Source organism: Lepidochelys olivacea, assembly GCF_965140295.1.
Source record: "Lepidochelys olivacea isolate rLepOli2 genome assembly, chromosome: 1".
Classification (NCBI taxonomy): Eukaryota; Metazoa; Chordata; order Testudines; family Cheloniidae; genus Lepidochelys; species Lepidochelys olivacea.
In genome coordinates, this window is record NC_140411.1 from 152,393,519 (window position 1) to 153,443,092 (window position 1,049,574).

At 41.9% G+C, this 1,049,574-nt stretch overlaps 7 protein-coding genes and 1 long non-coding RNA gene across 18 annotated transcripts; 5 read left to right on the plus strand and 3 right to left on the minus strand.

The window, feature by feature from the left end:
* Nucleotides 1-21,769: 21,769 nt before the first annotated feature.
* Nucleotides 21,770-670,843, minus strand: CFAP47 (cilia and flagella associated protein 47). The gene is made up of 64 exons (XM_084621504.1): nucleotides 670,665-670,843; nucleotides 658,987-659,138; nucleotides 643,808-643,923; nucleotides 638,809-638,947; nucleotides 636,667-636,895; nucleotides 636,074-636,234; nucleotides 634,721-634,854; nucleotides 633,894-634,129; nucleotides 632,960-633,152; nucleotides 628,625-628,838; nucleotides 628,072-628,224; nucleotides 624,219-624,408; nucleotides 624,038-624,134; nucleotides 619,938-620,154; nucleotides 618,145-618,389; nucleotides 616,756-616,886; nucleotides 615,026-615,148; nucleotides 614,055-614,186; nucleotides 608,638-608,715; nucleotides 607,959-608,103; nucleotides 595,001-595,095; nucleotides 586,588-586,756; nucleotides 580,349-580,443; nucleotides 576,926-577,085; nucleotides 567,145-567,340; nucleotides 564,992-565,201; nucleotides 549,744-549,844; nucleotides 537,837-537,971; nucleotides 533,156-533,372; nucleotides 532,065-532,271; nucleotides 519,691-519,784; nucleotides 516,847-516,987; nucleotides 510,857-511,052; nucleotides 477,664-477,761; nucleotides 477,207-477,323; nucleotides 453,917-454,051; nucleotides 453,144-453,256; nucleotides 439,246-439,396; nucleotides 432,523-432,611; nucleotides 423,572-423,658; nucleotides 411,377-411,459; nucleotides 408,567-408,712; nucleotides 397,892-398,000; nucleotides 394,251-394,477; nucleotides 382,213-382,396; nucleotides 338,714-338,910; nucleotides 334,156-334,299; nucleotides 330,876-331,049; nucleotides 287,815-287,926; nucleotides 273,432-273,569; nucleotides 212,682-212,779; nucleotides 187,303-187,478; nucleotides 184,997-185,104; nucleotides 176,320-176,431; nucleotides 158,162-158,266; nucleotides 151,408-151,564; nucleotides 126,813-126,908; nucleotides 94,185-94,344; nucleotides 93,118-93,212; nucleotides 89,245-89,406; nucleotides 52,087-52,258; nucleotides 49,601-49,762; nucleotides 39,989-40,157; nucleotides 21,770-22,364 (listed from the first exon to the last, which is right to left on the minus strand). Exons 1-64 carry the CDS (start codon nucleotides 670,821-670,823, stop codon nucleotides 22,155-22,157), a joined length of 9,546 nt encoding a protein of 3,181 aa, XP_084477630.1. The 5' UTR covers nucleotides 670,824-670,843; the 3' UTR covers nucleotides 21,770-22,154.
* Nucleotides 670,844-737,506: 66,663 nt separating this feature from the next.
* PRRG1 (proline rich and Gla domain 1) lies at nucleotides 737,507-781,932 on the plus strand. 9 transcript variants are annotated; one of them, XM_084620402.1, is made up of 6 exons: nucleotides 737,521-737,730; nucleotides 738,282-738,362; nucleotides 755,148-755,197; nucleotides 762,801-762,960; nucleotides 766,503-766,663; nucleotides 778,786-781,932. In XM_084620402.1, coding segments are annotated over exons 4-6 (684 nt in total). In that variant the 5' UTR covers nucleotides 737,521-737,730; nucleotides 738,282-738,362; nucleotides 755,148-755,197; nucleotides 762,801-762,959; the 3' UTR covers nucleotides 779,308-781,932. The 9 variants fall into 9 exon arrangements, with proteins under 9 accessions (XP_084476525.1, XP_084476520.1, XP_084476528.1 ...); XM_084620400.1 differs by lacking the exon at nucleotides 738,282-738,362 and adding an exon at nucleotides 752,782-752,909; XM_084620397.1 differs by lacking the exon at nucleotides 762,801-762,960 and adding an exon at nucleotides 752,782-752,909 and having other exon boundaries at nucleotides 737,524-737,730.
* Nucleotides 781,933-809,486: 27,554 nt separating this feature from the next.
* On the minus strand, nucleotides 809,487-817,663 carry LOC311516379 (zona pellucida sperm-binding protein 4-like; the record flags this gene model as incomplete). Its single annotated transcript, XM_084620369.1, has 12 exons — nucleotides 817,446-817,663; nucleotides 816,928-817,049; nucleotides 816,743-816,845; nucleotides 815,323-815,478; nucleotides 814,668-814,855; nucleotides 812,977-813,074; nucleotides 812,450-812,580; nucleotides 811,721-811,910; nucleotides 811,490-811,637; nucleotides 810,518-810,596; nucleotides 810,009-810,125; nucleotides 809,487-809,629 (listed from the first exon to the last, which is right to left on the minus strand). Exons 1-12 carry the CDS (start codon nucleotides 817,636-817,638, stop codon nucleotides 809,487-809,489), a joined length of 1,668 nt encoding a protein of 555 aa, XP_084476495.1. The 5' UTR covers nucleotides 817,639-817,663.
* Nucleotides 817,664-854,737: 37,074 nt separating this feature from the next.
* Nucleotides 854,738-896,500, plus strand: LANCL3 (LanC like family member 3). Its single transcript, XM_084620381.1, has 5 exons — nucleotides 854,738-855,485; nucleotides 886,731-886,854; nucleotides 887,500-887,697; nucleotides 890,491-890,698; nucleotides 892,690-896,500. The coding sequence occupies exons 1-5, from the start codon at nucleotides 854,937-854,939 to the stop codon at nucleotides 892,847-892,849; spliced, it is 1,239 nt and encodes a 412-aa protein (XP_084476507.1). The 5' UTR covers nucleotides 854,738-854,936; the 3' UTR covers nucleotides 892,850-896,500.
* A 9,311-nt stretch (nucleotides 896,501-905,811) lies between these two features.
* XK (X-linked Kx blood group antigen, Kell and VPS13A binding protein) lies at nucleotides 905,812-929,518 on the plus strand. Its single transcript, XM_084616952.1, has 3 exons — nucleotides 905,812-906,122; nucleotides 915,125-915,387; nucleotides 927,091-929,518. Exons 1-3 carry the CDS (start codon nucleotides 905,839-905,841, stop codon nucleotides 927,918-927,920), a joined length of 1,377 nt encoding a protein of 458 aa, XP_084473078.1. The 5' UTR covers nucleotides 905,812-905,838; the 3' UTR covers nucleotides 927,921-929,518.
* A 23,128-nt stretch (nucleotides 929,519-952,646) lies between these two features.
* CYBB (cytochrome b-245 beta chain) lies at nucleotides 952,647-986,143 on the plus strand. Its single transcript, XM_084617609.1, has 13 exons — nucleotides 952,647-952,780; nucleotides 955,831-955,926; nucleotides 957,758-957,868; nucleotides 969,058-969,142; nucleotides 970,157-970,302; nucleotides 971,651-971,841; nucleotides 975,136-975,265; nucleotides 977,681-977,773; nucleotides 978,870-979,123; nucleotides 979,811-979,973; nucleotides 981,979-982,125; nucleotides 983,916-984,040; nucleotides 984,822-986,143. Exons 1-13 carry the CDS (start codon nucleotides 952,736-952,738, stop codon nucleotides 984,946-984,948), a joined length of 1,713 nt encoding a protein of 570 aa, XP_084473735.1. The 5' UTR covers nucleotides 952,647-952,735; the 3' UTR covers nucleotides 984,949-986,143.
* A 32,919-nt stretch (nucleotides 986,144-1,019,062) lies between these two features.
* Nucleotides 1,019,063-1,035,107, minus strand: DYNLT3 (dynein light chain Tctex-type 3). Of its 3 annotated transcripts, none has more exons than XM_084614766.1 (5): nucleotides 1,034,956-1,035,107; nucleotides 1,030,158-1,030,199; nucleotides 1,024,859-1,024,982; nucleotides 1,023,218-1,023,295; nucleotides 1,019,063-1,021,605 (listed from the first exon to the last, which is right to left on the minus strand). In XM_084614766.1, the coding sequence occupies exons 1-5, from the start codon at nucleotides 1,034,983-1,034,985 to the stop codon at nucleotides 1,021,529-1,021,531; spliced, it is 351 nt and encodes a 116-aa protein (XP_084470892.1). In that variant the 5' UTR covers nucleotides 1,034,986-1,035,107; the 3' UTR covers nucleotides 1,019,063-1,021,528. The 3 variants fall into 3 exon arrangements, with proteins under 3 accessions (XP_084470892.1, XP_084470894.1, XP_084470893.1); XM_084614768.1 differs by lacking the exon at nucleotides 1,034,956-1,035,107 and adding an exon at nucleotides 1,034,230-1,034,526; XM_084614767.1 differs by lacking the exon at nucleotides 1,034,956-1,035,107 and adding an exon at nucleotides 1,034,289-1,034,505.
* A 103-nt stretch (nucleotides 1,035,108-1,035,210) lies between these two features.
* LOC311513143 lies at nucleotides 1,035,211-1,041,452 on the plus strand. The gene is made up of 3 exons (XR_014709681.1): nucleotides 1,035,211-1,037,170; nucleotides 1,037,745-1,037,825; nucleotides 1,040,746-1,041,452. It is a non-coding gene; the product is annotated as an uncharacterized lncRNA (long non-coding RNA).
* Nucleotides 1,041,453-1,049,574: the final 8,122 nt, after the last annotated feature.

The following is a 1,049,574-nucleotide window of genomic DNA, read 5'->3' on the forward strand; positions in this document are numbered from 1 at the left end:
TCCTGGAACCAGTTATTTAGAATGTCAAGAAATTGCCTCTCTGAATATAGTCCTGATGTGGCATTACTTAGATTATAAACTCCTCGGGGCAAGGATTTGCTTTTTAATACAGGGTATGTGTGTGCGTGTGTATATGTATATATAATATACACACCCAGCATAATGGAATCTTGATTATTGGGGCCTCTGGGTACTACCAGAAGTTTGAAAAAAGACTGATTAGTTTGTATGTGGCTAGTTGAAGTTACTCATTATTACTGCTTTATTAGACTTAGTTGCCTCTTGATGTTCCTCAACACTATGCACTCAATATCCTTTTCCTGATCCAGCAGCTGGTAGTATACCTTATTAATATGCTTGTATTCTTGGGAATTGGATTTACGTCCATAGAAATTGGACTCTTGTGGTCCTCTCCACTCAGAATGTTACCTTGCTAGAGAATATGGAATCATTTTAGGACACATTGCTATTCCATTATTTCTAAGGCCTATTCTCTCTTTTTACTGAGTAGTTTCCAGCCAGGTATTACTGTATTCCGGTCTCAAGGTACTATTTGCTTTTGCTAGGCATTCTGGTGCACCTTTTTTTGATCTTAATCTTTTTGCATTGGCATATGAAGATTTTTATACTTTCTAGTTCAGGGTCTGTGGCTATTATTATTTTACCTTTTTGGCTGACACTGTTACTTTCCCTGAATGTACCTCTGTGATCTCCATCTGTCCCTCCTCCAGTTCCACTTTAATTTCTGTCTCATCCTTTACTATCAGATACTATTATTACTTGCATCCCTAGTAGAGGTCTGTGTCTGACCTGAGTGTTCCTTAGCACCTGCCAGCTTTCCTTCTACTCCTAGTTTAAATAATCCCCTATCACCTTGTTGGTTTTTAGTTCAGGTGTAGCCCGTCCCTTCCGTACAGGCTCTCTTCCTTAACCTCAAAAATCCCCAGTACTTTTAAAATTTAAATCTCACATCTTCATGCCTTCTTTTCATTCATGTATTGAAACCCTGAGCCTCCCCCTGTCAAGCTGACCCTGGGAGTAAGCCCCTTTCAAGGGTGCTTAAAGTGTATGGATAGGTGCCCTTCTTGGGATTTCTTTATCTACTAAATATATGGCATCTATCCATATACTGTATGCACCCTTATTACTTAAATACATCCTAAGGGCAGCAGAATAATTTACACTAACCTGCTACCAGTAGGCCTAGCAACTGAAACTCAACTATCCCCGTTACAATTTGCCCCCTATTTACAAATGCCGAGGGGGGAGAAGACAACCTTTGCAATGTGGTCTGAAGGCCATCAGAGTCTGGCTATTTTGGACCCAGGAGGATCAAATTCCACAGTCGTGGGACCCTAGTGGAAAAGGTCTACCAGCAGCCCTCACCACCCCAACAGGTCTGTGGCTTGAATGGCCCTGTTGATCTCAGCGATGGCAATAGGGCATGTGGAGAAAGTAGATTACATTTAGTTTCCAGGACCTCTCTTACACCTGCCTACGTCATTGGCACACGTAAGTACCTCAGCCGCCACTGACTCCTCTATGGCACTTCGTGGGTTTGTCTTGTGAGTTCTGCCACCTTCACACCCAAGTCACCAAACAATTTTGAGTCACCGCACCCCAGATTATTGATATTTTTAATTATTTAGTGCTCGGTTAACCTGTATATGTCTCTATGGTAACCCTGTGACATGGAGTGACCTCCTCAATGTAGAAGGAATCATTAGTCTCGTCTATTGAATTACGGTTTCTCTTGGGGCTATTTGCCCTTCCATTCCAACTTGAACGCCTCTCATCATAAGACCAGCTTCCTCAACTGCGTGATCAGCTTTCCAGTTCTGAAGTTAGCCCACTCCAGTGTCCTAATACTTGGTCTCTATAAATAATTTTCTCTCTCTGTGGCCCACTGGCACTACCAGCTTCAAGATAATGGGTAATTAGGCAGTTGAGTTTAAGAAGGGTATAGGTTTCATTGTTTTTTTAAAGGACAAGCATTTTAGCATTAAGCAAGAAAATAATGCAGTACATAGATTGAATCTGCAAGTATCCGTGAACATAAAATTGACATCTAGCTCAATGACTCAGAGAATCCTCATACAATTAGAAGTTTGGCATTTTAACAGAACTAATAGTTTTTGCCATGAGCAGTGTAAGAATGCTGAGTCAGTGTGCTTCCATATGCATTACAAAATTCACATATTAATAATTAATATGTCTATATATTCTTCTTGCCACCCACAGAGTCGCTTTGAATTTCTAAGAACCGATCTGACCACCCACACATTCATCTTGAATTTTCAAGTGCACAGCTCAGCAACTATGTATTTATTTTACATTTGACGGTTCCACAAATCAGTTCTTTCCTTCGTCTCTGCTGCAGGTCTGTGCATATCAATCCCAGCTATGTGTGCAGGATACAGGCAGACGTACGAGTTATTACGGCCACAGTTTTCAAAAGTGGCTACTAATTTTGGGTGCTCAAAAATGTACACCTCATGGTCTTGTTTTCCAAAGGTGTTATGCAGCCAAAACTCCTTTTGATTCCAGTTGAAGTTATAAGTGCTCAGTATCTCTGAAAATCAGGCCCCAGTTGTCTCAAGTTATGTAGCCAAACAACCGAGGCACCTAAAATGAGTTGACACTTGAAAAAATTGGCCTATATATACCAGAGCACTTGTATGTAACATTTATTCTCTTAAAGCCTATGTACTGACAGTAATTTTTCTTCACATGGAACATTCTCCAGAATTAAAAAGCCCATTTGAAATGTACATCCAGTGTGCCCCTCAGAAGATTTTCTGTTTCTTCTATGGGAACTACCAAGTGCAGTGGTCAATCTTCTGTTTTAGTACCACATGTGGTACCTGGGCACTATTAAGATTGAGTACAAGTGGAGTTGAGAAACTGGCATATTTACTTTTATTCAGGATTTAAAATGGTCATGGCTATTGTTTGCTGGGTATGCCTGCTTCATAACAAAGTAAGTACACTATATATGCACAGCTCACAGCAATGTCATTCCCTAAACCAGAATCCTATTTAATTGAAAGATTGAACAGTTTGATTCTTGTACAGAATCTCCTAATGCAGGTGGCAACACTGATTTGAAGAATGGCAGAATTTCACTTCATGGTGCCTGATTCTCCTTGACTACATTGTAGTCACACTTGTGCCATTCTGGTAGCATTTTAGCACTCATTGCGTTAAAATAACTACCACAGGGTAAGGCAGCAGTGGCGAACTGTGCTCTATGGGCTGGATTCACAAAAGGCACCTAACTACCTATTTTGGCATCTAAATCCTAGAATCAGTCTACTGCTAGTCACAAAACTATGCTCAGCAGCTGTCAAACCCTGTAAGCACCTAAACTCACTCGGCACCCTCAATTTTTGCAATACAAGTTTCCCTCAGCACCGATATTTTTGCAATACAAGTTCATCAGATGCTTACGTTTCTGACTCTGCATAAGCCCCACACCAGGCATCCAAGTGCCTATGCCTTGGAACAATTCACGAACATGGAGGAATAGATACTCCTTCACCTAACTTGCCTGTGGGACCCGATCCAGTAAGGGTGGAGTTAGAGCTGGTCTACCGGACCGGGTTCCTATAGAGAAGCTTACTCTAAGGGGAGTGGGAGAGGAGGAGTTTGACCACCTTTCTCATAACTTTTAGCCTAGTAGGGAGAGTACTTATCTGGGATGTGGGAGACCCCTTATTCAAGTCCCCCCCTTCCACATCAGGGGAGGAAAGGATTTGAACAGTGATCTGTGACCTCTCAGGTATGGGCCCTGGCCACATCTTCTGATGTGCGGGCTCTCTTGGTCTCTCCTGTTGAAGCTGTTTTACTGTAGATAATTTTTTTTAAGTTATTTGGAGCAGGGGGACTGGATCCTGGGTCTCCTGTGTGAGTGTTCTAACTCCCATGCTACAGAGTCATTCTCTCTGTCTGTCTGTGATTCTTAAAAAACACCACCAACAAAACCCCACCAAACAGCATAGATACCTAACACCGAGAGAGGGTTTGCATCTGAGCACCCCAAGTTGGAGGGAGGTATGTCCCTGCAGCCTGGGCTGAGGCACCCATCTTTGAGAGAGGGGCCAGGCTTTACCACACGCCTCTCAGTTTGGCATCTCCCATGGCTATCTTAGGGAAGGTGGCTCCATATCTTAGGCAAGCATGCCATTTTTTGTGAATTCCATTCTGAGGCACCTGTCACACGCATTGTATACTATAGGGTACCTAACCCAGGCTTTGTGAATCCCAGTGATTTTTCCAGGCACCTAAACATTAGATGTGGCAATGCTCATCATTCCCATGCCTATGTATCTGTGTGAGCCTAGCCTTATCTGTATATTCTGGACAACAGAGGAGGACATGCACTCAGAAATATTGCCTTTTTTGTTGACCTTACTGTTTCATTTCTCTCTCCATCTTTCTTTTCTGATCCCCGGAGTCTGGATGCTTTGCAGGATGCAGAGAAATCTTGCACCAGAGCATGTGCTTGAAAGATTGTCCCCTACCTGTCCTCCTCTCTTTCTGGATAGCCTCTGCCTTTCACACTGTGACCTTGCTGAGTTATTAATGTGCCATGGTCTCCCAATTAAAATATCCTGTTACAAGCCAGGTGTCCCATCAGGGGTACAATGACTGAAAGAAGGTAAAATATGGAAGAATGTGTTTCACGTCAGTGGAAGCGGCAGAGGAAGGAGATGAATTGGATTCCTTTTAGATGAATCTTTTATGGATCAGCAGATTTATTCAAAGTTATTTAAAAAGCAGTTAACATTCCATTAGCAACAAACTGTGATCTGTGTCAGCAGTAAGACATTGTTCAGTCATTTATTTTAGGGGTGAGATGTCTCTGCAGGGAGAAATGCAAGTATTAAATCTCTCTTGCAGGCAGATAAACTCCCTGGTTTTACCTTCGTATTTATCTTTTTGACTCTAAATGTTAGGCCTGCCTGTTAAGGTCTTATTTACATATGTGGGTTTTTTTTTTAGTTGCTTAGTCTATGCAAGTGAAAAAGCAAAGTTACCATTTTAAAGATAGTTCAGGTTTGTGATCAAAGGTTTTTTTTAAAATGTACAGATTTGGCTGCTGCAGTGTCATTTCACTCAAGCTGGAACATTGTTGGCTCAGCATTATATCCTCTGCAAACCCGCCTTGGATCCCAAAGACTTTCTCAGAATAATACCTTCCCTGGCTGCCTTGAAAGAGAGCACTTTGTGGGCCCGTGCACTGATGTGCTCTTTCCCTGATCTCTACCCCATTCGGCAGGCTTTATCTCTTCAAATCTCCTTACTTAGGCAAAATCTGCACTGAAATGGGTGGCAGTTTTGTCTCAGTAAGGGTTGCTGAATTTGGATCTGAATGTTCTTCTTCGAGGAGTGTCCCTGTGGGTGCTCCACTTTAGGTATCTTGGCGCCCTCAGCTTGTAATTGAGCATTTGTAATTGAGCGGCTACTTAGGGACAGTTGGTTGTGCATCTCCGTTCCTTCTCTACCGCCTTTGGCTTGAGTCAGAGCAACAGCAGTGCCCCTGTCTATTTCGTAAATTGCTTATATTCCCACTTTTATTTATACCTTTCATTGGTTTTCCTCCATTCCTTGTCCTGATTTACCCACTTAAAAAATTATTTTGTTCGCTTCCCCATGCCACCAGCAAGTCTCTGCCGATGGTGACTGACTACGACTGTTTCTCTATAGCCCTGAACCTCCTCAGGCATGCGTGGCTCCCCCAGCCTTAAACGCTGCCTGACCTACAGGCTATCAATTCCTGTATTGGTTGGTCATGCTCAGTGCGTCCGCTGTCTCAGGGAAACCCACATACCACAGAAGTGTCCACACTGCAAGAAATTATCTGCCAGGACACTGAAAGCCAGGGACCTTCAACTAAAATTATTAATGATGGAGAAATCCCTCCGTCCAGCCTCCGAACTAGAGTTCAGGACTCCTCCTGGCCAATGGTCTCCAGCAGCAGCCTCAGACAAGGGCTCCACCCAAACCATGGCTAAGGACCCTGCACCTAGGAAAGTGACCAAACATCAATCGCAGTCATCACCACAGAGAGATCCCCCTAAAAAGGCGCGGTCTCCTGGCCAAAAATCTGCCTTGGTATCGATGGCACCGAGAACCTCGGTCAGAGAGGCACCAGGAATGTCTGGTACTGAGACGTCCCGAGGCGCCAAGGCACCAACACGGCCAGGCTCTCAGACAGCTGCATGAGCTAAAGCTAAGCTCCCTAGCTCGGCACTGACAGTGCCGAAGAAGTCCTGGGCACCAGCTACTATAATGGCACCACCTGCTGATTATACACAGCCTAACAAGACCTTGGCACCATCAGTGCATACTACGCTGCCATCCACGGCACCGAGCTTCCTGGTACCGCAACCCTTCACCATACAGGTGGACTTGGCAATCTCCTCCACGCCGGAAACCCCTCTGTTTGGCACTGACGGCACCCCAGTCAGGCCAGGACCGAGCCAACTAGACACTCCTGTTAGATCTGCACCCCCACTATCCAGTGATGAGGATGACTCAAGCCTTTACACCCCTTATCATTCCTCCCCGGGACCCTTTCACCAACAACTGCCTTAGCAAGAGCAAAGCTGGCAGGCACAGCTGTGGATGCCACCACCCATTGTCATGCCACTCAATTGGCCATACTGGGACCATGGGCAATCTACAGAGCCCAGAACCTTAAACCCCCCAACCCACTGGCAACAAGGGCCACCGGGTCCCCTTCACCACGAACCTACCACCATCGGAGGCCCAGAAGGAAGAGGGGGAGGTGCTAGAAGAGGCTCCTGAAGGTGATACACTGACATCCACCCATATTTTGTCCTCATCCTCGGATGAAACAATTATGCCACTACCTCCGACCACAGGAGATGACTTCACGTCCTTCCAGGACTTATTCAGAAGAGTTGTAGAATCCCTGGACATCTCTTTAGCGGAGCTGCCAGAGACCTAGCACAAACTTACTGACATTTTGCAGGCATCCCCATCAGCAAAGATAGCTCTGCCTATTAACTCAGCAATAATAGACTCTACAAAGACAATATGGGAGAAACCTGCCACTGTCCCACCGTCTTGTAAACACTTAGACAGAAAATACTATGTACCAGTGAAAGGCACTGAGTTCCTATTCACTCATCCAGCTCCTAATTCACTGGCCGTAGAGGCAGTGCACCAAAGGGGGAAAACAACCCCAGTCAAAAACTACACCTTATGACAAGGACTGGAAAAGGCTTGCCCTCTTTGGATGCAAATCTTACTCCTCTGCCTCCATTGCAATTCAGTATAGCAAATTATTCATCTCTCTTAGCAAAGTACACCTACAACCTGTTCAACAAATTGAAATCCTTTACTGATCAACTGCCAGAGGAAGCAAAGGAACAATACAAAGCCAACATTGCAGAGGGCTCCTTAATTACCAAAACAGCCCTGCAGGCCTCCCTCGACTCTGCCGACACGGCAGCCTGATCCATAGCCACATCAGTTGTCATGCATCAAGCATCATGGCTCCACCTCTCCAGATTCCCTAGGGAAGTACAAGCCACAGTTGAGAACTTTCTCTTTGATGGCCAAAAACCATTTGCTGAGAGCACAGATACATCTCTTCATACCATACAGGACCTTGAAGACCTTGGGTATTTACATTCCCCCAAACAAGAAAAATCAGGGCAGATTCTGTATCCAAAGATTCCGTCCTGCCCAGTACTCCCAACTCCAGAGACAATTCGATCAGTGCCGCAAGCAGAAACAAGTGAGACACAGGCAGAACCAGGATCAACCTGTCACATCTCAATCTTCAACATCCTGTCAATTGTTTTGAAGTATTGGTTGAGGGCTTGAGACCTCTACCTTCTCCCATGCTGGATTATAAAATGACCTCCACACAAGCATTCCCTCCACAAACAGCTCACTATGCCCCACAGAGTGAAGGACTCCCTCAAATGGTGGATGCAACCTCAAAACATCTGCTCGGGAATCCCATTTCAACAAAAAGTTCCCAGTATAACAATCACCACAGATGCCTCCCTCGTGGGATGGAGAGCGCATCTGGACAGCAACACTGTCCAGGGATGCTGTTCCCCAGCGGAGACCAACGTACATATAAACATACTAGAACTCCAAGCAGTCAGGAAAGCATGCAAGCATTTTCTTCTGCTCATCTGCAACAATACCATCAAAGTCCTCACGGACAACACAGCCTGCATGTTTTATATAAACTGACAGGGCGGAGCTTGTTCATACCCTCTCTGCATCGAGGCACTACACCTATGGCAATGGTGCATATCCAACAAGACAGACATTTCTGCAGCTTACCTGCCAGGACTTCAGAATACCATGGCAGACCAGCTGAGCAGATGCTTCTCACAAACCCATGAGAGAGAGATGCACTACCTACCCTCGTGACCATATTCAACCAGTAGTGGTTCCCTACTATAGAATTATTTGCAACAGCTCATAATACGAAATGCCCTCAATATTGCTTTCGAGCATAGGGCTTGGGCACCACTAACTGGGCAATGCTTTCCTCAGAAAATGGGAAGCATCACTAATGTACGCGTTGCCCCCAATTCTTCTACTGAGCCGGGTGTTGCACAAAATCAGATAGGACAAGGCCACGGTCATACTCATTGCACCCACATGGCCTAGACAGACGTGGTTCCCATACCTGAGACAGATGGCAGTGAAACTGTCTCTAACTCTTCCACTACTTCCTCACATCCTGACACAGGATGACAGCTAAGTGACTCACCCCAACCTAGCGGTTCTCCTCAGGGCCTGGTTACTCCATGGCTAAAGGGGCTGGATAATGACTATTCCAAAGAAGTTAAAGACATCCTTGTGAATAGCTGTAGGCTGACCACACGGAAAACATACACTCAAAAGTGGGTACAATTCTGCACCTGCTGTGAGGTTAACCATGTCTGCTTATTCCGCTCCTCTACCTAGGGTCCTAAGCCTTAAAAAATCGGGCGTCTCCAACAGTTCCATAAAGGTGCACTTAGCCACAATCACCTCACTACATGATAAGGTAGATAGAACCAGGATCTTTTCTCATCCAACAACTAAATGATTCTTAAAGGGCATGACCAACATCTACCCTCCCTAAAACACCCTACTCCTATATGGGACCTTAACCTCCTGCTACGCACCCTCATGGGGAAACCATTTGAACCCCTTGTGACTTGCTCTTTGCTACATCTATTGATGAAGGTTTCCTTCTTTATTGTGATCACTTCAGGAAAAAGAGTAGGGAAGAGCTAGGGGCATTAATGGCACACCCGCCCTATACCACATTCCAGAAAGACACAGTGATCCTAAGAGCCCAACCTACATCTCTACCTAAAGTAGCCTCCTCATTTCATTTAAACCAACCCATTTACTTACCTGTATTTTTTATGAAACCCCACGCTGATGCCAGGGAGGCATTCCTTCACACTCTCGACATCCGTAGAGCTCTGGCCTTCTACCTAGAAAGAACAAAGACATTTTGGAAAATTGTCATGTCTCTTTCTGTCAGTCACTGAGCGATCGAAGGGTGAGGCCAACTCTAAACAAAGACTCTAAATGGATTTCTGGCTGTATCCACCTGTGCTATCATCAGAGCAACATCCCGGCATCCCGGTCCCAAAACTGATCCCTGAGGAACTCCACTAGTAACCTCCTTCCAGTCTGAAAGTTCACCCTCAGAGTGACCTGCTGTAGTCTCCCCTTTTTAACCAGTTCCTTATCCACCTTTCAATTTTCATATTGACCACCATCTTTTCCAATTTAGCTAATAATTCTCCATGTGGAACCGTATCAAATGCCTTACTGAAATAGAGGTAAATTAGATCTACTGCATTCCCTTTGTTTAAAAAATCTGTTACCATCTCAAAGGAGGAGATCAGGTTGGTTTGACACGACCTACTTTTTGTAAAGCCATGTTGTATTTTGTCCCATTTACCATTGACCTCAATGTCCTTAACTACTTTCTCCTTCAACATTTTTTCTAAGACCTTGCATACTACAGGTGTCAAACTAACAGACCTGTAGTTCCTATTTTTAAGAAAGGTTTAAAAAAAAGTGATCCGGGTAACTATGTTAGCAATTCTCCTCTCATATGGTACAACCCCTGAGTTTACAGATTCATTAAAAATTCTTGCTAACAGGCTTCCAATTTCATCTGCTAGTTCCTTTAATATTCTTGGATGAAGATTATCCGGGGCCCCCGATTTAGTCCCATTAAGCTGTTCAAGTTTGGCTTCTACCTTGGATATGGTAATATCTACCTCCATATCCTCATTCCCTTTTGTTGTCCTGCCATTATCCCTAAGCTCCTCATTAGCCTCGTTAAAGACTGAGGCAAAGTATTTGTTTAGAGATTGGGCCATACCTAGATTATCCTTTATCTCCACTCCATCCTCAGTGTTAAGCAGTCCCATTTCTTCTTTCTTCGTTTTCTTCTTATTTATATGGCTATAGAACCTTTTACTATTGCTTTTAATTCCCATTGCAAGGTCCAACTCTACATGGCTTTTGGCCTTTCTCACTTTATCCCTACATGTTTTGACCTTAGTAAGGTAGCTTTCCTTGCTAATCTCTCCCATCTTCCACTCCTTGTAACTCCTTGTAAAAGCTTTCTGCTTTTTCTTAATCACCTCTCTGAGATGCTTGCTCATCCAGCTAGGTCTACAACTCCTGCCTATGAATTTTTCCCCCTTTCTTGGGATGCAGGCTTCTGATAGTTTCTGCAACTTTGACTTGAAGTAATTCTAGGACTCCTCTGCCTTTAGATTCACAAGTTTTTCAATCCAATCCATTTCCCTAACTAATTTCCTTAATTTTTTTAAAGTTAGCCTTTTTGAAATCAAAAACCCTAGTCACAGATCTATTTTTGTTTATCCTTCCATTTAGTTTGAACTGAATTAGCTCATGATTGCCCAAACCAAGGTTGTCCCCTACAACCATTTCTTCTCTGAGGTCCTCACTGCTCACCAAAACCAAATCTAAAATGGCATCTTCTCTTGTCGGTTCAGCAACTACTTGGTGAAGGAATCCATCAGCTATCGTATCCCAGGAAAATCTGAGCCCTATTATTATTACTAGCACTTGTTCTCCAGTTTATATCTGGGAAGTTAAAGTCTCCCATGATCACACAATTCCCATTAGTATTTACTTCTTTAAAAACATTAAAGAGGTCTCTATCCATTCCACATCGGATCCCAGCCATCTATAGCACACCCCAAGCACTATCCCAGGGCACGCTCTAGTAGCTTTCTTCCCCAATGTGATTTTTGCCCAGACAGACTCTGTCTTATCCGTTCTATCATTTCTTATTTTTTTACAGTCTACCTCATTATTGATATACAATGCTACTCCACCACCTTTGCCTTTATTTCTGTCTTTCCTAAACAGCACATACCCTTCAATACCTGTACTCCAGTCATGACTACTATTCCACCATATTTCTGTTATCCCTGTAATACCTGGTTTCACTTCCTGCACCAGGAGCTCCAGCTCCTTCATTTTATTATCTAGGCTCCTCGCATTAGTGTACAAACATCTTAATTTTTGCCATTTGGCTTCGCTCACATTCTTTACCCAATTGGGCACGGACATTCTACCGCCAATATTACCTATTAGATTGGTATGTACACTGCCCTTCTGCCTTATGTCCATTCTCCTACCCATGGCTGTATCCGTTCTTACTTCGTTTTCTTCCCTCTCAAAGAGAATAACTGGCGTGGAGATTACCTGGGACATCTTCCAACCATCTCCCCCAAATGCCTAGTTTAAAGCTCTCTTAATCAGTTCTGCCAGCCTCCATCCTAGAAGTCTATTTCCTTCCCTACTTAGGTGAAGTCCATCCCGAGAGAACAGTCCTCTGTCCGTGAATGCTTCCCAGTGGCCATACATCCCAAAGCCCTCCTTATAGCACCACTGCCTGAGCCATCTGTTGAGCATCATAATCTTGTCACACCTTTGTTGCCCTTCTCTAGGAACAGGCAGAATCCCATTGAAGATCACCTGAGTCTCGATTTCCTTTAGCATCTTTCCCCAGCCTGGCATAGTCTCCCTTGATTCATTCCAGTGAGAATCTAGCTGTATCATTTGTTCCCAGATGAAGGATAATCAGTGGATTCTTTCCCGCTCCCGTTAGGATCCTCTTCAGCCTCAGGTCCACATCTTGTATCTGAGCACCCGGCAGACAGCACACTCTTCTGTTCTCTGGATCAGGTCTTGTTAAAGGCCTGTCTATTCTTCTCAGTAATGAGTCCCCAATCACGTAGACCTGCCTTTTCCTGTGATTGTGTGATTCTCCAGTCTATCCCCTATCATCTGGCCGCAAGTTCTCTCGATTCCTGTTGTCCCTTGCAATCCTCTGAAACACAATCTATTTTAGGATCTATCCATATCCTTCCGGGGCTCATATTTGGTGTTATCTCCATTGACTCTTACCCTCTTCCAATAGGACTATCTGCTTTTCTCTTTTTCCTTGCCCTCTCATGTTCAGTGACCACCTTCTGTGCCCCTTCTTTATTTTCCAACTCTGCAAACCTGTTCCTAAGCTCTGTTTCTGCTTCACTGCCCCGTCTTTTCCTCTGCCTGGTTCTCCTAGTCACATGCTTCCACTGTCCACTTTCCTCACCCAGCAGTATCCCCTCAGAGTTCTTCGGTCCTGCTTCCGTCTGCAAATCTGAGCTTTTCCCTTCAGCCTCCTCCTGTCTTTGCTCCATCATCAGAGTCTCCATCTGCATCTCCAATCCTAGGATCTTCTCTTCCATCAGCTCTATCAGGCGGAACTTCATGCAGACGAAAGTCTTTACAGGTACCCACTCCAGGATCATGTACATAGCACAGCTTCTACATCCAGTCATCTTCATTATGTCTTCCACCACTTGGGTCACTACCACTGCTGCCTCTGTGTCTGTCATAGCCTTCCCACCTAAGTCCTGTTAGTCTGGGAAACACAAATCAAACCAAAACACCCACCCACAGCAAAATGAACCCTCAACGAGCACGAAAACACAACCAGAACACCACACACTTCCTTTGCCTGGCTCTTAGTCTTCCCCCCAAACTCCCCTTTCAAACTCCCTTGTTTGCTGGCTCCTGTGCCGCTGCAGCTGTCTGTGCCGCTGCCTGACTGGCTGGCTACCTTTATAGGACCCCTAGTCAGAGAAGCCCCGTCCCCTAATCAGGGCTCAGCTTCTCTCCCAGCACACTGCCCCTACAAGCCTCTATAAATACCAATACAAATACCTTCTCTTCCAACAGAACTCCCACTCTTAAGTGTATAGATATACTGTATCTATACACTTAAGAAATTTAGCTTAACATACATTTATTCAGTCTTAATTTATAATTATTCACCATTTTATTATGTAAAAACTGTATTTCTCTTTGACTAGATTATTATTTTACTCATGATATGGGTCAAGCTGTATTTGGATAGAAAATGGAATTCAGTTAAAATAAACAAAATTATGTGTTAGTTAAATAAAATTACCTTAAATGTGCTAGATTCATATTTTTTTCTTATCACATTTTTTCATTACAATCAGTTGACTTATTAAACAAAGGAAATATTACCTGTAGTAAGTGAACTGAATTGATTGTTTTTGGTCATCATGTCCTTCCAGATTTCAGAACTAGTAGATCTCATCATCACACTTCATCTTTATTTATAGAGTGATAGAGGAAAACAGGCTCTCCTACTTTTTCAACTCCCAATCAGTTTCTTAATTTTCAGTGAGCTACTCATTATATTGAACTAATTGAATAAACTGAAATGAAGAAGAAATTCACTCTACCTTTGCAGAAGAGGGTATTGCTGTCAAAAGCTGGTTTAGCACTTCACCAAACTCTGTTTCCCGGTACTTAGCCAGTGACTTCCCCCTGTTCAGTGGTTTGATTTATTTTAAATCTTTGTCCTGCATACTAATTTTTATTTAAATGATTTTAAAAATTACAGTAAGTTTAGGCCTTAATATAGATGTTGTAACTTCAAATTTAATTTGAAATATATTTTTCTTTTAAAAATGAAACCTATTTCAAATTAAATCTTAAAAATCCAATTAAAATAAATGTTTTTATTTTTATTTTAAAATTGATTTTCTATCTACACTGATTTCCAAGCAGCTGCTGTTACATTTTTAAATAACTGGGATTATAAAATGCTTTAAAGGGAGTAGAGTGAGAGGTATTTCCCAGAATCCAACAGATTAGATTTTTATAAAACAGTATTTTGCAGACTATTGGATATGTGTGGCCAGACATGTTAAATACCAGGCCAGTTGTGGAAAATTGGGTGAGTATGTGAGAGAGAGCCCACTGCAGCAAAAAGCAGGGATGCTTGGATTAATTTTGTTAATGATAACTAGGCCGTAGAAGAGAGATGGGATTTATTTGCCACTGGAATTTTCTCCCAGAAAGTAGTATGCCTGTGAGCCATTCAGAAGGTGTGGCATCTAAGTGTTGCATAGGTGCCATTCCAGGGCTGGAGCACCCACGGAAAAAATTTAGTGGGTGCTGAGCACCAATCGGCAGCCAGCTTCTCCTCCCCCCCCAGGACCTCCTGTCTGCTGGTGGCCCTGCTGATCAACTCCTCCCTCTCCCTCCCACCTACTGCAATCAGCTGTTGTGCTGCATGTAGGAGGCACGGGAAAGGGGTGCACTCGGGGGAGGGGCAGAACTGGGTGGAAGGAGGCAGGGTGGGGATTTGGGAGAAGGAGTGGGCAGGGTTGGGGGGGGTGGAGTGGGGATGGGACGAGACAGGGCAGGGTGAGGGCTGGGAGGAAGGGAACAGGTGGGGACAGGGCCTGGGGTGGAGTAGGGGATTGAGCCCCCCTGGGACCAGTAAGAAGCCGGTGGATATGAAGTGTCATCTTTATTGTGATTTTTGACATTCTAATCCTCTCTCTTATGCAGTGATTGGTCTGTTGCTGCATCTTGCAGGGCCACAGATAGTTATGAAAATACAACCTCTCTAGTTTGTACAGTTGGGTCGTCTGTTCAAGTGGTTTTTAGATCTGTAATCTCAAAGAATTTGTGTAAGTGAATTGATATTTTCTGTTGCTATCTATTTGTTGTGTCCTGAAATGGCCAGATGTTGAGCATGGGGTATCACACATATGTATTAGTCGGGGGGGGGGCGGAAATGTGGTGCCAATTCCTTTATCTGGACACATTGAAAGGGATTTTTTAGTGTCTTAAAAAGGGCTAACTGCTGCATGCACAGAAACGCTTTGTGGGTGGTGGTCCAAAGCTATTTGAGTCAATATTTTATTTGCCCTGATAAGGGCTGTAAACCCTAATACGTCAGGGCATAAGCCAACCACTAAATGATGGGGGTTAGGAAGCAAGTTGTTTTAAGAAGTTTTTTCCATAATTGTCCACTATGAAGCTTCTTGCATCTTGCTCACAAGGCCCTGGTGCTGCCCATTGACAAGCTACTGGATTGGGGACCAGTGGTCCAATCTGGTATGGCAATTCTTATGTTTTCTAAGGTGATTCCTGTACAGTTACCTCGGACACTTCTCAGTTACTCTTAATTTGTGTAATACATACGTTATGTCTTCCTATGAACTGTTTTATGCAGTGTTGTGATAGCTGGGTTGGTTCCAGGTTATTAGAGAGAGAGAAGGTGGGTGAGGCAGTATTGGACCAGCTCTCACCAACAGAAATTGCTCCAATAAACTATTACCTCACCCACCCTGACTAAATTGTTTGTCAGCCAGAAGTTGTCATTGTTTGGTGTAAGACCTAGGATTTGCTTGTGGAAAGGTGCACAAATACCACATGATGGGGGCTATATTTATGTACTTAGAATGATTTGAGAGAAAATAAGGGAGAATCTTACAGTCTAGGCTTTACAGTATGTCTGCTTGAGGAACAAGAACTATTTCAGACAATATTTTGTGCTGAAGAAAGAAGTGTATGCTTTGATTTTGGGGATGATGATTTCTCCAGGCATCTGTTAATCCAAGTGGCTTCACTGAGTCAGTGAATATTTCAGAAGCCTTATCTTGTGAAAGAGTGTGAAATGACTGGCGTGTAGTAGAATTTAGTGTACCATTTAAATCTTCTTATGTTTGATGGCATATTGAGTTGTGACACAAATTAGGTATTTCCTTTACAATATTTGAAGACTCTGCATTTGAGGAGTAAATATTTAGTAGTGAGACTTTTCTTTTGATTTCCCCTGATAGTATTCTGCTATCTGAATTGTTCATTTAAGTTATGGGTGATTCAAGGGATGGGGCTTTTGTTAATGATAATTACACTGCCTGCCTTTTAATTATTAGATTTTGAATGCAAAGAGTTGGAAACTTGACGTGTCAAATACCCCTTGGAGTTTTTAATGGTCTTAAGTGATCAAATATTTCTTACAATTGCCAACAGACACACATCTCCCCCTGTGTATAGACTGAATCTTTACATATATTAAGATGGGTTTGTGAGCGATTAGTCCTTCTTTCACTCTCTTGTCCTTCTAAAGGGGAGCTGAAGATGAGAAAAGAGTAACAGCCAAAGTAAAGCACTTTGTCCTGTCCTTTCTCTTCTGCAGGTCCTTGGCAATACTTGCTTGTAATGGGTAGAGGGAGTATTGAAGAGTTTGGAGTTGTCACTCTTATCCTATTGTTGTAACAGTATCCATGAGCCATGAGACAGTGAGTTGTCTTCCTCTGCCTTAGAAAGAATTCTTTGGAAAGACTTTTCTATTGTAAGTCTCCTTTCAAGACAAATCATCATCAGTTTCTAACACTACCCTATAACAGAGGTTGTTCTTGAGGACTTCTTTTCTTAGCCCTTAGCCCCAACAGCAGTTGCGCTTTGGGGCCATCTAGCTCCGCATTTTTTGCTTGTTTTGCTACAGTGGTAGGTCTAATGGCTTTGGGTCAGGCTCTCCAAGCTGAAGCAGCAAAAGCAGCATTTTGTGTGTCATTTCAGGTGCCCGCTTCCTTTTAATAACCTTTATCATGAAGAAGCCAAGTTGGCCTAGTGAAATTCTTTACAGAGAGCTTCTAACAAGTAATACTGATTGACTCAGAAAACCTTCTGGCACCCTTTCTGGGGATGTCAGTGTACAATACTAAGACACTTGTAAACTAGGGCTGTCAATTAATTGCAGTTAACTCATGTGATTAACTAAAAAAAATTAACTGTGCTTAAAAAAAGTTAATTGTGATTAATTGCACTGTTAAACAGTAATAGAATACCAATTTAAATTTATTAAATATTTTGGATGTTTTTCTACATTTTAAAATATATTGATTTATATTACAACACAGAATACAAAGTGTCCAGTGCTCGCTTTATATTTTTATTACAAATATTTGTACTTGAAAAATGATAAACAAAAGAAATAGTATTTTTCAATTCACCTCGTACAAGTACTGTAGTGCAATCTTTATTGCAAAAGTGTAACTTACAAATGTAGATTTTTGTTTTTGTTACACAACTGCACTCAAAAACAAAACAATCTAAAACTTTAGAGCCTACAAGTCCCCTCAGTCTTACTTTTTGTTCAGCCAACCACTAAGATAAACAAGTTTGTTTACTTTTACGGGAAATAATGCTGCCTGCCTTTTATTTATAATGTCACCTGAAAGCGAGAATAGGCGTTCGCATGGCACTTTTGTAGCTGGCATTGCAAGGTATTTATGTGACAGATATGCTAAATATTCATATGCCCCTTCATGCTTCAGCCACCATTCCAGAGGACATGCTTCCATGCTGATGATGATCATTAAAAAATAAATAGTGCGTTAAGTAAATTTATCACTGAATTCTTTGGGGGGGAAACTGTATGTCCCCTGCTCTGTTTCACCTGCATTCTGCCATATATTTCATGTTATAGCAGCCTCGGATGATGACCCAGCACATGTTGTTTGATTTATGAACCCTGTCACTGCAGATTTGACAGAATGCAAAGAAGGTACCAATGTGAGATGTCTAAAAATAGCTACAGCACTTGACCCAAGGTTTAAGAATCTGAAGTGCCGTCCAAAATCTGAGAGGGACAAGGTGTGGAGCATGCTTTCAGAAGCCTTAAAAGAGCAGCACTCCGATGCAGAAACTTCAGAACCCAAATCACCAAAAAAAAAAAATCAACCTTCTGCTGGTGGCATCTGACTCGGATGATGAAAATGAACATGCGTCAGTCCGCACTGCTTTGGATTGTTATTGAGCAGAACCCGTCATCAGCATGGACGCATGTCCTCTGGAATGGTGATTAAAGCATGAAGGGACATATGTATCTTTAGCACACCTGGCATGTGACACCGGTTACAAGAGTGCCATGCGAACACCTGTTTTCACTTTCAGGTGATGTAAACAAGAAATGGGTACCATTATCTCCTGCAAATGTAAACAAACTTGTTTGTGTAAGCGATTGGGTGAAGTTGGACAAAGGGACTTGTAAGCTCTAAAGCAGGGATCGGCTACCTTTGGCACACGGTCCTTCAGGGAAATCAGGTGGGCCGAGCCAGTTTGTTTACCTGCAGCATCCACAGTTTCGGCCGTTCGCAGCTCCCACTGGCCGCGGTTCGCCGTAGCAAGCCAATGGAAGCTGTGGGAAGCAGCAGCCAGCACATCCCTTGGCCTGCGCTGCTTCCCACAGCCCCCATTGGCCTGCAGCGTCGAACCGCGCCAGTGGGAGCTGCGATCGGCCGAACCTGCGGATGCTGCAGGTAAACAAACTGTCTTGGCCCGCCAGCGGATTTCCCTGAGGCCACATGCCAAAGGTTGCTGATCCCTTCTCTAAAGTTTTACATTGTTTTATTTTTGAATGCAGTAATTTTTTTGTACATAGTTTGATATTTGTAAGTTCAACTTTCATGATAAAGAGATTGCACTACAGTACTTGTATTAGGTGAATTGAAATATACTATTTCTTTTGTTTTTTAGAGTGCAAATATTTGAATTCAAAAATAAATAGAGAGCACTGTACACTTTATATTCTGTGTTGTAACTGAAATCCAATCTATTTGAAAAATGTAGAAAACATTCAAAACTATTTAAATAAATGGTATTCTGTTATTGTTTTAACAGTGCGATTAATCGTGACTAATTTTTTTAATCACTTGACAGCCCTATTGTAAACACTATTGGCTTCACGCTTCTTGATTATATACAGCGGGAAGTAGTCCCTTTTTATTACTAAGAGCTAATTTTTATCACACCACCCTGATATAGAAAACATTAAGCCGGGAAGTGTAAGGAAACTCATTATTAATATAGCAACAGTCTACCTAATCTATCTATCATATTGTGGATGCTACCACAATACAAATGTTCTATCTGTTGCAAAAAAGTTGGCCTCAACTCTTTCACTCTGTTAGATACTATGACAAGTAACATCAAACAAGGCAAATGGCTGATTGTGTGTAACCCATGAGTGAATCTGAATATGTGGAAAATCTATAAACGAGTTCAGGATTCCCAGGAAGGAAATTTTAATGTTAGTACAAAATGTATTAAACTGAAACACTGTATAGAACATAGTTGTGAGGTCATCTTTATGGTATGTGTGTGTGTATGATGGTGCTTATGCCATATGTACAGGTTAGACCTGTTAGATAAACTCCACATGTTTACAAAATAATCATGGAATAAATTCCTTTATTTCTGTAATCCTGGAGTGAACTGCATTTATTTTCACCTTTGATTACCTCCTCTGCACTTTGCCCACTAATCCATCTCTGCCAGAACTACATTTTCACACACTTTGAATATCTTGCAAACAGCTGTCATTTAAAAAAAAATAATGTTTTGTTCAGGTAAAAGCAGGCCTTGAAAACGACCAATAATCATTCCTGAATCAATGGCAAATTTAAATTACAATCTCTCCCTTCCCAACACACAGTTGTTTCGTTTTACTACAGAGACAGAGCTTTCCAAATGAGATAGAGGGCAGGTCTACACAACGGGGTGAAGTCAACCTAAGGTACACAACTCCAGCTACGTGAATAATGTAGCTGGTATCGACGTACCTTCGGTCGACTTATTGCGGTGTCTAAACGTGCTGAGTCAACAGGAGAAACTCTCCCGTCGACTTACCTTATGCTTCTCATTCCGGTGGAGTACCGGAGACGATGGGAGAGTGATCGGCGGTCGATTTAGCGGGTCTTCACTAGACCCGCTAAATCGACCCTTCCCCCGTGGTGGATTGATCGCTGCAGCGTGGATCCACTGGTAAGTGGAGACAAGCCCATAGCAGCATCTCTAGGCCTGGGAGCCCATGAGATATTGTACCTCACAACTGCAACATCTTTTATAAATGGAAAAACTAATTTAAATACATTTTAGCAGCACTAATTTATCTTCTTCTACCTCTACATTTGAATTCACAGGGCCAGATTCTAGTCTGTGTATGTACATTCCTGGTCTTCAGTGGAGTTACTCTTGATTTTATACTGGTATCGTGTCAGAATCAGGCCCATTGTATTTAAGACTGAGGGATTAAAAAGTAGTAATAACTATTATATAACAGTCTAAAACTTTTTCATAATCGCATTTCTGTAAAATATGTGGCATAAACAAAACACATTTAGCACATTGTGGTAAAAGGATTTTATTGGTGCTTTTTTGCACTGACCTACGTAAGTCATTCATAGTTTCACCAGTCCTGAGTAATGATGGTCATTCCATACATGTGCCGGTAAAACACTTACAATTGCCACATCGTTTTTTATTCTGTATCTAAATCATTGACAACAAGAGAATAGTTACAATTAGCAGTCTATTAAGAATAAAAAGTCTTGATTGTGCACATGAATAAAGAAAGCCCTTGAAGAATCGAGGTCACTTGCCAAATTGTTCCTTTCAAACAAAGATTACATGGACATCATCTCCCACATTACATCCAGGCGCAAAGGCAATCTACACACTGCAACACCAAACTCTCTCTTTAACTAATCATTCTTGACTAAACATGGAAGTACAGCGTGACTGATTGTTCTAGTTTAATACTTACTGTTTTATAAAGGAAATAAAATCTGAACAGCCATCCTCAATAATTTTTCATGTAGTTTTGATTTTGGAATTAGTACAGTATATTTTGAATGAACGTGTAGAAAGTTTGCTTAACACCATGAGGTAACTTTTACTTCCCTGTTTACCACTCTTCCCCTTTTTTCCTCTCTTCCTCCCCCTCCCCACCCTTGTTTTTGTGTATAGTAATCTAAGTTTTTGAAATGTTTCAGAATGGATGACAATCAGGATTCTCAGCTTGTATAGTGCAGGGAGATTTAAATTCAGTGAAATACTCCACATTTTCCAAAGCATTGGAATTGGAAAACTATTCAGGCTATGATCATATGCTGTGTGAACCACTTTAACTTTATCAGAGTGCTGCAAACTCTGTGTAAGTGCTTTACCTTGAAAGAAATCAGAGGCTGACTTGTTTACTTTTGCGTGGATATAGTGCTGAGTGAGTGACCCAGCAGGATGTGCAAAAATGTAGTGTCTTTTTACTAAAACTGTGAAGTGCTTTAGTAAGCCCAGCATTAGCCGAAAGCCCCGAAACCTTAACTTTTTTTTTTCCAAATCTGTTTTGCCCAAATTAAAGGAACTCACTGCTATGCTATAAAGCAATGTGTATGATACATTTATATTTAAGAACCTCCTGGTACAAATCTAAAATGCTTTTGTATTTTCCACTGAAAAAATATAATATGCATCTATTTTAACATTCATAAAAACCCAAAACTTCAGGTAAACTTAAGATAAATTCTTATAATAGAAAAACCCTTAAAACCTAACCCAAGACCTATTAATTTTATTAGTAAAAGTAAGAAACTTCAAATCCTATATCTGTTTGAGAAAGGAACATTTAAAGCTCCAGAAATGTGAGAGCGTTTTCACCAGAAACGCTCTAATTTTTTTACTATATTGGTTTTACTATTTGTTTGCTACCAAACAAATAATATTGAACTAACCTTGAGGTTCAGGGGCCCTTTTTCACCAGACAGAGCTTTCTTCAAGACAGAAAAATAAATTTAGTTCCCCACTGCCACCATCAAAGCAGGATTTGTTTTAAAATATCAAGACATTATGTATAATTTTACAAGAAGTCCTCCTTCAGTCTTTATCATTTATTTCACAAAAGATTACTTTTCCACAGATGGTAAATTAAGACAAATATATTTTTATTTTGTTCTTAAGACCAGCGGTGCACCTTTGACAGGGGAGGATACGCCAGTGGTAATTAGCTTCAGATTTTCACGTAAAAAGTTGCGTTGTCGAACTGTGGCTGACCTCAGGTAACCACTAGTAGAAACTACTTTTGCTGACGCAGTAGGCGGTGTGGTCTGTGGAGGCAGTCCATTGATCTCATATGTCCATTGCATTGATGCTGTCTGAAAACCAAAGAGGAGAGATCTGATATAAAGCAATCATGGCCTAATAACTTGAAATATGTAATAGCTATTTAACACAATGCTTTTAATTACAGGTTTCAGAGTAGCAGCCATGTTAGTCAGTATCCGTAAAAAGAAAAGGAGGGCTTGTGGCACCTTAGAGACTAACAAATTTATTAGACCATGAGCTTTCCTGAGCTACAGCATCCGATGAAGTGAGCTGTAGCTCACGAAAGCTCATGCTCTAATAAATTTGTTAGTCTCTAAGGTCCCACAAGTACTCCTTTTCTTTTTCCTTTGAATTAGAAAGCCATTTGTTGTTCTCCATGTAGGGTGCCTGGAAGTCACAAAACCAGAACTGCACCCACAGAGAAAAAACATGATCATGCAAAACTAGGAAGAGCATTTTATTTTATGAGCTAAGGGCAGTGCACTAAAAAAGACACAGAGCCTACCCCTCTAGGTGACCTACACATTTCTTTTTATAGTGAATAACAGTCATGTATGTTGTTCTGAAAGAGTTATTTCACAGCATGATGGGAATGAATGGGTTGCTAGTTTTATTTATACACTAGAATTTAATTGTGGCTCTTGTAATAAATGGTATTCTAAGTTTTGGTGACTTTAGTTGGGTCAAAATAGTTAATACCTTGAGTCCTACTTTTGTAGTTGTGTTATGGAAAGTGGAACTATGGACTCGCATTGCAAACTCTAGTTTAGGAATCTTTACATGAACTGAAGATGACATTCTTTACCTCCTTTATGGATATTTGTATGTATGCAAGAGTGACCCAGCTGGGCATCATCTAGTTGTGCAGTATATATTTTGGTGTCCAATCAGCAATCATCTCCTGTATTGCTTCTGTGTGTTAAGACAGCATGGTTCTCGCTGTCACCCCATATATGTATGCTCAAACAGCATTGATCATGTAGTCAATTACTTCTTATAGACACTGATCATGTAGTTATTTAATTCTTATGTGCATGTCAAAGCTTCAGTGCTCTCTTATTTCCTATACCTGTCTGTGATTGTCAAGGCAGAATTATGATTGCAGTCATTTCCTGTATATATGTGGGGGGGAGGGGGGCTAGGCAGGATCTTGCAGTCAATTCTTCAATATCTGCGCCTAAAGTGCCTTAATTTTTAGAGGCATTTCCTCTCTCTGAGTCACTTTAGTACTATCCTTCCTGTCATTATGTACGTGTGTGTGTGTGTCCATGCAGTAAGTATCTTTCAGTTATTTTCTCTGCAACTAATTGTCAATTCATTGATCTATAGGTTTCTTTTGTCTTTTGCCCTTAAACTCGGGCCTGGATTACTACAAAATGTGCTAATTGTGAGGTCTTCTAATGGGGTTGGAATAGCATGACCAGGCTCTGGACCAGGCTAAAAGAATGGCCCGGTGCAGATGATAGTCCCCCTTTCTCTCTGCTTTGTGATCTATGGCTGCAGTAACATCTACATAGCTGCTTTGGGGTAAGGGGAAAAAGGGGGAAGAGGGGCAATAACCAGAGATCCTAAGATGTCTCCCTCTCCCCTACACCCCAAAAAAGAAAAAAACAAGATATAGACTCCTCTCCTCTCTCCCACTTCCAGTAACAAGGGTTTTATTACTAAAGGTAATTAGCATTTATATAGTACTTTATGCATTTACTGTGCTGAACAAGCATTAAATGATCCTCACCACCCCATTTAGATGTTATAAATAGGCTTGAAAGGATTAGATTTTTATCTGTAAACGTTGATTTCACCCAACGAACACAAACCAACGAAAAAAGAAATGTCCATTGATAACAAACAAAAATTACAGAGTGGCAAGGTAAGAAAAATACTGCTTGAGAACTTACTAGACTTTGATTTAAGGATAACGTGGGGGAGGGAATATCTTTTATGATCTTTTGATTTAAGAATATGTATTTTGTGTATTTAGAGGTGATGCTGACAATTTGTGTTTTAAAGTTTTAACTTTTTTGAATCTGTCTGCTGTCTTTAATTGTCTGACACCTCGCATAATTTCCCACAACTGAACATTCAAATAATAAAAAAAATGCTTAAAACTTGAAATTTCATGGAACTGTGAACATTAAAAATGGGGGGGGTGTAATCTTTAAAAATAAATATCAATATCCTCCACTGAAATTATTAAAAAAAATTGAATTCTGTCAAGATAAATATAAATAGTCTTATCCCTCTGTTGCAGATGGGCAAATTGAGGATTAGGTAGACTGAATTCCCTAAGGAACTCAGTGTCAGAATCTGACTTAGAACTCAAGTGTTACTCCCAATTTTATGCAGATTCCACTACACTATGCTGCTTGTAGGACAGCCTGCTTCATCAGCTGTGTAGCCTAGTCAGTCTTCCTATCATGGGCGTTGTTGGAGGTCTTTGGACAGCTGTATAATGTCTGTGCTCCAGGATTGGGCATGCTTTCTCGCCTTAGATCCAAGTAGGATTCCCCAGCCTCAATGTTGACCCAAAATATAAATAAAACCCTCAGACCAAACATAGATTATCCAATACATATGTGATCAAACATTCCCAGAGTATGCAATGTTAATTTCTATAATTATTGAATGAATATGGCCTGGATAAAGCACTACAAAATAAACTAAAAGGACTAGTGGGTCTTCTCCATCTCTAATTTCCACTACAAGCGTCGATACATGTGAAGACAATACACATGAAGACAATTAGAGGGATGTGAGAGGTGGGTCACCCAAAAAGATACTTATCTATTTCTAGTTTATCATCAGTCTGATGGCTTGCTGTTCATAACAGATTTCAAACATCAATAATTTTTAGCTCTAGAGTCCATGCAATAATGCTTCTCCATGACATTAACTGCTATCCTGCCACTGCTAAAGTATATATTAGATGTGACTTGCAATCGTTTGCTTGTGTTCATATCACAGACAACTAGTGTGCACAGGTTCCCGGGCATTCGATTGTATGCTTTTTGGGGCAGGAGCTGTCATTTATAATATGGTTGTACACCTCAACCCGGTTGTGACTTCTAGATGCTACTACAATATAAAATATTTAATGTTAATGCTCCTTTTTATGAAACTAATCTCCAAAATTAAACAAGGTTAAAATGTGAATGTGTTTTATCTATGCTCAAAAGCATGTCTTTCTCACCAACAGAAGTTGTTCCTCTCCTGCTGAGTCTTTAATATCAGAACACCTTTCCATTTACAGGGAATATTTTTTGAAAACGGTTGACTTTAAAATTAGCACTCTTGACTTTACATGACATGTTAAATTAATTACCTATGCCAAACAGAATTACTCTGCAAAAGCCATGATATTTCTGAGATATACAAACACCAAATAAAGCATAAGATCTTATTAGATCTTTCATCATGCACGTATAATTTTTTTAAAAAACGCTCATTACCATTCCTCTAAAATCTGAATCAAAATCTAATTTCATATTGTGGTGTTATGTATAACAAACTGATTACTTAATCCTTATCCTAATCTCTATTTAATACTCTACATTGATGGACCTGCCTTCATTTTCTGAGAAGACGAATGCAGTCAAGAGCAGTTGCTGACAAAGCCAGCACCAAGACTTTATGTCCAAAGATAACTGTCATTTTAAACATAAATTTTCCTCTGTGGTTAGCTAATTGCCTTATTAACTCTGGCAGAAGGTGAAATGGTTTATCTTTCTTCATTATGTCAGATTAACAGTTTAGTTTGAAGAAAGTTTAACCTCAGGATCATACTCATTGTGTGCATGATTCATTGAACACTTCAAGGCCAGAGAAAAGATCGGATAGGCTGGAGCAACTAAAATTTACACTGAGGTATAGGTTTGCTAAGAAATCATTCCTGCTCATAAAACCCATATGTGATGTAATTTTACAATCTGTATTATTCTTATATTGTTTTGGGCAGGGATTTAAGTCAAGCTGGCAGGTTCTGTCAGCAATCAGTTTTATTACCCAGCAGGTTTTAAACATAAACTCTATTGCCTTGTGTTTTTTGATATTTGATCACTACATATGCATGTTTATGTTCATTTCTGCTGTATTTGTAATGAAGGGCATCATCCATTGTGCTGCCTTTTCACCAGTGCTCTCTACTAATGTGCATTGTTAACAAAATGGCAGTTACTTAGCTATAGTAGACTTGAAGTCAATAAAATACCATTGAATCATGTTCGTTCTGAGTTTCCTCCTCTTATTTAAGATGGGAAGAAATTTATGATCTGAAGAGGGATTTGGGATGGATCTACTGTAATGTACTGAGGCTAAGTATTCTTTAAAGATTGCTGTAGTCCATCATGAATTTAAAAAATTATGATTTAGAATTATGAATTATAAGGTGACCAAACCCAATTCCTTTCTTAATGGACTGTCATGATGTACTGTCCCTTTGGTTGTAGCTAATTTATAATCTGCAACAATGGTAGTTCACCTGGTGTAAAATTCCTGCCATTAGCCAAGGATTGAAGTAAATATTTCGTACCGTGAAATGATGTGCTTAAAAGGGAGGCCCCTTCCTTTGATGCAGAATTTGCTGAAGGGGCAACTGCTGTTACTTCTAAAACTGCAAATTATACAGTGTAACTACCATCATCATTTATTTAGCATTGTACAGCAAACACACTATTTACTACAGTTTTACTCATTATGAATATTTTGATCATCATGACCCCTGCAGATTGGCCCACGCTGCCAAATTCCGATCCAAATCTGAATGGTTAAACACGTTGAAGCTCTGGATCCTTGATCAGACTCGTTTCAGTGAGAGAGACTTGAGCGTGGAATGTTTGGGGAGTGAGGTTCAGATAAAGCATTTTTTTTATTAAGTCTCAATTTATCTTACAGCATTCAATGTATTCTTTGTTAGTGAAGGAATATCTGAAATTTGTTAGGTTCTTCAACCAGGAAAATATGTAAAGGCGTTGATATTGTGGTGTGGAAGAGAGACACTGCTTCTTTGACCTTGAAAGGTTTGCGCCATATAATCCTACATCCCTTACTTGCACACATAGTTCCATTGACTCAGGTGTAAGAGTTACTGTGTCAGGTCCGTACTTCCAAACACAGAAACTTGCACCTTCTCTCTTTACTTAGTATTATGATGAACAGACTGTATAGAAAATAGAATACTGACATTGAGAGTCACTAATGGAATTCTTAAGAAAGCACATGGATTAGACTAGGGTATTGTATTATAGATACAAAGGAACGTGTTCCTGAAAATAATAATTGTCTAGTAATGAGAAGGGTATCTTTTTAAAAAGCCTGTGGTCAATGCAATGTTTGTATCGTCTGCTCCATATTATCTTTATTATGTTTGATTACATGGTTTGAAGCATTATGACCTTTTACTGCTTGCCGTTTTCATGGGACACCGTGCAAATCAATATGTCAGTTTTGACTACAGCACCACCTGAAGTTTGGAACTGTTTACTGGAGTAGCTGAACTATTTTGATTGGCTGCGTGTTTTTCTGTTATCAGACACTCAGCCTTTTGTGGGGGTGGGATGGAGGTTGATAGTGGGAACTCTTTAGGTAGCAATGAGGAGAAAGGTCAGCAGGAAAGAAGGAGTGGAGGAGAGGTGTATCTTATTTTAAAAAACACAAGAAAAACATATTCTAGAACTACCGCACACGAGCCTAATGTCACTTTGCTCATATATTGCCGCCCTTTTCCCCAATTTTTTTCTTTGACTGCTGAAATTGTAAGTTCATCATGGCTGAGAATGTTTCTTGGGTTCTGTGAGGTTCTTACCAGACTTTGGATTTATTAAATAACAGGCCTATAAATAGACTTATTCCATACTGTAGATCCATACAGCTACTAAGCTATCAAATAGATTTTATGAGCTTTGCAAATTTATGATAAGAGTTGAAAGATGGGATGTTTTTAATCAACAAACACTTGCAGGAGCAATTTATTGTCCTATCAAGAGCAATTTGATGATGTAGCTTTCCTGTACTTCCAGAATTATTTTTAGCCCTGTTCATAGAGTAGAAAGCAACTGGGCTTAAGTAAACTCTCACCTGAGGGTCCTGTAGTATAATGTCTACTTTGGATGTTCATGCTGTGCTATGATGTGGGTAAAATGCAGTAAGTCAGAATCCAGCAGTAGATTTTTCAAGATCTGTGACAGCACAAGCCACAAACCTGAGAACAGGAATAAGCTCAAACACACTTAGTACCTTGCCGTATGACTCAAATCAGGTGGATTAAAAACTTGATGTTTTTATTTTGATCTTACCAGGACTAAGGGCAAATCAACATTTTCGCCCAATATTAACATTACTGAAAGGTAAACTTCAAACAAACTGGATAAGTAGCACAAACAGTTATAGCCTGAAATGAAGGAGGGGAAAGTTCAGTCTAGAAATTTGGAAGAATACTAATTACTTAATGGAAAAGCTCAGCCAGGCAGTTGAAAGTGCTGCAAACATGGCCACACTGCAATTTAAGTATTTCCCCCTTCCCTCAGATCCTGTGAAAAGCATGAGGAAAAGTGACAGTTTTAAACATAGGCAGACAACAGGAATGACAAATTTACAAATCCTATTAATGACTCCAATTTTCTTTTTATAGAAAGTTAACATCTGAACTCCCCACAACAGCACATAACCTGTCCCATTCTGTTTTTTAAATATGAGGGTATATATGTGTGAGGTGGGGATGAGAACTTTTGAGGAGGAGATTCATACACACACAGTGTATTTAAAATCTGGTGTTACTATGAAGTGCGAAATTAGATTAATGAAAATGGACTAGATGCTGGCCCTTACTATGACATGGTGCTTACTCTGATACAGGTAGAAATCTCTCGGTGAGGTAGAATTGGCAGAGTGACTCCATTAAAAGTCAGAGGAATTACTCTGGATTTACACCATTGCAATGGAGAGCTGACTTTTGTCCTAAAAACAGAATTAATTGTTACAGTAGATATACCATATAATGTCCTTTACTAATGTACAATACTGTATGTGTATGACTTGCAGTTAAAAACCTGTCACAAACTACTAAACTGTGGTGGAAAATGTCAGTACATGAAGAAAAGTATCTAAGTGTGGGAATGGGTACCTTTTTGCGCATACAAACATCCCAGCTGGTATGCACAAAGGAAGGAAGAAAGGTCTTGGGATAAGCCACTGATCAAAATAGACACTGATTTTGTTTTTATACTATTCTAAATTAATATGAAATCTGCTAAATTATGGTAACTGACCAATGTGGAAGGAAAAGCACCTAGGTACTCGCAAAAAGAAAAGGAGGACTTGTGGCACCTTAGAGACTAACCAATTTATTTGAGCATGAGCTTTCGTGAGCTACAGCTCACTTCATCGGATGCATACCGTGGAAACTGTAGAAGACATTATATACACACAGAGACCATGAAACAATACCTCCTCCCACCCCACTGTCCTGCTGGTAATAGCTTATCTAAAGTGATCATCAAGTTGGGCCCAGACTAACACGAATACAGACTAACACGGCTGTTGCTCTGAAACCTGTCACCTAGGTACTGAGAACAATGCATATATATATATATATATGTTTTTGAGCAGCTAGCTAACATGAAACTGTGATTTTTCTCTTTCAAAATGCACGTCTGTGCACACAAACTAGGAATTTTTTAAAATCAGTAAAACTGATGTGGAAAATATGGGCTTTTATACAAGTCAATGGGAATACGTGTTAAGGAAAAGTTAGCACATGTGACTCCATTTTGGTTTGGGGCCCTCCATTGTTTAAATGCCAGCACATCATACACCAGGAGGAGTGATCCTTAGATACTGAATCCCTGTGAAAATCCTCCTCCTTGTCTCCAACCTGCCTTGACTCCCAGTATCTGTTTTTTTGTTAGTCTCTAACTCCCTGTTTCTTGGCCTTGATGTGAGGCCTCCCATCCTGATAATAAAAGTTACTGATGCATGGCTTTAGGACCATGCTGTGTAATTAACATACTGGTAGAGCACGAGGAATGCACCAAGCAGGGATAGGTGGTAGATAAGACAAGGGTTTGTTTATTGGCTAAGGTTTCCGATGCACGAGGGCAACATGCTTTGCTAAAAAGTATATAACCTTTGTATAATCTGTATTCAGGGTCCCCTCCTGGCTAGCAGGGGGGCACCACGCTCGAGTGTAATAAACTTAGTGTCTTTTGGGAACTCTGCAGTTGTGGACTTTGTTTCTGTGCCTCAGCCTAGATTCGAACTGTGCGTGTCCTATCAGGTATAATTCGCAGCACTGGTCTGCGTGTTCTACCAGGTGTAATTCGCAGCATTTGTGTGCGTGTCCTCTCAGGTGTAATTCGTAACATATGTGTGCAAGTAAGGGATGTAGGATTATATGGCGCAAACCTTTCAAAGTCAAAGAAGCAGTGTCTCTCTTCCACACCACAATATCAACGCCTTTACATATTTTCCTGGTTGAAGAACCTAACAAATTTCAGATATTCCTTCACTAACAAAGAATAAATCGAATGCTGTAAGATAAATTGAGACTTAATAAAAAAAAATGCTTTGTCTGAACCTCACTCCCCAAACATTCCACACTCAAGTCTCTCTCACTGAAACGAGTCTGATCAAGGATCCAGAGCTTCAATGTGTTTAACCATTCAGATTTGGATCGGAATTTGGCAGCGTGGGCCAATCTGCAGGGGTCATGATGATCATAATGAGTATTCATAATGAGTAAAACTGTAGTAAATAGTGTGTTGTTTGCTGTACAATACTAAACAAATGATGGTAGTTACACTGTATAATTAACCGTCTTAGAAGTAACAGCAGCTGCCCCTTCAGCAAATTCTGCATCAAAGGAAGGGGCCTCCCCTTTAAACACATCATTTCACAGTACGAAATATTAACCAAGGATTGAAGTAAATGGCAGGAATTTTACACCAGGTGAACTACCATTGTTGCAGAGCCCCACCTGGTCACCATGACTTCCACGTTGCATCATCCATTTCCAGCATGGCATGACTAATGGCTTTGATGTGCTATCTTTCACAGGCTAAGCTAGTGATTATGCAGGAATAACAGTACAGAAGCCTGAATTCTTGAGAGCTTGATAACAGTACCTGCAATCTGGTTTACTCTGACATACATTTTATCATCCAAGGTTTATTTCATTTGGCCTCTATTTTAGAATATTTCTGACGTACTCATCCATGAATTCCAAAACAAGCCTTTGGATCTCTAGCTAAGCTTGGCACAGAGCAGGGCTTGGCTGAGAGAGAGGAGAGCAAAAGTAGCTGTATGCCAGCTTTACACACCTCGTGGCTGCCTTAACTTGTGCTAGGCAGCAACTGCCCTCCAGGGGTATGTCTGCACTGCACACTAAGCCCAGGATCTGACTCAGCTTTAAGTCCAAGCCCCCCTTCTGTGCATGCACAAATCAACCTGATTAGTGGCAGCAAGCACCTCAGCACCTGGGTTGAAGGACCATACTAGAGGGGATGGGTCAGAGGCCAAGTTCTGCTGTGAGTTGGGTCCAAGCCCTGTCACTTTACAGTGTGCAAACAGCTCAAGCCGCAGACCTGAATCAGAAGGTCTGAGTAGTACCGTATGGACGCATTCACATGGCTGTGCGACCTGGGTCCAGCAATTGTAAACCCAGGTGTACAATGCAGTGTGGTCCCTCAAGCACAGGCTTCGAAATACTGATCCCACATGCTTGGGTCCCACAGACACAGGTTTACAGCGCAATGTAGAAATACCTCACAAAGCCATTCTGGCAGCCAAGGACTGCCAGCGTACAAGGACGCTCCAGCCATGTTGCCTACATAAGCTATGATTTCCCTACACTGAGGGCATCCGCTTGGTACAATGCTAAGATGGCTTTGCAGCTGACACAGAGCAGCCACAGTGTGGCCAGAATCTGGCTCTGAACTGTTTAAACCTAACAAATCGAGAACTGTCAAATTATCCGACATTTCTGCTGATACTCATGGGAAAAACCCAATTCTCTTTGGTAAATTTCCATTAGGGCAGGTCCACCAAGGTTTCTAATAAGAACTGTCTTGTTTATAAAAGCTCCTAGATGTACTGAAGATTCACAGTGGAGCAATTATTTAAAATATTCTTTATGGACTATGTCAGTGTATTTCTCATTTCTAGCTGAATTTGATTAAAAAGTTCTCTTTCAGGGCTACTGAAGCGACCATGACTGGTTTCTTCACTGGGCATGTTGTTATCTGTCTTTTTTTCCCTCTTCATTCTTTGATCTACAGAACAGTATAAAAGCCCATATTTTCCACATCAGTTTTACTGATTTTTTAAAAAAATTCCTAGTCGCTCTTAAAGCACTGTTTCAATATATCTTACTCCAAACAGCACTTCAGATTAACAATGTGGAAATGAAAGTTAAAGACTTTTTCAGTGCTTCAGCAAGCAGTTAGTATCTTGCTACAAGTAAATGAAACAAATAACCAGTAATTTTCTTTAGATTTTTTGCATCCTTGAAGACTAAGGACCTGATTTGCACAAAAAGTCAATGAAGTTTCATTATTTCAGTATATTATTGTTAATACAATGTATGTGCTGAACTCTAGTAAAGACAAGCCTGAATCTCTTACACTGGATTGAGTTTCTCAGCAGGACAGCTAAAACAACACATTTGTGTGTAGAAAAGCTTGGCTTTAATGTCTTCAGCAAATGAGAAAAAGATGACTATAGGATTTCTCTCTCTCCCCTTCAACCTTCCATTTCATTTTGCAATACAGTTGTAATGGCCACCATAAAATAAAGCATGAGCTTATACTGTCATCTCTGCTGCTTTACAGCCTAATTATCACAGCTCATTGAAGCGCGCAAAATATAGCAGTCTTGCTAGTCAACTAGTTATAGAATTTAATAAAAAAAAAAGTTAGGGTTAAGAGTCTGACTATACACCCACAAAAACAGGGGAGTTTTACAGTGAAGATGCAGTAATCCTCGACTACAGTAGCATCACAATGGAGGTGATACTGAAAAAGAATGAAAGTAGAAGGCATTTCCTCACTCTTTCTAAAAATAGTCCAAAACCACACCGAAAGTCAATATATCAGACTAGAAAAAAATCTATGCAAGAGAGGTTTATGTAACTAGATATGACACAAATATTATTTCACTACACTCATAGCTATTTCCCCAAAGGGGTGTGTGTACGTACACAAACACACACTAAGGGTCTGTCAAAACTGCACTTGGGAAGTGCACTGCAGCATATGTAGGCGAACCCAAGCTAGCGTGCTAAAAGTAGTAGTGTAGCCATGGTGGGACCTGAAAGAAACAGTACTGGAGACACTGGGGAGGCTAGCCTGTGTTACCGTTGCAAAACGGCTACTTTTAGCAAGCTAGCTTGATCAAAGCTAGCAGGGGTAGGTCTACACATGCTGCCGTCACACCTCATGACTGCAGAATCGACATACCCCTTGCTGCTTAACCCTGTCCAGAGTACATCTAGGTAGCACAGGTATATACATCTAACGCTGCAATTAGACACTGGTGGCTGGCCTTTTTCCAGCTGGCTCGGACTCATGGGACTGCAGGCTGTTTAACTGCAGTTTAGACTTCTGGGCTGAGGCTGGAGCCTGGGCTCTAGGACTTTGCTTGCAGCCCAAGCCCAGAAGTCTACACTGTAGTTAAACTGTCCTGCAGCCTGAGTCCTGCAAGCCCGAGGCAGCTGGCATGTGCCAGCTTCAGATTTTTAATTGCACTGTAGACATACCCAAAGTGGCAAAACCAGCCACACGTGAACATGAGAGCTGCTGCCTTGAGCTTGTTAAGAATTTTTCAACAAACCTTTTTTTTTTTTTTAAATGTGAATGTATCAAAACCAAAACTTTGTTTACAGGAAAGTTTCTCAGGTCCTGTGGGTGTCCTTGACTAGCCAATATGCTGTGGTTAGGGCACTCACCAGAGATGCTGGAGGCTCAGCTTCAAGTCTCCTATCTGCCTCATTCAGTCCAGGGACTTGAATCTGGGTAACCTACATCTATTGGGCTAGAGAGTCAGTTTTCTCTCTCTCTCTGTCCCAGTGAATATTTAATTATTTATACACAATGCAACAGCTCCAACCAAGGAGCTTGAGAGAGACACTGACCCCAGAATAGCCAGTAGCCTGGGGGTTAGAGCTGTTTATTAGAGCCAAGATGAAGAGGATTTACAGGATACCAGAATAACCATAATCCATTAACAACCTCTCTGATTCTGAATGTACCAGATACATCCAGATAAAATTAATGGCAACTCCGGCAAATATACTTTGTCTATGCTAGCCTTTCATCAATTCGAAGATCATAGTTTATTTTAAATTACTACATGGCCGGGACCATTTTTGTCCAGGGGTGAAGAGTTCAAGGCCAGGTTCACGTATAAAGGAAATAATTTTGGAGAAATGAAGTGGGACAATGTTGAGGCAGTCACTGCTCAAATTCTTGAAATTCTCTGTGTGTATATTGCGGTAAAAAGTTTGATGCTACTTTGTTGAAGTGCAGCTTGATTAATAGTGGAAATAGGGATCACAGAAATATGCTTTATTTTGGAATTATTTTCAATGGCAAAGGAACTTGTCATGTAGATGCTGAACTTGCTCCCGTTGAAGTCAGTGTCAAAGATCTCGCTATTATTAATTAATCCCAGACACAAAAAAAAGTTAACATGGATTTAAGTCTGAAAGTACATATAAAATAAATAAATAAAAATACAAGGATGTTGCAATTATCCCCAAACCAAGTATTATAAATCCAAGAAATTTAGAGTTAAGGGTACACTTGAAAAACATTTTAAGTTTAAAAAAAAAAAAAAAGTACCCAGTTCAGGCACGCAAACAACCTTAACGCTGCTCTGTCACAGTACCCTGCAATAAGCGGATGATTGCAATTATGGCATTGGTCCCAAATTAGATTAAACTGACTTTTAAAAACACCTTTCTTCATATTTTATTTCTCCTCATGGTGTCACGACAGGTCACTATATGGACTGTACATCTGAATGTAGATTTTCATCACGGAATTTCCTTCATTTTAATAAATTATTTAAAACATCAACACTAATTCTAAACAAGAAACCCTACATGGCTCCGCGTGTCCCTGCAGCTCCTAGGTGACAGAGAGGCCAGGGGGCTCCGCACGTTGTTCCTGCCACAAGTGCTGGCTGCGCAGCTCCCATTGGCCGGGAGCTGCAGCCAATGGGACCTGCGGGGGCACGACCTGCACGCACATGCAGTGCGTGGAGCCCTCTGGCTCGTCCGCCTAGGAAGAGCTGCAGGCCCATGCCAGTGAGAGCTGTGGAGCCCCCCACCCCAAAGTAAGCACCCCTGCACCCTCAACCCCCTGCCCCGAGCCCCATCCCACACACCCAAACTGCTGCTGCTGGCCTAGGAACTGCCCGGCTCAGGCAGCCCCTGAGCCAGCACCAGCCATTGCAGAAGTCACGGAAAGTCATGGTAACTCCGTGACAGACTCGCAGCCTTAACTTTAACTGTATGGGAAATTTGAGTCTGTGTTAAGATGGTTTGGGACAAAGAAGAGCCTGAGGCAGATGATAAATTTTGTGAAGGACCCAGTTGTTAATTAATTTTAACTTCATGAACTAATTCAGAGATTTACTTGTAAAATCTCAAAAAAAATATTTCTGTACTCAAAGAGTAAGTGCTGTAGGTTTGAGAACAATACACTGTATTTTTCCTATAAATCAAAATGACTGAATCCCATCTTCAGGTGCAAAATGGAATTTAACCTTATCTACAGGGTTGCCGCCAGCACCTCCATATTTTAACATCTATATCCTGATGCCTAAAGGCCAAATTAGGCAGGGGTCCTGTCAAGGTTCCTCCCCCACTCTGAACTCTAGGGTACAGATGTGGGGACCTGCATGAAAAAACCTCCTAAGCTTATCTTTACCAGCTTAGGTCAAAACTTCCCCAAGGTACAAAATATTCCCCCCGTTGTCCTTGGACTGGCCGCTACCACCACCAAACTAATACTGGTTACTGGGGAAGAGCTGTTTGGACGCGTCTTTCCCCCCAAAATACTTCCCAAAACCCTGCACCCCACTTCCTGGACAAGGTTTGGTAAAAAGCCTCACCAATTTGCCTAGGTGACTACAGACCCAGACCCTTGGATCTTAAGAACAATGAACAATCCTCCCAACACTTGCACCCCCCCTTTCCTGGGAAACGTTGGATAAAAAGCCTCACCAATTTGCATAGGTGACCACAGACCCAAAATCTTGGATCTGAGAACAATGAAAAAGCATTCAGTTTTTTACAAGAAGACTTTTAATAAAAAATAGAAGTAAATAGAAATAAAGAAATCCCCCCTGTAAAATCAGGATGGTAGATATCTTACAGGGTAATTAGATTCAAAAACATAGAGAACCCCTCTAGGCAAAACCTTAAGTTACAAAAAAGATACACAGACAGAAATAGTTATTCTATTCAGCACAATTCTTTTCTCAGCCATTTAAAGAAATCATAATCTAACACATACCTAGCTAGATTACTTACTAAAAGTTCTAAGACTCCATTCCTGTTCTGTCCCTGGCAAGAGCAGCATACAGACAGACACAGACCCTTTGTTTCTCTCCCTCCTCCCAGCTTTTGAAAGTATCTTGTCTCCTCATTGGTCATTTTGGTCAGGTGCCAGCGAGGTTACCTTTAGCTTCTTAACCCTTTACAGGTGAGAGGAGCTTTCCCCTGGCCAGGAGGGATTTCAAAGGGGTTTACCCTTCCCTTTATATTTATGACAGGTCCATTGTACTAGACGCTGTACAGACAGATCATAAAAGTCAGAGAGCTCATTGATTTCAGTGGTGCAAAACTAGGCCCGAAAATGCTTGAGCCTGTAAGCATTAATAGCCCTCAACACACTTGTTGAGCTCACCAAGCTGGGTGGACCTTTAGGTCCTGATCCTGTAACCTGACCTGTGTGAGCAGACCCCTACACCAGGCTCCAAGAGTTCAAGGGTTACAGTCCACCTGTGTGGATCGTAGTACAAAAGAGTGGGACCTTAATGAGCTATATAAAGATGTTAGAGGGTTTGCTTTGGTAATTTAGAGGTTATTAAAATTGTCAGTGGATCACTGTGGAATTTTATTTAAAGTAGTTATCACTTTTTACTTCAAAAATATGAGTAAGAGATACATTTTTAACTCTCCTGAATGCACTTAAAAAAAAAGTAATTAGCCAAAGTATAGTAGTAATTAGCCATTCATGCATGCCCTCCACAGTTGGTTACAAAGTAGACTGATCATGTGGAGATCATGTATAAAATCAGGGTTCCAAATAAGGAACTTTTGGAAAGGAGACTGGTGGGTTAGGAAGCTAATATTAAGAGCCAAATTCATCCCTGGTGTAACTCCACTGCAGTGAAAGAAGTTAAACCAAAGATGGATTTGGCCTGGCGCTTTTAAATGCAAAAATGACTAAAAATGTGAGTTAAGCATTGAGTTCTGACATTATATTTGAATTTTCTGACCTCTGTCACTTTGTATCACATAACATTAACATTATTTAAACCTTATTAAATATAAAAGAATCTAGAATTCAGTCAAAATTCTTTTCTCTTTACAAAAGAGCAAGAGAGAAATCTCACCACTCTGTTTACGTGAAAGGAATGAGTGAATCAAACCTCTAATCAGGTAAAAGGAAACTAGGATAATGGATTTAGGACCTTTCCTGGATTTCATATTTTTATTCAACATTTTCCAAGTTGTCTCAGAAAGAAAGATCAAATTAAGGTGAACTGTAGTAATTATCTTAGCCAATATATCATACATTTTTTATCCAGCAATTTGCCTCTCAGTTTGTTTTGTTTTAAGCATCTTATTTTCTAGCTATAGAACTGTTTAATTAGTTTGTGATTTAGTAGCCTAGTAGTGCCAGCATTTGGTAAGGAGTTTCAAAACACCATTTTTCAAAACACCATCTCCTGAACACCAGGAGAAACCTTCAGATGCTTGCTCCTATATATGAATACATAAACTTGGGCCCTTTTTCTCCCTTGCTCACACACCCTCTATCTATATAATAAAATACCAAGATTGTCACCTCTGTCTGAGTCATTGTGAAGTAATGGAAACAGCGAGAAGCTCTTTTTGTTTAGAATATCACCAGGTTCAATCATCCAATTTTCAAGTTCTCAACCATTTTCAGTTTTTTACAATTTACATGTTACACTTGTATGACAGCACATACTTTCACCTAGTTTAAAAATTAACTTGATCATTTGCTTTCTTTCTGATGACTCTTCCTTTTGATGTGCTGTTAGACTGCATGAGCAAAGAAATGTGTCACCTGAGTGAGGTTGGGGTAGATGGATCTAGATCAGAATGGACTTCTAGGAATGTTACTACAAAGACAGCACAAATACAAAGCAGCTAAAATTGAAACCACTTTATAAAGCTTCCACAAGTTAATTTTCTAGATTTATGTTTGTCATTTCTCTAACAGTGGTAACTATAGGGTTCCCAGGTGCCTGGTTTTTGGCCAGAACGCCCAGTGGAAAAGGGACCCTGGTGGCGCCAGTCAGCACTGTTGACCGGGCCATTAAAAGTCCAGTCGGCAGTGCAGTGGGGTAAGGCAGACTCTCTGCCTGCCCTGGCTCTGTGCGGCTCCTGCAAGCAGCTGGCATGTCTGGCCCCTAGGCAGAGGGGCGGCCAGAGAGGCTTCGTGCACTGACCCTGCCTTGCACACCAGCTCCATAGCTTACACTGGCCGGGTGAGGCATGTGGGCACGGGCAGTGTGTAGAGCCGCCCGGCCCAGCCTCTGCCTAGGGAGCGCAGGGACATGCTGGCTGCTTCCAGGAGCCGCCTAAGATAAGTGCCGCTCAGAGCCTGCACCCTGAACCTCTTGCTGCACCTCAACCCCCTGCTCCATCCCAGAGTCCCCTGCTGCACCCCTCATCCCTGGCCCCACTCCAGAGCCCGTACCCTCAGCCAGAACTCTCATCCCCTTCCACACCCCATCCCTGAGCCCCCTCCCGCACCCAAATTCCCTTCCAGAGCCTGCTCTCTGCAACCCCTCCTGCACCCCAACCCGCTGCCCCAGCCCGGAGCCCCCTCCTGTACCCCAAACCCCTCAACCGTGGCCTAGAGCCCCCTCGTGAACCACAAACCCCTGGTCCCATCCCAGAGCACACAACCCCAGCCGGAGCCCTCACCTCTCTCCCATGCCCCAGCCCTGAGTCCCCTCCCACACTCTGAACCCTTCATATCTGGCCCCACCCTGGAGCCTGTACCCCCAGCCAGAGCCCTCACCCCCTGCCCCAGCCTAAAGCCCCCTCCCACACTCCAAACCCTTCGGCCCCAGCCTGGAGCCCCCTCCTCACTCCACACCCTTCATCCCTGGCCCCACCCAAAGCCCGACCCCCAGCCAGAGCCCTCATCTCCTTCCGCACCCCAACACCTTGCCCCAGCGCAGTGAAAATGAGGGAGGGAGGGAGGGAGGATGGAATGGGTGGGGGCAGGGCCTTGGAGAAGGGGTGGGGCCAAGGATGTTTGGTTTTCTGCAGTCAGAAATTTGGCGACCCTAGTAGTAACTTTAGTAACAGAGCCAGACTTGTTTTAAAACAACTTCTTCTCAAAGAAACTTCTTTGGTCCATTAATATAATGCAGCAAGCCCACTGTTAACACACACTCTTAGAGGACTCACCTGAATTACTAAAGTTGCTTTATGCTTCTTGCTGTACATACTTGGCTTGAATCCAACAGTTATACGGGTTCCAACAGTGTCAACTGGAAGAAGTTCCCCAGCTTGAGGCAATACAACAAACTCTGGGTCGCTTCCTGGCAGGAAGTATGCAGTGAATGGTTCTGGATACCTAAAGAAGAGTGTAAAGTTATATTGTGCCTCTTACATATGATCATTATGCAATTCTGTTTTAAAAATAGCAGGTATCCTGTTGCAGTAGACATGGAAATATACATGAATGCTACACCATGCAGCTGTGAGTCATGATACTTGATAGCTTATGGGATGCATAATGAATAATAATGGGACTGTTGCCCCTTTAATGAAAAAGGAAACACAACTGATATGTAAAGACAGCTCAACCTAGTAATAAGAAAATAACCCATTTTACCAGGTACCAGTAACAATAGTTTACCACGTTGGAGCAAAAGCTGCTTGGCTGACTTATGTAAAACTCCCACTGATTTCAGTTGGAGTTGCGTGAATGGCAAGCAGGATTTCAATCAACCCATTTTATCAAAAGCAATGCCCTATGAAGACCACAAGATTACCTTGTTTAATAAGTAAAATTTAGTGTGTACACTTGTTATTCTTATAAGAAGCACATGGGATCTTTATAGGGGAGAAGGCAGCACGCCGCATTTATTGAGAATACAACAGTGAGCATATGCTTTTCAATCACACACACACACACACACACACACCAGTTGATGTTTATAGTTACCAGGGCAGAGTCTGGATCAATCTAGTGGCCAGCCAGATTGGTCACAGAGGGAAGCAGGGCTCTGTTGGTCGCGATCTGATGGTCCTGGAGTGTGACAAGATGAACCCAAAGTCCCATGGCCAAGCACCCTGTTCTTGTAGTCTTTTTTCTCTGTTGAAGTCTATGGATTTTGCTGTGTCAGTTTGTGACCGGTTACTCCTTAATTGGTGTATCTTTTGATGTTAACATTCCAAAACACCTCTGAGAGGGTCATCCTGTCCTGGTTTTGATTTAATCAATTGTCTTGTCTTTCAGGGTGCCAGCCTCCACCTCAGGGTCATCAATCTGCCCTTCCTTCATTATGGATGCACGTTGATGGTTCTCTGATGTTGTTAAGTCTCCTCACTCCTTCCTTGATCATCTGGCTATAACAATGGCCTTCATACCTTATCTTTTCCAGATGCATACATTCCTCATTCACACAAACAGTCTTTCACAGAGACCTTTAAGAATACAAACAGCAGTATTTTATATCAAGGGAAATGATGCTGTAAATTAAAGCTTACTACATCTTACAACCAAAACACTTCACATTGGGGCCCAGGCCTTCAACATTCCTCTAGTCTGCTTAACACAGACACGATATAAGATCCTATCTCTTACTAACTAAACCTTAAAACAAAAACTAAAAGGGCCTAATTTGTGATGCATGAGAAACAGAATCTCTCATAGTTCCAGAGGGTCATTCCTTTCTGCTATTCAAAATGGGGTGGCTGGTAGAATGAAATCAAGACATACATTGATACCTTCATTCTTATAGTACAATTATACAATTCTGTTCCTACAAACTGGAGGGTAGGGATCAAGTCTTTCTGTGTTTTCTGTGAAGCAATTACCCACCTGTTCAGATATTGTTAAAGAGGGAAGGGATCCTAAGTGCTTTGAAAGAAGACAGAGAAAAATTGCTCCTTCCTATCTGCCCTTCCCAAATTACTTCCATACTTTTGTACACAAATGTTTTATATGTTAAATCCAGCATTTTAAAAGCTTTGTTAAATAAACAATGCCTGGATAGAGTGAGTCTTATTCCACTGACACTATGGCGATGGGGCTTTATATGAGATATTTTTTCTATTACAGCTATTGTTGGATTTGGTGTCTAACAAGTTTCAGGATAGTACAGACACTCTTGTGGAAATCCTGTCTGATTTTCAACAAGGATAATCAGTTGGGCAGTACAAAAGATAAGTAATAGTTTCCCTCTCTCCAGTTCCAAATTGCAGACTCTCTCTCACATCTCTTTAGGGACATCTCATCATTAACTTGGTGTTAACATAGTAGAAATTTGATTCCTTTTTCCCACCCAAAAATTCTCCTTCCTTCCTTTTTGTTACTGATGACAACTCCACTATCCTCCGTGTCATCTAGGCTCATAACCTGGGGGGTCATCATCTGCTCCTCCTTCTCTTCTTCCATCCTGTTTGTGTCCAAATCTTGCAGTTTCTTCTTCCACAATGCTTAAAAGATCTGACCCTTCCTCTGTCATGACAGCCACAGCTTTCTTCTGTACTTTGATTACTGCTATCTACTCCTCCTCCAGATATAGGTTTCGATGACAACCTCATCGCCTCCTCCAGTCCATCCCAACTGTGGCTGTAAACATTTTGGTGTCCTTCAGTCTCATAGCATCTTCCACCTTTGCTGGCTCCCTCTTGATGATTGCCTGGTCTGTTCATTCCCTCTGAAGCATCTGTCATTGGCAACTGTTGGAAGACAGGATGCTGAGCTAGATGGACCATTGGTCTGACCCAGTGTGGCTGTTCTCATGTTGTTTTCCATCAGGAAATTTAAATTTGTTGTCCTTGCCTTTAAGGTGCTGCATAAACATTCCCCACCCTACCTGAACTAGCCTTTAAGGTGCTGCATAAACATTCCCCACCCTTACCTGAACTAGTCTCTTATCACACTGGCTGCCCCTGCCCTGTCCATTCTTCCAAATATGCCAGTCTTGATGTCCCATATTCCATTTCTCCCACAACTATCTCTGGGAAAGTGAGAGCATTAAGATGGGATTTAAGTGAAGTGATGGTGGTGTCTGGCAGATCACAAAGGGAATGCATTCTATGCCTAGGGGCAAACGTGAAAAAAATAACATGTGAAGAGAGGGGAGAAAGGGGGATAAAACATAAAATAGCTTTTGGCTTTTTTCTAAATAAAAATTGGCTTACCTATGAATAGCTAAAGAAGGAAGAGGAAACAATTAAACAACTGGAGAATGGGAATATCATTATTGTCTCCTCTTCCTTCTATCCCCCATAGTACAGTACTATAAGTGCCATGATTAAGGAGACTACATCTTAGTTTGTGAAACTGAAGAAACAGTCGATGAACAATTCTTCTTTGAGATGTTGTCAACATCGGTGTACTCATGGGTTCTCATTCCCAGGAACAACTTTGACTTGCATAACTAGCTTTTAAAAAGAAAATCTCTCATTCATAATTCAGCTACTTAATATTTTATGGTGGATCCTTCCTCTGTGGAAATGTTCCACATTTGCTGGCATGCTCCACGTTAAGGAATCCATGTAGAATTTACGTTGGGCTATATTATGCTGCTGTTGAAGAATAGTTCTCCTTTCATGAGAAAGTTTGTGAATGATTTTCTTGGTAATGAACATAGTATTTTTCTTCTAATAAGTTATAAAGAAGCAAATAGTTGTTGATTTTATAGTACCCAAAACTGTGCCAGGCAACTAACTTAGGACATGAAAAGACACAATCCTTTCCCTCAAAGGCCTACAATATAACTAATAATCAACTTTAACATAGCTACTATGTTAAATATTTTAAGATGGACTTGCCCAGCAGCTCTGTTATTAGTGAAACATGTTACCATAGAAGAGCCCCAGGTTCAGTACCATCCTCCCACTTCCCAGGCCAGCGGAGACCAAGGGCTGGTCTACACTACACAGTTAGGTCGACATAAGACAGCTTGTAGATTTCTGTGCAAGGTCAGAGCCTGTTATGAACAAAGAGATGTAAATGTATCTTCCAGCCTTTGAGTTTTATAATTACTGTCACAGGCTACAGTAATCAAGGTTGGATATTAATGACCAAGTCAATGTTAACACCCTTCTTAACAAATACGGAATAGCAACTAGAAAATAAATCCATGGTACCAGCAAGAGTGAGATCCAGTTTTTATTGTGTATTTTCACCTTTTGGTTTACTCCTTAGATTATTCTGTAAGTAGCAGTTTATGCTAATTTGTATTCAAATCATTCTTGATGTTGGATATTGCTAAACCTAGATGTTTTAATGAATTCTAGAAATCTATGTTCTAGATACAAAAAAACAAAAGATTCTTCTGCAATGTCTATAAAAATCTTTTTTAGGCCCACCATATCTGTTTTACAGCCCTGAATGTATAACATAGTCTTCATTATATTATGGCCTTTGCAAAATATCAATGAAATTCACACTAGTCTTCCTTAAACCTGTCAGTAAGGTAACACTTTCTCACTTCAGTTTAGGAGACGCATTCCATATTGATTGCTGCCCTTTGATTTACAGCAGGTTTCTCCTCATAATTTACAGGGCTGAAAGCTGTGTTTGAAAACCCAAGTCTTCAGGGAAAGTCATAGGAGTTATGCTCCAAATATTCTTTTTTTTCTAATAAGAGAAGAGTAACCTACATTACTTATTTAAAGACATTTAACTCCACGGGAAAATAGTGCTTGCAATTTGTGAATGCTACGGTGTAGTTTCAACAATAGTTGAATTATTATTGCAAGTAAAGCTCATAATGACATTGTGGCTGATGGGTACTCTGAACAGAGGTCTAATAGACTACCAAATTCACATTTCTAAGAAGCCTTATTAGCTATTATAAAATTCTACAAAGCTAAGTTTTATTTGAAAAGCACAAGTTAGATGATGGGCACTTTTCAACAAAATGATGACATTAGAGAATAATAACGTCTCCATCATTTATCATCGATTACATTTTGTACCTGTCTGAAAGCAACTTAGGTTTAATCAATCACTCTATAGCATGTGCCTTAGACACCAAAAGAGATTTTCACTTCACTGATGACCCTGCACCCTTGGAAATATAGAATCTTTAAAACTCTAAAAGCAGAGTGACAAAAGCCTGGTTACATGGTGAAGTACCTGAGTCAGGGGAGGAAAGGACTTTGGTGCCTCCATGTTATGAAAATAGAAGCAGATCTGCGATTTTTCACACCTTCTTTGCTAAAGTAAGATTTCCTTTTTATTTTTCTTTGTAAGGATAGCTAGATATACAAACTGGTGAGTTACTTCCCCCTATTCCAACTCCTTTACGAACTGACATTTTAAATATGCTAAACACCACATTACTAAAAAATATATGATTATAAACTTTTTTTGTAAAAGCGGCAAAGAGTCCTGTGGCACCTTATAGAGTAATAGACGTATTGGAACATGAGATTTAGTGGGTGAATACCCACTTCGTCGAATGCATGTGGATGTCACATGCATCCAACGAAGTGGGTATTCACCACGAAAGCTCATGCTCCAGTACGTCTGTTAGTCTATAAGGTGCCGCAGGACTCTTTGCTGCTTTTACAGATCCAGACTAACACAGCTTGAAGCTTGAAACTTTTTTTGGTGACCCTGCTTTTAATGTTCCAGTATCAATATTTACACTGTGTCAACTACAGCCTCAAGAAAAATTAAGAGCTCAGTCACTATTTGTCCTTTTTAACTACACTACATGAGAGATACCAAGTTAAAATATTCTAATTACATCTCTGGATTCTTGGGAGAATTTCATAGAATTGTCATGAGGGGGAAAGGAGTCCAGGAGAGCTGGCTGTATTTTAAAGAATCCTGCACTTAGAACGGAAGAATCCCATGCACCGCTACAGACTAGGGACCAAATGGCTCGGCAGCAGTTCTGCAGAAAAGGACCTAGGGGTTACAGTGGACGAGAAGCTGGATATGAGTCAACAGTGTGCCCTTGTTGCCAAGAAGACTAATGGCATTTTGGACAGTATAAATAGGGGCATTGCCAGCAGATCGAGGGGCGTGATCGTTCCCCTCTATTCAACATTGGTGAGACCTCATCTGGAGTACTGTGTTCAGTTTTGGGCCCCACACTACAAGAAGGATGTGAAAAAATTGGAAAGCATCCAGCAGAAGGCAACAAATGATTAGGGGACAGGAACACATGACTTATGAGGAGAGGCTGAGGCAACTGGGATTGTTTAGTCGGCAGAAGAGAAGAATGAGGGGGGATTTGATAGCTGCTTTGAACTACCTGAAAGGGGGTTCCAAAGAGGATGGATCTAGACTGTTCTCAGTGGTAGCAGATGTCAGAACGAGGAGTAATGGTCTCAAGTTGCAGTGGGGGAGGTTTAGGTTGGATATTAGGAAAAACTTTTTCACTAGGAGGGTGGTGAAGCACTGGAATGTGTTCCCTTGGGAGGTGGTGGAATCTCCTTCCTTAGCTGTTTTTAAGGTCAGGCTTGAGAAAGCCCTGGCTGGGATGATTTAGTTGGGGATTGGTCCTGCTTTGAGCAGGGAGTTCGACTAGATGACCTCCTGAGGTCCCATCCAGCCCTGATATTCTATGATTAGATTGAATGACATCAAAATCCAGAACTCATTTTTGTGTTTATATATATACACAGAGAGAGAGAGAGAACACTTAATAAATGAATTTGCTTGCAGCATACATAATTAAATAATTCTGGGATGCTGCTAATTCTACTAAAATACAGCAGTAGAGTCAGAATTATTTTTTCAAAGGTGGCAATGTAAAACAGGCTTCATTTTTTCCTTCAGAGGTGTGAAAAGCATTGACAAATGTATAGTTTTTAAAATTAGAAACAAATTACAGACACAAACATAAAGACAAAATGTCCTGTGTACCATTCTTTAGGCAGAATTGAAATTAACCTTTGTGACCAAGAAACTCCTTTATAACAAATTAACGCTGCATAACAGGGGTGGGTGGGTGAACTGATAGGTAAAGTGAGAAGCAGCTTGAACCTATAATCATGCAAAGCTCTAAGAATTAGATTCATATAGCTAACTCTGCCACATCCAGTCCTGTCCTACTTTCCTGCTCATTAAGGAATCCTTTCCCAGGAGAGCTCGTAGAACATTTTTTTGCTGAAATGATATTCTGTCCAAAAATGCTCTTTTTATAAAACCAAGATTTTCTCTGAGAAAATTTCAGTATTGCTGAAAAATTTGGATTTTCCATCAGGAAAACTGGAATGATGCTTCCTGGGCTGCTTGAAAGTGACAGAAGCTTTCCTGAAGTGCTACTGAAGCAGAAAGCCCTGGCACTCTGCCTCCCTACCTCTCCTGAAGCTCCAGGAGTCACTGAGGTGGAGTGTAATGCCATTTGGACTGCTCTGAGGCCAGGGACAGCAGGGCAAAGCCCACAATGTCAGGAGTTCTGGTTTCCTTGCTGTGGAACCAGGGTCTGTTGTGCCAGGGCAGCCCTACTATGTGCACTGCCCCTGGGTGGGATCCCCGGGTTTCCAGACTCCCAGGCCAGCTGGCTCCTCCGGCTGCCCACTCAGCAGTCATGAAATTTTGAAAAAAAATCAGCATGTTGTGATTCAAAACAAAATGAACCAGAAATCTGACATTTCAGCCAGCTCTATCTCCCAGTTTTACCCTAAATTCAACTCTACCTCTTTTCCACAGTTGGAAAATCACTTACACACTTCAATTCTAACTGAACATATTATACACACTTATCTTTGGGGGATATTGCGTGGGATTTTCATCTTTTAAGAAATGTATATATTTGAGCCCAAACAAGTTGAACAGATCCACTTAAATTCTGAATTTATTGCCTTGTGGTTGCCAGATTTATCCTCCCTTCCTCATACTGAGTAGTGCCTTACTCCATCAGAAGCCCTATTTTCTTTGACGTACAACGTGATTCCCTTACTCATGATGAGTAGTATTTTACTACATGAGTAATTCCACTGAACACTGTGGTACTACTTATGTAGTAAGGTACTAGTCAATGTTAGTAAGGGTGGCAAAATCTGGTCCTAAGAGAAGCTTTTTGATTTTAAAAAGATACTAAAAATATTTACTTCATGGGCTGGGGCTAGCAAATCCTAATCCAGGCAAAACTCTAATTAAGTCACTGGGTGATTTCCTCTGTTAAGGTCTGAAAGATTTTCAAACAAAATTTTTAATTCCTTTTCTTATATTTTATGTTTTTTAAACCTAAGTCATTTGAGTTATACAAGCATTAAATTACATCTGTAGCATATAAGTTTCTTGAGTGTTTTTTAATTTTATATTGAATAAGAAACTTGCTATATTCTAAATTTTAGTTGGACACTTTTTTTTTTAATTCCTAAATTATAAACTCCTCTTTTTCTTTTGTGGGTAGGTATTGGGAAAAAACCCCCAAAGCTGGAGGTTTGCAAAACAATTTCTGACATAGCTTGCAGTACAGTACTGGGAACATTCACTGAACATGGGGGTGTGGAGGTGGGTATCCTTTTCCATTTTAAACACGATTATAGTTTCTCTGACAGGGAAAGAGTCTGTATTGCATCATGGCACCTTCATTTATATAACTGTAATGATTCAGACTTTATTATACCTTTTTCAAGAACATTAGGTCTCTTCACTACTATCATACACCTACCAGCAGATTATAACATTGCCAGAGCAATTGCTTCACTTTTGTTCCCAAAACAACCTATTCTCCTGCAGCTGATAACTTGAGCTTTGTGATAGAAGGCTTTTGCAGTGTCTTGAGGAATCATCACCACTGACAGCCATCTAAAAGCTGGAACAACTGTCCATCTCAGATGTACTGCTCTTGGAAATAAGCTCTTTAAAAAAAAATCAATAAGGGCCAAGGACATCTTTTTCTGTTGGGGATCTTACAATGACAAATTTGTTATATATGTTAACTATGGGCTTATCTGCCAGTGTACTGAGTACACTTACTAGAGATGCAATAAAAAAGCAAATTAAAAAGGGAAAAAAGCAACCTCGAAAACATTCACATATTGATTTAAATGGTAAGCCTCATACTTTTGCTTCAAGCTCATTTTTTCCCAGTAGTTTTAAATTATTCATAGGGGAGCCATATAGTTGAACATCACCTTCTTGCTGTATTAGGAACTAATATGTGTTTTAATACTATACTGTTATACAATTGTAATAAACACACAGAAATTAATTACTTTAAAATCAGATGACTACTGATAATTTTCTGCAGGACTAATAAGGAGACATTACTATATGTGTACCATTATGAAAAATGTTGCTGTAGATGAGAAAAATCATTGTCAAAGTTCATTTCCTTTATCAGATTAAAAAGTATATTAGAATTGGGCTATTGACTGTTTACATAACAAAACCAAAAGGAATGCAAACAGTGCAAATTGAGGGAAATAATACAGCTTTTTAAAACAGCTGCATCTTAGTAAAGATATTTGGTCACAGTTCATCTTTATTCTGTAAATGCCTTAGTGGTGTATCGTGCAAATTTTACCCCTATACGTTCTAATGCACATAAGCATTTTAGGGCCAAACCCTGGAGAAATCCTAACTCATGGAACAAGCCCACACATGATTATCTTTCAGAGTCAGCAACCTACCCCAGGGTTGTAGAATGCCTCAACTTCCACTATCACACCTTCAGGACAGCACTTGTGTACTGCATCACTTGCATACAGGGGCACTGGAGGTAATGGATGGTGATTGATGTCACAAGATTCACCCCTTTCACTCTGCTCCTCTTGCCCAAACCCATCCTGTTTGATGTTTTTCTCTTCTGAGCATGAATCCCATCCTCAAAACCTGGATATATGCTTTATCTTTGAGAGCATTACCTTGTCTGACTTGTAAGCCGAAAGCCAATCACTGATTCTTTGTTTAAGCCAGCTGCTTCAATATTGATGACATCGTCTACTTCTGGCTCAGTGGCAAGTAACAGTATTGGAAACTTCCAGACACCACCTGTAGTGCACCGTATCACCAATGTTGCTGAATTCCTTCAAAATTAAGTTAAAAATATCATTACAAGGAAGGCATAATGAAATATAAGGTCAATAAATCAATGTCCAAAGTGCAAAGTAAGCCTGTGTTTCTGCAAAACTGCAGTGTATCATAATGAAAATTCAGTTGGCTCTAAATTGGAATGTAATTTTTTTATGCTGTATACCATATTATCAGTCTTACTTTGGAATGGAATGTCAGCTAAACAGCCCATCTTGTTTGCTGTATGTTAGTTTTACGAGGAAATGACCTAATGCAGAGGCAAAACCATTGGTACGGCTGTGAGGCGTGATTCCTTTACTTACATGGTGTGACTCCATATATTGCAATGGAGTTACCCCAGATTTACACTCGTGTGACAAGAATATGGGTCCCAATCCACAGAGGACTTTAAATGCAGAGTCACAACACTGAGTGTCACAATGCTTAACTTTTGGGTGCCTAGCCAGCCAGTGGAATTCACAAATCCTTGAGCTAGGCACCTAGGCTCCCTACAGTGGCTAGCTACAACAATGAAAATGGTTCAGTCCCATCATGGCCTACGAGATTATGGGTACCCAACCAGCTGGAGCACGGCATTTCACTTGGAGCACAGGGTCACAATGGCATTCACTCACATTTGGCCTTTGTGCCCCTCCGTCAGATGGAAGGGTAACTGGGGTAAATTTGAGTGAGTGACATTGCAAGTTGGCACACGGGGTTGCAGCATGACTCAGGTTTGGCCTGGCCACCCTGCCTTCGTGATAGGCACCAGGTTGCAACGCCACTCATTGCTCTAATTTGGTCTGTGCCGTGTGAATGTGGGAAAATGTGAAAGGAGCAAATGGAGCTGCTGGACGGCTGGGATCGAGAGGAAGCACCCTAATCCAGGAGCAAAACACTGAGCTGGGGTAGAGGGGTGTTGATAAGTGGCCAGAAAGGTCCTGGGTCAGGGAGTGAGGGGCTGGGTGTGAGTTGTTGGTGGGCTATGGGGTGAGCAGGGTATGTTGAGGGCTATGGACTCTGAGGGGTTGGGGCAAGTGGGGCATGTTGAGGAGTGGAGGGGTGAGTTGTGGGGACTGTGGATGGAATAGGATATGTTAGCAAGTGTTGGGGTCAGGATTCCGGGGTGAGCGGGTACTGCAGAGTACTGCACCCTACACTAGGTATGGCCACCAAGGAACGGGTAGATACAAATGGTTTCTTGGATTTCCCTTTGTCACAGGGCTCCAGATTCACCCCAATTAAAACAAATAAGGGCTGTCAATTAATCACAGTTAACTAACACGATTAACTCAAATTTTTTTAAAAAATTAATTGTGATTAATCGCAGTTTTAATCACATGGTTAAACAATAAAAGAATACCAATTAAAATTTATTAAATATTTGTGGATGTTTTTCTACGTTTTCATATATATTGATTTCAGTTACAACACAGAATACAAAGTACACAGTGTCACTTTCAGATGACACTGTAAACAAGAAGCATGCAGCATTATCTCTCCTAAATGTAAACAAACTTGTTTGTCTGAATGATTGGCTGAACAAGAAGTACGACTGAGTGGACATATAGGCGCTAAAGCTTTACATTATTTTATTTTTGAATGCAGTTATTTTTTGTACATAATTCTACATTTGTAAGTTCAACTTTCACGATAAAGAGATTGCACTACAGTACTTGTATTAGGTGAATTGAAATACTATTTCTTTTGTTTTTTACAGTGCAAATACTTGTAATCAGAAATAAATATAAAGTGAGCACTGTGCACTGTATTGTAATTGAAATCAATATATATGAAAATGTAGAAAAACATCCAAAAATATTTAAATAAATGGTATTCTATAATTAACAGTGTGATTAATTGTGATTAATTTTTTTAGTCACTTGACAGTCCTAAAACAAATGTTAAAAAATAATACACAAACACATAGGGACACTTTTCCAAGAGAGGTGGTCTCTCCTGGCTCCTCTGGATGCCATGAGACTTGGATTTTGATATTGGTGTAAGTTCTTAGTTGATGTTGCTGATTGCCAATGCTCCACTCTACTTAGTACAATGATACACACATAACCAGAGTAACAACTTCACAGAACCTTCCCAAACCACATCTAAGATGAACCACTGGCAGCTTTAATATCAAAGCATCACAATGGAAAAGAGCAAGTATACCCCAAATATTTGTTGTTAGAGGAAAGACAGAGAGAGGCAGAGCAGAGAGAGAGACATATGGGCAGGAGTGGAAAGACAAAGGAATATATTGCGCCCACTACTGCCAGTAAGTCTCATAGCAGTTGGGGTCTTTTAGAGGTTTTTTAGAGGTTCAGGAACAGAGACTTACCTCATTGGTTTGTTAGGTGCAAATACTATATTGAAGGTCAGTGTTATAATCCCAGACTCTGCATCCCGATCTTTTTTTATCAGATTTATAGCAACTGACGTCTCTAGCTGAGATTTAACTTTATTAGATTCATATTGAATTTCATACAGAAATTCATCTGTTGTAGAAAAACCTAAATGAAACAAGCACAGAAAATCAATTTGTGAATGTTCTAAATGCAAGCATTCTTTTTAACAGGATTATAATTGTAAAGATGTGTTTTGGTACTGGGTATGACATATACCAATTAAGAAACAGGTAGGTATGTAAAAGTGGAGACATCTGCCTTCTGGTTGAACAGGGAATTTCACTACTTTCCATTGTGGGGTGGAGAATCTCAGACAAAAAGAGAGAGGAAAAAAAGGAAAAATCACTCAGGAGAAGCTTAATGCTTATACTTCTGCTCTGATGATCAATACGCTGGTTACCGCTTTCACAGACAAGAGGGGTATTTCTAATTCATGAGACAAAAGTAAGTTAGAAGAGCATGATGCCGTTTGCTGCTAATGCCACTAGGGTACTATCCAAAACTCCCTCATTTGGAACATCATTGTTAGTGCTGGCTGCCAACCAGAGAAACAGTTGCTGTACTGAAAAAGTAAAGATGTCACTCGCAGCCTGTTTTCTCTCAACCACTGTAGAATCTATTAAAAGAGCCATGAAGCAATGTTGTAAGATTAACCATCTGAACATCCTGAAGCAAGTATTAGAGCCAGTAAAAACAGCAGCCTGTCTTTGTGAGAATTCACTGTGTACCCTGGGCTCTATTGAGTGGGAAAATAATTGAATAATGGGGAAGTATGTTGCTGATCCACTTAAATTAGAAGTATTAAGGGCCATGTTTCTGGGCTATCCTAGTAAAAAAGATGTGAATTATATTGGGAGTGGATTTTTATTTGGCTTTCAGATCCTAAATGAAGGAAAGAGACGTGTAAGCAAAGAAAAATTCAGGAGGAAGTAGCAGCCAAAAAAGGCACCTGGTCTCTCCAGGAGTTCACCAATGCTGGACCTGTGACTTTTGCCTCTGGCTTTGATTCTGAAAAAAACGAACAGCGAGTACAGAGAGTAGTACACCATGTGCCTTACTCCTGCTGCTCCTCTATTAATAACAAAATTGATCTTAATCTATGTTCAGTTTGATATTCCTCACTTGATACAGCAGTAGCCATGATAAAGAGATGTGGCCAAGGCGCACAGTTAGAAAAGTGTGACATTAAGTCTGCATTTCATAGAATCATAGAATATCAGGGTTGGAAGGGACCTCAGGAGGACATCTAGTCCAACCCCCTGCTCAAAAGCAGGACCCATACCCAATTAAATCATCCCAGCCAGGGCTTTGTCAAGCCTGACCTTAAAAAGTTCTAAGGAAGGAGATTCCACCACCTCCCTAGGCAACGCATTCCAGTGTTTCACCACCCTCCTAGTGAAAAAGTTTTTCCTAATATCCAACCTAAACCTCCCCCACTGCAACTTGAGACCATTACTCCTTGTCCTGTCCTCTTCCACCACTGAGAATTGTCTAGAACCATACTCTCTGGAACTACCTCTCAGGTAGTTGAAAGCAGCTATCAAATCCCCCCTCATTCTTCTCTTCTGCAGACTAAACAATCCCAGTTCCCTCAGCCTCTCCTCATAAGTCATGTGTTCCAGACCCCTAATCATTTTTGTTGCCCTTCGCTGGACTCTCTCCAATTTATCCACATCCTTCTTGTAGTGTGGGGCCCAAAACTGGACACAGTACTCCAGATGAGGCCTCACCAATGTCGAATAGAGGGGGATGATCACGTCCCTCGATCTGCTCGCTATGCCCCTACTTATACATCCCAAAATACCATTGGCCTTCTTGGCAACAAGGGCACACTGCTGGCTCATATCCAGCTTCTCATCCACTGTCACCCCTAGGTCCTTTTCCGCAGAACTGCTGCCTAGCCATTCGGTCCCTAGTCTGTAGCTGTGCATTGGGTTCTTCTGTCCTAAGTGCAGGACCCTGCACTTATCCTTATTGAACCTCATCAGATTTCTTTTGGCCCAATCCTCCAATTTGTCTAGGTCCCTCTGTATCTTATCCCTGCCCTCCAGCGTATCTACCACTCCTCCCAGTTTAGTATCATCCGCAAATTTTCTGAGAGTGCAATCCACACCATCCTCCAGATCATTTATGAAGGTATTGAACAAAACTGGCCCCAGGACCGACCCCTGGGGCACTCCACTTGACACCGGCTGCCAACTAGACATGGAGCCATTGATCACTACCCGTTGAGCCCGACAATCTAGCCAACTTTCTACCCACCTTATAGTGCATTCATCCAGCCCATACTTCCTTAACTTGCTGACAAGAATACTGTGGGAGACCGTGTCAAAAGCTTTGCTAAAGTCAAGATACAATACATCCACTGCTTTTCCCTCATCCACAGAACCAGTAATCTCATCATAGAAGGCGATTAGATTAGTCAGGCATGACCTTCCCTTGGTGAATCCATGCTGACTGTTTCTGATCACTTTCCTCTCATGCAAGTGCTTCAGGATTGATTCTTTGAGGACCTGCTCCATGATTTTTCCGGGGACTGAAGTGAGGCTTACTGGCCTGTAGTTCCCAGGATCCTCCTTCTTCCCTTTTTTAAAGATTGGCACTACATTAGCCTTTTTCCAGTCATCCAGGACTTCCCCCGTTTGCCACGAGTTTTCAAAGGTAATGGCCAATGGCTCTGCAATCACAGCCGCCAGTTCCTTTAGCACTCTCGGATGCAACTCATCCGGCCCCATGGACTTGTGCATGTCCAGTTTTTCTAAATAGTCCCTAACCACCTCTTTCTCCACAGAGGGCTGGCCATCTATTCCCCATGTTGTGATGCCCAGCACAGCAGTCTGGGAGCTGACCTTGTTCGTGAAGACAGAGGCAAAAAAAGCATTGAGTACATTAGCTTTTTCCACATCCTCCGTCACTAGGTTGCCTCCCTCATTCATTAAGGGGCCCACACTTTCCTTGGCTTTCTTCTTGTTGCCAACATACCTGAAGAAACCCTTCTTGTTACTCTTGACATCTCTCGCTAGCTGCAGCTCCAGGTGCGATTTGGCCCTCCTAATTTCATTCCTACATGCCCGAGCAATATTTTTATACTCTTCCCTGGTCATATGTCCAACCTTCCACTTCTTGTAAGCTTCTTTTTTATGCTTAAGATCTGCTAGGATTTCACCGTTAAGCCAAGCTGATCGCCTGCCATACTTACTATTCTTTCGACACATCGGGATGGTTTGTCCCTGTAACCTCAACAGGGATTCCTTGAAATACAGCCAGCTCTCCTGGACTCCTTTCCCCTTCATGTTAGTCCCCCAGGGGATCCTACCCATCCATTCCCTGAGGGAGTCGAAGTCTGCTTTCCTGAAGTCCAGGGTCCGTATCCTGCTGCTTACCTTTCTTCCCTGTGTCAGGATCCTGAACTCAACCAACTCATGGTCACTGCCTCCCAGATTCCCATCCACTTTTGCTTCCCCTACTAATTCTTCCCGGTTTGTGAGCAGCAGGTCAAGAAAAGCTCCCCCCCTAGTTGGCTCCTCTAGCACTTGCACCAGGAAATTGTCCCCTACGCTTTCCAAAAACTTCCTGGATTGTCTATGCACCGCTGTACTGCTCTCCCAGCAGATATCAGGAAAATTAAAGTCACCCATGAGAACCAGGGCATGCGATCTAGTAGCTTCTGTGAGCTGCCGGAAGAAAGCCTCATCCACCTCATCCCCCTGGTCCGGTGGTCTATAGCAGACTCCCACCACTACATCACTCCTGTTGCTCACACTTCTAAACTTAATCCAGAGACATTCAGGTTTTTCTGCAGTATCGTACCGGAGCTCTGAGCAGTCATACTGCTCCCGTACATACAGTGCTACTCCCCCACCTTTTCTGCCCTGCCTGTCCTTCCTGAACAGTTTATAACCATCCATGACAGTACTCCTGTCATGTGAGTTATCCCACCAAGTCTCTGTTATTCCAATCACGTCATAATTCCTTGACGTCACCAGGACCTCCAGTTCTCCCTGCTTGTTTCCAAGGCTTTGTGCATTCGTATATAAGCACTTGAGATAACCTGCTGATCGCCCCTCATTCCCAGTATGAGGCAGGAGCCCTCCCCTCACAGACATTCCTGCCTGTGCTTCCTCCCGGTATCCCGCTTTCCCACTTACCTCAGGGCTTTGGTCTCCTTCCCCCGGTGAACCTAGTTTAAAGCCCTCCTCACTAGGTTAGCCAGCCTGCTCGCAAAGATGCTCTTCCCTCTCTTCGTAAGGTGGAGCCCGTCTCTGCCCAGCACTCCTCCTTCATGGAACACCATCCCATGGTCAAAGAATCCAAAGCCTTCTCTCCGACATCACCTGCGTAGCCATTCGTTGACTTCCACTATTCGACGGTCCCTACCCAGGCCTTTTCCTTCCACGGGGAGGATGGACGAGAACACCACCTGCGCCTCAAACTCCTTTATCCTTCTTCCCAGAGCCACGTAGTCCACAGTGATCCACTCAAGGTCATTCTTGGCAGTATCATTGGTGCCCACGTGGAGAAGCAGGAAGGGGTAGCGATCCGAGGGCTTGATGAGTCTCGGCAGTCTCTCCGTCACATCGCGAATCTTAGCCCCCGGCAAGCAGCAGACTTCTCGGTTTTCCTAGTCAGGGCGGCAGATAGATGACTCAGTCCCCTGGAGGAGAGAGTCCCCGACCACCACCACCCGCCTCCTTCTCTTGGGAGTGGTGGTCGTGGAACCCCCCATCTCAGGACAGCGCATCTCATGCCTTCCAACCTGTGGAGTCTCCTTCTGCTTTCTCCCCCCAGACATATCATCTGGTCCACTCTCCGCAACGGTACCTGTGGAGAGAACATGAAAGTGGTTAGTTACCTGTGTCCGTGTTGCTGGAACCCGGACATTCCCCCTTCTTCTTCTGGAGGTCACATGTTGCCAAGCTTCTTCACTGGCCTCTTGGCTCCGCTGTGCAACCTGCTCTAAATCTTTAGAGCTTTGTGCCCGTAGAAGCATATCCTGACTTTTGTCCAGAAAATCCTCCGTTTCTCATATGCAACGCAGGGTCGTTATCTGTTGCTCCAGACCTTCAATCTTCTCTTCCAGTATGGAGACCAGCTTGCACTTTGTACACAGTTGCTCTCAGTTGCTCTCCATCCCAAGGATTTTGTTTCCAGTTTGAAGGTTACTACTATTTGGATTGATGTTTGCCAATGGGCTGTTCCAGCTCTTGTTCAGATTTCAAGAAGTTTGCACAGACCTTGTTGTTTACGATTGTAGGAGACATTGGGAAGAAGGTTGGGGTCTGGATCCACGGACATTCTATTATGCTTTGGGTCCACATGAGGGCAGCCATGGGTATGCGCTGGAATCAGCACACGCCCCTGCTATGCTCTGAGGACTGAGCTATAGCCACATGTCCTGATTACTCACCTGGAAAAAATGGTCTTGCAAGTTGCACTAGCTTAAATTTAAGGATTAGAGGGATGTGAGCTGACTATGCATTTATGGCCTCACACTCGATTGGTTTAGTTGGAGATGCTTGAAAGACGAGTTTTGTGGGTGGCCATTGAACCAGCCTGCATTGACAGTATATGGAAAAATATGAACCGTGAGGTAGCCAGGATAATTTTGGGAGGGGCAGGGGTGGTGATAACACACGGGGATATCAGATACAATGGCCCTGAACTCTTTGGGAAGTCAGAGTGCATCAGTCAGATGCTGGAGCTGACATTTGGTTCTGTGATATTGGGGATTGGGTCAGGCAGGAGATAGGTATCAGGCGCATTAGGTGTGGGGTGTGTCCATGCTAATCACTGCCGAGCCTAGTGACCGGTGTGAGTAAAAGCTAAAAGGGCCAGCTTCCAGAGCTAAATGAGACCCAAGATTGTGCAGTTGGACTTTGTGCTCATGAGAAAAAAAGAGCTTGAAGTCTTTGAGAAGTGGGGTTCCCCGCATTCATCCTTGTGGCCTCTGTCATTCCACATCCCTTATGCGGGTGGCAAAAAAGTTTCACAACTGAACTGAGTCCATAGGGTACACTGGGAAGGGTCTACCCTAAGTTGTTCTTTGGTTGGTGGTAAAAGCACTGTAACCCACCCTGTAACCAATTATATGCCTGGTTCATGAGAGCTGGGGTGGACAAAGTGCCCCTCCTCAAAGTGTAATTAATAAAGTTGCAGCCTGTTGTTTAAACCCACCATACATTTCTGTCAATCAGTCACCTGCGTGTCCTGCTCAATATCTCTGCTGTTTTATTTAATCACAAATACAAAAGACAGAATAGTGTGCTGAAACTTCTTAAGGGTAGTCACGTCAATAAAAATTTATTCTTTAAGTAAGCATTTTTAATTCCACAATTCCCCTATGCCTGCAAAATAAATCAGTTTGTTATTTGATTATCATATATATGCTTAACTGATTTTATGTTGCTAAGCAATGCATCCGTTACCAGCAACTTTCATATGCTAAATACAGAATGCTTGTACAGGATTATAATACAGTAGTTCCAAACTCTATACTTCAATTATAAACATGCTGTCATATAAATATATGGTCTCCCAAGTAACACATATATAGATTTTGCTATAGATGAGAAAATTCTTGGCATCATTTTTTCCTTCTCCCCATGTAATTCACACTTGGACATTAAAGTATGCATATAATTTCCTGTTCCTTTTCAAACTGATCCCTTGATAAGTATGGTGTCGAGGTGATGCACTCAGATTGAGAGACAGTGCAAGGCTTGTTGTCATTCCTCTACACAAATGCCAAAACATGGAGATTCAGACACAAAAATTAACTTAGGAGGGGAGAGAAACCAGGATATCATTTGGAGCCTACCATAGAGGCAAAATTGCAACTGTGAACAGATGTTTCTTTCGGCAGTCAAATCACACAATACTGCACAAAGGATGCCTGTTTTATAGTTCAAACAGTTCAGATGCTAGGAAGAAAATGCTGTGTCTGGTAAATTTATTATTACGTTCTGCTTTCAGTTTCTGAAAACATTTTTATTTGTTTTCCTTTCCACATTTGTAGATGATGTTTGTCTTTTTATTCACAAGTGATAAATAAATATTTATCTGCTCAGGGATAACTGTTTTATAACCTGTTCTATGTTCATATTAGGTATTCTGTTAAAATATTTTAATATTTACAACACTAGAGGAAAAACACTGTATTTATATGTGCCAAATTAAAGTATTTGAAAGCATCTTTATGCCAGTCCCCTAGCTGGTTGTGAATCTGCACTGCAAATCTAATTTACCGCTGTTCAAAACAGAAAATGTAATTAGATTTTCATCAGAGGTGCAAACCCTAAAGACCATATTATCATACTATGGAAACCCTCCGTGACTATGTTAATATTTGTTTCTAGACCATTCCGTGACACACATGCTGCCTAAATGAAGTGACAGCTGCTAGAGGCAAAAAAGGTTGTATAGCATCACCCGAAGAGTGTCCACGTTGTGTGACTAAATCACATGATCCAAGTTCTTTGCGCTCTTAAAGGTTCCAGTTTTGAGTAAAATGGTAAAAGAATAAAGCATCAGGAGAGAGAACTGCCATGTCAAACACATGCGGGCAATCCTACAGCTTTTACCTGTCAAAATTTTACACCTGGTGTAGAAAGATCATATTAACTATAATCATTCACAATTATTTTTCCTTTGAAAACCACTATTCTCTATTTACTGCCTAATACAACTGCCCCTTTAGCTGGTTCAAATTGTAACACAGTGCAGCTGACATGAAATGCAGCTTAAGTAATCCATCCCTGTTTTGAAAGGCAGCCTGGTGGACAGAGCCCTGGCCTGTTTTCTATCCCTAGCTCGGGCACTGGTCCACTGTATCACCTTGGAAAGGCCAGTTCACCTCTCTGTGCCTCAGTTTCTTCCTCTAAAAAACGGAGGTATTGCAAGGTGCTCAGCTCTCCATATGGCCCTGCTTCTGTTGCTTCTTCCTTGGCTCTGAGTAAGAAGCATGGTATTGGACAATAAAGTTCTTTGAATATTTAATAGGCCTGCCTCTTGGACTTGGCCAGTGTGGCACTCCTGTTGGATCCAAATCCTACAGATTCACACTGCTGCATTTTGGGTAATGCAGCCAAGAGGATGAAGAGCTCCTTGAGCATGGCTTGTTCTATCTTTTGTGTCAGAGCCCACAGGACAGCACAGTGTACCTGGGAAGCTCAGGAGCTTCAACGTTCTCAGCACATTTGAAAATCACTTTTAAAATGACTAAATATGGATTTTCTGTCTTCCCCTTCCTTCTTCCTCCCTTTCTGTTTCTCGAGTTCCCCATGCATTGTTTTCAATTTTGCTCTCCGTTTTTCAGATTATTCTTCTCCCCATGATCCTTCCCTCAATTCACTCCCAGCTCTACCACTTTTTCTAGCCGTCGCTGATCTTTTGGAAAACTTTCAGCTATCAGCCTCTTGTTTAGAGTTCTCCTCTCTTCCCCCCAGTCCCCTCCTTCAGTAGCTTCCCCCACATTCTCTCCCTCACCCTCTCTCCACATCCCCTTTCTCTCTCTGCTCCCCTCCTTTCTTTTCTGTCACACAATTTCATATAGTATTTTGAAATAGAAAGCTCTGATAAGGGAATTGGATTCTCATAAGCACTAAATGTCTTTGTCTGAGCCAATTAAATTGGTCTTTTTGTTATGTTAAGATTTATATAATCTAAAAAATAACATTTTTCAGTAACTATTAACAAGTTTTTAATAATTGCAATTCTTTCAAAACATATCCCACTGATAATTCAACAACATCCTTTTTGTTTACCTCTAATATTCTTAAAATAGCTAGGAATTTAATAGAATGAAGTAGTCTCTTTCTATTTATTTTGTGACTTTTGACTTTATTAATAAAATACCTACCTATAATCTTTTCTCTTATTTGATAAACACAAATCACTGCCCAGAGTACTGCTTTTGTATTGAATGGACAAGGATTTTTAAGGCTTCTGAGTCTGGTGACAATTTAGAAAAAAATAGAATTGCTGTTGAAACATTATTCGTAAATATAGTTTACAGTTCATCTTAATTGATTTTGTTCTATGTAGGTTTTGAAATCTTTGTTTTTTAAAAGAAAGTTCCTTTCTTATGTTGGTTTTACTTGCAATCCTGCACACAGAATTATCTGTGTATAAGTAGGGGCATAGCGAGCATATCGAGGGACGTGATCGTCCCCCTCTATTCGACACTGGTGAGGCCTCATCTGGAGTACTGTGTCCAGTTTTGGGCCCCACACTACAAGAAGGATGTGGATAAATTGGAGAGAGTCCAGCGAAGGGCAACAAAAATGATTAGGGGTCTGGAACACATGACTTATGAGGAGAGGCTGAGGGAACTGGGATTGTTTAGTCTGCGGAAGAGAAGAATGAGGGGGGATTTGATAGCTGCTTTCAACTACCTGAGAGGTGGTTCCAGAGAGGATGTTCTAGACTATTCTCAGTGGTGGAAGAGGACAGGACAAGGAGTAATGGTCTCAAGTTGCAGTGGGGGAGGTTTAGGTTGGATATTAGGGAAAACTTTTTCACTAGGAGGGTGGTGAAACACTGGAATGCGTTACCTAGGGAGGTGGTGGAATCTCCTTCCTTGGAACTTTTTAAGGTCAGGCTTGACAAAGCCCTGGCTGGGATGATTTAATTGGGGATGGGTCCTGCTTTTGAGCAGGGGGTTGGACTAGATGACCTCCTGAGGTCTCTTCCAACCCTGATATTCTATGATTCTATGATTCTATGATTTGTGATATTAAAAAGTTGTATTTTCTGAAACGGATCACAAAACCTGGATTCTGAAGAGATGAAAGTTACGTAATGCATTGCTTGTTCCGCTTAGTATCTTGCATTTGTTTTGATTAGAATGTCATTTTAAAAAGGATAAAGTTGAATTCTCTTGGATCTGTCAGAAGCTACTTCATCTATTAATATTTCAGCAAAAACCCTGGGAGCTGAAGAGATGCCAAATGGATGAGTTCTGTATGGGAGTGACTTCTCAAACCTTACAATTTTTGTGAGAATGTCTGATTGAAATGTGCACTTTTGTAACTGTTACATCTGTCAATATGAGACACTATCTTGAACTAACAACTCAAATGATTAAAAGGCCAGATCTGGCCCAAGATATCTGAACCAGTACTTTTTATTTAATTTATAAGAGCTGTAGATCAATATAGGGTAAAGGAACTCTCCTCTATCTAGAGTTCTCAGGGTATACTCCCTCAATAGAGCCACACTCTTAAGAGAATATATTGTCATCAGACATTCTGAACTCTCTGGCAGAAAAGTAATTGTTGGGCCTTTCTATCAATTCAGAATGCCTTTGGAGGACTCGGACAAAACAGAAGAGGAGGTGTGAGAAGCAATGTACTCAGAAAACTTTCCTTTCCTTTTGGAATTATCTTAGTAGATCCTCATTCTTGGTAGAGTGACCCAAAGGTACACGTCCCAGGAAGTAGGCTGAGCAGTCCTTCGTAAATTAGAGAATTGCTGATTTCTCTCTTAAGATAAGAAATGACTGTTGGTTAGAAGTGTGAATGGAACTCCATGCAGCAGTTTAACAGGTTTCTGAGTTAGACACATTCCTCCAGTATGCTGGAGATGTTACCTTAGCCCTAATTTATTGAGTCCACAGGACATCTGGTACTGCTCAGTCATAATATTACAGGGGCTGATCTATTTAGAATATCTCTAAAAAGAGATTGATTTCCACTTGGACTAGCTCCCAAATACCACAAATAACCCTGGAGGCTTGCAACAGCTTTTCTCTTCTAGTTATAACTCAGTGCCTTCTTACACAGTTCAGCTTTCCTGAACAATTTGTGGGATGTGGAGCAAAAGAATGGGAGACAGTTGTACTGATCATGATGGAATTCAGAAACCACCTTGGGGAGAAGTTTCAAGTGTGGATTCAGTACCACTTTATGAAGCACTTTGAGATCAGGCTCAGCCTCAAGTACCTGAATCTTATTCAGTCTCACACAGATCCAAAGGAATTCAACTTTAACGCCTAGCTGATATAATCTAATGGATATGTAGGTTGTAATGGGAGCATTACACTAAAGGCTTCTAAAAACAGTCCATGTCCCAGGGTAAAATTTTGAAAATCTGGCCCAGAGGCACTTAAGATATTCAAGCACGTGGAAGATGAAGAGAAGTGCCTAGTAGGATTTTTAAAGACACCTAGGCACCTAGCTCCCATTGATTTCAAATGTTAATATTCCTATATCTGGTCCTAAATGAGTTAAATTGCATTTGCAAAAGCATTTAGGAACCTAAGTCCCATTCGAAGTCAACCTCTTCACAATGGAAAGGACTAGTGCTGCTGGTTTTATTTATTTATTTATTACACCAGTGACTGAGGCAGCTGTGGGCTGCAGGACTCCATTGTTTATAGGAAGGATAACCTTCCCATTTTTCAGAGTTTGAGAAATTTTTGTCCTTGAGTATGCACACTAGAATGTTATGTTTCCATCATATGAGCCTCAATTCCTTATCTTCTGGAGACCTGGTGATTTAAGGTTACAGATTAATCTGGCAAGCCAGTAAAAGGAAAGCTGGGTTTCTTTCGTATAGTTTGGATGTGCATACATATGAAAATATGCACAGACAACTTTGATCAGCCCCTTGTACATATGGTCTTTAATTACATGATCACATACTATTTTTTCATAGGACACCCAGCTTCATTCAGTACCCAGGCTGGATGGTGCAGAAAGGGGAACTATTCAGTATTTTGTTTTATCCTCATCATTCAATGTGTGGGCCAGACACACCATCCAAACCCCGCACTGAATACAGAATTATTAATTTCTTCATGGGCTTTTCTGTGACACCCATCACAGTGTTTCACAAATATTAATGCATTTACTAGCTAGATTACTGACAAAGAGTTCTGGTGGTCATGCTTTGGCTGATCCAGCTTTGTCTCAGACGAAGGCTTTTTCAGCTTCCTTTATGGCTGCACTATGTTTGCAGGTAGGCCATGTGCTGTTAGCAGATTATGACAAAAATACTTAGATTGGCTGTCTTTGGCAAGAAGTGTTCCAGTTTTCATGCTTTATTTTCTGAAGTTCAGTGGAGAACCATGGTATCTGGTAGGGGTATGGGTAATTTCAGGGCTTACTTGATGATTTTGTGATTTTATAAAACTTCTGTTTTTTTTAATGGAATATATAGTGTTCCATAAAAAAAAAAGCTACATTAAAAGAACCTTAAGGATGCAATGTCAAGCCCTGAAAATGCTAAGAAATTTCAGAATTAAGGTTGCCTGTGTAACCTTAATGCATATACACAAAGAAGCTGAATTATCGTACATCCTTTAATTACATTATCAGATAAGATATTTGCCAAACTCTAACAAATCTCTACTGAGAATATCTTTGGCAGCGTAGCACATGTGATATTCCATTTTGGGAGTCACTGTCCTGTAATAGGTTTTCCTCTCAGATGTTCTACATAGGAAACAAAGAGTTGAATATAAACCGAATAAGGCTTTGTCCCCAGACAGGTAAAAAGGCCAAAGTTCAGTGCACATCCAGAATGTGCCTGGTTTGTTTCCTTGTGTGAGCTTGTTGGTTTTGGAAGAAAAGTAAGTATACAGACTGATTCAGGTGAAAATCAGGTTCCACCTATGAGAGGAAATTAGGGTGTGGCCTTTGTCTTTGTAGAAAATGATGTGTGATGGTTCAGTGACAAGTGCATTTAACTCTCCAACTCAGCCACTAAGAAAGCTTCCTTTGCCATATTCTTTTAAAGTTTCAGCTAAAACAGTTCAAGACATTTCAAAGGATGAGATTAGGAAAAACAATGTTATGCCAATGTTAAAAATATTCTTTCAACCACTGCTTCTTTAGAGCAAAGACTTTAAATTTGGTAGGGGAGTGAATTTAAATTTGGTCGAAGTGAGCAGGAGGCTAAAGGCTTGAATGGAAGGTCTATAAGGGCAGATGACACTAAATTCAAATTTCAAGGCAGTGTTGGATCCCAAATAGGTGGTGTCAGGGTTCCTTCCCCACTCGGAACTCTAGGGTACAGATGAGGGGACCTGCATGAAAAACTCCCTAAGCTTATTCTTACCAGCTTAGGTTAAAACTTCCCCAAGGTACAAACTATTTTTATTTATTTATTGCTTTATTGCTGCCACCACCAAGCATCTAACAAATACAACCGGGAAAGAGCCCACTTGGAAACGTCTTTCCCCCCAAAATCCCCCCAAGCCCTACACCCCCTTTCCTGGGGAAGGCTTGATAAAAATCCTTACTAATTTGCATAGGTGAACACAGACCCAAACCCTTGGATCTTAAGAACAATGAAAAAGCAATCAGGTTCTTAAAAGAAGAATTTTAATTGAAGAAAAAGTAAAAGAATCACCTCTGTAAAATTAGGATGGTAAATACCTTATAGCGTAATCAGATTCAAAACATAGAGAACCCCTCTAGGCAAAACCTTAAGTTACAAAAAGACACAAAAACAGGAATATACATTCCGTTCAGCACAACTTATTTTATCAGCCATTTAAACAAAACAGAATCTAACGCATACCTAATTAGATTGCTTATTAACCCTTTACAGGAATTCTGACCTGCATTCCTGCTCTGGTCCCGGCAAAAGACACACACAGACAGAGAGAACCCTTTGTTCTCCCTCACCCCCTGCAGCTTTGAAAGTATCTTGTCTCCTCATTGGTCATTTTGGTCAGGTGCCAGTAAGGTTATCTTTAGCTTCTTAACCCTTTACAAGTGAAAGGGTTTTTCCTCTGGCCAGGAGGGATTTAAAGGTGGTTAGCCTTCCCTTTATATTTATGACAGGTGGGAACAGTCTTTCTAGACCTTTGAGGAACCTGGCAGATTTCCAAAATAGTTCTACCATAGATTTGAGAGTAAAACACTGAGATCGCAAACCCAGATGCAACACATTATGGAACACCCTCCAGGTGGAGAAGGACTTCCACTTACTCAGGTAAGCAGCTCTTGTGGAATGCTATCTGCTATTGAGGAGGACATTCTGAAGTGCCACGGAAAAGTGAGCATCCTTTGCATTTAACCACTGATGGCCCATGCTGTGAGGTGCAGAATTTGTGTGCAGAACCCACAGATTACGAGTTACGAGACTTCTGGCTGGCAGCAACAGCAAGGGTTCTCCAGTAGGTAGCTTGTGTAGGTTGGAATACCACAGCTGCCTTGGCCAGGCTGGTGCTATAAGGAACATTTTGCCTCAATCCTGTTTCAGCTTGAGAATAACCTTGGGAATCATGGAAACAGGGCTGTGACTTGCCTTGGAACAGAACTGGGGGCACTTTCTGTTTTGCCAAGTTGCAAAAAGATCCACCATCCCAAAACCCCGTATATGAAACACCGAAGCAAGAATGGCTGTGTTGTGAAACCGTTTGTGGTCTAAGGTGAAGAATCTGCTCAGGCAATCTACCAGCACATTTTGAACACCCAGTGAGTGAGATGTCCAGAAAGTAACTGAGCTCCGTATGCATAGATTCCACAGCTTGACTGCCTCCTGGCAGAGGCTGCCTGACCTGTTCACATAAAGTACCACTGTGGTGTTGTCAGTGGGCACCTGAACAGTTTTGGCCTGAATATGAGGCAGGAACTATTGACATGCACAGTATATCGCGCACAACTCAAGGACACTGATGAGTAACCTGGCCTTCTGGGCAATCCACAAACCCTGAACCTGATGATTGCCCAGATGTTCTCCCCACGCCATGGCTGAAGTCTGTTACTGAAATCACAGAAAGGATAAGGGGAGAGAAGGGAACACCCCGCACACATCTTTTGTCTTCCACCAGCTCCAAGATGACAACACCCTATCGAGGATGCTTACCCAAGTGGTGATTTTGAGGGAAACATGCTGACTTGATCCATGCCTGCAGTGCTTTGAGGAGAAGCCTGGCATGAGGGGTCATGCGTGTATATGCAGCCATGTGAACTAGGAACCTAAGGCAATTCCTTACTTTGGTTCATGGGTGATCCTTGAGTGACACACGCAAGTCGTATATTGTCTGGAATCTGGAAACAGGCAGAAAAGACCTGTCAGAGGTCGAGTCCGGGAGTGCTCCAATAAACTCTATTCTTTGTTAGAGGCAATAATGCCCACTTTTCTTGGTTCATTTTCAAGCTCAGAATGCTGAACAGATGGAGCATGTGATGGATAGCGGTCTCTACTAGGTGTCTGAAGTGACCCTGAAATAACCAATCATCCAGGTAAGACACGTGAGACATGTGGATATCAGAATTGGGGGCACTTTCTGTTTTGCCAAGTTGCAAAAAGATCCACCATCCCAAAACCCCGTATATGAAACACCGAAGCAAGAATGGCTGTGTTGTGAAACCGTTTGTGGTCATGTGGACATCTCTTTGGCAGAGGCAAGCCGCTAGGAATCCCCACAGACTACATCCAAGAATAACAGCCTGTAGTTACTCCCCTAGCTATGGCCCTGACTGCAGCAATACCATGTCCAAGGAAGAATGAAGAGTTGATTGAGAGACCAAATGACATTTTGCAACAAGGGACTGAAACTGCTCCCTAGAACTTTCTGGCAGTTTATTCATGAACTGAGAGATTGCCTCCCAATTAAAATAGTCATATCTGGGCATTAAGACTGGTTATTGGCCATGTGGAGCTATAAACTTAAAGTACATCTTTCTCCTAAAGAGATCAAGCTTTTTTGCATCTTTTCCTGGGGGTTAGCTTTAGCCCAGCATTGATGACTCCTCTCATTCACCGCAACCAATACTAATGAGCCTGGCATAGGGTGTAAGAGAACTGCTTAAACCCTGGGGTGGAACATGGGATTCATTTTCTGTTCATTGGGCCACAGGTGGAAAGGAAGAAGTGGTTTGTCACAGAGTCTTGGTAGGCTGCATGGTGGCCTTGGGTATTCTCCTCCACTAGCTCCACTTGTGTAACAAGAAAAGCAGCCATTCTTTTGAGGAGCTCCTGGTATACCTTAAAGTCATTCAGTGCCAAGGAGGATGCCAATACAAGAGCATCATCCATTAATAAGGATGATACATTAAGGGGAGGCAAGGGAGAAACCTCCTGAGGTTTGGTGCCATGATACTGGCATAGGCTGCTGCTCCAAAGGAGGTTGAGGTAAGTCCAGTATACTGAGATCATAGGTTGATCAGTACCCACCATCACAGGTCTCTTGGTACTGGCAGGTGAAGACTCTGTCCGCAGTATGACTAATGAGGAGACTGGAACAGTAGCGGGCCCCAGTTATGCTGCCCACATGTTCCAATCCCAGGTTCCACTCTTCTGAAATCTCCATCCATGTGTATGAGAATGTGACCTGGAGGAAGCCCTGGACTCTTGGTAGCATGAGATTTGAGAATACACCTCTGATTCCAACAAAGAATAGGAATATTCTGACAGCCAAGGTGGTGTATTAACAGGGTTTGTGTCTGTTTCTGAGAGACTGTGACCAGAATCTATTCCAGAAACACAGCACCGGCAGAAGTACGGATGCCTTCCTAGCTGGTGGTACCATGCAACAAGGTGGAGTCGGCACCAAAGTGTAGGATGACAAAGAAAGGGCTACCAGGTCCCTATGGTTGGTGGGCTCACAGCAGAGTGTACCAAAGCTGAGGAGTATGGTACCTGCACTCACGCCGACCAAGGGTCTTCGCCCTGGATCAATGGAGACTGTGGCATCGAAAAGCATAATAAGTCTCTGTCCATTGCATCAGCCTCTGGCATTATTGGTACCTGTACTAGTGGCTGTCCTACTGTGATCAGATATGTCTCATCTGTCACAGATGGTGAAGTAGCAGTTGTCATGGCCCCTGGGAGAATACCAGAGTCAACGACTCAGGTCTATCCATATGAGTCACTACAAGGCAGTGGTGAGCTGAAGGGCATGCTCTATCATGGATACCAGCATGACCATCTGTGGAGGAAACCCACATTCTGGTCTTCAAAGAGCCTGACATTGACTTCTTATATTTGTGAGAACATGATTACTCCAAAGTCTTTGACCTTGAAGGAGACAGTCCCGGTGACAAGAATCTCCTGCGACCCCATCCGCCAGTAAAGCTGGCTCTGGGAAGGAGTCACGGAAGGGCTTCCCTTGGACAACTGAGGAGTTCTGATGCTAGTGTAAGGGTTGCCTTTATAAGAATGTGTTGAAGGTGTTCTCCTCACAGCTTTTTTGTCCTGGTCTTGAAGCCTGGCAAATAGAGCTTGTGCATCAAGCTGTTTTTTATGTGGCATAGGCTCCCCTGATACTGGGCAAGGCAGGGAGTCCTGCCTGAGTGAAAAAAAGAACCAAACTAGAAAAATTATAATAAAAATAAGAAAATAACATCAAAAATAACAAAAGAAAAACAGTACCACTAGGTAAAATGAGTAGCAAGAACTTTGTTCTCAAGGAACACAGAATACTTCAACCACCAGTGGAAAGAAGGAACTGAAGGAGGGGCAGAGTGGGGCATCTCTGCCCTTTATATGCTGCATTTGGAGCACTAGGAGCCAAGACGTGGTTGGGGTTGCCTCTATGGGTACTGCTAGAAAACTCTCTGGCACTGGTCCACGAGACACTCACACACCTCTAGTGTAATGGACATATGCAAGCACCTGAACATTAAAGAGACATTAAAACCTTAAATTTAAAACAGATCTATCAGAATTTGTCATATAAATGTTATAATATTAAAAAGACATTGTTAAGATTGATCGGCATAAACTGAAACATCCTTTAAAAAGAAGGAGCAGATTCCTGAGTATGAAAATTCTATCAGCCTCCTCAAAATCAAGCTTGAAATTCTATTAAATTTTACCTTCTCTGCCATGTGATCCACTGGTGAGAGAACCAGGGTGCTGGCTTTCTTCACGTTGGCTCAAGTGTACACCTTGCATGACTACTTAAATACTATGGTGATGAATACATCAGAAGATAGAAGGTGAAATCCTGGCCCCACTGAACATAATGGCAAAACTCCCATTGATTTCAACAGGCCCAGGCTTTCACTCAGAGTGCAGGGTAGACATGTTGTGTTCTTCTTCCACTCTGCCTGTCTGCTCTGTTGTCATGTAACAGCGTGGTAAAATTCCCAGGAACACAGTCAGAGTCAAGGAATCATACAATATGTATACACATGCTTGAAAATTACAACAAAGGTGATGGAGGTCTGATTTTCATAGACTCATAGAATCACAGAACTGGAAGGGATTTCGAGAGGTTATTTAGTTCAGTCCCCTGCACTCGTGGCAGGACCAAGTATCATCTAGACCATTCTTGACAAGTATTTGTCTAACCTGCTTTTAAAAATCTCCCATGATGGAGATTCTACAACCTCCCTAGGCAATTTATTCCAGTACTTTTAGGATCATCAAGACTTGAGAGTATTTATTTAGTGCCACATATGTTTTTTTAAAACAGAAACATAGACTAGAAAGCACATTCAAACTTCAAAGTGCAGTTTGACTCTAAAAATGGTATTGTGCGGTTTCAGGTTAGTCTCTCAAATCTTCTCACTTTAGAAGTAAATGTACAAGTGTCAGGCCTATAAACTCACCTTGACATCTGAAAATCAGCCTGTTTCGTTCCTAGCTTACATATCACCATGTGACTGGAACTCAGTAACAATTCTGTTTATGATCTGAGAGTCAGAAAATACATCCAATGAAGTGAGCTGTAGCTCACGAAAGCTTATGCTCAAATAAATTTGTTAGTCTTTAAGGTGCTACAAGTACTCCTTTTCTTTTTGCGAATACAGACTAACACGGCTGCTACTCTAAAACCAGAAAATAATCCCACTCACTCACCCATAACTGTATTAGCGCTGGTCGAAAAGAAGTAAAATGACTCTGAATACACACAGGAAGCATATCTTTCAAGTAAGGTGAGCCATTTTTACATAAAATCTTTTCAGAGTTGAGCTGCACTTTAAGGGTTGTTATATTGTTTTTGTTTTTTGTGATGCATTCTTGATTTGGGTATTGCCAGTAATTGGAAAATAATTCACTAAGCTAGACTGATAATTCACAAGTTTACAAAGAAGGCCAAAGATAGAAACTGAAAAAAGCCTGATTAATCTTTTAAGTGTGTAGTTACTTGTTGTGGGAAAACAATTATACTTTTAAGAACAAGAAAGGCAATTCACTTGTGTTATTTTTGCCACAAATAAAGCTCTTAATATAAATGATTTGGATTAATAGAACTTTGCTAAATACAAGTCATTGATCCACTGTTTTTTTCCAAATTATCTTAAGCAAGAGCAATGCTGCAGCATAGCAATTTCATCCAATGCCTTATGGTGATTCTATTAAACTATTATACCCAGCTGCTTATCTGAAACATTTTAATTATTAGCCACATGTGGAAAGCTTCACATCAGCTTATGTTTGCACAATGCAACTTTGTTTGCATTTTTCATAAAACACATTAGTCTTAGTGGTTGGTTTTTTTGTTTTGCCATTTTTACTTGGATTGGAATTGTGGAAAAATTAAATTAATTAGAGGTAGGCAACTTCATTTTATCTAACTGCAAAACCAGCTGAACAATGCAGGTTCAAAAAGTTTAACATGACTGTTACGGGGAGCATATTTTGCTACCGAGAAATGGCGGGGGAAGGGCACAGAATTAAAATTGTAAATGAAAGAAGGGAGTATAGATCCAGTGAGTCTGTCTTCAAGCACAGTTGCAGAAGAGATGACAAGGTGGACTGACCTGAAGATAGGGCAAACATTAGGAAAATGTACTTAACTTCAAGAGCAATTGGAGTGTGTAATAAACTGTCAGGGGAGGTGGTTTAGGACAGTGGACATTCAAGAACCAGATATCATAAAAGAAAGGATGATAGGAAGAGTTCTGCAAAATAAAATGCGAATGGATTTTGGTCTTGCTGGTTCTAAGTATACATTTATGTTTATTAACAGTATCAGTGTGAGGTGGCTCTCCCAAAATCTAGGCAGATATCTGAAGAAATATGGATTTTTTTTTTTGGCAGGGCAGGGGGAGAGGCTGAATCTCTTACTACTTCCATTCAGATGAAAAACCTCATTCTCCTGAGCAAAAGATATTGGAGGAAACTCTACCAGTGAGGACTTGGGAGTTTCCCAAACCCTATTTGGCAATGGTATTAAGCTGTAGGAAAATACCATACCCCCCAAGTAAATGATATCTACTAGTTCTTCTTTATCCATTAGTGTTTATTTTCAGAGTTAACAGTTTAGAGTGACATTATCTTATATTATAGATGCCATGTTTATTAACAAGTTTATTACTTGGTCCTTGTTTTATATTCTTGACTACTTTCCCTACCTGATGCTCGTTAGTTTTATCAATTCTAGCACCACCCGTTTCCTTTTTTGAAAAGCTTTGAACCACATTGGAAGGTAACTCAGAAACCATTCCTGGCTTCAGAGGTAAATTATATGTTTGTGTTAGTTACTCAGCTACTTTTTATTTTACTTTCTAAAAAGTAATTGCACGAAGGATTGATACAATTTCTGATTGTGTATCTGAGTTGACTTCTTATACTTATGTGAAGTTGAATCAATCACTTCAGATGAATATAGATGAGTAATTTGTTTCCTGAAAGTTTAAAATATATTATCTGAGTATGAATTCACTTGGGTGCTAGAAAGTAGTTCTAATTTGCATAACTGTGACTAATTTTTAAGAATGACAAAAGTCTGATTCTTCATAAGAGCAAGGAAACAGCAGAAACATAGAGTGATGTGTAAAATCATATGGAAGCATGCTTGTTATTTAAAATCTGTATCTCCCCATAATTCATCAGTTCTCTCCTGGGATTTGCCATTCTTTTGAAAAAGAAAAGTAGTAGTTTCTTTTTCAAGTAGTACCTGTAGTTTTGCTTTAGGAACCCAAGATACAGCACGTGCTATCCAGGTACACGCTACCAACAGTGATGACCTTGGTCAGGTCTGAAGCTTTTTTTCCACAGTGCAACCACATATTCCCGTTCAAAGAATTTAATGTTATCCCAGTCTTCTATAAACTGTGTTGCTAACAGAGAACAATATTTGCTCTTCAAAAAATGAAACATTTTTGTGAAGAACAAATTAAAGTTCTCAGATTTAAACTCTGCCAGTTTAACACGCTGAAATTCAGTTAATCATTAAGGCCAATTAAAGGTACAGTTTGGTCAACATGAAATTATCGAATCCCATTAGGACTCTGATGCAATTATCTACTGTTGGTTGCTTATTGTAAAGATTTTTCAATATACCAATTCCTGTTATTCCTTGACAATCAAGATCCATTAAACCAACTGTTCTTTTCCTTGCTTTATACCTAATTTAGAGTTAAATGGAGAAATAAATGGCACTCTACTCTTTGTTTCATTAAATCCTTGCAATTTTTTTCTAGTTACAGGGGGTCCAAATAATTTCTTATTCTTTGTGCGTATTAAAGAAAATGTGGCACCTGTATCTATCAACATATTTTGTGTGAATGCTCCCTTATTAAATTCACATATACAGTGGGTCATCTGTTTGTAAATGTGCCACTAAATCAGCATGATCTTCTGCTAATATCAGGGGGATAGGGGGCACTTGGCCTCCCTAGACCTGAATTTTGGGACTAGATGGAGCTGTAGGCATATTCCTCTCATGATTAGCTCATCTCTGGAGGAATTCATCAGTAGGCAAACCATCAATTCGGTCTTTAGGTTCAAACTGTAATAATTTTTTCCATGGCCAATTCCTTCCTGGATCACCTGCCCTTTGTTCATACAGGACCATTCTCCTATTATTTTCTCCTCTATTTAATTCTCCTTTTTTTCTGTCTATTTTGCTGGTTTCCCTGTCCCCTTGGACAATTACTGGAAAAAAGTTATTACTGACACCCTTTTAGGTGTTGCTTTTGGGGGTGGCATCGTTTCCCTTGGTATGTCACAGAATCTTTTTGTTTTTCTGAAAACATCCCATTCACCCGTGAAATATGTATTAACAGGGAAAATTAATGATGGACATGTTTCTAGTCCTAGATTAGCAAAATGGATGTTAGCCTTGCTGAATAAAAATATAACAGTGGAAAAGGTCCTGAGTTTATCACCAGTTCTTTATGGTCTTGTAATTGAAGGGGAACAGCATGAATGTCCCCACCAGAAATTTCTCCTGAAGGACCTACATTATTCCAAGGCGGAGCAATCTTAAGCGAGATTATAGACACAACTGATGTAATTTGGTTTGTGGATGGTTCTAGCTTTTATGAGCCTTAGCTGTGGCACATATGGGATATGCAGCCGTGAGAATATCCAATGAAAATGTTTTTAGGGGACAGTGCTTACCTTATTAAGCACAAGCTGCTGAAATTGTGGCTGTAGCAGAAGCATTTGAAAATACGTGAATGTATAAAACTGTGGCTATTTTCACAGATTCTGAATCGGTGCTGAGAGCTACAGTGGATTGGATGCCTCTGTGGCAAAAGCAGGGCACGAAATCAGCAGATGGTAAATACGCTGTTCATGCTGAAAAGTTAATGTATTTGTGGGAGTTAGCACAATGAAGGACACAACCAGTATTAATGGGAAAAGTAAAAGCCCATAAGAAAAATGTTGAAAGAGCTCAGTAGAATAAGAAGGCAGATGAACAAGCTAAAGAAGAAGCCAAGGAGGGAACAGTATGGCAGCCACAATTTCAACTGATCCCAATAGCTAAACTAGAAAAAGAAAGAATAGAACAGATTGATTTAGTAGGTTTTAAAAAAAAAAAAATCCTGAAATAAAAAAATTGGTGTTGAAAGAAAAAGGAATGGAAAATTTGGCAGCATGAAACAGGATTGGTACTAACTACTAAAACAGAGGATAATATGTCTGTGTGTGTGGTTCCAATGGAAATTAGATCTGAAATTATCTCTCTAGTTCACGATAATAGGCATTTAGGAATAGATAAGACTCTCAGTAGGTTACAAATCGTGGATGGTGGCCAAACACGAGAGCAGATATAGAGCAATCTGTGAACAATTGTTTACCCTGTGCAACAAATAATGCAGATACTAAAATAATAAAAGGATCATTAGGACACCAGAAAATGGGGTCCGTCGGCTAGGTTGCAAATAGATTTTATTGGCCCATTGGCAAAAACTGCAAAAGGAAATCAATAATGTTTGGTGATAGTGGATCCTTTTACTAAGTGGGTAGAAGCAATTCCTACAAGAAATAATACTGCATTAACCACAGCTCAGGTTTTGGTGGATCAATTTATTACAAGGTGGGGTATCCCCAAAGAAACAGATTCAGATCAGGGACCTCACTTTATAGGAGAAATTACAAAAGGATTGTGTCAAGCTTTTGGCATTAAGCAAAGACTGCAAATAGCTGACATCCTCAAAGTTCAGGGCAAGCGTAAAGAACTAATAGAACAATAAAAACTGCCCTGAGGAATGTAGTAAATCAACAGGGTAAAGACTGGAATCAGAAACTACCTCTAACATTAATGACTATCAGGGGAACGGTAGCATCACATGGCGTAACTCTGTTTAAAGCCATGACAGGGAGAGATAGGAAAAATGCAGAGAGGAGTGTTGAATGAGATATGGGATGAGAAAGATTGGTATTTACCTTCCGTTCCCTCTACCTGGCCAGAGCAAGATTTAGAGGAGTTCCTGGAAAGTTTACCTGTTCTGGAACCGACTAGTCAGAGGGTGGACCAATCATCCCAAATGGAAGCTGTAGTTTACCAAATGGAAGAACAACCCCTTCAAGTCATAACTCCCTTATGGGGGGATCAATGTGGAAGACTAGTAGGTACAATTAACATAAATGGGGGGAAAATATGTCAATCAGGTTATCTAGACACGGGATCTCCATATTCTGTGTTAAACAGCATATATAAACCCTCAGATTTTTTTTACCCTATATCTCCTCAGATATAGCTGAAGTACGAGGAGTATTAGGGATAAAAAGTGAGATTCCTGTAACAATCCCATTGACAGTTAACATAGGGAATAAGGAAATATGTAATGTACATACTCAGAGTATGAGTAAAGTAGTGACTTGTCTTTATTTTATTTTTATTTTGATAGAGAAAGAAAAGGGAAAAGTAGAATAGATAAATAAAATGGCAGCATGGTTTGAGGAAATTCCAAATATGGAGGAGGAGGAAATGGGAGATTTAATGGATGATGAAGAATTAAGAGATTTATTAAATATAGATATGCTAATAGATGAACTTATAAGACTAAATGCAGTAAAGGATGAAAGAGATACGGATGAAGAAAGTGGGATTAAAGAAGAAGAGGAGGGAACTCGCCCACTAATTGTGTCCCAGATATATTTAGCTCAGTATATGAGACTGATGGTTCCAATCCAAATTATTGCAGCAGAAATTGAAACAGTCTGCTATATTGATACTGGATCATTGATGCAGTAGATGGGGATATTATGCAATATATGTCATGAGACATGTATATGCTTACGGGACTATCTGGAGAACAGATATCTATTTCCTTAAGTGTTCCTCTATCCATCAACATAGGTATAAGATTAATAGATAACATGATAATTCGGTTTAGCAAATATGGGAGTCGGTAGTAGAGGACTCATTATTATAGATATTGTGAAAAGATTGAATTATAGGATGGATATAAAAGCAAAGGTACTGTGGAATGCTGAATACAACAATAAGAAGCAAGAGAAATGAAGTATACGATACAGAAGGTTTAATTAGGTAGTCCCTAAAGCAAGTAATGGTAGATTTAGATCCTATGGATGTTTTGAGGCAAAACCCACTAAAGGTCTAATATACTTTTTACATTGTGGAAGGATGGAAGAAATTGATGGAAAAACTTTTAATAAAAGTTCCTACTGATAGAAAGAAAAGAAGTTTGATGGATACTGTACTAGGAGGAACAAGGAATACTGAACAGTGTAGATGAAGAGGTATTGGCTAATGAGTTAAATTCAGTAGGACAACATTTGGAATCTGTGACTAAACTCTAAATAACCTCTTTAAAAGACATAAGTGCTAGCCATCACCGTAGCAACTTTTAAAAAAAACTTTTAATAAAAGTTCCTACTGATAGAAAGAAAAGAAGTTTGATGGATACAGTACTAGGAGCAACAGGTATCGGGCTTGGAATACTGAACAGTATAGATAACGAGGTATTGGCTAATAAGTTAAATTCAGTAGGACAACATTTGGAAGCTGTGTCTAAACTCTAAATAACCTCTTTAAAAGATATAAGTGGTAGCCATCACCGTAGCAACTTTACTTTTGGGTTGGGAAAAGTTACAAAGAGCCGATCATTTCGCCATCTTAAATACAGGAGAGGTGTTGCAAAGCAATGTATCGCTACCAACAGCATGTATACAAGCACAGACTTGGATTTATGATGTGGTGAAAGATATATGAGATGGAATGAGTGAAATTTTGCCTCTAGAAATAAGAAGCATAATGTGGAAATATGCCACTCAGTCTGAAAAAAGACTCTATTCTTGGTGGAAAATGGTAAACTTCACATACAATCCTCAATTGAACCAAGCTACTACATATATAATTATAATCCTAATGCCAAAACTGAATGGATATCTCCTATTATAGCACTTGGGTTAAATGTTAACCCTAGTGTGATGCAACCAATAGAACACAAACTCTGGGTAATAAAACAGAATCAGACATGGAAAACTGTGGAACTTGAGGCTTGTATAGAAGAATGTGGAATTGGATATATTTGTAATAATGGTGCAATTCAACCGTATGATATATATTTAAATGAAGAAAGAGGAAAATGCCATTATCAGTAAGATCCTTTTCCATTTAATGGATCCATTGTTGTATATGTTGGAAGAAAATGTGTATGTATTAGAAGTTGGTGTATGCTGTTTAAAGCAAATCACATATACTATGTAACTAATAACCCTTATAAAAACAAATGCTTGTGCAATATTACTTCGGTGATTGATTGCGTTTTCAAGTGTACACTACCCAAAATTGAGAATGAAGAAATTAAAGATCAATACCATATATATAAAAGAATTAACCCAATACCTTTAGGATTAAACATAAATTTAGTTAAGCAATTGAGTGATCATCCTGAATTACAAAGACAATTACAAAAGGCTCAGAAAAATGCACAAAGGCTTATGATTACTGTGCACCATTCTACTAAGAAAATTGAACTAGTAATAGAATGTATAAAAAGTGATACCAAACATAGATGGTGGGAAGTGTTTTAGGGATGGTCACCCATAGCAACAGGATTCTTTAATGTAATTTTGCATCCGAGTGGTAGTCTTGATGTTTCAAATTGTAATGGCAATTATGTTTATTATTTTGGTGTACTGAATCAAAAGAAAAACAAAACTACTATGGTACACAGGCAAGTGTGACCAAGGTGGGAATCAAGAGTGGTGAGGAATTGTGCCAGTATGAGGACATGTCTGCTCAGTCTCACAACTATGAGAGCCTTGAACCAACAATGGACAAGACCACACACTCATTGAACTCACAAAACAACTAAATGCTGGATAGATAAATGAATTTATCATACTAGTAGTGAGGGGAATTGATACAAAAGGTTTTTTTAAACTGTTCTAATCCTATGTCATAACTAGCAACACCAAGGACAGAGCCTTATGACTGCATCTACCTACAAAGAAAAGCCTTGAGATGGGTTTTAAATTGCCATAAAATTCACTTCCTTCGAACAGCTTAACAAAAATGGTGGCAGTATCATGATACTACCATTAGCATAATTTAGTAGTTAGTTTTAGGCTAGATCAGTGATGAGCTGCCAAAATCTTAACAACTGGTTCCCTCCTCACCCCACGAGGGAGTCGTAGTCCGCGCCCGCACCTGCCCCCTAGGACTCCTGCCCCATCCAACCTCCTACGTTCCTTGACGCGCCCCCACCCCCGGGACCCTTGCCCCATCCACCTTCCTCCCCTGTCCTCTGCCTCCGGAACCGGGCAGAATGGTCTCATGGGCCACCGTAGTGGGTGCCCACCGCGCCCTGCCCCTAAGAGCAAGAGGAACCTGCCGGGGGGTGAGGTGGGGAGTCCCGGCGGTGCTTACCTGGGGCGGCTCCCGGAAAGCATCCGGCAGGTCCCTCTGGCTCCTGGAGGTGGGGTAGCAAAGCTACGGGTGGAGCAGGGGGAGCGGATGCTCCCTCCACTGATCACATCAAAAGTGGTGCCTTAGGCGCTAACTCTGTGGGTGCTCCAGGGCTGGAGCACCCACGGTGAAAATTTGGTGGGTGCAGAGCACCATGGGCAGCTCACCACCCCACGCCTGGCCCCAGCTCACCTCCTCTCCACCTCCGCCTCCTCCCCTGCATGCGCTGCCCCGCTCTGCTTCTCCGCTCCCCCCACAGCATCCCATGAATCAGCTGTTCGCGTGGGAAGCCAGGGGAAGGGCTGAGAAGCAAGCGACAGCTTCGCGCTTAGGCCCAGGGAGGCGGAGGTGAGCTGGGGTGGAGAGCGGTTCCCCTGTGCGCCCCCCGGTTACCTGCTGCAGTGCGGACGGCCCTCCTTGCACCCCCCCCACCCCAGCTTCCCTCTGCTCCGCCTCCCTGGGCCTGAGCGCGAAGCTGCCGCTTGCATCTCAGCCCTCCCAGGCTTCCCGTACGAACAGCTGATTCGCGGGAAGCCGGGGGAGGGAGCGGAGAAGCAGAGTGGGACGGAGCTTAACTCAGGGGCAGAAGCAGAGTGGAGGTGAGCTGGGGTGGGTGGTCTGCACCCACCAAATTTTCCCCATGGGTGCTCCAGCCCCAGAGCACCCACAGAGTCAGCACCTAAGGCGACACTTTTGGCCGGTTCCAGTGAATCGGTATGAACTGGCTCCAGCTCACCACTGGGCTAGATGCTTTAGATAAATTATAAATAATGATAGTTTGGACCTATAAATACAAAATGGTGGACACACTGATTTTCTATTAGAAATTCTCAAAATGGAGGACACAGACTAAATCGACCAATAACAAGTAAGAAACAAAGGTCAAACAAAGTTCAGAAAACGTGACTCAGCTCACTCCAAAACACCTGCAGGGGAGGGGTCAGGAGGAGGATTAGCTAGGATGTCAGGGCAGAGCTGATTGGCTGAATAGTTGCCACCCACGCAGGGAGCACTCAGCTTGAAAGGTCAACCAATCAGAGAAGACCAGAAACAGAATATAAGGCTGGCCAGACAGAGGCTTGGTATGTGTGTCTGTTTTATATAGCGAGAGGAAGGAGAAGAACAGTAAGTGAAGATGGAGAACAGCAGAGAAGGCAACCAGGCAGCAATGATAGAAGGGAAAGATCAGAGCAGAAGGACCTGAGATGAAACAGAGGAATTGGTGAAGGAGTGCAAGTCTTGTCTGTTTTAAAGGACTGTTTGTGTGTCTGTCTGTAAAGCTGGATGTCTGCTTCTGAGTATGATCTAACCCACCCTATCCTGTGAGTGCCCCGCTACCTCTCACAGAATGGTAATTTTTAATTGCTTTCAGTGTTTCTTTAATGCTATATTATAGTGCTGTTTTATACATCTGCACTGGGTATTTGTATATTACATTGTAATAAGTCTAATGTTATTATATAGGAGGCCTTATGCATATGTATGAAAAGTGTGTACTAATACTGCAACACTGTATTTGTCTTATAGTCTGTGTAGTTTTGTGTCAATTGAATGTATAATCTCGAAGTATAATGTAATTGTGCTTTACTGCCTGTTATATACTGTACTGCTTTCCTTCTTGCTTTACTGAATATACAGTAATCACCTAATTTTCTCTCAATAAATAAGACTTTGTTTTTGAAGAACTACTACTTGTATGACAATCCTTTGAGCGGAGCGCTGTATCCGTGTCCTTTCAAGGTTTAGCAGGATTAGCCTGCTCTGGAGACTCCTTTGCGGGTCGGAGTCAAACCTGCTGGTAATACCCTGGCAATTCCTTTAGAGTGGGTCACCAACTTTCTGCCCAAATGGGCACAATAAATTAACAATCAATTTATAATTATAGGAGACCAGTATTGGAGTGCCTTGGGGCCACATTTTGGGGTAACACTGACATATTTTTTTTTTTACTCCCCAATGTAACTGTGTCTTGTATACCATGAAAAGACCAACAAGATGATTGGTTAGAATATACAGTCTTAGTGAATGGTTTCAGAGTAACAGCCGTGTTAGTCTGTATTCGCAAAAAGAAAAGGAGGACTTGTGGCACCCTAGAGACTAACCAATTTATTTGAGCATGAGCTTTCGTGAGCTACAGCTCCTCACTTCATTGAATGCATACTGTGGAAAGTACAAAAGATCTTTTTATACACACAAACCATGAAAAAACCTACCACTACAAAAGGTTTTCTCTCCTCTCCCCCCCCACCCCACTCTCCTGCTGGTAATAGCTTATCTAAAGTGATCACTCTCCTTACAATGTGTATGATAATCAAGTTGGGCCATTTCCAGCACAAGAGATCCAGTTCCTGGACACTACAGTGCTAATAAACAATGGTCACATAAACACCACCCTATACTGGAAACCTACTGACCGCTATTCCTACCTATATGCCTCCAGTTTTCACCCTGACCACACCACACGATCCATTGTCTACAGCTAAGCTCTGCGATACAACCGCATTTGCTCCAACCCCTCAAACAGAGACAAACACTTACAAGATCTCTATCAAGCATTCTTACAACTACAATACCCACCTGCGGAAGTGAAGAAACAGATTGATAGAACCAGAATAGTTCCCAGAAATCACCTTCTACAGGACAGGCCTAACAAAGAAAATAACAGAACGCCACTAGCTGTCATCTTCAGCCCCCAGCTAAAACCCCTCCAACGCATTATTAAGGATCTACAACCTATCCTGAAGGATGACCCAACACTCTCACAAATCTTGGGAGACAGGCCAGTCCTTGCCTACAGACAGCCCCCCAACCTGAAGCAAATACTCACCTGCAACCACATACCACACAACAGAACCACTAACCCAGGAACCTATCCTTGCAACAAAGCCCGTTGCCAACTGTGCCCACATATCTATTCAGGGGACACCATCACAGGGCCTAATCACATCAGCCACACTATCAGAGGCTCGTTCACCTGCACATCCACCAATGTGATATGTGCCAGCAATGCCTCTCTGCCGTGTACATTGGTCAAACTGGACAGTCTCTACGTAAAAGAATAAATGGACACAAATCAGATGTCAAGAATTATAACACTCATAAACCAGTCGGAGAACACTTCAATCTCTCTGGTCACGCGATTACAGACATGAAAGTTGCAATATTACAACAGAAAAACTTCAAAACCAGACTCCAGTGAGAAACTGTTGAATTGGAATTCATTTGCAAATTGGATACAATTAACTTAGGCTTGAATAGAGACTGGGAGTGGTTAAGTCATTATGCAAGGTAACCTATTTCCCCTTGTTTTTTCCTCCCCCCTCCTCCCCCCCAGAAGTTCTTGTTAAACCCTGGATTTGTGCTGGAGATGGCCCACCTTGATCATCATACACATTGTAAGGAGAGTGATCACTTTAGATAAGCTATTACCAACAGGAGAGTGGGTTTGTGGGGGTGGGGAGGGGGAGAAAACCTGGATTTGTGCTGGAAATGGCCCAACTTGATTATCATACACATTGTAAGGAGAGTGATCACTTTACATAAGCTATTACCAGCAGGAGAGTGGGGTGGGGGGAGAGAAAACCTTTTGTAGTGGTAAACACCCATTTTTTTCATGGTTTGTGTGTATAAAAAGATCTTTTGTACTTTCCACAGTATGCATTCGATGAAGTGAGGAGCTGTAGCTCACGAAAGCTTATGCTCAAATAAATTGGTTAGTCTCTAAGGTGCCACAAGTACTCCTACTCTTAGTGAAGTAATTTTATTTTTTTAATGGTGTGTGTTTGTGGGTGGGGATCTTCATGATCCCACCAGTCTCCTGTGTGAGAAGCAAAGGACCCAGTTGTTTTTGGTAGAGTCAGTGCATAGTTGCCAACATGTAAGTTCTTTGGGGCAAGGACTGTCCTTTACTCTATGTTTTAGAGTGCCCAGCACATGTGGGACCCTAATGCTCATTTGTACCTGTACTTTATTACTATTTTTATTGATGGCATTGGCAATTGTCTAAACTGGTGGACTGATTACTATCATGCTCCCTCAGTCACTGGAGCATCCTAGTGAATTTTAGTATTTAGTTCTTTTCAAACATTAACTAGTTGCCATAATACCTCTTTATAAAATGTAAGTACCTTTATGCCTGTTTTATAAACAGAAAAACACAGAGTAAGTGCCTTGATGAAGGCCACAGAGTGAGTCAGCGATATAACCTGGATTAAGACGACCAGAAAAATCATATTTAATTAACTAGATGCTATTAGTGTCTCTCCATTTACCCAGAGGTCACCTGGTTGCTCAGCAAAGTAGGCAGCTCTGATGCAGTGAAGACGGGACCTTCTTATCTGTGCCATCAGCAGCAATCTGAACAGCACTGCTCCCCATGGCTATAGAAGTCACTGGGGGTCCTTCCCAAAAGTGAGGGGCGTGTGGCCCTGGTTTGCAAGAGACACAAAGGCCAGTTCTTGGCAGTTATAGGGGGAGTTATGAATAACCCATGATGTTTAGCAAAGTCAGTTACAAACTTGCAACCCCCATGACAAGTTATCCTATAATTCCAAGACTGTGTTTGCAAGCAGAGGGAGGCACAAGAAGTTTTCCAGGCAACTAGGGCATTCCCACTTGCTGCTACATTGGACTCTGATTTTGCCTGCATTCTGTACCCTGCACCCAACTCTGTTCCTTTTTCCTGCTCCACTCCTAGCTTCTTCCTCAATCTTGCCTATGCTCCTGATTCCCCCTGTACTCCTGCTCTGTGCCTCACGTCCAACCATCAGTTACTAGCGCTGGCTATAAACCCTGGCTCTGACTTCTGACTGACTCTGTCTTGACCCTCAGCTCTGGTATTTCATAGAATCATAGAATATCAGGGTTGGAAGGGACTCAGGAGGTCATCTAGTCCAACCCCCTGCTCAACGCAGGACCGATCCCCAATGAAATCATCCCAGCCAGGGCTTTGTCAAGCCTGACCTTAAAAACTTCTAAAGAAGGAGATTCCACCACCTCCCGAGGTAACGCATTCCAGTGTTTCATCACCCTCATAGTGAAAAAGTTTTTCCTGATATCCAACCTAAATCTGCCCCACTGCAACTTGAGACCATTACTCCTTGTCCTGTCCTCTTCTACCACTGAGAATAGTCTAGATCCATCCTCTTTGGAACCCCCTTTCAGGTAGTTGAAAGCAGCTGTCAAATCCCCCCTCATTCTTCTCTTCTGTAGACTAAATAATCCCAGTTCCCTCAGCCTCTCCTCATAAGTCATGTGTTCCAGTCCCCTAATCATTTTTGTTGCCCTCCGCTGGACTCTCTCCAATTTTTCCACATCCTTCTTGTAGTGTGGGGCTCAAAACTGGACACAGTACTCCAGATGAGGCCTCACCAATCTCGAATAGAGGGGAACAATCACGTCCCTCGATCTGATGGCAATGCCCCTACTTATACATCCCAAAATGCCATTGGCCTTCTTGGCAACAAGGGCACACTGTTGACTCATATCTAGCTTCTCATCCACTGTAACCCCTAGGTCCTTTTCTGCAGAACTGCTGCCTAGCCATTCAGTCCCTAGTCTGTAGCGGTGCATGGGATTCTTCCGTCCTAAGTGCAGAACCCTGCACTTGTCCTTGTTGAACCTCATCAGATTTCTTTTGGCCCAATCCTCCAATTTGTCTAGGTCCCCCTGTATCCTATCCCTACCCTCCAGCGTATCTACCACTCCTCCCAGTTTAGTGTCATCTGCAAACTTGCTGAGGGTGCAATCCACACCATCCTCCAGATCATTTATGAAGATATTGAACAAAACCGGCCCCGAGACCTACCCCTGGGGCACTCCGCTTGATACTGGCTGCCAACTAAACATGGAGCCATTTTTGAGAGTAACAGCCGTGTTAGTCTGTATTCGCAAAAAGAAAAGGAGTACTTGTGGCACCTTAGAGACAATGGTGAGACCCCTAGAGACCTTAGAGACTTATTTCCCCAAGCTGGACACCTGCTGTACCCACTAGACCTGACTCCTGCTCTGACCACTAGGCAAGACCACCTAAGGCTGGGTCCCTAACAATACCTAGTGGAGAAGAGTGTGTTTCACAGAAAATAATACCCAAAGTTGACAGACTTAGTAGAAAGGTCAAGGACCGATCACTATAAAACTTGCACTGACGTTGTTTGTGCTCTCCCACCCCACCACCCCCGAAGATTAACAAGAGTCTGCAACTCCTTCCAGTACTGTCAGTCCAAGATCTATCAGCTGCAGCAAATTTATTTTTGGGGGGCAGAAAATGAGGAGCACAACAACTAAGCAAAAATAGTGTTGATTTAATTTTATAATTGTCATGAAGACAATTATGAAGCACCCAGGAAAAATGAAAGGCCATGCCAAATTACAACCTATATTTCTGATTTGTTCCCAGATCCTGCACCTCAATTAAAATAATGTGAACTGAAACATCTTTGTGGGTATTTGGGTGCCAATGACCACACCAAGCACACTGCTTTGCTTCAAAGTTCCCACATATGATATTCCACAATCCATGACTTCCTAAATTGGAGCAGGGTTAGCTAAGATGATACTCCTAAGGAACTTTAGAAGATCTTATAGTATAGGATACTTAGCTTCAGTAGCAGGTTTTTGTTTTTTTTAGTATAACACAATATTATGGGAAGTCTATATACTGTAGGAGTTAGGCTGTTAACACCACATCAGATCACTGATCTGTCATGGGTGTCTCATTCATTGCAACAATTACACTATCTTAACATTCATTGCATAGGCAAAAACATTGAAGAGAAGTAGCTACTGGGCACATACCATCTCTGCTTTTCAGAATTAAACTATTTTGATGATTACTTATTAAAATAACAAAGCACATTATAAAACAATCCCCATAAAGGACTAAGAGCTCGGCTTTTAAAGGCATCTATAATTCTTTAAAAATCTGGCCCTAAGGGCCTATACAGTAGTGGTTCCTTAAAATAAGCTGTATTTTATTTACAGTGGATTTAAAAACATCTGACAACACCAACTATCTGTATTTTAGTTGTCAATATATTCAACAAGGCTTATCAGACTGAAATCCTATATCTGATACTGTACTGTAAATAGTAACCTTTTAACTGTAGGATCATTATGGCATTGAATCTGTGGGACTTTTAAATGCTGTGTAATGTCATTACAACTATATAGTGTTAAGATATCCCCTCTTTTTAAAATGAATTAAAATCATTTTCTATTTAAATCAAAATCATGCTGAATGGGCTAGACTGATAATTCTTTGAAGGTCTGTGAGCTGCTTGAAATTTTCACATCTCAAGGGTTTATTCTTGTTCAAATTATTTAAATACTGAAACACAGTAGTAGCTGTTCAAATCTGCTCTGCCTGTAATTATCATCATCTATCTTTGGATATAAAAATTGCTTACTACACATCACATACATACTCTGATGGATCACTGTTTCAGAAGGGAAAATAATGAAAAACAGCTTGCCAAGCTGTTATCTTAGAGCTTTACATTTTTATTTATGCTATTACTGGTAGTCTGCAGAACATATAATAGTACTATTAAATTTGATTCCTCGACAGGTATCAAATTCATCTAGGAATAATGACATTATAATGTCATTGACAGCATTCTGGAAACTGCCAGAGCCATAAATGATCTTCGTACCTTTGTTGCCAGAGCATTTCATCACCATACTCCTTGTCTGAAAAGATGTAATGTCCCAAATCAATGTCTTGCAATACATGCAGAAGCTAGTGTTAAATATGAAATATTATTGCCATGCAAAAAACATGCACATCAGGCATCTGCTAGTGTTTCAGAATGTTGTCTCTTATTTGCTGAAGTCACATTATTCATTTCAATTTAAATGCCATAGTATTGGGGAATTAGATATAGTAATGTTTAAAATGACTACAGTTCATATATGATACAATTATAAAGACTACGGCCATGTTATTCTATTTTTAAGAAATATACCTTTATACTTGGATATACAACAGCTCTTTCAGGGCCAAATAAGGTCATGTGATAATATTTACAACTAAAAAGAGACAAGATTATATGCTGGGAATTACAGAGCATATTTTTCTAGACTTAATTCTATTGTTTTGTAAAATGTGAATACAAGGAAGCTAATCTGCAGAGCCTACTGTCCACACAGTGTTGATTATCCTGAATTGTGCAGTACTAGATTAAGTTTCTGTTATTCACCCTCCACTCCCCTCCTGGTTTCATAGACATTACACAAAAGACAGACTATTAAAAAGTCTGGAGTCAGTGACCTCAGATATTCAGTTCTGCTGTCCAATATTCGCACAATAAACCAACCCAGAAAGAAGAAATTAGACAAGTTTAGGGCAAACTCTTGCAGATTTCACAATGAATTGTAATAAAGTTACCTAGCACAGGACTTTCTGCAAAACAGTGTTAATGTACAACAGAAAAATTCACAGGACAAGGTCTGGGCCTGGCTCAAGTGGTACAAATCAACCACAAAACTAACTTAACTGGCCCTTAGAGTGGATCCTGGGGTGGTGTAAAACTGCAATGGCAACTCTCACACTGCCACCCATCTTGGCTTCCCCAGTGCAGGGGCTGTGGAGGGCAGGGTTTTGTGTGTGGGGTGGGTGGCGGTTGGGTTGTCCCTCCTCCCAGTGTAAAGGTAGATTAAAGCCACTTTACAACCTGAGCAGACCTTGTTTACTTATTCATAGAACATTTTTAGGATGAATTTTTCATAAAAGGCCTCTATAATTTTGTATCCACAATCGAGTCTAGATGCAATTTTCAGGGCACACTCATTTGTGGATTCAAAGATAACACCTCCTGATTTGTGGTGCTACATGCTTTTACATCTGTAACGTTGGGGAGATGTCTAAATTCTAACATTTGCATCTTCAACTGATTGCAAGTATAACACTGTCGGTGCAAACTCAGAAGTCAGATTGAGCTCCCATAGAAAATTCAGCTCCTTAAGATCAAATTCTGATCCCACACTCTCACTCTAACTTTCATGGGAGTAGTGTGAGTTTATCTAAAAGCAGAATTTCTGTCTGATGTGTAAGGGATATACTACTATTGTAAAAAGATAAAGAACTGGGTAAAAACATACAATTTCATCCACTGTGACTACAATTTGGGAATTGCTAAAGGTGATATTTGAAGAGCTGAGCATCAACGCAGTGGGTCAAATTCAGCCCTGGCACAAGCAAGCACAACTCCCATTTATTTATTTCAGTTGAAATTGCATCCACTTGTAGAGAGGTTGGATTTGGCCCTGTTTGTCAGGCTATTCACACAGAGCTTAAGGATTTAGGAAATATTGTTAAGTGTAAGGGAAATTTGCTCTGTCGCAGGGTCTCACTAGGTGCAGAAAACAAGTACTGTAGCCTGTGCAGACTCTCTCTCTCTCTCTCTCTCTCTCTGTCTCTCCAGGTACTTACAACATCCTCCCCGCCCCTTCTCTCTCTGAAATTGTTACTATGAGAGGAGTACAAAAAGATCCCAGAGGAAAATAACTTATATCATATCCTGGGCTGATGAAACAAGTGAGCAGCAGTGATCTTTTGTTTAACTTTACTGCCCCTACTCAGCTCACATTATTGCAGGTAACAGGCCCAGTGGTGGGGAATGTGGCATATAAACAGGACAACCCACTCACAGATGTCTCCCTTCATACCCAGCATATATGCATTTACTACTCATCTCAGGGTTTATGCAAGCCACACCTTTTTAATCAGGTAATGCTGTACTGCACATGCTCATGAATACAAACACAGCCTAAGTTAGGTAATTATTCACTGGATAGTAAATGGGAAGCCAGCCTCAGACCTGAGACTGGTGATTGGTGCAAAAAGAATAAGCATCTCCGCCTGGTTTACAAGTCCACCAATATGCACCCCCAGACATATGCTTACTGTTATATGCCTATTGGGGTATTTGTTAGGTCCAGTATGTAGTAGGGATTTTCTCGCTTTTGGAAGCAAGTCCCCATCTCTTTTCAAAGACAGGACCAGGCTCTAGATAGTGTATTATTTGCAGGGTGCACTATAACTTGAAGTATCTGCTGTACTGTGCTTTCTTACCAGCAGTAACCTGAACTTCATCCTGGACACTGGGTGTCTTAGTTTTAGTGGTGATCGCAACATTTCTTTCTACTGGCATAGCAGTTGTTCCAGAAACCACACCAGTTAACAGAACTTCCACTCGCTCCTCCACTCTGTTTCTGGCTTGACAGCATACAACAGCTACAGGAAAGAAGGGATCGATTTTTGTAAAATGTTACTTTCCTGAAAAATTAGTTTTTTGATTTTAACAAAATAACTAAAAATATAAGGGTGGGATATCTTTAGAAAGATGCTAATACCAGGTATTCAATTACCCCAATTGGGACTGAAATTGTGAAGAAGAGCCAGTCTTACTGTTCCCTTCATATTCTGTCTGATAAAAACGCATGGTAAGATGTTGCTCAATTTATTGAAAAAACATTCTGGACTAAGTAATTAATTTCCACAGCTGCTTCTCAAATAACACTTGAAAAGAAATCTCTGCAATTTTTTTGCAATTATGAAATTTAGAAATTTAATTTAAATTCATTTGAAAATAAAACGGTACAGTATCCTTTAAAATATTTTAATTGGAAGTAAAAATAGGTGCTACAGAAAAAAAGAAATTCAAAAGAAAGTTAATAGTTGTGGAAACTGAAAATGAATTTTTTTATATCTTAATTTAAGATAACATGCTGTTGCTCAGAGTTGAAGTTTTAGAAAACATTTAAAACAGTTTTAAAGAAACATACTAAGATTTAAAATTTTGCAACTTTAGTTTCCCTTAAATATCTGAAGTAAAGGAATTTTAATATTCAATATGACTTCCTTGAATTCTGTAAATTATTATAATCCTCCCCTGAAAAATGTTTCAATTTTCAATACAAGGGTGTTTTATCCAGTGTATTATAGTCTGTAAAACCTTCTTGAATATAATTCTCTCAACACCATGAAAGATTAGTAAATTAGATCTAGAAATTGAAGGGCAGTATTATGTTCCCAGATAAAATGATTCAGAAATTTCCAGATGTCTCAAAATCCACACAGACTGGGACAAAGAGCTGATTATCTGTTTCTCAATTTTAAAATATCAATGTTCTTTCCTTCAAAATTATGCCCAAGTGAATATCAAAAGAATTATTTATTCTGTGATTATGAAAAAGGTAAAGATTTTTTTTATCCACACAGATGATTAGCAGTGACTTATATAGTCACAGATTTTTAGGTTAGAAGGAACAATTATGATCATCTAGTTTAACTTCCAGCATAATACAGTCCATAGAATTTTACCTAGTAATGCCTGCACCAAGACCATAACTTCTGTTTGGGCTACAGTGTATCTTTTAGAAAGACATCCAAACTGGATTTAAAGTCTTCAAGTGATGGAGAATCCACCACATCCCTTGATAAGTTATTTCAATGGCTAATTACCTTCACTGTTTAAAATGTAGACCTTAATTCTAGCCTGAATTTACCTAGCTTCAGCTTCCAGCCATTGGATCTTGTTATTCCTTTGTTTGATAGATTAAAAATCCCTCTACTATATTCTTCCCACATAGGTACCTGTAGAGCATGATCAAGTCACCTCTTAACCTTCTCTTTGATAAGCTAAATAGACTTAGATTTCCACATTTCTCACGAAAAGGCAGGATTTCCAGAACTTATATCATTCTTGTAACTCCTTTCTGACCACTTTCCAATTTTTCAACATACAGTACTTTATGAAGTCTGGAAATCAGAACGGGGCAGTGTTCCCATAATGGTTTCATCAATACTGTAGACACAGGTAATATCACTTCCCTATTCCTACTTCGTATTTCCCTGTTTACATATTCAAGAATCACACCCGTCCTTTTTGCCACAGCATTGCACTAGAAGCTTCTGATCAGTTGGTTATTTACCAGAACTCTAAATCCTTTTCAGAGTCACTGCTTTCCAGGATACAGTCCCTGTATATGGTTCAATCACTGCTTTCGTGCCTCCAGGTGTCAGGTCACAGAGTTTCAGGGGATCTTTTACTCTAGTGCGCCCTCTAGTCAGTTGATCTGGTTCTACCATGATCTTTTCTTGGTGAATTACCCCTCTGGCCAGGGAACACTTACATTCAACCCCCTTCCAGGGTTACAAAAGTCCAACTAAAAATTCAGAGATCCCAGTGCATAATCCTGACCCTGTTGGGTTTATCCACAGCCTGTCCCCTGGACTTAGTCTCTGCACACTGCCTTTGGATAATGATTCCCCATTTACAGTTACCATTGGAGAGCTATCTATTAGCTACTTTTTAATCTAATATGTACTACATTAATTTTATACAATGCAACTTTTTATAGTCATATTGTGTGGTACTAAGTCAAACATTTTACAGAACTCTCTTGGGATGCAAAGACGGACGAGGCTCTCTCTAATCAACCAGAACCACAGTCTGAAGTTTTGACATCACAGCCTGTAGCTTGCAGGCAATTTTAATCATACTATTTCCAAAGAAAAAACAAGATAATCCTTCTATTTAGGATAACAAGTTAATGAAAAAAATGGATTTCTAGAAGATTACTTGCTATGGGCCACGATCCTACAATTGGTCAATGGCACATCTATAATGGGACGTAAGTACATATGTAAAGTGCTTAAGTGCTTTCCTGAATTGGAGCCTATATTTAGAAGGATAAAGTACAGTCCATTTATAACTCTGGATTGTGCGATGGAAAGAGAACTCACAGTATATAAATAATTGTTACTAAATTGCCATTAAAGGCTATTGATATTCAGAATAAATGAAAAGATGTTGGTGTGAAGTACACATATGTATTGTGCATAATTTACATGGCAACAGAACCAGTTGTAAATATTCTGAGTTTTCATAACAGCTTTTAGAAATTTAAGATGTGACAGCTTCCAATTATATACAGTAGTATGTCACTTAAGCAATTTATTAATGCTAACGTTTTTAATGTATAGTTACCATACCTAGTGAAAACAATGGCCTAAAGAAAAGAGATATTGATCTCAATACTTGCTGGTTTCACAGTACACTAAAGTTTTAAAATAAGAACAAAAGCATTCACCTTTTGTACACATAGTTTTCATGCTAATGAGAAAAGTTATAATGGTGTCACACTGGGCACAAGTGGAATATTTGATAATATTCTGCTTCCCTCCTTTAATGAATAAAGAGGAAATTAGTGAGATGAAAGCTCTAATTAATATCACATTGGCATCTGCCTGCAAGTTAAAGGTCCTTAAACAAATTAGAACAATGACAGTACAAATAATATCTATTCCTATTAAATTCAATAATTTTAATCCTCAAGACATCTCTCATTATCTTCCCATACTAACATAGGTTGTTGTTATTTGCCAAAGGGAGATTCAGTATAAAGTTGACCAGAAAATTTTCAAGAGCCTTTATCTACTCACAGGCAGTGCTTTTATGAAGGCTATTAGTGTCTAAACCAGTTCACAATGTCCATGTTATTTAACAGAATTTAAAGTAAACCAATTCTGAAGTTATACTGTGATTAAGAAATAGATGTATTTTAATTTAGTAGCGAATGATGCCCTATTTATTTCCAAAGTGAGCTAAAACAAAAATCCCATAAATATTAGTCTATATCATTTAGTGCAAATTAGTTTTCCCAGGAGTGTTATGGAAAAATTAAAATGATTTGCAGTCTTCCTTCAGAGTTTGCTTTAGGATAAGTAGCAAAATTCTTCTGTCAGATTTACTCAGTGGATGCTGATTCAATATTCTGCTCTCCACACATATTTGCAAAGGTGTTCTGCACATACAAGCTGAAATCTACCCGTGTCAGCCTTCTGTATGATGCAAGTTCCAAGTGTTAGATGTCAAAAGGCAAGCAACTGTTTTGATTTTATTACAGTTCTTATGTTTGTGGCTTTTCAGCTATTACATACCTGGTGTTGATTTATACGGTTGTGCTTCAGGGATTCCATGAATTGGGTAAATCCAGCATATTCCATTGATTTCCCCATTCTCTGACATGGTGATGCTGTTTGAAAATTCAAGTAAAATATGTAATTAACTTAGAATAGCTGAGAAACTGATGTTATTGATGCTAACTTAAAACTGTGGCCAAGACTAGGAACTTTGGGTGCCCAACTTGAGACACTATGAAAGCCTTATTTAGTCTAAAGGCGGAAAAAACATGGAAATAATTCTTTCAGATATGTTTGTTATTTTGTGGTCATATTTCTTGAGTTCTTTCATGGGGCTCACTCCCTTTTCTACTTAAATTATCCTGGACTCCAAAGTTCTCAATGTGCCTGATTATTTTCCATTCCCTTGCATCTTATGCAATCATTAACAGCTATGCACAGCAACTGCAAAATGGATGTAAAATGGAACCAAATCAGAATGGTAGTGTTTTACACCCACTTTGCAAAGATGTGAATTTATCACACAAGAGAATTGAGCTGTGTATTCAGGATATGAGAACACTTGGTCTGATCTGCTCTCACTTATGTCAGTGCAAATATGGAGCAAATTCACTGAATTTGATAGTTATATTAGTGGAAAATCAACAAAAATGGAATCAGAATAAAGCCAAATATATCTCTGATAATTGCTTACACAAATATATCAAAAGGATATTTACTGATTTATTATTAGTTCAAATTTGGAACTAATTCAAATTAGTTCAAAGAATAACGGAAGAATCCAACTGTTGTTCATCTAACCTACCTAAAAGCAGTGACAAGGAATTCTCTTGAGTTTCCAAATTTAAGAAAATGAAAGGCGGGTATTCAAGCTGACGGAGTGCTAGCTACCATTGCAGTTCTTTGTTTGGATATTTAAACACTTACATAGAAACATCTCACAGACTGGACAAATTTCTGCCCTTAAAAAATACACATGCAATTTCATCTGAAGGCAATAGGAGTTGTATGCATATGTCTGAGGGAGAAAGTTGACCATTGGCTGAGTATGTTCAACAGTGATTTTTTCCTATCACCATAATTACCTTTTCAGTTCTTTGTTTAATTCAGCAGGATCATCATAGGGCCAGTTTTCACCATTTTCTTTCACTACATGAACAATCACCACAGCTTCATACAATTTCATCGTGTCAGGCACAAACAATACCGGGATGTCCAGTTTACCTTTTGGAGGTAGTGGGATTGCTGTAAAATAATACAACAGTTTGTCACTAAGGTGGTAAAGGCATATTTTGAAAGCTTTGAGTCATTTAGTCACTTTCTATTTATACATTTATCTTTGTCTATCCCACAGAATATTTAGTTTGGTCTTTATCATAAAGGACTATTTTCTCAATTGGAACAAAATTACTTTAACCTTTTATTGCAAGTAGTCAAATAATATATTGTTGCTCACAATGAGATGTACAAATGCATGCTTTACTTAAAACCCCAGCTCCTGGAGACAAGTGCTTACTTGAAAATCCAAGCTCTCATTTAAAAAAAAAGGTTCTAACCTTAATAGTCGTGGAGAAAAGCTTGCAAATGTGACCAGAAGGCACCTTGCAGGCTCAAAAACCTAGAGGTGAATTAAATATGCAAAATATGTATTTTAAGTCATAATTTTAAGGTGATCCCATGATCTTTTGGGGTCTGACTCATGAATTGTGAATGTTTGGATTTAATACTATCAAAAACAATCCTTTATAACTGTCACATCTACACATGGCTAAACTGTTTTTTCTGATTTGCCTTTATTTAATTATAAATATTTTGTATGAGAGGAAATAATGAGTACCTTTGGGCAGGTAACTGCAACCTCAAGTGGAACATTCAAATTCTGTAGTGGGTGCTTTAAACCACTATTTTGAATGATCTTTTGATTTCACAGAAATGTTTACCTACCAAAGTTTTATTTGAAATATATAAACTGTAAAACCTGGTATAAGTTTCCAGCTTTCCCAAAAGAAAATCTTCTAAAGAGGGTCCTCTGAGCATGACCTTCATTTTAGTAATGGTATTATTTTATCCTGGGAGATTCATGTTTAATCACTTCAGTGGTAGTACATTTCTTCATGCAGCTTGATTTTTGGTCTGTAGCAAAGCTAGTAGTTAGCAGTGAAATAAGTACTTGGAAATGAAGTAGCGATATACGTTCTCTTTCCTAGTACTCAATTAAATACTAGGTTTGAACCTCTGCTAACTCGTTTTCTGATTACTGTATTTTGTGTCAGATTTTCTGTTTTATAAAGATCAAGTCATCAAGATCTTAATTTCTGTTAAACAAGTTAAAATATAAATTTGTACAGTGCTCAGACTATTACTGCAGAAATGAATGGATATACTATTCTGGAGGGTAGCCAGATTTCACAGAGTGAAGTCAGGGACATGTGTGTGTACATGACTGCACACATATCGCCCACCTTTGCTCGCTCCTGCTGCAGCTCTGTGCATGCTGGAACCCCTGCACTATGTTGAAAGCAGACTAAGACCTGCTCTAACTTGATCAGGCTGCAATAGTCACTGCATTGTAACACAAAGCACTAAATACTACAGTGCAGGGGTGGCCAAACTTACTGACCCTCTGAGCTGCAAACGACAATCTTCAGAAGTCTGAGAGACGGGACGCGCCTGCCAGGGTTCAGGGCTTCTGTCCCTCTCCTGCTGAAGCCCTGAACCCTGGCAGGTGAGCCCCATGGGGCTGATGCCCTGAAATCCCCCTCCCTGTGGGGCAGAAGTCCTTAGCCCCACCAACCTGCCGCAGGGAAGAAGCCCCAAGCTACCCCCCAGCCCCCGTCTGGTAGGTGGAGAATGAGGGGAAATGGGGGGCTCCATGAGCTACATTTTAACTGTAAAAGAGCCGCATGTAGCTCATGAGCCGCATTTTGGCCATCCCTGCTCAATATATGGTCAGCCCCTAAGGCACTCAAATGCTGTATGCGATACGAAGTGTTGTTTTGGTTGACATCATAGACAAAAGTCTACATTACAGAAATCGTCATCACAAATGGCACCCTAGCCAGCAGTTTCAACAGAGGCTAAATGGGCCTGGAGATTGAACTATTTTACAGTACACCAGGGTTGAAACATATTGGTAGCTGTGACCATTCTGTACCATCTTTCTGTCACTTTTCAATCGCACTTAGCGCTTTTAAAAAACAGATTTGATTTTATCTGTAATAGCTAGGCTTGGAAGGATTAGATTTTTATTGTAAAAGTAGATTTCATTGTACATGCTGAAACTGAGAAAATATTTCCATTGATAACTGAAATTTGTAGATAGACAAAGTAAAAATGCTGCTTGAGAAGTTATTAGTTTGATTTAAGGATATTTATTTTGTATATTTTGACATATGATGTTGTGTTTTAAAGATTATAAAGCTTTAACTTTTGAAACTCAATATCTGCTGTCATTAAATAATTATTGTCTGATACCTCCCCCCCATTATTTTGTTCAACTGTGGAAATGTGCCCTGGGCACCCCCTGCTCCCACCGAAGGAGTTATCTGGCTGAGTGCCTAGTCAAGGTGCAGCTTGGGCCCACGCTCTCCAGTGCTGCCTGTCTCTTCCCTGGCTGGCTGGCTGGCTGCCTCTGTAAGCCCAACTGGCTCTCAACTGGCAGGTAAGGTCACATGGGAGGTTTCAAACCATGACCCCTTTAGCTCGTCACCCTGTGCTTTCGCTCCAATTGCCCAGGTCAAAGGTGGCCCTAGTCAACTCTTCCGGTTGAGATAGAGGGAGTGGAGGCTGGAGTGAATGTGCTTGATTTTGCTCCCTACTGGAGTGACTAGAAGATCTCATGAACTGGTGATGACACAGGACACAAGGGGTCCCAATCAGGCCACCGGGGGGCTCACAGGACATACGAGGAGGCATCCACTATTGATCTTACCAGGTTTATTGGGGTTGAAGTCTTCTGTCCTCTGTCCATGTCAGTGTGGGTAGTACAATGATGTCAAACATAATAAATAGGAGAACTCTGTACAGAAATCTGAGAGTCAGAAGAGTCGTCCTCAACATAATCCAAAGGGGATGGCAACTGCTCATCCTGGATATAGGAAGTCCTGAGTAAGGCGGTATAAATGAAAGATGCAGAGTCGGTGACCCAGCAAATCTCGATTCGAGTAGTTGTCCAGTACTGGTAAGTAATGGTAAGTCCAGCTCATTGGAGACAAGGAGGTCCTTCGAGAATCTCAGCTGCTGTGGTACTGTTGGTATATAAGTGGAAGATAGATAAGATCCTGTGGAGGTTGGCTTCAGTATCGATGATACGGATGCCAAACCCTTGGTGTAAAAATGTCGCAGGTCAGACTCCACTGATACCAATGCAGAGGTACTTAATGATGTATAGGTACTAGGGGTACATCAAGATCTGGCGGTGCAGATCTCTTTGAGGAAGAATCTGTATCAGCCCTGGTACAGTGGTCCACAATTGAAGAGTGCCAAGTGCCAAGTCCTGTTTCGTAGTATGACACTTTAGATGCCCTCACCGTACTGAAGCCAATCGGAGCCTTTATGGGATTTCATCTGGAACCTGAGGTCTCTGGAGCTTTCTTGTGCGTTGATGACCCAGAGAGTTAGAATGTAAAGTTCTCTGTACTGTCAACACCAATGCAGATGCTACGTGGCCTGAGGCATTTGATGACGGAGACCATGAGGTGGACATAGCAGCAGTGCTTGTATCCCTCAAGGCTCTCAGTGACTGGGATCCTGAGGTAGATGGGGCACTAACTACTTGAAAACTTGGGTATGGGTGGTTGTCAGAACCGAGGCCAGAAGCTGATCTTAAGGCTTTCTTTGTCATCAGTAATTTAAACTTGATCTCCCTGTTTTTCTGAGATCTCATTTTGAAGGTGTAGATTTTGAAGGTGTAGACTTACTGGGGATATGATGGACTCCCAAACAGCAAAGACACTGAGCATGCCCATAACTGACCGAGATAGATTCCAGGCAGGAAAGAGTTTTTGTAAAATCCACAGATCCTAGCATACCCCAGAACAAAAGTTCAGAATAACCCCCTTAATGAAGAAAAAATGAAAGGAAAAAGGAGGGGACTGTAGTCCCAACAACTACTACCAAACTAAACTAATTAATGCTACGCTACTAAACTGAGGAGAGCAGGAGCAGCTCTACACTGTCTCAGGTCAAAGGTGGCTGACAAGGAACTGCGGGCGGTTCTCCCATGCAGACCTATATGTCCTTGGAAGGGGCACAAGGACATGTAGGGTGCATGTGTGGGCCAAACAGGCTCTGCTAACAAACATCTCCAAGCAAAGGCACAGGAGTGTAAGCACACCTGAACGGGATCACCCATATGGACTCTCCTTGAACAAGAAACCAGGATTTCTGAGCTTCAGTATTCTTCTGTGGGCAGCAAATGGCTGTGAAACCCAATGATAAATGTGTTCCTTAAGTCCTAGTGGCTTACCCAGAGATGATCACAGCCTACTACTGCTATCTGTTTCTCTTTGGCTCAAGTGGCAGAGGTCTGTGCAGTGGCTTACAAGTTCCAACCCTGCCGGTGAACCATGTGGGAACCAATGTAGTTCCACATGATAGAATTTGTTTTTTCAGATTTCATTTTTTAAAAACTTAGGAAGCTACAACAAAAAACCACTATCCTCTCATTTTGACTCATTTTCCCTCCTCTCTCTTCAGGGTTAACTGCTCAGCAAAGGGATTTGGAGAGAAGGATAAGAGTGGTAAAGCCCTGTCCCCCAGTTTCCTCTTGTTGGAAAACAGCTCTAGACACCAATTTAGCTCTCCCTGGTTTTTAAAGCCACTACTTTCCACTTCGGATTGGATCGTTAGAAAAGCAGCTAGCTAGTCAGCTGCTGCAAGCACCAAAACTACATCTCAGCATATAGTGGGGGGCGATTTCAGTACGCCTCAGCATCACAGACCCCATTGCAACTGACTGCCTGTGGTCTCATTTGTCTGTACTGGTAGTTCGGGATAGCTGGAGTGCAGTGGTGCTCTGGTGATATTTCCTTCCCCTGGCTATGGCATCTAGGCTGACGGCTACAAGGATAGTATGGCATACTGTTGCTACACCAGACTATACTACCTGGAAAATCTCCAGCTAGCCAGTCAAGCTATCTTTATGGCCCCTTTGCATTGTCAGAGCAGCACTGGAGTAGCAGCTGGGCTGAAGATCTGGTCCTCTAGCTCTCTGATAAAACAACATTAATAAAGTAAGTTGTGGTTTTTTTCAAAAGCTACAAATTAGACGAGTTTATTTTTATTTTCAGTTATTGTAATGTATGAAAAAATCTGAGAGTTTGGAGAATTATTCTGTGTCCAACTGTGTATACAGTAGCTAATTCTGCTTGTTAAAGAACACAGGTGCTTCTCAAAATAAATATTGTAATGATGAATCTATCCTGATCTCCGGTCAGTGGAAAACTGATCATTAAACACCACACTAATTTTATAATACCACTGCTAACTCATGATACAGCTCAATAAACAGCTTATTATTATAAACTATTTATAATGACAGTAATTCTTACATTATTAGGCTTGCTTATGATTGTCAAGTAACCAACTGGTCATTACCTGCTAGTAAAGATTGATTTCCTTATGATTTTCCCTAATTAATAAAATAGATATGAAATAGGTATAATGGCAAAAACCATACACTGCTTTATGTTTCTCTTCTGTCATTTTTACTTGGTATGTATCTGCCAGCAAACACTGCATATTAAGGACTTGTTTCTACTTCTCTCTAAGTATTTATATTGTAGTAATCCCTGTAGCATATAGACACGAAATATCCATAACTCTCTCTCCAGAGAGTTCAGAGGCAGTACATCTTTAATTAAAAATGCATTGTCACAATTTCTAATGACCTTTGATCTAGGTAATGACAGTTACATGCTATTTTTTTATTAGTGAGGAAACAGATGGTCTTTTGTAAGCAGACTGTAGTCCATTGAGGGCTTTGAAAATTGGGAACATAACCTTGAATTGGATTAGATATTGAATAAAAAGCTAGTGTCACATGTTCTAATTTACCTGTTCTACTTAGAAGTTGGGTTGCTGCATTCTGAGCCATTTGTAATGTTTGTGTCTACCGTGTCAGCCCTAGGTAGGGTGCACTTCAAGAAATAGCCTTTATTGAAGAAATGAAGGTGTGGATAACTATGCCCAAGTTTTCATCTGTGTGAGGACTGGATCCATTTTTCTTTCCAGGTGGAGTGGAAAAAGATATTTATAGCCATTCCTGCAGCTTGGAAATTCAGATATACGAGGTAAGACTATGCAAAACTCTGCTAATTTAGGGATGAACACCCTCAGTGGAGTGGGCCATGGATTCCTCAAGATCTCTGAAAGGCTTCCTCTTGCTTACTGACTGCACCTTTGTCTTTCCCAAGATGAGTTTCAGCCAGCTGTTAATCACCTGGACATACGTTTCTTCACAGCACTGATGTAGGCAGGTTATGGTGTGGTCAGCTTTAGAAAGGACTATATCATTGATTTATTACTGGCAATTGAGCTGGCAGCATTTCAGGTCGTCTTCCAGTGCTTTATCATAGATGATGAACTGGAGCCCTGTGGGATTCCACAGGTGAACACTCTGGGTGGGGAGGAGCAGCTGCCCATCACAACCCTCTGAGAACTAAGTGAAATAAGCAGAACCATCTGGCAGCAAGTCTCTCTCTTCTTGCTAGGTTCCCCAAAAAGGCTATAATGACCTCAGGATCATCTGTGCTGAAAGCAGTAGATAGGTCTGCTAAAATCAGTCATGATTGTCTTGTCACTGTCCATCGCTAGGAAGTCAATATGATTGGCACTCTCTTTGTGTCACAGTCAGAATCCGCATGGGAAGAGGATAGATGCTGCTGGAGATGATTTGCTAATACCTCCTCAGTGAATTCACTCAGAAGGGGAGGGTTTAAGATCAGGTAGTTAGCGAGATATTGCCAGGGCTCTGGTAGGTTACTGTCCCTGAGGGATGCATTGATCACACTAGTGTGCAGAAGGCCCAGGTGATCTTTGCTTGCCTTCACCAGCTAGAAGAGGCAAAATTCTGGCTCACGTGTGGAGAGTAAGACTTCTCTGGGCACTTCCACTGGGAGTGAATATATATCAGTGCTTTAGGCTGATTTTTACTGACTCTGTTACTCTGGTGAGGTTGCTTCAGACCCTCCCCTCCACTTGGCAGTGAGCTTTGCCTGGGGACATGGATGGGTAAGTATAGCAGTGTGACTTGCCTGTTTTACACTGGTCTTGCACAGCTGGGTAGTTTGTGTAAATGGAAAGAACACTTCCCTGGATCCATCAATGAGGATTCAAGGTGGGTCATTATGGCTGGCCCTGTGTCTTGCTTGGAGATTGCTTGGGGAAATCCCTTTGTCGTCATGACACTTTTTCATTCCTGGGTCAGTGGGTCACAGGTGACATCTGCTTGTATGCAGATGTCTCCCATGATAAGACTAGGTGCCTGCAGGGTTAGGCATGAAACAAGATTTGTCTGCTCTGAAATGAATTTTTGGATGGTCTGTATATAATTAGAATTTCAGCGCTGAACATGTGTCTGACTCACATGTCAGTCAGGTGCATTTCAGCAGTTAGGCTTTCAGGAGCCTCGGTACACCTCAGGATAGCTGGGAAGATGATGGTCACTTTACCTCACTTGTCACCAATGTATTCATGGAACCAACTTCAGAGAGGAGTCTCCAGAGGGTATTTAAGTTGGTGTAATTTACACTATCTTCATACCCCTTCCACAGACATTATAGTCTGGCTCACTGAATCTGAGTGCAAAGAAGTCTATGTTGGTGCAAATCATACGTAACAAAGAAAGGAAAATAGCTAATCCCAGGAGGGTGTAAAAGGCTGAAAGCTAAATTAGCCCTCATCCTACATTAACTTAAAGATTTTTATATTATCTCCTGGCTCCTCAGCATGTAACCAAAGCATTTTATATTCCCTTAAACATTGTGTGTATAAGTAGGCATAACGGTGTTTAATTGTGCATAAAGGAATCTAATGTACACAACCTTGCATGTCAACCTTCTTGAGTTTGGGCCAGAGTGTCTCCTCCCCCTGCCCCATCCCACCCACACTTAGTGGCTGTTTGCTTCCTGAATTATGAGAGCTTAGATCAGTCCATTCCCACTGTGGATGCCTGCTGATGGGGCTCTGATGTCAGTGTTTCAATCTAGAATTAGAGGCCATATTTACCTGATTGCTTTTGAGGATGTTCCTTCCCTTATTAGGAAACCAGACCTTATTATATGGAAATTAGACCTTAACCAGGGATACACAAATGTCTATTTCAAACTTGCAAAATATTTGAAATTGATTTGAGAAGTGTTGGGGTTTGTTTAAAAAAAAGTGAGTGGCATGAGAGGAAGAATAGCTGTGTCAAGTTTTTACCCTTTATTTGAATGGTTTCACACCATCACTATTAGAAGCACACAAAGGACAATGTAGCAGAGACAGAGTGTTTGTTTGCCATTTCATGACTCTTGCATTTTATAAAATTTTGTATAACTCTGACAGATACTTTGTGACTTTTTTTGTTTAGAGCTTTAAATTAGAAGGATTTCTTTGTGGTACTAAAGTTAAACAACTGCTATTTAGATTAAAACAAATGGATCAAGAACAGAGCTCAGTAATTAAATATGTACTTTTCTTTAATGCGATTTATTTGGTTTTTAAATGAAGCCTGTCTAAAAGGCCAGGCATGAACTTTCCTGTTCATTTATAAAATTATCCTTCTCTAACTAATAGCCTACAGTACAGTTGCTGCTGAAATAAAAAACTACTTAACATATGACAGCAATATCTATAGCCTTTATTTATCATAAAAGTGTAGTAATAACTAATGCTACAATACATAAGATTGAAACTCATTTTAAAACATATTGCCAAATACAGTAGTTCATTGCTCTGGTAATAACCATAACAAGAAAAATTACATTTTTAATAGTTTAACTTTTAGATTAAATATACCAGTAATAGAAGTTAAATAATGAGGAGCATACTCTTGTTTAGGATACATGCATAGTATCATAGTGATGGTATTTTTCATTCCTAACACAAGGTTTCTGCCTGATACATTTTAGGAGAAAATCCCCACCATCACCACCACACTCCCATGCCATATTGAGTAGCCAAGTTTGGTGCAGGAATGTTCGGTGGTGGTGAGGGGAAGGCTGTACAACCTCAGTTGAACCACTCTGTGGCAGCCCCTTGTAGCCACTGTCTTCCCTTGCTGGTATGGCATCCATGCTCTGTGTGGGTGTCACAGGGTTGCCAAGCATCAAGACACTCATGGCCTTGCTTCAAGGCCGCCCTCATCCCAACTGCTATTGCATATGTATAACTAGGCTGCTGACAGACTACAGAGATTCCCTGCAGTTTCTCCTCAAACCTGCTATGGTTGATTTTACAGGATTTCAGTCTGAGGACTTGGAGCTAAAAGCTGAGAAGGGAAGAGGTGGAAGATGACTTGTCCAGATGGTGGGGTAGAGAAAAGGGGTCAGAGTACAATGCAGCAGCTGTACATAGGGCACAGGTTAGGATGGAAAAATGGAATGGGAGCACAGAGAACAATGGGCAGCAGGACTTAAGAAGCAGAGGAAAAAATGGGGGAAGGATGGGAGGCAAAGACAATAAAATGGAGGAAGGTGTGGGAGGGGAGTCAAAGGAAAAGATGGGTGGACACAGGATTGCGGATGGTACTTAGACAGCAAAGTGTGAGAGATACTTACAGTGGGGATACATTTTCTATCTATGATTTAACAGTAGGTTGAGTATTTTTCACTTTTTTTTTTTTCAATTCCAATTTTCCCCAAGCATCTGGATGCGGTGTAGACAAAACTTTGGAACACTGTATAAAACCTTCATTTACCTACTGACAACTATGTTGGCTGACTTCAAAGGGTCCATCTTCCTCCTGTGTGTACCCAAGTGTGGGCCTGAGTCATAAGCCACTGAACTCTATGGAAGAACTGCCCATTGACTTCAACAAGCTTTGGCTTGATGCCTAAGAGCACTGGGAAATGAGGGAGCTCTCTCTCTCTGGAGCACATGCAAAAAATAACTTGCTTTACTCACAGCTGTGAGTAAAATCACTTGGCATACACCTGAAAACTAGGCAACTATGGATCCACATAACACTGGAGTCTCTTGCCCAGCCCTGCTATTTCCCTGGCCTGCTCTTGCTCCCAAGCGTCACTGTGTAAGAAACTTCAAGACAGTAAGATAATGCCTGGCAAGCTGGCACACTGCAGATTAACACCTTGGCTTGCTACACACTTATTGCACACTTAGTTACCATGTGGACAAGCCCTATGAGAACAACACTGGAAGCATCACATTCATTATGTAGGAAAGATGGCATGTCCCTTTTGGCAGACAACTATAAAAAGACTTCAGTCCTACCCAATTTGTCAATGAAGGTTAAAAGTTCACCTTCCCCTGCGAGATGACACTAGCAGGAAGTTCCGCTTTTCCATCTCTCCTATACAGTAAAACCATGACTAGTTTTATCCATTTAATCTCATTTTTAAACCAAAATACACACTGAAATATCTTGAATTTGTGGTTTAAAAAAAACTATAACTTTCAGTTCAGGTGTAATTGAATTGTGGACATATGTCATATATCTTTGCTTATTTTTGATAGATATTTTTATTTTCATTTTAAACTTTTCGTAACCATCGGTAACTGTTCTTATCACTAAGTACACAGTGAAATTCTGAAGTTATAGAAGATTTTAATCAAAATATAAGTATGACAAAATCAGAAATGAAATTGGTACAGCTGCATCTTTTTACGTTTTGTATTCAGCCAAACATTACACAATTTACGACAAGTAGCCAGAAATTGTATTACATGTTAATTTTCAAAGAAATCAACTGTATAAAAGCAAATCTTCTCTGATTTATTCTTGGCATGTGAATGGTGAGGGATGCAAAGATTACTCAGCACTTTTATCCTTTCCAAAGTTTATTCCTTGACATAGTTCATAACCTCTTGATAGAGTCAAGAAAAAAAAAAGTATAGCTTTTAGTCTCTTCTGTGAATCTCCTGTACTATTTCCCTGAGTTTCATCATTGCTCATTGTTGACAAGTCAGTTCCCACAGTTGGGCAAACATGCTTCTGCAGTAAGGTTGGTTTGCATATCATATTCCATGGTGTCTCAGTACTCCACAGAAACCAAAATCTAAGGCTAATGTACGTGTCTTAATGATGACAGTAAACTTTTTTGCTACCTTTCTGACTAAATAATTGAAGATAAAAAAAAAGAAACCCCTCTCTCCTGCAAGGGATTTTTTGACTCTTGATTTTTATTTACCCCACAGAACTATCTCTGACCACGATGTTGTATGGTTTTTTTTCTCTGAAAGCAGGAATTCAATAATCTATTTCTGAAAATGTGTGTTTTGAAAGGATTCCCTGAGATGACCTTCAAAGATGCTATCACAGCTTCTTCTCGACTAACTTTGCATGTGGATCATTTGATCAACTCCTTTGGTCTACTAGAAGTTTTTCAGAAATTACAGTATTGCATGATCCCCAATGATCTGGATGGCGAATGGAGTAGAATCAGCAGATATCTGTGTGACCTGTCATAATTTTCAGCAGGAATACTAGAAATGGAAATTGGAAACAGGTTCATAAACTCTGCACCTGTGCAGAGGACTGGGATTGAGTCTCTCTCCAACGTGTTATTGGTGTCAGGATTCCAACACACTCAGTCAGGACCCTAGGTCAGAGCAGGGGCAAACCTGAGCTAGGGAGTAGAGGAGGAGTGTATAGCCAGATTCCAAGCCAAGGTTGATACTCAGAATCAGTGTCTGAATCAGGTTTCAGGGTCCAAGTCAGGAGGCGAAGTCCAAATCAAGCCAAGGTCAAAGCCAGAAGTTCAGGAGCAAGGAGTGGTCATGGCAGCTACAGGACATCTGCACTGTTGCCTGGACACCTCCTGGAATACCCCTTTGGCTTCCTGCCCTCTATAAACCTATTGAGAGCCATGGGTTTGCTGCCTCTCAGACCCCTTGAGGCAAGGACTTCCCGGGGTCTGTCTTCACAGCAGGTCTTGGACAGTGGCACTATCTGGTTATAGCAGCTGCTATGTGGCAGTGTAGAGATGCTGGCAGCTCCGCAGGACTGGGTTCTAGACCCTCAGGGCCTTACGTTTGCATGGCAATCTGAAAAATAAATCTGATGATCTGTGATTGTGACAGGTGGTACTGATAACCTACTGTGGATTTCCTTAACAGTAACACAACTGAAGGAACAGAAGTTTGCTCCAAGACAAGACATTGGCAAAAACATTCTGCATCAAGAAATTATGGTGGGGTGGCAAGCTCTATTTCTTCCTCAGAAAAATCTTTGGTTTCAAACTTGTCTTTCACTCTGACATGCTCCCTGTTAGTTCTGTCAAGAGAGAAAAAAGATGTTTTCCGAGAGTACCTGTACGTGGTGGGTGTGTCTTGTATCCACAGCTCTCCAGGTTGCAAGATGTTCTGTTCTGAATACACTCTGACAGAGTCCCACACCACATCTACTTTCGTTGAGGAAAGGCTCAATCTGATTTTGAACCAACTGCTCTGGCTATTTATTCATGCCACTGCTGCCCAGTTGTCGTAGCAGGCAAAGATATATCAATATAGATTGTGAATCGCAGGTCAGAAAAGGCTAATTCAACAGCCAAAATTTGGAGAATGTTGGAGCAACTGATATTCATGTGTTCAAGATCATGTCCAGATGTGGGAGCTCCGGGATGGGAATCCAGTAGGAACAAATGAAATCCACTTGTACAAGAGATAAAATGACTTTACCATTTTCAGATTAAATTCAAATCTGGGAGACCTGGAGAAATTTATGAGTGGGATTGTATGATGGGATTGCTTGTTAGGGTGGGAGGTTTTGGCAGCCCTGATGGTCCCTTCCAGTTTATGTCTTATGCTCCTAAATCTCATGCTTCAGGGTTTAAGACTGCCACCCACATAGGTCAGGAAGGGATTTTTACTCCACAGTGTATTCTGGGGTTTTTTGGTCTCCTTCCTCTGAAGCATCAGAGATGGCTGTGGCTGAACATGGGACACTGGACTGAGTGGGCCAGTGCTCTCAGGTGGCATCAAGCAGTCTTTCTGTCATGTGCTCCACTGGCTGGCCCCTGCTTGGGATCTAACTGATCACTGTGTGGGGTCTGAAAGGAATTTTCCCCAAGGTTAGATTGGCAGTGACCTTGGGGACTTTTCACCTTCCCGTGCAGCATGGAAGGCAGGTAACTTTCCAGAATTATCTGCCTATAGCTTACTTAGGTACTTAATGGAAATCTCTTCACCAGTCCTCACTTGGTGTTATTTGAAAGGCAGGGTGAACAAGTGCAGAATTAAATTGCCTTTTTCTTTAATATATAGGAGATGGTGTATGAAGGCAGGATTAGGAAAGACAAGAGTGATTCCAAATATAGGGATAGAGTTAAATGAGTAAATCTGCAGTGAGCAGCCCTTCTTACTGCATTCCATTAATTCCTAGATTTTGAGGCCATTCTGATCATCTAGTCTCACCTCCTGCATAACAAAGGCGAAGGGTTTTCCCTGAATAAATTTCTGCTTCATGTCCAGTAGCTGTAGACCCTAATCTAGAGCACATCTTTTTGAAAAACATGTAATCTTGGTGCCCAAATTTTCCGTGATTTAAAATCCACCATATCTCTTGGTAAGTTTTTCAAATAGTTCATTGCCTTTACTGTTATGTCTACACATTACTTCTAGTCTGCATTTGCTGAGCTTCAGCTTCTAGCCACTGGATCTTATTATACTTTGGCCTAATGGATTGAAGAACCCTCTATTAAATTTTCTTTTCCTACGTTGGTACTTGTAGATTGTGATAAAGTCATCCCTTCTGGTTGTTAAACTGTACCAACTGAGGTCTTTGAGTCTCTCACTGTAAGGTGTGTTTTCCGATCCTTTAATCATTCTTTTGGCAATTCTCTGAAACCTCTTCACTTTTTCAGTATCCTAGTTAGACACCAGGACTGCACACAGAATTCAAGTAGCAACCACATCAATTCCAAATACAGAGATAATACATCCTCCCTACTTCTAATTGATAGCCTTCATGTCCAACAATTGCATAAGCCCTTTTACCACAGTGTTGCCCTGGGAGCTCATGTTCAGCTGATTATCTACCATTATCTCCATGACTGATCAGATGGGTCTGCACTGTATTGTGGGAGATACAGTCCTCCAGGAAGGCAGGCTCATAGGAGACAATGGGCCCAAATTATAACTCCCATAAGGCAATGCATTAGAGAAACACAGTTTAATGTTGTTCTGACTTGGAAGGAAATCTTTTGGGTCAATTCAACAAAACTAAATGAAATTAAACATTTTGATTTCAGGAATGTAAAAATGTATTGTTTCAACTGAAAATGTCTAACAGTAGTGTTTTGACATTTCCAAATAGAATTTTTCTGAATTAACAATCTGAAAATTTCAAAATTCACCTTTTCCTTCTGTTTCAAGACAAAACAAATGTTGAAATGCTGGAATTCCCTGTGGGATGGAAATTCTAAATTTCACTCAGCTCATAGCAACAAGCATATATGTTGTTGGTTGAGGCTTTATTCTATTTACATCTAAGAAATATAATCAAGCCATGATCACTGGCACCTAAGCAACCAGTAATTTTTATTTTTGTGATTAATTCTTTGTGTGTCAAGATTAGGTGTAATATAAAATTCAGCTCTAGAGGTCTAATACACAATTCTAATAGACTTCCCTCAAAAAGTGTACTGATTACAAGCAGTATTAAAAGAACACAGTCATCTTAATTCCTACAGACACTATCAGTCTTAGCTCCTAGCATAGGGACAAAAAGGCCCTATTAGAAGACACAAATCTCAGTGTATCATTGTTTATAATAGCTGTTAGTTACTTTCCAAGTGAACAGTGAGTGTACTTTGTCCCACTACAGAAAAAAGGGGAGGTAAATACTTAACTACCCAAAATCGGTTGTGCCTTGAAGTGAAGTCAGTACTGTAATAGCCTACAGTAGTATACTGACTGTAGGACCTTCTCCTCCATTCCTTTCTCTAAAAACATTTAATATGAGGTATTTTTAAAAGAGAAAAATACAGTACAAAACTTGAGAAGGGATAGTAAACAGAAGTTATATGGGATATTTTCTACAACTGCAATTACTTTAAAAGAAAATTCAAAGAACTGTAGTAAAATAAACAAAAAAAAGCAATTTAATTGCTTATATTTTATAGCTTACATTTTACTATAAATGGAGCAGCAACTATGTTGTTGAAAAGTAACATCTTTTGTGATACTAGCAACGTGGTTTCTACTATCAGGTAGTTAAAAAATGCTGAATTGGAGTTTACATTTGATAATTAGTTTATAGAGAGTGAGTGGTTCTGCTCAATTTGCTAATGCTCTGAATGCTGGGCTGGGAGCAAAATGGTTAAATGCAGGATTTCTTTTTTTTGGTCAATGATAGTAAATCTATTCCTCTTCTGCTTAAATACTGGTTTGAGAAATCAGAACTATTTTATTTTATAAATATGTAACATTAAAAAAATTAAACTGTTGAGTTCTTTTTCTGATTATTAAACTAGTATTGTATCTGGCTTAAAAATGGGTCTCTTAGCACTGGGGTTTCATACTGCCAATATGACTTTTCATCAACATGACTACGTCCTTCAGAAGGTTCAGAAATGTCAAACGCAAATAACACCCCCTAATTTCAATTAGAATTTGCAGCTTATTAAATGCTGGGAATTGCTTTTCGGGATGTTGGCTGATTAAACGAGACTGTAGCCTTCTTTTAGAAATACAGCTCTTCCAAATAATTCATTTACAAGCAGCAAGGTTTCTGAGGGAAAACCAAGCAGCTTTAGAAAGCATACCTATTCACCCAACTATGTCTGTTCTATACATTCTAGTCAACTCTGTGAAAGCAATGGTTTGAGGCATACCCATTACTCTTTAGGAAAAAAAAGTATTGTCTATAAAAACTATCAGTGCCCCCTTTTTCCCCCTTTCAACTTGAGGATGTAGGAGAATGCAAAACTACGTAACTTCAGTAAGGTCAGCCCTGCTTTGTACTATGCAGCAGAGCAGAAAATAATTGTTTCCAAAATGGGCTTATTTGAAAAAATAAAAATACTATACTGTAACTGATTCACCAAATCCAACAATGAAACCAATGTGTTTTTTTCAGCCTGAACCTTTACACAACCTCAACTCTCTTTTATGGTTAGATAGGCCCTTCCCCTTGAAAATGACACCTATCTCCTCTTATTACAGATACAGGTTCTTCAGTTTTAAGATGTAGAACTTGTGCTTTAAGTTTGATGCTGTTCTTGGAATTCACCCTGCATCGCATCTCAGAGGAGCCACCGCATCACTGAGCTTACAACATCCCTTCTTCCTTGTGAAGTCTCAAACGAAGGGAGAAGTCCTTTGGATAAGTTCCCTGGGCTTCACAATAGCAATTTTAGTCTCAATCATATTCTTGGTACCAACACTTAGTTTACCATGAATGAACAGACACACAAAAAATCTTACAATGCATTATTTTAAATTCTATGTACATGTTATAATGGGGGATACACAAATCATGATACATAAATGCAGGTATTCTGACAGTGCCAGTTAAGTTTGGAAAGCCTTTAAAGAGTTTCACTTCCTTTTAACAAGGAACTAAAAGGAAGTGAGACTCTTTAAAGGCTTTACAAATGTAACTGGAATGAGCTTCATTCATTGAAATACAGCATTACACTAATTAGTACTTCATACCTGCTCTGTGATGTCATCTAATAGCATGAAACCAGCTCTACAAATAAATAGCCACCAATTCAACCAGCAAAATGTTGCTGAGGAAAAACTTTAGATATAAAAGATAGAATGAAAACATGGCCCCAACAGCAGTCAATGAGGTCCGCAGATTGAGTGTAGCTGAGGTAATATAAATAGCAGGAAAACACATGGATTGCATTAGGATTCAATGTGGAACAGGCACTGATACTTATAATTAATAGAACTAAATTTTATAGGCTATTACCCTTTGTTTTATCTTAAAATCTATTATGCAGGGGAATAAGATTTAAAGTATATAGGATTTTAGTGCTTGTAAAACAAGCAGAGAAAGGTTATAGTAGTCAATGTAAAAAAAAAGTCAGTGCAATCCATGTTCATTTAAACTTAAAAAAGCAAAGACATTTAGCATTAAGATTCTCAAAAGAACATGAAATTCCCCACGTCACAATCATGAAACACTGCACAGTGCACCATACTATTAAGCAAATTTTATGTATTTAATAAATATACTTAAATTATGGGAACTGCTCATATCTCAATTAAATCAGAGCTTGAATCTGTTAGGTCTCTGAATATTAATTCTCACAATACCTTTGTGAGGGAAGTAATATTAACAATTACATATGAACAAAAGAAACTGAGCCACAGCAGAGAAGTTAAAGTGATTTGCCCAAGGTCACATAGTGAGTCATCAGCATAGTTGGTCCCCAGACTCTTAAACCTGTGCTCTGACCTCTAAATTACAATTGTTTTCTAAGTAGAACTTGCCAAGCCTTGTGATTTCTGGTTCATAAGAAATATCAGTTTTTTATATTTTGGGTTCATTTTGACTCAGGCAGAAACCAATTTTTTTTTTTTTTAAATTTTCACAAACTGGCAATTCTGAAATTTTGGTTTCAGAAGCACCAACACATGATGTTTCTGAAACAAAATATGCTTCCCAGGACGAAGATGCTGCGTGAAACTTAGAAGTCTTGCAGCAATCTGGGCTGCATGGTTGCCTGCAGCAGACTCAGGAGCTGAATCCCAGCTCAAACTGGAGTTCTCAGTACTACCAGTGGGGGGCATGGATCCGTGTTCACATCGCACTCCCCATCAGCACCCGGCCCAGGACAGGGAAGCTAAGGATCCAACCAGCGGAACAAATTCGGTGATGAATCCTGGTCACATGCCATCTGAGGCACGTTGCACATACACTAGGAAGAAGTACTACCAGTTTCCTTGATGTGGATGTGGGAGCCTAGACCTAAAAGCACCAGCTGCAGCTCAGTCTTTGAGAACTTCCAGACTCCTTGTGATAAGCTGGTGGAAACTAAGCTTCTATTAGAACTGAAGCTCCCAATCCACATGGTGTGGCTGCTAAGGAGCTGCAGACCATGGAAACGCTATGTGGACTGCCCAGGACCAAGAACCTCAGGTTTTCAGGGTCTGTGGCTCCATAGCTGTCCTGCCATGCCAGGGCTTCCTGCTGTGAAACCAAGAGTCTGCAAACCCTGAGAGCTTCCAGGCTCCTGGCCACAGAGTGGAAAGCCAGGAAACCCTGCCTCAGGCCAGGGGTCTTAGAGACTAGGATAGGCTAGTGGCTCTATGGAAGCCTGGGGTCCATAGCAGCACACCAGATGAGCTGACCAGAAACTACACAGGTTTCTGACAGAACAATGGATTTGCTTGCAGTCATGGACCTCTCAATTTTATTACCAGTTTTGCAACTGACTTACTGTGAAATCTTAGTGCAGTCACAGTCTCAGTTTCCCTACTTGTAAAATTAGTATAATAGTAAATCCTCCTCAACTGGATAATGTTACATAAGTCTAAAGTACTACCATTAATTCATTTCCATTACCTAGAATTATTTTCTGAGAGTTACAATAGGTTGTGCAAATCAAGGTTCCACCCATGGAGAGCAGGCATCATCTTCTAAATTCATCAAAATTGTTTTAATAATAAACTAAGCAGTGTTAGATGCTTACGCCTAGACCACTACAGAGCAAATTTGCTTCCTCATTCCAGAAATTAGAATTTGGCAGAGTTCTAGAAAGTTGAACCTATCTCCAACATTTGCAGTCATGATACTCTAAATGGGTTAGTGCTCTGTAGAAGAAATACCTTCAGTTTCTCCCCTTTCCCACAAGACAGTAATATAACAAGTGACCACAACTGTATTAGAGGATTTTATAAATGTTGCTAACATAAACCTCTGTGTCCAATTAATGATATTCTGTTGCAGGAGTTGATGACCTTTTAATATTAACATATTGATTCGAATGTTTCTGATCTAATTGTAACGCTAAATCTCTCCTCCATATTTCTCTAAGGCTATCCTAATTCTAGCCTATACATGAGGTTAAAATCCTATCTACTATATACCATAATTTCCAAGCCATATATATACTATACATTTTAATAGTGACAATGCCTTAGTTATACTTGTCATTAAAGCATCTTTTTCTATTTGAAGCACCACACATTCACCATTATTGCCTAAACTGATTTTTTCCTCAGACTGATAATGATGTGACTCTTCAAAGGAAGGAAAATATTGCTTAAACCTATATTTATTTTTTCAAATCCAACCAGGCCAAAATGCCATCATCAATTATTTCTAATGATGGAGGATTTCAGATTGGTCTCTTTTTAAGTGTATAAGGTTTTAGCATAAATATTTTAAACACTGAGAACCATATATCATGGGCATGAGTTACCGTGGATAGAATGGAAAAATTATTATTCTAGCAGTCCTAAAACCTAAAGGCATGGTGAGAGGTAGCAGCAGAAGCAGCCTCTTCCCTAAATGCATCCGGACAGGTTCAACACCAGAAATTTCATCAAACCAAAATAGGACTTGTCTAATCATAAAGGCTTTATGACAGAAAAGTAAATTGGGGAATCTAAATTCTCTTTTGTAACTAAAAGATACAAATTTTTAATGAGAATTTGAATAATTTATCTCCCCCATAAAAATGTTTTGAATAGTTGGTTAATTCTATTAGAAGTATGATTGAATATCCAGGGAAGAGAATTAAAGTGGTAGAATAATGTGGATATGATGTTCATTTTAATTAAATTAATCCTTCCCTACAGTGAACGATTTAAATGACTCCATTTGTTAAAAGCTAGAGTTATGGTATTATTGGGTTTAGGATAAGTTTAATATCTTGTGGGCATAGTGAAATTATATTATATATAATATAAATAAATGTTTTGGTGAATATTTAGGCCCTGATTCACTGAAGCAATTAAGTACATTCTTAACTTTAAGCATGTGATTAATCCCATTCCTATTCAGCAGAGCACTGAAAGCATATATGTAATCTACATCATAAGATCCCAGCACAGTCACTCTGAAGCCTAGAATGTCTGTTGAGTCAATGTGAAGCAGTGGAAACATCTACAACAGTGGTTCTCAACCTGCAGTCCATGGGCCACTTGCAGCCCAATCAGCTAATTTGCATCCAACAATTACATTAGTTGTCTGAAGGAGACTGAACAGATAATGGATTATTTGGCCCATCTGTCACAGTTCTTTAAAATTACCCATACAACACTACGACCAGCACCAACAATAACCCCAAACACACACAGCCCCTCACTGTAGCATACTTCCTCATTTGCACCTGCACCAATCAGCATTAATCTTCCAGGATTGCCATTCTGTGTGTGACTCTGAAGTCTACAATGTCTCTGACTCAGTGTCAAGCAATGGAAACAGCTACAAGTACAGCTGAGAGCTCTTTTTGTTTAAAATAACACCAGGTTCAATCACTGGGCCCTGTGAGAGCCAGATGGAACGTTAGAGGCCAAAGGTTCTGTGGCGGTTGGAATGCGACAGTTGATCAGAGGAGGTGGGAGTAACAGCTATGTGGGGGTGTCAGAGCTGGTTGTTCCTCCAGCCAGGGGGCAGCTCTGTGCACAGGCTTTGGGGACCATGTACAAACAGCAACATGGCTCACTACAAGTATGCAAACAACAGCCCACATACAGAGGCGATGCTAGGGAGGGGCAGGAATGGTCATATGCCCCTCCCCAGACACCTGGGGGGGCACATTCCAGAGGGGGTAGGGAGATACAGCTGTGCTTAGGTACCTGCCTCAGGTCAGAAGGAGAGTATCTTGTCTGTGCTCTGTGGCTGCTTGCCCTGCCCTGCCTCAGGGTAAGAGGCTCAGGGGAGGGAGGGAGGGAGGAAGGGGGAGCTGCTGGGAATGATTGTGGGGATCGTGGGGGAAAACAGGGACAGCATAGGCCAAGGCTGGGAGTCAGGTGGGGCGGGGTGGCTGCAGCAAGGCAACAGCCATGTGGCCTGAATGGATGGGCATCTGGGAGGGTAGCAGGGCCGGGGCTAGCAGTGTGTGTGTATGTGGGGGGGGTATTTGGGGGAGAAATAAATCCATGGGGGATGGGAGGGAGGAACGGGGGGGGGCGCTGTGGACACTGGGAATGATCGTGGGGGGAGGACGGGGGACAGCATAGACCATGGCTGGGAGTCTGGTGGGTGGAGGGTGGCTGTAGTAAGGAAACAGCCATGTGGCCTGGATGGATGGGCATCTGTTTTTTGTTTTTGTTTTTAAAGATTGAAACAAAGAGAAGCACTGAGCACCTCTCTGGCTTGTAAGAAAAGAGTGGGGTAGAGTCTGTGTATGTAGTGGTAGCCCAGGGGTGAATGCTTGCTCACTCCATTACCCTCTCAGAACCCCAGGTCAGAATTAAAATACCCTGGATTTCCTCCCTTGCATGATGAATTCCTTAGGATTAATTATGATAGGACCACAATTCCCACAGATTTTCTGTTCATGCCATCGTGTCTGCAGACAAGTGAACTTCACCTTGCTAAGGCCACTATTGGGGTTGAAAAGAGCAGCTCAAGGCCATGGGCCAGCTGAATCTTTAGGCTGGAATATAACGGCTTGAGCGCTCTGGTTGGATGCTCAAATGGTTTGAACTGGGACTGTCTAACATGCCCAGTGCCCCTTCCTTGTTTCCTTGCCCCTCTTCTGAATGGGCAGGTCTAAACTGGGACAATAGGCAGTGTTTAAAAACATGTTTGCTAACATGCTTAAACTATCACGTTTTTCAATACAATCTATTTCCTAGTCTAGACAGGGTGGGTCAATGCCATATCCCCACACTCCATACTTCCCTCAGGTATAGGCTTTAAAGAGGGAAATTGCTCTATCGTGTAGTAAGCAGGGCTGTGGGTGTGTTTTCCAGCAACATGTCTTTTGGTTTTCATTATTCACCCTCTCTTGTAGTCTTGTGACAGAAGCAGTTGCTGACTGTAGGCTCCTCTGAGAGCCACAAACCTCTCTCCTGTTTTTGCTGGGAGTGTGATTTGTATCTAATGCTGGAAAAGCTGTAAAGCATGTTTAGCCGATGGACTCCTTTCACGCTATTCCCTTAGCAGCACATTCTGAGATGGCACCTCATTTCATATGTAAAGTCTTTTGATTGAAGAAGTTTGGACAGGTCAGGTGGTTTGTTTGCATTAGCACTCTGGTTTCTGTAGGTCTACAGCATATGCGCCCTATTCCCATAGTAGCTATAGGTCTTGCTATGTAACAAGAGAGCCACTTCCAGCTCACATTGGAAATACAGAAAGTAGCATTCATGGCAATGTTTTCTCTGCAAAGAGTTTACCAAGAAAGGATAAGGACAAAGTGTTGTCAGCTGCTCTCTCCCACAAGGTGCAAAGTACACAACAGGTGTGCACCAATCCTGAGTATCACCTTACTGCACCCATCCCTGCAGTTGCTGAGTGTTACATGGATACATACTTCAATATTATTTCTATTACAATACATCAATACCTAATAGGGGCTTACAAATTACAAGCTCTGAAAATACTGTATACAGATTTCAGAGTAGCAGCCGTGTTAGTCTGTATTCGCAAAAAGAAAAGGAGTATTTGTGGCACTTAGAGACTAACCAATTTATTTGAGCATAAGCTTTCGTGAGCTACAGCTCACTTCATCCACTGTATACATAATGGGTATTAGAAGGTATGCTGTATTGTACACAGTGGTGGGTTGGAAGGTATGGCATATTGTGTACAGTGGGATATTGGAAGGTACACTACTGTATTGTATACTTTGATGTACTGAAAAATATCGCATACTGTTGCACTTTGAAAGCTAGGGGTATAATTAATCTGTTGTTGTCATAAATATAAAGGGAAGGGTAATCACCTTTAAAATCCCTCCTGGCCAGAGGAAAAATCCTTTCACCTGTAAAGGGTTAAGAAGCTAAAGGTAACCTAGCTGGCACCTGAAGAAAATAACCAATGAGGAGACAAGATACTTTCAAAAGCTGGGAAGAGGGAGAAAAACAAAGGGTCTGGGTCTGTCTGTGTGATGCTTTTGCTGGGGACAGAACAGGAATGGAGTCTTAGAACTTAGTAAGTAATCTAGCTAGGTATGTGTTAGATTATGATTGCTTTAAATGGCTGAGAAAATATTCAGCTGTGCTGAATAGAATGAATATTCCTGTCTGTGTTTCTTTTTTGTAACTTAAGGTTTTGCCTAAAGGGATTCTCTATGTTTTGAATCTAATTACCCTGTAAGGTATTTACCATCATGATTCTACAGAGGTGATTCTTTTCTACTTCTATTAAAAGTCTTCTTGTAAGGAAACTGAATGCTTTTTCATTGCCCTAAGATCCAAGGGGTTGGGTCTGTGGTCACCTATGCAAATTGGTGAGGATTTTTACCAAACCTTCCACAGGAAGTGGGGTGCAAGGGTTGGGAGGATTTTTGGGGGGAAAGACGTTTCCAAACAATGTTTTCTCAGGAACCCAGATAAAGTTTGGTGGTGGCAGTGGAAGTCCAAGGGCAAAGGGTAAAATAGTTTGTACCTTGGGGAAGTTTTAACCTAAGCTGGTAAAAGTAAACTTAGGAGGTTTTCATGCAGGTCCCGACATCTGTACCCTAGAGTTCAGAGTGGGGAAGGAACCTTGACAGTTGTAATTTCACTGGTGTCAGTGAAATTACATCAGGGTCAAACTGGCCTAGTAGATTGAATTCTTTTTCTGTACTGCTGCAAAAATACCTTATGGCTTACATTGTTCCAGAAATCCTCAGCAAACATACAGTTATTGTTTGTTCCCTGCACTTTAGTGTAACAGAAACTAAAATGAAAAGAGGAATTTAAGGCTTAAGCCATAAAGCAAGCAGGTCAAATGTATAATTGAAGTGACTGAGCAACGCAATAGGTGTCCAAAAACTGGGATGCTAAGGAAAACCTGGTGTCTTGGTGGAGAGATGCAATAGATCTCCTCTGCTCCCAAAGCCAAACAGAAAGTAGCAGGTCAGTGGTGACAGAGGAGGTAAACCTGGCCTAAGATGATCACACCATTATCCGTCCTGAGTACTACTGACCTAAGGGACAGCTCTCTGCTTATGCAGCACGGAGTGAACTTGAAACAGCCAAAGGACTCTCCCCAGTGGCAGTGATGGTTCTGCTGCCTTCTGCATCTGCCACCTACTGTGCCGGAACCCACTGTGTAGCATAAGGGAAAGCAAAGGCTTCTCGGAGGCAAGGAGGAGACAGAGCATGTGAGGGAAGGGGAGGAGGCAGAGCTAGGCTCTGATATACCCAGTTCTCAACTGGCTTAAGGTCCTTGGGGGATCTTTCCACTTGGGCACAGTGGAGAATGAAGCCCAAATCTATGAAATAGACCAGAGTTCTGGATCACTGAAATAAGCGTCTTGGCCTGGTATCCCCATTTATATAGCTGTTGTTACAGGAAAACAGTCTCTTACATTTTTAGCCCCTGGCTGGTCTTTTTAAATAAGTAATATATAAGTAAAGATGGATCAGCTGTCTCATTGGTTTGATGGAGATATAGCAGCTCAAGGGCATAAAATTATCATTCACTTTAGCAGGGTTCAAAGCCAGCTAGATAGCAAATAAATGACACATTTTTGTGCACTGTCTGAGCAAGACCTTGCTAATTTGCTTCTAAGTCCCCATTCTATTGTCCAATCTGCTGGGCACTCTCCCCACACAAATTCTACCTAGCAGTGTACTTCACTGCCTGCTTGCACGCTGCGAGACAGTGTATGTCTCTTGGCAGCCATCTTCCATTGAATTTCTCTAAACCACAAAGTGCAGGTAAAACGATTGTCTCTCTAAACAGCTGCAGAAACTTTTCTGGGAAATGCAAACTTGTTGGAGGGCTAAGCTGCCACTATTATTCAGAGCTTTCACCCCAGTGGCAACGCTTGCATTCTGTGCTGTTTACCGGTTTAACGTGCTTGCATCTTTGCCACTAGAATCAGGATAATTCCTTGACACTGCCTATGAGATTAATATGCACCTAGTGTGCTAATATAAATAATTTGTTATCTTAGTGCTTGGGAATGTGAACAAGGGATGGGACTTCACTCCAAACAGTATTTTTTACTAAAATAAAGATGGATTATTTTTCTATCAAAACCTCACTTGCTTTGTCTGTAATTATAAAGCTGTATGCAGTTGTGCTGGCGTTATGTTGGGGATATATTTATTCATAAGATTGATTCTTGCCATTTATTCTAAGGTAACAGTGAGCATACCAAAGAAGCAAATGACAGAATGCATAAGCAGTTCTGTAAGTGCTCTTTTTTTAAGAATCTGAAGTGTCAGAGCCAGCAATGTACAAATCAGCCTAAATGCTAGGCCTATGTTAGGACACCTTTCTTAAGATTTTTAATCCACGTAGGAAACATGCAATCACAGTTTTCTTCATGTGTAGCTCTTTTTTAGAACAGTCTCCATCTGCTATTACATAGCATCGTAAAACATGACATCAAAAGTAGCGCTAGAAAACAAAACTCCTTTGTCTCATGAGTTCCTGCCTTGAACCCTGCTGCATACCACCAAAACCTTTAAATTGTGCCCCCTTAATATCAGTAGTTACTAGTCGCCTATGCCCATATGTGCATGTTTAAAAAAAAAAACCAAAATGGGGGAGGAGACAGCATGGTGTCTGTCCCAGCAGGTAAGGGAAGCTTTTATTTATCAAAGCGTTTATTTTCCACAGAATATGTTGCAAAAGTTTACTGGTCTATAAAGACAAGAGGGGCTGAACCTCAAGTGATAAACAATTGAATCAACTGAGTGTATGTCAATATTACTGTATTACAAAAGTGTATAGAGTGAAGTCTTTTCAGAAAGCTAATGCCACACTGATGATTAACACCATTGTGAAGTTTATGTATTAACACAATATGAGGAAATATGGATACTTCATGATACTATGCTTTAAAGTCTGGCCAATCAGGGAGAAACAGGTTTCCTCCTAGACAGGAGAAAAGGCAGGTATTTATTTACCTGTCTCATATGTAAGTTAAGCATTATGGAATCAAAAGGATGGAAGCCCCATTTATATACAGAGGGAAGGGAAGGCCACAGGAAGAGAAAAACAGGTTGAGGTCATCCTGCCTCTTGAAACAAAGTAGTTGAACTGGACATAAGCAGAGACAGAAGCCATCTGTGGCATCCATCACTAGACAGACACAAGGGAACAGAGCTTTTACAAGCTGAGAAAGATGGGTCCTTCTACCAAGGGGGAAGTTGAAGTCTCTGGAAAATGAATATAGGTGAGAAACCCACTTACACAAAGATTTTTCACCCAAGCAGATAAGAGAAGCCAGCATCTTGTACTTCTGTGGAAGATCCTGACCAAGGGAAAATCGCTGGGAAGAAAAATGACTGGTGAAAGAACCCAACTTGAACAAAACCTATACCTTACTAGATTTATTTTAGACCTTTTACATATGTGTTTTCACTTTTATTTGTTGTAACCATTTCTAACTTTTTTTTCTTTTATTTGGCATCACTTCAAATGTGGCCTCAATATTTTTTTTATTTTTACTATAAACCAAATCAGAGCTCTGTTTGCAGGGAAGGGTAGATTTACCCAGTTAAATTAATAAGCACTAATGTACTTTTGTCTCTTTACAGGAACAAACGGATCTTATTATTTCTCTGAACTGTCCAGAAGAGGGCTAGACATTGCAGAACACATGGTATTGGGAAAATCTGGGACTTGGAATGTGTCGGGGTCACCTTGCTGGTTGTTACCGAGGCTGGTGGAAACCAGAGTGGGGCTGTGAACAGGCTGCTGGGCCAAAGGTGCTGAACCAGGGCTGTCTAGCACACAGACACGTAGGGTGTGACCTGCATGCTGTAATACTGACTATGAGCATCCCAGGCAGAGAGCTCCAGTAGCAAAGCATTGTAAGGCCACCAGGGTTACAGGGTAAGAGGTGACACAACACCTCTCTGGTCTGGCTTTCACCCCAGAGCCTGTGACAAATCGCTTCAAGCTACTTGTGTGCCCTTCCTATCCTGGGCTGCTCCAAGGGCAGTAGAGGCCCCAAGCATATATTTAGCCTTGGGGGCCTGTCTAATTTACAGCAGCCTCATGGGCTGCGCTGAGACCATGGCACTGCCCAGAATCTCCTTAGCACTGTATGCTCCAGCTCTGCTCCCTCATGTCAAGGCTTGTCAAAGCTCAGAGGATAGTCTTATGGTTGTCCCCTGGAATGCCTGCGCTAGGGGAATCCTCTCCGAGCTGGGATAAGGGCTTTTAGGGCTCTTTTATACCACTCAGGCCCTTTTACCCAGCGTAAAAGGTCTGGATCAGGGGAGAAGACCTCACCCTTCACTAATAAAAAAAATCAAAGCTTAAATTCAGGAACACAAAGTGGCAGCATGAGTGGACGTCAGAGTATGCTGTATTCTTGTATGCCATTTAGGGCTCAAAGTGATATGATTAGGAGACCCTCTGGGGGCCCATTTAAGACAAACCTTCAAGTTTTTCTTGTTTAATTTAATATTTGAGCCACTCTATTGTACAAAAATGTTTGTTCTGGACAAGAATCTTTAAATTAGTTACTGTATGCCTACTGTATAGAGATTTGACCTTTGCTTAACTTCTGTGCTTGTATTTGCTACAGCATTCTTAATCTCATTGTAATAGGTTACACTTTCTTTGCTTATTTAAAAAAAAAAGTCAATACAATGTTTTATGTAAAAAAAGCTTCAGAACAACTCAATGCAAAAAAACTGAACATTAATTCAAAACAATAGTTGAGAAATCAAGCCCTCAGAAGTCATTTAGTGCAACGTTAAAGTAGAAAGCTCAGTTTCAATACTGCCTCTGGTGCCTGTGCCTTAAGATATGGTATGTGTGTGTGTGTGTGTGTCTCTCCCCTCCCCCATTAGCAATATAATCACATAATTTAATCTTATAACAGCTACTGCTCAGCTAAAACCAGAAAATAAACCAGAGATTAAATAAAAATCTAATATATAGCCACACTTAAAACAAGTGCTGGATCTTATTGTGGCCCTCTGTCTCCAAAGTCTTGCAAAGAAGTTCCATCTTCTTTTCTATTTTTGTAGTGCTAGGGTAATTTTCAAATATAGCTAAGTGACTTTGGTGTTTAAGTACCATATTCAAAAGGGAAAATTGACTTTCAGTAAGATTTAGCAGCCTAGGTACATAAGTCATATTTGAAAATGGGATCTTGGTTTCAAAGTTATTGGGGTGCTTTTGAAAATTGTATCTTTGGACTCCGTAAATAAAGTTTGTCTTTGTATTTCTTTCCCCCTAAATCATGCGGATTGTTATTTTAAACAGCTATAGTAAAATATTAAAGTAGATGGAAGTGTCCAAAATTGCTTCCTGCAAACTGTTCTACTCAAAACTCAATGAGGGATCTAGACAGAAAACTTTTAAGCCTGGAGGATTTAAAATACATAAAATGAGACTCCATGAAAGAAATGCAACAATGTAGATACAGCTTTGGAGAATGCATGTAAATTCTGTGCCAATTGTCCTTCCACCTAAAAATATTTTATAAAAATTTGATTTTTTGATATTGGGGATAGTTTCTGAATTTTTTGGCTATATCCAAAGAATGAGTGTGCAGATAACTTGCCATGGCTAATTTAGGTCTAGATATAGAGCTTTGATTCATTATAGGGCAAAAGCACCCTATTTCAACTGAGTTTTGGTTATTAAAATATCACTAAATAAGGAACAGGGTTTTTCTACCTATGCAAGGACATGCTCTGAGTCAGTCTATCCACCCACAGCAGTTAATACATGGATCACCATCAGCAGGTTATTCTAATTTATGATTAATGGTCTTTTCAGTTTCTATCCCTATTGAAATCAGGAAATCTAATTTTTTATCAAGAGCCAAAACATACTGAAATAACTGAATACTTGGTTTCTCTGTGTTAGAAACTAGAGAAAGGAGACTAAGTTATATGAAATAATAGCCTCCCCTGAGGAGGATTTGTATAGTTTAATTGCTCTGAAGTACTGTACCTGGGGTGGTTAGTTAGAAATCATGAGACAGTGATGAAACCTACTGTATGGCCTAACTTCAATCTGTGAGGCAATTATATCTTGAATATCTATTTCCCATGATAAATTCACATGAGAAGTTTTATATGGCTTTGCATGGGACTGCAAGAAGGGTGACTTTTCTGATCTCAAGCCAGTCCATATCTGGTACAGAAGTATATGACAGAGACCTCCAAGCAGAGAAAAATAAATAAAATAAGAGAACAGCAACTTGCAACCTCCTTCCCAATAGCTGTTAGCTAGAAGGGGAAGCAAAATACATGTCAAGAAATACCCAAACTGTGACAAAATTTGGAGGAAACTGAGTGGTTAATCTCACATTTCCTTTTTCCATAGGACCCACTATGGCTATTTCCAGGAGAAGCTGATACAGGCTTTAGTTTGTATTTCTCCAAAGGCTAAATTATTTGGTTTAATTCCATATAGAGCAGGGGAGGGCAAACTACGGCCCGCGGGCTGGATCTGGCCAATCAGGGCTTTCAATGTGGCCCGCAGGATTGCCAGCCCCATGGTGCAGTGGGGGCTAAGGCAGGCTCCCTGCCTGCCCTGGCTCCGCGCCACTCCCGGAAGCAGCCAGCATTACATCCCTGCAACCCCTGGGTGGGAGGGGAGGGCAGAGGGCTCCATGCACTGCCCTAGCCTGCGGGTATCACCCCCCCCACCACAGCTCCCATTGGCCGGGAATGGGGAACTGCAGCCAATAGGAGCTTTGGGGGTGGTACCCACAGGCGAGGGCCACGCGCAGCGGAGCCACCTGCCCCATCCCACACCCAGAAGCCACTGCCGGACATGCTGGCCTCCTCCGGGAGCGGCGTGGGGCCAGGGCAGGCAGCGAGCTTGCCTTAGCCCCGCTGAGTGCCACTGCCACCCCGGACCTGCTCAAGGTAAGCGGCATCAGGCCGGAGCCCGCAACCCGAACGCCTCCTGCACCCCAACTCCCTGCCCTGGAGCCCCCTAACCCCCTGCCCTGGGCCCCCTCCTACACCCCAACCCCTTGTCCCAGCCCTACATTCATGGCCCTGCATACAATTTCCCCACCCAGATGTGGTCCTTGGGCCAAAAGGTTTGGCCACCCCTGATATACAGCATTTATGTGAATGTGTATGGTTACATAATGATAGAGATAGACACACACACATATACAACTGTATGAAACACGAGTCAGAGAAAAAAGTTTAAGGTTCATAATCTAATAAAATGCCTTGTACAATTTGAAATTGAAAAGCATAATTTACAACGTGACCTACCCAAAGACCCTGTTTTGAAAAAGCATTTAAATGGCTTGAATAAATACAGAAATCTTTCCATCATTTCTGGGATGTGGGATAGACCATTGTTTTTATATTAACATTAGAGCAAAAGATGACACTATCACATTATGAAAGACCTGCAATTATTACTGAAATCCCTTAAATTATGAATTCATCCTGAACTAACCACAAGATTGCTCCATATTGCAGAATAACTTCAGGAAACAAGTTGCTATTAATGTACAACTCGTATATAAATGTTTGTAAAATTTACAAAAGTAAAGGTAATAAATTACTTTCAGATCCTATATCAGTTAGAAGGCATAAGTAAAAATTAAAACATTGCACATAAAGACATAACTGAAAGATTTACTTTTAATTCCTGGCAAGTCTAAGTTCTAGTTTCCAGATTTCTCTGAAATAGTTGAAAATATCAAACAGTGTAGGAAAATACAGAAAATAATAGCTTTCAATGGACAAAGTGCCTTGGGAAAAAAGAAGGGATGAAGGAATATACATGCTTAAATACAGCTGAGTGATTCTAAAGGCTATTTCTTGCTTTCTTTAGTGTTATATGAACTAATATAAGGGGAACTTTCAATTGTTAAATTATTTTACTTCAGGAAATTCTTTTCTCCTGCTTTCTCCTTAACTGATCCCTTTAAATGGATGATTTATCAAAAACAAAGCCAGTCTTAAGGGAAAAAGGCACCCTGGGCAAACTTGTATTTTGGCACCCCAGCCCCCATGGGTGCCCCCCATTGCCCTGTGAGCTCCCCACCTCCGCTTTGCCCCAACCCCTACACTGTGCCTCCTTCAGCTCAACCCCTGCACCCCATCTCCTGCACCCATGTGGGTTAAACTGACCTTGATGCAGAGCAGCTGGCATTGCTGCTCTCTCCCTCCCTTGAACACTTCTCCTCTGTGCACCCCTAGGCGGCTGTGAGGGGTGGGGGGAGCAAGGAGTCATGTCAGGGCTGCCTGAATCCAGGTCACTTTCCCCACCTGGCTGCATAAGGGGAGGACAGGTGAGCATCAGCCCTGGTGTGGAAAGTCACCTGGATGAACAGAGCTCTTATTATTTCTCCTCACTTCCACCCTCACAGCCCTTAGGGAGGCGTGGAGGAACATCAGTGGGGGGGCAGCAGTATCTGTGAGTCACTGTTCCCCCTCCCCTTTTTCCTCCGCCAGGAGGAAGCAGGGAGAAATCTGGGTACCCCGCAACGTGGCGCTCCCCTGCCAGCCAGGAGAAGCTTCTGACTATACCAGCAGTGTGCACCTCTGCACTGCCACATGGTGCCCACTTGATCATGGCACCCTTGGGCAGTTGCCTGGGTAGCCTACCGCTAATGCCGGCCCTGTCTAAAAAGTGCCTTTTTTCATTAAAATGTCTTCTTCTCCATTACGCTGTGTTAGGGAAACCATGTGTTGTTGCAAGAGAAATACATTAAACTAATAACTTTTCATGCACATGAAGAGTGCTTTTCAGATATACAGATCTGTATTTATTCCACACACATATTATGTTACTAATTTGGGAATCTAAACAGGTTGTTTGGGTTCAGTTTTTTTTTGTTTTTGTTGGTTTTTTTATACCTTCAGTTTACATTTTAATAGGAGATCTACCAGCTAGATGCTTTTTCCACCTACTAGGTCACGTATCTTTGTATAATGCTATTACTAATCTTCACAGACTTAAAATGTAACCTTGCCCATTTGGCTCAAACATAGGATAGCTTGGTTTACCTTAAATGAATTTATCCTCCTCCATTAAAAGCACTTGCTTCATGTAAACAATATGACACTATTTTTCAAGGGGTCTTACACTCATTGTTTTGGTTAGTTAGCCACATTCTAGAAAAAAATGCAGGGACCTCTTGTTTCTTTTACATATCAACAACAACATTTGTAGCCTTCCTTCCTAAAATGGGATAATCAAATGTCATGCTTCGTGGTGTAATATGATTATTAAAGGGTAAGGAAGGAATGTCTGTTTCTGCCACATACAGCACTGCACAACTGGCAAGCCACAGTTTCAGGGATAGGTGTAATTCTTTCCTATGAAATATAAGGTGTTGGCCACTGGCTCACTGATTTAGGATGAATTCCTAGTCCCAGTGAAGTCCAACTCAATATATCGTAGTGCAAACTTCTCAAACTTTTAAAATTTTGTTTATATACACAATGTAACTTCCTATATATTTCAAGGTCTGTAAAAGATGACACCTTGTAGAACCACAATAGCATATAAACAGGAAGCCACATACCTTGTGTCTGCTTCAGTGGAAGATAGAAAGCAAACTCCTTACTGCTGGAGCGATGCAGGACAGATTCACAGAGAGGACGTATGGTTTGTTCCTGATCTAATGGGGAAAAAGGGAGAAAAAAATTCTTACACTTCAATGTCACATTCAAGGAGTGAAATTCACTGGAATTGAAATGTGATCAAATGAGTTCTCTAATGAAAGAGCTTCACAAATGAATGTTCTTCAAAGTGTACTTTGAAACAGGAGGTGACATTTTTGAAGGGTATCCCAGTGTTTTAATCACTTTCCTTAATATGCTGAATGTAATTGTAGATTTAAACATGGAAAGCCTGTTAAATATCTTTACAATAAGAGAGACAAGATGGATGAGGTAATATTTTTATTGGGCCAATTACAGAAGTTGGTCCAATAGAAGATAAGATATTACCTCACCCATCTTGTGTCTCCAATATCCTGTGACCAATATGGCTACAACAATGCTGCATTTACAATAAGATACATATTTCCATTTTTTTTAAAATCAAAGGTTAAAAGTGAAAATCTTCTCAGTTAGAAAGGTACTCAATGCACAAAAGAAATTGCCTATGATCCAAACATTAATCTACTATTCATATGACTCACAATATCACACTCCTTATTGCATGCTACCATATCCTGGATATAAATATTTGAAGACCAAGGCAAGTAGGTGGATAAAGAAACAAAACAGGTAATAGTGTAAAACATGTGAGCCCTGACAACAGCAAGTGAGTTGGAGCTAGCAAAACTGCAACATGAGGAAGAGATGCTGTAGAGGTTAGACAATGAGAAGATGCTGTTGCTGTAACAAGTAGTAACTGGATCAATTGTACAGGCTCTCATCAGTTACTAGTTCATAAAGATCCTGCATATTTAAATCAGTGTTACTATTTTCAGATGCAGTGACAGATTTCTATTTACATTTAATCCTGAAAACATTTATACCCAGGCAGGGTAGCTGGACAATTTACGGGCATGTAACCAATAGAATCAACCTACCGGACCAGGAAGGCCTGTGGTGCATTTACAGGCCTGGACATGGTGCAGAGTCATGATCTGATTTAGGTAGCTAAATTACTGAGAGAGAGGGTATTTTGGATAAATGAACAATCATATTGTGGGCAGTGCAGTCTAGTGGCTAGAGCACTGGACTGCAACTCAGGGGACCTGTGTTCTCATCCCAGCTCTGCTACCGGCCTGCTGAGTGGCTTCAGGCAAATCACTTCCCCACTCTGTACCTTAGTTTCCTAACATGGATAATGATGCTTACCTCCTTTGTAATGTACTTTGGGAGCTACAGATGAAGAGTGCTATATAAGAGCTAGGTATTATTATTGTTAAAACTATTTCTGAGGCATGCACTGAAGACTTGTAAGTCTAATCATGTGCCTGGGATCTGAGTCTCTGCAAGAAGACACAGCATCAGCAGATTGCTACCCAGTTAACAGAGGTGATACTTAAAAGGAAGTAGCAGGAAAACCTGGGGGTAGGGAGATAATTCTAAGAACCTGAGCCAAATGGATTATTGTGCTAAGTGAATGTGACGTGTGCGGACACTCACATTGAGAAGGATGAAATGACTTGCCAAGGACAAGACAATGTTATACAGCCACTGTCTTAAGTTACCTTGAAGGTTACTCTGGAGTGTGATGTGGTCACTGTGGAATCAGAAGCCAAGCCTGAGCACTATTACTTAATAAAAAACTGAAAAGCTATGTGACTTACTCTACATTCTGAATTAATTTTATTTATTGTTTATATTACCATAAGACCCAAAATGTCCTAGGCACTGTGCAAACACAGAGGAAGAAGCACCTCAAAGACCTAAGTTTGCAGACACAAAATAGACAAAGGGTGGGGGCAGGGAAACATGATACAAACAAAGAGATGTGGGGGAGAACAGGAATACATTTTATTAGCTACTGAATTTTTCTTGTTTTTTTTAAGTGTAAATATACTATTTTTGTGGACAATACTATATTACTGAGTTTTCAAAACTAATTCTAAGTACTCAGATTAAGAGAGGGAGAGAGAAACTGACAACCATTCAGGAAGACATCTAGGAAAAACTGACATGAAGGAAGGTCACTGCAGTGTGTCGCAATGAGGGCTGTGCAAAGATGTCCAATTTCACTAATTTAAATAAGACTGACTGACTGTAGTGAGGATTACTTGAGGGAAGGAAACCTAGCTTTTGAGAGTGTGTCCATGCATTTGCATGTGGATGGATTGATTTTCCAAACTTGTAGGAAGGAAACAGAGTTTAAATCAGGCAAATACATTTTATAGTACCTCTATTGTACTGAGAAGTGAGACTATTAACTACAGATATATGGATGAATGCTCTCTCTAAACAACAAAATTAACAGGAATGTGCCTTCATTATCCAGTCATTAAAGGACACTGATTTCACCTCAGAACTGGAGAAAACAAAACATGCAAACAACAAAAGATAGTTAGTATATCTACAACTCTTCTGTGAAACAGGGTATTTTAAAACATCCCACTGAGCTTCAGCCTGTTTTACCTGATAGGGGGCCATACAGGTAAAAACTTTCTGACTGCACATAGAATGGGTGACTGTGAGGCTATTTTACAGAAATCCAAAGCAGGATGGATGGGAAAAATTTACATGCTTTTCTTAAATACAATGTCAAGTTAATGGTATGACAAGCCATTTTTATTATATCCATATACTGCAGCGGAAGGAGCTAAATGTTTTGTAAACTTACTCTGTAAAACTGAAGGAACCTCCTAATTATTTCCCCAAGTCTGTAATGCGCTAAATTCATTACAGCAAGTTTCCCTCATTTGAAGCCTTCTTGCTGTGATCAGGATTTTGCAATGATCACAATAACTTTCACATAATATTTATTCAACACTGAAGTTATTTTTCACAAAACTGTTCAACTAACCTCCGGGGATATGGTTATTGTAAACTAATTACACCATGTGAAATTAAAAGCACTGGGTGATACCTCATGATGTCCTAGAAATGTGCATATGTTATCATAACCATACTTATTAGTGGTTAACATGATGGTCGCAATTATGCCAAAAACAACACAACTAATCTCAGCACTTTCATTTTAAATTAATTAATCACTCTCTAAGTTGACCTGGAAAAAAAAAAGTGAATTTCTTTATATCTGTGTTAATTTAGGCCAACGCTGGTATACAAATATGCTGTGATATTTATTTCCAATATATTTTTACTGTAAGACATATAATAGTGATAAGTTGGAATGTGCACATTTGAGGTAGGCTGGACACGTGATAAAAATCGGAGAAAACAACCAGCAAAGAAAGCCTGGGAAGAAGAGGACGTCAAGAAAAGATGTGCAAAACCACAGTTTCAATGGACAGACTCTGTCAAGAGAAGTTTTAAGAGAAAAGGACTGGACCTCAAAGACCTGTCTGATGAACCAGAAAAGAGACGCAAAGAATCATCGTCACCTCCACCCCTATGTAAACAGGAAAAGGAGTGAAGAGGTGAAGTGATATTTTTACCATAAACAAACAATTCTTTAGGTCAGATTTCCTCTGAGTTCAGCATTTCATTCAGTTAAATGAATTAATAAAGGGGGCACGTAAGTAATAAGCGAGCAGTCTGAAAACCTGTCTAAAACAAGTGGCAATTTCTGCATGGAAATGAATTGATTGAGCTAGTCTGTGTACAATTCTATCTTGAAAATACTATTAGCTTTAGTAATGCACAGCATGAGCCAACTATTTTAATGTCACCCTGAGCAAGCCCTAGCTAAATGCCATCTCAAATATTGGCACAGGAGATCAGTTTTGCTTAAGATAAATATACAAGTAGATAATGCTAGATCCCAAAGGTGAACCAATTACCATCCTCTGATGATTATTAACTAGCACAGAGACTTGAATCTTATTTGAGCACAGATCTTTAGTCATTTGGGTAGATTGCTTGAAAACACTACAGTAGAACCTCAGAGTTACAAACACTTTGGGAATAGAGGTTGTTTGTAACTCTGAAATGTTTGTAACTCCGAACAAAAGGTTATGATCGTTTTTTCAAAAGTTTACAACTTAATACATCTTTAAAACTTTACTATGCAGAAGAAAAATACTGCTTTCCCTTTATTTTTTAGTAGTTTACATTTAACACTTTACTGTACTGTATTTGTTTGGTTTTTTTTTCCCCTCTGCTGCTGCCTGATTGTGTACTTCCAGTTCCAAATGAGTTGTGTGGTTGGCTGGTCAGTTCATAACTCTGCTGTTCATAACTCTGAAGTTCTACTGTAGTTCATTTTTTCCTGAAACTTGGAAATATTTTACCCATGAAGCTGCATTCATTCATATTATCTGTTTTGGTTACAATAAAAATATTGGTGTCAATTGCCCATATTTGGGGGTAGATTATACAACCCTTACACTGATGAGCACTTAGGCCTTGTTTACACTGGAGATTTCAGTCACTGGCGGTCTGGTACTGGTATTACTATTTGCACTGGTGCAGTTTACCCAGCGTGAAACAGCTGAATCAGTGCAAATGGCAGATAAGTCTGTTTATGCTAGTGGTTTTCCACTGATCTGTAGCTACAACAGCGACCAGCCACCAATGACTCATATCACCTGGTACATTAATGGGAGCATTTATGTGATTAAAAATTGTACAATCAGGCCCTTGTTACGTATAAACAATTGAGGTGGAATGTTGGGCCCACTGAATTCAACACAAAGTTCCCATTAACTTCAGTGGAGCCAGGATTTCATCCCTGATACATATAGAAGTTTTATGGTTTCACTTTCTGTACAGATATAAAAAATAGAGAAGTGCTAGAGTGGTGGTGTCATTTAAAATTCACAAGTACATAAATAGTGCTTACGTGTATTCTTGGTTTGGTAAAACTTGAGAATGAAAATGATCAGTCTTCTATCCCTTGTCAATCTGATCTATATAAACTAGGGCTATAGATTGAACCAGAAGAAATGCAGCACTGAATCATCTATGATGTTTGTCAACCAATGCATATTGTAATTTGCCATTTACAGACTTTTTAGACAGTTTTTTCATACATCTAGGGCAGAACTCCTCATACAATAATTATTGCTACACAGTTTTTTTCATGTTTTGAAAATCATGATAAAGCCACCTTATTATGAAAACAAATTCCTCTAACATGCTATCTAAAACAGTTACACAAATAAATTCTGTAAGTTTTGATGTTTAAGGCCCATACGTCTCTAACTTAGATCCTCTATTTCCTCTGTTGCCATGTTTAATTCTCTTAAGAAGTGTTACATGGTCTGAAACACAATTTGTGAAGATCACAATCAAACAATTCATTCTGCCGGCCGACTTGCTACTTTCTGTCAGTTTCCCATGTAGTTGAGTTCTGCCCCCATATTGCTCTCATAATAACCTTGACAAAGAGTATGGTGAGGCCAATGCAGGAGTATATCCACTAAATAAAGGTATGAATTCCAATAAGATACTTTAAAGCTAACATATTACCTGAAAGACTTCAGGGTGTTAAAAATGTGTGCTCCTACATGACTAAGCCTACTACTGTAAACTGTAGGATTCATGCACTTGGCAACATTCAGGGCACACCCTGAGTGTTGTGTAGGAGCAGTGCACACACAGCTCCTCTCAAGGGCATGAACCTTGGAATCTCACCCAGATGACATGAACCATGGGAAGCCTCCCAGGACTGGGCTCAAGGCCCGAGAGCAAGGAATGCGGTAGATAGAAATTGGTAAATAAGAATGTTAAACAAAGCCGGTGTATTCCTTTTATCTGTTGGAGAATGTAATGCGCGGGGGGAGAGAAAGAATAAAGGAGAGGGTGGAAAGCTGACAGGCAGAAGTCCGTTGGCAGACCAGCCTGTTTGCTTGCTAAAAGCTTTGTGCTGTCTTGTCATTGAACCGCCACAACTGGCGCCCAAACGTGGGGCCCTCAGCACTCACCTTGCCCGGCAAGGGTTTCAGACGCATCACTCATCCGCTTCGTGGATCCCGGTGAGTATTTTTCATTGTGGTAAGTATGGGAAGCTCCCTCTCTGCTTTGCAAGTGCAACACCGCAATGAGCTACAGTATTTGCTGCGTAAGGCTCAGCATGACTGCCCCACTCGAGAACTCACTCTCCTGCTACAGGAGGTGAGTGCCCAATGCCCGTGGTACCCTGAAGCTGGAACCCTTAAGCTAGCGGACTGGGAGCGGTTGGGCCAGACATTGCATAAAGAGCCTCGGGCGCCTGTGCAGGCTTTACATGCCTGGCACCTCTGCCGCGACGCGATACAGCGTGTCGCCTCGGACAGGCCCTCCCTCGCCAGGCTGGTGATCTCGCCACTCCTGTCCGCTCCTGCAGCCATCTCCCGGCGATGCGACACAGTGTGTCGCCTCAGAAAGGCCTTCTCCCGCGCCAACAGAGGGGCTGCCGATCCCGCCACCCCCGTCCGCTCCTGCAACCATCCCTCCCCCTGCTTCGCCCCCCAGCGCCTCAATTACCACCGCCTCCCCTCTTACCTCCTCTTCCCCACCGGAGCCAGTGTGTGATCACCATCCCCCCGTGGGGCCCCATGCTCCGGGGCCCCCTGGGGGGTCGTCCGCGTCTGCTCAGGGGCTTTCACTGGTGCAACAAATGGTTCACGCAGCGAAGACTCGCTCAGATATTACAGCAGAGGAGCTGGCTGATCTGGTCTCAGTTTGTCCAGTGACCTGGCAGGATGATGGCCAGGGCAACCAGGTTGCAAACTGGGTCAGTTTGCCTTACTCGGTGATCAGAGAGGTAAAGAAAGCGATTCGCGAGTTCAGCCTCACTAGCACGTATGTACGTGGTCTCATTGAAGGCCTACGTACTGGGTACACCCTGATCCCTGAAGATTGGAAGGTGCTGTTGCGCATGATGCTGACGCCCAGTCAGTATGTTATTTGGCTTAGTGAGTATCGGCAGATGGCGGAACGCCAAGCCCAGGTATATAGAGAGCAAGGTATCATTTATGAGCACTTGGCAGGGGAGGGCCAGTTTGCTACTGTTCAGATGCAGTCTCAACTCCCTCAGGCCGTCTTCCCCATTATTTCCACCTGCGCCCAGCATGCCTTCTGGAAGGTCCCGGATTCAGGCAAGCCTACTAAAAGTTTTGCCAGTATCCGTCAGGGTGCATCAGAGTCCTTTATGGATTTTACCAACAGACTGCAGGAGGCTATCCTCCGACAGGTGGATAGCCCTGCAGCAGCTCAGGAGATCCTGTTAAAAATGGCAGTTGAAAATGCGAACGAGGATTGCCGCCATGCTCTCCAGGCGGCGCAAGCCACTGGCGTTCTAGAGCTGTCGGACATGCTGCGGGCGTGCCAAAACATTGGCACACAAGCACATAAAGCTGGGGTTCTGGCCGCCGCCCTGCGGAAAAGCGGGAAGGAGGGGAAGCGTTGTTATCGCTGTGGTAAGGAGGGTCACTTTCAGCGGGAGTGCCGCTCATCGACGGCGCCCGCCCGCCCCTCAAAGAAGTGTGCCAAGTGTCGGAAGGGCTATCACTGGGCTAATCAGTGTCGTAGCGGGTCAGGAAACCGCACGACGGGTCCCCCCTGAACCTAGGGCCAAACGGGGGTGTTTCCCACTCAGACAACTGTTCCTCTGCCTTAAAATCCATTGATTCCATGAGGGCGGCGACTGCCAGAAGTGCAGGGCTTGATTTGATTACGCAGGAGGACGCTGATTTTCAGTTGCTGGGGGAGGTTTGCGCCATACCTACACAGGTGATGGGACCTCTCCCTGCCGGATTTGTGGGTCTGGTTCTCCCTCGCTCACACGCTGGGAAACAGAGGTTTTTTTGTCATCCCAGGGGTCATTGACGCCGATTACAACGGCGTTATTAAGGTTCAGGTATGGACCCATCTTCCGCAGTCGCTCCCGCGTGGACGGTCAATTGCGCAATTGATTTTAGTCCCCTATCAGGTGCCAGCCGCAGAGGATCGAGCCCGGGGTGAGAACGGCTTTGGATCGACGCTGTCTCAGTTGCCGTCTCACAACATGTCCTCTCCACTTGTTGCTCTAACAATGTCGGTCCGCCCCTCGAAACCTCAGTTAACACTTCTCTTAAATAATGTTCCTTTTACAGGACTGGTGGACACTGGAGCTGACGTTACGGTGATTCGTGATCCGGAGTGGCCGGTCGGTTGGCCAACAGTTCCTTCTAAAGAGTTGTGCGGGATCGGGGGTAGCAAACCCGGGCGCCAAAGTTTGTCTTGGGTCACGGTCTCTAAACCAGGAGGCCATGCCCTTGCTACAATCCGCCCTTTTGTACTCCCTGTCCACCTAAATATTTGGGGCCGTGACTTACTTGTAAAGCTGGACACCACCCTCGATATTAATATATAATGGCCCAAAATCCTCCCTCACCCACCTTGCCATCCGCATTACCATTGGTATGGCAATCCTTAGAGCCCGTATGGATTGACCAGTGGCCCCTCCCCCTAGAAAAGCTGAAAGCGCTTCATTCACTTGTACAACAATATTTGCATGCACAGCGCTTGGAGAGCTTCACTAGTCCTTGGAATGAGCTGCTGTTATTTTGGCCTTTCAACTTTTTGCTGATTGTCCCTTTAATTTGATCGTGGACACGCATTATGTTTATCAGGTAATTGATTATTTACCCCTTGTCCTCATCACCCCTCAGGTCGATGCGGACCTTCTTCGCCTGTTTTTGTCCTTACAGTATCTCATCACCACTCGTAATTTCCCTTATTTTGTCGCTCATATTCGCAGTCATACCCCTCTGCCTGGGCTACTCACTGAAGGCAATGCGCACGCTGATCGCGCGTTACGTGGTCAGGTAAATTCCCTTTTTTCTGACCCCATTGAAAGCCATTCCTTTTTTCATCAGTCTGCCTCTGCTTTGGCCTGACAGTTTCACATTCCTGCTGATCATGCACGTTCTATTGTTCGTTCCTGCCCCCACTGTGCCGCTGCTGCCCCTACCTTTTCTTATTCCATTAACCCCAGAGGTACCGCAGCGAATCAGCTATGGCAAATGGATGTCACTCACGTGCCACAATTCCGCCCCTATTCGTTTTTACATGTTTCCATTGATACCTATTCGGGATTCCTCTGGGCGACCCCACAGCGTGGGGAAGCCATGCCCAAAGTTATTCACCACTTGCTAGTCTGTTTTGCTGTTATGGGTCGCTCGAGCCAGATAAAAACAGATAATGCCCCAGCCTATTGCTCCACGGCCCTCTCCACCTTTTGTGCCCAATGGGACGTCTGTCTCAAACACGGGATCCCTTATAATTCCACGGGCCAAGCCATTGTTGAACGTGCAAATCGCATGCTAAAAACCTTGCTCGACAAACAATTAAAACAAGGGGAGCTGCGTCTCCGAACCTTAGGAGACATTCAGCAACAATTGCATATCCTTTTGTTTACTTTAAATAATTTAACGCTGAACGCAGATCAGCAGACCCCCGCGGATCGGCAATTTCACAAATCCGAGGTACTGGAAAGACCACGTGTCTATTACTGTCAGCTGCCCGATCCGCAATGGTTGGGCCCGGTACCTTTAATCACTTGGGGTCGGGGATATGCTGCTGTGTCTCTCCCTGCAGGACCGTTGTGGGTTCCGGCTCGGTGTATGCAACCGGCACTGAAACAGCATGGCGTGGCACCAGGGGCTGTCAAACCCCATACCGGAGTTTCAGCTGACCTTGGAGGAGAACACGGTGCCTCCTGGGTCGACAATGGCGGGACGGAAACGGAGGAGGTGTAGCGTCCCAAGCCAGCCCGTAACATGGGGAGCAGTAAAAGCATTGATCGCCGCAGCTCAACGAAGACTGGCAGCAAACCAACAGCCAGAGACTCCTGAGACGCTGTTTGTGGCAATTCTCACCCAAATTACTGCTAATTCTGTATTGATTGTATCCCTTTTGTGCCTGCTATTTCCTGTAGGGGTTGGTTCGGGGGCGCTTCCTCTGTTACGGGCCCGAATGACATATAACCTATGGGAAAGATTGGCTTCAATAGCAAATGTTACCCACTTTTGTTTATCTGATTTTGTAGCAGCTGAAGAATTGTTAGGTACATGCCTTATTTCAGTATGTCATCACCCTGAGGAAACTGGGAATAAGATGATGCTCGCTGCTTACGTGAACCTCTCTTCCCAGTACTCTAGCATGGCTAATTGGGGCCCGGCCAATTACACTTTACCTTCTTAAGCTTATTTTTTGCTGTTGCCGTGTGCAATGTACTTCCTTTTTGTTAAGGCTTTGTCGAGACCTACCCTGGCAGGCTCCATGAGTTATGACCTCGTCTGTCCGGGAGTTAATTGGCTTGCAAAAGCAAATTGATGGCTACCATGAGATGGCCGAGCACAAATAAACAAAAAAGGAGGGGATGTAGGATTCATACAGGGTTCATGAGCTTGGCAACATTCAGGGCATACCCGGAGTGTTGTATAGGAGCTGTGCACACACAGCTCCTCTCAAGGGCATGTACCTTGGAATCTCGCCCAGATGACATGAACCGTGAGAAGTCTCCCAGGACTGGGCTCAAGGCCCGAGAGCAAGGAATGCGGTAGATAGAAATTGGTAAATAAGAATGTTAAACAAAGCCAGTGTATTCCCTTTATCTGTTGGAGAATGTAATACGCGGGGGGAGAGAAAGAATAAAGGAGAGGGTGGAAAGCTGACAGGCAGAAGCCCGTTAGCAGACCAGCCTGTTTGCTTGCTAAAAGCTTTGTGCTGTCTTGTCATTGAACCGCCACAGTAAACTACAATTTACTCCTGTTCAATAAGACAGATTTGTTTACAGACCTGGGTAGATCTATTTGTTTTTGGTTGTCAGATAGCACAGTCATTTCTTAGGATTAATATTTTTCAAGAAAATAAAAGGTTTCAAGAATCACTTGGAATTAGTGGCCAATTAATTGTAGCCTCTCAGGGCTACAATAATAAGGGCTTAAGTCTCAGTGATCATTCAGGTGGTTTTATTACTTGATATGATACTAAAAGCCAATGAGACCATTCATTTTAATGCATAAATTTGTTTATGTACCAAAAAAACCCCAACCCCAAACAATGCTCCCTCTCAAACCCAGACTTTGTAGCTAAAATATTTGTATTTAACTAACCCCAGAGGCAGGATTATTATTAATGGTGAATACTATGGCAGTTTTGTATGGACATTTCTGATTCATTTCTATTTTTCTGATTGTATATAGTCATTGTTGTAGGAGCTCCAACAGCCAGGACAGGCACTTCAGTTTAAATCCAGTTAAAATAAAATGTAGACCCATCACATCATGGGATAGGGAAGTCAATGACTATATCGGAAAAGTGCTCAGTTCTGGGCACCTTATCAGAACAATACAGACAAGATGGCATTCATACAAGAGCAATAAAAATGGTTGGGGGGACTTCCTGACTTGAACTGCAATGAAAAAATAATTGTATGGGGTAGTTTTGCTACATGTTGATTATGGGCACATGCATGCAAACACTTATTAGGGTGTATGCACATATCCTTACTCACACACTAAGTTCCAGTAAATCCTACCCTTGAATGAGAGAACACCACTACATCAGCTCATGTGTCACCTATCCTCCCTCCAGCTAGTGTAGGGGACATAGCCAAGGGAGGGAGGTTTGGCTACACTATCTCTATGGCCTGGCAACACCCATTAGCACTTGGGTGTTGGGGTCATAGGCAGCCAGCACAACGTAAGCACTTAAATTGCACCACGAGATTAGATGGGCACAGAATTATGTGCTTCCTCTTTTCCTTAGCTGTGAAGAGTACTGCTCCGCTACTGCTCAGAAACTGGACCTTTGTGTGCAGGAACTCACCTATGATGGCAACATCTACTTTTTTAAGGTTAGTGTGCCTGCAGTTAGTGGAGCGGTACTGGCATGCCATTCCTTGACCAGTTGACTGCCTAAAAGGATGTCTCAATACACTCAGAGCTCAGAAGAGATTTCAGGGGCCTCCAAAACCAGAAGACAGTACAGGCTCTGATTAGTGACTTATTATTTTATTCTTGCCTGGGCCCATCAAAGCTTTTGTGACAAGTAAAGGAGCAGCTTATTCACCGTGAAGCACTGTATTCTGTGTTAGTAAAAATATTGAGTGTGAATTTGCATTTTTGTATTATGTCTGTGGTCAATTTTCTTTTATAGTTCTAAGACTGCTGTATGTATCACCACAATCAATGACATGATCATCATCAACAACCTAGTTACAGCACTGCACAGTCTCTAAATCTTTTATGAGAGGTTTGAAGAAATATATTTGAGAATAAAAACTATTTAAAGAGAAATTTAGAAAATCTGTTATGAGACTAAAGCCTCTACTTTCTGTTTAAGGACAATGCTTTTGTTACAAGTGCACACACTACCTGAAATTAGCAACTCAAAGATACCTGATTCTGTATTAAGATTTGGATCTCAGAGCCTCTGATCATGCTTCAAATAGTTTTGAAGTACAATTCTCTCCGCACTTACATATATTGCATCTGCACCAAGTGACCCTAATGTTCAGTATATCATTGACTGAGTTCTATCTTCAGTTATGCATGAACAGCTCCCACTGAAATCAAAAGTTAGTTGCACGTGCACTTCTGAGTGCTGAACTTGGTACCACACTTCACATTCAGTATATAACAATATTGGTCTCAGTCTTGAAAACACTTACATGTGTGTAAATACACTCACATAAGTAGACACAATGAGGTCAATGGGACTACTCCCCTGAGTAAAATTAAACATACTTAAGTGTTTGCAGGTTCAGGGCCATTATGAGTAAAGAAATATTTTGAATTAGAAGATAAATATCTTTCTATTTTAATGCTTTAATTTTCATTATCCTAAAGTAATTCTGAATAATAAAACAAAACAATTCAGCCTCATAAGGAGTATAATACTTAAATGAAGGGAAAAGGTTAACATTACAGTATTTGGGGGATTCAGGGGGTAGGGGGAATTGTGACAAGGTGATCTATCTCTATAAATGAGATAGATTAACAGACTCCATGCACAGGTGCAGCAAATCACTAAATGTCACCTGAGACTCAAGAAGACAGATAAAAAACAGGAATCTCAGAAGAGTCAAGCTAGCCAGGGAACAAAAAGCTGACTAGCAAGCCTAATGTCATTTCAGAATAAGATCTTTATGGGAACTTTTGTTGCTATGGCAATGGTATTTATACTAAATAGTAAGATAGATGAACTAGAGTGCCTAGCATTAAATGAGGATATTGATATAATAGGCATCACAGAAACTTGATGGAATGAGGATAATCAATGGGACACAGTAATACCTGGGTATAAAATATATAGTAATGAAAGTAAGTTATGCTGGCAGGGGAGTGGCATTATATGTTAAAGGAAGCATAGAGTCAAATAAGGTAAAAAACTCAAATGAAACAAACTGCACCATAGAATCTTTATGGACATGATTTCCATGCTTGAATACAAAGAGTAGAGCAGTAGGAATATCCTACTGACCACTTGAACCAGGATGGTGACAGTGATTGTGAAACACTAAGGGAGGTTGGAGAGGCTACAAAAGCAGAAAGTGCAATAAAAATGGGTGATTTCCACTATCCTCATATTAACTGGGTAAATGTCAGCTTAGGGCATGATGCAGAGATAAAATTTCTAGACACCATAAGATGGCTGCTTCCTGGAACAGCAAGGATAACATTTAACTTCTAAAAGGGGAACTACACAAAAATGAGGATGCTCATTAGATGGAAATTAAAAGGCGCTGTCACAAATTAAAATTAAAAGGAGCAAGCAGCACTGGGACTATTTAAAAACACCTTGTAGCGAGGCGGTCTGGTTCCCCGCCACCCCGGAGCCTCTCTGGACACCAAAGTAGGCGGAGCCAGCAAACCCTGAGCCTGCCCCTCAGAGGTCAAGGCGCAGGACAGGAAGTATAAAAGCCCAATCCCGGAGCTCAGTTGAAAGACCGCCACCAGAGAGGCCAGACACATGTGGCAGAACTCCCAGCTGGGAGACCACAGCGATCGGCGGCCGATCCAAGGACTGGCCAGGCCAGCCAATGCCTGATGCTAGCCCGAGCCCAGAGACGCTGCCAAGCTTGCCGTTCGCCAGTTACCCTGAGGAGCTGCCAAGCCAACCGTGCACCAGTTACCCCGAGGAGCTCATGGTGTGTGATCCCTTGGAGGATGTTGGCTGGATCCTGGTACCTCTAGAGAGGAAGGTAGGAAGTAGCCCGGGGGCAGCCGACCCTAGTCTGGCTGTAGCGCTGCCAGAGCCAATGTCAGCGTATTGCGGCCAGGATCCCCACTGACATAGCAGCGGGTCTTCTGCCACTGCTAGGGCACCGGGCTGAGACGCAGTTGAGTGGGTGGGCCTGAGTCCCCCATGCCACCCATCTCGCAGGTGGCAGTCTCCCCCTCTCCCAGGCCGCTCGGAGCCAGGAGCCTGGGTTTGCTAGTGAACTGTTTGCTCAGCCCCTGCCTGAGGGCCTGAGCTACTGACTGTTTGTTGCCCCGCCCTGACCCAAGGCCTGGGCCTTGTTATTGAACTCTTTGCTTGGGCAGGCTAATTCCCCGACACACCTGACAGAAGTAGCGAGGTGGTTTGGTTCCTCGCCGCTCCAGAGAGTGATAAGCCCTGGCCGAACTCGCTTACACACCCTAATAGAGGCTCAGACTAAATGTATACCTCATATCAGAAAAGACAATAAGAGGACCAAGAGAACCACAAAAAGAAAAGGAGGACTTGTGGCACCTTCGAGACTAACCAATTTATTTGAGCATAAGCTTTCGTGAGCTACAGCTCACTTCATCGGATGCAAGAGAACCACAGTGGCTAAACAGCAGAATAACGGAGGCTGGTAGAAGCAAAAAGGCATCCGTTAAAACTTGGAAGTCAAATCATAGTAAGAATAATAGGAAAGAGCACAAGCTCTAGGATATTAAGTGTAAAAGTATAATAAGGCAGGTCAAGAAAGAATTTGAGAAACAACTTGCTAAAGACACAAAAACGAAAAGAATGAACATTTTTAAGTACATCAGATGCAGGAAGCCAGTCAAACAGGCAGTAGGGCCACTAGATGACAAAGGAGCACTCAAGGAAGACAAGGCCATTGCAGAGAAGCTAAATTTATTCTTTTGCATTGGTCTTCATTGCAGAGGATGTGGGGGTACTTTGCCCCTTCACCCCCCCTCCCCCAACCTCGCTGCTCCTCCATATCCCCTCTGGTGAGGCGAGTCCCCCTCCTTACGCTGTGCGGAGAACCAGCCCCCAGTCGGAGTGCTCAGCTCACCAGCAGCCTGGCCAGCAGGCTCCTTCCTTCCCCCACTGTTTCGGCTATTATAGTACGCCAGAAAAGCCCAAGACCCTCCGGCTGAGGGCATTGGCCAGAAAGAGCCTAGCCCTGCATGTGCCAAAGTCCCGCACTGGCACAGGGAAGCCTGTCCACCCCTCAGCTAAGCTCTGGAGTGGCGTGTGGGGGGGGGAAGCAATTTCCAGCCTGTACAAGCCCCGACCCCAGGGAGTGAGAGGATTCTTCCTTCCCCTGGGAACCCTCCCCTGCTGAGCCACCTCTCTGTCTGGGTGCACTGAAGCCCCTGTAGTCAGATTCCCTGGGCCCTGGTGCACAATGCATCCTTAGGGCTTAACCCCTTCTTGCACGCGCTATAACCAGGGGACAGGAGGCAACTGAGTTATGTCAGTGGCCAGCAGCAGCCTGGAGGTGTTAGCTGCCTTTAGACACTGTGCAGGTAGGAAGGGACAAGCTGCTTCCAGCCACAGGGGTGTGGGGTGGGGGGGAAGGGGTGAAGAGATGAGCTCTGCAAAGACACGGGCCAGGTCATCCCCGCCCCGCCTCCTCTGCGACTGGAAGCAGCTCCTGTCCCTTCCCTCCCACACAGTACCAAAAGGCTGCTGCTGGCCACATTCTGGTGTGAACCCTGGCAGAAATCTGGAGAGGGGAGCATGTGACCCTGTGTGGCCCCTCCCACATGTTGCCTCAGGAAGACATGGCGCCAGCTACCAGGAGAGGCGGGTCTGTCCTGCGGGCCAGGTCAGGAATGGAGGGTGGAGAGCACCGGGCAGGGAGGATCGGATCGGTCAATCACGCCCCTGTGTGAGAGAGGTGTGTGTGTGTGTGTGTGACCTCTCCTGTGTGAATCCTAAAGCCTTAAAGATAAGAAGGTAAATTAAAAGAAGTCAACTATGCAGTATTTCTTCTTAACAGGGGCTCAGTCAACTTGATGTTAATTTAAACGTTTGTACTGCATAGTTCTGATTGATTGCTGTTGAACTCGCTTGAAGATGAATAATTTTACCAGGTGTCCCATAGTCAGCATAGGGAAATATGTTCACCCAAATTCAAACAGCCTTCAAAGTCCCAAAATACAGTCCATCCACACAAACCATATTCACCTCTGGTCTCAGTCCTGGGGCCTTTCTTCTGTCCTAGCTTTCTTTTTCCCAAGTAGTCACTGCAGTCCTTTCTAGCTGGAGTGATTCCTGGTCTTTCAGCAGGAACTCCCCAGTCTTTCTATATGGAGTCCTTTTCTCCCTAGAAGAGGATCCCCAAAATTCTCCTGGGGCCATCTATTCTCTGGTCAGGATAGGTCAGAAGGCAAACCCCTCTTCTGCTCCCTGGTCCTTCAGCCTTCTCCAGCCCCGGTCTTTGGCTCTCTTTCTTGGACCTCAATTTAGAACTCTCTCAGATGCTGCCCTGCTCTACTAATCCGGTCTAGCTGTTCTGTCAGAGGAGAACTGGACCCACTATCCTTAAAGGGACCTGCCATCCTGTGACAAATACATTTTAGCAATATTACAGTTCACGAACATTTATACACCATACTGGAATTTATATTTTACTGAACATGTATGCCCAACTCCTCAAAGATCTTTAGGCACCTAGCTTCCATTGATTTCAATTGAAGGAGGCACCTAGTTACTTTTGAGGATCTGGGCCATAATTACTAAATTATTAAAAACTGAAGTTTTATAGTCATGACTCTGCTTATGCAGCTAGAAATTACTTCCTTTGAAAATATATTAGAAGTAGGCTTGCATACAGAAGAAAGAATGCCACTTTTTACCAAAAAGAACAAAAGGAATTGTTACTGTTTCTGCAAAAAGGAAGCCAAAGCCTGCACAATGCTGTTCTGAAGGAGGCTTGGATACATAGCTCAGTTATCCTACTGTGACTTTTTTAAAATTATTATTTATTATTATTATTTCCAGGTCATCAGTGGTAATACATTGAGGAAATTAACCAGGTCTTACAAATTCAAGACAGATTTTAGAGTTGTTTATATTGTTTTATTTTGTATGATGGGCTCTACAGTGTTAATCCCCTCAAAGAAAAGGCCTTACAGTTTTACTGTAAAATACTACAGGAATATTAGTTCATTATTTCAGGTCCACAAATGTGTAATTAATCCAAGGCAAAATGGAGAGCAAAAACTGAATCTAAGGTGCAAAAGTAAAGATTAGAGTTTTTCCTAGGACAGTTTACTTCTACACCAGTAAAAGAACCTCTTTGGAGAGCCTCTTTGGAATAAGTTAATGCTCTATAATTGCATCCTATTTAAACAAGGAAGGTTTTTGTGAACTCAAGGCACAACTCAAGTATATCAGAATGTCACAGTTCAGTAGTCTTTAGTATCCATTTTAAGCTATGTAAATGATTTCTGATGGGACTCTATTGTGGAGACGAATGCTTGTTCTCATATTAGTTTTGTGAAGAGTGTAACAGATTAGCATTTTACAAATAATAGCTTGGTGCTCTAGTAGTATTAAATATGCCATTTGGCACTATATGCTTAACAAGACTTGCAGCTTGCTTCTTATAATTGTTCTGTTGCTGTGCAAATCAGAAGAAATAGTGACCTGCATTTTACAGTAGTGTAAAACATGCTCTATTCTATGAAGTGAAATAGAAACACATAGTATCATGGTTGCCACACACATCCTCTAACTCAAGAAGTAGGATTTGGCCAGCTTACTGCCTGTAATTCACAAATCATTGGTTGATCATGTACATTGGCTGTGCTCCTCTTTTACAGGTGCTTCTTCAGGCACCCCGGGGTCAATGAAGAGCCTGAATGCCTGAGGGAGACAGCTATAAAGGAGAAGGAGTAAGCCTTGGGCCATTGCAACTATAAGAGAAGGAAGAGTGTGTGGCACTGCACCCCATATTCTTCATAGTGATATTATTATCATATGATTAGGACATAATTATGATGTATTTTATGCAAGATAAGTCATGTGAGGGGTCATTGGAAAAGTTATTTGCTGAATGATTATCCTATTTGTATGCATATATTATTTTTGTATCTGAAGTTATGAATATTGACTGTGCATCTGTATTCCAAATGTAGTTAAACCTAGGTAATGCCCACAAGACAAGATGCTTTCAGTCTAGATGGTGGGTGGGGAAGAGCCTATCCAGGGCAATGGGCCATTAGGAAAAAACAATAGGCCTTAAGAGAAGCTTATCTCCTACTTGGTGATGAGACTTCCTAAGAACACGCCAAACATCCTGTGAGTAATGGCTGCTATGACTCTACAAGGACATGTGATCAGACCACATGATTCTGGACTCCATCTTGGGATGTCAGTATTTTTTCCACAAACAGGTCTGAAAACCAAAGCTTTGAAACAAAGGGTTTTCGCTATATAAGGCAGGTAGTGACATCATCTGGTGTTCTTCACTCCCCACACAAGACGACTCCTGGAAACACCTGAGGAACAAAGACTGAACTGGGGGAAGTGCTGGACCAAGGCTAAAGGGATTTCTAGCCTGTAAATGAAACACGTGGGGATTCCAAGCCATAAAGTGAGTGCAGCTTGCCCCTTAAGAATATGCAGCCTGCTTATATTATCTCTTAGTGTGAGAATCTGCTAATTCATATCCAATCTATTTCATGTATCAAGCTTAGTTGGCATTTTTTTTTATTTGCTAGGTAACCTGCTTTGATCTGTTCGCTATCACTTAAAATCTATCTTTTGTAGTTAATAAACTTGGTTTTGCTTTATCTAAACCAGTGAGTTGGAGTGAAGTATGTGGGAATCATAGCTCAGGGGCAAAGGCTGTTGCATATTCCTCTCCACAATGAGGGATGGGGGCAAACTTTATGAGCTTATGCTGCACAGTTCCCTGTGCAGCATAAAATGGTATAATTTTGGGTTTATACTCCAGAGGGGGTGTGCGCCTGGGGAGCTGGGAGTTGCCTTAGCTGTAGCCTTCCTATGCAGGGGCTGGTCAGAGAGCCTGCATGTAACTGCAGTTGGGTGTGTCCCTACCTGTATGTATGCTGTTGAAAGTATAGGCTGGACGGCTTTGCAGCTTGTCACAGCAGCACAGTGTGAGAGGCAGCCGGGGCTGGTGGGTCAGTGTACCCCAGTTCCAGGTGGCACCCCGGGGGGAACCTGTTACAAAGTGGATGCTTGTATCTCCAAGAGGAAAAGATTTGCAAGTGGTACCAAAACTTGGGGACAGAACTAGGTGCTTCCTCAATGAGATAGTGAAGAGGTGTTTGGGAGCAGGGCAGATAATGTAAAAGCAGGCGACCCAGAAGACAAGTGACACCAGGGTGGAAAAAGGGAGCTGGAGACTAGTAGGAAAAGAGGGATTGGACAGGTTAAGGAAGCATGAGACTAGGCACAGGATAGGTGTTGATGAGATTGAAACAAACATATGTAATGTGGCAAGGGAATGAAGAGAAAAAGGAGACAAAGGGATTGGTTAACTATTGGGAAAGGAATTTACAATAGAACCTCAGAGTTATGAACTGACCAGTCAAACAGACCTTGTTTGGAACCAGAAGTATGTAATCAGACAGCAGCAAAGACCAAAAAAAAAAAAAAAAAAGCAAATACAGTACAATGCTGTGTTAAATGTAAGCTACTAAATAAAAGGAAAGTTTAAAAAAATTGTCAAGGTAAGGAAAGTGTTTCTGTGCTTGTTTCATTTAAATTGAGATGGCTAAAAGCATCATTTTTCTTCTTCTTAGTACAGTTCCAAAGTTGTATTAAATTAATGTTCAGTTGTAAACCTCTGAAAGAACAACCATAACATTTTGTTCAGAGTTAACATGTCAGAGTTACGAACTACCTACACTCCCGAGGTGTTCATAATTCTGAGGTTCTACGGTAATTTGATTTAATGTTAAATGTATACACATTTAATGTTAAATGTACACACAGAGTTCACCAAGTACTACAGTTACACCAAAGATGGTAGGTTCATGAATGAGACTGATTGGAAAGGGAGATGTTCCACAAAAAACTAAGAAAACACCATGATAAAGTTTTAAAACCTTTTCTCTAGGAAATGGGGTCAGTGTACATAATGCTTCTAAGCAGTTTGGAGCATACAAGTGAAATGAAGCCCCATGGTTTCATCTGGTTTCATCATAAGTTGATGACCTAGTCCTCAGGGTTTCACTTCCAGGTTAAAAGTGGGGGTGGTGGGGGGAAGCAAAGAAAGGAAGTAGTCAGATGGTGTGCTGTCCTAAATTCCCTGTAAGCCACATGGCCATGCAGCAGCCTATTTAGTGCCACTCAGGCACTTAGGGAACCTACTCAGGGACCGGCCGGGGGAGGGGCTCCCTTCTCCCAGCCCCCAACCTGCCATGGCTGGAGAGCTCATCCTACGGCTCGGTCCTGCCCGCTGACAGGGCGCCCCTACGCGGCCTGAACCCAGCCACAGCTGGGGCAGCACGGCCCAAACCTAAGCAGCCTGGCTGGAACCCAGCCGAAGTTGGCATGGCCCAGACCCGACCCAAGTGGTCCGGCCTGGTCCCAGCCACAGCTGGCGTGGCCCTGACCCAGCTGGGGTGACCCAGCCCAAACCTTCCACAGCGCCCCTCCCCCAGCTCAAACCCAGTCCTGGCTGGATCTGCCAGGGCTGGAGAAGGGGTGCCTATCCTGCAGCCCCAGCCCCGGAGGTGCTGCAGTGGGGACAGGCGCCTTTCCCCTCAGCCAAGGTGCTCCCGGGGTGCGGGTGAGGGTGGGGGGAAAGAGTCCTCTCTCCCCCCCGGAGCACCCTACTGCACCTCAAACCCCTCATTCCTGGCTCTACCTCAGAGCCCCCACCTCCAGCCTGAGCCCCCACCCCCACCCCATGAATTTTGTTATGTGCACCAATATGAAGGTCATGTGTCACACATTGCCTCCATATTGGTGCACATAACAAAATTCATTCTACACATGGGTGGGAAAAATTAGAGGGAACACTGGTGCTGTCTCAAAAATGGAGCTGCATTTCACCTCAGTAGTGAATGAATACACTTCAGTGATTGGAAACTTTGTTCAACTGAGTCCAAGTGCTTTGAGGTCCAGAATGAAAAACATTCAATCAAGACAAAATTGTTCTTTTTACCAGACACTGCACAATTTTTACCAGACGGAAGGTGCTAACAGAATTGAAGAGCCCTGTTATAAAATGGCAAGATCTCAGCTAGATCATGGGGTGGGAAGGATTGAAGACAAAATTCTGAAGAGTAGGAATGGGATAGAACAAGTTTGATTGGAAGCTCCCTGTGGGGAAAGTAGGTGGAGGTAGGGTGTGTGTGTGTTGGTGTGTGAGGGGCGAAATCAAGAGACTGAGGGCGAATCTGAGCCTGAGATGGGGTGGAAGTTGGACAGTGGGTTGTGGGGGGGAGGTTAGTAGGAATGTAGAGGGGAGATTTGCAGATTAGAGAAGGGGGAAATTACCCCTCTATTATAGTTTGGTCCTGGACCTTAGTCCCTAATGGTTGAGGACCTTTTTGGAGCAAGGTCTGGTTAGAGTTCATTTCTTCTAGGAATCAAGGCCTGAATCCACAAAGGCATTTAGGCACTGTAATTGCTGAACGTTATGGCACCTAACTTTTAGGTACCTAGAAAAAACAACAGGAACTACGCTGCAATCCACAAAACCTGAGTTAAACACATAGACTCCTATGCAATGAATAGGGTGAGACAAGCACCTAAGAATGGGATCACAACAGCCAGAAATGCTAGGTGGGGAGCTACTTAAAATAGCCAGTGGGAGCTGTCAACCGTGTGTCCTAAACCCTGCCACTCTAATGGAGAGTAATGCCTATGTCCAGGCTGGAAGGAAGCATCTCTCTGTTAGCTATCCACGAATGGAACCTCATCTCCTGAAGTCAAGCAGCTTAGATGCCTAAGTAGCTTCTTGCGGGAATGACTTAGACACCTGCCTCGTTCTGCACAAAACAGCTGAAGCAGGAAGCGCTGAGCTTCTAACTTTAAGCCCAGTACTTAGAGTGCTCACCTGGGATGTGGGCCTGAGAAGGACAAATGATTTGAACAGAGTTCTCCCTCCTCTTGGGAGCGTACTCTAACCACTGGGCTCTGGGCTTTTCTGATGTGGGGCTCCCTCAATCTGTCCTGTTTAAGCTGTTCCACTGCAGATAAATAATGAGTGATTGGAGCAAACGGACTGGACTCAGGGGAGAGACACAGAATACCACTCTGTTAGACTGGTGGTTAGAGCCCCCATCTGGGTCCAATGAGGACCTAATGAGGTCCAGCTGTCAGCTGCTCCCGCCAGGACACACAGCTCATAGGGTAGGCCAGGTTTTTTCCTTCCTTCCAGGGAGGCTAATGCCATCCTCCCCTTGCAAATTACTATTACAACATTATTGCTGGGTGGGGTACCTACACCCTGTCACACATGTATTGCTTGCATATACCTCAACTGTTATTTAATCCAATGGAGTTTGAGTTCGTTGTTCAGCACCAGAAGACTTAGTTTTGTATACCATTTCTCAGCTTCTTAAATTAACACAGAAGAATTCAGCTTTAGCCAAAATAAAGATTTCAAATCTAGCAGTGGTATGCAAATTATGGGGTTTTCCAAGGTCTCTATTTGTCCCATCCCAATTTGCTTTTCAGTGCTGATATGTTGAGACGTTCCACTGTGGGATGTATTAAAAAATGGCTATCTTGTTTTCTCTGATAGCTAAATGATTTATTTGTAGCTGATTGAGCTGAATTTCACATCTGAAACTGAAAGGGTCAGATGTCTGCTATCATTATGACAAGAAACCAGCCATTACAGAGATTTAGTTTGGATTACTCCCCTATTTACTGAGTTAGCTACAACCTGTCTTTAAAATTTCCATTTGCTAAATGACTTAAGCCATCAAATATGTTAAAATGTCATTTATGTGAACAATAAATTTCAAGATGAGATAGTTAATGACTAATCTCAATAAATCTCCACCAACGTTTTTGCCTGGACAGTATTATGGCTGAATTCATAGATTCCAAGGCCAAAAGGGGCCATCGTGATCATCTAGTCTGACCTCCAGTATAACACAGGCCATAAACATGCCCAAAATAATTCCTAGAGCATGTCTTTTAGAAAAACATCCGATCTTGATCTAAAAATTGTGATTGATGGAGAATCTTCAAAAAAGAACTAGATAAGTTCATGAAGGATAGGTCCATCAGTGGCGATTAGTCAAGATGAGCAGGGATGGTGTCCCTAAGCTCTGTTTGTCAGAAGTTGGGAATGGGCGACTGGGCATGGATCATTTGATGATTACCTATTCTGTCCATTCCCTATGGGGCACCTGGCATTGGTTACTGTTGGAAGACAGGATACTGGGCTAGACAGACCTTTGATCTTACTCAGTATGGCTGTTCTTATGTTCTTAATCCACCACGACCCTCGGTAAACTTTTTCAATGGTTTATTACCCTCACTGTTAAAAATGTACATCTTATTTACAGTCTGAATTGTCTAGCTTCATCTTCCAGCCATTGGATCATGTTATACCTTTCTCTGTGAGACTGAAGAGTCCCCGATTAAATATTTGTTCCGCATGTATATACTTCCAGTCTGTGGAAGTCATCCCTTAACCTTCTATTTGCTAATCTAAACAAACTGAGCTGTTTGAGTCTATCGCTCTAATCCTTTAACCATTCTCTTGGCTCCTCTCTGAGCCCGCTCCAATTTATCAGCATCCTTCTTGAATTGTGGGCACCAGAACTGGACACAGTATTTCAGCAGTGGTCACACCACTGTCAAATAGAGAAATAAAATAACCTTTCTACACCTACTCAAGATTCCCCTGTTTATGCATTCCAGAATCATATTAGCCACAACTTCACACTGGGAGCTAACGTTCAGCTGATTATCCATCACAACCCCCAAATCTTTTTCAGAGTCACTGTTTCCCAGGATACAGGTCCCCATTCTGTAAGTATGGCCTACATTCTTTGTTCCTACATCTATACATTTACATTTAGCCATATTAAAATGAAATTCAGGCTGCATAGACATCTTGCTTGGAGCCTTCAGTATTACAAAATCTGTACACACCTGATTTACCCTGAGATAAAGATTTGTGTGTGTGAACACGCGCATGCACGCACACCCTGGGCCTGTATCTATATCTGATGAGAAAACCTTTAAGAAGAATATTAAGACAGACTATAACCAAGCCATATTACCAAAGCACAGGCATGGAGGTACCAAGGAACCGTTCCTCACCATGTATATCTCTATTGTATCATATGCAATTTCCAGACTAGTAACCATTTCTCTATACCACAGATATTTTTAATGCAATCAAACAGAAATTATTAAAGCAAGAATCTGTACCTGCTAACAGCACATCTACCAGTATATCTTCAGTGGTAGGATTTTTGAAGGATATGATGATGGAAGAATGACGACCAATACAAGTACTTATGCTAGCTGGTTCCATTGGCTGAGGGATAAGGCCAACCCCAGACAGATGAAATATCCACTCATTAAGCTGTAGGGGAAAGAAAAACATTGATATTAGAAAAAAGCAGCCTCCACATTGCACATCTTACTGAAGCTCACTGAAGATCATTTTCTGTTGTTCTGGTTGTATACTTGTGGAAGAAATGTTGTCCAACTTTTTCTTTATTTTTATTTTATTATTTTATTATTATTATTTATTATTTTATTTTTTCTCCCTTTACGCTTAGATTTTATCTATTCTAATCATTGATCTCTTCGAAGAAATAGATCCAATGGTCTAAAAGCTTAATATAAAGAAGGACACATTGTGAATATAGTCGCAAGAAGTCCAGAGGAAGAATACAGATCACTGATATATAAGGGATAACAGAAGAACCACATAAAAAAAACTAACACCGTGACAGTAAACGCCAGAAAGGATATTAAAGAACAAAGAGATACATGTATTTAACACATTTTATATTTCTGTTTATACATCAACAGCATGGAGACTAAGAGAACAGGGAGTCAAAGGAGCAATTAAGGAGGATAAAGACATTGCAGATAAATGATTTATTTGCATCAGTCTTCATTACATAGGATGTTATGGGAGATACCTGTCCCAGACCTATTCTTTGCAAGTAATAAGATTGAGCACTGATAATGATCAAGGTGTACAAAAAGAAGACCCTCAGACAAAATGAGAAATTAAAGAGAAAAAGGACTGGATAGTCCAAGAGTTCTGAAGGAACTTAAGAATGAAGTGGCTGAGTTAACAAAATTATACACTATTTCATGTAAATGGGACTTGAGGGCAATAGTTGTACTTAACTTTTCTTCTTCTTCTTCTTCTTCTTTTTTTTTTTTTAAAGGTACTGGGTGAAAATGGGAGTTACAGACCACAATACTTCAGCAACGTGTAAATGGTTAAAAATAATTTAAAACAGAATTATAAAATGCCTAGATTAATATGAGATGAGAGAGAGAAACAAACCACCATTGCTTCTGTAAAGGAAAATTCTTTAAGTATGTGAACAAAATAAGCAGATAAAAAAAAAGAAGCAGATGAAATAATGTATCTGTATTTTTTAAAAGCCTTTGCAAAGTCCCTCACCTGAGCCTATTAATGCAACTCAGTAGTTATGAGATAAAAAAAGAAAGAGTAGGAGTAAATGATCAACTTTCCACAGGAAAAAATGCTAACATCAGGATGCTTTCTATTTTTGTATTAGAAACTGTACTGTTTCATATATTTATTAGTGAGCTAGAAAAGGGGATGAATAACAAGATGGCAACATTTGCAGCTGACAAAAAAAATATTTACATTAGTCAAGACTGTAGAAGACATTCATGAACTTCTTAAGTACCTAACCAAGCTAGATGAATGGGTAAGCATGATGACAGATGAAATTCACTGTTGACAAATGCAATAATTCTCATAATTATTGCAAAGAATTGTTTGAGTTATTTGTACATATACCTTATGGGGTTTAAAATACACAATAACCACTCAGGAAAAACACATGGACAGCTCAATGAGAACTGCTTAATGTGAAGTGGTGGACAAAAACAACATATTGTAAAGGATGTACAAGATATGGAATAGAAAATAAAGAATGAAAATATCACACTAATATAAACCACTGGTACACCATGATCTGTAGTACTGTGGTTAGTTCTGGACACTATCAGAATAAAGATATAACAGAAAGAGTGGGGAATAGGGTAACAAATACATGGAAATATTTTATATAAAGTGGAATTGAAAAGATTGGGTCTGTTTAGAGAGAAGATGAATAAAAGGGGTCATAGGAGTTACACACAATATAGAGAGAAGGCACATTGGGTGCCCTTACTTATGTTTTATAAGCAATGGGATATTCAATTAAATTGAAAAGAAAAAGAAAATTAAAGCTTATTAAAGGAAAGGTTTTTTTGTACAAGACATAATTAACCTGTGGAACCCAATGTCACAGATAATCATTGGGGCCAAGAATTTAGTAGGATTCAAAAAAGGATTAGATCTTTATATAGATGTGAAGAACATCCATAGTTACATAAGTCAAAATATAAAAAATTGATTTTTGTTTTCACTTTAGTAAGGGATATAAATCCCTTTTCCAGTCTAAGGCATAATTTCCATTATTCTAACAAAAGTTAGGGAGAAAATCCCCTATATGGTCAGGTTATTTCACAATTGTGCACCTCATACAGATGGCTCTCAGAGACAGCACAATGGATTAGATGGACCACTGGTCTAATCCAGTACAGAAGTTCCTGTATTCCTACTCCTAAAAGATAAATACACATCGGGTCAAGTTCACCCCTGGTGTAATTCCACTACCAAGAATGAATATAGTTTATTTCCTTTGAATTTAGTAAACTACTTCCCTTTATCCCCACATCATAAGCCAAAATATCCACATGAGGGTGGAGGAAATGGCAAATAAAAATATTCCTTCCTGCCAAGTTTAGAATAAATTATAAGGTAGAAAAACTTTTAATATCTTGGGTAACTCAGGTGTGGAATCAGATTGGACTGTCTGGAAGTGATGATTATGAAATCAAAATTTATTTAGATATTGCTGACTTAAATATAATGTAGCTGTGTTTCAGTTATACATCTGTGGACACCATTCTCAGCCTCTGACAAGAAGGCAGGGGTTATCATTAAAAATATTTTGTTGCAATTTGGGAGAGTACCCAGAGCAGCTCTTTGGGAAGCTTCTTTGCAATCACAGAAGAAACTGACTGGAAGGTTCCAAAGGCAGCAGTTATAATGAACATGTGACATGCAACATCCTTTAGGGGGTCATGCTCCATCACTGCCTCAAGGAGCCAAAAATCTTCAATAGCTTGAAGGAGTATTGCCAGCCGCACACTAAGGAGCTGAGACACAACAGCCTGAATTTTGGCAGATGACATATTTAGAGAAGCATATGTGCTATACATTGTTAAGATGGTTCTGTAACTACTTGTTATGATTGGTACAAATGCATGACCCTTACTGGAGTCTTGTGCCAGTCCACAGCTAACAGCAAAACAAAACATAAAACCCAGAATTTGAGTCCAATTAAACCTTAAGTTTGCTCATCCTCATTTATATGGCAAGAATATAAGAACAGCCATACTGGGTCAGACCAAAGGTCCATCTAGCCCAGTAACCTGTCTTCCGACAGTGGCCAATGCCAGGTGCCCCAGAGGAAATGAACACAACAGGTAATCATCAAGTGATCCATCCCCTGTTGCCCATTCCTAGCTTCCAGCAAACAGAGAGTAGGGACACCATCCCTGCTCAAGGCAAGAAGAAATCTTAAACTAAACTTCTTCCATACCTCTGTTTAGGCAGACTGTCTTTGCTAGGAGCAATGCAGTGAAGGAAGGGAACTGCTCAGCATGGTCATAACCCTGATGAGAAGGAAGTGAGACACAGGGGTCTTCACCCAAGAGAAGCAACAGCCGGGGAGCTGGAAGCTTGAGAGTGGGTGCCCTTGCCAGATCACTGAGGAGAAATACAGGTGCAGTTACCCTGAACTGTGACTAAAAGTACCTTTCCAGGGAGGAAAAACCAAGCAAAGTACTAAAGGGCACTTTAATCTAGTGGAGAAAGGCATAACAAAAACCAATGGCTAGAAGTTAGAAGCACACGAATTCAAACTAAAAATAAGGCACAGATCTTTAACAGTGAGGATGATTAACCACTGGAACAAACTACTAAGGGAAAGAGTGGATTCTTCATAAACCTGACATCTTCAGATCAGGACCAGATGCCTTTCTAGAAGGTATGCTTTAGTCAAACAACTTACTGGGCTCAATACTGGGGAACGGGAAGAAATTCTATGGCCTATATTCTGGAGGAGGTCAGACTATCTAATGGTACCTTTTGGCCTTAAAATCTATTAATTTAACTGTTTCAGTCCAGCTCTAATGTGAACCCATGCCTGGTAACCTAGATATTGTAATTGATGCCCTGATCTACTGTGAATACAGACCTGGTAAACTAGCTATCATGGGTGTGTGTGTGTGTGTGAGAGAGATATATATATATACATACATACATACATACACACACAAGTTTACTTAAACTATCAGTAAAGGAGAAGGTACACTTTTCATTCAGCTGCATAGAGGGTGTAGCCTATAAAGTTAGCTGTTAATAAAGATTTACCTGATAGAAAATAAATCAGTTTCTTGTGTTAGTCCTATTTCTGCTCACTGAAATTGAAATGTTTAAAGATAAACCATGCTGTCTTAGAAGGAAAGGGGCTAAATTTTCCCAGATTTTTGATTGCCTCTATTTTTGTGTTTCCAGCTGGGGACACTTTGGATGTTCTGAACCTGGTGCTCTGAAGTGCTGAGCACTCTCGGAAAAAAACATCCTCAAGGTGTCTCAAGTTGGGCAGCCAAAAAAAATGAGGCATCCAAAATTAAAGGCCAAATTTTGTAAAAAAAAAAAAAATAGACACCCCCCGCCCCCAATCTACAGTTAAAAGAAAAGGTTTAGCTTGCATCTGAAATGGAAACCTAACAGGATGCAGAGGAAGAATATGCACTGCCCACTGCAACATATCAGGAGGAAAGAACTAAAAAAAAATAACCCTAAGCAAAGAATATTTGACAAGATCTATTGCAAAGCTCCACTTCTCTCCTATGCTGCTTAGTACTATTAGCCTCGCTCCATTACATATGGATGTTGTTGGTGTGCTAGGAGAACAAGATGATAGAAATATATTAACACTCTGGGCATGCATTATATTCAAGCTGGCAGTTCAGTTGTGCTATCCCAACAAAGCTAATTTTAGGTTTCAAAAACCTATAGTAAAGTGATTAGAACCTAAACTTGGATTTTTATTCTGAAGAGCTCTTCACACAGCTCTAAACCAGAAACAAATGAAGATGATAACATCCCTTAGCAGCTTCTCTCAATTCAGCAAAGAGGCAGAATCAAAAAAGTTAAGGTTTATCCTATAAGTACTGTCATTAGCTGATTTTAGATTAGTCAGTTACACAGCTATGACATGGTTTACAGGGTCAGTTCAGATGCATTTAATCAGTGAATTCAAGAAAGGAAAATCAATGCACATTTTTTTAGGTTAAAAAGTTGTTCTAGGATTCAGATATTAGAAAACAACCACCTTAGATTTGTGCAAATACATTATATCTTTTAAAATGTAATAAATAATTAGCACCCTGGAATCATCTGGCATCAATTTGGTAAGGACTTAGGCAGTGAAAGTGAACAGAATAAAAAAAGAAAGATCCATATGGTTCACAGATGAAAAGGACATTGAAAAAAATTACAAAGGTAAGAGCAACAGATTGAAAAGGTTGAGAGGGCATGGACAAAGCAACTGAAAGGATGAGATATTGATTAAAGTTCAGCCGCAGATCAAAACTTGGAGATTTGCCATTATTTGAAAGGAAGTGCACTGGATGAGAAAAATCAAGTGTCAGGGCTCAATTTGTTCCTGAAAGGTTTAAGTGAATTATTTACTTGCTTTATTGCTTCTGTATCTGATGAAGAATTAAACTTTTAATGTATAGACCAGAGTTCTGAGAGCTATTAGGATTCAGAAAAGATAATGGCATTTTGTCCTCTTGAACTGCCCTTGCTTATATACCACTTATACCAGAAATGCTGGCTCCTTGCTTTTATTCTTAATAAATATTAAAGAGGAGATGGACTCTAAAAATGCATGCTTTGCAACCACCACCTACAGATAATCCGTCTGTTAGGCATTCTGATATCGGAGGGGGTGGGGTCAGGGGGAAGGGCTATATCACTTTCTTACTCCTTTTTTTCTTGTAGAAGAGACAAGTTCTGCTTTTGCAGTATTACCGAGAATCTTACTAGAGCCATTTCCCTAACATTCAACTGAGGTAATTTTCAAGTCAACAGCCCATTAGGATATTTGACAGCCCAACAAGAACAAAGAGGAAATTACATACATTTGGAAAGCAAACATTTCACTCAAGCACAACTCATGTGCTGACATTATGGCACTCGTGTCATAATATCAGTTCTGCTCTTTGTCTCCAGCTGCAATTTTTAGTAAGCTAGTAGGTCAAGGAGATGACTCATGCTTCTCCATTTAGTTGCTTCTCTTTAAAGATTCAGGAAACACACAGGAAAAATGCTAAAAAAATTAACACATTAAATGTAAAGAAGATTAGTTTCAAGTTAAATCAAAGGATGATAATTCTTTCGAGTCCAAGAGTATTTCTAAAGAAGATAAACATTAATAAGTGGGGCTTATTTATGATAATACTTTACAAAAGGAACTATTAAATTAATTTCAGAGCAGGAAGACTATTTCAGTAATGAATAATTTGGGATAACCTTGTAATTACTAAGCAAATTAGAAATACTAATGCATATTCTAGTTCTCTGCACATCAACCAACAGCATTAATTCTATCTAAGATTGTAGATATGCTGAAAGCTGAGCAAAGTTAAGGCTAAGGCTAAAGCAAATTGTTCATCATGTGCATCTAAGTCAATTATTTTTGCACTGGCTGTATGATTGAGGATCAAAAAATCTGATTTTAAATTGTCCTTTTGACTGAAACTTTTATTTATAACTATATTTGAAAATATTGTATTATCTGATTTCATAGTGCTTTGGACACTAAACATAGCATCATACCTGTGGGCATGTGAAGGTGATTGATGCCGTGTGATTGGCTCTTCCCAGGGCAGAAGGACAGAACTGAACAGGTACTTCAGTAGTGGAATGAGGAGCCACCATCAGCTGTGCAAACACACAAAGCAAGCAAAAGAGAGAGGAAAAAAATCAATACTTTTTTTGAGTTAGTTCCTTTGTTGTGCTTTTTATCGACACTGTTGATGTTTATTTGATTAATGTGTTCCACTGTACACATTCTCGACTCAGCACACATGGTCTGGTAAGACTGATAAAATGTACTGCAGTAAACAGTATTTAGTGGCAGTCACAGCACGTTTATTCCACAAATACTAACAATGTGGTATTACTGACTGCTCAAAAGGAAGCTAAGTTTGGTTTCTTAAAATACCAATGGAAGGAAAATGATTTTTATTTCTGATCACTTTGCTACTCTTTATTTTATTTTTTTCACATCCATGTGATACTAAAAATGCTAGTACACTGAAATCAAAAGAAACAAACAGACTTTAAGAGGAATATATAGTATGCTTATATGTGCCTCTCCTCTTCTGCTCACATACACTCACACAGTAAATGAGGTTGCTATGGTTCATCTGCTTCTGAACTACATTAGTGTGATTCACAATTGCACAGGGAAAAGCCAGGTGCCCAGCTACATTGTGATCATACAAGTGTTCTGAAGCTCAAGGCAAATCAGTGCTTTTGCCAATATAAATCAGTTGGGCAAAATCACTGATTTCACAAATGCTACATTTTATTTCATTTTAAAAAAATGATGATATTTGTAGTTTGTTCATATCTAAACAGTTTTAATGCATTTTACTCTGTGGTCATACAGAACAAAATTGATAGATCCCATGCAAGTTAGTATTACATTTTATTCAGTGATGCTATTTAAAACTAACAGAGATCAAAACATTACATTACAACAGCTGGCACCGACAAACCCCTGTGCCAAAGTAGCTGTCAACCCTGCAAGATTATAACAGGGAGTAAACAAGAATTACTACACCATCAGTTTTTGTGCACTATAGTTAATGGTCTTGTCACCGTGTCCATGGCAGACCCCAATTTTTGGAAGTTTATAACCAAATAGGGCTTGGGGTTCTGTATTCCTTGCACGTCCAAATCTCCAAATGATGTCAGTGGGAGCTTGATTTAAGTGAGCAATGAAGGATTGGGCCCAGATGTAATTGACAAAGGGTTGAAACTTGACATGCTGTGTTTGATAACTTTTTTTTCTTTTTACAAGTAACAAAAGAAGTTTATTGTTCTGGATACATTAATTCTAATCCTATATTTTTTTGGAGGAAATATTTTATTTTTAAGTGTTATTTTGCCATCTCTATTATATTAAAAAAAATTGTTGAAAACTAAGTTGGTGTATAGACCAGAATGTGCAATGGAGTCAGTAACATGTAAATAGATACTTACAGAATTGGATTAATAAAAGGGAATGTTCTGCAATTACAGTTCTCTAAGGCAGTGCTACTCAAACTGGTGGTCCGCGGACTGGTGCCGGTCCGCCAGCCATTGGCTGCCGGTCTGCGCGCACATTGGAAAAAAAAATTGCCGGTCCCGCACATCAGATAGCTGGAGAAGCACTGCTCTAAACTATTGCAGAGATCCACAGTTTTGGGTCTTCTGACTTCAAGAATTAACTGGCAAATATTTGCATTATATTTCCAAAACTAGAAACTGCAAAGGTCACACTAGAATACAATCCCGTTTTCAGTCACTAAAAGCATTCTGAAATTTTCACATATTAGGTTGAAATTTTCCAGGACTAGTCTCTACTCAAAGACAAAATTATCTGGACAATTTGAGTAAAAATGCTTCAGCCATTTCTGAATGAGAGGAAAGTGAAAAACACCTTCTTCCATTATGAAAAAAAAAAATCTTGGAACCATTTCTGAAAAGAACAAACAACAAAATGGCTGGTGGTAAAAAAGTGGAACCTGGCCTGGAAAGAGTTGTTAGTGATGGTGTCAAACAGTTTTTTAAAACAAATTAGGACAGTCCATTTAAAAAGAAAAAATCTAGCTTATCAGACCACTGAAGTTGAAGAATTAATCATTTAAAAAAACCAGTCAAGTCCCAAACTAATGAGAACTTGTATGTACAACTTTTCCTTTTGTATGTATTATCCAGTGTTGTCTGGTGGACAGAGCACTGGACTGGGACTCAGGAGACTATGATTCTATTTCCAGCTCAACTGCTGGTTGCCATTGGGCAAATCGCTTTATCTCTGCACCTCAGTTTCCCCCTTTGTAAAAGAGGGATAATGATACTGACCTCCTTTGCAAAGCACTTTGAGATTTACTGATGAAAAGTGCTATATAAAAGCTTGGTATTATTATTAATTATGTGGTCATATTATTTCCCAAAAATATAGCACACTATTTTTTTCTGCAGCCCTTTAAGATGCAGCAAGATGTAAGTTACTCAGTGAGAAAGCCAGGGCCTCGAGGCCAAAAGAGAGGGTTGCAGAAGAGAAAAATAAATAACAGGAGGGCATAAGGTGTAGACATGAAGGCTAGAACTTCAGCCTGAAGAGCCTGAGACAGGTGGTATCCCCCACAGTGCAACCAGGAGGCCATGCAGAGACACAGCAAGGGACTACTATGGAAAGTAGTTGCCACAGGAAGTGCTTTAAAAAGGACTAAATTTTGCACACTTCAGATAGTAAGATGTGCTGAAGATACGCTTTCATTTCATTCACATAAAAGCTACAGCGATAACAAGTGGCTTCTGGAGGTCTTCACAAGAGAAACTAGTGGGAAAGAGCCTCAAAAAATCTGAAGACTGCTTCTATGAAAACACAAAACTTTATTATGAAGCAGTTAGAATTGCTACATACACTGCATATGAGAGATATATCCAGAAAAAAGAAAAGGAGTACTTGTGGCACCTTAGAGACTAACAAATGTATTTGAGCATAAGCTTTCGTGAGCTACAGCTCACTTCATCGGAAGCATTCAATGGAAAATACAGTGGGGAGATTTATATACATAGAGAACATGATACACACTGTAACCAGAGTGATCACTTAAGGTGAGCTATTACCAGCAGGAGAGCCGGGGGGTGGGGGGGTGGGAACCTTTTGTAGCGATAATCAAGGTGGGCCATTTCCAGCAGTTGACAAGAACGTGTGAGGAACAGTGGCGGGGGGGGGGGGGAATAAACATGGGGGAAATAAGTTTTACTTTGTGTAATGACCCATCCACTCCCAGTCTCTATTCAAGCCTAGGTTAATTGTATCCAGTTTGCAAATTAATTCCAATTCAGCAGTCTCTCGTTGGAGTCTGTTTTTGAAGTTTTTTTATTGAAGAATTGCCACTTTTAGGTCTGTAATCGAGTGACCAGAGAGATTGAAGTGTTTTCCGACTGGTTTTTGAATGTTATAATTCTTGACGTCTGATTTGTGTCCATTTATTCTTTTATGTAGAGACTGTCCAGTTTGACCAATGTACATGGCAGAGGGGCCATCACCTTCAGCTCCCAACTAAAACCTCTCCAATGCACCATCAAGGATCTACAATCTATCCTGAAGGACGACCCATCACTCTCACAGATCTTGGGAGACAGGCCAGTCCTTGCTTACAGACAGCCCCCCAACCTGAAGCAAATACTCACTAGCAACCACACACCACACAACAGAACCACTAACCCAGGATCCTATCCTTGCAACAAAGCCCATTGCCAATTGTGTCCACATATCTATTCAGGGGACACCATCATAGGACCTAATCACATCAGCCACACTATCAGAGGCTCGTTCACCTGCACATCTACCAATGTGATATATGTCATTATGTGCCAGCAATGCCCCTCTGCCATGTAGCTCATGAAAGCTCATGCTCAAATAAATCTGTTAGTCTCTAAGGTGCCACAAGTACTCCTTTTCTTTTTGCGAATACAGACTAACACGGCTGTTACTCTGAAACATATCCAGAAAAGCAAAGGAATTAAAAGTTAAGCCACCTAGCAGTACATACTCACTACTCCTCTACCCACAAGCACACACCATACCATTACCATAACTACAGTACACCATAGTCTACACCATGGGTCTCAAACACGTGGCCAGCAGGGTTATTTTCTGTGGCCCGCCAGGTCCCTGCGGCCCCCCTAGCATTTACCTAGAGCGGCTCCGGTCCGGCACACACCATGGGCAGGGCAGGCTCCCTCCCTCCCTGCCTGCCCGCCCACCTGCCCTGTCCTGCCCCTGTGCTGCTTCAGGAAGCGGCCGGGACCTGGGTGGGGGAAACCACGGCCAATGGGAGCTTCGGGGGAGGTACCTGGAGGAGCGGCCAGGGTAACACACAGACCCCTGTGCCCCCCACCCAGGTCCCGGCCCCCTCCAGGAGCGACATGGGGGGCAGGGGGCGGGGAGGGAGCCTGCCCTGCCCCCGGTGTGCACCGGGCCAGACCCACCCTCTGAACCCCTCCTGCAGCCGAACCCCCTGCCCTGAGCCCCCTGCTGCATCCCGCACCCCTCCTGCACCCCGACCCCCTGCCCTAAGCCCCCTGTCGCACCCCTCCTGCGCCCTGAGCCCCCTGCCGCACCCTGCACCCCAACTCCCTGCCCTGAGCCCCCTGCTGCACCCCGCATCCTGACCCCCTGCCCTGAGCCCCCTGATGCACCCCGTGCCCCTCCTGCACCCCCTGGGGGCAGGGAGCGGGTTGAGTTGGGGTGGAGATTTCAGGGAAGGGGTGAGAAGAGGCGGGGAGGCAAGGGCAGGGCCTCACGGAAGGGCTGAAGTGGGGGCAGGGCCGGGGCAGCAGGGGGTAAGGGGGCAGTGGTGCGGCCCTCGAGCCAATGTACTGGTCCTCATGTGGCCCTTGTCGTCATTTGAGTTTGAGACCCCGGTCTACACCTTTAACTCTACCTCCCTTTTCTGAACACACCACTTATCCAATAATTTTTTTCTCTTTACTAGCAAATGAGAATGTTTGAGGTAGTAATTGGTTGTAACTGGGCGGCTGCGCAGCCGGCCGGAGAGAAGCGCCGCTTTGAAGGGGAAACCGCCGCTTCTCTCCAGCTGCATAGCTGCCCCTGCCTCCTCCTGAGTCCTCCGCCCATATTCACATTCTGAAAGTGCCTTTAGGGGGGTTGGATGGGGGTGGGGTCCTGGGGTGCCTGTCAGGGGGCGGGGGGTGTGAATAGGGGTCAGGGCAGTCAGGGAGCAGGGGGACTTGGATAGGGGGTGGGATCCCGGGGGGGTGGTGGTCAGGGGACAAGGAGTAGGTGGGGTCGGAGGTTCTGAGGGGGCCAGTCAGGGGGCGGGAAGTGGGATGGGGATGATAGGGTTTGGGGAGGCACAACCTTCCCTACCTGGCCCTCCATAGAGTTTTGGAAACCGAATGTGGCCCTCAGGCCAAAAAGTTTGCCCACTCCTGATCTAGTCTGACCCCCTGTATAACACAGGCCATCAAACATCCCAAAATAATTCCTAGAGCAGATCTTTTAGAAAAACATCCAATCTTGATTTTAAAATGATCAGTGATGGGGAATCCACCACGACCTTTGGTGAATTGTTTTAACAGTTAATTACCCTCATTCTTAAAAATGCACACCTTATTTCCAGCCTAAATTTGTCTAACTTCAACTTCCAGCCACTGGATCGTGTTATACTTTTCTCTGCCAGAATAAAGGGCCCATTATTAAACATTCCTTCCCCATGTCTATACTTAGAGGCTGTAATCAAGTTACCCCAAAACTATATGGAGGGCTGGGGAGGGAGGACTGTGCCTCCTCAAACCCTAACCCTATCGGCCCCGTCCCACTTCCCGCCCCGACTGCCCCCCTCAGAACACCCGACCCATCCAACCCCCCATGCCCAACTCCTTGTCCCCTGACCACCCCTTCCTGGGACTTCCTGCCTCCTGGGACTCCATCCCCATCCAACTCCCCCTGCTCCCTGACTGCCCTGACCCCTATCCACACCCCCGCCCCCTCACAGGCACCCCGGGAACCCACCCCTATCCAATCCCCCCCCCCAAAGCTCCTTTCCAAATACGGCCCTGCGAATATGGTCGGAGGACTCAGGAGGAAGCGGGGCAGCTGTGCAGCCGGAGAGAAGCGGCGGTTTCCCCTTCAAAGCACCGCTTGTCTCTGGCCAGCTGTGCGTCCGCCCAGCGCTCCTCCTGAGTCCTCCGCCCATGTTCGCCACGCTCCCGCCATGCGCACCTCCCGCCTGCTCCCCTGAGGCTACAGGTGAGCCTCCCCATCTGCTCTCCCCTGCCCGCGCAGTGCAGCCCCCTCCCGCGCTGGCAGCACAGCGAGCTGGGGCTGTGGGGGAGAGGGGACAGCAGGGGAGGGGCCGGGGGCTAGCCTCCCCGGCCAGGAGCTCAAGGGCCGGGCAGGAGGGTCCCTCAGGCCGGATGTGGCCTGTAGTTTGCCCAACTCTGTTCTAGCGCAAGGATTTAAAAGAAGCATGATGCACCACTGCCTTGATTCTTTCCCCCATGATCCAAGCCCTTTGGTAGATAGGACTCCATGGTAGACGGGAAAGATGGATAGGGAGTAGGAATATGCAGAATACATCTCAAAGAACCTCAGTTACAAGCAAGAAACTCATTTCTTCCTTCAGGTGTCCTCTACATATACCCACACATGGGGTAGATTAATAGGCAGTCTCTGACCCAGGATGGTGGGACCTGGTGTTCTAGTTAAACAAGGAATGCAGGACTCTTCTGCCAATCTATGCCTCTGGTCTAGATGCCAAGTCTAAAGAATAATGTTTAGTAAAAGTGTGAACAGAATACCAGGTTGCTGCTCTACATATCTCTATCAGAGGAATATGACTACAGAAAGCCATGCAAGCTGACTTGGATCTAGCTGCATAAGTTTTGATGCCTCAAGGAATGGATTTATGAGCTTCAAAAATATATAGCCTTGAAGACTGTCTAAATTGGTTAGTTATGTCTAAATAAAAAGATAAATGTTCTCCTCAGATCTAATGGGTATAATTTAGCTTCCCCATCATGAGTACAGGGTTTGGAGAAAAAAACATGGTAAAATTACAGATTGATTTATGGGAAAATCAGAGACTATTTTTGGTAACAACTTGGGATGAGTGCAAAAAACCTCTTTATCCTTATGAAACACAGTCAGTGATGAATCAGTCATTAATGCAGGCAATTCACTTTTGTGTCTGATGGAAGTGATTGCCACCAAAATCAATGTTTTTACAGATAGATGAAATAAAGAACCGCTCCCCATTGCTGTTAAAAGGGAAGTCTCATTATTTGTGCTAGTACTACATTCAGATCACAGGAGGGCATAGGAGTTCTTATTGGAGGATACAAATTAAGGCCTTTTAAAAACCTCTTAATTGTACCATCAGTAAAAATTGATTTTCCTTCTGCAGGTACATGATATGCTGATATAGCTGAGAGATGAACCTTAACTGAAGATAATGAAAGGAGGTGTCTTCTTAAGGTACAATAAATACTCTAATATATAATTAATTGGTGTCATATAAGGATCCACATTATATTTGGAAATCCACAATAATTTTTTTTTCCATTTAAGACTATAGCACACTTTCATGTGTATTATTTTCTAGAATTGGACAGTACATTTTGTACTTCTAATGAAAGACTTTATTCTAGCCCATCTAAAGGTTTAATCCCCGTGCAATCAAGTGAAGGACTGAAGGTTCAGATGGTAGACTTTCCCTGTTTGTTGTGTCAACAAGTCCAGTGTCAGCAGTAAAGGTTCCACTAATGCTTGACAGATGTATCAAATCCAGATACCACTGGTGTCTGGGCCAGCTGGTGCTATTAAAATCATCCTGACTTTGTCCTGTCTTATCTTATCATTCTCTGAATAAGTGGAAATGCGGAGGAAGCATATATTAAACACTGACCCAAGTGTATTAGAAAAGCATCAGATATTGATTCTTTGTCTCTACCTGCCCTGGAACAATCTCTCACATTTCCTGTTTTTGCTGGATGCAAGCACGTCTATTATTGGGTTCCACTATAAACTGAAGAAGTGATTCACTACTTCATCCTTCAAGGACTATTAGTGCATCTGACCTGATGACCTACTTATATGACCTGCAAGGGTGTTCTATTCCCCTGCTATGCGAATGGTTACTGATTAAATATTGTGTACTACCCAGTACTCCTAAAAACTCTTGACCTCCCTACATAATTTCACAGAGTGAGTCCTCCTTTGCTTGTTTAGATAATATAACCTGGCCTTATTGTCTGTTACTACCTGAACTAGTTTGTTTTTGAATTGAGGTAGAAAAGACCTTAGAGCTAGTCTGATTTCTCTCAGTACTAAAATATTGATGTGTATATTCCTTTCCTTTGATAAGCAATGATCTCTGACCAACAATTCATTGTTCATATGGGCTCCCCATCCTAGGGTTCATGTATCCATGGTCAGCATTACTGATGTTCTAGGAGGACTGGAAAAAAAAAGTGTACCCGCTAACCGGTCCCCAAATAAACAATGTCTAAGTGAACTAGCTTAAACTCCGTGTCCTCATGTCCAATCTAATGTCTTGGAGGAACTGTAGAGAACGAAGAAGATAAAACTTTCCATTTATTATTATGAGTTTTAAATTTCTTCTCTATTATAGCTGGCGTTGTGAGTTATAATTATGCTGAGGCTGAAAATGATATGCCCGTCTGGTAATCATAATGAAGTAAAAGAGATGAAGGAGGGTAATGCCTCTGATACTTGTGTAATGGAATTGAATATGGCCTCTTCCTTGTATTAAAGAAACCTAAAATCTAGCACTAGATCTTACGTTTTTCATCTTCTCTAGTACTTCATAAGTCTGAATACTAAAACAGAGACTTTCTCCTTCATATGGAAGGTCCTCAAGCCTCATGTTTGTCTCATGACAGAGTCACATTGATCTTAACCATGCATGTCTCCTTACTGAGACAACCAAAGTGATTTGCTGAAGTATCCGAGAAGTTAAAAGTCATTAGCAACTGTTTCTCGGCAACATTCAATCCTTCAGTCAAAATAGCACTTGATAATTTTGTGTTCCTCTGAAAGTGCATTAAGGAGAAAGGACATTTTGCTCTAAAGATGGTATTGGTACCTAGCCATGATAGCTTCATAGTTGGATTTGCACATGTTTAAAAATGTAGCTTAAGAAAATAATTTTTCTTCCTAACACTTCTAGCCTCTTTCCTTCCTGAGATGATGGAGTAGAGTGAGTTTGGGCACTTTTTGAGCTGTGAAGTGCTGCTTTGACCACCAATGACTTAGGAGGCAGATGGGTATGAAACACAGCAAGTCCTCATATATTTTATATAATTTGTCTTCCTTCTTACATAGAGGCTGACTGGTTGAGGGAGTTTTTCAGGCTGACTTTGCTGGCTGAAACCATCCCTCTAACCAGGGAAGAATGACTTGTTGACTAGCTGCTGCCATGAAAATATCAAAGCTAGGCTGTGATGATTTCTCCACAAAAACAGAAGGAATATTTAACACCTTCCACATTTGAGATAGTAACTAATGAAAGGCTAATGCCTCTTCGGATGATGATGATGATACAGAGACATTCCCCTCATTTTCATCTGGAGAAGGCACATGTCTTAATTCTCAATTGGACTCTGCCACCTTTAGTTCCTCCTTGTTGGATAATATTTCATTTATTTCCATAGGTGACTTGTTCTGAGTAAGTGTCATTGGCTGGTCCTTATCCATTGGATCTGACAATTGAATGTCCTCCTGATACTGTCTTGCTGAAGGTCTGTCCCCACAGATTGAGCCTTCTTGGTAAGGTGCCAGAAATGGCCACTTGGACCTCCTTACCCCAGGAGCGACATGCTACTCAGGCAAAAACCCTACTGATGGATCTGGCTGGAAATATCTCTGTGCCTGCGGATCCAGCAGGGCTTCTTTGAACTGATTATAATACATTTTCCCTGGTTCTCATCTGTAATCCACATCCCTCTTCTAGTCCCAATCCATTTGCAGCTCAGATGGGACTAGAGACAATAACCTTCTTGCAAAGGAGAAAGGAGAGAAGCTTTTCTCTGGGGACCCCAAAGGGGTCTTTGGAAGAGGCAGCAGCAGAGAGCCCCTGACCCTTTCCTGTTCTTTGCTGACTCTTGGAGAAGCAGTCAGCCTGACTGGTTGTAATAACACACCTGACATGTTCCGAGATGTAGTACCTGGCTCAGCTGTCTACAGAGCCATGGACGGATTCACGGACGGATCCACCTGATGAACTATTGCTTTAACAGTAACACTATTTGAAGCCATATTAGTGGTTGAACCCTCATCTTTTCTCTTAATTGGGTGCTTAGATCTCACCCTCTGGACAGGCACCTCCAGATCCGATATTGTTGAATCCACAGAGGAATGACTCCTACCTATGCTGAGAATCAGAGACTGACTCTATAATGAGATTCTGTCCCTGTAGGTCCTTCTCTCTCGGACTGGCTCTAGGTAATGAGGCCAACACTGAGGATGGCTGCAAATTTTTCCTTGGTACTGCAACTAAGTTTTTCTGAAATGAGACAGCTCTGGAAACAGAGTCTGTCACTTACAGATCATGATCTTTTCTTCTTTTTCAGATCCTGCGCTCTCTTGTATCCTGCACCTGACATAGGAGCTGAATCTCACTTCTTGCCTGATAAAGAGTCTGGAGATAGGGGCATTGACAAAGTTGGTCTCTGAGAATGGACCGCTGCTGTCAGGGCATCCTGAAATAAAATTGCCTGGAGCCTGTTTTGTCTCACTGTTTTTCCCCTTGTGGCAAACACTGAGCAGATCGGTTAGTTAGAGGGAGAATGCCCTTCCCTCAAACATGCCAAGCATCTAGCATGTGCATCTGATGCTGGGAATATCACTGGACATGAGAATTCAGGCTCTTAGTCTTCTGATCCATCATGTTATCCCTTTAACTGTCTCTAAATAAAGCTATGTAACCCTATGTATTTATGTAACTGATACAAGCTATCTACTGCTGATCCAAAAGGCTCATACAGCAACAGTGTAACTGTCCAGCAGGTCCTGACTGAAGTAACTAAGGCAGTGGAGGACCAAGCTACTTTTAAACCCTAGCCCTATGTCTGGAGTTTGGCAGGGTGGAGTGGGTAAGGGAGGCACATGGATGCTCCAACAGCCACTAATATATTTTACTATTCAGGCTGTAATCATAGAATCATAGAATATTAGGGTTGGAAGGGACCTCAGGAGGTCATCTAGTCCAACCCCCTGCTCAAAGCAGGACCAATCCCCAATTTTTGCCCCAGATCCCAAAATGGCCCCCTCAAGGTTTGAACTCACAACCCTGGGTTTAGCAGGCCAATGCTCAAACCACTGAGCTATCCCTCGCCCCCTTCCTAATGGTCAGAGCATCCCATGCATGGGAATATACAGAGAACACTCAAAGGAAGAATACTGGGAGTATTTTAAAAGAGGCCTGTCTCTACCTCTATGATGTTTATCTTCTCTGTCCATAATACAACTATGCAGATCTGTTTCTCTAAACTATCAGCACTAGCAAATAAGGCCGATTAGTCCAAAATATACTAAAACATTCAGTATGAGTGCTAAATTCTGTCGACAGAGGAAATTGTCCTCTAACACACCAGTTGTCTATGTGGGGAACTACACGAGTTCCTACAGCTGTGCTGCAGGGGACATTAAGGCTGTAAAAAGCTGTGAGGAACAGATGTTTCTTCCAATTTTGTTCATATGAGATGATCCAATGACTGGAGAGATCCAAATTAAGGTGGTCCAAAGGTTGAGACAGCCCAATATTCTCAGCCAGACCAGATGTGAACTGATGTAACAAAGCTATAGAGAATATCTAAACTTCCTGACTGTAAATATTTATAATTTTAAAATTACTAGTAGTTTTGTTCAAACTTTGCTCATCCTTAACTGGACAACACCATCTCTGAGTTGTTGTTTAAATAAAAAATAATATTTTATATTTAACAGTGCCTTTCATCTGAGACTATCTCAAAATACTTTACAAAATCATGTAGCCTCAGAACTGCCATGTTGGCTGGTAAGCACTATTATCCCTTTTTTAAAGGTAGAGAAACACAGGAACATTTACGTTAATTAATTAGCTGAAGATTTCACAGAAAGTCTAAGGCTGGGCCAGAAATAGGCAGTACTGACCACTGTCATGCCATGATGCATAATTCTAAACTGTTGCCTGAAGTATCAGGTTATAGTTCACAAAACCAGGCAAAGGGGTCATAACAGTGGTCTACTGCCAGTACAATGTGCTCCCTTGTACAATGTGTAGAACTTGAAATTCTAAGGGAGCAATGTCCCCATACTCTAAGGAGAAGAGGAAATCTAACACTGCTTTCCAACAACCACCCTTTGCCATTAAAAAATTATATTATTTATAAACTCTAGGGGGGGGTCTCAGCTATCTGTGCTAAAGAGAGGGCTGCTGTGAGGAAGGTTGAGTACAAAAGGGGAAAATGGGACAAAGTGGAATATTCATGGCTCTGAAGATTCCCCAGGTGAAAAAATAGCAGCAAGATGATTATAGCAAATGCTCTAAAACTGTACTTGAAAGAAAGAAAGAAAAAAGAAAAGGTAGATATTGTAACTCAAAATCCACTTCAAAGTTCAGCGCTTATACTATATTTGGGACTGAATGCTCTTAAAGTTATATAACTTAATTTTGAATGGATCTTTCCTAAACAATGTACTAGGGCTACTGGTGACCCTTAAGCAGAGGTGAAAGTAAGCCAGTAAGCCCTGGTATGGCGTACCGGCAAGAGCCTGTGAGCCGTGCCAGGGCAGATCAGCTTCCCCAGGTGGCAAAACTGCTGCCAGAGCCCTGGGGAAGCAGTGGGGGGGGGGCTCAGATGGCGTTTTAAAGGGCCCAGGGCTCCTGTCACAACTACCAACCTGGGCCCTTTAAATAGCTGCCGGAGCGGCAGCAGGGCTCCGGGGACGATTTAGGGTCCAGGGCTCCGGTAGCCGCTACCGCCTCAGGTCCTTTAAATCATACCCGGAGCCTGCCGGAGCCCTGGGGTAGCAGTGGTGGGGCTCTGACGGCTACTGAAAGGGTCTGGGGCTCCGGCCACCATTACCGCCCCTGGCCCTTTATATCGCTGCTGGAGCCCCACCGTCGCCTCCCCAGGGCTCTGGCAACAGGGCTCTGGGGATGATTTAAAGGACCCGGGTCGGTAGCGGCAAACGGAGCCCCGGACTCTTTAAATCACCGCCTGAGCCCTGCTGCTGGAGCCCCGGGGTTCGGGTGGCGATTTAAAGGACCCGGGGCTCCAGCAGCAGGGCTCAGGCGGTGATTTAAAGAGTTCCTACCCTCCAGAGCCCTTTAAATCGCCATGCAAGCCTGCTGCTGGAGCCCTGCGGTAGTGGGGCTCCGGTGGTGATTTAAAGGGCCAGGGCTGGCTCCCGGCTGCTGCTACTGCAGCGGAGCGCTGGGCCCTTTAAAGCTCCGCCAGAGCCCGGGGCAGCAGTGGGAGCCGGGAGCCCCCGGGGCTCCGATGGTTATTTAAAGGGCCCAGGGCTCTGCTGCGGTAGCGGCAGTTGGAGCTCTGGGCCCTTTAAATCACCCCCGAGCCCCAGGACTCCCAGCTGACTCTGCAGCTGGTAGCTCCAGGGTGATTTAAAGAGTCCGGGGCTCCCAGCTGCTGCTACCACAGTCCCAGCCCGGGGACCTTTAAATCTTGATTTAAAGGGCCCGGGGATGTAAAGGTCCCGGCTCTTCCAGTAGAGGCCACACCTCTTCCAGTTGAGGCCCCTCGCCCTCCCAAGGACTATGGAGTACTGGTAAATCCTTTAAATTACTTTCACCCCTGCCCTTAAGCCTCAGGTAACGAATTAGGCTGCAAGCACAAAGGATATTTTTAAACTGCCTGGACTGATCACATGCAATCTGGAATCAGAAGTCAAGATAATTAATTCTAATCCATTTCTGTGCTAATGATCTGAACATAATACATATGAAACTTCCAGAGTTCTTCCAAAATCTAATATAATGAATCAAGATTATGCTACTTGACTACAAGTTCAAATACTGATTTGTGAAATGATTAACCAGAAGCTGGTTGTGTTCTGCTATTATTTTATGATGAAGTGTTAATACACTCCAGATAATAAAGTGACTAAACTACAATACCCACCTGGTGAAGTTAAGAAACAGATTGACAGAGCCAGAAGGGTACCCAGAAGTCACCTACTACAAGACAGGCCCAACAAAGAAAGTAACAGAATGCCACTAACCGTCACCTACAGCCCCCAACTAAAAACTCTCCAGTGCATCAGGGATCTACAACCTATCCTGAAGGATGATCCCTTACTGTCACAGACCTTGGGAGACAGGCCAGTCCTCGCTTACAGGCAGCCTCCCAACCTGGGGCAAATACTCACCAGCAACTACACACATCACAATAAAAACACTAACCCAGGAATCAAACCCTGCAACAAACCCTGGTGCCAACTCTGTCTGTGTATCTGTTCAAGGGACACCATCATAGGACCTAACCACATCAGCCACACTATCAGGGGCTTGTTCGCCTGCACATCTATCAATGTGATATATGCCATCATGTGCCAGCAATGCCCCTGTGCCATGTACATTGGCCAAACCGAACAGTCTCTACACAAAAGAATAAATGGACATAAATCTGACATCAGGAATTACAGCATTCAAAACCCAGTAGGAGAATACTTCAACCTCCCTGGCCACTCAATATCAGACTTAAAAGTGGCAATTCTTCAATAAAAAAATTCTTCAAAAAACAGGCTCCAACATGAAACTGCAGAACCGGAATTAATTTGCAGACTGGACACCATCAAATTAGGCCTGAAGAAAAACTGGAAGTGGATGAGTCACTCCAAAACCTAATTTTACCATACTAATTTCCCCCTACTATTTCTCACACCTTCTTGTCAACTGTCTGAAATGAGCCACCCTCATTACCACTACAGAAGTGATTTTTCCTCCCTTGATATTCTACTGTTAATTGAATGGTCTTGTTAGCACTGACCCCCAATTTGGGAAGGCAACACACATCTTTTCACATACTATGTATAAATTTTATGTATAAACTACTGTATTTTCCACTCCATGCATCTGATGAAGTGGGTTTAGCCCACAAAAGTTTATGCCCAAATAAATTTGTTAGTCTCTAAGGTGCCACAAGGATTCCTCATTGTTTTTGCTGATACAGAGTGGTAGCCGTGTTAGTCTGTAACTCTTCATCTTATTTGCTCAGCTTGAAGTAATATGATACCTAAAATATGGAGCAAGTCAAGAAGTAATGCTGATTTTTTTTAAACTTGAATTTACAGTGTTTTGATCCTAAGTGGGTTTTTTACTGTAATACATTAATAAAACAAAACCCACATTAAAATAATGTTAAAGGTTTTTTTTGGCAGTAGGCAGCAACATCAAGAAAAGTCACAGTTATGTTTGAATTTTTACTCTCAGCCTAATTTCTCAAGTCTGGTTTTCCTGTAAATCAGGGTAGCTTAGTGCTACTCTGATGATGCACGCAGCCCCAAAAGCCACTTTAAATGGTCACCTGTTGATTCCCTGATGAATGGGAAATTCTAGGGTGGCACAGAAATGCCACAGCAGCTCTCACACCCTCCTCTGAGTGGGAGGATGGGTGGTGTGGCCCAGGCTCTACTGCCAAATTGATCCTCAACTACTGGAAGATAGTATAAAATTAAGATAGCTATCAGGCTGCTCCAATTTACTTTGGAGATCAGAATGGCATCAGAATCAGAGAAGTGCAACACTGTCTTTAAACGATTTTGAAGGCCCATTCCTGAGCTGCACAGAGAGTTTCTTGGCCACAGCACTATTTCAGGGTCTTTAAATCATTTAACACTGTTTGTAGCAATGTTGAATGATAAGGGGAATCATGTTTATATTAGAATTTTAGTCTTAACTGTGAATTTCATTGTTTTATGTATTCTTTATGTAATGCTTCTACCATAAGCACTCCACCCATTGTCCCTGGGCATGTACATTATCTTCTGGGAAGCAGTGCTCAGACTATAGGCAAGAGATAATAGACTACTGAAATCCTGTAGGATTGTCCCAGAGGAAAAGTTTCCTACTAGATTTAAGAACACAGTGTGCCTTCACTTGGCGGAAGAGAATTCACACTTTGAATGCAAGGTTTTAGCTCTTTCATGACACTTAACAGGGAAACCAGGAATTATCCAATTACAGTAATGGAAACTATGCTTGCAGTCTAAAGTATGAGAAAATACACAAAATTGGATGGTGAAAACAAAGCAGATGCATAGTAACTCTGAATGGTTTAAATGAGGGATAAGAAAACTAAAAACAAAAAGCTGGATAAACAAATTTAATGCAAGGTATGCTATAAAACTCACAATCTCACCTTCCTCAGAATACCCACTCATTCTTAGCCCCTTTACACAAACACTAACTCCCAATACACAATAAACACTATGGGCTAGCTACAATGTTTATTTGGAGTCATAAATTTCTAAAAATAATGCCTTAATTTTCATGAAGGATGACTACCTGTAGCGCCAAATCATTTCAGTGGGAGCAGAAGGTGCTCAGCAGATCCATAAATCAATCAATCAGTTCTTAAAAGTACACAAAAGTTGGCCAGCTTATAGATTGTGGGGCCACAGGTAAATGACTCCAGTGATGGGGAAGGAAAGAGAATGTATATAATAGTAACAGGCTAAAGACTTTATGGGGAAGAAAACGTTCTCCAGGTGAACATCAATTTGTGGAATTAACTGATCCACGGTTTCTCTCTTGCTGACTGGGGTAAGAGGAATTCTGTTCCTTCTGAGGACTGACTGATTTCCCAGTTTCCCCAAAATCCCTTGACTGAATGACTGTTCTAAAATTTCAGTGCAACCCCAGTCATCATTTCAACCAACCTCTTTACCCCAGGGAAAATGTAGCAGGCATCCAAACCAGATTTCAGGCAGATGGTGGTTTTGGAGGCACTGTATTTACCTGATCTCTTTATGTTCACACTGGAAATCTGTCTGTTCTGATGAATCTGTGCATGTATACTGTGTACATATGTGCTACTGTTCAGAGAGGAACACTCTGAATACTATCATGTATGGATTTACCAGACTTTTAAATTTTCCAATGAATCCTGAGCTCATCACTAACTGCCTGATGGAGCAAGACTTTAAAGCTCTCAGAACTCATTAGGTTTTCAATTAGGTCTCCAGTTCTCCACTGTATTTTTTTTCTATTTGTATTGCTACCTTTTATTTTTGAGACTAGACACTTTCAGTTTAGCTATAGAAAATTCCCTCTCCCCTTCCCCATATCCAAACTCTTACCAGCTCTTGTCACTACTTTCTCTAAAGTATCTCTAACAGTGCATCCTTTTTTCTCCATCCCTGCTGTTAGCATCTTGGTTGATGCTTTGGTAATCTTTTATCTCCACTACAGTAACTCTCTGCTCTCTGGCTTCCCTGCGCCTCACCTCTCTCTCTACTCTATTCAATACAATACACTGCTACCAAGATAGTCTCACATCTCTGCTCTTCTCAGATCCCCTCCACTAACTTCTTTCTTTCCACATTGAGTTCACTCCCAGGTCTCAACTCCCTGCACAAATCTGCCCTAACCTACATCTCTTCTCATCATTTTCTTTCCCCATTCTCACTCCTATGATCTTCTCAAGCTTCTGTCTTGATTGCATAGGTGCTGCAACTAGGGGTGCTGGAGGTGCAGCAGCACCCCCTGACTTGAAGTGGTTTCCATCATATACAGGGTTTAAAGTTTGGTTCAATGGCTCTCAGTACCCCCACTATACAAACTGTTCCAGCACCACTGCTTGACTGTTCCATTTGCCTCCCACACCACCTGACTTCATGCCCTCCCAAATCAATGTTTGCCAAGCACACTCTCTCTGCTCCTTCACAAAACTACTCCACAAAGTGCTCCAGAAATGTCCACACTGTGCTCATTTTCTGATCATATTGCATTGTTTTACGTCTCCTCTTGCCTTTAGGCTGTAAACCTCTGTAGGACAGACGCATGTATTTATAAGGCACATTTAACCCTTTGTACAATGCTGTATATTCTTAATGCACTACATAATTAACTCGTTTCATCAATAAAATTTGAAGGGACAGCTCTACTATGTCCCTATTGCATGAAGGCAAAAGAATCTTTTCAGGTGTTTTTTTAAGTACTTACAGGTTTCCTTGGGTCAGTCTCTATTGAAAAATTTTCAGGATTGCTGTTGACCATTTCCAGGTCTAGGGTTTCATACGTAGGATTAAGCAGAGGGATATACATACGGACCCATCTTAAAGAAAAATAAAATCTGAGTAAGGTATTACAAATTACTAAACTTGTTCCATTATTGCCTAATGTTAAACTTTTATGGCTTTTGCTGACTTGAAAAACAAGAATTAAGTTTCAATGTGTTCAATAGCAGTAACAAGTACTTAATAGTATTAAGAATAGTGATAAAATATATTAACTTTATGCCCTACAATACCTGCTTGTGATTACATTAAGTGACCACCACTTCAGTTTTACTTCTGCACTCTATTCTCTTTGATTTATGAACTCACTCTCTAGGACTAGGACTAATTTTAGTGTCACTCATTTTAGCTATGTGGCTATTTCACAACTTTCAAAGCCACCAGAAGGATTTGATAACAGAAAGTAAAATGATTACATTTATACCATACCACACATTTGTAGTCCATAACTAGACTGCAGTGTCTGCCCTCAGAGAAAATAACTGCATAGAAATTAATGATAATCAGATGATAAATGAGGATACCTACATTTCCTTTTCCTCTCAGTAATGGTCAAAATAAGCTAGTAATTAAATGATATCTCCAATAGCTTTAGATTTACTGCCACTAAGCAGTAATTCTTCTTGATCACTTCGTATCTTTCAACATTCGAACAAGACTTCTGTACTATGTCTGCCCATTTAAAAGCAGGTTCTCCCACTCCCACCTATTCACTCCCCTCACTGCTCCCACATGAACTGAAAGACCATTTTAACTATTCATGGTAAATAGGCCCAATGGCCTCTGATGGGATGTTAGATGGGGTGAGATATGAGTTACTACAGAGAATTCTTTCCTGGGTATCTGGCTGGTGAATCTTGCCTACATGCTCAGGGTTCAGCTGATCGCCATATTTGGGGTCAGGAAGAAATTTTCCTCCAAAGCAGATTGGAAAAGGCCCTGGGGTTTTTTTGCCTTCCTCTGTAGCACAGGGTATGGGTCACTGGCTGGAGGTATCGCTGCACCTTGAAGTCTTTAAACATGATTTAAGGACTTCAATAGCTCAGACATAGCTAGAGGTTTATTGCAGGAGTGGGTGGGTGAGATTCTGTAGCCTGCATTATGCAGGAGGTCAGACTAGATGATCATAATGGTCCCTTCTGACCTTAATATCTATCAATCTATGAAACCATTTCACTTTACACAACAGTGACATTGCTCATTACAATATAATGACTAATTATATTTAAAATGTAGAGTATGGATTTTAATGAGTACAGTGACAGTCAGAGCAAAACTTGCATTACAGGGGTTATGGAAGATGTGTGCTTTAAATCAGCCAGCACTATACCTTGCAATCTGCATTTTTTTCTTATCCTCTTATAAGCAAATACATGGAGATAGGATGTGTTCTGTAGGATATGTTATTTTCAAAGGAAGAGATCACTAGCTATTCTAAAATTCCTTTTATTTTGCCCATACTACTATAATACAATAATCCCCATTTATGGGGATGTTGACCATAAATCACATGCTGGTTATAACAACAAGGGACATATAAAATAGATTCAAGGTGGATCAGTGGAAATGGTAATTAAGGAAAAGTGAAAAATGTGATGCACACTTCGGTTTTGCATTCATTCAGGTATCTATCCAAAGCTATGACAGGTCAACTGCCTGATTGCTCCATATATTTTTCCCTTGGTAGAGCAAGTTAACCACATCCAAACTACACAACTTTTTTGTAAAAAGCAATAGTTCATAAAAGGAAAGACATTTCAATCAAATTTTAGGATTGTGACCTGAGGTCCCAATCCTGCATCTTTCTCAGTGCTGTAGATGCCCCCCCCCCTGTATGTTAATAATATGTTGATTTCGGTGGGTTTCCACACAGGTCTAGCACTCTACCTGGGTACAGCAGGTTACATTGTTAGGGCCTAAACCCCCAACAGTCGAGAAGCAATTCTCTCATGCCTAACACTTACCAAGAACTCTACTAGTGGATTTCTCAGTCTCAGGGATAATCAAGAATACATGAGAGACTTAGATATTCCCTCAGACTACTGCTTTTCAGTAGAGTAGTGTTACCATGAGACAGAAGACCCACATTCTTTGATTTCCTCAAAATGAAAATGGAGATATATCATACAATTTAATTATATTGATAAGGAACAGACTCAGAAGGGGAACAAAATTTTATGAGAGACAACTAAAAACATTCCAAAGAAGCCAATTTGAAGAAGAAAACAAAACAAAAAACACAAACAACCAATAGTTTTACGAAAGAAAAAAAAAGTGTTATTTTCCAAACTAGCCGCAGAATTTCAAAAAGGATGCAACACTGATCTCTGCTTTTTGCTTTTTGTAACAAAGAAACTATTTGGGGGACAGACAAAGGGAGCACTCCTATTATACAGTACAGTGTACCAAAATACCCTTTGCAAATATTACAAAGCAGGTGTATATTTAAAATAGCATGGTACATCAATTCATAATAAATCAGCTTCATTTACAACTTCATAATGTTGAGTTTAAAATATAAGGGCAACTGCTATTTGAAATATTTCAACAACATTTATTAGAATGTATTTTACTTTATAAATAAAACTACTTCAAATTTCAGTGGCAAAACAAAATATGCATGATTTTCATTTACATTTAAACAATACAATAGTTCATTAAATGAAGAGTGTCTGGAATATTGTTTCACATTAATGGCTGTAACTTGCACAAGTGCTCTGACAGTTTTATATATAGCTTCAAGATGTGTGTGTATGCAGTTGTAAAGGGGCTCAATGTAAAAAGGCATTTTATAATTGCTATTTAAAATAAAAAAAATATTATGTCCATTTAACTAATGGAGATAATTAAATTTTAACAGTTAATTGCTTTAGCTTTTGATCTATTTTTAATGACCAATATTATTTTAAATTTATATCATTTTTCTTCTATAGCCATTATAAAATAATTTATTATGCATGCTGGATCTTTTAAAATATTATAGTATCTTTTTTCCTGCATAAAAAAGAATTCCTTCCTAGTAGATCAATGAGAAAAATTATGCATTTTAATTAGGCCTGCCAAATTATTTTAAAAAGTAATCACAATTAATCAGGGGACTTAAAAATATAGTCATGATTAATCGCAGTTTTATTTGCACTGTTAAATAATAATAGAAAAACAATTTAAATTTATTGTAAATATTTTGGATGTTTTTCTACATTTTCAAATAGCTTGATTTCAATTATAGCACAGAATACCAAGTGTACAGTGCTCACTTTATATTATTTTTATTACAAATATTTGCACTGTAAAAAAGATAAAAATCTACAAGTTGAAGCATGAAGGGGCATACGAATACTTTGCATATCTGGCACGTATATACCTACAACAGTGCTATGCAAATGCCTATTCTCACTTTCAGGTGACACTGTAAATAAGAAGCAGGCAGCATTTTCTCCTGTTAAGGTAAACAAACTTATTTGTCTTAGCAATTGGCTGAACAAGAACTAGGACTGAATGGACTTGTGGGCTCTAAAATTTTAGAGTGCTTTGTTTTTGAGTGCAGTTATGAGAAAAAAAAATCCACAGTTGTAAGTTGCTCTCTCTCTAAAGAGATTGCACTACAGCAGGGGTTCTCAAACTTCATTGCACTGTGATCCCCTTCTGACAACAAAAATTACTAGATGACCCCAGAAGGGGAGAGCCCATCCAAGCCCCGCTGCCCTGTGTGGGGGGGCAGAAGCTGAAGCCCAAGCCTCCATGCACCAGGCAGGGGGGCCCTGAGGGTTCAGCTCCAGGTAGGGGGCCTGTAACCTGAACCCCACTGCCCAGGGCGGAACTTGAGCCCCGCTGCTCACAGCTGAAACTGAAGCCTGAGCCCTGTCGCCCAGGGCCAAAGCCCTTGGACTTCTACCCCAGGCAGTGGGGCTTGGTCTTGGACCCTGGGCCCCAGCAAGTCTAATGCCAGTCTTGGCGACCCCATTAAAATGGGGTCCCAACCCATAGTTTGAGAACCGCTGCACTACAGTACTTGTATGAGGTAAATTGAAAAATATTATTTTTTTATCTTTTTATAGTGCAAATATTTGTAATAAAAATAATATAAAGTGGGCACTGTACACTTTGTATTATGTGTTGTCATTGAAATCAATATATTTGAAAATGTAGAAAAACTTCCCAAAATATTTATAAGAAATTTAAATTGGTATTCTATTACTGTTTAACAGTGTGATTAAATCTGTAATTAATCACTTTAATCTAATTAATTTGCTTTGCATTAATTGCTTGAGTTAACTGCAGTTGACAGCCCTAATTTTAATGCACCATTTGTGAACTGTAGTTAATACATCTCACAGTAATTGTTAGAACTGTTTAGAGTTTATTTGAACGTCCTTCTTTATTTAAGTATTTCCTTTTAAAGCATCTCCATGTTCTGCTCCTCTGTCACAGAGTTTTTGCTACTTTTAAGAATATCATATTAAAACAAGTTATAACATTAATATTCCCTTAAAGTGAATGTTAGGCATATTAAATTGTATTAACTGCATGTATATAGAATATCAGGGTTGGAAGGGACCTCAGGAGATCATCTTGTCCAACCCCCTGCTCAAAGCAGGACCAATCCTCAATTTTTGCCCCAGATCCCTAAATGGCCCCCTCAAGGATTGAGCTCACAACCCTAGGTTTAGCAGGCCAATGCTCAAACCAGTGAGCTATCCCTCCCCCCATTTATGTATGCATAAATCATGTTCAAGTTGCTCATTTTGTTCGTAAGGCCCTAAATTATCTCAAAGATTAATACAAGGTTGTACAAAATGTCACCCAAACTCTGAGGATGTGGTTTAACACTTTCTCCAAAAAGTGGCAATGACAAATAAACTTTTTTAAAATTTAATTACTGTTGAAGATCATTTATCATATGCAGATCCATAAAAAACTAAATATGTTCTTTTATTATTAAATTTACATGGAACTTTACAAACAGATATGCTGCCTAATTTAAAGGCCTTGATTCAGCTAAGCGTTTAAGCTACTCATCTGGCTCCTTACTAATATAAGGAATTCTATTACGGTTAAAGTGGCTATTCCCATGAATATAGCTTTGCAGGGTATGGGACAAAACACGGGATAGCAGTTTAGGAAGTGGAGAGTATGGACAGATATTCATGAAGAGAAGATAGGACAGGATTTCTGGAATAAGTAAATTTGAGGAGAGAACTGAGGAGGGCCTTTGCTGGACAGAAAGTAGGGGTCAGCATGAAGCCATGAGTATGAAAAAGAGAAAAAGGTTAAAGCAAGGAAAGAGGGTTAAGAAGTGTACTGCAAGCTATTTTAATCCATTTTGTAAGAGTTTCTCTCACATATAATGTCTACTACTGTTTATTTGTTTGCTTTTACTTTATTTAAAAAAAAAATCTGCTCCTTCACCATTCCTCTTACGTTTTTCTTCTATGATGCATGGGTGTCCTATGCAGATGTATTCATCTATCAGTGTGAAGGAACTAGAATCACATACACTTACTTGTGAAGTAACACAAAATTTCGTTTGAAAGTAGAATCTTAAAAGTCAATGAATGTCAAATAATATTTCTGACGGGCAAGTGTTGTATTTAACAGCGCTAATCCTCTCCAATGCATACTTTCATTATGCATACTAAAGTAGGAATTGCCATAGTGGAGCAGACCAATTGTCCATGTAGGTTTGTGTGAAACAGTTGTCAATGCCAGATGCTTCATGTGAAAGAGCATAAACTCCTTATCATATACCTAATCGTGCAAGTCTATACCAAGAGAGAAGATTTATATTTGATCACAACTGGTGGTAAGCTTTAGATCTGAAACCCAAGGATACACAGCATTTGCAATTTTATCCTGTCAAAGCACAACTGCAAAGGCTATTCTCAGTCATATTAATCCCACCTGTCACAGGTCATACACAGTTTGTTACCTGAAAGGTTTTTAAAGCTACTGTTTTAAACATTATGCAAAAACATTAAAAACATTTATGTATTAAAAGATACGGAAAGGAGCAGCTATGGTATTTTACACATATTTCCTTTCAGTTCATCTATCCATTTACCAATAATTTAGACAGACAAAATGTCACTTTATCCTTAAGTTATTATAAACTCTTTCAACACACACACATCACTAATCATATACACAGGTGTGGAAACTAGGAGTGCGGGGGCGCTGCAGCACCCCCAGGTTTCACTGTGAGAAGTTGCCTGGTGCTGCCAGAAGCATATACTTGCTTTATAGCAGAGGTCCCCAATCTGTGCGGCATGCCCCCCTCCAAGGGATTGCTGAGGAACGTTTCGGGGGGCGTGGCTGAGGTTTGGGTCAGCCCCCGGGGGGAGCACCACCCAGCTCTGCTACTGGCTCCAGCCTGGCTACTGGCCGCAGGTGCCAGGCCAGGGCCTCTGCTCCTGGCCCCGCTACTGAGTATCGGCTGCATGACCCACACCCAGGGCTCTGATCCAAGCCCCACACCTGGAGTCCCAGCTGCCACTGGCCCCACGCTCAGGGATCCAGTCCTGGTCCCAGCACCCAGGGTCCTGGCTGCAGCCAGCCCCGCGCCCAGGGCTCCGCACCTACCCCAGCTATGGTCTAAGCCAGTCCCCCCTTACTCCTGTCCATGCTCTCCACCCCTCCCGGAGCCACAGCCCCACTCCTGGCCTCAACTCGGGGGCAGGGGGAGCACGAGGTAATTGGGGAATACTGGCTTTCACCACCCCCACCGTAAAAAAAGAAGTGTCTCAGTGCCACTGATCACATAGCTGACATAGCTAAAGATAACACCAAAACATGAGTCCAGGTTTTCAAAAAAGTGTACAACATCTAGCAGCTCCCATTGTTGGAGAGCTTCTAGTTGCTGAGCACTTTTGAAAACTTGGCCCCAGTTGTGGATGCTGAAAGCTTTTGAAAACCTGACCCTAAAAGCTGCAAGTATGTTTTGAGAGTCAAATTATGTTGTGGGAATGTAAGGTGAAATTTTATAGGAGGAAAAAGACAAGAGGATCACTACTACATACAGCCTCTGGAGATGCACCTCCTGAACAGAAGCAGAGTTCATGTACACCTGTAAGGTCTGCAGGAAAGAAACTTCAGTACTTCACATCTCTGGAGGGTGAGAAGGTGGTAAGCAGTGTTCACAATTTATAAAATAGGCCACTGGGGAAGGTCCATGATTAGGAAAGGAAAGTCCTATACAACTTAATAGAGAATGGTACCTTTTCATATAGAGTGTTTAAGACAACCTGCAGAATTCTATAGTATTGTAGCCAATTAGTTCATTTTATTATCCATTTATCATTGCATTATTCAGTGTTATGGTCAGCTCATATGCTAGGTCGTACGCTAGGTCAATGTATGCTAAATAGATTTAAATTGTAGGATTATAGGAGTATAAGATTGACAGGTGTTTAGGAGTGATGTGTGTATTAGGTTTGTAAGTAAAGCATGGCTGGAATGCAAGGCCTACAGGCTGAGGCTTCAAAGATTTTAACTTAACCATACTAGGCTGTAGCTTAATAATGCTTGACATGAGAGGGTGACCTAGAAATAACCCTATGACAGTAAGGCTGCAAGATTACTGTAAAAGATGATTTTGTGGGAAGAAAAGACTGCAGCATACCACAAAGTAATGTGCAAGACCACAAGACACCTAACTGTAACATTATGGAATGCCCTGCTTTGACCGCAGGTTACCATGGATGCATGTTGTGAGTAGATGCTAATGAGGATAAAGGGAACTAAGAAACAAGCTATGAAAAATAGGGCAATATTTATGGGATGTGGAAGTACACATAAGGAGAAGAGTTGAAACACTCATGCATATGCATAAGGTGTGTGGTATGGTCAGAATAACAATGTAAAAGAAGTACCCTGGTTGGGCAAAAGTGGGAAGACCCCAAGGGAAACCCGAGGGGGAACCGTCCCTCTATCGATCATCTGTTGAGATATCCATCAGACCCTAGAATCTCTTTGAGGATGCGAATATGACTAATCTTAGGCATTGCATGGGTTTTTGTATGATTTATATATGCATGGGTAATTTTAACTTTACTTGTTACTTCAATAAAACTTGTAGTACAGATAAGACTTTTTACTTGTGGTTGTGTCTGCGGTCACTATCCTTGGTCTTTGTGTGTTCCTGGAGTCTGCAAAATTGAGAAAATTCACCAGAGGTGATATTCACTCTCTTGAGCTTGAAACTGCAGCAACAGGAGCTGAACACAAAGTAATTTAATTCAAAATTACTAAATTCAAATTAAGTAAGAAAAAGGCTACCATATGGATAATTTGCTACTAAATTCTGCAGCTGTTTAAGAGAAATTTATAGAGAGTCGTATAATTAGTTTAATTCCAATTAAATTACCCTTCCACAAGCAGAATTCAATACGTATCATAATATATTAAAGACACAATCTGTGAGGATCCTGACTGTACAAGCTTGACCCTTATTACTAGGGAAGCTAGGTGCTATGGTAACACAAATAATAATATGGTACATCTAGATGTAATCTGCTATAGTTCCAGAATGCGTACTTGTTTGTATGTTTTATATTAGATATTCATACCAAGGAACAAATTAAATTGAAGTATGATGCTGTACTTACTTTCCAAGCTCACATTCTATTTCAGGTAATGTAGTGGGCAATGGTTTCTCTGAAGTCAGCTTCAGTGCATACCAAAACTCCCCAACCATCTCCGACAGGAATATGACACTGAAGACAGAGATATAAACAAAGTTCTGTCTGGGATGTCTTTTTGTATAACGTCCAGATAGATAAAAGCACAAATTAGAATTTCATAAAAAAATAATGGAGTTCAACACAATGACCCCTTTGTTAGCTTGTAGAATTTTCTACTAAGAGTTCTATACGGCTCCACAGAATATCTGCATACACCCATCACAAATGAACAGTGATCTTTATGGAGATCCATGGGCAATCAACAGGCTTCATCTTTCTTAACTTTTCAGTTGAAAATGGCAGTTTTTATATTAAAAGCAGAAAAACTAGAATACATCTCCAACTTTAACTTATAGGAGCAAATTTTAATTTAATTCAAATATCACAGCAGTTTGCTACTTGACGTTTGGAGACCTGCTACATTATCTAAAAATAAAATAGGGAGACATCATTAGTCCATTCTAAAAGGAAAATACTTTTAAAAACCTAAGAGATCAAAACTGAAATATATATAAGAACATGACAAAAGGATATGTTTCAATAGCATATTCATTATTCTACAATCAAATCTTGTCAGGATTGAAAGTTTTCTGTTGCTATGTGATTACTCAGAGTAGTGTATTTTTGTGGCAGGCATTTTAACACATTCCATTCTTGTTACAGTTTTGTTTTTCTCGCTCTCTCATTTTGTGGCCAGGAGAATCACAAAAATAAGTGAAATAAAATTACAGTGAACACGTTAAACCATTCTAGCATCTAAAAATACAATGTGCAAACCTGAGCTGCATGACGGATCAGCTCCTGTTTTAAACCAAGAGACATGAGTTCTGAAAACTATTCACTGTGACCACTTTACACTGCACCCCTAGCATAAACTGGCTTTGAAGTCAGCATTATGCTACCCAGGGAAGATCGCTCAAGTGTAAAGATGATAGCAGAGCAACCATAAGGGATTTTTCAGCACTCTTCCTCCCAGTTGCTGGCATAAACACGGTAAAGAGGTAGTAGCCTGGCTGCACTTGCCATGCCAATTCTTGACTGCATTTTCAGACCCTCAGAATTGTTTGTCCATGATTTAATTTCGAGCAGACCTCAGGTTGCTCTAGCATGACACAGGGAGACCAGCTTTGCACAGAACTATAACAGGATCAGGGTAGTGCAAAATTTACACCACCTTTGCACATGCCCCCTTGACCTGCATGCTTCAGATCAGCTGAAACCGAGAACTGCCCCATAGATCTATCAAGTTAAAAGCACATATCTTGTTATCTGAAAATTATGAACTTGAAAAAAATACTCCACCAGAGTATTCTGACACAGCAAAATAAAATATATTTTCATTCTCAGCTTTCAGAAATGATCAGTTCTGTATCTTGTCTCTGAAAATTTTACTAGAATGTTAACAGTGGTCATTTCTATAAAACTATAGCCTCTGAAAGCTGTAGTGCAATAATACTTGGCAGTATTCTTTTTCTTGAGAAAAATCAATAAGAACAATTTGAACAATTGCTTTCGGGACTGCTTATTTTGGTGAACTTCAGCCAACTAATGTTTAATTAACAATGCCCTCAGAAAAACTCTTACAATTCTGCAGTGTTCAGCAGCCTGCCGTTACTAGTTCAGCTGAGAACTATGATCAGTGGCAGCAACTCTGAAACCAAGACCAAAAGGTCATCAGTCTCATCACTGGTAATTATCATACTGCACAGACTGAGTTTCCAATGTGGTGAAACATCTTTAATTTAAATCTTCTCCATATTCATTAAGAAGATCATTTCTAATTAATGGGGAATTCTCAAGCTAAATAGATTTCCATGCAGACTGATAAAGGGTTCTTCACCTGTTTTTAGTGAAGTCATTTTAGTTCAGTTCCCTTTCTGCAGAAAGATGGCTCCAGGTCACTCCCTTTATGGCAAGTGACAAAATTAACAATTAATTTGAAGTCCATAATTTGGAATAGATATTACTTTAATATCAGAAAATCTAAGAAAATGTACACACAGCTCAAGTGAGATCCATCAAAGAATTGTCATCTGCCTATCAGCCATCAGATTTATTCAAAAAAAGTGGCAGGTTTGTGTTGATATAGCTAATGTTAAAAAAGTAATACAGAGAACACAATATATTTCTAAGTAACATTCTTGGGTCAAGGAGTTATCGTAGGGTCTGGAGACAATATTTTTACTTAATATCATAAAGCACATACAACGTGTTTACACTCTGAATCTTACCTTCCTTCTGAAGTGCCAGTACCAGCTGGGGAATACTTTACTTCATATGAAAGAGTTTCTTTTGGCTGAAGAACAAGAATTGTTTCTCCACTAAGTGCAGCACCCATTAACAAGACATCTAACCGTAGAGTTTCATGTGTAGGATTAGTGACGGGAATTTCAATGCCAATGGTGTCCTAGGAACACAAAATGAATGAATTATAGGACTTTCACTGTCAAAGAAGTTTGTCAAAGATGATGTAAGGAAGATGCTCCTACATTAATTGAATTTAATAGCACATAGGCCATATTTAATTTGATAACAAATTAACATAAAGTAAATGCACCAAGAGGCAGCAGCAGCCAATCGCCCAATCATAAGTCACTTCTTGTTCCAACTGGTAATCAGGTGTTTATCAAGCTCTCCAGCCAACCCTCCCCACCAATATGCCATGCAGACTACCAAAGCCCCGGCTTACATCATAAAGCTAGCCAGCATCCTATCATTGCAGAGAGAGCTAGTGCAGCCCCAAGTGACCTCTCAAGGTCACTGGCAAGTTTTCTGAAAGGCTCCCCCCTCTTCATTTTTAAATCCCATCATAATGCTTTACATGGTAAAAAACTAAAAGTCCAACCCCATTTTGCTATCTCTCTTTTTTAACCCCTATTTTCTTGTCTGTTTTTCAACTGTGAACTCTTTGGGCAAAAAGCATCCTTTCTCAAATGTCCAGAAAGCACATAGCATATCATGGGAACTACCAAAACTAAATAATACATAATGGTATCAAAAACAAGATGGAGACAAAACTGTGGCCTGGATAGATACACATTTACACCCCTTTATTGGATACCTACAACATGTCTAGAAGTCCGGGAGAGGAAGCAGATTCCACAGAACTGTTATGTTTCCCTCTTGGGCTACTTTTGGAGCACTGCAACAATGCACTTTGTCTTATTTCAGGGGTCATGGTTAAGCCACAAATGAGCGTATAGTAAGTTTGGCCCTATGTACTTTATACCCAAGCTTTATTCCACATCAGAGATGAAATATTTCATCCAGGTAGGGATGGAGTATTTTACTGAAGGAGGCCCACCCTTTGCTGGTTTTCACATGTACCGCACACACTTTCTCCAAACCATGTTCCTTTTTCTAGCACTGCACTCACTCACGAAAAACATGTTAACGTGCATTCCTATTTTCTGCCATTCTCCAACCAAAGGCTGTCAACGTGCAGCACATTCTCTTTTTTGTGCATAAGACAATGTGATTCTCAGAACTAGGGTGACCAGATATCCCATTTTTATAGTGACAGTTCTGTTTTTGGGACTTTTTCTTATATAAGCACCTATTACCCCTGTCCCATTTTTTCCACAGTTGCTGTCTAGTCAGCCTACTCAGAACCGAATATGGCCCACAGCTTGAAGTACAAAAATTGGAATCCTACCTTAATATGAAATAAGACAAAAACAGAACAAAATATCTGAGAAAATGAAAAGATAGTAAAATTTTAGCATGAAATATTTTACATCCCACTCTCAGCTGCTTAGCCCTACATTGCACTCGCCTACAATTTAATGCATTCCTTTACATTTACAGAAAATGGCTGCTGGAGTTGAACACACATAAAATGAATTTAAATGTTCTACAGATGGTAGTATTACACCAACAGTTTAAATCATTCAAGTGCCTTGCATCAGGAAGATGCAAATTAAATTTGCAATAAAATATTTTAAAGCTCAGATTAATAGTTTTTACTGGTTTAAACAAATTTCTAAATGTATTTACTATTTTATTGCTAAGAGCTTCAAAATGAAGAACTATAAAGGCATGTGTATGATTGTGTTTAAGAAATATCTTTATAGCAAAAGGGAAATACTTGAATGTCTGTCTAAAAAGAAACTGTCAATTTTTTAAAAATCATTTTATTCAAAATAAAGGACAGTTAACTGTTCCATAACTGGCATTCTTCGAGATGTGTTGCTCAGGTGTATTCCACAGTAGGTGTGCGTGCTTGCCAGGTGCACCGGTACTGGAAGTTTTTCCCTTAGCAGTACCCGTACGGGGGGAGCACCACTGCGACCTCTGGAGTGGCGCTTCTATATCGCGCTATAAGGAGAGCTGCACACTCCCCCCAACCTCAGTTCCTTTTTGCCGGACAACTCCGACAGAGGGGAAGGAGGGCGGGATGTGGAATACACCTGAGCAACACATCTTGAAGAATGCCAGTTACGGAACAGGTAACTGTCCTTTCTTCTTCGAGTGATTGCTTGTGTATTCCACAGTAGGTGACTCCAAGCTATATCTGTTGGAGGTGGGTATGAGTTTATGAGTTTCCGGGACGCAATACCGCCCTGCTCAACCCAGCATCATCTCTAGTTTGGGAGACGATTGCATAATGCGAAGTAAACGTGCGGACTGAGGACCAAGTGGCAGCCCTACATAGGTCTTGGACAGGGACATGAGCTACATAGGCCGCCGATGAGGCCTGAGCCCTCATAGAGTGCGCCCTGACGATCGGTGGCGGGGGAACCCCTGCCAGATCGTAACACGTGCGTATGCACGAGGTGATCCAGCGAGAAAGGCACTGGGTGGAAGTGGGTTGCCCCTTCATATGCTTGGCCAAGGCAATGAACAGTTGTGAGGATTTGCGGAAGGGCTTGGTCCGATACAGATAAAAGGCCAGCGCCCTATGCACATGGAGCGCGTGATGGCAGCGCTCCTTGTTGGAGGAATGGGGCTTAGGACAGAGCACTGGAAGAAAAGCATCCTGCTCCATATGGAAGGCAGAGACCACCTTTGGGAGGAATCTGGGCGAAGCTGGACTTTATCCCTGTGGAAGACCATATGCAACTTTCCATGAGAGGTAAGACCAGGAACATGTGGCCAGGGGTTCAAAGAGGGGCCCTGTGAGACGGGACAACACCAGGTTTAGGTCCCATTGTGGTACGGGGGATCTAGCATACTGGAATGAACGGTCTAGGCCTCTCAGAAAACGAGAGGTCATAGAGTGGGAAAAGACCAAGCGGCCTTGCACCGGTGGGTGGAAGGCCGATATAGCCGCCAAGTGTACCCTGACATAGGCGGGTGCCAGCCCTTGGGTCCTAAGGGACAGGAGGTACTCAAGGATAAGCTGGAGTGATGAGGATGATGGGGAGGCTCCCCACTCTCCTGCCCATCTGGAAAATCTGGACCACTTCACCAGGTATGCCCGGCGTGCGGATGGCTTCCTGCTTTCTAGGAGGACTAGCCTGACTTCCTCTGAGCACCTCCTCTCCTCTTCACCTAGCCACTGAGCAGCCACCCTTTCAAGTGGAGCGTGGCTAGATTGGGATGGAGGAGACGGCCTCTGTCCTGTGAGAGGAGGTCCGGGCAAAGTGGCAACTTCCTCGGGGGGGAGGGGGGCTGCTAGGAGGTGTAGGAGGGTCCCGTACCAGTGCTGGTAGGCTCACGCTGGTGGCTATGAGGTTGACATGCGTCCTGTCTTTTTTTACCTTTTGCAGGACTTTGCCGATGAGGGGAAATGGTAGGAAGGCATACAACAGCTGGCCTGACCACTGTAGGAGGAAGGCGTCCGAGATCGCCCCCCTCCCCACTCCTCCCCTGGAGCAACGCTGCTTCTGGCGGGTCCCAAAGGAACTCCCCACTCTCGGAAGAGCAGATGATTGACCTCCGAGTGGAGCGACCACTCGTACTGATAGGAGAAAATCAGCTCGTGCATTGCGGATGCCGGGCAGGTGAAAAGCTCGCAGGGAGATATCGTGGCCTATACAGAACTCCCATAAGCGCAGGGCTTCCAGACAGAGGGCCAAGGAACGAGTCCCGCCCTGTTGATGTAGTACACTGCAGCAGTGTTGTCCGTAAGGACCCTGACCATCTTGCCACGACGGTGAGTGCTGAAAGCTACACATGCCAAATGAATTGCCCTGAGTTCCTTGACATTTATGTGGAGGGACAATTCCAAGGCCGACCACCTCCCTTGGGTTTGTATACTCCCTGTGTGAGCTCCCCAGCACAAGTCCGATGTATTGGACACCAGGTCTAATGATGGGGTCACCTCCCGAAAGGGAACCCCTTGCAGCATATTGTTTGGGTAAGACCACCATTGCAGGGAGGTAAGTATCGGGGACGGGACCATGAGAACCTTGTACAGCCCATCCCGGGCCTGGCAGAACTGAGAGGCTAGCCACAGCTGGAGGGGCCTCATAAGTAGCCTGGCGTGGCAGACCACATACGTGCATGCCGCCATGTGTTCAGGATCTGAAGGCACACACTTGCCGTTGTCACCGGAAACCCCGTGACCGAGGCAATGAGATCTCATAGGGCCTCAAACCTGCCCAGTGGGAGCAATGCTGCAGCCCTGGAGGAGTCCAGCAGTGCCCCGATGAACTCTATGTGCTGTACCGGAACTAACGTTGATTTGCTCTCGTTTACCACTGGACCAAGAGCTTCACATGTGGACCTGAGCAGCTCCACATGGACCTTTACCTGGGCCCGAGAGTTGCCCTTGAGAAGCCAATCGTTCAGGTATGGGAAGATCTGTACCCCTTGCCGTCTGAGGCAGGCCACCACCACGGACATGCACTTTGTGAAAACCCTAGGTGCTGTGGATAGGCCAAACAGAAGGACTGTAAACTGGTAGTGGTCTAATCCAACTAGGAAGCGGAGGAAGTACCTGTTCCCCTCAAAAATGTGAATGTGAAAATACGCGTCCTGAAAGTCCAGGGCCACGTACCAGTCCCCCAGGTCCAGGGAGGGGATAATAGAGGTCAGGGACACGATGCGGAACTTGGAATGGACCAGGAAGAGGTTGAGATCCTGCAGGTTCAGGATGGGCCTGAGACCCCCTTTTGCCTTGGGGATCAGGAAATACCAGGAGTAAAAACCCTTTCCCTGGGCCTCCGCCGACAGCCCGGACAGGAGCAGCCATGATGCCCTGAGCATGGATATGGCGGAAGCCATCGAACGGGCTGCCGTATCAGCCACTGCTTGGAGGGATGCTTTGGCCACCGCCACCCCTTTCTCCACCAGACCCTTGAAGTCCTTCCTCTGCTGCTCTGGGAGGAGTGGTTCAAACTTTGGCAGAGACCCTCATAAGTTAAAGTCATATCAGCTCAGTAGGGCCTGATGATTGGCCACCCTGAGCTGGAAACTTGCAGACGAATAAACCTTTCTACCAAAGGAGTCCAGTCTCCTGGAGTCTTTGTTTTTGGGGGTGGGCGCGGGCTGGCTCTGTCGTTCCAGGTGGTTAACCGATTCCAATACCAGAGAATTAGGTGCTGGGTGGGAATGGAGGTACTCGTGATCCTTAGCCAGCACAAAGTACTTCCTCTCAGCCTTCTTGGAAATGGGGGCCAAGGAAGAGGGAGTTTGACACAAGGTGTTGGAAATGTTTGCTATTCCCTGGTGGAGGGGTAGGGCCACACGGCCCAGTGCCGAGGACAACAGCGCATTAAAGTGTGTGTCAGATGGGCCCTCTGTCTCCTCAGCCTGCAGCAGGAGGTTGGACGCCACCCCCTTTAACAGGTCTTGATGCACCTTGAAATCCTCCTGTGGCATAATGGGCAGCGGTGCTGCTATGGCGTCATCCAGTGCCGGAGAGAGGGCTGGCCTGGAAACATGGGCCTCTGGCAGTACTGAGGAATCAACCCCCAGGTCGGAGTCTGGGCGAGGGGCCGCCGACTTGTGACTTGTTGACTTGTCCCTCGGCCGAGATGGAGAGGCCAATGGGGCCTGGGATGCCCCAGCCACCTAACAGGTTCCCATCTGGGTGAGCATCTGTGGCCACAGTGCCCATTGGCACCACTGCCCCTGCCACGGGGCCCCTTGCCACTGTCCAAGTTGGGGCCCTGGCGGTGCCAGCTGGTCCGACTGAGCCCCACGACCCGGTGATGGGCGGTTGGGTGCTGAGGCTGAGGTCACCGTCGAACACACGGTCCCATAGGAGTGGCGGGAGTGATGGTGCCTGCGATGTCATCTTCCGCGGAACTGGGACCTCGACGTCCAGGATTGGTACCCATTGAAAGTGCTGCTCCGGTACTCGCCCCGGAGCCTGGGGCTGCGATGCTCTGGTGCCGGTGAATCGCAAGGAGAGTCCCGACTGTGATGTCTGGCAGAGCAGGAACTCAAAAGGAAGCGTCAACGTCGATGGTGTCGGGACTGGATGCGATAGCTGCGACGCGAGGAGAAGCGTCTACAGCGCCTGTGTCCACTACTCCGCAGTGTGGAGGGACCTCGAGACTCCTGTCCAGGCGGTGAACCGGTTAGCCTGACTGGTGTCAAGGGCGGGCGTGGGCTGTGAGATGACTGGCCACTGTGCGTCGAACAAGGCAAGGAGCGGTCCTCAGAGTGGGAGCTGTGCCGCACCGGGGAGGTCTGGTGAGCACCCAGCGGCGGCTTGCTGAGGGACCGAGGGCCCGTCATCAGTGGTGCCCCTGGTACCAGCAAACTCAAAATGTCTCGCTGTAGCCAGACAGCCAGCCCCCCCCCCCCAGATCAGCATTGCTGGAAACACAGGAGGAAGCCGGAACAGGGCACTTAACATATATTCCAGCACAGCCTTTGAAGCTGTGAAAGCACAGGTGTGCTGCTACAATGTGCCTCTGGGAACAGATACAACGATTAAGCTCACAGCAGGCAGAGGCCCTGTGACAGACATGGCTCTTAGCCCCTACTAAATAGCGTGATGCACACACACCAACATCCTAGGTGGGAAAATATTTACCCTGATAAAAGAAATGTCCAGTAGTCGAAATTTATTGTTTCTCTCCCTTGCAAGTGTAAACTACTCTTGCGAAAGCTGGCGTCACCCCGACAGACCAGCCTCAATTTGGCATAAGAAAGGAGAAAGAGAATAAAGGAGTACAGAGGTATAAGTAGGGGACCTACAGCACCATGATTTTTGAGTGCTTTTCACTATCTATCTGCTGGTCAGATAAGTGACAGCCTCCCAAAGCTTCTGCAGCTAAGAGGGTCCCTAAGCCTTGTCCCTTATTCATCTTTCCGCGGAATTGAGTGACCGATCCTGGCTTGGCACCGCTGGAATCGAGAGATGCAAGGAGGGTAAGAAGCACCCACACCTGATCTCCTATCTTTAGTGTACACATATTTTGAAATAGAGCTCTATACTTTGTTTTCTTTCTTTGGGATTGTGGCTTCAGTTTTGTAACTTGTTTGTGTGTGTAACATCTCTACATTTAAATAAGTAGGCACTAGCAATTTTGTAACCACATGATTAGAATCTAGCTTAATAAATTTTGGTAACCATTTGTGCATAAGCCTGACTTGTTTTCTCTGGTTTACTGTAAAGCAGCCGACACAATTAAAGAACCTCAGCCATTTTGGCTCTAAAGCCTGGCCATTAGGTGAGAGTACTAAGAGCCTAGCGTTGAGTTGTGCCGCCTCCACGGGGCAAACTCTTGGGGCACCTGTCAGTCAATCCTGGCTGCCTGCTGCGAAGGAGCTCTGAGCTCTAGCAGTTAAAGTCACGGGTGTGGAGAGGCTCTTAGTGCTGCCATTGGGGCACCTGTCAGTCAGTATTGACTGCCCGCTGCGAAGGAGCTCTGAGCTCTAGCAGTTAAAGTCACGGGTGGTTAGGACCTTGGGGCATCCGTCAGCCTAGCCCGGGCTGCCCGCCGCGAAGGGACAGTGCGTCCTAGCGGTTAAAGTCACGGATGGTATAAACGGGCATAGCTGGCACCTCACCAAACATCCTTGGCCGTCGGCTAACACTCGCGCAGCCTGGAAAACCTCTGGTGTCGATGGCATCCTGACTGCTGGAGACGCATGCGCAAACGGTGCTGGGCTGCTCCACTCATCACAAGTTGGAGGCTTCGGGCCTGGGGGGCGGGGTGGGGAAATCAAGGGCTGCCCGACATGGGAGCAGCCTCTTCCCTTTCCTTCCCTCGGTGCCACTGCAAGGCGGAGCTCTTCCCCTGCTTCTTGGCGGGGGAGCGGTGCCGGCTGGAGGAGGGGACTTCACCGCGCACCTAAAACGCGATGCCGGGCGCCGAGTCCACTCGGCGTGCCGGAGTTAGGGCCAGTGCCAATTCCATAAGGAGAGTGCGGAGCCTGATGTCCCACTCCTTCTTAGTCCGCGGCTTGAATGACCTGCAGATCTTGCAGCGTTCTCTCAAGTGAGTTTCACCCAAGCAGCGAAGACACTCAGCTCCTTGGCATGGAACGGTGACAGGAGCCACCCGATTTGAAGCCAGGGGCACGGGACTTACCCCGAGCCCACTCTAACAACTAAAACTACTAACTACTAACTGCTAACACTAACTAGAGGTACTACTAAGAACATTGGAAAAGGCTGCAGCAGAACTGGAGCAAGAAGTTCCGACTACCTTGATTGGTGGCCAGAAGGACCTGAGGGTGGGGGGAGTGCACAGCTCCCCTTTTAGTGCATTATAGAGGTGCCACTCCAGGGGTCACAGCGGTGCTCCCCCCCCCATACAGGTACTGCTAAGGGAAAAACTTCTGGCACCGGTGCACGTGGCGAGCACCTGCTGTGGAATACACCTGAGCAATCACTAGAAGAAGAATTTATAGTATCTCCTTAGAAACTTACAAAAGAAACCTGTTCCATACCAAACACCTTTCCCTCCATTGTGTTCATGGACAACTCACACACTCACAGGCTTGTTATTGCAGGGATGATCATGAGAGCAGTTCCACTGGCATCTTTAGTTGGTGTGTATGTTATAAATGTCTCGAGTGATTCTTGAAATGCATTACTTTTGCACCTAGCCCTTTATGTGGAGGCACAGTACCAGGAAGAACTACAAGATTTCCATCTACACTTTGAAACAGGTGTTTCTCAAACAGGCCCAGGGCAATACCTACTGGAGCAGAAACAAAAGAGCTAAAGCAGCAGCAGTTCCCAGCCAGATTTACAATACTTTAGACAGACTTACAGGTGGTTGTTCAATTTGTTTTTATGTTTTGAGGGAACATTTTTATCAGCGACCTAGAAGAAAACATAAAATCATCACTGATGAAGTCTACAGATGATGCAAAATTGGAGATGTGGTAAATAATGAAGAGGACAGGTCACAGCTTCAGAGCGATCTAGATCACTTGGGAAACTGGGCTCAGGCAAACAATATGCTTCTTAATATATTTAAATGTAAATATGTACATCTAGGAATAAAGATTGTAGTCCATACTTCAGAATGGGGGACTCTCTTGGAAAGCAGTGACTCTAAAATGATTTGGGGGTCCTGGTGGATAATCAGCTCAACATAAACTGCCACATTATTAGCCAAAAAGGCTAATATGATCCTGGAATGCATAAACAGGGGAATCTTGAGTCGGAGTAGAGAGGTTAATTTATCTCTGTATTTGGCACTCATGTGACCGCTGCTGGAATACTGTGTCCACTTCTAGTGCCCACAATTCAAGAAGAATGTTGATATATTGGAGAAGGTTCAGAGAACATCCACAAGAATGAATAGAGCATTAGGAAATATACCTTGTAGTGATAGTCAGCTTAGCAAAGAGAAGGATGAGGGGCAACTCAGTTGCAGTCTATAAGTGTCTACATGGGGAACAAATATTTAATAATGGGCTCTTCAATCTGGCAGAGAAAGATATAACACAATCCAAAGGCTGGAAGTTGAAGCTAGACTAACTCATATTGGCAGTAAGGTGTACGTAAGCCATTGGAACAATTTACCAATAAACATGTTGGATTTTCCTTCACTGACAATTTTAAAATCAAGATTGGATATTTTTTCTAAAAGATATGCTTTAGGAATTATTTTGGGGAAGTTCTATGGCCTTTCTTACACAGGAGGTCAGTCTAGATGATCACAATAGTCCCTTCTGGCCTTGGAATCTATCAACATGAATCTATGAGAAAGGGAATGGCTGTTACTTTGCCCATTGTGATTACTCCCAAGACAAGTTAGCTTTAGGCGACCACTTGGCCAAAAATCAAATGATAATGTGCATACTTAGTGGCTCCTCCCATATATGCAAAGGCCTCTTGTTTTTACTCTGTTATAAACTCCTACTTCTCTTCCAGGTAGCTATGGGTGAACTGAAAATGTTCCTTTACCTTTGAAAATGATCTTCCAATTCTAATAAAAAATTCAATTTTTGCTTTGTTTTTATGAACTTATTGATGAAATACTTACATGGATATTAATCTTAGTGGTAGTCCACCCAGCACTGAGGTACTCAAAACAGTGGAGCTTAAATATTAATTAATTTGGTTGAGTGTGATCTTGTAGCTAACTCAGATTCCACAACTTTGTAGCTCCATAAATAAAACTTAAAATCATTATGCTAGCATGCCTCTTTGCAACTATCACAGGTTAGAAGAACCACTATACAGTCATTACTGGCATTGATATGTATAGATATACAATCAGAAATCATCTAGGACTAAAACTAAAATTGTGGGATTTTTTAATTTATAAAACTCACCACAAATTACACCTCAAGACTATTGCATTCCTTTGACTTTATCCAAACCTCTTTGCCCATCCCTAATATTAAAGAACTTCCTCTTCCAAATTTTGGAATCAACTAAACTCAAATGTTTTGTGAATTTCAAAATTTTCCATTTTTGCCCACTGATGCAGTTCTCAGATTCAGGAAGTATAAAATGCAAAAGCAGTTCTTGAGATCTTTGTAGCCTAACTGGAAGCAGGAAAAGTGAGAAATATCAAGAAACAAATTCTGCTTTTAAATTTTTTCAGCCTATTTCTACAAGCCCAACAATGTTGAAAAGTTTAGGTAAAATTTTTTAAAAAAAAACATGTTACCTGATAACTTTGGGTTGGACAACAGCTAACTGCTGAACTTTTGAGGTTTGCCTCTCACTTCTTAAAGTTTCATATACAGAAAAATAAATTGTATCATTAACTTTAGGTTTCAGCCATAGTATACTAGAGATTCACAGAAACAAACTTAACAAACTTGTCCCATGTGTTCATCCACCAAAAAAACTTCTCTAGAATAACTGTCAAGAACATCCATGCAATTCACTGATTCAGAAGTCATAAATAATAAATTAATACTAACACGATTATCAATGCCTTTGGTTCTGAAAGATCTCTGATTAAAGATAGGAGTAATCTCAGGGTGCAGACCCAGAGGAAAGTTATTTCTCTGGGTCTCTCCATGCACCCAGCTAGTTCTGCTCTCTCTCATCTTCCCTCTCCCTGTTAGGGTTGACGCATGAATCCTTCCTCTCTATAGAGCTACTCCCATCTCTTGTATATCTAGGTTAATAAACCCTCTGATCACTTAAGCTTTTCCCCATGAAATAATGAAACGCTGCTTCAGGAAGCCGCATACACTCTCCTACATATAGGCAGAGTGTGCAAGTAAAGCAGCTTCTCCAGTCCATATGGTAGAGACTGGAGTGTAAAGGTATTTTAATTTTATTCTCATGTCGTTAAATTGTATTTTGGGACTGGACAGCCCTGTAATATCATTTTGGGAGACATGGGGGTGTACCCATCCCATTTGGCAGAGTAGGTGCCCTTTCTGCAATGACATTATTTGGGGAAAAGATATGTCCTCTCTTGAACTATTGCTTTGAGAAGTGGGACCTCCACTCCTAAAGACTATTTTGGCAGATAAAGCCTCTCCCCAACAGCTTTAATAATAATCAAAACAGCTTTTCTTTCTCTTCTTCCCCAGCCCCACCCCACAAAAGAGGTGGCTCTTGGTTCCCCTACTTTCCCTTCCCGCAGCAGGAGATACTTTAGGCCTGAAGATCTCATTGTTCATGCCTTCCCCAGGAGCAGCTCCCCTTTTGTTTCCGGGAACCCACGCAGATGGCATCAGCCAAGGCTTCAAGACTACACTCCATGTGCATGTTCTCAGGCTGTCCCCTACTCTGCTCACTCCAGCATTGCTAAAAATAGCAGTGTAGCTGCAACAGCACGGACTGTACATACTATGACAAAGCTACCAAGCCTGTATTGGTGGATCCCACACTTCCAGGTGGATTCAGTGGCCTCAGAAGCTTGCTAAGGCCCTCAATATGACCTCCCTTTTTCAGTATAGCAGCAAAGGTCACAGCTTATTGAGCTTCTTTCATCACAGGCCAGTATGGGAGGTGGGAAGGTGGAATACTCAGTCTCTGTTGCTCCTTAGAGCTCAGTAGGTGCAGTTTGGCCTCCTGTTTGGAGGAAAGTCTGCTTCCCCTCTCAAGGGGATCTCTGTAAAGCATAGCAGGGAGGGGGGAACCTGGGCCCACCCCCTATGCTGGGTTCCAGCCCAGGGATCCTAATGGTAGCAGCTGTTGGCGGTTTTCCCCTCACCACTGACGCTGCTTTGATTCCCTGGGCCACTTCCCTGTGGTCCCCTTTTCCTAGATTCACCCTTCCCTCAGGATTCAGCAATACTTCCTCTCCTCCAGCTCCTTTTACCTGGGCTTCCTATCAAGGGGGCTGGAAAGGAAAGCTTTTAAGCAGTATGAGTGACACCTTGATTGGTTCCAGCTGTCTCCATTAGCCTAACAGCCTTAACTCACCCTTTGCCAGTTAATTGTGGCCAGGTGCCGGCATTAGCACGACCTTAACTGGTTAATTGGCATCAGGTGTCTTGATTAGCCTGGAGTAGCCTTTGTTTGGCTATCCAGGGAACAGGGACCTGCTCATTCTGAAGCTGATATACCTGCCTTTTACTACTGTCTTATATCCTTCTGGTCTGAGTCTGTCACAATACTTAGCCGGGGACCCTGGGTATGTACTCAAGTTGTGAGTCTATGCTGAATGTATGCTGGCGCATCTTATCTACTATTTTTAGCAAAGCTAGTGTGGGTAAAACTAGCGTGAGTATGTCTACCCAAGCTGCAATAACACCTTAGATTTCAGGGTATATAAACCCATACTAGGGTCTTCAGAACACCAGTCTGAGATACTTACTTGTCATAACCACAGATTTTGGAACAAAATTCTATGAGAAATTAATAATATAGACAGACTGCTCATGGCACAGGAATTTTTAACACATTATTTTAAAAAGTAAATATAAATTGACAGTCCCTTTAAAATTGTGGCCACTGATGCACCCCTAGAATATAGGGCATCCCCTCAGCTGCATGAACTTCTGGAATGGTGCCTGATCTTACTCGCCAGTGTAACCTGTCACTCTGCATAGTGGACACCATTCTGCTGAGTGCCCTGTCCCACCCCTGCCGGCAACCTCACCTGCATGGTATGTGTGGGTCTCTCCCGTGAGGGCAGAGCAACACACTGAAAAATGGCATCCTCCAGGCAACCATGAGGATACCAGACAAAACCCTCTCTGTGGTTTTATACCGGTACTGGAGAGGTACAAACCTTACAAAAACAGAACTGTCTGGCTAAAAACCAGATGAATAACCTGCTTTAAAATGATCCATTGTCGAGTTTTTAAACTTAGCCAGCAGAGATAGTTGGAGAATTTTGATGAAAAACAGACACATTTTTGGTGCCAATATTTGCAGATTTTGGTGTGGTTTATGACTAACTCTGTTATTCAATTCTTTCCCTATTGCCACTGTCTTGCCCATCCAAATACCCAGTCATCGCCCACACTCTTCCCCCTCAGTGAAAACTGGAAATGCACTACATGTGAATGGTTTGCAATTAATATCAGATATATTTTAATTTTCACACTTCATTCTACTGGACAAAGCATGAAATAAAGTAAGAGCTCTTGGTGCCTAAACTGGACTACATTCTATACATTATACACATGCATTTGATTTCCATGTCAAAGTCTGAGACCACAAGTCCACTGCATTCCTCATGTAATTTAGTTTACAGAATTACATTCGTGTCGGTCTTGAAAAATATTGCTGTAATTGTAAAAAATTAGTAAAACAAAATAAAGCATTTTGACCTGGACAATTATACTGAGTCACTACACTTAAATTTTACTTCATTTACATGTGCTGTAGAGACTTGATCCTGCAAGCTACTGAGCATTGTGGCCCAGAGCACAAGAGTAGTCCACTGACTTTGAAAATGTGCTTACATACATAACTGGGTGAGACCACAGAACACACCAATTTGCAGGATCAAGTCCTATGATACAGTCTTAAAATGTAAGTACTTCAGTGTAACTCCCGCCCCCCGCCCCAAAAAAAACCCCATCCTAACCAGAACTATCACAACATACCACTGTACATATATTCTGAGTAACTTATATAGTATAGTAATTTATTTTACACTTACTGTGAAGAATAGAAAAATAAAATAAAACAAAGCACAACTGACTTTTTGTAAGACAGTATATAAAATCTGGCTCTCTATCCACAATTTTGCTGAATATCAAATTTTCAAAACTGCTTGCTCAGCATAGTTATTAAGATGAAGAGAAATAGTAACAGGGAGACTATGAAGAAAAAATAAATTAACCTCATTCTCATTACATTAAATATAATAATGTATACTACATCCAAATTTGCTCTCAAACAGACAGACATATCCAGAGTAACTCTACTAATTAAAATTGAATTACTCTGGATTTACATCAGTGTAATTGATATGAGAATTTAGCCCTTCATTTCAACAGTTGTTTTTACACTTAATTCTAAATTCCATATAACTAATTAGCAGATGTGAGAAAACCTTATAAAATTTTCATTCTCTTTCTCCTCACATTTAAATTTTTGGCTTTGGACTCAAATGTAGAGGCTTAGCAATAATACTGTTGCTCTGATGCTTTGAACTTACTAAAAGCAGAGATCTAGGAATACCAGCTACAGATTAAGTGACAAACTAGTATAGTAATATATTTGCTCTCTTTCTCCACACATCTGACAACCATTTTTCACAAATATGACCACTCATGTAGCAAAATATGAAACCACCTTCTGATTATTGTTTAACAGTCTGTTGCCAAATTCGGCTGTCGTCTCACTGGCATAACATGATCTACATTAGCCCCCTTTGTGTTGAACCACATAATTGATTAATATGGGTTGTTGGGGTTTTTTGTTTTTTTGCAGCTTGTATGTATTTAACAACAAATTTAATTCAAACTCTAGTCATTTATCCTCCTTTTTGATAACTACCATTTTATGAGATCTGTAAAGATGTTCTGGTTTGATTTATTTGCCAAACTGCTTTTAGTTCAAGTGATTAATAATTATAGTCTTCCCAAATTTTATTTTCTTCCAGGAAGAATGCCGCCATAGTTCTTTCACAGAACATTACTTTTTATGCTACCAATTGTTATGAAAGCATACTTTTAAAAATCAAGCTTAGGATATGGTTCATAACTTCAAGTTACTCAGTTTTCAAGAACAGCTTTCACTTTCTCATTTACTTTAGGATTTATGGGAAAATAATATGACACAGGTATGAAGTTATGTTTCTGATTTACAAAGTATATAATAAGCATTAGTATAAAATACATCCATAATTATATGCATTATACCTATAATCAGAGAACAACAATAATATAATTATCTGAAGGAAAGTTATTCAAAAACAATGTCAAGAGTTCAAACTGATATTTGATCTGCTTTAAAATTGCTATGATTATAGAAAGCCTCCAAATTCTCCATATCTAGTGGTATAGTTCAGTTCCAGGTTATGCAAGCTTTTCCTGAAGCGAAGAGGCTAACCGTCCTCTTGGGCTGTGATTGTGATGGCACATGGTGCCACAAATGGTCCACAGCCAGAGCACACACCCAGCAGTGAGCCGTGTTGGTGAGAAAAGGGGAGCATTGTCTGAGTACCTCAATGAGCCAATTAAGTGCATCTCTTTGGCAACCTCTGCTGGTGAAGCTGTTATAGAAACCTGGCTTGTAAATTAAAGCCTCTTTCCATTACAAGTATCCCCAGTGGAGGATTGTGATGAAAACAACAGAGCTGCCCTTCTGGGAGGATGACTCCCACCCCCTACATGCTCTCTAAGGCCAACAGTGTCAGCTGTTTGTTCCCAAGCCAGATTGTGATGGATCCAGATGACTGACAAAAGACTCCTGGAACTTGAATCTACTGCCTTCATGATGATCATGGCCAAAAATGAAGCTGCAGACAGATAAATAAATTTACAGCTACAGGCTGCAACTTTACTAATTTTAAGATTAGTGAGGCAGAGGAGGAGGTGAGTTGACTTACCCTCTCACAAACCACCAGACACTAACTGGGTCCTTAGTTAGCTAAAATGGCCTCATGCTATACAACCAAGGAATGAGAGCTGGCTTCCTTAGCCAACATCCCCACTACTCAATTCATGATTCAACACACTACTGAATCCCAGCACCCTTCCCTGATGAGGAGGAATGAGGGTACAGACAAGGAAAAGCTCTATCTGCAAAGACTTGAGACCTCTAATGCCACAGAGACTAATGGGGTTTACCACTCCTTCCTAGATCCCACACTAAGGTCAAGCAGCTGGCCCCTTGAAGCCTCTTACCTATGCTGGACATTGGCTGCAAGCTGCAACAGTATTTACTGACATTTGTTACCTTCTTCATCCCCATTTTTGAGGGGTGAATACTATCTTCACCCACTCTGATTCCAGCCTGGTGTGAAGAAAGTGAAAAAACTCAGACATGCTGCCTATCTTGGAAAAAGAAAAAAATTCCTTTCTGGCCCCACATAGCGATCAGGTTAGAGGAAACCCAGCTCTTTATAACTACACCAGGGCTGGGCTGGCAAGGCAGCAGTCACTAGCAAGAGAGGCTGCTGTGTACCCAGAAATGCTTATGCACGTGAGGAGGGAAATAACTGGAGCCTACCAGTTCCCTCACACTCCCTGAATTGGCCAGTGGTTGACACACACAGGTAGAGATTCAAATCTGCTCTCCCCAGCACCAGCCTCTGCCTCTACATAATCCCCATGCACGTTCCAAGCAGGAGAAGAGGAAAGGTAGTGGGCAGCCCTGGTGCCAGAATACACAACCTCATCTTCAACCAGGACCCAAGGAGTAGCCATTCCTCTGCCAGACTGATCAAACACCCCATGCCTTCCCTGATAAAATGGAAAGGGGCAATCTCCTCTCTTAACCGTAGCTTTTACAATCACAAATTACACATTGTCTAGCAATTCAATATACATTTCCACAATTTGTAATAGGAATTATAGTATTTCATGGTATGAATGAGAAATCTTGTTTCATTTCTGAAAGGGGAACAAAAAACAATGAAGGTTCCTTAATGCACTTCCTAGATTGGGTCAGTGAAATGGGTTGGTCTGGCCAGGCATTAGCCTCAAGGAGACATGCTATATCATAGTTTTTGATATAGGAGTCTGTTGTGCTGTGAATCACTTTGAAAAGTTAATGGGATTCACCAACTCTTGTTAATAAGTCACCTAACATTTTTAAATGTCAGACAGAAAACTAATTTTTTGAATGTCATATGGGAATTTTTAATTAAATTAAATTTCTAATCGTCCGAAGACTGCTCAATTATTTCATCGCCATTTTGACTTTTTTATGACATCTGTTAAGGAACAGGAAAAGTAGAACAATGCTTGTAGAACAATGCTTTTGATACCTATATTTCAAAGCTCAATCTTGAGAAAAATAGATTCAGAATAAGAAGTGCGTAATGCCTGGTGGCCAACGTGAGCTAAAAGGTAAGCTAGAGCAGTAGTCAAGTGTGAACAGATGGTCAGGTACCTGGGATGTCAATCAGTATAAGAGGCAGGCTGGAGCAATAGTTGGAGTTCTTTCAGGGATCAGTAACTGGAAGATCCAAACCCAGGGACTAGGTCAGCAGGTTAGGAGGCTAGGTTGGGTAAGATGGCAAGGCAGGGCTGGGCAAGGCATCGGGGCGGCAAAGTAGGGTTGGGCGAGGCGGCATGGCAAGGCAATGGTCTGTTGCTCAGACAGTTTCGTCTTCCTGTTGGGGTCTTTATATAGTGCTGGTACTCAATGAGAATGTTGTCTACCCAGCCAATAAGGGGCCTGGGGCATGGCTGCTGTGGGTCTGTAGACTGTAGCACTAAATCTGTTGGTCGGGGTGGTGGTTTAGTGCACTGTGATGGCAAAGCAGCTAAGGATCTGACTGATCTGCTACAGTTTGCTAAAACCCAAACATCAAAAGCTACTCAATCTATCCATGGTTACTTGATCAACATCTCCCAAACACTTTTGGATAAATATAGAGGTATGAATGCTTTGAGAGATGGTGATAGATAAGATTAACTATACTATTACAATCAAGGTATCTTAACCAGGTTGAACTCCACATATACATACTATGATTGGGATTTTCAAAGAAGCCTACAGGAGTTAGGTCTCTAAATCACACTGAAATTTAATGGGACTGGGTGCCTAATTCCCCAAGGCTATTATGAAAATCCTAGCTTATGTGCTGTAAATCCTGAAGGAAAACAAATGTCTGATTCTTTTGTGCTCACAGGAAGCAAAAGATGAGGCAGAGCCCATGCAAAATTTTAAACCCTTTGAGGTATTAGCTGATGATGAGAGCTCAGAAGAGTAGTTGTCATGTGAACTGTTGTCAGTCCTTTGAATGAAGTATTATCCTCTATAGGAAGACTATGGTGTGGCTTTTGTACCAAATCCTGCATCATGATATCCCCCATCCAACTTAGAATCTCACCAGGACAATTCTGAAACCACCTGCCACACATATTCTAGGTTAACTGAGGAATACCTGAACAAAATAAAACCTACATTGAAGAAGACAAAATAAATATTGAGGAAAGATACTCTGATCCAATCCCTCATAAAGAATACCTACTTGGAAACTTCAGGGATGTGGAGCTACTGAGAAAACATTTAAAATCAACCTTAAATGCTATTACCTACAAAACAGTGGCACTATACTTCAACATACCTGAGACTTCACCAAGTGATGGAAATATGATGCTACTAGATTTCTACATATTATACGTGTAGCTAAGTCATTCATTGAAAGTTCATCCACCACTATACATTATCTGTCATGTTCTTTGTCTGTTCTTGTGATGTCTGACAATACAAGTCACTGGGGAGACAAGGTGAGTGAGGTAGCATCTTTTATTGGACCAACTTAGTGAGAGAGACACACTTTTGAAGCCACACAGAGCTCTTCTTCAGGTCTGGGAAAAGTACTTGCAGCACCCCAGCAAAATGCCAGGTCCTTGCATTATGACCTGACCTAGCATTTTGCTGTGGTGCTCGAAATACCTGTCCCAGACCTGAAGAACTCTGTGTGGCTCAAAAGCTTGTCTCTCTCACCAACAGGAGTCAGTTCAATAAAAGATATTACCTCACCGGCCTTGCTTCTCTAATGTCATGGGACCAACATGGCTACAACTAGACTGCATAATACATGTCACTGGCTACTGAAGATGTCAGGTTTCTGTTTCTGTAACATATGTTCTCAGTTGATTTCAGATACTACCAATGGTTTTATTTTCTAGTACTTATTTTCAACTGGTAAAACAATTTCTAAAGTAGCTTTAAATAAACCTTTAAGAAATGCATATACATATGTGTATTTAGTAGTGAAAAATATCTATTAAGCAATTACCATACATACTAATTTGGATTTTGTAATTTTTGCAAATTTTCATTATATTAAATATACTGCACTGGTCTAAAATTATTACTAGGGAAAATTATGAGAATAATTTCTTGAAATAGGTAATTAACTTTTTCCATATAAAATGTGTCTTAACAACACATATATCATATCTAGTATTTAAAAAATTGTTCCTAACTATTTATTGTCAGACAGTTCCCTCTGTGGTGGGGCAGATTCTAACCCCAGTCTGGAAGAGGTTAAAGAGATCCTCTGGGCACAATAAGCCTCAACCTGGTGCACCTGTGAGGCTTGTCAAGCCTGAAGATGGGCAGATCTTTAAAAGGGAGGGTCTCTCTCAGTGCAGGGCAGCACTCTGAAGGACTCCCCAGCCTCTGGCTGTCATCCAGGGTGTCAAGGTTCCTCCCCCACTCTGAACTCTAGGGTACAGATGTGGGGACCTGCATGAAAACCTCCTAAGCTTACTTTTACCATCTTAGGTTAAAACTTCCCCAAGGTACAAATTAATTTAATCCTTTGTCCTTGGCATATCCGCTGCCACCACCAAACTCTAACTGGGTTTACTGGGAAACATAGTTTGGACACGTCTTTCCCCCCAAAATCCTCCCAACCCTTGCACCCCACTTCCTGGGGAAGGTTTGGTAAAAATCCTCACCAATTTGCATAGGTGACCACTGACCTAAACTCTTGGATCTGAGAACAATGAAAAAGCTTTCAGTTTTCTTACAAGAAGACTTTTAATAGAAATAGAAGTAAATAGAAGGAAAGGAATCACCTCTGTAAAATCAGGATGGTAGATACCTTACAGGGTAATTAGATTCAAAACATAGAGAATCCCTCTAGGCAAAACCTTAAGTTACAAAAAAGACACACAGACAGAAATAATCATTCTATTCAGCACAGTTCTTTTCTCAGCCATTTAAAGAAATCATAATCTAACACATACCTAGCTAGATTACTTACTAAAAGTTCTAAGACTCCATTCCTGGTCTATCCCCGGCAAAAGCAGCATATAGACAGACACAGACCCTTTGTTTCTCTCCCTCCTCCCAGCTTTTGAAAGTATCTTGTCTCCTCATTGGTCATTTTGGTCAGGTGCCAGCGAGGTTACCTTTAGCTTCTTAACCCTTTACAGGTGAGAGGATTTTTCCTCTGGCCAGGAGGGATTTTAAAGGGGTTTACCCTTCCCTTTATATTTATGACACAGGGAAAAGACTTGAGAGCTTTGGCTGCCCAGGCCCTCTCAGAATGGAGAAAGATCAGTACATTTCCATTTTCTTTTTCCTCTCTTTGGGTTCCTGAAGGCTGAAGGAGCATACTGACTTTGTTTGGACTGCTTTAATTCTCTGCCTGCCCACCTGCCCTAACAGGCGACACCTTGAGCAGCACTAAGGGCCGTGCTCTGCACTCAAACAGGAAGCATTGCCCACCCTTCTCCCTAAAGGGATGCTAGAGAGGAGTAGCATACTATACCTCCCACAAAAATTGGACTTGATTTTTTGTTGGTAATAATGAAAGATGATTACAGGTAAATGTTGTATTAATCAGACAGTTATTTACCTTGTAAGTAATTCCGTATACTATGTAAGCTGAGGTCTTATGGTTGTCATATAGATAACATCAGCCACTTATTTCTAGAGTGACCAGACATTCCTTTTTTAAAGGGACGGTCCCCTATTTAAGCCCTCCTGTTGGTGTCCTGACTTTTTCTTTAAAAATAGCAAATTGTTCCATATTTTCTGTCCCCCCACATCAGTACCGGCGGCTGCACACCCACCAGCGGTGAGTCGGGGGTTATCCAGTGTCCGAAGATGGGGGTGGGTGTGCAAGTCTGGTGGCGGAACAAAGCTACGGTGTGTGGGGCCAGCCGTTCCCCCTGCTGGTTCATTAGCGCAGTCCCTGCTGTGTGCTGGCTCCCAGCTAGCAGGGCCCCATTCCCCCTACTGTTTCCAGCTGGCACTGGCTGTGAGCTAGCACTGGCGGTGGCTGGTGAGTGCAGGCAGGTGCCAGATTGTGTCGCCTCTGCTGCCCACCCATTGGCCCTTTACATGCATCCCTTCTAGCTGTCCTCTCCCTGTTTTGCCCCTTCTTTTTAATATGCTGCTCCTTCATAGCCCCTCCAGTGGGGCGAGTCCCCCTCCTTGCGCTGTGTGGAGAACCAGTCCTCAGTCAGAGTGCTCAGCTCGCCAGCAGGCTCCTTCCTTCCCAGCTGGGCTGGCATCCCAGAAAAGTCCAAGACCCTCCGGGCCCAGGGCACTGGCCAGGACGAGCTGAGCCCTGCATGCGCCAAAGCCCCGCATAGCACTGGCATGGGAAAGCCTCTTCACCCCTCAGCTAAGCTCTGGAGTGGCGTGGGGGTGGGAGGAAAGTGGGCTCCAGAGCAGCCCCCTGGGGCGGAGACTTAGCACCCTCTTCAGACACACCCCTGCCCCCAGGGAGCGAGGGGGTTCTTCCTTCCCCTGCTGAGCCACCTCTCTGGCTCAGTGTGCTGGAGCCCCTGAAGTCAGGTTCCCTGGGATCTGGTGCACAACGCATCCTTAGGGCTTAACCCCTTCCTGCTTGTGCTGTAACTGGGAGACAGGAGGCGCCTGGGTTATGGAGGTGTTAGCTGCCTTTCAACACTGTGCAGGCAGGAAGGAACAAGCTGCCAGCCACAAGGGAGCAGGGATTGGGAGAGGAAGGGGTGAAGAGATGAGCTCTGCAAAGACATGGGTCAGGTCATCCCTGCTCCCCCTCCTCTGCGACCGGAAGCAGCTCCTGTCCCTTCCCTCCTGCACAGTACCGAAAGGCTGCTGCTGGCCGCATTCTGGTGTGAACCCTGGCAGAAATCTGGGGAGGGAGAACATGTGACCTGCATACCCCCGCCGCTCACATGTTGCCTCAGGAAGACATGGCGCCAGGTACCAGGAGAGGCAGGTCTGTCCCAGGGGCCCAGCCAGAAATAGAGGGTGGAGAGCACCAGGCAGGAAGGGTTGGGTCAGTCAGTCACCCCCCATGTGTAAGAGAGGTATATGGGGGTTTGTGTGTGTGTGTGACCTCTCCCCTTTAAAGCCTTAAAGATAAGAAAGTAAATAAAAAAGAATCGAACTATGCAGTGTTTCTTTTTAACAGGGGCTCAGTCAACTTGATGTTAGTTTGAACATTTGTACTGCATAGTTCTAATTGATTGCTGTTGAACCCTCTTGAATATGAGTAATTTTACCAGGTGTCCCATATTCAGCACAGGGAAATATGGTCACCCTACTTATTTCTACTTAAGTAGTGGGGATGGACTAGGATGAATTAAGGGGAGGGCACTGTATGTAAACGTTAGGATACAAAGAGAGCAAGCTTTCACTTCACAATTTCTTTCATTGACTTTGAGCCAAATTCTGAGGTGTTTATTTAGGTTTTACTGAATCCTTATTCAGGCAAACTCCCACTTAAGTAAAGGAGAATTTTACTGAAAAAATACTAAGTAGCAACTTCAGGATTTGGCAGCAGGGTGTTTTTTTTTTTTCTTTTTTTAATAAAAACTACATTTAGTACAGAGTGGAAGCCAGATTTATTTTCTGCAGTTGGACAACTTCGGCTGAAAGACAGCCTCTCCTCTTATTCTATAGTGAAGCTGCTGGTTGCAAGTTTGTATTGTTTTTACAAAATAATGAAGAATTAAGAGAAAGGCAGCTTCTTTTATTTAGAACTATTATCCTGCTGCTGCATTGTTAAATGTATCGTGTAGCTTTTAAACTCCCTCAACATAGTCAAAGTTTTCTTTTTTCCCTTATAGCAGCTCACTGGCTTTTAATATTTTAACAGAACATTTTCAAAACTTCATAAGAAATGCACATGGAAATCACATCTAAAGAAAATGGATTTTTTGCCCACTTCTCCCTAAACAGTTTTTTTTCCTAGCTGCCAACGGAGTGCAAAGTTTTGCATATTAAAACAATAACTTTTTCTCCCAGCTGCAGAATATCTGTTAAGCATCCTATTTAAATAAAGAATGACTAAACCCACTGAAGTGGGATTATGGTTGGAAAAATAACTGTAAAAATGGCAGGTTGTTATTGAGTTTGTCTGCTTCCATTAAGTTATCCAAGTTACCCCTGGTTTATTGACAAAACCAGGATTTTACTATTGTCAGCAGTGACAAGCCAATAGAACTGAAAAAGAACAACACTTTAGAACTGTATGAAACTCACTGGCTTCACTTTGCAGGGATTCACTGGTTTTGATCCATATGGCTACACAAACCTTGAGTTACACTTGGAATTTTGGGTTCAGATGAATCTTAAATCTGAAAGTGACATTCAGCCAAAAGATGTCTGTTTTACTGTATCAACAGTGTGAAACTGCAAATGTCACATGATTTGATCCAAAATCTTAAATCTGCCTGAAAGGTCTGTAAACATTTTAAATAAACAGGTCTGAATTTAAAAGGTGAGAGGCTCAGACGTCACAACTCAGTCACTCGCAACCCTTAGTAAAACCCTCCTCCCTCTTCTCCAAGATTTTGTGAAAATCATTTTCTGCCACTGAACAATATACAAGTTCACATTGATAATGGAGTGTTTCAGAGGGAGAATGACAAACACTAAAAGTGATAAATGATTAAAGCCATTTTAAATATTTTACAAAATATACATAGGCAAGACACATGTAGCCCTATTTTTCAACTCCTTCATTAAAGCATATGGTTGACTTCATTGTCACTATAAAACTCTTGTTTTAAGTTGCAACCTGCACAGACCTACACAGTCTGTATCACTAAGTCCACCCAGCAATAGTACAGTTTCTAGTCTCATCCAATATTCATTTCATTTTTCAGGCTATTTTGTGTATCTCTGCATTGCCTATAATCACGATGCATTCAAGACTGTCTTAGGCAATGATATGAAACTGTTCTTTTTGCTTATTTTTAAAGTGCTGAACTCATGATGCAAGTCACCATATACCCAGAAATGAAATTACTAAATACTAATTATTTAACGAACAAGTCAGGAGAAGGGAGTATGGCTGGGAGGGAGGGGGGACCTGAATTCTAATTGTATGAAGCCAAACCACAGTATCAGTTCTATATTTTTCTAGGGAAAGCTTCCTGCAGCAAAGCAGTGCAACTGTTATTCTATTCATAGAACTCATCAGCATCCATTACAAAAGCCAATTTTTCTCATTTGCTTACAAACCATACAGAAAGTAGCTCTTCTAGATGATAAAATGAATATTCTTCTAAAGAAGTTGAGAAAAACATTAGCCACGGAAAAACAAAAGCACATCACTAAAATATTTAATTCAAAGACAAAAAATGCAGACAAAAATAAATCTATGCAGGCTAATCTCAGTATCATTATATCAGAAATGCTAAATAATGAACTATTCAAGCTTTACATATTTAAATGGTTTATAAAATACAAGCCATTTTATTCAATGAAACAGTGTAATAATTATTCCAAGCTGATTAATAACATATTATGTTTTTGATGGTTAAAGGAAATATTTACCTAATAATCCAAAAATTTATTAAGCAATTTAAAAAAAAATCATGAAAGCCTAAGCTTACTAATAATGTGCATTCTGCAAGGGTGGAAGGCACTGAAAATAGATTTGTCCTGTTCTGCATAGCTCTAGTACAAAAGCTGGTTGAAGTTTTGTATTGAATCCAGCTCTATCTGAGTGCCAATGTGGGAAACAGATTACAGCAGAATAAAAACCACATGAGAGAGAGTGTGAAAGATGGTAGTTAATGAATGGTTATAAATAAATGTTTAAAGTTAGCAAACGAGGGCTTATTTTTAGTTTACATTACTGAATTTAAATGAAGCCCCAGAATATTGGGTATTTTTAGCCCAAAAGGTGAACTTGTGTGGTCTCTTTATAAATTTGTACAATATTCCATACAGTGGAAGTTATATATATTGTTAATGCAATGCCACAAAACTAAACCTTGAAAACTATCTTACCAGAGCTGCACACTTCACATCCAGGGTTCTTTCAGGTGCACAAGGTACACTATTAATCTCCAAGGAAAACCACACTTTGCAACATGAAGCATTTCCTCCTGCGTCAAACAAAATAGAAAAGAGTGTTTTTTACACATCTGTTCTGGAGACAATGTGTGAAATCTTAGCCCCATTCAACTCAATGGAAGTTTTGAATTAAGTGTGGCCAGGATTTCACCTATTAATATTTGTAATTAAACTGAGGCATCATTCCAAGAAAATCACAAACCAGTATAAGTATTGCCAATCCATTGCATTCCTTGTTACTGTATCTTGATTCAATTTGGTAATATGATTAACAGATGTAATCTGAACTGAAATATCACTTTTAAAAATTAACTTATGCAGAAAAAGGCTAAAAAGTGTCAGACTATGTGCATTGCTTAAACACAATCCAAGAATAATTAGAATAGTCTTTGCATTAAAAGGCTGTTCTACTGTATTAAACAAAAGTATTAAAGAACAAAAAACACCTAGAATAAAATTTTTACTTTAGCAGGGACAGTCCTCCCTTGCAAAGTCTACACAGCATATTTTGTTTCACAGTTGCATCAAATTTTGCCTCAAGTTTTCAAACAAGGTGACCCTAGTTTTAAGTGTTGTGACAATGTTTAAATCAGAGACATTAGCACCTGTCAAATGTATGCATCAAAACATTCCACTATAGGAATTGCCATATTGGGTCAGACCAATCATCTAGACAGTTTTCTTTCTCTGACATTGGCCAGTACCACGTTTTGCAGAGAAAGATGCACGGAACTCTGCAGTAGGCAGTTATGGAATAAAATGGCCACAGGAAAATATTTTTCCAAAACCCCGTTAAATAGAGTTTGGCCTATTTTCTGAAATATGATGGTTTATATCACATCTAAATCTTTTGTATCTCTCCACCTACATGGTCCAGAAGGGAGCAAAGAGAGAGAATTAGGCATTCTGCTGCTATCTAGAAGAGAAACAAACAGTACCAGAGTCTTGGAAGCTGTCTTCCTGCACAATCAGGAGCGGGAAAAAAACTATTGATTATCTCTTGGTTCACATATTAGAGATCACTTAGCAACTATAAATATTAGAAACTTGATTTAAAAATTGGAACAAATTCTGCAGAAATTGATGGGTTAAAAGGACAACACATTTACAAGGAAAGCTTGATGCTCACCACTGTTAAGTGGACAAGTGATTTGTTAAATCCTGCTTGGAGTGTACTATGCTGCTAGGGCCAGCAACAGGAGAGTGGATCCTTCCATTAACTATTGCAAGCAAGGTCAAGCACTGCCCCAACTCTGCATCTGAAGTGACTGGCAGTAGAAAGGCCCACACTCCCCACTGAAGATGTTTTTTTATAAATGCATGGAGTTTAAGGCCAGAAGTGACCCATAGATAAGCTAACCTGATCTGTATATCTCAGGCCATTAAATTTCACCTAATCATCCCTATATTGAGCTCATTAACTTGTGTTTGTCTATAGGATATCTTCTAGAAAGGCATCCAGTCTCAATCTGAAGCCATCAAGAGATGGAGAATCCACCACTTATCTTGGTAATTTGTCCCAATGGTTAATCACATTGACTGTTAACAATTTGTGCCACATTTCTAAATAGAAATGTCTCTTCCTTCAGATTCCAGACATTGGATCTTGTTATGCCTTTCTCTGCGAGCTTAAAGTGCTCTCTAATAACTGGAATTTTCATCCTGTGAAGGTACTTATACACTGTAATTAAGTCATCACCCAATCTTCTTTTTTATAAATGAAACATATTGAGCTCTTTAAATCTCTCACTATCAGGCATTTTCTTCAGCACTTGCATCATTTTCATGGCCTTTTCCTGCACTCTCCAAGTTTTTGATAGCCTTTTTAAAATGTTGATACCAGAACAGTATGCAGCAATCCAGTATCAGTCTCACCAATGCTATATGCGTAGGCAAAATCAATCAATCTAATCCTACTCACTACTCCTCTGTATATACATCAAACGATCACATTAGCCTTTTTTGCCAGAGCATTGCAGTAGGAGCTCATGTTGAGTTGCCTGTCCACTCCAACCCCTAGATCCCTTTCAGAGTCATTGCTTTCTAAAATACTGTTCCCCATTCTGTAGGTATGTCTTGTTCCTTGATATATAAGTTTGCATTTGGATGTACTAATACATGTTTTGTTTGAAGGGACCCAGCTTCCAAGTGATCCAGATAGCTCTGTATGTCTCCTTGTTCGCATGATGTTGTAGCAACCAGGCAAGGTACTAACAAACTTCAACAGGACTTTATTTTTAAAGTGGAAACCTCTTTACCAAGCTGCTGCTGCACCCTCGGTACCTCTCACTCTGCCTTCTCAACTCCCCCCCACCTTCCTGTTTCCTGTCCTTTCAGACTCCCAACAGCCAGTGCTCCCAGTTCTAATAATTACAAGCAGCATCTAAACACCACACATGATTAATTTGGGATAGGGACTCCATCTATCTTCATGTCAATCACAAATTTAATCAGCAGTGACTTTATATTTATGCTGAGATTACTGAGAAAATGTGGAATGATGCTGGGTCTAGAACTGATCCCTGTGGAACTCCATTAGAAACGTCCCTATTCTATTATGATTCCCCTCTGACTACTTTTTGAGATATTTCAGTTAGCAAGTTCTTCATACATTTAACATGTGCTCTATTAATACTGCATAGGGATATTTTTTAAAAATCAGAATAACAGTCAAACACCTCCTAAAAGTGTAAATATATTAAATGTATGTAGTTACTTTTACCAACCAAACTTGTCATCTCAATGAATAAAATAAGGTTTGACAAGACCTATTTTTTTATAAACTCTTGCTGTCATTAATTATTTTTCTATCCTTTACAGTTGAATCCTGTTTAGCTTTTCCATTATTTTGCCTGGGATTGGCTAACTGGCCTATATTTACCCAGGTCATCCCACCTGCCTTTCTGAATATTTGTATAACATTAACACTTTTCCAGTCTTCTGGAATTTCCGTGGTATTCCAATATATATTACAAATTAACATCAGTGGGACAGAAATCTTCTCAGCCAAATGCTTTAGGACTCTTTGGTGCAAGTTACCTTAGCCTGCTGATTTAAAAATGTTGCCTAGTAGATTAGATTTAATACCCTCTTTGGTTATTAATGTACTGCAAAGTATTTAAGCATCCTTCTTCTTTCCAAATGCATAACAAGAACATTGAGTGAACAATTGTGGCTTTTCTGCTTTATTATTAACAATTTTATCACCTCCATGTAGGAATGGTCTCATACCATTGCTAGGAATTCTTTAGGTCCTAATATATTTAAGATCCTTCTTATTTTTCTTAGGCCTGAAGTCACAGATTTTTTCCAGTCTTTAGCTTCCCTTATCAATTATCTGCATTTCACAACACTGGTGACCCTGACATGATTGTGGTGTGATTACTGCTGTCTGTTGCTAGTGCTTCTGTTCTTGGAGCTCTGATGTTAGGTGCATTAGAAGAGAGTGTAGTGTGTTGATTCCCCAGACCTCGATGCTGTTCACAAAGAAAACCATAGGCTTGGTTCAGTGGTGAAGGTTTATTGTTGATGAAGCGTGGTACTAGCATCACAGCTCAATCATTACAGGTACACTAATACATGTATGCTCACAACAATGGTACCAGCTCAATCAGCAAAACATTAAGTTGTCCCCTAGGCTAGCATAAAGATGCCCCTCCTATGACTTCTCCTTTTATACATTGATAGAAACAAGTTACATATTACATTCCATATGTTGCTAGTTACTACCCTTGTACCTACTAGTTTGAACAAAACATCCTCATCCATTATCCGGTCATCCCATTCCTATCTTACAAGTGGTCAGTGTGCTCTTGTACCATCTCTTGGGAATTTGTTGACGTAGTTACTTGATAACTCTCGGTGTTCTAGAACCATCCTCTCCGGTCATGAATGTGCTTACTTGGTTAGCTAATACCTAGTATTTGGTTATTTTGCCAAGGCCAGGCCTACTATGGTTCACAGCCTTTGGTTCATACTGTTTATGCCAAGGGCTTAACACTAAACTTCTTCTCATCAGTGAGAATATCCACTTCCTCTTGCTTGTTACCCAGATTCCCAGCACTGATATTTAAGCAACTGAAAATTTTCTTCTCTTCACTTTATTTGTCCCATCTGTCCAATTTGTCGGTGACACAATGAATTTAAGTTTGTAATGCAATTACCTCCTTATCACCCCACCTTTACATTATTAGTTTAATGCCATCCTGGCTGCTCCAACAAGTCTCCAACAAAGATTAGTCTCCCTGTCTATGAAATGTGGGACATCCCATTCATACAGCTCTGTCCCCCATTGGAAAGTGGACAATGCACCAAAAAATTCAGACCTTTAGCTTTACACCATTCACAAAGCCAAAAGTTCACCTCCACTATTTTCTGCCTTCTCCATTCTCTCACCCGTGTGTTGCAAACCATCTACATTAGTGCCCCCAACCCATCTTTCCCACTGAATGGAGTCTATAAAATGTAGATATAACAGCCCTATGAATGTACTAACTCCCAGTGCCTACACTGGCACTACACACTCCAGCTGGGTGGGTGTGAAAGCACAAGACCCAGCATGGGGAATTACACTGTGTGGGAAGTGGAGAGTTTTAACTACATTTCACACGAGCAATTCAGTAACTTCCTGTTAAAAAGGTATTTTTTGTTGTGTTTTTTGCAGGCTGGCCTGTACTCAGGGAGAACAAAGTTGAGTAGCCTTTTCCTGCAAGAATAACTTCTTAAGATTTTCTGTGTCTTCTGCACAGCCATTTGTAAAATTTTAAACATAATTGTAAACACATAATTACATAGTCACATAATTACAAAGTAATGATATTATAGATATATAACTGCATCCTAAGAAAAATGAATTGCAGGAGTTACTAAACTGTCACTTACAATTTAAGGAGCAGCAACTGGATGCTGAAAAGATGATTTTCGTGTCACTAGACCTCATCTTTTCTAATTTTCTACAGAACACAGGTTTAGCTTTGGTTAGCACTTGCCTTGAATTCTAAGTTTTTCTTTCTTTGTTTTTGTTTTGTTTTTTTGTTTGTTTTTTGTTTTAGTTTTTTTTATTGGTAACAGAAATATCTACACTTAATGATTTCATTCCATAGAAAAAATACATTAATTGAATATTAAATTTCATGGTTAAGTATTCAAAAGTCAGGAAATTCCAAAATTAAGGTTGGGTGTGCAACTATCATTTGAATTCAATGGTTGGAGGACACAAAAAATGAAGCGTGAATCAAACAACTTCTATCCTTACCCCTCCATAAGCAGTAAAATTGAGTGAAGATTAAATTCACCGCCTCTTTCCGTTCATCTAATACCACCTATGACTAGGATGAAATCAATAAAAAATATGTTGTAACTTTTATGTTCATGACTTTTTTGAAGAAAAGTGTTTATTAAAATGTAACTCAAATTCTATATTCTGTCTATCACGAAACTGTGTCACATACCAATCCTAACTGAGAACAACCAACTATGTGATTTGTATGACACATCAGACACTTTTCCTTTCCTGTCAAGCAGATTCCCTGTCCTGGGATAACCATGTTCTTTTGAACAATATGGGCAATATATTCAGCCTCAGAAAGAATAAGGTGCAGTGGCCAGGTAGAAAGGAATAGCATGGGAAGAAAAGAGTTTTTAGAAGTGCTCAATTCTAAATCTCTGCAGTCCATCTTTCTAGAACTATACACTCTAAGAAGTAGTGATTTTTTTTTACTGTGAATTTGTACATATTCATACCCTTTTTGACTTCTATAATTTTTAAATACACTTTGCAAATACTATGACAACTCAGCAAGAACTACTTACACACCAAGTTTTACAGTTTGTCTGATTTTGTGATGTAGGTGTTTTTACATATATTTCTTTCATATAGATATAGATATAGATATAGATAGCGTTAGCAGTTCCCCCCACTGCTAAAGACATTTTTTTATTCACCATCCTTAGTACAAAAAAATTATCAAAACATTCACCTTTTCCCAGACATGGAAAGTTTCAGTCCAAAAGGTGACATTTTCAGACATCTATGAGCAAATCAAAACAGGGGTTCATAATAGAAAGCATTCTGCAATAATACAGACATACATCTGTGTGTGTGTGCTCATTTATAAACTTTTGACATTTTAAATATATTTGATATCTTTCCTCATGTACTTTGAAGTATTATGAGATAAACCTGTGTTTGATTTTAGTCTCATTCTCTGTTGTCTCACTCTCTGGGGCTTCAAAAAATCCCTAACTTGCCTGCATACAACCACAGGGCTATGATCTTGTCAGATCTCATAACATAAGCAAGATTAAGCTTGGTCAATACTTGGATGGGAGACTGCAAAGGGTAAGAAAACAAATGCACATCTTTTGAGCATAGGTGTGCATCAGTGCTAGTATTTAATCTCCTACATACCTTCTTTCTGTCCCGGTTACAACTTTTCATTCTTCATAATCAATAGGGTTTGGCACTTGTTCATGGAGTCAGGGATTTGACATTAATATTAGGTGTTCAAGGCAACTGGTGCACATGCCAGCTCAGCTTCATTTATTCACCAACAGTGGCAAATGTAACTCCATCACTTCAAGAGATCTTACTTTCTGTAAAGCTAAGGGTTATTTTCAGAATACAAAAAGCTGTATGCTTTTCTACAACAAACTCACATCCCATGTGTGGCAGAAATCACCTGGCAAGTTTCGTATTATATTTCCACAAGAGGTCTGTAATACTAACTGTGACATACACCCCACATGCCAGGAAAGGGTTAATCCCACACTATGGGCGAAGAAAGTTCTGCCCCTCAGACTGTGCTGGGCATGCTCCAACTGCTGAGCTAGTATAAAGGATAGCAGCCCAGCTCAGTCTGGGCTGACCACCAAGGAGGAAGGACGTTTGGTGGAGGCTCCAGCCCAGGAGCGGTTACAGCCCTTGCCTGTGAGAGCCGGAGATCCCGAGACCCAGACTGGAGACCTGTTGCCATCGGAGTCACCTGCGCTAAGGAGTCTGGAGACCCAGATGCCCTGTGGACTGCAGCATCAGGAAGCCTTAGAATCATAGAATCATAGAATATCAGGGTTGGAAGGGACCCCTGAAGGTCATCTAGTCCAACCCCCTGCTCGAAGCAGGACCAATTCCCAGTTAAATCATCCCAGCCAGGGCTTTGTCAAGCCTGACCTTAAAAACCTCTAAGGAAGGAGATTCTACCACCTCCCTAGGTAACGCATTCCAGTGTTTCACCACCGTCTTAGTGAAAAAGTTTTTCCTAATATCCAATCTAAACCTTCCCCACTGCAACTTGATTTAAAAATTTCAAAAAGAGGAACTACACAAAAATGAGACAACTAGTTAGGTGGACATTACAACGAACGGTTACAAGAGTGAAATGCTTGCAAGCTGCATAGAAGCTTTTTAAAAACACCTTAATAGTCTCCAAATATATGTATACCCCAAATTAAAAAAACAAACAAACATAAGAGGACCAAAAAATGCCACCATGGCTAAACAACATAGCAAAAGAGGTGGTCAGAGACAAAAAAAAAGACATCTTTTAAAAATTTGGAAGTCAAATTCTACTGAGGAAAATAGAAAGGAACAAACTCTGGCAAGTCAAGTGGAAAAGTATAAGTAGGCAGGCCAAAAGAATTTGAAGATCAACTAGCAAAAGGCATAAAAAGCAAAGCAGTTTTTTTAAGGACATCAGAAACAGGAAGCATGCCACACAATCAGCGGGACCACTGGATGATAGAGATTCTAAAGGAGTACACTAAGAAGACAAGGCTGTTGCAGACAAGCTAAATGAATTCTTTGCATTGGTCTTCACTGCAGAGGATAGGACGAGATTCCAACACCTGAGCCATTCTTTTAATGTCAAATCTGAGGAACTGTCCCAGATTGAAGTATCAATAGAGGAGGTTTGGGAACAAATTGATAAATTAAACAGTAACAAGAAGTCACCAGGACCAGATGATATTCACCCAAGGGTTCTGCAGGAACTCAAATATGAAATTGCAGAATCACTAACCATGGTATTTAACCTGTCACTTAAATCAGCCTCTGTACCGCATGACTGGAGGATAGCTAATGTAACACCAATTTATAAAAAAGGTACCAGAGGCTATCCTGGCAATTACAGGCTGCTGAAGACTAACCTCGGTACCAGGCAAACTGGTTGAAACTATAATAAGGAACAGAACTAACAGACACATATGTGGACATCATATGTTGGTGAAGAGACAACACAGCTTCTGTAAAGGGAAATCATGTCTCACCAATTTATTAGAATTGAGAGGTCCAACAAACATGTGGACAAGGGTGATTCAGTGGATATAGTGTACTTGGACCTTCAGAAAGCCTTTGACAAGGTCCCTCATCAAAGGCTCTTAAGCAAACTCAGCTGTTTTGGGATAAGAGGATAAGAGGTTTCCTATCTTTTAACCAGAGAAGAGGTCCTCTCTTAACTGGTTAAAAGATAGGAAATGAAGGATAGGAATAAATATTCAGTTTTCACTGTGGAGAAAGGTAAATAGCAGGGTCCCCCAAGGATCTATAGTGGGACCAGTGCTGTTCAACATATTCATAAATGATCTGAAAGAAGGAGTAAACAGTGAGGTGCCAAAGTTTGCAGACCAAAGTCCAAAGCTGACTGAACAGTTACAAAGGGATCTCATGAACCTGGGTGACTAAGCGACAAAATGGCAAATGAAATTCAACGTTAGTATATACTAAGTAATGTACATTGGAAAACGTAATGCCAACTATAAATACAAAGTGATGGGCTCAAAATTTGCTGTTACCACTCAAGAAAGAGATTTTGATGTCATTGGGGACAGGTCTTTGAAAATATCTGCTCAGTGTGCAGTGGCAATCCAAAAAAAGCCTAACTGAATGTTAGGGAACCATTAGAAAAGGGATAGATAATAGGAAAGAAAATAATAATGCCTCTATTTAAACCCATGCTATGCCCACACCTTGAATACTGCATGCAGTTTCAGTTGCTGCATCTCAAAAAAGATATATTAGATATATTGCTTTGCCAAAAGTACAGAGAAGGGCAACAAAAATGGTTAGGGGTATGGAACAGCTTCCATATCAGATTTAAAAGACTGGGGGTGTTCAACTTCTAAAGAAGACAACTAAGGAGGGATATGATAGAGGTCTATAAAATCATGACTGGTATGGAGAAAGTAAATAAGGAAGTGTTATTTATCCGTCACCCAATGAAATTAATAGGCAGCAGATTTAAAAATAAACAAAAGGAAGTATTTCTTCGCACGATGCACAGTCTTCCTGTGAAACTCATTGCTAGGTGATGGTTATACTTTTGGCCTTCACAACATGTTAAAAAATTAGTAAGCTCATGGAGGATAGGTCCAACGGTGATTAGCTAAGATGGTCAGGGACGCAACCCCCTACTCTAAGTGTCCCTAAACTTCTAACTGCCAGAAGATGGGACTGGACCAAAGGAGAAGGACCACTCGATAAATTGCCCAGTCCTGTACATTCCCTCTGAAACATCTGGCACTGGCCACTGTTGGAATACAAATACTAGGGTAGAAAGACCAGTGGTCTGACCCAGTACCGCCCTTTTTGTGTTCTTAGGAAGATAAATTTTAATTAGAAATGAGACACACATTTTTAACAGTGATGGTGATTACCCATGGGAAACAAACTATGAAGGGAAGTAGTGGATTCTCCCTCTCTTGATGTCATGAAACCAAGACTGGATGCCTGTCTAGAAGATATAGTTTAGTCAAACATAAGTTAGTGAGCTCAATACAGGGGTAACTGGATGAAATTTAATTGCCTGTGATATACAGGAGATCAGATTACATGATCTAATGATTCCTTCTGGCCTTACAATCTATGAAACACACAGAACTCTGAACAGAATTATTAAAATAGATGCCCATTTGTAACAGGTCACAAGTCTCTAAAGATATATGCACAGCACATGAAAAGTCCTAATACAATTTTGGAGTCTCAAAACTCCTTATGTCAAAAACCAGACTATAAATGGTGTATTTTTGAGCACTGAAAGTTCTTACGAGTCTGAATATCTCCCTCACAAACTTGATAATTGACTTCCCTCTCACAAATGTTTTTCAGTGCTTTTTAATTTTAAAGCCCTACCAAAACTAAACCTGTATAGAAATAAATTAAAAATCTCAACTGCTATGTGTTTAAATACAATAGACAACTGTAAAACTACAAAAGGTCATAAACCATATAATGCATTTTCCAATGAAATTCTGGGTCAGATTCAATTCAATGACACCAGAATTTTGAAGAAGAAGAAAAAAAAAGGGAAGTCTACTGAAGACAATGAAGTACTCTCACAATTCATGCTACTGTAAATGAGAACACAGGCTCTTTAGGTGTATTCTATTTCCTTCAAATTTTAAATAAAATGTAAACATTTTATATGTAACCTAGAAGAATCAAATAGCATGGCCCAACAGAAAACATTATACTGTACTAGATTTTCCCAGAAGTCTTTTCTCCAAAGGCTGTATTTTCCATATTTCAAAGTTCAAAGGCTTTTCAAAAATAACGAACAGGTATAATGTAGGCACCACTTCATTTAATGCACTACTGTATCAGTTCAGAGGCTTCACTCTGTCCAACTACCAGTTTTTATAGCATTCCCTGATGTACTCCTGAACTTCTAATCAGGCCTTTAGCCACCAGCCTTCTCTTATAATCCCACTCTCTAGGCTGCGGGAGGCAAGAGTAGGGAGTTGACACCTTAAGTGTGCTCTAGTACAGACTGTAAACCTTGTAACAAAGCTCTAGCAATGCAATACTATCCAGTTTCTTTTAGAGAGGCTTGAATCCATATATATTACCTTCTTTATTAATTGCAAACAAGCCAGAACTATAAATATCAAACTGGCATATTCCACAGGAAAAAAAAAAACTTTGCCATCTATTGACCAGCTACAGTTTAAGAGAAAAATGCCTAAACTCTGCTTACAAAAACAGACCACAATATGGGTCGATCATTCAGCAGCACAACAGAAGTTACAGAAAATGTAAAATTAACATTACCAAGCAGGATTAGAAGCATCCATATTATTAACCTGTATATTCTTACTATAATATTTCAAAGAAAAATAACAAAACAAATGAAAATCTGTTTTTGAATAATCACTTTTCCTTCAAAGGGAACCTTTCTTTTGATTTCAGTGGGATTTGGATCAGGACATTCAAGTTCTACTATTCTCAATTCTACCACTGACCAACCGTGTGACCCTGCGCAATTTGCTAAAGCTCTACCTGAATTTTCCCCTTTGTGAAACTCTGATAATACTATTTATCACACAGCAATATTAAGGCTTAATTATTATTTTAATTATTTTCAGAGCCTCAGATGAAATGTGCTACAGTATGTAATAGTGAAATATTACTACTGTACATTTCTTTTTCTGCCCTAATCTCTATTCTATAGCACTAAAAATGGCAAAAATGTGATTAACTGAATCCTGTATCCAAGGCATTACAGAAGGATTGCTGAGGATCATCCAGCTCTCTGATTACTACCCCATGCTGCTCCATTGATATGGGCACTAATGATACTGCAAGGTCTGACCCTGAGCCAATCAGAAGTGATTAAAGGGCTCTGGGAGTGAGGGTGAAGGAGTTGGGGGCACAAGTGGTTGTTCTCATTGATCCCTCTACTCAAGAGTTGGGATCTGGGAAGAGCTAGACAAATCCTGGAGGAAAATACATGACTGCACAAATGGTGTCACCCAGAGGGCTTCAGCTTCTTTGACCATGGGATCCTGTTCCGAGAAGAAGGGTTGCTGGGCAGAGATGAGATCCACCTGTCAAAGAAGGGGAAGAGTATCTTTGGACACAGATTAGCTAACCTAGTGAAATGGACTTTAAACTAGGTTTATTGCAGGGGGTGGGGGTGGGAGGAGAAGACAAAAGACCATAGGTAAATCCAAAATATGGAGATATGGGCAAGGGATTGGAATCTTGGGGGGACGTAGTTGTGACACTGAGCCAGAAAAGGTTAAGCAACTTGCAGGCTAAATTACCCAAATTCTACATTTAAAGACATATTAGGGCTATTTCTTGTAAATGGTTAATGAAGCCATGTTAGATAGACTAGAAAAATGTAGACTTGTATTGCTAGAGTATTAGAAGAAGATAGGGATTGTAATTGCTAATAAGACTGGACTTTTCATCTTGGAAAAGAGATGACTAAGGAGGGATATGATTGAGGTCTATAAAATCATGACAGGTGTGGAGAAAGTAAATAAGGAAGTGCTATTTGCTCCTTCTCATAACAGAAGAACTAGGGGTCACCAAATGAAATTAAAAGGCAACAGGTTTAAAACAAACAAAAGGAAGTATTTCTTCACACAACACACCGTCAGCCTGTGGAACTCTTTGCCAGAGGATGTTGTGAAGGCCAAGACTATAACAGGGTTCAAAAAAGAACTAGACAAGTTCATGGAGGATAGGTCCATCAATGGCTATTAGCCAGGATGGGCGGGGATGGTATCCCTAGCCTCTGTTTGCCAGAAGCTGGGAATGAGTGACAGGGAATGGATCACTTGTTGATTACCTGTTCATTCCCTCTAGGGTACTTGGCTTTGGCGACTGTCGGAAGACAGGATACTGGGCTAGATGGACCTTTGGTCTGACCCAGTATGGCCATTCTTATGTTGTATTTATCTGTGGAACCTTTTGGGGAAGGGGGAACCTGTACAGGAAGGATGGCCTCCACTTAAACCAAAATGGAATCAGATTGCTGGTACTTAACATTAAAAAGGTCCTAGAGCAGTTTTTAAACTAAGGGCTGGGGGAAAGCTGATAGGTGTGGAGGAGCAGATAGTTCAGACAGAGACATCCCTTAAGGGGGATCTATTAATGGAGATTCTCCATGTCATAGTAAGGAGGAGAGGATGGAAGACAAAATATGGGTAAGAGCTGATGAGAGAGAGTCAAATGAAAAACAGTCCCATTCAATTACATTATGCAATAGCAGACAGCTAAAAAGCGACAATTGTTTTAAAGTGCTTATATACAAATCCTAGAAGTCTAAATAATAAGATGGGTGAAATAAAGTGCTTCGTATTAAATGAGGGTACTGATATAATAGGCATCACAGAAATGTGGTGGAATGAGGATAATCAATGGGACACAGTAATATCAGGGTACAAAATATATCGGAAGGACAGAACAGGTCATGCTGGTAGGAGAGTGGCACTATATGTGAAAGACAATGTAGAGTCAAATGAAGTAAAAATCTTAAATGAACCAAACTGTACCACAGAATCTCTATGGATAGTAATTCTATGCTCGAATAATAAGAATATAGCAGTAGGGATATACTACAGATCACTTGACCAGGATGGTGATAGTCACGGTGAAATACTCAGGGAGATTAGAGAATATAAAATAAAAAACACTATAATAATGGGGGATTTCACCCCCTGTTGGATCATATTAAAGGAGTTCTGTATTAAAATCACAAATGAGTTTGATTCCCCATAGTTTAAATTCCAGGGTATTACTAATTAAGAGGTCTCTTGGTTTTTGGTACTGTTTCTCTCCCTCTATGTGTGAAACTTGCAAGCTGCTAATTGTGTTAGTACATTCTAAGACAGAGTCTTAGACAGAATTACAAAGCAATTCTTTGTAACAACAACTACTCACACAGAGAGAGAGTCAAAGCAATACTCTAACAGAAACAGCACCCGGAGACTCCCCGCCCTTTTGTTGTATTCATCTCGCTTTGTTAACAATTGTGATTAAAATAGAGATAGAGGATGTATGTGGATGAATGCTTGGTGTGGATAATAACTGAATGATCAGGGAGGTGCCAGCCTAAGAATCCAGTGTCCATCGACTGAAGAAGGCGTCAAGTGGAAATAACCAGAGGACTCCCGGAGGGCAGACTGGAATCCACCCAACAGCCTCAAGAATGGGAGAGCCAAAGAACAATATAACATCTGGCAGCACGGAGCCATCAGAAATGTGCTATCTGCTGCTTGATTCAGCAACAGCATGATGAAGCAATTCCCATAGACTGGCATAGGAAGAAATTCCTATAAAAATGGACTCTAGAAAGTGAGAACTTTGGGGTCTGATTCTGCAAACCAACTTCCAGGAGCATCAGATGAGCATCTGACAAGGCCCTGCTCCCTCCTCATGTCCAGGCCACCTGGCCAGTGGCTTGGCATGAGCAACTCTAAGGCTGGTAACTATGATAACAACCTTGCAGAACCTGTGTGTGTGTGTGTGTGTGTGTGTGTGTGTGTGTGTGTGTATGAATGAATGTATGAATAAATATGAGATTGAATGGAATGTTATAGCTATAACTAACTGCTTACTATGATTCTTGCTGTATTCACAGTAAATGTGGTATTCTGCCTTTTCCCCTTTAATAAGATCCTGCTGGTTTTTATTTTATTAGTATAACACCCCCAATCCTCCCAATCCTCATATTGACTGGGTACATGGCACGTCAGGACACGATGCAGAGATAAAGTTTTTTGACATCTTATATGACTGCTTCTTGGAGCAGCTAGTCCTAGAACCCACAGGAGGAGAGGCAAAGGGGATGGATCATGTAACCAGAATGTTCCTATTACTATATTCTATTGATTCAGAGATCAAAAGGGAATATTAACATTTAGATTAAACTTGGGTGTAATAACATCATTGTCTATATTTCTCTTTGAAGTTTAGTAAACTCTATGAACTGATTAATGGATAGCACTTTATGCTGATGAATGCAACCAAGTACCTGTGTATACATATAAAATAGATTTTACTTCAAAGCCACTATTCTTCACCCAGGGTATACCTGCTGTCAAGACGTTATCGATAGTCTGCCAGAGATCTATAAAAGAACTCTAGGGCCACAATTCTGTATCTCAGATCTGCTTAAGCTTGGTCAGGGGAAGCTTGAGTCGCAAGACTGAGGTCTCCAGCTCCAGTCTGGATTACCCTGCTACTTCTCATGGAAGAATTAGAAGAAACTCTATACATGGACGGCATATTTGGAATAGAACCTCATGAACTGATTCTGGAAAGAACTATTGCAACTCAGAAGTTCACCATCTCTACTATGAAACTCACCTAAGAGCTTATTCATATCTATATGTATAATGATCTTTTATCCACAATCCTTTCTCTTTTCTTTTTAAATAACTCTTAGTTTAATTAATAAGAATTAGCTGGAAGTTTGTATTTGGATAAGCTCTGAAATACCCATTGACCTGGTGGGTAATGTGTCCGATCTCCTGGGGTTGGTAGAACTTTATATATGATGAACAAGATTTTCCGTCATCCTCATCATACTTGACTTAGCTGTCTGGGTGGGAGCCCAAGGCTCGGTTGCTTTAAGGGAGCTGTGTTTCTGGCTTTGAGGTAATCAGTAAGGAATTGTAGAAGCTGTTTTGTTGCTGGCTTGTTGAATCTAATTATTAGAATAACCACCAGTTTTGGGGATCATCTGCCCCATTCTTTGTGGTTTGCCCTGACTGAGGCAACAACAGTCACAATGGGAAATTACAGCATGGACAAAGGAGAGACAAGAGGGAACATAGAAAGGAAATCTAACAAACATCTTAGATGTCTGTATACTAATGCAAGAAACATGCGGAATAAACAGGAAGAACTAGAAATACTATTGAATAATCACATATATGACAGCTGACGTCACAGAAACTTGGTGGAATAATTCACATGACAGGAATATTGGTACAGAAGGGTACAGCTTGTACAGGAAGGACAGACAGGGAAAAAAGGGAAGAAGGATTGCCTTATATATCAGAAGGACAGAACAGTAAAAGGACCCCGTTCATGCTGGGCTGTTTGTGCTTGGCTAAAAGGGATCATCCCGGAGAATAGCTGCACGGTGGGGGGAGGTGTATGCTGCACATCCACCTGAAAACTGCAGCCCCTCCTTTTAAATGTGAAACCCAACCCATTGCTTGCTATGGAAAAGGATGGCGCTGCAGTTTGAAACCATTCCCACATGTTATGCGTAAGAAGCCAACCCCGCATACCCTTTGCCTTACCATGGCTGCATGGAAACCGAATTCTGTTGCCCAGCCTTGTGTGATGTGCCCCCCATACCAGCAGGCGCTCAATATAAAAGGCAAAATGCGACCTTGTACCTAAAGCACATGTGCTGTCTGCTGTGAATTGCTTGATTCACTGTGAAAGAGTCTTCCTTTTGTTCTCAGAAATGTATCATCTTAAATTTTACTCTTCCTTTTTATCTCCCCCCAGGTGCAAATGTTTCTAGCATCCCCCTATCATCTCTGTCCCTGAGGTTATTGCAGATTAGAAGGCAAAAAAAACGCACTCACAATTACATGTTTTCTGAGCTCATGCAGTCCTCCTGCACTGATAGGGCACAGCTGAATGCATGAAGGCATTCAGTGTTAGAAGCTAGAAAAACATTAAGTGAGCGCAAAGAGCAGAGGCAAGAGTGTGAAGAGTGGAGGCAGGAGGCGATACTAAGGCTAATGGAGGATCAAACGGACATGATGAAGCATCTGGTACAGCTGCAGGAAAGCCAACAAGAGCACAGACCCCCGCTGCATCCATTGTACAACCGCCTGACCTCCTCTCCAAGTTCCATATCCTCCTCACCCAGATACCCAAGAACACGGGGGGGGGGGAGGCTCCGGGCACCCAGCCACTCCCCTCCAGAGGATGGCCCAAGCAACAGAAAGCTGTCGTTGAAACTGTTTGATTTGTAGTGTGGCTACAACAAGCAATGTGGCCTTGTCCTTCCCTCCTCCCCCACCACACCTCATCCCACCCGGGCTACCTTAACAGTTATCTCCCTCTTTTTTTTAATTAATAAAGAAATAATGCATGGTTTCAAAACAATACTTACTTAATTTCAAAGTGGGGCGGGTGGTTGGCTTACAGAGAATTAAAATCAACAAAGGGGGCAGGTTTGCATCAAGGAGAAATACACACAGCTGTCACACCAAAGCCTGGCCAGTCATGAAACTGGTTTTCAAAGCTCTCTGATGTGTTGCACGTCTTGCTGTGCTCTTCTAATCGCCCTGGTGTCTGGCTGCTCAAAATCAGATGCCAGGCAATTTGCCTCACCTCCCACCCCGCCATAAACATCTCCCCCTTACTCTCACAGATATTATGGAGCACACAGCAAGCAGCAATAACAATAACAATGGGAATGATGGTTGTGCTGAGGTCTGACCTAGTCAGCAAACAGCACCAACAAGCTTTTAAACATCCAAAGGCACATTCTACCACCATTCTGCACTTGCTTAGCCTATAGTTGAACTGCTCCTTACTACTGTCCAGGCTGCCTGGGTATGGCTTCATGAGCCCTGGGAACAAGGGGTAGGCTGGGTCCCCAAGGATAATTATTGGCATTTCAACATCCCCAATGGTAATTTTATGGTCTGGGAATTTAGTCCCTTCTTTCAGCTGCTCGAACAGCCCGGAGTTCCTAAAGATGCGAGTGTCATGCACCTTTCCTGACCATCCCACACTGATGTCGGTGAAACGTCCCTTGTGATCCACCAGTGCTTGCAGCACCATTGAGAAGTACCCCTTGCAGTTTACATACTGGTTGGCAAGGTGGTCCGGTGCCAAGATAGGGATATGCGTTCCGTCTATCGCCCCACCACAGTTAGGGAAACCCATTGCAGCAAAGCCATCCACTATGACCTGCACATTTCCCAGAGTCACTACCCTTGATAACAAAATGTCAATGATTGCATTGGCTACTTGGATCACAGCAACCCCCACAGTAGATTTGCCCACTCCAAGTTGTTTCCCGACTGACCAGTAGCAGTCAGGCATAGCAAGCTTCCACAGGGCTATCGCCTCTCACTTCTCAACTGTTAGGGTGGCTCTCATCTTGGTATTCCTGCGCTTCAGCGTGGCGGAAGCAACTCACAGAGTTCCAGGAATGTGGCCTTACGCATGCGAAAGTTTTACAGCCACTGTGAATCATCCCATACCTGCAACACTATGCAGTCCCACCAGTCTGTGCTTGTTTGCAGGGCCCAGAATCGGCGTTCCACTGTATCAACCAGCCCCACTGCCACCATGATGTCCCAATTGCCACAGTCCGTGCTTTCAGGAAGGTCTGTGTCTATGTCCTCGTGCTGTCATCTCTTAGCTCGGTTCTGAATATACTCCAGGATAATGCGTGAGGTGTTTACAATGCTCACAACAGCAGCAGTGAGCTGAGCGGGCTCCATGCTTGCCATGGTATTGTGTCTGCAGAAGACCAGAGTTGCAGCGAAAGCGGTGGATGAGGACGGATGCCGTGAGAATAGATATTTATAAAAAATGACAAGAGGACCTGTGAGGTCGATTCATGGCACCAGGAAAGCAGGAGAGCAGAGTTGCAGCGGAAGCGGTGGATGATAACAACATGGAGAAATTTGCTATTGAGACTGAGCTCATTTACAAGAGCAGGAGAGCAGAGTTGCAGTGGAAGCGGTGGCTGATGACTATTAACAGTCGTACTGCACCGTTTGCTGACTGCAGCACCCAGGACACAACAGCAGCGGTGACGGTGAGCTGAGCGGGCTCCATGCTTGCTGTGGTATGGTGTCTGCACAGAAAAAAGGTGCAAAACGATTGTCTGCCATTGCCTTTCACAGAGGGAGGGGCAACTGACGACATGTACCCAAAACCACCCGCAACAATGTTTTTGCCCCATCAGGCATTCGGAGCTTAACCCAGAATTCCAATGGGCGGCGGAGACTGTAAGAACTGTGGGATAGCTACCCACAGTGCACCACTCCGTAACTCGATGCTAGCCATGGTAGTGAGGACACACTCAGCCAACTTAAAGCGCTTAGTGTGAACATACGCAATCAACTGTATAAAATCGATTTCTAAACATCGACTTCTATAAAATCGATCTAATGTCGTAGTGTAGACATACCCTAAAAGTGCATAACCAAGAGATCTTCAATGACCTGAAACTCAAAAAAGATTCCTACAAGTGGAAACAATATTTCTAGGGATATAAAGGGTAACAAGAAAGAATTTTACAAATACATGGGAAGCAAGGGACAGGGTAGGCCCACTAAACGAGGAGAGATAGAGAAGAACAGAAAACACAGCAATGGCTAAAGTGTTAAATGCCCTTTTTGTTCCAGTTTTCACCAAAAATTTAGCAGTGATTGGATGACTAACAGAGAACATCAGTGTAAACGGGGTAGGATCTAAGACTAAAATACAAAAAGAACAAGTTAAGAATTACTTTAAAAAGTTAGATGTCTTCAAGTCATCAAGGTTTGGTGAAATATATTCTAGAATACTTAAGGAACTGGGTGAAGAGATCTCTGAGCCATTAGAAATTATCTTTGAGAACTCATGAACGAGAGATACCTGAGGACTAGAAAAGTGCAAATATCTCTATCTATAAAATATCTATATCTATCTCTAAGGAGAGTAAGGACAACCCAGAGCCTTATAGACCAGTCATCTTAACTTCGGTACCCAGAAAGATAACAGAGCAAATAATCAAACAATTTGTAAGTATGTAGAAGAAAATTAGGTAATAAGTAACAGTCAACATGGTTTTGTCAAGAACAAATCACGTGAAACCAACCAAATAGCCTTCTTTGACAGGGTAACAAGCCTTGTGGATGTGGGAAGCAGTAGATGTGATATTTCTCAACTTTAGTAAGGCTTTTGATACTGGCTTACATAAACAAACTAGAGAAACATAGCCTAGATGAACCCACTGTAAGGTGCTGCACAAATGGCTGGAAAACCATACTCAGAGAGTAGTTTCCAATGGCTCACACTTATACCAGAAGGGCATATTGAATGGGTTCCCACAGGGATCTGTCCTGGGTTTGGTTCTATTCAATATCTTCATAAATGATTTATATAATGGAATAGAGAATACACTTATAAGTTTGCGGATGATACTCAGCTGAGAGGGGGTTGTAAGTGCTTTGGAGGACAATATTAAAATTCAAAATGATCTTGACAAACTGGAGAAACAATCTGAAGCAAATAGGATGAAATTCAGTAAGGACATATGCAAAGGACTTCACTTAGGAAGTAACAATCAATTGCACAAATACAAAATGGGAAATGACCGCCTAGGAAAGAGTACTGCTGAAAAGGATCTGGGGGTTATAGCGGATCACAAACTAAATATAGGTCAACAATGTAATACTGTTGCAACAAAAGTGAACTTCATTCTGGGATGTATTAGCAGGAGTGTTGTAAGTAACATACAAGTAGTAATTTTTCCACTCTTCTCAGCACTGATAAAGCCTCAGTTGGAATATTGTGTTCAGTTCTGGGCACCTCACTTCAAAAAAGTTGTGGACAAACTGGAGAAATTCTGGAGGAGAGCAACAAAAATTATTAAAGCTCTAGAAAACATGACCCATCAGGAAAGATTGAAAAAACTGTGTTTGTTTAGTCTGGAGAAGAAAAGACTGAGGGGGGAAATAACAGTTTTCAAGTACATAAAAGATAGTTCTAAAGAGGAGGGTGATATATTGTTCTGTTTAGCCATGGAGGACAGGACAAAAAGTAATGAGATTTAATTACAGAAAGGGAGATTTAGATTAGACATTAGGAAAATCTTCCTAACTATCAGGGTAGTTAAGCACTGGAACAAATTACCTAGGGAGGTTGTGGAATCTCTGCCCTTGAAGGTTTTTAAGAACAGTTTAGACAAACACCTGTGACAGTTGATCTAGATCAGTGGTTCTCAACCAGGGATCTGGGGGGCCGTGAGCAGATTTCGGGGGGTCAGACAAGCAGGGCCAGTGTTAGATGCGCTGGGGCCCAAAGAAGAAAGCCAAAGGCCCACCACATGGGGCTGGACTCTGAGGTCCTGAGCCCTGCCACCCAGGGCTGAAGCTGAACTTAGCTTCGCGGGGGCTTCTGTGGCATGTGGCCCCAGGGAACTGCTCTGCTTGCTATCCCCTAACATGTACCTGGCTTTTATATGCAGAAAACTAGTTGTGATGGCACAGGTAGGCTGTGGAGTTTATATAGCATGCTGAGAGGGCCTCAGAAAGAAAAAGGTTGAGAACCCCTGGTCTAGATAATATTTAGTCCTGCCTCAGTGTTGGGGACTGGACTAGATGACCTATATCGATGTCTCTTCCAGTCCTCCATTTCTATGATTCTATGTGGGAGTTAGAGTTGAGAAATGGTGAGGCGCTCCACTGTACACAATTTCTGGAAATGTCCAAATTTAGGAAACTACTAGGGAAAGATGATAGACGATTACAAGAAAAAAATTATTGCTACAGAGCTAGTGCAATAATGGCAATAAATACATTTCCAGCCCAAGAGAAACAGCTAATCACAGCTGTCATAGAAGAGAAAAAGATAAAGTTACAAAAAACTAAACATCAAAACATGGTATCAATTTATTATAGGATGGCCAAGATCCTCTGAAGTGACTTGTGATTTTCATTGTCTAATTGGAGGCAGTCTGAAGGGGCCCATTTTCAGAGGATAAGTGCGCTCAACATTTTCTGACATTCAGACCCCTTTATGATATTCCCAGTCTGGCACACAAAATCACTAGCCACTTTTGAAAAACTATTCCCATTCCTATATATCTGGGAATGGGAATAGTTTTATATATATTCACACAAATAGAAAACACTGAAAAGGAATCCTGAATCAAAGAAATAAAGTATTTAGAAATTTTTACTAGATTTTAGTAACAACTATTACAGAACTGTTGAAGAATCTGTTTTTGAAATCATGCAAATAATTTATTTTACGCCGCATGAATCTGGAATTTTTCCTTCGTTATTGAGCTGCAGCAAGTATGTGCGAGAAGTTTTTTCAGCCATGTTAATGAAATATAAAACCTGCACTGCCTGTCACACAGTTTACGAAGATTGCACTTGCTGTGTGAGGAACAAGAACACAGTATCATAAATCTTTAAATGTGCAAACAAAACTTCAAATCAAGGGAATACTGGTAATTGCTGTATCAGAGAACAAATAATACCAATTTGATTGCAATGTCATGACCACCTTCAATGAGCGGTTCAGTATATACATGTTTTCCAGGAAAGATACTGTAAATAACCTTTTCCTAAAGGGAGAGATATCTTTCTGTTGAAAACCCGAAGTATCTCTTCCTGAAAAAGAAAATAAATCCTATGCAGAATTCCCAGAGGATACAAAATGAAAACCACAAGGCATTTTTTAAATTATAAAGAATATGGATACACTAGCTCTCCATAGTTTAGTTTCAAGCTAGTTTCCCATTATAAACTGAATGCTGACACCATCTTTCCTTTAACATTGCCAAAATTACACTATCCATATTAACATTTCACATCCAAAAGCTCACACTAGGATAGAATTTTAATTTTCAAAGTCTGAGGGAATTCATGTATAGTGTTTCCGACATATATAGAAAAGAGAGGGAAAATAACTCTTTTAAAAAATGAAAAACAAAATGTAAGGAAAAAAATACCATCTCAGAAAATGTAACCTTCTAAACCTAGGGCAAGATGAGGTGAGCTGGATGGGTGGAGTGACGCCTCTGTAAGAATTATAAAGTAAATAATTTTCCCTTCCCTACAGATAATCATTAGGATCTTCCCTTGCAGACAGTAAAAAGCATAAATGACATCCACCCCTCCCCTGCCAAAAAAATTGTTCACAGGAAAAAAAGGATTTCCTCAAATAAATAAAAACATATTTGGAGAGGGGAAGGATGTGATACCAACCTTTGAAACCAGCTCTACACCATGGAGAGTCCCTATTCAAAAATAGCACCTCCGTATAATATATAGGTCTGGCTTCAGCTCTGGCTTCCCTTGTTCTGGAACAGCCTTCCAAGGAAAGCAGTGGGGGCAAAAGACCTATCTGGCTTCAAGATTAAACTCTATAGGTTTATGGATGAGATAGTATGATGGGATAACATGATTGTGGCAATTAACTGATCTTTAACTATTCATGGTAAATAGGCCCGATGGGATGTTAGATGGGGTGGGATCTGAGTTACTACAGAGAATTGTTTCCTGGGTGTCTAGCTGGTGAATCTTGCCCACATGCTCAGGGTTCAGCTGATTGCCATATTTGGGGTCGGGAAGGAATTTTCCTCCAGGGCAGATTGGAAGAGGCTCTGGGGTTTTTTTGTCTTCCTCTGTAGCACAGGGCACGGGTCACTTGCTGGAGGATTCTCTGCACCTTGAAGTCTTTAAACCATGATTTGAGGACTTCAATAGCTCAGACATAGGTAGAGGTTTATTGCAGGAGTGGGTGGGTGAGATTGTGTGGCCTGCATTGTGGAGGAGGTCAGACTAGATGATCATAATGGTCCCTTCTGACCTTAATATCTATGAGCCTTGCACAAAAGGCTCTGGTCCAGACAGTGTTGGGGCTTCCTGGAAAACTTAGAACTTTCTATCCTTTCAGCTGGTGTTCCTGGAGAGACCAAGTTACCTGGGTGTGGAGCTGTTCTGTATGGGCTCTCTATCCCAGGAGTGCATAACTGTCATCACTAAAATTTGGACAGAAGGTATTTTTGAAGTCCATTTCTAATTGTAGATTGTCCCTAGACTACTACCAGCCTGGAGAGGCAGGAAGTTGTCTGTTACATTGATATGATGCAAGAATCCCTTTAATATTTGCTTCCCATTTGCCTGTGCCCCTCCTCTTCAGTCTGATTAGAGAAAGCTGGGACTTCTTTCCTATCCAGTTGGAAGGTCCTTGTGATCACACCTACAGTGTGGGACCAAAACAATCAGGCATTAAAGAAAACCCCTTTGTGCTGTACCAATAGATGATGGGCAATGGCAAATGGCAGGCCAGTTAAAACTTTTGTAGGAGATCCAGATCCCTTATAGTCTTTTTGGAGGTAGATTATGGGGCAAAATGTAGGCAAAAAGTTCAAAGGAGCATAATAAATAGTTTATTCCAAAGCTGAGAAATAGACCTTTATGTATAAACAAATACATATAGAACCTTGTCCAAAGATGCTTAAAGTCAAAGGACATATTCAGACACCAAAATGCAACTCCGGAAATTATGTTTAAGTCAAAAACACTTCCCTGGGAAAAACCAGTAGTCATCTGTATAGATTTCGCTAGACACTTGTGTCCCGGAGGGCCATGCATGTTGAGCAGGGCTGCCCCTGTTGGCCCAGTGTAGGATTGGTACACCCCATCACACAAGTGTTGGGTCTCCCTGTGAGATCAGACAATTGCAATAAGGAAGGCTCAGGACCCCTGGCAAGGCCGAGCAAACAATCATTCCGCAGCCCCTGGGCAGGGCAGAGCAAAACAAACTGTCTATTGCCCCTGAGCCTCCTGGCTGGGGCAGGCAATAGCAGTTGGGGTTCTGACCCCCGGGGTAGGGCAGAACAAACAATCAGTCTGTAGCCCCTGGGTGGGGCAGAGCAAGCAAACAGTAGCTACCTCTAGTGGCAAGTGGGGGTGGGAGTGGTAGGGGAACCCAGGCCCACCCTACTCCACCAGGTTCTAACCCAGGGCCCTATGAAGCTGGGAAATTCCCAGTTAAGGGTTTAAGTATTGGCTTCTAATACATTCCCTGCGTCATTTCCTCCACAAGGTGCATCTTGAGCATCTCCTCAACTGGCAGCAGCTTGGCATCCCAGTCAGTCTCCGTGGTCGTCTGGTCATCTGCAGCGTAGTCCAGGTCCAGAGTTCCTACTGCTTGGAAAGTCACAGGCACCTCTGCAGGAGCCTGTAGCACATGTCCTTCCTCCTCCACAGCCAGCCCAGACTGAGCTGGGCTGCTTCCTTTTATCTGTCCCTTCCACCTGGTGCATGAGTAGCAGGGATGAGGGGGCATGGTCTTCTGGGCCCACAGTGATTGATCAAGCCCCATTGACCAAGTGTGGGGTTGGTACACCCCATCACAACTAATGTTTTGCAAACATTATATGAAGCCTGACAGATACTTCAAGGTAGAGAAAAAAAAAGATCTGCCAGAACTTTCACTGTAAATCAGTACAAATGTTGGATGTGAACTGAAGTGTGATATTTAACAGACAGATAATGTCACTGCAGTATAATATCCAAAGCATGTACCCAGCTAACATGAAGGCAAACTGACTGCTAGCTGAGTACACTCGAGGAGCCAACATTTCATTAATCTATTGACTGCTCTAGTGCATAATCTGCACACAGTCTACATAAAGGTTACATATCTTCCTAAATCTGTAATTTAATCCTTTTTCTGATACATGTAGTCTATGATTCTGTCATTTAGTTAACACTGTTTGCACTCATGATAGGTAATGGGTTAACAGAGTTCTAAACTGGAATCATTTATTCATCCACAGTAAAGGTACAGTCCTGGATAGAGGCAGTGCAAAATTCCCACTTCGTCACATGCTAAGATTGCTAACAAGATTGTCAATTGTGGTTATGGTTCTGTGATTTCGTTAATGTATATTAAACTAATATCAGCACATTTCACATTGCAACAATTTTTCATATGACATGCACATTTTGAATTACATTATGAGACCATCCTTCTTTGACTGTTATTTATTATTTGTATTCCAGCAGAAGGCATTGTTCCAAAAAGACTAAAAAGGAACAGTTCTTGCAAGTGTAGTTTAAAAATCTAAGATGACAAGCAACATACAAATTTTGGAAGAGAGTGATAAAAACTGTACACAAGTTGATTCTTTCTATCTACATCAGCACCACCTCTACTGAGAGTTGCCCTGCCCTTTCCATTGTAAGACTGTGCTGTTAGTTGCTTATAATTTAGGTAAACAAACTGTATGGACTGAAACTCTCCATGCCCGGGGTCTGCCTCAAGTGGTTTTTTGTTTTGTTTTTATTAATTATTTCCTTTTTGAAAGTTTCAACAAAACAGTGAGTCATTTCCAAAAATGAAGTTAGGAAAAATTAGATGGTTTTGCCCGTGTTAAAAATTTCTTACAATCATTTTGTTAAGAAGCTCTTGCACCTTCATATTTTGGTACAGAGCTTTGAAAGTTGGCATCTATAACTACTAGAGCACAGTCAGCTCCAGAACTTGGAATTAAAACCAGAATTCCTGAGTGTCAGCAAATAGCTGGGGCAAAATATGTCTCTTCTGCAGTCAACCTTAATTATGGCATTTCCTAACTTTTGAGTGCTTTGACTTTCCAACTTCAATATACTTGTAATTTTTTTATCTAATAAACTATATATATATTTACAAAGATTAAATTAAGATGAATCAACTATATCTGACAGCTGCTCGACCTATTCATTATTACCTGGGCAATTTCTTGTAGGCATAAAAAAAAAGTAGGCTTTGGAAAGGAATTTGAATGAATAGCATAGGGACCATATGGATCAGGTCAGGAAGAATATCCTATGCATAGGGACAGCGTTGCAGAGGTACAGAGACAGTTGTGGGGGAAGCACTGCAAACGAGAATGACATGAACAAGAAACAAGAGCAAATATTCAGGGAGTGGAAATGCTTTGAAGGGTGTCATAAAAAGAAAGGGAAGGGTAACCACCTTTCTGTATACAGTGCTATAAAATCCCTCCTGACCAGAGGCAAAACCCTGTCACCTGTAAAGGGTTAAGAAGCTAAGGTAACCTCACTGGCACCTGACCAAAATGACCAATGAGGAGACAAGATACTTTCAAATCGGGAGGGCGGGGAACAAAGGGTCTGTCTGTCTGTGTGATGCTTTTGCCGGGAACAGATCAGGAATGCAGGTCAGAACTCCTGTAAAAAGTTAGTAAGTAATCTAGCTAGAAATGCGTTAGATTCTGTTTTGTTTAAATGACTGATAAAATAAGTTGTGCTGAATGGAATGTATATGCCTGTTTTTGTGTCTTTTTGTAACTTAAGGTTTTGCCTAGAGGGATTCTCTAGGTTTTGTATCTGATTACCCTGTAAGGTATTTACCATCCTGATGTTATAGAGGTGATTCTTTTACCTTTTCTTTAATTAATTTTTTCTTTTAAGAACCTGATTGATTTTTCATTGTTTTTAAGATCCAAGGGTTTGGGTCTGTGTTCACCTGTACAAATTGGTGAGGATTTTTATCAAGCATTCTCCAAGAAAGGGGGTGTAGAGATTGGGGAAAGACATCTCCAAATGGGCTCTTTCCCTGTTTTGTTTAACAACCTTAGTGGTGGCAGCATAGGGTTCAAGGACAAGGCAAAGTTTGTACCTTGGGGAATTTTTTAACCTAAGCTAGTAAGAATAAGCTTGGGGGTCTTTCATGCAGGTCCCCACATCTGTACCCTAGAGTTCAGAGTGGGGAAGGAACCTTGACAAAGGTCTAGGAGGTAAGGAGAGTAAGCTTAAACTTGATTCAGTAAAGAATGAAAAGCTAGGGTCAGGCTTAAAAGAGGGCATATCATGGTCAGGGTGACAGACAAAGAAGATAATCTCAACCTCTGCATTTTAAATTACATGAAGTAGGGAGAGGGGGTGGAAGTGTGGGTGTTGGGCAGCCTAGAAAGAAGTAAGGTAGGAAATGAGAAGGGCATGGATTAAGAATTTTGCCTTCTGTGGCTAGAAAGGAAATTAGAAAGGCAACCAGAGTACGACTGACTGTATAACAGAATATTCTTAGAGCAGTTCAGATGCTTCAGCTCAAACCACCAAAGTTTTTATTCTTGGCTTTGCTTCATACTTGAACTATGTAGGTGAACCAGCAGTGGTTTGTGTGTGTGTCTGTAGAAACATTTTGTGAATTATTTTACCACTTCTGGTTTGTAATATTAATAAATCTTTCCAATGTTTAGAGTTATAAGAAAGCCTTTAGAGCTCAAGCCTGGTTTGTACTTTACAGGTCACCTGGGGCTAGTCACATAGTATTCTCTTGTTTCCATGATGGTCTGCACCTACTTCACATGATCAGAAAGATCATTCAACTTTGGGATATCCTCAATGCACCTATTATTGCAGGTAGCAGCTGTGGCCCTTAGTGGCTTTTATGATCTAGAACTTGCCTGGAGGGCATGACCATTCCCCACTAATTTGGACCTTGGTTGGTCATGCATGCCTCTGTCTCCTCCAGTGTAGGATATTATGCTTTACTCACCTTTAAAGTTCAATAGTTCATTTACTACCACTAGAGGTAGTGCACATTAGGCCAAGATGTACACACAGTGAGAGAGGGGCATATGAAGCTGCTGCCTGCTATACTGTGATATATCTAGGCAGCAATAGGGAATGCCAGAGATTTCTTTGCCTACAGCACCAGATAGACATGCTGTGGCTTGATTTTCATGTGAAACATGACATACACCACTAAAAGATATTGCTGAATCACCAGTTGCAACCTTTAGGACCAACTTAGACACTCTTGAGTACATACTGTGTTATGTGAATGTATCTTGCTTATCCAAAATACAGAAGCATTGTGACAGTGTACTTTCAACTGGTAAGTGATTTTCAACTGCTGTTTCAAAAGAAAGAAGGAAATAAAGGAAGAAAAACCCTGAAGTTTTTCATAACTAAAAGTGAGATATACAATACAAACAGAAATCAAATTTTATATTAGTGGTTTTGCACTGGTGTGAGTATATTACAATAAACTCAATCACACCAAAGCAATGCAAAGAACTGTACTTTTGATCAGATCACAAGAAATTTTCCAATATTCCATGCCAATGGTAGCTGCTCATATAGTCACACTGGTCTCCTATTTTGAAGTGAGAGATTGCTTTTCAGTTTAATGAGACTCTGTGAGCTTAAAAAAAAAATCAAAACTTCTGGCTGAAAATATTTACCTAATGTTGTTACAAACACCTAAATGTAGGATAACTAAAAGATTAGAAAAGTATATTATTCTCTCAGTTTATTTACTTTGCATATTTGGTAGTCCTTTGTCTATAGTAAGTTTCAGTGTTTTCCTAAAATAATTGGTCAATTTGAATGCATCTTTCTGTTGTTTGAATGAGTCTTTCACGTGGCAACAGGGAAAAAAATATATAAAACAGAAAAATGTGATAGCAAAGCCATACAACTTGCAAAGAATTCAGAAGCAGGTATAGATCCAAAAACTGAGTAAGTTTTACTGACAAAATTTCATGCTGATCCCATTTAATGCTGTCATTTAAGAATTTGAGTTTCAAGAAATGTTCATATTGACTGAATAGAATATATTTTAGAAAAACTACTGGTTATTTTTACCTACGTCTAGCCAGATGTATATTACTGTGACAAACTGGGAAATATCTGTATTATGGGGGTGAGGGCGGGGGGGGGGGGTTGACTGCTGTGCATACCTGTATATGTTTATGATAGCTTACTTGCTAGGCGTGGGATCAAAGAGGGGCTGTTAGAAGAACCAAGCAGGAATGAGAAAATTTTTACCTGATCATTTTCTGTTAACAGCTTCTGACCAAATTCATTATTAATGGGCTGATGCCCTTTACCTGTGGAATTCAGAGGCAATGCAGTGTTTTTGCTGGAGGCTCCAGGACTAAGGTCCATCCTTAAACTCAGGCCACCAGAACAGTTCTTCCACAGCTGTAGAAACACTCCAGCAACCAATTATTAGCATTAAGACACCTGATATAATGTATTAAATTATCCTGAAGATAATATATTAGGCCTCCCTTTAGAGAAAAAAATTCAATGTATGTTCTGGTCATTTACCAGATTATCAAGGTGGGTTCAACTGGGAGAGGAGGTGCTAACAGACAGAAAATTATCAGGAAAGAAATTTTTCATTCTGTTGCACAGCTTCTCTTCTCATGTATTACTCATGGGAAGTAGGAAGCAGTGTATCCCAGCAGTAGGAAGAGAAGATGATGAACAGAGTTTAATTATTATAGAAGAATAATAGGCAGGAATGGAAGTTCCTCCCATAGAAAGCAAGAGTTGTCTAAACTAAAGAGTTATGTGGGAGCCAACCCAGTAGGACTTTCCTACCAAAGGATGCTTCTGAAAAAGAATGGAAACATACTTTGCAACACTTCCCCAGATGAGGTTCACACTTTTCCACCATACCTCTAGAGGCTTCTGTGAATAGTTTCTCAGATGCCTAGCAGGCCACAATTTGCAGGACTTTTACATCTTGCCTGCAACAACTTTGAGGCCTTAAGGCTTTGGCATTTGGGATACAATGAGATGAACAAGGTAAAAATGGCATATGTACTTTGTGACTGGTTGGACCCCCTTTTGGGATGCCACCTGATGTACTGGGATTTCACTGAGCCTCTCCTGCACAACCAAGCTGGGTTCCCTCTCCCTGTTTTGCTGAATTAGGCTCTCCGGCCTCTTGCAGCATGGACAAATAGGAAGGGCCACACTCCGCTGCAGACACAGACTGAAGTCAGCTCTGGGTGAGAGGACTCCCCCAGAACTCACGTGCACACCCCTTTTGGGAGATAAACCCAAAATAATTCTGTCTTGCGCTGTATAGAAAAATCTGCACAGTGCAAGATCATAACAATCCACACTCTTCCTCAGTGTGAAGAGAGATGTGCACAACTTCTCCACCCCCAGTTAGAAATTACATAAACTGGGTTATATTATAAATAAATAAGTTTATTAACTACAAAAGGTGGATTTTAAGTGGTTAAAGAGATAGCAAACAGAACAAAGCGGAGTACTAAGAAAATAAAATCAAACATGCAAACTAAGCTTGTTTCACTAAAGAAATTGGTTACAAATAGTAATGTTTCACCCTAGATATTCTTGCAGGAAGATTACAGAAAGTCTTGAAAAGGCAGTTGCACTAGTCTCCAGCTTGAGACCTCAAGGTATTATTACTCACAAGCTAGATGCCCTTCCAGCTTGGGCTCAACCCTTCTCCACCCAGTTCAGTTCTTGCTTCCAGGTATTTCTCAGTGTCTCTTTGGGTGTGGAGGCAGAGGAGAGAACCCTGATGATGCCATTCCCCTGCATTATAAAGCTCTCGTGTAAGGCAGGAACCCTTTGTCTCACAGTGGAAGAACACTAGCATTCCAAGGGGTGGGTCCAGGATCAGGTGACTCAGAGTCATGTCTCTGCAGGGCTGTGGCAGCCACTACTCAGAGTCTGTCTGGAGCATCCACTGGAAGACTAAGCTATTTCACAGTCCATTGTCTCTGCTAATGGCCCATTAGCCCTGTCTGGCTTTTCCATTGTTGTAACTGAAGGGCTGGTTGGGGGTGATACCCAAAGTAACACATTTGAAATACAGATACATAGTTAATATTCCTAACTTCAGATACATACATGATTCAGGCATACAAATCACATTCAGTATATCATAACCTTTCCAATGGTATCTGACATGAGCCATCTTGCATAAAGTATATCTCAGTTATGTTAGATCCATATTATGGACATATTTTCATAAAGGATATGGAGTGAAATGCCACATACTCCATGTTCTTGAGATATCTCTTTAGAGCTCAAGGAATGCCCACTTATGTCACAACCCTCCAAGGATTACAATCAAATGATGAGAAAACTATTTTTCAGGACCTGTGGAAAGAGGAACTTTCCTTGAACAGAAAGTTTTCTGGAGCTATAAGCATAACCTTTCCCCAAAAGGCAGTTGGTCCTTGTATGGATATGAGAACTAATTCCAAAAGTCAACTTTTGGAGGTAATGGCAACTAAAAGGCTAGCCACAGGCTTTTCTAATTTGTCATTGTGGTTCAGCTTGGCCCCTGGAACTCAAATGGAGGATCCAATGTGCTTAACTACAAAATGTTGCTATGGCTGGTACCCATGTTTCTATGGTGCTTGATTGTAGGTCTCCATCCAAACCTCCTGGAGGAGCTGTGTAAATGAATCTCTGAGATTACCAGAATTTTGGGATTATAACAATATTTGTACCACAGTAGGGCCCTTTACAAGTCAGGGCCCCTTTGTCCTGGGCACTGCATAAACAAAGAGGCAACCTCTGCCACAAAGAGATCTTTTTCCCTTTGCACCAGAAATGCAAATTTAGTAAGATCAGGGAATGAAATACCCTGGTTGAGTTCTGTTTGGATACCAAACTGTATCAGAAGCTGTTAGGATATAGATATTCAGGCCTGTCTGTAAAGGCGTATACTCTAAGAATTTAGGTGTATTATCATCACTTGGCTAGTTAAAGGTATAAAAGAAAGAATCAAAATCACTGTCTGCCAGTGTACGGTCCTTTTCTTACTGTGACAGTCTGAGGCCCTGTTCTTAGGCTAAGGCCTTTGACTAAGCAACAGAGGCAGCCATAAGCTGGGAAGCGACCGGTCACATCCTCACATTCCAAACTAGTCACATTGAAAGAAGGTGCTATTGGGCTGCTAGGAATACACTCTTGTCCTGATAGTGCCTATCACCTCTAGAGAAAGGGAAGTGCCTAGAAGATGTAAAAGGAAACTTAGTTTGATAGCATCCTGCCTGGCAAGAACTCACTTATCAATAGCTGGGATGTGAAATCCTCACTTCTGTACTGTTTTGTCATTATAGTTCCCACTTTGCTATTGTTTGTTTGTATAATTGTGATTGTTTCTGTCTGCTGTATAATTAATTTTGCTGGGTGTAAATTAAGGTGGTGGGATATAATTGGTTACATAATCATGTTACAATATGTTAGGATTGGTTAGTTAAATTTCAGGAAAATGATTGGGTAAGGTATAGCTAAGCAGAACTCAAGTTTTACTATATAGTTTGCAGTCAATCAGGAAGTGGGTGGGTGTGGGAAATGGGAACAGGGACACAGGTGTAAGGCTCTGTGGTGTCAGAGCTGGGAAGGGGGACACTAAGGAAGGAAACTGGAGTCATGCTTGCTGGAAGTTCACCCCAATAAACATGGAATTGTTTGCACCTTTGGACTTCGGGTATTGTTGCTCTCTGTTCATGCGAGAAGGACCAGGGAAGTAAGCGGGTGAAGGAATAAGCCCCCTAACAGAAGCTAATGGAGAATCCATGCTGAATCACACTTCTCTTCCAATGCCCGGGCTGTTAACTGTAGTTGTTGCTGGTCTGAATGAAGGAGTCCCTAATTCAAGCTGTTTGGTGTCTTCTGGTGGTACAATATAGAGTCCTTGTCCTTCTAGCAAGTCCCAAGTGTCTCCTGGGCCAGTGAAGCACTAGGAGGAAAACCACAACTCTCCCTTTTCCTCTTTTATGTATCCTTTATGTGAACTGTCTTGAAAGGTAGCAGATTCTTCTTTACTTAGGACATTATTTCCATTGCCACAGATAAATTTTGACCTCTTATTAGTCCCTGGTTTTGGAAGGGAAATACTTATGTCTCAATCATAAGCCAATCTTCAGTGGGAGTTAGGAGGAGACTTCCTCTGAAAGTACCAAAGTTCTCCCTGTGCAGTTTCTTGCACTTTCTGCTGGTACTGGTCATTCTCATAGTTGGGATGCACAAGATATTGATTAACAATGAGCATAGGCTATTCATGGGTGTAACATGGCTTCCTTGTAGCCACCAAGTTAAAATCCATTGCTTGTCACAAATCACATCAAGGGTTTGACCAAGACAGGACCCAAGAGGTCTCATTTCAAGCAAAGATGATACCTAAAGATGATGAGCCACTTGTTTGCCATGAAGCAACCTTTCCTTTCTAAACAACATATGAAAAACCTCTGGTCTGAATGGCTATAGCTCAGAGACTGAAATTGCTGTGCAGTGTCTCATCGCTGTTAGGGTCTTGGGGGTCTTTTGGAAGGAATCCCCTTTTTGAAAGTGTGACTATGCCTTTCACTGATGGCGTTAGGTTGCCAAAGATCATTAAATCTCTTTGTTTATATATAAACATATATTTTAGTTTAACATTTGGTCTAATCAGACATCCTCATTTAGATCTAATGATGCCCTCAAAGAAAACACTGACAGGAAAACATACATCTAATAATGCTTGAAAGGGAAGTTATGTTTATTAATATTTATGAGTTTCTTGCAGGCCACTGACAAAACATCTTATCCTGGAAAGGTCCTGTAAGCTTGTTAAGGGAGGGGTTAAAGATTTTTTAAATTATTCTTTTATTTATGCATGTGAGGTACTTCTTTCTCTGACTGTTTACAGCAGGGAGCTAGCACAATATTCATCCTGTCATGGGGACCACACAACAAAGGATGGATACTGGCGCACACAGTTTAATTGTGGAAGTAGCTTGCTAGATGTCCCTGGGAGCCTGAAAGGCTGCCTGACTGCTCCTCCAGACTGTCTAGCTCCCAAATAAGTACTGTACCAGTCTTACTTAGTACTTAGTAAATCAGGATCATTTTGAACATAGGAAGGGATTTCTCACTTATCCTTCTGTCATCTCAGGAAGGTGCAGTTTCCTGGGGAGTGGAAACCACATGGGCCTCTGCTTTGGGCACAGGCTACCTAATGCTCCTAAGACTTTAATCTGGAGCCAGCCTGTGGAACAAGAGATGGGGAGCAGGGGAAAGAGAGAGAGATCCTTTCCCACCTTTCAGAGTCTGAGGCCCATTCCCTGGCAGAGCAAGGGCTGATGATCAGAAGGCACAATTCCCATTCCACTGCTGTCTGAAATCTGAGCTCCTTTCCCTGGCACAGTGAAGGTCCTTGGGCTAAAAGCCAGATAGACTCAATTTCCATTAGGGTGCAGCCTGACGCAGGGCTGCACAGGAGGCACAGGCTTTTCTGTATGCCCAGACTGCTACAAGGTGGGTGAGGGGCAGTAAGCATGGTATAGACTAGAGCACTGTGAGAGAGACTCTGTGAAGGAGAATAACTCAGCAGCAAACACTCCCTCAAAGGGAGAAAGGAGAGGAGTTTTTTTTACCCCTGATTTTCACCCTACTTGCTCATTAACAATCCTAATTGCTGCCTGACAAAGGACACACTTGATTTTGCCTTTTTGGGACCCCGTGTCCCTGGGGTTTGCAGAACTTGCCCTTGAGTATCGTGAGAATCCCCCAATTCAGAGCAGGAAAAAGGGAGCTGTGTAGGAGCCTTGCTTCTTTCCCGAGACAGCTGAGGACCCACTTCAGTATCTGGCAGAAGATGCTGCCTTTCAGGAGTTTTTCTCCACTCCAGCTCAGTTCTGTTGCAGGACTTACGCCCTGAGCTAGTGGATAGCTTCCTCCTTGTCCTTAGACGGTCTCCCTGAAAACACAGATGCTCCTAATTGGGCTTTTCTGGGTTGGAGTCATAGCTACTCAGGGCAGGGTGGGGAGCCAAAATACCAATCCAAATTTGAGCCCTGTACAAGGTTTTCTAGCTGGCAACAGGCAGGGCATAATTCACCCTCTATAAATGCTGCCTTATTTAGGGAACACTGCTTAGTTAGACTGAAGCTGGGTATTTGCAGGACAGTTCTGCCATGCCTGAGTGGGGGCAGAGGAGTCTGCAGCAGCAAATACAGAAACCAGCATGCTGCTACTTTTCCAGTCCAGGAGAGGAGGAGGAGGAAGGTTAAAAGCCACAACTGCACAAAAACAAATAAAAAAAAAGGTTTTGAAACAAAATGGTCAGGAGAAACCAAACCATCAACTTGTCCCACTGCTGGAAGCAGAAAATCTAGTGGCTTCAGCTGAAGGGCGGAACTTAGTCCTGAAGCCTCCAGCAACAGCACTGGACTATTCAGAATTCCAGGTGGGGAGATTAGCCCATTGGTAATGAATGAACAGAGAAGCTGTTTAAGAGAAAGGGAAAAAATTGACATAGATAAGGAACATCCCAGCAAACAACTCAAACACAAGAGCCAGGTTTTTATCTGCGAAGAAGCTATCTGCTTGGTGCCAGCAAAGTTACACAGCTGTTTTGCCAAGGATGAGGAGAGAGAGATCAAAAGACACTGACCAGTTAAAGGATTTGCCCTGCAGAAATGGAGGGGAAGAAAAGGACATACACTGCCTGAGGCTGACACACAGCTTGACAGAGATACAAAGAGACGGTCTGAAGATGCAAACTAACCCTTAGAGTCAAAAGAAGGGGGCTGGAATAAGTTGGACCTACCTATGCTATGGATAGAGGGGTTAAGCTTACGTAAGACAAATGGAATACAGGATTCTATGGTTTTAACTCACTTTCCTCAATGCAGTGTTCCCCATTGGCAAATAAATACTACTTTGTTTTGAAAAAGCTGTTTCTGTGTCACAGCAAATTCAATCCATTACAGGTTCCTAGAGGAAAAGGGCTTATAGGTGCCCAACCCAGTTGGGTCTGTCATACTAACACGGTAGGTAACCAGAGGAGCTGCAGCCCAGAAATGCAGTCCAAGAGTGGAAGGTGCACACAACAAGGCCTGTCACCTGAAAGTGCAGCTCACCCCCTAACAACTACAAATTAAGGTTGCTTGAAAAAAGAAAAAAAGGGTTTGCATATTCCCTTGTTAAACTGGCTACGAATCAGTTCAGTGTCAAATACAAAGAATTTTCACACACACGCAAATATTTGAGATCTATGGGACTTGATAGGATGACTGTGTTTCACAAGAGTTTGGCTTATATAGTTTATTTGTTGTTTCAGCTACAGGCCACCTGAGCAAGCAAAATGCATATCCCAGGCATTTTAATCAGATAAGAAAATTCCCTAATGTATTTATATGCAAATGAAATCCTATATGGTATGACTGCCAAAAGCATGCAGATATACAGGTTTACAAATGGAGTGACTGATTTATGGTTATGGCAGACATAACATTACCAATTTCAAGAGCATACCAATACATAAACACCTGCTGCAGAAAAGATTCAACCTAGAGCTTAGAAGCAGCACATGGGAGGTTTACATTGCTAACAGTTACAGTCTTTTTAATTAATAATTTAACATGGACAATTACACTCAGTTTCAATAGATTCTCACTGCACACAGTCTATGCCCAACAAAATTCTACATGGATTGCAGGTCCATAAAACATCACTGGGTCTGAATTGCTTCTGTACATTATGTTGGTTTAATACCAGAATAAAACTGTTCAAATGAATTATATAATGAATCACAAAAGGCATAAGAAAATTCAAAACACTTTAAAAAGAATTTGAATGCTGTACTGAAGCACACAGTAATTGAACACTATTTTCAACACAAAGGAATCATTTTCAATCATTTATGTTATACATCTGAACCACCCCAAAACCATATCTGCACTGAGTATCTTGTATTAGAAGCCATAAACATAGTTACAAAATGCTAACAAATGGAAACCAGTTGGCTGGTTACGTTATTCAAAAATGTATGCAGAGTTTACACAAAGATTACTTGTAATTGCTTACCCAGGCTACATCTTCCTCTAAACAATCTGGCGGGTGTGGGAGGGAAGAGAGACAGTGAAAACAAATTAATTGTGCTTATGGACTTAGAACACAATATTTCTGAAAATTCGGTGTGTAGGTTAGACTCACATACATGTAATCTTGACTACACAATCTAAATTTATGATGCAGATAAATCAAGATGATGATCTTGACAGTATCAGTGGTTAATGTATTTGCTTATATCAATTAGTTTTAAAGACTGACAACTAATAAACTCATGAATGCTTTCTTTCAATATTAGAAGGCAAGTTAATAATCATACATCTGCAGCCAATGCGTACATTTTAGTCTCCACTTGTGTATAAGTTTCTGTATGATTCATTTAGAATATAATGAATTCTAGAATTTCAGTGTAGAATTTCATTCTAAATCATCTCTGTGCTTAAAAATTGTCATTGTATCCTCATCACAGTCACACCCTAAAGTTGAGGAAAAATTAAAGGTATTTTACCTGTGTCAAGGTTCCTCCCCCACTCTGAACTCTAGGGTACAGATGTGGGGACCTGCATGAAAAACCTCCTAAGCTTATCTTTACCAGCTTAGGTCAAAACTTCCCCAAGGTACAAAATATTCCACCCGTTGTCCTTGGACTGGCCGCTACCACCACCAAACTAATACTGGTTACTGGGGAAGAGCTGTTTGGACACGTCCTTCCCCCCAAAATACTTCCCAAAACCTTGCACCCCACTTCCTGGACAAGGTTTGGTAAAAAGCCTCACCAATTTGCCTAGGTGACTACAGACCCAGACCCTTGGATCTTAAGAACAATGAACAATCCTCCCAATACTTGCACCCCTCCTTTCCTGGGAAATGTTGGATAAAAAGCCTCACCAATTTGCATAGGTGACCACAGACCCAAACCCTTGGATCTGAGAACAATGAAAAAGCATTCAGTTTTCTTACAAGAAGACTTTTAATAAAAATAGAAGTAAATAGAAATAAAGAAATCCCCCCTGTAAAATCAGGATGGTAGATATCTTACAGGGTAATTAGATTCAAAAACATAGAGAACCCCTCTAGGCAAAACCTTAAGTTACAAAAAAGATACACAGACAGAAATAGTTATTCTATTCAGCACAATTCTTTTCTCAGCCATTTAAAGAAATCATAATCTAACACATACCTAGCTAGATTACTTACTAAAAGTTCTAAGACTCCATTCCTGATCTATCCCCGACAAAGACCAGCATATAGACAGACACACAGACCCTTTGTTTCTCTCCCTCCTCCCAGCTTTTGAAAGTATCTTGTCTCCTCATTGGTCATTTTGGTCAGGTGCCAGCGAGGTTACCTTTAGCTTCTTAACCCTTTACAGGTGAGAGGAGCTTTCCCCTGGCCAGGAGGGATTTCAAAGGGGTTTACCCTTCCCTTTATATTTATGACAACCTGAAATTAGAATTCTTAGAAATTTTCCACCCCAAATATACGGTGTTTAGATATAAGAACCTGGAAGCCTCTAGTCTAAGGTCTGAAAAGAAGGGGTGTGTTGATACATAAATTCTGGCAGGAAACCATCTTTAAATATGTAACATTTCCAAACAACACTTCAATTCCTTAATCCACCAATCCAGAAACCTGCTTTTTCTAAAGACAGTGCGGAAAAGGGTGTATGAATCTGTGAAGAACATAAATTGCAAGAATTCCAATTTCAGGTAATAAACGTATTTTTATCCTACTGGGACTAAAGAGTAGTACCTGCCATTGAAGGAGAGCTGGCTGAGAGAAACATTAAATTTTAAAAAAGAGTGAAGAAAAGCTTTGCCAAAGTGTATGTCTGGCCTAATTGCTGAGTCAAGACAATATTGTTTATAATAAGTGTAGGCAAGCTCCAATGGGGTCTGTCTTTTTGAGGGTACACCTTACAAGCTCTCAGAAGTTAAACACTTGGCAAAATGATAAGAGAATATAATGCATTCTAAATAATGACTGTAGCTGGACAGAAGATATTTTGAAACAGACTACTCCTTGATGTACGTCAAAATGAGCCAAGAATATGTGCAAAATTATTCTGTCCTATCAAAATAAACATTTTGAATCTGATTCCTTCCAAGATGTCAAATTCTACCTTGGGCATGAACATTAGGCCCTCTTTTAACATACCAGCTCTCCAGATTCTGTGCTATGGCTGGCTTGTGGAGAGAGGGGCTCCAAGGAGAGAGGCAGGCTTGCAATAGCACACAACTTTTGCTCAGTATGGCAGGAACAACTTGACCCCATCTTCTGTCCTCTCCCCCTCTGATGCCAGATAGCTTCAAAAGGTCAAGGTGGGTTGCAAGGACTAAACTAGGCATTTCCTCCATCTACACCTAGAGGTATTGGATGCAAGATTGGAGTCCCCCTTGAAACAGCTGCTGAGGTTGCCGTGGTAATGGCCACATTTAAAGAGGCCTGGAAGTACTAGCAATTTTTGGCCAGCTTATGAAGCTAATGTTTACTGCCTAGAGCAAGTCATCTCCCTTCACTGTGCCTCAGTATCTCCATTGATAAAATGGGATAATGATATTTACCTACTTTGCAAAGCACTTCTGAGATCTACTGATGAAAAGCACTATGTAAGAGTTATGTATTAGGTATTATTATGATACCACAGTGTACAGGGTCAGCCTCAAAGCCTTAAAGATTGTTGGGCAGACTAGTGAAATGATTCTTTGGGTTACTCCCAAAGAGTCACTGATTCACTTTATATTGAAAAAGTGTCTGTGTATGTTTGCAAGTGACATCTTGAAGTCCTCCCAGTCTCCTGTTAAAGAAGGGAAGCCCAGCTGCATGTTGCTTTCAGTCTTAGTAATCATTCTGCATTGGTTCACATTTTCCAGGCTCTCACACAGAGAAAAGAGCTAGAGACTAATTTTTAAAAATAACGAAAGTTGAGATTTTTTTTTTTTTAAAACAGATCAAAAGCTGGCTGTCTTAACAAGGAGCCTGCACCAACCCACACCTGCACATCAGTGGTGCAGAAATAGATCCATCTTGCTTTGGTCTAAATCAGAGAAGAGAGGATCTGGCTTAAGGGTTCTAGTAACTGGCTTTTTCTGCAGAGGTGACAGTTGTTAAAACTGCTTTTTGAACAAATGGATGAAGGAGAAAAATAATGACAAGGTTAAAGAGAAAGATCAATCAGCTTGTTCTAGACTAGAATGGATGCTGAATGGTAGTTGGTAGGTTGACCCAGCATAAATATGAAGCAAATCTTTATTTCTGAAACTGTTTCTCTTTGTCCTGTCGTGATAGCTATGATGTAATTTATAGAATGTGACCAGGTAGATACATATATAAAGTATCCCTTCTGTCAGGATAAATGTAAGCAGTTAAACACATTTTTAGAGTGAGATAGCAGACTTCAATCACCCTGACATCTGCTGGGAGAACGATACAGCAGTGCACAGACAGACAATCTACAAAGTTTTTGGAGAGTGTTGGGGATAACTTCCTGGTGCAAGTGCTGGAGGAACCAACTGGGGCCGTGCTCCTCTTGACCTGCTGCTCACAAACAGGGCAGATTTGGTAGGGGAAGTAGAAATGGGTGGCAACCTGGGCAGCAGTGACCATGAGATGGTCGAGTTCAGAATCCTGACAAATGGAAGAAAGGAGAGCAACACAATATGGACTTTGGACTTCAGAAAAGCAGACTGACTCCCGCAGGGAACTGATAGGCAGGATCCCCTGGGAGGCTAATATGAGGGGGAAAGGAGTCCAGGAGAGCTTGCTGTATTTTAAAGAAGAGTTATTGAGGGTGCAGGAACAAACCATCCTGATGTCCACAAACAATAGTAAATATGGCAGGTGACCAGCTTGGTTTAACAGAGAAATCTTCGGTGAGCTTAAACTCAAAAAGGAAGCTTACAAGAAGGGGAAACCTGGACAGATGACTAGGTAGGAGTATAAAAATATTGCTCAAGCATGCAGAGGTGTAATCAGGAAGGGCAAAGCACAATTGGAGTTGCAGGTAGCAAGGGATGTGAAGGGTAACAAGAAGGGTTTCTACAGGTAAAGAAGGTGGTCAGGGAAAGTGTGGGACCCTTACTGAATGGGGGAGGCAACCTAGTGATAGATGATGTGAAAAAAGCTGAAGTACTCACTGCTTTTTTTGCCTCGTCTTCACAGACAAGGTCAGCTCCCAGACTGCTGCACTGGGCAACACAGTATGGGGAGGAGGTAAGCAACCCTCAGTGGTGAAAGAACAGGTTAAGAACAGGTTAAGAAGTTTAGAACTGCTCATGCGCAAGTACATGTGGCCAGATCTAATACATCCGAGGGTGCTGACGGAGTTGGCTGATGTGATTGCAGAACCACTGGCCATTATCTTTGAAAACTTGTGGTGATCGGGGGAGGTCCCAGACGATTGGAAAAAGGCAAATATAGTGCCCATATTTTAAAAAGGAAAGAAGGAGAATCTGGGGAACTACAGCTGGTCAGCCTCACCTCAGTCCCTGGGAAAATCATGGAGCAGGTCTTCAAGGAATCCATTTTGAAGCACTTGGAGGAGAGGAAGGTGATCAGGAACAGTCAACATGGATTCTCCAAGGGCAAGTCATGCCTGGCCAACCTGATTGCCTTCTAAGTTGAGATAACTGGCTCCATGGATATGGGGAAAGTGGTGGACATGATATATTTTGACTTTAGCAAAGCTTTTGATATGGTCTCCCTCAGTATGATTGCCAGCAAGATAAAAAGTATGTATTGGATGAATAGACTATAAGGTGGATAGAATGCTGGCTGGATCATCGGACTCAATGGGTAGTGATCAACAGCTCGATATCTAGTTGGCAGCCAGTATCAAGTGGAGTGCCCCAGGGGTCAGTCCTGCGGCTGGTTTTGTTCAACATCTTCATTAATGATCTGGAGGATGGTGTGGATTGCACCCTCAGCAAGTTGGCGAATGACACTAAGCTGGGGGGAGAGGTAGATACGCTGGAGGGTAGGGATAGGGTTCAGAGTGACCTAGACAAATTGGAGGATTGGGCCAAAAGAAATCTGATGAGGTTCAACAAGGACAAGTGCAGAGTCCTGCACTTAGGATGGAAGAATCCCATGCACTGCTACAGCCTGGGGACCGATTGGCTAAGCGGCAGTTCTGCAGAAAAGGACCTGGGGATTACAGTGGATGAGAAGCTGAATATGAGTCAGTGTGCCCTTGTTGCCAAGAAGGCTAACGGCATATTGGGCTGCATTAGTAGAAGCATTGCAGCAGATCGAGGGAAGTGATTACCACCCTCTATTCAGCACTGGTGAGGCCACATCTGAAGTACTGCATCCAATTTTGGGCCCCCCACTACAGAAAGCATGTGGACAAATTGGAGAGAGTCCAGCGGAGGGCAACGAAAATGATTAGGGGGCTGGGGCACATGGTTTACGAGAAAAGGCTGAGGGAACTGGTCTTATTTAGTCTGCGGAAGAGAACCGTGAGTGGGGATTTGATAGCAGCCTTCAACTACCTGAAGTGGGGTTCCAAAGAGGATGGAGATAAGCTGTTGTCAGTGGTGGCAGATGACAGAACAAGGACAATGGTCTCAAGTTGCAGTGGAGGAGGTCTAGGTTGGATATTAGGAAACACTTTTAGTAGGAGGGTGGTGAAACACTGGAATGGGTTACCTAGGGAGGTGGTGGAATCTCCATCCTTAGAGGGTTTCAAGGCCCGAGTTTGACAAAGCCCTGGCTGGGATGATTTAATTGGAGTTGGTCCTGCTTTGAGCAGGGGGTTGGACTAGATGACCTCCTGAGGTCTCTTCAAACCCTAATCTTCTATGATTCTAATCATTACAAGCCTCCTCCATCCAAAACATGAACCACATGCAAGATCAGCTGGAAACTGAGCTATGTGGGTGGAGGGTTTTTTCTGCAGACTAAATGCAAACGCAAGAGGCTGGATACTGCTTCCCATGGGAAGTGTGTCTGTCAGCAGAAGTACCCAGAGGCAGACAGAAGAAAGCCAAGCAGACAGCAAACATGGCCATGACAGAAAGCAAACAGATGGACTTTTTTGGGAAGCATGCTGAATGGAAAGAGGTTTGGAACTGTGAGATATGAAACTGCCTACTGTTGGACTCCTATTGATTCAAGGAAGCAGGATTTTGCCTATTGTCTTTGTAAATAAAACACAATTGCTGCTAAGAAATACCTGGCTCCATCATCAATTTCTCTTCCTAAAGGAAACAACCCACAAGACCCTGACTATTGACTCACCAATCACATCAAAAGGAGTAACAATTATATTTTGGCCTATTAACCCCTAATAGATTTGGACTCTGGCTATCAGCAAGTGCACCCCTCTTCCTACGTGAAATCGCAGCAGATCAGTGCAGCAGAGGTGCTTTAACCATGAGGGAACAACTGGCAAGGAGTCCATAGTGAAACACCTTCAACTCTGGAACTTGATTCCAGTCTTGTCCAACAAAAAACAAGTCTAGTCATCTTTAGCATGTTGCAAAGTCCATATGTTTTCTCAGGCTTTTTAAGAAGAGAGTTAGAAAGAGATATGTGGGTCGATAAGGGATTGTCATAGGCTGGTCCTGCCTGCAGCACTCCTGAGGCATGCTGCAACAGAACAGGCACACCTGCATCAGTTTCCCTCCTTCAGGACCCATAGTAAATCCTTTTCAGATCCTCTTGCTTCAGGAATGCCCTCCTGTCATAAATATAAAGGGAAGGGTAAACCCCTTTGAAATCCCTCCTGGCCAGGGGAAAGCTCCTCTCACCTGTAAAGGGTTAAGAAGCTAAAGGTAACCTCGCTGGCACCTGACCAAAATGACCAATGAGGAGACAAGATACTTTCAAAAGCTGGGAGGAGGGAGAGAAACAAAGGGTTTGTGTGTCTGTCTGTAGTCGTCTTGGCCGGGGACAGACCAGGAATGGAGTCTTAGAACTTTTAGTAAGTAATCTAGCTAGGTATGTGTTAGATTATGATTTCTTTAAATGGCTGAGAAAAGAATTGTGCTGAATAGAATAACTATTTCTGACTGTGTATCTTTTTTGTAACTTAAGGTTTTGCCTAGAGGGGTTCTCTATGTTTTTGAATCTAATTACCCTGTAAGATATCTACCATCCTGATTTTACAGGGGGGATTTCTTTATTTCTATTTACTTCTATTTTTTATTAAAAGTCTTCTTGTAAAACACTGAATGCTTTTTCATTGTTCTCAGATCCAAGGGTTTGGGTCTGTGGTCACCTATGCAAATTGGTGAGGCTTTTTATCCAACATTTCCCAGGAAAGGGGGGGTGCAAGTGTTGGGAGGATTGTTCATTGTTCTTAAGATCCAAGGGTCTGGGTCTGTAGTCACCTAGGCAAATTGGTGAGGCTTTTTACCAAACCTTGTCCAGGAAGTGGGGTGCAAGGTTTTGGGAAGTATTTTGGGGGGAAGGACGCGTCCAAACAGCTCTTCCCCAGTAACCAGTATTAGTTTGGTGGTGGTAGCGGCCATTCCAAGGATAACGGGGGTAATATTTTGTACCTTGGGGAAGTTTTGACCTAAGCTGGTAAAGATAAGCTTAGGAGGTTTTTCATGCAGGTCCCCACATCTGTACCCTAGAGTTCAGAGTGGGGGAGGAACCTTGACATGGTGGCACAGTGGTGGGATTAACCTGAAATCATTTTGAGATCCAGTTGAGATTTTTTGAACTAGAAATACAGATTTTAAAAAAGGAATTTTTAGGAAGTCCAGAAGGCAGCTTTGAAACTGAAAGCAGCTTGGTTTCTCTCTGCTTTGTGGCCAAGCAGAGACAAAAGGGGATTATCTTGTGAATTGCAGGTTTTCTTGCCTGGAGGCAGGGTACTTAACTCCTGCAGGGAAATTCACAGTCTTCCAACCCAGAGGTTTTTTTTTTTCTTTTCTTCCTAAAAGTAAATAGGGGGTGTGTGCTCTACCCAATTGCCTGGAGACAAAAGTGGCAGGGTTTTTTTTTAGGATTTTGATTTTTTTTTTGTTTTACAAGGAGCACAGGTTTGAAAAGAAATTTTTTTTTTCTTTGGGCTGGGTAAGCAGTTTTCCAAGTAGTTGGAGGTTTTTTGCTTTAATTTGGGCCCAGAGCAGAGACAAGGGAATTGTCTTTTTCTGTAGGCTGACAATCACTATCAGAGAATAGGTATTCTATTCCAGCACAGCAAAATTTTACAGCCAAGTTTTGTTTGTTTATTTCTGAACCTCGGGTGTAAAGTTAGTTAAAAACAGAGAGGTTAGAATGGGCAAATCCTCAGCTCGACTACAGCTGGAATTAGCCAAATTTCAGGCTGAGGAAAAACAAAGGGAACATGAAAGACAGATAGAACTCATGCGGCTGGAGAAGGAGGAGAAGGAAAAAGAGAGGAAGCATGTGGAGGAGATGGAGAGGATAAAGGCCCAGCAGAATATACCAACAAACCCTAGCAATCCTTCTCCAGGTACCACTTCCCATCCCAGAAAGTTCCCCACCTACAAGGCAGGTGATGATACTGAGGCCTTCTTAGAAAACTTCGAAAGGGCCTGCCTTGGGTACAACATCTCTACTGACCAATACATGGTAGAGCTGAGGCCGCAGCTCAGTGGACCCTTAGCTGAGGTGGCAGCTGAAATGCCTAAAGAACACATGAACAAGTATGAACTGTTTAAATCCAAGGCGAGAGTCAGAATGGGGATAACACCCGAGCAGTCTCGTCGGAGGTTCAGAGCCCTAAGGTGGAAACCAGACATGTCATTTACCCGACATGCCTACCACATTGTAAAACATTGGGATGCCTGGATATCAGGAGCAAGTGTTGAATCTCCAGTAAATTTGCCCTTCCTAATGCAAATGGAACAATTCTTAGAGGGTGTTCCTGAGGAAATAGAAAGATACATCCTAGATGGGAAACCCAAAACTGTAATTGAGGCAGGAGAGATTGGAGCCAGATGGGTGGAGGTGGCAGAGAAGAAGAAAACTGGTCGCAGTTGGAGCGGAGACCAGAAGGGACCACCCCAGACCACACCCTATTACCGGGGGCCGCCCAAAGCCCCACCTACCTCCCAAAGAACCCTCCAGACCCCTTATCGTCCCACCACCCCGTTCTCCAGCAACCCTCCTCGCCCCAGTGACCCGTCAGCTGGACGATGTTTTAAGTGTAACGAGCTGGGGCATGTAAAGGCCAACTGCCCCAAGAACCCCAACAGATTACAGTTCATTGCACCGGAATCACACCAGAGGTCCACAGGCCCAGATACCTCCCAGATACCCTTGGAGCGGAGGGAAACTGTGAGTGTGGGTGGGAAGAAGGTCACCGCGTGGAGGGACACCGGAGCTCAAGTGTCAGCTATCCATGCTTCCTTAGTGGACCCCAATTTAATCAACCCAGAGATCCAAGTGACGATTCAACCCTTCAAGTCCAACTCTTTCAATTTGCCTACAGCCAAGTTGCCTGTCCAGTACAAGGGCTGGTCAGGAATGTGGACTTTTGCAGTCTATGATGATTATCCCATCCCCATGCTGTTGGGGGAAGACTTGGCCAATCATGTGAAGCAGGCCAAGAGGGTGGGAATGGTCACCCGCAACCAGGCTAAACAAGCCGTGAGGCCTAGCTCTGTTCCGGAAACTTCTATCAGGACCCAGTCAGAGGTGATGGACCTGGACCCCAGGCCAATGTCTGCAACAGCAGTAGTGGATCCAGTCCCAGAGACCCAGACGGAACCAGTCCCAGAACCGGAACCAGCCAAACAACCAACACCAGACCCCGTGTCAGCACTGAATCCAGTACTTGCAACCTCAACACCAGAGGGCCCCACCGAACCTGAACTGGCAGCAGCCGATAACCCTACACAAGAGGCTCAGCCGGAGCCTGAATCCCAACATAGTGCACCAGCGGAGAGCGGTTCACAGTCAACAGAAACAGCTCCATCCCCTATATCGCTTCCAGAGGGACCAAGCCTAGGTCCACAATCCCATGAGGAACTGATGTCTCCAGCATCAAGGGAACAGTTCCAGACCGAACAGGAAGCAGATGAAAGCCTCCAGAGAGCTTGGACGGCGGCACGGAGCAACCCACCGCCTCTCAGCTCTTCTAATCGATCCAGGTTTGTTGTAGAAAGAGGACTTTTATACAAGGAAACTCTTTCTGGTGGACACCAGGAAGACTGGCATCCTCAGAGACAGTTGGTAGTTCCAACTAAATACCGGGCCAAGCTCTTGAGCTTAGCCCATGATCACCCTAGTGGCCATGCTGGGGTGAACAGGACCAAAGACCGTTTGGGGGGGTCATTCCACTGGGAGGGAATGGGCAAGGATGTTTCTACCTATGTCCAGTCTTGTGAGGTGTGCCAAAGAGTGGGAAAACCCCAAGACCAGGTCAAAGCTCCTCTCCAGCCACTCCCCATCATTGAAGTTCCATTTCAGCGAGTAGCTGTGGATATTCTGGGTCCTTTTCCGAAAAAGACACCCAGAGGAAAGCAGTACATACTGACTTTCATGGATTTTGCCACCCGATGGCCGGAAGCAGTAGCTCTAAGCAACACCAGGGCTAAAAGTGTGTGCCAGGCACTAGCAGACATTTTTGCCAGGGTAGGTTGGCCCTCCGACATCCTCACAGATGCAGGGACTAATTTCCTGGCAGGAACTATGAAAAACCTTTGGGAAGCTCATGGGGTAAATCACTTGGTTGCCACTCCTTACCATCATCAAACAAATGGCATGGTGGAGAAGTTTAATGGAACTTTGGGGGCCATGATACGTAAATTCGTAAATGAGCACTCCAATGATTGGGACCTAATATTGCAGCAGTTGCTCTTTGCCTACAGAGCTGTACCACATCCCAGTTTAGGGTTTTCCCCATTTGAACTTGTATATGGCCGTGAGGTTAAGGGGCCATTGCAGTTGGTGAAGCAGCAATGGGAGGGATTTACACCTTCTCCAGGAACTAACATTCTGGACTTTATAACCAACCTACAAAACTTCTTCGGTGGAGTTTAGCTCTCCAAGATTTTGATTTCGACATCCAACACATCTCAGGAGCTTCTAACAAAGTGGCTGATGCACTCTCCCGTGAAAGTTTCCCAGAATCAACTGGTTAAAATCGTCCTTGAGATGTGGAAAATATTGTTAGTCTTTATGTACTTGGTAGTATATTTAGAGATGCATGTGTCTTATTAACTCTGTTTTCCTAGAGCTCCAGGAAGAAATCCCAGCCAGTGTTTCACCCTAGCTGAGATTTGGGGGGCGTGTCATAAATATAAAGGGAAGGGTAAACCCCTTTGAAATCCCTCCTGGCCAGGGGAAAGCTCCTCTCACCTGTAAAGGGTTAAGAAGCTAAAGGTAACCTCGCTGGCACCTGACCAAAATGACCAATGAGGAGACAAGATACTTTCAAAAGCTGGGAGGAGGGAGAGAAACAAAGGGTTTGTGTGTCTGTCTGTAGTCGTCTTGGCCGGGGACAGACCAGGAATGGAGTCTTAGAACTTTTAGTAAGTAATCTAGCTAGGTATGTGTTAGATTATGATTTCTTTAAATGGCTGAGAAAAGAATTGTGCTGAATAGAATAACTATTTCTGACTGTGTATCTTTTTTGTAACTTAAGGTTTTGCCTAGAGGGGTTCTCTATGTTTTTGAATCTAATTACCCTGTAAGATATCTACCATCCTGATTTTACAGGGGGGATTTCTTTATTTCTATTTACTTCTATTTTTTATTAAAAGTCTTCTTGTAAAACACTGAATGCTTTTTCATTGTTCTCAGATCCAAGGGTTTGGGTCTGTGGTCACCTATGCAAATTGGTGAGGCTTTTTATCCAACATTTCCCAGGAAAGGGGGGGTGCAAGTGTTGGGAGGATTGTTCATTGTTCTTAAGATCCAAGGGTCTGGGTCTGTAGTCACCTAGGCAAATTGGTGAGGCTTTTTACCAAACCTTGTCCAGGAAGTGGGGTGCAAGGTTTTGGGAAGTATTTTGGGGGGAAGGACGCGTCCAAACAGCTCTTCCCCAGTAACCAGTATTAGTTTGGTGGTGGTAGCGGCCATTCCAAGGATAACGGGGGTAATATTTTGTACCTTGGGGAAGTTTTGACCTAAGCTGGTAAAGATAAGCTTAGGAGGTTTTTCATGCAGGTCCCCACATCTGTACCCTAGAGTTCAGAGTGGGGGAGGAACCTTGACACCTCCTTGGGGCTATTTTGTTACAGAAATATAGTGTAAATATCCCGTTGCAAAACATAGTCCATTTTTCATGCCCAGTGTATCTAGTCCATAAAAAAAAAACCCCACCAAATCCTCCTGTCCATCTACATAGCATATACCACATTCCAGTATTGCCACAACCTAGGCTCTTCTTTGGTCCTGTCCTGTCTTTTTACCAGGGCAGGCAGCACAGCTCTTCCTGCTGGAGTGCAACTCGCTTCTTCCCATTGGAATCCCTGCCCCCATCCCTGCACTGGGAGTTCATCACCACCAGGGGATCATCCCTTAGCCCCTCAGCTCTCTCCAGCCATCTGGCTCCAACTCTCCAGAATAAAGATGTCAGTGGGTAAACACTCCATCGCCTTCAGACTTCTCTGGCCCTCAGGTTCGGCCCTCCAGCTTAGATGTCAGAAGGCAACTCTCTCTGCAGGGCTCTGGACTTTAGCTCTCTCTAGCCCTCTGGATTTGGCTCTTTGGCTTAGTAGGCCAACCAACTAACTCCTCTTGCTTCTCTGCTCTTTAACCTTTCTCTAGGAACCACCAACAGTTTCCTTCAGGGACATCCTGCCCTCTCCTGGTCTCTGGCAGCTCTCACCTGCCATTCTCTCACTCCCAGGCTACTCTTATCTTATCTTGAGGACTCTCCACTGTCTCTATCTCTCCCCATTTATATGGCCCAGATGTCTTCTTTTAACCCCACTTGGAAGCCAACTGATGAGTCACCAGTGCACTGGATCCTGCGCTGTCCTAAAGGGATCAGTCAACCTGTGACAGGGTTGCTGATAATTCTTATGAGTCCTTCCCTGCCCCGTATAAAAGTCCCTTAGGCAAAAAAGAGAAGACATTTCAGAGAAACAGGAGAAGCTAAAAGGACAGGAAAACAGCTAAGGTAACTAGATAGAGCAGAAATCCCAGAACAAGTTGTACTGTAAAAGGCAATTAATTAAATTAACATTATTACTGGAAAATCAAAAGAAAAACAGATTTTTAATTATTAGCTAATAAAGGACAAAAAAGAGGAGAAACAAAGTGTGTGATAAGGGTGCGGTAAACAGAGTACATTCTTCCTGACCCCAACGAGTGATCAAGGGAGCATGGCATTAAACATTGATCTCTTATGGATCTTCTTAAGTAAGTGTTATAAGGTGTCCAGAATCATGGTGACCACATCACATAAATGTTTAAAATAAATCAAAATAATAAAAAAGTCATTACAAAATGGTTAGAGTTGCTACACACAGAACTTTTCAGAGCCAAAGTCATAAAAGCAAGGAAATGAAAAGTTAAGCCACTTAATAGTATGTACCATACCCTCTACTCCTCCATCTACCTTACCATTATCACAAACACTATACACCTGAGACCAGGCACCACAATCTTCACTCTGCAGATATCTCTTTAACAAATATTTTCCCAAGTACTAGAAGTTGTAGATGTGTAGCGCAGTAGCTGGTTGTGTTGGAAGAGGGCATTTGGTAAAGGGTTCTGTGCAGAAGGGTAGTTAAACGATGTAATGGAAAGCTAGGATAGGTTTAAGATTGTGGTTGTGGAACCCTTAGTGAAATTTCACAATAATTGGTCACCCCCTTTTACAGAAAAAAATAAAATAAAAAGAATCTGTGCCCTTTTTTGGCCCATGTTAGAAAGCAGTCCTAACTATAAAGTCCCTATTAAGCATCACCATAATAATAATTAAAGACATGAAGATTTTATTTTGAACTGTATCTACAACATCAATTTTTTTATTGTCTTTCTGAACTTTTTGTCACAGGCACAGACAGGAAAGGGATAGTCATCTAACTAACATTTCCCTCTTAAAAAGAAAAGGAGTACTTGTGGCACCTTAGAGACTAACCAATTTATTTGAGCATAAGCTTTCGTGAACTACAGCTCACTTCATCGGATGCCTATGCTCAAATAAATTGGTTAGTCTCTAAGGTGCCACAAGTACTCCTTCTCTTTTTGCGAATACAGACTAACACAGCTGCTACTCTGAACCTGATTTCCCTCTTAAGTTACCTTTTATGTTAGCTACCATTGTCATGGTAATGACTTTCAACTGCAGTTTACAACACCTGTGAGGACTTCTCCCTGTCAACTTTGAACAAGTAAATCTATGATCATTCCTTCAATTTCTCTTTTCAGCAGCAACTTTGAATTTGTATCCATTATTCTCCAAAAATTTGGATTCAACCCAGAAGGGTTTTTTACCATCCCATTCCAATGTTGACAAATTTGCCTGTTGTCACCAACACAACATTGCCTCTGTATACAACTAACTTAACTCTCCCTCTGCTAAAATTCTCCATCTATTCCTTCTGTTACCTCATTGTGTGAAAGCACTTCACTTTGTGTTTCTGCTTCTCCATCTGAAAAATAGGGTTAATATTTACTGTCCTCACAGGAGTTTTGTGAGGATAAATGATGTTTTTAAAAGTCTTTGAACATGCAAAACTGCTTTTTAAATCCTAAATATAATTACAATCTTCTCTTGGAACCCCCTTATTTTGCGCTTTCCCAAGTTCCAGTTCTCCAGAGACCAGCATGTGAAGTACACTACTGCTTGCTCCGTCACTTGTACAAAGAAATAGGACCACATCTTCACTATCCTCAAACAGATCATTCATTTTTGGATCCAGTTCAAAACCATTCTCTTTGCCTTTGTCCATGGATCTGTTCTAGCCTACCTCTCTATTCATTTAATCTATCTACTCCTCTGCCTCTTCTCATCAAGCAATGACTTCCTCTCAGTTCCTTCATATAATCTCATCATTAATCCTGAGTCTTATCTACATCACTTGCATTCTTGAACAACTTTCTTTTATCAGTTTTACAGTCTCTCCATATATTTTCAAATCCCATCTGAACATATCTTTTCTGCCTTGCGTGAAACTCTTATTTTTGCTTTTCCTCCACTATTATTTTTTTCATTTTAACTTTGTAATTGTATTATTTAATTCTAGAACATGCATTTTCCATTCATTTGCATGAACTACACCATTATAAAAGTTAATTTTGTAGTACTGTGTACAGTCCATGTAAATGTAGACTGTTTTAATTTATACTTAGCTCACTTTTTCTTGCTTTAAATAATACCATTAACAAAGAAAAGTATTACAATAGGCAAAGTTAAGTAAAGTAGCAGACCAAGTTGTATAAACAAAGGTTTTTAAAAGTGTATTTAAAACAACCACTTGACCTCTAGTTTTTCCTTGCTCTGAAGCCCGCTGTTAGAGAGGCACTGTGGTCTGGTCAATAGAGTACTGGACTGGGAGAAAGGAAACCTGGGTTTTGTTCCCAGCTCTGACTTACTGTATGAAGACTTGGGCACGTCACTTCACTTCTCTGAGTCTGTTTCCCTTCCCATTCTTTGTCTGTCCTGTTAGTTTAGTTTGTAAACTCTTTGGGACAGGGACTGTCTCTCACTTATGTGTATGTATAGAGCCTAGCCTACCAGAACGGGCCCTGATCTCTGCTGAGGCATGTAGGTGCTACAGAAGTATAAATAATAGTAATAGGCTGCCAACATACTTTCAGTGATTTATCTGAGGTCAATCCAGACCTTTAATTTACTTATTTTTAATAGCTGAATAGATCTAAAATGAAAAAAGTATAAAAAAAGCAAATAAATCTTCTCAGACTGCAGAATCTTCCAATCATCCTGTAAACTAAACTTTATTCTAGCTAACCTTAACTAAAACATAACTGCTACCAGTGATAAAGTATCTGTCACTTTCCAAGTAATTTCCCCCCAGAAACAGACTAAAATTATCTAAGATCAATTATTTTATTTTAAGCAAATCTTAATTTATGTTTATTAAAATCTAAAACACCATAAGAAACAAAATCTTAAGTACAAAGCTATCCTTGCAATTATAGAGAACAAAGAACTTCAATTAGAAGTAAAAACTTATCTTAATTTTTACACCTACTGTTGGCATTTGTAATGGTAACTGATTTTCAATAGACTATTCTTCTAGGATTTCACAATCTCAAAAGATTTTCCAGAAACTACTGATAATGAACTAAGGTAGCAGGTAAAATCACCTGAAAGTACCCTAATATTGTAAACAAACTTATGTGGATTATTATTGTAATGTTTCTTGTTATATGACCACCAGCAGCAACAGAAAAAACCTGCAGTTTGACAGCAATAGGAGACATTAGTGGAAAGTTTAATGCATACAATTTTCTTCAAACTCTTTGCAACAAAGCTTGAAATCAACACTTCAAAGACTCACATCTACAAAACCAACTAGATAAGAGCATTAGTAGAATTTCCTGAAAAAGCTATTTTCATTTCTTCTTTAAACTAGAGAGGCTTGCAGCATGGATATATGATAAATGAAGATAAAAATGAACCATACTTTTATATCAGTAACAAATGCTGGCATCTCTTTTCAAATTATTTTTAAAAATGTTTACTTTAAGAGCTCATTCCTGTGCCTTATGCACCAGGGACCCAATCCTGCAAATGCTTGTGCCCTAACTTAACTTTAAGCATGTGAGTAGTCTCATTCACTTTAGTGGTACTACTCAAGTGCTCAAGTTATACAAGTGCTTAAGTGTTTGCAGGATCAAGGCCTAAGTCCTATATTTGGTGCTGAGTAGTAAGATGTTTGGAGAGGATTCTGTAGAATTGCTACTACTCCACTGATGAATGCCTGTAGTCCTTACAAGCCAATCTCTGCTTACTGGCAAACCAATCTGCAGCTTGTCCACACCCAGACACTTTCATTGTTCAGTCCATATGTAACACACTTCTGGGGATACCCAGAGCTGTGGCCCACTGTGTTACCTCTCTGCCTCAGCGAAAGTGAGTTTTGCTGGAGATTAGACTGCCACATCAGTCTGCCTTCCTCATCTGCAAACTCCCCAAGGCTCTCAGTCTCACTGAGAAGGCATCAGTGAACTCCAGCCCCTAAGCTCCTCAGAGATGTTTCTCTGCAATAAGCAGCTTTTACCACTGTGCATTCACAAAAGATATTAACTTTTCTGCTCTCTTCAAGACATCACAACTTATTAACTTAATGGGGGTAAATACACCCTTCCCTTCAAGCACAACACTGAATTGGTTTACAGTAAAAGTAAAACAATTTTATTAACAAAAGAGTATGGATTAAGTGATACCAAGTCAAAGAAATAAAGGTAGAGACAGTTACAAGCAAATAAAATGTATAAACCTCTCTAAAAGTCTACAACTTGATCTATCAAGATAGTCTTTGTTCAAGATGACTTCTCTCGCCTACAGTCTCCTTTCCAGCTTTACACAGGCCAGTCTGGCCAGGACCAATCACAGATCAAATTGCTTGGTTTCTTTGTCTCCTTAAGGATAAAAATGGAGTCTTCCTCTGTTCCTTATATCCCCAAAAGGATTTCTTTGTCTTACAAGTCAGGAAGACCTTCTGGAGACTCAGCATCCTGGGTCTCTGGTGTGCAGGAGCCATGTTAATTTTCTTTCTCTTGAATTCAGGAACAGAATAACCCCCACTGGTTTAGCTTGATAGCTTTGTTTACTGCTAATATGTAAACTGGGGTAAACTAATATTCCTTTGTCTAGGACAAACCTGTTTATCACCTTTACCAAGGCTAGGCTGTCTGGTCTTAAACATGTTCTAGTAACATCATACAGAAGGAATTTGTAACTTCACATATCATGTTAATACATGCATTTTAGAATAATATTAATAAACAGTGTCTTATTAGCTTTCATATGATACCTCACAAGGCACATTCTGTAAACATATTATTGCACTAATACATAGGGTGTGGATTAGGGCTAGTAATTACTATTCTGAGCTATGATTATTTTCCCCCACTAAGAAGAAGAAAAAAAGCCAACCATGTTTTTAAAATGTAAAATCAAACCCTAAATGCTTAGCAGCAGAAAAATGAGGGGGGGAATATTTGCAATATATCCAGAGACGATAGGACCGCTTCTCTATTTTTAACTGATATTTGAAGAGTCTTCTAGTCAAGAAGTCTAAGAAGAGTGCATTTTACATCCAAAGCTCTACAAAGGCAGGGGTTATCGGACTGCACAACTGCTTCCTCATCGTGTTTGAAGTTTGGGTCTGCAAGTATATGAAGGACTGCAGCTCTGTCTCTCAACTTCTTTCTGCTTATGCACAATTTCCAAAAAAAAGCCTCTAAAAAGTGATGGGTATGAAAGGCAGGGAGCACGGATCTGTATTTCTGATGTATTCAAAGAACTACATTCACTGCTAAGCAACCTTTTTTAGAGAAAGACACCACTTTTGAGGCAAAATGATATTATTAACAGAAATATAACAGTTCATTATTATAATTTAGGTTAATAAAAAGTTGCCTTTTTCTTTTCTGAATGTAAGGAGATATTTACAACAGTGTTCATGTATATGACGCTTAGAGAGTATGGTAGCTTACATGCTTCTATTTTTGCATGCAGACATTAAATAAGCATATAAACTAGACAAAGAAATTCATAGGAAAACTCTGCTTTCTGTCAACAGTTGACAGTCACCAAGATTCTCAGAGAAGATGACACCTACTTAACTATAAAATCATATTTATTTCCTACATTGTCTGTTTGCACAGATCCTGGAATGCAGCTTTATAAACTTTTATTTTGCTTCTAAAAATTTCATATTATTTCCCTTTATATACTGTTAGAAATATTTAAATAAATGCTATAGTGATTTCTGCCTTGCATAGTGTATTTGGTAGGACTCTTTCATAGCAAGTCGTAAACATGATTACTGTAGTGGGTTGTAAACGAAAGAACTATTTTGTCAGAAGACAAACAACAGTAGCCGTCTCCAAGTATACGAGGTACATCTTCTTTGTTTCAAGGCACCCAGTGTGGCATTAATATAGTCCTTATCTTATTACATTTGGGAAATATTTTATGGAAGTTTTCTTAAAACACAGTTCCACTTAAAGTAAAGTTATTTATGTATTCCTCAACTGCTTAACATTGTTTTAGCCTTGTATGAGTTGTTTATTTGCACTGTTTTGTATCTAAATGCAAGCATTTCATACAATGACTCTGACAACATTGCTATAAGAATATATGAATATTTTATGTATAAATATAGAATCAAAAAACTTTACCTTAACTGGTAACTAAAATAAGAATCCATTTGAATATAGTTATATTTATATTAATTGGGGAATAAATTTGTTGTCTTGCATGCTTGAGCAAACCATCTGACAAACTTCAAGACAAGGAGAAGCTCTCCAAAGACTGTTAAAACAAAATAATAACTCTGACTAAGTTTCAATTATTGTTTCAGAGGCTAAAAGATTTTTATATAGAAAATAGGAGTGTTTAGATAAAATTCTATTTCAGATTAAAGTCCTATTAAACAAATATGGAACTAAAGGGATATCTCAGAAATGAACTGAATAAAAGAAAGTTAGAATTTTAATTGTAGAGATCTTTTGAGAATTTCCTGCTACACAGGCAAAACAATAAAGTTATGAAATATTTACAACCTTGTTACATTTCAATTAGCAGATTGAATGTAAACTAAACTAAAGAGATTACCAAGGCCATCTCATGAAGATGTTGAGTCAATAAAAGATGACAGTGGCTGATACCGATATGGAAAATCCTGAAAGTGATGTGTCTTCCACAGTCATTGAAGCTATGTAAATGGAAGAAATAAAAGCTTTGGACGCTGGTGATCTTCTCAGTTCCCATCTCTAAACTTCCACACACTCAGGTTGCCTCATTTCACACCTTCAAATCAGCATACACAAGCAACCAAATGCAGCAGCAATAAAACAGACAACAAAGGAAGCTACAACATCAAGATGAAGCAGCCTTCCAGCCCAACACTTCTTCTGCCATATGTCTTCACCAAAACGTCAACGTGAGATCATGTTTCCCAAAATATTGTCAAGGAGTTAGATAAAAATTGTTCTTGAAATGGCATTCTAGATTTAAGATATCAACAACTTTTGTTAAATACCAGAAAGGTTAGACCGAACATGCACTCCTGAGGTGAAATGGCCAGGGCCCCACTGAAGTCAATAGCAGTTGTGAAGAGACATACTCTAACATTGGTACAAGAGAGAGGAATAGTGGAATTAGGTTTAAAAATTAAGCATCTTCATTAAATTGATTGTCTCAAGGCCACTCCTTAAAAAATGAGCCGATGGGCCTATAAGAAACATTGCTATTTTAAATGAATAATTTATTGATTGGCTTCTATTAAGAAACTGAATTAAATAGTTTTTGTTCAGATTCTTTGGACTTAGTTTATAAATGGGAATGAAATAAGTGATCTTAACAGTTTAGATTACTTTGATATAGCCAACACAATTCACTGACTTTTCCTTTGTCCATTATAAAATATTTTTGTTGTCCGGTATACTAAGGCGGGATTCGCTACTGATTTGGGGTAATAGTTTATTTCAGCCTTCATTTACCTGGGAAATGTGTTCTCCTAACCCCCCATAGCACAGCAGACACTTAAAATTGTAATCTTTGCTGGAAGCTCTCCAAAAGAGAGACATAAAAAGGAGTACTTGTGGCACCTTAGAGACTAACCAATTTATTTGAGCATGAGCTTTCGTGAGCTACAGCTCACTTCATCGGATGCATACCGTGGAAACTGCAGCAGACTTTATATACATACAGAGACCATAAAACAATACCTCCTCCCACCCCACTGTCCTGCTGGTAATAGCTTATCTAAAGTGATCATCAAGTTGGGCCATTTCCAGCACAAATCCAGGTTTTCTCACCCTCCACCCCCCACACACAAACTCACTCTCCTGCTGGTAATAGCCCATCCAAAGTGACAACTCTCTACACAATGTGCATGATAATCAAGGTGGGCCATTTCCTGCACAAATCCAGGTTCTCTCACCCCCCTCCAAAAAACACACACACAAACTCACTATCCTGCTGGTAATAGCTCATCCAAAGTGACCACTCTCCAAGTTTAAATCCAAGTTTAACCAGAACGTCTGGGGGCGGGGGGGGGTAGGAAAAAACAAGGGGAAATAGGCTACCTTGCATAATGACTTAGCCACTCCCAGTCTCTATTTAAGCCTAAATTAATAGTATCCAATTTGCAAATGAATTCCAATTCAGCAGTTTCTCGCTGGAGTCTGGATTGGAAGTTTTTTTGTTTTAAGATAGCGACCTTCATGTCTGTGATTGCGTGACCAGAGAGATTGAAGTGTTCTCCGACTGGTTTATGAATGTTATAATTCTTGACATCTGATTTGTGTCCATTTATTCTTTTACGTAGAGACTGTCCAGTTTGACCAATGTAAATGGCAGAGGGGCATTGCTGGCACATGATGGCATATATCACATTGGTGGATGTGCAGGTGAACGAGCCTCTGATAGTGTGGCTGATGTTATTAGGCCCTCTGATGGTGTCCCCTGAATAGATATGTGGGCACAGTTGGCAACGGGCTTTGTTGCAAGGATAAGTTCCTGGGTTAGTGGTTCTGTTGTGTGGTATCTGAAATAACCATTGGTAATTGCTTGTTTATGTTTCTTTTACTTTTTCTCTTTCATTTTCTCCTTTATTAGGCATAATTTGCTTGACTTTAGCTCTGGTGTCCCTAACACATAAAAAGGCCACATTCAAATAATGGAGTTCATATCCTTGACGCAGTATTGAGAGAACTCATTTCTACGATATGGCCTACCATTACTTGTTTCTCTACATTATAACATTTTAGTAATTTGCAGAATATAATTAGTTGGTGCTTAACACCTTAAAACACTCCTTTTTTTGCAACACGATTTCCCGTTTGTCAATACAGACCCTCAGTTTTGGGAGGTTAACTAGCAGTAATGGAGAGGTGGGTCTGCTCTCCCAAATTAGGCATTAGATCTGACTGCCAAGTCAAGAGAAAAATGCTGCATAAACATATTAATTTAATTATAGTTTGTAGAAATGCTTATCTTGTTGACAGACATTTCTGAAATACGCAAAAGAGGATGCTTTAGATGTGGCAAAATATATTTTTAAAACATCAGGTACTGCTACGTGTTCTGATATTGATTCTCCTTTTTAACTTATCTCCATATGATTTACCTGAAATATAAGATCTGAAAATTCCACTTCTAGAACCAGGAAATCTGAGAACCAAGAGGAGCTAGTAAACACTGGGTCAGCTGGGGCTGGAGAAGGGGTCTGTAACAGAGCGCCAACTCACCAGCACGCATCTTCTGCTGGTTGTCCAGGAATTAGCTTGATTCCAGTCTTGGAGTGCCCCCTGCTGGCCGGTGTCTCCCTACCGGTACCTGCTTCCTGTGAATCCCCACTACCTGTAGCACTTCAGGCGCCACGTTCCTTCCCGACCCCGGTGCCCCTTATCTTGGGGTGCTGCCCCACAGCAGTGCCCCCACTTCCTTGTTCTCCCCTCCCATGGGAACCCCAACCCCATATACCCACCTTGCCTCAGTGGCTACTGCCATTCGTCTCTAGCCCCTTCTCTCAGGGGTAAACTGCAGTCTGTAATGAACACTCATCACTGGCAAGGGGGTCAGACATGCTGCCTTTCTAACCCCAGCTGCTTCCCTAAAGCCCTAATACCTCCCCTGGCCTTGGGAGGACCTCAGCCTGGGGACTCACCAGGCCAGAGTTCCGTTCCGTTCCGTTCCCCAGCCCAGCCCAGCCCAGCCCAGCCAGGCAGCCTGCTCCTCTCTGCTTCCCAGCTGGAGCAAGAGTCCCTTCTCCCACTCTCTTAGCCTGTCCTTTTATCAGGGCCAGCTGTGCCCTAAATGGGCACAACCTCACCTGTGGCTAACTACCCAAGCAGCCTCCCTTGGCTGCTTTTAACCCCTTTCTAACCGAAGCAGGTGACCACCCCGCTACAGGGTCCCATAAATAATATCAGCCCCAAATATATGGTACCAGAAGCGAGTGTGCTCACAACTCCTACAAAATCTGTTTTCTCTGATTTGATACCAACGGCACTTACAGATCCCAAGAATGGGATTTATACTGACAATATTCAAAGAATAGTCTGTGATTTCCTATGAAACAGGTTGGTTTGATATTCTGAGACAGTATTCTCAGCAACTTTCAGGGATCCCCTTCTTTCCTGTTCTGAAACAATGTAATCACATCAATACTATTTGGTCTGCCATCAAAGAAGAATAACTTTAAAAATAAGGCAAAATGTGTTAAATAATTTTTTCTATGTTTAAGCTATCAATGTTATTTTTGGTTTTGAAAAATAGGAGACACTTGACTGCTAACAATGTTGCAAAAAGAGAGAAAAACAACAATCAAACAAAGCTTGAAGCTACATAAAAATCTTTTGAGAATCAACCAAAGGACAAGCTCTTGTACACGTATACAATAAACATTTGGCTATGCATTATTCACAGGCACGTGGCTTGGCACATCAAATATGCATTTCATTTAAAAATGAATGATGATAGAGGTTTATACAGATTGATAATGAAATTATCCATAATAATAAACATACCGGTGTTTGCTGCATCAACAGTTTGTGATGTCTCTGTTGACAATTTCTGAAGGGCCTGTTCACCATCTGTCTCCTCCGGTGAGCTGTTATGTTGAGACTGCTGTTGTTCTTCAACTTCGACAATAAATGAAATTATACCTAAAACAAATAGGTACCAGATGTTATATTAACCAGGACATTAGTTTTATAAGATTGTCTGCCAGACTTATATTAATGTTGCTGCAGCGCTGAACTAATAAAATATGAGGCAAAACCTAAATTCCAGGAGTCAGCTATCCAATTGTAATTGATTGTGATAAAGAATACATCTTTGACGAGTTCAAGTAAATGAACTCTGCTTCCAAATTCTTTTTTTTTTCTTTCTTCAAAAGGATAATTATTTTAGCAGCTTACACAAAATAATTAAAGGCCATTTGTGGCAGTTCAATACAAGACAGGACACGGCTTTAGGCAAGCAAGCAGGCTGGTCTGCTGATGGGATTGCCCCTGTCAGCTTTTCCACCTCTCTTTTATTTCTCTCCCCCCTGCGCATTACATACTCCGACCGCAAAAGGCATCAACAAAGGAAATAATATGACTTTGATTAATATTCTTATTTACCAGCCTCTATCTACTACAATCTTTGTTCTCAGGCCTTGAGCCTAGGCCAAGGAAGCTTCCCACGGTTGATGTCCTTATTTTGACTTCCCAATGGTCCATGTTCCCATGGTCTATGTCCTTGGACAGAGCAATGTGTGCATCGCTCCTATACAACAGTCAGGGTGTGCCCTGACTGTTTCCAGGTGCATGAACGTTACATGAACTCTTCAGCCAGTAATAAGGAATGTAGGTAAGTTATCAAATATGGATAAGAGCTTTTAATAACTTTCTTTCCAATTTCATTTTTATGTATAGCTTAGAGCAGTGGTGGGCAACCTGCAGCCTACTGGGAACGGCCCACGGGAACGGCGAACCATGGCCACTAGGAGCTCTAGGCAGCCGTGCCTGCAGAGAGTCAGAGTGAACAAACTGTCTCGCGGCCTGCCAGTGGATTACCCTGACAGGCCGCATGCAGCCCATGGGCCGCAGGTTGCCCACCACTAGCTTAGATGGACTCTGATTTTTTTTTTAAATCACTGATCACAGTAATCTGGTTTTGCTGTTGCCATCCAATACACATAATTGCTTTGATTTTCCTGAGCAATTTTGTATGACTATCATACATTTTGGGGATTTAACTTGTTTTGTAATAGACTATTTAGTGACCATTAAATATCCAGAGACTGCAAAATTAGGCTTTGTTTTCTGCACTGGCAAATGACCCATTCAGTTAAAAATAAAGAATTTTATTTAATCTTAAAGAAAGTACAAGCTCCAATACGTACATGGCTGCCTAAACATTTGAAAGAGCAGTTTGGAAAGACATAGGCTTTGTCACTTGCATTATATGCCTCTAAATATGCACTTTAATCAACACATCTTCTTGAAAGGACTATATATTCCTTACTAATTGACTTTTGTCACATGCAGTATTTTATTAGATTCTAGAGACACTTAAAGGTGAAACAGGTCTACCAGTTGCACTTTTAGGTTCTGCACCAATTTTTCAACTTTTAACTTGGTATATCAATCAGCATATGGCATAAGGTTTTAAAATAGATTTAATGTTTGCCTCTTGTACTTTCCATAAAAACTGTTTATTTTGTTGCATTTAGGCTTATTTTACCATACTCTATAATGAGACATTATACTCTTTAATATTCTTAGTGTTCATTTGAAATATGTTCCACAGGGAGCTTTTTTAATTGTATCTTATTAAGTGTCTGGTGCATTACATAGCTGGGCAAAATATTCATAGTAAAATTTATTTTTATTGAGTTCTTTTAGAGTTCATGAAACATTTGGGAAATTGGGGCAGCTTTATAAAATTTCTAAAGAAATTTCATGAAAAAGATTGTTGACTATTCTGATGCCTAACACTATTCTGTGGCACAATTCTGCATTTTACACTTTTCTTTTTTTCCCCTCAAATTTTGAGCTGAGTTGGTTGGTTGTAATGGATCACATCAGCCAGGTGATATTGGTCTGGTTCCCTGATTGAGTGAGCTAAACACTGGAGACTGATATTAGGTCTCCAGAGGTCAAAATGCCAGTGTAGGTTAAATCTGAGGAGGCATCATGTTACAGAGAACAAACAGTGAAAGACAGACCATCCTACTGTAAGTACAAATGTGGAAGTCTCTATTCCTGAAAGATGTCAAGAACTCTGAACAAAATTCAGTGGGAGAAAAACGTAAACATAATGTAAATGATAACTGGGTGTTGTTTAGGATTCTTTATTGTAATTTATTTATGATTTATTAGATGCCAAATACAGTGACAGTTCCTAAGTCACCAAAGCAATTCTTCATAAACAATCATCCTGGTTAACAAGGGATGTGCAAGTAGCTATTACATAATAAAATAAATAAATATCTATAACAAATGGAAAAATGGGAGATTGACAGCAATGAGTACAAACTAGCAGCTAGTTAAAAAGCTATAGCCAGTAAGATTAATGACAAGAAGAAGAAGATCTTGAAATATAATAAGGAACAAATGAAATCTTAACAATGGGATAGGTCCAATACTAGATAAAGATGGTACAATTGACAATCATGATGTAGAAAAGGCAGAAGTATTCAATAAATATTTCTGTTCTGTATTTGGAAAGTAGCAGGATCATTTTCCATGTGTTGCAAAGATAGTAAAATACTTTCTGTTCCATCAGCAACTAGATAGGATGTTAAACAGCAACTATTAAACATTTTAAAATGAGGAATGGATAACTTGCACCTAAAAGTATTAAAATAATTGGCAGAGGAGCTCTCTGAATCATTAGTGTTAATTTTTAACAAATCTTGGAACACTTAGAAAGTTCCTGAGCATTGAAATGACACTAATGTGCAATATTTAAAAAGTAAATGGGATTAGCACAGTAACTACAGGCCCATTAGACTTGACTCTGACATCAGGCAAAATCATGGAAAGATTGATATAGTTACTCTATCAGTAAGGAATTAAACAATGGAGGCATAACTAATGGCACAACACTATTTTATGGAAAGTAAGTCTCAGACTCAAAGAATATTAGGGTTGGAAAAGACCTCAGGAGGTCATTTAGTCCAATCCCCTGCTCAAAGCAGGACCAACACCAACTAAATCATCCCATCCAAGGCTTTGTCAACCCAGTCATAGAATCATAGAATCATAGAATATCAGGGTTGGAAGGGACCCCTGAAGGTCATCTAGTCCAACCCCCTGCTCGAAGCAGGACCAATTCCCAGTTAAATCATCCCAGCCAGGGCTTTGTCAAACCTGACCTTAAAAACCTCTAAGGAAGGAGATTCTACCACCTCCCTAGGTAACGCATTCCAGTGTTTCACCACCCTCTTAGTGAAAAAGTTTTTCCTAATATCCAATCTAAACCTCCCCCACTGCAACTTGAGACCGTTACTCCTCGTTCTGTCATCTGCTACCATTGAGAACAGTCTAGAGCCATCCTCTTTGGAACCCCCTTTCAGGTAGTTGAAAGCAGCTATCAAATCCCCCCTCATTCTTCTCTTCTGCAGGCTAAACAATCCCAGCTCCCTCAGCCTCTCCTCATAACTCATGTGTTCTAGACCCCTAATCATTTTTGTTGCCCTTCGCTGGACTCTCTCCAATTTATCCACATCCTTCTTGTAGTGTGGGGCCCAAAACTGGACACAGTACTCCAGATGAGGCCTCACCAATGTCGAATAGAGGGGAACGATCACATCCCTCGATCTGCTCGCTATGCCCCTACTTATACATCCCAAAATGCCATTGGCCTTCTTGGCAACAAGGGCACACTGCTGACTCATATCCAGCTTCTCGTCCACTGTCACCCCTAGGTCCTTTTCCACAGAACTGCTGCCTAGCCATTCGGTCCCTAGTCTGTAGCGGTGCATTGGATTCTTCCATCCTAAGTGCAGGACCCTGCACTTATCCTTATTGAACCTCATCAGATTTCTTTTGGCCGAATCCTCCAATTTGTCTAGGTCCTTCTGTATCCTATCCCTCCCCTCCAGCGTATCTACCACTCCTCCCAGTTTAGTATCATCCGCAAATTTTCTGAGAGTGCAATCCACACCCTCCTCCAGATCATTTATGAAGATATTGAACAAAACCGGCCCCAGGACCGACCCTTGGGGCATTCCACTTGACACCGGCTGCCAACTAGACATGGAGCCATTGATCACTACCCGTTGAGCCCAACAATCTAGCCAGCTTTCTATCCACCTTATAGTGCACTCATCCAGCCCATACTTCCTTAACTTGCTGACAAGAATACTGTGGGAGACCGTGTCAAAAGCTTTGCTAAAGTCAAGAAACAATACATCCACTGCTTTCCCTTCATCCACAGAACCAGTAATCTCATCACAAAAGGCGATTAGATTAGTCAGGCATGACCTTCCCTTGGTGAATCCATGCTGGCTGTTCCTGATCACCTTCCTCTCATGCAAGTGCTTCAGGATTGATTCTTTGAGGACCTGCTCCATGATTTTTCCGGGGACTGAGGTGAGGCTGACTGGCCTGTAGTTCCCAGGATCCTCCTTCTTCCCTTTTTTAAAGATTGGCACTACATTAGCCTTTTTCCAGTCATCCGGGACTTCCCCTTCAGTCCTTAAAAACCTCCAACAATGGAGATTCCACCACCTTCCTAGGTAACCCATTCCAGTGTTCCACCACACTCCTAGTGAAATATAATGTTTCCTAATATCCAACCTAGACCTCCCCTGCTGCAACTTGAGACCATTGCTTCTTATTCTGTTATCTGCCACCACTGAGAACAGCCTGGCTCCATCCTCTTTGAAACCCCTCTTCAGGTAGTTGAAAGCTGCTATCAAATCCCCCCTCACTCTTCTCTTCTGCAGACTAAATAACCCCAATTCCCTCAGCCTTTCCTCGTAAGCCATGTGCCCCAGCCCCCTAAACATTTTTGTTGCCCTCCGCTGGACTCCCTCCAATCTGCCAACATCCCTTCTGCAGTGGGGGGAATAAAACTGGATGGAATACTACAGGTGTGGCCTCACCAGTGCCGAATAGAGGGGAAGAATCACTTCCCTCGATATGCTGGCAATGCTCCTACTAATACAGCCCAATATGCCGTTGGCCTTCTTGGCAATGAGGACACACTGCTGACTCATATTCAGCTTCTCGTCCACTGTAATCCCGAGGTCCCTTTCTGCAGAACTGCCGCTTAAGAACATAAGAATGGCCATGTTGGGTCAGACCAAAGGTCCAACCGGCCCAGTATCCTGTCTACCGACAGTGGCCAATGCCAGGTGCCCCAGAGGGAGTGAACCTAACAGGTAATGATCAAGTGATCTCTCTCCTACCATCCATCTCCACCCTCTGAAAAACAGAAGCTAGGGACACCATTTCTCACCTATCCTGGCTAGTAGCCATTAATGGACTTAACCTCCATGAATTTATCCAGTTCTTAGCCAGTAGGTCTCCAAACTGTTGTGGTGCATGGGATTCTTCCTTCCTAAGTGCAGGACTCTGTACTTGTTCTTGTTTATTTCTTTTGGCCCAATCCTCCAATTTGTCGAGGTCACTCTGAACCCCATCCCTACCCTTCAGTGTATCGACCTCTCCCCCCAGTTTAGTGTCATCTGCAAACTTGCTGAGGGTGCAATTAATCCCCTCATCCAGATCATTGCTAAAGATGTTGAACCAAACCGGCCCCAGGACCAACCCTTGAAGCACTCCGCTTGATACTGGCTGCCAACTATATATCGAGCCGTTGATCACTACCCACTGAGCCCGACGATCTAGCCAGCTTTCTATCCACCATATAGTCCATTCATCCAGCCCATACTTCTTTAACTTGCTGGCAAGAATACTGTAGGAGACCATATCAAAAGCTTTGCTAAAGTCAAGATATATCACATCCAGATCCACAGAGCCAGTTATCTCATCATAGAAGGCAATCAGGTTGGCCAGAAATGACTTGCCCTTGGTGAATCCATATTGACTGTTCCTGGTCACCTTCCTCTCCTCCAAGTGTTTCAAAATGGATTCCTTGAGGACCTGCTCCATGATTTTGCCGAGGACTGAAGTGAGGCTGACCAGTCTATAGTTCCCTGGGTTCTCTTTCTTCCCTTTTTAAAATATGGGTAATATATTTGCCTTTCTCCAATTGTCCGGGACCTCCCCCAATCGCCATGAGTTTTGAAAGATAATGGCCAGTGGCTCTGCAATCACATCAGCCAACTCCTGCAGCACCCTTGAATGCATTAGATCTGGACCCATGGACTTGTGCACGTCCAGCTTTTCTAAATAGTCTTTAATCTGTTCTTTCACCACTGAGGGTTGCTCACCTCCTCCCCATACTGTGTTGCCCAGTGCAGCAGTCTGGGAGCTGACCTTGTCTGTGAAGACGAGGCAAAAAAAGCAGTGAGTACTTCAGCTTTTTCCATATCATCTGTCACTAGGTTGCCTCGCCCATTCAGTAAGGGTCCCACACTTTCCCTGATCTTCTTCTTGTGCTAACATACCTGTTGAAACCCTTCTTATTACCTTCACATCCCTTGCTAGCTGCAACTCCAATTGTGCCTTGGCCTTCTTGATTACACCTTTGCATGCTTGAGCAATATTTTTATACTCCTTCCTAGTCATCTGTCCAAATTTCCACTTCTTGTAAGCTTCCATTTTGAGTTTAAGCTCATTGAAGATTTCACTGTTAAGCCAAGCTGGTCACCTGCTTGTCGTCTTGTCAAACAAGCTTGATATTTTCTTTGATGAGACTAACAGTTTGGTTGATAAAGGTAACTGTGTTGATACAATATATGTAACCTCCTCTCAAACATTTGCTTCAGTCCCATGTGACATTTTGACAAAAAATAGCACTAAACAAATCAATGCATCCCATATTAAATTAGTTAAAACTGGTTATCTGATCAATCTAATAATAATTTTACATGGGAAAAATCACCATCCTGTGAAGGTGTTTCTAGTTGGGTCCCACAGAGATCTAATGCCATTCAGTATCTTTATCAGTGATCTGGAAGTAAACATAAAATCATTGCTGTAAAATTGCAGATGATACTATAATTGGTGGAGTGTTAAATGATGATCAGAACAGGTCAATTACACAAACTGATCTGGATTGCCTGTTAAGGTAGAGTGATTTGAAAAACATGTGTTTAATACAGCCAAATGCAAACTCATACATCTAAGGACAAAGATTTTAGGTCAGGCTTACAGGATGGGGACAGGGACCTGGAATGGGTGACACTGAAAAGGCAATTGGGGCAAGGTAGATAACCAAGTTAATGGGAGCTATCAGCAAGATGCTGTAGCTAAGATGGTCAATGCAAACCTTGGAGGCACAATCAGAGCAATATGGAGCAGGAACAGACAGGTAGTATCACTTCTATATACCGCATTAATAGAACCATTACTGGAATACAGCATATTGTTCTGGTGAACATAAATCAAAAAGAATGTTGACAAACTGAAAGGGTTCAGAAAAGAGCTACAAGAATGATTCAAGGACTCGAAAACATGCCTTATCATGAAAGACTTAAAAAGATCAGTGTATTTAGCTTATTGAAGAAAAGGTTGAGTTGATCATGATCTAAAAGTACCTATATGTGGAAGAGATTTCTGAGAATAGACAGCTCTTTAATCTAGCAGACAAAGACACAATGAGATCCAGTGGTTGGAAGCTGAAGCTAGAGAAATACAGACAGGAGTGGAGATAAAATGTGCTTTTTTAAACAGTGAGCGTAATTAACTATTGGACAACTTTCACAGGCATGTGGTTGATTCTCCAGCACGCGCAGTATTTAAATCAAGACTGGATGTCTTTCTAAAAAAAGATATCTCTATTTCAAAACAGAAGTTACATGTTTGATTCAGAAATTATTGGGTGAGCTTCTATGCTCTGTGTTATGCAGGAGGTCAGACTAACTGATCATAATGGTCCTTTCTGGCCTTAAAAATCTATGAATCTATGAAAGCTGCTGGGAATTAAGAGAAATATAACAAAATATTAAAGGACAGGAGGAACAGTGTCATTGTATGAAAACATATTTTAAAACACTACATAATATCTGTATAGTTAGAACATAAGACCATACGAATGGCCATATTGGGTCAGACCAAAGGTCCATTTAGCCCAGTATCCTGTCTTCCGACAGCAGCCAATGCCAGGTACCCCAGAGGGAATGAACAGAACAGGCAATCATCAAGTGATCCATCCCCTGTCGCCCATTCCCAGCTTCTTGCAGAAGCTTATTTACTTTATCCACACCAGTCATAATTTTATAGACCTCTATCATATTCCCCCTTAGTCATCTCTTTTCTAAGCTGAAAAGTTCCAGTTTTATTAATCTGTCCTCATATCGAAGTCATTCCATACCCCTAATCATTTTTGTTGCCCTTGTCTGAACCTTTTACAATTCCAATATATCTTTTTCGATATGGGGCGCCCTGATCTGCACACAGTATTCAAGATGTGAGCGTACCATGGATTTATATAGAGGCAGCATGATATTTTCTGTCTTATTATCTATCCCTTTCTTAATGATTCCCAACATTCTGTTTGCTTTTTTGACTGCTGCTGCACACTGAGTGGATGTTTTCAAAGAACTATCCACAATGACTCCGAACAAAATAACAACAAAAAAGAGTAGGAAAAGCTATAGAAAAAGTGTACAAATGCTATACTGAAAAAGCTCAGTGTCTCAGTTTTTATTTATTATCCAAACTCACCTTCAGGTGTAACCATGTTTTCATTTTACTCATAAGGATTTGTTAACCTTGGACCCTTTATCCCTGTTTTCTAAGTATTTTTCTTGACTTTTATGCCATATATCTATTAAGATATGAACTGGGTTTTCAAAATATAATGGCTGGGATTTTCAAGAGCTTTCATTGCTGGATTAACTCTGCACCCATGAAAGGCAACAGTAAGACTCCTATTGAGTAGGTGCAGAGTTAGGCCAATACTGAGTGTTTTTGAAAATACCACTATTTCTCAGCTGTCCTTCAGCGAATGTGCATTTCAAAACAAAAATACTAAATACTGCACTACGAGTAGCAACTGGAAAAAACAGTTCTTAAATACACATTAAAATGGAAGGAAAGAGCATAATGAGATGGTTCTTTTCCTTGTCAGATCATTCTTTAAGATGGTCTCTGGGTAAAAATATCATTGCTATTTTTTTAGTTTTAGGATGCAATATAAACCTTTTGTTCAACCGCAGCCCACATACTGATGCAGCAATTTAGTTTTATATTATTGCAAAAGAAGCAATCTCTCTTTAAACAGACAAAGACGGTTTTATTTCCCATTAAAACCGCATTGGCAGCATCATATCTCACAATATGAGATTCATTGGCCATATACAGTAATACCGTACACTTTAGTGAAGTGGAAAATATTCAACTTTTTTCCTTTTCTATAAAATGGACTACACTAGCTGAAGGATTTATGGGCAAAAAAGAAATTCTCTGAGCATGATTATTTTCTAGTTTTAAACAGATAGTAAAATCCATTACTCTGCTCACAATGTTCCAAGATATTGTCTGAAGACAACGAAAGAAAGCTATTTTCTGCTGGAATTTATCACATTAATCTGAAAATATGTGGAATTTTTAGCTAGTGGTTTAAATACTACAGACATGTTCTTAATGAGTGACTGTCTTCTTAAAGATATAGTACAATAGCCTTGAAACAAATATTCAATGTGCATTAGAGCACTCTTTCAGTAAATTAGCTGTTCCCACTCAAGAAAGAGATCTTGGAGTCATTGTGGATAGTTCTTTGAGAACATCTGCTCAATGTGCAGCAGCAGTCAAAAAAGCGAACAGACTGTTAGGAACCCTTTGTAAAGGGATAGATAAGAAGACAGAAAATATCATAATGCCACTATATAAATCCATGATATGCCCACACCTTAAATACTGTGTGCAGTTCCGGTCATCCCATCTCAAAAAAGATATATTAGAATTAGAAAATGTACAGAGAAGGGCAACAAAGTGATCAGGGGTATGGAAGAGCTTCCATAGCAGGAAATAATAAAAAGACAGACTTTTCAGATCGGAAAAGAGATCACTAAGGGGGGATGGAGGGGGGGATATAATAGAGGTCTATAAAATCATGTGGAGAAAGTGAATAGGGAGGTGTTATTCACAGAAGCTCTAAGTCTTCCAACACAGGCAAACAAGGAAATTGAGAGTGTATTGATACCTGTTGCCAGGCTAATGTGTACAGCCCTACCAAATTCATGGTCCATTCTGGTCAATTTCTTGGCCAGAGGATTTTAAAATTGATAAATTTCATGATTTCAGATGTTTACCTCTGAAATTTCATTGTGTTGTAACCATGGGGATCCCAACCCAAAATAGGATTGATGGTGGAAGGGTTTGCAAAGTTGTTGTGCGGGGGTGGGGGGTGGGGGGTCCCAAGATTGCCACCCTTACTTCTGTGCTGTCTTCAGAGCTGGGCTCTGAAGGCAGCAGCCTCTGAGCTTCCTGCAGTTACAGGAGGTTTCTGGAGGTGAATAAGATCTCCTCTATGCTGCTGGGAGCACCCAAACCGGGGGCTCCTAGCTACTAGTCCAGACCACTGGCAGATTAAGGCAGGAGCCCCAGCAAATTTACCTTCCCTCCCCCACCCCCCCACCCCCCAGCAAAAAATGGATGCCCCAGCCCTGGAAGAAGCCCCAGGGATGAAAGCCCTAACCTGGTCACCCAAAGCCCCACCAGAAGCTGTGCAGGAAGAAGCCCCAAGCCTGGGTTATTAAGCCTGTCTGCAGCCACAGAAGCTGAAGCCCTGAACCTCAATCTCTGGCTGCAGCTGTGGAGTAGAAGCCCTGAGCCCAGGCTGAGGGTTTCGGGCAGAAGCTCGAAGGGTGGAGCTGCGGGGGGGTGGAAGCCCTGAGCTCAGCACCCAGAGCTACGGCAGGAGCCACAGCGGCCTGCACCACTTCCTGCTCCCATTGGCCTGCAGAGGTGAACCGCGGCCAGTGGGAGCTGCGATCAGCCGAACCTGCGGACACGGCAGGTAAACAAACCGGCCCAACCCGCCAGGGGCTTTCCCTGAACAAGCAGCGGAACAAGTCTGGGAATCACTGCTTTAGGGTGTGATGAACTACAATCTATACTGCTTGGCACAGCCATTCCAGTGAGGAAAAAATGTTAGTCCGCAGCCACTCTGGAGTAGCAATAGCCGCTCTCTGTTTCTGGAAGGCCTAATCCTGAGAAAAGATGAGCAGATCAAATGCCAGCATCTTTGCACAAGGAATCTTCAAACATTAGGGCTGGGTGTGTTCCTAATAGTATTCTTGGCTCTTCTGGGCCCTTTTTTTTTTTGGACACACTTTAAAGGGGAACTTCAACAAAAACACCATTACTCATTCTGTGCAACCCAAGTATAACTATTTAATACTTTAGAAAAGAATATTTGGAAATCACTTTATAAAATCTAAATGAAATTGATCTATTACTTAGGAATGGATCACAGGGGACTTCTCTCTGGAGCCAGAACATTGTACGAACTGGTTATTAAGTCTTATTTCTACATTAAGGCAAGTCTATGACTACAATTAATTAGAGTATATAATCTTAGCTCAATCTTAGAATATTTCCAAAGAGATCTTTTAAGAATGAGCAAAGCCTGAAAGGACTGACTTTAAAACTGTGTCCCTTTTCAGCACAATAATATTAAAATAGGAACCTGGAAAACACAAGAAATGTAATTTTACCATTGCAATTTCATGTGTAACACAATACACCCAGAAAAAAGGATGTTTAAATGTAAAAAAAAACTGAACTGCTTTTGCTCAGAACAGCAGTTTATATCATAAGCAGCACTTCATATCAAGTATAAACTGCAAAATGTATTTTAAAAGTACATAAAAAAACTACACTAAAAGAATACTGAGGTTGCAAAGTCAGGCACCTTTAGGTTATAAAATACTAGAATTAAGGTTGCTTGTGCAGCTGCATTATGATACAACTTTTAATTACACAGTATTTTTTTCCAGAGGATCAACAGTGCCACTCAATGAGTAGCTGTTCAATATTTATTTTTTTCCTCATCATTCAATGTGTGGCCCCACGCATTATTTTCAACACATTATCCAAACGCTGCACTGCACCCAGAATTATTAATTTCCTGGTAGACTTTTTAATGGTGCTTTCATTGTAGTATCTTAGTTCTTTACAGAAGTTAATGAATTTATCTTCATAACACCCCTGTGAGTAGTATTATGTCCATTTTACACATAAAGAACTGAGACACAGAGATTAAAGCCAAAACTGTCATAAGTGTCAAATAATTCTGGGTGCCCAATTTGAGATGCCTAGTTCCTGATTTTTGGAGTACTTAGTATTTTATAGCACTTTATATGTTCAGAGCAGATCTCCCATTGACCTTGGTTGCAGTTACCAGCAGTCAGCCCCTCTGCAAAGTGTTTCAAGTTCGGTACTCAGAAAATAAGGAGCATACTGTGGCTACCTGTGAAAATTTTCGTTTGCATGACTTGCCACCATCACATAGGAACTCTGCGCTGAGGGAGGGATAGAATCCAGTTCTCCAGGGAAGTATTCTACTGCCTTAACCAAAATACCATCCTTTCTCATGCCCATCTAAATAGGCAGACTTTTAAAATAAAATTAAATAAATTTTAAAAAATAAACACTACTAAACACCTCTTTCTCCTCTACACAAAGCAGAGAGAAAGAACTCATAGCTCTGTACTCACTGCTGAGATAGTCATAAAAGAACTTAGGTGGAGTTGGGTCCACAGCTCATTAAGTAACTCATATCAAACATTCAGATCTGCTAGGATCATGCATAAAGCTACAAAAGTCATTACTTCACAATGGGTTGTGAAATGGCGCCATAGGGGTACGCACAGCCTGAGGGAGGAGTGACTCTGTGTTGCCAATACTGGAAAGACAAATTTCTATTTACAGTCTCACTTCTGTTACTACGCATTTCAGACTGTATTCAGTAGAGAACTGATCATTACTATGGCATTCTAATATTATCTACAATTGCTGCTACGAAGGTGGTTAACACTGAAGTGAGATCCATGTTTTTTTAAAATTGTCATGTATTCTTCTAAAGAAAAATTCCCTGCCCAAAGGAAAAAATGGGAATTTTCCCTTCTGTTCTCCTGCAGTTAAAGTAAACAATAGTCAGTATTGATGTCTTATAATAAAATACTAGTATTCAGTACATACTGATGCTAAATCATTTGATAGTCAAATTAATTATAATATTAATAATATTAAAATGACCAATCCCAAAAAATCAATTATAGCTGAAGAACTAGCAACAATTACAGTTAAAGTTGCACAAAAGCAATTCCATTGCAATCCCTTGATTTCAGTCACCATTTGCTTTCTGAAAATGCCAAATATTGGACTTAAATTTTCTAGATATGGTTCCTGCCTGAAGTGAGTATTTCTGGAAAATGAGAGCAAAAAAAGGTTCAGCCATTTTCCAACTTTTATTGAACAGTACTCACATTGACACAGATGGGAGCAATGAGTTTAAATTTAGCAGGCAAATAGTTCTCTTAAAAATTACAAGAAACTTAACCACATATTAACATATTTGATTAATAAAACATGCTAACTTGGAGCCTGACTAGCCAGACAAGCAGCTGAAGTTCCTTCACTTGTAACTGTAGAGAAGAAGAAATAGAGGTGGTCAAGCCCCTCTTCCCTTATGTAACTTGCGGTGCTGAACATTTAGCGCCACAAGATGGCTCTTGTACAATCCTCAATGGAAAATGTTTTAACAGAAGTTGGCAAAAGTAGGGCCCTTCTCAATGGCAGGAATATCTCCACACCTCCTTAAAGGTTTCTTTAATATGGCCAAGTAATAGGCCTTTCAAACCACACATTACATATGCACAAGAGTTGAATAACATCATTATTTTTAATAATTACAGCTGAACATTCAGAAGGACTATGCCACTGGAACGCAAAGTGACTAGTTTAGCCCAAAAATGCAATACTAAGGAAGGAATTAGCTTTACATTGTGAAATATCAGGCTCCTGAGGCAAAAACTTTTCTATTACATTGAAAACCTGCACATAAAATATTCAGTGGCATATATACAATGAGACAGGGCTCTGTAGAAATCCTTGTCTCATTCAGCAAGGTACACAAGCTGAGGAAAGTGTATTCTCTTGCTCAGAACACAATAAAGCAGGAAAGACACAGGATATAGACGTATTTAGAGTCTACTATTCAAACTAACCTAAGTGGGGTTTATGAAGAGAGGAATGGTTTATAGATTTGTACTTGTTTATTATTATTATTATTAATAATAAAAACTACAGTATAAAAACTGAACTTTTTTTTAACCTTTAAATATTCCTCGTTTCCATGCATATACATTCAGAGTGTAAGCGGCTGTGTCATCAGCTTCTACAGCGAGGTTTGGAGTACCAGCCACCATTGGAAGATCTGAAGTAACCTAGGAAGACAGATTGCACACAAAAAAATCAAATACATCCTTTCAAACAGCTTTGAAAAGTAACATGAGGTACAAACAATACTGTAAGTAATAATAATAATAATAATAATATCTGTTCTTATATAGCACTTTTAATTATTAGATCTCAAAGTGCTTTACAAAGGAGGTATAAATCCTAGTCCTTCCACACAGTCTTTGGTTGACTGTAAAGTGGAAGGAATATGCACAATACAAGAACTAGCATCACATACAGAAAGCATCAGGTATAAATTCTGGAGCCACCACTCAAGTTATATAGCATGAAATCATTAAGTCAGTCAATGGGACTACTTAAGTGTAAGGAAGGAATCAGACTTTCAGTCAAAACAAAAATAGGTGTAAATAACATCAAATACTAAATTTACTAAGGAATATTTAAAATAGTGTTTGTTAATATTCATTCTGGAAACTTATGCATTATGTAAAAAATAACCAGTAGTATGTTTTTGATGTTATATGTCTATAACTTAGGTGGAAAGGCAATTAATTGAATAAGAACGGAAATAGCAAAAGATTACTTTAGATAGATATTAACTTTGCAGACCATAATTATTTTTACAAAAGTACCAGTTCACAGAGACCATACTGCAGTCTGCTCACAGCCAAGAGTCACTGAAAAATTAAGTCTAGTGTTCATAGTGGATTTGGAAATACAAACTTTTATTTGAATTTTCCAAAACTCCTTGATCTTCCCTCTAACTTTTCTAAAATCTGCCCCTTGCTTTCCATGGCATGTTTGCTGGAAGCCAGATTGCCAATGTAATCATAGGCACCGAGACACCTTGGTGGTTAGAATGTTAGAAATACCTAGATATGGTAGACAGACTGCATAAAGTGTGGTGCCACATGCCATGGTTTCTCTTACCTTAACTTTTGTAAATTTTCTCTCTAGGCTCCCTGACTCTTCCCTCTCCAATCCAATCACCATTTCATAAGTAAGGATCCAATTCTGTCATGGAGGTCACAGACTCCGTGACGCCAATAGACATCCATGACTTTGGCTTCAGCCTGTGGCAGCAGTGGAGCTGAAGTAGCTGTCAGCCCCTGCCCAGGAGCAGCAGCCAGCGGTCAGCCCTCAGGACTGGAACAGTGGCCCGGGGTCACTGGAGGAGCAGCTGCCACTGCTGGCGCAGTGGCCAGGGCCAGGTCAGCTCCTGGAGCAGCCCCTGGGGTTGCTGGAGCAGTGACTAGTGCCACCAGACCAGCAGACTGGGGCCAAATCAGCCCCCAGAACCAGAACAATGAGGTGGGCACACCATGAATTTATATGGTGGCATTATGATATTTTCTATCTTCTTATCTATCCATTTCCTAATGGTGCCTAACATTGTTAGCTTTTTTTTGACTGCTGCTGTGCATTGACCGGATGTTTTCACAGAACTATCCACAATGACTTCAAGATCTCTTTCTTGAGTGGTAACTGCTAATTTAGACCTCATCGCCTATATGTATATTTGGTATTATGTTTTCCAATGTACTCTACCTTAGGTTGATCAACATTGAATTTCAGCTGCCATTTTGTTGCACAGTCTCCCAGCTTTGTGCGATATTTTGCAACTCCTCACAGTCAGCTTTGGACTTAACTATCTTGAGTGATTTTGTACCATCTGCAAATTTTGACACTATTAACTCCTTTTTCCAGATTATTTATTGCATATATTTAACAGCACCGGTATCAGTACAGGTCCTTGGGAGACCCCGCTATTTACCTCTCTGCACCGTAAAAACTGACCATTTATTTCTGCCCCTTGTTTCCTATCTTTTAACCAGTTACTGATCCACGGGAGGACCTTCCCTCTTATCCCATGACTGCCTACTTTGCTTAAAGCCTTTGGCGAGGGACCTTGTCAAAGGCTTTCTGAAAGCCCAAATGCACTATATCAACTGAATAGTCCTTGTCCATCTGTCTGTTGACCAGTGGTGCAAGAAGATTTTAACTCTTACTGGTATGGTACCAACCCCTCGACCCCACCCCCGCTCACAAAAAATGTTCGCTCTGTGACTAGAACCCTGTGCAGATCCAAATTTATACCCACGGATGCGGATATCCATGGATAGAAATTGGTATCCGCTCTCACGGGAACCTCAGTGGCAAAAGGAGCAGAACGTAGGGTACCACTCCCATGGGCCAATGCCCTGCCCCGGCAGCTCCTCTGGCGCAGCTGTACTGCCTCCAGCCCCGCCCCCAGCCCTTCCACGCAGCTGCGTCTCCTGTCTGGGTTCTGTATAGCCCCACTGGAGGACAGCAGTGGGGTGGAGCTGGGGGCAGTACAGTCATGGTGGAAGAGCTGCCGGCGCGGGGCACTGGCCCCTAGAAGTGGCAGCCCCACATTCTGCTCCTTTCGCCACTGCAGTTCCCGGGGGAACCCTGCGGTTCAGCGCACAGGGCCGGCTCTAGGTTTTTTGCCACCCCAAGCGGAATGCCACTGAAGCAAAAAAAGGGCCAGAGTGCCACTGAAGCAAAAAAAGGGGGGGGGGCGGAATGCCGCCCCTTGAAAAGTGCCTCCCCAAGCATGTGCTTGGTTTGCTGGTGCCTAGAGCCGGCCCTGTCAGCGGATACCGATATATGGTATGGCATACCTGCCCATACAGTCTTACTTGCACCACTGCTGTTGACCCACTCAAAGAATACTAATTGATTTGCAAATTGATTTCTTAATTATTTGCTCCATTATCTTTCCAGGTACTGAAGTTAAGCTGTCTGGTCTGTAATTCTCTGGGTTGTCCTTATTTAACCTTTTTATAGATGGGCACTATATTTGCCCTTTTCCAGACCTCTGGAATCTCTCCCATCTTCCATGACTTTTCAAAGATAATCGCTAATGGATCAAATATCTCCTCAGTCAGCTCCTTGAGTATTGTAGGATGTATTTCATCAGGCTCTGGTAACTTGAAGGCATCTAACTTGTCTATGTAATTTTTAACTTGTTCTTTCCCTATTTTAGCATCTGATCCAACCTCATTTTCACTGGCATTCACTATGTTAGACGTCCAATCATTACTAACCTTTTCAGTGAAAACTGAAACAACAATTATGTCAGAATCTGAGGTTCCACGTTAAAAAAACAAAAGTTTTTTGCCCTCAAAGCTGAAGATAAAAAGCTTGACAATGTGAACTCAAAGGCAAATAAAAAAGATCCCCAATTTATTATTTTAATATGTTATGATTTTAAGCCAATCTCATTATTTTTGGAGGCCTGACTCATAATTCTGAATGCTTCGATACTGTAGCACCTCATTCTCGACTTTAAAAATATCAAAAAATATTAAAACTTATAAGAGGAATATAAGTAGCTCACATTGGGTCAAATCATGGCTGCATTTAAATCAATGGGAGTTTTGATGTTGACTTCAATGGGGCCCCGATTTTTACCCTTGAGCTTGAATTATTTTTACCCCTCATCCTTTCCTCTATCCGTTTTTTTATGTTTGTTTGATGTAGACTAAGATTTTGAAGGGGGCGGCAGAGCCTATTTTAAAATCTCTGTAAAAGGTCCTGCAGAATTATGACACTGTATAAATACTTAATACATTAAATAGTAAAATGATAATATAATTGAGTTTTGAGCTAAATCATTATTCCAGTCAGAAAGGCTCGACAGTACTTTTTCCAGCTCTGTTAATTATTTCAGTGCTGACTGTACCCAGCTTGTCAAGCACTCAGGTGGAAGACTTTCCAAATTCAGCAAAGATTATTGTTTCAATAGTAAACGCATTAGCTGCTTGGATCCATTTTTTCTTCCCAATTGTTAGCATCTTCTTTCTAGTCAATAAGCTTTATTTATATTTTCTGAAGAAAACAACAAGCCTAGGGTTATCTTGCTTTTGGCACTAGAGCCATTGATTGGTCTTACCATTATTCTTCTGTATATCATTTGTGTTAATATAATCCTGGTCAGATCACTGTAAGAATGTGATACTATTGACAATAAGGACAGATAGAAAAGCAAGCGACATAATTCAGGTGATCAGTAGTTATTAAAATTTGAAAAGCCACTGAGAATAAAAGTTTGAAAGCCATGAAAATATGAATTATGTGTTTTTCCTCTGAGATGTTTTACCTTTTTACTCTATCAACATACACATTATTTAAATAATGTTTAGGTTGTGCGACAAAGTGACAAATGCAAAGAAACGGAAGGCTAACTTTTCCTCTTGTATTGTGTAAATATTGAATTGGACATTGCAAACATTATTTATGTATTCAGCGTACCTGGCGCTATCCCACTGAAGCCATAGGACAAGCAGATATTCAGCACCTTGAAAAGTAAGGCTACTTTATTTAGATTTCTAAACAATGGATTTAGGAGCCTAATTTTAGACACCAGATTTTGAAAACTGAGGCTTATACATTTAAATAATTTTTTTGTTAAGGAACTATGTATGATTTCCAATACTCTATTATTGATTATTTTCAATAATATACTTCAATAGACACAATTCCTTCCCAAGTCCCACAGGGCACAAGGCAAGTATGCACACTGCACTATCATTTAGGATGGTGCAGCCTGCTCCTCTGGCATTCTTGGCCAATGAGGAGGGGTTTATGGGTAGCCCTACATTCTTTTCCTGCCCCATTACTTTCAGAGTAACTTTTACTCCCAAGGGGCACTAGAACTGTGCAACCCTTGTGCAGGACTGTCAGGGTTCCCTCCCCACTCTGAACTTTAGGGTACAGATGTGGGGACCCACATGAAAGACCCCCTATGCTTATTTCTACCAGCTTAGGTTAAAACTTCCCCAAGGCACAAATTCTCCCTTGTACCTTGGATTAGGTAAATGCTGCCATCACCAAGTGATTTAACAAAGAATCAGGGAAAGGACCACTTGGAGTCCTATTCCCCCAAAATATCCTCCCAAGCCCTACACCCCCCTTTCCTGGGGAAGCTTGAGAACAAACAAGATGAGCACAGACAAGCCTTGATTTTTTTAGGACACTAAAAAACCAATCAGATTCTTAAAAAAAAACAGGTTTCAGAGTAGCAACCGTGTTAGTGTGTATTCGCAAAAAGAAAAGGAGTACGAGTGGCACCTTAGAGACTAACCAATTTATTTGAGCATAAGCTTTCATGAGCTACAGTTCACTTCATCGGATGCTTTCTTTTAGAGATTAACCAATTTATTTGAGCATAAGCTTTCGTGAGCCACTAGTACTCCTTTTTTTAAAAAAAACAGAACTTTATTAGAAAGAAAAATGGTAAAAGAAGCACCTCTGTGAAATTAGAATGGGAGATAATCTCAGAGGGCAATTAGGTTCAAAACACAGAGAATTTCCCTGTAGGCAAAACCTTAAAGTTACAAAAAGAAAAACCAGGAATATACCTTCCTCTCAGCACAGAGAAAATCACAAGCCAAAAGAAAAAATAATCTAACACATTTCCTTGCTGCATACTTACTAAGGAGTTGGAGTGCTTGCTTTCTTGTTCTGTCTCTGGCAAAAGCCACACAGAACAGACAAAGCCTTTCTCCCCCCCACCCCAGATTTGAAAGTATCTTGTCCCCTTATTGGTCCTTTGGGTCAGGTGCCAGCCAAGTTACTTGAGCTTCTTAACTCTTTACAGGTAAGAGGTTTTTGTGCCTCTGGCCAGGAGGGATTTTATAGTACTGTATACAGACAGGTGGTTACCCTTCCTTTTATTTTTATGACAAGGACAATTAACATCCTCTTCTTACACAAGGAAAAAGGAACCACTTTGGTTCCTTCCCACTGTTACCTGTGCTAGGTCCATGGACAACATGGCTCTTGCTGATTTAGAAATTTAGGCAGGGGTTTGTTTCTTTATAAATATGTAGATAGTAATATACAATAAAATGTGCATATATATATATATATATATATATATATATATATAAAATACATGTGTATATACATACATATACACTTTTAAAAACACATCAGTTTACCTTTAAAGTCTTCCCTGCTTGAATCTGTGCTTAATTGAATTATCCTTTTTCAGGGACTTGTAGGTCATATCAATTAAGACAGGTTCAATAACTTTCCCCACAATTTATATTAAAATAATTTATCTATAGTTTTCTGATTTTTCTTCTGAGTCTCTTAAAATAATTGAAATATATTTTCTCCTGTTCAAAGTTTATGAATTTCTCCTGAATCTAAAGAGCCATTTAAAACATCAGTGAAAAGCTCATTCATTTTCATTAAAATTTACAGAAGTACTGGCACCTGGGCCGTTACTTTCTTTAAGGGCATCTTATAAATAATTGTACATCTTATGAACAATTCTTATAAACAACTGTGTTATTTGTACATTACATAATGTTGCTCCTTTACTACTGGTAAACTGAGTAATCTTCAACTTGGAGATTACCATGTGATGTCTCTGTAGAAAGGGTGGCAAAATAAGAATCACCCTGAAATTTCATTATCTCTAAATAGAAGCTCTTCACAGGCATTTCGAAGTAGTCATTGGTTTATTTTATCTATTGAATACTGTAGCTTCCTTATCTTTGTAAATCCCTTTATTGTTTTGCAAGATATTCTACAATTTGTCATTTCTATTTATGCTCATCTAATTGTTCTTTCTGTTGCATTTTCTGTTTCTTCTGTATGTTCTTACCAGTTGCTTGACTTACAAAACAAAAACAAACCACCACACTCATGTCTCTGATATTCTTCTTTATTCTCCCTCCCTCTACAATATAATTGTCCCTTTAATGCTCTGGTTTAACCAACTTCCTGCTAATTCAATTATAATCACACTTCTCCTTGGACATACATACATCTAATTTGTTACACAAAATATACTCCTGAAATGTTAAAATCCACATAACATTTCATTTTCAATTTTCTTCTTTGTCTGCCTTTTCTTGATCCTCTTTCCCACATTTTCCCCAAAGGTCTCTTGTTGTCTCTTACTACTTCTAGATGTGAATCAAGTAACTTACAAGGTGACTGGGTTTTTTGGTTTTTTTTTTAAGTTCTGCAAGTCAAATAATTTGAGCTTTTTCTATCCATTAAAACAAAACAAAATAGGAAATTAAATACAAAAGAATTGCACAGTTAAAATGGAAAACAAACTGTAAAACATGCAAAAGTAAAGGTTCTAAAAGGAGTGTAGTAGTTTCTATTCTTGTTTTCTGATTAAAGGTGTAGTTTCATTTAGTACTATTTATGTTGTAAAATACATACTATAAAACCCAATGGATGTGAAGCATGGGCAGGCTCTAAGGGGCCACAAGGACTCCTCGTTGTTTTTGCTGATACAGACTAACATGTCTACCACTCTGATTACTAACTGAATCTTTTTAGATTTCCTTATTGATTTGTGGTTTCAACTGTATAACCTCAACGTTGAATAAATTCTTTTTTTTTTTTTTGTATTTTACATAAATATTGGTTCATCTTCTATATCTTTGCACCAGGTAATGAACCTTCTTCATCTTAGTATCCAAATCTTTTGTACCACAGAGGTAAAAATAAAAAAACTCTACTGGCTTCATATTCTTGCCAAAATGGACTGTTCATAAACCCATTCAGTGAATCATGTACTCCCTTTCGTTTTTCTCATATCACATGCTCCCTTTTTGCCTTTAGCCTATTGCAACCCTTTTTAATACTACATAGTTACATCAGAGTCCTTCACAAATGTGCCTCCCTGTCTTGAGGGGTAAGGATGGGAATCTGGTTGGACCCGAAGAAAAATGGCCAGCTCCTGGGAGGAGAGATGAACAGGAAAAGCTCACACTCAGACATGCTAGAACTGTGCCCCAATTTGTGCTTCAGAGTGCACATAGGAGCATAGCTTGGATAGCTGGAGAGGACCTGATTGGCTCTCACAATACCCCTCAAATTAAAGTCTTTGCTGATGTCTGGGGGCCAATCTTGCCATTACTGATGTCCTGCTCTCCCTCTCTGTATTTGAGGTATATTGACCTGTTTTTTCAGGATGCCAGGGGTCTGACCAATTGCCTGTTTTGGTATTAGGAAGGATTTTTTTCCCATTGAGCCAAATTGGCAGGGATCCAGAGGATTTTTTACATACTGTGCAGCATCGTGTATGCACAATTTAGGTTAAAACTGTGAAAATAGGAATTTTACAGTTAGGAGGCAGTATAGGAATGTTTAATGGCCGGTGTCCAGTATGAATAAAGCTAAAGGGCCAGCTCCCAGAGATAAATGAGACCTAGGGTGTGGCTGGTAGACTGATTAACTGTAAGGAGAAAGGGAAAACTTAAGTCTTGCAGTCTGAGGTCCACTATGGTACACTCCACACCTCTCAGAGAGGATAAGGGAAGAAGTTCAGAAGTATGCTGAGTCCTAAGGGCCTGGCTGAAGAGGGCTCACCTCGAGTTATTGGTTACATGGTGTAAGTCCTGTATCCCTGCACAGAACCCAATTAAATGCTAGTATGTGAGAGAGGGTGAGCAGATAAAATGGAGTGGCAGCACTAAATAAATACAGTTGTGTCCTACTGCTTAACTCCATTCCTGTGTCTGTCTTTCATTCACCTGAGTATCCAGATAAACCACTTAGTATTTGCCACTGGCTTCAGAGGCCAAATGCCATCTGAAATTGGTATTTCCTCAATCTTCCATCAGCCTCATCTATAACACCCTGTAACAGTGCAGCTGACCCCTTAAATAAAACTGAGCTCAGCTGTCTCATTCCAGTTCAGGTGCACCCCAATTTGGTGTAATGAGGAAGCTGGGGCTGCCCATGAGATATAAAGGAGAATTCAGAAGTCTGAGAGGAGAGTTCAGAACCCAGAGTCCAGCATCCTGAGAGAGGGCTTAGAGTGAGAGGTTAAGGCCCAGAGTTTAGAAAGGAAGAGAACCCAAACACCTGAGAGTAAAGAGAGCTCAGAGGAAGAGCAGAGTTCAGCTGAGAGCTTCAGGGATGGGGTACCCCAGAAGACAGGAGTAGTGAAAATTCCTTGTTTGAACAGTGGGAGCCAGGTCAGACTGGTGAAAGCAGAAGGCAGTCTCTAGGCAAGAGCTGGAACCATTCCTGTGAATGAAACAGGGCAGAGTAACACCCCAGCTAGATGGGCTGAACTGAAGCATGGTGAGAGACACCAGAGCCGTACCTGAGAGCTGAGCAGACACATAGCGAGAGACACCAGAGCCATACTTGGTGTTGGACTGTTGAGACAAATGTACTGTTTGGATTGTGCTGGGGGGATTCTGGTTTATGGTAGTGAGGCCTTTGATAATAAATTAACCCTGCAAAAAGGGCAATGTATATGCTTGAAAGGCTGTTCTGAGTTTATGTGATGAATCAAAAGGGAAACTGAGGCAAGGGGCCACTTTCAGGGCTGCCCAGAAGCCACACGTTTACATGTCCCAATACAATTACGACTGAACTCACTAATATGCTCATCAACTTCTGCTATATCTCCTACAGATTCAAATACCAGCCATCTATCATCAATGAACCACTCCTGCTCATTTATCGTTGTAAGCACGTCTATCTCTTTCAGCTATTCACTCCTTCAGAGGCCTAATTTCCAAACAATGCTCACAACCAAATTATCTCCTTTATCAGAAACCTTGACAACCATAAACATACTGCAGCCATCACTTACACAATTATTTTTTTTTTTGCTCTATTCAGTAAATTGTTTGTGCTGCTCAGATGCCCCACTGACTCAGCTACTACAATCATGACACACATTCAGAATAAAGTTTTTAAAGCACTTGATTCATTTAGTATCTTACTCTCTGCTGGACTTTCACAGCTTCAGTTAGCATTTAAAAAAAAAATCTTGTTTTCTTGTATCCAAGAGCAATCAGGATGTGAACAGAATTATAGTGTTAGTCTAGAACAAAATTCAGTTATATAAGATTTTGATAAGAATAATTTCTTGCTATTACTTTGGACAGTAACTTGATGAGAAAGTTAAAATTTGTAACTGTACATGTTAGGTACCCCAGTTGGGAATGCTTTGGGCCAGTTGCTTTCATCACTGTCAGGTAGAAACATCAGTTGTCTTGTACCCAAAGTTTCAGCCTAATAATATTTTTTCCCTATATGAGGATTTTTATCCAAAGATGTCTTAAATTATTGATATTGAAGTAGCACCTAGAAGCCATCAATCAAGGATCAGGGCCTCATTCTGCTAGGCACTCGTATACACACACACACACACACACAAGAATGGTCCCTGTGCCCCCAAAGAGTTTACAAAGATGCCAGTGTTTTAGAAAGGTAGATATTATTACACCCATTTTACATATAAGGAAAATAAGGATTGTACACATTAAGATGTTTGTTCAGGCTCACAAAGCAAGCATGTAGCAGAAATGAGTATAAAACCCAAGCGTCCCAACTCCTAGTTCCATCTATTGCTACACCACAAAGCCTCTTTTAGTTTGGTGTCCCATCCTGTCTCTATCAAATTCCTCAGCTGAAGCTTGCATATTGTTCAAAACCAGAAAGGACTGAGTGCAATAAAAATAAACATATCCAAAATACTATTAATATCAGGAAGGGTCATTATAATGGCCTGAAATTTCTGAAATATTTGGTCTATCAATCTGAAATGCTTGGTATCTATGTAGCAACATTTCATACAGGGAGAATAAGTTAGGAAATTACTCAAAGACAATGACTCTGCATCTTGTGGGAAAAAGATGCATCATCTGATACGTCAGTCCAGGGTTGTCTTAACCATTAATGGAAGGAGAACTAAACTGCAGATTTTCAAGTCTCTCTCACATTCCAGGCCATAACCTTGAGAGAGGATAATAGGTAGCCTAGTAGGTAAGACCCTTTTTGAACTATGCAGTCATTTGGGGATTAGAAGCAGAAAATTGTCACTTTCATTTTAGTCACTCTCTGTTAGTCAGTCGACCCACATTTAAATAATACCACATTCACTTTTCCTAGATTCTTTTTATATATGAATTTTATTTTAGGAGATTGTCAAGAGCACACAGAGCATTTAATAGGTGCTTTTATTTAATTAATTATCACGGGGTAGCTGTGTTAGTCTGTATCCACAAAAACAACAAGGAGTCTGCTGGTACTTTAAAGACTAACAGATTTATTTGAGCATAAGCTTTCATAGACAAAAACCTCACTTCTTTAGATACATGGAGTGAAAGTTACAGATGCAGACAAATATACTGACACATGAAGAGAAGGGAGTTACCTCACAAGTGGAGAATCAGTGTTGACAGGGCCAATTTGATCAGGGTGGATGTAGTCCACTCCCAACAATAGATGAGGAAGTGTCAATTCCAGGAGAGGCAAAGTTGCTTCTGTAATGAGCCAGCCACTCCCAGTCCCTATTCAAGCCCAAATTAATGGTGTTAAATTTGACAATGAATTTTAGCTTTGCTGTTTCTCTTTGAAGTCTGTTTCTGAAGTTTTTTTGTCAAGTATAGCTACTTTGAAATCTGTTACAGAATGTCCAGGAAGATTGAAGTGTTCTCCCACTGGCTTTTGTGTGTTACCATTCCTGATGTCCGATTTGTGTCCATTTATTCTTTTACGTAGGGAACTGTCCGGTTTGGCCAATGTACATGGCAGAGGGACATTGCTGGCACATGATGGCATATATAACATTAGTAGACAAAAATCAGTAAAATGGGAGTTGATGGTACTTCGGGCTAATCATAGAATATCAGGGTTGGAAGGGACCTCAGGAGGTCATCTAGTCCAACCCCCTGCTCAAAGCAGGACCAATCCCCAACTAAATCATGGAGTTGCCTTTTACTTTTCAGTATTAGTGTTCAAATTCTAACTTATGTTTTAAATGAAAATAAGATGAATTCTTATTTTGTTGCATGAAGCACACATGGTCATTGCACAAAATACAATCTGAAGTAGTTTAGTAAGATTGGGGTTTTTTCCTCAAGAAAGGCCCACAAATGAACAGGGTGTGGGACTATGGTGCAATGGTAGAGCTGTGTAGAAAAGCTTCAAGAACGCTTCTTTTATTATAGCCTGACTACATACAGTGTTACTAGCCCTTCACGTTCATTAACATAACTACATGCTTTACTTACATAAGTTGTTTTAGAAAGACCGTCTATCCTATAATTAAGAAACAGCAAGGCTGTTCATGTTGCCCTAATATTTAGCGTGTAATCATTACAATTAGATCAATGAAACAGTGCTGTCTTACAGTATCTGCAAAAATACTGTATCCCTGTTTTTTTCCTTGCCCACAAAATTTATGTTCAATATCCTCATGATTGTTCATAAAATAAGAACTATGAAATACCAGAGTTAAACAAAAATTGAAAGACTATTCTAACACAGTTATCCTGATATCCCTGTGGAAGACTTTTGACAGTCCAGAGTAATATATAATTAAGGATTTTTTTAAATGAGAGGGAAAAGGGGCCTGATTTTCCAAGTGCCTGGCACCTTGATTCATCATTTTACCTACTTGTACAAACTGAGTACAAAGTAGATATAAAATACTACAATATCCAAATTTTCCATTCACTTTTAGCAGTAGCAACATTTTACACTCCCTTTCCAAAGGTGCAGATGACCACTCAGGGTGAAAAGCAGTAGAGAGCCAGGCCCCAAAATAGTATGAAGAAATTAAATTATTTACAGAGCTGAGTCACCCTCAAATAAGTGACTTATTTAAAATGTGATATCTGAAAGTTATTAAAGCCAGACAGGTAAATGAATGCATATAATGGCATTTATATGAACACTGTTAAACCAAATATCCTAACCCCAATGGTCCAAAATGCTATTTTATTTAATTTCAGGTATATCTAAACCATTTAAGTAATAGTAGGTACTTGCAGTTACCTTTATTGTAAAATTGTTATTTACAAATATTCAATCCTAATTTTTGTGAAATATTACCACATAACAGCTGTCATTCTCTTAGCAAGTTTTTCCTTAAACATCAGAGATAGATTACAGCCACTTATCTCACTCAGTATTTAATAAAATAAGAGAACACATTAACTGTTCTTTTGGAAAAGAAAACAATTCCAATTTATAGTGAATAAGGGCTAAATATCTAACTAATTTATTGGTTAAAGCTAAGGTATATTTTAATAAAAAGAACATGAAATAAATCAATCATTTCAATTGTTCATTAGCAATTTTAAAAAAGTCTACAGTTTATATGATCATTCATCAAAGTTCCATTTACTCAAAACTGCAGTCCTTTTTCTCACATTAAAAGTGGATTCCAGTGTATAGTTTAATGCTCACATAGGGATACTAAATTAAATATAAATGCATCCATAAATTGGCTGTTCCAAATGGCTTTTGGGATTATTTATGTTCATTTCACCAGAATTCAAGATAGCTGAAAGTAAAATGTCTGTTTATATTTGTATTATAAACTGTGGTTTTCTGTTTTAGAAAAAGTATCAGTTTTTTGTGACACCCTTCTTTTGAAAAGGTCCTTTTATTGCAACTTAGTTTGAGATTCTGAAGCAACAAGTAAAATAGCACATTTTATGTGGTTTATACATGCCATTTTATTGTTCAATTTTATGCAGATAATATTCAAGATTTATTAATATTCCAGATCTTCCCTTCCCTCACCATTTAGATTTTTAATATTTGGAGTATTCAGTACTAATGGCTACATATAACACTTCCAAATCAACACTTGCTGCAGATTCCAACTCATTTTTTGATGTCGGCATGCCTAGCTGAGGAGAGAACGCTGCATGAACTAGCTGAATATGGGGAGGAGAAAGGAGAAGGAAACAGGATAGTCACACTGATAAACTCAGGCAAGGCCACTGTTAACAGAGCTGATTTTGGGTCTCATGAAGGTGACTTAACTTTTGTTAAAAAAGGCCTCCCGCCCTTTCCCTTGCAGAGAGAGCCTTAAAAAACCAAACTAGTGCAAATCAGTTGGAACAAGCAGCTGGATTCCACTTGTGCAGCTGGAGGGGACCCTGACTCCATCCCACACAGACACTTATCTATGCACTAGCAGCTGCAAGGTAATTCGTAAAGTCATGTCTGTAAAAAAGCCAAAAATGGAGTTTCTTCTTTCCGTGCAGTGCACTGTAGTGAGCAATGCTGCTGTTTGTACATGGTCCCCAAAGCCTGGGCACAGAGCTGCCCCCTGGCTGGAGGAACAACCAGCTCTGTCGCCCCCACATAGCTGTTACTCCCACCTCCTCTGATCAACTGTCACATTCCAACCGCCACAGAACCTTTGGCCTCTAACGTTCCATCTGGCTCTCACAGGGCCCAGTGATTGAACCTGGTGCTATTCTCAGTCATACTCACAGGTAGTTCCATCACCTCACACTGACTCACAGACATTCTAGGCTTCAGAGTCACACGTGGACAAGTGACAATCATAGGTGCTGACTTCTGGTTTTGCCGGTGGGTGCCTTCCCGAGGCCCCACCCCTGCTCCGCCCCCTCTCTAGGCCACCCCCCACTCTGCCCCTTCTCCTGCCTGCCCGCTGCTCACTCCTCTCCGCCCTCTCCTCCGAGCACCTCTGCCAGTTTTGGAGGGAGGCTATTCACATTAGAGAAAAAAGGTGGGTGAGATAATATCTTTTATTGGACCAGCTTCTGTTGGTGAGAGACAAGCTTTTGAGCTTTCATAGACCTCTTCTTCAGGAAAAAGAACTCTGAAAGTTCCAAAGCTTGTCTCTCTTTCACCAACAAAAGTTGCTCCAATAAAAGATATTACCTGACTCACCTTCTCTCTCTAATTTCCTGGGAACAACAGAGCTACAACAACATACAGCATACAAAAATGCAGGATTCACTTGAACAGAACAGAGTGACCATCATACCAGGGCACTATTTTCAGGATTCATCTTAGCATAATGTCATCATTACACCAAGGAAGTAGCACTGCCAGCACAATGAGATAAATATAGCCAAGTGTGCATGCCAAAAATTTACCATACAAGCACAATGGGATCCACACAGCAGGATAGCAGTGTCAGTCTAGCTCTCAGTTTAGTGGGGATACACTCAGGAACTGAGTCCAAGGGTTCAGCTAAACACAAGGGCACCTGCAAATAGCTGTACTAACAGCAGGATCTACACTGGCCCAATAGGAGGAGTTGCATGTCACGGCACTAATTCCCAATCCCAGTGCAAGGCAATATGGGATCCGGGCACCAGGTCTTTAGTACCAGAATTTGTACTCCCAGGAGAGTGGGACAGAATTATAGAAGTTACAGAGGAAAAAGCTCTCTGTGATCATCCTGGCTCAGTCCATCTCCCTGTCAATGCAGGACTGATCCTTACAGCAAGTTTTGTCCAGTCTCCTTTTAAAAGTCCCAAGCCTTGGGGTTTCTAGCTGTGACATTCTATACCAGGGGTTCTCAAACTTGGGGTTGGGACCCCTCAGGGAGTCACGAGGTTATTACATGGGGGGTTGCGAGCTGTCAACCTCCACCCAAAGCCCCGCTTTGCCTCCAGGATTTATAATGGTGTTAAATATATAAAAACTGTTTTTAATTTATAGGGGGGAGTGTCGCAGTCAGAGGCTTGCTATGTGAAAAGGGTCACCAGTAAAAAAGTTTGAGAGCCACTGCTCTACACCTCGGGGGAGTGACGTGCTGTGCTCTTTAAGCCCCGTATTCATCATTTGTATATATTCTTTATATTTCATCTAAAGCATGCCATGTAAGGTATCATGGGAAAGGTTATGATTTGCTGAAACCCACTATTCTGTTAAAATATGTACATCAATAAAGTGTATAAAATTATGAGATTGTGCTGTATGGTGTTAATGAAATATACTGCAAATTTGGGAGTAGCCCAGAAGGCAACTCCCCAGAAACAACAAGGCACTTCACCAAATGGCTGAGTGCATGTTATACAACCATCACCAGCCATTGTGCAGCAAGTGAATGACAATTAGCAATTCAATGACCATCACCAGAGAATTACTCAACCCTGGACACAGCAATGTCCCCCTCCCTCCAACATGATGCTTGGACTTGCATTTGCCAGAGCACATGGACTAAACAGGAGATAGTTCCAGTCCAGGTTGTACCGCAGGGGTCACACACTAGCCCTTCCTTTGGGAGACTATTCCATCCACACCCCAAGGCAGAGATTGCACTGCTAGGAAGGTTTCCCCTGATAGCCTGAGTTTCCCTCTCCCCTGCTCCATCCCTTCCCCCTTCCCCACTGCTTCTTCCCTTCCGCCTCCCTACCCCCATAAGATGCAGTCACCCAGATGCCAGGGAGGGGGACCAAGCGCACTGCTTGGACTTGGCCACTGTCCCCGAGAGGCAGGCGTCTCTGCCTGGGCAGGGAGGGCAAGCAGGGGGCACCGCACCCTGCAGCAGCCCAGGAGACTTCCTCCCCTCTCTCCCATGCCCATCCTGGTCCAGCTGCCCAGCGGGGGCTGGTACTCTCAGTCTCTCTGTGCTGCAGGGGTCCAGGGGATGTTTTTGGAGATGCCTCTGACTGAGTCCCCTGCCAGATGCAGAGAGCTGGGCAGCAGCCGGTGCCCCCACATGCAGATGGCCACCCCGCCAGCAGCCAGGTGCTGGCTCTCAGCACAGCCACCTGGGAAGGGGTTTCAGTTCTCCCCCCAGCCACCCTCACCCCAAGAACCCCTTTAAAATACACTTAGCAGCAGCTGCTAAGAGTTGGCTAAGAGGTTGAAGGGAGGCTGGGAGCTGCTCAGCTGCAGAGCCACAGAAAGAAGCCTGCTGCCCACAAGAAGCAGGTAGGAGAAGGAGGCGGGGCGGTGGGATCACTCAGCCACTGCCCCAGGAGCAGAGTCCCCATCACTGATTGGCTGGTGGCCAAAAAAAAGCTAAACAGCCCTGCTGGGAAGAGCTGTTTTGGCCACACTGATCAGTGCAGCAGCTTAGAGCCAGAAACAGCTGATCGGCGGGGGCTCCTGGCTCTGCAAAACACTGCTGATTGGCCCCCTGACAGCCCCGCTGAACAGCTGATGGGGCCCGCAGGCCCCGTAAACAGTTGACTGATGCCCCGGAGCACCCATGGAGTCAGCGCCTATGGTGACAATACTAGATTGTGTTGATTTATGCGGGTGGTGAATGCGGGGCTGGGTGTTTGGGGTTATTGTGGGCACTGATTGTGCTATGTGGGTAGTTCTGAAGAACTGTGGCAGTTGAGACAAGTTATCCACCATCTGTGCAACCTCCCACATACAACCAATAAAAAAAATTGGATGGTAACAGACAGCAAATCCCTGTGATGGAGAACTTAACTCTGCTTGTAGCAGTCTCAATCACTTCACAATGACTCAACAGACATTCTAGGCTTCAGAGTGACAATCCTGGAATTTTCTTATAAAGACAGAAATGTGATCAAAGCTGAGGATCACCTCTTTCCCAGCTGATGCCCACCTGTCCAGCTGCAGCCCAGAGTTTAAAGATCTAGATATGGGAGGAGAGTTTGGAGCAATATCCCTCTGTCCTTCCATACTTCCCCCTCTTGGGGAGACCTGATTACCTACCCCTACCTCAGCTAGGAGAAACCAGCATCCAGACAGACTAATGCACCTCAGGAATCAAATCGGACCCTCATTGCCCGAACAATCCATGCAGTTCATGCACAAAACTGATTCACTCCCCACTTTGCCAACCACTCCACAGCCAGAGGACACAGGAGAAACTACCTGCCACAACAGCTGCCAGCAGAGACTGCAGAACACCCATCTTCCACCATCACTACTGTTGTGAAGAACAGCTGTGTGATAAAGAGCCTACTAGAGAAGTTCCATTAAGTGATGGGGAAGCTGAGGGTACTGCGGCTTGAATGAGTTAGGAAGGACTAATGGATGGGGAAGAATACAAGGGGAGAGTATTGAGCAGATGGATTTTTGGGCACAATGTTTGAAGAACATGAAATTGATAGGGTTTGGGATTTCAGGGGTTGGGGAAAGGGCATGGAATTTATACCCAAGGAATGTCTCACATACTTTCTGCTAAAACAAATTGTTTAAGGGAGTCCCTTATTAAACTTCTGATTGCACATAATCGGATTACCATGACACATCTGTTAGGGTACCCAACAGCAGTGTCATTCTTTCACTGGTACTGGAGGGTCCATTGTGATAAAACAGACAGACAGGAAGAAGGGGCTATATAGTTTGGATGGCCTCCACCTCAGTAGAAGGGGAACCCATTTCCTTGGGGACAGGCTGAATAGAGTAGTCAGGAAAGGGTTAAATTAATAGTGAAAGGGGAGGGTAAAAAGAAAAAGATGAGCACTCAGCACAAAATCAAGATGTTGAGAACAAAATTAATGAAGAAACCAAAGGACATGAAAAGAAGAAATTCCTTAATTGCCATTACACTAATGCTAGGAGCCTGGGTAACAAACAAGAGGAACTGTAATTGCTAATTTATGAGCATAAATTAAATCTAGCTAATATTATTGAAATCTGGTGGGATGATTTGCATGATTGAAATATTAAAAATTAATGGTTATAAACTATTTAGGAAGGATCAAGTGGGCAAAAGGGGAGGAGGAGTGGCACTATGTAAAAAAAAATGGCATTACCTGTTCCCAAGTCACTGATAACTCAAAAGAATATGATCTTGAGTGTTTATGGATAAATGTCGTAACAGATAAATCTTAAGGTGGTACTAGCTGATGTCTGCTACAGAACAACAAATCACACTAGGGAACAGGATGACTGCCTCCTTACACACCTATCTACATAAAATTTAGGGAAAAACCTGTGAGATCATGGGGGGCTTCAATTTGAGTGACACATATTGGCGGTCTCATGCTACCAGCAGTAAAAGAGACTTGAAATTTTTAAACATTACAGATGACAATTTCCTAACTCAAAAAGTGTTGCATTCAACACAGGGGAATTCTGTATTAGACCTTGTCTTAATAGATAAAGAGGAACTGATCAGAGAACAAATGTGAATGATAATTGGGAATCATTTAAGAACACCTTATTTGATGCCCAAAAAGTCATGATCCCACCATTGAGGAAGAAGGCCATGCTGGTTAAAAAAAAACAACCTGGCTTAGAGGGGAACTGAAGGTAGTTGTAAAAAACAAAATACAAGAAATGGAAGAAAGGGGAAGTTGACAGTAATGAGTTAAGTATTGTAGAAAATTGATAAGGGAATCCAAGGGACATACGACCCACTCTATGGCCAGCAGAGTTATGGACAATAAGTAGTTTAAAAATATATATATATTAGAAACAAAAAGAATCCTTACAATGGTATTGATCCACTATGAGATGGAAATTATGAAATTATCAATAACTATTCAGATAAAGCAAAAGTTAGCCATAAATATTTCTCTTCTATATTTGGGGGAAAACAGAGGATATAATCGCATCATATGGTGATGATGATACTCTTTCCATTCCAGTAGTATCTCTGGAGGATGTTGTGACAGGTTAGGTCACAGAAACCCCGTTGGGACTGCCACCTGATATGCCTAGACTACCTCTGAGCCCGTTTTCCCTGCCAGCTTGGGACTTCAGTACCTTGCCTTGTTTGAGCCAGACACGCTTGCCTGCTGCAAACACAGATGCAAGTCTGAACCACATCCCCCACAAACTGCAGGCTTAACTGAAAACACCTGAAGTGCTCCTGTCTACAGCACTCAGATACCCAGCTCCCAATGAGGTCCAAACCCCAAATTAATCCATTTTACCCTGTATAAAACGTATACAGGGTATACATTTTCAGCCCTCTATAACACTGATAGAGAGATATGCATAGCTGTTTGCCCCCCACAGGTATTAATACATACTCTGGGTTAATAATTAAGTAAAAAAAGTGATTTTATTAAATATAAAAAGTAGGATTTAAGTGGTTCCAAGTAATAACAGACAGAACAAAGTAAATTACCAAACAAAATAAAATAAAACACGCAAGTCTAAGACTAATATAGTAGAAAACTAAATGCAGGCAAATCTCACCCTCAAAGATGTTCCAATAAGCTTCTTTGACAGACTAGCCTCCTTCCAGTCTGGGTCCAGCAAACATTCACACCCCTGTAGTTACTAGTCTTTGTTCCAGTTTCTTTCAGGCATCTCCTGGGGTGGAGAAGTTATCTCTTGAGCCAGCTGAAGACAAAATGGAGGGGTTTCCCAGGGGCTTATATAGTCTCTCTTTTGTGGGTGGAAACCCCTCTCTCCCCCTGTGTAGAATTACAGCTACAAGAGGGAGTTTTGGAGTCACATGGGCAAGTCACATGTCCATGCATGACTCAGTTCTTTACAGGCCGACGCCATTGTCCACATGATAGTTTGAATGTTCCCAGGAAAGCTCAGATGTAATGGCGTCTATCAAGGTCCATTGTTAGCCAACTACTTCCAATTACTTGAATAACCCCTTCACACTGTGTTGACCAGATTTGCCTTAGGTACTTCCTACAGCAAACACTTTAAATACAAGCATAGAGCCAACGCTTATAACTTCAGATATAAAAATGATACATGCATTCGAATAGGATGAATACATTCAGTAGAACATAACCTTTGCAAAGATAGGTTACATGGCATATGTAGCATAAAACATATTCCATGTATGTCATATTTACATTCATAAGCATATTTCTATAAAGCATTATGGGGTGCAACGTCACAGATGTTAAATAGAATCTACTATAGTTAAACATTTTTAAATCAGCAGGTCCAGATAGCTTGCATCCAAGAATTTTAAAAGAGCTGGCAGAGGAACTCATTAGACCATTAAACTGATTTTCCAGTAAGTCTTGAAACAGTGGGGAAGTTCCAGTAGACTGTAAGAGAGCTCATATTGTGCCAATTTTTTAAAAGAGTAAGTGGGATGACCTGGGGAATTATATGCCTGACATTGATTCTGAGCAAGATAATAGAGTGGCTGATAATGAACTAAAGAAAGGTAATATAATTAATGCAAATCAAAATTGATTTATGGAAAATAGATCCTGTCAAGTTACCTTGATATTTTTTAATGAAATTACAAGGTTGGCTTATAAATGTAATAGGGTTGATGTAATATACTTAGAATTCTATAAGGCATTTGACTTGATATCATATGACAATTTGACTAAAAAACTAGACTATCCAATTAACCAATATTTAATCTATTTAATGTAGGCCTTGTTAACTAATAGGTCTCAAAATGTAACTGTAAGCAACAAATCATCACATGGATATTTCCAGTGGGGTCCTGCACAGATAAGTTCTTGGGTCTACTCTATTTAAAATGTTTATCAATTACCTGTAAGAAAACATAAAATCACTGATAAAGTTTGCAGATGAGAAAAAAATCGGGACAGTGGTAAATAATGGAGATGACAGGTCACTGACTTAAGAGTGATCTAGATCCTTTGGTAAACTGGGTGAAAGCAAACAGGACAAGTTTTAATATGGGTAAATGTAAATGTATAAATCTAGGAACAAAGAACACAGGCCATACTTATAGAATGGGGGACTCTATTCTGGGAAGCAGTGACTCTGAAAAATATTTTGGGGTCAGCTGATATTCAGCTGAATATGAGCTCCCAATGTGATGTTGTGGCCAAAAAAAGATACTGTAATCCTGGGATGAATAAACAGGAGACTCTCATGTAGGAGTAGAGAAGTTATCTGTATTTGGCACTGGTGTGACTGCTGCTGGAATACTGGGTCCAGTTCTGGTGCCCACAATTTAAGAAGGATATTGATAAATTGGAGGGGGTTCATAGAAGAGCATGAGATTGATTAAAGGATTTGAAAACATGCCTTATAGTGAGACTCCAGAAGCTCAATCTAGCTTAACAAAGAGAAGGTTAAGGTGTGACTTGATTACAGTCTCTAAGTACCTACATGAGGAACAAATATTTAATAATGGGCTCTTCAAACTAGTAGAGAAAAGAGTAACACGATCCAAAGGCTGAAAGTTGAAGCTAGACAAATTCAGACTGAAAATAAAGCATACATGAGAGTGAGAGTAATTGACCATTGGCGCATTTACCATGGGTTGTGGTGGATTCTCCATCGCTAACAATTTTTAAATCAAGATTGGATGTTTTTCTAAAAGATATGTTCCAAGAATTATTTTCAGAGTAGCAGCCATGTTAGTCTGTATTCGCAAAAAGAAAAAAGGAGTACTTGTGGCACCTTAGAGACTAACCAATTTATTTGAGCATAAGCTTTCGTGAGCTACAGCTCACTTCATCCGATGCATAGAGTGGAAAATGCAGTGAGGATGTTTTATACACACAGACCATGAAAAAATGGGTGTTTATCACTATAAAAGGTTTTCTTTCCCCCCATCCCACTCTCCTGCTGGTAATAGCTTATCTAAAGTGATCACTCTCCTTACAATGTGTATGATAATCAAGATGGGCCATTTCCAGCACAAATCCAGGGTTTAACAAGAACGCCTGAGGAACAGTGAGGGGGGGGGGTAGGAAAAAACAAGGGGAAATAGGTTACCTTGCATAATGACTTAGGCTTGAATAGAGACTGGAAGTGGCTAAGTTAATTGTATCCAATTTGCAAATGAATTCCAATTCAGCAGTCTCTCTCTGGAGTCTGATTTTGAAGTTTTTCTGTTGTAATATCGCAACTTTCATGTCTGTAATCGTGTGACCAGAGAGATTGAAGTGTTCTCCGACTGGTTTATGAAGGTTATAATTCTTGACATTTGATTTGTGTCCATTTATTCTTGTGTGGAGACTGTCCAGTTTGACCAATGTACATGGCAGAGGGGCATTGCTTGCACATGATGGCATATATCACATTGGTAGATGTGCAGGTGAACGAGCCTCTGATAGTGTGGCTGATGTTATTAGGCCCTGTGATGGTGTCCCCTGAATAGATATGTAGGCACAGTTGGCAACGGGCGTTGTTGCAAGGATAGGTTCCTGGGTTAGTGGTTCTGTTGTGTGATATGTAGTTGCTGGTGAGTATTTGCTTCAGGTTGGGGGGCTGTCTGTAGGCAAGGACTGGCCTGTCTCCCAAGATTTGTGAGAGTGATGGGTCATCCTGCAGGATAGGTTGTAGATCCTTGATAATGTGTTGGAGAGGTTTTAGTTGGGGGCTGAAGGTGACGGTTAGTGGCGTTCTGTTATTTTCTTTGTTAGGCCTGTCCTGTAGTAGGTGACTTCTGGGTACTCTTCTGGCTCTGTCAATCTGTTTCTTCACTTCAGCAGGTGAGTATTGTAGTTGTAAGAATGCTTGATAGAGATCTTGCATGTGTGATCTGATAACTGACTACTTATCTGTACTAATTTACATGTTCCTTTATCTTCCTTCCGAGTGTTTATTTTAATGACATCTGATCTGAATGGTACTGAAAAATTAGTTTAGCATCTTATTTTTACTACAAGAGCAAGCCAGAAAATTGAAGCTAAATTTACTATTAAAGGTGCCTTTCGAAACAACTATTCGCACATTAGTGTATTTTTACCGTACAGACATGGTTTTATGTAAACATTTAAAAAATGGTAGAGATTGTTGTCATGAGACAATGAGAAAAATTATTTAATACTACTTTACACTTCTATTACCATCTGATTATATGAATCTAATTTTACAGCCACTACAATCTACCTATGTTGAAGTCTCTAACCTTGTATTAATTCAGTATCAGATAAGAAACTGCTCTGTGCCCAGCACTACACGTGCACACAATGCTTTATGAATGTTGTTGTGGAGAAGTGTTATATATGGGGTGATAACAGGAAATCCTTTTATTGCAGTATTTCCTAGTAAAGGCTTCAGAGAGATTCCCTTAGCAGAATTTCCCTGCAGAGGTTCACTTTCAGACACACACTCTCTCTCCACCCCTTGTCATCCCCACCCCCCAAACCAGAAAACTTTGAGTTTTTGATGAAGTGACAAATCTCATCTTGCTGTTATTAATTCAGGTTCAGCAAAGAACCAGCTAGTTCTCCTCAAGTCTTGTCTACACTACAGTTGTCTGGACAAAAGTAGTTTTTGTTGACAAAAACGTGGAGGTATACACGTTAAAATGCTCCTGCCAATGTAACACCCCTGCTACGCCGACATAATAAAACTCTCAACAAGAGGAGCAGGGCTTATCCTGGTGTTGCTAGGGTAACGTAGTGTCTGTGTAGACAAATTAGTGTCTGTCGGAAGACAGGATACTGGGCTAGATGAACCTTTGGTCTGACCCAGTATGGCCATTCTTATGTTAAGGCTGTACGGTTCCCAGCAGGGAGCGGGCGGGACCAAAAAGCTAGGGCAGCTGAACCCTGCTCCCTGGGGTGAGAAACCCGGGCGGCTTCCCCCCTTTCCCAGCAGGGAATGAGGAGACAAGAAGCCCCGGGCACCTTCCACCCTACTCCCAGTGGGGAATGGGGAGGTGAAAAGCCCTAGGTGGCTTCGTTCCTGCTCCTGATGGGCAACAGGGAGCCGGTGGCAGCCCAGCAGGAGCCCGGGAGCCTGTGGGGCAGGTGGGCTCCTGGTAGGGAACTGTCAGCAAAGCTCAGAGACCAGGCTCTCAGCTCTCCACGCTGCCCCTCTTAGTCGGTGGAAGCACTACTGATGAGAACATACGCCATCAACCCAAGCAGGGTAGTGTGGACACCAGCCACCACAGTAATTAATGCAGCGTCTGGAAGTCGATCTAACATAGGTTGGTTTATCTTATAGATTCATAGATACTAAGATCAGAAGGGACCATTATGATCATCCAGTCTGACCTCCTGCACAACGCAGGCCACAGAATTTCACCCACCCACTCCTGCGAAAAACCTCACCTATGTCTGAGCTACTGAAGTCCTCAAATCATGGTTTAAAGACTTCAAGGAGCAGAGAATCCTCCAGCAAGTGACCATGCTACAGAGGAAGGCGAAAAACTTCCAGGGCCTCTTCCAATCTGCCCTGGAGGAAAATTCCTTCCCGACCCCAAATATGGCGATCAGCTAAACCCTGAGCATATGGGCAAGATTCACCTGCCAGATACGACACAAAATTCTTTCCTGGGTAACTCAGATCCCACCCCATCTAACATCCCATCACAGGCCATTAAGCCTATTTACCATGAATATTTAATTACCAAAATCATGTTATCCCATCATACCATCTCCTCCATAAACTTATCGAGTTTAATCTTAAAGCCAGATAGATCTTTTGCCCCCACTTTGTAGTGTAGACATAGTCTCAGCTTTACATAGATGAAGGGGTGACTCCTGTTCACGCACACTTTAGGAGCTTTCATCCCTGAGACTAGTCAAATCCAACAAGGTGGACAGGGCTTATCTCTAGTGATAAAACTGGGATAGGAACTACCACCTTCACAGAAGGATACCCTGGAATCTCAAAGGACCTGCACATTCTATTACAGAGTAATACATTCAATCTTCGGTTTGGACTGAGGTAAGAAACTGAGGTCTGTGAAGCCTACACCTTTGAAGAGGAGACCACTTCTCACTGTAAACTATTTTCTTGTTCAGCCATCCAGCAGTCCAGTCTAGGAGTGGCTGAATTGTGGGTTCCGCCTTTAAGCAGGATAATCCTGGCAGGTGACCTGCACACACAACGCTGCAAAGGAAGGCAACTTCTGCCCTCCCAATCCCAAAGGTCACTGCCATTCTGACCTGGGGGAAATTTCCATTTCAACCCCACATATGGTGATCAGTTAGACCCTGATCATGTGAGCAAGAACCAGACAACCAAGCACCTCAGAGAGAGACTGCTTGGTGCCAACTCAAGAGCCCTGGCTCTTCCCATCTAATGCCTCATCTCTAGCCATGGCCATCCCTGATGCTTCAGAGGAAGGGGATAAAAAAAAAAAAACAGTCTCAGAATACACTGGGGGGAAAAATCCCTTCCTGACCCCTGCAGGTGGCCAGCTGAAACCCTGATCCATGAGCTTTGGGAGCATAAGACAAACTGGAAGTGAGCCCCACAGCTGTTCAGCCCTACCCCCTACCATCATAAATTATTCCATGACACTCTTGCACTCATAATTTTGTCTCTCTTCAAATTAATTAAGTTTTTTGCCCTTGTGACAGGTTTCAGTTGGTCCACCGAGCCGCTGGGGGGCGGTGGGGAGCTACTGCCTCACTGGCAGGCCTTGGTCACACCTTTCTGTCACTTGGGAATTAGCAGAGGGAGGTATGCTGGCCAGAGTCAGTGGCGCGCCCCTCAGGCAGGGAGAGCACAGGCAAGAGTCAGTGGCGTGCCCCTCCGGCAGCGGAGCCCAGGCAAGAGTCAGTGGCATTGTTGGGATTCTGCTACCCAAGGCGGGTTGGCTGGGGTAGGGTAACGCAGGCCCACCCAACTCCATTGCGTTCCAGCCCAGGGCCCTGACAGTGACGGGAGGAGCTGCTCCCGCCACTGGGTCAGCGGGGAGCCATCCACAACATGCTGACCAAATAGACCCACTGCACTGTGCAGTTCTGCCCCTGGGCTACTTCCTACCCGGTCTCTCGAGCGGGTCCCTCTGGTCCCTCCAGCTCGTCAGGGTATTCTGCTGCTGGCAGCTCCAGCTCCAGATCCCACTCCGTGTCAGGCTCACGCTGGCCCGCGTTACTACCTGGTTCCTCCAGTTCCTCCGGGTACTCGGCGTCTGGCAGTCCTAGTAGCCCCAGTCCTTCCTCCAGGTCAGGTTTCTCCTGGCCCAGGGGGTCCCCGGCTCGGCAGCAGGATCTGGAGGGAACAGCCAGCAGCCTGTGTCTGTCTCCCTCCCTGGTGCTGCCCACACTGGGCAAAGGGCCCCGCCCTTTGTACTTCCAGTTCCACCCCTCCCCTTCCGGGGGTTGGAGTAAGCTTGGTCTGGCCCCACCCATTCAGGCTGAGAGAGTGGCTCTTTACCCTCTGGTTCAGAGGAAAACCACCCTGGCTCCCTACATACGCCATCCCTCAAATCCAGCTCCTGACCATCGGAGCTGGCGTCCTCACCCTCCCTGAGGTAGGACAGAAAGTCCGCATTAGCGTTGTCCCTTCCCGTCTGATGGTGAATCGAGAAGGCGTAGGGCTGCAGAGCTACATACCACCGCATAAGCCTAGCATTAGTGTTCTTCATCTTATTCAGCCACTTCATGGGTGCATGGTCCGTAACCAGTATAAAGGGGGCCCCGAGGAGGTAGTAGTGCAGGTTGTCAACCGCCCATTTAACTGGTAGGGCCTCTTTCTCCATGACGGAGTAGTTCTGTTCTCTGGGGAACAGCTTCCGACTGAGGTAAACAATAGGGTGTTCCTCCCCGTCCACCTCCTGTGAGAGGACTGCCACAAGCCCTATCCCTGAGGCATTGGTCTGAACAATGAAGTCATAGAATCATAGAATATCAGGGCTGGATGGGACCTCAGGAGGTCATCTAGTCGAACTCCCTGCTCAAAGCAGGACCGATCCCCAATTAAATCATCCCAGTCAGGGCTTTGTCAAGCCTGACCTTAAAAACTTCTAAGGAAGGAGATTCCACCACCTCCCTAGGTAACGCATTCCAGTGTTTCACCACCCTCTTAGTGAAAAAGTTTTTCCTAATATCCAATCTAAGCCTCCCCCACTGCAACTTGAGACCATTACTCCTTGTTCTGTCATCTGCGAACAGTCTAGAGCCATCCTCTTTGGAACCCCCTTTCAGGTAGTTGAAAGCAGCTATCAAATCCCCCCTCATTCTTCTCTTCTGCAGGCTAAACAATCCCAGCTCCCTCAGCCTCTCCTCATAACTCATGTGTTCTAGACCCCTAATCATTTTTGTTGCCCTTCGCTGGACTCTCTCCAATTTATCCACATCCTTCTTGAAGTGTGGGGCCCAAAACTGGACACAGTACTCCAGATGAGGCCTCACCAATGTCGAATAGAGGGGAACGATCACGTCCCTCGATCTGCTCGCTATGCCCCTACTTATACATCCCAAAATGCCATTGGCCTTCTTGGCAACAAGGGCACACTGCTGACTCATATCCAGCTTCTCGTCCACTGTCACCCCTAGGTCCTTTTCCGCAGAACTGCTGCCTAGCCATTCGGTCCCTAGTCTGTAGTTGTGCATTGGGTTCTTCCGTCCTAAGTGCAGGACCCTGCACTTATCCTTATTGAACCTCATCAGATTTCTTTTGGCCCAATCCTCCAATTTGTCTAGGTCTTTCTGTATCCTATCCCTCCCCTCCAGCGTATCTACCACTCCTCCCAGTTTAGTATCATCCGCAAATTTGCTGAGAGTGCAATCCACACCCTCCTCCAGATCATTTATGAAGATATTGAACAAAACCGGCCCCAGGACCGACCCTTGGGGCACTCCACTTGATACCGGCTGCCAACTAGACATGGAGCCATTGATCACTACCCGTTGAGCCCGACAATCTAGCCAGCTTTCTACCCACCTTATAGTGCATTCATCCAGCCCATACTTCCTTAACTTGCTGACAAAAATACTGTGGGAGACCGTGTCAAAAGCTTTGCTAAAGTCTAGAAACAATACATCCACTGCTTTCCCTTCATCCACAGAACCAGTAATCTCATCATAAAAGGCGATTAGATTAGTCAGGCATGACCTTCCCTTGGTGAATCCATGCTGGCTGTTCCTGATCACTTTCCTCTCATGCAAGTGCTTCAGGATTGATTCTTTGAGGACCTGCTCCATGATTTTTTCAGGGACTGAGGTGAGGCTGACTGGCCTGTAGTTCCCAGGATCCTCCTTTTTCCCTTTTTTAAAGATTGGCACTACATTAGCCTTTTTCCAGTCATCCGGGACTTCCCCGGTTCGCCACGAGTTTTCAAAGATAATGGCCAGTGGCTCTGCAATCACAGCCGCCAATTCCTTCAGCACTCTCGGATGCAACTCGTCCGGCCCCATGGACTTGTGCATGTCCAGCTTTTCTAAATAGTCCCTAATCACCTCTTTCTCCACAGAGGGCTGGCCATCTACTCCCCAGTCACGACGAAAGTCAGGGCTGAAGAGTACTGGTTCACTACACAGCCATTTTTTGATAGTTCAAAAGGCCTTCTCGCATTCATCGGACCAACACACTCGGCGGGGGCTGTCTTTGGCCAAGAGCTGCGTCAGAGGGGCAGTAATGCTTGCAAAGTAGAGTACAAACCACTGGTAATAACCAGCTAAGCCCAAGAATTGACGCATCTGCCTCTTCGTGGTCGGTGCCTGATATTCCTGAAGTGCTTGGACTTTCCCGACGAGGGGGCACACCGGTCCCCGGCCCAAGGTGTACCCCAGGTAAGTGGTTTCCTCCCACCCGATTCGGCATTTTTTTGGATTGGCCGTAAGCCCGGCTGCGTGGAGGTCCCAGAGGACAGCTGCTACTTGGTTGAGATGTTCTTCCCAGTTGCTGCCATAGATGACCACATTGTCCAAGTAGGCCGCAGTGTACTTGGTGTGTGGTTGCAAAATCCGATCCAGTACCCCTTTGTGAGATCTAACGTGGTGATATAACAGGCCTCTCCGAGCCGGTCGAGGAGCTCATCAACGCGGGGCATCGGATAGGCGTCAAATTTTGAAATGGCGTTTACCCTCTGGAAGTCAATGCAAAAACCGCCAGCTCCCATCCAGCCTTGGTACGAGGACGACAGGGCTTCGCCATTCGCTCTGGGAGCGCTCAATAACACCGAGCTCCAACATCGTCTGGAATTCCTCCTCTACGGCCTCCCGCATTCGCCTAGGCAATGGCTGGGTTGCCTCTCGGACCACCACCCCTGGTTCAGCCTGGATCACATGGTAGGCGAGCGTAGTCCACCGGGTTTCATGGTGAAGGTCTTGGGGAACGCCTTCGCTAAGCAGATGGCCTGTTTTTGCTGCTCGACTGTGAGCATCTCTGCTAGCTGGGGCTCACCATTATCTGACTCCTCTGGAGGTTGTGGCCCTAGGTCCGGTTCAGGAGGGTAGGGGGCAACTAGTAGTCCTTCCCATTCCCGCCAGGGTTTTAAGAGGTTTACATGATAAATCTGTTTTTCCTTACGGCACCCAGGTTGCTGGATTTCATAGGTGACAGACTCCACTTTGCGGAGGACCTCATACGGACCCTGCCAGCGGGCAAAACGTTTTGATTCCTCCGAGGGGAGCAGGAGGAGTACTCGGTCCCCTGGCACAAATGATTGGGCCTGGGCGCCCCAATTATAGTGCTGCTCCTGGGCTCTTTGGGCTGTGTTTAAATTCTCCTTCGTGAGCTCACCCGCCCGTGCCAGCCTTCCCTGCAGCTGTAAGATGTATTGTAAGAGACTTTGCGTTGCGGACAGGTTGTGTTTCCAAGTCTCTCTCAAGAGGTCCAACACCCCGCGGGGCTGCTGCCCATAGAGGAGCTCAAATGGGGAGAACTTCGTGGATGCCTGTGGGACTTCTCAAATTGCCAGTAGTAAAGGAGGGAGCAGTTGGTCCCACTGGTGGAGGTCCTGGGTGGGGAAACTTTGCAACATTCCCTTCAGGGTCCAGTTAAAACGTTTGACCAACCCATCAGTTTGGGGATGGTAGACCGAGGTCTGCAGTTTCTTAATCCCTAACAAAGCACATACCTGACAGAACAGCTTAGAGGTGAAGTTGGTCCCTTGATCAGTGAGTATCCCCCATGGGAGGCCCACCCTGGCGAAGGTCTTCATGAGTTCCGTAGCAATAGTGCGGGCGGTGATACTTCTTAAGGGGACGGCCTCGGGGAAGTGGGTGGTGTAGTCCATCAGGACAAGGATGTATTGATGGCCCGCCTTACTTTTTGGAAAAGGCCCCACCAGGTCCATCGCTACCCGCACAAATGGTACACCTACGACTGGTGAAGGGACCAGGGGCACCTTCCGTACCCCCACCGGTGCTACGTGTTGGCAGTCTGGGCATGACACACAGTAATCCTTCACCTCCTGGTGGACACCAGGGCAGAAGAACCTGTCCTGGACCCTAGCTGCAGTTTTTTCCTGCCCTAAATGGCCTGCAGCCAGGATGTCATGTGCAAGCTTCAGGACAGCCCGACGACGAATGCGGGGAACCACGAGTTGGGTCCGGACCTCTTGGGTCTGGGGGTCTCGATCAAAGTGGTAGAGCCGCTCATGATTGAATTCAAACCTAGGCCATTGGGTGGTGTGCTGGGCCTCCACGACCTCAGCATCCAGCCGGACCAACTGCTCATAGGCAAACCAGAGCATAGGGTCCTTCCCCTGATCTCGGCTAAAGTCCACAAGGTCAAGAGGGGGGCAGCTGTGTGGGAACTGGGGCAACTCCGGGGTCAGACCTCGCGTCGGGGCCTGACTCTGTCTCAGGTGGATCGCCCTCGAATGCCTCTTTGGTGGGTAGGGATCAAAGCACCTCAACCAAGTCTGGCCAGTTGCAGCCCAGAATAACCGGGTAGGCAAGGATGACGCCACTGCTACGTTCATTAACGGAGTTGCTCCATTCACCGTGATAGGGACCTGAACCGTGGGGTACGATTTCACATCTCCATGTATGCACTGAATCTGTATATCCCCAATGGCCCGCCCAGTGTCCAGGAGGAGAGCCTGGTGGACAAAGGTCTGCCCACAGCCCGAATCAACTAGACCAATAATGTGGGTCCCTGCGACTTCCATGGGGGCTGTCAATTTGGCTGCAGAGGGCGGATGGGCCCGTCGCTCCCCGGTGTACACCAGGCCAAAGTCGCAGTCCATTACAGTACAGTCCCATTGCAGATGACTGTACTCGCCACACCAAAAGCAAGGTCCTATCTCTGCGCGCCCCGGCTGCATGGGTGCACTGGTGGGACTGCGGGGTTGGCTGGGGCCCGGTGGTCGGAGTAGGCATCTGGAGGCAGTGCCCGGTGTGGACTCTGGGCATCGGGGCAAATCAGTCCTGCCGCCATCTGGTCGTTGGGTACCGGGTGGTGCGTCAGCTTTGGAGGTGGGCCCCCTTTCAACCTTCTGTGTGCTGGGTCCAGAGTTTGGGGGGGCGGCTCCTGGTCCTATTGGGGCCTCTGCCTCCAGAAAGTCCTCCATAAGCATGACGGCCGCACTCGGAGTTTGTGGCCGGTACCGCAACACCCACGCCCTCCCCTGGGTCGGGAGGATGTGCATGAATTGTTCGAGGGTAACCTGTTCAGTCACCTCAGCCACTGTTCGACGTTCGGGTTGTAGCCACTGGCCACCTGCGTCCTTTAATTCCTGGGCCACGGCCTGGGGTTGGGTGCCTGGTGGGTAGACCTTTCCCTGAAACTGTTGCCGAAATGTCTCTGGGATGATGTCAAAGGCATCCGAGATAGCTGTTTTTACTCTAGCATAAACACGGGCCTCATCATCTGGGAGTCCCCGGTAAGACTTCTGAGCAGGCCCCGTCAGATAGAGGGCGAGGAGGGTCGCCCATTGGTCAGGTGCCCAACCAGCCACTGAGGCAACCTGCTCAAAGGTCACCAAATAGGCCTCCGGGTCATCCTCAGGACCCATCTTGGCCAGATGGGGTCGGGGTGGCTGCCCCCTCCGGTTGAGCCCCGCCTAGGGCCGGCCACAGGGTTGCAAGTTGCTGGAAGCATTGGGTTTGTCGTTCGTGGTGCTGGACCCCCAAGGTTTGAAGCAACTGCTGCTGGTGGGCACCCAGCTACTGTACGAGTTGCTGCTGCTGCTGTTGCTGGCTCTCGGCCAGGAACTTGATAAGCCTCTCCGTCTCCATATTTCAATTAGGGGAGCTTCAGAGGCCTCCTCGCTCTAATCCCTTCCTGCAGGGATAGGGATCAGTGCCCGCATTCTCCACCACTTGTTACCGTTTTCAGTTGCTCCACTGAGCCGCTGGGGGGCGGTGGGGAGCTACTGCCTCACTGGCAGGCCTTGGTCACACCTTTCTGTCACTAGGGAATTAGCGGAGGGAGGTGTACTGGCCAGAGTCAGTGGCGCGCCCCTCAGGCAGGGAGAGCACAGGCAAGAATCTGTAGCATTGTTGGGATTCTGCTACCCGAGGTGTGTTGGCTGGGGTAGGGTAATGCAGGCCCACCCAACTCCATTGCGTTCCAGCCCAGGGCCCTGACAGTGACGGGAGGAGTGGCTCCCGCCACTGGGTCAGCGGGGAGCCATCCACAACACGCTGACCAAATAGACCCACTGCACTGTGCAGTTCTGCCCCTGGGCTACTTCCTACCCGGTCTCTCGAGCGGGTCCCTCTGGTCCCTCCAGCTCGTCAGGGTATTCCGCTGCTGGCAGCTCCAGATCCCACCCCGTGTCAGGCTCATGCTGGCCCAGGTTACTGCCTGGCTCCTCCAGTTCCTCCAGATACTCAGCAGCTGGCAGTCCTGGTAGCCCCAGTCCTTCCTCCAGGTCAGGTTTCTCCTGGCCCAAGGGCTCCCCGGCTTGGCAGCAGGGTCTGGAGGGAACAGCCAGCAGCCTGTGTCTGTCACCCTCCCTGGTGCTGCCCACACTGGGGTAAGGGCCCCGCCCTTTGTACTTCCAGTTCCACCCCTCCCCTTCCGGGGGTTGGAGTAAGCTTGGTCTGGCCCCACCCATTCAGGCTGAGAGAGTGGCTCTTTACTCTCTGGTTCGGAGGGAAACCACCCTGGCTCCCTACAGCCCTCTTCACTGTGGACTTTTAAAGCTACAATCTAGTGCTTAGTGTCCTTCAAAGTCAATATAAATATGTTAATTGGATGTTAAACCCTATGGTCTGGGCTCTGTGCAGATTTATTAAATATATATAATACAGTAGCACCAGGGGCCATGAACAGGATAAAGGTATTAACTTTGCAAATCAGTTAAGGGAGGGCATTCTATTCATAAGGGGTAATGAAGAAGATGGGGATCAATAGGAAAATTGAAAGGTGGATAAGGAATTGGTTAAAGGGGAGACTACAACGGGTCCTACTGAAAGGTGAACTGTCAGGCTGGAGGGAGGTTATCAGTGGAGTTCCTCAAGGATCAGTTTTGGGACCAATTTTATTTAATCTTTTTATTACTGACCTTGGCACAAAAAGTGGGAGTGTGCTAATAAAGTTTGCAGATGATACAAAGCTGGGAGGTATTGCCAATTTAGAGAAGGACAGGGATATCCTACAGGAGGATCTGGATGACCTTGTAAACTGGAGTAATAGTAATAGGATGAAATTTAATAGTGAGAAGTGTAAGGTCATGCATTTAGGGATTAATAACAAGAATTTTAGTTATAAGCTGCGGATGCATCAATTAGAAGTAACGGAGGAGGAGAAGGACCTTGGAGTATTGGTTGATCATAGGAGGACTATGAGCCGCCAATGTGATAGGGCCGTGAAAAAAGCTAATGCGGTCTTGGGATGCATCAGGAGAGGTATTTCCAGTAGGGATAAGGAGGTTTTAGTACCGTTATATAAGGCACTGGTGAGACCTCACCTGGAATACTGTGTGCAGTTCTGGTTTCCCATGTTTAAGAAGGATGAATTCATACTGGAACAGGTACAGAGAAGGGCTACTAGGATGATTCGAGGAATGGAAAACCTGTCTTATAAAAGGAGACTCAAGGAGCTTGGCTTGTTTAGCCTAACTAAAAGAAGGTTGAGGGGAGATATGATTGCTCTCTATAAATATATCAGAGGGATAAATACCGGAGAGGGACAGGAATTATTTAAGCTCAGTACCAATGTGGACACAAGAACAAATGGATATAAACTGGCCACCAGGAAGTTTAGACTTGAAATTAGACGAAGGTTTCTAACCATCAGAGGAGTGAAGTTTTGGAATAGCCTTCCAAGGGAAGCAGTGGGGGCAAAAGATCTATCTGGCTTTAAGATTAAGTTTATGGAGGAGATGGTATGATGGAATAACATGGTTTTGGTAATTAAATATTCATGGTAAATAAGCCCAATGGCCTGTGATGGGATATTAGATGGGGTGGGATCTGAGTTACCCAGGAAAGAATTTTGTGTAGTATCTGGCTGGTGAATCTTGCCCATATGCTCAGGGTTTAGCTGATCGCCATATTTGGGGTCGGGAAGGAATTTCCCTCCAGGGCAGATTGTAAGAGGCCCTGGAGGTTTTTCGCCTTCCTCTGTAGCATGGTCACTTGCTGGAGGATTCTCTTCTCCTTGAAGTCTTTAAACCACGATTTGAGGACTTCAATAGCTCAGACATAGGTGTCCAGCGGAGGGCAACAAAAATGATTAGGGGACTGGAACACATGACTTACGAGGAGAGGCTGAGGGAACTGGGATTGTTTAGTCTGTGGAAGAGAAGAATGAGGGGGGATTTGATAGCTGCTTTCAACTACCTGAAAGGGGGTTCCAAAGAGGATGGCTCTAGACTGTTCTCAGTGGTAGCAGATGACAGAACAAGGAGTAATCGTCTCAAGTTGCAGTGGTGGAGATTTAGGTTAGATATTAGGAAAAACTTTTTCACTAGGAGGGTGGTGAAACACTGGAATGCGTTACCTAGGGAGGTGGTGGAATCTCCTTCCTTAGAAGTTTTTAAGGTCAGGCTTGACAAAGCCCTGACTGGGATGATTTAATTGGGGATCGGTCCTGCGTTGAGCAGGGGGTTGGACTAGATGACCTCCTGAGGTCCCTTTGAACCCTGATATTCTAAGAGAGGTTTTTTGCAGGAGTGGTGGGTGAAATTCTGTGGCCTGTGTTGTGCAGGAGGTCAGACTAGATGATCATAATGGTCCCTTCTGACCTAAATATCTATGAATCTATGAAAAACATAAAAAGAGCTCTGTAGGAGGGGCAAGCAAGAAGTAGTAGTAGTAGATTGTCAACCCTGACAGAGTAGAAGGGATAAAAGAGAATAGTTTGGATAAATACAAAAGAACAGAATTGTGAAGGTCCTTGATGTGCTGTGAAGAGCTAGTGGGTAGGGAATGAGGAATTCAAACTTCCCTTCTCCAAATCTGAAGTGACTTCTGCCCCTGCCCAAGTTAGCAAAAGGTTAAATAGGAGCTCAGAACCAAAAGCCTTAATCTCCTTCAAGATACTAAATACCAGGCCTTCTTGAATGCCTAAAGCCCCAAATGACTCCTACCCAGATGCCAAAATCATTGTCCTGGCAACTTCTACAATGTAGTTACTCACCAATACAAAAATCCACATCATGCTGAAAGTATAAAATATGGAGCAGGATCAAGCAAACTGAATATCAAAGTAAATAAACGATGGAAAGACCACTATACTGATTAGAGTGGCAGATAGAAGTTTGTGTGGAAGCGAGGGGGGCAGGGGGTCATCACATACTTCTGGACTCCCTGCTGCATAATTTTGATCTAATGGGCTGCATAAGACAAAGCCCTGCCTAAGATACAGCAGTACTTTTGGCAGTGGAAAATACTTCACACACTGTATTCAAGCTTAAAATAACTTTAAATAAGAGTTTTTGCATTGTCTCCTTTGTCATTGAAAGCTTTGTAGGTAGGTATTGTGACAAAGTTCCTCCTCTGCCTTGGTGGGTCCTGCACTTATTGGTGGATTTGCTTGCCTCAGAGATTCACGGCAGCCCTCAGTTTGGCCACTTTCGTGGCTCAAATCTACCGTTCACTCAGTTAGCCTCACAACTGGCCAGAATGGGGAAAAGGAAGAAGAACAATCCCTGCAGTCTCTGCTGATCCACCTAGTGGATCGGGGAACAGGCCAGAGACCTTTCCCTTTGGTGGAACCAACAGTCCAGATCAACTCCTCCGGTATCAAGTAGTGAGTTGGGGGGATGGAGGGAACCCGGGCCCGCCCTCTACTCTGGGTTCCAGCCCAGGGCCCTGTGGATTGCAGCTGTCTACAGTGGCTCCTGTAACAGGAGACAGTGGGTGCTCCACTCCAGCTGTGTGACACCTACAATTCCCTGGGCTACTTCCCCATGGCCTCCTCCCAACACCTTCTTTATTCTCACCACAGGACCTTCCTCCTGATGTCTGATAATGCTTGCACTTCTCAGTCTTCCAGTAGTACGCCTTCTCACTCTCAGGTTCTTGCGCCTCTTGCTCCCAGCTCCTTGCACACTCTCACTAACTGGAGTGAGAGCCTTTTTAAACCAGGTGTCCTGATTAGCCTTAATTAATTCTAGCAGCTTCCCAATTGGCTACAGATGTCCTAATTAGCCTGCTTGCCTTAATTAGTTCTAGGAAGTTCCTGAGTGTTCTGGAATAGTCCCTGTTATTTTACCCAGGCAAAAGGGACCTTCTTAACCTGGAACTAATATATCTACCTTCAACCACTCTTTTGTAGCCATCTGGCCTGACCCTGTCAGAGTATGCAGTTAAAATACACACCTTTACTTAAGGTGGGATTTTCAAAGGTGCTTGAGTGAGTCAGGCACGCAACTCTCAATGAATTTCAATAGGATCTGGGCACCTAATTCAGTTAGGTGGCTTTGAAAATCACAGCCTTGATTTGGAATGGTGCGTACATAGGCATTTATATCATAGATGTAGACTAAAACATGTATTCCTAATCCAGATATGAATAATATTCTCACCTGTCAAGTGAAGGAAAAGCACTCTGTCATTCAAGTTTCAGAAGGAAGAGGATTTGTTTGCTTGACTTAGGGGGGAAAAAGGAACTTTTATTGATCTCATTCTCTTTAACCCTTATTCTATCACCTATGTTTGGGCTGCACAACTCAGAGATACACAGTGATTATTCAGAAGCTGCGGAACATATGAACAATGTAATTAACTTTTTAATTAAATTACATTTTTATTAAATTAATGATTTAATATATCTAATTATGAAAAATGGAACACTGATGCTGATTTACACTCCACAAGATAAAATTATCTAATTTCTAAGTGCTAATTGGGCAGTAAAACCTTTATGAACATAGCTGTAAATTATTATGGCTTCCCAATTACTGGTACATTTCAGTATTAAGAATCTCACACCTAACTTGCACTTCATAATTTTGGAGAATTAACTATATATTTTTTTACAAATATCATGTGCACCTCAGTTTCCCTATGTGATATTATCTTGCCTAGCTACACAGAGTTAAATCAAAGGTGGAAACCAACAGGAAATGAAACCATGGCAAAGATAAAGTACTATCAGAGAATATCAAGGTTCTTTGGGGAAAATGGGGAAGCCATTAACTGGGTAATACCTCTGGCCTGGCTCCAACTAGACTTGCAAAGTTTACCCTTCCCCATCCTGGGCCTAGGAATAAAGGGGATATTACAGTCTTAAAGATGCTGGTCTATGTAAGAAGGGGTGGGATGTGGATGAGGGCTGAATGGGCTGTCAGCAGCTGCCCAAGAGGAGATACACAGAGTCACAGATAACATGCTACAGACCAGGGCAGGCTGCTTCTCCAAACACAGAGACAGAGGAAATTGGGCCAAGAGGTGTCCCAGTTCAGAGCAACTGCACCAGTATTCCTTCTACAGTAGAACCTCACTGTTACAAATACTTCGGGAATGGCGGTTGTTCGTAACTCTGAACAAAACTTTATGGTTGTTCTTTCAAAAGTTTACAAGAGAAGGTTACTCACCTTGTGCAGTAGCTGAGGCTCTTCAAGATGAGTGTCCTCCATTGATGCCCTCTCCAGATCTAGATGCACCACTGTGCCTCTGCTTAGAGAATCCTACATCAGTGCTCGTATGGCTCACGCACGCGTGATGCCTGCCTCATGCACCGTTGCCTGTTGAAGTGTCGCGTGAGTGACTCGGACTCCTCAGTTCCTTCTTTACCTCAGAGCCTGTATCTAGCTCCGAAGTGGAGGGGAGGAGGGTGGGTAGTGGAGCACCCACAGGGACATTCATCTCGAAGAACCTCAGTTACTGCACAAGGTGAGTAACCTTCTCTTCTTCTTTGAGAGGTGTCCCTGTGGGTGCTCCACTCCAGGTGACTGTAAAGGATGGTTGGGGTTTGGAGTAGGAAATAAAGCAGCAGAAAGTACCGCTCAGCCAAGCTGAGTATCTGGTTTTAGGACCTTGCATGATAGCGTAATGTTTGGCAAAAGTATGTTCGGATGCCCAGGTGGCAGCCTTGCAAACGTCTAATTGGATATTGTTTAGAAATGCCATGGAAGTCAAGATGGACCTCGTGGAATGTGCCCTGATGGTTGTTGGAGGCTGAATGCCCTTTAGCTGGTAGCATAGTCAAATACAGTCATATATCCATTTAGAGAGCCTCTGTGTGGATATGGGTGGTCTCTTGGACCATTATGCTATGGATACAAAGAATTTAGGAGTAGCCCAAAATGATTTCGTTCTGTCCAGATAAAAAGCCAAAGCCGTTCTAATGTTCAGCGTGTGCCTGGTCGCCTTGAAACATGTGGCTTGGGGAAGAAAGTGGGGAGATGCAGTGGTTCGTTAATGTGGAAGGACGAGTGCACCTTGGGCAAGAATTTGGGATGGGTGCGTAATGTAACTTTCTCCTTAAGAAAGATAGCATAAGGGGGAGTCAGCCATAAGTGCCCCATCTACCGCACATCTCATGGATGTGATGGCACCCAGAAAGGATACTTTCATGGGCAGGTGTAACAAGGAGCAAGATGCCAAGAGTTCAAACAGTTGACGAGTTAGGACTGTTAGCAGGAGATTTTAAATCCGTGGTCCCGTTGATTTTGGGGACCTAGGTGGCAAAGAAGCCGGTGACCCAGGGGGCTGCTGTCCTGAGTCAAAGACTGGTCTCAGGGACTTCTCCATGAGTTTGAGTTTCAGCCTCAAGTCCCTGTCTCTTCGTGCCCTAGCTTTAAGTTTGCTGCAATGGGCACACTTCTGGGGAACATGGGATTCACCCAGACAGTGGACACATTGTGAGTGTCCGTCTGACACTGGCATTGCCTCTCTACATGAGGTGCATCATTTGAAACCCGGTGAGCCCGGCATAACAGGGGTTAGTATCTAACTACAAGTTGAAAGAATATTTTTTTAAATAAAGAAAGAAATGAAACTTAGTACTAAAATACTAATGGTATAAACTGGCTAACACTAAATAACTATTTATTAATCTGACTGAAAACTAGGTCTGAATGGGACTGCAGAGCTCCATCTCAGGCCGGGGACCAATGAAAAGGAACTGAAGAGTCCAGGTTGCGCACATGACACTTCAACAGACAATGGCCTGCGGGCATTGCTGTAGGACTCTCTGAGCGGAGGCACAGGTGCACACCTACACCTGGGCTGGAGCACCCACCTGGAGCAGAGCACCCATCGGGACACCTCTCAAAGAAGAACTGAACATTGGCTTAATACAGCTTTGAAACTTTACTATGCAAAAGAAAAATGCTGCTTTCCGTTTATTTTTTAGTAGTTGACATTTAAGAAGTACTGTATTTGCCTTTTTTTTTTTTTTTTGGCTCGGCTGCTGCCTCATTGTATACTTCCAGTTCCAAATGAGGTGTGTGGTTAACTGGTCAGTCCGTAACTCTGGTGTTTGTAACTCTGAGGTTCTTCTGTATGTGGTCCCCCAAGAGCACTCACTCTAGGTTCCTGGCTTCTCAGCCATCACCTCTTTTGGGCAGAGACCCATGTCTCTCTCCCTCTGGACTGTCATTTTTCCAGACTGCACAGTTCTACACTGTGATATCCCCAATAAGGCAGACTGCCTAAATAGGCCAACATCTGTGGTTAGCTTTCTTTCCAAAGGTTATGAACAGCTGTAATTGCCAGCAGTTACAATTTACCACACAGCCCTTTATAAAGAAGCACATTTATTCTTAAGGTGAATGAATTGCAGAGAAAATATATTAAAAACAATAGAAGAACCTATGTGCATGCTAAAACCTACCAAAGATCACCCCAGCTCCAACCTCGGGCTCTAGTAGGTGTCAGCCCTTCAAAACCCACAATGGGTTTTTCCCCAGGCTATAAATTCATAGCTGTCCCAGATTCAGAACAACATTGAATAGTTCATTCTTTCTTTTATACAGCTTTGCCTTTGATCATGGTTTCATGTAACAGGTGATGCAACAGACAAAGGCCCACTCCTCAGGAAGCAGCTTTAAAGGACTGGGGTGTTGCATGATCGTAGGTGGGGGATTTGCATTCACCTCCCCTTAGATATTACCCAGGATTCCACTTCATATGTGTTGTCCCAAAAGTTCATTCTTGACTAACGAATTGTTCAATATAGTACTTACATCACATCTCCGCCCTAAAGAAGTTACATACAATATCTGTCCACAATTATACAATGGACCCCCAAAATATTTAAATTTAATTTAGTAAGTTTTTTCAAGAATATTGTAGGAAAATGCTATATCTGTTACAAAAGCTTGTGTGTAGGTAAGACCTTTGTGTGAAGAGGCTGAAAAGAAAAATGTGGAAGCTCCTAAAGCCCAAAGATTTTATTTCTTACATTGTATTGTGTCTTGAACAGTGAGTCAAATGAAACCTGAGTATAAGGCAAATCCCATTTTAATGTATATTATATTTAATAAATGCAAATATTCCTTTAATAATTAAAAAATACACCGATAAAACATGGACTTAAGAAAAATAAATGTACCCTACTACTTAGAAGTAGTGTCATGCTGATGTAGAGTAGCTACCCAAAATGATACAGGACACTTCTTCCAGGGATGTATAATTTTTGGAGCATGATCCCATAATGCTATTAACATAATTCTACCCCAGCAATGGTAAAACATTTTCACCTGCATTACAAGCTTTGGTTTGTTCTGCTCCATTGTGTTTAATGGTTTCAACCTGAAGAAATCCCACCAACAGTGGATGTCAAAGCAGAAGTGGAAGAGTAAATAACTAGTGCTGAAGTATTTCTCCTGCACTGTAGAATGAAATAAACTTGCTCATCCATTGGTCCAGGTATTATCTTTGTTGATTATGACAGTATAAATGTACAATCTAGAGTGGGAAACAGATTCTGTCTGTACAGAAATGAAATCCTCTTTCATGTATGCAGTATAGCAAGATCCACCTACACAATGGTAACACTACCGTATACTTATGGTCCAATTCCAGCTACCTTACACCACAACAGTGGAAGAGAGTTCAAGGAGCTTTTTCTCCCTCTTGCACATATGCACATAGGGCAGACAGAATCTCAGTGCTTCAGCAACTGTTGACCACAACAGCAATGACAACACAGCCCATGATGATATGTACATCAAGGCAGAGGGAAAGGGTTAATGAGGCAGGGGACTATTTGGGGTCTCACTCAACTGTATACGAGCAGTTGCCTGAGGCCAGCACTAGTGAAGCACAGGCTAGATTTCCAAAAAACTGTAATAGAAGCTCCCAGGTGAAGTATCCTATTCATTCTGAGAGTCCATTTTCCTGCCTCAACATTCCACATGGCGAGTGTTGCACAGGTGCTGCGCTACAATACCCTCCCCACATCTCTGCTCCCTCCATCCCCAGTTCCACAACCCTTTCTGCTCAGCTTTAAAAGCCACAAAAGATCTCTTGGTGGTTTTTATTCACTAAGTCCAAATCTTCCCTGAATAGTATTAGAAAACCTTCTCTGTGACTGGAAAGGAAAGAGGTGGTCCTCTGGTCCTGCCCCAATCCTCAGCCATCTCCTGCCTATTGGCATGCAGGAAGCCACTGGTTCTGCTACCTGGGAGTCCTACGTATCCACAAAGGGTACAGGACTTGCCTCTAATAGAGTACAGACAATTTACCATTCTAGACACATTATATGGGGAGAACAGGCAACTGTAAATCTGGCATTTCCTTACTTACAAGCACTTGATGATGCAACCTAAATAGCTTTCTTTTAACAAATACAATATTTGTATATTAATAGAAAATTTATATTAAATAATACATATACACCTAATTAAAGCCAGGGTTAAAATGTCATTTTGGCTAAAACCTAACTTTCTTTGAGTATTCACATGTTTGGAATACTGAGATTTCTAAGCTCCAGACACAGAACTCCTTTACAAGATACTCATGTTAGCAAGATTTACAAAAATTGCAATAATTAATTTTACATACAGAAACAGGCCTATCTCAATCCACTTGTAAAATATACTGAGTGAAAAGAGTGAAAAACAAAAGTATTAAATTATTTAATAGTAAGAAATAATTAAATCTTTCTTCATGAAATGTATAATAAATCATGCACTAAACTAAAAAGAATTCCTTCCTATGGAAACGTCAACTATAGTAATAACAAGCTAAATCCTATTAGATATAGAAGCAATTTCTTACTGCCAAATGAAAGTTAATAAGTAGGAACTATGACAATATTCTTACTATGTTATTTTCACACCATCATTTGCATCCTCTTTGACAAAGATACATGTATCCTAACATTCCACAACTTTACCTTGTATGTCAACTTGTTCTTGGTATAATTGGGCACCATTAGGACCTTCTGAGTAATTTGTCTCACTTGACAGTCTATCACGATATGATCCAGTGCAAGAGGTTTCCTCCCTATTCCCTTAAGGCCAAAGATGTGTTCAGTGCCATCTGTTTCATTTTGCAGAATAAGCTTGCCCTGTGACAAAGAAAAAAACGAGGACATTTCAGCACTGCGTGAGTCTTGCATGGCTGCCAGAAAAACTCCCTTAACCTAATTAATCTTGAGTCCAGGTAGTAAAACAAGCTTTCAGGGAGGTGTTGTCTGTTTACTCTCCAGCATATATGTAAACACTTCTGCTGAATTAATGAAGACAAACTTCAGGAAGAATGACTTTTATTTCTAATTTTCCTATATTACAGAGTTAGCAGTATAGTGCCTCGCGTATATTGATTATACACTTGTTTACTTCTACTCATCAAACAAATATACCTTCCAAGAAAATATTTTCTGAACCATCACTATTCCTAATTAACATGAAAAACTGGAAGAGAAAGGTACTTCTTTGTTCCAGCAGTACCCATCCAACAGAATCAGGTGCAGGAGGTAGCTCTTGGCACTAAACTTTTCTGAATCAATTTTATTTACTATACACAAGAAAGAGACAAAAGTAACTCTTTCTTTCATCTGTTATATGAATCCTCATACACAATAAATTACAAATAAAATTTGCCTATGTCATTTTTGTATCTTGGACTTCAACATTATTGCTGGTTTTCACAGAATAACTTTGCCTAGTAGCTTTGCCCACTGCATTGATCAGAATAATAGAATTCTATTAACATTTTGAGAAACTACAAAATGAGAACTCAGATCATTAATATCCACCCTCAAAACCTATGAATTTTATTCCGTCTTTGAATGATAACTGCAGCAACACATTTATGGATGAAACTAAAACAGTGAAATCTTAAAACCATTAAGTAACAAGGCTGAAGCTGACCTGTTTGCAACTCATTATTGTTTGGCTATTTAAATTCTGATCAGATTTAAATCAATGGCCTAGGAGGAAGAAACTTTGCATCTTGCTAAAATTGACTGTTGGTGGAATTTGGCCCCAAAGGGAATGATTTTGTCAGACTGTTTAAAAAAAAATGAAGATTCTTCTGAAAACCATCAACTTATTTAATGATACAGTCTGGAAGGTTTGGGAAGAATTCCTGTGGATTATAATTTTAAAAGAAAGACCAAGAAAATGCAATCAGCATCTGAACTATCTACTGAACTCCAGCATCCACAGCTTTCTTTCATAAGCTAACTCCATTTTGGGGATCCTCATTCTGGTAGGAAAGATAAAGAGCAGATGCATCAATACTACACTAACAGAGAATGAGAATTTTAAGAGTATTGAGAGAACAGGGACCTGCTGGGGAAGTCTCCATAATAATGAGGACCTGGGGAGAAATCCTGGCCCCATTCAAATCAATGACAAAGTTCCCATTGACTTCAGTGGAGCCAGGATTTCACCACTAGAGTACAGACAAGGCTATTAAACTAGTCCAGGATGGAGAGAAAGGACCGCGCTAAAAACTGACAAAATCTGCCCTCTGGGTGGGAGTACATAGGTTTTGTGTGGGTGACCTACCTCTTGATATTTTGCTGTGAGACTGAGATTCCAAAGAACTGGTGTTTCATGCCTGACCAGTTGTGTGTAGGGATCTACATGTGATACACATCTGCTGAGTATGTGCAAACACACTAAATGCTTTATACCTACATAAATAGAATTTGGATATGTGATGATATTATATATGTATATATATGTGATGCAATATCACATATCCAAATTCTATTCTTATGTACACTGAAGTAACTCCTCTGAAGCTAGTGAAGTTGCAACAGTGTAACAGAGTGAGCTATGGCTATCCACACACATAGATTATATACTCCAAACAAAAATATTGTGCAGTATCTGTGCCTAACAAATAAATAATAAATGATTACTAATATTAGTGTAACATTAAGAATGAGAAACCAAACACTCAGAAGTTAGAAAATATAGAGTTAAACACGAATACTCAACCCGTAAATCTAACCCTTCATGCATATCCTTTAAAATGTGGCTTCTCCTTACATCCTATATTATTTTTCAAATATAATATATAATTCAAACATACAAAAAGCTTATTGAAAATAATTAATAATTGCTAAGAATAAAATATATCCAACTCCAACTCTCATGAAGCAGGAAATATAGAGTACAACCACACAATGATCTTAACTCTGTTGTCTGTGTAATGACAAAAAGAAAAGGAGTACTTGTGGCACCTTAGAGACTAACAAATTTATTTGAGCATGAGCTTTCGTGAGCTGTAGCCACAAGTACTCCTTTTCTTTTTGCGAATACAGACTAACACGCCTGCAACTCTGAAACCTGTGTAATGACAGTGTTCCCAGGGAATGATTCCATATTCCCTAGCTTGGGTTGTTTTAGTTTAGATGAGGTTTGTCTTTAGGACTGTTAACTCTTTTAGGAGGGTTTGTATTTTTGTTACTGGATTTGTGAACTACATTATACTGATGTTAGTAAGGAATCTGAATAGGTTATTGTAGTTTGTAGAAAGTAATTATTTTGTGTTAGGCAAAAGAGTGGTACTGTAAATTTGTGTTTTTGTATGGCATGCCAAACACCAGAGTAGCTCAGTACAAACTACTTCCTGTTAAAAGCTGAAACAGCCCTTGCCCTGGTATGTACCTCATAATATCCAGAATGGCAACTACCATTGGCACAGAGTGCCTGGGAATCCACCCCAATGTGAGCAATGACATACCTATCAATGGAAATTAATGAATGAACTAATATAACATCCATTCCTATAGAATCCCCATGACATATATGTGCAATGAGGGATACTCAGTGTTATTAAAGAACCTTAAAATTGGCATTTCCTGAATTTACTGATTAAATAAAGGCTGGAATGCACTGTACATATTTGTAATTAGAGTGTTTGCAATTTGTATAGAATACCTAATAATTTTAATAAAATTGGGTGGGCAGAGAGAGAGGGTAAGACCACGAGAAAAGAAAAATTGACCATACAAATATTAGCCTAAGCTCCCCTGAAGGCAGCTTATTTCATGTACATCCTCAGGAAAAAGTCTTGCCCTGAATAACCCTGATTCAGAAAACCTTGTAAGCAGATGCTTAATATTAAACACCTGCTTAAGGGGTTTCCTGGAGTGTAGGCACAGTTTTATGCGTAGCAGCACTTCGTATAAAGGCTGAAAGTCTCTTTTCTCTTACCAGAGTTACACACTCAGCAATGGGCTTAAACATGAGAGGATACTGTGTTGTTTCACCTGGACCCACATATATGAGAGGAGGGCCATAAAAACAATGTCCCTCTAGGATTGCTTGAAGTTTCCAGTCCTGATTAGACATATTACTCTGGGGGGAAAAAACAGATGTCATCCAAATGGTACTTTTAAAGTTACAACATACATTTACCTGCAATTGCAGCTACATTTAACTTTCTTGCCATTAATTCTTAGAATGGACACCAAATCAGATCACAATCTTTATTTTTTCAAAAGTGCCAACTCAGAGCAGATTTTAGGAAAATAAAGATTATATTTTTAAAATTTTAAATGTATTCAACCATAAGTTCAATAATGCTGGCACTATAGGTACTAGTAGGAATGCTCTAAAAATTCATGTATTACGTACTCGTACTATAAAATAAGTTTGATTGTACTTATAATTATGGGCTCAATCTAACCATATGCACTCAGATACTGACTCTGCTAAACACTAAACTGTTTAGCAGACAGACTGTCCTGTGGCAGAACCCAAAGCATGAAAGAAAAACCAACAGTTATGTGTTGACAAGTTGGAGGCTTAATGGGAGATGAAGAGTTCATGCAAATATGTTTTTCTCTCATGCTCCACAACATCAGAATCTCATCCTCTTTAAAACCAGCACACCCTTTATCCAGCAACACACAAAAGAAACTCCAGTTCTAGGGGCAGGCCGCATAGACAGGCTGAGCAGATCAATATCCATTATCTTACTTATTACTTAAAAAGGAAAATAAAATTAGGAGAAATAAATATCCCATCATTTTGATTGGTTATTGGCATGGTAAAAAGGAGCAAAGTTGAAATTTTGATGCAGAATATGGCTCCTTTGTTATTTTTTTCCCTATGGCTGACAGATCTACTCATGATGTTAGCCAGGAAATATGGCTTAAAATAGCCATAGGCCTTTGATTCCCCTATCAGTACAGAGACAGAGACCAATACATGATGTAAACTGCTCTCTCTGGCCTCAAACAGGAAAAGATCTGTCAGCCAGAGAAAAGCAACTGTATCACCTTCGAAATTCTTCCATGGCTGAATGCTGTTCATTAGTTGAAGAAGGACCTGCCCACACATGGAAGTACAGTGTCACAGTATTAATCTGTAGTAATCACCGTGTTATGCCCGAGATACTGCAGAATTTCCTTATACATAGAACAGAAAAAACTGTATCAGTACATAGCTTCAAATAATAGAGTTTAATTTTACTTTTAAAAAACAACTTGAAAATTGCATAAAACAACAACACTATCAAAGTTAAACACTAAAATGTTAGGAAATGCCAAAATTTAGGTTGCCTGGGCAATCTTAATTCTAATCCCTTGGACATATGCATTGTCATACATTTTTAAATTTTCTGACCCCTGCTTTGTTCAGGGCTTGATCCAAAGCCCACAGAAGTAATTGGGAGTCTTTCCATTGATTTCCTTTGGCTTTGGATCAGCTTGTGAGTATACAGGACGATCAGTGCCCAGGAAATCATGCAAGATTATGGAACAGATGAGGCTGTTGACTGTAGAACCTCTGCCTCATTCCTTCAAGAAACTGCAAGATGGTGGTGAATGAGAAAAGGAAGTTCAGGAAGTAAAAGGAGTGTGATGTGATTAAAGAAGTTGAATATCACACAGGAGAGGTGGGTTCTAGCCCTACATCTGCCATGGAGTTCCGATGTGATGCTAGGCAAGCCAGGTAAACCAAAGTTTTCAGAGGTGGCCACTAACTGTGGATGCCTCATTTTCTGGTTGTCCAACAGAAAACACCTGGGGTCTGATTTGTAGGAGTTCTGAGCATTCACAACAGCAGCTGAAGTCAGTGTGTGCTGTAGAAGCTGAGCTCCGCACCCATTAAGGCAGTATGCTCTGAAGAAATGAGCACAGGATTGGGATTCAAAAGACTCTGACATCTTATCCTCACTCTGCCACTAGCTCACTGTGTAGCCTGGGCAAGTCACCTTGCCTTTCAGTTTCCATTCCCCCACTTGTAAAACTGGGAATAATAATTTGCCCACCTGCCACACCAGAGTGTTGTGAGGATTAATTTGTTAATGTCTCTACCGTACTTTGAACAGAAAGTGCTATAAAATGCTAAACACCATCCAAAATCATCAGGCCTCAAGTGCCAAGTTGGGGAAATTTCATCTTAATACACCAATTTCATCATCTGTTAAAACACTCCCTTCCATACAGGGGTGTTGCAAAGATAAACTCATTAATGTCAAGCATGACTCCTGTGATGAGTGCCACAGAAAAGCCCATGAAGAAATTATTCCTTCTCTATTCAGAGCAGGGTATAGTGGCCTGCAGTAAATAAGACCTACGGCACACATAAAATGAGGAGGACAAAAATATTGAACCACCACTTCATTCCTTGCACACCATCTATCCTGCGCACTGAAGGTAACGGGGTTCTGTGGAAAATGTAAATAAAGTATGCAGTCCTTCAATTAAAGACTGTGTCATTATGCATATACACAAGAGAGTAGAAACTAATGTTGCCCAGATAACCTTAATTTGGACATTTCCCAACTTTTTAGTGCTTTACTTGCAAATTTAATAACATTTTAAAATAGGCTGGGATCTGTGTGTGTGTGTGTGTATGCACGTGTATGTGTGTTTTCTAAATGTACATTTAATACAACCCCATGATTTTTCCCTACTTTTCTTTTGTCTTAATAATAAAAAGATATTGCAAGGAAAAGAGAGTGAAAAGATTGCATTAGGAAATGTTTCACTTTCAGTGTTTCTTTGTTAACTACTTTCAGAACAACCTCCTTCGTTATTTTCAGTGTTTCACTGTGCTTTCACAATACTGTCCTTCTCCAGACAAGCTACTGATCTCATGTCTGATCATGGATCCCTCCCCTCTTCTTGTCCCATCAGATCTCAGTGTGACTTTCTCAGTGTGACTATATCTCTCTCTTCTTCCTGACCACCTCACTCAAAATATTGTATGTGCAGCACTCTCAACTCCTGGTGCAAACCTTAGGTAACATTTTCACTTCTAACAGAACCTTTAAGTCTTCCTCTTGTTGTTTTATGCCACATCGTTTTCTCTCTTTATCTTTTAATTTGAGACAGTCTGCTGATGGCCTCAAAAGTTTGAAAATGTCTTCTCTGAAGAAGATACCCAACCCTACAGCTCAAAATTCACACTTTGACTCTTTCTCTTTCTAATCTATCTTTTTGGTCTGTTGGCTTACACCATAATTGTGCACTATGGGATTTCGTGCATCAGTTTCTGGAGCATCACGTCCTGGTCATTGCCGGAGATAAATTATTAAAGTAGATCAGAATAGTCATTAATCTAATATGTTAATTACTGAACCCCTCTCTTAAACCATAGCTTCTTAGTATTGAATGCTTCAAATATTTAACTTTTGAATACACTTTTCTAATGTATCTATATTACATATTATTAGGGCTCTGTGTCTGTCGCGGAGGTTGCGGAAGTCACGGATTCTGTGACTTTCTGCGACCTCCATGATTTCTGCAGTGGCAAGTGGGGCTAACACTGGGGTCACCCAAGCAGATGGCTCTGAGGCCAGCTGTCCAGTGACCCAAGGGCCAGCCACAATGGCCACTGCTGGAGCAGTTCTGCAGCCAGCCACTCAGGCAGCCTCGCAGCCAGCCTCACTGGCCGATGCTCAGGTGGCCCCGGGCAGCTGGCCCCGGGAAGCGCCTGAGCAGCAGCCGGTGTGTCTGGCCCCAGGGACTTCCTGAGCAGCAGTCCCTGGGGTGGCAGAGCAGCTGCTGCTCGGCAGCCCAGGCAGCAGTCCCAGGGCAGCAGAAGCAGCCGCTGCTCCGGCAGCTCCCTGCAGCTGGTGCCACTGGCCATGGCCGCCCTCCCAGCAGTGGCCCCCCGGGATGCCCACACCAGTAGCGCCACCCCCTACCCCCCAAAATTTAGTCAGGGGTATTTATAGTATAAGTCATGGACAGGTCATGGGCTGTGAATTTTTGTTTATTTCCCATGACCTGTCCATAACTTTTACTGAAAATACCCATGACTAAATCGTAGCCTTACATATTATTTACAACCTCACATTTCTCTTAAATAATTATTTTTAAAAACAATTTCTTTTTTGTGGGGAAAAATACATTACTACGATCTGTACAATATTTAATTCTGCTATCATGCTCCTTAATTCAGATTTCTGCTTTCCTTCCATTGCCAGAAATCTTACATGTAGTATTCATACTACTCATACCAATCTTTTCTCCACTACTTGCAATATCCTATATATTAATAAGTGTCAGTCACAGAAGAAAAATCATTAGGAATAACAGACTCAGTAGTTATTTAGGTGGATCGAAAACAATCAGTAACTCTTTTCCCTAAACAAGTTTTATGTTTACATACCATTTAGACTTTGGGTAACAAGATAAAGTCAGTATTTCAGTACTTTTGTGGGTTCTATGATACATAGATGTTCATTTTAATTTAAAAGGCTGAATCCAATAATCCTGAATCTTGATTTAACCTTCTAATTATAAAATGGACTTACTATCGGTAGGTCCTGAATCACGGCCTGATAGGCTGGTGTTACAAATTCAAGCTCAGCCTCAGTACTGTCTGTATTCACCACACACTCAATCAAGTAGACCCGGATATCATAGGAAGATTGCAGCAGAATCTGGCAGGGATAGCGACCAGGATATTGTGGAGTAAATTTTATAGGAAGTTCAACTGCTGTATCTTTATCTTAAAAAAATAAAAAAAGTATAATTATGTAAAGCGTTCCAAAAATATTTCACACACAAACATCTGGAGAGACATATGCAGTTTGTATAAGGAGATTCTTTCTACAGTACACACATCACACAAGTAACTCTGGAATCACAGAAGTCTTTTCACTTATACATAGTCAAAATTAATTTTTCTAGAGAGAAACTTTTGAATATATTTAAGCTTCCAAATAACATTATTTTGTATAATTTCTTGTTCTGTGTAGAGAAAATATATTAAAAGATCTATTTACTTATTATATTTAGAAAAGTTTATTGCGTATGCATCTTTTTCCAGATACCATATACATAGTGACTACCACTTAAAAACATTTGTCAACAATTATTATGCAGTGGTATCTGACACAGACTCAGACTTTAAACCCATAAGTGACCATCATGATAATCTAATCTGACACTGCAAGCCACAGAACCTCACCCACCCACTCCTGTAATAGACCCATCACCTCTGTCTAAGTTACTGAAGTCCTCAAATCATGTTTAAAGACTTTGAGTTACAGAGAATCCACCATTTACACTAGTTTAAACCTTCAAGTGACCCGTGCCCCATGCTGCAGAGGAAGGCAAAAAAATCCTACAGTCTCTACCAATCTGAACCAGGGGAAAATTCCTTCCCGATCCCAAATATGGTGATCAGTTAGACCGTGAGCATGTGGGCAAGACCCTCCAGCCAGACACCTGGGAAAGAATTCTCTGGAGTAACTCAGAGCTCTCCCCATCTAGTGTCCCATCAGCGGCTCTTGGAGATATTTACTACCAGCAGTCGCAGGTGGCTACATGCCATTGTAAGCAGTTTCATCATATCATTCTCTCCATAAACTTATTAAGACCATTTTTAAAGCCAGTCAGGACATAACTCAGTATAGAAAATAACTATAATATTGCAGATACCATTGACCATAACACTCCCCCTGTGATCTACACATCTCTCTTTCTGTGATCCAGGGCAAAGGGTCAGCCTCCCCGTGAACTCTGCAGAGGGCCCAGTGCAGAAGAGGAGGGGAAGACATGTGAGGCAAGATAGTGGCTGTGAGCAGAAAGAGGTACTGTTATTCCCAGGAGCATCCCCCCACAAGCCCTTCAGGGAATTCGCAAAAAGTGAATGCAGCTTGCAGCGACAATAGCTTCTCTGTGGTTCCCTTTATGCTGAAGAACCCACCTTCATGAGGACTTCCAAGAGTAGCTACCAATGCAGAAAGACCTACATGGAATATAGAGCAGTGCAGAGGCACAGAACTTTAATACAGCTGGAACTGAGATCCACAGGGTTTGAAGACACCATCATCCAGTTTGTTCCACAAGGGAGGACATATCCCACCTACCTCAGCTAAGAGCTTGGAAAAGAACTCATACAATGTTTTCCTCCTCCACTCTCCCCTCCACTGGGTTATTTTGTAGAAAGGAGGCAATCAGGCTTAATGTGTGACGTTATTTGCAAATGATATTTTAATGGCAACTATTGTGTTTTAAAAATGCAATCAATCTTCATTTACAATGCTGCTCTATTTCACAAATGATATTGCCCACTTATTCAATTCTCACCTCTCTGAAAATTGTACAGCAAACCAATACTTCCCTGTTGCTTTACTGTGTTCCAAAAAGTTGATATTTCTCTTGTCTGTTCCCTCCATTATTTCATAAAAATAGCTCAAGTTCAAAGGATGAATAATATAGCATTACATTATGAGCCTTTCAACATTACTTGGCTATCAAAAAGATTATAAATTGTACCTCAGGTTCAATCTTCTCTGAAATAAATTAGCTTGTTCTCTCATAAAGACAAGATTAATGACCTACTAATTTATGAATTATTACCCTTTTTCTGTTTTGTCACTAAGTTATTATTCCCAACGGCTATCTTCCACAAAAATGTCCCAGGTTTATCAGTCATGCAAGTAATAAAACTCCCTTTCTTATACCTGATTCATAAATATATTTCCTGCAAATTTTACTGTAACCCTATCTGATCAGTCAATTTGTAGGAGTACATAGAGGATATCCAAACCAATATACATATCTAAATCATTAGTGATATATTTTAAGTACTTGCAGTACTTCAAGGTAAGATGGAATTGTGACATTGCACTCCAAATGTTTTATGAAAATATGCTTTGGATGTGAATATAATGTAACTGAAATATGCTTTATGCAAAAGGTCTCTTGTAAGGTATCATCACAAAGCTTATAATCTACTGAGTGTGTTCATCCTATTTGTATGCATACGGCATTCTTGTAACTGAAGCTAGAAATATAAAGTATAACTCTGAGGTCCTATTGTAATTATGCAAAGTGTGGGCCATTAATGGTGGTTTAGAATCTTGATGGCTCCCATTAACCAGAACAATTAACTGTAGATGGCTTTGTTTACTTGCAAGCCTTCCTGTGAGTCAGGCCCAGAAGAATGGAGGCTGGGGTCTCACAGGACATGTGACTATATCACATGATACTGGAATCCATCTTAAATCTGGTACTTTCCCATCCATTTAGAAGGAGGAGTGGGGACCCAGAGAGACAAAAGATTCCCACCTGGTGCCAAAACTATAAAAGGGGGTGGAATAGAACAAAGAGGGGTGCCAGTCATGAGAAAACCCCCAGTTTCCACCTAAGATGTCTGCTGGAACTAACAAGGACTGTACCAGAGGAAAGGATTTGGAGTCTAGTCTGTGAAAGAAGCTTATTGGAACATCTCCGAGGGTAAGATTTTACCTGTAATTAGTTTCTTAATGTATTAGGCTTAGACTTGCGTGTTTTTGCTTTATTTTGCTTGATGACTTACTTTTTTCTGTCTGTTATTACTTGAAACCACTTGTATCCTACTTTTTATACTTAATAAAATCACTTGGGTTTATTAATTAACCCAGAGTAAGTGATTAATACCTGGGGGAGCAAACAGCTGTGCATATCTCTCTATCAGTGTTATAGAGGGTGGACAATGCATGAGTTTACCCTGTATAAGCTTTATATAGAGTAAAGCAGATTTATTTGGGGTTTGGATCCCATTGGGAACTGGGTGTCTGGGTGCTGGGGATAGGTGACCTGCTGAGTAGTTTTTGGTTAAAATCTGCAGCTTTGGGGGCACAGACCAGACCTGGGTCTGTGTTGTATCAGGCTTGCATGTCTGGCTCAACAAGGCAGGGCTCTAGAGTCCCAAGCTTTGGCAGGGAAAACAGGCTCAGAGGTAATCTCAGCATGACAGGTGACAGTCCCAAGCAGGTCTCTGTGACCGAACTCGTCACAGGAATGTCTGTCCTCATATAGTCCAGTTATTGTCAATATACTGTAGTATATTTTGCATGATGTGGAAGCTCCAAAATGTTTTGTAGTAATAAGAGGAATTTTAAAATGTTATGTACTATAGAAGCTTATTATTGGGGTAAATACTGCTCCCCCTATTGTACCCCTATGATCATTTAGAGTCCACTCCTGACTAACCAGAACAGATTCAGTTCTATTACAGTGGGGAGGACAGTTTATCACATCCTCCATAAGGTTCTATAGCCCCCATGTGCCACTTATATGTGCTGCAACTGGGGATAAATTCCTCCCTTCATAAGCCCTATGGAAATGCATTCTGCTAACACAGGCTGTGAGCTGGGAAGATTATTTCCTATATTATTTTTAGTCAGGACATTCAAGTGTTTCACAAGACACTCAAGCTCAATAATATTAGGATAAAATCTAGTAAATTAACAACTAAAATTCTTCATTTTAAATGTTAATTTAATATAGAGGTGCATGAGTAGCCAATCACTAAACCAATCGTCCCCCAAAATTTTTGTCCACATCCCTCCCTTACCTGGTCTGCTCCCCTCCAGGAGCCACAGTTGGGAGCCGGGGCTGGGAGCAGGGCCAGCGCTGCCACTGGGGCCTCAGCCAGGAGCGAGGCTGCGGTCAGGGCCAGGGGCTGTGGCAAGGTGTGGGCCTACAATCAGGGCCAGGAGCCACGTTTGGGAGCAGAGCTGTGTCTGGGAGTGGGGATGGGAGCCGGTGGCCGAGGCTGGGGCCAGGGCTAGGGCTGAGGTCAGAGTGGAGATGGGGGCAGAGCAGGGTTGGGTGGTGTTCCCTCTGTCCCCCATGGGGGCTGGCCTGCCCCCCCTCGAATGTTCCTCCGCACCCTCCTGGGAGGGGCGTGCCCCATAGTTTGGGGACCACTGCACTAGACCCATCTATGGTTGTTGCATTTTGTATACCCTAAAGGTGAAATGCATGCCTTATGGATATTACATTTATTTTTTATAAAAAAGAATCTCTTCCCAATATTTACAATATTTGGTTTGGGCAGTGCTTTTATAAAATATTCATTTCACATGCATAAAGCAAATATTTAAGTTCAGGAATAGGTAATCTGAATAACTATGATCAATGAAACGAAAGCAAGGAAATGTGTAATGTTTATTTCATATGGTCAAGTACTTTACTCCCTAGAAAATGATTTAAGTGAGACTGAATCGTCAAGTTAAATCAATTACAACAAATACTTTCTAAAAATCTTCCGAGATAAATGAAGGTTGTTCCCTTCTTCAGAATGCCACTTTTAATGCATGCAGTAAGGTAATCAGGACTTAAGATTTTCTCAAACCAAAATGTTTTTCTTCTTTTTCTGTCTCTCGCACTACAGTAAGCACAAAGGCTTTTGCAAAGATTAGATTAGGAATGAATTCACCGACTTGCTGAAAATCATCGACAGGGTCGCAACAGTGGCAACCAGGGCAGCAGTTGAGAGCACATGTAGGAAAGTGGGGATGGTGGACAACAGCCAGGCCAACTCCTCACATCAGGACCTGCGCCATGATTCCCTGGAGGTGAATGATGGCCCCAAGCTTCTCCCTGGACCCAATGAGAAGCAGAAAATACCAGCAATAGTGGGTGTGATTTCTCCAGAGGAGGATTTTTCCTTTGCAGGGATTGTGTGCATGGGTTGTGGAGGACAGGATAGCAGGATGCTCTGAGGGCTCCCCAATCCCTGATGGCTGTGAGAAGACAGAAGAGAACAGGGTAGAGGAGATGGGGATTTTTCCCTGTAGTTTGGGGGCCCAAATGGAAAACCCTGACTAAATTTGAGGCACTCCCACCACACAGAAAAGGTTTAACATATTTTTATGAAGGGACTGACTGCCCAGAGTGATTTTATGGGGGAGGAGGGTGTGTGGTATTCTGCACTAGTAACTTCGAGAATTATAGATGCTTTTGTAAATTAAGTCAAATTGCCTTCACCAATTTCTTGAAAAAGTCAAAGTAAGGACTCTCCTTTAACATGTGTATAATTACACATGGATTTCATCATATATTGATTTCATTATGGCAAATTAACTTTAAATATGTTCTCTGCTTGCCATTCTGTGTGTGTGTATATAGTAATTTCTAAAAAAAATAAAATAGCTTATTTCAACATCATGTTTTATAGCCATAAAACATGGACAAAGGGCATTTTCATTTTATCTAGATATAATTTTACAAGACGCATAATGGATAGTTCTCTGAAAACATCCACTCAATGTTCAGCACTAATCAAAAAAGCTAACAGAACGTTGGGAATCGTTTGGAAAGGGATAGGATATTTTCTGTCTTATTAGCTATTGCCTCTATATAAATCCATGGTATACCCACATCTTGAAAACGGCACGCAGATCTGGTCACTCCATTTCAAATAAAAGATATAATGGAATTGGAAAAGTTACAGAAAAGGGTAACAAAAATTATTAGGGGTATGGAACAGTTTCCATATGAGGAGAGGTTAATAAGACTGGGACTTTTCAGCTTGGAAAAGAGACGACTAAGTGGGGATATGATTGAAGTCTGTAAAATCATGACTGGTGTAGAGAAAGTAAATAAGGAAGTGTTATTTACTCCTTCTCATAACACAAGAACTAGGGGTCATCCAATGAAATGAATAGGCAGCAGGTTTAAAACAAACAAAAGGAAGTATTTCGTCACACAATGCACAGTCAAGCTGTGGAACTCTTTGCCAGAGGATGTTGTGAAGGCCAAGACTATAACAGGGTTCAAAAAAGAACTAGACAAGTTCATGGAGGATAGGTCCATCAATGGCTATTGGCGGGGATGGTATCCCTAGCCTCTGTTTGCCAGAAGCTGGGAATGGGTGACAGGGAATAGACCACTTGATAATTACTTGTTCTGTTTATTCCCTCTGATGCACCTGGCATTTGCCACTGTTGGAAGACCCCTGTGGTCTGACCCAGTATGGTCATTCTGATGTTTTTAAAAGTGTTTAAATTTAGTACTTATGAAACGTTGCTGGAATAATCTCTGCTTAGTCCCATGACAAGGATAGACAAACAGGAGCAATAACAGCTTCTCTTCGCTGCTGCACTTATGCCACACTGTGATCTAGTGGGATCACCTCTAAAGGTAGCAGTCTCCAGGTTCAGTCATTCCCTTCTGTACTACGAACAACGATATCAATGTGATGTGGTTCTCTTTCCACTAGGAATTAGAAGACCATCAATTCATTTAATAAGAGAGACCAAATAGAAATCAGATTGGGGGTCGAGGGGAGAGAGAAGAATGGGAGAGGTTTCAGTCCTGGATTCTGCAAACTCTTACATAGTGCAAACTGTGGTGCAAATGGTTGTTGTGCTCGAGTATAGTAATGGACTTCCTCGTGTGGGCTTAAATAAGCTTAAGAACATAAGTGCCCATAGTTTCAAGAGCTCAACACCCAACAGCTTACACTTATAAACCTACAAAAGCAGTCAGATTTTCAGAAGTTCTCATTTCAATTGGAGTTGCTGAGCGCTGAGAGCTTTTGAAAAGCTGGCCACTTCATTTAGGTGCTTAAATGGGAGCTGAGTCCTTTTGAAACTCTGGCCACAACTGTACTCAGCTCTGTTGAAAATCTAATGCTAGGTATAGTCCTTTTGGCACTAAGCAGAATTAAGTCTCAAGTCTCTTGCACTTTTGATCTCTTATTTTCAAGTGAGAAGGGTAAAAATGAGATGGGGCAGTGGGTCAAGATGGGTATTTCTAAGGAGATGAGCTTAAGAGCAATCCTTATCACATACATGAGGATTTTAGCCATGTTTTTTCTTCTTACACCTGCTACTGGTCAGAGACCAACAGTAACCAATGAGTAGCCTTCTGTCTTTCATGGCATTACCTCTGCCAAACCCTATGGCAGAAGACTAGCAAGCATGGCTTCATCACGCAGAAACTTCTTTTTGGAACAATCTCTCAAAAACCAGGGGGAAGTGGGTATGAGCTTTAGCATGGTTTCAATCTGTAAGACAACTTCCATTCTACAATTTCTAGGACAAGAGAAAGAAAAAGAGAAGGCAGCATATAAAACTGCTTTGAGGTCCTCTCATTTTCCTTCAAAGGTTATGGGAAGCAGAGTCTTTTACAATTATTTCCAGAATGTTGGGACTAAAGAAAATCAACTCTCATCCCTAATTGCTATATATTGCTTTAATTGGTTCTGAGGTCTGTGCAGCAAGTCAGGCATCAAGCCCAGATGTCTACATTGGAATTTTATAGGTTCAAAACCCAAGCCTCAGCTCTCTCCCGTTAGCATACAATGGCTACACAGGAGCCTTACAATGCTGCAGTTACGGTACAGTAGGTGTAGACATAGCTTTAGTTGTAAGCTCCAGACTGTCCATTAGAGGGGCAATACACCCCATTATACTGGTACTACAATAAAAATATTACATTATATATCAAAAATATTCTGAGAATTTTGCAAATTTTCCACCCAGCATGAGTTTTACCCAATCTAATTACACTAGTAGCAGGGTACACTCTTTGTTTCTCAAACTGAATATTGACAGAACCTTAATAATAAAGATTAATTAGTGAGCAACACAATCCATTAGTTCTATATCCTTCTTAATCCTTTGAAACTGACAGTATAAAAGAACATTCTGAACACTTCTTTATATGTACAGCCAGTGTCATGATATGCTGAATCTGGTGCACCATAGAACTAATTGCATGGAAATCAGCATTATTATCTAAGTAAACTGTCAGCTTTGTTAATATCAGAGCAAAAAAACCAAAACTATAGTTTTCCTTAGTGGCCAGCTTTAAAAATCACTGTTCAGTAATTTAGGTCCAAAGTTTGATTTATTTTTCTTCAAATTATAATTCAAAATGATCTTACATTGTTTTATGACTGACCGTATAAATGTTTGCCCTAATGCAGCAGAATCAACCATCAGGTATGAATTAATTAACAAACCATTTTCAAAGTTCCACTGACAGCACTGATGCTGGTGGTATACAAATAAAGAATTGAACAAAGTAGAATTATGATGATTAGTGCTCACGTAGTTAAAAAAATTGCTAAATGAAAAAGGGCAAACACCATGAATAATGCTTTAAGCTTTTCTGAGGTTATACCCAATGGAAAGTATCTCTTTAAAAAAACAAACAAAAAAAAAACCCAACCTTTTAAAAAAAGCACTTATGCACACAGAAACCAGGTACTAAATTAAACAGTTTAGCATTAAAACACTCAAGATCTGCATGGACTCTTACGGAAATCCTGCTGAGCTGGGCTGAGAACAGCAATTATATATCCATCTAATCAAAATATTATCTTTATCTTGCTCAAGTGCAAATCTAATTTTAGAACAAAGTAGTGGGAAAGTCTTCAGAAAACCTATGCTGTTTGCAAATGATTTTCCTTTCTTAAATAAAATGTATTTGTTACTGTATTTATCTTATAAAATCCATTGATAAAATGTAATTGTTTAATCAGAACCAAGAGATCACTTGACAAAAGTTTTGGAAAGAAAGTACTTTTTTTTTCTAAACTGATTTAAAATTCTAAGTGGTACTGAAACTGTTCAGATGATAACTATGTTACTAACTTGTAATTGGAGCTTTTCAAATTAGCCTTTTCCACAATGTCCCTATTTGTGGTATGTGAGCACCATACCTCAGAAACTCTGGAGCCACTGAGGTATTATAAATTCAAATGGAAGCCAGGAGCTACAGCACTAAGATAGTACAGCACAATGGTTCTCCCTAAAATTACATTTCTATTCAGTATTTGTAATTCTGCCTACAAAGAAATTTGAAAATAAGAGGGTAACATTCTCAATATATCCAAGACACTAACTGGGATTTCTCCACTTACATGTGAATAAATGGATTTTCTCCTTCATAAGTCATTCAACACAGATTTCCACTTTTAGGAAATGGGAAAAACATTAATCTGCAAAGGAAAGAGCTGTGGACTGGAGAAAGTGATATTGGAGTGGCAATCTCACAAACTATGTATTTTACATCGGTGGGTAGAAGTTAATAATACTTCGAAAATATGTGCACAAAATTAGAACATCACAACAAAGTGAAAAAGTGGGTTCTTGAGTTATTGGTCCTAATAGAGTGACAAGAGGAACCAGGGAGTTGACACAAGGCCCCTGAAATATAAGAAGGAAGAGTAGAGAATTAATACAGAAAATAGTCCTCCAAATGTGTCACTGATGTTCTTAATAGAGGCTCTTCGAGTAATCAGGTCAAGGAAAAGAGTTCAGAACCAATACTAAAGAATGCAGTAAACACTTGAGTAGATATCAGTACTGACGGAACCAAATAAGAGTGTTCAGTCTATCATTTTTTTGCATTGAAACAAATGAATGTAATGTTACTGATGATAGCTTAAAAGCAGACAGTGCCAAAAGACTAGACAAATGCCAGCTAGTAATTTCGGTAGTAAACAAGGTCACAGCTTTCTTCAGCTTCCACAGCTTTGGAAATTATGACTGAGGGACTGAAGTGCTCTCTCAACACACACACAAAAAACCCCCTAACACTGTTTTATCATCAGTTTAAGATTTTTACACAAAGACAGAGAAAACTGAGTATATTAACTGTAAAAAAACATTTATCAGAAGAGAGGTGATAACTTCAAATACTTTTCACAGTATTTCTACAGAAAACTTTTTAATCCATTCACTGGAAAAATAAAATCAAACCTCTTTTATTGGACATTCTTTAAAAATATAACAGCAGGCATCCTATATTGTCAAATCTTGTCAGGAGAAGCTATAGAACTCTTTTATTAGTTTTTGATACAGAACCTAAATTAGGTATCAAGATGTAATACAATGCCTTTCATTTTAAGAACACTTTTTCAGTGCACTATATTTCAGTGCACAGATGCACTTCCATCTCCTTCTGGACAATTTTAATGCTGAAATAGTTCACACGAACATTTTTTTATATATCTCTGTAGTTCAAAATGTAAAATGCTTTTTCTTCCATTTGCCTAGTTGGGTTTTTATTTCCAATTTTACAAAAGACTCTAGACAAAGATACAAAACATTCAATCAGACGCGTGAGTAGAAGTGCAGAGGACTTGGAGCACATCTGACTTAGGTAAGCAAGGCGGTGAATGAGAGGTGTGTGCTGTGGTGTGAGGCTATTGTGTTTTGGGGGTTATTCTGCATGCCGATTGTGTTGTGTGTGGTGGTTGTGTTGATTTGGATGTAGGGGTTGTAGGCGGATGGATCTAATCACCAGCCTGGGACAAAAATCCATGTCTGGTTCCATTTGTATTCTTTTCCCCAGAGCTCAGTTTATTCTTTAAAACACACACAAAGGGAAATATGAAACAACCACCACCAAAGCTCAGTTCTTAACTGAAACTGTGGGGCCCTCTGGCAGATATGGGGGCTGGACCTTCCTCAGCCTAGTGGCGTCTGTGGGGCCTGCTTGCCCTCTCACAGCCTTCTGCTGCAGCCACAGGAGAGTGTATTCCTCATGGAACTGGTGTGCTCATTTATATACTCCAGCTGAGAGTCAGACCCAGTCAATATCAGCTGTTGAGCAGGGTCAGCTGATTCCCAGTACCTGCCTGCTGGGCTTCCCTCCAGCACAGGACCAGCGGCTCTCTGGCCCACCTAGCTCTTAAAGAGACAGACTGCCCTATTACACGGAGCTGCAGTCAGAGATTTGCGTTGATTTATGATGAACAAGGGCAGCTATGAGGGTGAGAGGCTATGGGTGTTTGCAGTTACTGTGTGTGCTGGTCACAGGCCACAGAGCCAAGAGGGACACCTGGACCATAGCCTCACCGCTTTTTGGCCAGGCCAAACCTAAGTGGCACTGCAAACCCATGTGTCAGGTTTCAATGTCACACACTCAGATTTGGCCTGGCTGCATGGAGAGGTGACAGGGCCAAATCTGAGTGAGTGACATGAAACCCTAGTGCACCAGATCCCAATGCCACTCAGGTTCCCAGCCAAAAGGTTATCCAGCCATGGCCTGGGTGCCCCTCCAGTTCTACAGACTATGTGACCAATGCACACGATAACCCCAAACACTCAAATTTGGAGGGAGGGGGTTTAGGGAATCATGGGCCAGGGGTCAGGCTGTTCGGGGCATGGGGGGGCCCTAGAGGAAAAGTCGAAGGTCAGGCAGAAAAAGGAGAGCAAATCTATGATCCATCCACTTTAAGTGGCACTCCCCACTCCTGGCTGGTTATGTTGTGGGGATAGTTGTATAGATTAGCGTCAGGGGGGTTGTGCTGGGAGAATTGTGCTGATTTGTGTAGGTGGCAACTGGGCCAAGTAATCCACCATCTGTCCTGTCTCTTCAGGGCCGGCTCCAGGCATCAGCGTTCCAAGCAGGTGCTTGGGGCGGCAGTTACAAAGGGGCGGCAGCGTTTCCGCAGCGGTGGCAATTCAGCAGCAGCTCCTCCGTCCTGTGGGCCGTGGCGGCAGTTTCTCCCTTTTGCTGTCCACAGCAGCAGTTTTTCTAACTGCTTGAGGCGGCAAAAACTGTAGAGCTGGCCCTATGTCTCTCCCATACACTCAGTGAAATGGCTGCATCCCCGTTATCTGTAGTGTAAGGGTGATCATTGGCTGAGTTACCTCTGATGTCACAATGGTCTTGGACTCTTGGCGTGACACAGACAGACATGTAACTGTAGTTGTATACCGCAAGCTGTAATTGGTAAAGTCAAAATGGTTGAGAACTTAAAAACTGGATGGTAACAGACTACAAATCCCGATGATGACTCAACCTGGTGATATTCTGAACAAAAAGAGCTCTCAATCATGCTTGCAGCTGTTTCCATCACTTCATACTGACTCATACTGACACTCATACTGACTTAGGCTTCAGCGTGACATACTAAATGATATTCTCCGAGTTTTATATAGATACTACCAAACAGTATCTAACCTTACCCCGTTGCTATCCTTTGCTTATTTCACGCGACCCTGTACTTTAAATGTGGCACCTATTCCATGGAATGCAAAAGGATCTTGTCTGTGCTAGGATTGCACCTTCAAGTTCTTTGAAGGTAAGTGACTGTGTTCAAGAAAGTTTGGACCAAAATGGATCAAAAACATGCTCTGTGCAGCATTTGTTTAGTATGCTAAAGTACCTGTGATCCATTAAATATCAAAATATATCCATCTCTACCTATCAAGCTTTTGTGCACATTTCTACTTCAATTGCTTGAAGCCACTGCCAGTATTATGTTCCAGTACCTACGGACCCTGTCCCTTCCACTTGAAGGAGTACCTTGGTGAATTGCCCAGATGCTATTAGTTCCGCATTCTGAGGACTCATTTAGTATTCAGGTTTCAGACAGCACTAGCATAGGTTCTGTAGCATCTAGGCTACCGCACAAATTAGTCTCTGGACTAACGATGCTCCTCTCAGAAACACGCAGATTTTATTTTATTTGGGGAAAAGTGGGTGTCAGATTTCCCTAGTGAACTGGAATAGCAGCTTTGAGTTTTTGGTAATCCTGGGCAAGATCATGAGCTGTATAGGCTGCCCCATCAGATGTAGGGACACCAATTTCCATCGAACAGACGAGCTACGTTCCTTTTTCTACCCATGCACATTATTCATTCTAGTCTTTCTTTGTAAATTCTGCATTGACTTCACCTCAACTGCACTGTATTTTTTTTTAAATTCTCTTATAATAAATCTCTGCACAGGATTACAGAGTTTCTACTTATTTCCATGTTCTCTCCTTCTTTAGTCTCTCACTGTAAGGCAGGTTTGTCAGACGTCAAATCATTCTTATAACTCTTTTCATCAACCTTTTTGAAGTGTGGACAACAGAGCTGAACACAGTGTTCTAGTAATGGTTTCAGTAATGACAAACAGTGGTAATATCACCATCCTATTTCTACTCAATATTCCCATTTATACATCCAAGGATTGCATTTTCTTTCTTAGCTACCACATCGTACTTCAAGCTATAGCAGTTGATTATCCACCATGACCATTAAGTTCCTTTCAGAGATATTGCTTTACAAAATACAGACCCCTCCAGTAAGTATGATCTATATTCTTTGTTCCTAGAGACATGACCTTGCACTAGCTATATTAAAATGCATATTGTTCAAGGGATCCCAACTGACCAATCAATTCAAGTTACTCTGTCGAACTGACCCATCCTTATTACTTCATTAATTTTTGTCAACTTCAAAATTCACCAGCAATGTTTTTATATTTTCTTTTAGACCACTGGTGAAGATATTGAATAACACTGGGCCAAAAATAGATTACTGGGGGATGCCACTAGAAACATCTTCATTGGATGAAGATACCTCATGATTGTGGGTGCCCATCTTTTGCTTTGCAGAGGTGCTGAGCAAAAATAGTTCCCACTAACTTACACTGAAGTTGTTGGTGTGCTACACCTCTGAAAATTATGCCCAAACTGAGTCTAAAGCTAGGCATCCAAAAAAGAAGGTACCTCAAAATCAGATTATTTCAGCCACTATTTATTCTCTGACCCACCCCCACTTGAGTCTCATTTACATAGTGTAGGAGTTTGGGGAAAGAAGTGAGATAAGGTCACACAATAAATCTTGGGCTCTTCAGACTTGGTCCTAAACCGCTGACTGCAGGAAACCCAGATTCTCAGAGATGTCCCTACCTAGATTCTCCTTACCTCCTCCTATTCCTCTTAGTTGAAGTTCTGTTATGTGACTTTTACTTAGAAATGCCTCAATAATTTGTTGGGGTTGTTGTTTTTTTTGCCTAATAGATAGATCTGCAAGACCTAATCTGGTATTTGGATCTAACTTGTTTTCAAAAGAAATTCTAAAAAATAGGGCAGAGAGGATGAAGAGGAAGGCTTTGGTTAAATATTTTTGGTTAACTGTAGGATGTTGCTCACTGTAAGGGGTTGCACTCACCTCTGGCGCGCACCCCCAGCCAAGTGTGTGTGCCTGCACTCTCTATCTGTTTGTGGTGGTCTTCGCTGACTCAGCCGTCTGGCCAAGTCACACACCATCTGTCTCTGTGTTAAAAGCAAAGCAAACCCCTTCTGGGGTGCAAGTCCAACAGGGGCCACTTTCAGTTTGTTCCTGCCCCAGAATAGGGCAGTGCTCCTTCCCTAGAGTCAGTGTCTTCGCCCTCTCAGGGCCTTTCTGGTCCCAGCTCTTCAGCTGGGCCCCTACAGTTCAGCCCCCTGCTGGGATGCCTCAAAGTCCAGGCCACTTCCCCCAGCAACTAACGTGGGGGTTGGAGGGGACCCTGGCCAGCCCACTACTCCAGATCCCAGCCCAGGGACCCAGTAGATAGCAGCTGTTGCTGTGTCCCTTTATCTAAGTTGTGCTGCTACTCTAATTCCCTGGGCCACTTCCCCGTGGTTCCCGCACATTCTTCACCCTTAGCTCAGGGCCTTGTCCTTGTGGAGTACCAGCAGCCAGCCTGGAGCACCGTCCACTCCTCCCAGCTCTAGCAAGGAACTAAACTCGCTCTGGCCCTGCAGCTCTTCTTATATTGACCTGCTGGGCCCTGATTGACTACTTCCCACACAACTGCTCTAGGCAGCTTGGAGGACCTCTTTACTGTCCTTTTCTGGGCCAGGGTGTGGCAGGGCCATAAGGCCTCAAGCAGGGGACTCAGAGCCTAGTCCACCCATCAGACTCACCCATACCAGAGTTTAGTTTGGCACAATTTTCTTTAAAGCACAGTTTTAAGTAAAAGCTTAAAAATTGCAAAAAATGTTCTGTAATCTCACAAAAATATAAAAATTGAAGTTTTAACAAATATGTGAACCCTAAAACCTTGCAGCTCTTCTGCAACAATTCTGCTTTGCATAATGGATCTAGAAATCCTCCATTTGATATTTATTGATCGTATCTATAATACCCAGTGAGCCCTTCATTGCCTCAAAGATAGATAACAGGTTTTAAATTGTTTTAAAATGCCAGATAGTAATTCTATCCGCCCCGCTCCATAATTAACATTGTATTGCTGGAGATGAACAGCAAGTATACTGAAGTTAAACTATAGCTTACAGGCCCACTATTAAAATCAGCTAAAATCATTAATTCAGTCTTGGCCCTTTAAAAATCCTACTGACCTGTACAAAAAGAATGTCCTTTTTATAGGAACTCTGTGCTAGAGAATAGAATTTATCCCGCAGAGCAGGAAATCTTCTTCTGGATAAGAGATATTTGAAAGAATCAGGACTGCACACATAAAAATGTATCACAAATATGCTCTGAAAAATTATATTTCCAATTAAAAGCAATATTCTGATAATTATATTAAAAAGATACAAAAATATTATGTCTATACAATGTGGCTAATAGTTCAAGTTTTAAATGGTGATACTACCCTGAAAAGTAACTATAAAAATAGTAACTTTGCACTCCGTGGATCTATTTATGACATGTAGAGTCGCATCTATTTACGATAGCAGCCAAGATAAGTTTTTACTGCTTTTTGCATCTGCCCTGCAAGACCAACACTGCTGGGAATATACGTCAAACTCAATTCCTTCTTGTGTGTATCATCAACAGAATTGTTTACTAAATTCCAGTTAGTTACATCTGTCTACCTTATTGCCCAGGTGACACTGTCAGCTTCAAGACAAGGCAGTGGGGATACACTGGTGTCAACAATGCCATATTTGGTTTAAAAAAAAACCCAAAAAACCCCTAAAGGTTCCTTAATGGTAACTGCTGGCCATTGAGAGTTGGCCTCTGTGCATTCACCCATGAAGGACTAGCATTCCCTGGAACTGAAGTCACAAAACAGTGGGATAAGAACACCGAGGTAGAGGGAAGGGTGGGCAGGAAGTGTGACTGCACAAAGGTGACTTTCAAATTAGAACAGTCACCAGTAATTGTCCTTTTGTTCTTCTTCAAGGATCTCTGTGCTTTGCTATTTGTGAGAGAGAAGTGAGTAGTACCACCTTGATTATACAGTGTCCATTGAGACCACAGAATGCAAAATGTCCTTGACAGCATTACAAGCCTGAACCAAAGGAAGCTGAAGGCTCAGAGCACATGGTGCCAAAGGTGATCTATAACAAGGAGTGGACATCACCAGTACCAACTGAGTCACCAGCATCAAAGTCCTGGTGTCTGAGTCTCTCCCACAGGATGGTGCCAATGGCAGGGCCAAAGCAAAAGACAGAGTTAAAGGTTTCACTCATTTAGTGGCTGATAATTTGAGTGCCAAAGTAGGTCAACAATCTGAGCCACCCATGCTAAGGCCCGTGCCTTGAAGTCCTTACTGGTGAAGCAGGCCTGAAACCTTAACTGTCTATCCTGATGTGTTCTGGTGCGAATGCCTAAAAAGCAGCATACTGTCAAGGTGTGTGAGCTTCTCCTAGATACACTGAACTGCAGACCTGTACACTGGTTTCTGAATAAAGGGCCGAACAAGTGTTGTTTTCTTGATAAGAACATAAAAACAGCCATATTGGGTCAGACCAGAGGTCCAACTAGCCCATTATCCTGTCTACTGACAGTGGACAATGCCAGGTGCTTCAGAGGGAATGAACAAGTAATCATCAAGTGATCCATCCCGTCAGCCATTCCCAGATTCTGGCAAACAAAGGCTAGGGATGGCATCCTTGCCCATCTTGGCTAATAGCCATTGATGGACCTATCATCCTTGAACTTATCTAGTTCTTTTCTGAACCCTGTTATACTCTTGGTTTTCACAACGTCCTCTGGCAAAGAGTTTCACAGGTTGACTATGTGTTCTGTGAAGAAATACTTCCTTTTGTTTGTTTTAAACCTGCTGCCTTTTAATTTCATTGGGTGACCCCTAGTTCTTGTGTCATGAAGAGTAAATGACACTGATGCCATTCTTATTGATGTTAATACAAAAGAAGGAAAGAACCAACCTTGAATTTAACATTCTGTTGACTTTGCAAGGCTGGCAGTTAATATCTTTTTACTTATTAACTGAACACATTTGACGTACAAATTAAGACCTAAAGACAGAGACCTAAAATACTTCCATACAGTCACTTTTCAAAGTAGACTCACGCTTTCAATAAAGCTTTATTTGACAGGAGAAATGTGAAAGAGCCCTAACCAAGTACTTCTTAATTACCTCTGTTGTCCAATATTCTGGATAAGTAAGGCAGTAAAATGTAGCTCAATTACGAGTATAGTAATGGAAATTAAGTAATCATAAAGCTCACTTGTGATGGGTTCCTAATATGATAAGGAGACATGAGAATTAATTTGCAATTTAAGAATGTATATAGTAAGTGGAGCTCTTAAGAGTAAGTAAAAGGTGATAAACATGGGGAGGCTGCTGGTTAATCTTACACAAGGAAGTTTTTCTTTTTTTAATGTAAAACAACAAAATGCTAGAGCACATATACAGCCCATAGACCATGGAACATTACCAGGAAACCAACAGGATCACTGATATCAGTGTACTGAAAAATAGATTTAAAGCCCCAGGAAATTACTTTGAAATAAAAGATTGCTCTGATTAAACCCAACAGCGAGCAACAATCTGAGACAACATTTAGAAGGCATACCGAGAAAAAGATAAGGCTGAGCCCAGTTCTTGAAAAAGTATGAATGCATATTTTAAAACATATACATATTTATTCAAAATATAATTACTTGAAAGTGTTACTAAAATATGTAAAACCTGTGTAACAGAATGCTGTAGATAAAAATAGTTTCTCCTTAGCATAACTGATTGATGTGGTGACGGTAAAAGAATTTTTAAAAATTATGAAGTATTTTCTACCCTCAGTGATAAATGTATGGCATGATGTAGCATCCTTTTTAATACTGCCAAATAATGATTTAAAATGCAATTCTCGTTTGGCTGGTTGTTCTGCACTTTATTGCAAACTATGGCAATGAAACAATAAAAATATCTTGTATTTCTAACTAAAATTTTAGTCTATTACAGTACATGAAAATATTCTGATATGACTGATATTTTAGACTTGGCAATTCAGTAGGTAACTGTGACAGGGTGGACAAGACCCAAAGACCCACTACTGGAGGCCTCAGGGTCCAGCCACACCCATCCCAGAAAAGGAGCAGTAGACAGCTCCTCCAAGCTGCCTAGAACCGGCTGCAGGGAGCAGCCAAACAGAGCCCAGCAGGCTCATATAACAGGAGCTGCAGGTCCAACTTGAGTTCAGTCTGCTTGCAGGGACCAGAGGAGCAAGAGGTGCTCCTGGCTGGCTACAAGAGCTAAGGCAGGTAGTTGCTGGCAGGGACCAGAGAAGTGAGGGAATAGCTTCTGGCTGGCTGCCAGGACTCAATTAAGACAGGCTACGGGGAAGTGGCTCAGGGAAATGCAGTTAGTTAAGGGACATGGCACGTGGCTGCTACTTAGAGGGTGTCCCTGGGTTGGGACCCAGAATAGCGGGTGGGCCTGGGTCCCCTCCCCAACAGCCACTGGGGAAGTGAGTGTGCCCTGAGAGAAGGGAGTGTAGACAGGCCATGGGAAGAGACTGTACACAGAACTGTTACCCCTGAGACTGACCCAGCTGGACAGCCAGGCTCAGAGGTCTAAAGGACAGGAGAAGAGCCTCCAGGGAGGAACCCCTGGGGATGCTGCTCCACACCAGAGCAAGAACCTCTGCACGTAAGCTAGCCAACTAGGGTATTGAGATACACCCTGTTGGTCAGACTGAGGACTGGAGCCCAGGGAGGGTTAGAGAGATGTTGCCAATGGAGGAATGCTGTGGCAGACACTGTTGGACTGAGAAGGGACTGAGCCCGGGGAGGGCTACAGGACATTACTGAGGGCTTTGAGATAGGTCTAGTTGAACAGCATACCTCAGAAGGGGTTTATTTTGTTTAGTTTCCACACATGGACAGAGTGTGACTCAGCGGGAGAGCTGAGTCACTAAAGACTTGCCAGACAAGCGCAGCAGCTGATGGGGGACAACAAGAGCCAAGAAATCAAGGAAAAATTGCAGGCATGCACACACTTGACCCAAGGGGGTACTCACAAGAGGTAAGTGCCACCCCATTACAGTAACACGTTTCTTTAAGTTAACACAGAACCAGCATCCCAGTACGATGTCGAGGGCATTTTGTTGCTGTTGAAGATATTACTTTTTGGATCACTTGTAAAACTGAGTCCTGCTTTTTGGATTCAATGTAAAACTGTGATCCCGTGTACTTTTGGGGTATTAAAGATACCACCATATTTTTTGAAACAATGGGGGGTGTAAACTTGGTGCTTTTGACAAATTTCAGTGTGAATACATTTGGGGGCCTCTGGAAGCTACCATAATACAAACATTCAGTGACCACATGGCCAGTTTAGATTACAAAGAAGCCCAAAGACAATGTCCTCCTCTATCTATTACCTTATTTATTATTAGGGGCAGCATTAGGGTACCTCCCAAGTCAGGATCAGGATCTTATTAGGCTAGGTGCTGTACAAACACAGTAAGAGACTGTCCCTTCCAGAAGACCTTAAAATACAAAAGGGCAAAAACCAGTGAAGAGTAGAGAAATGATATAAACACACAAGCATTGTGATTACAATGGAAATATGAACACATTTTGTTATTTCCATGTTTACTTCTCCCCCTCCCCTTTCCTTCCCTCCCCACCGTCCTTAAAGACAGGCAACACACAATAGGTGAGGGAGAAGGATATAGACAAATATCACAAAAGTTGCTAAAATAACCTTTCGCTGTCTCCGCTGGGACAAAAAGATGATTTCATATCAGGCAAGAGCTCTATTTATGATGACAATTATTCTACTAACTGTGACAGTGGTACGCCAAGTGACAGTTCTGGCCAAGGTCGAAGGCATTAGCTAGAACTGACAAACTCATAGCTGGAAACCAAGCCAGCTCACCAATATGTTAGATTTATTCAAAACAGGTATTAGTCTTATAAGAATGTATTTAGTGTTTAGACTCTGTGAAATACTTGTTAAATTGGAGCATTCATTAATCTCACTTATAATGCCTGTATTCCATGCTATAAGGAATATGTAAGTTTTGCTTTGTAACTTTAAAAATGTTTGCTCTGAACTTGTGAACACAGGCATGGGAATCACTGGCAGGAGAATCATCTTCCCACTCCCCCCCCCCCCCCACCTCAACCTGACATTAAAGAGGTCTATCAAGATTAAACAGGCCATTGGGGAACTCACAATACAAAGGATTAGTGAATGGCCTTATCACATCTTGGAAATGCTATGTGTAAAGGAGCCCCTCTCATAGACTGGAAAGCCAAATGTAGAAGGTAAAACAGGTCACAAGAAAATTTTTCATCTCTTTGCTGTTTGAATTCTCACAGGGCCAGAGACACTAAACTAAGGCAGCGATTCCGAGGGGATATCCCGGGATCCGCCCTGAAAGACATTTTAGATTGACAGATTACTACATCTCTGTCTTTAGGAATCGTCGGTGGTAACTCATTTGTGTGTATATGCTTGTTTGCTTGAACCTGTAAATAACTTGTATTTCTTTTTCCTAAGGATGGTGCCTCTAGCCTCTGTTTGCCAGAAGCTGGGAATGGTACTTGTGTTGTCAGAGAACTACTTCCTCTATTTCTCTTTCTTCAAGTACATACTAAAACCCACTTTTCCAGATGTCCAAAAGATGGTCTTCTCTACAAATACTTTTTGGGGTTTTTGGGGTACTAACTGATCCTTTTGGGAACTCCTTGCCCCATACATCTCCCCAAGGCAGGTTCTTGTCCCTCCCTTTTCTCAGCAACAAATAAAAAACAGAAAAATAACATATTTCTTGACTTGCTATAGTTTCTCCAAAGCAGTTTAACACAGGTTAGTAATTTCACATAATTAACATTTTAAAACTTTGATGTATGTGTATCCACAGGTGGTTAAACTGTAGAAGTCATGTCTGAGATGTTGCTAAGCAACAGTGACCTGCACTCAGGATCACTGGCCAGATAATGACATTTTGTTATGTGGATAAAATGCTGGTAATATTGTGTCTTTGTTAGAGTTGTGGAGATGGATTTCTGAAGTCATCTCTCCTAGACTATTTCTTTGCATATCACCTACATTAATCTCTCTGAACAGTCATTTGTAACTTTTCTAATTCACCTCCAGACGTTTCTCATTACTGCAAACACAAACACTTATCTTTAACTTGACAACAAATAGTATGTAAACACAGAGAGATCTTATGCTTAAATAGAGGCTTCTGTCAGGAAATCTTTCAACCTTTATACCTCCTGGTTGCGTGAGCCATCTGGCTGCTCACCATGCTGGTTTCTCTTCTCCTAGGTGACAGATGAATGCAGTAACTTCTCCCAGCTTCCTGAAAGAGGGATCTGATCTGATGTACCCTGAAATACCTTCCGTGTGGCTAATCACAACAATACATATTTCATATTTATTTATTTCAGATGCTTCGTCTTCACATTTTCTTTTCTTTCTACTTGAAGCTGGACCAAATGATCCATGTTAGTGCAGTTCCCAGACCTCTTTCAACTTCCAGTCTCTCCTGCCACTGAACTGTCTCCAGACTCTTTGCCTTTGGAACTGTGCATTTGTACAACTATTTTTCTTTTTAGCTCTTTCCTGGCAGTAGTCTCAGAGTCAGGAGGGTCCATCATTCTCTGGCTATTCTTCAAATGGATGTATAAGGACATATGACAGCCAATTTCCAAAGTAGGCTTCTGGCAGGTAAATTACATTGACGCTATTGCTCCAGCTGAAATGCTCGACACCCCTGCTCTATCTGGACCAGACTTGTATGTAAGAACCTGCAGGGCTAGAACTGGGATCATCAGAGTTCTGGGCCACCAACGCCTCCATATTATCATAGGAAGCTTAGGCTGGGCTCCCACGGGGGGACCCTGTGAGGCTGGGACCAGCAGGAAGTACTGCCCAGCAGGAGCAGCTCCTCACAGCATACTGATTGACTAGCACTGGTATGTAATCCAGGAAGCCATGACAGGAAGTGGGCTGAGCAACAATACAGACTGCTTGCCTGTCTTGCTTCAGATGCTGTGTGCATGAGAGACCCCAGACTCTGGCTTCTGACCCTGTTTGTCTCCTGACACCTGGCCCCTGGTTTACCCTCTGGCCTGTCTCGGACTCTGACTCTCTGGTACCTGACGAGGCCTGACACCTGACTCCCACTCTGACTACTAGGTTTGACTGCCCACGACCTAGTAATGACATTGTATCTATCTGGCAAAATAGTTTCAACAGTGGAATTCATATTTTCTAAGCTCTCTACCTTCTTCACACACATTGTGAATTTACCTGAAATCCTCTCCATACATAGGAAGACTGCTGCAAGCAGAAGGCCAGATGGAAGCTTTGGGTCACTGTCATGATTTTTTTTTTTTGGTCCAAAGTTTCAGCTACCACTTCAAGTGTCTGCTTCACAAAGGCCTCTCCTCCAGACCCTCCCTCACTCTCAGCCTAACTAATCTGGGTGGGTGGGCAACACAATGGCTAATGAAATTATATGTTGATAATTGCCAAGTAGTGCACATTGGAAAGCATTATTTGAACTATCCATAAACATTACTGGGTTCTAAATTAACTGTATCAATTTAGGAAAAATAAAACAACAAAAACAATAGGCGCAGCCCAGTGTACATATCGGCTCAATGTGAGGTAGCGATCAAAACAAATAACTAAATATTAAAATGCATATGGAATGGGACGGAAAATGTAGAAAATATTATAATGCTATTATGTGACTCTAGGGTACAGCTTCATATGGAATACTGTGTGCAGTTCTGGTCACCCTGTCTCAAAATTAGTATTACAGAACTAGAAGGTTGTCAGAGGCAATGATGAGAATGACTAGCGGGATGGAAAACTTCTCAAAGTGAGATTGAAAGGATTGGAATTATTTACCGGAGAGAGAACCTTAATAAATGGAGATATGACATAAGTACAGAAAATAACGAATGGCAGAGACAAGGCCCATTGGTAAATTCTATTCACCTGTCTTGATACAAGTGCAAGGGAACATTCAATGAAATTGAAAGGTGGCAAGCTCAAAACTGACTAAAAGGAATACTTGTTCCTTTGTTATGACACCAGTGTCATTCCTCTGCCACACGGTAGCAGATGTCTGGCTGCTTGCAGGTGGGTTTCCAATGGATATACTCTAAGTCAAGGGTGGGCAAACTACGGCCCACGAGCTCCTGCTGGGGAGTGGGGTCTGGGGCTTGCCCCGCTCTGGCGTTCCAGCCAGGGCACTGCATTGGGGGCCGCACCACACAGCTCCTGGAAGCTGTGGCATGGCCCATTCTGGCTCCTACGCACTCCACTGGCCCCCTCCGGTGCTCCAATGGGAGCTGCAGGGGCAGTGCCTGTGGATAGGGCAGCGTGCAGAGCTGTCTGACCATGCCTCTGCGTAGGAGCCAGAGAAGAGACATGCCACTGCTTCTGGGAGCCACTTGAGGTAAGCGCCGCTCGGAGTCTGCACCCCTGAGCCTCTCTCCACGCCCCAGCCCTGATCCCCATCCCGCTCTCCAAACCCCTTGATCCCAGCCCGAAGCACCCTCCTGCACCCCAAACCTCCTAGCTCCACTCCAGAGCCCGCACCCCCAGCCTGAATCTGTACCCCTTCCCGCACCCCAATCCTCTGCCCCAGCCCTGATCCCCCTTCTACCCTCCAAATCCCTCGGTCCCAGCACAGAGCACCCTCCTACACCCCAAACTCCTCATCCCCAACCCCACTCCACAGCCCACACTCCCAACCAGAGCCCTCTCCCCCTCCCGCACCCCAATCCCAATTTTGTGAGCGTTCATGGCCCGCCATACAATTTGTATTCCAAGATGTGGCCCTCAGGCCAAAAAGTTTGCCCACCCCTGCTCTAAGTGTAACTTACTTTTATTTAATTGTACATGCATACACCACTTCTGAATCATGATAGTCAAACAGCACATGCAGGACAACCCCTTCTTCCAGCAGTCTCAGCCCAAAACCAATGCTCAGATCCCAGGAAGCAACTGCCTCTTGACTACTTCTCTCTAATCAGAGACCAAAAGCAGAAAGCAAATTCTCCTCTGCTTGCACAGCTCCCTCCCCTCTGAAACTTCCATATCAAAAACTACCTACAAAGAATGTCTTCCCAAGACCAAGCATCATGAACTTGGGGAATTATATGTTACAGTGCCACCTGGTGACGTGCCATAATATACTTTTCACACAATGCACAATTAGACTGTGTAACTCATAGCCACAAGACATAATTGAGATGAAGAATTTAGCAGGATTGAAAAAATGAATGAGCATTTATACAGATAAGAATGTCCAAATTTATAATAGTAAACATTAAAAAATAATCATTTTTGAAGGATTATTAATTATCAGGGCACGAATCAATGTCTAATGACTGGAAGTTAAGAGGAACCTTTCTCTGGGTGCAGTTTATCCCACAAAGATCTATTATAAGGCTGGTTCTGGCCTCTCAGAGATAAGATGCTGCACTAGATGAACCACTGGCCTGATCAAATACTGGAAATTATTATGTTCTCCACTAAGATGAGCACACTGGCCCTTCAGCACGTAGGAAGCATGAACCCAAATCCTGCACTTCCTCCACAATGCAGCAGAAACACACGGATTCCGCTGCATCTGGGTTCTGCTATGAACGGCACAGGAGGAAGCCAGATTTACCTCCTGCTGATAACTTGAACACCACTAATGAAAGCCTGTACATAAAAAAAATTGCATTGTGTTTCAATTGCTTTGTACAGTTCATTAGTCTTTCTCCTTTAAAAAAAAACCCTATATTTCATGGTCAGTAGCTAATGCTGTAGTGGGCAGGACTCCAGACCAAGAAGCAGAAAACATAGAAGCCTTAGCGTTGTACTTTGCAGCCTTGACTCACCATCTCCATCCCCACCTTTCCGACATCCTGCCCCCTACTTCATGCAAAGGTCACATACTTCCAAACAGGAAGACATTCTTCACTCTCAGTAGGGGAAATTAATTGCTGCTATAGCACTGAACTGCTATCTCTCCTGGGCTCCCAGGATACTTCTTAAGTGATAGGGCAGCATGGTTCTGAACAGGTTTTCTGGAAAAACATTCTGCTTTGTGCTTTAAAAATGGAGACAGTATTTTGTGTTTCTTTTGTCTTTTTGTCTTTTTGAATGTGACAATGGATTCCTTCACACAAGGAGCTGAGTGTATCGGATTGGCTTCTCACAAAAATATAATGGGCAGTGGCCATGTTGCTGGAATGTGACACTGGATTTACATCACTGTGGACTGAGATTTACATCACTGTGGACTGAGAGCTGAATCTGGCCCACTGTATCCACTATTTTTAAGTATTTCTAAGGCTATGTCTACACTACAAGCCAGGGGTGTTATTCCCGTGCTGAAGTACACATACTCACAATAGCTCAATGAGAGCTCCCAAAAGTATACATAATAGGATAGCTATGGTAGCATGGGGAGCAGCGAGTACATACTCACTGGTTTCAGGTAGATTTGTATGCGGCACGGCTAAGCCATGCTGCTGCTGCCCGCATTATTGCAGCTATATACACTCATGCTTGCTCTCATCAGACTACTGCAAGTATGTGAACACAAACTGGGGAATCACACCCTTCGCTTGGAGTGTAGATGTAGCCTGACACTTATCACAGTATGTACCTCTCAGTGGGTTTATGCCGTCTAATTAATTCAGACTACAGCTGAGTGTATTTCCCAGAAATTGAGTCCTGGACAAGAATAAGTTGCCTACATTTTACTATTAGGAAGACTGACTGGGGAAAAAGCTGAGGTTGTCTGACGCCCTCTGACTGAGGGTGTATATCTGACATTTGTGACTGAGATCTGCAACTCAAGGGTCCCTGGAGACTCCAAGCTACTTTTGGATCATCAAATAGTGGCAGTGTCGGAGGGAGGGACCAAGACATAGCATGCAAGATCTGCAACTGTGGCCAGCCCCAGAACAATGGAGGAGGCTTCCTGCGACTTTATGAACATTTACAGGCATCGGCCACAACTGGCCATTAAGATGAAAAAATGAACATTTCAACTCAAGCTCTGGCTCCTGTTGACACATGCAGTACGTACAACAAAGAGTAACAGTGGCCAGCATGGGAATTCCAGAGCACAACTGTTGCAAACTGACTTTAGCTTCCATAAAACCCACACCGTTCTTACTCTGCAGGATCTCTGAACAGCTGGCTGTGTAAGGAGCATTCCCAGATGGAGCTCAGGTGTCACGGTAAGCATTTTTTAGTGGATACGTCCCTGATTTGCACATAGCCCTTACACATCTTCCTCTGCTCAGATTACTCCTGCTCTTTGAACAGGTCAGTTATGGCCTCTAGGAGTTACTGTAATACAAATAATTAATAATAAATCAGAATATGGGTGCAAAATAATGCTGATTTTGTAGCATTATATTTTGCATATTTACAAGGCAAAAGCAAAGAGGGCAATAATTTGGCACCTAGATATTATGGAAATTGGTGCCTTACAAATATATATTATCATAACATTATTTTGTATAATATAGAGCTTTTCTTTTAATTGCTCCATAGCATGCTGTACTTTCCTGGAAATAGTCTGTAATTAGGAATATAAGGGGTGTGTGTGTGTGTATATATATATGGTCTCTCAAGGGCTTCATTATAATAACTATATATAAATATACATACATACACATACCTACACCTTATATCCTAATTACAGAATATTTCCGAGAAATATATATTCCTGACTTATTCCAGAGTGAGCTGTAGCTCACGAAAGCTTATGCTCAAATAAAGTGGTTAGTCTCTAAGGTGCCACAAGTACTCCTTTTCTTTTTGCGAATACAGACTAACACGGCTGTTACTCTGAAACCTGTCAGCAAGGCCACAGTTCTCCCTAGTTTGTGGAGACTTTGAAATGTAAAGGAGATTGTCCAGCTTTCATTTCAATAAAGAAAGTATGTGTCTAGCCACTTTTTTTTGTGAAGACAGTCTAGAAAACAGGAACACATGTGAACTGATTGCTAGCATTAAAAGGAACAAACAGATCTTCTGAACTGCTCCATAAGGAGTTTGCAGCAAAGAAGGGATGGGCTAAAGATTTCTCCCCTCTCCCTCCTGTTACATTTGGGATGTGTACTAATCTTGTCCTAAGTCCTCAGGCTAGCTCTGGGCATAGTGGTTGGAAAGACTGTATCAATTCAGTTTGCAGTAGGGATGACAAAAATAAATGTTTTGTAGGCCCACTCAAGACCAATGAGCCCATTTGTGGGCTTTAGTCATTTATAAAACTGACTGACTACTTCATACTGATAACAGCTCATGAATGCCCAATCCTGCTATGTTTCAGAGTGGTAGCCATGTTAGTCTGTATCAGCAAAAAAAAAAAAATGAGGAGTACTTGTGGCACCTTAGAGACTAACAAATTTACTTGGGCATAAGCTTTCATGGGCTAAAACCCACTTCATCGGATGCATACAGTGGAAAATACAGTAGAAAGATATATATTGTGGTAAACCCAGGACAAACAGCTATAAAAGGGGGGTAGTAATTAGTCCCAGGGGATTAAAAGGCCCCTCCCTATCCACTGAGGAGAGAGAACCACCAGGTAATGAGGTTCAGCTGGAAAATGGGTTGCTAGGGAAACAATTAGGTTCAGCTGACTCCAACTACTTGGGACCTTTTTATACCCTCCCATGTGCCCTAGGAGGGGAAGAGTGAGGGAGGGAGAGGAGCAGGGAAGTTGCCAGTAGGCTGTTTGCAGCAAGACACCAGACTTCCCAGTAAGGAGGCTGCATTCGCTCCCCAGAAGGGAAGGAAAACCAGCACAAGGGACTGACTGAGAAGAGGAGTAACAGGACTCTGTGCTACCTATAAGGATTCGCCTTGCCCCAAACCTGAGTCTCCAAGGCCTACTTCCGGGTGAGGTGGATTGAGCCTACTGTGGCGAACAAGGTATTTTGCCACACGTGGTGGGATGTGGTGAGTGAGTAAGGCTCTGTGGCAAGCCATCTCATGGCAGGGTGAATCACCAAAAAAAAAAAAAAAAAAAGAGGATGTAGTGAAGGCATTGGTACAGGCCACTGTAGCCCAACAAGAGGCTACCAGGGTGCAGATGGCTGCCCAGCAAGAGTCAGTACGCATCCAACAGGAGACGAACCAATTACTGATGAACCAGGCAGCCCAAGATCGAGCCACCCTGAATGAAGTAGTGAACCAGTTAAAAGCCCTGACCACGCTGATGCACAGGCCCCAGGGGATCCAGCCGCTGTGGGCAAGCAACTATTTACAGAAGATGACTACGGATGATGATATAGAGGCATATTTCCTCGCCTTCGAGAGGATGGCACTGCGGGAGGCCTGGCCCCAAGACCAGTGGGCAGGTATCCTGGCTCCATTTCTGTGTGGGGAGCCCCAGAAGGCTTATTTCAATATGACCACAGAGACAGCTATGGATTACCCCCAGCTGAAGGCTGAAATCCTGGCAAGGTCAGGTGTGATGTCAGCCATACGGGCCCAGCGCTTCCATGAGTGGAAATACCGGGACAGCAAACCGCTGAGGCCCCAGCTATTTGATTTAATCCACCTCGCCCGGAAGTGGCTCCGCCCCGAGACCCATGGGCCGGAGAAGATAGTGGAAATCCTCGTGTTGGACAGGTACATGAGGGGGTTGCTGCCAGACATACGGGGGTGGGTCCACCAAAATGATCCCTCCTCCTATGATGGACTAGTTGCCCTCATAGAGAGACACCTAGCAGCCCAAGAACTTTTGCGGAACACGGAGAAGGAAGGCGCCAGAATTGGAGACAAGTCTCTGCGCTGAGGCCCTGGTTTGACCTAGCACCAGGCCGGACTATGGAGGGGAGGAAGGAGGCTGAAGAGCAGCCAGAGGCCCCAGAGAGACTTGAGGACTGGGGGAGAAAGGCTCAGGGGATAAAGCCCAGTAGCCAAAAAATGGGGGGCTGCCCCAAGCAGGGTACTGATGTTATGCATGTGGCGAATTGGGGCATATCACTGCTCAATTCCCAAATCTAGAAGAGCCCATGCAATGCGAACTGGGAGATATAGGGGGACCATGTAATCTAATAAGTCTAGCAGGGGTTGCGATGGTCCCTCATAGATACACTAGACCCGTTAAGATGAATGGTATAGAGACCACCGCGTTAGTAGACTTGGGAAGTGCAATCACGCTGGTCTCGGGAAAGCTGGTCGGGCAGGACCAACTATCCCGGGCCAAACGCTCAGGAATATACTATGTGCACGGGGATGTCAGTTACTACCCGACCATCCCTGTAAAAATAGAAGTTCTCAGAAACCCCACTAAGGTGACCGTGGGAGTAGTTCCGAAACTCCCTTACCCAGTCCTTACCGGATGAGACTTCCTGGGGTTTGATATCCTACTCCCTGGGGAGAAGGTGGAAGAAAATAATGAACCCGGGACCCAGGGGATGGCCCAGATAGATAACGCCCCCCGGCCTTCCACAAATTTGGCCAGGATTTGTTCTCCCCACCGGGAAAGCCCCGGAAGACTCGGAGGGCGGATAAAAGGAGGGGAACGAGGATCTTGACCCAGTACCAGAAATCTATGCTTGTAGGGGAAAGAGGTGGCTCAACAGACAGCGGAGCGGGGCAGGAGATCAACAACCCAATAGCCGGACCTTGTTTCCCGAGGGAGAGACAGAGGTAGATCCCCCTGAGTTTGGACAAATGGGGACCTCACTTGGGAATTTTGGTCAGTATTAGGCCAGTGATTCAATATACAGCAATATTCGTAAAGTAGTAGTCAAGGTAAATGGGGTCCCCATGAAGGGGAGAGTCAAGGGCCCAGGGCCATAGGTAGAAACATCCTTGCCCATTCCCTCCCAGTGGAATGACCCCCCCCCCCCAAACGGTCTTTGGTCCTGTTCACCCCAGCATGGCCACTAGGGTGATCGTGGGCTAAGCTCAAGAGCTTGGCCCGGTATTTAGTTGGAACTACCAACTGTCTCTGAGGATGCCAGTCTTCCTGGTGTCCACCAGAGTTTTCTTGTATAAAAGTCCTCTTTCTACAACAAACCTGGATCGATTAGAAGAGCTGAGAGGCGGTGGATTGCTCCATGCTGCCGTCCAAGCTCTCTGGAGCCTTTCATCTGCTTCCTGTTCGGTCTGGAACTGTTCCCTTCATGCTGGAGACATCAGTTCCTTATTGGATTGTGGACCTATGCTTGGTCCCTCTGGAAGCGATGTAGGGGATGGGGCTGTTTCCGTTGACTGTGAACCGCTCTCCGCTGGGACACTATGTTGGGGTTCAGGCTCCGGCTGAGCCTCTTCTGTAGGGTTATGGGCTACTGCCGGTTCAGGTTCAGTGGGGCCCTCTGGTGTTGAGGTTGCAAGTACTGGATTCAGTGCTGGCAATGGGTCTGGTGTTGGTTATTCCACTGGTTCCAGTTCTGGGACAGGTTCCATCTGGGTCTCTGGGACGGGATCCACTACTGCTGTTGCAGACATTGGCCTGGGGTCCGGGTCCATCACCTCTGACCGGGTCCTGATAGAAGTTTCCGGAACAGAGCTAGGCCTCACGGCTTGTTTAGCCTGACTGCGGGTGACCATTCCCACCCTCTTGGCCCGCTTCACATGATTGGACAAGTCTTCCCCCAACAGCATGGGGATGGGATAATCATCATAGACTGCAAAAGTCCACGTTCCTGACCAGCCCTGATACTGGACAGGCAACTTGACTGTAGGCAAATCGAAAGAGTTGGACTTGAAGGGTTGAATCATCACTTGGATCTCTGGGTTGATTAAACTGGGGTCCACTAAGGAAGCATGGATAGCTGACACTTGTGCTCCCATGTCCCTCCACGCAGTGACCTTCTTCCCACCCACACTCACAGTTTCCCTCCGCTCCAAGGGTACCTGGGAGGTATCTGGGCCTGCGGACCTCTGGTGTGATTCCGATGAAATGAACTGTAATCTGTTGGGGTTCTTGGGGCAGTTGGCCTTTACATGCCCCAGCTTATTACATTTAAAACATCGTCCAGCTGACGGGTCACTGGGGCGAGGTGGGTTGCTGGAGAACGGGGTAGTGGGACGATAAGGGGTCTGGAGGGTTCTTTGGGAGGTAGGTGAGGCTTTGGGCGGCCCCGGTAATAGGGTGTGGTCCGGGGTTGTCCCTTCTGGTCTCCGCTCCAACTGCGACCAGTTTTCTTCTTCTCTGCCACCTCTACCCATCTGGTTCCAATCTCTCCTGCCTCGATTACAGTTTTGGGCTTCCATCTAGGATGTATCTTTCTATTTCCGCAGGAACACCCTCTAAGAATTGTTCCATTTGCATTAGGAAGGGCAAATTTACTGGAGATTCAACACTTGCTCCTGATATCCAGGCATCCCAATGTTTCACAATGTGGTAGGCATGTCGGGTAAATGACACGTCTGGTTTCCACCTTAGGGCTCTGAACCTGCGACGAGAATGCTCGGCTGTAATCCCCATTCTGACTCTCGCCTTGGATTTAAACAGTTCATACTTGTTCATGTGTTCTTTAGGCATTTCAGCTGCCACCTCAGCTAAGGGTCCACTGAGCTGCGGCCTCAGCTCTACCATGTATTGGTCGGTAGAGATGCTGTACCCAAGGCAGGCCCTTTCAAAGTTTTCTAAGAAGGCCTCAGTATCATCGCCTGCTTTGTAGGTGGGGAACTTTTAGGGATGGGGAGTGGTATCTGGAGAAGGATTGCTAGGGTTTGTTGGTATATTCTGCTGAGCCTTTACCTTCTCCATCTCCAGTGTATGCTTCCTCTCTTTTTCCTTCTCCTCCTCATGCTTCCTCTCTTTTTCCTTCCCCTCCTCTGCATGCTTCCTTGCCTCCATTTCCCTCCTGTGGGCAGCCTCCTGTACCACCTCCTTCAGCCGCATGAGTTCTATCTGTCTTTCATGTTCCTTTTGTTTTTCCTCAGCCTGAAATCTGGCTAATTCCATCTTTTGTTGTGCCACGGATTCTGTCATCCTAACCTCTCTGTTTTTTAACTAACTTTACACCTGAGGTTTAGAAATAAACAAACAAAACTTGGCTGTAAAATTTTGCTGTGCTGGAATAGGATACCTATTCTCTGATAGTAATTGTCAGCCTACAGAAAAAGACAATTCCCTTTGTCTTTGCTCTGGCCCCAAATCAAAGCAAAAAACCTCCAACTACTTGGAAATCTGCTTACCAGCAGCCCAAAGGAAAAAAATTCCTTTTCAAACCTGTGCTCCTTGTAAAACAAAAAAAAAAATCAAAATCCTAAAAAAAAAACCTCTTGCCACTTTTGTCTCCAGGCAAATGGGTAGAACCCCCCTCCTCCCCCCCGTTTACTTTTAGGGGAAAAAAAAACTCTGGTTTGGAAGACTGTCAATTTCCCTGCAGGAGTTAAGTACCCTGCCTCCAGGCAAAGAAAAACTGCAATTCACAAAGATAATCCCCTTTTGTCTCTGCTCTGGCCCCAAAGCAGAGAAAAAACTAGCTGCTTTCAGTTGGACTTCCTTTCCAGCAGCCCCAAAAGGAAAAAAAAAATTTTCCTTTTTAAAATCTGTATTTCTAGTTCAAAAAATCTCAAATTGATCTCAAAAGGACTTCAGGTTAATCCCACCACTCTGCCACCATGTCAAGGTTCCTCCCCCACTCTGAATTCTAGGGTACAGATGTGGGGACCTGCATGAAAACCTCCTAAGCTTACTTTCACCAGCTTAGGTTAAAACTTCCCCAAGGTGCAAATTAATTTTATCCTTTGTCCCTGGATCTCCACTGCCACCACCAAACTCTAACTGGGTTTACTGGGAAACGTAGTTTGGACACGTCTTTCCCCCCAAAATCCTCCCAACCTTTGCACCCCACTTCCTGGGGAAGGTTTTGTAAAAATCCTCAACAATTTGCATAGTTGACCACAGACCCAAACCCTTGGATCTGAGAACAATGAAAAAGCATTCAGTTTTCTTACAAGAAGACTTTTAATAGAAGTAAAGAAATCACCTCTGTAAAATCCAGATGGTAGATACCTTACAGGGTAATTAGATTCAAAACATAGAGAATCCCTCTAGGCAAAACCTTAAGTTACAAAAAAGACACACAGACAGGAACAGTCATTCTATTCAGCGCAGTTCTTTTCTCAGCCATTTAAAGAAATCATAATCTAAGACATACCTAGCTAGATTACTTACTAAAGTTCTAAGACTCCATTCCTGGTCTATCCCCAGCAAAAGCAGCATACAGACAGACACAGACCCTTTGTTTCTCTCCCTCCTCCCAGCTTTTGAAAGTATCTTGTCTCCTCGTTGGTCATTTTGGTCATGTGCCAGCGAGGTTACCTTTAGCTTCTTAACCCTTTACAGGTGAGAGGCTTTTTCCTCTGGCCAGGAGGGATTTTCAAGGAGTTTACCCTTCCCTTTATATTTATGACACAAACAGTTGACAAGAAGTTGTGAGTTACAGAAGGGGAAAAATTAGCATGGGGAAATAGTTTTTACTTTGTGTAATGACCCATCCACTCCCAGTCTTTATTCAAGCCTAATGTAATGGTGTCCAGTTTGCAAATTAATTCCAATTCTGCAGTTTCTCATTGGAGTCTGTTTTTGAAGTTTTTTTGTTGGAGAATTGTGACTTTTAGGTCAGAAATCGAGTGACCAGGGAGGTTGAAGTATTCTCCAACTAGTTTTTGAGTGTTATAATTCTTGACATCTGATTTGTGTCCCTTTATTCTTTTGCATAGATACTGTCCGGTTTGGCCAAAGTACATGGCAGAGGGGCATTACTGACACATGATGGCATACATCATATTGGTAGATGTGCTGGTGAACAAGCCTCTGATGGTGTGGCTGATATGATTAGGTCCTATGATGGTGTCCCTTGAATATATATGTGGACAGAGTTGGCAACGGGCTTTGTTGCAAGGATAGGTTCCTGGGTTAGTGTTTTTGTTGTGGTGTGTGGTTGCTGGTGAGTATTTGCTTCAGGCTGGGGGGCTGTCTCCAAAGATCTGTGAGAATGAGGAATCATCTTTCAGGATAGGTTGTAGATCCTTGATGATGCGTTGGAGAGCTTTTAGTTGGGGGCTGAAGGTGCCAGCTAGTGGCGTTTTGTTACTTTCTTTGTTGGGTCTGTCCTGGAGTAGGTAGGTGACTTCTGGGTATTCTTCTGCTATCTATCTGTACTCAAAACTTCTGTTGACTTGGAGTTCTTTGTGCAAAACAGCAGGATCAAGCCCTAGCTAGTTTATTATGTATTTATTTATTTATGATAGATTCAAAGTGTGTCTAGGAAGACAGATTTTTAAAAAGCAAACTACTGTCTTCATATTTTTTCTAAAATCCAGAACTATCGAAACGATCTTCCAACTAAAAAACTGACACTACAAATTAACAAAAATAGCAAAAACCTAAAGAAATAAAGAACACAATTTAACCTGCAGTTAAAACCTGACCTTGTTCTCATTCCACAGTACTGAACTACTATTGATTTAATATCAAACACAAAGAAAAAATAATTATAAAGATTCATGAAGTTATTCATGAACAAGCTTATTTAAAAAATAAAATCTTTAACACCACAAAAGAGCAAAAGCATTCATAAGCACTAACTAAAAACAAACTGACAGGTTTCAGAGTAGCAGCTGTGTTAGTCTGTATCCGCAAAAAGAAAAGGAGGACTTGTGGCACCTTCGAGACAAACAAATTTATTTGAGCATAAGCTTTCATGAGCTACAGCTCACTTCATCAGATGCATTCAGTGGAACTCTGAAGTACAGATGTGGGGACCTGTATAAAAAAACCTGAAGCTTATATTTACCAGCTTAGGTTAAAACTTCCCCAAGGTACAAACTATTTTACCTTTTGTCCCTGGACTTTATTGCTGCCACCACCAAGTGTCTAACAAAATATAACCGGGAAAAAGCCTGCTTGGAAACGTCTTTCCCTCCAAAATCCCCCCTAGCCCTACACCCCCTTTCCTGGGGAAGGCTTGATAAAAATCCTCACCAATTTGCATAGGTGAACACAGACCCAAACCCTTGAATCTTAAGAACAAGGAAAAAGCAATGAGGTTCTTAAAAAGAATTTTAATTGAAGAAAAAGTAAAAGAATTACCTCTGTAAAATCAGGATGGTAAATACCTTACAGGGTAATCAGATTCAAAACATAGAGAATCCCTCTAGGCAAAATCTTAAGTTACAAAAAGACACAAAAAACAGAATATACATTCCATTCAGCACAACTTATTTTATCAGCCATTTAAACAAAACAGAATCTTACGCATATCTAACCAGATTGCTTATTAACCCTTTACAGGAGTTCTGACCTGCATTCCTGCTCTGGTCCCGGCAAAAGCAACACAAAGACAGAGAGAACCCTTTATTCCCCCCCCACACACACCTCCAGCTTTGAAAGTATCTTGTCTCCTCATTAGTCATTTTGGTCAGGTGCCTGCGAGGTTATCTTTAGCTTCTTAACCCTTTACAGGTGAAAGGGTTTTTTCGTCTGGACAGGAGGGATTTAAAGGTGGTTAGCCTTCCCTTTATATTTTTGACACGCCCCCCAAATCACAGATAGGTTGAAATGCTGGCTGTGATTTTCTCCTGGAGCTCTAGGAGAAAACAGAGTTAATAAGACACATGCACCTCTAAATATACTACCAAGTATATAAAGACTAACAATATTTTCCACATCTCAAGGACGATTTTAACCAGTTGATTCTGGGAAACTTTTATGGGAGAGTGCATCAGCCACTTTTCCACTGAATGCATCTGATGAAGTGAGCTGTAGCTCACGAAAGCTTATGCTCAGATAAATTTGTTAGTCCTCAAGGTGCCACAAGTCCTTCTTTTTTAAAAACGAACCGTTTATCTGTTATTGGAATATTTTTAAGGCGTACACCATACATACATAATTGTAGCTTTTCGGTCCACAAGCACACAGCTTTAGAAATGAGCTAGCTAAATCTAGAAGTTTTACACACTCACTGCATGAACAGAATATGTCCATACCCAGCTAAGGTTGAAGGTGGTTTATAAACTTGATTTCTGCCCTGCTTCTCTTCCTCAGAAAAAGTAACAAATCCACCTGAAGTTTCACACATTATATCTCATCCCAGGATAGAATTTCCTTGAAAATCTACAGAAATTCACATTTTCAAAGAAAAGGGGTCTTAAATAGTCATTTTTCAGAAATCTGCCTAATGCTTTTGGCGGTCACCATACCCCTGAAACAGATTCATATAAAAACTTCAAACTTTTCCAAAAGTACTCATCAAAAGTGAATTTCATAGATTGGAGGGGGGAGGGGCACGCAGAAATTATGGAGATATCGTAAGGTGTTTGAAGAACATTTAACAGATACTTAAAACTGTTATTAAGAGAATACATAAATATTGGTATAAATTCACTTAACATTTGTAATATATAAAGTATATCATATATAAAGTATCTTTTTAGGTGTGTACAAATATATTTAAGTATATACACATTTTACATGCATTTAACATTAAATATTTATATTTCTAAAACACCCAGATGCCCCAATCAGAATTTTGGTCCTATTGTGGCAGGTGCTATGAAGTCACACAAAGATATGGTACATCCCTAATGAGCATACAAATTTAAGGTCATTATCCTACAATCATTTATGCATAGGAGTTGTTCCACTGAATTAAATTAAAGTTACTCATGAGCATAAGGGTCTACAAGATTCGGCCTAATATACATGTACAAGACTGATCATACATGCATCAGCTGGATGACTGCATTATCAAAACTTGTTGACGTGAGCATTGCCTTATGGGCAGTAATGTGCATGGTTGTCAGATGCCGACAATCACAATGGGAGGGACTGTGTGAGAAGAAATACTTGGGATGTACGTGCAGTAGTCTGGAAAACAGAATACTGGACTAGATGGCAGGGGAAAGGAAGAAGCCATATTTGGAAGCCAGGAAGATAGCTGAAAAAGAAGTCTAGGAGTCTGCTCCTGTTCTCTTGGAGACCATGAATGTCCTGCATTTTTGTGGTCATTAGTAAGAAGAACATGTGTAATGGAGAGACACTGTTTTCTCAATTTCTGGTTTCTCTCAAGATCCCATAAATGGGGTAGAGTTAAGGTTGTTTGGGTGACTTTTTATACATTGGAGTTGTCAAGGTTCCTTCCCCACTCTGAACTCTAGGGTACAGATGTGGGGACCTGCATGAAACACCACCTAAGCTTATTCTTACCAGTTTAGGTTAAAAACTTACCCAAGGTATAAAATTCTTTCTTCCCTTGGGTTAAAAACCCGATACGCTGCCACCACCAAGCGTGTTAAACAAAGAACAGGGAAAGAGACCATTTGGAGATGTCTTCCCTCCAAATTCCCCCAAGCCCTACACCCCCTTTCCTGGGGAAGGCTTGATAACAATATCCTCACCAATTGGTACAGGTGATCACAGACCCAAACCCTTGGATCTTGAACAATGAAAAATCAATCAGGTTCTTAAAAGAAGAATTTTATTTAAAGAAAAGTAAAAGAATCACCTCTGTAAAATCAGGATGGTAAATACTTTACAGGGTAATCAGATTCAAAACATAGAGAATCCCTCTAGGCAAAACCTTAAGTTACAAAAAGACACAAAAACAGGAATACACATTCCCTCCAGCACAGCAAATTTACATACCAAAAGAAAGAGAACCTAATGCATTTTCTAGCTAGATTACTTACTAACTTTACAGGAGTTGGAGGGCTTGCATCCTTGATCGTTCCCGGCAAAGGTATCAGACAGACAGACAAACAAAACCCCTTTTTTTCCCCCCGTCCAGATTTGAAAGTATCTTGTCCCCTCACTGGTCATTTTGGGTCAGGTGCCAGCGAGGCTACATTAGCTTCTTAATCCTTTACAGGTAAAAGGATTTTGCCTCTGGCCAGGAGGGATTTTATAGCACTGTATACAGAAAGGTGGTTACCCTTCCCTTTATATTTATGACGAGTATTTTTGGTATTTTTGCAAATACCAAACTTAACTTAGAATTTTCAGATTAACATTTGTGTTTTCTAAGAAAAGTATAACCTCCTCTTCAGTGTTTTTTCTCGGTGAAGTAAATCTAGATTATTTCAGTGTTACTCAATATTAACTATTTTTTCCTGGAAATTTTTTGATATTTTTATTGCATGATAGTCCCTAACTTTAGTGTATTTTAACTAAAAAATTAGAAAATGACTCCAGAAGAGTTGTAATATGTGTTTATAGTAACTACTTATACAAACTATTTTTTAATATTCTGTAAGTAATTGCATTTGTCATTCAGCAAAGTTGACCATTTTCTATAGACACTTCTATATAGACAGATACTTCTACCAGACAAAACAACCAGATAATTTAGGATACCTCAAAATATGTCATCAAATAAATTATCAATTGTCACATAATCAGGTAGCAGCTTAATTACAAAAAATCAAATAAATAATTAAACAACTTTTCTTTTTTAAGAATAAATACCAGTAGCACAGATACAAATATGTAAGCAATTAATACTACTTATTAAATTAACTAATATATACTTACACATAAAAACACATTTAACACAAAGGAGATAGAAAATTCTCAGAAAAGATAAAAGAAAGAAGGGTTTTCATGCAATATAGTAAAGCCAGTTTTGTATTCCCTACATGCCACAGTGCTGGAACAGCAATATTCTATAATACAATGCAATGAATTCCAAGTGGGTGCTTTGAAAATTCAAGAGGCTGAATGGACTTGGAGTTTACTCTTGTCATTGCCACAGCTCTGGTTCAATGATTTTTCATTTCACCCTCAAGTAACAATGATACCAATGAATGAATAACAATGTGAAATACATGAAGAAAAGTATGTAAAAATATTTACACATAAAAGTATGTAAAAAACATGGAGAGTCAAACTGATGTCAAGATGAATTGGTTTATATAAAAGGTGTTGTCTGCTTCACATAAAAGCTACGGGCTCTTTTCAGATGCAGTGAATATTATATAATATTTTGTCAAGAGGCTTGCAAGGGATTCCCTAAGACATTTGATTTCCATTTTGTTATCTTTCAAGATTTTCTGCACCCATCACAAAGATTTTCAGTAATCATATTGACAATTCATAACTTTTTGGGTAAAGAAATTGGCCATGTGTCCCATGTAAGACATTCCGCCATATATACCGTATCCATAAGTTTAAACAAAATAAGACTAAACCCAGTACATTTTCATTAATCTCTATTCAAGGTAAAATTCTAAGAAATAACTTTGAGTATTCAACACTATCTTAACTTTATGCAGTCAGTTGTCCCTCCACCCCGGCTTAGCTTAGTGCCAGTACTGGAAACCAACATTTTAAATATCTGAATAGATTCCAACCTCTTAATAATGACTGTCAAAAGCATAATATGTACAGTACCAAGTTTCTAGCCTACAATACAAGTGGCTTTTAATTTATGGTTATTTTTGAACTGCCAAAGATCAATCAGAATCTGTTTTCATTTTTGGAGTAACAGCCGTGTTAGTCTATATTCGCAAAAAGAAAAGGAGTACTTGTGGCACCTTCTCTAAGGTGCCACAAATACTCCTTTTCTTTTTTCATTTTTGCTAATTCAGGAAAAAATAACCTTCACCAGTACTGAAAAAAATGGAAGTCAACCAAGTAAATGCAGAGGTATTTAAATAGCAGTTGTATGAGAAATAAACATAGACTAGCTATTTACTTTCACTTTAGTCAGGTATTTGTTGTGACATTTAGGCCATTTTCCTTGTCTGATAGCTTGATGGTGTACTCTTGCAGGTATTATGGATCATGTTACTACCTCATTTCTTAGGACTTGTCTATATGAGGAAATTGACTGGAACAGCTATTTTGGAATGGCTACCCACGTAGACACTCTATTCCAGAATAAAATCACATTTATTTTGGAATAATTAGTGAACTTCCAAAGCACAATAATTATTCTGGAATGAAGTGACTTTTATTTTGGCATAGAATGTCCACACAGGCAAATATTCTGGAATAGCTGTTGTGTAATAACTTATTCCTCAGTAGCTATTCCATTCAGTTTCCTCATATAGACAAACAATTGTTGATTACTTCCCATTTAAAACATAACACGAGCAGCTGACAAAAGAGACAGAACACATACAGATCATACCAATTATATGACAATTGTTCACCCTTTGCACTTATCTTCATAAATTACAAAGTTATGTGAACTTCCACAAGAATTATTATGCCTGGATAATTATTTCACATCACATTTATACAGGGTGAATTTAGGCCCTGGTCTACACTGGGGGGGGGGTCAATCTAAGTTATGCAACTTCAGCTACGTGAGTAACATAGCTGAAGTTGACATACTTAGATCGACTTACCGTGGTGTCTTCACCGCGGTGAGCCGACTGCTGCCACTCCCCCGTAGACTCTGCCCGCGCCTCTCGCGGTGCTGGAGTACAGGAGTGAATGGGAGAACGCTCGGGGGTCCATTTATCGCATCTAGACTAGACATGATAAATCGATTCCCGCTGGATCTATCGCTGCCTGCCAATCCGGTGGGTAGTGAAGACATACCCTAGGTTTCAGATTAATGCTTATGAAAGGAAAAACAATAACAATGAGATTGACCAGTTCAAAAACAGCTGTAAAATCACTATAGGTAAATACATATGACCTGGACAAAAGGCTACTTTGTTTTTATAGGTTTCAGAGTAACAGCCGTGTTAGTCTGTATTCGCAAAAAGAAAAGGAGGACTTGTGGCACCTTAGAGACTAACCAATTTATTAGAGTAACCAATAAGGTGCCACAAGTCCTCCTTTTCTTTTTGTTTTTATAAAAATTCAAGAAGAGAAGATAGGACATACTCTTGCTTACTGTTCCAGAAACCAAAAGAAATAACAAAAAGGCCACCTTGGCACAGGAAATATAAAGTTCCCCATTCCAGAGGATACAAGAGAAGTATAAACCAGTCTATTCAGTACAAGATTATAACTGCAGTGGCAGAATGGAAGTTTTATTATTGTTATTATTATTTGTATTATTGTAGCTTGAGATACAGATGAAGATTGTTGATAGTATTTGTGTTTTAGCACTACCCTCAAGGAACTCTAAAAAGAATGAAATTTTAAAGGCCAAGTTCAACATTTCAAAGCTACTGAAGAATGAAAGGTTTGGCAGGGGGAACGACTATGCATATACTTTGGATGGGATATGAACTCCCCTGCTTTAGGACATAAGCCAACTTCTAAGCAAAGGGTTAGGAGGAAATTTTCCCTATAGGAAGGTTGCTCTTAAATTAATCACCCTGGAGTTTCTTGCACCTTCTTGTGAATCATCTGGTAATGGACACTCTCAGAAACATGACCCTGGACTTGGTGGACCACTGGCCTGATCCAGAATGGCAATTACTATGTTCCTAATATAACATCTGAAGACTTTCTTTGCTGATCAATAATTTGAAAATGGCTGAGCAAATAAGTCTTCAAATTTTGCATGTAAACAGTCTTTATTGAGTGCTAAGGTCCTTCACTAGGTTTGGTGTAAAAATTAAAAATAGAAGAAATAAGCTATCAGAAATAATTTATCAGCATATTTATCAGGTGACTAGGTGTTCATCATGCCTAAGGGTTTTTCCTGTAAACAGACCAACATTCACCACTCATTACTCATGCATAGAGTCTCAATGATTTCAAGGGTCTGTTCACCAGATCAGGCCCTTAGATTTTAGCAGAGACTTGCAAGGACCCTCCTCTTTTGTAACCTCACAATACACAGCCTGGCCTGTCTCTGGCTGGCCTATCTGGTCCAGGAATTACTGCTGGGATAAATCTGGGTAGGAGAGGGTATAAATCTCTCATTGAAACACACAGAACACAGTCATACAGGAGATTAAAAATTAACTTTCCATGGGTTTTTTTCCCCTGTTCCTGCTATCCTCAGCTGTTGTTTTTTGTATGCGTTGCAATCCGGGTAACACAGCCTTGGAGAAAAATGACAGTAGCAATAATGCCACTCACTCCTTTCCCATCCTTTTCACTTTGTCAGTGAGTGAACTATACTTGCAAAACTCGCTAAATCTCAATGAAGCATGAAATTCAAACCCTAGTTGGGACCATATTGTAAATATTAATGTGAATGGGTAGTTGTTGTTTTATGCTTTTTGTTTTCTTAAGAAAAGAAAGACAAAAGGGAAATTTAATTGTCAGACCTATGCTGCACATATGTAATATCTTAATGACTAGTCAGGCCAGCAGTTCTCAATCAATGGTTTGTAGACAATATTCACTTCTCACAGAACAGAGAGAGTTTTAAGGTTCCAGGACAATGCGAACGTAACCCTTCGAAGGCTCCCAACTGCCTTTCACTAGCACGAGCTGATGACAAGAAATATACTGCAACTTGAATCAAAAAGCTACATCAGCACTGGTTTCCTGTTATTATTACACATGACTATACCTACGCCTAGATATCATGACACATAAATTACAGCAAACTGAAAAATAAGATTTCTATACCAACTGCTCAAAATGTTTTATAAAAGTAATTAACACATTTTCAAAGTTGTAAAAAATTAATAGCAGAGGGAGACTGAAATTCAAAAGGTTCTGCGCAATAGAGAAAATATTTAAAATCTCAGTGGAAAAGGTAAGAGTTAGAAAGCAATAAGGCAGAGACTGTGAGGCTGGCAGGCCAGATGCCAGTTCTTGCCCAGGCTGCAGGCATTAGCTAAGAACTAACAAACTCAAAGCTGGAGACCAAACCTGTTCACCTGTATGTTAGTTTTGCTCAAAATAGGTATTAGTCTTCTGAGAAAATATTTAGTGTTTAGACTTTCTGAAATATTTGTAAGTTGCTGAATATGCGCTAATCTCACTTGAAAATGTCCATATTCCACGCTATAAGAAAATAAGTAAGCTTTGCTTTATGACTTTGAAATGTTTGTTCTGAACTTATGAACCCCCACCCATCCAAAAAAACTATTAAAATCAGATGGGCCATTGTGGAACACCTGGGTTGAGAGGCTTGCTGCTACTCGCTCCAAAATGCTGTGTAGATATAACTTTTGTGGATATAGTGGGAAAGAATTGGGAGAGGGAGACAATTTAAGGATGCAAAGTTATCAGTTGCAGTTCAAATAATAAATTGCTTATTACCTGTTGCTTTCACAGCCTGATGGTCTTCCTCTGAAAAGGCTTTAAAATTAACTCTGCTTGTTGCTGACATGGGAATAGAGAGTTTCTCAGGGATTTCAAAATATTCTGGCATGCTCACTTCAATACTGTAGTCCACAGATTTTAACTTTGGGGGGTATTTAGTAGGCCTATACAGTGCATCTCTCTGCAAATAAAGGAACAATATATAAGTCTGAATAAGTGCAACCATAATAAAGACTTTAAAAGTAAATACATTCTGTTTTAGAGACTCAGACTGAAACAAAGTAAGGGTGTATAATTAAACAGGTAGAATAGCTGATTATTAACTTTTGCAAATATTACTACAGATGGGTTCCCCATACAATTAATTCTAAGTTGCAAAATAGTGAATCAAATGGATAAAATGAATCTGGAAACTCTTTCTCTTACAGATGTGAACAAATTTTGTGATCTACAAGCCTCCTTACATGTGCCTGAAAGTGTTCTCACATTGCTCAGAAACAAACTGTAACTCTTTAAAGCTTTTCAAGGAAGATAAGAAAGGAAAAAGAAAATATACTAAAACAATAATGAATTTTTTTAACTTGCTACTCTGAACTGGAAACTTATGGAATTTTTTCACCAAGTCTTCAGAATTGCTGAACAACGATAAGAACAAGGGAAGTCCAATAAAGTGACAAACATTTCTTGTGGGGAGTGGAGGAGTTTGCATACTGCTTTATAAGTAATCAATTAAAACTGAGATAAAGTGATATTTCCAAGATACTTTACTGAGGTTTATGAATCAGAGGGAGTACAAGGAATTTTCAGGACAAAAACAAACATTCTTACTTTTGGTAAAAGGCATTTTTGGATTTCTGATCAACACAATATTAATGGGTGACTAGCTTGAATTCAGTGTATGCATTCAACCATCATACCAAAAAACTAAACTTGACTTAAACTATGGCGGCATCACAGTATTACTTTAATGATTTAATACATTAAATTACTCAAAAGTAGCATGTCCTATCAAATATTACGGTATCTCTACCATACTGCCATGGTCAGCAGTTACCAGCTAGTTCAGCAAATAATGTCAGAAAGTAACCATACTTCAAAAATAGTCCTTGTTATAGATAGACTTATAGATATTAAAAGGTCAGAAGGGACCATTATGATCATCTAGTCTGACCTCCTGCATAATGCAGGCCACAGAATCTCACCCACCCACTCCTGCAATAAACCTCTCACCTATGTCTGAGCTACTGAAGTCCTCAAATTATGGTTTAAAAACTTCAAGGTGCAGAGAATCCTCCAGCAAGTGACCTGTGCCCCATGCTACAGAGGATGACGAAAAACTCCCAGGGCCTCTTCCAATCTGCCCTGGAGGAAAATTCCTTCCTGACCCCAAATATATGGCGATCAGCTGAACCCTGAGCATCTGGGCAAGATTCACCAACCAGATACCCAGGAATGAATTCTCTGTAGTAACTCAGATCTCACCCCATCTAACATCCCATCACAGGCCATTGGGCCTATTTACCATGAATAGTTAAAGATCAATTAATTGCCAAAATCATGTTATCCCATCAGACCATCTCCTCCATAAACTTACCGAGTTTAATCTTGAAGCCAGATAGATCTTTTGCCCCCATTGCTTCCCTTGAAAGGCTATTCCAGAACTTCACTCCTCTGACAGTTAGAAACCTTGGTCTAATTTCAAGTCAACTTCCCGATGGCCAGTTTATATCCATTTGTTCTTGTGTCCACATTGGTACTGAGCTTAAATAATTCCTCTCCCTCTCCGGTATTTATTTATAGAGAGCAATCATATCTCCCCTCAGCCTTCTTTTGGTTAGGCTAAACAAGCCAAGCTCCTTGAGCCTCCTTTCATAAGACAGGTTTTCCTTTCCTCAGATCATCCTAGTAGCCCTTCTCTGTACCTGTTCCAGTTTGAATTCATCCTTCTTAAACATGGGAGACCAGAACTGCACACAGCACTCCAGGTGAGGTCTCACCAGTGCCTTGTATAATGGTGCTAACAGTTCCTTATCCCTACTGGAAATACCTCGTCTGATGCATCCCAAGACTGCATTAGCTTTCTTCTTGACCATATCACATTGGCGGCTCATAGTCATCCCAAGGTCCTTCTCCTCCTCCATTACGTCTAATTGATGCGTCCCCAGCTTATAACTAAAATTCTTGTTATTAATCCCTAAATGCATGACCTTACACTTCTCACTATTCAATTTCATCCTATTACTATTACTCCAGTTTACAAGGTCATCCAGATCCTCCTGTATGATATCCCGATCCTTCTCTCAATTGGCAATATCTCCCAGCTTTGTATCATTCACAAACTTTATTAGCATACTCCACTTTCTCATTTCTCTGGGTTCACAATCAGGGATGCAATAATTTCTGAACATTAAGTTCAAATCATGTGAGTAATCAGAAATGAAGCATCTCAATGTTGTACCCTTTCTGCAGGTTTGAGCTGTGCTCATCTTACCAAGTTCTCTCAAGCAGCAGCTTATGAAACAGACGTGAGGCCACAAATATTGCACTGAAAACTGTAAGGTCCTTTTAAAGTGACATTTCAGTAATGTTGTAGATTTCATCTACTTTTATGTAGGGATATTAAGCAGGTATCTATATCATGGTCTGAGTACATAACAACTTGAAATAGTTTTAGAATTCAACTCCACAACAGTGAGAAACCATGGCAACTCAAGAGTCAAGGTTTTCATGTAAACTCTGCCCCATAAAGATGCCATCATCCAACCGCTCCTTCTTTCAACAAAGGGTATTGAAGAGGAGCATGAAACATTGGTTTTCCCAATTTTCCTCATACATCACCAGCACATACCTAAGCTTAAAAATTTGTTCATCATCATTGGTCATTTTTGCCAGTTTTCTCAATACAGCTTTTACAGCTCCCTCTCCATTCCCTAAATTATACAAGTTTATGGTATAGGGAAACCGTTGTTAAGCTATATGTGGTGAGAGGCATCCAACCTGTTTTTTCTACTGCTTCAAATACTCAGCTGGGTGGGAAGGACATGTGTCTATCCGCAATTGCTACTGCTTTTAAATAATGCTATGTCCCATTGTGCCAAGGCACATCCTTCCCAACAGTGGGACATTGTAGAGGGAATTCATAAAAGTGAATCTGAATTTAAAATTGATCCTTTTATTAGTGAAGTCAGACACAATATTATTCATACTTTAAGATCTATCTTCTCCCTGTGCTAATGTTACAACTCTTACTAAAGATAGTAGAAAATGTGCACAATTGTTGACGGAAGAAATGCATTGCATTGCATTTTTTAATTATGGAATGGATTTGTGAAGGAGAAAAATCCAAAAAGTTAGATGCTAAATAGGATTATCATTATTAAAAGGGATACTGTCAAGTACTGTTTGAATCAATAATTCAAGCAGGACAAGGCAGAACACAGCCTATATGCTTTATTCTGCATTTTTTCGAGGGAGAGATTAAACTTCTATGAAACCTTAAAGCAGATGTGGGGCCCTTTGTTAAACTTCAATTGCTAATATACGATTACTCAAACAACAATATATAAAAATGTATGAGTATGTTCAAAATCCCTTCTCCATGAAACATAACTGGATAGTCATGTATGACTAAGGCATTACTTACTTAAACAGAAAATTCAATATTTTTTGGTACTATGTATTTTTTCAGGACATATTTACAAATGGGACAAGCAGAGTTGCTTCTTGAGGTAACAAATTGGATGACTTCATTATCTACTTTCTTTTATTTGAGGCTGGAAATACACTGACAATACCCGCAAAATTCAACAGTTGAAACAAATCATTTATCTGACAGTAGCAATAACCTATTCCAACTAGCCTGTCCCAGGGCAGAAGTGGTATTATTTTTAAATCAGTGAGGCAGCTTGGAATAAGAGTGCTCATCTTTATTGTTTACGATAGGAGTCACAGAACTGAACGAATAAATCCCTCTGTTTATTCAGTCTCCAAATCTATGGGGTATTTGGATAACAAATTGGCAGCCATAGCTTGGATGCTAGTGGTATCAGATGATTGTCCAACATTTTACTGAAGTCAGAAATTCAATATAATTGGAGAAACCCAGATAAATTTAGTAATAATGTAATTATTTGGTAGCAATTTTTTCAGTGGAAACACTGAACATATAGAGATAAATTGTGCTGATCTTGAAGAAATTATGATTTTCATATGCATTTAAGTATTTTGGGGGGTCCATGCTCACATTTCTCCCCTATTTTTAAAATATGAGAAAAACATCTCTGACATGAGATATGAAATTATCAAACTTTATTAAAGGTGGTAAACATTTTGACTGTCATACCTAGATCAATATCATCATTTTTTTAAGGCTAATACTTGTTGATTCAAAGTACAGTCATATTCAGAAAAAAAAAACTATGTAAAAGGTGGGACAGATATTGCAAGAGCATGCAATGTCTTTGTGTGAACATATTGTATTAAGTTTGTGAATGGTTTACGTACCATTGTTAGCCAAGGACTATATGCAACTGCAGGAGAAGAAAGCTTACCACAACTCCTCCAGGAACTAAAAACTGTGGGGGCTGATTAAGGCTAGTTGCTGAAACTGTAAACAACTCCAGAAAGGTATCAGAGACCAAGGGACAAAGAAGATGCTTTTAATATAAAAGACTGAGTTTAAGCAAACATAAGGCTTTCTTTTGATTGAGCAAACAGACAGGACCTTCTGCCTGCCCAAGGGGGGCCCCAATCCTTGTGGTAGGGTTGAAAAGACCTTGACTTACTTGGACCCCATAAGACCGACAGGTGATCTCTGATAAGCTTTTAGGATACACACAGGAACATTATTTTTTATATGTTTACTATGTAATGTTTTTATCCTAAGTATAAATATATTTTGCTAGGGCCTTTGTGATGGCTTGTTGGTAACTGGGTGTAGCCCCTGGAGAAAGGTTAGCCACAGATGTTGGACCCAGTCAGACCTGTTGGGGAAATCACAGTGAAGCACAGATGGACTGCAAGCCTAAGCCCCCAGTCTCGAGAAACAGACTGATGCAAATCTCTGCCCAAGAGAGGTGACAGCTAGGAAGCCTGAAACTTTTATGTAAGGAGGAGTGGGGGGAGATAAGGAGTAGTTAACACTGAAAGGGTGACAAAATGTACCTTGTTATTCAACGGATCTGTTCCCCTTATATGTATTCCAAATCATATCTGCTTATTTAGCGATAAACACAAACGTTTACTAATTTTTACTCCAGTTATCACTGTACAGCCAATACAACTGTAAGAGAGCAAGGCACATTTTATTCTGGCACATGCATCAAAGTAACTGCTAATGATGTTCCAAAATGTGAAATGTTTATTACTGGTGAAGAACATAATTGACTTTCAGTTCCCGGGTGAGTTTGCAGTATGAGCAGATAGAAAAATAGGCTTTGTTACAAGCATCAGACTTCATTAACTTATTAATATTCTCTGAAGAGTAGCCACTCTTGTCTTTCTGACTTTTTCTGTTTTGCAGCCCATCCTGTTTGCTCCCCAAGTATCCCATCCCCCTTTTCTGTGCATTGTAGATTCTTCTGCTACAGGTGACTGAGGCAGTGTGGGAGCTTCCCTGGACCTAATGGTCTCTCTGACGATTTTCAAATCTCATTTTAACTCTCTTTGTTCCTTCTGGCCTATGACTTCTAACCCCTCTCTAATAAAACGACTTTATACTCTGACTCTCAGTTTTTTTGTGCTCAAAGGTTCTCCGAAATGAGGACATTGTACCCTCTTTCACTGTACATCAACAGATGCTGCCTGAATGATGGAGTAAAATCTATATAGTTTATTTGTGGTTTTGTGTATAGCCTGCAATTAACTATGAAAAATTCTAGGATCCTTTTCTATAAAAGACTGTGTGTGTGTATATATGTGTGTATACATACACACACACACCCATCCTTTCACTTTGATAGAAGACAAACACTGAGCAGTGGGACAAAAAAGATTATGGGCCTGATTATGATCTCATTTCTAAAAAGGCAACTGAGACCAGAATTTGAGAACCAAGATCTCTTTTGTTATTGTTGTTTAAAATGTACTGTTTAAAATGCCCTCTTAGAGTCACATGACTGAGGGGGAAGGTGAGAGAAGAGCCATGGTCAGAGCCAAGCATCTGTAACAGAGGACTCCTACAATCGTCTGAGTCAGGGTAGCAGAGCAGTGGTGAGGCTGGATAAAGACCAAGATAGAACCCCTTGATCACCTCCCCTCGACCAGAACTCCAGCAGAGTGTAAATGCTTACTCGCACCATCCCAAGGCACCAGGTCACAAAAATCCAGCATCCCCAAGAGAAAGAGCTGAAAGCTCCCAGGAACAGAGACTCCAGCACAAAAGCTGGAGGATGGGAGAGCCTCAGCTGGATCCCTAACATTACTTCACTCAGCTAGGACTTAATCAGGCATTGGGTCCCAAGAACCCTTTCCACACAGCTATATGGGGTAAGAGGAGGACAAGCAGGTGCTTCTTAAGGCTGAGCCAATCACTGGGGACAGAGAGCAGCAATGCAGATCCAAAACAGGGAAGGGACCGTGTTGGGGCCCCACCTACATTTCCAGACCTACACGGCTCTCAGAACTAGTGATGACAGCAGAGTACATTTTACACTATGGATTCTGGATATTTCTTAGTGTTTGTTGATTTTCTGACCCTCCCCCGCCCTCTTGCTTCCTCCACTCATCGCACTCCCTTCTCTAGCAGCCCTCCCAGCCTGCCCTGCTCCATTCCATTCTTTCCTCTCTTCAGTGTTCACCTTCCCTTTCCTCCTATTATCTTTGTTTATATAAACTCCCCCCTACAATTTTCCATCACTCGCCATTAATAAAAACATTCACATAATGATCATCACCTCGATCATTTATCTGTATGTTATATCCCTTTCCTCTCGCCCATTTTTTTGTTTCTGTGTTCATTAGATCCCAAGCTCTCAAGGGTTAGGGACTGTCTCTTCCTATACTTTGTTTGTGCACTGCCTGTACAATGTTGTGCCAATCCTGATTTAGAGCTTTTGGCCAAGAGCACAATAGCGTAAGAAAATAATCAGGGTTTCACTGGAGAGAGGAAAAGATGCATTATTCCTCTAATAAACACAATTGCCAGGGACTCAGCATAAACTGCTCTTTGTATGATAAGAAGAAATAATTACAAGGAAAATTTTTAGCAAAGTGGTCCAAAAATAGAGAGGACATTCAGCCATCTATGTGTAAGGGTGAAGGTCACATACTGTACAGACATGAACCTGCATTTTTACTTTGACTTCCAAGGACAAGTTCTTCAGTTACAACTGTGCTCCTTAACGGAAATACAAAATAAAAGGCAAACACAACCATTACTAAGAATAAAGATCTACATCATTTCGGTTTTAGAGGTACCAGAGTAGGGATGGCAAGCAATAATAATGTAGATAGCACTCGCCTTCTGTTCATACATGTAATTGGATCTGTAGCAAAAGCTTCTTTACTTATGTACTAATCTATAAAATCCTTTCTAAATGACTTCACAAATCTATATAAATTTTGCCAAACTACAGATTTTTTAGGTAATTCAGACATCAAACCAGAATGTAGCCCTTGAGCTTCAGACTAAATTGTAAAACATAACTCTACTCACAAGCTTCTTCAATAAACTCTTTCATAATTTCTACACTATAAACTGTTTTTATGTGACCAATAAATGTGAATTTATGACAGAATTTATTATGATCGCTTTTCGGAGTTTAAACCTTACAGTGGTTTACCAAATAGATTAAAACCAATATATTTCTCCATTAAATAAATCTCTTCTGCATCAAAACTAAGCTCCATGATATTTCTCTTGGAGTAATATTTGCCAAAAGAATATTTCCGGCGCAAGGAAAAGGGCTCTCTCTGCATATTATATTCACCTCATACTTTTTTATTATTGATTCTCAAATGTGACATTTCAAATATTTTGACATCTTACCTAATCTTGATTCTCATCAACCACCCTAAGCTTCAAATCATATTAGGACTCTCACTAGGTTTTAGCATGACTACTGGTACAAGACACTAAAATTACTCCCACTTTCTTCCCAGGCCTGACTAAATCCAGAGCTAATGCTCCAGTAGAGCAGATTCTTTGTGCAGTATGAATTAAAAGGTACAGAAGCATTATGTGTGAAGCACTCAAAAAACGAGTGAAACAGCAAGTGATTAGCTAGCATCCTAGAGGAAGAAATTTAAGGCTAGATACCATGGATATATATCATGCCCCCCTAACATAAATCGGAGTCCTATGGAGTCAGGATTTCACCCCATGGTGAGGAACACACTGTAAATGGATGGATAAAGTGTAGATTATTCTTATTTTATACATATTAATTTGCAATATTAGTGTTTAAAAGAAAACTTCATAAAGTGAAAGACACAGAGATTGGGTAATTTCCTTGGGGACCTAGGAGTGGGAGTTGTCTTTGTACCCCTCTCCTCACCACAATCCATATATTCACACACACATAACAGCTTAACAGCTTCATTTGCTTTACTATTATATGGTATTTTTCTCGCTTCTTTTTCTTTCAGTAACCACAGTTACTATTCATAAGACTATTTGCACTAATGTATACTGTACCTTAATGCTCTCGAACACAGGGGAGAAGACCACAATTCCCATACCAATATTTAACCTATTGAATTAGATATTATGTAAAAGGCAGGCTCTTCGGCCCATTAAGACTGCCTTGTATAGCTCTGGCAGCACAAAGGAATGTTACAGCCAATTTAACTGCTAAGTAAAGGATTTCCCTTGTATAGGGGAATCCTCTAGTGGCAGAAGGCTGCTTTAGCAATATCTGTGCTACCCTCCACTGCAGAGCACTGGGGACACATCCAGAGAAAACAGGGTATGGCTACAAGGCTGGCATAACAGAGAGCTGTCCAGGGATCTACCTGATGGTCAGATGGCTCCAAGATCCAGAGGGAGCTAAATTATACAGCCCAGGACCTGGATCATCATTGATACACAGTTACATTTTATTTTCATAATGGAACTGTGCTTGTATGTTCAGTGACATTGCAGATATTCTGGATTTACTCAGATACTAAAATTTGACTTTTAAAAAAATTAACATATCATTCTCCAGGTCTTTACAAGTTCAGTAACACTACTACAAGAGAAATGATCCAATTCCTGATGGAATGTCTCTCAACAATAGATTGATAGATTCCAAGGCCAGAGGGGACCATTGTGATCATCTAGTTTAACCTCCTGTATAACAAACGCCACGGAGCTTCCGTGAAATAATTCCTAGAGCAAACCTTTTAGAAAAACATCTAGTCTTGACAGCCCTTGGTAAATTGTTCCAATGATTAATTGTTCTCACTGTTACAAATTTATGACCGGTTTCAGAGTAACAGCCGTGTTAGTCTGTATTCGCAAAAAGAAAAGGAGTACTTGTGGCACCTTAGAGACTAACCAATTTATTTGAGCATAAGCTTTCGTGAGCTACAGCTCACTTCATCCGATGCATAGAGAGGAAAATGCAGTGAGGATGTTTTATACACACAGACCATGAAAAAATGGGTGTTTATCACTACAAAACGTTTTCTCTCCCCCCATCCCACTCTCCTGCTGGTAATAGCTTATCTAAAGTGATCACTCTCCTTACAATGTGTATGATAATCAAGGTGGGCCATTTCCAGCACAAATCCAGGGTTTAACAAGAACGCCTGAGGAACAGTGGGGGGGGGGGGTGTAGGAAAAAACAAGGGGAAATAGGTTACCTTGCATAATGACTTAGCCACTCCCAGTCTCTATTCAAGCCTAAGTTAATTGTATCCAATTTGCAAATGAATTCCAATTCAGCAGTCTCTGGCTAGAGTTTGGATTTGAAGTTTTTCTGTTGTAATATCGCAACTTTCATGTCTGTAATCGTGTGACCAGAGAGATTGAAGTGTTCTCCAACTGGTTTATGAATGTTATAATTCTTGACATCTGATTTGTGTCCATTTATTCTTTTACGTAGAGACTGTCCAGTTTGACCAATGTACATGACAGAGGGGCATTGCTGGCACATGATGGCATATATCACATTGGTAGATGTGCAGGTGAACGAGCCTCTGATAGTGTGGCTGATGTTATTAGGCCCTGTGATGGTGTCCCCTGAATAGATATGTGGGCACAGTTGGCAACGGGCTTTGTTGCAAGGATAGGTTCCTGGGTTATTGGTTCTGTTGTGTGGTATGTGGTTGCTGGTGAGTATTCGCTTCAGGTTGGGGGGCTGTCTGTAGGCAAGGACTGGCCTGTCTCCCAAGATTTGTGAGAGTGTTGGGTCATCCTTCAGGATAGGTTGTAGATCCTTGATAATGCGTTGGAGGGGTTTTAGTTGGGAGCTGAAGGTGACGGCTAGTGGCGTTCTGTTATTTTCTTTGTTAGGCCTGTCCTGTAGTAGGTGACTTCTGGAAACTCTTCTGGCTCTATCAATCTGCTTCTTCACTTCCGCAGGTGGGTATTGTAGTTGTAAGAATGCTTGATAGAGATCTTGTGCCAGCAATGCCCCTCTGCCATGTACATTGGTCAAACAGGACAGTCTCTACGTAAAAGAATAAATGGACACAAATCAGATGTCAAGAATTATAACATTCATAAACCAGTTGGAGAACACTTCAGTCTCTCTGGTCACGCGATTACAGACATGAAAGTTGCGATATTACAACAGAAAAACTTCAAAACCAGACTCCAGAGAGAGACTGCTGAATTGTATCCAATTTGCAAATGAATTCCAATTAACTTAGGCTTGAATAGAGACTGGGAGTGGCTAAGTCATTATGCAAGGTAACCTATTTCCCCTTGTTTTCCTACCCTCCACCCCCGGTTCCTCAGACGTTCTTGTTAAACCCTGGATTTGTGCTGGAAATGGCCCACCTTGATTATCATACACATTGTAAGGAGAGTGATCACTTTACATAAGCTATTACCAGCAGGAGAGTGGGGTGGGGGGAGAGAAAACCTTTGTAGTGATAAACACCCATTTTTTTATGATTTGTGTGTATAAAAACATTTTCTGTATTTTCCACAGTATGCATCCGATGAAGTGAGCTGTAGCTCACGAAAGCTTATGCTCAAATAAATTGGTTAGTCTCTAAGGTGCCACAAGTACTCCTTTTCTTTTTGCGAAATTTATGACCAAGTTCCAGTATTAATTTGTTTAGCTTCAGCTTCCAGCCATTGGATCCTGTTATACCTTTTTCTGTTAAAATTAAGAGCCTATTATAAATATTAGTTCCCTGTGTAGGTACTTACAGACTGTAATCAAGTCATCAAGTCATCCAGCCTTCTCTTTGTTAAACTAAGTAGGATTGAAGTCCTTAAGTCTACCACAATAAAGCTAGAAGATCTAAACTACACTTCACTGCTTATAAGATTTTACTTTTTCAAAAATGCTATGATGTTCTTGCTAAGATATCAGTTCACAAATGTGACAAACACACTGTGCATGTCTAAGTTATCAATGGATAAATGCAATTTAGTAACATTTAGGGTACAAGGAGGTCACAGAGTCTCTTGACAGCATATCTATACTACCTGCTTAGCATATGTTCCTTGTTTCTTATGAATCCTGTTTGAATACGCTTATGGTTAAACAGTAGCTCATGGTAATGGAATAAAGAAAAGGAAACCATTACAAATTCACAGAAAAGAGGATACCAATAATTAGATCTGTTACATGGAGTTTGGAAACTTTTACAGTCACGTTTTCAGAGAAGAATCACACAGCACAGACTAACTGAACTGATGTCACTTGTTTTTGAGGAGTTTGGGTTTTTGTTTTTTCAAAAAAATTCGAAAACAGTACTGTGATGTCCTTGAGAACAAACAAAATAATATCTGTGTGCGCGTGCGCGCGTGAGTGTGAGAGAGAGAGCCATAACTTCTTTACGTATTTGATGGTACTTTCTGAAATTTAACAAACCCAGTCTCACAAATAAAGAGAAGCTATGCAATATTCTGCTAGATTTACTGTGTTTTTTACCTCAATTTTGGACAGCCCTAAGGCTGCAACTGCAACTCGAACACTGCTGCTCTCCAGTGTTCCTGTGACCTTTCTTCGCTCGTGTTCGAGAGTTGACATCTGCTGCTGTGCTGCAATGGCCAGAGCCTTCTCCCTAGCTTCATTAATCAATGGGATCTTCAGCTTTTCTTCAAGAATATCAGTGAGACTGCATTTCAAGCACAGAACTGGCTGTACTGCATTGCGACCTGCAATAAAAAAAGCCATTTGTCAGCTGCTATTACAACTGTATGCCTTTTTTATTCAGTAGCCCAGAACACAAGCAAAAATATTAAATTCAATTCCTTTATAGTTTAATGTAACAATGTAAGCTTTGCTATATTATTTTGAGTTTTAGACTAATTATAACTTTCAACCAGGAAAAAGGACTGAAAACACAGATTGAAATCAAAATGGAAAGGTCCTATTCATAATCAACAAAAAGGTATATTTTTACTAATTTTCTTTTCATCTAATGAAATTTATGGGAGGAATAATTATCAACAATCTACTGAAGCTTTCATACTGCCTCATCACTGGGGTGTCAGAGGTCCTTACAAATTATAAAGTAAAGCACAGTGAATATATATATCTTTCTAATTATCCTCCCCAATCAATATTGTTCCTACCACCCTCCTCCCATTTGTTCGTAAGTGTTGTTCGGTTGGGAAGGCTAGGTCAAAGTGATAGGATTCTGATAAGAAGGGAGTAAAATTTGTGGTGGTTTCAGTATCTTCTGAAGGTGAATTCCACAGCTGTCTGTTAGTTATTGAGATCTCTCTCTCTCTCTCTCACACACACACACTCTCACACACACACACACAGACCCCTACCTCCCTCACTACCTACTGTGGAACATATCTCCAAAATGTCTTCCCATTATAGAGTGAGGCAATACATCTATTTATACTACCTTGGAACCTAAAGCCCCCAGCTAAAATTGGGGCCTTTCTGTGGTAGCACAGTACAAACACATAATAAGGGACAATCCCCTTACCCCAAAGGGTTTACAATCTAAATAGGTAAGACAACCGGAAAGGGAGTTTTATCCTCATACAACAGAGGAAGTGAGACACAACAAGATTAAATAACTTGTCCAAGGTCACAGAGGAAATCTGTGCTAGAGATGGGAATGGAACCCAGATTTCTAGCAACCCATTCCAGGTTTTAAACACACGATCACTCATGGGCTGTGCTGGTTGGCTCCAGGCCCCATAGTAAAGTGGGTTTTATGGTTGACATGTGCCTCTTCACTGCTGTTCCAGGCTTCACCTAAGTTCCATCACCACAATGAACAGCCGAGGCAGGAACAGCTCCTGATGGAATACTTAACCCAGACAGCAGGGTTTCGATAATGCATGTTCAATAACCGTATTGAGAGGAATGAGAGACAAGCTACTGGGAAGAAGAATGAAGGAAAGTCTTGTAGTCTCACAAAAAAGCATATCAGAGAGTCATGCATTAGAGTGCGCAGATTAAAGTGTTTTAGCATTTACATGCCACCTGTGAATCTGTACTTCAAGTTTCAGCCTGATGTGGTTTAAAATGGCTGAGGCATGAACTATTCAATTCAGAATGATGCATTTGAAGAACTCACAGGTTATTAACATGGCAGGAACTGGCACTGGGCAGAAAATACCAGTAAAAGCCTAGAGCTCACTATAAATGTTGTACTTTACTGCTATCATAATGACAACATTATTCTGAAACTCAGCACTCCCTGGCTACAGATGGCTCAGTCTGAGGGGCTACAATGTGCTAAATCTTTTAAAAGGTACCTAATAGGAACACAGTCATTGGTACTGTAACACATGACATGACTTTCCCCTTATTTTTCCCCTTTGGTTTCAATTTTTATATATTATAGTAATGAATCTAACTGGCATTTATTTAGAGACAGTGAGTTAAAGAGCAAATTCTTTAGATAACTTGCCCAGAGGAAAGAAGGTCTCTGTATAGCTCATGTAAGCCATCAAGTTCATATAGTGTAAAGAGGTCTTGAATTACCTACGGCTGTATGTGTTGTAGAACAAGAAGTGGGCGATGATTAACACACTTCCAAAAGCAGCAGATAAATATACTCCTTGCTATAATTAGAGGGCATCATCTCAGGAGTTTACAGTCCAAGCTGCTGATTTTTCCTCACAAAAAATTGAGTATGTTTAAAAAATTATGTATTTTAAAGAGAGACGGGCCCAAAGCAATCGTTTAGAGATGGTTAAATACAGATGGTTACATTTCATCTTTCTTAAACTGGTGTAATAAATGCTGTATTTCTCTTTGATTGTATTGCATTTAAAGGTGTCCCTGTCTCCCAGAGTCTCTTGGTGGCACATTATCCACATGAGAAATAGTCCCATACTGACAGAGCTGGTCAGACCTCATTAAATGGCCATGCAAGAGTGTGTCTGAATCACAATCCATGAAAGAAAGGTCACTTCCCAAGTAACTGTCACTTTTCAGATAATTTGCTGTGTGGATCTATATTCAGTGAACAAAGAGCTAGAGAGACAATTACTCAAAGAATTACAGATTCTAAGTAAATAACCTTTCCCTCTGACTTTTGCCTCCATAGATTCCCAGCCCATTAACAAACAGAAACAACTCCTGAAGGAGGTGGATTTGGACAATACTAATTGAACAAAGTTTCAGGATTGTTCTCCAGAACTCACCTTGAGATCCAGAAGCTAAATTAAGGGTGTAATGAAATCTCAAGGATGTAATGCTGTATAAATGTAAGTAAAGACTTGTCTAGATGGTGCACAAGTGCGCAACAGCTGGAGTGTAAATTCCAATGTACATCAGCATGTCATTAAACTAACTGTCCACGAAGACCCTGCTGGTGCTCACTAAAGTTCCTTAGTGCTAGATGACATAGTATTGTTTGAAACAGGACGATGTTAACATGCACTAGGGAACTTTTAGTGCACACCAACAGGGTCCTCAGAGGTCAGTTAGTGAGTAACTCACTGGTGCACAATAGAATTTGCATTGCAGCTGATACACAACACCACACCATGTAGACAAGCCATAAGGAACTCAAAGTAGGAGCCTTACATATTTCTTTGATTGAGATACTTCTGAGACATGCTGAGACATTTGGGCTCTAGTTCATTGTGCTCCAAGAAATACAGGTGTCAGATTACATATCAGGACATAACAAATGTGTATACAGAGTGTCAGTATTTCATATCTAGGAAAGTTCTAAGACAAGCAAGAGATGCTTGTACTGGTTCAAGTAGTGTCAAATTACTGCTGCAGTACTACAAGATTGAAGCATCTCAGAAAGTAGCTATAGAAAAATATTGATATGGCCAAGCTGAAAACTTACTCTAGTTTACTTGCAGAGACATACCAGGTCAGCAGGCTCACAAGCAGCCTCTAATTTGAAAAAGGTCGGGCAGCAAAAAAAAAAAAAAAAAAAAAAAATCTAAACCATCTGACTAAAGGAACAATTTTAGATCATGTTTGTTTTGCAATGTCTTTCTAAGGTTCCTTCCATTGTAAAATGGCTCATCTTTCCTACTGTATTTATTTTCCTTCCCCTACGTGCCAGAGAGCTCAACGCATTATAAAGGATGATGTTTTCCCTGTTTCATTTTTCCCCCTTTCATTTACTTTACCTTTTAAAGTACTGCTAATGCGCAGAACATTTGGACTATCCATAGGAAGCAAGCCTGAAGGCAAAGGTATGCCACATGTTCCTTCCACCACGTAAACAAATTCTCCAACCTGAAACACAGGAGCATATGCATTTCAATTCAGGGAGCAATTCATGCAGAACAAATTATAAACCATTAAAACAAACAAAAGAAACAAACTATTCTAGTAATACAGAAGATCTGACTTATAAGAGTGGTTCATATATTTTGAAGAGCCTTTATTTTAAGACTGCTTTTAAATAAAGAAGAAAATGACCATATTACAAAAAAAAAACCTATGATAAGTAAGTGTAATGGTGAAAATTAAAATTGTGAAATCAAATAATTTTAGAATTAAAGTTTTTATAGTGCTAGGGGACTGGAGAGCCCCCATACGGGCCACACCCTTAGACGCTCCTGTGTTCCCAGGCGAGGCACCTTTACGCTTCTTGTTTTTAATGTTTATCTTTTTAGTACATGTTTTGCGTTTTCCAGCAAAGGGAGCCATGGTTGGGCATGTCTGGACATTCTGTACAAGTCCATGTCACAGGGTGCATGTGCAGCCTAGAGCAGAAGTATCAATTATTTTTTGTCAAGGTCCAAATTTCTTAGTCAAGGACTAGTCAAGGTCCAGACTCAGGAGAAAATAATAAAAAACAACAACAACGATAATAATATGTAAATAAAAAGGTTTCAGTGTCCGTTCAAAGTGTCTGGTGATCTGGATTTGGCCTGCGGTCTGCCTATTAACTACTGCTAGCCTAGAGTATATATGTGTGTGTTAACAGCTTCTCTGTGTGGTGGAGTGGTGACAGACTCTAGACAGGAAAAGGTTCAATCTCTCTGCAGCCAGTATACCTTACGGGACCACCCAGCAAGGAGTGAGATTTTACTTACTTGCTGTAATTCTAGCCTAGGATCACATATTTAGATGCTGTTGTAGCTTTCAATAAATTGTTAAAACCACCTGGTTTCTCTCAAATTTGACTGCATTGCTCTAGGAGATGGGCAATTCATAACAATAGTTCAGTTCTTTTTAACTCATCCCACTACAGTTAAACGCCTGAGCTAGGATATCATGAGCCACAAATGAGATAATAGACAAAAAAGGATATACTGATCATATGCAGTAGCCATTTTTAAAACCTCTCTAATCAGTTGTTTTAAACAATAGAATAACAGCCTGCATAGTTCACATTTAAGGATGAAACAGTTTAAATTATTTCAAACTACATAATTTTTAATATTTTGAAGTTTTGTAAAGTTTAAAGCAGCTCAGCTATTTGGTAAAAAAAAAATTTGAACCCGTAATATTTTGTTAACCAATTCATAAGTCTCTAGTGAAAAATGAGTGGGGATGAGAGTGAGCTAGTTACATGTTCTGACTGTCCTTTAATGTTACTGAACCTTTTCCACTTACTGTCTTTTAAATTCAAACTGTCACTAATTGAGGGAGTTAAGTTAACGAACTAATCTGATTTCTAGAGTTATGCCAAAATCACTGATGACAACACTGCACAACCAAGAAAATAAACAGAAGTGTTACCTAGGGGAAAACAAAGGGACAATACAAGTTTTACCAAAATGGAAAGGACAAATCCACTGATGAACAAATGGCATTTCAAACTGTTGAGAAGGCATAATACACAAAGAACAAATATAATAAAAATGCATGTTAAACAACTTGTGTGCAGTATCCTAGTCTACAGAAACTAGATACCAAAAAAAAAAAAAAAGGTTCAAGGTGGTGTACATTATACCTCCAAGCAACAATAAGTTCCATGTTGCTGAGGGGAATTCACATCAGCAGAGAGCAGGCAATGTTATCCTCAGGGTTTCTGCTTTGGGGGTAGCTTGGTTCCCCCAAAGTTCCATACAGCAGGAATCTATAAACCCATTCCCACTGCTTTAGTGACCTCCCCTTACTCCTACCCCACCCCTTAAGCTAACACCACCCACTTTTTTGGACTGCCCTGACCTTTAGTGGCCCTGCATGCCAGCAAAAGAAATATGTAATCATCTCATATGGCTGCAGCTTTAACCGCTAACAAACTATTTGCCACTACAGGCCTCCACCAAGGTTTATACAAGCAAAATCTGTGTGAACCTTCTTAGGAATGGTATGGTTCAGGCAGCAATGAAAAAAAGACTTATTTAGGTCATTTAGTCCATCCCTCTGCTGCCAGTGCTCCCTGTAGAATGGGCTAAGTGACCTAAAATAAGTCTGTTTTTCATTTTACCTTTACTCACCACTTTGTAAAGATTTTTTCCACACTAGAGCTAAAAACACAGTGTTTATAAGTTTTCTAACTTAGTAAAAAGATAATTATTCAAATTCCATGGCATTTATCTCCCTTTCCTTGGTTTAAGAGCTCAAACACATCTTTCTTGAGGAGACTAAAACCCATGACAAAACTTGTGTACCACCCACAAACTAATTACCACCCTGGGGAACCAATTTAAATGGAAATTATTCCCTTTTGAGACAATGTTATGGCTCCATAAGGCCCCTGTAAAAGCTCTTGGCATATACAACTACGTTTATAAAAGTACCAGTTGCTAACACTCCATTCTACTAGCATTATTTTTTCTCTGTCATTAATTATACCAACATACTTATGTGTAAAAAGAAGCTCTCTCAATTCAAAACTTGGTTTGACAAGATCTGAATGTGTTGATTTCCAAGGGCCGTAAGGCCAATTTTCTTTTTGCTCAGACTCTTCCTAACATTGCAGAATGGGAAGGAGGAATCGTGTTTATGGTGTTTCGGGAGGTTTAGTGAATATTCTTAATGTTTGAGTGCTTAATTTTGCAGCCTTAATATTTTTTAAAAGTGTGGAACAATATTGACAGCTGGAAATCAAGAATACTGATGTCTTTTCCTGATTCTGGACAGGAATGTGATCTAACGATCACAGTCAGCCTTGCCCTGCATATAGATTTGGCATATTTAATCCTCTCATCAAATCTCAAGTCCTTGCTCCGAAGCACAGAGATGCTAAAGTTCTTTAAAAAAATGGTTGGGAAAAAATAATTCTCAAAAAACTGTTTCTCTCTAGCTCCATACTCAGAAATGGTTGCATGTATTTTGCTCAAACTTTACCAGAAAATAGCACAAGATAGAGAGAAAGCATGAAAACTTAAACCCAAATGGTTAAAATGTGGCAGTTATAAAGCAACTGGGAACATGGGTTTATAATGGTACATTTGGTAGCACAACCCGCTGTGTCTTTAAGTGCTACAGCTTCTCAAAGAAAAATAGTAGATGGAATGTGACTGATGGAGGAAACAATGGATATCACTGAGTTCCTATTCATTTCCTGTGGCAGCTAGAAGGAAATGAGTGGCAGTTGGGACTGAGATTCATATATACTTGGCCCTGAGACGCAAGATGTAGGCAGGTTCTACACACAACCCCAATGAACATTACTATTCCTAAATTCTGAGCCTGCATACCTGAAGTGAGCACATCACCTACAGTGGGGACCCCTGAAAGAACTCTAAAGGGAGTACAGTTAAAGAAAATTTTCTGTGTTTCATCAAGACAATCTAATTCCATTCACAACCTTTTGGAAATACCATTTGATGATTTCCAAGAAAATTTAAAGCTCCACATAAAAGAAGTCTTTAAATTGCACAGGAAGGGGAAAAGATAGTGAACCTTCTCCCTCCACAAGATATTTAGGTGGAGAAGGCCTGGACTTTCTAAATCACTACACTTTTAAAACTATAACTTTATAATGCTTATTAGTCACTTAAATAAAGAGTTGGCATGTGAACCAACCCCCAGAAATGAAGATCTAGTACTAAAGGCCGCCTCATTAATTCACTGTGTCAGGCAATACATATTTTTTCCAAAACGCCTCATGTGAAAAAAAATCTACATTAATATCTGAAGGACATGTCAGAGCCTCAATTTTTCTTCTAAATAGCAAGAGGATTATTAAAAATTAATCACTTAAGTTTTTAAAAAGTGTTGTTATAAGTAAGTTAAACTTCCATTGTCATTTCACAAGACCACTACAGTGCCAATAGAGAGGTAAACAAGGAGGTAGTTTCACAGTTTAAAAAGCAGCATGCCTGGCAGTGGTTGTGCTAGCATATGAGAGGAAAGAATGATTCTGAAACAAGACAGACACTTCCTACTGGGTCTTGTTCAACATGAAAGCATCAAAGATGTGATGACAGACAGCAACTGCAGGCAGAATTTGGTGAGAATGGGGTCCTCACACCATTCTGCAATCTAACTGATGTTAACTGACTGTCATTCTTGCTCTAGAGCAGGGACTGGCAACCTTTGGCACATCCCTCAGCCCGCCCAGCCCACCCGGGGGCTTACCCTGGCAGGCCGCATGCCAAAGGTTGCCGATCCCTGCTCTAGAGAATAGTCACCACTGTAATAGCTGATGCCTGTTATGGAGATGAGTATAAGGTAAGTAATAGAATGGCCGTGAATGAGGTGACTGAGTAAGACTAGGTGCAGCAGAGTTCATATTGTATACCTAGATATACATCACCTAAATGAAGAGACTTGAGCTTTACATGACTTCTCTTTAAATTTTCTGTGGCCTGCATTGTGCAGGAGGTCAGACTAGATGATCATAATGGTCCCTTCTGACCTAAATATCTATGAATATCTATGAAATTATGGTTTATTAATGATGAAATGACAATTATAATATTGCAAGCCTGTGTCAATAAGCACCCCTGTGTTCACACCCTGCAAGCTGCTGTAATAATCTTTGTACAAAATATGCCTTTTAAAGTATCATTTGAAAACTAATAATTCATTGATCATTAATATTCTAGTGTCATGTATGTACGTGGGGTGTATTAAGAGTTATGAATATATGCTGGAATTATGATCGTCTATGTAAACCAGGTATGTTGGGGGAGTTGTTAAACAAGTCTACCTTAGACAAAGAAAAGTGTATTTGATTCTCTGACCAGCCCAATATTCAGGCAAAGACAATAAAGGTGCATATTTACATATAAGTAGAAACAGGACTAACAATACAGCAGGGGGATGCAATGGCAAACACAAGTGGGGGAAGAAAGAGCATGCAGCTTCCTTCACCAACGGACTCCATGTTGAGTCTCCTCGCAGCTTGAATAAACTTTGCTTTGAGGGGTAAAGCACTTTATTGGTCTATAAAGACAGAGGATCTGAACCTGGAGTGATAAGCAATTGAATCAACTGATTGTATACAATATTACTGTATTATAAGAGTGTACACAGTGAGGCCTTTTCTGAAAGCTAGTGACACACTGGATACTAATAGCATTGTGAAATGTATGTATTAACAATAAGTGAGGAATTATGGATACTCATTGATATTAGGTAGATATTAGAGGGAGATGGAGACAATTTTAGCAGCTGCATTTTGGATGGATTGAAGGAAAATAAAGAGGTGGGTACCCGGAAGGGCAGAGAAAAGGAAAAGTAATAAAACTGAGAAATGACCATGTAGTGGACAAGACCGTTAGCTATTAGAACAGAAATGTTTGGATTTTACAAATGTAGAGAAAAAAAAGTGACAAGGGTTGTAAACAGTCTGGGTATGTGGGGAGAAGGGACAGACACTGAAAACAATCTCCACGGTACAGCTCGAGCAATGGGGAAGACTGTGGTGTTATTTACAGCAATGGAGTAGGGGGAAGTGGAGAAGATATGGGATGAAAAGTACCTTGGTTTCAGCAATGTTGACTTTGAGCTAGTCATAGTTCAAAAGCATGTGCTGGAGAAACTATTAGGTATGCATGACTGGACTGAGTGAGCCAGGTCAAATGTGGAGAGATTTGTGAGTGTCATGAGCACAGAGCTGGATGCTGAATCTATGTGAGCAACTGAAGTCATCCAGGGACATAGGGTGTGAAGGGAGAAGAGGGGAGAAACAAAGACGGAGTGCGGATGGACACTGACAGACAGGGAGTGAAATTCGGCAAAGAAGATGCTGAAAAAGTGGTTGGAAGGTAGGAGAAAAAACAGAGGACAAGACCACAAATCCCAAGGGAGGACATGGTATCAAGGCGAAGGAAGTGACCAATGACATAAAAAGCTGCAGGGAGATCAAGGAAGATGGAACACAGAGGAAAAGCCATGAAAGTTGTCTGTTAAGAATTGGTTGGGTATTTTGGTTAAAGCAGATTCAGTAAAGTGCTGAAGGCAAAAACCAGATTAGGCAAATCAAGAGAAAGTAACAGCAAAGGAAGTAAAAGCAGCTTTTATAAACCACCCATTCAATGATCTTAGATACGTATGTTAGAAGGATGACTGAGCAAAAGTTGGACAGAAACATAAGGTCAAGAATCTGTTATCTGATGATGGGGGTTGTGACGCTTGTAGAACAGGTGCTAGCTCATGCCAAAGGCCCAGGGCCTCACTGAACACCGACAGATGCATAGCTGGAAACCAGTCTGGCTTCCCTATGGGTTAGCATAGTTAAAATAGATATTAGTGCCATAAGAGTATGTTTAGTATTTAGACTTAAAGGAATGCTTGTAGGATGCTGCATGTATTAATCTACTTCTAATACCTCCATGTCATGGTATAAACTTATACTGAGTGTTGCACTGTAAACCTTTGTAATTGTAAAAAGAAAAGGAGTACTTGTGGCATCTTAGAGACTAACAAATTTATCTGAGCATAAGGTTTTGTGAGCTACAGCTCACTTCATCGGATGCTGTAGCTCACGAAAGCTTATGCTCAAATAAATGTGTTAGTCTCTAAGGTGCCACAAGTCCTCCTTTTCTTTTTGCAGATACAGACTAACATGGCTGCTACTCTGAAACCTTTGTAATTGTGTAACTCACCAAACAGGAAAAGAAGCAATAATTAAGGTAAAGTGCTCATCCTTCAATACAAGACAGCCCATTGAAGGCAACTGAGGCGTTGTGTAGCACCAAAGTACAGAGACCTTGTTGACTGCATTCCTTGCTGCCTCCAGGAAGGAGAGGCCTACTTATGAACTCATCCCATCATCTTTTATTCTGGGGTGAAGGGTGATAAAAATCCCTGACAAGGAGGAACTTGGTCTCTTTATGCTGTCTGGACTCTGAGGGGCAAAGATTCCTAAACATAAGCAAGAGATCCTCATTCTGCTTGTCATGGGTCAGCCCTAAAGGACATATAGAGCTGCTTATTATAGAAGTGTACATTACCTTTTTAAATCTAAGACTGCCATTCATTTTTGTGTGTATGTTTCCGGTTTTAACCTTGTAAATGTCTCTCTCATTTCATTTCTTAGTTAATAAATGTTTAGTTACTTTATTTCAGGACTGGCTATTAGGTCTTGTCTTTGGTTTGAGATCTGAGTACAACTGACGAGGGGTAAGTGATAGATCCTTTGAGACTGAGAAGAACCTGAACATTGTTGTGATTTTTGATGTAAAGTGACCATCTATCTCATAGTTCAGCCTGCCTGGGTGGCAAGATACACTGGAATGCCCAAAGGGACTATCTGTGACTCCACGGTAAGACTGTTGTAGTGCTTTAGGAGTTCACACTTGTTACTGGGTTGGTGAAATATAATTACAGAACATACAACCAGTTTAGAGTTCCTGCCCCGCTTTTCGACAATCTGCAGTCTGCCCTGAAGTTGGCACTCTGGGTCGTGAGCCACTCCAGACAGCGTGACGGGGTAACAGTACATGTTCAACATAGAATTTCAGGACAGTTAAGCTTCCATCTACTACCCCACCAATGTCTCACACGCTTAATGTAAAGGAATGCCCCCCATAGGGGAGGAGACTAGTTTAGTTTCCATGGTCATTCAAAATTTGACTGATCTGATAAGGCTGCCAAGCAGTGTCAGCTGTGGTACTGATTGTTAATGGTTTAAATAATAAGAAGGGCTATCAATTAATTGCAGTTAACTCACGCAATTAACGCAAAAAAATGAATCACGATTTAAAAAATTAATAGTGATTAATCACAGTTTTAATCGCACTGTTAAGCAATAGAATAGCAATTGAAATTTATTAACTATTTTTGGATTTTTTTCTACATTTTCAAATATATTGATATAAACTACAACACAGAATACAAAGTGTACAGTGCTCACTTTATATTATTATTTTATTACAAATATTTGCACTGTAAAAATAAGAGTATTTTTCAATTCACCTCATACAAGTACTGTAGTGCAATCTCTTTATCATGAAAGTGCAACTTACAAATGTAGATTTTTTTTTGTTACATAACTGCATTCAAAAACAAAACAATGTAAAACTTTAGAGCCTACAAGTCCACTCAGTCCTACTTCTTATTCAGCCAATCGCTAAGACAAACAAGTTTGTTTATATTTATGGGAGATAATGCTGCCGGCTTCTTATTTACAATGTCAACTGAAAGTAAGAACAGGTGTTCGCATGGCACTTACGTGCCAAACATCCGTATGCCCTTTCATGCTTTTGGCTACCATTCCAGAGAACATGCTTCCATGCTGATGAAGCTCGTTAAAGAAATAACGTGTCAATTAAATTTTTACTGAACTCCTTGTGGGAGAACAGTATGTCTCCTTCTCTGTTTTACCTGCATTCTGCCATGTATTTCATATTATAGCAGTCTCGAATGATGACTCAGCACATGTTGTTCATTTTAAGAACACTCTCACTGCAGATTTGACAGAACACAAAGAAGGTACCAATGTGAGATTTCTATAGCACTCAATCCAAGGTTTAAGAATCTGAAATGACTTCCAAAATCTGAGAGGGCCAAGGTGTGGAGCATGCTTTCAGAAGTTTTAAAAAAGCAACACTCCGATGCAGGAACTACAGAATCTGAACCATCAAAAAATAAAATCAGCCTTCTGTATGGTGACCATATTTCCCCACGCTGAATACAGGACACATGATAAAATTACTCGTATTCAAGCGAGTTCAATGGCAATCAGTCAGAACTATGCAGTACAAATATTCAAATTAATATCAAGTTGACTGAGCCCCTGTTAAAAAGAAATACTGCATAGTTGGTTTCTTTTTATTTTTCTTCTTATCTTTTAGGCTTTAGGGTTCACCTAGAGAGAGATCTCACACACACACACACTCCCGTACACCTCTCTCACACAGAGGGGGTGGCCAACTGACCCAACTGGCGCACACTGTTCCTGGCTGGGCCCCGATGACAGACCCACCTCTCCTGCAACCTGGCACTGCGTCTTCCTGAGGCAACATGTGGCAGGGCCACACAGGGTATGGGGCACAGGCACGAAGGGGTTAAGCCCTAAGGATGACATTGTGCACCAGGAACCAGGAAACCTGACTGCAGGGGCTTCAGCTGCCTCAGACCCTGGCCAGAGAGGTGGTTCAGCAGGGGAGAGTGCCTAGGAACAGAGCAGCCCGCGCTCCTGGGGGTAGGACCCAGGACAGTGAGGGAGGGAGGCAAAGAGGGTGCTAAGCCCCTGTCCTGGGGGCTGCTGTGCAGTCTGCAGGTTTGGAGCAGGAACATGATGGAAATTGTCCCTCCCCCCACCACCCTGCTCTGAGTTTAGCTGAGGGGCGGACAGGCTCCCTCGTGCCAGCACGATGTGGGGCTTTGGCACATGCAGGGCTCGGCTCCTGGCCAGTGCCCTGGGCCAGAGGGTCTTGGGCTTTCCCGGGGAACCAGCCCAGCCACAGGCAGTGGGGGAAGGAAGGAGCCTGCTGGCCAGGCTGTTCTCTGCACAGCACCCTGCCAGTGGGGAGGATATGGAAGGGCAGCGGGGCTGGAGGGGGTGAAGGAGCAAAGCAGGGAGAGGAGAGCGAGAGAAGGAGCACGTAAAGGGCCAGTGGGTGGGCAGCACAGGCGACGCGTAACTGGCCGCTGCCTGGCACCTTCCCGCACTCACCAGCCACCGCAGCTCACAGCATGCAGCCAGTGCCGTCAGGAAACGGAACGGGGGGCCGGGGCCCTGCTGGCCAAGAGCCGGCATGCAGCGAGGGCTGCAATGACGGAGCAGCAGGGGGAACGGCTGTGCTGCAGCTTTGGCCCACCACCAGCCTTGAACACCCATCCCCATCATCGGTCACTGGACCCCCTACTCACCATTGGTGGGTGGGCGGCTGGCGAGCAGGGTTCTGACCACCAGTACTGATGGGGGGGGGGGTGTAGACAGATAATATGGGACAATTTGCCTGTTTTTCAAGAAAAAGTCAGGACACCTGCATGAGGGCTTAAAAAAGGGACGTCTGGTCACCCTACTTATCATAAGCCAAACAGACATCAGCTGGTAATAAATTTTGTGTTGCTACTCATCTAACAAACTTAAACCAATGATCTACAGGTGACATGAGGCATATCCTGTCAATGTCCAACTCCCATAGCTATCCACTCCACTCAGAAATAAAATGTTAATATATTGAAAAAAATGCTACCATTAATGTCAAAATAAATAGCTAAATATTCAAATCTCAATGCCTAAACTGCAGCAGCAAAGTATTATGTACACAAGCAAACTCATATTCATGGATATAACTTGTAATTATTACCCACAACAGCATATGTACAACTCCCAATTTTGTACATGTAGTTACCCATTTTGCACAAACAAACTGAGGCATGCACTTGGCAGGCACAGCTTAGCGGCAAAGTTTTACAAATGTTGTCATACCTGTTGTATATATCATTAACAACAGGAACATGCTCCAGACACTGACCGCGCACACTTCCTGTTCTTACCAGGTCACTGACCAGAATGATGGTGCAGTAGCGCTTTCCCAGATTAAAAGGAAGGAAGTAAAGATCCAGGTTTGCAGAATTTCTCTCTTCCAAGTACAGTGTGCACACTGGACTGAAGAACTCTCGTAGGTGATTGAATCGATTAACTGCCAAAATATGATTTAAGGGTTGTTTATACCTAGTAACAAAGCTGGTAAAGGCTAAGGTAGCTGTTCCAATATAAAAACCTAGCAAGCTACAATAGCATGCCCTAGGAACTAGTATTTAAGGCGCTCTCAAATCACAAAAACAGTAAAACTGCATGCTATACAAAAGGCATAAACAAATTATGCTAATTCATTCCTTTCATACTTGCCAAGCCTATGCATACAAATGCATACACAGCTTTTAGCTGCACAGCTCAGAAAGAGCAAGACTATGTTGGATAAACTACCAGTCTATAGTCACAAAAAATAAAATCTTCAGAGAAGTACAGTAGATATGTAAATTACTCCTGCTAGAGGCAAAAGTACTGCTTTATACTTTTTTAAACTAATAAGATTGCTCCCTCACCGAGATTAGCTGCATGAGAATATTAAACTGGGAAATCCTCAAGCACGCACAAAAATAAAAATTTGCATGTTTGCTTTTGATGGACAGCATTTTAAGTACGTTGAAGACTATGATGACAACATATTACACATTACATTGTGTATTGTAATTTTTGCATTTTCAAAAATAACACAAATGATTAGATGGTCTTTCAATACTTGACACAAATGAAGTTTTTTACCCAGCTAGCAGTGATTTCATTAATCAGGTCTATAACACTCAATTAATGCTCCATTCTGAGTGTTTTCCTTATTCCTGTTTCATAATGGCAATATTTATCGTATATTCAGTGCTCTTCAGGTGGTTCAAGTGTTTTAAAAGACTACCTGAAAAGAATGTTGAACAATTCAGGCAAGGATGTCAACAAGACTGCTTTGGATACCTGTCATATTTCAGACTCGGTGGCATCTCAGCCTCAACAACTACAAAAGACTGAACTTAATCATCTCCTCCATGAGACACTCCCTTATATGTTGGATGTGAGGGGTGAATCGGACCCAGCCAAGTACCCTTAAAGTCTCTTTAGCCCAGAAAATTTAAACATTTAACATGCTGATCTGATGCACACATTCTGGACATAAAGAATGCTGTAAAGTCCAATTTTCATTCAAGCTTAGCCACCTCAACCCTCCAGGGCAATGAACTGATTAGAGGCCAGATGTGAAAATGGAGCTAAAACAAATGGCTCAGAGATAGCATTGATACACGTGGTGACAGCTCATTTAGAAACAAATCAGTATTGAAAGCTGACCTCTAGAAAAAAGTGGCTGATACAAGAAACCAAAATCAAAACAGAAACCACACATGCATCACTTTTTTCCCATAATAACAATGCAAATAAAACAATCTCACTATTCTAAAGTTAGGCCCAATAACCAATGTAGTGCTGCAAATGAAGACCTGTCACTTCCAAAGTCCTTTTTTGCACTTATACCAAACACTCCAATAGTTGAGTGGGCACTTTACAGTCCTAATAGCTACCGCTTTTTAGATGACTCTGAGATAGCAGTGCATCTTGAAAGGCGAATGCTCAGTGATGTGCTGGAGGGAGCTCTCAAGGATTATACTGAGAGGAAGGTTAGGCTGATTTCCCAGATTCTGATAGCGCCCTCTTTCTGTCAGGATACTGCAAAATTATCCTTGATATAAATTACTTAATCTTGGGGGCTCATATAATATTTCTGAAGAGCAATTACACACATGCACGCACAAAACATATTTTGCATCAATTAGCAGGTATTTTCAGAAAATTCTGCAGAGGATACACCTAGCTACTCAATACAAGGTCTTTACCCTTTAACCCATGGGTTTTCAATCTGGAGGTTGCAATCAGGCATAAGGAGATTGCAACTCCCTCTTCCTTACCATATTCCTAAATGGATAGGGAGTCTGAGATGAGAGAGACAATATCAAATCGTAAGGGGCAGAAAAATGTTAAGAACCATTGCTGTAATCCCTTCCTTCCAATTATACGAACTGACCACAGTGCTATATTATCAATATACTCAGTATAGCTTTCAAAGACCAAATATAAACATTTCCATGTAATACAGAGAACATTACTATACAGAAGCCATATCCCAAAATGTAGTGTAACATACAGTGGCTATAAAGACAACCTAGGTATTTCAGAATTATTCTGGTACTAGTAGTACTGATATAGCAAGTCTCAGTTTTCCATAGGGCCATGTGTAAATGCAATACTATTTTGCTCAAGTATGCAGCAAACTTCAAGGAACTGCCCTGCAGATTTTGTGCAACTGAACTTTCTTGAAGGTATCTACCTATGCCAGCGCCATAACTCCCAATGAATAAATCTTGACATAACTCTTGACTGAAAACTATTAGGGAATGAAAGTGAAAAATCTATGGACAATCATTCTTAAATAATTCTTTCACATCCAACACTGATAAACTGGAGGGGTCTCAGAGGAGCCCCTGGTTAGAAGAGCCAGTCTTTGAGCCCTGTAAAGGAGAATCCCAGCTTTCTTTCTTTTTTTAATAAATTCTTTAGTCGTAAAATGTACTAATAAACCTGCACTATCTAAATGTAAAACATCTGCAGACAATAAATCTGTAATATGAATATCTATTATTGTATATATTTTAACATTTAAAGATTCTGTTAAATCACATTTGTTCCCCATGTACTCCAAAAGTCATTAGTTAAAACAAACTGTTGCAGAAAAATGAAAGGCGTCCATTTTAGAAGTACTTACAGCCATTTGAGTTGTTCTCTTTGTGATACAGTACATCTTCACTTACCACATCAGTTGTACTATTCAGTACATTACTTTCAGAACTAGTGAAAGAGAGAAAAAGCAATATGCTAACTGAGCTGTAATTTATAATATTAAATAAAATGGTCTCTTCACATTCCAGACATATAGGAATGCAAATGACTGCCAAAATCCGACAAATATGGTTTTAAAAAAAAGTTATTTGGCATAATCTACCCGTAGAAGATACTGAATTTTATTTTGTTCTAAATTTATTGTTACTTCTACCTCCAAAAACAGTTACATTCCTTCTTCAATTCATCTGCATGTTGTTCTTTTTCAAACTAAACAGATAAGCAAACTCCACATATAAAAGAAGCAGGTTACAAGTGATTGGCAAATCAGCCCTGAGAGTGTATGCCCAGTAACAATTTTGAGATCATATGAATAAATGTAGTCCCAGTTCTCTTTTCCCCCCAATCTTCATATTAGTACAAACCTATACGAATTCATTTAATTATAAATTCACCATGGACTTTCTTCCGGGGGGATTAAACAACATTTAATCCAAAAGTACCTTAATGTAACATTAAGACTGATATTTTGAAACTACAAAAGACCAGGACATTCAGGGTTACAGTTTCCACTTTCACAATAATTTTATATTTTGTGCATATACATTATGGCATGATAGTATGCGTAATGAAAATAATTTATTAGGCAAACATTTCACAAATATTGGGTTAACTATAGTATATAAAGGGATCAGACACATATGGGAGAGATATTTCAGGCACTAGCCTCAGACTCAGGAGAGGTGGGTTCAGTTTCCTGTTCAGATTTCAGAGTAGCAGCTGTGTTAGTCTGTATTCGCAAAAAGAAAAGGAATACTTGTGGCACCTTAGAGACTAACACATTTATTTGAGCATAAGCTTTCGTGAGCTACAGCTCACTTCATCAGCATCCGATGAAGTGAGCTATAGCTCACAAAAGCTTATGCTCAAATAAATTGGTTAGTCTCTAAGGTGCCACAAGTACTCCTTTCCTTTTTTGTTCTGACAGACTTACTGCTGTGTGACCTTTGGTAAGCTAGTTACCTTCCCTACCTCACAGCAGTAATCAGAGGATAAATACATTAAATGAAAGTGAAGCTCTCAAATACTACAGGTATGGAAACCATATAACTACCAAAGACAGAACATTCCCTGAAAAGTTTACTTCCATGCATCTAGGGTGACCAGACAGCAAGTGTGAATAATCTGGACAGAGGGTGGGGGATTATAAGCGCCTATATAAGACAAAGCCCCAAATATCTGGACTGTCCCTATGAAATCGGGACATCTGGTCACCGTGCATGCATCTGCAAGCATACCAACAGAAGCATGACTTGTAACAATGCAGACTGCACAATTTGAGATTATGATCTGGATCTTTCTTTAATCAAATGGACTTTTCAGTTTGTTTACCAACCAATATAAGTGCTTCACTAGTCAAATGGAGGTGTATTGACATGAACCATGTTTTGGGGAATTTTATGTTTGAGGGAGAAGGAAGAAAATTGAAAAATCTTTTAAGGCATTTTTGAGATTCTTCATCAAATTGTTTTTATTTTCACTAGAGAACTTAAAAATGTTATTAATGTTGAGCATTGCTGAAACCCCTACCCAATCATAATAAATCCTGCTTTTTTGTGTTTTTACTTGAGCACTTGGGTTGAAGACGGTAAAGGTAATAAACTACACCAAATTATACAGTAGATATATAAGATTTTTTATGTTTATGATCATTGGTAAGGATTTGGTTTCGATAGTTGTCAGGATGCTTATAACCTGGGATTGGTACTATTTAGAGTGTTAAATCGAAGTGAATAGAAATGAGTGAATTTGAGGCCAAATCCTGCCATTCTTGGGCACCCAAATCTCCCCTGAGTAAGGACTGAAGGATTTGACCTGAAATCCACTTTTTTTCAAATTTACTTTAACATACAGTACTAAGCAATACCAATCCCGGGTTTTGGGTGACCTGACTTCAGTCAATGGGAGACATGTCTGAATAACGACTCCCGGAATGACCCTATGGGATAAATAATTTCCAATAGCAGGGCTTGTGGTAATTCACAACTGAAGGATAAAATTAACTCTTCTTTATAACGTCCAAAACTGTAAGAGATGTTGGGATTATATGACTGGAGAGTCTCCTTTAGTTCAACATGTGGAACTAAAGTTTTAAATTTCAAAGGTTCCTGGTATCAGAGACAGCACTCATAGAATATCAGGGTTGGAAGGGACCTCAGGAGGTCATCTAGTCCAACCCCCTGCTCAAAGCAGGACCAATCCCCAATTAAATCATCCCAGCCAGGGCTTTGTCAAGCCTGACCTTAAAAACTTCAAAGGAAGGAGATTCCACCACGTCCCTAGGTAACGCATTCCAGTGTTTCATCACCCTCCTAGTGAAAAAGTTTTTCCTAATATCCAACCTAAACCTCCCCCGCTGCAACTTGAGACCATTACTCCTTGTCCTGAACTCTTCTACCACTGAGAATAGTCTAGAACCATCCTCTCTGGAACCACCTCTCAGGTAGCTGAAAGCAGCTATCAAATCCCCCCTCATTCTTCTCTTCTGCAGACTAAACAATCCCAGTTCCCTCAGCCTCTCCTCATAACTCATGTGTTCTAGACCCCTAATCATTTTTGTTGCCCTTCGCTGGACTCTCTCCAATTTATCCACATCCTTCTTGTAGTGTGGGGCCCAAAACTGGACACAGTACTCCAGATGAGGCCTCACCAATGTCGAATAGAGGGGGACGATCACGTCCCTCAATCTGCTCGCTATGCCCCTACTTATACATCCCAAAATGCCATTGGCCTTCTTGGCAACAAGGGCACACTGCTGACTCATATCCAGCTTCTCGTCCACTGTCACCCGTAGGTCCTTTTCCGCAGAAATGCTGCCTAGCCATTTGGTCCCTAGTCTGTAGCTGTGCATTGGGTTCTTCCGTCCTAAGTGCAGGACCCTGCACTTATCCTTATTGAACCTCATCAGATTTCTTTTGGCCCAATCCTCCAATTTGTCCTTGCAGTTGAAGAAATTTCAAATACAATTAATGCGTCATTTGGATTTTTACTTATTTAGGCCCAGATTCTGCACGGTATCTTCTACCGTAGAATGTACCACCTGTGCAAAGTTCCATTGATTTCAGTGGGAGTCTGCATATGTGCAGGAGTCTATGCTAGTGGATACCAATGATTGGGGCCTTAGTTACTTCTCACATTTTAAACTTCAATACACCTGAAATTTTATCTTGTCTCATTTATTCTTGTTAGGCTCCCTCCTCTCCACAGTGTCTATTGTTTTTAATGCTTGTTATTTAATTATAGAATTAGACATCACAAGTTGAACTGCACGCATTTTGTCATTTTCTCATGGATTTTTCTAATCCATGTTGAACAATAAATATATCACAATTCATAGGAAGTATGGAGGTAAAATATGTTTCTTGCCAATTTTGTTGTTTCAGGAAGAAAAAGAGGTTACTTACGAGTAACTGTAGTTTTTTTAGTAGATTGTAGATACAGATTCACACCCTTGGGTGTGCCCTGTGCCCTGTGCACCAGACACGGCCCTCTGTATTGCAGTGCCACCACTCACTATGCAAGCTCCTTCAAAGGAATGAGCGTTTAGACCCAAGTTTTTATAAGATGTCATACCCCAGAGTCCCTTCAGTGCCTTTCAACCAGCAAAACAATACACATTATTCATCTAAATGAAAACCAACCCAAAACCTGTTTATTGGCAACTTTATGTTCCAGGGAAAAGATGTGACCTTTTTCTAAACCCAATACATCATGGATTCAGTCTTGGCCTCATTGATGTCAATGGCATTTTTGTCACTGAATTCAATGGAGCCAGGATTTCACACCCTGGTTTTCACCCTTTGTCTCTAACTTGCTTTGGAATGTACAGATGACAAGTGCTACATAGTATTATTAATAACCTTTTCTTCTACATCCTAGAGAACTAGGAAATTTTACCAATGGGAAACATTATTCTACGACAACAAAATCCGTTCTTCATCTTTTCCGTGTGCAACATTTATAAAATTGTATTACTAATGTTAAGCCAAATTAAACATTAGAGGCCATTACAGTGGATGCACAAGTAGCTAAGGAGCACATATTCAGCAGTTTGTCCTCTTATTTGCTGCACTGGTTGTTATGGAAAGATCAGCATCCAATAATAATGCTTTATGTTTTAAACTTCATAGTCAGTCAGTCAACAGGGTGTGACCCAGGCAGAATTTGACCATGATATTTAAGTGTCAATTGTATAACGCCATTATTGAATAAGGAGTTTTTGGTGGCTGCATCACACATTATGAAAATTGCAATCTGCATGATGTGTAATGTGCTATTCAATCATTTGAATAATTGCTATTTAATCTGACATACTAGTACCTTAGAAATTATCTCAGAATCTTTCACTTGAACATAAACTAGTCAAAAACCATGTTTCCTGTCAATATTAATTAATGTGAACAATAAAAGACTTGCGCTGCTCTACCCACAAATTAGATAAATTCATCAATACAGAATAAATGGCATCTTCTAATCTGAAGTATTTGAAGCACATTCATGCATACTTCAAGATTTTTTTTTACATCGAACATGCATGCATTGTAATACATTTTCAATATGCTTAGATATGCTCACTGTGTCTGGGCTTAAAATCTGTCCCTCAAATTGGTGATGCATAAAATAGAACATACAATGGACTGGCTTTGCACACTTTTTCTCATTCATTATCGATGAACCGTCATCACTCATAAGTGGCAGATAAAATGTTTTCATCAATTATTTGCGTCAAACAATGAATGCAAAGATAACTTACTGCATATCCTTTCTTTCTCTCTTTCTCTAGTTACACAATTCTCAGTTTCCAAATTTGAATTTAAAAGATATTATATGCTTATATACCCCTTATATGCACCTGTATTATAAAGTAATGTTGTAGGGTATTACATTTAGTTATATACATTATATATTACATAGGAAATACAGACATTACTGTTGTAAAATGGATCTAACTTTATACAATTCCACTAACCAAGCCACAAGAGAAATGGGAAGGCTGCAATGCATGTATTGCTTAACAATATTAAGACTGACATTTTGAAACTACAAAAGACAGGACATTCCTTGGTCTGGGTTGTAATTTAGCCAGCTAACTCCTTACCTAGCTTTTCCTTCAGCTAGCCCCTTATTTTCTCAATTAATCCTCAAGCTAGGAGGATACAGCAAACAGTTTTCTCCTGGTAGTGTCTGTCTTATTATGAGGGAGGAAGCAGCATTTATGCTGGTCCCTTTCTCTCAGTTAATCCCAAATTGGTTTGGAAAGAGGGGAGTAATACCCTGCCCTTTCTTTAATGCTCCTGGCCCCAACCCTTAAAGATACAGGATCTTCTCCTAAGCATGTATGTGTGTGTATATACATAACCTTAAAGGGCTAAGCCATGATAGGATGGGCTGAACACTAGGCATCACAACCCTTAAGAGGGCAGACCATCCCATCACACTGGCCCCACGAGTTCTTGCCACTGAAGGAGCTCTTCCAACTACAACATCTGAATTCTCAGGTCTCTTTTACACTAAACCATTATTCAGTGGTTCAGGATTAGATTGTCTGAATATATCTCCTCTCCATTTATTCTCTGCCATCCTGTCCCACTCTGGCTGTTATCTGCCATAACTACTCTGGTACTCCTTATTACAATTACAGTGTTTTCTTTGTGGGACACATTTCCCTTACAATCTTAGGGTCACAAAATGAGTCAGCACTCTTGTGCTAGTTTTTGTTCCCAGTTCTGATTTCTGTCCATTTTTTTCCCCGCATGAAAACTGTCCATGCAGATAGAGACAATGGTTTCCATGGAAAACTAATAATAATTTGTTTTTTGCACCAGAATATTTTCGCCTTTAATATACATTGGATAGGGATTCCCTTAGCACTCTAGGTTCTGCCTACTTAGTTTCTTCTTCTGACAACTACCATCTAGAATATTCCCATTAGGAATCAACTTTACGATGCATGATTGTGAGTATGAGCCATAAGCCCCAACACACACACACACACACAAACACACGCGTTTTCAAATTTAAAAGGATTACTTTAGGTCCCTTACAAGGGTAGTTGGAAAATATGACTAGAATGGATCTTATATATGTTTTTGATTTCTGTACCTGACCTACTACAAAAGTGTACACAAATGTACTATACCAATTAACTGAAAAAAGCTGACCTGTGCACTTGTAGTCTGCAATTAAATGGGCAAAAAGATACATTTCTCAATGTTCACACTTTACTAGACAAGCATCTGCAATTCCATATAACCACTAATGTTATACCCGGTTCTATAGTGCTCTCAACATAGGTGTTCTTAACAGTGCAAATTCTATCTATAATAGAGGCACAGGTGACTATAAGGAAGTATTCTGCATGTTACTCAGCCAAAACATCTGTTAGGAGAATGCTTTTTAATTGGATGGTTGCAACTTTAATAATGTTTAATGGGGGCAGCGGTGTTAATCCACCCTGACCTCTCTCCCCCCACAAACACACCAAAAAAAACCCTAGATATTTACTTGGATCCAGTATAGTATTAAATGGCTTCCTTAACAAATAATCAATAATCAGGAGACCTAGCAGTTTCTCAAGAAGACAATATTAAAGTCACAACTATAAACTAACCCAAGGCAAAGTAAAGATAGAACAGTAAGAGGCCAATATGACATCAGGAGCTCTTTAATGACCTGAAAATGAAAAATGAATCCCACAAAAGGTAGAAATATGGACAAATTCCTAGGGAGATGTACAAAACAACAGCATAAGCATGTAAGGACAAAATCAGAAAGGCTAAGGCACAAAATAAGTTACTCCTAACAAGATAATAAGACGAGGTTCTTTAAATATATTAGGCACAAGACAAAAATGAAGGAAAAGATGTAGGTCTTCAACCTAGTGAAGAAGGAGAGCTAATCACGCAATCATAGAAATGCAAGGCTGGAAAGGACCTCAAGAAGTCATCAAGTCCAGTTCCCTGCACCAAAGCAAAACCAAATAAACTTAGACTATCCCTGACAGTTGTTTGTCTAACCTGTTCTTAAAACCTCCAATTCCACAATCTCCCTTGGAAGCATATTCCAGAGTTTAACTATGCTTATAGTTGGACAGCTTTTCCAAATATCTAACCTAAATCTCCCTTGCTGCAGATTAAGCCCATTAATTCTTTTCCGACCTTCAGTGGACATGGAGAATAATTGATCTTGGTCCTCTTTATAACAGCCCTTAACATATCTGAAGACTTATCAGGTCCCCTCTCAGTCTTCTTTTCTCAAGACTAAATATGCCCAGGTTTTTTTTTAACATTTCCTCATAGGTCAGGTTTTCTAAACCTTTGATCATTTTTGTTGCTCTCCTCTGGACTCTCCCCAATTTGTCTACATCTTTCTTAAAGTGTGGTGCCCAGAACTGGACACAGTATTCCAGTTTAGACCTCACCAGTGCCTAGTACACAAGGACAATCACCTCCCATGTCTTACACGCAACACCCCTGTTAATATACCCCATAATGATATTGGCCTTTTTTGCAACTACATCACACTGTTGACTCATATTCAATTTTTGATCCACTATAACTTCCAGATCCTTCTCAGCAGTACTGCCATCTAGCAAATTATTCCCCATCTTGGAGTTGTGCATTTGATTTTTTCCTTCCTTAGTGAAGTACTTTGTACTTGTCTTTATTGAATTTCATCTTGTTGATTTCAGACCAAGTCTCTAATTTGTCAAGGTTATTTTGAATTCTAATCCTGTCCTCCAAAGTGTGTGCTCCTAACAATGATGTCATCTGTAAACTTTGTAAGCATACTCTCCACTCCATTATACAAGTCATTAATGAAAATATTGCTTAGTACCAGATCAAGGACTAACCCCTGAGCAAACCCCACTAAATACATACTCCCAGTTTGACAGCGAACCATTGATAACTACTCTTTTAATATGGTCTTTCAACGAGTTGTGCACCCACCTTATGGTAATTTCATCTAAGCCACATTTCTCCAGTTTGCTTATGAGAATATTATGTAGAACTGTGTCAAAAGCCTTACTAAAAACCAAGATATATCACATCTATGGCATCCCCCCCATCCACTAGGCAAGTAACTCTGTTAAAGAAGGAAATTAAGTTGTTTTGACATTTGTTCTTGACAAATCCACGCTGGCTATTCCTTACAGCCCTATCATACTCCAGGTGCCTACAAACTGATTGTTTAATAATCTGTTCCAATATCCTCCCAGGTATCAAAGTTAGACTGATTGGTCTATAATTCCCAGGGTCCTCTTTGTTTTCCTTTTTAAAGATAGGTACTATGCTTGCCCTTCTCCAGTTCTCTGGGATAGCAACCATCCTCCATTAGTTCTTGAAGATAATCGCTAATGGTTCTGAGATTGCTTAAGCTAGTTCCTTAAGTCTCACAGGATGAATTTCATCAGGCCCCGCCAACTTGATTACATATAATTTATCTAAGTATTCTTTAATCTGTTCTTTCCCTATTTTGGCTTGCATTCCTTCCTTCTTGTTGTTAATATTAATTATATTGAGTATCTGGGCACCAGTAACTTTTCTAGTGAAGACTGAAGCAGAATAGGCATTTTTGATGTCATCACTTATTAGCTCTCCTTCCCCACAAGGTAAAGGACCTACACTTTTCTTCATCTTTCTCTTGCTCCTAAAGTATTTATAGAACTTCTTCTTCTTGTCTTATAAATCCCTTGTAAGGTACAACTCATTTTGTGGTTTAACCTTTCTGATTCCACTTCCATATGCTCATGCTATTCTTTTGCAGTCCTTCTTAGCAATCTGTGTTTCCACTTTCTGTAGGATTCCTTTTTGGTTTAAGTCCTATTTTGATCTTAGGTATATGAGAGGAAATTTGGCCCCAGTGATGTCAATGCCAAAACTCCCACTGACTTTAACAGAACCAAGATTTCACCCACAGTCATTAATCACAGCTTATTTGGTAAAATTAGATGTTGTGCACACATGTCTACATTTACTGACATATTTTATAAAGACAACCTTTCTAGCAAATTCTATATATTCTTCCTGTAACCCCGAGAAACAATTACATTTCTTGTCATTTTATCTGCTTTGTACTACTTTATCCTCTCCTTCTGTTGTTCACAAATAATACCCATTGTTTTTAAGGGGAGTTAAACTTGCACAGTTAAGTTTATTGAATGGACTTTCTTTTATTTTATAGCAAGCCCAAGTAAGAGTGTATTGATACTGGAAAAGGATGTGGTAATGTATCTCAAGGAATTACTGTGAATACATTTTTAGCTCTAGTCTCAAATTTAATAGTATCCAAATACAAAATCTTTCTCTCCTAGCAATAAATTTTGAAGAGCGAGCTCATACCATACAATTATTACATACTGAATTTGGTAGTTATAGGCTCTGGCTTAAAATAAGTTGTTAGTCTTGCTTGGTTAAAAAAGCATCCCAAACTTGTATCAAAATAGGCATGTAAAATCCTCTCAGTGTATTGCCCTTGAGATCCATTTTAACAGCTGTACTTGCAAGCAATTAAAAAATAAAAGGAAACTACCCTGTGGACTACCTGAAAATAAAATACTTTTTATTCTATACTTATGAATACAGATTTTCTTTTATATAAAAATACAGAAACCTATGTTTTTGATATACAGAATTTCACATCTTTCAGCATCACATCTTTGATACAGAAAGCAGAACTTATAATTTCCTAAACCATGGCAAAACTGCAGCAGAATCACTGTAAAGACAATAAGCTGCCTAAATGTTATGTGAGGAAATGACTGTTAAAATGGGGATATTAAAAGGAAACACTATGAAAACTTAAACCATACAATGTCTTTTTTCACTAGTAAGAGCAAATTACAAATTGTTACTCAATAGGATTTATTCAACTTTCCTAAGATACAAATACCACAGATATTCATTGCACTGATTTGAAGGGCTACAAAATTCTTTCTTTACGAGTATGATGTGACATGGTTGAGCAAAGGAGTTGCCAAAAAGTGATAGGTTCTTGACCCTTCTTGCCTGCAAATGCAAGGATGGGGCAAGTAAGATGTGTGCACAGTGCCTTACTGCTGCTCCAAAACAAAGAATTGTACACTCCCACCTACTGCCCACTGTCAACAACATGTGTATGTGTGGGAGGAGGTTAAGGGCCTAACTATACACCCATGCTAGCTGACCATATTCCTTTAGGGCCACAGAGAACCAACAGACATGATAGCTAGTTTCCAAGATCATGTCTGAACCCTGTTTTAGTTGGACAGAGGTGTGTTGGCAGGAGGAAGAAAAGTTGAAAAAAACATTCTGACTCCACTTTCTTTCACGTACACCCACACACGAAGCCAGAATTATTTTGCTCTTTATATGCATCACTGTGGTATACTGTAAAGTTGAAGAGTGGCCGGTAACATAGGCATATCTAAATCTACATAGCAGCTACTTCATCAGTAAACTTAGGAAGACAGAAGCAAGGGAATGTATTATTAATCAGAGAGATAGGGAATCCAAGGGAACAGTTTACTAACATACTTAGAAATACTGAACCATGTACTGGCAAAGAGCTCAGTACAAAATATTCACTAAAATCCCATGTCCTTGCAGGATATAGTCTATGATGCTCCCACAAAACTGTGGAACTTGTTATTGCCTTGGTTCACCAAAGCCCATTGTTTGTAGTTTACATTTTATTATCATAGAGAAACCTAGAATCATGAATATGTCTTATGAATAAATTAAATGAACCATGTACTGACAGGAAGTTAAATAATGATAGGCCTTCTGTATAGCTAGCTTCCATTATGTGTGAATGGGACATCTTACTGCTACGAATACTTAGAAAGCAAACTGAATAATTCAAAATATATTTCATTCTATGATTTTAAAAGTAATGTTCTTCAATTCAAGTGATTATTAAACCATAAATAATTCTAAATCTCTTGGCAAGCTAAGGGTATTGCTTCATAGGTATGTGGTCACTCCTCTGTTGGGCTAAGACAGTTATTTGTACAGAGTCCAAAAGTTTCAGTTCTCAAACCTCTTTTCTATCTTCTCCTTACTTGTATTCGTAATTATCAATCTTGGTGATACTCATCAGTCTCCCTCACACATACAATAACTTCTTCCTGTTCCACCTCTTTTGTCTTAACAAATAAACTTGTGGATATTTGTTTCACCTCCTGTCAGCTACAGATGGTGAAGACAGAAGTACTTCTTTTGGGCATGATCAGTATCCTTAAACATAGCACTTTCTTTCTTCAACATTCCTCCTTTACTCAGATTGTAACTTGTCTCTACCATCTACTCTAGGCCATTTTTACCACCATTGTCAACGTGACTTTGAACTCTGCTCCTCCTTCCATACCTTGTACATCAGAAAATCTGTCTACAGTCGCATAAGTAACAATGGCTGTGCACATAACTGCCTCACCTTAGATCTCTGCATTTGCATTCATCTTTTTTCATCTTCATTTTTGAAAATCCACAGACTATGGCCTCCTAAAGCTATAGGATTTAGAACTCTAGCATGTGCAGAATTTTGTCACCTGCCTCCCCACATGCTAAAAAAAATGTGAAGATCTCACCCCCTCCTGAAACATCTCCAGCCTATTCGGTTCAGGACCCAGTTCAATCCAAAAGAACTTTTCCTTGTTTTTAAGCCTCCAAATGAACTTAAAGAGTCACTAAGGCAGACTGGTTCCTCTCTCCACTTCCTCCACTCATTTAGCACCATTGTGCTCTCTGTCTTTTCACACATCACCACATTAGCTCTAATATTTACCTGCTCTGCTGTTTCTTCCTACCACTGAAGTCCACCTTTTCCCTCATCTCCCATACTCAACAAATTTTCATCTCTTCAGATCTTAACTTAAAATATATATATCTTTTTCCAATGCTTATGATGATATTCTTTCATTTATAAAATATCTTTTCATAAATGTTATATAATTTCTATCTTATGCCAAAATCACATTTTGCAATTCTTGAAAGTTTAGGGATACAGATTTATACAAGATGTTATGCCAATAAAGTTGTATTACACCACAATACACAATCAGTAACTGAATTTTAAAACCTACCTGTGTTTTTTACCCTGCTTTACCTGGCTGGCTTGATGCAATTGCTCAGGCATAGTTAAGTAAGTTGTAGATTCCACTAAAATGACTCTGAAAAAAAGCAAACATGCATTCTTACTGTACATATTATTTACAAAATGGAAGTTTATTACTTTATCTAAAAATCTGAAACAAAGTCCTGGTAAAGAAAATTATTACGGTCCCCACATTGGAAAACTTAAAAAGTACACTAAAATGTGCAAAAATGTAAGGGACAAGAAGTTTAGTTTTTTTCAAAATTATGACTCAAGTTTCAAATTCACAAGAATTCCAAGACACTTCTCAAAACATAAGCCACAATTAACTTCTTTGTAATTTAATAATAGGAAACCAATGGTTACTAACCTTTCTGTAACTAGAAAAGGAGGACTTGTGGCACCTTAGAGACTAACCAATTTATTAGAGCATAAGCTTTCGCTCTAATAAATTGGTTAGTCTCTAAGGTGCCACAAGTCCTCCTTTTCTTTTTGCGAATACAGACTAACACGGCTGTTACTCTGAAACCTTTCTGTAACTGTTATTCTTCAAGAGGTGTTGTGCATTTCCATTCCACTGTAGGTGCGTGCACTGGACACACACACACTCACCTAGAGTGGAATGGACAAGTGCAGTCACTCAGACAAGAACCTACTTGGAGCCACCTATTCAAGGAGCAAGTATATTATGAAAAACCAAAACTATTACTTTAGCAAGATCATAGGTCAATTTGGAGTCCTTACTGCAAATCGATGAAGAAATACTTTTCAAATGACATATGGCATAACCTTCAACACATCCTTAGTCATAGTAAAGAACATAAAAATCTGAACATTCAACAACGTCCCACAGCTTAATAGAACTCGGGTATTAACATTAAAATAGGAACTATTTTTTCCAAAAAATGTACATATCCAGAGACTAATTCCATACTGAACGAAATGAAACATCCAACTGTCTCTGCTCATCAATGTAACTTTCCAGTAACTATGAGTAAGGCGGTGAGTTGGTCACGGATTCCGTGACTTTCTGTGACTTCTGCAGCGGCTGGTGCTGGCTCAGGGGCTGTCCAAACCGGGCAGCCCCCTGGGCCAGCAGCAGCAGTTTGGTGTGTGGGAGGGGGTTCATGCCTAGAGGCAGGAGGCTCTTACCTCGCGGTGTGGGGGCTCCCACTGGCATAGTCCTACAGCTCCTAGGCTGCGGAAGGGCCTAAGTAGGTTCTTGTTTGAGTGACTTCACATGTCCCACTGGCTGTGGTTCCACCCCCAGTCTCTCCAGTACCTTAAGTAAACCCTTTCCCAGAGATCCAACCTTGTGGGTACTCTTTACTTTAGCGAGACAAGAATTATGCAGACCTAGACAAAACTAAAAATACCTATTTGCATTTCCCTGCTTCAATTTCCTCACTACTCAGACGTTATGTGGGCTTTCTGGGGTGTTCAGGATCCCCCTTACTGAACATGACTTCTCTGAATCATGAATCTGTCTCTTTCCTCTGCAGCCAGTTTCCTATCTGCTCTCCCTATAAAATGGCCAGCAAAAGAACCTCTCTTTTACAACTTCCTCTTTGGTGAGGTGACCCTCTGATCAGTTTAGTTAAGAGACTGAAGTCCCTTACCAGGTAATCGGTTGCTTAGTTACTTTTTCCCTGGAGTTCAAATTGAAAAATTGGTATGCCCTGGGTAGAGAAGCTCTTTGTTCAAAGGTCCACCATTTGAATGGATGATTATCGAAGTTTAATGACCCTCTATTGTTAGCCCTGTGCCAGGTACAAGAATTTCTCTTGTCACTTCCAGTGGGTTTTAGCTCTCAATATGGAGGCAACAGACAGCAGAGGAGGCAAACAAGCTCCACATTCAAACTAGGATTTGGAATCTGACACAGATACACAGAGCCTCCAATACCAACCAGAATTCCCCTAAGTAGTCACACTGACCATGACACATAATACTCCAAGTGAGTAAGGGTAGCAGAACCTGGATATATATTGATGCAGCTCCAGCTCTCCCTAAGGCTATGTCTACAGAGCCCTGCGGTTCAGTCTAGAGGGATGTGAATTGCAGCACACACTTAACTCCCCCATGTGGACCATGTGGGTGTGAACTAAAAGGTACATAGTTTACATTTATGTAGTTCTCCTTAAACAGAAATTCACACCATCACAGTCCAAACTGCGGGGCGATGTAGATAAGCCCTCAGCACAGGCACTTATAGAACTTGAGCCAACTTAAACAATACTCCACGTTGTAGTCTCAAATCATCATTTCACTGGCCTTCGGGAGTTTTGTCCTGATCAAACTTTCACTGTTCGTCTTTGATGAGCTAATATGACCCCTATCCATGCAAAGCATGTTTGACAATGTTTTAAACTTGGATGTGTAAAATTAGAGATGGAGTTAGGTACCCAAGTAAAAGAGGCCTGATGTGTTCATGGCTCTCAGTGAAGCCAAAGACAGTGGTGAACGATCAGCCCCTCTGAAAACCAGGCCATGTTTATCTACATGCCTAAAAAGGATTTAGACACCTAATTTTAGGCACCCTACCTTTGGGTGAGGTGCTTAAACTGTTCTTGCTTGTTTAAGAAGCTAATGCACCCTGCATTTGCTCATGATGCAAAGTTCAAATGCCCTTGCTGGAAAAACAATGAGGAGTCCTTGTGGCACCTTAGAGACTAAGATTTATTTGGGCATAAGCTTTCATGGGCTAAAACCCACTTCATCAGATGCATGGAATGGAAAATACAGTAGAGAGGTATAAATACAAAGCATATGAAAAGATGGGCGTTGCCTTACCAAGTAGGGGGTCAGTGCTAACGAGCCAATTCAATTAAGGTGGAAGTGGACTATTCTCAACAGTTCACAAGAAGGGGTGGAAATCACTTTTGTAGTGCTAATGAGGCCAATGTAAACAAAGTGGCCCATTTCAAACAGTTGACAAGAAGGTGTGAGTATCAGCAGCGGAATATTAGTTTTTGTAGTGACCCATCCTCTCCCAGTCTTTATTCAGGTCTAATTTGACGGTGTCCAGTTTGCAAATTAATTCCAGTTCTGCAATTTCTCATTGGAGTCTATGTTTGAAGTTTTGTTGTTGGAGAATTGCGACTTTTAAGTCTGTTACTGAGTGTCTAGGGAGATTGAAGTGTTCTCCTACTGGTTTTTGAATGTTATAATTCTTGATGTCAGATTTGTGCCCATTTATTCTTTTGCTTAGAGATTGCCCAGTTTGGCCAAAGTACATGGCAGAGGGGCACTGCTGGCACATGATGGCATATATCACATTGGTAGATGTGCAGGTGAACAAGCCTCTTGATGGTGTGGCTGATGTGGTTAGGCCCTATGATAGTGTCCCTTGAATAGATATGCGGACAGAGTTGGCACCGGGGTTTGTTGCAAGGTTTGGCCACAAAACTCCTCATTGTTTTTGCTGATACAGACTAACACGGCTACCACTCTGAAACCTGTTGGAAAAAGACAGTCTGACCAAATCTCTGGGAGTAGGTACTGATATTCTGTCTTCTTGAGGCATCACAGCACACTCTCAAGACAATGTCATGAAAGGAGGAGGATTGACATGACAGTCAACTCAGGTTTCCCCTCACCAAGTATATGGCCATCTCCAGGGTAGAAGAGAGATCTACAGCTCTCCTGGATGGTCAACTCAATTGGGAAGGTACTGGGTACACTGCTATTTGAACTTTAATACCTCCCTGAGAGAAGGCAGAGAGACATTGTTTTACATTGTTTTATTTTTTGAGTGCAGTTATGTAACCAAAAAGAAGTCTACATCTGTAAGTTTCATTTTCATGATAAAGAGATTGCACGACAGTACTTTCATGCGGTGAATTGAAAAATACTATTTCTTTAGGTTTTTACAGTGCAAATATTTGTAATCAAAAATAAATATAACGTGAGCACTGTACACTTTGTGTTCTGTTTTGTAATTTAAATCAGTATATTTGAAAATGTAGAAAACATCAAAAATATTTAAATAAATGGTATTCTACTATTCTTTAACTGGGCAATTAAATCGCGATCAATTTTTTAATTGCCCGAATAATCGTGATGAATTTTTTTTAAATGCTTGACAGCCCTAGTACAAATCAGATTAAATAATATCCATTTCCACAATATATTCATCTGGTGCATTAAACTTCTGGTTTTCCTGTTGTGATAAATCCCTTTCCCATTTTTGTCAAATGAAAAATAAAAATACCAGAATAAGCTCAGATAGCCAAATGGGGCGATGATTTTAGTGTATCACTCAATTTTTATGCTTTTATACCCTTTTTCTCCCTTATTTGTTTCGTTTTTCTCTGAAATATTGGAGAGTCTCTCTAATTTACTAATTAATTAATTCATGTATGAATCTATGAAAATATAGGAAAATATCTGTGACTTCACCCCTAAAAAACTTTTAGCAGCTTCTCTTCTTTTTTTCCCTAGAAGACTCTTGTCTACTCATTCTGACACTGAGTGGTTTTCCACATTTGTATCCTATCTACTTCCGTTTTGATTTGTGCAACATTAAGAATAATTTAGCTAATCAAAAACAGAAAGCGGGGAGGGAGAGAAAACAGTAAGTCATTGGCCAAGCACTACACTTTTGATAATGCTGTTGTAGAATGTCTATTTTACCATACTTGCTACGGAACAATCAAGTATAAACTGATCTCAACAACCAGTAGACAGAACTCACTCAGCCTGGTCAAACCAAAATGTCTATATTTTTTCTGAACCATACTAAGAAAGCAGTAGCAGAAGGAAGATAATATCTGTACAGTATAAAAATAGAGCGACCTGATTCTCAGCTGATGTAAACTGGCATAGCTCCAGCTGAGGATCTGTGCTCTTAGCTTTCAATGGTGCTATGCCAATTTACATCATCTGAGGTTCTGGCTCACAGTTTCTACAATTAAAACGTCAAAACTAACCAGCAGTTACCATTCTATGATATTTAATATATGGAAATATTTCCCCATATTAGAAGATGAAACAGTTACAGTACTTTAGAGAGAAATGTTTTGAAACTGTTAAGAGCATTTACTTTTTAAAAATTAAATACAAATATTCAATAAGAGTTTAACGAACATATAACAAGTGTAAGTACAGAACATATTTGTTTTTTCAAAAAAAAGGAAAAAGAAACAATGCTACATCTAATAAAACAGAGAACTACCAGTGGAGTTATTTAGCAAAAAAAATTTTCTGCTACGTAAATATCAGGTGTTTTCCCTATATTTAACAAAGAGTTGAAATACCTCCGCTTTTCAATAAAAAGAAAAGGAGAACTTGTGGCACCTTAGAGACTAACAAATTTATTTGAGCATAAGCTTTCGTGAGCTACAGCTCACTTCATCGGATGCATGCAGTGGAAAATACAGTGGGGAGATTTTATATACACAGACAACATGAAACAATGAGTGTTACCATACACACTATAATGAGAGTGACCAGGTAAGGTGAGCTATTACCAGCAGGAGAGAAAAAAAACCTTCGTAGTGATAATCAAGGTGGGCCATTTCCAGCAGTTGACAAGAACATGTGAGGAACTGCATGGGGGGAAAACAAACATGGGGAAATAGTTTTACTTTGTGTAATGACACATCCATTCCCAGTCTTTATTCAAGACTACTGTAATGGTGTCCAGTTTGCAAATTAATTCCAATTCAGCAGTCTCTCGTTGGAGTCTGTTTTTGAAGTTTTGAAGTGACCAGAGAGATTGAAGTGTTCTCTGACTGGTTTTGAATGTTATAATTCTTGACGTCTGATTTGTGTCCATTTATTCTTTTACGTAGAGTCCTTGCTTACAGACAGCCCTCCAACCTGAAGCAAATACTCACCAGCAACCACACACCACACAACAGAACCACTAACCCAGGAACCTATCCTTGCAACAAAGCCCGTTGCCAACTGTGTCCACATACCTATTCAGGGGACACCATCATAAGGCCTAATCACATCAGCCACACTATCAGAGGCTCATTCACCTGCACATCTACCAATGTGATATATGCCATCATGTGCCAGCAATGCCCCTCTGCCACGTACATTGGCCAAACTGGACAGTCTCTACGTAAAAGAATAAATGAACACAAATCAGACGTCAAGAATTATAACATTTAAAAACCATTCAGATAACACTTCAATCTCTCTGGTCACTTGATTTCAGACCTAAAAGTCCCAATTCTTCAACAAAAAAACTTCAAAAACAGACTCCAATGAGAGACTTCTGAATTGGAATTAATTTGCAAACTGGACACCATTACATTAGGCTTGAATAAAGACTGGGAGTGGATGTGTCATTACAAAAAGTAAAACTATTTCCCTATGTTTATTCCCCCCCACACCGTCCTTCACACCTTCTTGTCAACTGCTGGAAATGGTCCACCTTGATCATCACTACAAAAGGTTTTTTTTCTCTCCTGCTGGTAATAGCTCACCTTACCTGATCACTCTTGTTACAGTGTATACGGTAACACCCATTGTTTCATGTTCTCTGTGTATATAAAATCTCCCCACTGTATTTTCCACTGCATGCATCCAATGAAGTGAGCTGTAGCTCACGAAAGCTTATGCTCAAATAAATTTGTTAGTCTCTAAGGTGCCACAAGTACTCCTTTTCTTTTTGCGGATTCAGACTAACATGGCTGCTACTCTGAAACCTGTCACTCCACTTTTCAATGTATCCTTTTCAAGTATCCACTCTGTACAGTGTATTTAAAATGTTTCAAAATGTATTATTGGAGTCCTTCAGACTTCTTTCTAGTACTGTACATAGGGCCCTACCAAATTCACAGTCCATTTTGATCAATTTCATGGCTGGGGGGGACAGGGTTTAAAATTAGTCAATTTCACGTTTTCATGTGTTTACAACTGAAATTTCAGTGTCCTGACAGTGAGTGTCTCAACCCACAAGGTACCCGGAGGTGGGTCTGATCCTACACATTCCTCTGCCAGCAGCCCTGGAGGGGAAAGAGAAATCCTGTCCCTCCCCATCCTGGTGTGGACTCATAGCTAGGAGCCCCCTGGCTGGGGCGCTCCCAGAAGCAGGGGAGATTGAACCCACCTCCACAAGCCTCCAGCTGCAGGAACCTCCAGGGCTGTTGTCCAGCATGGGAGCTTCCTTCAGCAGGGGGAGGCCCTCGGAGGGGAGTCTGATCTCCCCCTGAGGGCACCCGTGCAGGGACTTGCAGCTAGCGGTTCCTGGCTGGGGTGCTCCCAGCAGCAAAGGGGAGATCAGATTTCATGGGGAAAGGCTAATTTTATGGCCTGTGACACATTTTTCATTGCTGTGAAATTGGTAGGGCCCTATACATAGTTAAGCAAATGAATTCCCAGGGAAGGCCTGAATGGTTCAGAAGACTGGCAATGTCATATGGAACCTTTCACCTGTAGCTTGCAGTTATTTAAAATAGTTGTGATCCAATAGCTGCAGAGTCATCCAGATGAAATTAGTTTACTTGGTGGCCCTAATCTACTTTCTGGTGGACAGGTATCCACATCATAAAAACCACAAGAGGTACCCATGCTGATTGTCTTAAGGAATGAACAAACATGGAAACTAAACTAATTCATCTGACCCCCACCCCTTAGGTAGTTCAGGTCAAAGCACAATGGTGGGGCAGTGAAAGCAACTTCACTAGCTGCTGCCCATGCTGAACCTATTTTTCAAGTATGTAGAAGTTTGTTACAAGGAGAAGGAAGAAAAATTATTTTTCTTAACCTCTGAGGATAAGACAAGAAGCAATGGGCTTAATTTGCAGCAAGGGAGGTTTAGGCTGGACATTAGGAAAAACTTCGTAACTGTCAGGGTGGTTAAGCGCTGGAATAAATTGCCTAGGGAGGTTGTGGAATCTCCGTCATTGGAGATTTTTAAGAGCAGGTTAGACAAACACCTGTCAGAAATGGTCCAGATAATACTTAGTCCTGTCATGAGTGCTGGGTACTGGACTAGATGACCTCTCCAGGTCCCTTCCAGTCCTATGATTCTATGATTCTATTTTGTAGATAAACAGAGGACTTCCATCCTCAGGACTGTCAAACTAGCAAACATTAAACAAACATTAAATTCACTTCACAAAAAAACCGAAAATAAAACTGTGATGAATTAACATGAATGAATACCAGTCACGTAACAAAAAAGCACACTGACAAATTTCCATCAATCTTTCATGTTTCGTCATGAGAGTACTTTGTAATTCCTGAGATTTTTTTGGCATATCCCATTTTATCCTATCATATATGAAACTACAAGGAGGTAATGTGCGTATTAAACAGGGTATCATTAAGAGAAGCTAGAAATAATACAGAAAACTGTTTTGTGTTCAGTGCTCTTAAATACAAATTAATTTTATGGTCCTGTATTTGGGTCTGCAGATTAAAGACAAAATCTGGAGCCAGATCACACAGCACTGAGATATTACAGGAACATAACTTTCTACTTCTTACATAGTAGAAAAAAAATGTTTGCATCTCTGGCGATGTTCCATATATTGTGAATACAAAAGAAAAAATAGATTAATTGATGGTGATGTGAGTCCCTTGGCAAATGCGTATATTCTCTTTTGCATGAATATTTCAGTTTAGTAATTTAACCAGCAGGACAAAGTAGATTGGGGCGGGGGGGAACCCTATTAATTAACATGGTTTGTTTCTCTTTGGAATTCTGCTGGATCTCAGCCATACACAAAAAAACAAGCAAGGTTAATGAACTCCATTTGATAAAAGCTGTAGTTTCATTGCTTACACCAAGATGGATTCCAATTAAGGTTTATTTATCTACTTTATTCATTATCATAGTGCTTGTAACAATTTTGGAAATGCAAATTCCTATAATTTAACTTCAATTTTTCCTACATTTTTAAAGAGGAGAAAATTATGAAAAAGACTAGATATACATATTATTATAGTTATGATTTTTGTCTTTACAACATTGCCTACCTGAATGTTCCATCAGTTCTGAAGGGACTAGTAACATTCAGACTAACTTTCTTCAGTTCATAACATGGGGATTTGCATTTTAATACATCCTAAAAGAGAATAAAAAGTTATATCAGTGTGGGAAAATAAAAAAAACACTCCATACTTAATCAAAAATAAACTAGTAACTAGGCAAATATTCCAAATACATGGTATAGTTAATTCCCTGTACACTGATATTAATATCACTAGTATAATTAACATGTATGGTTTTGTTCCCAACATATAAAAGATGATTTAGGGCCCAATTCCTTTTAATCATACATGCTCAATCCCCACCCTCCTCCAACCCCGCTTTTCAGAATTCTCATATACAATACGACTAAAGATTGAGGGGAGGAAAAGCTATTTTTCTTCTTTTTTTCATATCACGTCTATCCTTCTCCCTATCACAACCCTCTCCTCCACCAAATTCTTCTTACCCACTAGCTCTTGTGTATAAATGCTCTCCCCAAACCTCTCCACATTGCTCCTCCTCAAGGCTTACTGCTTCCCTGATGCCTACAAAAAAGTCAGCCAATTCATGAAGGTAAGTTTGAGGAGTAGCTGGATATATATATATATTTGTATATTTTATTTAAAATTAAGCAAGTGGATGTCATCATCATCATCATCATGATGTTCCTATTACGCCTCTGGCATTCAAGGCCATGGTGAAGCTCCTCCACTCCTGTCTGTTTCTGGCAAGTCTTTCAACGGCTCCCCAGCTGTGCCCCAGGTTTTTCAGCTCAGCTTCCACAGCTCTTCGCCATGTTGTTTTTGGGCAGCCTCATTTTTGCTTGCCTTTGGGTGTCCATCTTATTGCTACTCTGGTGATGGAATCAGTTTCCATCTGAAGCACATGACCGATCCACCTCCAATGATGGCAATGATGGTGCTCAGATACTCTTGGCTGAACTGCGTCAATAGATCTTGGTTTGAGATTGTTCTGGGCCAAAAGATACAGAGAATTTTTCTGAGGCAGGCTGTATGGAATGAAGACAGTTTGGACAGGTCATACTTTCTCATTCCCCAGCATTCTGCACTATAAAGTAGTGTTGAAAATACGCAGCTCTGATAAATCTTGAGTTTAGTTTTGGTGTTGTATTTTGATGATTTCCAGACTGTATTTAAGCTCCTGAAGGTGTTCCTGGCTTTATTGATTCTGTTCCGGATATCCTGGCTTGTTCCACCATCCTGGCTGCCCAAGTATATGAATGGTGTTACCCAAGTATGTGAATGTTTCTATACTGGTGAGAACATAATCCTCTATCCATACTGGTGATGGTGAGGCAACATTAAAGCTCATGATATCTGTCTTATTGCGGTTGATTTTCAGTCCAATTTGCTGGCTGAATGCATTGAGTTGAGTTGTTTTTTCTTGTATATGGTGTTGAGTATGAGATAGGAGAGCAAGATTATTTGCAAAATCCAGGTCTTCAGGGGATGAGAAGAGTGTCTATTTAATGCCTCTTGGCATGTCTTCTGTTGTATGCTGCATTACCCAGTCAATGGCAATGCTGAAGAGGATTGCAGACATGACACACCCTTGACATACTCCTGTTTTGACTTCAGAACAGCTCACTGTGATCAACACTACTTGTAAACTTGAAATAGAAGCTTTTGATGACACTGATTATATGGAAAGGAATTCCATATGCCTGTGGAATGCGCCACAGGCTGGACCTGTGAATGTTATCAAAAGCCTTCTCAAAGCTTATGAAATTTATGTAGAGTTGCCATTCCCATTCTAAGCACTGTTCTATTATGTTTCGTAGAGCGAAGATCTAGTCTGTGCATCCACGCCCTTTCCGAAAACCAACTTGCTCTTTTCTGAGAACGCTATCAACTGCCTCTGATATACATTGGACTATGGTCTTACACAATACTTTGCTTGGCACAGATAAAAGTGTGATACCATGTCAGTTATTACAATCACAGAGTTCCTTTCTTTGGTATCTTCACTATAACCCCATTGGTCCACTCATCTGGCACTTTTTCCCTTTCCCGAACTGATGTAAATAGAGGGGCCAGGATAGATGCTGCTGATTTAGGATTTACCTTGAACAATTCTGCTCAAGTTATCCTTGCCAGGAGCTTTTCCCATTTTTTAAAGATTTGATGGCTTGAACAATCTTTTCCTTAGTTGGGGTGTCTGTGCTGATACCAAGATCTTCTTCTGCTGCCTGGATGTTTGCTTCCCCTTTAGGTGGCTCCCTGTTCAGCAAGTCTTTGAAATGCACCGTCCAGCGCATTTCTTGTTCTTTTTAGGTTAGTAGGTGTCCTTGTTTGTTCCTGATGAGAGTGTTGGTTAAAGAACAGGTTTCAAGCACTTGCAGACCTTGATGAAGAGGATAGGAATGCAGATGAGGAGATCAACAAGAGATGGAATAAAGTAACAGCAATTTATAAACAGAGCAGTGAAGCCTGTCTAGGCTACAGGCAGAAGAGAAGGAAGGAGTGGATTACACCCAGCACATGGAACGCCATAGAAACCAGACGAGCCCCGAAGAAAAGAGTTTTAGACACAAAATCCCAGAAGCTAAAGATAAATACCAAGAGCAGTACAGAACGGCATACTGGGAGGTCAAACGCCTTGTGAGATCGGACAAATGGCATTATATTGATAATCTGGCAACACAAGCAGAGGATGCAGCTGCTCGTGGTGAACAAGGAACCATCTACAAAATTATAGATGCCAGCTAGTGTGCAAGAGGACAAGGTTGTAACCAGTCCCTGCCATGCCATCTTAAGGACAGTAAGTGCTCCCAGTAGTATTAGCTGCCTCTGTATCCTTGTGCTCTTGACAGCTTGAAGTCTTTATGGCTACTCCATGCCCACTAGCACTGAGGATGGGAAGCTTCCTTATCCTTCTGTTATTGGTACAGCTGTAATTTGTAATTTCCATATGATGATATAGCCTGAATTACATCTCTTAAGGAAACAAATGGGTCCAACAAAGTCAGCGTGCATCCTTTGCAGTGATTGGTGGAATGTGTTTTAGTGTGTTTTACACTAGTACAGAATGACTTTTGGCCAATAAAACTGTTAAGTTCCTGAAAAGTCCAATCATTCCTCTGTGAAGTAATCAATTTCATGTGACAGCAATAATGGTGGATTAACCTATCACTAGTGGTGATAAATGGGAAATTATTTCACTTTTTTCAGATGAATATTTCTAAGGTCTGGATGGCCATTAGCATATAGTAAAAAATGAATAACCATGTTAAACACACTGACAACATGTACAAACAACTGGACTTGTAATTCAGAAGCATGATGTTACTCCAGTGAATAAGGAGACTCTGAGGATGCTTATGTTGAAATGAAAGCTGTTCTGTGGTATGTAAAAGGAAAGCTGCAAAGATGTAAATAGAAAAAGAATGTAGACCATACTTACAGGCTAGGGGACTCAACCCTGGGAAGCAGTTATTCTGAAAAAAGATTTGTGGGTGGTGGTAGATAATCAGCTACCAGTGTGACACTGTGGCCAAAACAGCTAATGTGATCCTGGGATGCATAAACAGGGGAATCTCAAGTAAAAGTAGAGAGGTTATTGTACCTCTGTATTTGGCACTGGTGTGACTGCTGCTGAAATACGACATCCAGTTCTGGTGGCCACAAATCAAGAAGGATGTTGATACATTGGAGAGGGGTCAGAAAAGAGCCATAAGAATGATTAAAGGATTAAAAAAGCATGCCTTATAGTGATAGACTCAAGGAGCTCAAATTACTTAGCTTTACAAAGAGAAAGTTAAGGGGTGACTTGATTATAATCTTTAAAGCATCTATACATGGAACAAATACTTTATAATTGCAGGTTTCAGAGTTACAGCCGTGTTAGTCTGTATTCGCAAAAAGAAAAGGAGTACTTGTGGCACCTTAGAGACTAACCAATTTATTTGACCATAAGCTTTCGTGAGCTACAGCTCACTTCATCGGATGCATACTGTGGAAAGTTTAGAAGATCTTATATACACACAAAGCATGAAAAAAATACCTCCTCCCACCGCACTCTCCTGCTGGTAATAGCTTATCTAAAGTGATCACTCTCCTTACAATGTGTATGATAATCAAGTTGGGCCATTTCCAACACAAATCCAGGTTTTCTCACCCCCCCCCCCCCACACACACAAATTCACTCTCCTGCTGGTAATAGCTTATCTAAAGTGACCACTCTCCTTACAATGTGTATGATAATCAAGGTTGGCCATTGTGGGGGTTGGGGTGTGTGAGAAAACCTGGATTTGTGTTGGAAATGGCCCAACTTGATTATCATACACATTGTAAGGAGAGTGATCACTTTAGATAAGCTATTACCAGCAGGAGAGTGCGGTGGGAGGAGGTATTTTTTTCATGCTTTGTGTGTATATAAGATCTTCTAAACTTTCCACAATATGCATCCGATGAAGTGAGCTGTAGCTCACAAAAGCTTATGCTCAAATAAATTGGTTAGTCTCTAAGGTGCCACAAGTACTCCTTTTCATTTTATAATTGGTTCTTCAATCTAGCAGAGAAAGGTATAAAATGATCCAATGGCTGGAAGCAAGACAAATTAAGACTGGAAACAAGGCATACATTTTTAATGATGAGAGTAATTAACCACTGGAACAATTTACCAAGGGTCCTGGGGGATTCTCCATCACTGACAATTTTTAAATTAACATTGAATGTCTTTCTAAAAGATCTACTGAAAGAATTTTGGGGGGGAAGTTCTATGGCCTGTGTTACACAGGAGCTTAGAGTAGGTGATCACAATGATCCCTTCAGGCCTTGGAATCTATGTATCTATGAGATATTTTCAAAAGGAGCTGTTCTCTCAGCACATAGAGGAAGAGTTGCTGTGGCACATTTAAATATATATTTAAAGCTGCTTTACAATGAAGATCTGCATATTAAATTCAAAACATAAAATGATTCTACCCATGGTGCAGTGGGACATTGCATGGTCCCTTGCAGCACTCGAGCCCCAAGTAGGGATTGTGCAGTGTCTGCAGGCGCAGTGTCCACACAACATGCCTGCACAAATCCTTCAAACCTAGGCTACAAATGGGGTGATCTGAGGGTAGGCTAAAAGAAGAGCTATAGATCAGCTGCACACCAGGCCTGCCCCTTGCTCTGGGTTGCGGAAAGTGGATGTCACCTGCCACGCCTCCTTTATCCTCCGCTCCCCACACAGAGTCCTAATACCGAAATTCCATGCAAGTAGCCAGCAAACATTAAGGGTCCGCAGCTGAGCATTCAGTCAGAAAAAGCCAAATTAAGGCTTCGACAACCTAACTCTGACCTGCTTACATGCCTTTAATTACATGATCATTACTATTTCTCATACAATTTTACCATAACCATTAGATACATGTGTTCTGTCTTGGAATGGGTCTCATTTTTTCTTAATTACAGTACTTTTCATTTCACTGTGCTAATGGGCCAAGTTTTCTTTACTGTTTGACTTTAGATATAATTTATTCTCTCTCTAAGGTATGCATTACAATAATCTTGTCAACAGCCATATACAACATATCTCCTTATCAACCAGCAGCACAACCTTCCTTAGGCCCAAGGCAGGGAACGAGGCAGTAAACTAAGGAGCTAATTTCATGTGCACATTTGTGGAGCAGACATCCTGTGGCGCAAGTCAGTGGGAAAAGTTGTGAGAATCTATGCAAACTGTTAGCGCATGGCAAGCTGTGGTGTAAATCTACCTTGCACTAGCCAGTTGTGCATAAATAGTTTGTATGGACCCTGCTGCTGTGCACTAAAACTTTCGCAGTGTTCTTTGAGCTACTCCCATTTCCAAGCAGGATAGATCAAAGCGCACTAGGCAACTTTTAATGCACATTAGTAGGGTCCATATGGACTTAGTGCATGCCAGGCTAGAGCAAGGTAGATTTATACCCCCGTTTGCTGCACACTAACTATTCACAGAGACAAGATCTAAGTACAATCTGTATCATAATGCATACAAACAAGGCAGCAACATTAACTCTGGCATTTCCTGGCCTTTGAATACATATCTTAACATAGTCTATTGTCTGGAATTTCCTAATTTCCCCTCCCCCAGCAAAAAAAAAAAAAAGTGATGCTTGCTTTCCTAAAAACAGACAATAGCCCACCTATATTTTATAATCTGGATCTATTCGCAGGAGGAAGTCTCTTTCCTGTGATCCTGGAATCCCTTATTCTCAGCCGATGGGCACCTTCAGTACATTTTTCTCTGTGCAACCAAGCCATGCAGGGACATGCAGTGCACACATCTTTAAGTTCAACTGTCTCCATACTCCAGGGTGGAATATGGTGCAGGGGAGAGAAAAAGGCAAACAGAAAGACTCCCCAGAATAGCCGTTAGCCCAGTGGTCACTCACCTGAAATGTGGTGACCTGGGTTCAAGTCCCCTATCAGCCTGATTTGGCATGGGAACTTCATTCTGAGTCTCCTATATCCCAAGTGAGTGCCCTAACCATTGAGTTTTTGGCTATTCTGCAGTGGGGATATGGTGGTATCTATTGGTTTGTCTCTCATTCTTATTTCAAAAGGTCTAGTTTTCATTTTGATAAGGAACTAAAATAAATGCTGAAACAATGAAATTTTTCACAAAATTAGATTTTGGTTTTACTGCCAACCCTACATATCATTTAAGTCCAAGAATTTTTGAGAGTGACTTACAAGACCATTCACATTTTTTCAAATGACATACACAGTACTTACAGCAGGGTCAATATGGTTGACTTTAGATTTCAGAGAGAAAGTCATTGTTGTACCTCTTACTTCACTTACAGTCTTCGAAACCAACAATAACATTGCTTCAGCAGGATGTAGAAAGCGACTAGTGAATTCCACATTTATATTTATTTGGCTCCTAGTTAAAAAAAAAAAGGAATCACTTTCTTTAGAATTAACCAAATTAAACTCACAAATTAATACCAAAGAAACCTGGAGGGTCATTTCAGTACCAGAACATTTTAAAAATATTTCTGAAGAGAGGGTGGAGAAAAGGAGAATTACTTTTGAATTTGCCAATATGCAATGCTGTGTACAAAAGCTGTTTTTTGTTTGTTAAAAAAGGGGGGGGAGCGAGAAATAATAACAATATAGAAAAATGTGTTTGTTTACTTGTACTATCAGTGTAAAGTTTAAAAACAATAACATTTAATATTTATACTCTTGTGGTGAAAAAAGTGCCACCCTTTCCTTGTATTTTTTGTTCTAGGATAACAATTAAGTTTATTTTGTGTTCCCTTTCATCCAAGAGAAGTTTAGAAGTTAAACAATAAGATACTTTACTACAAATATTGTGGGTCAAATCCAGAAGTCCCTACGCAAACTCTCAGCAAGTCCTATTGGGTGAGGGCTGAGTAAAAACAAATAAGGGTTTCAGGATTTAGCATATAATTAGAGATGAAGGAAAAAGTGCTTTTGTGTAAATGAAGACTGTGTAGCTGATAAAGCCACAAAACCAGAAAGCAAATTTTAAAAAGGGGGCCCTAAAAACAAGGGGACCTTAATGAGATTCTAAAGAGGTGGGAAAGAAGTATGATTTGCCCTAGCCCTGGGACAATGAGAGATTAATTATTGTTATATAATTATAGAAGAATAAGCTTGGGTTCTTAGGACTGTGTGCCAACAAACATCTTAAAATGGTACTGAGGTCAGAAAAATAACAGTGCATGGGTGAAAAACAGAAGGCTGTTTTAAAGCAAGGGAATTACAGAAACTAAAAAGACACAGTATTTCAGAAAAAAAAGCCATTCTCTATAAGGTCTGAAATATGGTAATAATATAGCTACTCAGAAAGGAGAGGCTCCCAGATTTTGTGGGCTGTTTGAATTGGAATCACTTACAATGTAAGTAGAAGGAAGTGAAAACTTAAACTATGAGGTCATCTGGTTAATACTTTTGGTTAATCCGGTTAATACTAATACCATGCAGATTCATAGAAGAAGCCCTAGAAAACAGCAGACTGAATGCAACAGATGGTAGAAGACTACTGTACAACAGTGTTCTTGAAGTTTATCTTAGCTCAAGATTACTAGAAAGTTATTAATTATGGAAGACAATTTTAAAGTTACACATGTGATAATGTTATTTCTGGAGCAGAAATATATCTGGTATTAAAATCAAGAAAAAACAACAGAGGAATGCAATGACGGCCAAAGAAAGATGGGATGCATGTTAATACAATTACCAATGAAAAACCAACCAGTTACCTACTTTTAATAATTGTGATTTTACACCTTCAAATAATGTATTGTATCTAAATTAAGTGAATACAGAGGACAACTAATCTTTAGAGAATCAAAACCACAAAGTATCATTCTGGCAAATTCTCATTCCTCGATCTGGAGCTCTCTAGTAAACAACAAGCGGAATTCCACATGCTTTAAAGTTTTTGGCCATTGGTGGCGGCAGTTGTGGGTTGGCGCACAAAATTTCCCCCCTTTCCCACTGATAGTTGTACGCCATCTGCGATTTGAACTGTCACCATTGGAACATTCTGGTCAGTTCCTAATTAAGCAGAAAATGAAGGCTCCCCAACATGGTAAATCATTCATAAAATAGTGATTGAAGGAGTGCCTTAAAAACATAGAGCAATAGAAATACGAGAAAAAACAGCATCTCAAAAACAATTTCCCCTTTACACTCTCAGAGGTGAGTGAGAATCCTGCCAGAATGATATTTTTCACTGAAGTAGAATTACAGGATAAGTAATTCCCTTTTCTTCTTAAACAGCCGTCTAACTAGTAAAATGCATCGAGTCCCAGCCTACCCAGTACCTACAAATACTGCTAAGCATTTTGTTAAAACATGTAGCAGCCACTCTCTCCCAAAAGGCAAAAGACTACAAATCTGAGATGCTTTTAGTATTTGAGAACTATATGTATTATAAAAGTCCACAAAGTCAAGAGCACAGTAAAGCTGATCAAAATAGAAGATATACATTCAGGTCATCCTGATGTAAGGTTGCTCAAAGTCAGAAAAGATTCAGAGGCAATTGATGTAAGGTTGTCCTAATCACAGCAGTTTAGAGGCAATATGTGTAATGCTGTGGTCAGTCCAAAATGTGGGGGAAGCTTGTACTGGTAGCTCTGAACCAGGGTGACATACATATACAAATTTTAACTTATTAAGTGGAGGGTTGAGGAATATATGAAGCTAATGAACTATTAATATTAACTACTACTAAGTGTAAAATAAACTTTAATCATTCAATATTTGTATATGATAATCAGTTTGCATAATGCTTTACAGAGACTGAAGGGAGGCATGGCCCTTGTCCCAGACAGCCTGCAATCTAAATGTGACAAACAGAGAGAGCAAAGAAAACGGACAGATGAAAGTGGTAGGTAAAGGAGAGTTAAAACAAAATGGAAACAATGGATCAGGAATGGAAACAATGTAAAGAAAGAGTTAATAGTACAGGTGTGTAAGTCAGTGGCAGCATGGAAAGCAAAAATTGTGGTTTTTAAAGGGGGAGAGAAAGCATGTTAGGTGCAGGAAGAGGGATGTTGTGTCAGGCCTGGAGAGCACCACAAAAAAAAGATACAGAATTGAGAAAAGGAGAAAACGAAGGGAGCAACAAGAGAAGAGTGGTCAGAACACAAGATATGATTAAGTGAGTGATAGCAGATCTATATGGGGCAGAGCTGTGCAGAACCATAAGAGCAAGGCTGAGAAATATGAAAGACAGAAAAGCAAATCTAGGAGTTAAAAGAAATTCTCTAGCCTTCATCAATTGAAAACTCCACTCCAGTGGTGCTCAGAAAAGTTGAGTTTATGAGAAACGTGCTTAATTGCTTTCAGATAAGGAGGTCAGGTTTTTAGCTGGTATAAATCAGCGTAGCTTGACTTCAGTGGAGCAGGATGTTTAATAAGTGAGAAGAATGAAGAAAAAAGCCACAAAAATGATGTAAAGGCTGAAGAAAATGTCTTTTACTTGGAACTTGACTTGGAGCTCCAATTTATTTATCACCAATTTATGCTGTGATCTGTTTCATCATCAGACCAACACAGGATCAAGGGAGCACAAAGGAGGTTTAAAGTCACATCTTCTCCCATGCTCAGTGTCAAATGTAAACTCAGACAAAACTAGCCTTTTGTCTTCTCATTGAACAACTTCAGATAACCCTATTTATTCTCTCACTACTGAAGTAATGAACTCCATTCCAAACTCACTGCTGTGGGCATGTTTGTTATAAAGTGTTCATAGAGGTCTGAAAATCATTATTAGCTTAATCTTGTACAGTCCACCATCATAAACCAATCAAACAACCCAGCTTTAAACCTCTGTATTTTTAATTTAATTAAGCAGATTTAGTTTTCTGCATAGGAAAAGTCAGAAAAAGTTGTTTTTATTGGGAGTGACATAGGTTCATAGAATTTCAAATCTGAAAGGACCCTTAAATGATCTAGTCTGACTTCCTGGATATCATGCCATTACATTTAACTCATATCCCTGTACTGAGTCCAGTAACTTGGTTTAGCTAAAGCATATCTTCCAGAAAGACATCTAATCTTGATTTGAAGACATGTGTTCCAGTGGTTAATTACCCTCACTGTTAAAAATTTGTGCCTAATTTCTAGTTTGAATTAATCTAGCTTCAGCTTCTTGCCATGGGTTCTAGGTCAGGCCTTTTTCTGTTAAAGACCCCTTTAGTACTCACTATTTTCTCGCCTGAGTATTTGTACATTGTAAACAAGCCACCTGTTCTTTCTGATAAACTAAACCGATTGAGCTCCAAGTCAAGTTCCAAGTAAAAGACATTTTCTTCAGCCTTTACATCATTTTTGTGGCTTTTTTCTTCATTCTTCTCACTTATTAAACATCCCTTTTTAAAACGTGGACACCAAAACTGTATGCAGTATTCCAGCATTGGTCTTATCAGTGCTTTACACAAAAGAAATAAATCACCTTCCTATTCCTACTCACTACTCCATCATTCATAACTTTTAGAAATTCTAATGATTTTTTACTATTGGCTGCATGTCTCTCTCAAACTGAAGTCCCCCATAACAACACAATTCTTCTTTCCACACATTACAGACAGGTAACTAAGGAGTAACAGATCCTGAGGTCTGTAGCAGAGTCCTGCCAGTACCCTTTCCTGGGCTTTAATAGTTAGCACACTGATTCATATATAGTCAAGATCCTGTGGTTTTGAGTTACCAATAACCCTGAAGCAGGTAATGGTGTCTTTAATATAGAATGCCATTCCCCACCTCTTTTATGCCCTCTATCCTTCCTGAATAGGTTATTACCAGTGATTTTAACATTCCAGTCATGGAAATAATCCCACCAGGTTTCAGTAATGCAAATTATATAATTTTTGTTCTCATCAGAGGCATTGGAAATTCTCATTTGCTTCTAACCCAGACACTTTGCATTGGTCTTCCTATGTAGAACTCAGTTAGAAGCCACTCGCTCTCCTTCACTTCCTTACAGACCCTAAGTCTTTCTACAGTAGACATCAGAAAGTTATCTTTGAGTAACACTCCTGCAGTGATACCTTGAAGAAAAGCACAGAGCCCAGACATAATCAATTAAATAGAGATCGTAGCTTATTCATCACTTTACTAATATTTCTCTAGAAATTAAAAACCAAGTTAAGAGTTTGTATTCTAATATAAAGAATCTACCTCATCTGTATTTCCCTGCTTTAGGTTATTACAATTTATATCCCAACCCATATTAACAAAGCTATTAATTATATCTTACAAAATGTTTAGCTTAGGGGCCCGTGAGTATAAACAAGGTTATGTTACCATAAACTATGTTCAGGGCTGTACATAGGAGTCACCAATGGATGATTAACTTTTGAGTCAGCTTTCATTTCCATGCATTTATCCAAGATGTCTGCTACAGTATTTAATGCCAATCTTCAAGAAAAACTTGTATATATTTAGTTGTGTCTTTTTATGTACTTCAAAAGGTGAAGTGAAAAACAACCACAGTATTGAATTTTAATAAAAAATACATTCTATTTTCAAAGATTGCCTTTTTAATTTTTATCTAAAGCAATTGTAAGGAAAACAATCAAATTAGCCACAAAGATCAATGATAACGTAGCATTACCCATTTATACTTTCTGTATATATTTATAATAGGGGTGTTATTTAATACACTTTTTGATCATCTTAATAGAACACTGTATTTATGCTGACCCTTCTTTGAATTTTTAAAAGGAAACTGTCTTCATTGACAATATTTTTTATATTTACTCCTTCTACCAGCTTGAATAGTTTATTTTCCTACAAACTGTGACCTTTGCTTTCCATACATGGATTCATTTCATTTGCACTTCAATTGTCCAGAGGATCCAGCATCACTTACTTCTAGTGGGACTACTCATCACATCACTACCTAGGGAGGTGGTAGAATCTCCTTCCTTAGAGGTTTTTAAGGTCAGGCTTGACAAAGCCCTGGCTGGGATGATTTAACTGGGAATTGGTCCTGCTTTGAGCAGGAGGTTGGACTAGATGACGTTCTGGGGTCCCTTCCAACCCTGATATTCTATGATTCTATGATTCTATGATCTGGTATTTTGCAGTTAAACTACATATACTGAAAGACCTGTACCCAGAAATATGACCAATCACAAACAAAGTGCAGAATAGTCAACAATCAAACACAGAGGAAGCAGGATACATACTAGATATAGAAATTGGGTCTTCAGCTAGTAAATATCCATTGCAACAACAGTTTCTAAACATTTTACATCCCTTTGTAATCCTTACGTCAGTTAAGTTTCAGAAATTTAAGGTATAAAAAGAATGACATATTGTAGCTTTACAATTTTCATCTTGTGGAACTGGGAAGAGGTTAGTTAACAACACTATTAAAGCCTTGACATGCCCTCTTAACCTTTCAATCCTGCTAGAGTATAACAGTGAGAAATCAAAACAAAACAGCCTATGAGAAATTATTCTTAGCTGCTGTCAAGGTTCCTCCCCCACTCTGAACTCTAGGGTACAGATGTGGGGACCTGCATGAAAAACCTCCTAAGCTTATCTTTACCAGCTTAGGTCAAAACTTCCCCAAGGTACAAAATATTACCCCCGTTATCCTTGGAATGGCCGCTACCACCACCAAACTAATACTGGTTACTGGGGAAGAGCTGTTTGGACGCGTCCTTCCCCCCAAAATACTTCCCAAAACCTTGCACCCCACTTCCTGGACAAGGTTTGGTAAAAAGCCTCACCAATTTGTCTAGGTGACTACAGACCCAGACCCTTGGATCTTAAGAACAATGAACAATCCTCCCAACACTTGCACCCCCCCTTTCCTGGGAAATGTTGGATAAAAAGCCTCACCAATTTGCATAGGTGACCACAAACCCAAACCCTTGGATCTGAGAACAATGAAAAAGCATTCAGTGTTTTACAAGAAGACTTTTAATAAAAAATAGAAGTAAATAGAAATAAAGAAATCCCCCCTGTAAAATCAGGATGGTATATATCTTACAGGGTAATTAGATTCAAAAACATAGAGAACCCCTCTAGGCAAAACCTTAAGTTACAAAAAAGATACACAGACAGAAATAGTTATTCTATTCAGCACAATTCTTTTCTCAGCCATTTAAAGAAATCATAATCTAACACATACCTAGCTAGATTACTTACTAAAAGTTCTAAGACTCCATTCCTGTTCTGTCCCCGGCCAAGACGACTACAGACAGACACCCAAACCCTTTGTTTCTCTCCCTCCTCCCAGCTTTTGAAAGTATCTTGTCTCCTCATTGGTCATTTTGGTCAGGTGCCAGCGAGGTTACCTTTAGCTTCTTAACCCTTTACAGGTGAGAGGAGCTTTCCCCTGGCCAGGAGGGATTTCAAAGGGGTTTACCCTTCCCTTTATATTTATGACACGCCCCCCAAATCTCAGCTAGGGTGAAACACTGGCTGGGATTTCTTCCTGGAGCTCTAGGAAAACAGAGTTAATAAGACACATGCATCTCTAAATATACTACCAAGTACATAAAGACTAACAATATTTTCCACATCTCAAGGACGATTTTAACCAGTTGATTCTGGGAAACTTTCACGGGAGAGTGCATCAGCCACTTTGTTAGAAGCTCCTGAGATGTGTTGGATGTCGAAATCAAAATCTTGGAGAGCTAAACTCCACCGAAGAAGTTTTCTGTTAGTTTCTTTGACGGTGTGAAGCCACTTTAGTGCAGCATGGTCGGTTTGCAGGTGGAAACGCCGTCCCCAAACATATGGGCGTAGCTTTTCCAGAGCGTAGACAATGGCATAACATTCTTTTTCAGTGACTGACCAGTTGCTTTCCCTCTCAGACAGTTTTTTGCTGAGAAACACTACAGGGTGGAATTCTTGATCAGGTCCTTTCTGCATTAAAACTGCTCCCACACCACGCTCGGATGCATCTGTGGTTACTAGGAACGGTTTGTCAAAGTCTGGGGCCCTTAGTACAGGGTCAGACATGAGTGTCGCTTTAAGCTTGTTAAAGGCCTTCTGACACTTTCCGGTCCACTGAACAGCATTTGGCTGTTTCTTTTTGGTTAGGTCTGTCAGTGGGGCAGCGATTTGGCTGTAGTGTGGTACAAATCGTCTGTAATAACCGGCCAAGCCTAAGAAGGATTGAACCTGTTTCTTTGACTTTGGGACAGGCCACTTTTGGATAGCATCCACTTTGGCCTGTAGGGGGCTGATAGTTCCTTGACCCACCTGGTGTCCAAGGTAAGTCACTCTGTTTAGGCCTATTTGACACTTCTTAGCCTTAACAGTTAGTCCTGCCTCCCTTATGCGCTCAAGGACTTTTTGTAGATGTTCCAGGTGGTCTGCCCAGGAATCCGAAAATATGGCCACATCGTCAAGGTAGGCGACTGCATATTCTCCTAATCCCGCTAGGAGACCATCTACAAGTCTTTGGAAAGTGGCGGGTGCATTTCGCAGCCCGAAAGGGAGTACATTAAATTCATACAGCCCGAGATGTGTGATGAAGGCTGACCTTTCCTTGGCAGATTCATCTAGCGGTACCTGCCAGTACCCCTTGGTTAAGTCCAAGGTAGAGATGAACTGGGCCCGTCCCAGTTTCTCTAATAGTTCATCTGTGCGTGGCATGGGATAGTTGTCTGGGCGAGTTACAGCATTTAGCTTACCGTAGTCCACGCAAAAACGTATTTCCCCATCTGGTTTGGGAACTAGAACCACTGGAGATGCCCATGCACTTTCAGAGGGGCGGATTACACCCATCTGTAACATATCCTGGATCTCCCGTTCTATAGCAGTTTTAGCTTGAGGAGACACCCGGTAAGGTTGGACCCTAATTGGGTGAGCATTACCTGTGTCAATGGAGTGGTATGCCCGTTCAGTCAGTCCTGGGGTGGCTGAGAACGTTGGCGCGTAGCTAGTGCACAGCTCCTGGATCTGCTGTCGCTGCATACGCCCAAGGGTCATGGAAAGGTTCACCTCTTCCACACCACCAGCACATTTCCCTTCATAGTAAACACCTTCAGGCCACTCAGCGTCGTCTCCTCCCTGGGCTGTAAACTGACAAACCTTTAATTCTCTGGAATAAAAGGGCTTTAGAGAATTAATATGGTACACCTTAGGCTTTCGGTTGGAGGTGGGGAATGCTATGAGATAATTAACAGCTCCCAGGCGCTCCTGGACCGTGAATGGCCCTTCCCACGATGCTTCCATTTTATGGGCCTGGAGCGCCTTTAAGACCATGACCTGGTCTCCTACTTTGAAGGAACGCTCTCTGGCATGTTTATCATACCAGGCTTTTTGCTCTTTTTGAGCATCCTGTAAGTTTTCTCTAGCAAGGGCTAAAGAGGTTCGGAGGGTGTTTTGTAGGTTGGTTACAAAGTCCAGAATGTTAGTTCCTGGAGAAGGTGTAAATCCCTCCCATTGCTGCTTCACCAACTGCAATGGCCCCTTAACCTCACGGCCATATACAAGTTCAAATGGGGAAAACCCTAAACTGGGATGTGGTACAGCTCTGTAGGCAAAGAGCAACTGCTGCAATACTAGGTCCCAATCATTGGAGTGCTCATTTACGAATTTACGTATCATGGCCCCCAAAGTTCCATTAAACTTCTCCACCATGCCATTTGTTTGATGGTGGTAAGGAGTGGCAACCAATTGATTTACCCCATGAGCTTCCCAAAGGTTTTTCATAGTTCCTGCCAGGAAATTAGTCCCTGCATCTGTGAGGATGTCGGAGGGCCAACCTACCCTGGCAAAAATGTCTGCTAGTGCCTGACACACACTTTTAGCCCTGGTGTTGCTTAGAGCTACTGCTTCCGGCCATCGGGTGGCAAAATCCATGAAAGTCAGTATGTACTGCTTTCCTCTGGGTGTCTTTTTCGGAAAAGGACCCAGAATATCCACAGCTACTCGCTGAAATGGAACTTCAATGATGGGGAGTGGCTGAAGAGGGGCTTTGACCTGGTCTTGGGGTTTTCCCACTCTTTGGCACACCTCACAAGACTGGACATAGGTAGAAACATCCTTGCCCATTCCCTCCCAGTGGAATGATCCCCCCAAACGGTCTTTGGTCCTGTTCACCCCAGCATGGCCACTAGGGTGATCATGGGCTAAGCTCAAGAGCTTGGCCCGGTATTTAGTTGGAACTACCAACTGTCTCTGAGGATGCCAGTCTTCCTGGTGTCCACCAGAAAGAGTTTCCTTGTATAAAAGTCCTCTTTCTACAACAAACCTGGATCGATTAGAAGAGCTGAGAGGCGGTGGGTTGCTCCGTGCCGCCGTCCAAGCTCTCTGGAGGCTTTCATCTGCTTCCTGTTCGGTCTGTAACTGTTCCCTTGATGCTGGAGACATCAGTTCCTCATGGGATTGTGGACCTAGGCTTGGTCCCTCTGGAAGCGATATAGGGGATGGAGCTGTTTCTGTTGACTGTGAACCGCTCTCCGCTGGTGCACTATGTTGGGATTCAGGCTCCGGCTGAGCCTCTTGTGTAGGGTTATCGGCTGCTGCCAGTTCAGGTTCGGTGGGGCCCTCTGGTGTTGAGGTTGCAAGTACTGGATTCAGTGCTGACACGGGGTCTGGTGTTGGTTGTTCGGCTGGTTCCGGTTCTGGGACTGGTTCCGTCTGGGTCTCTGGGACTGGATCCACTACTGCTGTTGCAGACATTGGCCTGGGGTCCAGGTCCATCACCTCTGACTGGGTCCTGATAGAAGTTTCCGGAACAGAGCTAGGCCTCACGGCTTGTTTAGCCTGGCTGCGGGTGACCATTCCCACCCTCTTGGCCTGCTTCACATGATTGGCCAAGTCTTCCCCCAACAGCATGGGGATGGGATAATCATCATAGACTGCAAAAGTCCACATTCCTGACCAGCCCTTGTACTGGACAGGCAACTTGGCTGTAGGCAAATTGAAAGAGTTGGACTTGAAGGGTTGAATCGTCACGTGGATCTCTGGGTTGATTAAATTGGGGTCCACTAAGGAAGCATGGATAGCTGACACTTGTGCTCCGGTGTCCCTCCACGCGGTGACCTTCTTCCCGCCCACACTCACAGTTTCCCTCCGCTCCAAGGGTATCTGGGAGGTATCTGGGCCTGTGGACCTCTGGTGTGATTCCGGTGCAATGAACTGTAATCTGTTGGGGTTCTTGGGGCAGTTGGCCTTTACATGCCCCAGCTCGTTACACTTAAAACATCGTCCAGCTGACGGGTCACTGGGGCGAGGAGGGTTGCTGGAGAACGGGGTGGTGGGACGATAAGGGGTCTGGAGGGTTCTTTGGGAGGTAGGTGGGGCTTTGGGCGGCCCCCGGTAATAGGGTGTGGTCTGGGGTGGTCCCTTCTGGTCTCCGCTCCAACTGCGACCAGTTTTCTTCTTCTCTGCCACCTCCACCCATCTGGCTCCAATCTCTCCTGCCTCAATTACAGTTTTGGGTTTCCCATCTAGGATGTATCTTTCTATTTCCTCAGGAACACCCTCTAAGAATTGTTCCATTTGCATTAGGAAGGGCAAATTTACTGGAGATTCAACACTTGCTCCTGATATCCAGGCATCCCAATGTTTTACAATGTGGTAGGCATGTCGGGTAAATGACATGTCTGGTTTCCACCTTAGGGCTCTGAACCTCCGACGAGACTGCTCGGGTGTTATCCCCATTCTGACTCTCGCCTTGGATTTAAACAGTTCATACTTGTTCATGTGTTCTTTAGGCATTTCAGCTGCCACCTCAGCTAAGGGTCCACTGAGCTGCGGCCTCAGCTCTACCATGTATTGGTCAGTAGAGATGTTGTACCCAAGGCAGGCCCTTTCGAAGTTTTCTAAGAAGGCCTCAGTATCATCACCTGCCTTGTAGGTGGGGAACTTTCTGGGATGGGAAGTGGTACCTGGAGAAGGATTGCTAGGGTTTGTTGGTATATTCTGCTGGGCCTTTATCCTCTCCATCTCCTCCACATGCTTCCTCTCTTTTTCCTTCTCCTCCTCCACATGCTTCCTCTCTTTTTCCCTCTCCTCCTCCACATGCTTCCTTGCCTCCATTTCCCTCTTGTGGGCAGCCTCTTGGTGTTGTTCTGCCTCCCTTTCTTGTTCCTTCTTCAGCTGCATGAGTTCTATCTGTCTTTCATGTTCCCTTTGTTTTTCCTCAGCCTGAAATTTGGCTAATTCCAGCTGTAGTCGAGCTGAGGATTTGGCCATTCTAACCTCTCTGTTTTTAACTAACTTTGCACCCGAGGTTTAGAAATAAACAAACAAAACTTGGCTGTAAAATTTTGCTGTGCTGGAATAGAATACCTATTCTCTGATAGTGATTGTCAGCCTACAGAAAAAGACAATTCCCTTGTCTCTGCTCTGGGCCCAAATTAAAGCAAAAAACCTCCAACTACTTGGAAACCTGCTTACCCAGCCCAAAGAAGAAAAAAATTTCTTTTCAAACCTGTGCTCCTTGTAAAACAAACAAACAAAAAAAAAAATCAAAATCCTAAAAAAAAACCCTGCCACTTTTGTCTCCAGGCAAATGGGTAGAGCACACACCCCCTATTTACTTTTAGGAAGAAAAGAAAAAAAAAAAAACCTCTGGGTTGGAAGACTGTGAATTTCCCTGCAGGAGTTAAGTACCCTGCCTCCAGGCAAAGAAAATCTGCAATTCACAAGATAATCCCCTTTTGTCTCTGCTTGGCCACAAAGCAGAGAGAAACCAAGCTGCTTTCAGTTTCAAAGCTGCCTTCTGGACTTCCTAAAAATTCCTTTTTAAAATCTGTATTTCTAGTTCAAAAAATCTCAACTGGATCTCAAAATGATTTCAGGTTAATCCCACCACTGTGCCACCATGTCAAGGTTCCTCCCCCACTCTGAACTCTAGGGTACAGATGTGGGGACCTGCATGAAAAACCTCCTAAGCTTATCTTTACCAGCTTAGGTCAAAACTTCCCCAAGGTACAAAATATTACCCCCGTTATCCTTGGACTGGCCGCTACCACCACCAAACTAATACTGGTTACTGGGGAAGAGCTGTTTGGACGCGTCCTTCCCCCCAAAATACTTCCCAAAACCTTGCACCCCACTTCCTGGACAAGGTTTGGTAAAAAGCCTCACCAATTTGTCTAGGTGACTACAGACCCAGACCCTTGGATCTTAAGAACAATGAACAATCCTCCCAACACTTGCACCCCCCCTTTCCTGGGAAATGTTGGATAAAAAGCCTCACCAATTTGCATAGGTGACCACAAACCCAAACCCTTGGATCTGAGAACAATGAAAAAGCATTCAGTGTTTTACAAGAAGACTTTTAATAAAAAATAGAAGTAAATAGAAATAAAGAAATCCCCCCTGTAAAATCAGGATGGTATATATCTTACAGGGTAATTAGATTCAAAAACATAGAGAACCCCTCTAGGCAAAACCTTAAGTTACAAAAAAGATACACAGACAGAAATAGTTATTCTATTCAGCACAATTCTTTTCTCAGCCATTTAAAGAAATCATAATCTAACACATACCTAGCTAGATTACTTACTAAAAGTTCTAAGACTCCATTCCTGTTCTGTCCCCGGCCAAGACGACTACAGACAGACACCCAAACCCTTTGTTTCCCTCCCTCCTCCCAGCTTTTGAAAGTATCTTGTCTCCTCATTGGTCATTTTGGTCAGGTGCCAGCGAGGTTACCTTTAGCTTCTTAACCCTTTACAGGTGAGAGGAGCTTTCCCCTGGCCAGGAGGGATTTCAAAGGGGTTTACCCTTCCCTTTATATTTATGACAGCTGCACAATCTCACTTAATGTGTTAATGTCAAAAAGTTGGATGGACTTGCTAAGGGACATGGTTAGCTCTAATTGAAAAAAAAAAAAAGCTTTAGAACAGTAGATCCAGCTCAAGCTTAAAGCTTTCATCATGATGGGCACCCAGGAGAGAGGACCTCCCTGCTATGACTGAAGATATGTACTCTGAGTTCTGTCAAGCTAATCTGCAAATGTGCCATTGATGAGTTACTCTGGATTCACACCAATTTCACAAGGAACAGAATTTGATCCTTATACTGTTTATTCTTTGTCTGTGTTTATAAGTGAACACATTCTATTGCTCCTCTATAAACCAAGCTTACAGATTTCTTTTATACTTACACGTTGCTAAATCTATCAGGACGTCACATTCAATAAAACTAGACAGATGGCTACTTACTTTGGGGCAATGATGACAGTGTTTCCTTTAGGCAATAAGAAATCAGCAGACTCCCTTCCTACAATTATAGCATTGTACACCAAAGGTTTAAGGCTTGGGTTTTTCAGACGCACCTATCACAACAATTGATAAAAAAGTTATTCTATTTTTACTTATGTACTTTTAGAATTGAAACATGCATCCATTGCTCAGTCTTTGGGGGCACACATGTTAAGTATAACAGAATATACCATTTAGCTACAAATAAAGTAATCAGACTCTCACCATGGAATAAAACCTTTAAACATATATCAATATAGTGCAGTGTTTTGTGCCATTCTTGTGGATCTGCTAGGAAATCCATATAGAACTATGCAGATCACATATTTCCACCGGGAGAGCAGACTCTCTTCCCTCAGATCTTTCAACCGCTGTTTCTCCTCGCAGTATCACTCCCATTGGATCCTGCAAGCATTTTAACCCCACTTCAGCAGTTACTCTCTAGTTCCTCTCTCTCTGATCCCAGAAAGCCACAATTAGAATTGTGGAGAAGCTCCTGCACTGATTGAAAGCATTGGTGGAAACAGCTGTGGAAGTCAGGACCTCAAATCTGAAGAAAAGAAAAGAGGAGCCATTCTTCCTCATTCTGTAATCTCTGTATTGAGTAGCACAGCAGAACATGTGATCCATTAATACAAAAATGTGTGCTTTATGTATGTGTAATATATATTCCCCATAAATGGTAAATTTTAGTGCTGGGAGTGATTCAGATCGAAATCCAGATATATCAATACCTGTCTAACAACAGTAGCATGGAGAGCTCCAGTAAACTCAACAGTCTTCGTGGGTAAATATTGAGGGAGTCTTTCATATAAATAGACGCAGAGCATAAGCATCATGACTGGGTTTGGATCACAGATGTCGGTGGCCTAATTTTAAAAAGGAAAAAAGAACAATGACCACCGGATATTTAGTCTAATCTCATGTGTATAATTGATAGTGATTTATTAAGATACAGAATTCAAAATGTAAAATACCTCATTAATATGCACACTTGTTTTCAAATTGTTCTTTTTTAAAAAAAAAAGTTTTGAGTTCATTGCATAACTGATATGAACAATTGTATTACCATCTTGACTATGAATATTTTCTCAGCATATGAAAATGTCAAGAGGATCAATGACATAGTCTAGTAAGAAAACTCATGAACTATACAATGAAATGAAGCAAGTTACTGTGCACCTTTCTTCCATAGTTTGGGGGGAAACAAGCATTATTTGACTAGAAAGGGAATATACCAGAAAAAGTAAATAAAACTCAGTGATTGGAGAAATGCATTTCTTAAGCAGTTTTCTAATAAATCAACTTTTATTTAACATTTACCTTCTAAAATTTCCTAACCAAACTCATACTTATTATTTCTACATAAACATTTTAAAAGTTACGATTTTCTGTAAAATTAAAGTTACTACATGACAATACAATAACACCTCTCTCTTACAGAGCCCTTTACAAATGGAAGTTGGTATCATTACCCCCTCAATATATTTGTTTTGAGAAAAATATCAATTCAGATGACAAGAAATGCATACCCTGAATGTCACTAACTTGGTATATTTCAGAGTAAGAACAGGGGACAGATTCCTAAACTGAAGGTCCCTCACAGAAAAGTTCCTCGTAGATTAAGGGGACCCTAACTCTAGTCCCCTTGCTGATCCTACTTGCGGTAATATTAGGTGGGTGAGGTAATATCTTTTACTGGATCAACTTCAGTTGGTGACTGAGACAAGCTTTTGAGTTTGCACAGAGTTCTTCCTCAGGACTGGGAAAGGCTAAATACAAGATGGACCAGATTGTTTAGCAAAACTAGTTAGCACATATTCTAAAGGACCATTCAAGGTAGAGTGGCCTATTACACCTCTGCAGTCATAAAACAAAAAGAGAGGGTTAGTGAGTTACAGATTGTTGCAATAAACCATAAGTCCACTGTATCTGTTCAGTCCATGATTTCTGATGTCTAGTTGAGTAATGAATTTAACCTCCCAGGCACTTTTGAATGTGTTGTGCAGATTTCCTTTAAGGATCAGGATTGATAGGTCACCCCTAAAGGTTGTGAGAAGTGTTCACCCACGAGTGATACAGGGTTTTTGTCTTTTATCGGTTTCCTGTGTGAGTTCATTCGAAAGCGTAGTAATTGTCTGGTTTCACCCAGAATAATGCATACAATTATGGTATTAGAGCATGGAGACAGTCATTCACAAAGTGAGATTTAGTTATCTTTTCTGAATACAACAAGAACACAATAAGCAGTGGCCATATTTGTTTTGGGGAAGACTGCATTTTAAAAATGCATCTAGTTACTCTAGCTAGATGCTAACTTGGCTCCCAAGTATTTAAAAATAGAAATAATCAACACTCCACATAGGTCTTAAAAATGAATATGAAATAGGAGACTCCTTTCATTTGTTTATCAGAAGGGCTTATTTTGTTTTGTTTTTTGTCACCATGATGCTCATATATTTTACTAGTTAGCTACAAGAGTACAAAGATCCTTAAGTTGGATCTAGTTTTTGCAATGGAACTAAATTTTCATCACTTAGGAACACCCCTGGGCCTTGGTCAGTACAGTGAAATTTGTAATCAGGAGGACCCATATAGCGTGGTTGCTTAATATACAGTCACAAGTATTTGAATTGATCCTTAAAAGAGCCAAGTATATTTCAGGAGACTGAAAATGAACACTGTTGAACAGCTGTACTCCAGAAAATGAAAAAGCAGAGAAGAATGGAGCACAGATGGATATATTTTGAGAAACATTTGGGCAAACCACCACATTATAGTGCAAAGATACGTTTTTCTTGTCAATAGCCAAACTGATTGCTTCAAGTTAGCAATGTGTTTGGTTCATACTAAACTGTCTTCTGATTCACATCCACCATATGATTGATTTTCATTTCCAGTAGTACTCAAACTCCATTAAAGTAAATATCAAAATGCATTACTCTGTACCCGCATTGATTTTGACAGCTTGTGCACAGTTTTACACACTGAGTTTTATTCCACATTGCTTTATAAATAAAGCATTGATGTTGAATTTCATCCAAAGTGCCAGCCCAACTCTAAAATAAAATTTGGGACTCATTACAATCAAATCACTAGCTGAACAGGGAAACCAAGGTTTTTAGCAGTGCTTAGTAGTAACTTTTCATATCTGTGAAATATTTACAAGTTTTGATCCTTTTTCACCACAGACTGATATCAGTGAGGTGATTCACACCATCTTGATGGGTAGGCTTGAGGACCTCATGATGTAGCAATGCCTATCAAGGAAAATAAGTTTTCTCAACCACTTTTGTACCATGATTGGAGTTGGTGTAAAGACACAATAAAGAAATCTAAAAACATGCCAGACATTGTGTTTACCAGACATCATCCCATCTCTAACATGAGCTCTCACAGGAGCAGTCCTTCAACACCTAACCTAAGACTTTCCCTTGTGGTCACAAGTTCATCACAGTTTCAACTCAGAACTAGCACGCAGTCTTATGGGGCCGTAGTTGACCCATTCCTTCCAACCCTACCCTAAGGCCTGGTGCCCTCCATCCATCAAAGGTCCTGTCCCATTTGCTGAGACAGAAAGAAGGCCCTCAGCCAGTTTAAAACCAAGCTATTTATACAATGTCTGTTGGTCCCTGGAGAATCCAGTCAGAACTAGTACATAGGTATCTCTTTGGCATGGGGGGGGCTCAAAGGGCTGATAACACAGAAAGTATATTAGCACATCTCTCCTACAAGAGAAGGTATCTCTAATTCCACAACAACACATATACTAGTACATTTTTAACACAATGGGCCCCTAAGGTATTAACCCTAATTTAATAGGATTTAACCTAATACAATAAGGTTTCTTCAGGATATTGTCAGTCTGTTACAGGTTCTTTTACTCAAGTTCATACATCATCAGCATATATGAGAAGTTGGGATCATTTTCTCCAGTGTTCAACAATCCAAGTTGAGAAGGGACATACCTTACACAAAACACACTCCTGAATGATAGTTTTTAGCTATGAACGTTCCAAGTAACAACTAGGATTACTATAACTAGAAAAAGTTAGAGGAAAAATATTTCTATTTTTCTCTACTTGATTCATTAGCACAGCATGTACAGTCATGGTTTCATGGCCTCCACTGCATACTCAGTTTTCCCTTTGGTTTGTGTGGCTCTTTCATACAGCAACAGGGCAGAGAAAAATATTAAAATATAGGAAAATGCGATTGCAAATCCTCCAAAATTTGCAGGGGGATTCAGAAACCAGAAGGTATTTTCATCTCCTATTTTAAATTGTCTAGTTTCTAAGTTAACAATTTTCTTTTAATTTGCTTAGATGCATCTGCAGAGTCTTTCAGAGCTCTGGTTTACTAACCTAAACAGTTTCGTGTCATCAGAAAATTGAAATAACTCAATGTATAGATTCCAAGGCCAGAAGGAACCATTAGGTATATCTACATGGCAAAAATAAATAAATAAATAAAAAAGTGGGGAGGGAGCGCGCCAGGCAGCGAGTCTCAGATCTCAGGGCAACTGACTCGGGCTCATGCTGCAGTGCAGTTGTAAACACTGTGATCATCTAGTCGAACTCCTCTGTAACACACACCATAGAGCTTCCCCAAAATAATTCCTAGAGCATATCTTTTAGAAAAACATTCAATCTTAACTTTAAAATTGTCAGTGATGGAGAATCCATCACAACCCATAGTAAATTGTTCCAATGGTTAATTATTCTGTTTAAAATGTGCACCTTATTTCCAGTCTGAATTTGTCTAGCTTCAACTTCTAGCCAATGGATCTGTTATAACTTTCTCTGCTACACTGAAGAGGCTACTATTACATATTTGCTCCCCATTTAAATATGTACAGACTGTAATCGAGTCACCCTTTAACCTTTTCTTTGTTAAGCTAAACGGATTGACCTGCTTGAGTCTATATAAGGCCTGTTGTATAATCCTTTAATCATTTTTGTGGCTCTTTTCCCAACCCAATTTATCAACATCCTTCTTGAATTGTGGGCACCAGACCTTGAATTGTGGGCACAGTAGTCCAATAGTGGTTACATCTATGCCAAATACAGAGGTGAAACAACCTCTTTAATCTTGCTGCAGATTCCCCTGTTTATGCATACAGAGATTGCTTTAGCTATTTTGGCCAAAATGTTGCACTGGCAGATCATGTTTACCTGATTATCCACCATGACCCCAAAATCTTTTTCAGAGGCACTGCTTCCCAGGATAGAGTCTGCCATTCTGTTAAGTATGGCCTACATTCTTTGTTGCTAGATACATAAATTTACATTGAACCTTACTAAAATACATACTGTCTGCTAATGTCTAGCTTACCAAGCAATCCAGACTCCCCTGAATCAGTGGCCTGTCCTCTTATTTACCACCCCCTTCATTTTCCTGTCATCTACATACTTTATCAGTGATGATTTTATGTTTCCTTCCAGGTCATTAATAAAAAATGTTAAACAACATAGGGTCAAAAAACAATCACTGCAGAAACCCACTATAAGCACACCTGTTCAATGATGATTCCTCTTTTACAACTACATTTTGAGACCTATCAGTTAGCCACTTTTAATCCATTTAATATGTACTCTGTTAATTTTAAATCTTTCTAGGTTTTTTTTATCAAAATGTCATGTGTACCAAATCAAAGACCTTGTAGAAGTTTAACACTATAGTACATTTATCAACCAAACTTGTAATCTCAGCTAACTTAATATATATATTTTAATAGTATCTATTTTTCATAAACCCATGCTTGATAGATGTGGCAATTTTCTCCAATATCCTGGATTAACTTTATTAAATTAAGTATCAGCGGGTAGCCGTGTTAGTCTGTATCCACAAAGTGGGTTTTTTAACCCATGAAAGCTTATGCCCAAATAAATCTGTTAGTCTTTAAGGTGCCACCGGACTCCTTGTTGTTTTTATTAAGTGTATGTATCTTAGGAGTTCATTGCATTAAAAATGCTTATGTTTATATATTATTGAGAGATTGTGTGTAATGTCCCTAGGAGGGAGACCTGACTAAAGTAAACCCTGGGAAGTGTTATGAGCGTCTAAGGACTATTCGAAATAATGTGAACTTTTAAAGTAGGTTTCCTAGGAAATCTCTAGGGCAGGGTATATCCCAGTGTAGCTCCTCCATTTATGCAAAAACCCAGCCTTTTTTGAAGCTATAGCCTGAGAAGAAACCCGTTGTCTCTGAATTACCTATTCCCAGATCAAAGACTCTGGCTATATAAAGGAGGGACCAAAACTTTTCATGGGTGTGCTTGTTCTGAGCCAAGGAGGTTATGAATTGGTAACCACAGAACAAACCCTTGCTAGGGTCTGAAGAACTGTTCACCTGCCAGAGCACTTCTTAGAGTTGGGATGATCTCTGGTAAGCTTATTAGCATGCATGTAGGTTCTTTTCTTTTTAATATGTTTTCTCTATAATGCTTTTACCTTAAGAATAAATGTGCTTGCTTAGAAGGAGCAGTGTGGTAACTTAACTGTGGGCAATTACGTGGTTGATAGCTTCTGAGAATGCAGAGCAGACCCGCTTAGGCAATACGTCTTGCTTGGGAATTCATATGGAAAGAGTGCTGTCATACGACATGACTACATAATCTGTTTTTTCCACAACACAGAACAGAAATATTTACTGAACACGTCTGCCTTTTCTGTATTATTATTCCTAGTATCATTTTTAAACACCTTATTGTTCTTAACACTTCTGGCTACAGATTTTTTCTTGTGTTCTTTTGCTTCCCTTATCAATTTTCTAACTTCTGATTTATAGTCATTACTATCAACTTTGCCATTTGTTGTATATTTTTATAGCTGCCTCCACTTCCCCACTAACCCAGGTCTTTTTTTAACCCATGTGGCCTACTTTCTCGATTGTAGTTTCTGGGCATCTAGTAAAGTGGTCAAACAATTCTCAATTATCACTTTTTTCTTATTAAATTCTTTCTCACAGTTGATCTGGTTCATCATAGTTTTCAGCTTTCCCTGAAACTAGCCCGTTTAAACATCAAGTATATATATATATCATCCCTCTGGGCTTTAGTTTGTTAGCACACTATAAATGTGATCAAGTCATGATCACCAGTGCCAAAGTTACCATTAATTTTCAGTTCTGTGATCAATTCTTCTTTATGTGTTAGAACAATATCTAATATGGAATTCCCCATGTTGATGCAACACTTTTTGAGTTAGGAAATTGTTATCTGTTACATTTAGAAATGCCAATTAATATTTACTTTTTGCCCAGGATAGGTTTCTCACATGTATATATTTATTACAATTCCAAATAAACAAAGATCAACAGTGGAATCTGTCACCATCTGAATGACTCACTACCCCAAAGGAACAATTGCTGCTCTCACTCTAAGTTATATATTACATTATCTCATCAGCATATCTGCTATTTCAGTTAATTTCCTCCAAAACTATTGAATGAAGAGCTTCAGCCATTTTATATCTTAACTTTTAAACATATTTTTAAAAAACCAGCCAAGTAATCATCAAAAAATTCTGAATCCAAGCAGGTAAAAAATGATAATGAAGACTTCTTGAAGCTGATTCCTTGTCTACACAAGTAATAGTAGGTAAAAAGAGACTTGTAGCCTACATACTACATGCCTCCACTTCAAACTCTGAGTGAGGTTCTTTGCAAGAACAATTAAAAGCTAACTCTGAGCAAAAAATTCCAGTTCCTGTTTGACATGTGGGCTGTTTCTGCTGTGAATCAACATGTTCCCAAAAGGGAAATGACAAATTTTCACAGTAGCTACCCACCAAAAACTAATACATGGAAATACTTTCAAGTAGCATGACACCAAAATACGATTTTCAGTAGACAGACTATTGGTGTTTATCATGTGCCCTTCAGAGCAACTTCACTCAGGTACTGAAAATTATTTCATATTCTAATTATTAATGATTCTGTACATTCTCCAATTTAACACAGCATGGGATTTCCTTGGGGTATGGAAAAAAACTAAGGCAACAGTAAAAAAAAAAAATTTAGAACCTACATTATTTTAAGCCTACTTTTAAAAATATATGTTGCCCAACTTCAGCTTAAGAGTTTAGATATTTTTCCTAGTAAGAAATTACTCATTCAAAGAAAGTACTCACTTGGTGATGGGTACTAACCAAATCTATTTTACAATAAATCTCATCTTTGCTTTGAGGTTACTAGTTAACCAGTATTCTTATAGGTTTCAGAGTAGCAGCCGTGTTAGTCTGTATCCGCAAAAAGAAAAGGAGTACTTGTGGCACCTTAGAGACTAACAAATTTATTTGAGCATAAGCTTTCGTGAGCTACATCCGATGAAGTGAGCTGTAGCTCACAAAACCTTATGCTCAAATAAATTTGTTAGTCTCTAAGGTGCCACAAATACTCCTTTTCTTTTTGCAGTATTTTTATGTTACAAATGCTACTTAATATCCTCAAAGCCCCTCACCCCACAGCTTCAGGGGTGGGGAGACTTTGTCCGGGGCAACAGGGGAAGAGAACTCTTGGGCCCCTATGAGGATTGCCTCTCCTTTCCCCCCATCACCACTTTTTCTCTTTTCCCTCCTTGTGGGCTTGAGGAAGGGAGTGGGAATGGCTCTGCGGATGATTGGCTGAACAGAAGAGCACAGTGGAAGCCTACTGGCTCCCACACACTGAACGGGAGGGCTAATACACATTCCCTCTGCCTGGGGCACCATTTGGCACCTTATAGGGCCTTGGGAAGGAACGGTTTCCTCGAAGATTTTTTGCCTTCACCTCAGCAGCCCAGGAACCCAGTGAGTAGATTAGGATAGGTTGTGAAACTCATATTGTCCCAACTTGACAGGTGCCCAGTGTATGTAACTGATTAACAGAGGCTCTGGCTTCCTAATAAATTGGAAGCAGATTAGGAGACAGCAACTCCTGAGAAGGTGAGCATGGGGCTCCTAATGTTTGGTACACCAGAGAGATAACCTCTTCTTCCAAATACTCTCAACCCTTGTATGGGTGGTGGGGTGCTGGGACCAGTTTAAAGGTATGGAGTGGTGGTGTGCTGTCAGCGCCCTTCCCTAGGTGGTACAAATTGCAGAAGGAAGACCAGCACTGGATAACTTATTTCCTAAATATTTCTTCTCTCTCTTACTGTGGTGTCTGGGTGAAAACATTAACATAATTCTGTTTAGTGTGTTCCTCAGAACCATATAAGTTAAAATGGCAGATCAACTGCACACACAGAGATGAAGAGAAGAAGGTGGAAATGTAAAAGACTTCCTAAAAAGGACTCAGAGCAATTTTTGTCTGTACACACACTAGGCTATGTAAATTATTCTACTACATCACACTGAGTGAGCTTCAATTTTTATCTATTTCTTCCAGGTTGGGCACATGTGTGATAGACTCCTTAGTGAAGATACAATTGGCATACACTGAGCAAGAAATCTATAGGATCAACTGGTGACAATACCACAAAGAGCAGCTGTTGACCTACCCTGAGATGCCTCAAAAAAAATCATGGTTTCCCACCATTCTGCAGCTCTGGCATAGAATCTTCTATGGAGACCCAAGACAGAAGACGTGGTTCATAGTCACTGGTTTGAAGCTTCTTTGTTATTCTCAATCATTTCCTATCATTTCAATATTTTAATTGTACTTCTAGTTCTTATTGATAATTGTACACATTCCCCGTATTTGTGTACAGACATTTTAGCGTATTTGTAATCTTTTGTTTCAGGCCAATTCCATTATCTGCCTTACTTATACGCTGGAAGTTCACACTGCAATATTTAAGCAAGTTGAAAGGTTTCTTTTCCCTCCCCTTTAATAGCCATTTTGAAGTCTGACGGCACTCTATTTGCTGGCCTCCACTCAAACAGATAGAGTGGCAATGTCAAACAGGTTTGCATCACTGAAGTCATTCCAATGTCTTATGATTCCACACATCTATCCTTCCTTCATTTGCATTTAATACAGGAAAGATCTCTGAGGAGATTACTTGTGGCAACCTTATTGTCTTTTGTCTTCCCAAGTGATCAAGATGGGCTACAAGCTAATTCTAGTTCTTTTACTTGGATACAAACTTGTTCCTTTGGAGATTAAGTTTTTCTTTGTTTCTTGCATTAAAATGAGACACTTAAGTTTGTAATATCAATAAGTGTTGCTAAGGGAATTAATATAAATCAAATTTATCATTATGACTTCACTACAGCATCCAGCAGAAAAATAAGATCAACTGTACATGAGCAAACCCTTACTTAAAAAAAAAATCTCTTCAGTAATTAGCAAATATCACAATAATTATTATGAAAGTCAAATGGATTTATATTTTAAATTGTATACTTTGCAAAGTTTCTTTAAATATGAGGAAAATCTCCTTTAGAGGTTTTTGATTTATTCTGACAGAGCTCCTGGTAAAAGCAAGAGGACTTGACATAAATTGACAAATTAATATCCTCCTAATTTTAAATAGTTTTAGTGAAGAAAATATCAAAACTAGATAGGAAAGCAAGCAGCACTAACTACTTGGTGATCTAAGAAAAACAAATTGAGAATTTATTTTTATTCATTTATAAATATTAATTTCCCAGATGGTCTAATGACTGCTTTCTTCAGCACCCTCTCATTTTCATCAGCCTTTTCCTCATTTTCTCCTCTGTTCTAATCTAATCACAACTCTGCCCATTTTACATCTCCTGAATATTACTAAAATAGGCCAACTAGCACAATACTTCATCTCACCATAGTTATCCAGCATGGATTTTGTGAATATCGGATTAGAAATTAAATAACATGAGGAGTTAAATAGCATTAACTTCCACTGGGTAATTTTGGGATACTTCAGAAAAAAATGGCAACTATGATTAATTAGGCATATCAGAAAGTTGGAACAATTTTCATTCCTAATGTTGATATACATAATCATTAATCTATATAGGTGAGCTAGAAAGGGAAAATGTGGAGGGGGAAGATAAGTGATTACCAATTCCTCAAGAACTACAATGAAAAATGAGGTGGAGAAAAATTTTAGGAAAGGATCTAAGGAATCAAAAACAGAGCAGAGATGGCAGGTTGGTAACCTTTACAAACTACAGGCCTGAAAGTCAATTGAGAATGGGAAGTTCTTGTACCACTTCTGATGGTATTTGAAACCACAGTAATCCATACTTATTGGAATGTTTAGTTACGAGTTAAATAACAAAATTAAGTCAAGCGTACACCAAATTGCTTCATAAATTACACAGAAGACAACTATGATTCTCCCCAAAAATAGACACACCAAGTAGAATAGCCATCTTGGAACTACAACATTCTAAAAAGAGGAAAACTATTAGAGAGTAAGCAGGAAACTTGGAACCAGGAGCTAGAAATTAGCTTAATTAGGGCCAAATAAAGAGGTACTCAAGCATTGGATAAAAGCATATGTAATATCAATTTTCAGAAAAAAAGGAAGAACAGTTAAGATAGCATTTTCAAAGCTTACTAAGAATTTCCTTACTTTTGGGTGCTTAAGCACGCAGCCTTCAGGGAAAATAAAATGTGACTGACCAAGTACACTTTTGTAAAATATAAATGATCAAGATTTAAAAATACGGCACTCAAAAATAGGCTCCTAAATTCATATTTATGTGCAAAAATAAATGGCCTTATTTTAATAAGTCATAAGTCATTGGAACAGTTGCTAGGTGCTCAGTACTCTTGAAAATCAGGCAGGCCACTTAATATTTTTTTTGCTGGAGAATGCCATTTTGTCAGAATCTAAACTTTTCATGGAAATGTATCAGTTTGTACAAAACTTTTGTAAGAACATCTCTCAGGTCCAGGATAGAATCTCACATCCCAGGCAAGGGCCCTAGCCAGCAGACTGTGGGGTCAGTGTCTCTCTGGCCCAATGGATATTTAATTATTTATACAAAGCGATACAGTTACAACAGGAGAGATTGAGAGAAAGACTGACGGTCATAAACTGAGCCCCACCTTGTGCACCTTCATGCAGCGGGCCATGGCATAACAAGTGTCTCTGCCTCAGTTTCCCCTTTTATGGACCACACAAAGTGACATGGGGCTTGTCTACACAAACATTTAGTTCAGGGGATGCTGGGATGTGAGTCGACCCCCACACTGCTGCAGACTGTCTATGTGGACCCTGCTCACGTGCATTAACAGCTAGTTAACCTAGTCCTTAAATGGGACTAGATCAAAGCACTTTAAGAAACTGTTAATGCAAGTCAGCAGGGTCCACATGGACAGTGAGTCTGTGGCAGGCTAGTGAGGGAGGGGTAGATTCAAACCTCAGTCTCCTGCCAAACTGAATGTTTGTTGAGACAAGCCTATAGCGTCTCAGTGACTGATACAAAACCCGCATCTAGCCATATTTTATTCACATATAGCAGTGTTATAGTTAGTGATATGTGCAGAAGATTGAGACACCCTGTAAACCAACTCTGTACAGTTGCAACATAGTTTTGTGTAGGTGGGGCTTAGCAGAACATTGATCAGACTGAGGCTATAATAACTGAGGGAGGAGCATCCAGACTAAAAAAATATCACAACAGAGAGTTTAGAAGAGCGAAAGAATTTATATACCTAGGATCAATGGTGCCCTCCTGCATGGTGAAAATGGTCAGAGATTACCCTAGTTCTCCGTGACAAAAAGATGCCCATCAAGTTAAACAGTAGAGTTTAACTGTAATTGGACCCATCTTAATGGTCAGAACTGAGACTTGGCCAGCCACACGAAAGAAAATCAGTATGCTCTCCACCACAGGAATGAAGACATTGAGATGGTCAAACGGTTGAATAAGCCATGATAGGAAACAAAATGAGGTGGTAAAGGGCCTCTGGTGTATGATCATGAGGTTTGGAAGATGGCCATAAAAGATGCCAATCCTGAACAGGGAAGTGGCAAGAACAAAGACTACGATGCTGACCACCAGTACACAGCCTTGTAATAAAATCATTTTCTAATATCCATAATAAACAAACATAGTTAGTTTTTCCGATTCCCCTCTCCTGGGACACCACCACCAAGTCACACTCCCCAGGGTCAACATCAACACTGTGTTCTCAGTTCCTTTGGCTCCTAATCCAGGGCCCCACTCTCCAGGCCTCTCTGCCTGACCATGACAATTCTTCCCACAGCCCTTCACTCATGACTTTGTCCCGAAGGTTTCCCCTTCTTTCAGTATCTACTCCTCCACGTTTCCCTGCCTGAGAGTCCTATCCCTGCTCAAAGGATCCACCCTTGTGCCACAACCCTCTTGCTTTGGGGCTCAGCTGCCCCTGACCAAGATGGATCTTTTCCTTTTCCTAAGGGGCCACTGCCAAAGCCTTCCACTCATCAGGGGTCCCCAGCTTTGGTCAGCATCACCAACAGCTTTCCTCCAAGCTCCTCAGCAGATCATAGTTGCTGCTCTTCTTCCAAACTCAGCTCTCTGCCAAGCAACTCCTGCTTGAATTTAGGTATCTCGCATCCAAGGTAAGTGCCCTAATCGGTGGGCTATCCGTTATGCTGGGATGGATGTCTTTTTGCAAAATATTTTTGAAAGGTGTTAGTGGAATGAAAACAAATGACAAAACCTTTTTTTGCAAAATACAATTCTTGTTTTCCAGCCAACCTAATCTTTAGGTATCCCATATTTTAGACTCTTGACCATTTTTTCCTAGTCTCCTTATTTATGAAAATCCCCATTGAACAGACCTACATATTTTACTTGCAAATATTGTCTCTCTCTTTAGTTCTTTAGAAACCTTTCTGGAGAAAGTATTATCTGTCTTTGGCAAAAAAAAAAAATATTTGGTTGCTTTTCTGTTCCCGTGGGAGTAAAAAGTACCAGTTTTTTCTTAGAGATATGAAGTTCCTTTGTTATACTCAAAGTCAGTCACTCTCTTTCACAATATTCCGTAGGCCACCAAAGGATAATTCTAGCTGAGTTTAAAACTAAAGATGACTAGATAGAGGAAGGGGCTGTGGGGAACATTGTGTTTCAATAGGCCTCAGCATTTCAGTGAACATCACTGAAGACAAACTCCTGGCTAATGTCCTTTTATCTGAGGTTCTGATTTATCAAGATCATAGATCAAAGGGAATAGTTGTTGCATCCACTTTGAGAAGGATGCCTTGGAACACTGAACTTTTCAAAACCAAGCACAAAGAAGTTACTTGAAAATGCTCCAGTTTAGTATGGACAGTAGTATACAGAAAGACATCTTCCGGTCTAGCAAAAAGAAAGCAAGGTGCTCTTTTGTACTCTTCTATATTTTGCTTATATATATCAGATATGACATGAATGCAAACTATGTTAGATATCTGTTTCAGCCAAAACTGAAAAGGATTTTAATTTGAATTTCTTTTAATTGGCAGACGAAATTTTCAATTTGCATATTTAGAATATTCCTTAGATATTAATAATCTATCCAAGGATTTTGAAAGAACTCCTTAAAGTTGGTTTTGTCAAGAAGTGCGGTTAAGAGTGCTTTCCCAGAGGGAAATATTGGGAAAATGAAGACCAAGCAGCATAGATAATCAGCAGAGATGACTAGGATAAAAGAATAGATGGCATATTAAATGAGGTCCCAGGAAAAGAATCAGATATCCTATAATTACTTAGAAATTCATATGAGTACTTTCAGTTATTCCTCTGGTGACCAATAAATTAAGCTGTAGACTGTTTCGATAAACCCTCAGATATTCTGAAGACTTAAACAATTTGACTGTACCATGGTCCATTTCTGCCTTTCTCCATTGTTACTGACATGATCTTCAACCTTCCCTAATTCAGGCTCATCTTTGTCTCCTCCCTTTTTTTCTTCTTTCCTTATGCAGCCAGGTAATCACCAAGTCATATTGCATCTTACTCCACAACAAAAGAAAACTCTATTCCTTCCTTCCTTTAAGGATGGGCAAAGTCCTTGTCCATAGTTATCACTGGCATTGCTTACTAGAATATCTTCTATGGTTTCTCTGATACCCACGTCACTCCAGTCTACTTGGTTTAAAGCAGAAGTGGCAACACTATTATCCTCACGCAGTCAGACAGACCAGAGCACTTCGGAGTTCCTCGAGTGGATTCCTCTTGCCCACTGTTCCTTCTACCCTAGCTATTTGGAAAGGGGAAACTAAATCTGACAAGCCCAAGCCCTTACCATCCTCCTCCATTTTAATATCATCCTCTGGGTCTCCAATCTTGTGCTGTCCATGTTTGTTTTTATAGTAATAAAATACAGGAAAACAAAACAAATCTAAAAAAAAACAAGTCTTCCACTAACACTCCAGGGTGTTACTGTCACTTATGATTAGGCAAGTGAAACACAGAAGGATTTTCTTCCTCCACAAATAATCCATCTTGAATGAACAAGTCTCAATCACAGCCAAAAAAGGGATTTTTTAAAGGCCTTGAACTCTCCAACAAATGAATCATTTAAACTTACAGTTGGAGGCTGTATGCCTTCAGTCAGTTGAACTTCTTAGTAATTACAGAATCTTAGATACTCTCCCCGGAAACTGATTGAAAATGTCATCCATTCCAGATCTAATAAATGTTACAGCTTGCATGGTCACCACCATCCTCATCAAATAATACAAGACTGCCATTAAAGTTCATAAGAGGTAATAGCTTGATATAGTGAAGCAGCCTTTTGATACTGCTGGAATGCCTTAACCTATAGAATTTATGAGACAAGAGTATTCCAGTAATAGTCCAAGTTAGGATAGTTCAGCAAGATCATTCATGTATTTCACTGTAAACTCCTATTACCAAAGGACAAGGATCCATGGAAAATATTTACAGTATTATTAGAGAAAAACATATGATGAATCCCAATCAATCGCTTTAAAATATGTACTCCCTAAATCCTGTCAATTTTCCTAAGTGTATTTATTTTTAGGAGCCTAGGTTAGTGGTTAAAGCACAGGACTTGGAGACCTGGGTTCTGTTCTCAGCTCTGCCACTGTCTGGTCGTGTAACCTTGAGCAAGTTATTTAACCTCGGTGCATTAGTTTTTCTATCTGTACTATGAAACTAACGCTAAACACCTCCCATGTTGTAAACTTTAATTTCACTCTGGACTAGAACCTTTGGGGTTTCTGAAGAATTTGATGTAGTTTTCACATCAAGGAAGAATTTGATTTTTAGTGACAAACAAAATTTCCAATTTCATCACCAAAACATGTGACATATCTGCCTTGTTCCTGCCCGACTTGACCTAGTAAAATAGCCTCTGTGTCAGGCTCTGAATTCTCAACTACAGCTGTGTTTCTTACCTCCAATTTAATCACATCTGCTCTTGGAACCTCACTTTGTTATACACACTGTTTACAGACTCCAGGAATCCATCCACACGTCAATACATATTTACAACAGAAAAACACATTTCTCAGAATATGTCTTCAAATATACTAAAAATATACAAATACTCAAATTTTTGACCTTGACATTTTAGGGGGGGTTGTGCAATAAAAATTATGCCTGTTGCTGTTAGTCTGGGACTCATATACAACTGTTTACGACCATACTTGAAACACTACCTTCCTCTCCCGTTCTTCAATTTCAGCTCATAGTGATCTGACTAAAAGCAATTCAGTACTGCTCCAGAGTGAGGAACTTTATCTGCTCAGTCACTACTACTCATCCATATCCCAAACAAAAATACAAACTGACTCTTAACTCCCATTCCTTGGAAAGTTAAGTAAATTGAATTGCCTTCAGCAGCTCCACAACCACATCATACTAAGTGGTGCTGTAGAAGTGCTTAGTATCATTATTACATTTTACTGAAAAGGAATTATCACAACTAATACCAGGCACAATGCAAGGATGCAATGCAACTCATCACCCAAAAATACAGACACATTCCTTTTTGGGAAAGTTGGCAAGAGCACTCGTGCGCAACCAGTGGGGGCTCCATATTGGGGAACTAGCAGTAGCCAAATGGATGCTGATCTCTATAGTGAGGTAAAGGTTACAAATCAGGGAGTTGTAAGCATGAGGTGAATCTTTCTCAGGCTTGGAATATATGGGTGGGAGCCACAGAGAAGAATGCGTTGGGGGTCAGATGGAATGGATAGTGCCATTAATGCTGGCAGTTAGTCTCCTTCAGGTGGAGAAGGACAGGCTCATACAATGGCATCTTTCCTACTGGCGTGCATCTTCTCAAAGCCACTAAAGGGAAAATATTGGTAGAATATATAGAAAAATTCTCAAAATTGCAGAGGGAGGCTCTGATGGAAGGTAGGGCAAAGAGAAAAGAGATGGACACTGTGAATTCCAAGGGTCCTAGGATTACTTGGACCTGGGAAAACTGGCAAGCTGATTTTTTGACAGATGCATGTGTGCTGTCTGCCAAATACCCAGAGAGAAGTTCAGCCTTGCTCCAGTGCAAGGACATAATTTGGCAGGCATAGAACATTTGGTGCATGGCATGGACCTATTATGATAAGGAATTTAGATTACAGGTGGCAGCATGTCCAGGAATGAGGTGGCATCAGGCAAATAATGACTTCTGGTGAGTGGCAAAGGACCTCCAGATTGGGTATTGCCATGCTTACAGAAGGATAGCAGTGTATTGGTTCTGTGGCAACTTGACCAGAGGCCCAATGCTTGCAGTAAGGTATGCTTGGCCTTCAATGGAGAGAGACATTTCTGAAACTTCTACAAATATAAATATGCACATGAGAAGTGCATTGGCATCCACAGGGCACACAATTATCTTGCCCCATCAGGGAAAGTCCCAATCCAGTGTGAAAAAAGGTTATTCACTGTGCTCCCCCATCATTAGACAGTGGACCAACTAGCATGGGCATGGGACAGATTTATCCCTCGCTAAATTCAAGATACTTCAGATACTCCTTTGGGGTTACCCTAATCAGATAGAGGGGGCATATTTAGGGGAAGTGTTTATATTAGGATTCAGGCTACCATATGAAGGAATTCGAATTCTCATTAAGTCTCTTAATAAAAGTCTATTGAAGGTTTGAGTCGCACAGCAAGGAGACAAATTGCACAACAAATAAATCATTAACAAAATTACAGGACCATTCACATGCTTGACTAGGTCTGACCTGTGAGTCTCTCTTTTGTGGTTGGTCCCCCAAAAGACACGTAGAGAATATTGTTCAATCCACCAACTGTTTACGATAGAGAAGCTCAGCAAGTGACGTGACAGGCCCAGAACTTTGTTTGGTACACTACTCTCCTTTTGACGTTGCTGTGAACACTGTGAGGGCTTGTGGCTCCAGAGCAACATTAGTGAAATGACTCTAAGTAGGAATTTTGGCTGCTACCACTATATCCTCAGGGATTTTTTCCTTCTTAAAGTCAATTTCATTTTGACAAGGCCATGCCAATGGGACACTCAATGTCATGCTCAGCATTTAAAAAGTTCAGCATGGTGATGGACTGGGCTTTGGTACAGGAGTCAGGCTTGCAATAGGTGGTACACATTACCTTGACCTGGGATTACTCGCGACAGAAGAAAAACAGAGGGTCCTACAGCAAGCTGACCTGTTTAGGAATAGAGTTAGACACAGAGAGTGGTATCTCCAGACTCCATGTGAATAAACTTGGTTATCTTAATTTTGCACACTGAGTCATGGCAAAATTAAGATGAACAATAATAGCCTGCAGTTTGTGCAAAGTAACCTTCTTGGCTATGCTGGCCCTCTCGATCAATCACATAAGTTCTGCATGCTTAGAGATAACAAGGCCGAATCATTTTATAAGAGTGACCAAAGAAATACAGGAGGATTCCTGGGCATGGCATTGTTTTCTAACTCACTTTAATGGAGCTTTTTTTTGAAAACAGGATTCATTGCTAAAGGCAGTCCTCGAAGTTCAGTCAGATGCAACAGGGGCACTGGATTTGAGGATTTCCACCATCACAGGTGGTGTGCTCAGGGATATGGTCCACTGACTGGATACAAAGTGGGATAGTTAATGAAATCACATTCTTGGATTTTTTCCCCCTATTTTCATAGCAGTGACAATTTGGGGGATGGAGTTTATGAACTGAAAAAAAGAGTGAGATCTAGAGTGACAACCTGGCAATGATACATGTTAATAGCCAGCCCTGCAAATCACTCAGGGTTATGAGGTTGGTTAGGACATTTTCACTGCAGTGTTTTAATTTATATATCTATATTGTTGCTAAAAGTGTCCCTGGGATTAATAACGACATAGTGGATGCTTTGTCTCTATTACACGTGGAGAGATTTCAAAACTTGGCACCAGGTGCCAACAAGGAACCCAAACAAATACTGCAGGCTCTTTGGAACTTGCCTCATGACTTCTCTTGGATTAGTGCAGTGATTTAGTAGCACCATGAACATTCAGGGCTAATGCTGCATGTTTTATAGAATTTACTTAAATTCAGGCTAGAGTGGGCCTGTGTAAGATTTAGCCAATTCCTGAAGACCACATCAGCGTGTCGTGTCACTGGTACACTACCGGTTGGCATCATCAGGCACCACATTTTGTAGCAAACTGTCATGTTATCCAGATCTTTGTGGTGGGTTTTTAATTAGGAGGCTATTGAATGAGTGGTCATATTCCCCAAACCCCAGGGAAGATCCCCAATGATGCATCACTATTGAGATTCTTCAGAAACTGGAGGGAGTTCTTCACTGCGTACGTTGATGCGGCCAGGAGACATCTTTGTTCAAGGCAGTTTTCCCACTTGCATTTTCGGAGCATTCAAAGTCAGCAATTTGGTGCCTGGGTCAGCAATGGATACCTCAAACAGATATTTGGAGTTTAGGGATTTACAGCTTGGGTGAGCAAACAGTCATCTTGACCCTGAGAACGCCAAAGACAGACCAGGGATGGCATGGTGAGTCCATAGTACTGCATGAGGGTGGGGAGGCAGGGACATGCTCATTTGTACCTTTAAGAACTTATATAGGGCTGAGGCTGGCTGGTGATGGCCACTCTTTCTTCATGTTGATAGGAACTACCTCAAAAATTCAAGTTTGTGGCAGTCTTTTAAAAGGGCTTATACTGCCAGGCTTCCCTTCTAGCAAAATTGGATCCCATTCTTTCAAAACATTCCTTTCAGGATTTAGGTGGTGACATCTGCAGCACAACTAGGAATGGGGGCTCAAGGGACACAGACAATTGTTCGATGGCATTTGAATGAATACAGGACATATGTGAGACCCCCTGGTTGAAACTAGAGACCAACGGTGTGAATGTGCCAATTTTTTTTTGTTTTTGACATTTTTCAGGAGCAAGGCAACAGGGCATAAGAGAAGTATTTGGATGAATGGGCACAGTATTATGTATTGGCCCCATAGGCAGGCAACCAGTTCCGCTGGTAGTTCACAGCAAGGCTTCAGTGGTGAGGTGATTCTGAGTTGACCAGGAAAGGGGCATGCTAGGGGAACAGCTGATGTCCCTCTTACACTCTTTGGCAGCCAGGAAGCAGCCATCTGAAATTATTAATATACACCTGGGTGAGAATAATTTGAAATTTCGTAAAATGATTGATTTAATCATGACAGCATGGAGATTTAAAGCAGATCTCAGGGGTAATGGAAATTGGTCTGAAATGTTGCAGTGAGGAGCCACTGGGCCTCCAAGGGTTGACAAGGTCAGAAGGTGCATGATTCAGGAGGTGGTTAAATTTGCGTGCTAGCAGGGTGGATTGGTGATTACCCACATGAGGGAGCATATATATTTTTGTCTGATGTGAGGAAGGGAAATGTTAACCATCTGGGAACCCAGCTGGGCAGCCAAGACAGCCAAGTTAATGGCTGGCACCTCTTGCTGGCAGGTGTCCAGTGCAGGTATTCATTTGATAGAGTTCTGGTTTCCTGATAAATTGTAACTGGCAGTGGATTTAGGGAAAGGCATCCCCTAAGAACCTGGGAATGGGGCTGGGGCTCCTGCTATCAGGTACAGCTCGAAGACAACCCCCTTTCTGCAACCCCTTAACCTTGATATGAGAAGAGGGCAGTGGGGTCCCAGCAACGGGGTGTGACCAGCTGTGCAAAGGTGGGGGCTGACAGCAGCCCTCCACAAGGTTGACCAGATTACAGAAGGAAAGATGATCTGCACTATACCAATTATTGCCAGATAGTTTCCAGATGAGTTAATAAAGTTGTAACCTAGTTAAAACACATCCCTGGTATCTTGTCTTTCTTCCCATGTGTTCAGGACAATGAACTTGAATGCTTAGTAGGGAGGAGAAAGGAAATGCAAACTTCACTCAGTAAAGCAAGAATTAAGAACTTTTTCAAAAATGGAATCAGAACAGGTCCACCTCCCCACTGTCCCCAAATCCAAAATATCTTTTAAATTGTACATGGGGTGGCAATATTTTAAATATGAAAAGAGCAAATGTTACTGTGGTGAATTTCACATTTCACACCAGAGATATGCTGTATGAGATCAGTTATAAAACTAATACCCCACCACCAAAAGGTACAAGTACAGTATTTTCCCCAAATTTTAGCTAGCTGCAGCCCATGATTATGGACATCTTCAGGCTGTTTTTTTTTTTAAAAGCTGATGATGGGAAGTTAATGGTGGTAAAGTCGCTTGTTTTACAAGATGTATGCAGTCTCAAACCATAGGATGGTGAAGACTTAGGAATAATTCCTGAATCCAAAAGTATAGTCCAAAGTTGTACGTGTGGATGCAAACGTGCGTACACACACACACACACGTCACACTTCAATTTTTTCCAGATTGAAAATTTTACCACTCCCAGCAGTAACAAAAAATCACCCTAAAAACCCCTAAAATCTTTCAGACGGAAAGAAGTTTGCACACACCAACCCAAGCACAGAATAGATTCCCAGTTTTTGAAGCTGGAAGGGACCATTACAATCATAGTTTGCCCTCCTGTTTAATGTCAACCTTAGAATTTCATCCCATAAATCCTACCCCTACTTGATACGCCTTTATTTATACACCTAATAACCACAGTACCCCTTTCAACTAGAGAAGCGTTACATAAACTTTTCAGGTCAATGGCCTCTTATACAAAGTCAATAATTTTCATTATCCTTTTCTATTTACTGTAAAAGTAAAAATGTATCCAGGATAACAACGATAAATCTGTGTGTTATTCATGCATGTTTTTTGAAAGACTAACAAAGAATAAGGACGTGTGGGGAGTAAGGGAGCAAGATTTTAATTGCTTTAGATTTTTAAAAAATGTCCAGTGCCACGGACGCCCCCCTGCTTGCCTTGTGTGACCCCCAAAGGGCTGTGTATCCCACCAGATGAGAAACAAGCAGCTAGAGAATTGAAATGGGAGCTCATATTCAGCTAGCTATTTATAATGACTTCTAAATCCATTTCAGAGTCATTGCTTTACAGGATACAGTCCCCCAACCTGTAAATATGGTCTACATGCAACGTTTTCAAAAGTTCCTAAGTGATTTAGAAGTCAAAGCCCCATTGAAAAAGTAAATTTCAGCATGTCTGAAAATTTTACAGTATAAAAAGCAGGAATGTGCTAATAAAGTTTTCAGATGACACAAAGCTGGGAGGTATTGCCAATACAGAGAAGGACCAGAATATCATACAGGAAGATGTGGATGACCTTGTAAACTGGAGTAATAGTAATAGGATGAAATTTAATAGTGAAAAGTGCAAGGCCATGCATTTAGGGATTAATAACAAGAATTTCTGTTATAAACTGGGGACACCTTACTTGGAAGTAACAGAGGAGGAGAAGGACCTCGGAGTATTGGTTGATCACAGGATGACTATGAGCCGCCAACATGATATGGCTGTGAAAAAAGTTAATGCAGTCTTGGGATGCATCAGGAGAGGTATTTCAAGTAGAGATAAGAAGGTGTTAGTACCATTACACAAGGCACTGGTGAGACCTCATCTGGAATATTGTGTGCAGTTCTGGTCTCCCACATTTAAGAAGGATGAATCCAAACTGGAACAGATACAGAGAAGGGCTACTAGGATGATCTGAGGAATGGAAAACCTGTCTTATGAAAGGAGACTCAATGAGCTTGGCTTGTTTAGCCTAACTAAAAGAAGGCTGAGAGGAGATATGATTGCTCTCTATAAATATATTAGAGGGATAAATACCACGGAAGGAGAAGAATTATTTAAGCTCAGTACCAATGTGGACACAAGAACAAATGGATATAAACTGGCCATCGGGAAGTTTAGACTTGAAATTAGACGAAGGTTTCCAAACCATCAGAGAAGTGAAGTTCTGGAACAGCCTTCCACGGGAAGCAGTGGGGGCAAAAGACATATCTGGCTTCAAGACAAAGCTTGATAAGTTTATGGAGGAGATGATATGATGGGATAGCATAATTTTAGCAATTAATTGATCTTCGACTACTAGCGGTAGATATGCCCAATGGCCTGTGATGGGATGTTAGATGGGGTGGGATCTGAGTTACTACAGAGAATTCTTTCCTGGGTGTCTGACTGATGAATCTTGCCCACATGCTCAGGATTTAGCTGACCGCCATATTTGGGGTCGGGAAGGAATTTTCCCCCAGGGCAGATTGGTAGAGGCCCTGGGGGGTTTTCGCCTTCCTCTGCAGTGTGGGGCACGGGTCACTTTCTGGAGGATTCTCTGCACCTTGAAGTCTTTAAACCACGATTTGAGGACTTCATAGCTCAGACATAAGTAGGGGTTTTACAGGAGTTGGTGGCCTGTGTTGTGCAGGAGGTCAGACTAGACGATCATAATGGTCCCTTCTGACCTTAAAGTCTATGATTCTGTGACCAATGTTCCTGGATGCAAACAATTTTTTCTATAATTTATTCTTGGAACTTCAATAATATTAATAAACCACTCAAGCTTCAAAATTTTGTGGTTTATGAGGTCAGCTCCCTCAGTGGAATTATAGTCTAAGTGTGTGTGTGTGTGTGTGTGTGTGTGTGTGTGTAAAATGCAGTCGTTTTATATGAAGTAATATTTCAGTTTCTACATTTTAACAGTGCATCACAAAAAGTTCACTTCATCTCATTCTCACCCAAATGATATGCAAGATATTATTAATAGTAAAATAACAAAAAGTATTCAAAATGTGAATGGGATAGAAAACCATTTACCTGTACACCTATATCAAGGCTGACAGCATGAAAAGCATTCACGAGTATCAAGCAATTGTGCAAACATTGTTCAGGAGTTCCCGGATTAGTATACATATTCACAAAGTGAGTTGAAATCTGTATGGACGATAAAATCAAAATCATTGTATTGTACTGGAGAAAACTAAGTATATATATATTTTTTCATCTTCTCATTATTACATGAATGTTCATATACACCCTGAACTAAATATTCTATCTTAAGTGCATACTCAAGAAAAGAGTATCACTGAAATAATAATTCAAGACTTGCTATATATATATATGGCTTCATCTTTTAAAGTTCCTGAAATCTGAAAGTTCTAAAGTGAAAGTGGATAACCACAGTAGTAATAAATACTTAGATTAAGTACTGCTCGTCCAGTTATAAAACTGACAACGTTTTTTTAAAATAAAAAGATATGAAAAACGTTCTTACCAAATATGGGCAATAAGCTGCCACCTGTGCTGCCAATACCAGACCATCTAGAAGATCTCTGTCAAAATTTACTATCCATCTCATAGGTGGTACTTCACCTGTTTGAAACAATATAGCACAGGTTAGAATTATCTTCTCCCTTGACAGGTTTCAGAGTAGCAGGCGTGTTAGTCTGTATCTGCAAAAAGAAAAGGAGTAAGCAAGTGCCACAAGTACTTCTTTTCTTCTCCCTTGAGAGGTTTACCTTAACTTTTCACAGAAAGGATGACTTATGAAATAACTACTGAAGAGAAGTTACTCATCTGTACTAAAGTGCTCCAAGTATATTCTCTTCTGTAAATTAATGTTGTTGGGAACATATTGGGTGTGTGCCAGAACCATCCAGAGTACAGAAATGACGACTTGCATACTATGATGCAGCTGAATATTCACCACAAAGGGATTTCCAGTGTAACCATCCCCAGTTCTTTTCAGCCACTTGAAATACAATTAAAAGGACTCAAAAAACAGGAAGAAAGGCAGGTGGGTTGGTATCTTGTTCATTATGTGGGATGTTTAAGATTTATGAAGTCCTTAACTCTATTTGTTTAAGTGCTTGGGTTATAGATGTTTGCGTGCGTGCACACACACACACACACACACACACACACCACTTTCCTTCCATTCACAGGGGCACTGATATTTATACAAAGCCCCTGAAATGCAAGAAAACACTTGAATACTTTAAAGATAAACCATGTAGACCATGCCAGTGCAACTTGTTTTGTTTTTTTGTTATTTTGTTTAAACCATTAAATTATTTGGCACTAATTAATCAACAAGCGTTATGTAAATGAAACTGAACAGTTTCCATTTACGGATGCACAATTAAGCAGACAACTAGTTCTACCTTTGCTTCACATATGCACTCTGATTCCTCACATAATTGAATCATCTTTGTTTTCCTGGTACTTTTGTGAAAAGTAATCACTCAGTTAAGTTGCCCATATTTCATAATTGGCAATTATGTTTTCCAGCTTTAATAGTTAACACATCAGTGCTTAAAATATTTATCCCCCACTCTTAAAAAGCAAAACTTTAACAAACTAAGGGAACAGTTTAATGATGTAAAATCTTAACCTGACATACTCTTTAAAACCTTTAAAGTAATTATTAACTTATACTTAAACAAAAGGATTTTGGTCAGTGTCTATATATATATCATTAATTTAAAACAGAGAGCCTTTCAAGTGTTTAGAAAACCACTTGTATTTTGTTAAATTACTGCTACTTTGCTATCCAATTTTCATAATTTATGAAGTACAGTACATGTTCCAGCTTACATTCATTTTAATTGTGTCATTTTTTCATCAGCTACAGTGGGCTCAGAATCCTGCCTCCTCATCACAAAAGCCTTTGTTTTGCTTCCCTAACACAAATCCTTTGAACAAGTCTGGTTCTAGGTTCCTAAATCTAGAGAGCACTGTGGGTATGGCCCCTGGCTTGGCTATCACAGATTGGGCTCATCCCATCTTCCACTGGGCACAATATCTCTGGCTGTCACTTCACTCCCACCTACTGAGGCCTGTCAGGTTGTAACATGCCTTTTCCAGGCTGTTATATGACCAAATATTCAGAAACAACATATAATAAACAGACCCTGTTCAAATGTTTTAGAAATAAGAGGCAATAGAGAGATTACAGTGACTTTTTGAAGAAAGGCATGCTATGAAATAAATAAGAAGTTTATAAAAGCAAATTGCTGAGAACAGCAAAGTGATCTCTAGGGAGCTCCACTACCACCAGCAGGAAGAGAAGAACTCGTAGAAACAGGCAGTAGTGATGGAAATGGTTTCACACAAGGGAAGCGCACTATCCTTCCTGCTGAAGTCAAATACTTTAGAACTTTTGCTATAGGACTGCCCTTCCAAGAAGCTTCCTACTAGAAGCACAGACCCAAGAGAGGAGGATATCTGTTATAAATGGTACATGCTCCAAAAAGTAAGCATCAGAGCAGGAAAAAAAATACTTTGTGCATCTCAGGAATTCAGGCTACATAAGAGGCTTAATATTGCCTGTCTGAAACATCTAGTTATCCAGTGACTCAGAATGAGGAATATATCATGAAAGAATTCCTATATGTCCTTACTCACTAAAATAGTCAGACTGCAACCTTCAGCAGAAGATGATTGAAATTCATCATCATGTTCCTATTACGCCTCTGGTGTTCAGGGCAGTGACGGAGTTCCTCTACTCCTGTCTGTTTCTGGCAAGTCTTTCAATGGTTTCTCAGGGTGCCCCAGATTTTTTAGCTCAGCTTCCACAACTCTTCGCTATGTTGTTTTCGGGTGGCCTCGTTTTCACTTGCTTTCGAGTGTCCATCTTATTGCTACTCTGGTGATGGAATCAGTTTCCATCCGAAGCACATGACCAATCCATCTCCAACACCTCCTGGGCAATGATGGTGCTCATATCCTCTTGGCTGCACTGTGTCAATAGATCTTGGTTTGAGATTGTTCTGGGCCAAAAGATACGGAGGATTTTTCTCAGGCAGGTTGTATGTAATGAACACAGTTTGGACATGTCATACTTTCTTTTTGAAATTACAGTACTAAAAAAAAAATGAGCAGTGAATGTTAGGATTTCTACCTTCTTATCTATCAGGCCCTGCAGATCTCAAATCCAAGTCCGTGGGGGGCCTGGGAGCCACCAATACTCCACCTGGAAGCTCATAAACAGCAGCTGGGACAAGGGTCAATGAAGCCCAACTGAGGCACAAGCCCCGCCCCTGATTGGGAGAGCTCCAAGGCTCCTGACTGGCCTGCAGACCCTAGAGGAGGAAGCCAGAGGAGGGAATAAGAAGTTGTCCATACAGCTAGGCTTTACCCTGCCCTGGACTGCTGGTATGGTGTTTTCCTGCCTGCTAATCCTGATCTCCTGATATCCTCACTCAGCCTCACCTGCTGCTTCCCAGTTCTGTTGCCTGATCCTGCTGTCTGGTTTTGTTGCCTGAATCTGACCTCCTAGTATCCTGACTCAGCCAGACTCTTGGTAATTGACTCAATCTCTGCCTTCCATTTTTTTCTCTCAATTCTGATCTCCTGGTGTTCCAACCCAGCCTGATTCATGGTAAGTGGCTCCTGGCCTCTGGACCCATAGCCCATACCCAACACTAAGCCCTATGCCAGGTTGCCCACGCCCCAGCCCTGACAGCTTGTATAGACCACTGTAACCCAAAGGAGTGGGCTGAGCAGGAGGGGAACGGATCCAGCAGTCCAGCCACTACCTCTGGAAGCACCAGACTCACCCGCCTGGGCCACCCACTTTCAGGCAGCTAATCAAGCCTTGTAGGATCAGATTGTGCAACCGCCCACGGTGAACCACCTATTCCAGAAAAAAGTAGATGAGCTGTGGACAGAAAACACCAAACTTTGGGCATGACTTGAAGCATCCTGCCCTGAACAAGATCATAAGGTTCCCCTGCCAGAATGTTTTGATGGGCCCCACCAGTGGTTCCAGGATTTCATTAACCAATGTCAATTCCTGTTCCCAATATAACCCCAGGCCTATGCCTTTGATCAGTCCATAAGCCTGGTAGTTAGCCTGCTAAGTCACTGTACTGGGCCTCCTCACTTCTGGAAAATGACAGTCCAGTACTGTTGAATTGGAATGCTTTCTTTCAATCCATGTTGGTAATATTTAATGATCTGCACTGAGCTCGAACAGCCAAGGCTGCTCTGAGGAAACTCCAGCAGGGGCAGGATATAGTGGCTATCTACACGGTACCCTTCTGCCATATAACAGCAGAAACTGAATGGAATGAGGTGGCACAACTGTATAGTTTCAGTGGAATCTGTGGGAAGAAATAAAAGATGGCCCATGTAGAGATGCCACAACAGCTTGGGCTCTGTGAATCCCTTTGCAACACAGGGTTGCTCCAGACTTGAGAGACACTGTTGATGGGTCCCCTCTTTCTTCAGGCCCCCTGACTGAAGAAACCACCCCTCCGGAAGCGGTCATCCCAGGGCACTGTAAGACAATATAATTCAGTGTGATTAATTCCCAGCACTTCCCTCTGATCATTTGAATTCCCTGGCTGACCCATCATGATCCTTTCATCACTAGAAAGTATAAGAAATCAGCTTCCCTTCTGCATTTTGTCTACAGCACTGTCAGAGGCTCTGGCACAGGATGGGCACTCCCTGAAGCTACATCGGAACTTCTCCCAAAATACCAGAATTGTGCCGATGTGTTTGAAAAAAAGAATGCAGAAAGTCTCCTAACACATTAGGCCTACGACTGTCCCACAGAACTACAGCTGGGGGCAAAAGTGCCGTTTGAGCAGATTTACACCATGTCCAAACCTGAACTGGCTGTGCTCTGTCAATACCTTCAGGAGAATCTGGTCCAAGGATTTATCCACAAATCAACATCACTGGCCAGTGCTCCATTCCTCTTTGTTAGGAAAGGAGACAGTCATCTCCGACTCTGTTAACTACCGTGCCCTGAATCAAGGGTAAGGAATCAGTACTCTCTGCCCCAGATTCCTTAGTTACTGGATCACATGGGGACTCCCCATATATTTACTAAAGTGGCCCTCCCAGGAGACTATAACCTCATGCGCATTAGGGAAGATGATGAATGGAAGACCACCTTCTGAATGCACTGTGGTCATTTTGAACACTTGGTGTTGCAGTTCCGTCTGACCAAAGCCCCCACTACCTTCCAGCAGTTTATAAACAAAGTGTTCCAGGACATTCTGGACCAATATATAGTATTTTATCTAGACAACATACTGGTCTTCTCAGACAATCCTACAAACTACAAACACTGGTCGTGCTTGAGCGGTTCTTGAGAGTTTACGGCCGCATGGACTCTATGCTAAGCTTGAGAAGTGTGCATTTGATCCTTTATACTCTGCTCTGGAAAAATGGCCTGTGCCAGTGGTCCCCCACACCTAACATGGATTTGATCAGCTGAATCGCGCCTTTACCACTGCACCCATACTGGCCATCCTGATGCCTCCTGAACCTTTCTAGAAGAAGCTGATGCCTCTAGTCTGACAATCAGGGTCAGACTCTCCCAACAATACGGATCCGAACAAAACACTACACCCACATGCCTATTATTCGTGGAAGCTTACTCCCAAACAGAACTAGGAAATCATGGATAAGGAGCTCCAAGCAACTAGGATGGCCTTTGAGGAATGGCAACATTATTTTGAAGTGACTCACCATCCAGTCCAAATATACACTGACACAAACAATTGGAGTATCTGCACAATGCAAAGGTATTAAACCAATGGCACCTCTAGTGGGATCAATTTTTTTTTTTATGGTTCAACTTCACCATCACATATCACTCTAGAACCAATAACAGCACGGCCAACGCCTTGTCCTGAGCTTTGCAACTGAACCACATGGACCTAGCCGGGAACTGGCTCACATCCTCAAGCTCCTCAACTTCCTGAATAGTGCTCTGTGCCAGGACCTAGTCACACTGATTCGTTCTGCCTCTGCCTCAGAAATTCTGCCAGACAAAAAAGCTGCCATTGACAGGGAAGCAGACAACACTTGGAAGGGGGTTACATTAGAGAATAACCGCATTAACATTCCCTCAAGTCAGGCAAGAGTGGTGGCCTTACAGCTGTGACATAACTTACCTCTGAGCCATTTTGGTGAAGTGGTCTACCACCGTCAAGACTGTTGTGAGTCCACAGGACTCTGACAGCTTCACAATAAAATTCAATGCTTTAATGACCCAGGATCAGGTTGGAGTGTCTTCAGAATGGAGTATATCACAGGGTTTGTGGTATAGCATCTTAGCTTGAGCACACACATTGCAGGATTGCATGAAGGCCTGTATTATGTGACACGTTCAGGGCCATGAGAAAAGATATCACTGCTGATTGTGGATGATACTTTACAGCCTAATTCTGGTGTGAGGCCCTTCTGAAGTTCTAGCCGCACCTCTCCACCTTCTAGTACCCTCTGTCCAATGGCCAGATGGAAAGGATCCATCAAATTTTAGAGCAATACCTATAACGTTATATTAACATTCATCAAGATGATTGTTCCTCACTATTACCCGATGTGGAGTTTGCATACAACAATGCAGATCACACAAAGAAGGGGAAATCCCCTTCTTTGACAGCTATGGGTATCACCCCGGATTCCACTCACATCTATCTATGACCTCTCCTAACCCAAACACCTCAGACTTGGTGCAGAGGATTCATCATATTCAGGAGGAAACAAAGGGCCACTTGGAAAAAGCAAAAAAGTCAACTACAAACGACATGCAGACCCAACATCTTCATTCAGACTCCCCCTATCCAGTGGGACAAACAGTGTGGCTCTCAAAAGAGCACCTCTACACAAAAAGACTGTCACGTAACTTGGACTTCCAGTTCCTTGGCCCTTTTCAAATTTGTCGCCAAGTTATTCTGGTCATTGTTGAACTACACCTACCACGATCTTTCAAGATCCACCTGATATTCCACAAATCCCTCCTGAAACCCTATGCCAAGGATTAATTTCCACACAGGACCCAACCACCTCCCCCATCAGCGTGCATACAAGGCCACAAGAAACGTGTCATGCGTGAGATCTTGGATTCTAAACACCAGCAGGATAAACTTTTATATTTGGTCGACTGGGAAGGCTGTGGCCCTGAGGAATGTACATGGGAGACGGTGGAAAACATTCACACACTCACTCTAATACAAGCTTTCCATGAGAACCAACCTCAGAAGCCTGGACCCACAGAGCCTGGAAGGCACCCGGAAGAGTGAGGTCAGGTCCCATGAGTCTTGAACCCAGGTCAGAGGGGGTTTTGGGAGTCATCACACTCCAATCCTCCATCTAGAAGCTCATAGACAGCAGCAGGGACCAGGCTCCATGAAGCCCAACTGGGGCACAAGTCCCACCCTAATGCTCTGATTGGGCTGCAGCCCTTATTTAAGACAGAAGAGGAAACAGGAAGCTGTCCATACAACTGGGGCTTCACCCTGCCACAGACTGCTGGTCTGGTGATTACTTGTTCCTGCCTTCTAGTGCTGACCTCCCGGTATCCTCAACTCGGCCTGATCCTTGCTAACTGCCTCCTGATTCCTGCCCTTCTGTTCCATCACCTGATCCTGACTTCCCAGGAAGTTTATGGGTATCTATAGACTGAGCCTGACTCTTGGTACTGCCTCCTGGTTCCTGTCCTCTGGTTCTGTCACCCGAACGTGATCTCCTGACCATATGGTATCATGACTTGACCTAACTCTTGGTAACTGCCTTCTGGTCCTGTCACCTGAACCTGACCTCCTGATATCCTGACTCAGCATGACTCTCGATCCCTGCCCTCTGGTTTGTCTCTCAAGCCTGATTTCCTGGCATTCCAACCCGGCCTGCTTCCTAGTAATTGACTCCTAGCCCCTAGACCCTCAGCCTGTTCCCAACGCTAACCCCCAGACCAGGCTGCCCATGCCCCAGCTCTCACATTATCGAGCACATATATTGCCATGGTCTTCAGCCAGTAGTCAAGAAAGGTTGGTCTTCTGCTCTCACAAGTTTGATGTTACTGTGGAACACAACTATCAAGGGAATTCAGTCTTCCCCAGAAAAATGCATTCCATTTGGTAGCTTGGCTCAGTGACACTAAGCATTTTAAAGATGAAAAACAGTATCTTGAAATATATCTGATAATCTATGAACAGCCATAGTAATGAGCAGAGCACCAGAGTGAGATGAAAGTCGCTGTGTTTTGAATATGCTGTGTTTATGCACTCATTTCCCAGTACAGCCAGTTTCAGTAATATAGCCTGGAAGTCAGCAGGCACAGATCATTTTCGTCAAGTCATTGCCCAAAAGCAAAGGGCATAAGAGTCCAGAAGCAGTAGAACTGAGAAGAACACTTCACTGTAATATTACTATTTAAGGGTGGAACACTTCCCCAGTACCATGAGAAGCTCTGAATCTTCAAAATGTTTTCCTTTCATCAACATCTGCCTTGCTTGACTTTAGATTCAATCAGATGCTTCATCCACTCGCTTATCTCAGGCAGCCACAGGGACAGTCAGTTACAGAACCATCAGCACTGAGGATGAGCACATTATGGAGCTGATAATATGTGAACCAGGATAGGTCATGATTTTCCCCAGTGGCTTCACTAGGAGAAGATCTGGGGATTATTTTTCCAGGAAGGATAGCATACATCATTATCACATTTGCAAAGAAACCCCTTCCAAAAAATTTAGACAAAATTTAATTGAGAATCATCACATTTACACTGAATGGATGTACTGACTCCCAATCAAAAGCTCAGATGGAACAGTAATTCTGCAGATATTACAATTACTGTATTATGTTTCAGATTCAAGAAACAAAGAAGATTTCACCAAGAGCTAATTATTTAGATGTTAAAAGTCCACATCAAGTCTTGTAGTAACACAAAGTAAATATATTAACAAGCCATCTCAAATAAAAAGCAATGACCTGGGGACAGTTATTTAAAATATTTTGCTCTCATAAAGCAATCTACAAAACACACTGATAAAATTATCTCAAACTAAATGTGTGTGTGTCAAGGAAGAATTTTGCAGTTACTTCAAACATTATTAATACACATCCAGAATTAGACTCTTCATGTTAAATTATAATAGCCTGCATGCATTTATAATATTTGGAAATTGCTTCCATCAAAACAGTTAAGTAACTTGATTGTAAACTATACAGTTTTATTTCTGGAGAACAGGTGCCCTTTCCAGACAGATTTACATAAAAACATTTTACCTATACATTTTCACCACAGTGAAAGAAACACTTTATTCATTACAGAAATGTCAGTTAGAATTTCAAGATTATGTTTTGCTAACTTCAGAAGTACAAGATTACCAGGGAACAATCTAGCCTTCCATTAATGATCCAAAACTGCTTTTGAAGCACAGGTCAAAAATAATTATTTAGAAGACAATTTTGTACAGACATTCTTATCTGCTGGATAAGTGTCATGTCTTAAGAGGTTGTCATTGTGTAGAGAAAAAGTGCTCTGTAGAAAAAAGTACTTACTTAATGTTCATGCAGCAAGAAAAAGCCTAAGGATATGATTCAGGGTGCTATAAAGGACAGAAATACTGTACATGTAAGATCAAACTTATGACCTGCCACTTTGGCATGCTTCTCAGCGACAGTCAGTTCAAAAGCTTCCCTTTTAATTTTATGATCACGTTCAGCAATGTGAGAATAAAGATGCAGTTTAGTCTAATTTATTTGATACTAAAGTCGTTGCACTACTATGCGCAGCATAAGACACAGATTGTCCTGTGATTTTTTTTTAAATCGCTACAACAGTCTGCTGTATAGAAAAACAAAAACCCAAAATCCATGGAAAAGGGAAAAAAGGACAGTAGGAAAGTAATTAGCCTATTAATAATTAACCACATTATAAAAAAATTCAAAATATGACAAACTACCCTACTACACACTAGACCAAAAAATGTTTACATTTCATATATCTTTTGTACATATATAAAACAGGAACACTTCAGTGGCTGGAATATTTATTTTGTTTATCACTGTATACAAGTTATTTACATATATTTCAGTACATATGCACAGAGAATGCGAGTGGATGCTGTGCAAGCTTACCCATAGCGCTATGAAAATGTACCTAAGTCCTAATCTGTAACACCAACAGCTACTCTAGCACGGGCCTTCTCCAGTATTATGGTTTTGTTTCAGTGTGGACATCTAGCAAGTTGAGGTTAACAGAAGATCCAAAAATATTTTTTAGGTGATTTAAGCTATAACTAAGACCCAGGTTTCAAGAACTGAAAGGCCATTGGAGTAAGCTGTAAAACCTACTGCCATCACCACCGACTACTGTATTTGATCAGAGCATGCTGTCTCTGTCCTTCATATATTTTAATTGTTTATGTCTGCAACTGAATTCATTTACATGTCCAGCTTCCCAACATTCAGATCTAATCAGATAGTTAGGGATCGAAATAAGTGCAACTGTGGGCACAAACAGTATCCACAACATTGAATTTGAGATCAAAGCCTGGCTAAAAGTCAGGACCAAAAGTTAAATCTTACTCTTGCATCCCATGCTTCTATTTTTTCCCCTCAAAGAATGACTATAGTTCAAGCATGGGATGAAACTTTTGTTGTTTTGGTTTTGTCTCACTTCCATGTTTGAACAGTCAACTCCCAACAGTTTACAGTTAGAACTAGAGCTGGTCAAAAAACAAAAATTTCTCCCACAAGAACTTGCAAATGAAAAATCTTTGCTTGAAATTTTTATTCAAAATTATCTTTTTCTTAAGAAAAAATCAAACCCATTCAAAATTAAAAAATTAGTTTCATTTTGACTTAAAAGGGAATTTTGAGTTTTTTCCTTAATTTAAAAAACAATGAAAATAATATTAAGTTGTAACTAAATGAAAATTGTCATTCTGAGTAGACATGAAGTGTAGTTTCAGCTTTTATTCATTTTGAATGGTTGATTCCAAATTAAAGCTTTCTTTTAGACCCTTTTTATTGGAAAAAATTAAATTTTATCAGGGTTAACTTTTTCCTACCAAAAAGAGAAAAGATTGATTAGACTGCATTTTTCAGCAGGAAAACCTTCCACTCAAAAAAATTGAACCAGTTCTACTCACAACATTTAAGAAGTCTGTCCAATCTGGTCATGAGAAGGCACCAACTGTCAGGTTGTTTACAGCAACTGCATCACATGGTTTTTAATAAATGTAATGTTTCCATGATCAAGTAATTTTGATATAGTGTTCCCGTCAATCCACTTTATTCCAGATTATCTCTCTGATTTCTACAATTAATTTTTTCTCTTTTTGTCAAATTTTATATCACTAACAGGCCTAGAAGACAGCTAACAATTCTGCTTCTACTTGTAGCCCAGCCTGTGCTTCCTCCCCTGCATCCATGTTTTTTAATCAATTCTGCAAGTTATACCTTCTAGTGTTTTTAGTTATCCCCACATGTGTTTTTAGTTATCCCCACATCCCCTTGGCTTTCTTATACCTACAACATCTTCACATATATGGCTAGGCTAAGGAAATCCATGAACATGAATGCTTTGGTTAAAAGTTACACTATATTTTAATCTTATTTAAATTTTATAAATATATTTTAAGATTAACAGTATGTCTCACTTACTTTCATGGAATCCACTCTAAAATTAGAATATTATAAAGTAAGATAAAACATTTGATCATGTTTTCCCATTTAAAAACGTTTACAAGTACACTTTTTGTATTGGAAACAGTTAATAGTTCTAATATCAAGCAATTTACTTACTCTAAAATACTTGGGAATAAACGAATTAGCCACAGAACAAAATGTAAAAGTAGTTATCTTTTCTAATTGTAATTACAGCTCTGGCATTAAAGCCTCATGCTAGCTGCTCTGATATAATTAAACTTTCTAAACATAATTACTCAGTTTCAGTGCTGATAAACAATGGAAATCAGAAGTCACGAACAGGACATTTATTTTTTTGATCAAGCATACATTTTAGCTTTTCAAACATTGATTACATCGAGGGGGGTCTTTCAATTAAAATACTAATGAGTATTTAAGCAGAGATTCTCAACCTTTCATGTACCAGAGGTCATTCTGGAAACTCCACAAAAGCCCAGTAACTACACCCACTTTTCACACAAATATGTATCAGATCTGATCATAGATAAGGCTAAGCTTTTGTCACGGATATTTTTAGTTAAAGTAATGGACCAGTCATGGGCAATAAACAGGGCTGGCTTTACCATGAGGCAAACTGAGGCGTCCGCCTCAGGTGTCAGACTGTAGGGGAGCGCCACTAGGACCCAGTGTGGTAGAAAATTGTGTCTGCTGCTGTTGCATATGCATGCACAGAGATGGTGGAGTGCTGTGCTGGAGGAAGGAGGGCACAAAAGACATGACATAGGCAGGCAGGAGAAAAGGTGAGAGGGAATAAGAGAAAGCAGCAGGAGCTGCAGGGAGAGAGAGAGGAGGAGGAGCCTCTTATGTACCTCTCTAGCACCCCCAGGAGCCTGGACTGATTAACACCACCTTCTCAGGGAGCTTCCTGTTTCCTGCTGCTTCCCTGAACCCACTTGAGAACAGGCGGCCAACTGACATAGTAGTAGGAGCCAGTTAGGCACTTAAGACGCTGATATCTTCCCTCACTCAGGCCCTGCTACAAGCCTGCTTATTTGTCCCCTTCAATTGAGTGTTGAGAGCCACTGTAGCTGGCACAGAACAGCAGTCACGAGTGAAAGAAGAAAACACCCCTCTGGGGCACCATTCAGAAAAAGAAAGAAAGCAAAGGAAGCTTTTCTATCTAAGCAGGATACATAGACACAAATGTTCACAGTGAGCCTTCGGACCCGAGTGAGGATGTGAGTGGTGAGGAGATGCCTGATCTTCCAGTTAGTCAGAGTGCAGGTGACCTGGCAGCCACTGCAGCATCCATATCTCCATCTCAAATGGATGTAACCATGCACATTCCTGAAGAAAAGCATAGATCAGAGAAGAATGTGGTGGAGGCGCAAGAAACAGCTGCTGCTGAGTTTAGTTCCCTAAGTCTAGATGATCCAGGACTGTGAACCCACTTGAGCAGTAGCCCAAGGGACTTCCTTGTACCGCATGAGCCACAGCAAGTGAAAAACTTCATGTTCCCCAAAGACAAAGAAAACAGAAGTTTCCATCCAACACATTACTGGCGTGAAATCCCCAATGGTGACAAAGTGGAGAGGCCATGGCGATGTACTCAAAAACCCAGAATGCTGCATACTGTTTTTGTTGCAAACTCTTCCAGTCTAATGTTCCAGCCACATTGGGTTCTACAGGAACAAAGGACTGGAAAAATCTGGCTAGAAATCTAGCATGCCACGAGAAGGCAGCAAATCACCAGAGAGCACTCCATAGGTGGAAAGAGCTTGAGATGAGACTAAGGTTAAAAGCCACCATAGATGATCAGCAACAAGAGAAGATTGTATCAGTCTCTCTTTACTGGCAAAATGTTCTGAAAAGGCTCGTTGCCATTGTGAGAATGCTTGATACCCAAAACCTAGCACTGTGTGGCACTTCAGATCAGCTGTATGTGCCAAACAATGGAAACTTCCTTAACACTGTGGAGCTGATGGCCAAGTTTGATGCTGTACTCCAGGAGCATCTAAGAAGAGTCACCACCCGAGAAATGTACACACACCACTACCTTGGAAAAACAATTCAAAATGAGATCATACAGTTACTGGCAACAAAATCAAACAGAAGATTGTGGCAGATCTGAAGGCAGCAAGATATTACTCCGTTATTCTGGACTGCACACCTGACATCAGCCATACAGAAAAAATGACTTTAATGGTGCGTTTTGTAACAACAACAGAACCTAGTAAAAATGTCCCTGCAATGGTGACTGTCAGAGAGCATTTTCTAGAATTTATTGATGATAGTACAGGAGCTGGTATGACAAATGTGCTTCTTAAAAAGCTGGAAGATATGGGAATTGCGATAGTTGACATGAGAGGGTAGGGCTACGATAATGGTGCCAGCATGAGAGGAAAAAACAGAGGAGTGCAGACACAGATCCGAGAGTTAAACCCTGGAGCTTTTTTTGTTTCATGCAGTTCTCATTCATTGAACTTGGTGGTCAGTGATGCAGCATCAGCTTCTAGTCAGGCTGCTGGATTTTTTAATGTAATTCAAAGCATCTATGTATTTTTCTCTGCATCAACTCATCGATGGCCAATTTTGAAGCAACATCTGGGAACATCTTCTCTGACACTGAAATCACCGAGTGCCACACGATGGGAAAGTCGAGTGGAGGCGATAAAGCCGATCGAACACCAAATTGGGAAGATAAATGATATTATAGTTGCCATTATGGAGGATAATGCTATGACAGGAACTGTTCATGGGAGAACAGTGGCACAGGGAAATGGAATCACCAGAAAAAAACATAACTTCAAATTTCTGTGTGGCTTAGTGTTGTGGCATGACATACTGTTTGAAATAAATGTTGTAAGCAAGAGACTCCAAGGTGTTGACCTTGATATATCTGGAGCAATGGAACAACTGGACAAAGCAAAGTCATACCTACAGCCTTACTGGTCAGATGAGGAATTTCAAAACATTCTGAAGAGTGCACAGAAGTTGGCAGAGGACCTTCACACTGAAGCTATCTTCCCACCCATTCAAGAATACAAGAGTCACCAAAGAAGACGACATTTTGATTACAAGGCATGGGACAATCCCATAAGAGACCCCAAACAACAATTCAAAGTTGAATTCTTTAACCAGGTGCTAGATCGTGCAATACAGTCAGCTGAAGAACATTTCATGCAGCTCAAGGAACACAGCAGTATATTTGGGATGTTGTATGATATTCCAAAACTCCGCACTATACCTGAAGAAGACTTACACCAGCAATGCAGGGCACTAGAGACAGTGTTGACACATGATGACATGCGCGATATTGATGCGAGTGATTTAGGTGATGAACTGAAAGTTCTTTCGAGATACATTTCAGCTGGATCAACTCCAAAGGCTGTTCTGGAATATATGTGCACAAATAAGATGACCACCCTCTTTCCAAATCCTTTTGTTGCTCTGCACATACCTCCAACACTTCCTGTAACAGTTACCAGTGGAGAATGCAGCTTCACCAAGCTGAAGTTAATAAAAACACATCTATGCTCCACAATGACGCAGGAGAGGCTGGTTGGCCTTGCAACCATCTCAACAGAGCAGAGGTGGGCAAACTACGGCCTGCAGGACTGTCTTACCCGGCCCCTGAGCTCCGGCAAGGGATGCTAGCCCCCGACCCCTCCCGTGCTGTCTCCCTCCTGCACAGCGGCCTGCCACTCCTGCTGGACAGCATGGCAGCATCGCTGGCTCCGGCATGGTAAGGGGGCGGGGGGCAGGGAGCGTCAGGGGGCAGTCAAGGGACAGTCAAGGGACAGGGGTGGTTGGATGGGGCTGAGATTCTGAGGGGGTGGTCAGGGAATGGGAAGCAGGGGAGGTTGGATAGGGGTGAGGTCCCAGGGCGCGGTTAGGGGGCAGGGGTGTGGATAGGGGTTGGGACAGTCAGGGGACAGGGAGAAGGGGCAGTTGGATACGGGGTAGGGTCCTGGGAGGGGGTGGTCAGGGGACAAGGAGCAGGGGTGGGGTTGGATGGGTCAGGGGTTCTGAGGGGGGCAGTCAGGGGACGGGAAGTGGAAGGGGGCGGAGGGGGGTAAGGGCCAAGCTTTTTGGGGAGACACAGCCTTCCCTACCCGGCCCTCCATACCGTTTCACAACCCCGATGTGGCCCTCGGGCCAAAAAATTTGCCCACCCCTGCAATAGAACATGAGCTGGCCCAGACTGTGGACCTTCAGGAAGCAGTTCAAATCTTTGCAACCAAGAAGGCACGGAAAGCACCACTTTGATTATTCAAATAGATAAAAATGCCAGTGTTTACTATGCAGACAAGAAAAGTTACATTTGCTGTTCAGATGTCTGAAAGTTAAGTGTTACTTAACATTTTTGAACAAGGCATTTTAAGTGGTTAGTTCTCCTTTATTGGGGTCGGTAGCAGAGCAGTACCATGAGAGGAGCAGAACAGAAAGATGGCAGAATTGACACCTTTCAAAGTTTTGGGCCAAATGAGGGGACATGGGGGTGTCATTTGAGCTCCCCACCTCAGGTGCCAAAATGCTATGGGCCGGCCCTGGCAATAAACAAAAAATTCATGTAATCCCGTGACCTGTCCTTGACTTGCACTAAAAATACCCTTGACAAATGGGGAGGTGGGCTCAGCAGCCACTCCTACTGGGGCCCTGTCAAGGTTCCTCCCCCACTCTGAACTCTAGGGTACAGATGTGGGGACCTGCATGAAAAACCTCCTAAGCTTATCTTTACCAGCTTAGGTCAAAACTTCCCCAAGGTACAAAATATTCCACCCGTTGTCCTTGGACTGGCCGCTACCACCACCAAACTAATACTGGTTACTGGGGAAGAGCTGTTTGGACGCGTCCTTCCCCCCAAAATACTTCCCAAAACCTTGCACCCCACTTCCTGGACAAGGTTTGGTAAAAAGCCTCACCAATTTGCCTAGGTGACTACAGACCCAGACCCTTGGATCTTAAGAACAATGAACAATCCTCCCAACACTTGCACCCCCCCCCTTTCCTGGGAAATGTTGGATAAAAAGCCTCACCAATTTGCATAGGTGACCACAGACCCAAACCCTTGGATCTGAGAACAATGAAAAAGCATTCATTCAGTTTTTTACAAGAAGACTTTTAATAAAAAATAGAAGTAAATAGAAATAAAGAAATCCCCCCTGTAAAATCAGGATGGTAGATATCCTACAGGGTAATTAGATTCAAAAACACAGAGAACCCCTCTAGGCAAAACCTTAAGTTACAAAAAAGATACACAGACAGAAATAGTTATTCTATTCAGCACAATTCTTTTCTCAGCCATTTAAAGAAACCATAATCTAACACATACCTAGCTAGATTACTTACTAAAAGTTCTAAGACTCCATTCCTGGTCTATCCCCGGCAAAGACCCAGCATACAAACAGACACAGACCCTTTGTTTCTCTCCCTCCTCCCAGCTTTTGAAAGTATCTTGTCTCCTCATTGGTCATTTTGGTCAGGAGCCAGCGAGGTTACCTTTAGCTTCTTAACCCTTTACAGGTGAGAGGAGCTTTCCCCTGGCCAGGAGGGATTTCAAAGGGGTTTACCCTTCCCTTTATATTTATGACAGGCCCCCAGGTCCCTCACCACTGCGGTCAATGGGAGCTCCAGGGTCGCCCGCTGCAGTGGGGAGTGGGAGCTACAGAGTCCTCCTGCCCATAGGGTTGGGCAGATGTGGGGTGGTCCCCACCCTGGCTAGGTAGCTGCAGGGTCCACCGGCCACCCGCCACGGCTGGCTGCGAGCTCCAACCCGGGGCAGAAAATGTCACAGAGGTCAATGGAAGTCACGGATTTGTAGCCTTAATCATAGATAAGCACACAGTCACAATTCTTTACCATAAACATGGAATATCAAAATATATTCAGAGTTGTGTGGAAGGAATATTAAGAGAAACACTGCTATTACTTGCGTCAATACGAACATTCGTGCTACTTCTCTTAAAGCAGAGTGACTTTATCTTTGAAGTTATCATGTTATATGGAAATCAGATTTGAGTCTGTTCAGATTCATAATTAAAAATTCCACTCACAAATAATTACTTCCAAAATGGCTTGCAAAAATAGTACCCCTCTTATGCAATTCTGGGTCTTTGTCATTTGGCAAGCATCACTCAGTCAAAATCACTAGTATGCTATGGCTGCTTTGCCCCTTTATCCAGTTAAGCTAGATTTACAGCTATTTTGCAACACAAAACAGTGAAGACCTTTCCTCCCGATTCCTCCTGCCTTTTGCACCTCACTAAATTCCCCCTCTTTCCTGTCCTCTACATTCCCATGCACCCACAGCCCTTTCTCCCTCCTGCATCCCCCAGCATGCATACAAATGCATACACACCAGTTTTCTCTTCCCTCCTGCCCCCATCAAGAGAAGACCCAGTGTAACAGATTTTGAGAAGAAATATTTAGATTTATTGTCTTTGCCATTTTTTTTACAATGAGAGTTTATCTATTGCATAATAATATCATCTCCTTCAGAGAAACTTACAAGCAAATTTTCCTCTTCCAAACTGGACACCATCTCCCACTGACTTCAGTGGCACTGAGGTCATAATTTGATGCCCTCTTTCAAAAAAGCCTGTACTTCCAATTGTTCCCAATAAAAATGAAGTCCAGGAAGACGTTGGCCCCCTATTCTGTCAGAAAACAGAGAGGACACTCAATCCCAGTGAGAACTAGGCGGGATGGATTCCCTGTTCGGAATGGCCTATGGTTTCAGTCCCAGTGAGAACAGTATGCGCTATTTTGAAAGAGAGCAGGCCTGCAAGAAATTCTCTGTGGAATAATATTATTCTTTAGTCTCTGCTGGAGAAACTTTCATTCATGAAAAACAATTGGGAACATGACCATTAATCTTACATTTTAAAATAGTTCAAATTTAGGCTAGGTACATATTTCAGTGATTCAACTATATGACAAGTTTGACACCTCAATGTTATCCTGTTAAAACCAGAGAAAAGAAAAGAAAGTCTGGCAGCAGGCACTAAATTTCTTATAAGACTCATTTTTATTTAATTTGAAATCCTAAACTAGTTAATGAATGTACTTGTAAATTCTCAGAAAAAAACGTTCTGCACTCAAAGAGTAGTGCTGTAATTTTGGGGCGGATATACTATACAGGTTTGAATCCTTGCTTTCAATGCAAAACAACTCAACTTTAACTATGGAGCCACAACCAGATACTTCATATACTAGTCTTTTACTACATAATCACGTACTGTTTTTCCCACAGTTCAAGAGCAATAGGTTTACTACTCATTTTTCTTTCATTAATAAAACCAAAACTTAATCTGCATTGGCAAGCATTTGGACCACAGAGCACGCATCGTTTATATCTGTTTCTCAAGCTTAATAACTTAAAAAAAACAATTAAAAGCTTATTTTGGATTAGACCAATATTATACAGGACGTTTAAATAAATATATGCCAATACATAAAGACCTTGAAGTTATTTAAATACCATGTGCCATTTCAGCATTCAAATAAGACAAGACAGTTGATTTCTAGAGATTATTACATACCTCTCACCTTTCACTATGCTGTTTCATACCACCACAGAGTATGAAATAATGAAAATGCACTGCTTCTCCCATATCATTACTGAAAATAGCAATGGTTATATGAACTGCTTTGGACACACATAGCCAACAGTGCTCCCCCTGCATCCCCCACGTTAAATGTCTAAACAGCTAATTCACGAACATAACTAGAACAAACTAAACCTATTTGCCTACCAATGTGCCTTTTGGATTCCACATCTAAAAGATCTTTCAGAAGCAGCTGGAGCATGCAAGAGTCAAAAGGTTTACCAAATGCAACTAGGTTTACATAATATAAGCACCTTGTTTTGATGTGAATACAGAACCAGTGTAAACATCTGAAAATGTGTCATTTAAGCCAGAAAACCAGATTGGTCTCTGAATATCTCTCAGTGATCTGTGTTTAGGTAGCCTTCACAAAATACATACATGAAATAAAATTAAATTGTAAATTAAAAGAAAATTGGTCTGAATAGTTCATTTCTTTCCTTAAACTCCTTTTGCCAATCCTCCAGATTTTCCATATTTTGGATGACATGTGGACAGCTGGAATCTTTTCATGTACGCGGGTCTCCTCAAGTACCACCCTTTTCATACCAACTCTTTCTTTAAAGCTATATAACACCAACTTGCACAAACTACTAATGACTAGAAGAAAAAGGATTTTTAAAAAATATTTCTCCAAATGTACTAAAAAGCTGTATTTAAAGTAGAATTCTGCTTAATTATCAATGCCACAATATGCCCCTTAAACTCAATAACATGTAGACTTTTTCACTTTTCTATTAAGGACTAAGTGCTCAGAACTTATCATTGTTACATGTGAACTCCCTGTCTGTTGAGAATCAAGTGTGCTGGAACTCTCTCCAATTTGGACAGATTATCTGGATTCCTAAAAAAATAAAAAAAATTTTAAAAAAAGCATCCCTTTCTTGCATCTAATCCTTCTTTGCATTGCTCTGTTTTGTACACGAGTAAATATTCTAATTTAATGAAGTTTGTTGATTTGATGACTCAGAGTGCAATTAAAATCCAAGTAAAAACAGTTCAATAAATTTCTTTATTGTACTCAAAGGACTCTAGTCTCTTCTCAGTACTCAGAGGCTCATTACAACATATCTTGAAACATCAATTACTGGCTTTGCATGCAAAAACAAGTAGACAGTTTCTACAATACATAAGGAAAGGCATATCTGTTTGTGAGGACAATGAAACCCTAAACAGAGTAACACCAGCCTATTTGCATGTTTAAGCACCAACATATTTCTTCTTAGGTATTAAAATACATAACATTTTTCAATCCTGGAAAAATTAGGTATACAGACATAGTAAATAGTGAGGGTTCATTCTCTTCATAACCTCATTTCAGTGCCCACTGTGAGATTTTTACTTTGGTTGGAGAAACATCAGAATAATCCAAGCTATGGTTTGCCACACCAGTCTGCTGCCCATCAATGTCATATAACCATAAAATCTTTACATGGGACAAAAATTCTAGCCATTGTGTCTGGCACAACTAGACTCTCAGAACTGTGGCACAGTCAGAAGCATTGCTCAACTTAATAACTGTATTCCAATATATGGATGCAATCACATTTGCAAAGCTGGATGCTTTGGTGGTTGAGGCCTGCTCCTAGGGGCCAATCCTCATAACACTGAACCAGTAACAGCAATACAGTTGTTCATATGAAAGTGAAGGGCAGCATATGAAAAAAAATCAATGTCATTCAAGCTTCATCTGTTCCAATACACAGTGACTGTAATCACATTAAATATGAATATACTTGATGGCCAAAGTATATTTACTAAGTGCCACAGAGAAATACCAAGAGACACTGCTGTAGACTTATGCTGAGTCTTATAGAATGAACATGTGACAGTTAAACATCTGAATGATCACATTCTTTTAATCTTTTTGTAGGTTTGGTATGGGCTAGATGAATTTTTACTCTAATCTCTAACGCAATTTTCTGCCTTACACCTCCCCAAAGTGTTCCTAGGATGATTCTATGTAAACTTTTCATTCTAAAGATGGCGTTTCATTGTAAAGGTGGTGTTACTGGAAATACTGAGCCATCTTCCCGTAATGATTCCATTTGTTCATTATTATTAACCTTTGTAAGGCCAAAGAACCAACATTCAGCATAATTGTGGCTTTTACATTGCTAAGATTATTTTGTTGAGTTCGTCATCTGGTATATGTTCAAAGGAAGAACTTGTTATATGATTGAAGAAGGTTTAGTTAACCAAGTTTTTGAGAAGGATTAGACCCCACCCCACTAAGGTAAGACTCCATTCTCTAGAGGTTGCTTTGGTAAATAATTTACCACATATATTTTGTGCCAAATACAGTCTTCTAAGGGTAGAAATGTCATCAAAAGTTTATAAACTAATTAAGCAGCTAAAGGGACTCTTATCTTTAAATGACGCTGAGGATGGTTTGTGGCCAAGGCTACTGTTCCCTGCTTGGACTAAGAAAAGCAGCTAAGACTGGGACAAGGGATGAAGAGAACACAAAGGAGAAAGGACTGGGAGAATTGTAAGGGAAATAGTGATATGTAGGGGGAAGGTTATGTAGGGGCTTGAAGGTGAGGACAAGGAAGCTAAATATCTGCTGCAAAGATTCAATATCAAAGAGGTTAATAAAAATTGACATTTCAAAAAATTATTTTACTGGCAGCCATTATATTGCAGAAAATTCATACATTTATAACACCAGCAATAGGGGAACATAATGTCTGAGATAAGAAAGCTATTTCTGTCCTACTTCTAATACTAGCTGGATATGGAGAAGAACATTTACATGTCTTGCTTAAATGTTAATGTTCTTCTAACACAGGTTACTGTAATCTTATTGCTAAGAAACAAAGATTCAACATCACAGTTACAATGAAGCCCTTATGAAGTTCTGTGCCAGTATTCCAAGATTTTATCATTTCATTGGTGTACTTGGTAACTTCTAAAATGTGGAAGAATGCAAACCTAACACTGGGGTAAAAAAGTCATACAATGAGTTACTTCAAAAACTTCCCATTTCAGTGGTTGTCTAGATTCTGAAAGTATTAAGAAAAATCTATTTTGGCAAAGACTAAGCCTGCTTTTGGAAGAAAAAGATCAAAATCCAATGGTATGCATATGGCCTTAACTATACTCTTGTGAGGGGAGCTATGGCAGTTTGAGAAAATTGAAGTTTGATAAATTGATTCATATTTTGATACTTAAGCAAACTAAAACTCATTTAATGGTGTTCTGAACTGGCCTTAAGATATAAGAAATATTACAGTAGAAAATTGAAGTCCAAACGGCAATTTCCTGCTCATGGAAAGTAACTCTGGTTTGGAAATTTCTGTGATAAGATCTTACTTGATTTGATCTGTGTGAAACATGACTTGAAACTTCATTTAGAGGACTACAATATAGAGCAATTGATTTGATATCCCAGTGCTCCTTCTAGCAGCTGAAGAGTTTTTCTTTCAGAATGTGAAAAACTACACTTGAACAATTATCCTTCTAAATTTACAAGATTTTCACAAAATTTGTTAACCTAATTTGTTCTGGTGATAGCACATCACCATAAACTTAGGGAAAAGATAGGACAAATAGCTCTCGGGACATAGACAGTTTTGCTATATTTCTAACAGAAGCAAATCCTGGACGCAATGGCCTGCTACTAAGTAAATCACAGAATGCCTTAAACGTTGCACAAGAGTGGAGGTTTAGCACCAAAAAAGAGAAAGAAAAATTATCTTAGAGGTAGTTGAGCTGTAAGCCATTAGGGCTTCGTAGACCCCCAAGATTTTTACCTGAATCTGAATATATTTCAAGATTTTGCTGAAGCCAATGCTGGGCACAAGATGTTCCTGATGACTTGCTTAACACATCAGCTAGTGAAAAATGTTGCTTCTCAGCTTAAGTTTCTGGATGGTCTACGTCAGGGTTCCCTCCCCACTCTGAACTCTGGGGTACAGATGTGGGGACCCGCATTAAAGATCCCCAAAGCTTATTTCTACCAGCTTAGGTTAAAACTTCCCCAAGACACAAATCCTTTCTTTGTCCTTGGACGGTATTGCTGCCACCACCAAGTGATTTAGACAAACATCCAGGGAAAAGGGCCACTTGGAGTCCCTGTTTCCCCAAAATATTCCCCCAAAACCCTTCACCCCCTTTCCTGGGGAGGCTTGAAAATAATATACTAACCAATTGCCTTTAATAAAAGTACAGGCCAGACCCTTTATTTTTAGGACACTAAAAACAATCAGGTTCTTAAAAGAAGAACTTTATTATAGAGAACAAGGTAAAAGAAGCACCTCTGTAAAATCAGGATGGAAGGTAATTTTACAGGGTAATAAAAAGATTTAAAAACACAGAGGAGTCCCCTCTAGGCTCAACTTCAAAGTTCCAAAAACAGGAATAAACCTCCCTGTTGTCATAGTGAAAATTCACAAGCTAAAACAAAAGATAATCTAACGCATTTCCTTGCTTTACTTACAATTTTTGTAATCTTAGATGCTTATTTCAGGTAGGGTTTTAGGAGAGGTTTTTTTCCTGCCTGGTCCCTCTCTCTGTCTCGAGAGAGCACAACAAAGAGAGCCAAACAAAACCTCCCCCCGGCACAGATTTGAAAGTATCTTCTTTTTTTTAATTGGTCCTTTTGGTCAGGTGCCAACTGGGTTATTTGAGCTTCTTAATCCCTTACAGGCAAAGGAGGGATTTTATGCTACCCTTAGCTGTATGTTTATAACAGCCTACATAGCTACTTCTAAGAAGAAAGTCCAGTGCAGTGCAGTAGTTTAAACTAGAGGGAACAGATGTGGATGAACAAGGTGAAGTCTTGTGAGAAGGGCTGGCCAAAATATGCCACCTAAGAGTTTTCAAAGATTACATGTATATTTCTTTAAACTAAACAACAAGTAATGCCCATTCAAGGGCTCTAGGTATCCCAACACATAGAACAATAAGACTACCTACCAGTATAATAATAATCATATGTTAAAAAGAAATAACTCAGTCAAAGCATCAGAAAAGCCCTCCCTGGAACACAACCCCAACCTACTTTGAAATGCCTGTCAAAGAAATGGACTGCCAGCATGACTGAAAGATATCAAGTTCAGATTTAGGAGCAAGGATCTGTTTTTCTTTAGATTTGGTATATCTGTTCTAACAGTCCACCCAAACATTCCTGAGGTTTTTAACTGTAGATAATTTTACATAATTGCTAACATATTTTTATAATAGGTGTTTCCATACATTAATGTGTGTCTTCACTTTTACTGATCTAGCTAGCTTACATAAAAGCAAGTGTTTGACCCTTACTACATTAAAGACAGTTTATGCATCAGAACATAAACTGGCATGAGTAAAATATTAGGATTTTCACGCAATGGTTCCTCAGATGATCACTTTTTCCTCTATTATATATTTCAAGTTCCCCCTACAGATAGGGCACACTTATTTTTTACAGTATAAAACATCTGACATTTCAGGTTTCCCTCTACAATAAGGCCATGGGAACAAAGGTGAGTAAGCACTCCTTCTTTATAGGACAGAACATTATCTGCATGACTTCTCCAGTAGTCACAGACAACAGAAGTGAGCAATCAGCTTTTGTCTGCTGCTTGATAAAGTGTAGAACTGTTTCCAGAACAATCAGGATGAAGATAAGGAGTATTTTACACTAAGATACAGAAACTAACATTTCTGCTTCATCAGAATTAAAACAAAAACTAACAAATTACATATAAACACGGATCTCAAGTCAAGTACAGGTCTCCAAATATTTAAATACTGTAAGTTTAGCATAAGTACAAGCAAGGCTAACTTAAACCTTACCCTGATTCCAGACTTTGTGATTATATAATCATTCTCTCTGAACAATGACTGCCAAAATATCATAAATCTCTCACATAACTGGAGAGTGAATCTACCAGTTTTACTGAATAAACTCAGATTTTTGAAGAAAATAAGCACATAATTATTCAAACAGAAAAACTGAGCCAACATCTTAGTACAGTATAAATTACAGTTATCCAAATTCCCTTTATCTGAAAATCCTGGTTATCCGAATCCACAGCGAGTCCCCTGGTACATCAATGTTAGTTAATAGCACTTCCATTTATCGGAACAACCAGTTATCCAAAACATTGGGATGTCCCCCAGGCCATTCAGATAAATGGGAGTATACTGTATACCCAATAGATTCTTAGGTCTGATCATCTTGAACACTTAATCAAAACTTTAATTACAGATAGGGATAATAGCACTGCCTATTATTAAGAGTGTCTATCACTTCCCATTATACAAGTCTTTTTTTCCAGTTGCTTATAAACTTCACAAAACTTTATCAGTTTGAGCTGACATTTTCCATGCCCAGTATCTGCCACAAACTGTACTTTTTGGAAAAAAGATTTTTGTTTGTTTTTTTGAAACAGGGCGGAAACAGTTACTTAATTACCTACAGTAACTGTTGTTCTTTGAGATGTGTTGTGCACATATATAGTCCACTGTAGGTGTATATGCACCCAATGCACTCAGGTGTCAGAGACTTATGCTCATGCTCTGTATGCGTTGAGCCAAAGCCATAAAAGTGGTTGTTATCACATCCTTCTCGCCACTTGTAAAATTACTGACTCAAGCAGAGGGGAAGGTGAGAGGACAATGGAATGTATATGTGCACAACACATCTCAAAGAACAAGTTACTGTAGGTAAGTAACCATTTTTTGCTCCTTTAAGACACTGTACACACATACATTCCACCACTGGTGATTCTGTAGCAGTTCCCTCTCAGGTGGTGGGACGTTAGATTTTCTGAACAGAGACTGCAATACCAACTTCCCCAAGTTGGCATTGTCCCAAGAGGCCTAAATGATGGTACAGTGCCTGGAGAAGCATGTACAGATGGCCACATTGCTGCTTTGCAGGCATCTGTTATGGGAACATTGCTCAGAAAGGCTGAGGAAGTGGACAGAGCCCTGGTGGAGTGAGCCTTTATTTTCAGTGGAGGAGAGACTTCTGCAAGATCATAATAAATGTTAATACAGTCAGAGAACCAGTGTGAGAGACGCTGAACCGTCACTGGGTGAGAATCATTTGACTCTCTCAGATTAGGCTACAAAGAGCCTGGGAGAGTCTCTGAACAACTTAAGGTGAACAGGATAGAATGCCAATGTTCTGCAGACATCCAACGTGAGAAGGCTTTCTTCAGCTTTGGAGAATGAGATTTCGGAAAAAATACTAGAAGCTAAATAGATTGATTCAGGTGAAAAGCTGGTAAAATCATAGATTCATGGGAATGGAAGGGAGTATGGACAAGCTAACATTGTTTCTGCAAGTTTCTTACTGCCTGTCTATGTAAGTTACTTGTTAGAAGTGGCTTTTGCTGATAAATAGACATTACAATATTTTGCTGTTGCTAGGGAAATTGTTTTAGCCCATTAGGGATTATTTTGAGAAATTAGTTAGTGTGTACTTTGGAGGAGCAGGGAGTCATGTTCTACTGATGATTAAGCATTTCTACCCTGAGAGTATATCCCACCAACAAGTCATAAAGATAAGCAGACTTTGAGATGTTTTAACAAACTTTGAAAAACACAATCACAGTAGCGGAGTACCATGCTGGAACTCGCCACTCCCCATGGATGGTCAGGGAGTCCCATGATAGCCTAAGGCAGAGAGCAAGGACTGCCCCCCACCACTTTCTAGATAGGTGTTTGGGGTGGGGAAGGCATTCCCGTACCTTGAGACTTATGACTAAACCACTGGGTGTTGTCTGGAAGGACCACTGGCTCCTAATGGTAGATATAAATGACTCACAGGCCCAATGAATAACACAGAGCTCCCGCACATTTACATGCAGAGAGACCTCCTGGGGTGACCACAGTGCTTGCACACAAAGTTGAGCAAGGTAGGCCCCGAAGCCTTTGGTAGATGCATCCGTAACCAGAGAGTCATAGTTGGTTCTGGAAGGGCTAAGTCCAGGGACTGAAGCATTCTTGCAGGTATGCAAACCAGCATGTCCAGAAGAGGCCTGGATGGACGATATACTGAATGGAGCCAGGCCTGAAGACAGCAAAGGTGACGTCTGGCATGTGGAGTTACGTATGTGCATGAGGCCAGGTGGCCCAGTTGTTGTAGGCAGGAAGGCACTGTTATCAAGCTTTCGGACAGATTATTAAGGACTGAAACCTGTCCAAAGGATGACAGGACATCACAATTACAGTGTCGAGGTCTGCTCCTGTGAATATTATATGTTGCATCAACTGTAACTTTGTTTTGCCTAACTTCAGTTTCAGGGCCAGATGAAAGAACAGCTGTCTGATTACGAGGATGATGATGTGGATTTGGATGCTTGAGGCTCTGCACAACAGCCAATCATCAAGGCAAGGGAAAATTTGGACACCTAGGTGGCACTAGGTCCACTACCACTCCTGCTATGAAGTGAAGGTACTTCCTGTGGCATGGAAGTACGGCCACACGGATCTATGAGTTCTACAAATCAAGGGCAGCATACCAATCTCCAGGAAAGAGATACTGGAAGCAATGGTAACTATTTTGAACTTGATTTTCTTGATAAAGCGGTACAACTTGGTCAAAAATGGGACAAACTATCTGACTTTTGGGGGATTAGGAAGTAACAGGAATAGAATCCTTTCCCTCTGTGATGACAAGCCACTTCTTCTATTGCTCCCAATTTCAGAAGAGACTACTTACGGTTCCCTGAAAAAAGATGGGGAAGGTGGGCTGGAGAAAGGGAGGGAGGTGAACTTGATAACATATCCCTCCTTCATAGTGCTGAGCATCCCTTATTCAATGTTGTCATTCCAAGCGCTATAAAAGAGCAATAGGTGTCTTCCAAAAGGTGGGACAGGTACAGTGTCCTCAAAGAGGCAGTCAAAATACCTGTTTAGAAGTTGTTGAGACCTGGTGACAATCAAGATTGTAGTTTGAGTCAGAACAGTCTTGTTCAAAAAATGGAGCTATCGCCTCATCTTCTTCAGACAGAGTATCAGGTATCACAGTCTGAGATACAGATCTATCTGGTGAAACCCAATCAGAGGATTCTGCCGTCAGATCATAAAATCATAAAAATGTAGGACTGGAAGGGACCTCAATAGGTCATCTAGTTCAGTCCCTTGCACTAAGTGTTATCTCGACTATCCCTGACAGCTGTTTGTCTAACTAAGCTATTACCAGCAGGAGAGTGAGTTTGTGTGTGTGGTTTTTGGAAAAAAGGGGAGGAGGTGAGAAAACCTGGATTTGTGCTGGAAATGGCCCACCTTGATTATCATACACATTGTAAAGAGAGTGGTCACTTTGGATGGGCTATTACCAGCAGGAGAGTGAGTTTGGGGGGGGGGGGGGCGGAGGGTGAGAAAACCTGGATTTGTGCTGGAAATGGCCCAACTTGATTATCATACACATTGTAAGGAGAGTGATCACTTTAGATAAGCTATTACCAGCAGGAGAGTGGGGTGGGAGGAGGTATTGTTTCATGGTCTCTGTGTATATAATGTCTTCTGCACTTTCCACAGTATGCATCCGATGAAGTGAGCTGTAGCTCACGAAAGCTTATGCTCAAATAAATTGGTTAGTCTCTAAGGTGCCACAAGTACTGCTTTTCTTTCTGTTCTTTAAAACCTCCAATGATGGAGAGTCCACAACCTCCTTAGATAATTCATTCCAGTGTTTAACTACCCCCACAGTCAGGATAGTTTTCCTAATGTCTAACCTAAATTTCCCTTACTTCATTTGAAGCCCATTATTTCTTATCTTGTCCTCAGTGGTTAAGGAGAACAATTTATCACCCTACTCTTTATAAACCTTTTGAGGAAGAGTATCTTTGGGTACAGACTGGCTAGCCTGGTGAGGTGGGCTTTAAACTAGGTTTAAGGGGGGCAGGAAACAAAAGCCCCTAGGTAAGACCAAAACATGAACACCCAGGTGAATGGCTGGAATCTTGGGGGTACATGGGATATTGCAACATGGACAAAGGAGAGACAAGAGGGAATACAGAGGGGAAATCTGATAAACATCTTAGATGTCTGTGTACTAATGCAGGAAGTATGGGGAATAAACAAGAAGAACAAGAAATACTAGTGAATAAATCACAGATATGACATATGGCATCACAGAAACTTAGTGGGATAATTCACGACTGGAATATTGGTAGAGAAGGGTACAGCTTGTACCGGAAGGACAGGCAGGGAAAAAAGGAGGTGTTGCCATGGATATCAAAGATGTATACCACTGCACTCAGGTTGAGACAGAAGTGGGAGACAGACCTGTTGAAAGTCTCTGGTAAGGATAATAGCGGTAGAAAAAACAAAGGTGATATCGTGGTAAGGATCTAATATAGACCACCGGCTCACAAAAGAGAGGTGGCTGAGACTTCTTTTTTTTAAACACAATTAACACAATTATCCAAAACGCAGGACTTGGTAGGGCTACTGTAATACTGATTACTCTGAAAAATCAGGCCCAAGGCATCTCAAACTGGGCACCCAAAATTAGTGGATACTTTTGAGCTTAATCTCTCTCTGTCAGTTCCCCATATGTAAAATTAGAATACCACTGCCACTTCATCTTAGAGGTGTTGTGGAAATTAATTAATTAATATTTGTGAAGCACTCCGATACTGCAATGATGAGCACTACAGAAAAGCCCACTTCTGTCTTCAGAGTAGGGTGTGAATAATAATGCAGTAAGTAAGGCCTAGAGCCACACACTGAATAAAATAAGCTGAAAACAAAATATTTTAAAAGCGCCTCATGAAATGAGCACCTTCCATCCCATGCACTGAATAATGCAGCTGTCCTGTGTAAAGAACAGTATGTGATCATATAATTAAAGATTGTATCATATTGCATACAAATAAGGGGCCAAATTAAGGTTGCACAGGTAACACATTATATTAACCAATTTTATGATATTGTTGAGAGGATGCATAAAAACCATGAACTGAAAAAACTGGCTAGAAGCAGGTATAGTCCAAGCAGTCACTGTGTAAACTTCCACACAGAGAATACACACACACACACACACACACAAATCACTCCTGCTATTCCAGTCTGAGACTTCTCTGAAAGCAGAAAAATACTAATTATGTTAAATTGTGAGGGGATTTTGTGGTATACAAGTGTCTATAAGGAACCAGACAGTGACCATGAAACTCATTGTCACTTGTTATCTCTGGCCAAATCTGAAACCAAATCTTCACAAATGAGCACATTAACCTACTGAGCCATCTGCCCCATTTTGATGATTTAATACAAACATTTTATTTCTGAGTATCCAATTACATAATTAAACTTGCCATCATTTTTAGTGCCAACTCCAAACCTATTGTAGAAAGCTTTTAAAACTAAATAATTGTTTAACCCTGCTTTAGAATTGAAAATAAACTGTACTAATTCATTTTTACAACAATTTATTATACTAAGCTACAAAGTATTGCCAGGAGGCAAAAAGAATAGTTACTTACCCTACTGCAACTGTGGTTCTTTGATATGTGCTGTTCACAAGGATTCCGCTTCGGGTTTGCAGGCACCCCATGCGCTGGAGATCAGAATCTTTTGGCCAGCAGTGTCCACCGTGGTGGATTCTGTGCCCTCACACCCCCCACAACTGAGGGCATAAAGAGCAAAATAGGGACCAACTGCCCCTCAGTTCCTTCACCAATAAGAAATCTAGGTGTTAATTAGATTCTGTAGAAGCAAGAAAGGAGGGTTGATTGAGGATTATATATGGAGACCACATCTCAAAGAACTACAGTTACTGTAGGGTAAGTAACTGTTCTCTCGTCTTCAAGTGCTTGTCCACATGTATTTTACTTCTAGTGACTCTCAAGCAGTCCTGGAGGTGGATGCTCAGGCAAGGATGCCAGAACCTTTGTAGAAGTGTGGGGGAGGGGGAGGGCAAAGTGCCCCCTCCCTCTTCAAGGCTGGCTGCTCCAGCAGTGAGTCAGCTGCCCTCTCCTGGTGCCACAGCAGCCTCTGGTGGGTGAAAGGTGTAATTGCAGCATCTCCCCAGCAGAATCTATTATTTGGAGGGAGGACAGGGTGGAACCTGCAGGGGATATGAATTCTGCACTTACATTTCTTTTGTTAAAAAGTGAGGGCGTCCCGGATTCCAGCACCAGGGCTCAGAGTTTACTTTAAGACAGCTCTGCCAAAGTGGGCATCTGACTTAGATGCCTCGACAAGGGAATAATGCCTTTCAAATGTATATAATGAATCCCAAGTAGCGGCCCTACAAATTCCAGAGATCAGTACATTTGAATAAGCCACAGAGGCTCAAATAGGGGTTCCATGAGCCACAGAAGGATGATGTTGAGATCCCAAGAAGAAGCTGGGTCTCTGACATTGAGTCATGAGTGCAAAAGTCCTTGAAAAATTTTGTCACTGTGGAGTATGAGAAAACTGATTGTGAAAATCAGAGCATGATATGCAGTGATTGCAGCTAAATGGACTTTCAGGAAACTAAATGCTAGGCCTTTTTCCTTCAGAGATAATATATAGTCTAGAACCTTTGGTACTGGACCCTCGACTGGGTCTACATTGTCCTGGGTGGCCCACACGGAAAATTATTTCAGTTTTGCAGCACACGTTTTTACGGTGGAGGCCTTCCTAAACACTGTTGTTATTGATCATCCAGACTGCATTCAGGCCATCAGAGGTAGCGAGTGGGGTTCTAGAGGCAGTATCTGGCCTTGGTTCTGAAACACTATGACCATACAGACAGGGAGATAGATGGGAGGTTCACGGGACAATTGGAGAAGGTCCAAGAGACAGAACTGTCTCAGCTAATATGGGGTTATCAAGATCACTGTGTCTGTGTCCCATCTGATCTTTATTATCCTGGGGATCAGCAGAACCAGAGGGAATGCACAGAGGAAGCTTTTAGACCACAGGAGGAGGAATGCATCATTCAGGATTTCATGTTCATGCCTCCCCTGGAACAGAACATCTTGAATTTGGCAGTCTCTGCTAATGCAGATTGTCTATAGCCAGGATCCCCCACATCTGGAAGATAGGGTGCAACATGGTGTCTCATAATGACCATGTAAGGTTAGATACCAGGTTCTTGCTTAGTAAGTCTGACATACTCTTTTTTATTCCTGGGAGGTGAAGGGCCAGCAGGGTTACCGAATACAGTTGGCACCATTCGCAGAGTTTGATGGCTGCCTGACATAACTGGGATGAGCATAAGCCACCCTGTTTGTTCATGTAATGCATTTCTGACATGTTGTCTGTCATGATCTGCAGTACTGAATTCCACCATGGTGTACAAGGGGATCTGTATTGGGGAAGGGTGGGCACATGGGTACAGGGGGTCTTTTGATGTATTTCAGTCCAGTTTGAGGATTTGGGGTGCAAGTTAAGCATGGAAAGAAATTTTAAAGACTTTCAGAGGGGCTTTTTTTGAGAAAAAAGCTTGCTAGGTTTCTAGCCACTGGTAGTACTCGGCTAGATTATGACTTGCTGCCATTGGCAGTAAGAAGACACAAAAGGAGGGTCACTCCACCCTTTATGCCCTTATATAGGAGCACGAGGAGACACAGAGTGCAAGCAACGTTCCACAGACACCGCTAACTTTAAAAAAACAAACAAAAGAAAACCTGGCCTCATATGCATTGAATGCATGCACACCTAGAGTGGAATCCACATTGACACACACTGAAAGAAATTATGTCTGGAAACAGAGGTAATGTTACCAGTGGTTGAACTGACAATTTCATCCAGGGCTTTGGAGTGGAGCCCGGAGCTGGAGCGCGGAGCAGCTTCGAAACAGTGGAGCTGCAGGTTTTTGCCTGGAGCCAGAGCACAGCTCCAAAACCCTGATTTCATCAGATCAGAGGAATAGAATTGCCTAGGCCAAACTGGTGCTACCATGATCACCACTTCCACATCTTGTCTGAGCTTTAACACCCACGGTATAAGAAGTATTGGCAAGTAGGTACACATCCCCAGAGTCCACAAGATGAGGCAAGTTTCTCATTGAGAACTGGGACTTACGCCCCTCAGGAGCAGAAACTGTGACATCTTGTGTTTGTCTCTCTGGCAAATAGATTTATGATTTTGTGATCACACTTGGGAAAGTAGGTCTGAATGATGGAATCTTTATCAATCATTCCTGATCGCATAAGAACTGTCTGCTCTGGTGATCTGCTAGGCAATCCACGCAGGTGCAGAGCTGCTAGGATGATCTGAATACAGATACACCAGTTCCAAAGGCAAACGGTTTCCCCACTCTGCCCTTTTTTGCCCTAGGTTGAGGAGCACGACGGCACAAATGGCACAGGAGTGGTTCCAATGAGTACTGCTGGCCAAAGATTCCATTCAAGCAAATGGAATGTTTGTGCATAATAAGTGAAATATTTATGAACACATATTCAAAGTACGGTACTTTCAGTGACAAACTGTCACAATATCCTTAAGGTATACAGAAACTGGGGCAAAAGTACTAAGGGGGTAAGGGGGGAAAGAATAGTCAAAGCATTGCTTCACCTTTTTGACAGTCTTTCCACACAATTTTTCTGGTTTTCTCATAATGTGTATTCAGCCAGGTAAGGAGGAGTCTTTCAGATGGAGAATATATATTACTGGATAAAGGCTCAGCATTTATTCTCGGCATGCTTTGCACGCTTTCTGAGCTCAACAGATTACTGGTAGTAAGTGACAATACACGTGCAAGGACCAACACCTGAAATCAGAAAAAATATTTCATCTTTTTACTAAAAAGTATAATTACAATTCCAAGTAGAAAGAACAAAACACAAAAATACAATTATTTTTCAAACACAGAAAAACTTTCAGATTTGAAGCTATTTGGTAGATTCTAAACTATCATAAAGGCACGTTGCATTAATGGGGCAGGGCTTCCAGTCTCCACCTTTTCAAAAAAATATTTCTTTATTTTTTTTCCTTTCAAGATTATTATTTACAAACAGTGAACAGCATGAAATTTAACCATCTCTTCAAACACCAACAAAAAAATCATGCTGTATAAAAGCCTGTGTATGAATTCAACCCTATGTGCTCCTAAAATTATGCAAATATAAGATTAAATCTTCCCTTCCATCCTCAAATACACAGCAAATACATGACATATTCACATGCATTTTCTTTGTACATTTGCAATTTACATTCAGCAGTGAAAAAACTATTTTTCCTAAAATCTACAGTATTTTCCTTATGACACTTAGAAATGGATTCAGAATCTTGTCAACATTATCCAATTTATCCTCTATCCAAAAAACATTATTTTATGAGATCAATGTTTATATAAATAAACCTTCTCTACTCTTTCTGTTCTGTACAGTTATCCTATGTTATTAACATAGCAGAGATTGGTTTGGATTATGATTTAGGGACTCCTTTAATTCCTGAATCAAATAAAATGCAAATGGGAGGTTCTAAACGTATTTTGTTTCCAATTATTTTTCAATTATTTTTGATGACTTCATCAAAAATAATTTGACCTTTTTGCATTCCCAGAATGAGTCTGTAGACTCCAACAGAATCCAACAGCAGCTAAATTACCAATAAATATTGGAATTATTTTTTAATCCAAGTTTATAAATGCAAAGCCAATTTAATCTAGTGTTTGCAACATCTCCTTCATAGATCACTTCATTTTTTTGGAGCCAAATTCACCTCCCAGTTTTTCTTTACAATTCTCCTATTGATATTATTAAATATTTATATTATGGTAGTACCCAAAAGTCCTTGTTAGGGCCCATATGCACACAGAGATTGACGAGTTTGTAATCTAAAGCAAGCATCCTATAGACAGAGGAAGAGGCAATCAATTTTTTTCATAAACACACACTATTTTTTGTTTTGTGTTAATTATCTCCTTTTCCCAACTGTCTCTCAGCCTTGCAATCAGACACTGGTTACAGAGCATCTGGGGAGAGAGGGTGCTTTCCAAGCATAAGTGGCAACTTTGAGAGGAGCACAGAAGTTGGTTGCTGAGGTTGGTACCATTGACAGAGTGAACAGGATGAGGGAGAATGTAGAAAGAGACCAGAATAAATAAGTAGCAAGTGTCAGAGCCGGGAAGAACATTGAAGGTTAAGAGAAGAAGTTTGAATCTGATATGATGGAAGAGGAGTAGCAATGGGTTAAAATAGAGGATTCATGTGTTCAGATCCATGGGCAAAGAAGATGCTCTTGGGTGAGTTATGTATGAATGAGACTGGGACAATACAGATGCCCTGAAGTCTAATAAGGAGGAAGTTACAGCATTGAAGAAGGGAGATGAGGACCTGGAAGGGACAGCTTTAGCTGTCTAGATGGAAAGAAAAAGCTCAGATTTTAGAAATGTCATAGATGAAGAAGTGGCAAGATTTGGACAGAGATAAAATGTTGACAGAGAGACTATATATGTGGGGAAAGAAAGAGGGATGACTCCCAGGTTATGAGCCTGACTGAAAAGACAAACAATAGTACAATCAATACTGAAAGCAAATGTAGGGGAGGGAAAATGGTGCAAAGGAAAAGATCAGGAATTCAGTTTTGGCCCTGTTAAGTTTGAGGTAATAGTAAAAGGCATCCAGAGGGAAATGCTAGCAAAACAGGTTGAGATGTGAGACTGCAGAGTTTGCAGAGATTGCATTGCAGGGTTTGCACATTCCCACAAAATACACAAGAGACCAGGACTTCAACCCCCTAAATTCTGAACCACCTCCACATTCCCATCAGCCTTCAGACTGCACATGGAGGAGCTATGCTGAAACAGATTCCTTCAACTATGTCTTCCTCTGATATCCCTGTTCAGGGCATGTTTGATAGTGAGGAAAGGTCAGTAGCAAGGAAAGGTCAGTAGCATAGATTTCTTCACAGAAAAGGTTTAATTCACCCTCATGGTCCACCAACCCAAGCCAGAGGAAATCAGGTTACATGCCCTTGGTGGTAGCAAATTCATCTTTATATTCTACTATGGAAAGCAAATCCACTCTCAAACAATGATTGGGTTATATAAAAATAGAAGTAGGAAATTATAAGGACTAAAAGTAGTTCCTGGGATTGTGTAATATTGCTTGCAGCGTAAGTACTAATGAGCAATCAAAGGAATTATTCTGACCTTCAAGCAATCATTTCCATAAATTGCTATTTCACTTCAGCACTCAAGATCTGTTTCATTAATCCTCTTGTATGTCAAAAATATCCAGGTTGTTTGAGGTGGTGTCTTATGCATCTATGTGAAATACATGTTGTACAGTAACTGAAAAAGCAGAATGGGTGGTGCCTCATTGTGGGAATTTAACTGTTTTTTTTCCTATATATTAGTTAGGTCTTACCCAGTCAGTCTGGCTTTCAAACTATAATGTAATTGAAGGTGCTTGAGATGAGAAATATATCTCTAGAATCTAAAGACTTTCTTTGAATGCAAAGATCTTCTTTTGCTATGGAATAATCAAAAATATTTATGGGCCTGTGATGGGGCCAATTAACTCCCCAGGCTGCACCTGGAGGAGGAGCCAGGGAACATGGATTAATTAGACAAAGCTCAGCTGGATGGGAACAGGAAAGGACTGTATAAAGCTCAGAAGCTGAGAGCAGCAGGGGCTGCGGAGTAGTTGTCTGCAGTTATACACCCTGGGAGAAGGGAGGTGTGTTTGGAGCTACAGAGGTAGGTAGCCTACAGCTACTCTCTGAGACGAGGAAACTTGGGCTCGCAAACCAGAGAAGGGGGAGAGCCAGAGAGGTAGGAAAGGCTTATGCGAAGAGCAGCAAGGCATAGGATAGTGCAGGCCTTGCCTGCTGAAGAGAGGGCCGCTGAGCTAGAACCCCGAGTAGAGGGTGGGCCTGGGTTCTCCTACCAGCCACTGGAGAAGTGACACAGACCATGCAGTGGAGAGCAGAGTGCCCGGGACAGTTTTCCCCAATAGACTTTGATATCCGAGAAGGGGGAAACATGCATAGTTTTATATAAATAGGGGGCCAAGTCATGAAGAGGAAGCTGTAACTCATGGTGCAAGAGGGGCTGCAGGGTGAGAGAAGACGACAGAAGAGGGCACAAGCACCTGGAAGGAGTAAATCCCCAGAGCAGCCAGGAGGTGGTGCCTATCAGCAAGTAGACCCTGTGACAGGCCTTTTTCCTGCACTTAGTTATAAGGTACTTATATGGCACCCACTCCACAGTATCTCAGAGCCCCACAATCTTTAAAGTATTATTTCAAAACACCCCTGTACGGTAGAAAAGCACTGGTGTTCCCCTTTTACAGTTGGGGAACAGAGAGACAAAGATGCCTACATGGGATGGAAAGCCAGGGTCTGAATCTACAGTGCACTAGCTTGCCACGCGGTAACAACATCCTGTGTGGACATGCTACAGTGCATTAAAAGTTCCATAGGGATCTTTTACATTGGCAGACAGTCAGGATCTTCACAGTCTGTAGGAGGGGTCTTGTCATATAACTTATAAAAAGATCTGTGGTTTAAATTTTATATCCCTGGTCTCATGCCAGGTTCCTGAAGTATAGAGGCTGCAGCATACACACAAGAAAGACACTCTTGGCTGCCTAACCGTGATAGAAAGCATGACAAGCATAGGGGACAGCCATGATGGACTGGACCTAAGTGAAACAAACATCACAGAAGCAACCAAAGGCCACACAAGGTCTTGAAAGAGAAAATAGGGTATATAACTGTTTTAGCTGCCAATTTTGATGAGAGGAACCCATAATGGGAATAAGAATGGGGATGACGCTGGGCAGAGCATACTTGCTCAGATGAGGAAAAATTTAGTCAGCAATGAACCTGGAGCTGAGAGAAGAGTTGGCAATAATCATGACACATAAGAGCATTAAATAAATGTGAAGAGATATCCATGTCAAAGCACATGTTAATTTTATCACTGATTATCCTAAGGATGTGAGTACAGCTCAAATAAATTCGTTAGTCTCTAAGGTGCCACAAGGACTCCTCATTGTTGTTTTTTTGAGTACTTGATGTTTCAGAGTAGTGTTTACATGGCATCACACACTCAGAACCCTTCAAGACTGAAAACTGAAGTGCTTCTGGATATGCAGTGTGTTTTCTTCTTTCTTTAGGCTCCTTGATAGAGAGTAAATGGGCTGACAGGAACACAATCCATTCATTTGTAGATGTAGCATTGAGGGAGGAATGCTTGACCCCAAAGTGCTCTCCAGGAAAAGCAGCTTCATTTGATCAGAATGGAAATAACTCTGCCTTTCAGGGGCTGTTTATGCCCCAGATATAGTAGGCACAAGTAATTGCTGGTTTTTGACAGACATTTCAGATAAACATTTCTTCAAAAACCTGAATCATAATCCAAGATGGAGAATTTTCTAGAGTAGTAAGTCAACCCACCCCAACCACTCTACCTTTTTTTAAAATCAACAAAGCATTTTACAATTACTAATGTATAGGGCTCTACCAAATTCACAGTCCATTTTGGACAATTTCACGTCCAGGGTTTTTAAGATTAGTAAATTTCACATTTTCAGATGTTTACATCTGAAATTTCATAGTGTTGTAACGGTGGGGATCCCAACCCAAAAGGCCGTCAGGATTGGAAGGTCACAAGACTATTGTAGGGAGATTGGGGAATTGCCACACTTACTTCTGCCCTGCTGCTGGCAGGGGTGCTGCCTTCAGAGCTGGGCAGCTAGAGAGGAAGGCTGCTGGCCCAGGGCCTAGCTCTAAAGCCAGCACCACCATCAGACGCAGTGCAAAAGTGAGGGTTGCAGGCTTGGGGTGCGGTTACATTATGTCCAGTTTTCCTGTGAGTCTCCCACCCGAATTGCGGGCTCACAGCCACAGCCTTCCCACGGGGTGGAGGGGGAGAGAGGAGGGTTAACAGCTCCAGCTACCAAGCTTCCTGAAGCCCGGGGAAATCCTGGAGGTGGGTCTGACCCATGCCAGGAGCAGCCCCTGCAGGGGAAGGGGAAGTCTTGTCCTTCCTCATCCCCAGACAGGACTAGCAGCTGGAGCCCTACATAGGGTAGGAGCCCCTGGCTGCATGCCAGATTTCACAGGGGAGATGACATTTCACGATCCATGACGCATTTTTCACAGCTGTGAATTTGGTAGGGCCCTACTAATGTGCAAAAAAATTAACTATATAATCTGTTGACGCATACACTACTTTTAATTAAAGCCCACATTATAAACAGACTCCTATTTTGCAAGCAGAGAGGTTAACATTTACATGTTTAAGTTCCCCCACTGTACTGAAGTCTGTTATCACCCCCATTTAATTCCATTAACAATTAACTGTACTCCAAAAATTGAAGCAACTAAGGGTCCTTTAAACCACTGACCCTAAGGGTATGTCAATACAGCGCAAAAAAAAAGTGTGTTTTTAGCTAAGTAGATTAATTCTTTTGCCATTTGTTAAAACATTTGGGGTATCTGAAGTAAAGAATTATTCTATTCAATCTCACCTTGTTTGAAATCTTCCTGTAATATTTGCAAAGATCATTTAAAAGCTTAGTACTATAAGATATTACATGTCTGCAATGTACCTTGTATACCTGGAGTAGCACATCAGTCCATACACGTTTGCTCATGGTCTCGAATACATTGTCATCCAAAACAAATAGACTCTTATTGTTAAAAATGTCAGAGTTCTTCATGTTAGCTTTTTGTAGCTCAGTCATCTGAACCTTAAGATAAAGGACAATGAGATTTATATTTTATCTGAAACTATGACATCTATAGGGTACGATAATCATAAGCAACAGCCACTACTGGCTTTTAAAAGTTTGTCAGGTAAACAACTGCTTTTTCTAATATAATTACATACTTAGTGGATAAAGAAAAAGCAGTCCATATAGTATATTAGAAATTTGCCAAAGTATATAATGCTGTTTGTCACAGAATCTTAGTCACAAAATTAATTTTAGCTGCCTGGGATGAGAACACTATGGAGTGAAAACTCACTGGAGAACTATAAGCAAAGCGTAATGATAAATGGCAACACACATCTAGTGTGCTTCCACAGTGATAAGTGTTAGGACCATTAAACATCTTTATTAAAGTTCTTAAAGGGGGAGTAAACAGCACAGATCATACTAAATTGATAGGAGTGGCAAATACTAGTGAGTAAAGGGAAGTAATACAAAGGTACCTGAAGGGATTAAAAACATGGATAGAAATGAACGTATGATTTAACCTGAAAAAAATCAAAAACTAACAGATTTTGGAAAAATAATCACACATACAGATAAAAAATGGGAAGGAGAAACCTGAAAAGCAGCAATGCTGATAGAGACTTAGAAGTATAGTTATTGCCTGTTTAATTTTGAATATAGCAGCAAAAAAAGTGACTACAAGTTTGGACTGAAAATGCCCAGGCATTACACCATAAATTGGGATGGATGGGTGTATAAATGGGCTCTGCTTGCATGTTTCTTGTGTGGCTCTCCTTGGAATACCAAATTCATTCCTAGGCATCAGAAAGAGAATGAGTGATAACACTGGACCTAGTCTGGAAAAAAATTACAAAAGTATTGGGGAATGAGAGTGTGATTTATGGGGAAAGAACAGAAACATGTAATATGTATATTATTTGGCTAAGATACAGAGATGCTAGTCTGCTATAACATATTTGAAGCAAGGGTCACATTGGGGAAAAAAACATGATGGTTCTCTTCCAAACTCTGCCTACAAAATAGGCTCCATCAATATATGGATCGCCAAAACAAGATACTGCTCCCTTTAGATTGTGCAGATGTTCAAAAATATTGTATTGTCACTTGGCTCCCTAGCCTACTTAAGCTTGACACCCCCTCAATGAGGTTTAAATATGGCCATGAGCTCTGCTGGGTTCCTTGGATTTATTTCCTTTTGGACTGGGGTCGGGTGGGAGGAAGGAGACAGCTATATCCCATAATCTGGTATTTGAGGTGCTAAAATGAAACATCACTCTCAATAAATTGTGCAGATCTGTGATCTTTTTTCTCCTTTCTACATAATGGATCAAATAGCTAACAATGCTGACATTTAAGTCATCGTAACTGGATATCTGAGTAATCACCTCACTGAGATGAATGGGGTATGTCACACCTCTCAGGGCCATTGTTCCAAGCTCTCAGCAGATTCATCACTGCATCATTAAACTTTGTTCATATTTTTGAAATTTCCTTTGTAACAATAATATCTAGAGACTTATTGTTTTTAAATTAATGCTAAGATTGGGAGAGCAAGACAACGGTTTCAGAGAGGTGTCTGAATTGCATATGGTTATGTAGTGACTGTTTCTAAACCCTGCATAGAAAGGTGTAAAGATGAAGTCAGGAAGCAAATTAGCTAGTGTGAATGAGAGTAAATTTAACTAGGAGCAATGGAATAAAATTGAGAAAAAGAAAATTTAGACTAAATACTAGAAAACACTTCCTAACACAGATTTTTTTCGGCTGTTGAGGTTCTCAAAGGAAGTGGAAGAAGCATTGCTAGGGATATTTAAATCTTTCTTCTGCTCAGTAAATTTTCCTCACTTTGTTCTACTGCTCTTCCCTACCACACACAACTCTACTTTTGACTGTCAACCTCTACTGAAGTCTCCAGTTTTAAGGGTTTTCATGGCTATGTTCTTTACAAAAATATTAGGATGATGGCATCATGAGGTTGGCACAATTTTCCAGATCAATCAGGTCTTCCAACCCATGGATTGGCACGGGTTATATATGAAACTAAGGTGGCAAATTAAAACTTAATAAAAGGAAATACTTTTTCACACAATTGCAACAATTAGCCTGTGGAACTCATTGGAACACAGAGGTGAAGAGCTTAGGAGGATCCAAAAGGAGGTTAGATTAATTAACAAGAATATCCAGAATTATAACTGTAAATTTTGAAAAACATAAGTTTTGGAAGAGATATAAACCATTGTGTTTCATGTCTTAAGTTCACCTTTAATTATTGGGAACTAGAAGGAAACTTTTCCTAAGGGAAGATCATCATCCTATAACTGTCTTTGCATGGTTTCTTGCAAATTCCTCTCAAACACTGGGAACTGGTCACTATGAGTAACAGGATATTAGACTAGAAGGACCACTGGTCTGATCCAATATGAGAATTACTGTGTTCCTATTTTTTACGAAGGAGATGTTTAAAAAAAATCTACTGTTAAATAGTTTTTAGAAAAACACATAGCTCCACTTCCTGTGTGTGTGTGTGGGACTGATTGCACCAAATACCAAACTACAGCTCTGATCCTACTAAGGCTTATGCACATGCTTAATTTTACACACTGCAAATAAACTCATTCATTTCAGTGGGACTGCTCACAGTGCAAAAAGTTAAGCACGTACATAAGTCTTTGCAGGATAAAGGAACACGTATGTAGGCTATTTTAGAACAATTACCTTCAATGCGATTTGCAATCCAATCCATTTCTTATACTCATCAGGTTCAAGCAGAAATTCAGGCATAACGTGTGGAAGGCATGCTCCTTGGCTTCTTAAATAATACAAAAACAAAAATAAGTAGACAGGAAACACTTTTAAATACAGCCCCTAATTTCATACCCACCGTTTTGTACAGGCTATCTAACTGTAGGTGAAAACCAATAGCTACAATCAACTTAGGGCACAAACAACAGAATGCAGACAACTGACCAAGTATGCGACTGAACACACAAATCAGAGATTCAGATTTTGAACTATCATTTGCTACTACAATTGAGTGAGAGTACTAAATCAGAGGTGGGGTTGAGACCCAAAAAGCATTGCTAGATTTGAAAAAGCCTGTTTCTGGAAAAACGGCAAACAAGCCTTAGAAGTCTTTTTGTCAATAGGCTTTGCATAACAGTTTTTTAGTTCCTATGAAAGGAGGTTACTTTTACAGATGTTCTTCAAAATGTGTAGTCCATATACATATTCCACAGTTGGTGAGTGCACATCCAGTGTGCACACGTCAGACAACTTTCTGGTCAGCAATATCCACTAGGGCAGTGTATGTGCATTCCAGTGAGAATATAAACAGTGGAGCATCCTTGTCACACCTTCACCACTATGGGAGCCTGTGATGTCAAGACTCAAAAAATAGTGGGGATGAAGGGTGGGTTGTGGAATATGTATAAGGCCTACACATCTCAAAGACCATCAGTTACTGTAAAGGTAAGTAACCTCTATTTCTTCTCCCAGTACTACTCTGCACACATATTCCAAAGTTGCAAAAAGAAAAGGAGTACTTGTGGCACCTTAGAGACTAACCAATTTATTTGAGCATGAGCTTTCGTGAGCTACAGCTCCCTTCATCGGATGCATACCGTGGAAACTGCAGCAGACTTTAAGGTGCCACAAGTACTCCTTTTCTTTTTGCGAATACAGACTAACATGGCTGTTACTCTGAAACATTCCAAAGTTGGTGACTCCCGAGCCCTAACTGGAGGTGGATATGAGGAGTGTCTGAGTACAGACTGCAGCATAGACCTTCCAAATCCAGCATCATCCCTAGTTGCTTACACCAATGCATAGTGCTTCATAAACATCTGTATGAACGACCAAATTCCTGCGCTGCAAATGTCCTGGATAAGCAGTTTTGCTAGCAAGGCTACTGGTGTAAATTGAGCCCTGGTGGAGTGGGTCATCAGCCTGCATGACACCTGCCTCCCCTAGCCAACAGCAAGTCTTGACCTATTGGACAATCCAGTTCTATAGCATTTGTGTAGACACAGCCTACCCTACGATTGTCTCTGTGTAAGATAGGAACAGCCCGGTAGACTTCCTGAAGGATTTAATCCTGTCAAAGCAGAACAATCTAGCTCTGCACATCTCCAACATGTTCAACTTTTGCTTCACTCTCCCAGCATGAGACATTAAGAAGAATACAGGTATGTAGATGACCTCAATGACACGGAATTCGGACACCATCTTAGAAAGAAATCTGGCAGGTGTCCTCATGGATACACTGTCCTTATAGATGACTGTATAGGGTGGCTCTGCCTTTAATACTTACAGCTCCCCAATTCTCCTGGTCAATGTGAATGACAAGAGACAGGACAGGGAGCATATAGCCACATGCTCAAAAGGAGTCTCCATCAGTTTTGAGAGGACCAAGTTAAGGTCTCATGATAGGGCTGGATCCCTGACTGGCAGACAGAGTCTCAAGAGGACTTGCAGGAACCTCTTTGCCATAGGTGTGAGAAAATTGAAGATGGTCTAGTTGGTGGATGGACAGCTGAAAAAGCCACCATATGAACCCATAATGAGCCCAACGAAAGAGTGGAGTGCTTCAGTTGCAACAAGTAATCAAAAATCTCTTGGTCCCCAGAATTCATGGGGGACAGGTGGTGTTGTCATGCTCAATTTGCAAACCTTGTCCATTCAGAGAGAGAGTTATATCTACTGGAATCTTCCCTACTACTAAAGGGCACCTTCTGGAGGTCTCACAAACAGAATCTCTCCACCAGTGTTAACGAGGGAGCATCCACACCATCCGGTGGACTGAACTCATGCTCAGATGCAAGGTCAAGCCCCTGGTTCCAAGCCCGGGGTTCAGTAACAAGGGATAAAGTGATCAGCTGCACTATAGAGAGGGCATGCAGGTTCCTGAACCACATCTGTCTTGACCAGAGTGGGGCTACGAAGATTACTCTGGCCTTCTCCCACCAAACTTCCAAAATACCTTAGGGAAGAGCAGGACGGGAGGGAATACATACAATAGTTCCTCTGTCTGTGGGAGGAGAAAGGCAGCAGAAAGAGATGCTAGACTGCACCACCTTCCCTGAGCAGAAGTGGTGACCTTTGTTGTTCTCCACTGTCATGAAAAGGTCCATGTGCTGGGCTCTCCCGTTGTTGGAAGATATCACTGAAGGCCCTCTGGTACATCAACCACTCGTGATTGTTACAGAAGTACCTGCTGAAGCCAGCTGCTGTCATGTCATCCATCCTGAGGAGATGGACCATTGACAATGCAATTCCATGACCTATGGCAAAGTCCCATATTAGGATGGTCTCCTGACATAGTGCCAGCACCTGTCCCTCACCACCTCGCCTATATAGACAGAAGACTGCCACCATATTGCCCATGATCAAGATTGTCTGGTAGGAAGGCCACACATATCTTGTATACAGCTCTGAACTCTAGAACACTAACATGCAAGATACTCTCTGTAAGAGACTATATACCTTGTGCTATGAGATTGCCCATGTGAGTCCCCCACCTGAATGTGGTCCTTCAGGGCAAACTGGGACTGTACAGAACCCATTTGTGTATGTTGCCTGGGTCGTTCTACCAGTCCAGCGACTGGAGGACTGCTGGAGAGAGACATACCACCTTGCACAGGTAGCGTCTTCTTGGACGGTATAACCAAGCCTGAAGCCACTGGAACTGGAGCCTCATATGTGGAGTGATGAACGTATAATCTGACACAAGACCCAGTAGCATGAGGCAGGATCCTACTTGTGTTTCAGGGTAGGACTGCAGGTGGGAGCAGAGATTGTGCAACTAGAACTTGTCAAGTGGTAGGTAGGCTTTCGTTGCCTCTACTTTGAACATGACCCTGGCAACTCTATCTTCTACATGGGGGCTAACATGGATTTCTTCTCATTTGCTAGCAGGCCCAGGCATGCAAACAGCTTGGGAAAGATCCTAATGTTGGTTTGGACCTGAGGTTCCAAACAACTCATAACCAGTCAAGTTCAGGAACACCTGGATGCCCATCCTCCTGATTAAAGCAGACCACTGCGTGGAACCCAAAGGGACAATCCAGTATAGGTAGTGATTGTTGCCCAACACGAACCTTAGGGAGTGCTTGTACACCAGGTGTATCCCAATGTGAAAGTATGCATCTTGGAAGTCGAGGGAAGCACACCAATCTTTCTGATCTAGGGAGGGAATAACTGAAGTCCAATATCAGCTGATGCCCCTGTCTTCTTGGGGATGAGAAAGTACTTTGAAAAGAATACCCTTCCACTCTGCGGATGGAGAACCTCCTCTATCGCACCCAGAAAAGGATGAATTGAATCCCCTGTCGAAACAGCTCTCATGGGAGGGGTCCCTGAAGATGGACTGAAAAGGAAGGTGTATGGGAGGGAGGGGAAGGAAGAGGGACTCTGGACTACCTCCAATACTTAAGTCTGAGATAATGCTGGATTAGCGTGTTAGAGAAGAGACAGATAATTGCCAAAGGGAGGGGAAGGCAAAGATTGTGGAACACATTGTTCTTGGGCTCTAAGTAAAATTTGCTGCCTGCCCAATTCCTAAACAGTATGGTACAACTGAGAATTTCTACAGCCCCAGCACTCAGGCAGCTTATGTTGGTAGGGCACCTGTAGCTAATAAGGTTGGGACCTAAAGTGCCTCCTCCTAGATGCTGGATATAGACACCCAGAGATCTGAGGGTAGACCTAGTGACATTGAGGGATCTCATTGCCTCATCCTTCTTGTCATGGAACAGTGAGCAGACCATAAACAGCAGATCCTCTATAGTTGTGTAATTCCTTAGATACACATGCCAAGGCCAGCTACAAGAAACAGCACATCCTGATCTCTGCCGCCATTACCTTGTGTTTGCTGCATCCAAGGCCACCTGCAACACAGTTCTGGCCACCAAACATCCCTCAGCCAGGACAGTCTGGAAATCAACGCTCTATTCTTACAGCAACTTGTCAATAAGCCATTGTAAGGCTCACCAGTTGATGTGGCCATATTTTGCCAGGACAGCCTGGTAGTTCAAGATCCTCTTTTAGAGGCTCAAGATGGAGTAAGATTTCTGACCCATCAGGGAGAGGATCTTCACTTCCTTATCCTTGGACATTGAATTCTGGTGTCTTTGGACGGTTCTTTCATTGGCCACTATTACTACGAGGGACCTTGGTATCAGGTATTAATAGAACTTTTCATATCCAGTAACCAGGACCTAATACCATCCCTCCGCTCACTTTGACGCTGGCATTTGCCATAAGGCTTTTGCAGGCTCGAACAGTCCTTTATTGATTGTGTTGATAATTAAGAATTAATTACCAATAATTTCTTAATAATCAATAGCCAATAATCAACAAGAATTTTAATTGCTATTATATATTTAATGAGTTATGGCCTCCTGATTTGCTCTTTTGTTTAATACCACCAGACCCCCAACAACTCAGGGTTGATTGCATTTATTAAATCAAACAAACAGCACATACACAGAAGCCTAAAAATACCAACAGCTGTGAAAGACCTTCCCTGTAGTTTCTGACAGCCTGTGTGCATTCTGCTAATGGTCTCACTTCCCCTATGATTTAGGGGCAACTATACCCTTGGTGCCCTTATCGTGTCTCATTCTGGTCCTTATCTATTTCCTCTTCCTGGTATATATTTCTCCTCATCTTAAGTTATTTCCAAGGCTCCTTGTTCCATTGCAACTTTCCAACTCTCTAAACACCTGGTTAGTCAGTAATTTATGCCCTTTTGGGAATAATTTCATCAGTTATACATTTTGCAGTTAGTGCACTGTAAAAATATATCTTACAAACAGCCTTCTAAAGAGTTTAATGGCACCGTAAAATTGCATTCTTCATTAGATCTATTTATGCTTAAATGCTCCCAGGCCAAACTTGAAATCTTTCTTGGCTTATCTTAAGTGTCAATAATTTGGAATGCTATACATTCCAGGACTGACAGATGTAAGTGGAGGAGTTTGTGTGACACATCCTGGGCCTACTCAGTGTGTATTTTCAAGACTGCCATCTCCTGTCTCATGAGATCTTGGAGTATCTTGTAGTCCTTGGAAGTAGTGGCCGACTGACCTGTTGCCAGGGCACCATCAAGGGATGGTGGGGTTGTGGTGGCTGGTACCCTCCTGCCTTTCACCATGAATCTGCTGCACTGGCCCTGGTTCTGGGGGCACAGCAGGGACAGATCCAATCTCAGGTGCAACAGTGACAGTCTGTGCCTTAAGCGTGCTGAGGAGGCCACCTCAGGTTAATATTGAAGTCCCCAAGAGGCCCACATGCCATAGTCTTAAGGTGCAGGGGCCCAAACTCTCTGAAACCACTGATACATGTGCTGGGCCAGGTTGATACCCCACTCTACCCTCAGCGACATGTATACACCTCATCCCCCTCGTCAAGATCAAAACTGCCAAGTCACGGGACCATGGTAGGGGTGGCTGTTGGCTTTCCCAGGAGTTGGAAGATGAAAAAAAAAGTCATCTGGGAATGGTGGCGCCCACCCCTTGGGTGAAAGGGGAACCTGACAGGGTGACAGCAACATTGATGTCACCAGGTCCAGGAATCTGGACAGCTCAGGGCAAACGCAGCTCCAATAGCTAGGGGGCATCCACCCTAGAGATACAGACCATGATCTGGGGTGACAGAGCCTGTGTGGGTAGGTGTGACAGTAAACGTGCAAGTATTGGTGCTGAAGATCCCAGGATGGTGAGTACCAGAGTCAGTCTTCTACCAGGTCCTGTAGCAGCTGGTGATCATTCCAACTGCCTTGGTACCAAAGAGGTGAACACAGACATGACAACTTCGGGTAAGGCCTCTATCACAGCTGGGTCCACTCAGTTGGTACCAGCTCCAGTGCTCAAGGAACATTTCATAAGTTTTGAAGCACCCTTAATGTCCAGCAGCCTGGTAGTCTTATTCAGCCTCAGAGTGAGGACAGGAGAGGGCAGTCACCACCTCTTCTTCTTGGAAGACTTCCACTCTGAGTCCAACCTATCCCTATGCTTTCCTTGACAGAGACGCCACGGGCTTGAGCAATCCCTCAGCCAGTTTCAAAGTCAATGCAGGGGCAGATTTTGACAACCGCTGGGCACCTGGAACCCAGGGTCAGACTCTGGCTCCAGTCAACTGCTCCATTAGGAAAGCCCACAGGCAAGTCTCCCTCCTGGGTCCACTTCAAAGAGGACCTGCAGATTTCACAGCACTCTGGGGCTTTCCCCTCATCAAGGCAGAACAGATGGCTCATGTGTCCATTGTTCACAGTCAGATGTGCCATGCTTAGCCATGGCAGCCCGCACCACTAGTGACCACTGGGGAAGAGAGCCACTTCTCCCCACAATGTCCCCTAAAGCTGCCCTACTTTAACTAAACCAACCCTGCTAACTAATTACAAATGCTTAAGTGGAGGTTAATCCAAAGAGAGTTGCTCTGACACATACCACAGGTGGTAAAAAAGGAACTGGGGTATGACAACGCAGCTCCACCCTTTAAACCCTCATTAGTATGCACAAGGATTCAGTGGATGTAGTCCTAGTGTATACTGCTGACTACAAAATTCTCTGATGTGTGGATATGCACTTACATGTTCCACAGTTGGCATACAGATTAGCACTCAAAGAACTAAACTTGCTGCAACTTGTTGACTAGTACAAAAATTTCCTATTTAATTTCAATACAAAAGATGCAAATTGAAATGAGAGAAAGAAAGAGTCGTGAACATAAAAAATATGCTTTTAAATCAGATAGTTACAATTTCAACAGATACAGAACCACCATATTAGCAGAAAAATGCACCTTATCCCATTGTTTGACATGAGATTTAAGGGAGGGGGAAAAGGAAAAGAAAGTGGAGGGGGACTGAAAGCATAATCACAGATGTTGAAGTATATAGTGGAGGGGACAAGGACAGCAGTAATTATCATCAAAAAGTTGTAGCTATGTTTAAGTAGTGATCTTTAATTGGGCTTCCTGAAGTAAGAATGCCTTGCAGCATCTCCCAACATTTGGAGGTCTAGATTGTTTCAACTTGATAGTAGTCTGTTTGCAAGTTTACAAAACTCGCTGTTTAGCCTGCATGAAAACATTTTGGTTAAAGAAGAACTTCCAAAACAAACCAGAAATCCCAAAAGGGAGGCAGGTGGCTTGTGCAGAACCTGAGCTTCCTATGCACCTCCTCTCCAGCTACTCAAGCTCTAGCCTTGCCACAGGATGATTCTCCTATATAAGGCAAAGGCTGTGAACACATTTTGAGACGCATTATGTGATTTTGCTTGGTAAGCAAAAAACTGTAAAAAGGGTGATAATGTGTTTTTGTGCTTCTGCAACATGAGATATTCCATTCAGATAGGTGATATTTTCTTGCCAAGACTAAATAGATAATAGTAGTGAGGGAGGCAACCAGCTGCATCTTCTTCTCTCAAACCAATGTTATCTGGGCTCTAGCAATCACCCGTATTGTCTGTTTCCTAGTGAAGACAAGTTTCCAACAACAAAATGCCAAACAGATGAAACACTTTGTTTTGTAAACCCAAATGGGAGAAATGGGTGGTGGGCCTATCCAAGTGGCAGACTGAGTTCTCTGGGTGGTATGATTACTTAACTCAATAGGTAGATTAAGAATTAAAGGAAGGTAATGTAATTAATGCAAATCAACATAGGTTTATGGAAAATAGATCCTGTCTAACTTTATTTTTGTTTAAATTAAATTACAACTTTGGTTGATAAAGGGAATAGCAATAATATACTTAGGCTTTTCTAAAGCGCTTGACCTAGTACAACACAACATTTTGATTAAAAAACTAAAACTATATAAAATCAACATGCAACATACTAAATGCATTAGAAACTGGCTAACTAATAAGTCTCAAAATGTAATTTTAAATGGGGAATGGTAATCAAGAGGATGTGTTTCCAGTGGGTTCCCACAGGGATTGGTTCCTAGCCCTACACTAGTTAAAATTTTTATCAATAACCGGGAAGAAAACATAAAATCATCACTGATCAAGTTTGCAGATGACAAAAAACTGAGCAAGTGGTAAATAATGAAGACAACAGGTCACTGATTTAGAATGCTCTAAATTGCTCGGTTAACTGAGCCCAAGTAAACAGAATGTGTTTTAATATGGCTAAATATAAATGTATACATCTAGTAATAAAAACACAGGCCATACTTACAGGATGGAGGATTCTATCCTACAAAGCAGTGACTGAAAAAGAGTTGAGGGTCATGGGGGATAATTAGCTGAACATGAGCTCCGCGTGTGATACTATGGTCAAAAGGACTAGTGGGATCCCTGGATGCATAAACAAGACAATTTCAAATAGGAGGAGGGAGGTTATTTTACCTCTCTCTATTCGACACTGGCATGACACTTGCTGGAATACTGTGTCCAGTTCTAGTGTCCACAATTCAAGAAGGATGTTGATAAACTGAAAAAAGTTCAGAGAAGAGCCAGGAGAATAATTAAAGGATTTTAAAATATGCTGTACAGTGATAGATTAAGCTCATCCAGTCTATTTAGCTTAACAAAGAGAAGGTTAAGGGGTGACTTGAATGCAATCCATAAGAACCTACATAGAGAACATATATTAAATAATGGGCTCTTCAATCTAGCAGAGAAGAGTATAACACAATCCAATGGCTGGAAGTTGAAGCTAGACAAATTCAGACCGGAAACAAGGTGTAAATGTTTAATGGTGAGAGTAATTAACCATTGCAATAATTTACCAAGGATCATGGAGGATTCTCCAGCACTGGCAATTTTAAAATCAAGATTGGATGGTTTTCTAAAAGATATGCTCTAGGAATTAGTTTGGGAATTCTATGGCCTGTATTATACCGGGGGTCAGACTAGAGGATCACAATGGTCCCTTTAAGCCTTTGAATCTATCACACTAGTGACTGCAGGGTAACTATTTCTCTGTTTTTCCCTCCCCTCTCTGTGTTAGCTTTCTGGCAGCTTTGCACTTGCATTGTAAAACTGGATTCTTCTAAACAAGCTGAGGCCAAATCCCAACAATACTGACATTATACCAGTTGAGAATGGGAGGAAGTATAAAGAGAAGAACATTGGCTTAGTTCTCCTGAACTTAGTTGAGGAGTCACTTCAGAGTACTACTGTACAGTTCAGAATCTTGGTATAACATTAGAAGACTAAATATCAGCAGGATCAAAGATGGTTTTTACGGCCTGTGATGAAATTTTCCAGCAGGGGAAAAAAAACCCAATTAGAGACATGATCACACCTGTGCTATAACTCATGGATTACCTCCTGGCCAGAGAGGTCTGAGCTACATGATGGTCCATTAGATACCCTGGCCTTACAAGCAGGCTGAGGGAGCAACTGCAGAGAAGGCAAGACTCTCCTGCAGGGGAAAGCCCAGAAGTTTAGGGCTTTCTGTGGCTTGAGAGCAGAGTCACAGGAGTACATCTAACTCCTGTGGTGGACTCCTGGAACAAGGGTCCAGTATTCCAGAAGAGGAACAGGGAAAAGAAGGGACCCATAGGGAACAAGGTGTGTCCTATACCAGATTGGAATTTTTTACAATTCAGTATAACAGTGAGATAAATGTTACTGTAGAAGCAGATTTTTTTCCACGCTACTGATCCCAAGAATATTGACACTTTTACAAGGAAGCCACATCTCACCTCAGAAATTCCAGTTTTACATTATCAGCCTAGGGCTCAAGGATACTTCAGTTTGTCCACAGTGAAGCGTTTCTCATTTTGGTTTCCAAACTGCTTTGCTTAAAAACAAAACCCCACACTTTTCCTTTTAAAAGGAAGAATTGTTTAAAGTCCTTTCCTTCCATCTAAAACAGAAGGCTATCACATTTGGAATTGAACAGCTTTATCAAAACTTCTAATCAGGGTAACTTTATAATCTAGTTTTATGGCTGATTCAAGGTTTTTATATATATTATATATATATACACACAAACACACACAGTGGCCAATTGCCGGCACTACTATGATGGGTCTCGTGCTTTCTCTTCTTGGTGGGGGGGGGGTTCAGGGCACCATTTCTTGCCCCTGAACTGGGGTATTAACTGCCCCATTAGTGTCCTAGAGGAGGGGAGTGGAGTGGGAGGGACTGAGGCCCGCCCTCTACTCCAGGTCCCAGCCCAGGGGCCCTAGGGATAACAGTAAACCACTAGAACTAGCGGTTCCTTCCCCTGGGCTACTTCCCTCTCCTGCCCTTCAGCTTGTGAGGCTTCCTGCACAAATCAGGTGCCCCCTTACCTAGGGACTTGGTCTTCTTAGCCCACCACAGCACTTCTCCAAATTCTCCTCTGCTTCCCTCCAAACTGCTCTCTGCTCCAACACCAATCCACTCAGCTTCAACTCCTCCTCTTGTCTGATTGAAGCAGGGAGTTTTTATCATGTGACTGGCTTCAGGTGCTTTAATTAATGTATAGCAAACTTTCTTCCCTCTATAGGGAATAAGGCTCCCTTCTAACACTCTCCTGCTGCCCTCTGGCCATGCTGTATCACAAAATATTTTATATATATATTTTGTGATATATAGAGGGAAGAAAGTTTGCTATAAATTAATTAAAGCACCTGAAGCTACACACACACACACACACACACACACACACACACCCCTTGGGGCAATGAGCCAATTCTATTAATTTATATTGGGCAATTTCTATGTGAGAGGAACTTCCATTTCAACCAATATGGCCTAAAAATCCTATGTATAAATCTGGGCAGGTTGCCTTCAGTGCAAGAATTGTTCTTTAACTTGAAGCATCGAAACACAAACCATCCATGTCAGTGTCAGAGCCAGAAGAATCCAAGCCCAAAATAATGCTGTAACGATCACAAGAATCGATAGTACTAAAATTTAATGATGTTACTGTCTGCCAACAGTTACAGTACTGGAAATCTCACTTACGGGTGCAGGCCTGGATACTTTGCAACCACTTAGACAACTGTGCAGCTTAGCTCTCATCAGCTCTCATGAGCCAAGAGATTAAGAAGACAGGAAAGGTAAGTAAATATAGTAGCTCTATGCTAATAAACAGCTGATTGCTGGTTTTAAAATAAAATCTGTGCTTTAGCTCAAAGGCTAGAATATAAAGAAGCTTTACTGGGAAGAGGATGAAAAACTCTAAGTCTAGTTTACTAAAGCCTCCTGACTCCTTGTTCAGAGAGATTTTCACAGGGCTTTTCATTTTAAATTCCTTTCAGTGTGTTTCAACATCTCTAATATTGTGAATAGTAATCAGCTGAGGTTATCTTATTATGTAACCTGCTTCTCATTGCAAAGTAAAGCACTATACATTTTCATTAATGTGCTGTATAACTTTAATTCACTTTATAGGAGTAAATTGATAGGTCTTAGTTTAGGATCAGGGATGAACTTGCCTATTTTTCTTGCAGCAGAGTTGTGCTCTGTTAACAATCAAGAGGAAACACAAAGCATTCATAGAATGTTTTGCATTCATTGTGTCCAAACTCTACATAGTGGTATATGTGTCTCAGATCATCCTGACGTCAAAATTTGATACGACCTCAAATTCTCTTAACAAAAATGTTTTAATCTAAGGCATCAAACAACAACATAATGAAGTAGTAGCACTGGTTCTGCGATTCATGAGATTGAGAGTCAAGTTATCCATAAAGTCGCAGGATCTGTGCTCTCTCGAATATAAGAAGAAAGCTTCATAAAGTTCCTCTCTTCAAGTTCTCAGTCCTCTTTCCATTGATTTTTCAATTGGGTGATATGATGTGGCCTACATCCTAGGAGAAATAACCTGACAATGTTCTAAAGATGGATCAGGTTTTTTAAAAATGACAGATATCACCGTCATGTCAGAAACAAAATTAGTTCCTCATCTTTAGAGTGGTTATTTAACATTTCATAACATGCCATCACCAAGCTTCAGAGATTACATCACTACCAAGTTCATTGTAATTTATCATAAATATCACACTTTTAATCACATGAACCAAAAAACAGTGTAAAAATACAACTAAGAAAAAGCATATTATTCCTTGGGAAAGGTATTTAAACTACTTAAACACAACCAGGGAAACATAAGCAAAAAAAACAAAACAAAAACCCTTATCTTACTTGAGGAAAGTAAGCATTGTAGAATGCTGCCAGTGGAGCTGGACTACTCGTTCAATAGGATCAGAGGGCAATGACTGGCTCGAAGTAATTCCAGGTAGCAACTGTCCGCTCAGATGGAGTAGCATGTCATAAACAGTCTTCGTATCTTTGCCAAGGTTTTGTTTAAAAACTTTATCAGATGAAGTCATCTGGATTTTACACACATCACTAAATGCAGGGGGGGAGAGGGGGGAGAGAAAAACTTCTCTTTATTGTTTTAAATATATTAAAACAGACGAGTTAAAAATAACTATTGTACTATTAACTGTGGTGAATTAATTAATAAACTATTATGGAAAGGTCTGAGGAATGGATTGTGAAAAATACAGTACTTCTTGATTTCTGTACAGATGTTATGACAACGTAAGATTTTTGATTTGGTTAGACTATTTAATAAAACTGAGTCTGTGCTAGTCACCATTACCATTCAAGTACAATTCAAATACAATTTCATTTTCACCCTGTATAAAAACCTACACATTTGGGAACCAACCAAATGAGAGAATGCCTTTTTCTTTCAGTACTATCAAACAGCTAGGACTAACTCAGGTAATTCATATAACTGCTGATAGACATCAGGTTCAAGGGACTGGTGACAAGACTCTACATACTGGAATTTGCTTCCCCTGTTGCTCATCAATCAATTTGTTGACCTTGTGGGCAGGAGGAAAGGCACAAAACTATTCATTTACATGGCTTTGCCTTGAGATAGTGGTGACTGTCAGAAACTGGGTTCATTTTGGGATCAGACTCAATTTCAGCTGTAATAAGCACTGTATATGGTTTTAATGTTGTACTTGCTCTCAGAGCCTCTTGTTTGGGAACATTTTATAAATGGAAAAAACAAAAAACAGACCTTTATGTTTTACAATGTATAAAAAGTTTGACTAATTAAAAATATCTTTGGATTTCTCCATTTAATTAGTCAGTTGCATATTAAAAGTAACTTGGTCATAAACATGGGTCATCCAAGAATGTTTCTAGTGATGGAACACACATTGGTATGATGCAGCATTTTCCTAGGAAACATCTAAGAAAAAAATTACAATTACCGTCTTAGTGAGTGGGGAATAGAAATAGGATTAGGTCCCTTAGACCAACCAAAGAGAGTGAACCAGTTCTGAACCGCAGTTATCACTTTCTGAAAGAAGATGTATTCCTCTCGGTCTTCGTCAGGAAAAAGCGATAGTTGAAATTTATTCTCTCTCTCCTGACTTTGGCTGTCAGCTTCATCCTTCACCCTTTCATTTTCAAGCATATTTTCCAACTCTGAATAATACAAAAAGTATTCCAAATTTCCTTATCCATTTTCCAGTACAAAAACAGCACTTTTTAAAACACTAATCTTATTGAGACAGCAAAGAAATAAAATACAGGGATCATATGAACAGTTACTTATATTAATTATTCCTGACAAGTGACAAGATATAATTTTTGGAAACAGCAAACCTTGCATTTCTGGGTCCTATTTTTATTTAGAAAACGAGAAATAGTTATTTCAATCAGAAAAAGATAAATACAGATCATTCAAACTTGGCATATGAAATCATGGGCAGTAATCCTGCCAAAATATTATTAGAAGTGGTTCCAATAAGGATTGATTACAAACCTTGTTCAGGCAAGTTCCATACCCCAGTGATATAGAAATGCACAACTGGCTAAGTTACCTTTGTCCAAATTATCAGGTACTGTATAAGCCTCTGATATTGGAAGAGGCTTGTTTGTACTATCAGTTTATTGTGTATTATCATTGCCCCCACCTCCCAAAAAAACCTGATATGGTTGAATACTATATTGCATATTATCACTATATGTCTAAACTATAACAAATTAGGAAATACAAAGTTAAGGATTAGAAGTTTGTCAAATCAAGCACTCTGATGTTAGAAAATGCATTGCTCATGCAACCTTAATTTGGCCCCCTTGTGCATATGTATTGTGATACAGCCTTCAACTTACATGCAGAAGTGATTACCTGTGAAACATCTGGAGCAAGTGACTTGCTCAGCATCACATAGGAACTCTGATTCTACCACTGACTGTACCACAAAGTCTCCAATACCTTAACCATGAGACCATTCTTTCTTTTCCTGCAAACCCCCACCTCATTCACTACATAGCTTCCAACTTCTGCAACAATGAGGCAGAGGTCCTACTTAACACAGATTCCTTCACTACTGTGACTGAGGAACCTCTTTGTGCCCACTGGCAGAGGGCACAGAGTTTTACAGCAATCCTCTTGGTCAATTATATGCACAATAATTCACCAAATGGGGGCATGTAAGTTCTCTACTGAGAGCCAATAGCCCACTGGTCATCATAATCATTGTGTAATGTATGTACAGATAATATTTAAGAAGTTATGTACCTAAAATGAAAATTAAGTTCTTGACATTAAAGCAGGTTATCAGGAAGTGACATACCTTGTACAGATTCTGTTCAGGGAGAGGGTGTTAGACACTAATCTCTCTGTCTGCTCATTGTGCATCTCATGATATATCAGGGCTTGCAAAGAATCACACAGTATCCTTTAAGTAGGGGATAAGCTGGCAGCATGTTTTGTCTCATGAAAAATGGATTTCAGCCAGGTCTGGCTGAAAAATGCTAGTAGGACTTTGGGGAGAGCTTTAGTTACAAACATCTAGGTTTTAAAATGAGTGTATGATTTTATTGTATATGTAAATATTTGTTTCCAATATATAGATCCATAGATATTTAGGTCAGAACTGACCATTATGATCATCTAGTCTGACCTCCTGCACAACGCAGGCCACAGAATTTCACCCACCCACTCCTGCGAAAAACCTCTCACCTATGTCTGAGCTATTGAAGTCCTCAAATTGTGGTTTAAAGACTTCAAGGAGCAGAGAATCCTCCAGCAAGTGACCTGTGCCCCATGCTACAGAGGAAGGCGAAAAACCTCCAGGGCCTCTTCCAATCTGCCCTGGAGGGAAATTCCTTCCCGACCCCAAATATGGCAATCAGCTAAACCCTGAGCATATGGGCAAGATTCACCAGCCAGATACTACAGAAAATTCTTTCCTGGGTAACTCGGATCCCACCCCATCTAACATCCCATCACAGGCCATTGGGCCTATTTACCATGAATATTTAATTACCAAAACCGTGTTATCCCATCATACCATCTCCTCCATAAACGTATCAAGTTGAATCTTAAAGCCAGATAGATCTTTTGCCCAATATTCTCTCTCTCTACCTACTTGCTATGATTTGAATCTCTTCTCTTTGTTAAATAGAGTTTTGTTTGTTTTCACTATAAACACATCTAATTGCTGTGTGTTAAATAGAGCAGTGGCCTGAGGTGAAGCTAGTAAGCTGAAGTGCGCTGCTTCTCTGAGAGCAGCAAATCTGTAAATACTGTGCGTGTACAGCGGAACAGAGGCAGGACACTCCAGGGCAGGACGCTCATAGTGCTCAAGTGCTGAAGCATATCTAGCACTAATCTGCACAGCGGAGTGCTTGTGTTGCCTGTAGGACCAGGGAGCTGTCCCCCAGCAGGCACAGACAAGGCTTCCCCACGTTAAGGGTAGGTGGTAACAAAGTGTCTCACACCCGTAGGCACCCCCAGAAAGCATCATGACTACACAGCCTAATTCATCCCCAGAGTACCACCCATCCTGTGCTCTGTGTAAAAAATAGTATGGGATCACATAATTAAAGACCATATCTTAAAGCATACATATGAAGGGACCAAAGTAAGATTGCATGGACAATGTTCATTCTGGCATTTCCTAACTTGAGACTGCTTGATTTGTCTACATTTTAATCCTTAACATTGTATTTCCTGCTCTTTTATGGTTTAGTTTATGGATGAGAGCAATCTTAACTAACATTAAATGAAGTTGTTTATGTATTTCCTCTGCTTTTTTAATAGAAAGAATATTTTATATATGTACTTTTAAATAATAAAGCCTTTACACATTTTGTTGCCTCCTATGTATATTTTGTTGTCATTGTAGTCTTTGTGAAACTCCATACTACACCACTCCCTGTTAACTGAAAAGTAATTAAACTATTCAAACAAAACATTTTACTGGAACTTCAGTGTCTTTTTTTTTTTAAATTGTGTAACACAAGACTATGACTCAGAGATCTAGAATTTCCTATTTCTTTTAAAAGGTGAATATTCAGAAAGTACCAGATCCAAATTTGGAAGGATCAGATAAACAAACAAACAATCTAAAGGAACAGAGCTGGAATTTTGTAGCTTATTTTCAGGTTATCCTTTTTGAGGAAAGTAAACAATAACCTTCTGAAAAGAACCAGTGTGCCCTTATCCCAGTACAAACCCAAAGGAGCACAGGAGGAGCTGAACCAAACCCTGTCTGCTTTCCTTACAGCTCCTCCTGGGACCCTTCTTTGTAACAATGTGATGGGAGTCTAAGAGAAATCAATTATTAAAGGCAGGTGTTGCCATGACAACAGTGACCCTTCCCAAGTACATAAATGAACCGGAGGGAGTGATGAGTGGCTAAAGATCTCTGACGTTTCAATGTTTCAGGCAGCAGCAGGGGAAGGAACCATGCATTGTGGGGGTGAAGGGAAGGGGAAACCAGGCTTTTCCCATGTTTTAAGTCTTTCCAAATTTCCTAAGAAACCAACAGCATACCAACCCAAAATACATACTGGAGATCATTCCACACACATTTATTTGTGTCTGACACCTGGTTCAAAATTTCCCATGGCATGTTTACAAAAAAGAGTTCCAAAAAAAGGTGAGACCCTGAGGTACAGGCCTTGCAAAAAAGAAAATTTTGATGCAACTTTAATTGCTGTGAGACTACAGTAGATACTGTCTTTGCTACACTAATTACTACAGTGTTTACGTTTCTTAAAAAGCATTTTATCATCATCATAATTTTGGTCTTCACATTTTTACGAATAACCCATTTAGACTTTCACTGTGCAGGATATTAATATTCATTGTGTGTGGTTTTTGTTTTGATTTTTCAATCTAAACTGGTTTTATAATTGCTTACAGTTTAAAAAGGGAAATAGTCATGTCAGCTGATTCCTCTTTTTAAAACCTTGTGTTAGCTATGTGATGAGGATCTACTGTATTGCAAATTCCCTTTCCATTGGGGAGTTCTATCAGAATTTCTCTTCCTTAGACAATGGTAGCATGGTCACCTTAAAAAGGACCAGATTCCACCACTCTTATGCATACTGAGTATTAATTTGTTCCTGGAATAGTCTCACTCATTTTAGTGGGATGGGTCCAGTCATATGATATTACCCTACATGAGTAAGAATAGCATAATCTTGCCCAGAGTTTGTGACCAGTTATTGGCACAGTAGAATCCAACCACAGGTTGGGTCCACCCACCACAAGGTTAAAACTCAGTGACTATGGCAGCTAATTTTTGCCCCCCTCAGCAATCTAGTCGGGCACAAGGCTGTTATCCTGTAATCAGTTCAGTACAGGAGGAAAGGGGGTTTGCTGCATGAATGAGACTCCTAGACACGCTGTGTAACCAGTTTGTAACCAGTAACCAATTCCAATATGTATTTCCCCTCTGTGTTCATGTCCTCCAGACATTCTATCCTCTGCTCAGATGGGATGGGATAGTTTCCCAGACATTCACAGGCTACACTCATTGTCAGGCAGCATAGCAGATAAGACATTTTTCTTTAAAAAATTTAAACACGGCAATAGTAAGCAGAAATACTGTTACAGAGATCTATATTTTTAAATATTAATTGCTGTTTTACCTGAAGAAGAGCCTTCATAGGCTGAGTTAGTGACTGCACAGAGGGAACTGGAGGAAGTACTATGGGACAGTGATCCTGGAGTGTAACAGGGATGCAAAACAGCTTCTCCATTGTTGCAGATTATCCCATTATGGTCTATAAAATACAGATTTTGAGCTGAAGTTTGATTAAAATGCACAGTAAAAGACATTATCTTACTGGCTGTGTATTAATGGTTCACATACACAGTTATCTGCTATTAAATCTTGGTTTCTTTTGCAGCTCAGTTTATCGGGTAACACTTACAGTTTGGCTGATGATAACATGGCACTTCTCTAAACAGTAACTGAAGAAAGAAATATGTGCAATTTTCCCCCCAGCTATAATCTGTACTTCTCAGGTCTGGGCACCTGCTGAAGAAACCCCAGAGGAGCATTCCCAAATCTAAAGCTCTTAGCCAGGAACCAAGTCCCCTTTTAAGGCATGTCTGACTCCAGCTCCTCATTCAGTAGGTCTCAGTGTTTCATAGTCAGCCTTTTCAAAGCACTACCAATCCCACACATTTCACAAAACAAATTAAAAAGCAGCATCTACAGACCCCTCAAATCTGTTGAGATGAGCACAGGAGTAACAACACTGCAATGTAATCCATGTTCTCTGAAAATACTCAGTATTTTTTTAAAATCCAAAGATACCATTTCTCAGTACAGTCTTACTCTCCACTGCTGCAGGGGGAAAAGAGGCTACTAGCAGGGATATAGGCAATTGGGAAGTAGTGAAAGATTACCAGCAGGTGAGGTTGAGATAACGTATGAAGTGTTAGGATATAGATATTCAGGCCTGTCTGTAAAGGCCTATACTCTAAGAATTTAGGTGTATTCTAATCACTTGGCTAGTTAGAGGTAGAAAAGAAAGAATCAAAATCACTGTCTGCTGGTGTAAGGGCCTTCTCTTACTGTGACAGTCTGAGGCCCTGTTCTTAGGCTAAGGCCTTTGGCTAAGCAGCAGAGGCAGCCATAAGCTAGGAAGCGATCGGTCACCTCCTCACATTCCAAACTAGTCACATTGAAATAAGGTGCTATTGGGCTGTTAGGAATACAATCCTGTCCTGATAGTGCCTATCACCTCCAGAGAAAGGGAAGTGCTTAAAAGATGTAAAAGGAAACTTAGTTTGATAGCATCCTGTCTGGCAAGAACTCACTTATCAATAGCTGGGATGTGAAATCCTCACTTCTGTACTGTTTTGTCATTATAGTTCCCACTTTGCTATTGTTTGTCTGTATAATCTCTGTCTGGTTCTGTGATTGTTCCTGTCTGCTGTATAATTAATTTTGCTGGGTGTAAACTAATTAAGGTGGTGGGATATAATTGGTTATGTAATCATGTTACAATATGTTAGGATTGGTTAGTTAAATTTCAGGAAAATGATTGGGTAAGGTATAGCTAAGCAGAACTCAAGTTTTACTATATAGTTTGCAGTCAATCAGGAAGTGAGTGGGTGTGGGAAATGGGAACAAGGAATGGGGATGGGGAAATTGGAATCATGTTTGGCTAAGGGCAGGAATGGGAACAGGGACACAGGTGTAAGGCTCTGTGGTATCAGAGCTAGAAAGGGGGACACAAAGGAAGGAAACTGGAATCATGCTTGCTGGAAGTTTACCCCAATAAACATTGAATTGTTTGCACCTTTGGACTTCGGGTATTGTTGTTCTCTGTTTATGAGAGAAGGACCAGGGAAGTAAGTGCGTGAAGGAATAAGCCCCCTAACATCTTGGTACCGGTGACTTGGATGCATTGCATCGGATACGTGAGTGGCAGCCTGTAAGTCCCCCGCCCCAACAGTCCGCGCAGCTACTTGGAGGGGGTATAGCGAACTCTCATGATGGTAGTTGCGGGTTCTGGCAAGCCAGGGTAAAGGATTTTTTGGATAAATGGATAAGGAAGAACCAGGGCCCATACCAGGTGCAGGGGTCACCCTGGGATGAGATTAAGAAGGAAATGGAGGAAGTGTTAGGGGACCCAGAGGGATGGGGGGTGGCTGAGGAGCCCACCCTCCTTGGTATATGGGTTGTGGAAGAAGGTCCCTGCCCATGGGGACTGAATGCCTTCCAAGGAAAGGAGGCACTTCAGTCTGCTTGTGAGAGGTTTGAAGTAAGGGCAGCATTATGGGAAGCTGCCAGTAATCTTTCAAGTTTGGTGCTGCTTCAGCAAGGGCTGCTGAAGGGTTGTAAATTAGTTAGGGATAGTGAAAGATGATTTAGCACAACAGGGTTTCAAGTCAAAAGCAGAGTTAACAGACTACCTTTAGAGACTGGAGCTGGGACTTGGTCCTGAGGGAGTGGAGAAAAAGAAGGGGAAGAAAAAAAAGTTTCAGAGTGCAAAATGGCAGGGTTTGCAGGAGCAGGTAACAACCCCCACTCTTCTCCCAGAGCCAGAATGAGAACCTGGGGTAAGGGTTCCCAATTGTTTCAACCCAGGGAGCCTACTCTTGGCTCAGAACGAACTATATCCTTTTCTTCTTTTCCGTCTTCTTTTCCTCGGTTTACTTCATTTGCTGCTGGTAGCCTATACTTTAAACTGACCTGACAGGCTTAATTGGTTTCTTTCCACCTCTCCCCCTGCCTTTCCACACTTTTGTTTTTCTGAAGTTTAAATGGAGGGTACTTTGGATACTTATGTGAGATGTTTTTGGTTATTTTGGACAAAGTATGACGGAGGTCTGCTGCATTCCACTGGAATTTTTGGAGTAAAAGATCCATAGGCATCCATGGAGACAAATGTTTTACTGCCTCTTTGAACAGTCTCAAGGTAAATACTTTACTAAAGCTTTTGATGCTGTCTCACATGACCTTCTCATAAACAAACTAGGGAAATGCAACCTAGATATAGCTACTATAAGGTGGGTGCAGAACTGGTTGGAAAACCATTCCCAGAGGGTAGTTATCTGTGGTTCACAGTCATGCTGGAAGGGCATAACAAGTGGGGTCCTGCAGGGATCAGTTCTGGGTCTGGTTCTGGTCAATATCTTCATCAATGATTTTGATAATGGCATAGAGAGCACACTTACAAAGTATGCAGACGATACCAAGCTGGGAGGGGTTGCAAGTGCTTTGGAGGATAGGATTAAAATTCAAAATGATCTGGACAAACTGGAGGAACAGTCTGAAGTAAATAGGATAAAATTCAATAAGGACAAATGCAAAGTATTCCATTTAGGAAAGAACAATCAGTTGCACACATACAAAATGGGAAATGACTGCCTAGGAAGGAGTACCGCAAAAAGGAATCTGGGGGTCATAGTGGATCACAAGCTAAATGAGTCAACAGTGTAAGGCTGTTGCAAAAAAAGCAAACATCCTTCTGGGATGTATTAGTAGGAGTGTTGTAAACAAGACATGATAAGTAATTCTTCCGCTCTACTCTGCGCTGATTAGGTCTCAACTGGGGTATTGTGTCTAGTTCAGGGCGCCACATTTCAGGATGGATGGGGACAAATTCGAGAGCGTCCAGAGAAGAGTGATAAAAATTATTAAAGGTCTGAAAAACATGACCTATGAGGGGAGATTGAAAAAAATGGGTTTGTTTAGTCTGGAAAAGAGAAGACAGAGAGGACATGACAACAATTTTCAAGTATGTAAAAGACCGTTACAAGGAGGAGGAAGAAAAAAAATTCTTAACCTCTGAGGATAGGACAAGAAGCAAGGGCTTAAACTGCAGCAAAGGAGGTTCAGATTGGACATTAGAAAAAACTTCCTAACTGGAAGTTAGGAATAAATTGCTTAGGGAGGTTGTGAATCTCCATCATTGGAGATTCTTAAGAGCAGGTTAGACAAAAACTTGTCAGGGATGGTCTAGATCGGGGCGGGGATTTTTTTTGGCCCAAGGGCCACATCGGGTTTCCAAAATTGTATGGAGGGCCAGTTAGGGGAGGCTGTGCCTCCCCTAACAGCCAGGCATGGGCCGGCCCCTGACCCCTATCCAACCCCCACTGCTTCTCGCCTGCTGACAGCCCCCCCGGGAATCCTGCCCCATCAACCATCCCCTTCTCCTGTCATTCCTGACTCCCCCCCCCACCCCATCCAATCCCTCCTGTCATTCCTGACTCCCCCCCCACCCCACGGAACCCTTACCCCCATTCAACCCCCCTGTTCCCTGCCCTCTGACCGCCCTGACCCCTATCCACAGCCCCACCCCCTGACTACCCCCTTGAACTCCCCTGCCCTCTATCCAACCCCCCCGCTCCCTGCCCCCTTACCGCGCTGCCTGGAGCACCGCTGGATGGCGGCACTACAGCCACGCCCCCCAGAGCACTGGGTCAGGCCACGGCTCTGCAGCTGTGCTGCCCGGCCACCCAGAGCATTGCACCAGCAGCATGGTAAGCTGAGGCTGCGGGGGAGGGGGAACAGCAAGGGAGGGGCCAGGGGCTAGCCTCCCAGGCAAGGAGCTCAGGGGCCGGGCAGGAGGGTCCCAAGGGCTGGATATGGTCCGCGGGCCGTAGTTTGCCCACCTCTGATCTAGATAATACTTAGTCCTGCAACTAGTGCAGGGGACTGGACTAGATGACCTCTCAAGGTTCCTTCCAGTTCTATGATTCTATGAAGTAGAACTGCAGAGGGAGTTGGTTGACTTGTCAGGCCTGGAAATTTAGGGCATGTAGCTTCAGTCTTGCACAGCAATTCCTGCTTTAGGCCCCAATCCACCAAAGGACATTGTTCACATTCTTAAAGTGAAACATCTCATTCTTTATATTTTGTACAGTTAAAGTCTTAGGGGCAACTAGTATCTGTTCTGAATGTCTTGAAAATTTTTATAAAAAACTTTCTTTGAGACTTAAAGGGAGCTAAAAAATGGGACTTCTCACATGCTTAACATTAAGCAAGTGCTGAAGTCCTTTGCTGGTTTGGGGCTATTAATGTTGGGTCATTATCAGTTACATTCCCCATAAGTGTCCTCTGTGTTCAGTCAGGGACCAGATGGAAAATCATACCCAGTTTAACAATTTTAATTTCTTTGGCTCCTACATTTATAATAGTTAATGTCCAAATCTAACCTTGTGTGAAATTCTGTGCTTGGGAAAAACTGGAGTCATTTAAGTCTTTAGTCAGAAACAGTGATTATTAAAGTTGTTCAAGACTTTCAGAACAGATAATAGTGGGCCTTTGAGACTTTAGCTGAAAAAAAAATTAAAGCCATGAGGATTTGTTGTTTTGGACTTGTAAAGGGGTTTGCATCAAAAATAAGCCTTGCCAAGAGACACTAGTGCTACCTCAACTATGAAGGACTGCAGTTCTCAATCAGAAGAACCATGAGGTGATCACAAAAGAATTTGAACCTGAGAGCTCAATTTAGCTACCATTAAAGTCAATGAAAATACCCATATTAGCTTCGTTACATTGTTGATAGTTACCTCGTTCTGAAAAGGCCTAAAGATTAGACTAGCATTCTTTTAAAGTTATTTTCCTTTAACATATTAAAAATTCCATAAAAAATGTAAATGACCCCAGTAAGTCAAATTAGTAGTTTGCCAAAAAAGATAAAAATAAAACAAGCTAAGCTGAACTAAAAGGTTTTACATCAAGTAAGGAAAGCAGAAGACATATGTAGGACTCAAGAATGACTGACTGTTCTATACACCTTTGAAGAAAAAAAATGAACAGATTTCAAATTACATTAAATACTCAATGGATAAGAGCAGGAGTACAGTCATATCCACTGGAAGGCAAAATACACTATGCTGGGCAGGGCAAAGTGGCTCAACATACTAGTTTCTCTTTGGTTTAATGCCTGTAACAGTTTTATCACTCTTGAAGTGACTGCCATCTGAGTCAGCACCAGTTTAATCAATTAATCCTGCAGCCCTTTGAAAAACATAAATAGGTATTTTTACCCCATTGGAATTGCACATACTATATATGTCACACAATTGCAATTTATGAGAAAAACATTTTACAATCTTAAACATCAGAACAAGTTAAGGGAGATATACAGAGTCAAATATACAGTGTGAACAGTATAGTACAACAATGCATTTATCTAGTAATAGGGTAGATAGTCTTTCCAAGCATGCTCTATTACAGAACAAAATACAGGTTTCAAATAGAAGACTCCATTTAAAAAAAAAATCACAGCATCAATCCTGCAACTGACTACAATGAAATTGTAAAAGAGGACCACCAATCTCTCCCTGTAGCACAGTAAAACAAAATTTCTTTAAGGTACTGTTTCAATGGTACCTCGCACCAGTCAGGTTAAAAACATATAGAGATTGTATAGGAATAAATGTTGGAGAAATTGTGGTGAAAGAGGAGATTTTATGTATGTATGGTGAACGTGTCCAGTGAGAGAGTATTGGAATGCAGTCGGTAGGGCTTCCTAGTGGAAATAGTCACACAAGTGAGCATACTTTAAAAAAGCAGACTTTAACAAACGCAGAGAACTGGTAGGTTAGGACTCAGGGAAAGAAAATCTAAGGGATAAAGGAATGGCAGCTTCTCAAAGACAAAACATTAAAGGCAAAAGACAGCTCTGCAATGACCTGAAAGTCAAAAAGGAATTCGACAAGAAATGGAAACCTGGACGAATTGCTGAGAATGAATATAAAAGTATAGCACAAGCATGTAGTAACAAAATCAGAAAGGCTAAGGCACAAAATGGAGTTACACTCAGCAAGGCACATAAAAGGCAATAAGAGGAGGCTGTACAAATACATTAGGAGCAACAGAAAGCCAAAGGAAAGTGTACATCCTCTACTTATCCAGAAGAAGAGCTAATAATTGATGGCATCAAAAAGACTGAGGTGTTTAAGGTCTATTTTGCTTCAGTCTTCACTAAAAAGATTAATGGTGAGTAGATACAGTATTAATATAAATACTAACAACAAAGGGGAAGGAACACAAGCCAAAATATGGAAAAAACAGGTTAAAGAATATTTAGATAAATTAGATGTATTCTGGTTGGCAGGGCTTGATGAAATTCATCCCACAGTATATAAGGAACTAATTGAAGCAATCTTGGAATCATTAGCAATTATCTTTGAGAACTCAGAGGATGGGTGAGGTCTCAGACAACAAGAGTACGGCAAACATAATGGCTATCTTTAAAAAGGACCCTGGGAATTATCGACCCATCAGCCTAACTTCAATACCTGGAAAGATACTGGAACAAATTATTAAACAATCAATTTGTAAGGATCTAGAGGATAATAGGGTTATAAGGAACAGTCAGCCTAGATTTTTCAGGAACATATCATGCCAAACCTTCTTTGACAAAGTTACCAGCCTAGTGGATGGAGGGGGGAAGCAATAGACACTATATATATTGATTTTAGTAAGGTTTTTGACACAGTCCCACATTATATTTTCATAAGCAAATTAGTGAAATGTTCTCTAGATAAAATTATTATGAAATGGGTGTACAACTGGTTGAAAGACCATACTCAAAGAGTAGTTATCAATGGTTTCTGTCAGACTCGGTGAGAGTATGTAGTGGGGTCCCGCAGGGGTCTGTCCTGGGTCCAGTACTATGCAATGTTTTCATAATGACTTGGATAATGGAGTGGAGACCAGGCTTAAAAGATTTGAGGATCTGGGAGGGGTTGTGAGGACTTCAGAGGACAGGATTAGAATTCAAAATGGCCTTAACAGACTGAAGTATTGGTCTGAAATCAACAAGATGAAATTCAACAAAGGCAAGTGAAAAGTACTTTACTTCGGAAGATAAAATCAAATGCAGAACTATAAAATGGGAAATAACTGGTTAGCTGGTAGTGCTGCTGCTAAGAGTCTGGGGTTATAGTGGATCACTGACTGAGTATGAGTCATCTATGTGATGCAGATGGATGCATCATTCTGGGGTGCACTAACAGCAGTGGTATGTGTAAAACATGGGAGGTAATTGTCCTGCTCTATTTGGCATTAGTGAGGCCTCAGCTGGAGTACTGTGTCCACTTCTGGGTTCCACATTTTAAGAAAGATGTAGGCAAACTGGAGAGAGCCCAGATAACAGCAATAAAAATGATGAAATGTTTAGAAAACCTGACATATGAGGAAAGGTTGAAAAATGGGTATGTTATTCTTGAGAAAAGAAGATTGAAGTGGGGGACCCGAGAACAGTCTTCTGATATGGCAAGGGCTGTTATAAACAGGACCACGATCATCAGTGGTCTCATATCCACTAAAGGTAGGACAAGAAGTAATGGGCTTCATCTACAGCAAGGGAGATTTAGGTTAGATAATAGGAAAAACTTTTTAACAATAAGGGTAGTTAAGCACTGGAATAGGCTTCCAAGGGAGGCTGTGAAATTCCCATCATTGAAATTTTTTAAGAATGGGTTGGACAAACATCTGTCAAGGATGGTCTAGGTTCACTCAATCCTGCCTCAGAACCATGGACTGGACTTGATGACCTCCCAAGGACCCTTCTAGCCCTCCATTTCTCTGATTCTATGAAAAGAAAATGAATTAATCTGTCATCTGTTAGTAACTGCTTGGCTATTGATAGCATTTCATTGGAAAAAGAAAATATAGTCCAACTGTAGAAGAATGGCTAAAAAAACCATGGGTAGTTATGGTAAAATGCACACCCCATTTACATGCCCAGAAAAATAAACAGAGGCCAAAAAGATACTTAGATATTTGGCTAACCTTTACTCAGTACTCAAACAAAGCACATTCACCTGCAAAAACACGAGCACACGTGTCCAATTTTTTTTAATAGTAACATTTGATAGACATGCCAGATCTGTTAAATATGTGTAATCAGAAATTTCATTCCATTTAACAAAAATCAAAAGAAGATAAATGCCATAGAAGTATGCTCACTGTGTAATATGCTAATACCTTGTCAAATAGAGAGATCTGATGACCATATTTATGTATAATGTCTCTTTAAACACAAGCTCACTGCTGTAATTATTGTTTAGTTTCTTGTATTTACATGACAAGGCTTTGTAAACCTGTTAAAAAACCTGTACATAAATAAATAGTTTTAAAATGCTACTGAATGCATTCATTTTAATATATTGTATAATTTCATTGTAATGACATCTTTATCGCATATAACTTGTTTATAAGCAATATTTTGTGCATTTTTTTTACTCCAAGTGTAAATAAGTATGAAAGAAGAGTTTCGTACTAATTATGTAAAAACTTTATACTGAAGAGCTATTATAAAGTGGTTGTCACATGGGACCTCCAGGATATAACATTGCCAGTAGTGAAATTCTGCAACATTAGAACACAGCTCTTCGAAATCCTGCACCTTGTTTCCTCTTATCAAAGAAAAATGCTGAGGACTCCTGTGCAATGATTGTCTAACAGACAGGATAACCGTATGGAAACCAGTGTACAATGTCCAGTGAAAAGGCATTCAGTACTGTCTGTCCAGGGGATCAACTGGCAGAGTAACACATGGCAATTATCACTGTGGATTAAAAATGTCACTAGCCTGTGGTTGCAGGTGTTTATTAGGCCTTCAAATAATGTCATATTACACATTCTCACAGGGACACATTTTGCTGTGTCCCTGACTGGATTGCCCGATCATGTGGGACCAGATTTAGGCACACACAATTTGCCTGGTTGAAATAGGCAGCTTTGAAGGATGGCTGTTGTGGAGTGATAGTGCTGGGCTCTGGTGAGCCGCTGCAAGTGATCTCTTTTGACAGAGCTATGCCTTGGGGCTTACGCATTAGCAGTCATCACTGGGAAAGATAAGCAGCAGCCCATAAACGGGTTTAAGGACCTGGCAAAGGGCCTCATCTCTCTTCCCATTAAGCTAGTCACCTTTCTAAAGGTTCTACAGGCCACCGATACTTAGGTGGGAACAAAGTGGCTACAAGGAATGAATACAGCAGCCCGAGTTCAACCCCCCTCAAGCCCAGGGGAAACCAGCTTTTCAGATCTAACAGAGCTCCCTTCTAGTCTCATGAAGGAAAACAAAATCTGCAGTCACTGAAGACTCTGCAGGGTCCATGCAGCTACTTATTCCGGATTCTTGCAGGATTCCAAGGCATGTGAATAAATTCTGATCATCAGTTGAGTCCTATGGGCAACTGAGTATCCTCCTTACTGGGATCATTTTTGAGGTTTTACTCAATTCTATCTGATTCAGCTTCAAACCTCCATCAGGATAAGAAAAACTACAGATACAAATTAGGGTTGTCAATTAATCGCAGTTAACGCACGCAATTAACTCAAGAAAATTAATCGTGATTAATCGCAGTTTTAATTCACTGTTAAACAATGGAATACCAATTGAAATGTATTAAATATTTTTGAATGTTTTCTACATTTTCAAATATATTGATTTCAATTACAACACAGAATACAAAGTGTACAGTGCTCACTTTATACTATGATTTTGATTACAAATATTTACATTGTAAAATTGATAAAAGAAATAGTATTTTTCAGTTCATCTCATACAAGTACTGTAGTGCAATCTCTACCATGAAAGTGCAATTTATTTATCTTTTTGTAAAATAACTGCACTCAAAAACAAAATAATGTAAAACTTCAGAGCAGTGGTGGGTGACCTGCAGCCTGTCAGGATAATCCACTGGCCTCCAGACCATTTATTTATATTTGCACGGCCGCACACCGCTCCCACTGGCCACGGTTCGCCATTCCCAGCCAATATATTCTGTGTTGTAATTGAAAATCAACATATTTGAAAATGTAGAAAACATCCAAAAATATTTAAATAAATGGTATTCTATTGTTGTTTAACAGCACAACTAATTGTGCAATTAATCCCAATTAATTTTTTTAATTGCATAACTAATCATGATTAATTTTTTTAATCACTTGACAGCCCTAACACAAATGAATAGCGCTGAATGGTCCCAAAAAAATCACAGACACAGATCATGTTATTTTGTTTTTCCTAGAATTAGCAACCTGCTCTTGTTAATCTGAGGAATGTAAGGACCCCAATCCTGCAAATTACAACATGCGGCCCTGGCCTCTGTACATTCACAGACAGCCCCACTGATATCCAATGGGGTTCTCACAGGTAGAGCACTCTGCTTCCCCATTGTTATTTACAGGATTGGACCCAAGTAATAAACTGAACAATAGAGTCACACTGTGGTCACAGTAGAATTTATCTTAGCTTAATTTTTATCATGTTACAAACATAAACCTGCTGATGAATTGTTTGGAGCAGGTTCTGAAGGTAATTTTGCCACTGCACACATTCTAGTTGCCTGCCTTATCTTGACCCTTCTGCAAAGATAATTTCAATGGTTGTAACCGGATTCTAAAGCATAGACATCCCCTTTAAGTAAGAAAGATCCATCCATGTAAGTTTGGCTTATTTTACACTAATCAATCTGATGTCTTCCAGTATTTTCACAGTATTCCAGATACATTTGAACAAAACGCTACAAAAAAAATCTCATGCCTTTTCCAGAATCTCAAAAATACTGACCACCCTTCCAACTGTTATATAATTACTCTGTAATAACTTTACCATTCAATCATGCTGCTTTCTTCTGTGCTGTTTTTTCGTAACTAGTCCAATTGTAGGTGGCACAGAAACTGCCTATCAACCATAGCTCTCTGTCAGCCTAATTTAAATTAATTTATTTTCCTCCATGTAGTTATGTTATCTTTTCTACTCTTACTCCACTATTAGCACAATTATTCTAAAAGTTGTAGGCTTGTCATACATTTTTCAATAAATATCCAACTTATTTTGTCCCCCTACTTTCAGTAAGAACAAGCCTGAATCTGTATGAATCCCAACACATTATAAAAATCTCATTATGAGTTATGTTACTTCTAAGTACCAAGTAAAAATACTTCCTTAATTAAATAAGTAGCTCTGATCATGATAAAAAATATAGACAGACTATTGTAGTTAATATAATTACAATGTAATAACATAATTAAAAAGATTAAGTGAGGAAATGTTCACTACCCTTACCACTTCTCAAGATAATTTGCTGGTCTGTGCAGTGGAATGCCAGGTATGGATATACAGTAAGAAGGCAGTTCTCTGCTGTGGCAGCAACCTGAAGCGAGAACCTGGGGAGATCAGAAGGGAGGAGAGAAGTATGTCTTTTAATATATAAAAAATAATCTTTCAATATTTTCTATTAATATGGCTGTTCTTCTGTTAAATTTCTCAAATATTTCACAGTCAAGCTTTTTTTATGGTCACCTGAATTTTTAAGATTGCCTCTGATTTAGCTGTTGTATGGTGAACAATAAAGTAAACGCAGATATTAAGGTAACAGTAACCAACACTAAAAAGAAGATATGCAGCCAATTTCCGCTCTCTTGTACAGTGGTGCAGTCAGTAGGGTTGCACTGCTGTGAGAGCACAATTTGGAAAGTTTGTGTATATCAATAACCCACAAACAGTGAAGACTGATACAATAGTGGTTCTCTCTTATCTGGCACATTCCACTCTGAACATGAATGTGTCATGAAAGTCTAAGGGGTAGAAAGGATTTATTGAAATAAGTGAACTGCGTCCATCTGAAAACAAAAATAATTAAAATTAGAGTTGATATTTATGAGCATACTAAAGGAGGTTGCTGTCTTGCAAAATAGATTATGCAATTTTTGACACTGGAGAGAGTTTATCACACCTCAAAGAACTCAGTAAAAACAAAATAAATAAACAAAAGAAAAAAAATGGGAGAAAAGTGTCAAATACTCAGCTGTCATCTACTCGACTGTCTTGAATCCATGAAGCCAGAGGGCTAGAGAAAGTTGCATATGAAGGCCTATAGTTTCACTTCCCTTTTCCTGCACTATTACATGCACTTTTTCTACTTTATGTAAAATTGATAATAATTTCATCCGATAACACTTTTACAGTATGTTAACACACAGGGAACATATACTACACAAACAGATCTTATACTGTCAAAAAGTAAAAGTTTTTAGAAAGTGATCAAGTTATAGGTCTGAAGCTATAAACACTTGGTACCACTGATCATGTAAATTTGTGACTTTTTTCCCATGAAGGTACGTTATAAATAGTAGGTGAACATAACTAATTTATTGTTTGTGTTTGTAATGGAGCATAATCAAATCATATTAAAAAGTCTAGGTGTTTTATTTGAAAATAAGGTAAACATCCTCCTAGCAAGTGTGGAATTACTATATATGGTATATCACTCACTCAGTGGAATCAGTTTTTAAACGCTTAATAAAACAAAATCAAAACGTATGTGTTATCTGAATGAACCATTAGTGGTTCACTCATTTTCATTAAACCAATCCTGAGATTCTGTAATACTTTATTTAGGGAAACAGAACACCAACTGAAAAAATATCTATGCTTTTTTATTTTGTCCTAAAGACTTTCAGGCAATTTGTTTCAGTGAATACAAATACATGAGTGACATATTTTGCATTAAAGTAGCTGAATTGTGACTGACAGGGACATTGGAGATGTCATAGTAGATCATCAATCAAGCATCCTGTCTCCAACAGCATTCAGTGGCAGATGCAGACTGTCTGTCAGCCATGAAAGGTTTCTAAAAGGACAGATAGCCCAAAGACATCAGGATCTTCCTGACGGAAAGCTTTTTATCATCATCGTCTGGGGTGGATTTTACAGAATACAGGAAGAAATGGCATCACCTGTTCAGGGCAATGAGAACAAGACTGTTTCAAAATCAATAAGGGCAAGGAACATAAAGGTTCAGACGCTTTAAAAGATCCTGAAGGGCCAAAGGGATCCTAGAGTGCAGCAAACAGAACAACTCTGATTAGATGCAGAGCCTGTGTAATTGGCGTGGAGAGGGGGGGAAATAAGATGTTCCATGTAAGCTCTGTGGGATAACAATTGTCCTTTCAATTCATTTGCACACAGTGCCAAGTAAAGTGAGGCCCTTATTGGACTTGGTCATTTTACTACTACTGCAACACAATAATAATGTCCAATGACAGACATCATGTTTTCACATGATGTGCAAGATTTAATGCTTGTGCTGTATATGCACTTAAAAGTCAATGGATATTTACCAGGGATATATCTACACAGCCCATGGCGGCAAGTCACAGAGCCCGGGTCAAACATCTCAGGCTCCACCTGCGGTTCTAAGAACTGTCGTGTAGATGTTGTGGCTCTGGCTAAAGCTCAGGCTCTGATGCCCACCCCCTTCCGTAGGCTATAGGGCTCTAGCCTCTTGACCCAGGCTCTGAGACTCATTGCTCCCTGCTGTGGATATGTATCCTAGAAGGTTCCAGGGCTCATTCATACTTCCCAAGAGTAAGGATCCATGCAGGCAAAATGTCAAAAATAGGATTGGTCCATAACCCACAGAGACTCCAAAGGCCCTGCTGTGGAAACAGGTAGGACATGACAGATGGAAGGAGAAAGAATTGGAAGTTGAGGACATGAAGGCAGGGACCTAACTACTGTGATCTTCCTTCTCATTAAACTTATTCAGCTACCCATCATGCAGGCTTTTGTTAGATACTTTTGCTATCCTAGAGCAGACCACTCACTCATTCACCTAATCTAGCATGTAAGATATTATGCAGTACACACAGCTGGAAAGCCATAGATAATGTGGGATAAACAGCATTCTGTAAAGTAAACAGAGTAGAAAATATGTACCCTTAGATAATAAAACAAGAACAAGGGCATCACAGTTGCTGATAATTCCATCATTAAAATGCAAGTTTTAAAGCTAGACAATATAGGTCAAATCCTATTAACTACACCAAGCCGAACACTATGGGTTTGGTACAAGAAAGGACTACTCACACCAACCTCTGTAATCTGCTCCCCAGAGACTAGCCGTGGAGTCAATCTGCAACCACTACTGCAACACAAGGTCTACAGTAAACCCTGGCAGCTCCTGTGTTCCACCTCTGTAAAAGTAAGGCAGGTGGATCTGTCAGGTGCCCGCACCCAGAGCAGTGAATGAACACCAGCAGAGCACAGCAGCACTGCACCTACAGATGTCAGGCTACAGCTGGGCAAATAACTGATATTTTCTGTTTGGTGGCCAAACTGAAAAAGTCGGGAAGAAAGAATTATTTTGGTTCGACCTGAAATGAAAATTTGTTGGTATCTCACCAAACAGAATAACTGGAAAAAAGTTGTTTAGGCTCAAATGAAATATTTTATTTGACCAAAAATGAAATGTTGCATTTCACTTTGGGGTGTTTTGGGGCCTCCTCCTCTTTTATGGAGTGTGTAGTTAAATCTAACTACATTTCAAAATGAAACATTGTAAAATGAAAAGTCAAGAAGTGTTTCATATCAAAAATGTGAAAACAAAATAAACTTTTTCTGAATTTCACACACACACACACACACACACCCAATTTTTATTCAATCAAAACTATTTGCCAAATTTGACCAAATTCACAAACAGTTTCAGCTAACCCAAAACTGCACTTTTTGATGAACGAACTACTGGCTGAAGAAATTTTGCCCAGCTCTACTTCAGACCCTTTATGTGAGATCCTGGCATTTATTTCTCCCCTCCCACTATATATAGCAGAACTGCATTGGGTTCTATCTTCTGGCTCTTCCATGGTGAGGGAGGCCAAATTTACTGTTACGTTAGTCCTACTAAAGCATTTGTGTAGTCAAATAAATAAAATTTTAAAAAAGTGTAATGTGTATTAAAATTGGAGAGCCAGACCATCAACATGCAACATTCTTATTGATTTGTTTTTCAAGTATTGTAGTGATTTTTCCACAGTGAAGGATCTAGATTTGCAGCTAAGTGTGACACCCCTTCTATTTTCTAAATGCTTGGGCAAGATATTCTCATCTTTTCTACCTGCTTTTACTTGCATCAGCCCTGCAGAATAAGAAGTCTGTCAATCTGGTTAAGGGCAGTTAAAGAAGCAAATATTCAGATTATCAGTAAAAAAGAAAACTACAAATTAACTGGAAAGATGGGCTGTAAATTAAGGTAATCTTAGATAAATATTATTAGTGTAACTTCTCATGGTTCATTTAATTTAATCTACACAAATAGCAAATTGCCTTCTTAAAATACAACCATATTCCTTTACTTTAGAATTCAGGTTTATAGTCAGGGATAGTCTGATTTTACTACAAAACCTGCTTGCCATTGTGTGCCAAATCCACGCTGTGAAGCAGCTAGGTCCAAGAATGCCCAGCCACCATGACCTACTCTTATTTATGGCGCAAAAATTTATTATTTATTAAATCAGATTTCAGTCTTATACAAACTCGATATCAAAAGACACCGATCCAAACCTTAACATGAGTGTCCTTGACATGCACTTAGAAACACAACTACATAGGAGATGCAAAGTAAAAATTAACCAAAGCAGCAGCACTTCATCTCACCTTTCCACACGCCATTTCATCCACAGTCATGTAACCCTTATAGCCTAAAACTTCCCATTGTACTTTCACCACTAGACAAAAATCCCATCCTCAACTGCCTCAGCATTTCACCAATGGTCACCCCAATAGACTGGCTTTGCCGTGTACCCAGAAGATACAATTAACCTAACACTGACAAACCATCAAAACAGGTCCCTTGCCCCAACAGGGAAATGCACAAAAAGAATCGAATTTCCAGCTGCTTATCTTCTAATCACATTCCAAACACTAGATCAAGAGCTGGAGTTCAAGATCTTCGTGATTCAAACCTTTACAACAAATACTGTCTCTTTGGAGGTGGAAAAACAGAGAGGCTTTTTAATTCTGGTGGTACAATTCAAACAAATTAACACCTTTACAACAGCAATCGTTACAAATATTCACAATACACAATATTCCTTATGTGGTGTATAAGAGGTTACATACCAAATAATTATTCTCCAAATGTATTGCCTCCATTGACCCAAGCTGTGGGAATGCAATGGAACCCATTTCACAGCAGTGAGCTGCTGGGGGAGCAGGTCCCTCTGTTTCAGCATTCTAGACCTAAAGACTCAAGAGACAACCCAACACCTCACATGTACCTCAGTTCCTTTCTAAGATCACATTCCAGCAAAGCAATTTAGAGTTCACAAGTAGTCCCACCACTTCAGTGGAACTGTTCACATGCTTCACTACTTTGCTGGATCAAGGTTGAACCTCTGGGCACATCCTCTAAATCTCCCAAGCAGAGGCTGGATCAGAGTGAATGTGCAGAAGAGATACATTCGAACAGAAAGAGGTTATTTAACAAAACTCTTCATGACATTGCTTCTATTCATCCTCACTGTGAGAGCCTAACTAGCAATGACTGTGCTAAGTAGGTTAAGAGGTGACTTGATTATAGTCTATAAGTACCTACATGGGGAATACATATTTACTCTTCTATCTAGCAGAGAAACGTATAACACAATCCAATGGCTGCAAGGTGAAGCTATACAAATTCAGACCGGAAATAAGGCGCACATTTTTAACCATAAGACAAATTAACTGTTGGACTTGCTGGACAGCCACCAAACATTGCTCTTCCTCCTCATTCAGGCATTCAGCAGTCATGCTATGAGATACAGGGAGCTGAGTGCAGGTGCAAAGTGAGACCTTGGTTCTGACTGAGTAAATTGGGAATGGGGAGAAAGGGGTATGGGAGGCTGAATAGACAGTGTGAGAACATCGGAGAACCAGCACTGCCTTGGCCATGCTGGGGAAATGAGAATGAGCTTAGCCTGATCCGCCTTGAGCTGGAGGATGACCTGAGGGATGATCAGGATCTGGGAAAAGGTGTTGAGGACAGCTGACTGCCAGCTGAGGTGGAAACTGTCGGACAGGGAGCCTGGACTGAGGCCCTCCTCGAGAGCAGAACAGATGACATTGCCTGTTGTCCCTTGTAGCAAATAGGTCAATCATCGGGATGACCCAAGCTGTGAAGATGACCGGTAGGACATTTGTCTTCAGAGACCACTCGTGACTCATGGAAATGCCTGCTGATGATTCTGAACCCTGGGTAAGTGAACAGCTATCAGAGTAATGCTCTCCTTGATGCAGAGCTGCCACAGCCTGATCACCTCTAGGCAGAGCAACCTGGAGTGTGTGCCCCCTAGTTTGGTCACACAATACACCACAGTTGTATTGTCAGTAAATACGTGAACCAATGAGTCTTTGATACGGTACCGAAAAGTGCGACATGCATTGTAGATGGCCCAAAGCTCCAGCATGTTGATATGGAGCAAGACCTCATGCGCCAACCACAGTCCCTGCACTTTCAGTGACCCCAGATATGCCTCTCTACCCATCATGGAGGGTAACAACTGATCTGGTTGGCAAAGGCTGCCAAAGGCAATGCCTTATTAAACAATCTCTGGATGCTTCCATCACAGCAAGGAGTCCAGGACCAGTGGAAGAAGATGAACCAGTCTGTCTAGAGATTGAAGGGTAGGATGGTAAATCATCTAGAGCCACATTCTAGAGGGGACGTAGGCGCAACCTTTCTAACTGGACCATCTGCATGCAAGAGTTTCAGACAACTCCAAACAGTTGTGGAAGGCTCAGTCTGCAGACTGAGGTGGCAAATTATCTTAAAATGGTTGGTCGGCAAAAATAGTTTCAACATCACAGAATCTAATGAGGCCCCAATGAACTCTATTTTTCAGTGGGAGCCAAAGTTGACTTCCTAGTGTTTAGAATGAGAGCTAGACAGTCAAGCAAGTGCAGCATGTTTGCTGATGTGGGCAAGAACTTGCTCTCTAGCGCTGCCCCTCAGAAACCAGTCATCCAGATATGGAAAGATGTGAATTTCCTTCTTCCTAACATACACCATAACAATGACCACACATCTGGTAAAAACCCAGGGGGCAGAAGAGGGGCTGAATGGAAGCACTACATACTAAAAGTGGCACTCTGACATGATGAATTGAAGGAACTTTCTGTGGCTTGACAAAACCACCACATTAAAATAGGCATCCTTAAGATCCAGAGCAGCAAACCAGTTGTTCCGAGAAAACATAGGGAGAATAGTCAACAGTGACCGTTCAGAACCTCATATATCTGATATGTTTGTTGAGACTGCAAAGATTGAGATGCTTCTTACCCCTCCCTTGGATTTGGGTACCAAGAAGTACCAGGAATAGAAGCTGTGACCCCGACGTTACAGTGGAACCTCTTCCATCACTCCCAAAGCCAATAGAAAGTGGACCTGCTTGAGCAGTATCTCATGACGGGGTCCCTGAAGAGGCGTGGGGAGGATATGTGGAGAGGAACTGCATGGCATAACCCAGTCTGACGGTGCCTAGGTCCCAGCTGTCAGTCGCGATAGCCCTGAGCATTATGAAAGCGGGACAGTCTGTCCCAAAAGGGGAGACATGAGGATAAAGGAGCAATGACTAGAACAGTGCTCTGGTCCAAGGAGTCAAAATGGGCTCTTGGATGATGCAGGGGAGCATGTGTGGACTGGTCAAACCCCGAGCTTTCTCCTATGGTATCTATCCCTCTTTCTGGGGTAGCCCTGTTGCATCGAAAGAGGGAAAGGCTGGCCAGAGATGCACTATGGACAATACTACTGCTGCTGTTAAATGCTGTAGTGGCGCCTCTGCACCACCAGCGTGTACAGCCCCAAGGACTGCAAGGTAGCCCTAGAGTCCTTGAAGGAGCACAGCATTTCATCAGTTTTGTCCAAAAACAGCATTTGGCCATTAAAGGACAAATCTTCAATGGCTTGCTGGACATAGGAAGCAATGCCCAATATCTGCGGCCAGGAAGTCCGCCTCATGGTGACCGGAGAGGCCATCACTCTGGCCGAGGTGTCTGTGCCATTAAGTGCGGACTGCAAGGACATCTTAGCCACCAAGCAGCCCTCAGTGACAAATGCCCAAAATTCTTTTCATGAGGCCTCAGGCAGCTGGTCTGCAAACTCTGACATAGTGGTAGAATTAAATTGTATTTGGACAGGAAGGCTTGCTGATCAGTAATTCACATGTGTAAGGTAGAAGAGGTGTAAATCTTCCTGCCCATGAGCTCCAATTATTTAAAGTCCCTATTCTTGGGTGTGGACTTAAACCTGCCCTGCCAGGCTCTGTCATTCGTCGCAGTTACAACTACAGAATTTAGGCCTGGATGGGAGTAAAACCCCTCAAATCTCTGCACAGGAACAAAAGAACATTTTTCCATGTGCTTAGCTGCAGGCAGTAACAAGACAACTGTGCTCCAGAGAGCCTTAACTGATTCAAGGAGCACACCGCTAGTAGGGAGGGCGACTCTCCCAGGGAAGATGGCTGCAGGATATCCACTAATTTGTAGGTGTTCTCTTGCAAGAACTTCGCTTGGATATCAAGAGATTCAGCTACACACTGCAAAAGGTCTCGTTATGCCTAGTTGGCAGCCAGTATCAAATGGAGTGCCCTTAGGGTCAGTTCTTGGGCCGGTTTTGTTCAATATCTTCATAAATGATCTGGAGGATGGTGTGGATTGCACCCTCAGCAAGTTCCCAGATGACACTCAACTGGGAGGAGAGGTAGATACGCTGGAGGGTAGGGACAGGATACAGAGGGACCTAGACAAATTAGAGGATTGGGCCAAAAGAAATCTGATGAGGTTCAACAAGGACAAGTGCAGAGCCCTGCACTTAGGAAGGAAGAATCCCATGCGCTGCTACAGACTAGGGACTGAATGGCTAGGCAGCAGTTCTGCAGAAAAGGACCTAGGGGTTACAGTGGATGAGAAGCTGGATATGAGTCAACAGTGTGCCCTTGTTGCCAAGAAGGCCAATGGCATTTTGGGATGTATAAGTAGGGGCATTGCCAGCAGGTCGAGGGACGTGATCGTTCCCCTCTATTCGACATTGGTGAGGCCTCATCTGGAGTACTGTGTCCAGTTTTGGGCCCCACACTACAAGAAGGATGTGGAAAAATTGGAAAACGTCCAGCGGAGGGCAACAAAAATGACTAGGGGACTGGAACATATGACTTATGAGGAGAGGCTGAGGGAACTGGCATTGTTTAGCCTGCAGAAGAGAAGAATGAGGGGGGATTTAATAGCTGCTTTCAACTACCTGAAAGGGGGTTCCAAAGAGGATGGATTTAGACTGTTCTCAGTGGTAGCAGATGACAGAACGAGGAGTAATGGTCTCAAGTTGCAGTGGGGGAGGTTTAGGTTGGATATTAGGAAAAACTTTTTCACTAAGAGGGTGGTGAAACACTGGAATGGGTTACCTAGGGAGGTGGTGGAATCTCCTTCCTTAGAAGTTTTTAAGGTCAGGCTTGACAAAGCCCTGGCTGAGATGATTTAGTTGGGGATTGGTCCTGCTTTGAGCAGGGGGTTGGACTAGATGACCTCCTGAGGTCCCTTCCAACCCTGATATTCTATGATTCTATGCCTTAAAATCCTCTGGTATTGAAGGGATGATCCAAGCATCACAGAATTATCCAGAGAGGACGATGAGGACCTTAACTAAGCTGAAGCCAGATCCAGTTGCAGGGCTGATGGACCCAGATGGGACTCTGAAGACTCTGCCTGGAGGCTTGGGGAGGATCGACGGTCACCACTGCAGACCTGGCCAGTGATCTCGCCTTCAAGCAAGATGAAGAGGAGGACCTCCACAACTGAGGAGCATCCCACAGATTCCCTGGAGGCCAATGACCTGGATAAGGCATTGGTGGCCAGTAGGCACTGGGTCCAGAGTCTCCATCCCAACCAGAAGACGAGTATCAATCCAGGTATCCGTAATGGTCCATCAGCAACCCTCGATCCAGGTTGGGCGATGAAGAGTGGAAGGATGATGACCCCAATTCTGACATTGATGTAGCCAATTACTTCATTTTATCATTCATTTATTGTGTGATGTTATGATTAACATGCTATCTCATATATAATCATTGTATGCTAAATAGATTTAAGTTGTAGAATTTTAAAAGTATCAGAGGGGATAAGTATACATTAGATATCTAAGTAAGTAGGGCTGAAACACAAGACCTACAGGCTGAGGCCTCTAAAATGTCAGCTTAGCCATACTAGGCCATAGATGTAAGAAATACTTGACATATGTAAGTAACCAAAGAATGTCCCTATCCCACAGGATCATAGGAAAAAATGTGCCAATGGGTGGTTTTGCAAAAAAATAACTAAGAGTTATTTTTTGCTTACAAGATACCCAGTAGTCACATGTTTCTAACACATGCCATAACTGCAGAGTGCACCATGTGCATAAATGCTAATGAGGTATAGTCAGAATCACATTATAAAAAGAGGGTGCCCAGATTGGGAAAGTTTAGCTCCCTATTGGAAGCTCCAGCAGGAACCACCCCTCTACTGATGATCAATTGGCAAGGCAGCCATCAGACCTTAAGAATATCATTAAGGATGTGAGTATAACTACATTTGTAACTTGTGCATTAGTCTTTATAAAAATTCTATAGGCATAGGAAATCTTAACTTTAATTGTAACTTTAATAAAACTTGTAAAACACATTAGACATTGTATTTGTAAATGTATGAGTCATCACTATCCTTGGTCTTTGTGTTCCCAGAAACAAGTAGCAGGGGTGATTTTCACTCTGTTGAGCTTGAAACTGTAGTCACCAGAGCTGAACCCACGGTGGCATAACACCACATTACAAAATTCACGTTAAATAAAATAAAAGGCTGTACCAAGGAGCCTCAGGATCCCAGAGATAAGGGTGGAATGAGACCAGAGAGAGAAAGTAACCAGTCTGGCTCGTCCATCAACCAGAATGAGGCAGGAGGCAGCATTGCCAATGGAAGTGGTACCATCAGTATTGAGCACGCCCATTCCGGTGTTGGATGGTGTTGGCCGTGAAGTCAGCAGCAGTACCAGAGTGTCTGAGGGTACTGATATCAAGGGCAGCAAAAGTTGCCACAGAAGCATTTATGGTGCCTACTGTAGCAGTGCCAAGGAGATTCCCGGTGCGGGGGTTCCCCATATGGATCCCAGTACCAGCCCTGCTTTCACAACCTGTGGAAGGGCAATATTGGGGTGTGGTGCCAAGAGACCCGAGGATTCAGCATCTTGTTCAATTGATAGAGCTATAGATGATGCAGCCCTGGCAAAGTCCTGAACCAAAGGAGAGGTTGGGACCAAGAGGCAAAGGAGATCTGTACCTGCCTGATACACTGCTGAGGTGGAAACAATCGGTACTGGCATCTCCCTCATTGGTGCCACACTCAACAGATGCCCAGAGGCTGCAACTAGAGTCAACGGTACAGGATTTTGAACCTCCCTACTCAGTACCAAGGAAGGGTTAGAGGTACCCATGCCATCCTGCGCACCGCTACCAACTCCATGCCAGTTCATGCTTTTCCTCAAGGAAGCATAAGAGTCACCCCAAGACCAAGAGCAGTCTCAATTGAGCCTATGCAATCTCTTCTTCAGCACAGTTGACAGGGAATGGCTCCTCCATTTCTTCAGAGAGGCACCTGCTCTGATATGTGCAGCAGCAGCACTCCCGGAACCCGAAGCACTGTGTGTGGGGTCACCGTGGGGGATTGCTCTGCCACACGAAGGACAACGTTTAAATCCCCGTGAGGGCATCACTGAGAAAACAAACTACTACAACTAACACCAATGGTACTACTAACTATATACAACAAGGGGAAAAAACTAAACTAGTTGAGAGGTTATGAGATTAAGACCACGCAGAGCTCCGACTCAGCCATAGACAGTACGAAGGAACTGAAGGAAGGCCGGGGTTGTGCCGCCACGTACAGCTAGGAGAGGGGCTATGGCCACGAGGTGCGAGCGTCACCCCCTAGAAGTACTGCTAGGCAAATTTCTCCAGCTCCAGTGCACTGGGTGTGCAAATACCTAAGTGCAATACGCGTCTGCACCTACTCAAAGAAGATTACTTTAATGCCAGCTTTTTATTGAATTTGTTTTTTTAATTAAATTCCTCTTCAAGTGAATGGTGGTATTCCCTCTTTCATTTTAATGGCAGTACAGATAAAAGTTTATTGCGCACTAAAATGGTTTATCCCTCCATAACAAGGTTTGATAAGCTGCTATTGTATCATATAAAGAGAGTTATTGAAACTAACTACTGTGCCTGCCGAGCGGCTAGTTTTCAAGCCTCAAAATTCTATTGTTTTGTATTACCCTTTCCTACTAATTACTGAAAGGTTTACAAAGAAACCACATCCCAAATCACAGTTTATCTTAGAAGTAAATAAAATGGGTCTACAAAAAAAAGGGAAGAGACATAGTGGAGTTACACTGATATAGTTCAAGAAACAGAATTTAAAAATTCCAACCACTACCTCTCTAATTACTTAAGTATTCATACAATTCTTGCATAAAAATATTATAAATATTTAGTTTTATATTTAGGGCAACCTAATTCCATGTTGTAGCCTCATAAGATTTGAAAAGACAAAATGTTTAACCCTGAAAATTGAGATCACAGTAGAAATAGTGACAGGCAAAGAATTAAGGTAGTGCTTATCTGCTTTTTGCACCATTCTAATTCTAAGATATATTCAGTCTTTTGTGCAACATATTATACTGCAATACAAAGTATCAGACACTTCTGGTAGAAGTGATGGCTGTTAGAAAAACCACCTTCCAGAAGCACATTGCTAAAGGCTCAAATGGTAGTCCCATAAATTTAGACGAGATCAGGTTCAAGTCCCAAGGGCAGACAGGTTCTCTTAATTGAGAGTACAACATTTCCAAGTCTTTAAGTAATCTGATTGTCATGTCACTTGAAAAAACAGACTGTTATCCACGAGGGTGTCAAGCTAGTATTGCTGCCAGGTGAACCTTGATAGAGGAAACTGCTATGCTTTGCTGTTTCAGGTACAGCAAATAGTCGCGCATATGTCAGATGGATGAATGAATGCATAGGAGAAACCCCTGTTTGCCAAGCCCAGACCGAAAACCATTTACATCTTGACAGGTAGGCGGCCCTGGTGGAGGGCTTTCTACTGTTGAGTAAGACCTGGAAAACTTGCTCCAAACAAGCCTCTTTTCTGGGATTTAGCCATTAAGCTTCCGGGCTGTTAAATGAAGGGAATGCAGGTTTGGATGGAGCAGCTGACTATGGTCTTGAGTGATCAAATTCAGATGCAACCGAAGTGAGACGGAGTCACCACTGAGAGGTCCAGTAGAGTAGAGAACCAGTGTTGGTGGGGCCATGCTGGGCTATTATAGGCCAGGCGTGATCCCACTTAGAATCATAGAATCTCAGGGTTGGAAGGGACCCCTGAAGGTCATCTAGTCCAACCCCCTGCTCGAAGCAGGACCAATTCCCAGTTAAATCATCCCAGCCAGGGCTTTGTCAAGCCTGACTTTAAAAACTTCTAAGGAAGGAGATTCCACCACCTCCCTAGGTAACCCATTCCAGTGTTTCACCACCCTCTTAGTGAAAAAGTTTTTCCTAATATCCAATCTAAACCTCCCCCACTGCAACTTGAGACCATTACTCCTCGTTCTGTCATCTGCTACCACTGAGAACAGTCTAGAGCCATCCTCTTTGGAACCCCCTTTCAGGTAGTTGAAAGCAGCTATCAAATCCCCCTTCATTCTTCTCTTCTGCAGGCTAAACAATCCCAGCTCCCTCAGCCTCTCCTCATAAGTCATGTGTTCTAGACCCCTAATCATTTTTGTTGCCCTTCGCTGGACTCTCTCCAATTTATCCACATCCTTCTTGTAGAGTGGGGCCCAAAACTGGACACAGTACTCCAGATGAGGCCTCACCAATGTCGAATAGAGGGGAACGATCACGTCCCTCGACCTGCTGGCAATGCCCCTACTTATACATCCCAAAATGCCATTGGCCTTCTTGGCAACAAGGGCACACTGCTGACTCATATCCAGCTTCTCGTCCACTGTCACCCCTAGGTCCTTTTCCGCAGAACTGCTGCCTAGCCATTCGGTCCCTAGTCTGTAGCTGTGCATTGGATTCTTCCATCCTAAGTGCAGGACCCTGCACTTATCCTTATTGAACCTCATCAAATTTCTTGATCTTGATCTTTAGAAGCACTCTGTGTAGGAGTGGGATTGGGGGAAAAACATAATAAAGCTTCCTGTTCAGGGGAGCAGGAAGGTGTCTGTGATGGAACCTGGATGTAGGGAGTATTTAACAAAAATTGGCAAGTTATACTGCAAGAAATTTAAAACAAAAAGCAATGCTAACATTTGGGGGTGGGGGAGAAGGGCAAGGGGAAGGGAAGAATTATCACATTGGCTTCCTGATCCTGAACCTTAACTGTGATCTGACTGATTTCACATCCTACACTGTAAAGTTAGCATAGGACTACTAGGAACCCTAGTGAACTAGCTTTATGCAAAAGATGTGAATAGAAACTTCAGACAGATTCTGTCTCCTACTTCCTTTTCTGTGTGCATGGAGGAGGGGTGGGAGCAGCATCTAGAAACTCAGCAGGATTGGTGAATGTGGTAGTCCTTTCCTGAAAGCCTCCTAAAGAACTGCAGAGCAGAAAGAAGGATCACCAGCTCTCTCTGATGCCAGGAGGAGCCATGGAATGGGAGGAGGGACTTCCTAGCACCAGGACAGAAAGACAGGTCCTGCCCCACACCCAGGAACATTATATAGTAGAGATGGGGTTCAAAAGAAAGATGATTTCATGGAGGTTTAGGTTCAAGACAAACTCAAGCCACCTTAAAATCCAACCAGGATTGGGTTGTTGCCAACTGCTGCAGACCATTAGCCACACAAAACAAGCGCTGCAAGGTTCATGCAGCTCTACAGTCAGAAACATTTCGTTCTTTAAATAGACCTCTAAAGGTTTATTCCATTGTATTGTATGAATTATGCATTAAAATGATGATATACTAGGTTAATAAGGAACTTGCATTCTGGAAGACTGCAAAGCACTTTACAAACCTGAATTGATAGGAGCACCATATTTCATGCTGATACTTCCTCCTATTCAACTGCACTATCATTTAAAATACAACACCAAAAAAATCTAATGGAGATGTTTTTAAAACAACAAAACAATTCGGACCAAAAATAGTAGGATTTGTTTACTCATTAGAACATGTCTCAAAGTGAATATGAGGGAGTAGAACAGAGAAAAACTGAGCAAAGTACAAGATTTTGAAATGATTTAAATCTTAAGGACAAAGCTGAAAAGCATGGTTTGGAACTGGAATCCAGCTCAAAACAGAATGTATGTCTTCAGTTTACTTTCAGATGTGTTGGTTTATATTAGGGATTCCTTGTAATTTTTTTCCAGCTAGTTTATGTCATGAGGTTTGTGTCTTACACACTTCTCCCCAACATGGAGCGTACCCTTCCTTCCCCCAAATGAACTTAATTTAAATGCATTACCTGTTTTTTTCATCATCGATGAAGAATATGTTCCTTAAAAATGACACTGGCCTAGATGACCTGAAGCTGATATGACAAGCAAGTCCTACATTTGTCCCCTCTGGTGAGACTGCAATAACTTGGCCACTTGGAAACTGCACAGAAAGGGGATTAATCCTGTCACCATCTTCAAGTTCAAGCTCTGGAATTTCAACTTGTAGTGCTGATGGCCTGTGTTAAAAATCAATAATAATGATGTTTGTTCCCAAAGGGCAACAGTAACAAACTTGATTCACACATCTATCAAACTGCTTTTCGCAGTGCGATATATGAACCATGATCATAACAGATTTGTTTTTTAAATTATTGGTCAACTGAAACTAAATGAAAAATTATAAGTCCTTTAACATTTAACATGCCATTTTGTCTTTTACAAATGTACTGCAATTCGTTTTCTGTAGTGACCCATTGTAACTCAGCATTCTATGGAAGAACAGTTTTTACAGACCATTGTTATAACTAAGGCCTAAGTATTACTTTTATTTGTTTCCTTAAAAATCACCTATTGTTAAAGCTTTCCTCGATATTGATTAAATTGTATTAATGCTTACCAAATTGTTCTACTGTTCAAAACAGCTTTTACTTTATATCTATTTACACAAAATGGAACCTCCTGGATAGAGACATTTTGAAATACTTTCCCTGGTCACACTAATTTAGGCCCCATCCTGCAATCACATCTATGTGAGTGGATCCGCAGACCCATATGGAGTCCTGCTGGATCCAGTTGTGGTATTATTGACAACAGTCATCCAATAAATTACTATTTCTCAACAGAAATCCTAGGAAATTCACCCCACCTACATCAGCTGTAGGAAAATGGATGTAAGGTATTCATTCGGGTCTCTGATACTGCAATACTTAGTCTTATAAATGTGCCGCTAACTGCACTAGAAAATGAAATTTACCATTTAACTACAGAAAAAAATGTATTACAGGCAGAGGAAGTACAAGCTTCCTAACACTTCTCATACCGGTGCACCTCAACTCTTGCCTGCAGAGCCTACTACTAGGGAAGGGAGCAATTCAAGTTGTGCCTAACATGCTAACAATGTCACCAACTCGCATTAGTTTTTGATATGTTAGCATCTATCCACTGGAAACTATGGTGAGACATACAATCATTTAACACAGGTAACAAAAACCTATCAGATGGTAACTTTAACCACGATTGCTTTGAGCTGTATTTGAACTAGTGCCTAAAATTTAAAAGCTCTGGATCATAGAATCATAGAATATCAGCGTTGGAAGGGACCTCAGGAGGTCATCTAGTCCATCCCCCATTACCAACCCCCAGGATACCATTACCAAGCCCTATTATTCAAAAATACTAAGCTGTACAACGCTATATGGTACAAAACCCATGATAAAGGACTCAGGGGGGCGTCTGTTAACCAAATATTGCACCAACTCTGGACTAATACATTTTGCTATAAAGTATAGAGATTAAAGAAAGATTTTGTTTGTTTTCAAATCTTCAATTTAACAGAGTGATATTTGGAGATCTAAAAAAAATGAATAAAAAGGCACAATTATTAATAAATCTAACTTATAGACACTTTTAGATTAATGAATTATCAAGTTTGTTTTGTTGAAATATAATACAGCTATGCATAGATATTTAAATCATAGTACATCCAGTGTAACTCAACGATGTGTATAACAAAATCATAACCGTTTATGAGGATTTCCAATTAATTTGCCAGAGAAAAACAACAGCGACAATGTTTTCATCTAATCTTGACACCAAAAAAAATAACAAGCTTATGATCTGAATCTCAGGCTGAAGTCACTGAGAAGCTCTCATAGCTGCTGCTTTTTTTGTCGTTCTGCTGTGCTTTTCAAAACAGTACAAAGAAAGTGTGACAATCTGACCTGCAATGAGGATGGACACATTCCTGGAGCAAAGAGCTAGTAGAGAAATGATACATCATGAGGATAGTTAACTATCACTATTTTCTGCTAAGTATGGCATTTTCCTCCATTGAGCAGACAGTGATATTAACACCAACCCACCCAGCAATTATCAAGTACCTCCTGCCGCGGAAAACAGAGGAAGCATGATAATTATGGTGTTTATGGAAAATTAATCTGGAATTTAAGTGAAGATTTACCTTGAGTAGTCTTTTGGAATAATATTGACATACGTCTCAGTTTTCATATCCAGAGGAACAGGCATCAATATCAAAAATGGGGGATCAAAGTTTATCTTAGGTGACTTGACAGTACCAGACAGAGTTAATAGTTTGCACTGAGATGGCTTATCATTCAGAAACACTGGCACTTCAGCTCCATATGTCCCAGGATGAGCTAGTGAAAAATGGAACAATCAAACAAATATACGAACATAATTAAAATAAATCATTTGAAGTAACAAACCTGACAAGAACTTTCTAATCAAGCATATTGCTTTTGTTTTCAAAATACAGTCTAACATGAAAACAAGCTGCTGTACTACATATACTGTCTACTAGATAAGTTAGGAAGAAAAAAATAGTTACAAGTGACTTGTCCTGGAAACTTGGAACCCATTTTTAATATTGTTTATTAGCAGGAAACTTTTTGAAATTCTGGCATTTCTTCAAAATTATTGAAAAATGAAATACTTGTTGCAGTTGATGAAACACCACAAAATGTGAAACCACGCATCTCTACCTGTACTGTCATGCAGTCAAAGTCCTATGTGACCTCTACGTCAACATAATAATGGGCTCCAATATCTTAAAATATAAATTCAACCTACCAGATTCCAAAGCCCTGTACTGTTTCCAACATAAAAATGCCTCTCACATCTCATCTTCAAATACACAAAAAAAACTTCGAGGGTGAAATTCCAAACCCAACAGAAATAAATGCCAAAACTTACATTAACGTCAATGAGGCCAGGATTTCATCCTATATATCTATTACATCCAAAATAATTAAATTTAAAAACCCCATTAAGTTCACAAAGTCAAACACTCATTTAGGAAATGTTAGATTTATGGTTGCCTTAACTTGGCCTCATTACCTGATCAGATACAAATTTTCCACGACCCCTGCGTCAATCAGTGCACAGGTTGGACAGCGCTCACTGAATAAACACTATTCAGTGTTTTTCTTTATCTTAATTACCCAGTGTGTCCCCCCATGCATTATTCACGTCATCCAAACCTTGTACTTAACACAGTTATTAATTTCCTCATAGCCTTTTCTATGATGCTCTCATTATAGTATCTTAGTTCTTTAATGAATTTATTTTACAACACCCCAGAGAGGTAAGGACAATGAAAACCAAAATTGTCAAGTCTCCATTAATTTTGGGTGACAATTTGAGAAGCTTAGGGTTTAATTTTTCAGAGCACTCAGCATTATATAGCACTTTATATGTTCCAAGCACAGCTATGGAACATATAAAGCTATGTGTGCTATGGAACATATACAGCTATGAGTGCTCAGTATTAGAGCTGGGTGAAATTTTGTTGGCAAATACTAAATTTACCAAAATATGCATTTTTCAGGACACCAAAACTATTTGCAAATTCAAGTCTAATTTGGCAACTAGTTTTGACCAAACAAAATGAAAACAAGATTTTTGAAAATGTGGATTTGATCAACATTGAAAACAATTTGACCTGAACAAAATTTTTCCATTGTTTGTTTGTTTTTTTGTTTGTTTCATCAAGAAGAACTTGGGGGCGGGGGAAAATCAGTTTCTGTTTGAAACTAAGCAATTTGGAAGGGGATTTTTCCATCTGGCTTCCAACCCAATAAATCAATTATTTACTCAATCCTACTCAGCACTTCTGCAAATCAGACCCCAGGTGACTCCAGTTGGGTACCACGAAAATGAGGAACACATAATGGCCAGCTGTGAAACTTATGGCTTATATGACATGCTCAGCACCATATAGCAACTCTGTGGCAAAGGCAGTGATAGAAGACAGTTCTCTAGGGCAGCATTAAACTGGCTTTTCACTGCACAGCCCTGATTCATTCCCAGAGCAGCTCCATCCTGTGTACTAAATGAGGCAGGAGTCCTGTGGGAAAAAATAGCAATAGTTTGCCAAGTGCACTTGATTTCCATTCTGTTTAAAGATATCTTAATTACATGATCACATACTAACAATAACTTAAACTTTCCTGTCCAGCATTGTCATCTCAATCATTCAAACCAACATTTTAGAGTTTGCACAGATTTTGTATTCTCACAATTTTTCCTCCTTTAAATAGGACATTGCTTTCTCAAAAACTGAACAAAAACTGGCCACGCCCATTGACCCTCATCCGGGCACAATCATCTCATCCAGATTCTGCTTCTTTCTTAAAAGCACAACTGACCAGGATTCCAAAAAATGCTACCACTGCACAACAGCACTAACCCACGCAAACTGGATGAGGGGAGGGATAAGACAATCATACTAAGCCAGAATGCCACTCTGATTCCAGACAATTCTTCAAATCAGTTAGCCAGAGAAAACTACATATCTAACATACTATGGGAAATATCTGTTTTGTTAACTATACCTCTAGTGACCACAGCCAAAGCTTGTGCTACACTACCACCTAATACTCCACTAGCATTTGCTATACGATAGTCAAGTTGCCAGCTAATGTGGGAGTTTTCCTTGGGGATGTTTCATAGTGTTTACAAATTTGTCCACTTAATTTTGGCCAGAGCTGTTGGAATCCATGGAACTAACTAATTCCTCCTCTTTTTAATTCTGGACATATTTGGGGGATGTGGGAGGGGGGGAGAGTAATTATCCTAATTTATAAGAAAAGACCCAAGAGGCAGCACCACAGAAACACTGAAATTTTAAAGAGAGAGTTTCCTTTCTGATCCTGCAGAACCAAAAACAGGAAACAAACTATCCAAGAAAAATACTCCAAATGCATACTACCACTGCAAACAAAGATAAATCCTTTTGTTAAGATGTAGTCACACACTTATTTCAGTCATCGGTTTCAGGAAAAGCCCATTTATAAAGTTCCCTCCTTAAGCAGGTGTCTGAGTTTCTGATGGTTCTCCATGTGGGCATCATGGTGTCAAACTTAAGGTTGTTTGGGAGAATTTAGCTGCCTACTGGCATTGATCTCCTTACTTTCCTGAAGAGGATGTTTACCTAAACCAGAGCCTTATTCCTTAAATAGTTCCATTGATTTTTATATGTCTACTTAACACAAGGACGGGGAAAAAATGGCCCCAAGTGGCTTTCCCTCATCTACATTTCTGAGATCAAACCGTTGTGGTTTCTTGCCAGCCATTCTATTCCAGCCACCACTTGTGGGGCCATGCATACTTTGCAAAGCACGCAAACTAGTGTTTTTACATAAACCACACAAACAGATGTATTATGAACCCAAGGTGGATATTATATACACTTAACAAAATATGTTTATATAATAGGAGTTATTTTTAAATATATCTGTGTTTACACATACACCTGGGTGTTTTGTATTCTTAGGCTTACCCGTTGTAGTATTTTCTCCAATCCTACTCACAACCCCCTGAAAACTTAAAGCAAGGCACTTTTAAATGAACATTTCAGGAGAGGTTTAAAAAAAAAAAAAAGCACTAGCACATTCTTTGAAAAGTGAACAATAAATCTGGAAAATTCATTTCAATGCAGCAGTTGGTCTTAATTGCCCCAAACTTCCCATAAACTCGAAAATGTGAAGTATGTGAAGTTTCAGTTGCACTGAATCTTATGTAGTTTAAATTAAAAGATAAATTCAGTCTCACAAGAAGTCAGCTTTAACTATAACAAGGCACAATCAGTGCCCATTGATAGTATTTATAACACTACCTTAACTGCAATAGAACATCATATGCTGGGATTTTCAAAGGGGCCTAAGGAACTTCAGATCACAAATCCCATTGAAATTAACTCCCTTGTGCCATTTTGAAAATGCCAGCCAAAGTCTAATGGCTTTAAATAAAACATCTGTCTACACTGAACCAGCTTTAACTGCACTGTAAGTGTCTTTTTAACTGCCTGGCTGAAAAAGTGTCCTTTGGATTTGAAAAAGACATACCTTCAACAGAAACAAAAATTTTCATAGAACTATTAGGAACAAAAAGACGACTTCAACTTCTCAAAGTAACAACTCCAACAAGAAAAAAATGAGTCCCAGAGGCATAAAGTTAAACACAGCTCCACTTGTTTTTGCTGAAGTCGTATCAACCTCAAGCCCAGCAGGCAGCTTTCCAGTTACAAAGGCTCTGCTAGTACAGTCAGAAGCACTTCAGTGCAAGCTGCTGCTTTCCTCAAAGCAGCTACAGACTTGAGGATGAAAGTCTGTAGGGTTTCAGTACCAAAATAAAAAGCAAAGTTATGATTTAAACAGAGTGCAAACGATAACACTGTTAAGCAAGTTGTCACAGTCCAGTCACTCCCTCACCAACAACAGCAGTAGGTTGCAGTACAGACCATCCCTGAACCTATTTATAGCCGGGAAATACAAAGTCTTCGCTTTGCTGGGTCCCCATCAAAAGCCTTTCCATTTCTGGGAAGGTTTTAGCAGAATACCACAATTTTTTATCAGCTTGAGTACATGCTTCCCTCCTCTCCCTCCCCTGCCCCCAGTTATTCCTTTCTGCTTCTTCCTTTTATATCTGTTAGCTGGGCCATGTTTTTTTCCCCCCACAAGATCCAGCTGTGTCCACTCATGCAGATACTTAACCTCTAGCTATCTGGTTCTTAAACATTGCAAATCCAATAGGTGAAGTAGGAATTTTGACCTTGGCTCTAGCTGGATTTCCCCAGTCCAACTACCCAGAGCGTCCAAATACCCAGATGGGTGGTTAAGTATTATACCACCTACAAAGAAAAAAATAAAGTTCTATTAATGTTGCAACAGTTTCTAAGGTGAAGTTATGCAGAAATACCTGCATTTGATGTGTTTGGGGGCCTCACAAAGCACCTCAAGTGTGTGCATACAACAGTGCAACTGTAGCGGGCCATCTTTCAGATTTTATGGGTCTACAGTAAGACTTGACTTGAGCGAGGGGGGAATACTCAAAAACCTGTATCATGTTATAATGTTGGGACAGAATGTTTCAATACCTGCATCTTCAATACCATATCATTGCATCAATTTATAGTACTTTAACATCACATAAAAATGCAAAAACTTCACATATATCATCATGGCACAGGATCAAACAGTTGAAAGAAAATTTCAGGATGTGTGGCAAACCTGCCTAAATTATTATTCCTATCTTCTATTTTTAGCCCCCAAAGAATGGTGGGAAGAAAGCAAGACCACTTTAAGCCATAACTATCAATGCAAAATAGGCCATATTAGAAGCTTTTTACTCCCAATCCCCTCTCTTCTTACACAATCAAATCACCATGTCTTCTGAATCTCTGCTGACCTAAAGCCAGGCTATCCCAATGCCCTACAACTCTTCCCTTCTACTTTAAACCAGCCTATCAACCTCCTTCATTTCTACAATAGGCAGCCAACCTTTCCTCTATCCACACTCTTACCCTATTCAAAGCACAGCCATACAGTCATTCACCTTCTCCCACAATATACCATCAGACTTTTCCTCCCAAACCAACACCTCCAGCCTATCAGGCATGGACTTCCAATAATCCATTCCATAGTATAGCCAAAATTTTCAATCTTTGAGCCTAAAAATTAGGCTCCTACTATGTGCTTTTCAAAAGGGACGTGTGCCCCCAGGTAATTTAGGCCCATTTGAAAATTGCACTCCTAAATCTGTATTTAGGACCCGAAGTAGATGTGGCTCGTTTTCAAAGCAGCTGAGCTAATCTGCACCAGAGGACCAGCCCAGCACGAAGCACTCTCCTGGCTAGCACTGAGCACTGCACAGCTGCAGCAAATGACTGGATGTTTAAGTGAAGGACATGTGCCTTAGCTAGAGCAGGTTTTTGTTTTAGGGGCAGGGGGTTGTTTTTTGTTATTGACATTCCATTTCTATTTTAAATAGAAACGAAGTAATTGAACAATTATATTCCATCACAATACTCAGAAAACATGAAGGTTTCACGAATAAGCAATCAAAATCTGAAAATGACAAACATTGCATAACAATATTCTGCAATAATGAGATCAGTTATGTGCAACCTTAATTCTGCCTTTTGTGTGTATATATTACAATACAATATTGAGTTACATGATTACATAGTATTTGTTTTTTCATTTCTATTATTATTTGTTATTTATATTACCTTAGCATCTAGGAGTCCTAGTCATGGATCAGGACCCCTATGCTAGGTGCTGTACACACTGAATGAAAAGATGGTCATATACTGTGTATTCTAATGGAGGGAGAATTAAAGTTTCATGTGCAACACTAAAAGTAGTTTCATCATGTCTGAGCGCTTAGCTTTGCAACTTTAAATGTTTTATGAATGTAGATTTTTGATGAAATGTTGTATAATTGCAGTATATGGATCTTGAACAGAAATGAATGTCAACAGAAAAAGAATATGCTCCATTAAATACACAGATTCCTGAGGCAAGGAGGGGAGGTATCAAGTTGTTTTATCTCAAGGCTATGCCCTAGAAAAAGAAAAATCAATACTAAACCAATCATTTTCCCCATAAAAACTGTTATAGAGTACAAGTATTCAACTTCCTGCTGTAGCAGAAAAAAGGAACTAGAAGTTAGAGGCTGTGACATCCATCTGCACCCTTCAGTCATATAATCAGCGAACCTCTCTAGTGTTCTTAACTCTTTTAAAGGTTGCTAATCCAACTGCGAATTTTATGACTCAGTAATGAAAACCAAGACATGGATCTATTAAAACTTACTTTTCTTTAAAGAATTACAATTATTATACAGGATGACATGATACAGTAACATATTCTATCCCTTTCATGCATTAGTTAATGCATTATAGATTATACAGTAATATAGGATCATTTCAGGTAAATGTATATTCAGTTCTTAAGCATCTCTGTTGAACTTAGCCACTTCCATCACAATAAGGAAACCTGTTACATTACCACACCTTGTGTGAGCCATTTATCTGTTAGCTTTAAGTTAAATTTAGTGCCATAAAAATACTTTAGCACCACATCCTGTCACAGGCAGAAACTCTTCATTTTGTATTACCTTGAGATCTACTAATGAAAAGTGCTCTACGAGCTAGGTATTATTACTACTGCTACAAACACAGTGGTGTGTTGAAACAAACCAGTGCAATGTATACTTTAACAATAAATACTAGGGCTTGTTAATCAAGTTTGTCCACTCAAACATGCTGCAATTCTACAGAATAAACCTCTGTAGGTAAAAGGCAAAGCATGCTCCTTAATAGGCTATTAAGTTAAAGTCTTCCATGTGGGTTTTGCTGTATTTATTATTCTGTTTTAAGAAAGATTAAATATTGTTTCACAGAATGCACAATACACAGGCAGACTACAAACAGTGGAATAATATTTAAAATATGGAATTATGAAGTCAATTGATTTTTAGAATGCTCTTATTGCTCATGTAAACATAAGACTTGCACATAGTAAAATGTAAACAACTTTAAATAAAAAAAGTGTTGATCGATAATCCTTGCTGACTATGCATGAATATATACAGATACAGTATATTTTACACACACACACACACACACATTTTAGTCACTAACTCACAATATTGTTTTGTATTTGTATTTTATTAGTTGGTTTAGTAGTCTTCATAACAATACTATTTTATACAAGTGGCTTTTTCATTGCATAGATCATATATTAATGGAGAGATTAATCGTGTGAATGATCACTCCTTGCATTCACAGTCATGATACCCTTGAAGCTTCTACAACAATTGCTTATGTGATCTAAATGCTTTCCTAATATTACATAACAGTCCTGAATGAAATGTGGCAGCTGGAAACCAACAGGAGAGAAAGAAATGTATGTCCACCCACCCCACTGCAGTCCATCAATCATTCAAAGGTCACAGCTTGGGAAGAACGGCCTTATAAATATCATTAAAAATATTCTGCTCTTCAATTTATTTTGGCTTATCTTAGCAAGAATAATACTCCCTTGATCATCCCTAAAATCAAACCTTGCTGATCTAATCACATGCCAGTTCAGTCATTCAAATTCTCTTCCTCTGTTAATCTATTTTCCCCGCTCAGTCTAGAAATACAAGACCGTGGAATAAGACCATAAAATAACATTTTTCTCAGAATAAAAAACAAATGAAAAATTTTAATGTTTCGTATTGTAATCTTGGGCTGATTATTTTATCATCATCATTCATTAGTGTAGACATAGATAATCTCTCAATGTTTGTTTATTAAAACTGCCTCTCTAGGAAGCAAAGATACAGCCCTCTATTTTGTGATTTTTCTGTTATTTGAATGACAACAGGGAACAGGGTACATAATGTAAAGTAGATGGCTCAGAAAGGAGAAAATCTGTAAACTAAATACAGTTACAGGGCACCGCTTCCCGCAGCTCCCATTGGCCGGGAACGGCAAACCGCGGCTACTGGGAGCTGCGAGCGGCCGTACCTGCGGACGCTCAGGTAAACAAAGCGTCTTGCGGCCCATCAGGGGCTTACCCTGAACAAGCCATGAACCAAGTTTGGGAACCCCTGACTTAATACAATATGATCCCCAAAAGTATTACATGTGATTGCAATTTCTGTCACAGTGATTACTTCCTGTTCTAGAGTTTCCAGGTGACTATAAACTTCAGAGTCTCCTCCTGAATTTTGGTAGGGATATGTTTTACCTTTTATACACAAAATCTACTTTACTAAATCAATTAGGACTTATTAATTAAATTCACAAATATATGAATGTCCCAACTTTAAGTCTTCTGAAGAGAGAAACTGCATTTTATTTCTATATTCTGGCTAGTTAGAAAAAAAAAACAAATTCCCCTTAGTCCACATAGAGAGTTTTAAGTTTTTACTCCACTTAAAATAAGCTCTCATTAAAGATGCAGGACTGATAACACAGAAGAGTGTAGGAATTATTTTACCCACAGAACAAGTGCAATACAGGCAGCAACTGTGCAAGTGTCTTCTACATCCACCTAATGAGCCTCATTCACAACCTGGAAGGACTGCCTCTGCTCCTGGATGGGTAGTTTTCATGTCCATTCAGCCCTCGGCCTCTCTAATCCACACTACCAACAAGATTTCCAATTTGCACCAATAGTGGAGGTTATTGTGATGTGGACATCTGTTCATTGGGAACTGGACAGAGACCAGAAACTTATTTCACATAACCCAAAGATATGTGGATAGCAGAAGTTTCTAATGACTGAGGATTAAGGATACTGAATGCCTTACAGAAAAGCTCGTTGAATTCTCTGAGAAATATATGATTTCCAGGGTCATTTGCCTAGAAATGTTTCAAGTGTTAATGGAAAGGAGCAGCTACATATTTTGCTCGGCCAATGTTCAGACAGTGCCCTAGAGTGAGATGAATGCCTGAAACCAGAGTCCCTCAAATTCACAGAGGAACCCATTAATTTGAATCTTTTCATATCCCCTTAAGCTTTTTCCAAGTAAAGGTCTCAGGTATCCTATCCTATACAGACAGAAGAAACGCTTCAAACAATTCCCCTTTCCTGAGCTGTCCAGACTGCAGCACTCTTCATTCTTTGAGCTTTAACAGGGTTGTTTTTTTTTCCATTGGCACAATCACAGATCCTGTCGCACTCAGCAGTTTAAAGATAGGAAATGCTACTTTTATCTTCTTGGCTTCAACCTATGTAACTTAGGAGTTCAAAAAAGGGCTGTTTATAGTTTTATTTCAGTTTTTACCAAAGTTGGCTATCTGAACACATTAGCTCCTCAAATGTATTTCAGCAAAGAAAATGTGCTGATTCACAGTGAAAGGGGATTTAAATACACCTCTGGAAATGGAGTCTTGAACAAACAAACATTTATATAAAAGTTGACAAATTCAGAAAAATACTTACATGGGCAGAAGCCTACGGTGATACTAGTTTTTTGTCCTGGATCAAGAACTCCAGCACACAGACTAAATTTAAAAATGCCATCTTCTATGGCTTTTCCTGCACCATCAAGATCTAATTGCCATGTCACCTGTTGCCTTGAGGTATTCTTCAGGTCAAACTTCTGTAAATAGTGGTAGGTAAACAAGGATGTAAGATGACAGAACACAATAAGCATTATGTTATTTTTCACATCACTAAATATTAAGCGTTTCCTGTTGAAAACAAGTTACTGTTGTATGCTGTACTTTTTATCTACAAAGAACAATTGACACAAAGTTCAACAGAGCGCTCTAGAGAGCAATAGAGTATGCAGTTTATATCTATAAGGTAAGAAAATAGGCATGCCTTATGGTTCACAGATAGCACACTTACCAGCCACTCACCATTCACAAAGAACAATGTTTCCTACCCAGGAAGGAAAACCATTTTCTCAAATATGACACTGATTTCTTCAATGTAATAAGAATAACCGGGAGTAATAGCAAGTTGGCTATCAATCTTGGGCTAGTGTGCTGATAAGTAGATTAACTGCATTTATGATGGCAGTGGTGGCAAGGCAAATGCAAATGGGAGAACTTCTACTGGTACCGGTGAAATGTTGCAAGAACTGAATACACTATCAGAGAGACCTGACATTGCAGTTCTCAAAGATACTACATATATTGACTCTTCTGTTGAAAAACTTGTCAAGATTGCAAAAGTTTAGAGCCAGTTTTAAAAACCCAACAACTTCTTTTCCTGGAATGACAAAATAGCAAGAATAAAAAACTTTGCCCTGGTAAAGTGAATCATTCATCTGCTATACTGTCCCCAGGTGCAGGGTTGTGACTTCACCCCTCAAAAATTTCTCATGAGAATATATGGAAAGAGCTGGGGTATAAGGCACGCCATTGAACTGAAAATTGTAGCTCTTTTATATACATTTCAGCACACACCCAGGTCCCTAGCCAAAACCTTATTGGAAGAAACTGGGATAAGTTATCTCCAGAAGGAGATGGATGCAAAAAGGCAATAGTGTTGAAACATACTGGCATCTGGCTGCCCACTGAGATCTCAACATCATTGCATCAGAGTATAGAGTAGCCTCTGTGATAAAGGAACAGAAGATAAGCCCTCTCCCTTAGCCGACTCTCTTTAAAATGAAAGGCACTTGGAAACTACCTTTGCTTCCTGAGATTGTATATCTAATTTAGTCACCTGAGTGCTGCTGGTACTACCCATATCTGAAGGAGCATGTCTACCCTAAAGACAGACTAAAACCCTGAAAAGACTGTGCCAAAAAATTAGTCTCTGAGTCTGCTCAAGTGATCACTGGTTTTAACAGTGGAAAGGCTGCATGCCTTCAAAAAGGCAATTCCAGCACTTTTGTCTGAAGTCCTGAGCCAGTAATATCTCTGAATGGTCACAGCAGACCGCAGAGAATGAGACAAAACTTCAGATGCATTATAGGTAGCTCATAATGCATGTCTGGCTAAGTCTTAACCCTCATGAATGTTCGTCCTCTTAGCCTGCCTGTCAGGGTACCTCTACCCTGCAGCTGGGAGCATGCTTCCAGCTCGGGTAGACAGACGCATTCTTCCTCCACCTAAGCCATCCGACTATAAACCTGCTCAGACCCACTGGGTATGATTTGGGTGGCTAGCCCACGAACTGCCCAATCTACCTCCAGCTATGATGCTATTTTTAGTGTGCTTGCTCGAGCAGAGCTAGTGCTCAACTGTCTACACAAGCTCGGAAGCACACTGCCAGCTGCAGGGTAAAATGTGACCTTGCAGGCAAGCTATAAGAACTAACATTCATGAGGGTCAAGATTTAGCCAGACATGCATTATAAGCTGCATAAGACTACTCCATATATTAAAACTATCCCACACTATTATCTCCTGGAAGGCCGTGCTGTCACCAGTAGGAGAGAGAGGCGATCAAGGAGACAGCTAGTGAAAAGGACAGAGCTCCTCTAACTTATTCATTCAAGAAATATCACCCTTCACATAGATGACAGGTTTCAGAGTAGCAGACATGTTAGTGAACTGCAGCTCATGAGAGCTTATGCTCTAATACATTTGTTAGTCGCTAAGGTGCCACAAATACTCCTTTCCTTCACATAGAGAAGTTCATGGTCTTCTAGCGGATCTCCTGACTTCCCAAGTATCTTAAATAGATCATTAAAGAGAATGTAGCTCATCTCTTTCATGATTCCAGAAGGACACTTTCAAGAGGCTTCTTGAGGAAACTTTAACTTAGGCTATATAGTATATATCCTCCAATACCTATGCAGATTAAAGTGACTATATGGGCTCTGATCTAGCATCCTTGTTTCCTCTCCCCTCCCCCCCCATGGCAGGGAAAATTTAAAGGTGAAGAATTGATCTTGAACAAGTAGAAAAGATTATCTCTTCTCCTATACATTTTAAGCACCTGGTGTGAAAGTCATGTCAGACATTTTATTATGGAATGAAGGACAACTTTTAAACTATGAATGCGTCTCTGGATCCAAAAATAACAGGGTCCTAACAATACTATTACAAAAAACTAACAAATTGTTACATAAAAACAAGAACTAAAATAACTATTGATTTAACTAAAAAATGTCAAGGAAAATAGTAACTATGCAATGAAGGATAAGGGAAATAATTCCAACACCACTGTCACCAGCAGAAAGAGAGGAACTGAAAAAAATAAAGGGGGAAGGGTTAACCTTTCTAAACCACTGTTGGTACTTTGGATCTGTAGCTTCAGAGATTCCAAGGTCAGAAGGGGCCGTTGTGATCATCTAGTCTGATCTCCCGTGTATCACAAGCCATAGAACTTCCATAAAATAATCAATGTGAGCATGCTACCCAAATGCTAAGCTGTGCTAGCATACTCCTACAATCATGAAGCACAACATATGATTGCCAGATGGGGGATCTGCAAAGGCTTTTTCAAGAAGAAAAACTCATGCTTGTAAAATTAAGAGTATGTCATGAATTAACAACTGTATGCATAAAATATACTGCACAAAATCTTCAAGTACAAGCTCAGACATGATAACACTACGCACCATCACTGGACATCTTTGGAAGTCACCTACTGCTCATGCATTGTGGTAGACAGTGTCCCATGGTGTGCAGAATTTAGTTCATGAATCAGAGGGTAAAATCAAGTATAACCCAGAAACTGAGCAAAAGTCATAATTTTTAGAGACCAAATGAAACTCACAGTAGTACAGAACAATGATAAAAACACTTTGGAATCCATCAGCACACACACTAGAAAAAATGTTATGTAGTTGTTTAAATAACATTGTGTGTTCTTACACACACACACACACCCCTACCTTTTACAGTCACAGTAAAGTAAAAGATTAGGCTGAGAATAGTCAAAAACATGTGTGTTTATTTACCTGAGTGCTCAGACTTTCATCAGCAATATCTAAATGTATGCTTCTTGACTGAAATACCAGCTCTGAAGTGGAGAACTCAAGTGGTGGCTGCAGTACTGTAGGAGAAAATCGAAAAATTTAGAGAGCATCTTAAAATATTTCTGAAACTTTTCATTAAAACTTTATTTCCACTTTACACATTCTTAACACCTGAAGAAGGGCCCTGTGTAAGCTCAAAAGCTTGTCTCTTTCACCAACAGAAGCTGGTCCAATAAAAGATATTACCTCACCCACCTTGTCTCTCTCTCCAATATCCTGGGACCGACACAGCTATAAATAACGTTCTTAAACTGACAGATTCTCCCTTTCATTTAAAACCTGTCCTCCCTTTCAGTGTCTACAAATTGCAACCACAATTAATATAATGTAAATGTCTACTTGATTATGACTTCCCCCCATAGAGGGATACAAATTTATGTGACATTAATTTTGCACCCATCAACACGTCAGTTGACAAAAGGGAAGTCAAGTTTAGGTCAGGCTAAAAATCAGACTCATGTCTTTACTTTATAACACTAATGCTATAAAAAGAGAAAACAATACTCTCTTCCTATTTCAGATTAACACAAAAGGGAGTCAGACTTGGTCCTGTGTGGACAAGGAGAAGTACTTTAGAAGTCCAATCAATGACTAAAAAAATTTTTTTAAATAGTGAACTGGCATTTCTTTGAGCCCCATCTATTATTTTTAAATCACTAAATATTAATTTTCTGTAATGATGGAGTATTTGCTTCATTGTTTGGCTGCTAAAAGTTTGATACACCTATTATTAGCTTCTTTATTTTTTTAGTAGTTCTTACTTTATGCAGATTTTGCTATTCACCAAAGAAGATGTATATATTTATCACTATGGCATTACTTTTCATTTAATACAGTAATTTCTCTTCTCCAATGTCACAGTAAAGAAAGCAAAAGATGTATGATTTACGACAAAGCATTAACTGCAGTCCCTGGGTGGGGGAGCTGGGTGCATGAGGGACAGTCCCTGGCTGGGGGAATGGGTGCATGTGTGGCTCAGTGCAGGGGGGACAGTTCCTGGCTGGCGGGCTGGATGCATGGGGGGGCTCAGTGTATGAGGGACAGTCCCTGGCTGGGGGGGCACCCCCACCGGGCAGGGCTCCCCATCTCTGCAGGCAGGCTCCACAGCCAGGCTCTCTGGGTGCTCAGCCCAGCCACAACCCCATGGAGCAGCGTGGAAGTGAGGGTGGCAATACACAATGCCATGCCACCCTTAAAATAAAAATTAATTAATTTTTGACAGGTAACCATGTCAATTTAAAATGCTCCATGGCAGACATTTACCAGTGTTCAAATGAAAGGTACTACATTGATTTGAATCATATCACTGTCGTGTAAACAAACACAAAACCTTTAAAAAAAAAAAAGATGCATGGGTACTATACATACATTGTTCGGATGCGGCCCACATAAACAGAGAGAGCTGTGTATGTGGCCCACAATGGTAAACAGGTGGGAGAACTGCTGGTCCAGAGGGTGGCTAGTACATAACATGGTGTGACAAGGTAAAGTAGCTGCCCTGAAAGGGTTAAGGGATCACTGACTATCCCTGCTGGGCCCACAAGGATCACAGAGAAAGGGTACAGTATTGCCAAATCCAAGCATTGAGAAGTCAACTCTTAAACCTCAAAAATAAGATTTTTTTTTAAGACATAATAAATACTGGGTTCTTTTTATTTGTCTTCTGGTTTCTGAGCCTTTAGGGTGCACTCACTTCACTTTTCTTTCAAGCTTTTCTCCACACTTATGAGAGCTAGAAACTTGCTAAAAGGAACCCCAAAAAACAGAAATCACTGAGTGCGTCCTTTCTTTCCTCACGGGTAGCTGAGGCACGGAAAAGCCTCTGGGGATTGTGACCACTATTTTTCAGTTGAGTCATTTTATTTTGTGTTGATTATGTCTTTTGATATAAACAACTAACTGTACACTGAAGAAAGGGCCTTAAAGTCCTTGGCTGTGCAGTTTGCTTTCCTTCCCGATGAAACAGCTCACCAGCCTACATATGATTTCTGGTAACAAAACATCCACAGGACACTGAAACTGTGCTTGCTACCCTCAAGTTCAGAAAACTGCATGACTGCAGATTAGGGCTGCCAACTTTCTAATCGCACAAAACCAAACACCTTTGCCCCACCCTCTGCCCTGCCCCTTCCCTGAGGCCCCACCCCCACTCACTCCACCCCCCTTCCTCAGTCGCTTGCTCTCCCCCACTCTCACTCACTTTCAGTGGTCTGGGGGTTGAGATGCAGGAGGGGGTGAGGGCTCCGGCTGGGTGGGCAGGCTTTGGGGTGGGGCCAGAAATGAGGGGTTCACAGTCCAGAAGGGGGATCTGGGTGAGGCAGGGGGTTGAGGTGTGGGAGGGCGTGCGGCTTCCAGGAGGGAGTTTGGCTGTGGGAAGGGGTTGGGGTGAGGGCTCCAGAAGGGAGTTTGGATGCGGGGGTGGGGGGCGTGCAGGAGGGGGTGCTGGCTCCAGGAAGGAGTTTGGATGAAGGAGGGGGCTCAGGGCTGCGACAGGGGTTGGGGTGAAGGAGAGGGTGCAGGCTCTGGGAAGGAGTTTGGGTGCAGGAGGGGGTTCTGACCTGGGGCCGGGAGGGAGTTCAGGGTACAGGCTCCAGCCAGGTGGCACTTACCTCAAGCGGTTCCCAGTCGGCGGCGCAGCAGAGCTAAGGCAGGGTCCCTGCCTGCCCTGCTCCCCACGGCTCTCAAAAGCGGCCAGCATGTCTGGCCCGTCTCCTAGGCGCAGGGGTGGCACCACACCCACAAGCACCGCCCCCCACAGCTCTCATGGGCCACGGTTCCCAGCCAATGGGTGCTGCAGAGCCGGTCCTCAGGGTAGGGGAAGCATGCGGACCTTCCCCGATCGCCCCTGCACCTAGGGGCTGCAGGAACACATCAGCAGCTTCCAGGAGCCACGCAGAGCCAGGGCAGACAGGGAGCCTGCCTTAGCCCCGCTGAACTGCCAACTGAACTTTTAACAGCCCGGTCAGCAGTGCTGACGGGAGCCTCCAGGATCTCTTTTCGATCGGGCATTCTGGTCAAAACCCAGACACCTGGCAACCTTACTGCTGATAGAATGGTTCTGCTCTCAGTATGAACAGTTCTGAGAACACACACATACACAGTAGGATGCCATCAACTTCTGATGTATCTGCCAACTGTAGTAATTCTGCTTCCAGGACTGTCTCAGGTTCTCAAACCCTGTCCTGGGTACTTTTAATCCCAGGGCAATGGCCCAGGTAACAGACACCGTTTTTTTTTTTTAATAAAGATTACATACGTGTGGAAAATACACAGCGTCCCACCAAAAGAAATGCATGACTTGTGACTAAGCATGGGAGACAGTATTTGTAGAACCAGGCCCTTAGATCTCAAAAAGCATGTGTGTTATCACATTCTGTTTTTCAATGTGACATCCAAAAATATCTCATCAATAACAAATGTCATTTCTAAGGTGGTGTAATGGAGTAAAACTATTAAGTCCTTCTCTCATAGCACAAAAACATGTTTTTCTATTGCCCACAGTATCTGAGCATGGTTTAGTAATATACTGAGTGTACAGAACACTTATTTAGTATTTGTCCCCCAGAAAGGATTTCTGTAAGGATATAATTAAATAGTCACAGAATAGAAGAAACTATAACCTAATTTATCAGCTACTTTTAGAGAAGGTTCCTTTGGCTTTTAAAATATTTGGATTGTGGCAACCCACAATTATTTCAGACTGCTTTTTAGCGGCATTTATTATGCAATGGGATACCAATTTAAGATATATTCTGTACACATCCACTGCCATTTTTTAAATCAGTCTAGTCAGAGTTTTTGTTTATATCTAGTAATATAGAATAGAGTAGTAGTTTATTGTGTGTGATAGCTATTATATTTTACAGTCAAATATACGTTATCTGTATTTGAAAGTGTGTAAGAGATAAGAAGTCTTCCAAATATAAAATTACTTGGTTGAAAGTAAATTTTAACTCTTTGATGTGTTTTTAATTGATTGTATTGATTACTGAAATGCATAATATATGAGGTACCTAAAGTATCTTTTATTCATTAGAATATTACAAATGCTCATTGACAGTGGATCTTAACTTTGAATTAAAAAATTAAACTTTGTTCCAAGGGTTACATTCTACACTTCACTTCTTCTGCATATAAAAAGGGGGCATATAGATCTTTAAGGTTTTATAAGAAAGATTGCCATTCATTATCAAGATTTAATGATTGCATATAATTTCACTGTTCCACAGAAAAACAAAAAAGCAGAAGCAAAAGATAAACATTTCCTTTAATTTTGGGCCTTACATAAAATCACTTCTGCACTATCCATTTGTCACTTTGTTACACTGTATTTATTCTTTTTACAGAGATGTTTTTTTTTTTTAATAATTTCACATTCATACCTGTACTGGGATTTAGTTTCAATTTTGTTCAAGAGAATATATGTGGATATATTCAACAGAAATTGTCTTTATCCATAAGGACTGCACTGCTGCAGAGAAGAACCGTTGAGGGCAAACACTATGTCAAAGGTCAGGTCTTAGGTTTGGGCCCTGTAGTGTTAGAAAACTCCAACATTATTTCATTTCCTAGAAATCTACCCTGTTCCCAGTGTTCTTACATATTGGAGTTCAGGGCTCAGCCTTCTCTGCTACTCAAAATATTACAGCAGTATGTGAACACCATCCAAGGGGAGAAGGGTAAGAGGATGATAAATGCACTAAAGCCTCATTTTCTGATAGTCAATGCATAAATTGAACACTGAGGAGAGCTATACTAGAGGTCTCAAGTAGTAGGTGTATGCAGACCAGCATGAAAGAGAGGGTCAGTAAAGAAAGTGGAAGGTACAAAAAAAATCCCACAAGATGCCAGTTTGCTGCTAGCAGCAACATACCTGGGAATCTGGGCACTCACCTGCCTTTTAAGGGCCAGAAGAGAGAAATTTCCCTGTTCTTCCTTACAGAAGCATATGAACAGAATACCCAGCAGTTCTCTCCAGGCTGGATTACAGTCACTGCATCAGAGCCATGTTTTAATTGTACTAATTTTTACAGAGTCCCAGAGAAAAGATACGGAGTGAAAGATGTGCTATTTCTCCACACTGACTGCTACTACAGTTGTGGTGGGGCTAGTACTATCAGTCAGTAAGAAGAAAACAAATGGTGTTGTGGGTTAACTAAAAATAAAATAAAAAAAATGAAAACAGACTTCTGACTGGCAGAAGTATATTTTCCCCCCAGTGCTTAGATACTGAATATACCAACAATAAACAAAGCAACAAGGTGACATTTAATATAGACAAGGGCAAACTACTACACTTAGAAAGGAAAAAAACCAAATTCACAACTACAAGATGGGGGAGAACTGGCAAGGTGGTTGTATTGCTGAAAAGGACCTGGGAGTTACAGTGGATCACAAATTGAATATGAGTCAACAATCTGATGCAGTTGCAAAAAAAGGCAAATATCATTCTGGGGTCTATTAACAGGAGTGTTGTATGTAAGACAATGGAGGTAATTGCTCTGCTCTGCTTAGCACTGGTGAGGCCTCACCTGGAATACTGTGCCCAATTCTGGGGACCACACTTCAGAAAATATATAGACAAATTGGAGAGAGTCCAGAGAAGAGCAACAAAAATTATAAAAATCCTGATAACAGTCTTCAGCTATGTTAAGCACTGTTATGAAGAGGACTGTGATATCAGGAAAAACTTTGTAACTATAAGGATACCTAAGCACAGGAATAAGCTTCCAAGAGAGGTTGTGGAATCCCCATCACTGGAGGTTCTTAAGAACAGGCTGGACAGACACCTGTCAGGGATGCTCTAGGTTTACTTAGTCCTGCCTCAGCGTGTGGGACTGTACTTGATGACCTCCCAAGGTCCCTTCCAGCAGTACATTTCTATGATTCTCTGATTCTTAATTTTTATAAATGATAGCAATATCATTCCAGCTTCAAAGATATAAAAAAATACACATTTAAAATTGAGTGAATAGATGCAAAGATACATTTGTTACATTTTCTAATTATTTGGTATAATAAATGCTAAATTAACCTAGTAAGTTCTACCCTCAGTTCTTTAGCTTCTAATTTTTCCTTTGCTAACGCTAGCAATAAACCCCTGAAAGGGCAATACAGAGCACACCACACGCACATGCACTTAATATTCCTAGTTTACGTACCAGTTGCTTGAACGGTACATAATGGAGCAGCCACAGACACCGTTTGAGGACGAGGAACAATTATGTGCTTTTCTGACCCAGAAGGTGGTGTAGCTGTAGAGCTTTGCTGAGAAGATGGAACCTCACTGAAATTAACGTTTACTGGAAGACTGAAGTCATATGCTGCCACCTAAAGGACAAAAATACAGTTGTGATCATTTTCTCAAGGAAGGAAACAGCAAGTTTATGTAATACTATAGTCATGATATTACTATTTTAGCAGAATTATTAAAACAATTTTTGAGCAAATTAACATGATGGCCTGATCATCTACCAGGGAAGTTAATGGGAGCTTCGTCTATTGCCACATGGTGTCAGCCATTTTAAGTACCCAAAAGCTCAGCTCTGCATGAGGCTTTTGGCACATCCTTATTTTGTTCTGTTTAACGTATTATTGCAGACAAAAAAAAAAAAAGAGTTGGATTTCAAGCTATAATCAGTAGCATACAGCAAGGGGGTAGGGGAGATTGAGTTTCAGAAAATTCTCCTCAATTGCCCAAGAGAAAAGACAGGCTTTAGCATGCCCTGAACATTAACAAAGAAGTGGAGAGCCTTGGTGACTGTAAAGCCCTATGAGAAGTTGGAATAGCATGAAATCCATGTATCAGAACCCCTTTCCTTGTCTGATCATCATTCTAGCAAGCCTTTGCCACAAAGCACTAACATTGTTTTACTTTTTGTAAAATGTTTAGGGTGATATTTAACAAGTAAGCCAAATGACTGTGTTTTGATTCTCATACTATCATATGTACTAAGTTCTGCAAATGGTTATGTGATTTGTTGAGACAAATGCTGGTTTTTGTTTTGTTTTTTGCTTTGTTTGTTGGTTAGTGGCTGTTTATTAGTTAGGGCAACCACCTAAATGCATTCAAGGTTTTTAAAAGCTGCATAAAATCTAGCTTAATTTTTATTCACATAGTAAAAGAACTGAAATGCGGGATAAATGGATTATGGGTTACTGTGACCCTGCTTGTAACCTTAGTCAACTCAACTAGAAAAAAAACTAGTGAATTATTCACAGCTTTTTGGTTGAAAGTGTGGTACTTCTAGTGTCTAGTTTCTGAGGAGCAATGTGAATATTAAACTACAAGGCGTGTTCAATATATTCAGAAGTCATTGCTGTAGGAAATGATTGCTACCACAAGAGCAGGAAGGGTTTCGTGCAGTTCTGGCAGAAGCAGACAAATATGGAAGGCTGCATCTCCAATGGGAAGGAACATTTCTGGCAACTGGGAGGCAAGTTGGGTGGGAGGAGACATCCGCAAGTGACCATGAGTCGGGGAACAGATATTCAGGTAGAGAGGTAGGGGAAGGAACTGGCAGCTGGGAAGCAGGTCAAAGTTGGTTCTAACTCAGGGAGGTAGTTGGAAGGAGAGAGCAGATTAGAGCTCTTTGAGAGTGGAAGAGTTGCAGAAGAGCCAGATGGGGCGAAAATGGGAGGAGAAAAACAGTGTGTGGGGGCGAGGGAGAATGCTGGGGGTGCGTGAGAGAGAGGTAAGAGGGTTCTAAAAAAGTAAAGAACAGAGCCAAGAATGAAAATATTCATCGTGAATGTTTAAAGGGTCAATGTGGATCTGGAGCCTGAAAAAAATCAGTTTGGAAAGAGATGCTGGATTTTGATCCCTTTTCTTCTTCATCAAAGTACTTTTTTATTAGTATTTTACTTTAAATGAGTTAAATTAAAGAAAAGCTAATGCTAGGGGGTACATACACTTCCAGATGCTGCCTTCAGTTCTGTCATACTGGGCAACACACATAGTTTTCAAAATTGTCTCCATTTAACATTAGTCAGTGCTACTGCTGCCAGCTACCAGCTACTGCATTAACTGTCAGCCTGCAACCACCAGAGGGTTATATATTTTAAGCATATCCTAGTATGCCTTGCCTTGTAATGAGTGATCTGCCCCCTGCCAGGTAGACAATAATATACTCACTGCAAAATAGCTGCTCTGATGGTATAGCACAATTACACAGAATGACTGAAAGGGGGGCGAGGGGGAGAGAAATAAAATGAAGATAAAATGAAAAAGAATACATTAAAATAAAAACTCAACTCACGAAAGCAGCACCTGGTAATTGTTTATAAACCTAAGATTCCCTTGGGCTAGTTTCCCTATAAAATCATTAAAAATTACACGCTCATTATGTTCAACATTCTATGTTTTTGTTTCTGTAAAAATCATTGCAACACCCCTATTAATTCCAGTCCTGAGCATCATTTTGCAAACATTTAGTTCTATAGTTTAAAAGGTGACAAGGCTGGAAGCACTTTTAAACATACATAATTTGTGAAACCTAAAGTTGTATCTACTGCTGGTATTTCTGATCCTCACTCAACACTTGATTTCGTAAATCTTTACTTATTAGAGCTGATCAAGAATTTTCCATGTAAGTGGTTTTTTGACAGAAAATTGGGCTTTTCAACTAAATAAAAACTTTTGCAAAAAGTGTCTGCCTTCCATACAGATGCCCTGACTTCCCATGGATCCCTGAGGATCCACCCACTTTAAAAAAAGATCTCATGGTTCATTCTGCTGAGGGAAAATCTCATCCTCCGAAAGGAACAATATGGGAGGAAATCTCCAAGGGGATCCCCACTGAGATTCCCTCTCACAGCCCTGTCTACCACATGCAGGATTGGTCCAGGCCTGTATTTCTTGCATACCAGTGTCATATCTTTCTCTGAGAAGAATTCCTCCGTTTGTTTGACTTCAGTTACTAAGCTCTGTTTCTTTCTTTGTATCAATGCTAATTAAATACAACTCAATTTTGTAGCAACGTATTTTAGTAATGTGATGCATGAGAATCAGGATCAGACCAAGAAACACAGAACTGCTAATTCCCATTGTTAGTAGTGAGAAAGAAAGGACGTCAGACAACTCATAACGCTTTTAACAGCAGCATATCATTGTACTGGCAACCGTCTGAGGGGATAAAGTAATTAAAAGAACCATGAGACAAGGTTGCTGGGGAAAAAAGTTGTATTGTCTCACATTAAAATCCCAATAAAAAAATTAGAGGAGAGTAGGTACGTTTGCCTTAAATCTATGTAAATTATGTTGTATACTATTTTATTTGATCTTAAGTGATAAAAATTAAAATGGCATTTAAGACTGAGAATGTAAATAACAAGCTTTAAATTATTGATATTATTAAATATACTTAATTGGGAAGCATTTAAATTATATGAAAACACACAATTTTTATGCACTTTTGGGAAACCTATAAGTAATATATGTATACTAGTTAATATGTTTTTCACCCATAACATTGTGTGGAACACACCACACTTAAAAAATTAGAGTCCATTTGATGTGTTATACATTCTCCACCTCTAAAATGTGCATAAGGATGCTTACGTCCTTTATGAAGCACTATATAAGAGTTAAGTGTTTATTATGTACACTAATTCAGACTGTAAAATGAGGCCAAATAAAAAGGATGGATTTATTTCAGATTATGTAAAAGGAACTCAGAATTTTATTATACAATCACATCACACTTTTAGCAAAGTGTTTATTTACTCTGTTTTTTATTATTACATCCATAGTCCATTATAATTAAGGTTGTGACTCTGTCACAGAGGGTACAGATTCCGTGAGTTTCCGGGACCTCTGTGACTTCTGCAGCTGGCAGGTGTGACTTTGCCCGGGTGGCCCTGGGGTCTCAGGCGGCTCCAGGGCCAGCCGCACTGCCCCACCACAACAGTGGCAGTCCTGGGCTGCCCCCCGCCCCCGACCAGCAGCAGCTGCTGCAGTCCCGGGCGAGCAGGGCCATCACCCACGCACCCCTCTGCCAGCAGCTGCTGCCGTGGTCCCAGGCTTTCCCTCTCCCACCAAGCACCAGCAGGCACCCCAGAGTGCCCCCACACAGCACCAGCAAGCACCCCAGAAACCCCCCTCCAGAACAGCAGCTGCACCCCCCCGGAGCTCCCCAGAACACCAAAGATTTAGTCAGGGGTATTTATAGTACAAGTCATGGACAGGTCATGGGGTCGTGAATTTTTGTTTACTGCCCGTGACCTGTCCATGACTTTTACTAAAAATGCCCATGACTAAATCTTAGACTTAATTATAATAAAATCTAAATTAACAATTATGGGACACTACTTTGTTGCTTCTTATTAATGCTGACAGCTTTTTATGTAGGAGGAAGAATGCATATAAAAAGGTTTTTGACCATTAATGGTGATTTTTAAACTGAAAAATGTTTCCAAGAGAATGCAGTTACAAAAGGATGCCCTTGTAAATGAAATGGTATGTCAAGGGATCTTACTGGTAAAATAAAAAAGAGCATATCTTCAAGCTTGCCTATGACAAATTAAAAATATACCCCTACTCACTGAAAGTTCAGTCAGTCTCTTTTCCTGATTTGTTTTACACAGCCTATACTATTTTATCCTTTCCCAAGTTTTCAGAAATTGAGCTTTACCCCTTCTACAAACAACAAGTTTTAAAAATTGACCCTAAATCTGCGCTCACTTATGCGGGATGCAATTTCATTGATTTGCATCTGGCACATTTAAAAATAAATAAATAAATAAATCGGCAATTAGAAGATACTGAGTGAAATCCTGGCCGCACTGAAGTCAACAGGAGTTTTGCCACTGATTTCAGAGGGGCCAGGATTTCACTCACAGGGTATGTCTACACCGCAAATAAAAACCTGCAGCTGGCCCATGCCAGCTGACTCACGCTCCCCGGGCTCGGGCTGCAGTCCTATTTAATTGCAGCATAGACTTCAGCTCAAGCTCTGGGACCCTCCCACCTTACAGGGTCCTAGATCCTGGCCTCCAGCCCAGAAATCTACACTGCAATTAAACAGCCCCACAATCCAAGACCCGAAAACCCGAGTCAGCTGACACACGGAAGCCAGGGATGTCTCTTTGCAGTGTAGACATACCCACAGAGTATAGACATACTGAAGCATGCTAGTCCCTTTGGGATTTTTGCAAAAATAAGTGAACAAAACTTTAAATAGATATACAGAAATGAAAATCTCACACTGACTTGATGTAGGATATAGCTCTGAGGCATACCAGGTCTGTAATTGAAAAGGTAGTCTTGAGGGGGGTTGACTGATGTCAGACTAAATCTCAGGGGATAAATTGAATGTGACCAATTGCACAAAATAGCAAAAAATCAAATTAGCTCCACAACGGGAGGTTTGGTAACTTCAGAAAGGTCCTTGGCAAAAGCAGAGAGATTTTCCAAGATATTGGCATCTTGGGATGTCGACACTGTACCACCATAGTACAGATGGTTCCTACATTGACAGAAGGGTTTTTTTCATCTATGTAGTTAATCCATATAAGCAGGAGGCAGTAGCTAGGTCGACGGAAGAATTCTAAGGAAGGATCTCATTATTAAGTGTAGACCAGGCCTTATTCACCCCATCAATAGAAAACACACGTTATATGTATAAGGAATCTACCACTGTTTTACTTATAAAGGCTAGAACAAACTCATGCAGTAGAGAGGGCCAAATTCCATTTTCAATTATGGTTAGTAGGCTAGTTTATAAAACGTAGATAATATACTACTTCCTCAATCCACAGCAAACATCCACCAATATCAACAGGAGGCTTGCACAAAAATCCAGAGTAGAATATGGCCTTTATAATTTGTGGCTATTCTACATCATGTGTTCAGCACCTAATTTTGGCATTCGGTATCAGTATGCTCACCTGTAAGACTAACTACTTCTGCCCTTTCTTTCTCTTCCTTCTCCATCTTCTCTCTTTTTTTTCCTTGTCTTATCACCCCCTCTGTTCTTCCCTGCAACAAATTCTCAACTCTATGGGCTCTACTTCCACCCCTCCTTCATTCTATCCGCTAACATCATTACTAATTAAATAATCAGTGTTGACATTAACATATCGTCATTGGGCTTTAAAGTTGATACCTCTTTGAGATTAATAGGGGTTTATAACCTATATAATAGGGTTATAATATAATAATATATTAATAGGGATTAATAACCAAGCAGCCAAGTCTGAGGAAGCGGAGGTGGTCATTTATGTAAATGTTATTTTCTAATGACCCTTTTGGAAACAATGGATGACCTTTACTTAAAGCCTTAGGAGGAGTGATATTTTGGCTCCTCCCCAAAATCATTGCACCTCCAAGCTTATTTGACTTATTTCAAATAAAAATGGGAGGGGGCGACTCAGCCAATGCACAAGGCTTCTCTGCTACAGCACTGAATCCAAACGAGGTGTGCTTGTTTGTAATTGCCAACATGTACATGTCTTTCAGCTCACTATTCTCCAAAACATGTGGGGTTGGTTAATTCCTAGTGTCTTAGGTAGGGTGACCAGGTGTCCGGTTTTTGACCAGAACACCCAGTCGAAAAGGGACCCTCGCAACTCCGGTCAGAACTGCCAACCGGGCCGTTAAAAGTCCGGTCAGTGGTGCTGCCCGACTAAGGCAGGCTAGTCCCTACCTGTTCTGACACCACGCTGTGCCCCGGAAGCGGCCAGCAGCTCTGGCTCCTAGGCGTGGGAGTCACGGGGCTCCATGCGCTGCTCCCACCCCGAGCACCAGCTCTGCACTCCCATTGGCTGGTTCACAGCCAGTGGGAGCTGGGGAGGCGGTGCCTGCGGACAAGAGCAGCACGCAGAGCTGCCTGCGTGCCTCCGCCTAAGAGCCAGACCTGCTGCTGGCTGCTTCTGGGGCACAGCCTCGTCCATGGTGCCAGGACAGGCAAGAAGCCTGCCTTAGCCCCCTCACGCCCCGCCCCCCCTGGCTGTGCCACTGACCAGGAGCGACTGGAGGTAAGCCCACGCCCCAACCCCCTGCCCCAACCCTGAGCGCCCCCCCCAACCTGGAGCCCCCTCCTGTACCCCAAACCCCTCATCCCTGGCCCCACCCCAGAGCCTGCACCCCCATCCAGGAGCCCTCACTGCCCCCAACTTCCTTCCCCAGCCCAGAACCCCCTCCCACACCCTGATCCCCTCAACACAAGCCCCACCACAGAGACAACCCTCACCCCCTCCCACATCCCAACCCCCTGCCTCAACCCACAGCACTCTCCCACACACTGAATCCCTCGGCCTCACCCCTAAGCCTGGAGCCCCCTCCTGAACTCCAAACCCCTCATCCCTGGCCCCAGCCCAAAGCCCACACCCCCAGTCCAGAGCCTGTACCCCCTCCCAAGTCCCAGCCCTCTCCCACATTCCAAATCCCTTAGCCCCACCCCAGAGCCACCTCCTGTACCCCAAACCCCTCATCCCCAGCCCCACCCCAGAGCTCGCACCCCCAGCCAGAACCCTTACCCCCTCCAGCACCCCAACTCACCTCCCCAGCCCAGAGCCCCCTCCCGCACCCAAACCCCCTGTCCCAGCCCAATGAAAGTGAGTGAGGGTGGGGGAGAGCGAGCCACCAGGAGAGGGAGAATGTAGTGAGTGGGGGCGGGGGGCATGGGGAAGTGGCAGGGCTAGGGTGTTCAGTTTTGTGTAATTAGAAGTTGGCAACCCTACCCTTAGGGTATGTCTAGACAGCGAAGAAAAACCTGGGGCTAGCCTGTGCCAGCCAGCTCAGGCTCCCAGAGCATGGGTTACAGGGCTGTTTCGCTGCTGTGTAAACTTCTGGACTTGGGCTGAAGCCCAAGTTTGGGACTCTCCTACCTCACAAGGTCCTAGAGCCCAGGCTCCAGTCCAAGCCCGGAATTCTATGCAGCAACGAAACAGTCCCGCAGCCAGAGCCCTGCAAGCCCAAATCGGCCTGGCACGGGCCAGCCTCGGATGTCTAGATGCTGTGTAGAAATGTCCTCAGTTTCTAAAACAGTGGTGAACGTGGGTTATATTACTTTATCATCCACACCTAATGGGTCATTTTTCTAATGCAGAATAGGCCCATGAGGGCTACTCAAATCTGCAATTCACTTTCCTCAAACGAGTCCATCAGAGGCCAAATTTCTCAACTATTAGGGCATGTTGCAAAAATCCTGTATTTTCATAGACATTTAGGGAGGTAAGAGTTGTGATGATAGCAAATTTGTTGGGCAATTTGTTGGAGGAGGCTGATGTTTTGAGACATGTTTCTCTCTTCCCCCCCCCCCCACCTTTGACTGTGCATAGTTTACATTTTTTTAAAAAGTGCTTGGAGCAATATATTTAAATTTTTCATATAACTATGCAGAACAAAGTAAAAAGTGTGTAACAGTTACATAGACGTGACTTCAGAATTCATTTTCTTAATGACATTTTCTCAAAACTATTCCAAGGCCACTACGGTTTAAATATTTGCTGGTTTTAACTACTCAGTACTTTTGTTACACAAAATATGTAAGATGTCTATTTTCACTAATCATAGAAAATGTATTAAATGCATCCTTTAAAGTTATTGTCATTACTACTGCCTTATAAACTTACTTCTTTTGGTGTGAAGTACAATGAACATTGCAAAGTCGATTTCCCCTCTAACTCCACAGAATACAAATATGGCCTCGGAGGATAATAATCAACCACTGTCAAACAAAATACAGAGATAGTTACGTGTTACAATAGTATATTCAAACCTTTGCAAAAGCTACCATACTACAAACTGATTCCCAATAGAGGGTAGACATAATTTCCTTTGTAATTAGGGCTGTCGATTAATCACAGTTAATTCACGCAATTAACTAAAAAAATTAATCGTAATTAATCACACTTTTAATCGCACTGTTAAACAATAATTGAAATTTATTAAAAATTTTGGATGATGTTCTTCTACATTTTCAAATATATTGATTTCAATTACAGCACAGAATACGAAATGTACAGTGCTCACTTTATATTATTTTTATTACAAATATTTGCACCATAAAAATGATAAAGAAATAGCATGTGAACTCCTGTTCTCACTTTCAGGTGACATTGTAAACAAGAAGCGGGCAGCATTATCTCCTGCAAATGTAAACAAACTTCTTTATCTGAGCGAGCGGCTGAACAAGAAGTAGGATTGAGTAGACCTGTAAGCTCTAAAGTTTTACATTGTTTTATTTTTGAATGCAGTTATTTTTGGTACATAACTACATTTGTAAGTTCAACTCTCAACATAAAGAGACTGCACTACAGTACTTGTACTAAGTGAATTGAAAAAAACACTATTTCTTTTATTTTTACAGTGAAATATTTATAATAAAAAATATAAAGTGTGCACTGCACACTTTGTATTCCGTGTTGTAACTGAAATCAATACATTTGAAAACGTGCAACATCCTAAAATATTTATATAAAATGTTATTTTATTATTGTTTAGTCATGTGATTAATCTCACAATTAATTTTTTTAATCGCACAATTAATTACAATTAATTTTTTAATCACGCAACAGCCTTATTTATGATGTATTATGGCTGAATTCACTATTTTTTACATGTAAGATACAGTCTAATCCTGAGAAGTGCAGATCACCAATAGCTTCCATTAAAGTCAATGGGATTTGGGGTTGCCAGTACCTCTGAGGATCAAGCCTTTCATCATTGTTTTTTCTTTTTAAAATAAATGCTTCCAACAAAAATACTTAAGTAACAATAATGAAAACTAATACCACAGAAGAAGACTATTTAGCGTAATTCTGTGTTGCTGAAGATACAACCACATAGCTGTACCTTAGCTCAAAGGGTTTCCTGCCTACCCTCTAAAGCAGTGGTGCTGGAGTCAATGCATGACCTACCCCATGCACATACCAGCTGTTTACGCCTGAATCTCTAGAACTTCCACCATTTAGTTCCTGGATTACATAAGCAGGAAGAGCTCCCCAAAAAGCCTATTAAAATTTATATTTAAAAAAGAAAAGAAAAAATAAATATCCCACTGCTGTTACGTTATTGGGCTATTACGGCTCATTGGTGTTTCCAAACTCTTTTTTCATTGTCATAACATTAATCACTTGGTTTTTTTCCAGAAGGATTTTGAGGCCAGGACCACACTAAAAAGTTATATCGACCCAGCTATATCACTCAACCCTGGAGCAACGTAGTTAAGCCAATCTAACCCCCAGTATAGACAGCACTAGGTCGACAGAAGAATTCAGTCAACCTAGCTACCGCCTTTCCAGGAGGTAGACTAATTACAGCAACATGAGAACCCCTCCCATTGCTGTAGCAAGTGTCTACACTGGGGGTATTTCTACACGGCAACATAAGCCTGTGTGAGAGCCCAGGCTCAAGCCTAACCCCCCTTGCATCTACACTGCAACTGCACTAACCCAGGGCTTGGACCCAGGGTCCCAGGACACTGCAGGGCTGGAGGGTCCAAGCTTGATTCAAGCTGGGATCCCGAGTCCAAGACCTATTGCTTTGCCGCTTAGATGCGGCCCCGCTTGACGCAGGTCCTCGGAGTCATCCAGAAGTATCCCACAATTTCATGGGACAACTTCCTTAGTCCTCTGTAACCCCAACAATCTGCAATCCACTCTACTGAAAATGGAAGACACACACCCCTTTGCGAATGGCAGCCCTGCAAATCTGTGGATATCTGCATTCGCGGACCATTGTTGTAGATCATGGATAGGATGGAGATACAAATTTTGTATCCATGCAGGGCTCTAAATATAGGGTCTCAAAGTCAGGGAAGCAGCTATCTGCAGCTCATAGCCTATGAGGCTGCTTCCCCACCTTCGAGATCCTACATTCCCTCTCCCGCCCCTATATATAGAGAAAGGGTGGGGGAGTGGGGAGGTGAAAGATCAAGACAAGCAGCAAAATCCCCCATGCTGACTTACTTTGCAGAAACAACTGTCTCCCTCTCCAACAGACCTGAAACAGCAATGAACTCAGGAGAGGTTTCCTAAATTGCTTGGCTGCTTAAAACATGCTAATAGGAACATGGGGAATTTTGCTCCCTGTCCTGATCTATCACCTCCCCTTACTCTGTATACGGAGGGAGAGGAAACGTTGGATCTTGAAAGTGGGGAAGCAGCCTCTTAAGTTATGAGCTGCAGACAGCTTCTTCCATCTTCTCTGGAAGTAGGATCTCAAAGGCGGGGAAGTCCAAACCTCTCACTATGCCATGGTCACTGTACCTCGACAGAGCACTGCAACTCAGAACATACAACCTAGAAACCCATTTAAATTCAGCAACAACACCACAACTTCTGCCTAAAGGAAATGAAATCCACTGGAGAGGGATCTCCATAGTACAGGAGAGATTCAGGGACAAATTTAGCCCTCACGCTTATGTGTCTTGCCCTATGTATTTGTGAAGGCACAATTTGGGCAAGAGCTGATCCTTGGCCCTTAGGTTAACAGGATAGGCTCCTTTAATGATGCTTACTGGGTGCAACAGCAGAATTAGAAGTATCGAGAGCCACGAGTTTATATGACTGCATAAGGCAGCCTTGTACCATATATTACTACCTTACCCACATGGTATCATGCATTTTATGCAATTCATCTTGCATGTTGCATTCTGTACCATGCACCCTATGGCGTGTACCATGAAATTTGCACCCAAACTACCATGCACCCCATTTATTCAGATTCAGCTAATACCAGTGAAAAATTCATTTTTTTTAATTGCACTGTCAGTTCATCAGCATGAATTGAAATTGTCACTGCGTCACCCCTCTGCACTTCCTTGCCAACTGCCACCAGAAAAGTTTCCAAACTTTGTATTTGAAAAGTCAATGGAGAAAGAAATTAAATGCTGGTGCATACAGTTTGAAGGGAAATGAGAAAGGCAAATTACCAATTTGGAATGCATTCAGATTTCTTACTGATGAAAAGGGAGATACTGTGGCTGAGTATGTTGCATGTGTGACATGCAAAAAAGTCTGTACTTTTATTAGCCCTAAAACTGGTACTTCAAACTTACTTAAACATAAATGTAGACCAGAATCAGGATCCAGTTTGCTGAAGGATATTCACTAAGAAATGTAAAAAGAAAAGGAGTACTTGTGGCACCTTAGAGACTAACCAATTTATTTGAGCATGAGCTTTCGTGAGCTACAGCTCACTTCATCGGATGCATACTGTGGAAACTGCAGAAGACATTATATACACAGAGACCATGAAACAATACCTCCTCCCACCCCACTGTCCTGCTGGTAATAGCTTATCTAAAGTGATCATCAAGTTGGGCCATTTCCAGCACAAATCCAGGTTTTCTCACCCCCCCACCCCCATACACACACAAACTCACTCTCCTGCTGGTAATAGCTTATCCAAAGTGACCACTCTCCCTACAATGTGCATGGTAATCAAGGTGGGCCATTTCCAGCACAAATCCAGGCTCTCTCACACCCCCACCCACCCCCCGGGAACACACACACACACAAACTCACTCTCCTGCCGGCAACAGCTCATCCAAACTGACCACTCTCCAAGTTTAAATCCAAGTTTAACCAGAACGTCTGGGGTGGGGGGGTAGGATAAAACAAGGGGAAATAGGCTACCTTGCATAATGACTTAGCCACTCCCAGTCTCTATTTAAGCCTAAATTAATAGTATCCAATTTGCAAATGAATTCCAATTCAGCAGTTTCTCGCTGGAGTCTGGATTTGAAGTTTTTTTGTTTTAAGATAGCGACCTTCATACCTGTGATTGCGTGACCAGAGAGATTGAAGTGTTCTCCGACTGGTTTATGAATGTTATAATTCTTGACATCTGATTTGTGTCCATTTATTCTTTTACGTAGAGATTAGGCTTAAATAGAGACTGGGAGTGGCTAAGTCATTATGCAAGGTAGCCTATTTCCCCTTGTTTTTTCCTACCCCCTCCCCCAACGTGCTGGTTAAACTTGGATTTAAACTTGGAGAGTGGTCAGTTTGGATGAGCTATTGCCAGCAGGAGAGTGAGTTTGTGTGTGTGTGTGTGTGTGTGTTCCCGGGGGGCGGGTGGGGGGGTGAGAAAGCCTGGATTTGTGCTGGAAAATGGCCCACCTTGATTATCATGCACATTGTAGGGAGAGTGGTCATTTTGGATAAGCTATTACCAGCAGGAGAGTGAGTTTGTGTGTGTGTGGTTTTTGGAGGGGGGTGGGGGGTGAGAGAACCTGGATTTGTGCAGGAACTGGCCCACCTTGATTATCATACACATTGTGAAGAGAGCGGTCACTTTGGATGGGCTATTACCAGCAGGAGAGTGAGTTTGTTTGTGGGGGGGCGGAGGGTGAGGAAAAACTGGATTTGTGCTGGAAATGGCCCAACTTGATGATCACTTTAGATAAGCTATTACCAGCAGGACAGTGGGGTGGGAGGAGGTATTGTTTCATGGTCTCTGTGTGTATATAATGTCTTCTGCAGTTTCCACGGTATGCATCCAATGAAGTGAGCTGTAGCTCACGAAAGCTCATGCTCAAATAAATTGGTTAGTCTCTAAGGTGCCACAAGTACTCCTTTTCTTTTTGCGAATACAGACTAACACGGCTGTTACTCTGAAAACTAAGAAATGTGTCACTATCACACAGGACACGAAGACAAATGAGACTCAGGAACTATTGAAGTTTGTAGCAACAGACATAAGACCCTTTGACGTAGTCAGTGGCCAGGGATTCCTTGCATGTTCTCAATGTTTGATTAACACAGGTGCCAAATATGGTCAAATGGATGCACATGCACTAATATCACATTCCACAACATTAGCCTGGCATGCTGCACTTGTGGCAGAAGAAAAAAGAAAAATCTCCATGGTGCTGAAAAACATTCTTGGCACAGTGGGTGGAGGGGTTACCCTCAATCTGTGGATGGAGATTACAGAAAGGTTGCCTATAGGGGAATAACTGTTCATTACATAGAGCCACAACAGTTCGGAATGGTGGAACAGGTGCTTTGTGTGACTCAGCATGACAGTGGGAAATCGAAAACTGCAGAGAACTTTCTTTCGGCTGCTATTCAGGCACTCAGAATATTTGATATAAATAGTATTATCAACCAGATGATTTTCATTATGGACCGGGGATGGAAAGTGGTTGCATCCCTCAAGTCTTATGTGCGAATAAGCTGCTCAGCGCATATTATAAATACTACACTTGATCATACTACCAAGCTGGGAAACCAGGAAGAGGAAGCAGTAAGCTAACTGATCCACGCATGCCGAAATCTCATTACTTACTTTAGGAGATCTGGACTTCAAAACAGACTGAAAACGTCTCTGAAAGGAGATGTAGAAACACGACGGAACAGCAAACTACTCATGTTTCAGACAGCTCATGTTTCAGCAGTCGGACAGAATATATGGAATTCTGACAGAAAAGGGGGATACTCAACTCCCTGATGCAATGCTCCAGGTCTAGTGGTCAATGCTAATAGAGCTCCTGCAGCACTTCAAGGAAGCATCAGATGCACAAGAGCAGTCACAGCCCACTCTCCTCTTGGTGCCCATTTGGTACAAGAGGCTGAAAAAGCATCTCCATCCTTCTACCATTGATGTATATAGTCTAAGTCAACTCAAATCCCAAGCTTCGCAAGGTCTCATTGAAAATGTTGAAATCAAGCCTCTGCAGAGTAGCCATTTTCCTGCACCCACAAATGAAGGGGATGAAAGTTTTCAGTGAACAGGAGGGACAGGAATTTTATCAAGAGACCAAGAAGCTTGTCTTATTGCAGGAGAAAAATATTCCTGCAGTGAATCTTATGCTTCTTTCGTCAGTTACACAGACTCCATCACCAAAGGATGACAATGGTCACATACAGAGTTTGAGGATTCAAATAGCAAATGTGGAAGTGACAATGATGAAACTGACAAAGAATGAAGATGTGTTGTCTCCACCACTTCAGCAGTTGTACAAGCAACTTCCCCTTCTCAGACGAGTTGCATGATTTGTGCATTCCATCCTTGCATCTAGTGTGTGACAGGTCACCCTCAGGGTGCCACCTGGAACTGAGGTATAGCCGAGCCCTCTGTCTCATCAATCTGGGGTCCCTCTTGCACTGTGACAAGCTGCAAAGCCCTTCAAGCTTGCACCAACATCCACATGCAGGGACCACACCCAGCTGTGTTCATGAATGCTCTGGCCAGCCACTCATGAACCCATAATAGAAAGGCTAAAGCCAAAATACACCCAGCTCCCCAGCCTAGGACCCCTGTACTGTCCTGCACTGGTCAAAAACCTGACCAGAATGAAATTTATTACCCAGTCTGCCACTTCTACAAAGGAAAGTGGACATGCACTAACACTTGCTCCTGAGCTGAGACTTTTCCCTTTGCACTTCAACCACCACACAGTGTTTTAGGTAAAATACAAAATAAATGAACTACAGAAAAATAGATTTTAAGTGGTAAGTGATAGTAAACAAACAGATCAAAGTAGATTACCATAAGAAATAAAACAAAACCACAATCTAAGCCTAATGTACTCGTCAGGATTTGAATCTCGCAGTGTCTCACCCAGTTAGACAGTACAAGCAGGTTAGCATACACACAGGCAGGCTTCCTTCTTTTCTGCCTGGGACCAGAACTTCCCCTGCCCCCAGTTCAGTCTTTTTTCCTCCAGTACTTTTAGGTGTGTTGCTGGGGGGAGAGTGAGATCCAGTCTTGTCATCACTTCTCCTTTCATATCGTCTTCCCGCTTGATGGAAAGCTCTTTTGCTGTGACCTGGGTCAAACAGTTCCCATTGTGCAGTGCTTTCTCTGGGAGGTATCTATTGTACACAGTTCCTGGAGTAATCCTTGTGCTTGTGTGCATTTCCTCAATAAGCCATCAACATTGTTTGGCCTTTTTACTGTTGTACCTGAAAGGCTGCTTGTGGGTGTCCTTAACCTCGCAACATGTTTCAGTAGCACATAAATAGCCAAACTTCATAACTTCATTTAGAATGACAGCACATACAATCCAACAGGGTATTAATGTTTAACAGAACAAGACATGTAGAATGATACCTCACAAGGCATATTATCATAATTCTATGACAGTGATGAATATGGCGTGTTGCTTTCGGGCACAGAGGGTCACACAGTGCACCCTCCGAGAGAGCTTCTCAGTCTCTGATCACGCAATTAATGAAAATTGTAGTTCACTTAAGCCAGAAACTGTGGATGATTTAATGTTTTTACACGGTAACATTTCAAAGAAAATCAGCTGTCCCAAGGAAGACTTCTAAGACGAAATCCCGCAATTCAGGGTGGGTAGATAGCCTCGCAGTGCTTAATTTATATTGGACAAGGTGTCAGGGCTCAGCCCTGGCAAGCCCGGTACAAATTAAGCATTGGCTGGGCAGCCAGAGAGCACCTTCACTGCCCTCCTATGCCCCTCAAGGCTGCACTCCCCCCTCGTCCCTAACATTTGGACCCCTCTTCTATGCCCATTTGGGGAAACTGACCTGAAATCATGGAGCACCTGCTGCCGTTGCTCCTCTCCCGCCACACATACACTTACGGTGGCGCAGAGGGTGACCTGCCAAGCCATGCCAGGGCTCAGCCCAAGCAAAAATTAAGCACTGTAGCCTTGCGATAGTATTCCCCTTGCATGCTTCCACAGGGAGAACAGACACTTTGTCCCTTGCATTATCTGGACTAGTGAGAGTACCATCAGCTTTAGTTACCTCTTTATCTGCAAGTCACACTGGGTGATGCAGATAATCCCACAACCTAGTTTGGGGGGAGGGGCTCTGTGATTAGTTAAAAAACCCAAGCATCCTACCAGAGGAACTAATGCTCATGGCTTTCTTTTCTTACTGGAAAAACATTGCACGACATGCAGCAAAGAGTTTTATTGATTGAGACTTCAGTGGGGCTTTAAATCAATGGAATATTGCAGACCACAGCAAGAAGAGTTGAGCAGGAAGCCTGGAGACTGACAGTTACAGGACAAGCAGGAAAAGCTCCCTCCTCAGCCTGACATCCCAGCTGTTGGGAGAAGACTGCAAACCCCAAGTGATAAAGGCAGGAATCTGGATGGAAACACACTGCTAATTTCCTCAACACATGAGCCACTACAGGGGGACACTAACCTTAAGTCAAAGAGCTGGTGGTTGGTGCAAAAACTGGAATCTCTGAGCTCTGAGCGTGGTCACTTTATAAATCACAAGCTAAATAGGCAGCAGACTTTTTTATTTTATAGTTCAGTTTGTGATTTTGAGCATTATTGGCGTGTGACATTTATTATATTATTTTTAATATAAAAGGCTATTTGTTCTGACGCCTGTTGTAATAATAAGATTGATGTTTAAAACAACAACAACAACAGTGTGCACATTTATTAAACAATATAACTTTGTTATATAGTACACATGCACACACACACACACACCCCTCCTGAAAGGCACTGTGAGATAGCATGTTGCTGCAGGCTTGGTGAGGATACAGATAAAAGAAAGTGCGGATCGTGGGTCAGATACAAGTTGATTCTTCTGGATGTGGATCCACATTTTTGTATCCAGGCAGGGCTCCACAGCTCAGGTCATCATCAGGGATTCCCTCTAATTTTTCCACACATGTGCGGAATGTATTTTGTTATGTGCACCAATATGGAGGTGATAGTGGGGCCAGGGATGAGGGGCTCAGGGCTGGGGCAGAGAATTGGGGGCAGGCAGTGAGGGCACTGAGGTGGGGCCAGGGATGCGGGGTCTGGGGTGCAGGAGGGTGCTCTGGGGCTACAGTAGGGAGAGAGGACTCTCTCTGTGCCTGCAGCAACACCTGGGCTGGGGTTGTGGGGGGGAGAGGTGCCTCTCCCCGCTGCAGCGCCTCGGGGCTGAGGCCACGGGATAGGCAGCACTCCCCCAGCCGCGGCAGGTCCAGGCCAGAGTTGGGCTGGGGCTACGTTGGGGCTGCCCCTCCCCCAGCCACCGCGGCAGGTCCAGCCAGGGCTGCGTTCAGGCCAACCCTTCCCTGGCTGCCACGGCCAGGAAAGTTCCCTGAGTGTCTGCACAACTCTAAATAGGCTGCTGCTTGGCCAAGCAGCTTATAGGGAACTTAGGTCCCCATTAACCCATTCTCTTCTGATCACCAATATGCAAGCACACTATCCGAGAGCCTCCTGGGTTTGCAATAGGATTGGTGAGCTGTTCAAACTTCCTGCAACATGCAGGGTGGGCAGTAAAGTTATCCAACAGTGCACCACAGTCCTAGAGCTAGAGTGGCCAAAATCTGGGGGGACATTAAGGACTCTGGAATATCGTTACTTTGACTTGGGTCTGTACACAAAGCCCTAGGTTTGAGCAGAGGAAAGGGGGAAAAAAAAAGTCTTAACATTGTATTTAAATCCTATGTAGAAATCCAAGACCGGGGTTTTCTAACATGGGTCAGATGACTCAAGCCCTACTAACCCAGGCTTACACTGCAGTGTAGACATACCCTGAAACACTACAGTGGCTCAGCTGTAATGCTACATCTGTGCCACTGCAGCGTTTCTTGTGAAAACATAGCCTGACTTACCTCACCACAGCAACCACCCAATAGAAATCCTATTTAACATTTCCGCAACGCCCAAATGTAAAACAAACAAAATACAAATGATTGAAATATTTGAAAACCAAAACTTAAGTGAGCATTCGTTTGGAGGGAGGAAATTCTTTTCTTGTATTAACAGAAAAGTCTTTTAAAGGAAAAAAATATCTTGTGCAAACGTTTCGTGCTCATGCTAAATGTCTTTCTTTGGAGAAAATGAAGGGAAACCAATCAAACAGATTTTGGCCCTTTTGTAATAATCATTTTTTAAAGAATAATCCTACTATCTAGACAAACACAACACACAATAAAGAGGGAAGGAGAAAAGATAGATAGGAACGAAACTGCTGTCTTTCTGTTACTTCATTCACATTCTGTGGATAAAATACATAAACAGGTTGGTCACAAACAGGTTGCATTAGTCTCTGAATCCTGGTGTACTTTTCCCCCATCTGAGGAAACATCTGGGATCTGACTTGCATGCTGTCATCTCCTCCCACTGGTTCTTCTTCATGCTGGAATAAACTTGCTTACTCTCCCTTAGCCTGCCATGCTCTTTATAGCAATAATACAATGAAGTTAAATCAATCCCCCGAAAAGGGCAAAGTTTTGAACCGATCAGACAGAAGATAGAAAGATAGGAGAATGAAAAGAAAGTAGAGCAGAGTTAAATTACACACTACGAAAGGGGTAGAAGGAATGCTAAACCTGGCATTATAGGAGACCCAATAGTCCTCACAGCAGTGACATGACATCTTTGATGTTCTTAGAAAGGGTTTTCTGCTTTCCCAATGCTCCATTTGTGGCCTGGATGCACAGAAAAGTCACCACAAAGGTCAAAAGTCATGTTTACATTGTTGGTGACAAGATGTCCTGAAAAGCCCTGTGCTTCTCCCCCAACATGTCCAGAAGGGACAGACAATTAATCAATGTTTTCCCAAAGGTCCAACTAAAATCAGTTGCAGGTCTACTAACACTGGCAAACCCTTCCTTTTCAAGAAACTGCTAATCTATTTGTATGCCAACTTTTAACCTGAGATAGTATATTATATTACCACCTCCATAAAAAACCTACAAGATTCAATTTACATGTTTTTCTTTGGCTCCATTCTGTGCATTATTCCAACAATAGTTCTATGAAAACTATCTGTTTTGGGTTAAGATGACCCTTTTAAAGCCTTAAATAGCCCAGGTTTCAACGTAACTTTTCAAAGAGAACTCATGAGAGTATGCCACCTCAAGAACAGAACTCTGCAACTCTAGGCCTGTGAAGGGTGGGTGACTGAGTGAGACTGCACTGTGATGAAATCTTCCAGAAGCAGAATTCAGGTAATTTCTCCCTTCTTTCATAGGTACCATCTGCCAGGATTCTCACTCTGAGACAGTGAGTTACCTCTAGACAGTGTTATGAGCTGGGTTAAACCTTGTTAATGGTTGAGTTAAAACTTCACTGAAAATTATGTGTCAGTGTGCCCTTCCTTTAAGAGAGTTGTAAGAGACAGTTTAGGGGGCCACATCTAAAATAAGGCATAATGGAGTCTGCTCAGAAACTAGCAATATGTGGGTGGAGTGTATTGTTCTGGGCATTGTTCTGATCAGGTGAGTGGAAAAAGGTCTAGCTGGAGAAGGGAGGCAGACAAGACACAGACACAGATTGGTGACAGAACGAAAGCCAATCATCAACCTATAAGCACTGTGTGATCCTAGAGGAAGATTCTTCTGGGTCCGATGCCGGGTAAAGAGGCTTGGAGCCGTAAACAAAGATGCTATCCACTGTTTTTTTATTCATCCTGCATTCAGAGAAGCAGGTCTTTGTACATTCCTTAGAAATCAACAAGAACCCATCAAAGAAAATAACAGAAAATAGTCAATTTCTAGTCCCAGCTGGAATATCCCCAGGACCCGAAACTTGACTAGCACTCAGGGGCAACACTATGTCTCAAAAGAAAATGAGCCATGACAGTACACAACAGAGAACATACCAACAACAGGGTCAGAAACTGACAAGTAACTTGAATATTCCCTCCTAAACCCACCTATATAGTAGGGATAAGATACCACCTTAAGTTTTTGGAAGCACACCGAAAGACACATCATCAAAAGCTAAAACTTTCAAAATCTAGCAAACTTGAATAAAAGGCATCCAAAAGAGAAAATAAAAAATCTAGAAGAAAAATGAGTATGGACTCCCTTGTTCAGAAATAGATTTTGCAGAACTCAAACAACAAAGCTGGATTTCTCCCTACAAGCCAAACCCAAACATTAATGCTTTGTAAACATCCATGTGAACAGCCATCCTGTGGCTGTCTTGAGCGGAAATTCCCCTGCCACTAACAACAGAAGTTGCTCAGCCCTAACTAGCATAAGCAAAGACAATGCACAACTGCAGACTTGCCAGCCATCTCATAGCCAAGACAGGTACAACAGACATCCGCTAAAAGTAAAACACAGTCTCTTGCATGACATTACTACTGTAGGAATTAGTATTTAAAAAACAGTTGTGTGATATTTCTAAGGTCTTTAATTTAAGCCACGTAGAAACTCAGACCATTAATTGTTCATTTTGTGAGGAAAAACCTCAACTGGAGAGGTATAAGGTTGAAAAGTTAGCATAATGCTGGAAATCCACCTTCACATTAAGAGGGAATCAAGAACAGGACTACAACATAACCTTATTTTATGCTTGTTAAAAAAATAAACTTGGCTTATAACTTAGATTTTTGGCACTTCTCTAGCATTATCTCCAATACATTTGTATTATTTCTGTGGAACAGAGTCTTGTTTTGTATATAAAAAGTAGTCCAGGCAAGGTAAAACTAATGTCATTTCACAGGAATAGTATAATATCTTAATTTATATTAAAGGCTAAGAAATAGCAACTACTTTATACTATGCCTTTAAACTTTCTATACAACAGTGAATCATTAAGATTTTTATATGAGAAGAACTGCAGGTTGGATTTCTTTTACTGATATCATATTTTTCTGTTAATTACAATTCTGAAATAACAAAAGAAAGTACCTGACTGGTCTTTGAAGTTCAGTGTAAAGTCTTTATATTTGGATAAATCAAACTCCACCCTTGCACGTGCTACTCCTTTGTTTTGAAGCAAAAAGGGAATTCCTTGGGTGGAACCAGCATAAACACCATGGAAGTTGAAGGATTCCTGTTAAGTTTAAGAAAAAACAATGTAAGAGTGTTATAAGGTCATCTATATACCTGGAGAGTACTTTAAAAATACTGCAGTTCAGAGATCCATAAGTTATCCTATATTAACTGGAAGTCTCAGTTCATCAACTGCCTATCCAGCTCCCTTACTGGCCCTAGGTCTTTCGTGGGTGCCAAAGACCACATCTTAGGAACCACTGCTATAATCCCTTTCATTGTACCACTAGTGAAGTTTTTCAAATTGAGTACCATTTTTCAATTAATTAATTTCATTCTATTTCTCCTCTTTTCCTTCCTTCATCATTGTAACCTTTACAAACTTTGTGTTCAGACAGTTAAATCCCTCAACTGCCACAGGTATATTTAATTTTTAAATCTCTCTTCACATTCTCCTCAGTCCCTGAAAAAATGTGAATAACTAAGGAAGGAAAATTCTGACACCTGACTACAAAAGTAATAATCAAATAAAACTAAACACTACAAATCTTACCTAGAACTAATAATTAGTGTAATAAAGATAGCTTATACTTACTACACTAATGCCTATTTCAGGGGCCTCTACAGATCCACCAATCCTAAATTCCAATACTTTTCCATGGCGGACTGCTACCTAGTTGAAAGAAAAGTAAAACTGTGAACATTGTAATTACTACATTACTTTGCCATCACAACTGTTCCATTACATTATGTACTCTATAGTAAATGACAATTAAAAAAAAAAGACAGCTTTAAATAATAGACAATAGAAAGACACAGCCATGGAATTCTACTGCATAGGTTCCCATGAAAAGAACTTCCCACATTCTAAAGTTATTTTGATATGAAAATATTATAATGAAGTCTAAAAGTGCTGTATTGGTTTCTATAATGTACACATGCAATGTTTCCAGTGGGTTATGGAGTCACTGGGTAAAAGTAGCAGCTCTGTTGGATAGCAAGCAAGACAATGATAGCCACTACCGAAGGAGGGAACTAAATTGAAGAAAAGAGCAGCTCTTTGCAGCCAGGAGAGAGAGCAATATGGGAGGGAGTACACAGTTGTTTTCTATGGCAGGCAGGAGCTGGGTGGAGGAAATCTGTTCAGTGTGAGAAGGAACTGGCAGGTACGTTTCTTGAGACAAGCCACAATGGAAAGAAACAGGTATTACAGCTAGGTCAGGAGAAGTGCTGCAACTGCCTCAGGTTTCCAAGAAGTAGCGGAAGTGGAAGGGAGTGGGTGGGTGTTGGGTTTAGATAGTATGGTGTAAGGGAACAACAGCAAGTGGAGAAAACAGCAGTGGGATCAGAAGATGTGGCCAGGTCTGGGCATATGACAGCATCTATTAAAAATTATCTGAAATCTGCCCCTTTTTTCTTGATGCAAGATGAATCCAGGAAACTTATCAGACTCATGTACAAATCAAATCCAGATCAGGTATTTGTTGCATCCCTAATCTCAAATCAACCTTTATAACGAAGCACTCTCAGAACTCAGTTTCCTTGCGATGCATACAAAGAGGAGACAAATAATCTAAACACTTTTCAGTAGTCTAAGCCCTGTCACTCTAGAGAACGTGAGAGTAGATCTAAGAACTGAGGCCAGTGCTCCATTCTCCCACCACAGAATACAAATAACTTCCACGGTTTTCTGTGTGACTTACTTGTACCTTGTGCTTGGAGAACAGAGCCTTGAAATATAAAGTAGTATTTCCAGGCCACAGGTGTAGCCCAAGTGGCTATTTTTTTCCACTAAATGAAATGGAGCAAACTAATTTACTGACTGAAAGTTTCTATCCTACAATATACCCTTTATAAGTCTCTTTATTACAAAGTGTTTATTCACCTAAACCATTAAAAATAACTGTAATCAAACCAAGTGACCACTGTAAGTGGTAGACCTCAATATTGATGCAAAACTGATTAATAAAATTATCATAGTTTATTCTTATGATGTTGGTTCAATACAAACTTGCCTGTGCCTTTACTGAATTTAAGAAATACTAACAATTTTTTTAAAAAAACAATTATTAGAGAAATAACATAAGTTTACGTTTTCAGTTGATTATTTAATTATATGAAATGTTAATGCTATAGAGATTCCTATGAAAAGTTCATTCAAATAGTGACAGGCTCCCAAAATGTCAAAGGAAGATAACCCCTGAGTTAATAAACCTCTATGTGTGTTTACACAGACTTTGAAATGCAACTTTTATAATGTTTATCTCCATTTTAACTTTCTAGACTAACATGCTGTATGCATTGTTTTTAAAGATTTAGATTAAGTATTGGTTATTATGCTTTTATATAAAATATATAATAGAAACTTTTAAGTGCAAGTTGTAAATGTACTGCAAACGGCAGATCTTAAACCTAAGAACCATTGGGTCAAAATGGCCAGAATATCAGCAAGATTGTTTCATTAAAGTGCAAAGCACCTCCCTCTAGTATGAAGCAGAATCTGACACAGAGATTAATTTTATCCCAAGCAACATATTTTATCAGAATATTTTGAGATGCATTGTGTTCTCAAAAGCCAAGAAAGTGAGTCTTTCCTCCTTCCCTTTTCAAGGAGGATGCCTAAGTTTTAAAACCCTCAGAAAGAATTACAGAAATACTAAAAATATTTGCTTTTAGAGGTAATCTAAAGTCTTCATTCCTCAGATGTAAAGGAGAACATTTATGGTTGTGAAATGATTTGTACAAGGCCTTTCAAATTTCTAAATTCATGTTGCTGCTTAAAGATGAAACCCCTTAGTTCCTTAAATGCATCAATACGTTTATTTTGTGATGTTAATTTGCATCTAAATGAAAGCCTCATAATAACTTCCTAATGTCACTGTAATAAGAATAGGCAATATTTTATGTACAAATATAGCAAGGTCATTTGATGTTATATCTAGTTACTAATAGAATGTAACCCAAGTAAAACATATTGATAAGAAAATTAGTTATCTGGCTATGCTTAAGCAATTTATTTACTAAACTCAGAAAGACATGAGGTACCTCTCCAAAGCCTGCTAAGAAGAGATAGTGCCTTCTCGGATGGCTATTTAAATTTAAAGTCACTGTCTTAAAGAATTAAGGTTAAAAAGACTACTTTGAGAGCTGAAAGACTATATAAAATATAAATCTTTTGAGATTCATTTAAAACAAAATTTCATCTCCTATGAAACCTGGACAGCACTGAAGGAAAATATCAGAAAATGGACTAAATAAAAAGAATTAAAACTCTAAGGGCATGTCTATTCGACTTACAGATACTGCAGTAATTACTGCAGGGGCTGATGTCCATACTACCCTCCTACAGTTGGTGGTACGTGACCTCACCAGGAGCGCTTCCACCAACTGAACAGAGGCACTGTAGGGGGCTGAGAGCCGGGGCTCTCAGATCCATGGAGTTCTCTGCCAGAAAGCCAGCTGCCCCCACCCCCTGGGCTCTCAGATCCCTGCTCCCAGCTGGGAGCAGCCACCTGGGCTTCTTAGCTCCCTGACTGGGGAGCCTCCGGGCACCAGCCCAGCTGGGAGTGGGAAGCAGGGGGCAGATCAGCTCTAGCTTCCTGGCTTTCTTGTCAATTTCACGGCTCCAGACATGAAATTGACGAGATACCCAACAACTGATGTAAGGAAAGCAGTGTCTACACAGACACTGTCACCCTAATTACACTGACGTAAGCCCTATACCTCTCGTGGAGGAGGAGTTATTATGTCAGAGTAGTAGAGCACTTATATTGGCGGGACAAGGCTATAGTGCACGCACTGACAATTAGGTCAACGTAAGCTGCCTTACATCGACCTAACTGAGTAGAATAGACCAGGCCTCACTTTCAAGTTCTGAGAATTTCCTGCCACAAAGATAAAGGTAGTATAACCATCAAGTTGAGGAAAAATTACAACCCTATATTGCCTATGTAGTAGCACATTGCATATGTAGAGCTGAAACTGCTAACAAGGTAATCCCATTAAGTTGTTGAGCCAATGAAAGGCCCACAACAGTTGATATTATGAATCCTTCCTCCTCCAGTAAGGTTGTGGAAGGAAAGACTATAGACACTGTGCTGCTGGTTGCTCAGTTCAAAATTTTCTCCCATCCTTTAGCTTTGCAGCACTCACCACTGCTCATCCTGTTCATCTACACAAACAAACAACTAACAACAGTAACATTCAGAGAACAGAAAGGAACATGAAACAGCATCAAGAAGAAGAAACCTTCCAGTTCAGCATGGTTTCGTCAGCATTGTGGGTGACATGAAACTTGCCAAAGCACTGCCAAGGAATGATATTTAAATTGTTCTTGTAATGATTTTATGAAATATTGAAATACTATTGCAACTTAAGATACTAATAGATTGTATTAATATGACCTACTACTCGGATAATCAGATCTTGTTAAACATAAGATGGTGGACTGTGTATACCTGGAAAGGAAACAAACTCACCTGGATAAAGAGAGAGAAATAGTGGGATTTAATTCAGATTTAAGATTCTTGGTACTCATTAATTGCCTATCTCAAGACAACTCCTTGAATAGCTTCTTTTGTAACTGATATAAATGTAAAATGTATAAATGATGTAACTGATATAAACTCTTTGGTTTCATAGGACTTAAGATTACTCATTTTTTCCTCATTTATAAACTGTTTGGGTTATCCATGAAAGAACAAACCTTCAGTTAAATTCTTCTGCCTGCCTATAAACTGTTTTAGTTATCTATGATACCAGTGACTCCTGTTTTAGTTTAATTTTTGTAGTGAGGTACCCGCCAAGAGTAGATCCGCTATCAAAAATGTAATCTCTGTTAAAAGCTCTCCACAAAGAGAAATACAGAAGAGATTGTAACTAGCAAACCATAAACAATGGTTATTTGTTTCATTTTGTTCTTTTTCTTTAACAACATAATTATAATTCATAACGTATTATTTTGCTTGTCTTTAATCACAGCATCCTATACAGCAGGGATCAGCAAACTTTGGCATGCAGCCCGCCAGGGTAAGCCCCTGGCAGGCCGGGCTGGTTTGTTTATGTGTTGTGTCCGCAGGTTCAGCCGATTGCAGCTCCCACTGGTCGCAGTTTGCTGCTCCAGGCCAATGGGGGCTGCGGAAAGCAGCGGCCAGCATGTCCCTTGGTCTGCACCGCTTCCCGCAGCCCCCATTGGCCTGGAGCGGCGAACCATGGCCAGTGGGAGCTGCAATCGGCCAAACCTGCGGACGCAGCAGGTAAACAAACTGGCCCAGCCCACCAGCGGGCTTACCCTGGCAGGCCGCATGCCAAAGTTTGCCGATCCCTGCTGTACAGAAGGCAGAGAACCCCATGTTATTAAAAGAGTGGAATTCACATCCTAGAATTGGGATTAAGAGAGGCAATTATTAAGATTTGGCCTACCATTTCTTGTTTTGGTAAACTATAAATTCTGATAGTTTTTCAGATAAAATGACTTGGCACACAATAACTTGAAACACCCCTTTGGAAAGACAAATTGATGATAAATAAATTCATGCTCAAAGGCAATCTTACACCCATGCCCTTAGACTAAATCAATCAGATTAGAAGCTTTTAAGTCTTTCCTCTAATTGTCATTATTTTGAATCCTTTCAAAAGACCCATTTATAGGGTGGATGGTTTGTCTTTGATTTGATTTGGTTCTATTTGGTTCTAGAATTTGATTCTATTCCAACAAAACTTTCAAAAAGGAACACTCTTCACATCCATATGTATACATAACAAACTCATCACCTCAAGTACAGTATACTTTTTTGACCACAAAATAATACGATAATGTTTAAAAATTGCTTTAAGAAAAATATACAGATATTCATTTTGAAAAACCACAGTACCAATAATCAACATTTTTAGGAAAAAAATACATTATGTTGGACTGAATCAATGGATAGCAAGATTAATAGATTGGCATGCACATACACACATACTTTTAACAAGATATTACTCAAATTTTCAGATTTTTTTTTTTAATACCTCCACTCTGGTATCAAATTTCATTACTGCATTGGGGGTGAAGTAGATTTTGAGATCAGCATGGCCTCCAACAGGTACTACCCCCTCAGAAGGAGTGATAGTCATGCCAGGCAAGGGGTTCGAATCAAGAACCTTCAAATACAAATAGTAGTTATAAAACATTGATAGTGCTGTAAATGTACATTTTTACAGAATTTAGGAAAGACATTTTCTGTCCAGAAGAGTTTACAGTTTAGTTACTGTAACCATCATACTCTGTGACATTAATCTAGGACTAAAAGTTTAGGACAAAATTTTCAGTTAGGCACTAAATCCATACGTAGGCACCTAAATAAATGATCTGATTTTCAGAGGTGTGGAACATGTACCAGATCTTATTGTGCAGCTAACTTTTGCAAGCCAACTTTGAAAATTTGGACCTTGATTTTTTCCTTACAAGCACTCCTGAACATTAGAAAATTATGATTTCACACAACTCCAAAAAGATCCAATACAGCATCTTCTCCAATGACAGATACAAGCTGAGTGAAAATTATTTGCAAGTTATTCACAGCAGAAATGTGGACAAGACTCCTGCAAGGGGAAGTTTATCTATCCAGTGATTTCTGCTTAACTTCTCAGAGGCCATGTAAGCCTAAGAAGTTTCCTTATTTTTAATAAACACAGTGTTGCAATAACAAGCATATTATCCTACACTCAAATGTGGTCAGGAGGGCCTCGGCTAATACAGACATTACTATTAAAGGAAGAGAAACTAGGTCAAGTAGTCCCATGAACCCCTAAAGAGTGTAGGATTCTAAAGAGGGTAACTATATTTTGTTCAATAAACATTAAAACTACCTAAAGGGAAAAAAAATCAATTAGTATACCACAGAGAACATGTCTAAGAACTGAGAACACAAACTCTAATAAGATATGAAAAGCTGTCCAAAACAAGAAAAAAAACTGTACAGCAACATAATTCAGTTCACCTGGTAGTATGCATGATTTTGTCCTGTGTTTTGAAGAATGGCTGTCTTGCAAGTAGTTAATCCTAGAGGAGCATGATTGAAAGGTATCCTGTGTTCCATAAACTGAATACTGGTGGGTCCAAGCTAACAACAATGAAAGGAAGGAAGAAAGAAAGAAAGCAAACATAACATGTCACTGAATGTAAATAAATAATTCAACATAGCTTAAAATTTTCTTTTGATTTCACAATAAGCCAGACAGTCGTGGAGATGCATAATTTAAACAGTGAAGTAGAATGTAAAGGGGAACTAACATTTATCTACTTTTTGCCAAACCACCTAGATCAAAAAGTAAACCTCTATCAAAATAATAAAATGTGTTTTATTTCCCTTTGAAAATTAATACTTTTGCTATATTACTGTACTTCAGTTTAAGTTTCGCATGGCTATCAAATTGCTATGAAGTTTTTGCAAAAGCTGATATTTTGAGCAATTTTTTAATGTAGTGCACAGATAATTATGTGAACAAAAATAAATTATGACCCCACTTACCCGCTAAATTGTTTATGGTGTCTTGATCAAAAACAGCACAGCTCATGCATTTCCTCTCCTCACTTTGTTTGACAGGCAAGATGACACGATCTAATCACAGTCCTGGATACCCTCCACCACACCTCTGTTTCTGTAGGTTGATCTCTGATCTGACAGAAATCTGTAAACCTATGGTACCGCCTCATCTGGAAAGTCTGAAGTGGTGGGTGTCTGTGCTATACTGACGAAGCATCTTAGAGTATGTCTACACAGCAAGGAAAAACCCACAGCTGGCCTGTGCCAGCTGACTCAGAATTGCAGGGTTCAGACTACTGAGCTATTTCATTGCTGTGTAGACTTCCGGACCTGGGCTGGAGCCTGAGCTCTAGGACTCTCTCACCTCGCAGGGTCCTGGAGCCCGGGCTCCAGCCTGAGCCCAGACACCTACACAGCAATGAAACACCCCCGCAGCCTGAATTCTGCAAGCCCGAGTTGGCTGGCACAGGCAACTGCAGGTATCAGTTGCTGTGTAGATATACCCTTAGAAGAAATCAGCAGCTGAGTGGGATAAGAATTGTTTTTCTAGGCCTCAGTATGCCACAGCACAGACCATGTTATAACAAGCTGTACCAATTCATCCACCCAAACAGTGGCAGGAATAAGACATTCCAAGCTGACTAAGAAAAAGGGAGCCTGTGGGAAATGTAATAGGAGGACGTGTCTTATTGGCCATCATTCTTAAAGAAAAAATTCCTCATTTGAGCATGAATCTAAGAGCTCTACTGGTGAAGGCAGCATCAAACCACCTCTAAAAATTCACTCAGCAGCGCAGATTTCATCTGAATTACAATTTTCATAGACCCTTTATTGACCCAGGAAGCAGAGACTGTCCTTCTGGAGCAGCCGCCAGTTCTAATTCAGCAAGGATTACTAGCAGTTCTGTAAACCTCCCAGATACACGATCTGATGTATTTAGCTACAATAGACATTTCCTTTCCTTTCCCAGAACTAGGTTTCGAGAAAATTGGAAATGTGATTAGGTTTCAGAACCAGGGAGGAGCAGGAACCCTGGTCTGTGCTGTGGAAGAATGAGTCACAGAATTTCTACTATTTTGATCAATGTATAAGATATAGAACATGTGAGGTTAAAATAAAATTTAAATCAAGAAAATGTTGATTAAAAACCAAAAATGTACAAAACCATTTGGGTTAAATATTACCTTTGCAAGGCATTTTAGCTCAAGTGTGTTTCCCTGATGTACACACAGATTGAATTCTCCTGTTTCTGGAGAGCAGAAACCTGGATGCCAAACCACTTCACACTCCAGGTCTTTGTATGCTTCTACAATACCTAGATAAATGTGTATAAATATGTAAATATTCACAATTTTGGAAAATTTTTGAAGTTTACTTCATGTGACCAGTTCACATTACTAGAAATGTCTGGCCTGATTTACAAAGGTGCCGAGCCATATACTTAGTTTAAATTAAACCTTGCTTCAAAATTCTTATAACAACTGCATAACCCAGTTTATCAATATACTTCAACAGAATGTATCCACAATTTATCAGTCTTTGAGCATGTGAATCACATTCATGCACTAACTCAGTCTTAAATAATACAAAAATGAGTGCAAGTACAGGCAAACCTGGATTGGTGGATAATAACTGAGTATTAATTAAAAAGACAACAACATTTCAACACTCTCAGAACTCATTCACACCTTAAATTAAAAAAAAAAATCTCTTTGCCTTACTTCCCAGATGCTGAGGCATTCCAAGTTCCCTGTCGAGCTAAGCAGTGTTTAAAACAGTTATCCTAAACCAGCTAATTTGGTTGGAGGCCAAAAGGTATTTAGCACACCTAACTCTCCTTGTTTTGACTGGGAAATCAATTGGAGTTAGTTAGGTGCCTAACTGGGCGTCAGTGGATCTGAATGTCTGAATGAGTGTAAACTGGGTCCTTTCATTACTGAACTCCAATACCGTTTTAAAGAGGACTCTGCTATTGGAGATTTCATCTTTCAGATTAGATGTAAAATTAAGGTCCTAAACACATTTAATAATTATTGATTCAATGGCACTTTATGCAAAAGTAAGAGTTGGCTAACCTTCATGTTTTGGCCAGATTTTAAATTTTGTGGTATTATATTCTGTCTACCTAAATTCCTTGGCAGTTTTGATATACATGATTTTCTTTATCACTTCCTATCCTAAATGGTTGCATAGTACTGCTGTGTACTATTAAATAGTTGCCTAATTCCACTCTTGCGGTCAGCAGTTTAAACTCTTGAGCTCAGAGCAGAGCTGCTGTGAAGAGCAGTTTACTGTGGCACAGAAACAGCAGGATGGGGCTGTGGTGCACTTCCAGAGCTTATACAAGCAAATTAGTCTGGGCATCAAAATTCAGCATTTTACTTGCTTTTATGGTCTTTGTGGTCTGATCATAGTTCTGACTTCCAGTAGTATTAATTCAAACCTTAAACATAACATTTTACTGTGTCAAATAAACTTTTACATTTGATGTTAGCCATCTTTAAGATAAATGCAGACACACCACATTTTATTGTTTGCATGTTGCTTAAAACAGCTTTAAAAACATACTATACCTTTGGCTGGCCGTATAGAAAATGCTATTCCTTTATCTGTGACTATAGGTTTCCAGTTGAATTCAGCAAGACAGTTTCTGCGATTGCATAATCTGACTGTTGCTCTAAAGCTTGTTTCCGCAAGGAAACCAGGAGTTGGATTTAGAATCAGCTCCCTTGCAGACAGCTCAAGGGCAACGGAGACTGCTTTTGCAACTACCAGCACATGCCCAGTATGTTTGTTGTTTATTGTGTAAGTGAAAGATCTGTAATATAGAAAACATATGAGCCAATAAATTTTATATATAGTAAAATATTCAGCAATATAGTTACATTAAATATAGTCATTGGGAGCAAAATACCCAATGAAAATATTGTACACGTTAGGCATACTCAGTTAAAAGGATTATAAAAATTTGCTACTACTTGTAATTGTTTTCCTCTTTAGAGTATACTAGGGACCATAACATTAACAAAAATGCGCTTCTATAGCTTTGATTCATTACAATTTAATGGTCAAATATATGGTCACTTCTTTGCTGAGTGTTATCAGATACTAGGGCCTTGCAGGTCAACTTCGTGTTAGAGAAGAAACCTGTGACCCAGACTCAGGTTATTTTCTTAGGGTACAGTAGAACCTCAGAGTGACAAACACCGCGGAAATGGAGGTTGTTCATAGCTCTGAACAAAACGTTACGGTTGTTCTTTCAAAAGTTTACAACTGAACCCGGACTTAATACAGTTTGAAACTTTACTATGCAGAAGAAAAACACTGCTTTTAACCACCTTAATTTAAATGAAACAAGCACAGGAACAGTTTCCTTTCCTCGTCAAATCTTTTTTTTAAAACTTTCCCTTTGTTTTTTAAGTAGTTTACATTTAACACAGCACTGTCCTGTATTTGCTTTTCTTAGTGTTTCTGCTGCTGCCTAACTGCATACTTCCAGTTCCAATTGAGGTATGTGGTTGACTGGTCAGTTTGTAATTCTGGTGTTCGTACTCTAAGATTCTACTGTAATTGGTTAATTTACAAAATGTACACAAGACTTTCTGTTTCCCTAAACAGAGGTGGTTACTAACTGCACACAGACAGTGCCCTCTTGCAGAAACCTCAGCTAAAGCATCACTGCTTTTTCACCAAGAAGCATTTGTCTTGAACCTCTGTATCTCTGACTCTCTTGGAATCTCACAGCTCAACAAAACACACCGAGGAAAAATCTGGATCCACCGAAGTCAATGCAGCCAGTATTTCACCCACTATTTACTGTTCCTACCTTTGCCCTGGGTTTTTAACATTGGAAATCTTTTACCCCAAAACTGCTCACCTACAACAACACTGCCTCAAAGGATGGCCTGTGTTTCTATCTTCCTTCTGTACGTGCACATGTATATTTGACTCAACCTCCTCAGCAACTGTATGGGTATTGTTAGAGTTTCATTTTGTGATATCGCCTACCCTAGAAAAGGTTTTCAGTACAGCTATATCAGCAATCCCTCCTAGTGTAGACAGCTTATACTGGCAACATTCCCAAATGAAATAAGCTATAATGGCAAAAGCACTTTTTTGCCAGTATAACTGTGTCTACACTTTTGCCAGTAAAAAAAATCTCATCCCTAATTAACATAATTACAGTGGCAAAAGATTTAAGTGTAAAATTAGGCTTTGTGTTTACTTATCGACAACTCATAACATGCAAAACATCAGCACTTCCGTTATAATAATATTTAGTTTAAACTATCTATGTGAAAAATGTGTATATTTCCTTTGCCACCTAGGTTAATACCTAAATCAAGAGGCAAATAAATAGCCTTACTTCTGAAATTTCCCCAAGGTATTAGTCTGAAATACTACTGGAATGCAAGTCTTCGAAAGAGGTGGCAACACATGGGACAATGGACTAGTCTGCTGTAGAGCTTCACTTTCAATTTCTACTTGTATCCAGATGTGCACAGGCAGATTATTGATGATATGCATTTTTCTCGTAGATGAAGAGTGCACACAAACTTCACCAAAGTCTATGGTGGATGGACCTAGAATATATATGAAGTTAACAAAAACACTAAGGAAGCATAATCAAAATTTGTAGTTTAGTTCTATTTAATCTATATCACTATCCTACATTTTGGTTCATCAAGTTACACAAGGGTGAAAAATAAATAAAACCACCATAGTAGAGACAGATTCAAACCAAAACCTAGGATTCAAATACCATCCACCCTGGATGCAGGCAGCGGTGTGGTTCAAAATTCTGTTCTACACTTGACATCTTAATTCCACCTCTCTACAACAGTAAGATAAATACTGCAAGAAGTAAAGGTAAATGTAAAATATGATTATTGTGCCTGAAGGCACCACTAATGATAATTTATTAAAATGTAATTGTGTGCATTAAACATGTATTATAACAGTCAATGAAAAATGTAATAATAGTTTCTACATATCAATGATCTTTTTAAGAAATGATACCTGAGGAACCACAGCTTTTTAGGCAAGATATTGATCCAGACTCCTTATGAAATGGATAATGTACACTTTTCAAATCACATTTCAAGAAGTCTCTTTGTTCATTTACTCATCTTAATTAATGATGACAGAACAAATGCATTAGCAAAAAGAGTTTATTTCTCCACTTATGCAACTTGTTACTTCTCAGTCCAAAACTACAGAAATGGAGGGTAATATTGGGCCATGGCTTTTAGGCACAACTCCCTAATGAAACCAATCATTTGATACAGTGTGAGGTAGTGTTACTAATGATTTGGATTTCTTAGCATTCACATGCATGAGTGTGATCACATTTATGAACTATGCTCAAAGGCAATGTGTGCTTTTTACTTTCCAGTACTTAAAACAGTTGAATGGTTTCATCACCTTATCTGTGAATATTTACAGAAAAGCTGTTAGGTAATAAATTAATTTAAAATATTGAGTGAAAAAAAATGATGCAAACAAAGTTTTCAGCTGTATTTTTCAGCTTTAATTTTACATGCACTCACTTTGCACTTCATATACTAACAATACTTTATACATCTGTGAGTAACTGCTTCCCTCTCAAACTCAAACACCTGGGATCTTGCATATCCTTACAGATACAACAACCTGTTTAAACCAATTCCATCTCTCCCTAGGACCACCAACGGCCTAACTATTTTCAGTTCCATACCTTATACATATATGTAATATCTCCAGATTACATCCCACTTCCCAGCCTTCCTATTAAGTCTCAAGTCATAGGTTTTTTTAAAAGGGGCCATAATAATCCCCTAATCCGACCTCTTGCATAACACAGGTCACAGAATGTCACCCAGTAATTACTAGGTCAAGCCCAATAACTTTGGATTGAACTAGAGCATATATTTTAGAAACACATCAATCTTGATTTAAAGACTTCAAGTGATGGAGAATCCATCATATCACTTGATAAGTTTTTCCAATGGTTAATTATCTTTGCTGTTAAAAATGCGTGCCAAATTTCAGCCACTAGACCTTATTTTGCCTTTATCTGCTAGGTTAAAGAGCCCTCTAGTACCAAATCTCTTCTCTCCATGTAGCTATTAATATACTGTGATCAACTCATCTCTTAACCATCTGTCATAAATATAAAGGGAAGGGTAACCACCTTTCTGCATACATAATTATTGATTCAATGGCACTTTATGCAAAAGTAAGAGTTGGCTAACCTTCTGCTATAAAATCCCTCCTGGTCAGAGGCAAAGTTCTTTTACCTGTAAAGGGTTAAGAAGCTAAGATAACCTCCCTGGCACCTGACCAAAATGACCAATGAGGAGACAAGATACTTTCAAAGCTGGGGTGGGGGGGGACAAAGGGTCTGTCTGTCTGTGTGATGCTTTTGCCGGGACCAGAGCAGGAATACAGGTCAGAACTCCTGTAAAAAGAGTTAGTAAGCAATCTAGTTAGATATGCGTCAGATTCTGTTTTGTTTAAATGGCTGATAAAATAAGTTGTGTTGAATGGAATGTATATTCCTGTTTTTGTGTCTTTTGGTAACTTAAGGTTTTGCCTAGAGGGATTCTCTATGTTTTGAATCTGATTACCCTGTAAGGTATTTACCATCCTGCTTTTGCAGAGGTGATTCTTTTACTTTTTCTTCTATTAAAATTCTTCTTCTAAGAATCTGAATGCTTTTTCATTGTTCTTAAGATCCAAGGGTCTGTGTTCACCTATGCAAATTGGTGAGGATTTTTAATCAAGCCTTCCCCAGGAAAGGGAGTGTAGGGCTTGGGGGGATTTCGGGGGAAAAGACGTTTCCAAGTGGGCTCTTTCCCTGTTCTTTGTGTAACACTTTGGTGCTGGCAGCTTTTAACCTAAGCTGGTAAGAATAAGCTTAGGGGGTCTTTCATGCAGGTCCCCACATCTGTACCCTAGAGTTCAGAGTGGGGAAGGAACCTTGACACCATCTCTTTGATAAACTAAATAGATTTAGCTTCTTAACTTGTTGCACCTTTCTGAACCTCACCCAATTTTTCAACATCCTTTTAAAAGTGTGGACACTGGTCCAGAAATGGAATGGACACAGTAAGTGTTTCACCAATGCTGAATGCTAAGATGATACTATCTCCTGACTCCTACTTGATATTGTTGCCTATACATCCAAGAATCACATTAGCCCTTTTAGGCTCCACTTTTCACTGGGAGCTCTTGTTCAATTAGTTATCCACCATGACTCCTAAATCTTTTTCAGAGTCACTGCTTTTGAGGATACAATCCCCGACACCTACAAGTATGGCCTCTGTTCTTTGTACCCAGAGGTATGATCTTGCATTTGGTTGCATTAAGATGCAAGTGTGACAGCGTTCGTGGTTGCAATCCAGAAAAGTAAGGTGTTGTATCACCACTTGCCCTGTAACCTTGGGTGCTTCACAATGCTTTGCTGTAGGAGCTTCCAACTTGGGATGTTCACAACCAGCCTACAAGCATGCAGGTCACATCCTGAGTGCCGGTGTGCTAGACAGACAGAGTTCAGCAGCTCTGACTCCAGCAGCCTATCTACAGCCCCACAGCACCACTCTGGCTTCCACCAGTCTGGATTACTACTTGATAGGTAACCCCAACATACTCCCAGTCCTGAATTTTCCAAAAACCGTGTGTTCTGCCATGTTCAACAACAATAAAACCCAAGGGCCTGCAGGTGCGGAGAGTGAAAGTCAAGCAGTCACAAAGGAAGTTTGCATAACCAAAGATTACCTTCCCCTTTGCACATAAATATGCAGACACCGTTTGAGTTGTTCCAAGCTCAAACGATGTTTTTTTATTTAAAAAAAAAACAACAAAAAATATCTATGAGGCTGTATTATTAGTTTTGAGGAAAACTACATTTTATGTCCTGTACATATTTACAATGCAATCAGAGAAATATTTATGGTACCAAGTCTCGTTAGTAGAGGTGTTCCATTCAGGTTTCCAAACACGGGTTCTTCCTTGTCACACCACACCATACTGAAATTTGGTCTAAAAATAGTTTTTAAGACACCATCCTTCTCCATTCTGATAGCACTATGTTGCCCTCCCAGAATCCTCTCCTTTGAAGAAAACCATAGACAGGGTACTCCTATTGAAATTAATGCTTCTCCACATAGTATGCAACATCAGGGCTTTAGAGAATGAGCAGCCCTGATCCTGTGACCTATATCCATCACACCTGTGGTATACTTACTTTAGCTAGTTTGCAAAGGGAGATATACACCAGTTCTTCTAAATCTAAGTGTTCTGCACCTCTATACTGTCTGCAGAGGTGCAGGACTGATGACCAAGCACTAGCATGCATATTAAAACCACCTTTTCATTAAGCACATACTACTTAAGGCAAATAATTAAGCTGTATAGATTACATTACTATTAATAAATACTTTTACGCCAGCCAAATGAAATGTTCTAACCTCGGTGATATCTTACCAATGAGTATCTGATAACGCTGTTTTGGTGTCAAAGTTATATTACAATCTTCCTTCTCTTGTGGAGAAGATGGTACAGCATTAAGCCCATCATAAACCTGCGGAAAACCACAACAAATGCTTTATCAATTATTCTTAGTGTTATGTTTTTCTTTTATTTAATGTAAATATGCCTAACTTACCTCTTTGGTTAAGGATTTAGATTCAATTGCTGCCAGCTTTCGACTACTTAGCAGGCAGTCCTCATTTAAAGGAGTTGTTTCTACTTTCAGTTTCTCCTTGTGTAAATCTGTGATTGTAATCTTTGGTGACCTGAGCCCTGAAGCTGGTTTTAGGCCTATGTTCACAGGATTGTTAAGACTGTTATATTTCCTTTAGAAAAACAAAAAGGTTAAAGTCCAAGTTTCTGGAAACCTAACAAATGTTCCATGTTATGCATATGAAAAAATTAACTAAGATTTTAAAATATTTCAAGTAGTTATTTTGATTAGCATATTTCTCTAGAGAAAAATTCCTCAATTGTGTCAAATACTTTGAGCAATCCTGCTGTAGTGTCTTTGAGTCACAGACTGACATTTTCTATATGTTTGTACAGTGCCTAGAACAATGGGGCCTAACTTGGATTGCGAACTTTTACATACTATTGTAATATAAATGTTAAATTACATCCAAAATCTAAGAATGTTAAGGTTGCAAAGTCAAGCACTCAAAAGTTAGGAAATGCCAAACTGGTGAAGCGTCCACTAATTCTGCCACCTAGGGCCTAATTTTTCCAGAGTATTTAGCATTTTTACTGCACTTCATATGTTCAAAACACAGCTCTAATCAACTTCAGTTGCAGTAACAAGAACTCAGAACTTCTTCAAATCTGACCACAGGTGTCTTATGTTAGACATCCAGAAAATGTTCAACGCAACTGATGACCATGAACATTTTGGCTTAAGTGATTTTCCCAGCATCACATAGGAACCGTGGATAAGACAGCTCAGTGGTTTGAGCATTGGCCTGCTAAACCCAGGGTTGTGAGTTCAATCCTTGAGGGGGCCATTTAGGGATCTGGGGCAAAAATTGGGGATTTGTCCTGCTTTGAGCAGGGGGTTGGACTAGTTGACCTCCTGAGGTCCCTTCCAACCCTGATATTCTATGAATCCAGTTCTCCAGGGCAGCATTCAACTTTAACCAGCAGACCACCCTTTCTCTTTCTGCAATTCCCTACTCATTCACTAGACACCTTCAAACTTCCGCAACAAATGAGACAGGGGTTCTACATACAACAGCCTCATCCATTACACAATGTTGACTGAGGCAGAAATCCTGTACTAAGAATTGTAGGTGATCATGTAAATAAATACTGTATTACAGTGTCTACACATAAGAGGACTGAATGACAGTTGCAGAAGCAAACTTCTGCATTTCTTAACTTTTTACTGATTGACTTTGTAACATTAATATCTTTTTAATAGATGTTTTGTTTGTTTTTTAACATTGTTTCCTAAAGAAAATTTAGGAAATTAACTGAAAAAAACCCAGAAATTCTATTATGTGGAAACATACTGCCCCCAAATTGGGTTTGAACCTTTAGATTCACAGCACAGACCTCTTTCACCTGTGTTAACCAAATACCTGGTACCAATAGCAAGCTGTTATCCTCTATGTGGACAAGCCATCACAGGGAATGGTCACATCACACTTTGCCAGTGAGTTTCATATCTATTTGCTGACAAAGAACGTAGAAACTCCTAGGTTCATTTCCAGGTTCTAGAAGGGAGTGTACCCTAGTAGTTCTAGACCCTTCCACCCAATCCACCATAAGCCTGTGTCCCCCTCTACTCCTGTATGCTCACCACTCAGTTATAGCTCACTTCCCACTCTGCTCCTATTCACCTACTGGATCCTACCCCCCTCCCTCACTTTTTCTATGCACCCCACACAAACCCTGGCTCCTACCCCTCTCTTCTCCTATGTACCCCCATATCCCACCTCCTACCCCACCATCACATCACACCCTAGTTCTTGACTCCTTCCTCCTCTGCTCATACGCAAACCCCTCACACTGCAGTTCCTGCCTCACTCTCCCCCTCTGCTCCTATTCCATCCCTCCTATACCTTCCCTGTTCCTCCATCCATCCCCACCTACCTGGCTCCTATCCCACTCTGTGCCTATCCTCCCCACACTATCTTCCATATCCTGCTCTCTGCTCCTAATCCACTTGTCCCCCAGCATCTCCTGTCCCTCCGTCCCTTGCAGCCCTCTCACCACTTCCTGTCTCCCTCTCCTCTTGCAACCTGCCCCAACGGTTTCTCACCGTCCTCTAATTACTACACCCTCTCCTTATGTCCTATCCACCAACTCCTCACTGCTCTGCAGTCAAGTCAGGTCCTGGATGCCAGCAGAGGGAACTATGAGAGCAAAGGAAAAACAGTCTCCCTGCTCTTAGTTCAGTTGATAGATGCCACAGCAACCCCTGGTGGCTAGCATGAGCAACTACAGTTGCAATTGCAGGGAAAAATCCTGTTCATCCCATGCAGCCCAGAACTGGAGCATACCCAGTCCAGATGGAATATTCAGAGAATTTAACTGCAAGTCTCTACTGAACATGTGTGAACTGAGATTTTTTTCAGGGGCTTAAACCCTGGCCAAATTTGAAAGAATTTTCATGGGGAGGCAAAAGACTGACACAGGGCAATATTCCTGCCAAATTTCAAGCCCTTATTCCAAAGCACAAATGGAAAGAGTGTCTCAATGAAACAGTTAAGAATTTTTTAACGTGTGAAACATCCTATTTTTCCCTATCCTTGTTCTTCGGAGCACATGATCCATTTTAGCTGAAATTTTTAATAAAATAAAATAGCCTGAAGCAGACATGTTGCATGAAAATGTTCAATCCAAATGGGTAAAATCTGGCAAAGTTATAAGCTAGTGAAAACAGAGCCTTATAATGGAAAGTGTCAGGCAACCTTAATAAAAGGCATCACTACCTCCGCCACCCATAATAAATAAATAACTACAGTATTTCTTACAGAAAATAATCACTAGTACTTGGTGACTTATTTCACATTATAAACCTTATTTTCAACTTATAAAAAACTGGGGTTAAAGATTTAACTAGCAGTTAAATCTGAGATTTTTTTTTTAAATAAATGGTCATTTTTAAATCATGACAGTACGTCTGATCAGGCTACTCTATAAAGATATATAAGACTTTCCCAACGCTATTCTAACAAATTTATAATATTCAGATACAAACAGACAGATGAAGCAATAAACCCATACTTGCAATTTTGTCCACATACATTTTTGTGATTTCGTAAGCAAATCTAGAAGTCCAAAGAGGACTTTAAAAAGATAAATAATAAAATCTCCCTGCCCCCCCCCCTTTTTTTTTTTTTTTTTTTTTGCAGGGGAAGGGGTGGGAAAGCCTTAAAAATATCAGGAATGCCCACTCTGGCCTTCCCTCATTTCCCTGCAGGTAACTATAATTTAGGGATCAAATACAGCCAATTCTAGTGAGGTCATTTAATAGATTTGTAGATTTTAATGTTGGAAGGGCCGTTATGATCATCTAGTCTGACCTCTTGCATAAACACAGGTCATAGAATTTTACCATACGATTCCTGCATCAAGCCCAGACCTTTCAGTTAGGCTAGTGCATATCTATTAGAAATCCATCCAATCTGGATTTAAAGACTTCAAGGTAAAAGAGAATCCGTTGTTCCAATGGTAAATTACCCTGACTGTTAAAAGTATGCACCTTATTTCTACTCTGGATTTGTCTAGCTTCAGCTTTCAGCCACTGGCTCTTGTTATGCCTCTGTCCGTGAGTTTTGTCCAGTGAAGCAGCCCTAAGCGTATAAATAATTACTAGGGGAAAAAATTTGAATACATTAAGAACTAAATCCCCAGCACTGCAAACACTTATGCATGGGCTTACATTTAAGTTCATGAGTAGAACCACTGAAGTTAATTTGAATATGAATACGTATTTATTGTGTCAATGCCTTAGGTATTTCTTCATTTTAGAAATAAAATTTTACCTAGAAACTTCTTTTTGTAAGCGACGCTGTCTTAAACTTTGAATAAAATCTGCATAGTATTCCTTGTGTGCTTGCTTTTCCAGTTCTTCATAATCAGTATAAGCAAAATCTGGATCCACATAATGATATCGGTCAGCTTTTGTAAAAATAGTCCTAAATATTTAGAGAGAAATGTAGCTTCATTATATATATTAATGATTTAGGATTTTATTAGACTTGAAAAATATTACTGATTTTGTTATAGAAATAATTTATTGCAAACCCCCATTATGTTACAGGTGATTATTAGTATTTGACTTTGCAAAGACAATAAAACGTACAAGAATTAGTAGTTACACCTGCAGTTTTCCCTGAGAAGCAACTCAGAAGAAATTTACTAGTACACACATTCTTCAGTCTAAACAGACTTCTATATATAAAAATATTCAGTCTGAAAATATACTCAAATATTATAAGTGATTGATCTTGATCTACTTTTGAAATAAGTAATAAACTGTTAATACTACATCCTAGCTTCTCATTTAAATATTATAGTATTTGTATACTACATTACCTGTATTTTTTATGTCGTTCACTGGGCCTAATGCTGGCTGAGCGATCATTAGGAAAGGCTATAAGTGCATCACTCTTACAGTCCCTATTTATCTGATGAATATGCATCTGTGTTTGAGCTGATTGAAGCATTGCTACTGGTGCAAAATCAATAAATCGCCCAATCTCATCAGCTACCAACTGTCCAGTTGCATTGGTAATCATTGGTGTTATGCCTTAGGATTTAAATAAAACAAGTTACATGCAATTAAACTACCATTTTCAAATGGGAGTTACAAAGGAATATCTCAATTCAGAAAAAATATATATTTCATAAGGTATTACAATGAAATCACAATCTAAAAATTAGAGTTCTGACTTTTCTAACACCAGTTTTTTTTGTATTTTGTATTTGTAGTGTATTTACATTATCTTCATTCACAAGAAGAAATGATGGTGTTGTGGTAAAGACTCATCAGACATCTGTTCAATTCCTGCTCCTGGCACAAACTTTCTTGCGTGATCCTGAGCAAGTCATCTAGGCCTTGATTCAGCAAACCACTTAAACTTAAGCACTTGAATAGCCTCATTAAAATCGGTGGGACTACACATGTGCTTAAAATGTGTTGCTGAATTGGGGCCTGAATCTCTTTGTATCAATTCCTCATAGTACTTAATTCCTAATACTTCCTCTTTCTCATGTTTTATCACTCTTGTATGATTGTCTCTTACTATGTACGAGCAACAAAAAGCAAAATGTAGCTCTGATGTCAGATGGGACCTCTAGGTGCTTCCATAATACAAACAACAAAGTATATTTTGAGCTAGTGTAAGAGAAGAGAATCAGACTCTACAATTGATATATTCCAGTTTCTCTCTATTTTACTAGTATATAGTTTGAAATGCATGTATTACTAATACACATGGTCTGCTTTCCTATATTTTTTAAATTAGAGAAACAGAGCCAGGCAGTTAAATCCAAAACGGATAAATATTTTTTAAAGTTCTATTAATGTAGGTTATGCACAAGTTTATCATGTATAAAATTAATCCAGTTAAAATAGTTTGTCCGAATATAACCATTTCCTAACAGCATTCATAGGCACAAACAGGGAGTGAAGACAGGAACATGTTTTCCCCCATCCCAACTTTGTCACCCTACTGGAGATTCCCCTGCCCAAAGAAAGGTCTCTGTTGAGAAGGTAGGCTTCTTATTAGGCGGCCTCCCATTCTAACTTGTCAGATGACTTTCAAATTGACCCAGTCTCATATTGCAGTACTTCCTGGGCGACCAAATGGAAATGTTTTTCCACAAGTCCTGTCCTTATGCTATATGACTGACCAGAAACCTGAGGGTTGGGGAAGGTAGTAAGAAACAGGAGCTAAAAGGAGCAGCAAAGCAAGTTCCCTGGACATGAAAGAAATGGATGTCTTTACACATACATAAAATACATTTCAACCATCAAATCACGTCTAAAATGAATAACTATTTAAACAGACATCTGTAGCCCATGTGTTTTCTTTCATTATCTGTCACCTTTCAATTTACGTAAATTTAGAACATAATAATCAATAAAGTGTATTGGCTTTAAAATAATTATTGGAATGTCCCACAGAACAAAACAATTCTTCCAAACCACAAGCACGCTGGATTTACCTATCTAACCATTAACCCACTCCTGCCTAAAATGCCTTAAAAAAAGTTACTCTGGGCTCTGGCCAGCTGACAGACCCTTTTAAGCCATCAGCACTTCCATCTACCTAACCAGCTTCATACTCTCACTGTGGCCAGTGCTTCATTTGGCCAGGTGAAGAAGCAGCTCACAGTGGGAGTTACAGTTATCTCACACACATCCCTCTTCTTCTCTGCTCTGAGACATTGTGGAACCACCAAGACATATCTCATTAATATCCTAATCCACCCTGCATTCAGAAACTGCATAGAAGTCAGTAAGTTGGGAGCAAGAAGACAGCATTTAGAATGGTGGATGGTCATCAAGGGAAAGGGAGAGACAGGGAGAAGCCATTAGGTTAAATAGGAGGTGCTTGAAAATTAGCCTATAGAGTTCAGAAGAGATGTATTGGAAACGGTTGTAAACATCTGAAAAACTTCTCCAATGACTCTCCTATATAAAAACTACAATCTAGGGCAATCAGGTTGCCTGCCACCAGGGGACTGATCATCAGGGTGAGGTTTTGGATATCTTGAATACCAATTCTAATTATCAGTTAATCAAAACTAATATTCCACATTATTCCACCTATTGAAATATTGTTTAAAAAAAATACCTAAAAGTTAGAGATGGGAGAACTGCAACAGGTTTGGGCTTCAGATAAATATCTAAAGTTCTGATGCCTATCTGAACTAAAAGAGGCCCCATGAGATCCTATGACTGGGGTAGTCAATAGGCAGACTGTGGGCCAAATTCAAACTGCCAGGTGCTTTTGAACAGACTGCAAAAAAAAATTATTTATTTATCGTCATTATTGTTAATATTTTTGTATTTGTCTGGCATCTGGACCTTGATTGTACCTTGACCAAAAATTTTGGACCTTGCCAAAAAATAATTAATTGATTACCTCTGCCCTATGACCTCTCCTTATCTCCAGACTGCCCTGCACTTCCTTGTGGGCTGAAGGGGAGGATCAGAGCCTCTTCCCCCATGCTGATGTGTCGAAGTACAGCATGCCTGGGGGCAGCACTTCATTTTACCCCTGAGATACAACTCTTAATCGCCCATCAATTGATTCTCTGTCTTCACCTTCCCACCATGTCTTGGAAGGTTTGGGGAGAAGGGAGGTTGCCTTCCTCTCTTACATCAGTGAGCTGTTTCTTCAAATGGGCAGGAGGCAGCTACTGAGCACTCAGTTCCCTTCCTCTCCTTGACCATTCATACACAGAGACCAGCAGCAACACCAAGAAAAAGATGTGAAGTAGAGGAATACTTGGTAGACAAAACTCAAAATTCTGAATAGAAACTGGAAGTCAACATTGTGGTTTTGTCAACACTAACGTTGTAAATCAATCTAAGTTACGCAAGTCAAGTTATGTAAATTACATTACTTAAATCGATGTAACTTACATCAACTTAAAGCTGAGTCTACACTGCGCTATGTCAACGGGAGATGCGCTCTTGTCAACATAGCTTCTGCCTCTCGTTGAGGTGGAGTACTGAAGTCGACAGGAGAGCACTCTCCCATCAACTGAGCGCGTCTTCACCAAACCCACTAAACTGATGCCGCTGCATCTATGGCAGCGGCACCGATTCAGCCACATACCGAAGACAAGCCCTGTAGCAAAACTTCAGGATTTAGGTGTCACAGCATCTTGGATACTAGCCAAGAACTGGGTTTCTGAAACCAAAAGTCTTGGCCAAATCAACACTGTTGCATAGGATCTCTTGTAAGATATCAGAAACAAGGACAAATAACCTAACTGGGAATATGAGGGAGTTGCTTTATGCTCTGGAATATCATTTATGCTATGGATATCATAGATTCATAGGACTGTGGTAGCTGGAGGACAGTGATATGGGAAAAGATCAAAGAGCCAGGTGTGATGGTGAAATCATGGGGTTATAGTAGCCTCAAAAAACATTAACACCTGTGGTATATATTGTCCCTCCTAACTTATTCTACATGGTCCATGTCACTGTTTGGAATCCAAACACAGCAGCACTGTGCAAGTGCACAACCACCAGAAAATGACAATGATTATGTTTGATGTGAGTGAAATGCAAAGAGTGAACAAGACAGTATAAATGATAAACCCTATTAAATTTTTTAATTTTTCATTTTCAATAATCCAAGGTATTATCAGTTCACCACAGATAAGTGTATTTTATATATAAATATTAAACTTTCAAACCTGACAGTGTTCCTTCTAGTAAATGACCATCTCCATGTATTTATTCTGGTAAAACGGGGACTTTGGTCCAGATCCTCAAAGGTTTTTAAGGCACCTAAATCAGTGGGAGTTAGGCTCCTAAATATTTTCTCAAGCCTCAGGTGCAGGGTATTAACAGATACATTACAATGAAAAATAAATTACCAGGATTGTTCAAGACAGTTAAATACAAAAGTAAAGTACAATAATTCTTAATGTAAAACATAAGACTGCAAATCCTCAGGATCATACAAAGCAGCACAAAGTTAAACCCTGATTTATCTAATCATGTAAAAATTAGAAAAACACTACCATGGATATATTTTAATAAAGTGAGTATTCTTTAAGCTTTCAAAGAAAAATGTTTTTTAAAACAATGGCTAAAATATGAACTGACTCCATTTCTAAGACCTGTTAAGAAGTATATTTCTAAAAATGAAAACACTCAGAATTTTTTGTTTAGTAACATACCAGGGTTGATTTTAAACATAATTTTCTTGGTTTTAGGTTTGCATACACCAGTAAAACTTAAATGTATTTGATGGAAGGGTTTGATCTTCAAAGACTGTAAGTTATCTTCCTCTGCCACTGAACCAAAAATCTCTACAACTTGCTTCACTTTAAACGTTCCTGCTTGACGTGGAACAAATGAAAACATCACATCCTAAAAAAATGAACATTGCTATGAAACATTTTATTAAAAATAAAGCTAACAGAGAGATATTTTGTAGACTTCTTTATTAAATATTAGTTATATCATACTGATTCAAATTTATTTTAAGGGTACTACTTGATTTTTCATAATACTAATTATTATATGTAATTGAGCAAATTAAGATGTATAGAACTGCTAGGCATTAACAGAATTTTATAAGCTCAATTCTGTAGAATAATATAGTTGCACATCTTCCCCGGTGCCCTGAATTTATCTGTTCATAAAAGTTATACTTATATATTTGTTCTAACTTTAAATATCTTTATGCTACATAAAAGGAAAAGTAGCTAAAATATGTGATTTAATGGAACAATTAAACCTAAGGCCTTATCCTGCAAATATTTAGGTACATGAGTAATTTTACTTAAGTATCTATGTCTTTGCAGAATCAAGGCCATAATCACTACAAAATGTACTTTCTCTTCCCTCCCCATTTGAAAATTGATAGTATTTGGTGCTTGATAGAGTAACAGAGTCCACTGTATGGTTCTATATTGACAATAAATTATGAGCTTGGCTCATGTAAAAGGAAATGTGGAACCTCTTCTTAAGTGAATCTAGTATTCACCACTGAAAATATGCAAACAAAACAATTTACAGTTCTAACATGAACAATTGTAGACGATAATGTTGTCCTCATCTTTCCAACCAAGTATCTATTTACTGGGAAAAGATGAGCATTTACATTACCTTTGTACATTTTTCTTTTACTTTCCCTTTTTCAGGACAAATATTAAAATGCGCTATCTTGTGGAAGCTGTATGTTACTGGAAGTGACTCAGATTCATTTTTGAGAGTGCACATAATCTCTGTGTGTTCACCCATGAAACAGTCCATAAAATTAACAACTGGTCCTGGACTGAAAGTTAACATGACAGGAAGCCCTGAACCTGTCAAAGCTAACTCCACATGATGAGGATGAGTCTCTGCACAAGAGAGTAAGAAACAAGTATAAAATACGATATTGAATTAAAAAGACATGAAACAGTTTTAGACTCTTACAGCCACAGAGTATGTAAAATTATGAAGTAACATGGCTTCTTTTCTAATACTGTGTTTCAGAATTTTAATATAATTGGCCACAATTAATGCAAGATGTACGTGCTTATTTATATAGGCTAACACATCATTTAAAACCCTCTTCGTTTATTAAAATTGGAAAAACACAATCATTTTGACCTAACCATAAACCTTCAGTGATTTACAAATCTATTTTTTAAAAATTAGTTAAACCTACAATTAAATACTAAATGCTTGCAACCAAAAGGTGCATTTGTAACATAAATGATTCTAAATTTATTTTCCCCTTCCCCTCTACCCCCAAATTAGAGTCTGAAATTCAATGCTGCCCTTTTCCTCATTATTTGAGGCATTCAGCACCAGTTCTCTTAATGTACATGTGCAGGTCCCTACAACACATATACAAGTCCCTTTTAAAATTACTAATCCGAAGACGTGGAAAAATTTAAAAACTTCAAAGTCTTCCATACGTAAGCTATATATTTCTAATAACATACCTTTGATTGGTATGTTGTCACCATTCAGAGCTTGCAGAAAGCCATCTTTACTTCCTACGGCCTCAAACCTCAAAAACAGTGCATAATCTTGTCTTGGTGGAAATTCAGTAAGTCCAATGTCTCTTTTAAATTGCCTGTAAAATTCACTATCTTTAAATACCATACATACATACATACATACACTTATTAATCAATGGTAATTTTTCATCAGTTCATTTTATTTCTACAATTCTCCTGTTACAGCTCAGACAAATGAGACTTTAAAATTGAACACAGTACTGAAACCAACGGGACTACTCAGATATAGTAGTCTGCAGCTCCCATGTCCCAAAAGCTGCAGAGGGTATAGCCACATCAACTCTAATGACATACGTACACAAGTATACAAAGAGTCCCTGTAGCTGCCCTATATAAACCTGGTGGTGATGTTTCTGTTCTTTCAGACCACCAAGCTGACATTATTCTAGTGACATTCAAGTTAAGGGAAGTTACCAAACTTGAAAACAATAGGAGTCTCCCATACACTTTTGCATGTTCAACGGGGGAGTGGGGGGGTGGATCAGTTCCTCTGGAGAATTTAATACCCTTTTTGTTGACCAGAAACATGAAAAAAAATGTTATCCAACTTTCTGGTTCCTGAAGTAAATCTTAGTGAATTATTATTATTATTTACAGCTAGGTAGATTTTTTTCTATTCTTGTCACTAGTGTCAGGATGAGAAGTTACTATGGAATATGTACATACATGCTGGCATGCACAGACCAAGTGTGTAAAAACACCAGATCATCAACTGCTGTAGTGCACTGCATTTGTGATGGGGAACGTAGCAGGAACTGCCAACTTGAAGGTGACAAACTACCCTAATTCAAGAGATTTCCTGGATGAAAAATTGTGGGGGGGTAGAGGGGAGGAAATGTTCTTATAACTTATGTAACTCATCTGTCAAAGCCTCTCAACAAAATTTCTAGCCAGCAAGAAGAATTTATAAATTATTTTTGAACAGTAAATCAAACCTCCTTGCCTGGATTGATCTGTGATTACTTTGGAGGATGAACTAAAAGGAAATTTGTAGATTTAATCTGGGGGAAAATGTATACATCTTTATTTATCAAACAAAAATGTATTATTTTAATTAATTTATTTTTAACTCTGTATATACAAAATTAGGTTTATAATGTATTTTAAACTGTCCATCAGCAGTAAACTAGCATTGATCTGTGCACACTGAGAGGAAAGAATTTGAGACATAAGGGTTAATTTAATACATCTAACACAACTGCAAATAGATTTGCCTGCATGTATTAATTACATCTTTTATTGTGTCAGCCTCTTAAGGTTGCACTGTGTACTTACTTTGGACTAAAGCACAGTGTAACCACAGTTTTCTGATAAGGTAGCAAGGTTCCTTGGTTGGGAATGCAGGAGATCAAAGTTGAAACATCTAGTTCTTTGGTTCTATTTATGAAGCTCAATTCTTGTAAAACAGCATCAGTACTCTTCTGAAGATGTGTGCCCTGTAAAACAACACCAAAACAAGAAATATAGTTATGTCAGTCAATTTTCCCTTTTTGTGTGGAAAATTCCACAGCAACAAGAGACAGAAGCAAAAAAGATTTAAGAAGTAGGAAAATATAACACTACCACCTAGCTCTCAATTTATACTGTAAAACCCACAAACATTAGCCGGGGGATATGAAATGAACTGACTCTCTTTTTAAAAAAAGTTTACTTGATTTCTTGCTGGTATGAACATTTTACTCTCAATGAAAACCTGTAATGATAGACCTGCTGTTGGACAGATCTTTCAGCAACTGACCGAAAGAAGATTGAGGTAAGGGACATTAATAGAGGGTGAATGTAAATTTTAAAAAACCATTGAGAATCAAAAGCAGCCATCAAAACATCTTTGCACTGAAATTTTTAAAAATTCAACATTGTTTCCTTACCATCTCTCCCCCAACAGCATCGTCCTCCAGCACTGCCACCCAGTTGATGGTCTCTGGGCTTTTATTGTACAGAACCACTTGCTCAGTATTTGAAGTTCCAAAATAGACAGATCCAAAATGAATACATTCTAGTGTGTTTTCATGAGACACACCTAATAATTCAAGAACTTGTTCAACTACATGAGCTTCTATCCTTAAGTTTGTGACACCACAACCTTGCAATTGCACTCTGTTGGAAAGAGTAACAGAGAAAAAATGAGATGTACACATCTAAAATTCATACAAGAATAATCCATGAATTTTATTGGAACTTTACTTTAAATTCTCTGATATAGTTGACTAAATCAAAGGCTTATAGTAAACAAACTAACCATAAAAAGAAAAGGAGTACTTGTGGCACCTTAGAGACTAACCAATTTATTAGAGCATAAGCTTTCGTGAGCTACAGCTCACTTCATCAGATGCATATCGTGGAAACTGCAGCAGACTTTATATATACACAGAGAATATGAACCAATACCTCCTCCCACCCCACTGTCCTGCTGGTAATAGCTTATCTAAAGTGATCATCAGGTGGGCCATTTCCAGCACATGGCCCACCTGATGATCACTTTAGATAAGCTATTACCAGCAGGACAGTGGGGTGGGAGGAGGTATTGGTTCATATTCTCTGTGTATATATAAAGTCTGCTGCAGTTTCCACGATATGCATCTGATGAAGTGAGCTGTAGCTCACGAAAGCTTATGCTCTAATAAATTGGTTAGTCTCTAAGGTGCCACAAGTACTCCTTTTCTTTTTGCGAATACAGACTAACATGGCTGTTACTCTGAAAACTAACCATAGTGGCACAAAAATAAACACATTCTACAGTATGAAGAGATTATGTACCCATTATAAGTTGTGTTCTCTGAGTGTGTTGTCACTGCAGAGTCATGGTGGAAGAATCACACATGGGGCATTGGGGGGTTTTTGAGCAGTACCAGCAGTTAGGAGGTGAGTGGCAACCATACCCTTGGAGCCTTACATTCTACTCACTGAGCATATAAAAACCTAGCTCAGTCCAAAAATCTCTCAATCCCCCTGTAACTAGAAAGGCCAGACTCCCCTGTTGCTGGATCTGAAGATTTTAAACCCTTCAATAATTGAACTATCTTAGATGGATCATCTCTAGGAGTCCTCTGCTTGTGATGTTCTTTAGCAGGATAGGACTTGTCAGATGATCCTGGCTTCAATGCCAAGGAATGTGACAACCTGATTTACTTGGGCCAGAAAACTGCCTCCTCAGGAGAGCTTTTCCTGGATTCTTGAACTAACAGAAGAATTTATAATTAATTGCTGCTGTCCTTCAAGTTCTTGAAGAGAAAAGGTTTTTTGCGTGTTGTACAACCCTTCAAAGCACTGGAGAAGTGTCATGCCTATTAACAATAACATTTGTCTGAATAAGTGCAGCACTATTTGCTTCAGGTCCACCCTGGTAAAAAGACCCACAACTTGAAGTCAGAAACAAGAAAAACAAGATTTTTTTGCTAAACTAACTTTCTTTGTACTAATCAAGTCCTGACTTTAAATAACTTTTTAAAACTCTTTACAAAGGAAAGAGCTATTATGGTTGCATTTAAAAATATTTATATTTTGAAAGATTCTACTGATCCGAGAGAGACTCAGTGTACTTGAAGTGGGAATACCAGTGGAACCTGTAATGGCTCTCAAATCTGTAAAGGTTTTTTTTAAAATACACCCTCTGTAACTATTCCTCCAAAAGAGAAAGGATAAAGTTCCCCAAATCACATCAACTGGTAGAGAGCCAGGAACCAACAGTGCAAGAGTATGTACACCCTTGGTCAGAAGAATGTTGAGCTCAAGAGACATGCATCCACTGCCTGTCAATACTGTTTTAGTGTTGCCAGGCACACATTGCTCTATGGAGCTAATATCATCAGCAAAACTATTTAATGAAGCAAAGCTCTGGACAACTGGGGACAGCAACAGATGCCTGGGAACTTAACTTCTTGTCACGTTGTGGTTCCAGTTATTCAGCATTTGGATAAATATAGCTGAACTGAAGAGAGTTTAGAAATAAGACAGGACATTAAAAAAATCATCCAAAACAAGCAGACTATGCAGTCACATTCTGCACTTACTTTGCCATTTCCCTAATGACTCTCGGTATATCTGTACAGATATCCACTTTAACCAACTGTAATGTTTTGGGTTCCACCATTCCACTGGAAGGTACTATGTTAACAGGGACACTTCCGTTGTAGTTTATTTTAAATGCACCTAAGACAAATATAGTACTGTATGTTACATATAACATTTAAATGGAAGATTATCTAGCATTCAACACATAGAATAAACTAAAAACATAGTAAAGTTTCATAAATAGTACATAAAATAAAGTAACTTATAAAAATAAAATTATGGTATTGTAACACATATATTGCAAAAAAAATCCTAATCTAACATTTTCCTGGCTTTCCTCAAATATCAGATGCCCACATACAATGCCATTGTGCAAAGTTATTGTTGTAATAGACAATGTAATGACATTCAGAACCCAACTGATTGTATCATAAAACAAAAGGAGTACTTGTGGCACCTTAGAGACTAACAAATTTATTTGAGGATAAGCTTTCGTGAGCTACAGCTCATTTCATCGGATGCATGAATGTGGTAGCTCACGAAAGCTTATGCTCAAATAAATATGTTAGTCTCTAAGGTGCCACAAGTCCTCCTTTTCTTTTTGCGAATACAGACTAACATGGCTGCTACTCTGAAACCTATCAGAAAACAGTTGCTAGTAACACTTTGTATGTCAGGCAAATTTGAGACATAGCTTTATATAGCAGTAGTAGCCAAATGTTTAAGAGCTTAACCAAGGAGAAGTCTATTGTCTCCTTCTGTGCAATTGACAACTGCGTATGTATGCAGTGTAGTATACCACAAATGAGAAAAATCTAAGCACAAGCATAGGATACATTTTTTAAAAATTAACAAACTATGTGAACAAGAGAATCGATAAGTGGATGTATTCCACATGTGGCAGCATATTATCTGCTGACAACCAAGAGGTATCAATAAACTATTAAAACTGCTGTTATATAAAGCCATGTTCCATAATTACCACAGGAGTTTCCACGTCAAATGGTCTAGATAATACATATTCCTGCCATGAGTGCAGGGGACTCGACAAGATGACCTCTCGAGATCCCTTCCAGTCCTGCGATTCTATGATTTTTAATAAGATGCAGAATCAAAATAAAGCTTGAGTACTCAAGTTTTATGTTGATTAACAACATGGAGTCAGGACACATGTAACCTACTCCCTCAGCCAGAGGCCAGGATGTAGCCCCTCCCCTGCTGACATTACTCATGTGTCTGGATACTGCCCCTCAACATTACTTGCAGGGAGTATTAGGTCCACTGGGCCCACATAATCATAGATTCAGCGGTCCATCACTTGTCTGCCCTCGATACTATCCTTTGCACCAGCCTATACAAAGCCACCTCCATATGCCCAATCCTGCATCAGCAGCCCATCCTGCATCACAGGGCTTAAATGGTGAAGAAAGCTATATATGGCTCTTCTGCACCAGGATCAACTTCACTCCAGGTGAATTATACATATGCTTAAAACAGGTAAAGGATCAGTACTTCTCACACAACTATTTCTGTTCTAGGAGATAAATGATCATTTATTAGTAATGGCGGATTTCAAAAAAATCAGACATTACACATCAAGTTCCAACCTCGTAGGAGAAAAATATATATATATATGAAATCTGTGTACACTCAAAGTGTCCAGTGAACAGCTGCTAGCACTAAACATTCTACTTAGTAATGATGCTAACAGGAAAGGAAGACACTAACATCAATATTTCTTCCCCTAAAGAGCATTTGTCAAAGTTGTAGTGAGAAGTATAACGGAAAGGCTATTTACCCCTAAGTGGAAGTTACCTCAGCCAAAAAAAATGATATGTAAAACAGATAAGCAATTTACAGCAGTGGTAGATTTCCCACTTTAGAAGACTGAACTGCTGCAGAGACATCTCTACAAAAACACAGAACCAAATACAAACTTCAGTAGACACTTAGAACAAGTTGAAGATGCCTGTCACAAGCATTTTTGTTATATAACAAATTGCTTTGTATAATAGAAAATTTATACTGTTCCATGGGTCACCACTCACTTTTCTCCCCATAGAGTTGAGCATTAGATTCTAGGGAAAACAGAAGATTATAACTGAAACTTTTCACAAAGCAAACAGTATATACAACTATTTTTGTTCTTTTTGTCAATACCTTTCCTTGTATACTTTATATAGATAATACACACATACTAACCAACATCTGGAATAAAAAGTTAAGACAAAAAATTCTAAAATTGCTGAAGTGTGCAACAGTTTTGATACTTTTTAGCAAAAGAGATTTTTTTATAACACAAACAAAATCTGAGCACTAGTGCTTAGTAGATGTTTGCATTTATGTGAACATGGCTGCCTCACAAATCTCCTGTAGATGTATCAGAAGTTTTCAGCCACAGCAAGCTTCCCTCATCCCAAACAGGCTGTTGATGTGATCCTTGAGTTGTAGGCCTGCCAGATTTTAAACAGTGAGACTTCCAATCAAAGAGCCATTCTCATATGGCTCTCTTGGCAACAATATTCCCTGTTATTTTTGTGTAAAACGGGTGGATTTTAATCCATATCAAAGAAACTTTGACACTGGTACGAAGAACAGCTTCACCCCGATGGGCTTACATGCATGGGATAAAATGATGGTAGGATGATTAACTAAAAGTTGAATTTTGAAGGAATTCAGTATATGTACTCATATCATCACCTTATTCTTAAAAAAAGGGAATATAAAAGTGGATTGTTCCCTGGAGACTAAAAGTTATTAATTTTATGAGCTAAAGTCACTGCCATAAGAAAATGACCTTCTACATAAGAAACTTGAGCTCACAGGTATCAAATGGCTCAAAAGGAGATTCCATCAGCTTAGTCAGGGCCACCTTAATATGATACAAAGCAGGGAGTTTTTAGTGAGCATTTCTAAATGTATTAAGTCGCACATGACCAAAGGCCAGAGAAAAATTATATGCTTTAAGTTTGTTCCCTGAAACCCAGAAGAGATGCCAAACGATTTCTGGAAGAAAATGCTCATAACCCTGACAAGTGAAAAATGTCGTCAAATAATTTATATGTAGGCTTGGAAGGAGTAGATTTGTATTGGTAAACGTTGGTGTATGTCAATCTCACTGTGCACACAAAAACTAACAAAAAAATATTTCCATCAATAATAATAAAAATGTACAGATAGTCAAAGTAAGAAAAATGTTGCATATTAGAGTTTGATATAAGGACATATATTTTGTATCTTTTAACGTGATGTTGACAAATTTGTTTTGACAGTTATAAAGCTTTAACTTTTTGAATCTCAACTACTACTGTCATTAAATATTTATCTGACACACACCCCGAGACTTAGCCCCAGGCACTTTCCCTTAACTGTGAAAATTTAAACGGATAAAAATTGGGGAAAAAAAAAAGCTTAAAAATAAATATCTATATTATGTGTCCAAATTATAAAAAAATAAATAAATAAAAATTCAATTCTGCCAAGCCTATTTATATGGGATTGCTTAAAAGATTCCAAATGAGCCTTTTCATACCACATCATCAGAATTTTCTCCTGAAGGGTATATACACTTAAGAAGGTTCCTTCCAAGAAGCTGAGGGACTTGAGACACCTGCTTAGAAACACCAATTTGTGTGATCTCAAAAGCTATGCTGACCAGGTGAAAGCTCTCTAGTTGGAACAGACAGTTGCCCTACTTATTCTGTGGTAACAGGCTTGGCCCGTCCCTCATCCTGATGGATTTGCCACTGCAATTCCTACCAAGTTTTAGAGCAATATGTCTTGCCAGTGGGAAGATATTGGGATCGCAGACTTCAGTAAAGGTAATAAAAGCAATTATATGTGAGCTATTCTGCCTAAGGAAAGAAGAAGACATCTAGTGATTTCTAATGCACAGTGGTGCACATCCTCACCAGTAGTGCTTCCACTGACTGAAGAGGGGCAGTGTGGAGGGTTGAGAGCCACGACTCTCAGCTCTGCACAGATCCCCGCAGGGAGCCCAACTGCCCCCAGGCTACTTGCCTCCCTGCTCCCAGCCGGCAGGCAGCCATCTGAGACTTCTTACCATGCCCGGATTCTGATCAGCTGCCGTGCTCCCAGCAGGAAGCATGGAGCCGAGAGCCTGTGAGGGCAGCCAGCCTCCCAGCCAGGAGATGGGAGCCTTGGTGCAGCCAGGCTTCCAGCGGGGAGTGGGGAGCCCAGGGGGCAGCCCAGCATGGAGCAGAGACCCAGCAGGGGAATTGGGGCTTTCTTGTCAATTTTGCAGCTCCATGAAATTGACAAGACAGCCAACAGCAAATGTAAGTAACACAAAAAGAAAAGGAGTACTTGTGGCACCTTAGAGACTAACAAATGTATGTGAGCTGTAGCATAAGGTTTCGTGAGCTACGGCTCAAATACATTTGTTAGTCTCTAAGGTGCCACAAGTACTCCTTTTCTTTTTGCTGATACAAACTAACAGGGCTGCTACTCTGAAACCTGTAAGTAACACAGTGTCCTCGCAGACAGTGTGTTGCCCTAACTACAATGACATAAACCCTACACCTCTCATGGAGGTGGAGTTATTATGTCAGTGCGGTAGGGCACATGCATCGGTGGGACAAGGCTGTAGTGACTACACTGACATAATTAGGTCGATGTAAGCTGCCTTACATCAACCTAACTGTATAAAATAGACCAGGCCTCAGCCTAGATTCAAGAATAGAGCACTACTACAAATGCATTTTTGGATACTCCGAAGTCTTACAGCTGCCAGAAGTTTTACATGAGCTCTCCTTCTCTGAGCAGTTCCACAACACCTCACAACTGAGCTTAAGACACTGGGGGGACTTTTACAAAACCAGCAATTGTGAACTCACAGTCCTGTTCAAATCAAAGCCTTATTTTCTCCTGTATAAGATCCTAAATTCCTTTATTGCTGATGTGTTAACTTGAACAAAAACTACATTTTTTTGAAGAAAAATAAAACCTTTTGGTAATTTACTGAATAGTGACATTTACCTGGAGATGATCCATGGTTAGTAATACTAATCTCTTTACTAATTACTTTACTGTTTGCAATCACTGTGCCAAAATTAATCTCTGGCTCAATTTCCAGACAACAGCACGGAATTAATCTGCAGAGAAAAGATATTTTAATTATTTTTTCCCAGAACTTCAAGCTATTTTGTGGTTTTTAAAAGAAATATATTTGAACAATGCAATAGAAAAAAAATTTGCTTTCCTCCTAATTCCATTAACACAATTATTTATGCAACTCACTTCAGCAGTATTATGAACACATGGAAGACATAAAAATGCTTACTTATTAAACTGCTAATCTGTTTATTTTTAATTACTGTAACTTTAAAACAATTTAATTCCAGTCAATAAGCTGAAATGGAATGCAACTATATATTATGTTTCAATTCCTGTGTTATGGCACAAAGACCCTAATATGAATTCTCAGAAAAGCTTTCACTCATTTTGGGTTAATTCCTGCATAAAAAAATGACTAAAATGACTAAGATAAACATACACATAAACATTTCAATAGTGGCTGACCAAACTAATATTTATCCAGATGTTCACACCCTAGTGCAACAAAACTTATGGCACTCAGTGTTCTTTATTTATGAGCATGCATCATGTAGTTTCAGTGACATTAGTTGTAATAAAAGACACTGGTGAAATTAAGTTTAAGCTATTTGTTTTGTCAAAATCAGGGTTCCATTGTACTTGGCATTGCACCAACCCTGACCCAAAGAGCTTGCAGTTTAAGGTTCCAAATCCTCGAATGGATTCCATGCAGGCAGACTGCTGCATTCAACAACAAACTAAGGAACAAAATAACAAACTAAGGAACAAAATAAGAAAGGCTAAGACACAAAATTAGTTACACCTAGCAAGGGACATAAAAGGCAATAAGAAAAAGTTATTTAAATATATTAGGAACAAGAGAAAGACAAAGGAAAACTTAGGTCCTCTACTTAATGAAGGAAAGCTGGGGTGAAAGTAAGATAAAATACTTACCAGTGTGGAGGCCTGGCCTCAGTCTGAAGGGGTGGGGCTGGAGGGGTCAGCCTCCCCCAGCCAGCCCTTCCACACTGCCCGGACCACACCATCCAGGGCTCTGGCTGCTGCCATGGTAGCAACGGCTGGGAGCCCAGGGTCCTTTTAAATTGCCGGGCCCCAGGGCAACTGACCCTTTTGCCCCCACTGTTGGCAGCCCTGGGGTGGGGGGGCAAAAGGGGTAGCAACGTTAAAGTGCTGCCGTGGCAGTGCTTTAACGTGGGCTGTGTATGGGCCAGTACCGGCAGCCACTTCTTACCAGTACACTGTCCCGGCCCACTTTCACCTCTGAGAAGAGTTAATAACTTATGACATCAAGAAAGCTGAGGTGTTTAAAGGTCTATTTTGCTTCAGTCTTCACTAAAAAAGTTAATGGCAACCAGATACTTAACACAATTAATATTAACAACAAGGGAGAAGGAATGCAAGACAAAATAGGAAAATAACAGTTTAAAGAATATTTAGATAAATTAGATGTATTCAAGTTGGCAGGGCTCAATGAAATTTATCCTACGGTACTTAAAGAACTAGCTGAAGCAATCTCAGAACTCTTAGGGTATGTCTACACTACGAAATTAGGTCGAATTTATAGAAGTCGGTTTTTTTGAAATCGGTTTTATATATTCGAATGTGTGTGTCCCCACAGAAAATGCTCTAAGTGCATTAAGTGCATTAACTCGGCGGAGCGCTTCCACAGTACCGAGGCAAGCGTCGACTTCTGGAGCGTTGCACTGTGGGTAGCTATCCCACAGTTCCCGCAGTCTCCGCTGCCCATTGGAATTCTGGGTTGATATCCCAATGCCTGATGGGGCTAAAACATTGTCGCGGGTGGTTCTGGGTACATATCGTCAGGACCCCGTTCCCACCCTCCCTCCCCCCGTGAAAGCAAGGGCAGACAATCATTTCGCGCCTTTTTTGTCTGCTGCCAGCCAAAGATGTAAAGGATCGATGGAGTGGGTCAGAACAAGAAATAGACCAGATTTGTTTTGGACTCATTTTCCTCCTCCCCTGTCTAGATCACACTGCAGTCAGTCACAGAGAAGGCGCAGCGAGGTTAATCTAGCCATGTATCAATCAGAGGCCAGGCTAACCTCCTTGTTCCAATAACAACGATAACTTTGGTGCACCATTTCTTATTGGAACCCTCCGTGCAGTCCTGCCTGAAATACTCCTTGATGTACAGGCACACCCTTTGTTGATTTTAGCTCCCTGAAGCCAACCCTGTAAGCCGTGTCGTCAGTCGCCCCTCCCTCCGTCAGAGCAACGGCAGACAATCGTTCCGCGCCTTCTTTCTGTGCGGACGCCATACCAAGGCAAGCATGGAGGCCGCTGAGCTCATTTTGGCAATTAGGAGCACATCAACCACCACACGCATTATCCAGCAGTATATGCAGCACCAGAACATGGCAACGCGATACCGGGCGAGGAGGCGACGTCAGCGCGGTCCCGTGAGTGATCAGGACATGGACACAGATTTCTCTGAAAGCATGGGCCCTGCCAATGCATGCATCATGGTGCTAATGGGGCAGGTTCATGCTGTGGAACGCCGATTCTGGGCTCGGGAAACAAGCACAGACTGGTGGGACCGCATAGTGTTGCAGGTCTGGGACGATTCCCAGTGGCTGCGAAACTTTCGCATGCGTAAGGGCACTTTCATGGAACTTTGTGACTTGCTTTCCCCTGCCCTGAAGCGCATGAATACCAGGATGAGAGCAGCCCTCACAGTTGAGAAGCGAGTGGCGATAGCCCTGTGGAAGCTTGCAACGCCAGACAGCTACCGGTCAGTTGGGAATCAATTTGGAGTGGGCAAATCTACTGTGGGGGCTGCTGTGATGCAAGTAGCTCACGCAATCAAAGATCTGCTGATATCAAGGGTAGTGACCCTGGGAAATGTGCAGGTCATAGTGGATGGCTTTGCTGCAATGGGATTCCCTAACTGTGGTGGGGATATAGATGGAACCCATATCCCTATCTTGGCACCAGAGCACCAAGCCGCTGAGTACATAAACCGCAAGGGGTACTTTTCGATAGTGCTGCAAGCTCTGGTGGATCACAAGGGACATTTCACCAACATCAACGTGGGATGGCCGGGAAAGGTGCATGACGCTCGCATCTTCAGGAACTCTGGTCTGTTTCAAAAGCTGCAGGAAGGGACTTTCTTCCCAGACCAGAAAATAACTGTTGGGGATGTTGAAATGCCTATATGGATCCTTGGGGACCCAGCCTACCCCTTAATGCCATGGCTCATGAAGCCGTACACAGGCAGCCTGGACAGTAGTCAGGAGCTGTTCAACTACAGGCTGAGCAAGTGCAGAATGGTGGTAGAATGTGCATTTGGACGTTTAAAGGCGCGCTGGCGCAGTTTACTGACTCGCTTAGACCTCAGCGAAACCAATATTCCCACTGTTATTACTGCTTGCTGTGTGCTCCACAATATCTGTGAGAGTAAGGGGGAGACGTTTATGGCGGGGTGGGAGATTGAGGCAAATCGCCTGGCTGCTGGTTACGCGCAGCCAGACACCAGGGCGGTTAGAAGAGCTCAGGAGGGCGCGGTACGCATCAGAGAAGCTTTGAAAACCAGTTTCATGACTGGCCAGGCTACAGTGTGAAAGTTCTGTTTGTTTCTCCTTGATGAAACCCCCCGCCCCTTGGTTCACTCTACTTCCCTGTAAGCTAACCACCCTCCCCTCCTCCCTTTAATCACCGCTTGCAGAGGCAATAAAGTCATTGCTGCTTCACAGTCATGCATTCGTTATTCATTCATCACACAAATAGGGGGATGACTACCAAGGTATCCCAAGAGGGGTGGTGGAGGAGGGAAGGAAAATGCCACACAGCACTTTAAGCACAGCACTTTAAAAGTTTACACCTTTAAAATTTATTGAATGACAGCCTTCTTTTTTTTGGGCAATCCTCTGTTGTGGAGTCGCTGGTTGGCCGGAGGCCCCCCCACCGCGTTCTTGGGCGTCTGGGTGTGGAGGCTATGGAACTTGGGGAGGAGGGCGGTTGGTTACAGAGGGGCAGCAGTGGCAGTCTGTGCTCCAGCTGCCTTTGCTGCAGCTCAACCATACACTGGAGCATTCTGGTTTGGTCCTGCAGCAGCCTCAGCATTGAATCCTGCCTCCTCTCATCACGCTGCCGCCACATTTGAGCTTCAGCCCTGTCTTCAGCCCACCACTTACTCTCTTCAGCCCTCCACCTCTCCTCCCGGTCATTTTGTGCTTTCCTGCACTCTGACATTATTTGCCTCCACGCATTCGTCTGTGCTCTGTCAGTGTGGGAGGACAGCATGAGCTCGGAGAACATTTAATCGCGAGTGTGTTTTTTTTTCTTTCTAAGCTTCACTAGCCTCTGGGAAGGAGAAGATCCTGTGATCATTGAAACACATGCAGCTGGTGGAGAAAAAAAAAGGGACAGCGGTATTTAAAAAGACACATTTTATAAAACAGTCGCTACACTCTTTCAGGGTAAACCTTGCTGTTAACATTACATACATAGCACATGTGCTTTCGTTACAAGGTCGCATTTTGCCTCCTCCCACCGCGTGACTACCCCCTCAACCTTCCCCCCTCCCTGTGGCTAACAGCGGGGAACATTTCTGTTCAGCCACAGGCAAACAGCCCAGCAGGAATGGGCTATACTGAGTGTCCCTGAAGAAAAGCACCCTATTTCAACCAGGTGACCATGAATTATATCTCACTCTCCTGAGGATAACACAGAGAGAGAAAGAACGGATTTTGGTTGAATGCCAGCAAACATACACTGCAATGCTTTGTTCTACAGTGATTCCCGAGTATGTGTTACTGGCCTGGAGTGATAAAAGTGTCCTACCATGAAGGACGAAATAAGGCTGCCCTCCCCAGAAACCTTTTGCAAAGGCTTTAGGACTACATCTAGGAGAACCGCAAATGTCAGGGCAAAGTAATCCTTTCACATGCTTGCTTTTAAACCATGTATAGCATTTTAAAAGGTACACTCACCAGAGGTCCCTTCTCCGCCTGCTGGGTCCAGGAGGCAGCCTTGGGTGGGTTCGGGGGGTACTGGCTCCAGGTCTAGGGTGAGAAACAGTTCCTGGCTGTCGGGAAAACCGGTTTCTCCGCTTGCTTGCTGTGAGCTATCTACAACCTCCTCCTCCTCCTCATCTTCTTCGTCCCCAAAACCTGCTTCCGTATTGCCTCCATCTCCATTGAAGGAGTCAAACAACACGGCTGGGGTAGTGGTGGCTGAACCCCCTAAAATGGCATGCAGCTCATCATAGAAGCGGCATGTTTGGGGCTCTGACCCAGAGCGGCTGTTCGCCTCTCTGGTTTTCTGGTAGGCTTGCCTCAGCTCCTTCAGTTTCACGCGGCACTGCTTCGGGTCCCTGTTATGGCCTCTGTCCTTCATGCCCTGGGAGATTTTCACAAAGGTTTTGGCATTTCGAAAACTGGAACGGAGTTCTGATAGCACGGATTCCTCTCCCCAAACAGCGATCAGATCCCGTACCTCCCGTTCGGTCCATGCTGGAGCTCTTTTGCGATTCTGGGACTCCATCATGGTCACCTGTGCTGATGAGCTCTGCATGGTCACCTGCAGCTTGCCACGCTGGCCAAACAGGAAATGAGATTCAAAAGTTCGCGGTTCTTTTCCTGTCTACCTGGCCAGTGCATCTGAGTTGAGAGTGCTGTCCAGAGCGGTCAGAATGGAGCACTCTGGGATAGCTCCCGGAGGCCAATACCATCGAATTGTGTCCACAGTACCCCAAATTCGAGCTGGGAACGTCGATTTAAGCGCTAATCCACTTGTCAGGGGTGGAGTAAGGAAATCGATTTAAAGAGCCCTTTAAGTCGAAATAAAGGGCTTCACTGTGTGGACGGGTGCAGGTTTAAATCGATTTAACGCTGCTAAATTCGACCTAAAGTCCTAGTGTAGACCAGGGCTTAGCAATGATCTTTGAGAACTCTTGGAGAACAGGTGAGGTCCCAGAAGAATGGAAAAGGGCAAACACAGTACCTTTCTTTAAAAAGGACAATAAAGAGGACCTGGGGAATTATAGACCAGTCAGCCTAACTTAACTACCTGGAAAGATGCTGGAACAATTTATTAAGCAATCCATTTGTAAGCATCTGGAGGATAACACGTTAAGAAGGAAGAGCCAGCGTGGATTTGTCAAAAACAAATCATGCCAAACCAACCTAATATCCTTCTTTGACAAGGTTACAGCCTAGTGGGGAATTAATAGACTTGATATGTCTTCATTTTAGGAAGTCTTTTCACACAGTCACACATGACATTCTCATAAATAAACTAGGGAAATGTGGTCTAGATGAAATTACTATAAGGTGGGATCACAACTGATTGAGTACTTTCTTTCAAAGAGTAGTTTTAAATGGTTTGCTGTCAAACTGGGTGGGAATACCTAATGAAGTCCCACAGGGGTCAGTCCTAGGTCCTGTGCTGTTCAGTATCTTCATTAATGACTTGGATAACTGAGTGGACAGAGTACTTATAAAATTTGCAGATGACACCATGCTGGGAGCTGGTACGAGCACTTTGGAGGACATGATCAGAATTCAAAATCATCTTGACAAATTGGAGAATTGGTCTTAATTCAGCAAGATGAAATTCAATAAAGACAAGTGCAAAGTACTTCACTGAGGAAGGAAAAATGAAATGCACAACCGCAAAATGGGAAATGACGGTGCAGGTGGTAGTACTGCTGTGTGTTTTAGTGGCTATCAAATTGAATACGAGCCAGCAACATGATGCAGCTGCAAAAAAGGCTAGTGTCATTCTGGGTTGTGTGAACAGGAATGCTGTAAGACATGGGAGGTAACTGTCCCACTCTACTTGGCAGTGGTGAGGCCTCAGTTGGAATACTGTGTCCAATTTTAGCTGCCACATTTTGGGAAAGATGTGGACAAATTGGAAAGAGGCCGAAGGAGAGCAACAAAAATGATAAAAGATTTAGAAAACCCTGACCTACGAAAGGTTAAAAAAAACTGGTCATGTTTAGTCTGAGAAAAGAAGGGCAGGAGGAGACAGATAGCCTCCAAATACATTAAGTGCAGTTATAAAGAGGACTGTGAAAAATTGTTTTCCCACATTCACTGAAGGTAGGTTAAGAAATAATGGGCTTAATCTGCAGCCATGGAAATGAAGGTTACATATTAGGAACAACTTTCTAACTATAAGCATAGTTAAACCCTGGAATAGACTTCCAAGGGAGGTTTTTTTTTTAAGAACATGGAATCTCCACCACTGGAGGTTTTTTAAGAATATGTTGGACAGACACCTCTCAGGGATGGTGCTGGTTTACTTTGTCCTGCAACAGTGCAGGGGGCTAGATGACTTCCTGAAGTCCCTTCCACTCTACTTTTCTATGATTCTATGACTCCCCAACCAAAGTGAATGGGGCTTCACAGGAGCAGAGCAGTCTGCCAACGCACAGTCCATTACCAGATCAGAGCTTAACTTTACTACAAGAGACAACAAGTGGATCCAATGAACAGACAGGAGAGAGCACAGAGGTATCAGTGAGACTATTATGATTAGTATAATAAGCAGTGGTCACAGTTATGTGAAGAATGGAAGGGGAATTTTCTGAAATGGACACATTCTGTAAATGCCAATATTTTAAAATCAATTAACTATTACGGTTTTTATATCCCCACCTCCAAAAAAGGTAACTTACCAGTGATATAGTTCTGTGTTGGGACCAGTGTTGACCTTCCTGTGTTTAGAATGAGGCCTAGACAGTTGTGTAAGTGCAGTGTGATATGTATGTGAGAAAAGACTTCTTCCCTTGGACCCGCGCCTGAGTAGCAAGGCATCCAGATAGAGGAAGACATGAATTCCCTTCTTCCTGAAGTATGCTGTCAACTCTGACCATACATTTGGTAAAACTCCTGGGGGCAGAAGACAGCCCAAAGGGAAGAACTGTGTACTGAAAACAGTGGTTTGCTGTGATGAACCAGAGAAATCTTCCATGGCTTGGGAAAAATCGCCACATGGAAGTAAGCATCCTGAAGGTTCTGAGCAGTCATTCCGAGTCAACACAGGGAGAATAGTTGACAAGATGACCATACGCAACCTCATGTATCTGATTTATTTGAGGAGGCTGTGGACGTCGAGAACAAGTCTTACTTCCTGGTTCCCAAACCAAAGAGAGAGTACTGGGAATAGAAGCCCTGACACTGGTGTTCCAGAAGAACTTGCTCCACCACTCCCAAGGACAGCAAGGAGCAGTCCTGCTCAAGGAGCAATATCTCATGAGAGGAGTCCCTGAAGAGGGATAGGGGGAGAAGAGTGGAGAGGAACTAGATAGTATAGCCTGATGTGATGGTGCTTAGGACCCAGCTGTCGTCGAGTCCCAGATATTGTAGAAGTGAGCTAACCTGTCCCCAGATGGAGGCAGGGTAAGGGGAGTGATGACCAGACCACTACTCTGGACCAAGGAGTCAAAGTTGTCACTTGGAGGCGCCAGGGGAGGCTGTGTCAATTGGCTGAACTCCAGACCTGACTGCCTCCTCTGGGACCTATGGCCCTTTGTGGGGCTATCCCTCTGTCACCAGGGAGGAAAAGGCTGCCCAAAGGTGCACTGTGGACAGTATTATTGTTGCTGTTGGTCACCTAAGTAGCACAGCTGCACTGACGGTGTATGCACCCCCAAGGAACGTAGAATGGCCCTAGAATCCTCAAAGATATGCAAGATCTCATCCGTCTTACCTAAAAAGAACACCTGGTCATCAAAGGGCAAATCCTGTATGGTCTGCTGCACACTGGGAGCAATGCCCAAATTCTGCAACCAGGGTGTCCTTCTCCTGGTCACTACAGAAGACATAACTCTGGTTGAAGTGTCCAAATGTCTGTTTCTTGAATGATCTACAGATCAATCACAGCTCCTTGATGTGGACTTCGCCCAAACACAACAAGAACTGTGCATGCAGATTGTTGCTAGGGATTGTTCCCCCACAAGATGGATAATATTTAAACTCAGTGAGGGCAACATGCAGAAACACTTAACTAAATACAACTAACACTAATCTAACTACACTATGGGTACTGTTAACTATATATAACTAGTAAAAAAAAAACCACCTGAACTAATGAGAGAATGTGAGGTTAAGACTACACAGAGCTCCAACTCCAGCCACAAGCAGTACAAAGGAACTGAAGGAGATTGGGGCCGTGTTGACTCTTATAGCCAGGAGAGCGGCTATGGCCAAAAGGTGTGAATCTCACCCCTCCTCATGGACTGCTCTGCAAAATTCTCTGGTCCCAGCACACATATACCTAAGTGGAATACAGGGATGCCTCTACTCTAAGAACTATACATCTGTAAAATTTCTCATAATTCCACTACTCAAACAAAATCCTAGCAGCGATGTCACTTGTTTTACAGATACCAGTTCTGCACCAACACGATTTCTTAGCTGCTCTAACCAGTGGTACGGAGAGGTACCAGCTTTATTACTGTTTGGAGAATAATTATGTTTACTGACATGAATCTGGAGGTCTGATGTTATGAGAATGATGATTCATCCCCAAGTAGCTTCTTAATTGGTAAGGTATTCAACACAACTGAAAGAGATTAGTCCTTTTTCATGTCCCAATACTACCTTTCATAGTTTCTGTTACCACACTGTTTCTCTCCACCTATTGGCAGGTGAGAGAGCCATTTTTAGGAATAACTCTGTTTTTATTCTCAGCATAGCATAGAGAGAATTTCATGCCAATATCAAGAAATAAGGACTTTGCTTTGCTATGTCTCATGCTACATCAAGTCGCAAATTTAGTGTGGTCTGCACCTTATACTTTTTGAATTAAAGGAAACAGACAAAAATATAGGCTAGTATAGATTGGAGAAAGACAGGAAATCCATCCTGAGAAAATGCTCTCACGGATGTTGCAAAAACAATTTTTTTTTTAAATACCTTGCTCCCTTGCAACATGATAAACTGTCAAAGTAGTAAATTCTAGGAAGCAATAAACTGGACTATTAGGACATGAAATAAGTACAGGGAGACAGTTAACTTGTTTACAACTTTAAAGTACATCTATAATACATTTTAAGTATTCTACAGTTCTTCCAAGAAGTTCCTTCAGAAATATGAAAGACATTAGAATCTTGTCTAATTCCACTCAGGAACCAGCTACACTTCTTCTGGAATGCATATGAATCAGAAGATATTTTGTGACACTGAAGAGATTCTTTAAGGGAAAAGACTATCTATTAATTCCTGTGTGTTTTATGATGGAAAGGTCAAGTTGTTGAAAAGATAGGAATAGTTTTTTTGATTTCCTAAAGGATTCTGTACCATTCAAATAACTGCTTAATGTTTTACAACAAATCAAATTTCTGTTCATTTGCTTCATTTTTCTCTGATTTAGGGCATAAGGTTTCTAGTCCAATTGCATATTTTACACAGAGTACTATCATTTAAATTTGATTAAAACCTATTAGACCGAATTCACTCCTGCTTTAACTCTATTAGAAAAAAAAATGGAGTTACACCAGGGATAAATTCGGACCACCATCAAATAAATTGTTTCTGTTTTATCATTGTAAAAACGGAGTGCACTATATCACCAACAGTTAAGGCTGATGACTGGGGTAACAGCAAAAGGGCAATGTAATTAATTCCAATTTAGGAAAGTTTCTTTTTATGCCTGTGACACTACCTGAGAATTATGTACTCTCTCACAGCTGAAGCCCTCAACCCTGTAATGCATTTAAGCACATGTATTGTCCCATAATACAGTGGTATAAAGACAACAAATGAGTTGGGGGAAATGGTAGTGTTGGACACAGTTCAATAAGAGAAGGTTAATGGTCTAGGGAGATCAAGTAAATTTCAATCTCATGTTTATTTATCTTTACACATATATTGTATTAGATAAAAGTTCACATGCAAGGTTAACATCTAAGTTTATTTAAATAAAATTTAAGTCATCTGCATGGAACTGGCAAGGAGGAAATCCCAAAAGCTAAAATAATAATATATATGGTATAGAAAGAGAAATATTTAGGCCTTGATTCTACAAAGCAGTTAAGAACATGTCTATAACTTTGTTCATATGAAGCTGCAGATTATGCTTCCAGTGCCGCCTGAGCAAACTCATTTAAAGGTAATTTGTAGATCTGGTCAAAATATTTCATTCAAAACATTTTTTTCCCCAAAAAAAATTGTTTTGTCAAATTGGGCATTTCCATAGGAACTATCCTATTTCCAATAATTTTTTTCAGGTTTTCATTAAAAAAAAGATTTCATTTTTGGTCAAAAAAATGGTTTGTTTTTAAGAAAACCTGAAAACTTAATAAAAAAAATTGCAACAAAATCCAAAAATATTTTCACATAAATCTTTTGAAAGAACAAAAACAACCCCACTCCCCGACAAGTGCTTGCAATATTATACATGTGTCGTGGAGGGCATAATCTGGAGATTATGGTGCTGCACAGATGTAGCCAAGCACATAGTTTGGCCTGCAAAACCCCTATGACAGTATGTGAGATGGACATTACCCGGTTTGATTGGCACAGCTCAGGTCACATTTGCAGGACTGGTATTTAGAAAATACAACTTTAAGGTCCTTATCAAAGGGCCAGTAAAATCTCTGAATTAGATGTTTCTTGGAGACAACCACACACTCCATTCCTTCTAAATTCACTCTTTATACCTATTTAACTTCAGTTGTAAGAAAAAATATTTTAAGATTTAGTCATCTGTATATCTTCCTTACTAAATGTTTGCCTGAAATAAATGTATATTAAAAAAGCTTTCAGGAGTGATATTTCAGAAGATTCTAGTCTTTACTAAAACTGTTTTATTAAGAAATTTAGCCAGCCATAATGGGTAGTGCTCCAGAGAGATGATCTGAACCTGCCCATATTTTTCCCATTTTATTATATAAAATCCTCTCTTCATAAATTAATTTTTAAAAGGTTGTTCCAGACTGCAACTTTTCTCCAAAACCCTCAGATTAGACTTGGTGCTTGTATCAATCTTCTTCAAACCACACCATAAGTAGCAAAAATTGAATTCATATATCTGTACAGAGAATTGCTTCAGATATAGCAGATCAGGGATAGACCAATGGGGAAGGTGTTTCTCACTCAACAACCACAAAAGGAAATAAAATATTAAAGGCAGATAATAGCCATTTAACTCTGACAGATCAAGTACTCCAACAAGTGCCAGGTCCTTTTCATGGTCTTATGCAAAATATATAAATTCTAGTTACCTGAGATTCCATTAGAATGTTTCTTTTAATGCTCTGAAATGCTGAAAAATCTCAGGGCCACATTCATATTTACAATTTTAGCTCCGCTAAGCAGACAATGAAAATAAACTCTCTATATAGTATTCTCTCACATTCTGATTTATGACGAACTACAGACTAAAATTGCATCAATAAGTTTACAAAGAATACAGCAGTGCTGAATGGAACAATTTAAAAAAAAATTACTTGTCAACAAAAAAACCTGACACCAGCGCAACCAACATTATTACCCTTGAGAAGAAACAGACTTTTTCAAAAATAAAGACCACAAAGTTTATTCCTTCTTCAGGGACACATTCACTGAGTAATATGCATTATTCTGTAGATCTTTTCTGCAGACAGTCAGTTAAATTTTGAACTTCACAATGAAAAAAAATTACAAAAATTCTCTGGGTTTTATGTATGATACTCAGATTCCTTTCCAGAAGTTACTACAGTAAAAGCTTTGTTATCTGGCATGTTGGAGGTGGAGTGGGTGCCAGAGACAAAAATTCCGATTAACTAAGAATTATACTTACCAATGGTGGGAGGAAGTTTGGGTGTGGGAGGGTTCTCGGGGCTGGGGCACAGGAGGGGGTGCAGGCTCTGGGAGTTTGGGTGAAGGAGGGAGCTTGGGGTAGAAACTTGGTATGTGGGAGAGGTTTCGGGTGCTGGATCCAGGCGGCTCCCCGGAAGCGGCGACATGTCCCTGCTGCTCCTAGGAGAAGGTGTGGCCAGGCAGCTCTGCACACTGCCTCTGTCCATAGGCGCCACCCCTGCAGCTCCCATTGGTCGCTGTTCCCAGTCAATGAAAGCTGTGGAGCCAGCACTCAGGGCAAGGTGGGGGCAGCGCACAGAGCTCCCATGGCCATTCTTCGACCTAGGAGCAGCAGAGACATGTCACCGCTTCCGGGGAGCCACACAGAGCCAGGTAGAGATCCTTCTGTGCATTCTGGTCAAAAACTGGTCATGTGGCAACCCTACTGAAGATTTGTATTGGGAGATATCAGAAATGCTGGTTTCTAGAGCTTTCCAGTTGGTAAAGTGCTTTTACTGTAGTAGTATTGCCTTCCAAAAGGCTATCTAGAACCTCAAGCAGGAGGAGGTTTTACCTGCAAGAAAAACAGACAGGTAACAAAATCCAATTTGTTTCCTAGACACCCAATTTGCCATTTCCTACTTTAGAAGGATGTGTATAGAGACCATTCTGCAACCACTACAGTGAATGGTTCACACAGACTTAAAAGATATCCAGATGTTCCTTCATTTTATGTGGGACAAATAGAAATAGTAGTTTCAGCATCTACCACATAATGTCTTAGTCACTCCTTGACGTGTAACTCAAAGTTCAGACTGCTACAGTTTAAAAACAGGATTTAAAATACAGGACTCAACCAGAAATTATCATCTCTTTGAAACGTTTATGTTTTATATCCAGTCAAGAAACATTAGCCAAAGAATGACATTTTTGGCGTTCACATTTAATTTGGTCAACATTGAACAGTTCTTGATTACAGAACAAGTAGTCGACTTCCTGAGTCTGGGAACAGATAATAGAACAAGAATTTAGCTCTTAGTCTGTTCTGTAACAGCAAAGCAATTTTTGGCTCAGACGAAGATGTGGAACTAAAATTACATGCTTAGTCTGAATAAATGAACTGTAAGATTTGGAGACCATTCTGGGAGATGTGCTATACTCAAAAATTTTGCCCTCATTTAGTGTATGGATGTTTTAGCTGAAGCTTTTCCTATTCACAAACAAAAACATGGCCGGACTTTCATATGTTTAAAGACAGAATGCATGAGTAAGTTCAGAAAAAACTGTGGCCATTTCTTTAATGCACTGTTTTAAATTTTGGGACTGTTGCTCATAAAGTACTTACAACTACAAATGAAAATATAATTCCTAACTTAAATTGCCATTTCTGAGTCTCCTCTTGGTGGCTACCATCTTGATAAAAAGTGACAACTTTATTTACACTGAATTTGGAAGCCTGAAGGAAGACAATCAGTTTCTATCATGCTTTAATACTCGTATAACATCAAATTGAAAACATTTTTAAATGGAAGAGAAGCAGATCAGAGAAGAGTAGAAAGAAGTGACAGATGAGCAAAGATGAAGAAGTGATGGGATAAGCATAGCCTGGATGAAGCAGCCAAATATCCTGCCTACTTCTTGACAGAACTCTCAAAGAGTGAGGTTTTTATCTAATGGTTTGAATACCACTTATTCTGAAAGGGAATCCATTACTGCCTGTTCAGGTCATTTTTTAGGTTAGTAATCATTTTACAACGACTATTGTTTTCAGTTGTTTATGACTGTGGATGCTATTTTTTTCAAAAGCATAGGTTCCAATTTGGTATAGATTATCCTATAATCTGAGACCCCATTATAAATTTTTAAAATATTTACAAAAATTGAGGAAGAAATGCTTCACTATAATCCAGTCATAACTATATGCACAAAATCACTGACTGAAATAGTGAGTATATTCAGGGAAGAAAAAGGCCATCCCGTTCAATTCCAATTATACAATTGGAAAGTATCTGAGAAAGCCATTTATCATGAAAACCATCATAGCCTAAAAATATAGAGCACAGATGTGAGCCCAAACCACTCCAGTTTCTTAACTATGAAGACTGAGTACACTTGATCAAAATTTAAGTCCTTTGTCAACATCAAGAGACAACACCAAAATGAACATCCTACCTATGTGACATTCTTAAAAATCAGAAACTTACCTTTCCAAAGAAATTCACCATTTGTTTTCAAAATTCAGATAACAAATTAGTTACATCAGTATACATGGTGATATGTATTAGCATACTTCCCTTTCGAGTAAAATGAAAATATAATCAGCAGTTTATGTACTTTTAAATACCATACCCTATCAGCGGGATCTCAATTACATCTTTTTCTACCAAAAGAAGTAGTCTATCTTGAAGGTCCTCCTCACTGTCAGGATGATATTCCACAGTAGCTGTAACTTGAAGACCAGATGGAACAGGTTTATCTGGATTTTCCACAATCAATTTAAACTACAATGAAAAAAAAAAACCAGCGATATTTAAATCAATTTTTAAATATTTCTAGAGAAACCTCTGTATATCAGTATATTTCAGCATAATATGTTGGAGTTCACCTATTTAATTAACATTATGATCAACAGCTTTAAAATTCCACTCACTATTCACCACTGGCAAGTAGAAGGCGTTTCCTGATAATATAGTAAGCTAGAATACTGAAATTTTGATTTCTGCAAAAATTAAATTTCTTTTAACACTGTATTATTTCTAGTCTTGATGGCTGAGAGGATAAGCTACCAAATGTGAACCAATGCACTGCTATCTTCCTGACTCTGCAGACATAGAGCTCCATTGCCTCTGCTGCTGCTATTAGCTTTCCCAAACAACAAAGGCAAAATTATGAAGACTTTGATCAGTTTCCTCGTTATTATTCAAAACCTTATGAGTAGCAGTTAAAGTGCCAAGAATCAGAGCAGTTTCATTCTAGTTTTCCTTGGGAAACACATGCACAACTGTAAAGGCACACAGTACAGTTAGTTATTCAATGAGGAGATGACTCAGCTCAGTGGAAAGTCTCCCACTGACTTCAATGAGAATCGGATTAGACCCTGAGAAGGAAGAGGGACCCAAAAAAATCAATATTGAGGGAGTACATCTTTTTTCTCTTTTGCACATCTCTCTTGGGTTGCAAACTTGTCACATGTGTATTGACCAGAAGCCAATATAAAAAGTTTGAGACACCTCCACCTGCCTCCCCTCTCCCTACACATACTCCCCTGAGTAGGGGACATGTTGAGCAACCTAGTAGAAATCCCAGCAGGAATTCTCAGGCAGTAGGGATGGGACCTAGGATTTTGACCAAGGTATTAGCCTCCAAGTCAAGCCAATATTTCCTAGTGAAAGTATGAACTGAGCTCCAATAGTAACTTTGCCAATTTTAGGGAATAGTATATTACATATGTAAACAAGGGTGGCCACTCTTCATCTCATAGAATGGAGTCTTGGCTTTTCTGGTCAGCTAGATCATCATAAATCTTAAGATGAATGCAGTGATGGATTAGCCACTGGGCTGAGGGGGCCCATGCCCAGGGACCCTGGCCAACTGACAGGCGTCCCATAAAAAATCCACAACCAGGAGTTCAGAAGCCCAGATACTTGGCCACCGTGTGGGGGAAGCCCCCACAGGCCAACTCCACTCCCCGACAGCAGCGCGGGAAGCCCCAGCACCCCATGACCACATCCCTGGTAGAAGCCATGGGGCGGCAGGGGAAGCCCCCAACACCCGACCCTGCTCTCCGGCAGAAGCATCAGGCAAGTAGGGCAGGAGAAGCCACAGCACCCCAACCCCGGTCCCCTGCAGACGTGTAGGGGGTGGCGGGGAAACCACAGCACCAGGACCCCCTGCAGCACCAGGACTGGAGGAGCTCTCACTACCTGCTGCAGCTTCAGGGCCTGGGGAGCTCTCACTCCCCAATGAGGCCCAGGGCTGTAGTGGAGGACAGAGCTCCTCCAGTCACAGGGCCATGGAGGGAGGGAACAGAAAGGAGCGAACGGGTTGCAAGGGCCGCAGTGGGAGACGGAAGGGGTGGGGAAGGAACCCTGGATGGAATGTGGCGGGGCCCCAGGGAAGGGGCAAAGAGAGCCCCCCACTTGCTCTGGCCCAGGAAATCTTAATCTGCCTCTGGTTGAATGTGAAAAATGATGCACAGGCTGCATCTGGGACAAAGTAAAGCTGCCTGCCTTCTTCATGGCTCAGATCACTGTAAGCAGATCAGGCTTGGGCTCAAGTCCCTTCACTCCTAGTCAACTTCTGATGCCCATTTAACGCCTTGTCAAAGGAATGAATGGATCATGCTGTGACACTGCACCCCATATTCTTCATAGTGATACTATTATATGATTATGATGTAATTATGATGAATTTTATGAAAGATAAGTCATGTGAGGTGTCTTTGAAAAAAGTTATGATTTGCTGAATATGATTACCCTATTTGTATGGTTATATCTTTTTGTATCTGAAGTGATGAATATTGACTATGTGTATGTATTTCAAATGTAGTTACACCTGGATAACGCCCACCAGATAAGATGCGTTCAGTCTAGATAAGTGGTTCTCAAACTGTGGGTCGTGACCCCATTTTAATGGGGTCGCCAGGGCTGGCTTTGAGTTGCTGGGGCCTGGATGGAGCCAGAGCCAAAGCCAAAGCCTGAGCCCCTGGATGACAGAGTAGGTTACAGGCCCCTTGCCTGGGGCTGAATCCCTTGTGCTTTGGAGTGGTGGGGCTTAGGCTTCAGTCTCCGCTTCTGGGGTCCTGTAGTAATTTTTGTTGTCCGAAGGGAGTTGTGGTACAATGAAGTTTGAGAACCCTTGGTCTAGATAGTGAGTGGGGAAGGGCCTATTCAGAGCAATGGGCCATTAAGAAAAACAATAGGCCTGAGGAGAAGCTTATCTCCCACCTGGTGATGAGCCTTCCTGAGAACACTCCAAACAGCCTGTGAGTAATGGCTGCTATGACTCTAAGGACACGTGATCAGACCACATGATGCTGGACTTCATCTTGGGATGTCAGTATTTTTCCACAGACTGGTCTGTGAACCAAGCTTTGAAAAAAAGGGTTCCTGCCATATGCAAAACCTATATAAGGCAGGGAGTAACATCATCTGGTGTTCTTCACTCCCCACACAAGATGACTCCTGGAAACACCTGAGGAACAAAGACTGAACTGGGGGAAGTGCTGGACCAAGGCTAAAGGAATGTCTAGCCTGTAAATGAAACACATGGGGATTCCAAGCTGAAAAGCAAGTGCAGCTTGCCCCTTAAGAACCTGCAGCCTGCTTGCATCATCTCTTAGGGTGAGAATCTGCTAACTCATATCCAATTTATTTAGTATATTAAGCTTCGTTTGTGTTTTTGTTTATTTGCTAGCTAATCACTTATAATCTATCTTCTGTAGTTAATAAACTGGTTTTTGCTTTATCTAAACCAGTGAGCTGGAGCAAAGCGTATGGGAATCTTAGCTCAAGGGGTAAAAGCTGTTGAATATTCCTCTCCACATTGAGGGAGGGGGCAAACTTTATGAGCTTATGCTGTACAGTTCCCTGTATAGCACAAGACTGTATAATTTTGGGCTTATATTCCAGAAGGGGTGTGTGCCTGGGGAGCTGGGAGTTGCCTTAGCTGTAGCCTTCCTATGCAGGGGCTGGTCAGACAGCTTGCATGTAACTGCAGCTGGGTGTGTCCCTACCTGTATGTATGCTAGTGAAAGTGCAGGCTGGAGGTTTTTGCAGCTTGTCACAGCAGTACAATGTGAAAGGGAGCCCAGGCTGGTGGGTCAGGGGCTCAGTGGTACCCCAATTCCAGGTGGCACCCCAGGGGGAACCCATCACACAAGCCTTGACTAAATCATAGGTCACGCTTTGATATATGAACCACTGCAACAGCTGTGCTCCTCTAGGACAATGCCGATCACTAAGCACAGTACAAGGCATATGAGAACGAAGGACAAACCATTTTCTGTTGAAGGGAATTGGCTATGGAACAATTTTCTAGAAGAGATCAGGCAAATCCAGAGTCTGAACATCTTTGAGAAACATTAAAAAGCTTTCCTCTATAGGTGATACTCACCGTTTGAACATCACTTTTATTCCCAACCCCATCTCCCAAAAACAAACTACAGATACCTCAAGCAGAGTTTCTGACCCTGTAAAGTGAGAAGTGCCAAAGTTTCCATGAAATCCAGTAGAGGCTTCACTATTCTATAGATTTATGTGGAAGGCGCTCAGATACTATAGTTATGAGAGGCAATATAATACTTTAAGAAAGCTAAATTGTAATATACTTTATCCATTTTAGCAGTCTTTGAACAGAACGGTCTTGGGCTTTGCTCTCCAAAAAAGCATAAAATCAATTAAATTTATTTATGGAACAGCTTTGATTCCAGTCAGGTAATAACTGAGTGCCCATGTAATCTGGCCTCATCAGTAAATCAAGAGGTCAGAGCAGTGAAGATGTGGAGCAAAATAAAATTGGTGAAAGTGGAATAGTATGAATACTGTATAGAAAAACTTAGACTACGGTTGGAAAACAAATTTACTGTTGTGAAATATGATATAAGGAAATCCAGCATTATGGATGTCACCAATTCTCCTAGCTCAAGTGATGGTAACTAATTTTAAATGGAGGGGTAGGTGCTCAGAATCTCAGAAAAAATAAGACCACTTATTGAAGTGCTTTAGATGCCTAAGTATGGAGTTAGATGCTTAATTTAGGCATCCACTATAGACAAGGTTAACTGTAACCTCACAGAATGATGATGAAAAGATCAATTACTCAAGAACTGAATAGAGACACCCTCCACCCCCACTCCAACAAACAACACTTGTGATGGGGCAAGGCCAGATGGCTATAGAAAAGTAGTGGGAGATAGACATATGAGCTCCAGGCTAAACAAATCCCTGGTAACAGAATAAGTGAAATGGCAGCTGCTCCAGGTCAATTAAGATACCTGGGGCCAAGTAAGAACTTTCCAGAAGGCAGGGAGAAGGCTAGGTTGATTAGGACACCTGAAGCCAATCAGGGGCTGACTGAAACTAGTTAAAAGCCTCCCAGCCAGTCAGGTGGGTGTGCATGTCAGGAGCTGTGGGAGGAAGTTGTGCTGTTGGAGAGACTGAGTAGTACATGCCAGATCAGCCACAAGGAGAGGAGGCCCTGAGGTAAGGGTGAAGTGGAGCTTGAGGAAGTGAGGGCTGCTGTGGGGGAAGTAGCCCAGGGAATTGTACATGTCATGTTTCTAAAAGGTCAGCTACCATAGCTGATACTATTAAGGTCCCTGGCTGGAGCCTGGAGTAGAGGGTGGGCCTGGGTTCCCCCTCTCCTTTGCCCCCTGATTAATCACTGAGACCGGGAGACAACAGAGACCGTGCAAGGAAGGATAACTTCTCCTCACCTCCCTTGCTGGCTTATGATGAAAATGGCTCAGTAGACTGTGACCCTTGTCTCTAGAGAGAGAAGGGTTATGTGGAGGGCCACAGTGAGCCTCTGAGACTACTGAAATCTGCCAGGAAATGCAGGACCCATGGAGGCAAGGACAGAGCTTTGTCACACACTAGAGAAACCATGTTAGCAGTTGGAGGGGAGGCTTGTAGTTCAGGTTATGAAACAGGACACTGGATAACTAACTCAATCCCTGTTCTGATTCAAACATACTGTGTGATCTTGACCAAGTCACTGAATCTGTGACTCCATTTCCCATCTGCAAAATGGCGATAACAGCATTTCCCTGACTCACTGTGGTGTTGTGAGGATAAATACCTTAGTAACTGAGGTGTTTGGATACAATGGTGATGAGGAAGGGTAAACAACTGATATACTGATGCAGTACCTATCCTCTCTCCAAAGAAAAGAGATCCAGGACATAAAGAAAGAATGGGAGCTTCTTTGCAAGAAGCAACAGATCTCTCAAGTCCATACTGAAGCAAGTATGACTATTCAAGCTGAGTCCTGACAATTTTTTTTCAAGGACCTTGAGAAGCAAAGGAAAAAGTTTGAAAACTGAGGAAAGAGCAGTATACATAAGCCCCACCACCCATTAAAAAAGGAAAGCATTCTAACAGAACTTGAGTCCCTGCCTGCTCTGGAACACTACCTCACTTACATGATGTTCATACCTGTGGCAAAGGGATTCACATCTGGATGACACCATTTGGCAAAGAAAGAGGATTCACAGAGTTCTTGAAAGGAAACAATTTGGGGGGGAATCAAACTCCCTACTTGAGTTATTTCACCCAGGAGAGGATAAGCAGGATTCACCATCAAAGATTAGTTTGATATGCAACTCCCATATGGGTCTCAAACACATGGAGGCTTCTTTTCCGCAAAAGCACTTCTAATGCTAATTGTGACTCTGTCACTTAAAATCAAATGAAAACAGTCCCTTTTCCCAATGTCCCATAGACTCCACCTGCACTTTCTCAAGAGCAGCATATAAAGACCCCAAGAACTTACTATATTTTCAGAATTAGTTCATCTTCCCACAATCATCCACTGAGGACTCATGGATTTTCACTAAGAGTCTCCCTTCTCCAAGGACAACTTTATTCAGTTCCACAAGTTTTGAATGCTCCCCCAAGTTGGGAGGCCTCCTCCTTTATGCCTGCAGCATTCAACCACACAGGCTTCATGTATGTGAAGTGTATCCTACTGTTGACTTCCCCGGGCAGCAGCACCCATCCAGCTAGGAACAGCTTTGGCCAAGAGTTCCCATTCATTCGACAGTTTGGAAAAACAAAAGGCTGCTTTCGGGTACTTTTCCCCCATGTATCTCCTCAGAGGGCTGCAGTGGGCACTGTGCCTGTGTATCTGGGGTCTAGTCCTGCCTACTGGCAGGAAGGGTGTAACACTGAGCAGCACCTACAGAAATCAGAGACAGCAGCATCCATCTGCAGAACACCAACTCCTGGGGTGAGATGCCCCACTTGTTACTATCACTAGTTATTTGTATTGCAGTAGCACCAGACCCACCCCCTTCTCCCCCACCAGAATTTGACACTTTGCTGATACTATGCATGTTCAGTAACATCTGCTGAAGCTGCTGCCCTGACTCTGCCCTTACTTCAGATTATAGTCTACTCCTTGCTGTTCACTGGTGTTAAAGGGGACAAATCAGATGAATATTCCTGGTGCCCAGGCACCACGGGCCAATAAAACTTGCCGCCCATGCCACTCCGGCAGAATGGGATAAAGGATTTGAACAAGGGTCCTCCTCATCCTAGGTGAGTACTCTAATCATGGTATTACAAAGTGGGTACCTCCTTGCCTTTTGGCTGTTGTGTGTCTCTCAAGAAACAGTTTAGGCACTTAAGCCACCTGACCCCAGGAGAGGTGTTCTCATTCGTGGATTGCCAGGCAGAGCTAGGTGCCTGCATGCAGTGGGGATTTAGGCACTGAACTCTGTGAGGGGATGGGATTTAGCACACATCCCTCTGATTGGCATCTCCCAGAAGCTGTCTTTGGCAGCTGCCTGTCTAGTGAGCTGGTTTTTGTAGATGCGACTGTGGTGCCTCTCACCTCCCCTCCCCCCCATTCATTATATGGGGAACTTAATCACCTAACTCAGGATTTGTGAATTGCAGCGGTATTCCTCTGAGAGTATCCTGGTGCCTAAAGTCTAGGCAGGAGCACTGCAATGCTTAAGTCCCTTTTTGAATGTGGGACTTAGGTCTTTTGCTCACTGATAAAACAAAAATCACTTTTTTATTTGGTAGCTCAGGTGCGGGAGCTATTCTGACAAAAAAACCACAGTGAGAGGTCACTTTGGCTTTAGCAGTGAGGAAAGCCTGAAAACACAACTCTTCAAGATCAGAGGGCAATATATGCATACGTTTGTGCCAAAGTTCAAAGCTCAGGAGGAGCATTTGGTTTGGACATCCATTAGGGGAGGACCTATAAATGGAGATTCCCTATGTCCTAATAAGGAGGAGAGGATGGAAAATGATAAAATACAAGGAGGATCTCATGAGAAACAGTCAAATGAAAAAAAGTCCCATTCCATTACATCATTCAATGGGGAGAGCCTAAAAACAACAAGTATATAATGCTTGTATATCAATGCTAGAAGTCTAAATAATAAGATGGGTAAACTAGAGTGCCTAGTATTAAATGAGGATATTGATATAATAGGCATCACAGAAACTTGATGGAATGAGGATAATCAATGGGACACAGTAATACCAGGGTACAAATATATCGGAAGGACGGAACAGGTTGTGCTGGTGGGGGAGTGGCACTATATGTGAAAGAAAGCGTAGAATCAAATGAAGTAAGTCTTAAATGAACTAAATTGTACCATAGAGAATCTCTATGGATAGTAATTCCATGCTTGAAAAAATAAGAATATAGCAGTAGGACTATATTACCGACCACCTGACCAGGATGGTGTTAGTAACTTTGAAATTCTTAGGGACATTAAAGAGGCTATTAAAATTAAAAACTCAATAATAATAATGGGGGAGTTCAACTATCCCCATATTGACTGCGTACATATCACCTCAGGAAGGGATGCTGAGAGAAAGTTTCTTGACACCTTAAATGACTGCTTCTTGGAGCAGCTGGTCCTGGAACCCACAAGAGGACAGGCAATTCTTTATTTAGTCCTCAGTGGAGCCCAGGATCATGTCCAAAAAGTGAATATAGTTGGACCATAATATAATTAAATTTAACATCCCTGTGGTGGGGAAAACTCGGCAACGGCCCAACACTGTAGCATTTAATTTCAGAAAGGGGAACTACATGAAAATGAGGAGGTTAGTGAAACAGAAATTAAAAGGTACAGTACCAAAAGTAAAATCTCCACAAGCTGCGTGGAAACTTTTTAAAGACCCCAGAATAGAGGCTCAACTTAAATGTATACCCCAATTTAAAAATCATGAGAACCAAAAAACAGCCACCGGGGTTAAACAACAAAGTAAAAGAAGCAGTGAGAGGCAAAAAAGCATCCTTTAAAAAGTGGAAGATAAATCCTAATGAGGAAATAGAAAAGAGCATAAACTCTGGCAAATGAAATATAAAAATATAATTAGAAAGACCAAAAAAGAATCTGAAGAACAGCCAGCCAAAGACTCCAAAAGTAATAGCAAAAAAAAATTTAAATACATCAGAAGCAGAAAGCCTGCTAAACAACCAGTGGGGCCACTGGATGATCGAGATGCTAAAGGAGCACTCAAAGACTATATAAGGCCATTGAGGAGAAACTAAATGAATTCTTTGTATCAGTCTTCACTGTTGAGGATGTGAGTGAGATTCCCAAACCTGAACCATTCTTTTTGGGAGTCAGATCTGAGGAATTGTCCCCAGTTGAGGTGTCATTAGAGGAGGTTTTGGAACAAACTGATAAACAGTAATACGTCTCCAGGACCTGATGGTATTCACCCAAGAGTTCTGAAGGAACTCAAATGTGAAATTGCAGGACTACTGTCATCTGTAACCTATCATTTAAATCCACATCTGTACCAAATGACTGGAAGATAGCTAATGTGACACCAATTTTTAAAAAGAGCTCCAGAGGTGACCCTGGCAACTACAGGCCAGTAAACCTCACTTTAGTACCAGGCAAATTAGTTGAAACTGTCAGACACATAATGTTGGGAAATAGTCAGCATGGTTTTTGTAAAGGGAAATCATGCCTTGCCAATCTACTAGAATTCTTTGAGGGGGTCAACAATCATGCGAAAAAAGGAGATCCAGTGGATGTAGCAGGAGTCGGCAACCTTTCAGAAGTGGTGTGCCAAGTCTTCATTTATTCACTCTAATTTAAGGTTTCACGTGCCAGTAATACATTAACGTTTTTAGGTCTTCTAAAAGTCTATAACTAAACTATTGTATGTAAAGTAAATAAGGTTTTTAATGTTTAAGAAGCTTCATTTAAAATTAAATTTAAAATGCAGAGCCCCCCCAGATCAGGGGCCAGGACCCAGGTAGCGTGAGTGCCACTGAAAAATCAGCTTGCGTGCCACCTTGGGCACCCGTGCCATAGGTTGCCTACCCTGGGATATAGTGTATTTAGATTTTCAGAAAGCCCTTGATAAGGTCCCCCACCAAAGGCTCTTAAGCAAAATAAGCAGTCATGGGATAAGAGGGAAGGTGCTCTCATGAACTGGTAACTGGTTAAAAGATAGGCAACAAAGGGTACGAATAATCAGTTTTCAGAATGGAGAGAGATCAATAGTGGTGTCTCCCCAGGGATCTGTACTGAGCCCAGTCCTATTTAACATATTCATAAATGATCCGGAAAAAGGGGTAAACAGTGAGGTGGCAAAATTTGCAGATGATACAAAACTACTCGAGATAATTAAGTCCCAGGAAGACTGCAAAGAGCTACAAAAGGATCTGACAAAACTGAGTGACTGGGCAACAAAATGGCAAATGAAATTTAATGTCGATAAATGCAAAGTTATGCACATTGGAAAACAATCCTAACTATACATATACAATGATGGGGTATAAATTAGCTGTTACCACTCAAGAAAGAGATCTTGGAGTACTTGGATAGTTCTCTGAAATCATCCACTCAATGTGCAGCAGCAGTCAAAAAAGCAAACAATGTTGGGAATCATCAAGAAAGGGATAGATAATAAGACAGAAAATATCCTATTGCCTCTATATAAATCCATGGTACACCCACACCTTGAATACTGCATGCAGATGTGGTTGCCCCATCTCAAAAAAATATATTGGAAAAGGTTCAGAAAAGGGCCACAAAAATAATTAGGTGTATAGAATGGCTTCCGTATGAGGAGAGATTAATAAGACTGGGACTTTTCAGCTTGGAAAAGCGTCAGCTAAGGGGGGAGATGATAGAGGTCTATCAAATCATGAGTGGTACAGAGAAAGTAAATAAGGAAGTGTTATTTACTCCTCCTCATAATACACGAACAAGGGGCCACCAAATGAAATTAATAGGTAGCAGGTTTAAAACAAAACACAAAGTATTTTTTCATGCAAAGCACGGTCAACCTCTGGAACTCCTTGCCTGTGGGTGTTGTGAAGGCCAATACTATAACGGGGTTCAAAAGGGAGCTAAATAGATTCATGGAGGATAGGTCCATCAATGGCTATTAGCCAGGATGGGCAGGAATGGTGTCCCTAGCCTCTGTTTGCCAGAAGCTGGGATCGGATGACAGGGCATGGATCACTTGATGATAACCTGTCTGTTCATTCCCTTTGGGGCATCTGCCATTGGCCACTGTCAAAGGACAGGATACTGGGCTTGATGGACCTTTGGTCTGACCCAGTACGTTCTTATGTAAGTACAAATTTAGTTTTGAAAACTTGATCAATTTGCGTAACAGTGACAATGGATTTGGAGGGCGGGAGGGGTTATAATGAAGGTGTTTATAAGACAGATTTTCTGCCTAATAGCTTGCGTTTAAAATGTATTAATAATAAACATATTTCAAAGACTGTTTACAATGCTTTACACTAGTTTCAGTGTTTTGGGAACATTAAATGTTTATTATAGCCCCTATATTTTCTCATCTACAAGGGAAAGAAACAAAGGAAAATCCAAAACCTTCAGAGTTTAATATACAATAGCCCTGCAGTTTACCCCTGTAAAATGTTTTTTTTCCTTTCAAATTACAAAAATATAATGTATGTGTCCACATTTAAAACAGAGTCCCCACAACCATGACAACTTGCTACCTCCGCCCACCCCTCCCCCAGGTGCAGGAGATGGGAGAAGGCGAGAGCCAGCAAATTGTGACCTATGTAACACCCCCTTCCCCCCACCACCACCCTTTGCTACTCTTGGGCCAGAGGATGGGGACAGGCCAAGGGAGCACGTTGCATCAGGGGAGCAGTTTGCAACATGACCCCGGGCCCGGAGCCCGCCCCTGCCCGTCCCGGCGGCCTGCCCGAAGCGAATGCGGGGACCCGCCGCGGGCAGCCCCGGCCCCGGCTCTCCCATGTCCCAGGGGCTCCCGAGCGGGGGCAGCCCAGCGCCGCGGGGCACCTCGGGGGACGCCCCCGGCCCCGCCTCTCACCTGGGCGCGGCGCGGCGGCAGCAGCTGGAGGCGGCGGCTCCCCGGCTGCAGGTTCTGGACGCTGAGCAGCGCCCGGTACCGGCCCCCGGGCACCGCGTCCACGAAGCGCAGCTCGGCCGGGCAGAGGCGCAGCCCGGCCACGTCCCGCGGCCCCGCCATGGCCCCGCGCAGCGCCGGGCGCCTGGAAACGCAGCCCGCCGCCGGCACGCCTGAAGGAGCCGGCTCCGCTTGGGAACGGTCGCCGGGCAACGAAAACAGAACCCTGATTGGACGCGATGATGAGCGGAACTTCCAATCCAACCAATAGGACGAGATGCTCCGGGGCTGAGGGCGGAGCCGCAGTTGCCCCCACCTCACAGCGTCCTAGGGACTCAGAGACAAGTGCCAGCCTTAAAACGCCAGCCCCCCGTGCCCAGGCCGGGGGCGTGTGGCCCATACAGCCCCATGTGACCCCCCGCCTCTCAGTGCCTTGGGAACTGGGGAGGATTCCCTCCCCCCGAGTTATATCATTTCTCCCTCTCAGGGGTGATGGATCCTGTGGGGAGTTTTATATGAGATTTGATTCCTAGTTCGCCTCCTTGGGGGCAGCAGATGGGGTTTGAAATGTGACTCCAGTCAGAATGATACCTCTACAACACAGCATTAAGGGGTCCTGTGTTCATTGTCTCTCACGGATATATCCCTATCAAATGTGCCTCCTTTACAAGAAGAAAATATTTTGTTTTTCTAACATCTAGACCTGCAGATCCAGCCTGGGATCTTAAAATGAAGCTGGGCTGGGTTATTTACATCTCCAATATCAGCCTCAGTCAGAGAGAGTCTGCAGGTGGAATTCAGTGAAGATCTCTGTTGACATGCACACCAGAGGAGAAGCCAGCTCACACAATTAGTGTGATTGTCTCTGCAAAATTGACAAAGTTAAAAAGCTTGTCTGAATTACAAAGGGTATGTCTACACTACGAAATTAGGTCGAATTTATAGAAGTCGTTTTTGTAGAAAGCGGTTTTATACAGTTGATTGTGTGTGTCCCCACACAAGTGCTCTAAGTGCATGTAGTCGGCAGAGTGCGTCCACAGTACCAAGGCAACCGTCGACTTCCGTAGCGTTGCACTGTGGGTGGCTATTCCACAGTTCCCGCAGTCTCTGCCGCCCATTTGAATTCTGGGTAGAAATCCCAGTGCCTGATGGGGCTAAAACATTGTTGCGAGTGGTTCTGGGTACATATCGTCAGGCCCCCATTCCCTCCCTCCCTCCCTCCGTGAGAGCAAGGGCAGACAATCGTTTTGCGCCTTTTTTCTTGCGTTACCTGTGCAGGCGCCATACCACGGCAAGCATGGAGCCCGCTCAGGTAACCATCACCGTATGTCTCCTGGGTGCTGGCAAACATGTACTGCATTGCTACACAGCAGCAGTTAATTGCCTTTTGGCAGCAGACAGTGCATTATGACTGGTAGCTCTCATCGACGTAGTCCTGGGTGCTCTTTTAATCAGGTGCCTGGGCAAACATGGGAGTGACTCAGCCAGGTAATTTCCCTTTAAGTTTCGTCTCATGGTGATTCAGTCTTACCGGCAGTGCGCTGTCTTTTAACGTCCAGCCAGCAGAAGATGATGGCTTGTCGTCATACTGCACCGTCTTCTGCTGAGCACCCAGGAGATGATGACGGCTAGCAGTCGTACTGCATAGTCTGCTGCCAGCAAGATGTATAAGGATAGATGAAGTGGCTCAAAACAAGAAATAGACCAGATTTGTTTTGTATTCATTTTCTCCTCCCTCCCTCCTTCCCTCTGTGAAATCAACGGCCTGCTAAACCCAGTTTTGAGTTCTATCCTTGAGGTTTTGAGTTCTATCCTTGAGGGGGCCATTCAGTTTCTCACAAAGCCACCCCCTTTGTTGATTTTAATTCCCTGTAAACCAACCCTGTAAGCCATGTCGTCAGTCGCCACTCCCTCCGTCAGGGCAATGGCAGACAATCGTTCCGCGCCTTTTTTCTGTGCAGACACCATACCACGGCAAGCAATGAGCCCGCTCAGATCACTTTGGCAATTAGGAGCACATTAAACACCACGCGCATTATCCAGCAGTATATGCAGCACCGGAATCTGGCAAAGCGATACCAGGCAAGTAGGCGACGTCAGCGCGGTAACGTAAATGATGAGGACATGGACACAGACTTCTTTCAAAGCAGGGGCCCTGGCAATGTGGGCATCACGGTGCTAATGGGGCAGGTTCATGCGGTGGAATGCCGATTCTGGGCTCGGGAAACAAGCACAGACTGGTGGGACCGCATAGTGTTGCAGGTCTGGGACGATTCCCAGTGGTTGCGAAACTTTCGCATGCGTAAGGGCACTTTCATAGAACTTTGTGACTTGCTTTCCCCTGCCCTGCGGCACAAGAATACCAAGATGAGAGCAGCCCTCACAGTTGAGAAGTGAGTGGCAATAGCCCTGTGGAAGCTTGCAACGCCAGACAGCTACCAGTCAGTCGGGAATCAATTTGGAGTGGGCAAATCTACTGTGGGGGCTGCTGTGATGCAAGTAGCTCACGCAATCAAAGATCTGCTGATATCAAGGGTAGTGACCCTGGGAAATGTGCAGGTCATAGTGGATGGCTTTGCTGCAATGGGATTCCCTAACTGTGGTGGGGATATAGACGGAACCCATATCCCTATCTTGGCACCGGAGCACCAAGCCGCCGAGTACATAAACCGCAAGGGGTACTTTTCGATAGTGCTGCAAGCTCTGGTGGATCACAAGGGACGTTTCACCAACATCAATGTGGGATGGCCGGGAAAGGTACATGACGCTCGCATCTTCAGGAACTCTGGTCTGTTTCAAAAGCTGCAGGAAGGGACTTTATTCCCAGACCAGAAAATAACTGTTGGGGATGTTGAAATGCCTATATGTATCCTTGGGGACCCAGCCTACCCCTTAATGCCATGGCTCATGAAGCCGTACACAGGCAGCCTGGACAGTAGTCAGGAGCTGTTCAACTACAGGCTGAGCAAGTGCAGAATGGTGGTAGAATGTGCATTTGGACGTTTAAAGGCGCGCTGGCGCACTTTACTGACTCGGTTAGACCTCAGCAAAACCAATATTCCCACTGTTATTACTGCTTGCTGTGTGCTCCACAATATCTGTGAGAGTAAGGGGGAGATGTTTATGGCAGGGTGGGAGGTTGAGGCAAATCGCCTGGCTGCTGGTTACGCGCAGCCAGACACCAGGGCGGTTAGAAGAGCACAGGAGGGCGCGGTACGCATCAGAGAAGCTTTGAAAACCAGTTTCATGACTGGCCAGGCTACGGTGTGAAAGTTCTCTTTGTTTCTCCTTGATGAAACCCCCCGCCCCTTCTACACTACACTCTACATCCCTGTAAGCTAACCTGTTCACTCTACATCCCTGTAAGCTAACCACCCGCCCCTCCTCCCTTCAATCACCGCTGTCAGAGGCAATAAAGTCATTGTTGCTTCACATTCATGCATTCTTTATTCATTCATCACACAAATAGGGGGATAACTACCAAGGTAGCCCAGGAGGGGTGGTGGAGGAGAGAAGCACTGGAGGGGTGGTGGAGGAGGGAAGGACAAGGCCACACAGCACTTTAAAAGTTTAAAACTTATTGAATGCCAGCCTTCTGTTGCTTGGGCAATCCTCTGGCGTGGAGTGGCTGGGTGGCCGGAGGCCCCCCCACCGCATTTTTGGGCGTCTGGGTGAGGAGGCTTTGGAACTTGGGGAGGAGGGTGGTTGGTTACACAGGGGCTGTAGCGGCGGTCTGTGCTCCTGCTGCCTTTCCTGCAGCTTAACCATACGCTGGAGCATATTGGTTTGATCCTCCAGCAGCCTCAGCATTGAATAGTGCCTCCTCTCATCATGCTGCCGCCACATTTGAGCTTCAGCCCTCTCTTCAGCCCGCCACTTACTCTCTTCAGCCTGCCACCTTTCCTCCCGGTCATATTGTGCTTTCCTGCACTCTGACATTGTCTGCCTCCACGCATTCATCTGTGCTATGTCAGTGTGGGAGGACACCATGAGCTCAGAGAACATTTCATCACGAGTGCGTTTTTTTTTTGCCTTCTAATCTTCACTAGCCTCTGAGAAGGAGAAGATCCTGTGATCATTGAAACACATGCAGCTGGTGGAGAAAAAAAAAAGGGACAGCGGTATTTAAAAAGACACATTTTCTAGAACAATGGCTACACTCTTTCACGGTAAACCTTGCTGTTAACATTACATACACAGCACATGTGCTTTCATTCCAAGGTCGCATTTTGCCTCCCCCCAACACGTGGCTAGCCCCTAACCCCCCCCCCCCCGCCCACCTCCCCTCCCCACGGCTAACAGTGGGGAATATTTCTCTTCAGCCACAGGCAAACAGCCCAGCAGGAATGGGCGCCTCTGCATGTCCCCTTAAGAAAAGCACCCTATTTCAACCAGGTGACCATGAATGATATCACTTTCCTGAGGATAACACAGAGAGATAAAGAACGGATGTTGTTTGAACGCCAGCAAACATACACTGCAATGCTTTGTTCTACAATGACTCCCAAGTACGTGCTACTGGCCTGGTGTGGTAAAGTGTCCTACCATGGTGGGTGGAATAAGGCTGCCCTCCCCAGAAACCTTTTGCAAAGGCTTTGGGAGTACATCCAGGAGAGCCGCGAATGCCAGGGCAAATTAATCATTAAACATGCTTGCTTTTAAACTATGTATAGTATTTTAAAAGGTACACTCACCAGAGGTCCCTTCTCCACCTGGCGGGTCCGGGAGGCAGCCTTGGGTGGGTCCGGGGGGGACTGCCTCCAGGTCCAGGGTGAGAAACAATTCCTGGCTGTCGGGAAAACCGGTTTCTTCGCTTGCTTCCTGTGAGCTATCTACAACTTCATCATCATCATCTTCCTCGTCCCCAAAACCTGCTTCTGTGTTGCCTCCATCTCCATTGAAGGAGTCAAACAACACGGCTGGGGTAGTGGTGGCTGAACCCCCTAAAATGGCATGCAGCTCATCATAGAAGCGGCATGTTTGGGGCTCTGACCCGGAGCGGCCGTTTGCCTCTCTGGTTTTCTGGTAGACTTGCCTCAGCTCCTTAAGTTTCATGTGGCATTGCTTCGGGTCCCTGTTGTGGCCTCTGTCCTTCATACCCTGGGAGATTTTGACAAATGTTTTGGCATTTCGAAAACTGGAACAGAGTTCTGATAGCATGGATTCCTCTCCCCATACAGAGATCAGATCCCGTACCTCCTGTTCGGTCCATGCTGGAGCTCCTTTGCGATTCTGGGACTCCATCATGGTCACCTCTGCTGATGAGCTCTGCATGGTCACCTCTGCTGATGAGCTCTGGCCAGCGTGGCAAGCTGCAGGTGACCATGCAAACAGGAAATTGAAATTCAAAAGTTTGCTGGCCTTTTCCTGTCTACCTGGCCAGTGCATCTGAGTTGGGAGTGCTGTCCAGAGCGGTCACAATAGAGCACTCTGGGATAGCTCCCGGAGGCCAATACCGTCTAATTGCGTCCACAGTACCCCAAATTCGAGCCGGCAAGGCCGATTTAAGCGCTAATCCACTTGTCAGAGGTGGATTAAGGAAATCGATTTTAAGAGCCCTTTAAGTTGAAAAAAAGGGCTTCATTGTGTGGACAGGTGCAGGTTTACATCGATTGAATGCTGCTAAATTCGACCTAAACTCCAAGTGTAGACCAGGGCATAGAGGGAGCACGTCCTGTTATGAAATGAAGTGGCATTTTTGCATCCTTTTTTCAGACTAAAACCATAGTTTAAAGATGGAATGGAACAGTCTCTTCCTCTCTTTGGCCTCCCCTAGACTAAGACTGAAGGATGTGATATTAGCATGTGTTAATATAATACTCTTCAATACAAGTCTAGAAAAAATGTTTGGAGATGGATTTGTTGCACAGGCGCTGACTTTCTAATGTGTCGGGGGTTGCTCGATCTCCGTCTCTGCCCCACCCTGCCTCTTCCCACCACTGCTCCACTCCCGTCCCTCCTCTTCCTAACCCTTTTCGCCCACTCCCCCCAGCACGCCGAGTCCTCGCTCCTTCCCCTCCCTCCGAAAGCCTCCAGCATGCCATGAAACAGCTGATCACGACGGGCAGGAGGCTCAGGGAGGGAGAGGAAGGTGCTGATCAGCAGGGCCTGCTGGCAGGTGGCGAACACTGGAGGGCAGGAGGGGAGCCGATAGAAGGACTGATAGCTCAGCACCCACCATTTTTTCCCCATGGGTGCTCCAGCCCCAGAGCACCCACAGAGTTGGCGCCTATGATTTGTTGCATTTATTCCCAAGAGATTTACATTGTCATTAAATGACACAGTTGTGACATAGCAGCTCTGTGCTAGAGGACTGTCTAGTTAGGTACCCAAATGTGACATTTCTTAAAGGGACTTGCAAAGGAAAATAACATTGGGCTTGTGCCCTGTTTTGATTCTTTGTAATATGCAAAAAGGCCTGAAACTTTTTTCCTGATTGTTTTTTTTTTCACACTGAAAATCCAGGTCTTGGATATTACAACCGGAGAACCAGTGAAATGATACTTATTTGGATTTTTCTTCCTGTCTTTTTTATTTTTAGCCAATTAGTTCATTTTATCATCCATTTATGAATGTGTTATTTGGTGTTATGGTCAATTTATATGCCATTTCATATATAATCAATGTATGCTAAATAGATTTAAGTTGTAGGATTATAGAAGTATAAGACTGACGTACTCAGGAGTGATAAGTCGGTATTAGGTATATAAGTAAAGCAGGGCTGGAATGCAAGGCCTACAGGAGGAGGCCTGTTAGATTTTAACTTAGCCATACTACATCATAGGTTTAAGAATTCTTGACAAGAGTGGCTGACCTAGGAATAACTCTGTGCCAGTAAGGTCACAAGATTACTATGAAAGATGTGTTTCAGAGTAACAGCCGTGTGAGTCTGTATTCGCAAAAAGAAAAGGAGTACTTGTGGCACCTTAGAGACTAACCAATTTATTTGAGCATAAGCTTTCGTGAGCTACAGCTCACTTCATCGGATGCATACCGTGGAAACTGCAGCAGACTTTATATATACACAGAGAATATGAAACAATACCTCCTCCCACCCCACTGTCCTGCTGGTAATAGCTTATCTAAAGTGATCTAAAGATGTGTCAACAGGTGATATTATGGAAAACCACAATGTATTGTCCAAGACCATGAGATACCTAATTGCAACATCATGGAATGTCCTGACTGCATGTTACATGTTGTATGTAGACGCTAATAACAATAAGAGAAACTAAGAAACTCCCTATGAAAAATGGGGCATCCCAATATTCACTGGGTGTGGAAGTACGGATAAGGAAAAGAGCATAAATGTTATACCAATAAAATAAAAACTAGCAGGATCTTATTAAAGGGAAAAAGGCAAAATATCACATTTATTGTGAATACAGAAAGAATCATAATAAGCAGTTAGTTATAGCTATAACATTCCATTCAATCTCATATTTATTCATACATTCATTCTCACACACACACACACACATACAGGTTCTGCAAGGTTGTTATCAGAGTTACCAGCCTTAGAATTGCTCATGCCAAACCACTGGCCAGGTGGCCTGGACATGAGGAGGGAGCAGGGCCTTGTCAGATGCTCATCTGATGCTCCTGGAAGTTGGTTTGCAGAATCAGACCCCCCAAAGTTCTCACTTTCTAGAGTCCATTTTTATAGGAATTTCTTCCTATGCCAGTCCATGGGAATTGCTTCATCATGCTGTTGCTGAATCAATCAGCAGATGGCACATTCCTGACGGCTCCGTGCTGCTAGATGTTATCTTGTTCTTTGGTTCTCCCATTCTTGAGGCTGTTGGGTGGATTCCAGTCTGCCCTCCGGGGGTCCTCTGGTTATTTCCACTTGACGCCTTCTTCAGCCGATGGACACTGGATTCTTAGGCTGGCACCTCCCTGATCATTCAGTTATTATCCACACCAAGCATCCATCCACATACATCCTCTATCTCTATTTTAATCACAATAGTTAATACAACAAAAGGGCGGGGAGTCTCTGGGTGCTGTTTCTGTTGTTACAGAGTATTCCTTTGAGTCTCTCTCTGTGTAAATTGCTTTGAGAACAGACTCTGTCTTAGAATGTACTAACGCAATTAGCAGCTTGCAAGTTTCACACATAGAGGGAGAGAAACAGTACCAAAAACCACGAGACCTCTTAATTAGCAATACCCTGAAATTTAAACTATGGGGAATCAAACTCATTTGTGATTTTAATACAGAACTTCTTTAATATGATCCAACATTGAAACCCTCTTGTATATGCATAAGGTGTTTGGCGTGGTCAGAACAACAATATAAAGGAGGTTGCCTGATTGGGTAAAAGTGGGAAGACCCCAAGGGACAACCCCATGGGAAACCCCAGCAGGAATCATCCCTCTATTGATAATTGTTGCGAGGCCCATCGGACAGGGAACGGGTGGAGAGGTTGCAGGGGGCCATGGCCCCACCACTTTTTACTGGCCGTAAGGGTGAGCGATGATTGAGGGGAGTTGGAAAGTAGAGAGCTGGGGGTGGGGTCTTGGGGGGAAGAGGAGGCATGTGAGCGGGGCCTCTGGGGAAGGGGTGGTGCAAGGGTGAGGGCTCAGTGAGAATGGATGGTGCAAGGGCGGGGCTTCGGGAGAACGGGCAGTGTGGGGGAGGGGCTTCAGAGGAAATTGGCAGCACAGGAGCAGGGTTTCGCGGGGAATGGGTGGTGTGAGGGTGGAGCCTTGGGGAGAAGGGATGGCATGGGGGCGGGGCCATGGTTTGGGTGCCAGTGGCCCCTCCACTTTTAGGAAGCTTCCACCACTTCTGCCTTCAGACCCTAGAATATCTTTGAGTATGTGTGTATGACTACAGTCTTAGTCATTGCACGTCTTTTTTGTAGGATTTTTGGATAATTGTAACTTTACTTATTGCTTTAATAAAACTTGTAGTACAGATAAGACTTTGTACCTGGGAATGTATCTGTGGCCACTATCCTTGGCCTTTGTGTGTTCCTCCAAATTTGAGAAAAGCACCAGACGTGATATTCACTCTGTTGAGCTTGAAACTGTAGCAACAGGAGCTGAACCCATGGTAGTGTAATGCAAAATTACTAAATTCAATTTAAATTAAAAAAGGCTACAGATTCATTAAGAACAATGTATTAACCTTGTTTCTTTCTGCCTACAGTGGTCAGACTAATTCCCTTGGCTATAGCTCACAGTCACCCTTACCTTTAAATAAAGAGGTGCTGTATCCCACACCAGTGTCTGGTTGCCACACCATACAAGACTTCATCTTCATATTAACGGTGAGGGATGCTCCTTTTTATGGAAATTAAGTGCATTCTTACCACAGCTAGAAAAATTGTGCCCTCATTTCATGAATGTGGGCACAATGCTACCTTGTTGGGACCATAATAAAACTGAACATTATGGAATTGTTTGATCATATTTTTGTATTCTTAATGTGTATTATTCATGTACATATTTAATACAAATAATGGGAAAACCAAACCAGGACTCCGATGACTGCATTTATTGTTGAAAAGCCCAATGGCCACAAGGTCTACAACTCTACACTAATGTGTTGTATGTATTTACTCAGTGGTGAAAGCCAGGTGTGTTCCTAAGACAAGGTGCTCCTACTTGCTTTGCCTTCCTACTCTGTATGTAAAATGAAGTTGACAAGATTCCTGTTCCTAGCCAGATTTCTAACAAGATTATGGTCAATTTCACTTTACTGCTTCAACATAGACCGGGGAATGGGAGAAAGTACCTTACATTACATGCATAAAAAACTTTAAGGCTAAACACAATTGCAATTAACCAAAAATGTGGAGCCTCAGACTTATTCACCTTCTGGAAACATGTGAAATCACAAAATTGGAGGCCTCACATTTTTATGGGGAATGTGAGGAGTTGCACATTTGACAGCCGAGATTGACAGATCTTCTTTGAAGGTAAATTCATAAAACAAAAAGGGCAAGAATATTTTCTGAAGTGTGGGGCAGACGTTCATTTTGTTTTTTACTTTATTTTTAAGTGGGAAAAGAGGAGAAAGCCTTTGTTTTTTTTTGGAAGGAGGGGTATTTGTTTGTTTTATTTTATTAACATTCAAAATTCAAGTCTTATCTATCCATCTGCAGACGATGGAACAATGAGTGGGAGTAATGACATCACAAATGCCAAGAATGAAACCTGACCAATTGAAAGGGGAAATGTTCTTTGGAGAACCTGCTCAAAACTCTTTGTTTTTGGTAACTTACTGTATTTAATTTAAACGCATACAAATATCACTTTGTTAAAGATTTGCTACCTTTTCACTTTAGAACTGACAAAACTCCCATTCAAGCATCTAATCCTCAAAGAAATTCTCCAGCAAAATCAGGGAACTGAAGACTGGATATTTTTAAGGTAAAAATCAAGCAAAGGGTGGGGAAAAAACCCCTTTGCAACTTGGCATGGGCGCGTACACACACACTCACACACACACACACGATAATAGTATCCTTTGCTGTAGCTCACAAAAGCTTATACACAAATAAATTTGTTAGTCTCTAAGGTGCCACAAGTCCTCGTGTTCTTTTTATTCCACATTCTCCTTAAATAACATACTGATGGGTACAACTACTGCTGATGGTGGTGTAAACCAAACAAGAGAAATGGGAAATGAAAAGACTCTTTAAGTTAAGAAAAGCTTCCCATCTTTCACTCTCTGTAACATCAAGTCAAATTTTTGTGTGTGAAATTTTGTTTAAAAATGTTTGTCCGTTTTGCTTCATGTTCCGGAATGTCTATAATTTCAACAAAAATATCAATAAATTAAAATGTTTCAAATTTTTTCATTCACTTTTTCAGGCGGGATTTTCTCCCCCCCCCCCCCCATTTAAAAAAAATTTTAAACTCCATCCCAGCCTTTTTTCTCCACTCATAACTTTTTTCTAGAAGTTAAACTTTATCTCATTTCCGCACCTCCCCGCCACGCCACGCCTATTTTTCCAAGTATTCTCAAGTGAGCAGATTTTCATTGCTTTCTCCCCACCCTCTATTTCCCACTTTGAACCAAGCTTGCCCATTGGGGAAAATTCTCATATGAGCTAGTTTTAACAGCTATAATTAGCTGTTTACTAAATGAGCCAATATGATCCATATCTAAAGCAAAGATCAACAGTGACAATTGTCAAGAGACAAACAAGCCAACAAAATAAAAGGCAGAGGAGTACATCCTCAGTTGGTGTAAACTGACAATATACACCAGCAGGAGATTTGTCCCAACACTCAGAGGCTCCAACCAAGTAACTTGTGTTTGAAATGCTTGCCTTCAATACTGTGTCCGACAGCAGACTGGAGAAGGGAGTAGAAATGCATGTATCAGGAAGGGCAACAAAGTGCCAGTCTGGGTGTGGTGGACAAATAGATATGAATGGCCTTTGTTTGCTCTTTTGCTTGCCAGCATATCTTTTCATTTTGGTGTATTTACATGTTACCCTGACAGGGTAAATATTGGGTAAAAGGGCTGCTTAAGAGATGTATTTAGCTCTAAAAGGACTTTGTACTTAGAAGTGATTTGTTCTTTTGGGGGCACAGTAAATAAATAAGATATTGATTATAAAAGTCAGAACTCAAAGAAAGATGGGGGTTATCCTGCAAAGACTTAGTCACAGTGAATATTCCCATTTACTTCAATGGAACCACTCAAGAGTCGTTACCTACTTGCGTTAGTCTTTGCATGGTTGGGCCCTCAGAGTGCAAAGTATTCTTAAAGTTGCCTTATTGTGCTTATGGTTATTTTCAAACAGTGGCCATTAGACAGGAAGCTGCCAGTTAACCACGACTGTCTTTCTTACAGCCCAGAGCTCCCTGTAATATAGGCATGGCCACAAGTTGGGGCATCTCATACCTGGAAAGATAGTATGAATTTAGGCATTTGGCCTTTTGGGAAACGTAGTTTATCTGTTGGGTGTCCTTGGTTAAATCAGAAAATGTGGTTTTACTGTGGGAATTTTTGTATAAAGGTGGTAATGAGTTGTCTTGTCTATTTACAGCATATGAGAACTAAATGGGGTTATTTTGAATGAGGAGGACGATTTTGATTATTGTGGGTGGGAAATTTTATCAGAAAACTTCTGCTATAAAGGATGAGTTCAACAGCCTCTGTCAGGAGCTGGGCCATAGGCAGTCAGGCCTAGGAGGCAGAGCAGGAGTCAGGAAACCCAAGGTCAGAACCAGAGTTAAAAGCCAGATGCTAGAAGCAAGTGTCATACCAGAGTCAGGAATCAGAGTGGAGGGTCAGAACTGGAGTCAGAGGCCAAATGCCTGAGCCTAGGTTCAAACCAGAGTCAGGTCCAGGAATCAGAGCCAAGAGTCAGAACCAGGTTATCTGGAGTCAGGGAAGTCAGAAGCCAGGTTGGGACAGGGCTGAGGCCTGGAGCAAGTCAAGGATCTACCTTGTTATAGAGACAACCTCCAGGTGTTTCCCCTAGGCCTTAAATAGCAATCACGGAACACGATAGGCCCCACGAGTCAGGGCCTCTGTGGGTAGGACATCCAGTGGTACTTGGCCCCACAAGTCTCACAGCCCATTAATCATGATCTTGACAGAGTTGTTGGATGTCAGTGTAGATACAGTAGTTGCTCAGGGACCCACAGACCCAGGTTTTAGTTCATGAATCCTCATGCTCATCTTGTAGAGTTTTGACCCTGCTAGAGGTAACAGAGGATGACAGGAGTATGTCAAAGCGTGCTATAGAATTTTTAGTCCATGGTAGCAGGGTCCACATGGCCCGTTAGTGCATGGCAAGTTAGTGCATCCTGGCTTGCTCCATGCTAACTGGCAGGGTAGACAAGCCCTGAGTCATCCATTAGAATAGCAGTTAGAACTCTGCTGCAAGGTTCTAACGATTCTTGGCTCCCCATCTATGGCAGCTTCACAGTGAGAGATGATGCAAATGGAAGATTTCACTGCAAGGAATTGTGCAGAGGACTCTGCAGTGAGAGATTTTGCTGCAAGAGCCATCACAAAAGGCTTTGCAGTGAAACAGGAGGTGGGGAATGTTGGCAGGGCTGAGTAGACGCTGGTGAGACCCTGCCTATCCAGCAACCTTAATAAAACCAAATCACAAAGCTAGAGTAGGTGATGGCACCTTGAGACAGGAGTTGGCAAGCACCTCCCTTGGGACTAGAGACACTTACGCAAAGCAGCACCTGGGCTACTTGTGATCCCAACTGTGAGTGAGGTTTGGTGGATGAGTGAGGTGGTGCAGTGAAGGGACTACCACCGGTGGAACATTCTCACTAGCAGGTGGGAAGGGAGTTAGACAGACTACTGCCAAGGTTACCGGAATGGGGGTCTATATTTCACTCTTTATTTGCATATATAGTCTGTCGCTTTGTTTTCCCAAGATTATGACTGTGTTCCCTTTCCTCTAATAAAGATGTCCTTGTTTGCACAGTCCCAGAATGCTTGAGCAGGGGGAAGTTCTGCTTATTTAGAGCATCTAGAGAGGGTGTATTTAATTTCCCTAGGTTTCTGGGTGTTAGTTATTTGTCAAGAGGGATCCCAGATACATGGACTCCAGTCCTTATTGCTGCCATTAATCACCTTGCAGAAGAGCTGCTACACTTTTAATCTTATCAACAAATGTTATCAAATTAGTTTGACAAGATCTGTTTTCCTTAAACCCATGCTGATTGGCATTAATTATATTACTCTCCTTTAATTCTTTATTAATTGAGTCTTATTTCAGCTGCTCCATTATCTTTCCCAAGCTCCATGTCAGACCGACAGGCCTATAATTACTTGTATCATCCAGTTTTCCCTTTCTAAATACTACCACAACATTTGCTTTCTTCCATTCTTCTGTAACGTCCCCAGTGTTCCAAGACTTATTGAAAATCAATATTAACAGTCTAGGATGCTCCCCAGACAGCTTTTTAAAAAACTCTTGGGTGCAAGTTATCCAGAGCTGCTGATTTTAAAATGTCTGACTTTAGTAACTGCTGTTTAACATCCTCCTGACATACTGTTGGAAATGGGAAGTCATCATCTGACTTTTTCCCAAATACAAAACAATTGAACTCTTTTGCCTTTTCTGTATTATTACTGACAATTCTACCATTTCCATCTATTAAGGGACCAATGCCATTGTTAGGTCTCCTACTTTTCCTCATATACTTTAAAAACTTCTTATTGTCCTGAACCCTGCTAGCCATAGATTACTCCTGGTGTCCTTTTGCTTCCCTTCTTAGTAGATGTAGGAAAACCCTTCCACAACTCCCCATCACTCTGTACAACTTGATGAGTGACAGCCTGTAGACAACAGATAGAATAAATACATTTTCAGTCAGTCTGCATGTATGCTCAAGCCCCAAGTCAAGTTTGCTGTGTAGTGACCATGTGAGTGTTTCCACCATCTTTTGTGCGTAACATTGGTTCCCTTGGAAGCGAAATATTTTCCTATATTCTACATTGTCAAGGTTCCTTCCCCACTCTGAACTCTAGGGTACAGATGTGGGGACCTGCATGAAAACCTCCTAAGCTTACTTTTACCAGCTTAGGTTAAAACTTCCCCAAGGTACAAACTATTTTACCCTTTGCCCTTGGACTTTTGCTGCCACCACCAAATGTCTAACCGGGTCTCTGGGAAAGAGGTGTTTGGAAACATCTTTCCCCCCAAAATCCTCCCAATCCTTGCACCCCACTTCATGGCAAAGGTTTGGTAAAAATCCTCACCAATTTGCATAGGTGACCACAGACCCAAACCCTTGGATCTTAAGAACAATGAAGAAGCATTCAGTTTCTGAAAAGAAGAATTTTAATAGAAGTAAAAAGAATCACCTCTGTAAAATCGGGATGGTAAATACCTTACAGGGTAATTAGATTCAAAACATAGAGAATCCCTCTAGGCAAAACCTTAAGTTACAAAAAGACACAAAGACAGGAATATCCATTCCTTTCAGCACAGCTTAATTCCTCAGCCATTTAAAGAAATCATAATCTAACGCATATCTAGCTAGATTACTTACTAAGTTCTAAGACTCTATTCCTGTTCTGTCCCTGGCAAAAGCATCACACACACAGACACAGACCCTTTGTTTTTCCCCCCTCCAGCTTTGAAAGTATCTTGTCTCCTCATTGGTCATTGTGGTGGTGCCAGTGAGGTTATCCTAGCTTCTTAACCCTTTACAGGTGAAAGGGTTTTTCCTCTAGCCAGGAGGGATTTTAAAGGTGTTTACCTTTCCCTTTCTATTTATGACATACATAGACTACCTTTGATCTGTATCCTCATTGTTACTTTTTCAATTTTCAAACATTCGTTAAAATTTTTGTCAGCAATGCTGCAATTATTTTTGTACCAAACTAAGAAATAGAAACAGAGTCAAAGGTGGCTAACCTATTTATAAAACCACAGCTAAAAAAAAATACCTACAGGATTTAAACAAATATTTCTGGTTGAGGGTGGTTTCGAGCACACAATATTTCCATGTCCTCTAGCACAGTGGTTCTCAAACTAGGGCCGCCGCATGTTCAGGGAAAACCCCTGGTGGGCCGGGTCAGTTTGTTTACCTGCCGCATCCGCAGGTTCAGCCAATTGCAGCTCCCACTGGCCACGGTTCGCCGCTCCAGGCCAATGGGGGCTGCAGGAAGGGCAGCCAGCACATTCCTCAGCCCGCGCCACTTCCAGTGGGAGCTGCAATTGGCCAAACCTGCGGATGCGGCCGGTAAACAAACTGGACCGGCCTGCCAAGGGCTTTCCCTGAACGAGCGGCAGACCGGCTTTGAGAACCACTGCTCTAGCAAATACCAACACCTTATGGTATCTCTTAATGCCCAAGAAGTGTTTTACAAGAAGAGAGCAGATGTTAGAAAGAATATGTTGTGTTGACACTTATACTTATGATGTACACTCTCTGAGGTAAAATCAGACAGCCTAATGTTAATTTTTATATCATTATTCTTTGGGAGCAATAAAACTGATGAAAACAGTAATACAAAATGTTTATCTAAATTTTCTTCTATAGTCTGTTAAGATTGAAAGGTGTTAGTATCTGGAACTACCCCTCCTGTTCTGTCAGTGAATTCTGAATAGGTCATCCTTTAATACAATATGATTAAAATGGATGACTAAAGCCTGCTTAATGAATAGTATGTGAGCTATAGGCTAAAGAAAATTAATGCAGGAGCTGGGATTTGTCTGGCTTAACTTGCTTCAACTTTTGACAAGTAGCTCGTGGTAAAGGTTTACCAATCATTTCATAGAGTTAGGGCTGAAATCAAGAAGTGTTTTAAACTGTGAAAACTTCAATTCTGTTTTCTACGAATCATTGGAAAATCAGCAAAATAAGACTAAAAACTGTTGTCATTAGACAAGGTCTCTGTTCACAAAGAGACATACACATATCTCTCTGGCTTGGGATTTACTCACAGGAAGTTTCCACCATTGTCCTCCTTCACCCTTCCATTGGTGTGCCTCTGTACTGTCCAAGGTTCTGGTCCAGGCAGAAGCAGAACCTCTTTGACATCCCTGGGGTCCATCTGTATAATGTCAGTGGCAGGAATGAGGTGTAAATTATCCATGGCTGTGAAGATAGTCCATAGAAATGGGTGGTGGACTAGATCTAGGAAGTCTTGTAACAGAAGTTTTCCTACTCTCTTTAGGAAACCAAGAGGAACTTTATCTCCACACCAGCAGGTAAACATCAATGTGTTTAGCTTTTCAAGCAGATTTTTTCAGCTCTTCCATAAGTAAAACTATAAAAAATATCATGATTTACTTAATAAAAATCTTTCATGAACTTCATTTGATATTTGCTTGTGAATTCATTGTGTTAATTTTTCATTTACATTTCAAAGAAAACCTAAGGGTCACACATAAAAAACCCATATTAACATGAAGTTAAAATTGCTAATGCCCATTCCTAAATGCCACAAACACTAAAGAGAAAAAGAATCCTGAGTTAAGGTTGTTTCACAAACAATGAAATATGTATGAAAGAATAAGTGATTTCTAATCAATGAGGGGAATAATTGTGGATTAGATCATCAGTGGTTTTTCATGGTAAACAATCAGTACTCTTCTTCTCTATCCCTCACAATTAGAGCACTGCATTCAGTTCTGAGCATCATAAATTAAGTATACCTGTAAGTTTCTATTTAGGCACAAGGATAAATATTTTTGACCTATCTGTGAAGCACCTTGCACACTGCTGGCACAAATAATAAATCAACAACAACAAAAACACATTAAAAAAGACTGGCAAGTTTAATAGCATTGGAGTGGTGTGGGGGGGAAGTAATAAAGGGTTTAGAAGATATAGTCTAGGAGGAGGTGAAAGGAACTGCACACATACAAACTAGAGAAAAATAAGGCTGAATGAGAAATTGTTGACTAGACATATAGCAGGATATGACAGAGAGAAGGGGACACAATAATCCTCATTAATCATTAAGATCAAAACAAGTAATAATACTTAAGCCACAGCAGGGAATAATTAGATTAAATATTGGTTGGTCAGGGAACATAAAGCTGTGAAAATAAACATTGGAACATGTTGTCATAAGAGACTGTGGAATCACAAGTGCATAATGATATTTTAGGGAACTTTTCTGTTGTGATTCAGAGGCACAGGTTCAATGACTCAGTGGAGGTTTCTTCCAACATAAGTGATTTTGTGATTCATTTAGTGACTCCTGGATGTTGAGTAACTCTTCCCTGGGTGATCAGGCATTTTTGTTTTATTGACAAACATTTTGGTGTGTGGGGGGGTAGGGCAGCTTGGGCGTTATACACATAATTTGAAAGTTAACTTGAGAACAGTTCAAGGGAGTCTTGCATTGCTTCTAGAAACCACAGCAGATGTGGGCTGCATCCTTTTAAGGACAACGTAACCCAGGGCCATGATATAGTCACAATGTGAGTTTCCAGAAATGAAAAGGGAAGAAGAGCAACTTTCCCTTTTATACAATGAAAGGAATTTTCTCTGGCTGACATTAAATACTAACTACACTTAATATTAGATCCATTATAAATCTGCAGAAAATTTTGCCAAGTCCATGGATATTTTTTGCAAACTCTGCATAACAGTATGAGCAACTGCAGCACATATTTCCAATAGCTTTATCCATAACTTACCAAAAGGAGAAAATTGAAGGGGGAAGCAGAGCCCCACCTTCCTTTCAAAGGGGGGAAATGTCCTTTTTAAATGCCTAGATTTCCACAAGTGAAAACCAACAACAAAGTTTGTCTTTAATTTTCATAGCATTCTATCCTCTCTTCCCCATCTTAACTTTCACCTTTGCTATCCTCCTGACAAAAGTGACTCTTCCTGCCTTTGGCCTGGCCTACATTAGGAAACTAGATCAGTATAACTACATTGCTCAGGGTTGTGAATAATCCATATTCCTAAGGGACACAATTAAACTGACCTAACCCCGCTGTAGACAGTGCTAGGTCAATAGAAAAATCTCCCATCAACCTAGCTACTGCCTCTCAGGAAAGTGGATTACCTATGCCAACGGGAGAACCCCTCCCACTGGAGTACATAGAGTGTTCACTGAAGCACCAAAGCAGCACCGCTGTATCAGGGCACATGTGCCGCTGGGGTGTTTTAAGTGTAGACAAGCCCTTAGTATGAATCTTTGAAAATTGTCTCAGTTATGATTTTCCTATCTGTGACTGATAAATTTACTGTCTTTAAATCTCTCCCTCCATGAATCACTCTTTTTGATTTACCTTTTCTGCCAAGTTCATTTTCTTTTTCCATCTGCCTTAGTTACTCTGCATCTTTTTTCTTCTTTTTGATTCACTTCCATTTTTATGATTTAGTATTGTCTGATTTACTACTCCAAGTTCTCTTATTTTCCTTTCCTTTCCTTTTACTTTATTTCCCAGCCTACCCATGACAGCATCTTTCTGATTCACTTTCTTTTCCATTTATTTTTTTTTCATGGTCATTTTGGACTGAAGCTGAGTGAAAACAGCTTTTTGAGAAGTCCATCTCAGAATAATTCTGCCCCAGATTTCTAAGACAAGATCTCAAAGCCTCGTCTTGTACTATGATTTGTACGAAAGATGATTTATTGGGATTGTTCCTTTGTCAGTTACCATTTCCTTTCTCTCCTGCTATCTTTACCGTAGCTTAGTCATAGGTTTAATATATTTTAAGACCAAAAGGGACGATGAGAAGATCTAGTCTGACCTCCTGTATATCACAGGCCATTAAATTTCACTCAGTCACCCTGTGGTTGCACCTGGTGGGGTATTAGTGTCTAATTAGTGATAAAATCCAGTGAGGGAGGAGCCAGATCTCCAAAAAGGAAGGAGCAAAGGGCTGCTGGTGACTGGAAGCCTGACTGGAGACCAGGGTCCATCAGGAATAGCAGCCTGCCTGGAACCTTGCAAAGAGGGAGAGTGTGACAGTCCCTAAGCAGTGGGGATGAAACTCAGGAACCTGGGCCAGTGTCGGGATGCTTCTAACCTGGGACTAGCCTGCAAGGAAGAAGGCTAGTAACTGAGTCCAACTGGGCTGAAGATTCAGTTATTTTCTGTTGGAATGTGACAGAGGCCCTACAAAGGGTTGAACTCTTCTACCTGGCTTGGATGAAGGGCTAAGTCATGCAGAGGCCAAAATAGGCAAAGAAGGTCTGGGGGAAACTGAGGCATAGCTGTTGCAATGCCACATACAGCCACTGGGGATGCTGTGCAGGGGTAACATTGCCCAATAATTTGTGTCTGACTAAAGCAAATCTTCCAGAAAAGCATCCAGTCTTGATCCAAAGCCATCAAAGATGGAGAATCCACCACTTCCCTTGGTGATTTGTTCCAATGATTAGTGACTCTCACTGTTACAAAATTGTGCCTTATTTCTAATGTGAATTTTCTGGCTTTAAATTCAAGACATTGGTTCCTGTTATGCCTTTCTCTGCTAGACTGAAGATCCCTTTAGTACCTGGGATTTTATCCCAGTGAAGGTGACCAAGTCACTTCTCTGTTTTCTTTTTGATAACCTAAACAGATCGAGCTCTTTAGGCCTCCCAGGATACATCTTCACTATAGAGTCAGCTCAGGTGATCAGTGCCAGGGTGTGTACAGTCACACAGCAAAGACCTACCCGAGCCAGTGTGTCCTCACTGGTGCCACACTCACCCATGTGAGGTGCTAGGACTTCTGGGATTGTATTCTCTGGTTCTTTGTGCTGCAATAAACGGAGCCACTCTCTGACTTGGCTGTCCTTCTGGGCATGTGCGGGGGATTGTGGAAAGGTGTTGGAAGACTATCACTACTCAAGTGGTTTATCCAGCATCTTCATTACAAAGTGGATGTGTTACCAGCCTGAGCGTAAGCATCACTTTATCTGATATCCCAGGAAAACCAGTGAGCTCAGATAAAATCACCTCCCTACTCACTGCTTTATGCTTTTTCAACATCCAAGAGTCACTTTAGGCCTTTTTGCCACAGCATTGCACTGGGAGCTCACGTTGAGTTATCTGTCCATTGTGAATATTAACTTCTTTTCACTGCTTTCCAGGACACAGTCCCTCATTCTGTAGGTATGGTCTGTATTCTTTGCTCCTACATGTATAAACTGGCATTTGGCTTTTTGTTCCAATGGGCCCTGTTTACCAAGCCATTCATATCACTCAGTCTGACTGCCCTGTCCTCATCAGCATTTACCATGCTGCCAATCTTTGTGTTATCGGCAAATTTTATCAGTAGTGATTTTATATTTACTTTCAGATCATTGATGAAAATGTTGAATAGTGTTGGGCCTAGTACTGATCCCTGTGGAACCACTATAGAACGCCCCCATTTGACGATAATTCTCCATTGACAACTACTTTTTGAGATCAGTCAGTTAGCCAGTTCTTAACCTATTTAATGTGTGCTTTGTTGATATTGTATAGTGCTAGTTTTTAAATCAGAATGTTGTGCAGTACTAAATCAAATCGCTTACAAAAGTCTAAGTATCTTGCATCTACTTAGTTGCCTTTATCAACCAAACTTGTAATCTCAAAGAATGATAACAGGTTTATTTGACAAGACCTATTTTCCATAAAATCATGTTGACTGCCATTAATTACATTCCCATCATTTAACGTTCTATCATTTGAACCCCATAGCAGCTTTTCCATTATTTTGCCCAGGATTGATGTGAGGCTAACCAGCCTATAATTACCTGGCTCATAGCACTTGCCCTTTTTGAATATTGACACAACATTAGCTTCCTGGGTATTCCAAGATTTATTTAAAAATTAATATCGGGAGGTCAGAAATCTCCTTAAACAATTATTTTAAGATTCTTGGGTGCAAGTTATCTGGGTGTGATTATTTAAAAATGTTTATCAGTAGTACATGATGATTAAAATTCTCCTTAGTTACTAATGGGCTGAAAAGTACTTCATCATCCTCAGGTGATAAGAGTACATCATCCTGCTCCATTCCAAATACAGAACAAATATTTATTGAACACTTCTACATCATTATTAATAGTTTTACCATCTACATCTAGTAATGGGCTTGTAGCATTTCTAGGACTCGTGTTGTTCCTAATATACATAAACTCCTCCTTCTTGTCTTTAGCCTTACCAGTCCTGGATTTTTCCCTGACTTCTTTAGAGTCTGCTTTCTTCACTTCAGAACTTCTAATGTATATTGATTGCTATACATTTCCCCTTTTTAAATTGTTTTTATTTCTATTTCTAATTGCTACCTTTATTTCCATTTAACCAAGATGGGCTTTTAGCTAAAGTAGTCCTCTTTCTTTATTGTGGAATTTTGGGTTTTGGCCATCAATTAACAAATTCCCAATTTTTGTTTTCATTTTTCTGTCTACATTTTTCCTTCCAAACAATTTTCCTAATAATTTTCCTGAGTTTAAAGAAATATAACCCTTTTGAAGCGCTAGCTGAGGACTGTTCTGTTTGTCCATATTAAATGCAATCAGGTTATGTTCACCAACTTCCAGTTCAGTGATTATTTCATCTTTATTCCTCATAATGAAGTCCAAAATAGAGTTACCTCACACTGGGTAATACCTTTTGTGTTAGACAATTATCATCTATACTTTTTAGAAACTCTAATGATGTTTTACTATTGCTGCAGGAGTTCTCCAGCATAGGTCTCCCAAATATACTTGGTGGGTGGGTAGGGCTAGAAGGGTCTCAGCCCCCACATTCTAAGCCACTGCCCATGTGCACAGTCCAGCTCGGCAGGTGAACCTCTTCTTTTGGTGGTGCCAGGGCCAGTCTGGCGCTGAGGTGCCCAGCTGTTCAGCAGTAGATGAGCAGGGAGAGCCCTTGGAGCTAGGGGGCGATGGGGTGGGGGAGTCAAGTTCACGCAGCCCAGGCATGGTGTTGCAGGCAGTGTTCCTCCTTAGTACAGCCAGCACCTAGCAAACTAGCTCTGTCTCTGGGGTGGTGGTGATGAGTAAGTCCTCCCCACCCATCCCTCACCCCCGCAGTGCTTGTGCCAGTGAGGGAGGGGCAAAGGGAGGAGAGGAGAGGGGGAGGGGGCTGTAGATGAAGGAACCAGATACAGCCATCTGCAGCCACTGCAGCACCACACAACTCTCTATGTTCCCAGCCCACCCCCCAACCCATCTCAGAACCCCCACTCAACACTCCTGCCACAGACACAAAATAACCCCCTCCCACAGCTCCCCAACCCATCTTAGCCCCCCAACCTGTCACTCCCACCAACCCGAGTTCTCTTAAATCCCTCCCGAAGCCCCCGCTTAAACCCATCCAACTCCCTGCTACCCATCCCCAAATAAACACATCCCAACTCCCTTCTGTTCTCCCAAATAAACCCAACCCCAACAAAACCTCCTCCTGCAACAGCCACCCATCCCACCTCCCCACCGCACCAACCCCCATGTCCTCACATAAACCCATCCCCATCATCCCCAAAACACTGCCCTCCCTCTTCACCCCGACCCAACAGCAGGACGAGCAGAGAGAGCCCCCCGTACTCCACAGCCCCTTTCTCCCTTCCCCAGCACCCATGTCAATGTGACCTACAGACAGAGGTGAAAGTAAGCCAGTACGCCCCGGTACGACATACCGGCAAGAGCTGGTGTGCCATACCGGGGTGGATCAGCTTCCCCAGGTGCAATTTAAAGGGCCTGCGGCTCCCAGCTGCCAGAGCCCCGCTGCCAGAGCCCTGGGGAAGTGGTGGCGGAGCTCTGGGGATGATTTAAAGGGCCCAGGGCTCCGGCCGCCGCTACCGCCCAGGGCCCTTTAAACGGCTGCCAGAGGCCCCGGCTGCTGCTGTTACCCCAGGGAGGGGGAAGGAGGCACTTGCCGGTATAGGGTGGGTCAGGGCTGGCTCTGACCTCCCCCAGCCCCCCCCTTCCGCCTGAGGCCCCGCCCCTACCGGGGGCCAGAGCCGGCCCCAGTCCAGCCCTGTACCGGTAAGTCCCTAGACTTAGTTTCACCCCTGCCTACAGATCAACCCAAATGTTCCCAACTCCTGGCTGCACCACCCCCTCTCCCTTCTTCAATTTCTCCAGTGCCCTATGGCTCACCCTCACATGTCTAGTCTCCCCCCGCCCCCCTTCATTTGCTGTAGTAGGCTCCTCCATATATGCAAACAGTGAGAGCCAACAGGCCAGAGCGTGGAGCCAGGCCCAGCTTCTCAGTACAGGAGCTGCTGCTTTGGGATGAGTGCAGCAGAGGCTCACTCTCCAGTGCCCTCTCTTCTGGCCTTCCCTCTGCACTGGGCCAGTATAGAGACAGCAACCCCCAGAGAGCACCAGGAAGCAGGGCCTGACAGTTTTATGCAACCCCTCCGCCCAACAAAGATAATACAATTTTTCTGTTCACACATTACAGACAGGAGCTTAAGGAATTGCTTCTAACTAGATTAGACCAGTTTCTGGGTTTTATGTGCATTAATGAGATACTGTACTTGTACTAGGTGGGAGATCTAGGGCTCTTTCCTATTCCAATATAAGACAATCACTTTTTGTCATCTTCTTTGATGGCAATAATGTCGGGCCTGCAGTGAAAGTTCCAGTGCAGTGTGGGAAATCCTGTTGAAGAGAAACAATAACTTTGCTGGAGGAGAAAGGGCCGCCCAGAATGAATTATTGGAAGTGAAACAATATTCTACACTTCTGAATAGCCCCCCCTCTTGCCCTTTTTGCGTGTGAAGTTAGTAAGAAGGAGAAGGAGGAACTGATCTGGGAGCACTTTGATCTCTCTGAGCTTTCGCTCTCCCATGAAATTCAAGGAAATAGGTCTGAAATGAACAAGTGTCTTTTTCTTTTTAAAAGGGTGTATTTCAAAGACCTGTAAAATTAAACCCTGAAAGGCGGGACTGAACTGTAAAAAAGTCACATCCACTCCAATGAGACAGAATTGACTGGCTAAATTATTAAACAGCATGAATAGCGTTTCAACTTTGCGCTTGAGTTTTCCAATGGCATCTAAATCAATTTATTTCTCTAAATAGATCCTAAATTTTTACTTCAGTAACTGAGAATTACTTTAACCTCTGCAGCTTTATCTGTAAAAAATAAAATTAGCATTGTCACTTTGTTATAAATTTTACTAAATTATGAAATTAAGGAAGCATAATTTATTTGAAACTATCACAGTTATGCTTATGTCTCTAAGGCATTACACAGCTATTTGAAACTCCACCACTTTAACACTATGCGAAGTTATTATTTTTCCCCTTTATTTTAAATACTGCTTTCATTTTTCACAGAAGCAATAGTCACTTGTTTCTTTCTTTGCTAATATGTCATCTCCACTTTTATTATTATTATTTATTTATTTTATTTTATTTAAACCAGTATAACTATTTTGGTTAGGGATGTGAACCAATATAATTATACCATTACAACCCTTAGGACATGGCTACACTTGCAGATGTAGACAGACAGCTGCAGTGGCACAGGAGCTAGCAAACAGAGCTGTAAACAGGGAAGATTGAGTGGGAGTTCTGAAGGGGAGTTTGTCTTGTGGTGCTTGTTTGGTGGGTTTTTTTTTTCCTGTGGGTGGTGGTGTTTTGGGTGTGGTTTGTTTTTCCCAGATTAACAGGATTTAGGTGGGAAGGCTATGACAGATACAGAGGCAGCAGTGGGAGTGACCCATGTAGCGGAAGACACAATGAGGATGACTGGATGTGGAAGCTGCGGTATGTACATGATCCTGGAGGGGGCACCTGGTAAGAGTTTTGTCTGTATGAAATGCCGTCTGATAGAGCTGATGGAGGAAAAGATCCGAGGTTTGGAGATGCAGGTGGAAAGTCTGGTAGAGTTTAGGAAGGGGTTTGAGCAGATTATGGAGCAAAGACATGAGGTATCTGAAGTGAAAAGCTCAGACTTGCAGGTAGAATCAGGGCTGGGGAATTCTGAAGGGAGACTGGGTGAGGAAAGTGGTCAGTGGAAGCATGTGACTAAAAGAACCAGGCAGAGGAAAAGACGGGCTAGTGAAGGAGAAATAGAGCTCAAGAATAGGTTTGCAGAGTTGGAAAATGAAGAAGGTGCTCAGCAGGTAGTCACTGAAGGTGGAAGGGCAAGGAAGAAGAGAAGAGCGGCCAGTCCTATAGGAAAAGGGGAAGAGTTAATGGAGATTACACCAAATATGAGCCCCAGAAGGATACAGGATGGGTTAAAGAGGATTACAAGGGAGAATAGGAATGGAAAGAACTTGCAGCCAGAGGGAACAGGGGATAGACTGGAGAATAGCACCATCACTAGGAAAAGGCAGATCTATGTGATTGGGGACTCTTTACTGAGAAGAATAGATAGGCCTGTAACCAGAGCTGATCCAGAGAATAGGAGGGTGTGCTGTCTTCCAGGTGCTAAGATACAGGATGTAGACCTGAGGTTGAAAAGGATTCTAAAGGGAGCAGGAAAGAATCCCCTAATTATCCTTCATGTGGGAACAAATGATACAGCTAGATTCTCGCTGGAAAGTATTAAGGAAGACTATGCTAGGCTGGGGAAGACGCTTAAGGAAATCGAGGCTCAGGTGATCTTTAGTGGGATTCTGCCTGTTCCGAGAGAAGGGCAACAAAGGTGTGACAAGATTATGACTATCAACAGATGGCTTAGGCAGTGGTGCTATGAGGAGGGCTTTGGGATGTATGGCCACTGGGAGGCATTCATGGATAGAGGACAGTTCTCTCGGGATGGACTTCATCTGAGTAGGGAACGAAATAGACTTCTAGGATGGAGGCTGGCACAACTGATTAAGAGAGCTTTAAACTAGGAATTTGGGGGAGATGGTTGGGAGATGTCCAGGTAATCTCCACGCCAAATTTTAGCATTGAGAGGAAAGAAAACGAAGTAAGAAAGGATACAGCCGTGGGTAGGAGGTAGGGCAGTGTAGATACCAGTCTAATAGGTTATACTGGCTGTAGAATGACCGTGCCTAATAGGGTACAGAATGTGAGTGAGGCCAAACAGCAAAAATTAAGATGTTTGTACACTAATGCAAGGCGCCTAGGTAACAAAATGGAGGAACTAGAGCTACTGGTGCAGGAAGTGAAACCAGGGATAACAGAAACATGGTGGAATAGTAGTCATGACTGGACTACAGGTATTGAGGGGCATGTGCTGTTTAGGAAAGACCGAAATAAAGGTAAAGGTGGTGGAGTAGCATTGTATATCAATGATGAGGTAGAATGTAAAGAAATAAGAAGCAATGAAATGGATACGACTGAGTCTGTCTGGGCAAAAATTACATTGGGGAAGAAAACTATTAGAGCCTGCCCTGGGATAGTGCTCGGGGTGTGCTATAGACCGCCGGGATCTAATCTGGATATGGATAGAGCCCTTTTTAATGTTTTTAATAAAGTAAATACTAATGGAAACTGTGTGATCATGGGAGACTTTAACTTCCCAGATATAGACTGGAGGATGAGTGCTAGTAATAATAATAGGGCTCAGATTTTCCTAGATGTGATAGCTAATGGATTCCTTCAGCAAGTAGTTGCTGAACTGACTAGAGGGGATGCCATTTTAGATTTGGTTTTGGTGAGTAGTGAGGACCTCATAGAAGAAATGGTTGTAGGGGATAGTCTTGGCTCAAGTGATCATGAACTAATTCAGTTCAAACTGAACGGAAGGATTAACAAAAATAAATCTGCAACTAGGGTTTTTGATTTCAAAAGGGCTGACTTTCAAAAATTAAAGAAATTAGTGAGGGAAGTGGATTGGACTGAAGAATTTATAGATCTAAAGGTAGAGGAGGCCTGGGATTATTTTAAATCAAAGCTGCAGAAGCTATCGGAAGCCTGCATCCCAAGAAAGGGGAAAAAATTCATAGGCAGGAGTTGTAGACCAAGCTGGATGAGCAAGCATCTCAGAGAGGTGATTAAGAAAAAGCAGAAAGCATACAGGGAGTGGAAGAAGGGAGGGATCAGCAAGGAAAGTTACCTTATTGAGGTCAGAACATGTAGAGATAAAGTGAGACAGGCTAAAAGTCAAGTAGAGTTGGACCTTGCAAAGGGAATTAAAACCAATAGTAAAAGGTTCTATAGTCATATAAATAAGAAGAAAACAAAGAAAGAAGAAGTGGGACCGCTAAACACTGAGGATGGAGTAGAGGTTAAGGATAATCTAGGCATGGCCCAATATCTAAACAAATACTTTGCCTCAGTCTTTAATAAGGCTAAAGAGGATCTTAGGGATAATGGTAGCATGACAAATGGGAATGAGGATATGGAGGTAGACATTACCATATTTGAGGTAGAAGCAAAACTCAAACAGCTTAATGGGGCTAAATCGGGGGGCCCAGATGATCTTCATCCAAAAATATTAAAGGAATTGGCACCTGAAATTGCAAGCCCATTAGCAAGAATTTTTAATGAATCTGTAAACTCAGGGGTTGTACCGTATGATTGGAGAATTGCTAACATAGTTCCTATTTTTAAGAAAGGGAAAAAAAGTGATCCGGGTAATTATAGGCCTGTTAGTTTGACATCTGTAGTATGCAAGGTCTTGGAAAAAATTTTGAAGGAGAAAGTAGTTAAGGACATTTGAAGTCAATGGTAAATGGGACAAAATACAACATGGTTTTACAAAAGGTAGATCGTGCCAAACCAACCGGATCTCCTTCTTTGAGAAAGTAACAGATTTTTTAGACAAAGGAAACGCAGTGGTTCTAATTTACCTAGATTTTAGTAAGGCATTTGATACCGTGCCACATGGGGAATTATTAGTTAAATTGGATAAGATGGGGATCAATAGGAAAATTGAAAGGTGGATAAGAAATTGGTTAAAGGGGAGACTACAACTGGTCCTACTGAAAGGTGAACTGTCAGGCTGGAAGGAGGTTACCAGTGGAGTTCCTCAAGGATCGGTTTTGGGACCAATCTTATTTAATCTTTTTATTACTGACCTTGGCACAAAAAGTGGGAGTGTGCTAATAAAGTTTGCAGATGATACAAAGCTGGGAGGTATTGCCAATTTAGAGAGGGACAGGGATATCCTACAGGAGGATCTGGATGACCTTGTAAACTGGAGTAATAGTAATAGGATGAAATTTAATAGTGAGAAGTGTAAGGTAATGCATTTAGGGATTAATAACAAGAATTTTAGTTATAAGCTAGGGACACATCAATTAGAAGTAATGGAGGAGGAGAAGGACCTTGGAGTATTGGTTGATCATAGGATGACTATGAGCCGCCAATGTGATATGGCCGTGAAAAAAGCTAATGCGGTCTTGGGATGCATCAGGAGAGGTATTTCCAGTAGGGATAAGGAGGTTTTAGTACTGTTATACAAGGCACTGGTGAGACCTCACCTGGAATACTGTGTGCAGTTCTGGTCTCCCATGTTTAAGAAGGATTAATTCAAACTGGAACAGGTACAGAGAAGGGCTACCAGGATGATCCGAGGAATGGAAAACTTGTCTTATGAAAGGAGCCTCAAGGAGTTTGGCTTGTTTAGCCTAACTAAAAGAAGACTGAGGGGAGATATGATTGCCCTCTATAAATATATCAGAGGGATAAATACCGGAGAGGGAGAGAAATTATTTAAGCTCAGTACCAATGTGGACACAAGAACAAATGGATATAAACTGGCCACCAGGAAATTTAGACAAGAAATTAGACGAAGGTTTCTAACCATCAGAGGAGTGAAGTTTTGGAATAGCTTTCCAAAGGAAGCAGTAGGGGCAAAAGATCTATCTGGCTTTAAGATAAAACTCAATAAGTTTATGGAGGAGATGGTATGATGAGATAACATGGTTTTGGTAATTAAATATTCATGGTAAACAGGCCCAATGGCCTGTGATGGGATATTAGATGGAGTGGGATCCGAGTTACCCAGGAAAGAATTTTCTGTACTATCTGGCTGATGAATCTTGCCCATATGCTCAGGGTTTAGCAAATCGCCATATTTGGGGACGGGAAGGAATTTTCCTCCAGGGCAGATTGGAAGAGGCCCTGGAGGTTTTTCGCCTTCCTCTGTAGCATCGGGCACGGGTCACTTGCTGGAGGATTCTCTGCTCCTGGAAGTCTTTAAACTATGATTTGAGGACTTCAATAGCACAGATATAGGTGTGAAGTTTTTTGCAGGAGTGGTGGGTGAAATTCTGTGGCCTGCGTTGTGCAGGAGGTCAGACTAGATGATCATAATGGTCCCTTCTGACCTAAATATCTATGAATCTATGAATCTATGTAGAGTGCTTTGAGTTAAACCAGCCTACGGAGAGTGCAGTAGGGAAAGTGCTGCAGTCTGTCCACACTGATAGCTCCAAGCGCACTGTCATGGCCACATTTGCGGCACTTGAAGCAGCATTGGGAGTGGTGCATTATGGGCAGCTATCCCACAGAGCACCTCTTCCCATTCTGGTGCTGTGGCTTGTGGGAATGGGGTGGGGGCATGCGGGGCATTCTGGGTCCTATCTCAACCCCCGTGATGCATCACTTCTCATTCCAGCAATCCCTGTGCTTCCAGCCACATTTGGCGCCATCTTTCAACGTTTTTTGTACTGCGCACTCTGTCTTCCCTTTTGGTCTGCGGGAATGCAGCCTGAACTGCTGAGGAATATGCTGACGAGTCTCGCCAGCATGTCACATTTGGCAGTCGAGTTACTCCTTAAGATCCAAACTGACAGTGAGGACTCTGATGATATTGACTCAAGTAACGCATATGACACAAGATTGCTTGTGGCATTCACGGACATGCTCACCACTGTGGAACGCCACTTCTGGGCTCGGGAAATAAGCACTGAGTGGTAGGATCACATCTTCATGCAAGTCTGGGATGACGAGCAATGGCTGCAGAACTTTCAGATGAGAAAAGCCACCTTCAAGGGACTATGTGATGAGCTCGTCCCCACCCTCAATCACCCCACAAGATGAGCTCAATCACCCCACAAGATTGAGAGCTGCCCTGCTGGTGGAGAAGCAGATGGCTATTGCAATCTGGAAGCTGGCAACTCCAGACAGCTACCGATTGGTCACTAACCAGTTTGGAGTGGGAAAATTGACCGTTGGAATCATGTTGATGAAGTTTGCAGGGCCATTAATCACATCCTGCTCAGAAGAACTGTGACTCTGGGTAATATGCATGACATTGTGGCTGGCTTTGCACAAATGGGTTTCCCTAACTGCGGAGGGGTGATAGGTGGGATGCATATTCCAATTCTGGCAATAGTCCACCTAACCTCCGAGTACGTTAATCGGAAGGGGTATTTCTCTGTGCTTCTCCAGGCACTTGTGGATCACCAGGCATTTCATTGACATTAACGCAGACTGGCCCGGAAAGGTGCATGACACACACATCTTTCGGAACACTGGCCTGTTCATGAACCTGCAAGCCAGGACTTTTTTCCCAGACCAGAATATCACCATAGGAGAAGTCGAAATGCCCATTGTGATCCTTGGAGACCCCGCTTACCCTTTAATGCCATGGCTCATGAAACCCTACACAGGGAGCCTTGACAGCAGCAAGGAGCAGTTCCACAACAGGCTGAGCCAGTGCATAATGACTGTGAAGTGTGCTTTTGGCCGTTTAAAAGGCCACTGGCTGTCTCTGATGACAACATCCCCGCGGTTATATCCGCGTGCTGTACCCTCCGTAACATTTGTGAAGGGAAGGGTGAAAGATTCACTCAGGCATGGAACTTGGAAGTTCAACATCTGGAGGCTGAATTTGAACTGCCAGAGAGCAGGGCTATTAGAGGGGCCCAGCGTGGGGCTGCAAGGATTAGGGATGCCTTGAGGGAGCAATTTGAGGCTGAAAGCCACCAGTAATGTTTGGTGTCCTGCATGGGAGTGAAGTGCAGTGGTTCCAGTGTTAGTAGGAATCTGTGTTTGCTACACTGACTTGCAGTGCCTGTTTCTTTCCTGGGCTAAGGTAACTTTTACTTTATGCAATAATAAAGAATGTTTTCAAAAAATCCAAAGCCAAAAAATCAATTTATTGAAAAGAAAATTCATTTATTGAAAAGAAACACAACTGCTTGGGAAACAGAAAGGGCAAGGGAGTGGGGTGGGGAACGGTACAATCACAGATTTGCATATGTCCTGTTATCATACTCAGCCTTCCCATCTGGAGTGCTGTGCAATGAGTGCTGCACTTCAGGCTGGCTAAAATGCATGGTGATGGGGGTTGAGTGCCAGTGGGTAAGGGTCATAGTTTGCAGGGCTGGGTGGTGAAGCTATAGGTGTTGGAGGCATCTGGTGGCGATAAGAACCTGGATGCTGGGGAAAGTGGGTTGGAGGTGACATGGGTGCACAAGGGAAAGAGTTTAGGGACAAGGGCTGGAGGGGGGGCGGGTGCAGTAGTGCTCTGCATGCATGGCTACGAGCGCCTGGATTGAGTCTGCTTGGCGCTCCATAACGCTTATCATCTGCTCCATCCTTTGCTGCCGGAGCTCCCCACTTTTGTGCTGGTGCTCCTCGTTCTGCTGGCAGATCCTCCTTTCACTCTCCCTCCACTCCTGCGCTTTTTGATTTTTATTAAGGGACTGCTGCATGACTTCATGCAGCATGTCTTCTTTGTTTTTATGGGGCCTCTTCCTAATTTGTTGGATAATTGGCCGGTGATAACACGGACGGCTGAGATCTCAAGGTTGCATCTGTAAAGGCAAAATGCAACACTTAACAGAGGCAGCATTGTTCACACCAGACAGAGCAATGATTCCCCCATACTTAAGAGTAAGCACAGTCTACACAATAGCATAATTTGCCCGTCCCAAAGCGAGCTCACATAACCCACAGGAGCCCCAAAATGGTGAGTAAGCACAAGGTCAAGGGGGACTGATTGTTTCATGGCCGTACTGTCCTCTGGGTTTCTGTGCCTTGGGGAAAGCCAACAGCTCCAGGGGGCCGCTATACTGAACACTCTCCCCACATTTTCCACAGGAGTTCGTCCTTGAAGATATCTCGCTGCTGAGGGTGACCTGGGAAGCAAGGGAGGGTCTTCTACTACAATGTGGCTTCTGGCCTGGCCCATATGCACCTTGCCTGTGTGCAGCAATGGTCCCCCCACCCCTCACGGCACAGTGGCATTGACATGTTAGCCTGACTGGGACAAGGACCACAGTGGCTCTCCCAAGAAACCTGCGCAAGCGCATTGCCCAGCTTCTGGATGAGACCTTTGAAGAGATGACTGCGGCCGATTACCATGATGTGAGAGAGCACATCAATGCCCTATTCCGCATCTAGGTATGCATGCAGCCCTAACCGTCCTCGCCCCAAGAGCCCGCACCAAAGAACTTCTTTCCCAAAAGTCCTCTTGTGTTTGTCCTTCCCCAAGCACCGGCCGCTGCGACTGGCTACCGTCCTCCTGGCTTGAGAATAGCTCCTGGCTGCATGCATCTAGGGATGCTGGGGTGTCTTCCTCCTCCTCAGCATCCTCGCTCCTGCTTTCCTCCTCCTCCTCCTCCTGCCTTGTTGAACTGGGCTCTGAAGTGTCCATGGTGGTACTCAGAATGGAGGTGGGGTTGCCCTCCAGTATTGTGTCCAGCTCTTTGTAGAAATGGGTGGTTGCCAGGGCAGCACCAGAGTGGCGGTTTGCCTTGCGGGCTTTGCGGTAGGCATTCCTCAGCTCCTTCACTTTAACCCTGCACTGCAGAGTGCCTGGTCATGGCCTCTTTCCATCATGTCCCTTGATATCTGCCCAAAGGTATCGTAATTCCTATGTCTGGAGCACAGCTAGGACAGGACAGCCTCCTCCCCGCAAACACTGATGAGGTCCAGAACCTCGCCATTGCTCCATACTAGGGATTGCCTAGCGCGTGGAGACATGGTCACCTGGAAAGATTCACTGAGAGCACTCCATGCCTGGCTGAGCAAACAGGAAGGGGATTTTCAAAATTCCCAGAGAATTTAAAGGGCGGGTCTGATGGTTGGTCTCCTAAGGGCAGGGCAGTAGAGTTCAAAGTGATGACCAGAGTGGCTAGAACAGGCATTGTGGGACACTTCTGGAGGCTAGTCAGAGCGCATTGACAAACCAGGGCGTCCACACTGGCGCCGCGGCCACTTCTGGCCACTTCTCTGGACTGTGATTTCTAACAACAAGGAAGCTTTGAACAAAGGACTGATGACCCCCAGTCTTTTAGGTGATCCATAGATTTTTGTTAAACTAGCAGAATTACCATCACTGCTATTATCCTAACCTACAGACTCTGAAATCAATTGTAATGTATATGATTCCTTTAGCCAGTTAATAACTCTCTTCTTTTCTTTTTATTAATAAGCCTTTAATTTAGTTGCTAAAAGAACTGGCTGCAGTGTAGTTTTTGGGTAAGATCTAAAACATATATTGAGCTGCGGTGAGTGGCCAGCTACTTGGCGTTGGAAGAACCTATTATATGTGAGTTCTGATTTTAATAATCCTTTATCACTGAAGTCCAGTGATCCGGGTGGTAAGCCAGAGGCTGGGATGCCTAAGGGGATTTTTTCTTGGCTTCTTGTTAACCAGCGAGTTTAAACAGGAACTCACTTTTGTTACTGGCTTGGTGAAATCTAATTATAGAATACACCACCAGTTTTGGGGTGTTTCTGCCCTGTTTCTTAAAGTCTGTCCTGAATTTGGCATTCTCGGTGGTGACCCATACCAGGCAGTGTGACAAGGGGCCAGACTGCAGCAGGCTCTGCATGGGTGAGTAAGTCACCCCCTCGCTTCCCCTGATGCCCCTGCACAGAAGCTGCTGTGCACTTGGGAAGTATGGCCCCTGGTTCATTCTAGTATCAACAGCTTTGCTCCCACCAAAGGTCAACAGAACCATATCTTACAATAGCCATCAGTTATGATCAGTGCTACAGACGGCGAGCAAAAATGAGAAACACCTCAGTGGGCAAACAGGTACTGCCATAATATATCTAGTCCCATTTTTTAGTCCAAACACATTCAGATAAGCATCGAAATATCTGGATGTTTATCCAGACATGAACTGTGAACCTTCTGAAGTACAACCACCAGTTGTTATTAGAACCCTTTCATATAAGAGTATCTGTGTGTATTTGTTTGGGTGTGCGCATGTTTCCTGTTCCCAAAGGAGCGCAGTGGGGGAGGGGGAACTGCCTGCAAAGGTAACCAGTGAGGTTTTATTTTAGTTTTCCAGGGCCAGAAATAAGAGTGGAGTTCGGGGTGGGGCTTGAATCGGAGTTTATTTTAAAGAAGGACCCCTACACTGACTGAACCCAGATCTTGTGGCTGCTATTGACACTATGGCCTGAATTCACACCTTGTGCTGGTATAACTTCCCATGGAAAATGCTATAGTTATATCAGTACAACCCCACATGTAGACACACTTATTCCAGTATGAGTGCTTTTAGTTTATGGTGTTTTGGAGGTAGCTTAAGCTAAAAACAGAAAAAGACCTTCAGGAAGCGCTGCCAGCAACAAACCCAGTCTCCAGGCAACCTACCAAATGCAGCTGGCCTGTAGTAGCCTGCCTGACTAGCTACACCACCTGGCCGGTCAGAAGAGTCTGGAGACTGGCTCTTACGACCAGCAGCAGTAGCACTTCAGGAGCTGCTCAAAGCATTTCTCCCTGGGTGCGACAGCTCCTGTGTCTGCCTTGTTCCAGCTTTGAAAGCCTTACTTCACTCCAGATCACCAGCCTTACTTCACTCCAGATCACCAGCCTTACTTCACTCCAGATCACCAGGTCCTGACCCTCAGCTCCAATTTCTGACTCCGGCTCTGACCCTCTGGCTCTGACCCTGACCTCCTCTTGCTGTGACCACGATGCAAGACCACCTGCGTTCTGGTCACTTTTTCTCCAGAATAAAAGCAGCCCTATGGGGAGTTATACTGGTATAACGATATCAGTTCAATTATACCACTATAACTTGCTGTGCAGACAAAGCCTTACAATAGGAAATAATTGTGGTTGTGTTGTACCTGTACACTTATGATAATGACAGGTTTCAGAGTAACAGCCGTGTTAGTCTGTATTCGCAAAAAGAAAAGGAGTACTTGTGGCACCTTAGAGACTAACCAATTTATTAGAGCATAAGCTTTCGTGAGCTACAGCTCACTTCATCAGATGCATATCGTGGAAACTGCAGCAGACTTTATATATACACAGAGAATATGAACCAATACCTCCTCCCACCCCACTGTCCTGCTGGTAATAGCTTATCTAAAGTGATCATCAGGTGGGCCATTTCCAGCACAAATCCAGGTTTTCTCACCCTCCACCCCCCCACACAAATTCACTCTCCTGCTGGTGATAGCCCATCCAAAGTGACAACTCTTTACACAATGCGCATGACAATCAAGTTGGGCTATTTCCTGCACAAATCCAGGTTTTCTCACATCCCCCCCCACCCCCATACACACACAAACTCACTCTCCTGCTGGTAATAGCTCATCCAAACTGACCACTCTTCAAGTTTAAATCTAAGTTAAACCAGAACATCTGGGGGGGGGGGGGTAGGAAAAAACAAGAGGAAATAGGCTACCTTGCATAATGACTTAGCCACTCCCAGTCTCTATTTAAGCCTAAATTAATAGTATCCAATTTGCAAATGAATTCCAATTCAGCAGTTTCTCACTGGAGTCTAGATTTGAAGTTTTTTTGTTTTAAGATAGCGACCTTCATGTCTGTGATTGCGTGACCAGAGAGATTGAAGTGTTCTCCGACTGGTTTATGAATGTTATAATTCTTGACATCTGATTTGTGTCCATTTATTCTTTTACGTAGAGACTGTCCAGTTTGACCAATGTACATGGCAGAGGGGCATTGCTGGCACATGATGGCATATATCACATTGGTGGATGTGCAGGTGAACGAGCCTCTGATAGTGTGGCTGATGTTATTAGGCCCTGTGATGGTGTCCCCTGAATAGATATGTTCTGGTTTAACTTGGATTTAAACTTGAAGAGTGGTCAGTTTGGATGAGCTATTACCAGCAGGAGAGTGAGTTTGTGTGTGTATGGGGGTGGGGGGGATGCCTCAGCGTCAATCACCGGTAACTGGAGACAAGCCCTTAGCTAAAATACAAAGAATATAACTTATTAGGTCAGAGTGTAGGGCTCAGGGCCAACTTGAACATCTCCAGAAAGAAACTAATAGGACTTGTCACTTGTCTGACTAATATCTTTTAGAAGATCTATTGTGGAAATATTGCAGGGTTTGTTTTTTTTTTCCTTGTCAGTGGTCCACAATGAATGGATATACAAAACTTCAAGATTGTAGCTCAAAAGGGTACTTGAACAGCTGAATTCCAATAAGATTGCAAAAATCACTGAAGTTCAAAATGAATTTTTCCTATACTCAGTCTCCCCATAATGACTTAAGTATCCTAGTTCAACAGACACATGAAAATTGAATGGGTCATTGTCATCCTGTTATTTGAGTCTGTTTTATTTCAGATGTATTGTTACACGCAACACTAATAACCAACTAAAATAAAAAAAATTAATATAGTCTCATTCTTATTTCATATAACTACAATAAAAGTCACAAACTCATCCGGAATTAGTCAGCATACATAAAAAGAAAAGGAGGACTTGTGGCACCTTAGAGACTAACCAATTTATTAGAGCATAAGCTTTCGTGAGCTACAGCTCACTTCCTCAGATGCATATCGTGGAAACTGCAGCAGGCTTTATATATACACAGAGAATATGAAACAATACCTATTCCCACCCCACTGTCCTGCTGGTAATAGCTTATCTAAAGTGATTTCCAGCACAAATCCAGGTTTTCTCACCCTCCACCCCCCCACACAAATTCACTCTCCTGCTGGTGATAGCCCATCCAAAGTGACAACTCTTTACACAATGTGCATGACAATCAAGCTGGGCTATTTCCTGCATAAATCCAGGTTCTCACATCCCCCCCACCCCCATACACACACAAACTCACTCTCCTGCTGGTAATAGCTCATCCAAACTGACCACTCTTCAAGTTAAAATCCAAGTTAAACCAGAACATCTGGGGGGGGGGGTAGGAAAAAACAAGAGGAAACAGGCTACCTTGCATAATGACTTAGCCACTCCAAGTCTCTATTTAAGCCTAAATTAATAGTATCCAATTTGCAAATGAATTCCAATTCAGCAGTTTCTCGCTGGAGTCTGGATTTGAAGTTTTTTTGTTTTAAGATAGCGACCTTCATGTCTGTGATCGCGTGACCAGAGAGATTGAAGTGTTCTCCGACTGGTTTATGAATGTTATAATTCTTGACATCTGATTTGTGTCCATTTATTCTTTTACGTAGAGACTGTCCAGTTTGACCAATGTACATGGCAGAGGGGCATTGCTGGCACATGATGGCATATATCACATTGGTGGATGTCCACCCCCACGAACATGATACAGTTCTGTGGTGACCTAGAATCCTATTTTCGACGTCTCCGACTCAAGGAATATTTCCAAAATACCTCTGAACAGCCTACTAATCCACAGAGGTCTCCCTACCAACACTACAGAAAGAGGGATTCTAGGTGGACTCCTCCTGAAGGTCGAAACAGCAGACTGGACTTCTACATAGAGTGCTTCCGCCGACGTGCACGGGCTGAAATTGTGGAAAAGCAGCATCACTTGCCCCATAACCTCAGCCATGCGGAACGCAATGCCATCCACAGCCTCAGAAACAACTCTGACATCATAATCAAAAAGGCTGACAAAGGAGGTGCTGTTGTCGTCATGAATAGGTCGGAATATGAACAAGAGGCTGCTCGGCAGCTCTCCAACACGAGTTTCTACAAGCCATTACCCTCTGATCCCACTGAGAGTTACCAAAAGCAACTACAGCATTTGCTCAAGAAACTTCCTGAAAAAGCACAAGATCAAATCCGCACAGACACACCCCTGGAACCCCGACCTGGGATATTCTATCTACTACCCAAGATCCATAAACCTGGAAATCCTGGGCGCCCCATCATCTCAGGCATTGGCACCCTGACAGCAGGATTGTCTGGCTATGTAGACTCCCTCCTCAGGCCCTACGCTACCAGCACTCCCAGCTACCTTCGAGACACCACTGACTTCCTGAGGAAACTACAATCCATCGGTGATCTTCCTGATAACACCATCCTGGCCACTATGGATGTAGAAGCCCTCTACACCAACATTCCACACAAAGATGGACTACAAGCCGTCAAGAACACTATCCCCGATAATGTCACGGCTAACCTGGTGGCTGAACTTTGTGACTTTGTCCTTACCCATAACTACTTCACATTTGGGGACAATGTATACCTTCAGATCAGCGGCACTGCTATGGGTACCCGCATGGCCCCACAGTATGCCAACATTTTTATGGCTGATTTAGAACAACGCTTCCTCAGCTCTCGTCCCCTAAAGCCCCTACTCTACTTGCGCTATATTGATGACATCTTCATCATCTGGACCCATGGAAAAGAAGCCCTTGAGGAATTCCACCATGATTTCAACAATTTCCATCCCACCACCAACCTCAGCCTGGTCCAGTCCACACAAGAGATCCACTTCCTGGACACTACAGTGCTAATAAACAATGGTCACATAAACACCACCCTATACCGGAAACCTACTGACCGCTATTCCTACCTCATGCCTCCAGCTTTCACCCTGACCACACCACACGATCCATCGTCTACAGCCAAGCTCTGCGATACAACCGCATTTGCTCCAACCCCTCAGACAGAGACAAACACCTACAAGATCTCTGTCAAGCTTTCTTACAACTACAATACCCACCTGCAGAAGTAAAGAAACAGATTGATAGAGCCAGAAGAGTTCCCAGAAGTTACCTACTACAGGACAGGCCTAACAAAGAAAATAACAGAACGCCACTAGCCGTCACCTTCAGCCCCCAACTAAAACCCCTCCAACGCATTATTAAGGAGCTACAACCTATCCTAAAGGATGACCCAACACTCTCACAAATCTTGGGAGACAGGCCAGTCCTTGTCTACAGACAGCCCCGCAACCTGAAGCAAATACTCACCAACAACCACATACCACACAACAGAACCACTAACCCAGGAACTTATCCTTGCAACAAAGCCCGTTGCCAACTGTGCCCACATATCTATTCAGGGGACACCATCACAGGGCCTAATAACATCAGCCACACTATCAGAGGCTCGTTCACCTGCACATCCACCAATGTGATATATGCCATCATGTGCCAGCAATGCCCCTCTGCCATGTACATTGGTCAAACTGGACAGTCTCTACGTAAAAGAATAAATGGACACAAATCAGATGTCAAGAATTATAACATTCATAAACCAGTCGGAGAACACTTCAATCTCTCTGGTCACGCGATCACAGACATGAAGGTCGCTATCTTAAAACAAAAAAACTTCAAATCCAGACTCCAGCGAGAAACTGCTGAATTGGAATTCATTTGCAAATTGGATACTATTAATTTAGGCTTAAATAGAGACTTGGAGTGGCTAAGTCATTATGCAAGGTAGCCTGTTTCCTCTTGTTTTTTCCTACCCCCCCCCCCCAGATGTTCTGGTTTAACTTGGATTTTAACTTGAAGAGTGGTCAGTTTGGATGAGCTATTACCAGCAGGAGAGTGAGTTTGTGTGTGTATGGGGGTGGGGGGGATGTGAGAACCTGGATTTATGCAGGAAATAGCCCAGCTTGATTGTCATGCACATTGTGTAAAGAGTTGTCACTTTGGATGTGCTATCACCAGCAGGAGAGTGAATTTGTGTGGGGGGGTGGAGGGTGAGAAAACCTGGATTTGTGCTGGAAATCACTTTAGATAAGCTATTACCAGCAGGACAGTGGGGTGGGAATAGGTATTGTTTCATATTCTCTGTGTATATATAAAGCCTGCTGCAGTTTCCACGATATGCATCTGAGGAAGTGAGCTGTAGCTCACGAAAGCTTATGCTCTAATAAATTGGTTAGTCTGTAAGGTGCCACAAGTCCTCCTTTTCTTTTTGCGAATACAGACTAACACGGCTGCTACTCTGAAACTCAGCATACATAGTATACTGCTGCCGATTGTGTTAGTATTTGAAAATCAATTAGTAATAGCAACATTTTTAGTGGGCTTCATTTTCCACCAGGTCTCTTCCCTTTTCAGGATTTAAAAACTTTGCTTAGGATAGTGTTATTTTTGTTTGATTGGTTGATCTGATTTGAGATAAGTTGGAGGTGATGTTACTACCATAAGTATCATTCTTGTTATGGTGGAAAGGCTTCCTCGGAGTTTTTGCAATGTTTCCTAAAGATGGTCTGACTCCTGATTCAGCTAATCTCCTCTGCAAGTTTTGCTCCCACAGGCTTCAGCCTGATCAATATTTGTCCCAGAGGAGAGCAGGTACCTCAGTGGTATGTAGATCAAAATTCAGCCTTTAATATAGCTGGGGTTTGATTCATTCAAAGCTTTAAAGATTATGGGCCTAAGGCCTTAAAGTGACATTGGAAGTAGACTGGGAATCAGCTGAGGGATTTGAACATTGGCTTGACATGTTCATGGAAGCCTAAACATGAAGGAAGTGAGCAGCACTATTTTGTGCCAGCTGGAGGCTATGCACTGTTTCCACATATCAGGGAAGCAATTTTTATGTGGAATGCATACCATTTCCAGTACAAGGATCCGTTGGATACAATTTTCTGCACAACCTATGCTGCTCCTCTGCTCCATTCAAGCTATCTCATCCCAGTTCACAACTCAGAGTAATGCTGTCCCTGAATTATGTTACACTTCTGACTTCATCTGGCCCTCAATCAATCCCTAGCACATTTACCCTAAGAGATCTCCTTCCATTCAAAATAACTCCCAAGGGAAAAATGAGATGATTAATCCCTGTGAGTCCACAGTCCAGAGTAGAACACTGATGTTTTCCTTGCGATAACGATTTCCACTGTCCAGAGGGCACATTGTCACAGTGTACTAATTACACTATTATTAGGCAACAATAAGGAGAGAGGGAGCATACTGACATTACAATAAGCAGAAACAAAACACACATTAGAGGGTAGTAAACAATCTAGATAATAGGATTTTGTGGGGCGAAAAGTTGTAATGTGAGCAGAGATGAACAATTTTGTTCAGGAAAAGGAAGAAACAGGATACCCATGCCAGAGTAGGGAAGGAAGTGAGGGCATGGTACTGCAGAGAGCTCTGTGAACGTGCAGTAGGATTTTTGCCATTTGCATTTCACTTTAGCTTTAGCCCTTTCTATGGTGTTTAAGAAGTGACATTTTATCATGTACTAGCTCCATGGTGGCTGGTTTTTAAGAAGAAATCCATTGCTTGTCCAATAAATGACTGAGAGAGAGTGTTTGAGTTATTTGCTCAGTCATTGCAAGCTATTTAATTTGCCAGATCTAACTGGATATGGCTTTGTCTCGTGACAGGTTTTTGCTATTCCTGCTAATCCAATTACTGTTGTGCAATGTACATTGCAGTGCCTGGTGATGACAGCATGGAACACATTATGGTTAACACAGTACCCTATGCTGTCCCATTGCCTGTTACACAACCTCCTCATTTTTGGATTTCTGTGTCTCTGGCCTGGGTACGTGGGATGGTCTTGGCATTTTGAAACTTTCTCAAAATAGCTTGAATGTTGAAAATATGAGGCCTGCCAGGCAGCTCTGTACAGATTTTTAGCATCATTCTGAAGGTTAGGAACTGGAAAGGTTCTATGATAGGCAGGACTGGTAGCACCACCTATTATTAAGTTTTGCCCAACACTTTCCATTATAAAAATCCTCTTTTCACTTGCTTATAACTTTTTAAAACTCCAACTGTTTGTGCTGAAATTTTTCATGCTGTCTGCTACAGGCTGAGATCTTAAGGGAAATGTTAGTCAAAACAGTTCAATCATTTCTGAAAATGAGGCTAGGGAAGAATACATTGTTTTGTCCCGGTTTTAAAAATTCCAGTGACAGTCTCTTTGAAATGCTCTAGTGCCCCTATAGTTTAGCACAGGGTCTTGAGATTTGGCAGAAAGTTGGCCTTTGTGTCAGGGATGTGCCTTTTGCTATCACCAGGAAAATCCACCTAAATTTAACCAAATTATTACCCATTGAAAAAAATCTTCATTTGCACATGCTCAGTAGAGACTTCCTAGTCTGTCCTCACTAAACATGTTTGAGCCTCGTACAGTTCCTAATGCTGCCCAGACTGTGCATGCTCCATCTGAGGACCATTAGGGCTCAGAAGGACTTTCCTGGGGCACCAGAACTGAAGAAGGGACCCTGTCTCTCTTGTGCTCTCAGTGCCCATCCCGCTGGCACCTGGGTGTGAAGCACCGAATTGCTTAAATTTATTTTTCTTACTACAAAATTCAAATGTAAAGTGGACTTTCAAAAGTTCTTACAGAAAATAAAAGGCTCAATCATCTTAAACAAACCTCATTCTTATACAAGAGTACTGATTAGATATAGCAACATTCCCACTTCCTTCTGTGCAGGAAGCAGGATGAATTTTAGAGCCAGATTAATTCTCTACTAGTTCATCCTGCTAGTTGCATAGGAGGAAGTGGAAATGTGGCTGGATCTAATCAGTACTCCTAATTAAAGGAGAGGGAGCTTTTTTACTTAGTTAAATGATTTTATAAACTGATTCTCTCTTGGGTAAACAGTGAAGGAAAAAAAAATTAGGTGGAAAGATAATTGAGAAACTAAGGGCCTGATCTAAAGCCCTCTGAAGTCAAATTTATTTCAATGGGCTTTGGAGCAGCCCCCCAAAACTGAAAATCAGCCTTTTTGTTTTCTGCAACTAGGTGCAAAATAGCAAGTTGAAGTTTTTAGCAGTTTTACTCAATAGATTTGAAAGAGCCAGATCCAAAAACGAATGCTGGAGAGCAGGTGAGAGAATATTTATGAGGACAACTTTTTGTCAGGTCTGCTAGCACATGACTGCAGTTGAAGATTGCCTGGAGATGTAGTGGTGGTGTTTATGGGGGCTAGTTAATATCTGTGCTTTATAAACTGTACTAGTTTCCACTTTGTTTTTCTGGGTGCATTTTGAGTTGTTGGTTTTGACCTATAAACCTCTATTTGTTTTGGCCATGACCACACTTGAGACCACCTTTCTTCTCATAGAATATTACAGAATTGAGGTCAGATAGCTGTTCAAACTACCTCCTGGTTTTGAACAGGGATGAGCTATCCTATCACTTTGGAATTTGATTCAGTCCCATTAGTCTGATCCAGCGACCTTCAGAGAATGCTGCAAGGCTTTAGTTACATGTGGGCTGCTTTTCAGGGGTGTTGATTCCCCGCAAATCCCAGTGACTGGGGAGCTGCAGATGTTCAGCATTTTTTAAATTAGGCCAATAGTCTTTTGGCTGAGGGAGTATGGCTGGTTGTTCATTTGGCTAGATTGCCAGTTAGTATGAACTGCAATGACTGACACTCTCTGAGAATCTGGCCTATTGTTTTTTGGTGGAAGAGTTTTGTCTTTTAGTTGGCCCTGTAAATAAATAAATAAATAATGTTGTGCTGGGTGAGGCTACTGGTCAGATCATTATGTATTAAAAGAGGGGGAGAAATTAGTATTTTACTATTTATTAGTATCCTCCCAAAAGGTTTGCTGTTGTTATGTATGCACAGTCACTATGATACTATCTCTAATCACTCGCTCTAAGGCTCATCATAGGCAGCAACATGATGGAAAGAGCATTCTGGCAAAGTCATTAGGAGTGTGTTGTTTCAATCAAATCTGTCCTGTCTCAAATTGCAGAGTGTTTGTGTTGCACTGAAGAGGGGGGAAAAAAATCTTGTCTTATCTCGACTTGTTACATTTTCTACAAAATATAGTGTTTTTTGTTTTGCAACAAGTCAGCCATAAAGGCCAAAGGAGTATAACAATAACACTTGCTGCAGAAAAGAATTTCATCGCCGTTAGTGGATATGTACAGTAGCTTTATTATCTTCTTTCTTTGAATCTATCATGCTGTAACTGTCAGTGAAAAAGCAGAATTGCAGCCTAAATATTCATTTTCTGTATATATTATAATATTCAGGAAGCCACATTTCACTCCTTAGAACCACAGAAAAATACTCAGGGACTGTCTGTCTCTAGAAACCACAGCAGTCTGATTTAAAAACTATTCACTATAATCACTAGGGTTGAATAGTAGTGACAAAACATCGATAAAACAGTTTGTTCCCTGCCTGTCTCCTAAACACTCTGGGCAACATTTTCAAAACTGGGTACCTAAATAAAAGTAGCCTGATTTCTAAGAGGTGCTGAGCATCTACATCCCCCTGTATCTCTATTGGGAGCTACAGATACTCAGCACCATTGGAAAATCAGGCCACCATTGTTTAGGTGTCTACATACAGATTTAAGTTCCTAACTTTAAGCCCCCAATTTTAGAAACTTTTATCTGTATGTGTCAAGGTTCCTTCCCCACTCTGAACTCTAGAGTACAGATGTGGGGACCTGCATGAAAAGCCCCCTAAGCTTATTCTTACCAGCTTAGGTTAAAAACTTCCCCAAGGCACAAACTTTGCTTTGTCCTTGAACCCTATGCTGCCACCACCAAGCGTGTCGAACAAAGAACGGAGAAACAGCCCACTTGGAGAGGTCTTCCCCAAAAATATCCCCCCAAGCCCTTCACCCCCTTTCCTGGAGAAGGCTTGATAAAAATCCTCACCAATTTGTACAGGTGAACACAGACCCAAACCCTTGGATCTTAAGAACAATGAAAAAGCAATCAGGTTCTTAAAAGAAGAATTTTAATTAAAGAAAAGGTAAACGAATCTCCTCTGTAAAATCAGGATGGTAAATACCTTACAGGGTAATCAGATTCAAAACATAGAGAATCCCTCTAGGCAAAACCTTAAGTTACAAAAAGACACAAAAACAGGAATATACATTCCATTCAGCACAGCTTATTTTACTAGCCATTAAACAAAAGGAAATCTAATGCATTTCTAGCTAGATTACTTACTAACTTAACAGGGTTTCTGAGACTGCATTCCTGATCTGTTCCCGGCAAAAGCATCACACAGACAGAGACCCTTTATCCCCGCCCCAGCTTTGAAAGTATCTTGTCTCCTCATTGGTCATTTTGGTCAGGTGCCAGCGAGGTTATCTTAGCTTCTTAACCCTTTACAGGTAACAGGATGTTGCCTCTGGCCAGGAGGGATTTTATAGCACTGTATACAGAAAGGTGGGTACCCTTCCCTTTATTTTTATGACAGTATGTATTGCTAGATGTGCTTTTCAAGGTATATTTAACCTGTTTCCTAGAGGATCAGACAAATACTCAACTCACTTTTGACCCAAATTTTAAGTTTTGTGAGAACAAACCTTTACAAAACCTATAACCAACAAGACAGTTTCTTTTTTTTTTTAAATTCCTATACAAATGTGATTTTAAAAACTTTCCCGTCAGTATTTACAATCTAATGATATCAGTGTTATAAAAATCTGAAAGAAAAATTCACGAGTCTATTTTCTTTCTCCAGACTGAGACATGAAGTAAAAGAAGCATTAATAAATCACATTTTAAAAGTCTTCAGTTTTTAATAACTTCAGAAGCCTTCTACAACATATGAAAGGATTTTTTAAATCAGAACAGTGCCTTTTAATTTGTTCTCAGAATGTATTAATATGGCTTGAACTGGAATCCATGGGCCAAATTCAGCTGTGGTGTAAATCCTCTGACATCAGTTTCTGAAATTAGAAGACAATTTATATGGATTTTAATGTTTGCTTTCCACCAGAGCTGAATTTGTCCCTATGTGTCTGCATAATTTCTATTGTCTACAAAAGCCTGGGAACAGTCTATCAATGTAACACTGATGAAATTACTCCAGTATATAACTGTCTGTTCAGTTAGTAATCAGTTAGATTTGAGTGAGAGCTGCTGCAGAAGACATCTGTATTGCACTCTGTATTGATCTCTCAACACTGTTGAGTCTTCTTTCTAGGATAGGCTTAGAGGTGACATGGTGGTGAAAGGACCACACTGGTGAAGGGTTGTAACCTTCACTTTGAGATGATGGAGAAATGAGTTTTAGCAATGTTGGTTAACAGCCAACATTTTGTCCAAAGAAGAAAGTGCCAAAGGCCTGCTGTTACAAGCACAAGGAGAAAAAGTCAGACCATGTGGACTTGGAGGTATGAACCCAGCTGATGCTATCTTTCATGGAAGACTTCACTATGCAGACCACTGCTTCTGGACCAGGACCACAAGCATAGAGCAGTGGGCAGGGGTGATAGTAACTTAAGGGACTTACCACTATGCAAGGCTGCCAGCATCCTGGGCAAGGTGTGGGGGGGTGACTCTGGGTCCCGGAAGGGGCGGGGCTGTTAGGATATAGATATTCAGGCCTGTCTGTAAAGGCCTATACTCTAAGAATTTAGGTGTATTCTTATCACTTGGCTAATTATAGAGGTATAAAAGAAAGAATCAAAATCACTGTCTGCTGGTGTAAGGGCCTTCTCTTACTGTGACAGTCTGAGGCCCTGTTCTTAGGCTAAGGCCTTTGGCTAAGCAGCAGAGGCAGCCATAAGCTGGGAAGCGAACAGTCACATCCTCACATTCCAAACTAGTCACATTGAAGTAAGGTGCTCTTGAGCTGTTAGGCACTATCAGGACAGGATTGTATTCCTATCACCTCCAGAGAAAGGGAAGTGCCTAGAAAATGTAAAAGGAAACTTAGTTTGATAGCATCCTGCCTGGCAAGAACTCACTTATCAATAGCTGGGATGTGAAATCCTCACTTCTGTATTGTCTTGTCATTATAGTTCCCACTTTGCTATTGTTTGTCTGTATAATCTCTGTCTGGTTCTGTGATTGTTCCTGTCTGCTGTATAATTAATTTTGCTGGGTGTAAACTAATTAAGGTGGTGGGATATAATTGGTTACATAATCATGTTACAATATGTTAGGATTGGTTAGTTAAATTTCAGGAAAATGATTGGTTAAGGTATAGCTAAGCAGAACTCAAGTTTTACTATATAATCTGTAGTCAATGAGGAAGTGGTGTAGGTGGGAGGGGGTGGGTGTGTGGGAGATGGGAACGGGGTAAGAAAATTGGAATCATGTTTTGCTAAAGGGGGAAATGGGAACAGGGAATGGGAATAAGGAAGTTGGAATCATGTTTGGCTAAGGGTAGGAATGGGAACAGGGACACAGGTGTAAGGCTCTGTGGTGTCAGAGCTGGGAAGGAGGATACTAAGGAAGGAAACTGGAATCATGCTTGCTGGAAGTTCACCCCAATAAACATCGAATTGTTTGCACCTTTGAACTTCGGGTATTGTTGCTCTCTGTTCATGCGAGAAGGACCAGGGAAGTAAGTGGGTGAAGGAATAAGCCCCCTAACAGGAGCCTCGGGCAGAAGGGGTGGGGCTGGGGCCAGACTCCCACAGCCAGCCCTTCAGCACTGCTCAGCCTGTGCTGCCCGGGGCTCCAGAGGCTATTTAAAGGGCCTGGGGCTCTGGCCGCTGGCATGGTAGCAGTAGCAGCAGCCAGGAGCCCTGGGCCTATAAATCGCTGATGGAGCCCCAGGCCCTTTTAAATTGCTTGGCCCTGGGACAGCTGCCCCTTTTGCCCCGCCCCCCATCAGCGGTCCTGCCAGTACGGTTGGCTGTGTACCGGCTTTCTTATCGGTACGCCATACTGTACCGTCTTTCTTTCACCTCCAGCTGTGGGACTACACTACACCACGATGGAAAAATGGGATGACCAGAAGAGGGCCCTGAACTTTGGTACGGGGAAAGCCACACTCCTGGAGCTGTGGGAAGAGCTCACCCGGATCCTTGAGCACCAGAACACCCAGTTGAGAGAGATAATAATTGTCCACAAATCTGTTGCTATTGTTCTGCGGAAGCTGGTAACCCCAGATTACTAATAGATCTGTAACAGTCACTTTGGAGTTGGCAAATCCTTGACTGACACAGTGGTTATGGAGGGTGGCAAGGCAATTATTGCTCTACTACAACCTAGACCATTTAAATTGGGAAATACCCCTAAATAATTCTGCATAAGCTTTCATGAGCTACAACTCACTTCATCAGATGCATTCAGTGGAAAATACAGTGAGGAGATTTATATACACACAGAATATGGAAAATACAGTGAGGAGTATTTTCCTCACTGTATTTTCCACTGAATGCATCCGATGAAGTGAGTTGTAGCTCACGAAAGCTTATGCTCAAATAAATTGGTTAGTCTCTAAGGTGCCACAAGTACTCCTGTTCTTTTTGCGAATACAGACTAACACGGCTGCTACTCTGAAACCCTAAATAATTGTGGGGTTTGAATGTATGAGATTCCTGAAGTGTGCAGGTGCTATTGATGGCACAGATATACCCATCTGTAAAATGGGGGGAATGATGCTTACCTTCTTTGTAAAGCACTTTGAGATTTACTGATGAAAATTGCCATATAAGAGCTAGGCATTATTTATTTATTTATTATCCTTCGTCTGCCAAATCTTTGCATGTCTCAGACATGCATGCTGTGCCAGGGTGGACATAGGGCATGAGAGCAGAAGCATGGAACTTGATTGCTGTTCTGCAGTGTGGTTACTCTCTGTCGAGTTAGGCTAATGTGAGATGACAGAGGCCTTGTCTTCACTGCACAGTTAACTCAAGTTATAATTTGAGTGTTGCCCCTAACTTGAGTCCTCTCCACACCCAAAAACCATGAATTTAAGTGTGGGCATACTTCTAACTTCGCCTCCACCCTAAATGATCTTCAGGGGGCCCCAAATTATTGTCAGAAAGGCCCAAATTATAAATCACAGCAAAATAGTGATTCAGGAACCAAATTTTACTTTTTTAAAAACTTAAAATCCAAGATTTTCCAGGAGTCCAGCTAGCCCCGGAAGTCCTGAAAGATTCATTGTTTTTACATATCGACATCCGCTGGCCACAAAATACCTACTTCCCATCCCCCTCCCCCAATAATGGAACCCTAGAACTGGCCCTGCATATAACACACTACACAAGGATTAAAGGAGCAGCTCAGTTTACTGCAGTGTTAAGAACCATGGGATATTGTGATGGTGCCCCCCATAAGGCTTTAGGGAAATATGCTTATGAATATATATATATATATGACATAACTGGAATATGTTTTATGCTACATTTGCCATGTAACATATCTATGTAAAGATTATGATCTACTGAATATATTAATCCTATTTGTATGCATGTATCATTTTTGTATTTGAAGTTATGAATATTGGCTATGTACTGGATTGATTTTCAAGTAACCTTTGTAAAGCATTTGGTCAGTTTCTGAGAGACGAATGTGCAAATTAGGTGCTCAGTCAAGAAGCACTTAGCGAACAATGGATCTTGGAATGCTCCAATCCACATAACAAGTCTACCTGAGGACATTCAAGGAAGCATAAAGAAAAGGAGTACTTGTGGCACCTTAGAGACTAACCAATTTATTTGAGCATGAGCTTTCGTGAGCTAAAGCTCACTTCATCGGATGCATACTGTGGAAACTGCAGAAGACATTATATACACAGAGACCATGAAACAATACCTCCTCCCACCCCACCCTCCTGCTGCTAATAGCTTATCTAAAGTGATCATCAAGTTGGGCCATTTCCAGCACAAATCCAGGTTTTCTCCCCCTCCGCCCCCTCCCCTCCCCCCCCCCCAAACTCACTCTCCTGCTGGAAATAGCTTATCCAAAGTGACCACTGTCCTCACAATGTGTATGAAAATCAAGGTGGGCCATTTCCAGCACAAATACAGGTTTTCTCACCCTCCCCACCCCCTTGTTTTTTTTCAAAAAAACACACACACAAAAACTCACTCTCCTGCTGGTAATAGCTTATCCAAAGCGACCACTCTCCCTACAATGTGCATGATAATCAAGGTGGGTCATTTCCAGCACAAATCCAGGTTTTCTCGCCCTCCCCCACCCCCATACACACACAAACTCACTCTCCTGCTGGTAATAGTTCATCCATAGTGACCACTCTCCCTACAATGTGCATGATAATCAAGGTGGGTCATTTCCAGCACAAATCCAGGTTTTCTCACCCCCCACCCCCATACACACACAAACTCACTCTCCTGCTGGCAATAGCTCATCCAAACTGACCACTCTCCTTACAATGTGCATGATAATCAAGGTGGGCCATTTCCAGCATAAATCCAAGTTTAACCAGAACGTCGGGGGGGGGGGGGGGTAGAAAAAAACAAGGGGAAATAGGCTACCTTGCATAATGACTTAGCCACTCCCAGTCTCTATTTAAGCCTAAATTAATAGTATCCAATTTGCAAATGAATTCCAATTCAGCAGTTTCTCGCTGGAGTCTGGATTTGAAGTTTTTTTGTTGTAAGATAGCGACCTTCATGTCTGTGATTGCGTGACCAGAGAGATTGAAGTGTTCTCCGACTGGTTTATGAATGTTATAATTCTTGACATCTGATTTGTGTCCATTTATTCTTTTACGTAGAGACTGTCCAGTTTGACCAATGTACATGGCAGAGGGGCATTGCTGGCACATGATGGCGTATATCACATTGGTGGATGTGCAGGTGAACGAGCCTCTGATAGTGTGGCTGATGTTATTAGGCCCTTTGGTGGTATCCCCTGAATAGATATGTGGGCACAGTTGGCAACGGGCTTTGTTGCAAGGATAGGTTCCTGGGTTAGTGGTTCTGTTGTGTGGTATGTGGTTGTTGGTGAGTATTTGCTTCAGGTTTGGGGGCTGTCTGTAGGCAAGGACTGGCCTGTCTCCCAAGATTTGTGAGAGTGTTGGGTCATCCTTCAGGATAGGTTGTAGATCCTTAATAATGCGTTGGAGGGGTTTTAGTTGGGGGCTGAAGGTGACGGCTAGTGGCGTTCTGTTATTTTCTTTGTTAGGCCTGTCCTGTAGTAGGTGACTTCTGGGAACTCCCCTTGTTTTTTTCTACACCCCCCCCCCCCCACGTTCTGGTTAAACTTGGATTTATGCTGGAAATGGCCCACCTTGATTATCATGCACATTGTAAGGAGAGTGGTCAGTTTGGATGAGCTATTGCCAGCAGGAGAGTGAGTTTGTGTGTGTGTGGGGGGTGTGTGTGTGAGAAAACCTGGATTTGTGCTGGAAATGGCCCACCTTGATTATCATGCACATTGTAAGGAGAGTGGTCAGCTTGGATGAGCTATTGCCAGCAGGAGAGTGAGTTTGTGTGTGTATGGGGGTGGGGGGGTGAGAAAACCTGGATTTGTGCTGGAAATGACCCACCTTGATTATCATGCACATTGTAGGGAGAGTGGTTGCTTTGGATAAGCTATTACCAGCAGGAGAGTGAGTTTGTGTGTGTGGTTTTTGGAGGGGGGTGGGGGGGTGAGAAAACCTGGATTTGTGCTGGAAATGGCCCACCTTGATTATCATACACATTTTAAAGAGAGTGGTCACTTTGGATGGGCTATTACCAGCAGGAGAGTGAGTTTGTGTGTGGGGGGGGGGGGGCGGAGGGTGAGAAAACCTGGATTTGTGCTGGAAATGGCCCAACTTGATGATCACTTTAGATAAGCTATTACTAGCAGGAGAGTGGGGTGGGAGGAGGTATTGTTTCATGGTCTCTGTGTATATAATGTCTTCTGCAGTTTCCACAGTATGCATCCGATGAAGTGAGCTGTAGCTCACGAAAACTCATACTCGAATAAATTGGTTAGTCTCTAAGGTGCCACAAGTACTCCTTTTCTTTTTGCGAATACAGACTAACATGGCTGTTACTCTGAAACCTGTCAAGGAAGCATGTGAACCATGGCTGCTACCTGTAAGTTCTGAGTCCTGCATGGACATGTGACTTGCCCATGTGACTCCAAAACTGCATCTTGGAGTTGGACTTTGCATAGGAGAGAGAAGGGGATCTCCACACACAAGAGAAAGTCTATTTAAGCCTGTGGGAGACCCCTCCATTTTGTCTTCAGCTGGCTAAGGAGATAGCCTCTCCACCCCCAAAGGTACTTGAAAGAAACTGGAACAAAGGACAGTAACTACAGGGGGTGTGAGCGATTGCTGGTCCCAGACTAGAAGGAGTCTAGTCTGTAAAAGGAAGCTTACTGGAATTCCTCTAAGGGTGAGGTTTTTATCTGTATTCAGAGTTCTTACTGTATTAGACATAGACTTGCGTGTTCTATTTTATTTTGCCTGGTAATTCACTTTGTTCTGTCTATTATTACTTGGAACCACTTAAATCCTATTTTCTCTATTTAATAAAATCACTTTTTACTCATTAATTAACCCAGAGTATGTATTAATACCTGGGGGGGGGGGGCAAACAGCTGTGCATATCTTTCTATCAATGTTATAGAGGGCGACCAATTTATGAGTTTACCCTGTATAAGCTTTATACAGGGTAAAATGGATTTATTTGGGGTTTGGACCCCATTGGGAGTAGGGCATCTGAGTGTTAAAAACAGGAACACTTATTAAATTGCTTTCAGTTAAGTCTACCGCTTTGGGGCACGTGGTTCAGACCCAGCATCTGTGTGGGAGCAGACTGGTGTGTCTGGCTCAGCAATACAGGGTGCTGGAGTTCCAAGCTGGCAGGGAAAGCAGGGGTAGAAGTAGTCTTGGCACATCAGGTGGCAGCCCCAAGGGGGTTTCTGTGATCCTACCCATCACAGATACGACCTTAGAAATCTTAGTGCCCCACACCAGTGTAACTAACTTGAGTTGATTCTTCAGTGAAGACATACTCTAAGGATTTGTCTATTTCACTAGCATAATTATACCAGTATAGTTTTACCTATGGAGTTATACCAGAATAATTATATGAGTGGAAACTCTGATTCTGGAATAAAAGTCTCCACGCAGGGAGTTACACCAATATAACTATACCAGTAGAATTATACGACTAAACTTCCCCACGTAGACAAGTCCTAACTCACAACTGCCCAAGGAGACGCTAGACTACTGTGAAGTTAAAACTTGTCTCTGTGTCTATCACATTCATTAAGCACATGTATCATTCCACCAGGGTGATGTCTATCTACTGGGATGACCAGAGGCACAGTCATGTGTTAGGCTTACCAAACTCCTTTGTACTGCTCAGCCTACTAACTGATGCCATTCTTGAATGGCTGCAAAACAATGGCTAGTTCACACTGGGATATTGGTCCTGGGTGGCCTCTGCTGTGTGGGCACAGTATGTTACTCAAGCTACCCACCAGTGAACACATCAGTACTACACCTAGATTATGTTGCACCAGTGGATTCCATCCACACTCCACTCCCCACAGGTGTCTCTTTTAAACATGCAAGGGCACTTTGGTTGGAGCTCATATACCAGGAGTTGAATCAAGCCTTATATGCTCCCTTTGGACCCAATCCTGTATTCCCTACCCACAAAAACCCTACATAAGGTGAAGAGTCCACCAACAGGGCCTCTCATGCAGTGGAACCATGGAAGGTCACCTTCATTGCTGACTTCCTGCGGTCCCTGTGTTGATGGGTAAATTCTAGTCTTTATGAACTGGAAGACAATGGAGAATGTTGTCCAAGAGCAAAAGTTAGGAATTTCACACTGAGTCTAGAACGATCAATTTAAAACTAATACAATGTTTATGCTTTCTTATGCTGGCAATTTTCAGTAGAATTTTTGATAATAGAAACTTTTGAGAAATGAGTATTTTAGGCCAGATGTTATGTAGAACAGCACTTGTCAGTATAAAATGTTGCTTTGATGTAATTTGGATGGGTATATGATAAGAAAATGCCAAATAAGTCAATTTCCAGTAATTTAAACTTATATTGGGCTTTTTACTTGGGGTATTTTGCTTTTTTGTATAGCAACAACGTGCGGCATGATCAGTTTCACTATCTGTATCAAATATGTGTTATAAGCAGAATAATAGACTAAAAAATATTGTCTAACAAGGATGTTTATTCATTGTAAACCACAAGAAAGAACTCTAAGTTGCTTGTGATGTCTCAAGGATAATGAGATGACTAGCACAGTCTTGTTATACATAGTTGTATATTTATTTTTTGTAACATATGGATTTTAAAAAGGTTTATATAATATTAGAAAATAAAATAATTACTTCTCCTTTTCTATTATCCTTCTGCTCTGCCCACAACTTTGGGAAGCATATCTTAAACTCACAGTGCTACATTCTCTTCTTCATTACAGCAGTTGTGAATCCAAAGCAATTTCCTGGAAGTCACTGATCTTCACAAATATTACTGAAACCAGAATTTTGTCCATGTCTGGCAGATTACATTTTAAGAGCAGGATTATTTTGTTGGCTATGTATCTTTCATTTAAGTGAGAGATGAAGCTACGCAGCAGCAAGTCACTTAGGGTATGCCTACACAGCAAAGAAAAACCCACAGTTGGCCTGTGCCGGCTGACTTCAGCTCACCTGGCTCAGGCTGCGGGCCCTTTCATTGCTGTGTAAACTTCCAGGCTTCGGCTAGAGCCCAAGCTCTGGGACCCTCCCACCTCACAGGATCCTAGCCACCGAACTCCAGCCTGAGCCCAGAAATCTGTACTGCAATGGAACAGCCCCACAGCCTGAGCCCCGTGAGCCTCGGTCAGCTGGCATGGGCCAGCCACAGGGTTTTCTTTTCTGTGTAAGCATACCCTTAGGTGCCTCAGTCTGTATGTAGGTGCCCATTCTTAGGTTATGAGGTTTGAAAATTTTGATCTAAGCATGTTACAGTGTCAGACCCTACAGTGTTGGATTTGCGGTATGAAGAGGAACTGTAGTGCTAAACTAGTCAGCCTGTCTTAAAAATGTTTCTTTAATCACTCCCCATCAACATCCCAGAAGCCATTAAGAAAGTCAAACACTGCACCAGATTAGAAAGATAGGGAGAGCACTTTTGTGGGACATGTAGAGGGATCCAATCCATTTGAGGTATATGCTAAACAAACAACAGTATATGTCCTGAAGTACAAGTTATTTGAAAGTATCACTGATCAACAGCACTGAGATGTGATTTATATTGATACAAGTAAATATCTTCTTAGATATAAAGCACAATGCTCTACACATAACTGGATGACAATTCATTATGTTATTTGTCTGAAGAGATAGAAGAAAAAGCCTGACAGAGTAAGTGTTTGGAAAGGGAACACAGGAACTCAAATTAATTTTTCAAAGTGCAGAAACCATGTAGACCTGACTGTTCAGCCATTCAGAACACTAGACATTCCATTGACCCTGTGCTGGAATAATAATGGATGATTTTAAAAAATGAATATGTTTGAGTTTATCTAAAGTATTATACAGACAGTAATGTTTAAACACACTTCAACCAGTGTAAATAATCCAGCAATTTATAATTCATGAATATGATATAAATCCACCTAATGTAGTAAGCAGCTGTCTAGTTAGACTTGACTTCTGATGTGGAGTCTTAGATAGACATTGCTCCAGTGCAATAGCAGCTGTGAATAGTGGCATCCATCAGGGTTTGGGGGTCACTGCAAAGGCAATAAACTCAGCCCCTAGGAATGCTTTTCATCATTGCCATCAGTCTACAGCAGGGGAGGGCAAACTACGGCCCACAGGCCAGATTTGGCCCATCAGGGCTTTCAATCCAGCCTGCGGGATTGCCAGCCCTGTGGCGCAGCAGGGCTAAGGCAGGCTCCCTGACCGCCCTGGCCTGCGCCGCTCCTGGAAGCAGCCAGCACCATGTCCCTGCAGTCTCTGTGGGAGAAGGGGGAAGAGGGCTCCGTGCGCTGCCCTTGCCTGCACGTCCCTGGGAACGGGGAACGGCAGCCAATGGGCACTTCAGGGGTGGTATCCACAGGCCAGGGCAGTGTGTGGCAGAGCCGCCTTGTCCGCCCCACCCCCAGGACCCACTGCCGGACATGCTGACCACTTCTGGGAGCGGCGCGGGGCCAGAGCAGGCAGAGAGCCTGCCTTAGCACCGCTGCCACCCTGGAGCCACTCGAGGTAAGCGATGCCGGGCCGGAGCCCACCCCCTGAGCCCCTCCTGCACCCTGCACCCCAACCCCCTGCCCTGAGCCCCCTGTCATATCCCTCCTGCCCTGCAACCCCCTCCCTTCAGCCCCCTCCCACACTCCACACCCCCTCCTGCATCCCAACCCCCTGCCCTCACCCCACACCCCTCCTGCCCTCCAACCCCTTGCCCTGAGTCCCTTCCTGCACACCGCAACCCCCTCCCACACTCTGCACTCCCTCCCACACCCCAACCCCCTGCCCCAGCCCTACATTCATGGCCCTACATACAATTTCCCCACCCAGATGTGGCCCTCGAGCCAAAAATTTTGCCCACCCCTGGTCTACAGCAACCCCTCTGGCTGATTAAGGAGCAGCTTTTATGGGCTCCAAAGAGTGGCTAATCTGTCCTAGCCCTTCTTGGCTCTGAGGAAGGCTGCAGCAGCACAAGATCTTGAAGCAGAAGAACTGGAGGGGAGAAATGAGAGAATCCTCTGGAAAATACTGTAGAATTCTATGTAGTGATTACTGCTTCTCCTTTGTCCTAGGTAAAACTCCTCAAGTAATTTCAAAATTAAGTGACTTAATTGAAAAACAGCCATTGTGCTTTGCCAACGTAAATTTCAGATACAGAGCTTTCAATGCAAAGAGCTAAAATGTGTGATACTGGTTGGTAGTCATAGAGATGAAAGAAATTAATGGAGCAGGAAATGTTGAATATTGTGAACACTGGACATGTGCCAGATGTCTGATACAACATTTTAGGAACTTCTGTCCTATACAATAGTTTTGTTTTGTTTACTGACAAAGAGATGATCAATTTGTTACATTTATATGGAATGGTGACAGCCAGGGGAATGTTTTTAGTGCAATGCACAGGGAATTTAGCAGCTCAAATTTCCTTTACATTATTGTAGGATGCACAGCAAAAATGCCATGTGATGCTAAAAAATAACCTCCCCCTTACCATTGTATACATGTACAGCAATTCACCACAGAAGCTTTATAGTTTATTTTTAATAAAAGTTTTATTCCTGTCTCATTCACTGGTTTGTTGTTAATAAACCCCAAGATTATTACATACAGTAAGTTATAATTCACCTCTCTTTTGGGGGTTTAGCCCAGCTGTTTCGAGCAAGTTCTACTGCTGTGCTAAGGGCATCTAGATAAAAGATCACATTACTCTTTCCTACTTCCATAAGAAAAAGAAAATTCATATGGGCAAATGTTTTCATATTTTCTTTATATGCATATTTGAATTCCTAAGGTATACAGTGTATTTTGCAGTAATGATTTCATTTCTAGAAAGATACATATTATCACAGTTGCAGGGCTGGCTGCACCACTGACCCCTCTCGAGTCTCCGAGTGCACCCCAACAGGCGTAGGCCTCCTGCCTCTTATCTTTTCCTCTCCTAGGGAGGATTTCCCCCAATTGGTGTACTTTTAGAGTAGGATTTTGACTGCAATGCCTGAATATTGACCATGCATACCCCAACAGGTCCAACTGGGTTCAGGTACCTGTGGGTCTTCCATTGGGGAGCTTGTGATCAGTGGTAAATTCAGTAACCAGACAGCCTTACTGAGCCGAAGTATTGTTTAATTTTAACAGTAGGAGCAAGGATAACATAAAACAAAGAAATATTTTAAAACAATTAGACATCTACACATCTTTCCCTGACCTAAGATTCATTACCCTCACTGGAAGCTTAGGAAGGCCTACTTTCTTCAGACCCCTAAATGGGCATCTGTGTCAGTCTAGTCCCTGTAAATAGCTCCCTGACAGCTGCCTGACCTCAGGTCAGAGAGGGCCCTTTGCATTTTTAATGTGCTTTTGAACTTTTGGCTCCCAGCCTGGACAAACAAGCTGTGTAACTGGGCTGGAACCAAGGAAGCAGGTTCTTCATTGTTACTAGCTCAGGCATTGTCTCTTAACCCTTGACGTGTTTACCAGGAGGTGATTTATATGGAGCCATTGTCTGGCCTTCCTGCTTATTTCCCCAACTGCCTGCTAATAAAGTAAACCAAACATATGTATACAGTACACATTCCAATAATCAGGTCACATACAATTAGGGTGACCAAATGTCCCGATTTTATAGGGACAGTCCCGATATTTGGGGCTTTTTCTTATATAGAGGGCTATTACCTCCCACCCCCCCGTCCTGATTTTTCACACTTGCTATCTGGTCACCCTACATACAATCTTCATAATTATTGAAAGTCAGCTCCCTCTCCTTCACACCTATAACTTGGACTTGGAAGCTAGATGCAAGCTAATGAGTCACGACTCATGTGCCACTTAAGCTTCCTTGCCAGACTCAATGGAAACTACTAAATTCCTGGAATCCAGACTTTGTCTGTGGGAATGCTTTACTAACAGCTATGTAAAGGTGAATTTAGCCCTTTCCTATTCACCTGCCTCCTGGAGAAGAACTGCCAATCTGAGTTGCTACATAGTCTGATGAGCATTCTGGTCCCTCCGCCTGTGTAGCAGGCACAGTTTCTCCACCGGCTTTCCAGATGTGTAAATAGGGCTGAGCCTAAATTCTTTGACCTCAAGCCAGCTGGCTCTGCAGCTCCCCATGTGCTCTGTACCTCCTTCTCTTGTGCCTCTCACCCCTGACCCTCCAACACTGTATCCCCAGGCCCTAGTTGCCATTCTTACTTTAAGTGTCTTTTTGGAGTGTCCTCAATGGCTTCGGTTTCCCCTCCTGTCTTCAAGGGGTGCCCTCTCATCTCCAGTCTTCAGGGGCTGCTAAGAGGCATAAAGGGGAGAGGTCAGAGGCACATGGGGGTGTCTCCCACAGCAGCACTTCAGGGGGCACTGACGACTTTGGAGCTCTCACCCCTTACACAGGTCTCACTGGCAAAGTCCAGAGCCTTCCTGTCAGAGTGGAGAAGGGAGCCATCAGGTAAGGAGCAGCCAGATTGAAGTGACCCCTTGGTTGTGGGGAATAGTGGGGATGATTTTCTGCCTATGGAAAGAAAGGCTAGACATCTCAATTGGGAGACCAGATATTGGGGAGAACCTTATGCCTGTGTAGTTTTGTTACTTTTATCCCTGGCATAGAAGTTTTTATTTGTTCTGCTCTACTACAAACATGGAGCCAACTTGTCTTCTGGAGGGTAGTTTGGCCAGAGATGCAGTTAGTTTCCAGGGGCTATGCGCTATACATATATCTGTAACTATCAGAAATAGACCCCGGAGTAGTAAAATGTACTCTTCTTTCTTATTTTATAGTTGTTTGTGGATCCTTTGGGTTTCTCTACATGCCACTGCACTACATTGTTTCATTTTGGGAAGAAAAAATAGTGAATTATGGGGCTATAATTCTAAAAAAGTTTCTGATGATGTCAAACCGTAAGAGCGAAGTCCAAGTGGCTTGTATAGTCATCTGAATTGCAAAATGGAATTCTAATCCCATCATTTAAAATGTGACTGTTTTATATGGATCTGATTCTCCTATCTTCTCCTGATCTCACTGAGGCCAAATTTCTTAGTTCCCAAGCTTCCTGATGGATTCAGGTACACACAGTTGCTGAGAATCAGCTTTTTGTTGCATTGGATGGATTTATGCTACATCTATACAGTAGAAGATATTTTTACATATATTACTATGTGTTTACCACTTCTATCAGTCTATTACAATGTCTTAGTAGCTATTCACTAATATTTTCAATAAAAATATTATGTAGTTTCACATCAACTTTTACAATCATTCATTCATTCATGATCCTTCTGTAGTTAGAGAAGCACTAGAATCAAAAAAGTACTGGAATATTTAATAGTATTACTGGGTAGACCTTTTTAGATGCTTTATAATGTGATTTATAGTCCTTTGGGCATGAGAAAAGCAGTAAGATATGACAGAACAAATGTATTCTTTCAGTAGTTTTAAGAACCACAAAACTCATCAGGCGTAATGTTATAAAAAGTATAATCAATATAAGCAGCAGTAGCATTTCTTTCTTTCTCTGATGTAAGTGTTACCATATGGAAAAGGGAAACTTTACTTGATAGAGGACAAACTGAAACAAGGTATAGTCAAAATTGCAAACAAAAATCCTTCTTCAATTCTGAAGTGACATTGGCAAGGAAAAATCCCAGGTAACAAATTAAGGCCACTTGAAACATCAGACTGAATGGTTTATTTTACCTCCTTTTAGTATAATGGAAGTCATAGTGCCAGTGTCCTGTTGTTCATGTGTTCCTGAATTTGCCACTAGGACCAGGAGTCATATGCTTTCCTAAAGATCTTAGCTCAGATCCTCAGATCCTTAGATACAGATGAGGAGTACTTAGAACAGCTGAAGGGGGCCCAAAGATGACTTTAAGCCACCTTTACATTCACTCAATCCTGATGATGGATTCCATAAATTAGAACAGCCTGAAGTTGGCTGTAACCTACACCAGTTGCTGACAGCCCCCAGAAGCATAGGTGCTGGAACTAGGGGTCCTGCCGCACCCCCTGGCTTGAAGTGATTTCCATCATATACAGGGTTTACAGTTTGTTTCGATGGCTCTCAGCACCCCTGCTATAAAAACTGTTCCAGCACCTCTGCCCAGAAGCTATTTCGGCTAGGGTGACCAGACAGCAAGTGTGAAAAATCAGGATGGGGGTGTGGGGTAATAGGAGCCTATATAAGAAAAAGACCCCAAAATTGGGACTGTCCCAATAAAATCAGGACATCTGGTCACCCTAATTTTGGCAGCGGGGGAGGGAGGGATTGTTGGTGTTTAATAATGGGGTTTAGTAACCAACCACTCCCTCCTTGCCCTCTGCCAGGAGCTTGAAGCTTTGTCACCTGAGGATCCCCCTGCAGAAGTAGTGATTCTCAAGAGGCTGGATCTGCTGTGTTTAAAGTTGCTTTGCCAGAGGAGAATGGTGCAGAGCTGTCATAAGCATATCAGAATCTATATTAATAAAACACACTCATTTTCAAGTCAAGAAATCATGATATTCTAGGACACATGGAAATATGCAAAAGCTAAGATTTTAGAAAGTTCTATTAGTCTAGCCCCAGACATTGATATATAAAGCAGATGTTTAGCATTTGATAATATTCAGTTCAATTTTCAAACTCCCTGTCATGCTTTTCTTGAGCCAAACATACCCTTTTCAGAACAGTGTGGCGTATAACTCTCTAATATGCATCTATTCATAATCTAGGATTGTGCCACATGGGCTAAATTACTGTGACATGGAAAAAAGGTGAATGTGCCAAAAATAGTATAGAATGACATTTCGTATTGATTTATGTTATTCTTTTTCTTTGGTATCAATGCCCTTTGCCTGTTTAGTGTATCTATATCTACATCCTCAGCATTTTAGCTAGCTTTCATAAGGGGATTTTATTACAGTGTCAATAAGATTCTAATTATACAAATTGAGATTGAAAATTTCAAAGTCTCCCTCCCTACTCCCCAAGCCCAACCAGTGATTTTGGACCTGCAGTTTGTGCGTATAAACATTTGTGCTTGCAAAAATCTGCTTATACAAATTATTTTAAATTTCCTGTTTGGGTAAGTGGTTACTGTTTGCAGTACTAATCCTGTCATTCACATGCTTAAATTACTGGGTTTTTTTTAAAGTAGGTGCTTATTTAGAAGCTGTTAATATGTGACCTTTTAAAATTAATTTGGCAGGAAATCATTCTTGACTAGTATTTCATTTACTTGCTGAAAATGATTGCTTTCTGTGAAATGAGACCCATTTATTAAGAAGCATTACAGCTAGAAGGCCCATAGATGAAGCTGAAGATTTAGAAGCTGTGGAAAGTGGTTAACTAGGAAGAGCATATTGCATATGTTTAAATCTAAAATAACCCCATTTGAACCTAAATCACTGTCCACACAATAAATCATCTTCATTTCTCTCCTTAAATTAATGTGACCCTGATGAAGCAAAGAGCACTAAATAGGTTATGTTGGCTATATAGGCCTTAGTAGTTCACTTTATTGCCATGGGCATTTATTTAGTTTACAAAGTAATTTATTGCTTCTCCCAATGGCTCAAGGGATTTTGAACATATATAGAATTCCTTGTTTACTGATTAAGGCTGTCAAAACGTCTTTCAGTTATTTTCATTCAGTCTTCCTATATTTGGTAATAACTGTGCTAAAACATGGTAATATCCATGTTTATTAGCTGTGAAATAAATTTGAAAATATCTCATCTGCCTTTTAATTCTAAATCTAGTTCCAATAAAGAGATTGAGGAAGATTTATATAATAGCTAATTCTATATTTAATCTTCTGTTACCATAAATGTAAGTGTACTTCTACTATTGTACCATTAGCAAATTCCTTTTTGTGCTAATTGTCATTCATTTGTTAGTTTACAATAGTAAAGGCGAAAGGTGCTGGATAAGCAGCTCTGGAAACCGAAATCATAATCCACTGAACAACTGAAACTGTAGCACAAGCAGTAGCAATGTAAACTTCCAGCACACTGCACTCTGTCAGGGTGCTTCACCCCTGTTTAAGAGTGTTTATTAAGTCTGGAGGGAGATAAGTTAAAATTATGTCTACACAACATACCTTACAGTGGCACAGCTGTACTGCTGCAGCTGCGCAGCTATAAGGTCTCCCACGTAGCTGCTCTGTGCCTGCTGATGGGAGAGAGCTCTCCTGTCGGCATAATTAAACCACCCCAAATAAACAGCAGTAGCTATGTTGGAGGGCAAGCATCTCCCGCTGACACAGCACTGTCCACACTGGCGCTTTTGTCAGTGAAATGTATGTCAGTCGGGGTGTGTTTTTTCACATCCTTGGCCGACAAAAGTTTCACCGACAAAAGTACTAGTGTAGACACAGTCTTAGTTCAGTCTCCCTACCATTCAGGCCTCAACCTGTCTGATGGCAAAGTTGCCAGCTGAGGTTATATATTTTTTAAAAAACATATTCACTAGGACAGTGGTTTTCAAAGTTTTTTCACCTAAAAAATTTCGAATGGAGGTGTGGGCCCCTTTGGAAATCTTAGACATAGTCTGTGGACCCCAAGGCATCAGCAGATCACAGGTTGAAAACCACTACACTAGAAGATGGACAAAGACCCTCAATCCATTTCAAATAGACCACTGAACAACACACATCAGTGCATTTGGATCAGAAGTATCTAACAGTGAAAGACTTTCTATCCACAACCAACTCTTTGAGCTGGCCTGTTCTTCTGTTGCAAACCCTTACGAAATTATAGCATCAAAAATGAAGACTGCTAGAAGTGCTCAGCAAAACTGACCTAATGTACATTTGCAAGTTTCAAGGACTAAAAATTATAGTTACATACAATTTTAGACTGCAGATCTTTTTGGACCCCCTCTTGCATGAACTCATACAGAAAAATGGTAAAATACAAAACCACCTTATTATGCCAGGATGAACCTTTTTCTACAAGCCATTACCCTCTGTTCCCACTGAGGGTTACTAAAAGAAACTACACCATTTGCTCAAGAAACTCCCTGAAAAAGCACAAGAACAAATCCGCACAGACACACCACTGGAACCCCGACCTGGGGTATTCTATCTGCTACGCAAGATCCATAAACCTGGAAATCCTGGACGCCCCATCATCTCAGGCATTGGCACCCAGACAGCAGGATTGTCTGGCTATGTAGACTCCCTCCTCAGGCCCTACGCTACCAGCACTCCCAGCTATCTTCAAGACACCCCTGACTTCCTGAGGAAACTACAATCCATCGGTGATCTTCCCGAAAACACCATCCTGGCCACTATGGATGTAGAAGCCCTCTACACCAACATTCCACACAAAGATGGACTACAAGCCGTCAGGAACTGTATCCCCGATAATGTCACGGCAAACCTGGTGGCTGAACTTTGTGACTTTGTCCTCATCTATAACTATTTCACATTTGGGGACAATGTATACCTTCAAATCAGCGGCACTGCTATGGGTACCCGCATGGCCCCCCAGTATGCCAACATTTTTATGGCTGACTTAGAACAACGCTTCCTCAGCTCTCGTCCCCTAATGCCCCTACTCTACTTGCGCTACATTGATGACATCTTCATCCTCTGGACCCATGGAAAAGAAGCCCTTGAGGAATTCTACCATGATTTCAACAATTTCCATCCTACCATCAACCTCAGCCTGGACCAGTCTACACAAGAGATCCACTTCCTGGATACTACGGTGCTAATAAGCGATGGTCACATAAACACTACCCTATACCGGAAACCTACTGACCGCTATTCCTACCTACAAGCCTCCAGCTTTCACCCAGATCACACCACACGATCCATTGTCTACAGACAAGCTCTACCATACAACTGCATTTGCTCCAACCCCTCAGACAGGGACAAATACCTACAAGATCTCTATCAAGCATTCTTACAACTACAACACCCACCTGCTGAAGTGAAGAAACAGATTGACAGAGCCAGAAGAGTACCCAGAAGTCACCTACTACAGGACAGGCCCAAAAAAGAAAATAACAGAATGCCACTAGCCATCCCCTTCAGCCCCCAACTAAAACCTCTCCAACGCATGATCAACGATCTACAACCTATCCTGAAGGACGACCCATCACTATCACAGATCTTGGGAGACAGGCCAGTCCTTGCTTACAGACAGCCCCCCAACCTGAAGCAAATACTCACTAGCAATCACACACCACACAACAGAACCACTAACCCAGGAACCTATCTTTGCAACAAAGCCCGTTGCCAACTGTGTCCACATATCTATTCAGGGGACACCATCATAGGGCCTAATCACATCAGCCACACTATCAGAGGCTCGTTCACCTACACATCTACCAATGTGATATATGCCATCATGTGCCAGCAATGCCCCTCTGCCATGTACATTGGTCAAACTGGACAGTCTCTACGTAAAAGAATAAAAAGGAAAAACTTTTTCACTAGGAGGGTGGTGAAACACTGGAATGCGTTACCTAGGGAGGTAGTGGAATCTCCTTCCTTACAAGTTTTTAAGGTCAGGCTTGACAAAGCCCTGGCAGGGATGATTTAGTTGGGGATTGGTCCTGCTTTGAGCAGGGGGTTGGACTAGATGACTTCCTGAGGTCCCTTCCAACCCTGATATTCTATGATTCTATGAAATGGACACAAATCAGATGTCAAGAATTATAACATTCAAAAACGAGTCGGAGAACACTTCAATCTCTTTGTCACTCCATTACAGACCTAAAAGTGGCAATTCTTCAACAAAAAAACTTCAAAAACAGACTCCAAGGAGAGACTGCTGAATTGGAATTAATTTGCAAACTGGATACAATTAACTTAGGCTTGAATAAAGATGGGAGTGGATGGGTCATTACACAAAGTAAAACTATTTCCCCATGTTTATTCCCCCCTTCTCTTCCCCCCACTGTTCCTCAGACATTCTTGTCAACTGCTGGAAATGGCCCACCTTGATTGTCACTACAAAAGGTTCCCCCCTCCCCCGCTCTCCTGCTGGTAATAGCTCACCTTACCTGATCACTCTCGTTACAGTGTGTATGGTAACACCCATTGCTTCTTGTTCTCTATGTATATAAATCTCCCCACTATATTTTCCTCTGAATGCATCGGATGAAGTGAGTTATAGCTCACGAAAGCTTATGCTCAAAAAAATTTGTTAATCTCTAAGGTGCCACCAGTACTCCTTTTTCACAAAGCGAACACTCCTTCTCCGTAATGGCGGATGGGGGCTGGCTCTAGTCTGAGGGAAAAACTGCCCTGAGAAGAGACGGGGAGGTCCTAGAGCAGTGGTTCCCAAACTGGGGTTCATGAACCCCAGGGGGTTCGCAAAATGTTACGGGGGGTTCTCGGGAAAAAATTCCCTAATGGTGGACAGAGCTGTCCCTATGGACCCCGGGCAGCACGGGGCCAGCAGGCCGGAGCCCCTGGATTTCCAAGAGCTAAGCAGATCAAAGCAAGCATATCTATCACACGGAGGAGATTTAAACTTCAAGACTCCTTATAAGAAATGGAAAGGGAGGTGGATATTTTCCCCTGTTTTTAAAATTAAATAGACAGCTAGTATTGTTTCTAAAATTGTTAGGAAGAACAAGTTTAAGCTTTGTTGGAACGTGCGTTGTGTGCCCGGACTGCTCAAGACCTGAATGCTTGTGTAGGAGGAACTCTTTGAGTTGGCTTCTTAAATACCTTCAGGCTGTTTCACATCTGATACTCCTTGATGAAACATAGGAGCCTTGTCTTATAACAGGCTTTTTCAAAGTGATACAAGCTAGGACAGTGAGATCTTTGGAATAGTGTTGCCATTTTCATGATGTAATAAAAATACTATAATGATAAACACTAATTAATAATAAATAGTGTGTAATAAGCATGATATAAAAATAAATTTTATATTTCCAAGCTCATTGCTTTTCTCATTTATACTCAGGTAAAGGAGAAAATCCCTGGAAATATTCCTTTTTAGGAGGGGGTTCCAGAGACGTGACATTTTACTGAAAAGGGTTCACAGGTTGTTAAAGTTTGGGAACCAGTGCCCTAGAGGGGTGAGATGGGGGCTGAGGCCCAGAATAAGAGGGTTTAGTGTGCGCAGGGGGCGGAGCAGCGCTCCAGTTGGCGGGAGGGCGGGCAGGCTAGTCAGTCAGCCCAGCCCAGCCCAGCCCCTCAATGCGCAGGGCGCCCCTTCCCAGTGAAGCTCCCGCCCACAGCGCCCTGGCTGCCTCATCCCCTGCCGGCTGGAGCTGGGGAGCCGCGGCGCTTGCGCAGAGGCAGCGCTAGCGCCAGCGGGGCCCGTCCCGGGAGTCTCGAGAGCCGGGTTGCGGCTGAGGGAGGGGGGGGCGGAGTGGATCGTGCGTCGCTCCCGGACCGGAGAAAGGAGCGCGGCGCGCCGAGGTCTGTGCCCGGGGCTGCCCCTCTGCCGGGGCGGGATGGGATGCGCCGCCGGGGCGGGTGCACTTGGGGGGTGTGCGGGGGGTGAGCTGGGCTGATGGGGGCTTAGGCACGTGGTGTGTGGGTGGGGGCAGGGTACGGGGACTGGTGCGGGGGTGCAGGGTACGGGGTGTGGCAGGCGGCGCCGGGGGGTGCAGGGTAGGGGGAGTGGCAGGCAGTGTCCAGGGGTGGGTGGGGGCAGGGTACGGGGACTGGCAGGCGGTGCCCAGGGGTGGTTTCTTGCTTAGAGCAACTCTTCCAAGTCCTTCCTCCGCCGCCCGGAAAGTTCGGAGTTGGCGCTGCCTGTGTTTCTTCTCCTCTTTTGGGGGGTGAGGTGGTTGGAAAAGTTTGCTGTGGGACTGCGTTTAGTTGAGAGAGCCTTGTGTATGGTGTGTTGGGGGAGGCAGCTTGCGGTGCTGGCTGTCCGGGGGAGTGATAACGGGGGTTTCTTGTCTGATTTCTGTTCTGGCCCATTGTGCTGCTGAAAATCAACAAAGGGGGTGTCTGTTTTGCAGGCAGCAGCAGGGTCTGACAGATGTGGGGGAGGGAGCTGCTCTTGCTCGCATTCTGTGTTCAGCAATTGTCTCTTTTGGGAGGTGAGAAAAAAGATCCTTTCAGCTCCCCCCCCCCCGGCCCCACCCTCATAGTCATCTGATGTTGGGTGTTTGTAACTGTGAGCTGTTTTGTGGATGGTGGCCCTGCCATTGATTGACAGAACTATGGATTGGTGGTGGTGGTGGTTGTTGTTTTTTTTAAAAGGGAGATCTCAGTGTTTGGGTCTGTCACTGTAGTTTCGGTACTACATTCAGTTTTAGGTAGCTGGGTATCAGGAAGATAGAGGGAATTTAAGGGAAGAGTGAAACCCAATGACTGTGGCTGGAGATTGATGAGGAAAGTTCAAAGTGTATATGTAATGTGTGTGTAGATATAGATATGGTGGGTGGATCCTGCTGTAGAGGTTGCCTGGCACTTCCCATTATAAGACTCAGTTTTCAGTTGCTTATAACCTTGCTGAACTTTAACTGTTTGGGTGGAAATTTTCTATCCTGGGTTCCAGCCTCCAGTTGTATTTTTTTTAAAAACTGTTTTGTTTTTAATTTAACGAGTCTAGGAAAGAATATGTTCTGCCCATGTTAAAAAAATTCTATGGTTTTGTTTGGAAAGCTCAGCTACTCTAATGCTTTGGATCAGGGACTTGACATTTGGCTTGTAATTGGCCTTTATGTTAGAAATCGGCCTCTAGCCATCCCTGTTAACCAAACAAATTTGGCCAAGTTATAAGCCTTTGAAAAATTGCAGTTAACATATGCTTGGTAGACACTTCTAAGATTTTAGCTAAATTCCCTGAAGATTTTGTCCACACTAGGCATGCTTCAGGCAGCAGCTGAGCAGAACTTTTCTTGTAATTGCAGCTCAGGGCTGTTGCTGGCCATGCCAGGTCTAGGTCTTGGCATCTGAACGCTCTATTTGGAGGATTGAGACTGGCTGAGCAAAAGGATTGAGACAAGCAGCTGAGAGAGAGGAACTACATGAGTGCAACATTACGAATTTGTTCTATCCATAAGGATGGAGTTTGCGTTTGAAGCAAGAAAATTAGGCAACAGTTGAAAATGGTGCTTTTGATTAATTGAGATGTACAAAGGTCTGGGGGGGTGGTAATGAATGTTTTGACCCCCTGCAGTCTGGCTTCTGCTTCCTTCACTCTGTTGATATGACTTGTCAAGGATTTGACTTTTTCTTTGCTAAATCTCAGATTCTCTACTCTGTTCTTTTTGACTTCTCTGCTGCTTTTTGTGCTCGTAATCACATCCTCCTTAATGAAATACTATCCAACCAAGGCTTCCAGGATGCTGTCTGCTCCTAGCTTAGTGTTTCTGCAGTCTCTTTCTTTGGCCTCCCACAGCCATCTCTGCATGTTCTTCAGTGTTGCTCCTTAAATTCCAAATAAACTACTTGAAAAAATGGTGTAGAGAACAATAAAGCACTGGCCAAAGAGTGGATTGAATGACCTAATGTCTAACTTTGCTGTCCCTGCCAGCTATTTTTGTTCAAGTTCAAACGCTGGTAACTATTTAACCTTTTCAAAACTAATCTAACAATACCCAGCCATTTCCTTGTTTACCCTTTACTATGTGCTAATGGGTCTTGTTAAACAAAACTCTCTTTTCAATGTCTGAGGTGTGCTTGGTCCTTCCCCCTTTGTAGTTGATTGTTGATGCTGCTGATAATCAAATTCTCCATAGTGCTGTAGCAATCAGTAATATTGAGTTACTAATCAAAATTGTAAATTCCTCCCATAAAATCAAAATGTGTCATATTTTCAAATTGGAATTTAGAAAACTGCATGCTAACTGTCTAAAATCCTACTGAATTTTTAGTTTATTTAAAGCATTTATGTCCTGCCTTAAGCTATTGTAGTGTTGAGTTGTGGTATTTCATGGTAGGGATGACTGTTTCTAGGGTAGAGAATGATTTTTGTTGTGCAGCTTGTAAAGTATTTATAATTCTAGATGGAGCTATAAATACGATTGGATATACACTTGTAATATCAGGCAGAGACTGACTTTGTTCTGTGTTTGTACATCCACTAACCAGTGGGGACCTGGTCTGTGACTCGGGTTTCCAGGTACTATGGTTATACAAATAATAATAATGCTGCCTCTTTCTAAACTGTGGAAAAATACTTTTGGCATAAAATGAGACTTCTCTAGTGTACTTGGGTGGGAAAAGAGGTCTTGTTAATCTGTTACTTGCTTTTGAATGATGCAGTTTTGCGGTAGTTTTTTGGCTTGGCTACACTTACATTTGATAGCGCTCTAACTTGCTGGCTCAGGGGGGTTAAAAATCACGTAATCAAGTCAGAGCGCTTTAAAGTGCTAGTGTAAACGGGCTCCCAGTGCTCAGAGCTAATCCCCTCGTGGAGGTGGATTACCAGGAGCACTGGGAGAGCTTTCTCCCAGTGCTCGTGCGTGACCACACTCGCACTTCGAAGTGCTGCCGTGGGAGAGCTCCAGTGTAGCCATGCCCTTAGACAGATTTGTGTGAAGTGTTGTACATTTGTTTGGTGAATTGTTCTAAAAGTTCCGAATCAACAAATTTAAGCTTTCTGTATTAATTGCTAGTTAAAGTGACAGTATTTTAATAGTGATCAATACATTATTTAGTCGGAAATCCTGTAACATTTTTAGGCTAGTGATCAGTCTATTTCAGTATAGCTTCTCCAGCAGTGGTCAGAATCAAGTGCACCTTTCTCATGTCAGTAAAATCATGCTGCATGCAGTCCGGGAATAAACCGTCATAGGGGAAGTTTCTTAACCCCAGCCATTAGAGTTTGGCTTTGTACCCTATAGCATGAGGATCCATATCCCTTCCAAACTCTTGGTTTGTTAGGATTTTTTATGCGTTTGGAGGGTGTGGGATGTTATTTCCTATTGTTGTAACTCTATATACCTGTTTTCTATATAGAAATGCCTAATCCTTTTTTAAACCCTGCTAAGGTCTTGGACTCTGTTGTGGCAATGAGTTCCATAGTCTAATTTCAGGTCTCAGCTTATGTTTACTTTATTCTATCTCTAAATCCATAACTTAGGTAAAATTTCAACTGCCTCTTTTGTAACCTTCATCATCTTCGCCATATCTCAGTAAAACAGCTTAACACTTGAAGAAGGGATCCTCTTTGGCTGAAAAACTATAGTACTGTTATCACTGCTCAAAAATATATGTCTACCCACTAGCTGCTAGGCATATGATGGGGCTTGTTGGGGGAAGTACCAGTATGATCTAGAGGGAAAGCCCTGCTGAAAAGTTCAGCCTCCTTGCATCTCCCCAAGTGCTTGCTGGTAAAGGGGTGGTGCTGGGATTTTTACCAGGGTGCTGTTCACTGACTCTACTTAGAGTCTCTAGCTTTCATATCAACCTTTGGATTCTAGATGTCTCTGCTTCTAGTTACTTGCCGAAGGGGAGAGGGAGCTTTTGGTTTCTCCTTTCCCTATTCCTCAGTCTCAAGACTCTGGGCTGTTGCGAGGAGTAATAGGGAAAAGAGGTCGCTGCTATTGCCCCAGTCTTTTTTTTTTTTTTTGTCCTTGTGGATAATTCTTGTGCCTGTCTTCTGTCTCTTCCCTAGCTACAGCTGACATTGACATAATTCTTGAGGTTCTTACTATTGTTCATTCCTTACTGAATAACAGCCATGAAACTGACTAGTCTTGCTAATTTCACGGTGCTGTTGCTTGGCAAAACTGTGAGCAGCAACAACAGAGGAGGTGGACAGGTGGTAACCCTGTTAGTCTGTTTGGAGATTTAGTAAGGCAATGCTACATGAGTCTACTTTTGGTTTCCAGTTGGGAGACTTTCTTTGCAAATCATAGGGCTAGAGAGGTAACTTTTTAAACTGAAAGCTTAAATTTTGCAGAAACTGAAGTTAGGTGACAAAGACACTGTGAACAGCTTTTCACTTTTCAGAGTAGCAACCGTGTTAGTATGTATCTGCAAAAAGAACAGGAGTACTTGTGGCACCTTAGAGAAAGCTTATGCTCTAATAAATTTGTTAGTCTCTAAGGTGCCACAGCTTTTCACTTGTGATTTAATTTTCTCAAACCATGACTATAATTTTAGTAGTATCCACAAATGTGTGTTCCCCATGTGCTTGAGACAGACTTTCCAATTTAATGACTTATTAAATTAATTTCACTGCAGGGTTAAATTTATCAAGTGACTTCAGTGAGTGTAAAACACTTTACTGACTCAGATCTTTTAAAGCTAATTTTAAGTAGTACATTAGATTTTTTTTTTTTTAAAGTTCCATGACACACTAGCAGCCTGGATTTTTATCTTTAAATGGTTTGCCTTACATTGGCTGTTTCTTTGCATGTTTTATATTCAGAGAGAAAACGTGTATTGTACTAAACTTCAACAATTATTTCAGACAAAAGGAAGGGAAATGTAAATGGAGACTCTTCTTCTGTTAAGTGGATACTGTTTTTTCTTGGTAGCTGCAGTGGTTTATCCACTAGTGCTGGAGGTGTATGGAAAAATCATTTAAACTATACCTTAATGCAAAAATGGGAAGAATTGCCTTGGCACTCTATAATAATTTAAAAACCTTGCCACATGATTCCATTGCTGCAATTCTAGTGATTTTTTTTTGTAGCATTGTACTTGACTGTCTAAAATTGGAAACAAACACAAATTACATATCTTCATGCAACTAGGCACTTTATTTTCAAGTTAAGCTTCAGCCAAAATGGGTCATTTCTCTTTATTGACTAAGGGCTAAGAGAAGACAGCAGGGTCCACTGCGTGTGTGGGAGGGTACCTAACGTACAGTCTTCCTCCATGCTATGGCAGGTAAATATTTTTAAGATGTTATTCAAATAGTGTGCCCTCCCCCCCCAACCTTTGTACTTTCAGAGCCCTGCTAGAACTGTTGACCCCTTTGGACACAATGGTAATGACTAAGGTTTGCTGTCAGTTATTTTCCATCCAAAATGACTGTGGCTATGGAAGTGGCTCATTGGCACAGCCACCCCAAGCTATTACACATGTTGGAAGAAAGGGATCAAGTCTTATCAGGTTGAGACATGAGTTCAAAATTCAAAATGCTAGAAGACTTTGGATAATGGGTGATTAGTCTAAATAGAGATGATGCTCTTAGCATTTCAACCTTCACACATCATACCAGTAACCCATAGTAAGCTTCCTTCTCTTTTTAAATGAATGAGCTTCTCTGTATTAGAGGACAGAAGTCTGTAATTGAACTGCTTGTATTTCAGCAGTTCAAGCGCAAGTGTTTTAGAGTCCACTCTTGCAGATTTGCCCCTCTTTTGGGGTATCTCTTTTCTAAACAATGGCAGTTGTTGATTGTATTGTGGTAGTACCTACAGGCCCCACTGTGCTAAGTACATAAGAATGGCCATACTGGGTCAATCCAAAGGTCCATCTAGCCTAGTATGTCTTCCAACAGTGGCCAATGCCAGATGCCCGAGAGGGAATGAACAGAGCAGGTAATCATCGAGTGATCCATCTCCTGTCACCCATTCCCAGCTTTTGGCAAACAGATGCTAAGGACACCATCCCTGCCCATCCTAGCTAATAGCCGTTAATGGACCTATCCTCCATGAATTTATCTAGTTCTTTTTTGAACCCTGTTATAGTCTTGGCCTTCACAACATCCTCTGGCAAAGAGTTCCACAGGTTGACTCTGTGCTGTGTGAAGAAATACTTCCTTTTATTTGTTTTAAACCTGCTGCCTATTAATTTCATTTGATGACCCCTAATTCTTGTTTATAAAGGAGTAAATAACACTTCCTTATTCATTTTCTCCACGCCAGTCATGATTTTATAGACCTCAATCATATCCCCCTTTAGTCATCTCTTTTCCAAGCTGAAAAGTCCCAATCTTATTATCTCATACGGAAGCTGTTCCATACCCCTAATCCTTTTTGTTGCCCTTTTCTGAACTTTTTCCAATTCCAGTATATCTTTTTTGAGATGGGGCGACCACATCTGCATGCGGTATTCAAGATATGGGCGTACCATGGATTCATTTTTTGTAACATTTGTACAGTGAGTCCAAACTCAATTTATAAGGTAAGTAGCTGGTGCTTAGCCCACAGTTAAATGCAGAACTACTAGATGCAGTGCCTTCTGGGAAACTTCAGAAGGCTACTGTGGAATAACAAATCGGTCACTGTATGATGGAAGGAACACTTTGAAGATCTACTGAATCGTGACTTTGATGTTGATGAACGCATCTTTGACTTAATCCCTCAGTATACCATCCAGGATGATCCTAGAACCACCAACACTTCTTGAGGTAAGAGAAACCATCAAACAGATGAAGAACAATAAGGCATCTGGACCTGATGGAATTTCCACTGAAATCTTCAAAGAAGGAGGAGAAGCACTGGCTCACCAGCTTCACGCCCTAATCCTCAAGAACTGGAATTCAGAAGAAATCACAGCCGACCTTAGTCACAATCATGGCATTCCTACCTTCAAGAAAGGAGACAAATCAGATTGTGGAAACTATCAAGGAATCTCTCTGTTGTCCACATATGGAAAGATCCTCACCAGAATTCTCCTCAACAGGCTGCTCCCTCTTGCTGAGGAAATCCTCAAAGAATCACAATGCAGATTTAGACCAACTCAGGGTATCACCAACATGATCTTCACTGCTCACTAACTTCAGGAAAAGTACCATAAACAACACCAACCTCTCTATATTGACCTCATTGACTTCATGAAAACATTTGATTCCATCAACCATGAGGCTCTGCGGAGAACTCTCATCAAATTTGGCTACCCGCCAAAATATGTTGCTGTCCTGCGACCCCTCCAAAAGAGCATATCCATGACGGTTGTCAGCCGTGAATCTGAAACTGACTCCTTTATAGTCAAGACAGAAGTCAAGCAAGGTTGTGTCATCCCTCCAAACTTCTTCTCCATCTTTCTTGTTGTCATTCTCCTCATCACTGAGTTCCTCTCCAGACTTGATATCCAATACAGAATGGAGGGCAAGCTGTTCAACCTCAATTGCCTCCTATCCAAGACACAGACTATTATTAAATCAGTCATGGAACTTCAGTATGCAGACAACTGTGCCTTGTGCGCCCACTCAGAAGAAGATTTTCAAAAAACAGTTGACATCCTCTCTGAGGCCTACAATCAACTGAGTCTCTCACACCACACCAAGAAAACGAAAGTGCTTTATCAACAGGCTCTGAACTACCAGGATCCTGCTCCCACAATCAAGATAAACAAAGGGACCCTGGTGAACATTGAGCACTTCCCCTGCCTCTGTAGCTATCTGTCATAGAAAGCTGACATTAAAAAGGACATTCAGCACTGCCTCCAATGTGGCAGTACAGCTTTCGGACGTTTGAGAAAATGTCTTTGATTATGACATCAAGAGCAAAACCAAACTTCTTGTGTACCAGGCCATTGTCATCCCTGCTCTCCTGTACATACCAAAACCTGGGTCACACACAGTAGGCATCTCAAGGCTCTTGAAAGATATCATCAGTGGTGCCTCCGCAAGATCTCCCAAGTGAAGGGGGTTAACTCACGCACCAACATCTGCATTATGTACCAAGCCAAAGCTTTCAGCATTGAAGCGATGATCATCAGCCACCAACTCTGTTGGGCTGGTCATGTTCTTTGAATGCCAGACAATTGACTCCCAAAGCAGTCACGTTCTCACAACTGAGCCATGGCCAACAGATGAAGGGAGGGCAGAAAAAGCACTTCAGAGACGCACTACATGTTGGCTTTGAGGGTAACGTTGACATGAACTTATGAACTAAGCCCTTGACTGATTAAAATGGAGAAGTACCTTGTGGCAAGGGTCCCAGCACTTGGAGACCCAACGAAGACCGAGAAAGGGAGAAGGAGGTAAGAACATGACACAGCCCAACTCAACAATCCTGATCCACCCCTTCCACCAGGAAACATCTGCCCTGGCTGATGAGATGAATGGATCCCAAATTGGTCTCATTAGCCACCTGCAGATGCACCCGCAATAGCCAACTATCATTTCTTGGAAGACAATTCTCCTCGAACTTCGAGGGATCGCTGATGATGGAACAATAGTGGGAGGATTAGTTGAATTATATTATCTAAACGGCATCCACATTGGCACTAGAATACTTCAGTCTGCAGCATAGGCTATTCAAAACAGTATTCAGCACATATGTAAATCAACTGGAGTGCTTTTGTGTGTGTGTGTTAAAATTCTACCTGGAACAAACAATACCTGGCACAGTAAATGTCTCTAGTATGGACAGGGAAAATAGGTATTTTTAAAATACATATGCATGGAAACTCCCACATCACTTAGATCTGGGGGGAAAAAATAGCTGTTTAGAAAGCTTCGGATTTTTTTCTCTTCATATGGCTGATCCCTCTTTTTTGTTTTATTTTAGAATTTAAAGCACTGTGAACATCTGTTGTGACTATTTTTTGTTTGACTATTATAAGTTTTGCATATCCTTTCCTTTTTTTAAATTCAGTTTTCAAACATGACAAAACATAAAAGAAAATGTTTAGGCTTTCTGTACTTATTATATGATGAGCAAACGAAATGCCCATGTCTAACTTTTGCATGACTGCTATTCCATGCACTTAAATATTTACAGTTGCTAATTTCAGTGGACTGGAAAAATCCTGTAAGTACTTTGCTTAGTAATCTTATCCTATGTGCCTTGTTTCTGGGAGAAAATAGGCAAGGCAGGAAAATAGGCAAGTCTTAACTTGCTGACAGTGCAGAACACTTAAGACAGTATTCATTTTCAAATTTCTCTTGTTCAGTGTGGTACTTAAAACGAGATAAATTTCTTTCCTACCCTTTCCTGGGTAATTTCCCTAAACTGAACGAGCTGTAAGTCATTCTGTGTGTACCAAGGAAACGCTAAATATACTCAAAAAGAGAAGGATTTACCAAGACACAATAAGCAGCACATGTGGGGGTCACTACTGAAGACAGATCTCATACAGAGGGCAGTGTTTGAAACCAGAGGAACACTGCATAACATGTGTGCTCAGTACTAGACACTAACTACAGAACTACCTAAACTGACAAAAAAAAACACACACACACACTAAACTATAAGTTCTAACTGCTATTTACGCTAATAGAGTCTCAATAATTAACTGTGATGCACAGGAAAAAAAACAAGAGGAGAAAAGCCTGGATGGGGAGCTCCAACTCAGGCAACTAGCAGGAAGAAGGAAACGAGGGGAGGATCAGCATGGCACCACTCTATATAGTCTTGGGAGAGGCCACAGGGAGTCTGCAGGTACATGTGCCATCCTGATAGGTACCGCTGCAGGAAAAAATAGTCTCTAGCTCTAGTGTGCTAGGTCCAAACACACCTGACTTAGAATACACGCCCACTCAGGAGTGTTCACTAACCTGGAACACACATCTGCCATTTGAAGAAGAACACTGTTTGAAGTTAATGCTATACTGAGATAATGGATATCGTTACCCACTCAGAGCTCTTTTCAGTCTAAGACAACATTACATCATTGCTTATTAGGTAGGTTACCTTCAAAACCGTAAGAAAGAAGCCTTGCATTCTACAGAATCTGAATCTACGACAGATAAATACCTTAAGATGAGAGTTTGAGGGCTCTGTTGTGTATCAATATCCTTTCTATCTTGCATCCAATCAACAGAAAGGGTACTATATCCTGCAAGTCTCCCTACTTACCACTGGATGATTTTTCCTAGAGTACAGTCCAAGGCTCTGATCCTGCAGTTTCTTCTGTCTAGGTGGACGACAGCACTTGAGCACAGTCCACAAAAAGCAATTCCACTGCAAGGGAAGAAGTCTGTCCACACATAAGAAATCACAGGATCAAGACCTGTCCTATCTTAAAGTTAAAAAAGCTACACACAGCATAAAGAATATCCATTATTTCTGCATTGTTCTTTCCCTCTTGTAGCTCTTTTCATGTTCTCTCTCCTTCCCAGTCCCAACATAAAAAACAAAGCCACTTAGGGATTTTCCAGTTTAGGTGAAGGCATCTGTATACAAGCTTTCAGTCTCCAAATATGCCAGTCTGTATCTGATATTAGCCATTAAGTCATTTGGATTAAGGATAAATGTACAACTTTCATTTCATTGTTAGGAAACCGAGATCTGACTATTTGAAAGACAAAAGATTATCCAAGGTACAAAATGATCTATATTACTTGCACATAGATTTTAATCACATAATAGGTATAGTAACTAATTTTTTGTATGTTTTTCAACTATTCAAATATAGATTTTATCACGTTCCCTCAATAGTGCATTCTCTCTCCATAAATTACCAATGCAGATATTTATGTAGTTATGTTTTAGAGTTCAGAACAGGTATGTCTGTGTGTTAGGATTCCCTCCAAGACCTCTTTCCACTCGGCTTCCCAAGAACTCCGCTCAACTCCAGCCATATTAAATAAAAGTGTAGTGTCCCTTTAAATATAAAGAATATGCCTGAAGCAGCATAGTGGATCAGTCTGAGGCCTACTTCACACTGGGACCTTCTTTGGACTACTCAGTCTGTCACCCACAGGCATCCTCTACCTGTATGGGAGTTTCGGACAGACCCCCTAGACTCTGATTCTTCCTCAAGAAAGGGAAGGTTTCATTCATCATCTCCTGGGAGCCCTCGAAAGAGGAAGCACAAAACAGATCAGGGCCATCTGAAACTGAAGAGAGAACCATCCTCCTCTTTGTTGAGGACAGGATCTCAGGGTAGAGCCAAGCTGTCAAACCATGTCTCCCCAGTACAGAGACAGGAGGATTCTGTTACCATACTACTGACTCCAAAACTGCCTGTGGGATGGCTGTCTAGTCTGGTACCTGTGCATGCTGCTGTGATGATGCCACTTTTGGTACCAACAATCCCACCAGCATGTGTGGCAGCAACAGACTTGCTCTGTCTGTACCAAACTCTCCAATGACACAAGATAGGTATAGCATTGGTACCTCCTGTGTTTCCGGGCCCCCGGACCTCTTCTGCTTTGGGACAGAGATCACTAGTGCTGACAGCTTCAGTACTGATGAAAAGCCAGCTGCCATCCTCAGTATATATGCCTGCTGGCCTAGCACTGGTGCCCCACTCACTTTGACCTCTGTACTGAGGGGTTCATTGAGTGGGGACCTACTAGGTCTTATTCATTGGCACTAGTAGTGGACCTTTTCTCAGTACCAAACACTTCTATCAGGACTTCAACCTCTTGGGACGCATTTATGGTATCGACTGTGGTTCTGATGCTTGTACTGACCTTGCCCTGGTTTCACTGGATTGGACACCATCAATGCCCACTGGTTATTGAGAGGCTTCCTTCTACTCCAATTCTGAGTCCTGCAACTCATCTCTGTCACCGCATTGAAAGATTGCGCAAGCCATCCAAATGTGCAATTGAAGGACAACATTGGTACTGAAAGCGGAGCTGCTCTTATGGCAAGGATAGGTCATCCTGGCTGATTCTGTCTTGGCTTTCTACACATACTGTACGCTTACAGTGGCCTCTGTGGGGTGTTCCTTGCTCCCACAGATCTAGCTCTCTGCCCCCAGTTGAAGGGAAGATTGGTCCACCTTACAAAAAGTGGCAACCTTCAGAAAGACCTCTGCAGATTTAGGATGCTGCTTGTCTTCCTGAACCACCTCTGTTGGATGAGCCCTTGCTGGCAGATTAACTTTTCCCTCAGGGGATACCATCAGTTCCAGGAATTCTGTCCTTGTCCTCTTTGGATGACTCAGTGGTCTCAGGTTCAGGTGGGTCTCCACTTCCAGAGAATTTTAAATCCTACCAAGACCTACTTAGGAGACAACTACAGCTTTGGGTATCCAAGCTGAGTTGGTATAGGAAAATATCTACAAGTTATTTGACATCCTTCGGCCAACGACTCCAGGAAGGGTAAACTACCTGAGTAATTGTATTTTGGTGTACACCAAAGTTACTGTCCTCCATAGCTAAATATATGGACTAACCATACTATGTTCCATTGCAGGGATCTGAGTGTTTTTCTTTTCACCCAGTGTCAAACTTCCTAATCATTGTGGCCACTAATGAGAGACCACAGGAAGGAAGATTTAAGTTGACTCCAAGGGAAAAAGAACCTAAAAGACTGGACTCTTTAGGAAGAAAGATTTATTCTACTGCCTCACTCCAGATGAGAATAGTGAACTAACAAGCTCTGTTAGCAGAACATAATTTTTCTCAAGTGGGAGGTAATATCTAGATCGCTAAATGACACAAAAGAGGAGTTCCTGGCTTTCCTAGCAGAAGGTTGGCTGGTTGCAAAAACCTCACTCCAATCCACTCTTGACATTGCAGATGCTTGCTCCAGGGCAGTGGCCTCTGCAGTTATGAGATGGGCATCCTGGTCATGTATTTCCAGTTTAACGCCAGATATTCAACCATCTATTGAAGACCCATCTTTTGATGGTCAGTCTTTTGTTTTCAGTTAAGGCCGATGAGATGTTGCACTCCTTTAAAGATTCACTTGCTACCCTCTGTTCACTGGGAGTCTGTCCAGCCACCAGGCAATGTGACTTAAGTCTCTACTGCAGTAGTCAACAAAGAGACAGCTCTTTTATCCTCCGAGGCAACATGACATCTCAACAAGGAGATACAAGCCTCAGAAGAGGAGGTCATCTAACTCCAGTTTTAACAAATCAACTCACCCTCCCCCTGCTGTAGGGAAACACACCTTTTGACTTCTTCTTTGAGGACAGTGATACGATCAGCAGTGGTCTTTCTGTCCCTTTATCCCCTTTGGGGACAGAGTCACATCCCTCAGAAGTTGGGAGGCAACAACCTCAGAGAAGTGGGTCCTAAGTACAGTGGGTCTGGTATATTAATTCCAGTTCTTCTCCATTCTTCCTGCCCACCATCCTTCCCTCGCCCCTTTCAGGGACCCATCTCTTGAGTCTAACTGTAATGCTTCCTGGGGGAACTCAGGATTCTGAAATACCTCCCTGCCACCTGCCCTTCACCTGCAGGACAAGCACTTAACTCAAGGGAACTTCCCTCATTCTAGAGCTTAGACTTAATTAACTAGATACTTTCATGTCCTAGAGTAATAGTCACCCAAAGTCCTTGCAGTGTTTTACAGCCCGGCTTGACAGTAATCTCCCTTCACGAACTGACACTGTGTCAGCTTGTCTCCTCGGTGAGGGAGGAGTGTATTTCCTCCTGTGTGTTTCCTTGTACCCCCAGATATTCCCTAACAATCCTTTGTCTTTAGTCATAGACAGGATGTTCTGTGCTGTTTGTTTTTATTCTGTGAATTTCCTCTCTCAGACTTTGCAATTGTGTGTGTATGGGGGGGGGGGCGGGCTAACTATGCAAATAGGCCTACAATGTGAGTCCACACATGACTAGATAGTGTCTATTACGTCCTGTCTGAAAGGAACATGTGCAAGGCATATCACTTCCTAGTGTACCTGCCTTAAATCCAAGACCCTGAGAACATACTTTTCAGTATAGATACATAACATCTTAAATATTATATGTACATATATTTCACAGTGATTATGACTACCAGTGGGTTAGAGACCTAAAATGTCACTCTTTGAATTATTCTGCATATATCTGACCCAGGGGATCTCTGTAAAACCCTATCCAGCCCTTGTGCCCTCTGCCGGTTAGCAGTAAGAGGTCAAAGTACTACTTCAAGAAGTTTGGACTCTGCTTTCCCTGAGGACTATAAAGGAAATTCCCCTGCAGTTTCAAGGGCAGGTTTTTCTACTCCTGCTATTTTCTGATCCTCTAGTCTTAGAGAGGACTGATGCCCCTATTGGATCTTCGGGCTCTCAACAAGTTCAGCAAACAAGATTTCACATTGATTTTTCTGTCCCTAGATTGCAACTGTTGGTATGCTGCCCTCGATCTTTGAGATGCATACTTTCACATGGCAGTGTTAAGTCACGGGAGATTTCTCAGATTTGTGATCGGAAGCTGCCATTATCAGTATAGGGTACTTCCCCTGGCCTGTGATCAGTGCCTCATCCGTGTCTTCCCTTAATTTGATTGGCTGGTTCAGGAGTCATCCCAGGACAAGGTTCATTGCCATGTCAGGTTCATCATCTGCTATTCAGTCATCTGGGACTCATTTTGAACAGGAAAATGTCAACACTCTCTCTCTTAGAGACTTGAGTTCATTGGGCTTTATTTGATTCTGAGTTTGACTACTGTTCCCCAATAGTAATTTCAAATGATTTACAATTTATGCATGTTGCTCAGGTTTCATCCCTCTGGCATTTCTTGGACTTGTCTTAAGTTGGTAGGCCACGTGGCTTCTTGTACTTATGTAACAGAGTATACATGGCCATCTCCTCTAGAGAGAACAGGAGTTGAATCTTCATATCAATGTCCTTGAGTTGCGGGCAGTTCGCACAGCTTGCCCCGATCCTTTCTCTCTTACATCAAGGGCTTGCCGGTCCAAATGTTGACTACTTATGCCATATCTGATCAGCTTTGCCAAGTGGTAATGAGCTTTTGGGAATTTTGCATCACAGAGGACGTCACTCCGATCGCTGCACCCTTACCTGGTGTACAGAATCAGCTAGCTGACTTCTTCTGGAGGGGATTCTCCAACAACCACGGGTGGTCTCTCAAAACCAGCCTCCTGAGGTGTATTATTCGGGTGAGTGGCATTCCTGAAGTCAATTTGTATTTTTACAAAAGACAGCAAGAAGCATCACCAATTTTATTCTCAAGTGGACCACAGTCTGGGCTCGTTCACTGTTGCCTTCATGTTGGAGTGGGGACTGGGGTGAATATATGAGTTTCCCCAATCCCTCTGGTTCCACAGGTCATTCACAGACAAACTAGGCCACATCAGGTTAATCCTAACAGCCCTGGCCTGGCCAAGACAGTGCTGGTTTTTTGGACCTTCACAATCTTTCAGTTTAACCATCTCATACTCTGCTTCTCCTTCAAGACCTACTGTCACAGAAGAAGGTTGAATACTACATCCAGACCCAAATAGCCTCTATGCTATGGCCTGGCTTATGAGGGTATGTCTACACAGCAAAGAAACACCCGCGGCTGACCCATGCCAGCCGACTCTGGCTTTCGGGGCTCGAGCTGCGAGGCTCTTTCATTGCTGTGTAGACTTCCGGGCTCAAGCCCAGCCTCTGAGACCCTCCCACCTGCATCCGGGGCGGATGTGAATGTTGGCAAATTGGTATTGCGTTCCTTATTTAAATAGACTCAGAAACCTACACTGTACATTACTGCTTGTGAGTCATGGAATACACATCTAGAACCACCCAAAGAAGAAAACATGGTTACTTATCTGTTCTGCAACTGTTGATCTTTGAGATGTGGGTGCAGATGTGTATTCTGTGACCCATTCTCCGATCCCCCTCTACTGGAACATTGGGCCATCTCCTGCGGTGTGAAGGAACTGAGGGGAGGTCATGTACAGCTCTATTTAGCCTCGGAGGTGGCCACGCGGGTGTGTAGGCCATGTGTGCCGCCCCAACAGGTATTGCTGGGGAGGGAAAAGTCTCCGGCTCCAGTGCACTAAGCACAAACACACCTGAGCAAAATACATTTCTATGCAGATGTGTTTACTTCAGTGGAATATGTATCTGTACCCACATCTCAAAGAAAGAGAGTTAAGGAACAGGTAAGTAATTGTTGTATAACACTTATAGGACATTTAAAAAAGATGGTAGTTGATTACATGTGTTAAATGTGTGCAATTTGGTATAAATGGACAGACTGTGGTAGGCCTAAAATTACCCTGCATAATTTGTTTTCAAAGTGCTGAATGCAACAGTAATCTGTATTAATTCAAAGTTTAGCTGTTTGTTATTTATGGTCTGTTAGCTGGTGGGCTTATACACCAACCATAAAAGGTGAAATCCTGGTCTAAGCAACTGCACCCTCCCAGTTCTTTCACTCAAGCTTTTTCTTCATAAACATGGAAACAAAGATTCAAAATGACAACAAGAAACCCAAAACTGTCTCACTGTCCCTTTGCCCTTGTATCCAGGGCTTCGCAGCCCTCCCTTCACAGCTGAAGCTTTCCCCCAGCTGGCTTCTGTTCCCAGCAGGTGTTTCTCAGGTCTTCTGCCTGACAAGTGCAGAGCCCTTTCCCTGGTCCTTCCCTGACCCTGGGTCTGTCCTGTCTGCTTCTCTGCCTGGGAGGTATGACACATTACATGCAAGTTTGGTAGATCACATGCTTACTCCTACTCATGTGCCCTACACAACTACATCTCTCATTTTAAAGGGCCCAAGGACCGTAACCGGCACATTAGGTTGCTTACATCTGCTCCAAGGTCCAATGTCTGTTACATGTCTTCTACTTTTGATTTTTGTTTGTCTACAAATTGTCATCTTTGGAAGATCCTCACTGGATCAGGCATTGTATATTCCCCTAACTTTGTAGCCCCTATCCATGGGCCAGAAATAATCATTTAATTCACCATGCTGAATGTAACATACTGAATATATGGGATAAATAAGTTCATCAGAGAGCATAACAAATGCCAAGTTAAGCTACATAGAGAATGGTTATGCAGAATAGATGGAATTCATAAGCAGATTTTATTTTATGTCAATATCTTTGAGTAGTAATAAAACTGCTTCTAAATATGTTTTTGTTTTTTTAAAGTTTTTTCACAAGGCATTCACCATTTAACAAGAATTGTGTAATAGTGGGATAGTTTCTTCTTGAAATACTAAAAGTAGGCTTTATTTGGTGACACTAAAATATCAAAGCAGAGGTTAGACTTGGTCACCAGGCTTTGGATGTTTCCAACTCCGGTAGGAGAGAATGTTTATAGTATTCTTTTCTGCTGGGAAGAGTGTTTCCCAGTTAATCATTCTTTACAAAATTGACAGCAGTTTTTCCCCCCTTTTGTTACAGACTCTCCATTTGCCAGTTCCCTGCCTGGGCAGTGATAAACATGGGCAGTGGTAAGTGTTTACTTAAGCAATGCTGAGTATGCATATTTCTATAGTTATTCCATTTAAAGGAGGACTTTTCCACACTCCAAAACAAAAAGTACAGAAACCTAGTCTTCAGCTAGTAGCTTTTTGGAATGTTGATTTTTGTCTTAATAAAATTTGTCTTTGTTCCAAGCAGAAGGGAAGCTTCCTTTGTCCTGAAGAGAAATAATAAACATATTCTCTTTCTGCCAGAGATTGATATGAGGCACCCATCATCCTACATTAAACCTCATCCTGACAGATAGAGGAACTGGTCACAGAACTAAAAATTTGTGGTAGCTGAGGTATAGTGATGTTGACTTGATCACATTTAAAAAGTGAAAATTGAATAAAGTCCACACCTGGTGCTTTAAAAGGCCCAGTTTCACAAAAATGAAAACGATTGAGCCAAATCAGCTGGGAGGAAGAATTAAACAGGAAAAAAGGGAATAACAGGGAATAGTTTAAGAACACTTTACTTGATGCCCAAAAAAATCACAATCGAAAGAAGGCTATACTGGTTAATAAGCCAGATAAAAGATAAACAACTATATATAAGAAAGGGAAAGTGAATAGTAATGAATATAAATCAGAAGCTAGGATTTGTAGAAAATTGATAAAAGAAGCAAAGGGAAACAAGGAGAAATCTGTGGCCAGAACAGTTAAGACAATAAGGAGGTGGTGTTTTTGTTTTTTTTTTAAAAGAATACTAGGATCCAAAAGAATCCCAACAATGGATTTAGTCTATTGCTAGATGGGAAATCATACAATTATCAACAGTAATGCAGAAAACACAGAAGTGTTCAATAAATATTTCAGTCCTGTATTTGGGGGGAAAACAGATGTAGTCATTACAGTATGACACTCTGTGTTCCAATATTATCTCAGAAGAATGTTAAACAGCAGCTGCTAAGTTCGACATTTTAAAATCAGTAGGTCCAGATAACTTGTATCCAAGAGTTTTTTAAAGTGCTCGCTTAGAACTTGCTGGACTGTTAATTTTGGTTTTCAATAAGTCTTGGAATATCAGGGAAGTTCTGGAAGACTGGAAAAAAGCTAATGTGCCAGTATTTAAAAAGGGTGACTAGGAAGACCTGGATAGTTACAGACCTGTCAGTCTGACATTGAGTCTGGGCAGGATAATGGAGTGGCTCGTATGGGACTCAAGACGGTAATATAATTAATGCCAGTCACCGTGGGTTTGTGGAAAATAGATAATGTCAAACCAGCTTGAGATCTTTTTTTATGAGATTACAAATTTGGTGGATAAAGGTAATAGTTTTGATGTCATATTATACTTAATACTTCTGTAAGACGTTTGACTTGACTTCTTTAAAAAAAACAAACAAACCTCGATACAAAATTAGCATGACACATAACTGTAAATGGGGAGTCATAATCGAGTGGATGTGTTTCTAGTGGGGCTCTGCAGGGATTGATTCTTGGCCCTACATTATTTATCGTTTTTTAAGAATGACTTGGAGGAAAACATAAAATCTTCACTGATAAAGTTTGCAGATGACAGAAACGTTGGGGGTGTGGTTGACCTAGATTGGTAACCTGGGTGCAAGCAAACAATATGCATTTTAATATAGTTAACGTGTATATCTAGAATTAAGGTCATATTTACAGGATTGGGGGGACTTGATCTGGGGAACCAGTGACTCTGATTTAAGGGGAAAAAAATGTGCGTGCGGTAGATCATCAGCTGAACGTAAGTTCTCAGTGTGACACTGTGGCCAAAAGGGCTAATACGATCCCCTTAGATGCATAAATGGGGGAATGTCAAGTAAAAATAGAGAGGCTATTTTACCTCTGTATGTGGCACTGGTGCGACTGCTGCAGGAATACCATATCCAGTTCTGGTGTTCACAATTCAATGATGTTGATGAATTGGAGAGGGTTCAGACAGCCACAAGAATGATATAAGGAGAAGAAAACATGCCTTATAGTGATGGACTCAAAAAACACAGACTGTTTAGCTGAAAAAAACAAAGGTTAAGGGGTGATTTGATTACCTACCTGGGGAACAAATATTTGCTAAAAGGCTCTTCAACCTATCAGGGGAAGGTATAACTCGACTCAGTGTCTGGAAATTGTAGCTAGACAAATTCAGCCTGGAAATAAATTGTAAATTTACAACAATGAGGGTAATTGACCATTGGAACAATTTACCAAGGGTTGTAGTGACTTCTCTATCACTGGCAATTTTAAAAACAAAGTTGGATGTTTTTCTAAAAGATATGTGCCAGGAGTTACTTTGGAGAAGTTCTGTAGCCTGTGCTAGACAGGAAGTCAGACTAGGTGACTAGTGGTCCGTTATAACATTGCAGTGTATGAATACATGTATCAGAGTCTGTATTCGCAAAAAGAAAAGGAGGACTTGTGGCACCTTAGAGACTAACCAATTTATTTGAGCATAAGCTTTCGTGAGCTACAGCTCACTTCATTGGATGCATACTGTGGAAAATACAGAAGATGTTTGTTTTTATACACACAAATCATGAAAAAATGGGTGTTTATCACTACAAAAGGTTTTCTCTCCCCCCATCCCAATGTCCTGCTGGTAGGACAGTGATCACTTTAGATAAGCTATTACCAACAGGAGAGTGGGTTGGGGCGGGGGGGGAGGGAGAAGGCCCACCTTGATTATCATACACATTGTAAGGAGAGTGATCACTTTAGATAAGCTTTTACCAGCAGGAGAGTGGGATGGGGGGAGAGAAAACCTTTTGTGGTGATAAATACCCATTTTTTCATGATTTGTGTGTATAAAAACAAACATCTTTTGTATTTTCCACAGTATGCATCCAATGAAGTGAGCTGTAGCTCATGAAAGCTTATGCTCAAATAAATTGGTTAGTCTCTAAGGTGCCACAAGGACTCCTTTTCTTTTTGTGAATACATGTATATTCAGTATTTATAACAACTAGTACAAGTTCAGTTTTGGAGGTTTGAAATATGGGCTCCATAGCTAAGATTGCACTGCGACTTCCACTGAAAGCAGGGCTAAATTTCCTCTGTGGCATACTTTAGCTGAGTTTAATTTCAAAACTTGGCATAATAACTCTTCTAGGGACAATTACATTTTCACTAAACTTTGTTTTTCCTAAAGAAATGAATTTGCAGGAGAAACATCTTATCCTCCCTTTTTGAAATCTTGCCCTGCCTTTTCTCTTCCTTGAATTCATCTAGCTAAACAAGCATATTCCCCCCACAAGCTTCAGACTTTACATACATATGTATTCTGGTAAGATCTCAGAACGCAGCCACTTTTTGAAAATTTAAAACTAAACATATAGGGGGTTATTTCCTCTTATTTCCCCTTCTCGTGTTCACAATTCAAGAAGGATGTTGATGAATCGGAGTGGGGTTAGATAAGTCATGAGAAGGACCTAAATGAGTTTCACCAAGCTTAGCATACTGAATGGCTCAAATCTGTAAACTGCTGCAGTTTCAAATTTAAAAATGCAATGCTTTTATTTTTGATTTTTCACAGGCAGTTTTCAGTCTGATTCGTCAGTGGGAGGGAAGGATTGACCTGGTTTTTGGGATATGTGGGGTTCAGCAGGGGTGTGTTCTGGCGAAGGGAAGAAAATAGGTGATTGCTCAGAGAGGAGATGAGGGGGAGTTCAGTTCCTCTGTGCTAAGGGACCTTGTCTTGAAGAATTCCAGTGTTACTGCTGCTTTGGCTTCTTGAGTGCAGTGGGCTAGAGGAAGAGAAGTGTAGGGGATAGGGTCTGTATTCTGATGAACTTCTTATGGCTAGAGGAGTTTTTTCCCTCAACTCTGAAACCCTCTAGCTCAGGCCCCACTTTGTTCCCCTCCTCCCACACACACAACCCTACATCCTCCAGCTCATTATCCCTGATCATCCCTATGCCTTCACTCAAAACTCCCTCTCTTACAGCTCCACTCCTGTGGCACCCTACTTCCCTATCATCGTCCACATGTAAAACATGTGTATAAAAGTTTAAAGGCTGGGAGTGTGGGGGTCTCTCCGGGGATATGAATGCAGCTCTCCAGATGACCATAAAAAAAACTGCAAAGTAAGAAAAAAAGCAGTTACTCTCTCCCCACATCTATGCTACTTACACTCATCGATTCTGCTTTTGAATCACAGGTTCTGCCTTTCCACCATTCGCAGATGTGGGGGTATGTGGGTATTAGGCCTTAAGAAATCTTAAGAAGCAGGTATTAAAGAAATGGACTTGTTTTTGTTTATAAACATAGCTTTGTGAGGATCTAGAAAAATTCCATCTGCCTGACAGATTTTTGTTAGTGTCCATTTCAGTGGAGATTATTAGATGTATACAACCTTGTAATTTACAACAGGGACTTCCATAATGAGCAGAACCCAGAAACCATACAGTAGTGAAAGTTGATACAATTAAAAGTAAAAAATATGCATTATTTAAAAATGTTCCAACATATGGCAAATAATGAAAACATCTCAAGTCCACTAGGAACTCAACTGGATGCCTGCTCGTTTCTGCCTTTCACTGGAATCAGTATTTCCAGTTACTATTTCCTAGCATGCTGTGCAGAGAGTGCTACTGCTGTTAACAAGTCTGCACAGACATACAGAGTGGTGAGGAGGTGAAAGTAATGCCATCTGTCTGGGCTGAAATTGGACTGATATAATTTGGGCTATGTGACTCATGGAATGTTGATGCTGGTTATGGTGCAACTTCATTCTTTTAGCATGTGTAGTGACCTTTTAGAGCTTGCTCTATGGTCTTAACGTGCAGGGAAGCTTTCAAATAGGGCATAAAGCAAATCCTGCTTACTGTCCAGGTTTTCATAATGCATGAATGTCACATTTGCCAGTTTCTTGATATTTGTTTCCCAGCCCACTTTCACTTAAGACTATAGGAGTAAAATTCATAATGCCAAATTTATGGCATTACACTAATTTCCATGGCAGTCGAAAAACCACAAATAAAACTGACAATAAAGTCAGTAGTATTATAGAGTGAGCTCTTATTACAAATATATATATTTAATAATAGCAGTGGGAATTAATAACTGACTTCAAAATGTTTTTGTAGCTGCTTACATGAAACCCCGCTAATGTTTTAATAGTAACACTTTTTTCAAACAAAATAGATGTATTTATTTAATAACACTTATTCATTTTTGTGGATATTCTGAGTAACACCAGGAATTTAACTTTAATTTTCCTTGTCCTCTGTCTACAAGTAAAATGCATACAGATACACTGTTTCCTACATTACTACCAACCGTTTCAATTTAATTTAATTTCCCTTTTCCTCTCTATTTGTTCTTGATGAGACCCTGATGCTAGAGAGAATTCGCTGCTTTTTTTTTTTCTTGGAGGGATAATTCTAACTATTTAGAAAAGAGAGATACTTCTAGATGACTAGTGTTCACAGGCTTCATGGCAAGGATATGGTTGTTTACAAGACTGCAATTACCTGTTGATGCTGGAATAGCAAACAAGTTGCCTTCATACTGCATCTCTCCCAGGACTTCTGGTGGTAGAGATATTAGTGCCATATTTTTGTGTAAACCAGAGAACAGCTTATGGTAATTATTTTGATTGAATGGTAGCTACAGACTGCCAAATTCAGTTAACTTGATGCCAAAAGAGCAGTGACTGACACTCATGTTAAAAATATTTGGTTTTATGCATCCATGCTGCTACAAACATAATTATCTCCCCTTTTTTCATGTTGGAGATCCTGGACTTGCTGGACAGTGATGCTTAGAGTGTACAGTTCTTTCTTTATCTTGAGCTCTGCAATAATAATAGTAATGAATTCAGCGGCATTGTCACTTAAGATATCTGAGGCATCTCACAAAAGATTATCTGCAAACTAGTATGTTTGCACTAGTATGCAGCTGTATGTTTATGACAGTGGCCACAGACTACTAATATGGCAAGTTGGTCCCAGAATACAGTGCCATTATCTCTTTGTACAAGCCTTGGGGTGGTGACTGATTCTCAGTTATCACTATCTCCAGGAGAAAAATAAACTTTCATCGAGATTGGTTTGACAAGAACACTTTTTTTTGTGTGGTGTTTTCTATGTTTATATTGATCTCTAAGTAGGGATTTGAAGTATCACAGAACTGTGTGACTTTAATAAACACATGAGTGATTGTATTGCATCAGACTAGTTCTGCTTCATTCTATCACACCTGCCATGGTCTGTGACAATATGTGAGCCGGACTGATCATTACATATCTACCATGCCAACAAAGCATCTGGTTTATGCTTCTTAATGGGCTTTTCTACATCACTAAAATACAGGTTCTTGTGATATGGGAGGGAAGAGAAACCAAAATATTTTAATTAAGCTACATGTTACAAGTAGACATAAATCCAACATTTTTGAATATTGAATTATTTTAATATCTCTGTTCTTGTTGGTGCACTTGAAACAGAAGTGATACATTTTATGCTACAAGTTAAGTGAAAGTTGCTCATTCTGAAATATTTAAACCACTACTTAAAAACCTAGGCCTAATCAATAGATTAGTATTTCATGGAAAATACCTGCACCCCCAGAGCCTAGCTGCAGGCCCCCCGGCCCAGATACACACACCCTCTCCCACCAACCCCCAGCCCAGCCGTGGGGTCCCCCCTTGCCCAGATACCCGCAGCCCCTCTCCCCTCCAGAGACCAGGGATCCAGAGGGGAAAAAACAACCTGATGCTGGGTCCCAGGCCTGTGTGGTTTCGTGTGCACCACTGTCCCTTTTCTCAGGGCATTCAGGGAACTGCAGCTGCCAGGAACCTTCTAGCTCCCTCTCCTTCCCCCAGCAGTGTCTTCTGTGTGCAAGCTGGGCTCTGCTGGGTCCAGCATCCCCTAGTGGCAGCCAGCAGCACTGCAGCCCATTTCTGTGGGGGAAGGGAAATTCTGCAGGCATAACATTAATTTCTGCAAAATTCTCCATTGCGCAGTGGTTCACAGTTCCCACAGGAGTAAATGAACGATTTGAGACATCTAGCATGTATGTCGGTAAACAGAATCCGAGAATTCTGTAATTGATACACAGGATTACAGGCACTAAAATGTGTTGTATAATCAACAACCAGAATTTACCTCCTCTTCAGATGTTTGCATAATCACCACTTGCTCAGGCCATCAGTGGGGTTTTTATTGGGAACCTATAACTGTATGAGCATAAGCTTCTACCACTGGATCGAAAATAGTGTCTCCATTAGCAGATAGAAGTAGTGTGCTATTAAACTCTTACGTGGACTAGCCACTTAGAAGATGAGACAGATTCACGCTCACATAGTGTAGGTTATATTTACTCCACCTGTATTCTGTGAAATTTTTTTTTAAATGGTTAAATATAGCACCACTTCAGGGAGATGAGGGAGGACGGGAACAGGAATCTGTCCCTTCAAATAAACTGTCTTCATGCTTCATCTCCCTTTAGAGTAGTTACCTTTCCTGTGTCTTGCTTAGCACCCACTCAGCAGCTTCACTTCCAGTCCTTTCTCTCTTCTGTCCTGTCTTCCTTTATAAATAGGGGACAGCTGGCTCCTGTTCCTTCCTTACTGACTTACGTAGCCCCTGATTTCTTTCTCACTCTTTCTCCAACAACACTCCAGCTTTCTAGGGTCTGGATTTCCGTTTTGGAGGAGCAGGCAAGGGATGGCAGATTCGCTCTAGCTGGTGCTGATCCCCTTCAGAGCTGGCAGTGCCCATTTTCTGACAGACCGGATCAAGCTTCCACATCATGGGACTTCAGCCAGGAACTGGGCTACATAAGTGAGAGATAGCGGGGGGTATGGGACACCTATTTTGTTCCGTTCCTTCTCCAAAGTTGAATACGCAAGTTGTTCTTCTACCTAGGAATTTGGATTTGGAAAGTTCCATTAAAGTTAAATATGTGCTCACTATACTAAGTGTAGTTGACCTATTGGATGGTAATACACACTTTTGATATAATACATTCCAGACTGAGTTTGTTTACTTAAATATTTGTTTTAGTGATTTCTAGCATTAACTTCTCTCTTCCCAACCCCTAGACTCTTGTTCTATTATGAACCCAAAAACAAGTTGAAAACTAGTTGGCTGTGTCCATTTACCTCTTGTTTGTTTTTCTTCATTATCTTCTACAGCTAACATTTTTTTATGGAATACCAAAATGGGGAGCAAACAATACAAATGAAGAAAACAGTTTGTTTTTTCCATAGTCTTGGTTTAATACTGTAACCATTCTGATGGACCCAAAATTTTCAAGAGACTGATTTTTAAGTGCATCAGTTTGGGGTGTTAAAGTTGGACTTCTGTAAATGGACTTGATACGCAGAGCACTCAGACTCTACAAAATGATCTTTTAAGATATCTTAAATTGGGCACCCAAAAGAATGGCTAAGATAGGTAAACTATTTAAACACAATGCCTTTCAAGGCTGTCAAGTGATTAAAATAATTAATTGCAATTAACGTGCATCTGTATCGCAACTAATTGCACTATTAAACAATAATAGAATACCATTTATTTAAATATTTTTGGATGTTTTCTACATTTTCAAATATATTGATTTCAATTACAACACAATACAAAGGGTACAGTGTTCAGTTTATATTTTTTATTACAAATATTTGCACTGTAAAAAACAAAATAAATAGTATTTTTCAATTCACCTAATACAAGTACTGTAGTGCGATCTCTTTATCATGAAAATTAAACTTACAAATGTAGAATTATGTTAAAAAAAACCTGCACTCAAAAATAAAATAATGTAAAACTTTAGAAAGCCAACAAGTCCATTCAGTCCTACTTCTTGTTCAGCCAATCACTCAAACAAACAACTTTGTTTACATTTGCAGGAGATAATGCTGCCTGCTTCTGTTTACAATGTCACCTGAAAGTGATAACAGGCATTCACATGGCACTGTTGTAGTCGGCATTGCAAGATATTTCCATGCCAGCTGCAGTAAAGATTCATACGTCTCTTCATGCTTCGCCCACCATTCCAGAGGACCTGCGTCCATCCTAGGGTGACCAGGTGTCCCTATTTTTGGGCCTTTTTCTTATAAAGGCTCCTATTACCTCCCACCCCTGTCCCAATTTTTCATACTTGCTGTCTGGTCACCCTAGTCCATGCTGATGATGATTTTTCTGCTTTATAACAATCCAAAGCAGTGTGGACTGATGCACCTTCATTTTCATCATCTGAGTCATATGCCACCAACAGAAGGTTGATTTTCTTTTTTGGTGGTTCGGGTTCTGTAGTTTCCACATCAGAGTGTTGCTCTTTTAAGACTTCTGAAAGAATGCTCCATACCTCATCCCTCTGATTTTGGAAGGCATTTCAGAATCTTAAATCTTGTGTCGAGTGCTGTAGCTATCTTTTGAAATCTCACATTGGTACCTTCTTTGCATTTTGTCAAATCTGCAGTGAAAGTGTTCTTAAAATAAACATGTGCTGCGTCGTCATCCGAGAGAGCCATAACACAAAATGTATGGCAGAATGCTGGTAAAACACAGAGCAGGAGACATACAGTTCTCTCCCAAGGAGTTCAGTCACAAATTTAATTAATGCTTTTTTTTTTTTTAAATGAGTGTCATCAGCATAGACATGAGTGGACTTGTTGTTCTAAAGTTTTACATTATTTTGTTATTGAGTTGCAGTTATATACCAAAAAAACGAACAACCCTACATTTTTAAGTTGCATTTTCACAATAGAGAGATTGCACTACAGTACTTGTATAAGTGAATTGAAAGATACTATTTCTTTTCATTTTTACAGTGCACATATTGGTAATAAAAAATAATATAAAGTGAACACTGTACCCTTTGTATTGTGTTGTAATTGAAATCAATATATTTGAAAATGTAGAAAAACATCCAAAAATACTCAATACATTTCAATTGGTATTCTATTGTTTAACAGTGTGATTAAAACTGCGATTAATCGTGATTAATTTTTTTCATCACATGAGTTAATTGTGATTAATCAACAGCCCTAGCTGAAAGATAAAAAATCATGATAGAAATGTTTAAGGATTTTGAACTCCAATAAAGACCCTGTAAACTTTTTCCAATGACTGTAAGTTGAACTTTTAAGAAATCTTGATCCTTCTGGAATTTAGGAAGCAACATTTATTTTCATTTGTCAAATTCCTAATGAATGACTGTCTTTTCTTTCCTGTTCTCTGGTTTTCCACACTATTGTTTTTTGGAGTGATAGAAAAGTGAATCTTGCAGTGTCACACACTTCAGCGGGATAATGGTTTTTGTAAACTCTGTTTTGCTGTTAGCATGTGGTGTAAAACAGTAGGGAATGTCAGCAGAAAAAGCTGGATCTTGTATTTGTGCTTAAAATCGCCTTGAGGACCTGATTCTCAGTCAGGATCTCATGTCCAATTTATTTTAACTTGTGCACATGGTTACTGAGATTACATATGCAAATGCACAATTAGCAAGCAAATTCCTATCTTGCATCTAACTGGTTTATTTTTGTGTGTAACTATTTGATTCACGTGCGATTTCATTCTGTCTTTTTGGTATCCTGGGGTTTAATATTCACATATTGAATTATTTTAAAAGGAAATTACACACATTTTTGCTACCCCAGAACCTAAAGATTTACTAGGAAAGAAGTACAGTGCTCAAGTTGAACAAACTAAAATGTAACTTAAATGTTATAGGTACGGTTGGAGTTTCTTTAATGCCATGGTAGCTTGCGAAGTTCAATGTTGCATAAGAGAATGTGTAGACCTTCAATTTGATCAGCCATTCTGGAGTGTGATTCTCACTAGGTATTATGCAGAAACGTATTATTTATAATGCCTGTGAGAATTTCAGATATGATGCCCCCACGTAGTCATAAGTACTTTTTGGAGGGGGAGTTCACAGCCATGTACCATTTTCTCCCTGTAGCCCTGAAAGGAAGCATTTAAGTGGGTTCTTAAGTTCATCTTTAATCAGGATGGTGCTTATACATGTGCTTAAGTCCCACTGACTTCAGAGTTTAAGTTAAACAGGAGCTTAAGTGTTCTGAACAGGGATGCTGTGCTGAGTGAGGGCCTGTGGTTGCACTTAAACAACTTAAACAATCTTTGGCATAATATCTATAATGCTCAGAAGTCTATGCAAAAGTATTTTTAATAGCCAGTAACACTTGGAGAAGCATATATATATAAAATAAAAATACAATTTTTTTAAGTAAAGAGAATGCTTTGAAAAATCTCTCTCCAGACAACAAATTATTTTCTTTTGGGCAGTTTTATTCTGAACTTTTGGGAATGTATCCATACAATATTTTTAGAGGTGATCTTTGTGTTCTCCATCTTTTCAGTGTTCCTTACAGAAAACAAAGCCAACTCTGTGTTGAAAAGATACCCAAGAGCCAATGGATTTTTGGAAGAGATAAAGCAAGGGAACATAGAGCGTGAGTGCAACGAAGAAATCTGTACCTATGAGGAAGCAAGAGAAGCTTTTGAAAACGATGAGAAGACAGTAAGTTGGGTTTTTTGTTGGGTTTTTTTTTTTTTAATAATTGAATTACTTAGTGCAAGCTTAAGTGTGTGCTTAGTGGCCTCCAGCTTTCCTACATTGCACTAAATTTCTTAGTTTATTCATTTTTACTAAATGCATTGTGACAAAGCTAGTAAGCTGCTCCACACTCTTTAGGATATTGAACATCCTCCTATGGAGGGGAAGAGAATGAGTGTGCATGCCACAAACATCTTATTTAAATCATGCATTTAAAGCCATGAGAGAGAGCAGCTGAAATGCAGAGTACCCAGTAAAGACAAACTTATTCTAAAAACAAGCAGAATTGAAGTAGCTTTCCTGAAACTAGCAGCTGCACACCAACAGAGTACTTGTTAAGCACCACCTATGTAAAACCTTGAAAGAGTAAGCCCCTGATCCTGCAGTGCCTTGCACATGGGCAGAGCCCCATTAATTTGAATGAGGTTCTGTGCCGGAGCAGGAGCTGCTTATGCATAATTCTTTGCAGGATCAGGGTGAAAGTCTGTAAATAGAGGTCTGGTATATGCCAGAATGACTGTTACTGTTCAGGGCATACAGACACCCACCTGGAGGTCCCTTCCAGCCTACATTTCTATGATTTAGATGACATCTTTGATTAAAACCTGTTAGAAGGGAGTATGACTTGCAGCTGTCACTTACAAAGCAGTTGGCCCAGAATCTTAATATAAGCTGCATGCAACAAATAAAAAGTGTGCACAGTCTCTGACCATGGTATGTTGGCTACTATAATGTTTGAAGTACAGTATTTTCGGAATACATCAAGGTAGGAAAGATACATCCCTTGAGTTCCCTACAGAAGTGGATGAAAGTGGGAAGAATTTTTTGGGATAGAATATAAGGTTAACAAAGAAGTTGACATTTTATAGTGGAGTGGATAACAACCACTATTTAGTTTTCTGGCCCATATTTTAAAAAGTTATCCTTCTGTCGTATGCATTTGCAGGAAATCATACAGCCCGGTATTAGAGGCCTTAATTCCTCATCACCTTTTCTCTGTGCAGTTTATAAAGGAATCCTAACTGTGTTTTAGCTTTTTCTGCACATTTTTCTAGCTACTTATTATATCTTAAAGATACCATTCCTGGTGGTCTCCTTAGAAAAATGTAGGACTAGAATGGGAATTTTCTTATTTAGCCACTAAATGAAGGGGCAGGAGGTTGCGTCTTTAACAAAAATAATTCTTTCTAACTCTCGTGTGTGTGTGTATGTTAAAAACACCTTTATAATTGAGTTTTATACAGTCTGATTAAAAGCACTTCAACTCCTAGTTGCTCTGGTTTCATTTTAGTGGTATTTTCAATCTCCCATAGAATCTTTTTGGCAAAACAGGTAGGAATTTCCTTCAGTGCTTCCGGGACCTCTTGTGTCTGGGCCAGATTTTGAGAGGGAGGAATGTCAGGTTATCTTCTCAGTATTGACCAAACTGATCCCGAGTCCCATAATGCTTTATGGCTATACCAAAGATGAAGTGGAAAACTAATGCTTGTGAAGCTCTAGTTGTATATAATGCTGATGCTGCAGTTTTCCCGTAAAAGGGATGAAATTGTAATAAGGATTGTGAAATTGGCTCTTGCAAACAGATTTATTAACCAGAAATGTAAATTACTTTTTCCTCTAACAATGTGTTTGACTGGATAAGGTATGGTGTGCAACTAAGGGCTAGTCTACACTACCACACTTCATTGGCGCTGCTGTAGCACATCTGATGAAGATGTGCTATGCCGACAAGAGCGCTCTCCATCAGCATAATTACTCCACTTCAACAAGAGGCAGAAGCTATGTCAGCAGGAGAGCATCTCCTGCCAACTTACTGCTGGTGTAGACAGTGCTTAGGTCAATGTAACCTGCATCACTCAGGCTTTTTCTTACCCTTGAGTGATGTAAGTTACATCAACTTAAGCAGTAGTGTGGACAAGTAGTTAATAGTAAACAAGTAGGGTATATCCTATATTCTCAAATGCTTTGTCTTCAGAGGTTGAAAAACTATGAACTGTATTCCCCAAAATGGTTTGTACTCATGCTAAGCTTTATTGTGTAAATTCATTTGTAGTTAAACCGTTGCAATCCCTATTCTCTGTATGTCAGGAAAAACAAGGTGTATGTCCTGCTGAGACTTGCAAAATCTGCAGTCTACTAGGTATGGATTATCTGTGCTGAGTCTGGTTTGTACAGACTCCTTTATGTCTTGTAAAACTTATGGAGCTAGATAAGAGAAGAAGTGTAAGGTCTGTGGTGATAAAGTGGAATTTGTGGAGTTTTTCTATTAATCATAAACAAGTCTGGCATAAATATAAGTGGGCTTGAAAGCATATATTGAAGCAGCTCTATGGTGTAATGTGTAACGCCGTGAGACTGCTTCCTAGAGAGAGTAATGTATGATTGCTTTTCGTGTTCTGTCTTGCCTTTTGACTTAAAAAGCTGATTGAGCCTGTCTTATTGAACTGAAGAAAGCCTGTTCCATGCAGTGAATGGTTACTTTGTCCTGGAGTTGCGTGGTGGCAATCTATGCTGATAAAGCAATTTACAGTTCCTACTTTGATGGGAAGAAGTAGGATCTCTTGGCTACTATAGTCTCAGCATAGGCTTGTTAGAGTTCCTTCTGCTGTGGTCTTGTGTGCACAGTGGAGTTCTCTAATGCAAGTGTTGTGGTGCCTTGATCTACTTCTGGTGCATTTAAAAGGCTGATCTGCACTATCTTACAATAGCACCTTTATCGTTTATCTTAAACGTGTATAGCCGGAGAGGGCTTTAACGTTGATGTACCTCAGTCTTTTAATGGGGTTATAAATGAACAGAAGAGACTGTTTACATTATGATATGCTGAAAATGTTTTCTGGTAACTAGGAGGAAAAAGCAAGTACAGACAAAACTTAAAGTTGATCTATGAATGAGACTGCTCAGGCCATTTTAGGCATAATCGATTATCAACACCTCTGGCCTGTAGAAACATCAAAGCTTTGTGTGGCTTAAAAATTCTTAGGCTCAAGGACATTTTGAGACATAATTACAGAATAATGCACAATGTCATGGCATGATTGCAGCATTGTAATTCATTTTATTTCCGTTAATTTCAGGTATTTTGATTGAAATTTTGTTGCATGCAGCTGAATTGCTATGTTCCCAAGAATTTAAAATCTTTAATTGTGGAAAACTTTGAACATTTAAATTCTTTAAGTTTTGCAGAAAGCAATGTTAGCTGCATGGCTGAGTTCTATATAATCAGTGATTGAAAGCATCTACCCAAAATAGTATTTCTCAGTATCAAATGTGGCCTTTCATATTAGCTTTCAGACTAATCATTAACACTGTGTAAATATCTAAGAGACAACAGAGATCTATGTATAATACAGTATGTTGAACTTCAATATATAGTTCTTCTATAGTCGCAGATTGAGGAAAATTTTTAAAAAAACCAAATGACTGAAGTGCTTACTCACACTATCATTTTGTTCACGTACTCCAGGTATTGAATACAGAATGCTTTTCTGATTGGGATCTTATGATTTTGCCTTTATAAAAGTCAAAGCATTGACTGGCAGTGATTTGTAGCTGGTATGCTGCCAAAATACAGTAGCGCCTTAAGATGGAAGTTCTCAGCACTACTTTATTAATGGTTTTAACATTGACATAGAGAGTCAACAGCTCATTGTGTCAGCATCAATTTAATGTACAGGGGGCCTGCTCTGTGAGTGACAGTTTTATTGATAGTGAAGTATTAGATCCTCATTCTTTCAGATACTTTTAATTTAAATCTACCAATTGGTCACAAGTAGGCTGGACAAGCCAGTTGGTTGACCAGTCAAATAATGTCAGTTGATTGCCTGTTTGACCCCAGCCTACCTTTTTGCTGCATTATGGTGCCATCTGTTAGCAAGCCTACTTAAATGTCTTGATCGCTCATTTTACTGCATGCTAATGCAACCTGTTGGGGAAAAAATTGAACTAATTGAAAGCTGAGCATCTTGGTTGGCTGGAATCTTCTAGAATAAACTGTCTGTCTTTGTATACCAGGCCATCAATATACTTGGCAGTTTTCATAAGACACTAAACAAGTTTAAGACATGGTCCCTGTCCTGAAGAGTTTACAGTCTACACTGACTAGACAAACATTCAGAAATTAACTCAGAGGGGAGTTGGGGAGGGGGAGGAAGCTTCACAGTCATTGAACCTCCTCCCCCAAAACAAAGAAAAAAGATGCACAGCCATTAAGCTGGTTGATGAGTTGGCTTGCTGCCTGCCTAGCATAAGTACATTCAGAAATGACTTTTTTTTTCTTTTATAATTGCTATGGGCTTGTTTTATTTCTGTTTAATTTTATTTTTTTCTTTTGTAACTTTAACATTCACATTTCAGTGCTAACCTAACATTACTAAAAAAGATAATTCTTTCATTTTTAGAACTTCATTTCATTGGTGTTTCATAGAATCATAGAATATCAGGGTTGGAAGGGACCCCAGAAGGTCATCTAGTCCAACCCCCTACTCGAAGCAAGACCAATTCCCAGTTAAATCATCCCAGCCAGGGCTTTGTCAAGCCTGACCTTAAAAATCTCTAAGGAAGGAGATTCTACCACCTCCCTAGGTAACGCATTCCAGTGTTTCACCACCCTCTTAGTGAAAAAGTTTTTCCTAATATCCAATCTAAACCTCCTCCACTGCAACTTGAGACCATTACTCCTCGTTCTGTCATCTGCTACCATTGAGAACAGTCTAGAGCCATCCTCTTTGGAACCCCCTTTCAGGTAGTTGAAAGCAGCTATCAAATCCCCCCTCATTCTTCTCTTCTGCAGGCTAAACAATCCCAGCTCCCTCAGCCTCTCCTCATAAGTCATGTGTTCTAGACCCCTAATCATTTTTGTTGCCCTTCGCTGGACTCTCTCCAATTTATCCACATCCTTCTTGTAGTGTGGGGCCCAAAACTGGACACAGTACTCCAGATGAGGCCTCACCAATGTCGAATAGAGGGGAACGATCACGTCCCTCGACCTGCTGGCAATGCCCCTACTTATACATCCCAAAATGCCATTGGCCTTCTTGGCAACAAGGGCACACTTCTGACTCATATCCAGCTTCTCGTCCACTGTCACCCCTAGGTCCTTTTCCGCAGAACTGCTGCCTAGCCATTCGGTCCCTAGTCTGTAGCTGTGCATTGGGTTCTTCCGTCCTAAGTGCAGGACCCTGCACTTATCCTTATTGAACCTCATCAGATTTCTTTTGGCCCAATCCTCCAATTTGTCTAGGTCCTTCTGTATCCTATCCCTCCCCTCCAGCGTATCTACCACTCCTCCCAGTTTAGTATCATCCGCAAATTTGCTGAGAGTGCAATCCACACCATCCTCCAGATCATTTATGAAGATATTGAACAAAACCGGCCCCAGGACCGACCCTTGGGGCACTCCACTTGATACCGGCTGCCAACTAGATATGGAGCCATTGATCACTACCCGTTGAGCCCGACAATCTAGCCAGCTTTCTACCCACCTTGTAGTGCATTCATCCAGCCCATACTTCCTTAACTTGCTGACAAGAATACTGTGGGAGACCGTGTCAAAAGCTTTGCTAAAGTCAAGAAATAATATATCCACTGCTTTCCCTTCATCCACAGAACCAGTAATCTCATCATAAAAGGCGATTAGATTAGTCAGGCATGACCTTCCCTTGGTGAATCCTTGCTGGCTGTTCCTGATCACTTTCCTCTCATGCAAGTGCTTCAGGATTGATTCTTTGAGGACCTGCTCCATGATTTTTCCAGGGACTGAGGTGAGGCTGACTGGCCTGTAGTTCCCAGGATCCTCCTTCTTCCCTTTTTTAAAGATGGGCACTACATTAGCCTTTTTCCACTCATCCGGGACTTCCCCGGTTCGCCACGAGTTTTCAAAGATAATGGCCAATGGCTCTGCAATCACAGCCGCCAATTCCTTCAGCACTCTCGGATGCAACTCATCCGGCCCCATGGAGTTGTGCACATCCAGCTTTTCTAAATAGTCCCTAACCACCTCTATCTCCACAGAGGGCTGGCCATTTCTTCCCCATTTTGTGATGCCCAGCGCAGCAGTCAGGGAGCTGACCTTGTTAGTGAAAACAGAGGCAAAAAAAGCATTGAGCACATTAGCTTTTTCCACATCCTCTGTCACTAGGTTGTCTCCCTCATTCAGTAAGGGGCCCACACTTTCCTTGGCTTTCTTCTTGTTGCCAACATACCTGAAGAAACCCTTCTTGTTACTCTTGACATCTCTGGCTAGCTGCAGCTCCAGGTGCGATTTGGCCCTCCTGATATCATTCCTACATGCCCGAGCAATATTTTTATACTCTTCCCTGGTCATATGTCCAACCTTCCACTTCTTGTAAGCTTCTTTTTTATGTTTAAGATCCGCTAGGATTTCACCATTAAGCCAAGCTGGTCGCCTGCCATATTTACTATTCTTTCGACTCATTGGGATGGTTTGTCCCTGTAACCTCAACAGGGATTCCTTGAAATACAGCCAGCTCTCCTGGACTCCTTTCCCCTTCAAGTTAGTCCCCCAGGGGATCCTGGCCATCCGTTCCCTGAGAGAGTCGAAGTCTGCTTTCCTGAAGTCCAGGGTCCGTATCCTGCTGCTTACCTTTCTTCCCTGCGTCAGGATCCTGAACTCAACCAACTCATGGTCACTGCCTCCCAGATTCCCATCCACTTTTGCTCCCCCCACTAATTCTACCCGGTTTGTGAGCAGCAGGTCAAGAAAAGCGCCCCCCCTAGTTGGCTCCTCTAGCACTTGTGCCAGGAAATTGTCCCCTACGCTTTCCAAAAACTTCCTGGATTGTCTATGCACCGCTGTATTGCTCTCCCAGCAGATATCAGGAAAATTAAAGTCACCCATGAGAATCAGGGCATGCGATCTAGTAGCTTCCGTGAGCTGCCGGAAGAAAGCCTAATCCACCTCATCCCCCTGGTCCGGTGGTTTCCATTTTTCTGAGTTAAAATAATTGCTAAGTAACCTGATTTTTGTAATTAGGCATAAGTGTCTAAGACTAAGCCTATTGGAGACCATGACGTCTTACTCTTTTATGTTAGCATTGTTATTGTGCGAATAAATTAGTGCTTTAAAATATTTGACTATATTTGACTAGTGAATTGACCAATTATTTTTGGACTAGTCAAACATCCAATCTGAGACACAACTTTATCTATGAATTATGCAGTTCCCATCCCTTGAGACACTTAAAATTATCCTTTTCTAGGCAATAGGAATTGCACAGAACAAGCTTGCATTGGCAGAAGTATCTTAAATTGGTCTTTTCCATCACAGTTATCTGATTCTGTGGCCTAACTAGCATAACATTTGCTATCCTTTTAGGAGTGTGAAAGTAATCCTAGTGTTTCAGAGCCATGAATGCTGCAGTGATTGAGAACAAATGGTTGCTGAATGTATCCTTTCTAAATCACACCAATTAAATTATTTCGTGTATTAAAAGAAAATTTCTTAAGATGGGCTTGTATTGCAAGTAGCAATTACTAATATTTTCCGGCTTTTAAACTATTCTTTTAACTTTTTTCTTAGCTGTACCAAGTCTACAAATATTTTGTTTTTATTTCTCCTGCTTTTCTAGCAATTCACGAGAACGCTTGGGCTCTAAAAATATCACTTAGATGCGAAAAGCCAAAAACAGGGAGGCATTTTCCTCCAATTGAAGTGATCTTCTGAATTGAGCAAGTCATTCCACCCCTCTGTGCCACCATTTCCCTATCAGTAAAATGGGGACAATAATACTTACCTTCTTTTGCTTTGAGATCTAGAGATGAAAAGTGCTGCATGAGAACTAGTTTGTGGTATTTTTAATTTTTTTTCTTTCTTGATTAGTGATCCTTGTCTCCACTTGGATATTAAAGCATTGCTGTCTTGTGAAACAAAAGCAGATCTAAAGACTTTTCAATTTCTGCAACGTACAATCCAAGTGTATCACTATTCTAGAGGTGAATAGCAAGAAACTCATCAGCAACGGGGTCAGATGTTTCTAAAATTTTTGGTAAAATCCTCCCTATAACAAACCTCAATTAATAGATTTAAGGCCAGAAAGGACTATTATGATGATCTAGTCAGACCTCTTACCTAACAAGCCCAAATAACTTCACCCTGTGTGAAGCCCATAATCTTAAACTTGTATCTTGTTGAGATGAAATCTTCTTGGAGCTTAGCACTAAGGATGTTCAAGCCTGCTCACTATGGTTTTTGGAAAGGAAACCTCCAAGGAAAAACATGGATGTTTCCCTCTGAGACGTAGGCTACCTAAAAAAAAACTTTGCTGCCTTACAACTTCTGTAAAGTTAGTAAGTAATCTATAAGTAATCTAGCTAGAAAATGCATTAGATTTTCTTTTGTTTAATGGCTGGTAAAATAAGCTGTGCTGGAGAGAATGTATATTCCTGTTTTTGTGTCTTTTGTAACGTAAGGTTTTGCCTAGAGGGATTCTCTGTTTTGAATCTGATTACCCTGTAAGGTATTTACCATCCTGATTTTACAGAGGTGATTCTTTTACCTTTTCTTTAATTAAAATTCTTCTTTTTAAGAACCGGATTGATTTTTTCATTGTTCTTAAGATCCAAGGGTTTGGATCTGTGTTCACCTGTACAAATTGGTGAGGATTCTTATCAAGCCTTCTCCAGGAAAGGGGGTGTTGGGCTTGGGGGGATATTTTGGGGGAAGACGTCTCCAAGTTGGCTCTTTCCCTGTTCTTTGTTTAAAACACTTGGTGGTGGCAGCATAGGGTTCAAGAACAAGGCAAAGTTTGTACCTTGGGGAAGTTTTTAACCTAAACTGGTAAGAATAAGCTTAAGGGGCCTTTCATGCAGGTCCCCACATCTGTACCCTAGAGTTTAGAGTGGGGAAGGAACCTTGACAGACTCTTTTTAAGCTTTAAGATGATTTAGTGTCCATAGTCTAAAACAGATAATAAATCACCATATGTCCTTAAAGCAGCTTAAACTCTTAATCCACACACACCTCCAGTTGGACGGAAACCCCATAGATATCCTCATCCTCCTGCACTCCAAGCCAACTGCCTGCCTCTCTGGGGAGGATGAAGAGGAACTAGCTTTGCTGCTGCTTCTCCATTTGAGGGAATAAACAGGAGATATACTGGCTTCCCAGCATTCTGGAGCGCCACAAAAACAGCTCCTGTGGTAGGCACATCTTAGAGATGAAAAAATACTTGAAAACTATTAACATGCTTATAAGTGGCAATAAGATCTATTAACTCTATATCCTTATACTGGAAAGCATATATGACTTTGTAATCTGTTTCTACAGCATCTAACATTTTAAAATAAATAACTCCAAAAAACCTAACTTATATTCACCTAAAGTGCTGCTGTGTTCTGCAAAGTGGTTACCTAAAAATGGCGGCAGCTTACTCAACACATCTGCTCTGTGGTTTCAGAGTCAGACTTCCTGTCTCTAGTGCCAAAATAAGCTTTTACCACTTTACTGCTTAGGCAGCAGAATGATCAGAGACAAAGCTGGGTTCTAATACAAATAAATAATAACAACGATGGTCTTCCTAGTGAATGATTGACTTAGTTCCAGCTAAAGTTCTAGTCAGTTGTATCTGAACCAGATTCTTCTTAGCATATGCATAACGTGCTGGTTGGATCATCAGCTTCCTCGGCCTGCGCCAGGTACTGACTGGGAATGTGATGTGAATACTGATCCATGCCCCCCTGAAACAGATTGAGGGCATGGGGGAAGTATACAAGTCTCCCTAAAGGCGTTATTTGGCCAGCAGAAATTTTATTCCTAGTGGTGCTGTGTAAGAAAGGAAAGAACCCAGCTTGACTTTCAGAGCCCAGGTTGGTTTCGGTAGTGAAGTTAAGAAGAAGAATTTTGTTAACTGAGCATGCATGAAGTGGGAGTCACTGGATTGCAGTAAACATGGAGCTCTACCTTGCCATTTTCATAATCTGCTTTCAGCATAGTACTTTAAGTATTCATGCTTATTAACTTGCTTTTTAAAGATAATAGCTTTCTGACTAAGGAACATAAAACAAAGAGAAGGAGTTGGGGGAGGAGAAACCTTTTCTGAAACCAGCACTTTTGTCAGAAAAGGTATTGTGTGCCAAGAATGAGGCTCTTTGTTCAGCTATCCCTTTGCAGTCCCTGTCTACTTCCTCATCAGCTTTGTTCCAGATATGATCCCACCCAGCTAACCTATCCCTTTCCTACAGTAATGCTCTTCCGCTTTCCCAAGTGTCCCACTGACAATGCCTTCCAGAATCTCCAGAGATTTCAACAGAATTGTTTTGTATGGGGTCTGCATTTTACTGTGGTATAGATGTGATTTTTTTTTTCCAAGTAACTTTAATTTTAAAAAATGCATTTGGTATGTTAAGATTTATTCCCCTCATTTGAAATCCATGCTATATGGCTTTACTTAGATGACATTGGACCACATCTTATGAAATACAGATGCTTTACAGACCTAATTAAGATTTTGAAATCTTGGAATTGTGGGAACGTGTCAAATTTTGCAGTGTTGAAAAGGCAAAGGAATGAACATGATTTTAAAAAAAACCACTTCTGGATTATATTAAATATTGGGGGAAGGGGTGTGTATAACCCTATTGCCTAAAAATGTGGACTAAGCTAGTAGTTGCCTCTTTGATACATCTGTGGTTTTTTTAACCCCCCCCCCCCAAGCTGTCTACGAATCTCCTTATTTTGTAAGCTAGTCTTAACTAGATTTTCAGAGATTATATTTAGAGGGAACCCTAGCTTGTTGTATGTATGTGAATGATAGACTTTTTCCTGAGGACAGAAATGATTGTTGTATTGTTAGTTACTGATGCATGTGGTCATAAAACTATTCCCTTGTGAGAATGGTGGAATTGTATTGTGCTAATAAGATAAATGTCCAAGTGTAGAGTTTACCTTTGAAAAGATAGCTTTTTTTGCACTTTTAATACATTGCCTAAATAAAACCCTAAGTCTCTTGCTTGTGTGTTTAGTTTTTTTAGTGCTAGATTTAAGAATGTGTAGAGTGATGTAATTTATGTGAAGTGTTATGTATATTAAAAATATCACTTCATATTTTATACTGAGCCCAGGACTTTTTTATGTAACAGGTAGATACCTTTATTATTATTATTATTATTAGAGGATTTTGTTTTCTCCAAGCACAGAATATAATTGATGTTCGCTAACCTTATTTGTCTGAAACAAAGAGATGAGGTTTACATAACTTTATCTGTATTTTACATTTGGTCTATATTAACTATGCATAATACCTGTGCTACTTCATAAGATAGAGGGAGTGGAAAAGCTCTCTAGGACAGGAGGCATATTTTCCTATATTATCCTTGTTTAGTACCTAAAACAATGAGACCCTGATCCCGACTGGGGCTTCTTGATGCTTTTGCAATAGCTATTGTAATTTTAAAATATTAATAACATAACAGATTATCTTAAAGTACTGATGCCATTTCATTTTTAATTTCCCCCCCTCATTTATATTTCCACGACTGTGTTGATTCATCTTTACCTGAGAACAAGTTTTCTGGACTATTTTGAGTATGTCGTATGGTTATCCATATATTGCAAAAGCTATGTTTAGCTATAAATAGCTAACAGCTATTATTTTATAATCCAGAGGGTGGAGAAGTCTGAGTTTTAGGATGATCGTACAGCATAGTTATACTGGGTCAAAATAGTCAATCATTCTGACAATGTTTCTCTGTCAAAGTAATTTAATAATCTTACAATAATCTTTAATTCCAAAAATAGATCTGACTTTGAGTTTTTGCATTCACAAATTATCTAAAATCAATTCAGATTATTTTTCTAATCCATTCCTATCTCTAATGTAGGTTTGTGACTATTAAGTGCTGATACAGAAATGTTGTGAGGAGTTAGGTGGCTTAAAAAAACTCCAAACTCAGTGATGACTCCAGAAAGAAGTCAGGAAACTTTTTATACAATATCTGCACCAATGAAAGATCTAGGTGGTCATTTATTGAAAGCCAAAACACTTCGCTTCAATTTTGTTGTTGAAAATAGACTAGTTAAAATAATTTATTTTTAATAGCTTCTGATTTATTCTGTCTTGCTGTTTTAGAAGGAGTTCTGGAAAGGCTACCCAAATGGACTCCAGGGAGAAAGTAACACAGGACATAATTGGTATTCATTTTACCTCGCATTTCCATTAATCATTGGCCTTTTTGTTATCCTCCTTGTCATATTTCTCACATGGAGATGCCTGTTTAAAAAGAAAATCCGTAGACAGTCTGTATACATGCATAGGGGAGCCCGCGAAGCCATTGGTGATAATGCTGTGGCTGATGGTAGAAGTCCTCTTCCCCAGCCGCTCAGCATTGTTCATTCCCCACAGGAAGAAATGTATGAAGGCAGTGGGCTGTCTCCAGGATATTTGGGCTCTCCAGATGGACGTTCAGATTCAATATCAACAAGGCTGTCAAACGGTGACCCTCCTCCTTCATATGAGGAAGCCACTGCCGAAACCAGCATAAGAAATGAAATGGAGCCTCACTTAGATCCACCCCCACAGTATGAAGACATTGTAAACTCCAGCTCAGCAAATGCTTTTGCAATACCTCCTGTTGTCACCAGTATTAAGTAAAGCAGGAAAAATATGAGCAACTTTTAAAAATTACTAATAGAATTTTGTAGCACTTTATTGCAGCTTACTACCGTTTATATAATTTAATGGACTCACACTGTGTACCTCTGCCCTGTTTTCTTCCCTCTGCGTGTGTTCCCATGCCAGTTTTAAAGATGGGGAATTCATACTGAGAGCATGAAGCAGGTACAAATGTGGTCTTCTGTGCATACCTCTCAAATGTCCCTCCGTTTTGGGGGTTGTCATTTATTTTAGTCTGAATGTTGCCTACGTTCCACACAAATTTGATGTCACCTAGCTTTTAGTGTTGAAAATTGTTTACATCAGAAACTAACACTAGTGAGAGAGAGTTATTTAAACCAAAGGGCTGTGTCCTACAGCGTTTTAAGTTTCTTGCATGAACATTTTCTCTTTCATTTTGGGTCTTTGTCACACATTGTATCCTACACTTGGGCCTTGGAAGGCTGTGAAAAGTATTTATATGTGTGAACAAACAACATAGCATATTCACCCAGTTTAAATATGATACTTAAGGGATTGCAGTAAGTGAGACTAAGATATTTTGGAACACATCAGCTGTACTTGTACAGAGGGCAGTAATTAAGTGAATTTTGCAGTTGGAAAAAACGATAGCCTAATGTTCTTATCCCCTCTGTTCTCCATCCTTCCCTCCAGCTAGTCATAGAATCATAGAATATCAGGGATGGAAGGGACCTCAGGAGGCGGTCATCTAGTCCAACCCCCTGCTCAAAGCAGGACCAATCCCCAACTAAATCATCCCAGCCAGGGCTTTGTCAAGCCTGACCATAAAAACGTCTAAGGAAGGAGATTCCATCACCTCCCTGGGTAACGCATTCCAGTGTTTCACCACCCTCCTCCTAGTGAAAAAGTTTTTCCTAATATCCAACCTAAACCTCCCGCACTGCAGCTTGAGACCATTAGTCCTTGTTCTGTCAGTTGCTACCACTGAGAATAGTCTAGATCCATCCTCTTTGGAACCCCCTTTCAGGTAGTTGAAAGCAGCTATCAAATCCCCCCTCATTCTTCTCTTCCACAGACTAAACAATCCCAGTTCCCTCAGCCTCTCCTCATAAGTCATGTGTTCCAGTCCCCTAATCATTTTTCTTGCCCTCCGCTTGACGTTTTCCAATTTTTCCACATCTTTCTTGTAGTGTGGGGCCCAAAACTGGACACAGAACTCCAGATGAGGCCGCACCAATGTCGAATAGAGGGGAACAGCTAGTCCTGTTTATGATATCTTGTTTCTGGAACATCCATTTTTTTTCTCCTTTAAGTGAATTTAGTTCTTGTGAAAAGTACTAGATTGTCAGCTCCAGAAATTAAAGTTCCCTCTGCCCTGCAGAACAGTTAATGCACTGCCTCTGGGCACACAGTACCAAACCAATGTGCCTCATCACTGACATGCAGAAACCGCCTAGAAGGGGATGATCATAGTTTACTCTTCATGCCAACACAAATAACAGTCTCTTCTGAGCCTGCCAACAGGCTGCCAGTTGCAATAGTGTCTTTTATTTATGTGGCTTTCTTTCCCCCACGAAATGCATGGTGATCACTCATTTCACATAGGCCATTAAGCAGTTGTCAGATAACCTCTGGTCATTTCCAGTCTGCTCTGGATTTATGCAAATGACTGAAAGTTGTAATGTTCAGTATTCCACTACCAGTCTCTTGAGCCAGCCAAACCCCTATTTTAACTATCTAATGTTCCTGAACTAAAATGTATTGCAACATCATGCAGATATTATTTGCAATAAAAAAATAATGCTTGTCCTTTGAAATAGAGAGATCAAATGTTCGCAGTGATCCATGATGACAACTTTGAGAATTATGCTGTTGATTGAAGACTCCACACAAGCACGATTTTAAATTCACTGGCCAAAAATCTCAGTGAATGCAATTTACATGGCTAAACAAAAAAAACTTTGCATAAAGCAGTCATTTAAAATGTTCTTTCCTCTACTAAGACAATAAGTGCTTTTTCTCGTTTACTGGAATGATTCCAAGTTACAAAAAATATTTTTTTAGCTTTAAAAGTTAAGGGTTCGATTAAATGTAACAAGTTATATAACTTTTATTTTATGCTTGGCCTTTCTGATCTGATTAAAATGACAATTTGTCTTGTAGTGGTTCTTATAAAGCTTTATTTTTTCAAAATGTAGCTTCTACTTTTTTCTTCCATTGTAATTACATTGTCCCGCAATAAATGTGATGGTAAGATTTACAGCCTTACCTCTCTGAATGTTTTACAAGTAAGAACATACAGTACTGTCTTGATTGACTGCCAGAAAATTCAGGGTATTGCACTCCCTGCTTTGACTGTAACACTGAGAGGTGAATCTTGTACAGAACTAAAATGATTTGTTTACTAATGACCAACATGGAGATGGGTGACTTGTTTAAGAAATTATGGAAATCAGATGATTTAGAGATTGTTTAATTTTGGACACCTGTGGGGAGTAGTTCCATCTTCACTGCATGTAAATAACCTATTTGATTACAGTATTAAATATTTTTTAAAGATCTGGTTTACATTAAATTATGGTATTTAAACATTTTGCTCATGTTTATAGAAGATTTTTTCTTAATGGTTTTTGGCATGCTAAATAAAGGTATTCTTAAATTCTTTTAATGCCTCTATCAATTCTGTGCAGTTGGAATAAAATAACATTGATTTCTATAACAGAGGTGCTGTATTAACTTCCATCGTCTCTCGTCTTGATGAAAATTGTTTTATATCAAATTTTAAGCTAATTAATTTTAAAACAAAAGAACTAGAATTTTTAAATATATATATATATATATATATATATATATGTATATAAAAACATACAGTATCTTATAACAGTGGTCAGCTGGAGCAGTGTTCAGAGAGAGAATGGAGACTTTTCTCTCTGGCATATTTTACAAGCAAGGAAACTATTTGGAGGCCCGAGCAGATCTATCAAAATTTGAGAACCACATCAAAACTCAATACAGACCGGCAATAAATGGTCATGACAAAAGTGAAAACCAGTAAATCATGAAACTATAAAGAATGTGTAAGTGACTGCATGGATGTGGGCCAGTTACTTATTTTAACACTCCTCCCCCCCTCCCCCCCACGAACATTGCATTGAGCTGTGTCAAATAATCTTTGAAACAGGAGAGGAAAGGATGGAAAAGTTTGGATATGATGGAATTGTTGGGGGTATGCATGTCAAAATTCCACCCCTGAGTGTTTGGTGACTCATTCCAGATGGGAGCAGAATTTTTCTGTCATGTTTCTGTACCCATTTGAGTGGAGGAAATGTTACTGTGTTCTCCAGTCCTTCCTATATTTAAAGCAAATAATATCTAATTAGTCTTGATCCTATGGACATTCAGTGGGTTTTTTTTTGGGGGGGGGGGCGTGTTTTGGTTTTTTTAATAGGCCTACAATTTGAACAGTTTTATAACTAATGTACACAAATCAGCTTCAGCTATGGTGCATGCACATGGCCAGTTAAACATTTGGCTATGTTTGCACAACTGACTTGTAGGAATTGAGACCCTAAGACTGTACGTTATCTGATTTAATTAGTATGAACTCAATGGCTATAAAAAATCAACTAGTCATACTGAGTTACTTATACTGATGCATTCTCGTTCAAACATTGTTCTCTGCAGTTCTAAGTCAAGGTGGATGATTTTTTTTTATTACTCTTATGTATAATGTGAACCTTATACATATTCAAGTGCTGCTCTCTGATTTTTTAAAAAAAATCAGATTTATCCAGAAGCATCTATCCTATTTCACTACTTGCTTATCACTGCTGCATGCCCACTTGATTGACTTGCCTTAGTGTAGCTGAGCACTGAGCTTTGCCAAAAGATGTAAATCTGTTTCCTCCTGTGCTGAAATCAAATGCTCTGACCTTCAGTGATCCTGTTTTTTTTTTTTTTTTTTGGAGATAAGTTGCTGACGGAGTGGTGAGTAACAATTAACGAAACAATTTTGAGCTTAAGATAGTCCCTCCAAAAACATCTTGTCTTCCTACTTTAAGTAATCTATAGAGTCTCAACTCTGCTTAAGAAACTTTCAACTAGCTGGAAAAGTCTGTTTTAATGTCAGAACACTTTTGATATTTTCCCTCCCTATACTGTCTTGGTACATTGTGTATTAAAATTAAGTTATCCTTTATATAACCTGCTGTCCATCCGTCCCCCAAAATCCCTTTTTAAAATGGCCTTTGCTTGATCACAGACATTTTGGAAGCTTCATAAGTTTTTGTTAATCTGAGTTGGGTGTGAGAAAAATCTCTTATAGCCAGAGGGAAACAAAACTCTAAGGACTGTGCACCATCACCTTGGGCTGGATTATCCTTTCCCATTGTGGGAGGGGGAATCTGTGGCAGTGAGCTAAGTACGATGAAACCTCCCTGACCATTTCTGTGAACTGCGATGTGCCCCCTGCAGGATAAGCAGATTCCTGGGCCATTTGCATGGAGGCCTTTTGCCTCTGCACCAGCTCTGATCCATGGTACCCCTCCGGGGTCAAAGTAACTGAGACCACTTACCGGGGCGGGATGGCTCTGGCCCCTGGAAGGGGCAGGGCCTTGGGTGGAAGGGGAGGGGCTGGGGGGGGTCAGCATCCCCCAGCCAGCCCTTCCAGTCTGGCTGGCCCGCGCTGTTCAGGGCTCTTGTGTTGATTTAAAGGGCTGGGGGCTCCGGATGCCATTGCTGCTGCAGCGGTGTCCAGAGCCCCAGGCCCTTTCAAATCGCCGGCCCTAGGGCAGCTGCTCCCTTTGCGCCCCTGCCGCCCGTCAGCAGCCAGGGGGGCCAAAAGGGGCAGGAACGTTAAAGCGCTGCAGGGTCCTTTGCCCCGGCAGTGCTTTAACGTTGCTGCCCCCTCCCCCTCCCCGTTGGTGGCCCAGCCGGTACGGACCGTACCAGCACGGTCACCGCCAGGGCAGGCAAAAGGGGCAGGGACATTAAAGCGCTGACACGGCAACGCTTTAATGTGGGCTGGGTATGGGCCGGTGTGGGTTCTTACCACTATGCAGTACTGGCCCGTACCGGCTCACTTTCACCCCTGGTGCCCCTGTTCCTGGTATCATTTCTTCAGGGTTAGTCTGCTACTACAGCCTTCCACTTGTTACAGCTGCTCTAGGGTCAAGGTGAGCAACAGGTGCTGTTAAAAAGATAATATAGCATTAGGCTAAATGAGGCATTGTGTGGTCACCTATTCCCTATATCCCCTTGCCTTGCCTGCTTGGTGGTCACCACCACCTCCCCTCTCTGCACACATGTTGTATCCAGAAAGTGCCCTTCTTATTTCCTGGGTTTGGAGGCACAATGGATCTTGCCCTGGAAGTGTCCCTTCCTATGGGAGGGCAGTGGAGGAAGAGGCGGGTGGTTGACTGATGATTGTCTGTTAGATTTTTGCATTAAGGATTGCAATCTATCTGTGGCTTTCACTTGTAATGCTGAAGTAGACACCTCCCACCCTGATCCTTGCCAATATTAAAGGACAGCAGTGTTCCCTGACAGAATTCTCTACGACTCCCTCCCCACTCCACCCCACACTTTTGGCCAACAGCAAAAAGATATGGGCTCTTACACAAAAGCTGCCATCAGCCAGCACCCTTTAACAATTTTATCAAAGCTGTTTTCCTCCCCCCTACTATTAAACTTTTTTATGAATTCCTTCCACTTTGTCAACATCTAACTTGTAGACGATATTTAAACACTCATTCTGCCATCTTTTCCCCCTGTGGAATGCTTTCTCTAGTGTTTGTTGTGGCTATGAGTCCTTTTGCATGGGTTTTAAAAAACAAAATAATCCCCCCCTCTCCTCCCCCCATTCTCCCCAAAACACATCTTGGTTATCCTAACCTTGAGCTCTGTCCTGAGCAGTATTTCAATTAGCCTCATGGGAAGATTAAACAAACCAAAGAACAACTGCTCTTCCATCCATAGCCTCTTCCAGAATGTATCCTCAGATATATCGCCTCTTCAACCACAGTCTTCCTGGCATAGACTGTAGGTCTTTTCATGTGAATGTTAAGGCGCTGTACATAAATGCCTACTTTCACTGAATGTTCCTGTGATTTAGAATTCAGTTGCTCCAAATGAAATAAAATGTAAATGTGATAGTGATCCTACGGTGGGTCTCTAAAGCTAGCCAAGTACTGACAAAAATAAAATGAAGGTTGGACAAGGTATATGTTCAAATACTGGTGGATTAGACAAGAAGTAGTAACCTAATTCCTCTTTGGAAGCCAGTTGACAAGTGGGGAAGATTAAAGTTGTTCACATTTACTTACAAAGTAAAAACAGCTGCGATCTGTGCAAGAAAACACTTCTTATTGATTAGCTGAGCTTGCTGTTTGTTGAATCAACAAGTTATGTGATGAAATGAAATGCCTCTTCATGGCTTGTTTTATGAGAGGGTTAGAGTTGATCAAAGAACTCCTGTTTCCAGCAAGCAAAGACATTTAAACTTGGAAACTCAACTTTGGCCCCAAACCTCTGACTGGATCTGCTACTGTAGGCCCCTGTCTCTGTGCAAAGCCCCAATGAAATCAATAGGTTTGTGCACAGGTGCAGAAATTCCTGAGAGCAAATCTGTTTGCATGACTGGAACTTCAGTGAATGAGTTTATCAAGGAAGGAGAGAGGCAGCAAACAGGTTAGCCCCTGGCAAACAATGCTACCTGGCCAATTTAAAAACAAAAACAAATGTATATTAGTGCTTCAGTGGGTTTTATGCAATATGAAGGAGTTAGTGTTTATGGTTCAGTCCTCAGTTGTGGCCTCCATGACGTGTGTGTGTGTGTGTGTGCGCGGAGCAGGAGGTGAAGGTGGGGTGAGCCTGGGGCCAGCTGGGGAATGAATTGACTGTTCTAGCCAATGCACCTTTTTAATATCCCTGATGGGCCATTACCCCAGGGAAGACCAGATTCATTGCAGTATGCTGTGGCCTCATTCCCCAATTCTCTCACCCACCCTGATGCACTAGCTATGCTGTTGAGAGGAGTATAAAGCCAGCTCTACCAAGAGCCGCCAGGGGCCCCTTTGGGGAAGCTTTCTGGTTGCTTTGTACTCCCTGAGCAGCATGAAACAGCTGGTGGTAGTGCTGGGAGTCTGGCCCTGATGACATGGCGGTGGGAATTTTTGTGTTTCAGTGACATCCCAAGCTCCATTTACTTTCCAACAATTTTTAAATAATTTTCCTAAATAAAATGAAAAGATCTCTAACATACTTAACAAACAACCCATACTCAATAGCAAAAAGCCTATTGACTTCATTGCTCTACTGTGTGTTCCTTTTACTCCTTTCTCCTAACTTCTCCAATGCTTTTTGAAAATAAAAATATAACTGAAAAATGATCCATTTTTGTTCAATTGCTCCCTAAAATCTTGTGGAGGCTTTTAGAGAAATGTGCATAATAGCTGCTATCTGTTGCTTGGATACAACACCCTGCACCCCCCAAAAAAGCACTTAGAAATACAATTTTAGCTCTCAGTTACTTCAACCTCCTCCCTTCTCTTCTTTTCAACATTTTGAAGGTGTCTTGATTTATTTTTTGTTTTCTTGCTTAAAAGTGGTTTTGTAGGGGTCCATTCTCCCCCCCCACACACACACACATTCATGCTTTAACCATTGAGTTAAAAATCCTGCCAGAGCAAACAACATGCTGCAGTGTTGCCTAAATCTGGCTGTAGGTGTGTGATTGACTAGGACACCTACCGACAACCATTCACACATTGCTCCCGTCTACATAGATTTCCATCTCTTTGTACGAAGATACATGAATGTTGATGAGAATAATTAAACCACTTGTGTTCAGTTTTACTTCACCGGGGTTCTCCCCTAGGCTAGGGTATAACTCACAGGAAGTCAGTATCACACAATCAAAACTAAAGAGGAAAAATGTCTCTCCAAAGGCATCAAGTGTCATAATCCCACGCCTAGGCAGTGCAGTTCTAGTACAAGACAGGCCAGGATACTCCCAACACTAAAGAGTTTTGATGGCTGTTGGCTCGCCCCAGGCTCATGCGTAGTACCTTTCATCCTGCTAAGTGAGCAAGATGGTAGAAAAGGCTGTAGCAAGACAACTTTTACAGAAACTTAGATGCCTTTGATCTACTTCACCTGTATCAATCTGGGAATGGACCTGCCTTTGCACAGAAACTGCACTGATCTCCTTCTGGTGAGGAGTGGATACCAGAGGTAGGATTTTGTGCTGCACCGGCACAGAACTCTTGGACCCCCAGGCTGTTTAAGGTGGGTTGAAGCTACTTTTGCACTCTTGCTGCTGGGTTGATTCAGCCCGTGGAGCACCCCCCTTCTGTAGGCAGCCTTGGGGGCCTATCTAAGCTCTGACAGCCTCCTCAGGCTGCTCTTGGGGCTGCAGTGCTGCACAGAAACTCCGCGGTACTGTGGCCCCAGCTCTGAGAAGCCCCTTCTGCCATGAGCCCTGCTCCCCACATGCTACCTACCCTAGGGCTTGCAAGGGGGGATCCTTCCACAGCTGGACCTAGGGTTGTATGGCCCTTTTATGCCACTTTTGCTTGGCCTATAGGGGCCACAGCAATAGGTGTAGCTCTAAGAACAGGAGTCCTTGTGGCACCTTAGAGACTAACAAATTTATTTGAGCATACAGTTCATTTGAACTACAGCTCACTTTATCGGATGCATTCAGTGGAAAATACAGTGGGGAGATTTAAATACATAGAGAACATGAAACAATGGGTGTTACCATACACACTGTAACGAGAGTGATCAGGTAAGATGAGCTATTACCAGCCGGAGAGAAAAAATACACCTTTTGTAGTGATAATCAAGATGGGCCATTTCCAGCAGTTGACAAGAATATGTGAGGAACAGTGTGTGTGTGTGTGTGGGGGGGGGAATAGTAGTGGATGTGTCATTACACAAAGTAAAACTAATTCCCCATGTTTATTTTTCCCCCCTACTATTCCTCACAACTTCTTGTCAACTGCTGGAAACGGCCCATCTTGATTATCACTAGAAAAGGTGTTTTTTTTTCTCTCCTGCTGGTAATAGCTCACCTTACCTCATCACTGTTATTACAGTGTGTATGGTAACACCCATTTTTTCATGTTCTCTTGTGTATATAAAATCTCCCTACTGTATTTTCCACTGAATGCATCCGATGAAGTGAGCTGTAGCCCATGAACGCTTATGCTCAAATAAATTTGTTAGTCTCTTAGGTGCCACAAGTACTCCTGTTCTTTTGGCGGATACAGACTAATGCGGCTGCTACTCTGAAAGGTGTAGCTCTGATGCCCGTTGTCCATGCTGGCATGAGTAGATCTTTCATCCACGTTCAGTACAGTGGATCATGAGGTGGTGTTGACTCACTTGATGGTACTGGATGGGGCTGCCTTTCAATGGCTTCACTATTTTCTCTTAGAGTGCAATTGCTCCTCTTCCCAAAGAGCCTCCAAGTGTGAGATGCTGCAGGGTGCCCTCCTGTCATCCTTCCTCTTCAGTACATATATGGGCCAGCTAGGGAGGCTTTGGAAGGTAGCATGGGGTGCAGTGTTTCCAATATACTGATGACACCCAACAGTGTGGCTCTATCTCATCCACCTGTAACAATACTGTGGGTCAGTGCCTCAAGAAGTGTCTAATTCAGCTTGGGGCATGGATGAGAGTGAGCTGGCTAAAGCTCAGCACAAACAAGACTGACCTAACGATGGTTTGGGAGAACCAGCTGGCAGAGATGATGTCAGTGCCTCTGCCTGAGGGAGTGCTTCTGCCGTTGGAGTTTGCTGCTTGGGTATGATTCTAGATGCCTAGCTGTGGTTGTATTAGCGTATTACAGCAGTAACGCTGTCAGCTTTTTACCGTGGCCAGGAGGCCGTGCCCTTTCCTTTCAGATGTGGATTTTGCCACTGTTATCCAGGCCTTTTTCACCTCAAGATTACACTATTACAACGCACTCTACACGGGGCTACACTTTAAAACCACTCAGAGACTAGGACTGGTGCAGAATGCAGTGACGCATTTATTGAGAAAGGGCATCTCTTTAGGAGCACATGACCCTCATGCTCCAAGTTCTGTACGGGCTGCCCCTTTAGTCTCCAAGTAGAGTTTAAGGTTATGATCTTTAAAGGGCCAGCCAACCTGAGGGTTATCCTGTCTCTCCCTGTGCCATACTGTCACAGCTGCAGTCAGGGGCATTCAAACTGGATTATAAAAGAGAGAGCTGTTGGCAAGTCATTCTCTGTGTTGACTCCAGAACCCGATCCCCCTCCCAAATCTGATGACCTCCTGGACATGCGGCAAAAGCCACATGTTTGACAAGGTTTTGAGGGAAGGGGTAGAGTAGGTTCCTGGGTATGATTTGAAGGTGAGTGGCTTTTCTGGTACATTTCTATTTTTGTCTGCTGCCTGAGGTAAGTTGTTATCTTCATTTAATTATTTAAGGCTTTTGGCAAGTGGAGTTAATTTATTTATATATAATGCTACAGTGTTGTTATTCTAAATCTAAGTATTGGAAGGGCTCTCAGGTGTTTCCCCTGCCCTTCTCCCCCTCTTCCTCTCCCCCCCCCCATAATTTTAAATGTGAAATCTGAAGGAAGAAAAAAAGTAATCCTTTTTGAGCAAAAGGCCAAAGCAACTGGCTATTGGAGGTCTGCTAAGATAACTGAATAGACCTTCCTTACTGTGCTGGCCAATGAAACCAGCAGCCCCCAAAACGTTTTAGCTTTGGGAGTTCCCAATTCACTTCATATTGGAATCACAGGGACTAAGCTTCTATCACGGCTATTATCCTCAGAAGAATTTTGACAGGTAAGTAATGTTCTTTTGGCATGAAGTTTGGTACTCAGGCAATTGAAACTGTGCAGTGCAGCTTAATTGATTACCCCCATAATGTTAATGATCTTATGTTTATGTAGATGTGTCCAATTAAAAAGACACTATCAACTTGAGTTTTTAAAATTGGTTAATTTTTTAAAAATTCCATATTCAGATAGTACACCCTTGAAATATTGTATCCTGATTAATTTTGATATTCCTTCATTTTTAATAAATGATTTTCTGCTCCTTTGCTAATTTGTATAAGGATCTTTTCAGTAAGAAAGAAGCTAACTGACAGGAGAAATAACTAAACTGATTACACACCAATTACTGTCAAATGCACAGAGCAAATAGAACTAGAAAATATACATGTTTTTCATGCTAACTCTCAGGTTTAACAAATCTTAGCAGTTTGTTACTACAGTAAAGTACACAATTTTCAGACAAATGTGATTTTCAAGTTGATGGCTTTTTAAACTGGTCAATACTAGGGCTGTCGATTAAGTGCAGTTAACTCGCACGATTAACTCAAAAATTAATCATGATTAAAAAAATTAATCATAATTAATCACGCTGTTAAACAATAGAATACCAATTGAAATTTATTAAATATTTTTGGATGTTTTTCTACATTTTCAAATATATTGATTTCAATTACAATACAAAATACAAAGTGTACTGTGCTTACTTTATTTTATTATTTTTATTACAAATATTTTCACTCTAAAATGATAAACAAAAGAAATAGTATTTTTCAGTTCACCTCATACAAGTACTGTAGTGCAATCTCTTTATCATGAAAGTGCAATTTACAAATATAGATCATTTTTTGTTACATAACTGCACTCAGAAACAAAACAGTGTAAAACTTTAGAGCTTACAAGTCCACTCAGTCCTACTTCTTGTTCAGCCAATCACTGAGGCCTGGTCTACACTACAGGGTTAGGTCAAATTTAGACGCGTTAGGTCGATTTAAAAATGACTGCATCCAAACAACCAAGCCCTTTCCGTTGACCTAAAGGGCTCTTTAAATCGACTTCTGTACTCCTCCCTGACAAGGGGAGTAGCGCTAAAATCGACCTTGCTGGGTTGAATTTGGGGTAGTGCAGACGCAAATCAAGGGTATTGGCCTCCAGGAGCTATCCCAGAGTGCTCCATTGTGACCGCTCTGGACAGCACTTTGAAATCCGATGCACTAGCCAGGTACCCAGGAAAAGCCCTGGGAACTTTTGAATTTCATTTCCTGTTTGGTCAGTGGGGCGAACTCAGCAGCACAGGTGACCATGCAGTCCCCGCAGAATCGTACAGCGAAGAATGTTTATACACTCCCCCTATCATCTCTATCCCTGAGGTTATTGCAGATTAGAAAGCAAAAACAGTGCACTTGTGATGACATGTTTTCTGAGCTCATGCAGTCCTCCTGCACTGTTAGGGCACAGCTTAATGCATGGAGGCATTCAGTGGCAGAGGCCAGGAAAGAATTGAGTGAGCACGAAGAGCAGAGGTAGGACGCGATGCTGAGGCTAATGGGGGAGCAAACAAACATGATGAAGCGTCTGTTGGGGGAGCAAACAAACATGATGAAGCATCTGTTGGAGCTGCAGGAAAGCCAACAAGAGCACAGATCCCCGCTGCATCCACTGTATAACCGCCTAGCCTCCTCCCCGTGTTCCATATCCTCCTCATCCAGACACCCAAGAACGCAGGCGCGGGGGGGGGGGGAGGTTCCAGGCACCCAGCCACTCCACTTCAGAGGATGGCCCAAGCAACAGAAAGCTATCATTCAAACAGTTTGCTTTTCAGTGTGGCTACAATAAGCAATGTGGCCTTGTCCTTCCCTCCTCCCCCACCCCACCTGGGCTACCTTGTCTGTTATCTCATTTTTTTTTTAATTAATAAAGAAAGAATGCATGTTTTCAAAACAATAGTTACTTTATTTCAAAGGGGGGAGGGTGGTTGGCTTACAGGGAATTAAAATCAACAAAGGGGGCGGGTTTGCATCAAGGAGAAACACACACAATTGTCACACCAAAGCCTGGCCAGTCATAAAACTGGTTTTCAAAGCCTCTCTGATGCACAGCACGCCTTGCTGTGCTCTTCTAATCTCCCTGGTGTCTGGCTGCTCAAAATCAGACACCAGGCGATTTGCCTCAACCTCCCACTCCGCCATAAACATCTCCCCCTTACTCTCACAGATATTATGGAGCACACAGCAAGCAGCAATAGCAGTGGGAATGTTGGTTGCACTGCGGTCTGACCTAGTCAGCAAACAGCACCAGCGAGCTTTTAAATGTCCAAAGACACATTTTACCATGATTCTCCACTTGCTCAGCCTATAGTTGAACTTCTTACTATTGTCCAGGCTTCATGAGCCATGGGAACGAGGGGTAGGCTGCGGTAGGTGCGACCGCCCAGTGCTGCCAGCTGGGGGAGCAGCCTGAGGCAGAAGCCTCCAGCTCACATGATATTCCAGGCAGGACTGAATCTCCCTGAGACGAAACTTTAAAGAAGAGAATGACCTGGAGTCTCCGGCTCCCATTCGGTGCTCTGAAAGGAGAATAGCCAAGTCTGTCCAGGCGCCCCTGATTGACCTCACCAAGGTCTGCCAGGAGCACACAGGAGACGTATGACGGCTATCAGTCCTACCGCACAGTCTGCCGCGAAGGCAAGGAGCTGCTGCTGTGTAGCAATGCAGTACTGCGCCTGCCAGCAGCACCCAGGAGACATACGGTGACGGTGAGCTGAGCGGGCTCCATGCTTGCCATGTTATGGTGTCTGCACAGGTAACCCAGGAAAAAAGGTGCAAAATGAATGTCTGCCCTTGCTTTCACAGAGGGAGGGAGGGAGGGGGGGGCCTGACGACATGTACCCAAAACCACCCACGACAATGTTTTTGCCTCATCAGGCATTGGGAGCTTAACCCAGAATTCCAATGGGCAGCGGAGACTGCGGGAACTGTGGGATAGCTACCCACAGTGCACCTGTCTGTAAGTTGATGCTAGCTACAGTAGTGAGGATGCATTCCACCGACTTAATGCGCTTAGTGTGGACATATGCAATCGACTGTATAAAATCGATTTCCAAAAATCAACTTCTATAAAATCGACCTAATTTTGTAGTGTAGACCAGGCCTAAGACAAACAAGTTTACGAGAGATAATGCTGCCCACTTCTTATTTACAATGTCACCTGAAACAGAACAAGCTTTCGCATGGCACTTTTGTAGCAGGCATTGCAAGGTATTTATGTGCCAGATATGCTAAACATTCACATGTTCCTTCATGCTTCAGCCACCATTTCAGAGGACATGCTTCCATGCTGATGACACTCATTAAAAAAATAATGCATTAATTAAATTTGTGACTGAAATCGTTGGGGAAGAATTGTATGTCTCCTGCTCCCTTTTACCCGCATTTTGCCATATATTTCATATTATAGCATGCCATATATAGCATGTTATAGATGATGACCCAGCACATGTTTGTTTTAAGAACAGTTTCACTGCAGATTTGACAAAACGCAAAGAAGGTACCAATCTGAGATTTCTAAAGATAGGTACAGCACTCAACCTCTCAAACTCTCAAAGTTTTAAGAATCTGAATTGCCTTCCAAAATCTGAGAGGGCTCAGGCATGGAGCACGCTTTCAGAATTCTTAAAAGAGCAACATTCCGATGAGAAAACTACAGAATCCGAACCACCAAAAAAGAATATCAGCCTTCTGATGGTGGAGTCTGACTCAGATGATGAATATGAACATGTGACGGTCTGCACTGCTTTGGATGGTTATCGAGCCGAACCCATCATCAGCATGGACACATGTCCTCTGGAATGGTGTTTGAAGCATGAAGGGATATATGAATCTTTAGCACATCTGGCATGTAAGTAGCTTGCAACGCTGGCTACAACAGTGTCATGTGAACACCTGTTCTCACTTTCAGGTTCCATTATAAACACGAAGCAGGCAGCATTATTTCCTACAAATGTAAACAAACTTGTTTCTCTGAGCGATTGGCTGAACAAGAAGTAGGACTGAGTGGACTTGTAGGCTCTAAAGTTTCACATTGTTTTATTTTTTAATGCAGTTTTTTTTACATAATTCTACATTTGTAAGTTCAACTTTCATGATAAAGAAATTGTATTACAGTACTTGTATGAGTGATTTGAAAAATACTATTTATTTTGTTTTTACAGTGCAAATATTTGTAATAAAAATAAATATAAAGTGAAAACTGTATACTTTGTATTGTGTTGTAATTGAAATCAATGTATTTAAAAATATAGAAGACACCCAAAAATATTTAAATAAATGGTATTCTAATAGTAATTCTAATAATAGTGCGATTAATCGAGATTCTTCTTCTTCTTTTGTATGGCTTGGGTAGGTAGCAACAACTACAAATTTTATCTAAGTTTGATAGCCAGCACATTGCCGCAGCAGTGAACTGGCGAATGTCCTTCAGACTCCCGCCAAAAGAACGAAGGGGACATTCAGATATGATGTGCTCTATCATTTGTGCCTGGTGACCACGGTTGCATACAGGTGTTTGCCTCATTTTCCATTTAAAGAGGGTTTGTCCACATCTCCCCTGAGATGTCCTGATGTGATTCAATCTGCACCAGTCTTTCTAAAATAAATCAGAACCTGGTGGTTCCTCAACAGGATCAATGACGAGCTGTTTCTTCTGAGTGGTTGAAGTGCTCCATGTGACTCTCCATTGAGCCTCAGCAACAAAGTTGGGTGTAAGGATCTTGATACGGTTCCATAGAGGGTTGTGGGATTTTAATCTCATTTTTGGTGGGTTCTGTAGGCCATGGTGCAGTGGGATCTAAATTAATTTTTTTAATCGCAATTAATTTTTTAATCTCTTGACAGCCCTAGTCAATACATATTCAGTTCTGGTTGATTCATTTTAATATTAATAATGTTCCTGGATACCTTAGCCTAAAACCAGAGGATTTACAATATCCTTTGTAGAAGAGGGAACTCCTGTTATTAATATCCCCTCTTGTTGCTTCCTTTTCAAAGACTAGGGTTGTGACATTGAAAGAGTTTGGCTTAATCGATCACACGCTTTCAACCTGTGAAATCAAGTGGGACTGAACTTATGTTTGTACAGACATTTGAATGTTCAAGAATCATCTGTAATCAGCACTGGGTCTGTAAATACCTCTGAGTGTAGAGTAGTGAAGTCTTCCCCTGTGTCTGCTTCTGGCCTTGAGAAATTGAAGGTGTTGAACGCCATGACTTTTGCTCTGGTTAAAAAGCATTGGCATGAATCTAAACTGGCAGACGACTGATAAAGAAAGATACAATTTATTCATTTCTTTATTTCAAGTTTTTTCCCTGTAGTTCAATTCACTTACCTCTTGAACTAAAATACCAGGAATAGTTGTTCACAGAAATAGTACTTTTTCATTCTAGCCTATGTCAAGGTGAATTTAGAATTGAAGTATTCTTTTATTCATGCTTAACCTTGAAAAAGATCCTTTCAGCTGACAGTTGACTAATCCCACAAAGAACAGAGTTGAACAACTTTGTCCAATCATATTTGAAGAAATGTATTATATTTCTATTAAGAAACATAGTGAAATATTAAAAACATAGTGGTTACATACAATGAATTCATTCTCATTATATCCTTTTGAGTAACTCATATAAGCTTTTATCTTTCCTGAGCTTCACTTTTATGACTGCTAAAACTAATAAGAGACAAATAATGGAATATTGATTTAGCAACTTTTACCTTCTTAAGTTGTTATATTCAGTTCATCCATTGCAAACTCTGCCGAATGGAGGGTTTTATTGTGGTGTAAATAAGCCCATCAGTTTGAGCAAGGGATGTTGAAATTTTACCACATCTCTATAGCTATAAATTTGTAGTGCACATTTATGCCATCTGTCTTATAATGCAAAGGCAAAGAACTTGCCAATGATAGTTTTAAACAATAAATCTAGAGGGTTTTTTTTAAAATTGTAGTGGAATTATTAATGTTAGAAAAGGGAAAGTTGCTTGCCTTTCTTTCCCCCCACCTTTCCCTGTCCTCCAAGTTCTCCCCAATATCTGTTTGGTTTAGGCATCCCTAGCTGTTAAAATCTACTGAATCAGGGATATAGAGCTGTGTCTCTCAATATTTCCAGAGTACTGTACCCCTTTCAGGAGGCTGATTTGTCTTGCGTACCTCCAAGTTTCACCTCACTTAAAACTACTTGCTTACAAAATCAGACATAAAAACACAAAAGCATCACAGCGCACTGCTACGGACAAATTGCTCATGTTCTCATCTTTACCATATAATTTTAAAATACATCAATTGAAATATAAATATTGTACTTATGTCAGTATATGGTATATAGAACAGTATAAACAAGTCATTTTCTGTATGAAATTTTAGTTTGTACTGACTTTGCTAGTGCTTTTTATGTAGCCTGTTATAAAGCTAGGCAAATATCTAGATGAGTTGCTGTACCCCTTAAAAGACGTCTGTGTATCCCCAGGGGTACGTATACCCCTGGTTGAGAACCACTGCGATAGAGAATATCTTTTAAGCTGTGGATCAGTGACTCACTAGATGACTATGGCTCCATTTTATCTTGTCTGTTTTTGGAGGGGGCTACATGCAGCCACCAGGGGTTGTCCTGCAGCCACAATAGCATCCTGGGCAGAGATGGGGGAGGGGGCAAGGCAGCCCCTCTTCCTGGCTTTAGCTGTGGGGCTCCGGCAGCGGGCTCTGTGCTTCAGCCCCCACTCTCCCAGCTTCATCTGTGGGGTTCGGGCTTCAAAAATCACCCCCCCTCCATTCCAGCCATGGGGCTCTGGACTTCAGCCCAGGGTGGTGGGGCTTCAGCAGGACTGGCCTTACTGGGCACCATGGTCAAGAGGCAAGGAGCGGGGCGAGCCTGGGGTGTGAGACCATGGAAGGGAGCTCAGGGCAGTGGGGAGGGAGCAGCGGGGCCTGGAGGGGCGATGGGGAAGCTGGCAAGATGGTGGAGGCTGTGGGAGGCAGCGAGGACTAGAGGCGATGGAGGTGGGGGACGGACTGGGGGAGGCAGCAGGGGACAGGTGCATCAAAATACAACTGAACATTGTTTTTATTATTGAGTCTGCAAAAAAATCCCAAACCCTTACATAAATGAATTACAATGATCTGGACATGTATATGTGCATATTTACTTATTTTTCCTAGAGTTAATTAGGTATTTTAGGAATATTTGTCAGAGCAGTCACCCTCAAGAGTTGGTGGCTGCACTCTGAGGCCACCAAAAATTTTGTTCTGAGAACCCCTGATGGTTTGACCGCATGCACATTGCAGGCCACAGAACCTCACCCACCCACTGCTGTAACAGACCCCTAACCACTGGCTGAGTTACTGAAGTCTTCAAATCATGATTTAAAGACTTCAAGTTACAGAGGAATCCACCATTTACACTAGTTTAAACCTGCAAGTGACCCGGGCCCCCATGCTGCAGAGGAAGGCGAAAACTCCCAAGAGTCTCTGCCAGTCTGACCAGGGGAAAAATTCCTTCCTCATCCCAAATATGGCAATCACTGAGCATGTTGGCAAGACCCTCCAGCCAGACACCTGGGAAAGAACTGTCTGTAGCAACTCAGAGCCCTCACCATCTAGTGCCCCGTCACCAGCCATTGGAGATATTTGCTTCTCTCAGTTGCAGATCAGGAATAAAGGACTTTTTAAAAAAATTGCAACATAATGGCAATGCCTGAGCATTAGGGGCATAAACTTTCTTTTGATAAGACCTCTCTCAAAATATGTACAATAGAGTAGACCTGATTTTGCAGAAATGAAGCAATCACATTGATACAAAACAGGCAGTGTGTGCCGGGGCAAGTTTGGTGTTTTTCATAGTAAAGTTGTGCTGCAAACTAATCCAGGAAAGATTGTCTTCTCATATGTACTAATGTACTAAATTTTAGGCCTAGTTGTTCTAAAACTCCCGTGTCCTTCCTTAATGAGACCCATAGACTTCTGTCTTTGTAGATATAGGCATTTAACCCAGTGAGGGCATCTCCCTTTTTCATCAAATCCTATTCTTTTTCTTAGGAAGCTTATAAGAAAAGAGTGGCCTACCCCTAGGACAGAAACTTAAGAGAAAACCTTCCAGTAAAGAAAAATAGAAGCAAGGGGAGAAGCCATAGAATCTGTGTCAGGAAGGAGATTTTGATATCGGAGAATAAGATGTTGATAAGATGGAACCATTTTGTGATATGTCTTAAAAAAATAAAGCAGAAGATTCTCTTTGTGGGGAGGAGGCAAAGAGGAGGTCTTTGTGGGGGTGGGGTGGGGGGAGGGTGTTTCTCTGAGACTCTGTTACTATTTCCTACTTGTTCTCTTTCTGCCACTACCATCCTCTGGCCTGCATCTAACTGACCCAGAAAAGGCTGGACGGGCTCCTTCTGAACCCTATCAATGCTGCTTCACGCATTTGGATACTTGGACAAACTTCCTTGTAGAAATCATGGGTGAAGTCTTGACCTTATTGAAATCAATCAGAGTTTTGCCGTTGACTTCCATGGGGGCAGGATTTCACCCTGTGTGGGCCCTAACTACAGCAACCGCCAGCTGGGCAGCAATTGATGCCAGTGGCATTTAAAAAGAAAAGGATGAAAGCAACTTGTTCTGCTTTTGTTTGTGTGTAAGCAATGGAAATCCATGGTTATCGTTTATATAATGCTTATTAAAGTTAAGATGAGAAGCTTGAGAAATGAATGACTTTACCAGTAATCCCTACTTCCGTGCTGTAACCCATGGGAATAGAAATCCACTCAATTAACATGAAGAATGTTTCTTTGTTACCTTGTGTTAAAAGACTGAAGCTAACTAACCCAATAATGACTGCAGTGGTTCAGACTGCAAAAGCAGTTGGAAATCTGATGAACGCTGACCCTATAAGAAGGTCAATCTGTCTGTTAATATGTAATTTCCTCATTCTTTCTGAAAAGAAATAAATTTCCATTATCTAATCTATTGGGTTCTGGGACCTGACATCAGGCTCCCATTGAGATTAACTGTTGATCTGTTGTCATAACTTCAGTTCCTAGAAATTACCAATCTTTTCAATGTGATAGGTAAACATTCTATGCAAAATATTGTGACTGAATGGCTGATAGAAACCATATAAAGAAACTTGGGAACCAGTCAGCTCGGAATGGGAAGAACAAAAATAAGAAAATGACAAATAATTTTAAAGCTGCTGTCACGGTTCCTCCCCCACTCTGAACTCTAGGGTACAGATGTGGGGATCTGCATGAAAAACCTCCTAAGCTTATCTTTACCAGCTTAGGTCAAAACTTCCCCAAGGTACAAAATATTACCCCCGTTATCCTTGGACTGGCCGCTACCACCACCAAACTAATACTGGTTACTGGGGAAGAGCTGTTTGGACGCGTCCTTCCCCCCAAAATACTTCCCAAAACCTTGCACCCCACTTCCTGGACAAGGTTTGGTAAAAAGCCTCACCAATTTGCTTAGGTGACTACAGATCCAGACCCTTGGATCTTAAGAACACTGAACAATCCTCCCAACACTTGCACCCCCCCTTTCCTGGGAAATGTTGGATAAAAAGCCGCACCAATTTGCATAGGTGACCACAGACCCAAACCCTTGGATCTGAAAACAATGAAAAAGCATTCAGTGTTTTACAAGAAGACTTTTAATAAAAAATAGAAATAAATAGAAATAAGGAAATCCCCCCTGTAAAATCAGGATGGTAGATATCTTACAGGGTAATTAGATTCAAAAACATAGAGAACCCCTCTAGGCAAAACCTTAAGTTACAAAAAGATACACAGACAGAAATAGTTATTCTATTCAGCACAATTCTTTTCTCAGCCATTTAAAGAAATCATAATCTAACACATACCTAGCTAGATTACTTACTAAAAGTTCTAAGACTCCATTCCTGTTCTGTCCCCGGCCAAGGACTACAGACAGACACAGACCCTTTGTTTCTCTCCCTCCTCCCAGCTTTTGAAAGTATCTTGTCTCCTCATTGGTCATTTTGGTCAGGTGCCAGCGAGGTTACCTTTAGCTTCTTAACCCTTTACAGGTGAGAGGAGCTTTCCCCTGGCCAGGAGGGATTTCAAAGGGGTTTACCCTTCCCTTTATATTTATGACAGCTGCTGTAGTGGTATGCAAACTCCACTAATATTAAAGTAATGAAGTGGTTTTAATAGGACCAAATGTAAAAAATTGAGTTACTTTCACTTAGTACAGACAGAGGCCCCAATTCTGCATGCAGACCCCCTATTGAATATTTACAAATATCAGAGTTGGGGACAGAAAAGACACAGGTACCAGAATGTATATTTGGCTAATAAGAATATTATTCCAGGTACCCAAATTATAGGACAGACACTGATATTTAAAGAGACACCATCTTGAAATCAAGTCACTTTATGAAAGAGTAAAAAATACTTTGAGGTACTAGAGCCCTACCCCTTTCCTATTTATTAAAATGTGGTTTTTGTTTCTGTTGTAATGACAGAGCACAGGGAAAACGGACTGACCATACACAAAGAGTCAAAGTAAACAAACTGAAAAATAGATTAGATATTTCCTCTAATATCTGTTATAGTAATGTTAGTTGTAAAAAAAAATTAAACAGAAATTTTATTTAAGTTCACAATGTCCTTTTCTAACTGATTTCAACAAAAGCGCATCTCTGCTAATCTGTTTTCTTACTATTCCTGTGTTTATCACTTCAAGTATACGTTAAACTCTTGAGTTTTCATAGCCAGTCTGCAATGTTATTTGTTTCTAGATCAAGTGTGTTTACAATAATTATTTTTAAAGTGCAAGTCTAAAGGGACAGGTATGCTAAAGTTCATGTATTTAAAAAAAACACCCTTAATTGTTTTGTTGATGATACCTTCGTATTAAAAAAACCAAACTGATGGTGTTTTTAAAAACCTAATGGAGAGCCGGAGACAAGTTCCTGGGCAGTAGCCCTCCCTCGGGGTGACTACAGTGATGCCGGAACAATCTGTATAGTGGGGGTGCTGAGAGCCATTGAACCAACCTGTAGACCTTTATATAATGGAAACCACTTCAAGTCACGGGGTGCAGCAGCACCCCCAGCACTCCTACTTCCAACACCTATGGGTCACTATGTACTCAGAGCTTAGAAGCAGTCTACGGATTTTAAGCAGGGTAAGTACCAATATCATTTAGTGTCTCCCCCACCCCACCAGATGTTCTGAAACTGCAGGAGCACAGATAAACATCCAGGCAAAGTGGGGAAGTTTAAGGGGCTTTTTTCAGCTGGGCTTATGTCCAAGTGTCCTTATAGGCGTGAGAAAAATTGCCCAAATAAATAGATGCCCAAGCACCTGTGTACACACTGTAACCATTTTAATACTTGCCTCATGTTAGAGTTAACTCCCACAACATCCCTTTCTCTCATTTATTCAGGCACTTGTGCAGTTTGTGCCTATCAAGTGCAGGCAAAAATTTGCAGAAGTGGGGGCTATGGGCTGAAAATTTAACAATTTGGTATGATGAATATCCTCCTGAATTGGGAGTGGGTGTTTCACCTTTCTTGTCAGCATTACTCCCCACTTCCCCCCAACCATTCTATTTTTTTTTTTTTTTTGAGAGCTGTGTGGTAGCAGTTTTCTATACCTCACAAGCTCTAAGAGTCAAGATGGCAGATAAACCACACAGATTAAAGGTAAAGCTAAGTTCTTATAAGAGCAGGGTGACCTCTGTGCTATTTGTTCTGAGGCTGGAAGCTGTACTAGGCCCTCAGATACTTTTGTGATGATCACAGTATGACGTAGCTGAGGCCTGGCCTGAAATGAGTAACTAACCCGTGGAGGGAGGCCTAATTACTCGGAGAATAGAATTAGTGAGGTAAGCAGATCATTAGGCTGAAAACAGAATGTGCTAAATGAGGTAAGTAAATAGGTTAATAGGCTAAAAAAACATGTTTGAGCCAGCTAAGATAAGAGGGAGAACAGCCAGGGAACCATTTACTCACAATGGACAAGAAAAACCAGAAATGTAGAAATGAGATAGAGTAGGGTGAGTGTGCCAATACATGGACAGAGCATGCTGCACAGGGATTCGTTCCTGAAATATAACCAAGCCAATCCCAAAACCTGTGATGCAATGTACTGTGTAAATGTATATAAAGGAAGAGGTTTTCTATGTAACTGTGGGTGTATGCCAAATAAAGGAACTTGAGTGATTAACTCTGGAGTTGAACTGAGTATTTTTTGGATCCCAAAGAACAGGATGGAGCATTCTCAGAGAACTGAACAAGGTGTTCTGGATAAGCCAAGTCAAAAAAGTCTTGAAGGGTATCCCAACATATAAATACTGTACCTAGCTAGATAGGCCTCTTTCTAGAACAAAGAAACTATAAAGACTCAGGGTGAAACTATGAAAAACTCTAGTCCGCGAGTTCTGGTTATAGGTGTCTATGCTGTGGAACATCCTACCAGATGAGATCTGACTGAGCCCTACTCTGTGTTCAGGTCGAAATACAAGTTCTATCTTTTTACCAAGTGCTTGCCTCAAAGACAAAATCAAGAGCTTCTGTTAGAGTGTAGAACTCCTTCCTTGATGGTCTTTGATATTTTCTTGTCTTTTTAATTTTCTGTACCAGCACCTAGATAATGATTAGCATCACCTTGTAAGTGCCTAGATAAACAGATTCAGTTAGTGAAATTCAAATCATTCAAAGCAGACCTTTGACTCTTCCACCTCAGATGCACAGAGGAGGGACAGATGGTACAGACATCCGTTTCCTTGCCTTACTGACTTCAGGACCTTCGTCTCAGAAATTTTTGCAGCAGTATACCTAATATCTTCAGCCAGTTCTGCCATTGGAAGGATTTGGGCTATCCTAACCATATACAAAGCTTTCTCCAGTCTCCTTGTCATCCTTCCCTTTCCCTTCTGCTCCTTGAAGCGCCTCCAGAAAAAGAGAAGCACAGGTGAAACCGTACAAAGTTGAAATGAACATTTCAATGGAGTCTTCTATTTTGACTTTTTGTCATGGGAAGCATTAGAGTTGAAGGAATCAGATGAGGGAACCTCCAGAACATTTTTCCTCCTGAGTTCTATGAGCCATGATTAAAGACTTAGCTTCTATTTTGGGGCTTTAGCTCAAGCAAACAGAATGCAAAAAACAAAAGCTTGAGAGAATACCTACCAACAAACTCCAGCAAGGAGCCATTGATTCCACTAACACAATGGTTCCCAAACTGGGGTTTGTTAACCCCTGGGGGGTTCGCAAAATGTTACTGAGGGTTCTCGGGGGAAAAAATTCCCTAATGGCGGACAGAGCTGTCCCTAGGGACCCCGGGCAGCACGGGGCCAGCAGCCCAGAGCCAGTGAACTTCCAAGATCTAAGCAGATCAAAGCAAGATATCTATTACACTGAGGAGATTTAAACTTCAAGACTCCTTATAAGAAATGGAAAGGGAGGTGGATTTTTTTGCTGTTTTAAAAATTAAATAGGCAGCTAGTATTGTTTCTAAAATTATTAGGAAGAACAAGTTTAAGCTTTGTTGTAATATGCGTTGTGTGCCCGGACTGCTCAAGACCTGAATGCTTGTGTAGGATGAACTCTTTGAGCTTCTTAAATACCTTCTTAAATACCTTCACGCTGTTTCACATCTGATACTCCTTGATGAAACATAGGAGCCTTGTCTTATAACAGGCTTATTTAAAGTGATACAAGCTACGAAAGTGAGATCTTGGAACATTGTTGCTGTTTTAATAATGTAATAAAAATACTATAATAATAAATAATAAATAGTATGTAGTAAGCATGATATAAAACAAATTTTGTATTTCCAAGATCACTGCTTTTCTAATTTATACTCAGGTAAAGGAGAAAATATTCCTTTTTTAGGAGGGGGTTCGAGAGACTTGACATTTTAGTGAAAGGGGTTCACAGGTTGTTAAAGTTTAGGAACCACTGCCCTAACAGGATGACAGGTGTGGGCCAGAAACAAGCACATGACACAGGCAAGATTATCAGTTATGGACCTGTATCAAATCTCTGATTCTTAAGGAAGTCATGTCTGGTCTCAGCAGTAGCTTTCTTTTACACAGAGCAAGCAGCCTTGTCTAATAACCATGCTGGGTTCATGTGCTCTTAATGTTCCCTTGTTCCCAGGAGGCTGCAGCACTGTCTTTTCCCTTGGCCTCTCTGGCACATTTCTGAGGCATGGATTCTGTTATCCCTTCATGGAAATGGGGCCCTACCACACAGCTGTCCTAGGCTCTGGTGCTGACTCCCCAGTAACTGAAGCGCACCCTTGCCCAGAGTTCCAACCTCGCAGGGTGTCTTGGTTCACAGTTTAAATCCTCAGGGCCATATGACCAGTGAAGCAAACGGACACAATTAGGCTTTGCAAAGGTTTCTAAACACAGTTATTCTTTACTTAGACTGTACAAGAGATATACAGATCCAGAACCTGTGTTTCCTCACCACTCTGGAGCATTCTTTGGGGTTTTGGTCAGAATCCTCTGGGGTGTCCAGGATCCTTCTCCTGCACCTCATGCTTCACCTCCAAATCATGGAATCCCGCCTCTCCCCGCCACGACGCTCAGCTTCCTTTGACTTTAGCTGATACCACAGTTAAATAGGATCCCTCTGCTACAAAAGCATGCTCCTCTCTCCTGCGTAAGCTTCCTGTGTGTTCCCCCTCAACGTCTCAGGCTCTATGGCTTTAAGATCCAGTGTTAGGTTCTTTGTTCTCATGTTTGGGGGATTTTTCCTCTCATCAAACCCTAGCTTGGCAAACAAACTTGGGGGAGCTGGTTTCCCTGCTCAGGCAACCCTCTTTGGCATGCTCCTTGTTCAGTCAGACCAGTCATGAAGGTTAATGCCTCTCCGTTGTCCCAGGTCTGGGTGACACGTGACACAGCCCTGACAGAACATGGCTGACTCCACATCCACTGAGGCATTCCATGATATAGCAGTTTCTAACATCAACTAGAATTAGTAAGTCATCCATAGACAGATGCCCCAAATAACCACATGAGCTACTCATGGTAACTGATCTGACAAAGTTATTACGACCAACTATTCTCCTTTGTTTAAATAAAGAGAATTGCCCAGACATAAACCATTATACATGCATCCGTGACACTTTGCAGAGTTAAAAATTGATTTGGTAATGTACTGAATCTTGTACCAAATTTGTATTGTCTTGTTTGTTGTGCTTTAAAAAACCACTAAAGTTTTTTGGTTGTTTACAGGTCTTATAAATAAAACCTTTCTTCAAGCCTCCCCTGAAGTTTATTTTTGTTTAAAAGTTTATGATTTAATGTTAAATACATAATAAATTAACTTCACTTTAAGACATCATAGACTTTCCTATCTATTCAATTTGTTTGTGGGTTGCTTGCTGACACTACCCTCTGAGTTGGAAAATAGCTTTCCCAAATGATGATAAGCATTAAGCAACATACTGAGGTAAAGCAAAATCTTCAGGATAGGAGTTTTCAGTTGCTAGAATAAAGTGAAAAGTTGGTAAAGTAGGCTGAGCAAGGACACTAGTCCAAGGGAACAAACCAATCTGAACAGGATTTAATTTGTCTACAGGCCTTGATTTCATTGCATTGCTCAGTGGGAGTCCCTTTGTAGTGTCACTTATCTGCCTCCTCCTTCTCCTTCCTGGTGGCCTGTAAATATGTTTCAGAGTAGCAGCTGTGTTAGTCTGTATCCGCAAAAAGAAAAGGAGGACTTGTGGCACCTTAGAGACTAACAAATTTATTTGAGCATAAGCTTTCGTGAGCATCTGATGAAGTTAACTGTAGCTCACGAAAGCTTATGCTCAAATAAATTTGTTAGTCTCTAAGGTGCCACAAGTCCTTTTTTTTGTAAATATGTTGTCATTGTTGTGTTTTAGTCTGTTTCTGCTTGCAGACTCTTTTACAGGCAGAGTGACACTATTTCTGCTCAAACCTTCATATGCATTTATTTCAGAGTAGCAGCCGTGTTAGTCTGTATTCACAAAAAGAAAAGGAGGATTTGTGGCACTTTAGAGACTAAATTTGTTAGTCTCTAAGGTGCCACAAGTACTCCTTTTCTATATGCATTTATGGTGCTTTATGAATAACAGTGTTAGGGACAGGGTGTTTTCTAACCATCCTGTTGTACTTCTGCTACATAGGTTAAATATTCAGTAATGTAGAATCTAAGAGAATTTGCTGATGCGTGCACTGGAGTAAAACTGAATTAGGCTTTGAAAGGCTATAATTACTAATGGTCTCCAAATAAACAACATTCTCATCTGGAGGATACAGAAAGGAGCTGTTTGCCAGATAATTAACAATCCTGCTGAGCTTTCATATATACTTTGTGACCAAATAAACAAAAAACAGTTTTCTCCATCTATGTTCTGAACAGCCAGGGTGTCAGGGGGAAAATCTGGAAGCAGTGGAAACTCTTCTTGGGAACAGGGCAGTGGGTTAATTCTTCATTATTGTAATGCAACTACTAACTCAGAGCAGAGCAAAATGAACTAGGTTTTTTTTTTGGGGGGGGGGATAGGGGGAGACACATGGGCTGCACAGTCACTATCTCATGAGGCTCTGGGCTTCATCAGAGCTAAGGTGTTTGCTTCTCACTTGCTGACAATTTCCATAGCATAAGATTGCTTTCTTCGCTAGAGTGTCTGTCTGCCATTATTGGCACCCTTTGTGATGTAATACACCATTTGGTTTTTGGTTTTAGAGTGGTAGCCATGTTAATCTGTATCAGAAAAAAGAACGAGGAGGACTTGTGGCATCTTAGAGACGAACAAAGTTATTTGAGCACAAGCTTTTGTGGGCTAAAACCCACTTCATGGGGTGCATGCAGTGGAAAATACAATAGGAAGATAGATAGATATACATAGAGAACATGAAAAAATAGGTGTTACCATACACACTATAACAAGAGTGATTAGTTAAGGTGAGCTATTATCAGCAAGAGAAAAAAAACCTTTTTGCACAGTTTGCAAATTAATTCCAATTCAGCAGTCTCTTGTTGGAGTCTGTTTTTGAAGTTTTTTGTTGTAGTATTGCCACTTTTAGGTCTGTAATCGAGTGACCAGGGAAATTGACGTGTTCTCTGACTGGTTTTTGAATGTTATAATTCTTGATGTCTGATTTGTGTCCATTTATTCTTTTACGTAGAGACTGTCCAGTTTGGCCAATGTACATGGCAGAGGGGCATTGCTGTGCAGGTGAACGAGCCTCTGATAGTGTGGCTGATGTGATTAGGTCCTATGATGGTGTCCCCTGAATAGATGTGTGAACAGAGTTGGCAACAGGCTTTGATACAAGGATAGGTTCCTGTTGTATGGTTGCTGGTGAGTATTTGCTTCAGGTTGGGGGGCTGTCTGTAAGCAAGGACTGGCCTGTCTCCCAAGATCTGTGGGAGTGATGGGTTGTCCTTCAGGATAGGTTGTAGATCCTTGATGATGCGTTGGAGAGGTTTTAGCTGGGGGCTGAAGGTGATGGCTAGTGGCATTCTGTTATTTTCTTTTTTGGGCCTGTCCTGTAGTAGGTGACTTCCAGGTACCCTTCTGGCTCTGTCAATTTGTTTCTTCACTTCAGCAGGTGGGTGTTGTAGTTGTAAGAACGCTGGATAGAGATCGTGTAGGTGTTTGTCTCTGTCTGAGGGGTCGGAGCAAATGCGGTTGCAATACTACAACAAAAGAACTTCAAAAACAGACTAACAAGAAACTACTGAATTGGAATTAATTTGCAAACTGGACACCATTACATTAGGCTTGAATAAGGACTGGGAGTGGATGGGTCATTACACAAAATAAAACTATTTCCCCTTGCTTATTTTCCTCCCCCACTGTTACTCACACCTTCTTGTCTACTGTTGGAAATGGGTCATCCTGATTATCACTACAAATTTTTTTTTCTCCTGCTGCTAATAACTCACCTTAACTGATCACTCATTATAGTGTGTATGACAACACCCATTTTTTCATGTTCTCTGTATCTATATCTTCCTATTGTATTTTCCACTCCATGCATCCCCTGAAGTGAGTTTTAGCCCACAAAAGCTTATGCTCAAATAAATGTGCTAGTCTAAGGTGCCACACGTACTCCTTGTTCTTTTCATTTGGTTTTTGTCACGTATCTTAGGCCTCACTGCAGCATGTAAATAGGGGCAAGTGCTCGCTTGGCCCTTGTGTGTTATGCGGTATGGACTGAGGGCAGTACACCTGAACCATTATTCTATATTAAGGGCTCTGCTGAGTGATAGTAGCAGCACCCCATTTCCACTCCACCCCCACCACTAGTTATTGAAACTAAGAATATGCTGACAGGTAATTCCCCTCCTCCCAGATTTAAATCTAATCAAGAGTGATGACTGACATGGGGGGGTTGGTATGTTAAAACACATAATTGCCAACCTACAATTAAAGTTGTCTGTGCAACTTATTTAGCCCTGTTGGGTATATTATATGACTGTTAGACTGGATACATATTCTTCCCAGCCTCCCCGCTGGCCCAGGCTCACCTATTTGTCTTGTCACCATCTTCCCCAAGTCAACTATGATCCAGTGACAAATGAGAAATGTGTTTGGGGATAAGTTAGTTTCCTCACCAGGCAGTAGGTTTTTGCCTAGTTTCTTCCTGCATTTAAGCTTCATAGTGTCCTCATACCAGAGGAGAGGTCTGCTAGTAGAATGTTTGGCAGAACAGGCCAAGCAAAGGGCAAAACCAGACTGAGGAATAAGCTTGATGACTTGTACTAGGACAAGATGGTCTGACTGGCCCTGTTCAAGCCCTCTCACAAGAGGGGGCTGAATGAGCATGACCAGAATGACCTCACTACTGCATTGGAGTTCACTGTAAGAGATGGAAATAGGTTTCATGCTCCAAGAGCCGAAACTCAAACATTAAGTTCCACAATGTTGTTACTAGTTGGGTAGTCATAGCAGAGTGACCTTTCATACCATTTTTTGCACCAGTGGTCAGGATTGTGTCCCCCTAGCCCAAGGCAGGTAGGACAGGTAATGAGTTCCTTCCCAGGAGAGAGTGTTCAGTGCTCCCTTCTGCTATTATGCCATCCCCACCAATGCACATGCTAAGTGCTTTCAGCAAGCCAGAGCATTATAGGCACATGCTTTTGACATCAAGAGCCATAAGGCATTAGTTCAAACTGAAGCGGAGCTGCATTAGTTGATTGCCACTACAAGATACCAGCTATGATCAAACCAAGGCAGTCTATGTTAGTAGAATGGGGGAGTGGGTGAAAGTTTCCATTAAAAAACTGCTTATCCTTTCCACCACTTATCAAGTTTGCTTTCTACACCTTAGGAGGTGCTGGGGTGGTCAATGACGAACAAGAGCATAGGTCTTGAATGATTTTTTTATTGAGATATACTAGTTTTACTAGCTGAATTTCTCCTCCATCTCCATGCAGCAGCCAGGAGTGACATGAACAGAGTCCCCAGAAGAAGTGCTCCACTGGCCCAGGCTAAAGTCCAGGATGCTTTAGTGTTCAGAGGCAAGCCTGCCAGAAGAGAAACTTGTTACTAGATATGCTCCCAGCCTGCTCTGGGCAGGACTCATGTGATCAGACATGGCCTCTTGCCCCCAGCCTCTTACTGCTCAGGACAGACCACCACCCTCAGCTATGAGAATAAATGTTGCCTCTGAGTCAGATGCCATTTCAGATCTGGCCAGAACACCCATAGGATACAGCCAATAAGGGCAAGTCAGTGCCAGAGTTTCTGCCCTGGCTCAGTGCCCATGTTCAGGGCCACCAGTTGTAGAGAAGGTCCCCTTGAATTGACCTTTGTACTACTGGACAGCTCATCTTATGGAGCACCTACCCTTAAGTCCAGAGGTTTTAGACCTAGACCTATACCATGACTCAGACAGACACTTACCCAATTTGTTCATGGCAGCTTCTCTCTTTGGTCTGTCCTGGAGGAGAATCACAGGTCCCCTACTGGTGATGTGGGAAAGGCCATCCTGAAGATGCTGCTCAGAGCTCCTTCTGCCCCCTGTAAGGCAAGCAAGAGGTTAGCTGTGAAACCCACCATTCTCCCACACCAGAGTTATCCTGTGTCTGGAGGGAATCCAGAGTTGCCTACTCTGGTCTTCATATCATAGTAGGGTAATTCATTGCTCAGGGATTGAGTACATCATCCTTTCCCATTTGGGAGCCAAATTTTCATTGATCAGCTGCTGTCAACCACTGCCACGGGAAGTGAAAATGTAATTACTCCTCTGTATCACAGGGGGTTTGTACCCAGAAAGGAGAGTTCATGACAGGAGCAGGTGAAGAGGAGGACATGCCTAGTTCCTCAGAACAGGTTTAGAGAAACCTGTGCCTGCCGGGCACTGTTATCCCATCCTACAGGGAGAAGGGAGGCAGAAAAGCTAGGATACTCACGGGCTGCAGCTGGGCAGGAGGTGGTGCAGGATGCTAGCAGGGAGGGCTGGCACACTGAGGCACTGCAGTGCAGGTACACCTAGGAGAGAAGTGAGGTGGTTAGGGCCCTGCTGCTCTTGCAGTTCAGAAGGGGTATTGGGGCAGCAAGCTCCATACAGGTTTAGTGGCTGCCTTTGCATGCTTTGTCATGATGCCCTGCTTTTAAGGGTGTGAGGACATGTTTAAATTGAGGGAGCCCTCTTCACAACTGAGTGCCTTGGTGATAGTCAATGCATTTCAGGGTCACCCCTCCCATTCAGGGGAAGATGGCAACATCCTGAGGCTCTGGAGTTGCTCCCCCACCTTTGCAAGTCTTGCTCAAGCACACCTTGAAGAGTCTTATCCTGCATGGATATGTTCTACCTAAAACCATTCAATGGAAGGGAGAGAGAGTCTGGATGAGACCAACACTGGGAGTTTAAGCTATAGAACAGCAGGTTAGACAAGGAATTTCACAAGTAGACCTGGTTAGGAGGCCCTCCTCCCCCTCAGGAGGTTTTACCCAACACTTCAGGTTAGCCTTAATCTGTAGTCATGCATCAGTTCAACAATAAACTCCATTTTCCTATGGGAATGGATTGCCTCATGGGAGTTGTAGTTCAGATGCCTGATGCCCTCCCCCTGGACTGAGCTCAGCTCCATGTTTGTATAGCACCTACCCTCTGAGGCCATAGCTTAGTATAACATGGGACTCACTTGGAACACTGTGCCTGAGCTCTTAGAGCAGAGATACAGCCCTGTGCATTGAGAGTGGTTTTCCCTCTTTCCTAGGAAGGTCAGATAGCCTAGTTTAACTGTCAGCAACTAGAGAAGACCCAGTCTCCCATACATGTAGTAATGGTTTTAGAGCCCTTGCCCCTCCCTGATGCAAGAGCCAGGAGGGGAAGCCAACACCATGATATGGAAGGGTCACTTATTGATTAGAAGTCATACTGGGCCTGTAACTGTCTGCTGGGAAGCAGAGTCCATGAAGGTGAAGGTGCTGATGATGAAGCGCTGGTAGTGAGATGGGAACTGCAGCCCTGTGGCAGCACCCACAGGCACCAGCTGGGTTTGGTAGTTGTCTCCTGTATATGGGCACCTAGGAATGAGGAAAGCAGTACTTAGAAGGGGTCCTACACTCCCCAGCCCCGTGTGACCCTACACTCCAAGGGAGTCACTCACCCATCCACCAAGATCGGCCACTGTGGCTGCTGCTGAGGATTGGCACTGGGAGTGGCCCAGCACTGGTGGAGAACTAGAACCAGGTTTGGGTCAGTTCTCTGCAGCATCCGGACCTCCACATAGATGGGGTCACGCAGGACCTTCACCACAGGGTAGTCTCTGTCTGCATAGTAGGATCCATAACCCTGCTCTAGAATAAGCCAGATGGACAGGAGTCACTCCATGGAATTAGAGCCACTTAGTCCAACATGTATGGCCTGCATCCACACAGAAGAGGCCCAACTTCTCAGTGGCAGGGGTAGAAGGGAGAAAAGTGTTTCCACTACTTTAATTATAACCCAGAATGAGAGGGGACAACCCTCTAGGGTGGTCCTGTAGTCTCCAGGAATTAAAGATTTCTGGATGTTTCATCACATGACAGCCAACCAAAATTGGCAACCCTACCCAAAGTACATTAGCAGAGCTGCCTTTTCTTACTAGGCAGAGACAAGAGAACAACAACTTCTCCTATAGACAGCAGGAAGTTCATTTAACCCGAAATACATCAGTGTGATGCCATAACCCCATGCCAAGGGTACTCAGTCTTTTCTCCCACCGTCACCTCCCCAGACCCACTCCATACTACATTTAGCCTCCCCTCCCATTAAGGCAAGAGCTCAGGCATAGACCACAATCCTGCACCAAGTAGTAAGAATGAGACCTGCCCGGGGGCTGAAGAGAGTTAACTACCTGTGGCAATGCGCAGCTCCAGTGTGAAGGGGCCAGGCTGGAACACAGCAGGGGGTGGTGGCAGGGTGAAGACTTGGATGCTCACAGGGAGGAAGTTACCACTGGTAGAGTAACTACAGCGGACATGCAACCTGGGAGAGTGAGAGAAGCCATCAAGTGTGACAGCTAGTCAGGACTAGCCAGCCACTGGGTACATTTAGTTTGGGGGTGTAGATGGGCACCAGCCAGGAGGGAGGTCATGAAAGCTGTCAGGAACCCCTCCCACCCAGAAGAGGAAGGCTGCAGCCCAATGGCCCCAATCCTCCCACATCCTTGAGCCTTGGAGGAGACAGGCCATGAAGTGAGTTAAGAGAATCCAGGATAGTGAGGGAGTCACTCTGCAGCTCCTGGTAACTGCCATGTAAGGGTTGGCTGGAGGAATATCTGGTCCTAAACTTTTGCCACTAGTAAAATGATCTGAACAGGGCTCACTTGAGAAGCAGCTCTACAAATGCAGAGGGGATTAGGAGTGAGCCTCATATGGTTACCTGAAGGTGCTGTCCCGGGTGATGGATCCCAGACTCCAGGTTATCACATCCTGATTTGCCACCAGTTCATTTTCATACACACCCATGGCCCCATCCATCTGGGATGGAAGATCAGTCAGAATATAAGGGTTGGAAAGGACCTCAGGAGGTCATCTAGTCCAACCCCTGCTCAAAGCAGGACCAATCCCCAACTAAATCATCCCAGCCAGGGCTTTGTCAAGCCTTCCTTAGAAGTTTAAGGTCATGAGATTCCACCACCTCCCTAGGTAATGCATTCCAGTGTTTCACCACCCTCCTAGTGAAAGTTTTTCCTAATATCCAACCTAAACCTCCCCCACTGCAACTTAAGACCATTACTCCTTGTTCTGGAATCAGCTACCACTGAGAACAGTCTAGATCCATCCTATTTGGAACCCCCTTTCAGGTAGGGGAAAGCAGCTTTCAAATCCCCCCTCATTCTTCTCTTCTGCAGACAAAACAATCCCGTTCCCCTAGCCTCTCCTCATAAGTCATGTGTTATAGTCCCCTAATCATTTTTGTTGCCCTCCACTGGATGCTTTCCAGTTTTTCCACATCCTTCTTTAGTGTGGGGCCCAAAACTGGATACAGTACTCCAGATGAGGCCTCAATGTCAAATAGAGGGGGGGACAATCACATCCCTTGATCTGCTGGCAATGTCCCTACTTATACATCCCAAAATGCCATTGGCCTGCTTGGCAACAATGGCACACTGACTCATCCAGCTTCTCATCCACTGTAAACCCTAGGTTCTTTTCTGCTGAACTGCTGCCTAGCCATTTGGCACCTAGTCTGTAGTGGTGCATTGGATTCTTCCTTTCTAAGTGCAGGACTCTGCACTTGTCCTTGTTGAACCCCATCAGATTTCTTTTGGCCCAATCCTCTAATTTGGTCTAGGTCCCTCTGTATCCTATCCCTACCCTCCAGTGTTATCTACCTCTCCTCCCAGTTTGGGGTCATATGGGAATTTGAGGGTGCAATCCATGCCATCCTCCAGATCATGAAAGAAGATATTGAACAAAACTGGCCTGAGGACCAACCCTTGGGGCACTCCACTTGTTACCAGCTGCCAACTAGACATGGAGCCATTGATCACTACCCGTTGAGCCCAAAAATCTAGCCAACTTTCTATCCACCTTATTGTCCATTCATCCAGTTCATACTACTTTACTAGCAAGAATACTGAGGGAGACTGTCAAAAGCTTTGCTAAAGTCACCACGTCCACTGCTTTCCCCTTATCCACAGAGAGGGTTCTCGTCATAGAAGGCAATTAGATTAGTCAGGCATGACTTGCCCTTGGTGAATCCATGCTGACTGTTCTGATCACTTTCCTCTCCTTTAAGTGCTTCAGAATTAATTCCTTGAGGACCTGCTCCATGATTTTTCCAGGGACTGAGGTGAGACTGACTGGCCTGTGGTTCCCAGGACCCTTCTTTAAAGATTGGTACTACATTAGCCTTTTTCCAGTTGTCTGGGAAATCAGTCCATGACCCCTCAGCTCTGCCCCTTTCATATAGCCAGGTTGGGGACAGATTAGAAGCCAGATAATTTCCCAGTAGGGTTTGGCATGGGATCAGTTTTAGGAAGGGACCTGCCAGTGCACCTGGTTCTTGACCCACACAACCCTGCTGTTCCAGTCTAGTTACCCCATCTTGGCCTCCCAAACCTTTACCTGGAAAGTTGTGCCACAGGCAGAGAGTGGAAACTGGAACAGGACAAAAGCATTGTTCTTCACCACAGGGACACAGCCAGCACTGCTCCCACTGGCCAGATGCACAGAGTCCAGAATCAGGGGTGGCAGAGTCACATCCCGAGAAACCACAATGGAGAACTGGCCATCTGGAGTGCACTGTGCTGTCACTGGAAGTGAGCAAGTGACAGGTAAGACAAGGCTGGGGAAGTCTCTCCCATCTCAGGGAGAGTCTTAAACAGTGGATTGGAAGGCAATAGCTTGACCTAGATCTAGGCCAGAACCCCACCAAGGTCCACTATACCCCTTTGGGTCCCCTGGAGGGGTAAGTACTAGGTGCTCAAAGGTACATTGACAATGGACTCCATATTGGCCACTGCAGCTCCAACAGGGAATGTGGGGTGGATTTTGGGCCATGAGCCTGGGTTTATTACTATACATGGCAAAAAACACAGACAGTCTTCTTATGATGGGTGGAATGTTAGTCTAATATCAGGGTTAAAAGTAACTAGCACAGCACAAGGTATGTTGCAAGCCCTATTTAGCCTTCCATGCTAGGCTGGCCAGCCATTCCATGCCCCCTTCTCACAATGAAGACAGTCAGCTGTATTGGCTATTCATATGCCTAAAAACTCACCTGTATTGCCATAGTAACAAGGCTTCAACCTATCAGTGGGATTGTAGCAACAGCCTCGTTCTTCGCAGTCTCCCTGTGTGATAGGCGGAGGTATGCAGGACAGTCTATCCTGGCTCTGGATGGCAGCACAGACACTGGGGCTTGGAGCATCCAGGGCTGAAAGAGACAGCTGGAAATTCATAAGGAGATCAGAGCAAGAGGGAAAGAAAAAACCAAAAAACAGGTGGGGCAAGATATGAGCCCCTGAGCATATGCCCTCCTGCTGGGGCCTTGAGGGTTGCACTCTGGACCCATGCAAGTTTACAGAGGCTCAGTTGAGTTGCTCTGAGGAGCATGGTCCAGGGTCTTGAGTACCAGGTGAGGGGCTGCCTGCCTCCTATCCCCAAATTTTATCTCCCTGCCACAGTTTTCATCTGTGAAGTGGCAATGCTTAAAATGGTCTACCTCAGAGGGATGTTTGAGGATTCAGTTTACACAGCACTTCAGACCAGTTAAAATGCAGTGGTGTGGGTAGCTATTATGCAAGACAGATGCATCCAGCTCAAAAATACTCAGAGGCTTGAGTCCAAGACCCAGTCTGCATAATTCTAGACTCAGACTACATTCATGCATGTTAACAAAAGGTTAAGTTCTTTATAACTAGGACATCCTGATAAATCTGAGAGTTCGGGGGAGAGGGGGAAAATGAGACAGGTGCTGTAGGCTCTACTACAGCCTAGAACAGTGACACTTGGATTGATGCTCAAGAGCTGCAAATGGCTCTTTAAATCAGCCTTTTAATATCATGCACTGCAAAGTCACAGGAGACTCATTATCAGGGTGCTGGTACTATGTTATTGAACAACTGTAGTTAGTAAAATATTTGGATGGACATACACACTCTTAAATTCATCTAGAGCAGAGCTCTGGTAAATACTTTCAACCCCCTGGAGTTTATACCATGGGGTGGCAGAGAAGAAAGAAAAGCAGCTCCAGGAAATACTAAGACTTTAAGGTAGGTAAGTAAATGAATTTACACTACTAGGGATCTTTTGGGTAATGTGGATTGCTAATTTGGCTTCTGAACCACTGAGGAGTGAGTATAACCAGCCTAGAACTCCCCAGTCCATGACTTGGGTCTCCAGGTGCCAATGCAATACAAATACAATTAAATCCAGGCTCTGAGAAGTGCAGCCAACCAGAGGCATGGTGGGGATGCACACTGGCAAAGGAGGATGAGCAGGAACTATGATGATTGTGTGCGTCACTGGTCCCATAATGGTTACCTTGCCACAAGGCAGAGACAAGGAAAACAGCTGGACCTTCTCTGTGTAGGCCTCCCTTAGTGTAACTGGAGCAAAACAGCCATCTTTAGATAAAGCATTCACTCACCAGTAGTCAAACTGCCAAGTGTGTTTCACAGAAGACACTAGACTCTTACCTGGCTGGGCAGTGGGGCATCTGAGCACCTTCTCTTCAGAGAGAGCCCTGTACCCACCTGCATCTGTCCCTTCAATCCTAACCACCATCAGGTAATTTCCATTCTGTAGAAGAGAAACCCACAGGAGTCAAGACTGTTAGAGCAGCATTACAAGAACCCTATGCAGGCACCACAAGTTTACTCACCCATTCATAGATGTAACAACCATCATAGGAAGCATCAACTTTTCTGGAGCCATCTGGAGTCTGAGACACCCAAACCCCACAGGTGGAGTCGTTCTGCAGAGTGTGAGACTGACCAACAGTATCTAGGGAACCCCAAGAGGCAAGAACAAGGAGGTCAGTATACAGTACAGAGGAAAGTGAGTGAAGGAGTTATTTAACTAGCTATTAATAGCTCTGCATCCCCTCCCCTCTAACTTCCTATAAGGGATAGAGTTTGGGGCTAGTCTTAGGGTCTACAAAAAGACAAGTAGAAGAGTAGCATACAGGCACCTAACCCTCAGAGGCTATACCTCTGAATAGCACTGTTATAAGCAGAAACTCTTGACTCATGTAAGCAGTTACTCAGTTGCATTAAAGGATGAGCTAGCTATTAGACAAGACTTGGATATCAGGCTACAGAGCTTCTGTTCCTTCTCAGTATAACCACATGCTGGTATGGGAAGACACTGCCAGGTTCTTACAGCCTTACTTTTGCTTACCCCAAGCAGTCAGTTCATAGGACATCCTTCCCTCCTTGCTTGGAGGTAGAGTGAGCTGCAGGCTCTTCCCGCCACAGACTAAGAAGCTAGAGTTCTCTAAAAAAACATCCCAAGTTCCCAATACCAAGGAACAATACAACACACACAAGAGCACAGCTCCCAAAGGGCAGCTATTCTGCCCTACACCAACCATGTTGATTTCCTAACAGCAACCCATAAAGCACTTACTGTTAGCCTGGCACATTTATATCCCAGAGGCAGCTATGATTGGACAGAGCCCAAGTGATAATTCCTGCAGTAACAGGTGAAACTAGCCTACCCACTCCCCAAGTTCTATTAACACCCTCCCAGAGCCAACACCTGGGGGTGTTCAGACTTTTCACAATCCTTTCCTTCTAGAGCTGTAACTTTGGTGGTGGGACTGAGCTGACTGGCACCTCTCAGAAGAAAGCAGGTATTGTAGCTGTGTTCATGTCCCTTTACTTATGAGCTTATTTTATTATTTGCTATTAGAGCCCCAGGGAGGCTCTGAACCATTCTCCCTTCTTGGAGTTTGTTTCTTCCTGCTCCAAACTGTGTTGCTGAGCCTTGCCTTGCTGTAGAATCAGCCTACCCCTGCTCTGTGATTGGAGCATCCCACGCTGCTAGGCCATCTGCCAGGCTGACACTAGACTTCATTCTCCAGGGCTGTTATGAGCACTAAGTTTGCCACAGAGCATGAAGTCTCTTCTGGGACAGATACAATTAGTCACTGCTTGGTTCACACAGTGGGCTAGCAGCTCCTAGAACATGACCAGGTTACCTGCATCACGTATGTGCAGCTGGAACAGTGAGGGTCTGATCTGTCATTGCCCTAGTTACTAAATCATAACAGAAGTGTCTTACACCCACTAGGGTACATGACTACAGGACAATGGAGAATGAGGCCCAGAGAACCCAGTTCCAGTGGGCACTGGCTTTAGTTACTCTTTGCCCTATCACCTTCCACCCCAGGGGGAGCCCTCAGTCTACTAGAGTCTATTAGGTTTATGGTGACATTAAGCTCACTTCTATCTCCTTTAAGCAAACATGGAACCCTTGAACTCCCTGTGGCCATGTGGTGGGAGCGAGGGAGGGAGGGGTCGTATGGAATATGTGATGTGTCTAGGACTCTTGTGTTTCTAATGTTTATTTAAAAATATTTAAAAACAGAAATGTCATCATGTGAGACCATATTGACCCCCATCTTGGGTCACTAGCAGTATGGGACCTTTAGATCCATAGCACAGCCCTCTACTACTGGAGCAACTGAAATCTCTAAGTGGCATTTAGGTGCCTAAATCCCTTTGTGGATCTAGCCCAGATAGATTCAGGTCAAAAGTATCCGCTGATTATTAGTGCCCATGTTGAGATGATTTTTCAGAGTACTTAGCATTCTATAGCACTTAAGATATTCAAGCCCAGCTCCCATTGACTCCATTAGCAACTGTGAATGCTCAGCAGTGCAGCAAATCAGGCACCCAGTAAAATGAGAAACACACAGTTAGTGACTGTCATAAATATAAAGGGAAGGGTAAACCCCTTTGAAATCCCTCCTGGCCAGGGGAAAGCTCCTCTCACCTGTAAAGGGTTAAGAAGCTAAAGGTAACCTTGCTGGCACCTGACCAAAATGACCAATGAGGAGACAAGATACTTTCAAAAGCTGGGAGGAGGGAGAAAAACAAAGGGTCTGTGTATCTGTCTATATGCTGGTTTCTGCCAGGGATAGACCAGGAATGGAGTCTTAGAACTTTTAGTAAGTAATCTAGCTAGGTATGTGTTAGATTATGATTTCTTTAAATGGCTGAGAAAAGAATTGTGCTGAATAGAATAACTATTTCTGTCTGTGTATCTTTTTTGTAACTTAAGGTTTTGCCTAGAGGGGTTCTCTATGTTTTTGAATCTAATTACCCTGTAAGATATCTACCATCCTGATTTTACAGGGGGGATTTCTCTATTTCTATTTACTTCTATTTTTATTAAAAGTCTTCTTGTAAGAAAACTGAATGCTTTTTCATTGTTCTCAGATCCAAGGGTTTGGGTCTGTGGTCACCTATGCAAATTGGTGAGGCTTTTTATCTAACATTTCCCAGGAAAGGGGGGGTGCAAGTGTTGGGAGGATTGTTCATTGTTCTCAGATCCAAGGGTCTGGGTCTGTAGTCACCTAGGCAAATTGGTGAGGCTTTTTACCAAACCTTGTCCAGGAAGTGGGGTGCAAGGTTTTGGGAAGTATTTTGGGGGGAAAGACGCGTCCAAACAGCTCTTCCCCAGTAACCAGTATTAGTTTGGTGGTGGTAGCGGCCAATCCAAGGACAACGGGTGGAATATTTTGTACCTTGGGGAAGTTTTGACCTAAGCTGGTAAAGATAAGCTTAGGAGGTTTTTCATGCAGGTCCCCACATCTGTACCCTAGAGTTCAGAGTGGGGGAGGAACCTTGACAGTGACCACCTGTGAAAAGTCTGGTTTTGGTGACTTGCCCAGGATCACACAGGAACTCTGTGGCAGAGGTGTTGATAGATGCTAATTCTCCAGCGGAGCATTCCACACTCTGAACCTTTCTGTTTCTGCTGTCCCTTGCCTTTTTCTCTACACACCTTCTAACTTCTGCAATAAATGAAGCAGGCTTCCTACATACAACAGTCTCTTTCAGTACTCAGCCATGTTCATCCCTACAGCAGGTCCATCCGGTGCACTCAATGAGGCAGGAGTTCTGTGGAACAAAATAGTATGTGATTGTGTAATTAAGGACTACGTCATAATTCACATGTATAAGATGGGCAAATGAAGGTTGCACAGGCAACCTTAATTCAGGCATTTCCCAACTTGAGTGCTTGATTTTACAGCCTTAATAATGTTCTCTTAATGTAATTTGTGTGTGTGTGTGTAATACATTGTAAAATTAAATTTTCATTTCAATAGTCTCGGTTATTTTATTTTATTTAAAAAGGGTAATGTAATCGTGTGTTACCATATTGCCCTCTAGTGGTGAAAGCCCTTAGGAAACAGTTACAGATTCCTGATTGACAAGATCTTTCTTCAGCCAATATCTGACATTTTATACAGACATGAGCTGGGACACTAAGAGTCAAAATGTTTCCCTTTTGAAGAAGAAAGTGAGTAGGAGAAAATAATTGTAGTATATCAGACCTACCTACATTTGATTAATTTATACTAGATATTGCCCTTTAAGTAATCAACATTTCTCAGTTCAGATCTGGGTGTAGGAAGAGTTTACAGTTCTGCAGATTTGAAACACATGATGAATATTCAGGCAAATAAACTATCCAGATCTAGGCCCAGACAGCATCATTTTTTTTTCTTGCAATCTTCTTACTTCTACCTTTCCAATACAGAACAGCTTTCAAGCCAGTTCATGGCGTGGAATCTCAGTGATCTGGCTAGCTAGGAATAGTGGTTTGAGGCATAACACTTTGTGTAATGGAATTGACAAACCAATGCTTAATCTGAAATATCTATTCTTCAATAGATTAGACTACACAACATCCCCAAATGTCAAAATGACAGAGACCAAATATCCTGTAACTCCTGTCCTGGACTCTCCATTCAGTTATGATTATACTCGGCAAAGAAGGTTCCAAAAGGAAGCAGTACGATTTACATTATATTGTGGCATGTAGCATGCAGGTGAAGTGCATGCCACAACCAAAGATGGCATGCCATGAATGAGAAGACACTGTCACTCATGCCTTCCACTGTACTGTGAATGATGTCACCTATCACAGGGTGCTGCAATTGCCTCTCCTTCTGCTGTTTGTCATCTCCATTCTGCACTGTTCTCACACATACTGTTCTGAAACATTTCAATACAATAGCCAGCTTTCTAAAATTTTCTGTTAACATCCAGTAATTAGTATTAGTTCCTAAGTGTGTTAAATTAAACAGGGATTAAATAGTTACATGGTGAATACTATGAACTATTAAAGGGACACTGTCAACTTGAACCAGTACTTTCAGGCATTACATATGTTTTTGAGAACCCCCTGCCAAATCTGGGGGGTTTACAATTGCATTTTCTTATCTACCTATGATATTTATTTGGCCCATGTAACCAAAGTTTCTGAGCACTTCACCATCTCTTATGCAGTTAGCTTCACAGCTCCCCTGTGAGATAGGAAAGTACTATTATCCCCCCTTTCTCAGATGGGGAATTGAAGCGCAGAGAGACTAAGTAATTTGCCCAAAGTCACTCAGGAAGTCTCTGGCAGAGCAGGGAATTGAAACTGGTATTCTGCGTTCCAGGCTAGTATCATTACAACTAAGCCATATTTTATAAAAGGCTTTTCTCTCCTCCTTTCTGTGTGAAAGACCCATCCAACAGGGGGGAAGTGCCTATCTAGGGAAAACAGTAAAATTGACTATATACAAAGTGCTGTTAGTTTCACAAATGGAATAAAGAGAATTTTTGTTCTTAATGATTTCAGTTGCAGAAGTTTTCAGCTTTACAGCTTGTCCATCCACTTTAGATGTTCTTTTTTTTTCTGAAAGATTTTACATGTAATGAAAAAACATAATGGGGAATACCACTAGTATTTGCCTAATTATACTTATATGTAGCTGTCATTCCACTTTAGAGTTGAAAGAGGATTTCACAATCAGTTACAGATTCATCTTGTTCACAGGGTAATGTGCAGAGAGCTCCTTTGGGACCCTGATTCAGCAAAGCATTTAGGACCTGATCCACAATGCATTGAAGCCAGTAGAAAAAGACTCTCCCTGACTTCAGTGGGATCAGGCACTTAGCACATGCTTATCTTTAAACACCTGTTTAAATCTAATCCCATATAGCAAGACACTTAAGCATGTTCTTAAATCCTCTTGAAGTCAGATTTCAAAGTTAACTGTTTTGTTGAATTGGGCTTGTGATGTACACTACCACCTTTGAGTGAAGCCATGACCCATTGTTTCCGATATGAAAACTATGTGGACCTAATGATGCATACTTTGTCTAGGAGATTGGCAGTATTAAGGCAGATTGAGTTTTCTGTGTAGAGTTCCTGCAGCAGAGTCCCTTTGCATGGATTTTCAAGTGTTGAAAGTTGCTCAGCGCTTTTGAATGTTAGGGTACGTCTACATGTCGAGCTGGAAGTGTCATTTTTAGCTCCAGGAGACGTACCCGTGCTAGCTCTGATAGAACTAATGCACTAAAAACAGAAGTGTAGCTGCAGCAGTGCAAGCGTTAGGAGGGGCTAGCCACCTGAGTAGGTCTGTAGAGTCTCGGACAGCTATGTACTTCTTCCACTCATGCTGCCACAGCTACATTTAATTTTAGTGCACTAAGTTGATCAGATCTAATGCAGGAATGTCTCCTTGAGCTGGGAATAACACCTCCAACTTGAAGTGTAGACACACCCACAGTCAAAGTAGAGATGGATAAGCAGGTAGTGTGCAGGTGAGATGGCCCAAGTGTAAACTAAATGCAATAAATTAGCACACAGGTATCACCATCCTGTACAACCTTACTAATTTGCCCTAGTGAATAGGAGACCCATTACAAACAACCTAATTTTTCACATTAGTTTGTGAACAAAGACAATAAAAAAAAGTAAATGTTTTGCTGCATTATCATTGTTCATTCCTTTTGCAAACTGAAACATAGTTCTGATAAGATCACAGAGGAGCACAATTTTGTAAGCCTTGCCCACATAATGGAACTGGGGCCAGGAAATAATTCCTACCAAGTCTCCTATGTGTCACATCCTTATTACAGTGTGGTTTAAGGATTATATTGATACTAGGTTGGGATGGCCTGCATTATTATAATATGCCCCCCCCCATTCTTGTCCATAAACCACTATACAGTATCACACCATCATGTATTCTGTATATCACATATTTTACTGAAACTATTTCACAAAAGTTTTAGAGTGTTTATTAAAATGTGCTTGGAGACTATCTTTTTTTTTTTTTTTTTTTTTTAAATCTTTCCACTTGTAAGCCTGGTACCTTATTTATTGCAAGTCCAACTATATAAGGCTCAGAGCGGGAGGAAAATGAAAGCTAATACATATCAAATACTTCTAAAGTGTCCTAAAATACCTTTTCTATCCATCAGAACACACACATTAAGATTTCTTATGTTTAAAGTCCAATATCTCAGCACCTACCAGGGCTAGAAGCAAGTACAGTTTATCTTATCCTTTACCCCTGCAGTGTACTGTATTGAACCTCACACCAGGCACTGTTCCAGGACTGCATACTGTATTTTAGGACTGGGTAATGTTATGAAATAGAAATTCCACATTTGAGGAGGGTTGAAGTAGACAGAAAAAAATTTATGGCAGGTTGATTTTTTTTATATGGCAGCTGTTTAAGTCGATCATAGGTTTGGAATGTTAGAAGTAGTCCAGCAGAGATGAATTACTGGGCAGAATGCAGGTGAGGTAGTCAAAATGTGTACACTAAATGCAATTTATAACATGGCTATCAGCACCATCTGTGTGTGTGTGTATATATAATGTAATACAAGGGATGTACTATCAACATTTTAAACAAACATTTACATTTTAAATTCCTCAGAGTGGCCATAGTTTCCCAATGAGTTTCTAACTAAGAGAAAACAGAAATACAGTATAGTCAAGATTCAGCTTTGCATTTTATGTTTTGCATCTTATAAAGCTGTTTGATTTGATCATTTAGACAGTTTTCCCCATATGATGCAGAATTCTCCATCTGGAAGAAATATTAACTTGTCTCCCTTCTACAGAATAAAAAAACAGTGATGACTGGTTTTATGCCTACAAGCAGAAAAACTCCTGTGTTGTTCTCCCCAGATGTGATGAGCACACTGTCTAGAGGAATTACACTGGAGTGGTCTAAATAGCAATAGAAAATATGACAATTTTTATTGGCCTCATTTCTCATGTTTATCTTTTGCTAAGGTCCCAAACTGCTATTTGTTGTTTGTCATTGTTCAGAATACCAGAAACTGAAAAGATCTCTCTCTCCAAAATTACATCTATATGTAATATAGATATAAAATTACACCCATATGTATTATACATGTATACAACAGCCATAAATATAATTTTATTTATAGTGTTACCTAGGCATCTTTTAAAATAAACATGTTTTTTTTTATTTTTGATGTCCATATAAGTATAGTACATCACAGACCATAGTGTTTATTTCATTACTCACTCAAGGATAGGGGAAGGTTCAAAGGGAAAATTCAGTGACTCTCAAACAAGTCTTTATCTTAGATTGTCTGATATGTAATAGTAATATTTCACTCTTATAAAACACTTTTCATGTCTAGATCACAAAGCTCTTTACTATAGCTGGTTGAAAAATGATAAGATCTTTTGCAAACATTTTCAAAAATTTTCACAGCATGATTCTGACCAGCTCTTCTCTTTACTGAGGAAGATAAATACTCTCATCCCCATTTAATAGGTGGGAAACTCTTTCAAAGAGAGGTAAAGCGACTTACCTGAAGAACACAGTGAATCACTGGCTAAGCTGAGAACAGAATCTCATTCTTCTGATTCCTAGTTTAGTGCCCTTGTCATAAACATACAGCTAAGGGTAGCCTAGAATTGCTCCTTACCTGTAAGGGGTTAAGAAGTTCAAATAGCCTGGTTGGCACCTGACCGACAGGACCAATGGGGAAAGAAGATATTTTCAAATCTTGGGAGGGGGAAAGGTTTTGTTTGTGCTCTTTGTTTTGTATGGGGTTTCTCTCTTGGGACTGAGAGGGGCCAGACAGAAATCCATCTTCTCCAACCCATCCCAAATCCAAGTCTCCAATATTGCAACCAGTATAGGTAAGCCAGGCAAGGCGGATTAGTTTATCTTTTAGTTTTTTTGTGAATTTTCCCTGTGCTAAGAGGGAGGTTTATTCCTGTTTTCTGTAACTTTAAGGTTTTGTCCAGAGGGGAATCCTCTGTGTTTTGAATCTGAATACCCTGTAAAGTATTTTCCATCCTGATTTTGCAGAGGTGATTTTTACTTTCTTTCTTTCGACTAATTTTTCCATTGTTCCAAGACCCAGGGGTTTGGGTCTTTGATCATTTTGTAACCAATTGGTTAGGATATTATTCTCAAGCCTCTCCAGGAAAGGGGGTGTAAGGGCTTGGGGGGATTGCTGGGGGAAGAGGAACTCCAAGTGGTCCTTTTACCTGGTTCTTTGTTAAATCACTTAGTGGTGGCAGTGTTACTTAAACCCAAGGTACAAGGGAGAATTTGTGCCTGGGGAGTTTTTAACCTAAGCTAGTAAGAATAAGCTTAGGGGGTCTTTCATGCGAGTCTCCACATCTGTACCCTAGAGTTCAGAGTGAGGAGGGAACTCTGACAGCCCTATTCACTGAACCGTGTAACCTCCTGTTCCAGAAGCAGATACTTATTATTATTTGTATTGTGGTAGTACCTAGGAGCCTAGACACGGACCAGGCATTGTGCTAGGTGCCATACAAACACAGAACAAAAAGATGACAGGTTTCAGAGTAACAGCCATGTTAGTTTGTATTCGCAAAAAGAAAAGGAGTACTTGTGGCACCTTGGAGACTAACCAATTTATTTGAGCATGAGCTTTCGTGAGCTACAGCTCACTTCATCGGATGCATACTGTGGAAACTGCAGCAGATATTATATACACAGAAATCATGAAACAATACCTCCTCCCACCCCACTGTCCTGCTGGTAGCCTATTTCCCCTTGTTTTTTCCTAACCCCCCCCCCCCCCGACGTTCTGGTTAAACTTGGATTTACACTTGGAGAGTGGTCAGTTTGGATGAGCTATTGCCAGCAGGAGAGTGAGTTTGTGTGTGTGTGTGTGTGTGTGTGTCTCCCCGGGGGGGGGGGGGAAGGGGGGGGGTGAGAGAGCCTGGATTTGTGCTGGACATGGCCCACCTTGATTACCATGCACATTGTGAAGAGAGTTGTCACTTTGGATGGGCTATTACCAGCAGGAGAGTGAGTTTGTGTGTAGGAGGGTGGAGGGTGAGAACCTGGATTTGTGCTGGAAATGGCCCAACTTGATGATCACTTTAGATAAGCTATTACCAGCAGGACAGTGGGGTGGGAGGAGGTATTGTTTCATGGTCTCTGTGTATATAATATCTGCTGCAGTTTCCATGGTATGCATCCGATGAAGTGAGCTGTAGCTCACGAAAGCTCATGCTCAAATAAATTGGTTAGTCTCTAAGGTGCCACAAGTACTCCTTTTCTTAGAACAAAAAGATGGTCCTTGCCTCTAATGAGCTTACAATCTACATATGAGACAAGAGACAACAAGTTAGATCCATGCCTGTGTTTTAAGGCTGGTCTCTTAAGTGCAACAATTTAAAATACAAATTCAATTCTTAGTTAAACGAATAAAACAAAGACACATATTTCACAGACTTGGATAGTTAATATATACATGTAAAATGTGGCATAGAGCAAAGATACAATAATCATGAACAGGCAGTTGAATTTCTTAAACTTTCTATGTTCCTTTATTCAGAATGTACTGAAGGCTCTATTATCATTATCAAAACTTTTTAACAGAAACCTTATTGTGCACAGATGCCGCCCATCAGGAATTGTAGCATGGGCAATTTTGGAAGAAGTTGCAATGGTAACAATGTGACTCTGTTATTGGTAACAGAAGCCGAGCACCTTATGATTAAAATGACTTATCTTTATTTCAAACCACTTATCATAATTGTTTCAGGACCTTGTTTTAGGTGCAGGGGGGTCCTAAGGTTATGACATTAAAGCTCACAGCTGAAAGATATCACTTATTACACCAATTCAAGGAACTGCCCCTATTTATGATTAGTGGAATAGCCTAAATAGAGGCTTTTCTTTTCAGCCAAGGGAAGGATTGCATTATTTTTGCATTCTGTGCTGATAGCATCAGGAATAAATGCCTGTGAAAACCATAGAAGGAATCATCTTTACATTTTCTTCCTACAAAGTAGGAGAAAGACGAAAAAACGTAACCTGTATTGCACTTTACTAGAGTCTTATTGTGCCCTGACAATGGTTCATGGATTTTGGAAATTACTTGAGACCCTTTTATCCTTTAAAAATGCCAGTTATTATGACATGACTAAGGGAACACTGCAGCAAAGGTTAAAGAGCAGATACAGACGTTGAGTCCAGGGTCCGGGGCTGGAACCCAGAGTACAGGGTGGGACTGGATTCCCTTGTGGCCCCAGGGTAGGGGGCATATAAGCTCATTGTAAGGGTTGTTGAATCGTGCAAAGGGGCAGCAAGCTAAGCTTAAGATAGAAGTATTAACTGTTACCACTCAAGAAAGAGATCTTGGAATCATTGTGGATAGTTCTCTGATAACATCCACTCAGTATGCAGCAGCAGTCAAAAAAGCGAACAGAATGTTGGGAATCATTAGCAAAGGGATAGATAAGACAGAAAATATCCTATTTCCTCTATATAAATCCATTGTACGCCCACATCTTGAATATTGCATGCAGATCTGGGCACCCCATCTCAAAAAATATATATTGGAATTGGAAAAGGTTCAGAAAAGGTGTCAAGGTTCCTTCCCCACTCTGAACTCTAGGGTACAGATGTGGGGACCTGCATGAAAAACCCCCTAAGCTTATTTTTACCAGCTTAGGTTAAAACTTCCCCAAGGTACAAACTATTTTACCTTTTGTCCCTGGACCTTATTGCTGCCACCACCAAGTGTCTAACAAAAATAACAGGGAAAGGACCCACTTGGAAACGTCTTTCCCCTCCAAAATCCCCCCAAGCCCTACACCCCCTTTCCTGGGGAAGGCTTGATAAAAATCCTCACCAATTTGCATAGATGAACACAGACCCAAACCCTTGAATCTTAAGAACAATGAAAAAGCAATCAGGTCCTTAAAAGAAGAATTTTAATTAAAGTAAAAGAATCACCTCTGTAAAATCAGGATGGTAAATACCTTACAGGGTAATCAGATTCAAAACATAGAGAATCCCTCTAGGCAAAACCTTAAGTTACAAAAAGACACAAAACCAGGAATATACATTCCATTCAGCACAACTTATTTTATCAGCCATTTAAACAAAACAGAATCTAACACATCTAACTAGATTGCTTATTAACTCTTTACAGGAGTTCTGACTGGCAAAAGCAACACACAGACAGCGAGAACCCTTTGTTCCCGCCCGCCCCCACCAGCTTTGAAAGTATCTAGTCTCCTCATTGGTCATTTTGGTCAGATGCCAGCGAGGTTATCTTAGCTTCTTGACCCTTTACAGGTGAAAGGGTTTTTCCTCTGGCCAGGAGGGATTTAGAGGTGTTTACCCTTCCCTTTATATTTATGACAAAAGGGCAACAAAAAGTATTAGGGATATGGAACGGCTTCCATATGAGAAGAGATTAATAAGACTAGGACTTTTCAGCTTGGAAAAGAGATGACTAAGGGGGGATATGATAGAAGTCTACAAAATCATGACTGTGTGGAGAAGGTAAATAATAGTGTTATATACTCCTTCTCAGAACACAAGTCCTAGGGGTCACCAAATGAAATTAATGAACAGCAGGTTTAAAACAAACAAAAGGAAGTATTTCTTCACCTAATGCACCATCAACCTGTGGAACTCTGTGCCAGAAGATGTCGTGAAGGCTAAGATTATAACATGGCTCAAAAAAGAGCTAGATAAATTCATGGAGGATAGGTCCATCAATGGCTATTAACTAGGATGGGCAGAAGCTGTGAATGGATGACAGGGGATGGATCACTTGATGATTACTTGTTCTGTTCATTCCCTCTGGGGCACCTGGCATTGGCTACTGTTGGAAGACAGGATACTGGGCTAGATGCACCATTGATTTGAGCCAGTATGGCTGTTCTTATGTTCTTATGATTTTTGTTTCTGTTAAAGACATTTTTGGGCTCTTAGGTACAATTGGGCCCCTGGAAGGGAGAGCCAAGTTACCATGCTGAGAAATCTCCACAACACCGGCGTGACTATCAGCAGGGGGTGCTAGCCATGAGAAAGAGCTGTAATGCCACGCCTGGCCATGTGGGGGAGCCTAGCAGGGAGTGAGCTCTGTTACACACAGGTCATAAAAATACGGCTTCCTATTCCAGATGAATGCTTATTCAAAACAAACAGCGCCATGTATATTCAAGCATTAGTTCTTCCTCTCTTTATTCATATTTTTGTATTTGCATATACTGCCTTTTCTCAGTGCACCTCAAAATGGTTTAGAAACATCAATGAATGTCACCCCTGACAAGTAGGTAATTACCATCATCCCCATTTTACAGATGGGGAAACTGTGGCCCAGAGAAATGAAGTGACTTGCCCAAGTGAGAAGAAGGGCTAGGAACAGAACCAAGATCTCCTGAATTCCAGTTTTAACCAGCAGAATCACCTTTCCCAGAAGCAGTACACAGTATGCTTCCAATTGCCCATATCGCATGGGGGACACAGATTTAGTCAGGATATTCGAGAGGGCAGCAGCCATTCAGCAGCAGAATGGCCTGCCCCATGGCTGGATCTCATACTCCTCCTTGCAGTCTTGGCCAGGGGTCTCTGCTCTGACCTGCTCACTCCTCCCATGACAGTTCGGCTGCGGAGGGCTCCCTGCAGTGCTGCCGGGCCAGTGACACCCGATTCGTGCAGGTGCAAGGTGTGAGGCAGAGCAGAGACCCCCAGCTAGCACTGTCCCACCAGGCCAGGGCTGCAGCCTTCTCCATGCCTTGCGCCTGCGGGGATTGGGTGTCACTCGCAGGCACCAACTCTCCAATGTGCCGGCTCGACCCCCGGCTCTGCCCAGGCCCCACACTCACTCCACCCCTTCCCCCAAGGCAGCACCCCCACCCTGCCTCTTCCCACCCTCCTCACCCAAGCATGCAACGTCTTTGCTCCTCCCCCCGCCCCCTCGAGCCTCCTGCATGAGGTGAAACAGCTGATTGCGGCGGGAGGGAGGAGGAGGCTCTGATCCGCAGGGCCCGCCAGCGGGTGGAAGGTACTGAGGGGGCAGGGGGAGGAAGCTGATCGGGGGCTGCCAGTGGGTGCTCAGCATCCAGCCCTGGAGCACCCACGGAGTCAGCACCTATGGTGTTACCTGCCCTGCTGCAGCACAGGTTGCCCTCTGCAGCTCCGCTGTCATGACCGTACCCATTTGGTCTCCTGACAGTGGGGATACCAGGGCTCCCTGCACTGCCACAGGAACCATACAGTAGCAGGGAGGCCTCCCCCATGGCCAGGGTCAGCTCCTCCTTCTGAGGGGAGTCTCTGCTCTATTATCTGAACTTCTGCATTGTCCTACTCCCTTCCTCCTCCCTCAGCATGAGGTAGGCGGGGGACAAGGAAGGGATTCAGATAATAGGGTTTGGGATAACCGGGAGCATATTGTATCCCAAAGGCACCCTCGCCTCCCCCCTGGATGGCTTCAGCTGAGCAGAGACTCTGAGGGTTGGTTAATTCTGTCCATTCTGAATCACAGAATTCGCCACAATTGTCACACTTCTCAGTGCCTGGAAGTGTGAGATTGCCTCCAAGCATGGAAAACCTACCTATGACTCATCTGGAGAAGGGTGCAAGGTATGAATAGGCTCCAACCTGAACCCTCGCTCCATAAACTGAGACTGTCATTTCCACACTGTATGCATTGCACAGTAACATGTGATAAACACCAATGCACAATCATTGTATCACTCCCCACAAGGCACAGCAAATGATAAGCTAATCTGAGTAAGCACATAGGTTTTAGAGCACTTAGAAGAGTTGACTTTTAAACAGAAAGCAATGTTCAACCTTGACTATAGGAGAGCTAATGCGTCACTATAATAAGTTTTGTTGTTTTAATTAAAATATCTCAAAGGAGGGAATGGAAGAGACCACATAAAAATTCCCCAGAGTTGTTGTTTCCCCCTCTTTTTGGTGCAGGATTTACAATGTGATGTTTTTGTACTTGTATTGCAATTTCATCTTCATTACCTCAAAGCTAACTGCACATCTACTGTATCATCTGCTATGAGAAGTAGCATACTGCTGTATCATAACTCCCCAGTGACTATCTGATGCAATAGAAGTTTCATGGAAATTTTAGAATAAAGACACAAATCAAGTCGCGGGGGGAGAGGGGGGGTGCCAGGGTTCAGATCTGTGTGTTCATGTGCCTAATATGTGTATGTCAGGAAACCTTTACTTAAAACAAACTAGCTAAACGCCAGCTTCAAGCGGTGTAAATTTGATTGTGCAGATGGGTAGCAATACCATAGCTTGTCACCAGAGGTCTCCCTTGTATTTCTTAGGGAAATATCACATCCTTGAATGAAAAGTTTATTTCACTAAATGAGCAAAAACAGTAAGTCATTCTTCCTCAGGGCTTCCATTTTAAAGATTTTGTACGTGATTCTTTAAATGTTGCTGCACAGTCATTCAATGACTGGAGAAGCTGCTCTTAAAGCAACCTTTCCATTTCAAATTATATTATATTCCTTAGGAGAAATATTATTTTCTATAACTAGATATATCCGTTTGTTTAGCTGCAAAACATGGGTTGCCTTCATTTTAATCATATTCCTGATCTCATTTTCAGTATTTTCTCCAAATGCATTTATGAATTCTTATGGAATCTCAGTTAAGGGATACTACTCTTCCTAATTCCTAATGCTACAAACCTTCAACCTACAAGAGGAAGGGAAGCATCTTCAGAATTACAGCCAAGTCTTCCGCCTACCTTATGCAGTGGCAAGGGCTGCACTGGCCCCAGACACACCCACCTTACTTCTTCATGCACCAGGGCTAAATGAAACTGTGGAAGGGTGTGGAATAGAAACAGGGTACAGGGGAAAGGCATCTAGTCCATAGGAGGGTGATGTGGCACTGTTTTGGGGAAGGAGATAGAATCCCTAACCCAACAAGGAGCTCTCTGTGGATCTTGTTGCTCTGCCTGTGCCACCTGCTGGAGATAAGGAGGTTATTTTTGCAGCCCTGCAAAAATCTTTGCTCTAATCCTTTTCAGAGAACAAGAGTGGGATCCAGAACCAGCTGGGATTTGGAGGGAAAGTGGGGGAGAGAAGAGGGTGGAATTAATACATTTGAGTGAGGTTAGGAAGGGTGGTTAATAACTGTTGGCAGAAAATGCGATTTAAGGGCCACATCACCCCCTTTGATGTTTCCACTTGCTCTCTATCAGTCAGATGAGGGTACCCACCCCCACACAGAACCTTGTGGGGAGTTTGGGCAGGGCAGAGCATTCTTTGTGCCAGCTGTCAAGGGTCCCAAGAGGGCTGTTTTGGGAGCAGGTGATCACTGGGCCAAAGAGATGTCCTGCACATACCCCTTTTCTCTCAGCCATTCCCTTTATGCCAGCAGCTGGGAGAGTGGTGGTGGAGGGGTCTCTATAGCTTTCCACCACTGCGGAATTTTCAGTGGAATGAGTGTATGAGGTTTCCAGCTTTTTGGAGTTCTCAGAGCAGTGCAAAGCATATGGAGCAGGGGACAAGACTGCAACATATTGTGTGTGAGGAAACGGGCTTTAGGTTGAGAGGGGATATTCTTTATTATTAGTATTTAGATAGTGCTGGGTGTGTGTGTATGTTTATTTTGTTGTCGAAGGTAATTTCGGAATAAACCAAACTCTACAACAGTAGAAACTGAACCCATAACAACTGCAGTGCAAACTTGAGGAGACAGAGAATCTGCATTCAGTGATCCATATAGGGGAGAGCAGGCTGGGGCCTGCAGTGAAGAGTTACAGAAGATAGAAGCATTACTGTGCTTTGTATGTAGCCATTAGTGAAAATGAGAGCAGATAACACTCTGGGAACCAGGGAAGCTGATAGCCTGCTGATGATTACCTGAGAGCTCATCAGCCCTAATGACACGAGCAATTTGCTGATCTGAATTTCTGAATTGGTAAAAAGTTTGATATTTTAAAATATTCTGGGATCCAAGTATTGTAACAAATTTAAATGGGCAGCAGTGACTATAATGGGGTATTCGTCCCATACCATACTTGAATGGGTTAATGAGGTGGGGGGCGGGGGCATTATCTTGACAGGCTACACCTGAGGGGAATTAGGCTGGATAAGCAACCCCTGACTGGGAATAGAGCCCAGCTGAGAATGGTTTCAAACTGCAGCGCCATCCTTTCCCATAGCAAGCAATGAGTCTCCCTTTTGTTCTCAGAAATGTATCATCTTAAATTTTACTCTCCCTTTTTATCTTCCCCAGGTGCAAATGTTTCTAGCATCCCCCTATCATCTCTGTCCCTGAGGTTATTGCAGATTAGAAGGCAAAAAAACCGCACTCACAATTACATGTTTTCCGAGCTCATGCAGTCCTCCTGCACTGATAGGGCACAGTTGAATGCATGGAGGCATTCAATGTTAAAGGCTAGGAAAGCATTAAGTGAGCGCGAAGAGCAGAGGCAGGAGCATGAAGAGCAGAGGCAGGAGGCGATGCTAAGGCTAATGGGGGAGCAAATGGACATGATGAAGCATCTGGTGCAGCTGCAGAAAAGCCAACAAGAGCACAGACCCCCGCTGCATCCATTGTGCAACTGCCTGACCTCCTCTCCAAGTTCCGTATCCTCCTCACCCAGACAGCCAAGAACATGGTGGGGGAGGAGGCTCTGGGCACCCAGACACTCCACTCCAGAGGATGGCCCAAACAACAGAAATCCATCATTCAAACAGTTTGATTTTTAGTGTGGCTACAATAAGCAATGTGGCCTTGTCCTTCTCCCCTCCCGCACCCCACCCGGGCTACCTTGTCAGTTATCTCCCTTTTTTAAAAAAATTAATAAAGAAAGAATGCATGTTTTCAAAACAATAGTTACTTTATTTCAAAGGGGGGAGGGTGGTTGGCTTACAGGGAATTAAAATCAACAAAGGGGGTGGGTTTGCATCAAGGAGAAATACACACAACTGTCACACTGAAGCCTGGCCAGTCATGAAACTGGTTTTCAAAGCCTCTCTGAGGCGCAGCGCGCCTTGCTGTGCTCTTCTAATAGCCCTGGTGTCTGGCTGCTCAAAATCGGAATCTGCACATAAAAGACAGCAGAACAAATTCAGGCAAAAAAATTAAATGTATCATGTTTTTTAAAAAAATACATATCAGGACGCTTTGTGCAATAACTCTGCACAAGTAATGAAAAGAGTGATCTTACAATAAGATTGGGGCTGAAGGCTGAAAAGAATGTGGTGAGCAAACTAATGGATTTTTATAAGTTAAGTATGTAACCATTTTTTTTTTTTTTGTTTTTACAAAGTACAAGAATCATGGTAAGAATCAGAGATAGAAATGGGTCCATGTTTAAACACTGTGGTACTCACTAGAGGAAGTTTAATTTTCAAATTTTAAAAATGAACTTTCTGTCAGAAAAAAACCCAAAATGTTAGCCACACTCTTTTGTTTCATTTAAGAGCTTGAATCATCCAATTCATATCATGGGAATTTTTTTTTTAATTGTCAGTTTGTGTAGAAAGGCAATGGGCCGAATTGTACTTCTGTTGAAGTCAATGGACTGTCTTCTCCAGTCCTCTAATGCCACTTTGCAGAGCATAAAGTGGCCTTAATATGGCCAGAGAGAGCCAGTGGAGAATTTCCACTGTGTAGGGAAACTCCCACCCTGCAGAAAGCTGGCAAAGAGAGCTCTGCTATCTCCTGTGCCACCCACCGCTTGCATCCCTGGCACAAGAGAAGGTAAGGATTGTGCCAGGGGCAGGAGGTGTAGGAGAGAGGGGATGTAGTGGAGTAGAATTCTGCTAAGCCTGATCCTCCACCGTCTTAAGACCCATGGACCCTTTATGCCAATGTTATAAATTAGAGCCGCAGCAGGCTTCCTCTGACTCACACCATGGCTGGAGTTGCTGAGGCTCAAGTTGCTGCAACCTGCTTCTTGTGGCTGCTACTCTCTCTATGTCTGAACTGCATAACCAATTAGAACTTTACTATCAACTACAATCAGGACTGGGCTCAATGGACTTAATTCATTATACTTTTAGGCTGAAATTTTCAAAGCCACCTATGGGATGTGCATGCCAATAATTAAAATTAATTGGGATTGGGCATCCAAAACCCTGAGATGGATCTGAAAATGTCAGAGTTCAGCTTCTTTATTTGACTCTTACGATTTTTCTGTGGGATTTCTGGAAGACAAATACCAAATGTGTTGATCAGTAATCTGAACAAAATGTGGAAGTTGTAATCCAAGTGCCATCAGCAATATAGTTCTGATCCAGCAAAGCAATTGAATGTCTCCTTTACTTTAAATACGTGAGTAGTCCTTCTGACGTAAGTGGGGTACTGGAGTTGAGTCTATTTACACAGCGATATTTTTTTAACATCACATCCAAGTATGTCTCAGTACATTTGCCTTAGCAATAAAGAACTGGAATATCTACCTATACAATTCATGATGCTGGGAATTGTTTTTCTATAGTCTCTAACTTTACTTAAGGGCATTAACACACAGTATACTAAGAAAATTAAAATGCATAATGGTACTGCACTTCAGTCTAAGGCTCCAATTTTGCAGACACTTATGCATGGGAGTAGGGCCTTTGCATAAAGTTATTGCCATGCATATGTGTTGGATCATATTAAAGAAGTTCTGTATTAAAATCACAAATGAGTTTGATTCCCCAGAGTTTAAATTCCAGGGTATTACTAATTAAGAGGTCTCTTGGTTTTTGGTACTGTTTCTCTCCCTCTATGTGTGAAACTTGCAAGCTGCTAACTGTGTTAGTACATTCTAAGACAGAGTCTGTTCTCAAAGCAATTCACAGAGAGAGAGACTCAAAGCAATACTCTAACAACAGAAACAGCACCCAGAGACTCCCCACCCTTTTGTTGTATTAACAATTGTCATTAAAATAGAGATAGAGGATGTATGTGGATGGATGCTTGGTGTGGATAATAACTGAATGATCAGGGAGGTGCCAGCCTAAGAATCCAGTGTCCATCGGCTGAAGAAGGCGTCAAGTGGAAATAACCAGAGGACCCCACCCGGAGGGCAGACTGGAATCCACCCAACAGCCTCAAGAATGGGAGAACCAAAGAACAAGATAACATCTTGGAGCCGTCAGGAATGTGCTATCTGCTGATTGATTCAGCAACAGCATGATGAAGCAATTCCCATAGACTGGCATAGGAAGAAATTCCTATAAAAATAGACTCTAAAAAGTGAGAACTTTGGGGGGTCTGATTCTGCAAACCAACTTCCAGGAGCATCAGATGAGCATCTGACAAGGCCCTGCTCCCTCCTCATGTCCAGGCCACCTGGCCAGTGGCTTGGCATGAGCAACTCTAAGGCTGGTAACTATGATAACAACCTTGCAGAACCTGTGTGTGTGTGTGTGTGTGTGTTTGTATGAATGAATGTGTGAATAAATATGAGATTGAATGGAATGTTATAGCTATAACTAACTGCTTACTATGATTCTTTCTGTATTCACAATAAATGTGGTATTTTGCCTTTTTTCCCTTTAATAAGATCCTGCTGGTTTTTATTTTATTGGTACAACATATGTATTTGCTGGATCTTACCTTAAGCATTAGAAAGAAAAATAAAATGACACCCATTTGCTAAAACACCACTAAACACTATCTCATGTTCTCTTGCTTTAAAATACCAAACTACTATCTTTCCTCTAAAAAATACATAATGCAGTGCAGGCACTGTAGTTAGACCACTTCTGTGCTGAACAAGTAAAATGCATGGAATACAATAGGTATGGATGACGACTCCCACGGTTCCTGTGCTCCACATCAGAGTGAGCTGCAACAATGAAAGGAAGACAGTGGGTTAAGTGCAAGAACAGTAAACAAATGTGAACAAAATTTGATTTTTGAAGTGCTCTGGCACCTATCCAGAGACCAATCCTGCTTACCTAAGAGAAATTTGCTCCATTCTTTGTTTGTGGATGTGTAACAGTCATGAAACCTGAGTTTCTTAGTGGATGTGGCATTACTTTATCTTCTGAGACCCAGTTTCAATTCACTTTTAGACACTAATTAAAAACTTTTAAGATCTGTTTACACTTAGTGGAACTAGGGAACGCTTAGAATTATCCTCTTTAAAAAAGTGGCAGTTTGTAACACTTCTGAAGCGATTCTCAAAGATTCCAAAGCCCCATCCCACTATAGCTAAATCACAACAGACTATTTTTTAAAGATCATCCAGACTGTGGCTACATGAATCATTATTTGAAAGGAAACCGTGACACGTGCTACAGCGAGTCAATTTATATTTCCCCTTAGAGTCGTCTGCAGTTATAAAAGAATTTAGGACCCTGTAGGGAGGAGTCACAACACTCTGCTGACTCAGGCCAGTATCCAGACCAGGTGGCTCTCATTAGCCCCAAGGATATGAATTTTTGTGTCTTTTAAGGAAGAAAATACTAACTAGAGAGAGAGAGTGAGAGAAAGTCCTGCTGAAAAAAGCTCTAGGAAGAGTCAGTTCAGGAGCAAGCTCAAGCTAAGGTTTCTATTTTTATAAGTATAGTCTTGCTGTAAGTTTTTTCTTACTTGAGAAAATATACACCTGAAAGAGGGCGTGATTTTTGGATAATACCCTATTTCTATATGTGTGTGTTTTATAGTGCACCCTGCCTGTTCACAGCCGTATCACCTGGTGCTGTGATCTTGTCAAATGTTGCAAGCTAACCAAGGTTTGGCCTGGTCCCTAGGTGTTCTCCAAGAAAAGCCCAAAGTTCTGGTTCTGGTGATTCAGTACTTGGCATTCTTTCCTCCAAATCAGTACAGATTGTTTCCTAGTACATCATTAAAGGACACTCTGTGTTGCTGGAGGTACCATCTTTCAGCTGAGATGTAAACCCAAGCTGGCGATTAGTTGTAGTTCTTAAAGTACCATGGGAGCTTAAGAGTAGACTGCTCTCAGTATTATGACCAAATCCCACTTTGGGTAATTATATCTTCTGTATCTAAAGCTTCTGTACTTCAACAGCATATTCTTCAATACCCATTTCAACCTTCTGTTGTATGGATGGCACATTTTACAGCAGAAGTGGTTGCATTTTAGGGGTAAGTGCACTGTTTTTAAAAGTTACAGGACAAATGTTGCTCTATGAATAGTCCTAGGTGCACTGCTACCTTATGCAAAAACAGGTTCTTCCTCCTGTTGCTGCCTATTCCCTTCTTTCCATCAACCCACCAAGTGCTCCATGTATTTCTATTTACACATCTTCTTTGGGCATCTATAGTTCGCAGATATACTCCAGAGCCCTTTGCACTGGCTGTAGTGGTGCTTCAAATGGGGTGTTGAAGCAGACAGAATTTAAGATCATGGGGCGCATCTGATATAAAAAAATCACTCACTGCAGCAGACTAAGAAGAAACAAGAACATCCTTTAAGGAAGGAAAAGCAATGGGCCAGAAAAGATTTTCCTACATGCAGATCAGGTTTCTGGGATTCTATACGAACATGCGACTGGCCATACTGGATCAGACCAATGGTCCAGCTACCCCAGAATCCTGTCCTCTGACAATGGCTAGTGCCAGATACTTCAGAGGGAATGAAGAGAACAGGGCAATTATTGAGTGATCCATCCTCTGTTGTCCAGTCCATCTTCTAGCAGTCAGAAGTTTAGGGTCATTCAGAGCATGCGGTTGCATCCCTGACCATCTTGGCTAATAGCCATTGATGGACCTATCCTTCATGAACTTATCTAATTCTTTTTTGAAGACAGTTATACATTTGACCTGCAACATCCCCTGGCCATGAGTTCCACAGGTTGACTATGTGGTGTGTGAAGTACTTCCTTATCTTTGTCTTAAACCTGCTGCCTATTAATTTCATTGGGTGACCCCTGGTTCTTGTGTTATGTGTAGGGGTAAATAACACTTCCTTAGTCACTTTCTCCACACCAGTCCATGATTTTATAGACCTCTGTCATAGCCCCCGTAGTCATTTCTTTTCTAAGAAGAACACTCCCAGTCTTTTTAATCTCTCCTCATAGGGAAGCTGTTCCATACCCCTCATCACTGTTGTTGTCCTTCTCTGTACTTTTTCCAATTCTAATATATCTTTTTCTGATGGGGAGACCAGAACTACACATAGTATTCAAGGTGTGGGTGTACCATGGATTATACAGTGGCATTATGGTATTTTCTGTCTTCTTATCTATCGTTTTCTAATGGTTCCTAACATTCTGTTAGGTTTTTGGGGGTTTTTTTTTGCGTGCTGCTGCACATTCAGGTGTTTTTAGAGAACTATTCACGATGACACCAAGATCTTTCTTGAGTGGTAACAGCTAATTTAGACCCCATCATTTTGTATGAATAGTTGGGAATATGCTTCCAATGTGCATTTATCAACATTGAATTTGATCTGCCATTTTGTTGCCCCGTCATCCAGTTTAGTAAAATCTATTTATAACTTGTTGCAGTCACCTTTGGATTTAACTATCTTGAATCACCCGCAATCATTGCCACCTCACTGCTCACCCCTTTTTCCAAATTGTTTATGAATATGTTGAACAGCACTGGTTCCAGTACAGATTTTGGGGGACCCTGCTATTAACGCTCTCCTCTGTGAAAACTGACCACATATTCCCTCACACCAAATTTAATTACATTATGGTCACTATTACCGAGCGGTTCAGTTCTAGTCACCTATTGGACAAGATCCTGTGGGCTACCTAGGACTAAATCAAGAATTGCCTCTCACTTTGTGGGTTTCCATTTATTCCCTTACACCAATATGGATCTACAGCCAGCTAGATCAATTTCAGAGCATTTGATCATAAATCAGTTTTGCACATAGGTGTATTCTCTCATAATTGCACTCTGATAATGAGTGCCTCTCCATGAGGTGCAGTCAGATCCAATATTTTAGGGACCTGTTCAATACTCAGGATTAAAGTGCACCTCTTACTGTACTCTGTCTTCTGAGACAGATGCTAGACCTTCCTCAGATGAAGAACTATAGACAGATTTCATCTTGGCTTAACCAGATGTCTTGTGCCTACTGGAGGAACATCTGGGAAAATGTAACCTCCATGAGTTGGCTGCCCTTGTCTTTGCTGCCCTCCTGGCAAGGGCTGGAATCTATCAGCATACTCAATTTGAGAATGAAACCACCTTTTTTTTCCCCATACTGGCACACAGAGGAGCATTTTTGAGGAAAATCCTCCATGAGAGGTTCTGAGTGAGAGACTTACCCAGCTGTGACCTTTTAACGAGGTTTTATGCAACAGTTTGACCAGCCTTAGGTCAGCCCTCAATGAGAGGCATCAAGCCCAGGGAGCCTGCAGGTTAGGCTTCCACAGATTCATCTTTGATGCAGCTGCCACCCCGGACCTCTACTCAAGGAACTGAGCAGTGAAACTTGCATTTTGAGCATCTCTGATTTTCAATTTGAAAAAATGGGGTTTGATACTGGGCAGAAAGAGTCTTTCATAGGATGAGGATGGGGATCCCAGGGGACACTTCAGAAGTTTGTGCTTAGAACGTCAAGCATCTCTGGACCCTAACAAGACAGAACAGTGCCTGGCTCTGACGTGTGACCAATGGGGAGCCACTCTGCAGTTAAACTCTGTCAAATTAGGCCATCTGTCTGCAAATCAAGTGGAAGAGAAGGGAAACCATAAATCGATCCTGATGTAGGAAGAACAGTCTAGGATTAGCCCACTGGGGAATGACCACAGCAGGTCCAGTAGTATTCTGATGCTCACTTAGGAATGTGGCACTGTAGGTTGCCATATACTTAGACAATGCATAAGGATTTCCTGTATAAACAAGCTCTTAATAATAATAACAACAAAAAAGACATTTCCTACACTAGTGACTGCTGGCTAAGCTATCACAAAGGAAAAAAAGAAGAGGGGAAAACTCAAGTGAAACATCAGAGATAAAAACAGTAATTACTTCAGATATCGATTCTAGATGCTGTATTTTGAAATGCCTCTAAAATATAATACCAAAGAAAATGTTACAATTTAAATTCTGATGCCAGGCTGACATCAAAAGTCTCATTTAAAAATAGATGCACTTAAGCAAATTTAGAATTGACAGCCTATGTTCCTTTTGAAATAATCAGTAAAAAGAGAGATGTCTCTAAAACAAGAATGGATTTTCATGCTTAACCATTAGCAATAGGCAGTGAATCAGAGCAACAGGATATACTTTTTGTTCCATCTTGTTAGCCTGTGTTGGAGCTCAGCAGAGAGCTGCAGGTTAATTACAGCCATCTCACTGGGCTATATGTGGCTCATTGGGCTTCAACTTGAATATAAGAACCATGGAAAGAGAGAGGGGAAGCTATAGTCTAGGACAGACAGGTCCTCAGAGAAAGAGCCATAGGAGCAGCTGACTTTGGGGAGAAGGCTTAATTTAGGGGAAGGACCAGCCTACGGAGGAGGCTTACGCTGGGGTTTCATGTAGCATCATTTTGAAACAACTTCTTTGCTAGTGAAGCCAGACCCCAGGATGGGGAACTTCTAGACTTACAATGAGTATGCAGCTTCTGTTTTTTTAAAAAAAAACTTATGAGCAAATAAATCCATATACTACATTTTTGTTCAACTAAAAATCTCCAGAGATTAAAAGCAGCTTTACTTTTAAACACACTTACCACAATCAGCTTTTATTTTCAAATTTAAAGTATGAAATTCCAAGTAAATATCAGAGGACATGAACTCTCATTTTCGCTATGATTCATGTTATGTGAGCATTTAAATTATTCAGTTTATGTCCTCACCAAAAAAATCTTTTAAAAATGAGAATGAGTATGAATAATACACAAGAACAACAGTGGGGTAGGGGAGAGAATTATGTTAGGGCTGTCGATTAATCACAGTTAACTCATGCGATTAACTCAAAAAAACTAATCGTGATTATCACAGTTTTAACTGCACTGTTAAACTATAGAATACCAATTGAAATTTATTAAATAGTTTGCATGTTTATCTACATTTTCATATATATTTTATTCTGTGTTGTAATTGAAATCAAAGTGTATATTATTTTTTATTATAAATATTTGCACTGTAAAAATGATAAACAAAATAAATAGTATTTTTCAATTCACCTCATACAAGTACTATAGTGCAATCTCTTTGTCGTGAAGGTGCAACTTACTAATGTAGATTTTTTTTGTTACATAGCTGGACTCAAAAACAAAACAATGTAAAACTTTAGAGCCTACAAGTCCACTCAGTCCTACTTCTTGTTTAGCCAATCGCTAAGACAAACAAGTTTGTTTACATTTACAGGACATAATGCTGCCCTCTTCCTATTTACAATGTTACCAGAAAGTGAGAACAGGCAGTTGCATGGCACTTTTGTAGCCGGCATTGCAAGGTATTCACATGCCACATATGCTAAACATTCGTATGTCCCTTCATGCTTCAGCCACCATTCTAGAGGACATGCTTCCATGCTGATGAATCTCATTAAAAAAAAAATGCGTTAATTAAATTTGTGACTGAAATCCTTGAAGGAGAATTGTATGTCTCCTGCTCTGTTTTACCTGCATTCTGCCATATATTTCATGTTATAGCAGTTTTGGATGATGACTCAGCACATGTTGTTCATTTTAAGAACACTTTCACTGCAAAACGCAAAGAAGGTACCAATGTGAGATTTCTAAAGATAGCTACAGCACTTGATCCAAGGTTTAAGAATCTGAAGTGCCGTCCAAAATCTCAGAGTGTTGTGCATGCTTTCAGAAGTTTTAAAAGAGCAATACTCCAACGTGGAAACTACAGAACCCGAACCACCAAAAAAGAAAATCAACCTTCTGCTGGTGGCATCTGACTGAGATAATGAAAATGAACTGCACTGCTTTGGATTGTTATCGAGCAGAACCCATTATCAGCATTGACACGTCCTCTGGAATGGTGGTTGAAACATGAAAAGACATATGAATCTTTAGCGCATCTGGCAGGTAAATATCTTGCGATGCTGGCTACAACAGTACCATGTGAATGTATCTTTTAGAAAAATATCCAATCTTGATTTAAAAATCATGAGTGAAAGAGAATCCACCACAACTCATGGTAAATTGTTCCTGTGGCTAATTATCCTCACTGTGAAAAATTTACACCTTATTTCCAGTTTGAATTTGTCTAGCTTCAACTTCCAGCCACTGGATCGTATTATGCCTTTCTCTGCTGGATTGAAGAGCTGATTATTAAACATTTGTTCTGGATGTAGTTACTTACAGACTGTAATCAAGTCACCCCTCAACCTTCTCTTTGTTAAGCTAAATAAATTGAGCACCTTGAGGCTGTCATTTTAAGGCATGTTTTCAAATCCTGTAATCATTCTTGTGGCTCTTGTCTGAACCCTCTCCAATTTATCAACAACTTTCTCAAACTAGGGACACCAGAACTGGACACGGTATTCCAGCAGGCCTGGCTCAGTGCTAAATGCAGAGATAAAATAACTTGCTATCAAGATTCTCCTGTTTATATATCCAAGGTTGCATTAGACTTTTTGGCCACAACATTGCACTGGGAGTTCAATGTTCACCTAATTATTCACCAGGACCCCCTCCCAGACTAGACAGCTCCATCCTGCAAGTATGGCCTATGTTCTTTGTTCCCAGACGTACACAATTTAATTTAGCTGTATTAAAACAGCTTGCTTGTTTGCTTGCACCCAGTTTATCAAGTGTTCTAGATAGCTCTGTTTCAGTGACCTAGACCTTTTATTATTTGTCACTCCCCCAATTTTGTGTCATCTGCAAACTTTCAGTGATGCATTCATATTTTCTTCCTCATTATTGATAAAAATGTTAAATAGCATAGGGCCAAGAACCAAACCCTGTGGGATGCCGTTAGCAACACACCCACTCGGTGATGATTCCCCATTTACAACTGTATTTTGAGACCTGTCAGCGAGCTATCTTTTAATCCATTTAATGTGCCCCATGTTAATTTTACCATTCTAGTGTTTTAATCAAAATGTCATGCTGTACTAAGTCAAATGCCTTACAAAAGTCTAAGAATATTACAGCAACACTATTACTTTTATCAGTCAAACTTGTAATCTCTTCAAAAAATCATATCGAGTTAGTTTGACAGGATCTAGTTTCCACAAACCCATGGTGATTGGCATTAATTACATTACCTTTTAATTCATGATTAATTAAGTTCTGTATCATCCATTCCATTATCTTGCCTGGGATCAGTGGCAGACTGACAGGCCTATAATTAGCAGGCTCACCTCATTTATCCTTTTAAAATATTGGTGCAACATAACTTTCTTCCAGATTTCTGGAGCTTCCCCAGTGTTCCATGACTTACAGTAACTCCTCGCTTTTAACGTTACAGTTATGTTCCTGAAAAATGCTACTTTAAGCGAAACGATGTTAACTGAATCCAATTTCCCCATAAAAATTAATGTAAATGGGGGGAGGGGTTAGGTTCCAGGGAAATGTTTTTTGCCAGAGAAATTACATTTTATATATATGTGTGTGTGTGTGTGTGTATTGTTTTAAACAAACAATTTAATACTGCACATAGTAATGATAATTGTGAAGCTTGGTTGAGCTGGTGGAGTCAGAGGGTGGGATATTTCCCAGGGAATGCCTTGCTGCTAAATGATGAACTACCACTTGGCTGAGCCCTCAAGGGTTAACACGTTGTTAATGTAGCCTCACACTCTACAAGGCAGCACAAATGGAGAGAGGAGACACAATAGACGCATGGCAGTGGCTGCAAACATTCCCTGCAGAAACTGAACGTGATGATGAACCCATGCTATCCTACTGGAGCGCACCATTCCCTCCACTTTCCAAAGTGCTTGGGGGTGCATGTGTGTGTGAGACAGAGACACACTGTGTGTGTGTGTGTGTGTGTGTGCGCGCGCGCATGTGAGTGAGTGAGAAAGAGAGAGACACACACAGATCCCGTGTGTGTATGAGAGAGATGCACATTGCCCCTTTAAGTATGCTGACCCCACTCTAAGTACACTGCCTTTTTAAGTATATCAGCAAGTTGAGACGGCAGCTGCTGCCAGGGTCCTGAGCCCTTTTGTGTCCCCCACACTCTGTGGAGATGGGGTACAGGAGAGGGGGGAAGGAGCGGAGAGAGGGGGGCACCCTGACATCAGCACCCCTCTTTGCCCCCACTCCCTGCACAGCAAGCAGGAGGCTCCTGGGAGCAGCTCAAAGGCAGAGGGCAGTGTTAGGATATAGATATTCAGGCCTATCGGTAAAGGCCTGTACTCTAAGAATTTAGGTGTATTCTTATCACTTGGCTAGTTATAGAGGTATAAAAGAAAGAATCAAAATCACTGTCTGCCAGCGTAAGGGCCTTCTCTTACTGTGACAGTCTGAGGCCCTGTTCTTAGGCTAAGGCCTTTGGCTGAGCGACAGAGGCAGCCATAAGCTGGGAAGCGACCGGTAACCTCCTCACATTCCAAACTAGTCACATTGAAAGAAGGTGCTATTGGGCTGTCAGGAATACAATCCTGTCCTGATAGTGCCTATCGCCTCCAGAGAAAGGGAAGTGCCTAGAAGTTGTAAAAGGAAATTTAGGTTGATAGTTTTCTGTCTGGTAAGAACTCACTCATCAATAGACACAGCTGGGAAACTCTTAAGTCTTTATAGACCTAGTTGTGAAATCCTCACTTCTGTATTGTTTTGTCGTTATAGTTCCCACTTTGCTATTGTTTATTGGCATGGTCTCTGTCTGGTTCTGTGATTGTTTCTGTCTGCTGTATAATTAATTTTGCTGGGTGTAAACTAATTAAGGTGGTGGATATAATTGGTTAGCTAATCATGTTACAATATGTTAGGATTGGTTAGTTAAATTTCAGTAGAATGATTGGTTAAGGTATAGCTAAGAATATTACTATATAAATTAGGGGCAAACAGGAAGTAAGTTGGGATTCGAAAATAAGGAAAAAGGAACTTGTATTTAAGCTTACTGGAAGTTCACCCCAATAAACATCGAATTGTTTGCACCTTCGGACTTCGGGTATTGTTGCTCTCTGTTCATGCGAGAAGGTCCAGGGAAGTGGGAGAGTGAAGGAATAAGCTCTCTAACAGGCAGGAGCAGCACATGGCAGTGGCGGGAGGGACAGCTGAACTGCCCAGCAATTGACAGCCTTCTGGGTGGCTGCTGCACAGGGAACTTAGGGCAGCTGATAATGGGGCTGCCAGCCCACCCTGGTTCCATGCCCCCCCCCCAGCTAGCTCCAATGGGCTGCCCTTCCTGCAAGCAGTGGACAAAGCAGGTGGCTGCCAAACAACATTATAACGGAGCATTACCCAACTTTAAACAAGCATGTTCCCTAATAGATCAGCCATGTAACATCGTTAACCGGGACAATGTTAAGTGAGGAGTTACTGTACTCTGTTAGGACAGTGATCCATAAGCATTCAAGATAAAATTATTTTGAGTTACCAGTGACTCAGAAACAGGTAATGCCAGTTTTGACAGAGTGCCACACCCCTTTTGCCCTCTTAATCCTTCCTAAATAGGTTATAACCACTGATTTTTTTTCCCAATCAAGCAAATAATCTGTCAGGGTTCCTTCCCCACTCTGAATTCTAGAGTACAGATGTGGGGACCTGCATGAAAAACCCCCTAAGCTTATTCTTACCAGCTTAGGTTAAAAACTTCCCCAAGGTACAAACTTTGCCTTGTCCTTGAACAGTATGCTGCCACCACCAAGCGTGTTAAACAAAGAACAGAGAAAGAGCCCACTTGGAGACATCTTTCCCCAAAATATCCCCCCGAGCCCTACACCTCCTTTCCTGGGGAAGGCTTGAGAATAATCCTCACCAATTTGTACAGGTGAACACAGACCCAAACCCTTGGATCTTAAGAACAATGAAAAAGCAATCAGGTTATTGAAAGAAGAATTTTAATTAAAGAAAAGGTAAAAGAATCACCTCTGTAAAATCAGGATGGAAAATACTTTACAAGGTATTCAGATTCAAAACACAGAGGATCCCTCTCTGGGAAAAACCTTAAAGTTACAGAAAACAGGAATAAACCTCCCTCTTACCACAGGGAAAATTCACATAAAACAAAAGATAAACTAATCCGCCTTGCTTGGCTTATCTATATGGGTTGCAATATTGGAGACTTGGATTAGGATGGGTTGGAGAAGATGGATTTCTGTCTGGCCTCTCTCAGTCCCAAGAGAGAACAACACGTAAACAAAGAGCACAAACAAAAGCCTTCCCCTCCCCACCCCCAAGATTTGAAAGTATCTTGTTCCCTTATTGGTCATTTGGGTCAGGTGCCGGCCAGGTTAGCTGAGCTTCTTAACCCTTTACAGGTAACAGGATGTTGCCTCTGGCCAGGAGGGATTTTATAGCACTGTATACAGAAAGGTGGTTACCCTTCCCTTTATTTATGACATCATCCCATCAGGTTTCACTAATATCAGCTAGATCATATTTATGCTCATAAATGAGCAGTTCCAATTAATCTTGTTTGTAACTCAGATTTAGAGTGTAGACAATTACAGATTTTCTTCTCTTCATGTCCTTTGGTTCCTTAATTTTTTTTCCCCTCAACATTTTGATTTTGTGTTAAATGAATGCTCATATCTTCCCTCTTCTTACCCTCCCCTCTGTTTATTAGTTTAATTACCCCTGTCTACTCCAGCCTGTCCCCCAAGGCGACTGTTTGCCCTTCGACACTGATGGAGGCCATTCAAACCCTACAGCCTCCTCTCCCCATAGAAGGTAAACCAATGCTCCACAAAACCAAAATGCTACACCAACACCACTTACTAGCCAGCTCAATCACTTCCAGAATCTTCTGTCTTCCTTTGTTCGTGGGACAGGAAGGATCTCAGACAATTGCTTCGATTCTTCTTCAGCATGCTTCTGAGTTTCCTGAGGTAATCCATCTGTGAACTATCCCGTAATGCAGTGTCATTAGTGCCAATATGAACCATCATCAATGGATCCTGGCCCATCAGCTTCAGAAAACTACCCCAATCTTAGAAAGACCTCTTGTATTTGTGCTCTGAGAAGACAGCACGCTGTCCTGTTGTCTGCCTGCCCCTTGCAGAATGTTCTTTTAAACATTAACATCTTTGAAACTGTATTATCTGCATTAATAACTATGCACAAGTAACAAAGAATGTGTTAACATGGAAACAAAGAGATTCCAGTATGAAGTGTTGACCGAGACAACCCGGCTGGACAGCAGGCCCTTGCATCATTGTCAACTGACTGGCATAAAAAAAGTCTCCAACGTAAAACCCAGTTTGTAAATCAAGGGTCCATATAATACAGGGCATTCCAATGAGAGAGAACTGAAAAATCACCAGTAGCGAGAAACCAGCATGCACCAACCAACCAGAGGTGAATGCATGGTCTGGGAAGAGGAGGATGCAGATATAGTCTGCCCAGACTCTAGGAAATCCTTGGGGTCAGTGGACCTTCTGCTGCAAACAGGAGAGGGGAGGGTTGTATCTTCCCTTGGGAGCTCTCGTGGTTGTACAATTTCTGGCCAGACCTTTTGTACAGCTCTGCCTCATGGCTGCCAGCCACATCATTTGACTTTCAAAGCTCAGAATGTTAGTTGTTTTTATTTCTTCAGGAACGCACATACAGTGGATTTGGCAGAATACTGGTAGCTGCATTGCAGCTATGGAACAGCTTGTGATTAGTCTTTCTCCTGTGCCTAACCTGATGCCCACAAGGCAGTTCACACCACTAACTGCTCACCTGCTACTGCAGCTCAGCCTATATGTGTAAGCCTGATTCTCCATCCACATCTCTGGAGACATTTGGATTCTCAATGAACACGGAGCAATACTGGCAGTCCTGCATGAATCCGCAAATCTGGAAGACATGCTAAACTATCAGGTTAGTGAGATTGTGTAAGAATAAACATGGGGGGAATATATGCGGTTAATAGTTTTTCCAGTCCTCCAGTACCACAACTGAGGAAGAATGGAAGTGCTCCAGTACACAATATCTGAATGAAGTTTCCCAAATAAGTCTGAAAACGAAATGAAGAAACACATATTCTCCTCAATATACAGTCTAAACATTTCTCCAGTATAGATGTTAGAGTGAGAATAAAGAAAATATATTTAAAAGTATTAAAGTGTTTAAAATTAATATATACATATAGCTTTAGATTTGATTAAGTTTTTAAATTATACCATTCCAAAGCATGTTTTTAAAATTCTCCTCTTTTTTGTAATGCCCTTGCAGAAATGACAAAAGAAAAATTGTTGTTGCTGCAAGGTTTCTCAATTCAAGAGATCTTCATTACTATTTCCCATCTATTAACTAGAAGTCTTATGCTTAAGCCCTCCTTACATTATGAATAGAAGACCCTTCAAAAGCATTACATTAAACAAGCTCCTCTTCTGTGCATAATAACTGTTTCTTTAGACCAGTGGTTCCCAAACTTGTTCCGCCGCTTGAGCAGGGAAAGCCCCTGGTGGGCCGGGCCGGTTTGTTTACCAAGACAACATGGCTGGACAGCAGGCCCCTGCACTGGAGCAGCAAACAGCGGCCTCTGGGAGCCGCGATCGGCCGAACCTGCGGATGTGGCAGGTAAACAAACTGGCATGGCCCGCCAGGGGCTTTCCCTGCACAAGTGGCGGAACAAGTTTGGAAACCACTGCTTCAGACCATTGGTTCCCAAACTTTAACAACCAGCAAATCCCTTTCAAGAAAATATCAAATCTAGTGAACCCCCTAATAAAAATGAATATTTCCAGGGATTTTCTCCCTTACTTGAGCATAAATGATAGAAGCAGTGATCTTGGAAATAATCTGGTTTTTTTAATGACATGCTTATTACACACTATTCATTATTACATTATTATTTATCATTACATTATTAATTTTATTACATTATGAAAATGGCAACACTCTTCCAAGATTTCACTTCTGTAGCTCATATCACTTCGATTAAACCTCCTACATGTTTCATCAAGAAGTACCAGACGTGAAACAGCATGAAGGTATTTAAGACGCCAACTCAAATGAAGGGTTCCTCCTACAAGCACTCGGGTCTTGAGCAGTCCAGGTAAAAAATGCATGACTACAACAAAGCTTAAACTTGTTCTGCCAGGAAGTCATGGTCACTGGGCTCAGGCTGCCAGCCCCCACGGGGGTTGGGGTCCCTATGGACAGCTCTGTCCGCCATTACAGAATATTTTTCTGAGAACCCCCTCATACATTTCACGAACCCCAGTTTGGGAACCACTGCTTTAGACTGACAATAAAAATGTCACAGTAATTAAATAAGTACTTTAAACTACAGTGTTGCAACTCTTGTGATTTTTCAAACTACAGTGTTGCAACTCTTGTGATTTTTCTCATAATATTTAATGTTTTTCTTAAAGCCCCAGCTGCTGGAACCAAGACATTGAATCTCAGCTTCCTGTTGAAAAAGTTTATAGCTCTCATAATTGTGGGGACAAAGCTTGAAAACCTGAAGCAAGTACACCCGAAAGTCTCAGAAACCAGAAGACAAATTAAAAAAAAAAATCCTACACATTTTTTATTTTTAAAAAAGAACTCATGATATTTAAGCCACTCTCATGATTTTTTAATACTTGAGGTTGGTAATACTGAGACTATTTAATATTTATACTTATGAATTGCAGTAAGTACATATAAACAAAAGTCTAGTAAAGCTAAAAGCAGCATGAACCATGTACTATCAGAACAATATAAGGAGTTCTGTTTTCAGAAATGACATTCAGAACAAGTGTCTTTATTAGCTTATATTAGTATGTGATTGATGTCACCTTTTGTTGTCATCATACTTACCAAAAATGAATCTAAAAGAGATGACCCACTACAAAATGTACTCTGATTTTATGTTATTGTTTGATATATAAATTATGAAAAAGTCCATGAACTTTGGAGAATGAATAAATCTTAAAAAGCTTAGTGAGATTTAAAAGAAAATCTTGTTGATAAATGTTTGAAGTAAAATAACCTTGGCATTGTCCTTTCCTGATAGGATATTTTAAAAAAAGGAAAAAAAGACACTGGTTCTGATTCTGCTTCACCATACCTTGTACGTTCCCTTCTTCAGCCAGCGGAAATTATGCTAGAAAAATCTGCATTGGTTAACATAGCTTTGATCACTAATAACTTAGGTTACATACTATAAACCCCTGTCAAGGTTCCTTCCCCACCCTGAACTCTAGGGTACAGATGTGGGGACCTGCATGAAAGACCCCCTAAGCTTATTCTTACCAGCTTAGGTTAAAAACTTCCTCAAGGTACAAAGTTTGCCGTGTCCTTGAACCCTATGCTGCCACCACCAAGCGTGTTAAACAAAGAACAGGGAAAGAGCCAACTTGGAGACGTCTTCCCCCAAAATACATCCCCCCCAGCCCTACACCCCCTTTCCTGGGGAAGGCTTGATAAAAATCCTCACCAATTTGTACAGGTGAACACAGACCCAAACCCTTGGATCTTAAGAACAATGAAAAAGCAATCAGGTTCTTAAAAGAAGAATTTTAATGAAAGAAAAGAAAAGAATCACCTCTGTAACATCAGGATGGTAAATACCTTACAGGGTAATCAGATTCAAAACATAGAGAATCCCTCTAGGCAAAACCTTAAATTACAAAAAGACACAAAAACAGGAATATACATTCCATTCAGCACAGCGTATTTTACCAGCCGTTAAACAAAAGGAAATCGAACGCATTTCTAGCTAGATTACTTACTAACTTAACAGAGTTTCTGAGACTGCATTCCTGATCTGTTCCCGGCAAAAGCATCACAGACAGACAGACCCTTTGTTTCCCCCTCTCCAGCTTTGAAAGTATCTTGTCTCCTCATTGGTCATTTTGGTCAGGTGCCAGCGAGGTTATCTTAGCTTCTTAACCCTTTACAGGTGAAAGGGTTTTGCCTCAGGCCAGGAGGGATTTTATAGCACTGTATACAGAAAGGTGGTTACCCTTCCCTTTATTTTTATGACAACTCCATAAAAGGACTTTGCAGAACTCAGCAAATGACAACCTGATAGCATCTGAGGCAGCCATGCTACCAGTGCCAGGAATGAAACCCTTAGAGCAGTGGCGCCAATTCACTTAATCAACCACTTAATCTTAATCAACCCCACTTTCTTGGCAGGGGGAGGAAATTCTCCCCCAGGGCAGAGACCCTGTTCTGGTCCCCACTCATCCAACCCACTCCTCCCCCAGGAACCCCAGATCTTCCTCAGCTGGGGAATCTCCTGTCTCTCTCTTACCCACAAAATGAAGGAGTTGAATTCTCAGCAGACTCCCCTGCTTTGTACCTGGGATGCCAAATCACAACACTGATTTCGTATAGGACCACTATTTAAAAGTGGTCAGACCATGGTCTCTCCCCACACCCTAGCCTCACTGGCTTATGGAGCTTTGAGCAAGTGCAAAAACCTAGGTGGGGAGGGGGGCAAATGTCCCTCCCCAGCCAGCCCTTCATCCTAACTGGCACCACTGCAACAATGTGATGGCAACAAACAACATGTTAATTCCACGATTTGGGGTGGTGGTGGTTGTTTTAGCTAGTAGGAGATCAGCTAAATGGAAATAAAAGGGAAAGAAAGGGGGGCATGTAAGAGGAGAAGGGTAAGAGGGACAGGGCAGGGGAGAAGAGGGGCAGATGTGGAGTGAAACTCAGATGAGGAGACTGTGAGGGAGGAGTATGGGGAGGGTTGTAGGAAATGGCCAATCAGCACAGGGTAGAGAAATTCCCATAAAAACGGTAGGACGTTCTCTGAATGTGCAAAAGTCCTTGCTTCGGCAGGCTCCATGGTAGAAGGGAAGGGAGATGCCATCCAGGCTGTAGTTTCCTCTGCACAGTTCTGGGTCCAAGAGTAGGGAGGGCTGGGGTGGCCCCAGCTAGGTCCCATTTTATACTGTCTTCCTAATGCAACAGTCTTTCCTTTGGCTGCTTCTACAGCTGCTCTTATCTCAGGCCTGGTCTACACATAAAACTTCAGTCAATATAGCTACAGCACTCAGGGGTGTGAAAAATCCATACCCCCTTCCCCCCCCCCCCCCCGAGTGCCACAGCTATGTCTAGCTACCATTGCTTGGGTAGGTGGAGTTCCTACAGCAATGGAAAAACCCCTTCTGCAGCTGTAGTCCGTGTCTATGCTACAGGGTTATAGCAACATAACTACGCTGCTGTAGTAGCACCCATACTGTAGACAAAGGCTCAGCTTTCTGTGCGGAACAGAGACCATGAACTACGTCCATTCCATACCATCACTCGCCCCACCTTCTGCATGGGAGATCAACAGGAGGACAGAAGTCACACATCATTGAAGGTAAGTGCATTCATGTTGTGTACCTTCACATAGGAAGGGAAAGATATGGCCCTGACCATATATAGTATTTGGTACTACAGCTGTTGAGAGCTATATTTTTAAAACGCGGAATCTCTACAGTATTGGTGTAAATCAGGATGAGTTACTCCATTGAAAATAGACCAGCATCTCTGTTCCTCCCAAACTCTGCATGACACAGGAATGAGGAAATGAGAGTCAACGGGGACTTTTGCCACATTTGCATCTCCTCTCTACCTTCTGTTTTGCTGGATGCCTGTTTGGCTTCCAATATGCTCTAATTTATGTTTGGCTGCAATGGCCCCTTAAGGGCTATTCCACAGCCAAGAACAGCTGCAGCTCAGTTGCACTCTGACCACTCACCTCTTCCTTGGCACACACCCCAAGGCTAGAAGTTATAAGGAGGGGTAAGCGAGAGCGCAGGGAACCCCCTTAGGGGAATTTCCTGGGAGCTGTTTCTGCTGGTTTACAGCCCCTTTAGGCAGCTGCAGTGGACAAAGAACAGAGCCTGGCCCAGGAACCTGCTTGCCCTTGCAGTACCACCATGAGGGAGATCCACCATGCCTCTGCTAGGGTTGCCAACCCTCCAGGATTGTCCTAGAGTCTCCAGGAATTAAAGATTAACCTTTAATTAAAAATTATGTCATCTAATGAAACCTCCAAGAATAGGTCCAAACCAGAGTTGGCAAACCTAGTCTCTGCGGACAGAGACACAAGGGAAAACCGCCAGGATTATCCAAACGCCTGTCGGGGTCGCCGTCCTCCTGGATTTGTGTTAGCCAGGCTGTCGGGCTGGATCAATCCAAGCCACGCTCCCCTTTCTCTGCCTGTCGTGAGGAAGCGCCGATCGGGGCCAGCCAGGGGCTGCAGCGGTCCACTGGCTTCCCTCCTGTCTCCTCGCCCGCCCCCCGCTAAGGGTGCGGGGGGGCCGGGGAGCGGCTCGGGCAGGTGATGCGCCCCCCCGCTTGACAGCCGCATCTGGGGCCGGGGCGAGGCGGCCTCCTGCTGGCGCAGAGTCTCTGCGGGAGCAGCCGGAGGAGGCGGCGGCGGCGGAGGGGAGGGGGGTTTCTCCGAGCCATTGAAACCAAGGCTGGAGCCAGTCCTGGCAATCGGCTCGCGAAGGGAGCAACGCTGCGGGGACGGATTTTTAATCTGAATCAACCCCCTCCCCCCGGGGCCCCACCGCTCCGATTTCGGTGCAGCCGCCGCGGGCTGCTCGCCCAGCTCCTCCGCTACAGCAGGGACCCCTCCCCCGGGTGTCAGGCTTTGCAGCCCGGCTCGGCGGGGGGCATGGAGAGCAGGCGCTGCTTCGCCAACCGCTTCGGTGACTACGCGGGCAGCCTGCCGGCCGGGCAGCCCCACGAGGCGGTGGTGCCCTGGGTCGCCTCCACCATCGAGCGCATCCTGCAGCAGGTGCCCCCGCTGGAGGGCGGCGGGGCGGCGGGGGGCGGCGGGCTGTACGGCGGGCTGGCCGGGGTGGCCTACATGCTGCACCACGCCGCGCGCTGCCCGCTCCTGGCCCCGGCCCGGGACACCTACCTGCGGGCGGCCCGGCGCCTGGTCGACGCCTGCGTGCGCTACGAGGAGGAGCGGGGCGAGCCGGACGCCGACACGCGGGCCGCCTTCCTGCTCGGCGGGGCCGGGGTCTACGCGGTGGCCGCGCTCGTCTACCAAGCCCTGGGGCTGCCCGACTTCGGCCGGCTGCTGGGCCGGTTCCGGGAGCTGAGCCAGGTCTGCGCCCCCGTCACCTTCCTGGAGCGCGGCTCCGACGAGCTCTTCGTGGGCCGGGCCGGCTACCTGTGCGCCGCCCTGGTGCTCAAGCAGAAGCTGGGCATGGAGGTAAAGGCAGCCGGGCCGCGCGTCGCTGTCGCCTTCCCCGGCGGGCTGGGCTTAGCCCGAGCCGGGCGGGGGCCGGGGCCTCCTAGTCAGGGACCCCCCCAGCGTCAGGCTTGGTCCCTCCTTGGGAGAAGGTGCCTGTCAGCCTGCTCCGCAGCCACGTCAATCAGCGTCCCGTGCAGGCAGGGTCTGTAGCTACCGACAGGTCCCTCTCCCACCAGGGCTGGGGCTGTAGCTGGAAGTCCCGCCTGGTGGCTTGTCGAGGGTGCCGGAGTCAATTGGTTTTTACTGAATGGCTGTTGGACTGTCACCCAAGAATCCCAATCTTTTCCCAAGGGGGGCCTTGGGCTGTATCTCCGCAGCCTTTGCCCTTTGTGTCCCTGGTTGAAAGGCAGCCTAGAATAAGGATGCAGCATTCTGGAAAACTGAATGGAAAGAGAGGCCGCTGAGGACCAAAAGCAGATAGAATATGGTCTTTCTCCTTATAAGGCAGTCTGATACAAATAAAGCTCACAGCCTTCACAGTAAAAAGGAAAGGAGTACTTGTGGCACCTTAGAGACTAACCAATTTATTTGAGCATAAGTTTTTGTGAGCTACAGCTCACTTCATCGGATGCATATTTTTTCCACGGTATGCATCCGATGAAGTGAGCTGTAGCTCACGAAAGCTTATGCTCAAATAAATTGGTTAGTCTCTAAGGTGCCACAGGTCATCCTTTTCTTTTTGCGAATACAGACTAACACGGCTGTTACTCTGAAACCAGCCTTCACAGTGCAGGTCCTGGTCATTTGGTGGGGAGGGCAATTCCTGGGTGTTGAATGAACTGCAGGGCTTACTTTGGGCTTCTCAGGGAAGGTATTAGGAAGCAGTTATTAAAACAGTATGTTGATTGATATGGAATAATAATAGTTATGATAATTAGCAATGATATACTTGGGATTGGCTGGGCCAGATTTTCAAAAACACTCAGAATTTGAAATGCTCAGTCGCTCCAATTGTGAGAATTTTCCAAAGAGCCCAGAATCCAATTTGCAGAGCTGTTTTGAAAATGCTGGCAACTTATTTTGGTGCCAAAATGGGAGGTGAGTTTTTTTTTAAAATCTAGGGTTAAATTGTGGTTGTTTTTGCCATTGACTTGAATAGAAATAGCATTTTACCATGGGGCAGATCCTCTGCTGGTGTAAAATGTCATGACAATTTGGTGGGCCTTGGACCACTCACAGCAGCCACTGAATAAATAATAATAATTCTCATTTGCAGTCAAGTTTGTCAGAGAGTAGTCAGTGTTGTATCTAAACAGATATTTGTTAAATTCTTTTTCCGGTCCTCTTGTGAGGTCCGATTTTTGTTTTTTTGTTTTTTGTTTTTTTCTATGAAGCACTCATTTGCAAGTTCTTATGCTTCTGGCTTTTTTCTCCTGGGAGATGAAACAACTACTGCGAAATAAAATGTAAACAGGAGCAATTCTGCCTTATCCTATACCAATCACTGCAGTGGCAGTCCAAGGAAATTCATACAATGGAGGATTTAGGGGACATCAGCATAATTAAGCAGCCATTAAAGACAACAAGAATGTTAAGCCAATTAAATAAGAGACACTTACTGTACATGTTTAATTGTTATTTTTTGTCCTTGTTCAGCTTTTTAACCAGAGATATTTAACAACAATAATATTGTGCACTTCTATAGCACCCAATGTTCCCTCTAATTTTTGACAGGCCGTGTGCACAAAAATTTCTTCTGTGCAAATTTTTGACAGGCCGTGTGCGCAAAAAATTTCTTCTGTGCAAATTTTTGTGCATGTGGTGTTTCGCTGTGTGCACGGGGTTTAGGATCTGTGTGCGTGCGCACATGCGCACAGCTTAGAGGGAACAGTGATAGCACCTTCCATCTGAGGATGCCATATACAGAGCCAAAAGGTGGTTCAGGCACCGCACAATATTGGGTGCAGCACAGGGCAGTACCACTCTGGGGGAACCCAGGAGGGATTGTGCCTCAGAAAGGTACAAGCCATTCTGGAGCTTCAAGGTCCTCAGTGGGAATGTGCACGCTGCTCATACACATGCTTATGATGGTATAGGGTTGCTTCTATCTTTGCGGTGGGTCAGCTGTTCTGTACGGTGTGGAGCAATGATCGGGGCTCCTGCAGTTATTGTTCCCTTTAATCGGACTTGTGCTCTTAGAGTGCAAGCATGGAGCAGTCTCTACCCTCTCTTGAGTTTGCAGACTGCAGTTGTGCTGGGCTCTTGTATGGGGCAATGCAAGGAGACGAAAGGTCCTTGCACTGCCTACTCAACAGCACTTGCTGAAAGTCCAAGCTCAGTCTGCCTGGCCCTAAGGAGTGAAGCCTCCCAAGAGCCCAGTGAAGTATGTATATGTTGTGGTCTCCATTTAACAGATTGGTTTAATGGTGACGCAGAGAAGGTCACACGCCAAAGGTCATGGAGCAAGTGTGTGACAGAACTGGCAATAGAATCCAAATCTCATGACTCCTTGTCTGTGTTTTTACCACTAAACTGTGCTTCCTCCCACATTTAATTTTACTTATCCCTTTCACTAATGTTGAAAGGGGGAAAAAAAGAAGTAAAATAACTAAAGCCACCCTTCAAAATAAGAAAAGTAACCTTAGCCCGCAGTGTATATACCTATGCTGATATAATTTGTCTGCTAATCAAAGTTCCCATCCTGCTATGGAATATTTTAGCAAGCACATCCTAGGGCCACATCCTATATTCTTTTACAAATGAGGAAACTGAGGCACAGAGCGGTTACGTGTCACTTGTTACCCAAGGTCACACAGTGTCAGTAGAGTTCAGAAATAGAAACAATATGTCCTTGCTCTAAACACTACAAAACACTACCTCCCATAATTTGATTATGCACAATCTCACTGTTGACTTGTTGCAGAAGGTTTTTTATTTCCCAAGTTTATTTTCCTGAGGCTGCCAAGTAAACATTGATAGCACAAAGAGAAATTTGTCCCTTACATTGAATCAGGGCCATTGCTCTTGATGCTATGCTGTTGCTCTTCCCCCGATTAAATTAAACTATCACCTAGGTTCTGAGAAATTGATCACCCTTGAAGAAATGCTTTATGGTTACATTTTTCAATGTATCAAGTTTTTTCCCCTTTATTTTAGTGGATACAAATTTAGCTTAGATATTGAGCCCTAATTCTGCTCAGCCTCACTAACTGTCCTGGAGCCTTAAAATTCCAATTGGCCTGCAGAGTGCTTACTGCCTGTTCAATGAGGTGAATTCACTTGACTACCTTTGAGCTCATGAAAAGAAGAGACACTTCCTTGCTGCTGGTTAGGAGGGATTTACGACTGTACACAAGTTGTCCCAGTGACTTCAGTGGAACTACTTGCACAAGTAGAGATAGCTTACGTTAGTGAGATTTTGCAGGATCTGGCCCTTTGTGTGATGATACTGTTCATTAGGAATAATAAGATACATATTCTGTTGGATCTTTATTAGCTTCCATTAAATTGCAACTGAAGCTTCACACATAGAGGAAGGTGAAATATTGTCCTGATAGAGAATGTGTCATTTGTGCTGATTACATTTTTATAAAATATAGATGCTACATGGTCCTTTATCCAAGTATTTTCAGTGTACCTAGGGAGTATTTTTCAGTTATATCTTCTTTTGAATACATCTTTTTGTAATGCTTTCTGTCACAGTTCCTAAGGTAACAGCGCCTCTGACCCCTTCACAGCACTTAATTTGTAATGACGGAGTTGCCAGGGATCAAGCAATTTTTTTACATTCATAACTGATGCAGCGAGCCCAGAGGTGGTGGGGCTATGAACTGCCAAGCCTAGACGTGCTGAGGCTCAGCCCTGGCAAGCCCTGGCACAAATTAAGCATTGCCCCTTCAAGGCTTGCCTGAGGACACTCCACTTAGGTCTCAGGCCTTTAGCCATCACTGTTCTCGGTATGGAAACTAGCGGTCCCCTCCCTCCAGATAGAATATAGGCTGCAATTGCTCCTGCCATTCACTGTGTTTAGTTCAGCACTCGCTGTCCTGTTCTTTCCCAGGGGCTATGCCAGGGTTAGCCAACTAGCCTTCATAAAGCAAAGTATTTATTTAGAACAAAAGCACTCCAAAGAAAACCTATCTTGAAAACAATAAACAGCTTATATGTAAGTGCCTTTCCAGGTGTCATTTTCCACATGAAAACCCTGGTAGGTTTCAAAGTCCTTCAAACCCCCTTTGCAGGGTCAGTTTTTCTTGGTTCCAGAGTCAAATCAGTACTTGCGTAGAGTGAGAATGACCCTATGTCCGTAGCAGGCTGCCCATTTTATACAAGTCTTAGTTCTGTGTTTGTTGGGCCTTTTGAACCTGGTGAAAACCAGGATATGCAATTTCCCCCTTGGGGTGGTACTTTTACAGACTTGTTTGCCTGTCTAGGGATTTACTTTAATTTCCCATTCGTGATGTTAGTTCTAGATAGTTTATCCTTAGTGACTTCCCCTCAGTCATTGCATTGCTTGTCTTGTTTCAAGAAAAAAATAATCCCTTCCCATCTGGCAGGTAACATACCAGGTGAGAAGGGGTAATGAGTCACATGTTTTCTCCTAAAAATACATCAGTTTTCCCAAGTCTGCACATTTTTTATGCTTCTTCAGTAGTTAGATATCCCACAGAATGCATATGTCCCCACCGATGCCCATGGATGGATATGCATATGTCCCACAATGATAAAAAGTCAATTAAACTGTTTGTATTCCTTCTATTAATGATATAACGTTTTCCCCCTTCCCTTTCCTTTTATTGTGGTGGTGCTTCTGTCCATTTCCCTATTTAGGAAGCGTGCCATTAGCTGATCTGGCTTATTCCCCTATACCTTCTTTTAGTGGTGTCATTGTCACTATCTGAAGATGGAGGAAAGGATAAAAAAATTAAAATTGTTGTTACCAACCCCTTGAGATTTTTGCAGCCTTTTAAAACAGGGTTGAGGTTTTCTCTCAATAACCTGTACACTTGTAACATCTACTGGCTTGATTAACCTACATTGGTGGTGGGGGGTACCGAAAGTGACCGTAGTGACCCATACCAGTATGTTATGAGAGAGAACAAGCAGGGTTTGTGCTGCTGCCCTCCCCTGAGGTTTCCACAAGAGGATGGTGGCTTTAAATTGCTTTTAAGGCACCACGGGAATCCCGTGGGAAGAGACTTAATCAGCATTTTCTCTGGGCATCACGACCACACCACTTCCCTGGTCTGACTCATCCATTTCTGGGGCTGGTTTGGTTGGCCAGTGGTACAGAGGTTGCAGAAGTTTTTTGCTTCCTCAAACCCATATCGGGGTGAACTTTCTGCTGCTGGGGCAGAGGCCAGTGTACTCCATGGATGAATCAAACTGCATGTTATATGATCTGAAATAATAATACTTCACTCCTCTATAGGACTTTTCATCAGTGGACCTTGAAGTGGTTTACAAAGGAGGTCAGTGTAGTGAAAAAGCTGTTTTTGCTGCTCTTCTCCAATTCCCCAGACATCTCTTGCTGGTCTATCTCCTTCCACGTACTCTTTCTGTACCCAGAATTTAAGAGAATCTGTTTGCACTCTTCTGTTCACATCTTTCATTCTTTCCCTCCCGCTCCCCCCGCCACCCACTCTTTTTGCTCTGCTCTTAAACATTCCTGGCTGGTCTATGACTGTTAAACATTAAATACAAATGTGTTTATAGTGAATGTAAGGATTTTGAAAGATCTTGGATAGATCACTCTGGAGTCTGTCGTCATCTATTTGTCTTCATAAGAGATACAGAATGGGCCCCTGTTGTTTAGACTTCCCCACACTGCTCTTCTAATGTAACTCAATTCTGATCCAACTAATTTTGAAGTCAGGATTGATTCAGTTTCCATGCTCATTCAATATTTACTCTTTGTTTAGACTGCCAAGTACTGTAAAATATTGTGGTGGTTTTCTGGACACCTGTTGGAACAATATTTCAATCATCGTTTATTTTGGATAGGCTACTACACACCTTTGATGTAGATTTTTGGTCACATGGACTAGGACTGGTTTTAAAGCAGGAACCAACAGAGGAGAAGGGCTTTCCCTCCCACACTAGTCCCCTAAAACATAGGTTCCCCCCCCCATTTTCCAGTGCACCTATTTAGACTAAATTTTAAATTTAAATGTTTTTTATTAGTGAAGTTAAATTGAGAGTTTAAAGTGGGAGGTCTAACCTACAAATAGCCCTAAACAAATCAATATTGTGGGTGTTCAGACTCAGAATGCAGTTCAGATCTGAATGTCAGAACTGATCCCTATCTCTATAATGGACCAAAACAAAGCCACATTTCTTCAAAATCAGGATGCAAATTCTGAAGTTGGGATACATGTCTAATATTAGATAAACTTCAAAAATCTCAGTGGTATCACAGGTGCAACTCAGCATGTGTGAAAGCTTCATTATCTGCTTTAAATATAAAAGGCAGAATTTTGTTTTGATAATGTTGATCTTCAAATCTATTGCTACCAGTGAAATGCTTTTGTCATACACAGATCTCACAGCAGAGTCATTCAGGATTGGATATTTGATTGACACACAAGGTTGTAAGGCACACAGACAATCTCACATCACATCACATCACATACACGGCTACCACTCTGAAACTTGTCACATCCAGTAGTAATAAGGATTTTGATAGCTGATATCTGAAGAATGATAGTAATCTGACATTTGTTTATTACAGAGACAAGGTGGGTGAGGTAGTGTTTTTCATTGGACCAACTTCTGTTGGTCCAATATTACCTTATCCACCTTGTCTGTCTGATATCCTGGGGCATACATTCTTGTATTATAAAAGGAGAATCTCACACAAAAGTGATGTCAGGTGTCTATACATTTCTTTATGCTGTTGAAAAAAATGTGTCTGTACTTCACTATCTTAGCTGAGGAACCAACTGAGTTTATGAATAATCCAAATTACAAAGTTATATTTAACAGATATTTACCGTTTTACCCCAAAAGACGTCTCCTGTGTCCAGAGTGGAGCCCTACATTTCCATCCCTCTTCTTTTGACTCCACATCTTGGAGGCCTCTGCTATGGATACTATTCCTCTGAGTCTAGCACACTGTCACTCAACAAATACATCATCACGGAGAACTGTTCAGTCTCTCTTTAAAATCAGCCAGTGTCACTCCTTAAACTGCTAGAGGGGCGGCTGTTGTATGTGAAGTATTCCTCTCCTCTGCATAGTTGGGTGTTATGTTCCCAGCCTAGGCGATGGAGTGGAACAACAATGACTGTCAGTTTTCCTGCCTCCCTCCCCCTCACATGGGAAACAGTGCAGACGGATCAGAGATCCATCTGACAGAATGCATCCGAAAGTGTTGGAGGAAGATGTGCTGTATTGTTACATGTGATACAAAGGCAAACCTTAGTCCTGGAATAATCAGTGGACAAGGCTAAAAAGTCCATTTAAAATGAGCTTTACCTGTAGTATTGCCATCAAAGATGACATGTAAGCCACTGTGCAAACACTTAGAGGCATTGCAGGCATGTGGGGTCAGGGCACAGGTGTGTTTGTCAAGATGGGTCTGAACCCACGCACTGGAGACTGTTACATGTGTGCCTGAGTGGTAAGTGGTCCCTGTATGCATCCAGAGCCAGCAAAACATTTGAATCCAAGGAACTTTGATTCAGGCTAGCCTGAGGTGCGCATACTACTGTTGTTCAGATTATTAGAAACTTATGATCTGTTTGCTGGAATTTAAGCAGTTTCTCAGGGAGCAACATACAAAGTAACTGTCTCCAATTTCCCAAATTCTTATGACAAATTTTTGTAAGAATGTAAGAAAGTCCTTTGCCATTATAATACTTTTTTATATAGCTATATTTGTTACCCCTATGTACCCTCCTTTTGAAACACTAATGTAAATGCAGTGTTTTGGCCTGATTTTCCTCACTACATGAAGTTTCATCCTGTCTTGCAGGGGACAGAATCGGGTCCAAGGTTAGGAAATTAAACAGTGTTAATGAGTATGGCAAAGTGTGTGTGTGTGTGAGTGAGAGAGTGTGAGAGAGAGATGGGAGGGAGAACTGGGAGGTGAGAAGAAGGGGAGGATTGATGGAAGGATAGAGCGGGGAGAAGAAAAGAGCAGAGAAAAAGTGAGAAAGAAAGACAGAGCTCAAAACAGGATAAATATTTAAGAACCAACATCCCACAAGGAGTAGAATTCAGAGAGAGAGAGAGAATAAGAGCAAGAAATAAAATAGAACTTGGAGCAGGGTACAGTCTAAAAAAATGAAAGCAGGTCCTCTTGCAAGATTCTTACCTGGTGTGAGTTGGCATTGGTGGTAGTGAGGGACTATGCTAATTCACACCAGTTAGAAATCTAGCCCAGAGGCTAGAAAAATAGTATAAGGCCTGGGACTGTGAGACCCCCTCCCACCTCAGAGGTACAGTTAGAGAGGTAAATCCTAGAGCTGCTTGAAAAATATTTTTTTTGACAAAAACAGGGTCACATTTTAAGAGAAAATGTTAATAAAAAATGTCCCAATTTTCAGTCAGCTCTAGCAAACACTGTTTTCTCCAACTCTACCCTTTGTTTTAACTTTATCTGTCCAGGATTTTATTGTCAAAGAGGCGATGGTTGGGTAGGAAGGAGGGTTGCTTGTTTGAAGAAGAGGAGAAGGAGTAGACATCTTTCTCTCTTTTTCCCCACCCCAACCCCCCAGCTCCAAAACCCTTCTATCCCTCCACTGAACCCACCTCCACCAAAGCTCTCTCTTTCTTTTTTCTGCCCCCCCCCAGCAATAGGTGTCCTGTTTTCTCACTTTGCAAATCTGATCACCCTAGGTCATTGTTGCTGAACTTCATCTTTTGGTCTAATTACTAGCTCACAGGTCCAAAACCTCAATGGTTGCCTTACACACAATGTTCGTGTGGATCCCCAGGGCAATTTACGGTCTATGTTTTACTGCCTCTTCAATTGTCTCCAATGGTTCTTTTTTTCTCTTCCCTTGTTTTCCCTCTTATCACCATTTTCTCTTCACACAAGTACACAGATACACATGGAGAAGTCACTATTATTGTCAGCATTTATACACAGCGGTATCTGAGCAGCCACAGATTCTGCTTACAGGAAATAACTGTGATAACCATGGTGTCAGTTGGCAAATACTGACTTTTTAATGGTGATCACTATACTCCTTCTAACATTGACATTTTTCACTTTATGTATCTGCTACACTATATATAATATACTAACCTCTCTCGAGGCACTCAAGGTGTTGCATGAATAATTTAAAGTACAATGCAGTTAAAACCCATCACAAACCAAACCAAATAAAAGAGGATTAAAAAATTAAAAAGCCAAAGGATGTGCTGCCAGTAAAAAAGGGAGCAGGAAGGGACTGGTCTACCATAGGGGCCTACAGTGAATACAAATGAAAAAAATTTCTTAAAGTAACACTTTCAGACGTTTTAAAAGTAAGAAGAGATGAGTTGAGGCAGGTATTGAGTGCTATACACTGAGTTGTTATAGGAATCTAAGATTCAACATTAGAACCCTTGAACTGTGGGTAGATCTGAGCACAGATATTCACCATGACTAGGGTTCTGTATCTGTCTTGGAGGTCACAGAAGTCACTTTCATGACTTCTGCAGGAGCCAGGGTGGCTGATTCCACAGCTGCCCAAGCAGCAGGCTCCAGGGCCAGCTGCTCAGGTGGTTCCCAGGACATCCACCCTCCCCCCCCGCCCAAGATTTAATCACAGGTATTTTTAGTACAAGTCATGGACAGGTCATGGGCAATAAACAAAAATTCATGGCCTGTGACCTTTTTGTTTATTGCCCGTGACCTGTCCATGACTTGTACTAACAATACCCATGACTAAATCGTAGCCTTAACCATGACTAAGAGGTTCAGATATAGAGATTCCTCCCTATTAAACCAACAGGGCCAGCCTCCTCTCTGTTAATTCAACAGGGCCGGCTTAAAATCAATCCACCACTGTATAGGCAGCTAGTATAAAGAATGCATATTTACTTCTGGGAGAATTCTGTGCCACTGCACATGTGCAGAATTCATGTTCCCAGCAGATTTTTTTTCTCTGTAGAAAATACATTCTACCAGAAAGGCACTGCAGTTATGCCTTTTGGTCACCAGGGGATGCTGTGGCACCCAAACAGAGGGCAGCCATCTCACAGGCTGGAACTGCCAGCCGCTGATAGGGAGGAGGAGAGGCTGTGTTCCTCACAACACCCTGCCCTCAAGGCACGGTGAGGAGGCACAGGATATGGGGGAGACAGAGCGGGGCATATGGGGCTGCTGGAGGGTCACATAGACTGGGGGTCAAAAGGGCTAGTAGGGGGTTAGACAGGGGCAGGAACTGAATGGGAATTGGGGTGCGGGGCCATATGGGGGGTGGGGAGGTGCAAGGCCACAGGGGGTAGGAGAGGTGGCTGAGTGGGAGTACAGGGACACATGGGGATGAGGAGAGGGGGTGAAGGGACATATGGGGACAGGGTCTACCTGGGCTAGGCTCCCCAACTCCCTAACAATCCCTTCCCCTCATCTTTCCCCAAAAAGCCCTGTTCCATACTTCTCCCACTCACATCCAACAACCCTCCAGGTTCACTCCCAGGCTCCTTCCCAGCAATTACTTCCCTGTCCCTCAGCTCCTCCATTAACCCTGATTCTACCAAGCCTTTGTGGGAAATACGGGGTTCTGTATTGTAGTTTAAATAAATTATTACTCAAAGTTCTATATTAATACACCTAGTAAGGAGTCTATTTGTTAAAAAACATTTCCCAAATCTTTTTTGTTGTCTGTATTGTTAGACGTACTTGCTGACAGGTATTTTGAAATAAATTACCAAAATAATTGAAACGGGTGTGATTATATTGTGTTATTCTGACAAAATATGCAGAATTTTAAAATACTGTGTGTAGAATTTTTAATTTTTTGGCCAGAATTCCCCCAGAAGTAAAAGCAGGTGCAATGTGCTCACGGCTCCTCAATCCAGTGAATAGGGGTGCTGCTGCGTTTAGCACTATCTGCAAGTTGGGGAGGAGGTGTGCTGGAAGCAACTGGGAGGGATTTAAAATAGTTAAGTCTCCTGATTCCATAGGCCTACATTGCTGTTGTGGGGTTATTGCAACAGATGAGGGATGTAGACACACTGTTTAAGGCATTCGCCAAAAACTGGGAGCTTGTTTTCCGGTTGATTTGCATATAACTTTTTGTATCAGAATAATGGTGTATTCAATCAGGTGACAATTTCTGATGAGGCTGTATGTCAAATTACCTTTTCATCTGCATCTGTCACGACATACTTTGAATGTTGATGGGAATAGGATGTAACATTATGTGGTGTGACATAACTTCAAGTCCAGTCCAGCAAGATGGAATACAATTAAAATATTCTCCCAAAGGCTGTTATTTCATATCTGTAGTGTAAAATTATTTTCAGGTAGTAATTACTGAACTGATTATTTTTTGTCTGAGTAGCAGTGGCAAAGAATTGGAATAGCTGTTTCAGTGTTGACAAATATAAAGTATCTTAATAGCAATACAAGCTGTTGCTGGGTCATTTGCTGTTTCTCAGTTCAGAATACTCTGGTGTTTGAGAGAAGAATTATAAATTCATTCTTCTTGCAGTTACTCAGCATCCCTGATATTAATGGCTTAGTAGTTCTTGCTGAAGAGCCATGCATTTTGAACAAGATTAACTGACTGTCAGATAGCATTGCTGACCAACAAAAATAACATTATTTTAATCATGACAGTGAATTTTAAATACGCCTTCTAGCTGTTCAAGGCATTTAGCCATCTGGTATGGCTGATTTATCTCTTCACTTCTTCCCTCGCTAACTCAGTGGCTTTACATGTCAGGGGGTTAATTGTAACTAGTACACTTGAGGGTAGTGATTCAGTCCCTGGTGCACGGCAGTCATGAAATGTAAGAATGGTCATGCTTAGATTTTGATGCACAGGAGGTAGAAGCCATTCTTAAGAATATTTGGGCCTAGGGATAGAAAAAGAATAGGGAGTTTATTTGAGCAGACTTCCACTGTTTAGTCAGTGCATCATTTAGTGGCAACTTGTGGGTGTTCTGCACTGGTGGTATTCTGCAGTTTAGTTACCTAATACTAGTAGTTAAAATTGTGCCATCTAAGTACCTTGCTTACAAGTAAGTGATGCTGGGCAAATATATGAAGTATAACAAGGGAATCATAACCATAAGATTTATGGACTGGTATGTAAAATTACAATTACAAACTTCTACAACTCAAGAAGCTTCTTTTCAAATAGGCCAAATAATCAATCTCCTTACTTTTGTTTCCTGAATGCTCATGTAAGCGGGAGAGTGAATTTGTGTGGGGGGTTGGAGGGTGAGAAAACCTGGATTTGTGCTGGAAATGGCCCAACCTGATGATCACTTTAGATAAGCTATTACCAGCAGGACAGTGGGGTGGGAGGAGGTATTGTTTCATATTCTCTGTGTGTATATAAAGTCTGCTGCAGTTTCCACGGTATGCATCCGATGAAGTGAGCTGTAGCTCACGAAAGCTCATGCTCAAATAAATTGGTTAGTCTCTAAGGTGCCACAAGTACTCCTTTTCTTTTTGCGAATACAGACTAACACGGCTGTTACTCTGAAACCTGTCTTTATTTCTTGACTTGGTAAAACTGATTGATTAAGAGCCTGTCTATGGTACAGCGCTAACTGTGCCAATCCAAGTTTGTCTGGCGCAATTCAGGGCATCTGTGCTGTAACACATTTTACTTTCTTTGTAGCAAGATGGGACAACATATTTTATCAAACTTGTTTGGAGTACTGTATCACAAGAGTTTAAGTCATGTCATCCTGTCCCCACTATAAACTAAAAAGGGAGGTAAACAAGTGGAGTTCCTCCCAGGTTCTAACCAAAGTATATATACTCTGCTTATGGGCCAAACTCACTGTTTTTCTGTGGTTTTCCTTTATTGTTTACTTAAAATACAATACCACCACCATGTAAACCTCAATGTAAGCACTCCCCAACCTGTTGTTCATATGGTTTGTTCTGGAGGACCCTTCTGTTCCTGCCTCTAGGTCCTTCTCCCTCAAAGAGGGATGCCCTGTATATCCTGGGTAAACTAGTAGGACCCACGTGCCAGCATGAGTCAGCAGAAATAATTCTGTATCTTTTTGAAAGTTTCTAGCAGCATAGTCCAGCAGAATCAGAGGTAGCATTAGGGTCATTAAAACTGTGGTCTCATAGAAGCAAGGATGATCTTGTAGTAAAGGCACTGGACTGGGACTCAGGAGATGTGGGTTTAATTATTGACTTTGCTACAGGCTCATGTGACCTTGAGCAAGTCCTCTGTGCTTCAGTTTTAATTAATGGGAGCATCAGTGCCCAGCACCTTTGAGAGGCTAGTCCTTAATCTTTGTATGCTTATGCGTCCTATCTATAAAATGGGGATTATACTGTTTTTTTGTCTCAGGAGCTAATCACTGCTATAGTTGCATTTGTAGTGTTGATGGGGGCCTAATATGCATATGGCAAATTCAAATCAGATGCAAAATCTTCAAGTACAAAAGCTTCTGAAAAATTCTTAACTGATAAAACAGCAAAAAAAAGAAAGACTTTCCTCTGCCTCGTGAAGTAGGTATTGATTTTGTTTTTCCCTGTTCTTAGAGAGCTGAATCAATAGCAATTTTGATTGCTGTTTGTACAGCAGTGATGGTGATGATGTCATCAAAGATCTCTGTGAATAATATTTGTTTAACTGCTACAGAACCAGAAGACACAACCTAAATGGAGTTATAATAGGGATGACTTTGTAGTATTTTTGATCTATAAATGTTACACAAGTGGTCATTTATTTTTTTAAATTTACTATTTAGTGGTAGAGTTAAAAAAAATAAAAACACATAGCCAAATAGTTAGGTTCAAATTCAGATTTAAATCTAAGGGAATCTAAAATACTGAAACTTGCACCTTTTGGCTGATCAATTTATACTCTTGACATACACCCAGTACATGTGACCTCTGAATTTCTTCCCCAGAATCTAAGAGATTCTAAGTTAGTGTGACTTGAACTCCAAGGTGGGCCAAAAGAAGGGGTAGATTACACTAAATTAGACTCTGTAAGACCCACTCACACCCTTCCCCATGTCTACGAACCCTTTCTCCAAACCCATCTCACTCTTTCCTTCTTACCTCCGAGCTCTTCATTCTCTCCTCACTTTCCCTGGTGCCCTGTCCAAAATTACTCCAATCTCTTCTCCTTTTTCAAACATACAGTACTTTGCTTTTTTCTTTTCTCCCTCTCCCCAAACCCTGTCTCTCATATCTCCTTCCAGAATCCTTTCCTGTCACTAGTGTTCGTTTTCTCTCTCCTCAAATTTCCCCTCCTCCAGCTTCCCAAACACATCTTGTTCTCTTAGGCCTGGTCTACACTAGGGACTTACATCTGTATAGCTACGTCTCTTAGGCTATGTCTACACTACCGTGGTAAGTCGACCTACGCTGTGCAACTCCAGCTATGTGAATAACATTGCTGGAGTCAACGTACCTTAGGTCGAGTTACCACGGGGTCTACACCGTGGGGGGTCAACGGGAGAAACTCTCCCGTTGACTTACTTTACTCTTCTCGTTGGGGGTAGAGTACAGGGATCGACTGGAGAGTGATCTACTGTCCGATTTGGCAGGTCTTCACTAGACTTGCTAAATCAATCGCTGGTGGATCACTCTCAGAGCATTGATCCAAGCTGTAGTGTAGACCTGCCCCTAGGGGTGTGAAAAATCCACTCCCCTGAGAGATGTAGCTGTACTGACCTAACTCCCAGTGTAGACAGCGCTAGGTCAATGGAAGAATTCTTTTGTCGACCTCCTAGCTACCGCCTCTCGAGGAGGTGGATTAACTATGCCAATGGGAGAACCCTCCCGTTGACATAGGTGCTGTCTACACTGAAGCACTACAGCGTCGCAGCCTTATCCTCCTTTCTCCAAATCTCCCAGTCTATTCCCTCCCTCCCTCAAATCTTCTCCTCTATGTTTATTAGTTGTAGTGCATAAGAAATGAGCACATGAATTATTTGCAATAAAAAGGGCATTGTCACAGGATGAGATGGGCCTTTAAGAGGAGTGCAGGTGCAGGGTCCCACTTGCAAAGAGTTTAGTCCTTTGGGATTTGACTGGGAAGGACCATGTGACTGACCATGTGAACCACATTCAAGCCGGGGGCCAGGGGATATATATTGAAGATCTACTTCAAGGAAGAGACGATATTGATAAAAAGATGGAGTACTACTACCACCGCAAGGTGGTGATAGGGATTACCACACACCGTTTTGAAATGCATGGTCAGATTCAGCTGTCATTTACATATATGAAACCCCACTGATTACAACAGTAATGTGGTATATGTGCAATTAAAGACAGAACGTAGCTGTACAACCCTCACTTTGGGAGAGATGAGACCTGAGTGGTAGCTTGCCACAGTAGCTTAGGTAGCAGCCTGGTGGGAATGGAGTCTGTGAAGGGCTTTACCTGAGAAACTAAGAAGAGAAAACTACAAGGAAAACAGACCCAGGCCCTGCTTCAGGGCTGAAGCCTCTGATATAAGAGAGGAGAGGAAAATCCCAGGGTTTCCCCCTCCGTGCACTTGGAAGGGCCAAAGGGACTAGAACTGTGGAGTCTTGGGGGGTGGAGGGGCTGCAAGACTTGTGTTTGGGTTGGACTGTAAGTTGTAAATAAACAAGGTGAAGAGACTCTTTTTTTTTTCTTTCTTTTCTTTCTGAGCTCTAAGTCTTGCATATGATTGATAGAAAGGGACAACTAGGATTATGGAGACTGTATGACTATCTAACATTCTAACTGCATAGGACAAATGCAGGGAAGGGGGAAACAGTGACAGTAACTGGAGATCAGGTGCTGCCAAGACACACTAACATATATTTACACACACATACTCTTCTTTCTATTTTATTTATAAATTGCTTGTTCTTCCTCTCCTTTGTGGTCCTGGGGAAAAAAGAACACATTTTTCTTTGTCTCTGTGTGATTTGTTAGTCTTTCTATCTTTCTTGTCTGGCTGGAGCAGCATTTCCATCCTGGTTCTGATTGATTCATTTTCCTCTTGTCTGCACTTCCTCACCATGCCTGGCCTGGTGCCTCATGCATTTTTCATTTGTTTTTTTCTGTATCTCTGTTTTTCCCCTTCATCAATCTCTAGCCTCTGCTTCCTTCCCATTTGTGATAATCTTTCTCATTCCCTGGTCAAGGTTTTCCTTTGCATTGCTCCAGTCCACTGTGCTGACCTGCAAATTGAAATTGACCAGACTTTTCGGTAAGTTTCACTTGGCAAAGGGCAGTGTGCAAAAAACAATGTTGCTGAGCAGCCCTGCTAGTGCTTGCGATGGTTTGCTTCTTTCCCTTTGTGCTGTGTGTGCACCATGTGCTGCAAAGTGAAAACCTAAGAGCTTTATACATTTCACATGGCAGGCCAGGGGTACAGAAATGGGACTGCTCACAAATTCAACTATAAAAAGAAAAGGAGGACTTGTGGTACCTTAGAGGCTAACAAATTTATTAGAGCATAAGCTTTCGTGAACTACAGCTCACTTCATCGGACGCATACAGTGGAAAATATAGTGGGGAGATTTAGAAGAGTACCCAGAAGTTACCTACTACAGGACAGGCCCAACAAAGAAAATAACAGAACGCCACTAGCCATCACCTTCAGTCCCCAACTAAAACCTCTCCAACGCATCATCAAGGATCTAGAACCTATCCTGAAGGATGACCCATCACTCTCACAGATCTTGGGGGACAGGCCAGTCCTTGCTTACAGACAGCCCCCCAACCTGAAGCAAATACTCACCAGCAACCACACACCACACAACAGAACCACTAACCCAGGAACCTATCCTTGCAACAAAGCCCATTGCCAACTGTGTCCACATACCTATTCAGGGGACACCATCATAGGGCCTAATCACATCACACTAGCCACACTATCAGAGCCACACTATCAGAGGCTCGTTCACATGCACATCTACCAATGTGATATATGCCATCATGTGCCAGCAATGCCCCTCTGCCATGTACATTGGCCAGACTGGACAGTCTCTACATAAAAGAATAAATGGATGCAAATCAGACATCAAGAATTATAACATTCAAAATCCAGTCGGAGAACACTTCAATCTCCCTGGTCACTCAATTACAGACCTAAAGGTGGCAATTCTTCAACAAAAAAACTTCAAAAACAGACTCCAACAAGAGACTGCTGAATAGGAATTAGTTTGCAAACTGGATACAATTAACTTAGGCTTGAGTAAAGACTGGGAGTGGATGTGTCATTACACAAAGGAATGCATCCGATGAAGTGAGCTGTAGCTCACGAAAGCTTATGCTCAAATAAATTGGTTAGTCTATAAGGTGCCACAAGTACTCCTTTTCTTTTTACACAAAGTAAAACTATTTCCCCTTGTTTATTTCCCCTCCTACTGTCCTTGTAAACTGCTGGAAATGGCCCACCTTGATTATCACTACAATAGGTCCCGCTCCCCCCTCCCCCCCCCCAGCTCTCCTGCTGGTAATAGCTCACCTCTCCTGATCACTCTTGTTACACTCTGTATGGTAACACCCATTGTTTCATGTTCTCTGTGTATATAAAATCTCCCCACTATATTTTCCACTGTGTGCATCTGATGAAGTGAGCTGTAGCTCACGAAAGCTTATGCTCTAATAAATTTGTTAGTCTCTAAGGTGCCACAAGTACTCCTTTTCTTTTTACGGATATAGACTAACACGGCTGCTACTCTGAAGAAAGTTCAGCTGTGCTCAAATGCTTTGCTGGACTGGGGCCACATTGCTGAGCATCACAACTGATCAGAAAATGGTAAATATTCTCTCTGAGAAACTCTGAAAGAAATAATTTAATGTGGTTTGCAACTTTGTGGAAAATGTTCTTGGGTATGTGTGTGGGATTTTTTTAGTTTTTTACCAAAATTTTTCAATTGACATTTTTTGTTTTGTCAACAAGAGAAGAATTTTACCAAAAACAGATCATTTAGCATTATATGGCAATTTTCCATGTGGAAAAAGGGATAAAATAAGATTCAGTTTTGAAAAGTGCATGCTGATTATATCTGGGGAAAATACACAATATCTATGTTCAGATTAAGGGCAAAACCTATGTCCAAGTAATGCTGGAAAAGCCCTTCTGAATACATATTGGAACCTCATTTGCCAGTGCCTTATACCTTGTGTAGTCACTTGCACCTGTGCAAGGTAGGTATAAAAATGTGTCTACAGAAATCTACGGTCTCTTATACCAGTGCTGATGTTTCACAGGTGCTTTGCACTCAGTCGGGGTAGGAGTGAATAATTATAGTAGGTGCAGAGTTGTGGAGAATCAGGCCAATAGGCATGGGTTTGCAGTGCAATATGGCATCAAGAAGGCCAGTGCTACTTTGGGCTACATATATAGATATGTCATGCAGTACAGAGATAATGATCACACTGTATATGATGCATAGGAACAATGACATTGCCATAATAGATTAGACCATTGGTTCATCTAGTCCAGTATCCTGTCTCTGATAGTGTGGCCAGATGCTTCAGAGGAAGGTGCAAGAAACTGCAGAAGGCTGTCCTGGAATGCGTTGCCCATAGGGAAAGCTTCTTCCTAACGCCCATTACTTAGACTGTTCTGTGCCCTGAGGCACAAGAGTTTACATTCATTCCAAAACCTCGGGTTGAGATCTTTCAGAGCTGATTGGGAGATTTAACTCCACAACTTCCATTGAGATTAAGGACAGTTGTTTGGCTAAATTCCCAATGGCAAGACATAGAACTGCAGAGATTTAGAAGGATCAAATGATTGAATTGAATAGTAACTCTAGCTTGTTAATTTGGTAAAAGAAGTTTCACTTTGGAGATCACCAAGCAAATTATTTAAATCAACTCATAGGAGCCAGTGGAGTTAGTCCAGATTTACATCCATGTTTGCGAGGTCAGAATCTGGCCTATGGAGTTGAAATATTTTTGCAGCAGGTGTTCCTCTGAAGAGTTGCAATGTGAATGTTTTAACATAAATGCTGAAGTAGGTTACATAGTTTTTGCCAGCACTAAGGGACCAAATCCTGATCCCATTAAAGTCACAGAGAGTTTTGACATTGACTCTAATGAAACCAGGTGTTGGCTCCAAATCCCTAATTTTGGTCAGTATTATCAGTCTAAATTGACCTATGAATAGAGATTGTATGGGGTGCAATATCTTCCCCCAAATAATGCTATTAGTTAAGCCATTAGTGTATTAAGCAGATATTCCTAAAGAAGTAGGAACAAAATCTTTAGCACTCCTCACACCGGCGTATCGTATTCATTATGTCACTTTATTTTCTTCCAATTTAATACTTTCTAAAATTGTGCCTCTGTTTGTCCCCTTTTTAACTACCATAGCTGTTATGAGGAAAAATGATGGGCAAAGCTTAATGACATACACAATTGCTGTATAAAGTTGATATGTACAATAAGTTGGAACTATATTCAGTAAATTGGATTACGGTATAATTTTTATATAGTATTTCACCAGGCACTTAGATACCACAGTGATTCATACAGTATTGCACAAAAGCACATTCATATATACATATATGCTCTGAGAAATATAGATGATTGAATTATTATTGTCTGTGTATAAATTAAACTTTTTGTTGGGTAAATAGTGAAACTCCTAGGACTTTAATAGCTCTTTCCTGTATTTCTCTGCAGATGGAGTAAATCAGATTCCATCAATTACATTTGAAAAAGCAAGTATTTAATCTGTTAACAACATATAATCCTAAAAGTTACATTGATTTAAAAATTATCCATACTGGGAATTTTATCTTTATTTCTGAGCTTTATCTTCAGACACTATCTTTTTCTTTGGTTTTGTTTAGTAGTTATAACACAACCCTACTGTTGTCTGTATAAAGCATTCTCTTTAGTTCACAAGCTGACAAATGCTGAAGGTGAAGTCCTGCCAAATATGTGGCAATTTTTAAAATTTCCTGCTTAAGTGTAACTCCTTGGAGCACAAAAGACTACCACATTGTATAACATCATAAAACAACCCCGCCATCCTCCCCTATTCTGCATTAAGTTGGACATTTACTATACCATAGTAATTTACCATCTGCTAGCATCTGGTCTGTTGCTGTTTTATTTACATTTGCAGTTAACAATAGCATCCTGTTTGTTATTGGAAAATGTAGGTGTACTTTAGCAGAGGTGCTGGAACAATTTTTATAGTGGGGGTGCTGAAAGCCATTGAAGCACACTGTAAACCCTGTATATAATAGAAACCGCTTCAAGCCAGGGGGTGCAGTAGCACCCCCAGCATCCCTAGTTCCAGCACCTATGTATTTGAGTGTGACAAAAAAATTAAAGAGCTGCTTATCTTATAGGTTTAATACAGGGGTGGCCAACCTGAACCTGAGAAGGAGTCAGAATTTACCAGTAAACATTGTCAAAGAGCCACAGTAATACGTCAGCAGCCCACCATCAGCTCCCCTACCCCGCTCCGAGCACGTCCCACTCACTGGCAACCCCACCAATCAGCACCTCCCGCACCTCCCAGTCAGCTGTTTCATGACCTGCAGGAGGCTCTGGGGGAATAGGGGGGAGGAGCGAGGGCACAGTAGGCTCAGGGGAGGGGGCAGGAAGGGGTGGAGTGGGGGCAGGGCCTGTGGCGGAGCCAGGGGTTGAGCGTTGAGCAGTGAGCACCTCCGGCACATTGGAAAGTTGGCGCCTGTAGCTCCAGCCCCGGAGTCGGTGCCTAGACAAGGAGCCGCATATTAACTTCCGAAGAGCAGCATGTGGCTCCGGAGCCACGGGTTGGCCACCCCTGGTTTAATATGTTCACTCATTTTCTTCTTGTCGTGTCTCCAGGGAAATAAAAGACAGAGTCCAAAAAAGATTAAAAGTATGCTACAAATCAGGCATGTGAAAAGATGCACAATATTTTGCCCCATTGCTTTTCCCAGCCAAATGTCTTTTTGGAAGAATGTTCAGAGCATTGTCATTTGTCTAATAGATGGCTAGAATTCCATGTTAAATCCCTTAGAGATCAAATATATGTACATGTGATAAAATATATCCTACTTCCTCTTTTCCTTGACAAGAGAATTTTCCAGTGCCTAATTTTACTTTTATACTTTATTTAGTGGTACCTTTTGAATTTAAGTGTGTGTTTGTGAAATAGTCAGCAGTCTAGGGCAGTTCCTTTACAGAAGCTTATACTCTTCTTCATATGAACATTTCTGTGAAAACATTTATACTCTACAGAACCAAACATATATTTATATCTCACTGGACCTTGTCCTGTGAGATGCTGAGTACCCTTAACTCCAGCAGAAGTAAATTAAAGGAGAACTGTGGGAGCGCAGTGCTTTCCAGGAGACAGCTTTTCTCAAGGTAAAGTGTCTTTCGCTGGTTTCAAGGTATTATTCAAAATTTTATTTATAATGTTATGAGTTTATACGCCCCCATGTGTGTGTATATAAAGTGTCACTTCACTGAGGACCAGTTTCTCTTGACTTTCTTATGTGACATGCAAATGAATACAAGTGCTGGAAAGCTAACCTCTTCTGAGGTAGTGAAAAGAGGTTTGTCTAGGTTGCTGTAGCAACCAATAGTGTTTTAATGATTTTGGCTCATGGTCATGTTGAGGTAGAAATGAAAAGCAGTGTCACCGCTACTGCACTTTTTGGGCAGGTTCTATAATCTGCTACACATTTTAATTTTGTGCAAAGATGGGACTCAGCAGTGAGGTGCCTTATGCTCCCCTTGAGAGGGGTGAGGAAGTAAGACATCTCCTTACTTCTGTGCAGGCTACTTGCATTACCAGTCCATATGCAGAGAAGGGAATGAGCAGGAGCCAACACAGGGCAGCTATTCCCTCTCCTCTGCAGGTGGGTAGGGAGTGGCTGAAGACTTGATTGCAACCCCCAAATGTACCAGAAAATGCACCCGATCTGCTTGTGAGGAGGAAGTAAGCAGAAAGAGAGCTTACATTCCCCTCCCTTTTCTGGTGTAATGGGGGAAACAAGGATAGGGGTTTGGTCCTGGCTGTGCTCCTGGGGCAGCATAACTATGGCCCATTACTCAAAGAAAATTGCACATTGCCACCCTTAAAAATATTTATATTTGTGATCCAGCCTTGCCAAACTGTCCTGGAAAATTTACAAATCCAAACACAGGCGGCCAGATCCTCTTGCGTGTTATGGCCATTTTGTGCTGCAGTGCTGGCAACACTGAGGTACCCTGAAGGATCACCCCAGTACAGAGGGATCCTCCAACGGTAAAGAGGCTCCTGCACCTTTTCCCTCCCTGCTCTTGTGCAGGGGACATATGTGCAGCCAAAGCAGGATTGCCAGGACACCACTAAATAGCATCAATTGCTGGACCATTTGCAGATGTCATGAATTGTTCCAATTTATGTGGAGGGCTTGTGCTACACAAAGCCACTCCAAGAGTGGGAGAGCACAAAGCTGACTCTTGCTATGTGCATTTTGACCAGATCCCATGATCCGTCCCCAAATCAGCCACCATCCTTTGTTAGGGTAATAATGAAAGAACTAAAGATATTTAACTCACCAGGCAAAATTGGCTTTGCCGTGTGATGGGTAGAATTTTGGAAGACGATTGATCAGGCTAAGCAAGGCTATAGCTGTGTCTCTGTTAATTTGAAAATTTTACATGCTTTTTTTAGAGATGCTCTTTCATTCATCCCAAAATATTTTAATTTGGGAGCATTCTCAACCATATGTAGTTAAAATTAAGCTTTGGATTATATTGCTGATCAGTGCTCTGTGATAGCAGAGATAATGTGGGAAAAACGCTAAGTGGGATGGTATTTGGAGATGATTAGTCTGAGACTACACAGCTCCATTAATTAAAACCTATAGCATGGGGAGTGACAGAGGGTTAGAAGCCAACTCCACAGCCCAGAGGCACCTCATACCTCCTCTGGGCTGCTCCATTTGCAACATCGTTTCCCAGGCCCAGTGGAAGAACTAGGAGCTATGGTTTGCCACTTCCTTTGGTTAGGAAGGGAAGCTGGTGCTGCTGGGACCTTCCGTTCCCTTCTTTAGGTCTAGGGAGTGCATAGTGTAGGGGGTAGCTACAGGCAGCCATAGGAAGAAGTTGCGGGGCAGTAGAGTACCCAAGAGTACTCTGGGTCTGGCCTTTGTCTAAGTGGAGGACTGTGTGAGGAACAGGAAATGGCCTAGAAGAGGGGAGGCTGGAGGAGCCACTGATGTTTGTTCTCTCTCCCTTAGGATGACCCAGGATAAGGGGAATTTGGAGCAAGATAATTGTAATTTTCCTTTACTTGCTCAAGTGTTGGACTCTGAGGCAGAGTGAATGGATGGAGGCCATCCCTATTGTCCCAACTCACTCCTCTCACACTGCCTGGTAGCCATGGCATTAGTTATGCTCCTTTTGTGTTTTTAAGGCTTTGTTTGCAGCCCTAGGTCCTAGAAATTTTCTTTTTGTTTTTCTTTAAAAGGAAAGTTTGAGTGCGGAAGTTGATGACTTTGGTGCTCTTTGCCCCAGGCAAGTGAGATGTGCTATTATAGCAAGCTAGCAGTTAGAAGAGTGTTGCACTGTCTTCCTCACCAATTATCTGGTTCCCTCGCCAGGGATAAAGTGCAGCCTGTGGTTTCAGGTTGGAATCAGGATTAGTGTCTCATAAAAGAGAGTGGCCTGCTTGTTACTGTATTGTTGCCAAGACAAGGGACATGACTCAGAAGAAAAGAAAAAAGAGATCTAACTTTTTTTTTTAAAAAAAAATGTTGCCTCTTTTCAACCTAAGCAGCTAGTCAAACAGTGGGGCTCTGGGGATTTTCCAGCTGGAAATAGAAATTGATAGTCTGTTACTCTCTTTGATGCAGTCTTGTTTATTTACAAGAAATGCACACAGTTCTGCTTCTCTGAATACAGGAGAAATCAAGAACAAAAGGAGCAGTATCTTAGCGTTCAGCCTCTGTAACCAGCAGACCCAGAAACTCTCTCTCTAGCTTTTTCCAGGATCTTACTGTACTCACAGGTATTACTTGGCTTTCTTGTTTTTTTCCGCTCCCTCTCTCTATCTTTGTCTGTTATCAGTTTGTGTGTTCTGCCTTTCTCTTCTTAGTGATGTTACAGTGTCAGCCAATCTGTGTTAGCAACCATGCAGTGCCATTCTCGACGGTATCACTTGAGAATCAGTACTTTTTGGAATGGTGTCAAAAATGTGATGTGCCCGCCACTTTTTGGAAGGGATGCAGATAGCAAAATACTTCTTCTGCACTACAACAGTTGTATACCAATCAACCAGAAGTAACATTGTGGAGAATTAGGCCCTTGCCATCTTTGTAACTGTGAAGCCTTCCAATCCAGACAGGAGGCATCTGATTTCCTTGGAGAGCCCACATCTCACACCCATTCAGTTATGGCTCCTGTTTTGGGATCACCTGCGAGACAAAAGAGTGAGCAGTACATTCCATGAAAAGGTTCATGAAACATTCACAGCTCCTGCTGGCCTGGCAGTAAGAGGCAGGGCTTACGAGGGTGGAGAACTGAATTTTGTTGTTCTGCAATGCAGCACACTGTCATTCGACTACTGCCAGCCCATCTTTATGCTGGAGTCTGCTGTCCTCCTTAACACAAAAATGTTCTTCATTTTACAGGTATTGTGCATACAATAGCTGCTTCAAAAGCTCCCTCTGCTGGGTGTTCAGAATACTTCATTATGAGATTTCAAATCAAAGCCTTTTGATAGTACGGCACAAATTTCAATTGCTATTTTTGAGATTGTTATAAAATATTTCAAGAAATATATGGTTGAAGTCATTTAGATTCCTTTATTAGAGTAACATCAGTGAGAGATTTAATCTGTTAAGTCTGTAACCAGTAACTTTTACATGCAAAAAACAAGGCTTCCGGTATAATGCGATAAATGCAAATGTTACATTCTAGAACAGTGGTTTTTAACTTTTTTTCATTTGCAGACCCCTAAAAAATTTTGAATGAGGTGCAAACCCCTATGGAAATCTTAGATATAGTCTGCAAACACCTAGTGACCTGCAAACCACAGGTTGAAAATCACTGTTCTAGAACGATGATCACACAAATTATTAAATAATAATACTTGGCACTTACTTTTTGCTTTGTGTCATAGATGTACACAATGCAGTACAACAATAGAGTTGTAACAAAACAAATAAGGTTCTCATTCCTAGGTACTTACAACGTAAAGGCAGCAGGTATAGTACACAATACTATATAGTAATGTTTCTCAAGCGGGGAGGCATAACCCCCAAATGCAATCAGAAAGGTCATGAGTTGTTGAAAAGTTTATTATAATCTTAAGCAAAGCAAATCTCTCTCCCCCACACACCCATACCCTTCAAGGGAAGTATTCGCCGTCAACCTCTATGCGCATGCTTGCGTGCACACACCCCCACAGATGAGATAGTGTTAACATTATCCTCACTGATACATTTATTTTTTATTTTTATTTTTTTACTCTTATGGTAAATTTATAAGGGAATCATGAAAATGTTTGACTTTGAATAAAGAGTGTCCAACCTGAAAAGGGTGAGAAAGTCTACTATATGGTAACAAACAGACAGAAGGTTTGAATGGTCATTATAGACCAAAAACTTCCTGGTGAGTTTTTTTAGTAGGGTTTTATTTATTTACTGAATGAGGTGCTTGGCTTAAATTAGTTGGGAACCTGTTGCTAAACACATGGGGTGTCTTCCTGGAAAAATCATGGAGCAAGTCCTCAAGGAATCAATTCTGAAGCACTTAGAGGACAGGAAAGTGATCAGGAACGGTCAGCATGGATTCACCAAGGCCAAGTCATGCCTGACTAATCTAATTGCCTTCTATGATGAGATAACTGGCTCTGTGGATGAGGGGAAAGCGGTGGACGTGTTGTTCCTTGACTTTAGCAAAGCTTTTGACACGGTCTCCCACAGTATTCTTGCCAGCAAGTTAAAGACGTATGGGCTGGATGAATGGACTATAAGGTGGATAGAAAGTTGGCTAGATTGTCGGGATCAGCGGGTAGTGATCAATGGCTCCATGTCTAGTTGGCAGCAGGTATCAAGTGGAGTGCTCCCAAGGTCGGTCCTCGGGTCGGTTTTGTTCAATATCTTCATAAATGATCTGGAGGATGGTGTGGATTGCACCCTCAGCAAGTTTGCAGATGACACTAAACTGGGAGGAGAGGTAAATACGCTGCAGGGTAGGGATAGGATACAGAGGGCCCTAGACAAGTTAGAGGATTGGGCCAAAAGAAATCTGATGAGGCTCAACAAGGACAAAGTGCAGAGTCCTGCACTTAGGACGGAAGAATCCCACGCACCCGCTACAGACTAGGAACCGAATGGCTCGGCAGCAGTTCTGCAGAAAAGGACCTAGGGGTTACAGTGGACGAGAAGCTGGATATGAGTCAACAGTGTGCCCTTGTTGCCAAGAAGGCCAATGGCATTTTGGGATGTATAAGTAGGGGCATTGCTAGAAGATCGAGGGACGTGATCGTTCCCCTCTATTCGACATTGGTGAGGCCTCATCTGGAGTACTGTGTCCAGTTTTGGGCCCCACACTACAAGAAGGATGTGGAAAAATTGGAAAGAGTCCAGCGGAGGGCAACAAAAATGATTAGGGGACTGGAACACATGACTTATGAGGAGAGGCTGAGGGAACTGGGATTGTTTAGTCTGCGGAAGAGAAGAATGAGGGGGGATTTGATAACTGCTTTCAACTACCTGAAAGGGGGTTCCAAAGAGGATGGATCTAGACTGTTCTCAGTGGTAGCTGATGACAGAACAAAGAGTAATGGTCTCAAGTTGCAGTGGGGAAGGTTTAGGTTGGATATTAGGAAAAACTTTTTCACTAGGAAGAGGGTGGTGAAATACTGGAATGCCTTACCTAGGGAGGTGGTGGAATCTCCTTCCTTAGAGGTTTTTAAGGTCAGGCTTGACAAAGCCCTGGCTGGGATGATTTAGTTGGGGATTGGTCCTGCTTTGAGCAGGGGGTTGGACTAGATGACTTCCTGAGGTCCCTTCCAACCCTGATATTCTATGATTCTATGAGACAGGTACTCTGGACTGACAAAATAGACAAATGGAGAGACTGTGGACAGAGCCTAGTTAAGTCCTTAAATGATGTATTTAAGGGTGATTGAGAAAGTAAGAACTATAGGAGATCACTTCATCCTTCACCAAAAAACAGTTTAACAGCTGTGTTTTACAGCACACAGCAACATTACTCAACATTTCAGAAGAGGAAAAAAAGCCTTTCCTATTCAACTGTAATTGCAGGGAAAACTTAGGCAGGCAGCTTGTAATGATCTGCGTTGAAATGTAGTGAGGATATTAAGATTTACACTTCTACTGTTATTAAAGGGCCAGTAGAACTTTTTATATCCACATAAATTTAATCTGAAAAATAATACGTGGAGAAGTGCAATGCCTCTTACTGCCATTCAGCTATTGCCTTAAAGGGAATAATGCCACCTACTGAATGACCAACTGATATTAAATGTGACAGCCTTTGAAGTGGCCTTGGAAAAACAGTTTACCAGAATTACAACTACCTCAAAGATAAGGATTTGTATGGATTACGAGAGCGTTTCCCTACTGGCCTTATTTTTTTCACCATCAAAGCATCTCACAGATGGTTTGGAGTTGGTACACAGTTCATCCTTCCTAACAATTTGCAGTTGGTGCTTCTGGCTATTTTTTTGCTGGCTCAAAGGAAAATCATAAATAAAATGCAATACTATAATAATTCCCAGAAAAAAATTATATTAAGATGGAGTTAAGGTTGAGAGCATATATCAATGATTTAGGATAAAAACATTACAGAGATGTTGTCATTTCCCCCAGGCAATTGTGAGCTGAGATTAAATTTAAACGAAATCCAAGTGTGTTAAGGTATGGTAATGCACATTAAGTAACCCAAGCATGCTTAATTTTGTCCTGTAATAACACCATGCAATGATCATATGGTTGCTTATGAAATTTGCAGAGGATGCTGTGCCCACAAGGGCTGGGGGGAGATACCAGCGAAAGGAGGACACTCAGGCCTAAGAATAGTAAACTATGCTTTATTGAAGGAAGGAAGAACTTACGCTCCAATCTGCGCGGGGAGCCCCCACGTCACGCCGAGGGGCTGCAGGGGACTCTGGCCGTTCGGGACAGCTGACCAGGCAGGACTCCGCCGGGTGGGGGAGTCCTCTGCGGCACTATATTCTCCCCGCTTATCTTGGGGTTACATAGGGTCACAGCTGGCTACATATTTATATGTACGATTTATGCTTATTACATAAACTGACTCGTTTACAGGCAAAAATATGCTGAGCTATGCTACAATGTCTTTTGGCAGGGTCTGTTGGACTAAGTTCATTGAAACTGCCTGCATCCTCCGCTTACATCCAGTCACATACTCAGTCCACCACTTAGCTCCTTGCCAGTCTTCCGCAACCTTACCCCTACAGATGCCAAGCTGGGAGGGGTTGTAAACACTTCGGAGGACAGGATTAGAATTCAAAACAACCTTGACAAATTGGAGAATTGGTCTGAAATAAACAAGATGAAATTCAGTAAAGCCAAGTGCAAAGTACTTCACTTAGGAAGAAAAAAAATCAAATGAGCAGCTGCAAAATGGGGAATACATGGGTAGGCAGTAATACTGATGAAAAGGATCTGGGGCAGGAGTAATCAATTAGTTTTTGTCAAAGTCCAAATTTCTTGGTGAAGGCCCAGACTCTAGAGAAAATAATTAAAAAAACAACGCAACAATAATAGTAAGTAAATTGAAAGATTTTGGGGTACATTCAAAAGAGTCTGGCGGTCCAGATTTGGCCTGCGGTCTGCCTATTGACTACTCATCTGGGGCTTATAGTGGATTACAAATTGAACATGAGTCAACAATGTGATGCAGTTATGGAAAAGACTCATATACTTTTGGGGTGTTTTAACCAGGGTGTCATATATTAGACCAGGGAGGTAATTATCTTGCTCTGCCCAGCACTGGTAAGGCTTCAGCTGGAATACTGTGTACAGTTCTGGGCATGACAGTTTAAGAAAGATGTGGACAAATTGGAGAGAGTCCCGAGGACAGCAACAAAAATGATAAGAGGTTTAGAAAACCTGACCTCTGAGGAAAAGTTTAAAAGAACTGGGCATATTTAGTCTTGAGAAAAGACTGAGAGGGGGACCTGATAATCTTCAAATATGTTAATGGCTGTTACAAAGAGTACTCTGTGTCTACTGAAGGTAGGACAAGAGGAAATCTGCTTAATCTATAGTAAGAGTGATTTAGGTTAGAGATATTAGAAAAAGCTTTCTAACTATAAGCATAGTTAAGCTCTGGAATGGTCTTCCAAGGGAGTTTGTGGAATCCCTGTCATTGAAGGTTTTTAACAACAGGTTAGACAAACACTTGTGAGGGATGGTCTATGTATATATGGTACTGCCTCATTTCAGGGGGCTGGACTAGATGACCTCTTGAGGTCTCTTCCAGCTCTACATTTCTATGATTGTATGATAATCACAAAACTGAAAAGAATTCAGAGCCATTGGTGCAAATGCAGCGAACCTAAGGTGACTAGTTCTAAACACTAACAAAAAATGAGTGAAGTCTATGATTATTAATAACCTTATTCATTTGTATTGCAGTAACACTCAAAAACTCTGATCAGGGTTCTGTTGTGCAAGGGGGTATATAAATATCACAGTCACTTTGAGCAGTTTGTAGCAGAGAATACTTTATTTCAGTACAAGTGAGGTAACAGAAAAAGATTTTTTCCAACCGTTTTCTTCCTGTCAAGGCCTAAATAACACCAACTACGTTCACCTCATTTTGCTCATCCGATAAGGGTGCATGGCTTTTCAAGAACATTGCCTGCATACTTGACAGTTCAAAAAGCATTCTTTAAAATGAAGAGCTCATTAGAAGCCCTATAGCACAAGTAGTTTATCTGAGACTGTTTGAAAGGAGCAGTGGTAAGGTTATTGTTAGTTTTTTATTTCTGTTACTAGTCCTCTCAGGATTCATTGTATTCCTTTTTTATTGGTGTCACTTTTCTCTTCTATTTCTTTCTTCACAAAAGGGAAAAAGGATTATCTGTGAAATGCTTTTTTCCTACAGACTGTGCCTGAATTAATGATTCAGGCAATTAAAATGCCTAGAAATGAACCTCTCTCATCTTCCTTTGTGAAGGTCAGCCAGTAAGAGATGTGAGTGGCAGAGAGGAAATTGCTAATGAACACAGGAAAGTGCATATCATTAGAGTTCTAATTAAGAAAATGTAAAACAGATTCCTAATTGACTACTGAGATACAAAGTCTGTTACTTGAAAAAGTACATCCTATGAAACAAATTAATAGGTAGCCACCTTTTCCTTCTAATCCTGTAAGGTTGGCCATCATCCAATTATTACCAATCAGTGAACACAAAGGCAGCTTTGACCTGTTTGTGGTGATAAAGCATTGCAAACAGCTACCCTCTAACCAGCTGTACAAGGCTGTTTTTCACTTTATTTTCAGTAATGTTTCCTTGAGATAAGAGGTATGCATTCAGACACGTAGTGTGATAGGATGTTCCTTAACCCAAGTGTCTCCTATATCAATACTTAATCCTCAACTACAAATGAAACAAACAAGAAAATTTAATGTTCCTTCTTCCAATTTAATACCTTCTCCCTTGCCTCTTGTGTTATGTTGCTTAAAAAGCTCCTTACATGTTGTTCCTTATGTCCGGAACAGCCTGTCGGTGTTCATCCACCAAACTCCCTTGCTCCTCCTTACAATCCACTTCTAAGAATCTCTCCTTTCTCCTTGTCATTAGTAACTGCAAACTCTCCATTCCCTGAGCTGTTGTCTTGTGTCTCATCTTCTGCTTGTTTATCACATCTCACTTAGACTGTAAAATCTCTGGAAGAGAGAGCATGTCTCTTAAATTGGCCTTACTCTGATCCCATTGAAATCAATGGGAATTTTGTCACTGACTTAGTTGAAGCAGGATTTAGGCCACTATGTGAGACTGTTGTGTAGTCCTACCATACTATATAAATTATTATTATTGTCAATAACATTACAATATACATTATAACATGCCCACAGAGGCAATGCTCTAATATATGTGCCAGGATGAAAAAGAGGGAGCTGTATAACTTTTAAAAGGGAAAATTGTTATAATAGTCTGTCTCTCTTGTGTTTTCTGCTTAGATGTTGACCCCAGTGCAGATCAGATCAATTTGCCAAGCTATATTAGAATCTGGGAAGCAGTATGCCATGAAGAAGAGGAAACCATGCCCACTCATGTACTCTTATTATGGAACAGAATACCTTGGTGAGTAGAACACACCAACCACTTAGAAACCAAGGCATTGCTTTGACACCAAGGTAATAGAACACTTAGAAATAAGACATTGGCAGGCAAACAATATGTGCAGTCTGCTTTTCCTAACTAACAAATGGTCATACAGGTAAATGGACAAATATTGTATGTGGACCACCTAAAATGAATGCAGTGATTAATGCTAGTTATACATTATATATTCCCACTAGGCTCCAATATTTCCCTTCTGCAGAAAAACTTGTAATAAGGGAAAAATCCATAAACTTTGTGAGACTCCTCACTGAGTTGGGGCCTTTGCCTCTCTGAAGCGAGGCGTTTGCAGCTATTATGTATTTGTGAAATGCAGTAGAGAAATCTTTTATCTGCACTTTAATTTTCATTATTCTCAAATGTTGCCACTCTATAGTGAGAATGGGTGAATTCATACTGAGTTTTTCTTTACATTTAGGAATCTGAAAGATGTAAGTGGTAACAAATCTTTGAGTTGCATGTATAAGACCTTTGCTCAACACAGTATTATAACAGTCAAAACAAGACAGAACACCCAACACAGAAATTATTTCCAGTAGAAAGATGCAGTGTGGTGGATCTGTGAGCAAAAATAATTCTTCTTTTAACTATTTCTATTCTTTACAGGTGCAGCCCATGGCCTTTCATCCATCCTTCAGATGCTGCTGTCCTATTACGAATACCTTCAGCCTGCAGATCAGGAGCTTGTATGGCAGAGCATTGACTTTCTTATGGACCAAGAACAAAACAGCAACTGGCCGCCTGAACTGGGAGAGACAATTGAGCGGGAGAATGAGCTTGTGCACTGGTGTCATGGAGCTCCAGGTCCTTTTCAAATTGATGCTGTGAAGTAGCCAGATGTTACCAATTACAATGCTTTTCACACTAAATGATTCCATTGAGAAAATAACGTCAGGTCAAATTTTACTGATTTTACCGTTTATGTCAAGCAGGAAAATTGTTCGTGCTTTCTTCAGTTAAGTTTTGTTTATTACTGTCGTGGGTGGAAGATCAGGCAATGAAGGAAAACTCTGAGATACTTTCAAATATGTTGTTATAAAAGCCATTAAAATCCAATAGTACAATATGTCACCTAATGACCTAGCTGTAATGCCCTGTACTCTAAGAAGCCCATGTATGATCTCTGTATTCCAAGCTCTTGCTCCCATGAGTGGAGGGACTTCAGTGCATGATATATATGAGTTACAAGGCAAGTCCTGGTTGACTAGAGAGTGAAGATGGCCTTAGTGTACTGAAAGGGACATAGCCAATGCCAGACTTACTATTTATGGGTGGGTCTGGAAAAGTTTTTGCCTCTTCCCCTCAAACATAGCCAATTTCTGTGTATTGCTATTGTACACTTATGCACAGATCTGACCTAAGGATTTTTTTATGGGAAGGAAAGTAGCAAATATGTCCAATGGCTGGAGATGGAACACCTACATGGGGAGGGCTCTGAGTTGCTCTAGAGAATTCTTTCCCAGGTATCTGCCTAGTGGGTCTTGCCCACATGCTCAGGGTCTAACTGATCACCGTATTTGGGGTTGGGAAAGAATTGGCAGAGACCGGGGGGGCGAGGGGCGGAAAAGGTGGGGTTTTGCCTTCCTCTGGGGCATGGGTCACTTGCCAGTTTAAACTAGTGGAAATGGTGGATTCGCTGTAACTTGAAGTCTTTGAACCATGATTTTAGGACTTCATTAACTCAGCCAGAGGTTAGAGGTCTATTACCGGAGTAGGTGGGTGAGATTCTGTGGCCTGCAATGGGTAGGAGAACAGATTAGATGATCATGATGGTCCCTTCTGGCCTTAAAGTCTATGATCTATGAGTATGCACTAGCAAAATGTTAATTGTGGAATTTCCCCAAATTTAAGAGCTCTGGGGAAGAGGAGAAGCTTCTGTCTGAGTTCCATGCTGACCCCAGCTGAGGCTCTCACTCTTGCTTTAGCAGTGTTTGCTTGTGCTATTGTATATTGAAATTACTTCCCACCAGGATATAGCAGCTAACTGTTCTTACTGGCTTTGTAACCTAAACCTAGGAGATAACAGCAAAAATTGACACCGTGCTCCAGGACCATTCACTTTGTTAAACAAAGTTCAGGAGCAGAGACCCATGTATTTTAAATGTGTTCTTTCTAAATTGTAAACAGTGCAACATAATTAGAGCCCTTAACTGTACATTCTGCTGGAACTTTATCTTTCCTGACATGTAGGGAGTGAAGGTCCCTCTTTCCTGATCCTTCCCTGTGGGTGAAGAGAAGTGAAACCAGCTTTGTTCAGTTAATTTCTCTCTTGGAAAGAAAGAAATTTAGACTCCAATTGGAGTTTGGTCCACTGTGTGAGTGCTGGTGATATCCGTGTGGCAGAGGCCCCTTTGGCAGTCTCATCTGCCCTCTGCCCACTAATCCATCTCCTGGCCAGTACTTCTAACACTACAAACCTGGAAGAAATTTCAAACGGCCACAATCTCATTATGGAACAGCCGACTGGATGAAAGTTTCTTGCCTCCTCCTCAAAGGCGAATATTCCCCACAATATTATATGAGTTTGTGGTGCAGGATGGGCAGTATTTAGTCCTGTCCCAGGGACTGACTGATAGTCTGCTACCTCACAACACAGCAGGGCTAGAGCTGGATGATTTATACCATTAGAAAACAGGGGCTTTCCAGTGGGATACAGCACTTACTCTTAGCTCTTGGAGCACCAAGATATCAAGTGGTTAAAATTGGGATGTTTAATGGAAAATTATTTGAGGTAATTTTTAGAGCCTTCTAAATGTTCTGATTTTCCTTTCCCTGGGAGTCCTCTATATTGTGCCCTTCATCAATCATGAGTAATGCAGCCATTTCAATGCCACACCACTATATATTTTGTATACGTCACTGAGAGCTATTTTAAACAGTTTTTTTGAGAACCTGAATTTTTAAAATTCAGGCTGCATTTGTATCCCTTCTCATGTAGCATCTGTCTTTTAGTTACTGTGAATCCAACTGCACAATGATCACATGGAAATTATAACTAATAAAACCAAATCACCTCTAAAAATTACTTTAAATGGCTTTTTCATACATAAAAAGGACATGACTGACAGCCAGCATCTCAGGATCTGCCAGGGCTAGAATAAAGTGCAATGAGTCCCATTGGAAAGAGGGTTAGTTCCTATTTCTAGCTCTGTTGAAATGAGAACTACTGGGTCTTAAACCTGTCACTGTTGCAAGACTAATTATTGTCCATCCTCAATCTTGGGTCAATGTGATATGGTTCAAGAACTCCACATTTCTGGGAGAGAAGGAAATGTCTTGTCTTGTGGCTGGCTGATTTAAACACAAACATGTGGCTGCTGTTTTAAGCTGCCCAGGGGTTTGGAATGTTAGTCCTGGAATGAGGTGAGCTAGTGGGGTGACTGCATGTGAGGCTTTCAAAGGTGCATGATAAATGCAATGTATCACACGGCTCTCAATTGACCAGACTGCTGCCACCCTCACCTATGTGGCGTGTACACTCGGGTGAATATATATCATAGATGAGAATTTCCATATTCTTATGTATTGATCATATAACATTTTACCAGCTTGACTGTACTTATAAAAAGAAAACTGATTTCTCTGCTGTTTCCCTAGGTATTGCATACCTGTTTGCTAAAGCTTATCTGATTTCCAAGAAGCCCCAGTATCTTGACACTTGTATCCGCTGTGGGGAACTGACATGGCAGAAGGGCCTGCTGAAGAAGGGACCTGGAATTTGCCATGGAGTGGCTGGTAGTGCCTATGTGTTCCTACTCCTATATAGGCTTACTGGAAACTCTAAATACATCTATAGAGCACAAAGGTTAGTATTCTCACCATTCAGCAACACCTCACTTAGCTTTGGGGTTTATTATTATAGAGTTTGGTGAAATACAAAGAACACTCTCTCAGAACCTTGCATAGTCTATGGCAGGGATCTCAAACTCAAATCGCCACGAGGGCCACATGAGGACTAGTACACTGAGTACTAGTACGCATCACTGACACCTCACCCCCCGCTGCCCCCGGCCCCGCCCCCACTCCACCCCTTCCATGAGGCCCTGCTCCACCTCTTCCCACCCCTTCCCCAAATCCCCGCCCTTCCTCTTCTCCGCCTCCTCCCCTGAGCGCGTGGCTCCCCGCTCCTCCCCCTTCCCTACTGGAAAGCACTAAGTTCCACCAAACAGCTGTTTGGCGGCAGGAAGTGCCTGGAGGTAGGCAGAGGAGCGGGGATGCAGCACGCTGGAGGGAAGGGGGGTGCGGCGGGTGAGGGGAGCTTGGTGGCCAAAGGAAATAACTCGGGGTGAGGGGCACGGGGAGCTAGGCGGGCCACAGCAAATAACTCTGCGGGCTGCGTGTTTGAGACCCCTGGTCTATGGCCACAATTCCTTCAAGTAGCTTAAATCTTTAAATATTCAAAAAAGAACTAAAAATGCCCAGAGCCAGCAAATTTAGACGTGGAAATTCTGTCTCTAGAGCAGAACATGCTAACAGATTTTACATTCTAACAACCTATTTCTCCCTCAGACTAGTCCAGCCTCTTTTTAGGGTCTGCATCCAAATAGGGTCATGAACAACTGATTACATTAACTGATGAGATGCTTCTAGTGGGACTCTGTGATCCTTTACTGGGATTAAACTCAAAACAGTCCATGCTACTTATTGACTTTTTGTACCTCCCCCTATGGTTGCCATGGTGGTGAGGGCTAGAGGAATGGCTCTAGATGGCACTGAAGTTCTGAATACTCAGAGTGCCCAAATATGGTTTGGATACATACCCCGCTAAGTATGGGACTGAGATCATAACTCATCTAACATAGACTATTGAGTAGGTGTCATGTTATTGACTTTTAGCCATTACCAGCATGGGTTGGGCCTGTCCAGAAATACAGCAGTGAAGACCTCCATAGCCTATGAACAAATACCAGAGAATTTTAGCTCTTGCTCCACAGCTGAGTGAAATGAACCGCTGGTTTCATTATATTGATTCTCTGTCTGGTTTTCACAATAAGTGACACTGTCTCTAAGTACGTAGAACTGCAACTAAGCCAGGATCTTGCTTCTCCACATATTTTACACACACACAGGCCTCATTCCGCTCTCTCTTACACCAGTTTTACATCAGTGTAACTCCATCGACTTCCTGTTTACACTGGTTTAAATGGGATGAGGCCTATGTAGAATTATAGCAGGGAGCAGTTATTTTTAGTTCAGATTTTTTTCTGACATATTGTAGCTCTTTTAAATGATAATATGTTTGTTTCCATTTTCCTTAGCAAGCAGGAAATGGTTCTGGAATCACGATAACTTATTTTCAGTGCTGCTCATTTTATAGTATTTTGAGAGTATTTCACCTGCTTAATCACGTCTGTAATACAGGGCTTTTCACATCCATCCAGAAAACATTGCTGTTCTGTGTCCTGCTGGGTCCTGATGCAACAAAGACCAATCTAAAAACATTTTTTAAAAAAACGCTTCCATTTATACACTTATAAATGTTATACAAAGACACAAAAAAGCTTGTAGATCTCAGACGGGCACCAAGCATGTCAAATATATAAATACAGATTGGAACATTTCTGTCCTTCTTGATCAAATGGACCTCAGTTTGGTGAGGGGGAAAAAGGTGTAAACAGATTTGCAGATAACGTCCGATAACTAGCAGGCGTGAAACTATTAATATTCTTCCTATTGAATGTGTTGACATGAAGCTTTCTAATGACAAATGAACAGATACACAGGGATGGCACCAAAACCAGTTGCATAAAGAGAGAGGTAATAAAGACTTCATTTTTTGTCTTTATTGTTTCTTAGGTTTGCAGAGTTCTTATTTACAGAAGAATTTAAGGCTGGTTCCCGGGCATTAGAAAACATATATAGTCTGTATGAAGGCTTCTCGGGGACTGTGTGTTTCCTGATCGACTTGCTGCAGCCCAACCAAGCCGAGTTCCCTCTCTTCAGTGTCTTTGTCTAGAGAAGGATGTTCTCCAGTGCCACATTGGAACAGCCATGTACAGGGCACCTGCTGTTTCACTTATCTGTAAAGGGAGGCTATTTACAAAATAAGCCACATTCAGTGATACCACTAACGCTAGCCTTAATTCTGCTGGGGGGTCAGGAAGAAGTCTAACTATATTGGGGTTTGGGGAGGGAAGTATGTGGTTTAAAAAAAATAAGTTTAAAAATAAAAGGGGAGAATGAAGTGGTTTTTCACAATTGAAGGGATAGAAATTCAGCTATACTAAGGGAAGTAACGTCTTCTGATTATTCAAATGAGAATGAAAGAGGCATTAACAATCTTTAACGTGATGGTTATGCAGAAAAACAAAATGGAAATCTGAACAGTAGGGACATGCAAGGGAAATAAAATGATTAATCCAATGGGTTTAAAAAGAGACCCATAAAATAGGACATTACACAGCTATGCTCTTGTAGGTGAATCAGACAGGTCACTAGAGTGAAAAGGCAAAATCTGGGATTTCTTAATAAAGATTTCCTAGTACTAATACCACCTTTCCTAGAAGTACCTATATGTTGGAATCCTTTCATTGTCATGTGCATATAATAGCAGTTGTACAGCTACGTTCTGTCTTTAATTGCACATGTACCACATTACTGTTGTAATCAGTGGGGTTTCATATATGTAAATGACAGCTGAATCTGACCATGCATTTCAAAACGGTGTGTGGTAATCCCTATACCACCTTGCGGTGGTAGTAGTACTCCATCTTTTTATCAATATCGTCTCTTCCTTGAAGTAGATCAACGGAAGCCATGTAGAAGACTTGGATCACTAAATTCTGTAGCAAAGGTCTTAGATAGACAAGGTGGGTGAGGTAATGTTTTTTTATTGGACCAACTTCAAGTCAGACCTGAAGAAGAGCTCTGTGTAAGCTCAAAAGCGTGTCTCTCTCACCAACAGAAGTTGGTCCAATAAAAGATATTACCTCAACCACGTCATCGCTCTAATATCCTGGGGCCAACATGGCTACAACAAAACTGCAGATCAGCAGGGTATAGAAGTCAAGTGCTAGTCTCACAGTATCAGATACTAGGTAATATTGCTTATTGCCAATCATAGAAGAAACTGCCTTTAGTTCATTATTTGAACTGTAGCATATATATATATATATATATGGAGATTGAAAAGTGACTGACAAAATAATTTCCTGATGAAATGGGGTGATACACTTTAGAGATACAAATTGTATGCAGACCTTTGATGGAACCCTGAGTACTGGGTTTAGGAGAAGGCTGATAAAAAGTTTAAAACTAAAACCACTTATTTCTCTGGTTCACCAAGTAATGTTGCTAATGTACCACGCAAGGTATTGTACATGCCCAAGTGATTTGTGGCTGTTGAGATCGATGGTCAGTCCAGTAACATCGCACTAGCATAGATAAGTAGGGAGATTTGAAACCTAAACAAAATGCAGATGTAGATTTGTTAAAATACTGTAGCAGCAAATTCCTGTATTTACAATATATCAGACTAATATATTTCTTTATACTGGAATACAGTAATATGATTGAATTTAAGGGGAGAGTGGGCAGGCTGATAGGTCAAAAATTACACCCAGTGGCTTCACGTGAACAAGCTGACACATGCATAACCCTATCCCAGTACTCTGCTGGTCTGCCATTCCCCTTGTGTTTTTCGCTGGAAAAGATTCAGCTTTTCTTAGGGCCTGATCCTTTAAGGATTCCCATTGACTTCTTTGGCTTTGGATCAGGCTATAGAATGTAGTCAGACCCTGCAGCCCTTATATATGTTGTTAATCCTTACTCACTGCCACAAGCCCTTTCACATGAATTGATTTAATGGGATGACTTGGATGAGTAAGGGCTGAAGAATCAGACCCCTGCTGTATGGTGGTTTGGTACAGTGTTACGTAGTTATTTCACCCCAGAAGTAGCTGCATTTTGAGTAATACATTTCAGTGGTGGATAAAGCAATCTATTTTTTTTTATCAGTTTGTCAAGCGCATTGGGATCCTTGGAGGAAAGGGAATGTCAAGGCACAGCAATGTCAAAACACAAAGTGTATCATTAGTTGCTTCATTCTTGTGTGCAGAGGCAATATATCTCACATGTATGTGTACCTATCGTGCTGAAACCTGAAGTCAGTCAGAGAATAAGGATAAGTAATATGAGTGGGATTGGTCCCTGGGTGTTCAGATGTGTGCCCAAGATTAGAGGTCACCCCAGCATCCCAGATCTGTTGCTGGTCAATCGCCCATCTGAGAAGTTGGGATCTTTTCCTAGGTTGCACCCTGTGTTTTGGATGGCTAACAGATTTTTCAGAATTTGGACCTTTTTAAACGTGTTTAGGACAGGTGACATTTTTGACCTGTCAGTTTTATCCTTGTAACCTGATATTTAGGTTACCTACCAAATTCATGGTCCATTTTGGTCAATGTCATGGTCATAGGATTTTAAAAATCCTAAATTTCATGATTTCAGCCATTTAAATCTGAAATTCCACTGTGTTGTAATTGTAGGGTCCTGACCCCAAAAGGAGTTGTGGGGGGATCATAAGGTTATTTTAGAGGGTTGCTGTGCTGCTGCCCTTACTTCTGCTCCACTGCTGGTGGCGGCACTGCCTTCGGGGCTGGGCAGCTGGAGAGCCTCAGTGGCTGCTGGCCGGGAGCCCAGCTCTGAATGCAGAGCCACCACCAGCAGCAGCGCAGAAGTGAGGATGGCATGGCATGGTACTGCCCCCCTTACTGCTGCGCGGCTGCCTGCAGAGCTGGGCCCTCAATCAGCAGCCAGCACTCTCCAGCCGCCCAGCTCTGAAGGACGCACAGAAGTAAGGGTGGCAATACCACGGCCCCACTAAAATAAACTTGCAACCCTTCCCCCCCCCCCCCCATTGACTCCCTTTTGGTCAGTACCCCCAGTTTGAGAAACGCTGGTCTCCCCTTCCCCAACACCTCTCCCCAAAGGAAATCTGTATAATACAGGGTAAAAGCACACAAAAGACCAGATTTCATTGCAGGAGACCAGATTTCATGTTCCGTGATGCGTTTTTCATGACCTTGAATTTGGTAGGGCCCTACTGATGATATTTAATTCTAAACTTATATTGTACATAGTATTCATGCAGTTAAAATGTAAAAGTAACAATATCCATGTTGCAGTATTTAGAAAGCTGCTCTAATTACTTTTTATTCTATTGTGAAAAACAATCTTGGAAATATTTGTTTCTTAAATTAAAACAGAGAACTGGATTCTGCCATCTGGGCTCAGGGCTGTTTTAATCCTGCAGTTATTACCTGCAACCTTATTTACAGATGCAGACTGAAAAAGCAGTGTTTTTGGTATATACAACCTAAGAAGCACAATGCACCCAATTCAGTCAAAAGCAAAAGACCTAGAACTTAAAATCTATTTATACAGCAGCACAGTAATCATCACATTTTACTTTTTTCTTCATTATCTCTGGCACCACAAAACCTAATTATAACCAACTAGCTATGTCTCAGTAGTTTTCACTGCAGATGGAGTTCTGTGTCAAAACCCCAAACAAATCTAGAATATGGGAATAAATGCAAAAATTCAGATCCTAAACAAAAAGTATGTTGATATTGTTACATACAAGACTCTTAAGTTTTCAAATAGGAACACAGTGACAGTTTCAAATATTTGGAAAAAAGTAAAAATATTCTATAAAGGCAATGGATTAGATAACTCTTATTATGCTATTCTATTATGTTTAATTTCCAATAGGTATAGTTTTATTGATCTTTTAAACTTGTTCCTTATAAATGGCAGGAATAGGAAGTGTTAAGTATTCATCATCTGTTCTCTGATGACTTTCTGTCTCTATCCTTTTGCAGAGTTCCTTCTTTCTTATTTACATTCAGTAAGGAATCTCTTGTAATTTACCATATATTCTAAAAGCAACCGAAAACAAATTTATAGTCTTTTCTTGTAACCCTTGCTAGTGAAGGTAATCTTTAGCCATCTGGGATTAATTGTGAGAGTAGCAATTACTTGTGTAAGGGTTGCACTGTGTTTAATATCCATTCTGCTATAAGAAAACAGATTTAACCACTCTCTGTTTTCAAAAGCCTCAGGCTCAACCTGTTCTCTTGAAGTCCAAAGGAGTTTTGCTGTTGACTTCAGTATGAGCAGGGTGAGAACTCTCGTTTATTGCAACATTTATAAAGTACGAATAAAAAATATATTGCAGTCTCTTGGACCTTAATTGTTTATCATTTTAATCCTGCAATACCTTTTAAGAAAACCGCTTTATGCTGCCTTAACAGTGAAGTCCTCATGCTGCTGCTTCAAAAAAAAAATACTGGAAAACAATTCAATTTTGTTCTTAATAAAATGCCTGTGGTGCAGTTGCATTAATTTAGACTTGACTCTGCCTCAAGGATTGAAAAAACTCAGCACATATTTTCAATGTTTCTTTAGTAGAAAATCAATTCATGAATTGATAGTAATAATGTACAGTTAGATATGTAGGGTGGAATTTCAAAACTGTATAAAGGAGTTAGACGCCTCGTTTCCTCTGGGAGTTGGGTACCTAACTCACTTAGGCACTTCTGAAAATGCCAGCCATAATGTAAATCTGGATTTTCAGCTCTTTCTTCTTCTTAACTCACATCCACTTGTAAATTCCCCTCATACTTACCCTGTTGCAAACTTTATTGTAGCTTTTAAAAGGTAGGCAAGTAAACAACTTGTCTGCAGATGTCAGTGCTTCTGTGAATGAGATACAATAAAGTTATAAGCTTTTCTATGTTGCATCCTTACTGCCTTCAGAGACTGATTGTGTTACCCCCCAGGCTGAGACAAAAGGTCTAGCAGAAGTTACCTTTTCCGGCTCCAGAACCAGGATCTCACAATTTGAAACTTCATAATCCTGTACAGATTCTGCCATCCTGCTGTGATAATAGTATATGTTAGGAGAACCTCACCCACTTACCAAAAGTAGAACACGAAATGGCAGAATATCTTTTACACATTAAAGTAAAATCTCTTCATGTGTTTGGTTGCTGAAGTATAAGCCATAGGAATTTAAGAGGTATAAAAGTGTTTCTGGTTATGCTTTTTTAAAGCAAAGGGATTACGCTTTGCCATACGTTGTGTGTATTGTTGCTTATTTATGGTGTGTGTGTGTGTGTGTATCCTGTTGTTGTGTAAAGTGGTAAAATAGATATCAGCCTACGGCGCTACATACTAGTTATGATTGTTGGCAAATCATCTGCAAATCGTTACTGTTGAATATTTTATTTTATTTGGTGATAGAACTAGATCTGAAATATTGAGGTTTAGTGGTTTTTAGGATTCATAGAGCCAGGTACAATGTGTAATTTTCAGCAACAGAAATGTGAGTTCTAACAGATACTTACTGTTTTTTTTCTAGCACTCAAGCTTTCAGCATCAGGAATATACTTATTTTATGCCATTGTTTTAAATCTCAGCTTTGTCTACGTGGTTTTTTTTCTTTTCTTTTTCCCCCTCCACCCATGTTATGAATCACTTCAGAAGGCTGGATTAGCAGCCCAACTCCTTTGTTTTTGAAAACAAAGCACACTTCTGTAGGACTGTCTATTTTAATGTGAAAGGAGGTTGTCCACATATTAGTATTACGTTACTTTCTCACTCCCCGCTGGCCTCTGCTCATTGGCTCTGCCACTTCCCTGATGCTAAATATAATCATTGGACTGTATATTGATTGTCACTGACTTTTCAAATCCGTGAATATAACAAAAAATGAATTTGTAGATAATATTTCCAGTTCTACCGTAACTCATTTCTACTAAGAGAGTCACAAGAAGGTGGGTAAAATGAACTAATGTTCTGAAATATACACCTAAATTATCCTTGGAAATATGAACAAAGACACTGGTTACCCTTAAAGACTTTTCAGTTACCTTTGTAAATAAGTAATGTCACTTTTGTATTACTGATACTAAATATATAGAAATGCCATGGATAACATGAGAACATTGATTATTTTTAAAGGTCACATTGTTAAGTTTTAAGTGTGACCACTGTAGGTGTGTGCAAAATATAGAGTTGCAGGTGCAAATGGGATAATTCTTCAGGCAAAGACCCATTTGCACATGTAGATACAGGGTTTGCAAACAACATTGCATGTTTCATGCATGTAGTTATCTGTTTTGACCCATGCGTGCATCACTGAGAGTACATCTTAGTTGCCCATTTTTTAAAATTAGATCAGAAACGTTTATGGACAAAACATCTCTCTGAGATCTATAGAGCAGATCTCAACTCTGATGGTCAACTCCACCTACCTGTCCTGAACATCTGTTGACATAATATCAATGGGTGTTCTCTGATATTGTGATCTTCGTATAGGAGGAGATGAGAATTGCTATACAGATTTAAGAGAGGAATCTTGCTGTCAAGAACCACATGGATGAACAACCATTGGCTAACACCACTGGTTTACATTGCTGTGAGAAGAAATTTGAGTTTGTATTTAAATGTTCTGGATTGAGTAGTAAGTAGCATTAAGGCTAAACTGAAAAGAAATGAGCAAATGTCCAAAAAAAACACATTACGAGAGAACAACCTACTGCAAAGCCATAAGCCAGAAAAACTCAGGGCCCACAAAACAATACTGCATTTTTGGGATGTGAATAGGCATTTTCCAAGAAAATAGCACAGAGTTTGCTTCATTGCACAAATATTGTACAGTATGTGCTGTACTTAACAGATTTCTGCTGCCTTGAATCAATGCCAATTATAGCAAAGTCATCATAGGCATACTCACTGAAAAAATTCTATCCATATAGGAATTGTCTGTAATTGTATCTACTGCTGTCCATTCATATAGATTAATTTAATACATGGAATTGTGAAGAAATGCTCAATATGTGTGAGCATTCCAAAAAAAGGGTTGAAGTACACAAACTTTTGGAACTAATAAAATTCCTGCCTAATTTATATCCAATGGTTATAGTCATTACTGGTTCTTTGTAACATTGCCAGTCATGATCTGAGAAATCAATACATCAATAAGAGACGGATTTGTCATAAGGGATGAAAGGCTCTAGTCTCTTACTAACAAATATATAGAGCCCACTGATGTTTTTCATGTGATGATTCAAAGAGAAAGCTAAGGCAATTAGGTTCAAATACAGCAATACAAATAATATGGCAGAAAACTACTTTTAATTAAAACATATTTTGCATAGCAATGTGTTGATAGTTGTATAAAAGATATTTTATAATACAATGATATTCCTAAACAATGTTGCATAACATGTACCAAAAAACATTTTATACAGAAATCCTGGGGTCAATTGTATACTATATATAGGGAGATGGGAAATCTTAAATATTTCTTTTTCATATCAGGCAAGAGTACTATATGAACTAAAATTAAGTTGTGCTGTAGTCTTCATTACCATTTAAATATGTCTGCTAGAGGGAGGGAAAGGTTTGCACTAACAATGGGCCTGATTCTTCTACAGTGTTCAACTTTGTGTAGCCATTTAGGGCCTCATCCAACTCACTGAAATCAATGATAAAACTCCTGTTGACGTCAGTGGTGCAGGATAAGGTCATTACATCTATGTGAAGTAGGTGTGACACTACCATTCTGGGCCCCAAGCCTGCAAACCCTTACGCATGCATTTTAAGTTTATTCACATGAGTTGAACATTGACATCAAGACTCACCGAAGTCAAGAACATTCACGTAAGAACAATTAAGCACATGCATATTTGCATGATCAAGGCCCAGTTTGATAGCATTTTACACCTGCTTGGCCCAATTTATCTAAAAACATATGTACGTGAGTACCAGCAAGTGTACCAGGTAAAGTAGATTGCATTGCTAACACAGATATTATTTCATATTGAGTGATCGTTTGCTATATTCCATACACTGTATTCCATACGCTGATCATTTGCTATATTCCAGCATATGATACACGGTATTCATTTCTTGTATAATAAGTGCTGTATCCTAGCTTTATTTTTTGTCTGTGACACCCGCACACAGCCATAGCGTGGTGTAGTTCCTTTAGAACTCAGATTGATTTTACCCTTGTAGACGTGCACCTTATTGGTTTAAAACGCCCGGATGTTATAATGTTGGAAACACTGTGATCTTTCAAGATGTGTTTATTGTATTAGTTTTGCATTATAATTGATACATACACTAATAGAAGCTAGAGTTATAGCATTTTAAAGCAGTGTTAATAATATTGGCTTAGCAGTGATAGAGAAAATCTGTGTATACCCACATTGTTAATATAAAAGCTACGATTATCTTTTGCCTTACAATAAAAGCCTCATCTTAAATGTTATGGATATTTGTATTAATTGATTATTCTTGAGAACACTTGCTTTAGGTACCACTTTTCCCTCCGAATCAGTACTGACTCAACGTCCCAGTACTATTCTTGGTGGCACTGTCCTGCTGGAGGAGAGGTCTTTTGGGTGAGAAGTAAAACTAAGGTCTGGACCACCTGTGATCATTAAAGATCCCATGGCAGTTTTCATAATAGTAGAGATATGTTACCCTTGGTGTGTTGGTCAGTTTCCAATTCAGGCAAGTATCTTCAGCCTACCTAAATTTCACACACACACACACACACATCCTCCCTTCCCCATTTGAAGGGCCCAATCTCCAGAGCACCTTCAGTTCGCCTCTGAAGAACATTTAGATGGCACAGTAGTAAAATACACCTGAGCCCTCTCTTCACTATATATCTCTTCCATCTGTGCTACCACCTATGGAGTAATAGATTATGGAGCTGTGGTGAATTGTGGGCTCACGATTTGCCATTGCAGATGCAGATCTAGAAAGGTCCCAAACAAAAGGCAGCTAGCACTTTTTTCACCTAATACTTGCTGCAGATCTGGAGCTGATACATAATAATGTTATGAATACTGCTATATAATAATTTTAAGAACACTCAGGTTTCAGAGCAACAGCCGTGTTAGTCTGTATTCGCAAAAAGAAAAGGAGCTCACGAAAGCTCATGCTCAAATAAATTGGTTAGTCTCTAAGGTGCCACAAGTACTCCTTTTCTTTTTAAGAACACTGAGACCGGTCAGGAAATGTAATTTATTGGACATTGGGGTTACTGGAATGTTTATTATACACTAAATAAGGTTCAAGTTCAGTGGCTCTGTACAGGCAGGTGAGACAACAGCTTTTCCTATAAGAGCACCCAAGCACCCACTTGAAAGAGTGGTATCCTTCGAGAGTGTAAACTGAAGTGACACCACTGTTTTGTGGCAGGAGATGAGAGATCAAAGGGTGTTAAATAATGAAAAAGTGTCTTGATCCCTGTGAAGGGTGATGAGTCTTTGGGGCTGTCCGGAGCATGTTGTGAGCTGTGAGAGAGGCTCTGTGGAAGAGTCTATAGGGAGCTAGTCCTTCCAAGATCCCCGTATAGAGGACAGTTAAACACCTGGTAAGCTAGACATGTGTAGTGTGTTTTACTGCTTTTAAGATATGTTTTCTCTGAAGTGCTTGGGTTCTAAATAAATGAAACTTTGCTTTAAGAAGGTCGTTTTGTCACTGATTTCTATCATCATCACCCTGGAGAGGAAAGAATTGCAGGGTTTGGACATAAGTCAGACCTGCTGAGGTAAATCACGGTTGCAGCCCAGGGCCTGAGAGTACAACAATCACATGATGCCACCCTGAAAGATTGGTGATGCCTTGAGGTCTGAGAGCTAGAGGGGGTGAGCGTGGACAGACCAAGAAGAGTCAGAGGTGCAGTTTGCCCAGTAACTGAGACAATTCCAATTGCTCTTGCCGTTTGTTAGCTAATATTCTTTAAAGCTGCCATATTGATAAGGAGGTGTCCACATTGCCTTTATAAACTTCAAACTTCATTCATCTGTTAGAAAGTGTGTGCCACCATCCAATAGCAGTGGGTGTCGCCGCCACGTAGGAGGCCAACTAAGAATTAATGGTCTTAACTTTTAAAGCAGCATTTCACTTTGGGCATTTGAAATACCTGAATTACTAGATGGGTTCATTAAACTGTTACGTTATTAGGTTGGCAGCGAGCACAATGAAAGCTACAAAACACCCTTTTTCCTTCTCAGCGTGAACTTTGTTAATGATTGTCTATGCTAGCATAGACAAAACTTTATAATTGCTATGGACTAATTTAAATGACATCAGCTCCCTTGATGGTGGAGACATCTGTGGAGTCTTCTCAGGATGAGGGGTTTTTTAACCATATGAAAGCAAACAAAGTGTCAGGCCTACTGGGGCTTTTGCAAAGGAGGGTTGTGGTGAGACATATAGCTAATAATCTATGAAAGGTGGCATTTGGTTTGAGAAAATGGATGAGGTCTTTTCTGAAGCAGTTTGCCCATCCCTGCTGAGAACATGATCAGTGATGACCGCTATTATGTTAATTTCCAGTAGTGCTCCAGTCAGGATCAGAGACCCATTATGCAAGGTGCTGTACAAACACATCAGACATAGTCCCTACAGTTGGAAAAATAGTCATTTGAGGAGGCATAGGCTCTGACACTGGGAAGCTACACTTCTCTACCCATCTGCTGGTGTTTCTTGTTCTGAAAACTCAGAACTGTAATCCACCATCTTAGGGTTTGGCAGCAAGGTCCTGAGCCTAGTCCACCCTACAGCTTTCACCATTTCTACCACTAGTATTGCTGAACTATAAATTATTGGTCTGTTTATTTTTCCAAAAGGAGATGATGCCTAGATTGCAGCCCACAAAGGCGTCAAAAGCAGGACAAAAGGTCAGAAATCTACTCCCAGTCCATCTTAATCTTTTTCTAAAATAGATTTCCTCAGCAACTGGTCTCCAGGTTCCCAAGTACTCATAAACCATAGCTAAGATTTCTGCAGTGTTTTTTTGAAGCCCTATGGACACGCCGTAAGGGATTCAGAAATTCAGTGCTTAATTTGTAATGAAAGAGGTGCCAGGGCTCAAACAATTTTTTGACATAACTGATGCAGCAAACGAGGTACCAGGGCTATGAACTGCCAAGCCTAGAGATGCCAGGGCTCAGCCCTGCCACAAATTAAGCACTGCAGGAACTTGTATGCACATGGCAAGCTAGTGAAAAGTGGCTGAATGGGGAGATCAGTGTTACATTATGAGAGAGGTTAAACTAGGGAAACCTTGTTTAAAACTTTCAAAAGTGGCTACAGCTTTCAAGTGTCAATTTAAAATACCTTGAGCCTGATTTTTCAGAAGAGCAGAGTGCCCACACCACCTACTGAATTCAAGTGTCTCAAATTGGGCACCTGAAAATTGTCATACAAAATCAGAGGCTGCTTTTGTTCTTGCACTTAGGCTATCAAACTGATTTCCTGGTGTTTGCTAGCAGTTCAGCCCAGGTCAGCATAAAGGAACCTGCCACCTCTGATTTATCTCACCCAGGCAATCCTTGCAGGTTGACTCTTGGAACTGGCTCCAATCCCCTTCCCTCTGAAGGCCAGTGAGGACTGAAGTGGGTGGTCAAAGCTAACACATTTCCCCCAGGGTAATGCGCTACCATTATGTTAAGTTCACAGAGAGACACCAGCTGAAGCCTGTCCTTGTCCCTGCCTACTTACACTCTGACAAACCACATGGGAAATGGTGCAGTGGGAAATGCAGAATGAGGATCAGCTATGAACTTCAGAAACTCTCACCCAGTTAGGGTTCCCAACCTCCAGGATTGTCCTGGAGTCTCTAGGGGCTTGTCTACACTAGGCGCAAGATCTGCGGGCAGCAATCGATCCAGCGGGGGTCGTAGTATAGATGTGATAAATCAACCGCTGAGCGCTCTCCTCTCGACTCTGGTACTCCACCAGAACGAGAAGTGCAAGCGGAGTTGACAGGAGAGCGCCAGCTGTCGACCTACCGCAGTAAAGACACCACGGTAAGTAGATCTAAGTACGTCGACTTCAGTTACGCTATTCACATAGCTGAAGTTGTGTATCTTAGATTGACCCCCTGCAGTAGTGTAAACAAGCCCTAGAAATTAAAGACTGATCTTTCATTAAAGATTGTCGTGATGAAACCTCCAAGAAAAGTCCAACCAAAATTGACAACCCTATCACCCAATGATCTTTAACCAACTCTATCAGGGCATTGGTGCTGGAACTAGCGGTGTGGGGGATGCTGCTGCACCCCCTGGCTTGAAGTGGTTTCCATCATATACAGCAGCAGTTCTCAAACTGTGGGTCAGGACCCCAAAGTGGGTCACAACCCCATTTTACTGGGGTTGCCAGGGCTGGCATTAGATTTGCTAGGGCCCCGGGCCCTAAGCCTGAGTCCCAGGGCCAGGGGACAAAGCTCAAGGGTTCAGCCCTGAGAGTGGCGGGGCTCAGGTTACAGGCCCCCTGCCTGGGGCTGAAACCCTTGGGCTTCGGCTTTGACCCCCGCTGCCTGGGGCAGGCGCAGGCTTCGGTCCCCCCTCCCGTTGTTGTCACAAGAGGGCGGCGCTGCAATGAATTTGAGAACCCCGGAGCGGGTTTACAGTGGGGTTCAGTGGCTCTCAGCACCCCCCACGACACAGGTTGTCCCAGCACCCGGTGTAGGGGGCTGTGGAGGGACCTACACTAAAGCTCCTAGGGGGCTGCCCCTGCCCCTCATTCCCCAGCGCCCCCCCCCCCCAAGCAGCGCCGCAGAGGAAGAGGTGGTTTCCTCTCCGCTGGGGCTGACCCAAGCCCCTTTGCCAGCGCTGCAGCTGTCTCCGCTCTGCGCCCCTGCCCCTGCCCCTACCGGGCGGCGGCGGCGGCGGCTGCTGCCCACGCGGGTGCCTGCGCCAGGGCCCCGAGCCCGCTCTCGCGTCCGGCCGCGGCGGCGGCGCTCCCCGGGCAGGCCCCGGCGTGCGGAGGGGCTGGGGGCAGGTGGCCGGGCCGCCGCAGCAAGCGGGACTCCCCCTAGCGGGCAGCGCGCCCCCGCGGCGAACCGGGCCCGAGCCCCGCGGGAGAGGGCGCTGGGCGGAGGGGGGGCCCTGCCCAGCCGGCTGCCGCAGACAGATGAGGCGCCCGGCGCGCCGGCTGCCGGCACGGGCGGAGATGAAATTCCCGGGCTCCGTCCTCGTCTCCCTGCTCCTCTTCGTGGCCGAGACGGGCACCGCCCTGTACCTGAGCAGCACCTACCGCGCGGCGGGGGACCGCATCTGGCAGGCGCTGACCCTGCTCTTCGCCCTCCTGCCCTGCGTGCTGGTGCAGTTCAACCTGGTCTTCATCCACCGGGAGCTGAGCCGGGACAGACCCCTGGTGCTGCTGCTGCACATCCTGCAGCTGGGACCCCTTGTCAGGTGGGTGGCGGGCCGCTGGCCCGCGTGGGCAGCGTCCTGCCCTCCCGATTTACTTCATTAAAAAGCATCGCCGCTCCCTTCCAGCCACCTCCCCTGCTGCGCGCCAGCGGCTCCCCCGGGGGGCTCGCAGAGCGGACGAGCGCGCGGGTCGGTGGAGCGGAGCTGTCCCTCTGGCGCCCTGGAGAGCGCATCTTGTTTGCGGCAGCTTTTTCTTTTCGTAGCGAGCCCCCGGCGTTTGTGCATAATACAGCCGTGTACAGCTGTGTGAACGTTTGCAATGTATAGCACACATTGGCATGTGTTACATTTGCGTAGTCTTCAGCTTTGTGGTTGAGATGCAGCTGAGGTTCCCGAGATGGAAGCTCAGTTGCCTTTGTGTATCAGAGACACCAATTTAGAAACATTCGCTCTCTTTTCACGTCTCTGTTGTGTGGATATAGAGATGCGTGTGTGTGTGTATATAGGATTTTTGTGTTCTGCGTGTGTGTGGTACAGCCATGTTTGTCCATATGAACTAGATCTGTGCCTGTTGTGTGTTTCTTTGCACAATGTCCCCCTGCCCAAAACACCCAAAACGTTAGTCTGTTGTATTTCTATAGCTATTCTATCATAGGTGCTAGAACTGGAGTTGCAGGAGGTTTCCATTATATGCAGGGTTTACAGTTTGGTTCAATGGTTCTGGGCACCCCCACTATAAAAATTATTCCATCCCCCCTGTATTCTATTGGTATGAAGCTGACTGAGTCTCCTTTGTGCTTATGCACCTGCATTAATCAAAGTAACACTAATGCTGTAGAATATGCTTTAATAGTTATTTTGTCAGTCTCTCAGGAACAGTCATGTTGCTGTCCTGAAAGCAAACACAGGGAAAGAAAGGGTGTGGTATTTGCTAACCTGCAGAATCCACAAATCTTAAGACTTAGCACTGAAGAAAATAGGTTATGAGGTCCCCCCCACAGAGGCTGGAAATAAAAAAGGAAGGCCAGGTGGCAAGCAAACAGTTTTCTCTCCTATACAGTGAGATCCTTACTGAGGCTATTTGTTTAGATGGAATCTAGAAGCTGTTTTCTCTTTGTACAGACAAGGCCCATTTCTCTAAAGTTGCTTGATTCTTTGTGAAGATAAGCAGTTTGATAGTTATAGTTACTGGGTAAGTTATATCTTACTGCAAATTTCTGCAACATAGTAACATAGATCAGATTGACTTCACAGGAAGAAAGGGAAACTCCTAGTGTGGCTTAATTTAAATGTTTTATGGTAATGATTCCATTCATATTGTAGTATTTATAATTCTCAGGGGTTTCACTTCTTCCAGAAGGTGTTCTGTTTGACAAGAGAGCCCAAAATTCCACTTGAGATATTGAGTTGAAAGTGCCCTTTGAAACAATATTAGAAAGAAGAATATTTAGATTTGAGTTTCTGCCATCGACCCAGTGCGGTTTAGACACTGCAATAAGTCGACCTAAAGTATTTTGACGCCAGCTACATTATTCACGAAGCTGGAGTTGCATAACTTAGGTCGACTTAACCCTGCCCCAAGTTCTGCTATAGTTCCACCCTCTGTCCATTTGAGAAGTCAGAATGAGACGCCACTCTCACTAGTTCACGGTGATATACAGCATATGATGCGTGCTCTGCTGGGCACTTTCAGTTTGGCTCACTGGCTGATGCCCAGTTCACATTTTGAAGGTTTTCTTTGTAATCATAAAGGCTAGAGATTTACTTTCCTCCTTTTATTTATTTATTTATTTATTTATTTCCAAATGAAAGCTCAGATGCTGGAGCACAAGATGGCAGCCACCTGGAAAAAATACTGCCTTGCCTAGCTACAATGATCTAGCCTTGTTTGGTTCCTGAACATGACAGAATTTATAAACCTGCTTATTGTCTCATCCTCAGTACCACCTATATTAGCTGGACATTTGCTGTCACAAAAGTAATTACAACAGGGACATCATACAGCTAGTAGCCTTCCCGTTCATGGAGAGAATGTTTGTGTTATGAAAGAGCATATACTTGCCTTTTGCCAATTTTATTTTCCCCCTCTGTAATAGGAACAGTTTCTCTATAAGTACTCAAAGTGATGTGTAGAGTAATATTGCCAATATCACACAGTGACCTGACTCTAGTCTTTGAGATATAGGCAAGTCTGAGAAAGGATACATTTCAATGTAATTGGCTGGGACGAAGTGACGGCAGGACACTATCTGGGATTTCTGTGGCACTTCAGGTTGATGCCATGCTTTGTGAATGCAGTTATTCCTTTGAATGCTTGGAAAAGGTAGTTACACTTATTTAGAATTTTCTTTTTTGAAATGGAGACACTTTAACACCTAAACTGAAGGAGACTATAAAAGCAAAGTGACTTAAAAGCATTTCAGTGGAAGGTTTAATGTTCTTTTCTGGAGAAAACCTCAAATTACACTTTGGCCAAGTACAATCTCATCCCATTATCCAATTGCCTCTTTGTTCTGTGTTTGTACAGACCACAGCATAATGGTACATGACTAGGGCTCCTATGTACTATTGCAATACAGATAATTAGTAATCGGAGCATCACTCTGGGATTCATGAAATTCTCCCTTTATTATTTGTACCATAGTGATCAGCTCTTCCAAACATTGCCACAGGTGGCACCCAAGAAAAAAGGGGCTAGATCCACAAAGGGGTCTTAAGCATTGCAATGTCTAAATGTTAGGCAGCACACTGCCTACTGGAATCAACAGCCCCAAGTAAGGAGCTCAGGCTCTCTATATAAGACAATCAGAAGAGTGTTAAGCACCTAAGAATGAGATCTACAAAAGCTAGCAAGCTGAGCAGGAAGCTGCCTAAGCTAGCCAATAGGAAATGCAGAGGAGAGGGGTGTGTGATAAGGCCACACCCCTTAAGGGATTTAGACACATAAGTCTGGGCTGGAGGGAGGTGTCTCCGTCTGCTAGGGATTCACAGCCAATTTTCCTAAAGTTAGGTGCCTAAGCCTTTTCTCCTGGAGGGTGGGAAGGAGTTCCTCCCCTCCCTTATAACTTTTAGCCCAGTGGTTAGAATATTTACTCAGGCTGTGGGAGATATAGGTTCAAGTCTCCCATCTACCTGATAGGGAACAGAGACTTGAGCCTGGGTTTACCACATGTTAGGTGACAGCCTGAACCACTGGGTTATGGAGCTTTCTCAGGGTTGCCTCTTAAAGCTGTTCCACTTTGTATAAATAATTCAATATTCATTGGCTCAGGGACTGGAACTTAGGTCTCCCATCTGAGTGTCTGTGTGTGTCATTGTCCTGTGACAGTTGGCTCCTTTCTGTCTGATATGAACTGTATCTGTTACAGCAAGTACAATATGTAGGATGGGATTTTCAAAAGCACTCAGCATGGCTTAACTGTGTTCCCATTGAAATCAATTGGAGTACTACAGGCTTCAGTGGAAGTAAAATTTAGCTAATATAGTGTACACTCCACCCCTACTGTTCATTAAGTTCTAACATGGGCCTAGAAGGGGGTCAGAGTTCTTACAAGTCACTGGCTCATCAGGTTGGCATGGTCAAGGCACATCAGTTCCCTAGCCAACAGTTCACAATGGTGTGATAGGGCCAGCATCACATCCAACCACCTTTGGCTTCTCTAACCCCATGGAGCAGCGAGGTGAATGGAAGGTGGCCTTTCAGCATGAGATCAAGCAAGTAGCAAACCCACAACTTCCAGAAGTGTACCTGAGCATCTTAACCAGTCAGCTACCACACCTCTTCTAAAGTGGGTGCTTGGTTACAAATTGTCTGCAGCAGGGACTGCCTCTACTTACACAGTAATAAACTATGCTCTTGCAAGAGGCAAAAAAGGATAATACAAAGGGCTTTCATGCAAAACACTGGTGATCAAATCCTGGTCCATTGTAGTCAGGGGTACAAAGTTTTTGGTACTGAACACAATAGAAAGAAATTAAACATTTTGTTATGTGCAAAACTGTATCTACATCAACACTGACAGAAAAGAAACAAGGAATTCACGACAGTTGGGTGGTTTTCCCATTCCATGAAAATTTTCGAGATATTGAAAATATTTCTGCTCCTGAGTTGAGATGAAAAGTCAAAATTTCTAATTTTCATTATTGAAAATCCAAAAATTTTTTGGATCAGGTCAGTCAGAATGTTTTGTTTCAATAATTTTGAAACATTTCATTTCAATTTTGACGTTTTAGTTTATATATATATATATATATATATATATATATATATATATATATATATATATATATTTTTACCTTAAATTAACTTTCATTTCAAAACGAAAAGTCATTTTGAACCGAAAATGAAACTTTTTTAATCCCATTTCAACAATTTAGAAACTTAAAAAAACAAACAAAGAGGAAATTGTTCAAAACCTACCCTTTTCTGCAAATAGTCTTGGTATCAACAAATCAGCATTTTCCAACAAAAAAATTTTTTGCTGAAAAATTCCCCTTTGGCTGTAAAATTCACATACTACAACCAGAGAAATGCCTGCTATACCCAAACTTAAATGTGGTGAACTGCAGGAACAAAAGATAGGCTGAAATTTCCAAAGGCTCCTGACAATTTGGAAGCCCAATACCCGCTAAAATTCATGGGAACTGAGTGTCCATATCCCGCAGACGATTTTGAAAATATAAGCCTGAATCGTTTATTAAGTGTTGGAATTTAGGCTCCTAAGTTACAAATGGGTGCTTTTAAAAATTTTACCCAAAGCTAAGCTTAGTGCAGAGTTAGCTGTGCTTTTTGTAGTGATTAGTCTAACTGTGCTTATAGTGTACTTAGCATTCGTGTGTGACTTTTCTCTGCATTTGCTTTCCCCTGCTACTAACACTGGGATTGGTAGACGAGAAGTTGTGCAAGGGGAATGAAGAAATGTTGCTTACTTTCTGCCTCATGGGTTGCTTGTGATTGGGACAGGAGCTAGTTCTGTGTGGAGGAAGAAAGTAACTCAGGCCCAGATCCTCAAAGGTATTGAGACACCTATCTCCCATTGAAATCAATGGGAGTTAAGCATGTTGTCATAAATATAAAGGGAAGGGTAAACCCCTTTAAAATCCCTCCTGGCCAGAGGAAAAATCCTCTCACCTGTAAAGGGTTAAGAAGCTAAAGGTAACCTCGCTGGCACCTGACCAAAATGACCAATGAGGAGACAAGATACTTTCAAAAGCTGGGAGGAGGGAGAAAAACAAAGGGTCTGTGGCTGTCTGTATGCTGCTTTTGCTGGGGATAGAACAGGAATGGAGTCTTAGAACTTTTAGTAAGTAATCTAGCTAGGTATATGTTAGATTATGATTTCTTTAAATGGCTGAGAAAGGAACTGTGCTGAATAGAATGACTATTCCTGTCTGTGTATCTTTTTTGTAACTTAAGGTTTTGCCTAGAGGGATTCTCTCTGTTTTGAATCTAATTACCCTGTAAGGTATCTACCATCCTGATTTTACAGAGGGGATTTCTTTACTTCTATTAAAAGTCTTCTTGTAAGAAAACTGAATGCTTTTTCATTGTTCTCAGATCCAAGGGTTTGGGTCTGTGGTCACCTATGCAAATTGGTGAGTATTTTTACCAAACCTTTCCCAGAAAGTGGGGTGCAAGGGTTGGGAGGATTTTGGGGGGAAAGATGTGTCCAAACTATGTTTCTCAGTAAACCCAGTTAGAGTTTGGTGGTGGCAGTGGAGATCCAGGGACAAAGGCTAAAATTAATTTGTACCTTGGGGAAGTTTTAACCTAAGCTGGTGAAAGTAAGTTTAGGAGGTTTTCATGCAGGTCCCCACATCTGTACCCTAGAGTTCAGAGTGGGGGAGGAACCTTGACACACGTAAATATGTCTGAGGATCTGGGACTCAGTCTCCAAGTGGAAGGATTGCAATAATGCTCTCTCAGGGGTGAGGGCTAGAGGTTAATTGCATTTTACTAGAGAAAAGGTACAATTAATGCTTTAGTGGTGGTACACAGAAGCACACCCTTCCACAGGTATGGACAGTCGGGTTCAGAGCATTTGCTGTCATGTGTTGCCTTAGTTGTGGTTCTGATAGGGAAACAGCATATCAGTTTATTTAAAAACAAGACTCCTAACCCCACCCCTGTCCCTGCAAATTAGAGAGAATTCCAACACAACCCAGATAGCAGCAGTTTTAGTTCGCTTCTTTGAATATTCCTGGTCTACCTGACCAGCAGGCACTCTTCAAAAGCCTAAGCTTTTCTACAGTTTATTGTTAAAATGTTTTATTTGGGACAATGGTGCGTTCTCAGTCATGGGTTGCTTTTTTAAAACATACAGACTTTCCAGTCAGCTTCTAGCTCTAACAGACATTACTCTCTAGAGTAGTCCACTGGAATAATAATATTAATATAGTCATAGTTTGCTTACCAACAGAAGCCCCTTCCTATCTTGCTACTGACAGGGCTCAAGGGAGGAGAGGCCTCATCACTGGGATAATATGAGCTCTTCAGTGTATTTTCTAATTGGTCATTTAAAATCATTTGTCTAAAAATGGCTGAGAACTTAAAAACTGGATGGTAACAACCCACAAATTCAGTGATGATTCAACCTGTTGATGACCCATGGCTACAGTTCTATGGGAAGTATAAGTGAGGGTGGGCAAATGAGTGTGTGGTGCTGGGAAAGTAGTGTTACATTGTGCGCTTGGCAAATGTGGGGTATATGCTGCAGTGAGGGGCTATATGTGTTTGGGGGTTTTGTGGGTCCTGGTTGTGTTGTTGTGTGGGTGATTTTGAAGAATGGTGGCAGTTGAGCCAGGTAATCCACCATCTATGCAGTCTCCCTCACACAACCAATGAAATTGTTGCATGCAAATTAGCTATAGAGTAAGGGTGGTGATTGGTTGAGTTACCTGAGATTGCACAATGGTCTAGGATTCTTGGAATGGTATAGATACAGGCCTTATTGTAGCTGAAAAGCTATGCTGTTGCATAGGTATAATTCATTAAGTCAAAATGGCTGAGACCTTTAAAAATTAGATGTTAACAGATCACAAACCCTAGTGATGATTCAGGCTGGTGATATTCTTAACAAAAAGAGGTCTCCACTATGCATGTAGCTGTTCCTATTGCTTCACAGTGACACTCAGATATTCTAGGCCTGAGTGACAAGCAGAGAGAGTGACAACCCTGGAATTTTATTATAGATAAGGCTACGTTTATGTCATGGAGGTCATGGAAGTCACAGAATCCATGATTTCCAGAGCTCTCCGTAACATTCTCTGCTTCAGCCCCAGGGGCTGCGGGACTCTGGAGCTGGCAGCCAGTGAGGCCCTGGCAGGATTCCAGCGACAGGCAACCGCAGCAACAAGCGACCCCCTGCAAAGTTCCAGCAATAGGTGACAGACTCCTGAGGGGGCCCTGCTCAGGGTTCCAGCAACAGCCTCACGCGGGAAGAGGGGGACCGGTCGGGCGAGCGGCTGGAGTGTCCCATTTTCTCTTTGGGAAATATGGTCACCCTGCAGCTCCCAGCCACCGTGGGCAGAGGGGGGAATCCTGCAGCTCCCAGCCACCATGGTTGTGGGGGAAACCATAGAGCCGCAGCAGCAAAAGTCACAGACAGTTCATGGCTTCTGTGAATTTTTGTTTATTGCCCTTGACCTGCCCATGACTTTTACTAAAAATAACCATGACAAAATCTTAACCTTAATTATAGATACTGAATTGTAATAGTAGTAATCTCCATTGGCTGTGGGATGTACTGGTCAGATAATGCACCTGGCTGGCTGTTATGACTCCTTGCTTTCAGGTTGGGATATATAATTCCCCATCACAAATCTAGAACTCAGATGACAGCTACTTATAATTTGGGTCATTAATACAAATCAAAGGCTCAATCCTGAAAATGCTTACCCCAGTGAGTAGACTCATGGATATTAATGTCACATCAAGAGGACAACTCACCATTATGAGTGGGGGCCCTACCAAATTCACGGTCTATTTTGGTCAATTTCATGGTCCCAGGACTTTAAAAATCATCAATTTCATGATTTCAGCTATTTAAATCTGAAATTTCAGAGTTGTAATTGTAGAGTCCTGATCCAAAAAGGAGTTGTGGAGCGGGGTGTTGCAAGGTTATTGTATGGGTGGGTTTCAGTATTGCTACTTTTACTGCCTTCAGAGCTGGGTAGCTGGAGAGCAGCGGCTGCTGGCCAGGAGCCCAGCTCTGAAGGCAGAGCCACTGCCAGCAGCAGGGCACAAGTAAGCATGGGATGGGATGGTATTGCCACCCTTCTGACCTGCTGCTGGCAGGGTGCTGCCTTCAGGGCTGGGCAGCTGGAGAGCGGTGGCTGCTGGCCAGGTGCCCAACTCTGAAGGTGGAGCTGCTGTCAGCAACAGTACAGAAGTAAGGGTGGCAGGGTATGGTATTGCCACCTTTACTTCTGCGCTGCTGGTGGTGGGGCGCTGCCTTCAGAGCTGGGCGCCTGGCCAACAGCAGCCACTCTGGCAACCCAGTTCTGAAGGTAGCACAGAAGTAAGGGTGGCAATAGTGTGGCCCCCTAAAATAACCTTGCGACCCCCTGCAACTCCCTTTTGGGTCAGGACCTCCAATTGGAGAAATGCTTGTCTCCCCGTGAAGAGGGATAGCTCAGTGGTTTGAGCATTGGCCTGCTAACCCCAGGGTTGTGAGTTCAATCCTTGAGGGGGCCATTTAGGGGATCTGGGGCAAAAATTGGGGATTGGTCCTGCTTTGAGCAGGGGGTTGGACTAGATGACCTCCTGAGGTTCCTTCTAGCCCTGATATTCTATGATTCTAAATCTGTATAGTATAGGGTAAAAGCACACAAAAGACCAGATTTCACGATTTGTGATGCATTTTTCATGGCTGTGAATTTGGTAGAGCCCTAATCATAGCACAGTAAAGTTGGGAAATAAATTGATTATCAGAGAGCAGGGCACAGTATTAGTAATTGTGAAAATGGGTTTAGAATGTTAATAAGGCTATTGGAAAACCCTTGATTTTTTTTCTATCACTCTTTATCTGTTGATTTACTTCCAGGTGTGTGGAAGTTTTTTACATTTACTTTCATGCGGGGAGATTTGAAGAGCCTTATGTCAGCATCACCAAGAAGAGGCAGATGCCTAAAGACGGACATTCAGAAGAAGTTGAGAAGGAAGTGGGCCAGGCTGAAGGCAAACTGTTTACACATAGATCTGCATTCAGCAGGGCATCTGTGATCCAGGCTTTCCTCGGCTCTGCGCCTCAGCTGACGCTTCAGTTGTATATATGTGTCCTGCAGCAGGAGATCATGGCAGCTAGAAGTATGTACAGTTTGTGTTCTATCCATATATTGGTGGGAGTGAGAGTTGGAGGGTCAGAGGTTATTCTCTGCTGAACTGCCTGCAGTTGCCTCAGCTGGAGGAACGGGCTTGAAACAACTTCATTTGCTGGGCACATTCCAGTGGGTTTCAGCGAGCTGTTACTTTGTACTGCATCCAGGTTCTCCTCTACACCATCAAATTTTGGATTAAAGCACTTATTGTGGCGTCTTCTGGGTGCTGCATAAAAAGTAATATTGTAGATCACATTCATGGCATGATAAGGAGACAAATTATTTGGAGACAGAGGAACTGAGCTATATTTAAGGAGAAAAAAATTACCCGGTGTTCCCCATTAAACACTTGGCCTGGGTATAGGGTAGAGCATATTTTCCCCATGCTGGAACAAAGAACTACTACTTTAAGAAATAAAATAAAATACATACAGAGACACCTGAAAGGATTTCTTCTTCCTTAGCTGTTGCCAAAGTAGATTCTGCTTCTGCTATGGCACCAGAAGGACATGGGCCTGTGCTTCCCCAGCTAACATTCTCTAAGGCCCAATTACCAATCAGGTAAGAAGAGGAAGGATTTGGGCAGCTGTGTGAGCTTTAGGTGGCTGCCTCAGCAAAGGTGCTTCCCTGCCAGATTACTGAATGGCTCCTTTGGCTGGGAAGCCAGCAGGCTATGCACCTTTGTTGGTTTCACAGCTGGGGAAGCCTCGAGAGGGGCCCCATGTAACAACTTATCTAAATATTGTACTTTAGCTGCAAGTTGGGGATAGGACAGGTAGGCACATGCAGGTTCTGGCTCACTAGTGAGGACCGTGCGATGGTGGCAGTTTTCATCTCTCTGACTCATGAAGTGTGAATGTAGGTCTAAGATGATGGTCACAGAGGCAGGTGATTTTGCCCCACTGGCCATCAACTGACCCCTTGTCGTTTTTATTACGCTTCTCAGCTGTGCTGCATGACAGCATGCAACAAATGTCGACAGAGGTGAAGTGTTCATTTTGGATGTAATGGGCACTTCCCCCATCACACTGTATGCTCTTTGTATCACCTTGCACAGAAAACAAGTATGCAGAGCTGACTGTAGACCAGGGCCTCCCATGTGGCAGGTGTGCTGCTGCTGCTGACAAAAGATGCTTTAAAAAAAATCAAGTCATGGTCTCAGGTTTCAAACTAAAAGCTATTTCCCCATGCTAATTTTCCCCTACTGTTACTCGCACCTTCTTGTCAACTGTTTGAAATGGGCCATCCTGATTATCACTACAAAAGTTTTTCTCCTGCTAATAATAGCCCATCTTAATTGATTTGTCTCATTAGAGTTGGTATGGCAACCCCCATCTTTTCATGTTCTCTTTCTATCTTTCTACTGTATTTTCCACTGCATGCATCCAATGAAGTGGGTTTTAGCCCAGGAAAGCTTATGCCCAAATAAACGTATTAGTCTCTAAGGTGCCACAATTCATGGTCTGTGTATCCAGCAAAGCTGTGTTTCTACCACCCTATGGACATACCTTTGCATTCTATAACAATACAATAGTGCTGATTTAGAGGTGATGCACCCTAGTTACAAGGTGCAGCTCAGCATGCAAAGAGTAACGGAGGAGGAGAAGGATCTTGGAGTATTGGTTGATCATAGGATGACTATGAGCTGCCAATGTGATATGGCTGTGAAAAAAAATTAATGCAGTCTTGGGATGCATCAGGTGAGGTATTTCCAGTAGAGATAAGGAGGTTTTAGTACCATTATACAAGGCACTAGTGAGACCTCACCTGGAATACTGTGTGCAGTTCTGGTCTCCCATGTTTAAGAAGGATGAATTCAAACTGGAACAGGTACAGAGAAGGGCTACTAGGATGATCCGAGGAATGGAAAACCTGTCTTATGAAAGGAGACTCAAGGAGCTTGGCTTGTTTAGCCTAATCAAAAGAAGGTTGAGGGGAGAGATGATTGCTCTCTATAAAATAGAGGGATAAATACCAGAGAGGGAGAGGAAATATTTAAGCTCAGTACCACTGTGGACACCAGAACAAATGGATATAAACTGGTCTTTGGGAGGTTTAGACTTGAAATTAGACAAAGGTTTCTAACCATCAGAGGAGTGAAGTTTTGGAATAGCCTTTCAAGGGAAGGAGTGGGGGCAAAAGACCTATCTGGCTTTAAGATTAAACTTGATAAATTTATGGAGGAGATGGTATGATGGGATAACATGATTTTAGTAATTAATTGATCTTTAAATATTCATGGTAAATAGACCCAGTGCCTGTGATGGGATGTTAGATGGGGTGGGATTTGAGTTACTACAGAACATTCTTTCCTGGGTATCTGGCTAGTGAATCTTGACCATATGTTCAGGGCTTAGCTGATTGCCATATTTGGGGTCGGGAAGGAATTTTCCTCCAGGGCAGATTGGAAGAGGCCCTGGAGGTTTTTCGCCTTCCTCTGTAGCATGGGGCACGGGTCACTTGCTGGAGGATTCTCTGCACCTTGAAGTCTTTAAAACACGATTTGAGGACTTCAATAGCTCAGACATAGGTGAGAGGTTTTTTGCAGGAGTGGGTGGGTGAGATTCTGTGGCCTGTGTTGTGCAGGAGGTCCGACTAGATGATCATAATGGTCCCTTCTGACCTTAGTATCTATGAGATTGAAAGAGTGAAATTTAGACTGATCAATTTATGCCCAGGTGTAGTGCAAGCACGCACATACAGGCTTTCCACACACATCTGTCAAAGTACCTCACTGCTGACTGGCAGCAGCCTTCTTTTCCATGTTGGGAGTACACACTGAATTTTTTTGACATTATGACATAGTGAAATGGTCGCAAGAGACTGGACTAAGATCACTGAACAAATTACTTATTCAGAGCTAGTCAATTAGCCTTTGGCAATGGTACTTTTTAAACAGCCAAAACGAAGTTTCCTTTTCCAGACCTCTCAAAAGCAATGGATCTACTTGTACAGGGAACTGGATTTTCACAGTGCAATGTCCATTACCAGCATGAATGCATCTAAAGCAGCTGGCACCAAGGAATTAATCAGCATATAGTGATATTATGTCAGCTTAAGCAGCTGCCAGCTTTATTTTTTAAAGGCACCCAAAGTGCTTATTTAGGCACATAGCTGTAGATTATTGAAAGACAAAGCATTGCTCTGGCTACTTTATTGTGCCTGACAGCTAAGATGAATTAGTCATGCTCAGGGTGAACCATGGCATGGGGATGAGAACAGAATAGAAGTATCCTGCATTGAGCAACGTAATTAGCACTTGGTCTCCAAGTGCTGATTTGCAGATGGCATTTGCTTCAGAAAGGTCATCTGGGTTGTTTTTTCCCCCACTAGTACTGTTGGCTGCTAGTCGCTGTCACCAAGAAGAAAGGCTCTATCTCGGGTCATTAGGATTGATAACGAATAACAAATACAATGGCAATTGGTACATTCACCAAAACCAGAATGGTCAAAAAACTTCACAGAGTTCTGAATCACAAATTCATAAGCAAATTCCTCCACTCGGACAAAGACAGCAACTACCATGCATGCTGCATTCTCCCCCACACTCCTGGCTTTGGAGCAGCTTAGAGCAGATAAGTGTCACTATGTAATACTGAATGAAAGGGATCGACTGATTATTTGGAAAGCATTGCACCTGCGTCTTCACAGACAGTGATCCTTCCTTCAGACATTTGGGTCTTATTAAAATTTCTTTGTAACTTTCAAAACTGGACTTAAACCTGTTTTAAACAGGAGGCTGAAAGTTGGCAAGAGTGCATTTGTTTAGTTTGTGAATTAATGCATGTTGCCATGGGTGCCTCTTCTCATAAGCTGTAATACTGAGGAGGACCTAAATCAAGGACCAGAAGGACTTTCTTATACCTAGAGTTAAACATGGTGCTATTTATCTGCTCACAGCTAATTTGTGTTGAGATTGTTTGTTTGGATGAATGTAGTACTTGTGAAAGGTATCACAGTGACTTGGGCCATGGTGTGAACATGGGGGTAGCATGGTCTGGTGGTTAGAATACAGGGTTAGGAATCCGGAGGCTTCAGTTCTGTGCTTCACTCTGCTGCTGATTTGCTGTGTGTCCTTGGGCAAATCATAGAACATCTCGCATCTCAGTTTCTTCCTCACTTGTACAATACTTATCCAAATGTATAAAGTGCTTTGGGAACTCAAAGCTTCATGAATTAGTCACGGAAAAGCTCATTGCTCAGGCTGTAGCGCGTCAAGGTTCTCCACACCATATCACTCCACTAATTCTTCATGCCCCAATCCTTCGTCTCCTTGCTTAGACTGTCATCAGCGGAGTTAAAATAACCTTCAATTACTGTTTATTTTGACAGGATCATCTCCTAACTCGCTTACCCTAGGAAATGGATGGATTTCCTACCGGTATAGCAGCTTCTTTTGAAAAAGATTGTGTTAAAGAAGGTGGTGGTAGTGACTATAACTCTTATGAAAAGATGCAGTATCTGATTACGTGGCCTTTGAAACACATTTGTTTCTGCAACATGACAATCCTAGTGAATATAAACTGGGATTTTTAGCAAGGACGGAGAAGCATTATGTGATTTCTAGGCATCCTTGCCAATGCCAGATATATTAAGATGCTGCTGCAGATTCTGCTATCCCAGCAAGCTGTCAGCCACAGAACTCTTCCTTGTCAGTATTTAGGACAACGTTTTTAAGAGGTGTGGGATACGTTTCAGTATTAAGTGTTTTTAAAGAGGGAAATTATGGATTTAGACCATATTTTTCACATCTCGGTCCCAAACCTTAGGTACCAAAATAAGTGACCTTAATTGTAGAGTGGCCTGAGCACAGGTTTAGGTAACTAATTGTAGAGACCAAAGATGGAAAATTCTGGATTTAGTGACTAGATTCTGCTAGGTGTCAGTATTATTAGCATACCATGGTACGATTCACGTAAGGCAGCAGTCACCCTCATGTTACTAAGAGGTGGGGAAGGACAGGTTTTGTCAGCCATAAGTCATTAAAAAACCAAAAACTTAAGAGTGCTAGAAGTAGAGTGTCACTCAAACTACTGGTTCTTAAAAAGAATATTGCCCCAAACTTCCAAGGAGAGTGGAATCCTTTATCACACAGCACTGCAGTTGAGGGACTTAAGACAGCTTCAGGGGAAAAATCTTTGACTCCATCATCCCCTCACTTCCTCACTGATCTTCATAGTGGGTGCTGAGCCAGGCACATGTCCACTGCAGGCAATGTTACTCCTTTACATTTTCCTCCCTGGCTGCCCCACAGTATCATTCCCACTGGTTTGATTATGGCATTTGAATTGATGACAGGTAGGCTGTTACAAGCATGGGACTTCGGGTATAGAACAAGCTTGGGCTACAACCTGATGCTGTACATGATTGCTACCAATGGGAAAATACCCATTCAGAATAGGAAGTAGCTTCCAGGAGCTGTGAAGGCAAATGGGCTAAAGAGATTTTTTTTTTTTTGACTCACTAAAGGGGGACCAGGTAGTGTTCTGAACGCTTGCCAGCTTATCAAACAGGTGGCAGGCAACTTTCTGAACCAGGAAAAAGTTTTAGTGAGAGCATTTACTCACTTTTAAGAGCTAATTAAGCAAAAAATCATTTTTGCAATTTTTTTAAAAATAAAGAGCCAATTCTGAACTTGAGAAAAGATTTCTAAGAGTGCTGAAAGGACAGGCTCTCATTGGTATTCATAACTGTGTTCACTTGCTGTTCTGCTTTTGGCCAGTACTGTATTCTGTAGGAGATAATGTTTTAAAAAATCCTCATACCATGTACAAAACATAAGAATTTGTTTTTAAGGAAAAACTGCAGAAAAATCAAGTGAGAAACAAGCAAATACAAAATGCATTTTACTGGAGAAATCCTTCCCCATAATGGAACATGCATATTGCCATTGTAATTGCTATTCAGCCTTACAAACTGATATTGAGTGTCTAGATTCATGGGTAATTCATTGTTGGATGTTCTATTCCAAATGAATTGAGAGATGTTTCAGGACACACTGGTAGTTAAAAATGTACAAGGAAAATCCCACTAGTTACTCCAAGATCCTAAAATAGCTCCATTTCTTACAGAGTCATGTTCAGAGATTAATTCCTTTAAATAGAAGAACCTCATGAGCATGGTTAAATAGCTGTAATAAAGAAGTGAATCTGGTCCTTTTGTAGGATAATGAAGCATAAACTAATTGAAGGTTGCAGACAGCATTGGTTGCTAAGTACTAAATTAAAATAATTGGCGCAGCAATTGAGATCTACCTGATCTGTTTATCTTATTTTATCTAATAAAATAGAATATGCTGTAGCATCACCAATTAGTTTAATATTCAGCAAATATTTTCCCCTAAACCCTAAAAGAAATGACTGTATAACTTATTGGTTTTACTTTAATTGTTTGCATTTAAAACACTCCCTTGTATGAAAATGCAAAGGTTAAGGCTAAAAATTTCAAACATGGATGCCTGAAACTTGTGTCCTAAATCTATAATTCAACACCTAAAATAAGTGGCCTGATTTTCATGGGGGCCGAACGTATGTAGCACCCAATAGCTTTGTGGCTGCTCAGCATTTCTGAAAAATCAAGCCACCTATTTTTAGATGTCTAATTATAGATTAAGGAGCCTTAACTTTAGGCATCAGGTCTGAGAACTCTGTTCTCATTTGAGTTTGCTGATGCATTTTTCCAGTATCTTAATTCACAGCTCAAATCCCAGTAGTCAGCTAAAAAAAGCACTTTAGCAACTGATATTATGGAGTATCAAAATGCTGCTGTCACGGTTTCACATGACACTGAGTTCAGATGCTGCGTGACAGTTCTGAACTCCCGTCTCCATTTCTTGTCATGGCGAGAGGCCGCACTTTGTTGCTTTAAGTGCCTGGGAGATGCCCATCCTGGCAGCACAAAGCCTTACTGTAGTGCCAGCTGCTGTCACTCTAGGTGCCAGACACCAAACACTCTTTGCTGCGTTTAAATAACAATGAAGCCCCTTCACTTGGGGAACCATACGTAGGTGTGGGGGAAATACAGAAGGATGGATTTCCATAGCTACAAGTCAGCATCTCCAAATTCAGTCTGGAAGGTTCTATAATTTTGGGGGAGCCGGAGAAATAAAGAACATAAAATGTAGTCAGGTGAATAAATGTTCAGTTGATGCCACGTATATCTTTTCCACAAGGAGACGAAGAAGGTTCTTTGGCTAGGGTGCTGGCCTGGAACACGTGGGTTCAATTCTCAGCTCCACCACACACTTCCTCTGTGACCTTCAGCAAGTCTCTGTGCCTCAGTTCCCCTTCGGTAAAACTTCCCTACCTCACAGGGGTGTTATGAGGGATAAATACATTAGACATTGTGAGGCACTCAGATACTGCAGTGTGGGTAGGGGGAGAAAGGGAAGGATATAAGTACCTCAGACAGATATTGCACAGACAACAGAGTTTGGAAAAACACTTTAAATCTTTTGGTTTCCTCAGCATTCCCCATCTAGAAAATAGGGATAATAATACATTTGTAAATTGTTTTGAAATCCTAGGTTGAAAGGCACTATGCTATTGCAAAGTATTATTTTATTAAAGCATTTACATTGTGTTTGTGGGGTGGTTTTTTTTTTTTTTTTTTTTTTTTACAAATGTCTCAAGGTGTTTCCTAATTTACAGACAGATAAAAGTAGCATCAGACATAAAGCACTGTAAGCTGTGATTTTAAAAAACTAACTCTGCCTACCACTAGCCACTAATGGATGGGTGGTTGATTCCATAGCTGTAGAGCATCATTGCCAAAATCCCATGCCCAAAAGTAACTCCCCCAAGTAACCTTTATGATCACACTGGATAGGGTGCCAGTGACAGCCTTTGATCTGTGTCTGATCAACTGACCACACAGTAAAAACAACGAGGAGTCCTTGTGGCACCTTGGAGACAAACAGATTTATTTGGGCATAAGCTTTCATGGGCTAGAACCCACTTCATCAGATGCATGGAGTGGAAAATACAGGAGCAGGTATAAATACATGAAAAGATGGGAGTTGCCTCACCAAGTGTGAGGTCAGTCTAACGAGGCAATTCAATTGATGGCAGGATACCAAGGGAGGAAAAATCATTTTTGAAGTGGTAATGAGAGTGGCCCATTTCACACAGTTGACAAGAAGGTGTGAGTAATAATAGGGGGAAATTAGTATTGGGGGGGGAAATTAAGTTTAGGTTTTGTAATGACCCATCCACTCCCAGTCTTTATTCAGGCCTAATCTGATGGTATCCAATTTACAAATTAATTCCAGTTCTGCAGTTTCACGCTGGAGTCTGTTTTTAAAGTTTTTTTGTTGTTGAAGAATTGCAACTTTTAGGTCTGTTATTTAGTGACCAGGGAGTCTGAAGTGTTCTCCTACTGGTTTTTGAATGTTATGATTCCTGATGTCATATTTGTGTCCATTTATTCTTTTGTGTGGAGACTGTCCAGTTTGGCCAATGAACTTGGCAGAGGGGCATTGCCGGCACATGATGGCATATATCACATTGGTAGATGTGCAGGTGAACGAGCCCCTGATGGTGTGGCTGATGTGATTAGGTCCTACGATGGTGTCCCTTGAATAGATATGTGGACAGAGTTGGCACCAGGATTTGTTGCAGGGTTTGGTTCCTGGGTTAGTGGTTCTGTTGTGTGGTGTGTAGTTGCTGGTGAGTATTTGCTTCAGGTTGGGGGGCTGTCTGTAAGCGAGGACTGTCCTGTCCCCCAAGGTCTGTGAGAGTGAGGGATTGTCCTTCAGGATAGGTTGTAGATCTTTGAGCTGGAGAGGTTTTAGTTGGGGGCTGAAGGTGACAGCTAGTGGCGTTCTGTTACTTTCTTTGTTGGGCCTGTCTTGTAGTAGGTGACTTGCGGGTACCCTTCTGGCTCTGTCAATCTGTTTCTTCACTTCCGCAGGTGGGTATTGTGGTTTTAAGAACACTTGATAGAGATTCTGTAGGTGTTTGTCTCTGTCTGAGGGATCGGAGCAAATGCGGTTGTATCTTAGAGCTTGGCTGTAGACAATAGATCATGTGATGTGATGTGATCTGGATGAAAGCTGGAGGCATGTAGCTAAGTATAGCAGTCAGTAGGTTTCCGGTATAGGGTGATGTTTATGTAACCGTCGCTTATTTGCACTGTAGTGTCTAGGAAGTGGACCTCTTGTGTGGACTGGTCCAGGCTGAGGCTGATGGTGGGGTGAAAATTGTTGAAATCTTGGTGGAATTCCTCAAGGGCCTCCTTCCCATGAGTCCAGATGATGAAGATGTCATCAATGTAGCACAAATAGAGTAGGGGCATAAGGGGACGAGAGCTGAGGAAGCATTGTTCTAAGTCAGCCATAAAAATGTTGGCATACTGTGGGGCCATGCAGGTGAGGGATAGCTCAGTGGTTTGAGCATTGGCCTGCTAAACCCAGGGTTGTGAGTTCAATCCTTGAGGGGGCCATTTAGGGATCTGGGGCAAATATTGGGGATTGGTCCTGCTTTGAGTAGGGGGTTGGACTAGATGACCTCCTGAGGTCCCTCCAACCCTGTGATATTCTATGATTGTACCCATCGCAGTCCCGCTGACTTGGAGGTATAAATTGTCTCCAAATCTGAAATAGTTGTGAGTGAGGACAAAGTTCAGCCACCAAGTTTGCCGTGATGGTATCGGGCATGCTATTCCTGATGGCTTGTAGTCCATCTTTGTGTGGAATGTTGGTGTAGAGGGCTTCTACATCCATAGTGGCTAAAATTGTTTTTTTTTCTGGAAGATCACCAAAGGATTTGTAGTTTCCTCAGGAAGTCAGTGGTGTCTCAAAGATAGCTGGGAGTGCTGGTAGCATAGGGCCTGAGGAGAGAGTCTACATAGCCAAATAATCCTGCTGTCAGGGTGCCAATGCCTGAGATGATGGGGGGCATCCAGGATTCCCAGGTTTATGGATTTTGGGTAGCGTATAGAATACCCCTGGTTGGGGCTCTAGGGGTGTGTCAGTGTAGATTTGTTCCTGTGCTGCATTAGGGAGCTTCTTGAGCAGATGGTGTAGATTCTTTTGGTAATCCTCAGTGGGGTCAGAGGGTGATGGCCTGCAGAATGTGGTGTCAGAGTTGTCTAGCAGATTCTTGTTCCTATTCACACAGTGTAGTTAATTAGATCTTTTCCATTCATGGAAAAATGAACTAGGTATTAGCTGCCACCAAATTCACCCTTGTTTTTAGTGTGCAGGTTTGGTAGGGAGAAGGGCTCCCTCTCTAAGAGTGAGGTAGTATGTTTTGATCACAATTGCTAGACTCTGTTTCCTTTCCCAGAGAATGGGACAGACATTGCTTTCTCCTACTTTTCTGCTCCCCTTATCCCGCAATCCTGGGGCCGTCCAGGAGCTGGTTTAGCCCTTGGCAGGAGCTAGAATAACCTCAGAGGCTCTGACTTGTGCTGGCTATGAACAACTCCATAGGGGCCATTTTGTCAGCCCTGGATTGCCGGAGCACGGTGCACTTTGGTGATGCTCCCACCCACTGTGACCACACCTCCTCCTAAATCAGTGAAAGGACGTGGGTGGTGTAGAATGGCTGCATACTACCTACGGATTCCCCTAGAACAGTGGTGCCCAAACTTTTCTTGTTGCCCCCCCTGCCCCCCTTACCAGTCATGGCATCTGTCCACACCCCCTAGTTGGCTCAGCAGAGGAGCTTAGGCTGAAGGTGGAGCCGGGGGCAGAACTGAGGAGGGGGGAGGAGCTGTGGCTAGAGGCGGAGCTGGGCTGGGGGTGAAGAGGGAGTGAGGGCGGAGCTGGGCTGGGCTGGGGGCAGAGCTAGGGTTGCCAGGTGTCTGGTTTTCGACTGGAATGCCCAGTCGAAGAGGGACCCTGGAGGCTCTGCTCAGCACAGCTGACCAGGCCACTAAAAGCCCGGTTCACTGCGGCCATCGCCGGCTCCATGAGGCTCCCAGAAGCAGCCAGCATGTACTCCAGCTCCTAGGTGCAGGGACGGCCAGGGGGCTCCGCATGTTGCCCCCACCCCGAGCGCTGGCTCCACAGATCTCATTGGCTGGGAACTGTGGCCAGTGGAAGCTGTGGGGGTGTCACCTGCAGATGGGGGCAGCGCATAGAATTCCCTGGCTGCCCCTGTGCCTAGAAGCCAGAGGGACATGCCAGCTGCTTCCGGGAGCCACCTGAGGTAAGCAAGACCACAAACACCTTCCCGCACCCTAACCCCCTGCACTAGCCCTGATCCCCCTCCCACATTCCAAACCCCTCAGCTCTACCTCCCAGCCCAGAGCCCCCTCCCACACCCCAACCCCCTGCCCGGTGAAAATGGCAGGGGCAGGGGAAGGGTGTTCGGTTTTATACAGCCAGAAAGTTGGCAGCTCTAGACAGAGTGAAGGCAGAGTGGAGCTGCGGCTGGGGCCAGAGCTGCGGCTGGGGTTAGAGTGGAGCTGCGGCTGGGGGGGTAGCTGGGCTGAGGGCAGAGCGGGGCTGGGTGGTGCTCCCCACGCCTCGGGAGGGCTGGCCTGGGCCCCACTGAATGCCCCCTCCCCAAACATTCCTCTATGCCCTATAAGGGGTATGCCCCACAGTTTGGGGACCACTGCACTAGAGAAGGGAAGTCCCCGGCTGGCCTGTTAAAGTAGCTTTCCAGTTGCTTTGTACTACCTGAATGTGTTGCATTTAACATTTACTAAAACAGAAAGTTCTCATAATCTTTTCTTTTCCCAGGCATCTTCATGGTCCTTTCTCTGCTGTCGATTGTATATGGTGCATTACGCTGCAATATCCTGGCTATTAAGATTAAGTATGATGATTATGACATCAGCGTGAAAGCTGCAGCCTACCTCTGCATATTCCTCTGGAGAAGCTTTGAGATTGCCACCCGGGTTGTAGTCTTGGTCCTTTTCAGTTCTGTGCTTCAAATCTGGGTCCTGCCTGTGGTGCTCCTGAATTTCTTTGGCTTTTTCTTTTACCCCTGGATTCTCTTTTGGCAAAGCAAGTCCCCTTTCCCTGAAAATATAGAGAAGGCTTTGACCAGGGTGGGCACAACCATTGTACTGTGCCTTCTCACCTTCTTGTATGCTGGCATTAACATGTTCTGCTGGTCAGCAGTGCAGCTGAAGCTAAATGATCCTGACTTAATTAACAAATCCCAAAATTGGTACCGACTGGCTGTATATTATATGCTACGGTTCACTGAGAATGCCTTCCTCCTCTTGCTGTGGTATGTCTATAAAACAGATGTCTACCTGTACGTGTGTGCCCCTTTATTAGTCTTGCAGCTGCTGATTGGCTATTGCATGGCCATCCTGTTCATGCTGGTGTTCTACCAGTTCTGCCACCCTTGCAAAAAGCTCTTCTCATCCAGTATTTCAGAAGGTTTGCTGACATGTTTCAAGTACCTCTGCTTTGCTTGCAAACTGCCTAAGGCCACCGTGCCTGTGGATAAGGTGGACTTGAAATCACCGGATGGTACTGGTGATGATTCACAGGCCAGTTACAAGACAAATGAGTCTCAGAATGGGAATCCGCATCAGAGTGTTTCTTCCAATGCGTAAAGTGGCTAGTGGCAAGCAGGCAGAACCGGAAAGCTACTGCAGTTACCCAAAGAATTGTGTACCTTGGACTCTGAGCCTTGTTAATTTTTCTGCCAGTCCAGCTGTACTGCATGGGTACTCTGACATGCACACGCATACGGCACACTTGACATGTGTACACATACAGCAACCACTGTCTGTGGATTTATATTACATGGTGATTCCACACAGAGGTTTATCATCTGCTTAGTCTGAAATCCCTACAGGAGATGTCTTTAAATCGTAGCAAAATGGACCTGACCCTGGTCTGGCTCCTTCAGGAGGTCTGAGGAGAATGAGAAGACCTAGGAAATGCAATTTGTAGAGAGTATCATGAGAGCAGGCCCCTTCAGCATGGAAGCTGAGCATAGTCCTGGACTACCTAGTAATTGTAGATGATTAGCTGTAGTCTAGCTGGTTTTCTGCTTTTAAGATAATCAGCTCTTACGTCATATGCATCCGACGAAGTGGGTATTCACCCACGAAAGCTCATGCTCCAATACATCTGTTAGTCTATAAGGTGCCACAGGACTCCTTGCCAGCTTTTACATCCTGACTGGTGCAATACCATACCACAGTCCTTTGTGACATCAGGATTGGACTGCTTCAAGGCATCTGCTTCAAGGCATTCTATACTAGGCTGCCTAAGACGCAGGCCAGTTCCCTACTGCTAGCATTGGAGTGTGATTATTTCTGAGAATGGCCAGAGGGCATTAGGCTGATGCACTCTCTCACTGTCTGCATTTGCCACTTCTTAGTTTGCAGATGGAGTTTAAAGTATACATTGTAATGTTTAAAGCCTTGAATGGACGGGGTGTCATGTACATTACCAAACGCCTGACACAGTGTGTCTGGAACCATCTCTAACTAGAGGCAGAGTGGGGCTTCCATATCAATGGGTTGTATAGCAGCAAAAGAAATTCAGCTCATCTTTTTCATTTAATGTTTTTTGGTTATCTCAGCATCAGTATTCTGGACTACCTTGCCCTGTTGACGTCAGAAGTGCCACAGATTTGAGTCCATTTAAAAGAGGAGCTTAAAGACTTTTTGGCACAACATCATCTTGATTAATCAAAATGATTTGTGTGCTTCATAAGGTGCTGAGAACGCTTTGGCAGCTGGGCACCCCAGAAAGACAATTTATTAGAAGCGTTTTAAAAAGAGGTTTGTTTTGTTTTAAAATGCAATCTATTGACTGCAAGTCTGAAGAATGTATTCACTTATTCAGCCTTTCACGTTTGATTCAGCGCCTTGTGTTTGTCCTGAGCCTAACACTGGGGGTGCTACTGGAAATAAATGATAGGAATTCATTAGCTGGAATCCCCTTTACCATTCATTGGCTAAGTCTCTATTCTGCTTTAAAGTAGAATGTGACATCCTTGAAAGAAACCATGATATCAATGCACCTGTATCAGAATTGGCATGAGATGGGAGTAGGAACAGAGACATGGAAAGTTGCACTCGCTCCTAGAATGCTGCAAGAGTCTGAGCTCTTTTTCTTACTGGAGTCTAAATGAATGTTTTCATGCTGCGCTTGTACAGTGTAGCTATTATTTTTTTACTTTTGGTCTGTGTGTGTGCATGTGGCGCATATATATATATATATATATATATATATATATATATATATATAAAATACCTCATTACTTTATGAGGTGGGATAGTGTAAAGGCTTTCTTGGCATGAGTTTGGCATGGGCATGTGACTCACATGTGGGGTTGACACCTACTCTGTCAATTAGTCCACTTCCCCAGGTAGGTTAGGAATAAGTTCTTGGGGAGACTGCAATATTTCTGTGTAAAGAAAAAACATTCTAGATCATTTGCAGAAGTTTCTTAAACAATGAGTTAGAGGAACAGATGGTGGAAGCTGTAATTGTCTTCAGTGGAGCTACAGTGATTTACACCAGCTAAGAATATAGTGCAGAATTTTTTTTTCTCGGTTCAAGCCTGTACAGTTGGACACACAGGGGTGTATTTTCCAACTTACAGTAGAACCTCAGAGTTGCAAACACCAGAAGTGATCAGTTAAACACACTCCTCCTTTGGAACTGGAAGTAAGCAATCAGGCGGCAGCAGAGACCAAAAAAAAAAAGTAAATTACTAAAAAATTAAGGGAAAGCAGCATTTTTCTCATAGTAAAGTTTCAAAACTGTCTTAAGTCAATGTTCAGTTGTAAACTTTTGAAAGAACAACTGTAACGTTTTGTTCAGAGTTACGAACATTTCAGAATTACAAACCACCTCCATTCCTAAGGTGTTTGTAACTCTGAGGTTCTACTGTACTTTGCTGAAGTTGAGTGTCTAACTTCATATTTAGACACCCAATTGATGACTATGAAAATCATCAGTAGGTTCCTGAATACCTAAGTGCTAATTTAGCACCTAGGTCTGACATTTCGCCCCTTGTCAATTAAGGCAGTTTAGCTTACCCTGAAGAAAGGATATTACTCCTGGGGAAATTCTGTGCCAAAAAAGTTAAAATTCTGTGCACAATATTTTAAAATTCTGAAAAATCTGTATATTTTATTTGTCAAAATAACACTATACAATCACACCAATTTCAATTATTTAGGTATTTTGAAATGAAATACCATCAGCAACTATACAATGTAGACCAGCCTAATGTCTGTAACAATACAGACACACAAAAATTGCTGCAGGAGTAGAGTTAAGGAAGCCCCTACAACAACCCAGTTCCTCTGCCCCTTCCTGCTAGAGCCCAGCAGGGGGGCCAGACAGCCACACCCCCTCCCTCTCCAGAGCCCAGTTGCAGCCCCCACCCCAGCCCAGACACTCACACGCACCCCCTCCCCACCAGAGCCAAGCTGCGGGCCTGCCCCCAGCCCAGACACCCGCATCCCCTACCCACCCCCAGAGCCCAGCTGCACCTCCAGCCCGGAAACTTGCACCCCTCCGCCACAGAGAGTAGGGATCCAGAGAGAGAAACAGCCTGATGCTGGCTCCAGGGCTTGTATAGAGTTTCATGCACGGTGCCTCCTTCCTTCAGGGCATCCGGGGAACTGCAGCTGTCTGGCACCCTCTAGCTTCCTCCCCCTGGCTCTGCTGGGTCCAGTGCTCCCTAGTAGCAGCTAGCAACTCTACAGCCCATTTCTGGGGTGGGGGAAAGGAAATTGCGTAAAAATGTGAATTTCTGTGCAAATTCTGCATTGTGCAGTGGTGCAGAATTCCCTCACAAATAGGATATTGAGAATAATACCAATGCAGTTCTCTGAGATTTCTAAAGCATTTTCCCCTGTAATTCATATGGTTTATGTGGGATAAATAATGGTGGTGTGATTTTGCCATTTGGGAATAATGTGATCTTTCCAAATTCAGGCCAATAAGATACTTATACCACACTAAAATAAATAGCAGAAGCTGACATCTGAGAGTCTAGTATACACATAGCCATAGTCAGTAGTGTTTTCTTTTACGTACAAATAATGAAGTTCTATGTATATACATATTTTCAGAGAATGTTCTGTGGTGTTTACTATTTTTATACTGGTCTATTGAAATGCATGTAGAGACTACTGAATATATTAAATAATTATAATGATGACTATATATGGGTTTTGTTGCAGTTCTGATGCCTTTGCCTTAGCTATGCAGAGGTAGCCAATTATATCTGAGACAATAGGTCAAATACTTCTTCCATGTAAGTGTTATTATTTAGGGCTGCCATGCTCCAAATATTCAGTCACTACATCTAAGAGAGGAGGTTAAATAAACCCATCAGATAACACGGCTGCCATATAAATTTTTGATCAAGCTGTCTTACTGCTGGTGGGAAGAGTATATGAAGGAAGGACGGAGGCAAAAGCCCTGTGCAGTGTTGGACTCTGTATTTTAAAGGATAGCTGTTGAGTCACATTTTCCCCGTCATCCTAATTGTACTATGGGTCAGGCTCTGATGCATGACTGTCCTGGGGTACTAATGGTTACATTGATTCTATGCATGTAGTGACTAGGAGTCCACACAAAAAACCTTTTTCAACATTGATAGTCACTGATCAGAAACACTGGTGTCAGATCTGTACTCTAGTGGGTTAGTGTGGAGCATGAATTAAAGCTTTTACCTAGCTATTCATATTGAGAAAGGGACAGTGGTAGCAATGAGTGTGTGTGTGTGATTTTTCAGATGAATAAAGGCTTGCAGGACCTGGTTCTTGTCTATTCTCACATATTTGTAAAACAAAGAAATGTTGATTAAAATGATGAAACATATTTGTGTCAGTCCCAGTTCTTAGAACTTCACTTTTTAGAAACCCAAGTTTAAGGTTATACCACATTGGCATGTTTCATGTCACACCAGGTCCATGTGGACAGAATGTAACATGGGTTTGTGTTATTTAGATAGTATATTTGGGAAGGAAAAAGGAATCAGTGTTCTTAGTGGACAGCATGTACCACTAAAGATATTAATGAATCAGAAAAGTTGCTTTGTAAGTGAGCTACCAGTATAAAGAGACTTGAGTCAAATAAGGAAAGGAAACCCTAACTTTATATTGCAAATGACTGTAGGGTTGCTAGTTCTTATGATTTTTATCACGAATCTCATGATGTTTTCCTTCAAGCCCCAGATCATGGAGTTACGTGATTGGGTAAGAATCTCAGCTTTTCATTTTTTTTAAAGTAAGACCCTAGCCCTCATCGTTGCAGAGAAAAGATTGAAAATGAGATTCTCTAAAATCTCAAGAACCAGAAGGCAAATGAAAATAACGTTCTCTCACTCACATTTTAAATCTCATAGTTTTTAGCCAATCTCATGATTTTGGGGACCTGACTCATAAAAAGTCAGTGCAGGGAGCTGAACTTGATAGCTTCTCAAGCACTACATATCTATGACTTCTGGATGCTTGGGGTTGGCAAGACTGATATATATTTTAAAACAAAATAGCTGAAAACCAGTTTTTTATGAACATACCAGCTCCTAGCTTTTCTCTGCAAGAGTTGCTAACATCCAAACACATAAAACAGAAATTTTATTTCACTCCCTGTGCTATTCTAAGTTAGGGTGACCACATTTTCAAAAGGCAAAAGCTCCTCCTCTTCCCACAAGGCCCTGGCCAGGCCAGAAGCTGGAGCTGGGCTGTGGTAAGAGCGGCCCAGGGGTCTCGGGCCACTATGGGAAGCGGGACCCACCAGTTTGTTCAGCCAGACAACCTACTATATTGCTGGGGGTGGAGGTGGGGGAGAGAGATCCAATCTTATAAAAATTAGCAAAATTTTACCAGAGAAAAAATTGTCAATTCTATTCTTTGCTAAAATTTTACCCAGGCCATAGTGGGAACCCATTATTGCTGACAGAAATGGCAATCATTTCCCCTTAACTGAGTAGCAAGGTCTTGTGAAATTTTCAATTTATAAATGAATGCAGTGCATACCTGCAGAGCTCTAACTACAGGCCAGGATTAAGTACATTTAGAAGTGGGAGCCAATTGCAGGATGCCAATTGTTGCCTGGTGAGATTTTAAAAAGGACACATGGTTGCATGAACAAGCTAAGCAATACAGCAACAGTTACGATTGCAGTTTTGTGCCTTTCTGGTTAAAGTGAACTCAGAAAAAACGGGGACAGGCATAGCATGTATTTGAGATATAAATAGAAAATAATGTCTAAACATATTAATGTATGGGTGTGCGCTAGGTGTCTGCACAGATTCCCGATTCTCAAGATAGCCTGTATTTAGTATCCCAAGATTTTCAAAAGTAACAAGTAAATCCACTCTTTGGATGTCCAACTTGAAACCCTTCAGACAGGCCTGAATTTCATAAAGTGCTGAGCAGCTACCCTCTGAAAAAACAGGCTCCTCTAAGGTGTCCCGAGTTGGGCATCCAAAAATTGAGGCAATTAAAATCACTAGTGACTTTTGAAAATCTTGGCCAAGAGCAACATGCCTTTACTTTCTCCAAAGAGGACATTCAGGACAAAAATAGGACATTTGACCTGAGACCAGGTACAGAACTGATTAGCTCACTGAAGAATAGAATCCGCCTTAGGGGCATTCAGACCTCTGTGGGGAAACAGTGCACAGTGCATCCTCACACTACATCTACCTTAAACCTCTGCTATTAGGTCCTCACTTTCATGAGAATTAATATCCACATACACATTTTAGCAGAAAATAGCCATACATAATATATGTTTCATCGATTAGCTTTTGAAAATTTTCTTCAAATATTCTTTTCATCTGGCTAACCTCTCCTGGCAGTCTACAACTTTAATCATCCATAAATGATGTGTCCAACAAAATGATGCATGGTGTATTTTGATAAGCAGAAAACAGAGTCAGAGTTAGTCAGGTTACAGATTAATTCACTTTGACTTCTGCAGCCTTCTGAGCTTCTAAGCATTAAATGAGGACTATAGCATCTCACTGAAAGACACTTGAACTATATTTATGTCGTGGTTATGTATGCATTGCTGTGCTTGTAAACAGACTGTCCGTTTTGTATCCTGAGTTGTGCCAAATACAGTAACTGTAAAAAATACAAAGCTATATGCTTGCATCTGCTTGTCTGCAGTCAGTGACCCTAATAAATTTTATGTTCTTTAGGCTGTATTTCTTCCTGTTTTTTCCCCTTGTTGTCTATTGCGTTATGAAGGCAATATTGGAATATAGGTGTTGTTATAGAAAGGAACAACAAAACATTCACATCATTTTTTCTAGGGTTGCTTTTTTTAATCAAAGGGTCACTGTTGTGAAAATGGGAGTGTACAGATGCTTCTATGTCCTTGAAAATGGTTGATACTATATGCAGACTGCTAGCAAGATTCTGCTCAAATGCATTCAGAACCTGCTGAAAAAAGGCATTACAAAGGGACTGGAAAAGAGATTTTCCTGGAAAAGAAAAGTAGACACCAGAACTACATTTAGAGAATACAATTATTAGAACTACAAATGGACACAGCCTTGGCTTTCATCTGTAGTAATGCTATTTCCTCTAATTTTGATCTAACAAACCAATGCTAGCACCAAAGAGCTATTTAGAACAATCTGACTTTACATTACGTTAACCCCATTGGAGACCTAGATCTACAGTGTGCTTTAGTGTTCAAACAAAGCATTTTTGTTTGGCTAAAGCCCTGGCTGGGATGATTTAGTTGGTGTTCATCCTTCTTTGAGCAGGGGATTGGACTAGATGACCTCCTGAGGTCTCTTCCAACCCTAATCTTCTATGATTCTATGTTTATAATGGTGCTCTGTTAAAACCAAACCAGCCCTAAACTGTGTAGCTACATAATGCTATTCCAGGGGTTAAAAAAAGTATATACATTACATCTTTATGCTAAGCTATATGGCTGAGTCATTTCAACTCTAACGCTTGGGTATTTCAAGACACCTTTTGATCACATTTGACGGTGTTTTGAAAGCAGATACACAGTATTGCCAACTAAAGCGCCAGTCCTGCAAATCCTTACTACCAAATACAGGCAAGATTTTCCAAAGCGACTAGTGATTTGGAGTGCCTGAGCACCCATCCTGAGACTCCTCAGAGGGACCTGATTTTCAGAGGGGCTGATTTCAGATAGGCTCCTTTAAGGAGTCTCCAGATAAGCACCCCAGAACTAAAAAACTTAGAAGTGCTAGTCACTTTAAAATGTTTTAGCTGTAATACTCACTACTGTGAGTAGTCCTAGTGACTTCAGTAAACACCATAGTCTGGGATAATGTTTGCAGGACCAGCCTCGAAGATCATTTTATATCTCACTATGAATGATGATCCAGTGGGCAGGGTGCTAGCCTGGGAGACCTGCACTCGATTCCCTACTCTGCCACAGACTTCCAGTATGAGTCACCTCATCTCTCTGTAACTCCGTTCCCCATCTGTAAAATGGGCATAACAGCACTTCCCTACCTCACGGGGTGTAGTGAAGCTAAATACACTAAAGGTGGTGAGGTGCTCAGATACTGTGGTAATGGGGGGAGGCCTTACCAAGTACCAAGACAGGTAAGTCCCTCTACAGAGAGACAATAAGCACTGTCAGATAATACTAATCACACATATACTATAATGTGTGTACACATTATTTTGCTCTCTGCCTCACTACCCCAGGCTGTATTAATAACAAAAGCAAAGGATTGATTTAAAGGGTTAATGTCAAGTGAAGAATCACTCTTCTAGCTGAAATGTTTTTTCCTATTATTCTAATTTGTCACTGAAAATTATTAGAGGGTGTAGTGAGGTGGTATGGCCTCCCTCTGAGCCTGACGGGGAGGTACCACTCTCCACCCCTTGGTGGGTGGAGCCAGGCAAGCCACACATCCCCATGCCAGAAGCAAAGGGGCAGGGCAGGAAGTTTAAAAGGTGGGCCCTACAGCTCAGTTTTGCAAGAGCCAGGGAAGGGAGCAGATGTCCCTTGCCCATGGCTGAGCCCTGCGTCAGAGACTGTGCTCTACAGCACCACAGACCTCGAGAAGGTGCTGGGACTGCCGACTGACCAGTACCTAGAGGAGCTACTGGGACTGCTGCTGGCCATGTACCCCAGGAGACAGAGGTACGCTCAGAAGGAGTAGTAGGAAGTAGCCCAGGGACAACCGACATTAGTCCAGTTGTGTTGCCAGAGTCTAGGTCAGCATGTTTGGGCAGGATCCCCGCTTACCCAGTAGCAGAATTCTCCAGCACTGGCAGGGCCCTGGGGCTGGGACCTGGTGGAGTTGGGTGGGCCTGGGTCCCTCTACCCCCTACTGCCAGCCCCACCCCTGGGATGGCAGCCTACCCACTTTAGGCCAGATGGCCTGCGTTTGCTTGTTGCTCTGCACTGGCCAGAGCCTGTAAACTGCTAATTCCTCTGTTGAGCATTGCATTTATAGGCACAACATAGTGAGGAGCATGGCTTCCCTCCAAGCCTGACGGGAAGGGATGGCCACGGGCCACTACAGAGGGGAAAAAGTGATTTTTTTCCAGTTTATTTTATATAGTCAATTTCACTATTTTCTCCTAAATAGCTAATCAGTTTCCCCCCTACAGCAATAGAGAAGAAAGAAACACCTTAGAAAATGGAAACTGATTGTAAAACCACAATAAGGAGGAGAGTGACATAGTGGCAGATGTAGTATGCATAGCTATTGTTAATACCTCTTCTCTTAGTTTTTGTTTTAATAGTAGACTAGATTTCAAGATTAGTTTTCTTTAATTATGTTTTGTTGCAGTACACACAGGAACTTAATTCTACCACTCCCTCTACCCAGGGTAGTGTTCAGGCATATCCTAATGGTATAAAGAGGCAATGAGCAGAAAGAAAACTAACCACAAAGCAAAGATAGGTCATAGGGATTGTTGCCTCCATTGTCTGTGGAAAGAAGACTAACTTTGTCAGTATCTTGGGCCCCTCTGGACAATGTGATCAGGGATCAGTGTCACTGTCTTGCTGGAATCTTTTACCAAACTAACAAAGTGATTCCCCAAAAGGTCAGCATTTGAGTCCTCTATTAGGAAATGTGTTCTACGTGTACAAATGAGAGATGCTAGAGTGGGAATGGCCAGGGCATTGCAAATGACAAGCCCTGCTTCATAGTTACATGCTTGTGTAAAACCAGAAATGGAACAAAGCCATCTGGAATCAGAGGAAGGCAAAAACATTCTGAAAGGGGATAGAGAAGCAAATTATTGAGGATGTTGGACTGGGGGGGGAAAGTATAATAAGTGAAAAATTACTGCTGTACTGTAGTGAACTAAGGACCAGAGTAATAATATTGACTGTGTCTTAATGACTTATTGTGCATATAAGGCAAATCCTGTGAAGGTTGGAAGCCGTTCCGTAGGGTTAACTAACCAAATGACCCACCTGCCAGGTACGTTTAACTGTTCAGCTTGACTTGCCTTTGGTACAAAGTGAAATGGAAAATCCCAGAGACCTGAGCAAGAATCCATTAGCAAACACCTATAAATCACTCTTCCTATAATCATCCCAAAATGAAGCCATGGTCTGTGTTTTGAGCTGTTGTCTTAACTAAGCAAAGCAGAAATAACCTTTCTTTTCTCAGTACTCTGAAACAACAAAGAAAGGAGAAACTTCAAGTCCAAAAGGTTCATTGCAAGGAAAGGGAAAAAATCTGGCTAAGGGGACATCTAAATCAAAACATAACTTTGCTGTGGACTTAGACACATCACTTATTCATCAGAACTTCTCCTGTGCTAATTCTCTGGCTAAATTCTTTGTGCAGACCTTCCATGTGTGATATATGCTGTTACACATACATGGGGGACTTCTGCAGATTTCTGGAGTGTGATTTAGTAGGACTGGTTTGAAATTTTGCTCCCAAGTATCTCAAGCAGCCTGGAAATAAGTTTGCAAAATTAATCTGCTTTTATTTAAAAACAAATAAAGAGTAATCTTTCTTTTTTTTCTTCCTTTGATGTAACCTCTTTAGAATACCTATGTGACCTTCACATCCTGCTCCTTTTAATATCATTTTTAGACAAGAGTTCAGCTGAAAAAGGTAGATCTGTTTTTCAAGGCTTTAGATATAAACTTCGGTAAACAATGGTGCAAGCTTCTGTAAGTGTTCAGTATTAAAAGCCCAATAGAAATTCTATCTGGATTAAATTAACCTCTGTGCAGACAGCGAGTGCAAGGCCTATTGAGCACAGAAGACATACTCAAGCAAATAGGGAGAGCAATCTCAGAGCTTTTCCTGGAAACTTTATTATGCCCTGTCAAGGCTGAACCCCAACTCTGTCACTCCAAGTGCAGAAGTGGGGCCCGCAAGGATTTTAAAAGTTAATACTTGTTACTCCAGGCTTGTATTAAATTCCCAAGGTTAAAGCTTTTCTCTGACCTTAGCTTGGTAAATGCTGCCACCACCCAAATGCAAAAAAACCCCTTTGAACCCAGGAAGGAGCACTTGGGAATTATTGCCTATGGGGTACCCTCAAACCCTTTCACACACACACCCCCTCCGCGGGAAGATCTGAGAAAGAAAACAAAGGAAATTAGCTGTGGCTACCAGCGAATCAAACAACATGCACAAACCAATTAGGACACCAAAAATCCAATCCTGTTCTTAAAAATGGTAAATTTTATTAAAAACAAAAAGAAAGAAAATACAACTGGAACTTAGGCTTTTGCTAGATTTTTAAAAGAGCAATTCCAAAAATCAAGCACCCAAAATAGCTTTCTTGGGGGTTCAGCTTAAAGGTTACAAGCAAACAAAAGCATCTGGGGTTAGAACAGAGGAGTTCACAAGACAATAAGAAATAATCCTAATCGCGTCTAGCTAAACATTGGAGTTCAGATAAGTAGTTCTAGGCATAATCTGATGATTTAGCATCATACCTAGCTTAAGTTGCTTATAGTATTGCTGCTCTGTCTCTGCAGCCCAGAGAACAAGGGACAAAGGGAAAGTTTCTTTCCCAATTTTAAAAAGTTCTACCTTCCCATTGGCTCTTTTGGTCAGATGCCCACTCCTTTTCTTTTACCTGTGGGACTTTTTAACCCTTTTCAGGTAAAGCAAATAAAGAACCACTACCAAGAGGGATTTTACAGCTAACTGGCTGGGTGGGTGCCCATCAAAGGGAGCTATTCCCCCACTTGCCCACTGTAGCCAGCTGAAATTCACCCCGTGTCTCATTTAAGCCATTGAGGGCTTTGCATGCTAATTCAGACAAGTCTCTTGACTTGTCGGGGGGGGGGGGGAATCCCAGAGGAAGAGAAGTTGTAGCTAGTGTCTTTCTAATGAAACTGACCAAAGGGAAAAATGTAAAACTAGCAAATTTGGTGGCAAGAGATGTAAAATACGACATCAGGAGAGGGCTTAAATGGGACTTAAATGGCACATAGGCCTTGGGCTGTTCCTTGGTACGTGGGTAAATTTCACCAGCCATGTATTGGCATTCTAGCTAGATTATGATTTTCAGTTGAAAGCCGTAGCCTACTCCCTGGCAGCAGGGTTCATTATATTACAGTATCTTGCTTGGACATGTCCATTAAATGGGACATTATCCCACAGTGGTTCCCCTATTGATATTATTCAAACTAAATTACTGTCTTCCAAATAGGAATGAGTCAGAAGTCATATCTACAAGACGTGGAACTGGCAGTGCCTTTCCACAGGTACATGATGGGTAAGTTATGTCTTCTGGTCACTGCCCCACAGAGGTATTGTCAAAGGGATAATAAGTGAGATGCCATCGAGCAGTTACTTCATAAGGATAGGTGAAATTATACTGATATAGTTAAAGCAGTACAACCCCTCCAGCATGGACGCATTTAGGCCAATATAGCTACTCCCATACCAGAAGGGGAATAAGGCCATGTGGACGCTAGAAGGCTTTGCCAGGACAGTTAGATTGGTATGGCTTTACTGGCAAAGCACTCCTTGTGTGGATACAGCTATACTGGCAAAACTGCCATCTCCATTGTGCGACACAAACTATATGGTTAAGAGTGCAGTTTTGCTGGCATAGCTTTTTGCTTTCGCTAGTCCAGCTATGTTGGTAAAAAAAAAAATCGCAGTGCTTCACGCTGCCAACCAACAAAGCTATGCCGACAACCGCCTTCTAGTGTAGATATAGCTTTATGCTACAGTATAAGGCACCTTTTGTATCAGTATAACTGCATCCATGCTAGGGCTTTTATCAATATAACTGTATCGGTTAAAAAGACAACCCCACCCCCCCACACACACACATCCCCCAACGTAGTTTTACCAATGCAACTTTTAAGTGTAGACCAGGCCTTGGATTCAGGAGACTACTGCCTGGATGCACACATGCTTGCCTGACCCTTTCCATTTGTGCGGAAGAGCTCCGGTGTCAGTGGATCATCACCAGATCGTCCACGCCAGTGTTCGTGACTCCAGTCTGGCTGGAAACTCGGAGGCAGCGCTGCAAGCAGGGACCCTCCCCATTGGAGCCGCTGTGGCATTCTGCTGCATCCTGACCCTCCCCTGACACAGCAGTGGAGCTGTGCTGCTGAGTTTCCTTCTACGGCCATTGCCCCTTTGCCTCCTCAGCTCTAATCACAAAGAGAAAGTGCCTGAGTTAATGCTGACTAGGCTCTAACGCCCTCCAAGGGGCTTAGGGGTGTAATTGTTGCGGAGGAGGGGGGAATGAGGGATACCTGGTTTCCCATTACCCAGGCACACGTTACTGCCCCGTTTATGTACCTGTCTGAGTGCCAGGAGCACCAATGCTTTCTCGCTCCTGGCCCTGTTTCTGCAACTCTTCTAACAGAGAGTTACACCGCTGTTTAATGGAAGAGGAAGAATAAGGTTACAGAGGCAGAGGACGACTCTCTTCTTCCATACCCTCCCCTTGCATAGCTCTGATGGGTTTTCATCCATATCTGCCTGTAGAGGAAGACAGGAGAACTTGGGCCACTGATAGTAAATTATTTAGTACATTATCATTCTTTATTCCCATAAATGGTATTGTAACGACAGGCTATTGGCTGCCTTGCCTTGCTATGCACCCTCACATGGACAATGTCCAACCCCCCATCCCAGAAATCCTCCTTCCACCATTCGCCAGCTTTGGAGAACTCCAGAACCCCATCTGTTAGGGCTGGTGCACCTTGAAATTCCTGCTGTGTTGAAAGACCAGAGTCAATATGGTAACCTCCTGATATGGCTTGGTTTTGCTGCACAGATGGGACTAAACCACATTTCAAATATTCCCGAACAGCACAACAGCCCCACTGAAGTCCATGGTCTGTTCCTGTTTACACAACAAGAGAAACTCTATTTGGACCATGCTGTATTGTATTGTAACATGGAATTGTAACATGGTAGGAATTACTGGGTAGATAAAAGCAAATCTCCTCCAGCATCCCTAAGCCATATTTGAAAGACTAAAGGGTATGTCTACACTACGGAATAAGGTCGAATTTATAGAAGTCGGTTTTTTAGAAATCGGTTTTATATATTCGAGTGTGTGTGTCCCCACAGAAAATGCTCTAAGTGCATTAACTCGGCGGAGTGCTTCCACAGTACCGAGGCTAGAGTCGACTTGCGGAGCGTTGCACTGTGAGTATCTATCCCACAGTTCCCGCAGTCTCCGCTGCCCATTGGAATTCTGGGTTGAGATCCCAATGCCTGATGGGGCTAAAACATTGTCGCGGGTACATATCGTCAGGCCCCCGTTCCCTCCCTCCCTCCATGAAACCAAGGGCAGACAATCGTTTCGCGCCTTTTTTCCTGAGTTACCTGTGCGAACGCCATACCACGGCAAGCATGGAGCCCGCTCAGGTAACCATCACCGTATGTCTCCTGGGTGCTGGCAGACGCGGTACGGCATTGCTACACAGAAGCAGCAACCCCTTGCCTTGTGGCAGCAGACGGTGCAATACGACTGGTAGCTGTCATCGTCGTGTCCGAAGTGCTCCTGGCCACGTCGGCTGGGAGCACCTGGGCAGACATGGGCGCAGGGACTAAATTTGGAGTGACTTGACCAGGTCATTCTCTTTAGTCCTGCAGTCAGTCCTATTGAACCGTCTTATGGTGAGCAGGCAGGCGATACGGATTGCTAGCAGTCGTACTGTACCATCTTCTGCCAGGCAGGCAAGAGATGAGGATGACTAGCAGTCGTACTGTACCATCTTCTGCCGAGCAGCCATGAGATGTGGATGGCATGCAGTCCTTCTCCACCGTCTCCTGCCAGCCAAAGATGTAAAAGATAGATGGAGTGGATCAAAACAAGAAATAGACCAGATTTGTTTTGTACTCGTTTGCTTCCCCTCCTCCCCTGTCTAGGGGACTCATTCCTCTAGGTCACACTGTAGTCACTCACAGAGAAGGTGCAGCGAGGTAAATCTAGCCATGTTTCAATCAGAGGCCAGACTAACCTCCTTGTTCCAATAAGAACAATAACTTAGGTGCACCATTTCTTATTGGAACCCTCTGAGAAGTCCTGCCTGAAATACTCCATGATGTAAAGCCACCCCCTTTGTTGATTTTAGCTCCCTGAAGCCAACCCTGTAAGCCATGTCGTCAGTCGCCCCTCCCTCCGTCAGAGCAACGGCAGACAATCGTTGCGCGTCTTTTTTCTGTGTGGACACCATACCAAGGCAAGCATGGAGGCCGCTCAGCTCACTTTGGCAATTAGGAGCACATTCAACACCACACGCATTATCCAGCAGTATATGCAGCACCAGAACCTGGCAAAGCGATACCGGGCGAGGAGACGACGTCAGCGCGGTCACGTGAGTGATCAAGACATGGACACAGATTTCTCTGAAAGCATGAGCCCTGACAATGCATGCATCATGGTGCTAATGGGGCAGGTTCATGCTGTGGAACGCCGATTCTGGGCTCGGGAAACAAGCACAGACTGGTGGGACCGCATAGTGTTGCAGGTCTGGGACGATTCCCAGTGGCTGCGAAACTTTCACATGCATAAGGGCACTTTCATGGAACTTTGTGACTTGCTTTCCCCTGCCCTGAAGCGCATGAATACCAAGATGAGAGCATCCCTCACAGTTGAGAAGCGAGTGGCGATAGCCCTGTGGAAGCTTGCAACGCCAGACAGCTACCGGTTAGTTGGGAATCAATTTGGAGTGGGCAAATCTACTGTTGGGGCTGCTGTGATGCAAGTAGCCCACGCAATCAAAGATCTGCTGATATCAAGGGTAGTGACCCTGGGAAATGTGCAGGTCATAGTGGATGGCTTTGCTGCAATGGGATTCCCTAACTGTGGTGGGGCCATAGACGGAACCCATATCCCTATCTTGGCACCGGAGCACCAAGCCGGCGAGTACATAAACCGCAAGGGGTACTTTTCAATAGTGCTGCAAGCACTGGTGGATCACAAGGGACGTTTCACCAATATCAACGTGGGATGGCCAGGAAAGGTACATGACGCTCGCATCTTCAGGAACTCTGGTCTGTTTCAAAAGCTGCAGGAAGGGACTTTCTTCCCAGACCAGAAAATAACTGTTGGGGATGTTGAAATGCCTATATGTATCCTTGGGGACCCAGCCTACCCCTTAATGCCATGGCTCATGAAGCCGTACACAGGCAGCCTGGACAGTAGTCAGGAGCTGTTCAACTACAGGCTGAGCAAGTGCAGAATGGTGGTAGAATGTGCATTTGGACGTTTAAAGGCGCGCTGGCGCACTTTACTGACTCGCTTAGACCTCAGCGAAACCAATATTCCCACTGTTATTACTGCTTGCTGTGTGCTCCACAATATCTGTGAGAGTAAGGGGGAGACGTTTATGGCGGGGTGGGAGGTTGAGGCAAATCGCCTAGCTGCTGGTTACGCGCAGCCAGACACCAGGGCGGTTAGAAGAGCACAGGAGGGTGCGGTACGCATCAGAGAAGCTTTGAAAACAAGTTTCATGACTGGCCAGGCTACGGTGTGAAAGTTCTCTTTGTTTCTCCTTGATGAAACCCCCCCGCCCCTTGGTTCACTCTACTTCCCTGTAAGCTAACCACCCTCCCCTCCTCCCTTCGATCACTGCTTGCAGAGGCAATAAAGTCATTGTTGCTTCACATTCATGCATTCTTTATTCATTCATCACACAAATAGGGGGGTGACTACCAAGGTAGCCCAGGAGGGATGGTGGAGGAGGGAAGGAAAATGCCACACAGCACTTTAAAAGTTTACAACTTTAAAATTTATTGAATGCCAGCCTTCTTTTTTGGGGGCAATCCTCTGTGGCAGAGTGGCTGGTTGGCCGGTGTCCTCCCCACCGCGTTCTTGGGCATCTGGGTGTGAAGGCTATGAAACTTGGGGAGGAGGGCGGTTGGTTACACAGGGGCTGTAGTGGCGGTCTGTGCTCCAGCTGCCTTTGCTGCAGCTCACCCATACACTGGAGCATACCGGTTTGGTCCTCCAGCAGCCTCAGCATTGAATCCTGCCTCCTCTCATCACGATCCCACCACATTTGAGCTTCAGCCCTGTTTTCAGCCCGCCACTTACTCTCTTCAGCACGCCACCTTTCCTCCCGGTCATTTTGTGCTTTCCTTCACTCTGACATTATTTGCCTCCACGCATTTGTCTGTGCTCTGTCAGTGCGGGAGGACAGCATGAGCTCGGAGAACATTTCATCTCGAGTGCGTTTTTTTTTCTTTCTAATCTTCACTAGCCTCTGGGAAGGAGAAGATCCTGTGATCAGTGAAACACATGCAGCTGGTGGAGGGAAAAAAAAGGGACAGCGGTATTTAAAAAGACACATTTTATAAAACAGTGGCTACACTCTTTCAGGGTATACCTTGCTGTTAACATTACATACATAGCACATGTGCTTTCGTTACAAGGTCTCATTTTGCCTCCCCCCCACCGCGTGGCTACCCCCTCAACCCTCCCACCTCCCTGTGGCTAACAGCGGGGAACATTTCTGTTTAGCCACAGGCAAACAGCCCAGCAGGAACGGGCTCCTCTGAGTGTCCCCTGAAGAAAAGCACTCTATTTCAACCAGGTGACCATGAATTATATCTCACTCTTCTGAGGATAACACAGAGAGATAAAGAACGGATGTTGTTTGAACGCCAGCAAACATACACTGCAATGCTTTGTTGTACAATGATTCCCGAGTACGTGTTACTGGCCTGGAGTGGTAAAGTGTCCTACCATGAAGGACGCAATAAGGCTGCCCTCCCCAGAAACCTTTTGCAAAGGCTTTGGGAGTACATCCAGGAGAGCCGCGAATGCCAGGGCAAAGTAATCCTTTCACATGCTTGCTTTTAAACCATAGTATTTTAAAAGGTACACTCACCAGAGGTCCCTTCTCCGCCTGCCGGGTCCAGGAAGCAGCCTTGGGTGGGTTCAGGGGGTACTGGCTCCAGGTCCAGGGTGAGAAACAGTTCCTGGCTGTTGGGAAAACCGGTTTCTCCGCTTGCTTGCTGTGAGCTATGTACATCCTCCTCCTCATCATCATCTTCTTCGTCCCCAAAACCTGCTTCCGTGTTGCCTCCATCTCCATTGAAGGAGTCAAATAACACGGCTGGGGTAGTGGCGGCTGAACCCCCTAAAATGACATGCAGCTCATCATAGAAGCGGCATGTTTGGGGCTCTGACCCGGAGCGGCCGTTCGCCTCTCTGGTTTTCTGGTAGGCTTGCCTCAGCTCCTTCAGTTTCATGCAGCACTGCTTCGGGTCCCTATTATGGCCTCTGTCCTTCATGCCCTGGGAGATTTTGACAAAGGTTTTGGCATTTTGAAAACTGGAACGGAGTTCTGATAGCACGGATTCCTCTCCCCAAACAGCGATCAGATCCCGTACCTCCCGTTCGGTCCATGCGGGAGCTCTTTTGCGATTCTGGGACTCCATCATGGTCACCTCTGCTGATGAGCTCTGCATGGTCACCTGCAGCTTGCCACGCTGGTCAAACAGGAAATGAGATTCAAAAGTTCGTGGTTCTTTTCCTGTCTACCTGGCCAGTGCATCTGAGTTGAGAGTGCTATCCAGAGCGGTGACAATGGAGCACTCTGGGATAGCTCCCGGAGGCCAATACCGTCGAATTGTGTCCACAGTACCCCAAATTCGAGCCGGCAAGGCCGATTTAAGCGCTAATCCACTTGTCAGAGGTGGAGTAAGGAAATCGATTTTAAGAGCCCTTTAAGTCGAAATAAGTAGGGGCATAGCGAGCAGATCGAGGGACATGATCGTTCCCCTCTATTCGACATTGGTGAGGCCTCATCTGGAGTACTGTGTCCAGTTTTGGGCCCCACACTTCAAGAAGGATGTGGATAAATTGGAGAGAGTCCAGCGAAGGGCAACAAAAATGATTAGGGGACTGGAACACATGACTTATGAGAAGAGGCTGAGGGAGCTGGGATTGTTTAGCCTGCAGAAGAGAAGAATGAGGGGGGATTTGATAGCTGCTTTCAACTACCTGAAAGGGGGTTCCAAAGAGGATGGCTCTAGACTGTTCTCAATGGTAGCAGATGACAGAACGAGGAGTAATGGTCTCAAGTTGCAGTGGGGGAGGTTTAGATTGGATATTAGGAAAAACTTTTTCACTAAGAGGGTAGTGAAACACTGGAATGCGTTACCTAGGGAGGTGGTAGAATCTCCTTCCTTAGAAGTTTTTAAGGTCAGGCTTGACAAAGCCCTGGCTGGGATGATTTAACTGGGAATTGGTCTTGCTTCGAGCAGGGGGTTGGACTAGATGACCTTCTGGGGTCCCGTCCAACCCTGATATTCTATGATTCTATGATTCTATGAAATAAAGGGCTTCATCGTGTGGACGGGTGCAGGTTTACATTGATTTAACACTGCTAAATTCGACCTAAAGTCCTAGTGTAGACCAGGGCTAAGATAGCTGACTGCACAGCACGCAAATGTGCTATCTGTGTAAGTGCCTGGTGTCCACCAGATGGCACTGTCTAATCATTCAGTATATTAGCTACCTGCTTCCTCATGCTTGGCCGTGGCTGCAGCCTGCAAGCAACCTTCTGTTGCTCTTGCTTTCTCTCCTGTACACTTTTAAATCTCTCTCTTGAAATAGAACTTCCCTCACAGCTTTTTGTTCTGACCTTCTTTTCCTCTTGGCCAGGTTAAAAATGAAGGCCTCAATAGTGCAGTGTTTACTTGGCTCATCTATAGAGGCAGCAAGGTACCGTGGAAATTGAAGAAACAAAGTAAGGACAGTAATTGGAGAAGGAAGGTGAATGAACTAGTGTCTTGGTGGGTGGAGGGAAGGAGGGGTAGAGGTAACTGACTAAACTATGTATGTCTAATTTGCCTTGTATGAATACATTGGTAGGATCTTAGAGAGGAGGTGATATCATTTATTGGACCAGCTTGTGCTGGCGAGACAGACATGCTTTCAAACCACACAGAGTTCTTTTCAGGGAAAAATACTCCCAGCATCACAGATAAGTGCAAGGTGGAACAGATTGTTTAGCACATACTGTAAAGGGACCATCCACTCACATTGTTTTTCTAATGTTTGGACTGACATGGCAACAATGACACTGCATATTGGTGACTCTGACATTTTTTCCAGTTTGTGTTGTCCTTCCTAACTTTTAACTCCTGTAACCTCTAATTTGGCAACCTATTCTGTTTTTTCTACCCTGGGCTGGGTAGTAAAATGAAAGGATTCCATGCTTGCAAAATTTTAAACTGGCTCTTTATTAAGAGAACCATTTACAGAGATGCTGCAACTGCAGCTAGCGTTCTAGCCATGTGCACACAGATATGCTTCCTCCAAACTCTTCCCTCCTTCAACATCTGCTCCTCCTTCCAAGTTCTAGGGAGGTTGCTACACTACCTACTCTCACGCTACTAAAATCCTGCCTCTCCTGCCCTTCTTAATCCATTCAAATGTTGCTTCACCTTCCATGTGTGACCATTGATTTCACTCCATTTAGTGAAATTTCAGTGTGTTGACTTTTTGTTGATGAAACTGTCCTAGGTAACCTGCTCTAAAGCAGATATTCCTCTCGGCAGTTCCTACTGCATGGAAAGTGGCTTACGTTAGCTGGAATCCTACTTTATAAACCTATTTAATAATATACCTAGGGCCAATTTAGCAGACCTTCCATTCAAAAGTGGGTAGATTGGAATGAGATTGAAGGGGAAGGACACCTTGCCTTTCACCTTTGGATATTTTTTTGGCGAGAAATGTGTCCATCATAGCAGGTTTGGCTGACATTCCCCCTCACCAGGGCAGAGTGGCTGAATAGGGATGCAAGGTGACCTTACACCAGCTCTGTAAAGCCTAACACAGGGGTAAGGGCAAACCAATGAGTCTGAGATTAACTGGATCCAGTGACCACAATTTCTCCCATGAGGAGAAATGGGTGAGTTGTGGCTTCTGCTCTAGCCCAAGAGCCAGCATACCAGCTGCAGAGGGGCTGTGAAGCTGCCTTGTGTCCTGCTTGCTGATGGAGGTGGATTCTCCAGTCCTACCCAAACCCAGTTTACTTTGGCCTCTGACTTTGTGCAGAGGAGGAGGTGTGTGTGAATGTATCCTTTAAGGCGTTATCTACAGCTCTACATTTATTATGGGAATAATGTCTGAATGAACATCTGCCTGGAAACCAGTCCACTTTACATGAGAATATATGCAGGACTGTATTTCCAAGAGTACTTATGCAGGATACACCACTTGAGGGTGCTATTTCTCTGTATAGCATAGGCCTGCTGTACCATTTAAACCGCTGTGAGATGCTGAAATCACCAATGGATATTTTCCGATAAACGTCAGTGATACTGAGCCTGCAGCTTGTTGGAGCCCTGCACATGGCTCTCCTGCCTGCTTGGAATAAGATGTTGTGAAATGTCATGATTAAGAAGATGATCAGGAGCCACCTGCCCTGAGAATTGAAAAAGAACAATTTAAAGTCCAAGAGACCTAGACAGACCTGCTAAGCCCACTGGAATCTCTCTCTAACAAGGCTGTAGTGCTGAAGGGATAATGGTGGGGGTCTGTTGCAGTTTTGGCCTGTCATAAGCAGTCTCAGGTGGAATCCATTGTGTCCGCGCTATTCTTCTGCCATTCATGTCCACTCAGCATGATGAGGCTTTGGAGAGCTGTTTTTATTATTATTTCATTATGAAATGCAATTGTGCCCTTTTTCACTCGCTGGCACTGTCATGAGGTTGTTTAGTAATTTTGCTAACAGGATCCAAGGAGTCTCGGAATATGTTATTTCTGTGGGATCAGGGATCACCGAGTAACCCAGTGACCATTTCCACCAGTGCATAAGCACAGACCTTTTCTCTGCAAGGCACAGCAGGCACCATACAACTGTTGCACTCCAGTGCAAGTGTGAGCAGATGCTACCTGTGAATGCTAGTATGATGAAACATGAAGCTTTAGTCATCTGTACTGAGCAAAAATAATTCTCAAGCCCTTTGCCTGCCCACTTTCTTCCCTTCAGTGTGCAAGGTAACAAAGGGGCAGGGAGTTAGCAGAAAGGAGTATATCAGCAGAGACATGTAGTTCAGGGTAACCTCAGCTTGGAAAAGAGGTGCATAGTGATGGGCTCCTGACTTGACTTCTACTACTAAGTAGGGGCAACATAACAGCTGCTCAGCAATGTGCTCAGTCAGGCAGGGTCAGGTTCCTTTGTGCTTGCTCTCCTTGGTTTGATACCTGCAACACTTCACAGCTGTGCACTGTTTAGGATCAACGCTTTAATGCAGGCAGGTGCTAAACACATGGGTCTCGTGCAACTGCATGGCTTTTACATGGGGACAGAACAGGGAATAACACTGTGCTGGCAGGGAGATGGACTTGTTGAATTTGTGTTAGAGGTGTGTGTGTGTGTGTGTGCGTGTGCAATAGTCACAAGATATTCCAAATCCTTGAGCCTTGAACATTTTTTGCAAAACATTTGTGCTAAAATAGGACCTTTTTCTAGTGAAAATGGCACATCTTTGCAGTGAAAACTTTCACATGTACAGAAATCTTTCCCTATCCCAACTGGCCATTTTGCAACATTTTATACAAACAGGAAATTTTGAAGCATGAAAACAAGGGGAATGTCTTTGTTCTACAATCTCACACTCTTATAGAATAACTATTTTTATCAATGCAGTCTGCTGGCAATATTTCCTTGTCTTGTGCTTCATGGAGTTCGGTAAATATAAAGCTTTCAAAGACTTACAAACACCAGATGAAGGGAAGTTTCACTTGTTCATCAACTATAATAGAACATGGAAGTGCCATGAAGAGAATCAAGGGCCACATAGAGCACAGGTGCCTTCTATGAGTTAGTCACCCATGGTGAAATCCTAGTCCCATTGAAGCCAATGGCAAAACTGTCATTGACTTCAATGTGGCCAGGATTTCTCCCATAGATCACATCAGCTGTGAGAGTAGCTGACATCCATCTTTTGTTTCGACTTACTGAGTGTAATGCTCCAGTCTGTTTCCAAGCAGCTATCCCAGTTCAAGGGAGGTATTGTACATCAGGTGGCCAGTTAAAGCATATTCTGCTGGGTAATCACTGGTGTGGCGGTTACAGGTTGTTGGAGAGAAGTATGTTTCACTGGCTTATCGAAGTGAATAATATTTTCAGTGGTTACATTTCTCTTCCTATGAGACATTTGATATTATTCTTCTAAGGGAGCTTCTGGTTAGAGAAGAGAAAAAACATCAGATAGTCTAAGTGGCATTTTTTTCTTGCCCTCAGTACCACCCTTTTTTTATTCTGAAGCTAATTACACAGCACGATTTCCTGGGGCAGAGGAGAAATTTCTCTTCAGTCCATATGCATTTGATAACGGGACATTTCAAAACCACAACAAAATGTCTGATTTATTATTGGAAATGCCATGGATCAGACATCCCCTCCCCCCCCAGTGCAATCGTCAGTTCTGGGCTGTGACTGTGCTGAGCTCAGTGCTTCTTGGATTCCTGGGGGGCCAGGAACTATTCCTTATCCATGCCACTGCAGCCAAGGCATAAGTTATATCTAAGGGAATGTCTGGCAGCCCAGAACAGCTGGAATTTAGGGCAGTCTGGCCACACACCTTCCCTTCTCCCTTGGGGCCATTCTATGGCACCAGCAAATCCCCCTTTAAACTGGGGGACTGGTTTTCCCTGGTGGGGAGATTTGATTGGTTCTTGTTGTGTACAGGGGCTGGAGAGCAGACCAAAGTCAGCACCTAAGTACTGCAAATTTTTTGCCTTCAGAATGTTCTTTTCACAGACACAAGAGCCAGAAATGCAAGGCCAGATCCTCAGCTGGTATCAGTTGGTGTAGTTCTGTCAAAGTCAATTGACAGACACTTGGGCACTCTCTGTTTTTAAGGGCATGGGAGGTGGATCACACAGGAAATGCTAGTCGAGAGGTGGGGGCATTTTTGGAAGTGGGAAGTTACCACAGGCAAGAGTCATGACCTTGCCCCAATCTACCTTTTTGCTACTATGTACTGCCAGCCTTGGACAGCATCTGGGAGTCACATCATTGTCAAGTCCAGGGGGTTGGCTTAAAAAACCACAAGCCTTCCAAAAGGGAACACATGTGGGGGTTGTCTGGTGTCTGAGCCTTTAGGATATATTTGGATCACATTTCTACACTTCGCTCTGCAAGCACAAAGGCTAGAGTCTTCCACCAACACACACACACACTTTATTTTTTTTAACAAAAACTCAAGTTGAGATTCTTTCATAATCACATGCTTCCAGGAGCTGGGAGTTTATAAAAAGCACCAAGTCTCATGAGAGTTGGAAACGCTTCCGGGCTAGCTGGGAAGGCATGTCCACACCACAGCACTGATCTGAAGAGCCAAGCAGAAAGCAGCTGAGAGGCAAAGAGGCCCAGATCTTCAGACATATGTAGGTTCCCTAACCTCCACTGAAATCAAGAGAAGCTAGGAGCATAGATACCTCTGACTATCTGGGCCAGAGTTGCTAGTGCATGTCTATCAGGAAGGGGGATGGTAAATCAACTTTGGAGGCTTTTGTGGGATTCTGAGCTGCAGAAGAGTAATACATTGTGGAGGAGAGGAAGGTGAGGGAGCAGGCGTGGGAGGGACAGGGTGTAGTGCTGGGGGGGGGAGGACGAACTGAGGAGGAGTCTGATCATGTGTAGTTTCTCATTACTTTACAACACTGAAACCTTTTAGTGCAAAGTGACACCATGATTTCAGGCAGAAACACCCTCCAGTGACATTTGTTTAACCCAAAGTAATTCATACACAAGAGAAAAATGTCAATTTCAAGCTCTCCTTATTTAAGGCTGGGGTTTTAAGATGTTGTGTTTGTAGAGATGTCAGGAAAGATACAGCAAATTTAAACCATTGCATGGGCTGATGGTTAGCTAATTTCTAGATGAATGACAAAGGAAACAGGTTGCATCAAGGCAGCTGCTCTCACTTCCTTCTGTGGGGAGATACTCACATTGCCTGAAAAAGAACAAAGCCAGTGTGCACTCTGTCCCAGCAAAGATGGGCAACTGGGTGGTGAACGAGGGACTCTCCATCCTTGTTATTGTAAGTACAACACCTTATTGTGATTCACATTTGGCCACACGTGTTGTGAGATTTGAAATATGCTGATCACTTTGAGTCAGTTTTAACGTATCTGATATTGTGGCTATGGGTAAGCAATAGAACCTGAAGAGAATTACTGGGTGAAATCCCAGAGGTCCTTAGTAGTAAAGTGCCATTGACTTCAATGGGGCCAGGTTTTCATTTTGTATTTTAAGTCTCATTTGATTAGTTATATGTATGTAAGTGTTTGGATGGGAGAGTGATCATGGCATGAGAGAGAGCTAATAGCATTACATTACAATGTAAATTCTGAATGAAAGTAAAGAAATACTTTATCAGACTAGCTAGAAATAAGTGCTAATGAAACTGAATTTATATAATGTACAGTGCTCAGTGTAGGCTATTTATATCAGAGTGGCAGATTCTGGGATTCTGCATGTGGGGATCCTTTAAGATTTGCTGTGCTTGACTCTTGCATGAATATGCAGTGAAAACAATGCTATATCATTCTAGCCAGTGGGTTCAATTAGCTCCAGCCAGGATATAAAAGTGGTTGGAATCCCTCTCATGTGTAGGGGAGCTAGGGTCTGGGACAGAGAGATCATCCTGGAAAAGCCAAACTTGGAGAGGAAAACTTAGATGGGGGTTTAATAAGTGAATGTTCTATTTGATTTATTAATAAAGCCAAATGCCCCCAAAAGACTAGATTCAGACTACAGAGCCTGTATGTTCGCATGTGTGTATATATAAGCAGCAACACACGTACTAGAAGCAGGATGTGAATTCAACCTTGATTCCTGTTATGTTCCTGTATTTTTCTTTTAAACAGTTGATTGCTAGCCAGATATCTTAAAATCTGACTTGATATACAGTGCAATTATGAGAAATAGCTAATTGATTCTATTTCTTCAAAAGAGTTACTAGAACTGATTTTTAGATTTGCTTTCCAAATGTCTAAAAATAACGTAATAATGCTGATGATCATAGAATATCAGGGTTGGAAGGGACCTCAGGATGTGTAATAGGTTTATTAAATGAATAGCGATAAACTAGTCTGGAAAATCATAGGTCCTGATCTTGCAAATACTTTTGAATATGCTTAATTTTATAGACCTGAACAGTCCCACTGAAATCAATGCTCAGGTGCCTAAAATTAAGAATGTGAGCAAGTGTTTGCAGGATCAGGGCTTTAATCTACCTGTGGCAAAAGAAATGATACTTTCATATTTAAAAGCTCAGCTGCTCTTTTTTTTTTTCACAGTAAAGAGCTTGTCTTAAGAAAATATTAATGATACAAAAGATATAGATATTCAATTTTGTAATAAGTTACAAATAACTAGTCACGGAATTTGTTGCCAGATGCTATTAAAGCTAATATCCTATATACCAATAGGAAAAAAGTAGACTTAAAAATGTAACATTTGTGCTTGCTGAAACGTGAACCTGTGTAGTCAGAAATGGATTGTGCCTGCCATTTACTGTTAATTACTGTCCGTAAAGATATCAGTAGCTAGGACACATTTAAAAATGCAGTTTGAACATCCCGATGGCTTGACAAATCAATGTATTGTGCTGTCATGGTCAATGCTTCAAGTAAGCAAAAGCTCACAGGAGCTGAGCTCTGGCATCTCTCCCTCACAAGAGCTGAATATTAGCTGAATTAAAACAAAAGTGTATTTTCACTAGAGTAAGAAAAACGAGGAGTTATTTGAAATAGATTGAAATAAAAATAAGGGAAGTTGTAGAGACAAAAACAAGCCAAAGGAAAGCTTCTTTAGAGGGTCTGATTGGAACAGTGTTCAGCACTGTTCACTGTTACAGTATTATATGCTACTTGGGTGTTGTTCCCCTGGCTAGACTTGTAATGCAGCCTTAGGAGTTCTTCTGAACTTTTCTTCCTGCTTTGCACTTCCTCTATAATCGAGATCTGGGGTCGGATTCTCCTCTCCCACATTCCAGTTTTACACTGGTGGAACTTCATTCCCTTCAGTGGTGTCACTCCTGATTTACCCTAATGTAAGCGGGAGGAGAAACAGGCCTTCAGGGTCTAGGTTGGCCCCAGGCTTTATCACAATGCTAGTGAGGGCCAGGGCCCATTGCAGAAGCAACACCTGAATCCTTAGGGTGGGAGTGTGGCACTATAATTTCTACCACCCCTAACCCCCAACAGAAGGTTTGGTTCACCCCCAACTCTCTGTTCCCTCCTCTCCATCCCTCCCATGTGTTTCTTTCCCACCTGGTAAATCCACCTGGGGCAGGGCACAGGGGTGCAAGCTGCCCACAGCCCCCAGCTATTGCTCTGTGGGACTTGAAGCCAAACAACTATCTCTAAAACTGGGTAGGGCAGGCCTGATGCAGCTTTAACCCCTGGCTCCTACAAGGGGAAATCTGACTGAAGACCTGCCATTAATAATAGTCATCAGCTCAACCATGCACACATGGCCTCAGGGTCACATGTACCTCACAAAACCACCTGAGCTAAAGTGGACACTCAGTAAGCTGCTGTAGTACTGTGGCTTATTTCCTCCATAGGCTACAACCTTTGAGAGGGTGGTCTAATCACATACACTTAAGAAGATCTGATGTTGCATCCAATTCAGGGCAATGGTATAAATATATGTTAGTCAGTACGTGTAGTCTTAGGGAAGATACTTGTAGCACAGTAAGCTCTAGGGATATTTCACTAGTGTATATGCCTGGAGAGGAAACGGGATTTAATGGGGATGGGAGACGGGGTGGAGTGTGGGGAAATTATAATCTAGAATAAAGGGGTAGTTAAGAAGAACTCCTGCCTGGGCTTAGCACAAAATAATCATAATAAAAAAACACCTTAATCACTACCCCTGAGGAAATGGCAGCCTCCATTCTATCAAAGAGGTAAATAGGGGTGAAGATTTTAAGACCAGAAAGAGTTACTAGATCATCTAGTGTGACCTCCTGAATACCATAAGCCATAGAATTCCATCCAGTAACTCCTATATTGAGCCCAATTTGTGTCTGACCAAAACGTATCTTTTGATTGCATCCAATCATGTATTTTTCTCATTCAGCTTGTGTGGCTGGGGTTAAATGCCTTCCTCTTTTGGTGGTACTACGGAGTATATGATGTTCCAGTCAAATACCACTATAGCAGAGTGCTTCTTGGGGTAAGTACAGCACGTGCGTTACCACGGCATATAGTGAACAGATACAATTGTAACTAAGCCTTCCTATTTTGTCCTCAATTCTATTTGGCAGAGAGAGTAGCAGTTCAAAAACTCATACAAACAGATAATTGAACACACATGGTGCTTTCAAACAGAAAAATGGAATGCAGAGCAGACAAATCCCATTCTAGAGATGTCTTCCAGGAAGATTCACACTCCTTTTAATTAAAAAATAGAACACCTATTGTGACTGCTTTATTAAGCAGAAGCAGTGCAAAGTATTGCCCTGGAATATTAAAAAAAAAAGTTATCTTAATCATTTTTTTCATAATCATTTTTCTATCTTGAAATGAATAGTTTACACAGCTGTTTGCCCGCAAGACTAGTTGTCATTTATGATTATATCAAAATATAGCTGTATATAAGACCCTGGAGTACCAAATGTAATCAATTGGCTGAGATAGGTCACGTGACCTATTAAACTAGTTTCCAAAGGTTTCCGATCACATTACCGCATTAGGCACGATAAAACAGGCTGTTGCTAAAGCCAATTTGTGAGATGCTGCAAGAGATTCAAACCAAGCTGATTTCTATTAGTATTTTTATATTCTACAGAGAAGTCAGTAATGGGGATTGCTCATATTTTTAAAAAAGGGATCACGGTAGAACCTCATTATTGCAAAAATTACTGTTGGCTCTGAGTCATAAAACAATATGATATTTTCCACACAGTTACTGATTTGGTTCAACAAAGCTGGGAATCTTGCTCAAACGTATTGGTCAAATTCTGCTCCTATTTATAAGGGTGCAATGCCCTTTGAGGGTGCTTCTGTAACTGAAAGGAGAATTTTTCCAAAATTGCTCATTTGTTAGTCTCTAAGGTGCCACAAGTACTCCTTTTCAGTCTGAATGGAGATTTACAAATTGTTCCTCCATCCTTAATAAAAAAAAAAAAGAAGCAAGCTGCTTTTTTTTTTTAATGCTCTTTGCTGAAGTTGTAAATCTGAAACCATGAGGAATATGATGATCAATACAAAGTTTTCTTTTAAAATGGCACTGGTCATAAAAAGAAAGAAACCTGTATTTACAGAAAATCATTGGATTAAATCTAGTCCTGGTTTCTTTCTTGAATATACATATTATAAGATACAGTTTCCTAGTATGCTGTACCCGTCTTCATCTAACTCCCTACCAGTCTTCAATAAGACCAGATTCTAATAGCAGTCCCCCACCTAATGGCTAACTGGTTACATCTGCTCTGTGTTTGGCCTCAGCTGTCAGACCTAACAATGAACCTTTAAAATAATGAGATAATTTAAACACTGAAAAGAGAAGCAAGGCATCTCTGTGCTGCTATATGTGTGTTCAACTGATCTGTAGAGACCAGTACTCGGGTGAAATTTAAAAGACATCCTTAATTCTCATTTGTACTCGGTCTAAGTGTAAAGAAGTTCTAGGGTGGGTGAGCATCAGGACTAAGGGTACATCTACAGTGCCGCGGGGAGTGAGCCTCCCATCCTGGGTATACAGACGCGCTAGCTCTGCTTGAAGTAGTGTGCTAAAAATAGCAGTGTGGCTGTTGCAGCATTGGCTAGGTTGGACTTTGGGCAGGGGCAGTGAGGCAGGTTTGTACTTGGCAGCTAGCCTGTGCTTCCATCCATGCCATGATGGCTGTACTGCTATTTTTAGCATGCTAACTCAAGCAGAGCTAGCATGTGTCCCTCTGCCCAGGCTGGGAGGTACCCTCCTTCCCAGCTGCTGTGTAGACATACCCTTAGTTTTTTACTCCATGTGCTGTACTGATTTTGCCCTATGTTACATTGCATTACAGTCTGCTTTGGCTTGGGCACGAGCACCTGCAGCCTGTTTGAATTTCAACTGCTTGCTGATTCTGCTGCCAGTCTGTCGAAACCTGCTCTCCTTCCTCAGAGGATCCAGTGCGGTAAGATGAAGAAAGATTTTCAGAATACTTGAGAGCCAGAAGCCCACGTTACTGAGCTTGAGTTTCCCAAAAGTATTTTCCTTTTTATGTGCCCCTTTTCAGAAGTAATGAAGTCTAGAGTTTTGCCGTGGAAGAGAAGTGAGGGTTATACATTGAGAACAACTAAACCACAAAGGCCTTACTTTCAAATGTCATCCCTGGAGTTTCACCCATTTATGCCAGAGATGAATTTGGCCCCTGGCTTCTAACTTTGTGCCTGCAATTTTGAAAGAAAGACAGATATTTTCAAAAGCTGTTAGAGCTGGATTTTCACACTTGATCCTTCTATTATATTCTCCTTTCTCTGCTCTGCATGGTTTATGCCAGACTCAGCCTAAAATTGCTTAACAGCCTTCTGACCTTCTCCAGCCTATGGAGCACAGGTGCAATAGGCTGCACATGAGAAGCACCACTAAGTGGCGTTCCGTGCTAGCTGAAATTGTGAGTGGTCTTCCATGGTAGCCCTAACCAGTGCACACTGCAGCAATCTAGCAATCAAGACATGGATAACTGAACTGAGAGGAAAATATTCTATCCAAGCACAAACCTATCCTTGGCTACTACAGTCAGGGCTTGCAAACCTTACTAACACAAAATGTTCAAATGAGAAAGGAGTTACCATCTCATCTAGTTACTTCCCCTCCCAACCCTATCCTATCACCTCCGATTTATCTGAATTGCATTTGGTCACCTTGTTCTCATCCAAAGCTACCGGCAGGCACTGGGAAACTAAAGATGCTACTCTATCATGGGCCAATGAAAGAGAATCACAGCACTGTTTCACGCAAAACATCTTATCATCCCTCTTATTTCTTCCTGTACTCTTCAGCACAAACACGTACATACCTAGTGGCTCCAGTTCAAGGATTTGATTTAGCTCTGTAAAAGCCTTCTAAGATTTCATGTCTTAGAGATGCCTTCCCTGCTTACAGGTCATCCCAAGGGTTGAGATCAGTTGGGACTTTCTTACCACGTTTCTCCAGGTCTCCTACACGGATTTTTCTCAGTAGGCAGCCCTCAGACCAAGACTGTTAGCCTAAAGACTGCGCTGCAAGGTTTATCCAGGCCTTTGCATGAGGCTGGTGGGCTGAGTGTTTGTAGGCTAGAAGGGGTTCTTTTATAGTTGAAGGATTTGTTTGTTTTAGTGATATTTATAATAAATGCAGCTACAACAGGTCTTGTGAATAAAACGAAAAATAAATGAGGAGTTTGGCCTCATCCTGCCCTGGAACATGGAACATTTTCCCACATCACCAAGTCACTACAAAAGGTCAGACACTTCGGCACAGCTTTTAGTTTTCATGTTGAGAGAGACCCAGGACTCAAATAGCAGAGGTGCTGCTTCCTGGTCATTCTTCCGTTGACTTGGCAGAGCTGTGTGGGCAAATACTTCCTCGGCATCTGTTACATTATGCTTGGCTCAGGCTATTACTGTTAGTCCCATCAGTTTATGGGCAAATCTAGAAACTACAAGACGGGGTCTTCCAGGCTAAAAATCTAACTTTAATACAAAAAATGCTTTTAACTTATAAGAGTTAAAATTGGAGTAAATGTCCAGCCTCCATGTCTCTGCCATTGCTTCATAAGCAATGTGCTATGAGTTTCACTTCTCATTTTTCAGATAACTTGTTCTTTCCTAATGGCGAGTAACACTTATTTACTGAGAAAAGGGGAAAAGAGCTCAGAGTTGAGAAAATTAAAAAGATTGTACAATCTCTTTCCTATAGTTATGCCAAAAACTGAACAGCACAGTTGTTATGGGTTATCAGATGAAGTGTCATTTAACAGCATCTAAGGTTATCCGGTCTTATGTCAGATACTATTTTATTCCAGCATTATATAGACTTTTACAACTACATAGCACCTGATGCATTATTTACATATTCCAAAATTCCACTGATTTCATTAGGAACATGTGGAAAAATACTATGCAATCATGTAATTTAAAACTGTATCATAAAGCATGTGCACCAGGAGGTGACTTAAGGTTTCACAGGAAACCTTAAGACTGCTTGACTTTGCAACCTGAATGTTCTTTTTTTTATTATTATTACATTTCCTAGACTTTTAAAAAAAGAGAAATGGGAAAAAAAAAATCTACCCACAGAAACTTAGTTATACTCCACGTGTTGTCAGCAGGGTATGAACCCAAGACTTTCACATTCACAGTACAGACTTCTACCACTTGTGCTCACAGAGTAACTGGTAGAGGTGGAAGCAGGTTATCCTTTATGTGGAATAACCCCTAGAGAAGGCCATAATACACACCTTGGCAATGGGTTGTTAGACAGCAGTAAAATATTACTCCTGAGAGAATTCAGCACCAAAAAATTAAAAATACCATGCACAATATTTTAAAATTCTCAAAATTCTGCACATTTTGTCAAAATAACACAATATAATCATACCTTTCATTTTCAATTATTTGCTGACCAGCATTGTGAAATAAATTACCAAAAGAATTGAAAATGGTGTGATTTTTATATTGTTGTGTTATTTTGGCAAATAAAATATGCAGAACTTAAAAATATTTAAGTTTTTGGTGCAGAATATTTTATTTTTGGTGTAGAATTCCCTCAAGAGTACCAGGGTGGTGCTGTGTGGTGCAATCTGGGTGTGGCATCTTGGTGTGGGGGGGCCGGGTGCGGGGTGGATCTGGATGCACAGGGGTTCATTGTGGGGTTCTGGGTGTAGGGGGGGATGGGACTCTGCAGGAGAGTCTAGGTGAAGGTGGTTAGGGCTCAGTGGGGATGGGGTTCTGAGTGTGAGGGCCTCAGTGGGGGTCTGGGTGCTGGGGGAGTGGGACTTGGTGGTGTGGAGGTTAGGGTGTAGCTGGTTGGAGCTCAGTGGGGTGGGGTTCTGGGTATAGGCAGCTCCCAATGCAGGGGGTGAGGCTTGGTGGGGTGGGGGTTGGCTGCAGGGGGCTCAGTGGGGAGGTTCTGGGTGCAGGGACGTCTGGGTGCAGGGGTTTCCTGATGCAGGGGATGAAGCTCAGTGAGGTGGAGGTTCTTAGGGGGATTGATGGGGGGGCATTCAGGGTGCGGGGTGGGGCATGTGGATTGGCAGGGGGTTCAGAGGCATAGGGTTCAGGCAGACAGGGGAAGCAGATCCCCAGACAATGACCCCTCCCCCCATGGCTGAGAAGCAAAGGGGCCAGGAAGTGGGGGAGGGGGGACAGGTCACTGTGCAAGGAGCTGTTCCCCTGTCTGCCCAATCCCTGTGCATCTGGACCCCCCCCATCAGCTGAGCCTCACCCCTCCCACTCCCAGAACCCACACCTCAGTGAGCCTCACTCCCTGCACCCAGACTCCCCGGCTAACAGCCTCCCCACAATGCAGAGCTTCCTGCAGCTGGGGGAGGTTTCTGGGGGATTGATCTGACCCAGCCCTGGCTGCTCCATGCAGGGAAGGGGGAGGGGGAACGCCATCTTTGTCATTCTCCTCCCCCTGTCCCCTCCAGCCCAGCTGGGACTAATGTCTCTGGGTGGCTGGGGCATCCCCAGACCTTCCCACCCCACCCACAACAATGACTTACCTCTCTCCTGGCTCCTCCAAGTGCCCAAACAGATGTGCCCATGCTGCCAGGAAGGGGAGAGTGAGCACTGGTGCAGCTTCTCTTTTCTTCCCCGCAGAAACCATTTTTCTGTGGGGAAGGAAAGAAAATCTGCAGGGGGGACATGTTTCTGCATGGGTGCAGTGGTGCAGAATTCCCCCAGGAGTAAAATTTTGAACTTCAGGATTCCTGGGTACTCTTCCAGGCTCTCAGAGAAGAGTGTAGTCTAGTGGCTAGAAAAGTGGTTAAAGGTACCATAGCCACACTTTCTTTCAGGTAGAAATACTTGGTTAAGTGGCTGGGCTTTGGTTTGCTATTTTAGAGCTCTAGGTTCTATTTCCAATTCTCCCAGAGGTGCCCTTCTGTTTAATAGTTGTTGCAAAGCACATAGAAATATTAAAATCAGCCTGTGAAAGAGGTGGAATTTGAATTCATGGGGCCAGATTCTCTGGTTTGCTCTATTCCCCTTCCATCACTGGAATGGTGTAAATGGAGTGGAGACTGGTTACATCCCCATCACTTATGTAAAAACTGAACAGTAAGTATTATTGTCCTAATGTAAAATTATTTTCCTGTGGTAGTTCTTTCCCTGAACTGTGACAGATTAGCTAGTATCAATCAAGATTAAAAGCCAACTCCTGGTGTTAAAGAAATCATGAAATTAATTCCAATAAGACAAGGGTTTCGTTGTAAATTGGACCTTCTGCTTTGAGCACTAAACTGCTCACTCCTTGAGATGTGCAGCTCATCTTGTCTTGTGTCCCTGTAAAGCTGTCTCTCCTCTGTTGTTCAATGGTTGGGGCAAATCCTGCTGGTCTGCTGGCTGCTGTAGCCAGGTGGTGGGAGTTTCTTGCTGCTACACCCAGTTAACAAGTGTTAGGACCCTGCAGATTCATTTCTCAGTGAGGCATATGGGACTTGTGAATTGTCCCCATGACTGGGTTGGATTAGATGCCTTGAGGAGGGAGCTAGGGCCCTACAGAGGGAGATTGTACAGTAGGACTCCTAGGGCAGTTGGAATTTATTTAATTTGAGATACTTAGTCATAAGAAAGTTATGACAGGAAGAAGGGTTTTTTTTATCTTATGCAAATTTTGTGCAGTCCTAGATTGGAGCAGGCTGGGGAATCCTGCAGTTTACCTGCTGTCAGTCTTTTTTTAAATTAATTGCATTCAGGAGATGTCAGCGGCATAACGATTACTACAGAAAGTATGACTATATCCTATTTTGTGACTGAAAAATTTCCTAAAGAGTGGGTTTCTTGCCACCCAAAGCTTCACAGGGGTTTGGGGTGGAGGAGTGGTTTTATTTGTTTGTTTTTTTTAAAAGGTGATAGTTCAATAACACTGCGACGGAAACCTTTCCCTAAACCCACAAAAGAAATGTTAATGTATAATTGAAAGAATAATTGAGTTCTCTATGTACATCAAGTGGCAGGAATTCTGCTTCTTTTATTGAATCAACATGTATTCTATCAAACAGGGAAACACTGTACAGCCATCGCTGTGCTTCACAGATTGGCCTTTTAAAACAGGAAGCTAAAGAGTTCAAAGTTCCTCTTTGTACAGTCTAGAGACAGGCATCCAGGAGCAACAATTTTCTATTACACTGGTTTTTTTTAACAGCGTTTCCAATTATGTATTTAAAATAAAGTATTGGAAGGCCAGTCTCTCCCGTCAGTTTATCACCATGTGACTGGTGAAGTCAGCAGGGTAGCAGTAGTGTGTGAGGAGGATTCGTCCCCTAATGTACGTTACTGTAACAGCTAGAAAATAGTCAGACAAGAGAAGTGTGGTTAAATCATTTTCCAAATGCTAGTCTGAAACTACCTTTATTAGTATAGTGAATGTCCATGATAGATTGAGAAATGGACTGGTGTGGAGGACCAAATTCATTGCTGGTGTAATTCCATTGAAGTCAATGATGTTGCATCAGAAATTAACCTACCCTGATATTTTTTTTTCCTCTCTCTTTCCCACATTCCTTCTGTCCCCAACCCCTCTTTGTTTTATTCCTGGAAGGTATATGAGATCAACCCTGCTTTATTGGTACAGAATTGTAAGGTGTCCTCCCAATTAGCTGTAACGTACTTCGTCCACGTCTTCAGTTTTATTTGTTTAAAAAAAATCCAAGAATTTTTCAGTGTTTATTTTCCAAACATTGAAACTGAAATGAAATCTGGTTAAAAATTAAAAAAATTAAAAATCAGGGGAAAAAAGAAGAGAATTTTTTGATTATACCGTAGCAAAATGTTATAATTTTTTGGTTTGTTTTTATGTACAAAGGTTTATTTTGTCTCTCTCAGAGCTAGTAGTTTTTCCAGAAATCCTTGTTTGCATATGCTTGTATAATTTTCTTCAAAGTATCCTCACTCATGTTGAACCTCTTGCTGTCTTGGAGGTAGTCCAACTTTCAAAATAAGCTCTCTGCATCAACAGATCCAGTGGGTACACTCAAAGCTTACAGTTCCCAACTTTAGCAAAGTGACACGGCATCTTGATGACTGTTCCAAAACACCAGCACATCGAGTTTCACATTGTCAGGGTTAGGCAAGTACATGAAAGTAGTAAATTACCCTTTCAACTTTGAAATTTCATGTTTAGTTGAAACATGGCAAATAGTTGAAACACTCTGGCAAAATGGTCATAGTCTGCTGCAAAATTTACCTTGAGGAAGGGGTGCAACAACAGGATGACATTCCAAAAAGAATCTTCAGCACCAAACACTTCGGGATTCAGATTATGAGACGCAGTCATCTCCCATTTCCGGCTGAGCATTGTGTGGAAGGTTTTGAATGCTTGTTTGGTTCTCATATTCTGGGGGCGAAGGATTTCTAGAAACAGCTGGGTTTTTGTCATCGTATATTTCTCCTGCAGCTTTTGTGCTCGCTCCAGCTGAGATTTTAGTTGTCAGGATCCAGTAAATGTCTGTACTGGCAAACACGTTGGCAGTAATCCGAGGAAAATTCCAGTGTTTTCTGTGTGTCGCACAGTGATTCCAAGTTTTCAACCATGAACATTAACTTGGTGCGCAGAATCTGGTGATCATTTTGGTTATTTGCCAGTCACTTCAGAGTTTCTGCTTTAGAACCAACAAAACTCCAAGCTGATCTAGGAGAGGCAGTAGCACAGTGCACATGTTATTTACATGACCGGCAGTGAAATACAAGCTCATCTACTGATGTGGCACAACAGGCGTAGTAATCAGCACCCGACACTGCACTTGTCTTGCACTGGTGTCAAACAAAGCCTTCAACGTGTTTGCATGCTTGAAAATGGCCCCGAATCCAATGATGCAAGATGTCACATCTTCCATTTCTCCTGTAGCAGTAGCTACTGACAGTGCAACATTAATCAGATGAACAGGACAGGTAATACGTAGCAGCTCCACTTTCTGATTGAGTTTAATCTCCTGTGCAAACTTAGTCATGTAGGAAGCAGACTCTGTGTTAGTTGTGGCCACATTTTCCCAAATTAGTTGGTACATCTGAAATAAGAAAAGGAGTACTTGTGGCACCTTAGAGACTAACCAATTTATTTGAGCATAAGCTTTCGTGAGCTACAGCTCACTTCATCGGATGCATACTGTGGAAAGTACAACAGATCTTTTTATACACACAAACCAAAAGGTTTTCTCTCCCCCCACACCCACTCTCCTGTTGGTAATAGCTTATCTAAAGTGATCACTCTCCTTACAATGTATATGATAATCAAGGTGGGCCATTTCCAGCACAAATCCAGGGTTTAACAAGAACGTCTGGGGGGGGGGGGTAGGAAAAAACAAGGGGAAATAGGTTACCTTGCATAATGACTTAGCCACTCCCAGTCTCTATTCAAGCCTAAGTTAATTGTATCCAATTTGCAAATGAATTCCAATTCAACAGTCTCTCGCTGGAGTCTGGTTTTGAAGTTTTTCTGTTGTAATATCGCAACTTTCATGTCTGTAATCGCATGACCAGAGAGATTGAAGTGTTCTCAGACTGGTTTATGAATGTTATAATTCTTGACATCTGAGTTGTGTCCATTTATTCTTTTACGTGGAGTCTGTCCAGTTTGACCAATGACATAGCAGAGGGGCATTGCTGGCACATGATGGCATATATCACATTGGTGGATGTGCAGGTGAACGAGCCTCTGATAGTGTGGCTGATGTGATTAGGCCCTATGATGGTGTCCCCTGAATAGATATGTGGGCACAGTTGGCAACGGGCTTTGTTGCAAGGATAGGTTCCTGGGTTAGTGGTTCTGTTGTGTGGTATGTGGTTGCTGGTGAGTATTTGCTTCAGGTTGGGGGGCTGTCTGTAGGCAAGGACTGGCCTGTCTCCCAAGACTTGTGAGAGAGCATTGGGTCATCCTTCAGGATAGGTTGTAGATCCTTAATAATGCGTTGGAGGGGTTTTAGTTGGGGGCTGAAGGTGACGGCTAGTGGTGTTCTGTTATTTTCTTTGTTAGGCCTGTCCTGTAGTAGGTGACTTATGGAAACACTTCTGTCAGCTGTTTTGCCGATGCACCAATAACTATCAGCAGAGGGGATGAATGTCACAGCCAACACAAAACAGTGTGGGCTTATTTTGTGTAACCCTTCTGCCTGTCAGAGTTGGCAGCAACAAGGGCCGGGTTCAGTATCTAGGGGTACCATTTCAAAAACACAATGCAAAAACGGCTCGAGCCCCCACCTAATGATCTGGGACAATTATATACCCACCCCCCTGGCCGCCTCTAAGAGGCAACACTTCCCCTCTCGCAAGCACAGAGTCTGAGTGTAGCAAAAGCCTTTTAACAAAGGAGGGAAACAATGCACCATTATGTTGGGGAAACACCACAAACAGGATTCATAACACCAACCATAAGCAAAAGACCCACCCCCAAGTAAGTTTGGCAGCGTCCTTTTCCCCTCAGGATCTTAAGTCCAGCAACCCAATAGTCACCCCCCTCCCCCAGCTTCTGTCCTTGGTCAGTGCAGCCCCCCCCCAGAGTTCAGAAGTTCATCTGCAGAGTTTACCTCCCAGCCTGGGTGGAAGTGAAGGGAGGTATGGGGGGCATCTTATATGCTCCGTTGCTTGGGTCGACAGCCGAGTGCCATGCCTCTCCACGGGGTTCTGCTGCAGTCTTCACCGCCAGCCGCGCCTCTCCACCAACCACCCTGCTATCTGCTCCACTCTGCTCCAGCTGTCCGCTCCAGCTGTCCGCTCCACTTTGCCAGCCGCCCACCAACTTGTCTTCAGCCCCCCTCCCCCCCACTTAACACAGCTCTCAGCAACTTCAGCTCTTTAGTGATTTCAGCACTCAGTGATTTTTAGCTGGTAGTAGGGGAGCCTCAGTGCTGGTGCTTCACTAGCCCAAAGTGGGTTTAATGCTTATTAGACCTAGGTATCAGTGATTGTAGCTCTGCAGCATGTAACAAGACTCCCAGTGGAGCCAAAATTAGCTCTGTTCTTACACCATGAAAAGAAGAGGGATCAAAGCAGTGTTTAGGGCCCTCAGAAGGGATCCACGCTACTAGGTACACATTACTGTATGCAGCCTCTCTCAATTCACTGGGTTTTGGAACCCACGTCCCTTGCCTAGCGAGTGCTACTTAGTTGAGGGCGAGTCCCTCCATCATAAAATGCCAAGTACAGTTCTACTGTCCTTGATTCACATAAGCAGGATAACAACCCTTTATTACTCCTGCCCCAACAACAGAGAGACTGGGGATCCCACAGCAGCCAAAGTGACCATTTGAGCAAGCAGTCCATATGATAGGCAGGGTGGGTGTGCTCATGCAATTGAGAGTGCCCATGCAAACGAGATCAGCCCCTGAAGTCCTTTTCCACAGCTCACCACCAGATGTCGGGTAGAGCTCATTCTGACTCTGCTTACATCTGCTTTGAAATAAAAAAATGAAAAGAAAAGGCCAAGAATTGGATGGTCCAAAGCATTGGGAAACTTGTCAAAAATCAGACTAGATTCCACATTTCCATCAATTCGTTCCATCAGTTTAGATACTAAAGCATCATCATTTTTCTTTCCGATACTTACTCATTAGGAAGAGTTTTTGCTACTGGACTGTATTGTTGCACAAAGTCACCAATAGGCCCCTCTGCTATTAACAGTGTTGTCCGGCAAAACAAAGAGCACGCACAAATTCGTTGACACAATCGTGCTGTGTCCTCTCTTTCATTAAAGCCCTGGTGAAAGCTCCTGGTATTGACTGTTTATCCTGAAGCTCACTTTCTTCTTTAAACTTCTTGTGTTGCTTGCTGTCAACATGCTTCTTTGCTCTGTCAGCACGTGCACTGACCTCAGCACTGCAGTACTTGCAACACAATGTGTCCTCTTCGCTCCCGTCTTTACTTGTCTTGAAAATTTCTAAGCACTGATTTTCTTGTTGGTAATTCAGGCATAGATTTGAGTTTTTGCCCCATGTTTACCTTTTTATCTTAACTATCTGTAACCCCAAGGAGTTTACCTAGGTTCCTGGGGTTCTGTGTACTGGTAGTTCAGGGAGAAGCACGCTGTCCCTGGTAGGAAGGGGGAGCCAAGGGCAGACTCAAAGTCTGCTAGGCAACCAAGAAGGGGTGAGGCTATTTAGAGCAACAGGGAGCCCTGTTGGTTTGGGGAAGGATTGCAGGCATGTCTGCTCAGAGGAAGGGGCAGAGTGAAATGGCTAACAAGGGAAAGCCTGGGAAGAAGAGCTAGCCTGACCAATAAGGAGTGACATGCCCTCCTCTGGGAGCCCTGGAGGGGGAGAAGCCATATTGGGAGTAGTCTGGAGCCAGTCACAAAAAGGGCAGGATTGGCTGTGTGGGGATCCAGGTCCATCCATCCAAACCCATAAGGAGACTGGCACTAAAGGAGGTATCTGGGTGGATAGAGGGCATTACATATCTTTATCTGTGGAGGATTGATTGTTTCAATTGAGCACCACACTAAAGGGATGCAAAGAAATAGGCAGGCAGCGGCTCCTTGTAAGCCAATCATAGCGCAATATTAATGATTGGTTTTTCCGACGTCCACCGTGTGTGCTCTGTGTTTTACATTGTGGAAACTGCTTCAATCTCATAGTTGCAGGACACAACAATTGTGTAAAGCTTTAGTGTTTAACAAAAATAAGTACCCCAAAAATACTGAGTGGATTGATAAATGGGTATAAATCAGTAAAAACTGAATTCCTTTAATAAAAAAACTGGTAATTTATCAGTGAAAATCAATAAAAACTGAAAACGCAGAATGCTAAAAGTACTTGACACATGAACACTCAGGACTTCAGTGCTTTCTTGCAAAAATATGCTTGTATTTTCTCCAAACGTCTTAAAAATAATTTGGTGTGTCCTGTTTCCATGTCTAACTGTTAATCTTAGACTGTTTGTATCATGTTTCCTGATGATTGCTTTTCATGGCTGGCAAAGAGAGGACAATGTAATGAATGTTTAAGAATACAAGGAAGAGAAGGAGAACACATAAGTATAGTCTCCAGTTGATCCAAAGACTTCCACTGATTTCAGTATGCTCTGGATCAGTCCTCAAGTATGCAAACCAGTGTCACAACTGTTACCAAACTATATCCTTCACACCACAAATAATCTGCAAAGACTTTTCATTTTTTTTAACCCAAAGTGCTGCTCAACCCGTATCAGGAGACAGTTAGACAGGAACCTCACGTTTCACAAAATGGTGGCTTGGATGATTGCCCTTCATACTGGTAGGTATTTAAGAATTTTCTTGATCATTGCTTTATCATTTCACCTTGCACAGAATCCAAATGGAAGCAGTGTCTCTGGAGTTTATGACCAGGTACCTCATTTCACTAAACTAAGAGAATGACACATGGCATGGGTTAAATCCATTTCCAAATGCTAGTCTGAAACTAGCAGAAAGCGAAGTGGCAAAAGACAACTCTCTGTTATTTCAGTGCAGGCTACTCTTTAATAAAGGGTATTCAGCCATGCCCTCAGAAAAACTGATACCCAGCATTTAATGCTTTCTGTGGCTTGTTTCCAAACTGTAGTAAATTGTAGTAAATAAGGAGAGTGAAGAAAGACAAGCTGCATATGAAGGATTGGGTAAATGGGCTTTCTCCCCTTCTTGTTATGTAGACTCGCCATAGACTTTTCTATGGTGCTGATCATCACAGTATCTGAGCAGCTCACAAACAAGAATACGTTGAGCTTCTCACTACCGCTGTCGTCCCTTCCTGAGGTACGGCTGTTGTATTATTATTGGCATTTTACAGAAAGGGAACTGAGGCACAAACCGATTAAGTGACTTGCTCAAGGTCAAGCAGGAAGTCTGTGCCAGAGCTGGGAACACAGCTCAGACCACCTAAGTTTTGTACAATTACAGGATCAGACCCCTCAGCCCAAATTTTCGAATGTGACTAAAGACATCTCAAAGGGACCTGAATTTCAGAAAGTGCTGAGCGTGCACCCCCACTTGACTTTCTGTGTTGCTCAAATCACTTAGTCTGTCTTGTGCCTCAGTTCCCCATCTGTAAAATGGGCATAACACTCCTTCCTGACAGGGTAGTTGTGGGGATAAAATCCACTGATGATTGCGAGTCTCCCAGATACATGGTGATAGAGAGCAAAGGTTCTCTTCTGTAGTTTGGACAATGCCCTAGTGGTCAAAAGCCAGAAACTTTTTCTGAGGTACCTGTACAGGAAATGGTATAACACTTACCTAACACAAGCCATGTTGTTTTCTCTGTCACTCACAGCCATACACACCATTGCACACTTATTTAATGTAGAGAGGTGTGTGGATGCACGTGTTGAAGCGAAAGGAACTATTCAAGCTGCTCTCTCTGATCTTGGTGACGAGCAAGAAGAAACATATCTGAATTTTGTCCGAAAAAAAATTCCGGTAAGTGACCCTGTGCCATGGGGAATATTCACCTATGCAACTGTGTCAAGGACATTTTGTTATTCAGTATGGTTAGTAGGCTGAATCTGTGTTTCAACCACATTACAGGAACAAACCCTGCACAATGTATTCCTCTATATTTGGCAATAATTAATAATAGTGATGCTGAACTTCAGTAATAGCTCACATTTGTCCTCTAACAGTCTGAGTCCTTTAGAAACATTAATTCATTAAACTGCGCCTGTGCAAGGTAGCTAGATAAGCATCACTATTACCCCTATTTTTCAGATGGGCTAAGAAAGTCACAGAGATGTGAAGATTAAAATCTTCAAACTTGAATTCCTACAATTAAGGTCTGTTTGTTGTTGCCCCCTCCCGCCCCCTCTCTCACACACACAAACACACACATCTGCTGAGCACCCACAATTCCTATTGATTTTATTGATAGCTGCAGGTGCTCAGCACCACTGAAAAGCAGAACGTTCATATTGGTACCTACATATGGATGTAGGCTCCTAACTTTGGACACACAGCTGTGAAAATGGACTTCAGTGACATTTTTTCCCCACACAACTAGCCAGTGGCAGAGCTAGAAACAGAACCCAGAATTTCTGACTCCCACTTCCATGTGCCAATGAGTAGAAAATACTTTCTTTCCCTCTTCCATTTAGTTTACTCAGATTCAGTACAAGTGCAGTGTAGCAGACATAGGGTGTGCATAAACACTGGAGTGACTTAGGACCACAAGTCCTTTGAAAATCAATTGGACTTGTGCTCCTAAATTACTTAGGTGCATTTGAAAATCCCACCTGCGAGGTGAAGTCCTGACTCCACTGAAGTCAATGGCAAAATTCCCATTGATTCAGTTGGACCAGGATTTCACCCCAGTGTGGATGAATGTGGGTTCAGGTTGAAGCTTCTGAGGCTCAAAAGGCTTCTTCCAATTGTCAGTCAACTCTACTACTTTGACTGTTTTTTAACATGCTGTAACCACGGTGTCCCAGAACATCATCTTGTAACCCAGCACAATTCTAGTAGCCTTCTAGACATGCCTACAGCTCTGGTGACATGGATGGGGTTTGGATGTATCCCTAACCAAAAACTTCAAATATAATATAAATAAGTGTGATTGCATTACTCTCGTCCTCAAAGACCCCAGATGACTTCCTCTATCCCCCTCCCTTTTTCCTATCAACTTCTGATCACTGCTGACACTTTAACTATTCCCATGCTGTTTCTTACAGAATGCTATCTCCTTAAAGATTCTGAAATGAAAAAGACTGATGGTGCCCAATTCAATTTTGATAAATTGTCTTCATTGAAACCCCTATGTGTGTTTATTTCACAGAACCCCGAAGGTGGCCTATATGTAGCTTTCACGTATTTGGCAGGTCTCAGTGGTGTCATCATTACATTGGCCCTTATATTAATCATCACATCATCCACTAAAACCATTCGAAGGTCCTATTTTGAAGTATTTTGGTACACCCACCATCTCTTTGTCATCTTCTTTATTGGACTTGTCATTCATGGAGCTGGGTAAGTATTTGTAAACATTCACTGCATACACTACAAGATACATAGAATCATAGAAGATGAGGGTTGGAAGGGACCTCCGGAGGTCATCTAGTCCAACCCCCTGCTCAAAGCAGGACCAATCCCTAACTAAATCATCCCAGCCAGGGCTTTGTCAAGCCTGACCTTAAAAACCTCTAAGGAACGAGATTCCACCACCTCCCTAGGTAACCCATTCCAGTGCTCCAACACCCTCCTAGTGAAATAGTGTTTCCTAATATCCAACCTAGACCTCCCCCACTGCAACTTGAGACCATTACTCCTTATTCTGTCAATGGTAGTTCATGTACTATAAATTGAAGCCCAACAAACAGAGACATGTAATGTATCTGATTAGTGATTTAAGATGCTGTTATCTTGATAGTGATTATTGGCCCAATCCTACAAACACTTACGCATATCAGAGACAAGTTGTCACATGCATAAATCTTTACAAAAGCTGGTCATATTTAGATTCACCGATACTCACTTTTTGATTTTCTAATTAGAAAGTTCTTTCCTGTGTAGGGTTTCTCTTCCTATAACTTAGCTCAGTCTTATTTCCTAGAAGGAATTACATAATACACCACGTGAAATTGTCCAAAGGAAATAACACAACAACAAACACATTTTTGTTGCCTTAGTGCTAAATCTAACAAGGAATTATCTTTCCAAACATTGTTAATATTAGCAGTCCATTAATGTTTCAAAATTGGATTTCAGTGATTGCAGGTTTATTTATAGACAAACATTAATTGTTGTGACTTAGAGACAGCTTCTAAATTCCAAACAGGCGTCTTCTTTCCCTGTGAATCGTTCATTTCGTTCCTCTTTTTTTCCCTTTGCAAAATAGCTTTAGAAGTTATAAAGCGAAAGTGAGGCAACTTTAGTACTAGGAAAAATGAACTCCAGTTACTGTTTAAAATTATAGAACAGATGTATGAAGCAGGACAGAAAGCTAAATAGCATTTAGTCACAAGCAGCATTTCTTAATTCATGCTCTTAAACTACAGTTAAGAGGAAGTTCTTGATGTGATCTTTTAAAAGAGAAATTGAGTGGTCCAGAAGATGGGAAAGAGTTCTTTTAAAATGGTCAATAATGATGACTGTGCAAAAACACTTCCTCCCTCAACTGTGAATGGCCCCAGGGAGAAGTCAGAAAAGGGATTGTTACAGGGGCTCTGTGCATCCATCGGAGGGAGGGGTGCTTCCGCTTGCCCAGTGCACGGTTGATACACCCTGTCAAAGTCATCACAACTGTCAACTGGGCCAGACAAACACAGTCAGGGACTCCGGCTCTTTGGGCAGGGCAGAGCAAATGAACAGTCTGTAGCTTTTCAGCTTCCTAGCTGGGATTAATAACCACAAAGAGGTTTTGGCCCCCTAGGCAGGGCAGAAAAAATGAACGGTCTGTAGGCTCTGGGCCTCCTGCCGGGGGCAAACAAGCGCAATCAGGGCTTCATCCACCTGGCTGAGACAGAACAAATGAACAGTCTGTGGCTGGGGTCTCCAGCAATAATGCCCACCTGCCAGCATGGCAGGGGAACCCGGGCCCACCCTATTCCACCGGGCTCTGACCCAGGGCCCTGTGAAGCCGGTAACCTCCCTATTTAGGGCTCCACTATCGGCTCCAATATGTTCCCTGGGTCACTTCGTACCCTTAAGTCCATTTGTGGGCCTGTCTTCCATGTTCAGCATCCAAGTTGGTCTCCACAGCCAGTGTGCTCTCCGTAGCGTAGTCCGGGATACCCGCCTCAGGAGTCTGGAGGGCTTACTGGAACAAGCAGCACATGTCATCCTCCTCCTCAGTCAGCCCTGACTGAGCTGGCCAGCTTCCTTTTATCTGCTCCCGCCACCTGAGACATGCACAGCAGAGACACAGGGGCATGGCCTGACTGGTTAACCTCTGCTTGCCCAGTGTGGGTTGGTACACTCTGTCACAGAGATTACAACTGGAGGAGTAGAAATAGCAAACAGATGAGAGGGTGACTATGAAGTTAACATGTTAGATGTAAGTCCAGGACATGTTTTGAAAACTAGGATGGAAATTTTTGCTTTTTTAATATCTGGGATGGATAGAAAGCTAATGAAGCAAGAGAGGATAAGAATGGTTCATGTTTCCTGGAGCAAAAGTAACACCTCTCATTAAAAAGTCAACACTTGTCAGTAGTTACAACGTGGTATCTTTTTGTCTCTATTTACAATAGGAGGTAAATGAGCAATAACTATCAGTCAAAGTTGTCTTTTTACTTACAACCTTGATAGATTAAACTTGCAATAATGAAAACCTTGAAGTTTTGAGAGCAATGATTAGAAACATTGCCAAGAGAGAACTTCAGTAGTCTAAATGGGAGGAGATGAAGGCAGGAATAAGATTTCTGTAGAGGAAAGGATAAGTTCTAGCTATGATCTCAAGGTAGTAGGCAGTTGTACAGAGAGGAGAGATGTTAGAAGAAAGGATCAGCTTGAGACTAAAATAATTCCAGTGTATTTGGCCTTAGGAGCAAAGTTGAAGTTTTTGAGTATAAGGAGAATGAAAAGGTAATCAGAAATATTGGACAGAAGACTTTTCACCTAGAAGGAAGATTAGTCTTTAATGTGTGATGGATAGATGTCACAAGTAACCAGGTACTGGCAGACTCAGTATAGTTTGAGTGATGGAAAATATACAACTCATAGCTGCATGTCATCTGTGTATGGAAAAGCAATAACCAAAGTGATGCTAGAAGTCAGGGGGAGATCCTCAACTGGTGTCAGTCATTATAGTGATTGACTTTTTTGCACCAGCTAGGATGTGAGAGACTGACTAGCTGAAGATCTAGTCCACAGCTTCCAAGAGACAGGAGAAGTCAAACATGACTTGTACAGCTGAAGTTGGTTTGCAGTAATTTTAGTTATGGTCACTGATAAACTGAGGATCCTGATCTTTCCACCCCTTTTATTTCAAAGGGATAGAAATAGAACAGGCAGAAGGAAAATTCAGGCTTTCTTTTAAACAAATGAAATATTCCCTTTGTAACCACATTATTACAAATTGTAACTGTAGTATTTCTCAATTCTTCACTTGATGTTTTATGTGAGGAGGTTTCCCCTAGGAAATCAATACAGATTTGCCTCCCCTTTCTCCTTATTTTAGTAGCAAATCTGCAGATTGAGCAGTGTAGTAGACTCTTACCAGAAAAAAAGGATATTAACAGTGCAGAAATAAATTGTTGAATATAATAACTGTAAGTATTAGATATCATTTAATTTACATTAACATTTTGTATTCTCTTCAAGCCGTATTGTACGTGGACAGACAGCTGAGAGCTTGAAAAAGCATGATCCAAAAATATGTGAAAAGAACTTCACTCAGTGGGGAAAAATACCATCATGTCCTATCCCCCAGTTTGCTGGAAATCCTCCTATGGTATGTTCTATTGTCTTAAGTATAAATACAGTAGTGAAAGTCTTCAAGATCTTTCACTTTTTGTGTGAAACTACATGTTTAGATACTATAGAAAGATTCATCTGAATCTAAATATGCAGTAAACCACGAGCTTCAGTGGGAAATCACTTGTTTTTTAACATTTTGAAATGGCAGATTGTAATCAAAGATAGACTAAAGAAGGACTCCCCAACTCCACTGCATGTGGAGGGTATCACCTAAATGTCTCGCTTTTGAGCTGATACTTGGAGGCCCAGGTATTGGAGATCACCAAGTTGTATATCATTGTTGGGTGGGCTACCCAGGGAAAGAAGAACTTCTGGGGAAAACATCTGACGTAAGAACACTGGCCAGTCAGCACTGAGTGACCACATCCAAGATGATAGTACCAACCCAGCCTCCCGAGCTCGTTGAACTACCATCTGCAGTAATTCCGATATTGGTCCCATCTGTGGATCTCCAAATACCTCTTCTTCAGAGACAATTTAAGTTTCCTGTATTGGTCCTGACCATCTCTAAACTAAAATGTTCATATTTAACAGGATGGGCAAAAGGAAAGGGAAAAATATTGAACAAGATTGACATACCAAAAAAATATGAGAACCATTCACTAGAATATAATCATGACCTTGCAAGGTTTATTCAAAATTATATATTAGCATGCTCAGGAAAGGGAAAATTGCAAACTCCTCAGGGCAAGGATAGTCTTTTTGTTATGTTTGTACAATGTGTAGCACAATGGGGTTCCTGGCCTATGATTGGAGTCTCTGGGTGCTACTGAAATACAAATAAGAAATAATATTGAGAGGGAATATTTTGTATCATTAAGGTAGGTACCATGCATTAATGTAAAACAATGGCTTAAGGAACGTTGAGAATAATATGTTCATTTTAAGGGAGTTTTCAACTGAGACCTCATCATGATGGCAAACCCCAGAGAGACCCAGCATCATCTGGACTGATCACTAGCTAGATCCTTAAAGTAGTCTGTCTGTTCATGTCTGTTCAATTGGGTATTCAGTTCATGTCTGTCACTGGCGATCTTATTGTGCTACCAAAGCTTCTGGCACTCACGTGATCGCCAACCGTGCAGCTGCATTCCTTGACTAGATCTCAGGTTCCATCCAAATCTATCAGTAGGAACCACTGTCTTGTGAAGATGAAGGAAGACTACCACAGATTTAGATCCAGATGTGAAGAGAAGGCACTGTTCAGCATAATCAACTGAGAGTATAATCACCAGGAGAGGGTCAGCATTATAGTTCTAATGTGCTGAGTGACTCTTATTTCCTAGTGTTTTGGGTCACTATTAAAAGTACTTCTGTGACAAAAGCAGACTCATTTTCTGAGTAAAAGCTATGGAGTTGCATGTGTGTAAATGAGAGCAGAATTTGCTCCATTATGTTCATGAGGGGCAAGTCTAAACTCAGCTGGTTCTTGATTGCTTTTCAAACTTGTTAGATCATAATGGATTTTTTTTAAATGTCATAATATTCCAGGGCTTGCTACTCAACCTGACAGTCCCATTTCTTTGAAAATATTTTTGAAATGAACTCATCACCCAGATCCCATCAGAGGTCACATAACCACCAGTTTACAAACCCACATAGTTTAAATGTGCCAAACTGATTGCATGTGTAGCTCCATTTCAATCAGTGTGGTTATGGTATTAATTTATTCTTATGATTTTTTTACTAACCTTTTTAATGTATAATGTACTCTTAGTTTTACATACTGTATGTGCATGAAGAGTCAAAAGTCAAGAGAAAATAAATGCTGAACTAAGAAAGTGATTGAGTCTTGAGACTATTTATACTTATTCCTTCATATAAAGCCTGAAAAATCCAAGCCCTCTGCTTTGAAACTAGAATTGACCAATTCAAATTAACCTCAGAAGTTTCCAGAGAAAGTACACCTGATGACTCTAAACTCTTCACTTCAGAAAATCCTATCCACCAAATGTAGGCCTCTTGTTCATCCAGTCTTCTGATCCTCACGTTGGGATTTAAGAATCTCTATCCTGCACCCTGACTCTACTTCGAAAGAAAAAAATATGTACCTATTAACCGTATTGTGCTCAAAGTCACTCTGAACTTTAGCCAAAGGGGAAGGACCACCCACAGGAGAATCCTGTTCTATAACCAGCCAGCTGTATGGTAGCAGATTGTAAATCCATCTGCAACACTTGCTAGAGGGAAAATCCACTCTCAAAGGAGGAAGTTGTTTTGAAGGTTTGATGTGATGTATCAGGTTCCCCAGACTGAGTGATGAAGAGCATCAATTCACTGAAATGAATGTCTGTGTGTATAAAGCCGCCAGTATTTTATGTAAAATATCTTATCAACATATATGTTGCTTCCCCTTCTCATTTTCTTCTTATCTTTGTTCTGCTAACAGACATGGAAGTGGGTAGTGGTTCCTATGATTTTGTACTTCTTTGAGAGGTTGGTGCGATTTTGGCGATCACAGCAGAAGGTGGTAATCACAAAGGTGTGTATCAATGTTATGTGTTTATCTTGGGCAAAATGTTCCTCGGTCTTCCCATTACTTGCTATCAGTAGTCGAGAATACAGTATTGTGAGTGTCTGCAGGAAAAGGCATGGACTTCCCCACACCAGGATGCGTTTATTAGAGAAAGTACCCTTGGGAAGTGTTCTGGATGCTGTTAACCAAAATGGGTCCCTTCAGCAGCGCAGCTGCACTTCTATTTATTTAAGTGCTTTTAGAAATGTTACTCTGAATCTCTGTGTGCCTCAGTTGCCCACCTGCAAAATGGGAATAATGATACTTCCTTTCTCCAACCCTTTATCTGTCTTGTCTGCTTATACTGTGGGTTCTCCTGGGCAAGAAATGTCTTTCGCTATGTTTCTGTACAGTGCCAAGCACAATGAGGTCCTCTCTCAGTTGGGCCTCTAGATGTTACAGTAATACAAATAATTACAAAGCTAGCCAGTTCTGAAGTTAGCCAATAGACTAGATCTCCTTCTCCAAACCTCTCCTGAAAATTGCTGGCAGACTCAGCAGAGAGGTCAATGTTAAATAGTCATAGAGACTGAATTACTGTCTTGCGCCTCAAGATGGTCGTTTCCAGCTAGGCTTAAAAAACCATAGGGGCAAGGCAAATGCCCATGCCATAACTCCCATGTGGGTATACACGGAAGGCTTCAGTTTCCAGTGCTGTCAATCCAATGTCCTGCCAGTGTGCTAACCTCCACTCCTCAACTTCATGAACATGTGATCCATTCTGTGGCACTGACAAACTGCACCTGAATTAGTCACACACATACACAACCCCGACAATGTACTAGATGTATCTGGCTGCCCTATAACACTTTGTGTTAAATGATAAATAATAGCCACAAGAATGGTATGAAAATGTTTCTATCAACAATTTAGACCGTTCTACAGCCTCCTGTCCAGCTGTCAGATGCTGTTCCTCAGACTGTCCTGTGTTCTTTGAAAGACAGTTTGACCAGTTTATTTTGCTTTCACAGTGAAATATGATGTGTGATGGTGATGGATGTGGTGATAATGGATGGGGCTAACAGTGCAGCTGTTGACAGCCTTTTGTATTTTGTGCCCTTAGGTGGTCAATCATCCCTTCAAAACATTTGAGCTCCAGATGATGAAAAAGGGCTTCAAGATGGAAGTTGGGCAGTACATTTTTGTCCAGTGTCCCACAGTGTCTCATCTGGAGTGGCACCCTTTCACACTGACTTCTGCCCCTGAAGAGGATTACTTCAGCATTCACATCCGTATTGTAGGAGACTGGACAGAGGGCTTGTCCAGTGCCTGTGGATGTGACAAAAAAGAATTTCAAGAAGCATGGAAATTGCCAAAGTATGTGCAATCTCCATGATAATCTCTGAAAAGGGACAATGTTATATCAAGTTTGCTAGGCCTAAAATTAGACCTACTCTCTTTGGCGGCATGCGTCACACATTCCTTGACTCCCTCCATCCTGGCTGATGGCTACCCTCTAAATTTTCATTCCATGCCTGCTCATAAAAATCAGTTTTCTTAAAATGCACATTTTGCTGAACTGGGACAAGTGTTTTTGAGGAGGTGAATCTGGTGATTGACTCCAAAATCTAGGTATTCTGTCAATGGAAAATGCACTTGAGCAACCTTAACCTTAAATTTATGGGCCAGATTCTCAGGCTCTGGTTCTGGCTATAAGTGATCAGTGCAGAATTCCACTAGTGGAGGAAAACTCCACACTGACATAAAATCAGTAGAAACAGCTTCTGTGCCACTGGTCTTTCCCACCACCAGCAAGGGGGTTTAATTGGGGAGAGCTCCATTATACCAACCCTTCACTGGTGTAAATTAGAGCAGCCCCTAGACTGCTCTATGTCAGACTGGGGCTGGGTGTCACAGAATCAGGGAGCTGTAACTAGTTTTACAGTGCCCCACCCTACCCTTTACCAAGTGGTACTTGGATATAGGGAAGACTCGAGCCCACACTTTTTTTGTGTGATGATAGATATATAGATGATATTTTTATATTTGTACTCTTTCTTTTAGGATACTTGTGGATGGCCCCTTTGGCACAGCTAGTGAAGATGTATTCAGTTATGAAACTGTGATGCTTGTTGGAGCTGGAATAGGGGTCACTCCATTTGCATCTGTACTCAAGTCTGTCTGGTACAAATACTGCAATGATGCAACCAATCTAAGACTCAAAAAGGTATGTCCCCTGAGTGTACAAAACCTTCCCAATGAATGATTGCCCTGCTTTCTCGGTATGAATCAGGAGGCCTCCCCGTTGCACCCTCCTCCTTGTGTTTCCTCCTGGTATCCCACTTCCTCACTTATCTCAGGGCTTAGGTCTCCATCCCACGGCGAACTTAGTTTAAAGCCCTCCTCACTAGGTTAGAAAGCCTGCCTGTGAAGATGCTTTTCCCTCTCTTTGATAGGTGGATCCCATCTCTTCCTAGCAATCCTTCTTCCTGAAACAACATCCCATGGTCGAAGAATCCGAAGCCCTCTCTCCGACACCACCTGCGTAACCACACATTTACCTTCACAATTCGATGTTCCCTACCTGGGCCTTTTCCTTCAACAGGGAGGACGGACGAGAACATGACTTGTGCCTCAAACTCCTTTATCCTTCTTCCCAGAGCCACATAGTCTGCAGTGACCTGCTCAAGGTCCTTCCTGGCAATATCATTGGTGTCCATGTGGGGAAGTAGGAAGGGGTAGCGATCCGAGGACTTCATCAGTCTCGGCAGACACTCCGTCACATCCCAAATTCTAGCTCCGGGCAAGCAGCACACTTCTTGAGTTTCCCGGTCTGGATGGCAAATAGATGACTCCATTCACGTGAGGAGGGAGTCCCCGACCACCACAACCCTCCTCTTGGGAGTGGTAGTCGTGGAAACCCCTTCCCTAGGACAATGCATTCCATGCCTTCCGGCCGATGGGGTCTCCCTCTGCTTCCTTCCCTCAGATGACTCTTCAAAACCATTCTCCACCATAGTACCTGTGCAGAGAGCCTGAAAATGGATTCTTACCTCTATCTGCATTCCGGGTACATGAGTTCTCTTTCTTCTTCTGGAGGTCACATGCTGCCAATTTTCTTCCCCATTCTGCACTGCCCTCTCTGATTCTTCAGCATGCTCATGCGCTGACTTCTATCCAGAAAGTCTTCATTTTCTCTGATGCAATGTAGGGTTGATACTTGGGTCTCTAGTCCTTTACCCTTCTCTTCCAATACAGAGACTAGCTTGCACTTCGTACAGACAAAGTCACTTCTATCCTCTGGGAGAAAGACAAACATGGCATATCCTGTGCAGGTCACAACAGCTGATCGCTCACTATCCATATTGTCTTCCTTCTAAGAGCCTCTTCAGATGTTGTATTTCTTGCTCCCAGAAGCCTGAAGGGCAAAAAATTCTGTGGGAACTCCCCCCCCCGAGCCGAACTTCCTCTGTTTGCTTCTCCTCTGTTCGCAGCTCAAGAGATGACAGAAGAAGCAGTGACAAGCCTATGGGCCAAATTCAGCACAGGGAAGGTGGGCTACACCCAGTAGCTTTCCACTGAACTGAGGAAGGCAGCAATAAAGGCACTTCACCACCTCTATTACACTGTTGCCAGCTTCGGGTTGCAATAGCGTTGGCATGTGCTGCTCTCCTCTCTCAGGGCAGGGTGGGATTTTAGGTCAATGGAACTAAGTAGTCGCTGGTCCACCAGCCATGCCTTTGGTCTTGAAATTGCCCTATGTGTTGGGGCAGAGGGATCCCCCACAGTTCCTCTGTGCACCTGAGGTCACATCCCCTCTGCCCCCTCCCCTTGGGTAGAGGAACTGGACCAGTTCTGCTGCCTACTGCCTCATTGGCTGCACAGTTGGAGACAGGTTTTCTTCCAAGTCATTTTTGAATGGCTTAACTAATTGCTACTCTGAGGGAGCAGGGATGGAGAGGCAGCATGATACTGTAAATAGGTCACTGGTGGAGGGAAAAGGGGGAACTGTTTCCCTTCTCACATAATCATTAACTCTGCCCCACAGCTCTTCCAGCCTCCAAACAGTTATGATGCCAGATGAACTTCCTATCAACTCTAGTCACAAGGGGAATTTCTAAACCACCAGGAAACCGTGCCTCTAAAAATCCCCATTTGAATCAGCAAACATGATGGATGTGGAAATGCGTAAGTGCATACAGAAGATAAGAGTTTAATTCTGTCTCTTTCAGATCTATTTTTACTGGCTGTGCAGAGACACTCATGCCTTTGAATGGTTTGCTGACCTCTTGCAGTCTCTGGAGAATCAAATGCAGGAGAGGGACAATGCAGGATTTCTCAGTTACAACATCTACCTAACAGGCTGGGATGAATCTCAGGTAACCACTCTGGGGAAATGTCAGTCCCTTAAGTGTCATGGATTTTTTTTATTATTTTAACATCATTTGGGGGTGGTTGGTTTGTTTCTGTGAAGGTAAAAACATTCAAAAAGGAGCTGTACCATTCTCCTGGCCCTTGTATGGCTGTCAGGGATTTTATTTTTAGAAGGATATTGTCAGAAAGAAAAGTTGCACAAACCTATGGCCAACTGAGAAGTTTCCATATGCTAAAAATAGAATTTCTATTGGTTATAGTTAAAGCTGTGAGTCTCTCATTGAAGTCACAGATTCTGTGACTTTCCGGGACCTCCATGACTTCTGCAGCAGCTGATGTGACTGACTGCAGGGACATAGGCTGTGCCCCCTTCCCCGCCAGCGCCAGTGGCGGTCCTGGGCTGCATGCCACCGCCCTTTCCCCCCCCCCCCCGGAATACCAGTGGTAGTCCCAGGCCACCCTCTGCCCCAGAGCACCCGCGGAGTCCCCTGCCCCAGAGTACACAATGTCCCCCTGGATCTTCCCCATCCAGGGCACCCAAGATTTAGACCGGGATATATAGTACAAGTCATGGACAGGTCACGAGGCATGAATTTTTGTTTACTGCCTGTGACCTGTCCATGACTTTAACTAAAAATACTCATGACTAAAGTCTTAGCCTTGGTAATAGTGCTTAAAACCCAACATTGCCCTGTCATAGGGCCTGCCCGCCCTCTGGCACCCCGCCCCCCCCTTGACCTAGTGTAGTGCTGCAGGCTCTCCCTGTCTCAGGTTCTCTTCTCTCAGGGTTGCTTAAGAACTCCACCCAGTCTAAAAGAATGTGAGATAAATAGAACCTGAGGAGGGGAATATTTATTCAATACAAATACACTGGAAATAAAGTCTCTCTCCTTGGGCTCGGGGATTGTTTAGCCCTCCTCCTTGGGACCTGTGGTCTCCCTTAAGAGAGCTTGTCTCTCTGCAACTGAGCAGTAACTCCAGCTAATGCACAGTAATGGGACTCAGCCAGTGGCAACACATTTCCTTCAGAAGTTTCCTGGCTCTTTTACATCTCCCTATGGGATAGGACAATATAGACTGGTTTTGGGAGACCCAGGTCCCAAACCTTCCATTGGATACTTGAGAAATGGGTGAGTCAGTCAGGAAAGAGGCTTATTTTAATTCTTTTGATTATATTTCACTCTACTTATATTCCACCCACACAAAATTCTGTGAGTGGAGGGGGCGGGAAGTTGTCACGCTTTTAGATGTGGGGAAGAGAAGAAGTAAGGTTGTATACCTCTTGGTTCCGAATAAATCACTTCTCTAATTCTTTCCTCGAATATAACTAGTAATTCTGTTAGGGCCTAATCCATATCCTACTGAAGTAAACATAAGTCTTTCCATTGACATTTGTGAACTTTGAATCATGCACTTAACTCTGTTGATGTAGATGGAAATTACATAGGGAGAAGAGAAAAGATTTCACAGGGACACACGTTCCTTTCAGACATACCAGTGCAACCTGAATGGGACCCCACCAGTATAAATGGGGGGAGAATCTTGTCCTTACAGTACCATCAAAGAACCTAAATCAGGCAGTTCACTACAACAGAAAGCTTATTACTTGCTTTAAGGATTAATATTTTCAAGCCCTGAGATCAAACATAAATTCCACATCCAAGAGGAGCTCTTCTGGCCTGCAGATAATTCCACTGCATGCTAATAGGGCTAACTTTCTACACTTGTGCTAAAGTATCCATCTCTAAATTTCTCCTTACACTGTTCCCTAAAGTCCTTGTCTCCTTTCCCATAGGCCACTCATTTTACAGTACACCATGATGAAGAGAAAGATGTGATTACGGGTCTGAAACAGAAAACCTTGTATGGCAGACCCAACTGGGAAAATGAGTTCAAAACCATTGCAAGTCAGCACCCCAGGTAAACCAGAGTTCAGATCTATAGTTTCTGTGGACTACCTCAAACTAGCTGCCATAAAAAAAATTGTCTTACTCCTTATGTTGGTAATATTTGAGAGGCAAAGTGATCCAAGAGACTGAATATGGACTTCAGAGCCAGGAACTCCCAAATTCTAATCTCAGCTCTGCCACTGAAATGTTGGATAGCCTTGGCCAAACCACTTTAGACCTACATTTTGAAAAATGTCCGTTAATTTTGGGAGTTAAACTGCATGCATGGAAGGCCTGATTTTAGAAACATCTGTAAGTCCAATTGAAGTCAATGATTAATGCTTCTGAAAACCAGGCCTTAAGATGGATGGGCTGCATTTGGGAACCCAAAACTGGAAGCAGCAAAATTAGAGGCTGCTTATGAGAATCTGAGCCTTAACCTCTCTGTCTCAATTTCCCTAGACCAAATTCTGACTCCATTGAAATCAGTGGAAATTTTGCCATTGACTTCTGGAGGACCAGGATTTAGCCCGTCATCTGTTTTAAAAGCAGTTATAAATCTTGCCTGTCTACCTCATGGGTTTTAGGAGGATAAATTAGTTCCTGTTTCAAGAGCACTGTGAAGATTTAAAGAGATGTTAAATGTATTAATATTAAGTAGCTCATATTGTAATACAAGGTTCTATTTTAGTGCCTTTAATGGCTGTCAGCTGCAGATCAAATGATTCATTTGCTCACCCACCCTACTCATGTTGTTGTGGATTGAATACCTGCTTGGTTACTTACCACACTGTGATGTTCTTTCTTAACAGTTCCAGAGTAGGCGTCTTCCTCTGTGGTCCGGAAGCCCTGGCTGAAACACTCAATAAGCAGTGTATCAACAACTCAGATGCTGATCCACGAGGAGTACACTTCATTTTTAACAAGGAAAACTTTTAACTCACTAAAAGAAAAGGAGGACTTGTGGCACCTTAGAGACTAACAAATGTATTTGAGCATAAGCTTTCATGAGCTACAGCTCACTTCATCAGAGGCATCATATTCATCATGTAGCTCACGAAAGCTTATGCTCAAATACATTTGTTAGTCTCTAAGGTGCCACAAGTCCTCCTGTTCTTTTTGCGAATACAGGCTAACGCGGCTGCTACTCTGAAACCTTTTAATTCACTGGCTCTGACAGAATACAGGAATAGCTAAATCCAAAAACTAAAGAACTTGTTTCTTTTTCTGTTGGAATTTGGAGATTATGGACTGGATTCTGATCTCCGTTACACTAATGTTAAGCCCTTTGCGTCAGTGGAATTGCCCTGGATTTACACTGGTGTAACTATGGATATGTCTACACTGCACCGTTGTCGCCAAAACTTTTGTCTTTCTTGGGTCCTATAAAAAGCCCACCCACAAAGAAAGACAAAAGTTTTGCTGACTCAAGTGACTGTGTGAACATGGCTTTGTTGGCAGGAGTGCTCTCCTGCCTACAAAGCTTATGCCGCTTGCAGGCTGGAATTATTTTGTCGGCAAAAGTGCGGACAAAATACGGCAAAAGAGCGTTCACACACGCTGACTTTTAGCGACAAGGCTGTGTCAACACAGCCTTGTGGCTAAAAGCTGCATAGTGTAGACAAGCCCTAAGAATCTGTTTGACCTTGGGTCTATTTGCATGGGCCTCCACATTCTGAGCAATTTAGCAGAAATCTGTTCTTTGTGGGGTTTGTCTCAATTACTATCTTTAGCTTCCTGTCATTTGTAATGACTTCCTCAGGGTATCGATAGAGATTGAATCCTGGGGAGCCAGTTTACACTGATGATAGCTTAATCCTATGAAACAAAAAAGAGATTTAGCATAATGCTTGCTACTTAACATGCAGTTTATTTTGGCTACAGGAATTTTCTGGAAGAAAGTCAAATTTGGGGAGGGATGAATGGGACTTAGGCTATGTCTACACTACAAATTACTTTGGTATAACTTACATCGCTCATGGTGGATTATTCACACCCCTAAACCAGTGGTTTCCAAACTTTTTTTTCTGGGGACCCAGTTGAAGAAAATTGTTGATGCCCACAACCCAACAGAGCTGGGAATGAAGGGTTTGGGGTGTGGGAGGGGCTCAGGGCTAGGGCAGAGGGTTGCAGTGTTGGGGGGAGGGCTGTGGAGTGGGGCTGGGAATGATGGGTTCAGGATGTGGGAGGGGACTCAGGGCTGGGGGAGGGGGTTGGGATGCAGGAGGGGGTCAGGGCTCTGGCCTGAGGGTGCAGGCTCTGGGGTGGGGCTGGGGATGAGGGGTTTGGGGTGCAGGAACAGGTTCCAGGTTGGGGGGAGGGGCTCAGGGCTGGGGCAGGGAATTGGAGGGCAGGGTTGGTGTGTGAACTTACCTCCTGCAGCTCCTGATCAGCAGTGCATCTAGGGTGCAGAGACAGGCTTCCTGGCATCATGGACTGCACTGCGCCCCGGAAGCGGCCAGCAGCAGGTCTGGTTCCTAGGCGGAAGCATACAAGCGGTTTTGCACGACTCTCGCCTGCGGTCACTGTCCTCCCCCCCCCCCCCCCCCGCCGTTCCCATTGACCAGTTCCCAGCCAATGGGAGTGCGGAGCCAGTGCTTGGGGTGAGGGCAGCACATGGAGCCCCATGGCCTTCCTGCCTAGAAGCCAGACCCGCTGCTGGCGACTTCTGGGGCACAGTGCAGTGTCAGAAAAGGTAGGCACTAACTTGCCTTAGCTGGGCAGCACTGACGACGGGACTTTTAACATCCCGGTCGGCGGTGCTGACCAGAGCAAGGCAACCCAGCATCTTACATGTCACAACCCAGTAATGGGTCGCAACCCACAGTTTGAAGAACATTGCCGAAGCGACATAAGTTACACTGACGTAAGTGCAAGTGTGGACAGCGCTATGTCAGTGGGAGAGCTTCTCCCTCCTGCCAACAAAGCTACTGCCTCTCATGGAGGTCGGAGTTACTAAGCCAACGGGAAAGCTCTCTCCCATCAGCTAAGAGCATCTTCACCAGAAGCTCTACAATGGCATAGCTGCATCAGAGCTGTAGTGTAGACATAGCCTTACCCAAAAGAGAGATTCTCGGAAAAACAACTCTCTGTTGCTCAAGTAGGCAAAAGAAATGTACAGATGATTACGCTGTCGCTACATATTTCTTGTGTTTTAAAGGAACTGAATTAAATTGTAAGCTCTTTGAAGCAGAGACCTTGTCTACCTGTTTATTCATGCAGCTCCCAGCATAATGGGATCCTTATTTTTAATGGGTTCTATCGGCACTACTGAAATATTACTAAAAACAAGTAGGAATAAAACACATCTAGGGCAGAAATTAGGTGGTTTAGTCTGCTCCCTTCATTCCTCAGATTTGTTGATATCCAGTTTATTGCAAGGGATTCCTTGATAAAGAGCTACATTATTCTGGGTGTTTCTCTGGTTCAACTCAGGTCACAATTTGCCTGAAGCTAACAGCTTTCAAACTTCAGACAAAACACCCCTTCCCAACTCACAGGTCTTTGAAAGCTTGATGCTTTTATATTCATGGCACAGAAATATAAACAAAAATAGAGTTCATGTTTTCAGTCTCCTCTTTCAAGGATAGCTCTGAAATGGCGAAAGTGCTCACCAAATGATTAAATGGGTCCATTCTTAGGAATTTTTAAATACATATAATGCTTTTTTGATCCTACTGCTGAACTATTTCTCTTTGACAACAGAGAGACAGGTATTGGAAAGAGGAGGTCCTGGGGGCTGTGTTTGTGATTTGTATGCATAAAGTTCTCTCTATACACTCACACATGGTACAGTACTTTAAAGTAACTGTTATGGGCCACCTGCAGAGGCAAAACAAGAAAAAGGACCCTACACAAATGGATTTTCAGTGCAGGCATGGTAGAGAGACACACACATTCACTAAGCAACCACACAAGGAAAAAGGCTTCCAGCACCCAAATGTAGTGTCCTATGGATTCCCTCAGTGCAAACTGGATACAATTAACTTAGGCTTGAATAAAGACTGGGAGTGGATGTGTCATTACACAAAGTAAAACTATTTCCCCTCCTACTGTTCTTGTAAAGTGCTGGAAAGGGCCCACCTTGATTATTACTACAAAAGGGTTCCCCTCCCCCCCTCACTCTCCTGCTGGTAATAGCTCACCTTAAGTGATCACTCTCATTACAGTGTGTATGGTAACACCCATTGTTTCATGTTCTCTGTGTATATAAAATCTCCCCACTGTATTTTCCACTGCATGCATCCGATGAGGTGAGCCGTAACTCACGAAAGCTTATGCTCAATAAATTTGTTAGTCTCTAAGGTGCCACAAGTCCTCCTGTTCTTTTTCCTGGCTCTTGTTTGTACTCCCCCAGTGCCCTGCCTGCTTGCTGCCTTTTCAGCTCATTAGCAGTCCTCTGGAGCTCCTTCACACTAATTAGACCTTTCTGCCAGATTCTTGTAGTGATGTTATCAAGTGACCACCTACTTCTTCAATTCCAGCCACGTTTGTAGAGACATCGGATTGTACAAAGTGCGTTTTTCAAACCCCTCCTTGCCAGATGCAGGATGGTGTACCAGTTGCCCCATCGCACAGCTTTATTTCATGCAGCCAGCCCTAGAAGTCAGTACTTCAGAAACAAAGCTTCCCAGTTTTTTATTTATTAATGTCACCTCCCCAGCGCTGTTAAATGTCATGTTAAATTATATCAACGTTGCGGGGGGGAAAATCCCATTTTGCATGGAGCTTGTTAATCCCAGCTTTTGTGGGAAATTTTTCAAGCTCCTTCTCTACAAGGACATTTTGAAGTCTGAGAGACAAGGTGAGTGAGAGATCTTTCACTGGACAAACTTCTGACGGTGGGAGAGACAAGCTTTCCAGCTACACAGAGCTCTTCTTCAGGTCTCTGTGTAGCTTGAAAGCGTGTCTCTTTTACCAACAAAATTTGGTCCAAAAAGAGATATTACCTCTCCCACCTTGTCTCTCCAATATCCTAGAAGCAAACACAGCTACAACAACACTTCAAAGAACAAATTTTAAGTCTGCACAGTTCTGATTGGAGGTCAGAATAAAGTTTAGCTAGACTGAAAGAAGAGTTTTCTTTTACTGGAATGTAAATATTGTGACAGGGTCGGGCCAGATGGCTATAGGAGAGTAATAGAAGGCAGATATATTAGCCCCAGGTTAAGTAGGTCCCTTTTCCCTGGATAAGGTAACAGGGAAGGTTCCCGAACAATCAGGAACCTTCTGGAGACAATTAAGACAGGCTGATTAGAACACCTGCAGCCAATCAAGAAGCTGCTAGAATCAATTAAGGCAGGCTAATCAGGGCACCTGGGTTTTAAAAAGGAGCTCACTTCAGTTTGTGATGTGCATGTGAGGAGCTGGGAGCAAGAGGCACTAGGAGCTGAGAGTGAGAACGCAAACTGTTGGAGGACTGAGGTGTACAAACATTATCAGACACTAGGAGGAAGGTCCTATGGTGAGGATAAAGAAGGTGTTGGGAGGAGGCCATGGGGAAGTAGCCCAGGGAGTTGTAGCTGTCACACAGCTGTTCCAGGAGGCACTCTAGACAGCTGCATTCCACAGGGCCCTGGGCTGGAACCCAGAATAGAGGGCGGGCCCGGGTTCCCCCCAAATCCTCCCAACTCCTGGTCAGACACAGGAGGAGTCGACGTGGACTGTGGGTTCAGAAAAACGGCCAAGCTGAGGGCTGCCGTGAAGCTCCAAGGCAAGCAAATCCACCAATAAGCGCAAGACCCACCAAGGTAGAGCGGGAACTTTGTCACAATATCTTACTGAAATAGAGTAAGGGTGTAGTTTTGTCTTTGATTTCAGTGGGAGCAAGATCAGACTTTAAGTGTATGAGAAGAGTAGCGAAAGGAAAGACAATTCATGGATGCAGGTTGTTTTTAGTACATTAAGAATCTTGCCTTTTCATGATTTTTTTAATTCAGTAGTTTTGATTTCATGTGTTAGTTTTCTAGAGGTTGCCATTATATTTGTTCTTTATCAAGGCTTCAACAATCTTTTCTGTTTCCTCCTGTTTTAGTAAGTTTCCCTGTTGTTGTTTTTCATACCTGTAGCATGAGAAGGTCTTTGTCATCTTTAATTCAGAAGAAAACCTCCCAAACTGCTTGCTGAACCTCACCTTCCAAAATCATATAGAAGAATTAGCAAATCTTAACCAAAGGGAGGTGGGGGATTTATAGTACACATAATGATATGGTTCCTTCAGTTTCTTTCAAAGGTTTGATGCATCAAACATGGATAAAATAACTAGACATCATTTATCAATCATGGTCTGAGTATAAAGATTTATGTATGGGATACTGAAATGGGCAACCTTGAAACACAGCCAGAAGAAACAAACCCACTCTTCTCCTCCCATTCGTCAGTCAAGCTCAGAGCAGGGAAGCCTGATGTACTGTTTAAAGTGAAAAGAAAAGGAGGACTTGTGGCACCTGAGAGACTAACAAATTTATCTGAGCATAAGCTTTCATGAGCTACAGCTCACTGCATCGGATGCATTCAGTAGAAAATACAGTGGGGAGATTTATATACACAGAGAACATGAAACAATGGCTGTTACCATACATACTGTAATGAGAGTGATGACTGAAGGTGAGCTATTACCAGCAGGAGATACGCTATGCCTACCTACATGCCTCCAGCTTTCATCCACACCACAGACAGACACCTACAAGATCTAGATCAAGCGTTCTTACAAATACAATACCCACCTGCTGAAGTGAAGAAACAGATTGACAGAACCAGAAGAGTACCCAAACGTCACCTACTGCAGGACAGGCCTAACAAAGAAAATAACAGAACGCCACTAGCCATCACCTTCAGCCCCCAACTAAAACCTCCCCAACGCTTCATCAAGGATCTACAACCTATCCTGAAGGATGACCCGTCACTCTCACAGATCTTGGGAGACAGGCCAGTCCTTACTTACAGACAGCCCCCCAACCTGAAGCAAATACTCACCAGCAACCACACACCACACAACAGACCCTTTAACCCAGGAACCTATCCTTGCAACAAAGCCCGTTGCCAATTGTGTCCACATATCTATTCAGGGGACATCATCATAGGGCCTAATCACATCAGCCACACTATCAGAGGCTCGTTCATCTGCACATCTACCAATGTGATATATGCCAGCAATGCCCCTCTGCCATGTACATTGGCCAGACTGGACAGTCTCTACGTAAAAGAATAAATGGACACAAATCAGACATCAAGAATTATAACATTCAAAATCCAGTCGGAGAACACTTCAATCTCTTTGGTCACTCGATTACAGACCTAAAAGTGGCAATTCTTCAACAAAAAAAACTTCAAAAACAGACTCCAATGAGAGACTGCTGAATTGGAATTAATTTGCAACCTGGATACAATTAACTTAGGTTTGAATAAAGACTGGGAGTGGATGGGTCATTACACAAGGTAAAACTATTTCCCCATGTTTGTCCTCCCCCTCTCCCCCGCTGTTCCTCAGACGTTCTTGTCAACTGCTGGAAATGGCCCACCTTGATTACCACTACAAAAGGTCCCCCCCCCACCTCACTCTCCTGCTGGTAATAGCTCACCTTAAGTGATCACTCTCATTACAGTGTGTATGGTAACACCCATTGTTTCATGTTCTCTATGTATATAAATCTCCCCACTGTATTTTCCACTGAATGCAGCTGATGAAGTGAGCTGTAGCTCACGAAAGCTTATGCTCAAATAAATTGGTTAGTCTCTAAGGTGCCACAAGGACTCCTTTTCTTTTTGCGGATACAGATTAACACGGCTGCTACTCTGAAACCTGTTTATTGTGAGTTGGCCTGTCTTATGGGACAGGGAGGAAGCAAGGCACCCTCTCCTCACTTGCCTGGCCCATGTAAGGGATCCTAATCACAGCCTCTGCATGCTGACTTGTCTCAAGGTGCTCCTCACAAGACTATCTCATGAGAAATGATGGAAAAAGACAAAGCCATGGCTCCACATTCTCCACACACAATCTGGACAGCAGAACAGACAGGCCATGCAGCAGGGATATCCTGAACCCTTTAAGGGGGTGTCACAAGTTATGTCCTACACTCTGGGAAATCTGGGCAGCATTGTGCCTCTCTGAGGCAGACTGCCACTCGATGTTCCCCCAATGGTGATGTGACTCTGCACCCCTACTTACTACAGTCTGTGCCTACCAGGGATAATTTACCCCTAAATGTTTTTTAAATTTTCATGATAAAAAAAGAACTTTTCACTTGCAAATTGCTGATTCCAAAAATCTTCTGCAGCATCCTGCCACGGTTACAAAACACCCCTTCTTTAAGAAAAGTCATAAATTGCGTTCAGTAGATATGCACAGTGCAATGCTTTGCAGGCTACTGTTAAGCACCGTAAACTTGCTGTGTGCTAAATGGATAGTAATGCAGGGTTCCACACTTCAGCCTGATCCTACTGACTTCTGAATGCCCTCAATGCTTTATAGTATGCAGCATCTGGCAGGTTCTTGCCCTTAAGCAAGTTGATTTTAAGGCTCTCATGACCCCAGTAAAGAAAGCCTTTTACATTAACATACAATATTGGTTCTAGGTCTCATCCTTATGGAGGAGATAGCTGAAAGCTTCAGTAATGCTTTCAGTACCTTTAATAATGTCAATAGAAATAGGGGATGTTTTTGTTACATGCAATGTTAAAATCAAACCTGTGCCATCCCTGTTTGGAGGCTATAGAAGACGGCTTCAGACGTCAAGGGTGTTGCTCATATATGTTCCACAGAGCTAAACAATTCACTTGAAAATGCTTTGCAAAAGATTACAGGGAATCAAATCAATTAATGCTATGTTAACAAGATAAACACTTTAATTAATAGGAGCATTGTCCCACTATTTTAAAGACTTCTTTATCCTGCCAGCATCTTAATCTGAATGTAGCTACTGAACTCAACTTCCCTCCCCTCATATATAATATCCCCGCTTTCTGGGAATCTGGGCATGCATCTAGTAAGTCTGGGCTGAGCAGCTGCCAGGCTATTTTTAACCATTGGCGTTCAGAGTTCTCATTGATTTAAGAAGTGTAAGATGAAAATAGCCACAACTTTCTTAGCCATAACCACCAAAGAAAGCACAGAACTGGCTCTGCAACAGGAGGAAGAATAAGCCTTTCCTGGAACCCCAAACGATGCTAACCGGCTCTTTGGGTGAGAGTTACCGGACTGCCTGGAAGCTAGCAAGCTCCCCACTGCCCACCCTGCAGTACTTCTGAGCTCCAAGGCATGAGGCTGAGGAGCAGTCCCTGGGCTGCAGTCACTCTTCTAGGCGCCAAGGGCATGGAAGGGTAGGCTCAGCAGCTGCACAGCTGCCAAAAGAAATCTAACCAGAACCCTGATGTTCACTTTCATGGCCCAGACTACAGTGAAAGCCCCAGATGGCACAACAATGGGCAGGACCTTGTGACAACGGTTTATAATGACGCTGAACTAGTTGGTGCAAATTCAATCCATATCGTTATAGTTAGTCTTACCGTTGGAGAGGATGATCCTGAGACGTACTGAGCGATTACAACTCATCATTGACCTCAATGGGAGTTAAGGGCATTCAGCACATCTCAGAGGAAAGCACATCCCTTTAGTCTCTGGGATCCTTTATGGCCTGGAGAACCTATTTATAGAAATCCTTGTACTGCTTCTGTAATTCATGCAGCTGTCAAATATCTACAGGATCAGCATGTGAGGCAAAGCAAGAGATTATGGTGTTAACATTTGAAGCAGGTTTTTACATTTGTTGGTATATTTTAGTGCTAATGAAAGTAAGGGCCTAGATTTGGAATCTTCCCCACACAACTCCAGAAACTTCTGCTATTTTAGTGCCTGGCTTAATAGTTCCAAATAATGGTGGCATACACACATGCACCAAAAGAGGACTAAAAGACCACGTACCTATATTATCATACAAGACCAAAGAGCCAGCAAGGTTTTTATAAACTCTGAAACAGGCTTAGCCATGCAATATTTGCCATTGCACAGAGGAAACCACACTTGTTGCAGAATATCTGTTCCTCTTTTCAGTCATGGTACGCTTTCCCAACCGGGTAGGGACTTACTGCGTGTGACTGCCCACTGCCACATGGTTAAACTAAATTACTTTACTAAGAGCACAAAGGTTCTCTTCTATAACACGAAGAGTCTTTTTGATCACATAACAAAGAGTGTCATGGCCTCATCTTGACACTGCCTCAGAGGATTCTTCTTCTGTAATGAATATTCTTAAATATTAATTCCCAGTATTTTCAGAAGATGTGATTTTTTTTTTAAAAATCGGTTTCAACTGTTATTTCCTTGTAAGTCTGAGTGACAGATGCGAGCCCTGATCCCTCAAACACTTACACACATATGTTCAAAAGGACTACTCATGTGCATAGAGTTGCTCATGGACCTAAGTGTTTGCAGCACTAGGCCTTAATGAGATATGTTGGACTGTTCATAATGGACTCAATTCCACTGGTAAAAGCTAGCAATGATCTCAAACTGTGGGTCAGGACCCCAAAGTGGGTCACAACCTCATTTTAATGGGGTTGCCGGGGCTGGTCTTAGACTTGCTGGGGCCAGGGGCTGAAGCCAACACTCGAGCTCCATTTTCCGGGACTGAAGTCAACATCTTCCCACACCCAGGGTGGAGGAGCCTGGGCTTTGGCCCCCCCGCCAAGGGCAATAGGGCTTGGGCGGGTTCAGGCCTCAGTCCCCCCCTTCTGGGGTCATGTAATAACTTTTGTTGTCAGAAGGGGGGTTTGCGGTGCAATGAAGTTTGAGAACCCCTGAGCTGCTAGTGTATTTAGTTTTTATGAATAGAGTCAATCCAATGCCATATTTGAAGAAGTTGTTAGCTATGTGTCTGAGAGCAAAAATTGCTCTAAACCTTGCAAAGATTTTATGACAGGTTTCAGATTAGCAGCCGTGTTAGTCTGTATTCGCAAAAACAAAAGGAGTACTTGTGGCACCTTAGAGACTAACAAATTTATTTGAGCATAAGCTTTCGTGAGCTACAGCTCACTTCATCGGCTGCATTCAGTGGAAAATACAGTGGGGAGATTTATATACATAGAGAACATGAAACAATGAGTGTTACCATACACACTGTAACCAGAGTGATCACTGAAGGTGAGCTATTACCAGCAGTAGAGCGGGGCGGGGGGACCTTTTGTAGTGATAATCAAGGTGGGCCATTTCCAGCAGTTGACAAGAACGTCTGAGGAACAGTGGGCGGTGGGTGGGGGGAATAAACAAGGGGAAATAGTTTTACTTTGTGTAATGACCCATCTACTCCCAGTCTCTATTGAAGCCTAAGTTAATTGTATCCAGGTTGCAAATTAATTCCAATTCAGCAGTCTCTCGTTGGAGTCTGTTTTTGAAGTTTTTTTGTTGAAGAATTACCACTTTTAGGTCTGTAATCGAGTGACCAAAGAGATTGAAGTGTTCTCCGACTGGATTTTGAATGTTATAATTCTTGATGTCTGATTTGTGTCCATTTATTCTTTTACGTAGAGACGGTCCAGTTTGGCCAAGGTACATGGCAGTGGGGCATTGCTTATTTTTGCCTTTTGTTTCATATAGTCCTTTCACAATGGCTACCCAATTGGCCCCTTTTGTATTTGTTGAAATTTGCATAAGGTACCATTCATCTAAGGGCTGGTCTACACTAGAAAATTATATCAACCCATCTGCATCGCTCAGGGGTGTGACAAAATCCATCTCCCTGAACGATGTAGTTAAGCCAACCTAAGTCCCCATAGAAACAGTGCTAGGTTGATGAAAGGATTCTTCTGTCAGCCTAGCTACTGCCTCTTGGGAAAGCGGATTTATTACAGAGACAGGAGATCCCTCCCATCACTGTAGCAAGAGTCTGCCCTGACGGTGCTACAGCAGCACCGCTGCTGCTCTGCAGCTAGAGCATTTTAGACATAGCCTAGGTCTGCTGGTGCAATAACAGGCAGACATTTGGCCCTAAATTATAGTGAGTGTAAATTGGGACTAACTCCATTGATATTCGCAAAAAGAAAAGGAGTCCTTGTGGCACCTTAGAGACTAACCAATCGATTTGAGCATAAGCTTTCGTGAGCTACAGCTCACTTCATCCGATGCATTCCTTTTTTTTTTTTTGATATTGACAGAGTTACCCCAGCTTTACACTAGTGTTACTTAGGCTGTAGGGCCTGACTGACCACTGTGTTTCTCCAGATTTAGGTTGATGTCACACCACTGAATTCAGTGGAATTACATCAGTCTAAACCTGTTACAATGCAGTGGTGAATGGTCAGGCTCATAGTCTGGTCCACAGTGTCAAAAGACTGGTGGTGTGATAATCCCACCCCTGTAGGTAAGAGGCAAGAGGTTTTGTTATGGCTAATTTAGGCTGTAGAAGCCCTAAAAAGAATCAAGTGATCACTGAGTTAATTTTCATGAAAATTTTTTTGATAAACTCCAGAAGATTTAGATGGGTAAAATATTCAGTTCTCTTAGTTCTTGCTGTGTTGTAAAACAAGTTCTGTGCTTATTTACACTTTGTACAATCCCATTGATTTCAATGAGCTTGGATAGGGAAAGGCAGAATATAGGTCATCTATAGGGGTATAGTTAAGGCTGCATCTACAGCGGTACGTTAAGGCTGCATAGCTCTTCAGTCCTGTGTGAAATGTTTACATCAACATAGTTAAGGCCCTGATTCAATTATGCATGTACTTAGATTTAAGAATGCTAATAATCCCATGTCTAGTCAACAAAACACATAAGCATGTGGATAGTCCCACTGAAATGCATAACCTGATATTATGAATATTCAAATTTCTACTAGTTGCTAGGGTAGAGTGCGGTTTGCTAACATTCAAGAGGCAGTTGTCTGTATAAATAGAAACTTTGTTTTGCTTTCCATTGGTCATTACGCAATGGCAGCAATCTCTGTTCTTATTGTATAACAGTGGAAATATTCACAGCAACCAGATAGAAAGTAGGTGTGAACCTAATGCAGCAAGACTATTGTTTGTTCTATTTGATTGCTATAGGACCCATAAAAAGAATAATATTTAAAGGAACAACTCACTTTCATTTCTAGAAAATACCATCTCTTTTTCTTTCAACCTCTTCCCTGGTATCTGACCCCCATGCATCTGGGCTAGCTAATACAGGGATGTTTAGAAGGTAGTTTTATTTTCCCCATACTTTAAAAAAAAAAAAAAAAGATGGTGGGGACTGAAGTAGAATTAAGAGACTGAAAAAAAAATTAAAACATAATCTAGTGCAAGCAGGCCCGCCAATGTGGGTGAGGGTGGGCAAAGGAGGCAATTGCCCATGGGCCCAGGCGATTTAAAAGGGCCCCAATCCCTTTTAAATCGCCCAGGCAGGCTGCAGGACTCCTAGGTGCGCATGGGGTAATACCGCCGGCAGCAAAGGCAGCCGAGTGGGCATGTGGAAACCCTGGCCGTGCCGAAAGAGCTCCCATTGACTGTTCTGCTCTGGGGCTCAGGATTGCTGTTGGCGGGCCCGAGTGCAAGAAAGAGAAGTTAAAAATTCCCCTTTGTGATTCCCCTCTCTCCCTCAAAGCATAAATAATTCCTGGCATTGAGGAAAGTAGGAGCTTAGATATTTGATTAATATCCACATGACAAAGCCACCATGAGATTTGTCACAAATAGTCCAGGCCTGGACTAGCAGGAGTTGTACAGAACAGGGGTGAAGGTGCTCTGGCTCAGCTCTAGTGCAGATTGGACTGCATCTTTCTTTAGCAAGCACTTTCAGGTCCTGTTCCCCTCATCCCCACCTCCCACTTTACTGTGGCTCCTGCTTGTATTCTTCTGCCTCTCCCTCTCAAGCTCTGATCTCTTCCCACCTGGCTGTTTCCCATATCTCCTTGTCAGCCCCATGCATCTTCCTCCAGTGACTGCCCTTTTCTCGCCCACTGCTTCCCTGCTCCACCATCCCTGCTAGTCTTCTGAAAATCCCTAGGTACAGAAGTGGGGCAGGGACATTACCATGCCCCCTTTTGATTGCCTAGTGGAGTGGGTGATGCTAAGACTTGCCCCTGGTGTGTGGGGAGAGAGCGTGACCTCCCTGTGCCCACATCTCTATGGAGTGAGCCAGAGGCCCTCGCCAGCAGGTGTGAAAGTTCTAATGGGCAGATAATGACAATTATTACTCTTGTCCCACTGCTGTCACCCTTATCCTTCTACCTATTTATCCCCCTTCCACTCCTGGTAACCAGTGATAGACCGGACCTGAAAAGACCAACCTGTCTTTACTTGATTAGTCCAAATGAACCTTCTAAGGTCTGAATCCTGCCTAGCCAGTGGCAAGGAAATAATTAAGATGCCTAGTCCAAGCCAGCCTTGAGAAATGGAATTTCTATAGCCAATCCCCCAAGGAGAACAAGAGCCCTTTGGGCCACAAGTAACTCTCATTGTGCTTTTGTTGGCTGTCTTTGTGTCTCAAAATTATGATTATTACTGTTATGTGTTAATAATAAATAAGATACTATGCAGATTGCACAGTACTTGTACTGCAAATGATTAAGTAAATATGTAGATGATTTTCCACAGTTGTTCCCTGTGCTATGTCTGGGAAGCTGAATTCCTCCAATAGTAAAGAACTGAACCACAAGGCAAATGATAGAGCTAATCTATAAATTACAACAGTGTGGAGTCTTTTTGTTGTAGGACCAATATTCACCAGACTACCAGTTGACCCATATTTTCTTTGCCAAACCTAGAAACCCATTAAACATATAATTGCTGACGCCATTCTTACTCTGTGGGTTCTCCCACCCCGTCTATTTCCAATTTCACACTCTTTGAGGCACACAGCAAAATTTGAATTGAATGTGCAAGTGTAATGATCACTCATGAAAATAAAGCCACTGCTGTGGTTATTTTAATTATTTGAATGTGTGACCACTGTTGTGTCTACCAACAGGTGGGTAGGGACTAGAATAAGAGCAATCTTAACCAGCTAGTGAGGTCTTTCACTAAGGACTATGGATATGTGCGTGCTACATATTGTCACTGTACTTGCTGATTACTGCTGATAGCGAGCAGGGAAGCAATACTGAAACACCCCAATGATCCATATGCTTCGTGCTGAAGCCTATGGAAAAAATGAGAACACTAAAAAGGAGATGTCTGAGCTACCAATGGGAGCACTGAAGTATGCAGGTGCGACCCCATTAGTAGTGCCTGCAATGACTGAGAGAGACGTGCTTGTCATGAGTCCCTGCCTAAAATGCAGTAAAGGAGAATTAGCAATGGCAGAGCAGCTGGCTGAAGGAGAGCTCCCTGAGTGCTGGTCCCCAGTAGAATCATAACTTTACCTGCCTAAGCCCAGGAAAAGATAATTATATTGATTGGAAATGAAACAAGCCATGATGTTGTTGTGAAACATGGGCAGAAGATAGCAGACTGCTTTGAGCCCAAAACCATTGTGAGACCCCCAGTGTGAAGCTGTTGACTTTGGAGATTCACCATTGCCTGAGGAGTGGAAGGATTGTCCGAGGAAGACTGTAGCGGGGTGGTCACCTGCTCCGGGCCTGATAGGGTTACAGCCAGCCCTGGGAGAGGGCTGGGGCAGTGAGTAAAAGGCTAGGCTGATGGGGAAGGCAGCCTCAGCTGGGGCCACACCCCAATTGGGCCACAGCTGGCCCTATAAAAGGCTATGGGCCAGGAGCTCAGGCAGTCTCTCTCTAGCTGTGGAGAGAGACGGGTCTGGCTGTTTGGGAGCTGAGTAAGGTACCCAGAGTGGAGCAGGGCTGGGGGAAGGCTAGAGGACCTGGGGGAGCTCCAGCCTGGAAACCCCCCAGGCTGCAGGCCTTGTTAAAGGCTGGGAAGGGTACTGGGGTTGCAGAGGTGAAGCCCAGGGTAGGCAAAGGCAGCAGGTCCAAACCCCCACTTTGCCAGTGATGAATGGCTTGCACACTACAGTCTGCCCCAGTGAGTGGGGGCTAGATAGTGACTGGCAGTAGCCATAGACTGAGGCAAGGTGGGGATAGAGGGTTGCGGGATCCCCTGGGTGGGGAGACCCAGAGAGAGGGTGTACTGCCAGGGGCCAGCACCAAGATAAAGGGGCATGGGGGTCCAGGAGGGACATGGGGACCAGTGATAGGTGAGACACCAGCCTGCAGAGGACACCCCAGAGGCTGGAGAGCTAATTCCCAGGACGACCAGCGGGAGGCGCCATGCCGGTGAGTCCCGCCTCACTACAAAGACACTTTATGGAAGATCCAAGGTATTCTCACTGCAAGAGTGGGATGAGTAAAAGGAGTGAAACACAGCATCAGACTAAAAAACTCACAACCCTTCAGGGAGCTATCTAGGAAGATTGTTCTCTCAGAAATGGAAGATGGGCAGCAGCATCTTCAGAAGCTGATTGCAAATGGCATCATTACAGTGTCCCACAGCCTGTGTACCTGCCCCATTGTGGTGGTCCATAAGAAGAATGGGAAAATCCAGATCTGTAACAACTACCACACCCTAAATAGGCGCCCTGTAATTAATCAGCACACCATGCCTCGAGTACAAGATGCCTTGCACTGTTTGCTGTTCTCAGTATTGGATCTTTGAAGTGAATACTATCAGATCGCTCTGGGAGCAGAAGATTGCCTTCATCTGTCTGCTAGGCTTTCATCAGTTTGAATGCATGCCCCAAGGAATTTTTGGAACACCTGACATGTTTCAATGTCTTATGGAGAAAGCTGTCGGAGACATGAATTTACTGCAAGTTTTAGTTTATTTGGATGACCTGACTGTGTTTGGAAGAACATGAAGAAAGACTTCCTAAAGTTCTAGACCAGTTGCAAGCCTATGGACTTAATCTTTCAACTGATAAATGCCAGCTCTACAGAACATTGATGAAGTGCAAGGGTCACATTTTGTGTCCCAAGAGGGTGTGAGTACCGATCTGGATAAAATAGATACAGGGAGTGCTGCACCAAATCACCACAGATCCTTTACAAAATCAACTAGATAACTACTGCTACCAAAAGAGTACAGAGTACATACATACATACATGTCCTAGACATAAGGACCCTGCATGATGACTTTGGACATTTGGGAATGGAGAGAACCCTAGAACTTATTTGTAGTAGGTTCTATTGGCCCTGGATGTCTGAGGACATTTACAGAAAATGTGATACATGCACTCAGTGTGTTCAAAGGAAAACCGCCTCCTAGAGTGGCATATCTGAAGAATATCACCAGCAGCAAACCTTGGAGCTGGTATGTATTGACTTACTGTCTTTAGAAGTAGACAGAAACAATGTTGGGAATATTTGAGTAGTGTCTGGCCATTTTACATGGTATATGTAGGCATACCCCACATATGACCAGAAGGCCACCACCATCGCTCAACTGTTGTAGGAGAAATATTTTTCAGTGTATGGATTCCCAGCATGGATCCAGACCAATCAGGGAGTCACCTTCTGAGGGAGGTGGTGAGGATTGCAGGAATTAAGAAGTCCAGGACAACACCTTATCACCCACAAGGTGACCCACAGCCAGATCAGCTTAATCTAAATCTGTTGAATATACTGGGGACTTTATGTCTAGAGCAGAAGGCAACCTGAAGACAGCATGTTGCATTTTGGTGCATGCCTACAATGCCACAAAGAATGATGCTACAGGAATCCCCCCATATCTCTTGAGGTTTGGGCAAGAACCAAGATTACCCATAGACTTGTGCTTCAGCATACCAGAGGATGGGGATAACGGAGACACACCAGCAGTATGTCTCCTGAGCAAGAGAAATGTTGCGGGATACTTATCGCATAGCTACAGCTCCAACCCACAAAAACTGACAGTAACAAGCACTGGTATGATGCAAGGGTGCGTTTGCAATAGCTCAAGCCAAGGAACAGAGTTCTGTTGTGAAATTTGGGTGTTGATGGCAAACACAGGCTAGCCAACAGATGGAAGGCAATAACTTACCTGGTGATGGAAAAACTGGGAGATCTACTGGTTTACAAGATTAAACTTCAAATGGGGCCGTGGCAAATAAACACAGTACATAGAAACCTCTTCCTACTTGTAGGAGAATTGGTAGGTGACTGGTATGAAATGTACCATGACATGGGACCTGGGTGGCAAAAGTGTGCTGGACCAAAGCCACTGCTCAACACACACAGTGGGTTTCCTGGGGCTAACCCACCCCTGCTCAGCACATCTGAAGGTGAGTCTGAAAAGGAGGACACTACCATGGTATATCCTAGAATGGAGTCCAGATTCTGACCTTGATTGGCTGACTCCAGTGAGAGCTGCACTTCTTTGGCCCTAAACATAATGGTGGAAGCATTTAGGCCCATTGCTGGCACACCCATGACACCCATGAGACCAGCCTCAGTTGATGAGTCTGCCCCCCCAAAATTTCTAGACCTCCTTGAAGAAAAACAGGCCTGTAATGACACTAGGTTGTTGAACAGTGAGCACATACAGGTGGAAGGTGTCTCTGGTGCCCTGAACCTTCCTGTGCCAGAACAAAAGGTTCAGGGGCCTATACCAGTAGCTGAGGGACCCTCAAGGGAACCCTGACCATCCCTAGCCCAAGAAGAAGTCCGTCCCCCCACCCCCTGCAATGCCTAGTCTCCAATAGGCACAACAGGGTTATAAGACCAGTAAGCAGGTTAACTTATGATGCACCTGGGGTGATTAGTGAAGAACTGATACACTTAGCTCACAGACCTGTGGCAGCCATAGCAGGAATCCTGAGATCCTTTGGGGAGAACTAGTGGAGTTGGTATAATAAGGAGTGTGATTTGCCGGGATGACAAATTCTTGGCTGAGGGGAGATGAACTCATGTGAACACACCTCTGAACTCTGGGTCTTCGCTGACCAAGAACAGCAACTGTGAGTGGAGCGCAGTGGAGGGAGAGGGTAGTGGTGTGTTAAAGGAACATTTGTTTGTCGACCTTTCACACTGCAACATGAGAACTTGAGGCGAAGGACACTGCCCAGCATACTCTGATGTGAGTGTTTTGCTTATGGTCGCATGTTTTTTTCAAATATCGTTATGTTTTCCCAAATTAATGCTTGATTCCCTTTCCCTTTTAATAAAAGTTCTTTATGTACACAGATTCAGTGCTTGTGAAAGAGGAAGTATTGCCTCTTAGAGGAGCTCAGGGCGGTGTTACATTTTCCCAGATTACTTGGGGGTGGGGAGGGTGGCTTGAGCCAGTTCTGTTTCTTCATGTTAGAAGGAACTCCTAGATAGTGAAACCAGCCCTTGTTGCTGCTGACTTGACCTGGCAGAAGGGTTGTACACATCTTTCAACCGTGTAATCGAGTCCTGTTGCATGTTCCAAGCTTGTCGTCAAAGTTAATGGCCAAGTGGCAAGACTCTTACGAGGTGATAAAGAAAGTTGTGACTGTAGATTACTTGATCAGATAACCAGGGAAGAGAAAAGAACAGTAGGTTTACCACATAAATTTATTGAAGCCAGGGAAAGCCAAGAAAAACCTTTTCATCACTCCGTATCCTGAGGAACCAGAACTAGGACTCCAAGGTAATGAGAGCCTAACAAAAGGCTCAGTAACCCTCAGAAAGAACTTAAATTATAAGCAAAAGAAACAGGTTCTCCAGCTAGTGGCCGCTTTCCCCTGGGTATTCTTGGCTGGGAAAACGTTCCTAGCACAACATTGCATTAACACAGAACCTGGTAAAATAATACAGGAAGGGCTCCAACCAATCCCCAACAAGTTGAGGGGGGTTGTCAAGAGAGAGATCAGGACAATATTGGAACTCGGGATGATAGAAAAGTCCCAGAGTGACTGGAGGAGATCTATCGTGCTCGTCCCAAAGCCGGATGGCACACTATATTTTTGCATAGATTTCAGGAAAGTGAACACAATTTCTAAATTTGACGCCTACTCCTTGCTACGAGTGGATGAACTCTTAGACCAACTGGGAGTAGCACAATACATCACCACTTTGGATTTAACAAAGGGATATTGGCAGATCCCCTTCACACCAGATTCCCAGGAGAAGACCGCTTTTTCTATGCTGCTCAGCCTGTTTCATTTTAAGACCACGCCCTTCAGGTTACACATGGCAGCGGCACTTTTCAACATCTGATGGACTGAGAACTCCAATAGCACAGTCAATACGCGGCAGCATACTTGGAATACATAGCTATCTGTAGTGAGGATTGGGGCTCCTATCTCAACAAAGTAACTGCTGTTCTCCTGTCACTAAGAGAAGCTGGATTAATAGCAAACCCCACTAAATGTGCAATAGAAAAGGAAGAAGCCTGTTATTGGGACATAGCGTTGGCGGAGGACAAGTCCGACACTTGCTGAACAAGGTTCATGCCTTGCAGGCCTACAAGACCTCCACGACCAAAAGGCAAGTGCATGCTTTCCTAGGCTCAGTTGGCTACTACCATTGGTCACCCTACCTCTGCAGCAACGAGGACCTAGAGGGAGTGCCAGAAAAGCCAGTTGATGAGAATACCTCATTTTGAAACTGTAGGGCCCCCACTAACTGACTTGACTAAGGATGCTGCCCCAAGATGGATGCTGCACTCTCAGCTACCAAAGGGCCTTCCAAAAACTCAAAACCATACTCTGAGGATACCCAGTGCAGTTTAGCCTGAACTTTGAAAAGGAATTCCTATTACAAACAAATGCATTGGAGGTAGGACTAGACGGTCCTTTCTCAAGAAGTAGATGGAGAAGAACACCCGAGAGTATTGATCAGCCAGAAACTCTTGAGAAAGTATATTCAGTGATAGAAAAAGAGTGTTTGGCTGCCAAATGGGCAATAGAGAACCTGCAGGGCTATATGTGATGAAAGAGACAAACCCAAGGATCATGAGATGGTACCTGTCACTACAACCCTACGACCTTTTGGATACAACACCAAGCAGGAAGTTTTGCATTGTAATGCCAATTTTCTGTCCAGGGAAGCAGCCTACAGCTGCCAAGACTAGGCCTCAGCTTTGTGGGGGAGGATATGTAATGGGGTCTACAAACCCAATGCTGAGAGTAGACAGAGCAGGAGGAGACAGAGCTTCTCTTCTTTGCGGGCAAGCAGCTTGACCACACTAGCACACAGCTGCCAGAGCTGCCAGTCATGGAGACAGGCTCCCACAGCTGCAGCCAATAATAAAAACAAGGCCTGCTATAAAGGGGAGAGTACAGAGAAGGAAAGAGAGTCAGAAAGGTCTGTGATAGCAAAGGGGCAACACCCCTGCACCAGGCAGGCTGCAGCAGGCTGCCTGAACATAGCCATGAGACTGAAACATGCTTCTAGTCTTAGAGGTGAGGGTTCAAGAAATGCCTGACCAGGGACTAACAGAGGCTCAGTCTGGGGTAGCAGAGACCCCCTCATAAGACTACATCAGGGGCCGGTGACAGACCCACATAAGGCTTCTGCATGCTGACCCTCTCCACAAGAATGAATTTCATCCTGTATGCTTTAACCCTTTCCCTAGGTAATGTCTTAGGCTAAAGCAAGAGAGAAAAAAGAAGGGGACCATGTATAATGGCTGATCATCTAAAGAGCAGAAACTAACGCCGAAACCAAGAAAATGATTAAAGCTGTCCTGATTATATCAACATATGCAAAGAGTAAAATGTAATCCAATGAGATAACCGCTTCCCCTTCAGAAGTAACAGATGTTTCCATGTTTAGCTGCTCAGACTAAATCCACACTTATTTCATTAGTTTCAAGATACAATCCACCAGACTGGGCTTTCACTTCTCCCACTGCCAATGATATGGGCTGTGTGTTGTGCAACCCAACAGGAAAGCTACATAAGGATACTGGCTGCACAGAAAGCACATTTGGTTTGAACTCCCAGGCCTGACTGCCAACTGCCTTACAACCTGGGTGGGCATTTACTCCCATGCAAGGTGGGTGTCAAAGGCTACTGTGCTGAGGGGGCAGCATTTTACACTCACTTTGCACAGGTGTAAGTGACCGCACAAGATGCAAAGCACTGGAGAACTGGACCAGTGCTTTCCAGCTGCTGCAGTTGGTGCAGTGCTTGAGATGGGCTTCCAGAGTGACTGGTTTTGTGGTTTTTGGTAGTGGAGCCAACATTGTAGAGTTTGCTTCTCCTTTAAATCATCTCCCCTATTGGCTAGCGTCAGTGGCTCCCCACTCAGCTTACTGGATTTTGTGGATATCATTCCGACACACCTAATTCTGTACTGCATTGTATATGGAGCCTGGGCACAAAACGGCGGGGGGCTGTGGATGCCACTAGGCAGCAGGCTACCTAAAGTTGGGCAGTGCAATGCTGAGCGTAAGTCCCCTTGGTGGCTCTAACCCTATGTGTTTTTCTTAACTATGTTCTAGACACACCCAGTTTGGCTGTCCTCCAAAAGTGGGCATGGGCAGGACGATTGGGAATCCAATTAGTGACTAAACATGGGCTGCGTTTAATTCCCTTCCAGCAATCACCAGGGCTCTGAGTAGGCCCTAAAAAGACTCCAGCATTCAGTGAAGTATCTTATGGGTTATATCAAGTGGTTAGTAGGCACAGTACAAGTCGTATGAAGAATGGTGAAGCCATATTCTAGAAGCAGCACACAAGAGTCAAGCTGCATTCTCAGGAAAGTCACTATGACTAGCTGAAAGAATGATCCCCTTCTTTCTGCTACTCATTAAAGTCCAGCAGTGCTCAAATGCAGGAAGAATGACACTGCAGAAATAAAGAAAAACCTGGGGCTCTTTTAAAGGGAAAGGCTGTATGATAAGCATAAACTCTGGGATGATATTTGTATGCTGGATCAATGTTTTCCTATGACAACGGTATGCTCTTCATACATAATCCAGACTAGTCAGACTGTATCTCCTGGTTTACAGTGTGATTTTATGCCCCATGTTTCCACTGTGTGTGAGATGCACTTGGCTGAGGGGAGAATGGTGGCTGCCGGGAGCCACCTGCAGCTCCTTGGATCCTTGATCAGTTGGCCCTGGTGGAAATTAGAGCAGATGGGGGTGCTTTGTAATTTCCACCAGTGCGGCTCCAGTATAGTAGAGCTCTGCTCCACCACACTCTGTCCCATCAAGCTCCCAGCCCTCCCCTGACATGCCCGCTCCTCTCCCTTACACCACAGTTGACATGTAGTGACACAGGAAACAGCGCAAAGTGAATTTGGTGGACTAGACACCCACTGTTTCTCACTATGGATCAAATCCGACACCCACGGTTGACTTCAGTTGGTGTTGCGCGAGGTCCTATTTGTGGAAAGTACATGCAAATAGTTATTATTGTTTGGTTCTCTCTACTCACTGCCATAAGAGCCAGATCCTGGACCCCCTGAAGACAATGGGAGTTTTTCCATTGACTTCAGTGCGGGCAGGATTGGGTCCTAAGAGAAGTGATCAAACAAAACAGTACAATTGGAGCAAACTAGGGAAATTTAGATATTTTTTTAGAGATTTTTTTTTTCATGTAGGGGCTCCATGCGTTCTCTTACCAGAAGAGAAACATAAATGTGATTTCAACCCGCAATTTCTCATTAAGCTTCAGGTGAACATTAATCTAGATACAGATACTAGCTAAAATCTTCTACGGATTAGGTATACTATAAAAGCATAATTTCTATTAGCCAAAGATATGACTCCATCTGCTGGTTGAGAAAAGAAATATCCCAGGAGGCTTTCTAGATTAGAATATGAGGACAAAATTTTCCTCGTGCAACCCACAGTATGGTTGTCTGGAAATCAGACAGGAGACTTTTACACCTAATTTCAAATAATGCCTTTCACAACAAATTCCCTAAAGAAAACTCAGAGAATGTAGGTAGTAGTACAACTCTATAGTGAGCAGTCCTATATGTGTTTTATTTGCATTGCATTAATTGAAATTGAACATGTACACAAAATTATATGAGCTAAACTTTTTAAATGATCATATTTTATATTATTCTAAGTATCTTTAGTTGCATGCTGCTGAGATGAGAGCAGGAAAATGACATAATATTATCACATAATAAGGCAGAATACAATTATGAAAGTTTGTCAGAAGACCGCTAAAGGAAAACATCCATAAATACGTTCACTTCATTGTCAAATTCAAAAAACATCTAAAAATGAAGTTAGAATATTCCTCTTTAAAAAGGGTCTATATTTAGCACACTAGTGGGCTATTAAGTGATATCTCTAGCAGCTGTATCTCAGAAAATACAATGGGCCGAGTGAATATATTGCAGTATGCACACCAAAATATGCAGTTGTTCATATTACCCGGAAGTCACACACCAAAGTACTTTGCAAAACCACAGACATTAGAGATTGAAAAGACCTATCAGGTGATTAGTGAGAGACGGCCCAAACCCAGAATCTCAAAACTAAACTTCAGAGGGGTTTGGATTCAACTCAGGGGATCCAAATCTGGCCTTGTTGGGTGATCCAGAGATACCAGGATGGAGCCCAAACTGGATAGTTTGTATTTTCCAGTTCCAATTCAGATGAACCCAAAATACTACACAAACAAGGCAAATTAATAAGAGTTTGCCAAAGATGGCATAACTATTGTGTGAAAAGATGGTCTTGGGAGATTTCAGCACCACTGAATCTGAGCTATCCCCAATCCCTAACTGCCCTAGATCAGAACAAATGATTTATCTCTAAATTAAAACTCTCCACTTTGTCTTCCTCCATTTCTATCTACTTCAAGACTGTTCTTAATGTTGTATTGATGTTTCTAAATCACAGTTTATTATAAGTAATCATGTAAACTATTGTTCAAATTAACCATTATTAACATTCATCAAATATTCTACTCTATTTTTGTTCATAGCATTAACAGACCATTCTAGAAACAACAGTTGTCATATAAATAAAACTCAAGCATGTTGCCTTAGATCCACACCTTTTAAAGAATATTGTTCAAACACATATCCTATGCAGATGCCACAACATTGATCTGCAGGGGCCTTAATATGGACATCAAATGCAAATTAACAAATGAAATCATAAAAAACCCTAGGGTGGATTCCTGTGTTTTGGCCAGTCTATTTTCTAAAGTTACGGAACAACAAAGAAGAAATAGTAATAAAAAAAATACATAAAACAAGCCCCGAAATTTACTGTCTGGCATTAGTTTGGTTAGGCTAGTGACTACTGAGACCATCATGACTATTGGCAAAGGTAATCAAACCTATATCTGATGTTACCTTGTCCTTTCAGCCGTTTGTTGTATAGTGAATCTATATCCTACATTTTAAGACCACCACCCCCCCCGCCCCCGGGACAGGGCATTTGTTTGCAGAACACCTTGTAAATGGGGCCCCTGGGGACCTGTTTGGGGTCTCTAGACACCACTACAAGAGAAATAAATATTGATAAATAGTAAGTGAAAACATATTATTTAAGTCTGACTTAAAACTATAGCATTGGGTAGGGAATATAAAGAGTGAAAAATGAAACCTGTCTGATTCCTATACCATTCATTTAAAATCTTTTGTGTGTGACAGGGTGCACAGAGCCTCCCTGATTTCCAGCAAAGAGTTAATTCCTGCCTGCCCCTCACACAGGTAGTCATGGGCAAATAATGAAGCAGGGCTGGAGACACAAACTCCAATCAGGCCACTGGGGGAACTCAGCAAACTCCATAAGAACAGCTACTTGGGTGACAGTAGGTCCTTAGGAAGGGTGCATTTCACATGAAGTTATTCTAGGGGCTGGCTTATACTATAGGTATTTTTAATGGGGTGCTTTTTAGTGATGTAAAGTCATTTAGAAATCATTTTTACTGCACCCAGTGTAAAACTTTGAAGAGGAAGACTTGCTGATTGGAAGACTGAGTTTCCTGTCATTGAACCATGTGCTCGCAAGGGCTGGGGTTGGGTGGGGGGGGGGAAGATACCAGCGAAAGGAGGACCCTCAGGCCTAAGAATAGTAAACTATGCTTTATTGAAGGAAGGAAGAACTTACGCTCCAATCTGCGCGGGGAGCCCCCACGTCACGCCAAGGGGCTGCAGGGGACTCTGGCCGTTCGGGACAGTTGACCAGGCAGGACTTCACCGGCAGGGTGGGGCAGTCCTCTGCGGCACTATATTCTCCACGCTTATCTTGGGGTTACATGGGGTCAACAGCTGATTACATTCTTACACATATAATTTATGCTTATTACATAAACTGACTCGTTTTACAGGCAAAAATATGCTGAGCTTTGCTACAATATCTTTTGGCAGGGTCTGTTGGACAAAGTTCATTGAAACTGCCTGCATCCTCTGCTTACATCCAGTCACATACTCAGTCCACCACTTAGCTCCTCGCCAATCTTCCGCAACCTTACCCCTACACTCCACCCCTTGGTGGACTGAGGTGTATTAGTTACTGCCACCAGCACACGGCGAGCGTGTGCACTGGTTTGGGGGTTGCACGTCGGGCCAGGAGGGCAGAGGAGCAATTCACGCAGCATTGAAGAATGACTAACACACATACAAAGCCCAGTAGTCCAATCAATAGCAGGAACCTGATGCATCTCCCCCAGGCGCTGAGATCTGGAAGCCAGGAGGTTAGCCACTGCCAAGAGTCACCCCATACAGAAGCCTCAGAGCCCATGTCATGTAACACCTTCAAGTGGTCCATCATATTATGAACATCAGTCTCGATGCGCTTATCCTGATTTGAGTAAAAACAACAATTTTCATTAATCAAGGCACAAATGCCACCTTGAGCAGCTAATAAGTAGTCCAACGCCATACAATTCTGTAATACAACTTGTGACAAAGAAGCTACTTCTAATTGCAGGGCCTGGATTGCATCCATGGTATTATTCTCTATAATCTCTAATGTGGCTGAAATATTTACAATAGCCCACTCCAGTTCAGCCACCCCTAGCCAGGGGAGGAAAGCTGATGGAAACTGAGGGAAACAAACTGATGGAAGCCTGTGGGTCTCTGCACAGTGGGATTTGGGCTCCGTCGTGGACGTGCCACCATTATGTAATTATGTATTGCTTGAGCATGCATGGTTTGCATTTCATACGTATAGGGGATGAGCTGTCCCAGTGTGCACAGCACCTCTTTAGCCTGCTGGAATTGGTTGGGTATGGTTTTATATGCCCAGTGGCCACATAGCCAGTACAGCCCCGGCAATCCTGCCGTGGGGAGCCATGTGCTATCTGAGGCATTGCGACACCAACTATCGGAGCTTTGGTCACACTGAGACCAGTAATGTGCACGTGGGGTTTGCCTGTGCCTAATTGTGCTGAGGGGCGTTCTCCATACGGGGGCACCGGCATTGTAGGAATACAGAAAACCACAGGTATGTAGTCCCCACTCGCCCCAACGCCACCACCGATGGCAGAGGGTGGTGCCATTGGTATAAGTCAAATTGGTTTTGGAGGAACCGGAGCAATTGTCACTCGAGACCCACGCCTCTCCGGCCATCCACTCGCTGTGCATACTGTGGTGGGCCAGCAGTAACGTTAAACTGCCCGGTGTCTAGCAGGTATTCTGCTATCACTGCGCACGAGGAACGGGGAAGTTTTCTGGTGGGACGAGCGGCGCCTGTCGCTGAAGGCCGCTGAACACGCCAGTACACGTCCCCCAGTATCACTACCGGTGTCCCTTGGCGCCGGTAAGGGGGCGTTTCATTATACTTAGTGAGAAAAGTGGTGTCATTAAGGGCCCAGGATTCATTCCACGGCACTGTGGCCCATGGAATGTCAGCGCTTGCCAATTGCGGGCTATGTGCGCAGTACCAACAGTCCGACTTGTTACCTGCTAGTGCCACCAATTGCATCCACTGGACGGTCGAGCTGTGGTGCCATGTGGCTTGGGCACCTGTGCAGCTAAAATCAGTTTGAGGATTATTCCGTAGTGAACATGCCGTAGGGGCGTCGCTGGTGTCGGCCTTCGGGTGGCGCAACCAGGATGCTCCACGGACCCGCCCAAACTGTAGTGCGGCGGTTATGGTTGCCTGGAAGAAAGACGCTTAGCGGTCACATAAGTTGGGGCGTCTTCCCTTTTAGCAGTACGAGGTGAGTGTCCCCAGGACCATCAGCTAGGATTTCCCCTTCGAGTGGGTTATGTTTGGGGGGTTGTGGACCCAAATGGCACGTCCAGTCGAGCCGAACCCTCCCACTCAAGTGGTGGGTGCAAGCGCATCCACCTCCTGGACATCAGGCAACCCAATACGCTCGCAAATCAACTGTGCAATACGTTCACCTTGGGGGAGGGTTACTGCCTGTGGGCCATTGTGAACCAGCAGCACCTTAACCTCCCTGGTATAGTAAGCTCCCTTGAAGAGGGACTCCCTTAAGGGCCAGACTGCTGTGTGGGGCAATGCGCCCATAATAGCCTTGCGGGAGCCCTATGGCTAAGCCAGTACTTACAAGGTTCCGGCTATTGGGCTGGAGAGTGAGGCCCTCTTGAGGGACCCGCAGATCGAGACCAGCACTTCTCGGGGTGGCCTGAATGGGGAGGTGGGCTTGCGGGTGCAGGCGCTGCACTCGCAACACAGGGGGCTGCTCAATGACCTCCCCCTTGAATCTAGTGTACGGGGTTGAGCCGTACAGAGGGTGGTCATTGAGCGCAGCCATGGCCTGGCGGAGATTACAGCTCAACCCGGCCAGGCTGGGGGCAGCTACTACATGTACTGTGACTATGTCATCTACCTCTCTGTTGAACTGGGACTCCTCTGATTCCCCTGTCAGGTGGGCCTCTACACGATGAACAGCAATGGGCCTCTGGCTACAGGCATCCCAAATGGCAGGCCACATGTCGTAACCCCAAAGGGGTTTGTCATGCACCTTCCAGCCAGCCGCATTCCAGACGGCCATCCACTGTGTCATGCCTTTGTAGACTGCCCAGATATCCATATGCAGATAAAGGGGCCCTTTGTTCTCTGTGATGGTCATGAATGCTGCCCATAGCTCAGCCCACTGGCTAGACAGGCCAGGGCTGGTTTCGAACAGTATTTTCTCAAGGCAGGGATTATATGCGGCCGCTCACCACCATCATTCTGCCCCCCTGTACAAGGCCGATCTATCAGTAAACCACGCAACCTCTCATTGTTGTTTGGTTAAGGAGGCATGGGGAGGGGCCTCCGTACAGGGGGGGTTGAGGCACTTCAACCAGGGGGGCATAAGTGTGCTGGCCCCCGGAGGGCAGTTCCTTGAAGGTGACAGCACCCAAAAGCTGCGCGTGCGCATCGGTAATGCTTGCCTGGGTCATCTGCATACGCAGCTGCAGGTAGTGTTTCCACTTCCATAGGGTCTGAGTCTGGGCTACCCCAGTCTGTGTGAGCAGGCTTTCGTCCCGGACCCAACCCATAATCGGAAGCGGGGTACACACTTTTACAGGCTCTGCACCCGTTATGGGCTCAGTTTGCTGCAGGGCCCACATTACTGCAAGCAGCTGCTGTTCAAGGGGTGTATAACGCTCAGCCGAGCCTCGCAGGGATCGCGACCAATACCCTATGGGCTCCTTTCAAGATGAACCTTGCTGCCACAGCCCCCATGAGGCCACGTGGTCAACCATCGTTACCTCGAGTTCGAAGGGGGTGCCTCATCTGCCTGGGCTCAGCACTGCGTGTTGGCTGAGCGCCTCTTTAGCCTGCTGGATTGCGGCATGCTGCTTGGCTCCCCAACTAAACGTGGCTTTCTTCCAGACTATTGCTTGTATGGGCTGCAAGATGTATCCTAGATGGGAAATAAATGTGCGCCAATACCCAAGGAGGCCCAGGAAAGTTTGGACTTGGCTTACGCTAGTGGGGTCTGGGAAGTGGGTAATTGTTTCGATGGCTTTTTGTGGGATCTTACGTTGAGGTCCTGACCAAAGTATTCCCAAGAAGATCACCTCCTGGCTGGGCCTCTGGATTTTACTAGGGTTGACAGCCCATCCCCTGGCTGCCAGAGCCTGCAACACATTGTTCTTGGCCTCAGAGAGTGCCGCCTCATGGGGCCCACTCAGCAGGACATCGTTAATGTAGTGCTCTAGTACCACTCCCTCTGGAAGAGTCACCTGCTCCAGGTCTCGACTAACCAACTGGTAGCAGATGGTAGGGCTATGCTTGTAGCCCTGAGACAGCACAGTGAATGTGTACTGCTGATCCTCCCATGTAAAGGCAAATTGATTCTGGCTCTGTGGGGCAATGGCAATGGAGAGGAAGGCATTTGCCAAGTCCACCACGACATGCCACTGCCCTACCCGCGTCGCAAGGCGCTCCATGATGGAGACCATGTCGGGAACTGCCACTGTCAGGATTGGGGTGACCCTATTCAGGTTGCAATAGTCTACTGTCATGCACCAGGTTCCGTCCTTTTTATGGCTTGGCCAAATTGGGCTGTTAAATGTGCTCATGGCAGGGCGAATGATGTCCGCCTGGAGCAGACCTTTAACGGTAGCAGTTATTTCCTTGTGCCCACCAGGTATCCGTTACTGTTTGGTATTGACCACTGTGGTGGGGGTTGGAAGCACCATGGGGTCCCACCGCGGATACCCCCGCAGCATGGTTACAACCGCTCGGACATACAGCAGGCGCCCAAAGGAAAAGGAGCCCCATTGGATATCTATGGTCTGCCCTCGGAGGAGGTCTATACCCAATATATATTCATGAATGGGGGCGATTAAAACAGTGATTCATATGGGGGGGGCCTTCCCGATGGCCAGCTGTAACTGCATCAGCGTGGCCCGAACGTCCACCCCTCCGAGGCCGCTCACCATTACCGACTGGCCCCGACGTTACCGACTGCCATGCAATACAGTCACCTCTGCTCCTGTGTCCACAAGGGCCATTACTCGTTGTCGCCCCCCGCTAGGCCAGTAGATCTCTACTGGGACCTAAGGGCAGTGGTCCCCCACTACATAGCGCCTTACCTCTAGGGCGGGGGGTGAGGGGGACCCACCACCCTGTCAATACTGGGCGGGCAGCTTCCATTCAATATAGTCTTCCGGCAGGGCAGATGGTTGGGGCTGCTGCAGGGTGCCATCTACCTTGTTTTGGGGCCCCCCCTGTAGTCGGGGCCCCTACCCTCTCCTTGGTACACTGTTCCGGGTTAAGCCGCAACCACCATTTTAACAGCTCAGCATTGGTTTTCCCAGCCACTTCCCCCAGGGGAATCCCTGCTTTCAGTAGGTCTTTAAACATAGTATTACGGCTAACCCCCTCCTTTTGCTTCACATTCACCTGCCGCAGCTTTGTGGTTTTCATCATACTGTCAATTTCCGTTAATTGCATCATGAGCTGCGCCGCATCCCCCACCAACCCTACGGCCCCCCAACCATCGACAGGATCATCGCCTTGAGGTTGGGGGGGGGCATTCCGCAGAAGCCAGGTGTGGATGGTACGGGTCAGCTCCACAACATCAGGCCCTTCGAAGTGCTCAGCAAAGATGCCGGTGAGCATGCCCAGCTGCGGAGCTGGCTACCCCCTCTGGGATGGAGGCCCAGTGTTCCAACCCATCATCCATGTCTGCGGGCAAACTCCAGATGGTTTTGACAGCCATGGTTAACCATGCCATGTGAGAGGGATACAGATAATTCGCCTCCGAGTTGGCCCCTATCTTGAGACTCCTATGAAGGAGGGGGTCTGTGGTGAGCGAGCCCATCCTGCCTAGCTCAGCGGGGGTAAGGGTAATCGCATCCGTTCCATCGTCCCACAACCGTAGCAGCCAGGCCAGCAGCAATTGCTTGGGATGCTGCTTGAAATGCTGCACGAAATCCTGTATCTCGGAGGATTTATATTCCCGGATAAAATCCCTTCCTACCATTTGATTGTTCTCCCCATGCGGTTCCTTGTATCATGTCTCGACAATGGGTCGCAGTTGTGGGTACAGTCCCGCCTTCCCGGCATCCCCCTCCCTGGGGGACTCGTCCTTGCTTGTCTCCCAAATGTCCCCACCCCAGGTCTCTGGATCCCAGTCGCTTTTGTGTACCAGTACGCGTGCGGCAAGGGGACGCACGTCTTGCCGTCCTCCCTTTCGCCGCCAGCGGTTCGCAATGCGAGCCGCCATAACCACGCAGTGGTGCTCTAACCTATCAGCCCGTTTGGCCGTACTAGTAATGACTTCTTGGGTTAGTGAACAGGCCTCATTTGCTTGCTGCAAATCAGCCGCTAATCTTCCCATCCTCTGGCGCTGAATCAGCAGTGCCTTGTCCACTGCGTGGAGCGCGGTCAGGAAGACCCATCCCAGGTCTCCCGCCGCTTTTCGCTCTGCAGGTCCTACTTTGTCCAGCCGGAGCTTGGATATCAGTTCCTCCAGCCTGACTGGGGTAACCCCAGCTCCTGCTCTCGCTGCGGCCATGCGGCAGGGGCAACCAACCCCACCAGCTTGCGCGCCACCAGTGCCCACCGTCCTGTGGAGGGCCACCAGGGGATGTAGCTCTCTACCTCCCCCTTATCCTTCCTTCCCCAAAGAGGCATCCCTCTGCTGGTATCCTGTTTGTGAAACCAATTGTGCCCGCCAGAGCTGGGGGGGGGAGATACCAGCGAAAGGAGGACACTCAGGCCTAAGAATAGTAAACTATGCTTTATTGAAGGAAGGAAGAACTTACGCTCCAATCTGCACGGGGAGCCCCTAGCTCACACGGAGGAGCTGCAGGGGACTCTGGCCGTTCGGGACAGCTGACCAGGCAGGACTCTGCTGGAAGGGAGTCCTCTGCAGCGCTATATTCTCCGCGCTTATCTCGGGGTTACATGGGGTCAACAGCTGGTTACATTCTTATATATATAATTTATGCTTATTACATAAACTGACTCGTTTACAGACAAAAATATGCTGAGCTATACTACAATGTCTTTTGGCAGGGTCTGTCAGACAAAGTTCATTGAAACTGCCTGCATCCTCCGTTTACATCCAGTCACATACTCAATCCACCACTTAGCTCCTCGCCAATCTTCCGCAACCTTGCTCCTACAAACCAGTTGATCTGTTTCACCAGCTTCCACTGAGGTTAGAGTTTTTTAATTGTTTTGACTCATTTGTTTGTCTGGGGGATAGGATGTTGCACCAAGAGGTCAAGTAGCTATGGATTCTAAGCTACCCTAATGCTCTATGGTTAAAAGATCATCTCAAATGGACTGCGCTGTCTGAATTCTAATTATTATTCCTGCCTCCTCACACGTGCATGCATCTTAATGGTCCTTTGCCAAGAGCAGCAGGTTTGTGGCTTGCTTCATAGCTTATGCTAATACCCTGCCTGTTGATCAGTTAGCTTTCAGGGTTCACTGTGAATTTTTAAACTATTTTATGTCACACTGAAGTAGCCATGAAATTTCCTAAATACAAGTTCAAAAGGCATTGGAAACTGAAATGCAGCTTTCAAGCAGATTCAAAAGTAGCTGCCATGGACAAGTACGGGAGACTTGCTACCAGGCTTTTGGGCTTGTGGATGATCCTAGGAAGAGATGACCAGAATCCAGAGGGCTGCTTTCCCCACTCCACTATGGAACCAAGATGAGCCCTCCACCAGCCTCCAGTGCACCTCACCCCATAGAAGTCTAGGGAGTGATGACCCACAAGCCGAGTCCCCCAGAACCATCACGGGGGAGTGGTCTGTCTTGCTAGGCCACTTCTTCTCCTGGCTAGATGGAGGGATCCAGTGGTGATAGGCATGTTGGGGTACTACACGCTCACTGAATGGATGGAAGTGTCTTGTGCTCCCAGAATATAACATGAGTGTAAGCTCACTGTGACTGTGTGTGATGGTAGGAAGTGAAACTGACTACACAAAGCAATGTCAAATGCTAGCTGTAAATAAATGCCTGAAGTTTTTTGGTTTTTTTGGTCTAAACTTTCCTTTTGGGTTAGGCCTCTCAGGCAGTTAAAAATAAACGAACAAAACAAAAAGCTTGGCCTCTTCCCCACAGAACTAATGTGATCTAAATATAAACCAGGGATGATATAGAGGGGAGTGGGCGGAAGGATAGGAGGAAACTGGTTACAGTAACAGGCTTACGGTGGTTGTGGTTAGTAACGCATCCTCTTATTATTTATAATGTAATGTAAGCAGAAGGAAATAAATGTAAGTAGAAGGAAATAAAAATTAAAACTGTGTGCATTACTAAGCACAGCAACTGTTTAAGCCTATTACTTTTCCCTCCTCCCCACTTTATCATTACTTTTTTACAGATAGTTCACGTAAGCTCCTTGGGACAGGAGATATAGGGATTTGGTTTTTTTAAATGTCTATTTAGCCTAGTTTTGTTGCCCTCTTACACTATATGTATAAACCTACAGATAGGTTAAGATAAGATAAAGGTTAAGAGTCATGTAGGATTCAAAAAAGGACAAGACATGATTATGACCCAATTACTTTAAAACTTTGATTTTTTTTTTTTTTTTTTTTTTACAGTGTATATAAACCTTTGTGCTTCAGGGCATAAAGCTAAGGGCTTGTCTACACAGAACTGTAATGGGAACTATAGGCGAGTGATTTCTAAAGTGCATGAATATAATGCACATTAATTGGTCTTTGTAGACCTTGCTGGTGCATGCTAAAGGTTCCCTCATGTGGTTTATATAGTATGATTTCAAACAGTACTATGGTAAAGAGCCTGAGGGAACCTTTAGTGTGCACCAGCAGGGTCTACATGGACCAACTGATGTGCAATACACATCAGTATGTTTTACAAATCACACCCTGGTAATTTGCATTACTCCACTGTGCAGACAAGCCCTAACTGATCAAGAGTAATAAAAACTTTTTGTGGGCATGTTATTTCAGAATTTTCTATCACAGGATTTTTTTGCACCTGGCTCAGAAGCATCTGATATTGGCCAATGTGAAAAAAATGGATTTGAGAAATGTCTTCTAATAGGTCAAAAATTAAACAATGTAGAATAAAGTGCTCTGGTCCTGAAGTTTCTGTGATGAACGTAATTTTTTGATCCAATAAAGGTTATCTTGTAAAATAGTATGGAAGGCAGTAAGAGGATGAATGTAATGTTGGGGAGGGATATGAGAAATCAGCACTACTCCCTGAATTTTGGGACACTTGCCAGGACAGATCCATAGTTTCCAAAATATCTCTGCACCTGTAATAACATGCTTTATTTATAAAACAATACAAGATGGAGGAAGAAGTATAGTAGTAAGCTGCTATCTATGATGATCTGATCCTACCAAAGGTAAATGCAGCCAAGGCAAACCATCTTTATTTTTGGTAGAAACAAAATGAAGTAACTTTACAACAATCAATATTTTAAAATTGTTTAGTGAGCTTTTCCATAGTGGAACTCCACCAAACCTAGTTACACCGAATAAGATAACACTTCGTATCTTTGCTGTATTTGAAGATAAAAAGACTAACAAAGTTAATGGCTATTAGGAATATTATTCCAGTCATGGTAGCTACAGCTTATAACATTAATGGGATAGAAGCTATCCCAATGTTTTTACCCATCCACATCTTGCCCTAAACCAAATAATCTTTCTTAATTTACTTTATTATATATCTGAAATTCAGTGCACCATGCAAATGTTTTCATACTATACCTGCCTCCTAGACAAATGCAATATTCTAGCGCTTAACTCTATTTGTGCTCATATAAAGGCTGAATTCTATTTTATTTATGCCTGCCAAGCATTGGATTTTGAATTAGCATTGTGTATTCTAGATGTATGTAGGTTCTAACTTTTGGAGCCTTGTAGCAATTTCCAATACAGTTTGAAGAACCAGGGTTGTTATAACTTTTTTTTTTTTTTTTAAGGACGTATTTGCCATTTGACCAAATCAGAGTGACTGTGAAAAATAATTAAAAATAAATAAATCAGAATTGCATAAAATTGAAGCAGTGCTTTCAAAGTCCATGTTAAAATGCAAAGCAGATTTACCGCAACTATTAGATAGTTACTGAATATCTTTAGAATAGGTAGTAAATAAGAAAAAAATCTTTAAGTGTTGTTTGAGATATGCCACAACTTAAAATGGCTGCCACTCAGTGGCAGTAACAACTTAGATCTTTTTATAATCAGTACAAATACTTGAAAATTTACATAATTTATGCATTAACTAAAATATAGGCCCCAATCCTGCAATTGCTTACATTTACAAATAATTTTATGAATCCTGTGAATGTCTCATGTAAGTCAATAGGATTGCTCAGATCAGTGAACTGAGCATGTGTGTGAATGTCTGCAAGATGGAGGCCTTAGCTATGTCACTAATTTTTAACTATTTTATACTTATTACTCCATAGTTATTACACAATTTTAGACTTGGAGTATAGGCAATACTTTATAAATATAATATAAGGATATGTTCTGTATCATGTATTTGTGCTTAGAGAGAATAAGGCTCTTTTAAAAACGTGGGCATCTCGTACCTACACAAACTCATTTATTTAGCTCTACAGGATTGACTACTCAAAGTTTAAAGCAAGGCCCAACTCTAATTCTACTGAGGTCAACGGGTGTAGAATTGGGTCCTTTGTTAGGAAAGACAACTACTTAAACTGGATCAGGAATGTGCAAGGTGCTCACGTCATGAATTTTCCTACATTCTTCTAGTCACTGAACCAATCATGTTAGGTCAGATTAAACTAGTTTTATAATTTGGTGAATTCTTCTTAAGCAATATGCATTGAGTGCTAATATGAACCATGCACCCAATCATGTTTCCACTTAATTCAATGACAATGTTCCAAATGGTATTTGAAAAAAGATCATACCCTTTAAAAGAACAAGAGTCCACTGAAGAAATAAATGCTTTGGCATGATGAAGTCATTTTGTTCCCCAAGCAGAAAAGCATAAATGTATAAGTTGTTTGGGCTTTTACGCTTGATCAGGTAACTGTGGTGTTCATACAGCATCCATGCATAATATAGAAATCGCCTTGTTTAATCAGATATGAGGCACTCATACTTATCATTCAACACAAGGAATGTTGTAAATGTAATAAATTCCTAGTCTGTTCCCAACTGCATTTTAATCTGGCTGTTTCTTAATACTTGTATCCTTTCATCTCCCTTCTGCTGATTAGATTACTCCATCTCTCTGTGAGTAAAGTGTCAGTTTGCCTACGGCTACACTGCAGGTGAAGGCGTTATTGTAGTGTGGGAAGGCATGCCTGTGTTGTTTTTTTTAATCTAGCTAGTACGGATAACAATAGTGTAGACATGGTGGCACAGGTTTCTGTATTGGCTAGCAACCTGAGCACATACCCGGGCTCACTCATGGGTTTGTATTTAGGCAGCTAGCCAGTGCAGTCACATCTATACTATTGTGCTGCCTAGATTAAGGCAAGCATGGGTATGCCTACCTGTGCTAGTCACACCTTCACTTGAATTACAGATGTAATCTTTTGACCCAAATATCCATATTTTCATTTGATCTCTAATATCATGGCATCTCCAGTTTAACATATCATCAATCTGGAATATTTAAATTGCTAAAATTTGCTAAAGAAAAGCCAGCTGTCACAAGTTAAATTGAAAGAATTTGCTCAGAATGTACACTTTGTGTAGTGGACTTTACAGCATGTTCATACCTTTTTCTTTAGTGCACAAACAGTATTATATAATGGCAATATGCTTTGAGATTTTGATACTTTCTGATCTTAAAGGCTTTGGTGTAACTTAATATTTGTACTCCAGTCAGCTACAGGACAACAGCAATGGCAAAAACATTGACAATGCAGTTCATAGTCCGGTTTTCCCATCTCACTGTGCAGGTACCTAAAAGATAATTAAAAAAAGATCAGAACATAAACTTGCTCCCCATACCATCTCTGTTAAATTCCATTACATTTCACTGCAAAAGACCAGAAATTTAGAATAAAAAAACCTCTCACCTCTCAGCTGAGAGGAAATGTAATAGGAATTTGTAATCCTCTCCATAAAGATGAATTTACTCTTACCTTTTTCTCTTTGGATTACAGAAACTAATACCATCAAAACTGCATCAAACTTACACACACTACTATTTACTAATAAACTTAGTTTTAAATAGGATAAAAACTCCAATATAATATAACAAATTAAGTTCTCTCTATAAACCTGGAGAAAAAATAGCTTTTCCTTCAACTTTTGATTCTGCAGCTAAAGAGACGAGAAATGTAAATAGTTATGGGGTGTAAGAGTGGAGTGATAAGCTCTGATTAATGACTTCCTCCTGTCCTCATGAACTAATAATTTTCCTGATGTCAGAGAATCATTTCTTGTTCTTCCTTATCAGTCAACATATAGCGTTTGATAGTTACTTAAGCTCAAAGCTTACCTGGCACAGTCACAGGGAGAGAAGATTGGTTCAGAATGAATTTTTAAAAACATTGATTTAAGAAAGTCCTTGGCACCCTGCCAACAAGGAATTCCCCCTACCTCCATGTTCAGCCAATGAATCAATACTTTCAAATCCTTTTAGGCTCTTTTGTATGTAAAAGAATCTTCCATGGCAAAATAAGAATAGACTCATACTACACTTATGACATTAAGAACATAGATAAGAAAATGTGGTTTTATTTACATGGACATAATGGGAAATCAGAAAAAGAAGCTGCTGCTCTGACATTTCTAAAGCCACCAATATATACATACCCCAATACAAACTCTGACCTGAATGTACTTATTTATTAGAACCTATTTTCTAAATAATGACTCAACTCAGTCTTGTGTTTTAAATGCAGCCTTTTAACCTTTTTTTACAACAGAATCCTGGTGCCTCATTTTAAGTCCTTTCTACAGTACTTGAAGAAACTGTCTTGGCAGGCTTGAAAGCATTCTAATAATCTTACCACACCACATTGTGAACTGAAATGGGGGCACTTGGAAATAATGCAGAAGTTAATAAAATAAAGGAACATGCAACTGACTGCAAGAAAGAAATAAAAGCTATAATAACATTAGTCAAAGTATTTCTGCTTTAGCTTAAAAAAAAAGCCAATTCTTTATTCGTGCCAGCTTCTCTTAGAGTAGGGCAGTCCACTTATAATAAGTAGGCAGACATTCAGGATTGCAAATTTACATTTAGAGCACACACTACTAATTAAATCAGTGTCCCTACAATTGAAGATCTTCTATGGGGATTAATTTGCACAATCTTTCTTTCATACTGAAGATAGCTCCACTGGTATTGCTAATTTTGTCATACCCCAGTGTTCTCCATCCATCTATTATTCATTCAATCCGGGGTGTATCTGTTGAAAATGCATAAAAGGCTTCCAGTTCTGGATTTGGTGGCTTTTTGTAATCAACCCTTCAAACTGCTAAAAATACTATTTGTAACACAGCTGAGCAACAGGTAGCACATTCACTGTCTTATTTGACTTGAATCTGAATGAGGGAAACTTACCATCAGTTGTGGTGTCCCAAAAGCACGAGCTTGCTGTGTGGAGACCAGCTCCACTCTTCTGCATCACTGCACAGGTTACTGAAGGACAGAGTAATAAAATCAGTTTTTTTCATTAATAAAACAAGACTGATGAATCTGCTGACCACGTGAAACTACCATCATGAAACATATACTGTAATTGGAAGCCTCAAAACACAGCCAAGACACATTCATTTAGTAACAACACAAGAATGGCAGCCTCTTCCCTTTATGTATTTGTTATATCACACTGTTGCATACAAGCTCTCATTTTACTGTCCTGCAAGCCTTCAGTTACCTTCTAACTAGGTCTCAAAACCAGGAAAGCTATTATGCAACACTCCTTTAAAAATCTTAATTCTAAGATTTTTAATATGAAGTCTACTGCAAGTGTCTAAATACTGATCTCTCATTTTTGGAGTAATTGTTTAGATATCTTCTAGGCTAGGCAGTAGCACAGATAGTGGCAGTGAAGACATGGCTGAGTACATAGCCACTGATTTCAGGTTCAGCCATGCCGCTGCTACCGTGGCTACACTGCTATTTATACTCATGCTAGCTCTCTGAGAGCTAGCATGAGTATGTATACACAAGCAGAGGAATCACACCCCTAGCTCACAGTGTAGACATAACCCTAGTGGTATGTAAATAACTCCTTTCCCAGAAAGCTCATTTGTATGACTAAATTCCCTTATTATTTTTTAAAATATTTAGAATTAATTTGCACTTGAAGGCACAGCCATTCACTAAGCTGGTGTGAAGGCACAATGTCCCACTGCGAGCTGCAGGAGGAATTGTGCCTGACACAGATGGTGCTTTTTGGAACTCCTCTGAGCAGAAGCAGCATGTAGTCTTACACCATCTTTTAAGTGGGTGCAGCATCTAGCATGGTCCAGCTGCCTTTGAAGAAGCAAGTGCCAGCAGCAGCACGAGCTGGAAGGAGTCCTTGCACCCCCTCCAGACTCCAGCGAGAAACTGTTGAATTGGAATTCATTTGCAAATTGGATACAATTAACTTAGGCTTGAATAGAGACTGGGAGTGGCTAAGTCATTATGCAAGGTAACCTATTTCCCCTTGTTTTTTCCTACTCCCCCCCAGACGTTCTTGTTAAACCCTGGATTTGTGCTGGAAATGGCCCACCTTGATTATCATACACATTGTAAGGAGAGTGATCGCTTTAGATAAGCTATTACCAGCAGGAGAGTGGGGTGGGAGGAGGTATTTTTTCATGCTTTGTGTGTATATAAAAAGATCTTCTACACTTTCCACAGTATGCATCTGATGAAGTGAGCTGTAGCTCACGAAAGCTTATGCTCAAATAAATTGGTTAGTCTTTAAGGTGCCAAAAGTCCTCCTTTTCTTTTTGTGAATATAGACTAACACAGCTGTTACTCTGAAACCTGTCATAAATGTCTAAGTGATTAAGCGCAAACACAATGAAATAATACAGACATTTTCTCAGTTCCTAATCACAAGGCAGAGGGGAAGGGGGGTTACAGTACAGGAGAAAACTAAGAGGGTACGTTTTTAAACTTCGAAGTACCCCCTAGCTTGAAAACAAATTCTTCCCAGCAATTACTTATCTGAATTGTATAAGGGAAAGTATGGATACTGGTACTTACCAATGTATTTGTATGTTTTTCCTAGTTTTACCAGATGTGTTAAAGATTGCTCCACTATAGTTGCAGTCCACTGATTGACTTTGTTGTGATTGTAATCTACCTTGCCCAAAATCCCTTCTATGCACTACAAATAGAGAAAAATCAATTGCACTAGTAATACATCAATATGAAATGTCTCAAAACAAACCATGTTTAATAGAGTAACTCCAAATATTTACTAAACAATCCCAGAACACTTGCAGGGCAACTGAGTATCTTAGAATAACCATTTGAAATCAATTTAGCTCACTGCATATCAGTTGCTGAATTGGGAAATAAAATGTAACTCAGAATCCATAGATGCTGGGAGATTTACTATATATTCGTCTGTCTAGCTCAAAGGTACAACTGATGTGGTAAAGTGAAGCTGTCAGCAGAAATGTATTGCAGAAAAAGACTTAAATAGTTAAGACTGCAACATGACTTCTGTTTAAAAGTCAAGCTTTCTTAAAAATCGACATGCTTAGTTCGATTCTTTTGAAAGCTGGTGTGCCTCAGGAGAGCACAGATCATAATTTGAAGTAATTTGAGGAAAAAATAGCCATTTTTGTTTCTAGCTTTTTTTTTTTAAAAAACAGAGCTAGGGACCAAACTATTGATGTGATGTGGGTCAAAATGGTTTCAATCTGTTTTATCAAGGTAGTGCATGGCACCCTTTAAGTGAGAAAGGGTGCATGGGAACCCAAATTGCGAAAGGTGGTATTTAAAAACATGTTCAAGACCCTTGCACAGATGTGTTGCCTGAAAGGATTACAGCTAACATGCACCAATAAAGGGGGGAAAAGTGAGAGGGTTATTATGCAGCTACTTTATGCTTGCCCAGAGCATTTATGTCCGCACGTTCCTTTGAACCAGACGTTTCTCGTCTGAACCTTTGTACACCGACACAATAAAGATTTAATAACTCATGTTGCTAGCTACAAGATGTCTTTTGTGTGTTTTTATTTTATGGGGAGGTTTTATTGTGCTTGCTGTTAGGTCAGCCGGCAACCTAACCAAAGTTTTGTTATATCAGGTGGGGAGGAGACAGAACTTTGGGGCAGGGGAGGGGTTGCAGCTCCGAGGGGGCAGCAAAGGAGCAAGAGGTAACTCCCTGATCTTGGGGGCAGGTTAATGTGGTTTCCAAAGACACAGCATGGACGTTTGGAACTAACAGTGCAGGTACCTTGACTGCTGAGAGAAAAGGAATGCGTGTTGCCAGAGTTGTCAACATGCGGATTCTGGACAATTCCTGGATCACAAGGTTGCAGAAGTTTCCCAGACAGCAAGGTGTACACCATGAGAAGGTTGATTTGGGTTGAGACAGGTGCCCTGCACTGGCATTGTGTTTTGCAACCAGCGATTTGAGGCTGTGATTTACCTGACACTGTGGCAATTGACTTGGATGGAAATGATCTGGCTCTTATTCCTGGTGTTCATCTCATACAATGTATAAGAGCAGATTTGAACCACATCAGAGATGTGTGTCCAGGGACTGTGATAGTTTTCTGATTTGTCTGAGTGTCTGCATAATTGCTACAGCAATAAGATGAAAGCTATGAATAAGTGTTGGAAGAAGATTAATCAGAAAAATGGATGGTTCATGGCTGACCAAAAAATGTCTACTGTATTGCACAGAAATATTACGATCTCTGAAACCTCACTGTTTTGGAAGCTTGGGTACTTTTACTGGATGGGGTCAGAGGATCTTTCTCTCAAACATAAAACTGTCTGTATTTTGGAATAGAAAAACATTTCTCTTGCTGGCCCTGCTACAAACTCCACCCTTCAACCATTCTGAAACCTGAACAGAAACACCATCCCACTGTAACACAGTTTGTTTTTAACTCCAGGCACTGCAAATGAGTTGGGTTATGAGGGGATGGTGGGGGGGGGGGGGAAGTAACAGCAATAGAAACTTTTGTATACCAGGGTGTGAAGACTTCAGGGAGATGTTCCCATCACCACAAGTAGGGTATACTGGGTACAGTAGTGGGGAGGGGGCCTGGTTACAGGGGGGAAATGTAGTGAATAGGTCAGGGATATGGCTAGGGAGGCGTGCCACAGCAGGTCTAGTGGGGTCCAGTTGGGGTGTGCATGTGGGGGGATGGGAATGGTAGGATAGTGGTGGGCTGGCTGACTTGGTATGCAAATTGTGGGATATGTGTACAACTGCCTAAATGACTACTAACCCTACCACCAACATATCTTTTCCTGTTAAAAAGACTAGGAAATTCAATAGTAAAAGACTAGGAAATTCAATAGTAAAAAACTAACTCTGTATTAGTATTGTTTACTTTGTGGTAGATAGTCCCCTTCCAGAACACTCAGTGGAGCAAAACTCAAACATCTGAAAACTAGGAAATGCAATTAAGGTTGACCATGCAACCTTAACTGTGCCCTCTTTCAGAAATAATCCAATATGCCTCATTAACACATGTAACTTTTACTATGCCACCCTAAGAATTGTTGAAATGTACAAGCTTTTACAATCCACTGACTAATCCCCAGGAATCCAGCTAACATTATGAAAGGACAAAGTGGGGGAGGGGGACAAAGATTGTCCAATGCCACTTTCTATCTACCCTCTTCAAGCAATGCCCCAGTATGCACATATAACATACTCATTAGGAATGTAAAAGCGGTTAAAAAAGTAACCATGTGACTAATTAAAATTGTATCGGTTACACGGTTAAATGTTTAACCGAGGAACTAGGGGTGCAGGGGGTGCTGCAGCACCGCCACGTTTTACACAGGGCCCGGCCATGTGCTGGAATCCTGTGCGGGGGGGGGGGTGAGTTTAATCATTAATGGAAACCAATAAAACAGATAATGCTTATCGGTTACCTGGTTAAACTTTTACATCCCTAATACTCACACTGGGCTTTGGCACTGTAAGATTCAGGAGGTTCCAGATCCTGGTCTAAACTCATACACTTAGCCAATTCCCCAGAAAGAATACCACATGTATATAAGAACCACTTCACAGGCTTTTACAACTCACAGGATACCATCTCAAACATACTTTCACTTAACCATCATTAAAGCATTAAAATCCTTTCATTCTACCATGTCATGTTCTGCTGACAATATCCTTTGTGATAAAAGTCCTTTACCAACATAATCTACACAATGATGCATACTGCATCCCGAAGGTGCGCATACACCTCTTCCCTCTCCTCATTCATGAGACAGTGGAAAGCATAGATCTCTTCTTATCACAATCACAGCTCTGTCATACACCTCAAAGTAATCCATAGATCTCCCAAATACATCTCTACCAAGCAGAGCTAATTACGGTCGCCAACATTCAGTACAGCTACACCTGACACGGACCACACTCATTTTTCCTAGAGTGCATGTTGATAATAAATGCTTAGACTGCTCTCCCAGCTCACTACTGACAATAATACCTTTTGTAATAAAACGCCTGTGCCCTGTAAAGCGTATAATGTGCAATTCTGCACTGAAATAATGCATACCGTATTCTGCAGGTATACATGCAGCTCATGCACAAAGGGTGAAAAACAAAGATCTCCTCAAATTACAATCAAAGCTTTACTACGCACTTCAAAATAATCCAATCATCATCATATCCCGAACACACCTTTACCAAACAGGCCCAATGAGTGCCTCCACCCTTTAGCACAGATACACAAAACACACTGACTGCACCTGAAGTGTATACAAATAACTCCCATTGGCTACTGCCAGCTCCAGGGAAACATAGGGAAGGTGGCGTGTGCAATCATTTTTTTTCTTTTTGTCCTTTAATAGTGTTAGATTGAGTTCTGTGGGTGAGAATGAATGAGTTGTGAAAGGAGGCAAAGAATGGGTATTTCAGCAACTGTGGGGTTGGCAGAGTAAAGGTAAATTATTTGGGTATATTGGGGCATTGCTGAAAGAGGGCAGTGTTAAGGTCTAATGCCTGGGCAACCTTAACTCTTCTGAAAACCAGGAAATACAGTTGGAGTTTTGCTCAACTCAGCGTTCTGCAAGAGGATCACATACCACCCAGCAACCTTAACGTGGTTTTTTGCCATTAAATATGTTCTAACAATTTTGTCAAGTGAACATCTGAGTTTATTTCACAGTGAGAGAACTAAAATTTCCCATTACTCCTACTGATAGACTGTGGCTGCCTGGAATGCTGAGGTGTCACTGCTTTTGTTTTGAAGTGCAGTATTGGTTCCTAAATGCTACTAGAACGTAAAAAAAAAAACCTTTCAGTAAAGTAACATATCCAATGGAAACAATACACATTGGTTTAACCCAACAGGGTAAACTTAAAATGGTGAAAAACTGAAAGCATTCTCTGTAAATTTAATCCCTTCTAATTCTTATTAAATTGCAACCTCTGTCATAAAGGAATCAAGTCATGTGAATTCACATGTTGAGACTAAATATAATATTGACCAATCTTAAATTGGAAAGAAATTAACATCTGAAAAAGGTCTATATAATTAAATGAGACAGTGTACAATTTTTAGAGCCAGTGATGTAAACCCCATGCTCTCAACTCCCAATGAAGTTATTTAGGAGGCCTATGCCCGGAGAACAAGCAGGATCAAACCCCTTAGCTAGTTTTGATCAACCTTTATATACCGTGCAACTTACAGGAAGAAAGCCAGGGCTGTTGGCTTCCATTTATTACTTTATATTGTTTTATGAATGTTTATTCAAAATAAATCTTCTCAAGATTTCTAGTCTTTTTAGAGCTGCATTAATGCTAGACAACAGTATGGTAGCTTTAGATAACTTTTGAAATGGGGGATGGATACCTGGCTTAATTCCCTGTATTAGATGCCCCCCCCAACAAAAAAGTGTACAGTATTTGTCCTTACCTTGAAAGGCTGTGTAAAGAGCTGAACGGTTTATCTGACATTGTTTTTGTGCTTGCTGTGCATACTGGAACAGTTTTTTGAAATGTGCAGTTTGACAGGACACGCAGAGGCTGCAAAGTCCTTCAGGGAATCTCATTTTAATACACTATCTCCTACAGAACTCCACAGGACCTGTAAGCAATAGGCTCTGCACTATTCAGTTGCTGGTTGCCATGGTGTTACATTTAACAAATTCTATTACAGACTATTCATCATAGCCTACTTTCCCTTGTATAAAAAGGCACTAAAATCTGTCTTCAAAACTAATTCCAAAATTATATTTAATAAATAAATATGCATGTATGCTAAAAGTGTGAAAGTATCACTGAAAGTGACCTGCAGCTTTTTCTAGATATTGTATTTCAGTCAAGTCACTAAAATTGTTAAACATAGCCTACCTCCTTAACGATGTTGTGGGCTTCCTCAGCATTGAAGGTCATCTATAATTTAAAAAGTTAAAAGTATAATCAGTTACTTATAGCATTTCATATTATTCTGGGGAGAAAAGAAATACTTGGATCTAGTTTTCCTTACCCCAACTAGAAAAGGCATAGGACAAGCACCACATCCAGGTAAACTGTATTTTAAACCCAAATTAGATCAAAAGTAGTTTTAAAAATACCTCCACATTCTCCAACACAACACAGCTGCCATCTGGCATTAATCCCTGTCCTACAACCCCCTCAAAAAGAAGTTTTAAAAGATGAGGCCTGGATACCAGGGTCCAAGCTCATTTTTCCCTATCCTAAAAGATTCTTATACCATGCCTCTTGGCATGGCTTACATATCATGAATATCCACCAGAACAAAAGACTGAACTGAACTCCCTTCATAGGGATCCCAAGCCCGCTCCCACTGAAATGAGGATTCCTACTGACAAATTTTAACAGAAAACCATAAAACAGGGGATTGCAATCCTAGTACTAAAACTGCTGACTGTTTTATAGGCACTAGAATGCCAAGTCACTTATTCAGAATTTTTTTTTTCCCATTTAAATCATCAGTCTTCTCTGCATTTGTCTCCTGGTTTTCCCTTCTCATCTTTGTTATTTTTCTTCTCTGTTGCCTTCCCTCCATTAGTTTATTCCACATGTTACTTTCTCCCTCCACTCCCCCACATGCTTTACCTAATATATATCACTTTGGTGTTGGGTGCTGTCTTTACAGACAGAAAGATGCATAGTAGTCTACCCAGTGAGAAAGTACTAATTCTCATAATTTTCACTTTGTTCTAGTGGTTCCTAGAAGTGGAGAGGTGTGGTTGAATAGAATAAATCTGGTTAGTTTAATTCTTCTACTTTGGCTGGGGAACAACATGGCAAAATGAAATAAATAAGGTCTTGTCATTCACTTTACTGTTCTTAGAGTGAGCCCAGAAGTTTTTTTTGCATTTCTTGTCAAAGAACTCTGTGATTTGTGCTTTGGGGCACCCCCACGAACATGATACAGTTCTGTGGTGACCTAGAATCCTATTTTCGACGTCTCCGACTCAAGGGATATTTCCAACACACCTCTGAACAACATACTAATCCACAGAGACCTCCCTACCAACACTACAAAAAGAAGGATTCTAGGTGGACTCCTCCTGAAGGTCAAGACTTCTACATAGAGTGCTTCCGCCGACGTGCATGGGCTGAAATTGTGGAAAAGCAGCATCACTTGCCCCACAATCTCAGCCGTGCAGAACACAATGCCATCCACAGCCTCAGAAACAACTCTGACATCATAATCAAAAAGACTGACAAAGAAGGTTGTCATCATGAATAGGTCGGAATATGAACAAGAGGCTGCTCGGCAGCTCTCCAACACCACTTTCTACAAGCCATTACCCTCTGATCCCACTGAGAGTTACCAAAAGAAACTACAGCATTTGCTCAAGAAACTCCCTGAAAAAGCACAAGATCAAATCCGCACAGACACACCCCTGGAACCCTGACCTGGGATATTCTATCTACTACCCAAGATCCATAAACCTGGAAATCCTGGGCGCCCCATCATCTCAGGCATTGGCACCCTGACAGCAGGATTGTCTGGCTATGTAGACTCCCTCCTCAGGCCCTATGCTACCAGCACTCCCAGCTACCTTCGAGACACCACTGACTTCCTGAGGAAACTACAATCCATCGGTGATCTTCCCGAAAACACCATCCTGGCCACAATGGATGTAGAAGCCCTTTACACCAACATTCCACACAAATATGGACTACAAGCCGTCAAGAACACTATCCCCGATAATGTCACGGCTAACCTGGTGGCTGAACTTTGTGACTTTGTCCTTATCCATAACTATTCACATTTGGGGAGAATGTATACCTTCAAATGAGGGGCACTGCTATGGGTACCCACATGGCCCCACAGTATGCCAACATTTTTATGGCTGACTTAGAACAACGCTTCCTCAGCTCTCATCCCCTAATGCCCCTACTCTACTTGCGCTATATTGATGACATCTTCATCATCTGGACCCATGGAAAAGGAGCCCTTGAGGAATTCCACCATGATTTCAACAATTTCCATCCTACCATCAACCTCAGCATGGTCCAGTCCACACAAGAGATCCACTTCCTGGACACTACAGTGCTAATAAACATGGTCACATAAACACCACCCTATACCGGAAACCTACTGACTGCTATTCCTACCTACATGCCTCCAGCTTTCACCCTGACCACACCACACGATCCATTGTCTACAGCCAAGCTCTGCGATACGACCACATTTGCTCCAACCCCTCAGAGACAAACACCTACAAGATCTCTATCAAGCATTCTTACAACTACAATACCCACCTGCGGAAGTGAAGAAACAGATTGATAGAGCCAGAAGAGTTCCCAGAAGTCACCTACTACAGGACAGGCCTAACAAAGAAAATAACAGAACGCCACTAGCCGTCACCTTCAGTCCCCAACTAAAACCCCTCCAATGCATTATTAAGGATCTACAACCTATCCTGAAGGATGACCCAACACTCTCACAAATCTTGGGAGACAGGCCAGTCCTTGCTTACAGACAGCCCCCCAACCTGAAGCAAATACTCACCAGCAACCACATACCACACAACAGAACCACTAACCCAGGAACCTATCCTTGCAACAAAGCCCGTTGCCAACGGTGCCCACATATCTATTCAGGGGACACCATCACAGGGCCTAATAACATCAGCCACACTATCAGAGGCTCGTTCACCTGCACATCCACCAACGTGCCAGCAATGCCCCTCTGCCACGTACATTGGTCAAACTGGACAGTCTCCACGTAAAAGAATAAATGGACACAAATCAGATGTCAAGAATTATAACATTCATAAACCAGTCAGAGAACACTTCAATCTCTCTGGTCACGCGATTACAGACATGAAAGTTGCGATATTACAACAAAAAAACTTCAAAACCAGACTCCAGCAAGAGACTGTTGAATTGGAATTCATTAGCAAATTGGATACAATAACTTAGGCTTGAATAGAGACTGGGAGTGGCTAAGTCATTATGCAAGGTAACCTATTTCCCCTTGTTTTTTCCTACCCCCCACCCCCCAGACGTTCTTGTTAAATCCTGGATTTGTGCTGGAAATGGCCCACCTTGATTATCATACACATTGTAAGGACAAAAAGAAAAGGAGTACTTGTGGCACCTTAGAGATTAACCAATTTATTTGAGCATGAGCTTTCGTGAGCTAGCTGTAGCTCATGAAAGCTCATGCTCAAATAAATTGGTTAGTCTCTAAGGTGCCACAAGTACTCCTTTTCTTTTTGCGAATACAGACTAACACGGCTGCTACTCTGAAACCTGTCATTGTAAGGACAGTGATCACTTTAGATAAGCTTTTACCAGCAGGAGAGTGGGGTGGGGGGAGAGAAAACCTTTTGTAGTGGTAAACACCCATTTTTTCATGCTTTATGTGTATAAAAAGATCTTCTACACTTTCCACAGTATGCATCGGATGAAGTGAGCTGTAGCTCACGAAAGCTTATGCTCAAATAAATTGGTTAGTCTCTAAGGTGCCACAAGTACTCCTTTTCTTTGTGCGAATACAGACTAACACGGCTGTTACTCTGACACCTTGTCATAAATATCAATAGATAACTAAACCTGTAAGGTTTCCAAAGGTTATTTTTGAAATATAAACATTGTGCTCTAGGAAGATTGTCCCCTTAATCCTTAAAAGGCCACATCCTGAAACTGAAGTTGCGCAGGTGAACCCCTGCTAGTGATATCAATAGGGCTTTGTGCATGGTGCAGGAGGCTGTGCAAGCAGATCCACTTGCAGGAACCAGCCCTAAATGAAATCACTCCCTCTAAAGCCATTTTGCCATTCTCAATTTCTCTGCACTCTTTGAAAGCTCAAGAATTGTGCTAAGAATATATTCTCTTTTTACACAGGAAGACAGCGAGGAAAAAAAACAAACACGTGTGTGGATTTATTCAGCGTGAACTTTATAAACAAACTTCTACACTAGTTTGCTCACCCCACCTCCACATCCCTTCCCCACAGCGACGCTGAAGCCTTCTTGCGGATGATTTTTTCCCTACCTTCTCCCCAGCAACTGAGCGTATGTCTTCTGGTGCAGTAGTGCATCTCGCTCTGCTTCAAACCACTGCCTACTCTGTGTCAAGGGAGCTGCAAGAAGCAGCTGCTGGTACAGCTCTGGCTACCTGCAACTCCCATCCCTGCTAGACCCCAGCCTTGTCCCAGGGTGACTCTCTTCCCAGCAGCAGCCGCCCGGGGCGGAGGGAAGGGGGCTTTCTGGACCAGGGCCCTGCGGCAACGCGCAGCGCCAAGCGCAGGGGATTAAATGGCTCCCCGTGGGGATGGGCTGCTGAGGGTGCACACGCTGGCTCCTTCCGTTTTCTACAGCCGCCGTTTCTTACCCGCCTTTTCGTGTCGGTCGCTGCTCCCAGCAGCACGGGCCTAGGGGAGGGCGGCTTAATACACCACCCCGGCCGCCGCACGGGGCCCGCTCCGGCCTGCCCCGGGCACCGGGACCGCCCGCGAGGAGGCGGCAGGCCGCGGGGAATACAACACTCGCTGCCGCCCGGCCCCCGGCCCCGGACGGACTCCGGGCTGCTGGACACGGACACGGACAGGCCAGCGACCCGGGCCCGGCTCCCCTGCCCCGGGGGGGAGGGGGCTCCCGCCCGCGCTGGGAGCCCCCCGAGGCCGCTCGCTCAACGCCCGCCCCGCGTCCCCGGCCCCCACCTCGTCGCTGTGGGGGTGAAACTCCTCCATGGCCCGGCTCCGGCGGCGACTCCTCAGCCCGGCGCGGCTCCGGTTCCGCCTCCCCGGCCCCGGCCCGCGGGCCTCCGGCGGCAGCGACCCCTGCCGGGCGCCGCGGGGAGAGCGCCCGCTCGGCCCCCAGCCCTCCTCTCCGGAGGCTCAGCCGGGGCGGGGGCGGGAGAAAGGAGGCTGCTGAAGGTCGGACAGGCCGGCGGCGGCGGCAGCGCCCGCTCCTGCTCTGGAGTCAATGGGCAGGGGGCTGATGCCTGTGGCGAAAGCCCGTCGGCCACGGCCGCCCGGTGCTGCGAGCTCGGCGGGCGACCTGTCCAAAGGGGGGAGAAATGGGCTTGTGTGCTGCTCCCCCCCCCCCCCGCCAGGGCGTAATAAAGGCTGGACAGGGCTTGTGAAATCGGTGTGTGGGGAGGGGGGTTATTTCCTCTTCTGCTTTTACCACAAGAAATATCGAGTCCGGCTCCCCTGGGTTTGCTGGAGAAGCCTTTGAGGTTTCCGGCGCCGCACTGCGGACCGGCGGTGGCCTCCTGGCTCAGGCACCAGGCTGGCACTCAGGAGGTCTGGCTTCTTCTTCTCCTGGCTCCGCCGTTGTCAGAGCTGTGTGGCTTGGGGCAAATTATTAAACTCTCCCTGCTTAAATCTTCCCCGCTGAAAACTGGAGCTAATACTTAGGCACCTTTGTTAAATCACTTTGAGCTCTTGTGGACGAAAAATGCAGTATAAATTCTAAGTATGAGCGTTTGTGCCTCTTCATTAGGGGCTAGGGTGGTGGGATCTTTCCCTGTTAAACCTTGGCGTTAAATAGGAGTTAAAACAGCTTTAAAAACTGCAGGAAAAATCTTTCACCCTCAGTTGCTCAGTTTTCAGGGTTTTTTTTCCCTTGTAACTTCATAATCCCCTCAGTAGTCATAAACAGGGTTTCCAGGTGGACAAAACTAGAATTTTTAGCCTTTAAGAAAGTGGGAAAAAATCCTTTTTCATGTCTTTTTCATATGTCATAAAGCAGCATAAAAGTCTATAGAACCCTTCTCCCTTTGTAGTTCACCTTTAATAGCACCTTGAGTTCTGTGCAGTGACCCTGTTGTAAGGGCAGGAATCTCCCCTGCAACTGGAAAAGAGAATTTGCTTTTATTACTAGTAAATGTTGACAGTGTGCACAATACTGCACAAAACCCAAAGATAGTTTCCTGTGCTAAATAAAATGCCTTTTTGTATTTATATTCCAGTAATAGAGCACCTTTTAATCGTGAAGGGTCTCAGAGCATTTTACAGATTTCAGCTGATAACCGGAGGAATAATTTTTCCCAGTGGTGACTGTACTTTGAAGGTAGAAAAACTGATCAGTTGTTCAGCTGGGCATAGCAGTTCTCCACAACAATATAATAAATGAAGTGAAGAATACCATTTAGAAACTGCAGCTGTCTGTAGGTAGGCAGAATGTAAATGAGAAATTGTCCCTGAGATTTTCTTTTTTCCTGGAATTGGGTGGCATTTCCTTTTTACTCCATAACTGGCATATTTCAGTAATTCTGAAAGACTCTTCTGTGCTGCTGTATGATTGAATATGACCACTTACATCACTGATATTACCACTGTTCTACAATTGCAACAAATCTTTTACAAAGTATGTCATGTAAGTGTCAATCCAGGTATCCTCTTTATATCTGAAGTTATGAATATTGGCCATGGACTTGTATTTTATACATGTGTTATAGTCCTGGGTAACACCTACCAGACAGGATTTACACTGGTACCAGACAGCTATGTAGTGATGGTCCATCAAGGACACTTCACTCTCACAGTGCGCCATCAAAGAAACTCATCCTGCCCAGATAGCTCTTCTTGCCGATGTATCAGTTTCCAAGGGGCCAATGGCCACCTCCTGTGAGTCATCAAAGCATGACCCTGGACTCCATCTTGGACTAGTAATTTTCCATGCACCTGGGCTGTGAGTTTAGTTGGGACAGCAAAATTCCATGCACATGGCGGAGGATATAAAAGGACCCTGACATATCTCCATTTTTGTCTTCATTTTCTCTAGACTGGATTTCTAACAAGGAAGCTCTAAGCAAGGACTGATTACCCCCAACCTGTTTGGGTAATTCCAGGGAGAGAGTTTTGCAAGCTAGCAGTTTATTCCATCATTTCTATGATCCTGATCTATGAACACTGAAAAATCACTTGTGTGTGTATATGATATATTAATCATTTATAACTCTATTTTCTTTTATTATTAAACCTTTAGTTTTTAGTTAGTAAGGATTGGCATCAACATAATTATTGGATAAGATCTGAATTATATATTGACCTGGCTAAGTGGCTGGTCCCTTGGGATTAGAAGGACCCTATATTTGATTAAATTGGTTTTCAGTAACCACTCATCATGAAGTTCAGTGTCTGTGTGGTGAGCCGAGGGCTGGAATGCCTAAGGAGACTGCATTTTTGGCTTCTTTGTTAACCAGTGTGGTGAGACAGAAGTTCACTTTTGTTACTGTCTGGGTATAATCTAATGATAGAATAACCACCAGTTTGGGGTGAGTCTGCTCTATTTCTCAGCAATCTGCCCTGAATGTAGTATTCTCAGCCATGACCCACTGAGGCATGGTGACATCTTCCAAGATGTTTCAGTGAGGCATTTACAATCTCGCTTTAAAAACAACAAAGCCCAATTATTTTTATATCTGCTAGGGAGCCCTGTAATTCTGTAAATGAGACACTTCCTCATGGGAGTAATAACTTTTTTTTTCTTCTGCTTCTAGATTAATTTCTCTGCATGACCTTGTCATGCATCTGATGCAAAGTCACCATTTTACAGACTGGTATTAAAAGTGAATGGCAAGGTAATGTTCTCTAATTGCTGTGTTTAATTGAAAAGGTTAATACTGACATTTACTTTTATTCTTGCACATAATAAAACAATGAATAGCTAATAAATAGGAAGTCACCACTATCTGTTGTTGTTTGAGAGACCGGTTGGGCAACCAGCACAAAATACTGCAAGTTGGAGTACTGAAGTAGTGAGACTTCTCAGTGTTGTAACTTTTGTGATTTATTTTGTTCACAACATAGAAAGACTTAGCCACTGTAACATCATTCTTCTCTTCCCCTAACTCACTCTAATTTGAAAAAGACATTTAGATCTAAGCTCAAGACTGGGAGTCAGGAACTCCTGAGTTCTAATCCTAGTTTTGACTGTGTGATTCCTTAAGAGGGTTGATATATGCCTGCCTACCTCACAGGAGTATTTTGTGGATTAATTTTGCACAGCACTTTGAAAATATAAAAATCACATACCAAATTATTATTTTATTTTTTACTTCAGTCACTTGCCCTGGAACTAGCTTTCAGGTTTGGCATGTGCTGCAGAACAGAGTAGGAGAAGATTGATCAGGAGGGAGAAATCCCTTGTTTAAAACAGATATCATTATGAGCAAGCACAAATGGAAACTGAATAATGAAAAAATACATGAAGGTTATATAGTTTTTCAGCATAACACATTTCATTTTTCTATTGTATCGCAGCACCTCCTTAATGTTTCATGCAATGCTTTCTCAAGACTCCATGCTTTGAAGCTATCTCCAGCAAATCAAAATTTTAGATTTTTTTTTTGAATAAATTGTTACTATGGCAGCTAATGGTAACATTCCATCTTGCTGAATGTAAACTAATAGAAGTTTTCTGTCAGATATAGGTGTAGAATATACACTAGTGAGCCGCATTGCGAAGAAGAAATCAGCAATGTGGAATGGGGATTTACCCCAAGGTTGGAAGAGTTCTTTCACTTTTGAGTCTTTTCAGGATGTAGGAAAATATAAAATTAAAATAGCTTCTAGTTCATCTGTGCTTATCTCTTCCCAACCTACTGAGCCATTGCTATTGGCTTTCCATTGTGTATTTTATTTATCTCAGAGAGATTCATCTTTAAACTAATTTCAACAATCAAAATTCTTCCTCTTGTCATGGAAAATGACTAAATCTGTTACTGATGTCACAAAAACACTTATAAATTGAAAAGAAATATTTTGAGCCCCTGTTCCATGATGTATTGCTTGATCATGCTACTTATTGTTTATTACACTAGAGGGAACTATACGCTGGCAAGTGAAGATGGGTAGTTCAGTATAGTTCTGTCAACTGTAAAAGGAACTGTGCTGAAAGAGACTATGCAGAGGTAGATTCCTGAACTGTTTTTTCATGCACTGCAGACTTTCTTCATTTAAATGCAGAAAAGGAGCATATAAATGCAGAGAATGAACAGAGCAGCTTGAATCTATGATTCTATTAAATCATTCTGGTGATATCAAGTAAATACTTGTTGGGGAAGGATGATGATTTTACACATGGGAGCTGTAGTAATCTGTGAAGAGTCTATGCTGCTTGAGAGGATTCAATGTAATGTCAATGCTAATGCTGCTAAAGTATCAAGGGATAATTTTTATATCACTTTAAAAAAAAGTGTTTATTAAACTGCCAGAGACACAAGCAATAAAATTCTGGCATTAGTCTGTCCTGGCTTTCTTCGCCATGTTTGGGCAGATCCTGTACTACTTACCCAGCCAGAAGTCTAATGAGAATTGTGCCTGCATAAGGAGTTCAGGATCTGGCCCATCATGTATATGTATTGTCAAAAGCTATTTTAATAATATTACAAGAAAACTAGTGGCTTGCTAATTACACCCTGGATAATAAAATACATATTAAATAAGAGAGTTCTTAGTTGAGTCATTCTAGGTATTGGTATCTCCATAGCTGTAAATGATCCCTTTAAAGAGTGTCCTGTATGTGTAGGGTCTTATCTAGACTGGAAAATTGCATCATGTTAGAACACCTGTTGAATGATATGGTGGACCAGTTTACATGAGGTATATGTAGGCATAGGTATTGCATTAGGTATATTCATGAGGTATTGTATGCCCATACAGGTAGTAAGGCTAATGCTCCCAGTTGAGGTATATATGCCCTGTAACAGCATTGCAAATAGGAATTCATATAGGAAAGAAGATTAGGTTGGGAATAGCATAGCTATAAGGATCTTAAGGCAGTTAGCCAAGGTACATCAAATACCATTTAACCATTACAGCAGTCAAGCAGACAAAGGTGGAATAATGATTTTTCACAGGCTTACACATTTCATAGAAAAAAGACTGGGAACTGTTAAGGTTTCTGACAATCAGTCCAGAACCTTATCTGGTTTTTTTTTCTGTGCTTTCTTCATGTCAGCAGGGGAGATAAAGCAGAATCTAAGACTGAGAAATTGCTAGATATTTGGTATAGACATTCAGTGGAACCGTAACATGATCGTTGCCCTTGGCATAGTTTGTGACACCCTTCCGCTCCTGCAGCACTTCTGCGGGGACCATCTTGGTGAATTACATCACAGCAGCATATGTCATTGGTCTTGAATAAGCACCTTCTCTGCCTCCGAATCCCCTATCTCAGTATAATATCAAGAGTCAGAACTGCTTAAAGGGGATGCAGAGTGGATCGCTTTCCAGTTCACTTCCGCACCATATTAGTTCCTCCAAGGCACAGCATAAACTGCAAATCCCAAACCGGGAACAGAAATCCCAACATCCTAATCTAGCCCTTGTGTACACAACACTTATCACCTCTGAGGCCTCCCAGGGCTGGGATGAATCTAAAGGAATGGAATTCAGAAATAGAGGCTAAAACAAAAAGAATGCTGTAATTGCTTCTATGAAAACAGCACTAATGTGGACAATAACTACTTGTTGTTTTCTGTACTCCCCTTTATCCAGAGCTGAGCAGTTGACTGATATGAAAAGGAAGAAACAGAGGTCTAAGGATGTCTGAAGCCCTCCTTACAGACTTTCCAAAAAGCCCTGGAAAACTACTGATATCTGGAAAGTGTTTTTGATGTCTGAAAGAGAAAAAGACAGGCAGCTATCCAGCGACGGCATTGAACTGGCTCGAGACAGTGTTGCCATGACGAAAGATGCTGCGGAGGAAGATAGGGACTCCTGGAGGCAATGATCAGGCAGAACGTTCTGTTGGGTTGCATAGTGAAATTAGGCCAGCAGACAGTCGAGCATCTTCAACCAGAACCAGCCATGTTCTGCAGCCCCTGTATGATCTAGGGTACTGGGAACACCAGCCTATGTTTCCCGCAGTAGACCTGCAGCAGACCTGCAGCCTTGCTCCTAGAGGCCACTCACTTCCCCAGCTTCAGCACTGGGTAGTAAGAACACCACATGGGAGCCCAGCACATCTGCACTATCCAATGCATGTGGCAACTGTGACCCCAATATGCTACCCTAGAAGGCAGAGGGTCTAGAAGAAGCAAAGACAAGATGTTCACCTGCGTGTGAACAGAAGTCCCCTCCCCTGACTTGTTGTGTGTTGCCCTCTTCACCCCACTGTATGTGAAAGACATTTTTTCACTTTAAACCTGTGTTTGATGTTGTTTTAATCACTATGATCAAAGATTGTAACATTTTCTAAGTTTTATTTTTGGTTTTTATTTATTGCAATAATTTGTGCAATAAAAAACATTAAGTACCAAAGTACCTGCAATGGATGGTACACACAACCCACAAATTTTCAACTGAACAGCAGTGTCGTAAGTTTTTATAAAAGCACAGATGGTATAAAATAGAGTACCCAAATGTGCCACTTCCAACATCCATAAAATCAACTTCAATTCTCAAAATTCTCTCCCTTTCCCCCCAAAGCCTCCACAGCTGGATGTACAGCTGCACTCTTTCAGGCACGAAACTCAAAGTAAGAACAAAAGCAGTCCCTGACAATGCCTTGGGGCTGCTCATGTCTCTGCATGACTGCACCACAGCCTCGCACACATTAAGACTTTCTCTCTTACTCTCACAGATATTGTGCAAAATACAACATGCAGCTATAATCCTAGGTAAATATCATTGTGCAGTTTCTAATCTAATGAAAAATAATGCCGTCTTGATTTCAAACGGCCGAATGCACACTCCACTGCCATTCTGCAACTGCTGAGACGATAGTTAAGCAGTTTATTCCTTCTGTCAAAGTACACCATAAATGACTTCACTGTCCGGTGTCACAGAGGATAAACTGGGTCTTCCACAGTACCCAGAGAAATCTGCATGCCCTTAATGTCCATAGTGCTCCTGGAGGCAAACTCTCCATTCATTAAGATAAACAGGCACGAATTCCAAAAGATCCCAGTATTGTGGACTTTTCCAGACTACCCTGCATGTATGTTTGTGAACCTGCCACAGTCGTTAGCCAGGCCTTAGAGCATCATAGGGAGCACTTTTCAGTTCAGCTCTGATGCCTGCTGTTGAAGGCAAATGATAGGTATGTGGGTCCCATCAGTTGCTCCAATACAATTTTGAGAACCCCATGTGTGCAAAGCCATCAATAGAGTCCTAAGCATTAGCATTGTCAAGCTTTATAAGCCAGTGTACCAGTACCTTCTGATAGCAGCACACGCTTGCATGACTGTGTCCCCACAGTTGATCTTCCAACACTGAATTGTTTGTCTGCGGACCAGTAACAGTTGGGGGTGAACTGTTGATAGATGGTGACCTGTTTGTTAACGATGGTAAACAGCATGTTAGTATGCTGCCACTGCAGCTTTGAGGTGAGTTCGGCACAGATCTCTAAAAGAGCTGTCTTTGCCATTCAGAAATCCTGTCACCACTCCATATCCTCCCAGGTCTGCAGAACCGTCCTTTCCAACCCATTGATGCTGGTTTCCAAGCCCAGAAATGGTGTTGTGCTGTGTGCAGCTACTCTAAGAACAGCCCATGTAGTAGCAGTTGCTCAGTGACTTTCCTTCTCCCTCTGCTGCTGTTGTGGCTGCATCCATTGGTTGGTGGTTGAAATCCAAATCCAAAGCCCCCCAGCACTGAGAGCTCAAATAAAGCCCAAACAGCCTTTGCATGTTCGTCATTGCTGGCATGGAGTGTTGTTGTGTCCATGCTGGCCCACGGCAATTCAGAAATGGCTCTAGCCCACCTTGGAAGAGAGGAACCACAGGATGGAGGGAACAGAATCATGGGATTTGGGGAGTTTGACCCCAAGTCCCAGAATTCCACTGTTTGTTCAGTAGTAATTTCTTTTGTTTTCCTTTAGGAGCAGTTTCAACAGATATTAAACCTCCCATAAGAATTCAGTCTGCTTCCTACAGGACACTTCGCCAGGCAGCCTTGCTAATGTAAGTCATATGAAATTTAGTAACTGAAAGAATTTTTTCATTTAGTGACTTAAAGAAGCAACTCAGATTGTATTTGCTTAATTCTCAGCATATAGCAAAATCAAAAATTGTAATAAGATCTCTTGAGTCCAATTCCAGTTCCATCATTTCTCTTTATCCTCTAAACTTCAGAAATGTAGCTTTCTAAGAGATCTTGCTAGAAAATGCAAGCACAAATAACAGGTGTGGTAGTTTCGCTTTTTCTTTGGGTCCAGTGCTGGCAGGCAGCCCAGTCCTCCCCACCCCCACATTACTCTAGAAAAAGCTTTTACTTGATAACTTTATTTAAATACAATTCTCTTTAAAATGAAGCCTTTTACCAAAGCTGCCTTGCTCTGTCCACATCATTAATAGTGTGTATATTCTGTGTCATTGATTAACCCCCTCTTCTCCCCCCCGGTAAACCTTTCAAAATTGCTTAAGGGCCAGATTTTTAAAAATACTTTTATGAGCTGGGTGCAACCTTGTAATGGGTTGGATTAAAACCCTGTTGAAGTTGATCTTGATTAACTCACCTTTCAATTAACAACTATAAACAAACTCCCACCTCAGAAAAAAGGTGTGTGAGAATCCACCCCAGAGCTTTTGGGCTAGGGTAGGTGTGTGGGTGTAGGAGAGAACACATACACACGCACAGGCACAAAGTCACAGACAAGAACAAGGGGAGTGAGAAGAAAAGAAGTAAAAGCCAAGCAGGGGCCTGCAAGTACAGTGTGACTCTGGAAATGCTAGAGAGAGAGAGACTTTGCATCTGGTGTTGGCTAAAGAGGCTTGGGAGCTGTATGCTAAGGACTTGTCTGCATTGCTGCAGCTGCAGCACTGTAATGCTTTAGTGAAGACGCTACCTATGCTGACAGGAAGGCTTCTCCGGTTGGTGTGGTGATCCACCTCCTTGAGTGGTGGAAGCTATGGCCATGTCTACGCTACCGGCTAAGTAGGCACTGCTGCAATCGATGCAGCAGTGTTGATTTAGCGGGTCGGGTGGATTCTCCGTCACTGGCAATTTCTAAATCAAGATTTGATGTTTTTTTCTAAAATACTCTTTAGAAATTATTTTGGGGAAGTTCTGTGGCCTTTATTATACAAGAGGTTAGAGTAGATGATCACAGTGGTCCTTTCTGGTCTTAGAATCAATGAATCTTCCTCAGTTGTGGGATGTGGTTTTTTGGGGATCTAGTAAAATGCTCTTAGATAGTTCCTAATGATCATTCACATTTTTCTGTTTCTATTTGCTCCAAAATGACTTAGCTTATAGTTGTTTTCAGTTTTGAGTGCCAGTTGTACAAAGTATGAAAGTGTGTGTGTGTGTGTAATATAAAATAAAAAAATGTGTGCGGATTATATTCTGATTGCATATAACAAATGTGATCGAGTCATGATTATTTGTTCTTAAGATACCATTAACTTTCAGTTCTGTAATCAGTTCCTCTTTTTGTGTCAAGATGAGGTCTGAAATAGAATTTTGCTATATTGAATGCAGCAATTTTGGAATTAGGAAATTGTCATTTATTATAATTAGAAATTCTGAGGATGTTTCAGTACTGGCAGCATGAGACCTCCAGCCTGTCACTAAGCTTGAAATCCCACATTATAATGCAGCTCTCCCCCAGTCTTATCCCCTATTATGGATAGGGGCTTATGGAGCTGGTCACACTGTTCTAGTGTGATTTGGTGGTTTGTAACAGACACCAGCTAGTACCTCATCTTGTGTTTTATTTGTTAGGACATTGATCTATAAGCATTCAAGATGACTTTCTTCCCAGGTGCCAGTGACTCAGAAACAGGTAATGCCACTCTCTTCCCCTTTTGCCCACTTGATCCTTCCTAAATAGGTTTATAAATGTGGCTAAATGGAAACCAGTAGAAAATAAGTGGATCCCTGGCTATCAATTGTACAAAAGATGAGCACACACGTGCTACTGCTGTTTCAGATTAATATCTACCTGTGTAAGATTTATCTTTCCCTTAAAAAAGAAAAGATACATTCTAATGATATTTAAAAGCTTTTTATAAATATCTGGTTATCTAAATCTATTCACTGACTGAAAAATGCTCTTGCCACAGACAGACAGAATTAATTACACATCAAACTTCCTTTTCATTTCTAGCTTTGACATATAATATCCCATTCACATTGTATACATAGGACCCTAGATATTTGACTTTTAAAAATACAAATCTGTTACAGAAAAGAGAGCAGGGCTGTATCTTCTTACTTTAGATTTCATCTGACTCATACCCAGGCTCAGAATAAAGAATTGCAGAACCCCACACACTATGGAAATTGCGCCCCCCCCTCCTTAAACTAGACAGCATTTGAAATGCAAGAATATTGCTGCCCTAGGCAAAACTTCAGTGTGCCACCACCAGAACAGAGGCTGTCAGCTGGAGTGTGAGATGTTGGACTTTCTGGGGCAAGTGCAGAAAACCTGATGGTTCAGTGGTTATGGTAGAAATGGGAGGGCCAATCACCAGCCAGGTCACAGCACCACCCAATCAGGCCAAACCTGAGTTGTGACTGGGTGCACAGGTACACAGCACACCTCAAGGTTTTTTTTTTCCCCCAGAGGTTGGGGGGGGCCCTGACATAGGGCCCTGGGCAAGTACACTGAGTGCACATTCGTTAATCCATGCCTGCTTCCTCCAGGCTCCAGGGGTGCTCAATTCTCTCCCCACTCTGCCCCAGGCCCTGTCCCAACCCAACCCCTTCCCTCAAACCCGCCCCGCCTTTTCCTGCCCCTGCCCCCCCACGCCTCTTCCCATCCAGTTCTGTGCCCTCCCACAAGCACGTCCTGTCTCCGCTCTTCCCCACCTTCCTCCCAGCACCTCCTGCCGACCACAATCCGCTGTTCCATGGCATGCAGGAGGTGCTGGGAGGGAGGTGGAGGAGTTGATCGGTGGGGCTCCCAGTGGACTCAAGGCACTGGGGGGGGGGCAGGGAGGGGGTTTGGCTGCTGGTGGGTGCTAAAGCATCCAGTTTTTTTCTGCGGGTGCCTATGCCTGCTTCTACTCTTCTTTGGGCATTCCTTTTTGAGGAAGCAGAGAGGGAAAGCAGGAGAGTGGTGCCTAAAGAGAGATTCATTTCTGAGAGAAAAATGAAAATAAAACGTGTTATAAAGTTTCCTGAACATCTCAATAGATCAATCCTGCTCCTCTCTTCATATTGCATAAGTAGAAAGGGGGCAAAGGAACACTGGAACAAGTGTAACTTTGGGGTAGTGTTCCTAGCGTCAGTGATCTCCAGCCTGGGGTCAGTTTGTCAGTGGGAGGCGGCATATATTATAAAAACACAGGCCTGATTCACCCTGTGACGTTTGACTATGTTAATAGGTATCAAGATCAAATTACCATATTCTAGCAGGAACATCACTCTTACTCTTCATGAGTTGGTAGCAATTAGGTGTATAATAGAAACAGTTGTACCCAGCCATGTTAAACACTGGACAAATAGGAGTTGTCAATGGATAATGTCTCTATTGCATTTTTTAAATTATTTTTGCTTTTTATTAAAATTTAGTGGATACAGATTAACAAAATAATACTGAGCAAATAAACTAACTTGCTGTCACAAGGAACTGTAGGCAGTAATAAATGGATTAAAGAATGGGCTATCTCCAGTGTATGTTCTGCGAGTATTTCTGTATTCTTTCCTAGAGTGTGATTTTTGCCTTTTTCCTCAGTGCATCACAACAGGCATTGCTACACCTCTTCTAAAAACAGTAAATTAGTGTGGCTATTTTCTTTCACCAGCAGTGGAAAAGAACACTTGTTCTAAACTGTGATAAATTAGGGCAAGGACCTGTTCTCCAGATATACCAATAAGTCCTACATTTAAAGTGTGGACCCAAACTGGTCTTGAACCGTTGGAAAAAATAGCCAATGCCACAACATATTTTTCAATTAAATGTTAGAAAAAGTTTCCCTAACTTTCTGATCCCTACAATAATTTTGAAATCTGTTAAATGTTTACTTTTATGTAGAACACCTCCTGGCAACAGCTCAAAACTCATAGTGATGTAAATGGCTAAGAAATGTAAGGCCCTGTACATGTTACTGATAGAACCGTGACTTTGTGTAACTGGTTAGGGGAATGGTCAGCTGAACCGGCTACAAATTGAATGTTGCAATTATCTCTTCACAGCCATCTTTTCTGCCCTTGCAACCATGTTTTGCATCCACACATAGTACTCTAAGTGGTTGCAAGGGCAGAAAAGATGGCTGTGAAGAGATAACTGCAACATTCAATTTGTAGCCTGTCCAGCTGACCTTGTTTTTAGGAGCGAATTGTGGGACAGGAAAGTCCTCTCTGAGTCTCTTACCTTAGGTGCAGGCCACACTCACTCCAGGCTACCTTCACCCCCACCAGGCTTTATTGTACTATTCTCGCAGGTCATTGCATGTAGTACTATTTACAAGTCCCAGCCAGCTCCCCTTCTTTCTTCTGTGGGTATGTCTACATTACAGTTTGACACCCTCAGTGGGCCTACACCAGAGGCCTCTGGCTCATGGGGCTCAGACGAAGGGGCTTGTTTACCTGTAGTGGAGACATCAGGCTCAGGCTCTAGCTCTAGGACCCTCCTACCTGGCAGAGTCCTAGAGCCCAGGCTCCAGCCTGAGCACAGATGTCTCCACCACAATTAAACAGACCATTAGACTGAGCCCAAGTCAGCTAGCATAGGCCAGCCATGGGTTTTTAACTGCCATATAGATGTAACCCTTCTGCCCGTCAGAGTTGGCAGCAACAAGGGCCGGGTTCAATATCTAGGGGTTCCATTCCAATAACACAATGCAAACCGGCTCGAGCCCCCACCCAGTGACCTGGGACAAATATATACCACCCCCGCTGGGCGCCTCCAAGAGGCAATACTTCCCCTCTTGCAAGCACATAGTCTGAGTGTAGCAAAAGCCTTTTAATAACAGAGAGAAACAATGTGGCATTATGTTGGGGAAACACCACCAACAGGATTCATAACACAACCCATGAGCAAAAAAAACCCACCCCAGGCAAATTGGGGCATGCCCTTTTCCCTTTGGTTCTTGAGTCCAGCAACCCCAAATCACCCAAAGTCCCAAAAGTCCAATGCCCCAAAAGTCTCTGTCCCTGGTCAGGGCAGCCCCAGAGTTCGAAAGTTTATCTGCGGAGCTTTACCTCCCAACCTGGGTGGAAATGGGACGGGGGTAAGAGGCACCTTACGTGATCTGAAGCTGACCGCCCCATAGCTCCATAGCGGCGCTCTGCTCTGCCAGCCGCCCCACGAACTCCTTCGCTCAGCTGCTCTCCGCTCCGCCAGCCGCCCCACGAACTCCTTCGCTCAGCTGCTCTCCGCTCCGCCAGCCGCCCCACGAACTCCTTCGCTCAGCTGCTCTCCGCTCCGCCAGCCGCCCCACGAACTCCTTCGCTCAGCTGCTCTCCGCTCCGCCAGCCGCCCCACGAACTCCTTCGCTCAGCTCCACGGCCCACAAGCAGCTCCTGCCATCCACAAACTGCTCCCCCAGCCGTCCCGCAAACTGCTCCACAATATATCTTCAGGCTCCCCCACTACTTAACACAACACTCAGTGATTTCAGCTCTTAGGTGAATTCAGCTTATAGTAGGGGAGCCCCAGTGCTGGTGCACTGTCAGCCCAAAGTGAGCTCAGCAGCCTATAACTAGACTTCTAATGAAATCAAAATTAGCTCTGATATTCCACAGTGGAGAGAGGAGGAAGTGCAATTAGCATGTAAGGCCCTCACCAAGGGGCCCATGCCACCAAGTATTAATACTTGTCCCCAGCCTCTCTCTATTCACACAGTTTTGGAACCCATGACCCTTGCCTAGCGAGTGCTACTTAGTTGATGGTGAATCCCTCCATCATAACAAAAGGCCACGTACAGTTCCAAGCACAGTTCCCATAATCAGGGTAATAACAATTTATTCTTCCTGCCCCAATAACAGAGACACTGGGGATCCCACAGCAGCCAAAGTGACCATTTGGGCAGCTATGGTCTCATTCTAGGCGTGGTGGGTGTGCCTATGCAAATGAGATCGGCCCCTGAAGTTCTTTTCCACAACTTGCCACACCTCACCACCAGATGTCAGGGTGGAGCTCATCCTGACACTGCTTACATCGACATACCTCAGAAGGCACAGCACAGTGCTAGCACCTTCCTCTATGATCTTCAAGCCAGGGTTGCTTCCTCTCTATTTATCGGCCCCCAGCAGCTGGGGTTGCTTCGCCTCTAAATAGCCCTTCAGCTGTGGCTACACTTGTCAATTGATCCTCTATTTAGGTGCCAATTAAACTATATTGGTGGTGATTTGAGTGACAGCGTAGTGAGTCAGCTTCTGGCTCTGAACCTGGGTCATGGAGCCATAGCAGCACCTACTGACAAGGACTGTGGA

Coding starts and splice junctions, on each gene's coding strand:
- CFAP47 (XM_084621504.1), bottom strand. CDS start 670,823: ATGGCGGGGCCGCGGGACGTGGCCGGGCTGCGCCTCTGCCCGGCCGAG. Junction 634,855..636,073: donor ACACTGTGCTTTAGTCCAAA/GTAAGTACACAG, acceptor TGAATTTTACAG/GCAATTTAAAAGAGACATTG. Junction 633,153..633,893: donor TAAAAGAAAAATGTACAAAG/GTAATGTAAATG, acceptor TCATTTTTTTAG/GATGTGATGTTTTCATTTGT.
- PRRG1 (XM_084620399.1), top strand. Junction 766,664..778,785: donor TTGAAAACGATGAGAAGACA/GTAAGTTGGGTT, acceptor TTGCTGTTTTAG/AAGGAGTTCTGGAAAGGCTA.
- LANCL3 (XM_084620381.1), top strand. CDS start 854,937: ATGGAGAGCAGGCGCTGCTTCGCCAACCGCTTCGGTGACTACGCGGGC. Junction 855,486..886,730: donor AGCAGAAGCTGGGCATGGAG/GTAAAGGCAGCC, acceptor TTTTCTGCTTAG/ATGTTGACCCCAGTGCAGAT. Junction 886,855..887,499: donor TTATGGAACAGAATACCTTG/GTGAGTAGAACA, acceptor TATTCTTTACAG/GTGCAGCCCATGGCCTTTCA.
- XK (XM_084616952.1), top strand. CDS start 905,839: ATGAGGCGCCCGGCGCGCCGGCTGCCGGCACGGGCGGAGATGAAATTC. Junction 906,123..915,124: donor CAGCTGGGACCCCTTGTCAG/GTGGGTGGCGGG, acceptor ATTTACTTCCAG/GTGTGTGGAAGTTTTTTACA. Junction 915,388..927,090: donor GGAGATCATGGCAGCTAGAA/GTATGTACAGTT, acceptor TTCTTTTCCCAG/GCATCTTCATGGTCCTTTCT.
- CYBB (XM_084617609.1), top strand. CDS start 952,736: ATGGGCAACTGGGTGGTGAACGAGGGACTCTCCATCCTTGTTATT. Junction 957,869..969,057: donor TCCTCAGAGGATCCAGTGCG/GTAAGATGAAGA, acceptor TTTAACCCAAAG/TGCTGCTCAACCCGTATCAG. Junction 969,143..970,156: donor GATGATTGCCCTTCATACTG/GTAGGTATTTAA, acceptor TGTCACTCACAG/CCATACACACCATTGCACAC.
- DYNLT3 (XM_084614768.1), bottom strand. CDS start 1,034,334: ATGCACTACTGCACCAGAAGACATACGCTCAGTTGCTGGGGAGAAGGT. Junction 1,030,200..1,034,229: donor TGTGGGGAAGGGATGTGGAG/GTGGGGTGAGCA, acceptor TTTAAATTATAG/ATGACCTTCAATGCTGAGGA. Junction 1,023,296..1,024,858: donor AAAAACATACAAATACATTG/GTAAGTACCAGT, acceptor TCTGTCCTTCAG/TAACCTGTGCAGTGATGCAG.